The sequence below is a fragment of the Colletes gigas genome, unplaced genomic scaffold (assembly GCF_013123115.1).
Source record: "Colletes gigas isolate AHSC1104 unplaced genomic scaffold, ASM1312311v1 Colletes_gigas_Sc00013, whole genome shotgun sequence".
NCBI lineage: Eukaryota > Metazoa > Arthropoda > Insecta > Hymenoptera > Colletidae > Colletes > Colletes gigas.
In genome coordinates, this window is record NW_025106642.1 from 7,109,140 (window position 1) to 8,085,000 (window position 975,861).

General features: G+C 44.9%; 19 protein-coding genes across 30 annotated transcripts; 10 read left to right on the forward strand and 9 right to left on the reverse strand.

Annotated features, from left to right (window-relative positions):
* Positions 1–31,211: 31,211 nt before the first annotated feature.
* LOC122399509 (RNA cytidine acetyltransferase) lies at positions 31,212–35,776 on the reverse strand. Its single transcript, XM_043400227.1, has 17 exons — positions 35,557–35,776; positions 35,202–35,465; positions 34,962–35,120; positions 34,650–34,886; positions 34,350–34,554; positions 34,161–34,282; positions 33,956–34,092; positions 33,596–33,877; positions 33,427–33,508; positions 33,248–33,364; positions 32,977–33,153; positions 32,676–32,823; positions 32,422–32,566; positions 32,147–32,358; positions 31,893–32,065; positions 31,566–31,814; positions 31,212–31,481 (listed from the first exon to the last, which is right to left on the reverse strand). Exons 1-17 carry the CDS (start codon positions 35,662–35,664, stop codon positions 31,251–31,253), a joined length of 3,048 nt encoding a protein of 1,015 aa, XP_043256162.1. The 5' UTR covers positions 35,665–35,776; the 3' UTR covers positions 31,212–31,250.
* Positions 35,777–36,600: 824 nt separating this feature from the next.
* On the forward strand, positions 36,601–39,644 carry LOC122399510 (adenosine kinase-like). Of its 5 annotated transcripts, XM_043400229.1 has the most exons (7): positions 36,636–36,775; positions 37,196–37,596; positions 37,686–37,916; positions 37,994–38,167; positions 38,250–38,520; positions 38,599–38,868; positions 38,935–39,644. In XM_043400229.1, exons 3-7 carry the CDS (start codon positions 37,717–37,719, stop codon positions 39,154–39,156), a joined length of 1,137 nt encoding a protein of 378 aa, XP_043256164.1. In that variant the 5' UTR covers positions 36,636–36,775; positions 37,196–37,596; positions 37,686–37,716; the 3' UTR covers positions 39,157–39,644. The 5 variants fall into 5 exon arrangements, with proteins under 5 accessions (XP_043256167.1, XP_043256164.1, XP_043256163.1 ...); XM_043400232.1 differs by lacking the exons at positions 36,636–36,775; positions 37,196–37,596 and adding an exon at positions 36,601–36,625; XM_043400228.1 differs by lacking the exon at positions 36,636–36,775 and having other exon boundaries at positions 36,787–37,596.
* Positions 39,645–39,897: 253 nt separating this feature from the next.
* On the forward strand, positions 39,898–41,691 carry LOC122399391 (zinc finger matrin-type protein 2). Of its 2 annotated transcripts, none has more exons than XM_043400046.1 (5): positions 39,898–40,009; positions 40,366–40,586; positions 40,659–40,732; positions 40,826–40,971; positions 41,047–41,691. In XM_043400046.1, exons 1-5 carry the CDS (start codon positions 40,001–40,003, stop codon positions 41,188–41,190), a joined length of 594 nt encoding a protein of 197 aa, XP_043255981.1. In that variant the 5' UTR covers positions 39,898–40,000; the 3' UTR covers positions 41,191–41,691. The 2 variants fall into 2 exon arrangements, with proteins under 2 accessions (XP_043255981.1, XP_043255980.1); XM_043400045.1 differs by having other exon boundaries at positions 39,923–40,089; positions 41,047–41,690.
* Positions 41,692–46,331: 4,640 nt separating this feature from the next.
* LOC122399424 (proton channel OtopLc-like) lies at positions 46,332–62,143 on the forward strand. Its single transcript, XM_043400101.1, has 9 exons — positions 46,332–47,376; positions 55,843–56,071; positions 56,931–57,045; positions 59,606–59,831; positions 59,949–60,106; positions 60,185–60,401; positions 60,577–60,739; positions 60,809–61,675; positions 62,008–62,143. Exons 1-8 carry the CDS (start codon positions 46,332–46,334, stop codon positions 61,641–61,643), a joined length of 2,988 nt encoding a protein of 995 aa, XP_043256036.1. The 3' UTR covers positions 61,644–61,675; positions 62,008–62,143.
* Positions 62,144–63,136: 993 nt separating this feature from the next.
* LOC122399372 (hsc70-interacting protein 1-like) lies at positions 63,137–78,101 on the reverse strand. The gene is given in 5 exon segments (XM_043400016.1): positions 63,137–64,400; positions 64,664–64,877; positions 77,445–77,633; positions 77,635–77,768; positions 77,830–78,101. Coding segments are annotated over 5 exon segments (756 nt in total). The 5' UTR covers positions 77,957–78,101; the 3' UTR covers positions 63,137–64,308.
* Positions 67,810–77,026, forward strand: LOC122399371. Its single transcript, XM_043400015.1, has 10 exons — positions 67,810–68,076; positions 72,051–72,137; positions 72,196–72,281; positions 72,360–72,552; positions 72,636–73,733; positions 73,794–73,910; positions 74,146–74,318; positions 74,890–75,081; positions 75,144–75,407; positions 75,503–77,026. The coding sequence occupies exons 1-10, from the start codon at positions 68,004–68,006 to the stop codon at positions 75,881–75,883; spliced, it is 2,664 nt and encodes an 887-aa protein (XP_043255950.1). The 5' UTR covers positions 67,810–68,003; the 3' UTR covers positions 75,884–77,026.
* A 3,067-nt stretch (positions 78,102–81,168) lies between the features above and the next one.
* On the reverse strand, positions 81,169–165,362 carry LOC122399442 (ubiquitin-like protein 3). The gene is made up of 4 exons (XM_043400127.1): positions 164,954–165,362; positions 90,628–90,736; positions 88,824–88,988; positions 81,169–86,701 (listed from the first exon to the last, which is right to left on the reverse strand). Exons 1-4 carry the CDS (start codon positions 164,981–164,983, stop codon positions 86,637–86,639), a joined length of 369 nt encoding a protein of 122 aa, XP_043256062.1. The 5' UTR covers positions 164,984–165,362; the 3' UTR covers positions 81,169–86,636.
* A 669-nt stretch (positions 165,363–166,031) lies between these two features.
* On the forward strand, positions 166,032–169,225 carry LOC122399277 (tetratricopeptide repeat protein 5-like). Of its 2 annotated transcripts, XM_043399844.1 has the most exons (8): positions 166,032–166,268; positions 166,456–166,806; positions 166,890–167,132; positions 167,205–167,258; positions 167,338–167,523; positions 167,672–167,844; positions 167,934–168,078; positions 168,150–169,225. In XM_043399844.1, exons 1-8 carry the CDS (start codon positions 166,185–166,187, stop codon positions 168,267–168,269), a joined length of 1,356 nt encoding a protein of 451 aa, XP_043255779.1. In that variant the 5' UTR covers positions 166,032–166,184; the 3' UTR covers positions 168,270–169,225. The 2 variants fall into 2 exon arrangements, with proteins under 2 accessions (XP_043255779.1, XP_043255778.1); XM_043399843.1 differs by having other exon boundaries at positions 167,934–169,225.
* A 94-nt stretch (positions 169,226–169,319) lies between these two features.
* Positions 169,320–193,447, reverse strand: LOC122399278 (torso-like protein). 2 transcript variants are annotated; one of them, XM_043399845.1, is made up of 3 exons: positions 192,814–193,447; positions 171,811–172,474; positions 169,320–170,123 (listed from the first exon to the last, which is right to left on the reverse strand). In XM_043399845.1, the coding sequence occupies exons 2-3, from the start codon at positions 172,444–172,446 to the stop codon at positions 169,728–169,730; spliced, it is 1,032 nt and encodes a 343-aa protein (XP_043255780.1). In that variant the 5' UTR covers positions 172,447–172,474; positions 192,814–193,447; the 3' UTR covers positions 169,320–169,727. The 2 variants fall into 2 exon arrangements, with proteins under 2 accessions (XP_043255780.1, XP_043255781.1); XM_043399846.1 differs by lacking the exon at positions 192,814–193,447 and adding an exon at positions 173,745–173,801.
* Positions 193,448–247,363: 53,916 nt separating this feature from the next.
* Positions 247,364–268,417, forward strand: LOC122399521 (paired box protein Pax-6). Its single transcript, XM_043400259.1, has 8 exons — positions 247,364–247,606; positions 248,037–248,217; positions 253,248–253,524; positions 256,934–257,098; positions 257,638–257,708; positions 263,173–263,399; positions 264,336–264,592; positions 268,148–268,417. The coding sequence occupies exons 1-8, from the start codon at positions 247,368–247,370 to the stop codon at positions 268,234–268,236; spliced, it is 1,506 nt and encodes a 501-aa protein (XP_043256194.1). The 5' UTR covers positions 247,364–247,367; the 3' UTR covers positions 268,237–268,417.
* A 7,802-nt stretch (positions 268,418–276,219) lies between these two features.
* Positions 276,220–283,814, reverse strand: LOC122399497 (transmembrane 7 superfamily member 3-like). Its single transcript, XM_043400202.1, has 8 exons — positions 283,587–283,814; positions 282,093–282,416; positions 280,225–280,493; positions 278,846–279,017; positions 278,590–278,757; positions 278,033–278,179; positions 276,832–277,092; positions 276,220–276,632 (listed from the first exon to the last, which is right to left on the reverse strand). The coding sequence occupies exons 1-8, from the start codon at positions 283,681–283,683 to the stop codon at positions 276,520–276,522; spliced, it is 1,551 nt and encodes a 516-aa protein (XP_043256137.1). The 5' UTR covers positions 283,684–283,814; the 3' UTR covers positions 276,220–276,519.
* Positions 283,815–284,005: 191 nt separating this feature from the next.
* On the forward strand, positions 284,006–341,472 carry LOC122399496 (ankyrin repeat and SAM domain-containing protein 1A-like). Of its 3 annotated transcripts, XM_043400199.1 has the most exons (18): positions 284,006–284,158; positions 295,429–295,509; positions 295,682–295,838; positions 296,440–296,585; positions 296,819–296,941; positions 301,047–301,273; positions 301,438–301,654; positions 304,726–304,944; positions 305,492–305,768; positions 306,719–307,402; positions 310,594–310,768; positions 333,032–333,349; positions 333,645–333,772; positions 333,846–334,223; positions 336,672–336,983; positions 338,456–338,614; positions 338,910–339,047; positions 339,427–341,472. In XM_043400199.1, exons 1-18 carry the CDS (start codon positions 284,055–284,057, stop codon positions 340,024–340,026), a joined length of 4,443 nt encoding a protein of 1,480 aa, XP_043256134.1. In that variant the 5' UTR covers positions 284,006–284,054; the 3' UTR covers positions 340,027–341,472. The 3 variants fall into 3 exon arrangements, with proteins under 3 accessions (XP_043256134.1, XP_043256135.1, XP_043256136.1); XM_043400200.1 differs by lacking the exon at positions 304,726–304,944; XM_043400201.1 differs by lacking the exons at positions 338,910–339,047; positions 339,427–341,472 and having other exon boundaries at positions 336,672–336,970; positions 338,456–338,609.
* Positions 341,473–423,832: 82,360 nt separating this feature from the next.
* On the reverse strand, positions 423,833–427,163 carry LOC122399307 (heat shock protein 75 kDa, mitochondrial). The gene is made up of 13 exons (XM_043399900.1): positions 427,049–427,163; positions 426,746–426,838; positions 426,586–426,668; positions 426,272–426,499; positions 425,967–426,133; positions 425,770–425,879; positions 425,617–425,690; positions 425,188–425,534; positions 424,964–425,111; positions 424,767–424,894; positions 424,487–424,674; positions 424,025–424,320; positions 423,833–423,944 (listed from the first exon to the last, which is right to left on the reverse strand). Exons 1-13 carry the CDS (start codon positions 427,161–427,163, stop codon positions 423,843–423,845), a joined length of 2,079 nt encoding a protein of 692 aa, XP_043255835.1. The 3' UTR covers positions 423,833–423,842.
* A 1,951-nt stretch (positions 427,164–429,114) lies between these two features.
* On the reverse strand, positions 429,115–432,623 carry LOC122399408 (tetraspanin-9-like). Its single transcript, XM_043400076.1, has 6 exons — positions 432,438–432,623; positions 432,070–432,288; positions 430,716–430,898; positions 430,310–430,522; positions 429,320–429,527; positions 429,115–429,238 (listed from the first exon to the last, which is right to left on the reverse strand). The coding sequence occupies exons 1-6, from the start codon at positions 432,498–432,500 to the stop codon at positions 429,180–429,182; spliced, it is 945 nt and encodes a 314-aa protein (XP_043256011.1). The 5' UTR covers positions 432,501–432,623; the 3' UTR covers positions 429,115–429,179.
* Positions 432,624–433,342: 719 nt separating this feature from the next.
* Positions 433,343–438,475, reverse strand: LOC122399445 (elongator complex protein 4). 2 transcript variants are annotated; one of them, XM_043400131.1, is made up of 6 exons: positions 438,340–438,475; positions 434,623–435,262; positions 434,506–434,541; positions 433,813–434,426; positions 433,541–433,753; positions 433,343–433,467 (listed from the first exon to the last, which is right to left on the reverse strand). In XM_043400131.1, the coding sequence occupies exons 2-6, from the start codon at positions 434,738–434,740 to the stop codon at positions 433,357–433,359; spliced, it is 1,092 nt and encodes a 363-aa protein (XP_043256066.1). In that variant the 5' UTR covers positions 434,741–435,262; positions 438,340–438,475; the 3' UTR covers positions 433,343–433,356. The 2 variants fall into 2 exon arrangements, with proteins under 2 accessions (XP_043256066.1, XP_043256065.1); XM_043400130.1 differs by lacking the exon at positions 438,340–438,475 and adding an exon at positions 437,104–437,223.
* Positions 437,283–646,228, forward strand: LOC122399444 (neurogenic protein mastermind-like). Of its 2 annotated transcripts, none has more exons than XM_043400128.1 (7): positions 437,283–438,571; positions 577,841–579,532; positions 631,995–632,336; positions 637,937–638,117; positions 640,070–640,372; positions 640,726–640,977; positions 642,383–646,228. In XM_043400128.1, exons 1-7 carry the CDS (start codon positions 438,104–438,106, stop codon positions 642,616–642,618), a joined length of 3,474 nt encoding a protein of 1,157 aa, XP_043256063.1. In that variant the 5' UTR covers positions 437,283–438,103; the 3' UTR covers positions 642,619–646,228. The 2 variants fall into 2 exon arrangements, with proteins under 2 accessions (XP_043256063.1, XP_043256064.1); XM_043400129.1 differs by lacking the exon at positions 437,283–438,571 and adding an exon at positions 545,120–549,197 and having other exon boundaries at positions 642,383–646,227.
* Positions 646,229–655,369: 9,141 nt separating this feature from the next.
* On the reverse strand, positions 655,370–970,012 carry LOC122399434 (fat-like cadherin-related tumor suppressor homolog). The gene is made up of 25 exons (XM_043400114.1): positions 969,928–970,012; positions 959,489–960,396; positions 956,119–958,832; positions 711,442–711,548; positions 710,887–711,091; positions 701,611–701,672; positions 683,062–683,217; positions 680,551–680,661; positions 677,590–677,742; positions 676,897–677,110; positions 674,677–676,237; positions 672,799–673,369; positions 672,290–672,461; positions 671,996–672,220; positions 670,831–670,854; positions 667,919–668,155; positions 666,210–667,262; positions 665,479–666,122; positions 664,000–665,397; positions 663,776–663,913; positions 660,995–663,697; positions 660,435–660,768; positions 659,299–659,439; positions 658,911–659,057; positions 655,370–658,500 (listed from the first exon to the last, which is right to left on the reverse strand). Exons 2-25 carry the CDS (start codon positions 960,283–960,285, stop codon positions 657,950–657,952), a joined length of 14,418 nt encoding a protein of 4,805 aa, XP_043256049.1. The 5' UTR covers positions 960,286–960,396; positions 969,928–970,012; the 3' UTR covers positions 655,370–657,949.
* On the forward strand, positions 967,714–968,716 carry LOC122399435. Its single transcript, XM_043400115.1, has 2 exons — positions 967,714–968,045; positions 968,554–968,716. The coding sequence occupies exons 1-2, from the start codon at positions 967,761–967,763 to the stop codon at positions 968,626–968,628; spliced, it is 360 nt and encodes a 119-aa protein (XP_043256050.1). The 5' UTR covers positions 967,714–967,760; the 3' UTR covers positions 968,629–968,716.
* A 567-nt stretch (positions 970,013–970,579) lies between the features above and the next one.
* On the forward strand, positions 970,580–973,385 carry LOC122399493 (trichohyalin-like). Its single transcript, XM_043400195.1, has 3 exons — positions 970,580–970,684; positions 970,962–972,056; positions 972,144–973,385. Exons 1-3 carry the CDS (start codon positions 970,580–970,582, stop codon positions 973,383–973,385), a joined length of 2,442 nt encoding a protein of 813 aa, XP_043256130.1.
* Positions 973,386–975,861: the final 2,476 nt, after the last annotated feature.

Genomic DNA, 975,861 nt, shown 5'->3' on the forward strand with positions numbered 1-975,861 from the left:
AATTTGTTATGTTGATTCAGGAAGAGATACTTGATTTTGTCAGGATCGATCCGGTCGGAAAGTAACGGTCGCCACTCCGCGTCGCAAATAAAACGTCGCTGTTCCCGGACGACCGTTCACGCGTCCTCCCTCCTGTATCGCGACGCGAGTCTCGCGAAAACGGATGGACGAACGGACGCGAAACGAGAGAACGTTTGGTGAACTTTTTGCAATTCAGGGGACAATCGACGGCGTACCAGAGCCGGTCGGTGAATTGAACGCGTGCACTGGCCCTCGCGTCCGGACGTCGACGAGCTCTCGCCTCGCGACGCGTTTCCCACCGACAACGACACTGGCTTCGAATCGAAAACGATAAACGCCAACGGTGCGCTCACAGACCGCCTGCGAGTGGCAGTAAAAAAGGCAAAGATGTCACGGCAGGAGACAATGGACGGCGACGAGGACCATTGTCGCGGTTGACTTCCAGAAGTCCGTCGCGAAGGAAAAGCGCGCCGAGAGGACGGCCGGCCAGCGTCAATGCAGCTTTTAATTACGTTCTGAATAGACCAGTCTCGCTTGCACAGCCTCTATACGAGTCGCGGTGAACGGGAGTCCGCGATACGGGACACATAATGCGGACAAATGCAAAAAAGTTGCGTCTCCGCGCGGGACGAGCTAACCGTTGCCCGTCTCTGCGTCTAACCCTGTCGTACAGAGGGTAGAGATCTCCCTGTGGCCGCAAACTTCTGTTCCAAACCACCTAACGTTGCTCCGTTAGAAGCGTTTTATTCGAACGGCGACGGTTGGTCCACGATTCGCGTTTCTTGGTCAATTTCCTGATGGGGGAAGACTGGCGCCGGGAGGAACGAAAGACGGGGCTCGATCATTGATGGCCGTAAGCGTAAATGCAGTTAAATACTCGCATTGACCTCTGGTCGTGGATGACGCGGTGATTCGATGATCAGGATGGAACGGGGGACGGAGGGACGGGAGGGGAGACCAGGGGGCGAGGCCGATGTTTCTTCGCGTCGCGATGTTGATCACGGATCGGATTGAGCCGGGAATCAGAGTGTCCTAGAACGACAATTGGACGCGTTTAGCAATAACGTATCTCGTTGTCTCTTTACATAATCGTGTCAGCTGCCTCGAAAACCTTCGGGGAAATATTTTTCCGTTCTCTAAAGGAGCGATCTTGTTGAGAATGAGCATGTATTTTTAATGAAAATTTGTATCCATTGGCGCAGGCCCTGCCCTTTCAAAGGTCAGTACTACCTGAGGAGGATACTCGTTTATTGCACTCAAGCTCGGTTAGCAGAAAACCGTCAAGCTAAGAACAGCATTTTCGTTTTGTAAAACTACATTAATTAAATACACACTTAGGACGAAACTCTGTTGTATTTATTTAGCAAGATCTATCGTCGTGAAAGAAACGAAGAATGTGGTAAACGGAGGAGGTGGAGAAAATTATGTGCAGCGAAAAAATGGAACGGGAAGCGTAAAGTACAAGTTTGGCGAGCGCGAGTAACCGCGCGTGGTGTAACCGACGCAAAAACATGGAAGGCGGTTGTTGCGTCGAGATCCAAGCCGATGCGAGCTAATGTTTCATTAAGACGAGCAGCTGCGTCGTCGTCGCCGCTTAACTTATTAAGCGACACGCTCGTCTCCGAGGAACGGCTCCGAAAAGCGTCGCGCGGTGGCCGTAACTCGTGCCGCCATTACAACCGCGCGCGAATACCCACCAACCCCATAATTATTTCATTCCGCTCTCCCGAGCGCCTTGCCGTCAACAGGGAAACATTCTACGGACGCGCGAACTGACGTTCCACAGAAGCAATTTCTGACCCACTCAATTTTCCAATCTCGTCCCGATCGAACCGGATCCTCTTAACAGGGTTTTAATTTTTTTGAACGCGGTACACAGACTCGTCTTTCGAGCGTGTACAGAATTTGTTTCATCGAAGAATATCGAAAATTGAGGCCGTGGTAGTAACTGAATTCGAACTGTACAAATAGAGAGAAATTTAAGTGGTTGCTCATCCGGATGATACTTGATCATCGCTTTTTCTCGTCGCGAGTAATGCGGTGGAATTAGCGCGAGAAACGCGAGGAATGACGCGGTGCTAGCCAAAGAAACGCAAGATTCCTAGAAGCCTCCCACTCGGAGCATCCTAGTTTTATGGTCAGAACGCCGCGCGATGAACGCTCGCGATAGAAAATCTGGGTACGCGTAGTGACGCACTTTACATACCTACACCCAATTTAGGCGTCTATGTCTGGGATAGACTTCTTCGCCTCCCTATTCGCTTCGTCCCGTTTCCTCGGTGCCTTCGATCGTTATCACTCTCGTATACTACCGGGTTGTTATTGTCTCGAAAACTAACGACTTCGACAACGCAAATAACAATGTACCATCAAACACTGTTACGTGTTTAAAACCTGTTAATTGGCAATAGTCGGTGGTTTTATTCTCGCATCGTCGACGGGAGCCACCGGAAAGCTCCGAATTTTTTATCTCGTGGTAAAAGTAAAACACTGTCAGTGTCCCACACCGTAACACGTATATGGATGTACTCCGGGCAGCACAGTAAAGCGGTAACTTGGTAACGCAGTAACGCAGGCCCACCTGACTTTCGTAAGCGGATCACGCTCCCCGCTGAGTGCTTTACGGCATCGCTTTTTTCCTGCGCCCACTCCGCCCCCCCCTCCACCGACCGACTGCTTCAACATTCCCTCGACCTCATCCTCCGGGACTCTCCTACGGCGCGACGCCGCGTCGTTACCTACCCTCCCCCTCCCCCTGCCGCCCCTGTCGCCCTTTTTCCTCTCTAGCCTAAACTACCTTCTTCGTACCAACGCGACGTCCGTCCATCCTCCAGAAAACGGAACGTTTACGACGTAACCCAACCCGAGTCGCGATCAAAACCGTGCAAGGATAGATCCTAACTGGGGAGATCTGACTTGGTCTGGGTCAGCGAACCAACGGTGCAACTAAAAATTAACAGACGCGTACGATAATATCGGGGCTCGCGCGTCCTTAAATGAAATCCCTCGCAGAAGTTGTGAGGATGTCAGGAATGGTGACGTGTGGTCAGATTCAATGATTGGAGACACTTTAAACTTAATGATATAAGTTATATTATTTAATACTACGATAAACTATTTGACGTAAAGTGAATTTTTGCAATGGAGAATTATTGGAGAAAAATCAATTGAATATATATATATCAAACATTAATGAGAACACTCTCATACACGATTCAAATTAAACTAGACATCCTTCATACCTTCAGTACATAAAACCGTAATCGCAGAAAACCATGAACGACTTCTCCTTACTAAAGTTCGATGGAGAGTGTCTGCTGTCGAAGTCGAACCCTCTCGATTCCTATCTAGGTATTCTAAACAAAAAAGTCACCGTCACGAAGGACCCCCAACTACGCACATTCGAGGATCAGACTAAGCCTAAATATTCGCTCATCGATCCGCGTTTGATCTTAGCCTAAACACTTCCTACGGTTTAAACATACGCGTCTCACAAAGTATAAATAATATTCTGGACATTTTCGGGTTCTGAGAAATCCGTGAAACTCGAGGAAGAAGGAAAGGAAGGATGGGTGACACGAGAGGAGAATAATGGGAGGTGGTATCGGGATCGTGCAATAGTTGTGAGCGCGTGGCCGCGTGCGTGGTGGCGGTTTGTTATGCGGCGTGTGTCTCGTCCCCTGCTAGCGAAACTACCGATATCCGTCTACCCTCTTCTATCTCGTCATCCACCGCGAAGCTACCGCGTAATAACTCGATTCCATATTCCCGCGGCGGTTGTCGCCCGTGAAGAATTGAATGGAATAAAATAAAGCTCCGGATTCTCTGTGTTTTATGGGGAGGCTCCTACCCGGTACGTTTCAAGGTTCGTTCCCGCGTATCGTCGCGCGATCGGTGCAATTTGCTTTTTCGCGAACGTACGCGATTCCACGGTAAACGATTTCCACGGAAGACCGCTTATTAACTCGGCGTTAAAGCTTGCGACGCAACCGACGCGTCCTTTACACCTTCGAGAGCGTGACACCTCGACCAAATGGCTTGTATTTCGTCGGTCCCTTTGCAACCTCGATGGAAAAGTCGAGAAAGCCGGAAGAAAACGGTTCTGCGATCGGCGCGTTTGTTCCGCTGAAAGGAACGATTAAACGGCTCGTTGCGACGGGGCGTGACTCGAGCAAAGTGAGACGTTTAGAATCGGCACGAGCGAGGTCCGTTCGCTCGTTGCGTTCTCCTCATTGTTGCCGATCGCTGGACATCCGTTGTTCGGCATTGTCCCGATATATTCGGGCATCGTTCGACCCTCGTTACGCGATACACGGCTACTTTGGCCTGCAAGGTACACGCCCACGAAGGAACCGATCACCAGCCAGCTGCTGATTATTCTTTTTCCGCCTTTTCACCGTTCGAACACGCTCCGACGACGTTTACCACGCTCTGTCGCGATCTCTTCGATCGCAGCTTGTTGTAAAATGTCACACACATTCAACACAACGAATATAGAGTTTTCTTTCGTTGCTGAATCTTTTTTTTTTTAATTCCACGCTCTAGATCTTCTACAAATTAAATCTGGAAAAGTAAGCTCTACCAAACGCTTGTTCATCGAGGGAAATATCACTCTCTATTTGTTGAATAAAATTTTTTGTTTTGTTCCGGTCAGGGTGGGTTTCAGGAATCCAACGGGGAGGACAAAAGGGCAGATAGAGATAAGGAGGCGAGCAACGGAAACGCGTTTTGCGGGGGTGCAACGAACGAACGCGGTACGCGCGCATATAGTATACGCGACAGGAAATGTCAAGATCACGAGGAACCAGGTTCGACTACGACGGCAATATAGCATCTGTCGGATCGCATCTAGAGGACGCGCGCGTTCACCCGCCTCGCTTACCCTATCCACTGGATAGATATACCTATCTATCTCCAGGCCGCAATTACTCTCTGCATTTTCCTCGAGCCTCTTATTTTTCGTCCTTCTTCGATACGCTTTATCGTCGCTCTTGTTTTCGCGCATCACGGAACACGGCTCGCGGCGGCGTCGATAATTTACAACGCGGTACGTTTATCGGGCCATTAAGGGAGAGCAAACGAGAAAATAATAGTAATACGTCTAAATGCGCACGGATAGAGAACGCGTAATAGTACGTCCTATTTGGATCGCGATTGCGTTCGAATATTAAACGCGTTCAGCGTGTGTCAACAGCGATAAGTAGATCGGAACGTTCTTTCGAAAAATCTATCCCAATCCGTAAACCGTGAAACCTTTCTCGATGACCGTACGCGTGCAACGAAACAGAGTAAACTCGACGAGTCCGATATTGAATTTCGATCGGCCGGGAAACAATATCGACAAGATAAACGAAAGTAGACGCGCAACAACCGTTTTCCAGGGATCGTCGTGGCGATGGAAAAAAGTGGAACGAGCTTTTGGGCCGATGCCACTGATTGGAAATGATCAAAAAACCGAGAAACGCAACCGGGGATCGCGAGAGGAGGTGAAAAAAAAAATGTCACCCGAAATAGACGGAAGAAACGAGAACTTGACAGGCTATCGATTAGCTGTCGGTTTATTTGGGAAAAGTAAAAGAAGAACGGACTCTGGGGAGCGTCGAAAGTTGACTTGGATTCGAGCTGGCAGGTTACACGGGAATACTCCTAAAACCGTCCTTCGTTTCCGAGCTTCGTACGCTCCGAAGATTTGCTCTTGTTTTTCGTTACGTTCGAATAGAATTAAGACTTGGTAATCGTAGGAAGTAAAACAATGCACAGTGGTCGCGTTGCTACATTCGAAGAGCTGTCGGCGTGCTTGTACGACGTCTAGAAGCATTCGATCAATTACGAAAGAAGGGATCGAGCCGCCCGCGTTACTTCGTCTTCGTCTTCGTCGCCACGAAAAGCCGATGATTTTTAGGTCAATCCCGCATGCGTTAATTAAACGAAATAGTCGCGACAAAGGTTTACCGACCCCGTGAGAAGAATTTTACTCGAACACCCCTATGACGCTGTGGCGCCGATTATTCGATCAGTCTCATTTTTCTTACCAGCATGTTTACGAGCCGCTCGGCGACTCCTATCGCGTCACACGGTGTGATTTTTCGACGTTCGCGCGTAATCGCGAGCAGGGGAATCCCCGATACGAGGGAGAAACGTCGAAAATGGATGGCGAATTTCGTCCGGTTGCGGCGTAGGCGCCTAACGACGAAAGAGCCGGTTAATAGATCCGGGATACGAATTGTCTTGAGATAAAATAAGCGGTTTGGGTGGTCCTCAATTGGATGGGACCGTTTGCATGTTAGCAAGCAGTCGACTTAAGCCCTTTGTCTGTCAATTTGCTCTTGAATTGAGTCAACCGTTTAATAACGCGAGGGTTTACGTTCGAGTCATGCGGACTGTTACTATCCGCTGAAAAACAACCGCGACCAGCCCCGATCGCCTCGCGTCTCCTCTCGTCGATTCTGCGTCGCCGGAACAGTTAAAGCGATAAAATTGTTAACGGCTCGTGTGTCTCTATAGCTTGTTTATTCTTCGAAATAATTACGCGTTCTCTATACCGCATCAATGGTTCGCTCCGAGCTTGAAATCCGATCGAAGTTAGTTAGACGATTTCGCGCTCGACGGGAGCTAATTATATCGTTGGTTGGGTTTCGATCCATTTTCGAACGCGTTCTTTTTGTTTCTGTTTCCCGGTTTTTCCTCGTTCCGTCTGGCCGTCTTTTCAGGCCGTTCTTTTCATCCCTTTGCCCGGTGTCGGTGTATTAATATAAAAGAGAAAATGAGTGAGCGTGGATAGAGACAGAATGGGTAAAAAAGTAAGAGGAGGAGAGTCTCTCGATGCTCCGTCCCGCTCTCTGATCTCTCCCGATCCTCTTTGCCGCCAGGTCCTTGGCGCTTTGTCTCGAAGCACGCGGAAAACTTTGGCTCGAGAAAGAGCTCGGTTTCTTGTCGTGCCTATGTTCCTGGACAATGCACGAACTTCTGTAATTAAAGTTATGTTCCCGCGTCGAGGCTAAGTTACACGAAAGTTTCTGCCTCGCCACGGTGCCTCTTTGGGAAACCGACGCGGTCCGCAGACCGCTTGCCACTTATAAACTGTCAGGTTCGTTTCAAATCTTATCTAGACCGGTGAAAAGAGTTTCACCGAGAAACTGTGCCTCCCTTCTCTCCGTCGAGGCGCCGATGGCCCGATACAAAGCCGAGTCAACGTCATAGTTTTGCCTCTTGGCTCTCTGCTCGATCGAGGAACACGACAACCGAAACCGGAGATTCGCCGAACGAGCGTTAACGATGCAACAGATCGATCAGCGTCGATAAATACTTTCTTACAGAGGCGCTCGATAATCATTTTTCGACAAGGTCGATCACACGTAGGAATTATTTAAATTTCAGACCAATTGTAATTTTTATCCTCGTTAACGACCCCTTTTCGAATTTAAACGAGGTCCAGACTTTCTGCGAGTACGATTTTAATATATCAGAAACTAGAAACTACCAAATATGTAACAGAGAGTCAACTACAATTATGTATACTTCGGTATTGGATAACATCTCACTACCATGGATAGTACCGATGGCTCAAGAGTGACTTACGATGGTCGTTTGTCTTATTCCCAGCGCATCATTAATATTACCAACGTAGCAAATAGATTGCTCGATTTTATCAATCGTGTCTGCCATAATTTAAAAAAATTGCGTGCCTTCAACATTCTATGCTGTCTAGGCATCGCATCGGGTTGCACACGTTCATCGACTCGAGTGAGCATGCCGCGAATACCATCGGTTTGCGGCTCGAGCACTAGGTTGCTCGATGGACAGGTTTAATCATGATTATGAGCCGATGCTACATAATTTAAATGTGCATGCCTTCCGAGTCTGGAAGGAAACTAACTCTCTTTTTATGCTTAGCGTCGTTAAGCATTCACGTCCGTTGCATCGTGCTCGAGTCGATTAACTTCGACTTGTCCTTGATCGTTCGCAGAAAGTAAAATTCCAGACGTTGGGAACGCGTTTTCGAAGGCGGAGAAAGCTCGAGTCGAAGCACACACACACACACAGCGGCCAAAGAGTAACAAGAAGCAAGGCAAGGGTAAGGGAGCAGAGCACGAAGGTGGACCGGGTGTTTGCGAGATAACGCCGGCGAACGAGATAAGGGTGCTTCTCGGAGACCCGAAGGAGAACGTCTTTTTCCCTTTCGCGAACGTTTGCGCGAAACGAGCGAAAGCGGCAGCTAGGGACTACGATTTCTCCACCGTATTCCACAGAATGGCAAACGCGTCGCTTACACACTCTCTCTCTATCTCTCCTTTCCTAGACTATTTTATACGGGTTGACGCGTAACCGCCATCGTCGTTACCTCGAATCCCTGCAGCCGCTATTTCGCCCCTTCCTCAACCCCCGGATGTCTCTTTAATCCAATTACGACGATATTCTGGCGAGAATCCTCGGAAAAAATCAACTCCTTTTTATTTAATTCTCTCGGCAAACACGATTCCCGGAAGTTACAGCTGTTTGAAGCGTCGTAGGAGGGCCGACGATATTTTCAAGGCATTGGTCAAAGGGCCAACGCGGTCTCTTCGGTTGGCGATCGACCGTTTACCGGTGACAAAAGAAGATGCATCCCGGTTAGAGTGAAAAACGAGAGTAGGAGAGAGGCAGGGGCAGAGATAGAGAGAACGTGGCGAGGGGGAGGAGAGCAGGGGGGCAAGAGGGAGAAGAAAAGGTGAAAGAAGGCGAAGGAAAGGTTGGTTGGCGCGGCAAGGCGGAGCGTGGAGGTGGCGAAGGCGGGGCAAGCAAAGTTTCAGAGGCGTGATGTATCGACGGAATTTCAAAGTAAGAAGTTACCGAGAGGTACTCCGGCCCCGGAGAAATTGCACCAGATACGCGCGCGTCTTTTCCTACGGCGCTTGCAACCGGTATCTCGCGGCGATTGCGACGGATTGGAGGCAGGAGCAGCCCACCGACCACGCGGCGAACGATTTCTGGTAATTTGTCCGGGAACGCGTGGAAGAGTTCGCGGGGGGGGCGTCGGATGGTATCAGCGTATCGTCGATCCGTCGTGAAGCGCGACCGCGATAAATCGGTATCAACGGAGAGGAAAAAAGGTTCCGCGCGGCCACGTAGGACGACTAAAGATAAGAACGCGATGCATAATCCATCGGACGGGATGAGAAATCGAAGGCGAACGGCGTAGGGTGCGGATGGTTGGAACGGGCTGCCAGCCCGGCGGGAGGAAAAGACGATGGAAGCAGGAGGGAAAGGAAGGATCGGGAGAAACGGGAGGACGAGAACCGCGATCCATCAAGGAGACGCGAGGGTCTGGGGTGATGTATCCGAGGATAGGTTGACCTCTGCGCCGGACACTATAAAATCACCCTTAAACATTCCTTCCTAAAGCGATCGAGCTTTTAACGGAACGCTTCCTTTCGAGACGTAAGCTCCGCGAGGACGACGAGGACGACGAGGACGTACGCGAAAACTGAATCCACGAGCGCGTACGAGCCGAACGCGTCGAAATATCGGATGGCGTTTCGCTGTATCGTTCGCGTTCCATTGAAAACCGCCCACCCTCCTAGAGAAATGTCACGGAACGTCGGAAATTGGAAAGCTTATTCATATTTTTTCGATAGACGATAATGCGCGCCGCGGCGGATCGGGCACTTTCATTCCGCATACGTAATGCGAGAACCGAGCGAACGAGGGATGAGAGAACCCGACGCTGGGCGATGGATGCGAATTCCTCAATCCACAACCCCAACTCCAACCCCCCAACCCCCAACCGCATACTACAACCCCACGGCGTCGCGAGCTTTCGCCGCTAGTCGCGTGCGACGCACGTACGTGATTCCACGCTTTTTTCATTTTATCCCAACATCGGCCCAACCGTCGACCAACTACCACAAAACATCCCCCTTGCGTCTCAATTTTTAACCGCAAACACCGTCGTCGAACATTCTTCGTATATCCTTAGAATAAAATTACACGCGTCTGACCATTAGTCGCCTTTTCTACTCGCTGTACTCCATAAATTTCCAACGTTGATTTCCTCGAGAACGAGGCCTCGAACGAAAAAATATTCCTGTCTCTTTTCTACTTGTTTTTACGTTTAGAATCATCCCCCCTCGACGCAACCGATGTAATATCGATGTTGTAACTGTTTCGACCCCTGGTTCCACGCGTCAAGTTACACCGTGTGTAAAAATCAACGAACGTCGTTTATTTGTGAACCATGATTCGCGATTTCGAAGGAGATTTCGTTTCGATAGCGGGCACTGTCGGCGGCCGTGTCTCGCGAGGGATGGTAGAACGCGGAAAGAGGATCCAGAGGAGGGAGACAGGTCGCGCGCGCGCGTGCATACACCGAGAACGGGCATTGGAAATTAGACACACGTTTCATTTCCTGGAGCGACTGCGACTTCCGTCGTGGCTTCAAATATTGGAAATATCTCGCGCCGTTCAATTTACCGTGAGATCCGTTTCGATCCGATTTTATAAACCTGGAAAAACCGGCGGGCCGCGTTTCGGCTGTCGCGAACGATTCGACTAGACTCCGCTCGCCTACGCGCGAATCGAATCCAACTCCCATCGAATGAACGTAATCGCGTTAAGGCACGTTTGCGTATTTGTCGAAAATAATGGCATCTACCAAATCCACGAGTAGAAGAAAAATTTCGAAAATGGAACGTCAGGTCGGAATGTGTCGATAGAAGGGTGTAGACTTAGATTTCTCTAAAACGTCCAACGTTGTTTCTTTAGAAAACTCGTGGCATTCTGAAATAATATAGGACGTCGCGAGCTAATGCAATTTCCATGAATGGCTACCCTTGACACAGAATCGCAAGATGACACCCTTTGTGCGTACGCTCAACGCTTGAAAAATTCGTTTCGGTTCTGTAACATGCCAATATCTTTATTAATAACGAATATAAAATAGAATAAAGTCACCTTCTTCATAAATTCCCTGGTAAGTTGACGTGTCTGTCCATTACTGGTTATTTCCACTTGAGAAACGTTCGTTAATTCCGAAGCAATACAAAGTGTTCTCATCGAATTAAATCGACGAGGAAGGGGTTAAGAAAATGGAGAATAAGCTCGAGGGGACAGAGAGGAACTCGTCTGTTTGCAGACACCGGATTTCCTGTCTCCGTGACTTTCGCACTGGCGTCTATCTCGGTGGACCGCAGCTCGACGACAGTCTATCGAATCGTCCGATTCGTCTTATGGTTCCGTCGACGGATAAAATTGTAGGTCGACGGGAAGTAGAAGGGGGTTAGGGGGCAAGACGTCAAACTCAGGCGTCCGGCTAAAAGACGCGCTCGATCGAAGAGGTGGCGAGGGGGCTAGGTCGAGGGTGAGAGAAGGGTCGAGGTGGGAGGGTAGAGGAATCGACGGTGCACTTTATCGGTGCCATAAAGACCAATATAATCTGGAGAAGGAAAAAGAGCGGACGAAACGCGATAGATCGAGTGGCGGGTGCCGACACGCACACCAAAGCGGGTAACGCGCACGGACGCTGCGTACCAGGCTGTTTTTTAGACGGAGTGGCTTTTTGCGGGCGACAGGGCATTTAAGGGAATTGCTCCCTAGCGCCTTAGCTCGCTCGCACCGACGCGACGCTCTCCCCGCCACGCTTCCAGAAAAAACGCTCCTCGTCCTCGTCCTTTCGCGCTTCGTACGTCCGATCAACCGCCCCCTCGATCCTGGTTACCCAGCTGTTATTTCATTCCCGATATAAACCGTCCGCGCTTTCGACGCGGAAGTTACAGCTGGACTATGAAATCGTACGACGTGTAATATTAATAACGTTGCATCGCGACGTATTCCCACGACCTTACCAAGCACCAACCAGAAAATTGTTTCAACATCGAAACCATAGAGAACCTAGAAAACCGCCCCTTTAGTTTACCGACTAACCGTAGAATTCACATAGTCTCAACGCAATTCGGTTACGGATACACTGACCAAACATTCGCTTACGATGTTCAACAATTAATGAAAATAAATTGTTGGAAACCGTGACCTGTAACGGTGGGAGTGTGTCAGACGTCTCGTGAATTTCTTTCGTCCCGGGGAATATTAGGAAAAATCCGCGAAGTGACATCGAGCGTAGGCGTTCGACGTGCTAGAACCCAGCGAAGCTTCTTCGGTTCCCAAAGGATGTCCGCGCGCTGTCTTTGTTCGGTGGTCCTCACGGGGGAGGGGAGGGGGTGGGGGCCATTATCGTCTGGATTAGGCACTCGCCTTGCGATCGGTCGTGCGGAGAGCAACGCCGTTACGGCGTCTCTAAATGACTTGGTGCTCGGCGGAACCAGTCATTTGCGATAAGGGCTCGTTCGCGCGACTCTCGCGCGCCGCGCGAGAAGCACTCTAGTTTCGTCCGGGTGGGCGACAGAACTCGAGAGGGAGAGCCAGCCCGCGAGGAGGGTGAAGATTGCGACAGATCGAAGAAAGAGGAAAGAGGAAATGGAAGTGGAAGAGGAAATGGAGGAGGAAGAGGAAAAGGAGTCGGCGACTGAGACGGTGGACCATCCGCGCGGCGCGTCGCGGCACGGCGGGGGGGTGCGGGGGGCCAAAGGGGGCGGCAAAGGACCGCGGTAACGGGAACGATAGCGGGGCGGAACTGAATAGCGACGTCACAATCAAAGTGTAATGCCTTTCACGACGAGCCAGACGATTCGGGATTCGCGCGCGAGTTCATCTCGGGGATCGTAATTTCGTGCCGAACGTCGCGCCTTTGCTTTTTTTCCCACCCCCGCGCGGAACTCCGGAACACCGATAATCGGAGAAAAGTTTCCTTTGTTGCCACTCCCTTCCCCGACCGCGTCTGTTTTCTATTAGATTATACTAGAACCAGTACCTATTTTCCCCGTACCTATTCTCCCTACGTACGAACGTTCTATCAGGTTGTCGCTGAACCTATCTACTTACTTTTACTCTAAATGTGCATACTTAATACTTTAACTTCGATAGGAATCGCTGAAACTTCTTTGAGTAGACAGCGTCAAAGTAAATTGCAAAATAAACATAGAAGATAGCGTAACAAATAATTATTATTATGTGCATCGGATAGTGGATGAAATGCCCTTTAAAATGAGCGTTTGTACAAGTCGATAGCTTGATTAGTTCCAGAGATATAGAGATTTTAGTTTCAAGTCGATGCGGTGGCTAGTTTTGGAGATATAAGGGTTCGAAGCGTTTGTTTACGTTTCATTCCGATCAATGAACTCGCGCGCGCGTCAGTAGTAAACAATGCGTAGTGAATTCTTGGAAATACTACGACTTCCTGGTCACGTGACTGTCTCGACTCACGCGCGAGCAAGAGGCCCAACGCGACGCGTCAGACGGAGACAGAGATAGTCGAATTAAGAAAAATACCACTTTACATAAATTACGATATCTCGAAAACGGAAAGTCGGATCGACAAAAACCAAAAACCATTTTAAAGGGGAGGTTTTGCCGCTGCTAACAATAGCTGAATTATGGATATATCACGAGTAGTTTCGGAACTGCTTGCCTCTAAAGTTTTAGTATTTTTAATACGCGTTAACAGCCTTTTCTAAGGCGGCGAACGGAATTTTAAAAATTACCTTTTACATAAATTACGATATCTCGAAAACGGAAAGTCGGATCGACAAAAACCAGAGACCATTTTAAAGGGGAAGGTTTACCGCCCCTAATAACGGCTCAATTATGGATAAATCACGAGTACTTTCGGAACTGCACACGCCTAAAGTTTTAGTACTTTTAATACGCATTGTTAGCAGTAATTCTTGTTCCGATCGTCACGGTATCGTCTCATCGAGATCAACTGCTATGCACGAGTGCTGTAATTAGTGTTTTTATGCAACGTACGTGTTCAACCCCCGGTTCACTTTCCAGAGTAGAAAGCGAAATCGTCCTTTGCTAACGGTTGACTGCTGGCAACTCGTGCGGTACATATTTTCCGTACTCGGAAGTCTTTTCAATATTTTTCAAAGGGCGGCGGATCGTAGAATGGGTTGAGTTCGGTTTCAACGATTATTCGCAAAACGCCTTCGCTCGGCTTTACGGATTTTCTGGCAGCAGGCTCATCTTTGAGGCTGTGTAGTTCCCCGACAGAAATTTTTTTCAAACATGCATGCACAATAGTCTTTTTCCTATACGGTTGTCCGTACGGTTACTTTCTCTTCAAAGTTAGGGTTACTATAAATAGCAACGTCCAAGGAAATTACCACATTTTCTGACCCAATTTCAATTTAGAATCTGTGTGGAAATCCATGTTGCGTGCATTCCCTACGGAATTTCTTTCTCTCTTCCTGGAACAGCCTCTCGTTTCGTAAACGCCAGAGGACAAAATGGACTCCGAATCCAGCGAGAACGCCTCCGACGCGTCTGACTGTCGACGAGAGTCTGTGTAACGCTCGGATCGTTGTTATCGGCGTGTTTCGACTTCCGTCGTATCCCTTTCCAGACTTCGAAGCCCGGGATACAACGCTATCGATTACGCGGCCTGCAAACGAGTTCGCGGGTATAACGAGTCTCTCTGACGTAGTGTCTCCGACAAAACACAACTGTCTATCCGTTACATCGATTCCGCTCTTTGGACGCGAGATGCTCCGCCTCTCGGTTACGGTCACGCGATGCCTGTAACTCGCGAGCCACGTAACGTAATCACTGTTACAACCACGATCGGCTTTTGACTACGAAACGCGTGTACGCTAGAAGCGGATGGTCGTTTTCTAAAGTTGGACCCGTGGAAAAGCTCGATCGACTTTCTTGGCCATCGAGACACGCAAGGTGAAAAGGGACGATCAATCGTCGGAGACACCGTGGTCGATCGTCCGATGGGCCACTCTAGTCGCAGCGAGCATGGTTTTAATTGAAACAGATAGAGCGATCAGCTAGTAGCGGTTAAACGCCGGGTGGCAGGCGTAGCGTGCGCGGACCCTTCCCGGAGAAGGGTGTTCACAGGCGTCGAGGTCGAGGGGGTGTCTCGAGCGCGGTATACCCTTTCGTGGGATTATTCGGTGGGTAATGTATGGCAAACATAAATCACAGAATACGGGACGGCCGGTCGAACCTACGCGAAACTCTCTGTCGGCGATGATCCGCTCGGTGCGCCGGTGCCACTGCTAGACTAATTGCCGGGCGACAGACCTACGCGGCACCATTTTCCTCTCCCCGATTCCTCCGTACGCCTCCAATCGCCTCCTACGCCCCTCCGTTTCCTGCTTTTCGTCCTCGAGCTACGACGAGCCCCATCCGTTGCGTTGTCAAATCAACGAACAGTCATCGAAGCGAGCAGGTCATATTTTATTACGATTTTCTATATTTATTAGCTCTCGAAAGTTCAAGTTTCTCGAGCCAGAATAAGCAAAAAAAAAAGTGTTGTGCAATATTTATCGTTACATATAATATCTGGTAAACAAAGACGTAATCAAAGAGCTCGACTCTAGATGGTATTGTCTGTTTCCTTCGCGATGTAAATCAAGGAATTTTTGCCGAAAAATCGAGCTGGCGGCGAGAAGAGACGAGGAGGAATCGGCTCGCGCGAAAAAACGGACGCGTGAAGAGTTATAGCCGGTGGCCTCTGTGGTCGGGGGCGTAATTCTAATTATGCGAAGTATCCCGTTGCAGATTTACGAGGTCGGCCGTAGTACATGTGTACGAATCGTTCGCGCGCCCTTCCCGCCTAGTCTCGTGACTTTTCTCCCGTGGTTCGCCACTCCATTTACATATGAATTAAACTATTACGCCCCATACGGCGGTCCGGCTTCCGCGCTGCCCCCGCCGCTTCTCTCTCGGCCTGTTACCCGCCAATATCCAACAGCCCCGAGGCCCGATTCGCGTCGCCCTCTTTTCGTTCCGTGTTCCACGACCGATCCGAGTCGATCGAAACGATCGGAGCAACGTAGAGCGAAACCGCTACGCGCAAAGATAGTTACCCTTTATTTTGTATCCGAACCGTGACTCGACGAGCCACCCCTTTGACTTTATCCTCGATAAGTAGAAACCGGTCCGTTAATGGAAAGCGCTTGAATATTTAATCTCCTCCTCCCGGTGGCGACTCGAGCCCGGCGCGCAGGCTGGCCAACCCGCTACAGCTTCATAAGCGACTGAAATATTCGCTGGATCCCGAGAGAGCCGCCCGGCAAAAAGAGATCACCCTGCTTGTTCGTTCTTTCCGAACTTTCACGGACATTTTCGATGAAATTGCCGGTTCCCCGATCGCGAAAACAAAGGAAATCGACGATAAGACGATACGACCTGGGTCCGTTCTACGGGTCGAAATCGATATCCAGCATGGCCGGGGCCAAGTTTCGCGCAAAACACTCGTGCTCCGCTTAATAGTGCACGAGGCGAGCTAATGCGCAGTAGTCTCGTTAATGTCAGCCCTCGTCCCTGTCGCAGACTCTCCCCCCCGGTCTCGACTCTTTACCTCGCGCGAATAAATCGTTTAACCCTTCCGTCGAAAAGAGGAAGCGTCTACCCGACGACGTGGCTCCGTATACTTTGGATCGTCCAAAGCGAACAGATTTAAATACAGTAAGGATGTCCGGGATTGTTATAGGGCACTTTAAACTATATTATGTCATATTACGATAAACTATTTGACACAAGTTCAAACAAAAGAGTCACCGACACGGAGGACACCTAAATATTCGCTCATCTAAAAAACACTTCCATCATCGACACCGACGATAACGTTTCCTTCTCGTGTCAATGTTCCTTGGCTAATTCCTTCACTTACTATTTAATTCCAAATAATTTTCGAAACGCATACTATTTAATTTTGTTTAAATTTATTCGTACTAGGAATGGCGTCGAAGAAGAATAGATTTGTTTTATGAATACCTCGTAAGTGTAAAAATGCGTTGATTTTAATATGTAAGACTCGATGACGAGTGAGTAGCCTCATGATCGTGAAACTTGACATCAAGAACGATGTCAAGAAATGAAATACCGTGTGACTCGTAAAGGTGGAAAGGTATCGACAGGGTTAGCCAGCGACGAAAAGGATGGTTCGAGCGTGGGTTAGGCGAACCCTCCGGGAGGACGGTAACCACTCCATGCGGTATCGTACTAATTGCAGCCGCGGATGCCAGTTACTGCTCCTCGGGGTTAATCCACAGCGGCGTGGAAGAAGGAGAAACGCGTCCCGGTGGTCGCGGCAGGTGCGACTTTCCGTGGCTGGCTACGCCTCTGCGGTCAAAGAGATGCGGCAAACTCGACCGTGGAGACGGTTACGGACCAGCGGTTGGCACTGTTACAAGATGCTCGGTAATTACGCGTGATTAATGCCGCCAATTAAAGAAACGCGGTGGAAACGTTTGTACCGTGTGTCGCGAGCGAGCACGCTCGATTCGCCCGTACGCTTTTAATTCCACTTTCCTTTCTCCTCCCATTATTCTCTCCCCTTCTCCGTCCCCCCTCGGCCAGTGATTAACACTTATCGCGGAACGATCGCGGAGCCGATCGCGGAACGAGCACGATTAGGAATCGCGGGCGTCGATCTTGTTCGCGTAGAGGATCTCCCTGCGTCGAAGGGAACGAAAACACTTGTTGGACGATTCGCAGCGACAACGCGAACATAATGGGATACTTTCCAAAGCAATCCCTGCCGTCTCCCTGGGAGAATCTTCCTTCGAATCGAAACCCCCGCGCGGTCCTCGACAATTTATGCGCGTTTTCAAGGGGAACGTAGACGTCCAAGAGGAAGGGGACCCCACGCGAGACGGCCTATCGTTTACCCGTTATTTATTTCGCGAAATTTGAAAATTATACCGCATTTAATACATCGCCCTCCTCCTTCGCGGTCCTCCTCGACCGCGTCCGTGTTTTATTCATGTCGCAATAAATAAGGAACAAAAGAGTAGTTTGTGAAAAATGCGAACGCGACCGCGCGGGCTCGTTACAACCGGAATATATCGGCAATCTTTTCGCGTTACGAGCACGAGTCGGGTCGTTCGCGTGTCGACGCTTCCGCTCTCGGTTCCGATCGGTCATCGTTGACCTTCGTCCGTGGTTTCCCGCGTTTCCGTCGCCTTCGGACTCGATCTACCCCCGTCTCTGTTACCGCTTTCGGACTAAATAATAGATTTTACGACGTCGTGATCGGAACGCGTTTCGCAACTTGCGGCCACGACGTTGTTAAATATGCACACGGCACGTGGGACACCGCGTAATCGCTACGACCGGGCTTCTGGCCACGATTTACGGCCGATCTTGGTCAAATTTTCCGCATCGATCGAAAGGGTTGCGAAAGTAACGGTTAAACGGATATATCGAGCGACGTTCGCGGGGGAGAGAGGACGGGGGGGTAGGCGCGAAAGAGGATCGGAGCGACGGACGACGAGGCGGGGTAAAGCCGGGCTTATTAATTTTTCGAGACCGCGAACGAGAGGACGAGAGGACGCGCCGGCAAAATAGAAGGTCGGAGAACGGTAGGAGATGGAAGGAGCGGGCCTTGGCAGATGGCACCCGAGGGGATATCCTTGTCCAGGATATCAAGGGTTACCCATCACCGCGGGGACGGCAAACGCGCGCAAGTAAAGGGTAACTGATTCTAATCGCGCGCCCTCCGCGCTGTAACCTACTACGTTACCATGATGAATGGGCAAAGTGCCTCGTGACTACCGAATGCCCGACCAATGTGCCCCGAGATATTAAAATCCGCATGATCGATCTACGTCGTAAGCTTTCACGCGGCAGAAGCGGTTTCCTCGCGAGACCATCGGCGATCGAGCTCTCCGAACGTAATTTGGACTCGTTCTCGAGGTTCGAAAATATTCAAGAATTCTTGGGTTCAAGTTCAAACGACATCCTAAAGTTTAAACAATTTTCTACCCCATCTAAAAGTATCGCGAATTTAATTCTTTTTCTGCGTTACCGTTTCTTGAGCACACTCGTTAAAAACGATTCGAGCGGATCGACTTAGGGACCTCCGACCTAATTAAACCGCGCACGAAACAGCACCGATTCGGCATTTATTTTATCGACGGTCCCGCTTGATCGTAATTACGATCGCGGGTATCGGGCCGATTCGGCCCCGCGACTTCTTTCGCCGGTGTCGGAGCGATTATTTCGCGAAACCGGGGGAAAAGCGATGGTTTTTGCGACGAAAAAATCAACTCGCGGGGAAAAACGAGCCGGTTATACAGCGTGCCGGACACGGGATCAGATACGGAATTGCGAACGATTTTAATACGCCGCCTCGTAATTCATGCGACGGCCGAACCGCGTATTTTTATTGGTACGCGCCGATCGAGATCGCAATCTAAATTGAATCGGATACGAGAGTCCCGGGCGGCAACGCTTTCATAAACACGCTGCGCACGCCAAAACACACGGACTGGTCAATGTTTTTAAGCCGCTTTCGGAATCGTCGAAAAGCCCCTTTAACCGCTCGCCTCGCGTTCCCATCGATCCGCGAGACGTTTAGAAAACTCGCATCGATCGTACGAGGTGCAAAAACCAGACGGATATTAAACGACGCGAAGACGTTGCCGATCTCAACGCGTATCTCGAAGAGATCGTCGAACCGTGGATCGTTAAAGCAAAGTCGAGAGATAGTGGGATCTGCTAACGGTGTACGGACCACCGATCGACCGGATCCCCGAAAGAGGAAACGACCAGCGAAAACTTTACGCCCTCCCTCCACCTCTGAACGCGACAGACAATTCTACTTGGGATAAAATCGGTCGAAATCCTCCAAGGGCCACCATCGACGCGGCCAAAGGGGAAGGGGAGATGATTCAGAGATATCGCCCGACATAAAACCCTTAAGGTTCAAATTTGCATGTTACAACCTGCGTACCCCACCTTTCGGATTTTCCCCCGCGGTAGACTTTCGACTTCGACTGCTCGTATGCCCTCCTTCCTCGCATCCCGGAGCTTAGTCTTATCCCTGCTGTTTTGAATGTAAGATACGCGCGCGCGCGCGACCGCTCGGTGCTTACACCCCCGCCCTTTATCTTTTCTTCCTTCCTTCCTTTTCGCTCTGGGACGTCGCGATCCGTGTTTCGTCCTTTAGAACCCGGGGGGCCCTTCGGTCATTCCAAGGATCGACCACGCTTAAGCTTTCTCGTTTATAGACAGGATTTTCCAGCCGCGTCTATGGCCTGCAACATCCCTCGGTCTGTTCTTTAAAAGACGCATACCGACGCACGGTGCTTCCAGATTCCTCCTTTTTTTCATCTCTACATTCCCCTCCTCGACTATATCGACCTCCCCCCGCGTCGTTTCCTTGATCGTAGGCGGTCCAAAAATGTTGGATAGAATTTTGTAAATTGTTTTCTCGAGAGAGAGTAAAAAAAATGACCCTAGATCGCGAATGTCCACGTCCAAAATCTGTACGGAACCAGAGATGCATAGAAGCGTGTACAGCAGTGTACATCAAACAGAGTGGCAAACAATAACTATTTGCCGAAGGGCACCCCTTCTGTTTGCACAGACTGGGCGAAAGCACGAGGTGGTCGAAGACGGTGCCGGATGATTGCGACGTATCCGTCCCGAGTAAAACCAGTTGCACCACGAGCCCCGATATCGAAGTAGGACCGTAAATTAAAGGACGTCGCGTAGTTGCCTCTACCCGAACAAACTTCGCGGATCTCCCTTATTTGCGTACACCTCGTCAAATTGAACCGCGTACCGTCGCGTTCTCTCTGTCATCCACGTTCGCCTCTCTGTCTGCCTGGCGACGCGGAGCGTCTTCCGTTTTGACGCATTTCCATCCCCCTCAACCACCCTCTAGGCTCCTTCGCGAACTCCTCCCTCTCCTCGACACGCCTATCTATGTAATTACGCGTTCGAAGCGCCAGCGATCCACCGACGCGACGATCGTCAAACTGCCGTGCATTCGCGAAAAAATTGCTAGATCGACTGGACGTAGTTTAAAGTCTAATCGTTTCACCTCCCATAACTTATATTGCCCGCTATGACTTAACCCTCGAGTGGACTCTCAATCTCGACTGAATTATTTTACTTAATGTTGATTTTGGTAAATGGAAATCGACTTTCCTTTGAAACGTTTAAAAGATGATGAACTAATGGAGGATTACACAAATTTTCATAAATTATATTGACATGTGTTAAATAATTATCGGTTTAAACTTGCGGAGGACAGCAGCGGTCCCAATAATCTACTCGAGGGTTGATAAAGGTTTCTGCGTTATTAAGAAGCACACGACTGTTTCTCACCGAGTTCATTGATGAACTTTTCCGCACCTGAGGTGGACCAATGACCGACGCCCGGGAAGTGTGTAAATGGTAGACAGAGGGGATGGAAAAAGACGCGAATATCCTTTCGCGGCCTATCGATTCCACCGTGGAACGACTCTCCGGAATGACGAACGACCGTGCGTGCCACTCGAGGACAAAAGTTTCGTATTCCCGCGATATCCGTCGGCAGTTATTTATTTTCCCGGCCGTATTATTGTTGTTTATTATCTGAGGTTCGGTACATTTAACCCGCACCGCTCCGTCCGCGAGGACAATACGGGAGAAACGATCCCCGAGCACGAGAATTTCCACCGACCGAAACTTCTGCGAAGGGATAAAATGGAGTTCGATCGTCCCCCACGGTCCGCCCCTCCGCTTTCCTCCAAAGTCGCGAACGATTCGTAGAAAATACGATTCCTAGATCCGATTCTCCACCACCGTGATCTATAATGAAACGACCGTGGAAAAGAGCGTACGCTGAAAATTATACCAATCATCCTTTATCTACGAGTTTGATTCCCCTTGTACGCAAATGATACGCCGTATAGAAACGAAAGTATTGTCCGAGTTGCACAAAAAAAAAGCTTCCGGGCGCGCACGCAAAGATATTTCGACAGGAAGCCCGATAAGCGTCGAACGATGTCCGTTCTGAAAGTCGAAACAAAAGCGTGATCCTCGATCGCGTCCGCGCAATGTCTGCTTTTCGACCGTGAGACCGCGACCGATCTCTGACCGGTCGTAAAGTCGCGATACCCATCGAAACAGATGTTCGTCGAAAAATGAAAACGCGATTCGCACCCCCGCCCAACTCGCCGGAGGTATTCACGCAGCGACTTTTCGATGTCGATGATCGGGCCACCTGTTTGCTGGGCAGTTATACTTTCAATACCATGCAAAGATACCACGGTGACTTAATTTTACTAACGATAACACAGTACTCCTATCGAATATCGCTATCCTCGATGCGTTTTTACCGGAAAACCGTAAACGTTAGATGCGAAAACGGTGGTACAGCAATGGTTAACGGTCAGTCGCGATTCTTGGAGTCGCGACAGCGTTTCGAAATAGTCAGTAGGGGTGCACGCGGTCGCGGTTTTCTTTCTCTGGGTGCGGTTAGGTCTGCGTGTGCGACCACCGTCAGCGTACGTGTACACCAGCCAGCGTAGGAGGGGGCCGAGCACCGAGATTTACCCCAGAGCCCCGGGCAACCGCAACCCCCGAAGCGATTTCGATTATCGATAGCACTCGTTTTAAAACACCCTGTGTCGATTCGTCGGTCTCTGCGCTGGCCCTCGCCCCCTCCCACCGTGGCAAACCCTCCCGGTTCTTTTTATTCCCTTCTCGTTGACGGACGCGACGCGATTGTCACGTTGGGGATTCGTAGCCCCCGCAGATGCCATTCTAGATTCGTTCGATCGGCTTCCCGGTTCATGGTTCACGCTTCCCGATCCCCGATTCCCGGTCTACTAGCTGACACCTGCGCCTGCAATCCGCTATCAAACAGCTAACGTTTCTTTGTAAGGTATCGCGATTAAAATATACTCGAATTAGCTTATTAGCGTGGAAGACCTCGCTTCTCGAGTCAGTCTTTACGAGGAGTTCCATCCCTTACACTTATTACTTCGATGAAAGGATACAAACGCGTCACCCGGGGATCGAAACGATCGTGAGACCGACCACGCGGAAGTATCTAGAGGAGAATCGGTGGATATCGTTCCATTAGTACGACCGGTGGACCCGTGGAGAGATAAAGCTCCCGAGGACTCCGGATGGGGTGCCAAAGCAGCGAATCGTCGCGTCTCGTCTCTTCTCGTCTGGTCTCCTGGGGCCGATCGCTCATCTTGGAATAGCGTTTGTTCGCGGTGCTCCCGATGCGACCAACTCACCGCACTCCCTCCTCTCGTAATCTTCGCTATTCCGTGTCAACTATCTTACATCGATCATCCGGTCGGTTCTATTAAATTTTCCGGTCGCCCTGCGTAGCGCCGTACCGCTCGTAGACTTTCTTCGCGCGTTCCTATCTTCGCCGTCGATCGACCGTCGAAAACCAACGACACGTTTAATCGCTACGCGGCGCGATATCGTTCGAGGGAGAACGGATGGGACGCGGAACAGACGGGGCGAGATTTTTAAGCAAACGGGAGAACGGAGTCCTTTATGAAAATGATCGTCGGGAGGAAAAAAGCGAAACGGAATAAAAAACTAATGTATGCGGCCGGTGGCGAATGTCGGCACGATTTACATAGTTCCGCGCGGGGCGACGCGAACCGCGAGACGAACAACAGGGAAGAGACCGCTTCTAAGAATATATCGGCTCGTCGTTATGTAGAGTACATAAAATTGCTTTTACCTCCTATTAACAATTCATATTTCTTGCCGCGAAAGTCGTCCGCGATAAAAAGTTATCGGCCTGGGGATTTTCCTTCAAGGCGAGAACCGTGAAGCGTGGGAGAGACGAGGAGAGAAACAGCTGGGTCGATGGTAAGGAAAAGAACCGTCGATCGGGGCAACCTGACACGTCGTGTCTCCAAGCTAGTCGAGATTTCGAACTCGAACGTCCGAAACGTGCAAGAGTTTTTCGGCAAGTACGACGTCGTTACTCCCTCGCCCTCTAACAGGTCGTCTACTTCTCCCCAAACGCGTCCTCCGATCGTGAGCTCGATGCTTCCGGGGGGAGTTTTGAATGCGGATCTAATTACTTCCGGTTGGTCGTTCGCGCCGCTCAATACACGCATATCCGGGATATTATACAAGCCGCAGGTCCAGCCATCGCGAGGACCCTCCATCGCGCTCGACAGCTGCTCGCTCCAAATTTCTCTCGCGCCATCCTTTCCACTCTTTCGATTCGACTTGCTTTCCTTATTTTTCAGTTTACATCAATCACAGACCCCGTGTCCCGTGTTCAACGACTCTTTGATGATGGCCTGGTACACGCTACTTTTATTTAGATTTTTATGTTAAACCGATTGTGTGCACTTCTAGGTCTCTCGGAGGTCTCGATGGAACGAAAGATATTCGATCGGTCGAAGAAGGCTCTGATCGAGGTTGGAATAATCGAGGTCCTTCGCCTGGCGTTGTCGAGTGACTCCGTTCGAAGCTTTTAGACGACGAATCTGTCTTTCAGCGAAGGCGAAATCGTTGTTTCGAGATCGAGCAATCGGTTCGAAGCTCGAGGAGACGGATTCGAGGCAGAGTGGGTCTACGGGTTCGAGGGTGCAACGGAAAAACTGTACGAGAGGAGAAGAAGAACCGAGGATACAGAGTTAGGAACGCTTTGAGCCTGCCGCTGGCTTTGTCGTTGTATCCCTTTCGCGTCCTGCGTCTACCGCGTTTAATATTTCGAAAGTGCTCCGACAAAAACCGACTGAATTATGAATTATCTTACGGAAGACGATATTTTCGTTGGATACCAAGCCCCGTACCTACTCTGTATCTTCCCGAAATGAAAAATAAATTCTTTTCTATGAAGTAACACGATCTATTCATTTTTACCAAAACTACGTCGATCGAGTTTACGACGTTCCCGGGCTCCGGAAAACACGCTGAATCGCGATTAAGAGGAAGGAGCGAGGGGGGAGAAACTTTGACGCTCGTCACTCTTCGGGATTACGGTTAAGATCAAGGTGGTCGTACGACTCCCTAGCTCCTGTCACTTCCGGTGCGCAGTCATCGAGAAAAAGCGCGAGGCTCGCTTTTTTTATTTGCTCAACTAGAACGTACGTGCTTTGATCTCTCGAAACATCGCTTTGGGTCCACCTGTTCCCTGAAAGATTATCACGCGGGCGCCATTTTCGAAATAAATCGCACGTCGAGCGTCTCTCTGAAGCAACTTTAATCTCCGATGAGATTCTGAGCGTTAAGAACCGCCCATTTTATATTTTATTTCCTTCCAACGCGCGTTCGGGTATTAATAAAATTAAAAAACCATTTGATTTCTGTCCTTGCCACTTTGTATAGATAATTAAAAATTAAACACCCCGTGTTTCCAAGTTACCGTCGCGATCACTTTTTTACGAAGGGAGAGAGGTTCGATCCAATTTTCGTATCGTCGACGAGCTTCTAGACGCAGAAGGGAGCAGCTCTTTTACGTCCGACGAGCGAGATAAGCGGCCATTTTTCACGGATATATAAATGCAGGTTATTAATACGTTCGTATCGCGAGGCCCACAGAGGAGGTAATTAGCCGGCGGTTCATCAGTCACTCCGGCACATAGCCAGCATACCATATTCCCGGCGCATCTTTGCCGTTCCAGAGGAAAAAAAAAGACACGAGATCCTTTTCGAGCGGAACAACGACCTACAGGATACCAGACGCATTAGAGGACTAATGAAACGTCGGATCGCGCGAGAACCTTTCGAGAAAGCATTCGAGAGGAGTCGGCAGGAAGCGTTATGCTCGCTGTCTACTCGAGAGTTTTACTCTTGATAGTCGGTATCGAGAATAAAAGCCCCGTCGCACGAACGAGCGGAAGATCCTTCATGCTGGAACTATGCTTCGTCACTCTTGAGACGAACGCGCGTCCGTGTGGAGTAACCCTTAATCTCTGCTAGAAAATCTTATTCCTGGTAGCGACTCTCGAGAGCAAAACTCTCCGATCTGTACTAAATAATAATTTTGTCCAACTAGAATCGTTTTAGTCCGACAACTATTTTAAAAGAGAAACAAAGTTCCTGGGGGATAAAGGATTACTCGTGTAATGGACGAATCGAAGGGAAAAAAACTGTTGAGAATCGGTGGTAGGATCGGCCGTAGGCATGTATTTGGCGCGCGTGCGGCCAGGGAAAGGTGAGGTTTCACCTTTTAGCGTCGTGGGGGTGGATTCTCGGTGATAAAGTGCAAGGAGAATCGCGCACGAGGTCACCCCGACGGCATCCCCATTGGCAGCCCAGTTTCAACCTAGAATCGTGATTGGTCGAAGGTCGTGGGTCGCCTCACCTACCCCCTATCCAACGTGACCTCCCACGCGAACTCGCGAGATAACTACCACCCACCCACCTTTTCCGCTTCTCGCTTGCCGCTTGCCGTTCGTCCTGTCGTTCTTCCGTCCCATCTTTCACTCCACCTCGAATCCCTTCGAATCTCGCTCCTATTTCGCCAACCCCCTCGACGATCCTATCGACGTCCAGCTCCTCGATTGCCAGCAACAAATATTCCGTTCGCGATCCATCGACGATTCTTCCGCGCCGCGTCTGAAAAGATACGGAACGATGTTCGAAAATTCACTTTAACGCGTTCACTGCCAGAAACCCGTGAAATTTTACTCGAGACAAAAGTTCCGTTTCTTGACGATTGGAGGTAGTTGTCTTTGACAGTTAATTGCAAACGTTTCCTGGGCGAATGTACTGTTTGATTTAAAACCTCGTATCGTCGTAGAAGGTGGGATTCGCGTGAACAGTCGCGACGCGTTTCGATTTTCGCATCGGCGGTACCGAGCCTCTGCCATGCCGCTCGCCGTTGTTATTTGGGAAAGTGCTATCCGTACGTGTGTAACGTAATTACACTAACGCAATTACGTGCACCTCGCTGTGGCCTGCTTCTTGTCTTAGGAAAATGGATTACCTTCCCACTGATTCTATTAACACGATTTCTATACACGGTGCGTCGATCGAACGAATCACCGGTCACGTTTTCGTTCAGTTTTTCGTCGTGAAACGATATACAAAGTCGCGAATATCAACCGCGAGACCGCAACGGAGAAACGTGAAGACGTTCGCGTCGCTTCCGTCCCGTCCACTCGCCCCCGATCGTTTCCTTCCGCTACCAAAGTATATCTTTCCACGAAATATCATAGCGAAACACGCGCGAGAGAACCGCAAAGTGAAAGCGAATCTACCTGCGGTCTGCTGACTTACACGCAATACCAGACACTGGGCCAGTTCCATTACATATCGCGTTACTCTATCGACCAAAAACCTAACGCTGCCCAGATCGTTGTCCACCGATGACTTAACCGCGGTCGAATATTATCTGTCGACGCGAAAGAAACAACGCTTTCAAGCTTTTTTTTTTAACATTGATCGATCTACGAGCGTAAATTCGATTCCCGAAATGTTGGTCCCCGTTCGCACGAACACCGATAATATAGACCGCAAGCGTCGCGTTACGACAAACAGATAATAGTTTGCGCAATATTCTCCATGGATTCGGACCCGATGTGTTCTGTGTACTCTGTATACGTGCACGAGTCTGTATATTCGAAAACGACCAGCAATACGTAAACACGCGACCGATCGGCCGATCGTTCTTCCAGAACAGTAACGAGCAACGACAATTTAGCGGGACGAATAATTACCGGGGCCGATGACGATTCTGGTTTATCGTCGACGGGGAAAAGCGTCCGTCGCGCGTCCATTTCGTCGTCACCCACGACAGCGACAACGACGACACCGACGTCGACTTTGACTCTCGAGGGAAACACACAGACGTCGATTATGTTTGCCCCAAAGACCAAACCGAATATACCGAAATCTTCCAGTCGGCCGAACCGAATCCGCCGCTCGTCGACCGAATCTCTGTTTACATTCTCGCTGCCACTCTAATTAATTATCCGCCACCCCGATAATGCACCCCGTTCGACGCTTTTTAGCCCCGCCGCCGCGCTATTTTACCCCCCACCCCGGATTCTTGTTCGGTTTCATTTACAAATTGTCCGATAACGATCACGCGGAACACAACGAAACGAAATTCACAATTATAACGTACAATTCGAAATAAAAGCACACTTGACTCTCCTTTTACGCGATGTTCGATTACACGATTCATTCGGAGTGGCACGATTTTTTTTTTTTTTGAACGATTTATTTATTTACGAACGATGCTATGCCTGACCAGGAAGAAACCTCGAATGATTAACAACGCAGTGTACTGGATGGTTGAAAGCGCAGAATTTACTATATTTTTCTAAAAAATTCTAGAATTTTTATAGTTGCTAAACGGTCCAACTGTCGAAAAGGCTTCGTGAACTAAAGATTCGTAAAAGCTATGTGTTGACGCTCCCCTACCGAGCGAGCAAACACCGTGTAGCGCCGCTCGGTCACGCAGAGAACCGACAAGAGGCGGTCCATCGACTTCCGTTTCGGTTAGGGACCAACAATACCCGAGACGACCTTACTATCGCACGTTAATACTGAATTCAAAGACTTTTGATGCATAGAATAAACTGTGCATCTTATGAAAATTGGTGTCAAACAAAAATATTGACCTTATAAAAAACCAGTGGTTTTCGAGGGAACTCTTGGAAACCATAGTCAATTAAACTACTGAAAGAGACAAATTTAGCTAACATGGAAAAGTCTTTCATCCCTTGCATACATAGGGATTGATATTATTAACAATTTTGTCTGATATTTAAAGAAGTTATATTTAATTCGCAGCCATTAGCAAGTTGATGCGACCGGAGACCCAAAGGGAGATAAATGAAATCCAAGTTCACATTCTTGTAATTTAAATTACGTAACTCTTAACCGATACATACTACTGGGGTAGAATATTTTCCAAAACAACATGGATTGATAGACGTACGCTTTGAACATGGAAAAAAAGAAATTCAAAGTGTTCGATATGCTACTGCACTTGTCAAGGACCTATGTGTACGTATCTCGCAAGGACTGGACTCGAGTACAATTTTGAAAACAGACTGCGTGCTTCGAGTACCACTTGGGTAACGTAGAAGGCTAATAGAAGAAGTCACGCAGCGCCATTGTTGGCAGACAATATGGCAGATGGTTAAGTCTATACCCGTGAATAGTTCTGATTCATAGAACCGTTCAAAGGCAGTACTCGATTCACCTTTCTTTTGCCCGGTAGCACGTTCGTGGTTTCGTCTATTCTCGTAATTTAAACAAATAATATAAACGTTTAAAAACATGTTACAAAATACAGCCACAGACGAAGTATATGGACTTTTGTGGACCAATCTGACTGCCATACCGACCTGAAAATTCGGAGGTGATTGTAGCGTCCTCTTTTCATGGATGGCGGTCAGTTGAGAAACTATTCACTGAATTAGTATCGATAGACAAACAATGTAGCGTTGCGTAAATACATGTGAGCTGACTATGGAAGGGATTAAAATTCATTTCTGAATCTGTTGGTAACGTTGCGAATGACACGAAAATGATAATGAGGTTTCGAGACCTCGTAAAAATGGGTGAAAAAAATCGTATACCTCGTCTGTGACAATACTCTTGAATCTTTGATGAATCGATAAGAAACAAAACTAACCTAGCGAAGAAGCTCTATATTTATGATGACCTATGCAAAGCGGATCGCAGCCAATTTGCTAATATTGTTTAGTTTTTAATTAATAATTGCATTACCCAGCTAAGAGTGATACGATTATTAATTAAACGCTAAATAACATTACCCAGGTCCCACCACGTGGAGGTTGCTGCGAATGGAGACCCGAAGGAAACAAAAACACATACCTATATTAGTATCGCAATTAGCGAATTGATGTATCTCTGTGAAATGTTACGAGAATTCGAGTAATAGCATAAAATTGAAAGTCATATTCCCATCGATGCCATCAAAATTCACGAAATATTGTAGGGACAAATATGAAAATGAACCAACACGGTAGTTCATTACCATTTTCACTTGATGTACAATCAAATAAAAGAAACAAACAAATTTTGTACTAATACATATAAATGAGTGGAATGGACTTACTACTTGTTGACACATAGTTACACGCGGTATTTCAGCACTGGTCAGTAGTGGTCAGTAGTGGTCAACAGCCCCCACGAGTTCTCAGGAGTTGTCAATCTTGGTCACTAGTGGTCACTACTGGTCAGTATTGGTCGCCAGGGCTCGTCAGTAGTCAGTAGTGGTCAGTAGAAGTGGAGCGCAGACCCACGAGGTTCCGTCACGTCCGCCAGTCCAAAGGAGAAAGAGATAGAGAGAGTTCGTCACCGGCAGTGAGCCTCAGGCAGAAGAGCAAAGGGGTGGGGAAGACCATCCTTGGCGAGTGCCACCAATCAATTAACAGTTAACCGTGCCTTTGACCGAAAAATGGTATTAAAAACAACTATTTATACAACCCAGGCTGTCGAGTATTATTTTAACTATTGCCTGATGTTAATTAATAATAATTGCAAACAATAGGTATGAAAATATGGACAAATTCGAGGAGACTGAAAGTTTCTTTGAATTTCTGTCGAGAACCGAGGTCGTACATCACGTATTCATTTCTTCGATCTTTTGTATAAGTTTCTATCTTTCATTTCTTATCAGTAAATTGTACATGTCACTAAAATCGCAAAACGATATGTTACAACGCGCAACAAAACACACATTAATGCACACGAAGAGAAGTTGTGTATTTTGAATCGTAAATTTGCATCGAGGGGTTTAATCTCCAAACATGCGAGAACGATTCTCGTGTCGGTCAATTGGAACGTTTTAAAAATATTAAAAAAATATTAATCGTTCTGGAAAAATTATTTTCGGTTGCGGGGGTCAATTAGAATCATTTTTGGTAATAGACACTTCCTTGAAATCCTACGCATTTTCGAGAAAAAAAATTCTCTGTCTCGCTTCCTCTTGGGTTCATTTGTGTAACCTGTTGGCAATGTTGCGAGTGACACGAAAATGGTAATGGGGTTTCGAGACCCCATAAAACTGGGCCGAAAAAATACATTGGACGTAAGGTCTACTCGTATACCTGGTCCGTGGTACGACTACCCGAAAATCGTTCACATTTTATCAATGTAAATGAAATTGTCGAGAAAGACAAACTGACACTAACCCTCTTTCTCGATTGTTCGAAGCTGCCCGAAGTGAGCGTCAGATCGTCGAAAAAAAATTCACTATCTAAAAAAGTATACCACAAATGCGTTAAAATAATCTTGTGCGAAAAGAAAATACTTTTAGTGCGTTATGAACAGTGTTTTTGATATTTTTAACATGTTCTAATTGCAAAAAGAAATTTGAAGATCATCTTCTACCAAGGAAAAGGAACCGGGAGAAAACGGAAAAGGAAATTATACGCGAAAAATTTCATTCGTTTGTTTTAATAGGAATCTCTAAAAATATTTGACACCCGTCAGGTTTTAGAAGAATGTCTTTTTCTCTTTTTCGAGTGCTTTGTTCGAGGTTCTAAAACAGAATCATCTTCCGATATTTTTTTCTCGCTACTTTTTACAGATATAAGAGTTTTGCTTTTTTTCCCGGATAGTGCATCGTTCCAGTCAGCTTCCGAGCCTTTAATAGCATATTGCTCCAAGTTTTCCTTCTTTAGTTTCTCTAATTCGGCTTTCTGTTTAACTTTTAAATCCTGAAAAAGTTATATTTGTAGTATAGTTTGTTAACATCATATAACAGGTATTGCACATCTTATATAAGGAAAGAATAACTGAACCTTAGCTGCAGTTTCTAATTCGTCGTGTAAACTTTGTCCATTTATAGGATTGAGTTGAATATTCTCATTATTTGATTCTTTTTTCATCATAGTAGTTTCGATAAAGTTCTCTGCAATTCTGTTGAGATATTGCATAAATTTTCGTACAATACGATTGAATAAACCAAGTAATTGCGATGACGGTAAATTTAATTCCTCTGCTAATTTATCAACAGTTTTGTGTTGCAGGCCTAATCCCAATAAAATGGCCTGAAATTAAAAGCATTATTTTTCGAATACATATATTTAAAAATTATTGATTTTTGTTGTAAATGTAAAAATTACTACCGATTGTACTGGTGATAAATGAGTATCGCCCATCATATTTAAGAAATACAAACGCGCCAACGGCGGCAACAGATCCATTATTAAATGATAATCTACCATATTGTTACTATACATAGCTAAACGTTTCAGATCATACGATGTAAAATATACATCCAATACATCCTTCGTCAATGCTAAAGAAGAAAAACAATTATAACAATGAGAACACTTTAATCCCACACATTGTAGAAAAAAATCATAAAAAATATATTAACTAGTAATCTCTGGTGTAATTGCTTTGTTGATTAATATGCTCAAAGCCAATGAGGATGAATATGCATTAAACGGGAAGGAAAGTAAAGCTATAAATCGTCGCCGAAAATCGATCCAATATGATTGAAGCCACCTAGCATCATGCTGTTGTTCAGAATTTATTTTACACAACATTATACACGAGTGTTCACCAGTTATATCGTTTGCAGTTTGTCTAAAATAAAATGAGAAAAATACTAATTTTCGTTCAATTTACAGAAATAATAATAATACCGACCTTAAGTATACAGGCAAGAAATTAGCTCGTTTCCAAAATTTTAAAAGCGATTCGGTAATGCCGTAAGATACGCCTAAATAATCCAAACTTTCTGGCCGTCTTTCAGTTAGTTTTAGAAGTAATGGTGGCAGGGTGGCTCGGGGTTCTGTAAAAACCATATTCTATGACAAAATTATATGACCACACCCGATTTCGTCCCGAATGATCTTTTTATGTGCATTTACATTCGGTACCTAACATAATAATTCTATTACCAATTCTTTCTTCCAACAGATTAACTTCTTCATCTTGAACTTGTGATATTTCCGTTATGGGCGCTTCTAGTGTTGCTTCGCTGATGTTAAGCATTTTCATTTCATAGTATTGCTTCAGTAATTCTAATGCTCGACTGCCATATCCCATCTACAATAAATGTTTATCAAGTACAGATAATACCTTTTAACTATACCAAAAATCGAGATAGGTGTCGAACAGGAAAGGGTGTTTACAGTATCCTAACATTTAGTTTTCATTGTTCACGAACATTTTTTAACGTTAAGAATAAAGTATATTTACTCCTTGGTAATCGGGATGTGTCGCGATGCGAACGATACGTGCTCCCGCTAATGTAGGAAAGTCTTGATCTTGATATTGTTGTGCGATAGTCCATGGTATGAGATCACCGGCTGCTCTACGTCCTCGCACAAGTCCATCGTTTATAGTGTTTTTACTGATTTCACCTTCTAAACAAATCTATATATTATATAAATATTAGAACTGCAAAGGTACTGAAATTATTTAAATTTACATATATATTTACACTTATCGCTACATCGTATATACTTACTTGAATGACTACTAATATTTCGGGCAATGTTTTTTTATTTGAATCTACTGGTCCCAGAAGACAAAACAGATGGTGCGCGGGTGCATCAGACATCATTTGTAAATCATTTGGACTATTCTAAAATATTTTTGAAATTTAATACTCTTTAAGTTATACAGAAACATACCACGGATATTTACCTTGTAATGCGAAGCGACATAAAGTGCCACTAGTCTTTGTAAAAACAATTCGGATGCTTTGTGGTAAGAGAACAACGTATCTCTAGAAAGAAAACAAATGTGAAATAACAATACACAATAAAATAATAAAAAAATATTTATTCGTATTTGATGTGAACGAATTTCGTACCTGTTTATATAATATAATTGACACATGTCAGGGGGTGGACATCCGGTTAACAAAAGCATATTTGTAGCATTTAAGCATAATAAATCACATAACCATTGTTCAACAGAATCTCCTGGCTTATACCGAATAGATTCGTCGAGAGTAAGCTCATGTAACTGCCTTCCAATGATAGTTTTTTCGGTTTGTTGTTTATCATGTTTTTCATGACTATTTGAACCAACAGTTTGACTTTTTAACTGTTGTAATAGCTTTAACGATAACGATCTACCTGTTCCTTCGTATCTGTTAAAAGTTAAATATAATGTAAATATAGAAATGTTAATTAAGGAAAATTATTGAAATACAAAATGTTACTTTTACCCATTGATAGTCGATGCAAGAAATGTTAAATAAGGACCAAGCATAGCTTTTACATAAGGAAGAGGTATTGCAGCAGCCTCATCAATTACAAGTAGTTCAGCTTGATTTAATTTATGTGCATCTGTAGGATGAATATACTGAAAACAATTATTTTCTTTGTATTAATACTTGTATGCAGATACTTCAATGAAGATTAAATGCATACCTGAATTGTCTGTCTGTGATCGCGAAAGACATTTACGCGTACAGTAGCTTTATTAAATTCAGGATTTATAGATTGTACTAGTCCATAATCAAGGTGTTCTTGATATCCTAGTGCATCAAAACCTAAAAATAATGTAACAAATTAATAACATCGCGATACATTTAATTAATTATGCGGTATATAATTTACCTTTGAAAACGAATTCAAACAGTGTATTCAAATTTTCTGGACTTGGGCTTGAAATATAAATATTCGAATAACCAAATGTTACAGCACCAGCGATAGCTAAACCCAAAGCTGCAGATTTTCCGCGTCCTCTGGCAGCAGTTAAAGAAACGGTAGATCTTAATGTTTTCTCAGATATACATTCAATAAATTTTAGAAGCGCTTTTGCCTAAAAATTGTATATTAATTATACCTTATACTAAACATAAAAATTTAGCAGCATAATAACTGCAGTGTTGGTCCTCTGTATATCATATAACAAACCTGATCAACCGTCTTGCAACAATTAATAAGAGAAGAAATAGGTTGCGTGTCTTGTAAACTTTCTTTCAAAGTATCTAATTCTGTTTGCTCTTCTGAAGATAACGATTTTTGCACAGTTTCAATTTTTAAATTGTGCGATGATAATGGCAATATATTTAATTGATCGTCGACAACTAAACATCTTTTACAAGAAGCAAGAGATAATAAAAATCTTTCATTGAAACGACCAACTACTGCCTACAAAAAAAAAATTAGGAAAATTAATATCATAAAACTACATTTAAATTAATCGAATAAAAATTTATGTTATACTTGATGGGCTTCTGTACGGAATCTTTGATGAACATCCATATTCATTGTGTATAATTGTTTTAGCGAGTTCACGGATTGTAAAAGAAATATAATAATTCCTCCTCCCTCTACAGTTTCAATAGTACGTGCCAATAAATTTGGTGTAATGGCTTCAAAATCCTACAGAAGTTGATTCTTTGTCACAATGATTGTTTTAGAATTAAATGTAAAAGAAAAAAATAGACACGTCGGAAACTTTACTTGTAAGACACACATGCCATATGTATTTCCCAATATTTTATGTGTTTCATGATAATAACAATAACGTATATTAGTAGATACAACAAATAATTCAAATGGGTCGTCCTCGTTAACGTCTAACTTTCCAGACTTCACTTTCTTTTGCAAGGACTTCATTCTTTTCTTTCTGTGACTGCTAAACCCCAATTCTTTCTTGTAACACCAAAGTACAGAAGGTCTAGCCTTTACCACGGATTTTGACAACATATGATGTAGCAGAACAACCTAAGAACATTGTTATTAAAGGACAATGTAATTAAATATCCGATCTAATTGTGACTAGTATGCAAACACATTTACAACGATTTTTGCTTACCTGGTCCCTTGCTTTATCACCGATAACGATAAACATTGTTCGATGTCCCGTAGTTACACCATTCTCGATTAAAACACGTACGCGATTATCTATTTTCTTACGGACCATTTTGAAATTAAAATTTCTTTCACTTTAACCTCAAATTTCACGAGCGTGTACACCGCGTGTAAACTTTACCACGGACCTGAGGAAGAAAAAGACAAACTGACACCCATCCTCTTCCACGATTCTCCAAAGCTGCTCAAACTGAACGTGGATACACTTCGGATCGTATTCAGAATACGTGTCGCCATCTAATATCAGGGATTCTAACTGCTAAAATCGTGCCTGGATCGCAGAAAAGTAAAGGAGGTATCCGGAGCACAGGTTCCCCCACTCCTGGTACTCCTGTTACGCAGTACCTTGATTATTCATTAATAACTCCATTTCTTTAATTAAAATATGAACTTTTAAAATCGAAGAATGTAGCATAGACCCTTGGTTAGATTCGAGGATACTTTTTGTAACCATACCGCCCGTAATTAACAAGTTATTAACGAATATAGGAACCCACCAAGCGGATATCCCGGGCAACATTCAAGGACCGATTTTGCAACGCTCCTCGCTCTAATTAATTAGTTATTAGCGATAGAGCATGGAAAATATGTATTATGATTGCGATTGATGTAAACACAAGGAATGTTTTACACGTCTCGAAATCTTGATAACACGTTTTATAAATAAATGGATAATTAATATTTTGCACAATATTATTCTAGAACATTTGTGGTATACGAAGTGCATCCGTACACTTCGGGCAGCTTTCGAGAATCGAGGAAGAGGATGATGAGTGTCAGTCAGTTTGTCTTCCTCGATTTTCCGAAACTCTACGAGCCGGTGTACGCGTAACCTGGCATAGTACGTGAAAGTGGAATGAGGAGTTCCCGGTGCACCCAGTGCCCGGTCTGGTAACACTGCCAGAGAGTAGTATTATTGATAAGGGAAACTCAAATTACAGGGAAAATGACCTCTAGAATAACTTTAGCCGTTTTACTTTGGTCAACTAAGGATGCCATTCGTTTAAAACGTGGTAAAATTAAAACCCATATATCTACTTTCGCATATTATTAGCTATCATCGTAACTTAAATCGAATTAAGATCGAATACAATAAGAGAGATCTATATTGTCTTTACCGAATACGTATCCAATTGGATTGTTGACCATGATGCATAACAAAGGTAAAATAACTGAAAGCCTTTTAAAGGTTGATCTATCTTCCGTCTTTTGTCAATATCCCGTGACAGTTTGCATCGTTTTGTAGATCCGTGGACAGTGTTCGTGGATTCTGTATAAATTATATGTTATAACTTGCTATGCGTGCATATTCTCTGTAACTTACGATTAGAGCCGATTTACTTCCATACTATTGATATACGCTTTTGTTCGGAATGATTAATTTTTAATAATAAGAATAATTGGACAAGTATCACGTTATAAAGACGATTGACAGATCATGTAATAATATACAACAAACGTAATGAAACAACGTGTAAAATGTCACGGAGATTAAACGAAAAGGAATAAAAATAAATATTTAAATTTCATTGAAATTAAAACTGAACATGTAGTACATGTTTGTAAATTTGTGTTTTATGTAGGGAGAAAGGTGTTGCTTCTTTAAGACTTTACAAATTGTTTCCCATGAAAATAATTCCATTTCACGTAAATATGGAAAAACTGTAGAGATTATAATTACAACTTTGTGAATGGTTTACGAAGCGTAACCTTCACGCCGATCTCGAATAGAATGGAAGTACGTGAAATACTCATATTGATTTTTTCTCACAATTACACGTTGTCGTGAAAAATAAGATGAACAGACAGTTTTACGAGAAAATGTTTTTAAAAATAGCCTATAATATGATATAAACATCGAAAAACAGTAACATTTAACCGAAGAAATTTTAACCAATAAATAATGTGATTATTGTAAATATACTTTGTTTGTTATAAATGTTATATTTACGCTTTAATTTTACTATTTTTCGTATTTATAAAGGTATGGTACTATATATATTAAACGTTTATGGTTATACAATATCATGACTGAAGTTTAAATAATTAATTGAATGTTTTCCACAAATATAGAATATTTGGACAATAAAAATTGTAAATAAACATGGCTGAAGGAATTCCATTGAAAATTGCTTTCCTGGAGCTGAATGTCCCTGCAATTGTAGCTTTCGGCAATCCTTTGTTGGATGTTTATGTGTTTCTGAAAAATAAGGATATCTTGAAAAAATATGATCTTACGGAGGATGGGGAAATGGAACTCCCCAATGAAAAAATGCAGGAGATATTGGCAGATTTACCACAAGAGTTAATAAATATATTTTAACATTATTTCTCGCATGCTTTAATTCCTCTGAATGTTGTTAACAATACATATTAAATAGTTTAGAACAAAAAATTAGTGCTGGAGGATCTGCACAAAACTCAATGAGGATTTTGCAATGGCTCTTTGATGACACCTTTAAGAATCAATGCAGTATCTATTGTGGAGGTCTTGGAAATGATCCTAGGGGAGCAATGTTGGAAAATTTAGTTCGCTCTGCAGGTGTGGATGCCAGGTCTGCAATTTAATGTTTTTTGTTCTATTTTTTTTTTTTGTGATATATTTGTACATGTACATCTTTGTTTTTTTTTTTTTAGATATGCAGTTCATTCGAATCTACCTACTGGACATTGTATAGCCCTGATAAACGAATCATCCCGTAGTCTTGTTGCTAATATAGGTGCAGCTGGTGTATATACTTTAGATGATTTTAAGAAAACCAATTTATCATTTGATACAGTAAAAATAATTTATATCGAAGGATTTTTCATAACGCACAGTTTTCCTGTAGCAAAGGAACTTGTCAGATTAGCAGAAGAAAAAAATATAATTATAGCCTTTAATCTTAATGGACTATATATATTCAATGTATACAAAAATTTTATATTTTAAATTCATTAATGTATTTGTATAACACCAATAACAATATCATGTTAATTTTTACAGGATCATCATGCAGCAATTTGTGAAATGGTTGGCCATGCAAATATTGTATTTGGCAATGCGAGAGAAATGAAAGCTCTGGCTCAATCGTTAAACATTAGATATGATGATGTAACTGATATACCATTCTTACTAAATAGCTTAAAAAGAATTACAGTTAATGCTTCTAGTACAACTAATAAAGATTGGTTACGTCACGGCGGAATATTTGTTATGAGTCAAGGTGAATCTGCTCCAGCTATTACAGTTTGGGGGAAGGGGGAATCGGTTCAGGTATGTTAAAAATAATAATTTAATACGTTTAAGAATTAAATAAAAGTTGTATTATATCCTATTTAGGTGCAACCAATTAAACCAAAGGCTCCTGTTATAGATACAACAGGCGCTGGAGATTCTTTGGTAGCTGGTTTTTTAGCAGGTGTTTTAGTTCAATGGAAACCGCAACGTTGCTTAGAGTATGGTTGTAAAGTAGCATCTTTCATGGTAACGAGACTTGGAGTTACGCTACCAGCCAAAGTGCCATTGGATTTAGTAGTATATAATACTATATTTGCTTGTTGAGTTTTATTAGAAGGAAGTCGTGATAATAGCGGTATAAAATTTTGTGTCTGTTTATGTGCGTCTATATTGTAAACATATAAGCTCAATATTTATGTAATTGTTACATGGAGACAAATTTTTAATTTATGTAATGTGTTATGTCGATGTTAGATTTATGAAATCTACGAATGACAATTATTGTATTTTTGTGACAAAAGTAATATATATTTATGGTATAGGATTTCTAATAAGCATGAGTAATCAAGAAAACAACAAAACGTTGCAAGGGAATTTAATTATGTTATTAAGTGTGCTTCAGAAATTGCAAAATTACCAAATGTTTTAGTAAGGTTCTAAGTTTAAGAAAAACGAAACCTAAAATTTTATTTTAATATGTACATAAATATGATTCTGTTGTAAGCAGATTGATTTTTATTGTAAGAGATACAGTATTGTAAATATTGTGTAATCGTGAATTACTAGATATCAATTTAAAAGTAACAGGGAAATGCCACATGTATGTACAAATTTTAATTTTATTGTACAAAAATTATTGTATAAGTATTTTCGCAAATAAAATTATTTTGGAAAATATTTTATACCAATTGTACTTTCCACAGTTCTACCAAAGTATTTTACATTTTGAAGGTTACATGCAAATTTTTATTTTACGCATGTTGTCCTTTATTGCAGAAATAATTTGTAAATAATAACAGAGAATAGAATTAAAAATTAATTATGTTAATAACTTCTTGCCGATACGTTACTGTTATAGGGAGTATGCTTTCTATATACGAAAGAAGTGGGGGAAAGTATTCTATTTTCTTATGCGTAGTAGACTTGATTGAAACTTGAAATTTCGACAATGTCTATGGTAAGGGTGTCAATGAGTTGCAGCTGAACGAATTTTCATAACAAATCTGTATATCTATTGCTATTATTACAATGAACAAGGCAATGACTTTCAAAATATTATTTGACACATTCTCTAACCTCACGTCTCACTAAACTAAAAACTTTAAATGCACTACATTTTAAATATAAATAATAATGATAGTAAATAATACATTATACGTTAATATAGAATCATAAATAAAATAAGTAGAACAGATGTTTTGTTTTATACAATTTTATGTTACTTTTCATTTTCAACACTTGTTAACAAATCATTAACGTAATGTTTTTTTCCTGATTAATTAATTTAAATGATCTAATATATGTAATATCTAGCGGCCTGACGATCATAGACGAAAATGGAACAGAGAAGAATACGAAAGAATAGCGCTTCAGCGTCTCCAGGATGAGATCGCTGAAGAGGAGCTGGGAATTCCAAAACAACCAGCTGTAAAAAGGGAATTGCTTAAACAACGAGATTATAAAGTTGATCTTGAGTCTAAATTAGGGAAAAGTGTTGTTATTAACAAAAATACACCATCTTCTCAGACCGGAGGGTAGGTATACAAAATTTTTCAAACAAGCAATACGAGCCTATGAATTGAAATAATATAGGATTATATTTTCAGATACTATTGCAATGTTTGCGATTGTGTTGTGAAGGATTCCATTAATTTCTTAGACCACATCAATGGAACAAAACGTAATATTTGATTCACATTTTGTTAAATGTTGTACAAGATGAAATACTTCAACAATATTCAAGTCATTGTAATTGCATTATGTTGTATTTTAGATCAGCGTAACTTGGGTATGTCAATGAAAATAGAACGTTCTACGTTGGATCAAGTTAAAGCCCGTTTTGCAATGAATAAGAAGAAATTAGAAGAGAAAAAGAAAGATTATGATTTGGAACAAAGAGTAAAAGAATTAAAGGAAGAGGTATGTTTCCTCTTGTGGATATATGTTATTATGTATTATTCGATTTTTTAATAAATTTATTTTTATTATTCACAGGAGGAAAAGATTAAGGAATACAGAAAAGAAAAAAGAAAAGATAAAAAGAGAAAAATCGAAGAAGCCAATGAAGATAATGGAGGACCTTCCGATGAAATGGCCGCGATAATGGGTTTCTCAGGTTTTGGCTCTAAGAAAAAGTGATAACGAAAATTTGGCCGGTTTATGACGAAATATGCCTTTTGAAAATGCATCTTTAGTAAAGACACTTTAATGATTTCTTGCAAAATATTTAATTTGAAAATTAACATTAAACACTACAAGATTAGGGATAAATAAGACTGATCTTAGAATACAAAAGCTTATCTTTGATATCAATAATTAAGTTTTCGCATATGTTCAACTATTTAATTTAATCCCGTCTTGTATGATCGATGTTTCGAATGTATAGATATCTTTATCTGCACTTCACAAATACCGGATAGCAATTCGCTGAACATAATGAAAGTATGTTGATTTATTAAATAAACATGATTGGCAGTAACAAAAATACGGCAGTAGATTGTACAATGTAGCCTTCGCCTTACGAATCACACTCACTGTTACTATACTTCAGATTTACAGCAATATTATAAGTAAGCTTTATAAAATGTATTTACAGTTTTTCTGGACCAGCTGCGTAACGAATATTATTTACATAATGTAACTTGTCAATAAAATTCTAAGATTTATAAGCAACTTCTAGTGCGAGTCGTTTTATTTTCGAAGGAAGAACGGAATTCCAAATTTTAATTGAAACGAAAGTGGTGCTCGCGTCTGAAATGCACGCGGTTGTATTTTAATCATTTCTACAACTTTCTCTCTTGCGCTGTCAGTCCCTTCTTCCTTATCTTACCCTTGAGTAAAAGGAGGACACATCCAGAGGAGAGTTCTATGAGATGGACACACACACAGACCGCGCGTACTCTCTCTTTCTTTCTGAAGTTGAGGAGAGAATGGATCGAGGAAGATTGAAACCAAGTGTACGTACGCTCCTCCTACCTAGAACTAAGCTCTGGGTTTACTTGGTTCATCTTAGCACCGTAGTCCAGTGTAGTCGACACTCGTGGTCACGGAGCGTCCACGAGTGCCGCCATATTTTCGAAGGTCAGCCATCCGTGATCCAGGAATTGGAAGTCGCGCTTTTGGAGGTCGTTCCACCGCGAACCAGTTTGCACGTGATTCCGGATCGACTGTATGGCCAGTTCACGTGCGTCGGTGGTGTGCACCGATTTGACGTTTCTCCGCGATTTACATTTAGCGACTAAAACTCTATGTCGCGTTTAGAATCAGAGAACATAGTGCACGATCGTAAAATTTAAAAGTTTACGCAAAAATTCGTGGAACTCTTCAAGCAGAATTTCGAGGAAGATGTGACCGCCGTTCGCCAGTATTCGTTTGGGCCAGGGATCGAGTGATCTACGCGATAAGTTGAACTTAAATAAATTTTAGCGTCTTTATGACACGCTCCGTAAGCAACAGTGCCGGTGGACTGTCATTCCGTCGTGTGAAAAAGCAACTAGTCTGATTTTACGATGCCCCGAACCCTTCAACCTATCCAGGAATGCAACTCCGGAAAGTCAAGTGAGATTCCAATCATTTTGTTAATTATTCTAGGTGTTAGATCCCCAGGAAACAATAAAACTCAAATGTTCCTAGCTATCTAATGAGAATTATTTGCTTTAAAGCGTGTTTGAACAAACGATCACGTGTTTTTTTTTTCTGACCGTTGTACACGTTTGGTAAAGCACGGTTTCTTGTTCTGAAACGACGCGTACTTTCCCTTTTCTTTTCCACGGAAGTGAAAATGACCGGGCTAGAGTGAATTCTGTTCATTATACGGCGTCTGCTCACGGTTGCTTCTTTTCAGCTCTTGTTTTCAGAATTTCTGTTCACTCGTGCGCGATCGATGGGCTTTGTCAAATCAATGTACCGAAACACTCGTTCGTTCCTCGTCGTTCGATACGTGGAAGTGAATTTCTCGTTGGCCAAGTTGAAAAAGGACACGTACAAATATAATCACCGTACTCCACGTGTACTATGCAATATAAATGAAATAATTGCGATCGCTAATATCGAAAGGGGATTGTGTATTATCGAAATGATCGTAAAATTGGCACGAAACTATAGAATTAATATGCAAATAAGTAGATTGAATTTGCTGTAAAGTTTCTGCATACATTAACTATGATTGCAACAATTGAATACTTGCCGAAGAACTTGTAAATTGACGTTCTTTTACTTCTCTGCAGATTGTGCCGCAAATGTCATTGATTAACAGGTAATTCTCACCTGTTATTTGTTGTATTACGAATTAGATAATGTTGGTAGTTTTTTAGATACTTTGGTATCCCAAATATACTACACTTTCTCTAATTATATTGCAGTGTTAGCACTACCGCTGTCCTTTCGTCGGTGATTTCAATGCCTGGGCGATGGTGTTACCGTCGAGTTCGAAGCGCTAAAAACGCGATTATATTACGAAAATGCTTTCGTTCTTCGAGTCACGATCACTGAAAAAATTGCTCTTTCAGTCGTTGACTTTTATAACCAGGCAAGAGTTTGCATTTAGCGGAACATTCTGAAAGTCTTTTGATGTTCAATTTCTAAGATATGTAGACAGAACGGCGTGTCTTCCTAAGTACTGCACTATCCTCGATCGCGTAGGTTTCACCTGTTGTGGGCAGAACTAAAATGAAAAACACGTAGAGTCGATCGTTTCTTATCCTCGATTTCGGTAAAAAAGGTCGTACAGCATTTTGTCAAAAAAAAAAAAAACGATAAAGGATCTAAAAATACGCGCTTGACGGTAGAATATCCCCTCAAGACAATGGCAGAAACAGAGAAATTGTACGTCGAGAGTCGGATCTAAAAAAGCTTTGTTATCAAATAGAAAACGAGAATAACAATTACCGGCTTTAACAGAGCAGATCTAGACGCGCCGTCACGCTGCGATTTCAACAGACATGCGACGCGATTAAATCACAATTTTAATTAAATTACACGCCCTTGAGTTTGAACAACTTTATTAAAAATCCGCGTGCAAAAAATTTCAGCGCGATACGATATGAGAAAACGTGCGATATACGGTGTATTTGATCATTGATTTTCGAGATATTAAAAGTTAATTTTCGAAGTGCACTATTTAAATCCTCGTATCGTCCATGGACTTCAATGTATGTTTACCTTGCATTTAATAATTCTTCGTACACTGAAATCACGTATCCGTTGTATTCGCGAAACGTACAACGAAAATTTAAACGACAGAATAAAATGTAGGATGGAACACGACACTATTGTTCCGATACTAGCTGGTTTTCCGTCAAACAATTTTAACGCAAATAAAGTATTCCAACCATCGTTCGCGCAGGCTTTCACTTCAGGCTCGATGTAACAGTAACAAGTTACAGGAAACGCTCTTCGAGACAGCTCTTCTCATTTTCATTGTCGAAAGAATACTGACTTCAACCGCTTCGAGTCGCATTCGAATAGCTGTCTACGAACGCTTCGAAGGAACATTGTTGACTGTAAATCGTAAAAACGTTAAAACACGGTCGGTCGTTCGATTTCGTTCCGCTGTTCTTACAAATTCGCTGTAGTTTTTAGGCATTATATTTTTTCGTTCGCTTCTCAGGCGATTTCCTCTTTCGCGAACCGCTATACCACGATTTACTGGACACCCTGACACGATTTGCCGGACACCTTCTACGAGCTCACGTCGCGATGACGACGCGAGTTTCTACAAAGGCCAACGTTTACCAATTTTTGTAGCGGTACACTACTGTCCTGCTATTTACGCGCCGAGCGTAGTATACTTACGCTCGCCTAATGCTAAGCGTGGAAGAATTTGCCGTTGGAACATCGGTATAGCCAGCGATTATCGAGCAGAAATGCTTCGACCTCTAGCACCTGTTGGAGATTCACGTTTCTTCTCCCAAGCAGTTTCGCTTCTATGAGGAGAATAAAGGGTCTCGAAACCACGGCTAGTCGAAGACGTACGGTGCTCGCGTGAAAAGGCCGTCTTTCTATTTTAAGATGGTTTCCGTAGAAAGCTAACGGGCCTTTGTAATATGCAATGCCAACAGTTGGTCCTTCCAATGCATATGTTATGCGATACCTTGACTGGAAATGAGACGATATTGTGTCTTGGGGTTGGGCGTCGAAGTTCAAAGTATGGGCAAAATATCATATTTTTAAAAGTTATTTGTCTTAACACCGATGACATTTTTCAAGAGATGACACGACACATGTGTACATTATAACATTAAAAGTATAAATTACAAAAATCTCAGAGCGTTGTTCAGAGAGAAACTTTCACGAAACCGTAAGAATGTTCTCATCTAATTATATAATTGAATAGAAATTCAATTATCGCAACTTGCATGACGTTAATTATAATTGGTGCAGCAGAATGACATAAGTATCTGCGAGAATTGCATACAATAACGTCGGACGTAACAGTCCATTGTATGTGTGATTTCCGAAACTATATTTCCGAAATTAACATTAAGCGTGTGAATTATTCAGCGGGCAGAGAAACGATGTTAACCGTACGTGTTAACGTAATAAAAGCAATTCGTACAGTGAGAAGATCAGATATCGTTGATATTTGCCTCCGCGTTATCGTTGCATGCTAAGTTTTCTCGAAGAACGAATCCGTTCTTGAACGTGAGAAGTTATTATGAACGCATAAACGTTGCGCGATGCATGCATTTTTTTCTCCACAAAGGCGTTGCACCGCAGGAGGTATCTTATGGAAAATCACGACGGGTCCGCACGAAAGAAAATGTAAAAGCCGTCGTTGCCACGGAGGATGTGAAATCTTTTTCGTCATCCTGGTCACGAACGAGAGCTAGATCCATACGATCGACCTCCAGCCACCTCCACGTCGACGGGAATTGTTTCTCGTAAAACTAAAGCCAGGAAACGAACGACATTTACCTTTTGTGGCCGATCGGGTGCACTCGTTGAGGCAAGTTACAAAATACCATTTAGTCGGAAAGTGGCGGAGCGTGGTACAAGTTTTCGTCTCACCTGATCCTTGGATCGATCGCGAGGCGATTAAAAATTATTCGTCCGTTTTGTTCATTTAGTGTACAAGTGATTGCCAAAAACTTTGTTTATAGTAGGCTTTCGGAGGAATTCCCCGATCGAGAATTACTAATTCTCGATGTTCCTCGAACGCTAACACGTCCGAGTCGCACCCAAAGGTATTTCGATCTTCGAGATCGGGTCTTCTAATATGTTCGTCACGATCTGAGCGTGACATCCGGTGAACAATTTGATCGCCCAGAACCCCGAACACGATGGTCGCGGAGCTGACGGGCATTCCCCTGGGGAACGCAGGACGTAAAACAGCCACGATCGATCCCGAGAAGCTCAGGTGCTCGACGAAGCCGAGGAACAGACCCAAATGGATCCAAGCCGCGACTCGCGAGCCGATCTACAGCGTTCTTGACAGCAACGAGACCGCGACGGGTCGTGTGCCGACGGTTGTCAGGAGCAAGGTGGTGGTGATCAGCGCGGTGAAAAGTGAAAAACCGTGGAGGAACGACGGGGACGTACCACGAGACGTGCAAAGGGAATTACCTTACGTCTGGCTACCGACCGAGAACAAAACTACGTCGCAGGACTCCGCGGACGAGGATCCGCTTTACAGCGTGGTGAGGAAACCGAAAAAGGTACAGTTGCCGGAAACGATCGTACCGGAGAGGAAACTGCAACCGATCGAGGAGCTGTCGATCAACGAAGCCAGGCAAATACAGCCGGAGGTGCGTTCGCGACAGGAGGAACTGAAACGTTGGTTGCAGATAGCGTCCAAGCAGCTACCGAAACCGCGACGTCTGTTCAATCTCGGTGAAATGCAGGCGAGCCACGCGGTAGGGTTCGATCAGCTGCAAGCTGATTGGAAGAGGCCCGTCTCGGTGCCGCGAGGAATCGTTGGTCTGGTAGGACCCTACAGAGTCTATCAGAATCCCAACGAAAGACGGGAGTACATGCTCCAGGAGGAGGAGCTGGTCGAGGAGGTGGTCGATTCCGTCAGTGAAATTGCCGAGCTCGATCAAAACGCCACCGAGCACCATCAGAGAGCAAAATGGAGGATAAGGGAGGAAGACGAGGAGACCCTGGTGCCCGACATTCGCGATATACCCGGCCTCGAGGATTTCGCGATGCAGACGGAGAACACCGAGACGACGATCGAGTACAATCGGTGCGACGAGGTGTCCAAGACGATCGTGGACGAGTTCGAGGGAAACATGAGCGGCGTCGTGTCCGGGAAGGAGGAAAGGGCGGTGGACGTTCCCGATCAAGTCTCCAACGCGTCCACGTCGTCGCTGAAGGACAAGAAGGGTGAGATTGATTCTGTTCCGCTAATAGAGTCGTTCGAACGTCGACGCTTTCGGTGAAGGGATACCACGAGATCCTTGTCACGATATCTAGCATGAAGGATGTACTTGCGTAGGTATTTGCGGTGTGACTGTCGTACGATAAGAACGCTGCTCCCGTAAAACGGTATAACACTTTGAACATGGCACGGTTTCATTTATTAAGACGTCGAGAATTTGTATGCATCAGGCTTCGTTCGCTGCCGTACGGTATCGCCCGACGAAAAGTACTCGGCTAGCGGTAGATACTACGTGGCACACGTGCACTGGTCAGTGTCTGAATACGTGCGAGGTGTCTTTATTAGTCTGACCAATATTCGTCGGGATCGCGTACTCGATGATGCTAATATCTAATTCACGCCATTGTCTAACGGTATTCCGTCTGTCTGGCGCTAGATAGTCTTCGTTCTTCGAGATTCAGATCAAAGGGTTAGAAAACGATAAAGTACCGTTCTACATTTGGCAAAATCTTAGTTATTACTCTAAAGTTCCGCTGCATACTTTTTGCAAACACGAACGTTCGCGTTTTTATCGCATATTGTTGATACGTCGAACAGCTCTCATGGATCTCACAGTACTATTACTTTTTATCGTAGCAGGCTGCGGTAATGAATAGATAGCTACCTCGACTTTCGCTGTTTTTGCGCCCCCCATCTCGTTTTTCCGCTTTATAGCGTAAACGTACAAATTCAGTGCCGCTAATCTTTGATAGAAGACTTAACGACTTCCTAGGTCCAACGAATTCCAACGACGAGTTTCCGAATTAGAGAAGGTGCAAGTACAAAATCGTTCGGGAACTGTTCGAATTTGAAGCATTTGTTCGGATAATATCGTCTTCGCTTTCTCATTGGCAAGCGTAAAAGGATCGTCGAGGAAATTCGACACAGGAATGTGAAAGTAGAAGGTTAAGCCTTTAAAATGACTCGAGAAAGATTATTGTTCGACTTCACGAGTGTCCTAATACTCACGACCGGCAGTATTATAAACGAAGAACGTTTTTCGCTTCAAAGAACATAAGATCAAAATACTTTTCCTTCGACTTTGTATTTGAACTTTCTTTATTGAGATACACCGAAGGAACGATGATTTCCCGAGATCAGATAAGAAGCGGTGTTTTGAACGAGAGAGCTGCATTTTTATAAGGCTTTTTAATGTCCTCATGGAATAACTGTTTCTCCAGAGATACTTTTCCAAGCGAGCGATTTTATGACTTTCATACTCGAAGGAAAATCATGTCTGAATTTGATATTTAATTAATCATAGAAAATCTCTTATTTATAAATGGATCTCACGGTCCATTCGATACCTTCGATATTCTGAAAAGTTCAAATATTTCCAGGTATTCAGGTCGCTGTCACGACGATGATGCATGACAAGCAAATGTTCTTTCCGCGTAATGACGTTGCTAATGGCGTAAAGCTAAAACTCGAACACCGTGCATTTCGTTTCATGGAAAAGAAAGTGGAGAAAAGGCTTCTCGTCCTTCGTATCGCCTGTGTACTTCAACGATATACAAACTATGCTAAGATAAAAGTTTGCAAAAACTGTATAATACTTTTCTCTATAAATTCCACTTGCTCGGACTAACGAAGAATTATTATATTAGTAAACGTTGTCCTTGAAATAACCTTGTAGAAGCGAGAAAGAATTATCGTTCGAACGATGCTCGTTGTCACCGTGAACCCTTTACTTTCTCGTTCCACTTCTGACTCCGTTTCTATGATATTATTAGAGCGATCGTTAATCACGAATGGTATACCGATCTGTCCAACACATGGTGCCCACCGTTAAGAATTCCTGACAGCTCTGCCGTTGCTACACATTACTGACTTAGAGTCGTTAGACGAATACACGAATCTCGTGGTCTCATACCAGCAGCTTCTGTAACTGGCTTCTTCGGTACAGTTATCCACTTTTGCTGGCACGCGATGACCGTCTATTGGTTTCGAGTACAACAGGCATAATTACGTATGTGCATGAGTGGCCATAAAGATGAAAAACGTTATTAGTCGCGCGTAAGAACGTCATTTTTACGAGTGTTTTCTCGTTGAAAATTTCACTTTGCGGAGCTTCTTCGCGAAAATCAGGCGAAATCCAAATATTATTTTCAGCCCCGCGAAATGAATTCGTATTTTACTTTTTCATCCGTTAAAAGTATATTGATCGGGGCTCGCAAATAAGAGTGAGGAGATTCAACGAACGAAGAAACGAGAATCATTTATTCTAAGAAATCTAGAACGAACAAATTTGTCACGCGTAAATTAGAAGATAATATTCGTGTTTCTTCTTTTGCAAAGATTTCAGCCGGATAACGATTGTCATCCGCGAGGCCGTTGAAGAAGTTAACGTTGGTTGCCGTTACTAACACACCTAATTCGCGTGAAGTAATATTACGTACCGTTTTCGAGGAGTGACAAAGAACACGCAATACCCTTGCTATGAAAATAGATACCCATCGAACAAGTTTATCGGCAGATTCCGGAGAGGACATACTTGGATACAGCGCGTTAAATGCTGCGAATGCCGCGCGTTTCCTAGTCGTTAATTGGCGATTTAAACGCAATTTAATGCTTGGCGTTTACGCCACGCAATACACTATAAACATACTGTAAAATCCCATTTGAACGACCGTTTAGCATCGTCATAAATGTTATGGATGATTTTCCTGGATTCAGCATCCCATATGGTGCACGATCACCGGTCGCACACGCTTTGAATAAACTCTAAGTCGGTTAGATAACATAACATTTAACGTGCCCTTTCATCCAGGATTAAATTATGGATTTTCTAACTGTGCTCACAGGTTTTTAAAATGGAAGTTCCAGAAAATATCACGTATTTTACACGTTGTTTCCTGGTTACTTCTGAACCGTCTACAGAAATTAAGTCTAGGGTTCTCCAATGAGAGCTATCTTTCCAATCCAACGCGCCAACGTAACGCAAGAAGCGAAGAGAATATTGCTACCGCGAGGGAAAGTGTTGCTAAGATGAATATGATGTTTTCTTTCGTTAATACAGCAATTGGGAGATTCCAATTTACGAAAATTTTAGTGTAATAATGATTTTATGTACCTTTGGACGAAACAACGCGTCGCGACGCGCTTGGACACAGTAAAAGTGTGAAAGCAAGGAACGGAAAATATTGTTTCCCGTGGAAAAGGGTAATGTTTCGTTTGGAAAATGTATTCTGACTGACCACTGTAAGTACGTGTACGTGTGCGGTGTACGCGGATCGCGTGAAAGCAGATTCGTGGCGTCGCGAAGAGCGGGAGTCGTTGTCGTTTTACTCATTCAAACTTTCATGAATTTTTCCCCGACCGAAAGAAAGGATGGGGGTACCGCTTTCGTATTCCAAGAAAACCGGTTGACCGCTGAAAACGAATTTCGGGGACGATTTCACGCGTCACAAGTACGCCGATAGCCGTGTCTCTGACGGCGCTACGTTTTCGTTTCGCGCTTCTCGTTCCCGAGCAAGGAAAACGTTTTAATTAGAGGCGTATCAAATTAGACGTTCATCATTCTTCTCGGTTGGTAACGGATCTGTTCAGTTTTATGCGCCGTAAAATGAGTCGATTAGTCTCGCACGGGTGAACTCCGAATAAAGAAAAAGAAAAAAAAAAAATAAGTATTCAACGATGCAGGGATGTTACCGCAATCAGCTTCTCGGGAAACACGTAATTCGGCCAGATAAGATTTTTATCAACGCATTGACTGCCACGGTGGTCACCGGTGACCGGCACACGGTGGTTCCAATCCAGAAACTATGCGACTTGTATAACTTTCGAACTTTCATTGGAAAAATCAATTGAAAATGTTTTCGTACGAGACTTCACTTTCGAGAGAATCGATTCTGAAAGGTCTTAACGGGTCTGTCGATTATTCATTAGCTATGCCTGTGTTGGTGTTTGCAATTATTGATGGTGGTAAGGTATTATCCATTTTCCGTCGATCCCGCGGCTTTCTAACTGGTCGGAACCGGTTAAAAGTTCGTTAGAATTATCGAGAAGAATATTATCTATTACATATCTTTATTACTAGTTTGCTAATAGCAATCTCTCAAAGTTCTGAGAGATTCAACATTGCTACCCATAGATTCTACCACAGATGTATATTAACTAGAGGAAGATTTTTAGTTTGAACGCTTGTAATGCCCAAGGCGTTAATCGTTTCAAATTAAGGTCGCTACTTCGTGATTAACATTACAACCTTTCGATTCGTAAAAGGTATGGTTCGTCGGAGTTTCCTCTAATCAAGTTCCTGGACCCTCTAACAGCCTGATGGTGGAATCACTAATGCGAAATCATAGCCAACGTTGGCTAGTCCTCTGAAAAATTCGAATAGACGGATATTGCACACTTCCAACCATAGACAGCGTCGATAATTCATTCAACAGGTGGTTGCAATGTACTTTTCTCTTCGTTCGTCTCACCGTTCTCATAGCGTGCTTCGAACTGCAAATTATGCGATAATAAGTCATCCTATTACCTTACCGCGGCCTAAGAGGCGAGCAATTAACACATTAACGTATAAAACTCGGGGTTGCAATTAACTTGGCCAGCCGCGCGCGGTGCATTTTGGCGTGCACTTTTGTAAAATCCTGCGGTGTTATTAGAGTCGCGTTTTCTCAAAATAATCTTACGATTGAACTCGATCCGGATAAAAGGATTGTTTCAGCAGAAGGCACGTGGGTACCATCTTCTTGATTACAATTTTATCAGGCCTAGGTAATTTTTCAATTTCACAGAACATCGAGTTCCCCGGTACTGTTTCAGTTATGTACGAAGAGGAGCACGATGGAACCATTCATCACGGTAAAACATTTCCGACTAAACAGAAAGGACTGGCGCTTTATTCGATCGAGACTATTCAATTCGAATTCTGTCAAGGCGCATCTAGGTCGTTTTCCAATTCCGTAAAATAATTCTGTCTCCGGCGTTGTTTCCAATCTGGCGAGCAATGTTGCGCGAAAATAAAAGCAACGCGAGCTAAGCGGCACGTGTTCAACGATCGTTTCTGTCGTTCGACGGTTGAAAACGAGGCTACGAGAAACGACATCATCATCGTCGTCGTCTTTTCCGATCATCATCATCATCATCATCATCATCATCATCATCATCGACATAATCGTTGTCCTCATCATAGTGGCTACCACCACCGTTTGTCTTTCCAGATCAGTCGATCTTCTTCGCTGCACGGTTCTGGGTTACCCAGCCATTCCGTTTCGTGTTAGTGTCTGGAGCAGTTCTCCCTTGCTCCCTGCTCTTCCGTGAAAACTGCAAACGGATGGTTGTCTTTCACTTCGCTGCAAAAAGACTCTCGAACGCTCGCCATGAACGGTGACTCGAGTGCACACGCGAATACGATAGTCTTCCTTTGACAGAAACGTCGAGGTAAATGTCTGAGTTTAGTGGTACAGTGGTGTGCAGAAGTTTCCGGATAATTACTTTTCTAGATACGGCGTTGACGAACACCTACCCCCTCGAAAATTAAACGAAAGTTTCTCGATAATAACTCCGACTTCTCTCTCGTTACACTTTCGTATTATCAAAAATTTATCTTCACTTTTGTCAGCAAAGCCAATTCAGAGGGGCGATGCGCGTCTTCGAGTTTAATATCGAAGTTTAGTGGTACGTACAGATCATACATTTATTTTACTATTTTATTCTTTTATTTCTGTGCTCCTCGTTTAACAGCGATATTATAGTGACAAGTGGCAAACCGATAATCCTTAATCTTTGATTCAATAGTCGGAAGATGCGTGTATGTTGTTGATACTCGGTGTATCAAAGAGAAGAAAGTGTCAGTGTTTTGTGTTTTGATTATCATGTTTCGTAGTTAATTTCAAAATTTCGGGGCGTTCGAAATTCTTTCAAATAGAAAGTTATATAAATTCAACTTTATATAATATATTAATGTATTCGATACGAAGATACTCATCGAGTATCTGAATTATAAGAAGCTGTTGTTCACGGTACAAGCTACAAATTCAGAGGTTTTATGTTCTTGCGTGAACGTATGGCGTGGAGGATGAATTCCTTGGATCTTCGTACCAGCGGACGAGTTTCACCGTTTTTTGCAACTCCGACTCTGTAGCGATGATCTATACTCCGTGATAAACCGCAAGCCTTTAAATTCACGGTAGATCAACCTAATTTTCGATCTAGCTGGGTCACGAATTTCACATTTGACCGCACGGAATACCTGTAATCGATCTAAGATGATATATAAGTATTGAAAGTTGGCAGAACGAACAAAAATCTAAAGGAGGTTGAAGCTATTAAAATATACACAAATTCGAATTGAATACTAAGCAAACTAAAACAGTACACTTATCTAAATGTCCCTTAAGAAACTCGTCATTCCATTACTGGTCAGGATTTCGTACATAAGCTAACGACTAATTAGTGCTATTAGTATCATGACAACGGAATTTACGAGCGAAAAGATGAATTTCTCTTAAACGGTGAATATCACTCAGAGTCATTTCGTATAGCTACCTGTACTACTGTTTCTTTTTCAAACAGTTATATTTTTTCGTAGCGCTGTTTTAACCGTTCTTTAGTTTATTAAGCCGTTCATTACAATAAATCAAGCGCGTTCGTTTTTCGCGCGTAATAATTCACGCGGCTGCACGTGCGCTGATGAAAACGATTCGCACCGTTGAGATGCTTTAACATATTTTAAAACAAGCGGTTAGAAGTTCCCTCGATTGTATCGTTTCCTCGTAACTCAAGTACAGAGAGTGTATCATTTTCTCATAATTCAGAGCCATCAGTTGCCCACGATCGCCGAGCACGAATTTTTCTATTCGACGCAACCTGCTTCGCCGACGAGCACAATAAAGCTTTATCCGTCATCTTTGACCCCCCTGAAGCCATCCTGGATGCATTTTTCTTTCGTTTCGTACCCCGTTGTGGGCCCTTCATCATCGCGTCGCATCTATCAAGCACATGCTTCGCGGTTCGCTCGTCCCGTACAATGCCTTTCGACTTCGTTAATGGTTACGATCGTCGTGTAATAAGCGTCGAATATCGACCCCCGACCTTCGACCTCAGTAATCATACGCGCCGGACGTTCAATGGTCACGAATCCATAAAGGCGGCTCGTCGATGTCCATCAATAACACTATTGATTTTGTTGGAAGTGCCGATGATCTATGGAACGCGCGCAAGAAGATGGTATCATGGGAAGTAACGGAATATACCACGACGTACGGAGGAGCGCGTTGAACAGTTTCAAACCGGTTGTCGCTCGACAATCCTAGCTCTCCATTTGTCATGGATCATTACTTATAGTCTAGTGCCACGATCGTCTTTTATACCGTCGATTTCGATTCGCCTAGATCTGGCGCACAGTAGGGCACAACGTGTTTATGGCGCGACGGAACTACGTGACCGCTATCACTGAAGACTACGCGTTGGAACACATTCAATAAGCGATTTCATTATTGTTTCTCTACGAAACGTGATTGTCTTCGACATCGATGCACTCGGAACAACTAAAAACGATACAGTTTTGCTTGTTGTTTCATTATTTTTTTCTATAGATCTATAGATCTAGGCCTAGGTCACATTCGTAATTACTGACACATATTAGCATACTCAAATGAGTCTGCATTACCGTTCTATTCTCGACTTGCTCGGATAAATGGAGTTTTCATGTACTCGGAACGGAGCTAACACTAATCTTTAATGGAATACAGTTTGTTCTGATCTTCTCTCGTCTGTGCTCGATCGTCGACCAATCGAGTAAAATGTTCGACGAAGAAATGACACGCAGGCCTGCTATAACTATCAGATCTGTGTTCATCAAGAACCACGTTGAAATTTCCCTGGAATTGATTACACGCCTCTGCGCGTCCGTTAATTACCGGCGATTTAACGCATCTGGAGAGTCTATGCACCCATCATCGCGGTAGTTCTAGATGAAATGAAAAGAAAAAAAAAAAAAAAATGAAGAACACGACATATCATTAGCATCGCGTATGTTCAATTATGAAATTATGTGAGACGAACTTTCGAAAACATTACACGTCTGCTGTATCGTTGTTTTATAGCTACTCGGACGCTTGATTCAAGCTCTATAGGGTCATTAGACGTCTGGACCGGCGTAATAACGTTTCTAAGATTATCGTACGCCCACGTTAAGAGTTATCTCAGTCATCTATATAGCTTAACGCTCGACGAATTCGAAAACTGACAATTACTGTTTTAATCCGTGGCATACGACGATGAATTACGGTTTGTAAATAACGAATTATCGAATCTAAATCGCGCCGCGGCGGGCAGACGTGCGAATTCTTCCAGCGAAAGTTACACGTATGTAAATCAGTCCACTGGCCTAAAACGCCCAAGAGAGTGGTGGATAATTAGGGGGCCCGGTATGAGAGACCCATTCGAACTCGTTCACCGTTTATCCGAAATTGTTACAGCCAGCAATGAGCAACACGACAAGGACAGCCTGAACGAAACGGGAAGCACAACGGGGGGCACCGTGGAGGGTGCACCTGGAGGTGCCCCTAACAGGGGTGAGAGGAACACGGACACCGAGACTGCACCACCTGACGCGACCAGGTCCGCGGCGCCCACCAAGTCCCTGGTCTCCAAGATTCTTTCCAGGGCACGCTCTTCGAACGACCTGTTGGATCACTCGGAACCCTTGTAAGACACGATCATTTCGAGCATATTCATATATCGTGAATATACGAGAGGCGTCTCATTTAATTTGGTGAATGGAAAGTTCGTGCATATCTATCCACTTGCCATGGATCATGGATCATTGGTCACCAACCGCTTGAACAGTTAATGCCCAATGTAACTGTAAACTTAAAAAAGTAATAGATGTATACAGGGTTTAAAAAAATTTTAAGGGGAGATTCTAGAGGCCAAGATAAGACGAAAGTCAAGTTATAGAAACATTTCTGGTCACACAGTGTATTTTCGGTAAAGAATTTTTCCCAGGGGTGTCCGAACACCCTGTATACAGTCAGACATGACTGTAGTGACTCGACACTGTCCACATACTATTACTATACATTCCCCTTAATCTAGGATTAATGTTTCTTTCACCCTACAATACAGTACCACTCAAAAGTCCATTTGAACTTATAACGAATGCGAATACAGCAAGATCACGCCGGTAACGACTAAAGATCTACAATAATTTTAATTTACATTCAGTCCATTTCGTTTATCGAAATTTATTTGTCGATCTCAATTAATAACAGAAAATACGCGTGTAAATAAACGTGGTCCATCATCGGGGTTAATAAGCAAAACGCGTTAATCAACGTGACCCCGTCTAATACGTGTTAAAATGCATGCATAATTTATGAACGATCTAGAGTGGAATAATTAAAGTCGGTTCCCGTTTCTCCATGTAATGGCACGCGTTTTTCTCTGTTATTTTCTTGTACGCGCGGGAAAAGTGCGAACAGGTGGACATTAGATAAGTTACCTTCGAGTTGAAAGAGGTGGTACAAATTTAATTGAGGATACGTTTTTATGGTGCTTGTTATAGTTCTCAATTATGGGTCGTCCTGTCGAACGTTTACGGCCAGCTGATCGTGGTGCTGATGATCGCTCTGTGCTTGGCCGAAGTCATGGACACGCCTGTCCCTCTTCTCAGTTTGCAAGTAAGCACCTTGTATAATACAATAGTACTGGAGGTCACACGAGGATATAACGAGGTTTTAGAATTATTACGTACGAGAGTCCATCGTTTAACTCCGCTTCCAGCGTGTACCAGATCCTTCTTGTATCTTTGTATTGCTGACTCCGATTGACCTTTCATATTACTGTGCAATATGTGCTGTATTTATCTTCATGTCTGCTTTCACGCGAGATAAAGGAAAGCTACGAACTGTAATTTTAAAATTTAAGATAATCTTGGCAACTCGGACCTTGTTGTAAATTTGGAAATCGATTGATGTTTGTGTAACCATAATTCTTGTGGCTTGTGGAAAGGTAATTCATTCATACATGACAGCCTGACCTTTAGATAACCACAGGAATGAAAATGCCACATTCGTTTGGAAAAGCGAAAGCAAATGTAACTTATGACCCATTGCGCATAATTCATTAGTTACTTTCGTTTTAACGTGTCATTGTTAAGTGGATTTTACACGAATTTCCTCGAAGGACGTACGCAATGTATGTTCAACGATCGAACAAAAATTATTGAAGGTATCTTTTGGGATTAGTAATCTACTCGTACACGGTACAGAAATACTTCTCAGCACAGATAGTGATGGTTAAATAAATGAATGTCTTCGAGCGACCCTAAAACTAAAAATCCAGGCAATATATCCTGCAAGACCCATCCATCTTTTAGAAAATCGTTTGTCCACTGGCTACTTCGCTGAAATAGGACGACGCCGTCATGCATAAATCACAACATCTAATGGAGCTTCATACAACAATTCATGCAATCGATTACCTAAGAAACGTGGAGAATACTGACCTGTTATCCATTTTCTAAATCCTTACGATCTTTTTATCGCAATCTTCGAAGGTTTAAATAAAGTTAAAGCCTTTGAAATAAGCTTTAGCATGTGCGTACGCGTTTGGCAGACAGATATAAAATTCCACGAGTTTTTATCCAGTTCGAAGACTTTACGATCGTTTTATCTAGCATTTTTTACAGTCGTCACGGTAGCGTAACGGTACGCCAAAGGCACATTTACAATAAAGTCCACGTTTAACTACAACCGTTAGCACATTTCTGTCCGACGTTGCTGTTACTTGACCATCGAATACGATATTATAAAAATCATTCTGACTACGAAAACATGCAATACATTTCTATATTAACTGGCACGTCCTTACGTTCTTTCTTAATAAGAAAATAGTACATTTATTTTATCGAATAAGGAAAAATGGCCGTGACAAACTGAGAACCATGAGTAAATGTTAGTCATTAATAAACAAGACAAACAGAAAGATAGCATAAGACAAGAAAATTTGTAAGAAAATGAAGATAAATGAGACTTATATTCTATTACGAGAATATATGATTCCAGTAATGTAAGCTACCGGATGTGAAACGCACGCGAATTATGATACCACGGTAATTTAGAAGTCTTGGGGCAATTTCTAAATTTTAAATAATCTTTTTCCCCGGCGATTTATTTGCCATCGTTTTTTGACAAGACTTTTCAAGACTTTCGAAGGCTGGTCTACGTATCCAGCACACGACGCGTTAAAAATTCATCCATCCAGCGTCCGTTTTATAGTCGCGAGCGTAATTACCTTCGTACCTCGAAGCACAGCGTGTTGTATCAACGACGTAGCGAGATATCATCGTCGCTCAATTGAGGACGACGGCAGAAGAGCAAACAGCTGGTGGTACTCTGGTCTTTTTGGATCGAACGGCATTCGTAATTACGCTTGATTCAGTCCAGCTAGGTACGCCGCGTCTATTTTTCGAGTAAATTATGGATCGGTTTGAATCGAGATGCCGACGGGTTACGGTAACAGTAACTACGAGAATTGAAGGTACAATTTCTGTACCCGGCTGGACCATCATCAAGCGTGCTTCAGAGCACGATGAACTCGTCGGGCTGTGCATCACTCGAACGTTATGACTTCTCGAGAATTACGATGAACCTGAAACCGTATTTTATCCGTTAATAGAGTCAATCTGCTGGTGCCTTTGTAATTTGCCAAGACATTTCCGCGCCGTTTCTTCGCATCTTTCAGGGGTATGATTCTATCTAAGCTTTATTAAGAAATTGAGACATACGATCCAAGAAAAGTCGATTTCAATATAAATGTACTTGAATACCGGATTGATCGGAGCGATGGTTGAAAATTTGGTAACTTACCGTGATAATGAGGCACTCGTGAACTCGTATCACTCCGCGTTATGAACACTTGAATTCACTGTATGGAAAAATAACACTGGATACGAAATAATTATTAAATTCAGAGCCGCTGTAGAGACTCTACGGTACAAGTTTCGAAATATTGCCAAAACGCGACTGACCTCGAAGGAACAGTTGTTTCCTTTTCGACGTTCGGAGCAAGACTGGTTCGTTTCTTATCAGTGGAAGGACAATGTTCCAAACACAGCGAGAGAACGCGTGCTCCGCAGGTATCAAGAGTCGTTAAACCTTGGAAAGTCTCTTCCAGCGTCAACACTCCGTGTATTCGTTGGTATTTGATGCACCCTGGATTCCCTGTATTACTTTGCAGGGCGTGTTCCTGATGTATCTGTACGTGGGAAGCATAGCTGTGATCATCAGTATTTACATATGGGTGTTGGTGGACAGCTGTGGAAGTCTCGGTGCCGGTGCTACCGGCGTTGACGACGCGGAACTCGGTGGCGCGTCTTTAACCAGGTTTGGATCGTTGAAGCGTGCACACATCTCGCGATCCAGGACAGCACCCACAAGTTTCTACATTCGGGTTGGAGCACTTCGTAAGTTCCTTACGTCTGGTGTCCATTAGACAGTCTTGCTCCCGAGAGTGAGACTCTCTGGTGGGCAATTGCAAATTGCAAAACAGAAAGACTCGCGTTAACATTCAATTTTTACAGTCTTTGGTTTGGCGACCCTGGTTTTCAACGGTCTGGAAATGGCGATGCACTCGATGATGCAGGGCGCTGAATGTTTGAGCGACGTCGTCTTTGTGCATCCAGTTCTCCACGGGCTCTTCACGTTTCTGCAGATGCACTTTCTCTTCGTCAACTCGCAGGCGAGTTCAATAAACTTTCGTCCCTTCTCGCTAAATATCGTTGCAATCGATCGAACATCGATTACGTTTCTATCGTAGGTTCTCGTAGAAAGATTCGGTTTAGCAGCGAGGTTCGGATTTATCCATCTGGCCGCCACGAACATCGCAGTTTGGATTCGAATGGTAATCTGGGATTCCGCCCAGGAATGGACGTACTTTGTTCACCTGGCTCAACGAGGTCTGCACAATTCTGCTTCCCCGTTGAACCTTCGTGGATTCCCAGAGTCTTTGATAAGGCACTCTAGGGACTTACGAGGTTTGTTCTCGAGTGATTTTTTTAATTTATATACACGTTCTATCTAAGAACAGCGCCGAAGTAAAAGTAAAAGTCACGCCTGACGTGATCCACGATGGGGGAAGTGATTCGAACCAAGTTTCACTCCGGCTATGATAATGCTATAACAGAATAATGCGTACATTTTTTCCTGCAGATCATTCCTCGCCAGATAAAAGCGTCTTTCAACCGTACCAGCCTATTTCGAACGAACAAATCTCTCAGGTGATTGCCCTCCAAGAATGTCTGAACACGAATACTCTTGGGCAGCTGTGGACATCGAGCATGCCATTCCTTTACCCGTTTATCGTGCAATTCAGGTAGGCATTTATTTAACCGTGTATCCCAACACTATGACGATTGAAGCTAACAATCTTGTTCAATTTTAGTTTGATAGCTGCTGCAGTGACTTTTGTGATGGGTCAGAACGTAGGACGCAATCGATTGTCGCACAAACAAAAGTTTCACGGTAGCAAGGATCTGACGAGTCACACCAAGGTTGGTTGCGATGGTTCCAGCAAGGGTTTGTTCCTGGGTATACTCTGCATGGTGGCAGGCATCGTAGTCATCCTGATATTCCTGGTCGTGAGAGAGGACGAGCACTTTCCGTCGACCACGTTGTCCTGGTTGACGTGCGGCACTCTGATCAGTATTCTGACGCTGAGCAGTTTGATGACGGCCAGCGGGCTCATGCAAGTCCGGCAAATGTCCGTGGTGACGAGAGCACCTGCAGCGTTGGACAGTTTATTGTCGAACGTGGCCCTTTTTGGCGTCCAACTCTACTCCGTGTTCACGGTGGTGGTTTCCGCCTGTTCGTTGGCCATACTGGAGGATGAACCCGACGAGACCCGCGCGAGACACATCATGTTGCTCACAGCGTCCATATTGCAGCTGATCCAGTGTTTCGCGCAAAGCACGTTGATAGCAGAGGCGTCGAAACGATCCTGCATAACTCGTTTCCAAATAATAGCGAAACCCGCCAGGCAGGTGATCACTTTCCTGTTGTTCAGTAATTCTGTCTTGTGGGCCTTCGACACGGTGATCACGCAGAACTGGATCTCGCAAGAGCTGCAGCTGAGATTCTTCGGGGTGCTCGCGTGGGGCGTCATATCCAGGATCGGTCTTCCTCTGTTGATCTTCTACCGGTTTCACAGTTGCGTGTTGCTCCTGGAAGCGTGGAACAAGTGCTATAGAATGCCAAGGGGAGAGCATCCGCTCAACTGACGACACAGAACGTCGTACCCATGTTTCTCTAGGTTCGTTGCACATTGTTATACGTCAAGTCAGTCCATCGGTCCCTGTTTTAGTCATCTTCGTTCGAAGAACCATCTCAGTGTATTGTTAAAATACTATGTGAAGTAATAAAATTTACGTTGTCATGATATCACGTAAAATATCTATTATATTATACTCATCACGACCTTTTGGATGTTTGGTAATACTCGTGTTAATCTCTGGCATTTTCTTCGTCCCGATTACGTTGAATCCATTCTTGAAGATATCTTCAAAACTATGCAATAACTCATGGACTGACTTGACAAGACTTCCTTGTTACTTCGACGAATGAAACGATTCATTTGGTTCGTAGACAGCAGCCGACGTCGTACCGCTCGTATCGCGGCAGAAAGGTGACGATCAACCTGCGGCAGGACGAACGGTCCTCCACGATCCAGGGAACCCCAAAGAGACTGTTCTGTCAGAGTTCGTTGATAATGGATACAGTGCGTTTCGTTCCTTTCGTGGACAATCGGTTATACTTCGACTCGAATCCTCTGTTCCGCGTGGCGGGGATGCATTGTTTGGAGCCTGCAGTGTCGTCGTCCAGGAGACAACTGCATCGTCATCGCCATCATCATCACCATCACCACCATCATCATCATCATCGTCATCACAGGAAGCACCGTCGCGTGGTCAGTGATCCGGGTACAAGAAATTGGAACGCTGGTAATCAAGAGGCGAAACGACATCGTAGAATGTTCAGCTTCGATACGGGTATTGCTGGGCTGAGATTGCCGGACGCTTTGGCGATCGAAGCCAACGGCAAAGAGGAGGTTCAATCTCCTGACGAGACGAATGCGTCGACTTTCAGGAAAGTGCCATGGCATCCGAACTTGCACATGCTCAAAATCAGAAGAACGTAGCCACGCCTGGGTCGCTATAATATACATAAATGGTCAGAAACGAACGAAACGTTTTGGATAATTCGTGCCACCGTGTGGTAGTTGATGCAAAACTAAACGGAGGCTCTCGTTCGTAGAGTCTTCCCCCATCGAATCGAGTCGATCGTTTCTTCGAGCCGACTGGTAATTTCATTGTATATCAAAGCGAGTAACGATTACTCCTACGAGTGCAGTACCTTTTGATTTCACGTGCAATATTATCGTTAGTAAGGATTTATGCGTAGGAATTTATTTATTTGTGCAAGTCGTCCAGTATGCAAATAGTACGTTGACTGTTTGAGCCATCGAGGTTGCGTTACGTTTTAAAATCGAATACCGATGCACGACGATGCGACTCACTTTGTTTTTCGAATTCGTACGTACGCGATCCCTGGTATCGTTTTGTATATATTTATTACGATTGTTCTGGTAAATAAGAAGTTTGAGTATTTATACAGAACTGTATTATGTATTTATTGAATTCACGCTATATAATATGACAGTTACGTTTGAACAGGCATGTTCGAAGGACTATATCGTACGTTGAGTACTCGACTCACAGAAAATCCGTTTAAAAAATATTTCAATAATGATAATGGATTTAACAGTAACGTATCGTAATGACCGAGTTCATCTGAGATTATATTTCATTGTCTTTCACGGGCACTTATAAAAATACGAAAACTGTCGGTCTAGCGAATATTTTCCATTGTGTTTGTTCATGATGTTTCACAAAAAGCATACTTTTTCTCTTCTATAGGTATGTACAATTTCGATCTGCTGTCTTCTTATCGATCAGCGAAGATCTATCAGTACATTTCACGTTGAAAACTAATCTCGTGTATATTTTTCTATGTATCGTGCTAGAACGCATTCATTTTTAATCAACGCATCGAGTATTATTTTTCTTCGAACAAAGTGAACAAAGTGTCGCGTGAAACGCTTAACGTAGGCGATAGCGTGTAGCAAGTGTAGAGCTAAATAATATAAAATAATAATAAAGATAACAATAATAAAAAAAACAATCAAATATTTCGTTGTCGGACGAATGTTTAATCACGCAGCAGTCGACTGTAATTAGTGAAAATATGTTTAACACTTACGGAACGAAATTAAAAACAGAATTCAATAGAAACGAACTCTAGGGTAAAAAAGTAATAAAAAAAAGAACAGATAAAAAAAACACCAGAATGATTCCTTCTCTTCGAAATCAATGAATATTATCTTTAAAAAGAATCGAGCTGGAACGTAGTAAAACTACTTTGTTAACTGACAAGTATAGCGAAGAACGTTATTGGTACACGGGAATATTGGACGTTTGTTTAGTAACAAATATTGATATACTTCATATTTAAAATACGATCATCGTTTCGATACTCTGTAATCGAACTACTATAGTTACATTGCTCTCGCATAATTCTGGAATTGATTCCCGTCAGAATATAGTTCATTTCGAATAAATAGTAGCCAACTAGATTTCAACTAGATTTATAATTCGAGCAGTTCTGAGCGTAGATCGCTTTAGTACAAAGGGACCTGGATCGCTGTATTATTATAGGAGGATAAATGGAGAAGGAATTTCGCGAACGAGCATAGTCATTTAACCGAGGCCATCGTCGTCCTGCGGTTGTGGCTTTGGAGCACTCGGTCGTGATGCACCTTCAGCACCCGAGAAACCAGGCATACCACCTGGCATGCCATCATGTTCCTCAGGGTTACAAGTTACCGTGTCAATAAGCCCCAGTAGTTTCGGATGATTTCCATACTTGTAACTCATTGGATTCACATCGATTTCGTTGAGCATAGCCATTACTTCCGGATCCTTGAAACGAAAATCGACTGTTGGATTGTTGAGCGGACAAGCAGGTCGAGATAGAAGCTATTTCTTTAACCCTTACGTATACTAACACTGTTTAGAATAGAACCTAACTACAACTCCCGTTACATGACGATCCTACATTACGATTTTCAATATCAAAACACTTCGATGCTTGAAAAGTTTATACTTTCGGGCAACTTTCTGACTACTACTGTATCGATTTTGTAACGCTATATTAGAATGATGATGTAACCGATTGTACGTACCTGTATATATTTCTGAAACGTCTGCGTCATCCAAGGATTTGAAACAATCCTTTGTGGTTTGAGAAGGAGGGACAACAATGCATTCTCTAAACTGATCAATAAAAATTCTTTCTATAGCTTTTGCGTTTCTCTGCGCTTTTTTCAGTTTATCGCGTTCGAGTTTTTCATTTGTCTTGCGGTCCTTTTTCCGTTTGTGTTCCTCGATCTTTCGGGCCTGAAAATGAAAGTCAACGGTCGAAAATATTTTCGTTTGCACCAGAGCCGGGCAAAACGTTAATTGGATCGCATTTGTTGCGCTGAGATTACACGTATCACGATTTACGATTACGGTTGCGACCACGATTAGACAGTAATTATTATTCTTGTGCTCGTAGAACAGCATTAAGAAAAGTTCTCTCGACAGAAAATTGTTCCGAAATTTACCAAGATTGGGAGGATTCTCCAAACAGTAAATCATAATGACACGAAGCAGGTCTGTCCAAGATACATTGTGACCTCATACGATTACGGTCTTATTATAGATCGCGAAGCGGCCAATTTGGCCAGCAAACTTCGTTTGTAGAATCTTCATTTTTCCTGCTCTTGTTATTTTCATTTACGAATTTAATGTTTTGTGATTGGTGTCAATTATCAATTGCGATATTAGTAATCAGCATCGTTCGTATAAATAACTGAAACGTGTAATCTCAGTTGCTCAAAAATGAGAATGTAACGTGATGTTTGTTATTTATGGTTAATGTGATCATTGTATTAATTGAAATATATCATTCTATTTATAAAAATATTGACGAGAACGATCCTTTTATCATCATAAAATGTCAAACGTGTATATTTTCTTTGGTCGTGTAAGCAATCTTTCCTATAAACAATTTAATTTACGTTCCGGCAAATGAAGATGGCCCTTCTAGAGAGCTTCTCGCGAGGCTTCCAAAAAGTACACTTGTCAGCGTAAAAATTGCCAGAGATTTCGAACAAGTAGATTGACATTGGTGATTCACTCGCGTTCTACCAATTGGGAGTCGGAATACCTTTCGCGCCATAGTGCAACCGTGTACCATCAAATTTTGTGCCGCTCGCGGCACATAAATAGACAAAGTCAACGAACTTAGAACGAATAAATCTTTCGCTATTGGTATCTCGTGTAAAAGAGGCTGTTCGAAAAAATTCGATCTATCGTGATCGATAGAAACAAGTGTACTTTGAATTAAAATAACATTATTAATATACTGACGTTTCAAGATGGCTAATTGTTGGTACAGGTACCATACAGCGACAGATAAGGGGCAATCGAGTATAGTGCGCGATAATAATGGACAGATAAGAAGAAAGGGCAAGAAGGAACGGGAGATAGCGAAGGAGAGAGCGAGCGATCGCGAGAACTTTTGCACGAGGGACCACCACCTTATACGGCGGCGACCCGGGCTTCTAAATATAAAGGCGCCCGTCGTCCCGACGCTCCTCTCTGTCCGAGCGCACGCATTTCGCCGCGAATCTCTTCTCTTTGCCACGCGGTTCGCAACCACGTTCGGTTGCAATAAGAGACCCGGCTGGAATTTTCCTGATATTACGTTACCGCGAAATCTCCAAAACGCCCCCGCAATTTCCAGCCCGCTCTTCGATTTCCGGCGCGCAACAATCTCGAATATCCCTTACGATACGACGACCGCGCATCTAGAAACGATTAACGGGATTTCTGCAAACGAGAACGGACCGAACATCGCCAGGAATGCGAGTAATACGCGTATTTCATAAATTGGTGCATTCGTTTAATCTTGAACTTAGATTTAAGTAGATTCAGCAATCGTAGATCAGACAAGGCGAGTCTGTTGCCAAAATTTATTACACTCGTACAGAAAGTGTAAATATATTTTTGTTTGTTTTAATAATATTGCTGTAAAAGCGTACGGGCAGGATGCACAGGGTGCGTTTCCGGTCGTGGAACGACCCAATTAACCCGGTGCCTCGGGGGACGCGCGAAATATAAATTCCTTTCAGTCGTTTCTCTTTTGATCCCCATGACGACCTTGTCCCCGTATCACAGATGTATTTTAGGAATCGACTGACAGCAATGCACAGAATTGGCCTGTATTGGCCAATGGCTGAGACTTTCGATCAATATTTACGACTGTTATTCTAAATGTAAGTCACGCGTACGCGGCCGCAAATTCTTGTAATAATTTTTAACGATCGTACGTTTGTCAGGTGGATACAGCGGAAGAGGAACGGTCGACTTTCGTCGTGAACGAAAAGAAGAGTCGAAAGGAGCACGGTCGACGGAAACGAGGTTGAAGATGACGCGTTGCGTTAGGTCGAAACGTGTGCAGGATCTATGTGCGATCGCTAGTCAATGTCTCAGCGGTCTCTCGGCCAAGTAGACCCTGCAAACCCAAGAAAACCGGGCCGCCAGGAGGTATTTTTAAAACTGCGACACTACGGCCAGTATCTTCGGATTGTAGAAGATAAAGATTCGGTGATTTAGTGACGGGCACGGACCACGATCTCGCGTGCCCGACGAACTTCGAATTCTGAATTTGCAGACACACCGCGTTTCGAATAAAAGAAATGCTCACGGGGACCCGAATTCGCACCGTTTCTCGCGCGTCTGACGATCTGCTTCGCGATCACAATGTTAAGTGCCAAGAGCGAAACGTTCCTCGAACATTCGTCGTAAACCTGATTCTCGAATCCTCGAGCGAAGGAACGTTTTTAGACGCGATCTTATGGCACCTATGCGTTCTCGAGTTTACTCGTTAGTTAGACGAACGAACCTCGTGCAACAAGCGAGGTTCTACTGTATGGGGTACCAGAAAACAAATGTATACACCTAGTTCGAACTTAAAATAATTATACCGCAGCCATCTTTTCTCAAATACAGGGCCGTTAGTTAAGTTTCTTGGATATTCCGATCATAAGAAGAAGAACGATCGTTTGGTATGGAAGATCCTCGAGAACGAGTTGGTCTTCGACCTTCTGAAAGTCACTTGGACTCGCCCCTCTCACGATCGTCGATCTCTCCGAACCTCCCGTAGTTTAATTTTAATACGAACTCATCTGGCTGGAACTCGAAGGTCCGTTCGGTGGCGTCCAGAGTCGGTCGATCGGGAAAATCGCGGAGTCCCGACGACGGCGCGAAAACCGATGGTGAAAAGAAAAGAAAAACCGGAGAAAATAGTATAGCGCGCGGTCGTCTGGCTGTGGGGTGAGAAGTAGAGGGGCGGTCTGTCGAGGTTTGGCGGTAGTGACAATGCCAGTTCCTCGCGGGCGAGTTGGAGTCGAAGGCGACTATCGAGTGAGACGAGCTGCCAGCCCTGGCTCATCGTGTAGTGCCTAGTGAAACGAGATGACGGGCTCGCGGCTGAGACCCGCGTTCTTCGTGGGCCTCTTCCTGGCCCTTCTAGCCGTCGCCTTACAGGGTGAGTAGGCCCCACCGGAACTCCTCTGCCTGCTTCCTCCACCGAGGCTCCCCTGTTGCTGACCTTGCGCCGTCGTCGTTACTTTTCGCTCGGTTACACGAGAACGAAATCACGTCGTTCTGTGCACGCTTTCTTCCTATTGCTTTATTGTTTTCATAGATGCAGACCAGTATCGTGTTTCCTTTTTCGCGATCCGAAAGGGCTCATCGATTCCAGGGTCGATCGTTATCCTTCCTTTTTTGGTGAATCTTGAAGTGCACGGACGTTCTAGGACTACTGTGATCGTAGAATTCCTCAATTTCTCTCTCGTACCTATTTTAAGTAAGGAGAGGTCGCAACGGAGTCGCTGATTTCGATCAAATCGGAGTATCGCGTAATGGAATTCATTGCAAATATCAGTCTAAAGTCGTAATAGCGGAGACACCGATTTCGATCAACATTCTTTCTTTTGGTGAACCTAAAAGTGCCAGAGATTCTTTCACATGCCTATATTAGTGGTTCTCGTCAACCTTTTTCTTTTTCTTGGTGAATCTGGAACAAAAAATGGGAGATCACGTGCCCGAGTATGCTAGGATTATTGTGACAGTGAAACTCCTACGCCAACTTCCTTCCTGCGTTTATTTAAACTGAGATCTTGACTGTGGAGTCGCATACAAGTGTTCGATCGTTTGTGCCAGTACATTTTCGTTTCCAGATTCACCAAAGGAAATTGATCGAAAACGCGAGATAAAACGTGCAACGTTTCCTCCGCTTCCTAAAATTGGTGCGCGTGTCTCGTTTCTGCTGTTGATCGCGGCGTGCTCCAAAACAAATTCGCGCAACGATATCGTCATTTGTTGTCGCGTTATTTTTAACAGGCGGTCGTGCGACAACTTTTTTAGAATGCACCTGACCCCCCGCCCCGGACTCGTTTATTTGCGTTAATTGTATAAATAAAGATCAACAGTTTCGCTGGTACGCGTCGCGACTTTTGACGAAGCATCGATGATGGTTTTCGGATTCCCGTTCGGTTCTCTGCGATCGATCTCGAGAAGACGCGAATTTTGCGGCACGGCCAGGTTTCTAGACGCTTTAGTGGTCGATGATGTGGTCGAAGTGCTGACGAACGTGTGACGATCGACGAAGGTCAATGTTACGTAAAGTTACTGGTCTGCGTCATCGGTTTCCTGGCTCGTTCGGCCTCCTCGGCATCGAGCAGACGCGCGATCGAACCGATGAACCTGCGATCTGTTGCGTCATGAACCTTCGTCACGACGATATGCCGTTAACAGAAGAATACTTCGCCTCGATGCGCGTGACGTATGCCCGAAAGTTCAACGTTTGACACGTTGCAACGTCAGCGGGACACAATGATTCCCGATCATCCAATAAGCCGATACGAGAACTCGACGCTGTTACTTTTGCTTGAAATTATCGAATCGAACGACTGTTTTAATTTAGAAGCAACGAGAGAGGGTCGGAAGTTCTTGGTCTAGTCTAGAAACTCCGCGCGCGATACTCGGCTATTTTTGACCAACTATTTCGAAAAAAAGATACTCACGTTTTCGCCGAGCGTAATCGAGAATTTACGGAAAAAAATTGAGAATGTTTTTAATCGAATTGGCAATGCGAGGCGAGGCAAGGTAAAAAGTCTTGATCGTGGATCCAAGGATTTGTTATTTTGGGAATCGATGGAAACCGACTGTCAACAACTCGCAAATAATTACATAAGGATGGGCATAAATCCGTGCCAGATTCGTTCTAAATTCTGTAAACCTAACCGCGAATTCCCGTTTAAAGTGATATTTAAAGGATACTGCTGGTAATAATATTGAAAATTCACGTTTGCGTAAAATACGCGCGTCGAAGTTTATTAGTTTAACGAACCAATTATAAATAAATCAAACAGTGTGAAGAATAAAATATTACGGAACTTCTGGAACTAAATATTTACTACTATTCTTTTCATATAGTGTAAATAACGTTTTACTAGTGTTACTTTCTATTGTAATTGTACGTTGCTTCATAAATTAATTTGGAAATTACCGTTTTGCGAAATTACACGTGCCGATGTACGGATAATGGATAATGCATTTTTAAGCCGATTCGATTTTTCTAATGAAAGGATTAAAGGCTGTACATGCCGCAGAGCACGGTACAAGACTTCGGATTCTATCTTTATCCTTGGTGGCTATGCTTGCCAAACGACAACTGCTTACCTCTGCTTCCATTACCTGTATCTTGACATTTTCGCGGATTATTTTGCAACTATACAATCTCAACGTGCTACCTTGCAGATCACTCGGGACTAAAATTAATAACGAGCGAACGTCATGCTACAAAGCTCGTTTCTCAAATCCGACGAGCAAAATTCCAAAAGGAATACATATTTAGAACGTTCCGAAAGCCTTTGTAAAATGAAAACCACTGCGTATCTCGTGCAGTTTGGTGTTTTCTTTGGGAGGAACAAAAGGCCGTAACACGTAAAATGATTAAACCGATCCCTCGTGCCAAAAGTACCAGCGCGCGTGATGTAATAATGAAAATTTACGGTCTGGGTGCAACGTAAGCAGCGTATTTTCCCGTTTGTTCTCACCGTGCATCTATCAATTACGCTTTTAAAATTACGTTACCCCTCGAGTAACCGTAATTTTTCCCGATCTACGAATCTCCCTCGAGGAGAGTAGAATTTTCGATTCACGTACAATAATTTTCCACGGTTTATTTTTAGTCCCATCTACTTCTCCATCCGGTCAAACATTAGCTCGATAAATCGATCGTCAATTACCTTAATGTGGAGGCTAATTCTTCTCAAATTTCTGGAAGAGATACGCGAGTTGTTTGCACTCTATCGCGGCGAATAACCGATAAAAATACGTTTCGCTCATCGAATATATAAATATTTTCAAGTGTTGCTCGGCTCAAAGCCGCCTACTCGCCGCTAAACTTAGAAACCGGCCTGGTGTCCCAGGTACTGCCTAGAAAGATGATATCGACGTTTTCATCGACCGCGATTTTACGTCATCTGCCACGTATTGTGACGCCAAATTTTACATTCCGGATAACCGTCACGCCCCGAACGATCGCGCGTCGTAAAAAAAAAACAAGGAAATTTCACGAGGAAATACGCGAACGAGGCGAATCCAAACGCGACCCCCATTGCTCTCAACCTTGAAATACCAAAGCTTCTCGCATCCAACATGCCTCCTCAACTTCACTTGATGAATACAGATGATGCGATGGGTTGAAATTTGATACACGAAGTGCTTTGGAATATTTTCGAGGAACTTGTGTTTGCTCGCATTCTCAAGGTGATGTACACTGACAGTAATTTTGGTTGTTCGTCCTCGATCTTAGCTCTCTACAGTTTTCGTTCTCGGTTCTTCGAAATTCTTCAACAGCGTCGTCCATTTTTCATTCGGTACGAAGTTACACTTCCATTTCTTAATAATTTAGAGGCGATCCTGGTACGTGGCTCTTAATCAAAATATCATTGTTTCTTGAGAGTTACGAAGTGATTTTGGTTCTCCACCGTGCTCCGGAATTCTTCGATTTTTTGCTGACCACTCGGACGTCGAATCACGGTTGTTGTTTCATGAACACCTGTCATTGTCCGAGCACGCGGTGTGTAACGACTTTGACAAGATCTTGCGTCACCTGGGTCAGGTATTTTTGGTGGTCGCGTGGCGTTAAACCCTCTGCTAAGCTTCGCGTTATCTAATACCCCGCGCCTTCTTTTGGCACCGCGTGTTCGACATAGCGAGAACTCCCGACGAAAATTCCTGGCAGCCGAAGAATCGGCATTAAAATCAAGCCAATCGTAAAATTCGCGCAAATACATCGTATTAACGTGATCCGCGTGATCGTGTGTTTCGCATATTTACACATCGACGCGTTACAACACTCGGTTATTTGTTTAGCGACCATTATTCTCGATCGAGAAACACGCTAAGTTATTTGGAATCAGATTTTCGAGGGTGAACTTCGTGTTCCAGGAGTGCAAAGCGAAGAAGAGCTAGAGGTGCCACCGGAGGATCTGTGTCGGCCATACATTGAGAAGGCGTTGAAGGATCTCGGTACAGGTAATGTTGTCGAATATTCAACCGAGGCACAGCAATTTCTAGAATGTTTCGTTTGAAGGATCTTTGGAGCAGACCAGTGCCGAGGTTGTGACAGACGCCGATAAAGAGAGTCATGAAGAAGAAGGAAAAGCTGCGAGCGAGGAAGTAAGACGTCGTCTCTAAACGCACGAATTTATAGAAGCGGAAAAAATGAATCTAGGGAATGACTCGTGTTCGTTTCAGGATGGCGAGCCAACAGACGATGTTTCGACGGAAGATTTGGCAACGGAGGAGGACAAACGGGAATCGGTAGAGGCAGAAACCGCGGGAAGCGACGAACAAGCCGAGGACGAAGCCGACAAGGCGTCAGCGGAGGCTGATCAAAGCGCAGAAGGCGCGGGAGAACGAAGCGTCGAGGCGGATGAAACCGAAGAAGGTATACGCCAAGACTAAAGTAGAATCGATGTTGAACGGAAAAGGATCCTGGATAAAAGAGTATATTCTGTATTATTTGTCTAGGTGAAGCTGCACAGGAGGAAGGCAAATCTGATGAGGCTGATGCAGGAACGGAGGAGGACAAGGACGAGTCTCCCGAGAAAGTAGAGGAAGATGCTGGGGATTCGGGTCAGGATCAAACCGAGGAGGACAAGGACGAGAAGTCTGGCGAGGAAACAGAGGCGGATGAGAAGAAATCCGAGGAGGAAGGGGAGGAACAGGTAGACGATGGAAAATCCGACGAAGAAGCGCAAGCGGACGATGGAAAATCCGACGAAGAAGCACAGGCCGAAGAACAATCGGCCGAAGAAGCGCAAGCGGACGATGGAAAATCCGACGAAGAAGCACAGACCGAGGAACAATCGGCTGAAGATGCGAAACTCGACGAGGAGAAATCCGACGAAGCTGATGTGAAGTCCGACGAGGAGAAGGAGCAAGCGGAGGACGAGGATTCGAAGGCGGAGGAAGAAGGAGCTTCTACGGAGGATGCAGAGGCTGCTTCTAAAGAGGAAGCTGGTGCTGACGAGGAGACCGAGGAAGCTCAGTCGAAGGAACAGCAGGCCAGCGAAGAAGAAGAAAAGGAAGAGAATGAAGAGGGTCAAGGCGAGAGCACCGAAGGTCAAACAGACGAGGAAGACAAGGAAGGTAAATCCGGCGAGGACGCGGCGGCCAAATCTGTAGAAGATGACGGTGAATCCGGGGAGGAGAAAGAAGCGAAATCCGCCGAGGGGGAGGAAAAATCAGCCGAGGAAGCGAAATCGGAGGAGGAAGGAACCGAAGGGGAAGCGAAATCTCGCGGCAGGCGAGAAGTTGGCGAAGAGGGAGACGAAGGAGACTCCGAGGACGAGACCGATGGATCCGGGGACGCGGCTGAAAGCGAGGAGGAGGAACCCACCCCCGAGGAAGACCTGATTCAAGAGATCGAGGTGCCGGAGAATCTGCGACCGCGCGATCACATCAACCAGTTACTGAAGTTGGACGAGGAGAACGAAGACAAGGAACGAGCTATTCAGAAAATCGGAGAAGTAATTCTCAAGGAATTGAAGAGGGTATACGACAACGCCATCCAACCGCTGGAGTCCCTGTACAAGTACAGGGACTTGAGCAACAGACACTTCGGCGGTGAGTACTTCGAAGACACCAAATAAGTACTTTTTCTACTGACGTACCGTGGTTTCGTAGACCCAGAGATATTCTCTAAGCCGCTGGTTCTCTTCATGGGTCCGTGGAGCGGCGGGAAATCTTCCATCATAAACTACTTGCTCGAGAATGAGTACAAACGGACATCGTTGAGGACAGGTGCGTAAGTAACGGTGAAACGTGAATTTTTTGTGCGAGGGATGCTGCTCACCCTACTTCATTTACGCTTAACCCAGTCGGCCGTGATCACGCCTACGATAGCCTTGTTAAAAAACAAATTGCGACAGAGTTAACAGTAGAAGCATGCTAGGAGCATGAATATACAGATAGTGTTTAGGTGATTTGAGAGAGTGCTTAGAGGAGCAATGCAAAACGCCAAATGGAAATGACACAGGAGCCGAACCGTCTCCGGCCTACTTCAATATTCTAATGCACGGAGAGGAAGAGGAGATCCTTGACGGTACGCAGCTGGCCGCCGATTGGACGTTCTCCGGTCTGCAAAAGTTCGGGCAGGGTATGCTCGATCGTCTCAAAGGTCTACGACTCGACAGCAAGCTGTTGGAAAAAGTGAGTCGATCGCGTATCAAATAAATTGTTGGTTCTACCAAAGCGAGGTCATGACCTGGATGAGCAAATCTTAGATTATCAGAACCACCATAAAGAAAGATCGAATTATCTGTAATGTCAGGATTTTGAGATGACCTTGAACTTGAATTTCAAATACGATTGCTCCACGTTGGAATACCAAATTAAAAATTATAAAATTACATGCAAAGCTCAAAACCTGACCCAAACCAAATTACCTTCGAGTCACAGTGGGTTAGATAGGGCTACGTTCTAAAATCAGATTACACTCAAGGGCATCTACTTTTATGCCACGTCGACTTGCTTCTCTTCAATTTGCTAGCCTGCCAAGCGACGTGGAGGGGGACAGCTCTCGAGTGGCCTTGAACAGCCAACTGATCTTGAACCAACTAGTAAAGTTACAGGGTCGTATACGTGCTAATATTCTAGAGACTCATCAGCCTCTAAGTTCCAACTCTATCTAAGAAACACTCATTCAAGTCGTGTCTTCCCTCGAGTAGAATCATTGTATTACTCTAACAGATACAATTGTATACTATTAATACGCCACCAGGTCAATATCGTCGAGATACCAGGAATCCTAGAAATCCGAAAACAGGTCCAACGTTTGTTCCCGTTTAACGATGCGTGTCAGTGGTTCATCGACCGTGCAGACATAATATTTTTAGTCTACGATCCATCCAAATTGGACGTTGGACCGGAGACCGAGGCGATCCTCGATCAACTGAAGGGGAAGGAGTACCAGGTAAGCATTCGCTGCACCTTTACAACGCGTGAACACAATGTAACCACAAACTTCCGACACAGACACGCATCATTCTTAACAAAGCTGATCAAGTGAAGCCAGAGGAGCTCATGAGAGTGCAAGGGGCTTTAATATGGAACATATCGCCGCTGATGTCCAGCGCCGAGCCACCTATAATGTACTCCACGTCGTTGTGGTCGTTACCTTACGAGGCCGGTGCACCGACCAGGTTGTTATATGCTCAAGAGCGTGCATTCCTCCGCGACCTACGTACTGCCATTGACAAACGAGTCGAGCACAAGATAGCGAGCGCTAGAAGATTCGCTGTGAGTTGTGCCACCGAATTTAACGCGGTTCTCGACAGTCAACGACGTCGACCATCCCCCCGAATCGTCGTGCTTTATATATTTTCTGATTACAGGTACGAGTGCGCAATCATGCCAAAATGGTAGACTGCTATCTAACCACGTATTACAATCACAAGACGTTTTTCGGAAACAAAAAGGAGATCAGCGACAAAATCATCGAGAATCCCCAAGACTATCACATCTACGAGGGCCTGAGCACGCTAAAAAATATATCCCGTTACGATTTGCCCGACCCAGACGTTTATCGAGACTTCTTCCGACTGAATCCTCTTTACGACTTTCCCCTGTTGAGCTCCACGTGCACCTATTTCCGTGGATGCCCGATTAATAGACTCGACGTAGCCATCGCCTACGACCTGCCCGAGCTCGTGGGCAAATACAAAAAGTCCGTGGAGCAAGTCATGCACGAGTACGAGACGAGTCCTCCTAGTTGAGTGTGATTCAACATTGCGAAACAGAGCTCTCGATGCCATAAAGTCGTATGGAGCGCGAGCAAATTGTACAGAAATAAAAAAAAAAAGCAAAGACGCGAGAGGAGAGGAACGTTAGCGTAAGCTCGATACTTGAGGCGGTACAGAGAACTTTATTTCCTGAAACAGCAAAAACGTAGGGTTGGATTGCCCTTAGATAAAAATTCAACCGGGGTCCTAGACGAAGCGAAGAATGCAAGACCTAAATAGAGCTCCTGAAACACAATCTTGCGCGATATACTAGACGATTCATTTATGGATGAGGAGGTGATGCAGTTTCGGAGTATGAAGGTATATTGTTGGTTTTGCAGGTAAGCCACTGCGTATTTGAAAACCGTACATTCACGATAGTATACTCAGCATACGATTAAGTGCATTGGTGGATTGGAAGTCGGAAGATTTCAAGATGCTACTTGTGTTTGGGAGACAATACGAGTGTTACCATTCCGATCTAAAATGGACAGTGAGTTTTCCTCGAATGTGTTTCGAAACAGCTTTGATCCATGCAGTTTTGGAAAACGTATCACGACAACAGTGGGTCCTATTAATACGTAAATAAAAAGTTGGGAATACAATGAACTCGCGCGATAGACTTCTTTGAAACTCAGTGTAATAGTTATGCCAACTATTATACAGCACTGTGACACTTGAGCCGTCTGAATACCACGCGACGGAAGCAAGAATTTACTTACATATTAGAAGTATGTAAGATAAAATATATAAAATATTTCCATTAAGAAAGAGACAAGAATGATCTCTTTTCGAGGCTTTTGTGAAATACCTTGTATAAAGAAATTGTGTTCTTATTAAAAGTTATAAAATATTTATTAAAAAAAAAAATATATATGATTAGTTACTCGATAACATGTTCCCATGTTAATACGCAGACTATATTTTCGATGTAAATGAATATATTGTTTTGATTTAGTAAAACGTTTGACTTTTAATGTACCTGGTGTAAATTAAACGCCTCGTATAAAATAATTGTTTAGTTTGCATTGTGTTGTTAATGCTCACGCGTGTGATTGGCTTTTTGCAGATATGCAGATTGCTGATATTGTTATTATTACAGTCACTGCTATTGTCATCCAAGTTATAAAAAAAATATCTTAATTACGTTTACTATATTAAAATATTTACTTCGCTAGTGAAAATAAGTTGTTATTTTATGTAAATGTTAATTTATATATTTAAGATAAGTAGGTTTAATTTATGTATTTTCGAATAGGAATGTGTGTTGTGATTTTCATTTGTGTAAATGCGACATCTCAGTCCTAAATACAAATTATTCACAAAAGTTAAAAGTATAATACAGTAGTGCCCACATAAGTGACCACGCTCGGGACCGGCCGTGGTCACTTCTGTGGGCATGATTATTTCTCAGTATTCAACGGAGATAAGTGCGAGTGAGATACAAGAGCTGGCATCCGGAACCATATGTACAATATATCGATAACGACCAGTGTCAAGGCAAAAATATGATCATTTATGTGGACACTACTGTAATTAATAGGACTGTACTTACATTTGGTGTAACTTCGTGCAGCCATTCATCAGTCTGTTCATCAAAGTCAAATTTACAAGCAAGTCTCAAATCGCTAGCTGCTTCTACTATGCAAGCATTAGGCCTGTTCAACAGCAAGAATACTTGTCCACGTTCGGCATAAAGTAACGATGCCTGTGGATTCAGCACAATTGCTTCTGTACAGAGTATCTATGGCTTTCTCATAATCTTTTTCTGCAAATGCTGACACAGCTTTAGAACGTTTGGTTTGAGACTCTGCAACTTTTTTAACTGGTAGTTGTAAGGTAAGATTTCCCATCTTTTGTGGAGCATCTGCATCAAGTTTTAAAACGATTAAGAGATTTTAATGTTAACTGTTTCAATCTCAGATATTTATTATACTCACTGATAACACCACTCATATCCAGTTCTAAGTCACTCTCGTCGCTTTCTAATTCTAGTTTAGATTCAGCTTCCGACGTTTTGAAGCCCTCTGTATTTTCTGACTTTTTTGCTCTGTGATTCATCTGCATTACCTTTGGGTACTCTTCCTCCAAAGAGTTCAATAAATGATTTTAAAAAATCATATTCTGGATTGTTTAATATCGAAGGATTTATCACACACTGCTCAATAAATGCTTTGAGCTGTGACATAATCTCTGGTGCAAGACGAGTAGCCATTTTGCGGCCTGTAAATAACGATGACATTTCATATATGCAAAACACCTTATAAATATTAAAGAATTAATAATTAGTTTAATCCGGTCTTTTAAAATACAGGACGGAGATACGAAATAAAATGCTGCGAATGCCGGTAACGAGTAATCATAATTTATTCAGGAATGTGTATACTTGCCAGCAATTATGTAGACGTTATGCGAATCTCAATCAAGAATACGGAGTGAATTTCTGTAATCGCTCGTATTTTCGTTATCGTTATTTTCGATATACCAAATTAGTTTTCTGAAAGCACCACAAATTGCGCAAGCCACTAAACAAATCAGATACGTTGGATTCGGTTCGTTGGAAACGTTACGAATCGATTGTTTGTAAAGCCACATTCACAGTACCAGCGACGTGAGCGCTACCCTTAAGCCTATACCTGCAAGTGACGTCTGATTGGTTAAGATTTCGTACTTTTTGCAATATACAAGAATAATTATAAATTAAAATATATTCATAAATGTTGGTTAGGAGGCAGTTGATTAAGAGATTTTTTATATGCAAAAATTACTTTTAAAAAATATTGTTTAAAAGATATCTATGCAATAAGCATGAACATGTGATCATTCTATTTTTTTCTAATATATATATATATATATATATATATATTTCGTTAAACATAACCTATAATTTTGATCTATAATCCTAACCTATAATTGCTATAAAAATTAATTAGAAGAATGACTCGGTTGAGTTGGTCGTAAAAAACATTCAGAAAATGCATTTTTAAGCACTCTGTACGACCAATACCTTCAAGGTCATTCTCATAATCTACAATTTCAGCTGTTATCAATCTTAATGACTGGTTATTTTGTAATGCTAAAAAAAAATAATAAAACTTGAAATGATTACGAAAGGAATCATGTATAATAAATGTTATTTCACACGTAGAATTACATCATTTACAAGCTGGAGAAATGATAACACTTCTTTTGTTCCATTATATTTTCCAGCTTTATTATTTTATACTATGAACTAAATAAATTGCAGTTAAAATCCTCATTATGCTACAGACAAAAATATGATCTAATATTTACAAATGAGGTGTGTAACGCAAGCTTAACAATAAGTTCTCAAAAATTTGATATTTATCGACAAGTTCGTTACAAGACGGCACAGTATGTGGATATACCTTACATCCACTCATTAAAAATTATTAACAATTACAAGACGGTTCTTTGCAGTACACACCGAGTCAATATTATAGAAATTACTTTACTGTATAGAAATATCCTGCCACGTTGCAACATTGTTATGCTGTGCCCTATTGTAAGAAATTGGTTGTTCTTCTCTGCGCAACAGATAACAAAATTATATGTATCTGTTTAAGAAATCCGTTGAAAAAAGTCTAAGACCATTGTTATTCAATTTAATTGTTCGTCACACTATTTACATGTGAGTGTTTTACGTAAAAGTAGCGATAAAATATAACGTCTATTCTATATAAAAGTAATTATGATGTATTATTTTAAAATTAACATTATAAATCAGAAGGCAGAAGAAAATTTTAAATGCTTGTAATTTAATAGTAATGTGTGTTGAATAAGAAATGAATGTCATGTACACAGTTATACGAGAGTATTCTCATGTGAATGAATATGGTAGTTATCGCTATATGATTTTTGTTTAGAAACGTTTACCACTGTCACTTTTTATGGCATGATATATTCCTTATTCTATGTTACATGTACGATAAGATACTTGACTGTATATAAAACGATACGTTACACAGAGACATTCTGGTAAAAAGTAAGATTTTATATAGCAAATGGAAATATAACAGGGATTCATGAGATATTGGGTGAGTGTTGTTCGCCACTGCTAATTTTCAATGTCTATTACATTTACGTAAATTAACACGCAGATACTGTAAAATAATTATCAATACAAATGTATATTTCCACGAGATTTACCACTTCGATTTACCGTTCACTTCAAAATTACTATTTTTTTTTTACATATTTGAATCAATATGGAAAAATTTATTAACATCGGTTTTATTAACATAAGGTCTACAAAAATTATTGCGTGTTACATTTTGTTACACTTTCAGCGTTAGTACGTTGGATCATTTTGTTACAATTTACACGCATCAATAAGTTATGGCAATAAGTAGGAGAGCTTTCAAATAATGTATTTAACATTCGCCATATTCTATGTAGGACGGCCAGTTGAAAACGTTTTATACATTTCCCTTATTGAAGGATTAAAAAGACATTTTTGGCTCGAAACCGTTTCCTCGAAGAGTAAATTATAATCGATGCAGGAAGTGGTTTTATACGTTAAGACGTCTCAAATTTTACGCATTCATCGAACGAAACAAAAAGGTTATTAAATAAAAAAGAAAAAAAAATATATAGACAATCTGCTAACAACAAAATATGTGGATGTGTTCTTTTCTTCTGAAATTAATTTTCGCGAATTTATACACAGGATATAAACAAAAATATTTGTCGCAGTTATTATAGACGAATTTGTGCATCTAGATTGCTAGAGGCACGTTTTAAAAAGCCTGTTGTTAAAATCATTTTGACCTTAAAATTAAAAATCTTAATTAATGCTGTGTTATACGTACGTAATTCATGAACATAATACACTGTATGTATTTTAACTATAGCAATTTTTTGCGACCTATTGTTCCTCCTAAAATTTTTATTCTCTCGTTAGGTAAAAAGCGTTGAACGTCGACAGATTTTTAAAATAAATTTCCATCGATTCAAATGCAGAGATTCGCCAATGAAAACTGACAAATATTTTTTTTCATACACCGTGCGTGTATCGCGCCGTTGCGAACAGTCATTGCCTAGAAAAATACTGTTATCGAACCGTTATGATGGCAAAATAACGAAAAGTCAGCAGAATTATTCAGTCATTCGAAGACAGCAGAGGTGATCAGAATTTTATACAACAATGTTGTTTGATTCTAAGTGGTAGCGTAACGTGTGAAATTTTAACGTTCGCGGATTTCAAGTAAATTATACATCCCGATTTCCGTATAAAATTATAGTTTGCTTTGTACATCTCTTCTTTTTTTTTTTTTATTTTTTTTTTTTTTTTGAAATCGTGAATCTCGACGTCAATACAGATTGCACGTGTAACACGAGTTTCGCGAGTTCTAAATTTGTCAGGCATGTTACAACCGATATTACACCATACACGTTCTACGATCGCGTTTGAACTTCAACATCGAACAACACGGAATTTTTTTAACGATATTTAATTCTTTTTTAATGCGACTCGCGCGGTTAATTAATTAAAAGGGGGGAGGGGTGGGTTGGAAGGGAGATCGGGACAGGGGCGTGGGGATCTGTATCAATTTGGAATGTGTTTACGAGCGAAGTATTAGTTTGTTTATTTTAGGCAATTCCGTACCGGGGATTAAAAAATTATCTGTGGCTTTTGTTGCGAATGATTGTTTGTCATTTTGATTTTTACATTTATTTGATGCATTTGGATGATTTGTCGTGTTTGTTAGCTGAGATAAGATTATCATTTTTCTCGTGACAAATCTCTTTGACTAGCGATCGAAGTAATCTATCAGGATAAAGAATGCCAATGGCAGAGTTGGACAACTGTAATTAAACTAATGATTGATAATTATGATTGTTGTGTTTGCTCGAGCACTCTGCGTGGATGTTAGTACAATGACACGAGACAGAAGAATGATGGAAGGTTGCCGTAAAATGACCCTGAGCGACTAATTCATTTTATCCCGACTATAGCAAAAATTGGAGTAACCTTTATTTACGTTTAAAACGATTATTTTATTTCCGTTAATAAATCGTTGAATTAATGATTAAATAGTAATCGATCACTGCCCAACTCCAGCCAATGGGTGCGTAAGATCGAACTTTTCAAGGTAATCTGAATTGACTACAGTTTTCGATTTGCAAAAATAAGGGAATTTTCAGACGGCACAGTTTATTCTTCGTCCTCGACGGGACTTCTTTCTTCTTTAACAGAAACAATATTATAATTGAACACAAACAACAGAACATTGTACACGAGTTTCAAAACGAACCACATTCACAATAGGAGAGATCTACGCGTCGAGGATCTCGACTCTCATACCATTTCAAATTTTTCATATACGCAATAAAAACCTGTAATCAGCTCATTTTACGTTAAAAGCGTAACAAGAATCGCATCCACGATCCTCGATACCTTTTGTATTATACACGCTAAATCTGTAATTCATTTATAGATACACGTGAACGTCGATGAAGAATCAAATTTTGTACGTTGTTGTACGATTTTCCCCTCGAGCCGCGTGTACAAATAAATCTATCATTTGATTCTTATCCGCTAAAATTTTGATATGATGTAGTGTGAGTATATTCCTCGTAGACTGTGTGTTCGTTCGTTTTTTTCTCTGTATTTAAGAATACCATTTTATTGTTATTCAAGTTTTTCGTCATTTTTTTTCTTTTTCGTTTACTCGTTTAAACAACAAAGAGAGTCAGATGCGTATAGTTTATATAATACACTATGTTAAAATTAATCCCTTTTCTCCATTATGATCTCTCGGAAGTTCCGTGGCGCTAATTCTCTGTTTTTCATTGCTACAGCTCGTGGGTGCAACATGTTCTCATAGCGTTCTCGTGAGATCATATTCGTATAAGGTACGACGAAAAGAATAAGAAAAAAAAAAAAAAAAGAAAGAAAGAACAACGGACATATTAATATAGACACAGAGAAAGAGAAATAGAGAGAAAGAGATGTGGACTACCGTTAGAAATATTTCTCGAACAAGGTGGCATCGAACGCTCTCTACACGGAACATTTTTATACAAAGTATTTCATTTTTTTTCTTTTCTTTATTTCGTTACAACGATTCAAAATAACTCGCGACAGACGAGGTAAAATTTCGGAACGATTCACCCAACGAAGGAAACATTCGTCGTTGCGCGTCGAACGGGAGTCTCCGACGACGGTTACGGTTTTTTTTTCATTTCGCGCGCTTTTTTCCCCCCCCCGTTCCTTCCAAGATTTTAAAGTAATATTGTAACGTCAAAGGAACTGTACAACAAGCTTATTACAGAGCGGCTTTTCTCTTCGCGTACACGCGAGACTTTTACCTCGTGGCCGGACGACAAACGGAAATCTTCGATTCCGGCGAACGATCGGTTCCGATCGATCGTCGATCGAACACCGATCCTCGTCGCATAGCGTCCAGCTAGACATTGCGTGGTTTTCCTCTGATAGTCCATGTATTCGTGTGATGTGTTTATTCGTAACTTTTTTTAAAACTTACTTACTAAACAATTTAGAGATAATCTATGTCTTAACGTTACTTGATTAGAAATAAAAAAAAAAAAACAAGACGAAACAAAAATTAATAGAACGAAAGTGAGTAGAAAAAGAAATACATGAACAAACGAAGGCGGCGGTGTTTTGCGAAACATCGATTAACAACCGATCGCAAATCTGACGGAGATATAATAAAATGCTAAATCATAAGTGTTAGCCATCCCCATAAACCCATTGTTCAGCATGCCACGCGATGCACCAATTGTTTAAACGATTGTACCTCGATGCTTTAAATAATATTAATGCGCAAACGAATGCACGTGTTTCGTAGAATTAACCCCTTACTGGTATTGGCGTGCCGTACAAGACACGCATCAGGTTTTTAGTTTAATTTTTTAACATCCATCGTTCGAAGAAAATATAGCGCCTATATATATATTATATGTATATGTCGTATACTTGAATGATTTCAGGACATTTTAGGTCTCGGAACGCATACGTGGTACAACCTGATCACAGACGGTTCCTCTGGAAAAACCAAATGAAAAATGTACAATAAAATTTCTATTTGTACGTGTCTTCGTTTTCGAGATAATCGAATTTGAAAATTTGCGCGGGCACGCGTGCCCCAGTTAACGACTTTGTGCGAGGAATGCATGCAGTCGTGCATGTGTCGTTGCTTAATTTAATTCGGATAAATTTAATTTAAAAATATTGGTAAATGGGAGACGTGCGAATTTGTTAACGTAATTTTAACAAGCGCTCGAACGGTTCTCTCTTTTCGATCGTACAATAGTGACGATGGTTTTGTTAAGAAAATAGTCCATTTCGCGATACAAATTACTACGTCTATGATAGGTATCGTACCTCTACTGTGCTTCAAAACGGATTCTCTCGAAAACGACGTCGCGTGGCAGGAAATTTTATCCCACATCGATTAATTTTTTCACGAGAAATTACCTCTTAACGTTCAAGCTGTTGAAACAGTTCTGCAGCGTAACGTTAACGTGCAGGAACGATAGCACTTTCTTTACGCTTGAAAAGAAAGAAAGAAAAGAAATTCACATAGTAAGGGATTAATTTCATTCGAAAGATTTGTACGCAAAACTGTAGCCAATAAATATCGTTTTTTAACACAATTCTTTATTTTGCACCTCCTCGAGTGATCGTCCAACATCACGCATCGTTTTAAATTTCATTAAAATTCGAGAACAACTCCGAACGGTTCTCATCGCCATGAAGAATCATGGTAAAGGCTTTTCACAGCGTAAGAATCGATTCCACGGGATACGAATTTACAAGAACTCTGTTCTCACTTGATTTTTCTTTCTGTTTCTGGAAAATATTAATCGATCGCTAAGAAACGCATGCTCGGTTCGCGGAATTTCGGCGAGACCACCGAGATCCGTGAATCTTCGCAAGAATAAAAGAAAGAAAAGAAAAAAAGAAAAAAAAAGAAGAAAAATTCGTATCGTGCGGCACAGGTTTATGAGTCGAGCAGACACCGCGATGGCACAACGAATGTGCGAAACGATGTCTGCTGAGGTTTGTACGGAATAAATTAAATAACACGATCATTGTTAATTCCGATGAGTTTCACTACGTAAGAACATTATATATATATACACGTGTTATGCGTCGGTAAGAGTCATAGTTACATTACAGTAGTAGCATAGATTGAGTATAGAATAGGCTACAACTTATCATAAACGGTTTGGTTGCACCTAACCTATATAATAATCAATACTCGAATGGGTATTCTCGCCTATAACGTGAATTGATCGTTGGGTCTATGAATGACGTTCTAGGCCCGATCGATTAAAAATGGACGGGTGGAAACAGAATAAAGGGAAATCGAAGGTGTCGAGTAAGGGGCGTACAAGGGTTAAGGGAGAGAAACGGGATAAGGTGGTGAGCGGGGGGAGAAGGATATCTAACAGGAAATATATTTGAGTTTTTATTTAATCATAACTACCATTAGAGATCCAATGTTCTTTTCCCTCTGTAATCTTATCCAGAATACTAAACTCTCAAAGTGGCGTCATAATATTACTTTAAATTCATGATAATAAAGTCTATTGTATGAGAGTTTAACTGTGTGTCAACATGTCTCATACCATTATATATATATATATATATTTATATTTATACCTATATATATATATATATGTATATATATATATAATATATAATTTTAATAATAGTATGTATATATATAATATATTCACTACCTGCATATCACAACATAAATTTACTCTCTCCTCGACCTTTCAAACGCGACGCACACACTCATACTTACGCAAAACATACACACACGATCCCGTTCTACGTAATTACTATTAAACGCTGCGGTAGTCGGATAGTGGTTGAGTTTCTAAGCATTGTAGCGCCGTTCAAGAGAGCGGTGTCCCCTCCCCCCCTTTTTCGAAGGCTCTACTTCCTAATCTCTTTCGAAAAAATTTATCTTACTAATTTTTAATGTCTGGAGATCGGCGCGTGTCCGCGCGCGCGTTCTTTGCCCGTCGAAACGCGCAACTTGTTCGCCCGTAGAATCAGAGGGATCGGCGGTCGCGTCCGGACGTCACGCGTCCCGACGCCCGCGCGGCGAACACCAGCAGGTCATCGGCAGACTACAATGATCATCTCCTGTCGCGATGACAGGTCATAAATAGATTTCCAGCGCGCACACACCGCGGAACAAGTGCACGCGTCACCACCGAAACAAAACGGACAGCTGCGCGCGCGCGCGCGCGTGTGTATGCGTCTCTATGTGTGATTTGGCTCTGGCGCGTCGGTTATCTCTCTCTCTCTTGCTTTCCCCGGAGGATTAAACGCGCAACGATTCCGAATCCTGCCTCGACGAATTTCGTCTAAAGAGAGGAAAAAAGAAAAAAAAATTGAGAAAAAAAAGAAACAGACACAAGGATGCGACGAATCGTTCGCCCTGGGACGGCGGGGCGAACGTTTCCTTTTTTTTCTCTCTCTCTCTCTCGTTTATTCGGATGCGCCGCGGGGCAAACCAACGAAATCTTTCGCGCGATCAGCGACAAACGGGTGCGATCTCATATTTTCTTTTTCCTTTTTTACTTTTTTTTTTTTTTCGTATGCTACACTGCTCACGAGCTCAGCCACTAACAATTATACACCAGCATAAAACCTTAGAAACCATGGCTCAGCCTGAACGCGTGCGCTGGTTCGCACTGAACGACCCCCGCGTGATCCAGGGCAGCCGGCGAGGTTTTAAAGTATGCGACAGGAAGCCGAGCAGCAACTACTTCCGCCACCTTTACTTTTTTGCCTCTGATCTGTAACAGATAGAATCGCCGTTTCGTTAAACTTGGCCGTCGATCGCGTGGCTCGTTCCATCGTCGTCGGATGCTTATTTCTGGGAAGGGGCCTCTTCGGGTTTCGATCTTGAAACACGTTGCCTTCGAACGTTTCGTATTTTACACGGTGCGCGTAGACATTCGCGGATGATCGTGCAGGAACGCGGAGGCAAATTCAACTGGCCGTTGAAGGCCACTCGACCGTGAATGGCGTTATAGAACTGCCCCTTGTCTTACAGGATCCCCCACGTGCTTACATATTGAACAAAAGATAGGGCAGAGAGGCATTCAAACGTGGTGGGGCGATCCCTCTTTGGGGGATTAAGTGATCTTGAGCGGCCAGTTAATTTTCATCCGGTCATACACACCATTTATGCACGATATATCACGCGCGTGCTCTGCAAAGATTTTCAACCGACTTCTTCAAAAATTCCAATTTTCATCCTACCGCTCTTTTCAGCACAGCGGTGCAGAACTTCTGGCTAAATGAAAGAAAATTTTCCGTGGGTCCGCCTTTCGGACGAGACGAGAATATTTATTCAACGATAATATTCGTACGCCAAGACAAATAAATTTTTTCGTGCATCGTAGTTCCGCAATTAAGGTTTAAAGAACCATGAATATTTTTTTGCCTCCAACCTGGTGTAACCCCTCAGGCGTGTGTCACGGTGCAACGTACGCGTTTATCATTCGTACTAAATGCAACGTTTCCGTCGCCGCAAGTCGCAATTCTTTTCCGTGCACGAAAGACCGTTGTCCCCGACTTCCGCAGGCGTACCGTAAACCGGGGTAATATTTTTTCCTCCTCTGTTTCGTTCCACGGGCGAGGGAAACGCGGGATGAGTATCGCTATGAATCGTCGTGCCTACCGAGCGTAAAGGATATTTGTCGGCGACAACGACAAAGGCTCGAAGAGAGTGAACAAGTGGATCGTGGATTACAGGGACTCACTTTGGATTTAGGATACTCTGTGACTTTCGTACCAGCTGTCGATGGTATCAGTGTCGTCGGGCTGAATATGCATGTATTCACCGTTAGGCAAAAGACCTGTAATTGGAATGCTTCGGTAATGCATAGATTTAAAGATCTACATGCTTATCACGTGATCGTAATTGCAATTCCTGTTCATTGTTTCCTCTTTAGTTAACAGAAGAGTTATAGTACTCCTTTCTAGCAAAAACGAACCTTAGTATTCATAATTCTTAAGTTATTCAAGTTATCTATGAATATAGAATTGAAACCATTGATATAATAATCGAACAAATGAACGGAGAGTAATTTACACGAATTTATCGAACACCCACTCTAACAACCATTTCATTTCACCGATCGAGTCTCAATTCGAAGCAATTAAATGATAAATCGCGAATAAATTCAAACAATGACAGAAATCGTATCGAAACCAATCGAGGAGCCCCGAGCTCTCTAAATTACGCGAACACAATGCTCGAATACGTAAATAAATAAGTTTTTACATATAGTCGAACCCAATTACGTCCCGACAATTGTTACCGAAAGCACACATACCGTGGAAAAGACGCACAGGGAATAATAGGATACTAGAAATACGAATTTCGTTGGTCGGTTACGAGGAATGGCGGAGTATCGCAGTTATCTCGAGTACACGTCCGACAAGAAGTAACAGGATTAACGACCGTGCCAGGGAAAGAAAAACAATGTGTTCGGCTGTGTGTAAAGACCGTTGCCATATTTATTCTGCGAATCACGTAACCCGCGCATAATGAAGCAACCGTGCTGCACGCTTTCGCGGGACTTCTTGAACCAGTGGTCTCCAAACTTTTCAGAGGGTTTAACCCTAAAAAGAACAGGCCATTCTCGACGATGGAGGAAACAAAAAAAAATGTTTGTTAAAAAATTGGAGATCGAAATGGCAAACCCCACAAAGTTCAACTCGAAGTCACGAATTCCAGCAGGATTAGGGCTAAGCACTAGCACATAAGGTGAATTGATCATTGATCGCGACCCCTAGTTTGGAGAACACTGGCTTGAAAGCTGGCCTGGCGCAGAGGGCAGAAGTTCCGTTCGCTTTTATTTCCACCGCGGTCGGAATATGAGAACGGTACGGTCGATGATGATTTACCTTGAGAATTAGGCTCGGGAAGATTCTCTCGTGGGACCAGATGCATCACCGTGGTTTTCCCGAAAGGAAGCCCAAGAGCACCGAGCGTGACATTGCTGTGCAGAAAACGGCCCTGGTAGATTAGCCGCAGGATCTCCGCTTTGGCGACTGCCTCTTCCGCCCAGTCTGAAAGACAAAGAGTCTCGTATCAGACCAGCGCGACCTTGCCTGGAATATTTTCAGTTTTTCCACGGGACACGGGAGGGGGTTGAAAAGAAATTCGTGCCCGCCGGGGCGGAAGATACGGATACTTCGTCGCTCTGATAATTTTATCGCTAGCCCTGTTCCGGTTCGGTACGACGGACGCGAAGTTCCTTTTATTATTAAAACAATCCTGGACGTCTGGATTTAGAAATAAAGCTTTTATCGATCAAAGAACCCGTAGTCATTAAACGAGACGTTAATATCTGCAGCTATTTTAAGGATTATGACTGTTTTATGCATCGTATAACTGGCACTGCCAAGGAACATCTGCGAAATATCCCTTCCTGATTTTTATGAAACTTTCTATGCTCGTGGAAGGACTAAAAATAAACCGTTTCGAAAAGAATACGACATATTCAAAGAAACGAAAGGCTCGACACAACACGCGATAATTCGAGACGCCGAATACTCGTCGCAGTTCGTTAATGAATTTCCTAAAGAGTACCACCTCGTTGATGGGAACATTCCGTCTTAGAGTCGAGATCCAGTAGCGCGCGGCTCGTTTCTGTCTCTAAAAGCCAAAGTAATTCGTGTACAATGACTCAAGACACCAGAAGATGCGGTCGTTGAATGCATTTCAATATTAAACGGGACCTCCTCGAGAATCGCAGCGATTTGCATGTTTAAAAGAATGAAACACCGTCTTCGTTCGCTTTTTTCTTTTTTCAACGTTTAAAGTATTAGGATAAAGGAGCAGCCCCGCCCGTTAATTCAATTCCTTTTTCGCCTGAAAACCTTATCCATCGAGGGGTCGCACGCTTTATGCATAAAGAAACGAGAGCAAAGCGAAACCCGTCACTTTTCGCGGGAAACTCTTCGTACCGCGAACGAAATGGTTCCCGGAGACGTTTTGAAATTTTTACTTCGACCGTTTCGCGTTGCAACGTCCCGTCTAATTGGATTCTGCCGCCGCTGATTCGTCCCACGATAGACACCGTTGTTTCGCGCCCTATATTTTCCACGAACATTTTCAATTCCGGTATTTTCATCTTGTATCTTGATGAGAGGAAACGAGCGGTACAACAATGGACGATCTGCAGCACCGATTTTCAAACATCATTAACAGACTTATGGGAAATTTTAATTCTCAGAAAACTACAGAATACGCTGCAAGTAAGATACTCGAGGGTTGGAGATTTGGTAATCAGAATGTTTGTGTCGATCCAGTCGTCGACCAACGACTAATTTGAACAGTGAGAGCGTAGGTGCGTTCTTTGTAGTTTAATTTGCAGGTGGTAAGGGATGGTGATTCCTAATTCGGTTCGAGCGCGTCGCGACGTTCCATTTCGTTCTTCTAATTTCGATAACACGTATCGGGAAAATCTCGAGCGACGGATTAACGCGTCTCGACGTTTAATCGGGCCCTGTCTTACGTCCATTGTTCCCGACGCGTTCGCTATCGAGCGTTTATCCGGCGAATGCGCGCCGCGTCGCCGACAGCTGACAAGGGACGCCTGATTTTCGTCGATCTTATATTGCGCGGCGATTCTCAACGATCCCTGGTCCGTTTTAAACGATGGACGAACGTTTCGGTTCGCGTCAAAGCCCGATGATAGCTTACCTTCCGGCCAGTTTTCAAACACATGGTGTGCTATGTCCCCCGCGGAGTCGCATGGACTGAATAGGAACTCTTTTGTCTTACCGCTGACAAGAATGAGGCGTAGATTTATCTGGAAAACAAAGAAACACGTCGATCGTTAGCATTTAACGAAAAGTAAATAGTTCGAGGGTCTATAGAGTGATGATAGTTGTGACTTAAAAAAAAAAAAAAAAAAACAAATCGGAATAAAAGCGAGGACCCATAAGTCATCTCCGGTATCGCCCGTGATCCTCGCCCGCGGAAGTACACGTGTTGTAATTCCTCGTTCTTTTGAACCCTCGCCGCCCTTAATCTTCATTTCCTCACTGTACACTTTGAATCACAAATGTCGACCGCGTCCCCTCCGAGGCGTATCTCGCCGCCACGTGTTACACCAAGGGTCCGACTAGGGTTAGTTTGCGCTCGAAGAGGATAAAGAAAAGAGTACACTCGGGGAACATTGAAAAAAAAAAGAAAAAAAGAAAGATTCGAGCACCGTGACAATGGGAACGCGACACGGAGGGCGCGAACGGGTATTTACGGTTCACGGTGTACGGTATACGGTTCGTTTCTTATCTATCTTTACTTGGAGACAGTATGAAAAGGAATTAGACCCGACTTTGTCCTAAACCTTTAAGCCCGACCTGTTCGGTTCCGGTCACGTACCCGGTGCCGCGAGCCAGTAAATACGTTGAAAAGCGAAATTTTTCTACGTTAGGTCTCGGTCGAGTTGGCACGTTACGAGGGTCGGGACATTCGCGTGAGCGCTGAAAGCTTATCTCGGTAGACCAAAGTGACAGTCGTTGCAGCGTGAAAACTTCATTTTTACCGACTCTTAAAATTCATTCGCAAGTTCATTGGCACACAGCGACGCTCGATGGAGCCATCGTGAACAGACACACGGTTAGCAATTATCAATATCGTTCGATTCGACCAAGAAAACCCGCGATTCGTCGTTCCATGGACAGAATTCGAAGCTACTGGCTCAGTGTTGTTGTCGATCAACGCATTCCAACGCGTCGGCGTAGTGCAGGAAACGAAGAGAATATTGATAGTGCGATAGAAAGTGTCGCTGAGAATCCAAATTTATCCTCAGACTTTTGCGCGCGAAGACCTAGGTCATCGTTAGACCGCGGATGCTTATGAGTACTGCTTACAGAATATACTCGAATTATTATATTAAGGGGTTGAGACAAACCTCTTATTTCATTAACTCTAAAAGTATCCAGATGACACGAGTAATCGTATGTGAGTTTCCCAATAAATTGGACTTGTCTTTATTTTCTTATACCTAGTGTAAACAGAATTTTGATTCCATGTTCACGTTTATGGTCGTAGCTTTAGAGAAACGAGTCGTTTAAGTGTGCAACGTATCGAACGTTGAGGGTAGAATTTGGTGGAACAAGGAGAGGGCCTGTAGGGTTGGAGAATAGAGGCGTGGCGGTGAACGTGTTAAGAATTTTCCCGTTTCCTCGCAATCGGTTACCGTAGGTCGGTCGATAAAATACAAAACCTCCCCCCGTGGTGGTCGCAAGGGCAGCTCGAAGGCTTACGTGCCGGCAGGCGATAATTCGCGGCACGGCGACAATGATTTATGCTTTAGCAACTCGCAGCGGATTCTCGCGACCGCAGGAACCGCAAAGGGTCACGAGCGTCGTGCAGCCACCCCCTTTTGCACGACCGCGGGTCTGGCTTCGTCGGTAATTATTTATGTTGGCCGGTCTTCGCGCGAGACGGTAATTGAATTTGCGCCCGTCGGAGAACGGCCACTGACCGTAATTCGTCGACGAGGAAAGCGCGAAAGAGAGAAAAGGAGAGAAAAACGGGAGAAACCGAGACGATTAATACGGTCTTAATTGTCTCCGTCGTCGGGACGAAACGTCGCGACGCGCAGTCGACGGAAGATCGGGACAGCAGAGCCCCTTATATTTTAAAAACTATTGGCTCCAGGCGTCGAAACTACCCCGAGCGTATTTGTTTAACGATATTCAGGGCGTGGTGAGAACAACCTCGTGAATGGAAAGTGATCTCGAGCTGTATTTGTTTTATTTATGAAAACGCTTGAATGCTAAAAATTTGTTATTAACTCTCGGGCAAGAGGCTATGCAAATGAGAGAAAGTTGCCCTATCTCTTTCGCTCGCGGTGTAAGAGGATCGATTTTTAAAAAAGGAACACTTTTCACCGGGTTAGATGAAAACGAGGGAGCTCGATTCGGTTACTTGTACGCGAGATGTGTCGTATTTAGGACACGGAATACTAATCGTCCGTGCATTATGCCAGACTTCTAGTTTTGTCCCATGCTGGACTCTCCGATTCGAGAGTGTGTTGCCTGTGGATTTACATTTTCTGTCCTTGAACTACAACCGTGACACACAGCGAAACGTCAAAAGGCAGGGGTAAGACTAAATTGGGCGTATTTTCTGTTCGATTTAATTTAACGAGCTTATAATGACATGGTCGTGCATAGTCACCTAGTGACCTTATGTGACCAATATTTTCTGCTTCGAGAATAGCTCGAACAAAATCGAGGTCGATCCTGGATCACGTATTATTAGAAGCATAATTGGGTCGCTTCTTTTTTCAACGACGAACATAAGTTTCGCGAATACAGCTTTAAAAAACAAGAATCGCAAGTTTCTTTGCTTCGATATAAATATTCCTGTTCGCTTCGATTTTTGTTTCGAGTAGCAGGAGAAAGTCATACAAGTAAGATGATTTTCTCTAGGAATATGTTTCCAAAGAAATTCCTGAATCGAAAACTATCGTTCAGATCTTCGTTTAGAATTGCTCGTCACGAACGGAAAAGATGCTTATCCGATCAGCGATCTCTCGAATGGTCAAACGGTGGTCGGGAAAGATTTTCTCACGTGCTCGAGTAACTGTGTCTTCGAAGGATCATCGAGCCCCTTCGAATCATTTAACCCGTTCGCCAAACAGTTTTAAGCATCCGCAAAGTGTCCAGCGCCGTCTTTTTCAATTTCGAACGCGATACTTTTCCGAACACTTTTCGTGCACCTACTCGATCCATTACAGATGGAACAGATACTGCAAACATGACCCGACTCGAACAGTGTTCGCTCGCCGTCGACAAATGTGCAGATGTCATCCCAAATATCGATGGGCCTATCAATCTACAGCCATTTAACACCGGTAACGACTACAGATCGCAGAGTCAGTCTTGATAAAGAGAACGAAATAATTCATACGTTTTTTTTATTAAATCTCAACGAGTACGGGCGAGGATGAAGAAGAACGTGTTTTATTCCAGTGGACTTGTCGCCAAGACTCTACCGGAACCTGCTTCAGAAACTAGGACGTATGGTATTAGGACATATGACCCACATGTAGTAACGGCTGGTTGAAAACTCGTATAGACGAAATTTAATGGAAAGTTTCTGTACGAGCACGCTTTTTAAGCGAAGGGTAGAACACGAACGAATTTCTGTCTCTGCAAATATAAAAGAAATAAAACTGAATTAGAAAAATTTCGTATAACGTAACAGAGAGAGACAATGAAAATGTAATTATTTGCAAGTTCGTAAGTGTGTTCGACGCTGTGTGTGAGATTACTTTAGCGATATTAGAGTAACAGCAAAGTTGGGAGTGGACTTCGATGGTGTCGATGCCCTCTTCAAGGAGAATTGATAAATCACCGTTTATCTACCGGATCGCTCGGTATAAACTGTCTCGTGCATGATGAATTGTTGCTAGGTGATTCGAGGTCGTTTGAACTCGGCATAAAGATGAGTCGATACAAAGCGTTTAGTATTGTTAGTGTGTCGTTTAGCTGTTGAACTTCGAGGTCGAACCATTGCGACGTTACAGATTAAGCGAAACGCGATACGAGTTCGAAGGATGTCAAAACGATCGAATTATAACGCGAAGGTTAGAGACGTTGATCGTCCTTTCCAAATAGTTTTACCGCTGCTTATCTTCTGGGGAAACCTTGATCCGAAACAGGTCTTTCATTGACAGACCTATCAGTCGTGGAAAAGCAGGGATCAGTTTGAAGCACTGATCCTTATACGAAGGATAGGCCGGAGTATTTCGTTGTTCTGATAGCGAATACGATTGTTCGCTAAGATTCTTTGAAATACAATCGTATTCCTTTGAAATAGCGCCGTGTAGCATTCTATTCTCACATTATTCTCGTCTTTACAATAGTCTCCTTTTGTGCCCGTTACTGTATCGCGGTTCTACTCTTTTTCTGTTACGCTTTCGATATTTCCTACGCGACACGGGTAATTTTAGAACCATAATCCTATACGACGAAAGTCTGGAATATGCCTCAAGACTTTCTTACGTAACAATTCTTGTCCATACGAAAGTATCGAATAAACAATATTAAACAGCAAAATTTTACCAAATGATCCAAGCACGTGGGCCTTGAAAGTTGTGCTCGTATTGTACGATATAATTGAATACAATATAATCCGATGGTAGGTTAATACCAGATTAATTAGCATCCGTACAAAATTTAACGACCTACGTATTGTTGATAATTGCAATACAATTTCATTCGATGAACAGAGGGTTAAACGTATTCCATTAAAATTTTGAAGCATCGCTCACGGACGTAATATAGAGCTATTGACGGAAACGTGAATTCTCGTTTACAAAAATTAATAATAAAACGAGCGCGATAGTGTAAATGGACCTTTAAACGCGCAAACGCGTAACGATCTGCATTCAAAAGCACGACGTTGCGGGGGAAGCGTAATTGCTTCCAGAACGACGACCGAAATTATGTTCCGTCGACGCTGTCGGTTAATAAATTAAAGGTTTTGAAACGCGAAATGTTTTCTGGGCAGCCTCGATATTACGAAAAATACAGGAATCGTTGAACAACGTCGAGGGACACCGCGGCGATTTTCTCCCCGACTTCCGTTAAGCACGATGAACGTCGCGAACCTCGATGAAATTGCGCGCGAGGGTAATAGGAAATTAATTAGCAGCCGCGAGTCGTAAAGCCGGTTTCGGCTATGAGACCATAAATAGAATTTAATGTTATGCAAAACTCCACGGCGCGCTAATGCCGTTAGTTTGTAGTTTATAATTAATCCCCACGAAACTGGGCCTGGTGGTAACGATATACCGGACAAATATTACCGAGCGTGTAGTGCACGACACAAAGATCCGATCGTCCCACGCGACGACGTGGGCGTCGAGCTGACAACTGACAGGAAGAGGTCCCGAGGTGTCACGTTGACTTTTTCATCAGCTTCTGCACAGTGGTACAGAATTATGAACAGTTTCGAACTTAACCGTTAACGTACATTAGATACGAAACACTGACGATATACACACAACGATTTCGTTAATGGGAAATTACGAGAGGCTGAAGACCATAAGAATGGGTTAAGGTAAAAGTAAGGTGGAGAGAGGCGACGTAATTAAAAGATGTTATATCGTGTTGTATAAATTGTAATCCGAATGGAAGCGATAAATCTACCAGCGGCCACAACGGTTTTCTCTCTTTATTCGTTTTAAACGGTCTCTTCGAAAGTCTATATACTCGTTCCGCTCGTTATTTTCCCTAGTCTTTAAAACAGAATCGACTTTTACCGAGCACTGACCATTCTTTAAGACTCGCGAAAACAAACACACCCGTCGCTCAACTTTTTCTTAAAAACTTGTTACGATTCTTCGGCTCGGCGAGCGATAGACAAAGCGTTAGGGCGTTGATTTAGGCCCTTGGCCAAGATAAAGATAGCAAAAAGCCAGCGAGGCTGTCGAGAGACTAACGAGGGGATCACGTCGAAGTGTTAACGCATCGATTTTAAAGCTAACGGCACATCTTAGAACAGCGACTATACACGAACGGCGCGCGTAACGATTTTGGCACGTGATAAAATTTTATATTACGTTTCTATCCCTTTACATATTCTTTTTCGTTCGTTCGAACAGTTTCGCGCCTCTGTTAGGTCGTCCCATAAGTTCGTGGCTGTTCGACTTTCGAGCGCGTGCAGTTCCGAAACTACTCGTGATATATCCATAATTCAGCTATTGTTAGACGCGACAAACCTTCCTCTTTAAAATGGTTTTTGGTTTTTGGCGATCCGACTTTCCGTTTTCGAGATATCGTGATTTATGTAAAAGGTAATTTTTTCAATTCGACTATCTCTGTCTCCGTCTGACGCGTCTGACAGACCTCTCTTTCTCGCACGTGAGTCGCGACCGCGTGACGTCACGTTTACTATTTACTACGAGCACGTGCCGGTCAACGACCTTGACAAGGTCGTAGTGGAAGTTCATTCACCTCGCGACGTAAACAAACACTTCGGACTCTTATCTCCGTAACTAGCCACCGAATCGACTGGAAACTAAAATCCTCATATCTTCGGAACTAATTAAGCTATCGACTTGTACAAACGCTCATTTTAAAGGGCTCTTCATCCTCTATCCAATGAACGTAACTATTATCAAATTAAGTTATTTATCAAATAGTTTCCAGTTAGAGTTTATTTAATTTAAAAGCTAACTTTATTTTATTATTGCTTACGTTTTACACATCACGTTAAATTTAGACTTCATAAAATATTATTAAACTGACCAACGAATCGTAATATAGAAAATTTAATGAAATAATGTTTATCCGATTTGGTACTTCGTAATAACATATTTGTACCGCGTTTGGTATGAAAATGCCCCATTGTGAGGCGCGGAGAATCGGTCAGAGACGCGCACAATCGACGATGCACCTGTGAACGATGCTTAAAGAGTCCGGGGTAGGGATCGGGATGAGGGAAAGGCGGTTAAAGGGGTTGAAGCTGAGAGATTTTTCGGAGCGAGTCGTGGGTGGTGGAAACTTCAAAGGGGCTTATTCATGCGGTAGCATTCGATACTCGGTTTTTTGCGGTGCACACGCTCGCCAAGGCGTGCACGGGAGCAGACCGTGTGCTACCTGATGCGTCATCCACGACTCGGTGCTTTTAAAAAGCCGTGTGGGGGGGAAGCTGTTTCAGCTTGACAACACTTTCCGGCCTCCCGACTCACTGGACAAGTTCAACCGCATGTTCAGTAACAATTAGTCCTCAAAGATAAAGCGGACATCGGTCAGGTGGGGGAGAAAAAGGGTGCGGAACGTCCGCTGTTCGCCACCAGCGACGTTTAAATATGGACGTCGCGGTCTGTTAAGAAAAGGCGAGTCGACGCGCGCGCATCGGATTAATAATAAAAACGGGAAATATCGACGGGTCCCGTGTACACCGCGCGTGTGTGTGTGTGTGTGTCGTCGTCGCGGGAAAACCTCGAACGATGACGGAAGAGGAAAACTTCACCAGGAGCGTTCTTGTAACGCAGTTGGGTGGCTCGCAAAGTGACGCTTTGAATTGGTGCTTCAAAGACGAATGTATGCGCGGCGTCGGCCTCCGTCGTGTCGTCCATGGTCCTGTCCTTTTTATTTGCTCGACGAGTGTTCGTGTTTTGTAAAGAAAGTCGAGCAAAGCACTCGTCGGTGCTTTATCTCTGCGCTGGTAATTATAATTATACGTATCGGGGAATCACGATGGATGCTTCTTTCAAACCGGTGCAAGAATTGATAGTCCAAGGAAATTCGCGAAATCCAGTAAAATGAATAGAGGAACTCGATACGTTCTACATACAGGTCAGCGAGTACAATTTGTAAATGTAAATTAACTCTGCGAAGAACATATTTGCACTCTTTCGCTAATCTAATTACGCGTATTCTTATTTTTTACCGAAACAGTGTCGTCTGTTTAATAGTAATTAATATTTGCCTAGTTAAAAAATGAAATTTTGTCGTTCGCGGATGCCCGCGGAGAATTAAATTTCAAATTGCAGATATATTCGTCCCTGTACAAACAGAATGAAATTACGACGTAATGGACTCGCGGGCAATTGATTCGATAGAGAACGATTTTCAGATTTCCCTCGTTTTGCGAGACCCATATTGAAATTGCGCCAAATATAATTTTGTGGGAGGAGGGCCGGTTCGGTCCGGCACGGAAGATGCGATGGAAAGCAATTCTGGAAAGAACTGGAGCAGAGAAGTCGGGCACAGAGCGAGGGATTGGAAAAAGAGAGGGAACGAATAATGGACTTGACGCTATTACAGAATGTTTTCGGCGAATCGCGAACGAATCCAGTTTAAACCAATTTCGGTACTAATTAATGGGTCCCGGCTTGTAGCCATCGCTTGTAATAACAACGGTGCCGTGTATGTACTCTCCGGGGGACGATCGAACGCGGACCATTGATCGTCATGAAAACTCGTCGGCCGGAAACCAGATGCGAGAACACCAATTTGTATTACGACCGTGCGCCGCTATCGCGATAGAAGGCCGTGTCTGTTTGCAAACGCAGCATTTGAAATGTGGAATTTTAACGAATGGAAATTCTCGTTCGCCGTGACCATCCATTGATAGCAGACCAGACTGGGAATCTTTTGACGCTCGAAGGCCACGTGTCGATTCGCGAGAAAATCCAGCGGACACCTGTCTACTCCGCGCAATTTAATCAATCTTTCAAACTCAACTTATTGCCTTTTTCATCGTAATCTATATCGTCATCGACAAATTTCGCTTGTTCTTTTACGGAATAATATGGTTTACTTTACGTGAGAATTATTGCAATGCTCCAACAGAATATTACGCTTCTTGTATTCCCAATAATATTCATCCAGCTTCGATAACCGCTCTGTGTTTACTTTTCGCTGTTATGGGTCAGGAATGACGAATCGACGTCTCGCGAAACATTCGTGGCTGCTTCTCCCACTATTTCGTTGAAGAAGGCCTGTCCCCACTATGTCTACTTTGCAGAGCAAGGACTCGGTGGCTACCCGGAAACGTTCGTGAACCCTGTTGTAAGTTGTCGCAGAGTGTTGCTGGTAGGTGGAGAAAGGTTAGTTAAACATATTGTACGTATTATAACTACTGTGGGCATTTGTGTAATCGATATACATTTAACAATTAAAGTTAATTTAGAAAGTTACATTCTTTGGTCAAAGTTTTTCATTTAAATGTAATGGTTTAATTTTTGGTGATAGATACTGTTCTTTGTTTCTAAATACGACGATGTTAAACACCGTGCTAATTCGCCCCTAACTCTTTTAATGAGTATAATTGTACGGATGAGAAGACGAGACCCGAGGGGACCTAGGTCACTGATAAATTGTATACGCGTCTGGTACCTCTCGAGTCTTATCTTCTCGTCTGTACGCAGTACTGTTTTCTCGAATGAATCATAGATCAGAGTATCAGAAAGTACAAACTTCCAAGTTGATATATTTCTGCCTGAAAATATCACTCTATCCTATCGACCAAATTCCAAGTCACGCGTAGTGGAAATTCAAGACCAATTTCAACATCGTACGCGTACATTGGATTTTCCTATGTTTTATATATTGTACACCTTTTACTACCCGTTTTATGGTCGAAACCGACGCCGTCGTTTCAATTTCGTGTCTAATCTTTTCAACGGGAGCTGTGGAGCTCGAAATTTTACGTAAAATTTATCTTCTTCGCTTCTTTGCCATAGCACTTTTCGTCCTTCGTTTATTACACATTTTTCGCTAATTCTAAAAAGCGTGAATACGTTTGGTTTATCAAACATAATCCAAACGCTTGTTTTACAGCCGAACAAGGGCTTAAGCTTGTGTAATTTATAATTACATAATTAACTCGATCTCTCCCGCTGACATAGGAGAAATACAGTTGATCCGTATAAATTGTTCCCGTGTCGAATGCTCGCAGTTTTGCAAAAGTTCGCAATACGTTCTTCTTTTTCAACAAAAATCGCGTCTCTGGCGCGACGTGCAAAAAGGATCGCACAATACGCCGCGGTCGCGATCCATTCGGTTCAGCTTTTGTCGATAATGTACACGGAGCGTCCCAGAAACACTGCAAATGTGTCAAAAAGTGTCATATCCGCGGCGCGAGATGTAAAATTCAGAATTCAAATGAAAAAAAAAAGAAATGGTCGCGACATCGATGTTTCAACGTTTTCGAATAGAGACCGTTGCAGAAATATTCACTTATTCGTTCGCGTACGCGCGTATTGACAGCGAGTTTTTTTTTTCCTTTTTTCGTTACCTTCAATCGTTTCGGTTAAACGACGGATTTAGAACGGTGACACGATTCGTAACGTTTCCAACGGAATCCTTCGAGCTTAGAACATCGCCGCCATCCACTTGATTAGGATCAAGGTTGCAAAAATCTAGCGGCACGCTTATCAATGCAGATGGGTTAAGTGTACTCGTTACGAGTTCGAGTGTTAAAGTACTCGTTAAACGAACGTAACGAACAACCGTGCTTCATTATACCTTTTCCACCTGCATTCGTGAAAAGTGACGGGAATACGATGGCCGCGATAATGAGAGGAGAATGCAAAATTGCAAGAATTCGCGCGTAACGACGCTTCGTTACCGGTTTGTCATCGGGAATGTCTGAAGCGACATTTTATTTTGACGTCTTTGCTAGTCACGACGCGTAACTACGCCCTTTAGTTCCTGAAACTGGGAATCCTTTGACTCCAGAAACACTAACGAAGGGAACCTCGATGTCAGAGCTCGAATGGAACTGGGGAAATTTTCAATTAGTTCCGATACAATAGTTATTTTCAACGTTTCTGTTTATATAAGAGAGAATAGCCTGCTGGATCAGAAATATTAAAAATGTCTCGGACCGCGAAGGATTAAGGTTCCTCAGACTGTACTGGTTCAGTATCCACCATGAACCATGACGTAGAAATATGAAAGCTCTTTGGCGGAATGAGTAACGTCAGATTATGGAAATTCTCCTGCAGTCGTGCACCGGGTATAAATCCCTATCTTAATAATTTTTTTCCCCCAATCTTCTAGTTTTTCTCTTTTATAACAATTTCAGAGTATGATATTTTCGTACGCCTTTCATTGTGTGTCCAGCTATAAAATATTTGAAAATGTTTCGATTAATAAGAACATATTTCAACGACGGAAAGATCGTAAAAGAGAATCATCAAAGAGAGTATCGAAAAAGAAACTGAGAGAGTTTCAACAGTCTCGCTGGTAACATTTTACTCACTCAGCCAAAGTGCCTTCGTACAGTCGAGTCATCGTTTATAGTAAACACTGCAACGGTACAGCTTGAAAAACTTCCGGACATTTTTTATTTCAAAATGAGAAGAAAGTGTACCAAAGATCACTCGTCGAGCTGGCTGAATTTATTCTACGTAATGATGCAAGTTAATAAACAACATGGTATACTACATCTTCCGATAAAGCCCTTCGCGTAGCACACGTTTTATTCCGTTCGATAATGCGTTTAGAGTTTGTTGAAGTTGAAAACCTTAATGTAGCAATACGTCTTTTCAACAGCTGAATCGTTTCGCGTACTTTTACGTATTCGTTAGGCGAATTGAAGGTGAAAGCACCACTTTGCAACGATTGAAAATCTTCGACGAAGTACTAGGTACTTTTAAAGTCGAGACCATTCACGTAGTACACGTTTTACTACACGCGTTCAATAACGTAGAGTGCGTTCTTGTCGTTGGTGTTTTTCCCATAGATTGAAATCGAATGAAATAGTATTACCTTTTCAGTTTGCAGAAGTACAGTGTTCTCGACGTACGCTTTTTACGAAAACCGGGGCTTCGTGTTTTATCGTGCGTTGATCGATAACGCGGTAACGGTATTGTTTAAGTAAAATTTCAGACTCGTTAACGTAATACCGTGATTTTTCATAACTGCATTTGGAAACCTTTCACGTGCCACTAAGTGCTCTATTGCGGGCTCGATGAAGTAATGCTCGTTTTTCAGCTTATAAAAGTTTAGAGTTCTCGACGATGCTTGTTCTATGTGTTCTGTTATACAAGGAGGTTGGTTTTGTAACGCTTGAAAACGCTGGCTTCGCGCTTTTCATTAGACGTTTTATCGTTAAAGTCGAATGTTATTAAATGATAAGCGTCATGGATGTTTATCTTTTCTTTGCTCGATAAGCTCAGCAATAATCTAAAATAGCGACAGTGTTTCGTGCTCTTTCGAGTTGAATACTAAATGCAATAAACGAAAGTGAAAATGACATTGTAAAACGTCCTGGACGATCGATAGCGTTACGTAGCAGCCGTTTAACCCATTTTGAAGTTATATTAAGAGCGTTCGTCGCGATATCGAACGAGTCGAAATAAAGATAAAAAAAAGCTCACTTCTGAATGGGGGAGAAAGATTCCTTTAATTATTGAAATATGTTCATGGGTACGGATAATCTGTTCATTACGGTCAGATAAGAAGCAATGTCGCGTGAAGGATCGCCCTATTTAGTCGAGCAGGCGTAGGCGTAACCTGCCTAGAACCAAAGATCGTGTTTCATAGTCTTTCTATTTCTCGGTAGATAGGCTGGAGGTCTACAGGCGGATCGACTGTAAGTCGATACCGAGAGTCTTTTTTTCGGAATTCATTCAACATCTGTTCAAAGTCACTTTCAAAAACACTCGTGGATCGTTAATGCCCCGGTAAGCTAATTATGGCATAGAGCATCGTGAATCCATTAAGACGTTCATCCATTAAGCAAATATGCGTGAAATAATCCCTTGCTGAGTAACGGGGAAAGAAATATCTTTCGACGCATGTGTCGCAATCTATCGAAAACACGGCTCGAATGCTTTTAACTTTCTTCCCTGACGTTGAAAAATTAACCGTGCATCCTTATTGCATTAGCCGAGCATTATGACGCTGACTGAAGAAACGTAGAAAATGGTCTCGACGATATAGTATTTTTTCTCCCGGGTTGCATGGTTCTATATGGAAATTCGAAAAAATATAATGAGGCGTGTGAAACGTACACAGTCACAGTTACTAATCTCCATCTTCCGTAAAAAAGAGGATAAATTGGAAATTCAATTAACCCGTCTTTATTGTGTACGTACCAACGCAATTATAAATTGTAAGTTAAACTTTTCACATTACACGCTATCTTCGTTATATGTACCGCGCCATATTGACCCTCGGACGAGTAAATTTTCCTCGAAAGTCCAGTATTAAGAATAAAAATTAATACGAAACTGTAAGCACGCGAGATGAGTATTTTCTGATTTACGCAGCGTAATCGTCGACCGTCGAGCAAAAAGTCGAGGAAGAAACGGCCGTTTTAGCGTTCTCGGATGGAAGACTTCCTTAACGCGAGTTTTCACTCGCACAGAAACTATTTTAAATTGGCAAATAACATTTCTTGGGAACTGTTTGCCAAGGGATTGCAGAACTGTAAGGTTACCGCGATAACTTTTCCCGCTGCAAAGCTGCGAATGCTCCCCGAGGCAACGAAACTGAATCATACCGCGCGAATTCACCGCATCGTTTTGGAATCCGCCGCGAAGGTTACGGTTTATTATGGTCATGTCGGTGCGGCGAATCTAAGAAGAAATACGTCTTTAAAATTCTAGGTCAGAGCCGGGTACTCGCGTTCCAGCAAAGTGTCCGGAGCGTTAAAACGTCGATGGAAGAAACGAGCCGTTCTTCTGTCGCCGTTATGTAGGCGACATTACTCGGTGCATTCAGATATCGTTTTTCATTGTATCTTAGACGAGGCCGTGTTGCCATCGTGCATCTGGCATTCAAAACTAAGAGATCTACGCTCTAGTTCCGTCCATTATGATGAAAATTAGTTGGAACGTCGGACTTTGTAATTTACATCGTAATGTAAATCTTCCATGTTTCGCTAATAAATTTTTCGCAATGTAAGATCAGATAAGAATAAATTTTTTAAGGATATTTCGGATCACTTGGTTTGCTATAATGTGACTCTGGCGCCCAGCTGTTTCGGAGCATCGTACTTTGCCAATCTAAATTCATCGCTCATTTTGCTCTTTTCTTCAAAACACCGTCTTACTTGGCTTTCACTGCTTTCTCCTCGCCGGAGAAAGGACTTATATTTCATCCAAAGCAGACACGTCAATTTGCATTTTCGTGTTTTGTCGCTGGTCGTAAATCTACGATTGCTTCAACCCTCTCATTGTGAAATTATTAGAAAATCAACAGAGGTCACTTTGGATTGGAAATTTATAAAAATAACTTTCCATACGCTTGAACCTTTGAGTGTTTTATAGTCTTTCGTGAACAGCATTCCAGTAACGAAACTATGCGCAATAATAAAAAAAAATAAATACGAATGGCAAGCATGGTGCAAAATCTGATTTATCGAATCGCCTGTTCGACATGCCTCGGCGAAAGGATTTGATGTAATAACGTGGACAAAATTCCTGCCGGTTTTACGCGATGAAGTTTATTGGCATTGATCGTACGTATAAATACCCTTGAACCTGCTGTAGGCGTTTTAGAAAGTGAAATTAGCGATGGAATCGAAAGCGTTTCGAGGTATCTTGAATCAACGACGAAAATTCGAGAAGTTTTTAAACGTTTTGCAAAGTCCACGAAGTCTTTAAATTCTCGCCGAAGCGAATAAAAATAGGCTACAGATACGCTGGAGAACTTATTGATTTAGCGATCAGAATTTTCGGAAAAGTTATCTCATTATATTGTAATAATTTTCACCTAGTCGAGCTACAACATTCAAGATTTCCCAGACTTTTCAAACCTATTTCAGATCCCACACGTTCCACGATTGAAACATTGCGAGCAAGTGTACCGATGTGTCGTGATTAAGAAATCAGTGCAGAAGCGTGTCTAACAACTTCCAGCGTTAAAAAAGAACAGAATAAAGGGACGATAGATTAATTAAGAATAATGAATTCTAGACGTTGCTGTCCGAAAACTTTTAACGACTAACGGATACCGTTCTGCCATCCGTGATAATACGAACGTGTGTGCTCTAATTAACAATTATCGAATAAACTTCGAATACGTTTCAATTCTATTTTTGTGCTCATCGTACGAGAACACAGTTAGCAGAACTATGGGTGCAGTTAGATCTTGAATAATTATTGTCGGTATTGCCCGATACCGAAACGCAAGAAGCAAATCGAGATGGGTGAACTTCCACTTATGAGAAATTAATAGCGTTATCGTTGTTCCCCAAAACACGGCTCGGTCGGCCTACGAGAAAAGATTAAACGTAACAATTTGAATAAGAAGCTTAACGCGCGGTACAATAGTAATTCCGCACGATTTACATACTTAAGCGCCAGCTGAAACAGGTCACCGCGTCATTACGTAAATACTCCAAAAAGGGAGAATTTCACACGGAAATAGACAATGTGCGCGCGGCGTTGCGTACACACGTCGATGAAACGCGACAGAGCGATCCACGAACATTGATCGATTCTTCCCAACCTGATCGAAAAAAAGAGGTTTGAATATTCCACCGCGTGATTCACGAAAAATTAATTAATTTAACGGCGTTTGGAGAATGCAAGGGGATATATCGCGAGAGGTAAACTTTTATGGCGATCGATCTAAATTTGTTACTTTTGAAACGAGCCACGTATGAGTTTCAATCACATTACCAGCGGGTCTGTGGAGACACAGGATGATGCTCGCCTCGCCGCATGATTCGAGGTCAGGTCTCATGCGACGTGGTCTCTGGTATCGTATTCCTTGCTCGCATTCGATACTGTCTCGGTAGTACGCATAGTTTTGCTCCAATGAAACAGCGTTTCTATATCTTTCTATGTTAGATCGATTACGTTTATTCCGACCGATTCCATAGATTTCTCCTTCGTGTCTATGAAATACGGTCCAAGATCGCGAAGAATGCCTTCCTGCCGATAGATTCGTCTACTCACGATTGCAAAGATCGCTCGATATAATTATTTTTAAAAGTGGTTCCAATTAAAATTGAATACCAAAGTGAATTAGACGTGAAATAGTACCTAGTTTGTTTATTTCATGGTATTTCGTTATAAGACGAGCCCTGGAAGGAAATAGGAATAGAAAATGGGAACAGGAAATTGGGATACATTGTGTTTGTCTGTTTTCATTTTCCATTTGCTATAAAATATACTTAGCGCAAGGAAAAATGGAGTAGACGAGAGTAACGAGAGAAAATGTACAATTTGGTGTCAAAGGGCTGTAAGTAAAGCACCTACGCGCCCTAACAAATAAAAACTCAAACTAAAACAAAAATTGAAGCATCATAAGGGGATGTTGCATCGAAGGAACGCAGTGTTTTACGGAATCTTCCCAATTCTGTTGTAAAAGGAATACCCTGTCTTTGGCTAGACGTCTGGTATCTAATTTTGCAAAGTGGACGAGGGTGAAAAATGGGGTTTGTCCCCCGTAGTTGAGGGGGGCTTGGAGCCGTTGTGCGTGGCCGGAGTCGCGGTTGCGGGCTAAGAAGACAAGTGGCCTAATAGCGTAGCTCGTGTATCGGGGGTTTACCTTGATTCGGGTAGCGCGCGCGTCACAGAGCCGAGGCTACACGTTGGGATCCCGCGAACCGGGTCATTGGGGCGTTCGGGTGCAGGACCGGGTGCAACTATGCGCATATGCACACAGTGTGACCCACATTTTCGCGCGTCCTTCGCCCCGAAGCGTCCCGAAGAAGCTCGTCGAAAAATGCGTCCCGGCGAATGTGTGTCGATACCTTCGGGACTTCCGAGCCAAGCAGGAGAGATAGCCGGAACGGCCGCCGCGGTTATACGCGGTGCACGGTATCCAGGGGAGTCGCGGAAGTTGTGTTTCTGTACCTACTCGATGCCGACCCCGGTGGCCGCGTGACGTCAATGCGCGACTTGGTTAACAAACGAGTAGCAGCAGGGAGCGCCTCCGACGTTGAATGCAATTATAATTTCATACGGCGTTTCGTTCGCGCCGTCACGGCCTTTTCATTTCCCTACCTATACGCAACGGGACCAGTGTAATCAGGAAAAATGTCGAAAATATTATTTTCACTGCGTCGAGAACCTTTTAAGAATCCCCGATTGCGTCCCGACCGGGAGATATTTGTTTTTTCGAACGCGCGCGTGTGTGTCGCGTGTGTTTGCACACCGAATGGATTTCAGCGAAACTTTCTATTCGAGACTCGTATTCTTTCAGGAGAAGCAGCACACGGATAACGATCGTTAGATTTTTATGTTTGCATATTTCAAGTAAATCTTGATAGAATTTAAAAAGATTTGCTCCCTATTTTCTCCAGAAAAATCATATTCGTTGTGTACTCGAGCGACATTTTTTTTTCCCCCCTCGAATCAAGCACCCGCGAGCAGCGTGAAAATGGTAACCACCTTCGTGAAAAGTTTTCGGTTCGACCACGGCGAGAGGTTTTTTTCCCCCCCAATTAACCGAAACGAAGGGCTCGGAATTTTCCAAAAATATTCATTTTCCAAGCGCGCGTATAGAAATTGAAAGGAACATTATTAAACACACGTATTTCTGATGTTCCTTAGTTTCAATTAAAAATTAATAGATACGAATGTATCGTATTTTCGTGGATTTTTATGTAGCTTTTATTTAATTTTGAAAAAAAGAACCGTGTACCATAGGTATTTTAATTAACGTGGAAAGCGTTGTTTCGTTTAATTAATAATTTTCTCCAATTAGAGTAACGTTAAAGCGACGGGCTGGGGAAGTCTATTAACTTTCTATTAATTCGTTCCTGTTTTTGTTTTCGTTGTACCCCGCATCGTAGCTGTCGCGTTTACGTTATTATAGTTTCTGTCGCGCAACGAGCTCTAGCGCGTTGGTAAATATTAATATTTAGAGCGCCATCGCAGCTAATTTGAACGCGAGCGCGAATTGCAGCGACGGAAGAACGGGCGTTTCGCGCGAACGACGGGAAAGGAAATTTCAGTTTTTGTTGAACTTTCGACCGCTTCGTCTGGTTCGGGCCGAGCGCCTGGGCTGGTTTATCGATTCCGGCAACGTTGGTTCAAGTTATTCCCAAGGACTCTGCCGCTATGATACAGACGAAACTCCTGTTGACGCTGCTTCAAAGCAAACACCGAAAGAGGATACTCCTGCTACGATGTAGATTTCGTTTTTTATTGGAACGCGGTGAGATGTATTCGAAACCGAAGGGGGATGAACCCAATTTTTGGTTCTCTTCTTCTTGAATAATACTACCACTTAATCAATTCGTTTTTATCCAATCAAGCCATACAGAAATCCCTACACCCATTGGAAAGTCTAGCAACGCGTTCAATCTTTATATCAGGTCATCCCACACATCGTAAAATAATATTTTTTGCAAAGTTTTCTTTCTTGAAAACGAGAGAAAGGTTCGTAAATACGAAGCAGCATAAATACTGGCGAACGATTAACTGGTTAAAAATACAGTGGATACGATTCATCATTCTTTTCCCCGCCATTCATATGCATGATGCATAATTACGGACCATCAGAGAAGTGAAATCGTAATGCAAGAACAATGAACGAATTTGGAATAATTCAATATTTCGATCTTGTTTTTGTGTTACAATCGATCCTCAGATCCATTGTGATTCAATGGTACGATAATAATATTTGTATTATCGCAATTTTCATGAAAATTTTGCACTTGACGAACAGTTATTTTAAACTTGTATTTATACCGGGGAAAAAGAACTTCTGCTCTGTTTCTACAATTAGTAAAACCCATTCGGATAAAAGTTCGTGTAAACTTGTTTCGCCTACTCGACCTCCTTAATACACTGTATAAATTTAACCGCATATTTTTTATCCTTTAAAAATAGTCGAATATTCCAGGTATCGAGAAAATGTTGCTCGATGGCCGAGCTCAGCGAAACATACATTTACACGAACTTCTTTCGCTGCTTTTTGTTTGCCTTGAGTCCACTCTCGAAACGCTGATCACGTATTACGATACACTTTGTACCTAGTAATTGTCTATAATTAAAAAGCTGCGACCCATAGAAGCATTCGAGCCAAGGATAAAAAAATACTTGAGTCGGGTCGATCGAGAAACGTAAAAAAGAAATTGGGCCGAACCGACGTGGGTTTCATTTTTATCTTAGCCATTTTTTGAAACATTCTGTGACGCGTGGTGAATATTTTATGGTAACGATACTCGAAAACGACAATAGTGCACACCATGGGTGGCACCAGAACCCACACCGAAAAATACTTTGCATTCCAAAAGCATTTTGATCTTTATCCGATAGGATATGATAGGAATAATTCATTACAATCTTCCACGACCCCAACCAAATCATCAATTCCGACGTTCACTGTTAGCTGTTAGACCGAAATAGTAGAAAATCGATCTCTATTAAATTTTTATCGTTTCAACCATACAGGTTTTCTTTCGTAACTTTCCATCTCTTGGCCATTCGTTCCAGGAGGAAACGCGACAGCAACGGTTTACAAATTGAGTAATCGTCCATAGCAATTAAACGTTACACGCAGTTTGGCCATATCGGGAACCAGGACAAGGAAGAAAAAGGAATGTCAGAACTTCCAAGAACCAACAGATTATCCGAAAGCGAATCAAGGAAAATCCGAGGGTCTCGATGCGACAGATTAGTCGCGAGACTGGAATAAGCGATCGATCGAATGGCGAAAGATGACCTCGAAGGACTTCGTCCTTAGAAACTCTAAAAAGTCCATCCTCCCGACGAGAACAACAAGACGACCAGGAAGATGCAAGAAACTGGTATAACGGGTCGCCGATGATCAATGGCAAACAATTCTGTTCACGGATGAAAAGTTACTCGCCAAGTTTACAATCTACGAAGTGACAGGAATCTCGGTAGCTCGTTGCCAGAGTCCAGAGATTTGCCCTAGTGGGAAAACTCCTTTGATTTTCATCGATCGAGACACCGGAGTTTATGTTTCGGGAGAAGATAAGTGCTTCATTTCGTCATCGTGTCATTCTTCCTGCGACAGATAACGTTTAACGCGAAACAAGCGGGAAACAGGCTGTTTTTGTTTCGCGAACGCTCTGGTGGGGGATTGGGTATTGCGTCAGGACTCTGCTCGCAAGACGAATGCAATCCAGTAATGGTGTCGCGTCAATTCCTCGCAGTTCATTAACAAAAAAGAATGTCAGCCCCATTCACCTGACCTTAATCCAATGGATTACAGCGTGTGGTCTATTTACGAGGCGAGGGTCTGCGGTAAGCTGAAGAAGTTCTTGCTTACGGGTAGAATAGGTGAAAATTACTGTCGAAAATCCGTGTCGCGTAACACGATACTTTTTCCAAAGCGTTCGGTTCAAGTATCTCGTTTGGAGCAATTCTCAGAAACCTATATGTAGGAAATTTATTTAATACGCTATCTACTATCTAACTCCGCTATTTGAAAACTGAGTAAATTTCCTAAGTTTGGAGAGACAGGAAGGGTTCCAGGGGTCTGATCGACGCGCAATAAATCACTATCGCGGCTCGTTATCCTTCAAACCGCGTAAATCCGAGGGCAAAACCTCGTCGAAAGAACGAACCGCTCCAAATTGAAACGTTCGCGAAGTTTCTTGCGGATCTCGCGGTGCCTTCTCCGTCGTTCTTTGGTAGCGTCGAACAACGGAGATCCGAATCGCGGTCGTTTTTTGTTCCCTGGATCCCCCACCCCTCCGCGATCGGGATCCGGGGGACGACCTTCTCACGAAAAAGGCGCGGTTGGCAGCGTCCGTCTCCGAGCACCGCGGCGTCGTTTCCCTCCGTGGGTTGCGGAGGCGCCCCAAGGTGGCGGCTCTCGGATAGTTGTCGCGAACGCGCGCCGCTTTGTCCGTGTTTCTCCTACGTGTCCAACCCAAGATGGGTCAACGAGATACCAGGAATTATTCAGACGGAACGTCGAGTCGAATCGCGCGCGCTCCGGAGGACGGAGATAACCGACACACTTCCGCCAGGAACCGGGTAACGTCGCTCGAACAGTCGGTTCCCCTGTCGGACATCACGCCCCCGACTTTATTGCAACGTCGGGATGCACCGACGTGCCAGTTTTTACGATTGTCTGCACGGTGACTAGCGCGACGCTGGACTTTTATGAAGAGCAGAACCATTCTCGATTTCACGGGGTCTCTTCGGCGCCGCGGCTTTTACGACGCCGCTTCTTGCGGCGCGACGCCTGGAATTCTGTTTCCGCTGCGACATCCGTTATCGTTGCATCTTCTCGAGACGGTTTTACCAAGGCTACGGAACAGTTTTCGACGCCGGCTCCCGCGAGAGCCCGATACATTTCCAGAAATTAAAACGCGAAATTTAATTTAACTTCCATCCACGACCCCATTTTTTTCCTCGCAGTAGCAAATTTTTCGTTCCGCGAAACTCTATATTTTTCTTACGCCCCTCGTTTTTGAGGTATTTAAAAACGGTCGGTGGTTTCGTTTCAACTTGAAACATTCAACAGTTTTGAATGTTTTAAATATTTGCGCGCAAAATGAGGGGATTTCTGTGAAGAAGCTTCGTTCCAAAAAAAGACAATGTAATTCCATAAGAATTAGTGGCAAAAAATAGTAGAACCTAACGAGGCAACATGGTATTTACAGGTTGATACGGCGCGGTAAATGGGGAAAGGACAATAGGATCAGCGTCGAGACGAGTAATGACGGCTGTTCCACGCGATACCGTGATCTTTTAAGGACGTTCGTCCTTTTTCGAGCACGGCTCTCGTTTCCTTCGTTCCGACGCGAATCTCTGAAAAAAACTAATAACCCGAGCGAGTTATTAAACGAGACGAAATGGAGCACGAAACGGTACGCGACGATGACAACGCGATTATGGAAAAAATGGAAAAGCAGCTATTGTTCGCGATAAGACCGATACACGATGGCATATTATTCGAAGATACGCTGAGATCCAACGACGGTACAAACAAAGACGTATTAATGACTCGCGAAACACGATACTTCCATCCGTGATTCCTACGTTATTTTTACACAACGTCCAGCGTCGTAACTACTGCTAGGCACGCTAATTATTGTCACGAACACTTCGTCATAATTAGCGAATGCCGAACGGGTGACTCGTCTCTGTATTCAATGTCGATCCCGTGCAAACGTACGTCGAATAAGAGAAACTCGCGATCTCCTTGAAAACAGAACCGGAAGCACCAGATCGTTGCGACAGAGACGTTTCGTTTTAGATAATTAAAACTGTAAAGATAAAAAATATCGCGCGAGGCTCGCAGTCCCGGTGGCCTATTTGCGTCGACTTAGCGCAACGATAAACACCTTGAATACCCCGATCTTCGTCCCGCGCTAAAACGAGAAACCAATCTCGGTATCTTCCGCTCATCCTCTTCCTCTTGCATTTATTTTTGCATTTCCGGCCGCCATGCTGCATGCACCGACCAGAAAGCGGTAACTACGAAGTGCTCCGGAGACATTAAAAGCAAGAAGGTACTTTTCCAGGATTTCGCGTAAATTTCCAAGGGGATCCCGAGTGCCGCCTCGTTCGAATTGTTCCTCAGGGCGATCGACTCGAGAAGCGAGAAGACACATCGTACGACATTTTCCTCGAATTAGAAATATACCCCATTCGACTAGTTTGCTCTTAAAATCATTAACGATAGAAGCTGTACACTGTTCGGTTATTTTCGTACCTGGAAGCGGACGTGATTCGTCTTTCCTTTTAATCTCGACGTGGTGGTACACGTCTACCGATCGTAGATCCTGATTTCATTCGGTGGGAATTATTGTGGGTGGTGCATAGCGAGGCACCGTAGTGGACACAGCGAGCATTAGAAAGTGCAAGGGTCTTGTCTCTCGCGTCGCACCGGTGCAATCGCAGAAACTCTCTCCTTCGTTCTCGCGTATCTCGAGCCAACGATCGTCGAAGACTTTGCCACGATTCTCGGCGAGGCTGGCCGGCATTCTTGCGGCGGCCGACACGATCGTGTTCACGGAAAGGATACAGCCCAGGCGCAAACACAATGCGTGCCTGCGGCGAGAAGGTAAAACGCCGAAAAAGGAACGACCGGGCGAAAAAAGATAGGGACTTGGCGGGGGCTTTTGCAGAAATTACGGCGAAACTACGGTCGAGATAACGACCGCTCATTGTTCGGCGCAAGTTCTTCCTTAAACGGCTCATACGCCAGTACAGATTTACGGGAAAGCCCGCGGATTTGATCGACTGTCCAAGGACGAGAGATACTTTAGGAATTTCTTTGTAGAGAAATATTTAATTCGTTATCCGGAGATCGTGTCCTGATGGCTTAACTGTTTTCGTAAGAGCAGATGTTCCTGTTGACTATCAACAGATGATCGAACGCGCGGTGCATTCGCAGCCTCCCGTGGATTCTGGAGATTTTCGGACGAGCATGATATCTGATCAATCGCGAGCTTTGGAGTATATCTGATGTCTCCTGGAATTCCTGGTAGGGAATGCGACTAACGGAAGGGTCACGGCGATCAACGTGGACCGTATACGAATGTTTTCGTAGAAATTATGACGAAACGGTGCCGAGTTAACGACCAGGTCGGATTTTCGGCGACTCGAGTTACATCCTCCTGCCGGTCTTCCACGAAACGAGCCGCGACACCCGGCCAGGTAGGGCTCCTTTCAGCCGAGATTCTAGGTTTCAAGGCCCGGAGAATAGAACGGAGGTCTTCTGGGGGCAAATGGCCCTTTTCAGCGCGAGAAACGACAGGAAGTCTAACTACGTTACAGTCGTTCTATCGAGCAAGCGAATTTTTACGGCTCGTACTGTGTATAACTCACGCTGCGCCTTTCAGTGCATTCGAAGATTACATTTGGCAGCTCCTCGAAGAAAGGAACGACCTTTAACAATAAACCCACCATGACTGGTCATCTGACTGGTCGAAAGATTTATATTTTTTTGTAAAAAAAAATGGACAAAATTTGATACCAAATTCTGGTTAGCTTCCGACGTAAATAGGAAATATATGGATAGCAAAGATGAAAGGAGAGAATCTTCAGTTCCCACTGTCTCAGAACAGTCTCACGTGTATTAAAAATAGTTAAACTTTAGACGTTCATTGATCTCAATGGGACGAATTTCTTTCTTCGACGATCTATAGCGGACGGAGTAATATTGGCTCGTGTCTCTAACGTGTTAATTAAATGACATACCTTTGACGCAAAGTTATCAAAGTTCGAAGTAATCTCGAAAGTACATCTTGCAACAGGTACTCAAACTTTCGACCTGCAACTTGGTGCTCAAAGCCTCGGTGTGTCCCATCGAGATCGCTTCACAGTGTGTTTATCATCTTGAATAGACCTTGTGCCGCAAGTTGGTCCTCGTTTGGTCCCGTCTTGTCTCGCTGATTAGCCCGTAGTTACCCAGCCGATGTCGCGTGCGCGTGATTTTCGGTAACGAGGGATTTTCTACGATTTCTCGTTGGATTCGTGTAAATTCGACGCGTCGTAAACATCGATCGTGGCTGGATAGGCGGCTAATCGGCGCGTAGAAGTTACGCGAGGCGATCCGTAACACCGTGTGCATCTACACGCGTTAGCGTCGAAACGACTTAGCGATCGTGAGTGCATACGCACGGGTAGCGTTTTATCAATAAATTTCATCTGGCCGCGAGCCGCAGATTATGGATGCGTCCGGCGCGTCGATGTCACGAGGCACCGATACGGACGCGAGTCAAAGCGAGACGGAATTCCCAGCCGGGTAGACGGGACCATTAAAATAATTGTAGTTCCCGTGTCGTTAACTAACGGCTATGAATGATGACCGTGTCTGATTTATTATCACACGGAACAATGTCGTTTACCGCTCGAGGAGCGCCGACGCACGAAAAGTGGCAGCCCCGTGTGTTGTCGCGTGCTATTAACGCGCGAGGAAATTCGCTAATTGAGATTCGAAACTAGATTCTACGCTGGTGATTTATGATTACGAAAATTGATCCGTCCCGAGGATTGCGTTCCGTTGCGAGTATATTAACTTTGATATCGATGGGAAGCATCGACCCCTTTCGCGCAAGAGCGTACGTGGTAGCCAACATTCCCCAACTTCAACCATGTACGATCACTGGGTGGAACTCCAGGTTTTCAACGTTTAATGGGAGATTCTAGAGACCAAAATCAAGAGTAACATTTTGTTGATTGAGAATTATTTTTCTCGATAGTGCGTAGGAATTCGGGGTACGTATATTGACCAAAAATGATTGTAATTGATCCTCCTAGCTAAAACTAATTTTTTTTAGAATAATTTGACTTTCTATTATAGTTATTCGGATCGTGAAATAAATTGTACATTAATTGATAATTGCGAATATAAGTATGGCGATAAACGTCATCGATTCCAGTGGATTATTGCGAAACGAAGAACTTTACGAGAGCACGAGTTAGAAATAAACCATATTGCACGCGATGAATCACCGGGTCGTACATCAACTACGCGCCATTAAATGCTGCGATCGGACCAATAACTTAAAAACCAGAATTTCATTTACAACGTTCATGTAGAAAATAGAATTTAACGCCCAAGAATACATTAAATACAGCGAAGAAACACGGAACCGATAAATGCATTGATCAAAAAAAAAGAAAAGCTAGGATCGAGGGCGGGTTCAATTTCGACCGATCAAATTTCAACGATGATTAAGAGCACGGAGGTAGGGTGTGTACGGCTGATACAAGCAATTTTCCCAATCTTCACGGAATATCTCGAGCTGGTAATTACGTCAATTACAGGACGACCTTAGGTTAATAAATACTAATGCTGTCCCATCCGGTATGAATGTTTCTGTAGCCGTCGAGGCCTGTTGCCAGCAGCGAGTCTAGTAGACCTCCGTAACGAGTGATAATTTCCCTCAAGGCGATGATGCGAAAAATTTACGCTTCCTATGACTATCCAAAGGTACGAGTCATTATAACGCACGGGAAGCGTGCGACTCTTCGATCGCGTTTTTAAATCGAGCATGATACGTATTAATTAAGAACGAATTTCGAAGTGGAAACGTAATTGTTCGAGTATCCGTACACAGAGGCTAAAATTATATTTCGAACAGGACGAAATGGAATTTTGTTGCCCGGTTGAGTGCTGAGAATCGACGGGGTTATGCGCATTGCCCATTTGGATAACACTTTCGAGGAGCTGAATAAACCGAATCCTCAGGCGCAAGGAAAGTATGCAAACATCATAAAATTTGTAGAATCGTTGAAAGCTTTCACGCTGGAGAATTTTTAAGAGAAAGACCACGGAACGTTGCGATGTTTGAGAAACTATCATCGATTCTGCTCGAGAGCGAGGCTTCGAGAAACATGGAATATGGAATATTCCAGCATCGGATAATGATTTTAGTCGTTTGGAAAAAAAAATATCTGTCGAGATGAATTGCCGGAAGACTGATCTCGGAGCGAGGGGCAGGTTGAACGAGAAATTAATCTTGGAATTTTGGTCCCTGATGCGCAATCTCTACCCAGAAGTAGCAGGAAAGAGCTGCCCCCGTGCATCGCTTCCATTCCGTGCCAACATATCTTTGTGACTCAGGCTTTCCAATTCCGTTGCAAATGAAACGGAGCAACGAAGTAGATTGGAAGTTGACAATGACCTGCGTTGTGCATTTCCAAGTACTCCCCCGCGTATTCAAGAATTGACGACGAAAGAGCACCGCCGTGTCTCTCGAAGGAACAAAATTTACAATGGCTGGTGCACGTTGATAAACTTTAAAGCTCGATCAATTACATACGACGCATTAAAGTTACCTTTTTATCGGTGAAACGCGTACCTGCTAATATCGATAAAAAAAATAAAAGACACATTCAATTTCGTATGCACGTCATGTAAAATGCACTTTTTCGAGCGGGACGATATCGAGGAGGTGGAGCAACGTGACGTCCTGATGTATGGCGAAACGAGCGAACGGGCCAGAAAGTTTGAAAACCACCGATCCAAACACTTATTCCACCTATAAATTAAGTTTTAGTTCCACCGGCAAAAAACTGGGAAGGTGTTTCTTTGATCCATTACCATGCAGCTGGGTTTCGTCTCGTCTAACGACGGGAAGTTTTTTTCCAGCGCGGATAACAAATGAACGTTGAGAACGGGGCAGCAAATCGTCGTTGTAATTTGTTAATAACGTCCAAAAAAAAATTTCGATAGCGAGATGGACGATCGTTTGAGCGACGAGAAGTGCACTTCCTACAATTTCTCAATGAATTTTTCGTGAAAGGGAACACTCTGTCCGGAATATTTTACATTTGCCGCGTTGTTGGGCACACATTGCGGCGAATATCGGAGCACTAAAATATTCCAACGACGGGAGAACAGCGCCATTATCCGAATTGAAAGCATCGCGTTTACAGATAGGGCAATAGGCAACCTGAAGAGCCCAGTAGTTTCACTTTCTGGCTTATTTCCAACCGTCCCAGAGACCTGAATCCACCGTTACGTGTCGATCGATATTTTTTTCTTTTCGTCGACGGGGTAACCTGTCGTCCATCATATCTTGATCGCGAATTTATTCGTTCCCATAGCGCGGGTGCTGCATTCTGCTCAACGTCCTACGCTGCTTATCGGCGGACACGTGATCGGAATGTCAAGCAGCGATATTTATCGGAAACCGTTCTGTCGTTTTCTTTTTTTAGCTATTGACGTTCATGACGCGCCGGTGTCTGTTTATTAACGGACGTAACTTCACGGATGAAACGCGGCAAAGTAATAAAATGAATATAAAAAAAAAAACAGTTCGCGTAAATGGGGGACCTTTCACCTTCTTTTCCAGTCACGAATATTTCTATGATTCACGATACAAATTAAGCATTAAATAAATAAAATGTCTTTCGTTTGGTTTGCACAGGTTCAACGTTTCGTCCCTAATTTTCGACAGAATTTATTTAAATCCGTTGTTTCGTTTGCAGTAGGAAGTTTATTAGAGCATAGTCTTCGCTAGGCAGACTATAGACGGGAGAAAATCAATTGGCCGCTCGAGGCTACTTCCGCAATTGTGAATCACGACTACTTTCGCGCCATCGACTTTCTGCTTAAGAGACAGAGGGCGTATAAAAGATGAGGAACAGAGAAAGAGCCGAACGATGGGGGATAGTCCCTCGGTGGCCTTGAGCGGCCAATTGATTCCTCATCGATCGAAACGGGGACGGAAATGTATCGAGACCCGGAAACTGTTGCTCTCAGGACCAACGTTAGCCAATTTTTCTTCGCTTTAACCGTTGTTCAGTCTTATTCCCAAGACAAACAACGAGTGTAATTATTTCTATTATTTCCCATCTCGTTGTCTAACGTAAGTACGTTTCACAGCGTTGATCGTCGAAAGCTTAGAAAAAAGGCGCGTTCCTTGTCCACGTGTTTCGGTGCAGGCGTACTCGACCTAGAAGCGTCGCTAATAAGCTGTGCGTGGCGTGAAAAACACAGGGATCAATTAGGGTTAACAGTTGTAATTTTGCTGCATTCCGGGTTCCAATCTTTCGCTGCAAGACGGGGAATAAAAAACGAAGATCGGAAACTAAGACTAGAAAGCCGTAGAAATTCCGACTCTAGAACGCGTACGCTAACGCTGTATATTTAATTATGTAACAGGATTGGCCGATATACGACGACGACCGCGCTGAATAAAGTTTTGCAACTTATCTAGAACGAGGCGCAAACTTTGTTCGAAATCAACAATGTTGCCGCGGTTGATTCGTAAATTGAGAAACCATAGCGAAGAAACTATTCCACGTAATAACGCTACGTCCGTCCAGTATCCACTGTTTCTACTTACAACAAACTCGTGCTCATCTTCGATTCTAAAAGAACAATGTTTCGTGACTGATACAACGAAGTTAATCGCGGACTTTCGACTCGTACATATTTCGGTGAATATTAATTACTTTCCGATTTGCATTGTTCTCCTTCGATCGCGGCCGGGATTACCGCGCGAAGGAGCGTCGTTTCCGCGGTTTCAAATTAACAAGACGGGATTATCACTGAAACCGTAATATCTGTAGCATTAAAAATGCACATACTTATCGTGCATTTAACATCGGGCGCGGAACGATCGTTCGATTGCTCGCAACCCGTAGGAGCGCTGACAGGGGCTTTCAGCTATCGCATGCAAATCCGATAAAACGTCGTCGTAACGGCAGCTTCGATATTAAATTTCATACGTCCTGATTGCGTCCCGAATTCTGCGGAAACTCTCGACTCTGGCAGAGGAGGCTCGAAGAATTTGATACGCGCCAACCAGCCAGGAACGACGGAATTTCGTTGCTTTCTCGGCGCGTCTAACGCGTGTGCTTGGACCGTTATTGAAACGTCGCGGGCAGATAAAGGATAATGCTTTGATTGCAATTATCAGCACGTAGTCGGCGACTTAATTCGCCATCGAACGTTGCGACGAGCGAAATGCCATCCCCATGAATATTCATCGGATGCTCAACGTCCGATGGATCAAAGAAATTTGAATATGTATGTTTCTTTGACAGGACCCGTAAATGGTGTGAGCTATGAGATCCCTGACCGTATTTAGCGACTGCTTTCTACTGTCTAATTTATTCGCGACCGTTCGATTTCCGGCCGTAGACCAACGCTTCGATTTTCCGTCAAATATTTTCTCGAACCAAGGTAATGGAAACTCGTAAACTCTTTAACGTTTTGTTCTTGAATAATTACCGCGCGAAGCCGAGGATAGTTTCGTAAGAGGTACTGTGACCCACAACAGTATTCGAGCGTTATTGAAAAATGAAATGCAAATATCTAGGTCGAACTTGCGTTTCGATAATAATTTTCTATCGTGAGATACGAATATCGAGATCGTGTATAGAAAATTACAAACGAATTGTGCCAAAATTCTTGCCAGGATTAAAATTACAAATTGTGTTTCTCGTCGAACAGAAGCTTACGAAACGATCGAGGGACTTGTTCGTGGCGTTTCATTAAGGGTGGACGTTACGAGGAGGTGTGCTCGATCGCGCGAATCTAAGCACACGACCTAGACCCGACCTTTCCCAAGTTTCCGCAGAGGTTGAAGTTAATACAGACGCTGCCATTTCTCTGGGAATCGAAGGAAACGTTGTATGCGTGTCTCGATTAGGAGCGTTCGAGTTGCGGGGGCGTGCGAGCATCGATCGTCGGTTTCGTTTGCCTCTGTCGCGTGAAGTGCCACGCTTATTGTTTGCGTCTCGTAAACAGTTTGTCCTGGATCGCCAGGGTACACTTTCTTGTGAAAGGCAAGGCTAACTTCTTCATGAATTCTTAATTGCACCGTGAACCAGCGTTTTTCAAACCGGAGGGCGCGAGTTCCAGGGAGCACGGAGGGGGTCACGCGATCCGAGAGGCGCACGAATGAAAATGTTAAGCGTATAAATTACCAAGGCAATATTCGTGTCGAACGTGTACCAGATATCGTACACTTTTTTTTTAATTATACCGATACAGTTATAACCGTTGGACACGCTGTTTCCGGGTTAAATTATTTAAAAATAAAATTTGAATTCAGCTACCTCTTGTTACCTTCAACGCGTTGATTGCCGTGACACGTACGGTTCAAGCAAAGTGCCTCCCGCGACGTTCATATTTACTTGGTTGCAAATGGTATTATGCATTTCTTTCAACGTACAATTTATCTAGAAGCTGCTCAAAACACATTATAATCGGTAATAGGCAATTCTATTTATTCGCCTTTCTTTTCTCGTCGAGACAATGATATTTTTTATTTTTAAAAAAATAGCAATATTGCAACCGTTTTCAGATGAAAGTACGCACGCCAGAAAATATATCGAGGATAATCGCGGGAAAGCAGATGTTGTAAACAACGTATTACACCCAAGTGGCTTAAACGCGAGCGCAGCATTTATTGTGCAAATTGGCGATGAGACTGGAAAGGGAATTTTCCAGAACGCCATGCAACCACTCTAATATCGTGCGAAGCAACCCAGCTGTCCGACGCGGTACAATTACGTCCACGCTAAATTGCATACTTCGTCTCCGTACGAGACGTTTAATTCCGATGGCTGAATAAAGTTCGATCACAGATGGGCGACGGGCCCGTGGCCCTCCCCAATCGATGTATCGTCGGTAATATTTTATTGCCGCGGTCTGTCGATGTTCCTCCTCGATGTTCCGGTCCCGATAACGGCCGTCATTCAAATTACACGGAAACAGGGTCAACGCGAGCCCGCGACGACCCGGCGGAAAAGAAAATTCAATTAAAACGACCGGGGAACTTGGAGCCTGGACGCGATAAAAGTTATTATTGTATTAATTAAGGGGAGACTCGGTCCGTACCGAGAACTTCTCGTACTTATCTGTTCGTCGGATTCGATCGAGTTTTTACGGTGCTCGCGTAAAACGCTTCCGCGGAATATTTTCCCGTTTTCGGGGAGACGCGTTCGATCAAACGAAGAGTACACGGACTACTTTCGCCAACTATTCCCTGGGTCCTTATTTCCCGACCTCGAAACGTTTGCGAATTCGTGCCCTTTGGAACGGTGCCGATCGATGGAACGATAATTCGATAACGCGCGAGATGAATTACCTTCGACGGGCGAAGAATCCACGAACAGCTGGTACGTCAAGAAGATTCGATCTTACCTGGAAACGAAATAAGATTGCATTAGTTGTTAAGCTTCTATTTCTAAAATTATATCAGCTAATGTTTCGTGCATGGTAGATTGTGAACGGAGGGCAACGCGTGCACCCTAATCGCAGATGGTTTGAAGCGTTGACGGATTTGGGGGTCCCTTGACCGAGCACTCGACGAGAGAAATATTTATAAAGCCCGGGCCATAATATCGTCGGACGTCGTAACGAAGTTCCGCTGCTCGGGGGTCCAATATTTCACGAGATAATACGGAACAAACAGCGTTCCCTTGTTCCGTGCGACGCGACCTTTATCATACGCGCCGAGGCGGCAGAAATTCGTTCTCGGCCAAAGGCCACGCCGTGCCCCAATAAAGTGTAAATGGATTACGCGTTAAGCCCCGTTGATACGGCTACGGGAAATCCAAAGTGCCCGGCAGTGGAGATCCCGTACAATCTCGGCCGAATCCAGTGTCAACGGACACTCTAAGAAGCCATTACATACATCTTCCTTAGCCGTCCGAGTGGGAACGCGAATTTCCACGCGTTTACGATTTTCGCGCGACTCGTACCGCCCCTGACCCGCCTTTATTCACGCGGCCTGACCTCTCGCAAACTTACTCCGTACGTAATTGCCGGACTCGAGCAATCGCCATCCCTTTGATGCTGAGTTAACGCGTCGGCGATACGTGCGAACAGCCTCGATGGCTGCAGTAGTCTGGCTATGAGTTTGAACATACTACTGCGTACGCGTATTGATATCGCGTTTGCACAGACTTATCTGTACAGTCGTTTCGTCCAATTTATTATACGATCTAAACAAGAGAAGATAGAGAGATACTCGACACTCTCGATTACGTGTAAACTTTCGATTCAATACGAAGGAGTGCAGAATAATTAACACGAGAGCATCGAACTCCGGATTGCAGAGACCATACCAGGCTATAACTCTGTTCTATGCGAAGACAGAAGATGGTAGATGAAAAGTTTTACATGATTTAATGACCCCCATTATCCTATGATACGTCGCTTTTCCCACGCGCTCGGTGCACTTGCTGAGAGTAATTGCACGTTTTTTAAAATTAAATTATCCAACTTTCAAACTCGATACCTTGGGAGGGATATTATTTTATTTCTGTAGACCTGGTGCAATTATTCAAATCACCACGTATGCTAAATATACAATATATCCTGCTCTAATTAATACGTATCGACGTTTTCACGCGAGTATAAAACGATACTTTATTATTTGCCATCGATTCTTAATTACGTAGCAATATTTCGAGGCATCGGGAATACGATCGATATTAAACGGCGACAGAAATAAAGAGAAAAATATTATGTGTATCGCGAAATGTTCGCGCGATATTCTTGGACATTATCGATTCGAAGGGAATGGTTGATGCGTCAAACGTTGATGTACGTCCGTTATCTCAACAGTAAGTGTACCTAGTTACTCCGGCACTTTATTGCCTGAAATAGAGGTAAGACTGACAGCAACCTATCACGGAATACGTTATATCTTGGCTTATTAATAGTTAATAAAAAAAAATTGTAATAATAGTGGCATCGCAGTTAAATCAACGTCGATATTCTCGATAACTTGTTAATAACTTGTTTTTCTTCGTGTCTCTGCGCGCTAATGAGAACGTGGAAGATAGAGTGTTTACAACCTACGCTGATACAACATTATCTTCTTGTTTTGCATTTTAGATTCACTGCTTGAAACGTTGAAGCGCAATTAAGGATCACCTTGTACACCGATATGTGTATCCGGTAGTGTACAACATCAGGGAATGTTACACTGCTCGTTATCGTTTCCAACAATTCGTCGACACCTATTCCGGTAGATATAACCACAGACGAGGTATACGAGTAGACCTTACGTCCAATGTATTTTTTCGGCCCATTTTTACGAAGCCTCGAAACCCCATTACGATTCTCGTGTCACTCGCAACATTACCAACAGGTTACACAAATTAACACAAGAGAAAGTGAGACAGAAAATGCTTAAAATAAAAAGCTAGTAAAATGCTAAAACCGTCGTTTAATTTAGAATGAAATATTGCTTGCTTGAATAAAAAAAAGGTTAATAAATCTTAAGAACCGCAGCGTAGAAACTGTGGCTACCTCTGGGTAACATTAACAAGTTCAGGATCGGTCCCGCGTGGGTTTGGTAGAGATTACTTGTCCAAAGATGAAACTTTTGTGTAACTTCATCTTCGATCAAGGTCGTAATCGCAACACGCTCGTTTTGGTTTGTTTATGAATTTATATACATATTTGATGCGTTACAAATATTTCGTCGTTAATCCACTAACGAAGTTCGAGCCCGTGGTAGTGTGAGTCTTCGAGGTATTAATACTTAGACGCATTATAAATTATGATAGTTCATTTTCAAGAAAAGTAATCAATTACGTACGGAGGATGATGCATTACTAACAAAACGATCTATAATTCATGCTGTCGTTTCTTGACAATGAGGCAAAAATAATTAAGAAATATTAATGACATTGCGTTCGTCTGAGAGACAACTGTTGATGAATGGACAGAACTGTCTCGACCACCGCTTGAATGGCTGTTATTGCCAGTGAGTTAAAAAGTAGAGTAAGAACGTACGAGGGTTGATCTATATATCGAATTATCTGTTAAACAAATTTCAATTTGAAATAGTTTTTAAGAGAGATATCAAGAACTGAGAGTTGCTTGGTCTAAAATCGTGATTTTATGTTTGAAAATGATGCCAGTCTCGTAAGAATGTGGATAACAGTCTCTGCGAAGTTTAAATGTCAAGATCGTTTATGAAAACCAGCATTACAAAAGCGTCATATCGATGTTTAAGACTAAAATTTTTTGAATTTTAAACTTCGTCGATGAAATTGCTAAACGAAGAAGTAGCGTTTACTCGTAATACATAAATTCAGACCAAAATCAATCGTTACACATGCACGAAACGTGTTAAGAGTCATGGATCGTTTTCCTCGCGATCACGTTCTACATCTGCGCGATTTAACGATATTTTTGAGCCGAACGTACGAGTCTGTAACTTACGGTATTTGTTATGTATTTATTTAACTAACGATCTCCTGAATCATACTCGAATTATATCACAATATCTATTACTGGTGTAATGTGCGTCATAGTCACATCTGCTGCGGCGCAAAACGCGTTAAATCTTGTTTTATTCGTTTTTAACTACGCGTACTTGAGCGTTTATGGGCCAGAAATTACCCCAGTCTACAGTTTAAACGGAAGAAAGTCGTTATCTTTTATGCTTCGAAGCACGAGCGATAGCGAATAAAATAAAAAGAAACGAACGATCAACTTAAACTCCAGAATAGAAACATCGGTTTCTTTTGAGGCATTAGAAATAGTAATAGAAACGCGTCGTTTGCCACTTTATGGTATTCCCAAATTAACCCTCAAACCGGCAGAGTGGGGTTAAATGACCCAGACTGTGCCTTCAAGGTGTCGTAATCTAATTGATTACAGCAGTCGTGTGCCTGAAACTTTGCGTACTCTATCTTCAGTCTTGAACTTTGGGTTGAAATGCAGAAACGATGAATTTATTGTTTACCGGGCGAATGTTCATATTCGTTTCGAGGTTCACAGTTTCGAAACTGGCTAACCTCGATTCAGACGCAATTACACGTTTAATTAGACAACAAAATAAATACTTTTCATCTTATCAAACGCTTTCGGCTATCATCGGAATCGATTGAACGCAACATACATTTTCCGGCGCGCTATTCGTTCGTTGTGCAACTAAATGCTTCGCAATTGTGGGTCATTACGCGTTCGAATGAATTTATTCATGGTAATAATATAAAATTTCTCTTTATCGAATTAAGAAACAAACGCGAAATATTCATATTTTGCGTGTCGGTTCTTTTCGAAAGCCGATTCAAATTTATTACAAGCAAACTGTGTATTCGTGACAGGAAAAAGTAATTTAATCGCTGGTAATCGGAGCAGAAAACGTAGAGTATCACGCAAATTTTTAACGTTTCTACTTTGATCGTTCCCTTCGAGGAATAATTATGCAATTTTAAAATACAAAACACAACATTCTTTGTCTGATATTATTCGTATTACGAATAAAAAGAAATCGTATCATTATATTCGCGCGTTACACCTAACAGTCACCGTAACTAATATCTCATCGATCGATGTTTCCCTCATCCCGTTCGTAGCACTCTAACGATATCGTCTCCGAAACAATCAATCGGCGCATCGTTTGCTGACTAATACAGATCACGAGCCTTCATCACAATAAAGCTCCTTTTTCTCCGTTAAGCGGATGTCCGTGAAGAAAACGACAAAAAACTTGAGAATCCGGGGATGATCGCCAAAGGGGGAATATATCCGCCAGATCACTCGGGCAACTAGCAATGGGATCGAGACGAGTTCAAGCATTATCGATATATCGACGAAGGGGCCTCCGAGTACGCGATGGGTCTCGAGGCAATTGAAAAATATTCTATACAGCGAAGGAAACTGTATTACAGAGTAAGCTAGAAAAATTCGACGACGCGGTGCTTTTTGAGAAATTGGTGCACGTAATACGGTTAACCGGAATCGCGCGTAGTGCAAGGGGGTTAGGAGGTGAATTTGATTTGGGTTAGTTTTACAATCTCCGGGCTCTCCGCATCGCCGCGGGCAACGTTTCACCCTACCCATCGGCGGCGTTTTTTCTCCCTTGGTCGTTCGGGTGACACGCAACAGCGTTAGGGTCTTTCATTACGACTTCGTTACGATTCCCTTGGACCGGTGGGTTTCCCCCAACGGGAGAAAATGGGCGGCAACGGGAACGAGACTCGAAGAGGCGACGTCTGTTGGGAACAGCTGCTCCCGCTTATGTTCGTCGTTCGTCACAGAGCTCCTCGGACCTCGAAGAGCAAAGAGCCGTACGTAACAGGGAGGGGAGGGAGGGGTGAAAAAAAGGAATACAAGAGCGAGGCAAAGAGTTACACAAGGGGAGAAAGAAACGGAACGGAGATAGCAGAAGGAGGATGAAAGAACGCGCGTGGGTGTGGTGGTGCAGGGTGCAGAAGAACTCGTCTATATACGGGGAACCCCTGCTGGTCGGTGAGTGCCGATCGATCGCAACGTTCGCTCGTCCTCGCTCCTCTCTGTCCCTCTCCCTTTCTCTGGTACATGATTCCACCCTCACCCGTTTGTATTATACGCCGCCAGGCCACCCGGCAAGCCAGAGCGCCTGCCTGCCCGCTGCAAACCCGTCTGGCTTCGCGCGACGCTCGCATTACCGCGGTCGTGTTTCTGCTAAGATTTCCGTGGAGAATAGCTCTCAACAGGAAAAACGACCAGAAAGCTTCCCGATACGCGCCTCCCGGAATTCCGCGGTACCAGGAATTTAGCTTGTTCCGCTGGAATTAGTAACGGAACTTCGCGTTCTCCGGTTCCCTCGCTGGATACCCCTTTGTTGCCCCCTCCTCGCACGCTTACCAACGTTCGCGAAAAACTACACCGAGTTCACGTCTAGCCTTCAACGAACTGCCCTAAATCCGCGAGAAGTCACAGCAGAGGTTGGTCGATTTAAATGAAACTTCGGCCCTCCAGGAAATCAATCGTTTTCTAGATATTTTCATAAATAATTTTTCACCTTTGTATCGAATTAACCACCCATTCGTTTAACCAGTCAAGGGTCCACCTAATATCGTGGATGATAAAGTCGAAATGTAAATTGATTTCAATTCGAAAAATAGAAAATAGTCCCCAAGTACCAAATCTGACGAACAAGAAAAACGATTACGTCGTATAATAAGAACCGATTAAAGGTCGAAAATCCTTAATTTCTTTTGATCCTTCATGGCTCTGACAAAGACCCATAGCATTAATTTTGATTAATACCTAGCTACCGGAAGGGACCATGGTTCTGTACGCTCATCTACAATCTGGCATTAGCATCGCCTCCCATAAGCACGACACGTTAAAATGCCCCAGAGATTTTCAACCGAATTCAAGTTCGGCGAGCGCGGCGGGCAATCGATTCAGTGGCTTCGTTGTGTTGGAACTTTTGTGACTCGCTGGCATTGTCTTCTCGATAAACAAGAGTGGCATTCTGCACTATTAAGATTGCCCATTCTCTGATTTAACGAAACGTTCCTTTTTATTTCTCGCGCAGTCCTCGAACGTTATAGAACAAACTCTCTACTCCGCCGTTTACCGTGTCTATTTTCGCGTGTGTTTTCTTACCATAAGCGTACTTACGCTTTAAAACTTGTGTGCTCACAAGTTGAAATCGCCCAGAGAATCTTTCCAACTGGCCTGTGAACGGCCATAAATGTTTTAACGCGTTGCTGGCCAAACCTCCGGTACGCCAGGTTAAAGTCACCAGGTACACAAAGTACTGACATCGATTAAACCGATGCATTATTTATATTTTGCCACAAAATGGCGAATCGACCTTGGCGGCTAGTATTTACAACAATCGACAGAGCACGCCGCGGTCGGTTGCGCGATTAAATTTACATGTGGCGTGAAACAACAGCGCTCGCTACGCCGTTTATTGCGATTTCTTTCAGCAAATACGATTTAAAGACACGTTGAAGTAGCTGTTTTACAGACGAGGACGTTCGCTGAAACGGTAACGGCTATTTCCAGGCAACGTTTATGAAGACAATTCGCGAGTCGGGGCCCCCTCGCGCGGAATGTTATCCCGTTCCAATGAAAATATTTGCCGCCGCTCGCGGGAACGAGATTGGAAAAAAAGCGCATCCACCCACCGAGGCCGTGACTTTGCGCCACTTTGAAGTCGGCTGCGCGCAGCCTGCTGATAATCGCCATTTACCGACTCGAATAAACCCGAACTCCGTAAATAGAAGATCGTGAATACCCGGGGCGCCGCGTTTCGAGTAGCTTTCGATTCGGTTTCGGGGTTCGGGTTTAACGGTTATTTGATCGCACGCGTAAACAGCGCACGGAATTCTCAAACCGTGGAGGCCGGAGATCGCAAATGAATGCAAAAGTCGTAAAAGGACGAGGGAATACGAGATAAACCACCCGAAAGGTGAAACCTTTAGAGTTCACGACCCCGGTTTTCGACAACGAAAGGGTTAATAAAGTATTCAGGAGTAACTTCGGCGCGCTCGAGTCTTATTCTTTTCCATTTGCGAAACGTGTTTGATATTCGAATCGTGAATTTTCAGGCGATCGAACGCCGCGAATCTCGCACGGCACCGGTATTCCCCCCGAAGACGTTAAACGCGAATGAAAACACCGAGGCGGCGCGAATTTCATTCGCACCTCTTGGCATACAAAATTAATGTGTGTGACAAGTGGAACGAGCGACGAGGAGAAACCCAGGCTAGAAATTCCGCGATTAGAAACGGCTGGCTCGATATTAACGAAACTGACCGCCGCGTGTCACGCGCGGAACCCCCTGGCCAGCCTCGTTTTCATTCTCGCTTTTGTTCGGCCCCCGTCCCGATGGTTCGTTCTGGACTTCGATTTCCAAGTGAAATTCCCTCCATCCTCTTCTCTGGCCGCGTAATGGAGTTGCCCGGCGTCTAGGATTTCTCCGCCGAGTCGCTGACCGTCTTTGTTCAGCGCAGGAAATGAAGCTCGGTGTTCTCCGGGGAGCATTATGGACCGGTACACGCCGAAATCGAGAATCAACCGTTCGTTTCGCGATCGAAACCGAACGGGAGGAAAGAAGGAGACGGAAAAAAAAAAACAAAGCCGAAAATCCACCGCCGCGCAACCTGTTCGTTGATTAAGGCGCGACGTGCTCGTTGATTAAGCAACGTGTATTATCCTTGGTCTTTCGGATCCATTAATATTTCGAGCGCGACCGAACCGCCATGAAACTTTCAATTTCCGGGTACGAACGACGCGCGGGAAAACGGAGATATGGAAACGGCATTGTCGAGCGTGCGTCAAAAGCGACGCGATATTAATTGACGAAAAACTCGCCGCGAACTCGTTCGAATGGTGAACGAGAGAGGCAGGTGGGAGAGGGATTGGGCGGAATTAATCAACGAGGCACAAACCTTTTCGTTGTAATCTGAACCGTTTGCGTAAACTCTCCCTTTTACGAAAGCGTGTTTTGCAATTCATCGGGAACACGCGAACGGATGCGTAACGTATCGATATTTCGATGGACAAGCGCAATAAATGGTTACATTTTGTTTGTTGCACCGAGAGAAAATTAAACGACCAGAGTAAAATTTAATAATATATCGAGCAACGAGGAAGACTTTGTGATCGATGTAACGTATACACCGTCTATATCCGTGCCATTAATATGGCAGTGATTCGTCTAGCTTTCTAAATCCTCAAGTGTCTTTCAAAGAACGGGCTCTATCGGATTACCAGACGTCTGAATTAATTATTTCCGAATTAAGGAGAATTTAGTTTATCAATATTTTCTCGATATTCGATCCTCAAGTCCTATGGCTGTGCGCGCCTTTACTTGTATAGTATATTAGATAAGTGTGGGTAGACTTGTGGCACCGACTGTACATATTGACTTTTTCAGATTCTATGTAGAGGTCTCGTGAATATTTTACCGCGGTCGTTTCTAATTCCAATGTAATGTAAGAATTGATAAACCTCGAGGCATTAGCTGACGTACATTGTAGTTAAAAAAAAAAAATCAATTTATCGCAACGAAAGTTTACTCGGTGACCGAGAGACTGCGCTCCTGTACGATCGTATCCATTTATTTGAACGAAAAATTCATAGATAAGAGGGCAAATTAGCGAATTTCTATATGTCCCCCTGCGATTTCGTATGTGTTCGGTGATTAATAGAAAACAAATATATTGACGATTCATTGTAGCCTCAAATAAATTTTTTAATTATAAACTGAATTTCCAACCACTTCTCTAACGAAGATTGATCTTTCTTTCTCTCTAAAATAAATCTAGATACGTTATACAGAGCTTTGATAAAGATAAAGTATTAAAAAAACAAAATTTGACGTATTTTTTCTAAAGCCGTGACGGGGAAAAAGTTTCCTTTTCTTCAGTCTCTCTTTTCATGAAAGAGCCCGTATGAATTTGCTTATCTTTAATTCGCTTTTTCAACGAAGATTAATCTTTCTTTCTCCCTGCAATAAATCATCTATGCACAACTCAAAAAGCTTCGAAACGACTTAATCGATTAAACGGTGAATTTACTGTACAATAATGTTAAGCTTATCTAAGAATGCAACGAGTCGTTATAATCTTTTAGGAGCAAGCTAGCTTTTCGAGCATTATTTTCATACAAATTGAATTCGCGAGAGTAAAAAGCAACGAACCCAACAAATATTTGCGGAGGAACTGTCGTTGGGCTTTCGTAGGTATCGAGTTAATCTCTAGCTTTATCCTGGACGTAACTAAGGTACCGAGATTAGATTCCGGTGTCTGGGTCTATTTGGCCTAAAAGCGGGATCGTCCCAAACGCAGGTCTGAAATTGGTTCCTGGTCAGAGACTCGAATCTTTTCGACGGCTTTAAGGCCGACTTTCCTTCTCTGTTCGCCTCTCGTTCCAACGTGGCTTCGGTGAAATAAGTTTTCTGTCCAAGGAGAGACAGTCTCCATCCGCTGTAACGGGTTTCTTCCGGAAGTGCATTAGACACGTCTTGATTAAAGAGAAACGGGAAGGAGGAGAGATTATTATTTTTCTCCTGGAAGGTTCCACTACCAGCAATTTCACTAATGAACGCGATATTAGTGTCTGGCACAGTGATTTATTTCTTCTGCAAATAACCATTCTAAACTGCTCTTTTTCCATTCAAATGGTATTTCAGTCGACCGACTCGAACACGGTCTGTTCCTTATTTTCGCTCGAATTAGGAAGTTCTCGGTCGTTAAAGATTTATAGGCGCAAGATATGCATTTTTTGGATTAAACTTGGCAGACTGCGGTAATACAGATTCCTGATTTAACGTGAAAAACAAAACACGGGAGAAACTTGTGCTGCGTGAAATAGTAATGAAAGAAAACGAGGAACTAGAACTGAGCGGAAATGATACGGATGAAGTACTTGCAGTGTTGCACATAATATCAGGAAGCAACAATAGCAATATGTCTAGCATAATGGAATGGTACCGATAATCGAGCAAAATATGTTAAACGAAACATCTTTGGTTCGTAATTAGTTCACACAACCAAGGTTCTGCTATCAATGAACAGTATCATTGTCTTGCTTCTATTCATGCTTTTCGTAAACATGTACGAACATTCACGAGATTTGTTATCTAATTCTACGTTACATAATCTTTGTATTACGTCTTAGAAACGGTGTTACGATATGATAATATTGCTGGCGACTTAGAAATAAATATACTTCTCTATTATGGATAGCTGAGACACTATAATACTGTATCATTAAGTATCGGATCGTGACACAGTTTTCACCTGAATATCTCTAACAATTCCAGCTAGAAAATCAGGGCCGTGAAAGCCCACGGATCTCGTTATAAAATTCACAGCTTATTAAACACGGCTGTTAGTTCGTCGCCAAGAGCCTTTAGAATTAATTCGTTCCAGAAGCGTCCAGCCTAGATTCAACCCATCGAAACTATTGCACTTCGTTACGAGACACTGGTGAATTCTATCTATAGTAGTTTGCTCTGTTAAACAGAGCTTGTTTTTTCGGGTGGTTTAAGACTTGTAAACAAATGGTACCACTGTAGAGATTATAGTCAATATAAACGATAAAGAAACTACAGTGTTCTCAGCTTTGAACGATTTCGCGATCCAGATAACGTATCTATGCAATTTACGGGAAGAAGACAGGGACTGGCAAGGGGTTGATAAACGGAGAAAACGTCACCCACGGGACAAGCTCGATGGATTCGGATCGTCGGGTTTCTCGGGATTAACGTTCGTCAAACGACGAAACGGAGGATATCGAATCCGATACGAGGAATTCTCAATAACGCAACGAGGCAGCCGTATGCACTATGATCTATCCGATCCTCTCGCGAGCTAAATATAGGGGACCCGACACGTACGCGCGGATTCGATCCACCGGTGAACAATATTTCGCGTTTTTCGCAGTCGGGATATATAGAAAGGGGGATAGAAAGCTTGTACGGCATCCAGGTAACGTACAGTTTACCCGCGATACCCGCGACCGCACGTAACGGCCCCGAAGGGATCCCTGGAAAAGCCAGATCTCGTGCCAGGAAAATTTACATTTATCGCCACGCGTCTTCGCCGGGACGCAGGACGACGCGTGTTATCGACAATTCCAGAAAAACACGAAACCACGTTCTACGCTGCATCTGCTCCGTGAGACGCGTTATATAATTTTATTGGCGACGCCCTTCCGTCGCGACGCGGCTCAAGAACGACGGGCGTTTGCATCACGACACGCTGGCCAACGTTCCGGTGATATAACCCGCGCGATGCACCGACGAGACAAAAAATAATTCTCTGTTTGCCGGTGATGTCAGCGAATCCGTGTCGTTCCTCGGTTAGGTGGACTTTCGAGGTATAGAAGATTACGTTTGTTAAATAATTCCACAGCCCAACTCTGAGAAATATTGGGATTCAAACGTTTAGCGTAACAATTTGGCAACGACGAGTTACAAAAAAACGCCGGTTCGTGGGATGGATTCAGGTTGTCGTCAGCGGGGGGATTTCACTTTCGGTCGGTTCGGGATCCGAGACACTAATTAAACGTCGCAGTCGAGTTTAAGCCGCGTGTCTCGAGAGTCCTCGTTACCCTGACCCGATTGGTTAACGGAGACAGAGTTTGAAGTTGGTCCCCGGAGGTTTCGAACCGATCGGTTTATTGAATTGATTGCCTGTTCTCGAACTAACGTACGCGTCCGTAATCTGTTTTATATGTAGCAGTCGTTAGACCCCCGAACTCTGTTAACGTTTAATCCGACCCTTAATTATTATTCATGGACCCGAATGGCCTTTCGCTGTAAACGCGATAAGCAGTGAATTTTTTAACGAGATCCTTCGGGCTTTCGGGGGCCCTGGGTGCTTTCAGTTACAATCGTTAGGACATCAAAGGACTAGGTCACGAAACACCGTGAAAAACTAAAGCAATATCTAACCCAAAGGGTCACAGTCGCGGGAATCGAACCTCCGTGAATGTTTAACGAGATTCAGAAGCACTTATAATTAATCAGCTTATTGATCAATTCTGGTAGAACGAGAGATTTTTATTCGTGTATCTTCGCTTCGAAATTCAACGTCGTAAAGTCTTTAGTAACCGTGCGATTTAGGACTCGTTGCGAAAATTGGATAGGTGTGAAAGTCTCGAGTGGATGTAGCGCAACTAAGTAAACTTTCGTATTTCTCGCTTAACGAAAGGTTGGGAGGAGATTCGAATGACCAACAGACGTCGGAGGATACAAGTTTCCAATGGAGTTTCGTGCGATGGGTCGTTGCGAATCGTTGGTACAAATACGGTTGTCCGATTGGGTAGTTGAGGGTTGAGGCGTACAGAGATTTAAGGAACCCTTTTGTCTCCTTATGGGGAAACGAAGTCGTGGATTTCAACAGGGACATATCGGGAATTTCCCAAGGCTGACGTTCCTGTCCAAGTGTCGACATAGGATACCAGTTTATGGCGTTTTCTGCGTCGATGCCTCGAGTGGAATTGGTTGGCTGAGAACCAACCTTACAATTAATTATTGTACTTGAACGGAGAAGCAATCTATATTGATTTCACGCGATATGTCTCGTTCTATATTAACGTACAGGCTCGCTACTTTGAAAGCATTAATACGAAGATCCGCTTTCTATCGGCAGCTATCAATAACAGATCGCGTCATTTTGCACTTCGTTTTCCGATCAAAGATCCATTTATACCTTCGTCGAGCCGTGCAGACGAAGATTAAAACGAAGATCGAACTGATAAGACAAAACAGTGTTCTTTCTTATTTATCACGTTCGCGAATGCTAAATACGAAACAATCGATAGATAAATGGGCCTTAAGACACGGTACCTTGTAGAAGTTATATTTAATAGCATCCACATCGATCGCTCTTAGATTAGATTCTAATTTTAAACAGATTGTTCCGATACCAGGGAAACTTCTACGTATCTGCAATTTTCAGAACCACTGTTTCAATTATGCTCGAGAATAACTCGGTGGAAATTGATCCTTTTCTCACCCAAATCACGAGATGGGCAAAATTTAGTAATAAAGTTCCACAGTTCCCAAAACGTGGTTCCTTACACGCCTACGCTCGTCCTCGAAGGTCCTAGATTTTTCGACTGGAAAGAATTAAAAAAGTTTCCGGCGCGGGAGTGTCTCCATCCTATCCGCGAGTTCTCGCAACTCTGATGAACCGATCTCGTCCGTTAAATGGATCGCAAACACGGCGAAGTTTCTAGGATTAATTAAGGGACAAGTTGACGCGATAAGCTAAGAGGCTTTTCCTCGAGAAAGCGGCACGGATTCGAGAAAGCGATCGGGCGCTATTTTTAAAGAATTGCCGTCAGGGACGAAAACTCGGGGCGTTGAAAAGGGACGGCCCGATGCAAGTATACCGAGAAGCAATTAGGCCGCTCCCTAAGAGCCGCAGAAGAGCCGGCTAATCTCGAATCTCGAGTTCTTCGAGAGACTTACGATCGGAGGAATCAACTTTTACAGTCCACCGCGCCACGTTCGAAATTCAATGAATTTTGAAAAAATCGAAACGACCGATCTGAAGTTGCTATCGAATCCATAGGTGATTTTTGTCTTGTGAAAGATAAAATGGGAGACAGGGGTGTTTTTCAACGTTCCATTCGCGCGCCAAGTTTCATCAGAAGCGGAGATTGTCAATCGGGTGACGTTGCAACTGCGAGGAAAGAATTCACCAATCCCATTAGCGAAATATCACGAACATCCTCGAGCCCTTCAATTAGATTTACGGGGGATTAACGACGCTTCCGATCGTTGACGTCAATACAGAAACCCCGCAAGTGGGCATAGTCAACAACCCTGACGAAAGAGCGATCTAGTAAAAAATAGGATCTTGTTTAAAATATTGTTGGGACATCGTACGTGTCTTATTGTCTTTCGATTTGGTTTTGTCGCGCGATTATGCAATCGTTACGTAATGGCCAGCAGCCACCTACGATCGAAGGTTGCGTCGACATTTGAACTCCAACCAGATACGTATTTTTCCATGCTGAAGTTTGTTTCGTACAAGTTGACGACTCGATCTGTCATTGAATGCACGTTTTTACAGATAATCAACAATCTCGAGCGTAAATACACATTATCGAGTGCGCCGTAAATAAACGGAGATCGTAAACAGAAACATTTTTAATCGTCGCTCGTGTCGTGTACGTTTTTTACAATCAATTTGCATCTTATGAATTCTGCGTTTCTGTCATCGTTGATTCTTTTCGCTTTATCCTCTTTCCATAATATGAAAATTCATGTGCAAATCGACTTGTGTTTTGCCTGGCATTGCTCATTCATTTTTATACGACCGTGTAATTTGTATTGTTAATTAGTCATTCTAGGGAAAAACTAGCTAAATAGTATTTATTTTTAAAAAATCATCGCGTATAAATTCTATACTCTTCGGTTGGTTCTTAGCCCGTCAGATATGGATTGCAACTGAGAATTGTTGGTAGAAAAGCTTATTACTCTTGCGGAGGTAGGATATTCGATCAGGGGAAATTGTACCAAGGAAGATTTCAAAGTCGACGGTGGTTGGCAAAGATTGCTCGTCAAAAAGAAGATCGGACGAAAAAAAAAAAAAAACATCAGAAGAGCGCTATATTAAGAATATCGGTAAACGCAATAACCGTTTATCCGCGCCGAGAACGACGTCTCTTCTTCGCGGATAGCAAACTGACATAAAAATTGGACGATAATTAAATCGGGAAAGGCTAGAACAAATATTTAAAAACGTTGTTTGAATTTTACAACAGGGACTGCTCCAATCTAACAACGTGTCGACCACGCGACCGCCGATCGACCATTTGTTTCCCACAAAGTGGTTGCTTGCCAGAAGCAACCCGATGTCCCGGACGTAAGTGCGTTCGATCCGAAATCCGTAAGTCTGTCGTGAGGGGGGTAATTTAATAAGACCACCCAACTAGGTTCGCTTCTCGTATAATCTGGCAGGGAGTAACCGTGAGGAACTGGTTAACCTCGACCCCCGGCCTTCTCTCGACGCGAAGGGGCTGCAACCGTGAGGGGGGGATGGAGGGTGGTGGCGGCGGTGGTGCAGACGCGAGACTGATCGATGAAGAAAAGTATGCTATTTCAGGAAGGCTCGAGCAGAGCCGTGACGTGGGCGAATCTGGTGCTCTCCGCACGCCGTGACATCTTCTCGAGGGCTATCGATTCTCGGGTTGCATCCAGGTCTTCCCTCCTCCCTCGACCCCCTCCTGCTGTATTTTTTTCTCTGACCCCTTACCCCCCTTCCTCCGACCCGCTGCTCCTCGCCACCCCCGTTTTCCGTTCCACGGCACGTAAGCGCGTGCACACGCCGTCTGAAATTCTTATGCAAATCGATTCGAGGCGGCGTCGTCGCGCGACAGAGAACCGCGTGCAGGAAATGCCACGGATGCTACTAGCGGATAGACGTACGATCCGCAATACGTGTCGGTTATGTCCCCGGGATAAATCGATAAACGCGGGACGATATTAGAAACTCCTTCCGGCGGAGAGGGTGGCACGAGGCGGGGGATAAACCTCGATGCGAACGGGGTGGATTTCAATGCGACGCGCGTGTTCTCCGCTGGATTTATCCCGGTATTACCCCTGTGTCCGAGTCGAGCGTGGAAATCAATTTGTTGACGTTGCGTTCTTGCGTTATCTGGTCCGTGCGGATACGCGGCCATCGCCGATTGACGCGGATCCATCGAATTTTTATCCCGATCGACCATTTCGCTGGAACTCTCCGTCGAACAGTCCCGTCAATTGAGTGAAAAGACCGATTGCATCTGTTTGAAATTTCTAGGATTATGTTTAAAATCATTACATTTCGTTTCGAAATACGGTCTTTGACGTCCTCGGGGTCCTTGAACGCCAGGTTGAAGAATCACAGATACAAACGATCGATCGATCGTTTTATTTGAATAACAGTTACGTTACAAGAAAATTTTATTCGTGCGTCGAGCACTAGTCGTCGTCCATTATTCGAGACGAGTTTAACCGAGGTATACGTAACAGTATCGGTTTATTCCGGTATCGTATTACCGCCATTATTCTGGATATTTACATATCGCTTCACTTTCGTCCGAAGATACGAGTCGAAAAGCTTTTTTCGATCGACTGTTTAATATTAAATCCCGACCATTTGTTTGAGATATTCGCAGCGGGCGTTCGCCGGAGTGATCCGACAATCGAATTCTTCCGCGTATTAAAAATAAAAATACAGTTAGGAATAAAATATGTAAGAGTAAAAGAGATTGCAAATATTCCCTATTCCTGGATTCTTCCTCTAAAAAATATGTATTTATCAGATGACCCAACGTCGGGAACTACAATATATTTAAAAAAAGAAAAAGGTAAAGTTTTACGACCCGTGACGCTTGGAATGCATTTCATGCAACGCAGCTGGTGAGTTTTATTTTTTCCCAGATGTTACCTAAAACTCTCCATATTTTTGAAGCATGCCGTTGTTTGGAGAAAATGTCGAGGAATGAAGTGGTATTTTTTTAACAGAAACAACGTTGGGAACAACATTTAAAAAACAGTCAAATTTTAACAATGAACACGCCAAGCCCTTGAATCGTGATTCATGGAGCGCAGTATGTAAATTCTATTCTCCTTCGCGTGTTTTCGAAACAAAAAATAAATATCAGGTATTTTTGAAGCTGTTATACGAGTGCCCCTCCTTGACGATAGATTTATATCTATTTCTATTTTAAAAAATATGTACATCGAAACGCGTTTCGTTCCACGGATCTAGCGTTAGTGGACGCGTCATCGGTCAAAAACCTCTGTAGTTAATTTTCGTTTCGCTGAAATAACATCACCGGGTGACTCATTTAAGTCGAACAAAACTAGATGTTACGAATCTTGTCTGTCGAAACGCGCGCGAACTCGTTGCGAACGACGGCTTGGATTATTTCCCGCGCCATGCATTGTTAACGCCTGGCTATGCATTGCTAAATCGAACCGTGCAGCCTGTAAACACCGGATGTTCTATGCAACGCCCAAGAAAGCTTGCTTACGAAATTAGCTCTCCCATATAACGCAAGCGTGGAGGATCGAAAAAATCGCCAATGCGAAACCGCCTCGTCGAGAATCGGTATCCGTTCTAAGAAGGCCCTCTCCACTCATTGTCTAAACGACAATGCTCGTCATCGCGCGCCGATGGAATCGCCTTTCTTCTTTGCAAAAGAATTACTCTAGCATACTTTGAACCGGGGCTGAAGCTTCTGGTCGAAACTTTTCTCTGTTCGAACGCTCCGATGGTTCAAATATTTGGCGAAACATATTTCACAACGATAAGTCCAGTCGAGCCGTATAAATTTCACGCGCGAAAAGAAATCGGAAAGTCCTTTACCATTTTGTAATCTGAGGTTTAGTTCGCGAGATACGAGCAATTAAAATTTTGACGTTTGAAATGTCACGAACACGTGGTCCCTTGTTTACGAGTGCGTGCATCGCCACGCGATCAGCTGATCGGTTTCCTCGAAACGATAAGTGTAAAAGTGGTGGTTCAATGTTCCACGATTACCTATAAAATATTGAAATAGTCTCAACCCTGTTACGAGTCGAGTATAAGATGATTACGGATAAGAAAAGTGAAAACACTTCCTCTTCGTTCTCGGTTGACAATTCAACTGATTCGACGTGGAAGCGCTTGTAACCGGATGGAATGTTATTGTTGACGATCGTAAAAGCTGTTCTTAGAGCAACGAAACCCTCACTTTCACTCATCGTCGTTTCTTGTCACGGTTCCCTGGGGATAATTAACGATCGGCCAGGAAAGTTCAGTTACAGGGGAGTTTCTATCCCCGGGCTCGGAACAGCCATGCCCCGTTCGACCGGCTAATTATTCGCAGACGATTGTTAATTAAATAAATTCCGAACTCTCCGCGAGGCGGCGGTCTGTCGCCATCGGTTCTTCTACCCTGGGAGGGATCGATTTAATCGTTAAGCAGTCGTTAGTACGACTGTAATGTCGCCAACCGTGATGAGAACTGATTTTTATCGAGTTCCAAGTGTAATTGGATAGCTTAATTTTCTTACGATCGGTGACTTTGAATCAGGACTGAAGAATTGAAAGAAGGAAGGAAAGTTGCAGGATAAATTGGCGGACTTCGTAATTTGCGGGTTGAATCGTGAGAAAGGAGGCTCTTAGGCGTGCATCTTCCTTGGGTTCGGGGACGTAACGAACTTGTCTTAATTACGTTTAATTACGCAATGGTTTCGAGATACGATCCAACCAGAGTCTATCGATTCAATATTCTTTTTTTGTATTTCTCCTGGCAACTGCCATTGAGATCTTTGTCTCGACGACGATTATAAAACAAAAATGAATAGAACATTGTTCGGGTGGAATTACATGTTTTTATCTCCCGTACGTTGCAGCGACGTAAATGAGGGATCTGCCGTGTAGTCTAACGTGCCTTTAAGCTTGGTAGATTTATAGTTACGGGAGAAAAGTTTAAAAATGTGAAGTTAGCTTCCCCGGTGCCTCCATATTTCACTCGCGACAAAACGTAATATGCGTCTGTTCGTTACGACGCTATCCGGGATAAACAAAAAGAAAACGAACGATGGTGTTTTGGAACGACAAAAGCAGAATCCGACCGGACAAAGCCTTACTGATGCGTCCAATTAGCAGATCCAACACAGAACGCAAAAAGTTTTTGGAACCATATTTCCAAGTCTAAGAAAAAGTTACAACGCATCATAATTCTTTTTGTTTATCTCGTCGACGCGGCATTTACTATACGTAACACCCAATTTCACCTTATAACAAGGGATGTACAACTCCGTAAGCTGCAAATTTACAACGCTATGAATATAACAAAAAAAATGTCAAGCAAACTAGAATCGTAACGAGCAACGTTCGAGTTCGTTTTCGAAACATATTAGTCGTAAGTGTTCCACACGAGGGTCGTCCAAGCGCGGTATTATTACCCTGAAGATTAGCGGTGTGCAAGATGCTAAGAATAGCGAAAGTAAATTGATCGCGAACGCTTTAACGCGATGCGTTTCTTAGACGGGCATAAGTGCTTTGCCGTGTTCTCACCGAAAAGGAGCTTTACTTTCCTTCTGCGAGCGATAATAATGGGCGTGAGTTTGCTCGGATCGGCGACATTCCTGAAAAGCACGGAACTTTCCGCGCCAGATTGAGATCGCGAGGATAATCCGATTGCACTCGACGATGGGGCGCGAGTGACAAGCAACTACGAGCAAACTGCAATACCTGGCGACAGTAAGTAGTTCACCTGGGCACATAATCGTTAGGAAAACCTCCCGAATAACGATGCACGCGAAAAATAACTTATTTACTCGAAGCAAAAACCATTGAAGACCAAGGGGATTAAGACGATATATCAACCCTTTCTGATCCAGGACAATTTTATAATTCAAATATAGAATAAAAAACACAAGACTTATCATTATACGTATACAATAATGACATTCCTATATTTTTACGATAGGTCGTGTATTTCTGTAATAAGTGGAGTTCTCATAAATAACGATATAGGACGTTTTTTTCTCTGGCGTATTTATGGAAATATGTTTGTTACGAAATTTATTTAACGAAATTCAATTAGTATGACACGAGCTTTTTCGCGGAAATATCGGTCCTACGTAAGGGTTGTTCAAAATGTTTTTCACAACAGTTTCGACCAGAACCCATACGTACCAGTCTGTATGTTTTCACCTTTGTTTTCGGAACCTTTTCAACCCCTGTTTCAACACGAAATTCCGTCCACCCGTAGGCCCGTAGTTTGAAAGTTAAATTCTCGACAAAGCACCAATATTTCGCCCGTGAAACTTTGAAAGCTCGTTCTAACGTTTCGGGTCGACAGATAATTCTGTTTTCGCGCGACCAAGCACGAGGTAAGAAAAGCACGGCGGACTTTCCGCGCCAGATTGAGATCGCGAGGATAATCCGATTGCACTCGACAACGGAACACGAGTGACGAGCAACTTCGGGCAAACTGCATTACCTTACGCCAGTAAGTAGTTCACCTGTGCATATAATTATTGAGAAAACCTCTTGATTAGTTTGCGAAAATTCTAGCGCGAGTTACGCGGGGGGTCTGATAAGCTCCAGCGGATGCGACGCCATGAGATTTCGCTCTCCTTCTGTTCGGGAAATAAGACGCGAATTGCTCGTAGCTCCTTATCGTCGAATCTTGTTCGCGAGTCGAGGATAGACACAGTGAATCAATATTCGTGAGTGTTGACGCGAACCGGTTACGAATTTATCGTCGACGAATTTCGATGATATCGACAATTAATTTCAGGATCGATACGATAGCAAAGGGTATACTGTTGCAGGCTTTCGCTGTACACCGCGTGTTGCAACTCGACTTGCGCCATTATCGTCGAGCCAGTGCAACCTAGAGTCGTTGTGAGCCAATCTGATCGCCATGTTTGAGTATTTCGAGTCCGCGCGCCGCCTTTAATCGCTGCCAGCCTCGGTTGCAGAAGCCTCTTGGTAGGCGTGAGTATGCACGATCTTAACACTGATCGCGCTTACAAAAGCGATCAGGACTGTTTAGTTTCGAAATTCTTTTCATATTTGAAATAATAGAATATGTGTTAAAGAGATCTAGTATCAGCACGCAACGAATATCTTATCATTTATCTTGTGTTTCGATATTAGTTTAATGAATACCCTGTTGCATGACTGTCGAGGAACAACGAAAGGATCGATAACACCTGTATTTAATATGACGGAACGCGATTGTGTTTGTTGATATTGCGATCGTACGGATGCAAAGTTGTACAGCAAACACCGGATTGTAATATCGGTTCGTGATATTGAACGCCGACGGTCGCCGGTAAATATAAACGTCGTTTCTATATTCGAGGACACGGATTCACGAAAAGCGTGTTCTCGCAAACATCGCGGAAATAGAGTCATTGTTTCGATCGTCGGCTCGCTAAAAATACCGACGAAATTTACGACCGCCGGTGAAAAGATACGGGCAGCGACCGAGAAAAAGACGACGGAACGTCTATTCGGGGATGTACAGGCACGGCCTTCGTAACGGAATCGGACTGTTCTTGTTTACGTTGCCGAGAACGCTCCCGGGAACGAATAAACATTTATCACGGGCCCGTTTAACCGACCGCGGAGGGAAACGGTTTTTCGTGGCAGACGCGAAACGGGAAGAGAATAATATAATTGCGCCGCGATAACGATCACTCGCTTATAGCAACTTCTTCCTACCGGTAGTTCCGTCCATGGTAACGCCCACGTGAATTCATAGCTACTTATAGTGCTCGTATCGCCGACGATTCGCTTTTTGCGTCGGCGGTCACTGACCGACGAACGATCGATAAGGAAATTTAGCGAACATCGCTGCCCGAGCATCGGTCTAGCCTTTTCCGGTACGTTTTCCAAAGTACCTGCATACACTAACGACCAATGGGTCGACTCTTTTCACGGTTGACCACTCGCGAGACCTTCGGGTTCACCGATTTCATCGAAACTTTGAGATCTCGACGTCCCCTTTACCGAAGGTACATCGCTACAGCATCGGAAACTCGCTACCGACACTTTTGGTACCTTTAAAAAACTACGTCGATCAAACGAATGCATAGAACTGACCAATAAAGCTTTCCATTCCCCAAAAAGGCCATCGGTATTATAAATCTATTTCTATCGTCGCGATAAGCGTTGTTTATGGTCTTAACGTCGAGTATAGCGATACAGGCTGTTGACGAAGATGCAGGTCTGCTTTTGTGTTTTGACTAGTCTGTTTGAACAGTCTATCGGTGAAAGATTCACAGCAACTTTGTGCCAGAAACGCAGTGTGCAGCTGGTGTTTGAAGATGTACGAGTAATAACATTAGAAATTACGTGTAAGATTTACGATTGCGTTTGCGAATAAAGGACCTTCCCGTTCGAACAACATCTAACTTATGTAAAAGCAAAATAATAGAACAACGTGTAGGCGGAAAATTGTCGGTTCATTCCAAGTACACGTAGTATCATAGTTTTTACATAACTCGATAACGGATGAAAATAGATCGCTAATGCACGACACATTTGATGCAGAGTGACCTTCAAAACGCGCTGGGAAAAATTTCTCAGCTATCATGCCCGTACACCGTGTATATTAGTATAACAGTAATCCGACATCATAAAACAGATAGTGAACGGTCAATTTCAACGTAGATATAGGTTGGTTGTTACGAGCTTAATCCTGTTACGTCTGCCTCGCATGAAATATAACAATACGTTAGGTAGACATTACACGACTGACCGAAGTCTCTAAATTTGCCGAATTAACTTTGGCAATATATTCCGCGAGTACAGATAAGAAAAAGATAATATACGAATACACGTTGCAAGTAGAATATCGATCTTGGTTAAATTCGAGTCAAAACGGAGCACGGAGTCCTTCGTCCAAGGGTTAATCTATTTATTCGAGTCGTGTTTACTGTTCGAAACAATTGAAAATGATCGAAGTAGTCAAGGCAACGTCTGTCTGTATCAATAATCTCCAATCGTCGTTCGAGACCGTATTATCAACTTCCTGTTTCAGATCGAGTCTCTATCAATAATCTCGTCGGTTTATTTTTATCAAACGAATAATCGTTACAAGTATAGACTTATATTCGTGTAACATTTTTGTCTCGTTTCTCAATATAGGGTATACGAAGTTTATATCTCGCTTGTCCTTGTTTTCGAGCGATAACCGCTTTTGTATTGCATAGAACAATTGTTTATTTTAAATATAAAAATATCGTAAAATTGCGATATAAAATAGTCTCTTCGTAAGCGTTCGCACTTGTTCGTTATCTACGTAATTTCTTTTACTTTCTCGATTATAGATTAATTGTTGCATATACCGGATCGTGTAAGTGTTTAGTTTAACGATTTAAACAGTCACGAATAATTTGTCATTCACGATCGATGGCTATTTTTCGTCGTTTCCGTGATTTGCATCGAGTCGTGAAACGTCGCGTCGGCTAGACAATTTGGAATCACCCTGTATACGAGCGCAAGTAATCAAATCTGTGCGACACGTCGATGTGACATGCCTGAAGGGAACCAACGGCGTCCCTAACGGAAAAACGATTATCTTCACGGTCGGATTAACGCCGACCCTATTCGCAAAAGCGGCGATCCTCGTCGGTGTCATCGAAGCTGCAAGCGAAGGAAATTTCACGGATTTGCGATTTCTCGGTCGCGTTTTTACCCGATCGAGCTTCGAACCGCCACAGCGGTTGCCTTCCACGACCGAACCCACCAGACGAACATTTAATACTCGCGGAATGATAACCCATCGCATCGGAAAGATCGAGTTAGAAATTTTTGCAGGCATTAATAACGTCACAAGAGTCATCCAGCTTCGATTTATAAAGTTTTGCAATTTTCTCCAACGCCAAAAAATCTCCCCCCGTTCCTTGGGTATTTAATTTATTTACTCGCGGACGCGTTAGTCTGGGCTCCAAGTATTCCATAACAAATTACGGGATAACGTTAAGAGAAGCTCCTGGCGCAAATACGTCTCCAGCAGGTCGAGGATGTATCGCGTAAATTACGCGCCCTGGTCCGAGGAAGCGTCGAAGCGCCTCGGAAAATTTCCACCGCACAGTCGACCGGAAGCGAACTTTGCTCGACAACACTTTACGTCATCTCGCGGAAACTCGAAAAGTTGATCATCCTCGAATTACTTACGGGGCTCGCCTAAGTTCGTTAACTTTTTATCAGCCGTTTGCTCGCCTCTTCTCCCGTTCAACTGGGTCGTTTCTTCGACGAGTTGCCTCGAATTAACGCGTTCACCGCGCTTTTCTTTCGTGCACCTTAACGTCTACCGACGCGAATCAAATTCTGCTCCGTGGATCTTTTAATTACGCCCCTCGCTGTATTTTCGGGCCACTTAATTTTTATAATTTTTTTCGTTCTTGCCTTTGGCAGAAATAGGGGTTAAAACATGCCCCGATTCGTTCCCGATGAAATTATCGTTTTATTGAGATCGAAGTTCAACGATAAGATTAGCCCGAAAAGTGCAGTTGTCAACTGGCGCCGCTCGATTTTTCCTCGCGGTGACCATGTCACGTCTCTTGTTTATTGCAACTCCGTTGACGATCTCGAATATCGTTCGTGTTATTGGCGAGATACAGCCTGATTTATGCGACGGAGTCGTCGAACATCGTGTTTATCGCAGTGGCCGTTGCAATAACATTGTATCTCACGAAAATAATAATTCATTTTATTTCTTAGCAATTAGCATCGATAAAATGATTGTTGAAATTCCCAAGCGCGTTTCAGGAAATCCGTGCCACCGTGTCGAACGTCAAGGCCGATACCAGGGTTCGAGAAGATCGCCAGCAATTATTATCCAGGGCTGTGATTTTTGCGTGTTCCGAGGAGGATCCCGGGGATCTTCGTGACTCTCGGGAACGCGTAGCCTGCGGGAGCCATTTCGGACCCGCGACTTCCGTTCCAGCGAGAAACAGTCCGAGGGGCTTTCGAATTGATTTCCCCTTTTCGCCGTGGGTGTTTTACGTCTGATTCGGCGCGGCCATAAATTCAGGGCTAACTTAACCGTTCGCTTGGAAAGCTTTCTTCGTTAATGCCTCGGAGGCTCCGACGTTGCGCCCTCCCCCTGGCCCTCCCGACGCTTTCGTCTTCTTTTCTTCCCGTTTCTCCCCCGGGCGACGGTAGCCACTTCTCACCCGGGTTCCTTTTTCTAGGACCTCCAAATCCCCCTTCGAGGGACCCGGGACGCTGTTCCAGCGGGGCTTATTACGCTGCTCAATATTCAGCGAAGAATATGGCGCGAGAAAAAGGAGGCTGGTAGTTATGCGCATAATTTAGATCCGCGCGCTGCCCAGGACGTTCGATCCGATCGGGCCGCCCTATTTTCGCCTCGATGTTCGTTTAATGGCGCGGGAATACCGCGATATCCGTTAACTCGTCGATGTATTAACGCTGTCAACGACGATCCATCTAGTATCTATCGAGTATCTGGTGTAAATCGTGTCCTTGTGTCCAGATTTCTAATACGATAAATTGTATTGCAGGAAAATCGAGAGAAGTTCCAGCTACGTTTAAGGATGGAAGATGGTGACAGAGGCAGCTCGAGTTCGGCTACAGGCCAGCCCAGTGACGCATCCGCGCGTATCTTGCGTAGTAGTTGTATTTAAAGAATGGGTCAAAGTAGATGCGTGACTGTGAGGCAACGCGATCATCGACCAATACCGTTTATGATTGTCCACTGAGGTAAATGTACCAATAACTGGGCCAGCTCGAGACACCCAGAGCAGTGCATTAGAAACGTAACTCATACTTTTCACCTTTTCATCTTTAACAGGAATATCAATCGGTGGTATAGAAATTCTTTTTTAGTGTCTCTTGGTCGAATTTACCCCCGAGAACAACATTAACCAATCTCGTATTTAAATTGCGACAAAAAATGGCTAGATAGCGTCTCGGGCTTGTTTTCCGTTTCACAGAGATTTCGCGTGACGGGGAAAAAATTCGTTTCGAAATACCCTTAACCTTGGAGTCGCTCCAATTGCAGGAATAAATAGAGAACAGCGGCGTGGACTGATAAAATGCCAAGTATCGGACGATTCGCTGGGCGTTGGAGCGAAACTAGGATATCTCTCGCGAGAGGGAAAAGTAAAATTCGTCTGTACGCGTCGACGGGTTAGAATTTTCTTCGCGAATTTTACGCGCTCGCGCTTTCGTAACTGCGCGGGATTTATACAAAAGCAAGGCCTGACAATTGAAATTATTTCAGGGAGAATAAACCGAAATGGTTGAAACGAAATTCGTTTAAACGGACGCCCGTCGCTTTTCGCGCGAGAAGAACTGCATTCAGAGTCGCCCGTTGATTTATTCGAAATACGGTAACGCGATTCGCTCGTTCGGGTTACACAGCCTTATTATTCGTATTAAAATCGGACGATCTAGATACGCCCGGCAATTGTTTCGTTTTGCCCGACGCAACGAAATGTTCAAGAATAGACGCTTTGTGGCCGACTACTTTCGCGGTGGACGTCAAGCACGACAATGACTCGCTGTTGCTGTCAAGTACAGGGGAATTGCATTTAATTTCCACCTGTTTAGTGTATTAGTATTTCTGAGCAGGGCTTTTTACGATGGAACGTTCGAGCACAAAGCCAACATTTTCTCCCTTTATTTTCGACGCGTCGTGGAACAATTTCGTTAATAATGGTTGGAAAATTGCTTCTAATAATAAAAATATAATGTCATGGCCAAACGTGGAATAAACTCCGTGATTTTTATTTTTAATCCCAGCAGATTGTCGTGTCCGGATCGACGCGAAAAAATTTCAAGAACGAAGCACTTCGTGCTCGAAACTTCAGGCTAAACGGACAAAAATCGCCGAACACTTTTAACGCGAGTTAGTATCTGGCAACTTTATCACGGTTTACGACGCAGTAAAGCGTCGAGTTTTCGAGTAAAAAAAAATTGGTTGGCCTTTAGAGAGAAAGTTTTTTCATTCTGGCCCCCGTAATCTTTACCCGAATCCTGCCCGCGGAATCTAAGGTCTAATTTATCTTGTAATTTATCTCGTCTTAATGAATAGCCATCTTCATACTCCCTCTTTTCAGTCTCGCGTTGAAAAAACGACCTTATCAAAAATGGGGCGTAAAAATCGGCCCGTGACTTTGAAGTCACCGATCCAACTCCGAAGTCTCTCGAAATAACTAAAGCGAATAGTTTAACTTTCAATTTCATAATTTTGATGTTAAAGCCACAGTTGTGATTGGGTAGGGAAAAGATAGTTCTTTTAAAATATTGAAACTTCAGGTTCCACTGTCTTAGAACTGTCTAACAACGCGTATTAAAAATACTAAAATTTTAGACGCGTGCAGTTTCGAAGCTACTAGTGTTTTATCTATTATTGAGCCATTGTTAGCAACGGTAAACCTTCCCCTTTATAATGGTTTTTGGTTTTTGGCGATCCGACTTTCCGTTTTCGAGATATCGTAATTTATGTAAAGGGGTAATTTTTTCGATTCGACTATCTCTGTCTCCGTCTCGCATGTGACTCGCGATCGAGTGACGTCACGTTTACTATTTACTACGAGCACGTGTCGGTCAACGACCTTGACAAGGCCGTAGTGGAAGTTCATTCCTCTCGCGATGTAAACAAACACTTCGGACCCTTATATCTCCGGAACTAGCCACCGCATCGATGCGAAACTAAAATCCTCATATCTTCGGAACTAATTAAGCTATTGACTTGTTCGAACGCTCGTTTTAAAGGACATTTCATCCTCTATCCAATGACTATACCAGCTACTATAATTCAGGCCATCTTCTTCATTTATTTTGATATTTATGTCGATGCTGTATACCTAAAGAAGTTTCAGCAATTCCTATTGATTATATGACTGGTGAGCGATAAAATTGGATCATAAATTGTTTATTTAATTGAAAATGGATTCAAATTTGTACATAGGACGTTTGCATGATCTTCTACGTCGCCTCGCGAAAGAGAAAAAGAAAGAGTAGTTATTCGACCGGTCATGGTAGAAATGGGTGTACATAAAGCGTCGGTGGGTTTAGCGTTAAGGTGTCGGCGCAACTTTCGTCACGGTCGCGCGACCATCGCCTGTAAATTAGCCTTATTCAGGGTGGTTCGCGGGTGCCGCGGTGGCCGGTTTTCCATGCAGGCCGCACGCGGCTAGCAACTTTTAGCCGTTATGCCACGAAATTGAGCGAGGTTCGCCGACACGTCGGCCCATTAGTCTAACGAATTTGAATCGCAAAGCGTGCCACGAATACCGAGGGCCGCAGGACGCGGCGCGTCCCGGTGCCGATGTAACCGTGGGGCTATTGCCGCAACGTCCTGCGAGGACGGACCATCGCGATAGGTGGCCGGTTTGGTAGGCAGCTCGTCAACCATTTAATACCTCGTTCGTGGCCGATTGCGAGTTAACGTGCCGTCTCTCCGGACGGGCATTAGAATTCGTTCGGTCCAATTCGTTCCGCGAATCGCGGTTTACGTAATCTTCCGAACGCGACTGCGGCCGTTTCGCCGCGAAACGATCGCGTTTATCGGCTCGATGAATTCCGAATTTTACGGTACAGCTACGCCGTATTATTGCGGTTCTTCGAAACGTGTATATTACGAAACCATTCCCCGGCCATTTCGAACGTTTCTTTTTATCCTTCAACTAGGATCTTCCAAAACTTACGAATCTTTCGTACTCGAAACAATATTTCCTTTAACTTTGATCGATCAAATTTCTATGGGATATCTTTCGGATAGCTGCGTCCTTCTTTCGAACGTTGACGCGAGAGCCCAGAAGGGATCACTGTAACCGAATTATCATTTTTTAATTTCCCGTTTCGTCTCGTTCCCCCGAGCTCGAAAATTGGATACTCGAGTCGATCGTCTATTTTTGCACGTTATCCCCGGAGTTTCCTTATTTTTCTCGTCGAACGGCTGAAGCGTTAAACTGCAAATGACGAGAGAGGTTTGCGCAGCCAAGTCCTGGATAAACTTTTCCGCGGGTCGAAAGCGGGACTTCGTGAACTACTTACTACACTATATAACAACAGTGTTACGGTATACGTGAACGGTACTTCGAGTACATGCGATCGAGTCTCTACAAATACCGTTCGAGATTAATCCGGTTCCATCTCGCGGCATTACGCCATCCCAATCGATGATTATCTTCCGCAGACCCGTAATTCTCTTTCATAATTTTTCCTCAGTGGCTGACTTCATATAAACTTGCACGATTAAATAACTTTCGATGAGCTCGAGACGAAATTGAAACACTGTCCCGATACGAGGACCACCTTGACCGATTTTGAATTTACCAACATTTTTGAAACTCTAACACCATTCGGAGAGCTCCTCATCTTTTTATCGATCATCCGAGCAGTTACCAACCGCCGGTGATCATTGATTCGTAACACGAACACGATAAACAGACCGTAATAGAAACTCTGCAAACATCGAAAGATCCTAATAACATCGATAGAAACTCTTTCGAGTACATTTCTCTCGTCTCATAATTGATCTTAGTAACGACTTGTCGGTAGCACGAGCATCGTAAACGAAACACGTTTGCGTTTTGTTATTTTTACGAAGTGCAAGCGTCTCGAGCACGGGTCTGCTAAATCTGCCTAAATATATCTTCGTCGGAAGAATGGTTTGCGGAAACGGGCGTTGAAGGAAACGATTACGGCTCGAAGGGTGGCAGGAAATTACAATCGGGAAAATTACATGGGATTTTCGGGACCGTTTGTATACTGAACTTTCTCCGGTTCGAGCCCATTTACACGGTGCGACTGTTTCGAGTATACGAATTACGGGCCTCATACATATTCATGACGACAATAAAGCGAACGTTCGTCGGGTTGCGAACGTTATTACACACGACTGGCGCGAAGGAGCGTTGCTCGAGGCAGCTTAAAAGGGAATTGTCGCGGACTGAAGTAAGAATGCACGTGTTATGAAACTCTTGATGCGTTTTAAACCTGCGATACTACACGCGTTAACGTTGCAATGCGCTAAACTAATAGCAGTGTTCGTATGATTGGAATAAATCATTCCGAATATATTTTTCTTTCGACGAATTCTACCGACCAGCAAATATCGTACGCTTCTGCACTAACAATGCGTAATAGTAACGCGTATTGCGTAAGATTTGTACACGATACGAAATGCACGGAGTAAATCAAGCACGAAACGAAAAAATACAAGTAAATATACATTTACGGCGAAAAGGCGAGGCGTGGTTATGAGTCTGACCTAGCCCCATTGAAACGGTGAGTTACGACGGTGATAAAAAACACTCGGTTCTTGGTGTAATGGTGTATTCAGAATCGGAGTACTGGACCATGAAGAAACAGGGCTGCGTGTAAGGTAACTGTGGAAACTTAAGTGATATCGACGGTGGGTGGAACGCGCGGTAACGATAACCGTTGTGATTCTTTCCTATTAAATTACAATTGAATTTTCATAGGGAAATAAAAATACGCGTTTCCCGGTGGAATATCCCCCGTCCACGTAATAAATAAACGACAAAACGGAAGAGGAGAAACTATGGAAACGCGAGATCAATGTATGATGACGTAAACGGCAACGCGATACGCCCCATATTTTACACAATTAATTATTACATAACACCGATGACCCGATCGAGATCCTTGATACAATGCACGTACGTATCATGTGTCACGTTAGAAGCGTTATAAGTACCGGTCTTCGCTGGCATTACCTTCACCCAGTCCCAGAGTACTTCTAATCCTTTTATTCTTGCCCCATTTTCTCTCTAATCCCAATTATAGGGACTCGTCAGCTTTATGGTTCGAGTAACGCGAGAAAACTAAGAGCTCATTTCCATTTAACCGATAGAAAGTTACCACTTTTCAGTCTCTCGCGAATCAAAATAACATCGTGCTCGCAAAATAATCAGATACAGATTCGAGGCAATCCAGAAACTGTAACGAAACGTTAATCAGGGAATATTGAGGGCGAAATTGATTCGTCCTACGTCGAGTATCTACCAATAATTAGTAGGAATTATTAATAACTTCGTATTCAAGCGAGTAACCTTGGAACTGATTTACCATCCAGATAATAATTTCGCGATATTATTCGGTATACGTTTCGTTAATTGCGTTTTACAGCTCGGCGGTAACTGCAACCGCGTTACTTTGTTCCCATAATAACAAACAGTTTATCCGGCGACGTAGCTGTCTCTCGTTTAGCGGTACATTTATGTTTCGTGTTGTGCAAACGTTTTCACAGTTACGCCGCTCCAGCACCCTGTTGCTGAAGCTCTGCAACAAATACCACTCAATTCCCGGCGAAGATAACGTTTGTTGATACAAGGAAAATCAGGGTATCTCAATAGAAAGCCCACCGCGACTTTCTACTATATTTAAATTTAACGAATCGGCCAGTAGACCAGCGATTCCAACGATCCGTTAGGAAATATCGTGAATTTTTTCTGGTTCTCCCACGTTTCGCGTACTCCGTGCTCGACCGGGAGTTACGATAGAGTAATCGGGCCACGCACCCAACGAATTTCGCAAGATAGCACAAGTAGTCCGTGCACTTTCTCTTTGCGCGCGGTCAGGTACACTTTTATGAAAGCGTGTAAAAACTTCCGCGGAATTGTGGCAATGAAAACGTTACACAGCGTCGATTCTGCCGCTCGCGTAGAACGGAATCGGCGTCGTCTGCTCACGAATCGACGCTGCCCGGTTGAGTAATAACGCGCGTGTGAAAGTTCGCACGATCGACGTCGCGTTCGGTTTACTAACGAGATGTTTTCGATGTCCCTGTTTCTGGTACTCTTCATGCGAACACTGTACGCGACGTACCACTTGCGCTCGAAAGCTTTCTTGTCCCTTTTAAACGATACTTTGTACAAATTCGTGGCCCTTAATTTCCGCTTTCAGCATTTAATTTTCGAGACTGATGCTACTTACGCTCTGTTGCATATTTTTAAAATATCGAAAGTTGCTATACCAGAAAGTTCGTTCTCTTTAAACCTATTTTTGCCCGAATTGCGGGTAGTAAATTGTGCCTGTTTCGCCCGCGGAATGCAAAGTAAAAATACGCCGGATAATTCGGTGCGTCCCCGTAAATATCGCGGAAACGGAAGATCGCGAAAGAGGAAATTTAGGTTATCTCGCGGGCGAAACACACCAGGCGAAATTCGAGCGGTTTTTGCGGGGCGAACGTGAAACGGTTACGCGCAAAAACCGTCGTAAATTTGCTTGGAGCCGCGTAACGAGTGATCCGCGCCCTTACTTGCACGCTCTAAACTTGTAACGTCGAAATACGAGCATGTTCGTACGTCGGTTCCCTATCAATCTCGGCTAACCTAATTGCGGGGGAAACGCAAAGACCGAGAAATGCAGAAAGAGGTTAATTCTGTATTTCACGGCGGCTCGGAATCCAGTCACGTACGGATAAAAGTGTATTTACAGGGGCGTTTCTGGAATGCTTGCAAAAAACGGAACGTTTCGTTCAATTATCGTAAATAGGAAGGGAAACTTTTTTTACAGGAATTAACCGCTTTTCAACGTTAACTCGTGAATAATACAGGAAGCGTGTTGTCAGCAATGTTCTATTCTCTGGTGATTAAATTTGCTAGCCTTCGCTGAGTCATATTTGACCTAAAACAATGGCTTATCAATTTATATTTAGAACATGATCGTTACCCGGATGCTACACAGTCACCGAAATCGTTGAATGAATTCTTAATGATGCTGTTGAACGTAGAAAATATCTCGATCGAATACGTCGAGAATTTATAAAATGATGGAGCACGAAGGCTTCATGATTTAACGATTTCTGATGAGCTTGGCTGGTGCAATCGTTACATAGAAACGTGTCGCCAAAAACGCAGGGACCTTTTCGTACGAGCCAATATAAAAGAATACATTTCCTTTGAACATCCTCTTTATCTTCCTCTCCGGGGAGCACTGACGTCAGATGTAAAGTCTTTGTCCGACCAGTTCATCCGGCTTTCTCTGTTGCCACTGTTCTTCCCCGCGCCTTTTCCGTCCTCGTCTCTTTCTCTTGCACGTTCTTTCCGCTTCTTTCTCGTCTACGCGGCCGTTACGGTTACCGTTTTCCGTGGAACCGCGATGAATCTTCCTCTGACCTCTCTTTTCTTCTTCCCCTCTTCATTATCGTTCGCTTTGAGGCTTTAAGTAATTAATAGCGTAACGGAGATAACCCTTACTCGTTCTTGCGAATGCCTCGCTGTATCATTACGCTTTGAGAAGATTCCGCCCGGTATTGCATGAAACGCGGGAACACCGAGACGGAATATAATTACGCGTTAGTTTCAACACAGTGTATTAACAACGGAAGTCGTTCCCACGAACCGAGCATTCTCCCTTTGTAATGGCTGCAGGTTCGATGATCAAAACGTGCCAACGCCGCGACGTTTGGATATACGCTGAAAACGCGCGAGACCGTTAGATTTTCAAACAATTTTCCAGCAAATGATTTTCGTAACTTGCTTTACTTTTCAAGTAATCCCAATTTTCTGATTGGAAACAGGATCGATGTCGTTATGTATTCTTATGGTTCTCCCTGGTTCGTCTCACCGTTCGAGAAACAGTAACACACTTAATTATATTTTATTACCGACAACCGGCACAAAAGGCAAACAGATGCACTCTTCGCCAGCCGGTTGCGGAATTCCATCTGTTACGATCTTCGCGGTTCATTGTGCGTTCTGTTATTGAAGAAACATCGATGCATTACCGCTGTCGGATAATATCGCGCTCGAAAACGATCGTGAAACGCCGGTTGCTTATGCACCTGTCCGTCGTGCTCGATCCCTGTGGTGGTAACGAATTGAACCGACAATTGCGATACGAGAGTACGGTCCAGATGCAATCAGTCCGTAATGTACGCGCGGCGATGTATGCTTAACGTATCATGAATTTCACGGGACCTAACTCGCTGAATTTACATATCCAGGCGATTGCTTTCGCGCGACGAAACGTTTGCGTGCCGCTAAAAAAAAAGAAAGAAAGAACGATGCTCCGTTCGAACGGTAAATTTCGTGCGATCGTTAGTCGGGACTCGTCCTACACGTGTTCCTGACGCAAAAAAAAACTGCGAAATTCTATGAAACCAGACGTTGAATGGATCCGTTGTTCCGAGCGTCTGGCAACGAAAAACGCTGAAATAGCGTTCGCGGAAAGTCACATTCCCGGCGAAAGATCTTTCTTTATCAGCCATTTTCTCATATTTAAGAAGAAATCTGTTGACCCGACCATTCGATTTACCGTAAGTTTATAATTAAACCGTGAAAGAAGAGTGCACGAGTGCCTCCTTTGCCCAGTGCGGATGATACAGTCGGAGTTGACGGAAAAAAGTGACGCGTTATAAAAGGCGAACCTTTGAAGGAAAGCGCTTAAACGACGCGTAAACAATTAAAACGGCGTAACCGGCGAGTAGAACGCCGGGCGTTGCGGTTCGCCTTTGTCTCTGTTTTAAGTAAAGGTAATTCGCCACGAGTCGCGAATCACGCAAGCCAGCCGTTTCGCGCGGGAACGGGGTTTCTGCAAAACTGTTTACACGGCAAACGAGAGCCCGACGGTGTGTTACGCGCGTTGTCGAACGTGCGTGGCAACGCGTGCCGCGACAAATTTTTATTTGCTCGACGCGTAAATAGGACCGGTTCTTTATGAGCCGTGTCGTCTCGATATAGAGCCGCGGTGCCTCCCATTAACGAGGTTTCCGTAGTACGCGTGTAAACACGGGCACGCGTTGCACGCGGCGAGCAAAAGAACAAGGGATTTAAAATAGAATGGGGAAATGGTACCAAGACGAGTTTGCGAGCCCGCTACCCGGGGGTCTCGAGTATTCTCGACCGAAGGGAGCAAGGGTCGTATTCGCGGATAACCGCGACGTAAACGTCGAGACGACATTGTTATGTAAAAAGCACCCCCCGCCGCCCCCTCTTCTACCGTAACGGTGCTTTATTGAATATTTACCCGGGCAAAGAATGCAAAGTGTGCTCTGAAATATGCTTATACCGTTCGGCGTATCAAATTGTATTTTACTGGATGATACGAGCGGAGTAATGGGGAAATACTGTAGTTCTGTATTTGAATTAAGCGTTGGATTTATACCGCGGTGGCGGCTTCCGCGTTCGCTATCAGAGGGCTATTATTAGATCTTATTCTCGCTGGCGAGTACTCGTCTAGATTTTGCGTTCTCGACTGTTGTTGAAAGTAACGAGGGGAAGTCGCTATCGGTCAAAAGTTCAATCTCTATATGGATGTTCTTAGGTGCTTCGAGTCGGTCACAAAATTTTGTATACACGTACGAGAGGGCTCTGAGGAATGCTTTATTAAAAAATCATGAAGTCTGGTCTAGGGTACCATTTTTAAGACAATTTTACTAGAGTCTTTATTAAAGTAATTTACTAGTCTTGTTCAAAGCTGCTCCGAGTATAGTTGCCTCCATTTGGCCCACCATTACCATAATAAACACATATAAACGCGTTCAATGGGAACATATTGCGACGGAGGGCGACAAAATGGCACGAGGGATTTTTTATTCCCTGAGTAGGATTGCTTTAGTATTCATAGTCGACGTAAAATGTGTGCTTCGTAGCAACGTTCGAACGACCTTATTGCTCGGCAGAATATTCAATATTTTTAGTATAATCGGGTCAAAATTAACTGGGTCAATTTACTCGGTTTATTGGCAAGGATGGAACGCTGAAAAAGTATATATTTATTTTATTATTCAGATACTCACACTCGAGGAGTCAAAACTTTACAGCTGGGGATGAAATAGTTACACTTCTTAGAAGGTAACGAGTTAGAATGAAACTGTTTGGTTTCCGGGCAAACGATGACAAGGTCTAATAAAAATTTCACCAAGTAGCGCCACTGTAGCCAATCAGATACGTATACAAAAATCGATCTGACTACAGTGGCGCCGCCTATGACCTGGTATAATTCTTATTCAGACCTTGCGATTCCTCGTCCAAAGACCAAAACTTTTTACAGTCAACCGTCTCGCTCAACTTCCTTAGTTTTTCAAATATTTAAATAAACACTCTAAGGGTAGCTTCCATCCCTTGAACTTGAACACTAATCGATCCAAAAACATACACAACAATATACTCTACCTATGTGCCAATTGAACACTATTTTACCTCTTTAATACCTAATGTGGTACCTAATACTAATATGGTACTTAATACCTAAGAATTTATTTTCACAATCCTTCGAATATAGTATCACGATAACTTTAACTAACTCCAACAAAGTATTTTATTTCCAGCACGCCCCCGTCGTTGACGTATCGTCCATTTTTCAAACCCATCCGGAATCGTTTCGTGGCGGTGAATTAAAACTAAAAAGCATATAACGGGGGAAAAAGTAATGTTTTACGACGCGTACGTGTTGCCCGTCAGATTTCTCTCGGTGGAAAACGCGTGACCGCGGTCGACTCGACGAGCGTACGGGCACAAGCGAAAAAATCCACGTGACCGTGTCTTTTAACGAGGCAACGTTCCCCGCATCGTGCAGTTCGCCTTGATCCTGAGTCACTTAGAAGTGGTACGCACGCATCGATCGCGTTACGCTTCGAGAGTGCCGGCGTAGCCCGTATTGCCTCTTCGCTTTTCAGTAGGTCACGATATATCGTAAAAGCCAAACAAGTATCTCTAGCCCGGTTAAAAAGACCGGGGCACCGATGGTAACGTTAACTTTTCGATGGAACGGGCGGGTATGTTGCAAACGTAACCGCGTTACCCGCACCGAGCAAACGGATACAGACGGTAACCGACGCTGTTTCTGCCTTGGAACAAAGAGACATCAAACGGGGTCGTGGCGCACGTGAAACAAAAATGAAGGAACGAGCGATCTACTTCTCCGAGCGTAAAACGGTTTTCTATGGATCGGGATGTAAAACACTTTTGAGAAAGCACCAGGATGATTCGCGTTCGCAAACGGTCGAGTGTATTTTCCAAGCAGGAAATTCGAATTACGGTAACTCCCGTACGAACTGCATTCTTTTTTTTCTAAACGCGGCAGCCGACGTCGGGAGTAAGAAACGAGTGGAATAGAGAAAATGGAACGTTACGTGATATTTACATAATAACTCGCGAGGGACAGACCACGAGGAGATATAATCAACGCTTTTAACGCAACTGGAGCAATCGGAGTGAAAACCTATTTCCTCGAATATCTAGGAAACGGAGATATATATTTACTCGATACTTGAAAATAGCTGTTTTATTACCGATTGATCCAGCCTGAGAATGGTAAGAGTCTGTGGGGATAGCTTCGAATGGACTAGATATTATTGGAAGCTTCCGTTGTTCAAACGGAACAGAGTATTATGCAACTACTTTGCGTTAAAAATTCTAATTTAACGAGTACCAGTGGAAACGCCCATGTCTCATTACGACTACGTATCGCTAACAACTTTCTAACTAAAGCATAGGTCAAGTTGCCGACCTTTGATATTAACGCCTATAAGCTGTTGTTTGTTGGAGTAATCGTAAATATAGCAGGCCAAGCATTTCAAATTACAAATTCATCGTGCTCCATTACTGTAATAATGATTCGTTTAGCTCGCCTATCCCGACTCGGAAACATTCGGTCTAGATACTGATCCGATTTACGCAATAACAATGTATTCTCGAACGTCTAATTGAATCCAACTACAATGCTGACGAAACGTCGTAATTGTTTTCTAAAAGATACGATTTGTAAATCTATTGCGGCACCGGATCATTATCAGCGTGTCTGCGGACTCCTAATGAGGTTAGCGGCTGTCTGACGAAACGTTGCGGATTATTTTCCAAAAGGATACTACTTGTACGCGTAAGCCGACTATGCCATTAGATCGGTATCAGCTTTGTACCCTTAATGAAGTTAACAGCAATCTGACGAAACGTCGGAATTATTTTCAGAAACGCTCCGATTTATACACGTAAGCTTACTGTGGCATTACCATCCACGGAGTATCAGTGTATTTTTAAATTTCTGACTTAAGCTGGCTCCCGTTTGGCGAAACGCATTAATTGCTTTCCTAAAAGGACAAGAGTCGCATAACGGAAACGTTAAACAGCTTTGGAGGATCCAGTTCGATTCTGCTAATCCTCCGAAACGAATTCGAAGATGTTCAAATCGCACGCGAGGAAATATAAGCGAGGTTCTCGTCGCTAATACCGAAATAGATTTCCGTTTCTCTCTTAGAAATTTCAATCGTGTCTCCCGTATGCATCACGCTTTTGTTCGAATCGAATGCCTGTCGATTTTACGTTACTCGTAACCTTGGTGCATGCTCGACGTTTCCAGATTCTTTCACGCGCCGCGGACACGTTGCTAGACGATCCTTTTATTCACAATTTTTAACGATATTTAAACGCCTTAACCGGTCACGTTTCACGCGTAACGAGCCGTACGCGAATTTTATCGTACTTCGGAATCTCCATATATGCATTTGGCGACACGATTCCTCGCTTTCACTCAAACGAGATTTCGGTACCACTTTTGCGGGAGAAGAGATAAAAGCCAACAAGTGCGTTAACACGTTCGCTACCAAGCGTCACATATGTGTGACGCGTCGATTCGAGACCAAAGCCACGTATGTACCCGTGACAGCGATGATTTTCTATTTCACGTCTGTCTAAACAAACAAAGTATGAACTACAAACCGGTGTCGAGCCGTGAGTGATATATTATTCGGTATATTTAGCTGTCTCATTTGGTATAATTTATTTGCAAACCTAGCGTTGGTAGCAAAAGGGCTCGAAACAAATCTCAATTTTCATACAACGCGAGTAATTTCGAGTTAAATATTTTCTATTTATCCATCGAATAAAAACGAAGAAGCAGAGCAGGGCAAGCACATAAGGAACTGTATCAAGCAAGATGAAACGTTTTACGACCTGACCCGCGTATAATCCGCAATTTATAATCCAACTTAAACGCAAGACGAACGAAAGGCTGCTGTGTATTAAGGGAAGATGAAAATGTATATCATGGGAAATGGGAGAGAATAAAACAACAAGCTCCAGGAATCTATGGAACGCGTATTACCCGGAAGAGAAGTTAAAATGGTAGACAAACAAGTAGGAAAGGGGAGCTTAAAACTTGACTGTAGAGTGAGAAGGTAGAGATTGACTTGGACAGAGCATTGGAACATTGTCGATATGCTAGAATAGAAAATTAGAGACTTTGAAATAAAGAATCCTCCAGGAAGTAGAAACAGTCGATAGTGGACAGACGTGTCGGAGCAACTCTCATCTGATAAGTTTTAAAAAACTTTTATACGCGATAGACGATTACAAATATGTCTCCCCAGCGTATAAATCGCTGCACGTTAATTCGATACCCGTTATCTACGTTCGAACAAAGTTTTACCGATCTTCGTCGTACTTTTTGCTCGTTAATAATTCCAAACTCCCAGCGGTGGCCGATTGCTGCGCAATAAACTGGATTTCTGCGTCGCAATTAAACATTTGCAAGTGAAACGCGATCGAGGATCGCCGCCTCTCGTCACCGCTCGCGTCATACCGCTTTATCGTGCGAAACCCCATCCGCGACGAGTCATGTGCGTGATTCAGGATAAAGAGCGCGGTGTATCGTCGGACGTATGTATTTCTAACGGAAGGAGAACGGTGGAAAAAAGAGAAAAGGGGAAATAAGCGCGTCGACGGCGGGGCTCTTGGACACGGAAAATCGATTTAGACGTTTCACAAAAGCGGATTCACCTTGATCCGTTCGGGCTGGCCGTTCCTCGACGACGATGGACGTCTCCACTTTCGGTTCCACGGACGCAAGCCAGACGAGGGGGGAAGAGGACCTTTTGCAACGGTTTATTGTGCGCGTTAGAAGAAACATCCATTGTACGGGGCCGCTTATACGGATCCTCTTTTTTCCCCCCAGAAGAAAAGAAATATATCCGTTCTGTTCTTTGATCGACCTTGACCGCGCCTTGTCTGATATCAACGACAATGGCGGGCGGTTACAACGAAACCATGCCTACCGCGAGACACGTTCGTTCCACCAGCCTTTATATAGCAACCTTCGTCGTCGAAGACTTTCGAATCGAACGAATGTTGATAAATCACGTATCCGTCGAGCGGAATGAACGCGGGGATTAAACAACGAGGAACCTCGAGCTGTACCTTGAAAACACATGTATCGTACTGGGGACTATAAAGACGACGATTTGACGGTTGATTCGTTCGAAAAGTGGGTTTCACACGACAATTCTATACGCAAACGATGTTTATCGCCTGGTTAATCAAATATACAGGATATTTGGCCAACCCTAGGACAAATTTTAATGAGAGATTCTAGAGGCCATAAGACGAAAATTAAAAATATCAATTTCTTGATTGAGGCTTCGTTAAAAAGTTATTAAATTACAAAATTTCAAATCGTTCTGGAAAAATTATTTTTGGTTTCAGGGGTCAATTATAATCATTTTTGGTGAATAGACATACCACCGAAATCCTATTCACTTTCGAGAAAAAGAATTCAGCAAGTACTTTTTTTCGAGGAAAAAAAAAATTTCAAATCGTTCTGGAAAAATTATTTTTGGTTGCAGTGGTCAATTACAAGCATTTTTTATGAATACACATACCCTCGAAATCCTACGTACTTTCGAGAAAAAAATTCATTACCGAAAATATACTCTGTGGCCAGAAATGTTTTTAACGAAGCCTAAATCAACAAATTGGTATTCTTGATCTTCATCTTATTTTGGCCTCTAGAATCTCCCATTAAAATTTTTTCCAAGGGCGACCGAATAACCTGTATATAAAAATTAGACTAACAACTCGATCATCCACGAACTTTAATAGAAAAACTCGTCCCTAAATAGCTATTTGCATACTCTGGTAATTATTAACCACCGCTCCCGCGCAATCCAAGATTCGTTCGAGCAAATGGAATACAAATTCTTAGATAGCTCGTTCGGTTCAATGAGAATTCTTTTCAAATAAGAAACAATCGTCGATGCAATTCGAGATTCGTTCGAGTAAAAGTTTGCCTCCGAACGGAACGAAACTTCTTAAAGGTGGAGTCGTTCGTTCAGTTCGATGGGAATCGTATTCAAATGAGAAAAATTAGGTACGATCAACGCTTCCCCAAGATCTTTCGAACGGAGTATAAACGAAACGAAAATTAACGAAAGTAACTCGCCTCTGAATATAAGAAAAATATAAAAAATAATTCCCGCGTTCAATACTCGATAAATTAGCTGGGACGCGTTGGACGTTTCCTTGAAAATATCCACGAGATGGAATAATTAAGTGACAGAGTATCGACGATTTAAAAGGCCGCCGCATCCGCGACTCGCCAGTGGAATAGTACTTTGCCATGAATTCCAATTTGCACGATTAATTGTAACGAAACTAACCTTCTCGGAGCCGCGGTTCGCCGCGGAAAACGGAAAACATTTCTTAATTGAAAACTCGCCGACGGCGTAACGAAACATCGCTAAGCGACAGTTTTTTCTTTCGCGTTAGAACCAAATATTAAAAGCTCGTGACGACGAGTGTTTCGACCTCGATACAAAATTCAGAGACAATTATCGAAAATTAACGGAACGATTCGACGTTCCGAGTAATTCTTATTTGTCTTTGTTCCCGTTCGCTTTATCCCAGTAACGATAAATCTTCATTCAGCTCAACGAAGAGTAATCAATACCGTCAATTAATCGCGAAAGGAAGACCGGGGCGAAAATAGATGAGAACGGCGTGCATAATCGGCGCAAAGCGGCTGCACAAATATTTGCATCTATTTTACGCTCTATCGATGTCACTGAATTTTGGACGCCCGCGATATTTTTAGCCACGATAGGCCGGGTCGATCTATTCTCTGCCCCGCGTATGCATATTCCGTGGGGTTACAACGTCGCTTCGTCCGCTGATTTAATAATAGAGGAGAAGGTAGGAATATGAGATAACCATTTTGTTTTTGCATCTAGGTCGACGATTTCAAAATCTTTTTTCCCCAAGGCATCCCTCTAAAAAGAAGAAAACGCATCGGAAATAACTGATGGGTATAAGATGGAAAGGAATGCACCATTCATGTGTTTCGTCGAAAATTCGTACCCCCTTGGGATACAGAATCGCCTCCATTAGGGGTTACACCCTCGGCATTGGAAAACACTGACCTAGAGCACCACAGAATAGTGGATAAGAAAATAAGGCGAATAGTGTGCAATATAAATATAAATGTAGAACTTTTTATTTTTGTTGAAAACACCTATCAATATAAAGTAATTACATTTTCTATTTTACTTTCCTTGAAGCCATCGTTACGTGAATTTTGCAAGCTGAGTTTTAACTCCAAATGTACTCCAAAGTAAGACAACAAATAACAGTATTATCGTTTCGGTACGATATCGAAATGTTACCGTTTTAAAGGCACTTTTTATCAAAATGGCTGGCCCCCAGGCTAACGTTGTACAGTTCGAGCCCAGTACCATTCAAAAATCGTCCCCAATCGTATATTCCTCTTGGTAGACGCGAAACAAAAGGTGAATCGATAGGAGACAACGGCGAACACAAAGCCCTTATATTCCGCGTAACACGATTGGTGCCAATTAAACAGTCTCGTTAGAGCGACGACGAGAGCGCACTTTGCAGAGGAGTCGCGACTTTGTAAAAATTGCACCGTCGATCCAGGTAACTCAAAGCGCGCGGAGAACGTTCGCGACACGACTTTCACGACACAATTAATTCACGGATAGCCGCGAACGAGCGGTACGAAACGGGCCGACGATGCCCCGAGTGCTCTCGACGCGAAAAAGTAAATGTTGGAGCGAAATTGCGGACGGAACGAAAGGAACCGAAGCGGGGAATCCCGGGGATCGAAGGCGCCCGTTAATTAATCGCGAACGTAAATTTACGAGCGGCACTGAAACAACAACCGAAAGCAAATGACTTCAGAAAGCAAATTTACCGGGCCGTAATGTGTTGTTAGTTGTACTCTCGAAACCGTAAAACCGCAGTGGCCGATTTACGATCGATCGTGTAAAGTATAAAATTATATCGCGCGGGCAATTTAATTCTATCGTTGAACTTTAAACGTCAAACTGTTGAGCCGAGTCGCTTTCGGTATCGGTAGACAGCCGAGAGCATTTCGGAGCGTACGAGTAACGAGGAACGTACGCGCGACAGATTCAAAGGAAGCGGAACGATAATGCAATGACAACGTGTAAAAAGAGGAGATACAAGTATCGCTAATGCGAGGGTGCGCATCCGTTGTTTAATCGGGGAAAAAGGGCACCCGACGTGTACCAGGCATCTCATTGATCCGAGGGAAATTTTTACGCATTGACGGTTTCATGGCCGTGACTTAGTAAATAAAAGTGCGGCTAAGCGAAGTGGTACTATACGATCGCTATCGAACGTTGGCTGGGGGATTGCGTGAATGTGAAGGATAAAGGAGAAAGAGGAGGCGGAAGGGTGCGGTAGACATGTTAGACGAAGTGACAAGACTCACCTTGTCTGAGGGTATGTTGCGCGAACTCATCGTAGATGTTGACAAGGGGGTGTCGTGAGGAATCCAGAGGCCGTCCGTAATTTGACCCAAAGCCGACTTTCCCGAATGGCACAGGTATTAAACAAACGGTGACAGCAGTGAAAAGCCAGTGCGACGCACTACTCGATGAAAACACACTCACGCACAGCTCACTATTCCGGGACCATTTCGGCCCGAGCCTTCGCTGCCCGATCACTCACTCCGACACCTGTCGTTACTTGTACATGTCGGGCGCAAAGTATTTGGGTAACATCTTGCAGATAATGCACGGAATACGCTCTCTAGTTTGCACCGCACGCACCCACCGTCCCAGTCTCAGAGCCAAACACATAAAATGGCGATCCTGAGACGATGCAGCCTTCTGGGGAAGTTTCGGTCACGGAGTATGCGATGAACTTAGTCGGCTCGTTTGATGCGCTTGACAGGTGGCAGTGGGAGTAGTACAGGCCACGCCATCCCCGGCAAATTTTTCAACTATACGCAAACCGGATCTGTGACTTTCATGAGGACGAGGCCTGCAATCACAAGGTGGCTCGCATAAAATATTTCAAATTGTTTTTTCAGGAATTAGTTTACACAGAGCATTTGATGTACGAATATTGCGTATCAAATGCTTGGTGTAAATGATATTTATCTATACCTGAAAAGAAATATAGATCAGGAGGGTTTGAAAAAATAATATGCTTTCCCTAGTTTTTCGACAAAAGAATATAAAATTTTATACTTTATATCGCTAAAACGATACCCCTTATGTCGTATCAAAAGAAAATTGTATCGTAATCCCTAATAATTTCTGAAAAATCAAATTTAATAGATTTGTAATGTTTCATATCAGACTTCATTTGATATTTTCATTGCATATTTTTTATGTTTAATGTTGACCCATTTTTTAAGCAAATGATGCATGTATTTATATCATTTTATCACTGTACTCTTAGGGGCAAACTAGTTTTTATTGATTAGATTTAATATTATTGTAAACACTACCTTGCTTTAGTACCATATTAATATTAACATATAACCTCTTCAGTCACTCTGAAGTTTTGATAGTTGCGAATGATAGATCACATTGCTTTGTTTAAGCATTTATTCGCATGTAGTCGTGAACTATGAATAAAACTACATACTTTATGTATATTTGACGCACAATGAAATATCTGTGATAAACCCTTTATCAAAATACTGTAGAAAAATGTCTGCAATTATAGATGATAAAGTGGTTGCAGGAGCACAATCTGCAAATATTATCAAAGAAGATCCTATTGTAGCTTTGACGGTACATATACCGTCGGAATTTACCTAATTAGTACCTTTCTTTATACTTGATTTTTATATTATACAATATAATCTTTCTTTATTTGTCTTAATTTGTATCATTGTATATTGCAACAGTTTTAACAGTGAAATTACATTATGATTTACCTTTTATTTTCTCTAATAGTTGTATTAACTATCTATTTTAGGAGAAAGTAAATGCATTATATTTGTTTCGAGATCATTACTTTGAAAATCGATCTATCGAGGAAGCAATTAAGAAGAATGGGGATGTGGAGAAACAAATGAAAGATACATTAAATAAATTTGATGAATGTAAAGGATATGAGATTGATGGATCACGAGCAAAGTACTATTATCTGAAAGGGAAAGTCTTAAATGTTACAGAACGTTTTATACCTCAAGCAGAGGAACTATTAACTAAAGCAGTCAAATTAGAACCTAACTTAGTAGAAGCATGGAATGAATTAGGAGATTGTTATTGGAAAAATGATGACATTCAACAAGCAAAAAACTGTTTTGTTGGTGCTTTACGCCATGTACAAATTTTTTCTCTTTAATGAAATATTGTCTATTTATTATCTCATATTGTGCTATTATAATGAAATTATAATTATTGTAGGGTAGAAATAAAGTATCTTTACGAAATCTATCAATGGTACTCAGGCAAGAACCTGTTTCCAATACAGAGCAACGAATACAAAATATACAGCAAGGATTGGAATATGCTAAAGAAGCAGTTAGTCTTGATACAACAGATGGTACTTCCTGGGCCATTTTGGGAAATGCCTATTTATCTTCCTTTTTTACAGTAGCACAGAATCCTGTAACTTTACGCTGCTGCGTGTCAGCTTATGTACAGGCAGTGAGTTATTTTTAATATAACTATATTTTAAAATCTACAATTCCATTAACTGGTCATATAAATTATTTTCAGGAAAAGGATATTGTAGCAGGGAGTAATTCCCATTTATTTCACAATAAAGCAGTAGTGAGTATTTCCGAATTTCGAAATTATTTGAAAACATCTAGTAATGTATACTCATCTGAATAAATAATAATTGTGTTAGGCTTTAAAGTATCAAGAAGAGTATTGTGCAGCATTGAAGTCATTTGAAAGAGCAATGTTACTAGATCCAATATGGGAAACGCCGCGCAATAAAAGGGACGAATTGTTACAATATTTGAAAGATGTACAAAATTTAGTAAACAATAATGGAAGAGTAAAACCGAAGAGATTGTACCAAATGATACGGGTATCTAATATTTTTTAAACACTAAATTTTTTTAATTATGACTTTGTAACGCTTATCATCTTTTAAGATTGTAAAAATATAAGATTTTATAAATGTAGTGTATGACACTGGTACATATACACATTTATAGGTTTCTGATTAAATGTAGGCTTTGGATGTTAAACATTTGGGACCATATAAAGGTGGCTCTTTCACGTCCGGCCAAAAATCTGTAAAATTAGATTTGGTATCGCTAAAAGATTTGGCTGTTGGAGTCAATCCAGAGAAAGTTGTATTTGGGAAAGTAGTATGTTGGATACAAGATACCGATAGTGTACCTTTGTAAGCATACATTTTAATGTTTAAAAACATAGTAATAAATAAGAAACAGTATTTATTATTTTTATTAATAAACATGTATTACTTTTTAGCGCTTTCTGTCTCGTCAATGAAGAAAAAACCTGTATTGCTGTAACAGTATACAATCTAGCTAAAGGTCGCGGCGTTACTGTCGGAGATTCTGTTGCGATCCCTGAACCTTTCGTTATTCATCAAAAGTTTTCTTATCTTGATAATGTTCGTATGCCATACATACATAATTTTAAAATTACTATTAAAGGTAACTACACGAATGTACCTTCTTTCAGGATTTTGACTTCAAAACTGTACGAGTTGAAACACCAGTCATATTGGTTGTTAATGGGAAAAAATTAGGTAGAGAACAACAAGCATCTGCGAAATTTCATACTTTCAAAAAAACCGATTGAGCACAAACTTTCATCCTAGGATTTATAGTGAAATATAGTTGACAACGAGACTTTTCTATAACTCAAATACGGACGTGTGTCAATAGCCGATGTGATATTTGAATTTTGAGTCTAAGTATTATTACATTCATAGAATTAAATAACAGTCAATATCGCCGAAGATAGGCGAATATAATTATATTGTTGCGCGTTTACTTATAAAAATATCGTTCGAGTTAGGGAGAATTCAATTTTAAAATCGTTTTACACAATTTGTTTCTTACATGAAAATTCACATCACGTAAGTATGTTACATTTTTTTTTATGATATGTTAACTTACAAAGAAACCTTAAGGACCCATAATTATTGTGCATATTTTATTAAGAGAACGTTTGGAAAGATTATGCAGCATCATTAGAGCAATGATTATGTTCAATGTTCTAATAGCACACTTTTATCAAATCTTATCAAAGTCAATAAATTTAGACACTCAAGGATTCTTTGTTAGTTTAAATGTTAATTACAGTATAATTTATACATAGTACAGTTAAATCACGTATAAAAATACTGATTCTTACAATACACATTTGTGTATTTTTCAAAGACACTAATATTGAATTGCTTGTCTAATTTACATTATTACTTTTATTATTGCAAGCTTACCTTTATGAGGTGGAGTCACACATTGAAGAAATATTGAAAGTAAAATAATATTCAACACGTCGTTTTTAAACAAACACATTAACTTTAGCATAAGTTTTATTCATCAGTCATTTTACTGTGCCAATAATATAAATTTTGACTTGTTCGTATGAAAGATACAAAATAACTTTCTTTTTATGCCTATTCAAACACGTATATCAATTCATTAAAAGTTTATTAAGAACGTCCATAACATTATACGTCTAGAATTTATTACAAAACGCATTATGCGTATATTTATTTTCTCTTCACTCAAATTTCACTTCATTCAAAAGAATCAAACTCAACACGATAGAGAAAAAATCGCGAGTCTTGTTTCTATATTTATCGCAAAAACCGTTACTGATCAAATCAAAATTTAATACGAACCAGCGAATCTATATCAAAAATGCAACCGTAAGTAGAGAAACAAGACGTCGTCCTTTTTTCAGTCAGATACTTTTGGGAAAAATGCTTGTGATATATTTAAAACGTTTGTATAAAAATGTTTTCTATTATCGATTATAATAATAAATACTTATTTATAACAATATGATAGTTGGCCGTTTCTTTATTAAAATCTAGCATCCGTTCGACGGAAAACAATAGTGAACTTCCGGTGGACTTCAAAGTATCAACGATGCATAAGTGGTCAATCCTCGCCAGAGGTCGACACTTCCTTCTCGATTTGTAAAAGTGCGGGCATTGTGGTACAATTCTACGGTCAGGTTGTACCACACGAGTGAAATCAGAGGTGTGCCAATTGTTCTCGTTCTTTCCAGTATTAGCACACGTCTTCACATATTCACTTCCCATAACTTAAAGTAATTATCGATCACCTCGAGGAACCACTCGCGTTGTTGAGTATCATTGAAAATAGGCGCCAAAGTTCGCAGCTGAAGCTGCAACAGCGCCTCGTTTCCCAGCAACCCGTCGAGTTGCTTCAAAAGTGTTGCATCTCCGTGCAATTTCAGCAGGCTTGCATGGGAGAAAATGTAATATTGGTTTCGAAGACGTTCCACTGCCCATGCTTCGACGGTACGGTTTCCGCTCGCGGCTTGTATGGAACCAATGTGCTCGGCGTACCACGGCGAAAAATAGTTACTTAATTCGACATTTGAGAGATTCCCCACGCCGCGCATCTTCAAACGTTCCTTTATACGCAGGTATGCTTGAGGCGTGTAAACGAATACCTGGAAAAAACACAGATTTGTAATTATTGCCAGTCATTTCCTCATACTTTCTTTCCTCTGATATACCGTTTGCCAAAATGGCGGGAAATATAGTAATGTATGCAATTTATGCAGTATCAAAAGATATACGTTGCAAAAGTAATTTTATTTGTTAAGTACCTATATCAAAGTAAGGTTAATAAGAATAAAAATTGGATTAGGTTGGAGGATACGTTTGATAATAGATGTCGCGCAATTCATATGGTGTTGATTTTACCATACGACAGTACAGTTCATGAATTCCTTTTTTATCGGCACAGGCGTGCACGGTCGATATTGTAATTATTCTCAAACTGAGGCAATACATTTTATGCATCTATAAATCGTTTGTCTTGCACAAGATATCTAATCGAGGTTGTACACGATATAAAACGTTTATTGTTGCACGTGCAAAATTGATTACGTAGATCTTTGGAGAGGAATAGAGACGATTGTGATCAAATCAAGACAAAATCTTAATATTTCCACGACACGTGATTACATCGACAAGGACATTTGTAATTAATAAATAATCGAGCTCTCAAGGTGTATCGTAATGAATGTCAAATAGAAGAGTTACGCAACCTATGTCTACTCGAATACAATGGTAGGAAGTATTACATAGACAAGGAAGTAAACAGTTCCCAAGTAAGCCTATTAGAAAATCATTACATCTATTTTGTATTCATAAGATAATGGTTAAACAAATGTTCCGTCAAGTTTCGATGTTACTTATGGTATGCTTAATTCCGTCACTATATAAATTATAGTAGGTACAAATTCAACTGGCCGTTCAAGGCCATGTCTCGACTGCAAATACCGTCACACATTACTATTTTTCTTACGGTATCGTTACGTGCCTCGTTATCCTACGTGCAACCTTTATCCGTCTTTTTACTGTCAGTCAAACCTATTTACCTCCATATTTGAAGCAGACAGCGTGTGCATGCCGGACTGCACAGTTTTTAAGCAAATAATGAGGCGGAGTGAAAGGACGAGGAGTACTAACCGAAATTATGGGTCTATCAGACCCATTCGCGACTAAAGAGAAGCAAATTAGAGAGAAACAAGTAAATTTTTTGAGTAATCAATCACATAGATTGTTTTAGAATGTATTCTGTAGACGTTATGTGTCCTATGTGATTTATGTATGACGGTACACCGTCAAGTTTCACCCGAGTAGCAAGACAGTTCTTGAACGAATGATTTTCTAACAAATGGATAGGTCATGCAAGACTTATTGCCCAGCCTGTTCGTTCCCCGGATTTAAATCTATTGGACTTTTATTTTTAAAGACGATTGAGGACATTTATTTATTCAATTCCCCTTTGTCTGTGTTGAAACACATCGGCAACGTACGCGAGAAGGTTGCTAAAGGATGTCTGCAGAAGATAAGTAGCTACTCATTACTACAATACGCAGACTACGCGTATTTTTATATTGATCAATGAAATAGGCATTGAACAGCGACTTGATCGTTATCTTTCTTCTCTTTACAGAAGGGTGTTTCTGGAAACAGACTGGTAAACGACTCTTCGGCGACACTCAAGAAACCAGTGCCAGTTACTCAACATTTTCTTTAGCCACTCGTAACTCGAAAAGGAAGGTATGTAGGACATTTCTTCGTAGGATATTTTGTTGGCTTTTTACACGCATTGTATAACCTCACCTGGTACAACGAATTCCCCGTAACGTAGGCGGCGATGTAGTGCGAGCCAAAGTTCTTGATGAATCGAACCACGCTCGCGGTGTCGCCCACCGTGACGTTGCTCGTTTCCCTGAAAACGGCCTCGTCGACGATCATCGACTCCGCCGTGCCCGCGAGCTTCTCGTTCTCACGGAATCTGGCGACGCGCACCAGCACGTAGCAGTGTTCACCGGTGATGAACGACGAGTTGATACCCAGGTGACGAGCCACGGCCGCCTTGGTCCAGCTACCGGTGAACGCTCGCCACGGTCTCTCCAGCCTCTCGAACGTGAAGTCCCGGAAATAGGCCTGCAGAAGCTGCCGGATGTTGTCGCAGAACTCCATGTGAAAGTCACCGTCGAAGATCACGGTCTGCTGATGCTGCTTGTTGACTGCGGCGACCGGATTCGTGAAAACGTCCAACGTCGGCTCCCGGAATATCCAGGTTTCGGTGTCGTTCCTGGGCAACACTCTCATGCTGATGCTCAGGTAGCCGTATCGGCTGAAGATGTTCACGGCGCCGCCTAGACGCGGCCTCTGCGACCCTCCGTTGACCCGTACTCCCACCAATAACGCAAGCATCCACGCCAGGACCAAAAATCGCGAACGCGACCACATCTCTCGCGGCTGCCTGCGGCGGAAGCACCTGGAACATCAACAGACGCGGTAAGTTTTGTTGCTTTTATCTTTGAAAATTTATTTCCGAGGTTTATTTTTACATTTATTTACGTTGTGAATTCAACGTTCGAGAAAGTAAAAAATCGTGCTTTTTAAGAAACTTATAAATAATTCAATATCTGGTCACAAGTATTTTAGAAATGGAAAAATTTTAAGCGCCTGTTACCTCATAAATATTTATCACTTAATGATCGAAAGTGATCGTCAACTGGTTTTTTTAGTTGGCATAGGTGTGCGTATTAATTTATATAAGCGTATTTTCTAAAATCGCGAACAAGTTTCTACGGGACACGGGAATCCCCGAAGCATCTCAAAAATTGTTTCGTCGGGAAACGGGAATGGAAATTAGTTGAAATTAGTCGAACAGATCGAACAGATTGTTTAACGCTAATTTTGGCGTAAAATAAGCAAACGCGATATGAGTTGCATATTTCAAGCTCTATGAATGCGTTTACACGGCTTTTGAATTGGACAGTATCCGCGCCATGAGCATATTTACCCATCCGATGCTTGACTTCTCAACGATCCTCGAGGAGTGCTTTTGAAGTGAAAAGGAAATAGTAAACGATGATACGAACCACTCGCAAAGAACGAAACAATCATCGAAGTAACTAAAGAAATACAATAACAGGGTTCATCAAATTCGATTTGATCTTTTATACGTGATATTAAATATCAGTCGTACAGATAGAAATTATCGCGTAAATACTCGGATAAGATGAACGTGATCTTTCTTATTGAACTTTCCTGCTCTCGAATGAAAAATCTGATATCGCTATAATTTCATATTCGTACACGCGAGCGTGTGTTCGTTAATGGCGCCCATATTTTAGGACCACGAATCGATTTGCACTTACACGGTAATTACGCGATCGAAAGGAAACGAGTTTTTCATATTGAGATGGTAGTTTAGAAATGCGGATTCTTATGAAGTGAAACGCGATAGACTGAAATTAACTGTTTAATATGCATCCGACGCGGGCGCTTTCCGTTTTACAACCGCTATGCGGATCCTTGGCGTTTGTTGATTTGTTTCTTCCCTGTCGCCTCGGTTCCCGTGATTTCACTTAAACAATTTAACTTGTTTCTTTGTCAGAACGAATTTAGTATCGGTTGTTCGTACACGGTAGAAATAATCGACGAGCTACGGAACGATTAGCGAGCCACTGACCTCCAGACACAGTCTGCACAGGTGTACTGGAAACTTACATTTTTATTGCGCCGTTAACGACACTTACGCTTCGACCACAGCGTCCAGGGATGTCTCGTCCCACCGATCGTTAACGATAGATCGTCTCGATCCACGCGAACGGCACTCACTAGACAACTCTGGCGAGATCGAGTGAAGATGCTCGCCAGAGAATGCAGCGAGAGACGAGTTTTGCACTCTCGATCGGTGGCGTATATCGGTGTGCCGGATCGACAAGTGCACGCGTGCACTTCTATCTCGTTTTGTAGGTCTAGGTCAGCGATTCTTGACCATCGTGCAACGACACGCCATCGTGTCGTACTTTACCCGTCGTCGTTCATCATATTTTCCGAGCTTACATTCGAGTAACGCGACGTCTTGCAACAAAATGTTAAGAAATCTCATAGATTGGATTTATTGTTCTTCGTTTCGCGGCTCCTGAGGCTCGAACCTCCTCCAAGCTGGTGGTTCGTTCGCCTCAGTCGATCGCGTGCAGGCGAACCTGTACATCTTGATAAACGTCCACGTGACGGGATTGATTGCTATGCACGTTGGCTGCGATTTATGCGCCACTCCGCGTTAACGGTATTGTTGGAAGGGGACTATGTTTGTCCGGTCAGAGTGCTCGATGGAACGCATAGCTGAAAACGTAGGCTACATCCCTACCGTTTGGTGCACGTTGCACCACGCAAACAGGATGCTAGAGTCTTTTTTTAATCGCTTAACGCGATTACCTTCCATCGAATTATTTCCCAAAATATCGCCTGTCGATAACAATTTAAGAAAAAGCGTTCCAAAGGCAACCATGCGTTGCGCTAGCCCTTGGACTTCTTCCAACCTGGCAATCATTCTAGCGATTGTTTTGCTTCGACGCGTTTCTGGAGAAATTGCTGACAATTACGCGAATGCTTCGGTCTCGTTGGCTCGTTACGCTCGGCGGAAGAAATACGGTGAGGTCATAAATACTGTAACAAGCGAGAACGTTGATGGTCTGGATTGATGCCTCGTGGACGCGAACGCTTTAACTCCTCTTTGACCCGCGAGGTTGGCTGAAAATTAACCTTCGTACGATGGAAACGTGGAATTAACAGGGGAAAGAATGTCGCGGATACGTAACCGTATCGTAACGTTAATTAATGCGGCGAAACGTCATTGTCCTTACGAGAGCGTGCACAGACAGAGGCAAACGCAATGGAAAGAACGAAAGGAACCTGGACTGTTAATGTGTGCGAAGTCGTGACTCCTCGAGTGCAACGTTTCTTAGAACAAACTGTAGCGTAATGTAGGCGTTGCTAATCATCCGGTGACAAGACACGAGGAACGAATTCGTTGGACACCGTACGAGTTACGGTAACGAACATCGGGGAATGTCATCTGTGAGGCCGGACCTTTCACCATTGCACATCCCGACGGTTTCGATGGGACATCGACGACGAAGATCAATTGGACCCGGCACTCTGACGAAATTAAATTTCTATGGAGACGTTCGCGAAAGTCGTTACTAGATCAAATCCATTTGCTTTGGTTATTCCGTACGCTCTATAATTGGCAATTTGATTTATAAATTGCAACACTTTCACAGAACAACGATTTACCGCACGAGATGAACGTATAACGCATCCTCTTATACGCGGTTTCTCTTTCTGCATTACAGTTTACACCGTCGCGACAGTTACGTAGCACCGTGTATCGCAATAAGGGAGAAAAAGTTATTTTTAGCTGGTGAAAGATGTGGTTCTTGATATCGAGACTTCGTATGAATCAACTGAAATTCGAGGGATAGGTAATGGCTACAGATTTGAGAAACACGTTAGACGGTCCTAGATCTTTAGACTACGAAAGATCAGATCCCCGTGGAAAATAGAGCTCAATATGTGGAGCTATAGAATTACCGTATAAATGGCCTAAGCTAGTAGAATGCTATAGAAAAGGTATCTGACTCATGGAACACGTTATAGCCAACCTCAAACACGTGGAACTCGATATCGACGACCGCAAACTTGCGCGGGTAGTATAGTTGACATCAGATTAGCGGAAGTTGATATCGGTGAAGTCACGTATTCTAGGAAAATCAGAGGAAACTCTGATCCAGAGATTTTAGAGTTTCTCAGATGTATTGGGGACCAATTCCCAAGAGTCTCAGATAAATCCACGTGTCTGACCACCATTCTTGGTACCAGCAGTATTCTGACATAGATACAGAACTTCTATTATGTTTGAAACGCTTTAGACCTATTGGAAGCCTCTGGTAACCTCTGGTATCTCAGGACCCCGGCACCCTCGATGCCTAACGGAACTCCTGGCATTCTTGGGACTCACACACTCCTTTCATTATTTATAAGGTCCGTGGGATCGTCTATATCGAGCCTTGCAAGTCTGAGGTCTCTATTTTTAAGCCTTACGTATTCGTTATTTCTTTTATCACCCCCAGCGAGTCTGAGATCGTCTGGATTCCCTCGAGTTCGACGCCAATTGTATCGTGTTTCATAAGTTGAACGCTGTCTCGCTCGTACGACGTTATTTACGCGAAGTCTCGTGAATCCGTGATTACCAATATCGATCCTATAAATCTGAAATCGCCTTTATCGTGCCTTGCGAGTTCGAAAACATCTGTATTGCGTTGCCATGCCCCAGATAGTCCGCGTGGGAAACTGTCCGTTTCAAGTTGTACGTTTCTAAGGTTGACTGTACCGATCCTCCCGTTTATGATAGATCCTGCGTCGGGTTTTACCAGTTCTAGATCATTTATTGCGGATTTGACAGATCATGGATAGTCTTTATATGAAATTTCATGCGTTTGTCGCGTTGAACAAAACGCGGAGGTCTCTATACTAGGTTCGCTGTCTCCGAAGTCGCCCGCGGCGGATTCCACGTGTTCCAGGAGTCGTATCTGTCGAGTCCTTCGAGTCATTTGTATTCGATTCTGGTCGTTTGCTTCAGACATCTCGAGTTCACGGTCGTACGTCATGAATTGCACGATTTCAAAGTTCCCGGTTTTGTGTCTGTCGAGAGTCCAAGGGCGACTGTTTCGAACCTCGTCCTCGGTTCACGTCTGTCCGATGACCCTTCAGTCTCGGTTCCTTACGTTGCATTCCACGAGTTTAGAGTCGTCTCACTCGAGCTCAACGACAGTATAATAGTTCTGCGTATGAATCTTGACGCGATATGCTAGGTCCCATTAAGATAGAACAAACAATGAGATACAGAATGTAGAGTAGAAATTGTTAAACGTATTATCGCAGGTACCTTGGAATATTTACGATTCGTGTAGGTTCAGCAACAAAACGTAGCTGTATAAGCGAGGCCTAACGAGAACCAAGCAAGTCACGAAGTGTGATCGGAGTGAAAGTGAAATTGAAGTCCCCCGCGCGACACTTTAGCCCCAGCTACCCGCAGGCTTTTAAAAGGAGCCGATCTTACGATCGCTAGAATTTTCAGTAGTCCTCGATCCAATCGATATTTACTTAATCGAACGTTAAACTAATATTTCGTGCTCATCGAGATCCTATCGAATCGTTTTAAACGAGGTTCCTCGAGTACGATTGTTTAAACTTACTGTCCCTGACCTACATTCGCCGACGTGCTTTCGCCAACGAAAATTCGCGATGCACCGACTGTTCCAAAATCCTGTATACTCTTGGACACTTTCGAGCACGGCTGTCTCTGTGGTCCCAATAACCTTTCTACTATCTTCGGTCATTAACACACCGGTTAAATGAAAGGAAAATGTTCGAAAGTGGTCATTTTTTCTGTTTACACCATATGGAATCGGGAAACGAACAATAATACCTATTTTCTCATTCTTTAATTCATTAACGAATCGCCCATTTTCGAACAGTGTTTTTTAAAATTTTCCTACGAGACCCTCCCAGCTGGAATTGTTCGTCGAAACGGTGCCTGGCGACAAGGACTATCGCGAGGACTATTTCCGTAACGATAAGCAAATAGCTGCGCCCTCTTCGAAATTAATCGCGCTCGAAACATCGTCCGTTGATAAAACACCCACATCTGCACGCCGGTGGGCTTACATAATGGGAAGCACCTTATCGATTTATCTCGAAAGGAAGATCGTTCTACATACCCAGATTCACAGTTACCGCTTTACGAACGAAAGTAACCGTACATATTCATGAGGTTACGACAAAAGGGGTCCGTCGTGTAGAACGTCTGCGTTCCACGGTGATTTCATCCGTTCGATTCTGTATATCAAGGCACGTGACGAGAAACACGTTTTCGCGCCGGCAGTTCGCGACATCGACACATAATATACCATGCATCAACGTAGATTAAGGATACTTAGACTGGAAATGGGGGAATGATTCAGAGTTGGCGAAGAAAAGTTGCCATGGTCCATTTTCCATTCCTTGTAAATCTTAAATCGTTCGGTATAATCTTAGACACTCGTTGTTTAAAATCATATATCGTGTTTATACAAACGTATCGATAATTTCTACCATGGATGTATACATATATTACGGTAAAAAACTTTCACTTCACGACTTAAACGACGTGGTCGAGGTTTCCTGGAGGTTTATTCGCTGGTTCGGTTCTTTTTATGAGAATGACGGTCGACCAAAACCGCGAGCAAAACTTCCGATGATTCTCTGCGCGTCACATACTCATCGTCTGTAACGCGCGTAGGTATAGTCGAGACGACCCAAGCTTCCGAATTAGTAAAACGGAAGTGGAACTGGTTCCACTTTCGCCATTCTCTGTTCAGCGCAGGAAAGTGTCTTGTCGCCTTGATTAGAAAGAAGTTCACGGGCGAACCGTCAGGTGAAGTTCACAGATTGCACACATTGTCGGTGCTTTAACACACGCACGATCGTAACTATTCTCCGTCAGATTTCAAGGATACCTTTGTCGAAAGTGAAATTTCATTCCTCGGACGATCTCACACCGACTCGCTCAAGCACCGTTGCTTTTTGCATTAATATCTAATTCTCTCCTGTTCTCGGAGACAAACACTTTCGTTCGCGATGCGAAATGGAAAGTTTCGTAAAATGTAACATTACGATCGTAAACAGACGCGTTGTTTCGGCAGGATAAACTGATGGTGCAGCGAGTACCGCATTGAACTGTTGTGTAACAAGCGTTATGCATTAAACGCGCGGCTGAACAAGGGGTCTGTTTATAGAATAAACAGGTTTCTCGAGCATTTGCAATCGAGAATGCTCGTTAGTTTGCTCGCGAGACTCCCTCGTGCCCAAAAGCGAGGACCTGTAACTTACGAAACGCCTCTGAATTTTAATTGTTTCGATCGCTACAACTTTATTGTATTTTTTCGAAAACTAAAAATATAATTTGCGTGAACGATTATGTACAAGGAGATCACGATTCACAGAAAATTCGGAGCGACTCTCCATCTTTAATTTCACCGAAAGATTAAGCGTTTCACGTTGGTTCGCGCCACGCTCGACTCGTGACAAAAGAAGTGACACGTGTCATTCGTTGTGAGGAGCACGTAACCATACGATAGCACAAATCGCGATTTTCGACCGGTCGTGGATTTCGATTCGTACCTTTTCGCTGGTCCTACGCTTCGGGGATACAGCAACGACGTATAATCTTGGAAAAGATACTCTGACGAATGAAACACCACGCGTACGATGCGTTATCTTGCACGCGCGATAATAACACGACGAATAGACGCGTCATGAAAAATCACCATTGAAATAACAATCGAGTACGCGATGGACGGTGCGATTCAGTTGTCGCCGCTACAAGGAGCGAGGTCTACGTGACGCAGAAGTCAATGGGGAAGAATTATTTAAGTATCGTCGTGCGACCGGGACTTGAAAGGGGTCTTGCTCGTCGGATTGGACACAGGAAGCGGTGCCACAGTGGAACGATTCCGGTCGAAATGTTTCTTTTCGTCTAACCGACCGATTTAAATATCCCAATCTCGGCGTGCAGTGATATTTATGTCACCGCGGCGACCGGAAATCCCGAACGCCTGGCCGAAATAATAATCTCGCTGTTTCTAATTATTATTTCCACACGCGATCGTCTCTTTTTATCACAAGTTATTATAAGATTGGCTATTTAATTAGTTAATTATTTTCAAACGAGATAGTAGCGAGGAGTTTGAAATATCTCTCATGAAGCAACAAACGAGTGAAATATTCGTGATCAGCATCATCGAGGCCATTTTTGCTATTTTACTGATGATAAAGCGCCGGGAGACGATGTTCTCTTTCTAACGACCTCGCAAATACGTTTGTTCTGCATAGTCATCGACTTTCTCGCAGATTCATCGAAGTAAACACTCGGTTAGCGTGGTTTAGCAGAATCAACGCCGATGAATTCGCAGTTCGCGTGTGAGTTTCAAGATGTAGAGACTGGAACTAAATTTTCCATCGATAGGATTGAAAGTTCACAGAGAAACCGATAGAGAGAGAGAAGAAGAGTATAATAAACGATTGGACGATTTATATTTTAACCAGACAAAATTTCGTATCAAATTTTGTTTAGCTTCCGTTGTAAATAGGAAATATATGTATAACAAAGATGAAAGGAGAGAGTCTCCAGTTCCCATTCTCTTGGAACACTCTAACAATGCGTATTAGAAATAGATAAAACTTTACACACGAACAGTTCCGAAACTACTCGTGATTGATCCATAATTCAGTCTTCGTTGGAAGCGGCAAAGCTTCCTTTTTAAAATGGTTTTTGGTTTTTGGCGATCCGACTTTCCGTTTTCGAGATATCGTAATTTATGTAACGGGGTGATTTTTTTAATTCGACCATCTCTTGTCTTCGTCTGACCCGTCTGACAGACCTCTCTTTCTCGCACGTGAGTCGCGACCGCGTGACGTCACGTTTACTATTTACTACGAGCACGTGCCGGTCAACGACCTTGACAAGGCCGCAGTGCGAGTTCATTCACCTCGCGACGTAAACAAACACTTCGGACCCTCATATCTCCGGAACTAGCCACCGCATCGACTTGAAACTAAAATCCTCATATCTTCGGAACTAATTAAGCTATCGACTTGTTCGAGCACTCGTTTTAAAGGGCATTTCATCCTCTATCCAATGACTATACCAGCTACTATAATTTATGCCATCTTCTATATTTATTTCGATATTTATTTCGACGCTGTATACCTAAAGAAGTTCCAGCAATTCTTATTGATTATATGACTGATGAGCGATGAAACTGGATTATAAATTGTTTATTTAATTGGAAATGAATATAAATTTGTTGACACGGTTCTCCGTGTACGCTCCTGGAATGGTACGTACAAGCAGAAGATATGTAAAAAAGCCAAGGACGCGTTGCAACTGTATCCGATTTCATAGCTTCAGCCTGAATTGTCGAACTTTTGCCCGACATGGGCAAATGGAGCAATTGATTCCGCCGCGGTGCTCCGAGTCGCTGATACTTTCTAAGATCGTGTTTCGGTTTTTCAATTCTCGAGGCGACTTAAACGGAGATCGAACATGAGTAATGCAGATATTATCTAATAATTCTAATAAAAATGAGTTATAGTTCACATTTTAGATGCTATGAGTCATTCCTGAGCAATGGACGATTGTGCAGTCCTCATTCGAGTTCAGAAATAAGTAAAATAAATTAACCAGTTCAGGAAACTATGTATAATTTTGGAGTATCGGGATCCACAGCTTGAGGATCGGTATCACGCGAACCCTAATGGCAAATATTCGATTCTTCTATGGTCGGTACTGCGCAAAGTCTGGTGTGTCTTTCAATTAGCATCAATCACATTGTTCCAAAGGGTGCAGATTAAAGTGACGCGTTGACGCCATTCCTCGCATTGCAAGCGTATGACTGATTTAGAAAGGGAGTCACGCAATTCGCAAATAGAATCCACAAACACGTCCGCGGTGGCCGTGGTGATTTTTGTTCGAAACGTCCACGTGTTATCGTAACGCAGACGGGATTACTAATGGTTGAAATTTATAAACGCTTACGTGCGCTGCTCGTGCAACGACACGAGCCTCGCCATTATTCATCGGTGCGTTGACTCTGTGCACGTGCACTTCGCTCCTTCGAACGAAACGATTCCACTTGGCCGAGGAGTTCCCCGATTATCGCTCGCGTTTGTCCACCAATCGCCGTTAAACGGTCGCGTTTTACACGAACAACGTGACGGACCTACGAAAACCTTCCTCGCGACGGTATTTATAAACGCCGAGTGCGTGCACAGCTTTTCGCGGAGGTCTTTGCGTACGTCCTTGAGATTTCACGAAGATTCCTTCTTCTGATTTTGATAGTATTAACACGTACGGGCTACGTGGATCATTTGAGGGGGTCTTTACACGAGCGTACAAAAATCCTCGTTTATTTCGCTGTCACTTTTACGAAGACTTGCATCGATGCACCCTATTTGTTGTTTGTCCTTCGAAAAAAGGCCTCTTTTATTCAGTTCTATTTAAATGCACGTTCCTTTGCACTAAACTAATGAATAGCTTTTACTCTTTGTCGCGTCGAAGACAGTCTTCTGTTGGAATTTGAACACGCGAATAAAAGTTTGCTTTTCTAACATCTGCTCTTAATAGCCCAGCACTCGATGGAGGATTCTTCCCCGCCCAACTCGGTTTCTTCAGATAAAATATTAATCGAGCGCGAGCTGTTCTCTCTCGGCGATTCTATCGCGGCAGCTTCGTCTTCCGCGAGCGGTCGACTGTAATCACGGCCGCATGCCGGGTGTCCATTACTCGTGCACGAATTGCACGCGATGGGCCCCGAGGGTCAAGAAATCGGGATGGACTTACCCCACCGGATCACACAAGTTTATTCCACTTCCGTTAATCAACATTCCCCTCCGCATCGTAAAGGCTCCATTCCCCTCCACGACACTAATTGTTATGGGTCACTGACTGAATGCTTGTTGCAAGACACCAGAAGATAACGCGTCGAGTTCCCAGCGTTGCCGTTCCCCAATCACCGTTGCACTTGTTGCGACTGCACACTTGTTGCACTAACTCGTATACAGGCCAAAACAATCCTCGGCCTGGTCCGTATCTTGTCAGTTTTTTATACCTCCCTCGAGGATTAATTTGCCCAAAAACGATACGCGCGTCGGACGATAACCGATTTATCGCAGGAAAAGTATCGCTATCGACGCGACGATAAGCGTTATCGTCTTCACTAGCGAACCAGAGGGGACGGTTTTACCAAAGGAAAAATTCCAAAACAGGAAAACCTAGAATACAGGCGAGATTCTGTAGGGACCAGTCGATACAGCATACTCTTTTTGCGATTCACCGATTTATTTTGTATGTATTTTTCTTAGTATATACTGAGAAACTGATTTTGGAGAGAATCTAGTTACATAAAAATGTTACTCACGCGTGAAGATTGCATTTGCAATACGATCGGCGTTATCGTTGAAGCGCTAACATTTCTGGCGAACGAATGCACAAAGTTGACAGAGGTAAACGATCAACTTACGCAGACGGTGCGTTATTGCTTTCGCATTGCAAAGTCTTCGCGACAGTCGAATTTATACCATTTTAATCGTAGGACGTAAAATATAAATATAAGGACAAAGTAGTGATTCAATGATCAACATTAAAGTTTACTTCTAACTCAAGGCTTTATCGCTAAATAGATTTTCTTCTTTGTCGAGTAATAGTGATTTCAAAAACGTCTAGGAGTCTAGTTAGTCACTGAATTGTCTTTTTAGCACGTGCATTCGAGATTTGTAGCCAGGCGATACGTAATGCAAAACTGGTTTACCGTATCCTGCTCAGTTTTGCGCGATGATATGCTTTTATGACGTAAAGAAAATAGAGAAAAATCATTGCTCGAAGCTATATTAAACGAGATTTTACAAACAGGAAATATATTTATATTCCTGTTATGCCAATGCACATTCGTGTCAGCGGTTCGTATTATTTTCTATATGTATCACTTTTTTTTATTTACAAGTATCGCGAATTTTTAACGGGCAAATGGTCATGTTACAAACAGACCTTTATAAATAGACTGCGTTTGATAACCTTGAGTAGTCGTAACTACTTTAGCATATTCTTCGATCTTAATACGTTTATTGAGAAAATAAAGCGTGTGAAGAGACGAGGCGTGGTTGAGTTGCTATTTCCAAATCTAATTAAATTTTTCTTGTTCGAATCGAGAGTACTATTGCTTTATTTCTGCGTGGAGCTTGCCTCGTACCAAATAAATTTCGTGTTTTAAGGCGGTTGGAGTCGTTCACTCGATATGACGCACGAATGTAAATTAATTGCCAGACGCGACACGGTCTTGAAAAGCAAACGCAACTTTTATGAAGCATGAGCAAATTACGGATATTTGACAGAAGGAAATTGGTTTGTAAACTGCGTGCCGTGTTATTCTAGGCTGAAAACTCGACGACGTTAATCACGCTCTATTACAATAACTAGAGCAGTCTGTTTATTAAATTACTCGTTCGAGTTGTCCAGCGTTTGTACCACGCGCTTCAATCCCTTTCGAGAGATCTAAAAATAAAGTCGACTAAAAATATGTACATAGAAATTAACAAACGCCGGAATGTAATTTCGAGATTAATTAAAACATTAATTCACTAAAATCATCTTCTATAATTGCATCCCAGGCATATCGTGAGAAAGAGAACGAACGTGTACATTGTTGCTTCCATTAATAAAAATATATGACATACCAGTTATAGCACGAGGGAAAATAACCGAGATTCGCGAATAAAAACGTGTTGCAATTATATGATAATTCTGCGTCCGTTGCTTCACGCATTAACGAATTAGAATAGGAGGGAAATATTAGGTCCCGAAAAATGTCCCAGTGCCGTTTTAATTAAAAAATTATGTATAATTCAGTTTCATAAACCCGTTTTGAAATAAAAATATTGTAATTAAGGGAAAGTCGTACGTACGACTGACAATCATAATGGTACGAGAAAAAAAAATAAAAAATCGAGCTACACTATGATTTCACATTCCGACAACACTCATTATTTAGTGTCATAATTTGTCACAAAATGTGGTGTGCCCGACACACGCCTATATAATTACCAGCACCTCGTGTGTCATTTTATATCCTAGAGTAAATAATTTGACACGGCGTAAAACAGTTAATGGGATGGTTCGATAATTTCGTAATGTATAAAACGACAAATGTAGAAGTACCGCGACGTTCAAATATCAACAAGCAGACGTATATAAATGTGTTACAATTTTTGTTTAACATTTTCGCGCCTCGACGCGACGATGCTATCGAAACAATCGGTACAGCATATCGAACATTACGCATAGACAACGAACCGTGACCCATTATTGACGTAACAGTTTGTGTTTACGATACGTCATGGTTGCACGAATTACACATGTGTCAATATTGAATGCGGTACAGTTTGTACAAGTGATTGATAACGTGTCCCTACTATTCGTGTTTTCCATCAGTGACTTTGCACGGTGGTTCTTACTACACAAAATCTATTGCCACATCGCTCTGGTAAATTAAAAGAACCGGTCAAATAGGATTTCTTTAAATCGTTTAAATTACAAATTTATTTTTATTCTCTTTCACGCGTGTCATAAGTAACAATACTCGTTTACGCTATCATTAGTTACATTATTTTTATTTCCTAAGCAGCGAGCATTCAAACGCGTTTGTAATCGAGTGTTTCTTTCATTCGTGATACATACTCGCGACCTACTCTCTTAAATTGCCCAGCAATACCATCTAATTGTTCCGAGCACTTCGTACCACAAGATGAAGAATGACAATCTGCATGCCCTCGATTCTCGAATCACCGTCCGTCTCCTTTGTCTCGAAACGAGTAAAACCAGATTTTTACAGCCTCGCGATGGTCCCGCTTATTATTTCTCGTCTTGACGTTATTGTTCGCCAAGAGGAATATTCGTATTCCTTTTATATCCTCGGGAATCAGTCTGGCATTTACGAAGGCATCTTAAGTGCATCCTTAGAACAGTCTGGCACAAGAACGGTCGGTTCCCGCGGATACTCGCGCACGATAGAATCCAGCATACTCGTTTCAAGTTCTCGAAAGAGCAAAAAGTGTCCTTTTCCTCGCGTGTTCTTCGATTTTTGCTTCGACGCTGCGAGACAACTTCGGTCGGTCATCCATGTTTTTTCACGCGCGAACAAACGATTAATCTATTCGGAGAATCGAATATTAAATCGAAGGTGTCTTTATGCCTGTTGCTGGTAACGATTTGTATTTTTATTTTTGGCGGGATTATTGGACAGCTTTTTAGATTTTGCAACCTCACCGTCCATTTTCGCTTTCCATCGACGATTGTTATTCAGAAAAAGAACGAACGATTCCCATCGCGCGTCCCGCGAGACTCGTGACATTTGCACAAACATGTTGGCTCGATGAGCCGAGGGAACGCGTTGTTCTTCATGAATCGAGGATCGTCTTGCGCCACGAGTCCAAGGGAAGAGCGTTTGAAGAAGATCTGGTGCCGCATGAGAAGCCAATCGCGAAGATCTCGACGGGAGTTACGGTTTCATCGGGAACGTACCGGTTGCTAGTTTTGCAACACCCGCATAGTCTTTCAGAGTTCATCGTTCGAGAGAGACAGAGCTTGTTCGCGCGTCTTTCGACAGACTATTCGCGCTATCTTCTCGAGAACGTTGTGTCAATTTGCCACGTTCGTATTCTACTATAGGTAAATCATATTTTCGTTCCACCAACGAACCTCCTCAAATTTATCGTCTGAACTTTAAAGGTTCCCGTAAACGTTATCGATGCTAACGATATTGTCTAACCTTTTACCACCGTGTCTGAAATGCGTCTTGAATTTTATTTTATTTTCTGGAGCAATCGTGCGCTTCCATTATTTAAATTTCAATCTCATTTAGGGCGTGAAATTTGCAGGCGTTCGTATTTTCAACGAGTTAAAGAGCTAATCGGGACACATGCATCGTTGCTTCGCAATGGAATACCATAAACACCGCGTAATCGCAGAGTGCTCGGCAGAAAACAATGATTATGATATTTTCTGGAGTCCTACGACCAACCTGAATGGCTTTGAGACGTTAACCTCGAGCAATTTTTGCGTTGGGCAACGATTCCGCGGTTTATACTTGATTTGCTTGGGCGTAATAGCTGACAAGGCACTGCGCGAATCGCGAACGCGAACGCGAAGGAAAATGTGCTCGAACGAAAACAATTCCACGATCGTTGCTCAACTTTTTAACAACGTACTTCTTCTGTGCCATTTATTTCCCCCAATCTTATCGATGGCTATGAAAAACTGGAATCGTTCTCCCGCGTTATAGTTGCCATTAACATGTGCTTAATTTTGTTAATATTCCTCGTGAACTTCTGGTTGCATATTCGAACAACCAAGAATCCGTGAATCAAGGTCGCTATACTTGAAAGCATGAATAATACTCGATCCGTTAATTAGCTAAATTGTTAGTTATGCATTGCTTTATTCGCCTGGCTTGTTACTGTTTCTCATCGGTATACCGGAACTAATACCTCCAAGCTCTGTTTACTATCGAGTCTTGCATCACCAGGAACGGTTTCATAGATTGAAAAATTGTGCCCGTGTCTTTGAAATATTTATTAGTACACTCTGACTGTCTCTCAGACTGGTCTCGACCCGAAATCATTTCAGTTCGCAGCAATAACCTACTATCCACGCGAAAGCAGGTTGAAATCTGAGACAGGTTAAGTATTTCCCCCGCGAGACACAAATGATTTCCACAGGTGTCTCAAGCACGCTCGGTGCAGGTATTTATACCGATAGCTGCGATCGCTGGACGAGTAAGATACGCGGACGCATCGAGCCGAAGCAGCATTATCGTATTTATATCATTGTTTTACGATCTCGTGTCTCTCGCGAACGGTATTCATAGCTGGCAATAACAATGTTTTACGTAGGCATTGCGCGAACCGATCGATCGTGTATCGAAGCCGATCGCGGCCAATGACGTGTGTAAGGTCGCGGCGCGCTGATTTCCACCGATGATAACTTGAAAGTGCCAGTTCCTGGTATATTTCCTGCAGAACCTTGCCGCGACGCTATTCTCGAAGGCTTGTTCCTGGTTGAAAATGTGGGTAACTGGCATAAGGACGGTCGCTCGCGTCCGTCTTTCCTTCTTTGTTGCTCGAACGGGTCGCGTGTTCGCGCGGCGATATCGCGCGTACAGAACGAGTACGAAAGTACGACACCGGCGATACAGTACAGTTACACAACGCCGTGACGGCTATCAGTGTTGGGAAAATTTTACTCGCGAATCGGCGAATAAACATTTCAGATTAATTCGCGAACTCCGGTTGCGTTTCGGTTCCGTAAATCATCGCCCATTAACGGATTCTATAATCTTTCAGCCGATATGATAACACGCGTGTCGTAATTTTTACCAGTATTTCCTGTTGCAGCAATGGTAAAACCAGAAATTAGCTGAATCAATCGCGCGTAAATGTATCCCAACAAGATCGTTCCTTTTGTTCGATGTCGAGGCTTCGGGATCGGTGAGTATTTATTTGCTGAATATAACGCAGGCCCATTTTCTAGTTACACGAGGAATAGAATAAGTAGCGCATACCTTGTTCGGCTGCGTTGATGCCATCTTCTTGTTACAGTCCATTAGAATTTCAGGCTTGTTAGTGTCGATTGTGAAAGCCAAATGCGGACGGCTCGATCGCTTGTTCTTTACGGATTAGGAATTCAGGTAGAATTTCTCTGTTCTCCTTTTCGAAGGTTCCAAAAACCAGTGTATTTTCCTCCGTGAATTTTCCACTTAGCTGACTAATCCAGATTATCTCGCAGAGAAAGGCTTGCTTCGAGAGCAAAAGGAAAGGATAAAAAGAAAATGGCAAAGAACCGACATAGCCATAGAAAATTCGTATTTGTCATATTCGTCTTTGACGTTTACTTATATACTCCAGAGTGACTTAAACTTTATATGGAACGTGGAGTTGCATTCCTGTAGAGTCAGGGTTAAGTCACATCCTGGTAAGGTTAAGGTTAACAAGGAGAGGTTCCAGTTTTGATCAACTTTCGCACAGCTGCAGGTGTCAGAGTATCGAGACTAGCGGTTTATTGTTTATAGTCGCATCGTATGCGGTTAAAATTCCTAAAATGTGAGTAAAAATTCTTTAAATAGATTTTCGGGTCGTGTATTTATTTTTCCAAGGAAGAGTTCTGAATGACAACGCTGTTACGCTCCCGAGTGACTATAAATGCGGTGGGAACGTGCAGTTATGCTGTTTATCTCTGGTGCATGACATTTGCGCGCGCGTTCGCGAGTTGCGACTCCTGCACCTGCGACTGTTCCGAGTCTCGAAACTAGTCGAGACCGATAGGGGCAATAAGTCGATCCTAATGAACTCACGAGTGGCCAGATCGACTTGTTCGGCTGACTCACGGTAAGTTATCGGCTACTTTGTTTGAGAAACAGTTGCGTACGATAAATGGACAATCGTACGTTTCAATCAGTCGCTGTGCAATTGCGTTTACAATCTCCTACTGTCTTTTTTTTGCAACGCACGCGTGGCTGCTGACGTAGTTCAGTGTTTTCATGATTTTTGACCCGATATCGAGAGTTAACACCCCCGCGGCCATTGACGTAATGAACGCTACGTCGTCGCGAGTTTGATCCAAAACCGTTAGACAACAGGTTTCGAGCCGCTGACGTAATATCGCGTCCTTCGATTGTTCGCGGAGTCGAAGACTGTTGGCAGGATTTTTCATCGAAAATCGCTGGTTGCTGCACGTCTGTTGCCGTTGACTCATTGTTTCAATCCCCGTTTTTTTTTTTCTGTATTATACACCCATTACTGGCAATAGTCGCACGTGCGAATATAACGGAATACGGTTTTATACGCGAACGAGCACCGTCGATGAAATCGTTCGCTCAGTGAAACGTATCCTGGTATTGGGCAATATTCGGAGGGTAATTTCTATTATGACGCGTGTACCGAGCCGAACTGAGTCGGAGAAAGTGTAATAATAAAGGCAACGAGACTTCATCGTGATAATTCATTACGAAACTGACTCGCTTTTGCTCCGAAATGGTTCGAATATTATTTTAGTGCCTGGCTTAATTGCCAGTACCGGGTTTGAAGTTCTCGGTTTCCCAAGAGATAGAGTTGTTCGAGCGACTCGAGGATATTCTAATGGCTCAAGTTAGTCGAAACTAACGTTCAAATACTCTGCCTGGTTAGGATATTTCCAAGTTACGAGTAGTCGAACGTTTGTAATTAGCAGATAATCCGGTTAGTGTACATTATTGGGATCATAATTCGTTTGTCAGAATTTTACTATTTTTTTGTAAGATCGGTATAAGACTATTCGACCTTGCGATCCTCGAGGTTACACCATTTTGTGGTCCGGTATTCCTCTCGACAAGGTGAACCGGTATATCTGATTTAACCGAACTGTTCGCAAGTAAAGCTTGTTATCACGTGCATAATCCTGGTTATTTTGTATGATCTATTTTATTCTCTTCTTTATCACACTCTTGATAAGCAGATACGACTGAATACATAACATAACTCGCAAATAAGACGAAGTAGGGCACGTGTGAGCCTTTCTCATTATATAATATCTGCTGAATCGCTCTCTACGGTGGATCTAGTGAGTTTTTTTTAATTAATTTATACACATTTCTATTTTACTTGTACGCAAAATCGACTACGAGTCTTCTACGTTCACCTTGACCCACCTGTCCATTTCGTGGTTAGAACGATTTCGAAAATCGTCTAGGTCGCATTTCGACTGTTACTTCGAAATTCGTGTGGATATTGGGCAACCTTCGATCGTCGCGAAAAATGCTCGGTATTTGATCGAACCGTTTGTTTGTGGAAGTTTCCGATCGAACGAATCTGCCAAAGTAATTTAAAACGCGTAAATTGACGGGAGAAGCTTTCAAATTTCTGTCGAGAAATTCCCAGCAACCGCAAACCGAAATCTGCTTCGTTCGCGCTGCCCGGCGGGCTATTAATCTACCTTGCAGCTTTCGCGAGAACACGAACATCTGTGTATCGAAACACAAATCAAAACCCTTGTTTTCGCACGTGTTTGCCACGCGCGTACGTATCGGGGTTCGAAGTATCCCTTTGTTGCCCGAGGCGCGGGGCAATCGAAATTATTAATGATCCTAATAACAAATCTGACAAGATTGCTCGTGGAATGTGGTGTTAATTTCGAGGGAATATTCAACGCGTGAAAGTAACTGATCCCGATCGAGGCTCTGGAAACTCTCAAATCGTTATTCCGTTTTCAAAAGAACTAAAATATTTCAACGCGGCTACACACGAAATTTTGAACGTTGAACGCTTTAAAAATTGTGCAAATGTTCACGGTTGTCTGTAATCAGCTTGGTGGTCCCCTAAGTATAACGAGTCCAAGGCTGCGTTGCGGCAATCCAACTTTCAGTAGGCTCTGTTGTCTTCAGCCTAGTAATTATTCCTAGATACTTTGTAGCTCTTTCGTACAATGTAACGACGTCTCTACAAACTGTTCTGCTTAGAACGCGATTCTTCAAAGCCGAATCTGATAAAAAAAGTTACCCAAGACCTACTGTTCGTCCGCGAAAAGAAGGCTAACGGGTATTTACATTTCCACTCGAGTTTGTTACTCGAGAATCACGCATTACGATAGGAATAACCTTCGTTGCATAACGAAGTGTCCTTATATTCCCTCTAGGCCACTCTAATTGCACGCTTCTTTCGCGAAGAGAGGTTATGCTGAGGCAAACATCGACTGTTCGCGCTTCACCGATCGATTCCTCGAAGTATCGCGATCATCGAGTCGTGGCGCGTTGACCGACAACGGTTATCGATACTTCGAATTCGACTGAGACCAGTTTTCCGGCGATGATCGCGATCGTCGAGACACGATCTGGATCGTAATCCGGCGTTTAACACACGGCACTGGTTGAATAACGCGTTGGGTAAGTCGATACGCAATATTCGAGGAGCGTATGCACGTGTGCATGCTCGTTTCGACGATCGGTTTTCTTCCTGAAAGTAGGCCTATTTTAAAACGAAGCGGTTCCACGAGGCCTGAGTCGAGGAAATTTTCAGCTTTCGTTTTAATTCGTATCTCGTTACTTTGTATTTGTCTTACGATCAAATTCGAAAGTCTGTTCTTTGTTTGAGCAAGATATTCTCGTTCCACTGAATTTTCATGAAAACGGATCAGCACCGGAAGCATCTCGAAATTTATTTGTTCGGCTTCGAACGTGATGGGGCATAGCGTCATCGAGACTTACAATGAGACGAGGATAACAAAGAGATCTGAATTCTAATATAGAGCGACGACGAAGTCGTTATCTAACCATCTGCTTATCTCAACGAAACGCGCTGTCTTTTCTGCAATTATTACGAAAGGAGACTTGTAATTACAATTACATTCGATCAAATGAATGGTCCCTACCGAAATGACACCTAATAAGGGAGAAAAGAAAGTACAAATTGAAAGGTATAAGTAGAAAGGTGAATTTTGCAAACGACCAAGATTCCTGAGGAAAGGTTACATTGTGAAGAAGAAACGTCAGCACTCAACGGCGAGGATTTAAAGGGATATAATCGTAAATCGCGTAAAGTTGCGCCAACGCGAAAGTATACAAAAAGGTCATCTTCCACCGTGGACTTAGGAAACTCAACGGGGATAAAAAAAAATCATATACACCTGGCAGTTATTTCAAAGACACCGTTGATAGTTAATTACAATTGAAAAAATCGAATCGAAGAAAAGTTGCAGGGTTACGTAACTCACGGAACAATCGTGTCGAAGGCTTTCGCGAAGCACGGAGTACCACGACAACCACGAAAACCAGATTGGTGAACCAGCAGTACGTCGGTGGAACTAATAAACCTTTGTGGATGCAAGGTACGAAGCTTCTCGAGCACTTTGTAGCGGAAAGGAGTTCCAGAGGCAGGGCAAGAGAATGCGATGAAGAAGGATAAACCGTAGAACGTTTCCAAAGTGCAAAATGCAGGAGAGCACGAAGAAGTCGAAGGAAAAGAAAACAGTATAAAACTACGAAGAGGGGCCCCAGAAGAATGGATCCTTGAACGGTTGAAAGAGAGAAAAGTGGCACGATCGTGCCGCGTCTGCTATCGAAACACCGACGTCAGGCCGTTAAAACGAAACAGAAGAAACACATCTGTCTAGACTATGTACGAAACAATTAACAACCTCACCTGAACGTCTCAAGGATTCTCCATCTCCCCCGGTCTACCGTTGATCTTCCAATGTCGGCTGCGGCTACGTGGATCTATCGCCGGAACTCGTAACCATCGCCCCCGGACCGAATTCTCGTAAAATAACTCCGGTTCCTTGTCGCACTTTCCTTGCACTTTTATTTCCCAATCACTCTGTTCCGGGACCCGAACCCGTCGCCGAACCCGCGAACCGTGAATCCAACGATCAAGATAGCGAAAGAGTTGCTGGCTGCACGGTGTCGCGCGTCCCCCAATTAAAATCTCTCGTTACTTTCTTCGAATCCTCTCGATTTCGACGACACGCACGCGTATCGTGCATCGATGTCACTGCGCAGGATCGCGCCGGTCGTTCTCGCGGTCTCTGTGATCTCCCACGCGTCTCGACGATCCTGGCGCGTTCAGGATGCACCGGATCGACCGGACGATCGATCGATAAGGAACTTGGAAATCGAGACAGAGCCCTTTCCCCGACCGCTTTAACCGCACACCGGCGGCGTTTCCTCTTGTATCGGGCTCGCTCTGTCGGTCGCGCGTCCTCCGCCGCGAGGATCGATCGATCGATCACGATCGGCACCGTTCACCACTCACGATCGCGACGGGCCACGATCTCACCGTCAGCAGCGAGTCCCCGCGACTGCGGCGGCTATTCCGTATCTACTCTCGGTGAGCGAACGATCGCCAGTGAACGCGCGACCGTGTCCGTGTGTGCCACACGGTGCACACACGAGCCGCTATTAAACGCGTGCGCGCGAACGCGGACGAGATCGTTGCGGGAAAAGGAGAGAAGGGAGGGCAAAACTGATGGGTGGTAAACTATAGATAAGGAAGATCCTTCCCCTTCGACGACCTCGGTTCTTCCTATCGAGGATCCAGCGTCGACCCTCCGTCAACGAGTTCACCGGTGTCAACTTTCAAAGAATTGATTTTACGGTCCTGAAAATTTTTGGTGGAACTACACGGGATTTTGTAATTTTCTAAGATCGATTTTATTTAAAATAGGAGAATTGTTTTATATTTGGTAAGCTCCTAAAATCAGGTGTTTTGTATTATGATTCTATTAGTAGTAGTTTTTGAAAGGTTCATGCTTTCTCAGGATCCCAATGTTTCGCTCGTAGGATAGTACGTTAGCGAAGACGCCAGGCCACGGGAAACTGGTTTCCTTGATCCTGGATAATCGACGATCAATGATTTCTATCGCGTCGGATGGGGTATTAGATAAGAAATAGGATGTGCTATTCATGACCTTCAATTTGCCTCAGGAGGGAAGCACGCGGTTATATAAATCCGAGAGGAAGAATGTAGTCGATATGAATATGTATGCTGGGATTGGAATTATTCGGTGTATTTTAGGAGGAGTGGAATATTTGTCGCCTTAGGACGTATTGGATGTTCCGTGTTATCGTTTTAACCGTCGTATTTTATTCATTGACCATCCTAAAGTTTTAAGAAAATGCTCGCTTCAAACATGAATGAAACTCCTTAGACGCTACGAGCCCCAGCTCGTTACTTTAGTCAATCAAGTTAAAATTAGACGATGCGTACGCGTCGAATTAAGGTTTGACGATGAATGGCACGGCAACGTCATGGCTGTCGGTGTGACACAAAAATGGCGTAAATATGCGCACGATAAAACGAGGAATATAAAGTGGGGCAATCGCTTTTGAAATTTTCAACGCGTCTGTTGCAAGAAACGGTAAACGATCCCGTCTTTCATAATCGTCGATCCGATTCGCCTCATTACGCGTAAGCTTCCTTTTTACGATAGCTCTTCTTCCCGTCGTTTCTTCGACAACAATGAAGTCTAATTCGCGGCACCTTAGGCCCCTCGTTTCCGTTCTCACGTTTGTTTCTCGCAAATTGAATCGACGATACGCGTTCGCTCTATCGTCTGCTTATCGATTGCATAGAAATTTTTGTTCTGTCGTTTATTCGAATTAAAAATGTGGTCTGCTACGATGCTCGCAATTAATTAAGACGCGCATAACGGTGAGATACGCCCACACGCGAACCGTATCTCCAGCTGTCGCGTACGTCGAATGCAAAACGATCGCGACCTTGAAGAATGTTAATGATCCATCTAATAAATCGTCGTAATGCTATTCTTCCGGCGTTGATACACGATCGGAGCAGCGTTTCTCAAACCAGAGTTCGTAGACCTCTTGGAGATCTGTAGAAGGATGAAATTGGGAAAACCATGAGCTAGAAAATCGTCGTTCGATCGGATGACCGCCAATCGATGGAACGGCGCCACGGTTGCGCAAATATCATCTGATTTCGTAATGATCAACCAACTTTTCGAACCGTGAAAGTTCTCGATACCGCGACGACTTGCAAAAGAAATGTCTCTGGATATCGTACGAAAGAAAATGAGCGTTGGATAACTCGTTACGTGATTTTACCATTTTCTAACATTTTGTCCTATGGTGACAGATTTTTTGGGACTGTTTCCAGAATTTCCTTATTTAAATAATATTATACTATTAAATACTATTAGCGCTTTCCATACGAGTCCAATTTTTCTGAGACGATTGTACATGTGTTGAACGATTACATAAAAACCTTACGTAGTAGCTTATCGAACTCTTCGCCTCGTGCTTCTTCTTTTGCTTTTTCAACGCTTTTAGAGAGTGGCAATAAGACTGGCTGCAGTCTCGAGATGTTATTTGCGTCTGCAATAAGAAAGATCGAACGCAGACAACACGATACATAATAATCCAGACAGTACGTACACATAAATATTTTGTGAAAATTTCAGATCGATCGAACAAGTAATTTTTTAGATTTCCTACCGGTTTACTTAAAAAATATTGTTCCTTATTTTGTTTTCTTGCTCTTTAACTACTTCTGATCCATAAAATGAGCCTTCCAGCCAACACCCCGGCTTCTTTTTCATCAGCTCGGTGAAATTGACAAGCCATTTTTATCGCTTCCGCAGCTCATCGCATCGCTGCGTTCGGTTGCTGTTTATGGTTCTTTTTTTTTACAAAAGTCGTGGCAACCGAGCTTCACTTCCAGGTTCGTAACTTTCATAGTTGATGCAACGATAATCATGGAAATTATTACTGAATATTTTGGTAATCTCAATATGTGTTATTGACTGGAGTTTGCGAGAAGCAAGCGCTCGACAGAGTGTTAACAGCGTAACGAAAGTGAATTTGCATAAAATCGGCGGTGTATTGATTTCAGTCTTCCTTGAACTAGCCGCGCGTGAAAGTTGCTCGTCTTTTGCGAGACTATCGGCAGAATTCATAGAAACCGGTTGCACGAGGATCGGTACGAGCGTATTCGCGTCCTTGAAATCGAACGTTATCATAAGTGCAGTCTCCCAACGTCGATGCACGCGAACGTATCGTTTGGTCTACGTCGAATGACGTACTACAAACTCGTAGACGCGAGTGGTCGAAAGGCTTTCGTAATAAATCGAAAGTCTACGATCGATTAGACACCCATTGCACGAGGTAACTCGATTAATGTCACCTTTTAATCGATTTCACCTTGCGAGCGTTACTTCGCTACTATAAGACAACCGTTTTAGACACTCGTGTCGACGATCGTTCCCGCAATCGTATTTCTAACGCGCCGATTGATCAATGAGTTAATTTCTGTGCAAAAACTAATGCAACGGCGCATAAATACACTATGTTGCATATCGTCCACGTTTTTCTGATACTTCTTGCGCGACATTAGAAGTTCCCTGGAATCGAAGCAATACGTTCGAGCATAAAAGAAGTAGCGATCGTCGCGAAAAAAGAAGAGTGATTGCAATATGCAATTGCATAATTGAAGCAACTGGTATAGTTTTTAGTAATTTCTTTCGATGGCATTAGAATTGAAATTATTGTCGAATTACATCAACGAGCGAGGAGCGGAATGTGCTTGCCTGTGAGAAATTTGCATTAGATTGCGTATCACGTATGTTGTCTTGTGGCAATCGTTGACAGTGTATTGTACAATAGCCGATCCGATTGGTAAAAACAGTGAAAACCAGATAATGGTTTACCTTTTACCAGTAACCTCGGTTTTCTTGTCTTCGTAGGAACGTCTAGAGTGCTTAATTACATATTACAGAAAAGTTATTTATCATATATCTTTCTGTATACATAATAACCAGCTTGAATTACATTAAGAACTTGTCTCACACTTCAACGGATCACATCCCATTTGCATTCGAATGGGTTCTTTTCCTTTCAACGCGATAGCTTCAACACGGACAAGGTATACGAGCAGACCTTACACCTTATGAAGATTCGTGGCCAAAATGTGGAAGCTGCCTAGTTGGAATATGCTATCGAAGCATAAATAACCAACGAACTGTAATTTTTGGAAATTTCGGGATATTTATAAAAATTACGGGATATTGTAACATTCGATAAAGTAATGCTTACAACTCTAACTATGAAACTTGGCGATATAATGTTTATAAATTAAATAATTATTTGTACGTAATATAAAATTACTTCCAGAGCATCGTGGCTCTTTTTGAAACATTAAAATCTTTCAATTCGTTCAGCAGTTATGATGTTTTAAACATACGAATGAAATTTCAGGGAAACATATCAATGTATGGTCAGACATTATATTTTCTGTAAGGAATTTTTTTCTCGAAAGTGCGTAGGATTTCGGGGATATATCTGTTCACCAAAAATGATTGTAATCGACCCCCGCAACTAAAAATAATTTTTTCAGAACGATTTGAAATATTTTTTTTTCGTCGAAAAATTTAAACCTACCCCTTGTCCATTTTTCTTAAAAATTCGTTTTTGATTTTTAATTAGTTTGTTTGGCGGTCTACGGAGATGTTGTTTAATACTTTTTTTGTAGATATCCATGAGATATTTCATAAATAAATTTCGATAAAATACATTCACTATGGTAGGAGTTATGGTTGTTTGAAAATTATGTTTTTTAATTTCTTCCATAGTCAATTCACATGTATTTACCTACAGCTACAGCTGCCTGACCATCAATACTAATTCGGTAAATAGTTTCTCAACTGACCGCCATTCATGAGGAGAGGGCGCTATAATCATCTCCGAGTTTTGAGGTCGGTATGGCAGTCAGATTGGGCTACGAAAATCGATAAGGTGAAAGGTCTACTCGTATATTTCGTCTGTGGTGTCAGCACAGACGAGGTATATGAATAGACCTTTCACCTAATGTAATTTTACGGCCCGAGTTTCTGGGGTCCCGGGACCCCATTACCATTTTTGTGTCACTCGCAACGTTACCAACAGATTCAGAAATGAATTTTAATCCCTTTCGTAGTCAACTCACATGGATTTACGCAAAACTACAGCTGTTTGCCTATTAATACTAATTCAGTGAATAATTTCTCAACTGACCGCCATCCATGAGAAGAGGACGCTGAAATCACCTCCGAATTTTTCGCTCAGTATGGCAATTGTTCGAACTGACGTACAAAAAGACAAAAATTATCGAGATACACTCTTCCAAAGTGGAACAAAATGTTAAAAAGATCATGCATCAAATTGTAAGGGAATCCTCGTAAGAAGGCTTTAATCTTCGTAGTGGTTTTAATGGGTCGATGATCAACAATGACTAGCTTATGGTCACTGGTGGTCAACAGTGAGGTGGACATCAAGGTCAGCGGTCCAGTAAAGATCCAGAAATGGTCAAGAGGTGGGACCAATCGAAATAGTTTCTTTGTAGACGAGACAGTCTTACCTGTTATCTTCAACTTTTGGCTCTGACTGGTCTCCCCACCCTTTCATCACCTTAGACATATAAGCAGGGTCACTGCGAAAATTTCTTCAGTCGCGTCGCGAATTCGGGAGTGTACAAAATGCCAGAGGAGAACCGGGGACCGCTGCTGACCTCTGCTGGCCGCTGCTGATCACTACTGGCCAGCGCTGACCACAGCTGACCATGGCTGACCAATACTGACCACTACTGACCAGTGCTGATTCGCGTTCCTGCCACTACTGACCACTACTGACCAGTGCCGGACGGTGATGACCAACGGTAAGAACTGTTTAAAAATTCTCTCCCCTCTTCTATTCTATCATTTGATGCCAATTTTGCTTCAATGAACTGATTTTGCCTTGTTTATCTAACCGATGTTGCTATAATATGAATATTTTCTTACTTTACAGCTGGCGCTTATGGTAACTACCCTATGTACTGACAACAAGTAGTAAGTCCACTTCACTTATTTATATTCTATTATTTTTATTTGTTCGTTTGATGTGAATTCAACTTTATTTATCTATCTGATTTTATTTGGTTATTATGAATGTTCCTTTTCTCTGTTTCCACTTTTACATTGTTTAGCGAATTTATGTGACTGCTTCGATATGTATAATATTGCAGGATATAATAGTATAATATTGTTTTCAGTCATACACTATATTTGTTTCTATACAAATTCATGAATTCATATTTTTACGTTCTTGCTCGAATTCTCGTAATATTCTACGGAGGTACTTTGTTCGATTCTTCCATTTCGTTTGATTGTTTGGTGTTGATTCAACTTGGTGTCTCGATCCAACTTTCTTTCATTATTAGGAGTGTTCGTTTTGATATGAATAACATTGTCTCGATGCATATACCGTATTTGTTTCGATGTCGCTGATTCGTTTTTTCGTTCGTGTTCGTTGTTCGACACTGATTAATATAAGATTTTTATTTTTACCTCTCAGCTTAAATTCTTGTAACATTTTGCTAATATACTCTGTTCAATTCCCTTTAGCTAGGTGATAGATCATTTTAAAGTGTTTATTAAATTTCCTACCATATCTCACTAATATACATATGAGTTTTGCTTTCAGTTTAAATTTGGGTTAATCGCAAGGACATCGAGGGAGAACGCCACAACCGCCGAGGGGCCTTTAATTGCAAGTTGATTAGTCTTAAGCTTCGTCGCGAGTATTAAAATTAACGTTGAAACCTTCTTTATTATACGTATCTCCGCGTCCTACCAAGCAATTATTCAATAAGTAGCTTGTCTCTCGCTCGTTCCCTCGTTCCTAGCTTCGGTCACCGCTGTTTCATCGATTGAAACATGTGATCGGCCGTGTAGCTGATCCGAAAGATCTAATCGCCTTCCCATTGGTAGCTCGATCCAGGGAAAATGGTACTTTGCTGGAAGGTGTGGAGTTTCCGTATCCTGCGGAAACGCATACCTTCCAGCGAAAGTCGACACTGAAACAGAGGTACTCTCTCTTTGTCAGACAACTTGAGTCGGGTCCTTCGGGCTCCCGGCGGGTTGCGTTGGAGCAATGGAGACCTTAGATTCGGAGTCGCAGCCGTCCATTATCCTATAGAGATCTAGTTAGCAAGGGCAGTAGGTTCGATCCTCGGATCCGCTGCACGGTTCAGCGTCGCGTCGCGTCGCTTCGCGTGCCCCTCAAATTAACTTCGTCCCTCTTTTTAACCAAATAATTGCTTGGTACAACTAAACCAGAACATCCAAGGAACTTTGTTTCCTTCTATCGTCCGAATTTTAGTTTTAACTTGACCAGACTTGAGCTTCGACGTTAATTTTAAGTCCCTATTGTATGCGTCTCCCAATATTGCCAAGTAATTATTTAACAAGTAGCTTCTCTCGACTCGTTCTCTGGTTCCTAGCTTCGATCACCGCTGTTTCATCGATCGAAACATGTGATCGGCCGTCCAGTTTGTCCGAAAGATCTAGTCGCCTACCCATGATGGATCGATTTCTAGAAATAGAAATCAATCTACCAAGGGCAGTGTTGATTCGATCCGAAGATCTGCCGCACGGTTCAGCATCGCGTCGCGTCGCGTATCCCACAATATAGCTTCACCCCTTTTCAAACGAAATAATTACTTGGTACAACTAAACTAGAAGATCGAAGGAACATTGCTTCCTTCTATCTCTCTAGTTTAGTAATCCAGCTAAGCTTAGCGAAAAGGGAGATCGATGGAACTTTGATTCCATCTATCTCCCTTCGGGTCTCCACTCGCAGCAACCTCCACGTGGTGAGACCTGGGGATTATTATTTAGTATGTAATTAATACAATTATTAATTACATAACAAATAATATGATCTAATGGCTGCGTTCTTCAGATACCATTCCATTTGTCGTAACAATCGCGAAAGCATTTCATTGTGTATTAATTTCTCACAAAAATCCAGATACACTCGTCAACTACAGATCGATTTAGGATTAGATCACAGACGAGGATATTCATATACCTCGTCTGTGGTGTCAGATCCATTCTTTCATCGGGCAGTATGTTTATTTTATACTTTGTTTATCAACAATAAGTCAAAAGCAATTCCTATATTATCGACTGTAGGTTACAACTCCCTCGATAGGTTATCCAGAGCATAAATTATTGGAAGTTAGTTCCACGTGCTTCCACGTCCGTGCGACACAATCCAGTCCCTCTTGAATTATAAAATACATATAGCAACGTTTGGATAACTGAAAGGAATACGTGACCGAAATCTTGCAGTTACGGATACACGGTTGATTTTCATTTCCTGGAAAGACACAAATCTCATCGAACATAGAGGAATAGAACACATTGACACGATTTAAAATCATAGTATAGTAACGATCTGTAAGATATTCGTAAAAGACTTCAGTTAAACTCACTTTACGATTACTCTTCATCTTGGCGTAGGCGGTAGCTTAATGGCGATCGCATTATCACATAGATCCAACCTAAACTTAACCCATTGACGATAATTATTTTTAATATAAATGAAAGGAAATCAATGGGTCATAGGTTAGGCTAAATTAATATCCAGTAACGATAGACCGACCTAAATTTAACTCATTGATGATATTCATTTTTAATAAAAATAAAAAAAAAATCAATGGGGTATAGGTAAAGGAATATCTAGCCCCTGGTAACACTAGCGTAAAATCATTTACCCAGATAGTGGTGCTATCTAGCAGAATGTGGGTCATAGTATCGTTATTAATAATCTTTTTTTTTTTCTAAACACATTTTCGATTCACTTAAGAATCTTCGAACGATTCAGCTCGAGGGTGCAAAAATAGGGTATCCAATCTTTAAACTAACCTCAGCGTCTTGCAACTTTCCAACAATTTATTGAAAACGTGAATCGACGAAAGGGTCGACTTCAAAAATGCATCTCGAATTCGCTAATGGCTGGTTACGATTTTTCTATCTCGCCGCTGTCCTAACTATATTTCAACCTCGAGCGGCGTTAGGGAACCGTGACGAATCGAAACGAGTATGAATGAAAATTTCGACGCGCGTATAATAAAGTGGTTTTCGCCGGTCGGGCTCTTGAACCTCTCGGAGGGGTTCGTTCCGTGCATAATTCGGTACAGGAATACCGCTCGTGTAAAACACGCGTGTACACAAAGGACATCGTATCCGTCGACGCGACGGAAAACCCGATTACGATGACGGGAGAGTTGATTCCCCCGGTCCCCGAAAATAAGGAGGAAGAAAACGAGCTGGAAGGCGAGAGGAGTCGCGACGCCACAGCTGCCCGTGGCGAATCCGTTTTCAGCGCCGCGTAGGGGTTGCAGAAACACCCCTCGATCAGACGCAGTCCATCATCCTCGTCGGCGACTTGTCAACCCCATTAAGTTATGAGTAGGCATGTGCGAATATTTCGAGAGTTTTCAGCGCCTCGATCGACCCTCCAATCCGTTTCGCTTTTTCCGCCCCCGTCTCCAGCACCTGACGCAATAGCAAAGCGAAAAATTTAAATGGTCCTCCAGATCTGGGTGAATTCCAATACATTCGAGAGTTTCGAATAGTGTCTTTCTTTACTGCGTCTTCTACAAATGGCGTACAAGCTTTTGGGTAACCATATTCGGGGTGCAAAATGGCTGGAACCGTATATACTGGAGGCATAGGAGAATGCACAGCTAGACAATTATTCTTTAATTCAAGCTTTATTTACATATCGTATACATATTGTAGACCACAAAAATGATTAGAATAGTGACCACGAAACACAGGCAACCCGATATTAAAATCGCACGATTATTCGAACCAGGATGGGACGCACGGTAGCCTGGCTACGTGGTAACAAAAGCCGCAACATTTTCGTTGCAACGTGCAGCGAAACAAAAACGGAAACAAAAAAAATTAACTGAAAGGATCTTCCTCGGTAGCGCGCGGTGGATCGCGGGCAAAGGAAGGGAGCAAATATCATTACTGGGCACCGCCGCGATTCGATTAAAACGCTATTCACGTGTGTCTAGCCGAGGTCCGCCATAAACCTCGAATATAAACTCGCCGATAGTAAACTGGCGTAACGTAATTCAGGCCGGGCTGAAAAGCGGCGGGGTGGTCGCACAAAAGGAGAAGGGCTGCTGGCGGTGGTGGGCCGAAACGTGACGCAGCGTGACTCGTTTACACGGTACGGTGGCACAATGCGTTCGTCAGTGGCGTAACACACGATGCGCGCTAGCATGCTGCTACACGCGTCGCACACAGAGACGTGTTGGTTGTATGGCCGTGGTACGTATTCATCTTGCGTTGCACTCGGCCGAATCCTCGTCGGCCGAGCGTGGCGGTAACCGCGCATTCATAGTTTTATACGGGGCTCGAACTGGCGAGCATTAACGCGCCAGGCCTCCGTGCTCCCATGAAACTGATTGATTACGCGAGGCTATCTCCTCTCCGTCGCTGCTCCGATACGCGCCGGTCGGCTCGTTTTGTCCGACGACGGTTGAAAGGGAAGCCGATGCCTTTTCAAACGGCGCGATGCGTTGCCCACTTTTACTTCGCTCCTCCTATTCGTTGACCCCGCGCCCGTTTGTCTTTGATGTTAAACAGAGCCGGCGCTCTTTTGCCACTGTTGCGCTCCGCGACTCTACAACGCCGTTGCAAATCATCTCCAACGTGCCTCATTCCGAATACGCGTACGATCTGAAATTCCAGCTCGATACGATCCTCGGTTTCGTAGAGGTTTCTTTAACACGTATTTTTACTATTGGTCGCGACGCTGGTCACCAGTGGTCCCCATGGCAGTCAACGTGTTAATCCACGCGTGAACGGGGTCAATGAGAGACCTTTGATCAGATTGGATACATCTAACATCATCCAGACATTATACCTTCTGCAATACTTTCTAAACCTAGAAGTAATTTAAGCATCATCGCGAAGTACATTGAATTTCCGGGATCGTGGGACGGTACACAAATAAGAATAGAGAACAGACGTCGTTCGCGGTACATATTTCATAAGGGCAGGGACGGACGATCCTGAATTTCTGATTATATTAACGTAACCAGAATCAATTCTTTGCTATGCTCGTCGCCCCTCGGCCTGCCGGCCCGTTATACGATTACAATTAGCAGCACCCCCTGCGTATTCCCTGATTACATCAGAAACGAACCTCCGGAGGCCGCACAATTGGGTAGTTATCGATATTGGGGTACGAGGCTGTTTTGTTCGCGGGGAGTTAAACGTTACGACATTTTCCGTCACGCAAAGTTACGCTATCCACCAGCGCCTCGACCAAAACAACAGAAAAAATGATCCACGGTTAAACGTCGATTATCGGAGAAACAAAACGAATTTTGTACAAAGGAAAGAAACATTACATCGAAAATAATTTGTCAGGTTTTTATAAAAATTTAATTCAGTGCTCGTACAAATGGCACACCTTGCAGCCATACGTAGCCTGGCTACTTCCCCCTTGATTCATGCCTGGTTGCACTCTGCTGGTTCCACTCTTCTTTTTTTACGCCAGTGTTTTTCAAAATGGAGGACTTCCAAGGGACGTCTTACACTCCCCTAAGTGGGAGGTACCAGAAGTTTGTGATTGTACGAAGCTGTTAGGATACCTGCTAACTAATTTGATAAAAAAAACCACCGTTTCACATTCTCCCCAAAATCAAACATGCTCCGTTCGCAAACATGACAATAATGTTTAGTCGGAACCTTCTCGAACGGACGACACAAATATTTTCCCGGTTTCAAAATTTCCAAAACGTTCCCCCATTTTCGAGTGATCCCCCAGCTGCACGGCGAGTAAACACCACGATGCCCCGTCGAATAGTTCCGGATAATTTATGGAGAACCGTACGATCGTCGGACAACATTATTTCGTAGCGAGGAGTCGGCGTCTTCATTCATGGTCCTCGAGAGCGAGGCACCGATTCATCGAGGCTACACAATTCGTCTCGTTCTATTCAGCCGGACGAAAAACGGAGTCAATGGGCCGTCGTCCTTGTTCGTTCCGGGTCGAAGCTTATTATTATAGCCCGGAATTACTTCGGGGGATGGCCGGAGCTACAGGTGTACACCCGTTCACGGGCTACGTGGATACATTCAGTCGACGTTCCTGGTCATTGAGAAAAAGTTCCCGTCGGTGACGAATCGTAGGTAGCGGATCCTCCGGGGAGCAACGCGGTCGCGGAGGGAACGCATTCATCGGCTACGTCGTCCGACGATCGTCGGTCCCAAGGGTGAAAAGTGTCCCGGGCTCGCCTCGTTTTCCTCCAACAAACGACCGCCGGATAATTGTAAAGGTGGTGTCCACGCTGTCCGCGCACAATGAACACATTTGTCAGAAAAGTATCGATGAGCACTTCATTTTACAGCGGTGAAAAGTCCTCGAGAGCACACGCCTAGCTTCTTCCGTCCCTTTCAACGCGACCTGTTTCTCCTTTTCACTATTTCTTCTATTTATTAGCAAACTCATTGTGATATCTGTGGACAGAATGGGACGAAATTTCACTTTAGGATTTATTCGCCACAATTTTATCCTCACTCTTCACATTGTGCTCTGCTCATCGTATTGATCATGATGGTTCTCGTGGCATAGTTACTGTCATTCCACTCATCCAATTTCTTAAATTTTTCGTCGTAGTTCGGTGTCCCTTCCACTGGATTTTCCACAGCCTTTTTGACCGTAGAATTTTACTTTTTCCTTCCACATAAAGTATAGTTTGATCTGCTACCAGTATCGACATTTATTTTTCGCAATATTCGAACGATTATTTATTGCCACTCGCTATAATTAATATCGTGGCAGCGTTTATTTCATAAATTCATAAATGTCCGTGGCGCGCTGCGACAGTGGTCTCCTACGCTTTGATTCGTGTGACCCGCCGATCCCGGCACCGTCATCCTCTAGACCTGCACGTTCACCGGCCAGTCATCCGTTATGGTCGCCGGTCGAGTCACTGAAATCTTTGTCCAAGACGATCCGAACGCCGATGCGACGAACGTTAATGAGTATTGATGTTCGCCTCGCGGTCGATCGACCGTCGCGATATCGGTTAGCGGAACTCGCGTCACACGGAAATCACGTTCGATGATCGGGCCACTGGTACAGTTATCGCGACGCAAGACGTCGGGATGCTTTGAGCCGGTGCGGTGGTTCCCGGAGGCGGCGCGGTTACAAGGTATCGTACGTAGGCATTTCTTTTTCGAAACGCACCGGAATAGACAACGATCTCGCGTACACCTAGTTTCATAACTTAAGGCTAATGAAAATATAGAGATGTCGATCATTTGCGATAAATTTTAGTACTTAGTACGTATTAGGTACATTTATTCCTCCCCTGTTTCGAGCAGCTTCTCGCCAGGATTCTCCCCACGCGTTTCACGTCCCGTTCTTTTCAGTCACCGTCGGTGGCTAAGCGATTCGCGTACCACGACGGCGGGGAACAATCGAGTGGCATTTTTGTGCTGTTTGCAAACTGTATCGGTGGCAGGAGGTCTGAGGCCGCGGCGTTTCCGATAGAAAGAGCCGCATGGGGCTGGAATCGAGGGGATGCACGTTGCACGAGCCTGTCAAAAGGGATTAGGTTTTCCCAGGACCCCTGGTTCTTCGTGATTCGTGGATTCCAAAACAGAATCTTGAAAAGAATATACTTATGCAGATAGTCAAATTTGTATTTTCTTTAAATTATTAACGTTTCCAAGACGTGTACATAACATCGACTAGCTTTTTGCGGACAGAGATCTTAAAAAAATTGTCGAAACGCGTTTGCGGAGGCAGCGTGTGCTATTTTCAATACGATACCTCGGGTCGCGGAGCCCTTCACGGAAAAGTTTGCCGACCCCTGGTCTATTTAGTCGGTGCAGTGTGTGCGCGGGCGCGCAATTCCACCCTCTTGGCCGCGATCTTTCGGGTAGCGGAGCCCACGGAGGAGCAAAAGCGCGCAACCACCAGCGAGGGGTGCGTTCTCTGTTCGTTCCGTTTCGACAGCGTCGAACGGGCTTTGGCAACGCGCGAGATGACGCGCGGCAAACATCAAAGCGTCCGACATCTTTTAAAGACCGCCATCGCCTTAGAACTCGCCTCGACGAGCCGGCTCCGCTCTTTCTCGGTCCTCTTTCGTCCACCTTTTGCCGCGTATCGTCGTTCTCGCTCCCGTTCCCGTTCCCGATGATCGAACTGACTCGGCCCAACGTGCCGACGATGGATCTCTGTGCCTCCTCTCGTGCGTATGCGTTTGTACGACTTTTTTCTTTCGTTCTCCTTTTTACCCCGGGCTATCCGCGTCTACCTGCCTCGCGCAAAGATGTATCCTGCATGCATACCTCCGCAGACGTACCACTGATTGCGAGTAACGAGTGGAAGATCAAGAATCGAGCGGCCGCGAGCTGGTGGCCACCAGTTTTTACGCGGATTTCCATGCGTTTCTCTATTTTCTCCGTGTCTAGTGGCGTGTTTGTTTCTTTTTTTAATCGTAGATCAACCACGGGAATAATGTTATTCGTACGACAGGTGATGAACCATCGTCCATTGCAGAGCTTCTCTAAAAAAATATTTAAATACATTGTGATTAACTTTGTCTTTGAGAGGAAAGAGTTCAATTTATTCCACCGGGCAGTTAGCGCGATAAGCTTTCGCTCGTCCAACTTTATTTCACGATTCGGATTACAATTTTTATCGAACGGATAACGGAACCGAGGCTCATCTTTTATTCATTGCTGGAAATTTTTATTTCCAAAAGAAATTTGTCACGCGAGTGCTTAATGTCTCTGTACTATCGTTAATCGATATCGATGGACGAGTGATACCAAGCTAAATTTAGATTTAATTTTGCTTACTCACGGACCAGCTGTAATTACACAACGGATATTTAGCTGTATAGAAATTGTCGTCTCAGTATAATTTGACGGAATCCACTAAGGAATCACCGCAGTCGTTTAACGCACGATAGGCAAACCTCTGCCCGGGGAGGCTTTGTGAGGGTCGAGGAATTCTTTGTGACGATCGGTACGAGAAAACTACCCTCCCGGCTTACCTTTTTCGGCGGCGATTTCCGTGGAAAACTCTGGCCAGCGGTCAGGGCGAGCTCTCTCGACGGCTTTTGTGAGCGGAAGATCATCTTTCGCGGCGCGTCCTTTAAAATCAGATAGCAGGTCGCCGGGAGCGGCGTCGACGACGGCGGACGTCGCGGTGGGCAACTTGATATTATTTGTCACCCCTCAGTCAGGCCAGATTAGACTCGGTGGAATCGTAGAAAGGGGATTAAGGGTATCCAAATATCCAAGTCCAGGCTAATAACGAGGCTAAGCACGAGCGCCGACCATTCGTCGAAGTCTCGGTTCGTTTTTCGGCCTTGTCCCACTGGCACCGTTTACCGTACGCTCCGCCATTACAATGGAGACCCCGGGATGCTCCGGGGTCTTATTCCCCACGGATTCATTACACTTAACGAGGGACTTATTATTTAAAAAGGATTTACGTTAATTCGCAGATACTCGCCGCTCGGCAGCGAAGAGGAAGATCCTTTCCTAAGGAGGTAGCAAACAAGCGATTATCCGTTCGGGTTGAGCGGAAACTCGAAAATGGGTGGACAGTTGCTCTACGTGGCCGTTTAATCGGTCGGACGTCGTCCAAGAACGACTCTCGCCTTCTCGTTTCTCTTTCGTTTCACCTTTTATCGTCGATACAATTGCAGCCTTGTTGTTTCTCTCGTCGAGTTCTTTATCTCGGGAACGAACCGTTCCGAAAAAAAGTCTCCCCGACCGAGGGAGATACGGGGAATGTTCGAAATTCCTCGTACGCAGTATAACGCTCCGTTGACACGATGATGGATCGTCCACCTTGACCGGACAGGTAGACGGTACGTTCACACTAGCGCGATGAAAGTGTGTAATCGTAGCGGCACGCAGGTACCCCTCACAAGGGTCAACAACTCCATCAAAACGTGAAAATCATCTGATACGCTTTCCGAGTCGCTCGTGGACTCGTGGCGTGCGATCAACCGGGGCCCTTGCGACCCTCTGCACGTGGGGAGGAAACACTCTGACAAATAATGCTTCTAATATACGTAAATATTTGACCGGTTCTATTTGCTGTCAAAAGGAAAGCGTGACTTCCTGAACATCACGTTATTTGATACTGCAACGCTGTAAATAACGGGGCAGAATTATCTGTTAACCGACGTCATTTGCAGAGTAAACAAACTTTTATTACACGGTACGCTTTCAAAGGAGGGTCGGGTGTATTTTAATCCTGATACTAATGCAAAATTAGAAGCACCTATTTCCTATATATCACTATGTAATCGAAACGCGTGAAATTTGAACATTGAAATAACAACGAGCCCGAACGTTAACGATTAACGTTCGATTAGCCTCGGTTGGGCGTAAAATTTGCGAGAGTCGAGGAAACGCGGGACGCGTCAGCAGTCCGTCATAATACGTATTAATTCGGTAGCCGCAGGCGCGTTATAGGATTCCCGCAAACTAGATTCGGCCAGAAGAAAGGATGAAGGGCGAGCGATTACAATAAAGGTCTTTGCACGAACAGCTAGGAGTTAAGTCGTGGGTAATAATTACCGATCCCTCGTTAGCACTGCCAATAGAGCGCCTCGCCCACCTGCCCACGTTATAATAATATAAGCCGCCTCTTTTGCGGTTGGCAGCCCTCGCACGTGCCGTAGTCAGAGCCTCCTTTATTCGTTCTCTGCCCTTCGTTTCTCACCCTTTGTGCCTTCGACCACTGCATCGGTACTCGAGCCTCCGATATCACTACGTTCCTACGATATGCAACCCCCAAGATTCCAAGACTCTTGCGTCGCCTTAAATACTCTTCTTCAACCCTCGAAAATGTCATATTTGGCGAGTGGAAATTCTTTCCGATGACGTTGCAAGACAATAGAGAAACGATCTCAGAAGGGAATAAGAATTTCTACCATTCCTCTATCGAACAATCCGCAATTTTTAGTACCCGTTCGCGGTCGGTGGTCTCGTACAATTAAGTTTCTCGTTCGATTAATTGCGTTATTCAGAAACGATCAATCAGCAATTAGCAATAGACTGCCCAGCGCAGGGGATGAAACCAGGCCGGTACGCGCTATATGGTACAATTATAAATCGTAACGGTGAATTATTCTTCTCGAGCGAAATGTGTCATTAAATCGTTAGTGCCTATACGTCGGCTCTTGGTTTATCATATAGAATTCTAAACATAGACCAACATTATTTTTTGTAAAAACGTGGAAGACTTCCCGGATAGCAACTGCAATTCAGCGTTTTACTTTTACTCGCGGAAACAAACCTCGAAGATGTTATCTGTACAGAGAGGACGAGGTTCTAAGGCACGAAGAAGAGCGGTATGAAAAATAATAGAAGATACTGACTCTAATTATGAATCTTGAGACCTCGACCACCCTTGATTGGTACGTTTACGTCGTTCGTGTCTCTCGTTTGTTTTTCACTGCCAATTTGCGGCGCACCGGGCCTCGGTCGGGGAAAGACGCAACAGAATAAGAAGGAGAGCACGAAGAACAAGAGGTGGAGGAAGAACAGGAAGAAAAAGGATATCGGTCTGGTCACACATGACAATGTACGACGAAGGCATGATGGATGAGGGGGCGGCTAGTTTACGTGATCGGGACATGATCGCTGGCAAACGGGGTGGTCCGTCTGTCCATCCTGCCGTTTCTCTTTCTTTCGCACTGCTCTGACTCGTCTTCGCGTCTCTTCCTGTGGCTCCCTCTTCTCCCCTTACCTCCCCTCGCACACGTTACACGCACACGTTACACGCACGCAGACGCAAACGAATGCACCCCTGTCACCGGTCTGAGCGATCTTGTTGTCATATCCTGCGGACGCGGCTGTACGGCCACGAGAGAAGCTGCTCCCTCGCGAGTCCTTCGTCTCAGTGTCTCTTATGCCGTGTTCACACTGTCGGGAAAACGACCATCCCGGTGCTGTCGGTGTTACCCGTCGCGAAAAGCGAAAATGGAAACGAAGCTACGCGCTTTAGGTGCTTGGAACAAATTTAAACAGGGTAATGTTCGTGTTGTAATCGTTTACGTAAAGATCGGTTCAGGATTCCACCCCAAATTCTCTGTAAAACTGTGATCAGGACACGCTACAATTTCACATATTTATTTCCCTTCAAAATAATAGCGTTCTTGCTAGAAATTTGGTCCATCGCGTGAACATTTATCGTGTTACGGCCACCGTTGTTTCGTCCGGTCCTCGGTTTCGCCATCTGCCAACAAGACGTCCATGAGAGATTTAATTAAGAATTCTTCAAACTAGACGTCCCGAGCGTCTTCTCGCGCCGCCGCCTCTCTCTCTCTCTCTCTCTCTCTCTCTCTCCCTTTCCCGAGAACGGTTGGATACATCTGAAATCAAAGTCGTTACCGAAAAAGGAAAGACTCAACGGGGAGAAAGATATAAAGAAGGACGAAAAGGAATCAGGACGAAGGTTCACATTTCGGTCCGGTAGCACGAACAAGCAGTCCGTGGCTCCACTCGGCATCAGGCAAAGCATTCCTTACGTCAGGACTTCACCGGAACGCTGATCGTCCCGTAAGGAGAGAATCAAGAAAGGTCAGCGGGATACTTCGACGAGGGGCTACTGGTTTCTCCATCGCGTGGACCTCCTATCCACGTCGTTCGTTCCTTCGTCAAACTACGGAGCGTGCCCCGTAGCCGTCAAGGAGCCGGACAACGACGTCGCAGCGTGGAGCCTCCGCGTTTCGTGCCTCTATCCGCTACGTCCGTACGAATTTCAGCGGCGTTTCGTCGGCCCACGACGAGAAACGTATGTAAATCGAACCAAGGGGAGACCCCGTATTATCGTAGAGGCCTAACACGACGGGCCCAAGAACGCCGCTCTGAAATTTAAATTATCTTGACTCATTAGGTCACGAGGTTTTTAATTTCAGAACCGATTGTTACTCGGAAGAGACCAACGAGCTTCTTCCAATCGGGACGCGATTGGGAATAATTTTAATCCATTTTTGTTATTTTCTATATTTCATAGTCGATGTTCCTTGGACGCGTTCTGTTTTCGGCAACGAAATACCGCCGGCTATCGAGTTTTCATTTGTAAAATATTCGCGGTGGGCATCGAGGCCGCGATAACGCGGGGGCAATCAAGAAAATTACAGGAACGATGTTAAGCCGGTCGGTTTAGGTCGAATCGAGTTTGGGTCGACGTTTTCCCCCCCCTCCCCCTATCGAGACAAATGCAGGAGCCCGATATCCGCGTAGGAGCCTATCGATCCTACCGTCGAAGGACATTCGTTTTCATCCTAAATCCGGCGAGATTGAGGGACGCGACTCGATAAATGCCGCCGCAGAAATTGATTTAGATGATTTTCACGGGCCGTTTGGCCGCGGAACCGTGGACAGAGGAACCGGTGAACGCGTATCGTTGTTCGGTTCACCGTCGTGTGTAACGTGGTCAATCACACACAGATGACCAATCAGAGGCCAACTGTTTCCCGGGGGCCAGAAAACGGAGAATGGTCCGCTGTGTTATCGTTCCTCCTACGTCTGTGCTCGAACGATCGTTCTCTCGGGTTCCTTCTGTTTTCGAGTTCCCTTTTATGGCGACTCGTACGTTCTCGCGTGCTCGACCACTTTAGATTTCTCTCCAGCAAAAAGTTTTTCGTAAATTTATAAATTTATACATAACAAAATTAAGATCTGTTTCACTTTCTTTGAACACATGCATATTACCCCTGAAAGTAAACGTGAGAAACGCCACCGGTATTTGTTTCCTTGCGCCAATAACGAAAGAACACGTGTACACAAGGGTTGACATATCGCGCAAGTTAAGATAATTGGTCGTACGACGATCAGGACAAATATTATTTCGTAGAAGGGCGTGGAGGGATTATATTTGTATGATAATACCTCGTGCATGAGTGGTTCTTTATAATGGCAGAGGGGGACGCGTTGGGGCTGGGGGAGCGTTCGCAGTGATTCCGCCTCGCCATTATTCGTTGTAATCGCTACTTCATAAATATCTGCGAATTGACTTTTCTCTTACCGAACGTTTACCTAACGCGAGTGCGGCGTTTCGATTAACGACCAATCGATCTGTCCGCGCTAAAGGGCGGCTTATTAATCGAGGGCACGGAGTCTTCGAATGGAGGCTTTTAAAAAGTCTGTTTTTTTATTTTCCATTCAACGACTTTATTCGCCAAACAGAAACAAAGGAGCAAAAGGTACGAGAATGTCCACGTGTAGAGCAGGGTAAAAGAGCTGCGAACAAACAAGGCTGTACAGTCTGATCCAAGATCTCTGGTCGAGTAATAATTATATTAGAAACGAAACGTACCGTGGACAGTTTGGTCGATAGATATTCCACGAGCACGCCCAGTGAATTTGATCCTAACGTTGGCGATAGGATCGAACCGAATCCTCAAACAATGGCGCGCGAGACACTTTCGTATCTGTCGAGTGGACGCACGCGTCCGGAAAAAATCCGGGACGACGCGTTCGAACGATTCGAAAATTCGGTAGCTTTCCGTTCCCCCGAAGATGATACCGTTGTTGCGTCCCTAGGGTGCCTTTGTGCCACCGGCCCGCCACCCCCGCGCGAAAGCCTGTGCTTAAGGGTCGGATAAGAAGAAGAAACAAATCCGCCACCTTTGGATACGAGAAGACGAGCGATGGTCGCTAAGATAACCGCCCGGTAAGCCGTCTAGGAATGCGGCCTCCTCGCTCGATCTTCCTTTCTATTCCATTCTGCCTCTCTTTCTGTCTGTTTCTGGCCTGACACGACATTCGAGAAGCCTTCATCAGGGTTCGATATCGAATGCGTCCGCTGTTCGGCGTTATCCACTCGTCGACGGATCGAATACGCCTTTGACTCGGTCGCGGTCACCACTGGGACCCTTTCACGACTTTTCGGGGTTCGAAGAGACCTGCTCTGCCTTTTTCCATCTTCCTGCGTAAACATTGAGCCGCGACACCAAAGATCGAATCGGTGGAAAGTCGTTTGATACAGCCTCTGGCCATCGAATTCTTGCTGGAACTGAACAGTGCGAAAAAACTCTGATAGCAAAGTTTATTTGTCACCAGAGAGTATTTCTAATCTAAAGACTTATTTGTAGAAATAACCAATGATATCCGAAATCTAGATTACGCAATGGTTGTCATCGCTTGTCTCGAACCGTTGTTTATCGAACTGTACGCGACATTATAAGTCTACGCTAGGGTATTAATACTTAATTACGCGCAGACATGACAGCGGAGCAATTTTTTGCGCCGAGTTTGCCGGTTCAGTGAAAGCGCGACAAGTTTATTTTGAAATCGATACTGGCCACGGTGATTAATATCTTCGGCGAAGACGTCCTTTGCTGTGAACGCCGTTAAAAAGAATTTATTACAACCAAGCTGCGGGATCCGTGTCGCCCCTAACGCGCAAGATGCGCTCGTCGAAAATACAAAACGCAGTCCGTTTGTCGAACCATTAACGAAATAAAAGTGCGGATGCCTGGTCAGTGTCGGAGCTAAATGCACTTACTATTATATTCGAGCGCTAAACACCGAGTGGCGACCGTGAAACTATTATCAAACGATCATATTAAACGCAAACAGAGGGTAATTGCCACGTAATGAATGCTTCTCTGTGTCGTCCGCAATACAAGCAACAAATCAGCTTCAAATTTTAGCCAATAGCGGTACAAAGCGATCCGTTGAAAAATCTTGTTGATCGCTAACAATAACAACAAATTATCGCGATAATCATCGAAGCCAGGCGGTGTACCAATTCTTTCAATCGATAAGACGAGTAGAAACACGAAATAACAAGACCAAGGTGACAAGCTTCGTCTATCCTTTGTGCGAGTTCCAAACTCCAACGAACGAGACGCTCCGGATGAAATGGCCCGACCCACCTCCATGATCCCGAGTTGCAAAATCGACCAAACGACGCTCGTCCCGTTTCTTCTTCCCTCGATTTCACGAAACCGTTCACAATGCGCGGACGCTCGAGCGGACACGGAAACCAGAATTCGCGATCGCGTCCACGCGGAAACGTTTCGACGAGGATCATCTTAACCCTCCCGCGGTCCTCCTTGCTCCCACGATTTTAATCCGTGGAAATTGTGTCGGCAAACACGGCGATTGTTCGCCGACGGGGAGGGGAAACGGTCGCGTTTACGTCACGCCGCCCATTCTGAAAAGTAATCTACACCGTATTGTCGGCACCGTGGAAAAAGAGAGGCTGCGCCTGGTCGTTGGTCCGCGAGGACTTAGCGCGCCGGCTCTCCTCGCTCTTTAGCGCTGGCTTAAGTTCGATTCAGAGCCGCGCAGCTTGATCTGTCACGGGCATTGAGGATCGCGGTCGGATGATCGCGCGTAAGCACGTTATTCGTAGCGGCTTTTCAGCCACAGTATCGTTGCCTCTTACAGGGGGTTGGCTGTTGCTTCGAACGTCCGAAGGGGTGGGGTGGTAAGTCCCACCACCGTCGCTCCACGGATTATCTCCGACGGAGCACCGACACCGGCTCCGCTACCTGGCCAACGAGAGACAGTACCTGGGTTCGATACCCTGACGGACGCGACAATGGCCGAAATTCGTCGAGAATGGACGGCCCTGCTTAGGCCTCTTCCACTGGAGGACCCTGCAACGAATACCGGGGATCCTCGGGAATCGACTCGCGAGTTGCACAAACTAGTCGAGACTGTGACCCACTGATGGACTGATTTCTTGGGTTAACCCTTTGGATGGGACAGGAAATTGCACAGTGCATGCTTCGTTCAGAATGGACGCCCTGCCTAGGTCTTTTCCACTGGAGGACCCTGCAACGAATACCGGGGATCCTCGGGAATCGATTCGCGAGTTGCACAAACAACCTTGACCCACTGGTGGACCGATTTCTTGGATTAACCCTTTGAATGAGACGGGAAATTGCACACTGCAGACGTATACTCGTTTTCAGTAAATCAACAACCTCAAACGCCAACAATAAAATCGTTGAAATCGTGAAGTAATACGAGAGTAGTAATATCAACTACACCGTTTCTCATCTCTAAATAAACGGTAACGTATAGTTTAACTCGGACATGCGCTCGTCCAAAAATAGCTTAACCACCCTTTAGCGGCTAGAGCCCAGTGGCTATAGAGAAGAACTCTGATTCCCACGTTAACTCTTTCGCTGCTAAGAGCAATTATAGATTTCCGTGAGCCAACAAAGAATGACTTTTGTCCTTTCCCTCGAACGAAACGCCGCTAGAGTTTTGATGTCGTTTTTCGTGCAAGCTGTATCGCGTATGCGCGTTCCATCCAGATTCTACCGTTGTAAAAGGGTTGATCGTAACTGCTCCAGTAACCCATATAACAGGAAGAGCTTAGCACCGAATAGTGGCACGCTGACGAGCGTCCTGGTAATTGTAATCCTGAAAGTTGCTGGCTGGCAAACCTCTGGTATCGGATGGAATCAGTCAAGGAAAGTTTCGATCCATTTTATTTCAATTTAAAGTTCTCTGATCCTCGTTCAAAATATATTAATATACTACCGTCGCGGTGGGTTGTTTATTTACAGTTTGTTGCAGCCCGGATAGTGGACGCGAAACAGGGCACGAGGAGTTGTAAAAAGCGTGCCAAGAGATCCACGGGTTTCGTCTGCGATGCTGTTGCGGATCGCAGCTGTGTGCATCGGATTCAGGCTACCTAATTTTCGAGAGGGCGGACGAGGGGGTCAGAAACCACCTGGAATCCCCGGGATCAGGGGAGTGAGATCATTCGGATGCGCCGAGCCGTACAACGAGCCGCCACGGAATAAGGGATGCTCTTGTGTCCTGTCCTCGTCCCTCCAGGCCTTTCGAGCGCCCGGCGCGCGCGGCGGTGCTTCCAGCCTCTGGACTACCACTTTTTATAGTGCGGTGTACACGAATATACATATAACTAATGCTTTACCCTCCGTGCAGGCACCCCTGGCACGAAAGGTACGGGCGAGACTTAAACACCAGGATACTTACCGCATGTTGCCATAATGAGTCGAGGGGGCCGGATCGGGCGGGTTCGGAGAGGGGAGGGGTCGATGCACCCCCACCACCGGGATCCCTCTTTTCATTGAACGCCGCAAAAGGCGGCCGATGCCTCGAAAGAAAGATTAAAGTGCCGCGATCCTCGGCAGTTTGTTTATCGGTCGTCTCCTCCCGGCCTGGCTCTTCGCGTCTTCCCTCCCCTTTGCTCTTCCTCGAACGACGCGCGCGCACGTCCACCCTCTCGCAAACAGAGCGCCGAACTCTTTGAGGAAACGCACTTTTTCGACGGGTAGGAAGGTTCCTTTTTTTTTCCCATGGAGCAATTTTAGATCGCACCATTGATTCCCCCTTGTTGTCGGTTACTTCTTCGACGAACGAGCCACGTTTTGGGGGGAAATTTGACCAACTTTTTTGATAATAATTCAAATCGTCGCTTGGTGGGTTGGATTACTTTTAAATTAAATAAAGCGACAGGGTCTGCGAGTCATGCGTGAGGGAACAGTTAATCTACTCCGAGAGAATAAAGTTCGACGATTAAAATAATCGAAAAATAAAGAGGATCGCACGTTCCGGGCGAGTTACAAAAGATCTAAATAAACTGGTGTTAGGTTAATAGATATTTTATTTACAAAAGGTGTTCGATTACACGTTACAGCCGGTACGTTTCGACAAACGATACACCGGTGTAATTATTATCGATATTGCGTTTTCTATACGGTGCACAGCCAGCCTCGGTCCGCAAAATGTATTCCTCTGATGCGCATACCGACGTGTACAAGGGTTCAATCGCGGTTTGGCGAGGGGTTGGAAAATCGGGCGTAGGGACGCGCGGGGGGGATGTTTCGAAGCAGGGCGGACCAGTGAAGGGAAAACATGGTGGCCACTGGTTGCGGCATTCATCAGAGGCGGTACTCTGCGTACCTTTTCAGATCTCTCCTCTCTTCTTCTTCTCTTTTTTTTTTTCCATCGTTCACGTGTGCGCCGGTACACGGGTACTACCGAGCCCGGGGGATTGTGAGAAAAAAACTTTCCATTGAAAATATTCGCAATAAAGGGACCGCCTCCGTCGGCTCCTTTCACCTAATGTTCCACGATGCCGGGGGAAAAAATCGTCGGCTTGTATTTACACCTACTTTCGGCTACTTGGAAACGCATTATCGCACTCTTCTTCGGGCCGTACGGTCTGCATGGTCTTCTGAAAAGTTTCACGATTTACCAGATACGCCGCATAGTACCCCATTGTGCCTTTCATACTTGTACGAGAAAATAATTTTCCTCGGGAGGGAAAATATGGCGGGGAATAAATTAGACGTAGGTATTTTTAAACTTGCTCGTATCGTATCGGGCTCGAACTGCAAGATAAATATTTTTAAAAACCTCGAGGAGCATGAACGAGAAGAAAAGGCGGTCTCGTTAAAAAAATGGCTGAATAGAAAAAGTATCTAGGTGAAGAAATAAAAGAAATAAATTTTTCTTCGTCTTCTTTGGGAGGAACGTGTAACATCTGTTCCCGGTAATACCGTTCGGAGAAAGGGCACGCGGTAACGAGTTTCCGGCTTCGTAAACGATAACGTAATCGTGAAAAGGATCAGGGAAATACATCCGCGGGAAGAAAGGCGGGCAGGTTTACCAGCGAACAGGTAAAACGCGCACGGGACGACCAGAAATCACGGGAGAAATGACTTTTAATTACGGAAGAGAGGGGGGGAGGGGGGAGGGCGGGGTGGTCGCGTTTGCCGCGGCGAAAGAAAGAGAAAAACCGAGAGGGAGGCGGCACGGATCAGAAGCATGACGGATGTTTTCAATTACATTTACATCACTCCCCCTGGCGGCGGTGTCTGATTACACCGAGATGTCGGGAGCTTGGTTTTGCTGCAAAATACACTTGCCGTTTTCGGTGCCGCTTTATTCCCATCGGTCGAACAGCATCCTCGACGCGTCTTCGAAATGTCGTCGTACGGTGCACGCGTCGATGTATCGATTCTCTTCTGGAAACACGCCTTTCGGTAATTCGATACGATTTTTTCGGTATCCGCGAAGTCGAGGGGATCCGTGGTCTCGATTCCCCGGTATCTGTTCGCTTTAGGAGCATCTCGACGCTGCCAAACGCCTAATTTTTTCTCCTCCAAGCGTGCTCGAAGGTTACCATACATCCAGACTCCGTCTACGTATGAAAAATTCCGATACGAACGTAACAAACGCCCGCTTTTCGAGCAGTTTTAACCGGCCTTTTCCGTAATCGCGTTTTTCAATAAATGCGTTTCGCGCCGGGCAGCATTATATCCGGGGATCGGTTGCCCCGAAACCCGGAAATGGGCAATCTATTGTTTACGCGGATAATCTTATTAATGGTACGTTAATCTCCGTGTCCCCCTCCGTCCCTGTCGTGTTCAAACAGCCAGAGTTGCAGTTCGTTAACTTAATGGTTATTATTAGGATGAAACACAACTCGTAAACGCTCTGGCGCAATCCGGATAAGCCGAAAGGCAATAAAGAGAGAATTGTAAATGCTTCGGTTGAAAATGTTGCGAACAATACAGCGGCCCCGGAACGGTACCATTCGCGTTAATCGTTCAAATAATACCGCTGAATATGAAATTCGTCTAGTTGGAAACACTGATACGCGTCGCGTTTTATTCGCGATTACAGGACCGTGCGATAGAACCGGCGGAAAAATATTTTTTTTCGGCGCTCGTTTCCCGTTGCACGATCGCAGTTTAATGGAGGCTTGCTCTTTGATTATCGGGAAGCGAGGCTTAAGTGCAAAAACGCGGCTCCAACGGCGTAGAAACTCTCGTGAGAAGTACGACTCCATTGTCAGCCGCAGACGAACGTTTCATTCTGTTTATCCCGGCTACCAGACGTTAAACTAATAGATAAAATTAATAAGATACAGCATTGTTTAATATACGTACTCGTTGTACGAGGATCAATCTGTAATTATAATTTATATAAAACTCAAGGTTTAATACCTGTTTGCTGTAATAATATAAGGTGTAATACCTATTTACTGTAGATTCTAATAATTAATAGAGGACAGGCCGGCCACATGAAGTGGAAATTACGCTCGATGAACATTTGTGGTAATCAAGACAAGTAACCTTGTTGTCAAAGACAAGTTAATAAGGACATAATCACTATTTTCTCTCTTCATTCTACGCCGTATAAAGGAAGCGAGCATAACCATGATATTAGATAAATAATGTTTTTATTCCTGACGTTCGGTTCAATTCTCGCAATCCGATATTCCCACTCGTTTCCCGGACACAGGATTCTCTAATGTCCCCGTGCAGCGTGTTTCAGTTTTTCATTATCTACAAAGGGAAGTCGTCACAAAGAGTCTCGGGACATTCGAGCGCCAGAAAATAGAAGGAAAATGTTCATCGAATACCAATTTGCAATACCCCGTCGGATTTTCGTTCGATCCTCGCGGTACGTGGAACTTTTGCAGTAAACCCGTTCGATATCCCCCTCATGTTCGACATTTACGTTTCGCAGAGATCAGTCGACGTCCCAACGGTAGGTACGTGTCACAGCCGTGCAACGAGCGCACGCCACTCGTCGGTTTCGACTTTAACTTGATAAATCCAATTGTACGCGGTGGATAAGCTGAAAGGTACACGAGAGGCGTGACGAAAACCACCGCCCCAAAATTCTGACAACGATATGACTGCTGCGCGTTTCACGGGAATTATCTAATCCTACGAATACAAATCGCCTAACCAGGTATCGCCAGTTGTTGCATTTCAAACCTTTAATATAATAGCAGTTACACGGATTAAAAACTAAAGTGGAGAACGAATCAATATTCAACAAGGAGATATATTTGGTTGCAAATTTTTAAGGACAGCCCCCGAGAGAGTTTTATTTATTGAATTTAATTTTTCTTCCTTAAAAAAATTTTGTAAATGTTTCAGCCAAGGATCCCTTTCCTCATCGATAAATTTTAGCTGTTTCTGGACATGCAGATTCGAGAAAGGCTGCTCCCCGGTTCATTTAGGGCACGTATATTTTCGGGAGTCCCCCGTGCCTTTTGAGTCGAGGAATTTTGACAAGCCGTACGCACGAGTTTCGTAAGTATCATCGATTTGGCGTTCGGTAAAGGATTTTGGTAGGAAGCCACGCGAACGGTGGGTGTCCGTTTGTGGGATCAACGGCCGAAATAAACGAGAAGTGTCACTCAAACGTCCAGTCATAATTACGCAGGTATATCTATCCGCTACTCGCCTACCCGTTCTACCCTAATCTGGTTATCCGGTAATCGCTGTTCCTTTCACTTTTCCCTCTTGCTTTCTCTGGTCTCCCGTACAGTTATACGGTCAACGCGATACAAAAAAATCCCGTGTGCTCCAAGGGTTTTCCGCTCGCGTGAATTTAGGTCCAAGACGACTCGTATTCCTACGCTATTTTGTTCCTCGCGTCCTTTGTTTTCACGATACAAGCTGATTATTATATTATATGGTCGTCCCACGTGTTCGTGATACGTTTTGTGCTGTTGCAGTATTTCTAAAGCATCGTAGAACTCTATCGTATACTTTTCCTTTCTTGTTTCCAAGTTATTAGTCCCTTGACGTACGTCTGTTTCACCGACAGTGTTAAGTTTGCTTTATCGACCCAGTAATTAGGCCTGTTTCACCGACAGAGTGGTTTCTCAGAAACAAATTCGAATTGACTCGAATTTCAAATTGAACGAATTATAAAAAATGTATCACACCGCTAAAGATCGATGCTGGTGTTTCTTCAGAGGTTAAAGGAACGCCCTTAAAAACGCGTCAAGGTAAAAGTGGCGGGAGTAAAAGGTGAAAGTACGCTTTGAAAGTTCGGAAACATAAATCGGTGGCAGGCGTAACGACGTGAAATTCGATCAGTTTACAGGCAGGTAAATTCTCAGTTTTGATTAAACGCAGAGGCAACCGGGGGTTTGATCTTCGATGCCCGATACGTTCGATCTCGAGTACTTGATTCCAGATCCACCGGTTGCATCGATTTATCTCGAACTTGCCGGCCTCTTCTTCCATTCCTTTTTATTTACCCTTTTTTTTCCTCTCGGTCAACCTTTGGCGAAAAACTTTCTACCGGATGTCTCGGAGGACAGGAGGGTGTGACGGAACTTTCGTTGAATGGCCCGTGCACACGTCGATGCTCCGGGGCTCATCGATTCCCCGGCACCAATTACCCACGGATCGGTGATTAATTGCACACTCGGTCGAGTACACGTATTTAGTGTCGGTAGTGAGATCGTCCGTCCTTGACGGCGAGTCTTCGGTGTTCTTCTCTCGTAAAGTTCGAGTGCCGTGTGACCGCTCACGTGTGGCGAAACCGAGGGAGCGCGAGTTGTTGGCTTTTAAGCTAAACTTTAGCCGTTTAACGAAAAAAAGAAAAAAAAACAGGATGTCGCGGACACCAACGCCCGCATTAACGTAGTCATAAATTGCGCGTTTCGAACGTTTCGAGCACCTTTGGCGCAAAGTGCGATACCGGAAGAGTAACGGACCGAATCCATCGGTAAAAAGCTCGAAGGGCAAACAGCTCGCGGAACAATTTGCTCGGCGCGTTCGACTCTTTACATTTATAAGTTTATTAGCGCGCTTTAATTTCCCCGCAGCCCGATAAACGCGAAGCATCGTCGCTGGAAACGTACGCGGCAAACAATTATGAATATTCGATATGATTAACGGGCAAAAAGGAAAAAAAAGGCCGCTCGTTGCGCACGGTAATTAATATTAAATCGGCTGTTCAGCGTGCCGGCTCGTTTTCGCCGAATAATGCGGAAACGAAGAGCGACGATTGGCGGGAAAAATCGGGGCCGACCGTGTACGACCGTCGCCGCCGCCTCGCGCGCAAAAATAATTAACGAACGGAGTTGCTTTATTTTTTTTTTTTTTACGAGACTCGCGGAACGGATATAACAATCGCGCGAGAGCTCGCTCCGAATCATTATAATCGTATCGGGCGTTCCATAGTTGACGTTAATAATGCTCCTCCTCTGTTTTCTATTTTCTGTTTCTTTTTCTTTTTTTTTTTTTCGTCGACGCGCGTTTCAAACGCGAATTAAACGCGCAGGTAATTGGAACATAATTGGTGCCACCTGTTCCAGGCAAAAGGACGTCGACTTCGCGGCGCGATCGCCCGCCAGCGAAGAAGTTCGAACAATTAGTTCGCGCGTGCTCGTTTCTCCTGATCCACTTAACGATCGCGAGTTACGTAACGATAGCCAAACTTTCGGAGGACGAGGCTACGATCATTTATAAACGCGTTCGAAGCTGCATCGGCAAAACATTTCGGTTTGGAAAGGTCTTGCACTATTGTTTCACTTTTGGCGACTACTGCCATAGATATCTTTTGTTTTCGTCAAACCATATTACTCGATTTCAAGATTGATTAATCCCCATCGGGAGTATGATGCTCACTGCACGCAACTTTGAATCAGTGATACGGTAGGATAATTATGTTAGGATTCTCGTAGACCTCTATCTCAAGTTGTTATGGCTGTAAAAGAATCGATTTGCACGTATCAATTCGTTGTAATTCTATACTGTCAAGGGGTATGTTTGAAGTAAAGAAACGTTTCTTTGCAAGTTAGAGAATATTTATTTGAAAAGTTCTACAATTTGGGTCTGATTATCAAGATTCTCTTGAAGGTATAACAGTTGCTCTCTCGGTTATCCGATGTCTTATTTGTGCGGTGAAAATATCTGAAACACATTACGTGCCGTTGTTTGATACAGACGATTAAATTGAAATAAGAGAAATTAATTACGACACCATAACGAAACGTAGAAACGACAATGAGAAAATTTTCATTAATTCTTAAAGGGTAGAAAAAATGTTTCCCTTAAGCGTGCGATGAATGGAACGGTTAACCTTAATAGCTTGAACCATGTATAGATATTTGCGGATTACAAAGTTTCTAAGTCTTCCTGGAAATTCCCGCGCTACTAGCAGTAGCCATATCCCAACGATCAGTCTTGTAGCAGCCATTTTGCCAATTATGCATGACACACTACGTATGCCCGGAACGGAGTAACAACGATGCCAAATATACGCGATAAAATCACCTCGAGTGTGATTCCGCCAGTCCCGGGAGCAAAATGGTTATTCGCGACTCGTCGAACTACCCTCGTGAAACAACGCGGAAGATTTCGTAGCGTTGCCGTGGAGAAGGCGGAACAGCACGTCGGGTCGAACCTCGTGCGTTGACCGAAACTACTGCGCAAACGGTGTTCGGTAAACAGGGTAATTCCGCAAACAACGAGGCACCTCTGGGTCGCGAGCGCGCGTGCATATGCATACCTACGCGATCCGGGACGACGAACTTTTCTCCACCCCTTAGATCCTTTCTAATCGCGAGGCGGTTTCGCGGGTCGTCGTTCGTCCCACCCCCTCCCTGCGTTAATATCAAGATCCACGCGTGCTCGCGAAGCGGGCCACCGGTAAAAATGTGTACAAAACAATGGGAACGGGGGTTGGGTGGGGGGTGGTCGAGGGCGAGAGACGCGGAAAAAAGAAGCGAAGCGCGACACACGTTCGCGCGAGATTCTTCCCGTGCACGCAGCCACGCACACGCGCGTGTCACACGTGCGGACGACGCACAATCGCACACTCACACACACACACACACGCATAAACACTTGCATACGTACATACGTACGGATCGTCGACTTACCTCTTGGCGCAGAAATTCGAGCGGGCAGCCGAACGGGAAGGCAAGAGAAAAGAGGCAGGCGGATGACGACGGCCACGACGGCGTTGCGTGCGAGAGTGGCGTCGCGACGCCGGGCGTCGGCGTGCGTCGCGCACCGCGAGCCCTGCCGCGCCGCGAAAACAATGGCGTCCCGCGGCGCGATCCAACGGGCGAGAGGCCCCGCCCACTTTCCGTCCCGCCCACTTTTCCAGCGTCATACGAGCCGGAACGCCGGACCGAAGCGCTAGAACGCTCGGCGTTCCACGCTGCCGCGATCGCTCGATCGCTATTTTCACCCCCACCATCGGCCCCGACGACCCGGCGTTCCCTCGTAGAGCGAAACGGAGTCGACCACGCCAGCGTGTTTGCTCCACCCAGCCGACACGCCGCGGGGAACGGGACGCTGGCGTCGCTCTCGAGCCACGGCGTCGTCCGACGACTTTGCCCGGAGGCGAGGGAACCTAGTCGGCGCTAGCACGACCGAGAAAGGGAAGGATCGAGCGAGAACGTCCGAAGGAGGAGAGAGAGAAGCTAGGCCCCGATAGAGGGAGACCGTTCGAGGGACGGCAGCAAGGGGTGGGGGTGACGAAATCGTGCGGCAGGGATCTTCGCATGAAGGAAGGCAGACTCTGGTGGTCAATCGGGCGCCGCGCACCGCAGCAGTGACGCGTCACTGCACCCCTGTTTTCGAGTTGCACGTGTTTCTTTCCTCTTCACCGACGCTCGCACCGGGTTAAATCGTCCTCCGGTCTCGTTTCCTTTTGGTCAGCCCGCCGCGCGACGACGACCGATAACCACCGAACGCCGCTGACGACCGAGACGAAAAACCATCGATGGTAAAGGACCGTCCGACCGGTCCCGCGACGACGTCGTTCCGTTTCACGTTCCGTCGAACGCAGAGCGTCAGCCCGGCCGCGGCTCGCCGTATAACCGCGAACCCCCAGCCGTCGTCGTTACTCGTGCCGATTCGTACGGGGGCCTGGGGCTCCCGTAGATCGATCCGCCAACGCCGCCAGTGTGGATTCCGTGACGAGCACGCGGGCCGCTTACCCGTAAACTGTGCATCTTCTCAGTGATCAGTGAGAGCGTTCGCCGAGGAATTCGATTCAGTTATCGCCCTCGTCTTAGCCGTCGAGGCTACGCGACGAGTCCAAGGGCCTCGACGAACCAACCAGTCGGTCGAGCTGCGTTCGAATAGTGCTGTGAACAACACAACCCGGGGACACGTAGCTGCGGATTGTGCTTTTAGCTGGTGACCGGATCCGGCCTGACCACGGCCATTCTCGACACGGTACGTTTATCATTATCAATCGCGAGGAATACGCCGCTCCTCCTAATCGTTGCTCGAGATGGATACTCTTAGCAAATTATTTTGTCCACGCAAACTTCTTGACCAACGAAATGTTGGAACTCCGTTTTTAATTTCTTGACGACGCGTCACTATAGTGGCACTAAACTCATAGTTTGCTCACTCTGCCAAATTCAGCTGTGCCTAAGAGATCAAGAATCGGTAACAGCTTGCTCGAGTAATCGTACGATCCGAACGAATCGCTAAATCGACAATTGCTGATCGAAAAATATCCATCATTAGTTTCGTGGACAAAATCGTTCCACCCGAGCGTATCCCTCGAAGACATGCTTTCCAGCTCCGCTAACGATACATAGCTCGAGAACGAATCAAGGAGCAGGAAAGTCTTCCTCGCGTTCCTCGCGAGAGGTTGTAAAACGGAGTCGCGTTCCTTTCGCGCGCTTTTTAATGGTATTTCTTTTTTCAATGGAAGATGTTAAGAGTACGTTTGCGTGTCGCTGGGTATTGGATTTTGTAATGGTAATGCGTAAACCGTGTATCTCGGTAATTATTTGCCTCGTTCAGCCGGCATAACGCGAGACAAGTGCGGCGCCGAGTATGAATTGCCGCGAAGCGTGGTACACGAAGTTTGCAGCGTATCCGGTTCCGGCGGTAATAGTACGCTTTCTGACGCTTTACATTTTTACATCGTCGCTTCAAACTGGATACGAATCAAATTACGCGATCTTCTGTCTTACTTACCTGGATTAATTGTCGGCAATTCATTATTTTATACGGTTAAACGTAATTCGTTTAAGTTTCACGCCGACGGATCGTGTAATTCCACAGTGTACTTCAATTATATAGATTAGAAAAAATGGAGTAAGTTTCCTGCATGTCGTCACACAGTGATTAATAGTGGCTTTTCTTTTAATGTTTTAAATATTTTACAAACCCCATGCTCAGAAATAATTGTCACTCTCGTCTGCTCCAAAATTATCCCTTCCTGTCTATCTTGCTCCAAAATGTCCGCCCGCGAAGGTCTAAGAGTGCATGCTAGATAAATCTTTATAATATTTTGGGTATTATTATCACTTAAATTCTTCTTGAGTGCGTGTAGTTACTACTGAATTAATATCGATCGCAAACGATGTTACTTAAGTAGTATAATACGTGTTTGGAATCGAAAAAGCCTATGGTCGTTTCTAAGCGACCCGACGGGGACGCGATCGTGTTGGTGACAGTTCCCTCGATTAAGAAGACGACCCAAGACAGTAAATATATTTGTTAAATATACCACTCTTCAACTGACTCGCCTACGAATACAAGAATTTGCAATATTTGACTCGAAATGTACCCATTAATTGTCGCAAACAATTCATAATTTAACAAAGAATAGCTACGGTGTGTTATCTTCGTTTCTAAATGTGTGATAATATTGGTACCGGTGTAACACTCTTATCCATGAAAGTATTTATTAATTCCACGATCCTTTCAGAAAGTATAACTAAAGTCTCCTATGTTTCAAAACAAACGTTGTATATGTAAAGTGTTATGAAGAAATATACTATAAAATATACGTAAAATTCATGCACTCAATTTTGGGATTTCCTTTGCGAATTCGAAACGAACGTAAAACTCGAAAACTCTAATATTCGGACCGATGTGCAGCCGATGTTTTAGAGTCACGAAATTGAAAAATTTTCATTTACACCTTCTGAAGAGGGCCAACGTATGGTCGGAGCGTGTAGTTGATAAACACTTTCCCCGGAAACGAGTACTCCGTTGCATTAATAAAACTTGTACTTGAGCAAATATAATTTACGTCAAGACGTGCATCAAAATTGTAGCGAGGTTCCCAATTAAAATAATTTGATAAAAGTTACTCGTTTTTGAATTATTTTAAAATCTCTTCGATTATTTCCACGATTTTCGGAGCAATGATATTTCGCGATTATAACTTTGACTAATAATAGTTCGACTAGTAAATGCTCGTTCGATCAGAGTCTGTTAAAACGCTTCATTGCTCCGGTTCGAATCGAATAAATTTTTTCCGCAAATTCGCCCGGCGTCGACCGCGGAAAACTGTAATAAACCGAGACAGACGTAATAACTTGAAAGCACGGGCACGGTGACGCTTAGCCACAAATTGCGCGTGTCACAATGACGCTGTTAACGCCGCAGTCGCTCATTGTGATCGCGAAAAAAACGCTGTCAATTGAAAGTGAATTGCATCGGATTTATTTCGCGGAGGGGGCGTGATTAAATAACACCGGCGGAGCGCTTTGTTATTTGCCAACGAAATCCACCGAGCATCCCAATTACTGCGCCCACCGTGGAAGAGACGAAGGTTATTTACAGTTATTTGTCGAAGTCAAGACAAACGAACGGGATCATAGAAACTCGAACGGGTGTCGACTGTTCGACGCTTCTTTGATACGGTCTCGATAGAAACGCGAGTGTTTTCGCGGACACAAAAGAATCCGCGTTCGACAGTTTAGATAATAAAAGTTTGGTAACAGCGAACGTCGACGTGATTCATCGCTACGGGTCCGTGTCTTTACGATAAATGGAAGCAGTGCAATTTTACCACGTGCTCGGGCAAGATTGTTCCGAGAGAATTTATAGCTCGCATACGAATGAATTTAATTATTACACGAGTAGATTCAGTCCTTGATACAAGCTTATCTTACGCCGACGTTTCCTTTATTTCAGAATTATTCTATAACATAAGCTTGTATTTTTTTTAAATTGGGATCAGCTTCACGAACGTTAGGAAGACGCACGGGAGTAGTATTTGAAAAATTACTCCGCCCAATTTATACATTTTATTTTAATTTCTTGCACTGCATTAAAAGTATTAGACATCCATAGGACTTGGTAGATTTATTATAAATTGAAATAGATTTATAAAAGTGTCCACCAAATTACGAGGTCTATAGCTTCGAAGAAACTAAGGGACGACTCAGTGAACGTAAAGCGCGTGTTTAGCGCAGGCTTTGCAATCAAGAGTTTCTTTTTATCTTCGGGAAAACGAGGTATTCGACCCGAAGAAAGACGGAAACGGGTTGAAAATTTCCCGTCAGTCCCAGTCTGCCCGTTCTGCCCTGATTGAGCCACCGTCGGCGATATTTTCATCTCATTATACTTTCAACATTTCGGATCCGTTCGCGCGGTCGCGTACATTTCGGAACGAACGAAACAAATTTCTCCTTTATGAATAATTTATACACATCGCCGGTCGAATTAGGGATCGCGACGCGCGGAACGTCGGACGGTGGTCCGCGAACACCTGTCCGCCTTTATTATTTTTACACGAGGGGAGGGAAAGGGAAACATCCGCGCTCATTGAAAGTGATACAATCTCGGAAAATAACAGATGTCCCCTCGTTGCTCGAGTGCTGGACAAAGAAAGCCTCTCCGCGTACCTCGGAGATTTCACGGAAAGCCCTTTGTTGTACTTGAAGCGCTCGAGGGCAAAGAGACAACCTGGCGGAGGCTCTCGCGGAAAATTCACCGATTCGAATTATTTACTAATTCCGTGCGCCTTTCCCGTCGCTCTTCCCGGCGAATTGCCACGACGAAAAAAGAAAATTAACCCTCTTGGACGCTCTGCTAGCTCGCGAACCACCATCAGTGAATTATACCCGGTGCACGAATATTTTGGTGTCTCCAATTTTATATTGAAAAAAAACAGAACAAATTTCTTTGATATGCTTCTCACAAGATGGACCTATAATCATAATTTATTAGTTAAGAGTCGAATTCAGGCAACTGTCCCTTACTTAACCCATGTGTATACTAAATTGATTGAACGACGTCTATTATCATTTAAAAAAGAATTTTATTCTTCTCAAGACAAGATCAAGTTACTAATATTTGTTTGAAAAAGGCGATAAAATTAAAAACTAAAATTTTTGTGGTTCGCCCTATTGATGTAAGAATTGTAACTCGCAATCAATGGTCCCTATCGAGTCGTGAACAATTTTTAAATCGGTATCGAAGAGCGTTCAGGTCTGTTATTGTCGCGAGAGTCTTTGAGACGCATTAAACCGTTGAAGGGTTAAGAAATGCGAGCACGGGCTTCCGCGCAGGGTGCGTGCTAAACGGTGCAATCTTATCACTGTCAACGGTGGAAGTTGACACGATACGCGTTGGATAAAAGAACGCCGCGAATTAACGAGTTAAGCTGTACATTTTGCCAGTGTATCGTCTCGAGGCTGTCGTCTGTCCATTTCAACGAGACGTAACTTCTCCGAATGATCTGACGTTTCGCGAAAGTAGCCCAAGGGTCGTTTTCATCGAAAGCATTAACGATGTTTAATTTATTAAGTGATTACCATAAAACGGAACTTCGGAGCAATAGATCTCCTCTACGATCCCGATGTCCGAACTCTATAATGTTATAAAATTCCACAAAAGTTTCTCTACCAAAAATAGTTTTTGCAAGCTGTTACCACTGATTCTTATTTGCAGAGGTAACGAAGTATTTTTTCAAATAAAAGTAAATACATTGTTTTCACGTGGCCAAAGCGGGGTTTACACGATCAAACAATTTGATCAAATTGGTTCGTTCAAATGAAATTCCTTACGGGCTGCGAAATTGTAAACACCGGCGAATATACAAACACTTAACTCGTATTTTTTCGTAAAACAAATTTTCTACCACGTTAAAGCGAAACGTATTAATATCGCGCCCTTACTTATCAGAAATTTTTTGATTTCTCGCAAAAAAAAAAATCTAGATTGTTTGAAATCCTCCAATTATTTCGTTTTATTTGGTTCAGCGGCGAAAAAGGTTGTTCGTCGCTCGTTTAACGTGTCCCGTCGACCGAAAATTGTTAACAAAAACCCCGATGCGTTTAACAGCCCCTCGTATTCGCGTTCTTTGCGCGGTCGGGAATTAACGAGACCCGCGGAATCGCAAGATTTTCCGCGGAAGCGTTTTTGCGGAAAGGAAAAGTGTTCCCGCGTCTCGCTAATTGCAAATCGAGCGTCGAGATGTCGTTACGCCGTCGGCCGTCGCTTTGACGGTTTTTTCTTCCCGTTTAGCCCGACGAAACATCGCGACGTAATTTTTCGTGCAAAACGACCAACGGGTGGGGGGTTGACTTCGACGATATCAAGTAATTTAATACTTTGTAGCTTCTTCTAAGCTCGGCAGGAAACGAAGGAACCGAGTAATTAGTAAACTTTGCGCAGGTTCCGTGCAATTTCTACGAAAGTTTGATTTTTCCGCGTTATTTCATTCGGCGCTAAATTAATTCCCTTCGAAAATTATACTACTTTTTATTCTATCGAGGAAAAGAAATTCAAAGTATTTCTATTCGTAAGTGAAAAGTAAGTCCAGTTCCATTCGTGATTGCTAAAATTTTATTCGAGTAATAGATAAATGGATAACAATTTACAGTTAAATTCTGATCCGTTCTTGAAACTAATGCAGCAAATGAAAGGTCCATTGTTACAGAGGGTGGTTGTTTTTTTTTTAACGCGGTAGAAAACGTGTGGTCGCCAAGGTACTAGCCAATAGGAACCTATAATCAGTGGACAGCACAGCTTACACATTTTGATCGAGTCGAATCGTTCGTGGCATCCCTTTATCCCCCACCTTCGGTCGTGGTGTTCGCGCGTCCGACGATGAAAGGAGCTAATGATCTACGAAGCGGACCGAATGATAATTAACACTCATCGTAACTGCTAGGTGATTAACTATGACGAACGAAAGCGACGGTGGAATGCACATAGACGAACGCCGCTGTTGTAAACTTGGCTTCGAAAGGTACCGTCCCGATCGCCAAAGAGACTATTCCTGCCCGATGTAAACACGAGTCTGACCGCAAAGCATCTCCGGCTACAAGAGTTTAAATTACACGGTCGTTAGCAAAAGCTTCTTACTTTCAGCGGAACGAACGATTTTGTTCGTTAACGCATTCATCGACGTTCGGTGCTGCGCGTCGCGAAGAGTCGTTGAAATTGATCTGTGAAATGGTCTGGAACGCGGCGAATCATGAACGTAGGGACGCGCAGGTTCTTTTATCGAATAAAGCGAGACTAAAAATCTTTTTTAAAACGTTAAAAATGTGTTTAACTCGTCGAAAAATGTGTTTAAACAAAATGAGATTTTCCGCTCGTTGTCTTTTATTTATACGCAATTTTCCGTATTTACGCGCCGCCTAAATGGAAAGTAAAACAAAATTAGCTCTGCGTTTAACGCGTTGATAAGTAGACTAATTGTATTTATTTACGGGGTATGAGAAAATGGAAAACATGTGTTAAACGTATTCAGAATATATGGAGCACATGATATTAATTTTATTACGAGGTATTAGCGAAGTATTGTTCGCTCAAGTAACGTTCATAGTCTATTAATAAGGAGCTCGTATTAATTGAGAATAATTATGGATTATCCTTTGGTAAAATTTATATAATAATTAATCGATGTAATACGTTGATCCTAGTTACGGAATTAGTAGACGTTTTCACGTGAAAAACTTGTACGTACTTCGTTCTCGACGTTGATTATTTTACAAGTGTTTCTAACTGTTTGCTGTGGCTTGTGGCTGAATTTAACCTGTGTCCACCCTTGTATGCCGTGTGTATATAGAGTTGCGACTGAGAGATTCAAGAGTAATGTGCCCTCCTACTGCACGGGTTTACAGAAGTGCAAGCACGTACGACAAGCCAGCAAATTAGCTTTTCGCTATATTTTCTTACTGGGTCGCGAACACGGATTATTGCACGTCGAACATTTATTAAGGCGACCCTTAGTCACTTTGCTCTCTGGTTACTTTTCAACCCTCCATCGAAATAAAGTAAACGCGTTAATATTAATTGCGAACTGTGCTTGTGATTTGAAATCTTCGCCCAATGTTTTTCCACTCGTTTCAAAGAACTTTACCCACATGGAATATTCAGTAAGTTTAATATAAATAAGAAGACCCTTGAAATTTAGATCCACGAGTAACGCTAGTGAAAATATTGTACTACAATGACGTATATCATTATCGAAGATCACACTAACCCTATTATTTTCTATTGTATAATTTTCTTTGAAGCGAATGCGTAAGGTATTAACGTTGGGCAATAAACATTCTGGTCCCTATTGTGCGTACCTACGTACATCGTCGCAACATTTGTTCCATTCCATCTCTTGATTCAAAGACGTAGCTGCATCGCGAAGAATCCTATCTTATTAGTAATTTGTTGCATTCAAAGAACAAGAAGAGGAACGCGATTGCTCGCAGAACAATAACGAATGCTATAGAGCGTGCTTGAAATTGCATTTATTATAGCAGCCAGGCAATAAATTAAGCTCGCGATCCAGAAGAAAACTCTTGACTCGGTCTTGCCGCGAACAAATCGAGACAATTGAATTTAAACATTTGACCCGACGGAATAAGGAAATGTCAACGTTGCTGAAAATCGTAAGTGTCGCGGCTCTGAAACCCCCAACGCGCGTTAATTGAACAGAAATTTTAATTCGCGGTTTTCGTTTCCTTTTTCGAAATTTATGATCGCGAACGTGCACGTGGAGCGGTTAGGTCGCGAACGAGGTATAAATTTATGCACGGGGCGTAATCAAGCTTGGGAAAAAAATGGAAAAAATTGTACCGGCGGCGACGCGGCACGATGTTTATTATTCACCGCGACGTTATTTATTTTCTGGTGCACTTTGAAATTTGCTTTCGGCGAACCAGTTTCGACGGTGCCAATATTTGCCGCGTTTCGCGCTCGATAATCCCCTGAATTATGTTCTTTGAAACGGCGTACGTTTGTACGCGTGGAAGAGCGTGCGAAAGAGCGTACAGAAGTACAGGGATCAATCGAGTCTTCGTGATTTACTGTTGGCTTATGAAATCGCTCGCAACAATATAGAAGTATATTTCGATAGGTCGGGCTCGACGTATCACGCGGAAACATTGATCAGCCTTTACGCGGATCCGAGAGCCGTCGGGTAGCGAAAATTTGACCTGCTCTTCCCTTCGAATGTTTCAAAAGCGCGCTTAATGCATCGCGATCATAAATTGGACAGATTTATCGAGCTACGCCGCGTGCAACGTTTTCCACAAGCCCGTGAACCTTTTTAATTTATACGTTTTCGCGATTTATGCGGGGCAACGATTCGACGTTAAATTGGGGACTCGTTTTACAGATTCTGTCTTAGACGCGACGCTATCGATCGTTCGAATAGTCCCCGATTAGTTCAAGGGGTTTTCTCCGGAAAAAAAACTGAGCTAGACAGTGGGCTTCTTTATCTTTCTGCTAACGAAAGGCTCGTACGAATTGTACCGTTTATTTTATTTCCAGAAAAATTACCCGTTTCGTACCTTCACCTTTCGAGACCTTCGAATCGCAGCATCCTCTCGCAGGTATCAACGCGTGCAACATCCTGCTTTTAATTAATTTATGCCGGTAAGAGTTTAGAAATCGTACGAGCAGACGTTTTGCAACGTCTCGCAATCCCTTTAATTATAGTATCGCGCGGGGGAAACCCGGTAAGATTAAGAAACGATTTTTAGCTTTTCGAAACGAACACCCGGATTTGAATACCGAAATCCTGATAATCGGATTATTTAACCGCGCAAACGTGTGAACAATTCGCGGAACGATCCTTCCGCCTTTCTCTCTGCGCGGTAAATTGCGAAAAACGTGCCCGACAACGGTGGGTTTAAGTGAAAGAAGTCGCTCGAACGTAATATTTTCCTTTCGCGTTTAATCCTTCGGGGCACTTGACACGTAATTCTTGCGCTCCTAACGTTTGTGTTCAACGGCAGGCAACGGGTCGAAATTAAGTTTTAACGAAAGACGCGGGCGAAACGCGAGACATTTGTCGACGCGGCGACGGCGCCGGAACGCGCTGGAAAAGCAGAATTCATTGAACCGCGTCTCGCAACATTTACTTTTCCTCGCAGAAAGAGCGGGTGGAAATTAAGGCAGGATATTATTCATGATACAACTGAAACGGAAAAAAGAATTGTTCCTCCGGGCGGGTTCGCGCCGCGCTGCTTCAGAATAAAAATAATAACCAGACCCTCCGCAACAGTATATTTTCCTGCTCGAAGAAGAGAAAAAATGAGAGAAATGTAGAATGTTACGCGATACGTAATTGCACGACAGGCTGCAGCAACAATAGTTTACTGCGCAACAAAGTGATGCATCCTTGTTGGTATTGAACAAAAGATACAGTCGAGGCGGTGTACTTTGTTTGAAATGGAGGCTCCAAGCAGAAGCGTGTGCTTCGTTTGGTATGAATACGCGTTCGTCTACCGTCGTCGCGAAACAGACGAGCCACCTTTTGCTTGCAAATCTTCTGCATTGGCCTTGTGTCTTTGCTACATCATGTGATTGTTGTCACGAGATTGCAGCACGGTCATAGTTTGCCTGCTTCCCGTGCAACTTTCCCCTTTTCCTCCATGTATAATTCTATTTTATTAAAGAGATAACTAGGGTCCTTTCAATCGGTAATTAATTCATGAAAGTGCGTCGCGTTTTCTTTTCAAATTCCGCGGGGACAAAGTATCCGTGCAACTTTGGCGGCCGCGTGGAACGAGCAGGGGCTGGCGGTTTCGAATTAAAAGTCTTTTGCGGGTAAAAATGAGAAAGATGTGGTATTATACTGTGCGCATGTGTGTGGCGTTAACAAATAAATATGCCGCGAGATGCGTAGTAATTTAGGATCAGTTATTCGGGTAGAATAGATATATTAACATTGGCTGTCGATCATGTATTAAAGGCGTATGACATAATCGAACGTAAATGGAACGATTGCACCCCTCTAAAAACCAATATCTACGTTACGAACAACGTAGTTGTAAAACCTCATTGTGAAGTTGTCGAGAACGATGCTTTTGCGTTGAGCTTGCAAACGTAACATCTGTCTCGAGATCAATTATTCAATTTGAGGGGGAATTTAAGCCGAAACGAGCCACGTTTCCTAGTCTTTTTCGATGGTTTCTGATCGAGGTATTCCCGGACAAAGGTGGTTTAAAATTCCTTTCCTCCTTCCTTCCGTCTGCTTTAAGTTACCACATCTTGTTACGTCACAAGACGCCCACGCATCTCCAACGATCCCGCCCCCGCGTCGGGAGACCACTGTCTCAGAGAACGCAACTATTTCCCATCGCCCTGTCTCGCGTTGGAAAATTTTAATTCACGGTCGAGGAAATTATTCTTTACAGATGGTTGATTCGTTGTAAATGGCTAATGGTGGCGACGATTGTTCTGTTTTCAGCACTGTGTTAGCGTGGCCGGAGGTGGCGGCGGCGGCGGAGGTGGCGGTGGAGGCGGTGTCACGGTCGCTGGCAGTCGGCTGAACCTGCACCTTCGTTCTTGCGGGGGCAGCGGTGGCGGCATCGCCGGAAGTGACAGCGCTTCGGATTACCCGCCAAGCGCTGCGGCAGCGCGTAGCCGGGAAGCGGCGGCGGCGGCGCTGCACGCGGCAAGAACCCTGTTGGGCGCGGGGGTGGCTAACCCTTGCTCACCCACCCCCGAACCGCCCTTCTGGAAGATGCCACATAAAGGTTGGTCGAACGAGCCAGTTTGTTTACAACACCAAAGTCCGAGAGTTGGCCTTCTCTCTCAAGTTTACACTATACAGGGTGAGTCTAGAAACTGGGACAAGCTGTACTTCGTTTACAAACCGTAGTTGCCGATCATTAAAGCAGCAAAGAAACGAGTTTCGCAGTGGGAACCGTCTTTTAACGATATAAATTTTCCTTTGCGTCCTACGGTGCAATCGCAGTACGACTATTTTTCTTTTGACGAAATCGTGCACCTTTCTTTTTTTGCGCAATTTTAGTTTTCACGTCGTTGTGCGTATCAAAGTATCGAGGGGGTAGTCAAGCCACGAAATCTTCAATTCTTGGATTCTGAAATTTTTACATATTCTAGCTTCCGTAACTGCGTATTCTAAGCTCTGATTTATTGAACAATTCCAAAACTGCATTTCCTCTGTTCGCGGTAAACACGAGTTACGATATTTTTTATGGAATTTATAGCAATTGTTGGGCTCTCTAAAATATCACCGACGATTTACTTCAAAATTTTTCTACGTATACTTAAGAAAATGATCAACAGCGTATCGGAAACAGAATTTAAAAGAATAAATGACCAATAAATAGTGAACCTGACACGATTTTAATTTATCTTTACCCAATACTATTTTTACATTCTGCTTCCGGCACACTATCTCTTCGCATTTCATGGACAAATTTTTTTTCAGACTTGCCTTGAGTCTGGAACCACGTTCACCATGTAAACCATACATTAATTTCCGCGATCATTGATATTTCTTAACGAAATATTGACAAAACGTTCACCGAACAATGAACAATAAACTAAGCAAACTTGACACTATTACATTTATTCTTTTTCTAGAAACATAATATTGGAAAAGGCTCGATATTTAAAATTCTGAGGCTTGACTAACCCCTTAAGGTACGACTATTAAAATCGTAATACTCTATAAGATATTACGCTGTTAATGGTTGTATCTTAATATTTTGTGGAAAGTGCAGTATGCACAATTTCCGTTGCACCGAAATAATTATATCATCGAAACATAGTTTCCATTGCGAGATTTAACTTCTCCCTATATTGCTTCCATTTTATTTGCAAAAGAGCTACAGCTCGTTCCCGATTCTAGAATCACTCTCTATAGTATTGGAACCAAGCTTATTGCGAGAAGTATCGAAACTTTATGAAGCATATTTCAACCATGTATGAATTTTTTAAGAAACAACAATTCATAGAAATAAAATCAAAATCGATTTACTTCGTCATCTAATCTTCCCGTCAAAAATATGTACATTTCCATAATACACAAAGATAGGACCAAAATAATTTTCTACTTAACTTCCAGTTAATATAATTTTGGATGTTCAACAAGGTTCGAATACTACTTCCAAGAGTTTCGATGCTAATTAAATTCGAAATGCGTGCATTTTCATACCCCGTATGTATTCATTGCACGTTTCGAACTCGAACGAACGATAACGAGAACTTTGCTAATGCACGAAACGAGACATTTGCTTTAATCAGCACCGCTATAAATTAAATAAAATGAACTTAGATATTGTTCGATAGTCGTGAGTACATATTGAGCTTAATCCCTCCGCTGTTTAATCTTCGAACTCGGCTGCGCGACGATCGAGCTGTACTCCTTTGAAACTACGGCGCGAAACTTAAACGCGTAACATGCTCTCGCGTCCTTTATAATCCCCCGAAAGTAGCTGCTCTATAATTCCAGTAGAAGCGTTATTATGTAAATCGTACGCGTTTCAGGGAGATTGAAAAGCGATGAGTTTGCGTGGTACGTGCTTTTATCGCGGTTGTGCTTTCCTTCTGTCAGTTTAAGATTTACGTGCACGTCCTATCGACCGTATACTCTTCGTACGCTGTCGCCGGGAATAGAGATCACTCTATTTAATAGGAGTTCGCTTATCGAACCGAGCGGTTTCAAAGGGGTGTAGCTGTTATATCGTGCATCGCGGCACGATCGCTCGAAATCGCGTTCCGTGGCTGGTATCGGGTGCATCGTGCACGATTTTCATGTAAACAAGTTTAACTCGAACGATTATTAATTTCGCGAAATCCGCCGCAGACAGGTCCGTAATCAATCTGTTCCCAAATACACCAACGAGGATAAAGTTTCGAGAGTGGATAGAATTTTGAAAATTAAATGCTTGCCCGGGATACGAGCTTTTAAAATCGTTCGTGATCAAGTGGAACGTTGTTTGTCAGGTTTAAGGAGAATAGAAACGTAGCGGTTGAAACGCGTCCCGGGGTGTTTGCTATGGGGTTATATCGAAGATGGAGGACAAAGAGGAGCGAAATCTTTAATCAGGGGGCTCGAGGGACCGAAAGGTGGCCGATTATCTGTCATTCGGATACGGTATCTGAACGATCCGGGCCTTATATCTCGTCGACTGTGCTAATAGAAGGCCGTTACAATGCGGTCGAGCGTCGGTCGCCTTTCGCATTGTCACCTATCGTTAGCGTCAACTTCGTACCGTGTACCGTGAAACCCGAGCCACAGGGATTTTTTTTATCGATATTAGTCAGGACGAACGATGTGTCGTACCTTCGAGGATGGATTTCGAGTTGTCCGACAGCGGGTCGAAGGGACCGGGTTCCTTGAATTGGGCCAAACCGTCGCCTAATACAAAGCACCGACAAACGAGGGACCTGTTCAGCTATTAGATCTACTTTCCGACCACCTTGAAACGCCACGACCAATAGCTAATTATTTAAATAAAATACGGGGCTGGGTTCAACATCGAAACTTAACACCGAATTGGAACATTGATATAAACAGAGCTTGGAAAAACACGTACTCGAAAGAGAGCCACTTCTTAGATTATGTACAGATTTCCTCATTTTGCGAAAACCGAGAACAAATATTTGCTGCTTTTGCGCCATTGTTGGGAACTGTTCACCCCCCGGTGGTTGAGTCTTGAAAACGAGCGAAACTGAACTGTAGATGTGCGTAGTGTTTTGCATGCAGAGAACCAGCATGCTATCGTAGAGTAATTCTAAAGAAATTTTTAAATCCCAGCGTCCAGAGGGTCGCACGAAAAATGCAATTTTCTGAAATCATTTCGAACGACAAATCGCTCGAATTTATCCGCGCGGTGTTGGCTAAAAATAGAGGTGCAACCTTTCTAAACGCGTCTCAATTTACATCTTGTTACTTTCGCGTTAGCGTGGCCGACTAGGATCATAGGTGGTTCGGATCGCACCGCAGCCTTTGGCTAAATTTGTGACCTTCGCAATGAGTTATACGAGGGTCAGGCAAATACGTGGTACGCTTATGGGCTTAGGTGGGGCTCGCGGTTACCCCCGGGGTTAGCCGGTAACCCGACACGCCTTTCCTTGGCTTCTGTCGGGCCAACAGCCCCTTCTTCACCGGAGACTCGACGTCGAAGGGTGGCGCCTTTTACCCAAAAACCCTCCGCCGATTCGACGCTGCGAACCCCGGGTTACAACACGCGGCACAATCGGTGTATTGGCCCGGGTCAGGTTAGGCCGGCCGTTAGCTTTAATAATCCACAGCCTATACAGCCAATTTGTCTTTCCTTTGTGCACGTTTTATCGCCGGTTCGCGAGGGTTCCGCCTTCTTCAGTCGCAAGTTTTACAACTGGGCCTATCAAAAGTTTAATCACTCTGTCTCAATCGATCTCCAGCGAAGGACAGAAAATGGTCCATGTTAATTTTATATGACTAACAAATTATTACAAATTACTTTATTCTTTGGACAACGGCTCACACTTTTCTTCTGGAACATTCCTCACAGCGTGGTCCATATTTATATACATAGTAGATAGATTTGTCTCGAGACAATAGATGTCACATGTCTGTTTACCTACGTACATATTAACGTAGATCGCGTACTTCAGTTATCGTTAATAGTCCATTTTGGCTCGAATTTAAATTTTCTACAAGGTATCAAATTTGTCGAAATATTCCCGTGGAAAGGGAAGATTGTCGATGAACGAAAAGTACAGTTAGCATTAGGCGAACCTCTGCGCGGCGTAAGCTCTGAAATCTAAGCCGTAAGACATCGCTTGTGTCTGATAATCCCATACAATTTCGGTCCGTTAAAATTGATTCTACCAGCAGCGCAGGCCGCAGACAAGGGGGCGTGTATGTTTATCCGAAGTTTGGCCGGATCGTATTACGTTCTACGCGTGATCATAATACAAGCTCGGGGCGCGGAAGAGTGTTCTCCCCTTGGAGAGTCGTTGGAGCATCGTCAGAGAGTTGCGAGACGATCGACAATACCCTCGCGGCACGAGTTCCACCTCTCTGTCTTGCACACGGGGTTTCTCTGGTCTCCTCTTCCTCCCGGTCCTCCGCGTTCTCCCGTTCTTTTCGCCAGACTTCTTCCTTCCCCCCTCGGTAGCTATTCGAATCAAACGGCCGATTCGCGGGAGCACTTTATTTCGTGGTAGGCTACAAGATTTGTTAATGGTTATGGCCGCTCGTGCCGTCGGTCGTCTCGCGTGCCAGAGGCTGCTCAGATTACCTGCGCCTGGCTTTCCAGGGGCAATAAATGTCGAGGGTGCGGGATTATCCGCGGCGAGCCAATGGGATATCGTAATACGTTTCCAGATTTTCCGTTCGTTCATAATTTATGTCCCGCCCTCGAACTCCTTTTTTCTCCCCGTTTTCTTGAAAGCCAACGAAAGTTTCGTCTTCACATTTTTTAAGAATCCCTTTGTAGCGTCGGTTGAGACGAGCAAGATTCGAAAATGGCGGGAGGAAGGAGACAGAGTCGTTCGCGTGCCCTGAAATTACCTTATGCGCATTTAAATAGCAATTACGTTACCGAGCGACTTCGCAATTATAATTAAGGAACGCGCGAGTGTAATCATCCGGCTGGTAACTTTCGACGCGGCACCGTGGTTTCACGGTGAAAAGCGACGAAGATACGCGATGCCTTGCGGGTTTAATAATAAGAGGCGCGGTAACGAGTATATGCCGTTAGGATGGCGTTGCTTTCGCTAATTCAACGCCCGCTTCCTAACACTGGCCGCCGTAATGAATTCGCCGGGAAAGGAAGAAGCGAGCAAGGAGACGGGCGAAGAGAGACGGCGCATCAGCGTCTAGCTCTTACCGCGATTCAACTCATTACAGAATGTATGCTCCGCACGCCATCTTTGATGTCGCGGTAGGACGCGTTCGGATGAAACTCTTGCCTCGTGGCGCGGTGAATTTAGCTCGAAACGCTTCAAGCGCGGCCTGTTGGCGAACCTCATCCTCTCCTACGCCTTTCAAACCCCCAACGACTTGGTGATAACAACGTTTAACGAGAGTTACTTCTCCCGCGAATAAATAAAAACGGGGGGATTTTCTCCGCTCTCCATTGACGACTGGAACGAACGGAAGGAAAATATTTTCCAGCGCGAGGACTCACGGATATTCCCGACGACGGGCCTCTTTGCTTAATGGGATTCCGCTTGTTACGTTTTTGAACGGCATCGTGGCGCGCAGCACCGATTTCCGAACCGAGGACAAGCGGAAAATTATTAATTTTAATTAATTATTAATTTATACTCGAAGATCGTTGGAGTCTTATATTTTTTACTTGTTGGCCCCTTTTAGGGGCCACGACTTGTCCACTTTGCTTCGAGACTTTTTCTCTTCCGGTAGATTGAACGGAGCGACACCGGACGATGTCACAGGGACCGGGACGCGACAGAGTTCCGTCGATGCAATGCATAATGAAGGGAAAGATGCATCTCGAAGTTCTCGAGAGCTTTTCGGGGTTCGTAGACTTCTCCGCGGTGCACAGAGGCTCGAAGAGTTTGTACGTTTTTAACGAGAACAGCACTTTGCGCCGGGCTGAAGTATCGCAATCGAACTCTGTACGGCACTCCGGAGGCCAGAACGAGTCGCGAAACTCGTTACATTCGAACGGATGCCGCTCGAAAACGCGCAGCTAATTACCCGCATAATACTATTGCGTCCCATTAAACAAACGTCCTGACGTAAATTCTCCGTCATCGTTGGGAATTGGAGCGGCGCGTTAGCCGCTTCAACGGTCTGTTTTGTTTCTATTATCGGATAACGATCAATCGTTCCTTTCCAGCAAGATCGTTGCTTTGTTTCCTTTGGAAATGCACGCTGGCCGTTTGCGCGTAACTGTTTTTCGGTAAACATTGTTCCACTGAATAACAATTTTAAACAAATTTTAAAGTAGAAGACTGCTCTATTCGGAGACGGAAATCGGCAAATTCAGGCGGCTTCCGCGATCTCGAGAGTTTCGGAGCCGTCGTTAGAAGAGAAAATATTTTCGACGGGGAGGAACGCTCCCGACTGTTTACGAGCCGCCATTAGTCTCGCGCGTTTCGCCAGTCGGCAGAAACTGCAGATGAAATAAAGAACGCTGTAAACGGAACGCGGATATCATAGTCGCGGACGCAAACACCGTGTGTAGCGGCGAAATAAAGCGTTGCACCGCAAACGGTTATTGCTGGGCATGACGTTACATATAAACGTATAATTCAGGCTCGCGGCTAGTTTTTGCGCTGTACGGGTTACCCTGCGAAGGATCTGAACGCTTTGCAACTCGCGAACTTTAATATCAACCTCTATTGTTCGAATTTCAGTTAACCATCCCCTTAATGGGCTGTCCATCTGTTCGTTTCCGAATTCAAAAGATCCACTAATATCTAAGTGTTCTTCTCTGATGGTATTTCAAATTGTAAGGCTCTAACAACACTAAAAAATGACCCCATCGTGAATACATAAATTACTTTAGAGGAGCTTAAGAACTGGTCGAGTACGCGTGCAGTAGAGCGCAAGGAGAAACATAGAGCAATGGTCAGACGCGTTAGTCGATTCGCATCGACGTTGGCAGAATGTTAAATCGGTGCTTTTGGGACGCTATAGAATTACGTGGGAATTGTCTGGCGGTATTTAGAAAAAGGGAAACTACTTTTTTGTCGTGACGAGCGTCATTTGAGTCTAGTACGGTGGCTTCCGCGGACACCTGGAGGATGAACGAAACGTCGTGGGAATCCCCGCGGCGAAAAAAGGGACGGTAAATCGGCGTGGAATGTATTTATGTGCCTTAAATGCCAGGCAAGTATTTCCGCGCTTAAAGAGAACGAAACGGCAGAATTTTCCCACTGCCACCCCCTCTTGTCTAGGGCGTAGCGTTAGGAACGGTAGGTTCAGGGGTTGTTTGGCGAGGGTGGTCGGTCGCGGGGGCGTCGGGGACCGTGGTACGAGGCAGAGCTTGGCTACACGAGGGGCTGGAAGGGCGGCTGGCGGGGGTTGGACGAGGAGGAAGGGTGCCGCGACGTCGTGCGCCGGCAGGATGGGATTTAATCTGTGTCCCGTTTCACGCTCAGCCAAGTGGAACCTTTTTGCCTCACTTTGCGGCATGACTCGCTTTTGCGCTGGTCGTCGCGTAGATTAACGCGAAATTATATATAAAGAATGTGTGCGGACGGCGTGTGCACGGGTCGTCGGTGACGCTACGGACGATTCGCTCTGCTCGCATGCGACCGGAGAAAGAAAAAGACGGACCAAAGCGCGTTTCTTCGTTCGTTTCTACCTGCATGTGTCCGAGTCACACCCTCTTTCTAACGAATTAAACCCTTGAAAAACCAGACTCTTTCTCTCGCGACGATACTTTGATCCTTGTTACCGTATTGCGAACGATATTGCAATTGGTTTTCGTTCTTTTATGTTAGCCTCAAAGGGACCATCGTCTTCAACGGTGTCAATAACTTGTTCGACCGTGTGCGCTATCTGCAAGGCGAGCAAGTTACAAATGGATTGATAGCCACAGGGAAATAAAATAAAACGCGAACAGAAGCGGCGAGAATAATTTGTAGATCCTTTTTCGATAGCTCGTTCGGGATTATAAAGCGTAGATTATCGCGAACGCGTGGAACAGTTTAATACGCACTGAATACGCGGTACGCTGCAAAACGCGTCCGGCGATGATCTGATCGAGATAATCTTCGTTCCCATGAAAGAGCGCACTATGCAGTTTTGGATCGTCAGTCGCCGACACGAATGTTCAATCCAACGTTATCTTCGAAAAATGGCGCACGATGCGCTAAAAGGCGTCTCGCGATTCCGTGGCTAGGCGTTGATAAATGCAAACGTGTCTCGTTCGTGTAATACATTAACATACACGTTTATTGAACTGACCGACGAATGAATTATTCATCGGGTATCCGGCCGCGGAAGGAAACTTTGGAAGGGCGGCCGCCATTTTAATCGGATCAAGGAAAATGTCTTAACCGTTCCGTCGTTATCGTCTCTTTTAAAACGGTACGCATGATCGAATGGACTTCGTTTTCGATCGACGATAGAGAAAGAAGCGTTCAATTATACGGTAATGTCCTTCGAGTCTCGGCCAGAATCGGGCTTTTTTGCAGTTCTCATTGTAAACGTTCGACTTTGTTGAGCGAATTGTGTTGAAGTCTTACTACGATGTTAAATTGACAAAGACTCTTGTATGCACTTGTCATTCAGCTGTGTACAAGTATATGGATAGATTTAGAAGAACATTGGAATGGGACCATAAAAAGCTGGTCGGTAATATTATACGATATCTTAATGTAAACACATTGAAATGCATCATCGCCAGCAAACACGATGACTATGAAGTATCACACGTTTGATCGTTGGACGGATGGCTCGATTACGTTTCTGTTGGGTATCGTTTTTTCGTTGCTTCGCGGACTCCAGAAAAGCAGTTTTTCAACGATAAATTTTTCTGCTTTGGCAACTCATCCGCGCGAGAGCAGTTCCACGAAATGGTGAGGACAACTTTGTCGCAGCTCGAAAGACGAAGTTTGTCTCGACCCGAAGGATATTACTGCGACGCGAAAGTGACGCGTGGAATACCTATTAACGTCAGACGTTTCTATTAACATTTTATGCGAAAAACCTGTTTACCTCGGGCCTGGGTGTCACCTAATTATAGAGCTCTCTGGAGACGCCTTGCAAACAGAATGTCGACGCGTTTATTCCTCCGACCGATGCAGTTAACGAATATGTAGGCGTCAGAAGCGACAATTTCTATAAAAATATTTTTAAATACAATGCTTTTACAGCTCCTCGAAATCCACTTACACTCGTACTATTCGCTGGAAGAGTACGTGATTTGTGACCCAATAATTTTGCTCTCGTGAATCGAAAGAGATGTATCTATTTTTTGATATTAGACTATTAGCGTCTAACTCGATTAGCGCATCAGTTATCCAGGGATCGGGAGATGGAAAGTAATTGGAGGCGAACGTCGAGGACGGTTCGCGGTTGTCGCGTGGGTGGCGTTCGAGGAACGGGAAGGAAAAGTGGCAGATAGTCGGAGGCGCGGAAACACGCCCCCTTTGAGCTTGAAATAAGCACGAAACGCGCGGAATCTCTGTCCTCCGGTGGCGACGGTAAAGTCTGATGAAAACGCGTGGTGCGACGTTACACAGAAAGTGGTTTCATACGGCGCCGTAGCGCGCGGCCAGACCATTCAAATTGCGTTTCAACTGTTTCTTGTCGTTTTCCGCGGCGCGAAAGCGGGAGATTAATTAAATTCGTTAATTGCAAGATGCATTTAGCTAGCGCAGTCGTCGTCTCGGGTCCCTGCTCCGCCCCCCTTCTCGAGCCGCGACGCGTTCTCGTTCCAACCCTTGCGCGTCAAGCACGGTCGACGTTACGACGTGAATTTAGAACGGGCAACGACAAAATGCGTAAAGGGCCCACTTTGCTCGACCATCCGTCGTCCCTCCGTGCCCACGAAAACAGTGTCGATCCTCTGGACCGGATAATATCCTTCCCATAATTGAATCGCGACGCGAGACTCCCGCCTCGCTCCTTGCACCATCGCTTACCGTAACTTTCGCAAGAAAATGTCGAAACGCTACGTCGAATTTGCGAACGATCGACGTCCGCGGTATTCAACGAACGTTTTTTTCCTCGTTTTTCTTTCCGTTTCATAAATCACATTCGATTAAACGACGGAACAGGATTTCGAATAGTTTTTATCGTTTACGGTAAAAGTTCAACAAAAGCTTATCGATTTTTACAAACGCGCCGCCGAAAAACAAGTTAACCGTGGCATTGCGTGTTTCCCCCGATTAACGTGAACAAATATTGTTGGAGCACTCTTTGGTGTATGCGATCGCAGGAATTAACGCGACACTCGAATTCCATCCGCCCCCTCCCCCGAGCGTGTGCGGAACAACAACGGCGGGTCGCGGTTAACTATGACGACTGTTGTACAATGAAAATATTAACCAGCGCGGTTTTTCATCGTTCGCGTATCTTCTCTAAATTCTCACAAACGTTAGATGTATTATAGAACAAAAATTGTATTGACTGCATCGTCACCATCGATCAGTTAAAGATTTCTGATATATTCGCAGTGTAATTGCTGCTGTACAATCGAACCACATTTAAAGCAGACAATTCTGGCCGCTCAAGGTCACATTCGAGCCTCCACTCTTGCGCTTCTTCCTTTACTTGGAGGATAGAACACTCTTACAAGGTGTATCTAGTACCTAATACATAGAAGGCGACTTTGCTTATCACCCTCAGTTTGGTATGCCATTTCAGTTATTTTAAATCCACGAGTACTCGTTTTGGTACATTTAACTGCAGCTAAATAATTAGGTTGCACGGTGGGAGTATCCGTTGAGAGACCTTGAGCGACCAATAATTTCTGCCCGTAGTCTGATCTTCGGTGCGTGAGATTCGCAGCCACGTTAAAGCGTAAACATCTCCGTGGCGTGCTTTCCGCGCAATCAGCGCGTCCGTGATGATGCACACGTTGCAATTAGGCTAATAAGAACGGCCGCGTGGACGCAGGTGGGCGCATATGGCCGCTGTTTGCCCAGCCAGATACCCTGGCTAAGTGATAGAATACACGTTGCATGCGTTTTGATTCACAGAGGAGGACTTGATGCACGGGGGTGCGGGTATTGGCGGGGGTTCTATGGTCGGACAGAACTCAATATTTGGGTGCTCGGCTGCAGGACACAGCGGGGTTAACCAGCTCGGTGGTGTTTACGTCAATGGTCGGCCGTTACCGGACTCCACGAGGCAGAAGATCGTCGAACTGGCCCACAGTGGCGCTAGACCCTGCGACATCTCGCGCATACTGCAAGTCAGCAACGGATGCGTTTCCAAGATACTAGGCAGGTTAGTCGTACATCATCTACACTGGAAAACTTTCCACTTTGTTCCAACAATTGCATTTTTATTTTTTATTACGTAAGAAGGACCGAATACGAACACTTCGAACAAAGTTTCAATCGTATAGTTTACAAATGTACCTTTCCCATGTTGTGATCAGTATTTACACTTTTTGTCCCATTTTTTTAACGCGAGTATCAGACGGGATACGACGCTATTCGATTATTTCCTCCATCCCAGTCGCATTAGTCGGCGTTAGGTTCGAGTGACTTGCAAATATTCCCCGTATAATTAAATCAACTTTCGTTACGCATACCTCCTTTCGCCACCTAACGAATCGTGAACGCGCAACTCGAAATGTGACAAAATTGTATAATGCGATTCAAACGTTTCTCGTCGTGTTTCAACCGAGAAATCTGGTTTGCCCGTGTTTCAGGTATTACGAGACCGGTTCGATAAAACCACGTGCAATCGGCGGCAGCAAACCACGTGTGGCGACCACGCCGGTGGTGAACAAAATTGCCGACTACAAACGGGAGTGCCCGTCGATTTTCGCTTGGGAGATCCGCGACAGACTCCTGCAAGAAGGCGTATGCAATAACGACAACATACCGAGCGTAAGTATTTACCGATGATCGAGATACTATGCCGCGCATAAATTTACCGGTTACATTTTTCTTCCCACTAGAAATCGCGAACGAGTTTCTCACGCGTTCAGAAACGAGACTTCCACGGATCGATATGCCTTTTGCGCTCGTTTAGTAATTATCTTTAATCCGGCAACCTTCGGTAATTGAGTGCCATACTTTTAAATCGCCCCTGCCTTTGATCGATTTATAATTAAATACCGCATACTTCGTTCTGCACATTTTTCTTGATCCTTCGAATGTTTTGTTGCTTCTTAACGTCGTCGATACTTGGGACCGTACGCTTGAAAGATGAAAGTAACTTCGTCCCATAGAGATCGTAGGAAGTTTGCAGCGTTCCAGCGATTCCTGCGTTCAATTAGGAAAATGACTCCTGGTTCGAAAAGCGCAATGACTCCGCGGGAGTCCGGCGCATCGGCCATCGTTGTCCAGGGATGCTCGTTCGTTGACGGGGTCGCTTTGTACGCGCGGCGGTTTATCAGGGCGCGCACCCGGCCGGTACTTACCCGTCGGATCTGGCCACTCGACCCTAATCAAAGTCTCGTCAATACGATCGCCTGGGTGGGGTAATCGGTCCATTACGCGGGCCTCGGTATTGTCCACCCTCGCCCGTGGATCAGCCCCCCTTCCGATTCCGAAGAATCTTCTCCCTGTACGTCTTCCAAACATCCTTTCCACCCTCCCGAGCATCGATATTCGCCTCGAACCCTACGAAACTTTCGCCTAACATCGACCACTCTCTCCTTCATGCTACGAACAGTAGCACCGCGTTAGATGACCGTGGCTCGGGTCCACTCACAAGAATCGAGTGTTTCGGATCGTTGGATCCGAAAAGGGTTAAAGTAAATTAATTTGTAAGAGGAAAGTTGTTAAATGCACACTTCACTGCACGCACTAAAAACGTAAAGGCTGCGTACAAATCGTAATTCGCGAGTATTTAGGAAGTAACAAAAGTTAGGGAGTACCGAGAAATTTGACGTTTCGACTGTGATCGAATTGTTGGGTACAGAGTGTGGCCCCCTCCGGTGCCAGGGTGTCTGTCACGAATACCGAAGGGGATGGCACGCGTGCGAGTCGTTATCCGTCGGCTCGTGGAGGCACTCGCTTTGCCAGCTCTCTCGATGTCGGGGAACAGAGGAACGAGGACTGGAGGGAGGGTGATCAATCAGCCCAACCGCATACACGAACGTACACCTCTATCGACGTACGCGTTCCCAGAAGAAACGTCGATCGAAACGTTTCAGCTTTTAACGCGGAATCGTTATAATGATCACCGGAGGCCCAGCGTACACCGACGCCGGTAACAGCAAAGAGGATCGTGATAGGATTGTCCGTTGTCTCGTCGAGAGAGATACAGTCCGAATTCGATTGTAGCGCCGACGGTCTTGATCGGTCGATCGGTTTTTGCGGTCTTTTGAGCCGTTCGATGAAAATGTTCCGCGTTTGTAACGGGTGTATCCGGGGAAATCCGCTGGCCTCCGGTAGAAAAAACCACGGGGGATGGTCGAATTTCACCCAATTTCGCGTGGCTTCTACCGTTGCCTCGCGCTCACGGCTATTCGTGACTTTTGCGCGATAAAATTTGCTCATTTTTGTGAATTTACCCGACAGCAATGTATTTGTAAGGTATATGGGAACTTAAAAATCTGTTTTCCCGATCAATTACTATTTAAAACATTTTACCAACAATTTTTTTCCACCCTTCGAACATGAAATTCGTATAATTTTCGTCGGATAAATAAATTTCTACCCGTTTCGATGGCAGGACGTCAAACGAAAGTATCTAATAAATCTCTGGCGAACGCATCAAATAAACGTATCGAGGAAAATGGATAAATGTGAAAATTAAAAAAAATTTTTGCCCGTTAATTTATTCATTACTTTGCATATTATCAAATGCATTAATAATTTTAATGAATATAAAATTTCGAGGTTACTCAACGTCACGGGACCGACGGACGGGTTTTAATTTACGTATTTGAATAGTCGCGTTTAATATCGGGAGTATATTAAATAGTGGAATAGTGTATTGAGATTGATGCTTGCAAACTTTTCCCGAGGAAATCAATAGTTATGAATTTTTCCATAATTCTCCAGAATCTATGATTCCTGGACATATCTAGACGTCCGATTTGTTGAACTTTCATCTTCCTTGGGCTTCTCCTATCAGATTTGTATTAGCTATGCCCTCCGGAAGGTTAATGTCCCCGAGAGTTTGAGATCGAAAGAAAGGGAATGGTATTGTTATAAGCGGATCGATGGTTGTTCCGGTGTCCGTGATCCGTTCGAGGACGATTGTCTCGAGGATGGCAACGACGTTAACGGTAATGACAGCGACGACGGCGATGGCAGCGGTGGCAGCGTCGGACCCGTTGCGGCTGGTACATATCGTGCAGCAATGGGGTGCGACGGGGTTAGTCGCCGACGAGCGGATGGAAGCGGGTAGAATCAGGGTGAATGGGATCAGTTAAGCGTGTTGCACAATTATTCGTGTCCGGTCGCGCGTGTAATGGTCTGCATCGGTGCTGCGGCTGTTGTGCGGCGAGAGCCGAGTGGAGCGGAGCGTAGAACAGCCAGGTTGCTTGGTTTGATGATGGAAAGCGGCTAGGCTCGGGCTGGCTGTACGCAGTTAGTCTGGAAACGTCCTTTCCGGTACCTCCCGTCGCCATTATTCCGCGGGATTGAGACGAATCTTGCGATACGAACTTTCCATGCTTGACTCCAATCCCACCGACCAGAGATTGATTCCAGTTAAGGAACCTAGTTCTCTGAATACCGTATCTAGTTTGTTTGGAACTGTTCGCCGCGTAGCTTCCGTACAAAGCTTTCTCTCGACCATCGTTACAAACTCACCACGCTCTGGCAAGTTTCTTAATTATTTCGAGCTTATTTAAGCATTTCTTTCAAGACAATACAAGGTTAATCTGTGCACTCAAAGAGTTCGTTTTGATAGAAATATCTGGCTATATAATCTTGTAACGTCATTTTAAGGTGTAAGGATGTCAAGGATGGTCATAGGCGTGTGAGGTCAGATTCAATAATTCGAGCACTTTAAACTTAGCGATAGAAACTGTTTTATTTAATATTGAGATAAACTATTTGACACAAAGTATATAACAGATATAAGCGTAATAATCATGAGCGACTTCTCTCGACCAAAGTTCGATGAACAGTGTCTTTCTGCTGTGTATAATCATAAACAAAAGAGTCATCGACACGGAGGAAACCTAAATATTCGCACATCCATACGCATTTGATCTTAGCCTAAACACTTCCATCATCGACACCAACGACATTTCTTATAAAAAAATATTAATCCTTTGCACTCGGAGACTTTTCTTCGATCACCTACTACTAACTCAAGCACATACATATCTTTCTTTACATTCTTTGCTTAGAAATTTGTTCTATATAATCACTTCAAAACAATAATTGCTGGATGTCCCTTCAGAGGGGGCAGCCGAGTGCAAAAAGTTAAAATCGCCCTTTTTCTCAATTTCTTCTTCGTTAATTTATGTTACCATACATAAACCTTGAATCTAGTTATGGGTTTTCGGTTAAGGGTTGCAAGTATTTTTCGCGTGGAATTCGAGGAAGATTCGCCTCTGCTCGGAGAGGTCGTTCCGCTTATTAGGAATCCGGCAAAGTAACTGGAGATGGAACGGGGCACTCGGTTGCTGGTGCAGGTCGGCGCAAACAAAAAGCGTGATCGAATTTATCGGCTTTTATTCGGCGTAATAACGCGGGCCCCTCTCGAGCGTTCTTGACCCGGCGGGGCGTACGCGCGCGGCACTCGAGAGCAACCGGCGTCGTTGGCACCCGACGGCGTGCGGCCATTATATTTCATCGGTCTTAAGTCGAGCCACGCGAGAAGGATCCCTGGCACTCCGGCACTCGTGCACCTCTCTCGTTCGAACCTTTCAACGGAGCCCGTAATTAAGAAGCTCCGCTCGATATCCTCCGTCCGCTCGCGCTCTGGGGATCCATGGGAGCACGGTGTGTTCGGGATTACGGTTCGACTTTGGTGCACAGGTCGACGTCGATGCCACGCAAAGGAGGCGCACTCGGGGAGGGGATGCAGGCGGCGGTAGAACACCGAGACTATTATGTGCGAGTCGAGAGCACGAGGCTCGCCCCCGTGGCTCGTTATAACTTTAGAGTTAGCCAGTGGTTCGGTCGCGGTACAAGGTGAAGAAGACCACGCTCTGGTTAGGGGAGCGAAGAGCCATGGAAACCGTTTTATGTAATAATAATTGGATGGCGGTGTCCTTTCATCTGGCACTCTCCCTCAGCGCGAAGGTCGGAACGGAAAGAGAGGGAGGAGACAAACCGATGTAACTATGGAAATGATCGTCGCGCGGCGAGCAAAGAAGCTCGCGAAACTTTTCAAAGAACCGACGTTCCCACACCCCCCTCCCGCGACTCTGATCGATTGTTTTTCTTCGCTGTTCCGGTCGTAATCAAGCGCGAACCACGTTCAGAATTTACGGCGAACGATTAAATTCCCCGCGCGACGACATAACAGGGGATTATAGTACCGACGAGCGAAACTCGGTATCGCAGTTTGTAATTTGTTCGACTCTGTCTCCGATGCTTCGCTAAACACTGAATTCTATTATTGCGGGGGGTGGTTTCGTTTCGGTTGATCCCCGTGCGCGGAGCGTGACTACGATAGGTGGCCAAACTTTACGGACCGCATTCGTCTTGAACGCATCGATCGCCACACTAAATTTATGTTATTTAATGGAACGATTGACTTCGTTTAACGCGTCTACCCTTGTTTCACTTACAATCTGTGCATTTTTCGAATCTTTCGTTTATGCCCCCCTGGGTTAATTTTGGAATTCAGTCTGAAATTTACACATTTAGGTTTCCGTACAAAATTCCATACATTTAGTCCTCCAGAAAAGCACGCTCGAGGATCCTCTCGTTGCACATCCTGCGAACGCTCGCGTTGTAATTTAGTGTATTAACCGCGAGGGGTGTCGCGTTGTCCGCAGGTATCGTCCATCAACAGGGTGCTGAGGAACCTGGCGTCGCAGAAGGAGCAACAGGCGGCAGCGGTGCAAGCGCATCAAGGCGCCGAGAGCGTCTACGACAAGCTTCGGATGTTCAACGGTCAGGCTGCAGGTTGGCCGCCTGCATGGTATTCCGCGACGCCCTCTCATCATCCCCTGGCCACTGGAATTCCAACGGCGGCAACCCCCGGGTCTGGGCAGTCGCTGCTACCCGGCAGCCAACTTCACGGTCGCGACGATTCCCTGCTGAAACGAAGCGGTAAGTTCTAATTACGCGTTAATTGCTAAGTCTGACGCGTGCCCACGGGTTTGTATTTTGTTTACGCGACGCGTGCTAAGAACACTGCGACTACGGTTTTGACGTCGCCGTTGAAGGCGAGTGTTCATTGTTATGTTCCCGCGTTAAGCAGACGAGATGCAAACAAGCGACTTAAACGTTACTGCGCTCGGCGCCATTGCTCCTGTTAATTACCGTTTAATTCTCGTCGAACAGCTGGCTGTGCAAATTCAAACGTCACTCTCCGACGAGAGTATCTCCTGTTGGAATTTTTTGACGAAAAACTAACGTTATTAGCACATTCGTTTGTGTCAGAACAGACTGACAGTGCACCTGAAGAAGTTTAATTGGTTTCTAGTTTGCCACGCAAAAAGAAACTTGCAGCATTCGAAATAATCGTCTCCATTATTTACACTTTCTTTCCGCGGACATAGTATAATCATATGGTTTGAAATTTCGCGCGTTTACAGCGTATACTAATTTGGGAAACGGATACGGAACGCGTATACATGAATATTTCATAAACGATTATAAGAATATTAATATTTTATTCCGCATAAACTTTGCATATGTTTATCATATTCGCGGACACCATAAATGGCAGATAAACTCCTCCCCCTCCCGTATTCGTGAACATAGAAACTTACGAATCATGTAACCCCGAGTAAATAGGTAATGGAGGCTTCAGGTTAATTCATTTTCTTAATTTCTCTTGATACTTGTGTACCGACTTCGAACGATAAAGAGTTATTATTTTCTTTGTTTCGTTATTCGTGAACTGTGTCGAGGGAATTATTGCCGTTCGGGGCACGGTGTTCGAGCGGTTCCTTTCTTGCTTTCACGCGGTCTGCCGGCTACACAATCGGCCAAACGCCACAGAGGAATCCGGTCTCAATAGTTGATCCACTTCTCCTCGAGCAGCGGGCGTGCCACAATGCTCGAAAGAAGGTAGAAGTCAAGGGAGCGCCCTCGAGGTATTATAATCTTCCCGTACGCGCGACACCCTCGCCTTTCGCGAGCCTCCGCCATTGTGACGCTTCGATTCCACCGGTGGCAGCGGACTGTTTGTGCCCGAAGAAAGGAACATGTACCTTGCGCCGTTGAATCGAAACCTCTCTTCTAATAGGATCACGGGTAATCGGGCCGCATCCCGCTCGAAATTGATCCGCGGACGACATAAGCAGATTGCGAAAATTACCACGAACGAAGTAACGCGATCGAGGTTCCCAAAATCGTGAAAAGATTATTTTTAAACATTTCGAAGCGACCAAACTCCAACTCCAAACGGTGGAACGTCCTGTCCATTCTCTCGTTCTCTCGAAAAAAAAGTGTAACCTCGAGGCTGGAAGGGACGTCGTCGACCCACTCGCATCCCGTTTCTTCCCCAGCGCGGTGGTGCGTCGTCACCTAGAAAATTAAAGGCAACGATCGGGTGCCTGCGACGGACTAGCCCGAAATCGTCGGTCGTTACGCGGCAGCAGGGGTGTTCGCGAGGACCGAGATGGGGGGAATATTCCGGACAACGGGTGGGCGGACGGAGGGGGGAGGGGTAGGTTTCGGTGCTCGAGGGACGAGAGAACCGGTGGCGGGTAGAGTGTGTGCTCGAGGGTGGCGGTATTTCGAATTGCCAGAGGGGGCGACGGGGATGAACGGGGCCGGAGGGGGTAGGGGGTTAGCGAGAGATTTCGTAGGGTCGCGGAGGCGGCCGGGAGGGTGCGCGATGCGCGAGAGATGAGCGAACGAGAAAGCGAGCAGCTGACGAACGGACGATATATAGGTACGCCTAGGAGCACATTATATACCGTAAGGGCGAATATATAGGTACGCGGAGCGTACGGAGGGACGGACACGGACACACAGAGGGAAAGGGAAATGGCAGGAAGGTATCGGGAGGGATGGAAAGAGGCGAGGGTTCGGTGCGCGGAGGCGGAAAGTAATCGCGGCTCACCGGGAGCTGACGACGGCTACGTGGACTCTCTCTCGTTCTCTCTCTCTTTCTCTCTCGTGCTCTCTGTATACGTACGCACAGACACGAGTCGCGATCAAGACTACGCGAATGCCTAGCCTAGTCTAGGGTTCGACGAGCCTCTGGACCGCCGTGTATCATTGTCCGGCCCGTGAGCTAAGAATGGCTTCCGCGACGGAATTCTAAAGCTGTTCCAGTGTCCATAGAGTCTACTATCGGGCCACCGTGTGTCTATAAGGGCTGTCTTAACGAGACTGGAGCCATTTAAATATCTTCTGTACGATACGACAGAATATTTTTATCCCAAGGTCATTTTGCGAAGGTTCAAGGTCACCGATGTTTTCCTTATTACATTTTCAATGTTTCTCGTCGAACCCACGATTAGGAACGATGCGGAAAACAATATTTTTATTCTTGGACGAAGTTTGCGGACCCTTCGTTTACGCCGAGTCGGTCCGACGTGGCTCGTTGCGAAATCACTGGAACGACGGAACGCACCGGGCTCTTAATTGGATCGTTCTACTCGAATCGACCGTCGGAAAGTTCGAATGGCACCGAAACGGTCGAGAGGTCGTCCTCGCCTCCCGAATTTTCTCCGCCTTCTCGCGGAACCTTCGCCTTCTCGGTTAAATTAGCCGCGCGGTTAACGAGAGAATAACCCCCCGAAGACACGGTCTACGGGCTTCTTCCTGGCTGCGGGGAATTTATGCGAGAGTTGTCTCAGTTTGGGGAGCGTCGTCTGAGAAGCATTTGTCCGGAGATCATTGTTTACCGTAGGAGCGACCCGTCGCGAACGAAATAGATGTTAAGGAGGCTTCAAAGAAATTGAGTGGTTCGCTTATAATTCGCAGCATTGGCGTACCGTACGTCGCGAAAGTTCGTTGCGTAGGTTTTACGAGGGGAATACTTTTCAACGAGACTTCCTAGGCAGAAGGAAAACTCGAGAAATTGTTCTACCGTGTTCGAGCGTTTGCGTCGGCCCTAGTTGACGAGATAATATTCGATGAATTAGGATTCGCGGAATAATCGAATGGGGGGTGATTCTGCGTGGGAAAACACACCGAAAGTAAAGAATAAAATTTTTTTGTTCGTGGGTTCGTTTCCCTGAAAATTGACTTCAAATGAATTTAAGTAGTAAGAGCGATATATGATCAGACGCGCCAACTAAATCGTATTCCATCGGGGTTACAACTACTTTATACGGTATTTATTGTACGTTAATCGTTTCTTTACCCATCACGAATATATATTTGACAAATCACGACTATAATTATCGTAAAAATTAAATTTAAAATCGTCAAGATCCGCATCCAAGTCGCAAACGATTGACCCACCTTGAAAAGGTTACCTGCCATCATTTGTTCGATAATATTCATACACTTTAAGCTGGTCGAATAACGCAGAGACACTCGAATGTGTTTTCAGACACCGGTTCTTTATTGTCGCACCAGCAGGAGACCACGTCGGACGGCAATTCGGAGCACAATTCGTCCGGTGACGAAGACTCACAGGTACGACTGAGGCTAAAGCGGAAGCTGCAGCGCAACCGAACATCCTTCTCCAATGAACAAATCGACAGCCTCGAAAAAGGTTAGTAAACGTAGAATTTGTTCGAGCAGCTAAGTATAATCTTGGTCCCAGCACCACGTCTCGTTATCCATTCGCACATGCATCTTAACGCGATAAACACGCTCGGATCGAAGTCGAACGAAAGATTCATTTCCGTTTTGGGGGCATTAACGAACGACATAAATATCGAGCGATCGAGCACGTACGCGTACGGATCCGCGGCGATATATAGGTTCAGACGGGTGGAGGTAAATTACTGCTTTCCACGGATATCGGGGCTTTCCCAAGCACGAGCGACCGGTATAACAGCTTTAATTGGATCCACGGCCATTCAAGTCGGCCGGGGTTTCGAGTGTCGTCGATAATTATCCTTTTAATCTTGTCTCGCCGTGATTCGAGATTATGCACGATTAATAATATATACGCGAACGCGCGCGCCTGTGTACGTGTACACGCGCACGACCAGACACGTATCCGTGGCGCGAAAACGCGTCGGCGGATCCGCGGAGGAGGATCCACGTTTAATAACGAGCACTTGTTGCAAACTGGTTTCGTTTTAGAATTCGAGCGGACACATTACCCGGACGTGTTTGCACGGGAGCGTCTCGCCGAGAAGATTGGATTGCCTGAGGCACGTATCCAGGTGAGTGTGAATGTGCGAATGCGGCGTGTGCTCTTCCTCTTTCTCGTTCGCTCCACCCACACCTTTTGCTTCCCCCTCGAACCCGGCGTCCTACGCCTCTCTCACTCCCTCTCCTTTCTTGCACTCTGTTTCCACTCGTTTTCTCTTCGCCCGTCGTCTCCGCGCCCGTCTGTTGGTCTTTCTCCACTTTCCACGACGTGTCTTCTCCTCTTTTCTCTTCTCCTCGCTTCTCCGTTCAACGCGCGGCGGTTAAAGAGGCCGGCCGGGTAAGTGCGACGACGCCCTTTCATTAAGCGCCTTAAACGCGTGACCACGCCGCGCGGGGACGTTGAAACACCTGCCACGACGAATCCGCGCTCCATGGCCCACCTAGGGGATTTTATCCTCGCGCTCTTTGCTCTCTCTTCCTTCCCTTGACCCCTTTTCAACCGTCACGTCTTCGCGCGATTTAGGTCCTTCGTTTGCGTGTCAGCGGGTCTTGCGCCTCGCCATTCTCCCAGTGTGAAATCCTCAGGCTGTTGATACCCGAGAGAAACTATCGCTTAGATTTACGAATGCGTGATTTCTCTACCTGTCCGACAGAAGGGTCCATATTTCTACAATGGGTACCTTTTTATTTGAATCGAGCTTCTAAATACCGCGTACAGTGTGCCTTTATCGTTCTCTTAAAGTTATTGAAGTTTAAAATTGTACACGGGTTTCGTACCCTTAATAGGTCGTAAAAATAGTATGGGGTGAAAACGGTAGTGCTCTCGAATGTCGAGAGTCAACAATCCAGGGACGATTCTGTATACTATTCGAGCACTGTACGGGGTTGGGACAGGTGGTACGATTGGCCAGATGGTGGTACCTCATTGTGGAAATAAATGAAAGTAATATTCCTCGTCGTGCACTTGATTAACTCTTGACTCGACTGATTGCATCATTACTACTTTGTTTTTGCGTTTGCACACAGTGACAATATTTTATTTACTGTCGATGTGAAGTAATAATATCATCGAAGCCATTGTAACGTCACGGTACATTAACCCCTTGATGTTCAATAACATGTCTGATTCGTTACAATACTCACAACACATTTTTACATTCACGAGGTATTCGTAAAACAAATCTATTCTTTTTCTTGGCCATTCCTTGTACGAATAAATTTAAACAGAATGAAATAGTGTACGTTTGAAAAATTACTTTAAATTGTACGTGAAGGGGTTAATCATGTTCGAGCTTGGGGTTGCAATACGACTTCAACGTTTATTTCTTCAAAATTCTTTTTACTCCTCGGAATAAAAGTCCAGTTTTGTTTAGAAATAACTTTAAAAGCGAATAAATAGAATCGAACAGCTGACCCACCTGTTCACCTGTCAACGATACATCCGATCAAACAGATTCTCGTGATTTCGAGTCTGGCTTGGTGAGAGAGAGTGACTGTGTCCAGGAAGGGGAGGAATCAATTGGAGCCGGTGCAGCAAAGACCCTGGATCCTGGACTCCTTGTCGCAAAAGAGTCTCGGGAAATCTATAGAGTCCTTTCGAAGCCTTATCGGGTGTCTAGTTTGTCGGATCGGTGTTTCCCGTGCAGTCCGAGCGCGGCGCTCGCAATGTATCGCAATTAATTAATATAACATCGGTGCTCGAGCCGCTGGGGGTGACGTACGGTTATACGAGCTAATATGTACGCAGCCTTATCGAACATTGTTTGGCCGCGGCGGTGCCGTTGGCTCACCCTGTTCGACCCTCTTGCCATCCCGACCGCCCTTCCTCACCTGGCCCGCGATAGGGGGTGGTGAAGTGGCCGGCGGGCTTTCGCGTCGGTGGTAGTAACCGGGCGCTGAGCGTTATGTGGACGTACAAACAGTGCAAGACCATGTTGACGCATGTTTTCAAGCCTCGTTGGCTGGTATTGATCTTGCTAAGTGCAGGAAACCGGGAGTGCCGGTGCGAGAGGCAAAGGCAGAGAGCAAGAGCGAGAGAGAGCGAGAAAGCGTGGATAGAGCGGGAGAAGGAGTGACGGAACGCGGGCAAGAGGAAGGGCGAAGGAGGGAAAGAGCGCGAGACGGGGTGTAGAGGGTTAAGGGGGGTAAAAGGAACGATTCCACCGCCGGACCCGACCGTCGTCCGACGAACGAACAACAGACGGAGGAAGAAGGAGAACGAACCGGGCCAGACAGACGCAGGAGCAACGGGCAAAGCGTACCCGTGGCGTGGCGTGGCAGGACATGGCGTGGCGCGGACTCGCCACCGCAGCACGCTGCGAAACGCCACGGCACACGGGCCATATCCCGAGCGAGCCGTCAGGGATCCAGCAGACGGCCTAAGAGGGTTCGAACGCAACCATGGCAACGTCGCGTCCCCAGGGAGGTTGCCCTCCGATTGGTTGTTCCTCGCTTTTCCACCTATACCTTGGATACTCGCACGAGTTTCGCCACGCCGCGCAACACCGCCGGCCCCGATTATCATCTATGGCGCTGCCGGACTCTATACCCATGTGCGCGATGGCCGATCTGCCCAATACCAGCACCGCCGCTTCGAACTCGTGGCCTTCGTCTCGACGAGACCAGGCTACTCGCGTTACGGTTGTTTCCCTTAAATCTTGCCCGGCGTCTTTGTTCAGTCTCCGAGACTCGAAAGTGGTCGTCGACTACCAGGGATAAAGGGAATATTCCGATTCTGCCCTCCCTTATAGTCGCAGCTTATTACCGGACCGAGTTCCGAGTTTTTTTCTCTTTGGTTTTAAGGATGTCTTTTTACCAACCAGTGATTTGAAAGTTTCTCTCGGGGACTAAAAGAACCTGGGTATATCTTTTATCTCGAAGTTTCGGTTGTTAATATTTTTACTTCTGTTCTAATACAATTCTGGTTTTCGTAAACTGGTAAATACAAACAGAGCTCGAAGAAGTTTTCCTGTTTTCAATTTCAATTTCTGTTTCTGCCCCGAGTAGAGTCTTGATATTTCAGTTGTTCTTTTTCCGCTGTAGAGGTAGCTTTCGTAAGTTCTAGAGCCTCGGAGGAATTATTTTTAAAACCGGGACTTTCACGAATTCAGTTTCGTAAATTGAATACTGCATTATTCTCGAGAACCGACGATGACCCTTTCGAAAAATAACTACAGCATTTCGAGTGGCTCTTCATTATTAAAAATAGGAAGTATCTCAGCGAAGAGAAAACTTCGCGTAGTTTGAAGATTCGAGAACGTCCCTGAAGATGGGAGGGGTGAAGATCTTCTTAAAATTCGCGTGCGACGCCATCTTCTAAACATTGCCAATCAAAGTAGACGGTACGTCCGCCGAGAGGGACGGGAGTGTAGCCGGTTCGTGGAATTCCGAATGGATCGATTCAAACGAGTTTTCGGGACGCGGTAGGACGAGTTTACGAGGAACGACGGTATTGGGCGAAAGGAGCTCGCTGCGGGCGAATGGTGGATATTCGCCCGGTGGGGCGCTAGAACGCGATTTGCCACGTCGCCCCGGCGAGATGAAATTTATTTTTTGATTCGATTTGGAGGCCGTCGGGTGTGCGGTGTTCAAGATCAAGTTCCGTCCGCGGACGAGAAATAATCTCTCGAATATTCCTCGATCGGCGATAATATTCTCGAACCGGCTGCCGTCCGTTCCCTTTTCTCCGCGTCTCTCCTTTGTGCGCCGATCTCGTGAACGAATCCGCGCGAATTAGCCGGCAAAATCGCCCGGGGAAACAATGCCACCGTGCTGCATCCGGGATACGGTAATTGAAAAAGTTGCACCCGTTGTCGGCCATCGAATTTTTCTATCGTTGTTCTCATTATCGCGCGAACGAAACGGCCGACGTAGCGATTGTCGGCTATTAACGAATCCACCCCGCCACCAGACAACGAGATCTCCGTCTCTCTACCTCAAATCATTAGGGTTGGAACCATTCGTCGAATATTCAAACTGGTCCAGCAATGGACGAAAGAAGAGTTTCAGAAATTCTTATTTAAAAAATTCTATATTAATCGTAGATCCTTGGGGTTATTTGTAATAACAAGATATCCTCGATGCATGATTCATCGTACGATAAATTGTACAATCGATAGTCGAGTTGTTGTACAACCTGTCTTAGATAACGACAAGCTACTGCCACTCAAGTACCTCGTAGAATAGGTTGCACAAACTTACACTCGACAATTATCGTTCAGTCGTTTCAACTTACGTAAGTTGGACGATAGACCTGCACGTTTGGAGCCTCGAGAACAATCGACTCGCGTTGAATTACGAGACAGATTCCGGGCAAATTTCAGTGGTAGCGTTCCTCGAATTCTGACATATCGAGGAGAAGCTTGAGAAACGCTGTCCTATGGTACGAAAAATTACAATGTAATCTGGAGTCTGTGCCGCGAGTGGTCGGGGAATGATGGGAAATCGACGTATCGAAGGGAGAGGGAATCCTCTTATCGCGACGAGGTATCTTCGAAATCAGGAAATCCGTGGAAGCGCGACAAAGAACTTAAGCTCCGATTTGCTGTTCGAGGTTACAGGGTTATTATGGTACGGGCAACATTTTGCGCGATAAATCTTTACGGACACTTATTCAGAGGCGTTCGTAGTTTGGCTTACGTGCGATTGCCACCCCTCGCGACGATCGTTTTGTAGTTTTCCAGCGAAAATGATTTTCCAAACGTAGTTGCTGGAAGTTTCGCTAAACCTCTTTAAAAAAACTTAATTTAATACGAGAAATTGAAGTTTCAAACGAAACGTTCTCTCCACGAAGAACGAGACATTTCTTGAAGAGAGTTGGCTCAAGGGGTGGAATTCTTACATCCTCGAATGTTCAAATTGTTCGTTATTGCGCTGACTTTTCTAAATTCGCTGTTAAATCGCATAACCGACGGGTCGCCGGAGGTGGGGGGGAAACGACCTAACGTGACTCCGGGCAGAGTAATCATTCGTCAAAAGGTACGCGTGGAAGCGCATCAGGCTCGCTTGCGCGATGGAACAAACGCGGGATGAAAAAGAGAATCTATGAAACGGTAGTAGAGGGAATACAGCTAGAGTAACTCAATTTCCCGTCCGACAACTGCTCAATCGCAATTAACAAACTGCAGGAGAGTCTCGTGCAAACTCGGCTGCGTGGATTTTCCTGGGGTAGAAAAAGTACATACTCTACATTTCACGCTGTTGCGTGGATGGACGAGAACAGAGTGAAAGGAGCGTATGTCTGTGTGAGCGTGCAACAGAGAGGAGGAGAGAAAACGAGCGTGGGCGAGAGGGATAGGGACGACAAACGGACGAACGAGAAAGGCGGAGAGGAGAAAAGGAGTCGAGGGGACGAGGAAGAGAGAATATGGGAGGGTAGAGGAGAAGAATGAAAGAGCGGGCACGAGTGGTAAAGGAGAATGAACGCGCGAGAGTGCGAGGATGGATAGGTGCGGATAATGCGAATACATCGCGCGGAGTGACGCCCTTATCGTGACAAAAGCACCGTCATTGCGTCGGTTGCAGGTGTGGTTCAGTAATCGGAGGGCGAAGTGGCGTCGAGAGGAGAAATTACGGAACCAAAGGAGAGCAGCCGTCGATCAGGTAGTCGGCGGCGGCAGCGGCGGAGGCAGCGGAAGCACCGCGCCCCCGGCAGCAACCCCTGCCACCCCACGGTTACCCTTAAATGCTGGATTCAACGCCATGTACTCCTCGATACCGCAGCCAATCGCCACGATGCCCGACACTTACAGGTAATCACTCTTATTACATCTTCTATACCAATGCTCGGATAACTGCGCAGATTTCATCCCGGATAAAGCACTAAAATCGATCCTGTCGCTATTTAGGTTCCATCCGTCGATAAAGATACCACTCATAGTATCAAAAGTCTTCAACACTGTGGGCCCGATTTCTGCGCAGATATCCGAGCATTACAATATTTTTTCAAATGTATGGCAATGTTGTTTACCGCGACTTATTTCCGCGGTATTTCACAATTCAGATTTCAGTTTGCAACATTGTTTAACTACGTTATCACTTAAATTTTGTCGAAATTTAATTATCGCCAGAAGCATTTATATATTGGCAACGCGATTGCGCCTTTTTGTTGTTCAGAATTTCAGGAGCACGTGCTTCCACCAAATTAATTCGTTCGTTCCGGTTTCGAAACATCAAATGAAATCGGCTGCAAAATTAAAATCGAGTCCATTAGCAAAACCTGGACGAAGCAGCAGAATTCCATTCGACGTTCCGAACCCGAACACGAATCCTAAACAGCAACGAAACCCGCAAAAATCACAAAATTCAACGTCACGCGTTTCTAAAAAGATTCCAAGCCAATAGAACGATGAGTTCTTTCTAATTTAACACGGTCTACATAATATTTCAATTTCAACGAAATCCCTGACATCCACCGTCGAAAGTGATCGATCGGGGGTGGAATGCCCCTTTCGGGAGATTTCTCACTGAACTTGGCTCGCTCGCGTAACAGCTTTTACGAAATACGTTGTAAAACGACAATTAGCGTCAAAGAAGGTTGGAATTCCGCACAAAAGAATTCCTAGATTTCTCTTTCGCGTGGACGAGTCGCGTCGGGCGGAAGTCCTTCCGGGATCGCGCGGAATCAGCAGAGATTGACCCTCTCCGGGCAGCATTCCGTCTGACGGGGATCCGTTTTCTGCTCGCAGCTCGATGTCAAGCAGCTTGGGCGGGTCAATGGGTGGAAGCTGTCTTCAACAACGCGCCGAGGGATATCCGGCGTACGTGTTCCACGAGCCACTTCACTCGCTGACGCAGTCTTACTCCCACGCGCACAGCACTGCCGCGCATTCGCAACCCCATCGTGGTATCCCGACCTCTCATGGTGGCACCCCCACCACACCAGGAGGACAGCCTGCAGGACCAGGTGGTGCGCCCTACCAGCCAACGACCTCGACCGCGACTGGTGAGTTTCCGTTTAAGGATTGTTTGTTTGTTCTTGTTGAATCTTCAAGGCCGTCTACCGGTATCCACACTGATCTACCACTGTGAAACACGACAACCAAGGTCGTCAGCCACCTCCACACAGGCTGACAAACACTCAACCTCTCCCCCTTCGATTTTAATCGATCTACTTTTACAGGATACGAGATCACAGATTCCTTTTCCTATCTATGGGAACGTTCAGTGCAATAACTTGATCATTGTTAGGTTACAGCAGACTTGGTCTACATTGTCTTTCAACTTGGACGCCATAAGTATCCCTTGTTAGGAGGCAAGCATTGCCATTAGCAAAACTCTTTTACGAATACATAAATAACACGTCGTGCAAATTTTATCACTTTATCGCTTCGACGCTCGGTTCAACCACAGTGGGAAAATACGCACGCGATATTTTGAAGCTTCGTTTAAGTATAAGTACCCTTAAGCCAACGTTTCTCAAACTTTATTTCCTCGACGTTTTTTCCGAAATGCGTCTCTCGAGACACAGTTGGCGAAACGCCGGTTTAAAATTAAAAATTAAATTTTCGAACCGACGTTTTTCCGGAGCTGTCTGGCAATTTCGCAGGCAAAAACACGAAGAAGCGACGGTGTGAAAAAGGCTTTACGCGCTCTTTTCGAGACCGTCTGAAGGTGTCGTGCCAATTAGTCCCGATTTACGCCGACAGCTGCTTCTTGGCTCGTTATCCGCGTTTTTACGGACGGTGGTTAGACTACACAGGGTGTAATGTAATTTCTTAGACCCACTTTTGTAATGGACTCGGTGGATTTTGTCTCGTTTCCGAAGTACAATGAGCTTACGTGCCAGAAATTGCGATTACATAATGGTGTCACGCCTTAACTATCTAAACATTGTCTGACACGCAGGACTCGTTTCAATTTTAGCCATTTCAGCAAACTAATTGCTCAAAGCGTAAAATCGTCATCGAGGCACTTCGAAAAGCGATGCTTCGCTCCGTTGAAAGTTTCACAAGCTTCTTCGTTTTTTTTCTCTCTCCAAGTTTTCGCGATACGGGGGCCACTCGCGTTAAATGGAAACCACCGATGTGTGTTCGCGCTCGTCGACGCGTGACGTCGGCGGAACGCAAGCTCAAACGTAAAGCACTCTTTCCGTATCATTGAAACTCCCGGTTGATTACGCACACTCGAGGATTCGGGGCGCGCGACGGCCGCGGCCAGACGATGAAAAAGGAAAACGCGCGCGTCGTCGCGAGAACTATGTAGTTACCGTGGCAAACGACAGAAGTGGAAATACGTTTAATGGGCGCAAGGAAGTTTGTTCCGGCGGCGACTCGTCTGAAATCCACGATTGACGCGGAAAAACAGAAATAAATTTCACGCGTTCCCGTAACGACGTGCTCGTCCCTCTTCTTTTTATCGCTCGAGTCGTCGTTATACCATCCGTTTTTAATCGTTGAACCAAATAACTTTTTTAAGAAGCGGAGAAACATTCGACTCGATAACGATACTTGACGGAAACGTATAAACGATTCGATAAACCCAAACTGCGTTGCACGGTATCGTAATCGTAACTAAAGAATCTGTATATTTGAAACTCTCACGACTCAAACCCTTTCAAAACCTCGCAAACGACTTTTATAGAAGCTTATATGCATCTTCAAATTTATTTTCTTTCACTTTCTTTTATTCACCTTCGACACAGTCATCAGCCATTTGAGAAACACATTTCCTATCACACGGCACATCCATTTCTACAAATATTTAATGGTTGCTTATAAAATTACGTTTATCTCCAAAGTCCACTCGTGTGGGTGTTATGCGAGGCTCGCGTCGATCGCTGGTCCTCCCGGAAGACGCCCCCGCGATGTCGATGGCCTCCGGTTGGCAGTTTTCTCGTCGTCCCGCGGTGCCGAGAGCGAAATAAACCGTCGAGGATTACCCCGGGAACCTCTTTACACGCAATCTACATAGCGGCTCTTCCAAGAGGGTTGTCGGGTGGAGGGGTGGGGGTGGGGGAGGTACGGGAGTGAGAAGTTAGGCGAAAGCAGGCGGTCGAGACGGCGCAGCACGTGGGACCGTTCGTCCACGGAATTGTAAAAGGATTTTAAAACAAATCTCGCATGGCGCCAGCGGGCTGAATCGAAGAATGGGATGTTCGGTGGTTTTCCAACCCCTTCCACGTCCGCGGTAGACGCGGGGAGTCGGTGAATTTTCCATTTTCTCGACTCTCACTTTCACCGTCCCGCGCGCCTCTCCGTTCGTTTCATTCTTCTTCAACTTTCCGTTCCCCTCGGTTGTTCTCTCTGTCCTTCGACCATCCCTCCCCCTCTCGTTTAGCGAAAACTGCGGAGGGTCGAGCCTCCTGGTACCCCATTCTATCTCCTCCCTTCGCAGCCGTCTTTCTCGGTACCGTTCGGTCTGGCTCGCCTCGTCCCTGTCGCGCCAGGCTCTTCCTCTCTTCAGGGTATACAGGGGCGAACAGAGGATGTGGATGGGTTGGGTCTCGCCTCGGCTGGGCGAGCGCTCAATAACGTGCGAACCCCAAGGGGAGGAAACACGGGGGAGTGCGCGGCGTACCTACAGGAATGAAGCGGAACGCCGTAGAATGGTGGAATACTGCGGAACACGCGCGGCGTTCCTCTTGTCTTTTCCACCCGGAGCCAGGGTGCCCTCTTCCTTTCGCTCTTCCCATCCGCCTCTCGTCCTTCCGCTCCCCCGTTCTGGTTGTCTCCCCCTCCGTTCCTCGGTTTCGCGCTTCTTACGCGCGCGGAACGAGCCGCAACTTATCCATCATAATCGTTTTACGTGCATGAGCGCCGGGGACTTTCACCGCGCTCGTTACTCCGAGGATGTCCCGTCGTCGTTTCCATTCCTAAGTGGCGCGGTTTCGCTGCCTCTCGCTGCGTATCGCTTTCAAGAGGGGGTCGAGTGTTGCACGACAACTCCCAACCTAGTTACAAGGATTCCAAAATCACTCGATCGCTCGTACAATATCGGGACACGCATCGCGAAATTAAAAAATTTCATATTGTCCTGGAAAAATTATTTTCGTTTGCAGGTGTCAATTACAATCATTTTTGGTCATTACGCGTAATCTCGAAATCCTACTCAGTTTCGAGAAAAAAATTCCTTACCGAAAATATTATGTCTGACCATACCGTTGATACGTTTCCCTGAAACTTCATGCGTATGTTTAAAATATCATAACTCCTGAACGAATTGGGGGATTTTAATGTTTCAAACGGCAAACAACGCGTATTTTGGTGAGGAATATGTAGAAATTCTAAGAATGTTCGACAAGTTGTTGCTCAACCCCGTAAAATGGGAAAAACTCCATGAATGTGGTCAATCTTCAAACGACTTCAGAATCTCCCAATAAAATTTTTCCCCGGGATGGCCGAATAGTGTGACGTGTCATGCCATCAAAGTAATTAGTTATAACGCGATTAGAACAATTTGTCTAACAACCAACTATTGGCACACTTGTTGCCAAGACAGTGGCACGACCAGGCTGGTTTTTGACGCTGGAATTACGTGGGGGACGCGTTTTCTGTTTCAGGCGTGATATCAGCGGGGGTCTCGGTGCCGGTGCAGATCCCGTCGCAAACTCCGGACTTAGCAGGCAACTACTGGCCGAGGCTCCAGTGATCCCAGCTCTTCGGGTTCCCGCCCGCGAGCCTGCTCGTAGGCCAGGAGAGCCCGCCGCCACCGACAGCCACCCCTGGTGCGGTGCCACGACCGCTTCTAGCGTCTCTCGGGATACCCACGCAACATCAGTCCCCGCACACGCCGGCTACCACTCCCGTGCACACCTCCGACACCAGTGAGTGAGAACGAACCGATCAATCCTCTCTGAACACTCTCTTCCAGAGATGGTTCGCGTAGCGCCGCGCGTGCGACGTTGTCCGACGAATCGCTGACCTCGCGATCGGGTCAACAGGAACCAGGAGTCTCGGGACGAAACCGTGGTTCAGTGCCGGTCGTTAGCTTCAGCAGTGCCTCTAGAGTGAATCGTTTCGTTTAGCCGATTCTTGGGCGTGCAGAGCTTTCGTTTACTTCTTCGTTTACTTTCCTTTAGCTTCTATTTACGATCCGCGTTCGTTCTAAAGATCTAACGTGCGCGTTGATTATTAAATTTTTATTGTGATACAAAATATTTTGTTTTAGGAGTTGCTCGAAATTTTGCTCCAGGTAAGAATCAATTGCAACTGATCAGTTTAGTATCTGAGAGGCCTTTTAAGTAAATGTAGAGTTTGATTACTAACCTGGTATCCTGCTAGACGAATCTCTTGGTCTCCATTTAACGTTGTGTTGTAGCGTACAATTGTAGTCACGATTCTGTTCCACTTGGTCAGTAACTATGCTTGGTGGAAGGAGTGGAACGAGGTATTCTAGGCACACTTTGGTAGGGTTGGGCCATTTAGCTTGGAATCACGTTTTCGAAACGTGCAACTGCTGCTCAAGAATGTCCTGCACGCGACAAAGGTGTGTTTCGCCTCTTTCGGTATCGTGACAACGCGTTTGTTGAAAAGTACATCGAATTATTTTTAAAACAAGTAAAATTTGTAGTCTGTGCTTCTGAGCAGTAGTCAAAACTAAAGTTTAAAACTTGAGAAACTAAACAATTCAATATAATCGCAGGAGTATATTTGATCATCTCATCGCAGTTGGAAATTAGGTTCCAAGTTAAGCGGTTGAGGATGCAAATCGCTCTACGCGTGCCCTTAATTGGCTGCATCGAGTTCAAAAACTATACGAGCTTCGTCCTTGGGAATCTAACTCTAGGACGCTTCCCCTATTTTCGCCACTTCGGTTAATTTCTTCCACCAGCTGTGTAAAACACAATTCTTACAAGTTTGGGTAATTTGGACGCCCATTCGACTGGACACTCAACTCCATTTGACAGGTCGACCCAACGAACCATTGATCCGTATGACGTAATTTGCAACCGATGAATGGCCTTGAGTATCCACGCGAATCCGCGGCCGACATAGGAACGAAAGGGTCGAAAGAATCGCGCCTGAAAACCTGTTAAACGAACGAATGCAACAGGAGTCGAAAAAAGGTTAACGAGCCTCTTTAACTCGATTAATTAACCTCGTTGGAGGCCCGCCAAATTTCGCCAACGAGCACGGCCACTGCTGACGCCAGCTTCGGTGACCGGAAAACAATAACACGGGCGTTCGGAATTCGCGATTCGAGCGACAAAAAAACACGCCACGAATCGCCCATTTTGTCGTTACCTTGTCCGAGCCTTCTCGCGAATTTGTTATGTGAACGATTTACGGACCGGTTCCACCCAAGGATCGACGAATTTTTAATCAACATTACCAGTTCTTTATGGACATATACGTTACAAAAGATTCATCGACGATCTACCATCGAAGTCTAATTCGCTGTGGTGAACTGGTCCCACGAGGCGCGAACCCTTCGCGGACGCGGCCATTTTGGAGAACGAACGTTGGGCGTTCTTGGAGCAATTGATAGAAAGTTATCGAGTATATGCAATTTTTTAAACTTCAATCGAACGAACTGTTACATACACTGCTGCTCAAAAGTCTTGGTATTTTACGTGAATTATAAGTTTTGGTTTCGGATTTAAATTTATTGGAAAAATTCTTAAAAATTCGAGTATATCTTGGCGCCTGTCTGCGAAGGGTTAATAATGCCTATCGCGTGCAAAGGTAAACGTTTCAACGAACGAAGCGTCTCAGGATATCGACGAAACTACCGGTCGTTGCGCGAATGCGACAAATCGGGGAGGGTCGAGCTCCAACCAATGGGCTCTTCTTCGGTTCGTGTTTTAATCTGGAGGTCGTAGAAGTATACGCATGACACCCGGGTCACGCAGGGTATATTATCCATCTACACACGACAGTATTGTACAAACGAACGCACGGAGCCTCGTCGCGTGGGAACTGTTCGTTGGACGATCCACCGGAAGTCAGAACGGAGACCCGAATTTTCAAGAGTACAAAATCGAATAGCGTTGAACCTAAGAAATACTGCGTTTATAACTCTCTGTGCCAAAATAATTTGAGAAACTCACAGGGATAAAATTGGAATTGAATTTTTAAAAATACGTTATGCGTACTCGAAAGTTAAATCATACGCGTATATTTATCAAAGTTATTATTTCCTACGTCTCTGCAGGGCACGCAGTGTCTCAGAACTAAAAGACACACCTTGCAGAGGAATTTTTCGATGAAGTTTCACGAGAAAAAATTGATAAAAACGTGACTGTCACCATCGATCGTGTTTTTCTGTCGATGTTTCGCGGCGTACGCGACACTGTCCAGAACGATTCAAGCGAAACGAAAAAAGCCAAATGAATTTTAAAGGTACAATAGCGTAGTTAGCCACGATCGGAAAAGTTTAAATTTGTCAGCTGAACTGGAATGCTAGTCTTTGAAGTTGGGAAGCATCGATTTTTATATACTTTCTGTCGGGTTTTCGATTTGGAAATGGCGTAGGGGCATTCATGAAAAAAGTCGATGGATAGTTGCACAGGGTATTCTATGGAAGTTTCAGGGAACGAATATTTCTGCAGATTTTTCGAATAAAGAAATGCAATTATAATTTAGGAGTTAAGATTACAAATCGAATTTACAAAAAATTAGAAGTAATTGTAGCGTTTCTACGGAGAATTCGGAACATCCAGTATGTCGGGGACCGTGTACGAATATTTCTCTCCGCAACAGCCGCGAATCGCGTGGAAATTTCGGAGGGATTCGAGGACACGGGGGCGGGCTCCCGCTGCAAATATTCTCGCGAGACTTTGGGGTGGCTCTAGCCAGGCTGCCTTCGTAAGGGAGGGAACGCTGGGATTGATAGCTGCCTCGGGAGGGTGGCTTTTTTCGGAGGCCGGCCATCACGCTTGCTCGCAGATATGGCGTCGGCTGACAACGCTCCACTTACAGACCAAACACTTCACCGTACTTTTCTCGGAGAAAAGTGGCCGCGATCGAACATTTGCCTCGGAGAGTTTCCGTCAGTACAAACATTTGTTTCGCCGTTACATTCTCGACAAGTTCGTCAATATATTGCTTGCAATATTTTCTTTTTTAATCCGTTACGTTCAATGCAATTTTATCTCGACAAGCACGAATCGAAATACCAATATCAAATTGTGCACAAACGATCCTACCAAATTAAAACATAATTTCTATATATTTTCTAAAATTCAACAACCCTGGACACCATCGACAACCCTGTCTTGCCGATTCCGTAGAAAAATGACTTTTCTGTTCGAACGGCAAGAAAAGTTTTGGCAAATTGTTAGCAATAATCTTAATCCGTTATCGTCTCCTCGGGTCGGCAATTTGTCGAAGCGTCCCGGTCGCGGTGGATCGTCGAACGAACAGAATCGATTCGCGTTCGCTGCGCTCTCGCAGGATGCGTTCGAACGGACTCCGCTCATAATCCCGTTAAAAGTCGACCCTCTTTCTCGCAGACTTTACGAAGGGTTCAGGGGAACCGTAGCTTTAGAATCAGCCGCGTTACCTCGACGAGAGAACCGTTTCTCCCGAAGCGTCGAGCCGATCATTCGTTCAGGACGCGACGAGCAACGATTCCGGGCTCGCGTCCGATCGCGCGTTGTACATTAATTCCCGAGATAAGCGCGGAAACGATCGTCCTAGATTAAGACAATCCAATCTGTAGCTGGTAACCGGGATCGTCGTTAAACGATCGCCGTACGAGCAGAGGGACGTCGCAAAACGATCGCGAAGAACGGAAACCAGAAAGACGTCGAAGATAAGGATATCGAGAAAACATAACCGAGAAGAATGTCACTTTGTGTTACGCTCGGTTACAACGATTCTATATATCACCGGATTGGCCAGTGACGATATTTGCAACGATCTCTCGCGATTGTCGGCTGATTCGCTGATCGTGTCTGACCACGCGTCGACCCTGACTACTGATTATTTTTACTAACGCGACGATCTACACTCACGAGTTCAGTTCGTCGTTGGAGGTCTCTCGGAGGCTGTCCGAACCCAAATACGTTAAATTTAAATTGAAAAGATATCGAAGTCAGCCTTCTTCGCGTCCGTGGTTGCAAAGGAATCGTTCGAGCCGAGCGTAACCCTTTGCAGGCGTTCGTTTCAGATCGAAACGATACGCGTTTCGCTGGTAACGCGGTGTCGTTGTCTCGAATTCGAGGACTGCCTCGTTTCTCGCGATCCGAGGCACGGTCCGGCGATCTTCTGTATAAAGTCGATTGTAAAATAGCATTTGTTACTACTCTTAGCCTGTAATGTACATTAGAGAGAATCGTCGACACGCTGTTGTATATACTGTGTAGGTAAGGGGGACGGTAATTCCGGTGCCGTTCGATCGTACCACTTCATAGAAGATCGTACACGCAAGAACTCTTTGCCCCTATATTCGGTGTTCTCCCTTGGACCGGAAGCGAACGATGGGGTTCCGCTGCCGGCGAAAAGACAGCGGGTGGGGCTGTTCTATCGCCGGTACGGTGTTATTGACGCGACCTGAGCCTACATTTATTCGCTCATCGTTTCCCCGGAGTCACTGCAGCACGAGCGTACGGTAATGTACGTTTCACGCTTCGCCAGCAAGGTCTTGGAACGGATTTCGGAACGAGAACGTCGCGTCGCGAGGACGACAGTATTGTACGATGTTGAAACGCGATGAAAGGACTCTGATAACTTCGTTGGATCTGGCCTCGATCTTAAGTTCCTTTCCAAAAGAATCAGAATTTTTTACGCGAATACGTGAACTAATTTATTTAAAAGCAAAAGATCGATGTACAGTGTGTTTGGTAACTGTCGGTACAACTGGAAAAGGGGTAATTTTTATAGGTCGTTAACCGGTTCCGAACGAACAACATGATTGGTTTCCCGTTAATGTAAATATTTATTATTATTGTAAGTGTTACCGCAACCTCAAAATTATTGTGCAAAATAAATATAAAACGATTGTTTAGCGATATAGCTGTTGTCTATCTTGTGTTATTCTTACCATTGCAATGAGTAAATTATACTAATGTTAGACTGATCGCTACGAGTATCCTTTATTTTACTTCTAATGAACTATCCTTCGGAGTCTCGTAGTCGATTCATCCCCGAAACATGGGATCTTTAAACAATTTTGCTGCGGGGTGAATCGAGGCCAATCGAACGAAGGCGGAAGACGAGTTTCCGTGAAAAAGTGAATTTCCGGTGGCGGTAGTATCGCACGGAGCATCGCGAAAATGGGAAAATTACGGTACAGGGTAATTTGATATATATGCACTACCTCAGACAAGGTTTTTTACGCGATATAAAATTTGTAATTAATCGCGTTTGCGGTAAAAGGAAGGGGAAAAGGGAGTTGACCGTCCGAGGAGACGGAAAGACGGGCAAACGTTGTCGCGAGAAATCATTCGAAATCTTCATACGCAGTATTTATAGTTATTCAAACTGTCTGCATCAAAAAGTATAACAATTACACTTTCTTTACATTGCACCACGCTACAAATAATAGCATATTTATCAGTCTTTGTAATACAACCTTCCATCTTTCATTTTTCGGTCTCCATTGCCAATCTTTCTTAGAACTACGCAGTCTCGTTTGATGCTCTTTAGAACAACGAGCCTATTCGCTCCCTGTCTTTCTCCCTTTTATTCGTTTACTCGCGACTCGCGCTCGCTAGTCGATAAAATTTCGTCGCTGGTTCGTACCTGATGCGGAGAAACGGTGTTAAATCAGTGACTCCGATAATACTCAGTCCCCTTTTCTCTCTCTATCTCTGTCTTTATCTTCTCGACACTTCGACCGTTCCAGGACTCTTCTTTGACCACATTCGTTTCCCTCCACGAATAAATCGTCACGAGCATCCATGCATACGTATAATGAGTGTTACAAGCAGAGCCACTTGTTTATTAGATTTCGCGATTTCAGCGGTTCGCGGATAGGGGACGAATCCTCCCGATCGATCCCTACCGCGAATACGTCGTGAACGTCGCGTGAAATCGATTGTAGACGAGACCGAACTATAACGAGTTATCAGCAGTCAATAGCATAATCACGTGTAATTGCATCGAGACAAGGCACGAACGAACGACGTTTCGCGAAGCGTTTGCAATATTGTTGCATGGAAAGAAACACAGCGTCTCGTGATACTAGGTGTACAAATTCGTTCGAACGTTTTTTACGCGATGAAACCACGCATCGATACCCATACATACATACACACGCAGACACGGTGAACGGGGATTGTACATTAGTAAATTTATATTTTTGGAAGAAAACGAAAACAAACCAACCGCAACAGAGGGAGCGAATCTCTCGCGGGGCACACTGGTTTCTCGAGCGTTTCGAGAACGTACACTTTGTTCGGATCCGCATGTACCACTTCCTCGTTGACACCCTTAATCGAGAAACAAAAGGCTCGAGACCCGCTTCGATATTAAGTTCCTACTGTTCCGCTTGTAAAAAATACGTATTCCGTACCTTCGAGTTACTTTAAAACGATTTTCTACAGCCTGCGCGAAATGTTCCGAGCATGTTTGGCGCACGAAACGAGAGAGTCGGTGCAAAGTGTTTGTAACATCGACTGAGTTGACTGCCATATTGGACTAGCTTAGCGTGCAAGATGGCTCCTCTCGCGTTGCTCGCCACCATTTTTTAAAAGAAATCGATCGGATCGTTCGTCGAATGTCTTTGCCCGTTTCGTCGAGAGAGAACGGAGACGCCCAACGATCGAGATCGTTTGTTATAAAAAGAAAAGCGAAGTTACCGATGATAAGGAGTTTAAAAAATCGCGTTGACGTTTACTGAACGGAATGGCTTCGAGATGTTGGACTTTTTTACGCCGGTACCATATTGTCCTTTTTCTTTCGTTTCAACAGGCTGTGTATTCAAACGAAAAGAAAAGAAAAGAACGTTAATAATCTCCATTTCGTTAGCAGTATTGAACCTCGACAGTATTTGGTTACACGACTATACCAACGATATAGTTGTAAACGGACTAGGTTGCATCGAAACGATCACTCGCGTCCGTGAATCTTCGTAGATCGACCTGTGACGCGGAAGTGGTCACGCAAGTTTTCTTATTATCTGTAATAATAATTGCTAATAACGAATACAGTGTATGAGTATTAACAAATTTATTAACGAGAATAATATATTATTGCGACAGTAATCTACGTAAGTGTTGTGAATAATGGAGATAATATTGTTGCTGTGATTACCTTTAAGATTGTAAGTAGTAGGATATAGAACCACTGTTAGGTGTCACTGTCTCGATTCAATAAATGTTATTTCATTTTAATGACAACGCAAGTCCCTTGTTACAGTTTTTGACAAATTACATCCCTCCATCCTTTACCCAATTATACATGCAAATTTGTTAAATTGCAACGTTGCTCATTGTTAACTCACTTAATGTATCTTTTTACAAGATACTTTTTTTATAGAAATGTTTAATCTACCGTGAATAGGAAAATCATAGACGGTACGCGAGTGAATTCTATGATTTTTTTTTTCATACGAGGAATAAGGGAAGAAAACAATTCATCAACAATATCTAGAACATAATTTTTATTACATAAATTCAGTGAACACCTTATATTATACTGGTATAACAATATATATATATATATATATATCAGTCTAGACCACTTCTGTTGTTCTTAAAATCTAGTTCACTGTTTAGTCTTTATTTGAACGAAGCACATTCAATAAAATGCACAGTACAATAAAGCTTGTTTTTAGTTCTTTCTTAGATATAATGAGATACATGTTCTTTTATGATACGATCGTTCAAAATCGATCGATTCTGTGAACATTACTCCTTCAATTATAAATGTTGTATACGTATGATGTAGTATCGTTTTTACCTGAGCAACTTATATTAAGTAAATTCAAAATAACTATTATTTAAAACTTTTATCAAAACATTTATGCTTCTTTTCGCAATAACTATCACTCTAAAGGAGTGAACTCGTTTGAATGGTCGAATGGCCCCATATAAAATCTAAAATTTCTCAGCGTACGATACAGTGCCAAACATACCCATAATACGATCAAAGTAATATCTGAAAATGTAACGTTGCTATAATAATACACAGGATGATTCTAAAAACTGGTACAAGCTGTGGCTTATTTTTAAACGTGGATACAACAAATTCAAATTGGTGCAACTATGCTTTTTATATGGAGTATAACGAGAAGAAATATCGAATTTGTTTAAATCGCGTGGAACACTCTGTACAGTAACGATGAAAGCGAACGTACCCTTTCCTTGAACCGGAGGTTGAACAGCAGCCATTTCATAGTCTGCAACGGTGACTCTTCTTATGACATTTATGACGCTGTATTTCAGGGATGAGCCAATTAAATAGTCTAGCGGCAAGATTATCATGTACGTCGAAAATATTGTCTGAGTAATTACAGGCGTAACACTACCCGATGCGAGCCCGACGAAAGTTAGGATAAGAAACAGTAATAAGCTCATAGCCGCGAAGAACCAATTATTCGCTCCTATTCCAGACTTATCTGGAAAAGAAAATGAAAACCAAGCTAAGCATTTTGTTGGCGTTCACGGGGATTCGCTAGAAATTTTCAGGGATCGCTCGTAAAAATAGATTTACAAAAAATGGTCGGAGGTATCGTTAAAATAAGAGCGTACGTAGCCGAAGTTTCGACTAATCATTCTGATGCACCCCCGAATGAACTAAGAAAACGCGATTAAACTGTACCGTGGAGGAAAGAGAGAGCCAGCAGGGGGCGAGCAGGCCGATCATCTGTCGACAGGGTAGATCGGTCCGATACAGCGTGCAGTTACGCATGCACGTACCGTGTAATCTAAATAGGACCCAGCGCAAAATAAATACGGGGTCACAATTAGGTAAATGTGAATCTTCCAAGCTGGTCAGATCGGTTCGTGGGAGTTGAGGGGTTGGTTGTCTGCACGCGACGATTTTTCGGTCGCGCGATCGCGCGCGTGCGCGTCCGTACAAGGGTGGTTGCCGCGTTATGGTGTGAAAGGTAGGAGGCAACTCGAATGCCCGCTGCTGTTGCATGGGGGATTCGGCAGCCGTAGTTTCCACATGAGCGGGCAACATTGATAAAAGCTACGGGGGGGACTCTGACTGTATTTCATCCCTTCGCCAAACTCGAACTAACTTCGGTTCGGGGCAGCGATCTCTCTCGCTCTATCGTTCTCTTTTCTTTACTTCTCTCTGCTTTTAAGCCGGCTTTCATTATTTTCCTATAATTTGCTACAACCCCTCGTGAGCTCTCTCTTTCTTTGGCCGCGCGTACGGAATACTTTATTTCCGGATACGTTTATTCTCGCTTCACGCGTTTGCCTTCGAGACCGCCGGTGTATGGATCGACGGACCAGGGAGATCGACACTGAACGAAATTCTGATACGCCGATCGGTGTATTTGGAAAAGGTCGTTTGATTAATGGTCGAGATCAGAGCGCATTTACCTGGCACGCACATGTAGATGACACACATAACGAAGAATCCAAGGTTGATGCTTCTCATCACCGCGTTCATGGATGATTGAGTTGTTATGAAAAACGACCAAAAAATTATGTCGCAGAGGCCCATTAGTAGAGCGAAAGAGATGATAGCTGAAATAAACAAAATGACACGTTCGTGCAATAAAATTATCTTGGGCATATAACGAACAGGGTGTGTTCCGATCGAATATTTACTTCGCTTTATTTACTCTGAATTTACTGGGCAAAGGCATTCTAGGGTTGTACAGAATATTTCTTCGGATAATTGTATAAAAAATTCCAAAACTGCCTTGCAAAACTCGAGTTAACGATTAAAAATATGAAATAAATCAGTTTTGCCTTTGTAGCGCGCGACGCTTTCGCATGGTCACAATTTTCAAGGTTATTTATTTCCTGTTGTTAATATACTGTCATAGACTAATAACCAAGTAGATCTGGTAATACACCGATTGCATTTACAATTTATGAAATTATAATTTGTTTGGTACGACCCGAATTAGTACAGATTGGGAAAGACTTACCCGATATGTTGGCCTCGTCTATGAAGCTCTCTGCTACCATGTAACCGAACACGGTTCCAGTGAAGAATGTAGGTATGAGTTTATTGTAAACGCTATCGTAGTGTGTGTTGAACGAGAACAGTCCCAGGAAAAAGCAACCAGCGCAGACAAATCGTGGGAAAATTTCATCTAAAAAGCAAAAAAATATAGGACACCTCAGCGATCTGATTTTCACGATGACGATAATAGCGATAAAATTTGATGAAGTTGTACGTACATAATATGTCACAGGAATCTGGATCGAGCAAGGGGCTGCAGGCGTATGACAAACCAGGTACGTAAGCTGCGGAATCCTTCCCGTATCTGGCCACTGCGACGTAAACCGATCCGGTTCCGATGTATGCACCGAATAATCGTCTCATTGGTGTTAATACTGCGGAATCTACTACCTACCAGAAAACATTTTTCGTTGCATTGCAATTGTGAACTTATTTCTTTTCGTTTCATAAGAAGAAAACGTAATACAACGGAAAATGTGTTGAAACGATACATAGAATTCAACTCGTGAGATATTTGACAATTGAAATTTTAGATTTCTGAGTTACTCGACGACTATGAACTTGCAAATTTGTTAGATTATACGATTCATTTCCATACCTTAAATTTGTATTATTGAAAGATAATTATGTCGTTCATAAATTAATATAGTGTAATAGCAGTATTGCTGACCGTAGGAGTAAAACGTCTCGACGTGCCTAAGCAGTACAGCTGGCCTTAGAATTGCAATTTGATTTTAAAGATATTTCTTTTCGCTAATTAATTGAACAACCTGTGTAAGATTTGGGTAAAAATGCATTATTGTAAAGAAGAGTCGTTCGAATCAGTGCAATACGAGTATGTCCTTTTCGACCTTAATTTCGAGGTACAGTTTTGAGAATCTCACGCAATGAAATTTTTATTGTAAATTTTATTCGATAAAAAATCTAATTCGACCGGACTACGTAGCGAGTTTTGTGTTCCAGAAACTAGAAGAATTATTAACTGCGTCAACGTGTAATCTTCTAAATGTCTTTTCATTGATTTTATCCTTTCGACACATTACTCGGACTTACTGCAAATTTTCTACGATCTCCTAACGAATTATTCTAATATTATCAATAAATGTTCCGTGGACAAAGGCTGTCGGATGTTCCAATTCGGTAAACCTATACATCAGATTTATCTCTGTCATTTCTCAATTAGAGTAACGTGCTGTTATCGTTTCAAGAGTACTGTAAAGCTGTGACAAGTAACTGAAATGACTCATAAAACGTTACGTGATAGTATCTGAACGATAAGATCGTACATAAGATACCAAATACCGTTTGCAAACAGTCGAATGAAATCGGTCGTCATCTTAGTTTATCGAAACAAGATCGAACAGGACCACGTATGTATTACCAAAACATTGTATGTACGATTCCAACGACTTCGATGATACAAAGATTCGTTAAATTATTTAAAAGTGTTGAAATTCTTAATTGCCCCGATCAATCATTTAATCATCTGTTCTCAAACGGTGTTTCGATTGCATTCCAATTTTAAATTAAGAATTTTGACACTTTCGAACGTTAAAAGTGTGTTTGCTACGTTACGTGAGAGAGGAGATTGATGTACCTTCCAACCATTTTGCTCGATATCAGCTACAGTCAACATATTTACGATAGCTATGAAATAAGAATCAATACTGAAGTCTCGCTCGGTTAAGAACATCCGATAGAATTCGACCTCCACCGGATTATGGTGACAATCTGGCCGTTGATTCTTGTTAACAGGCGTCGAGGGTGGTTGCACGTCGACTACCACTATCGTGTTCTGTAGGGTTACATTCGGGTACGGCGCTATTTCGGTATTGAATTCCATGTTGCATCCACCCGGTATGGGTGCTACGAAGAGAACAATGAGCTGTTGGACGAGATTGCTGACAGTTCTTTACGATACAGAATTTATTATTGAATCCAATCGATGTTTTCTACGTTAAACGAAAATGATCGACGATACAAACGGCGGTGCAATAATTATTGCCAGCTTATCGAGAAAATTACAACGTTCGATGAAACAAGTATTAGGAATGATTGCACGTTACAGACGGGATTACCATCGACCGATAAGGGTTAGCTTGTGGATGAGGCATTCTTGATTTTAATATAAATTTTTATTGGATCTCGAAAGAGGTATATTATACAATAGGGGAACAAAGAAAGTTGGTTAATCGACGTCAACTTGCCATAGTCGAATTAAATTCAATTGGTCCCTCAAAACCACTTCGCCAACTGTGAATCATGCTAGGAGCGTCTCCTTTATCTACGTTATGACAACTTGTCTCGTTGTGTGAGAAACAGAGAGCATGTTGAAGAATTTGCATGAAGACTGTTGGAGGGAACTTATCGGTAACCTTAAACAACTAAGTGGTGTTTGTGCAACTATATAGATGAGACGACGTGAAAAATCGGCTTGGTCAGTAGGTACAAGTTTTACGAATAAGAATTCTTAGCACCTCACTCCTATCGTTCAGGGCAATTATAACGAAGTGCTCAAACCATTTTACGATCTCAAGATTGTCAAACTACATGGTCATTAATTTTATCTGACTCTACGATAACAATACTTATTTGTACTTACTGTTAACCTATACTGTACCTTGTAACGTCCATCACGGTAATGTTGAGAACTTTTTCATAAATTAATAAATCAAATCAAGTTGTTATTGCACGTTTTCTAATTTCAAAATATTTATAAACGCATATGTAGTTACATTTATAGAAATAATTACTGGTTTATTTTTGAAATTATTGTAGGTATATTTATTAAAACTATCGTACATACTAGAAATAGTGATTGGGATATCGAAATTAATCTTTGCAAGTTTTGACGTCTGAAACAAATTTTCACCACCATACGACGATCCCGTCTGTATCGTGCAATATTTATTTTAAAAAAATCTATTGTTCAAGTTATTTTAAATACTGCAAATTATTTTAAAAATTGTAAATAAATATTCATAATTAAATTTCACAATTATATAATACTGTAACATCATCACAAGATTATTAAATGTCATGGGTCAATATCAGTTTGTATTTCGATTATTTCAAGCAAACTAATTTCTTCATAAAGAAATTAAATTGGCGATATTTATTGGATCACTCTGTATATCGGACACTGATCCCGACTGCGAAGCGGGTGAAAAATTTGTTTGAATATCTAAATCAGCAGTTTCTATCGCGAGGTGTAGTATATCTAGATATTTTGTAATCGAAATCGAATATTTAAATCGTTTCGGCTAAATATGCTTTCAAATTGATCGAATTTTGATTGTACAATACATTGTCTAAACAAATATAGTAAGAATTCTTATAACTTTTAGTGTTTTTATTAACGTAGAATTTAAAATCTCGTAAAAAGTTTAATATTGTTAGTATAATAATAGCAAGATATGGGACAAATCGATGTGTTTGTATAAGCTAAATATAAAAAGTACTCACCATTCATATTGTAAGGAATAGCAACAAATATAGCGTTGACATTGTGAACGTTATCATTTTTCAAATATAGTTGTGTCGTTATATTTGAACCTGGTCTAACGAAGAGGCCGATGTTCGATCCAAAGACGCTGTTATTCGAGACATCATTAAGATAGTCTTTAGTGTATGATAGCGTAACATTATATTGATACGTGTGAATTTGAGCAATATAAAATGAAACGTCGGAAGAAACATTTGTTATGTTTACAGTTACTTTACTATTGGGGGCAATAACTACTCGTTTGATAAATTTATCATGGACAACACTATATAATACACTGCCATCTGTAAAATGTATTATAGATTATTTTTACATTTTTTACGAAATTAATTTTTTGTAATGGGTCATTAAAGTGAATCTCAAAAATTATGTAACAAATTTAAGAAATATTGTGTTCTCTATCTGCACAATGTGGATTTAAAAAAAAAACAGAACATATTATAGATACATTTATAAAATATATATATAATAAATTTTGTCGAGTAAGACTGTATTTATTATAACTTTACTTCACATTTACATATTTGTTGCATACTATTTTTTTCTACTTATACATTAATTCGTATTATTATACGTATAATAAATGACACATAATAAACAAGAAATATATTCCTACGACTTACATCTGATAAGAAGAAACTCGATTCACTGGACAAAGACATTATATCGTATTAGTCATATTCATACAAATACATTATACAAACACAAGTTAACAAATGCTTTCTTTCTGAGTTATAGTTCTTAGTAAATACACATTTAATGAATTGCGAACAGGAATAGTGAACACGGATTCAATAAAGTATAATTGAATTAAACTAAACAGAGGAATCGGGAAGCAATGCACATAGAAGAAAACTGAAATAAAGAACACACATTTATGAATGAATAAGTATTTAACTTTGGTTAATCAAAAAAGTGCTTGACTCGATGCTTAAAAGATTAAAACAAGGTTTTAAGGGAAGGGTACTAGCGAACAAATATTCAAAATCCTTATTTAACTTTTGTTATTATTTCTATATCACTTTATTTGTTACTAGTTCTTCTTAAACAATAAATTAAAATATCCTGTGTTAATAGTTCCATCCAGTAATGTATATCAAGAACGTAAGAGGTTATGGTTATCTCGTATGTAATTACAAAAACAATTCCAACAGAATTTGTGTATCGCTGAATTTAAAAATTTTCCACTAAACATAATACATTATAAAATTTGTATTTTTCAAATCATGTTATGTTTTCGTCCAGCGCTGAATATCAAGGATACGAAAGGTTATGTCGTATAATACAAAGAAAACAATAATATTGGAATTGGCGCGAAATAGAATTTCGAATTTTCCAATTCGTACGTTACGCAAGGATCAATGTTAAAAGCGAGCGTTGAATCATGAAGGGTATCGGTTTAGGATACGAAAATTAAGATAAAAGGTAATCGGAGTTTGAGGTTAGGTACTCACCCGTAAGCTCTTCGATATTCGGTATTTTTAACATGGCCCAACTACTACCGGCAAGTAATAGAAAGACCAGTATCTCTCTGATAGTATTATGACTCATGTCGATCGACGCTACGAGCCGCGTGACACACTTATTCGATTAAATTGCTGCTGAACCGAGGTGGCGTGAAGTTACAGAAAATCAGTACGGCGCAACAGCTGGCACTTGATAGTCGACTACATGCCCGAGCGCGGTACACATCGAGCCTCGGGTGCGTCGTTCTGTCTCTCTTCTAAGCGGCCAATAATTACGGGCTACGATATTCTCTTCTCTATCGCGCGCTCCTGTGTTCGCGAAGTGACCGCGAGGTGGCGACGCAGTCGGCACAAGATGGCCACGCTGGATCAATGAAACGCGAGTAATCGTAGTAAAAACAGAAATTGACAAGTGTGCAGGTGAACACCAGGTTTTGATTACGGTGTAAATGGACCATGGGGAAGGACCAGGAGCTGCTAGAGGCAGCGAGAAGCGGAAATGTCACCGTGGTCGAGAAGATTTTGGGTCAACGAGCGAAGAGGAGTGGTCCACTGGCAAGGTGGGTGTCACCGTAGCAGACTTTGCTTTTTCTCGCTTCTTTCGTCGTTACTGGATTCTATTTCACGTTTGACGCGATAACACCGATTCGAGACGCGATTGTTTATACCGATCGACCGAGAAACGAACTCCCTCTCTGTCAATTCGTCGTGCGATAAGCGTTATATGTCACGTTCTTTTCGAATTGCTCGTGAAACGATTGTGTTCGAATGAAAAAGTGTTCGTGCCGTATTGACTGCCGTTTTCAATTGCTTTCTTTCATTCCGTTTCCACGGGCTTCCGCGTTAACCGTTATTAATCGAGCACAGGTAACTGTGTTTAGACATAAACTGTATCAGACGAGTCATTACACGTACCGGTACCGTGCCTGCGTTAAATTACCCACGCTCGATTGATCGTTACATTTTTGCAATTAATCCGACAATTTGTGAGAGGTTCTCGTGGATGCGTGTCTGCTGTTCGTACGGTTAATAGGACGAATCGTTTTGATATTAATTAAACGAAGGAATGCGTAAGTAACTTGTGCTCCATTTGAAAAAAAAATTTCTTCTCACCGAGAAAATTGTAATTAATATATTGTATCTTATTTTCAATTGCGTGATATATTTTACGCGGCGATCGCGTCTTTACCCGGTAATTGGATCTGCGGTGCGTGTTGTATGAAAACTGAAACCGTGTTTAGACGAGATCGCGCATCCTCTTGTTTGTGTACGGTGCTTAATAATCGGGAATTTTCGTGTAACGCATTTCATACGATTTCTAGGTGAAAATAAACGCGCGAAGTGTAATTTTCTCAGCATAATCAGGCTTGCTCTGAATGTCTACACAGAATAATGCACCCGTATGTGTCTGCACGTTATTGTTGTGTGATTATTCATGATTTCACCATGACCATGATTCACCTCGTGCGCATACGGTGTAACGATGCACCAGGATGCGTTGATACAGACACGCAACGATTTAGCACTGTCAATTACTAAAATTTTATATTTAAAGTTTCAATCGGTCGTGTTTGTTTCCATCTGGTGTAAATGTGGATTTAACTAAACCTACAAAATATTCGACGAAACATGTTGGTCGACGCGTGTCTGGAAGCGGCACGAAGCTTCTTTGCAGGACTTATCGGCTCGTGTTATTTTCTATTTGTGGGGGCAGATAAAAGAGTTTATTCGGCGGGTAGCTATTTATTTTCAAGGGTCATTGATAAACCTCGTTTGGAATTATGTAGAAATAACATTAGAGTACCTAATCTTTATGAGTACATTGATTGTAGGATGTATCGGTAATTAAGGAATATAATATAACAATGTTTTGCATGTTACGATATCAGTTTTATTTACAGATTCACACACTTTGCACGAAATTCAATTTAGATTGTTTACTGTGTTTGAAAAAGTTAAGAGTATTATTGCAATAAAAATGATTCATCTGAAAAATTAGCATATTCCATTGGTGATAAACGTAGATAAAGACAGTGAGTTCTATGTTCAATTCGTTTCAGTGTAAAAAGCATTTACTCTAACAACTTAGTCATCCTGCTAGAGTTAACATAGTTTAGCAACGTCGTCATCGTGGCGTCTAAAAAGCGTCGTTTGAGTGCATGCATTGGCGTTTCAGTTTCCAAACCGGAAACTCCGAATTTCACGGAACAACCTTTTCGATGCCATTTCAACGAGAGTTCACGCGTTGAATAAAAATTAGAATTCCACCATTCCAGCAAACATTCGTTACGTATTTCTCTCATTCCGACCCTCGATATTCGATATTCGATCGTCGATCGTTTCGAGCGATCGATGCAGGAGACGCAATTATTCGAAACAGTCCGCGGTCTCGCGTCTTTATTGACCCAGTCCCGCGAACTTCTCGACAAAGACGACTCTGTCGACACTTCTCGCGCTTCCATTAATTAAGTCACGCCGTGCCGGGACGAGAACCCGCCGTTTGTTTTCGAGAGGGTCGTGGTGCGTGCCTTCTGTACTCGCAAGCGGGCGCGCGTGCTTCGAGTGCCTTCACGCACTTTAACGCCGATTGTCGGTCGCGAGCAAAACCTACGAAGAGAAGGAGAAACACAGGAACGAGACAAGAGGGGCGGCGGGGAAGGCGATGGGGTTAGAAAGTACCGACGAAGGCAAGAAGCGTTTTTCCCCCCGTCGCTTTGCAAAGGCAGATGAGGCGAAACGAACGGGAAAAGGACAGATACGGGCAGAGAAAAAGGAAAAGGATCGCGTGTATAGGGCGAATCCTAAACGTATCGCGCGCGACAAACGCGTTCCTCTTCTAACAAATTGCCTCTTTTGCTCGTCACCAGCCGTGCAACTTGTCCATAACTACAAAGCGCGCCCGCGGCAACTTTCCACCAAAAGCTTTTTACTCATCCTCCTATGGGCTCTCTGCTCTCTTGCTCGTCTCGGTGCCGCGTGTCGCGCTCGGCCTTTTGCTCCCTCCTCCGTCCTGCTCCTCTGCCTCCGCCTCGTCCTCATCCTCGACAAGAGATCACAGGAAAGCAATATAAAACGCGGCCCGAACATCGCGCTACAAACGACGCGGGCGATGCTCGCCAGGGAGGGACGAGAAATATTTTGCGATGCTAATCGCGAACTGGATGCGCCACTTCTCGTGTACCACTGCCCGCGAATGTGTTTATCCTTTGTTTGCCAGACGTGTTGACTTTGGGTCGGGCAATAATTTTAATCACGGCCCCCGGGGGCCACGGAAGGGTTACTGTTCCTCTGGAAACCTCGCCCCGGGCCCTTCTGGGCTCCCGCGAATCGAAACTTTTAACGTCGTTCGTTCACCTCGATAACGTCTCTCTTTGATGTCTCTTGGGTACCGCGATCCAACTCGAAATCTCCGAGATACAGAAATTCATTTTGATCGTTTACGTAATTTCTCGTATGGAAACAAGTACTCTTTAACCCTCTATTAACCCATTTGCATCATCGCTCTACTTAAGCTTCCGCATCGAAACATCAGCGACGTTCAACTGACGATAGTAAACAGCGGAATATTCCGCGCTTGGTGATAGTAGACAGTCGCGGCTCGCGGAATATTCCGCGCTTGGATGCAAATGGGTTAAGCTCGAGAGTGAAAGTAACGCGGGGAACAATTAAATTTCGAATATCTTTAGTAACCGAAGAATCGATCTCGGGTAGAGTGCGCGGAATTCTCGTAATTTGGGATTTATAAATTTCCCAGAATTCCTGGGGCTCGGTATGCGCTCGCAACGCGGAATGGAGCGAATATTTTCTTCTCGAAATACTAGGTCAGTAATTTCACAGCGTCTGAAACGTAACGAGGTTAACCGCCGGATGAAAAGGCGGACGATTCAAATTTTCGAGAGATCAGTGTCGTCCTGTTCCTTCGTTAAACCGCCCCCGATGCCACGACGGGATGTCACATTGTCCCTGAAACGGCATTGAATTTGAGAATTACGAGTTCCCCGCAACGATTCTGTTACACTCGACCGATATCGCTGTAACGTTTTGTTCGTTCTCCGCTCTTCCGGAAGAAGGAATCGATGCGTTAAACGATCGACGAGGGGATAATTAGCCGACAGCAAGGCATTCTGCCGTGACGAGAACGTCGGCCAGCGTTCACTGAATTCGCTCCTAGACGGATCGATGGCCGATCCTCCCTTCGAGTGGCGCCCTTTCCTCGAGGGGTTCGAAACTGCATAAAGTGCAACTATAAGAGAGCCGGCGCTTTTTTTCTGTCACCTTGCTGGAGTGACACTCGGAGTGTTTGCGAGGAAGGACCTTTTCGCGAACATCAGCACGTATCCGTGGCCCCTCTTCTTCGCCGGAGGAATTTATCGATTTGATGCCTTAACGCCCCTCGCGAGCGTGTACACCTCCACCGTCGTTTCATCCTTGTCCGTCTCTGTCTTGTTTCCACTTCTCCGCGACACACGTACTCACCTTCCCTCTCTTGTTTTCCGTTATTCTTTCTTGATCACTCCGTCTCGCGTACACGCATCCTCCCTTAGCTTATTGTTTTCTCCTCCCTCTGCCACCCTCGCTCGGTCCCTGCTTCTGTTTCGGTTACTCTCACTCCCCCGTCTTTCGTCTGTTTCTTCCTTCAACGTTCTCGCGCTCCGCGGTTCTCTCGCCTTCTTCCTCCCTCTTCCGGTCACCCTCGACCGATCTGCCTAGTTTTCCTCTTTTAACCGCCTCCGGCGCGAGGGTGTGTTCCTACCGAGCACTCGCGACCGTAGAACCGGAAGGGGCTGGATGGAAGTTCTCTCTCGTCCCTCGACATTTTATTGCGCCTCTGATCGTCGAGTGCCGGGGAAAACCGCGCGATTCAATGACTCGGAGCACTCTTACAAATTTCACTTTAAACGCTACTGTTATTGTTTAGCGCCCGGCTTGGTTCTCACGCGGTTTTCAACTATCCATAGAATGTTTGATATGTTTTTATGCTTGAAAAATTGAGCCAAAGTAGGGCTGGGAGTGAGTGCAATCGATCTAATTTCAATTTCGTGGAAACACCGGTCACGACACACCATCGGTAGAACGATGACCCTATCTAGGCGGACAGATTTCCGGCCGTCCGAAAGGGTCAAAGTATCAAGTAGGGAGAAATCTCCGGTCGTAACGCGCTGATGAAATGCTCTTTAAAACCCATTTCTGTCGATCCTTTGCGAACGGTGTCCATATTCAGTTTAACATTTAGCGTGACACACGCCATCTAATTCCAGCGTACGATCCACTTAAGCTTTATTACGTATTATTAATACGACACTGTTCCGCGTCCCTCCGCGGCAGGAACGCGGTTCTCACGTGCTCCGATCGTCGGTTGCCGCGACGGGCGACAAAAACAACGGTCACAATTATCCAGCCGGTCATTTTTGCCGCTGATCGTTCGGCGTCTTGATTAAAGCCCCGCAAGAAATTGCCATTATAGATGCTCGACAGACGGCGGTCGTGCGTTTCATTCGGCGTTCCCCTGTCGTATCCGTGTCTTTCATGTCCCCCTCGTCGTCCAATTCGTAATGTTCGTAGACGTCGAGGGCACTGGGCGATGTCCTTTTTGCAGACAATCTTCAGGGTTTAATTAAGGAACTTGGGCAAGCGGATAAACTCGATGAATGGGGCAAACGAGGAACGAGCCGGCGGCGAGGGTGCGACAGACGGAGAAAGACGGAGCAGAAGCTGCGGGAGGGGGAGGCGGCTGAGCGGGTGGAGGACGAAAGAAAGGAAGAGTCAAACGTCCCCGACGCGGCGAGACACACGGGGACGAGCGTGGCCATTCCAACGTACATACACTCTGGTGTAGGTGGATTTGTGTTCCGACGTACACGAGTCCCGGGGGTTACGTCGTTCCTGTATACCCGGGTTTAAGAGAGCTGGCTACCACCACCGGCGTACCCGTGGTCCGTTGTTAGGGCGCGGAAAACAAATACGCGCCGTAAAAAGCGAGAGAGCGGCGCGCCAGGACAGCCGTAGTCGACGTGAGTAAGAATGGAGAGAGAGGAAGAGAAAGAGGGAAATTCAACACGTGCCGTCCTCCTCTCTGCGCGTTAGCTCTTTTCTATTCTTCTCCTGGCCGAAGGCTCCTCGAACTTCCAAGCGTAGCGCGGCACTCCGCGGGTACCCTCGAGTGTTCGTTTCTTTTTCTTGCCGCCCCTCCGTACCGCGGGTGAACCACCCCTGCACTTGAACGCGAACCAGGGGGGAGGGTGAACCCTAGGAGTTTGCGTTTGTAAAATCGACAGTTTCTCTCGTTTTTGATCTTAGTTACAATGGATTAGAGGTTCCTCGAGAGGCCGCAACGACGGCCCGTGCCTCGAACGATCCTCCATCGCGGACTTGCACGCGTGCCGTCGCCCGCGAGCCGATCATTTAAAGTGCCGGTATCCGAAAGCTTAATGACGTCGTTGCTTAATGACGACGACGCCCGCGCCCTTTGATGTGCCTCGTTCCGCAGAGAAAGGCCTTCGGTTCGCGTAATTGTTTTGGGTAAACTGAATGCGATGCTTTGATGCCGCCACCGACGTATAAGCGTCGATTCAAAACGCCTCCACGTTAACGAGGGAAATCCACGAGTTTTTTTTACGCGTTCCCGGCTGGTTCGCTCATTTGCGGGGGAAGGGGGGGGGGGCGAGAACGAAATTGTTCGGAAGCGAGGCGAACGATGACAATAATCACCGGATTCTTCGATTCGTTGTCTTGGTCCCGGCCTGGAAATTGTTCGTCGACGAGTTCTTAGATTTTTTTACAATCTTATTTTATCGTATTTCGGTTATTAAAGTCGTTGCTCTGAGAAAAATTCCATATTGTATCGAAAGACTTTTTTTAAACAGAGAATCACGGTAATAACGCGTACCATAAACGTATTAATTAATACGTTTACGAAGATATCGTATCGCGTAAATAATTATTATTCTCGATTAAAATAGTATCGACGCGTCTCTGTCAATTTGGCGCGGAATATTATTCGAAGCAGAATATCGCAATTGCTTTGTGTCTATAAAATAAACAATAATATCAGAATCGGTGTCTCTTTTAAAAGTATTTTCGTTCGCTGTAACGTTTTACGTTCCTTTTATATTTTGTCGTTCGGCGCAACAGCCTTTACTCCGGGCCGAATTAAATCGCCATCGCAAATGGATATTTTTACATATTTACACGTGCAGTTTTTACCACACTATCGACGCGCGTATTGACGCTGCGACGCTTTGACAAACATTGGTATTCCCAACCGTTTGTTTCCGACAATTTTCAGTTGACGCTCGATATAGGTAAATATCATTCGCTAAAAAGTGATATTGATCATTGTTTACGAATGTAACACCTTCGCGAACAACAGAGGTAAACAGCGACGCGTGCGGTTGTGAATTAGACAGGTAGTGGTTAATTGCACATTTAATTGGTTTACACACGACATGTGTTTACCAAGGTCGAATATGAAAACGGAGGGAATACTGACAGATAATTGTCAATATACGCGACACTTCCGCATGTATATATATTTCGCATTACACGCAGGAAATGCGATATTTAATATCGGTAGAATATCGCGACGTTTCTAATAACGATACAAGAGCTGCGTGACAGTTCGAAGGACGAGGGTAAACATACATAGTTTTACGTCTCCATCTTCATATAGGAATCAACGAGAACCGAGCAAATATCGTGCCTGCGAGTGCTCGGTTATGACGTGTATTAATCGAGCAAAATAAATATTGTGCCCCCTTACGTTGTTTTTCCGCGACGTTGATTCTGCGTTGTCAAATACCGAAACTAGTATATTTTTTTAACGTTCGCCGAGTCTGCAAATTTTTAGCCGGTTGCTACGCCATGTTTTGTTAGTCGTCGTTTACTTGAGTTCGTTTTACGCCAAAAGGACGATGAACTTGTTTGCGATAATTTATTTCGAAAATTTCAGTACGCGCGAGCAATGCAGTTTAATCGCTCGAATGTCTTAGTATTCGTGAGAAGATAGTGGGCGTTCCGCGTGTACTAATACACGTTGTTTTGATGAGTTAATTGCATGGTGTCCAGAAACACGATGTTACTCGCGCGCGAGGGACAATAACGGTATAATTACCAGGCTGGAATTTGCATTCCACCTACGATTTCCTCATTTTCGTCGTTTAAATTTAAAAACACCTCTTTTTCTGAGCGCTATGAATTGTCATTGCGTATCCACGATCTGTTCTAAATGTTTTCGAACTGAAATTAAAACAATATTGTAAAATAATGAATATCGTCGAGCATTGAAAATATATCCGTTCTGTACAGAGGCTCTTGAAACATCTTCGATACGTTTGAACGCTGATCGTGTTGAATTTTTCAGTAATTAATTTTAATGCAAATGGTAAATGAACTTAATTGGCTCGTTTTAAACGATCGATATTACAAGTAAAAACAAATTTATATTAAATGAAATTTATTAAACTGAAATTGAATTCATGTTAATTAAATTCAGATTTAAATTGATTAAATATATTTTTGTGTAACATCGACGGTGTAAAATCAACCAATTAAGTTTACTTAATACTTGTGTTGAAACTCGTTACTGAACTTTACATTTATTTAGAAATATAGCGACGAGTAGTCCTCTAATTTTCAGTCGATGTGCATTCGTGGGGCACAGACTGTTGACTGTACATTTTAGTCAAAGATTAGATCGTTCGACGGATTCGCCTCGATCTCATTTTCAATTCCAATGACCGCTTTGTCGCGCGTCTACACGCGTCCATGGACCGATCGTAAAATCCGGGCAATTCGATCGCCTTTGATCGCGAGCACTCGACGCTTCGAGGGTGGTGGCGCGAGTGGCCAGCTTGAGGTTGCGCTAATCGAATCCACTTAAGAAGAACACGGGGGATAACGAGAAACTCTTCCGTGCAGCATCGCCGACGTGTCTAGGTCAGGCAATTGCAAGCTATGGTCCACGGGACAAGGACGATTTTTAAATCGGTCTCACGATACGCTTCACTCGTCCCCCCTCTTGTCATCGCTGCAATTTACATAGCAGAGAACATTCCAATTTACATTTTCTTCGGTATTCAGGATCAACATCTTGCATTCTTACTTTTGCATCCTCGAAATATTTTTACAGATTGAATCGGAAATGTTGAAACGATCTCCCCTCGAGTGTCGTTAGTCACAGAAATATTTTACGACAAAAATTAGGAAAACAGGAAGATTCGAATCGTTTGTGATCCAAAGGAAGGTGTCGCGGTCGTCTCAAGGGGATAAACGCGGGGGTGCGTTTATCGCGGGCACGGTCGCGACAAAGGCGTCGTAATGAGAACATGTGCTGCATACAGGATGCATCGTAGGCTTCATTAGCGAGCCCGTTCCTGTCCGCGGGGCCCATTGTACGACCTAACCGGCTGCGCCGCGGCCGATACTGTGACGCGTTGCGTGATTCTTTGGCACCGCGGCGGCGGTGGTGCCGGCGGGTGTTTGTTACCGGCAGCGAACACGAATTCCTAATTGCGGAAATGGGGCCCCGGCCGCCGTTGGATGATCGTTACCGCGCGACGCCGGCGACCTGACAATCGGGGGTGGCCCCGAACGTCGCGGCAAATAACGCGCACGTCGGAGGGTTGCTTCGTGCTCCCGCGAGACTCGCCGTGCTGACCGAGTACCCGAAACGGTCGTGTAGCTTGAAATTTCGCCATAGAGAGAGCGCGCCGTTTATCGAACCGACGAGAATCGTAATCTGCATTAGCGAAGGCCATTTTGCCAATAATTAACACTCGACCGCCGTAACGACCGATCGAGAACTCAATAAAAAGGCCACCTCGAGCTCCCTGCGGGAAATTTTACGAGATTTGCGCATCATGTTTGTTCAAATGTTAATTAATTTATGGATACACGAAGAGCCGTCCGTTTATAACAGATGCGTGTAACTGCGTGGCAAGGGATTTCTTTAATTCGCGACTCTATTAATTATATCGGGACAGCGTAAACTTTTAATTGCGGAAACGAGTTGCACGCCCACGCGCGTGTCGCTGCGTGTTTCAGTGTATAGAGTCCACGGACGAAGCCGGTTGACCGGTTGCGTTGTTTGATAATCAGTCGTTACAAATCAAGCATGCGATTCCTGACATCCTGCGATTAGTGTTATGACAGCAAATTACATAAGTTCCTGATTGGATATCTGTCGTCGGCCGTGAATCAAATTCCGTATAAAATGTTGGGAATCAAAGTATTAAGTTATGTAAGGTGATTTTTGAAACTGGGGCAAACTTTGAAGTTGTGTAGCAAATATGCTCGAAGAATTAGTTTTAACTTTACCTTTGTAAAAAAACCTTTGTCTTTTTTAAAAAAAATTCATAAGCGGAGTAGCCAAATTGTGGGAAACGTGCGCCAAACCGTTTTACTCTGCACGTTTCCGAATATTGTGTCAGAATCTGGGCGTTACTTATGAGCCGATGCTCCATCCTGTTGGATGTATTTTAAATTGCATCGTAACTGAAGCGGGACATCATCCAATAGAGGAAGCAATGTGGGTTCCAAGAAATTCCGGTATCGTCGTTCATTTGTGACGTTATCGGTAGAAAAACGTAATCTAGTGCGATGCATACAATTGTACAAAGTATGAACATTTTAAAGCAGATAATTTAATCTACTCGTTTGCATATCAATTCTATGATTTCGTGTCAATTTCGCGGTCATTTCGTGAATACAAAATGCGACATGGAATTTTAAATTTCCACGGCGTATTGTTAATCTAGAATACCGAGAATAATGTAATTTATAATATTCCAAAGCGTAGCAATATTTTTCTGCAATGCAAATTACAGCGAAAACAAAAGAGGAGAAATGCAAAGTTTCGCGTGTAAATTGTTAGTACACATGCGCTGGTTACGGCGAAAAAAGAAATTTCAAATCGTTCTAAAAAAATTATTTTTAGCTAGGGGGGGGGCCAATTACAATCATTTTTGGTGAATAGACATACCCCCGAAATCCTACGCACTTTGGAGAAAAAGATTCCTTATCAAAAATCTAATGTCTGATCAGATGTCTTGTTCTACTGAAATTTCATAACTTCTGAACGGATTGAGGGATTTTAATGTTTCGAAATGCAAACGACGCGTATTTTGGTGAAGAATATGTAGAAATTCTAATGATCGATAGGTTGTTGCTTAACTCCAATCTTCAAACGGTTCTAGAATCTCCCAATAAAATTGTTCCCAGAGGTGGCCGAACATTCTGTATATTAATCTCAGTGTAAGGATAAGTAACCGACGCGTTCCGGGTTCGCCACACGCGAAAGGGTAATAAAAAAGTTTTGTTTGCGCCGCGGTATCTACCGAAAGCGGTATAAAAAGGGTTGCTTTTTACGGAAAAAAGATCAGCCGTTTCCGACTGTTCAAAGAAGCAAGGATTACATCCGTGCTCGCGAGGTACGAGCGTATTCTGAATTACAGTCGAGGTTAAGGAAGCAAGGATTGCACCCAGGTCCATTAGATCTAATGACTCTCCTTGGTAGGTTCAAGCTCATAAAGGCTACACGCATCCAGAACCGCAAGGTAACTCAAAACGAGGTCGCGGAAGATCTGGAGCATGGAAGCTTTCAGAAAGATCTCCGACCCAGCAGCGAGAGAAGTTACAAAGTAAAAAAAAAAGTGTCACGAATAAAAAGAATTATGTAACCGAGGATAACGTGGCGCAGAGAGTTGCGATAAATATAACTGTTAAGATTATTTTTCAAATAAGGATATGGTACGCGTCGAAATCGTTTAATTCGCGAATAGACTTAGGAAAGAGAACGTTTATATCATTGCAAGTATATTTTGTTTGTTTGCAGCTTACGGCGGGGTCCGGGGGCTAATGTGCAAGACGCCAGTGGATATTCCGCCCTTCATCATGCAGCTTTGAATGGTCACAAGTACGTATCGATCGATCGAACGCAAGCTCGTTTCGTCACCAGTATTTATCCGACCACTTTCGTTTCACGAGTCGATTCGTGATATTTTTCTTATTAATATTCCGTTCGATCGCCTATTAATCGATGTCGCTTATACTCCGACGATAATTCGAGGAAACGCTTTTATCCTCAGGGAGGTGGTAAAGTTATTGCTCCAATATGAGGCTTCCACTAACGTCGTCGACGCTAAAGGCTCTTCGCCGCTTCATTTGGCAGCTTGGGCGGGCGATGCTGATATCGTGCGGTTAATTCTTACCCAAGGACCTTCGGTACCCAAAGTGAATCTTACGGTCAGTAAATTTATACCTCTTCTTTTTTATTAATTAAAGAAAAACCACCGTGAATACTTTCGATCGTCGTTAATCTCTAACAAAATAAAGAAATGATCCGTGAAACGAGCTTTTCTGGGACCAGTTCTGAAAAGAATTAAACATTCTAGTAAACCATCGTAACATTTGCGACTAGCAAGGGGAAGAAAAGTGGAAAAGTAAAGAGCAAGATACGGTTAAAGAGGGAGAAACAGTGAGATTCTTTAAGATACGGTCGAGTGGTGGGGGGAGGAATTATTGTGCATTTAATAAAAGAGCTCGTTTCAAGAACTTCACTACTGTTTCGTTTATGAATGCATTTAAACTAAAATTACGGAGGCGTCGGTTTTCATTCAACTTCTGTATTAATTCTACTGTTCGGTACGTGCCAGGACGCGCGATCTCGTTTCGTGCGAGTTGTTCGTCTGTTTTCGTAAAAAGTAATTGTTGTTCCCTCTTGCTCGTGCAACAAAGAGATTTTCCCGGTCCCGCGTCGCTTCGAGGTTCACACGAAATTTCCTAATGCTCGGAATCGGGGCGAAGTTATTTGTTAACTGGAAATACCGGCTTTGTATGATCGCAGACGAAGGACAACGAGACAGCGTTGCACTGTGCAGCACAGTATGGGCACACGGAAGTGGTGGCACAGCTGTTGCAATACGGATGCGACCCCAGTATCCGCAACAGCCGGGGAGAATCTGCGCTCGATCTCGCTGCACAATATGGCAGGTAAATTGCACGTGCAGATTTTTATCATTTTCTTCTTTTTTTTTTTTTTGTTTTTTATCATTTAAATCCGAAGTTTATTCGTATTTCCATGCCTGTTTATTCGACACGCGTAGCTCGAAATTCGACTCGCTATTTTCCTAGCATCGGAATTATCGGATCGTTGGAATCGAATAATCGGCGACGATTGCTAATTGGCTTTGTATCCCCTCTGAAAAGTTCATTATCTTTTATAGACTGGAAACCGTGCAATTACTCGTTAGTATGTATCCAGAGCTGATCGCGCCTCTTCGGAACTCCTCCTCGTCGGTGATCTTCCCTCACACTCCGCTGCATCTGGCTTCGCGAAATGGTCACAGGTGAGTCCTTGTAAACAGGCTTTTCCTCTGAATTTTTTATTCCGCGGTTTAATGCACTTGTTTCAAAATGGTTGCTATTATAACATAGCAATATAGATAGTTATTTGAGACAAGAAGAAATAATATAAAACAAATTACGTTCACTTTATATTTAAAATTCTGTACGATTTTGAAATTTATCTGGTATCTGGTCTCTCTACCTTAGGCCGTGCTTTCGATTATAGCGCGTCCAATAACCATGTCGGTATAGTTCAACAGTTCCACGGTCTCTCTTTATTCAATCAAGCCGAGTCCGTTGATCGTGCATGGCGTTCGATCAACACGCGAGGGTGGCAGCTCGCGCGTTTGCCGTCAGTGTCCATGAAATCTATTTTATATTGCATTGCAGATCAGGATCGTTGTTAGATTATTCATGATACGCGGAACCCTGCCGAACTCGTGTACACTGGGCTTCCGTGCGCGTACACGCATCGCACGATTAATTTGTGTTTGACGTAACGAGACTGAAAGGGAATCTTGTCAGTTTTTTTTTAACGAACACGTTAATATTTCACTTACAATAAAATTTCTTTCGCGTCGGTCCTCGGTCAAAAAGGACCAAATTTTTCGTCGCGCGAACGACAGTGGCGACAGTACGCGGAAAACAAAATAAAACATGTGGAATAGAATTTTCCTCGATGGATCGCGAGCGTTCCATGAATGTCTCGTCTCAGAACGCCAGGACACTTTTTTCTCCCCTCGTTCCGTTCGCGCTAATTACCGAGTAATGCGTCGTCTCGCGCATTGTGCCCCAGGAACAACAATGGACTCGTTTCAGCTAACCATAACGATGTCGTGCCATTTGCAGCGTTGCCCATTAGAGCCAATCAGAGAGCACCGCGTTGCGTAATCCCGTCGAATACGATATGTATGTACGTCCTCCAACTGGCATGATCCGTCGCAACCCTCTCCTGGTTACACGTCCTATATTACCATCCTGCCGATTGCCCTCTCGTTCCTCTTCGAGCTGTGCGAATGCATTCGATCGCGCATCGCACCGTCAACAGCTCTGTCCATCCGTGCGGATTGCTGACCGCTTCTCGATTACGAGGATCGTATTAATCATTACCTTCGAAACGTATCGACCTAGATCAGACCGAGCGCTCACGGCCTGGCTGAATCGCGATTGCTCGCTCTCTGTCCCGGGATGTTTAATGCCCTTTCATGCCCGAAGGTGCACCGTCGCATTGATAGAGGCGCACAACGATGAAATATCTTCCCCTCAGAGGGATTTTGTTTGAACTGTCGCACACTGTCGTCCGTGAGCCACCAAACGGCTGCTTATACGCTTCGGAACATGCAAATTAAGATACAGTTATCGATCTTCAGAGAGTTTTCCGATCTACACAATTTTTAGACATTCGTTAATTTTTTCAAAAGAAATCCGTTGACTGTTTATATTGTGATCTACGGAGTATTTTTTTTTTTAAGTAAAACGTGTTATTTTTTTCCTCCTTTTATACTTCAGTTTTAGAAATATTCCCGCGAGACTACGAAGCACCCTGTATTTGACTCAGTGTTGATTTTAAAATTTATTTCGCGACGATACCAATAGAGATATTTTGTCATAAATAAAAGCTCGCTGCGTTCGATCGATTTACTAGTATTTACACGAATAATCGGCGATCGTTGCGTAGCGCGGTAAAAATGTTCAGTTAAATAAACGATATTGTAAGCGCGAACCATTGTTATTTGATTAATTGAACCGTTCAATCGGATGATGCAAGATTAACCGGATAATCGGTTGCGCGGGGCTGTACAATTAAATAACGAGAACGAATTTCGGCTCAAATTCAAAACAATTCTTTGCCACTCCCGTATTTTTTAATTTTATAAAATCGCGTATCGTACTACGTTTAAAATTACATGCTTTTTTCTGAGGACGATCAATCATACGGTCGAAAACGTTTAAAATCTTCGTACGTCTTTGATGATAGCAAAGGTTCGCGTGCTTGGCTAACCATTACTTTGATGTTTCAAATTGTCGTTCAAGCACATAATACAATATAAAATTTTGATACGAGAAAAGTGTACGCCTTCGGTTGTCAAACTCCGATGCCAACTCAAGACAAAAAAAAATCCATTCCATCAAGAAACTACCACCGATCGGGGGGGAAAAAACAATATCGTTTATCTCGAAGCGTCCAAAATGTTTCCCCCCCTCGGAGCAAAAACGATTCGCGTTCAGCAGGATCGCGGAGCCCCGGAAACGGAATTGTATTTAACGCTTTGCTCGGCCAATTCGTTCTCATTTAACATCGCGGCGTCACGTCCATAATCCGGCTGGTAAAGCCTTTAAAATAATCGACGTTGTCGGACGAGTCGCGATCGGGGGGTTGGGGGCGCGGGACACTCGGCGCGGCTCGGATCGAAAATCGGCCAGCGATCGTGAATCGCCACGAAACGGCAGTCACATTGTAATCGGGTATAACGTCGGTTTTTCTATGCAGCCTCGCAGCCGGTAATCGCTTTAACCGGCGCTCTCGGCGCTTATAATACGATCGCGTCGCGATACACAGTCTGATGAATGCATTTTCTGTCGCCAGCGACGCGTTCACCCCCTGCACTCGATCTCCATCCCCCCGTTCTTCAACCATCGTTTCCTCGTCGATGGATGCTGAAACTAGGACTGGGATTGTTCGAATATTTTATACGCGTTTCACTGTTGCCGATATACTTCGAATATTTTAGATTATCGGTTCCTCCGGATCTTCAAGATCTTCGCTAAACTCGGTGATTGTAAATAGAGAAATATGAATTTAGGATCTCGAAATGGTATAGCAATTTTTCTCTGGAAAACCTCTATGCCTCGAATAGATTGCACACCTTTGCTGTCACCGATGATTAGGCGCGCACCTAACTGTCACGCGAATGGCTACCTGTGTAATCACGCACAAACGTTGGTACGTGCGTTTCGCGAACGTGCACGCTCGCCACTTGTCGCTTCAAAGTGCGTTTATATTTGCCGAACAATTCTCGTTTGAACAGTGAATGAATTTGAGAAATGAAATATAGGATTACCAATGACTAACCCTGAGAAACGTTTTTGGCCCCGTTCGATCCTGCGCGACGGAAACAAAAATGGAGGTTTCGCGCGCTACCGTGTCGTTTAAAGCAATAAATTGCGCCCGATTCGATCAGTTCTCATCTCGCTGATTAGGTCCGAAAGGGTCCGACAATCTCCACGGTCAAACAACGGCGAACGGCGTCGCGCGTGTGTACGGGCATTTCGAATGTTTGAATAGGCGCGAAACTACGGTGCCGGGGCGCGGAACTCCATCGTGTACGCTCGTTTTCGGTGTTGCCTCGTCGTGTGTACGCGCGTGGAAGTGGAGGATCGCGGGGGGTTGGGTGTACGTTCGAGTGAGTGTACACACGCAGTTGCGCGACCACGTCGAAACGCACCCGGGATTCGACTGTGTACCGATGCACACTGCGATGATTGCGTTCACGCACGCGTTTCACGCGCTCGCCACGATATTTGGTGGATCAGCCAAATGCGGGGGCGGCAGCGAAACACGATGGAAAGAGACAGAACGGGCGGAGAAAGGGAGCGGGGACGAATGGGATTGGGAATGGGACCGGAGTAATGTCTATTATCGGATTCAATATCGGTGCTCTTGGTAAGCCAGTATACAAATACCCCTATGGCACGGTAATAACAACATAGGTGCACGTGAATCCGATTCCCAGCCACGAATCCTATATGCGACGGATGGCTGCGGTCACTGCAGTCGGTGCACGACGGACACAAAACGAAATCTGGGTTTCGCGCCCCCTATTGGTCGACATGGGAAATTCGCGGCGACCAGGCCACTTTAAGCCGACTGCCGATCACGCTGGCCCCGACCGCGGGCCGTAAAGTGTTCTTGGATGACAGATTTTACTCCGCTTTAACGCGGTGGACCGATTTTTGGTTGGTTCGCGTTCGGGTCTCGTGGACCGTTTAACCTACGATAGTCTACAAATCGTGATCGTCGAGAAGACGGTGGAATCGTACTTGTTTACATTTGGTACAGGGGAGGTGTAACGTGGATAATGCAACGCGAAAATTGATTTTTCGCAGGGCCGTTGTGGAGGTGCTACTAGCCGCGGGTGTCGACGTGAACACGAGGACATCCGCTGGCACGGCGATGCACGAGGCGGCCCTATGCGGGAAAATGGAGGTCGTGCGGGCCCTCTTGGATCGAGGGATCGACTTGGCTATCCGGGACTCACGGCAGAACACGGTGCTCGATCTCTTGGGCCAGTTCCCGCCGCACGTCACGCAGGACATCACCGCGGTGATAAAAAGTGCGTGGATATATCGTAGATTTTCCTTAAAGACTACATAGGAAATTAGCTAATATTTACAAACTTTATCCCGAGAAACGTGAGGGTTCACGAGCTCCAAAACGGGTTTGTCGAAAGAGAGGGTTGAGAGGGACTAACTTTGAACAATGCGTTGCATCGAACAGGGCATAGGTCGTCCTCCGGCGTGGAGAGCGACGCCGACAGCGAGAACTTGCCACCGATTCCGGTCCAGGGTGGCGATTCATTGGGCAGCCCTTACGAGAACGTTCGCCCTGGGGATGATCTTTCACCGGCGGAAGGGACATCGCCCACTCAATGGCAGTTCTATCACAAGCCTCGGGACGACGATCGTCGCGTTTCCGGCACTTCCGTCATGTCTCTGTGAGTATCTCTGCTTTATTTTCACCCTCTTCGTCACTTTGCCTGCGCGGGTGTCGTCGCTTGCAGCGCTCCTTTTCCCCGGCCCTCGTCGGACGCGGGACATAAACTTTTTTCTGCAATCCCGCGTGTCATCGTGCTCGGCACTTGCTGTTGCGTTACGTGTTTGCCAGCGAAACGACTCGGCGTTCATTATTTCAGTGGATGCACGCTAGCGATGCTAGTTACCCGGATGCTGTCCGAGAAACGGATTAACGTATTGACTGCCATGTCTTCGCAAATCTTAGATTATACAATTTTCATTTATCCGAATCGTTTGGCAGTCGACGCGTTAATTGCTAAATGTGTATGAGATAGACAGTGGGGGTGGTTTGGGATAAGAACGATAGAACTTTCGATTGTTTGACATTTGTATTCACTAGTACTTTACAAATCCTCATGGAGAGATACACAGTTGCTCAAAGTTCATTTACGTTTCGATTATACAAATTTATTATGTATCTCAAAACAAACATAGTCGTTTAAATGAAACAACGACCAGCGGATTGTCGTTTCTAGTTTTCGTGTTGCTTCGATTCAAAGTTCTATGGCTGCTATTGGAAGGCACCCGCTGCCATGGTCGTGTCGCGAGAACGGCAGTATGCTAATCGCGATACTGCTCGAGAAAAACGCGCGGTCATTCAGCGTGCCCCGTTACGTGCAACGATTTCGAAGGAACAAAAAAAGGAGGGAAATAAAGGAGTCGTGGGGTAAAAAAGAGGCGATCGTAGCCGGGCGTAGGGGTCGGTGTATTTGTGCTCATCCGACGTCATCTTCGCCGGGGAGAAAAGGATATCGCGTCGGTGCGTCGGATAAGAGCGAGGGCCCGGTAATATTTTCTAGAAAGGCCGGATATACGTATATACGGTATAGGCGAGCGCATAACCGTGGTAGCTTTAATATAGGAGAGATGTTGGGTAAACAAAAGCGTAGACGTGGACCGGGAAGGCACGCGGAGTGAATGAGCAGAGAGTGCCGTGAGTGCGAGCGCGGGTGCGAGTGCTCGTGATGATGGTTAGCGGCGTCGATGGTACCCGGCGTCGGTACCGGTGCCGGCGGTGCGTCGACGGTCGAGCAGAGGCGGAGGAGGCAAGGTTCTCGGACCGAAAAGGGAAGCTGAAAGCGGAGGCGGAGGCAGAGAGGTTGGAGGAGGTGGCGCGGCCGCGTGTAGCCCCAGCGCGTTAAGCACCGCTTGGCTTGGTTTAATTTTCCTGATGTAGGCAGGCGATGGTGGGTCCGACCGCCTCGTTCACCCCTGGGTCACCCCTCCCCCCTCCCGTATCACCCCATTGGTACTCTCTCCGACGGTGCTACCGCTAGCTGCTAAGCGCTACTGGTTGGTTCGACCAGACGGAGAAAGAGGACGCTGGGCGAGCAAAAGACTGACAGAGGGAAAAAGGGAGACGGTGAACCGTGGAAAGAAAGACGGACGAACAGGACGAAAGAGAGAGACAGACGGAGAAGGAAGTGGTACCGGTGCTCTCCGCACCTCCACCGTCAATGTTTGACGTCGGTAGCCGCGGCTCGACCGCCTCGAGATGAATCCATCACGTTAAACAATGTAAATGTTAGCCCGTCTCAGCATAAAACTAATAACCATTGCTCTCTCCCTCGTCCTATGGGCATGGCCTCCAGCCGCGGTTCGCCGGTTTCTCGTTCACCTCTACCTTCGCTTGTTTCTACTCCTCCCCCGGCTTCTGGTTCTCTCCTCTTTCTGTTTCACCACTTGGGCTCCGACCTCGTCTACGTGGCCTCATTAAAAAGTCGGCACTCCGGTACGCGGAACGTCTCTAGTTAAAGTTACGCATTGTTGGGAGGAACGATGGGTACACGGAGTGCTATTCTTTCCCTGTTGCCTGACCGATGAACAGTCGCGACCACGCCGCCGCGGTGTTCTTACGCTTGGCTCGCCTAGCTATTGTGTTTACCGCTCTGCGATATCGAATGGCTGCATACGGATGCAACATGAACGTTGCTGGAAATTGAGGGGACATTCATCATCTGGGTCATCCAGAGATCGTTCAACCTTTTACTGCTATCGACACCTATCGAGTCCATTCACTTGCCACAGCTTCAGTGGATTATTATTTTTTAACTCTTTGCGGATGGTGTCTGCATATGCCGGACAATCTATATATCTACATATAGTCCATTTTGGATACATGTTATTTTCTTGCATCTCTCTAATGTCCGTCCGTAAAGGGATAACTCCCTCCACCATGCATAATGGATATTAGCGGCATAAACAGTGCCCGATGCTCTAGTGCTAGATACTGGTTGCTCGGCTACTAATGGTAATCCCTTTAGAGCGCGATTCCCCAAACCGAAATAAGACGAAAATCATCAGTGATCAAATTGCGATAAAGGCTTCGTGATTATTAGTTGCAATAATCATTTGAAAAAACTAAGATTTCATCATAAATAGAAATTCCAATACGAATTTTAAAAATTGTTCGAACTAAAGATTCATTATTTATCGTTTAACGTTTCAATATTGTTGCTAGCTTCACGATTCGATGGTTAAGAATCACTGACCCAATCGATCGGTTAGCCACTATAGTGACGCATCGTAGCGTTAACGATTACCAATTACTGCAGTATTGTAATAATATGCAGGGCATAAATAAACCATAGGTACAAATGTTACGCATTGATACAACCCATCGAGAAAAGCACAATAGTCTCGTCAAACATATGCGCGCAAACTAATGACTCCCAAAGATACTCGACTCTCAATATCGTAAATTAAAATATTTTTACACGGTTAATAAAGCTGTGGACCAGGTACAAAATTTGCAACACACAATTTTGGGAATATCGTACCATTTTGAAGGCACGTAATCTATCCAGGAATAACGCAACAACGTTCAGACGATAGAAAACGCAAAAATTTTGTTCCGAGCACTGTGTTCCGAGCTGTTTGGGCTTCGGCGATGAATGCCAGTTGCGTCGCTTCGCTTTCAATATGCAACGGTAGATAAATCATTAGGAACCGCACTCGAATCTGACGACACTCGATGGATTGCGGATTTCAGTGAAGACGAGCAGATTGGGGGACCAGTGAACGGAGTACGGAGGACCCTCCAGCAGACAGAGGACTCCGACCCCAGTTCCGTCTTCGACAGTGTCTTTATGTCCATGTCCGACACTCTCAACTCGATAAATACTCTCGAAAGTTCCGATCAAACTCCCGACGACAAACCACAAAACACTACCACCAACAGAATACCGTTAGCACAATGCGACACCACACGGTAATGACATGCAAAACATTCCGCCATTGCTACGGTAGCGCTTTCGATTATTTTTCACTGGTACCGTTTTTCTAACTAAATTTTTTACAAACGAAATTTAACAACGTCCACCGAGTCGGCATTCAAAGTAATTCTACTTATCATTCCGATCGGCTCGACACTGGAATCAGTGCCAGTCGTTGCACGCAAGACATTTATTAATCTCTATCTAAACGTTTGATAGCCGAGATAACGTTTATCGAGTTGTCAATTTTCTTTAACATCGAGTGGGCTGATACGCCCTGCAGATATCGCAGTCTTCCTCGAGAAACGCGGTTGTTAGTGAGTACAGTGAATCGTGGACGAAACAGAACGGTAGAAGAATATTATTTCCAGTGCATGTGGTCCGAAGCGCTACCACCGAAGAACGCTAGCTAAATTAGCAACAGTCACACGTTATCGAAACTAAGAAAAAGAGAACCGATAAAGGGAACAGATTCGATCAAACAGGCTATTAGCGAGTTAATCGTGAATTGGTCCCGTTGAGACGTTCAGTTTGGTTGCGCAGGGGCTCCGACAGCGGATTGTACCAAACGCCACCGGTACCTCGAGGAACAATGGAGGGTAGCTTCGTGTCGGAGGATCTGTCCTTGACATTACCCACGGGATACGGGGGTGGCAGGGAGTCGGACCAATTGAGCGTTTCCTCGTCCTCGAGCGTCGGTGGACCGAGCCCACGGGACCGGCATTGTTTGCCCAACGATTCCAGCGCCGCCGGGATTTACTTGCCAATGGCACCCTTGTCCAGTTCTCTCCACAGCCCCGCCTCTAACAATAAAGTCTCGGTAAGAACGAGTTCCCTTTACGCTCAGATCCCTGACTCGATGAAGGGTTGCACGAGGTCGCGAGAATTACCCTCGATCGAAGCGAAATCTTGGCCCATTAATTAGTACTTTGCATCGTTTTCAACGCCATTTGTAAATATTTTTAATTATCGTTGTGGTCTCGTTATTAGTGGTGGTCGTTATGGTTTCATTAATAATTAAAATTCGATTTGGAGCACGATAAGTGAAATTCTAAAGGGCTGGTCGAAACGTTAATCTTTTAATTTCTGTGTATTTGTTTCGTACTACGGGACGTAAATATTCTATTTTTGCATTAAAGTGTTGCGCAGTTGATTGGGGGAAAATAGAATAAATAGAATTGTTATGCTATAAGTGACGTTAAAAGTTGCGTAGCCAGTTCCCCGTGTATAAAATCACAATTTGTACGACAAACTGTTCTTACGTGTCCTCTTTTTCTCCCTCTTGCCGGAGATTGACTCTTTTTAGAACGATGAACTCTAGCGTATAACACGGCAATGAATCATCTCCGCGCCTTACAGTTCGTTAACGTGGACAAATTGATCGCGGGTTAATTGGCCCGGCATTCTGACGTCGGCGTACGGTTTTTCCTTCGAACGAGGAGTCTCGTGAAAATCGCATGGGAATATTCGAGCATTACCTTTTAAAGACGTTTATCTGTTTCGACTTCGTTCCCATCGTAACATTTTTCCTCAGCGTGAAACATGTTTCTCACAAAATAAAGAAGGCATTCTAGGCAAAAAATAATTTAATTTAATCATCTGTCTGTGCTCTGTATCAATCTTGCTTGCCTCAAGTTCCAGTTAGAAATTCGTCTTTCCAATTTCTCAACGAAATCATAATTCCATCGTGCAACTCGTAAAAAAATACCGTGTGAAATGAGAGTGTCGCGTGTATCTCGTTAAGACAGCGTTCGTTTTGTCGCGTTACAGCCAACGCCGCCGAAAAAACCGCCGAGACGCAACCTGTCCGTGTCGCCGACCCACCTGCAGACCCAGATGTCCTTGTCGGCGGATTGCACGCTAGGTCCGAGCAACTACGAGTACTTGTTCATGGCGCGCAGCGGTGCCCGCAGCCACATCGATCTCGAGCAGCTACAAAAACGTCGCGAGCAATTGCGTCACGTGACGAGGAGCGTGGACCAATACGTGGAGATGAAGTCGCGCGTGCCGGACGGCGAGGAGAGACGCGACGCAAACGTGGAACCTGTTGCCATCACGTCCATCTACGAGAACCGGCCGATCAAGACGTTGAATCCGCGACGGAAATTGCGTCGGCACGCTTTCGATAATTACGAGCCCGGGAGCAGCCCGTGCGCCGACAGGTCGCCGTGCAGCGAGATCGACGCGATCGGCCAAGAGCAGACGTTCGTCTCGAACGCCTTTGTCACGCTCAAGTCCTCCCAAGAGAGCCTCCTGGACGAGAAACGCGACGCGAACGACGAGCACTCGGCCACCGAGGGTCGCGAGGCCACCGACAAGCGCCTGAAACGAGTACAAATGATGCTGCCGACGAGCCCCACGCACTACGTCCAGCCGCCGACGCCTGATCATCCCCCGCCCTCGGCCATGCAAGCGGAGAAGTCGATCCACGAGCGGATCCGTCCCTTGAGCCAGGTAAGTCTTTAGAGTAGTTTGCGGAAAATTATTTCACACCCTTGTTGGTACCTGGTAGGAGCGTATCGAGGTTAACGAAGAAGAGAAAAATAGCTCATGAGTACTCAGGTTTGCCTCGTAGTAGACACTTTCTATTTTCGGTCTTGATACCCGATGAAGCATCGAAATTGGGGCGTAGTAGCGTTCAAGTTCAAACCTTGATTTCCCAATCACGATCCTTAGCTGGTTTTAAGCCGACGCACGGAGGCGTCTTCGCGATCCATCGGAGCGTGCGAGGCGCTCGATTTTGTATCCTCGGCTGCTCCTGAGCGGCAGGATGCGCGAGTACGTGTGCTGAGATCCGTGTCGCGTAGCGAGACGTCAAACGACAGTGGCTTGCGGATCGGGGTCGCTAAAGTACTGGTCTGGTATGCTCGTTTCGTAGGCGGTGACGCGTCCAGAGGCGTTTATCGTCGGTCGGGATCGAGGAGGCGGGTCGCGATCGGTGGCTACACCGAGCATCTTAAGAATCGCACGTCCGAGGCGGCGGTTAAGCGTCGCGGAGGCAGCAGCTTGACCCTAAAGCTTGGACAGTAGATAAGCAGTCGGCGGGACGCCTTGGCAGGTTGCGTTTAATATACAAGCCGTGTTTGATCTGTGATGCGATTTGCAAGGAGCCTCGAAGGTCTCTCTCGCTCCCGGCTGAAGCCTGTATCGCTCGTTTCCCGCCGTTTGCCGCGTCATCCTGTGATCGTTCTGCTGTGAGACTGACTACGTTCGCCTCCCATCCGCTGCGAATGGATATCCATAACATACGCCGCGCGGGGGCTTCTATTTCTCCTATATCTCTCTATCTTCTGCCCTCTTTATCCGTCTACCGCTTTGCCTCAGCCGCGTCGCGTACTCCGGTTCATCCTATGGCCCTCCACCTCTTGCTACTTCCTTCCCGCTGGCTGCTATATGCGTTCGCAATCCGTGTCTTTCAGCGGTTATACACGCTTCACAAAATATCACACAGTGAATATATCCTTGAAGCGAGGAGTTGGATGACGGCAAGAGGCTTTCGGTACCGTGGGTGTTTATACGAGTGTGCGAATGCACCCGGGGAACGCGGCGTTCCTTCGATGGATCGAGTAGTTAGTGCCTCCAGATTTACGGATGCCGGATACGATATCGCGTACGCTGTTTTGGGGGACTTCGACCTTTGTACGGTTGGCCAGACGCTTTCGCGTTTTCTGGATCGTTGCTCTCGAAACGACGCACCGGTTCAAATGAATGTTTTCCAGCGAATATACATACGTTTTTTCCTTTATTTTTATCGCGCGACAAATATCCTTTTACGTTCCACGCGAATCGAGGAAACGACGTTGCGATAAGCAATTTCGTCGAACGGGAGGTACGCGCTCGTATAGATACGACAATCTAGCGGGACGGTAATTGGCAAGTCGCAGAGTCGCGATTGGTGATAACGAGTCAACCTATTTCGGGGATGACAGATACCCGGCGATGTTTCGGCACGATTTAGTCACCTCCTCGAACGTTTCCGACATAGACGTTGACCGAAACTGCATAATCCGCGTCAAACTTCTGTCGATCAATTAATTGGCCACTGAAGTTATATGAATATTTTGCTAAAAATTGAATGAGAATCGAGAGGCGCAGGGTGCGTCGATATCCGGGAGAAACGAATCGTCCTTTCAGCGACTATCCGTGTTCGGCTGGCATCGCCGCAAATCGCGAAAGGCGAAGGCATCAGATGCGATTCGATGACAGGATCAAGGGGGTATCGTGGAAAATCCAGGAGGATCGAGGAAAAGAGGAAGCGAGGCAGCGAGAAGCCGTGAGTGGAAGGACGAGAAGGCGGAAGAGGCGGAGGCGTGGGAGGGGGAACTGCTCACGGATGGTTGCTTCACACCCGTCAACTTCCGCGGATCCAACAGAGCGGCAGAATGCAAGACGCCGACACCCTTTGAATAATGAAGCCCTCGGCTTCTATGCCTGTCTGACTTCTCCTCGTGAACGCTCGGTCTCCTTGCCGCGGCACGGAGAAACCTACGAATTTGTAGTGACGGTTTCCGGCTATATCTAGACAAGATGCGATGGAGAGGAGAGAGAGTCCCTTGGCGTCAAATTTTAATTGCGTTACGACGATCCGCGACGCGACGAAATCGTATCTCCCCGGTGTTGAAGGAGTCTTCTACTCCGGGCGTTCAACAAAAATCGATTCGTTTGCTTTCCATCGCGATTTTACCAAGTAATCGCGCGCGAAACGAAGCACGGCAAATCCTTTCGTCGTGTCGCGACTTTCTCCCTGCTTTGCGTCACAGTGTTATCCCCACCGCGTGGTAGAAGGTGTCACAGGTTACTAATGAGTTACGGAAGCGGGGAATAGTTTTGCAGAATCTAATTTATGGTTACGTAAATACTTTATTGGATCGATGAAAGTGATGATTCGATATGTGGTGCGTATGTGCCTTGACGGAATAAAATGCATCGAGGTTACACACGTCGATGCCTGTGATAAATATTTTCGAGTTTAACGTCCATATTATTAAACTCGTACGCCAATATTCGTTAAGAAAAATTTGATTCGTGTCAGGAATAATAACGGTCGAAGCATTTTCGATGGACACGGTGAATTGAAATTTTAATATCGCCACGCGTGACGCATTTGAAATTGCGAATCGAAAGTCGGGACAAATGTTTCTCGGCCGGGATTTATTTGTCCGGCCTATGTTTTATACAGTTTATTTTATATAATCGCATCAAGCGATCGGTTTGAATAGATTTTTATCGAGTTGGGATCGCATTTATTTGCCCGCCGCGCGTACATTTTTGCTCTCCAAACGGAAGAATGAATTTCTGTACCGTTTGTAAATGCTATCTCGCGAAATATCATTTTTGATCAGTTTTTTTCGGTAATTTGCGAAAATATTACCGTTGAAAAATCAACGGGACTCCGAAATTCGCAATTTTCGAAGAACCGGAAAATTGAACAGGGCTAAAAATATTCCTGTTTTTGATGGGTACGTTCCAACAGATTTGGAAACCATTGTTGCTTTGGAAATTATTCTATTTGATCGTAATCATTTTGGGGTAAGATAGATTCTAAAGCGAAAATATAAGGACCACCGTGCACTGTAGAGTAAAATGCATTTCGTCGAAGCTTCAGAACCTTTCGAAAAACCGTACTTGCGTTTACGTGCCGACAGGTGTACAAACGGAGGTCCCGCGACATGGAAACGGAAACCGATGAGGATTTATTGCAGTTTCCGGCCGGCGGCTCTCTGGACGCGTCCAGCGGTTCGTTATCGAGTGTCTCTCTGTCGGACAAGAGCATGTCGACGGACAACGTCGAGGAATACTTCGGGGACGTGCCGTTTGCAGGTAAACAGCAACGCACGCTTGGCTGCACCGCATGACGCTTCTTTCTGCCCACGTGTAAATGCATAATCGTTGTGTTACGTCTTTGTTTTTTCTTGATTTTTACCGTCTGCCTGACGACGATCGCTGGTCAGCGATCGTTCTCCACCGGGTGAAGTATTAACTTCCAGAATAAAAAAAAAAGAAAAAGAAACACACACACTGCGAGAATGTAATCGTATGCGTTTATTGTTTCACGTCGGGTAAAACTGCTCACGAGGAATCTCGTTTCGAGGGACTTTTCGTTTCGATCGGTCGAACTGTTGGGCAAAATTTACCCGCGAGTAACGATTACAAATTTTAGAACCGTTCGCGAACTAACTTCGTCTTAACTCAATCGGAATCCGTCGACGGATTTTTTTTTAAATCGACATCCTGGCGATCGATGGCTAAAGCTGGTTCGCGAGTCTAAAATTTGCACTCGTTCGCGAAGAAAATTCGTCCAATTCCGCGTATCAGGGCAACTTTGTTCGCGGTTATCGTTTCGTGCTGGTTGTTTGATTGAATTTACGCTGCGTTGTGTTCTCCTTGGTTGTACGATTTGCTGTTCTCGTCGGATAAACGGTGTTTCGAAGTTTGGCGACGATTCGCGATCATCCGGAAGGTTCGATCTTTGACAACTGTTTAACGTATATGTAGGTGATTGTGAAAATTGTAATTTTCTCCTTCGATCGATACTCCTAAAAGAAATCGAATCTGCAGTCAAACCTTCCGGATGTCACTCTTAGTAAATAGATCTCAGATAGGAGAAACGCAGGTTGAGAGAAAGAGAATGGGATGACGAGACCACGGAACAAGGGATACGATAAACCGTGTATTGTCCGGATAACTGTAATCGTTCCCATGATTATTTATCCAAATAAAATATCGCGGCCATGGACGAGAAGGCTCGATCGTCCCGGATAACTGCAACAGCGCGACTCGAACTTCGGTCAGTTATCCGGAGAATGGTGTATCTATCGTTCCGTGAGTCGTTGATGTTCAAGTTGACCGCAGTCGGACGTATTTTAATGTCAGGATCTCGGAAAAAAGTGATCCAGTGGGACTGCTAGACGTGGGGCCTCTAGGTTCGCGTTTTCTAACCTGCGCCAGAAGCGAGTCTAGCGGTCGTTCGTTTTGGCGGGACACGGCGTTCCTTTAATTTACCCGACAGGACGAATCCGTCGAGCGAAGAATGGCCGCGGTTCCACGCTAATAAAATCTTCAATCTTTGCTAACGCGAGACGGTAGATGTGCAGCGCAAGCGGAATCCTATTTGCGGAAAGAATTAACTGTTGGGGCTCGGGGATGCTCTGTTCGCCGTGAACACCAGTTTTAGGGTAAAGTGTTTTCGCGATCGGCGGAGTAGAGTTGGACACCTTTTTGTGTATGCTACCTACGATTAGAGATCGATTAGTTCCTTAGGTTATCGACTATTTAGTTCGTTAACTGTGATGTATATATACGTGTATATGCTGGGTGTTTGAAAGAGGATTCAAGAGTTTTGGAGCGTGACTTGCTGAAACGTTATGAATCAACTTTGCCAGAGCAGAAGAAGATTCTCCCTAATTCGTTTGTTTCTTGGTGCTAATCGATATCGATCGACGTTGATCTGTAGCCGGATTACTGTCGTTCGAGTATTATTTTTATCATCCTTCCAGCGAAGTGTGTTCTGTGTGCCGTCCTATTAATAAGCTGCTTAGGCTACTGAAACAGGAAATCGCTTCTCGCTTTGAAAGAGTTGATTCGTAGATCTGGAGAACGACGAACTCTTGCAGCCGTTGTTATTTATCAGTGTAATGTTGGTTGTAGCTTGGAGGTTATTAAGAAGAAAGGATAACTTCTTGTGTAACCAAGGACATTCGTGCGTCACATCCTTTTAACGTTTGCCCCGTGAAAGGAGGCGTGTAAGAAACACGTTGCACAGTGTCAGAGACTCTCGAGGTGTAGCTTCGGATAAGACGTACGTAGAAGTATATCAACGGTATTCAATATTTATAAGCTAACAACGTAATACTATGTAATAGGTTCTAATTTATATAACATACATGCCATTACGTTAACGAATCTCAAGTTCAGTGTTACGTATAACGTAGTACTATGTTAACATACGACAGTACATCAAAGATTAAACCTTAGTTTGGTTTCATTCGGAAGGACATATTTATACGCCAGTGGTACAAGACGTAATAGTATGTCAATGAAACGTAGTGCTACGCTACAAGTGAATACGTCGATCGAATTTGCTCATTTCAGTCTTCGTTATTCGTCTTTGAATTCTTGAATTATTTCTTTCATTAACACCCTATATATACGAGTCGTCGTGCGTACAGTGTACATGACATTTGTATGGAAGTCTACGAAAATCATTGTATCGAATGTTTTGCCAATTGTCTCTCCAATAGAACTTACGATATGTTTCCTATACATTTATCATTTGCCAGGTACATCGGTTATACTGTTCTGTAAATACGCATTACCTTTTTTTAAGGAGGAGCCGATGTATTGGGAAGATACATTTTCTTTAACCGTAGCTAACGCACAGTTTCGTTCTACGTACAGTAGATATTCTTACTACGACCGTAGTATTTGCTTCTTTTTGTCCATTTACACGTTCGTTGTAACGCGTGTATTCGAAAGGTGTAGAGAGAGGACGATCGAATCTCCGGGGAAAAATGTGCAATCTCCTTTTCCCCGCAGTAGAGATAAGACATCACACAAAGTATTTGTAGAAGTTCCAGATTTTCCAACGTTCGTGGAACTTCGATCCTTTTAGGTCGTACGAGATATCGTCGTTGTAGATCGTAAAGAAAGCTATACCTAAGTGAAAGTATTCTTCGACAAATGGGTATTGTAACGGGCGCGGTGGATGATCGTAGAATATCACGTTCGTTTATCAGGACATCGTGGATAGGTTTCTTCGTCGATGTTGCTCGTTTCTCAACGTTCGCGTGTAATTTTTCCCCTCGCGCAATCGCGAAATCGCGTCTCGATCTCTCGATTTAGAACTTTCTACTTTATTCCACGTTATCCTGATATTACGTCGCCGCGGATCTTTTCGTTCGCTGTAAAATTGTACATCGTTAGAAAAATATTATCGAGAAAGGGACCTATCCGCGACAGCCAGAGTCGCTCGACGAACGGTGAGAATCGTAGATTAAGTATTTTTATTTGTTACATTGAATCTTCCTTCCCTGGTATACACACAGTTTATTTTGTGATTGATTTTATATTTTATTTTATGTTATACGCTTCGTCTAGTTATTGTAATCGCTCGACGATTATCACGTGTAAGAGTATATTAAATTAGGTACAGATTAGATGGTAAACATATGCGATTATAGTGCGTTATAATATCGTTGGTGTGCTAATAAACGTTATGCTGCTATGTATGCGATGTCTTGAATTATTTTGTCGCTTTCGTACGTCCTTGGAGCTTTCGTGATTATTTTATTGGTCCCTGTCCAGCGTTCTTTTTTCGTTCATCGTTGATGAGTTTGCTTTTCCGGTTCGTTATTGTTTTCCTTCGGGGATTCTCTCGATCTTCGTGTTAGTCGAGTCTCGCGTTGATTAAAATTTATAATCAAATTGTCCCGCGGACGATTATTTATTTATAACCGAAATGTTCCCGGTGAAAAGGAAAAGCGAGCAAACATCGCGTTACGTTCATGGTTTTAATCGAATTGCTTGATATTTGTAACGTTAACGATTGATTTCCTTTACCAAATTTAAAACGATATTTATCCTGTCGAAACGCAAGGCGTGCAAGAAGTGTACAGTAAAGTTTTGCGACTAGCTGCGTTTTTGCTGAGACAATTTAAATATATTTTAAGTGAAACTGCATGCGAGTGATACGAATATCAGCGTGATTGCGCACGGATCGTGTACCTTGATTTTTTCTTTTCACAAACGTAAGATTATTCTAACACGGTCGTGAAACTTGTCACCAATGTTTATGCACATTTAACGCTTCACGGTAAGTTACCAATTAAATTGTATATACAAATAGCTATATTTATAATTGCAAACGCTTGAAGTTATAAAACACATGTTCTGTACGCTCATTGTTATTGTACATACTCTGTAAATATTAAGATTTTTCAGTCTCCCACGGGCAATACTGTAAATATTATAATGCATTTGATTTCGTTCAGGATATTTACTACTAAGGAGATACAACGAAACATTTAATACGTTTGACCAGTAAGATGCATCGGTTATTCATTGCACTTGGTTGCATGTTCCTTCATTAAAATCATCCTTGTCCTCGTTTCGACAACGTAGGAAGATTATTACAATATTCAGGTCGCATTAGCTCTTGCATGCGGTAACCATGTTGAATCCTTGAGTTATAAAGAAAGTCACTTGGCTTTTGCACCGGCCAAACGTTTTGTTAACAAAACGAGGGCTGTTTATACTTGGCAACAAGTAAATTATCGTACTTTTCTCGATACGGAAGAGCAGATAATAAAAGCTCTTACTTTTAATAGTCACAGGTAATAGAGTGTTACGAAGTTGCTTAGGTGCCCAATTATCACCAAAGAGGTGAAAGACACGGTGAGCTAAAATTCTCACTGAACCATAAAAAGAAGCAGTTTACCCAACGTTCAAACACCTTTTAGCTTCTCATCTGCTTACTTAGGTAGCATGGCCTGTTTCCTGGACTTCCCCGCCGACTAAGGTCATTGTTCTCATGTGTCCCGGGCTCAAAAAAGAAAAGATACCTGGAAACGTGGTAGAAATGGCCCTAGGTAACGGCCTTCGAGAAAACGAAAAAGAGAGTCGTAGCGCCGTAGGTTCCCCCTGAGAATTCCTCGAACCTTTCTTTACCTGTCTTTTGGAGGAGAATTAAGAAAGTCAGATTCTTTCTTAACCCCTTCCTGTACTTTAACGAGTCTGACTCATGATGAAGATTTTGGCCCAAACGTAAACATCACGATCTAGGCTTGCGGACAACAAATGACGTTGGTCACGATTCTTACAATCTCTGTTACAAAGTAATTTAGCATCAGTCTGGTCTGTTTACCGCGCGTTGACGCCCAAATGACACGGGAAGGGGTTAATAATAAAAATTATAGTTTGACCGAAAACTTTGACAGCTACTGTAGAACGTAGGTACTGGACACTCCCGTACGCTACGAGAACGTTGCAATGTAATTGCATGCCTTACTTTCCGAACGATGCGCGAGCGGAAAGTGGAGCAAGGTGAGATTCAACCAACGGCGCGGCCTTTTATATTATTAGCCGCTTAATTATTTTCATCCGCGCGATATCACGCGTCCACCTTGTCGCGTTACATCGACACGGTGCGGATTCACAAAGAAAATTCTACGAGCAACCTCCCTTACATTTGACAACAGTTTGCACTTGGGTGACTTTCGGAATGTCGACATTAGGAATAATCTGTTGCAAAGAAACGTCGCCAAATCCATAGTGGACGTTTTAAACGAGTCGAGCGAGCCATTGCATGCCGTGCATGGAAATAGGGACAAGTGTTTAATAATGGGTGAATTTCACCCGTTCCTTGGCGCGAGCGCATCGCCTAGCAATAATTCATCTCCGCCACGAAACTACCGGTTTGTATATTAACGCGCGATATCTGCAGATAGGAGCGTGTCGCGTTAAATCAACAGACGGGCGGGCCAGCCTTATCGACGCCATGAGTTACGCGGCCCGTCGTTTTCACAGATAAAACTCGAGTCCAGGGTTCCTCTCCGCGCTATCGAAGCCCCCGCAGGGCCGTGCTTGTCGTAGGTTGTGAATTTTCGATAATGTGGGCCAGTCTTTATCTGCTCTGCTCTTTGCTTACCCGAATCGTTGCCCCCGAAGGAATTCGCTGATGTTACGGGTGAACGTTTGCGCGTTTTATCGGCGTGCCAGCAAAAAGTATACAGGGCGTGTCACGGTAATCGCTGTGGAGCGTATCTCGAATTTGTCAAGAGATAAAGAAAACTGCAAATTCGTTCGATGTGTTAATAAACGCGAATAAACGAACGAACGGATAACTAACAATAGAAGGAAGACAAGATGGCGAAAGATAAATATCTTCAGCGTGTACCCCATTAAATCTCGTTCCCGCGTTATAGCCATTTTTGTACTCTCGCAGCAGTTGCTTACCTTCGCTGAAGCTGCTCGAAATGGCCATTTTCGGGCCAAATACAAACCTGCGGATGTTTGTCTTAGAGGTTCTCAATCCTTTAAATATTCCGAGTGTTTTTCTGGAACTCGTTAGCAGACTTTTCGTATGCATCGAAGTGTGTCAACAGTAGCAAACGGGTGTTAAATAAACAAACATTTTGAAGCGGTCCCAAAAATAAAAAACCGTATTTACATCTGGGGACCGAGCAGACCAGGCAAAAAGGGGTCCTGCGGGACTTGTCCATCTGTTGGAAGTCTCAGAGGTTACAAATTGAATCAACAAACAGAGAAACCTTAATCTCGCTTTATTAACATTTCAAATTAAATTTATTGTTAGATGGGGCATGTAACCAGCAATAGTCTCGTAATGAAAAAGTTATCATAGCCATACTAGCTCGGTTAGTTTTATTTCTAGAACAAGGTCGAATGGAGCACATGTTTGTATGAACTTTTTTCGACTGTTTTCGTGGCCCCGATCGACCGCGGAAGTGGGTCCCACATGTCGGAATATACCCTGTATAGGCGCAGAAATCGAGGCGGACGAACGAGATGAATTCTCTAGCCTGTCGTTGTGCCGTCGCGTATGTATAATTCGGCTCGGTTAGCGTCGCTCGTCCGATTCGGCAGCAACGTCCGCATGAGCGTTAATATACCGGCTGCAATAAGGCAAACCGCATCATGACATCCGGTGAACTACGGTACACGTTACGGCACAGGCATGCGTTCCCAAAGGAATAGCGGAGCTCTGTAACGCGAACTCATATTGGTCTACGCCTGCCCGATATGACAAAAAAGTGGTCTTGCCGCAATCGAGTTTCTAATCACCGAGTTTTTTTCGCTGGTATTTCGAGAGCCCGTTTCGACATCCGTTATCGGAAACGTGGCACGCGTTCGGAGCGGCCCGTTTCTAACCAGTAGAAAATTTTGTTATTTTATGCCTTGCAATTTAGTTTCACAAATATGGTACTCAAGGGATTGAGAAGAGAATTGTGTTTGATAACATTGCATGGTATTTACGTTGTACATAAATTAAACAGTAATATGTACGATTTATTGTAGGGTTACCTTAGTCGTGTAGTGATTTATTTCTTATTCTTCGCTTTTCCTTCAACTATAATAATTATTATCTTTGAGAAAGTAACGATGAAATAAGATCTCAATAAGTCATGCTACTTCTAGTAGTAGGAACCGTTCGTAAAGATCTGGAAATAATCGACCAGCAAAAGCAGCATTAACGTCCATCGAGATGTAATATTCCACCCATTAGCCGCGGTCGCTGTATCATAATTTTCTTAACGCAATCTACTCTCTACTAATGACCGAGGCGTAGCGTAATAAAATCAAATTTCACGTAATACGTCTAAATAAGTGGAGCCAAGTGTCCAAGCTAGTCGAAACTCGTAAATTTTAATAACCTATAATCGTAAGGCTCATACGTTACACGTACCCTTTCACTCCATCTAAACTAGATTAATAATTTTGCTTTGATACGCGTGTAACTTTCTCCCGCGATCACCTGTCAGCCAAAGAGTTTATCGAATGAGACTCGGCATCAATAATAATTACATTCGGGACAGCAAATGGTCTGTCAGTGTCCGACGTATCTCGTGTCTTGAGAAACCAGCCAGCAATCCCCCATTAGTACTCGCTACACGTATTTTTGTACGAAAGCAAACACGCCAATGAGAACGCCACGGTACGTTGCATCTGTGTAGCAGCAAGAGTGTAAAAATTTGTAGCGAGACTGTCATAACAAAGGTAAGACTCCAACAGGGAACAGGACAATGTCTCGTTTGACAAACGATACCTAGTATCTTATCGTCGTTTATCTCTTCGAGCGGTCGACAATCTCTCGCCATCTTCAAACAAATCAGAAGTCAGTCTACCTTCTGGCGTCTCGCGGCAAGGACCTTTGCTTTTCGTAATTACCCTCCAACCCGGAGACCTTTCTTTATTTTATAATACGAAACGTAATTTGAAATTCCGCCACCGAGTTCTTTTTTCGTAAAAATTGACAATTCATTCTCTCATCATACGCGATGAACATTCGCTTCTCCGGCGATAAATCTGATCGAAGGTGTAAAAGGCTCGCACGATGACTTCGGGACATCGACTGCACGCTCTCTGCACGTCGATTTATCTTGTCGCGGGGAAAAACATAATCTCCGCCGAGCGACGCGTTGCAACGGGAAGAAAGCAGAATTTATTTTCTGTGGGCTAGTTAACTTCTCATTGTGCTTCGTTTATGACCGTAACGAAAAGTACGTGCCTCTTTGTTGCCGGCCGGAAGAACGCGGAAATACAGGCTCGAAATGAACGTTATATTGCGACTCCCTCCGAGCACGAGTTGCAATTTTCTATCATTCGGCGCGTTTCGAAATTTTTATCTCGAATTACCGAAGATTTAAACCACGTTTCCTCTTGTCCCTTTCACTCGTGAATTACGCAACGTTCGAACAAACGTTTGCTCCGCGCGACCGTAGTTTCAACCGAGAATCTTCTGGCAGTCTTTCCACGCAATGTTCTTCAAAACTCGGCCATTTAGATGGGATTCTCAAATTTTTTGTCACTCTGTGCAGACACTCTCGCGACCACAGACACAAAACGGGAGTAAGAAAAGTGCAGAAAACCGGATCGACCATTTTCCGACGAGTGGCAGAAGCTCGCACGCGAGCCAGATTATGACATCGCACAGGAATGTATAAACCATGGAACGTGACTCACGCGATATGTCGCTTTGTCCGTTTCGGAGGCATGACTGTTCCCACAACGACTTTTTCTCCCGTTCTACGTACGTATTATGAATTCATAGATAATACGAGCGATCTCGTAATCAGCGCGATAAGCGGGTGGGAACCGTTCGCTTATCACCGGTTCGAAATTGATTTCGCAACATGAATCGTTAATTAAAAATTCATAACACAGCTCGGTGGTCGTCTGGGATCCAGAGTCGAAGGTTACGTTGAAAGATAAGGAAGAGAAATATTTTTAATAGCTAAACGATTAGAATCGATATGGAATCGTCGAAGGAAAACTTTTTTCCATAGCTATAATAGCGAACCGTTTTCGAATGTAAAAATTAGGTTTCGATCCACCCTCGGTTACCGAATTAGCTCCTTAACATCGACAATGAATTTTAAATACTAAAATATCCGGTCGAACTCTGAGAATGTGTTACATACGCGTGTAAAGTAAGTAAACTCCCTTCTCGCTTTTGCGGTTGCGGCTTTAGCGGGTAATTACTCGTTGCTCGCGCTCGTCGGTTGATCTTAAACGGAAGCAACGGAGTCTGATGCGTTGTTCGCTCGCACGTACGGTGCATTTTAATGGAAGACGTACCGTTTCCTCCGCCGAAGAATGGATTAGTCATGACCTCCGGGAAGTTTCCCAGAAAGCCCGGACTAACGAACTTCTCGATGCCTCGACGACGACTGACGCACTCATGACGCGTCATGCCTTCTGCAAAGTCTGTCTGCTCGTGTCCAGCTCCGTGTTCCGCGTTACACGATATCGTTACGCAATTCGATGATCGAGACAGCGAAACAATCGGTCCCACGAGCGCAGCGTGCGTTTCGCGCGAAACTACTTGTTGCTCTGGATCATTCAAATTATCTCGTGCAATCGTTAAATTTCGCTTGAGACTTGAAAAATAATTACTATTACTCGAATCGTCTCACTTTTAAGTTTCGTGTATTCACATTTTTTATTCAACAATGGGCGTAAATAAATTTGATAATAATAATAGTGCTTGATGGGCCGTATTCTGCGCGTAATGTTGTTGTTCAGCTACCGGGTAATTACGCGTGCACGCAATTCCCGAACGAACGCAACTTTCCGGCTCGAAAATGTGTCTTCTATTCATTAACATGACAATGGTCGACCCTGGTCAGCTGGAGCGAACCTTCACCATATGCAAGCATGCTCCGCGCTAGTGTGGATTCATTGTCTGCTTCGTGCCATTCAATTCCTCCTCAGGGTCGTCTCCGTGTTTTCGGGAACCTGGAACTTGGCTGGAAACGCGCCAGTACGACCATTTTCGCAACGCATCGATGCAAATAGAAACTCCACCGTGCTCCCATTACCCGGTCTAACGGTAAATTTATTTATTTATTTCAGTTACGAACGATAATAATCGCGGAGGATAACGAAATTAAATCACCTGGTTACGATAATGTATTCGACTACGATGCAGTAACCGAAAGAATTTTCTGAATCGGAAGGTACGCTGCAAGTTAAGTTGTTTGCAACGTTGTAGATCGCATCGATATGATCGCGCTTAATTATGTACGTGGTCGGTTCGAAGGAAAGGATCTTGATAATCTAGACGGCGCCATCCAACTTAATGGACTCGATGGAGTTTTCTGTATTATCAAATTAAGTGGTCCTCGCTGTACATCGGTGGTCCAAATATAAAATTCCCCGCTATTATCAACGAAATTCTTCTTTCCTCGTGCAAATAGCGAACTCTAAACATACGGGACGAGGCCCCCCCCCCCCGACTGTCGATCTTAATTATCCCCCGGCTCGTGACTCCGGATCGACCTCGAAGCATCGAGTCGGCCAGCAACGTACAAAAGCAACAGGTTTGACGACCCGTAGCGGCATCGTCAACCCGATACCAAGCATCGAGAAACTCGATCGCGTGGACTTTCACGACTGTTGGTCGAATTCCTCTTAGGCGAAAGAAGCAGTGGAATCGAGAAGATTGATAAGCGCAGGAGGAAAGTTCGGTCCCGCCGTAGCCATCGGTAGTCGGTGTAATTCGGTCTGGGGTCCCAGCGAGCGCTAGTCCCATCTCTGGGGTCATCTTTCCGTGCAACCGGCATGTTGGCCAGCCAGTATACGAGTCGAGCGACTTTCTACGCGTCTCTCTTCCTCGTTCACGCTTCTCCGACTCTCCCTTTCCGTCTCGTTGGCCGATGGTAGTGCGGGTGGCGAGGACCGGGCTCCGTCCTCCTCCCCTCCTCCACCTTTGCCCTCCTACTCCTCTTACACTGCCACCACCACCGGCGACTCCTCCTCGTGGACCTAACACGTTCGAATTAGTCGTCTCGTTAAGCAGCCTCGTGGCACGTCGAGGAACGAGTCCATCGCGTTACTCGGATGACCGCGTCCCTCGGGTGTTTGGCGAACGATAAGAAGTCCACGGGTTAACGGTAAGCCGACGCGCTCGTCGTGAGAACACGCGGATCCTTTCGTCGCGTGCTTCTACCCCAAGCGGGTTCGACCTTCGATTTCACCGTGAAATCGAACCGCGATATACCCTGGATCCACTGGTTACCTCCGTACCTCGACGAACCCAGACCGGTTTACGTCGTTCCGCTGCACTCTGACCGACCCTGTCGAACGCTCGCGCCGCGATCACGGAAGCGACGAGTAATTGGTGACACGAGCATCGGTGAAAGTGATCGCGACTGGATTCCTTGGATTCCGTCGTATTCGAATACACACGCAGCTTCGATTCTGTCGTGGGAATTTACTCCGAATGATCTTTGTGAATTGCACACGACTCACGCAGGGTTGCTTAGTGGATTGAATTTCCTGATTAGGTCGACGACCGATCTATGCTAGTTTAGAGATTGGCAAGGAAATTTTTATCGAACGTTTTGGGCAAATCGTTGACCCTGCGGTGGGGATCGAAGGATGCTGAGTAGGGTCCCTTGGCTGACCCGTGCAGACTCGGTCGATCGAATTTCACGTGGTTAGAGCACCCTAATTTGACTATAAACAGCAACGTGATACTGTATAATACCAGCAGGTTGTAGGAAGAAAAATTACTCCATTTCTTTGTTACCCATCAATGTTCACAAGATCTGATTCATTTATTTTCAATTTTTGTTGTCTCTTTTAACGGAGAATGGTTACGATTATCTGCGAGGAAACTAATCACTTCTCCCATGCAACTATGTTATTCTTGGGTTCTGAAAACCTTGGAGATTAGAGAGGGATGACGTCATATGGTGAATCGTCTCCGCTATCAGTGATCTATTTCGAATTACTGTAGTATCGTTTGCAACAGAAAAATACTACCATTCAGTTTTTATAGTCCAGTTTAGTTGCTAAATCTCTTTTAAATTTCTCCTAATCGAAGATTGATACCATCCTTTCGTAGTTCACAGAGCTGTAACGAGACAATCATCCATCATTTAAATTATTCTCGAGTCTGTAGATCCTAAAAATCGAGTTGCTATGCGATTTTGATCGACGAGGGTTCGATCGTTAGGCGAGTCCGCGTTTGCCGGAAGCTAGCTGGCGGAAATTCGCCGAAAGTCTGGCTGTTGACTCACGCACAGGTAGCTGGTAGGAGGTAGTCGCGGGTCACGTGCTTCGAGTCGAAGGAAGACCGATCGAACGGTTGGGATCGGGGGGCGTCAGTGCGCGGTGGAACGAGGATCGATCGAGGCAGGTGGATCATCGCGCGCGGCTCGTGCGGCCAGGGCGTGTCGCTCGCGTTCAGAAAACCGCTGGTCCCGTGGTTTCGTGTGTGCGTGTGTAGCAGCAAAGGAGAAAGGAGGGAAGCGACGGAGGAATTTACAGAGCCGCGGCGAGCTCCGAGAATCCGTCGCGCTCGATTCTAGAATAGCGATCTCGAGCAAAGTGTCAACACACACGGTGTTCTCTGTTTCTAAAGTCCAACGACCCAGATACTCGACGATAGAGATGCTCAAGGAACAGACTTCCGGCAACCGGGTGATTTAAATATGAGTAAGAGTGCGTGCATCGCGACTGTCACCGCTCGGTTCGATAAGACTTAAAAATTCAACGGGGAAAGTTCTCCTAAAGGTCCGATACTGGAGTTGGCGCGTTATCTCGAGGCAAACATTTCGACGACGGAAATCGGGAGCGCCGCGCGGCCGACAGCGGTGCAACAGCTGCGTCGCGCGGAAATTTTTACGGAACGCGGGTCGCGCGTCCGTGGGTCCGTGTTTCCCGAAAGTCAACAAAGCGGCAGTCGTTCGTGTAATGACGCCGTGAGGCCATTGTTCGGAGCGCGCGAACATCGTGGGACGGGCAGAGGCGCGGCGTGTCCTGTCAGGAGGGAAAAGGACATCTGGAAGGCTGCTAGGGAGAGAGAGGATACCACGGAGGGACAACGAGCCCAGGCATCTGCAACGGGGGAACGTTGGACTTTCTGTGCTCCTCGTGGTACGTGCCCTCTTGTTTGGACGTGTGTTCGTTTCGTGTCGCGCGCGCGCCTGCGTGCACACGCGCCACGTGCACTCCACGGGAATCCTGCGTGAACCAAGTTCCTGGCATGCCGGGCAAAAACCGCGATACATACTTGTTGCTCGTCGCGTTTACTGATGTAATTATAGTCGGTACCGCGCGTTGCGTCACGTTCGAGGATGCGTGACGAGGTGAGAAATCGGTACATATTTCGTTTCCATCCGTTGGATACTTGGAATTTAGTGGATCGCCCAGGAAACAAGGTGAGTAGTAAATCGCGGTGGTGGACGTCGTTGGAAGTCTCTGTTTGGTCGAGAGGAACTCGAATTTGAAATACGTACCTTTTTGGATATAATCCGAGGTCTCTTCTCGAGTCATAAGTATCAAATTGGTGCATCTTAACCTTCTGTTACCGAATCGAGGAAGATGTGGGTTCGGATTAGGAATCGCGAAGAGATCGGTAGAAAGCTGACAGAGCTGGACTTTTCTCCGGTCAAGGTACAGGCAAAAATTTATTCGCGAATAATTGGCGCTTAGTATTCCTTTCTCTATCCACGAGACACTGATTTGTATAATTTATGTATGTTTCTTGCACGCGTGCTCGGCCATTTTTACATTCCACGCGGAGAAAGAGCACCTATGGGAAACGTGGCTAAAGAAGCACGAGCTTATGCGTTTTTTCACCCGTCAGGTAGCGTTCCTTCGTCGAAACGCATTCTTTCGGAGAAACCATCGACGAGGAAAGTTAGAGATATTTCCTTAGCGGTGAATTATATTGCACTTAAATGATATGCACCCGGTCTCGATAACAGTTGGACGGGACAAGCGCGTTCCAAAGTTGATTCACTGGGTCTCGATGCCAGGCATGGTTCAAGGGGAGGCTTAGGGGGCTTGGATTAAACAGGGTTACAGTCCCAGGCCTCGCTTTTTAACCCTTTGCACTCGAACACACTTTCCTACGAAATTGTGGGAGAACGAGTCGCTTCGTATTAAATGTTACAGTGTTAGAATTATTTTATTCGATATTTGCCCAATTTAGAAAGGCAAAATTTGAACAGTCATTAAAGAATTAAATTTTTTCTCGTTTGCAACTCGAAATATTCAAGGTGTTAGAAATCTGGCCATGCTCTATTTCCCTCGCTAGTCCCAGGCCCCAAAAACCTTAATTCGGCCCTGCTTGACGCCAGATCGCTACTTTATTAGCTCGTTCGCTCGTAAGTGATCGGAATCGGTGCCTATTACGAACGCAGCGGGGTCATCTTTCTCGTAGAATTCGTGTTGTCCGCCTCGGCTATTTCTGGCTCGCGATTCCGATATTTTTAGAGGCGATTCTAAGTTTGGTCCCGCCACAGGTCTTGCTCGTGTGTGTTACGTTATAATCACAGTCTCGGGATACAGCGTACACATGGGCAAATATACAATTCGATTCGACGACCGCGTAAACGAACAATAACGAACCGGTGGTTGGACTTTTGTCGATCGTCGATAAATCGTGACGCTTCCTTTTCTTTCTTCGATTCTGGAAAAACAAACGATACGCTGAAAAAGTGCTCGTTCCGAACAGCTGTTTCTTTATGCCCGGTAGTTCCATTCGCGTCGAGTGTGTGTTCGATCGAATTAACGAAAACTCCGAAGGGGTTTCAAATTTTGTTTGAACGGAGTCAAATGGATCCGTAGTGTTTATGGGACAGCTGGAAAGAAAGATCTACTTGTGCTCCGTGCGGAGAATTATACACGTTGGAGTATATTTCCTGCTGTAACCGAAATAGAAATGATTCTTTACGGGGGAAAAATAAGTCGTGAACGCGAGATAAAAATGCTCGGTACGCGGTCGTGAGTTTAAAAAATTTGTGACGCGCTTCGAGCTCGACCTTGACACGATAAAATATTATTAACGTTTTACGAGCATTCTGTGGATGAAAAAATATTTAACGACGACTCGAAATATCGTGGCTGCCCAAAAAGTCGTATGTACAAATATTTTCCGGATTTTCGAACTTGATTCATCCGAGACAAAGCCTCGATTTATTTTTTCACGGGGAATCATCTTTATTTTTGGCCTTCCAAGAACTTCGACCCACCTCGCTCGTATTTACCGATCGCAAATAAGAATTGACCAGATAAAGTAATTGTCGAATTCACAAATGGTTGCTCAATGCCCCTATAACTTACGATTTTCCTTTATCTACACCTAAATTCTATGCGTCTACATATAGATATGCAAATGCTATAGCCAGATTACATAATTTGGCAACAGTCTGAATTCCTTCGCATGATCTATTGCGTCACTTCGGTCACAAGTGCCCAGAAGAACAATTGCATATAGCTGCTGAGTGTATTATGAATGGTTTCTCAGATCAAACGTGTCATTACTCTCACGAATATAGATGGGTTTTTCCACGTTTATAAATATACAAATAAATGTGAATCTCGAGAATGACGTAGGTTCCTCGAAGTCATCCCAGAGGTGACGTAAGTCTCGACGAAAGTAGCATTTCGATCTAGTCTACGCGAACGCGAATACACGTTTGCTGATAAGAGGTTGCATTTGTTCAAGGTTTTGGCTAAATTGTCGCCAGTCAATTGCCTCGTTGCGATTCCGTTCGCGTATCCGTCACCATTGCCATTTCCTCGGACGACGGCCTTCTTCGAAGCGATTTCGCGCGATCACACTTTTGAATGCCAGTAATGTTTCATTGCAAGCGCGTACGCTGTCGTTCAAAAGTGTCGGGACGCCTGCTATTTTTAATCAAACTTTACTCTTTGACGTGGACCAGTGTTTCCCAATCTTCTTCGGTTCGTGCTTCGTTTCCTTAAGAAATTCTAGCATAAAATAGTGGGTTCCTGATTATATTTTAATCGTAAGTAACTCTTCAGTATTATTTTTCAAATTATTCAAATCTGCAATTAAGATTTCTTGTCTAATCTCTGTTTGTCGATCCTTATGTCCAACCTCGTTATCTCAAGTTCTATATAATATCAATTGTTTGATACTAGAATGAAGAATTCAATACTTGAATTGCTTTGAGTAATTAAAACTGTATTCCCAGTAGGTCTGTTAAGTGTCAAATGAAATAATAATACGACTGCATAACTTTTAGCAGGTTGTGCGACGTTCGATGACTGTCCAATGATTTTTGAGCCACAGTGTACACGCATGATTCGTAGAAAAGTCGGAGCAGACGCATTACCGCGTAAAATGACCGCGAATACGTAGGACATTAATACACGATAAACATTTCACGTTCTGTCGCGATATCAGTCGTATCGTACAGATAATTCAGGAATTCGCGTAGACAGCAGGAATTGAAACGCTAGATACCCGGGTATCTAAGGGCAATACGAACGATACATTGGCCAAAGTGATAATATTTTTATACAACTTTATTACGCGACGTCTGGCGGTGATTGTTAGTGCTTTTGAGACTTTATCAGGAATTCCTTTCAGCTGTTGGGTACCGCGGGGCTTAAACGAAGCCCCATTTCATAACTCATTGAGCTTCGCAGTTAAGTTTAATTAGCGGCATTATGAGTCAGCTGGGCCATTAGCATGTCCAAACACGTCGTAATGCGCAGTTATTAGAAATCGACGAACGCTTTGTTCCCACATAAGCAGCCTTATTTACTAGGAAACGATTACAATGTAATCAAAAATGCGCATTTAAACATTTTAAGACATTTCTAAAAATGTGTACCTACAGATTGTTTCGAAAGACGGTGATCAAAATCGCGCAATATTTCCTGGAATACTTTAATAATACGCTCACACGCTTATAGAACAGAGCACTGCATCAGTCATCTCGCTATTTATGGAACAGTGCATTATAAAATGCATAAGAAAACTCGTCTTTGTTCCTAGATAATCCAACGTTAATTGGTAACAAGAATGATCGAACAAATCGATTCCATCGTTCGTGGCCATTCGATGTCACGATGAATCGTCATCTCGATAAACACTGTTTCAATTATCAAACATTTGGATAGCGACTGATAACTTTCGTACATACTACATTGTACATACATCGATTACGATTTTAAGTACCTCTTACAAAGTTTATTATATTTTAATTCGTGTAGCATATAAATACGTTTCACTCGCGAGGAAAATATAGCAGTCTAATTGAAGCAGCTAAATCATGGTGTACGTAGCAGGTAACTGTTATCCATGCTCGATCTTTGCACACATAATCTCGAGGAAGAGACGCTCCTCGGAGGCGCGAGGCTCGCATGCTCGGATCATTCTTATCTTCGCCTACTTAGTTATTAGCAAATTATCCACTTCCGTAATGGAGTCATTACATCACCCATAAATTGGCGCATCTATTACGAGCTGCGATTGGACGACGACGGTTCTCGTGATTCGTCCAAGAATGCGTAGCACCTACGATCAATTGGATTTAATTGCCGTACCGCGACGAATTCAGAGACCGTAGCGCGATCGTCTTCGGTACACGATTCATTTACCTCGTTTCTTAGTATCGCGCCGTTGGAGGGACGAGGGCAATTTCCGTGGCACGAAAGAGCATTTGTTGCCTAACGAGATAAATGAGCTGCTGGTAGATACTTACGAGCCACGATTGAATGACAAATGCCGACGTAATTTATGTACCAGAGAGCGCTTACGTTAGAAAGGGATCGGATCTTGACTCGACGCGTGTAACACACGTACGTTAGGGCTGTCGAAGTTTTCGGAACGTCAAAGGAAAGCGTCGAACGACAATTTAGATGTCTGTATTTTATTGGAAGATTTATAATAGCGAAGGACAGGAAGAATCGTACTGCACCCGTATCATTCGCTCGCTTCATTTTCTGTACAAATTGCAGCAATTGTTAGCAACTCCAAGCATCCTACGAATATAACAAGTCGTGCACTGCATTCTTACTCGTCCGTACATAACGGTCTATCAATGTGTTCACAGAATTCGTACTCCTCAATTTGAGGCGGGCTCATAAAACGTAAAATTGACACAGTTTTAAGGCAGCGTTAAATTAGCGTGAGATTCGAAGTATCGTGCAAGACGAACGAAGCGTTAGTAAAGCATACTTCACATCGAAATTAGCTAGTTCCGGGCTTTTCGGCGGAGAATTAAATTTGGCATTAATGTAACTCGATAAAATAAATATTCTCGCTCGAGATTTAGATTCCATTAATTCTTCTTGATACAACCTTGCTTCGAGATAAATGCAGACAATTATAAATTTCTATTCGGGTGATTCCCAAGGCAACGCTATGATGCTCGTACGTGGGATTTCATTAACATTCTAAGCTGCATAAAGTAATGCTAATGAATTTCGGTGCTCGTCTCGTAAACCTTCCCATTTATTCAGAAACTATTTCACGTTAGCAAAGACGTAAAAATAGACGTTTCATAATCTCCAAGCACTGTTTATTAAAATCGTGATATAGGACAAATTCCAAAGATTATCAATTCGAATTCGGGTCGTTCTCGTCAATATTCCTTTCTATGCAAATAAAAAATATTTGAACGATCTTTTATGACGTTCGTAACGTCGCTCGTCGTTAGTCGAACGTAGCGATACAGACGACCAGATTCGACAATCGTAACGACCCGTCGTTTACGACTAGCTTAATGGCCGAGCATTTTTAATATCCAACGAAATCCGGCCTTCTCCCACCGGTGAACCGTGCCCCGTGAAATCCACGGTGCACGCACTTATTTACGCAAGGATTACTTTAATGTTTACGATCGCCGTGGACCGCGGCATCGCCGCAAATTTTCCAGCTTTAATGGACCGCGGAGTCGGGAATCGAGGAATATAGAGTTAAGACGAGCGGAAGTTACGCCTGTTGTCAACCAAGTCGATGCAACGATCGTATTTTATATTTCGGGCCCCAGTATTTGGCGCACGAACGTTTCAACGTGGTTAATAAGCCTTTGGGCGCTTCATTTCGATTTCGACGGATCATTTTTCTATTATCGTTGTATTCGACTCGTCTCTTTTCGTTTACAAAGAGTCGTTTTTTCCATATCAGATTGTTGGAATCCCACAAACAAAGGTTCGACCGTTCGCTAAATCCTCCGAGTTTCCGCGAACGAACAATTTATTTAATAATAAATTCAAACGAAGAAGCGACGAGACCGAGGACGGAATATTCGATAGAGTCGAAGCAGCTCGATCGTAAGCGGCAGTCCCAATTTCGCGTCCCGAAAAACCGATTTCCCTCGAACGGTTCGAGTGCATCGCGTCGCAGAAAAATAATAGAAAAGAAACGCGGCGCAACAAAAACGGAACGAACGACGGAGGGAGGAATAGAGAGAAAAGGAAAGGACACATTCGGCAGAGTCGCGCGCTAGTTTCTCACGGTGGGAGCGCGCAAACCGGCGATGAAATAAAGGAGAAAGAAAAAGCGCATAATGTCGCAGCTCTTCCCAATTACTGCGATTAAACGGATTCCCTCGTGAGGGAAACTATTACGCCGTGAAAGCCAGCGGTCGCTCGTGCGACGACGGGAAAGAATGGCGGGGACGAGGATGGAAACGCGTAGACGGAGGGATGGTAGGGAAAAAGAAGGAAAAAAAAAAAAAGCAAAGAGAGACCCTCTGGAGAAGCTGAGAGCGCTAGGTAGGCGGCAGCCGGAAGGAAAGGGAAAGATAGAAGGTGGAAGGCGGGAGAAAGGGACGACGATGAGGATTTATGTAATTTGTGTATATGACTTGAATAACTGCCTACATAATATAACGCTGCTGGCTGGAGTGCGCGCGAGCAGGCGACGCCCTTCATCATGGAGCTTTAATTAAAATTACGTACGTTTGCTGCTTGTAACGTGCGCGCGAGTCTCCCCCAACCCCCTTTTTCTTTCTCTCACTCTTATCCCGGGCTACCTTGCTCTCGTGCCTCCTCCAACCGGGTCCCTTCCCCTCCTTCTCTCTCTCTGTTTAATATTTTTATGAGCTTTTCACGACGCGCGGATGTACGTACACGGTCCGTACACGCTCGCGGCCACCCTCTCGAGTGCACCTGTGCAGAGAGGATACACACAGCGTCTTTGAAAGGCGTTCATAGCCGCTGCTTAAAGTGGTACTTTTTTCTTCTCGCTCCCTGCCTCCTCCGTTCTTCCCTTCGTTTTCTTTTCTTCCGTCTGTGGCGAGCCACCGCTCTTTTCCTCCCTCCCCCACCCCCTACCCCCCACCTCTTCTGTGTCTCCGTCCCGCGGGAAGGGCCGTTCGCGCACGTATTCGCGATTCTCATTTGTGAAATTCGTATGAAAGAATTTCCATGACGAATACGGACGCCGGTATTTCCAAGGCGTCGATTGTAAAGGCGGTGAAAACGACGGATTGTCTTTAGTGTCGGCGTTACTGGCGCCTGCCAAGGGCCCTCCCTTGCCAGGGGGCGGCGGGAATCGTCGAGCAAAGCTCCAGACGATGAAAAGAGCCAAGAATGAGAGAACGCCACGAATGGCCGGGGATTATTTGCACCTGTCGGAGCGCGACGAGCCGCGCGATTAAGTGCTCGATGTTATCGCGGATAAATTATTTCTCCGCGCGTGGGTTACCCGTGTTCTGAATCAGACGTGTCGCAGCTTCCGTGCCCTCCACCACGCTTAGAAAAATTATCACCCATCCATATGGTGCTTCCAGCAAAGTTTAATAAACCGTTGTATACCAAAAGCAAGCTACCATTAAGTAGTAAGGGTAAACATTTTATGTAATTTATATTTCACGCGTTGCAACTCAGTAACAATTCTGAGGGGCACCGTTATGCATCGATCAAAGTGCCCATCGACTTGATGGCGAGCATAATGCCTTCCCGAAATTCGCGATCCGGCGAGCACGTTCTCCAGCCCGACCGGCCGGCAATTCCGGACGGTTTTAAACGCAAACACGTCGGGCTGGTATCCGAAATCAGCCAGCGGATATCCATAATGGATATGCGCCACGTACGAACGAATCCACGGATACGTTGAATATTCATTACAGATTCGTCATTGTTCGATGCCTCCACGAGATTAGTTCCCGGAAGATAATCAAGACCGACTCTCGACACCGATGTCGTTAAGCAATTACGTCGCGGTCGGCTCTTAAGCGCGAAACCCGCCCACTCTGCACGATCGACGGAAATATTATACGACACTGTACGTTGACTCGGTGGTCGAGGTTTACAAATAAAAAAAAAATGAAAAAAAAAAAAACTGAAAGAAAAACAAAATAGTATATCGACGCGTTGGATATTCGAAACGCGACCGGTCGTGCGTTCCGCGTCGCGGTGGCGTACGATTGCTCGCAAATAAATACAGGATTCGGGTAAATAACGAACGCGGATAAAACGTTTGAGGGTCAAAGTACCATGAAAAAAAAATCATTTGCGCGTACACTTGTTGCGGACATTACACATGTGCCGTGATCGAGGAGAGGGAACAAATACAACGCGGTTTCGCGAACGATGGAGGGCGCGTGCACGGTCGTTTCACCGTGGTACAAACAAATTCGGATGAGCCAAGATTATTGCGAAATCGTTGTTTCCTGGCGATAACGATACGCTTTAACGGAGCCAAAGGGGATTTATCGGGGAGAAATTTATGGGAGAACGTTGGAATAATAAAATTCTAACGATAAACTTCTTGATCGTTTAACCCGCCAGCGTTAGGACGTTTGGAAACCATCCCTTGCTCTCGTTAACGTTTCAAGCCTCCGGTAACCCTGACACTGGTTGTTATCGCCACGATTCTGAAGATTTTGCTCGGTGCTTATCTTTCGCAAACAGATCGAAAGATAGTATTGTTTATACAGTCGTTTTTTCACAAATATCGTTCTTTACAAATATTTGTAGCTCCGTTTGTTTTGTTAATAAGACTCAACGAGCTTCAAGATGCAAAACATTTTGAAACCTCCTTGGCTCGACCCCTTTGCATTTCGATGAAAGAATAGTTTTACCCTGTCACTGACGTCGCGTGTAATCGACATGTTGTAATTTCGGCAGGTTTGTTGAAAGGATCCGTGACAGCTGAACGGCCGCGTACGCTGCGTCGGTTGCGGAACGTTTACGGGCCATCCGCATGCGGAATGGGAACCGGCGGCGAGAGTGGAGGCGGAGAACGTATCGAGGACGGAGAGGTCCCGTTCCGATTGTCCGATCGCGACCGCGAAAGGGACGAGAAGTCCCTTAGCATAATGAGCCCCTTCGACGAGCAGGAGGAATGGGCGAAGATCTCCGAGATCATGGCGTCCTTCGGGACCGGCCTCGTCAGGGAGTCCGTCTTCGTCAACGAGCTCGAGAAGGAGTTCCAGACAAGACTAGGTAGCTTGAAATTTTCGTTTCGCTGACCTCGAACGCCTTCCATTAATCGTTAATGAAAAGTAACAGGTCGGTCTTATCGCTAACAAAGACGCGACTCGATGCCAAGAGACGAAAAATTCTAATTAAGGTTGGCTCGTTCTGGGCAATTTGTGAGAATAAATTTTTGTTCACGAATCGAAGATATTTGAGTAAGTTTAAGATTCCAAGCTTCGGTTCGCAGAAATAGCGTCTAATTCGAGGCACAGAAGGTGTCCGTCGTGAATTAAACTCGCGATACTGTCTGATTTGTACGCAGGCCTGAGTTCGGACACCAGCAGCAGCCCCATTGTCTCCACTTCCGTCGGTCAGTGGCTGTCAACGTTGGGTCTGGCGGATTACGAGACCCTCTTCGTCAATTCTGGCTTCGACGATCTCGACTTCATTGTGAGTATTTCGTCCCTTCGTCCGCGGATTTCCGCGTCGTTTGATATCTCGGACGAGCGACCGTTGTCCGCAGAACGGAGTGCTGGACGAGGCGGATCTGAAGGACATGGGGATCAGCAGCGACCAGGAACGCGCGGTGATCATGGACGCCGTTGGTCTGCTGAACAAACGCGTGGAGAAACGATCCAACAGCAGCGGGCAATCGGTGGACGAATGGTTGAAGAGCATTCACCTGGAGAATTACACGGAGACGTTCAGAAAGCACTTGTACATTGACATGGATCGCGTGAGGAGCGTGTGGGAGGTCGAACTCGCCGCTGTGTTGGAAATCCAGAAGCCAGCGCACAGAAAGAGGATCCTCGCGTCGGTCAGTAGCTCGAACGTTCGTGCGCAGAATCGCAATTGCGCCGGGCCCAACCTGGAGGACCTCAACAAGGACCTGAACACCTTGGTGAGTGAAATATTTCCTATTCGGTGAATTTTTTTCTCGTAATTGGATAGGATTTCGGGGGTATGTCCATTCACCAAAAATGATTGGAATTGACCCCCGCAAACAAAAATAATTTTTTAATATTTTAATAACTTTTTAACAAAGCCTCGATCAAGAAATTGATATTCTCTAGCATCTCCCATTAAAATTTTTCCCAGGGGTGGCCGTACACCCTGTATATTAAAATCAACACATTTTTATATTTGCGAGGTATTTGTAAGACAAATATATTCTTTTTCGTGGCCACTCGTTGTACGAACAAATTTAAGTAAAATTGACTAATATACGTTTGAAAGATTACATTAAAATACTCGAAACCCATTGATCGACATCGGATTTCTCGCGAACGTAGAATAATTTAAAAAAAAAGGTATCTCGAGGGTTGGAAAGTATCAGACGCGCCAAGAGCAAAAGGAGGCGTGTTGCAACAGTGAAACCACATCGAGTGTAAAGGGTTAACGACGTACGTCACGATCTACGTGTAGCGCGACACTCCTCTGCCGTCGATTCTGTCACCTGCGAGCGCGGGGGAGGCGCGTCACATCGCGAAGATCGCGTTTGAAGTGGGCAACGAAAACATAGAGAGCGACGGAATGGGGGGTGGGGGGGTGTTACGGTAGCGGATGCAGCAATCCAGTTAAGAATTACCGTGAACGGTTCACCGGGGTGTCTGACAAGGGCCGAGCACTTGGGCAAAAGAGGGCAGAACGAGCTCGAGGGTGGCTGCGACACGGCAAGCTCGATCGCTTTCGACGGCTTTCAGCCGATCGCGTCATAATGTAAATATCGTGGCTAATTGGAGAGCCGTTATTGTAACGCGTGCGCTCCCGCGTGCATCAGCTTACCTGTTCGACGCGCGTACGGTGCAGCGGAGCCTGCACGTCGGTGCGACACTCGAGGAAGCTTTCAGCCCGATCGCTCGAGCGGACGCTAATGGTTTTTGTTCGGGCGCCTCGAGCGCGATACGTGCATCCGTTAACGAGCTACTCCGTTACCTCGTCCCGCTCGTCTTTTCGGCGCTGCTCCCTTAATTAGCTAATTAAATTCGATTAATGGCCGACCCCGGTCGACGCGCACACGTCCAAATCGCTCTTTTTGTTCCTCCGTTTCTCTGGTCCTTACGTCCATTCTTTCCCAGTAATCGAATTTCACGATTCGCGGTCCGACTGTCGCGCTACCTACATACCCCCCGATGGAGCCTTTCCGTCTGCTGATTAAGGCGGAAACACATTACTATCGCGTCGCCCTCGGACGTTTGTGGCCGAATCGTTCCCTTTTCGTTTCTTCACGGAAGCAAAAGTTTAGTATTTAGTTTCAGTGGTTATTTAAAATATCTCGGAATCTAAATACAAACGAAACGAGAAGTTACGAATAAGATTACGAAGTCGTATAATTGTCGAGGTCCGAGTGTTCGATAAGCAGAATAGGAAGACAAGCAATAATTTACAAATGAGACGTTATGTGATTACGTGGCGTGACGTAACACTAGTGCCATTGACGTTACACAATATGAAAAGTCGTAATTATAGAGATTCGAATGTTCGAAGCACGTAATGCAACAGCGATATTATTAACTGTTTTTAGCCCTCTGTTACGTTCGAGCGCGTAAAGTAATCTTCGAATTTCGGTAGGTTCGGTTGCTGCCTCTTTCTTTCTCCTCGTTCGAAACCGTTGTCTCTTTTTTTTTTTGTACCGCCATCCCTTTGTTTTTTACGCGACTCGTTCCCCGGGGGGCCCGTGGCACGACACAAATTATACAGGGAAGCCAGATGTAACAAACGATTCGCGGCGTGTAATCCGAATTCGAGCGATACGCTCGCGTGGTTTGAATCCGGTTTGATCGTAATTCCCGTACCGCCGCGAAACGGCCGCGCGTTTCAGCCGGAGAGATTGCAAAAAGTTTCCTTTTTTCGGGGGTCCGGTGCTGCGCCGGGACGGGGTGGCAATTCGAAACGCCGACGCTTTTACGTGTGTAATTGTACGTTGTGTAACGCGAGCCGGATTTTCGAGCGTGGCTTTGCAACGCTTCGCGAAAATTTTGCGCATCCGGGGGCTCTCTCCTTTTTTCGTTTCTGTTTTGTTCACCGACGCATCGAGGGGATTCGCCGGCGAGGCTGGTACAACGTAACGTCATCTGGTTCAGCGAAATGGTGAAATAAAAAAAAAGAAAAAAGTTTCTTTCCACCGGTCGGTCGTTCGCGAGTCGAAAGGTTTTTGTATTTGATAAAAATCGACGTGCACCCTTTTCTGTTCTTTTCTATTTATTCGACGACGATCCGTGTCGCTTGTTTATCGAAATTACCGATAATTTAACGGACAAATTTCGTTTCTCTATCGCTTGATGAAGCTTCGATTTGAAACTTCTGCTACGATCGTTTCTCAAGAATCTTTATCGTCCCGTTTCCACAGAAGACGAACATACAGCAGCTGAAGGAGGAGATACGAGAAAAACTGCCGGAAACAACGACGGAGGGTAATGCCCCGACGCCGATAACCGGAACGAATTCGACTACCACGGGTACATTAAGGCACCGCAAAAACAGACCAGCCCCGCAGCCACCCCAGCGACCCAGTTCGCATAATGGGGCGATCTCAGCTCCGGAACAGCTCGAGATCAGGGCACCGTCGGAGTTGCTGTTCGGCGTGCCGTCCACCCTAAAGACGCAATGGAGGCACCAGCCAAAAGCTCTAGTCACCGGCTGCGTCACGTACGTCGCCAACGTAAGATCTAATTGCTTCCCGTGTTCCTTCTTCTATTTCTTGGCTCCATCTCGAGCCAAATAATCTCGTTGCTTCAACCGCCGTCGACAGACATATTCTTGTCGGTGTCTATGATACCGGGAGATCTCTTATTCCGAGATAGGTTGCGCACGAGATACGCAATACCAAAGGGTAGGGACTTCGTAGAAAAATACCAAACGAAGATTGCGCGATCAAACGCGACTCATTTTGGTTTGGAAGCGTGTTAGGGATAGAGAAAAGTAACATGAGGCAAAATTAACTTCTTTATGTCGTTTTTGAATCTCTACAATTGTTGAGCCCCAACACAGGTAGCTCCAGAAAGGTCGTAGCAGCCGAGCATTTTTAGGCTCCGGCAATTACCACTCCTCGCGACCAGAACTGTGCCATAAACTTGACCTTTCCAACAGCTGCACATCACGTACCAATCACCGCAATAAAACCATTACCTGCTAACCCTAGCCGAACAACATTTCCCAAAAATGTTTAAACATTCAAGCTCCGCCTCAAGACCATTTTCAGAGCCACCCTCACAACGCAACCGACCAATCCTAATTCATACAATCCACCTTTCCCCAAAATATCAGCAGCCAATCCCAACCTTAACCTCCTCGACAACGGGGCAAACACAAATCCATCAAGCAGAGCTCAGACAGAACTCAGAGAGAAACCACCAACATCTCACTCACTACCACAGTACACTCTACATTTGTACAGACATTGTTTTATATTAAAGTTTAAATAGTGTTACAAAAGGTGTGTCAAACTCATTTCAACAAATCTCTTCTTACATCACGACTCATCGTACATTAATTTGAACGAAGAAGAGCGAACGCAAAACGATCCGTTGATTCTGGACAGATCGTCATCCTGCGTCGCAACAACAATGCTTTTCCACTTGCACGAAACCTATGATACGGTTTTCGTATTTACATTTTGTTTTTTTCCAAATTGGTGAACAACCAAATAAATAGTGCACGCGTAAAATGAAATGCTGGTAAAGTAGACCGTGTTCTTGAAAGTTTCGAACAGCAGACGGTTACACGAGATAAAAGTGAAAATGTAATCGCACCCATGGAAGCTGGAGTGTCTCATGCACATGTGGTAATTGTACTCCGTAATTCTGCTCCCGGGTCTAACGTATTACACGATTCTTGAATAACGAGCGCGTCGTGATGTCAGCCAGATAGTCGTGACAGTGCCTCAAGGTGAAGGCTATTATCATAATTGTCGCGTGGGTGTAACTAATAACACAATTCATTCAGGACATTACTTCTCGTAAAGCGAGCCTTAACACGCCGAGAAAACGACGCTTTCTTTCTTCGTGGAATTACGCCGTGGAGTTTAATAATTACGAAGCTATCATATACAAATTTACGATGTATACGACACCTTTTCGATCCTCGAACGGCGAACCGTGGCTCAAGGTTTTTTTCTGTTTTAAAATCACACAGTATCTGGGCTCCACCGTTGTGAAGGAATTGCGTGGCACCGAATCGACCAAGAAGTCCATACAGAAGCTAAAGAAAACCTGTCGCGAGCCTAGGGTCACTCCTGATATCACATTGGCGATTTCTTATCACGGCGTTCGTTTCCTGAACACAGTGACCAACGTAAGATGCTTCAACATTCAGCATTGTTGATCCTTTGTAACACCGTTGCACTCGTACGTTTGTCACTCGATGAAAAAAGTATGTTCGGTATAATGGGTACCAAAAGACTGAAGTTTCTGTGTTCGTATTCATTTTGGGAATCGCGCTGCAGTAAAGTATCAATAAGGTAATTTCGTTTCCTTGTAAAGCATCGAATTAACGCGTACGAGTGTCACGCTGCGAGGGATTAACATGGGAACTTAATATGCTTATCGTGTCTACATACATTTGCATTGGCAATCATGCAAATCGATAGGATCCGATTTGCGAACACGAAATTCGCAACATTCACTGCGCCTGTCAGGACGCTGACGATCTTACCCATTTTGCGTACATCACCAAGGACCACGCCAGTCGTACGCATTTCTGTCACGTCTTTTGCGTGCCAACGATGGTGAGTCAATTTTCCACTTGTCCAAAAATCTAGCAAAAAGATTAAATGCCCATAAATAATATCGCTCGTTCCCCCTAACATTGAATATTAGACTTTCCAATCATTTTCAAGATAGTATCGAGGGTTTGCAATTTCATCCTTTAGTTGTTGATTAATCTAAATGCCTTCAAAGTCTTTCGTCAATGGAATCGACAATATATCAACACAAAATTATTTGATCGATTCATCTTCTAAGGAACGTAAATTATACATGACTCGTCACAGCAAGCGTTACAATGATTTTTCAAACAAAAAATAAATTCCCTCTATTTTCAATCGAATCCGACGCGAGCTCCGCCTCCCCGGATAAGTGTACGAGGCGAGGGGTCGATTGTTCCAGGACCAAGCCACCGAGGTGATCCTGACTCTGGGCCAGGCGTTCGAAGTGGCCTACCAAATGGCGTTGAGGGACAAATTGGGAGGTCACACGGTTCGTTCTCAGTCCGCCAATCAATTGACCGCGTTCACCACGAAATCGTCGGCGACCATCAAGATGTCCGTGTCGCCCGATTCGACGCCCGACGGTAACCGCGACCACGATCATCCCCCGGTGCCGGTTCCAAATTTGAATTCGACGCCGTGCGCGAACGTGAAACCGAAGTCGCGCGGCAAATCGTCCGCCCCCACTCCGATCGTTCAGTCCACGGGCCTGAATCTTCCGTTGGATACGAATTCGAACTCGAGCACCAGCTCGAGCAACACGGCGAACTGCACCTCGAGCTCGAACCAGGTCACCAGCCCTAGCGTCAACTCCGTCAGCAGCACGAACACCACCGCGAAACCATTAGTGACGCACGGTAGGTCCCATTCGGTGAACGACATCAAGCTGAACGGAAACCAGCTGAAGCTGGCGCCGATACCCGTCGACGACATCGGCATAGGCGTCAAGGACCTGAAGCCTGGCTCCAGAGCACCGATCGCTCTCTCGGAGGAACTTTAGATCTTCTCGATTCCAATCTGGAATTCGTGGATGTCGTTTGGGAAATCTGGGGGATGTTTACCCCTTGCGTCTAACTCGCGAACGAAGCTTCTCTAACGGAAGGAAACCACGCTTCGTGATGGGACCTCGACGATGGACATTGTTCGACGCGTTAATAGTCTCGCGAAGGCAAGATGGCGAGAACGACACGAGTCTTTATTGCCGCGGAAGGAAGAAGAGACGCGATCGTTGCGAATCACGCAATCACCGATCGCGTGTCCGCGGTGTCTTTTTATCTCTCTAACTTTTGTAGTAGCGTTATACACGGCGGGCAGTTTGTACGATTAATTTTGTACCGGGCCGAGTCACGGATGGGCCTCGCGACTGCTCAGGTAAGTGGACAACCGTCGAATTACTTTGCCAAAATCTCCGTACACGGGGATCACCCGGCGTCGAGGGCATTGTCAGAGCCGACAAACGCTCGCCCGGGATGGCAAACGAACGCTCACCTTTTACACATTTTACGCGCGCGTCCGCGCAGCGGGAGGCTAAGATGCCTGGGAACAACGAACTTTGATATTTAAATACACTTGCGAGCGGTGCTTCGTTTATCCTGGTCGCTCGACTTGTTTTTCGTCTACTCTTTCTCTCTCGATCTTGAGTGAAACGAAACACGGTGGTTTGAGAAACATTTTTCCATTAAATTAAAAAAGATTGACGCGTAGCACTCTGCATTGCCAAATATCGAAATTAATTCACGATACGCAAACAAGTAATTATGGCGCTTTCACTGTCCGCGCTGAAAATAGATAAGATTATCGTAGCAATAAACATTCTATTCTTTTTCTCGACAGTACTCGTTATTATTCCTGTGATATACCTGTGCTTTTCAATTTTGGAAAAGCTTTGAATTTTTCATCGTACGAGCAATATTTGTCAAAATATTTTGACGTAATTATCTTGACCTATACGCGGGTCGGTGGACAGTGAACGCGATAATTATACTCTATGAATACCGAGGCAAACGATTCTCTCAGACTATCGTAATTTTATTTTATTCAAGGTCCCTCAAAGCTCATCCTATGCACACTGAGATATCAACGCGATCGAGACACACAAAGCACCCAGTATATCAAAACTCCGCTCCGCGCGACGCGCGATCATCACGAACAGTATTATTGACTAAAATAGAGCTCCTCGACACCGTAGATATTTTCTAGTTTTACGCACGATGTTTTGTCGGTACGTAAGAGTGACGAACGTTACATCGATGTTTCGCCTAAAATAATTACAAAAAAAAAAACGAAAGAAGAAAAAAGGCAAGAAAGCAACAAAAAAAAAAAAGAAACGCCCGTACGGCTCGCGACTAATCGATCACACAAAAGAAACACACATTCCCGCGAAACGGAACGACACGGGCGAGCTGACAAATTCCAAATACCAGAATGCTCAATTTTGCTCCCGAGTAAATAATTATTAACGACTGATGAGACTCTGAGGCTGAATTGTTTTCTCCGTGACGGTCCACGGTAGATTCGTTTCTTCCACGATCGATTCCACCCCCTCGTTCGAGTCGCCACCGTTTTTTCGACGTTATATCACCCAAGACTGACATCCCTTATCTCGATTTTCTATTCCAACGTTTAAGCATTACGTATAGAAACATGTATACACAGGTATATAGAAACGTACACCGACCCACGCAAACACACACACACGTACACGTTGTACTGTTACAAAAGAAACGGAACGGAGAAAGGAAGCTCCTTAGTTAGCGTATTTATTCGAGTGCTAATTCGACGAACCTCGCGATTAGGAAACGAAACTATACCACGAAGCGGTACCAAATATCTATCTAATATATAGTTAAATACTCTATGGAGTCTGTTCGAGGACTCATTCTAACGTAAGGATTCACGTGTTGATATCGCGCAAGAACGAAATAAGATAGTCCACCTCGATGCAGATTTGACTCCAGGTGTCATAGTAGTGTCGAATAACGCGTAGCATCGTACGTAGCTCCGTTCTTTGAGGGAGCAGGCCTAACGAACGCGTAGATATTGAATCGTAGTGATACTCGAGCGTGTAATCGGACGTTCGATAACGTCGGGAGGGGACGTAGACGAAGGAACGAACCGCGCTGACGGCAAAAAGGTATTGGTGCCATTCGAGACGGTACCCTTTTACGCGCGGCGTTGGTGCTCCGTAGCGAAAACCAAAGATTGCGTGTATGTATATAAAGCATGATATTAATCGAGCGAGAAGACGGACGGATAGCTCCGGGAATGAGAAACACGAAGGCGTAGGCGGTGATACAGAGATCAGAGGAAACGGGAGACGAGTGGAACACGAGTTACTGCCAAATAACACACCAACATTACCGCGTGGCTATACGTACACACTTTGTATTTATCACGTTTACAACAGTAGAGATAGTTATGTATACAGGATTAAGCGTTTAGGTGTACCAGAATGGCGGACCTGGTCCGCGGGCATCGTGATAACAGTCATTTCGCCGCGGAGTGTAATTAAACGTGTATTCTCTACGCACCGGTGTACTCGCGTAGCGCAGCTATCGTAGAACAGTAGTTTCAAGTAGGCAGCATGTTTTCCTCGATGTGTCAGTAAATACGAGCTAAGGAAATTACTCATTCGTCGACGAACGACGGCTATTGTGGCACTGGACCCACGGTCGGTCCGTTGTTCGAACGAAGCATCGATTAATCGATCGGAACGGTCGACTGTATGTTAGTAGAACCGAAATGGCGCGGATAGTAGTCGAGATGAGAACGATCGTAGATACCTTTATTTTTAGTACCTTTAGCGCATCTGTGCTTCAGTACGTCCGTATTATTTAGTGTTTCAGTACTTTTGGCGCTTACCCGTTTAGATCGATAGTACGCGATCCGAGTGCAATTTGAAACGCCAATATTGGATGGATCGATAACACATCTTGCCAATCCAACGTACAATCTTTTTTGTCGTAGAGTTTCTAACAAAAGAAATCCTAAATTTCCTAAGCAAATATCCTGCAGGATGGTTTCAAAAGATCAGACGAGTCCGCAGCTCTCGTCTCTCGTCCACGAAGGAAATTTTCGAGAGAAAATATTGCGTGGTTTACTTTATTTCGCAATTTTCTCCTTTTTATACCGATCCTCGTCGTTCTGCGTACGAAGGCCATTTTCTATTGAAACATAAATTCGGTTACCTGAATACCTCCATACGCAGAATGTCGTGGACACGTTATTTCATTGCTTAGAAAAACATAGTATATAATATTTTCCTCGATCGAGTTTCTGTGGCTTGTGCTTCCCGGAATCATCCTGCACGCGTAAAAGATTCGTCGACGAGTATTTTTTTTTATTTTTCATTGCTCGAGCCGACGACTCGCGACAACAACCATTTCGTCCATCAACGAACAATACAGTTGCAGGCGATGCAATCTCGAAAGTGCCAACAATGGAGCCCGTTTTATACACGATACGCTCGTTCGATCCGATTTCAGGATCCGCGACGATTAGGTTTGCCGGATGCATTATCCGGGAGAACACGAAAGAAACTATTTAACTGTAAATATATATCGAGCAGTTTGTAGCTTAATCCCGTTTCGCGTATTGTAAACTACCTTCCTCGCATCGACGCGTTTGATTTGCTCGCCGAGGAAAACGGGCAACGGACGAAGAAAAATAATTTATTTCCCTCCGATTCGCGTACGACGAATCGTCGCGATTTCACCGCAATACGAAAGAGGCATCTATGTAGCAGTAACGATAAGTATTTATATAAATAACTACCGAGTAAACGTTTAGCTGTACGCATATACTATGATACGTAGATCAAACTGAGTGGTATCGAAATGGGTTTTCGGGACTCAGACCTGCCAATCGCGCAAAGAGACTCACTCACGGACCAAGCGAAGATAAAGAAACATAAAGAAAGAAAAAAAGAAAAAATAAAAAAAAAAAAGAAATCCGAGACAATGGTAGTTCGTAAACTGGTAGTTAACAATGGAAGAAGAATGTTAGACGCAACCGTCGGTGTTCGAAGCCCTCGTCCCGACGTGCTTTCGTTTCTCGTGCGTAGCGGCCACGGGTTATTACGATAACGATATTCGTGTCGATATATGGAATACAGGTTCGAGGTATAAATGTAAATAGGTGTATGGTAAAACTAGAGTGTCCTGCTGCGATCACCGTGAATCAGTTCAATGGCAACGATACCAAAGAAACGGTCGATGCAACTTCCTAATTGTACATTAGACGACTATGTGTGATTAAACTGACATTACTGATTATTCCTGTGGCTTTTATGTGTTGTTGATTTTTGTGAATCACCTACGTCTCGAGATCCTTCAGGCTTTCTTTTCTTTGTCTGCACTTTACTGTTGCTAGAGGTTTCAGGCCCCCGAAGTGTCTGTTACTGGGGAAAAATAAAGCAGCTTGGAAATCATTTCTTTTCTTGGGATTCTTAGTCTGTCAGTGGATGAAACCTGGTCTAAGAATTCCAGAATTATTTTTAGAAAGAATGTGATATGTCCTCCGTAATAAATATTCAGTAAAGATTGGTATACGCATGCAAAGTATCGGTGCATTGATAGCTGTAACGTTAATGGCACGTACGAACACTTTTCCAGAACACAGGTTCGCTAGAAACAAGCCGTCTAAATATCTTCTGTGGTATCGATGTAGCCTTAAAACGTAGTATTTGTTACGCCATATTGGCCATAGTAAAGAAATAGCTTTTATTATATAATTGATTATATCGAGAAGTAACGTTTCTGTCATAGTAAAAATGTATAGATTCTTTGAGACCATGTATATTTTCTAACTTCGGCTTGACAGAAGATGTTAAGGTGTCCCACTTTGTAGCCCTGCTTTCTCCTGCTCCTTTCGATTTAATTTTCTAGAAATCTTAGAACATGTCCGTTCGATAACAGTGTCTCGTAGATCTCATATTGTTTCGTAGATATTTTTGCACTCGACAAGCGGATATTTTAATTTCTTTTCGCCGACATCACAGATCTCGTAAACTTTGAGCGTCGCGAAGCTCGTACAATTCTCAAGCGTGTTCAACAGAGTGAAATCGCGCTCGTCCTGATTACGCGTGCGTTTCGCCGGGAAATACGATGTCATTAACGCGACGCTTATCTCAAATCGCATCAATTTGCGAGGTGAATTCGCGTGATCGTCCTCTCGTTTCAGTTTAGGCTCTTCGGTCGCAAGAAAAACGCAGGTTTCGCGTGTCTCGTTAACATTTCCCGTCGCTAGATCCCGGAACTTAATTACGCAAATATCGTCGCGTTTCGGATTTATATTCGCGATATTATTTCATTAGTCGGCTACGCGGTTCGCTAACTATCAAGTGATCCACTCTAGCCAAAAACTAGATTGTGCTAGAAATATGATTTGACGTTAAATTTTATTTATATCGCGAGCACAATTGCAAACGTTGAGTTCCTCTCGGTCGACATTCACGCACAAAACTTTTACGAACCTGCACAAGCATTTGCATAAACATTTGTACGTGACGGCACACTTTTACGTTCGTCTTCCTCTACGCGTCAACCCCCAACGTAGGAATAAGTTTTCCATAAAACGAGAAGTCAATTTTAGCCCACGTCCTGTGTAATTGTCTTTCATGAAATCGTAGATTCTTAGGTTGATACGTAGACTAACTTGCGAACTGATTCCGGTGGAAGCGTTTCTATCTCTTCTAAGATTCTTGTACGATCGGTGAAACTGAGAATTCATGTTCAACGACTTGTAAATTTCTCTCTCTGCACACTATAATCTAGCCAACGTTTTCTTTACGCGATTAGGTAAGACGTTCGGTCGCTCGTAAGTTTCACACTCGCACGCTGAAGATTGCGAAGATATTGTGCAACCAATTACTTTTAAATGTCACCGCAATTATCTCCGATCGCTCGCGGAGCGAAAGCGTGAAGTTCGATTATCGCCGAATAATTTGTGTCTCGTAATCGATAATTCATCGCTTCCCCTTTCGCTCGTCGAGCCGTCGGGAACACTTTAGATTCACACTTTTAAACGCGAGACGACTCTTTCGCGTTCGCGTAATCGTCTCCGCGCTCCTAATGTAATGTTCGTTAGCGGATTAAGAATATTGCGACTTTAATTCTTCCCTCATCCACTGTCGTTGAATCGTCCGTCGATGGTCCGTTCCCAAAAGATGCGTTTATAAAAATGCAAATTGCAACGCTCGAAATAAAAAGGCATGTAAAATTTATTTTCAGCCAAAAAGCTCAGTGAACGTTTTAATTATTTTACAAGAGCCAAGAATTCTTTCGATAAATGTAAACGCATCTTCAGGAGTCTGTAGGTGTCGGGCCTCCACCATTTCTATAGCGAAATGATTCGACCATATTATGAAATTTACGTCCATTTGTAGGACTCGATACCAGAGACGGGCAAAAATTGAATTGCATTGAAATTTTAAATAAAATTTTGCCCATCTTTGCCCGACGCCTACGCAGTCGCAGTGAGAAGGTTCACGCGTGTACAGTAAGAGGAACGATATCAAAAAACGAAGCTGTTCCACTTGTTACTGAGGTCAATTCTGTCTGCTATTTTTTGAGATACACATCGCGTCGTTGTTCTCGGTAGAAGCTTTTAATGGAATTATACTCGTAGCCCCTCGTTCCAACCCTCTCCAATCTTCCAGAGGATCTTCATCTTCCAGTCGCGTTCGAACGTCTTGCGAGCCGAGGTTTCGCGTTTCGCCCGAGCGTAAAGGTGAAACGGAACAACGCGTTCGAGGACAGAATGAGAGATTGTCTTTTCTGCGGCCGGATTTAGACGTGTACATAGCGGGATCGAGACCATGTAAAATATAGCGGACGTGCATATACGCGACGATGTAATACGGCGGTCATCGGTGATGGAAAACGAAGGTTGTAGGACGATCGTACGGATCGTCCCTGACACTTGGCTTCTTTTGCGTCGATGTTTCCCCTAGTCGTTGCGATTCTTCTCTTAAATGTCTTTCTCGAGACTCGATTTTTCCTTTGCACGGCCACGTCGACGCGTCGAACGTCCACGAACGCCGAAAGTTGGACAATTTTGTAGAAACGGTTCCCTTGCGGGAAATTTTCACGTTCTATTTGCATTCGCGGAATATATAATACGTATTATATATCGAATGTAGAATTCATTAGGAATGTAGGACGTAATCTTATCGAGAGATAGGACAGTGTCCTGGAAAACGATATGGCGGTCAGCGCGTCGACGTCACAACATATGCACAAGATGTTCGTAAAATACGATTTTAGATATTATGGCAGCTGAGAGAGAAGTCGAATCGCCGCGCAGTGCAATAATTCTAGAACTTTCTTTAAAATTCTTTTCTTCCGACTTAGTATGTGATCACTATGCGTCGGTCTTGTTCATGGGTGCATCCTCTTGCGCGGTTTTCTTCTTTTCTGGACGCCATATTGGACCACGGTTGGCTCCAACTGTTTAAAAATTAAGAATGCTTCCGAGGGTGTTTAAAGTGTCGCGAACTTGACTGATCGATAGAATTCGTAGAAGCACAAGAGCATCAAATTTCATAGTTTTCCATCGGATAGTTCTTTGTACTATCGCGTACGACTATAGAAAGACTGATATTTCGTATACGTCCGTACATAAAATCCGTCATTTTTGCATCCGAACACGCGCCATTTTAAATTAGCACAGGAGCTAAGAAAAATCTGTGGATAATCACTACGCGTAAGACAACGACACGAATTCACGATCATTTAGAAATATCGCTGCTCAAAATGGATCTTGGCACTAATGAAAATTAACGCAAGCACAATAAACGATTCTAAACGTTTTATAATTCGCGTGATCGTACAGAGAACTATTTTCCCGAACTTACAAACTAACGAAATAATTTTTAACGAATTCTATGGACAAATTAATTTCGTGCAAGAACTTTCGCGACACCCTGCGCGACGCGTGATCAACTATGTACAAAGTCTTCGTGTGCTATGATAACGGAAAATGGGGGCAGCAACTTTGGACAGGACCGATATAGATATAAATGTTTCATAATAACGTAAGCTCCGCAATGTTTTAATCCCTAACTGGCAATGCGATATCCAAGCATCGTTCTACTTCCACTTTGCTTCCATTTCGAGTTACTTTTACGCGCAGCATCAAAATCGAGACGCGCATTACCAGTTAAGGCTCGCTGTTCTCTTTGTCACTTCGCAATAAATTTTAAGCAACTGTCCTCGCGACTTTGTAACCCGTGCTGTATTCTTTGGAAATTCAAACCGAGTCTGTCTGTCATTCGGTACTTCCAAATCCTCGATCGAACGATGGTTCCGTGCAGGAACGCATCGTCGTGCGATTAAACTTAAATTTCATTCGAGCAAAATCTACGTAGAGTCGTTTTCAAATACTCGTAAGGAGAGAGATCCTTCTACTCTCCGCTCGTGTCCGATCGTTGTCGATTTTGAAAGAATGCAGCCGCGATTCCGATACGAATCGCATTATTTCGGAGACGTTATACAGTCAATCCCCCCACTCCTGCGTTACTGCGCTCCAAAAATGACAAATCGGGGCAGCGCTTGATCGTCGTGCAATTCGAGAGGCGACTCGTAGTGATAATAAAAAGAGAGACAAATGTATTCGCTGACGAACCGTGCGCCACGAGGTCGTCCGTCGTCGGGAATTGTCTGTTTCGAAAGGGTGGATCCTAACGAAAAAAAAAAAGAAGATTTTTATTCGACAGATACGTTTACGTTTCCTTTGATCGTTCTCCAATCGCGAAGATGCTTGTATAGTGCGAATATCGAGGCGAATGAACGACGACGCCGTGGCACACGGCGACTGTGCAAAAGAACGTACAAATTGAAAACGTGAAGAAGGGTAGAGGCGAGTGATCAGTGTCTTTTGAAATCAAAAGGATATGTGTACGAAGCTATTGCCGAGAATGCCATATATAAACGCGCTATTTTGTACCGAGCAGCCTGATTAGACGCAAAACTTCCTACGTTCTTGGACACATTATATTGATCATTGTTCATGTTTATTAGAATGATATATATATGAGACAGAGATTATTCCCTGGATATCTATAACGCCTTGAAAGAATAAAACGGATACTTTACGGGAGGACAGGGCGTTGTTATTAATCCCCGAATGATTATTTTATTTTTCGTAGTTTACGAGGGACCTGGCTTGGGGGATGATTTCTACAATTAAATAATTTATTTTAGTTCCGTTTGAGTTTCTTGCGGTCCAGTAGCCGAGAAAATTTCAGCAACAGACGTCGGTTATTTCGCCCTGAAGTTATTGTAGACAGATTGCGGACAGATCCTAATGGAAAAACAAGTTTCTCGGAACTAGATTCGCGGTGAAGATCGGTCGAAACGTTCCCGGTATCAAATTAGCATTGTTAGTCGCCGAACCGATAGCAAACTACGTGCTTTGTACAATTTCTTCGGCGTTCTTCCAGTCGGCGGGACGGGCCCCGCAAGGTAAGCAGCCAGTTTGGCGAAGATGCTAATTAACCAAGTTTCAGTCTTAACAAAGTTTTTCGATTAGCCGGTAAATTGTTATACGATGCGGGCTCGTTGCCGCGGCTGGCTCGTTATTATCTTCCCAAACAAACCTGAAATCGTACGGTGAAACGCGGGAAAATAATGTGCCGAGCTACGGAGCAAGTTTCGTCGTTAAAATTGCCAGCGGACTGTTACGCCCGCTGTCTTTGGCGATTCCAAACGAACCACGTGTCCCGCCCACGCCGCGGAATTCTATTCCGTTCGATCGGGTTTTATTTCACGGGGAACTTTTTGTTTCCCTTCGAAAGCGTTCCTTTCGAAACGAACCTCCTCGAATTTCCGTTTCATTACCCTTTAAAGCGCACCGGTAATCTGTTTTCAAAGACGAGAACGGACAGCATTTAATTAAAAGTCGGGGCTCGAAGCAATTTCTCCGATTCCGATTCCGATGCTGCCTAATTCGTGGCGACCATACATTGCGCAATAAGCGTTCCTCCTTTGCAATTCGTAATTTAGGAATTTGAGACTTTGTAGCACGAGTGGTGACATTAACCCCTTCCCGTTCTTTAACCAGTCTGACTCGTGACGAAGATTTTGGCCCAAACATAAATATCAGAAATAACGATCGTGATTGAGTTTTAGTTCCTATCGATACGCCGCAATAGTTGGTCAAGATTCTTGTAATCTCTGTTACAAAACAGTTTAGCATCAGTCCGGTCGATTTTTGGATTTCGTCGAGCTAAATGCCACGGGAAGGGGTTAATAAACAATCGTACCGCGAGATAGTAGGAAATAAAGAACAGTGGTTCGAAGAGGGGGCGCTTGGTCGACAAAAGGAGCGATATCTGGCCTTTATGTTCCCTTCCTGGGTGACCTCTTTCGGAATAGGTCTGGCTGCGGTACGGTCCGATCTCCTGTTCGCTACATCTCATACGTTTATCGTTCCGATCTGGCACGTCTCTTCGATTGTCGGGACCACCCTCTCTCCCTGTGAGAGCGAACCCCTGGCTGCGACGCGGAACAAAAGAAATAAACGAGGGCGTGGTGTGTGCGTGACATTGTTATATATGTACGTACATACAGGTGCGTGTAAACAATGACGCGACGGCTTTCCCCGTACGAAAGGAGAAAAAGACGAGGGAATCCCGAAAATCCTGGTTCGCGAGGGTCAGGAGGGTGAGACCGCGTCGACGACGACGTGCCCGGTAACAGCAAAATCACCGACTTCCACGGAGAAAAGGACAGAACCTAACCCAGCGCCCGTCGACAGACGTATTCCTTCGACAAATCGTGCCACCTTTTCCCTCCGTGTCGCTAGCAGTCCACGCTCCCTTTCCCGCAAGACGGATCCAATTTGTTCTTGGAAACGTCATTGGGTCGACGGTCCATCAATCATGTCGGCGTTTTACATGCGCGGAAAGAATGGCTTTCCGCGTTCGTTCCCTTCTTCTTTGACGGCTTCGTCAGGTGCTGCGAATTCGATTTCTCTTAAGCCTCGATACGCTTTGTGGATTACGAGTGCACTGACCCGGTTTTATGACCCCGTCACAGGCGTTCCGTGACTTGTATTTTGTCAACTATGTCTCTTCAAATTACACGTTTCCAGATATTTGCGGTACTTATCTATTATGAATAGAATTGGGGAGGGGGGGAAATATTATCTTGTACTTTCGATAAAATTTAAATTGAAAATATTTGTTGCATCGTCAAGGAATAAATTCCACGAAGTGTAAGGGTTGCTGTAAGGTCTCGATTATCCGAAAAAATCGGGCGGGAGGCGTCGAACGGCGAATTAATTAACGCACTGGCCGCGTTTCCTTCGATCGAGCGTAAGGGTCATTACGAATGGGTTGTATATCAATCTCCACGGGAGCGTGGCAAGGCGTAATATACGCGACCGGAGGTTAAAACGAATGGGGTCCTCGACGATGGCGCGAGCCCCGATACGTTATCTGGCCTGAGAGGGGCTGGGCGTTTCCGTGGACCCAGGTCAACGCGAGGGGGATATCCAGGAGGTCAGATAAATTTGGCCTGGATTACGTGCCCGTCACTTTCATATTCATTGAAATACTTCACCCGAACGACCAGCCGTATTTTTCTATCGGGGCCGAGAGGACTTCGCTTACGCTGTCTTCCTCCTCCTCGTTCGGTCCTCCTTCCTTTCGACGAATCCGACCGCGCGGATAAGGGGAATGCAAGCTAGGTGCGCGATCCTATGGAAAGATATCGTTTCGGGTGTATCGAGAACAGAGTGAACAAAGACTCGAAAAAGAAAGGGGGAGAAATAGAAGGAGTACAAGGAAGAATCAAACGTTATAGACACAATTAGGAGATCGCGTTCCCTGAACGGTTGAATTAGCCACTTGACCCTTTGTTGTGGACTTTGTATTTATATAACAGTTTATTCCACTTGTACTCGGCTGTGTTTAGACGAGGAATAGTGGAATTTTTACTGAATATTAAAATAGTAAACCGAACGATAAATCAGAGATCAAAAGAAGACAGCGAACGAGGAACGACAGATACTAAAGAAGAGATAACAGAGACGAGAATTATAATTTGAATACACTCTGTTCCTCGATGTTTGATATCTTTATCCGTCGTACGGATCTTCTCGTGTCCATTGTGATTATTGTTACGTAACAACAAGGTAGTTCATCGGTGTTCGAATCCTGCCAGTCGACGACCACCATTCGAGCTAGTCCCATTAAGTTGTCTTTATATGCCTACGGCATCCTGCAATGATACGTGCCCTGTTTTCCTACGGTGGGGCCAAAGTATCCCTACAGAAACCTCTGTTTATCTCGCTATTAAACCGCCGCAGGAGCCGCCACAGGATGGCTGCGACAATGTTTGCGCAGACGATCCCCGATGCCGCTGGCAACGATCCTTAAACGCCCATTACATTTTTCGTTTGCAGGAAGTCAGGTTCGCCGAATCCAAGTCGCAGATAATTGAAAAAAATATCTTTCGTTCGTAAAAAGAAATCAAACGCGAGAAAAGTTTTTTCACGAGGGTACATACAGAGTAGGAATATTACTTATTTTATCAGTTCCATCAGTGTCTTCGCCGCTAGTTAGTATAATTGCAAATATACCCTATCTGCGAAGCACTGCGAAACGCCTTTGAAGCAGATAGCCGATCATTGAGTCGTCGGCCAGTCATTATCTATACGGATTCACTGTCTTCAATAGCAGCCACAGAAACGTTTCATTGATAGGACTGCAATTAGGATGCTAATAATTACCGGTTCGCTCTGTATAATCTGTTAAAACCATTCTCCTGCTACTCAGGCCTGACGCCAATCAACTTGAAGCAAAATGCCTTCCAGATCAAATCACGATGTTAATAGTTACCGGTCGAACTCAACATTGAGTGCTCTAAATATAAAAATACCTTCCGCGTCGAACGTCCATTGAGTACTCGACCTTCGAGACACGTTCCTTGATCGTGCAAGGATGGTCGGTCTGCTTTGTACCTTTTTGAACGCATGGTGGCCCCCCGGGGTTCGGTCCATCCACCGTGACAAACGCTTGTACAAACTGGGAACAAACGGTGCATGGATCTGTTACGTGTCGCCGCGATGAATCGGCCGTCTCCGCATTGTCGCGGGGCCACGTGACCGAAAAACGGTCGACTTGTGTTTTTCCTGCGCGCCACGGGCTGGCGAGGGGGGCGAGACCGTCCTCCGTAGGTGGGGTGGATTCGGGGCGTTCGACGAGAAAAGTAACCCTCCGGTGTCCGGATCCACGTGATCGTTTTTGGCGGAGACACTCGATGACGAGGACAGAGCCGCACAGAAACGTCACTCAGGCTTAGGACGAGCAGGATCTAGATGCTATCTTCGATATGGGATAGTGTACGATGCGCCTTCCGTTGTGTGTATACCGTTAACTAATTATTCCACGGACCCTCGATCCCCACGCATCGAAATGCTTCTGACTTTTAACCGCCCCAAATCGAGGCTTTTTCATCGAATAAATCTACACCCCCCTCGAGGGCGTTTATTTTATTTTTTATAAAAGACATGTTTTCTTATTTTCGTGTACGCTTTTATCTTTCCACGCAGTCTATTACTCGGTGACGTTCGAGTCAATAATTATTTAATATGCACGAGCACCGTAGAATCGGCATCAGAAAGTAACGTACTGTAACGTGATTATTATTCGATCAATGACCGCGAAATCATGCCGGGCTCCATATCAGCGGCCGTGTGGTAATTGAAATTCTCGTGTTTGGAATAAACAGTATGGCATGTGTAGTGTTCGACGATGAATTTAGCATCGACGATATTCGGTTTGCGCGAGGCAGCTTTCCGACACGCCGTAGAAGTCCCCGGAGAGTGATTAATGACCTTGCTCCTGTTAATGAAGCGACACAGGTAATTAACTTTGGCGTTTACCGGCCGTAAGACGATTTCTGGGTCAATAACCGTTTTTACTATTACCGATTCCGAGCGACGACGTTCTCGAATTTATAAATTAAATTCGATGGAAAAATAAATCCCGATACCGTTCGTTAACTTTGAACTCCACTCTTTTCTTGGCCGCGTTTAATTAAATTGCCCCTATCTTAACAGACGGCGCAACAAATAGTTCACCCGTTCGATTAAAGTCGGATCAAAGAGGAAACGCTGACTTTGATGCGAGTAAATCGCTCGAGTCTCGATCTCAATTAAAACCTTCCGCGTCCCGCCGGTCTCGCGTAACCGCTTATAAAAAAATCGAGATTACGTATCGATCGGTTCGCGAACGACTAAAAAATAATTTCCATCTTCCGAGGCCGATGTTGACATTGTGAACGACCGATGTTAATTAATAGCGAGCGAATAAAGATATTAGGAGTATCGACTGGATTAAACAGATGCAGCTAGATGGAATCGAGTCGTCGTTACATACCAGCCACGATATTGACATTCGCCGTTGGGATTGATACGAGGAACGTCGCCGCGAGACAGACGAAGACAGGGCGAGCGAGTGCCACGGCGACTGGCCGCGGGAGAAAGAGAGAGGCACGCGAACTGCTCGTTCCATGGAATCCGCCGATATTCGCCATATTGGCAGTATTCCTCTCCGCTTTGCTCCCGTTCCTCGCTTCGTCTCCCTTTGGCAACCCTCCTGCGTCTCCCGATCCGTACGGGCACACGAGAGTGCGGCTGCGGCTGACGCCGGGCATCGGGAGAGCTGCCGGGTATCTATCGGATAATTAGCCGGTGATTACGTGGCAGTCATTCGGGCGGATATCAGTGCCCTCGACCCTCGGCCTCGCCCTCGCCCTCGGGCAAGAGGGTACCCATCATAGAGCCCTACCTGCAACCTGCATTCCTCTCTGTTGCTCCTCCTCTCGGTTGTTCCTCTATTTCTCACTCCTCCTCCCTCCCCCCTTCGTCTATCTACCTATCCATCTATCCATCTGTCCGTCCATCCATCTTCCTCGGTTCCCTTCGCCGTCCCTCTACCCACTCACCTAATTCTCTCTATTTCTCGCTTCGATCCTCTGTTCTCCTACCGGGAAGCACCTCTGGGGGCTCTTCGCCGTCTCTGTCCCTCCGTCCCGCGGCATGGCGAATGTCCACGGACCAGTCGCTCCCTAGAGAACCTCGCCCGCACTTCCTGCATCTCGTTACTGACGCCCAATGCACTGCTGGCTCGCATTATAGACCGTTGGATACCATAGTTTCAGGTGTATACGTGCAACCGTGTACGTGCCGCACCAACGGAGATGCTCGCGGTGAATACCTGCACGTACATCTGCCCCCGGTCTGTGGAGAACGGCCCCGGGCGGCGACCACCCAGGCCACCGACCGACGCCGTCAAACAATCTCATTATCATTCGATTCACGGCAACAGAGACCCCGAGAACTAAAGGGAAACCCTTATATATATATATATACAGATATATATATATATTTATATATATATAAGAGTTTCCCGTATATATGTATATATCGGGGAACCATCGGGCGCCATCTTTATTGCCGCGGATCATCGGTCCCGGCCGTCCGTGAAATTGACTCTCGATGCGAATTGTTTTACCGTTGCCCGAGCAGGTGATTTAGTTCTGCGTGGAATCTTCGGGACGATTGTCCCGCACCCGCCCTCCAAAACGATTATTATTAACCCGTAATCGAATGTTGCTACTCGTTTCTTGAAAAAATTCTGTGCGACGGAAATTGATAGTTGAATTTTAGTTTATAAATAATGCATTTAAACATGCATTTGTACTAATTTCTCTATTTACAGTGTATTTTACAGCGTTTCTCGCACGACAGCTCATCCCTAACAATAAGTGTGACTCTATAATACAATTTAAGTACTGTGGTTCGTAACTACATCAAGCTATATTTTAACGTTTAATCGAGCCACGATTTATCGCCAGTTCCCAACGTACGATATTACATATTTAATCACGTCCGCGTAGGTAATCATGTCGCATTAATGTTGGGCACGCGAGTACATCGAACAATTTTCAATTTTCGGTGACATTAATCACCAATCCCAGTCACATGTTTCAACAGTTCCAAAAGCCGTTCCCCACCCAAGTTATGAAAATAGTAGCACAATCGTCCGAAATTAAAGCATTCCTCGCCTGGGAAATATAATTTCCTTCCGTTTCTTCGAAAGTTTACATCTTCCTAAGTGGTCTGCTTCTTTCGCGGTTCGTTGAACGTTCTTTAGACGTGTATTAACTCCAGATTCTTTTGCAATTTGCCCTGCTGCGAAGATTGCATTGCAACCCTCCCTTAAAATACCTCGTCTTTCTCGAGTTGCTGCTCTCGGGTCCAAGATCCTTCTTTCCTGCATTTTTCTTTATCTTGAAAACACGACGACTTCTGGTTTGGTAGTCACGATGTCTTTGCTTTAATAACGCTTACCTTGTCAGACAATGGGGTTACACGACAATTTCAAGACACGAACGATCAAAATAAAATTGAAAAGTGAATATTTCGGCTTTTTTTTAATTTTGCCCCCACTGCGAGTTGGGGGGGCTGGGCGAGAAAGAAAGAAAGGAAAAAGGGTAATGCGACGCAATTAAACAATTTGAGCGGCAGCGGCGACCGTAGGCGCACGCGACGCAAGAGACTTCAAAAGTGCCACCACATGTGGGCACGGGATGTAATCAGGGAAGTTAATTGAAGACCCCCTCCTCGTACCCTCGCGTTTCTTTCTCTGTTCCCGTGAGTCGCGCGCCGCGAGCCTCGAGTGTTCCCATTGGGGCCGCGGATGCAAAGCCGAAGCGATTGACTCATTCAACGGGAATAAAAACACAACAAACTTCTGAGCGGGTAAGAGAGAACCGGCGAGGGTGGAGAGAGAGAAATCGCAGAAAGGGGGTGGTTCGAGCAAGCCGACGAAGAAAGAGAGGAGCCGCGGGTTCGCGTGACGTCACGAGCAGAAGGCATTCAGATTGAAGAGCGCTCGATGACTCTCGAGATTTGTATTGCCATTAATAACGAGGCGGGGGGAAGGGGCCTTGCAACGCTCTCCCTCCTGCGATCCGCAACGCGTAGAACTTGTACGAGCAGTGTACGTACGCGTGCGTGGGCGTGTAACCAGCTCGTCGTAAGGTAATGCCCGATGGCTGAAGCTTTGACGGTGCCTTGACGAACCGTTCCCTGTCGAGTGCTCGCCTGAGGACGCACGAACTGACGCTACTCGGCCACGAGCGATGCGTTGTCGCTCTTTTGCGGGTTTTCGAGGCTTCTTAGCGGGGGTGGGCTCTTTGTTCGCCAAATGGGAAACGGTGCTTCGAGGCCAACGAGTTTCAACCGCGATCTCAGGCATTTCGATACTAGTATTCCGCAATGGGAAACCTCCCTTGCAAGTAATTTAAAAGCGTTTGAACTCCGCGCGAGGTACCTATGCTAAGATCCCAGAGGATTATCAACATTATCAGAGACGCCAAATGTCGAGGATCGTGGTGGGTGCGCGTGGAGGGCAATACGGGGCCCCCCAAACCATCTTTGAGCAATGACTCGGTGCCGCGCCATGCAGCCGACACTCAGCCGCAAATATAATTACTGCCGTTTAAGCTGCTTCTATTGTGTGTCGAACGCTTGACTTGGCGAACGCGGCGCACAAACGCCGTAGGACGTACGAAAACCCGAGGAGGAACGGACCAGGGGTTGCAGGAGGCTGCAGGACGCGGACGAAGGGGTTCCTGGCCACTTCTGGTCACGTGCATCGTTCCGTCGAGTTGAAATCGATGCCATCAGGAACCCACGGTCCGTTCTCACGTCGGTCGCTACTTCGTCCGCCGACGGATCAGACCATCGTGTAATACACGGACGTTTAATCTGCTTTTGACGCCTTAGTCTGCTCGACGAGAACATCCCCTCGCTCGATGACTCCCGGGGATGAACCGCTTTTTCCGCGAATAATCGCGTCGAGTATATTACGGATGCGGTTTCCAAACTGTTTCACAAGCGGAGAAAACCGTTTTGAGATTAGAGGGTGGTTTGAAATAATATTGATACATCATAGTCTTATCAAAACTTATTGGTCTGTAAGAGATGACACTGTCTATATACAATTATCTAATAGTTTCCATTATAAACAATGAATAGGGCCCTTTGAAGAGCACTTTGCCATATAGGGGTTGAACCTCCATCGTCCGTAGTTTTGCTATAAGTCCGATTCTAAACAATAGTGATATTTCTCCAGCGTTGCGGAAAGTCGGGAATACCTAGATAGGAATTTAATTGCGAGTCTGCGAGCACGCGACGATTTACCGTCGAACGAATATTCTTGGAGTCACTCGAGGCATGCATTTCGCTAGGCGCCCGGCATCCCGCGCCGCTTTGAAACGCCCACGCGTTTCCGTTAACCTGGGAGCGCGCGTGGCGTGTCTGAAACACCGTAACGCGGTGTCACAGTAATTAATTTCCCTCAAATTGCTCGAGAAATAGCGGAGGAACTTTGCCGGGTGCACCGCACGCGCCGCCACCGCGTCAAATTACAATGCGAGAATGCCAGTTAAATGATCAAGGGTTAATCAAATTGCGACGGCTGCGAACTAATTTGCATCTATTTTGTCCGGGTGGAATCTTTCACCGGGGAATCGAAGTTACGTATTAACGTAAGGATCGTTCTTCGCGCTTTTTCACCAAAATTGCTCGAAATTGCGTGTTTTCTAATTTGTTCTCGAACTTAGAAACGGGGTCACGTGTCAAGCTCGAGTAAACAAGGCGTCGAAATTGGGTGCATTTGCCTCAGTCTCGACGCTCGTCTTGTAAATATTTCGCGAAGAAACGAGAAACGCGGATGATGCAGTTTTAAGTAAGCCTCCGGAGGTTCGATTCAAGATACTCGGTATCGGGCCGTGAAAAGAAACTTTCAACTTCGTATCGAAAACAAAGGGACAAAGGGAAGAAAGGGGACAGGGCGAAGGGATCGGGCGAAGGAGGACGAGAACGGCAATAAGGCGGATGAGAAAACGGGAAACAGAAGCAGATGCCAGAATTCTTCTTGCCTGGCTTCACCCCCATCGACTCAACCTCGACAATAGCCCAGAACCAAGAGACTTCCTTTTTCTCCGTAGATTTTCCCTTTGCTGGCTAATCTTCTTCAGCCGACACTCGATTGGTCCCCGCGACAACGCACGGGTTATTCGGGAATGCTGAATCTCGTGGAAGTGCGAATGTTTAAATGTTATCTGAACGCTCTCGCGATGACTCTGCGGCTCGTTGGGGAAAAAGTTCGGTCGACGAGCGAGGGAATAGCGTAACAGTAGCTCGAGGCTTACCATCTGGCGGCGAAACTTTGGCAAGAAACGCAAAGGAGACATTCTTGCGAAGCCATTCAACGAATCATCCGCGATGTATCGACGATTTAGATGTTTTTACGCGCCGACGATGACATATTTGTTTCTCACGCGTGACGATGCAGGTCTTGCAGCCCTCGCCGGCGGGATTGATCCGCGTACGCCTGGCTTGCGAAATGACACGCGATATTCCGTAGCGGGGAACAGAAGGATACGCGGGTGAACGTGTGAAAACGACGGCTGCGAATTTCCACGAAAACAATTTGCCGCCTAAGACGAGGCCTCTCCCTTCTTTTTAACGCGAAAGCCGTTCGAACTTCATAATGGAATCCTGTAGCTGATACAGGGGCTCGTTCAGGGGGGCTTCCTCGGTGCGTTGACTTCTCAAACGACGGAAAATAACATCTTCCCAGAGGAGGCTGGGGAAACATCCGATAGCTTTGCATTTGATATTCTCTTGATTGCTTCGAGAAACGCGTCTGCTTCGAAATAAACAAGTACCGTACGCGTGCAAAAGTGTATATATCGCAGGCGTAATTTGAAGGGGTGAAATCGCTTTATAAAAATATTCTTCGACGAAGATGAGTACCGTATTGAAATTTCTTGTTCGAAAACTCGGGATCGATTCGCGCGACGTTTCACGTGCGAGCGATTGGCCGGCCCCGAGGGTATGTATTAAAAAAAAAAAAAGAAAAATCACCCGGGCAAGTTGTACGGGGTCGGAGGAGAACGACGGGGTCTGTCCACGGGGGCGCGCGGGGGTCGATTCGGCACGGACGTTCCGATCGAAAAGTCAGGGTGGTCGGTCAGGTGAACGATATCCGTGTATATAGTTATACAGGAACCCTAGGAAACGAGCTTACTGGTGCATTCCGGGTTCAGCTCTCCGGCGAAGGCTCCTCGCGCGCGTGCAGGAGCGCCCGCGCGTTCGTTCGTCTGACGCTTAATACCAGTTTCACGGCTTGATAAGCCGAAGCGTGTAATTTTGCAGCGGCTCCGGAGTCGGATAAGCACCAGGTTTTCTAGTTAAGTGGACCACAAAATTCGGGGAAGCCTATATAAGGCTTTTCGAGGTAGAAGGCGATCAGTCGAGCCACAGAGCTCTCCGGCACACCATCCGCGCCCGAATTGTTCCCCGTTTCTCGTTCCTTGGCCCCTGTTCGGCCCTGGCCTTATCCTCGCCAGCTCGCACGGAGGAAGTAAAACGCCCGTTCGACGCGGAACCTCTTCGTCGTGTTCGCGTGGCGAATTATACGCGACGTTGCGCGAGCGGGAAATTCGTTCGGGTCGTTGGTCGCGATCTTCGCTCGCGTGCACGGTCTTCAACCACGAACGAAATGAATTTCAATCGTGCTTCTCTTGTTTCTGTGCCTCTTTCTCTCGCGGTTACATATTATCGTTTACTCGAACGTTTCGATCTGCTCGTCTTGGAGATATAAGATCGATCAACAGGGGCACCTTTGCTTACTTTTATGTTCACGCGCGTGTGGATGCAAATTCGTAACTCAAAGATGAGATCTTAGAAATGTACACGCGAAGAAAATTTGGTTGGAACAACGAGGGATGATCGCAAGATTTTCGCACGATTAGCGATGCTCGCGCGAATTGAACCGCGTTTCGTGTTTCGCCGGCAGTCACGCGAAATTCGTCGAATAAACTTCCATACGCTTAATAAAGTTTATCGAAGTGCAACTCATTTGGTTAGTACGTCGCTGTGCAAACAAAGCATCCCGGGACCGCTCGATGGTAAAAGTATTTACCCGCTAAAAGACAAGCAAATTTAGTTGAGGTTTTTTCTGCGTTTCGCTATTCTCGGTGATTTGTCAGCGGACGATTTTCAGCGCGGAACGCGACTCCGGCCAAATATCCCTGTTTACGCACGCTCGACGCGATAATGCTTGTAAATAATGGTGGAAGTTTGTTGACTTGCCATTTGTTGATCGACGCTCGCCGCGCGAATAACTTTGCCTGTCGTTCGCCCTGTTCACCCCAGTTTCAAAACGTGGAACGGAGTCGCGGACATTTTTGCCGCGGGAACGCGAGGAAACAATGCTTCGAACGATCGTTGGAAGACCACGATCATGGATTCGTTTCAATTGTGGCAACGTAACCACGCTCGTTAGATGACACGATATCGAAACTTTGACCGTGATTTCGTTTGTGGTATACATTTTATGTAAATTCTCCGATGACACTGAATTCTCGATTAATTTGTTTGCACGCGCGTGTAATTGATTATTCCAAAATTTATGCCTGTTCCCCTCGTTCGTAAAATCGTTTGTTCGAATCCGTCTGACATTAGCTTGCTGTATATAAATTATAGTGTATATTAATGATAATTGTTGTGAATTTCCGTCTTCACAGTCTTTAAAATTTAAATATAAAAATCGTTCGATATACTTCCCTGTTTATTTTAGCGTATACTGTATGCGCCTAAAATCTGAAACCTCAGTTTTAGGACACTCTATATGTCATCACTTCTCAGTGCATATTGCATTACTAACATGCCTCCGTATATTACTTGGGCAAGATTGCTGAGATGATAATATTGCTCTCGGCAAAGGGACAAACGCGCGATCCAGTCTGCCAAGTAGTTCACGAATCTCTCATAAAATTAATATACCCGCATCGTACATTTTTTGTCACCCTTCGCTTCAAAGAAAATTACATCCCCGCGCAGAACGTGCTTTAAAAATTCTAAATTTTTCGAGCCTGGTCGTACGTGTTTGTTTCACAAATGTACAAACTACGAAAGGGACTTTTTCCCCGTTTGTTTAACGATGATAAATAACGCGAGGCGATCGACGAGGCTTTCGAATCCGGTTGCGTTCTCCCGGAAAGCCACGCAATATCCTGTCAACCAACGAAAGAAGTCCCCTACCCGGTGAAGAACGGTAAAAGACACGCGGAACGATAACGTGCACGAGCTGCAAAAGGAAAACGGTAGATGCGCCGTGAAGAGGGACGAGCACACAGCGTGGCAGCAACTCGTGGAGAGATAGAGAGAGAGAGAGAGACGAGAGACGAGTAAGAAGGTAGTACGGGAAGAAGCTTCGTAGCCGAATCGAGGATGTAGACAGGAAGGATGTTCGTCGAGTGCCATCAACTTAACTTGTACCATGGCGCAGCGAGCACGAGCCCATCCTCTTCGGGCTGAAGAGAGCCAAGCCGGCATAATAAGCTTTGTGCGCCGACTGTCGACGGGATCCCTCTCACGGAGAAGCTGAAGAGCTGGCAGAAGCAGCATCGGCAGCAGTAGCGACAACGCTGAGGAGCGCCAACAGAAGCCTTTGCCTCGCGAGCCTGCCTATACGCGAGCATCCGAAGAATCGAGGATCTCTACTCGTGAAACCAGTCCACCCTTGGAGGAATGAATGCTCCCTGTTCTACTGGCGTGCGCCGTCGAAAAAAAAATCTGGAAAAGCTAATTACGCTTCCCTCTTCTGCTCCGGCGATCTTACGTTACCCTCGTCGACGGGTCCCGGACGCTGAAGATGACGATGTCACTCTTGCCGGCCTTTGACGGGCCTGTTTTCGCTCGATGATCTCCGCTCTGACGTTCCCCGAGAATGTTTATGATTGGACCCTCGCGGCCCGGACGGGTTACGACTTTCTGGATTTGATCGTTCCGCGAGCCGATGCTCGGTTCCAGCGGTTTAACCCTACGACGACTTCTGGGGGGGGCGTTAAAATTTCGTTATCGCGGCTACGAAACTTGGTTTATGGTCCAATACGGTTATACGATTCAGGATGGAAAAGAAAATTGCTCTTCGTGCAAAAATGAATCGAAAATATGCGAGACTCTGTTCCCGAAAAAATCAATTTCAACATTTATGTTAAATTTGATGTAACGATGTCAATATATATTCTAATTAAAAGAAAACCTGCATTCTAATGTAACTTATTTGGCTCCATTATAAGGAAACAAAATGTTTCGTTCAATGTATTTGTTAATTTGTAAACAAACTTTTAATTTGCAATAATTGTACTACGCCCAATGTGTGTTACATGTTTTTGTTCTCATATAACGAGCGGTATTAATTAACGGTTAGTGTACATTTTTACGGGGGCGCAAATTTTGTCCGAAATTAATTAATCGTCCCGCGTATCGGTGTAAACGCACGTAACATGCGCGCGTAACTGTCGTCGCGGGGTAAACAACGTTAAAATTAATTTTCTTTATCAACGACAATATTTCGACCCCCAGAGCGTCGCCGGTACACAAATGTCATAGTTCAAAGGGGCACGGCGAATTATTTGCCGTGTTGCCAGCGAGGCCTGGGGTCTCGTGACACGAATAAAATGACGCCCGACGACTTTGGCCGTGAATATGTGTCTACGGCACGTTAGGGTTGTAAGTGGGTTAAAGGTACTGGTTGTTTAGAGGGTAAAGTGCATAGTTTGCCAGCGCTCGGAAACAACGGAGAGTGGATCGCCTAACGAAGTGTGTTTGCTGCCCCGGAGACCGCGGGAACGAAATATGGAAAGGGGGGCGGTGGGCGAAAGAAAACACAATCTGGTGAAATCGTTAACAGTCGAATACGTTCTCCCTCTGTTTCCCTTGATCTCCAGCCCCGGCCCCGACGATTGCTCGCATAAATCGCGGAGAGGGTTGCTTCCTCGGCGAGAGGGTTGTTGTCAATTTCACATTTTGACATATTCAGGTGTCCAATTTTCGGTTACACCAGAAACATTCAAGTAGACTCAAAGATACGAGCGGTGGGGTAGTCCCTCCCACCAATGATAAAAAACAATCTATTATGTAGCTGTGTTCACGATGACTTGTAGAGCACCACTGAATATCGACATCCCCATATATCGAAAATCAGGCTTCGAGGGACGATTTTTGACGAATTTTTAGTTACTCCAGAAACTTTTAAGTAGACTCAAAGATACAAGCGGTGAGAGGTAGTCCCTCCCACCAATGATAAAAAAAATCTATTATCTAACTGTGTTCAGGATGACTTGTAGAGCACCATTGAATACCGAAATCCCTATACAGAGTAGAATCTGACCGAGAATCAGGCTTCGAGGGACGATTGGGAGAGAATTCCGGGAGACAATGCGGAAAAGATCAGCGGAAGGACCGCGACGGAGAAGAATCGGCCGGGTTAACCAGGAAACCGGGCGCGTCTGTCCGCTAATCCGGCGCGCGGCGATTAAGCCACATCCGTTGTCGGGGTATCGTTGCAGAGGTTTTCGCGGAGCCCGATGGTCGGACACGATATAATTTTTTTTTTTTTCTCTCTCTCCGCCCGTTCCCTCGCGTTCCTTCCGCGTCTCTGTCTCTTTGACTCGGTTCGACAAAGCCGCCCGGAGAGCCCGTGGAAATCCCGCCTCGGGTCTGCGGCGTAGTTGGACGATGGAAGCTCTCGTTGGTAGGAAAGGGACGGTTGCTAGCCGCGACAGAGAGAGACGGATAGAAAGGAGGACGCGGGATGGGAAAGAGAGCGAGACAGAGAGGCGGGGAGGCACTCGTTGATTTCCCGTTTTCATATTCAATATGATCTGCCCCGGCATTGTATTCATTGAAAACGAGTCAACCGCACGCAAGATCAGGAGCCGGGCGCCAGAAACGAGAGTGGATCATGGAAGCCTGGCCCTCGTCGGTGATGACGGCGGACGTTGGTAGTGGTGGGTAGGTCGTTGCGGTGGTTGGATGGATGGTTAGTTGGTAGGTAGGTTGGTTGGTTGGCTGACTGGCTGGTTTCCTACTCCAACTAATGAAAGGAGACTCCACGGCAGGGTCTGGAGGTTGCCCGTCTGCCTGAGGTTTAAAGTCGATGTGTCCTCTTCACCGTGAATCACGGCGAGAGCACGCCGCGCGGAAAACGGGGTTGGGGGATGCTGCTTCCCCGGATCATTCATCGGGCAGAGGTATCTTTTAAGACTCGCGTTGCCCGCTGAATACGAACCTCTATTAGATGCCCGGGGAACTTTCGCGTCCCGTACAACTTATTTTTTGGAATCCTTGCCGCTACCGGCTTTGCCCGACTCCCTTTTCGACGTCCAGGCTTTCCTTAAACACCAAGTTTCACGAACCACCAAGTCGACTGCAATGGAATTTTAGATAATATTTCAACGACCTCAGATCGTTTATAGCTTTCAAAGCGGTTCAAATTTAACCCTTTGTGCTCCGAGACTTTTCTTCGACATATCTTTTCTTACATTCTTTGCTCATATATTTTGCCCTATATAACTTTAAAACAATAATATCGTTGTGTTTCCTTAAATGATATATCCAATTGCAACCGAATGAAAAGGGTTAAAAGAGGCTTTTTGTTTTCGTAACAGTTTGCACGAATAAAAGCGAATATGTATAAGCATCGCTCGAAATTATTATTCAAGAGTAATAGATTCGCGCGACGTTTGTAATCGAACGTTAATTTTCCATTCGAGAGTTAATTCGAGCTCAATTTTCTTGCTGGATATCCGAAGTATTCCAACGACGTATCCGACAACTGCAGGCACAGTGCATTAATCGAGGAACGCGATACGCGGGTGTTTATATTAGGAATTAATGGTTTCATTGCCCCAAGCAGCAAGACACGGATGTAACGCGGATACTCAAAGCAGGGGAATCTGCTTCAGCAATATTCAAATTAACGATTTGTCGGCATTTTCGTTCGGTTCAATATTTGTTCAACTTTCCATATATAATGTATTAAGTTTCATGGATTCCCTCACTGAAATCAATCGTACGTTTTATCTTAGTTACAGCTCATACTCACCATTGACTCCTACGTGACTGTATTAATAAAAATAGCTGAAAATTGAGCACCATGCGCGTAGTGCCATATCTTTGGAAAGGGTTAAAATCCGTGATCGTGTAAATATCACGGCCCCATTAAAATCGTGTAAATGCAATAACAAAAACCTCAGGGCCGGTCAAAGGGAGTGGTTCTCGCTGATTGAAGATCTCTCCGCGTAGGAGCCAGACTTTTAATCACGATAAGCGCGACCCTGTCGCGATGGAACGAGCAGAATACCGTAATGACGAGGGCCCATCTGGAAGAATCTTGTCCCGTCGTCTCGTCACCGCGACGTTTCCCACACCCCCGCAGACGTGCGCGAGTTCGCGCCGCAAAAGAGGACGCGAGGCTGCAAGGAAACGAGTAACGCCATTGTGGCAGAAAAATGGGAGTCCCTAATAGAGATACAAACGCGCGCACACACGCACCGGCGTTTCGAGGGAGAAGGATAACGAGCGCGAGCAAGAGAACGCGCGCCATCGTAGGTAAAAGAAAACGAAGGGCGAGACCCGTGCGTTATACATCGGGACGAAAGAAACCGAGCAAAGAGGGTGAGTCTGCCTCGAGGGGTGGTCTGAGGCGCGGCAGAGGGGTGGGTCGGTCGGTTGAAAGGAGAAATATCCGCGAGAAGTTAACAGCGGCGATATTCGAGCCGAGTCCGCAGCTGGCGAGTACCGCGGATGAGATGGATGGTGCGGAATGTAGATCGTTGGGAGGGATGCAGATGGACGGGATGGACGGATGGACCGGCGAAGGGTTGCGAGTGAAAAGGGACGCGCGGCGGCGTTGCAGCGTAGCTCGGTGCAACCCTATAGGCGACTATACGCGGCTCACCTCTATTGGGGTGCAGCCAGAGTGGTGGCACGGGGCGGAGCGATGCCGATAGGAGGGTTGCAACTGGCCTCTCTCGGGGTGCTTTTTCGGAGGGTTGGATCAGCGCGGCGCTCGATGCGCGACGCGACTCGCTACTCGAACGGGCGACACCGCGCTCCTAATACGCGGCCACGCGCTCGCGGACTTTTCGCGTCTCCTCGACCACCCACGACAGGTCGAGTCTCGAATTCTGACCCCCAGCGCGGCCTTTGAAAATCATTTTCGAACTCGACGATCCACGGAATCAACATCAAAATCGGCTCCTTCGTTGATAATCAGCTCGCAAGCAATGGGTTTCCAATATTTCCGCTTTGGCAAATAAGGTTACTGCTACGATTTTGCTTCTGCGATTTACCTACAATTATGTTTTAGCTTTTATGAAACCTACGAGAGACAGATATGTCCACGAGTCTAAGATTAACTCCCTGTCGTGCAATGACGAGTCTGACTCGTTACGAGTTCTTGATGTCAAGTTGTACAATCATGAGGCTACTCACTCGTCATCAAGTCTTACATATTAAAATCAACACATTTCTATATTCACAAGGTATTCATAAACCAAATCTATTCTTTCTTGTACGAACAAATTTAAACAAAATTAAATAGCACACGTTCGAAAAATTATTTGAAATGAAATCGTACGTCAAGGGGTTAAGAAGATTGCCACGTAATCGTCTCCATGACGAGTTCAGTGTGGCAATATATTAAAAGTTGCTTTAAATGTATAATTAGATCGACTAAAAATAAGTCTACGAGAAAAAATGATATCGATACCTTCGATCAAACGAATTGCTGCATTCCTTCGAGGACTGACATTTCAAATACAATAGAGTACAGCCCCTGGTTCGTTGTTCCAGCGATCGCACAAAGGCGTCTAACAATTAATTAGAATCGGCGAGGATGGCGAATCGCATCGACGATCGTCGCTTGCTTTTTGGCGGGTTTGTACGCAAACAGGGTTATAGGTGCACGCACACGTTAATGAGGAAAGGGGGTGCACGTAATTTACTGGTGGAGGTGAACGGCCAAAGAGGGAGGACAGAGGAAAGACGTGTAATAGGCATATTACTCTCAATATAGCCTAGGGTAACTTAGCGTGGGTTAATTCGGTGTTTAAGTGCGTGTATTTGCGTTATAGCCCATAGTAATTATTATTATTATTCCGCGCCGCGAATGCGGGATTTTCAAGTGTCGGGGGTTGCCGAGGGTTCGAAGCGATGCGTCTCGATCGTGTATTTGATTCTCATATTTCGTCGAACGGTGAGATATACAATATTTCAATGCGCATAAAGAGACTCGAGTTTCTTTCTTTTCGTCAACCTCGTTTTCCGTTGCCTTCGGGGGGCTGTTTATTTTGCGTTATCACGTTCAGTGTTTAATATAAAGGACGAAAATCAACTTGATTAACACAGTTCAACGATTTTAGCGTGAATATCTATTTTATAATATTTTATTTCAAAATATCGAAACGTTCCCCGACGCGAAAATATTGTTGCTCGGAATAATATGTTAGGTGTACCATTAATCTCCGTTAGGAGGAAAAGGCGCGTCGAGGAAAGCTTGTTTTCGACGCTGGTCGAATTTGTAGCTCGCCCCCCTATTCCTCGAACGTTTCCACGGTTCCTACGGTTAAATCGCGTTTCAATTTTAAATGGCATAGTTTGCAGTCCAGCCGTGCGGCCGACACGTGCGAATCCATCCAGCCAGAAAATATTCGATTCGACGCAAGAACGTTTTTTGGATTAGCCGATATACCGTTCGATCCGGCCAGAGAATCGTAATTTTAAACATCTGACATCGCCACGCGTGTCAAATCACACGCGTTTCCGGATGGTCGAGTAAAATCGCATACCGTGCATAGTCGTGCAAATGACAACGATCCGTTCCGAGCGTTTGACGTTTTGTACGACGAAAAAGAATTTCCTTCGTCCCCTGATGTTCCCATTATTTTAACTCTCTAATTTGATCCAGCTCGCACCAATTTTGTTACATATTTGTAAGAAACCATATCCCTTCGGATATTACAATTCCTACTTTGGAAGCGTCGCGTCTCAAGAACGACCCTTCCGTCCCTTCGTCGAGAAGTTTGTCGCGATCTCGCGGTTCTTGGAGGTTTCGCGGAATTGGATGGAAACTGGTCCGAGAACGTCTCGCGCGGATTCATCCCGCGATGCAACGCGTCTAGGTTGGTTACGTGCGTGTACGCATGTAAATGACAGGGTGTGCGAATCGCGGGGGGTGGCCGAGGATGGAAAAGGTGGGCGACGCAGGAGGCTGAGTGTGGCAAGACACGATCGCGTAGAATAACGCGCGATGACGAGGGAGACCGAACGAATGATAGATGAAGGGAGATGAGAAAAACAAAGAGAGAAACTGAGACGGAGTAAGAAAGAGGGAAAAGGGGAAACGTTCCGTTGGACGGACGAAGACGCATAGTAGGCAGTAGTCGCGTTACTTCCGGTCGAGCGGTCGCTGTGCCTGGCAGCTGCGGAGTTTGCAGGACGGGGGTTGTTGTTGCACATCCATGCGCCCCCTTTTGCGTATATCCATCCAGCCACACCCCCCCCCTGTCCAACCTTTCGCCTCATCCGCCCCCGCGGCTCCCTCCTCGTGCCACGGTTCCCTCCCCTTCAGACCCCCTTTTATCGTTCCGTATCGTCACATTGATTCATTCTCTAATTCGATTAGTTTAAATGGCATTAAAACAATCCTGTTCCGAGCGGGACCAATGCGGCCAGGCAACGCTCCGCTCGCGTTTCCGCAGCTGTCCGCTCTCCTGTTGGGGTTTCTCCCCGTGGTGATCCTGGTTTCTGGATTTTGCGCTTTTCCGCGGCGGTGCGCGTAGCTCTCCTCGAGATTCGGGGCCCAGGACTGACGACGAGTCGCCACAAGACGCTACGACAATACCAGAACATGACGCGTCGCTTTCTAATAAAAATTTTAGTGGTAATTCTAGTCACAGAAAAATGGCATACTATATTGTAAAGAAAAATAACAAAGTCTCAAGATTCGAACCCCCATCGTCACGAGTAATTATCCGAGCATAAAATGGCCCCGAGTTCTGAACGCAGGCGTGTCGCAGAAGGAAGAAAAAAAATAGAAAAAGGAAAAAAAGGAGGAAAATGTACGATCCACCCCCGCGAGCAAGGAAAGCGCACATATATCCTCGACCGTGTCAATGGCAATACGGAACGCAGCTCGGGATATCGCCATTCCGGTCGGGTCAAAGGCCATTAGGCCCGTGAGTTATGAGACAAGTTCTAATACTCTAATAATCTGGCTGTTGATCGCTTAGCCGGCCCTGTGCGTGGAGAAGCGCTCAGAGCCGTGCTTAGGACGCGAGACTTTATTCTGGCCGATCAGCCGCACGCCTCCCTTCCCATTTCGTTGTCCCCCGATTCTTCTTCCCTTCCTTTGCCTCGCTCTTGCAACATCCTCACCCCTTCCGCACCCCTGCCCCCTGCGTGCCAGCGATCCAGCCTCCCTTCCTGGCTCCGCGGCGAGCCAAGTCAGTGTGAAATTCGGCAGCCCTTATTAAACCTTACACCCTTGCGACGCCGCCGCGATCCTCCTGGCCCGCAGACACGCCAGCGTCTCTCAAATTCCCACTCGACACCCCATATACGTGCCCTCAAGACTCGAAAGACGTTCCCAAACATTGCATTTCGAGCTACAGAATTTATTAAAACAAACCAGCAAATTTTCCAAGACTTCCTTCATTCATCGCGATAAACACGATTGAAGTCTCAAGAAAGTGACAGGAGAATTTTATTTAATCATTGATAATATATTGTGAGCTATAAAAATTTGGTTGGAGTATTTATGACGCACGAGCTTCGTGTTCTTTTTAGCGGAATTCTTGCGACCCGGATGGAACGTGCGTGGTCTCGTACAGCTCCGAGGGAGAAGGCAGGATAATTTAAATTTAAGGATTTCTGCGGTTGCGCGTTTATGGGCGAGCATATTGCTGGCGGGCCGAGGCTGGACGATAAACGACCCTGGCTACTTGCGTTTAATTCCACTTGTGCTATGGTCGTTCGCTGCCTCTGACTCTGAAACGCTCGATCTAATTGGGTGAAATTACGGCCGAGGGAAACGCAAATTTCACGACGCGTACCGCGCGGGTCCTTTCGTCAGCTCGTTTCCCGTGCTTCGTGTAAATTTGGACATCGAACATCGTATTACGTCCCAGAAAACGGAAGTACTCGTCCTCTTTGAACTAATTGTCTTACGTTCATTGTGCCCGTGAACTTCCGAACCAGGGTATCTTAACTCTGGAGCTAATTATCACGATTATTACACACCGTGTTACCTTCATTGTCAACACCAGAGCTTCTCAATTTTTCTTAGTCACCTGTAATACTATTTTGAGGCTATTGTATAGACTTTAAAGGTATTCCCCCTGTCTACATTTTCGACGTTTCGTAAAAACTGGAATTCGCTTTTGAAATTGCATCCCCTGCACGAGTACTAGAGAGAGATTAATTCTTACAGAAAAATGAATCTGGACGCGACCCTTGAATCCGATCCAACAACCACCGGGCGTTCACGAACAAGAATTTAATTTCGTGGCGCGATATGAGGCGGTATATCGTCGAGCGGAAGTTGGCGAAGTTTGAGAAACGCTGGCCACGCAAACACCGGTCCCGCGATCCAACGGCGTTTCCCTTTCGGTCGTTGTAGCTCCTAGTTACCCACGCTGACTCATCCTGTCCCACATCCGCGGCGTTCGCAAACCGTCGGACGCACGCGAGCAGTAACTAAATTTTAAATTTTTACTTACTTCCAGGCTGCTGCTCACCCCTGGGCCCCCGTCATTACCCGCTGCAATCAGCGGCTCGCTATCCACACCGACGCCCCTATCCGGAGACCTCCCTTTCGCCGCCGTCCTCTTTACAATCTCCGACCGTCGTCCTCCCGGATTGCTCGTAACTGGATTAACTGCGGATATTTGATAAACGGCCGATGGTCTTCGATGCTGGCGGGGGGTCCGTTTTTGTGCGGCTTCTGTCGTTAGAAAGAAGAACGACCCCCCGCCGGATCTCGCTCGCCGAGTCTCGCGGACTTCTGGCTGGACGAATTTTTGCTGAGACGACGAAACATTCGAGAAAACACCCCTACGCGTTATTGGTAAAATATCGATAACGCAGACACCTCGATACCGAGTCGAAATTTGTCTCGATGGTTTCTTCCGTCTTGAAAGAATTACGTTGCTTGAATCACCCTGTACGAAGAGTGCTGGCTCCAAAGCCGCCGGGCTTTATTATACGACGCTCTACTCACTTTAAACGCCCTGAAACCTACGGAAGTCTACATGCCTCATTAGTTCTTCCGAACCCTTTGCCACTTTGTCATGTTAAGCTTCTTGAGTTTGACAAAAATTCCCGAGGTGAGTCCCTCGTAAGATTGGAAGGAGCGTAATCGAATAAAACTTTGAAGAAATGGTGACACAAACAACGTCCGTTCGTTAACGAATTCGTTAGATTTTATTATTGTGGCTACCGACTAAATGACAAACGGTAGTCTGTCCACGGTTTGCATCAGAGAAACAAAGAATTCCGTCCGGAAATAGTGCCGCGATACGTGGAAAATGAGAGGCAGCTATTGTTCTTCGCGCTTCACTTAACGCGACGCAATGGAATTTAATACCCTTTGTAGCGCATGAAGTAGCGAAACGAAATTAAATTCGAACAAAACGCATCCCAGAGAGAGAGAGAGGGGGACGAAGTCAACCGTTACGTTACTCGCGTTTGTGCGGAAATATACAACAAAATGTAATGTAATACCACAGACGAGATATGTACACGAGTGGACCTCGCACCTTATGGACTCTGTTGGCTTAGACAATTTTTCCATAAATATCACGCAAGTTTAAAGACTCCACTATTTTGTTCCGGGTGAACTTTCGTCAGTCTTTCGTGCCACGATACGGTATTCGATATTCATAGACTGCATTCCCGTCCGAATGTTGGCAAAGGAACAAGCCATAACATCACGGCCAATTACCTGTTTCTGAAAATCCTTGGAACGTACATCCGGTTAAAGAAACCGGAGGGAGAGAGGAGGTAAGCGATTATTACCAGATCGACGGGTGCTCGAACGAAGTTCGCCTTCGAGTTGCTCGGAAATGCGTTTTTGCGGGGAGCTGGAATACACTCCGGAGCCCTTGTCAACGAAAAGTTCGCCGGTCGGGAAAGCAGGACAGAGGCGCGGAACGAAATTGAAAAAGTCGGGACGGGAAAAGGACGGGAGAAGTCGCCGGCAACTCTTACGAAGCAGGAAAGTTCGTCCTTTTGTCTCGAGGACCAGACAAGTTTTTGCAATTGCAAGTTTCCTACGCTCGCCCCGCGAAACGAGATACCGAACGACGACGTTTCCTGGGAGAAGTGAAATACAGCGGTTCTGGAGTCGACGCATTACGATGTAATGTCGCTTCCGGCCCTCCCAGAACACCGAATATTAAACAACGAATGATTAACTGTCTTTTTGCGATTTATGCGACTCTCGCTCCAATTCCAGCGAATTTCGTTACCGATCTAATGGAATATCGTACTTGTACGATCGAGCTCGCTTTGTAGCGAATTATTCGCGAAAGTGGAGGAACGGCCGTGTTTACAAAGGGCCAATTCGATCGTTTGCGGCGGATAAATCGAGTAACCGTCGCCGACGAGGAAAGATTTCGTTAGTCGGCCAAGGGTTTCGTTACAATTGCAATTTCCGGCGGCGCCCACCGTGCCGTGGACTCTTTTTTTTTTTATTCGTCGTTCGTCCTGACGGCTCGTCGAGCGTAAACAGGATTGCGAGGTAACACGGTCAGAAAGTTCTCAAGATTCTTATTTATTATCCCCGCGGAGCCGGGCGAGCGGCGGAAGAACAATCGCGGACTAATTCAGCCGCCTTAATTACCAGCCCAGGAACAATAAGATTTTAGCGCTCTTTTGTCCTGGCAATAATGAGAGACTGCCGCGCGGGTCAGCGAGCCCGCGGAACAGTGCATTTGCAGGTAAACGGGCCGTGGTCGCATCCTCGCAGCCCCGGACGCCATTGTTTCGCGACGAGCAAAAAGTCGGGGGCGAGTGGATGCACTTTTCGATCCGACCGAGCGGAGTTTCTTCCGAGTTTATCTTATCTCGTTCAGAATCGCGGATAACGCTGTTCGAAAACTGAATTTTCGTAACGATTTATCGCCGAGGGAACGTAATGGTTGAGAATGGAAAATGTACACGTTTGTTTGTTAAATGGATCGTACGTTGAAAACGTTCGTTGGAATTTGCATACGGAGCGTCAATGAAACAAATGACCACGCTTTTGAAAATGTAGCAAACGCTTCGCATACCTTTGATCGCGCGTGGAAAATTAAGTAATAATAAAAGGATGCTGATTCTCTGCTATACGTAATTTATTATATTAGTCCGTTAAATCGTTCCTGTGTAATCGAATCATTACGATTCTCGCGTCAAGAAGCTGTCGGAGCGCACGGAGCACGAAATCGTGGGTAGAATAAAGAATCTGCGGCGGCATGTATGATCATTCTTTCGTAGGAAGTCGAGTGCACCGCTAAATCTTCGACGTTTCGACAAGTCCAAGATTCGTTTCGTCGAAACGCGAGCTGGCGATTTTCCAGACTGCTGCGATTGAACATGTCAGTAATGCGAAGAATGGAGAACAGCTCCTTGCAACCGCAGAAATAACCTCGGCAGGTGATTGCGAGTTTCGCGGTTTCGAGGAATATTCATAATTCTGACCGAATTAGTTTCCAGATCGTGAATTTTCGAGACCTCGTCAAAACAGTAATTTCGTGACTGCGCAAATATGAATTCGTTTCCCATTAAAAACATTCTACCAAAGCGAGAGTTTTCGAAGTCGTTGCGTATTAAAGAAACGTAAAATTTTAATTTTAATAATAAATCGCTGCCATAGAATCGGATACGGCGCAAAGAGCATCATTCGTGTTTCGCGGGACGCAATTTTCTCTTGAATTTCTTATCAAAGAAGAACGTCGCGCATCGAGTCCGCGCGACGAGCTTTGTCATGCTGTCAGAAGATCACAGAGTGAATAGATAGCGAGCGACAGAGGACTCGTAGGTCGTTTTTAACGAAGATAGGACCGAGAGGGTGGACGAGGGGCGTAGAAGTGATCGAAACTTCCGGCCCGACTCATCAGCACGCGTCACCCCATATTACGGATAACTATTCTTTCCGCTCGTTGCGAGCTCCCATTGTGAGGGGAGCCCCTCGTGTAAGCGATACAGTTTGGGGATCCCCAATTTTATCCAACCCCGCACCCCTCCACCATTTTACAGAAGCAACTCTCTCAGTAGCATTCCTTACCGTCTCTCTAATTTTCGTCCTTCGCGTCATCTTCCTTTCTTCCAATCGCGAAATACGGAACGTTTCAAGTATTCCCGACGACGTCGAAAGACTATAACCTACTTAAGGGGTGGTTTTAGAATTTGATACGAAATTCTCCCTTCAAAAAAGGAAACAAGTTATAGTTGTCAACACCGTCAGGATTGCATCATGTACTTCGGTTTCACAGTGGAGTAGAATGGAAATAGGGCAGACGAATAAAATAGCCAAGAAAGCAAAGATTGTTATGGGGAATGGAGGAAATAACGAGCAGAATGAGGCAGAAGAATATAAAAACAAGAGTGAAAAAGTGGAACGAAAAAAGAAGCGGTTCGGAAAAGGGGGTGAAACAAAAGGACAAGAGACAGAACGGAAGAAAAAGGAGGTAGTGGAAGAGGAGGGAAGGGGCGCGGTGTAGGAAAGGTGGACGAAGGGGCTGGTTCTCTCGATCTTGGTTCCGGATTAAACTTTAATTGATTCAACTCCGTGGTCTGTAGTCAGCGAGGCGCATAGGAGAAGAGGGCACTCGCTCCCTTACCAGCGAACCTGGCCAAGGTGGAAAGCACTCCTCCTTTTCCTTTCAATCTCCTGCAGCAGGATGCGCCTATTATTCCGTTCCGCGGTAGGCCGATAAGTCGAGACGGATCGACCTGGACCGGAAGAAGAATTTAATAATTGCCAAGAAGAGAAAAGAAACCGCCGGAGCCATCGTCGTTGCGATTGTCGTGTTCTCCATTCCCCCAACAAGGGGTAATTATTTTTAACGAGGTTAATTCGACCAAAAAGTTGCCACCCTCTTCAATATTTTGCAAAATCCTTGCTCGCCCCTTTTCTCACCATCCCGAGTTTGAAACACGAAACCTACATCGTCGTCCATCTAATCCAATTCAAGATTTGCTCGAGACTTTTTTCGAGGATTTAAAGATTAACCCTACCCCTCAGAATATATTCCAACGTTCGAAATCGCCCCGAAACCGAACCAAGGCGTTCTCGTGGATCCTCCGTTGTAAATTCGCGATTTAAGACGGTTTATAGTAAAACGATCTTCCCCCTGTGTGTTCCTCGGACACGGGCCCCCCCGAATAAACGTAACAAGTTACGGGCAAGCTCCGCCCCTGGTACTTCCCATCCAAGAACAGCGTTTTAATCTTCCAGAAGCCAAGAGGCGAAGGGGCGAAAGTAACGGAAGAAGGTAGGAGAGGCAGTATAGAGCGATAGAGGGGGTTCCAACCCCCTGGGCGCCCTTTTATTTGGGAATAATTGAAAGGGCTGCGTAGGAAACAATGGCCAGGCCAGTTCGTGGCTGGCCTCGTCTATTCTTCGAGGGGGTAGGAACAGCGACGACGTTAGAAACAGTCACGAGAATCGCATTACGGGCAGGCCGCAAGATAAGTGAGAAGTAACAGCGGATTTGGGTAACTCGATTCTTCCCTTCCAAAACCTTCTCCCTTTTCCGTTCGTACGGTCTCTGGCGTTTCTCCCTCGGTTCTTCCTGTTCCTCTGCATATTCCTGGAGCCTTCGTCCCGAGAGACGCGAACGGGAGACGACGGGAGGACGACGGGCAAGGGGAGAGAAGAAAAAGGAGCAGGGTTGGTCGACCCGACGCGCGGCTAGGCACCGTCGACGTTGATTGGATTTTACAGCTAACAAGAAAATTATATTCGAGATTGGGTAGGTAATCGTGCGAGCCATCTCACGGGTCGCACAACTTGCACGGTGCGCGGCTTCTCTTTTTTTGTACACCCTCCCTCTTGCGTTCTCTGCCTCTTATACGGGAGTTTTTACCCCTTGTGCGGGAAACGTTACAGAAATAACTCGTCAAGGCGATTACTGGTGAAGATTGCTCGATAGATTCTAGAGGGTCGTACATAAAAGTGCCGATTGCGAGGCTCGAAAATATCCGCTGGAAGACTCCCGCCACGATCACCCTTCTCGTAACGGATTTAACCCTTCGACCGGCGATACGATGTTCACGCGCGAACTTTTCGCGATGGTTACGGTTCGCTTGACACTCGGGGCGACCGGAGAACCACTTTTAAACGACTTCGTCGCAAATAAAGGAAACGACGGGAGCGCGGCTGGAGCGAGGAATCGACGTTTTTGCGAAACTTTGCGAACCTGGACAACATCCAGGAGGAGATCGACTTTCCGCCGGTGCCCAAGATGTTTGTATTTCCATCGTATCATCGTATATTTAAGAAATGAAACTTCCTCTCAAGACCTGTTAAATCGAAAAAAATCTCTGCAAATTGTCAGCTGATGTCACAGAACAAAATGGCTAGCGCATCAAAGTGAAAAATATCTGGTGCACAGGAGGAGAGCGAAGATTCGAAGGAAGCCATCGCAAAGGGGTGGTTCGTTTGAAATTTGGAAGGGAGGAGGGGATGAATTATACGGGATCGTAAAGCCACGCGACCGGAGACGTCTAGCAGGCGCGTCGAAGTACCGGGAACGTTAGCTCTTCCGCCTTTGGAGGAATAACTAAGTTTTCGGTTCTGTTCCTCCTGGACTGCGTCGATATAGACTGGCATTGCTGCAGCGTGCTCGGGTCACAGACCATTAAGTCCCAGGTTTACCACAATAAGCACGCTATTCCGCCCTGGACGGCGGGTTACCGCTATTACCGAACCAATGAGCCACGGTCACTGATTCACCGGATTTTTCCCGTCCCCGGATGCAGAAATTCGATGCACTCTTAGCCGCGTCTACTGCATTCACCGGGTTTCCCTTTTTCAAATGCAATTTGTCTTAAAATTGCTCGAGTTCCAGATTGTCTGAAAGTCCCTCCCCTCGTCGCGGATTAATATGGCGAAAAATATAAAATCGTGTAACGTTCGAAGTGTTACAACTTTATTCTACTTTTACCCGTGAAAAAAAAACCCTGTGGTTACGTTTCGTAGCTGTTCTATTACGCACAGAATATATCAGAATGATGAAATGCAAATTTAAGTGGGTAATAAGATTCCGCGACAAAAATAAAGAAGCACTTGACAAACATGGAATTTCAAATTAGTCTACTCTGGAACGCAAACAGACTGTTTTACAAGAGTGCAGTGTTCCGGCGTAGATTTATTTTGAAACGGTATTCAAATTCTCAACTTTTACTTTGTCCAGACTTCTTTGGAATAATAACGGTGTCTCGCGAAATAAAAATTTTTATTACGTAGAATCCGAAAGAAATCCAAATGGCGGGGCTCAAGATGAAATATCGTTACTATTCGTACTCGAGGACCGTACTACGGAAAATGTCCCACGGAAATGTAGCACTAGCGAAAATGCAAATGGAACGAATTCATATGAACGTACATCCACGTTTGTATTACTTACTGACAAACACGATAATATTTATAAGAGTTTCGTTTAAACGAATCTTGATCGTGCCTAGCGCGGTTTTCGGGTTTGATCGTCGTTTTATCTTCGCGAATCAGAGGAATCGGATTGATATCTCCTCGCATTCGACGTTTTATTGCATCGAAGATTGAGCCACGGCCGCCATTGCCGACAATGGAATAGTTCTTGTATATGTGGAGCAGGGAGGGGGTGGGTCGCGAGGGGGTGGCCGAAGTATATTACCAGCGTTACGGTGGTAGCGACCCCGCTGTCGCTATAATCTGTTTATAAAACAATTTGCGGGCCAAGTGATGCGTGAGATACAATATATCTACAAACATTGTTAGCATCGGCCCAATGAGGATTTCAGGGGGGGTTGCGGGGAGAGTGAGTTCATAGAGGAGGGAGGGCCACGTTGAACTCTAAGGGACAGTCCCTTCTGTTTCGCCGAGAACGAGGAGTACCGACATCCTTCTGGCGATTCGACGTGATTTAATAATAACGAGGACGAAATCTTGGAACGAAAACTCGACTGCTGAACTTCTCCCACTTCCTCGTGGAAGAACGGTGCTCACATTTTCGAAAACACATTCTGGAGAGTATGAAAGTAATATAGAATCAGTCGATTGTTAGCATTTATCTGTTAATATTAATTTGTTCTACGTCACGGAATAGGGGTATATTTAAATTTGCTCAAATAGTATTCTGATATACCGTCCCGTTAATCAAACTCGTTTCCACATTTTCAACATTTTTAAAATTGCATTGACATCATCAGCATATAGCAATTTAATCCTAGTGTAACCTGGATACCAGGCGAGCGAAACGTAAACCTTCCATTTAAAATGTTGAATGAAATATGGAAAAGAGTAACCTGGTGGCCGGTTATTGACACGAGGGTTAAACAAAACACGCGGAACGAGTGGGAGCGTGCGGTCGGTGACTCGAGGGGGGAACAACAGGGTCAAAAGAACGGGCACTTCGGCCGTTGTACGGCATTATTCGACGAAAAGAATCATCGTGCAAGCATGTCCACGGAAGAATGGAAGGGCAGCCAACCGGGGGTTGCGAAACTCCAGGTATCGAGGCATCGCGAGGCGAACGATGGGTTACGTGCACGCGAGCGACGATACGCCATCGACGCGCGCATTCGAAAGAACTGGAAGAGCTCGTTTTCTCGAGCCCTGCCGCGCCCGTTCACCGTTTTAATTAATCGGATCCGAGATTTCGTTATTACCACCGATTAGCTCACGTACCAATGCGCATATTTTTTCGAACGTAAAACGCGAGTAGAGACTAAAACATCAACGCCCCGACAGTGCTAGCTGATGACGGACAAAACGCGCGCGTCACGTACCCACTCCCGTCCCGCCTATCAACGATCCGCCGCCGCCAACCCACCGTTCCAACCACCCCCCTGGACACGCGAGAGAGCTGGTCACCATGTGACTGGCCCACCCCATCGTCCACCGGACGCTCGTCATCCTTTCGCGCGGTGCAGCGTTGCATCGGTGTCCTGCGTGACGCTACACTTCACGCAACAGTAATTTCATCGTTATTTTTATAAATTGGGTGGCCAGGGTTAACGCTCCAGCTGGCCCGCCCGTCGGATTACAGCTTTTTGTAATATTAAAGTTCAACGCAGCTCTACGTGTCCGGCTGCCGTTGTACATATTTTCGCCTGGATCCACCACCCCCTCGCCACCCCTCGCCCGGCTCGTTGTTTGCGCAAACTGCGAACGACGGAATTGCCTCGCGACTCCCCGTTCCTTTTTTTGCTCTTTTTCTCTCTCGCGAAATGAGACTAAAGACGAGATTATTACGTTTTAGGGAAATTTGAGGTCGACCGGGATGATTTTAACGCGGAGGATTTCGAGTGTTTTCGGTTTGACCGCCGCGCGGAGGAAATTTTGCGCCGGGAATGGGCGAGCACGCGTTTTACACGGGCTGAAATTATGCTCGAGGGAGATGGGTTGTGTGCAGATAAAATTAACTGAATGCGTAAATATCGCGAGAGATTGTACGGTGTACGCGTTTCCACGGTTGTTGCTAAACAATGAAACGTATCTTGGGATTACGAAAATTTTAAAAGGATTTGTCGTGTACATATTCTACCGAGTAACGAGAATTCATTCGTTTTCTCGTACTAATGCACATCGTCAGAACGTTCAGGTGCCATTGTACAACTATCATGCACTCGTTGGCTCATCCAGGTGTAGGCCAGAACCCTAACAGGCAATTTGGAATACCGATCTCTCAGATGGTTCCAATCAGTCGGTCCCGTTGGCTTCCGGGACGCAACCCCCATCGGAGGAAGCTCATCCCGGCCGAAGTGGCGTTCGAGTCGTCCCTTATCAGCCGGCAATAATTCCATCCTGGGGCGCTACGGGCGGCACGAGAGGCGTCGGCGTCCTTGTTGACGGCGTCCAAAAAGTAAGTAGCTTTTTATTAAAGCGGGTGCGGCGCGCGAGCGGATCGCGCGCGAGCTAGGGACGAAAAGTGGTGTCGGGAGAGAGAGCTCGAAAGCGGGGAGGAAATGAAAGCGGGCAAGCTCGTTGCGGAGGTGACGAGGGTAGGCCGTGCCGGGACCCGTTCTCTCTCAGGGGCGTCTAAAGTGGGCGGCTTGGTGACAGTGGGGCGGGTTGAGGGTCGAGGGAGGGTTGCTCGAGGGGGGCGCCTCGGGCACGTGACTGCTCGTGCCGCTGCAGGAGGGCAACCCATAAAAAGAACCAACTTATACGTCCGCGCAGAGACGAGCGGACGTGTGGACGATCGTCCGGAGGATCGACGTTCGTCGGCGCGAAATGCATTATCGTTTTCGGGGGCTGAGCGTCGCGTGCATCCCTTTAGGTTTGCTTGGCCGAGGGTGGGCCACGGGTGATTGATATGCGACTTAGACGAGTGTAAATTCTGATTGCGCCGTGTATTATGATCCGAGGTACTTTAACGGAGAACGAGCTGGACGCCTCTGGTCAATGGGGTACATTGAACGTGAAAGGGAAATAGAGATATCAAGGGGGAACAACTTATCCGATATTCTTCACCAAAATACGCGTCGTTTGCATTCCGAAACATTAAAATCCCCCAATCCGGTCAGAAGTTATGATGTTTTAAAGATACACATGAAATTTCAGTAGCACATTTCTGGCCTGGAAATTGTAAAATAAATTTTTGTTTGCTGTTTACGTATGGTACATCGAGTGTTTCGTCGTCGCGTATTTGAAACTAATAGATTCAGTCGGCAGCTGGGGTGAATGATTTTGAAGTCCTCTTTCAGGGGGCTCTGGACTTTATGTTTGTTTAAGTTGTGTACCTAAGGGGATACGCGTGTATCCAACGGTAGCAGTTTTCGAAAAGTTTCCTTTTGTTGTCGGCTGAAATCGTGCTTTGACATTTATAAATTTGTCGAGCATGCGCAACAAGTTAAACCAGCCATCGAATGCAGAAAATCGAGCATTACGGGTACTGCATATTTTCGTTCCCCAATGTGTTTGCAATACTTACGTATACGCGTATTAACTTATCGCATTTTTATGCTCAAAATATTGTTCTTTGCAACGAACAAGTGGCAGCCATCAAGCACATCCTGCACGCACGCTCTAATAACGGGTATCTTTGCCCAGACGCAGTCACCCTTCCAGATCGTGCGCTCGTTCATCGACCGTCTCCCATAACAATCGCCGTGTAATTCGATTCGATATCGAGAATTAGAGTTATGATTCCGTAGGAATAATATACGAGCAGGTCTTACTGTGATCGGACGGCGGCCCAGAGTCGGCACGTGCTGGACGTACGTATACGTCGACGGTCCAATTATAATGCGCGATTTGATACGCGTCTCTGCGACGCCCGATGACGACTCAATTCGCTCAGATTTTCTCAACGAGCACCCTGCTGCAACCATCCCCCTTGCAACGGATACGGTTAGCGAATTGTTCCTAGATTTATCAGCCACGATCTACTTTCAATCGTGACGTTCGGGACAAGCTTCGCAATTCCTTATCTGCAACTATTAATTTCCTTCGTTACATTTATAAATATATCTCGGTCGTTAAAATCTGGGACAGGATGAATAATTTGATAAAATATCAAACGAATACTTCGCTACGTGTAATTGCAAATTCATTCACCCCTTCTGACGAGTTCGTCGTCCGGTCGGGGCAAACTTGTTTCTCAGCGAACGCGATGGGGGCGGTCAGTGGGTCGCGTTCTCGATGAAATTGAGAAATCAACAGGGTCGTGTGACTTTTCCGATACGTAACGACGCTGATAAGCCCCGGTGACGCCCACGTGGAAAAGGGGGGGCCAGCAGGCGACGAGGTTATTAAAATGCGACGAGGAGGAAAAAAAAGCTGATCAGCGACCAACGAGGCGCGTGTCGAGCCGAGTGACGGCCGATTCTCACCCCGTTAACGTGGCTCGAACCCCTAAACGGTTAAATGGCGTTACGCACGCCGCTTGCTTGTTCGTTGCGCTCGCTCGTTCGCGTGGGACATCGTGCAAATCCATCGATCCCGGTTTCGCGACGATTTGCATTTAGTAATGACCCGGCATGTCCCTGACTGGTCGTCGCTGGTGACAATATTGAAAATTCACCCGATCGATGAGTCGAGTGGCTGCTCGGTTCGCCAGGTTAAATCTACGAAACTTTCCTTGCTCGCGGACGTCTAAAAAATATCGCAAAACGTTCCTACGAGCAAAAGATTTAGGTTCGTATCACGGCCCAGCGATCATCCCTGTTCCTTTTCTCCTATTCAAACGATATTTTCGCGTATCCGATAGGAAAATTCGATTCTTCGAACCCTTCGAGACTCAGAAACAGACGCGATGATAACGTTCCGAGCCTCCATCAATCTGTCGTTCGCACGGACACAAAATTCCTTAAAAAAAGTCCTCGCCCAAGGAGGGACCAATACCCATCGACCCGTCGTTTTTCAGCGGTTCTGGAGCTCTTCGACTCTGTTCGTGTCCCGGAGGCGCGCGACTCTTCCTTGTTTCGTAATTTCAAAAAGTCCGCAGCAAAGCGATCCGACGATAGAGAAACAAGAGCAAAAAGGCGAGGGGTGTTTCGGGGGTTGGGGGCGGGGGACGGACAGAGGGGAGAGCCGGGTCCGCGTAATATAATTCAGTAAGTTTATGACTGGCCCGGGGGAATGGTGGCGGTTTGCATATAACCAGGGGTAAGTTCGCCGCGAGCTTTCGGCCGGGCGGACGGAGAAAGATGAAAACAGATAGAGACACGATGCAGAGGACGAAACGGAGAGGGTGGTCGGTTGGCCGTATTTCTTGTCTGGTGAGCTTTACGGTGCCGCGCTGCGTTATGACCGTCGAATGGATTATCATTTCTCTCTCTTTCCGTCCCGTCCACCCCCCGCCCAACCGCCGTCTTCCTCGTCTTTCCGTCCGTCTCTGTCGCTCCCCGGTTCTCCCTTTGGTCCTTTCTTCGCCAGCGCCGACTTCTTTCCGCTGTATCCTGTAAGAAAGCTCATCCCACAGCCAGTCCTCGCCCCATCCCTCCCCTCTGGAAAGACATGCAAAGCAGGATGGCCGATGGGGGGTTGGAGAGGGCCCAGGCGAAAAGGGGGAGAGACGTTTAAAGAAGGACGGAGACCGCCGCGGAGGGAAAGAGACGCGCTCGACGGAATATCCGCGAAATGTTCCTTTTTCCGAAGCTCCTTTCCTCTTACCGAGCGTTGTTACCAACACGCTCGAGTTTTCTCTCCCCGGCGCACGGGATAGCGAGAGACGGCTCGACGGATACGCGGCAAAAGAAGAAAAACGGAGAAAAGGGAGGACCGATGCCACCGTGAAAAGGGGTTAGAGGGAGGGAGGGGGTGGTCTTCGGCATGTACCTTACGGATATGTAAACCGACAGGTAGCGATGGGACCGAGACGTGTTTACGTACTATCGATACATCGACGTCAAAAAGTGATTTGTGTCAATTACGAACGATTTCAGACTCATCGAGACAACCCCTCCTACCTTCATCGATATGCATCGTCCGCGTCAAACTTTACATCAGAAATAAAACAATTTATGGTAATGAAGAATTTGGTCCTGTCTACTTCGTGTACAAAATTTGTTGACTCCCACAAAAAGTCATCAAACACATTCTAATAGTATCCACGACCATTGCAATGCTGGAAAATGAATATCGATATTAATGAACGCGTCATTGGATTGGTCCCATCGCTACCGACGAGCACACGAACGCTCGTAGGTAACCGATATACATAAAAACCGTGCATACGCGTATGCGCGAGCGTGCACGTATTTATCGGTTGACAGAGCTGTGTGCACGCGTACCATGTATTTCTGGCGGAGCACGCGGGGCCGGAGGTCTCATCTTATGTTGCACAACATTGGCCGCCATCATTGGAGCAACCCGGCTGGAATTAATTTGAATGTTTTTTGAGCGGTACAGCTCGGAGGTCTCCGTCTCGCAAGAAACGCCAGAAACCTCCGCCCCCGACTACCCGCCGCCACCCTCGATCCTCGTCTCCGCTACCCCACGATCTCGTGCCCCCCTCGCCCCTTTCGCCCGCCCCTTACCATCGGCTCGTAAATATACACCGATATTGCGTCCGCGGTATCCAAGAATACCGCAATTTATCTTTTCCTGCGTCGATACGCAGGAGTCTCGTTTTATTGGCCGCCTGCGCGTTCCTGGCTCGAGGAGGAGCCTGAAACGACAGGTGTCTGGTATTAGGGAGCTAGTTTTCAGGACAGTTTGGTTCCTGTATCAAAAACGAAGGTGAAATCGAGAGAAGTTGACATTTATGGGCGACTAAAATACAGGGTGCGTTACTAGGTCAGAGATTAACTATTCCTTTTTTGTCCTCGTGTCTATCACCAAGACTTTCCAACAGCTACATCCAAACTTAACCCTTTGCACTCCGAATTATGTTTCAATTTGAAATTTACAGAAGGAACAAACAAATTCAATTGAATATCAATAATTTTCAAGTGCATTTTGTCTCTTTGGTTTGGACTTGGAAAAATATCAAGTGGGACAAAGGAGGTCCTGAGATAAAAACTGACTTCGAGTCACACTTGATTTACGAGTACAAAGGGTTAATATTAGCGACTGTGGATGGTTTCAGAACCCTTCTTGCATGGATCTGTGCCCCAAAGAGGAATCCTTGGACCGGTATCGCGACCAAGATCGATCGTAGCGATCGGGGGTGACAGTTTACGAACCCCCCCTGGTTGTAATCGGCAATGTGTGCCGGTGGCTTGGTGCACGACCACTATCAGCATCATCGGCGTCGCCGGGCGTGGGAGGGTCGGCTGCACACGGTTGCAAGGGTTTATGTACCAGAAGTGATGGGTACATTTGTTCGTTATTTCGTTGTGTTTTTGTTTTTAGAGAGACTTTATTTACGACCGGATAGCAGAGCCACAAATATGCGACGAGATCGACTGACGCGTTTTGTGCACGGCGCGTAACGTTTTGCACTTACGTGAACGCGGCCGTTCGCTCGGTCGGTTGTTCGTCCGTTCGTTCGGCAGCGTTATTCCGCGGCGCTTTTATATCCACAATAATTTGCGGGGCGAGAGTGTGTCGGCGACCGGCACACCGACGTCATCCGACGCCGGTACGTTTGCCGTGGCGTATCACGTGAACCGCGAGTAATGATAATGAACCGCGGCCCACTGGCGATAGGTGATTTATACCTACCTATCCCTATCCTTCTCTATTTCACCCCCCTGTATATTTTTCACTCTTCCTGGTTTTATATCGCGGTGCATTCCGAGCCGCGTCCCCGGGAGAATGTAAATAATATTGGCTCTATTCAAAAAGAATTATCTCGGTCCTACTACCCTCGATGAGGCGCAGCCACGAGGCAGATGAATGTTTGTTTATTAGTAGTTTTATGCCTAAGTTTGAAAACAATCCTTATCCCAGTTATTAAAAAAGCAATTTTTAAACCGAGCGTCCCGTTGTCAGACGACGGTCACGGGATCGATAGGATTGGTCGCTGGATTTTGGGTTGGATGTCAAAGGAAACGCGTTGTTAGGATGTTTTTTTGTGGCTCCCGGAAAGCGGTGTGCGTTAAGCATGCAGAGCGAGCCACGAAAAGCGGAGCTGTCAAAGGGAAATCCTCGTGGACCGTGAAAAGGTAGCCCTTATGCTACGCGCGGGATGCTAATTTCTAAAATTAATTAAACGATACTTAATGCTCAAGATATTATCAAAGATGGTTCCTTGATTCGCGGGAATATTTATTTACGCGACATCCTCTTTCGCCCTGAATAACGCGAAACTAATGCCCATTGCTCGTTAACGTTTAAGCAATTTCCATGTTGTCTTTGAGGGGATATTTAATTAGAGCCCCAGATATAATTAGCGAAGAGTGGTCAGGCTTAAAGGCAAGGTCGTAATGAATCGCGAACTGTAAAAATCCACGGTGGCCCGGTTGAAGTTTCTTTAGCCGCGTCTCCCCGTTTTCATTCTACTTAATACAGCATAAGACGTTGATCTTGAAATCAAACTTATTAAAAGGGCTCGTCCCGGTTTCAAGGAATCGGAGTGCTTTTCTTCGCCGTGTCTTCTCCGACCGGCACGCACGGCTGCGCATGAAAGAACACCAATTTTTTGCTCTCGAAAGTTTCAGGAACGTAGTCGCCGCGTGGCGAGGTCGGAGCGGTTTCGCATAATAAATCTGAGAGATATTTGCCAGGGTAGGGTAGGAAGCATTTGTCTATGTTAAGGGGGTAGAAAGGGCGCCGACAACACGGGCGCCTCCATCTATCAACGGCTCCAGCAAACACATCAATCCACGACTCACGCCACGATGGACAATTTTAAGGGTGGGGAAAAAAAAAAGAAAATATAAATGCCGATCGGGCGGCATGTCGTCACGATGGGCTGCGATCCTTCGACGAAAATATGCCGCGTGCTCGGTGGTCCGTCGCAAATGGATTTATCTTTCTCCTCATTCGAGACGTCTACGATATTTATAAGTTGACGAGAATGCCTCTAAATGGAAGTATTTTAGTGAACGTAAAATAGCGCGTGGTTTGAAAAATATGACCGCTTCAAGGAAATTATATAAGGTGTACAAGTTTTTGTAACAACGTTCTCTTAAACTGCCGGCATGCTCGCCTTCGGTATTTTCCAATGCTCGACCGCATCTTTGCACTTCCTATATTCCCGTGCACCGTTTTATTTATTTTTAATGTTCGTCCTTATTAAGCAAAATGAATATTATAAACGCACATAGGGTGTGGTAAAGGCAAGGTTCAGCCATGGTTTTTATTAAGCCTTGGCTGGAACGTAACAGGGTGAGCACAGTAAAAAACAGCTATCCGACACAAAGAAGGAGAGGCAAAAAATTACATAAGAAACATAATAAAGTAGTACATACAATAATAAATAATAATAAAAGTGGATGAAGATATTGCAGTATGATGGAAGACAAAGGTATCGACTGATACGCACGAATTATATTTACCTGTTCAGGGGTGGATTATTCTGTTTTAAATAAACAAAGCTTTACACTGATATCGATCCACAATAACTATCAGTCTTGTAACGATATTATATTATACATATACTACCTATAAACTTGTTATTTCTTTTAACAATTTTCTTGACCATGTCTTTCCTGTCAGAGTCTTTATACCCCATCGAAGAATCCTCGCTAGATTTTTCTAAGGTGTATTAAAATATGACGTTGAAAGGAACAACAATGCGCCCCCATTGAAAATGTATCAGAAACTAGATTTCGATTACAGGCTGCCGGTTGCGTCGACCGCGAAAACGTTGACAATAGGCAATTTCGCATTTCAAAGGACAATATAGGTACTCGTTGCGATCAGCATGTAATTAGGTGCGGTACGCGGGCAGGCACGTGCGGACAATTCATCAAGGGGCCTTGCCCCTGAACGTGCTTCGATCCGCACCACGTCATTTACGGGTGTTACGAGCACAAGGCATTTTGCGCAACTTGCCGGTATTACTACGGCGATTTCGCAATTGGCAGCGTATTAGTTTCGCCCTGGCGTTTCCTTAAATAGCCGAACGCCGAAGGATAGACCCCTCCAGCTATTTATACACCGATCGAATCAATTTTTCCTTTATTTTCTTTGGTAAACAATCGTTGCGCGGGCGAATCGAACCTGCAATCGCGGTATTAAATATTTCCTGGACAAAAATCGTAACGAAAATCAATTAAATCCCAGCAACCGTTCGATGCTATGAACTTTACGGTGTTTCCATTCCTCGTCCGCCATCGGAACGAAACTTTGCCCATCTCTGATTCAAAGTTAATCCGAAAAAAGTCGTCGCCGGTGCGTCGAAAGAATTCACCACGGTCGGAGAACAGAGGTAATTGCAGCCCTCCGACATCCGTTCCAGTTTTTTTCACGGCTAGCGCGAAATTCAATTACAAGTTACGGAGAGAAGCGGGGGGGGACGTCGAATATTTCTGAAACACAGTTTTCAAACCCGCCGCTTCCCATCCTCTCGCCCGGTGTCCTTCGCGGACCAGGCCGAACGAAGTTAAGAAAACAGAGGAGAGAAAAGAGGAACGGAATGTTTCGCGCGACACTTTCCGGGAGTAATCCACTTGCTTCCTCCCCGCTAAGTCAGCAACCTAATTAACCGGGACTTCTCGACGTTCCTCGCCCGAAAAATCCCGACCCCGCCTATTTCGTGAGAGGATTTTTTAAAATGGGTCACCCCGTACGCAGCGTCCAGCACGTGGGTGCACGCATGCTCCTGCCACCCTGTGGATGGGGTGGGTGTGTGCGTAGGTAGCCAGCGTTCTCTTGTCTGCCCTCGGTGGCGGGTTGCTATAGAGACGCGTAACCATCCAGCAAAGGGAACATAATGGCGGTGGGAGGGGAACGGAGCGAAAGAGGAACAGACAGGGGGTGGGGGGTGAGTTTCGGTGGTAAGAAAGAGGGATATTCTCTCTCTTGAACGCGACGGGAGGGTGGAAGGTACTGGCAAATGGGATTAGAGTCCAACGGCACTATCGGCATCCCCGACCAGACTTTTCGGATTTCGATCGTTTTTTGAAACTGGAGGATCGCTCTTTGAAGTATCATGGCTGAAACTGGCTTCTATCTTGGGTAGAAAGTTTCCAAGCAACGGAAAAATATTGGTAAAAGGTTTTGTTAATCCTTGGAGGGCAGATTGATTTAGGGGTAGATCTTGATAGCAAGACGGAAGTAGTTACGTATCGTGCGCTCGTGTTCTTCGTTTCCAAGTATAAACGCACGAAACCTGGGATTAATTATAACGCGATTTAATTCTATTTAAATTATTACGCGCAATTAGCGATCGAAGGGTTAAAGGTGGCCTATATAAATACGTTAATGCATGAGAAGCTATAAAAACGCGGGTGGGTAAACTTTCTTACTGGCAGGATCAAGTTGTATTTATGGAACTCCCCGGGAGGGTACGAATTGAACTTTATTGTCCATAAATTCTTTATTAAAAATGCAGGGAAGTCTTTCGATTATATGTAAACTCGGCAGTTCGAAACGTCTGACCCAACACGCTCTGTAACTCCTTACGATACATTCGGTGTACGATCTTCGTTGGAAAAATGAGTGCAAACCGCAGAAATTCGTTCTTTCGAATACAATGTTCGATGTTTCACGGACACCCTGTATAAATATCCAAGGAAATTAATCATCGTCGCGAATGCACCGAAACGTTTACTTATTTCTTTCCTGTTCCCTTCCACGTAATTTGCGGCCTCGTAGCGGCGAAAACTCCACTCCTCGTCCAATTACCGTATCCGTTTCTTAAAAGCGTATTTCAGCGTCGAATTGCTTGAGATTGAAACGTTAATTACTGCTTTGATCCTGCCCCTCGGCGTCGCAGGCATCGACCGAGCGCGACCGGCAAGTGCCAGTGACATGCAGAAGCGTAGGTAAGCAACCTCTGCATCCGTTCTCCCCGTACCGAGTCAGCCTCGGCCACCTCGGCGACCCTCTTCAAGCATGGTCACGTGGGGAACGGGATACCTGCTGTCACTTATCGGTGGCCTCGTTACGAGCTCTCCCGCTAACGAGTCATTAGACAGCCGACTGGCCCGACTTGGCTCTCCTCTTTTCACCCTCCTGGCGTCCTTCTTCTCGCTCTCTCGTCCACCTTTCAACCTGTCCCCCCACGGTTCCCTCACCCAGTTCACCCTCCTTACGCGCGACCACCCCCTCCCGACACGAGCTACGACTGATATTGAAATGATTGCTTGGTCACCAACTCACACGCGCTTGTTTCGCGTTAGGGACATCCGGAATTTTTAAATTGTCGGGTACCTTGAGAAACGCGAGTTACTATTTTTGTTATTACGAGAATACAATAAATATAAGTGAGAATTTTGCGTTAATAATATTTTCCAAGAAACTCCAGCAACATATTTTCCCCCTTAACCCCGGAGAGGAAGCTGAAAATTTCAGAATACTTTCATCGCGCAGGAAAAAGGAACAAAGCCTATTTAATCGTTCTTTACATTTTAATTATCGCATAATCTTCGAGCAAGACGAAGACGAGGTCGCGGGCTCGCCAGGTTCTCGTTAAACCAACAGTTTTATTTCACGCGTCTCGCGTAAATGCTATTAAGTTTTCGCTCCGAATGGCCACTTAACGCGCGATTTTCATTAGGAGAAAACGCCGGACGCGTTCAACGACGTAATCATACGGTTACCGAGGGAATTTTACTTGCCGGGATCACGATACGCCGGTGTCCCGGTGAAGATTTCGAGCCTGCACGCTTCCCACAAGGATTTTCCGGAGGCGTTGAATCCGTTTCCTCGGTTTGCCCGCCGGAAAACCAAAATAACTCAATTAAAGAAGTTCCATGAATCCGGCCGGTTACCACCGGGATACATATTTATGATCTGATCATTCTCGCGGTTGGAAATTTGAATCGAGCGGCCCCGGAAGCCGCTCCGAGAGACACCCGCTGCACCTTAACTCTCGAGTTTTATTGGTATGAGCCCGGAACGAAGAAACTTCCCGAATCGTCGACAGATTTTTCAGCTAACAGAATTAGAAAGCTCACTCAAATATAGCGGAAATATAGCGAGATATTCACTTCTTTGTGGGTTCGATAAATTGTTTTAAAATAGAGATTTAATATCTCTAAAGCCAGCTTTACAACATCGAAATACGAAAAAGTTTTCCTCTGGTCGCGAATATGAAATTATTCTGCATGTTTGACTTATCGTAGGCTGTACTACTTGCAGGAGCTTCTATGGAAGTTTCAGTCACTATTTCGAGTCAAATACTTTTTCTCGTATTTATTGTCAACTGATAGGATCCTCGAGCATCTTCTGAAGATTCATAATTTTTCAAAATTATTTGTCTTCGTATTTTTATTTAAAAGTGACGAGCAATCGAGTGTGAATTTTTCGTCCTCCAAGTAGAAAACGAGAAACATCTGACACACGCCAATGGTCAAAGGACAAAATTACGCGAAATGAAAAGGAGGACTCGAGCATCTTTTACTAGAATCATAAAAACCATTGACACGTTCAGCGTTCGCGACCCCTCGAATGCAAAACCGTGCGAAATTACGTACGGCCTCGGTCGCCGCCGGGTGGCCACAAGGCAATTACTCGACCCGGGCTGTACACGTTCTTAAAAATTGCGTTTAGCACCGGGAAGCGGAAGGAACAGTGCTCTTTGGACGTCGACCATCCTCGAGTCACGCAAAGGATTCGCGCATCCTCTCCATATTTACCTTTGACTTGCTCTTTCCACGACTACGAAAGGAAGCATACGAGATACAGAGACGAGTGGCGTAGAATAAGACTTGCGCGTCGATTCAAGTAGTAATAACGAGTTATAGTCAGACGCGTCAGACAAATTTTCATATTCATTTATCTCGAAAAGGAAGCCTCGTATGAAACAATTGTACTCTACATTTTCTACTTACTTTTTCATGTAGAATCTCTCCAGGTGGCAAGGGAAAGAAGAAATAAGCAAATGAACCTTCAGAATAATTAATTTCGGTTTACAGAAAGATTCAGCTAAGGCTGAACTGATTGTACATGACTCTAATATGACTAGAATATGAAGTTCAGGAAGTAATTTTTCAGTACACGACGTAATGTTGATACTTTTAGGAATTCGAAGATCTGACCTATCATATAGTAATTTGCCATTTCCCTACGGGCACGACGATGGAGACAGAGAAAGTAAAAGATAGCGGGGAGGACGAGGGCCAGAAAGAGAGATCCAGCGAGGGGTAGAAGCGGATGTGGAGTACCGAAGACTGTAGAAAGGGCAAAGAGGAGGGGAAAAAAAGTGGCGCAGACAGCCGTAGCAGGAAGTCGAGGCTAAGAAAGGAGAGTGGATAAAGGAACGGGGACGGGGACGCGAGAAGAGAAGAGAGAAGAGAGTCTCGAGGCGGGGTAGCGACGGGCAGCGGTTGGATTTCATTTCGTCTTGTCTCTTTGATGTCCGTGATGCGTGCTGCTGGCCCGCTTCTGCCTTTTTAACAAACTCATCTCCTCGGCGACCCTTAATCTCCGCCCTTTGGGCCGTTCTATCCACCTTTCTTTCCTTTCCGCGCGACTCTGGTAAGGGAGCGAGAGCTGCACGTGTGTGCACGACCGTCCTAGGAGGCAGAACGCGACTCTCCTCTCCTCCAGATACAGAGGGAACGTATATATCCGCGTACGTGTGCGACCGTACGAGCGTGTACGTGCGCCTACAGCCGTTCCCCCGGCTCTTTATATAACTGCAAATGTCTGAGCATGCTGCGCATTACGCCATTTATGTGGCGGCAGGTCCCAGTAAAGATCACTATCTTCCGCATGGATCGCCTAACTCCGCGCGCTATCCCGCGCCCCGGAGATTATTTCCGTGCTAGGCGATACGATATTTTATCGACGGGAGTCGAGGCGAAGTTTCTAGCCAATTTCTCTCGCCGATTCGCGAGATCGATTCGGGGGGACCGTTTGAATACCCTCGCGATTACCGTTCGGCATTCTGGGTCCCGTGACGTTCGCTGTTCGTAACTTCCGGTCGAATTTCTGCGTAATGGTAAACGTAAAGGAGACAGGAAATGTTTAAAATGCGGCGGTGGGTCGTTTGAATACAACCAGTGGTGAAGAAGACTCGTTAAATACGCAAACGAGTACTAGAATAGAAACTCCGTGCAATAGACAGGGTCTACTTAAGGGCGGTTTTTCGAAGAAATGGTTCAGACCGTGATTCGATCATAATAATTGTGGAAACGTTCTCAAAGTTATTCTTGAGATTTCAGGTTACGCCGTCTCGCGCGCATAAGTGGTCGAATCGAAGCTCCCCGTAGGGTCATCCTTTTTTTCGGTTATTTCCAAAACACGATCATTACCGAACTTTATTACTTCGTAACGATCAGGGTCCCTCGAGTAGAACGTCGTTTGCGGAAAAGGGTCACATCCGCATTGTGCTTGCGAAAATTAAGTGGCCCCTTTTGTGCGCCGTCCCCTCGTCGTCGATGATCGCCCGGTAGGTCGTCGCCTATTACACGAATAAGAGACGAACGTTTCAACATGGGCCGCGATTATGCCCGTGGAACGACGGTGTCTATGAACATAAGTCATGCCTCGGCGAGGAGGCGTCGTAAAAAAGGGTGAGAGGAGGAAGTTATGCAAAACGAAATGCCGTACGCGGAAGCCACGAACGATGGACACGGCCGTTTAGGCACACGTGCCCCATCGCTTGCAGCGTGATTTCATTGAAAGCGTACTGGCTCGTTAACATAAAACGAGATAAAAGTCGACTGTATCGTCTCGAAGACGTCCAGTCAACTTGATTGATTTTCTGTCGCGATTAAGAAAATTTCTCAGTAAATATTCGAGAATTCTGTCCCAGGATTGCTAGAAAAGCACGTTGATTTACAGCTTCGAAAGTTTTCCACGTAAACACATATTTCAGTAATTTTCATTCGGGTCGAAGGAACGATGTGTCCAGAGAATAAACCGAGTCAAGAATTTTTGCAAACGTTTCTTCATTATACGCGTAATCTTACCGAGAACACGTTGCTTTTTAAGTGAAATAGATTTGTTTAACTCTTAAGTGGATTATTATATGTCAATGTAATTATTTGAGAATTTATTTAATCCTCCATTAGTTCATTATTTGTTAAATGCTGTAACTTGATTTCCATTTACCAATTTGGTAAAAATTGAAATAAAGTAAAATGATTCAGTTGAAATTGAGAGTCCACTAAAACTTTCTTTCTCTCCTTCCCCCCATAGATGGAAAAGTAAAAAGGCGTAAGAAGTTTGTGAAATAAGCCCGAGCCTCGGAAGCCTGAGGTTCCCCACCCCCGATTCACCCTCTTAGAGTCGATGTTTCCGCGTGGGATCTGCCGCGTGCGGTTCGCGCTATCACCGTCAGCGTTATTAGTATGGAAACCTTTTCTAGGAGCGTCGATATGGCCAGAGGAGAAGGGGGTTCGCCGTTAAGGGGTTGCGGCTGCGGTGGAGGGTGTACGTGGGAGGTCCTGGATACGTGGGGGCTTTTTGGTTCAGCGTGGCTGAAGCGTGGACCGCTTCCACGCGCCGCGGGGGTCCTTGTTAGGGCGTGGAACGACGACACGCACCGCGTCCCTGGGGTCCCTTTTCTTCGACGACGGCTATAACCTCACGCTCGTTACCGCGTTTACCACCTTCCCGGGCTCCTCTATTTTGTCGCATTTGCATTTATTGTCCCTTCGCGGCGTTCTTTCGGGCTTTCCGCTAGGTTGGACATATTTTTAATATCAATGGGATCCTCTCGTCGGGGGTCCCGCGGAAGGAATTCGACGCTCGTAACGTTTTGCGGTGGGGGCCCCCCTTTTCGCGCGATCGTCGCATTGTAACGGCCAGGCGGAAATAATTTATGGCGCCATGCGTGCAAAATTCTTTCGGCTATCTATACACGTTTAATGATATTCTGACGAGTCGAATAGAGAGACTCGATGGCTATCGAAAGCGTGGATGGTGCGTGGAAAATTAGCAGGGGGGATGGGCACGCCGAAGAATTAATGACCAAAGCTGTTTCGCGCCTACGGGCACAGTTTGCACACCGTTGATATTAATTTCTAGAAGTTGAGCGCCTAAACTCGTACGAAACTCGGGGAACGAGATAAAATGGCAAAATGGAACTGACCTAAATCGCGAATAGAATGCAAATGGGAAAGCTCCGTCTTTGATAGCCATTTTACACTCTATAATTAACCTCGTTTCGATCGAGAATGGCTATTCAGGGGACGAAATTTGCTCGATATAACAATGTAATTCATTTTTCTCGAGCACTTTGGAAACAATTAAAAATCACAAAAAGTGTTAACGAAGAAATAAGAACGGCAAAGCATGCTCAAGCTTCTGAATTACTAATTTCGTGGTATACAAAACTTCGCCATTATTCCCAAATGAATTTTTCTCTGTTTAACCGTGGACATTGTGTTTGTAACCTCCGCATTTTTGTGAAAGCGTTCGCTCGACCCGTTCCCACGTTTCCTCGGTGAATTACGCGCTCCGCGAGGTCATTTTGCAAAAATTACCATACGATTCCGCGTCGTTTCACCGGGAACGGCTCGAAGTGGCGAAACTTATTCCAGATATTCCACGATATTCGCAACCGTACGGTTCTCGGTGCGCCAGCTGCTATCGAACGTCTTCGTCGGATTGTCCGTAGGAACGGTTCCGTTCGATTCGTCGTCCATCGCGCGCAAACTGCCGCAAGGAAAGCCGAATAATAAGCCTGAGCGCTCGCTATCGACTAAATTTTATACTCTTTAGTCCGGTTCACGCCATCCACGATTTTTCTCCAGCACGAACGCTTTGTATATCGTAATTTTCTAATTCTTTCACGGCGAACGGAAGTTAACGCGCGATATTACACACGTTTCGTATTCGCGGGCCATAAAGGCGGCTCTATTTACCAACGGCAAATCGTCGAAAAGGATCATGGCCCGTTTGTCGTCGTTCCCTGGGAACTCGTTATTTGGGTTATCGAATAGATATAGGTGTGCGAGCCATCCGTACGTAGGGCAGATACGTTACAAGCACGTATAACCCGGATTGATGCCGTTGCACGGGAGCTCCGCGAAATACCGGATACCCGGCTGCTAGCCAGTATTGTCAGACTCGTGTTTTCGAGGGGATTGGATTTTTTGATTTAAAGGGCTCGCCGATAGCTATCTCGCGATTCGCGATCGACCGCCGATCCCAGCGCGTCGCGTCGACTGCTATTCGCGCGCTGGCCCGAATTTACCGCTTAAAAACAGACGTTATCCCGCGATTACGTCTCCCCGCACAGAAGTATCCGTGATCGACGCGACACGCGTTTCCCTACCCCTTCGTTCCACCTGCAAAACGAATCGTTCCCTCGTTGTCTCTTCATTCGGTTTCTCGTCAAGATCGCTGTTTCCGGCCTGTCACGGCCCATTCTCCCTCGCGTGCAACAGTCCTTCGCTTCAAGACCGAATCCACTCCCCCCCCAACGAGGCGTCTACGCCGTTATTATTCATCATTATTCTCGTAATGGCGAATTTAGAGACAGTGGTAAATAATTTTCAGATCGTTCAACCCTCAAGTGGATTATTGGGGCTGCTGCAAGTTTAAACTAATAATTATTTTTCAAATGCTTTAAGTTGATTCAGTCAAGATTGAGAGTCCACTCCAAGGGTTAATCGATCTCGAAGCGCAGTATAGTAGGCTCGAAGAGGTCGGCTCATAAATTCCGCGAAATCGCGTTCGATTAACAAACATCCCCTCGGTAAATTTGCCGGAGGCAGCCCCTGGGGCCCCAGGATTCGATGCTAGAGACGCATTATCCGCAACCGGATCTTGGAGGCTCGAACACAGAGACGGGTTCGCGCGTCTGTGGGCGTTCGCGGGAGGAAGGATTGGCACCTGGTCCATCTATCCGTCTTGAATGTATCTGCGGATCTCGCGTGGCAACTGCACGGAAGGGGATCGTTGGAGGATTGCGGGAGAAACCGGCAGTAGATTCGGTCTGTACGTAGACGGACGGACGGGGAACCGAGCGAGGCAGAGCGTGGCGCATAGACGAGCAGGTAGGAACAGGCATAGACGGGGGGCAGCAGGCAGGCATTCAGGCAGGCGGACAGCCAGGCATGCTATGTTAGGCCGTTTGGCTGCCTGACTGGCTGACTGGCGGGCTGGTTGGCTATCGAGCGACGCCGATGCAATTCCAATTCCTGGCTGTCAGCGGCAGAGCTGCGGGAGACGCGTCCATTCGTGATCAGCCTCCCGTGAAATCCTGTGCCTCCACCTCCCCCTCCTCCTACGGCTCACCCCGAAACGAAACCCGGTCTCTCTCCGTCCCGTATCCGTCTATACCACCCCGATATCTCCGTCCGTCCTATCGTTCCTCGTCTACCGTTCTGTCTTATTCCCTCCTATCTGCCTCCTGTCAACCGCTCCCCCGAAATTCACCCGCGCCCATTCCCGCCTGTTAATGCATCGAATGCGTGGCGTCCGCGAATTTCCGCGTCCCGAAGATCCCTCGAGCCAATTTGTTGACCCACTAGCAACGGGAACGTCGCGTCACACGCGACGCCCCTGCGTATCGCTGGAATATTGTAAAAGGAGGGCTGATCTTCCATTTAAAGACACGTTCGAAACATCGTGTTATCGTATTTCGTTTCGAAAGTACTCGCTTTACGTTTTTTTACCACGATCCGCCGTTTCCGCGAGGTCTGCTAAATTATTTATCGGGACAGAAAAACGCTGTTTACTCTGAAAGGATTGGTCCGCGGGTCCGTGTTGACCAAGCATTCTTTATTCGGTTTAACGGATACTGCGAGCTTGCAAAGTCTCGAACCGCCTTCCGAAAACATTCGATATAAATACTGACCGTCGAAGCACTCCGGAAACACGATGTCTGACCATTAAATAGAACGCGTCACTCCTCCTAACGAATCGGTCGTCGATCTCTGTACACCGAAAGTCAACCCCTGTCAGTTACCTCGCGAAGATTCGAAGTCTCGACCGCGTCCATAATTCTAGTCTACGGTTTAAATATACACCTTTCATCGGGGGGTTCTCGCGAACACCCTCGATGGGAGTCCAACGAAGCGCGGGAGAAGCGACGATTAACGGGGGGGCTCCGCGGCGCAGCGTGGAGTCCGGGACATACCGGAAGCTATCGGCGAATCCGATAACGGGTGGCTCGCAGATGGATAGGGAAAAAAGGAACGAGGAGAGATAAACATCGTCCCGATACATACGTATTGTCAGGTGTATCTTTTTACCCGCGACAGGGTGCATCGTATCTCCGGTGTACGTCGACGTTTCTGGCTTCTTTCACAGGGGCGCGCGCTCGGCCACGACGAGAGTAGAAAAAGGAAAAATAGGGGGGTTAGGGGGTGGCAGAAGGTAGAGACGACGATGGAGGCTGCGAGGGAAGGATACAACCGCGGAGGCAACGGCGGTGAGATTGCCCTAACACACAACACAATCCGGCGGCTTCGTCTGCTTCGATGGATTTTAAAAGATCCCCGAGATTATTACTTTTTCCTTTTCTTTCATTTTCATTCTTCTATTATTATTTCAGAGGAGCGAGGAACGGATGGTTGCGCGGGCGCAACCGCCCCTTCTGCCCCCCCTGCCACCCCGGTATCGGTCTCTCTCCGTCCGTTGCCGCGTGTTTATACCTATACACGTAACAGTGTTGGATGTGCCCGGGTACTATCGATGTGTGCATCGAGTCGGCGTGTACGTGTCGGTCGCGTACCAGGTTGAGCTAGGCCGGGTTTGGGTTGGGTTGGATGCGTGGAAACCATGGACGACTTTGGGTAGGCTCGTTGGTTTCCCGCCGCGACTATCGGCGCGTATTGAAGCTCATCGTCACGGAAGTAACGTCGGGACAACGGCAGCGGCCTGAACGGGAGAGTGAGGACAGGGTGAGTAGCGGACAGAGAAGGAGGGACGCGTATCGAAGGACAGAGAGAGAGAGAGAGAGAGAGGACAGGAGAGACGGAACGATACGGAACAGGGATAAAAACGACGGGGCGGAAAGAGATGAGCAACGAGTAAGGAAAAGAGGAAGCCGGGGGGGAGGGGAAAGGGTGGCTGCACCAGATGCTGCCGCTCGAAGCCGCCGACGAACCCCGCGCTCGTGCCTTTACTTCCATTTCGTGTCGATGCTCCTCGGCTTTTTCTGCCATCCCGTCGGGAAAAGGGATGCACGGGATGCAGGTGAAGGACTGCCGCTGATAATAGTCCCTGGAGCCGCGACCACCGCAAGATTTGCGCGACCCTCCCCACCCAACGTTCCTATTATTCCAATAGGGTCGAACTGTCTTCCAAATTTTATTCACGATCTTATTTAGAAATTTTTTTAATCGATATCCCGGCCTTCGGAGAGACTAACATTTTGCCCAATTCTGATTCGAGGAATCAGTTCCTGAGTTTCGGTCGAAAGCTCGGAGAATCGATGCGGCGTACAACCCCTTTAAAAGGTCGAACGTCGCGTCCAGATACGAATTAATGCATTTCGAGGAGCCCCTGATCGAGCAAAGAATTTTTCACTCTATACGTTCCATTCTTTCAAACTCGACTATTATATAATGGTTGACTTGAAAGGTACGAATTTTTCGAATTTTTTTTTTACACAGCTCTGTAAACACGAAACAGAGACGCAATTTTTGTTGAAACTTTTTTTCGATGCCTCTCACGGTTCCCCGGCCGTTCCGCGTAAAAAGAAAAATCTCCATTTTTTTAAATGGCTCCCTCCAACCATATTATGCCACCAATGTAAACTGATTGAGCGTTACGAACGAATTCTTCGTTAAAATAATCGTTGCGCGCAATTCGCGTGTTTTATGTCCCAAACGGGAGAATCGATTTCGCCCGTAAAAAGCGTAAGGATTCTCAAGTTTCGTTGGGAATCTCTAATCCTGTCTCGTTGGGCGTGAAAGGCGAAGGCATCGTATCCTCTCTAAGGGTAGAAGAGGGCACAGGGTTCGCCGAAATCCCACACGAGCCGCGATAGTTGCGGCACAATATGCGCCGGCACAAAGGCGAGAGCCGAGCGCTATTATTAACTCCAACCGATTTCTTACAATACCGGATTTAGTAAGGGTTGTCCCATTACGTGCAGTTGATCACACTCGGGCTGCAGGTAAAGTACAGGTGTGGATATCGGAAAGTTAAATCCGCCGGCGAGCCGTGAACGGGACGTGTTCGTTCGGTAACAATCTGGCCGAGGGTATAATGAGCCGACAGAGTATCGTTGCGTCACAAACGCATCTACATTCGTTATGGTAACACGATTGTACTGTAATGGCTACGTTACCAACGCGTGTCGGAGGGTGAACGATACACTCTGCGATTTAAATACCCTCGTTAACCTCCTCAGGGCTCCTGCTTTGCTAAAAGAAAAGCACAAAACTTTATACGTCCTGCACTAGCTTAGCACATCTCGTCCCAAACAATTTCACGGATTGTACGACTTTTTTAATAATTCAAACTCGTACTATCTCGATCCTGAGGCTTTAGCACAATGTCCAAGGAAGGATACGAAATAAATTCGTAAAATAGATATTTAACTCCATCGCTGGAGACAAGTCCATAATTCTCTAATTTAAGCTACTATTAACCCAGTATAACGCTAGACTTCGCGTCTCCTTTTTCGAGGAACCTCTCGGAGCGGAAGCTGATTTAACAACGATGACGACATCAAACGTAAATGTGCGGAATTTCTTGCGTCCAACGAACCAACCATCGCGGAGGAATGCAATTGCTCCCAGAGCGATGACAAAAGATCATGCTTGAAATTGCCTTTTGTTGTAAACACTCGAGGCTTCGAAATGGTTAATATTTTCTAGAATAGAATGAGTTGACTGGGCAAAGGTGGCTGGACGATCCGTGCAGAAAATATTAGTAGACCGAGGTTGGGCCGGAAATAAGATAACAATGGTCCTCCTCGGTTAAGACAGTATTACATAGCCGTGTAACGAGGATAAGCTTCTAAAAGCGGCGGTCTATGTTCGCGCGGCCAATCGTTCTGTACATTGATCCCCATTTCGTTCCTCTGTGCTTCATGCTCCGCGAAGCGTCTCGTACAAGTTTCAAAGGATTTTTGTCGGCGACACATCGACTGAAACCGTATTCAGGATTCTAGGCCTCCGGATAATAATCACCACTCCATACGTTGTTTGTGTATTTCGGAACCCCTTTGTCAAAATCGAGACTCGGAAACTTTAATGTCTCGATGGGATTCTTAATCTAAAAATTATCTTTTATTTGTGCAATTTAACATGGTAGGCTGAACACATACCTCCTGTATAGTTAATAATATCCTCTTAGAGTTAAAACCCTCATATTTTCGTTAACATTGCCCCTTCTAAAAGAATTAGCATTGTAGAAGCGAAACGTAGGTTTTTTGCGCGAACTAGATAAATTTCAAGTCCAGCGTTTCTCAGCGCGAGCGATGGGGGCGGCGTTAATGCGACAATAAACTTTAGGGGGGAGTTGGAGCGACGATAAACTTTAGAGGGGCGTTTGGACACATTACAGGGACCTCGACATTCTAGATTGAACGTGGTCGTTGAAGGGTTTCGGTTTAATTTTATCAAACGTTTAAAACGAAAGTGCGAGAGGATATCAGAGTATTTGAGAATGTGCTTTCTACCATTTCTCCTTGAAAAAAGTTCTAGAAACGAGGATCTGGACTCGCCGTGGCGGTCTTTCTTAGGCTGGAGTCGTTGGTTTCCCGTCCCTTCGTCGATTCTTTCCTAGCATAGGTGGTATCTTGGTGGTTGGGGGGGGACGGAGGTCAAGCGGTAGGTTCGCCGATTCTCGTGTGTACGTCCCGCAGAACCTACGATACATCATTTTCGGCTGGGATGATCTTACGGTAGATTTACCATTTGTACAGTTTATGGGCGTCGGTCTGGGCCATAAACTTGGTTGGCAATGACGGCAGCGCGGGTCGCCGTCGAGTAAGTTGGGTAAGCTCGACCGAAGCCGGGATACTACGCGGAGGAAGAGGGAAGAAGGGGACGCTGGGAGGGAAATCTCGTGGCCGGAGGAACCTAGCGGGGGTGGAAGTAGTCGGGGAGATCCTGCGGAGGCAATAATCGTGTCCCCCAGGTCGGTACCGACGAAAGTGCCGTCGATGTATTGCTCCCCGCTAACCTACGTTACGTCGAGCACCATTACTCGATCCAGACGCTCGAGGGATTCTTGTTTTTCGCTCAGAAATTGGTTCGCGTTACTGGCCCAGCTGCACGACGATATACTCTGTCAGTGATCGCGCCACCATTCACCAAAATCATGATATTTCTACCTGAAGTATCTATCAATCGTCAGGTGGCCAGGAAAATTAGTCAACAATTTTTCTGGGTGGTTGTATCTCATAGCCCACTCTACATGAGAAAACAGTTATTTACGAAAAAATAGTGATTATGCAAATACCCTGTATACAAATTTAAATTAATTTTCAATTAACCAGTTAAGTGTGTTTGACGACTATATCCGTCATGGAGATGCGTAAAATTTTGTTACAATTTTATATTTAAATTGTAATTTTGGCGAAAACTAAACTATATTCGTAAATTTTAATATGTTTAAAATGTTTAGAGGTCAAGAAGAAATGAAACAAACAAATAACAATTATAAATACTTAATATAAAAAAACCGCATATACTACGAATTAGTTTTCGTAAATTGAATTACGGATTCATATATTCATTATGCATTGTACCATGCTTTGCTCAACATCGTTCTCTAACAGCAAGTTAAAGTAAGAAATTGATTTTTCATGTCTTTCTTTCGTTCATATGCAAAGTATTTATGTTAATTTAAGTAAATAAATAAATGTAAGTAATGAAATAAAAAAAATAAAAGTCATTTTATTACAACCTAATTTCATATTACACATACTCTGTGTTTGACGACAACTGGTGCGCGCTTTGCAAAGAGATCGCCACAGTTAACTGGTTAAACAATGTATTATCCAGTTTTATGGCAAACCAGTCGTATGATCGATAGAAATTGTTGAAACCTTTTTAGGTATATAGTATCAAAGTAAGATTAAAAATAAACATAGAAGATAGCAAAAATTATAGTAGCTGGTATAGTCATTGGATAGAGGATGAAATGCCCTTTAAAATGAGCGTTTGAACAAGTCGATAGAATTATTAGTTCCGAAGATACAGCGATTTTAGTTTCAAGTCGATGCGGTGGCTAGTTTCGACGATATAAGGGCTCGAAGCGTTTGTTTACGTTCATTGCGTCAATGAACTCGCGCGCGTAACAATAGTAAACAGTACGTAGTAAATTCTTGGAAATATTACGCTGAAACTGGGTCACGACAGTCACGTACGCGGAGTAGGTCAGCACCACGCACGTGCGACAAAGAGGTCCGACTCTGTTAAACGAAGACAGAGATAGTCGAATTCAAAAAATTACCTTTTACATAAATTACGATATCTCCAAAACGGAAACTCCGATCGACAAAATTCAAAAGCCATTTTAAAGGGGAGGCTTTGCCGCTGCCAACAGTGGCTCGATTATTAATAAAACACTAGGAGTCTTTGCTATACATATACTTTCTATTTACATCGGGTGTTAACCAGAATTTGGTACCAAATTTTGTCCAGTTCAAATATAAATCATTCAATCAGATGACCAGTCGTGGTAGACAAGACAGACTACATATTTTTCTCAGAAAACAAGCAATAAGAATAGAAGTGAATATTGTAAAATTCATTGCACGTATACTATAAGAAAACCCGTGAAGTTAAGTGGCGCTAAAATAATATTGTGTGTTAGAAATTCTAAACGAAATTTTAGGTTTAGTGTTAACACTTCAGCGTGAAATTTAATTGGTTTGATTCCTCTGTAAAAAGTCTTGTCACCCATCTATGGATGACGCGGCAGTCGAAGTGTTAAAAGTTGAATTATTTGTTTCGTAGAAGAGAATGGATCCTCCAGGTCACGATAATCATCCCGATAATTAATTAATATAATTTTAAAAAGTCCTGAGACTCCGTACTGGCAAGATGGCGTCCCTGAGGGCGAAACGATCGCTTGCATTTCCACGTAATCCGGTCGTCTCGCGCGTCCGTTATACAATCGTACGTCGACGATTACGAAAGCTTATTAGCGCGTGCACGTACGCGGCGCCGAAAGAATCGCGTACGATCGTTATCGTGCGGATAAACAATGCACCGTGAGCGCAATTATCGGAATGTGCTCATTTCCCAGCAGGAGCAACGCGATCGCGTAACGACGCGTACAAATTCGATACCGTCGCGGGCTTAACGCGAATCGGATCATCGTCGATTCATCGTGGGTACCAGGCAAATCCTTTTTTGCGTGGTGTCATCCGTCGGCCGTACCACGATCGCAGGATTTTCGCGGATAGAAACGAATGCTGGCGGGTCGGAGTCCACGCGAAATTCAGGGGGATGATTTTTACTCGCAACGCGTCGCCTGGTTGGGATATTTAAACCCTCGGAACGATTTCTTTGTTGCTTTTGTTTCTGTCAATCGTAACGTCGGGATCCTTGGATCCTCAAATTCACGTGAATCGAGTGATCGTTAAAGGATTCGAACGTACACCTGTAATTAGACAATTGATATCTATTTATGTAACATTAAGGAAACAAGATTGTCGTAGTTAATTTCTGGAGTACGTAGAGGCGCGAAGACACAAAGATTAATTTGCGATACCTTCCGATTCTTCTCGTTAATCGGTTTAGTATCATTTCGTTTGGCTGTGATGAATATGCATCCTCCGCGTACAATTCGAGCTCCTTCTTCTCGTCCTGTTTATCCCGTATCCTCTCCATCTTTCCTCCCAATTTCTCTTTTTCCACGTCCAATTTAATGGCATCGACATCCGCGCCGTATTTCATCCTTCTCCCGCGTCCAATCATCCATTCTCCGTGTCCTAAATCTCTTTTGCGTCAATGTTCGCAAATTACTCTCTCATCCTTTCCTTTTAACCCGCCTTCCTCTTTCCCCCCTCTCTAAACCCCCGAACGGTTTCGCCTCTTTCGACATTTTCTACCTCGAATCCTCTTTTCCTGTCGCCTCCGTTTCCCAACCCTCGCTCCCCTTTTCTCTCGTGTGGCCACCCAATTCCTCCTGGCCTCTCCTCTCGTCGTTCTATTTGTCCCATATCTCTCTCTCTCTCCCCCCCCCCCCTCCCACTCTCTGTCCCTCTCTGTGTGGATCAGAAGCCGAATGGAAATTAAATGCGCAGTCGGCCGTTACGCCGATTGATTTGTATTCTCCGATCTGCCGGGAACGGCGAGGAAGTGTGCTAAACTGCGGGATTTATGTTCTCTCCTAATTGCGTCGCTCCCCATCCCTTACCCCCCGGCCACCCCTTGCCAGGGCGTTGCTTCATCACCTTCCAGCCAGTGTGTGGCCTCTGTCTTTCCGGCTGCGGCCCTTACGAGATTGCTTTCGCGTTTCATCGAAACGTTCGATCGTTGGTCAGACCCCGTTTTACCGAAAAATTGCGTCATTCGATTACGATGATGGCCAGAGGCTCCCTGGAACCGACCGTAGCGGTTCTTAACCTTCCCCATCCACGATCCAACCTTCTTAAATATTATCGGAATCAATATTTTTTCGCAAAGCGTTTCCATCAAAACAAATTTGTTTACACCGATCATTCCCTGCAGGCTTCACATCCGGTTCCAAGGCAGACTCCCCTCGTCAGGAGACTGTCAATTTTATTCTTTTCTTTTTTTTTTTTTAATGACTTTCTAGAAGCGACAAAGTAGTATTTTTAATCGTCGAACGTATTTTTAGCGCGTACCGTGCGCGCAAAGCCCGCCATCCGTGACAGGTTAGGGTTCGTCGCGTCAAACTCCGCGAAACTAAGTTCGCCAAAGGGTGGTCGACATTTTGTCGGCGTCGCACGTCGACAAAGGAGGTGGCCAGGGAACAGACGTTACCGACGTTAACCCGGTGAATCACCGGGGATCGAATTTACGCCGGTCACGCGATAGCGATGAAATTATTTTGTATCGTTGCACATCGACGAGCGAGTGACAGTTCACGGTGAGATTCACGATGGAAACGTCGATGGGCTCCGGCGAGCGTTTAATTATCAGATTGATAGACTGACTCGATTATCGCATGCTCGATGATTTTCTCCCCTGCCGCGCGATAATCGTTCGTGTAATGTAATAACAGGGGAAAAAATCAGGCGGAAGCGCGTAAATCAACCCCCGAAGAAACATCATACACTCTCCTGTATTAATAATAGCTGTGCGTATGATAACGCGCCGATGGGACCGGTCGTTGAATGGGAGTCGTTATCATAGATAACGCGAACCCCTTGTATCGTACACCCCCTCAGCTATATATACGGAACGTACCTCGACCCTTCTTTCTCTCGGTCTACTTAACGATGCCCGACGAATTTGTGTAATAGGATTTTCTTATATCTGGATACATATATTTAATTATCGTTTGTTCACAAAACGCGGCAACGAGAGGGTATCGCATCGTATTAATCGGAGAAACTGAACGCGGAAACGTCGAGGATACAACGGGGTAGTTTCTATGATCCGGGTCATCGTAAGGGATGCGTAGTTCGAGAAATAATATTTATGTATTTACGAGAGCTGTCGATATTATAGGTTGAAACGTGTCAATTATGGGGTGATCAGGAGTAATGAATAAAATTTGTACCATGTTTAAAACATGACCAAAGAAATTTGAATCGTGCCTCCATCTAACGCTTCCCGCTTGAAACTGCGGTGAATAAACGTCGTATATTACATTTTCAGCTTACAATAAGTGGCGAGACACTCAAGTCTGTCGTGGAATAGTTTGTTATTTTCAACGATAGATGGCGCTCATTTTTCGACCTTATAGCGTCTACGGCTATACACACAATAATGTTCAGGACGAGGTGGATGAATATTTTGTATATATTCCTTTATTTCTCAAAAAGTGTTAACAAATGTAACTAAACGTAAATCAACAACGTGTCTCCTAGTACTCTTCCGAGCGCGTTGTCCCAGCTACCTTATTGTAGCTAGAGTGATCACTCGATTTTGGGAAAACCCTATTAATTCGCTGTCTGTCCACCAGGGGCATCACGGTGATGGCCGAGATGCGCCAACGTTCCGACTGACGGCCACAACCTCAAACCCCCTGGTGCTAAAACGCCCAAGTTTGTCGTGGAATAGTTCGTATCGTACACGCTAGATAGATATCTCGACAAACATGGGTGTTTTAGTACAGACGAGGTATATGGCGCCCCTCCAGTGATGCCAGAAAAGCACCGTCGGGTGCCCTACTCAACTATGCCAGATCATGCGTACGTGAGCTCATGGAGTTTCGGAGAGTCGACAAAGGCAAACTGACACATGCTCTCTTTCTCGATTCTCCGAAACTGCCCGAAGTAATTTCGGACCGTCTCGTGGGAGTCGAGAGAGGAAGACTCATTTGTGTTTTATGAACTGCGGTAACTAAATATCAATTTTTTAATTTCATCAAAAATTTTAATACCTACTCGACTTTTTTTCTCGAAACTGGGGAGGATTTCAGGGGTATTTTTTCACCTAATATGATTGTACCTGACCCCCGCAAGCAATAATACTTGTTTCAGAAGAAATTTAAATTTTTTTTTTTTCGTCGAAAATCTCTGGCACCCCCCTTCCCTTTTTTCGAAAAATTCGATTTTCACTTTCGACAAATTTACTCGACGATTTACAGATAAATAGTCTAATACGTGTCTGTAGGTACCCATGGGACGTATTTCAAGCTCTGTTTCAAAAAATAATTGGAATAAAATAACATTTAATTTCATCAAAAATTTCAATACCTACTCGAATTTTTTTCTAGAAAGTCGGTAAGATTTCGAGGGTATGACTATACTCCTTCAGTAATTGCAATTAATCCTCTTCGCTAAACAAAATTTTTTTAGAATTAATTGACGCTTTTTTTCGCGTTAAAAAAATTTAGACACTTGCGACGTCGATTTTTCTGAAAAATTCGTAATTTTTTTTTACGCCCTACAGAAAAGTTGTCTAATACTTTTTTGTAGGTACCCACGAGCTCTACTCCAGAAACAAATTTTATTATTTTTTAACGGAATGAAAGCTGTATGGTCCAGAATTGAGCATCGATCGATTAATTTCATTGGAATAACAAATCGATTGAGATTATTTAAAGATTTCAAAATTATTAAAATACGTAACGATCTCATTGATAAATTCACCGCAAATCCTCTATTTTTTATTTTAAATTGTAATATATTATTTATTTAAAAACTAACTCGGCAAAATCGTATTTGCGACTCGAAATCAGTGTTATTGGACCGCACACCAAGACGAAGAAGGTATGTGGAACTATAAGAAGAACGCAGCCATTAGCTCATATTATTTGCTATGTAATTAATAATTATATTAATTACATAGTAAATAATAATCCCCAGGTCTCACCTCGTGGAGGTTGCTGCGACTGGAGACCCACCCTAGCCTCGCCCCAACCACCCTTCCTTTGGCGAGGAATTCGAATACCTATCCAAGGGAGAAGCTATCGAAAAGTTAGAAACGAGCTACAAAAAGAGAGTTCTTAAAAGAACTGCCCAATCAAGAGATGAAGAACCTAACAAAATGTCAATACATGTGAGATGATACACATGTTTTCTAAAAACGAAATTGAAATGTGCAACTGCACGCACGAACTCTGACCGATGAACAGATCAAAAACCTAACGAAATGATACATGTGAGATAAACCAGCACATGTTTTCTAGAAACGAAATTGGAACGTGCAATTGCACGTATGAATTCTGATTACTAAAGTATCAATGTGTACTTTATTCCTAATTGTTCCTTCTTAAATAAATACTTGCATTATGACAGTGCCTAACAAGACACTCGTACAAAACGAAGAAAGGATCCTGAAGATCCAACCGGAAATGTGCAACTGCACGTATGGGCCTTGCATATTAGAATACTAATATGTATCTTAATATTAATCATTCCCACTTAAATTTACGCACACGTATCGGTAATATTTAATAAACGGCAGGAGAACGCTTTTTTATCTTATAATCTATATACATTTGTACTTATATTCTAACGCAATCTGTAGAAACATGAAGAAATATGAAGAAATATTTTCTTCTTGGTGTCTTCATCAATCCCACGATGTTTTTCTAAAACATACACTAATATACAATAAATTATAACCGACATGAAACAAAGAAATACGACAAGATATTTTCTTCTTGGTGTCTTGATTAATCCCACGATGTTTCCCTGAAACATAAATCAGACAATAAATAAAATTGTACGAAATATTTCTCTAAGAGCGATCAAGATGGAATCCGTGTACCATTTCCAATTCCATTCTTCGATGATTATACAGGGTGAGGCATTTTAAACAGGTCACCTGAATAACTCGCTTGTTTTTGAAGATAGGAGAAAATGCATTAGACCAAACTTATTTGGTATCGGGGGGCTCATAATCTGGTATTACCAATTTTTTTGTAGGTGGAGGCGTCAAGGAGATATGAAGGTCAACTTTGTTTTTTTAAATGGAACAGTATATTTTATTACTTACATTCTGATAGAGTGTTTCAAGGCGAATACAATGACCTATTATTAAGGTCATTCAAGGTCACCCAAAGTCAACTGCAATAGAAAATAAATTGTGTCAAAGCACTCTTCGAACACTTGGATACTTTGATACTGCTATTACAAGTGTTCAAAATGGCGACCTTGAACATGGATACATAGTCTAAATCGTTGCAATACTGATGACACTGCCTGGCAAATTTCATTTGTATCTATTACAGAGCAAGCTCTTCTTATACGTTCTTGCATGTCAAGTTTGGTAGTTGGTTTTTCGCGGTACACTTCTGCCTTTAATTTTCCCCACAAATAAAAATCGAGAGGTGTCAGGTCTGGGGATCGTGCCGGCCATTTGTTACTTCCTGATCGACCTACCCAAGAATCTCCAAATTTTCTATTTAGAAATTCTGTAACATTGCGTGCTGAATGAGCAGGGCATCCGTCTTGCTGGAACCACATGGATTGTCGTATGTCCAGTGAAGTGTCTTCTAACAATTCTGGCAAAACGTCTTCTAAGATTCTCAGGTACTTACTACTATTTAGCGTGCCATCAATAAAATATGGACCAATTATTTTATTATGAAGAAGACCGCACCAGACGTTTACAGACCAAGGTCTCTGTTTGTCGACTTCTCTCAACCATCGTGGATTATCTACCGACCAGTAGTGCATGTTGTGACGGTTAATTGCTCCATGGTTTGTAAATGTGGCCTCATCGGTAAATAACAATTTACTCAAGAACATTTCATCGTCTTGTAGTTTTTGTAAGCCCCATTCACAAAATTGTAAACGTTTTGTATAATCATTTTCAGTTAATTGTTGATGAAGTGATATGTGGAACGGATGAAATTTGTTAATGTGTAATATTCGTAAAATACTTCGTTGACTGATGCCACTTTCGCGTTCCAGTTGTCTTGTACTAACATGTGGATCTTGTATTACAGCTGCTACAATATTTATCGAGTTTCCATCATCAGTTGCTCGTTTGGCAAGATTACGTGTTTTGTTATCCACAGTTCCAGTTTCTTGGAACTTTTTTATAATGTTTGTAAAGACAGAAAGTGAAGGTCTATTATTACGATCGGGAAATCTTTCACTATACACACGTACCGCTTCCCTCATAATTCTATGACATTCACCATAAATAAGAACCATTTCTACTTTCTCTGCTATCGTGTAACGCATTTTAGAAAACTAAACACTTAGACTGAATAAATGTTACGAAGCTGTGCTCTAGTCGGTAGTAAAATTACCAATAATGTTTGAGGATACGGATAAGCGTACAATGTGATTGAATGTTTGTTTATCTTTTGTGACCCGTGTCACGCAATACACACACGTGATACACAAGTATTCGAAATGTACTCTGACACAATTTATTTTCTATTGCAGTTGACTTTGGGTGACCTTGAATGACCTTAATAATAGGTCATTGTATTCGCCTTGAAACACTCTATCAGAATGTAAGTAATAAAATATACTGTTCCATTTAAAAAAACAAAGTTGACCTTCATATCTCCTTGACGCCTCCACCTACAAAAAAATTGGTAATACCAGATTATGAGCCCCCCGATACCAAATAAGTTTGGTCTAATGCATTTTCTCCTATCTTCAAAAACAAGCGAGTTATTCAGGTGACCTGTTTAAAATGCCTCACCCTGTATATTCTGTAACAAGAACTTGTTCAAAGGATTAAAAGCTAAAAAAAAATTGTATTAATGGACACAGAATAAAATAATTATATGCCGTCAAGATAGACTAATGGTAATCGATCATAGAAAAAATGATATTATGAAATTAATATTTGAACTAAAGCTTCCACAAGTAAAAATTGATATTGAAAAGTTTAAAAACATAAATATTACGTGAAATTAAATGAAAAGTTAAATTCGTCTCAGTGTTAAGATAAATACGAAATATTCATTTATCAAATAAAAAATTTTTCAAAACGTATACATTGCAATAATTATATTTTACTGTATTCAAAACTAAATTACGTTCAGACAGAAAAAGCAATAGCGAACGAAAATGTCGATTCTACGCGGAAATTAACTTTCAATATGAAATATCGAATTGCAATTTGCATATCCTTTTGATACAAGCATTCTATTTTCCATCAATTAAAACAATGATCGCGAACAAACTTTGATTTATGCAAAGAATACAGAATATTTATAAAAAATTCGCTATTTATAAATAACAATTGGATTGCAAACGTTATTATATCCCGTAAAAATTACCAACTCTAAGAATGAATAATTAGTGATATAGATATCTATATAGCAATCATAAATTCAATCTACAATAAAATTAATCATAATATAGAATTTTTAAATGCATCACAAATCTGTGATGAAAATACATTCCCATATATTACAGATTTTAACACGTTATGAAGAATAAAACAATTGGTCTATTCACAACAGTACTTTCAAGCAGTATTTCTTTTGAGAATAAACTCGTAATTGGAATAAACGTCCACTCGTCTTAAATTCAAACAACCCGTGAGTGGACCATTCTTTCTTTCGCAACGCTGATTTATAAAATAAAAAACTATACGCGAATGGTGCTTGTTAGTCGTAAAATGAACCATACAGGGTTCCTTTATTAATTAAATCGCGTGCACCCATATTCAATCATGCGCAACACAAATTTTAATAATAATGTTGAGCCATTCGAGGCTTTGCAGAATCCCAACTTGCTTCTTCATGATCCTGGTGCAATGAGCAGCGTTTTGGCCAGCTTTTGGGCATTGGATCGCAACTCTAATTAATAAAAAACGCGACAAGATCGCAACGCTAGTTTATAATAGAAAAATTCCAAACGCGATTTATAACAATCAAAGCAACCGCGAATGGTGATTATTCGCAACGCTAACCTGAAAAGTAAACGCGAAAAATAGTAATTCGCAACGCTAAGAACAAACCGATCGGTACGTTCGCAACGCTATTCTTAAATAACGATAAAAGCAATCGCGTATGGAATTCGCAACGCTAAGCTGAAAAAGAAACGCGAAAAATAGGAATTCGCAACTCTACAAGCAAACGCGATTATTGTATATACGCAACTCTATCTTTAATGGAAATACATTTATATTTCGCAACGCTAATGCAAATCGCGTTGCCCAAAAACGCTGGATCAAGTGCTGGCGTCTTCGGTTGTAGCTAGAAACATACATGCACAAAATAAACTAACTACAACAAGCTACTTCAAACTACAATAGAGTGGCACATATGGGGATGAAGTTAGACGTTTTAAATATCGCAACACTACGGGGCAACAACGCGATAAATCAACAATCGCAACGCTAATTTATAATAGAAAAAATTCCAAACGCGACTTGTAAGAATAAAAGCAACCCGCGAATGGTAATTATTCGCAACACTACCCTGAAAAGCAAACGCGAAAAATAGTAATTCGCAACTCTAATTCGCAATCGCGTTTACTAAACATTCGCAACGCTATTTTTAAAGCAAACGCCCGGTTCCTAGGTTTGCATAAAGACAATCACGAATCGTATTTATTCGCAGCACTAATATATCAACGCGATAAATATTTGTTCGCAACTCTACGAGCCAACGCGAACATTGTATATTATTCGCAACTCTAACTTTAATCAGGGGCTATTGGTACATGTACATAGACATGTACTGGCCACAAAATAAACTAACTACTACTAGTACTACAATTGGGGTAGAATTTGGGCATTGAAAATATCGGAACGCTAAATAAAAAATCGCACGATTGATCAAGATCGCAACGCTAATTTATAACATGAAAATTACAAACGCGGTTGACATCCATTCTTATATATATAAAAGAGTAAAAATGCAACCCGAATCGTGATTGTTCGCAACACTACCCTGAAAAGCAAACGCGAAAAATAGTATTTCGCAACTCTACGAGCAATCACGGTTATCAATAATTCGCAACGCTATTTTTAAGCAAACATTCGGTACCTAAGTTTGCAAAAAACCAATCGCGTATCGTGTCAAGGCGCAACACTATCCTGAAAAGGAATCGCGAAAAACAGTGATTCGCAACTCTACAAGCAAACGCGATTATTGCATATTCGCTACTCTATGTATATCATAACCGCGAGTTATGGGGAGGGATGGTTGGCATGTATGGTGCAATCATGTACCATCAGGTACATGCATACGTGAGCCAGTCAGAAAAATAAACTAACTACACCTACGGACGAGTTAAGTGACAAAGTAGTAAGAGGAATGACTTTCCATTTTCATCCGAGGATGAAGATGAAAAGCCATTTGTTGCAGCCCACTCTTGAGACTGTTTGTCAGGGCCTCTTCGGCTCATTGAGAGCCTTTTCTTTCTTCGGCGGTCCTGCCATTGCCTAAAACTTACGAAAGACCGGGCTCGAGATTTTGTGCAATACGTAGTCTTCCAACAATATACGAATTGTTGCAAGAGCATACGTGGTGAATCTCGAGCGGGACGAACGTTTCGAAAGGGACCTAATTCCGACCGCGAGCGCGAGAGAGCGACTTTAAGGGTCGCGCGATTCGAGGAGTCGAAAATAAAGCCGAAACAAACAGCACAAGTGCACCGTTTGAATCAGCAAGATTTCTACCCTCGAAATCGTAACTACAGGAACAGAACTGCCACGCGAAAACGCGCCTGCCCGAATTACTAATGTGGACAGTCCTGCACTGACCCTACCTATTTAGGTTTAAACACACACACCAGAGAATAAGTTACCTACCTACCTAACCCTATATTTAAAAAAATGCAAAACTCAGTCTCTCAAACAAACACTCCACGGTTCTCATTCTGAATGTCCGGGCGCGACCTAAACTAGAGAGGACTCCCCGGGGTTCCTCCGACACCCGGATACAACCTCATTCATACTCTAATTGTGTACGTACCAGTTTTTGCAGTGGACTGACAAAGCTAGTGCCCATTGCGTACTTTTATTATTTATGTAAAACATTTTAATATATCTGATATAGTCTTTATTAAAATATACTCTATATATGATCATATAAGATTGAAAAGCTAATTCATTATGCATTTTACAATATTATTGACGCGTATGCAATACGAACAATTGCCAAGTAAATAATAACTATAAGTTTAATATCATTATTGTGATTGTTATGAATCTAATGTAAAAAAATTCTGTATCTGAATTGTAATAAACTTTTGAAACGATGCACTTCCACAACCTAACCACAAACACACATATGTGGACAGTACATCGTGCACGAAACACTAGCATTGTCAGTCGCACGGATAAATTATTATTATAAATGTTACAAACTAAGTCATCGTGCCCCGTTGCCTTCGCTCGTGCAAATAACACTTGGGCATGTGCATGAACTTAGGCAACGAACACGGAAAAGTATCCTGAAAATCCTGACTAGAAAAACTGGTTATTAGTAATTAACTAAACGGTATCTATTCTCAATTAAAATGACTCGACTTGTTATATGTAATATATCAACAACAGAGTACGTTAATATTGAAAAATATTATTATTCAAGACAAATTTGTAACTGAAATATAATTGTTCAAAATGGAAGACTTTAATAAAGATATCATAATAAAATAATTTACTTTGCAAATTGAAATAACTTTGTTAAATTATTATTCAAAATATTCAATTATCTCTGGTCGATTCTGTCGTCAAAGTAAATTTTTTAAAAGATGAAACTAACATGCATGTTCCTTTGAGTTGAGAAACGACCAGTCGCGAAACGCCTTCTTGCACGTGAAATACATCATATGATGTATTAATCGATGAAACGAATATTTAATAATTATGTTAATGTTGTAAGATATTCTACTGGATCATATGATTGATATAATGCTTTCGCATTATATTAATTCGTATTCTACTCAATTATATAATTCATATGAAGTTGTGTAACATTTATTGGTAACATTAAAAAACGCGAGTGCAAGAAGACCCTAGCCTGCACTAAAAAAATATAACTCATGGGTATTTTTCATACCCGCGGTCACTTAACTCGTCAAAAATACCAAGTATACAACTGGTCACCCGTGTTGATTCGGATCTTTCATCCTACAACATGGTTGGGGACCAGAGGAACACAAATAGCATGCGACTTACGAATGATGAACTTGTGCCTCTGGGATGACTGCATAATGATGCTGCTGCTGCCCGGTGGAAGTCATCAAAGCCTCCTGCATGGTCCTGCTATAAAGAATAAGAAAGCAATTATAATCTATTGTTAAAATTATAGAGATTTTTAATTAACAAATTTCAAAGTATAAATTTATACTTACGTTGTTCGCTCGTGGTCCACCGCCCAATACCCCCCGGGTACTGCTGCTGGTTCCCAGGATCATGTTCAGAAACTGTAAGAAAACTGTAAGAAAACAATTAGAATCTATTGTCAAAACTGTAGAGATTTTTAATTAAAAATTCCAAAGTATAAATTTATACTTACATTGTTTGCTCGTGGAGCATCGCCTAATAATCCTCCTCGGTGATGCACTGACTCTAATTCCGGTAACGAGGAATTTAAATTTCAAATTGAAAAAATAATTGATTTGATTGGAAAGTATTAAATTAAATTACCGCTACCGAAGATTCAAATCGGCGAACAAATGATTCTATTATCGCGATTCAGAAAACAGAAAGAGCCACGATGCTCTGTAAATAATTTAATACTGCGTAAGAAACACTGCTTCTATTCTCGCGTTTGCCTAACATCGTGAACGATAACGTACTCGGGGTCACTTTGCCCCGAGAAACAAACTTGTTGCTACGTACAATCACTGAATCTACCGGCCGCATTGCGCGCGGCCAACAAATTTCCTGGAAAGAAAAGAGCTGAAAAGAAAGGGACAGGAGACAAGAAATACAACAAGCACATCTGTGCTTTGCCTATCGATTTTTGTTTTTCTTCTAACTAGAGTCCTCAACGAAAATACTGCTTTACTTAGTACTGCTGTATACATAGTTTGTCCCGTACAAGATCAATGCCAAGAAGGCGAAATATTCTCAATCAATGAGAATTTCAACGACAAAATATTATCTACGGAAATAATTATTCAATTTATAAATATTATATCACCAAATTTCATAATTAGAGTTGTAAGCATGATTATATTTACTTTATCGCATGTTAGAATATCCCGTAAATTTTATAAATATTCCGAAATTTGCAAGAATTAAAGTTCGCTAGTTATTTATGCTTGAATAGCATATTCCAACTCCGCAGTTACTACGTTTTTGAAACTTGTATCGAAATATGTATGCAAATTGCAATTACAACAATTCATAAAGAAATATAAACGATCAATTAAATAAATAACAGTCGGAGATATTTAATCGCAGTCAGAATACAGTCTAATATAAACTATTCCAATTTATCGTTAATATCTACTGACGCCATTTCTATATACTTCGATATGTATCGAAGTAGATAAAAAGATTGTTAACGATTTTCATAGTTTGTCTTAACAATGACCGATTACAAAATTAAGATCATGCTTGCAACGAATGATTGAATAATGAAATAAAAATATATAAATATTAATATGGGTGTTAATTTTTGTTGTAATTGTTTAAACGTTACCAATAGTCCCTCCAAAATATGTCGACTCGTCTGCCATCTGTTATGGTGTACTTTACGCGCCAATAAAACATCCCATGGCGTCGAATTTCAATCAGAGACTGCAACAGAAATGAAATACAAATTAAATCATAATTAAACAATGATTGATTATAATGAGGAAATAGCAAAAGGTTAGAAATACGTACTTCGTTGATCGCGAAACGTCGACACGTCTTGAGAGGTTTCAATAAGTCTTATTATTTCTTAATTTCGAATTCCAATAAGAGACTGTAACAGAAACGAAATAACGATGCATTAAAGTACACAAACGATTATTATAATTAAGTAGTGGTTAAATCGAAACCGTATTGCAAGAGATCGTACTTAAAACACGAGTAGTAATAGTGGAAGGATAAACAGGTTAGAAATACGCACCTCGGCCGCGAAACGCCGATACGTCTTGACACGTCTTATTATGTTTATTTTCAAAGTATGAATGATGGCCGTCCGCTGTGCTCAGCAACGCTCGCGAATTAGGCGTGGGGGTGGGGGAAGCTCCGATGTCTCGCGAAGCTTGTATTACGAACCCGAGGGATGCCACAAATAGAAACCGCGGATAGACTGATTTTAGCAAATTATTTACAACTTTAACTAGTCAAGGAAACGCGAATAATTCGTACTTTTCAACTCGTATGCATTTACACGCAACTAGGCTGCTGCCTATCAACTAATTCAGTGAGTTTCCCAACTGACCGCCATCCATGAGAAGAGATTTGTTAATATAAAAAATACGTACCTAATTAGACGCGAAGCTGTCAACGCACTTATCACACCACTTTCCAGACGAAGAATGACGAACAGGATCGGACACGATCTCGCGCGAGGAGTGGGGAGTGGGGTGAGGGTGTCACGTAGTTCGTCTCGACTCTTGATGTGTATCTTCGAAATAAAGGTTAAACCTTATATCTCGAAGAACTGAAAATAAATAAAATTAAGACATGATGTAAATAAAATTAATATAAAAAGATATGAAACAAACAATTAATTAATGATTTATAATCTTTATACTCCTGTGACGTGACAATGAGCAGCATCCGACTTTCGATTATTCGATAGATTCAATAGTGTCTTTTAAAGATGAAATATCGATATACATAGGGAACTCATTTTATCGAAATATGTACTAATTAATAAGTACATATATTCATTTTTAATTGAAATTTTAATAAATGCTCTTCATATAAATTGAGTAAACGCAACAACAATAAACAAATAATATGTATAAAATATACAAATATATTAATTTTTCACGATGTTTTTCTTTTGCGTCATAGGACTCCCACTGAATACTGTTCCTGTCTGTTACTCGTCTGTACCTATTTCTAGTGTATTCTATAATATTCTTTAAAAATAATTTTATTCTTACCATTGTTAGCATTCCTAAGCCAAGGATAATGATGCGATACGTTTCTTATCTTTTAAAAGCTCGGTCGAGTTGTGTTTACATTCTCGGACGCCGGCCTCTCGACTTCACCTTGGAGATGGACTCATGAATTCCTGATCTGCGTGACACTAACACTGTTGTTTTATGCGTCTATACTATGCATTGTCTGTGCCCTTAATCCCTGTGTTACGAAAAAATATCGCATTCGGCGTCTACTTCACACTTCGTTTATGCCTGTAGAAGACTTCTTACCAAACTGCGTCAAGTTCAATGTTATCGACACCGCATCACAGAAGGTTGGATATCTAGTGAGAATTAAAATAAATATCTTTAGAAAATTTAGTAGAAACAAAAGAAACTTTTATATGAAAAACTGATTGAAATTTAGATTGAAAGTTAATACTTACGCATTATATAGTTATAATTAATATATTTTAATTGATCTAGTTTTATATGCAACCAATAACAGATCGATATTAGATGAGCCAATGACAGCTTCTCATTGTGACGTCACAGGAGTATAAAGATTATAAATCATTAATTAATTGTTTGTTTGATATCTTTTTATATTAATTTTATTTTCTTCGTGTCTTAATTTTATTTATTTTCAGTTCTTCGAGATATAAGGTTTAACCTTTATTTCGAAGATACACATCAAGAGTCGAGACGGACTACGTGACTCCCTCACCCCACTCCCCACTCCTCGCGCGAGATCGTGTCCGATCCTGTTCGTCATTCTTCGTCTGGAAAGTGGTGTGATAAGTGCGTTGACAGCTTCGCGTCTAATTAGGTAAGTATTTTTTATTTTTAACCATTTCTATTCTCCTCGTCATTCTCCATCGATGCAATTATACAATATTAATAAGTGCATATTAACAAATTTGTGTTTTATTTCTGTAAGAGCCCGTAATTACAATTCAAACACGGGACGCTCAACTACGGTCAAACGTATTTTTCATTTTTAACCGGTTCTCTTCTTTTCGTCATTATCCATCGATGCATTTATCCAATATTAATAAGTGTCTGTTAACAAATTTGTGTTTTATTTCTGTGACAGCTCGTAATTACAATTCAACCACATGAGACTCTCAACTGCGGCCAAACTACGGTCACGCTAGAGACGCGACGCCATAATGCTTTGAGAGTTTGTGAACACGTTTCGACAGGAAACCTGTATCTATACGAAAAAGAGTATTTGGCGATGCTCACGTGCGAAAAATGTAAGTATCCTTGTATTTTGTTCCGAGTACGCTTAAAAAAAATTGTTTGATTTAAATTTGCCATCAAGTTTTCAAATACGGTAGAAACCTTTCGTAAAAACATTTACTCTTTCCTTCTAAAGGATCCTGACATCTCAACATCGTACTTGTGGATCCAGAGAAACTCGACGATGATCTCGCTGCTGACATTGATGCTGACTTCGTTTCTAACGTCGCTGATGACTCCTACTAGGCGACATCGTCGCCCGGGTGCTTGAATTCTACAGTTGGTGAGTCGCATGCTATTTTGTTTCCTCTGGTCCCCAACCATGTTGTAGGATGAAATATCCGAATCAACACGGGTGACCAGTTGTATACTTAGTATTTTTGACGAGTTAAGTGACCGCGGGTATGAAAAATACCCATGAGTTATATTTTTTTAGTGCAGGCTAGGGTCTTCTTGCACTCGCGTTTTTTAATGTTATCAATAAATATTACACAATATGATTATTATACAAGTTTGATCAAATATATGAAATATGTTTATTATCTTTATATGAATTAAATAATTGAGTACAATATGAATTAATATAATGTGAAAACATTATATTAATCGTATGATTGAGTAAAATATCTTACATCATTAATATAATTATTGAATATTCGTTTTATTAATTAATACATCATATGATGTATTTTATGTGCAAGAAGGCGTTTCGCGACTGGTCGTTTCTCAACTTAAAGGAACATGCATGTTAATTTTATTTTTTTTTAAATTTACTTTGACGACAGAATCGACCAAGGTTAATTGAATATTTTGAATAATAATTTAACAAATTTATTTCAATTTGCAAAGTAAATTATTTTATCATGAAATCTTTATTAAAGTCTTACATTTTGAACAATTAAATTTCAATTACAAATTTTTCTTGAATAATAATACCTTTCAATATTAACGTACTCTGTTGTTGATATATTACATATAACAAGTCGAGTCATTTTAATTGAGAATAGATACCGTTTAGTTAATTACTAATAACCAGTTGTTCTAGTCAGGCTTTTCAGGATACTTTTCCGTGTTCGTTGCCTAAGTTCATGCACATGCCCAAGTGTTATTTGCACGAGCAAAGGCAACGGAGCACGATGACTTAGTCTGTAACATTTATAATAATAATTTATCCGTGCGACTGACAATGCTAGTGTATCGTGCACGATGTACTGTCCACATATGTGTGTTTGTGGTTATGATGTGGAAGTGCATCGTTTCAAAAGTTTATTACAATTCAGATACAGAATTTTTTGATATTAGATTCGTACCAGTAACAATAATAATATTAAACTTATAGTTATTATTTACTTGGCAATTGTTCGTATTGCATACACGTCGATAATATTGTAAAATGCATAATGAATTAGCTTGGCAATCTTACATAATCATATATGTCTAGAGTATATTTTAATAAAGACTATATCAGATATATTAAAATGTTTTACATAAATAATAAAAGTACGCATCGGGCACTAGCTTTGTCAGTCCACTGCAAACACTGGTACGTACACAATTAGAGAATGAATGAGGTTGTGTCCGGGTGTCGGAGGGACCCCGGGGAGTCCTCTCTAGTTTAGGTCGCGCCCGGACATTCAGAATGAGAACCGTGGAGTGTTTGTTTGAGAGACTGAGTTTTGCATTTTTTTAAATATAGGGTTAGGTAGGTAGGTAACTTATTCTCTGGTGTGTGTGTTTAAACCTAAGTAGGTAGAGTCAGGGCAGGACTGTCCACATTAGTAATTCGGGCAGGCGCGTTTTCGCGTGGCAGTTCTGTTCCTGTAGTTACGATTTCGAGAGTAGAAATCTTGCTGATTCAAACGGTGCACTTGTGCTGTTTGTTTCGGCTTTATTTTCGACTCAACGAATCGCGCGACTCTTAAAGTCGCTCTCTCGCGCTCGCGGTCGGGATTAGGTCCCTTTCGAAACGTTCGTCCCGCTCGAGATTCACCATGTATGCTCTTGCAACAATTCGTATATTGTTGGAAGACTACGTATTGCACAAAATCTCGAGCCCGGTCTTTCGTAAGTTTCAGGCATCGGCAGGACCGCCGAAGAAAGAAAAGGCTCTCAATGAGCCGAAGAGGCCCTGACAAACTGTCTCAAGAGTGGGCTGCAACAAATGGCTTTTCATCTTCATCCTCGGATGAAAATGGAAAGTCATTCCTCTTACTACTTTGTCACTTAACTCGTCCGTAGTTGTAGATAGTTTATTTTTTCGACTGGCTCACGTATGCATGTACCTGATGGTACATGATTGCAACATACATGCCAGCCATCCCTCCCCATAACTCGCGGTTATGATGTACATAGAGTAGCGAATATGCAATAATCGCGTTTGCTTGTAGAGTTGCGAATCACTGTTTTTCGCGATTCCTTTTCAGGATAGTGTTGCGCCTTGACACGATACGCGATTGGTTTTTTGCAAACTTAGGTACCGAATGTTTGCTTAAAAATAGCGTTACGAATTATTGATAACCGTGATTGCTCGTAGAGTTGCGAAATACTATTTTTCGCGTTTGCTTTTCAGGGTAGTGTTGCGAACAATCACGATTCGGGTTGCATTTTTACTCTGTTATATATATAAGAATGGATGTCAACCGCGTTTGTAATTTTCATGTTATAAATTAGCGTTGCGATCTTGATCAATCGTGCGATTTTTTATTTAGCGTTCCGATATTTTCAATGCCCAAATTCTACCCCAATTGTAGTACTAGTAGTAGTTAGTTTATTTTGTGGCCAGTACATGCCTATGTACATGTACCAATAGCCCCTGATTAAAGTTAAAGTTGCGAATAATATACAATGCTCGCGTTTGCTCGTAGAGTTGCGAACAAATATTTATCGCGTTGATATATTAGTGCTGCGAATAAATACGATTCGTGATTGTCTTTATGCAAACCTAGGAACCGGGCGTTTACTTTAAAAATAGCGTTGCGAATGTTTAGTAAACGCGATTGCGAATTAGAGTTGCGAATTACTATTTTTCGCGTTTGCTTTTCAGGGTAGTGTTGCGAATAATTACCATTCGCGGGTTGCTTTTATTCTTACAAGTCGCGTTTGGAATTTTTTCTATTATAAATTAGCGTTGCGATTGTTGATTTATCGCGTTGTTGCCCCGTAGTGTTGCGATATTTAAAACGTCTAACTTCATCCCCATAATTCAGCGGGACAACCACCGGCACAATTTTTCAGAAAAATTAAAAAAAAAATTTTAAACGAATTAAGAAAAAAATAAAAAACAATAAAAATTTAATATCATAGGAAAAGAATGATGACGGGTTTGGTCTGTGGTAGGAAAGGAAGAGTAAATGAATTCAATAAAAGAAAATATAATTATTTTCTTAGCAGTGATAACATATCAAATCAGATAATTTGTAATGGTAAAAAAGCGAATGTTACAATTAGAAAATGGAAATTTTCTTCAGAATATATACACAAAATACTCTTAATTTATTGAGTAATAATTCTATCAATATATTAGCTTAAACTAATGTTTCTCTAATGCGAGAGTTAATAATTCATTCATCGGGGCTAATAATATCTGGGGATCTTCTATTAGACCCGCTCCAACCATAGAGCTAGTGAACAGCTGAAACAAATTAAATACGAAATTAGTCAAACTAATGAGTAAATAGATCACAGTCGTTTCATAATTAAAAGAAAATGTACCTGGCGTATAAGAAGGTCTGCTAATTTCGGATCTGACTTTATCAGTTGACAGAGTTTCTTAATGATAGGATGATTGGGATTTATTTCAAAGCGAGGTTGAAGGATAGAATACCGCATTTCTTCGTTTAATTGATGACTCTGAGAGCGGACAAAATGCCTTGCAGCTGCCATATCTTTTACCGTAACTACACATGGATGCGATTCGAGACGATTCGTTATCTTAATATCAAAAGCTTTCTTTGTCAAAAGATTCCTCATATGGCCCATAAGATTGTTGATTTCTTCTTGATTGATTCCTACATATAAAAAAGAAACATGTTAAACATGTGCATTGTGGCGCTGCGTCGCTGCAGTTAGGAACTCGATGTTTCGCCCGGGCCTGCTAGTGGACTCATCAGTAAGGCTTTCTAGCAGGCCCTGCCTTAGACACAGCATATTAAAAGAAAGTTACAAAGTACTCACCAAGATTATCAGATTTACTTGACTCTGAATCTTCCCGCATTTGTTTTTCTACAGATGTTAAGGTATAAGATTTATACTCTCTCAAGTGCGTTAAAACCAATTCATCATAAGACTCATAACAGAATAACACTTCGACATTTCGTTTCTTGAGAGATTCATAATATGGCGACTGCTCGGCTAGAGTTCGGCTAAAAGGAATAAAATAAATGTAGAAGCTGTTTCAACAATTATTTGTATGAATTATCCGATATAATATAATATGGAATGTCATAATTTTTACCTTGGAGCTGACAGATAATATATATGTTTCTGATCTTCGGGCAAACGTTTACAATAGTCCGGTATACTAACTAATTCTTTCGGTGGCATAGAAGATGACTCAAATCGCAAAAGTTTCGATATTTCTTCCTAGAAAAAATGTAATTACGAAAGTTTATAAAATATGCGAGAATCTTAAACTTGTTAGGGAGACATTACCTTCTCATTGTGGTTGTTACTGGTGACGATACCTTCTTTTAAGAAAAGACCATAATCTTTATAAAATTTAATATAGTCCTCGGGTTGCTTCTGAGATCGTTCGTTTAAAAATTTCAAAATACGCGACGTTAAAACATCCCGCAATTTTCTACAATAGAACAAATTCGAAAAAATGAAAATGATTGCTCCGCGTGAAAGAATTGAATTAGTTTTATTGTTCTTACCCAATTAAGGTACTATTTTGTAACAACTCGCGACTTAAATTAAGAGGAATATCTTCAGAGTCAACTACGCCCTTCATGAAACGTAACCATTTCGGTAAAATATTTTCTGCCTTGCTTTTAATTAAGATTTTACGACTATACAGAGAAATGCCGCTTGATGTATCTCGAGCCAAGTCAAATAATCCTGGTGCTTCCTCCGGGAAATATAATAATGCTCTAATACTAAGCGGGACATCAGTCGTATAATGTAGAATGAATCGAGGCGAATCGAAACAGTTTCCAATAAATCTGTAGAATTCAGCATGTTGGAGCGGTGTAATGTCTTTTGAATCCAACATCCACAGTGGCTGACAATAGAAAATACATTGACAAACATGTATATAATATAATTTAAAAAATACAAATAAAGTCAGATCCTTCCAAATTTACCTGAATAGTATTAGCCCTTTTACCATCAACAAAAATAGGACTACCAACAAAGTTGCTGTACTTATTAATAATACCTAATATATATTAATAAACATTAATAGTATGTTATATATAGGGAAACAATTTTATTTTGTAGACATTTTAATTACTCACGATTTATTGTAGTTTCATCGCTAAATTCTCGGCAATCAGGTTTCAAGTGTATAACAATTTTCGTTCCTGGTTGAACACCTTCAGCTGTCGAGATTTCGAAACTACCGGAACTATATGCAAGAATATTTTAACACATTATGCATTTGTTTATCGCACAAAGTTAACAATATTCGTGAATCACGATGTATTGTTTTTACCCATCAGACATCCAGCAAAGACCTTCGGCATCTTTTGCATATGATTTAGTAAATACTTCTACTTTATCAGCAACCATAAAAGCACTATAAAAACCAACACCAAACTGCCCAATAATCTGTGATGTATCACCAGCATCTTGTTTTTCTTTCAACTTCTCTAGGAAAGCCTGCAATTAGAATATTACATTTGCAATGTAACTGTACCTGCTTCACAGTTACATCTTAATTTTTTTAATTGCCATTATTTAAATTTAAACGAATCAAATTTAAAAAAATACTTTAAATTATACTTTTGTTGTTCTTACTTTAGAACCAGATCGTGCTATAGTTCCTAAATTTGATATTAGTTCTTCACGAGTCATTCCAATTCCTGTGTCCTGAATCGTGAGGATTCTATTCTGTTTGTCAGTAGCAATATGAATTTCTAAACTTCTATCTCCAGCAGTTTCTGCAGCCTGGGTGTCACTTAATCTAACATAGCGTAATTTTTCAAGAGCATCGCTAGCATTGGAAACCAATTCACGAATAAATACCTTGTGACAAGAAACAAGGAAGTTACTAAGAAATAAAATATTAATTCCAGCAATAGATAAGACAGCATAATCAAAGACTAAATTACCTCTTTATCCGAATACAAAGATTTTGCAACAATTTGTAATAACATTTGAGTTTCAGACTGAAATTCATGTTTACTACTTTGACCTAACAAGAAAGAAATAGGAACACATTAGAGCATGTTTGCAAAATGTATAAGAGAAGACAAAAATGTTTGCAAGTACCTGTGGGCTTTTCTGTATCTTTTATGATACTGTGATACTCTGTAGTCTGAGTCGCGGTTTGAGAAGAAAAGCATCTTGCTGAACTGGTTACACCTATACATTTAAAAAGTTACTATTTGGAATTTTAGAATAGTTTGTAAAAATGTAAAAATTGGATACTTAAATAATATGTGATTTAAGAGATGATAGTTGTGACAGTGTCATACAAAAATTCAGTTTAAACACATGAGAAATTTGCTATATAACCTCATGAGCTGACTATAGAAAAACAATAAATACATGATAGTGTAAAAATATGCAAACCTGAAAGTCGTCGACATTGTCTTTCTAAAAAGTCCTTCTCGAAATTTCGACTCAACGGTCTTGAAAGAGTTTTTCCTAATTTAACTGCAAGTCTCAATCTGAATGCGGTAGCCATGCTTTCGAGTTTACCAGAAAATTTCCGGCTTAGTAATTGTTACTTGTTGCCAGATGGCAGACCAGTTGTTATGGCGCAAGATAATCGATTTTAATTATTTCAATAACTTTTGAAGCACAATCTTTTTAATATCAAACACAAATTTTATGATTATCAATGTAACATAACATTACAAGTTTGAAGTGTTTCATCTTACTTATTTGGGTCTTTTCAAGGAGGGTAGCAAGGGTCCTTTATTATAGTATTCAAGAATACAATATATACTCCTCTAAACATATTTACAAAACAAATCAGAAATACTTCTTTCATAACGAATTCAACGCCATACAGCAAGTATGCATACAAAATGCAGGTAAACGAATAATTTTAAACGAATCATTGTATTACATCCCTATATTTACGTGACTGATCAAGGCAAGAATGCGCAATCGATTAGTATCACCATATCATATCAGTTTCTGACTTCGTACGAGCCAAAGGATTCAAACACAAATTCTTCAGAACTTGTACGGCGTCCTCTCCATCGTCCCTCGCGTACAACGTTTGTCTTTTGTTGTTCTCAGCTTCAGACGATCTTTTACAAGTGCTACCAGCCATAGAATTTTCTTTACTTTTCTTTGCATGTGATTTATACGTGCGCTTTATAGAACTTTTCGAAGAAAACGTCCCCGTTTTCTTTGCTTTGAGCGATGGACGACGCTTTCTTCTTTTTCTAACTTCGCTACCGCCTACGTCGTAAGATACCAGCGACCTTATCGACGGATAATCGGCCTTCTTATCGGAGTGTTTTGAATCTGGCGACCGATTGCATTTCGAAATACTGTGATTCGGTTGCGGTGCTCTTCTCTTGGGATGCGTTCGATGGCGAACGCTAATGGACGCGCGATGACCTTTGAAAATCGGCCTCAGAGTACCTACGACTCTGCTTCTAATTCGCAGAGGTTCCAGCAATTCGTGATCATGCCAGGAAGCCACGACGGGCAAACCACACGCGTTATGCATTCCCACCAGTGGTACACCTATAGTCCGATGCTTTGGCGTCTCCGAAAATACTTGGTACCTGTCGTGGAAATCCCAGTTGCGCCCACTGCATCTTGCGTTCTCTTCATACGCGGATATCTTTTGACCAACGTGTCCACGTTCCAAATCGATCATTTCCCATTTACTGTCGACGCATGCCTCGTCGTTTTTCGAATATCCCGCGCCTCCATTTTTCACTGTTTCGTTGTTGGCTTGGTCCCTAGATTTCACGTCGTTCGATTTTCGGTGACTAGAATTCACCTTTCGCGAGCTAGACTTATGAAAATAATCGTCAAAGTCGCTAAAACCTCGATCATTGCCTCGCGTGGAAACGTTGTGCTCGCTTTTAATTATTCTTCTGTCCAGCGTCTTTAATTTAGAGGCGGTCTTGCTGTTTCTGCTTTGAACTTCGCGCTGATAGTCGCAGGAGTGACAGGATCGCCTAGTTGGGTTAATAACTTCTGAATACTTCGAGACGTGGATCGTTCGCGGAACTTGGGACGCGTGTTTGGTTTCATTTTGGAGGAGACTCGTACTGTTCGTGGAATTGATTTTATGCTTTGAAGAGCAGAGACCCTTCTCAGGCTCGGACATCGAAGATTCAAATTGCAATTGAGGCGCCATGGATCGTCTAAGCGTGCCAAAGTTGTGTGCTATCGATGCCTGATAATGTTTGATCGGAATGCTCCTAACGGTGCCGCTGTTTTGCTTCGATTTTCCAACGGTTTTCTTATCTTGGCGAACCTTGACGGAATCGTTGTTCTTCTTGAGATAGGTCTGGTGAGAAGGATAGTTTGGCACATCGATCGCGCGTTCCTCGTACAATTGATCGCTTCGCAGTACGTCGTCGCTGTTTTTCGACGGATTTTTCCAATCCTCGATTATACTTCGCCCGAATCGCGATACATCGTTAAGCCTAGGTAGATTAGACGCAGTTTTCGCGTCTGCATTCTTGACGTCGATTGGTGATTTACCCTCGCTGCCCTCTAGCCACCTTCATGATTTAGCACCGAACGTCGTTCCAGCCACGTGCATTCGATTCTCGATCCCCATGCCTATGAATAATGCAACATCGTTTAGGAAAGAAATCGATGGACGTGGTAAATGATTTGTGCACAAAAAATATAACTTCTCACCGAAATCGTGATCGTTCTCGTTGAAGGGGCTCAAGGTTTGCGTGGACGTAAACGTCGAGGCCTGAGATTTAGCCCTTTTATTACCTTTGGAGCAGGCGAAGAACGTGCTTAGAAGCGCGCCCACTTCCACGAATATCACAGCCAATCCAACTGTGAGCAGTATAAGTGCTTGATCTTGTGTCCACTTTTCGAGCATCTCCAGACAACCCTATGCAAGTAATACCTGCTGTAATATACACGCGAACGTACGTGTACCTCTTTGATATCCCAACACCTCATTTTCTTGGTCCACATACATTCAAGTTTATTCCACTCAACCTACTTTTCGAAACATATCCATTTATAGATTAAACTGAATCGTCCCGCACAATGCGCAACAGCGTCACAGTGTACGCTTCCATATGATAATGTCATCATATTCGCGGACAACGTCGACACGCGATGACATTTCAATCTGCATTCAATTTCTGCGCGGACGCGTGAAATTTAATGCCCGACGAGTACAAAAGATAAAGAAACTTTCTCCCAATAACGGGACATTAATTACAGGCGCGCGCGCGATTTTTCAATCAATTACACACTTGAACGTTGGAATCTCGTAGGAAATTGGTCGATGCTCGTGGACTCAACCCTCTATTTCCACATCTTTGTACGAATAAATAAATATATACAGGGACCTCTACGCGACGCCCTCGTTTCCAGATACGATACCGATTGGACGATACCATCGACGCGCTTTTACGCAACCCGCATCCGTTAGAATATCCCTTAGGCCTGTGATATTTTCATGCGGGTCTACGCACCTGTAGTTGTAGCAGTGGTAGTAGTTTGGGTTTCACGAATACGCACAGTTACTTTCACAGTTATCAACGATTACAGTTATTCGATGTTGATCGATGGTTTAGCACGTAACAAATCTTGATCGCTCGTTACAATGTTTATATCCAGTTGTTTTCGTTGATTTAATTGCTTCCTGATTAGCATACGTACCGTGGTGTGTCGGGCGTATTGATGTTCGGCTGGGTTCAAAGCCTGGCAGAGAGTAAGATTGGCAGGTTCGGGGTTGAGGAAGGAGTCCGTCTCATTGGCGTTGTTCAGGGCGCAGCAACTGAGAGGTACCACTAATTCTCTTCGTCCGATTTCCTGCAGCCGCCACCAGGAGGTGCCGTAATTGCTGCTTCCGTTTATGCCGCAGCAAACAAACTGAAAAGGTCGATGCAATTTGAGGTATTCGTTGCCAGAGGGGTGTGCGCGTAATTGCTTTCTACGATACGTCCATGGGGATTGCACGTTTCGGGAAAGCACGCCGGACACACCTTCCTCGATTGCTAATCGTAAATGACGTCACTCTTTCATTCGTTGCGAAACGAATTATCTCGAATTAACGCGAACGTACCGAGGTTTGGGCAAGATCAAGGGCCGCCGTGAATTGTTCTCGGCCGGGAACGGCGTAGCTGCGTTGCAAAGCACGTATCAATCGCGTTGGTCTGACGTCGATACCCAAAACGTGTGGCCAAAACACGACCAAAACACAAACGGTACATTCACCGATCACCAGCAGAATTATCGTGATGAAGTACTGAAAATACAAGACCAAAGCACCCAATGATAGATGGGAAAACATTATAGAAAGCAATCGTTAATACATATACGATCGAAAATAAACATAAGTATTAATTTCTTGCACTGAAAATCAGCGCCACGTTACTTATGGAACGACCTAATAGAAACATAAGAGAAAACACTTTTCGAAAGAACAGTAAACAAGCGCTTGCAGTGTTTAACTACATAGCGCGCACTTTCTGAAACGTTAGACCGATATTTCGTTCGTTGCTAGTCGAACGGTTAACAGCTTTTACTGTAATTTGTAAACAGACTGTTACTAATAAATACTCGCATTTACAGATTCACAGCTAATTGGCCATCTACAATTTTGCACCGTGCATCTGAATTTTATATCGCGTTTGCAAACGTTTGCACGTGCTGACTAAGATGCGTTCACGAGCGGTGCACGCGTTCGCCTAATAAGCGGCTCCTGAATAATTGTTGTTTTTAAATGATACACGGACTCGCCCTCCTTCCGTGGGCACGCGTGCCCGGACTTATGTAGATCCGTTTCCGGGCAGCGACGCGTAACCGTATTCCTACAAAGCGGGAAATCTGGTTTCAGTCGGGTCTGCTGAGCAAACTCATCGTCAGGGTCTGACGAAGAACAGCGCAGATCGCGCAGACCTTGACTTCTACCGATTAAAACTCGCGTTTACGACGCGAATTATGTGCAATGCACTGTGGTATACACGAAACGTCGATGCCTACACAATCCATTTGTCGTCCATTTTTGTAGAAATTTTAAGAATATCAATGATGTACATTATATCGTAACGAAAACACGAACATATAAAATACACTAACGTAGCGTTTACCAAAGTATGCTTCACAGAAAACTGGTTTTTCGTGCGATGTGAACAAGCATACCGCGAAAAATTGTGATTAATATTATAGCATATGTAATTTCAACAAGCACAGTTTATTTTATATCAACGCTTCAGGCCTTAATTTAAGTTACGATCCTGTTTTAAAAGCTAAAATATTCATTTTAAAATCCAAATAGCCACAAAAGAGCGTGAGTGTTCCATAAGTATATCTTAAAATGAAATGTGTTCTGTGATTATAAAAGTTTGGGAAACGCTGCGCTGATGTATGATAATAGCTGTGTAATTATAGTCGTTAGTAAAAAGAAAGTGTCTTACGGAGACAGTAGCGCATCGGTTATAGAGACAGGTTGCCCAGCATCCCAGTAGACCCGCGAGAGTGATTAAAAATCCCAAACCGACGACGGCAAAGGCCAAATAGTAGAAAAGTGGTTGCTCGGGGTGTATGTCACCCGGTCCCAACAAACGTGACAGCAGAATGCGTTTGTCGTCGGCCAATAACAATGCGCCCAACGACATCAACGCGAAACCCGATATCTGAAAACGGAGATAATAATCTGTGACGAATTGTACCATATTTAAAAAAGGGAATTGTAAGTTTATTTTGGAATTGACGTACAAGATTGATACGTGTCGTGGGCCCATATTGAGTATTCGTAAGATTAAAAAAGAGACTCTTAACTCACCAAAAAAATGATATTCGAGCAGCATACGAAGATTCGTGGTAGTCCAAAGTTTTTGGTTTCCATTTTAGAGTACGCGGTCTTTTAATTACATCGAGTTCTTATGTTTTCTTACTTTCTGTTGGCGCGCGCGCGATTACAAGGCACCGGTGACAATTCGTCACGTCAATCCTTCGCGATGACACTCCATTAATCGTCGCAATAAACGAAACTGTTGACGCTCGAAATGCAATTCATTCGAATTTGTTTTCCAGTTTTTGTACACTTACTGTTTTCTCCAATTCTCGAACCGTACTTACTCGCGTTAACTGGAGGACTAAAAACCACGCGCGTGATAGATGGTTACACAGCGCTATATGAATACTGGCATCTGTAGGTGCGCTTGCGTTGCGTGCCCTCATGCGCGACCGACCGGATGGAACCGGAAGGAAATAGAAAGGCATCGAACAAAAAAACATGGGGAAGGGGTGAAATGTCCATATGCACGTACTTATGCGATTGTTACAGATACGACTTGTGTTTTCCAAACTTCATGATGGGGAAGCTGAAAATATAAAATCGAACGTTATGGTAGACCGAAACAAAGAGTGTTACCGGGGTATTAAATCATGGTGTAGTTCGATCTTTTTTATTTCTTTGACTCGCATCACTATAATTCTCAGTCCCTCGTATCATACTACAGAACACGTAAACGTACTACGCGTATTATTGTGAATGTTCACCGAGCCTATCTCCTCCTGTCTACATTAATTCACCCACCGCAGTATGTATTTCTAGTTAAAATAGTGCAAACAGTACTAAAACATATCCGAGGTATACTTCCTACTATTTATTGAAATAAAAAATAAAAGGGAGTTAGAGTTAAAAGCTACGATTTTATTCTGTATGAATTTCTGTATTAAATATTTCTGTACATTAATTTTTAAAAGTCCAATAGGTTTTTACGCGATTGACTAGCGCATCCAACCAGCGATGCTGTTTCATCTTGTTCTCGTTGAGCGGAATCTCCAAGTTCAGCTGGCAAATGTAAAATCTGAAGCAAAGAGTACGAAGTGACGTATAATTGGTCAAACTAAAAATAGAAGCGCTTATTAAATTTTGTTCACCTCGATAACGAATCTTTTGCGACGAATTTTGAACACAAGATCCCGCGAATCTGGATTATGCGGAGCTATTGTGTTCAAGGCAGGTAACTTTCTCAGGTGCAATAAGCCATGGTAGTCTTTAAATAGTGGATTTACTTCTCTTTGAGTGCCCATAAACGATTCTAATCTAATAGCAATGTCCGATAAGTGCTCGATTCGTTGTACAACAGCATCCTAAAAATTAATTACGATACATAATTTCGTATTTGTATAAATTTCTATGTAAAACTTACCGAATTATCTAAACAGTCTACAGGTACGGTTATTACCGCAACCGCGTAAGAATATCTTAAAAGTGCTCTAAAGACATATAAAAATTTCAATAAATCTTGATGTGAAGTATCCTTTGAATCACTGAACCATAATCTAGATCCTAAAGAATGTATTACAATTCTTAAAACTTGTCTTTTTGTAAGCATTTCCGAAACCGAGTATTGTCCTTTTGTCAAGGTATCTTGAACACGCTCTAATAGTTTTGAATAAGCCGAATTCTCAAATACAGAATCTTTTTCTGGACAACTATCATCATACCACTGTGTGATATCCGCTTTCTCGATTACTTCTTTTTGCATTGTCTTTGTAAGATCATAGAAATGACCAAAAACTTGTCCTCCGGTTGGAGATGAATCGATTACTTTCATGTTTTGGTACCTCCAAGCAATTTTCATTTGTTCATCTAAATGTGGAGGTTGATTGGTGGAGTTAACATCTGTTATAACAGCTGGTAACTCTGATACTAACTGTGTTGTATCTTTGGATCCTACAAGCAATGGCTGAGATGTGACCACACCTTCTGCCATAAAATATTTTAACATAACTCTTGCATATATACCATATCGATCTTCCTCTGAAAATTGAAATTTATTTTTCATATAATATACTTGTTCATAAAAAAATTTTTGAAGTTTAAGTAGTTTTATACATACCGATTAAAAATAGGGAACCAATAGGTAATCCACCACCTGAAAAAGATAAATAAAAATAATATAACATAAAAAAACGATTTTATTTCATTTTAGTAAAATAGAAAAAATGACACAAACCTATTATATGATCCAAAGAAGGAATTCCAGTTGAAATGAGTAGTTGTGAATTTTTTATCGAAGGTTTTGTCCCGGGTATAAAAGGAAACCTAGTATCTTTCGCACTACTAAGATCCATTTTTTATATTTATATCTAAACTAATCATACAATATGTTTGAAAACTTTGTTTACGAAAACATGTATTCGAAACTTTGAAGAGAATATTTAACGTGTCTATAATTTGGAACCAAATTTTATGTACATAGGATTTCGATAAAGAGTCAATTTTATTTACAGTATGTAAATAAATAGTTGTATACATTAAATCTTATTATACGCGTTACTACAATCACCGATTGCATGTATAGGTTATGTTACTACACTGCAGGTTATGTTATCACTATACGATATAAATTGTTACTATTCATATAGAGTACATGTATTTAAGATATCAAAGTATTATAACGGTACTTGTGCGATTATGTTTTGAAAACTATTTCGGATTTTTTTACAGAATAATGTAGCGTTTTATCGATTGGGCTGTGTTTTTAGTTACATTTAATTCTGCAAAGGTGGTAACACATGCAACTGGTTCGCAGTCGGCAGGTGATGCATTTCATAGTTTGCAATTCTTCTGCTAGAATGCCCCTGTATCATTATCTGCAATTATAATTTACCAGTTGTATAATATACTCTCCTGTTTTAACGCATTCAAAGTTATTTTTTTATAATTCCAAAGGAAAAGTTTGTTCATCTTTAAATTAACATATGCACTAATTCGATTTACAAATGTTCTTTTAATAATATTTTGCATTTATTCATATAAAAATATACTGCAACCGTACAAAACACTCGGACTTACTATTAACTAACAATATACGCGCATTACAAGAGTGCTTTATGTTTACGAAAAATCATTATACAGATATTTTATTTCAAATGTAAATGATTTTTTGTACACACGTAAAAACTAACAGGTAAATATCTTACAAATTAAATGCGAAAATATGAAAACACCAATATTTTGTCTACGTTCAGCGTCGCTAGATTAATTCTCAAAGATTTAAATATGAATTTAAAAAAAGATTCAACGCCAGACTGCGGAAACGCTTCCCTGTGCTAGAGATTGCGACGAGCCAGAAGAGGGGAGTTCAGAAATACGTGAGCTAAAGAGAGAGAAAGAGAAAGAACGAGGGGACGCGTGAGTAACCCGTCTCTTGCATGTTAGATTCGAAGCTCCGTGGCACGGGCAGTTGTGCAAAAGCACGGTGCAGAGGTATCCGGCCAAACACTGAAACCCCTCCTTCTTACTATCCCATCTTTCTCCCCTTCTAGTATATTCCGCTCGTCTGTCTTTCTTCTGCTTCTCCCTCCGTTACCCCTTCTTCCGCCGACGCTTCCTCTCTCGCTTCAGCACACTCGTACCGTCTGTTGACCTCTTGCTTCCTCCCTCGGTCTTTTCCTTTCTTTTTACAGACGAGCCGCCGGGAGCACGCTGCCCTCGCTCAACTACCTGTTGTGACGTCCAACGCGCACTCGACGACGCACTGGGACAATCCGGGGATTCACTGCGCCGCGTGCGCTGCTGCTCTCCGTGTATGCCGCGTACCTTCCTTCACGGTCGACATGACGGTCGTACGCCGTCTCTACGCGCAAGAAAGCCTTCCGTTGGTAAAGCGTGTGCCTGATCCGTGAGCCAAAGCCGATATTAAACCGCGAAAGGCTTGTCGCGCACTCCCACTATCGTCCCGATTCCCATCCCTCCCACAACGACGCGATAATAACGAGCGAGGAGGAAAGAGAGACAAAGAAAGGCAAATAGACAGAGCGCGAGCGAGAATGTAGAGAGAGGCTCTTATCGAGAAGTTTTAGTTAGACTTTAGCACCTAAAGAGGGCATTGGAAACACATTTGGGATCCTTTATCGGGGCAATATTGACTCTGAAGTCTGTTGATTAGTATCGATCGCACTACTGACTGAGTCGAAAGGTATTTTTTACATGAGAACATCGGCGTCTGGAACGTTCGTAACGGTAACGATTCTTATTTAAAATTCCTTTTGTCGCATACTTTGCTTCAGTAAATTAATAAGTTAATTAACAAACGAAACGTTAATTCAATCAACCAAGTGTCTAACGAAGAGATGAAACGATGTTTAAGAGTGTTTGTAAAGCAGATAGTACACAACATTTTGTTGTCTACGCTCGGTCAACGTGCTTAATAGAAATATGTATTTAGCTTTGGAAACTAAAACAATGGGATTGAAACGTTTACATTGGGTTAGCGAACTAAACTGTTATATTGAACATTCGAACGTACGAAGCCGAATAATTTTTTAAAGCTGAGAAATTAATAATTTCTGACAGTATACCTTACCGTAAAGCGCGTGCCAATGAAAAACGAAAAATATTGAAACGGAAGAACAGTGTTTTTAGAGTTCACCGATTGTAACGTGTTGTGTAACTATGTCGAAGATAATATATGGTAAGACGGGTTTCATACATGGCGCCAATTGCGGTTAGTGGTCGAAATCGCCGTCAGATGGCGCCGCAATTTGGCCGCCTCTTGTATACGCGGAGTTTCCAGGCCCTGAACTTAGTCGCGCGCGGTGAACGTTCCGTCCTACCGTCGAATCTTCGCGCGCGTCTCGTCGAGAGTGACAGTTCGAAAATCTCTTTACCCGGAAGACAAATGGTATCGCGCGACCCGTGGGCATTGTTGCGCTGTCAACGGGACGATGGAACGCGGACGGCGCGGAGTTAGTTAGTGCATCGCGTACACGTTACCGACTCCGTAAATATCGTAGCGATCTCGTGCGAAGCGCGTTCGCGTGGAGGCTGAACTGGCGGTGACTGGTCGCGTTGGAGCGACACGGACTTCACGGTATACCGTTCAGTCACGTGGCGTCGGGAATAAAACGCGACGAACAGTATCTATCGGCGATACGTCGCGATGTCAACAACCGGACAGTGAAAACAGCGACCAAACGTAACATTGCCGCGAGCCTGAGCGCGTTAAAAGGGTGACGAACTTTGTTTACAATTTTACGCGCGTCTCTGCGTTTTCGCGATTGATATCTATACCGAACGAAAGTCACCGAGATGAGGAAAGGGAGATAGAACTCCCGCGAACTGATTCCTTTTATCCGCATCGGCTGGATATCGTTGGCGATTGTGTTGTGTTGTGCGGGAAAGTACCGTGTACATTGAACGGACTGAATGAAAGTGAGGGTCTTGAAGTGATCGACGCCGTAGCAGCGACAGCCGATCGAGGGAACGGGTGTGCGCAACAGGACTGTAACGCGCGAACGACAACGACATATTCCAAATGCGTCTTGACCGGAAGTTGAGGATCGTCGCATTGGCAGGGTGGCAGAGGATGCTCGGCTCGAGGGCAGCGGCGGGAGACGAGGTCGCAGCAGTAGCAGTAGCGCGCGTCAGGCGCTTCGGTAGCAGAGGTTCTCACTGAGCTGGCTTACCCTGCGGTGGATTTAGGGGGCTGTATGGAGGCCGGGGGGCTCCTGCCCCGCCAGCCCCCGCAAGGCCCCCCCGGCACCGCGCCTGGCTCGATCTCGGTCTGCGTGGGCCAGGCTCCTAACACCAATAACAATAGCAACGTTATCGGCCAATCGGCCGGGATTCACGATCTAAACGCGACCGGCCAGTTGAACGTAACCGGTCAACAGCTGCAGCTGCAGCAACAAATGGGTCAAGCACCTGGTATGGGTGAGGTACTCACCCCCAAGAGGCAGGCGGTCGTCGATCGTCTCAGACGGAGGATCGAGAATTATCGGCGAAGACAAACCGATTGTATACCGAGATTCGATCAGAGTTTCAACGGGCTCTGCGAGCAGAACATACAAGACACGCTCGTGCTGAAACAACGTTTCCTCGAAAGCAAGGCGAAACGGCAAGCCAAGAAGACGGACAAGAAGCAAAGCGACCCGATCGGTCTCTCCAGCGTTCACGTGGTGAGTCATTTACTCTACTTGTGGCTCTGGCTTTCGTTCGCGGCTCCTGGCGTAGGTGCTGCCGCACGCCGGTCGTCAACCTTGTCGCAAAATGCTTCTTATCGCCCTCTCTATTGCGCTCTGCGTATTATTACGTGTAAGCGATATTCTGTTTACGGTAAGATCGATGGTATCTCGCGTATTGGTTTATATCGTGCTGTTGTGCTTCGTCATCGTGCTCGAACCAAGTATATCGATGTCCGTTGTAAATAAGTGACGAATAACGATCGCGATACCGTTACGAAATTTTGATACTTTTAAAGTATGACGGATAAGCCAAGTTTCGCGAAGGTCGCTAGAATTGAAAGCGATCCACGAACGATAGTGTTCCGGGTGGGAGGGGGGTCACGCGATTGAGAACATCTAAACTGTAGTATATGTATACCAAGTAAGCGGCACTCGGCAACTTGCCGGGTCAAGACTCTACTACACAGGTTTGGAATCGAAGCGCGGGCGTAATGAAATACCACGCTCTTTACACCTATCCAAGTTTCATTTACAAAGCAGCGGGACAACATTTATACACTTTGTATACGCAGAAAAGTACTACTTTGCTAGCAAAGACTATTAATATTTCTCCGGTTTCTATAAGAAGGCATTTTTATCCAAGAAAAGTATCTTTACCAAACGAAAGAAAACTCTGTTTGCATTAAAAATGTCCATCGTCCCCTCAAAGAGATTTCGTTAAGTATTCATGGAAAATACTGTTCCTTTTCCAAATTTTGAATAAATCGCAATTCTTCTCCAATACCATAAAATTACAATGGATTTGCTTCGAAGCAGAGAATAAATTCACGGTCATTTTTACGTTTTTATTTGAATAGTGCAAAAAGAAGCAATTGTGTATAATGCAATGGTATAATGATAGTTGTCCTGAAAAAAAACGTATTTCAGGATAAAGTTTATTCAGAAAATATGAAAATGCAGTCAGGAAACCTTGAGGAGAGGACAATAATCGGTTTCAGAAGAAACTATAAAAAGACCGGTTTTAAGAACTACAATTCATTCTTCAGGATCTAGATCACCGCTCTGCGATTCTACGGTCATTATTGACGTCTCTGTGTTTTTATGATATCCTTACGCAATTAACGTAATGCCAGTAATTATACAAAATTTCAATGATTTTTAGAATTGCAATTGTTTTTTTAATTATTTTTAAAGACGAAAACAAAGTAGAAAGAAAAGTATTTTTAATTTTACGCTACAATCTCAAGAGCTAACCGGTGCGTTACGAGCCCTTCTTAACTCGTTAACATAGGCCTTTAACGTCGATTAAATCTACACGTTTCTTTAACACTATCGATTATATCAAATAATTAGGTCAAGGACCTTTACTACTGTTCTCCTTATCCGTATAAAATATATAAATTTGGTTTCCTTCAACCGATGCGATTGATTCTGTTTAGCATTTCTATTTAAAAGTCCGAGAACACTTTTAAATATGGGCGGCTTTATAGTTCTGCTTCACGTGGGTTTCTGTCGGCAGTACAAATTGAGAAAAGTCGCTACAGAATTACCGTGACGCTCGTCGAGCTTTTCTTGCAAGTTCGTTTTTGTTCCACTACTTGCGCAGCTTTAATCTCCGCGTAGGAGTATCTGTACGGCACGCGACTAAAAAAGAAAGGGAAATTCACACCCCGTTGCGGCAAAGGTTGTCAGCGGGGCTCATGAAGGTCGGAATAAACGCATCGCGTATAAGTTCGTGACAATGACGTTACACCGTACCGTGGAACGCCCCTGCATTGACGTAAATCCAAGGTTAATACGGGACGTCTCGAATCGAACGCCTACAGGTAACCGACGTAGGTAGGAATCTACGACCAAACGACGCCCTCCTCCGCGTCGACATCGCGCATCCACCTGTTTCGCGTCGCTTTCAAAACGATACGGGGATTGATACACGACAGGAATAAAGATAGAACATTGGCTACTCCTCGCCTCGAACGATGAGAACAGGCTCGGTTTGAAACAACGTCGTTTGGAATATTGGACATTTGTCCTTAGTCACTCCGATTGGAAATAATCGAATAATAAAATTGGATTAATTGTTAACGTACACGCTCAAAGTTGTTGAAACATGAGAGTCTCAATGAATTTTTCTAGCAAAAAGTCTCGTCGTTGGCTTGCCAGAGGCCAGTACGAGAATATTATGATAAATACGGTATGTACGACACGATGGAATGTTGTTTGTTTACGTATTCTGTGGTATCGAAGAACATGTTAGGCTACAGTATAACAGGTATATAACAAGATGCTAGTAACTAAGAAATATGTGAAAGGTCGTGCAAGAACAGCTTGTGTCGAGGCAGGCGAAAATAACATCCATATCAAACAGATTGAAAGCACGTATCGTTGTTCGAGACCACCATTGTAAAGCAGTTGAGTTTATTGCTTTATTTGAGTATTCGGAACACTCGAACCATTCGAACAGATCGAAATTGCTCGGACAGTGTAATCGTTCGAACCATCGCTCCAATAGCCGAGCACTCGGTTGGATAAAGAGCTTTACTCGGCTTCAGTTTCAAGTGTTCGGTTTGCTTCGATACAATCTGTTCTACTCAACTCGAATCTCGAGCGTTTTGTACTAAAAATATCTTGTACAGGGTGTTCGGCCACCCCTGGGACAAATTTCAATGGGAGATTCTAGAGGCCAAAATAAGACGAAAATCAAGAATATCAATTTCTTGACTGAGGCTTCGTTAAAAAGTTATTAAAAAATTAAATCAAACAATTTCAAATCATTCTGAAAAAATTATTTTTGATTGCAGGGATCGATTACAATCATTTTTGGTCATTACACATACTCCCGAAATCCTACGCACTTTCGAGAAAAAAATTCGAGTAGGTGCAGAAATTTTTCGGTGAAAAAAAAAAATTTCAAATCGTTCTGGAAAAATTATTTTTCGGAATTAAAAGATGGTCGATTCGCTATTTCCTCGACGAGTTCCATAACCCCCGATAACTCTGCATATTATACGCGATTTGAAAATTAAAAATTTCTCCAAGTAGGTGTCGTGAGCGTGAAGATTAACATTAATACGGATAGAATTTTTATAAATATCAGCAATATTCTGCATGCAAGCTGTGTCTCAATATAGCGAAGAGGTTGTAAAAATAATGCATCGATGCGCTATTTGCAGAACCGATAAGCGATAAGTGTATCTGCCGCTTGTAGGAATACGCGCGAACGTAACGCCGCTCGTCGCCAATTACTCCTTTATCCGCGTGGAAAATTAATTTCTTACGACGCTCGTAACTAAATGGTCGCGATTTCCCTTTTTCTTGCGCGTTTGCGGTCACCGTAATCGAATGGATATGAAATTTACCGGCTTTGTTTGTTTTATCGGTAATCACAGGAATAAAAAAAAAAGCAATGGTTCGAGCACTCGTGGGTTCGATACACTTGTTTAACTTTTCATCAATTCGTTCTCATAAAATTTGTCTGATACCCGCGTCAAAGTTAACGTTAAAAAAGAAACGTGACCTTCACCCCTCTCAACTTTGACGGAAAAGTGACTTTTGCCATCCGACCACTGAAGTAATTTCCGCGTAGTATAGTCTACGTATGGAGCTCGTCCCCGAGGGTAATCTTGAAATACCGGAATGCATAAAAAATCTGAGGTTGGCACACGGAAATCGCCTACGTTTGCATGGACAGAATAGTGACCGCGTTCCCCGCGCCCGAGGGGCTGAATGATCTTCGCGTTGTACGAGGGTCCGTGGATCTCGGTATATCCACGAAGAGCGCGTGTCAAGGTTGCACGAGACCAGTTTAAAAAATCTCGCGAGCGCTGGAAGGCACGCATGCAAATGTCGCCCATATCTGGAACGGATAACTTTGGTCGTTGCGTGTGGCTTATTACGGGGCATATGCGATCATCCGTCCCGACGAATATAACGTCGAGGAAAAGGTGACGGTTAAAATCGTCGTTGCGAGAAACTTTTCTATCGTAACTGGATGATTGGTAGGATGGGACGAAACGAGAAACGCGACGACACGCGTGAAAGCTGAAGCACGGCCGAACGCGTTCACCTTAATTAAATTCCTGTTGTCGCGATAAACGAACTATTATTTATAGCGGGATAAATAAGGGAGTTGCCGGCGCAACGGCCGTGAATTTTTGCGAGTGTCGTGCTAAATTATTATGCGTGTACAATTATTTCGTTTTAGTTTTCTTGTTCCTCCGGGTCGTCGTTTTGTTCTTTGGTCGCCTCGCGGCTGTGGGCGACATATCTCGCGACGCAAATCAACGTACAATCGTACGAGGATCCAATTTTGAGTTATACTGTTTTCTTTGGTAATAGACGACCTACCGTCTACAGACACAACCATATTCGTTGTTACGACGAACCTTATGAAACGCGAAGCGATAAGGAACTTTGCGGTTCTGGTATCACTGTTGATATACAATCATAGTACAGTGAAAACTCGATAAATGTCCTCAAGAGCTGTTCCATAAATGATACATTTTTATCCCCACCACTAGGGAGATCCCCCTTGAACCAGTGAGGCGAAGTGTAACCGGAGACGTAGCGGCTTTCTTTAAAAATCTTTATTGCCTTCGTCATCTTAGTTTAAATGTCCCTGTCAGTGAGACCACACTACTGTACAAGAAGAAAGTTTTTTATTTTTTACTTTTTTTTAATAAAAATTTTACTATCATGTGGGGAAGATTTTTCTAATTAAAATGAGACTAAACACGATATAAATCGGCCAATATTTGTTACCATAATATTGAATTAAATATTGTGTACTCGTATCTTCGCAAGGTCAGTGGATTCGCAAGGTCATTTATCGAACAGTGGTAGCTAACGAAACCCCCTATTTCATAAGTGTTGCAGTTTTTAATCACTTACGAAACGGTGGAACCGCTCCGTTTGAAAATAGCTACCTCCCGTTCGATAAATGTAGCCAGCACCTCGATGCGTCGTTCTTTGATATTTCCGAACATAGAAAAGGACAGCACAAGAAGGATAAATAAAGAGAGAAAGACTCGCAAGTACAATATTTAATTCAATATTATGCTACCAAATATTGATCGATTTATATCGTGTTTAGCCTCATTTTAATCAGAGAAATCTCCCCAACATGATAGTGAAATTTTTATTAACAAAAAGTAAAAAATAAAAAACTTTCTTCTGTGCAGTAGTGTGGTCACACTGACGCGGATATTTAAACTGGGGCGATAAATCCGAGTTTCAGTCCCTCTTTCTTCTTTAGCTACTGACTCTTTCTACGTTCGAAGCGTCGGCAAACTACAATCAAATTCGAAAGACGATTCTCCTATTCCGTAAGTGTTGCTGACCGGACCCGGAGTAGCGACATTTATCGAGTTTTCACTGTAGCACTATTGTCGATAGCGCAGGAACAGTCAGTACAAGTAGAACGTATCAAAATGTAGAAATAGAGCTATAGGAGCTAAAAATTTCGAGTAAGAAGCTAACTGATCCAATAAGAAATAGCCCCGTTTACATAATATCTCGCTCTTAATCTTTTATTTAGGCTACACTTCTAATTTCACTTGTTGCTAAGTAACCTTTCAATTTCAACATAGTACAATACAATGAACGAGGTTTGCGTGGAATAATCGAGGGTCAACTGAACACCTGGCGTAGAAATATCGTTTCATAATTACAGGTGCAAGAAACATGTAAGGAAGACGGTCCTTTTTAGACTCGCAGTGCGCAAGATGCGTGCGTGCACACACGTTTCATACATCCTTAATAGCGAAACGATTTTTTTGCATCGAGAATACGCGCGTCAGGAATGGGCAAACTATTTATCTAAATAAAAATCATGCATAAAGCCGCGTCCCCACTGGGTCGGCTTTTGCCGTTCGGCACGGCCGATCGGCAAAAGCCGAGAATTGCGTCTACACTGCGTCCGCATCTGTCATCTAGCACGGCCGATCGGCACCCTAAGTACTTCTCGGCAAAGCCAAACACTGCATCGTCTTGGATAGCATGGCTTGAAAAGCCGACCGGCATGCCGACGAGTCGATCGGCACGATGTCGGTAACCATCAAAAGAGATCGTGCCAAGACACGAGAGCACGAAAGTTTCATGTCAATTTCGTTCCAAAACCATCATCGAGATACAAAGATACAGGAACTTTAAACGTTAATAACTTTTTAACAAAGCCTCCATCAACAAATTGGTATTCTTTCGCGATCGAACGGAAAATTTCACAGCGCGACGATTGCTACCTCCAGTTCTGAAAGGCCCAGGCAGGGCCATAAAGCCCCGTCTTGTAACCAAATATGGTCATAGGCGAAAGATTTTTTCCTCGTGCCCATATTTTTGCATAGTCGATGTTTCCGGAGCCCGTTTCTTCCTCCGATACGCGATTTTGGGGGTGTCAACCGAATTTGGTATTAACTTTTAGCTCGACCGATTGGTCATCGACTAAGGGAAGGAGGACCCATTTTCACACCCCGTTTGGGAGGAAAACTCTTTCCTCATACCTGAACGTGGTGGAGGAAGACTTCCAGGTCACCCCCAGAACGAGGGTGCCCGAGGTTTTCTCCCCAAGTCGAAGGCTACGTTAATTTATCGAAGAAAAAACGGGACTCCGGATTAGGACGCGACGAGTGGCCGCGCGTGTTTGACAGCTGTTTTATGGCTATACACAACGATTTGCAATTTTTTTTCTCCGTTGAAAAATTTAGACACCTAATTGGATTTTCAGTAAGGAATTTTTTTCTCGAAAGTGCGTACGATTTTGGAGGTATGTGTAATGATAAAAAATGATTGTAATTGATCCCCGCAACCGAAAATAATTTTTTTAGAACGATTTGAAAAATTTTTTTTCGCCGAAAAATTTCAGCACCTACTCGATTTTTTTTCTCGAAAGTAGATAGGATTTCGGAGGTATGTGTACTCACCAAAAATGATTGTAGTTGACCCCCGCAACCGAAAATAATTTTTCCAGAACGATTTGAAATTTTTGAATTTAATTGTTAATAACTTTTTAACAAAGCTTCCATCAACAAATTAGTATTCTTGATTTTCGTCTTATTTTGGCCTCTACTATCGCTCATTAAAATTTTTGCTAGAGGTGGCCGAACACCCTGTATATTCTTCTGCTACGTAAACTCGGACGCATCCAAAATCTTCGTTTTTTAGGCATTTTTTTTGCATTTGCTATTACTATAACTGCAGCAGCACCAGTTATTACTTCGTCGTCACTGTACATTTTTTGTGTACTGAAATGGCTTTGCCGCGGTGCATAGCAGTGGCACGGCCGTGCCGCCTTTTGCCGAACGCTGTGCCGATCGGCAAATGCCGAGCCGTGCCGACCCAGTGGGGACGCAGCTATCGGCAAATGCCGAGCCGTGCCGATCCAGTGGGGACGCAGCTTAACGATTAAAAGATAAACGATCTGTAATAGGGGGAGTGATCTTGAGCGGCCAATCGATCGATAACGGGTGAAAATAGACGATAACGTATTTGACTTTTTCGGTTCGGAATAACTAGCCAAACGTGGTACAACGTTCGTTGGTCACACGATGGGACACCCTGTATACATTTGCCATCGAACGTTGATAATTTGCCTCGGCGTAGATTACGATGGTCTGGTGTTATCAGCTCCCACGTTCACGATTTTCAGCAAAAATTAATCATCGTTTTATCGCTTGCTTACCATTGCGCAGTCGTGTCTGGTTCTTGGCGACTTCTGTCTCATTAATATCCATCGCCAGCTTTCACTGAATGCGTACACCTTATCTCCTATCGAAATCGCTTGATCTATTAATAAAGTTCCAAAGGTCATCTTTTCTTTTTCAAAGCATCAATTCGAGGTATCGTTACGGGTGGCCTTAATACCCTGAACGTACGAAATTGTAAGGTGGTTCAGGTAATAGTTATCTACTTCAAAACTGAAACATATATATCTCGTACTAAGTGGTACAACTGAGAAAGAGAAGCCGTTGCATTGAAAGGTTTTAATTTATTTTCTCCATGTAGAGTAACCTATATCTATCACATTCAACAGTTGGTTGTTCATTCAATAAATTCTATGCTATTCACGCGCTCCGATTGATTTCTGCCATTTATATAAATTCAACTTACAATTTTTACCAACTCAACTTTTTCTGTTATGATCGAGGAGCTCATCGGAAAAGAGACATAACGCCGTGTCTACATTGATTTTTGGTTTGTTCACCATCGAGTCTATTTTAACACCTTGCAAAATCGTGGTGCGTAGTCTGTCCTGAACGGATGCATATTTAAAAACAAATGTAGCGTTCAAATTAAATCGTAATAGGCGTCGAATAACACGATTGTCAAATAATAAATACGCCAGGCTCTCGGGTAACAAATTAAATAAAGGAAAAAACATAAAGTCTGGAGGAAAACCGAGAAGGATGTAATAGATCTACCAATAACGATACGCATTCGCAATTCCGCTGGCATTCACGCACACACGTGGACTCGTACGTGTACACATTGCCAGATTATATACCGACGTGGTAGTTGTTTCGCTCATTCATAATCATGGCGACGGTGCAGCTCACTACGAACAATGAGGAGCATGAACGGCCCATACTCGTAGACCACAACGCGGGGAAAGCTGTGGGAATCGCGATTTCCGTTGGGAAGTCGACTGCGGTGAACCAGATTCTTCTCGGGCCTACTCGTCCCTTTCAGTCTTTCGTTTCTACCCCGTATCACGTGTTACTGATTTAGCTGACAAATTCGAGCGCTGCACGTGGCAAATTGCACTCCAACTCGTTTGGTATATTTGGTTTTTTAAATTAATCAACACGAATGGTTAGAACTTCGTACTGGGAGCTGTATGCAGAGTGTCCTTGAAGAAGATGGTCTCCGCGCGATATTATACAGGGTGTTCGGCCACTCCTGGGAAAAATTTGTTGATTGAAGCTTCGTTAAGAAATTATTAAAAAATTAAATTAAAAAATTATTTTCGGTTACGGGAGACAATTACAATCACTTTTGGCGAATAAACATACCCCCGAAATCCTACGCACTTTTGAGAAAAAAATTCCTTACCGAAAATCTAATGTGTGGCTGGAAGCGTTTCTATAACTTTTTAACGAAGCCTCAATCATCAAATTAGTATCCTTGATTTTCGTCTTATTTTGGCCTCTAGAATCCCCCATTAAAAATTTTTCCAAGGGTGGCCGAACACCCTGTATAAGAGTGATGGTCAAACCAGCCATGTACAATCCTCCTTTCATTCGACAACTCCCTCCTATTATTTCAACAAAGCCTTCGTACGCTTACGGTTTAAAGTCAATCCGTTAGTTGCCCCCGAAATATTCGAGAATGCCCCCTTGCTAGGCGTACACCCCACGTTGCAAAACACTGCTATGGATTGTAGCTTCTTCCTATGCAAAGATGTCTATCTTTTTCTCACCATATGTATTCCACAAACACGACGCAACAGCAGAAAATGGCAATTGGCTTCTTTTTTTTCTTAATTGGAACCATATAATTTGTTTTTTATTCTTCTCGTTACGCGTATAGAAACATCAATGTAAGGACATCGAAAAGGGAACGCGAAGCGAATCGAGATTACGAACGCTCGCCCGTCTTCGACACTTCCTTATACATACTTCGTTGTTGACTTTGATTCAATGAAAGACCATGTGACGATGATGGGATTTCTTCAGTTCAATACTCCCGAGTCGGTGGAAAGTGTAAAAATTGTAATTTAAAAGTATCGATATTTAATTTTCTAGCTGGGTTCTAGATCCGCCACTGACCTCGGTCGGAATAGGAAATTCGCCAATTATTTCCAGCAGTGCAACTAACGCATAATCTATATATAACGGATTCGCGAGACTTCGTTAAGAAAAAGGCACCAGGCGTCTAATTAATTCTCTTATCCCGTTAGCAGTATCGCTCCTCTTCGTGTTTACGCCGTTGGAATCACTTTGTCGTTATTTGTCTGCGTTCATCCTTATTCGAGCTCGTCTAGCGACAAGGATGACACGTGTCAGAGCGCGCGTCTCGTGGAATAAGTTTGGTTGGATTGGCGCGCGTCAGCGGCGCTCAACCGCCGACATTCGACTCCATTATGCTTTCAAAGAGAGATCTCGTCCTCAGAGCCGGTAACGCGAGAAGGATTCGAGGTTATTTGTTCGCGTTCATTCTTATCCGACGCAACCTCGGGAGTGACTCACTTGCTGAATGCTGAACGCCGAGACTGACGGGATCACTCGCAGTGGTACTCGATTCACGCACGATTTATACGACCCAGAATCAAGTTGGCGTAACTCTTTTTCTCACAATTAGTCTCTGGATCGAATCGAGACACGCTCGAAACGATTCGCGCGAGAAGCGTCTACAATATCAATTTTTTACTTCCCAAACATGTTTTCTTTTCTCGGTTTTCGATACAAGCGAGGAACAAATATATCCGAACCTTATCGTTAGCCCAACGGCTTTTAATAATAATGCAATCGCCGTGTAGCGAAAATAAAGCGTGATTCCTGACCGCGCAGGCTCCTCTTTGCCCATAAGCAATCAAGAAGCCAACATTCGTCACAGTGTTGTCATTGCAGTGGCTCGACAACTCTTATTACAATCTATTAGTCCAACGCCCACTGACAATTTAGAGCGTCGTATCGACCGTCTGCGTCCCCTCCTTTCGCGTCTGTAAAATCAAACCGCGAATATCGACCATCTTTAATGAACTTATTTGGTGTATCTTTTCGGCCCTCTAGACGACCAGTAGCCACAAAGCACGCCGGGGCTTGACCTTTCGCACTCGAGATAGTTTCAAGGATATCTTGTGTTCGACTCCTACCTCGTACACGTTACGCGGCTCGGCGTTGTTACGGAGATACCGAACCCGGTTGTTGCTCGAACAGAATCTGAATTCGTTTCGTTTCTTCTCGATCGTACGCACCTTATCGCCCCTCGTGAAAGAAAGCGCCTTTCTCGATCGATCGCGAGCCTCCTTCGATCATTTCCGATGAAAATTTATTTATTGCCAGCGAAAATTGCTGAAGATGGGAAAAGTTTGATCGAGTTTCAATTGCGTTTCACACTTTAAAAAAGGGGAGTGCACTTTGCCTACCTTTCGGAAGTTGGCCAGGCTTCCGGTGCCTTTCATTGGCCGGGGAACGTAATATTTCGTAGACATAGAAATTGGAATATTACGTTGCATCAAATTCTTTGCAAGTTGGTGATCGAACTGTGCCTGGAAAAAGATTGATTTTTTGTAGAAAATCGATTCAGGAACATCCTTATCGCGAATTGCGAACCATTCGACATCGATACACCGGTTTTCCATTCTTCCGAGCGAACGATCGATTCCGTTCCTCGGAGAATGACTTGGAAACGAGTCTCGTGCCCTCCGTACATCGGTGTGACGGGCAACAATGAAGAAGAAACAGTAGAAGCGAGAGACGCAGAGGGGAGAAGGAGGCCAGTCTGGGTTCTGTTCCACCTACGAGCTCGTCTGGTCGTGACTGAAGCACCTCCGCCAAATAGGTCTGCTCACCTTGGACGACAAGTTGACAGAACACCGAGAGAAAAGGCAGAAGGATACTGGACCACAGGAGGGACTAGAAGTTGACGCGTCTTTCTCGTCATGTCTACGGGCACCAACGCCCTGTTTGGCCCCGCGTAATATAACGTTCGACACAGTTCGTCTAGAATTCTGTCTCAGTACGAAACTTGCGATCATTGTTGGTTACATAAATTTTTCCCAAAAAATCTCCAACTTCAAAATTTTTAAGAAGAAGAAATCTACTTGTGACTGGACTCGCGTTGCTCTAAACGAGGATTTCGAAACGAATTAACGAAATTGAATTTAGAAGGGGCGACTCTGTCACTCGAAACGATCGAAATATCCCCGTATCACGGCGTCGCTGAATTGCAACAATAATCGCGGCAGCTCGAAGTGTTATCTTCGTGAAATGCAGATTGCCTTGTGTTCGATTCGCAGAATCTCAAGGCTGCATCAGCCGGCGTGATGCCCGCGCGAGCCGTCTCGACCTATACGCGCGTTGTAACGCTGTCATAACGGTACGAGGGGAAAATAATTTCACGACAAGATGCTCGTTATCGCGGCCACAAAAATAGCGTAAACAGACGCGCTGGAAATTAACTTGCCTTTTAAGACTCGAACGTGAGATCAACGGCTCCGAAGCACCGTCTCATCGCGCAGTGAAACAGATTTCCTGAAATTCTCTTTAACATTATTCCGAACACGAGCATAATCTACATCGACCAGGGTCTTTTCTGGAATTTGCTCGAAAACATCAACCAGAAGGGAATAGCTACTTTTTTCTAGCACCATATCTAATTATATGCAACGCATATATTATTACTAACCAAGTCCTGATGAAACATAGTTTCAAATAGTATTCAACAAAGATGTACACGAACGTATAGAAATAGCAGCACGTACAACATTAATTTATTAAGACGTTTTGAGCACATCTTTTTTGTATGTTGTAGACAAACAGGTTTCGAGCCACCTGAACAGTATAAATGCGCATTGGGACCCTAAGACCCCTGCGTAGCATTACTTATAGATTAAAATAATAAGAACGACTAAACACAGTACGCAATTATTTATCCGGTGTTTTGCTTCGAGTACAAAATTAACTAAACAGGAACACGATCCAATTTTCGCGAGTACAAACAGAATAATGGTGGTTTAATCAAAATCTGTTCGATAGATATTGAATTAACCTGAAACAAACAAACAGACAGAGATTCTAAAAATGTGTAATTCGGTCTAACAAGACGAAATCACCTAAAGAGTTTACAATGGCAGACAGTTTTATTTATATAAACGCGACAAGGTAGAAATAATATTGAATAGCCGGGGGAGGGGGAGTCAAAATTAAACCGTATCGTTTTGTTTTCGAGCAAAGTGGCGAGAATGCACCGAGGCAGCGTTCGCGCAGCGATATATGTAACGGTCCTTCTCGGAATTCCGAAGGGTTGGAATTTGCTATGTCCTGGCCACCCAAGGAGCTTCACCCGGGTACGCCACGTCCTGAACGAGGTTGCGCGTTTAAATCGTTGCGTGCCTCTCAGGCTCGATTATGTTTACGAGCCGTTCACCAGTGCATTTATAATAAACTTTATCGACGCGTCCGTCATAAACGAGAGGGAGACTCTCGACGAAGATGATATCAAAGATACAATGTTCCGATTCGATGCGGAATGCTTGTAATTGAACGCGTGGAACCGTGTACTTCCTATTAGCGGTCTTCTTCTCCATACCTACGTGTTTCGGCGCAAAGATTGACAAAATTCATATCCAAAGTAATACTTTCTGCTAACGAATACAAGATAAACAACTTGTATATATTATTTACTTAATGGAAATTAAGAATAAAAATTTAAATGTGTGAATCAGTGGTTCCCAAACCGTTTGAAAGATGCTTGGTATAAACGAAGCAACCATAACCGAAGTATCTCTGCTTGTTAATTTGCCGTTGTGACCGTTTAAGCAAAAGAAGGACGAAAACAATTGCGTACCTCGCATGAATGTTAAGGTAGCCACTTGTTTGAATATTTTTCTACGTCTGCCTCTCGCCGATATTAGTCAATTATTTTTGTCACGCTACGAATGATTTCTGATCCTTTGTGCCGGAGGTCCGGTTAGCTGTGATCCATACTAATATGGGGGGAAGTGTGCGCTCCGAACGAGCACCGTTCGAGCTTAAACTGTAGGTGCCAACGAGTATAACCAAACCGTGGTTCAACGTTTCCTAAAATTTCTTAGTCCCTGCACTTTTCGTTTCAAGCGATCTTGCATTTCCTCAACCGTAAATATCAACGACATATACCTTCCTAAATTCGGCGAATCATTCCACCGTGTTATTCATAATAGACGTAAATCTAGCTGCTAAAAGATTTAGGATCGTCTGGTCGGACTGGAACACGTCCACGAACCTGAGGCCCACGGTTGTCGGACGTTTATATGATCTTCAAAAGTCGCCAGGACTTTCTCTCTCTTCCTCTCTTCCTCTCCTCTCGCCGTAGTTTTCTGCCTATCGCTTCCCGCGACCAAGCCGCGCCAACAAAAGCCCCGAAATGCACCCACCGTTCCTGGAATCGTCCGTCTCCTTGGCAGTCGTAGTCGTTTCGAGGTCCCAATAAACGCTCTCTCGGCGTGTCCGGGACCTCGTGCCCGGCCCGTCGCACAGTGGGCCCAGAATTCATTCCTATCCATATTTCTAAATCCGCTCGTAGGAACTTCAGCTCCTTCGAAGCAATCGTTCTTGACATTTTCGAGAAAGTAAAGGTCCTCTTGTTCACGCAAAAATTGAGTAGAACGAAAGTTTACAAGTATTTTCTTAAATTAGGAAATTTAACGATCAAAAAATTCTATCGAAACCAATAAAAAAAATTGTAATTGTTCGGTGGGACCCCTGGATGCGAGTTAATTATTTTTGTCGCGCGCCACGGATGAATTCTGATCCATTGTGCGTGCGATGCTCGCGAAGAAGCGTACGTGGGTGAGAGACCTGGTCCCGACCGTGCACGAATTCGAGCGTTTTCGAGCCGACGAGTCGCCTGAGACCGACCTTCGACGGGCCTGGACCCGACCCGGCCTCTTAGCCAGCATATAATAAACACCGGGAGTACATCTTCCGACAAGAAGACCGAGCGTTCCGACCAAGGACGACTAATCGACAGAGGTCGAGTTTCGTATCTGGGAATAACCGTCGGATTGCAAAAGTTTGCGATAGCGGGAGCAGCTGAGACGCCTGAGATTCTGGTTAAAGCGAAGGACGGTTCGGTTGTCGAGATTATGTAAACGAGATTCGATGATCTCGATACGTCCACGCGGTTGACAGATGATCGTTTATTTATCACTAATTGATTAATTATGCGAATGTTTCGCGACGACGAACAGCGTGATATTTCAACAATTTCACGCGAAAGAAATATTAATTCCTCGATAGAACTCGATTTGGTTCGCCTGTTTATAAATATGTATCATCGCAAGGGATAATGGTACTTGGATATTTGTAATTAACGTCCACAATTTTCGGTACGACTGTTGGGATCGTTCTTGTTAGCGAACACATGGCTTCGTTGTACGATATCTTTCTCATCACCCTTCCAAACTTTGGTCCTCTTGCTCTTATATATCGTCTCGTTATTAAATCTTCCTCTTGAGATATATTTATTCCTCGTTCAAGGGCGCTGCTAAGTCCTTCGTCCTCCCATACTTTTCTCGGCTCTGCCTTTTCGTGGAATTTATTTTTCTTTATTCAGTTTTTAGTTAAACGTTAGGCCCAACACAGCAGCGTTACGGTCGTACCCCGCCTTTTATGCTTGGTATTGGTATCCATCGCGAGGGAAAACAAACATCGTCCACCGCGATAGGCTTCGCCTCGGTTCTTGATCGCGTAATAATCGCCGGGAAGAATATGGAAACCCGACGCTCGGATTCCGAAAGAGGAACAAACGATCTGTGACGCGTAACCCTCATGAACGCCACTCGTCTTCTACCCACGAGACGCGACGAGTGGTGCATTCCCGTTGCTTCTTTGGTTGTATCGCGTTCGTAGCCTCGCTTCAAAATGCTCCAGACGTTGTCCCCTTTGCGGTTGCACTCCGACGAGACACAGGGTGTTACATTCCGGACGTATGACGCATGCTGCGGACGCTCGCTACGATTCCTTTTCCCTAGTCCCCCTCGGGGCCTTCTCGTGCTATCGAGAGTTCAATAAGAGCCTACCTCACCGACAAACCTCTAGTATTCCTTAACCGGGCCATTCCGCGTCAGAACGCTCGAAATTACGCAATTCTCCACATTTTTTTCTTTCGAGCGCGCAGCGACGGCGCTCGAAGTGCAAAGCGTATCGCGCACGATCGTAAAAATTTCGGCAAAATTCTCGGTGATACGTTCTAATTACGAAACGGAGAAAAAGAACGCACGGTCGTCGGGGATCGCGTGGTCGACAAACATTTTTAATATAATTTTAGTCCGCGTCCCGGGTCTCGCGGACGTTGCGTTAACGAGCCATAGCGGTGTCGTTGACGCGGCACGAACGAGAGCAACCTCCGTTTTTAATGCGAGAATAACTCGGAAAGATTACGCCCGTGAAAGTACTCGACCGATTACGATCAGTTCCTTTCTTCTCGGGACGTTACGTTTCCTCGAACGAGCGAGCGAGCGAGCAGAGCGGCGTCCGTCTCGCCGATCCGCGCCGCGGCAGATCGCATCGTTGTTCAACTCCGTGGCCGCTCATGGACACGTATGACTCGCTTTCGTAGCCGTACGTAATGAGCGACATTTTAGTCACCGGTCACGTTTCGGTTAGATGGCCCGTACGCCGTTGAATACGCTATCTACCCCACCCCTTCGTCCCCGGAAAAGTTACTTCTCGCTCGCTTATTGTTTCAAATATACGAAGTCGCGTGGTGGATTCCGCTGCGTCGTCGTCGAGATCGTACAACCGATATCCTCGAGTACCACTCGGTTAATGCATCGGCGTTACCGGTGAAAACTTGCCCCGTTCTTCCAACACACGGAAGGATTCCCGCGTAACGAGCCTAAGAGCGAGGAATCTTTATGAATTTTTCTTGGGAAAACTACCGACGATGGTGGACCGAAGTTTGTTAGAATAGAAGACGTGGAAATCGCTTTTAGGTTGGGTATAATTTGGCTTTTGCTCTTGAGAAATTTCACTTTGGAGTTTTAGTATAAGTATAGGCACAACGTCGATCCATCTTTGGAAGTTGCTCCATTTTTCAGACGCCAAAGTGTCAAAAGGTGGTATAAAATCTTGTGTTATCTAATGTTATCGGGCCATTTCATAAGTTCTTACGTACTTTATTAAAAACAGTAAACGTCCACAGAATGGTCGTTTCAAAATTGGAGATCGTTAATAATTTCGTGCTATGCGAAGGGTTTCCGAGTAAAAAGAGAGCCAGGAGTCGAGAGAACGACCTTACCGGAAACCCTCTCGATCGGAGGCACGTCGGGCGACAGAAACCGACCGTTCGCTGGTATGGGACGAAATTAACGTTTGCAATAAAGTAGTTGTCGCTGAGGATTTACCGCGATGGCACGCGGAGGAGCTTCATTATCCGCGCGTGACGCTGGCTTTAATGGAAAAAAGTACGAAATACTGCGTCAGGAAGTAAAATGCAACCACGGTGTACTGTACAGGATGTGCAATAGCCTCTAGATTACGTCCATAGTACCGAATACAAGTATTGGCACGGGGCCATTCTCGGAACGAAAGTAGTCGTAGATTTTGGATACAATAAGAAGACATAAATAATCATACGCCTTTATTGCACACAGAAAAGACAAAGGATAATAGCACAGTAAAAAGAGAGAAAATGACATACATCGTATACAATTAATTCTCACGTCAAATGTGGTGGTTCTTCTTCCTTCTATTATTTTCCTCGGCGTTTCTGTACTATAATTTTACGCTATGTACAATGTCGTAGATCGTCGAGTGTACAGATGTTAGGCGCACGGAACAAGGAGCCAATCAGGACCGTTGACCCAGGTTAGGTTTTACGCTTGGATTTCCATTCTCCGTCGGAAAAGTCGAATTAATGAACACGGAAAAAGCGGTCGTTGAAGTCGAAATCGCTCCGCGTGAGCTCTTTGTCGCGCGTGGCAGCGGTTGAACCCGTGGCGGAATCAAAGAAAGGAAGGAAGAGCATCGCCATTGGGGGGGTTACTGTCGGAATAATAATGCAATTGTCGTACTGAATGCCGAATACATTCTTCCCTCGTTCATCATTTACAAACTGCAAGCCTTACCGCGTGTTGCGGTGTTCATTAAGATCCTAATGCACGACGCGAAATTTGGCTGTGCATAATGTAACCCGGCGGCTGTACAGGGTGTTTCGCGAAACGTGAGCATACAGGTGAATAAAAAAAAGATGCGACGAACGAGAGGAGGTTAGTTATTCAAGTGGAGTAACTTTAAAACTGGCTTTCCGAATACTAATTGAAACCAGCTTGATAATCTAGTTTGAAAATCCCTTGGTTTCGCGTTTAAAATTCCTGCACGCGTTTCAGGAAACAGCCTGTACTCCAAAATGTCGCCACGCGCCCGAACTAGTCGCAATATTTAACGATATCGTTAGTTCGGCTAATGCAACATCAGCCATCTTGGTTCTATATCTCGAGCGTAATGTATTCCGGCATATTGACGTAACACAGAATACGTTCATTATGACAATGGGCTATTTATTCCTATTTAGACGGTGCCCTCTGATCGCTCTGGTGCTACATGGAAATTATTGTCGCGCCTCCATACACCGACGACGCACGTTCACGTCGAACGTTTGTCAACGATGTTAATAATTTCGCATGCGCGTCGAGAGATAGACGAACACATACAATGGGCTAACCAACCGGTTGAATAATAAATAAGGTTCTCCGTGTTGTCCGTTGGCTTATGCGCTCGCACCTTCGAATAATTCGTATCGGCGATCCGCATTGCTTCTGTTCTAGGTTAATCGGCATACGCGGATAAATTATCGATCACTGTGCAGAACGGTGTACGAGTAACCCTGTACAGTGTTATGATTAATTGAATGAAAACGAGAGGGGAGCCGATGAAGTCATCGGATTGCATTACGTTTGGGTGTGACTTTTCGCCCCATTTCGATGAAAGCGACTCTGCTTCCTTCGTCGGTTTTTAGTAACACCGAGACTATATATTTTACAGACATTCGAATGCCATGAATAAACTTCGAGTATGCGAGTTCTCGTAAATCATTCTTTGAATATCATTCGAAAGTGTCGTTTGTAGGAAACGTTACGACTCCGAAAGACCTGTGCAGGTTATTGTAATGTACAAAACTCGAAACAGGGATCGCGCGCGTTATGGACAATAACTTTGGTAAAATCTGTAGTCACGATTACCTTTCCCTTCACAATGGACTTCGACAAAACGGATATTGCCCAACGTGTGCCGTTTATACACAGATACGCGCGTCGTCTTTAGACTCCCACTAGTTTCAGTATGACACGCTCGAGAAACTTTCTCCGTTCGACACAATTTGGTTGTACCGCGAATACGACGCCTTCGTATAAATGTCGCTCGGAGGACGACGAATTTTTGTCCCGAATATACCTTCGCTTACATAATTAATCAACATAAATTGGCTTATTACCGAAAGCATTCCATAAATTGGCTCATTACTGGAAGCAGTTACGTTATTACCGTCCAAAAGAGTTACGTGTAGGTTAAGAAATTCATGGTGCAAAATTTCCTCGCGTACTAAATTTTCGTTATTTTTTTTTTTTAAATATATGAATATTTCATTTTATTCATTATCTCCTCGATAAATTCCGTATTTCCAGTTCCTTCTGCCCCTATAGAGCCCTATAATGTGGCGGCTTCTCCTTCATGTTTCACTGTCGAGCAGATGTTACCTGTCTGCTTTTCGGTATTTTTCTGCTCCGATATCTGCTATAGTATCTTAACCGTATAAACACGTACGTGCAATAGAGGATACAGCATTCTTATCGTAAGGTTTGACCACCACTGTTCCGTACTCTCAGAACATATCAAAAGACAAATCGATCGTTTAATCCCGAAAAACGGAAATACCCTGCAACTATTATCCATTGTTCGGCGAGTGTTTCGGAGTCGGGCACCCCGCGATGCGTCGGTTCGTCGCCAGAAGATGCCCACCACTCAGAAGCGCGGGCGTGTGTGCGGTGCGTGGCTGCGGGGTGGACCGTAAAAGCGGCACGATCTCTCGGGCCAGATGCGACTCGTAGGTGTCGTGTCGGATGGTTTACCAATTGGTACAGAGCAGCGCAATGCGTGTGTGTAAAAACATTGGCGGAGGGGATGGAGTCCCCGCGATCTGTGCGCGCACGCTGTCGTATTTGCGCAGAGGCGCACGCGTGCGTGCCACACAAAGAGTGCGGTACGTTTCACGCGGTGCACACGGTCCGCGTGTACGCACGGTTCGTCGTACCGTCGGCTGTGCGTATTCCGTACCCTCTCTCTCTCCCTCCACAGGCCGTTATCCCCCCAACGGTGTCTCATTCTTCCTCTCTTTTCCCGTCGGAAGGCGCGCGCTTGCGCCTATGCGCGAACCAGTGCCACCCGTCCGTCGAGCGCCGCGCTGTTGCCACCTCTTCGCCTCTCTTCTCCTCGTCCGCCAGTACCTCGCGACGGAACTCCAGCTGAGCGTGCCGTAGCGGTTCTCAACCCTCGGCTACCACCTACGATCGGACGTCGCGGAGAGTCACGTTGCGGGTAGGTTTCATTTCGGCCCGCACACTTTTCAATTTTTACTCTCCGACAGGAGAACATCGATCATTGATTTTTGTTTGCAGTAGTTTGAACGATCTTCTAAAATAATCAGACGTTCGGTTTATCTTGACAACACATTTTGAAACATCGAAGATGGTTTTTAACCCGAAATCGGAAACAGTTACTCGTTAAGATGTCCGTGGGCCGAGTACTTTAATTCAAACGCAACCCCTGAATTGCAATCTTCGTAGCTTAGCGCGGTAAATCGTTTATTTTCACCGGGTGCTAGTTTCTTTGTCGCATTAGCGGCTCCAAGGCTTTTTCGAACGAGCAAAAAGTGGTAGCGCGTTGCGACAATGTTGGGAGAAGGATTTGCTCGGGCTGGCCGAGGTCCGTTGAAAAACGTAATGAACGATTTCGCAATGTTTCTTTATTGTATATGCGATTTACATGATCCAGTAACCGGTTGCATAACTCCTCTTTGTTCATTACATTGTGCTTGTGAGAAACGCGTAAAAAAAGGATTGCAGAACCTCCAGCAGCGTTCGCCGCTACTGACGTTTCCTCGCTAGAAAAAACCTGTGTTTAGACGCCGATTTTAATTACCGTTTCGTTCCACTCGCTGTTATATAAAGCTGAAGAAATATGTAAACAGTATAGTCGATGGTCATCTGAGAGCGATCGGTCCCATTTAAGAAAAGAACAAAGAAGTTACTCCGTTTTTAAAAAATCTGCTAAAGTTCGTTCTTCGGTGTCCAGGAAGGTTGGAAGCGTGGGTCAGGGACGACCACCCGCGGACCGTTAATCGACCAATCACTTTACTGTTTACCTTTACACGTCATTGTGTGCGTACAACTGCGAGAAGCAAACATTTGAAAGCGAGAAGACACTTTCATTGATTCGCGGCGTACCGATGACCCACGATGAAATTAAGCTCGATAGCAGAGTTACCGTCGAAACGAGGTTAAACCAACGTAGAAAGCTACATTCATAACCATATGGTGTCTGTGGTAATGTTTCATACCCGAGAAGGGTTGGATTGCGATGTGTGCGTGGTCCACATGGTAGCGAGCGCTGCTTCGACCCCATAGCATCCTGTCTATGGAAAAGGTAGTAAACGAGGGGATGGTTGCAAAGAGAGAGACAGAGAAAGAGAAAGAGAGAGTGGTGACGAGGCTCTGGCGCAGAAGAACTGGAAGCCCGGCAGCGACACTCAAATTTTCAATTTAACGTCCGTGTAATTGATTCGACGAGCTTTAGCAACTCGAGTTACCAGCATTCCACCTCAGAAATAAAGATTCACCAGTATGCACGCGCGAAACGCGTTTCGTTTCTCCTCCCATGAACGTTTCGACTCCGCTGTATCGTCCAGTATTAATTATTTCCTATATTTTTCGTTTATTTTTCAACCTTCATCCGGATATATGGATTCGAACGATATAAAGCGTACTAATTATGTATAACACGGTATTAGGAGAAGTTTAATTCTGCAATATCCAAGAATAAAGTTCAAAAATTCCTTACAGGCGTTTTTTTAGTCGTTTTCAAGTATTATTTTCGGCGGGTCTATTCTGATTATTTAACGAGGCGATCGCTATTCAAAAAGTGCGCACAGTCGGGCAGGTGTCTCGTTTAGTTGGTAGGACTTTCGAAAATCTCGTTGTGCGGTGCACCTTTGAGCACCGAAGGATCGAGTACAGCTGCCAAGTGTCCTCAGCGTGGCCAGGTAGGTATTTATTGATTCAATGGTAGCAGTATGCCTATAGTTAGGCACTGTGATGTAACTCTAGAACCGGCGAGAGAGGGCCTGGCTTGCTATAAGAGGCGATAGGGACGATAGGGTTGGAGGTGACCAGGATGATCACACCGATAACGAGGCAGAGAGAAAACAGTGTACGCACTCGGTTGTTTTAATCGTCTCGTATCTTCCACGAAATAGAAATTAACCGTTTTGTTTAGCGTTCCAATTACTATTTATGCCGTATCGTTTATGGGTTAGTTCGATCGATCATGTACGAAGTATACAATTTTACTGTCTTGTTTCAACGTTTGATTATGCTTTCATCGAATCTTCCCCACAGATGATTCTTCCGGAGCTTCGCGTGAAACTATGAATAAGAAAGGGATCTTTACCTAGGGTTATACATATTTAGTAAGTTATGATATTTGAAGCCTTGATACGATTACTTGTTTAAGTTCCATCTATCGACCTGTTTATCGCGACTATAAGATCATGAAAAAGGAAACAGTTCAAGAACTACGCGGAAGTGCTAGTCTTATCATACTTCGTGCCACTTTGAACGTAAGCGGTGCAATTGCCCGCAAATAAGAATATTATAGAACGCGAATACAGGTTTATCCACGGGGAACGGAATTATGGCAGAAACCTCGATCGGTCGCGCGCATCAATCACATTCGATCACTTGTTCATAAACAATAACCAACACTTCCGAACCGGGCGACCGTACAAACGTAATAAGCCATTGTTCGGTAATCGATAAACAGGCAATAAATAATCAATTAACGCTTATCTATAATTGGACCATCCATCGCGAGCTCCGTTACCGCGTAACCCAGACGTCCAACAACGGTAAAAACCGTGTGCTTCTTCGATTCTCAAACTCGACGCGGAATTAAATTGGATCCGAACGATCCGTTAATGCGTATAAGACGCGTAGATTATGCGCGTTTAATTACAAATTATCGCAAATTCTATCGCGGTAATCGGGAGGTATGGATTTCTGTCAAGCGTGTGTGCTCGGCGCTTCCTAGACGGTTGATTTACGCGCTAATTAGCTGCAGCGAGATTATTTATTAGCCGAAGGCGGTACAATGTCTTCGCTCGACTTGGCTAGAATAATTATTAACAGTCGTGAATAATTAGCTGAAACGTGTCCTGTCTTGTTTATGGGAATGGGACACCGGACGGAAACGCGGGTTTCGAGCGTGCGCCGTTCGCCAGCCGATTCGCGACCATAATATTTTGGAGAATGCTATTTTCAGTGCGCACGCGTCATTCGCAAACAATTAGCACTGCGCTATTTACCGGAGCCGACGTGGATCCAATCTTCAAGGTAGCTCGTTGCGATTTATCGCGCTGATTTTGCCGTAACGTTGTTATGTGGGGCAAAATGGCGGCGAAATGGAGGACAGGAAACTAGTATCTACCAGTGGTTTGTTTTAAAATTACGCGTCGCGGAAAACGGACCACGCAATATAAAGGAATTATGGGTGGTGATAGAGAAACCGTGACATTTACTTTCAGTTGACGAATGTAGAAAATATGCGTTCTCCTTACTCGATCGATTAGCAAAAATATCATTACGAAATTGCTGTCATTGCGTATATTAGTTTCTTTGTATAATTTCTGTGCACTTGTATTGGTAACATTCCTCTTTTTTCTGGAAATAGATTGTTAACTAACAGAAGACCTGTCAATATAGTTGTTTATCACCTGCATTCGATTGTTTTTCTCTGATTACAACATGCATAACTTTCTTTCGTTTTTTATTGAACGTTGTGATTATAGGTTATATGAAATGACAGTGTGGTCGAGCCTCATTTTTTACACCTGTGCGTTTACCTTTTTATGGTATAATAAAGACGTTATTATTATTGAATCTAGCCACGTGTTATTTATTTAACGTAGTTACAAGATTAAATTGATTCGGAATAATCGTCGTAAATTATTTCAAAGTAACTTTAATTCTATATTATTATTTCGGAAGGCCACTCAAATAATGAATTAACTTAAAACACGTTCGAGTACCGATTTAAGTTCTGCAGGCACAATATCTAACTTACGCCAACCGTTTCTGCATAATTCCCGAATAAATTCGTTTGTATACAATTACTCGTGCTGGTAATTACTTTTTGCCGGTTACTAATAGTAGCCATTGGCGTTTCAAAGTAATTATATTATAAGGTGGCTCGGTGGGATTATAACGTTGACGAAGAGGCAGAGGGTTCAGAAGCCAGGAAAAGAGTCAGGGTATGGTGCATCAGAGCAGGTCGCTCGATACTGACCACCTCACACCTACGAAGTAGCTTCTCTCTGTCTTCTTGTTTGTTGTAGTCTGTGTCTCTTGTTATATTTTACACTTTGTTTTATATTTCCTGTCTACATTTTTCTTTGCTCCCTACATCTTGCGGCGTCGGGGCGGGAAAATGGATTTACTTCTTGTCGGTTCTCCTCATATCGTCGCTGTATTCCGATTAAATTTTGACATTGAATTCTATTTTCGTCTCTCTCATTTTATTCCATTATTTAATCGTGTGTTGGCTTCATTGATCGCATAAGAAATTAACGGGCATGAGTGTTCAAGGACTTAACTAACTTCTATTTCGCTGTTTGCGACGCTCGTCTATCTGGACGGCCGAGATTGGGAAATTGTTTTCCGCAATATTCAATTGTATCGCGTCGTCGCAATAGCGCGATAGAAACTGAGAATTAAGTAAGATAGGAAGACTAATGGAAAGCGAATTGTCGTCGTGATCGTTTTGAAAAATAAACGCAAACGAAGAATAATGATTCGCAGCGAGAACCAAGTTGGAGCGTATCTTCGCTCTGGGAATCTTCAAACTCGTTTTTCTCAAAGATGCGATCTTCTTCTACGAGAAGATTCATTCTGTAATTTTATTTGAGCTTTTTTTCTTCCAAGAAATTATCTGGGGGTTGAGCCACCGCGTGGCAAGTAACGCGCGTGAAACGTCCCTCTTTCAATTTATTTTTGGAATTAAATTGAAAAAAGTTATTCTTTCTCCTGGCCACGTTTGCACGCGGCAGTGTACAGTCGAGCAGAGTAGGGTTAAGCACGTTCCGGAGCCAAGTTGCGTACACGCTAAGTCTATTTTCAGTTTCGTCGTTAACGTTTAACGTCGTTGCAAAGTTCGTGTTGACGCAAGGCTCGCCGACAAGGACTGGCTCGGACTTCTTTATCGATAAAAGCGATGTAGGTTGCATTGGAAAGGCCCGACGGTGGTTGGTTAAGGAGCAAATGGACAAATCTGCTCGAGAACCACTGGCGAGCAGCAGGCAGCTGAGCGGACAAAGAGCGAACGGTTATTGCAGGACGACAGTGTAGACTCGAGCAGCGGCACGCTGGTGGGCCTCTCTTCCTCTCTTTCCCGTTCTCTTCCCACCATCGACCATCTCTCTCCCCCCTCCTTTCTCACTCTCTGTGTCGTCGTGCTGCTTGCATCTAAACCTATAAACTACCTGCACCTACACTTCCTGCCACTCGCAATGAAACCTTTTTCCAATCGCGTCTGGAGCAGTCCCGTCGACCTCCATTTTCCAACTTCCGAAAACTTTTTTAATTTATCCACGCGACTTATCGGCTCCAGATGGCCAGGACTAGATAATTTTTTCTCGTTTAGCGATGGGACGACGATTAGTTCGGACGGGAGAGCCCAACGAAATTTGTTATTAAATTGATTATTACAGATAACGTTGGAAGAAACAAACTAACCACTGTACCGATTCCCTTGATCAGCTTTCATCCTAAAAGCACGCGAAGAAATCTATCGGTGCTCCCAAGCAACAAAAAGACGTTTCTTATCGACTTTTGATACCTCCTCGCGCGACATGCAAAAAGGGTTTCTCCTGGCATTATGTTCTTCGATTTCACGCGGCGGAAATAACCGTTTTTATCGGGAGATCGATCCGGGGGTACAGCATCACAGGCAAATGAATTTAGCTTCCTAGCCGGTCCGCGTAAGACCTTTATTCTCTTGGCGAAGGTGGGTGGGATTGGTCAGTAGTTACTTGTTATTGAATCACAGGTGCAGTAATTGCCGACGTCGCCGTCGCCGTCTCGGAACGACGCAATCGACGAGCAGACGGTAACCTTGTGTCCGCACTAACTGCAGACAGAGAATTGGAGAACGACGGGACAGAGAGTGGGAGACCTGCCGATCGGGTAGAAAGTAACCGAGTAACCTACGAATTGCGTAACGCGAGTCCTCATATTAATATGCAGAAGCGGTGGTTTGTAGTAGACGGGACGGCGTAGCCTGTTAGCCGGTGAATTTTGTCTCGCGAAATCGCTTCTGACTCCGCTTACTCGATTCTGCAACAGGCTATATTCGAATCATTTAATACTCGAATAGTTTCAGGTATTCGAATGTATCGAATATTTGAGACCATGAATATCACTCTTCGAACGTTTCGAGTACTCGAATATTTGAATACTTGAATCGCCAAAGAGTCCGAATATTGGAATATTTGTGCATTGTGTCCTATTTTGCAACCATCCATGGATCGTGAAAGACACTCCCAAGAAAGTTTGCTCTCGACCGTAGAAACCATATAATCTCGAACGTTTTTAAAGAGTAGAGATATGTACGTTGTTGTAATAGTCTACAGTAGTGTTTCTCAAACTATTTACAGCCGATTGGAATATTCACAGAACACTCGCATACAGACACATGTAATTTTTGAAAATTAAATTTTGTGGATCATTAATACATTGTTACTTACGATAAGCCGGTTGAAACACGGTCGTTGGAATATTTTTGGCTGTTGTAAAATAATCATACATCTGCGACCCGCGACATGGTAGCAAAGTGCTAATTGGCTGTCGGGCCAGAATGAGTTTTACATGCCTCGTCTGGAGTACACGAGAAAGTCCTGTAAATTATGAAACTGAAACATGTAAATTTTGCTTATTCAACGTTTTTTACATCGCTTTTTTGGTCGTCTTTAGAACGTGGGACCAAATTCGTCTAGAATATATATGCGTACGAATTAACACGCCAATGTTAGAAGGAACTTCTCGTTAGAACATATAAACATATGTTCTAAAGTATCGATGGTATCGATAAGATTTCATTTTCATCGCTGATGAGACATTGTGTATAAAGCAATGGATCAACAATAACTATCTACGGCTGCGTGTCGCACGATGTACGTCCTTTCCACGAGAATTGCTAAAAGCAATCCTTCCGCGTTCGCTGTAACCATTAGTGGACTATTTTCTCCGTCTGACGGTGAAAGTGTTGGTTGTCCACGAAGAGAGGACAGGAAGCGTCAATTTCTCCAAGAGATCGTGAACGACCCGGGTCACTTGCACCCAGGTGTTATCACGAGAATCGTCCTGTTCGCCCTGCTTTCTCGTACCACTATATCTTGTCCTTCTTCGTTCCTTTTCCCTCGTTTTTCTTCGTTTTTCCCCGACGTCGAACTCTCCGCGAGACTGCAGCCTCTCGGAGACTTTGGCAGCGTTTTATTCCGTTACGTAAAAATTGGAGAACATCTGGCGTTGATTTCAATTACGCGCAATTGACGAGAATCGTTTGACTTACTTCCACTAAATATTTGCAATTTTTGTTGCAACCGTTACATAAAGTTACGTCCAGGTCATTTTATCGGTTCAACCCTTTACGGGCAGCGTTAGTTTATCCTACTCCATCAAACGAAGATGTCGAAACGTGCAAATGATGTGTACTACCTCCGTTCTATGTTGTTGGAGCAGGAATTACAATCGGATTTCGATAACTCGAACCTCTTTAAGTCCAAACTTTATTCATTTCCTTTCGCGAAACTTCGATAGTTCGAACAACAAGCAGAAGTTCAGAAGCCGTGCAACAATATACCTACTTGACTCGTAACACGACCGTAATTTGTATCTGCTTCCTTTACATCGTATTACCTTAATCTACGTTTCGTTTGGTCGAGTCTTGCGGTAAGCACTCAGTTTCCAATTATGTCGCGGACAATTCTCTTCTTCTTTCCGGAGTTACCTCTACTGAACAGTTTGAAAACCACTGGACTTATCAACAATGTCGCGTCGCGAATTACCCGCCACGCGTGTTCGATATTCTCCTTTCGTTTTGCTCGATCAACTTCTCCCTCCATCTTCTTTCTTCTTGATCTTTCATTCCCGCAAATAAACCGGCAGGAGAGTCTCGGTTGTCGAGACGGCTAATTCAAGGTGACGGACAGTCAATGAAGACACGGGTATCCTTGAAGTGGCCTGAAATTAGGCATTCGCCCGTCGATCTGCCTCTCTTCCCGCGTTTCCTATCTAGCTATATTTTCGCACCCAGCAAGATTACTCGAAACTATGCTTCGTTTAATACTCGCTCGAAACATCTATGAAGATGTTTCATTATATCCAAAGAGTCTCTTATATATCAAATCAGTTACATGTATATATGTAATCTTGTATTTCACCAACTTTGTAACGTGGGAATTAAGTATTTCATATATCTCTTGTTACAAAAATTTCATAACGGTGTCGACCAGCAAGTTTCTACACTGGAACTAATATTTTCTTTCTTTGTACCGCCTGGTTACGTTATTGCCGCATTAATCCGTCTCTCGTAATCGAACTTAGGCATTTTGTCGGCGCGGTCACTCCGCAATAATGGTTCATTTGCATTGCAACTTCGCTTGCGTTTAAAATTGCCATCGGTACGCTTTCCTTAATTCTATTCCGTAACTCGATGCTGAGTTTACGTGTTGGAAAAACGTCGGTCGGGTTTGCGCCCACGGTGAAATTATCTTTAACGAGTTAAACGTTGCGTATTCGTTATTTGAAAACGCGAAACGCGTGCGTGCACCTGTCTGCTGCGATTGTTAAAAAAAAAAAATAGAAAGGAACAGAGTTACGAGGGCGTTTCATTTTATTGAGATTCACGGAGAGAATATCCTTTGTTTCGTTGTTGATGTTGACGATAATCTCGTTCCGAGGTATGAACACTTTATTTCAACGTGCTTTCCATAGTTCGCTAAGAGGAAAAGTTTGCCCAATGAATGCTCGTATTGCACGTTGTTTCGTATCATTTGAACGCAGAAGGGCACCTGAACAATACGCGTACTGTCATTGTTTCGCAAACATTAACGAATTACATTTTACTTGTTCTATGGTTTGGTTTGTATCGGCATTTTTATTTTAAAACATTGACCTATTGCTTCATTCTAATCTTATTCTTGAATTTTGTTGCAGGTATGTATACATCGATTCATAGAGTGTCAATAGTCCTTGCCGAATAACATGGGGTAAGTGTTCAAATATAAAATGTCGGAGAATTGAATGCACAATTAGTTCGAGCAATGGAATCTATACTACAATCGTACGCCAGATCATTTTTGAATCACTTCGTTAACTTCGTTAATTCTTGAAATCTTTACGTTTCGATATGTCTGTTCTCGTCGGGTTTGAGAAGGAACGAAAAAGTTCGCTCGAGTCGGTCCGTTCCAGTGACCATTTTCTTTTCTCTTCATTTTTCGTGACGCCTTCGCAGGTTTTTCGTTATAAAAATTGACCCACGGGGCCATTTACGTTGGAGGGGGCTGGTTTTTAAGAGCTCCGACACGCGATACGCGTTAGTCACGCAGCAGAAATATTAAAATAATAAGTACACGGTACTTTCCTTCCAAATTCTTTTTTCATTCAAATTGTCGAGAAACCTGATGCTTCGACTGTTTCGAATTTCGTATTAACCTTGGAAGGCAATTCATTTTTTTCCAAACGAATCGCGCTCGAACGAGCGGAAACCATACGAAGATCGTTTTTTTCGCTGGTATTGTTGGAAGAATGATTAGATACGTCGACAATTAACCCAAATTACTTTAGATTACATTGATTAAATTACGTGGACTCGATTAAGCGAATCCCGGGTCGTAATTGCATTTGTGTAAGCCGAGTCAACCACGGGTTCAAGAGAGAACTCGAAAACGTCGTTACGTTATTGCATTATGCGTGTACGTGCACGCGTATTACGGTCGGTGCATCTAGGACTGGAGCTGTTCGAATAATTTAATATTCGAATATTAGAAAAGTACGATGCAGACTGATTTCATGATTTGAATACTATTTGAGCTATGTTCGAACCGCTGAAGCGTCGGAGTTTTACTGGTGGAATGGTGGAACGGCCTCGGTGGTTCGAATACTCGAATACAGAGAAATTGGACAAGATGTCCGTGGCTCTAGGTGCATCGAGCGATAGGCAGATGAGTGTTTCGGCGACGGATTATCAGTACCGCTGCCGTGACATACCGCAACCGGCATTACGGCATTAATTAGTCGGTTCGAGCGAAGACAACTGGTTGGCAAGGTCGCCGGTTGCTTGCCGATGCTCTGGACCCTCTTCACAGACAGCTGACAGCAAACGTACGCAATCGAGGTAGTACACGCCTCTCCGTACTAATCACGCTACAAACGTTTCCTGTGCTCAGCGTCGCTCAACCCGCGGCCCCGTCGAAACTATAGCATTCAAAGAGACTTAACATTTTATTCGAGCAACGGACAGCCACTAAAATCAACCTACAACAAATTTATTCGTTACGTTTATTCCAAAGAACAGTTCAATTTACTCTTTTCATCGTGAAATATTTGATTCCGTAAGGCGAGACACGTAAAGCTGAATTACTTTCAAAACTACTGTATACAAAATGTTATTAGGGTAAGTTTAAGTGTTTTAGGAGGCACACATTTTGGTTTAATTTGCTTCTTCGTGCGTGATGACAAGAAGATTTCAAGGTTGCTAACACTTTAACGAAACGTACATGTTTTTTTAATACGTATCAGCGTAGACCATATTCTGATGGATTCACTGATTATGGTCACTCAAGGTTGTAGATAATATTAAATTTCTCTAAGGAAAACTAACTATAATATGAGAATGACATAGTGAAATGGTAAAATTAAAGGGTTGAAAACTCAAGTCGTATTATAAAATTAGAGTATCAAATTTTCCTATCCGACATTGTATATTCTGTCCAGAAAATGAAAATTAATTTAATTCGTCGATGCTCCTGGGGACTGAAAGGAACCTTTGAAAAATGGAAAAGATGAAAAGTTATTTCGCCCTTTTCGTAAATACGCGGGCTCGTCGGTGCTTTAAAGGAGGGATTTGGCGCGGTCGAGCCTTAATTTTTCGGGAAAGCAATTAGTCTAGTCGCGACACGGTCTCGTCGGCCGTTGGTCCGCGTTTTTGAAGTCGGTTTCCCGCGAGCTTCTGTTCGCTGCGTGCGCGCGGGAATTAGAAACTGACATTTTCTACTCTACGGAGTGTGTAACAGGTAATTAGTTGTTGCACGGAGCCCAGACGAAGACGGCAAAAAAGTGGGGAGGCAGGAGCGAGAGAATGAGAGAACGCTATTAAGTGAATTACACGTTCGCGGGTACTGTTCCAGGTACACCTACGGAGTTGCGCGCGTCCCGATGGCCGTGCATACGCGCGCGTAACGCAAAACTAGCATTACGCTCGGATCGTTCGGTCTCCCCTTTCTGAAAAGCCTGCGAAAGAACCGCGAACGACGGCCCTTCCAGGGGCAGATTTTGAAAATTACACGGCTTCGTGTCCGGGACAGTCGGACCGTGCCGCTCGGATGAGTTGTTTAATTTGCGAATGATAGTGATTCGACAGCAGTCGTATAATTTCCACAGAGAAAAGCTTTCCGGAAGTCTTGCCGTTCAGTCTAACGTAAATCCTACACGGGTCAGCTCGAATCGTTGTTTCCCTCTCTCTTCGTAGGTAATTTTTGTCAAGGCTGCGCAATTCTGATAAAAATCCACCTATTAACACGTTGGCTGTATCAATATTGGAGAAAACATTTACCAATATTCACTATCAAATACAGCAAAGCTTTTTAAGAAGCTAAACATTAACAAGATTCAACTCTCCATGTTTTATAATGGAGAATCCTTTGTTACTTAATTCATCTTGCGATCAATATTCACTTATAACTTTGTAGCAAAGCATTTATAGCCGACCTTCATATAACAATTTTTTCTTATTTCTACTTGTAGAGTCGGCTACCTGGGGAAAAATCCCAGAACACCCTGAACAGTATCCATTTTATAACTATTTTTAAAAAATAAACGATCCTTCGTGATTTACGTCTTCCTCGTTACGATGTATATAATTTTTTTTTAAATATTGAGATTAAGAATCTGATCCTTAACGTCATCGTTAAATAGAGGTTTGAGTTACCGAGGGTCGACTGTAATAAAATATTGTCCCGGGGGCAAAAGTATTATAATATCGTCGTTCGATGCCATGACTTCTCGTTTATCGTTCTTTCTACGCGAATAATTTGCGAACGCCAAAATTTGGAATAGTATCGTTATTGCAGGTATTGAGAGATCGTTTGGTAAATTCGAGACGTACTAATGAAAGGTTTTCGCCTGTTCGCACGACCATTATAATTTATTTTTCCGGTCGCATTACGAGTCGTTTTGGGTATCAGATTTTGTGATATAATCTTTTACGATAAATTCTGCAAAACGCGGTGCACTTGTTTTCGGTGTACACCTGATTGCTCGTAAAATGGCACGTTTTTAGCGTGACCCTAATTTTAGAGAACAAGCCTGTGCGTTTCCGGTTTTGAAGAAATCCGGTTTCATCGTATCTCTGCAGATTTTTTTTGTATTCATTATAATATTTGTGCTTTCACTTACATTTTCCTTAACGCGATACCGAAATGATGACGTGTTTTGATGACAACGCGATACGTTTGCAATTCTAGTAATCGATTTTAATACCAAGGAAGGAAGAAACTTTATTGTAGGGAGCCAAACAAAGACGAGAAAAAAATTTTCTTCTATAGCTTTAAACGAATCGATCGACGTACGTTGCGTGTCGAAGTTAAGCACGTATAAGTGTATTGAAATATTGATGACTCTCTAGCGAATCGACATAGAATCATGGATAAGTATGTATCAAAGAATAGTAGTTAAAAAAATATTCTCATCGATCGTTTCAATTTTTCCGAGTGGCGCACGACTATATGAAATTACAAGAGCACTCTGTTAACCTGTACATCCACTTTATACTTCATTTCTTATACTGTTGTAAATATTATAAGAATTAAGGTTTGTATTGGAGCGATGCAGAGAGTGATAAATCTAGCTTTTAGGATTGATTAAGCGCGCAAAATGTGTTGTACGAGTGGCCGTATGGATTTTAAATGATAATTCCATCACGCGTTTCGAGTATGGAGTGCTTCAACAACTGTAGTTAACCTTGAGCATGAATTTCGGAGTCGTGGGCTTCATGCTTTTCCTATTCGAGAGGGGGACGTAGAACTCGCGTTCGCGCAGGAAGGGTCGATGACGCACGAGATGAAATAGAAGGGGACAGATTGACGCAAGGGATGAAAGCGTGGAGGACAACCGAGAGAGAAGGATACGAAACAGCTGTGCTTGTTCCGTGGAGACAAGTCTTGGTATACGGACCCATTCGGATATACCGTGTAATACCGTGCCGAAGTTATGCACCCCTCGTCGACAGAGGTTCTCAATTTTCATCTAACTTTAAACACGAGGAGTCGAGATTTAAAACTGCTCGAATGGATCGAGAGAAAATATTCGGTTAGCTCCGATCGGGGACGATTCGTATCCAGACAACAGTTTCGTACAACGAATAAAAGATTTAGATTACTTTACTTTTGAGTCAATAATCAAGTACTCGGTCTGATTCAATGAGTCTGGGTTAGGATTTTTGAAGAGGGCTTGTGACATGGTTAAATCGTTTATTCCAAACATAAATAAGAAAGGAGTGCTTTTTATAATGTTAAATTGTACATTCTAAAATGACGTTTGCCATAATTAATTGCAGTTTAAAGCACAATGTTAAAAATGTAGTCACTCTTATCGATTTATTATCGTACGTTTAACGTGCAGTCTTTTACTTGTTCCATCCGCGGGTAAAACACGAAGATTAAAAAATCACTAGCTCAATTCCTGAATATTATATTTATCCAATATAACTCCGGTAAAATAAATGGTCTACAAAGTGCGAAGACTCGTGAAGGATAACCTAATCTAAGTGCAGTAAAAATTGTTGCATTTTATTACTAACTCGATTTTTCTTTTTTGTTTCAGGTAAGTCACATGGACGAATCCACACCTAATTATCAAAGATATTTCTCATCACAGGTATTTATTGTACAAATAACGCTACAGCTATAGACGCTGCTGTAGAAAAGAAACGAGTCTTAAACCCTTTTCAGTTAGGTTTCGCATATTACACAATTAGGTATTTTGTTCGATATTTCCACAATCAGGAAACGTAAAAACCGACAACGCCTTTCGCCGATAGAATAACAAGAAATTTTCGATCCATCTCTTCGAGCCATAATTACGAAATTGACTTTCGTCTCGCTCCAGCCGAGCAATCCGATCGTTCGTAGCAAAAGATTGTCGCTCCGTCGAAAATCTCTGGAACGGAGAACTCGGATCACTTACAAAGGATTGGCTAATTGCATCGTTGATTGGAACGCTACTGTAACCAACGTTATTCAACGTTTGTCTGGAATTACGCCTGCTCCATTTCTTCTTTCCACTAAAGGCTCGGTCGCCGTAGCATCGACTTTCACGGTGAACATTGCGATTCTAATATTAGTCGGTGAATAATACTTTAGTTTCGCAGCACGTACGAGTTACGTCGTTAAAGAAAACTTCGATCGATGAAAAACGACGATTTCGGTCGCGTCGTGAAAATCGTTGGGGGGACTTTACAAACGGCGAATCGGTATTATAGTTAGCTGCATGCAGAGCCATCGGTACCGAGTGTTTAATTGTATACACTCGGGTCGTGATAGCTTCAAGGATCTTATTCCCTTCTGGCGTGCTTACATTCCTTTCTATGTCGAGAACATTGCGTTATAACATCAACTGATCGGGTTACGGTTCGGCCGAACCCTGATTTGCTCCGTTAGCCAGCTCGGTTAATTACTGGTGTCGACTAGTTTTTCACGAGAAAATTGTAGTATCGTAAACCCAAATGAGCCAAAGAAATAATCGATACCTTATCTTTTATTCTACTTTGATATTCAAGAGGATATCCCGAAGATACTCGCGAACGGTTATAGCTCAAGTTTTAATTCGTACCGTCTACAGGTTCACAGAGTTCTCAGGTGTTATGGTTTCATAGGGTTATCGCAAGACTACCAGCATTGGGTATCCATAGGTTGCTAGGTTGTATCCGGCCAGAACCAGTTCTCGTTGAAATTAGGTACAGCGAATAACTGAGATTTGAGCTCCTTCGGTCAGTATTATAACGTCGGTTGATCATCATTGCGCGTACAACGATGGAACTATAGCTCCCATTTCATATTTAGAATCACGCTATTAAGAATCGAAAATTGTCAAACGCCGTCGCGTTCTTCGAATCTGCATCCTAACGACTATTTTGGGGGCGATTAAATTGCGCTCTGATTGCATTGTAATGCCAAATTTAGAGCTATTCGCGATAAATGAATTCTGTCTAGGAGTGTGTCTCAAGAGGGAACAATTGTCTTCTCTGCGCGTTGGTAGAAATTGGGCGTGGCCGATAACTAGGATTCGAGCTCCTTCGATCCTCTGGCAGTGGCATTGACCTTGGCGATCCACGGCGTCCGGTGAATATCTGCGTGGCTACGCGTTAACAGGTACCCAGCAATCACCGCAATAATGGTCGAAGTTTCTTGCGACCGTTAGGTATGGAAGGTTGGTAGATACGCGGGGCATGGGTATAGGCAGTGTGTAGCAGCGGCGACGAGGCGCGGATAGATCTGCCGTTGTCAGCATAGCTCATTGGTTTCACCGGAGGAGGATTCCACCTTCGATGCAGAGGAGTGCCCGCAGGTTGTTGATCCTTTCTTCTTCTTCTTCTTCTACTTTGCCATATTCTTCTTCGTTCTGGCTGGTTCTCCTCTTCTTCTGCAGCCTCTACCACGGAGTCCTCCTCCCTGCTCCCATAACCCATCCGCGGTACAGCGTACCTTTACAAGATTATTACTCGCGGATGACAGGTAAAAGGTACACGATCTCTCGCGCGCAAACTGTGGGCGCGGTAATCGTTCGATGGTACGCACACCGGGTCCCGGACACGAATTTATTTCCACGGACCCCATTAACGTTTGATCGCTGTCGATTGGCCACGGAAAACCCGTGAGCGTACGGTAGAAACACGCTCAACGCCATAGCTAATTCCACACACGCTACCCCTCCCCATGCTTACAACGCGAACCTCGCTGTATTGTATCGCGGAATAGAAGGGGTGGTCGGTTAGCAACAAGGGTCGTGACTTACTCCCGAGACAGAAGCAGGTCATCGACGAGATTAGGAACCACGGTACTGGCACCCGAACTAAACCTGAGACGGTGGTGGGCGACAAGTGAAATTTAGATTCAATTTTTATAGCACAAACGCTATAACCGATCGGATAGTTTAAACGAACGACACGAGTCGTTTCTACTTCACCTTATGAGGGGTTAATAGATACGGCGAGTGAGTCGTTATTTCGCTATATCTGAAATTACAATCACATCCTCCACGCTGTTACATCCATAAGAACATTTACTTGAGTTTCACGGTTAAATCCAGCCGATTCCAGCGATCATCGTTAACGAATTGTCTTCGACGAGCTGTAGTTTATAAACTTGCCGCAAGAACCTATAAAGGATACCACTGAGTGATGTTCGCGATACGAGAGAAGTATTTTCATCCATAAATCGCGTTTCCATGATAGTAATGATATTAGAGTGTAGTTTATGCGGTACTAAATACTGATCAATAAGAGTATAACCTCTCTGACAAATTTTGATCATTAGTCTTGAATTCCATCCAGGGGTATTCCGTGTATTAGTTTGTCATATGTGTGTCTTGTTGTTCCAAACCTTTTCCTATAACTCGGTATAAAAATTTGTAGATGGGAAATCGATTTTCGCGGGTAGCCGGTTCAGTGACTCATCGACGTCGGTGACAACAGTCGTTAAATCGTTGTTTTTGTCGCGTCTTATAGACTGTTCACAGTTAAGTGGCAATTATCCATGGGTTTCCTCCTGTGGACGATGGACCCCACGGTAACACCGAGTATACCTGTTGGTAACGCAGCGAGCGTTTGCCGCGTTCTAGGTAATCGTAGACAGTGGACGCTGGTGGCTCGGCGTAATGGTGCTTAATTTCGCTTGTCTACCGAAAGTACCGGCCGAGTGGAATTCTACAAGCGCGAAAGCTAGGTGGAGGGTAGGTACCTGCAAGCGACCACGCTCTTCGTATTATTGAATCGACGCGACAAATCTCGTGGATTTTCGTGTACCGCGTTTCATTGATACTTTCACCTCCCACTAGTCAATACTCATAGAACGATCCGGAAACAATCGAGCACTCCGAATCAGAACCGTGTTTGAAGAAAAATTATCAACGTCCAATCCAGACCTGATCTTTTATCGCGCATAAGATTATTTGTAAGATAGTATTGATTATATCTTGATGCACAGTTTACCAATGTATAATGCAGGAATAAATCACTTGTACGATTTATGATTTATGAGCCTTCAAGGCGCTCCATTTTATCGAGTGCCCCTAGGCAACTGTAAGTTCCCCTGTGCCTAGATCCTGCGCTGCTTCGAATGTATATATTTTTGAGAGAGTTCGATCATCAGTGATGTCAGAGATGGGCAAAATTTGTATCCAAGTAAAAATACAGAATTTAATCTGTTCTGATATCCGGATCAGTTTCTAAGAGTTATAGAATATTAATGCACGGCGGGAAAGTAGAAATACGTCAGGAAACTAATTTCGTACATCGTGTCTAATATTCTGACAATATCTCGCCAATCGCGAATCATTTTCAATTAACCGCGGATACATCAGCGTCATTAATCTTGATTGACCGCCCACTCTACTCTTCGTTAATCTTATTTTGCGATAAATAGAAGGCACGATATAATAAAAACAGGGAATTCTTTAAAACAGTATCAAACGAAGCTTACTTTTTAAGATGCGCGTCTCAATGATAGAAGACCGGACTGAACGTGGAATCAATTAATACGGATACGAATTCCTCAGATTTGATTAACCTCGGAGGTGATGAAATATGAGTTTTTACAGTGCGGAGAAAGCTACCTAGACGCTCGGTCTAACCTGTCCAGCAACTTCGACACATTCTTCGCAATGCTTCAGTGTCACGCGCCGAACGAACGTAATTAAAAAGCGACAGTATTCGATGAAATGCTCCTTAGAACCGGTTGTCCTCGTTGTTTCGCGCGGTTCGCGAGGTTTTCGCTCGGAGGGACACACATGGCGTTCGCGTTGCACGAATGGAAAATCGGGTCGGATTATTACATCGTGTATTATATATATATATATATATATATATAAGTATGTATATAGTATATATATATATATATGTATATATCGGGCATATGTGTGTCTATTAAGGCGAATACCGGATGCACTTCGACACGACAGGTCGCGCAGTTCGTATACAAGGGGCAATCTAAGCGTTACGAGAGCAGCACGAGTGCCATTTGTCGCTGGGACTTCTCTCCGATCTGCTCCAATTAACTTTATTAATCCTTCCGCTTTCGCGGCACAGCCTGCCTTACGTCAATCTCATTACCCTGTTTATCATCTATTACGCAAACTTCGGTCCAACTCCGAATGTTCATCGTTCATGCGATTACTCTTAATTATTTATTTACTCGAATCTGACGACGGTCAGAAGATACCGTTCGCCCAAAATTTAACGTCTTGGACCCGTGAAAATTGATAGATAAATTATGAGAAAAAAGCTGATGGTTTTCCCACGCAAAGGACCCTGGTTTCCCGAGACGAAAGAAACGGTTTCTCTCGGTTGAATAAAATCGAATCAATTCCAATAATTACACCTCCAGGAGAATAATGCGATCGACTCTGCGTTCTGTAAATTTTTCAATTTAAGCTGGTATTGCAATGTTGAAATGGGTGTTTATAATAGCAATTTTCTGTTCTTTTTATTTCATGACGTTAATTAGTTGGGCTTCCAGAGAAGCTCAATTAAAACTCATTTGAAGAATAGCTCGGAACCTCCATTTCGTTTGTCTGCCATTGACGTTCTAAAAAAGTATGTTAGGAAGCTTCGTTTCCGAGGGAATCGATATGGAATCGCGTGTAACAGTGTTCGAGTTGGAGATCAGTATAAGTAGAAACAGTGAGTAATGATGAACAGACGCGTCAGCCAAATCGTATCATAGCATAGTGGTTTCCACTCTGGCGCTTGAATAGTAACTTACAGTTGTTTACTTTCACAAGAAGTGTTCAAAATGGGTATCGTCACGGAGATTCTCAGCCTTTTAAATATTCAGTATATTTTATCGAATTCGTTGACAACCTCCTGGTTTGATTTAAATCTCAGGAACGAGCAAGCCAGGCAATTGGGCCCGCGCAACCTATCCATCTCTTAGAAAATCGTCCGTTCAAGAACTGTCTGGCTACTCGGCTGAAATGATACGGTACACCGTCGAGCATAAATCACAGGCGATATACAACATGTAATGAAACTTGTGCCAATAATTCATGCAATTGACTATTACAAGAAACTGACACAAGATTGATCTGTTAATCTCCCATTAAGAGGAACGAGGAGTTATCGAACATTGTGTACAAACATTTTATTAGAATCAGTAGGTACCGGCTCAGTTTGTGATTACGAATTGTGAGAGTACAGAACTAGATCGCGTTTCCTTATACAATAAGCACCAGATTGTCTTCCATTTTATTACCATTCAAAGTTCCGTCGTTCTCATCGGGAAACCCTATGAAAAAATTCCCGCCACTATTTATATTTCGCAAACTCCGAATGAGCAAAAACAAGGGCATCGTTACTTTGTTTGTTCGTTACGTGAGCTGGGGCTTTGCAAGCAGTCGGGCTCCGGGAACGGAAAACTCTCGCCGGTAAAAGGCTTCGGGAAAAGGCAATACTCGAATTCCCCTCGAAGTATCTGCTTTTCCCAGGCAACATCGACTACCTGAAAATTAGCCGACGCGGTAGAAATATTATGAACGCTCGTCGGGATGCACGGGTATCCACTCCATTATACGTAAGATCGTAAACACGTTTATTTACGCGGCGACGCGGCACGATAACAAACATCAACTCACCCCCCTCTTCCCCTCCCGACTCCCCCGCAGCGTATCGTTCGGCCTCCTCCTCCGCGAGTAAATAGGAAGAAAAGGAACCGGGGAAGGGGGGGAAACTAATCTCATGAATCAAGGGACTCGTTCGCGGGTAATTTAAGAAATACGCGCGCGTTTATAAAAAGCGTCCCCCATTAGGCGTGCAGCGCGCGGCCGCCATGCTAAGGGATTTTATTGCCCCACCGGCGGGCTGCGCGCGCGAACTTCTCGCGACTTTAAATAACGACCGTTAAGTCAACCTCGTCCTCCTCGTAAGTCAGAGCCGCGCGTCTTGGCGCGCCACGCCGAACAAAGTGGATTTACGCAGTTGGGGTGTATTTATCGACTGGTCCTCAATGGCCGGCTCCGTACCATTAGTATTAGCCGGTGGTCGATTATACTTCTCCCGGAGGGAATCTGACGGTCGCGCGGACCTAGGGCCAGGAGGGCAAGAGGGTAAGAGGGCTCCGTTGCGCGGGCGCGCGGCTCTCGAATCGCCGCCGATAGGAATGCCGGATGCCATATTCGTTAAATCATTCGTGGTCGGTCATATAGAACGAGCGAACGCAAGCTCGCAATTACCGTCCATTCTGAACCAGAGCCATCTCCGACTCTTTCTTTCTATCCTCTTGCTCGCGCTCTGTCTTTCTTTCGTTTCTCCTTCCCTCTGGTTCCACACCTTCGAGACGCTGCGCGACCTTCGAAGAATTCGACCTTGAGCCTCCGGACCGCCCGAGCGACGCACCTTTAAGCGACGACCTAGACGACGATACCCACCGACCGACTTAACGTAGTCCAACTTTCAATTAGGCCGAGCCTAATTGCCAATCGCCACCGGCGGCGGCCGCTTTCGTTCCAGGGACACCACTCTTAACCCTTATCCCAACGGGATGTTTCTTCGGCACACGTACCAACTTTACATAACTGTTTGTGCTCTGTACCGGATATGATCGCGGACTTTCTTGTAAGAACTCGTAAATTTCTCAAGTCGCGAACCCGGCTAGCTCGTTTGGCAAATATTGCGCTTTTAGGGGTTCTGATTTTCGTAGGACTTTTGTAATAATGGATCGGTTGGGGACTCGAGAATCGATCCGCGACCGTTGTCTTTGTTGCCAAACGAAGACACGCTAGCCATAGTCATAAAACGCGTCGACAAAGTCGTGGGCCCGGATGCACGCCTGAACAGGCTCTGTATTTCACGTATTTCGTAACTTAACTGTTACGTCTGCACCCTGGTACCATATTTCATTATTAAATTTTTAATACGCTTACGTAACTTTGCTAATATTCAGTGTTCAAACAATTATTATACAGTTATTAGTACGCGTCAATAACCGTCTATAGTTGCAGAGCTATGTTGTTAATACTAATACTGTTTCGCACAGTCATCTTATATCTTCTGTTCGTTTATTTATTTCGTTATCAAATAGTCTTTCTGCCATTCCTAACTATTTTCTAAATTAACTTTTTTGACAATTCAGCAGAACGCATTACTAATCTACAGAAATGGATCTAGCCGATAATGACACCAAATATCCAACGTAGTAGGACTCTTAAAAAGAAGTAGTTTCGTTATTCGGGCTTGTCGCTAGCAAATGGAGGAAAATAAATTTAAAATTTAAATTAATTTCGAAACGTTTCGACCAAAGTTCGAGTTATTTTTGGCCCAACGAAGTAAGAAAATACACACGGAATGTCCCTGAATTATATACAGGCGAATACGAGGTGATTCCGTATAAAAAATAGTCGAGTTTGAGAATTATCAACGATTGGTTTCGAATTTACGTCGAAACGTTCAAATTGAATTTAAAGGTTCATTTTAATTTCTTCGCTCCAAGCATTGCGTTTCTAGGGTAACGCGTTGCAATGATTTTTCCATCGCGTGACCTTCGTAGTCTTTAATCATCGAACAACCTTTTTCGCGTCGGTGAGAGCCGCCGTTGATGCAAGGATTCCGATTTATTGCGTGTCTGAAAGCAGCCTCTAAATTAGGAACGATCACAGTCCACGGTTTACTTAAACTTACCTTTCGATGTAACTTGTAGCAGCGGCCAATTGATAGCTACATCGACTTTGAAGATGCAATCCAATCAACTGTAGCTTCATCAGCGGTCGCTCTGTAACTATCTCCAGCCTTCTCTAATCCCCTGCCTTTCAATTTGGCACTTTTTCGCGCTATTTCTTTCCTGTTTCTCGCTGCCTCGCGAAGCGTAGACGTATCCAGACACACGTCCATATTTCCCACCGACGAAAGTTGTTACCGTTCTATTGAAACAGGAGTCTCTTTACAGACGGTGCACAAAGTACCTTTTCCCGAACGATAGTTTGCAAAGATATAACGAATTCGTTCTGGAATACTTTAGGCAGATGTAGATACCTCCGAACAGACTTTGAAGGAAAATATTACCGAGTATCGTAGACGTGTTTATGTTAACGTAGATGTGCGAATAGTCGATATTAGTCGAGGAACAAATATTTAATTTCGTACTGCTTATCGGGAACGCGTGAAACGTAATAATTGTTGCGAAAAATCAGTCACTGTTCTTTTTATACTTCAAACTCTAATAAGGTGTTCGTTCCTAATCCTATAAATATACTAATAAAGTGTGTGTTGTCGAATAGAACACGTAGGAAATAGGCATTAATTAAAATAAAATAATAATTGAATGTTTAATGAGTTAAAAAGCATCCTCCATTATATCGAAAGAGATATCAGTTTTATATTTGGCACAAAGGTCTCTCAGCCTCTACCGCTCGTCAAATGTTCACCGAGTCGTTATCAAACCATACCAGTAATAATAATTTATGTGTGCCTCAAAAGATATATGAGAGGCAACGGACACGCTCGTGCGCTCGCTTGTAATTGCAAGAAAAATGGCACGATAATGGTCAGGAGACGAATAACAAGACACAAAGGAAAGTTACAGCATATAATCCAGAAAGAGGAAGTGCATCCTCTGAACGTCTGTAGTCTGCCAGACTGTTTACCATGAGCAAATTGATTAAGGTTTAATTCTACGCTAGACAGCGAGAAGCCCACAAAAATACTTGTCAAAGGGAATGTAAAATACATTTGTCGTGTAAACTTCATAACTCTTGAAAAGTATAGCGGCGCTACAGTTACATTCTGCGGTGTGTGTACGCGCGATGGATGTTTGTTTACTTCGGGAAAAATTTAAAAGTCGCGGGAAGAAGGAGTCACGCGTATCGTGTTCGAAAGGACAGTTACGAAACATGGGATTGTTGCGTAAATAGACCGAAAACGACGTTGACAACGGACACGTATACATAATATCCCGATCATAACGGTTGCTCTGACACGGAGGTGTCAGTGGCGCCCGACAAGTAGGAATAATGATAATGGTAATCCGTGGTAAGACGGGTAAGCGCGGCAACCTCCTCGCGCCCCCCTTCATGGGACGGTTTCCCCCACCCCTGTCTTGCGTTGTGATTTTCCCCTACCACCGCGCGACGGTGTCTGTCCCCTCCCTCTACCTCTGGGCAGGTTCGGTCAGCATGATGCCTCGCCCGCGATTCAACCTGTTTTCCACCCCACCACGTGCCACGATGGGCTAGTTCCCCTCCGTTGTGTTTTCGTTCCCCACCATGATCACCGATGGCTTCCCCTCCCCGTGGCACGCTGCTCGCGCATGCGTGCGACGGATGCATGCGTGCGAGCGCGGGCCGTGTGCGCTGGTGCGCGCGCGTTCGTGTAATAATAATAAGAAGAGAGCAACTCTATGAGGAACCAACGGCCTCCGACCCGTTCACCCTATGCTAGGTGGAGCCGGTCTGATACTGTACCCTCAGTGACTCTCAACTCGCGGCGTGGCGTTCGAACTCGGTATACGGTTCAAGTCCGCAAGAAACTTTTCTATCGCGATATAAATGCATAATGCAAATTTTTGCTCGAGCAACTGTCCGACGTACCTTTGCCGTGTTCGCGATCAATTACCATCGCGATTCAAATTCGCATTGTTTACGTATATAAACGGATAATTTGAAAATTTAAATTTAAATTTGTATCGCGACCGTTGATCTAGTGGGTCACGGTAACGTAATATCTGCGCATGGGTCGGAAGATCGAAATTACGATTAGATGCGCCGAAAGCATAGAGAGGTTCGTTTAATTATTGCTCTCGGCGGAAAGATCTAACCGTCCGTTACAGAATCCATTTAATAACGAATTTGCTTTACCCACGTAACACGTAAACGCCGCAACTTTCCGTGCGTTTATTCATCGCGAGCTCGCTGAACGATGTTAATCGTACTGAGAAATTCATGCATCATTACGGCTTGGCTGCGTTCGAGTAGGTACTCCCGGCTCGCAGTTACGTTCATGTATTCTTAATCGCGTTCGTTCGGATCACCGGGAATCATGCGGTCGCGCCGATAGTTGAGAGCCGCTGCGGGTGTGACCGTGAACGAAGAGGCAGGAAAGCAAGACAGCGTTGTGGAGCAGTATCTCTGTCCTCGCCCTCTGCCTCCTCCCCATACCTCGGCGTGTTTCTGCCGTGCCTACCCCACCCATAGTTCCCACCGAGAGCGAAGTGGACACTAGGTGAAACGGTGGTGGGGGCGACGTGCCACAGAGGGGAAGTTCGCGGTACCGTAGACAGCGGGTACACCGAAGGGAAATGAAAGGGGAGGGGGCAAGAGCGGCGAGGTTAGGTTAGTTTAGGTTAGACGTGCCTCCGAAGAAGAACGGAACTGGTCTGAAGCGAGAGAGACGGAGGTCACTCGAGAGATCGCCGAGAGATGACACCACCGCGCCCACACGATCCAATATAGTGGCAAACTGCATTCGTGCAGGTGTAACGTACCGCACACCAGAACCCTCTGCCCTCTATTGCTTTTCTCTCAATCTTCGCGGGCCTCCCTCCTCCGACTCTAACCCTAAAAAGTCCGTCATCTCGATCCTTTCCCCCTCTCTTTCCGTTTCGGTTTCGCGTTGTCCCCCTGCGTCAGTTACGAGTCCGTTCGGGGATCCTTGCGACTGGTCGGTTTACTCGCGGCGCACGAACAAGAGTACGAATACAATTGCAATTACGATTACGATTACACGGGATTGACCTGTCGCCAGCAACGTGCGCATGCCGGCAACGTCGCAAATCCACGCTTCCCCTACCCCCCACCTCCCCCTCCGACCATTCCACTCCCGCGGTTCCGTCTAACTCTCTTCCTCGCGCTCGTTCGCTTACTTGATCTGTCTTGTCTGTCTTCGTTATACGATACGTGCACTAGCCGCCGTCGGTCTGCGCAATACTGTCGCGCCGTTGCAAACGCGCGGTGCACTGTCGTCGCCACCTTCGTATGCGACGCGAGGTCACGCACCAAATTGGGTGATAGATCGAAGGTATTTTCTTCGGACACACTATAGAAACAGTAACGATCCCGTAGGGTAAGGTTGCCTAAATTGGTCATTTTTTAAGTTGCAATTTTAGATTTTAAATTAAATGTTTTGCTCCAAAATTTTAGTATATTTTAGACACGATCGCAACGATCGAATGCTTTCTAAAAAAACCTACAAATTGACGTTTCTTTACTAGTTTTAACCATTTATCAACGTGCTCTAATTTAGGCAGCTTTACCCTATAGTTATCAACCGACGAAATTTCACGAACGTCAAGGTTCATAGTTTAAATCTCTATTGCAACGTACTGTTGAAATAGTTTCTTAGTGTTGAAGCGTACAATCCACCTTACGAAAAAGGTACATTGTAAATTTTGTATTAGGTCCGTTGCTCTTTGAACCGACGCTCCTCGGAGATACGAGTTCTCAAAGTTTACACGCGTAACGTTATCTGGTGTTCGCGAGCAACGTCGAGTGGTCCAGCCAAATCTTGTCAAAGGAGAGGCGGTGTATTTCATTCAAGACTCTTGCAACAGCGTAGAGTGTTTAAACACAAAACACTATCACTTTCGAAGAATAAGTGTTTGCTCGCGCAGAGTTGGCAAATACATATTCGGCGATTGATAGTGGACAAAGCGGCGCACAATTATCGAGTTAAGGACCATTCGGATAATTCCGAAGATTAGATCATTCAATTTGTCGGATATAATGCAAGTAAATCGAGTGGCTAATAACAGCCACCTGCGATTAGAATGAAACATACAAAATGTATGAATTTCCAAACTTTTATAACTGCCTAACTTTCGAAATTTATCGTGTGTCTGTCGGTCCACTTTTTAATCGTCTCGACCAGCTTTTACAGTATTTCTCTTCTAATCGTGGTAGGTCATTGAATATAGTTACAGCCGTGGAATACCGTTGTTGATACCTACATTTTGTATGGTTTATCTCTGGATCGAAGCTCGAACGGTTCGATCCTTCTGTATAAATAACTCGCAGGAAGAAGCGCATGTATAAAAAGACATTCGGCGTCTGCTCAAAGCGAGTCGGCGGTCAAGGTGCTTGGAATCTTTTAGCATTTAAATCGCGCAAAATCACGGAGACGTATGCATCAACTGTGCGTCGATTTCACCTATCCTCGCCATCGTCTCTTCGTTAAAATACGTATCACGTGTCCTTTTTCCTTTCGAATGCCCCGACGCGGTCACGTGTTTACTCGAACAATTAACTTCCTCGACTCTACAACTCCTCAGGGACTTCCATCGACTCTGTTCAATTCAGTTTGTTTTCTAGGACGATCGTTTAACGCGTTTAATGTTACACTGCTTTTTCTTGAGATATCCTCGACATTTTTTTAAATTATAGCGCAACAGACAGAAATGTTTTTCAATAGTTCGATGGAGCATTCGTTGTTTCGTAGTATTCTTAATTCTTGATGCGGTTGATAAAAATACGTTAAAAATATATAACTGCGATCGTTCGACGACGATATTCCTTCTTTTTAATACCGGCGCGGAAAAGAGTGCATTTAGTTCAACGACACGCACTCGTATTTATTTGACGTATCACCGAACGACCGGATATACATACATAAAAAAAAAAAAATTTATCACGTGCCTGGACGCTTTGTATTTAGTCCTCGCGTTGAGATGCCATGTCCAGAGAACGTCCTCACGGTGAATTTCCAATATCGAGCCTGGACCGATCGTGAGCCCTCCATACACTACAGTTTGATTCACGTGATCCACCTCGCGGCTTAATATCACTGCTTGTTGTACGTTAGCATAAGCAAACAAGGGTTGGAACAGTACCCTTGCGTATAAATAGTCGATAGAGCTCTTGATACGCCGAAGAATGGAAAAAAAAATTGTCAAAAGCAACCTTAGTGAATTGATTCCGCCGATTTAATACCGCTCCCGTCATAATCGAACATTATTGTGCGATTTAATTGGCTGAATGCCGTATCAGAGCGACGAAAACATAATATTTACGAGAATTGAATGATATTTTTAGGTTTTAGCTTTGCTAAATTTTTCAATACGGCCGAGTTTTATTTTATCGAGTTCCCCGAGTGTGTTAAGACGCAACGAAACGCGGCCCTTCGCGATAAAAGATAACGGGGGCAAGAAAGGGGATTTCGATTCGTCGCAGATAGGAGCTCTCGGTGGCGAAGTTGCGGGTGTATTGCGTTGGGTGAAATTAAACCGGATTTCACGGCGGATTAAATGGCATTTCACGACCCGCGGGGATACGCGGCCTCGGCCGCCCCCCTGTTTTGAATTTGGGCGTGAATGTGACAGTTGGTTTATACGATTTTCGGATTGATGGGCTCGTCGCGCGGAATGCCAGGAAATGACGAAAATAATTATTATCCGCGGAGTACTCGGACCCGTTCGTTGTTCGCGGCCGTTTATAGGCGCGCGGGCATCGATTCCCGTACCTTTCGATCGTGGATATTAACTGGACCCGGGAATCATTGCCCCGTACCGCGTGCCTGTCCGTGGTCAGCGAATTGGCAAAACCCGAATTCACTTGTTTCGCCGATAAAAATTCGCCCGGGTAGAGAACAACATCATCCAGTGATATCGAGCGTCGGTCGCGTGTCGCTTATTCGATCTACAATAGTTTCGCGTTGCTGGCAACGCGCGATATTGTTGTCCATTTTTCCTCCCCTCCGCCGGTCGTCCCTCTAAAATGTAACGTTTGCTCAATTTGTTTTCGCCAGTGATCCGTTGCGCCGCGATGAAAAGTTGGAGCCATCGAGGACCGCCTATTTGGTATGTTTCGCGTCTTTGAAAGCTCCGAAGCGCGGATTAATTCTATATTGCACGTCGGTGCTGCAGGGGCGGGGATTAATCCAAAGCACAAAATGGAAAAAATGTGCTGTACCTGTGTATGTTATGCGGGGTTTGTTTTTCGAATTATAGGGAATTAAAAAAGAACGTTGAAACGTTATGCGTTGGAGGGGGCTGTACCTGAAAGGCTGCAAAATACGATAGTCTTGGAGACCACGAATTGTGGTTTGCAAAATTATTTATTTATTTTACTTACAGACGATTCTTTTACTCGTACCCCAAACTTAACTTAAGATGACCCAATAGTATAACGCTCGAACTCTGATATATATATATATAATTATATGAATGGAACAGGGTTTCAGATTTTAGTAATTTCGAAACTTTTCCGGCGCAACGTGTACCTTTGGAGCGTCGCGACGCGCACGCTAGATCGTAGAACAATATCGCGGCTGCCGGTGAACGCGCATCGCCGTAAGCAATGCATCAGCTTCGGCTGACCAATCCCAATAATTTACGATTATCGATCCAGCCGTGGTGCTCAAATTTGCTAATTACGCAATAATTATACGACCTGCATTAGATCCCCGACTACGACGCCGTGCGGCCAACTACGCGGCAAAGTTATTGTCCGCGTGTACATCGGACGGGCGCGTTTCGAGCGGGCCAATAATAGTTCGGGTTTGTCGTGTCAATAGTTCATAGTCATGTGGCGTCGTTTATCTATTGGCCGTGTTGGTGCAGCACCTGCACGCCGATCGAACGCGTCCGGTGCGCCTATAGTTTCGCGACTGGCGTGCATTGCGAACGGGAAATGCGTTCGACGGTTGTGTGTTCACGTAGGCGCGTGTGCGCTCGTGTGGTTGCATTGGCCGCGCGAGCGCCACAGAGAGAGCGAGAACGATGCATCGGGTTCGCTCTTGGACCGTTCACGGTGCACGACGCAACGAGCGACGTTCGCCGACTATACGCACCGAATCTTCCCATAATATGCATTACGCGTATCCGTTTATGCGCTATTAATAACTTTGTAATAACGTTGACTCGCGTCAACTATTCGGGATGGTCCGCGAATGTTGAGCTTTACGGCTGGATCGGAATTGAGTATTCAAACATCGAATTACACGCCTCGTTTAATTACACGTAATTCAGACTATCCAGCGAGTGTCGTTTGTTTATTCTCTCGGTAGGCTCAGATTTTCGTGGCTGCGTCGATCACCCTGTATAGCCTTCCTTCGGTTGATGTATCCCCGCAACGTGTTTTTTTTAAAACGTATTTCAAGTGCGTCGAAACGTTCGAGCTCTCCAGATAAAACGATTTCGATTGCGGTTTCCAAAAATAACCAGTCATTATCTGTAAACACGTTAAATATAGAACAAACAGGGGACAGTTTGAAGCGATCGCTGGAATATATTCATAATTTAGTACCCGCCGATAAGTTTTTCTTTTTATATCGATAACTCATAGAAAGGCGAATTTGATGGTTTTTCCCTCATTGATCGTTGGTAATCTACGGCAGGTGCAGTGGTTCTTATCGGTTGCTTTGAATATAGACGCGATATTGTTGCGAAGTTTCTGCGCGTGTCTTCGTTTAGACCAGCGATAATCACGCGCCAGTTATCGCGAGTGCGTGTGCATGTAAATGCGTCACGCGTATCAGCCTCTTTGCGTCGTTTGCAGCGCGATACGGCTGCTTATAATGAGATTACTTAATTACATGTCCGAGCAGCAAACTTTTCGCCGACGAACGCGCCCCGGCTCTTCGCGCTGTGCAAATTAAACACGGCTCGATGCTGCGAAATTAAAAAGCGATTCCGGTGCTCGGCCGGTGATTGCTGTTTGCGAAATCTGACTCTAATAGAGAAGACACTTGGAATAACTCGAACGTCGAACGGAGCGAAATACCGAGCTCAAGGCCGGAGACAGGTGAAATTCTTGTCGGTGAAAAATAAGTTGAAAATGTACAATAAAATTTTGTCGTATAGCGTTTCGTTTTCGAGATAGTGGTGTTTAAAAATTTGTCGGGCACGCGTACGATTGAATACGGTTTGGCTGGCGCGTCTGTTCATTACTGTCTGTTTCTACTTCTGTCGATGTCCGACTCGAACCTATTACGCGCGACTCCGCATATTTTCAAACACGGTCTTCTCGCGAGTAATCACCAGTTTTATTTTAGTACAAACGAAGAACAATTGTTAAAATTCACGTCACTTTTGGTGTTATTAAAATCGTCGTCGCGCAACGGGAATTTACTGTGCTTTTGAATTCATCGTTGTCCCGTTACCGCCGTACACTGTCGCGTATTTTGCCTCCGTAAAGCGATCCGTTCTTTCTTCAACCGCGGAACGGAACGAGATTTTTCAGTATAGTTGCCGAGACTCGTCTCTAATGCACGCATTCCTTTTTGTTTCAAGTAAGTCTAAGCATAACGGTACACCACCGCTGCCGCCTAGCTCTGTAACCGATTATAGTGAGCGTACAGCCTCGTATAGTTTGTTATACAATATGTGTTGGGAAACAGTAGCTTCCTGAACTGTGGGACCATAGGTACATGCAAATGAACACTGGGATTTTTTTAATTTTGCGAATACTCGAGGGGGTTAATGCGCCATCCGGTACCCTTCATCGATTTATTTTCTGCGGAATTTGTTCGAAGCCTCTGTCCGTTGGAAAGGATTAAATCATAAGGGAACTATTAGGTTCAGGATAGAAGTAGTATAATACTTTTTCGCAGGGATTAAAAAACTGCATCGAATAATTTTTAATTTATTAATTTTGCTCGACGTCTTCTCGTATCTCTGATCGTTTTAGAGACGTAGCTTTCGCCAGTTGCACACTATCGCCACACGATCGGTGGTTTCTGGGAAATATTGACGGAAGAGAGCAGAAAAAGTGTTTGAGTTTCTAATTGTTCGCAGCACTGTATCCGTGCCCTCGGTCTCGTTGGACGGCCTGGTAGAGTAGTCTCGAGTCTTGGCGCACCCTGCAAAATAGGTTTCCTCCGTCTCGTTTCTTCTTGGCGCCTCAGGTCGTCCTTATTCGCCGCGTGTTCCTCCGCGTCGCGAAGGAGCAAGACGGAAGACGAAGGAAGACGACGATGAGACGGCCGCCGAAGAGGTGAACTAACAGGATCGCAACAAGTGACCGACCGCCGCGCCCTCCTTCTATTATTTCCTCTCCCTCTCGCCTGCCGACTTGTATTCCCAATAGCCTTTACCCCTACCCGCGGCATGTTTCTCTCTCTCTCTCTTTTTCTGTGCTTCGCTCTAGCGTTTACCATCTCGTAGTTCTGGCCACGGCGTCTAGCTCCTTCGTTTTCACGACCCCTTCCTCTGACACCGATTTTCTCCGCGTCTCGCCCTCTCCTTATTTTCTTGCTCGCGCTTCTTTTTTTCCCCGAGCGACGAAGAATCACCGACGGTGAACGCACTTAACCGCGGCTCGCTTGTTTGCCAAAGGAGCGTCGAAGAGTTTGCCGGAAAAAGGGGGAGGAGAGGATTGGGGGGGGATCGAGCGCTCGATCTGTTTGCACGAATGGAAGGGTGAGCAATTAGGAGAGGTCTTGGACGACGCACGCCACATTATACACGATCGGGACCGATCTATTTGCTCGTCGTAATTCGCGACTGTCGCGATTAACCTTCCGAGGACTAGGCGTTTATAACGGGAGCGGCTAATCCTTGGGGCTGAATTCTTTACCGCAGCTCTGTCTCTTCCTCTCTTGTACATGTCCGAACGACTTTTATCAGTTCGAAATTCTACGTAGTCGGAGCGTATACCGTGTTTTAGGAGGTATCTGTCGCGCTGCGGGAGTGTATTTGTATAAACCAGGGATGGGGGAGTTCCTTTTTCGCTTGGAGCCGCTGAAGTTTTACACCAGCCATCGGCTTCCGCTAACTAGCTATCTACCACCACTGTTCAATGTAGTCTTCAACGTAGTCTAAATACAAGTACAGGTTGATACGTGGAATCGGACCTGAGACTCTTAACTTCGTAGCAAGTAACTTGGAAATATATCGTTGCGTTCTGCAGCACGTACGGGATCGTAGGTAAAGAAAGAATCAAAGAAACTTTAGGAACGTCAAGCTTCGAGCATGCTTAGAACGAGTGCAACGATCATGACTGACCCGAGCAAGTGGAGCGAGTATCTATCCGTACGTAATCGGATAAATTATCGTTTGAAAGTCGGACACCGTTTGCCCGTCACTCCGGGGAACATCAAACCTAATGGAAATTCATTGTAATCTCCTTAGGTGTGCTGTTTATTAGAATTATCGTAATAATCTAAAAATATACCCGCACAACAAACTTTGAGAATCTATCAAATTGTATAATACATAGTTTCGGTTGTCATGGAAATGTGATATCCGTACAGGAAAATTGGAGCAATATAGCTGGTATAGTGGTATTGGAATACTTAAATATTCAAAATTTACTTGTTCAGACGTCTCTAAATTATTCGAACGGCTCCAGCCCCCCAGAGTGTAGACGAAACCGTGCATTTTCGATCGTCGTGCGGCCACATAGCTCCAGAAACGACGGTGGCGAGCCGTTGCGTAACGGTGTCACGTAATAACAACGAATCGACCTTCTCCTGCAGCCTGTAGCCACCCACCTTCTCTTACCTTCCAGTTCGTAGCGCTCCCGGTGAAGTAGCCACGTTCTAGAAAGCTGTAACGTTTCTCCTCGTGGCGTACGGATACGTCGTCTCTCGTCGCTTTGCTCCCGAGCGGCGCATCCCCCGTAAGTCGACCGGATCGGACTAATCGTACGAGTTTTATCGATCAAGGACACTGGCAACGACCGCGAGATGACAATCTGCTCGTAACAAATGCGTCTCGGAGACGCGAGTGCGAGTCGAGCGCGAACTCTTGAGCAATCGCGACGCCCGTCGTTTGCGTTTCGAAAAATTGCAGGATCTATTTTTAAACTTGCTTATCCGAGAATTTGTTTAGAGAGTCCACGATTTACTCTACAAAAATGCTCTATGCAAGATACGTACTTACGTTCCCATCGTCTGCACAGCCTCAAGGTTTTAACAACCATTGTATTCGATTACAATCTGACGCTCTTCCCGGGATTGAATTCTGTTGCTAATTGAAATGTACGTTCAATTGTCGTGAAATGCAAACAGTAAGCAAGAACACGATAGTAAATTGCGAAAGCAATGTAGCGTGCAGAAGATCAACAGTTTCTACCGAACGCGTGTGTACATTGTGCAGTAAAGGACTTGTACTCCATAAAATATCTTGGTTAGGATAAACCAACCGTTCAACCGTTTAATATCCTAACGCAATTAAGTTATTCGTACAGTTTATATTTCTGTTCTAACTTCCTCTTTTTCTGAATAGTAAAAAGTTATTAAAAAATTAAATTAAAAAATTTCAAATCGTTCTGGAAAAATTGTTTTCGATCGCGGGTGTCAATTACAATTATTTTTGGTGAATAGACATATTCCCGAAATCCTGCGCATTTTCGAGAAAAAAATTCTTAGTTTCGAAAGCTGAAATTAAATTTAACATCATTTTATTTATACGATATTCGCGTTACCTCGTGAGCATACATCGCGCCTAGCGCTGCTTCTGGTGTTCTAAATTCATAAGGAGAGATGGAAGAAAAAATGGTGACGGATAATGGTTGGCTACCGCGCCATTGCAATTTTTCACCGCGCTCCCTCTACTTTCTGATTTCTGTAATCCCGCCTAATCACCGCTCCCAACAATTGCGGCAACTTTTATGTAAATAGCGTAATAGCCGAGGAGTAGACGGTCGCGAAGCACGCCTGAAAGGACGAAGAACGAGAAATGCACGTCTCTCGACGTCGCCGCGAGGCCCCCGTTCCCGAAGTGCAAAATCTTCGCGAGACTCGACGAAGTCCAATATTGCGTGTCCACTCGACGCGAAAGCGAACCGCAATTCTTGCAATCTTTCTTTTCTATCTCCCCGAGCTAATTGGAAATTATTAGCACGTCGTAAAGAAAACGTCAACCGTAGTCGGATCGAACTAAAAATGTTCCTCGGTGATTACTGTTACCACCGCGAATACATATATTCATTGGAATTCGTAGATACGTTGGTTATCAGAATATTATAGATGAATGGTCGACTGTTTACGCAAAAGCTTCAACAATTTACAAGATATTTAGCATTGGACGTCACGTTTTGCGCGCCGAAGCGCTAAGTACCTTTGGCTACATATTTCTTACTATATTTGACAGACATCGCGTGCCTCGGGTTTGCCAAAAACGACGAGGAACAGAGGAGTGGGGATACCATAACGATATGGTAGGGCTAGTCGCTTGGTGGCCTTTGGCGATTAATTGATTTTATTTCGATTACAACCGACGAAGAATCAGTCTGCGTTCCAAAATTCAGTGAATATCGCGTCGACGCGGAAATGCGAGAGAACCGATTGCCGGTGCATTGCGAATTATTTTCGAAAATGTGTTTTGGCACGCGCGGAACTTCCGTTACATCGCGTCCAATTAAAACGTATGTTCGAATGTAGAGATACGCGTACATAAATATTCGCAGGCAGTTTACGACGCGAATTATAGATAAATTAGATTCCCAAGTTTTCGTGGAATGCTTTTGGTTCAACGTCGCGTTTAAGGAACACCTGTGATTTTCTGAAATAAATATCTCTTTTTACAAGTTTATAAGATACTTTGGATCGCATCGAACGCAGATATGCTCTTCTCCGTGACGCTCGTCGACGTGTTCCGAAAGACGATTTTTCCATCCCGAATGCGATTTTCCGTACACGCTGGCTGCGAAAGTGGGTTCCAGCGCGTCCAATTAAACCGAAAAGGAAACAAAACGAGAAGAAAAAAGATCAAATTCTCTCGTCCTCCGGTGTTCCAATTATCGTTCAATCATATCCCGGTTCGAATTGGTCTCGATCCGCGCGTCCCCACGGCTTCTCCCTTGCACAAAGAGCGCGGCCACCGGGGGAGGTCGGTCGCGAAGTCGCGAGACAACGATAAAAATCCATTATCGTCGATAGTTCGATAAAGTTTGTATTATAATACGGCCCGTAACGATCCTCCGTGAACTCGAGGGCCTGGAAGAAGAAGGACGAGGGGTTGGATGGATATTTCGTCGGTAATTTCCACGTCGGTGTTCCCCGCGGCGGGAGAGCGCTCCTTCGAAACGATCGAAGTCTTGGCTCGGTGTTGCTGCCGTGGCACGGTGTCGGAATGCCTTCGAGGCTTTTGCTTAGGACAGTACCCCGGCGTTCCGTGTTGCCGGCAGCGGCGTAACAACGCGATAAGTACAGCGGCCGAGAGTCGAGTAGTAGGGTACTCTACAAGATAGGCTGGGCAGGTTTCCTCCCTGGTAAATCGGCGCGGACTGTACGCCCGCTGCAAGGAGAAAAGATACTACGCGGAAAGGTAGCGGTAGGTTCTCTGACACGGACTCTGCATATCCTGCTCTCGCTTCGTCGTTCCACCGTATCCCTCTCTCTCTATCTACCTCCCTCCCTCTCTGTCGCTCCTTTCTCCCTCATCCTCGCCCTTCATGCCCCCTCCCCCTCCCCTCCTGCGTCCCCTTCTGGTCCTTCCCTGTCGACGAACTCACGAGTTCATAGACAAGGACTCCGGTGTTGTTCACCGCAGGTGGAACCGTCGAAAGAGGGAGCGCGCAGTGGTGGGGAGAGACGCGACCGTCGCGAGAGGGGTGGAAACGCCGATGGTGGTGGTGGCGGTCGAGTCGCTAGAGGGGGTTGGTTGCGCGCCGCCGGAGCCCCAGAGGGGGTTGCAGTCGCCGATGGTAGGGGGAATTGGGGAAGTTTCGAAGTTAGGGGAGAGGGGGAGAACGTGTAAACGCGTGTGCAATACCGTCGGACAGCTCGCTCGTGTGTGCGACCGCGCGTGAGTCAGCTTCCTGTATCACCGGTCGAGTTGTTCCGTGCATATTGATATTTTCGGTATGGCGGGCACGGCGACGTCGCTCGCGCGCGACGGATCGTTCTCGCGAATTCTTCCTTAGGGACTCGAAACGCTTTTTCGTTTCCGTTAATTTCTTGTCCCGACGCGTTAACCCCATCGGTGATCCTGCGCGACTTCGAGATTAGCGCCGGCCGATAGAATCTGGATCTTGCGACAGCTTTGAAACTTTCGAGACTGCGACGATTCGAATCGATTCGAACATTATACGAAGCCGGACGGTCTTGAAAGCATCGATCGTACTTGACTTCTTTACTTGCTCGGAAACTTTCACCGAGGCTGACAAATTTGGCATAAGTAAATTGATTTATAGATTGAACTTCATTGTTGCGATAGTAGCGTGCCCTGTGGAAATTTACAAAAATTTCAGAACGCGAATTTCAATCCTTGTTTGAAGGATTAAAGTCGTGAAAAGAGAGGATTGCTTAAAATGACGAATATTAATTAAAGTGAATGAGTTGTTAGCGAAATAATAAGCTCGGGTACCTCGACGAGCATCTCTGCGATCGTCTAAGGGTTAACCAATTTTGCAGTCACGTCAGGGTAATACTGTTCCACCCCTCTAGTGTAACTCGTTTTAATCCCCTTTTGTTGTTCGCATTGTTTTCGTAACGGTCACTTTATACCGCCCCACAGGTGTTCAATGAGATTCATATCCGGTGATTGTGGCGGTGTATGAAACTGTTTTGGCACGTTGCATTATAACCATTCCTTAACTTTTCGTGTAGTATACTTCGAATCATGACCTTACTGATGCAAGAGGTTGTAAAATATTTGTTGTAAATGGATGGTTTGTGTACCACACTATTGCTTCAAAAACATCATTGATACATAATGATTACAACATTAAATAGATTTCAATAATGTTGATAATGGGATTGTAATTTCCAAGTCATGAGGGACTATAGAGGGTTTATAGAGGATTAATCAATATGTGTCAGTGGTCTATATGCTTATTATTTTGTTTTAAAATAGCAGTAAAATCGATTGGAAAACGAGAAAGATATTTATATACATATAATATTTGGTAATTTCACTTTTAATTCTGCCACAATTTTGACGTCGCGCAATGAAATCACGCTCACAGTCAAACGATTAAAACACTAATAATACGACCATCAATCTGTTAACGACATCTATTAATTACAACCATATTATTATCTAGAATTAACGTTTCGTTCGCAAATGCTTTTGCTGTGAAAGCTAGTATACGATATGTACATTTTATGATTGCGATTTTACATAGTTAATATTTTAAGTTGGCATACTTTAGAGATACATTGTAAATCTCATCGCGATTCCTCCAGTCGTTTTCCCGTTACGCGGAAGCAAGCAAACAGACAGACGCAACTATGTTTTATTTATAATTGTTTATATAGCCTATTCTGTTCCCCGATATATATGGAATGGAGGTGGTTTAATCATAATCGATTCAGTAGATTTTGAATTAACCAGGAGCGGATAAACAAACAAACAAACAAACAGATAATAATTTTAAAAATGTGTAATTCGATATAGATTGAACGGATCGATGTAGTTACAGAATTTATTAGATAGAACGAACGAGTTTTTCGGAATTGTCTTCGATTTCGTACGATTGTAACGAAAACGCGCGAGATTATTAAAGATATCCGAGTCGCGCATGCGTGGTGAAAGTCTCTTTTCAAGCAAGTTTATTGCGGGAAGTTGGGAAACGATGTATGTATACACAAAGCGCTACGGAGAACCGACGTAACGCAAAACTTTTCTCATTGGAATTTTACCGGCTATAATATATATTTTTCAATTTTCTTCGACCCCGCTGTTCCACTCGAAATGCTTTTCGTTTGCTCGTAGACACCAGATCGATTATAATAAAAAAATGTTCGAACGGACGATACGAAATTCTTGACATTCAGTCGACGTTATCACGAATCACTATTTCACTAGATTTCTACTAGATTTGCGAACATTCGTTTAGCTTCGCAACGTGGCATGAGTTAATTCTCGCAAAGAATAGAGCTTAATTATAGTCCGATATCCAGCTATTGGGTGTGTGCCCAATAACGTTGTTTTATCCCCAATAGGGTCAATGGCGGATATTTATGCTTTACCTATTTTACAAACTGCCATTTTCATGCTGCGCACCTAATAGCGTATGCACTGTTCGGCAATTGGCTGGTCATATTTAAGGATCGATGATTTGGGCGCGATTCACGCGACACGGACGCGCGAATCGCCTCGTCCGAATAATTTTCAATTGTTCGGTACAAATTGCGCTAAATTTTTTACTAATTTATCCATGTATTGCCCGTATAGAAATTCACGAAGAAACGAGACTTCTTTTTATTTTACCTTTTTTTTTTTTTACGTGGACTCTCCCTGCGGAAGTTATCCCGAGTACAATTTACCCTTTTTCCTTGCCTACAGCGCCGCGAGAATTTAAATATCACAAAAGAATTCCACTCGTAATATTTGCAGAATATTCGCAGTTCCACTCGATCTTTCGTTCAAAAGGCTAAATACCGATTCATAGAGAACAATGTACGAAAGGGGTAAAAGCCCTGCAGCAGGACAAAAAACCCCGCGGTCGGTCGCCAGTTAACGATAAATATTAATCAACCGTAATCAACGTCGTACGACCCGAGCTTTCGTTCGATTTTTGCCACGAAATCGTATACCGCAATCTATCCGGTCGAGGATAAAGGTTGCGAAAAAAACGTGCTCGTCGCTCTTTCCATGTTCCTATGGGGGTGCTGCTGACGATAACGCGGCCGATAAATCAAATCTAACTCGAAACATTAATATGGAAGATCGAAAGTGTGACCACGGTGCATGAAAACACGAACTACGAACAGCGAGCGCGGAAGACGAACTTCTAAGAATTGGATCAGGAGTGATCATGTTATTTGTGCTCTTGAGTATATTACAATTAAAAGTCTAGTCGTATAAATTATAAATTAGCATTCTATGATTTTTTTTCTTTGATAATTTTTTCGAAAAATAATCTACGGTAAAATATTTCTATAAAAGAAAGAGATACACGTTCGAGCGTGCTCTTTTAAAGTCTATTTACCCCATCTTGCGTATATTATTTCCGTGTACTTGATTCCACCCCTAAAGTTCCGCTAATAACGAAACACTCTCCACGGAGACTTTTATCCATTTATCCAGCCATGATCCACGGTCCCTCGTCGTTCCACTCTCGAGCCGTACCGACAGTTGCGGGTATTCGTCGCAGTTTTCCGTTCTCTTCGACCGGCGAACGAGACGGAAAAGCCCCGGCGAGGCTGAAGGGATAGGGAAGAGCGATAGAGCCGGTCCGCGAACGAGCCATTCGTCGAAACCCACCAGGAGTGCCGCAATTATTTTATTTTCGTCGCTGGCTGTCTCACGAATTCAAAAGCCCGTCGAACGGCCGGGAGATCGACGGATCCGGCGATTCGTTGCAGATTTGTGGCCATCTCGATGCGCGCGCTCGTACGCGCGTTGTCACTGGCCGAGCAATCGTCGAGCTTTCTACTTGACGCGGAAGATAACCCGGATTTCGCCGGGCTTCCGTTCTGTCGACGTCGAAGATTGATTCGAATCGTTCGTTATCGTGCTCCAGGAATACTCTGTTCCAACTTTTTGACGATTATTCGATCGCCGTTGCACGCGATAGTTGTACATTAATAGCTTAATATTCGATTTGAGAATCGTGCGAGTCTCACCCACCTCGAAAATAGGTTTACGTCGTGCAATATTTTTTTCACCACTGTTTCACTGGACGCATTGCAAAATACATTCTTCTAATTTCCATTACAATACGTAACAATAATTTCTTTTAAAGGGATTGATCGTTTTACCCAAGAAAAATAAATACCTTTTCAACCGTTTGATAACAACGCACGAGAAGCTAATCTCATCGCGTACACGATATCCTTTGGTGTTTATTTGTTGTACAAACAGTCCGTGCGACGGTGCAACCGCGCCTCCCCTCTCAGATGTCCGTCGTCGTAAACATTGACCTCGTTTGCAATTGTCGACGCGGTGGAAAGGCACTTGAGAAAGAGACCTCGGCTAGGCCATTTTGTCGTAATATCCTGGCCATTGTGGAGCAACGTTGGAACGTAGCTCGCACGCAACCGTGCTCGCGATTGTGCCTTCTTTCGAGGATGATCGTTCCGAGCCGCGATGGAGGATACGACGCGAGCCAAGGTTAATTTCGCCCTTGCTACTTCTGTCGCGAGTCGAACAATGTAACCGTCAAGAATCTAATTTTTCAGATGAAAGAGTCGCTTATAAAGACCGTAACATCGAAGGTTGTAACGTAAAATAATGGATTATTTACAACGTAAAATGGACTAGTTACAGGTACTTCACCCTTCGGCGTGTCTCGATTTAATGGCAAACGCTTGGGTTACGCGAAATTTCGGGGATATTATGCAGTTTTAACGATTCCCCCGAGTTGTCAGTGTATTTTACTGCACCGTAACGTCGAGTTAGACGCAAATTAATTTACGAAACCATGCCCCGCGCGTACATTCTCATAATTCCGGGCCAATCTTTGCGAGGTCCGTGCAATATGCGCATTAATGTACACCATTGATGCATCGCGCTATTATTCGAGGCGACGTGTAAACACTGTTGCGCGCAGAAATTGCAAGGGTAGTTTATTTATTATATTACACGGCTATCCAGTTTTTTAACCAACGGAACAATCCCTGGTGAAGGGTTGTCTGCGAATGGCACGAGTTTTGGAAGACGCTGAGCGGAAGCGAACAGGCGAGTACGATTTTACGTTAACGCGACCGTGAGGAAGGCGTCCTCCATTTTTGCTTGCCAACTATCCGGGTCACGAAATTCGTGTTACGTCTACAGGCAGGCTCTATCATCCGCATCGCTCTTCTGTCGATACTCAGCGCGGTGACGACAAGGGGCAAGGGGTTCGGAAATACTCTTTTACGCTTCCCTCCGAGTGGGAAGTTATTTTCCTTCTCTCTCTCGTTCGACATTTATCCGAGAACGTGTCAATAAGGATTCTCCTCTGTTAAATCTTCACACGTGACGCTGATTAAGGGCAACTCGGTCGTTTTTCCTGCGATCCGTAGGAAAATGTCGGTTCCGGTTAGAAACGCCTTTCGGTGCATTACTGTCGTCGAAGGGGATCGAGCGTTTAAGGGCGATCATAGAGATACGTGACGCAAATTGCAATCTTTTTGAAGGCTGATGAAATAGTGGAACGATCGATGATACGGGGCACGCAGCGAATGGAAACGGAAATTGATTTTGGGAAACAAATTCGGTTACAAATTGGTTTTCTCGTGATCAGGTTAGTCCAACTTTGAGTAAAAGGATAGCCTTCGCGCAACGTTAATCCCGAACCGGTGGATCGGCGACAAAAATATTCACGCTGTCGATGCATTTATTTCCACATTTTTATTTAAACTTCTCAGCGACGAATTGTTTCGTTTAAGATACAGAAAAATTTAAATAGTAAATCACGGAAAATATTGTTCGATCTGTTCCATTGGTGGAAAAGATTGCGCGGTATTCCTTTCTCGCATAAGAACAATCATGCGATTAGGTAGACCGAGTACGATCCATAGACCAGCTACATTTCAAATCAAGGCCGAATTGATCTCGTTCTACCAAGTATGTAGAACGCGTTAGGTCATCCGGATAGTTCGTTGCGTTTTTCCAGAGACGACATTAACATAATTTGAAGTTTACGTACACGAACGAAGTTACACCTATCCTCCAGCTCTACTCGGCAACACATTTTTTGATTTGAGACACAAATGACTCGATATTTGGTCGTATCGATTCGCGAGTCCAACATTCGAATCGGTCGAGAAAATTTTGCCGCGCGTAGACGAAGATTTTTCCAAACATACTCCAGGCAGCCCGCGAGTGGTGGGTTTATGGTAGCTCGTAAGTTCCAGGGTCTCACGAGAGGCCGCCGTATCATTCATGAAATATCAGGCCTGACGGATGCATTTTCATAATGCGGTCTCCGGCAGTCTCGTCACCAAGTAGAGAGCAGCCACGATGCGCCATTCGTTGGATATTTTATGGTATCGCCCACGGTTTTTCAGTCGTTCGCTGTGCTCTGCAAGCGCGAATTTCTCGGCTGCAGCTTCCGTGACCCAGAAAAGCTCAGGCCTCAGCACCGTCGCATTTTCGAGTTCGATCCATCCTTGTTGGACGTCACGCTACGACGTTCAATAAACAAAATTCAACAACTCGATGCTTGAAATGCAACAATTCTTATATCGAGAAATATCGTTGAGGTCGGCTAAAAAGTAATATCGCAATTTTCCATTTTTTCTCAGATTTTACTGGTACAGTATCAAGCGAATATGGTGGATAGATAAGATCATCGTAATTATAAAATATTTTTCGGAATGTTTTGCGAATCAGGAGACGGCATTTAGTGGGTTAATGGTGGTTCGTTGAAGGTTTTAAGGAACAAGGGCGAGTGGTAGCATTAGCTCAGGATGCAAATCGCTCGCGTCCCGACGCCACGACACGAATCAAAGCTCTCCTGTCTTAGATATAATTCAGTGGAGGCGGCGCCGCGGTGCGTGGCGCGTAAACTGCTCGTAAAGTGCAGCGCGATCTCGGGGGCAGCTGCACGTGTAATCTGATAATGCAGGTGCAACGAGCCGACGACGTCGGTGACGATATTAATATAGAGAAATTATTATAAGCGACGGGCATTAATGTCAATTTATAACCTACCTGCCCCGCTTTCACGGACTTTACCATCCGGACACAATTATTTCGGGGAGCAAGCCGTGTCGAGCGTCTGAAAACGGGTCGCTGAAAACGTGCGTCTTCAACCACTTCACAGTCATCATCGATATCGAACAGATGTCTCTTCGAGATTACATTGATGTTCCTTCGTGTACGATTTCTCGAAAATCTCGTAAAGTCACTTTTTAATAACACATAAAGTGACGATAGAATTAGTATCGCGATTTAACAAGAATTGTTAATCGAGACCTACCTGTTCGCAAATTCGACTCACGAATATTTGAAACTGAAGCATATTTAAAAGTCTTTTTCTCAGACCTACGTTCCAGGTCTTGAAATTCCACGCGGCTGCACCATTAATATTCAGTGTAGGACGGAGATCCGTTAAACACCCACTGTCGTCGATATACTTTCTCCGCTACTAAACTATATCGACGTCGTTGGAAGGCAAAGTATCTTCTGAAATGTCAGGTTATTTTTAATGACCTCGAGTGGGAGTTCGCAAGACCTGTCGTAGGTAGAGCAAGCGCGTCTCCTTTCGACGTCACACTCGGAGGATTTGCGATCAAAGACGGAAGAGGGCAAACAATACTATATCGACGAGTGTGGGTGAAAAAGTAAAGAACCTTATTCGAGATCGAAGAAGCACGACGTAAAGAATTCTCACATTAATGGGGGAAGAGTTGCGTAGGAATCGAAAGCGTCATAATAAACGATAAATGATTAACAAACTACAGGCACATAAATATATGCGTTAAATGCACTTTGTACGGCTAATTTGTGTACGGATTTTAATTAGACGCGACGCCGTTTCGTCGTATCGGAAATGCAAGCTTCAGAATCCCGAGCTAGGAGGAAACAACTCTTAACGATCATGATTTACGGAGCATTTTCACGGTGAGAACGAGAGAAAACGCGTATTAATCGCTAGTGGTGCGTGTAACCGTCTCGTTACTGGAAATCTAACGCGATATAAAGAAGATTGCACAACAAGCGTCGGACGGTCGCCGAAACAGGGGTTAAAAGGAGCATGGGTCACGGGTCAAGGGAAGCGAACGATACGTTCCGTCGGTCCACCTGCCGATGCGCCTTAATTGCATCGTTAGAAGTTCTCGTTAGTATAGGCCGGTCGTCTGCGCGTGCGGATATTTTAACGAACAGCGGGAAGCGCGATAACGATTCCGGGATACGGGGAATTCGACTGACATCGACGACGCGAATCCGCAACCGGTAGGACTTCCTCGTCAGTGTGGTTAATAAATTGCCAGCAAAAATCCTGCCTGATTGCAATCGACGCAGATTTTTAACGTCGACCACGTCCGAACCATTTTGTAAACGGAATACAGCGAGACGTGCTCGAAATTTCTGTATTTTTTCTATATCGTCGATTCATTCCGTTACCAGCTCCCGCAAGAATTTTTAGATTATTCCGTTTCAGTCGAAAGTCGTACGATTTTGGTAGGAAAAATACGCGCGCCGTGAAAAGCTCGCTCGACGTCGGAAACTTTTTCACCGGAATATTCGACCTTTTGCCGATTTATTAGATCGGAAAATTACTCGGGAAGTATATTCGTTCATGCGCTGCTGCAAGAATTTCTTTAATCATCTCGGTTCTGCAATTTTTATATCGAGATGCACGAATATCTTATCGATAGCACGAATCAGAAAATTTCTCGTATTTTCGTATACATTTTCGTTCCGCGAGCTTCCGCAAAAATGTTTCGATCGTCTTATTTCCGTCGGAGATCCCGCAATTCCGATACGAAAGATGTAATTCACTTCCGGCGCGCGGCGTCGCGGCCCCGTAACGTCGTTTCCCGTAGGAACATTTTTCGGAACCGCGCGTGGTTCGTACGGCTTTGCCCGGAGAAAAAACAGTTTTTTCTGACGTTAACATTTCCAGTCGGTGTTTCCGAGCGACGAGCATCATCCGAGCGTGGGCAGACGCGGCACGCAAATCCGCGAGCTTGCGCGCCCTCCGTGTCTCTCCGTCTCCGTTGCACCCCCGGCTTTCGAGGAAAAAGAGCATCGACCACCACGCGCCTCCAGGAAAGGGGTGGGGGCGTAACGAAACGAGAGTGGAGAGGAGGGAAAAAAGGACAGTTTCGACCGCGAAGCTCAGAGCGTGCGGAAGAATGGAGGTGGTACGCGTCTGCGAAAATAAAAAAAAGAAAAAAAAAAGAAAGAACCCGTGCCCAATTTCGCCGCTGAATTGTTACGAAGCTCCGCTGTTTGTCCCGGTCGGTTCGGTGTAATCTGCCGTTCAATTTTCATTACCGCGATTTGTTTCTGGACCGCGTCAGCTGCATTCTTGCATCGCGATTGTGCACTATTTTTATTACGTTTCGAGATTAGAGTTGCCTGTCGACCCGCAGACTTTGAATTTTCCGAACAACGTCTTCCGCTTCGACCGACGCTGGAAAGCTATCGTACAAGGAAACGGACGAAACATACTATAAATAGTGATAGTACAAGACAGTGGTTCTCAAACTGTGCGCCGCGGAATATTTGAAATTTTCGATCGCAGCTTTTAATAATCGAGACGTTCGTTCGTCTAAAATCGATTACCTCCAGATGGTCTGTGAAAAAATTAATTTGAAAATGTATTTTGAGAGGATCGATTACCTCTAAAATACATATTCCAACCAGAAAATTTCATTCCTCCGAATTTTCGTTCATCCAGACTTAATTAGTTTGGATCGTCGTTCGTCTAGGTTCTGAAATTAATTAAATTCTAAATCGAGGCTGTTCTGCTTGAAATTTTCAGCTTGTTTTGAATTTTATAAACTCGCAAATAGTATTTCTAGCTGGGAACGTTCAATTTTGCATTCCGCGTATTGCGCAAAAGCTTCAACTGTTCGAAGCTGGGCGAATTTTTCGGTTAATGTTTAACTACCGATCTGCTATTGGATCGAATCAGCGGCGAGAGAGCAGCTTCGAAAGGTTCCCGATTATTCGTGAAACTTGGCACTTAGATCCTCTCAGGCGACGCCTTTTGCGCTCCCATTTCTTCGATGCACTTTCTTCGCTGATCTCCGTGAAAGTCGAGAGCAAATTACGTCGAAGCGAAACCTCGCGTCGAATTAGAACCATCGGGGTTCGTCGAATTTCTCGACGAACATCTATACGCGGCGATCGATTGCAAATAGGTAACATTTTAGAGGATGATTCTGCGTGTCAAAGGTTTAACGTTTCCCAAATTCCCAAACATTTTTACGGCGTATCCACTTAATGCAGATGTTGCTCGTTACTGTAATAATCTCGTTATTTTCAAGCTCGTTACAACCAAGCTTGAAAACACATCTTTCATAATTTTTGACTAAAAGTTACAACGCGTCCTACAAATATTTCTTTTTAGCAAACAAATTATAACATATGTCATTTACAATTAGTTTTATTAAATTAAATTATTTTGAAACTTAACTCCTCGAAAGTCGCATGTAAAATTCTACAGCCACTGTTTCCGGGCTAGCTTTCATAACCGGAGTTCCAGTTGAACCTTGTCCACGCCTACGTACGGACTGCTATACATACTTCGTGCAAGAAAGTCGGTATTAATTTTTTCCAAATACAAATTCCTGTACACATTATCTCGCACAGAATTTTATATAATTTCATCGAAAAAGATGCTGCAAAGCGATGGAAAATGAAGAGCTCTCCTATGGAAACGCTCTAAATATAATGAAGTTTCCAAATCCTCGATATTTTCAGCGCCACCCAAAAGAAGCGTCTCTTTCCACGGATCCGTGGAATTCCAGTCAATCTTCGGGGATAGGGGCGCCTATGGTTGCCGGAGATTTTCCATCTGTCGCGGCACTTAGGCGGTCGAAGTGTTCGTTCTTGCTTGCATGGCCGTTGAAACAAAATTGTAGTAATGCAACGGGTCGTAGCACCGCGTATCCAACGTGGAACGGTATCTCCGCCGTGGCGCGCAAACCGAAGCAACCTAGCGAGTCCGCGTGACGCGTTCCCTCAAACCGATTTACACGGAACCGAGAACGGCAGAAATAGCTTGGGCCGCGAAGAGTCAAAGAAGTCGTTGCAACAGTTGCTGCAGCGAAGGTCGATTAAATCTCGGCGCAGAACGACGTTACGTCGCGGCTGCTCGTAATCATTTTATGGCATGACATAACCGGCTCGTACGCAGAGGCGCGTAGGTCGATCGCGGAACGGCCAGCGAAACGATCGACTTTTCCAAGGGATCCTGAATTTTCAATGTGGCCCAGCTAAAGGGACCACGCGCACGCGTGTACGTGTGCCGCGCACACGATCGTACGAACGTCGGCGGGTATGTACCCAGCGTGGTTCGAGGAGCGCCGCCAACTTGAGAATAGTGGAAGCCCTCGTTCGCCAGTACCTATTGCGTCTGTACATGGCTGTATGTACGCGTATGTACGAGCCGCGATATGCATCCACCTTCCGACCAACCTGCCTTCGCGAGGCCGCCGCCGGTACAGAGTGGAAATTATTCCGGCGAGCGAGGGAAAGACGAAAGGAGCGCGGAACACGCGGCCCGATGCGAACGCCCCGACAGAGACACCGGCCGGAGAATAGTGCCGACGCGGATCGTTAATGCACGAGAATCCGTGCCAGAAGATTTATCAGACAATCCGCGAGATACGCTAATACAACACCCCTCGATTGATTTCCACGGGCTCCACGCCTGAGATACACGTACAGTAGTCCCTTGCTCCAAGACAGAATCTTAGCACCGCGTTCCAAAAATTCGCCCCTGATAATTCGCGAAGCTCGTTTACGATATAAATAACGACACGTGTCTCTTTTAAGATCGCTTCGTTAAAAGGTAAGAAAATCACGTTGAGAGTAACGCCCTGGACATCGGCGGTCCAAGACGTCGCCCGTACAAATTGACGTCTTCGTGTCCGCTAATAGATTTCAATTTCAACTCCGAAGGGTTCTCGAAGCCAGAATTCTCCTGTCTCTAATTGTACCCCGTCGCGAAAGTCTCGTTGCTTAGCTCGACGGGGGAAACCAGGCGGGGCTGTTGTGTTTCTTAAGCGTGGCCTCGGTAACGACGCGCACGGCGAAGCGTGTTTGCAACGTTCCGGTAATAGGTGGATCGTATTCCCAGCAACAACGTAGCAATTCTCGGCTCGAAGGCTCGATTCAGCGACGAGGAGCCCACGGCCCGATCCAAAGGGCGGACTTCCAGCGGCCGTCGGCTGCAATTAGGCGGACGGTCGCCGCGCAACAACGTGCCTCTACACACAACCTCGACCTGTGTTTCGACGCTGCGCTGCTTAGGGCTGCTCGCTCGCTAGCTCGGCCGAGTACAGCCAATTTCGGCTTTGTCATGGTAATTTCCCGCTCGCGCGAAATAATACGACGCCCCGACGACGACAGCCAGAGATCCGCTGGCCAGGATTCCCCTCATCACCCAGAATATCCAGTCTGGCTGCAATTTTTCTTCGTTCGACGAGTATCGTGCCATTCTTCCATCGAGCGACGAAATTGCGCGCGTCGACCTCCGATCTGCGAAATTACGCTTTTTGCGCGCCGGGGGGGTCTTTCGAGCGCCGGAACTTTGGGAACGGGTTGCTCTTGAACAGAACTTATAATAAGGCCGCCATTTTGATATTGGTAACGTCGTATTCTTCGGCGCGTTTATATCTCGCGACGTCCAGAACCGCCGTGAGAAGCAGCGCCGGTTCATTACGCACCCACGTTTCACAGTTGTTAAAGTCCATTGTGGTTTTTAATATACCCTATTCCGTTAGAAGCATCATGGTTGAACCGTGATTCGTCGGATAATATACAACGCTCTTCGTAAATACGCCGGTACTCGAAAACTTGAACCGCGTCTGATTTATTAATTCTATTTGCTGCTTCGGTAATCGTCTCGTTTTACCTCTGCGGAGAAGTTAGTAAATTCCTAACGTTGCCTGTGCTTCTTTTGCTGCGTACACCGATCTAATACCGATTTCTAAAGGTGGTAGAAGCGGGTGGTTCAAATTTGTTCATTGTATAATTGCGGCACGCTACGGCGACCCAAAGCGGATTCGCTTATCGAACACGGAAGATGGCACGGTTACGTTGCTTGTTTGTCGCTAGAAAGTTTTGTTCGCCGCTGTTATGGAAAGAGGACACAGCTCGTAGTCGGCGACGAGAGCGTACATCGGGCGCAGGCTTCGACAAGAGTCTCCAGCCGGCATCGATTAAGCAGAGAATTTCGATTGACGTACTTAGCCGTTAATTAATTGGTTGCCAGTGTGTAATTCAACGCTTCCGCATTCTGGATCACGATTGTATCCCATCGGGAGGGAGGGGGGTCTAGGATTCTTGATGCATACCATCGGATGCCTCGGATGTTTCTTACACGCGTAGCCCTGGCTCTGATTGGGAATCGAATTCTGTCTCGAAACGGACATCGCAGAAGCTGGCGGCGTTACCGCGAACAGGACGACTACGGGAATTTTCCGACGATGAACTATAATCTTGCGAGAACACTGATAATTAATAGACGCTGGCAGATTGTGTTACTAGTTTATGTAGGCCAAACTGAAAGGGAACTGTCGACCGGGATCAAAGAGCATCGAAGTAGTGTGCATAATTCAAGCTCGAGATCATTAAAATTACGCCGCTGCGCAAAATTGCCATGATATGTATCGGGACCATGTTGACCCTTCCGAACCTGGCGGTTACATAGTCGATAATAATTTTACGACGTATCGCGTAACGATACCATGATCATTTTTAATATATTTTTCGTTTATAAGGCTTTGAATTCGTCCGGAATTGCTTGAAAAATATCGGTGCTATATTCCGAGTTTGAAAGAGTTGATTCAAGTTCTTCTTACAACGATCTCCCCACATTGTTCAAAATGTCCAAATGAAAATGAGATTTTTAGCTCGAGAAACGTGACATTTTCTTATTTCGTACGTTCGCAGACACTAGACCGCCGGGCACCTTTAAATTCACACCCTGTATAGAGAGTTCCGATGGCATCGAGCGTGAAAATGTATTCGGCGTGGCCGTCGACGTCGCCGAAGCCTCGCCGATAGGATCGATAGACGCTAGAAACGCAGTCAGCCAGCGAGCCAGCCTCTGCATCTCCGGGTCGCCTGGAAACTGCCTGTGCAATTCCGTGCCAGAACTGCACATGCATATCGCGCGTACAGAAGCGCGAGAAAAGAGCCGCGCCGTGAAAACGAGGGGAACGAGTTCGCGCTACCGACCAGGGCACCAACTATTTAATATTCCAATATTTTACACTTGTTCGAACGCTGGGAATCGATTCTAAATATTTCCAAATTCGACCAATACCCTGTGTTTCCGTCAAACGCTTCGTCGAACGAGCCCAAACATCGATACACCATCGGTGGTGTCTCCGGTTACGATGTGGTCACCGAAGCGGCTGCAATTTTTCGTTGAAAAGCAATTATGTTCGAGGCGCGTTGGAAATAATCGAAGTATGTTTGAACTACGAATTAGTAGAAGTTTTGGGCAGCTAGGACGGACTGAAAGTAGGAAAGTCTTGTCTAACGTACACCGCGTAGACAAGCACTCTCGATTCTCGACTGTTTTGCAAAGCAACCGATGCACTGTCGCGTTTCATTCTTAAGTTACAGTCGTGCTACGTGTTGCCATACGCCCAAATGTGAAAGTGCATTCATAGAATTCACTTCTCTCGCGACCTATACTCAAACCTATACATGAATTCGATCCTCGTCATTTATTGCTGTCATAAACTGAGATTCTTACACTGTTGCGCGCTGCCAGACACCAGCACCGATCATTTTACACATTGGCCGTATATTCTGATGCTATTATATTTACTTGACCGAAATTATTATTCCACTTATCGAGTTTGCAACACGTGCATTATTGGCACCGGTGCTTGACGCAAACGTCGCCTTCGACAAGATTCGAAAGAATCGCGAGACAGGGAACGCTTGGATGAGCTGCAACAGGGAAACGAATAATTTCACGGTGCAAATCGAGCCCATTTCGAGGAGCAACCTTCTTCGAAAGAACTTTCTCCCTCGACAAACATAACATTACGTTCGCGCGTCGCTAGGCGGTGAAGCGTGAAAATCGTATCATCAGCGATCGATCGAGGGCAACCTTCCTAAACGGAAAGCAACATTTTCTTCGCCGCGAACAAAACCGCAGAACGAATCGCGTAGAACAGATATTTCCCCTTTATTGTGCATAGTTTCGACAACCCCGTACTATTTATATTTCAGAAGATTATACAAGCAGCTTTCTTCCTTAACTTCGAACTCTAAGATACCATCGGGTCAAAGAATTTTTAGTTTACGTGATATCAGATCCCTCTTTGAGAAATAATGCATGCAGGAGGAAAAGTAGGGATCGATCGAGGAATTCGACGTCGAAGCGTCGACGCAAAGTAACGGTACGAGAGACCGGAAGGGAACCGATCTTGATTTTGGGGTCGCGGCCAGTCGCGACCGAAACTCGGTAGACGGTATTATTGTGTCGGCCGTTACGTAGATAGGCCTCTCATTTCCATGGGTTTCGTCAGCTTCCTTGTTCGTCACTGCCTACTTACCCGGCATCGATTAAACGATTACATTACCAAACCGGCACGAATAGCGGGCCCCGATGGCTCCTTTCTTTTCGCGTTGCCAAACGATCGTCCGCGTTGCATCGCGCGATCCGCCTCCGTGGAACGCGGAGAGGATCAGGATCGCGCGGATCGATTACGCTAAGACGATAAGTCGATTAGAGAGCACACTTCGAACGGTAATACGACTGGGATTACATCACCCCGGAAACAACGGAAAGAACGCCCGCGACACCTTGTAAAACTCATTTTTGCTCGAGGACATTTTATAAATTTTCTGTTCCTTGTAGGGATCGCGAGATATACCCGCTACCATTCGAGACACTGTTCTAGAATCAGCATTGCGAATGCGTGACGAGGCTCGAAGAGCGGCTACGCAACGGTGACACGAGGCGCAAGACCTGCTGCTACACCGAGAGATCAAAAGGCGCGTGCAATGGCACACGCCTCTCACTATTGCGAAAGTTGTTCGGTGCACGAGCAATTGCCAGATTATATGAAACGCTCTGTCGAAGCAGATGATTTGCTACGTAGAAATGTGTCGACGGTGTTCCCGTTCACCTTTGGCAATCGGGGAACGTACGACCGAATTTTCGATCAGATTAGAAAACAGCCTTGTTTGAATATTTTTAATTTTGAATCGATTCGCGCAGCGTGTACAAAATAAAAAATGAAGTTGAAACTCCGCGATAACTATTCGGTCGATGTTAATTGCGACTAGTTCGGTTCCGATCCACTGGCCGTGGATGCTCGTCGGTACACCCGTGGTTTCTTCGCCATCGAGCGGCCAATTACGCCGCGTTTCGACTAATCGTTCGACCGAGTGCATTCTTTTCTAGCCGTTCCATTGTCCGTTTACGACACTTTCACCCTCTCGCTTTCCGACCGGACCAATCACAGTCTCTTCCGCCTTGGTCCGTAACACCGGAGTGCCACGGACGGCTGAAAGTTTCCAGAGTGCCGTAAAAACGCTCGGAAACGAAATGTTGCTAAGCGGACAGGTGTATCTTGCATAAAAGCGTGCATATAAGTAACCTAGCGAGGAGTCTACCTTGGAAACAGGTTCTATCGCGAGGTATCTCCCGATGCGACGAGCATAACAGAGGTTTGCTCGCGACCGGACGATGGAACCAATCCAATGACGCGTCCATTAATATCGATACTTATCGGGTTCCGAGCATTGTGTTATGCTATCAAACAGACACCCAAGTATGTTGCCGTTGATTTAGTAAGACGAATCTGTTGACGTTTCTTGCGGCGGTAGTGTGTCGCGTTGCTCGCGACAGTCGAAGCGTTACAAACAGAGTAGATCTCGACTCCGAAACATAGATCAAACACGGTAATTGTATTGGGGACGAAATTAATTGGCTGCTCAAGAACACTTCCGACACCGTGAGGCATCGTGGATCGCCGTGAATTATATAGCGGCTGTTTAATTTATTTATTCCCCGCTGTAGAATATAATTTATAAAAATAGCCTTCGGTCGTCGGTCGATCATTACCCACGATTTCGTCCTTTTCCGTCCGACAGGTTTTTTTAACGAACCAATCAAACCGACGATAATTGATATTTAAGAGTGTTTGCATTTCTTTTTCCGTTCCGGCAAATTTCGTCGGAGGAAAATACGCGCGCGTACACGGGTGGTAAACATTAATCGTCCGGCACTCGATTAATTGAAGCCTGACATTCGACTAATTTAAGACGACTTAAACGCATTAGCTAATTGACGCGCAAGAAGTAATTTACCATTAAACGTCCCAAGTGTCGTGTAACAGGTTTTATGCGTAAGAAAGAAGTCATCGTCTGTCTTTGTATGATTAATGGCACCGTATTTTCAACGTCGTTATGCTCGGCGAATCGTCGTGAAAGAAGAAAGATGAAAAGAAATATCGAAAAAGTTAACGGTACGGGGAATAGGGTTTGCCTGTTTATAGACTCCGGTAATAGGATCGGAGTCAATTAGGTTCGTTTCTCTTTTGCTTGTCGCAGCCTTTTCAGGGTGTTTCGTTATCGGTGAGGAGAGGACCATCGCGGAAATAAAGAAACGCTTTTGTGGGTCTGTTGTAGCGTGACTCGGTGAACCGGCGCTTCCGGTAGCGTGGCGAAAGAAAGCGACGGGCCCCGTCGACGAGTCCCGTTGCAAAATCAGCCGAGAACAAACGAATCGAATGGGGCCTCACGACGCCCGATGGCGGCTGAAAGTGAAACGGACCGCGCGCGGCGTTCTCGTCGAAAGGAAGAAATTTCGATTGTAAAACGGTGACCGGGGCTCTGCTCGTCTCGCCTCTCTCTTTCCCTAACAACGCCAACACTTTTATCTCGCTGCCACGGCAGCATCTTCCTCGTCCATCCGCGTTAAAACGCGTATCGAGTCTAGGGCAGAGTCGAACAAAATCTAGATAAGAATGTTCGATAACGAATCGTGTCTCCAGAATTCTTTAAATGACACATTGGTTCAAAAACGGTGGGAAATGCCGGTCTAGAAAATGCTACGCTCGATATGCGCGTAGCTCAAGCAGCGGGAGCTACATAGAGGCCTCTTCCGAACGAGTTGATAAATACTTTCCATTTGTTAGAGCCGCGGGAAAGTACGACACGCCGCGCGATTCGACGCAATCGTTTCTACGCACGTATAGAAACATTGCGCGCGATAAATCGGAGGATTCGGGAACAAATAGAACCCTGGAACAAAGTTTGCACACATCCAAACGGACCCAGAGTCCACTGGTTGAGAATTAAAACACTCGCAGATTCCCTAAATTGTCTAAAAAGTGGGACACTATGCCGGGGAAGATAACTTCGTCTTGGCTCGCGGAGGGAAATTTCTTTGAACCCGAGTGACATTACTGTTTATTCTTAGGCGAGCACGACGCCTGGACAATGGTGATTTGAGAAACTAAACGGAGTTATTGCGCTTGTCGATCGGTCGCGCGCAGATTCGAGTGGTATCGCAGGGGCGTTCACGGCCGATCGGCCCGCACCCTTTTGTCTGGAATTCCATCTGGAATTCTTGCCCCGGGAGAAAGTGAAATGCCGCGAGACGAAATAAACCCGACAGGAAGAGAGGAAAAAAAAAAAGGACGCCGACAATGGGACGCGGTACTACTTGGCGAGAGATATGCCCTCGAAAAGCAGAAGATAAGCATCGCGTCGTTTGAAATCGTACGGACGTGTCTACCTGACACAAATTCTTACGCCGCTCTCGCCGGTTCGTGTAGTCCACCGTTGCTGAACCGACTGGACAACGTGGTATTTATTCGTTCGTAAACGTGACCGATACGATTACGTATCGATGATAGTCGAGCAACTCGATATTGCACAATGCATATCCATACGATAAATAATTACACGTAACGCGTCGATATTTCACTGGGACCATTTTCACATTGTTTTTAATGATTCAAACCGGTAAAAGAATTTTTTAAATTCTGAAACTGTTATACAATTACAAATGATCGGCTTTGTGACCTCCTATCGCTTACAGTTAGTTCGAAGAATATTATAATACAGTCGGAATCTATATTTTTTAAGCCTGTTGGCGGGGTAGAACGCAAAATCCGCATCGTGCACGGCAGACATTTATCCGCGAATAACCAGGCAGAAATGCAACGAAACGGGAGCTGCGTTAACGGCCGGCGAATCGCGCGAGGGTTGTATAGACCGCCAATCGATGGGTCCGAGCATTCACCGAAATCCATTTCAGGAATGGCGGATGGTGTCTGCCGATATTTTCATATCCTCCGTGTGGACGTGTCAACCATTGGCGTGGGCATCGGGAGAATCGAGCATCAAACGCTCGCCTCTGGAAGAGTTATATTCGTTCCGTTCGCTTCGAAACCGTGGATTCGTTCTCTTTTTCGCGCTTGCGACGAATAAAAAAAAAAAATAGAAAACGAAATACCGCGCTCGCACACGGACACAGTGACGGAGGGAAAAATGTTTCCGGCGAAAGGTATCGGGGATCGACTTCTTTCGCTTCCCGGTGAATCCGGGATTCGAGAAACGTGCAGAAATTTCGTGGGAAACGTTTCGCAGCAGCCGGAGAAATCGCGACTTCTTCGTTGATTTTCACAGCGGCTGCAGCACCGTGACCGAAGTAATGCTAGGTTGAGAGATGAATCGATCCTCGCGCCCTGAAATATTCACGGCTGGTATCAAAGTACGTACACAGTGCGGTCTGCGGTAATTCTTGCCGATGTGTGACGCGTGTGGCGTGTGTGCGTGTACCCGGCGGTCGCAAAGCCTTCGTCGGGGCGAACCGTTGCGGCCCCCTGAGCTTTTACGGTGCCGCGGGGCCGAACTGGGACGGAAACTTAATTGAAACCGATTGAAAATTATCGAATGTATACGCGACGGTGCTCGATTTCCACTTTCTTTCGTAACGATGAACGCGCGACGTTCGACGACTATGCAGCAGCCACCTGAGAATTCATAATCTTTTTGCATCCCGAACCAGGTGTCTGATTACGCGTTGTTGACCTTTTGGGAATCTCCGTACAGTAGTCCGCTCGCCTGTCTATTCCGATTCTAAGTGCTGTTTCAACAGGTTGTCCGTCAGCTACTAGTTAACACGTTCTCCGTCGACCACGCTATATTTCTAGCACACTTTCAATTACGTATGCACAAAACTACGTGGCCGCCATTATGGTTCCTCGATTTTCCTCTATAAATTCGTTTGTGCAAAATGCGCGATAAGATTTTCCCCTGGAAAGCTCTGTGGACGAGTGTGGAAGTCGCGTCGGGACGCCACGTAACTTGGTCGCGACACGCGATCGCGTCTATAAGGTAACGAGAGTTGTGCGATACACGAGCCCCTCGTTTGTTCAATAAACAGGCGCAACGGCCGGCAACCGTTCTCGGCTGTTATACTTGCAGGTCGAGATGCTAGAATAACGTCGAAACGACGTCGACGAGTTCGGATATGCTTACGCAACGTCAACCTGAATACAAATTCCTCGAGAAGTCGATGACACGAGTCGTGCAAATTAGAAATATTAAAAATGGCAGCCTCGCGAGTCGCGGCGTGTTACTTTCAGCGAGAGGATCGAACGATCGGAGACATCGACGTAATTTTCGAGCAGACGATGGCGGCACGTTTCTTTTGTGCGGTCACTTCCGGTCCAGTGGTTGAACCGCGCGTACGCGAAACTGAAAATTACCGGTAACGATACGGAGGAGTCCGTTAATTTAGCGACAGTTAATAGCGACTCGTTGGCGTCCCGGTGGTCTGATGCAACGATCTATTCCCGGCCACGCTCTCGACAAAGACACACGCCGTTTACGCGTTTCATCGAAGCCGATGGCGATGCCCGTCGTCGGTGCATTGTTATTACCGTTATTAAGATTATTGGCGGCTTCCTTGGCCGCGCGACTCGGCCCGTTCGCTGAAAAATCGAATGATCGTGAGGCCGTGATTAGGGTTTTAGACGGACGAGGATGGGTAATTACCCGATTATTAAATCGCCACCCACACGCGGCCCGTTTTATTCGAGAGTAATGACTGGCGCGTCCTACACGCGCCTGCGCCCGCGTCGCCGCCACGGACGATGAGAACGAGTTTTCTGTTCGATACGTATCTACTCGTTGCTCGCGAGTATTATTCAGAGAGTCACGGGGAAGATACGACCCGGGGAGAATCTGTCGAGCCGAGTACCGAGGTTTTCGTGTTTCGAGGCGACGCGTAATCGGAGATCTAACGTAGGGTTGCCAGCGTTCGAATAATTTCATACGAAGAGGACAATGGGTATCTGTTTTTGGTCAGGATATCGAACGATAAAACTGATGGAATTATTTTTGGGTTTTAACGCAATTATATGCGCAACGATATTTAAACGTAAATTCTTATCCATCGTAGTTTGTATCGCGTGATATTTCTCGGTCTGAAAGGTAACTTCCGATCCTCGATTTGGGCTGCGTGCGAAAAATATTTTCCCGCGTGCAAAACACTCGGTTTTTGTATTCTTTTGCGGTATTATCGTCCCCGACGATACGGCCGCGTTAATTTTTTGGTTGCCCCGGCCCATGCCTTCCGCGGTTGATGGATACGCTCGACCAGATAGTCCGTACACGTTGAATTTTCATGAAAGTTCAAACGCTCGTTTTTCTCGTTGGATCTTTCGCTGTATCTCTGCTTGATTTTTTCCCCCCGCTAAATGAAATAGGCTGTACCGTAACGCGGAAAACGTTACGATTCCCATTTTCACATAATTTATATGGTAGTTCGAAACAAAAAAGGAACATTAATAACCGTAATTGCAAATATTATTTGCAAACGTCTCGAAAATGAAAATTATTTAATACCTCGCAAGAGACAGATCGGAACGCCCATCGCTATATTATGTAACCGTTATATGAAAAATAAGAAGACGTAAGCAGGGAAGATGTATGAGAGATATGTGAGAGTTATATGTATAATTATTTCGGTCCTTAATAACTGTTTCAGTACCGGAACCGATATTATAACTGTTTTCAATTCCTGGTTCAAACTCCGAATAAGGAGACCCCACTTCTTTCGCGTGATACATTGGTCCGGCCAGAGCAACAGGAAAAGGTTTCTCTCATTTATTCAGTACCTTATTAATATTTAAGTGCAGCGTTAATGCTACGCCATTCTCGATTTCGCGTAACTTTCGACCGACTTACGAAGCGAGAACAAAAGGCACGACGATTCTCGTTTCGCGATAGCCGTTCAAAATCTAATCCGACGTAATCCCGAAATACCCTCGCATTATTCATCGAAATGCGAGCGTATGAAAATAAAGAAAAAAGACAGGTGCATCGAATTTCCATAATTAAATTCCCGAAATCGCTCGAATCGTATTTTAAAATATCTCTGGATCGGAAATCATCGCGTGTGTCGTCGTGCAATAATATTTGCGCGAATCGATGAAAACTCTGCACCCCCGCGCAACGCTGGCAAAACGTTCGAGAACGCGGCACGAGTTCTGCGACTATAATGTCGTCGGTTTATCGCACGCGTCGAACATCAAAGCTTCGCGTGCTTGTATCCACGCCCACGCCTCCTAGGTGACGACAACGTTTCCGATATATCGGGGCGAAAGACGTGTCTTCATATTAGCCGCCCACGCGAGAAATCGTTTCCATTGTTCGGCAGAGTATCGCATTAATTCGCGAAGGTATACAATAATTGATCTACCCACGATGAGTCGCCGTTCCTCCTGACTTAATTACACGCGGCAACGTAATCCGCGGTTTCCGTACAGTCACGCTGTTCCGTAACTTGCCTCTTTCCGCGAGGGTGTTACAGCCAAAGTAAAACAAACCGAAAGCTCTTTCTCTTCGTTTTTCGCTAATAACGACGGTAAACAAACGATCGATTCAAAGTACAATTTAAAATGATATTTAATACACTGTTCTGTCTTATTGGAAACCCCTGTGCAAGAATTAGACGATAGGTGGGCGCGCGTTAACGGAAGACGGGCAAAGTTTCGCGAGACCGGCGACACTTATGCCGGAAAACGATTATTGGTCGGTGCAACGTCGTCGCTTTGTATGCATAGCCCGTTTCGAGAGGGAAAGTTACGTTATTTTCGTACGGGCCCGGTACTCGGCTGGTCCTCGTTTGTGAAACTCTCGTAGTCCCGGTTCGACACTTTGTCGAAACGCTTAGTCGCTTCCCGAGACGCGTGCTTTTAATCGCCCTGTTCCGAGAAAATCGTTCCTCGTTGAACGTTTCGCGGCGCTGGCCCTCGCCGCGCACAGTAGTTTACGACCAAAAGAAACTGCGTCCCGAATGTTTTATGTATTCGTTGCACGAGCGGCGTTTATTGTTACCACACCTAACGGCGAGGCCCGAAATTGATGACAATTGTGCGCCGCTGGAAAGGAACACGCCGTGGATGAATCATCTCCCGCCGCGTTCTTTCCATCGCCTGACCTCTTTGTCTTTTCTGGGCCCAATGACTCGCCCGTGTACACAGAATTAACCGCGATTTCTCCGGAAGACGAGACGAAAATACCTGCCTATTTAGTCGAGCTCGATGCCGCGACGATTAATCAGGATCGCAATTAACGGGAAGACGGTCCAGCCTTCTTCCGATTCAAACGTAGTTCCTTTCTAAACGTGGAAACATTAGGTCTCGGTGATAAATCTAGATAGGACAAGTTTATCTAAAAACAATGTTTCGTTTTCGTGGACAATTTAAGGGGGTTGGTGCACTCGCGTCTCGAGATCTCACGAAGTTGAAAACTCGCACGGATAATATTATAAAAAGCGTCGAGTGTATCGAGGAAGCCTCGTCCCTGCGGATAGAGATTTTTTTCCACTGTTCCCCGGCGATGCTTATCGCGAGGAAATCGAGCTTTCGCCTTTCACGGGAGGAGACGTGGGGGTCAGCGATGCACCGTCTTTGCTACAGGACGCAAAGACGACGAAGAAACGAGAGAGAAGCAGAACGAGGCAGCGATAGTTTGTCGCGACGATACGATCTCTCATCAGCAACATGAAGCTAACAAAGCTCGACTCAACCCTTGGTAACCGGTAACACGAAACGTCGCGCACCGACCCCTTGCTACTTTCCTCGTGTTATTCCGACGTTGTTTAACCGCCAAAGGGAACGGTTCCGCGTCGCCTTTCCCCCGTTTCTATTGGTTTTAGGACACAGCACCCAACCGGGTTGGTCCGCTGGTTACGATTATAAACATTTCGATTTCCTACCGTCAAAGAGAACGATTCTCTCCGTTTGTATCGGTTTCAGGACCAACCAGATTGTTCCTATCGCAAACATTTTGGTTTAAATCTATCCGAAGAGGCCTCGTTCGAATGTCGAGGGCGAGCTAAAATTATTTTCAGTCTTTTCGCGATCTTCGAACGTTCGTCTTCGTTCCGTGTAAAGTCTCCCGCAGTTTCCCCGGTTTCGAGCACGCCTTCATTATTCGAAACAAAAGCGGCCCCCGGCGCGGGTTTGCCGCGGGAATTCGACAGCGGAGGCCCAAATTAAATAATTACGTTCCCGGCAACGTCGATAAATATTCTAGCCGGGATTAAATGGAAAATCCTGTTGGTCACTCCCATTGTCCAATCTACGATTCTTGTTCACTTTCGCGTTGTTCGTCGCCGTATCTCTCGGCCATCGAGCTTGTCCCGACCGCCTCCCGCCTCTGTCCTCTTTGTCTGTCGCCGATTCCCAAGGTCCTTTAATAACGGGCGCCGTTGATTTATCGACAACGGGCATGAAGAGAGGTCCGCCGCAGCTCCAGATTCCCAGATAGATGGACACGCTCTCGGAACAGGTATAAGTACATCGACCTCCTATCGATTCGACCGGACGTTTCTCGTTTTTCTTCCGCGTTCACCCTTCTTACGTTTTCATCTCGCTGTCAGTTCGTTCGAGCACGTTGGACGCTCTTCCGAGCGTTCAACCTGACCAGGGATCGAATTAGCATCGGCTAATCGGGGATATCGATTCCATGTAAAACGGAACTCCTCGATGTTTGTTTTTCGAACCTTCGCGAAGAAGAAGTCCGGTTTAATCGCGGATTATACGAGCCCCGATAGTCGATAGCCAAGCTGTCGACGCGTTGACTTCCGGTCGAGGTTCGCGCGTATTCCCCTCCACAATTTCCACAAACACACGGGGCGTTACCCGACCGGTGCTACGAGCCGATAGGGGATGAATCTGTTACGTAACGGCCGACGAACTTCTTACTCGCACGAATTCCACCCTAGAGATACCATTTGCTAGATCAGGTCATTCTCACGAGTCGTGTCAGTTTCAACAAAATTAATATACGATGAATTAAACAGATAATACCGACCGGAGTGTAATAATAGCAAGTTCAAAGTTTAAAAACTTATTCCGCCGTTATTAATGAAATAAAGAATCAATTAATTGTATATCTTATCCGAGTTATTAATTAATATTTTTCTCTCCCCGCCTCGAGACGGGTAGAACGATCCCCTGAGAGCTATGTAATTGTATTAATAAAAAGTACACCGAGAAGCAGTAGCGAGGAACAGTATCTTTATATAGGTATAAAATTAGTAATACCGATATCCTCCCTTCTGTTTCTCTATTGTTTTTTGCTTGGCGAATATTTGTGGCTAATTGAAGTTATCGTCTAGCGTTTTTATCGAGCGCAGAATGATAAAATAAGTTTATGAGAATTAATTGAATGATTGCATTCGTAGAACCAGATGTGCACAGAGAGTTCTAGGTATTTTCATCAATCCGAATGTGGATTAATTCTTCTTTGCTAATCTTGAAATTCTTTTCACTGCAATCAGTGGTGTGGTCGTAACAGTGTTTGAGGTACGTCGGTTGCACACTCTGCTGATTCGCAGCTGCAATAATTTCCCGGTCGTTATGTCTCTTTGAGTGTCACCAGTGACCTTCGTGAAATAATAACGAGTCCAATATTACGGATTACGATTTAATTGTAGGTGTGCGAGCGACGTTCCAGCACCGTTGATGAACTATAATTAGACGTGGATACGTAACTCTATTGTTTAAAAGTTTATGTGTATTAAGATCTATCGCGGTAACGCCCACGTCTATATTCGCGTTATTCGTTGAACTAAGTAGCCAGAAACGATACTATTTTAAATGTTTCTAGACGCTGTAATCCGGCATTTTTGTCAGTCTGGATGCGAAATAATGAAAATACCGATACGATCGTCTCCGTTCTGAAACGCCCTGTGGTCATAGGACCGCAAAGGATTAAAGAGCCCGGGAGGTGGTGCAGCGACAGTAGTCACGGAGAAAGGGGTTTGTTTCCGCGTCCTTTACGAAACCGAGGACACGGTATCGTGGAATCCGCGTAAGACACATTGAAGAACGAGAAGAAATTCCTTTCCCCTTGTACCCGGAAACCGGTCGAGGGAGTCCCAACAGAGGTCGTATCAGTGATCTTCCCGTGGAATTCTCGTTTGTCAGACGTCAGCCAGCTACTCGACCGACCATGACGATCGCGCGAGGCAGCCACCGAGGGAACGACCCGATCGGAAATCCGAACGTTTTGTACGAGCCATCGGCCTATCTGCCCCTATTAATCCGCCTTGCCCTCTGCACGGCCGATGATATCGAGTAGTGTTACGATCGACTCATCGCCGATCGCGAGCCACTCTCGCGGATTCGAGTCCCGAGGAAAATCGATTCATCGCGCGCGACACGGTTCGTTCGGTTCTTTCCGAACGATTTCTCGGTTGTCGCTTCGGCTACTTTGCTGGACAATTTCCCTTTCATCGTTAGCTCGCGATCGTCAGAGAGAATCGGCGATCATGGCAAGTCCCACGAGTTTTTATCGAAGGAAATGAATTCAGTAAGATCGTATCGTGCGAGCAGTTTAACGCTATTCGCGATCGTTGGAACGTCGTTGAGCAGGAATCTATATTTTCCAGAACATTTGTAATCTCTAATCGTTGATCGGTAATTTGCAATCGTACAATGACTGATTATCAAGTATCCATATTCATTATAAACAACGCAAATGCATATTTACCAAAAAATTTTCACAGTATTATCATTACAAGTAAATTACCGATTCGATCGAAAGTATAATCGCCTCATGATTAATGATTATTGAATTAATCATGACTTTGGTCATAGTCTCTTTCGTTTCTTCGCTTGTTCATTAATCAAAGAATCGTTAAATAGTCGGTAATCATGATTAATAGCTGGATTTTTCATCGATCGGAGTACGTTTCGCCCAATTCCGTCCCACTGCGGGGAACGCGCAGGAATTAAAAAAGCCGACGATTTGCATCGACGAGCTTCGCGTACGACGGAATCGAGTGAATAGCGTTGCAAGACAAGGAAGTTTATTTCAGCGAGGCGTTACACGCCGCGAAACACGGGCAACGCTCGCGCAGCCATCGAAATCGTAGAACGAAAGCTCGCCTATGCAAGTGCGCGACCTGCACGAGAAATCGATGAAGAAGGTCGAAACCTGGTCGCTTTCACTGCGCGACGCAAAATTTCCAATGTTACGTCAGCGCTTGACGAACCGCGTGGGGTTAATTGTAATCGCTTCAAGAGACACTCACTTTGCACTTTTCATAAATTAAACAACGTCTACGGCATTCAGATTGTCTGACAGAACTTCTTCGTGGATGCGTCTACTATCGATTCCTCGTTATCTACACATCTTTGGAAATTAATAATTAGACTCTGGGGACTCATAATAAATAACACCCCTGGGAAACATTTTAATGGGATATTTAAAATAAGACGAAAATCAAGAATAACAATTTCTTGATTAAGGCTTCGTTAAAAAGTTATTAAAAAATTTGTAATCATGCTAGAAAAATTATTTTCGGTTGCAGGGGTTAATTATAATCATTTTTGACGAATAGACATGCCCCTGAATTCCTAACCACTTTCGAGAAAAAAATTCTTTACTGAAAATATAATCTCTGACGTTGACATTCCGATTCCTCTGAAATTGCATGCGTATGGTTAAAAAATGACTTTTGAATAACTTTTGAACGGATCGGAGGACTTTAATGTTTCAAAATGCAAACGACGCGTATTTTGGTGAAGAATATGTAGAAATTCCAAAAATGTTCGAAAAGTCGACCCTTAACCCCGTAAAGTGGTCCAATCTTCAAACGACCATAACATAGTGAATGTATCTTATTAAAATCGTGTAGTAGAGCTCACGGATACCTGCAAAAAGGTATTAGTTAAAAATTTTTCCCAGAGGTGGCCTCACACCGTGTATAAAGCTTCAAGTTGAAACGGATAGGAACGATGGGTTGTCAGGCGTTTCATATGCAACAACCTGATGGAAACGCATTTACTTTGAGTGAAAAAATGGACATATCATACGTTACAGCTTAATACAAGTTTATGTCTAAGCGAATCGATCCGCGTTAGAAACAGCAACGGCAACCGAGCCGTAAATCGCCGGTCGCATATGCACCTGCGCATAAAGAAACGGCGAGGCTTGCGTCGCGTAATTCCAAAGAGGAAAGTCACGGCGACTCCGATCCAGGCCGTGCATAACTGCTCGTGGGTGGTATGGACCGTTCCAACGCATACGTTCGAAACGTTGATACACGCCGCGTAAACCGCTCTAGGATTCCGCGACACCGAGGAAACAGGTTACAGCCCGGCACTCGTGACACGCACCGCGGAAGAAGATAAACGTTTTCACGCGAATTCCGCCCAGGTAGTCGTCGACGGTGGCAAAGTAATAAGAAGCGGCTTAGCCGACAGATTGCCTGCCCATCCCCGCCACGTGTAATAGTGGCTTCCTTTCCTAACGCAACGCGAGCTTCTTTCGAACCTTACCCTCCCCAAACAGTCTCTCTTCTTTCGATCTTGGTCCTCGTTCGGATAACTGAACGAATCTCGCTCGCGGTGAGCAAACAAGAATCGATTCTAAGACCTGCGATTTATCATAGCTTCCTCAGGATTTTCAAGTCGGTCCATAAACTTCTCAAAGCATAGGGAAATCGCCTCCGTGCAACACCTTCCGCGCGGAGAAGATCGTAGAGCTGCAGACAGTCTCTCGCAACGGTAGCAACATTTTCAAAACGCATTCGACTCGACCTCTCGCGACCCGTTCCGCCTTTTCCAACGCGTTCTACTGCTTCCTCTATCGTTGCCGCGCGTCTCTAACCTCTCGATACCTCTCTCTGTCCCTCCAGTTGCAACGATGCATCTTTCAGCGAGCGTGCACGCACGCACGTAAGTACGCGGTGGCCGCACACAGGGCTAAGCTTTCTCATTACGAAACGAGACTACGCGACTCCGAAGAAGCGGGGACGCTCGAGTGGTAACCGCGTCGTTTTAATGCGCACCAGCGTGATATACGCGAGTCTATATGAATAACAAACGAGGATGCGCGAGCACCGACCGGGGATTCACGTGACTGACGCGCAACCGCGCACACCGGTTGCCCAACGCGCGCATGCATCGCGAATCTACGGACAATCTTGCCAACTTTTTCGTTTGGACGCGTTTTGCTTGTACTTTTACAGTATTCGCCTAAGTCAGCCCTTTTCAAAGTTTCGTAACATGAAATTATTAGCGTTACATTCGATTTAGAACTTGCACGTTGCATAAAAATTGTCGTGGGTAGTTCCTGGCGTTAACGAATCTCAGTTTTGTAAAATCTGCAAGTCGGGCACGTCGGACTCATTTTAGCCCGAGGGCCAGTTTGCAATTTGTTACCATGTCGCAACCTGTTGATGTATAATTATTTTATGACAGTTAACGATATTGTGAAAGCAATTTTTTCAGTCGTCTCAAGGCTACTCGTTACATCGTCGTCTCGTAATCAAAAAGATATATTCTCACAGAGACATATTTATCGAATGTACGCGGCAGCGCGGCGCCATTATGTGGTCACGTGATTGCGCGCAGTTGCACGTGCGCGTTATCTAAAGTCTATTCATCCGATGAGTCTACGAATAACTCGATCACTTAGCCTTCTTTTCTTTTAATTTACACGGCACTTTCGAAACATCGATCGCGTTCATCATTATATATATACATCACAAATTCCCCTCGTGGCCATTGAGGTATCACGTGATCGTATGCAATCGCGCATGCGCGTAATTCAACTTGCGTCCCGACGTCGTTTTTTGAAACCCCACGAACGACCAGGTAAAATTCATTTTCTTTCGGTCGACGTTCGTTTTGAAATTGTCCGGCAAAGGAAACGCTGACATATCGAGCACACTCGAAACATGCGCGGCTCTCTAATTGCCTTCGTGCACCGCACCCTATCGCATTGGATTAAACAGCCGCGTCGTTTGATGGTCGAGTGACCCACTTTCGCAGTTCAGCCAGAAGCGTTTTGTACGAAAAGTTTTGTACTCCTTCCAGTTTTCTTCGGATCCCCTTCAACTGCTTTGATGCAGTTCGCGCACTTCATCCAATATTAGGATGGATGTATCGCGTAGAAGGAGGCCTTTTTTCGGTACAGTATTCTACCAGAATTTTTAGCTATTCTTTGTATTTCGTCAATTGTTCTTACCAAAAGCGACGAGTTTCTTTTCGGAATTGAAAATTTGACAAAAACTGAACGTTTAACACTTTGCAACGAATATGTCTACTTAAGGGTCGAAGTTATCGCTTGATAGATAAAGTTAGCGTAGCTCTATTTCCATTTCACTAACCATAACGCTTTGTTCAAAGATATTACGATATCTGGATGACTCTAACTATCTCGATAGCGACAATTATACGACCGGGGCTCGAAACTGGGTGCTCGCGAGGACCGGATACGGAGGGTTCTGACGCTCTTTAGCGAATCAGTGAACGCTGACCTTTGGAAAGTGGTTACTCATTTGTTTTCCCAGGGAAGTTTCCTCGGAGATAACGAGCCACGTGTCACCGTATTTATACACGTTGATTTCTGACGAGAGTCCACGACGAACGAAATAATTCTGCTTCGTTACAAAATGATTCCCAACCCCAGGGTGCTAGGACATGTGGTGAGAATCGAAGAGATTGGGCGCGGATTGGGGGGTGGAGGGGGGGGGGGTGGGTCAAAAGATTGCATCGCCGATACCGCGTGTTCGACACGCTGCAGGACACGTGTTCCGTTGCGAGCCGAAGCGCATACATCCGCATAGGGAATCCCGTCGGACATGCGCAGCGCACAACGCCACGGAACGATCTTGGTTTCGAACTTATGTTGGTCAAGGAACAACCCGTGTCTTCGTAAATGGAACAACTCGATCCGTTCGAGCTCGAATTCTGACGAGATCGGATGGCACCTCCAAGGACCAAGACTTCATTTTTGTTCCTATACACGCGAAAAGTCAAGAACTTGATAGCCAGGCAATCTTCCCTTCGAGCGCGATGCTTCTTTTCCGATTTTCGTACGTGGATCTTGCCTGTGCAGCGGTGTCCGCGTTTCATGAAGCACCCTGTGCAGACTGCGAGCCGAATCGATGCGATGGAACGTACGGATCGGTCCCCCGAATCCAGCAGAAAAAAACCATCGCTTTTGCAGCCAAGTTTCTGGCCACTTTCAGCCACGTCTGGCCGAGGAGACGAGAAGGCTGTCGCCTCCCGCGTTCGAGACGCCGAGTCGTTAATTAAACTATGTAATCAGCGCGACAGAGAGGGGGGGAACGTCCATTTATTGGAGCGATTGCAGAACGGAGTGGATGATATGTTCAAGAACGGAAGCAGGAGCGGCCATTGTTGTGCCAAGGGGCTCGAAGAATGAATCTTGCCGCGAACGGATTTCGGCTGGGATTAAGCCGTCCCACTTTCGATTCCATTCGATGCCGCGATTTATTGTGCCGGCACTTCAATAACCTTCGGTGCACCGGCCTCGCAATTTCCGGGGCGTGCGAATTTTGAAACGCCGACGTTCCGACTGTTAAACGAACTTTTTCAACGAGACGACACCCCTACCCTCCCATCCTGTAACAAAAGGCAGACCTACATTTCACGATTTTTTCTTGCTTCTTCTTTTTATCGACTAAACTGGTCTTTGCAATCTGCGAAGTATAATTGGAATAAACAAATTGGATGACGAGGCTGCGACTTGGAGGACCCGGAACTCATCCGTGGTAGAGTAACAATATGAGTTCTATTCGGAAAGAATCACCGGAGAGAAAACGTCCTGGCTGCCAAATATAGACACGGGTCGACAACTAACGAAGCGACTTCGTCAAAATCAATTTGTATAAATTGCAGCGGATATTAACGCGCACCTATGATTCCCGTTTCGAATCGACGTCGGACTTGTTGGCTATTTATAAACGCTTTCGCAATACTTCGCATGTATTTTCTTGATAAGAACAATACGCGTCGGAAGTCTCTAACTTTCTCTGCGAAGACACGCAAACGATTGATACAATATGTTGGAGGACTGTCGTGCGTCGCTCCACGCTTTCTCCGACTGGTTGCTCCCTTCTGAAAGAGTCTTTTGCCTCCGAGTCGGTGGATACGATTTTCGTGAACCCTGGTATGAGAGACGCTGGTCGATCCACGGAAGTCGATAGTATGCATCTAGTCTGAACTTCAACTTATCCATCCACTCGTCCGGTCAGCGATGCTCCGAATCTCCTTCGCCCGAACGTATCTAATTTCTTCGGCGTCCAGCGGTAGGCCATCTGGTGCGCGGAATCGTCTTCGAAAGCGAACGAAAAAACGGGGAAGAAAGCAAAAAAAAAAATTGTTCCGTTGAAGCGCGAATCGATTCGCGGGTCAAGTACCCTGCCTCCTCCCCCCTCGTTCCCGGGTGTCTTTCTCCGCGTCGCGCGATTCCCGGCCCGCCGCGGTAACTGTATCTCCAATTAAAGCCGGGGTGCCAGTCCGTTGAAGTCAATTTGTTTGAGTGGCGACGTTGGTCCAAGGGGGTTAGAAAAGCACCGTCGGATTCATGCCGTATCAACAAGCTCGGTTGCCAACCGCCCACGGCTAAAAGCTCCTGTATGTGCCGATCTCGGTGGCCCTAGGTTGCCGGTTCTTACGCCACTGGGATCGATATCCCGGGAGGCCAAACAGTAAACAGCCGGTTGGTCAGGATAGAGCCGGTGGTGGGGCTGCATAACATGGAGGCACCTACTGCCTTCACCCGCCTACTCTACCTACCACCATCACCTCTGCCCGCCGCCGACGCGGGGGACGAAAGAAGGATGCCGAGTGCCGCGCGGAAGAACAGGCTAACCCTCTGCGAAGTAGGCGCGACGCTTTCGGATTAACGAACGAAACCGATGCATCGACCGAGGCTCTCGCCGCGTCTGCACCGCGAACGGAAATAATGCCACCGAACGATGCTCACCGTGTCGGTGAAATCCCTCCTTTCGGTCGTAAACGGTGTTTTACGACGATATCGCTGACCAATGACGAGGTAACGTTGTTGAAACGCGACAGGATAGCTTCGAACACAAATACCACAAACGTACACCTTCGAACGCCTGCTGTACACGGAACAGAGTAGTGGTATTTTAATGACAGAGTTACGATTTTAGTCGTGTACTATGAAGAGCTGAAAAGTAGGCACTCGGACTGTCACAAGGGCAAGGGTACTTGGTTCGTTCCACCCAAGTCCCTTTAGTTCCTTGCCAACTCGCTCGATCTCAATGCTTCTTATTCTCTTTACTCGTCATGTTGTTCGACCAATAAAAACTAGCAGGGACTAGAACCTATCGAGTACTCTATTTTATCAGGTGCCAAATTTTCAGCTCTGCACAGTAGGTGACCATCCAATAGTCTAGAAAAACAGAATGTTGATCCAGTAGAAAACGTGTGGCAGCGAACGCGTTAACAAATGTTGTATCAGGGTAGAAGGATGCACGACTGGTCTCTTGCACCCCTCCCTCCCGCCCACCGTCCTGGGGGCAGCAGTGCGCCGACGTACGGATAATCCACGACGAGCGTAGAAGGCGAGAGAGCCGAAAGAAGCTTCATTGCGAGCGACAGGGCCCGATAAATCAGGCACGGCTATTAACCGAATTGGGAAAACGCGTCCCCCGAGAAATACGCAAACGTCGGGGGTATGGATTTCCTCCTAAACGAGGGGCGGGGTGGAGAATCCGGAAACGAGTTGGCGGTGTCGAAGAAGAAAAGCGGAAAGCTGCTCTTCGAGATGTATTCCCGTTCTCTGCCCCCTTGGATGGTCGTGCGGCCACGAGGGGGTGGTGGGCTTTTGTGAAAGAGTCTGGAGGTTGGTGTGGGATTTCGTCGTCGAGTGGTAACGGCTAAAGGTTGCCGAGGGTGGTTGATCTTCACGCGTGAACGTGATCGGCAGAAAGGGACACCTACTCTGCTATCGCTTTCTGAAGTTCCATCAAAGTGACGCAGTACGCGACGATACTTTTACTCGACTTCCCGCGGTTTCTCTTCCGACATTCTTTAAAGCTATCGGGGGTAAAAAAGTTGTTTCGCGAGAGGTGTTTAAACACGTTAAAAAGTTATAAAGGAACGCGGGGGGTAGGTGAGAAACAGGCTGGGTGCAAGGGTTCTTTCTGGCGTGATAAATATGTTTGAACGGGGGGGTGGTTTATTGGTTACAAAGAGCAAAACTGCGAAAACTTTCGGTCGACGATTCTCAGCCTTTACGGTATTCTCTCCTTGGAAACGTAAGGGTAACAATTAATAGCGTACTGGTGGAACTGTGGAAGGCAATCTCTTAGGACCAATGTTAGCCCCGAGCGGACTAAATAGGGTTGTTTGTCTCGAGTTTTTACGGGAACATGTTGCAAGAAATATTGCTCGACATGTCCCTGAATATTAGGAGTAAATTGTGGTTCGTCCACGGTGTTTTTAGTTATTTTAGAGAATAGTTTCAGCTCCTCGAGCGCGCAACGCGGACGTTCCCCTTGAAACGATCGCGCTGAAGTCGCGAAAACGCGTGGCATCGCGATGGCGGGAACGCGTTCTCGTCACGCGCACGAGTTTCCTTCGTCCTCGTCGATATCGATACCGTTCTCCTTCGTTTCTTATCTCTAATCGTCGTCTCTAGCGGTCGTTCATCCTTCGTCGAGGTTCCGTGTTAAAACGGCCGGGGGTAGCGGGCCATTCGACGCTCGAATAGAAAAACGAGCGAGCCCCCGACCCGACGACGTACGCAATCGACTTCGCGTTTTCCTACGCCCTCTTGAGCGTTCGAGGGTTCGAGTTGCTCGGCTTACCTTCGCCATCCTGTCTATCCACCCTTTTCCTCTGTGGCGGTTCGTAGCTTCGGGAATCTTCACCGCGTCCCTTCGCCCTTCGCGTCGCGATGCACGCCGTGGGTTCTATTTTTATTTTTCCTTCGAATCCCTCGGCCCCTTTCTTTCGCCGAACGATTTTCCAGCAGAGCTTTACGTCGCCATACGGATTTATCGACGTAACGTATTCGCAGTGAAATGTTTATTTTATTTCGTTTCGTTCATCGACGGTTTTTCAGCTTTTAGGGCGCGATAAAAGTGTGCAAAAAAGATGGCGGATACGGAATATTAAGGCGATTCTTTATGGGATCGATAGTATCGCTAATTTAATTTTAGAAAACCGTGATGTCGGTTAAATTACAGTATCAGAAACTCGAGCTTCGAGCTCCTATCGAACCTTTCGAAAAAAAGATCCACGTTCAATAAAGTATAATCGAAGGATGTGGGACTGAACCAGTCGGATATAACTCTTCAACTTGATCGAAACCCATCTTCTTCCGATACATGTGACGAAGAATCTGATCGAACGTATGGTAAAGCATCGCGATTCGGATTTGAACGGAACAGAAACGTATCCTTCGCCTTATCTCTTCATTTCTCTTATTCGTCCTGCATTCGTATATGTACATCGACACCCTTCGCGACAGCCAGAACCTGCAGCGAATATTTCTTGCAACCTTTTCGCCTTCTTTCTCGCTCGCTCTCGTCGCCGATCACCCACGATCGGTGTGCTTTTTTGCGAAACCTATTCGTTTTCCTCCGGTCGATCATCAGTTTCCCGATTTACATCTCGATCTACGATTTCCCTGGTGATCCGTCGGAACGAGCACGTTTTCGAGCGTGAAAAATGCAACGACAAGAGTTTTATTCGACAAGCGAGAATACACGAATTAATCCCGCTACGACCACCGATAACCGTGATACCGTTGTGCCTCTGGAAATTTTAAAGATATCAGCATTCCTGGATCAAAATTCTGAGCTCAAAATTTGATTTCCGTTCGGCACAAAGTGTCAGTTTTATTAAACGACACCTGATTTTCCCACCAAATGATTTAAGAAACACGGGACCAGGCGAAATGGCCGATTTAGTGGAGCGAGGAGACGAAAAGCGAGGATCGCGCGCCATATTGCATCTGTTGCAACACGGTCTAGTTAGCAGTGCAGTTTTCTGCATGGTTTACACGTGGAATGGACGATACAACGGGAAGAGGCGAATTAGAAATTTGTTCTACATACTTATGTTGGTGTAAAGCCAACCATTCCGCGAGAGTCTGACCTCTCGCTTCCGAGTCGCTTAATTTTCCGTCGATCCCGTCTCTTTGCTTTCGATATTAGCCCACCGCTGCACCGTATGAACCGTTCATTATGAAAGTGGCTTCGGTCCATTTATCTTTGTTTCGAGATATGAGGTTAGGTTCGAGTATAAAACATTTCGCGCCTCGATCGATTCAAACATACGATTGCAACGCTTTCGAATTTCAAAAGTGAATTTCCACGAATGCGTCGGTTGCATTCTTTCGAGGATCTAGAAAGAACTTTAAACGATCGCTCGTTTCGAACGTTGACTTATTCAAATTGATTAAATTTTTGGTTATAAATTTTTATCGCGCGGCGCGGCGATGAAAATTTCACGCTCTTTCACCGCGAAAGTCATCGCGTTAAAGCGTGACGTCGGGTTCAACCCGATGCAGTTCACCGCGAAACGGGTTAATCTCGAGCGATTTCGTTCAAAAGTCCTCGCAAACGGCGAAACCGCGCCGCTACGAATGTAATACCGACGCGGGAGCGTGGATCAAAGCGGCGTACGAACGTTGCCGTTCCGTCTGATATTCTCCCCTTTAAGCCTGATTCGCACCTCCGCGTTGCGTTTCGCGATTAAAGTCACGCGCACACAGATCGGGAACTAATACTCCAAAACGAATCCCGGTGCGAACCGTTACACGACCCAGATTTCGAACAAACAGTTCTTGCGCAGGCTTCAACGATGTAAATCTTGTAAATGCATAATCATTTTGTTGCAACACGTGTACAACACACTATTACACGCTATTATACGATGTCACATCCTCCTTCAACTACAGTTATTAGAACCATTAATGTGGGTGTTCTACGCTAGTACAGAGTTGCGTCCAGCTTAACTGTAATTTAGAATCGTTTCTATTATTTCTGTTTCGCTCTAGAGCACCATTGTTCCGCAAAAACGATATAATTTCTTACGAATCATCGAATCTGGTAAACAAAGTTATTAGCAATATTGCTGCGATACTAGGGGTGCAATACAAATATATTAACTCTCGCTCAGCAGATTATTTATTAATTTTATTCGATAAACTAGCGTGTCGACGAGTCAAATTTATCGTAAGATCAGCATCGTATCTACCCTATCGCAACAGGATGTCGCGCGAGCGAATCCTGCATCGAGGGGTGCGATGTATAATCCTCGGCCAATATTCGTCGTTATCGCCTCCGTTTTAAAATTTTTCAATCTACAAAGTCACCGTACTATTCCTCGGTCAACTATAATAGTACAATACCCTGCATAATTTTTATTTTTTAAATACACGTTCCTGGAAATATAACACGGATGAATCGACGCATTTCAGTGTCTTTTCTCTTTGTCTAAAATATCCAGGTGGGAGATTGAAAAACCGTTGTAAGATCCAGCGGGTAATATTGTCGCGGGGGATGATCTCTGCCGCAACAGGAGGCGGCGTCGCGCGCTAATCCTGCATCGAGGGGTTGCGATATTTGGCACTCGGTTAATATCCGTCGACTGGTAGTGGTTCCTCGAGACGCCTAGCGTTGGCCTTCTCTTCCTCTCGCGAGTTTTTATTACGCTTGTTCCATATTTTCTGCCCCCGTCCTCTTTCGTTCCTTGCCACGGTCTTTTCCGTCTCTTTTTCGCCGTTCTCCTTCGACGGTTGGTCTCGCTCGGTCGTTTCGCCACTCGTTTTCTCCCCCGTATCGCGCTTGGTCTCCGTTCCACCCCCGTCGCGGTGTTCACCCGTTGGTGTTCCTCTCTCGTCTATCGTCACTCCATCCGTCCCCCTTTATCTTCCCCCGCGTCTCTTCCGTCTCTCCTCTCGCTGGCTCCACACCTCCGCTTAATAATACACACCAGCCAGCCACCCGCTACTACAACGGCACACCGGCGGCACCGACAGTATGGCATACCACTTTATTGATCTTCTTTCCCCGCTTTCACAGGTTTCAACCCGAATTTTCCACCACTTTATGCAAGCGTCGCCCTCCTGCCCGTTTACGCGCCCCTACGCTCCGGGATTCATCCCTTCGTCGTCGATAAATCGAACCGACCTACGGCGAGCCGCCCGTGAAACAGTCGATGCTCCGAGAGTCCGAGTACACCCCTGCCTCGAGAATTCTACTACTAACAAGGAATCTTATCGATTTTAATAAAGCTTAACCCGACTAAATTTATACACGCGCTTCTGGCAAATAAATAAAAAAAAGGGACGACGTTCCCGCAGAATTTTCTCGGTTTTACAAGGCCTGTTCGATCGTCGATTTGTAACTTTGCATTACCAAACGAAATATAATTTCTAAAAATCTGTACACACGGAATCTTCATACAGGGTGTTCGACCACCTCTGGGAAAAATTTGTTGATTGAGGCTTCCTTAAAAAGTTATTGACGTTTAAAATTTCATTCCAACCAGGAAATTTTTCGGCGAAATTAAAAAATTTCGAATCATTCTAAAAAAATTATTTTTAGCTGCAGGGGTCAATTACAATCATTTTTGGCCAATAGGCGTACCCTCGAAATCCTGCGCACTTTCGAGAAAAAAATTCAGCAAGTGCAGAAGTTTTTCGGCGAAATTAAAAAATTTCGAATCATTCTAAAAAAATTATTTTTAGTTGCAGGGGTCAATTACAATCATTTTTGGTCAATAGGCGTACCCTCGAATTCCTACGCACTTTCGAGAAAAAAATTCGTGTAGGTGGACAAATTTTATCAATAATTTTTAACAATAAATTTGTTAATAACTTTTAATGAAACTTCAATCGACAAATTGGTATTCTTGATTTTAGTCTTATTTTGGCCTCTAGAATCTCTCATTAAAATTTTTCCCAGGGGTGGCCGAACACCCTGCATATAATACAAAAGTTTGCACCTTCGGACGTAAGGTACTTTGAAATATCGAGAAAAATCTGTGAGGTGAAACGGGGTAGGGGCAATTGTTTACCTATAGCAGAACATCCTCTCTGTTATTCAAAAACAGCCCGCAAAGTAAAACCAATTGAGGATGACTTTCGGTCATCGACCCAGGAAATAAATATTTACGAGGCAAGGGGAATAGGAACTTCAAATTTAGAAACGTTGAATAATGCATCGTTTTACACAAAACAAAAGGAAATCTTCCGTTTTTGGAACGTTTGAATCTTTTTATAATTGCTATTCCTAGAAAAACGACTCTTCGAGCTAATCAGAGTATCATTTTGATTCATTATACAGTATTCGTAACGAACATCATCTAGCTTTCAATGTTTGCGATAAAACGGTTACGTGAGGGCGTAGTAAAATTTGAACAAAAATTCGTGAGTGCCAGGAAAATATGTGAAAAAATCATGCTGCACCGACCGTCGACCTATACGAAAGTCCATTAATCGATATAGTGCACCGATGTCGTGCCAAAAGGGCTAGTCTGATGGGACAAATTGTCTCTCGCGGTGCTTCCGACAATGTACTCCAACCAGTCTAATACTGGTGGTAATAGCGTGAACTAGATTAGCGAATATCGAAGTTGATTAATTCGCATAGGGGAGAATATTGTAATTTTCTCCACGAAGAAATTACAGTTGAAAGGATTAATATCTTCCACTGCCAATTAGCCATTTCAATCTCGAACAAGATGTCTCGGATGGTTAGATATCCGAGTAATTACATTTTTAGACGTTAAATTAGTCGAGTTACTCGGGTACTCGGATATTTAGACGTTCGAATAGGTTGTTAAGTAGTTAAATACGTAGCTAGGCGAATACGTGCAGCAAAAATCGCCCGATTGGGAGCACTTGGAACGAATTATAAAATGAAACTTCGGAACAGGACATCATCGACAGAGGGGCTTCAACCGATCTTTCATCCTCCACCTTGGAGAGTGGAATTAAACAAATCGATAACGGAATAAAGGCGCCACAATTTACTCCATGCAACCGTAGTAGGCTTTCATCGTACAACAATTCATTTACATAACAATATCGCGTTACATAATGCGCCGCAATTTTTCAGGGAAGCGAAAACACTCGTTCCTACAATACGTGGGGCACAATTAAACAGATCGATCCTGCAAATTCCCGACTGCTATTTAAAGCATCGAGCCGCTGGAAAAACGGTCCTTTCAAGCACTCGAGGATTGTGCGGGTTACTTACTTGCACCGTTTGTTCACCGAAGGTAATTAGTATTCATGTTGCAACCTTAACGAACGCAGTATACTCGCGTCTCGAAGATCAAGTGCGCGATGGTAAAAGCACTACCAACGATAACGTTATCGACGAGCGAACTTCAATTTCGCGCAATAATACAAAGTTGAGTGGAAAATTGTGTATCAACGTTTATAACTTTAAGTAATAAATATTTTAATCGGTGTAGAGCGGAGTTGAATTAAAAAATAATACTAAAAGGAGGTTCTTTATCTTGTTGCACTCGTGACACAGTTTAAAGAAAAAAATGCTTGGTCCGGTTCGTAATCGCGAATAATTATTTGCAAGAACGTAGAAAACTGTAAACAGTAAACATAAAAATGTAGCTGGTTTCACGTTACGGTGGTTAAGAGGCACAGATTTAATGGAAGATATTCAGAGTTTTCGGGACGCTTATCTCATTCGTTCTACATAATAAAATACACGAAAGTCGTTGGTGATTGGATTAAATCCAAGTTAAATTAGAGCAATCCTGCTTTTAGAAGTTCGATCGAAACGTTGTACATTAATCGAATAAAAATGTGCCATTTCTGATTTGTACAAAGTGTATCGAACGCAGAACCAAATACACTAGCTACAGTGATTTTTGCCCTTTCAGGAGAAAGTCACCAGATACACGACAACCAACCTGATGCCTTTCTCTTAAATGGGCAAGAATTACTGTGACCAGTGTAAATAAGTAGTTGGCACGCGTTTTTATGCGCTCTGTGTAAACTAGTTCGCTGTGACTTGTCTCGAGCTTCCTTAAGAGGGGATTCTCGTGCAACAGCTCTAAAAGTAACTGGTATTTATGGCTTTCCCCGGTTTTGAACTATTGTGAGTTTGGATCGGAGTTGGTGAATAATTTTTACGGACATAACGTAAAGACGTAAAGCCAAAATGTTGGGAGGATACGAACATGGACTTGACCTTTTGGATACCCCGAGTTGGAAGATGAATCTGGACTCAAGAATTTCGCAATCTTCTTTTACAAATGGTCGGTTGCGAAATATTAAGAAAGAGTACAACATTTAGATTTACAACAACGATTTCTCCATCCATCAAAATGGCAGACACTGTTCGCTTTATTGCCAGAGGCGAGTCTCACGTGCAAGAGTGTTAGAATAGGGAGGGTTCAAATGTTGATTCGAACATCTCGCTTAGTCGCCTTATACCCTTTGACTGTTAAATACAATAAATTTAAGAAATAGGAGAAAAAACCAGACGTCTGGCTGACGTCTAGAAAAAAACCCTCGCGTTGTTCGGTCTGACGGCTCACGTCGCGCTGTTCTGTAACAGAAGATAGACGAGACTAGGCGTTAAATACCTGGCAACATTAGCCACATTGTGTGTCTCTCTTTATTCCTCACGCCGCTGTACGCAGCTAAGCCAGTGGACTGTATTCGTGCACGTTTCTTTTAAATTGAGAAACGTATGATTGCAGTTTGGGGAAGACGAGATTCTATCTCGAGTCTTCCATCACTGCAGGGCTTGACTGCCGCAGGAGAGGGCAACGGATGGAGGTTGTAAGGCTCCAAACGTCGCCTGATCCTCGGTTCCTCACGGTGTGGTGTAGTACTTTAACGGCAAACGTAGCGACTGACAATTAAAGTACGTACACCACGGCGATATGTGAGCCGCGTTCTACGCTCAGTGGTCGTACACACTGGCGCTGAGTGGACCATTGCTCTAGCAGATCAGGAGTGCACAGGTTGTCCCAAGCACCGACTCGAAGACGGCCAGTTCACCCAGGGTATACGTCAAGAAGGCCCCTATAGGTGGGTTTAAAGCCGTTCGACTGGTCAAGTGAGGACCGAGAGTCACTCTCGATACCTCCCATACGACCGCTGATTGCAACAATACGTGTGTGAATTCAGCTTAAAGTGAACCGTAGCCACTGCTGATATAGAAATCTCGGATGATAATCAACGAGATTTTACAGTCTTTTAATCGGGTCGTACTCACGACGTATTGGACCGTGATGGACAACACTTTCCATGTTTCTTACTTTTCGGGCCTGGCGTTCCAAGCTAGACCCTTGCTATCGGTTTCAACAGGCCAGTCAAACACCGCAACAATAGGATCGCTTTTATAACTTACCACTGAAGTCGAGACGTCTCCGCTGAAAATCATTAAGCGTTCTACATATCGTGGATGAGTCCGATGCCTTGGTGGGACTCCGGTGAACATGCGTCCGGACGGAGTGGAGGCAGCGTCTGACTCTCTATCGATGCGGCCGAACGAACTGTCATGGCGCTGCCCCGACTCCGACGGGATTCAGGTCCGCGACAATGCGCCGCCAACAATGTGACCGAGCAGGCTCGACGCTAGACTCGCTAGCGCCCCGACGCAACTTTTTATTGGGAGAAATAAAACCATTGGATCAAAGGAACTTTTTCTTTTCCCCGTTCAAAGTGTCGTCGATAGAAAATGCCATCTGCAAGATACATTTACGCTCTATGGACGATATCGAACGTATTATCAAAGCCATTTTGAATTTAAATAGTCCGAGTCGATTCCTCCGGTAAAAGGAATGCCGTGAAAAAAAACGGTTCGTTCTGTTGCGATTGTTGCAATGCCCACTCGCAAAAAACAATGCGATTCTGCAATGAAGTTCCTGGTGCCGAGTAGTATATGGAACGGATGGAATTTATGACGTCGAATTATTCGCCTTTCACCAGCTCTGATTACCATTTAACATTTTGAAAGATGAAACGATGCTGTAGAATTCAACGTAAACAAGCAGAAGTTTTCCAATACCTTTCATAACGCGTTGGCTGTAACCTTAACATCTATGAAATTGAAATAACGTTGATTAAATATAATTTGAACAATCGTCGAGGAAATCCCTTAACCAGGAAAACCGAGTAACAAACGGCGTTAATTTTTTAAATGTCTTCCCAACGATCGTTTGTGCATCGTTTGCATCCCCTTAAACCGATCCTATGATCGCGTGTGTATCGGACTGTGCATCCTCTTTCTTGCCTTCGCGTTTTTCCCGCCCTCGCCGCGGCAATTTCCACTCGTCGTTGCTTTTAATCTCGGAAAACGAAACGAGATACGATCGGAAGATTTTCGACTCGGGCCAAAGAAGAATAAAGTTCGCGATCGAACGTCGTCCGCGCGTATTCTTTTCTTCGAGTCGATCTATTTCCGTCGATGAGAACGGAACTCTCGTGACATTGCACTTGAACAAGATATCGTCTTTGTGTGCTGTAAGTTCGTGGCTGGGCGTTCGGCCTCGTGCATCTCTGCAGTTTTGTTATCAAGCTGGCACGAAATGCGTCGATAACGAGAACACTTAGCCTCGTGTTCTTCGTATTGGAATTACGTCCAGTTGCGAACCAATTTTAATACCTTACCTAACATTTTTAGGTAAAAAGTCACCTACGTCTGTGTAACGTAGCGAACCAGTTGGCACGAAATTTAATCATCGAAATAATCGTACTAATTTTATTTCGTTTACAATATAATCCGTATAAAATTCGAACGCAGGTATCATAGTGTTTACCAGTGTACGTTTGTACACGGCAGGATACGTGTAACACAAAATGACAGCTTTAATGAAATTCTGTAGCAGCGTTTAAAGCATGTTACGCGTTACAGTTTCATTACATTAATTAATTTACAATAAAACCTGTAGAAGAATCGATTCGAACCAATCTCCACCGTTATTTCTGTAATCGGGCGATGTACGCGTTACAAATAATTAATGGAAAACTTCTTTTTGTTCCAGGTAAGTGTCTCCATGGAGTTTTTCTGATCGAACGGGCGCGGATTCCCTGGTAAGCTCGAGTATCGTCGAATCGTCGGATTAATTTTACGCTTTTACATTTTTATATATATATTTTTTTTAATTCGATCCACGACGGCTGCACGATGGCTGTTTCTCATTCATGGTCAAGCCTCGTCGCCTATTTCCACGGAATCTCATTTACTGGGAACGGATCTGTTTAGCCGGGGCGACGAGCGTGATTCAGTTACGTAGATGCGCGATACTCCGAGCGGCTCCGGGAGCCATAGTTGTATAAACACACTGTCGGTCCGCGCACACTTCTGAGCCTCTAATGAAAACAAGTAGGTAGTAGATGTCATTCCTCGGCAGTGACTCTCATCAATGCTTGCGTGAAGAGTGTATTTAACCGGGACGGCACGCCTAATCGACGGTGAATCTGACGTTAAATTGCAATCGGCGCGCGAAGAAGGTGCCAATTAACGCAAAACTCTTGTTTCAAAGACTGGCGTCGTTGCAGGTGGAAACGTTACCATCCCGACGATCCGAGTTACGAAACGACGATGTCGCATCGCGGCCACTGGGCTGGTGGAACACTCGCCAAGCTAGCATTTAAAATTATCCAGCACGCGAGTACAGTTTAGAGGCGTTCTGCAAACGCGTGCATCGAGGGGGGTAGTCGAGGCTCCAAATTACATAAAAAGAATTCAATTCCTGGATCTTTACGCGTTTCAACACGGTACAAATGCAACGGGACGGTCCGTGTTGCTTGAAACCGGCGTGGAGACGAAGAAATTTTCGTACGTTCGTCGAGTATCCGAATAGTTGCGCGCCTAGAGACGTTGCTCGCGTTCGATTTTTACATTTTGGCCGGTCGACGAGCAAAATCGACGACGAGATCTCTTGCGCCAACGTCCAAAGCGACGAGTCGACTCTTTGTTCGCCGTAGGAATTCGCTGACGACAGGTTTCGCTGGAATCGCGCGATTACGCGCACGCCCCGAGATAAATCGGAGAACACCGCTAGCTAGCGTGGCCAGCGAGCGAGCGAATTACTGCGAGGAACAAGCGACGTGCACGCGCGCGCGCGCGAGTAATTGAAATTTGTCATCCTTAAGGGGCTTTTTGCGACGAACTCTATGGAACGGTTGGCTCGTTAGCGCGGATGCCTGTCTCAGAGGGGAATACACGGACCGCGTACGCGTCGGAGATATAAAAATGTTTCCTCGCGTTGTATTTATTTTAGGTCCCTACTCGGTCGCTTCCTTTTTGAACCTCGTTTATTTAGCCCTCCGCGCGGAACGCGTTTTCGCACACGCGTATCTTGATACGAGCCCACCAAGAGTCGCGTCTCGTCGGCTATTACCTTTTCCCCGTCGATGATAAACTGTTTTAGAACTTCGCGGAACACTCTGTGGATTCAGTGCGATAATAATCAGCGAAGCGTTAAAATATTAAACGACTTGGAAATGTATCTGTCCTGTATACGCTTAACGAAGATTATAAACCGTCGAGGCAACGTTGCGTCATGTTTTCGTGTGTTGTCAGCGGTTTGGTCAGCAGCAGAGACAGTCTTTATCGTCCTGTTACATTGTATGTTTTATCCGCGACGCCACTTATCACGGTTTCTCATCGACAATAAATCATGCCCGTTCGATTATAAATTTGCATAATTTCCCGATAAGCAAATAAGATCCGTCAAAGCGATCGCCGCAGTCGCGTATAAAGTTTCTTCGATCGAAATGTACGACGGACGCATGCGCGTCCTCGTATGTTTTCTACGCTAGAGAAAAAGATTAAACTCAACGGTACAAAGAGATAGAGAGATCCCCTGTTCCTGTTTTTCGTCTTTTACCGAATTACTCGGGGAATCGCCCTTTTTTCGCGAAACAACGGTGCAACGCTCTCAGCGTGACGTCTTCATGGCAGCCATCGTATTCTTTTTCCCTCGCAGCCCTTTCTCGCTACCAACGAAATTGTTCGGAACGGCGATATTTTTACAAAACAATTTCAACTTGAGACTGTACTTTGCTTTCCTTCTAGTTTTGGACAATTTAAAAATGTTCATCGTCGTAAATAGAATTCGAGACGGAGGCTGAGAGAAACCAGTGGCTTAGGAACGGAAGCTGGTGCTGTTCGCACCTGCGATCTTCGATTAAAGCGCCTCGCGAGTCGGCATCACGCTCGAGCGGCGAGACGACCTGATATGTAAACGCTTTTTCGCCCGCTATCGGGGCAAAGCACGCGGGACAATAATTGTAACGATAAATAGGGACGCGACGGAAGCAATGGGACGGAAAATCAGTCGGTTCTGCCGGCGTATCGTCAAGGAGGTCGGGAGAGTACTCTCGCATTCCGATGAACAGCAAACCCAGAAACAGGAGGGACTGGCAGGGTGACAAGTTGCGATGAGAGAAAAACCGGGAGAAGGTGGATTGCTGGGAAAGAGAGGGCAAGAAAGACAGAGGGAGAGAGTGATCTCGCAAATCAGTAGAAGGCGGCATCGACCTCGTCTCTCCGCGTCTCTCTCTCCCAGCTCCGTTCGGTTCGAACGACGCTTTTCCCTCTTACGCGGCTCTGCTCCTCTCGCGGAATCCTTTCTTCTGTGTGTGCATTGTGCGGATAATACCGGCACTGGCTTCTTTTTCCGTGGCTGTGGGCGAAAACGAGCCAGTCGGATACGTGGAGCGGTGGCGGAAAAAAGAGAAACGTACGATCGGTATTCTCCCCCGCTCTGTCTCCCAGGCTGCCCGTTCCTCCCTTCTTCCACGCATTTTCGAAAATAGTCTAACCTAAAAATATGCGGGAACGGCGAACCGTGACACGACGTGGAACACCGTCGATTCTCCACGAAAATTGCATTTCTTCATCGTTCGATCGCCAGGCCCTTGTTTACCGTACAGTCGTCCCTGCGAAAGAAAGACCTACGAGGGAACATCCTTACAGTCTCTGTACGCTAGGATGTTCCTTTCTGACTATGAGGGCTAATTGTTTCCAGATACAGAGGGTAGATCGCGTCTACGGTCCATTCAGACCAGGATGTTGTGGGATTTGTTTAGCCTGGGTACTCCAAAAGCCCTAGAGCGCGGAGGATACATTTACAAGCGAAGCAACTATTCATCGATTGGTTATCCCGTTTATTGCGAATTTCTACTGTCTGTATATTGCAGCAGGTAAGGTTATCCAAGAGAAAACTTCTTTACGGTGACTAGAGTCTGACGGGCCTCCCGGTCCCGTGCTTTTATGATGCGGATGACGATGAGAGGACTCGTTATTCCAAGTCCAATAACCCTTGGGTGGTCGTGGAGCCAGAGGGTAGAACACGTTCACTGTCTATTCAGTCTAGGAGATTATAGACTTCATTTAGACTGGGTATTTCTGAAGTGCCTCGGTGCTGAACGGCACTCACTATTTGCTGTTGCAGTAGAACCTCGATTATTACGAGAGTGTCTCGTTCGTTGCACAGTGTCGACGAGTAGAACAAATAGTCGCTAAGTAACAAGAAACCATCCATGGATACTTAGGAGCACAGTATGGAAATTGGTTACTTTGATTATTGCAAGAACCTTGATTATTATGGTATTTTCTACCGACTTCAAACTCCAGCAGGTCAAATTACTCCGAAGAAAACTTCCTTGCGTCGACCAAGTTTCAGTGGGTCTCTTGGACTTGTTCTTTCAACTTATGATCATAATCTTCGAAAAGTACAAAGTATTTCTACGCCAGGAACATTTCATTAGTCTAAGGTTTCGTGCACATTTTGTCATTTGCACGTTTTTAAGGATTTATGTCCCCAAAACGGAAGAGAGACGGTCCTTTCTACTTTTTGAGGCTGTTCTACCCTACAACTAAAGGATAAAAGGAACAAAAAAACCTGGACCATAGTTTGCGGCTTACCACTGTTAGAATACGTGTACAGGGTGACCCAAAACGAATGGTACAACCGACCAAAAGGTAATTCTACGCGAAGAATTAAGTCGAAAATGTAGAGTAAAATGTTTTCGTTTTGTTGTACCACCTGGGACACCCTGTATACGCAACCAGAAAACTGTATCTGAAGGGTGACTCGGTTGAAATTCATCGAACCCTTTTTCCTCCGACCATAGTATATGTCGGACGCAATAGTTTCATTACTTGGCCGCAGTTCAAAATACAAAACACAAAACAGCATCGTGGTTCTAGAGAAAGCATAGAAGAACTTTACGAGAATATAAACCTGACATGGGACATTGTTGCGGTGGTTTTTCTTCGCATAGCAGCTAGTTCTTTTTTTGCCGACGATTCTCGTATAAAATCCATTTCTCATCTCCAGTTATTAAATTCTTCAACGTCTTTGATTCCACACCCTGTACGTTCGACGGAAATATTTGGGCGCATTTCGTTTTCGTCTCGTCATCGTATCCAAAATGTCTCTCCCCTTATTCATCGGGCTTTCATTCCCATAATCTCGCCTTATCTTTATTATGCTCTAAAATCGACTCGTAAATTTCGAGCCGCTCCCCGATCGCTGACGGGTTACGTGTCCGTTAACGTACACTCCGATACCAGAATGTGTCACCGTCGAAACTGTTTACAGCCTCTTTGTAATCGTTCCGCGCGATACCTCCAAGTCCAATCGTGATTATCTAACGATTACGGGGAAAACTCGTCACGGTTACGAAGGGAGAAATTATCGCTCGGCGCGGTGGTAGAAAATTTATCGGAGACCGTCGTCCATAGAAACGAGCACAATCCTCATCCAGATAAATTATTAACCCCTTATTTAAATCATCAAAGTACCATAGTACCGAGTCTTCGCCGTGCCGTATCCGGGCATTTAATTAGAAACGTTGCTCCCTTGACCGACCGATGGTGGTATTCGCGTAATATCTGCACGCGACATCCGAGTTGTTAATATCGCTTGTCATTTCAAAGATGGATATCGCGGCTGGAAACGTCATCCCGAATCTGATCCTTAATTATGGTATTACGTTTAAGCACTTCATGCAATAACGATTATTAGTTCACGTTGACGGAGATAAATGTACAGCGACGATCAAAAGTATTGGCACGGCCAAAACATAGAGGGACGAGACTGAAAATGAAATAATAATTTCCAAGAAAATAGGGCTTGCTTATGAAATGGTATAGGTATGTTAAAAAATATTTGTTTATTAACTCTAATGTAGGTCTCGTTGGACGTAGTATAGATCCGTCACTGTGCACCGATCGGTCTCGCACACGCGTGTCCTTTAGGTCAGGTTGAGTATCACTGACAGATTTGTAATAAGTGTAAGCGGATCGGCACAGATGCGTCGCTCGCACTGGTCCCGTTTGCGCGCTCGCGCGTGCTCTCTTCTTGTCGAATCCCAGCACACCGTGAAACCATGATGACGCAACGACCAAGTGTTGGTGGAGGTTGGGAGCGCGGACGACGTGTCGCGAATGAGCCTGTGTAAAAGCTTCACAGCCAGCTGCACGGCAGGCCGCTTAAGTCGCGCTCACGACTACGCCGCCCAGGTTACGAACGATTTCGATGTTTTGGAGAAAGTTTCGCCGTCTCCGTCGCGTCGCCGGCGAATAATCGATGCCCCGGCACTTTACCGCTCGCCGTAAACTTTTATTCGAACGATAGACAACGAACAATATCACGGTCGGCCTACTGGATCCTACTGGATCTTCCTACGCCGACAGATTCGGATTCGACACATTTGGTATGGAGTAGTTTGAGTATCAGGCCAAAGGCAACGAACGATTTTCTGCGTGAGTCATAGCACGTCGATCGTCGTTCATACTAGCTCGCGGTGCATCATATCGACTCGGCTTCCTTCGCCTGACGCCGCGTTGCACTGACACGGCGTAGGACTATCGGGACTATACATGGTAGACGCGTTACGGTACAGTCACCGTTCGAGAAGAGGCTCTCGAGGCTTTGTAGACGGTGGCATCGTGCACGGGTGGTGCAAAGCAAGTAGGCAGGCAAAGCTCCGATCGAAACGGAGCGAAGCGCGAATCCGAGTCGGAGTCGGAGTCGAAGTAGGAGTTGGAATTGCGCGAGAATCGGAGTTTGAGTCAAAGTCGGAGTCGGAGTCGGAGTCGTAGTCAGAGTTGAAGTTAGAGTCGGTTCGGGTCGAGTCGGGTTCGGGTCGAGCATAGCCGAACGCGTGGCTACGTGCGCGCTTCGCTGCTGGCGCGGTGCGGCGTGTCGTAGCATAGCACGTCGGGACGGGTTGGGACGAGACGGTACGAGACGATACGGCACGAGACGATACGAGACGGAGAGGGACGGTGAGAGGCGAGGCTAGTCGAACCGAGCCGAATCGAGTCGAATCGAGAAGAGAGTCAGTGGCTGACGACTCCTCGGGGCGTCAGGTTCTCTGTATGGGGTTTGTTGTTGTTTCGCGCTTCCTGCAAACCACGTGCGCAGCGTGACAGCTCCGTCAACGGACGTTTAAAGGTACGCGGCGTTACCTTGTAATAACGACGTCTCTGTTTATCGCGATCCAAGTTTTCGACCGGTGACATTTTCGAACGATCGAGCGAAACGGAACAAGATTTTTACGACCGAACGCTCTCGAGGAAGAATCGCATCGTACGAGGGAGGAAGCTAGTATAATCGTTTGCCGTGCCGAACACGCTGTTTTAAAGTACCATCGTGTCATCGTCCATTGAAATTTCGAAAGTGGTATCGCGTTTGACAGAAGTGACAGAGTGCGATCGAATTACGCGGGTGGCACCATTCGAGGTATCGATTCGACTCGAAAATCCATGTTCGACGCTCGAACAAGTTTCAATTTTGTTGAGCGATCGTAACGTGGTGTACGGGTGCTACTTGTTGGATCGCGTAGCTGCCAATAATGTTCAAAAACGCGTTTCAAGGCTCGGCGAGATCCGTGAATAATACAATGTTAAATTTGTCACGATGACTTGGCTACGTGCCCTCGCCGGTTATCGCAGCCGAGACTTTCGTTAGCAACTCTTATCGGGCTACGCGAATAACCTGACCGTGCGCAGCGTAAATATTATGAGTGCAGGAATCTTCGAATCGTGCGACGAGTTGAAATTACGATGCCGTCTAATCGCGCCGAGCCAGTTACCAACCGCGAAAACCATAAGGCGGAAAATCGCGCCAAGGACGAATGATGTTCGAAGAATTTATCAGCCCCGTTGGCCAGAGTCTCGAAAGAGGTCGCGTCGTTGCTTACCGAAAAGCAAATAAAACGTCCCGAACGAGCGGTAAGCCTGCTTGTGCCATTGAGGCGGCAGCGGGCAAAGTAAGTGGACCGCGCCGGGCAAGAACGTAACGCGGGTAAATTAGTCGCGGAACGGGTACGTCTGCGACAAGAAACGGAGTAATAACGACCGCGGGCCGGAAGAACGTGGAAACGAGCGAAGAAACAGGAAGGAGGCGGCGGGTGTACACGTATTTGCGAACCGGACAAACTCCGAACATAGACAACCACTGCGGGGAGATAGAGAAAGAGAAACAGAGAAGGTGGGAACCGTACGGGAAGGGGGAAGGACCGAAGGAAGGAAAGAACGATTCAGAGGAGAGGGAAGAGAGCGGAGAGAAGATTTCTGGGCACGCGCACTCCACCTGCTAGCGTGTAGTGGCACGCGCCATACCCACCCCCCTCCGCTGTGGACGTTGCGGACCTCCTCTCCCCACGGTCCCCCTTTGGCGTTACCTCCTGGTTCTACCGCGGCCGTCGCCACCGCCACCGATTCTTCCCTCTCACCCCCGACCCCGACCCCGCTCACGATCTCCCCACGTTCCGCGGAGCCTCTCCTCCCGCGGGAATCCCCTCCCGTGCTCCCCTCACGCGTGCCACGGTTTCAAGCTGTGACGCGCGGGAGTCAATCGCTCGCGGACTTCGATAGGACGAGCACACAGGTCCTTGCTCTTCCTCTTCTTCTCCCGTACGCCTCTGTCCGACCGTTCGCGCCTCCTGTGCCTCGTGACGTTCTACCGATCTTTGCTCCGATATACTCGCCACCCTCTACGTTTCGATCTTTAAATCTCTTTTTGCACCCTCCTCTCTGAGAAATCCGAGATCGGTCTCGAAGACATAGACAAAGGATAGAGAGGGAAAGAGAGAAGGTTCGTAACGTCGCGTGGCCGACGATTTCAAAGTTCGCGGTGTATAATCGCGATCGATTACCATTGTAATCGAGAGACGGTTTTTGCCGGGGCGAGGAAAAGGCGAGCCGTACGAGAAGAGTTGTGCCGGCCGATGTTCGCGTATGAAAAAACCCGGTCGTCCTCCAGCACCTCTTCCTCCTCTTCTTTCCGGCGTCCGTTTGCTGCCAGGGGGGCAACGTGCCGGCCGATCTGTGCATTGTAAACAAAGGGAACAAAGGGCCAACGGCGACAACGAGGTGGACGACGACGAGGAGGACGAGGAACGAGTACGGCGAGCACGGCGTGGAGAAGAACGCGCCAAGGGAGTAAGAACGTAAGAAGGAGGAAGGAAAGCGAACGAGCGCGATAAAGAGTGGGGGGCTGACGCGTGCTACTACCGCCGTTACTTCCATCGCAACAAAAATAGTCGAGTCTCCGTGGAGGAGGAGAGACAGAGAAAGAAGGAAAAGGGAAGAGAGATAGTGGCGGCGAGGAAAGAGAAGGAATAAAGTTATCGTAATATATACACGCACACGTGTGACTGAGCGTACAGTGGGGTCACGCGCGATACAGTGGTTCGGAGCAACTCGTCTTCTTTCGTCCGGTGCGTGACGTATCGGCGAACAACCGAGACAAATACGATCCGCGGGCGAAAATAAATACGCGATAAATTTGGGGACGAATCGCGCGAGAGTCGCGAGACGGAGAAAAAGGAAGAAAACAAGCCGCTCCGCGACAGGAAAGTTTTTATTCTGGACGTTCGTATCTGACTTTCGGTGCCCTTTGCCGTCAGCGGTGACAGACCGCCGCGCGATCAGCTGTTCGTCGCGAGGCCTCGCGGACTTGGAGATACTCCACGATCGCTGTCATCCACCACGAGTCATTTTCCAACGAGATTCATAGTTCGTGCTACGACACGCCACGGGAAGAACGTTCTTCTCGTTCTCTGTACGCGTGTTTCGAGTCGACGTTCTCGAACCACCTGTTGACGATTTACGAGGGAAAATCGACGCTGTCGGCATCGAGGTTGCCCTCGAGTCGTTGTACGCGGCGTGCCATCGGAGGAAACGAGCGATTCTACCTCTTCGGTTACGAGAAAAGTGAATATTTCCCATCGATCGTGTGCCAGGTTAAAAAGAATAGAAATCAAAGATACGAGGAAAATCGTTGTTGCCATGGGTTCGACAACATTTCGTCGAAAGAGTGTCGCACGGACGTGTGTGGAATCGGTGGCGGCACATTGATATGCAAATTCGGGGCGAGTTTTCGCCGGAGGAAGTCGGTGTTAAGTATGCGAGCAGAGAGAGCGTCGGTGGCGGAACGGCGCGTCGACTGTTTTTCGGAGCGAGCGTTATCGAGACGTTGTTAATACGCGTTATCGGTCGGTCGCATCGCCAGTGACAGAGACTCGACGCGTAAAGGTTCGGAGGTCACGGAACTGTTGGACGATATGCGGCACGCAAACTCGTTTCAACGAGCAGAGAATTTTGGCCCGCGGAACAAAGGGGCTCGCTCGCTTCGAACGGGAGAGGAATCGCGACGGGTTCGAGCGTTGATATGCTCGGGGTACGCAGGGGCGTCGATGATTCTATTCCCGGCGTCTTTTTATTCGCCGTGCCGTTAAACGGGCAGTGTGTACGCGCGTTGGCGACGTGTCGCGCGCGGGAACTACGAGTTCACGGGTGATAGCTAGTCAAGTGATCGGAAGGGCATTACGTTTTACGGGCATCGAGACGGGTTCGTGTATAATAAAGAGAGGCTCTCGTGTTAGACCTAAGTTTTTGTACAGTAAAGAAAGAATATTCTACGGTATACTGTTGGATTCGAGCAGCGCGCGTCACGGACGGTATTCAAACACCGTTGCGGACTGTTCGGCGCCCTTTGTACATTTCGTTTTCTGTTATATGCGTCATCACGGGACGCGGATTGTTACGTTGTCGCGAAAGAAACTTTGGAGAGGCGCGCGCCGCGACCGTTTCCGGAAAAGTGTCGCGGGGGGCGACGAAAGCGAAAGTGTCGCGCGGCGTCGTGCGTACGTTCGACGCGGGAAAAGAAAATGACCTTCAAGTTCCGTTGAGAATCTTCCACTCGGATCAAACGGAGGAAAACATGGATCTGTAACGGGGGATACACGATCGAGGAAGAAATTGCGACAGTGTGTTAGTGCGGATATTACAGTGTCGCGAAGAAGTGATCGGAGGAGGGGCATGGTGGGCCCCCACCAACCAGGGCCACAGGCCCGGGTGGCCCCCCTGTAAAAAGGAAATCTCTCGCTATCGTGCCGCTCGTGCTCCATTACACTGCCTGGAATGATGGTATGTCCATGAAAATAATATTCTTATCTCTCCGTGTCATAGTTCTGTTTTCTTCGCGATCGTTCGCAGCCTCGCTCCTAACCGGGGATTTCACTCTCGTTGTTGTTTTGCATCTTCGCGAGGTTAGGCTACAATGCAATCAGATTTATGATTAACGAGTACGATTACCGTCTAGTCGAGACAGTGATTAACGATCGTCGCTACCATTATTTGTTTATTTGTTTGTTATGTACACGGATTAACCCACTTGTACGTTACAAGTGGCAAAACTCGAATTGATTTTTCTCGCTTGAAACACTAGGTATTCTTGTTAACCTTAATCCTACCGGAACGTAAAGTTTGGATCACGCGCCAAGGTTGAATAACTGTAGGATACGCAAGCAAATTTATACACTAAAGACATTTTATGTATTTTATGATACGCAAAGTAAACTGTAGACTGTACTTGTACTATGAACAATGCAAAGATTATATTTTGTTCGTCTTATGCAACGAAGGGGCTCAAAATTTAGCATGTTGTTATAATATTTGTTCTTCGCGTTTTCGATCGTACCGCGAATTTACGCTCTGTACGTTTTCGAAAATAAGGTCCAGCCAGCATTAAGGGATCAAAGTTCTGCGAACAATGAACTGCGACTCGCTATCAGGGTTTTTCATCCCCGCATTCACCGTTAATGCACATAAAGGATATCGATTTGTGAATTTTTTATCTCGTGCGTTGTCTGTCGGTGACTTTGAATGCGCGCGGAACGTCACCAGATAACGGAAGTTCCGGGCCCGATAAAAATTATTCGAGCCCGCGAAACCGATGAAAAAATCGTGATTTATTTTTCCCCGTATCATCGGGGCTTGGGTTCCCGCGATGATGTATTCACTCTCTCGAAACGACGCCGCGCGGAATCTATTTCTCGTCTTACCCACGCATTGCTCTCACTCGAAGATTCAAAGAAACCGGAAACGTCTGACCGCCGTAACTGTATTGCACCACACGCGTTGGTTGTTTGTATTGAAATTGCGCTGCGTGTCCCTTGGTGCGTATAACTCGGTCGTATTTATTATACCGTGACTTTGTGCACCGGTGCAGTGTTCGACTATGATCGAACGAAAATGTGGTCGCATATCTTTTCCACGGAAACGATTCGATTCATATTCTTAACAGAATTGTGGTCCGATTCTTAAAGCGAAATCTTTCAAGGTTCCCACTTGAATTTTGTATGGGTTTGTGCATCCTATTTAATTAGTCGAGTAACCAAAAAGAATGATCGATATTGTACGATATTCAAGGTATACTAAATGTCGCGTGTCACGGTAGGCGAACAGACACGTTTCGGATATCCCAGTGGCTTCTAAAAGTTGGTTCGAATCGTGGAGCAGCAGTGTACGATGCAATGGAACGTGGAAGTTTGATAAGACGATGGCGTGGGTTCGGCGAGACAAGCAAAAATTACGAGAGCGACGCTATTGATTCCGTCCCAGTTAGGTCGTCGTTGGCTTCGCTCTCCGGGCGTCCCAGGAGCGTCAAGATCGCATGCACACACGTAGAACAATAGATTGACCGTCGACTAACGGCATTCTGGCGGTCGGACGACCGATAATAGGGGCATCCAGCGCGAGCTCGCGGACATTCCGCGTTTCTCCGTTCCAGGCGCACCGGTTCCGTTGCACTAACGACCGGGGCGGTAGTCGGGAATCGGCCATTCGTGGACGGTTCGCCTCCTGTGTTCTTTAAAACCGTTCGCCAGTTTTCATCGAAGAACCGTGAGAGTAGCACGTTCGCCATTTCTAGCGATGCAACGTCAATGGAAAGTCAGTACACGGTAACGTCTCGGTTATTGATCAAATCTACGTTAAGGATATATATGATCAGGAGTCATCCCCACCACTGTTTATGTTAACCCCTCGTATACGAGATACATATAGATAATACCTGGCTGCGAAAGATAAGTTAATCTCCAGAGATCAAACAAATATGCCGTATAAAAAAGTTTGAAAGTTGATCGATACAGTTTGATATTTGAATAGCACAGGTCTAGAGGTATAAAGGTGAAAATTCTGTCAAGAACGTTTAAAAAATTGGTTACTTTTTTATTGGATTCTCTAAAAGTATGTATAGAGTATAAAAATAAAGAAAATTGCTTCATAATATGATACTTGTAACCACTTGTTGCGTGGACCGAATGAAGTGTACACGTTACATATCCAAATAGAAAAAATTTCGAACGTACAAACATACAAATCCGATTACATGGATAATATAACACTTATTTTGTCCGCTTAATACATTATTTCCTGTTTTACAAGCAGTTATAGTATAATTACAAACAAATTTCCTCAAATATGTCCAACGTTGCCCGTTACTTTATTTTATCGTTCTACACGGTTATAATTAATATCTATGCCAATGCTATTTTACGCGCAATAAAAGTATCCATTTTTATCCACAACGTGGCTTTGTATTTTCACGTTTCATGCTCCCGTTTGAAGCCTAGAGTTTCTAATTTTTCACGCACATTTCGCTTTACCCGCCACTTTTTTTTTGTATTATTTCCTGTAAATAATTGTATTTTAGCCATTTTCTATCGCTTTCCTTTCAACGAAAGGGCTATAGAAATTCAATCGCCCCTTGTATTTTCTCGATGTTCTCCATCGCGTTCGTACGCATCGAGAATAGTAAGAGCAACCGAGAAACAGTGAAAACAAGTCAGATACAGTTAATAATCGGTCGTCGGAAACTCATTAGTAACTCGAGATACTTTCGGTCGCGCGATGAAAGCAATGACGAACCTCGCGGTGACACAATGAAAGGATTTGCGGTATTTTTATTCGTTTCGCTATCCACCGACGATGCTATAGTCGAAATCAAGAATAACTGGTATCGTAGGGCATTTCGATTCTTCAGAGTATACTATCAAAATATGAGACACAGGATAAGGGTTAGGGTTAAGGGTTGAAGGTCAAAAGTTGGGTTCGAAGGGTTAAGCAACGAAAGGGTTGACCGATCGACGAGGAGAGTTGGAGTTGCGTCGCGAGGAAGAAGGGGGGTGGTTGGTTGGCGGTCTGTCGTCGCGACGCGCGCCTCGGCGTCCCGATTCCGGCGTGTCATAACAGGGGAATGAGCTCTGCTCGGGTGGCCGGCTCATGGCTGCGTCGGAATTATTTATACCACTTGATTACACGCGTTGTGCCGTGCCGAGGAGCGACGGAAACTGCCGAGGCACGCTGGTCGGTGTACATATATCGTGCACGCATCGTTTTATCGAGCATCGATGCGAGGAATCCGGCATACTTTTGCCCGCTTCCGCGATATCGAGCGAACGATAAAGAGTATGAAACGCTCCAAGAACGAACAAAGGGGTACGGAAAGGGAACGAATCGTGGAATCTCGCGCGTCGTTCGGTTTTGCTTTCACGTTGGGTTCTTTGACGGTCTAGGGGGAGGTAATTGGGTAATTGAAATTTCTACGGTCGTTTAACACTCGCCCAACGGAGGCCCTGGGTCTGTTTTTGACCCGGGACTGATTTTAATCGGTTGAGTCAGACACTTGGCGCGACGTTTGTTGTGTGAACGCGATAAGGAGAAACGTAGCATTGAACTACGAGAATATACAGGGTGTCCCGTAACTAGTGTAAGAACCGGAAATGGAGGGGGTAGCTGAGACGATTCTGAACAACAATTGCCTTTGCACAAATGTCGGATGGGGCTTCGTTTTTGAATTATTAACGAAAAACACTGACCAGTCACGGCGCGCGCCTACTGCGCGCTCAGGGCCGTCCGAACTCGAAGAGCCCACGTGTCGAGTAGGTAGCAAGATGTGCATTGAAGATACGTCGAGGAACCAATACAAATAATTAAAAATACTACCACTGCAACTGTTACCTAATTCGTTAATTACTACGTAATTAGTACGTAAATTACTAAATCGAATTTATTAATTATTTGTATTCGCTGTTTCCGAGGAAAAAGGAATAAAATCTCGGAATTTTTAGGAAATTAACCCTTTGCATTCGAGGCATGTTTCGGCATGCAGAAATCCAGTCTGCTTTTTTAGTACAGTTAATAATTCAAAAAGGAAGCCCTATCCGACATTTTTGCAAAGGAAATTGTTGTTCAGAATAGTCTCAGCTAAAAATACACTCAGATATTAAGTAGAAGTTGGTTTCTACAGCTCGAAGTTAAATATGTAAATTTGAAGAACCATCGGCTGATCTATAGTTCGTGATCGGCTCCTGGGCAAGAACGAGGTACAATTTTAGGTACCCCAAAATATAATATTTCTTGAAAGGAAAATAGTCGATGCTCGTGATCGAATATAATAGAAAGTAGGTAGAACTTGCTATGGAAATTCAGTACAAGGTTGGCAAAAGCGTTCTTACGCAAGTCCGTTAATTTTATTCGATGTAACTTCTGACGTAACGTATGTTTACAATTACTGATTTAACAAGACGGTCGGTACGCCAATGATTTATCGATACATTAATTCAAATTAGAGTCAAATGGATTAGATTTGAATTTCCGTACAGATTTTCTTTCCTCGGTGAGTTTAAAGTGCCGTCACTTAACATTTATCAGCGTATAATAAAACTTGTTGCCAATGCTGATACTTTGAATCGTAGTTTCGTATCTTTGAGGCGTATAATGCTTGTTAAAATGTATAGTAGTAAGGAAAAAGGTATAAGAACTCGACTCGAAACCCGGTAAACTGAAATTTCACTGTGATTCATCAGGAGTGAGTCATTGTCAGCCTCTGTTGTGCACGGTCCACCGTTCGTGGGTTAATCGTATCGATTGTCGAGCGTGCATCGAGAAGTTGCCTCGTTCGAGACAGCTTTGCGGAGTTTCTGATAATCGTTCGCGCCTCGGGAAAACTCCGTGGCCTCGTCTTGGAAGATACGAACTTTATTAGCTGTCGCGACTGACAACGATACCGTTCGTCATTACTACGAAAATGAAATCAGACGTTCTAGCAAGAAACCGTTGTCTCTCGCGAGCGTCTACTTTCATTCGAACGTGACAAATACATATTTTATTCATAGCATGTACGTTTCGATGGACGATCTAAAAATATCTGGCAAACAAAATTATTAAATTATACGATATTTCGTGGGACACCCTAATAGGATGTTTCAATATTTATGAACGCGGGAGGGCCGTTCCGGACGCTTTAATTCGTGAATTCCAGCGAGGAACCTGTTCGTTAGGTGTATCACGATCCGTTTTAGAAACACGCGGCCGTCTGGGGAATAAATTTATTTTGCTTGCCGAAGATGATGGCCTCCAGAAATTTTTGATCGTTTCCAACGGCTCGCGAGATGGCGATCGACGACGTTACTTTCAAAAATTTCGTCGTTCCCCGTGGAGGGTGAAGTCGACGATGTTCGATACCGATGCGTTTTCTAATGGACTCGGTTGGATGCAGAATTTCGCGTCTCGCCTGCGATACGTCGCGTCGTAATTAGCAGCTACTCGAAGACTATTAATTCCCTGGTAGAACGCAGAGTCCCGTAACTCTCGATTCGAGGCACCGAAATACGTCTCGACGACCTTGCCGCGTTATTAGGCTACGCTTTAAACGAGATTTTCAGCAGCGTCTCGCTGTTCTGTCGATAGACTCTGTGTCTGTGAAGATATATTTAGCTTCGTAGCGGGGTATCGTGGATCGTCGATGCAGAGGGGCGATCCGGCTCGAAAACAGATAGACAAGCAGATAGATAACGTTGGAACTAATATAGTATAGTCTCAGAATATAATTCCTACTCGTAAGGAGCGGCCTCTTTCCTCCAAACCATCGATAACGACGATAACGCTTGTAAATGTCGTCCATGGTCCCTTCTTTTACAGTTTTTCCAACTCTATGATTGTTTTATTCCTATCAATCATTTTTTATATCGTCTTGGTATTTAAATTTCACATTTTACACAGATTCTGCATTTTATTCATCCAGTATTTTGGCCATCGATATAAAAATTTGTTACGGCAGAAAGATTAAAGGTCTCAAGAATCAGTAGTTCGATCGTGCCTCTCGCACAGCGTTCAATCTAAGATCGTAGGCTTTTATTTTAGTCGCTCAAGGCTATTGCTGGGTGAATTCCGCCGTGCCGTCTCCGACCACTCTTGCTGCACTTTCTTATCTGTTCGATTCGCGTTTGTTGCTCCACTTTGTTTGTTTCGGAGCCGAGAAGAAAAGAAACAGAGATCCCAGACTAATGAGTTGAAAATCTACGGTAGGAAAAGAAAAGATTCTTTGGCGATCGAGATCTATGGCGCTAATCTAATTATGCTATTTCTTATAGAAAAGAAACTCTCATACATCGTGGAAAATTCATTTTCAAGTTGAATAATTTTGTCAGCAATTTTTGTCCTCCTGTTCGAAAAAGTTTCGAAAGCATCGGGTCAAAGGTTGAGACGACTCGTAATCCTAAATCTCGCGGATCATTCGTGCATTTCTCACGAACGAACGAACAACAGAACTAAGAGGAGAAGAAGGTCTTCGAAATAATCGCGATTCGTGATCCCCGACTGCCCTGTCGTCGCAAATATTCCACGACGCGGGTACGTCCGATACTTTAGCGCGCGCTGTAACTCGCGTTGGCGTCGTACGCGGCCCTCTTCGTCGCTCTTATTTTCCCCTGCTCTCTTTAGCGTCGTGGTTGGTGTTGTTACCGTCCTGGTCGGCTGTTTGCGCACGCCATTCCTCGCGACGCGACCGCGCTTTACGACGCGATAAACCACCGCGCTTCTCAGCTAATTTCCACTCCCGACGAAAAGTCGTTCCGGCCATGAATTCTTTCGACGCTGCGCCCAGAAATATCATGTCGAGATTTCAGGCCCAGCTCGATCCTAGACTATACTAAAAGATTACGTAAAAAAATGTAGAACGAACAGATCGAACGATCGAAAGATCAACCCTCGGTTAATTCTGCCACCTAAAGAATGTCTGTTCATAGTTTACTTATTGTTTAACTTGCTCACTGCCCGCTTCCTTGTTTGTGAAACGTCTTGGAACTGGCGCGAATGGTAATTGAAATTTTCAAAGATAGATTTTCTACCTTTCGCTTTTCGGTCGTCCAGCGAGACCGTACGTATTTTAAAACGGGATTTTTGTGTTTCTGCAACGTCAGCTGAAAACAAAAGAATCGACGATTGGATGGGAAACAATACATCCGAAAATATACTATCAAAATCGAATGTGTATTGTCAAAAAGTTTTTTACACTTCGGGAGATTTTGACAATCGGTTTGAAAAAACACTGTTTCAAGATAAACGCGTACAAAGTTGCCGGACCGTGTTCTCCGGCCATCTGTCACGCGCTCGAAAATATTTTGCAACTCCATCGCCTTCCACAATTTCGCTGCACTCCAATTCGTCCGATATCAAGAACGTCTCTAAGTACGAAAAATTGATTTCGTTTTTTTTTCAAATTCACCGCGTGCTTCAGGGTCGTTGTTTCGAAGTTCTCGAACCGAAGATACACGGATAACGATCGGAGTAGCGATCGATGTCGGTTAACCCAAAGAACTTGCTCTTTCGTCGCGCGAGGAAACCGAATGAATTCTTCTCGCACGCCATTGAAATTCCTCTGGCCATCTCCTCCGACACTGCCGTACAAACGGAATTAGCGGCGTCGTTCTCACGACCAGAAACGCTCAGTTTCAATCAGACGTTGACGCGTAACGGCGCGTAGGTGTCTCGAAAGCGCGGAGAGCCATAAAGACGCGTTATTGGCTCCCTCTTTCTCTTATCCTTCCGTGTGTTCCTTGGAAAGGGATGAGCGAGACAATGGCAATTCCAGCCGGAGCGACGAAGAGAATAGGCCCGATAGAGGGGTTTACTCGGTTGCTTTTCCTTCTCGCGGAGGACTTTACCGTGGAAAGAGGGTGGTGAGGGTCGACGAGCTTGCGGAGGGCGGAGGACGCGTAAAACCTCCGGCCGCAGATCGATAGGAAGGTCGGAGGTGTGTCGTGTCTGTTAGAGTTTGGCCCGAACTCGCGATTACGTAGCCAGCCTTTGCTGGTGCTACTTGTGTCGCGTACAGTGGCGATTTCGCCAACAAAATCGTTCGATTTCGATTTTAATCCACTTTTCCAAGATGCTGGATAACAAAAGATTGGGTGCTCTCAGCTGAAGGTACTGTGCAGAGATCGTAAGTTGTCGACGAATTAAATTGGTCGTACCATCATTGTGTCATTATTAGTTAATTGCGAGTCGATCGTAGGCAAAAGTCTGAGCGTTGAGAATCGAAAGGTGGGTGATTTCTGGAGGGGAGTAGCCCGGAGTGAGTGACCTAACCTAGATCTATTCCCTTGCCTCCATGCTGGAAAGTTTGTGGACGCTTGGCAACTTACGATCTCTGCATAGTACATACCTCGCACTATGAATATCAATCTTGTTCTCCTTCTTCCATCGAAGCGGTCCTAGATAGTGGAAGCTGGCATTCGTGAGTTCGAATTCCATGTGTCCCTGTATAAATTTTCTTCCTTTATAGATTAGAAATGGAAAAAAAGGAAGTTACGGATTGTCGTTTCGATATCTCTGCCGAACGAGTGAATCGATCGATTTAATATTTCGTGTCCACGTACAGAAAATGTCTGATCATAGCTCCTACTGTACTTAAGGCATTTATCCTATCTGTGGAACGGCTCTAAAAATATTCATTTGCTTCGTCGACAAGTGCATCGCAGCTTAGAATGCTGGAAGTATTTGTTGCTTAGCGTTGGAACAGTTTAAACTGTACGTTAAATATAGTGCAGAAGCCAACAAATAGGTCTACAAAAGTTTATATTACTATTTCTTAAGCTTTTAGTTAAAAAAACAATCAAATAGTTACTTGCATAATCGTTTCTTTATGCATAGAAATATAAAGATCATCGAAGGTCGTCATAGATTAACTACGATGGAACATAGTTTACTTCCAGGAATCGATCGAACACTTTCGTGTCTTCGCTGGTAGTTGGCGTATCGTTCTTGTAATCGCTATACGGATCGTAGAATGTAAACAAACATTCAATCACGCCGTTGTACGCTGCATATTTATCTGTATCCATTAATACTATTATTAGTCTGCGGTACGCTGCCGATCAAAGTACAGCTTTGTAATATTCAAACTTCCAAAATGCGGTTTACGAATTCGGAGAAATTTAGCTGTCTCTATTTACGGTAAATTTCGGTAAATTACGTGAAAAGCAGCGCAGTTGCGTGGAAAATTTCCTCGTCGTGGTAGACTCAGCAATAAGGATATTACGTAGCATTCTTCGTACGTCGCATTATGCATCGCATTGTCTCACGAGATCGAGCTAAACGCCCATTTAATTTAACCAGAAATGTAAGTTTCGCCGTTTCTATTTTATTTCCCGTAAACTTGTATTTTACTTAAAGATTTTTATGCGAATCTTAAGATCCTCGAAGACGTCATTTTCTTGAAGAATCACTGATTAATAAATTTGAATTTATATCGAATCAGCTTCGAAAGATTTAGAAAATAGAAATAGGAAGGACTGTGCTTTTGTGGGCAAGGGCCAGAAGAAACTTTGCGTTTGTCTTCGGGTCTTTGATCGTGCAAAATCAGTAAACGATACAAGAAATTTAAAGAAAGAGGACTTTTATCATTATTATTACTTGTAATAAAATTCTTCGGTACGCAAGTACAAAAGTACTGGATAATGAGAAAGACTGAGATTACTGTTACTCGCTCCCAAGACCAAGTTTTCTTTTCTACCTTCGACAACTACCGAGAACAAACCAAGAATCTTTTATTCACTTTTTAACCGTGCTCCTATAATTGGCACTTAAATGCGTCAATGTTTGATCACGGATATTTTCAGAACAAAAGTTTTAAATAAGTCGCGTTTCGATCATAATAGCCGTTCGATATTACTCTAGAGGCTCTCGTAAATCTCTTCGTAATCGAATGATCAGCGTATCGAACCGAAACTTCTCGGGAAGCGTGACGTTGCTCGATCGGTGACTTACCGAAAGACAATAAATTTACGTAATATGCTAGAGTAAGTACTGCCAAACTGACGTTCGCGGTGATTTTTACGCGAACGATTATCCGTTCGGGAGGGGGGGCTAAAGTGATTTTATTAGAACAAGTTTATATCTGAAGCAAGGGCGACGGAGAGCCAATCGGTTTATCTGCGGCAAAACGTGTGTTGTGGGAATTCTGGTGCTAATATCTCGCGAACGAGCTGTCAGCATCGTCAACGGGTATCTTTACGTTCTTTTTAATGTTTTTTATTGTCGACGAATAATCTTCGCGCGTTTATCTGTCCTCGTGGCGACAAGCCGTGTATTTTCATTCTCGTCGCTGTAAGATACGCGTCTCGTTCGCTTTTCTCGGTTCGTTCTCTATCGTTGTTAATCGATTCATTGTCACGCGAGCCGATTAGTCGCGGAAACTCGTCGATTTTTTTTTTATAAAATACCAATCGTGTAACAACAACGGTGCACTTCTGTGTTTGTATTTCGTTCGTACTTTTAATCGACCGAATGCACTTAGCGCGAACGTTGCCACTGTCCGCTGTAAACGGAGTCGAATTAAACGCTTAGTGCGCATTATATTACTCCACGTGCCCATAATGAATACCGTGCAAACCAGGAATGTCAATCACGCAACCCGTGAACCGCATGCGAACCGATCCATTACATTTCATTAGATTTTCATTAGATTATTTACTCGAAACACTAATCTTTTAATGCTTTGATACATTAATAGTGTAAGTACATTGCACATTTTGATTATACAGTAACGTGAACGTCAAATATCTCTCGAGCAGCGTGTTATTGGAACGGTAACGATCGAAAGGCTTATCACAGTTACCTATACCATAAAAAATATACTTTTGTTTCATCCTTTGATATTCTGTCAGTATTGCAGTAGAAAAAATATTGGTTGGGAGTAGAACACCCCCTGCTATTCCGAAGTAATTGTACGTTCGTGGCCCCGCGACACGGCAGTAAAGTGTAAATTGTCCCAGAATGAGTTTTACATGGTCGGTGTGAAGTAAGTGCCTGCAGGGCGTGAAATAAAAAGCACGTGGCGAGTACTATGGAGCGCGGCGCGAATGCAGGCGTTATCGATCAAGTATTACCGGAAGCCTTATCCGTGCGCAGAACGCGAGCGGAGCTGTCGGATATATCGCGACGAGTATCCTTAATTATCGGCGTCGCGCGACCAACTAAACGCTAGCCTCTAACGTAATAAAACGTCCGCCGGGACGTGGAAAATTCTAAAGGTCCGTTTTCACGTGACATTAATTCATGACTTTTAATTCCGTGACATAAGTCACCATATCGCGATAACGACGCACGACGCTAGCGAATAGCTTTGCTCGCGACCGAGAGATCGACGAATCTTTCCCTGCTGTTTCTAAAAATATTTTGTTTCGTCAGAAAATTGCGATCAATTGTACGAACATACTAACGAGCACGACACTTATCGATCTTGTCTCCTGTAAAATGGCAAACGAGGCGGGGAGGCAGCGTCCGTTGGTGATTCGTTGACGAAAAATTGGACAGAAACGGCGCGTAACGATCGCGAAACAGCAAAGTCCGCGAGAGACCGTTCTCCGGAAGCAATCGTCCGGTCCATCGCGAATTAATATGCATATCCGGCGATTCGTATGCAAAACGACGCAACGGGGTTTTTCGGGGGAGACGGGAGCGTAAATAATTTTTCGAAATCAATAAACGCGTGCGCGCCCCGTTCGTTGTAAATTTTAGATACGGCTGCACGGTCGACGAGCAACGGAATAACCGTGGATCGCGATAATTAATAACGTAACGGACCGAGTACGATCGATCCTCGATTCTCTGCAACCGTTCAATTATTTTTCCGGCGTTTTATTAGGTCGCTCGGTGAATTCTCGAAGAGAAGCGAACCGTGGCGACGGTTCTCGATTTCCTACCGAATTCTCTACGCGGTTTCGAAACGTCATACCCATAGAAAATAATAGTATTACCAAAGCTCGACGATTTGCTGTGCGATCGGTGCAGCCAAAAATACAGAAAAAAATGATCCGAATATTATATTCGACTGAATTATGGACGGGTAGCGCGGAGTAGCAAGGAGGACGAGATTTATCGAAGTAGTAATCGATTCCTCGAAACCGAGGTTCTCGACTCGTCCTTTTCCACGGGATTCGCGTTGCGTTTCGCGCACATCGCGAACGGTAACGGAAGATTTGTAACGAGCCGTATCGGGCACGACGCCATAACGGAACAGCCGTAAATCATTCGGGCGTACTCTTTCGCAATTAAATCGCTCGCGCTCATTTTGAAGGGAAACATATCAGCCGCGAGGGGCTCTGTAAATCACGAACGGTTAATAAAGCTCGGTGGGGCAGGCGTCGTGCCTTCCTCGTTCGTGAGCCCTCCCGACAGCTAAGAAATTCGAGAGGACTGGGAACTGCATTACGACCGATCGGAGGCGGATCCGACACCTCCAGTTTTATTAACCCGTAATCCGGCTAAAAATTATATCGCATAGTAGCTTCAACGTTTTGCAAAGGGAAATTAACCAAGCATCGATTTAAGAAAGTTCGTGTTTATGAAAACTTCTATCAAGAATATCGTTTTTTTCCGACTACGAATATGAAGATTTCGTTAAAATCTACACGACGCGAAACATCGCCTCTTCCTCGTTTCTCTCGTGTTTCCCGCAAAGTTTCCTGTCTCGTGATCCGTGTCAGACTTTGGTTTCAACGTTGCTGATGTCGGGTTCCCGCGATGGTAACATTATACACTATCGATAATCTTAGGATATATTGTCAGGTAACGTTTCCTCGCGAACGGTCTAGGCCAACAGTATCAGCAGTGTTGCTGGACGCTCGTGATGAATCGACGTAGGTGAAGGTGCGTCCTACGAGCAGAATATCCGCCTATCCGTACAATAGGGATCCTAAACAATATGGTATACAGCGTGTCACGGTACAGATCAAAGAACGTCTGTCCACTACCCTTTGTTTCTACTCACGCTAAAAATCAACCTATCCAAATCATTAAATTACGCATGTAAACAACTAGTATTTTTTCTTTGTTGCAGGTAAGTGCCCTATGGAGTTTTCGAGACCAAGCAGACTCGGATTCGTGGGTAAGCAGCTACCTCTGACCCGAACTAAATTTGACGAAAAACAGGAACAAAGTTTCGAAACGACGCCGGAGATGAAAACCTCGACGACCACGGAACGTTGTCCGCGGAAAATCGTAGCGCCACGTGTGAGATCCGCTCGTTGGCCAGCGTCGTAAACTCACAACCCCCCACGCGCGCGTTCGAAATCGTCACCCCGACGGCGCTAAGACGAGGAAGTCGAAACATTGTCGTGGGTTTTTGATCTTCGCCGTCGAGAAACTTTTCGCGACGCGGCGACGACTTAAAGGCAACTCGCCGCCCGGAAGTTGCCACTCGTGGGTAAAGTTCACGAGACCGTGCCGACACTTGCACCCTCTCTCGCAGCTTCTTCTTCTTCTTTCGCCCCTCGTCGCGTCCCTCTTCTTCCTACCTGTCCTCGCGGTCTCTTTCTGGAACGCTCGTTTGCTCTGCGTTTCGTTCAACCCCTTCTCTCCCCGTAACCACCCCCTTCCACGGTTCGATCCTCTTTCTCCGCTTGTATCTGTTCGAACGCGCGCCCGCGCCCGCGCTCTCGCCCTCGACGACGACTTTCATGCAAAGCAACCCTCCGTCGAGTCGATCTGCGAGCGTGAACGCGTTCAGAGGCGGACGGAGGGCGAAAGAGGTCGAAGGGAATCGATATTCGGCGGCGGCACGACGCGAAAATCGGAACGGTGGCCCACTCGTTTAACCCCTCGTCGCCGCGACGAGGTGGCGAAAGCCCTGCTGCTCCCGGTTGCTGCCCCGTTCTCTTAACGCGTTCGTCGCGACGCGAATTTTAAACGCCCCTCAAGCAACGATTTCGAGCAACGAAACGAGGGATGAAAAGCGTTTCTACGTTTTTCAACCCTCCAGCTATATTTTCAACTTCCTGTCTAAAATAAATTCCGGGTTAATTTTACTCGCTGGCATATAAGAGCAAAGCCGAGTCTACAGTAAGAGTAGAAGATTTTATTTGTCTTCTGCATACAAAAATTTAATTATATATAGGGGTTCGTAAAAATTTTCGCCGTTTGAACATGGGTGATTCCGTATCGCAAATGATATTTCTCTTTATCTTTATTTCTCGCTTTTTAATGGTTCTTCTTAAATATAAATATAATTGGACACGAAAGGTCTCGAAATTACTAATTTGTATAAATTGAATTCGTTGTTGCGAGATAAGATAGCCTTAGCGGGGTGGTTCGAATGCCGGACCGGCAGAGAATTAGCGTAGTTCGGTAGCTGGAATAATAATGTTCGTTTGGAGCGTCGGTGCAGGCGAGTTAGGCCGCGTTGGGCGTTAAATTGCACTCGTTTCCTTGCCCGTCCGTGAGCGCGAGCGAAGAAATTCGCACCAGAGGCAGTTCAGCCAGCGCGTGGACGGCGGTATCTTTTTTAATTAAGCGTCCACCCGGCCCAGCGTCTGATGACATAGTTGAATAAATGATAACTAGGAATAATCCCGACGACCGTGTAGGCTACGCGACGTAATGAATATTTATCCAACCTGGAGGCCGCTGTACCCGCGGGGCAAAAATATTTCTCTTCGAAATATCGCGGCGTCCTAATAAAAATTAGACGATAGCAACGATTATGTTTTTTAATTTCCGTACCAAATTAGTTTCGAATCCCTCGTTTCGTTTCGATGCTTTTCAGCCACGAAAAACGGGAGGACGGGGATTCGATGCAACCTGGGGACCCAGGATATCGCATAAATAAGAAAAGCTGTAAATTGTATGGTTCTTAGAGACCAGAGTCTGTTCCAGTTCTGGTCAGTTATAAATTTCCGCAAAGACGTTTGTTCTTTTCGTCCAGCCCCGGTCGGATAAGTTCGGTTCGCGATGGAAACAGTCACCGTCGACGGTAGACGTAAGTCAGCCATCACGATGTTTGTTCAATAATCAATTCAACGCCCCCGATGGGAGTCGTGCCAAGGTGCTGAAATATTTTGCTGGCTAGCGCGCGTCGCGGTGCCCCGTGCTCGTAAGTTTGTAGAATTTATAGTCGAAAACCAGCCCAGCTTGCAGCCCGATCGATCCGCAGTCTCTTCAGAAACCACCGCGGATCAGGGACCAACATTTTAAATAACCCTCGTACGATATCGAGTCATCGAACGTTTCTATTTGTCTCCTATTATTCGTCGAAGCAGTTACGAACCAGTCGTGTCTCGCGGTTTTTTTCCTCCCCGGAAGTCCTCGACCCGTTTGTTCCTGAGCGCTCTTTACCTTCCGGTGTTCGCGTTCCGCGGTCTCACATTGTGAAGCGTACAGAACTGCTGGATATCTAACGCAAAAATTTGCATGAATATTGTAACACGAGCGCCATGCATCGCAGTTTTTCATTTCTGTTCGCCGTTCCGCGAGCTCGAGGTCAAGGCAGTCGCTGATAATAGTCTATTACCGCAGAACCAGCGAACGCTTTCGCGGATTCGCGCGAACGCAAACAAAACTTCCTCAAAAGCGAATCGAGTCGTTTCTATTCATAATATGCTCAAAGATAAACTTGCACATGCTCGTGTAAACAAGCTTATTCAAAAATAACAATAAACGGAATATGTTGTCTTCGCTTCGCTTTTGTTATATAACAAGTTTTAAGGGGATCCTTGATTTCCAAGGCCAAGTAACTCACCCTCGGTTAGACGTTTTCAAATCCATTATTTGTCGTCTAGATCGAACACAGGGGCAGCTACGTTTCCCTTTTGACTTTTTAATAATTCTGGAATGAGAGGGTTAACAACAGTCGCGATATCGCGGGGGGAGCACACGTGTCGAAGTTTGCTAAGCGTTCGCGAACGAGTATACGCGCGATTCGAGCACGCAATCGTCAGCGGCGACGGCGTCGGCGGTGGCGCGACGTAAGGGATGCACCCGCGAACTTGTCGCGTGCGTGTACTTTCGTTTCGCAAATGGAATCTCCCACGCTTATGGTGAATAATTTCACGGCTGGCTCGTGAATTATGCGCCAGCATTAACTACGTCGCACATACGCGCGACATCGGGGGTTGCTTGGTCGATGCGAAATTAATACGCTCGGGGTATCATCGAGTCTCGCCGTCCTCCATCGTAGACAACGGCCGATTCGCTGCTTTTCCTTCGGGCCCCATTGTAGTTTTTACGCTGTACTAATTCCCGGTCTCGTTCCACGAACAGTAATTAATTTCCATGGTAAACGTTCTAAATATTTTAATCCTTCCTTTCTGTTCCCCCCTTCTGCGTACTTTTTCAATGCTTTACCAGACTTGTATTCCACTGCAATTTAATACAAGATGGTACAGGGGGCGATTCTTCGTGAAAAAATAATTCTATAATACGTTGGACGTTTAATAAATTTTACGAGGGATGATTTCTGTATTTTTTTAAGTCGCAGCGCGCACCTTCGTTTCTAAGATACCACAGAGCGTCCAACAATTGTTTCGTCGAAAATGCGTCGTGTCTTTCGGAAACAATGGAACCAGAAAAGGTAACCTGACTCGCGAACATCGCCGCGGAATTACACATCCGCGTTAGCCTCCTCTCCATTGTCGATGCACGCGTGTCGCCTTCGCAGAGAGAGAAGCTTACGTTTGCACGCGAGAATGAGCGAGATGGAGCCAGATGACGGTGAATCAGGGCGGGGGTAACGCGTTACGCAATCTCGTCGTCGCACTTGTCGGTAATTGCTTATTTATTACCCTATCATGTCGGTGGGTCCGAGTTTTTTCCCGGCGCTGTTGTCGAGGATGTTATCCTTTTCGATGGCGTTCCGCTACCTCGTTAAATCGATCAGCTTTCAGCCACGAACAGTGACAGATCCACACTGGAGGGTAAAATGGAGTCACCGGATGGAGAAAGGGCACATGCATTGAAATACCGCTTCGAGAAAATCTATTTCCAACTTGTCGTCGAGGAATTAAAAATAATACAAGAAGGTTGTGTCTTTGAAAATAAAAATAAGAATTCAGGCTCGAAACTTTCGAGGAGTTTAGGAGCGGATCGAGCTTTCGCGGAGCAGAAATTTACGAGGATTTCTGACGTTGCGAGCGCACTGTCGCTGGGACGCCTCGGCGTATCGCGTATTGTGCCGTTTACGCACGTTACGATCACGTGATTCCATTATGCCTGCCTCTGTGCGATTTGTTATTGTAATTACTGGAATCTGCATATCGAGCGACGAAAGTCTACGGCCGCGCTTGTGCTTTGTACCGTGACACGCGGAACTATCGTGCGACCGTAATAGTTGACGCGAGATATCATCTAACTGTGGAATACGAAAACTGATCCTGTTTTCGGAATCAAACGGAAGGAGATGCTTAAACCTCCGCTATACTGGGTAAAACCAAAATTATCCGCTACCATACCTAAACAAAATATATATATTGTAAAGAAACACCTGAAAATTTTATTCTGCGGCCCTCGAGTATTCTCTCGAGTATTAGCCCTCGCAAATAAAAACCCAAATATGTTATACCGGTACAAGTATCTTCGACATTCGTATGCATCAGTCTAATAGTAATCGCTGGTCGTTTGACAATTTAGGGCGATTTTCTGTCATTCGTCGACAAACGCCTCTCCGTTCAGGCTCGATAAGATCGTTATACAGGGGTGGAAAAAATTAGGTCAGAAAGTTGGAGGTCCACTTCCACGATTCCTTCCCATCGGAAGATGCGCCACTGTCTCCCCAATCTGGTCGAGTTTTGCGCCCTTCTTTGCCGCGACTTTCGTCGAACCGTTGCGGTTCGTTGGCGGTTTAGAATCCGAACGTAGGCGGGAAAGTTGATCGTAATGCCGTCCACGAAAGTTTCTGTCATGGGATCGTTTGTCATTACGCATAGCGAGACATACTACGCTGCTATCCCAAATCAAAATGGCATATCTCGAGATATTTTCGTGAAATTGATAGAAAATTCTGTAACAACGTAGCTTTTTGGATTATCGTCGTCCCACGCGTGAAAGGACATCGTAAAGACTGTTGAGTCCGTTTATCACTGCATCGAGCAACTCTGTATCCGATATGCAAAGTACTGGTAACACGTGAACGAAGAAGTGTACCACCTTGTAGCCGAAGAAGTGGGTGTTAGACGCGATCAAAAAGTTGCAAGACTGTAAAAGGGGCGATCGTCTCGAAAACAGCGACCCCGACACGATGTCGTATCAGGGCTCTCCAAGGACTTTCGTAATGGAGTTGTATCAATAATATAGGGGCGTAATAACTTCGGAACCAGGGGCTGCCACACCCTATTAACCGCATCGCTTCCACCGCAATTACAGTACGCCATCGTACACTCGTGGCTTGACACGATATTACTAGGCACTGATAATAAAGTTATATAGTAATAGTTCTGTCATGGTATGCATTTACTCTCTGTACACCTGCGACGAATAAATCGGTTGTTAATCACCCTCGACGGTCCAGCTCACGCAAAATCACAGTTTTCTCAAACTCCTCGCATTTTACTAAAGTAATCTTTATAGAGCTTTTTATCATTTCCCAACTATTGGCTCGTTTCTTGCCAGATTCGTACGGGAACTCTCCGATCGCCATTTTCGCAAGTTCATCGCTTCGGGAACAATTTATTTGGTAACAAATTATTCAGATGCGTAAAACATGAGAATCCGTTGGCGGAAGATCGAGGTATCCAGAGAAGGATATGGTAAAATTTTATATTACAATTCAGTGAGTTTTTTTTTTAATCGTCATCTTGACGTACAAGATTTTGCATAATCGATCAACAAGATCCCTTATTAATTCATCGATGCAGTTTTTACTTCTTTTAATTGTAAAAAGAATCGTTTATGCCTCTTCCTCTGTAATTTGGAGCAATTTATAACCGAACGTACATATTTAACTTCTGTTACCACCTGTAAATATTCAATCCGCTATAAGGCGACGTTTCAACCCAATTTAATAACTCTTTGCATTAACTATGCCTCGTAGAATGCGTAGCACTCAACACTGTTCTTTGTAAATATTTATTATTATTTGCTCGACTATTAAAGTTTCTGTAAAATTCTAGTGTTGAAAATCGATCTTGGTATGTGGAGCTTCCTCGCATGTTTTTCCTTGTTCGCATAACGTTCCTATTTTTATCCAGGATGTTCGGTTTAAAGTCATTCTTATTGTCCGATGACGCCAGTACCGCGACTAATTTGAATAATGTGTCCCAACGGTAACGAATAACACATACAGACGCGCGAATTGTTATATTCGTTCCTTGTGCAGCGATCAGTACTTCAGGAATATCACCCGAACGGAGGACTATTTTATTCGTACAATACTACGCAATTATATTTATATTATATCAAATTCTCGACACTTTTGGTACCGTGCAAACATAATGTTCGGCATATCTGTTTTAAAACGCCTACGGTTGTACTCGATCGATTGGTTTCGTTATCCCACAATTAGTATCGCTGATACTTGATGCTACAATCGCAAGATGTGCCGTTCAATAAAAGATTACATTTTGGGAACGACCGTCGTAAAAAGTTACCGTGCGTTAATTGGTACAACTTTGCTATACTGTTCACCGTAATTAGGGTACAATATTGATACAATATACGATCTCTGATAAGCATATTCGACGCGCGTGGGCGAGGGAACACAGCGTCGAGCAATCCATATTTCTTGTCGGCCGGTCGAATCGCCGCAGTCGCCGCGTTACATTTACATTTGCACAAACGAGTATCGTAATTGCATCTGTGACCGCGACACGCGAACGAACATGAGATGCGCCCGGCAAAAATTATTTCGCGTCCTAATTGAAACACATTCCTCGTCGAAATATAGTGCCGTATCACGGGATCGAAGAAATTGAATCATTCCCACGATTTGATTGGCAAGTTAGCCTGACAGTGGAATTAAAAATTTATACATTTTTTATCGTATCTTCGTGAAAGTACTACCAACGGATCGACGAAGTTTTCCCGATTGAAACGAGTCCAAACACGACCACATTTGGATTACTTTCGATTGTACATTTTTTTTAGCATTTTTGAAAAGTTGTAAACTGCTTGGAATTAAAAGCAGTCCGAATATGGTCGTGTTTGGAATCGTTTTCATCGAGAAAACCTCGCCAAGCCATTGGCAATACTGTCGCGAAGACAAATTGAAAATTGTTTGAGGTTCGAAAAGGAAATTTTGGGGCCAATACGATCGGGAGAACCGTTACTTTATTTCATTCGACATTTTTCGAGTTGCGTGGCATTTTTTTCGCTGGGTGTGCAAAAAGCACGTTTAGCGCAGAAAAGGGTGGCTGAAAATTTGATCGCGATGGAAGGCGTATTACGATGAAACGACAATTGCAACGGCATTGCGCGTCGGCCGCACTGAATTGATATTTATACGTCTGCTTCTAAATTAGAACGGTTTATAAATACGCTGGCCGCAAATAGCGTCCCATCCACGACACGTGCGACCACATGAGATGCGCTTCATTCGCTGTTTATTATTTACTGTTTACCCTTTGACACATCGTCCCTCCGATTACACGGCATCGATGCAAGGGAATTCGTCGTCAAATTTGAGAGATTTCGTGTACAGTTCGAATATACAGACCGAGCTCCTAACGTATCGACTTCAAACGAACGACTGCATGAAAAAATGTTTAAAATAGAATTGCATGGTGTCTAGGGAGACTTGCGGAAACATTTTTGTATCGTCCATCGAAGCAGGTACCACTTGTGGAATATCCTGTACGTCCCATAAAGCGATTAAGCCCTTCGTTGCGAAACGCGTCAAACGTAAAACGCTCGGTGCTCGTGTACGCACGGGAACTGTCCAGTCACGTTGGTTTTGATGCGTGACAATATTCGCTCGTGCTCTCTCGCGTTCGCAGATACGGCGCTCCACGGCACGAAAAGGTTAATAGTCTCGTGATACGTCGAAGACGCTCTTGAAAAATGAGGGGATAAATTCGCGTTGACTCTCTGCAAGCTGGAATAGAAAGGTTCTCTGGTTAGCGGGAAGCAGGCTGCTCCGTTGCGTGGAAAAATGTCTCTGACGCGAAACGACGACGGTACCGTTTCGGATTTCGTAATTTTCATCGAGAAACAATGAGCAAAACGACGCAGACATCGAAAGAGGGAACGGGTCTTCGCATTTCGAGGTGTTTGGGCTTCGGTGAGTCGACCAGGCTTATGGCAAAGTTAGAATTTCGTAGAACGAAGTATCATGAACTGGGGCGGCGAAGGCAGTCTCGAGTGGTTGCAACCCCAGTGGACTGTCGGATGGCCCATACGTGCTCGGATTCGTATACCTGGGCCTCCCTTGTTCGTAGTTAGTTTTGCACGCGGGCCCAGGGACCGACGCGGTGGAAAATTCCCGAAATAGACAAACGTAGGACCCTCCACCACCCCCGCCACGGAAACTCTTGGTGGAAGGGGGTGCAAAAGGCCAACGCCTTGGAAAAACGGCGGAACGCAGTCACTTCGTTTTTGACTTTCAAACACTTGCTTTCAATAGCTTGATTTTAGACTTTAGCACACTTCGCATTCGAAACAGAATACCTCGTCTTTGGCACAGACACTAAGCTTAGACTCGGTCACGTGTATTGTTTGTTGAGTTTTAATAAATATAGAAAATCAATTCGTCCAGTCAGTCCCCTGAAAAGGGGTGGTCCTTCGAGCTTAGTTTTAGTCGGCACACCACGTGCAATCTTTCAATATCCGAACGAGCCCGTCTCAACCACGGATTAAACGCGAGGATTAAAAGCGCGAGACGGTCGGATGATATTTAGGTCGTGTTAACAGTTGCGTCGCTAGCGGAGAGCATCGTTAACGAAACGTAACGCTCAATAGAGCGGTGTATCCTCCCACGCAGGAGGCAGCTAGCGCGCGCGTCAAGGTTACTGACACGTTTCTGCTTATCTTCTCGAGCCGCACCACGGCGCGGCTTCGAATCGAGAAAATCTGACGAGCAATCGTTAAATTACCTACGTTCAGATTCCATTCTAGCAAATTTTCAGTCAGAAATCGTAACGTCGAAACCAATTTTTCCAAATGAAATTTTGTTCGACGTGTTTCGACCCAATTTCGTGGGGCGCCCTGTACACGTTTCTTATCGTTCCCCCCCTTGGGATTATCGGCTCGACGAAGTAGCGCTTTCCCGTCAGCGTTTTCATTTCCGAAAATATTCATTTACTCGCGCAACCGCGCTGCATTACTTCCGGTCGAAGTGGCGGAACGTTGGACCCCCCAAGTTTGGCAAACTCGTCGGCGCAGTCGTAAACCGATTTCGGGGGTCGAATCGGGTTTACGGGACGGGGGCAACTCCCGCGTTGCTCTCGCCTATTAATTTGCAATCGCTAAGCGGCAGAATTAATCGGTCGTGCGAACTCTTGGAGCGTGATAAAGAGCTGGACGCGGTCAGGGGTTAGAGGAACGAGATAGGCACAGGGAGAGAGAAAGATGGCGCGGAAGGGAAATAGGGCGTGGTAGGAAGCGCGAGTTGATGAAACCGAATCGGACGGGAATGAAAGTCCGGAAAGATTTATGTCCGCGTTAATAACTGCGTCGTCTCGTTCATGGCGACGCCGTCGACAGTCTCGATTATGTTTCGCGGCGGCGAGGAAAATCGACGAACCCTTCGACGCCTCCCACTAGTGTCACGCACAGGGCTACCGATCTCTCGATTTCGAAGAGAACGGTTCTCGCTCTTTAACGATAGATTTACAACAAAATATAAAATGATTAATAGTGTACAGCGTCGCTCGTGGTAAGTCAACTGCTCGCATCACCAAGAATTCGTTAACAGCAACGAGCACGTATCATATCGTCGCTTCTTACGAGCATAAAGAAACAGATCTCCGCGCGTAATCGTAGTAAAAAATAAATGTTATTTCTTCCTATTCATTTCCCACCAAGGAAATCCAAAGGCAATCATCAATTACACGGTTGTTAACTGGCGAGCCACGTGCGTTACGTCGCACGACATGGACGCAACGGTTACGTCAAATGAGAAATAAATAATTCATTTACTGAAATTGCATCGAGACGCCAACGAGGAAGTACCTTTTTATTTTCTACCGGTACGAAATTACTATGATCGTAGTTTGCAGATCGGTGCTCATAATTTTTTTCTTCGAATTGGATCGTGAATCACTTCGAAGTTACTGTGCCGACTATTGATTTTGTATCTTCCTCGAGCATCTTGGGCCATACGTTTAAGAGTTATTTATAGTGGAGGTTCCATATCTGCGGTGTCTCCTTCATCTCGAATATTTATCAGTGTTTACGAGGATATTCTAACGACAGGATGAATATATTTTGCTTGGAAACAGTAAAGCAGCGGTTTACGTCCTTTCTAATCACAGGAAGGAGCTCGCGTAAATTCTGCACGCGTCTTCTTCCTCGGTCGCGTTTATCAGCACCGACGCCTTTAATAAACGTCGCTCGATGATGTTAATTTCTGCACGCGCGCGCATCAGTTTCGTTTTTAACGAATTTCCTCTGTTATTAACTGGCTGCCGTTTCAGTCTCGATGTTTCCCTGTTTTGTAATACAAGCGCGAGCTTCCGCCACTCGTTGTATTTAAATTAGGAGCGACACATATTTTTCCAGACAGTGCAACGTCGAAGATATACACGACGAAAGTAGAAAATTTCTTCTAAAAAGTACAAGAACGAAAATCGAATCGTCGAACCACGTAGTCGTGCAGCTATTTCTTATCGAATAATTATCGAATTCGTTCACCGGAGTTCTTCAGTTCGGGCGTAAAGAAATCACGTAGCACTGGAAACGAAAGGCGTGTACAGAAAGTTGAGAAATAATGTGACGTATCTCGTGGCGTTATGGGTAATTAAAAGTGCTCGGAGTAAATTCAGGAAAGCGGCGGACCGTGAAAGATCGATCGTTCGCGAGAACGGATTCAACGGATTCTTCGTACAAGAGTTAAAGAATCACTCTCCTCCCGGGAAGTTTGAAGCGATCGTTGAAACTTGGAGGTCCATTCCCCGTTCCAGCAATCCTTGAAAACTTCGACACACGCACGTCGTGTCTAATAAAGGAGGACCAACGATGGACTTCGGAATCTTTTCGATCCGCCCCTGTATCGTTAGGAAAACAGTCTTTCAGCGATATATGAGAAGACCTTTTGTTAATTCATTCGATAAAAATATTCTTCGAACAATATATTGACTAGGAAACGGATGATCTATCGTCGTAGGATTCGAACGTTCGAGCTCACGAAAAATGGTAAAAAGTGAGCAAGTCGAGGAAGCAGAGCTTCGCGCGTTGAAAGAATGCATCCGGATTCGCTCGAGCCTGCACGTTTATACATTCCGCTCTGTTTGAAAATAAAATCGAGCTTTTTGGTAGTCTTGAGCCCCCCTATGATGGTATCATTCACTATGCTTTGCGTCTACAACTGACACGCTTTTGGGGGCGCGAGGTTCCGTAGGCTATGGTCAAATATAATTATATTAACTTTAAATACAGACATAAATCCTGGCTCTCTGGATCGGTGGGTGGGGGCAGGGGGGGAGGGGTTAAATGACAAGGTATGGGAAGGGAGGAAACGGTTTCTCGTCGTCTAGGTTGTACGGGTCAAAAGCAGAAAATTAGACCGAGAAGGATGGCGCAGGATCCGCGAGGAGGATATTGACGCGAGCGAGAGCGAAGGTTTCCGTTGTCTGGCGAGAGCCGTGCACTTTCCGCGCTGCGAAATTGCTCCGCTGAAGGCGTCGGTTGCTAGATCCCGACCGAAACTGCTCCCTGGGATCCCGTCTCGCATCTATTACGACTTACGTACACACAATCCGGGGCCGGCTTTCTCGTTTTTCCCGGGCGAAAAATACGGGCGTTCTGGTTCCGCGCGAGGCGACGGAAATGTCTACATTACCGCGCGCTTTCTCCGCAATTTCCTCCGCGGCCGCTGATACGCCCGTCGGTGCTCCCCAATACACGTAACCTCGAAATTTATCGAGCTCAGCGAGCTCCCGATGAGAACTCCCGACGTTTGCTCACGAAACGCCGACAGGGAATTATCCAGCGCCATGTTTTCGGGATCGAAATTTCCTGGCGGACCTGTCGACGGACGCTTTCCTATTCGAATAAATATTTGGCCAATTTACGGTTACGTCCCGGTTAACTGAAAGAATCTTACAACAGACAAAATTTATTCTCGAGGTTCATAAATTTCAGTATTTCGTAGCGTACAGTTGCTTAAAATCAAAGTGTCTCGCGTAGAATTGGACGGTTTCGGTCTGACAGGGAACGCATTAAAAGAAACAGTACGGAGAGGATCGGCAATTTCTTTCGTCGCAAATTTTCTGCAGAATCCATCCCCAGCCCGGAGGGAGTCCTCGCGTCCTGCGTCAGGACGAACGCAGGAGGCTTGATGGAATATCGTATTACATCTGCGACAGACACGGTCTCGATTCGAGATACGACACAGGTGCAGGGGTTTGAGGCGGATGCCCGCGGAAACGTAGGACGCCCGATTCGCTATTAAAGGGTAATACGTATTATCGATTTTGGAACGAGGCAGAGGTTATCCCGGTTCAAATCATGACAAATGTGCAGTGGTGTGCGGCTCGGTTGTCCGCGTGGCTGTGTGCGCGTCGCGGCGGCAAGACCGCACCCTGGAAAAATTTTTCTCAATCTTTTTTTTCCCCTCTATCGACGCTCCGCGTATTTCGCTTCGAAAACTGGTCCCTCGATTGGCATCCCTCGTGCACCGGTCGTTTCGCCGTGTCTGTGCTCGAATTTTGGTTCCCCGTTTACAATTTCTGGCAACACAGTCGCGAGGAAATGGTTCCGGAATTGTTTCGATCGCTTTTCGATCACCAGCGAACGAAAAAACTGCAGACGATTTATTCATTATTTATTCGTACGATATTTGTGGAATAAATATCCTATTTATTCTAACATCTTTCGACTCGTAAAGTTCTAGGGTTAATACCACCCCTATATTTCTACTTCGCTCGAAACTAACAAATCTGAATCTTATTATATTCAAAATACACAGAAACTAGACAGGGTGTTAGTAAAAAATTTGACGTGGAATTTAAGGTAAAACGGGGTATCGTGATTGGTTATCGCGAGGAACCAACCGCGCGGAGGTATCGCGAAATGGCCATAGACTCACGTGCCGCGCGTCGCCCGATTCGTGCATCGAGATTTACGCGACGAGAGTAGGAGACACGAGCCTCGGTGAGATAAAACACAGTCGCCAGGAACCGATCGCCGGTTCGTCGCTGGTGGACGTCGGTGAGGAGGACAAAGACACGTGGGTAAAAAGCGCGGTCAGTATTGACAAGCACGGTGAGAAATTGTCGGGTTAATTGCGAAAGAAACTGGACGGAACGAGGCATCCGGGCCCGCGGAGTTAAATATCCCGCGCTACCGGTTGCCAGCTCGAGGATCGTAGAAAAAGCAGCGAGTTTAAAGGACTCGTCGCGTTTTGCTTTGACCCGCGAACAGAATGCTGCCGAGTGATTCCCTTTTTTCGATTTCGAGCCGATTACCGCGTTCCTCCTTTCTTTGGCTACCGATTCACGCGATTTCGTCGAGCGTCCTCCACGTGGGAGGTGCCCGTGGACGAGTCTCGACACCGAAATAGGCGATGATTCTCCACGCACCGACGCGACCACAAATGGGAGTTTAGCGGCGATTTCAATTAAGGTAAAGGCCCCGCTTAAGGGGGCCGGACAGCATCTAATTCCAGCGAAATAAAGTCTTCTTCGGAGAATCGTGCTGTATGTAAAACTGTCCCCGTTCAATTACGAACGTGCGTGTACTCGCTAATGCGTTTTGACTTGTTAGGTCGTCGAATGCGTAATTAATAACTCTCTATTAATCATTCGAGATTTTCAATATGCCTACCGTATCCACTGTATACAAACACGATAGGTGAACGCACGCGGTTGATTTTATGACCTGATTTTTATTATACATTTTATATTCACTTTAGTAACGGTTGATTTTAAGAAGACGGATAAATTATTATCTCTCGCGAAGGTAATATTCAGTGATGTGTGTCATGTCTGGTCTCCGCGCCGAAATATATCGTAGCGCAGAAAAGAGCGTAGCATAAGTTTCCGAGGGTAGCGGTTCGCAGAGTAGGTCAACCCATGTCTATCCTTGACCATAATTATGCACTAGTACCGACAAGGTTTAATTTAGCATCGTTGCAAGACCGTAAAATTACGGCAGGCCTTACGTTTTTATTTAAAATCGGCGATGGCTATGTTATCCGATCACCCTTATTAAAATTAATTAAATTTCATATTTCACGCGGTGCGCGGATGGGGGAAGCAGTTTTAAATTCGCGCTCTTAAAATTTCAAGGGGGAATACCGCGGCGCGGTAGTGAACAAATGGAAAAATGTTGTTCTCGCGTTTCGAGAGTTTAATTATTTAAAACTATATTTCGAAAGTTTTGCTTTAAAATTTAACGAAGTTACCGTATATTTTCGAGAGCGTGTCAGATTGCTCGAGCATACCGACCGGCAGGTTTCAACGAGTTTTTCTCAAAACTATATTTCTCGAGACTGTCGATGTGATATCTCGGGAATCGCTGAACCGATTCATTTTTAATTTCGCGTGCATTTAAAGTAGCCTGTAGCTTGTGTCAGGCTGAAGTTTGTAGCGTTAAATTTTCTACGTTTCTAGTTGAAGGTATTCCTTTTTAAAGTGCTGTCATTTTAATAAATGATATATTCCTTATCTCCTGGTTCGGTAGATATGGCAAGAAAATGTACTTAAATAAATATGTCGATAGTCTAGCTAATGGGAATCCTCTTTTAATCACCGATGCCTTCATAGATATCACTTGTAATGGAAGCAAATTCAGCTGACCGCTCAAGGCTGTTAAGGGGTTACCTCGCTATAACGTTTAGCTACTCTACCGCTCTGTGTCCCATCTGTTCACCCAATCCTACATACGCGTGTTATCCGTGTCCAAATATTGAGGTGGATACCGTGAAAGAGGAGCTAGTTTCTAGCGACATTCGTGGACGAGTATATGCTCCGGAGCAATCCGGTAAATTTACGTCCCCTTTACTCGTTATTTTACTGTCTCTCTTAATAAAGTATACTTCCACGAAGATGCAACGAATGTGGGCGTCGGTGTAGTGGCAAAGTAGCTAGATAGTACAGAGAAGGTTACCCCTCGATAGCCTTCAGCAGTCAGTTGAATTTATGTCCGCTGCAACGTCAAATGTGAGCGCGTATGAGAGACAAATCTGCCAGGTGGATTTAACCACGAGCCTTCCAACGCTGAACCAAGTTTTCTACAGCCGTCCAATATTTAATAATGTATTCGTCAATATTAATTATTCGTACTTTCGTACAGTTTACCGGGTCATAGATTTTGTAGGAAGGTTTTTTTTTATTTATAACTTGGATATCTATACAACACAATCACCTCACTATCTAAACGCTTATCGTAACGAAAGATCCCCTTACGTTTCTGTCACGAGTAAAAGAGATAATCGCTACGTACTTAAATGAGTCACCGTTTAAGAATTCTTAAGAAAGCTAGTCACGCTCTTGGCCCACGAGTCTCCCTTCGTCGTCGAAATACCATCGCCTCGGATCGGTGATTAACGACTGATCGTCGCGTCTCGTTTCTCGTTTCAGCAGCAAAAATTCGTGAAGAGGACGGCCGAGGAGTTGGAGCCAGCCGGCGGCGGTAGCGGTGACGGAGGGTTTGGCGAGCCCCCGGTGAAGCTGCAATGCACGCAGGCGCAGCATCAGCACCAGCAGGGTCCCGGTGGCGGCGGTGGAGGCGGGCCTCATCACGGTCACGGTCAGCACGCGCCAGGAAACGGCGCGAACTCGACGGGCCCGACCCACGGCGGGGGCGGTGGCGGTGGCGGCGGCGGCGGGAACGAGGGCCTGACCAAGTTCTCGGTGGAGATCGTGCAGCAGTTGGAGTTCACCACGTCGGCCGCGAACTCCCAGGCCCAGCAGATATCGACGAACGTCACGGTGAAAGCGTTGACGAACGCTTCGGTGAAGAGCGACCTGCTGAACGCGTCGTCGTCGCCCAAGTCGGGCCCGGACACGCCGGCGTCAGCGACCTCCAGGCCTCAGACCGGGGGCGGCGGTGGTCCTGGCAGCGGGGGCGGTGGCGCTGGCGGTCCGCCGACCGGCGGTGGCATCGGTTGCGTGGACATCGGTAACCTGGTCGAGTGCAAGCAGGAGCCCGACAACGAATTCGTCGACCTGGAGCAATGCGCCGCGGCCCTGGAGAAAGACGCGGCGGCGAACGGCGCCGGTTTCCCTGGTTTCTCCGACTTTATGGGCGACGACACCGGCGACGAGATCATCACCTCGGACGCGTTCAAGGACCTGATCTCGGAGATCTCCGACTTCCATCCGGAGTTCATGAAGGACTTCGACTTCGAGGAGAAGATACCCGTGGAGGCGTTGGCGAACAACGCGGTGGTCGCCGCGGCTGCCGCCGCTGCGGCGAACAACAACAATAACAATAGCATCGGGACGAACAACGGGCAGATCAAGATCGAGGACGACAAAGACGCGATACACCAGCAGCACGGGAACGCCAACAGCAACAGCTTGAACAACGGCACGGGGACGAACAACGGAAACGTGCCCGCCAACTCGAGTCCCGGAGGTCTCGGATCGGCCCAGTACTCCCCAGCCAGGCTGTCTTACTCCAGTCTCGACTTCAAGTCCGAGATGAGTCCCGCCGCCCAGACGCTCAAGCAGATGGCCGAGCAGCACCAGCACAAGAGCCAGCAGCTCGGTCTCGGTGGATTCAATCCTAGCGCCGCCGCAGCGGCCAGAGGACCCACCGCTCGGTCTCCTTACGCGGAGTTCCCTCAATTTGGCGGCACCTCGGACTACCTGGGTAGCCCCGGTAGCAACGGTCCGCCGGGCGGACAGCCCCAAGCGACGCCTGGCACCGGGTCTTATCACAAAAACAACGGAGCGTCCGGATTCCAGAGCCAGCAGACCAACGACATGTTCGTCAGCTCCCAGACGCAATTCGCCGCAGGGCTGGCTGACATGAAGAGACCGCAGCCAGCCGCTGGCGGTAAACCGAGCATGCTAGGCCCGAGCGGAGGATACAAGCAACAGTACTCGCCGTACGGAGGTAGTCCAGGATCGATGCCGAATCACGGCAGCCCCGGTTATCCGCTTCCACCTAGAGGCTCCCAGGGAGCTGGACCCAATCAAACCGGCTCCCAGGGACCTTTCACTAGCTCCACGCCGCCGAGGCCTCCCTCGGGACCCGGCACCTCATCCCTGCAAATCAACCAGGCGCAGCAGCTACACATCAACAATCCCGGACATCAGATTCAGGTTAGTGAAACTCTCGTTATTGCGTTCCGTGGTTTCGATTGTCCTCGCGTATTTATAGATCTTGCAAATCAGACCTCAAAATGTTGGTAGCTCCCTTTGGAAACTCTGTCGAGAAAAGTCGAGAATCCTCCCTTAAGAACCGTTGATGTAAAACATGTGTTTTTCTCACGACGCGACTAATGGAGGGCTAATTACTTTCCGCGTTAAAAGAATCGTTACCGTGGTCCTCTACTAATCGCTGTCCACGATTTCAACCCCGAGAAGCTACGGTAAAGACTCGGAGGATCGTCTCGTTCACGAGACGGTGAAAGATGAGGGAACGGGACGCAGGAGTCAGGACCAAGTTGGAATTCCTCGGCGCGCGAGTCAGGCGAGGCCGAATGATATCTGTTGCGTCGCGACGACACGTCTATTTTTGTCGGGCGGGATTACGAGTCGAAGTCGGTGGCGGCGACGACGCCGCCGCTGGCGTCGGTGGTGGTGGTGGTAGCGACGTCGGCTGGTGGCGTCGCCGGCGAAGGGGCGCGCTAGCCAGCGGCGCTAACGGCAGCAGCGGCGAGAACTCGATGGTAGAAAACATAGGGGGGAGATACCTGGCGTCACGAGGGCGCCCCGACGCGCAACAAGTAGTCTGCCCCCTCCAACCGCCTCTTTATAAATTTTCCCTCTCGTCGTGCGCCCTCCCACCCCCTCGATGAAACGGCACGGTGGGGAGGAGAACGATCGACGGAGGAGAAAAGAGGGCTGCATGGCCGCGCGCAGCCGGCGTCGCGACGCCGTCACCGTCTGCTCGATTTAACCTGCGCCTGCAATCCGCGTCAATACGCTACGAGTCGGTAGTCGCGAGGCTGCACTCGCGACAACCTGCACGGGGTCCGACTTTGTCCTCGCGATTTATTTCCGAGCGTCGTCGTTTTATTTATAACAAAACGGCCCGGAAATGGTAACGCGACGGTACGAATGGCGTAATAACTGACGCCGAATCGCGAGGGGAACGCTTTTTCGACCACTCTGGATCGCGCTACGTCAAACGGAAAGAATCGTAGGAATTTTTTGGACCGCGATCCCTTATCTATCGTTTTGTTGCACTGGCGAGAATATAAATGCAGAAATATTTATTGGGAAATTTTTCGACTTTTCAGAGCTAATTTATAAATTAATTCGGATTGTATTAGTCCGTTGATTCTTTAACCTTTGCAGAGGGAAAACTGGCTCTTTTTGGATCCGACTTTTAGTCAATGTTTATGTTTAAATTGGAGAGGCATTAGAATTTCTTGTGTGTAAAATAAGTCAAATTAAAACAGTATTTTGGTCCATAGATAATGATAGGTATTCTTTGCAAAAATCGTACAGAGACATCGCAGATTAAAACATTATTAAAGCGGCATGTATCGGAAAGTATCGTAACGTGGTTTTTCGTATTTGTTAATTTGTTATCGTTATGGATTTACAGCGGCGAGAATATAAATAGGAAAATATTTATTTTCAAATTTTACTGTAATTTGCTTTATCTTGTTTTTATTTGTTTGCGCAAATCCCACTTCGTCCCATTTCGAACGAGATACGGTGAAAATTCTTATCTAGGTAAAAATTTCGAATTTCGTATGAGAGATACACAATTATTTATCCGATACTCGTTAAAAAACAATTAAAGTTCAATTATAGAATGAAATATTTCACAATGGACAGATATAGATTTAACTGCTCGATTTATTTGATTGTCGACGCGAATAAATTGTTATACGTTGGTTTTATTGGTCATCTGTTATTGGGATAAAATTTTTTCCACGTCTGTATCAAACTCCGCTCTGTGGGCTCTAACTGACTCTAATTGAATGGGGAAAATGAGATTCTATCGTATTTAAAAAAAAACAATGAAAATACAAATAACAATAATTAACTATAATTGATTTACACGTTTGATGATATTTTTTCTGACTTTTTGTAATAAATATTCGATAGTAGTACAATTTTCTACGAAGCATAGAGAACCACAGAGAGAACCTAAATAGCAATTGACACGTAAAAAATTACGATTAATTGGATCAAGAGCCTGGTACTTAGCTACATTTGTAAGCGAGACAGTGAAAAATCGGATTTCTCCCGAGACGTTTAAACGGTAGTGAAAGTTACTAAGACTTAATAAACCTATCTATTAATGAACTTGATCAGAAAAATATAAATTAACTACTATTCGCATTTAACGTTCTGCTGCGCTCATAAACAGTTTAAGTAGCATATGCTATCTAACTTATACGAGGCAAGTCTCAGGTATTTATCCCGTACTCTTTGTATCGCCATGTTATACACTTTGTATGTTTAACTTCCAATCCCAATACGATGGGGGATAAGGAAAAGCTACGGACGTCAAAAGGAAACTACCGATTGAGGAAACCGAGACTAGTCCCTCCAAACGACTACTCGATTGTATAAAATCCCTCGTCTATTGTGACCGATTCGAAGAGATCTTATCTACTCGTCCCTCGAACGCCTTCGAGAACCTAAACGTACTCTCTGTCCTGATCGCGTATGGACACTTCTGTCCCTCGTAAATCACGTCTGCTACCGCGCATATTTGCATCTCAATGCGTCCAGGCGAATGACGCCCCCTCCCCCCTTTTTTGTTCTCCACCATCGTGTTTTCAGTCTTCCGTGTCCAATTTTGTCGACTTCGATTTTTCTTCCTATTACTCGTAAAATGTATTTCTCCGTTAAATTATTAAGGACTATCCCATGAAAATTAAGTAGCTCGTATTTTTCGTCGGGGGCATAAGGAGCAACTAAACAGAGGAAATCACAAACGCACAGATCTTTAACTTTTGCTATGAAGTTAATTGTTTCTCCAGCGATACTTCCGTGAAACGAAACGCGTTGAAAATGTAACGCAACGTCACGTAAAAGAATGTTATCTCGCGACAAATTTACATATCATTCAGGGCGAGACCGAAAACCGCCGACTTTCCCACGTTGTTTTCCTTTGGTTAATCGGCACGGTTATCGCGACGGAAGTCAAAAAGGTGTCGAAACGAGCTACGTTTCTACCCCCCCACCCTCCTTCCTTTTCTCCGTTATCGGGCGTTTGTATGCCCCTCGCGGAAAGCTGCTGGAATTATAACGATTATGCATTGTTATCGGATTCAGACGCTAACGCGCGGAATGTAAATGACTTGAACATTTGGGTCACCGGGGTTGCTCGGCGTTGGCGTTCACGCGTGTCTCTTCGTGGAAATGGATTAAGTCTAGAAGAATTAACAGGATCGTTTCGAGCGAAAATTACTCGTTTATGCTTTGTGTTTTATAGAAAAGTGATATTGCAACAGGAAATGTTAAACAAAATGTAACGATTATGGAGCGGACAGCAGAAAATTAATACCGCGTCTACAGAGGTTGCAACGTTGTTGCAGAGCTTTCACGGAATTAATTTAAAAGGTATTCAATTATCTCGCTCTCAACGATCCTTTAAATCTATCCACCGTATATTTTGTTATTATCGACGAATGTTTCGATAAAAAAAAGACTCTATCGCGATATTTGAACGTTCGAATGGTTGAGCGATAGAATGATCGAACATTGGGATAGCTGAGGTTAGTATAATAGAGGTTCTGCTGTAATCGAAATGGTTCCTCAGCCTTGAACACGACGAAGGTTACACAAAGTTCCGATCGACGTTTGGTGCCGGCTACGATATGCCGAGTCTTTTGGAGCGATTCCAACCACAATGGATCAGAATATCCGGATACGAGTGTTTTCCTCGTCGGGGTTGTTAATAAACGGACACTCACGTATTGCCGGAAATTGACCGTGCGCGCAAGTCCCTCCCGTTCGGGTTCAAAGGTTACGTAAACCTTCGATCGTACGCGTTTCGGGTACGCGCTAACGCGCCGCATATGTAATTCGTAGCGCGCCACAATGGGACAGATTTCCCGGAACATGGTAAATATTCGATCAATTAATTTATCGATACTTCGAACACGAACATAATTAATGACTAAGAAAAGCAACGCGTTACACGTCGATAAATAATATACAACGAGCGCCGATAACTCAGGTTGAACGACCCAATAATCGACACGTTTTGCGCGAATTCCTCTTCATTTATTAAATTTTAACAAACTTTGACCCTTGCCAAACCAAATCATACAGTTCATGTATGCCAAACTGATTTTGGCCAGTGGCTGTTCACAATTATTTTGGAACAGTAAAGAATACTTTGGAGGCCATTTTTGTTGTGCTTTTTGGAAGTATACGGAACAATGTGACATCAGTGTATTTTATCGAACAGTTGGAAAGAGGATCGCGAGTGACAAAAATTTAGGGAGTGTCGCTACGAATAACTCTACGAGGACGTGCAAAAAATGTCCGGATTCAGTGAAATTTAACACAAGCTGTGCGTCGACGCGGAAGAAAAGTAAATTACAGTTCTGCCATAAGTAGATCCGCGAAATTTTATTCGTGTCGCTAGGTACACGGAGGATTACTGGACCGTGGGAGGTTCTCATCCCTCTTTGTTACGCCCTCGAGGGAATTCCCGCGGTCGAAAGATCGACGTTAACGGAGAATCGAAAGGGAAGGGACAGATTGTATCTTGCAGGGCGGGAATCGGTATCGGTCGCATGTGCTACGGATGGAAATAAATCGCCGCCGGTTGGCGACCCTGTCTCACCTATGCAAATCGGCCATCGGCTTAATTGACGAAATATTCAAATCGTCAGAAGCTCCGTGGCGCATTCGAATGATAATGGCTCTGCATGCGCGCGCGCTGACTTCCTCCTTTTTTTTTTTCAAAGGTGGCCACCTCTTTCCTTTTATTTCACTCTTATTTTTCTCTCTGCGGACGTCGTTGTTGTTCGTCGCTGCTAGATCCGGCGCGATATGCGCGGTAGGCCTTAACGTTTGGTCGTTTGTAAGGTACGCGTTCATCGTTGAAGGGTTATCGATCGACCCGCGTCGATCTACATATCCGAGCAACAAGGACGCGTTTCCTTTTTAACCGACCTTCATCTTGACCCTCTTAGCACCGTCGTCGCCGTTAAATATAAATCAGCCTGGAATTATTGCTCGGAAAGAAAGAGGAACGGTCGATCTCGCGTACCACGTTCGTGGATGGCTTTCCACTCTGTTGGCTGAAAAAATAGGTCACTGTGTATAGACTCCCGGTCATCCCTCTTTAAAGGAGCGCAGCACGGCTCGAAGAGTGAATGCATTTTCAGGAATTTTTTTCGAACAAACGATAGAAGTAAATCAATAATCGGGTGAGATTTATTAACACTCTGTCGAAACTCGACATGACTGTATTTTTATAAGACGGTATGTAGGAAAAATTAAAATATTATAAAAGGGGGTCGCGACTGGGGAAGGGTTTGTGAAACATCGCCAGTGGAGGAGTCGAAACGCGTCGATAATCCTCGGTGACGGTAGTTTCTCGTTTTTCCGGTGGGATCCTCGGGCTGCAGTTCGTTCCGCGTGAACAGGAAAATTCGATATCCACTCCATAAATATTCATTTTTCTGGAGGCGTCGCGTAAACAAGGATTCGTACGCGAGCGGAAGTTCAACGCTCGGCCGCGCTGGTCCGGTTCTGCGTTCGTTTCTGCGCGGTGTGTACACCGCGCAGAAACGTGATTCGATAATGAAACAGCACTCGGCCTAGCTGACTTTCGCGCGCCGGACCGCAGAATTGTCTCGCGTTGTTCGAGCGTCGCGACGCGCGATCCAGATATTAACGCGATCGTTCGCGACAGCCTCTTGCGCAACGTGTCGGCACCGTGTTGTTTTCTATTAATTAACGACCGCGACGTACAGGACAATTCTAGAACCTGGGACGTACCGCAACTTATCTTCTCTCAGCAACGACTCGGTACTTGTACCCTCGTGCCAGATAAAATTACACTATCGTCGAAAGATAGTTCCTGTTGCGACGTTCGACCCTTTTGCTTCGTCGGTTTTCGATGTCTTTGCTTATAAAAGAGTTATAGCTTGGTCCAGTTTCGAGAATCACCCTGTATACGGTGCACTTGCTGGAAATCGGCCGGCCACGGTGATTGGTTGCCGTGTTGTCTCTGTATCGGTGCATCCTGCGGCGATTGAACGATATCGGAAAATTGTATCTTGTCGGTCGAGGTAGAGTTTATAGTGCGGACTCTGTTGTTTGAGATGGACTGGATAAATTCTCTTAAGAGGTTTCTCTACTTTGGGGCCCTAAAAATAAATTTTACAAATAAAAATAATAGATTTTTTGGGTAAAGATTAAATCAATTCGTTGCTTTGACAGGTATCCTCGTTTGGAAGATATCCAGCACATGTATTAGAATATTTTTTCTTATGGAATAAAATATATGTTTAAAGAGGTATTATCAACAGGGTTTGAAAAAATAATTAACGAAGAAACGCCCCTTTTTGGCATTAGAAAGTAGGAAACCCCAGAGACGAGGATCGTTCGAGAGATTTTAACGATTGGTTATTAGTGTCGCAAGGTTAAAAGTGCACCCACAAACCGAGTCTACGCACGCAGCAAGAATATTTCCAATAGTAGAGAGACGAATGCTAGGATAATAATCGTCGACGCTCAGCCATTTTTACAACAAATTATTTTGAATATTTATGGCTAATTAATCTTGGAGAGACCGAGCCATAAGTCATCGCTTTAATGACTAGGAGGGAGAGAAACGGGGTTCCTCGAGACCACCTACGTTATACGGAGTTATTTCTAGAAAACGACCATTAAAAACAAGCGTTTTACGTGCAATATACGTTGTTTATATATCTAACGAGCTGGGAGGGAAAAAATACGAGGGGAACATACTTTCAGTCAATTTTCTTTCATCGATGTCCTTGCATTTTACTCGGTAAAAGAGCTACGTTTATTGTACAATTTGGTTATTACTGTTTCTCCCGCGCGTTGCATTGAAGATTCAGATTTTCAATGGCGGGCGTCGCGAAGTTCGCGGAAGACGCGGCGCGACTTCCGGCCGCCAGAGTCTTGGGGTGCGTTTGAGGCGTCCGCGAGCATCCTGGAATATCCTCTTGACGCGCGGTGTGCCTCAACAGAACTTTAGAAGGTACATTCCGCAACGGTGCTGCGTACAGCGCTGAAATCGATATCCATGCCCCTCTGTTTGTAACCTACATCGTGTCTGCTCTGGCAACGCGCGTACAGTCGACGACAAAACGCATTGTTTCGTTGCCCGCGGCTGACTCGTCCATTCTTCGGACAATTTGGTTAAACATATCGGTATACAACGTCTGGAAATTGTCAACAGGGACCCAAAGAAACGGTTAACTTTTATTTATTTTCAACCCCAAACATGCTTCGTTCAAAATGATTCGCAGACTCGATGTACACGAAGAAAAGCTGTGTGGTTTTATTAAAAAACGAGTCGAAATTGCATCGATGCACTTGAGACAGAAATACACGAAACACAAACAGTTATTGCACCGTTCAACTTTGATCGGTGCCACTGTTCTCGCGCATCGAACGAATTCGATTTTCCGAATTCGAATCCGAACGGAAGCGTGTAAGAGATAGGATCGTTCCAAATAAAGCGACTCACCCTGTACGTGCTATTGGCGGTCACCAGCGCGGACGAATCGAGCGGATTCGATTTTTGGTTTCGCCGCTTTCATTTCGGGAACCGACGTCCGCGGGGGTGGCTGCAACACGATTCCGTGTTCTGTATCCACGGGTTGTGACTTACTTTTTGTTTTGCAACCGGACGCTGATTCCTTTTTTATTGGCGCGGTTGTTTGTTCATCGGGAGATATCGCAGCGGGGATTTTTATAACTTCTTTATGAGCCACCGGAATTCGTTCTCCCGGAGACAGAATCGATCGTAAATCAAATTTTCCGGCGAAGAAATTTTCGTTCGAAGGGTCGTAACGGCTAAAATTTCATTCCGAAAGGCAAAACACACCTTGCTCGCGGAGTCATCGGCGCTCTGCCACCGATGGCCGGGATTTTCGACGCGATTCGGCCGCAAATGTCATTCGTTCTGCGCGTGTAAACGCAACTTAAGCGCGCATACTTTGCCATCGGTTAATATTTACGCGTTACACTGTTCCGGGCGACGTCGTGTTTTACATGCAAATATACGGGCGATCTGAAAAAACTGCTGTCATTACGGCGCGTAAAAATTAAAACGGTCCATGCGTGATTTATATCGCGGTGCATAAAACAGGTAATGAATGGCGGCGCGCGCGTATATACGTGCGTGGCTGCTCGCGTGGCCGCGTGCGCCGCACGCGCGAAACCCCGCGTAATCGATACAGGCTTTAAGTTTGTTTGACGTCGACGACCCTGCGTGTGGTACTGGATCGACACGAAATGGATTTAACCGGTTGCTGCTAATGTTTTTTTTTTAGAAATATTTTTGTCACGGAAAATTATGAAGCGTGCATCAAAATTGAATTTTAGCTGTTTAGATTGTCGACAGCTTTAGAAACGAAAATATAAAATTACTTTCGAGTTGGTTAAGGTATTAGGTAAGGGTGCCTGTTTAACGCGTACCAGTGATCGTTGTTGCGTTCTTGTGAGCAAATTTAGAACTCCGTGTATCTTTCGGGCGATCTACTCCCGTATTATTTTCACGTGCAGTACGTTTGGTCCCACCTATTGTTTCGATCCGGCAGACATTGACCCCTACCAAGTACGTAATACGTTTCGGAGGGCGCTGCGAAAGGTCTGTCGCTAGTTAAAAATAAAGTCAGAGGTGCCGTGTGTGTCTTTACATGAATGTATGCAAATGCTACGCCGAATCGAGACCTCTTTAGACGCGTATACGATAAAAGGACGTAGCTTACGTATAATTATACCGAAATAGTCATCGAGCAGTTGTTCAGATTGACGTCAGAAACGTCGATCTACGATTCTGAAAGAGCCGTTATTTAAGTAAAAGCAAATGATACATTTTGATACTGTTTGATTTATAATTCAGTTTTCGTCGATGTTAACAACTTCTTTTCATCTTTTCTGCGCAAAGTAGCCGTCCGAGGAATCGGATACTTGGCATAATTGTTTTTTTATTATGGAGAAAACAGGTTTCGTTTAACGGTATCCGCGAGTCTCATAAGATCATATAATATTATTAATTCCATACTTGACTTCTGCTCCGAACATTTTTAACACCGATGACATAAATGCCTCGGTTTATAACGCGTTATCTTAAACGAAGAGCGATTTCCTTGGTACTAAAACGAACGGATAAGATTGCTCGACTTTTAATACCGAATAGTTTTATTTAATTTTACGGTTTTGATACGATCAACGATAAGTGGAACATTCTTTTAGAAAGATGATCTATTTATTTTAATTGATTCCTAAAGAACAGCGTCCTGCTCGTGTTCAGCTCGACGCAGGGTCACGGAAACGCAATTTTTTTTTATCGGGATCCGTTATAAACCTCGGCGAGTAACCGATACAAAAAAATGTTAAGCGATCGCGCAAGGTTTAAAAAATCGGCAAATAACGATGGCGGAACTCGATAGTTTCGCAACAGTGTTCGCCGTTCAGGCGGCTCAGCGTCGCGCAGGAGAATCCGGTTGACTTGCTAATTTTAACTCGACCATGACACCGCACAAGTGCACTATACCACCGCAGTTTCGTACGTACGGTACGATTGTCTCATATCCAGCCAGCCCAGGGTCCCAACCGATAAACAGGGAAAAGTTCGACGGCGTTCTTGTCAACAGTCGGTTAATTATGGCGATGCATCATCGGCCAACGCGCGCCTCGATCGCCAGCTTTGACTTTTACACTTTCCGCGGGAACGTTGGAATTTTAAAACCATCGAACAAACGTTCCTAGGTATTGGAAATTAATTTTCTTAATCAACGAAGACATCCAAGAAGAATCAACGAACGAACTTTACGATGTTTGAACATAAATTATCATTCGAGGCAAGTTCCATCTCTAAATATCGGGCCTGCAAAAGTCCAAACGTAATTAGTGATTAATTTTCTCAAGGAAGAGTCGGACTATCGAACGTCCAAGATTGATTTTCCGTGGGGATAGTCTCGTAGTCGGTCCAGGGTTCCCATTCGATACACAGGAAAAAGCCTGACGGCGTTCTCGCCGCGCGTCGAACGGGTTAATTAAACCGTCGGTTAATTATCGCGTTGTATCGTCGGTTAACGCGCGCCTCGATCGTCCAGGGCTGGACTTTCGAACCAGCGGTGTTTGTTCGTTCACTTCGGTTCAATGAATTCGCGAACGCGAAAGGTAATTCAAGGGTTGCGTGTACCCGGGGCCCCCGACAATTGTAATTAATCGAACCGGTATAAGCAAAACGCTGTCGACGCGATTATTGTTTGCCAGTTCGCGACGCTGGACGCAACGAATACCCGTGGCTCTTTAACCGATTCGTTTTTCCCGGGCACCGTTTCCATGGAGCCTGCACGCATTTTCGATGAGACGAAATTGCCGGTCGATTTCACGTCGTTCGTTGTTTTTTTCTGCGCCGCTCGGTACCCCGCGTGCATTTATATTTCGGCTTTAATTTACGAACGACGCTAGAAATCTTAAAATAGGCGAGCGACGTAATTTTTTCCGGCATTTTATGGATTCGAGGCATCCCTGACGACGAGGGCCGGGGCGATCCAGCGATCCGAGAACGAGATCTCGAAGCGTCGGGGGTTCCCTCGATTCTGGCGCTCCGCCGAAAATTCGCGGATTCCAAATTCGTCGGCAAGTAGCCCGCGCTACCACGCGTATTTTTGGTCGGTCCTCCGCGGAACCCCGGCTAATAATGACTCGTTCGAGGAACTATCGACCGCCTTCTGGAACTCATAACTATATATTTGATCCGGGCCAGATAAACATTGCTCTCGAAAATAGTAACCGCGGTCGGTTGCTCGTGGAGTTAAGCCGACGCGATACGTCTTCGTAAGGTCTCCGGCTTTTTCCTTCATTTTTTGACGGACCAAGAAAAAGAGAGAGAGGAAGGGACGAAAGGAGGAGAGCCAGCCATGCTACTCTGCGAGCAACAGACGCGCTCATGCGCTCGAGATCTCTCATCTGCTCGTTCGATCTCTCGTACGTTTCTTTCCACGGCCCGAGATAGCTCGCCTCTAAAGATAGGCCGCTTGTTCTACACGCGTTTCGTATTATGCCGCCATTATCGATAAACCGACCGGCGAGTGGATATTTTTGGCCTCTAAAAGGTTCTTCTTAGCGTGGCGTTTCGGGGCGACGCGCTCCGGGATATCCTTCGCGCGACGATGCCGCGGGACGTCGAAAACTCCGGGGGAAAAGAAAATACTTTCTTCAAGAATTTTACCAGCCGACGAAAAGTATAACTTACGCTACTTTTGTAAGTGAAATTGATGGGGAACGGATCCGTCGACGCGGCAATTCGAAAATTAATTCCCTCGATCAAAGGATGCAATAACGAAGGTGACAATCGCTTGGAGTAGCAAGAAGGGATCCGACGTCTGCGTGGATATTCGGAGCTTAACTTTCCTCTTTTAAAAAAGATTACCGAGACAAGTCTCTTGGAATATTAGGGCGTCTGAATCTCTGTTTAATGCTCTTGGTCAGGCAATAATGACGATATTAGGCTCGGAAAGAAAAGATCTGTCGACGGGAAGTAATAAAGCAGAAGACGGTGTGTAAGGTCTAAGAACAATGAATCTATCGACGTTGTGGAAAAGTTAGCAATGAAATGGCGTTGTTTAACACTCACGGGCGTTCTTAACACTTTCTTCGGGCGCTAGCGTTCGTTCCAGCCTCGGATACGGGATTATGAAACGCGGCGGTAAAGTATGCGATAATCTTGTCCTCGATGCGCCGTTTAACCATGGTTCTGGTCTCTTCTCTTTGGCGCAAAAACAAACCGTGATCCGCGTGCAATCGCGCGACTGCAAATAACTCGTCTTCTGGCCGACGTGGGATGCTCGGAGTTGTAAACACGCTGCTCGATCCGAACGGCAGACTCGAAATGTTTTATTCGTGCCTCCGCGAACAAACGGCCAGCGACTTTCACAGTCGATCGCTCTCTCCGACGCCCACGATCATTTATTCGGTTAATAGACCGATCGAAATTGACCGAAGAAGGGACAGATTCCTCCCTCGAACCGAAACCGGACGTTCGTAAGTCTCGATAAATTTTTTGCTTCGTTAATTTAATTTCAAAAGGTGACGACATAAACGACTACTTTGGAGGCCGCTGTTTCGAACTGTGACGCGAAAACCACCGATATAACTGTTTGAAAACACGGTTGAACGGACCACCGAAACCATGACAAGTTGCAGAACTGTGCACGAGAGAACGAACGCGAAAGAGACAAACAGTGAATCGCGGTTACGTCATCCTTTATACGGGAAGACGGTCTCCGATATCATTGAGGGCATCTCGTCGACGCCTCGCCACGCCTAATTATCATCCCTTCTACGTGGAACGGACAGTGGTGAAGCAACGCTCTATTCGAACATAACTTCTTTTCCGTCCGTTTATCTTGAAACATCCTGGATATCGGAACAATCTAGAGATTTAAAAAATTTACTTCCGCGATAAAAATGACTGTCGAAGTTTGGCCGAGAAACTTCGAGAGCCATTTTCGGCTCGTCGATAGAGGGAGGTATTCGCGGAAAAGTGTCGCGGAGGAATGACACTCTGGTAAATTCGTGATTTACAAGTGGAGCGGAAGTGGCTATCGCACAAAGCCGTGGCGCGAACCTAATGCAGTCGTAAAACGAATTTTATTGTCGCGTGGTTGCGCAAACAAGTAGCCAGAGACTGGCGTGGTGGAAAATAGAGCGGTGTGCGGTGTGGGCAACCGCGTAGACCTCGGTATCGCCGATAGCTGGAATCATATTGTGAACGTCGAGCTCAAGAGTAGTTCTTTCGTTGTCGGCGCCATTAAAGAGCGTCTTACAGTGCTCGCAAACTCGCGTAAACTTCCATCGTGCACGTCTGGATTTTCTGTACGAGCCTGTCGGCAATTACTATTTTAGATTGAAATCGTACTGGAATAAAAATGTAATCCATTAATTTCTTATTTATAGTTAACGCTGACAATCAGTTGCCAGTTTGTGATTCAAGGGAACGGTAGATCGAAAGAATTTGGGAATCGTTGACGCGGCAGCAATAGAATATCGTGTATTTAAATGAGAATTTAGCTTGAAATAAATATTGACAATATTTCGTTTCCTATAATTAGCTGTTTGTTATCGGTAAGATTAATTCTTGAATACGCTTATAATGAAACCTACAGTTTGCATAGTAACATCAGTACTGTATGAATTATTCAATCAAATTATGTGACGCGTTTCAAAGTTTTTGCTCGTCTATTATTGGATACAATTCTGCCCATCATCGGCGTCAGAAAGTTCCACGTAGTATCGAGTTAATCCGATTCGTCCGAATCTTCGATCAAGAACATTCTCAATAGCGATAGCGTGTCATAAACACTCGATTACGTCAACGAATTACATCCTGTTAACTGTTTGTAGCGCGGTGGCCAGCACGGGTGGCCACCTAGAAAATATTCATTCAAGCACAGTGGTTGGAATCAATGATCGCTCGCTGCAATAATTTACACGCGTTCGAACCGTATTTTCATTACGGTTATCATCGCTGCTAAGATTTATAGCTCCGCATCCTTAGCTACTTACGGTTTAGTTCGAGTATTAATTGATTCGCAGACGAGGAAATAATTTCTATTTGGAAAGACGAGCGACACAGAGGGTTGTACATTCTTTCCAAAAGCTAAAAATAGTTTACTAAAGAGTCGGTGTGTTTTGTGCAGTAGCACAAGATATCCGCCAGATGAAGTCTTCGATCTGCTGGTTCTTGTTGCTTGTTTGATTTTTTTACTCAATCTGCTCTCTGGGCCAAGGTCGCCCAAAGAGCTAACCTCGCCATGGGCGTACCCAAGACCATGGGAGGAAGTATCAGTCGCTGATTGGTTTTGCATTACAAATACGCCGGCCAATCATTTTGGTGGCGAAGTTGGTCGGTGGGGGGGCGGCATGTAACGGTGATTTTTGATCATTTTTGCGGGCCCGGTCATAAAATATCTGGCACCGGTCGTCGATGTTATTGCAGGTAGTAAAGTCATAGAGCGACTGGATTTGCAGGGCCATGCAGATTTTAAGTGAATTTACGAATTAAATAACCGTCTTAGGGGGACTAGGTTATAAGCAAAAGCCTTGATTGTTCATGAAACGTGTGACTCTATATCGACTGGCTTTACGAATTTACTGTTACGCTGGAACACGGTGATTAAACGCGATTCGTAATTGCGCTCTTCCTCGTTCGAGCGGCAAAAATTAATCCTCGTCCGCGCCATTGTTCGAATTAGTTCACATCTTGAATAATTAGGTTAACCGTCGAGCAAGCTAATGCGAAACCCGATGCCGTGTTTGTCGCTAGTTTCCGAAATACGCGGACAAGGTCGGCCGGCAGCGTTATCGCGGCATAGTGCGCCGCCGATATTGCATAATAGTTCTCGGATCGGGCCGCGTACGTATTGCGTATTGTCGCGTGTTTTACGTCCGTCGCGATTAATTGAAAATACCTAATAAAATCGAGGACGTTCGATCGTCTCGGGGCTGTCGTAACCGCGTCGATCGATCCGTTTCGCGTGCGTTTTTTCTCCCGTTCGTATACTAATATCTCGAATCCAACGCAATAATTCCACCACCGAGAATCTCCGCTACGCAATTTTAACCGGACAACATTTCTAACGTATACCGTTTGTCTAAATCCGTTGCTCGAAACAGGACAGATTCGTTTTATAAATAAATATTGAATCTCACGATCGTTCGACCCAAATCAAGTACTCGAATGTTCGAGCAAAGTTGATTAGTCTATCGAGCTTGACGTAAATTCGATTTTTGTATTTTTTTTGGATATAGTCAAGAATAATCTTAATGTCAAAGGGGAGAAAAAGTATGAATTTTAATACGTTTCGAGTTTTATGGTTAGTCAGGTACTCGACTGAAAATTAATTTCGTCTTTGTGAAACTTGGCATAAAGTATTTATAGGGAATCGCGTTATTAATTGCACGACAAGGAGGATTGAATTTAGAAAGCAGCGTGGATGAAACGCGGGGCTTGGTTCTTGGGGGCAACGAACGTTCGTGCACGGTTTCATCAAAATCGGCGTCTAGCGGTTTTAGAACGTAGGTGGTAGAAGCTACTTTCGGAAATGGACGGCTCCAGCCGCGAATGTAACCGCTGGGATCTCGTGGACCAGGCAGACGAGATGGAATGGCGTCGGCGAACTGACAAGCAGGGAGAACGAACCAGAGGGAGAGGGAGAATGAGAGAGAGAAGCCGGACGTAAAAGGAGACGCATTGTTTACAGTAATGAAGGCGTAAATAAGTGATGAGCCGCGCGACGCATCGATCTCGGCCAGGCCCCGGCTCTGTTTGATACGGCACTGTTCGCGGGGATGCTACCCCCGATGTGCCAGCCACCCTCCAACCGCGCACAGACGTCGACCAGGTCTTTTCCCGCCTCTGCTCTCTCGGTTTAATAATCTTTCCACCGCTACCGCGAAGCACGATAAGCGTAGCGCGACCGCCGCTACGCGGATCATCGAACGTGCCCCGTTAATTAATAATTTAAATTTCGCCTAATATATTTTCTATCTCCTCTCTCGTCGGCGTTTATGCAATCTCGCTTTCATTACTGGAATCGAACAGAGGATCGATCGAGTACAGGAACTTTTTTTAAACTATTTCTTTCATCGCTCGATTAATACCAAAATTAAACGGCGAGTGGTCGAATCTGTAGGGTTATTATGTGTTCTTCCCGAATACATTAGAGCGTGAATCTCCTCTTCTTTTTTTTTTCCACCCCAGTAAGCTCCGTCAATATTTTATTGTCTTGGAACACTCTGTACGTTTCTTTGTTAATCCGTGTTTCGATCGATGGGAAAATAGTATAAATTTTCACAATTTTCCCTCTGGTCGTTTTTCCGTTGCGCTCATCGTTTTGTACACACTTCCGCCATCTAAACACAGCCGAGCCTCGAGTCTCGAGGTGAGGTAAGGAGCGATTGAATTTCAGATACCTCCCTCTCTAAGAGGCATGGTCCGGACTCGAGCCAGCGCCTCTCGGAGAAGATTCACTGGTGCCTCTGTCTCCTGGTGTCCACTGGAGGATCTCGCTCTCGAGGGTTAAGGGTTTTTACGCGCGAACGCGTGGAGATGCCCACCTTGCGACAGTCATGAGGGGATTATTCTCAGATACTCGCAAGAATGAAACGGGCGCGTGCTTTCAATTTTTTCGAGCGACAGGAATGATCCTCGGTTATTTTATTAATCGGAGATCCACAGTTTGGGCGCGCCCGCGGGGAATCTCGACGAAAGGTATCGGAGTAAGATGAAACGTGGACGCGCAATACGGTACCGGCTGCGCACAGTGAATAATTTAGGGGCGCAATTAAAAGGAACGACGCGTCTCTCCTACGACATTAACGTTCATTAATAAACCACGAATGGATGAGCGAAGAAGCGAGAAGTGGTTAGCGGTGGAAGAGGCGGTATCGCGAGAGCGAGAGGCGGCGTTTTCAATTAAAATGCCGACATCGCCGCATTGCAGCAGTCGGCGTCGGTCGGCGTCGGCGTCGCGCGTTATGTGCACGACGTGGGCCACGCTAGTCCGCGAACCGACGACACACAACCACGTTTATCCGCTTTTCCGTCTTCGTCGCCGCGCGTCCTTTTGTCCGACGCCACCCCCACCCCACCCTTGGTCCGTATCCGTCTCCAGCCACTGTTTCTCCGCTTTTTATTACCGCCCTCGAACATTGTCCGCGCGTACTTCGCTGCCTCCCCCTTTCTACCCGAACCACCTGAAGCTGGAAGATTCAACCCCTTCCGCGAAGGGGCGAGATACGGTTTTCTAAACGAACTGCTTACGGAACCTTGATTTCGAAACGGTCGAAAAAGGTCCTCGCGGCTCGTTTCAACCCTTTGACGGTTTAAAACATTTGCGAGAGTGCCAGTTAATATTTTATTCCGCCGAATAATGTTATCCTTTCCGAGGAACTTGTATAAAACTAGCGGTATGCATAATTGGTTTAAAAATTTTATTTAATTATTCAAAGAGCACCCTTTGACACAATGAAAAATAATCAGAGAAAGTGCCAGAAGCATTCATACGAGATGGCGGGCGAAAATATTAATAAATACGAATTTCGGGCATGAATTACGTTTGTAGAAGGATAACAATCCTCTAAAAAAGTTTAACCTGTCACGGTAAGCATTAATATTCTCGCAAACGCGATTTATACAGCTGGATTTACGATAAGTCTCAGTGCGTAGGAGTGGATGTTCGCTTAACATAATGTTTGATTAATATCGTCGACTTTTTCTCCGATTCTCTGCCGTTATTTAAACGTTCGTTATTTACTACCGCACGTGACTTATCATAATTTTTCGTTCCTTTTTCCCTTTTGTGTATTCTCGTATATTTGCTGTATCCCCCCCCCCCCGTTCTCTCGATCGTATTGCTTTTTGTATCAAAGGGCTCGTCCGTTTAAATAAACGAAAAATAAATAAATCACTGTAGGTTTTGCGGACAAGACACAAGCGTTTAGTACGTTGGGAATAAATAATGAATCATAACCGTGTGCTTTTTAAAACAGATTCAACCGACTTTTTTCGAGCACGACTCGAGTATGAAATACGTGGCTTAGGTGTAACAAATCGCTTTGATAAAATCGTTGGAAGATGCAGATACTTAGAAACGGTTGCAAGCAGGTATTTCTTAATTCCTCGAACTTTGAATGTACTAAAAATATGTGTAAAATTGAATTCTAGAATCCTAGAATCCTTCTCGACCAATTCTGAGCGATCCCTTCGTTTCGTCGTGATTAAGTTGCTTACCGAGGTGGAATAGTTCGAGTGGACGGATTTACGGGACGAGGGGAATCGGTAAAATGCAAAGTGGAATTTGTAGCGATTCGATATGCAACGACGATGTCCAGAGTCGATTAAACTTTTATCACCGCGGACGGAAGTCGCGCGAGAATTTCGATCGCGGAAGCTTATTGCGGTGGCTGGTCTCTCTGGCTGGTGTCCTCATTTAGCTAATGCTCCAGAGATCGCGAGAATCACCTTCTGATAGATTCACGATCGTCTCGGGGGAGCGTACGACGGTCACGAGCTCGAGTCACGTTCGAGCGAATGCTGTTCTTGAATAACCCACATTCGCGCGTCCTTCGTCTAGTTTCCTTGAATCGTCGTCAAGGGTCCAGTCTAACGGTCCTAGACTCGCTAATTTAGTCGGTAAGTTTTACCACAGACGATTTGTACGAGTAGGCCTTTCACCCAATGTATTTTTTCCCCCATTACCATTTTCCAATCTGTTCAGAAGTTATGAGTCTTTAAACATACGCGTGAAATTTCGGGGAAACATTTCTGGTCGAACGTTATGTTTTCGGTAATGAATTTCTTTCGCGAAAGTGCGTAGGATTTCAGAGGTATGTTTATTCACCAAAAATAATTGTAATCGACCCCCGCGATCGAAAATAATTTTTCCCGAATGATTTGAAACTTTTTGAAATTTCAGGGGAATTGGAATGTCAGGGTCAGACATTGTCTTTTCGGTAAAGAATTTTTTTTCTCGAAAGTGCGTGGGAGTTTGAGGGTATCTCTATTCATCAAAACTGATTGTAATTGACCCCTACAACTAAAAATAATTTTTTTAGAACGATTTGATATTTTTTAATTGCGCCGAAAAATGTCAGCACCTAACCCTTATCGATTTCTCTTAAAAATTCGTTTTTGATTTTGAATAAAAATTTTTGACGCTCTTGGGAGGGGAATAATTTTAAAAGATTCTGAAACTTGAAACATCCATTAGCGAATTCGTAATTGATTTACGCTACATTTATCACTATTAATTTACGTTCCGTTTTAATCGTAACACACGTATGGCAACATTAATCAACAGAGTAGAACGCAAAATCTACGATGGCGTGAATTTTCCATCGCAATTAATTTGCAGTAAAAAGCGCAAACGGGGAAAAAGGGGCGTGGGGGCGAAAAGCGGGGGCGTCGTTGGTTTTGCCACGTGTTTTATATTCATGAAATCGCGCGGAAAAAATGATATCGATGTTTAAACGCTTGTTTGTCAATGACAGCGCCCGCGAATAACCAATCTATAACCTTGTCGCCAAGCTTCGCGTCAGCATCGACGATATGCGGTTTTATAGGAACGATTCATTTCGTTCGTGCAAAGGTGAAAATGCAGTTTCTTTCGAATCTGACTCCTCTCTGGCGCGAGAAATTAAATAACAGTATCGTTAAATGCGAAGAATTATCCTAACAAAATAATACTCTTGGTAAATTGTTCGAGTTTTCATTTGCTAATAATAAAGACAAATTTCGAGATATTAAATTTAATTCGAAATGTATCGACTAGTGGTTCATTTTGAACCCGTGTCGATGATAAATAAAAAATCTAAATTCTCCCTGTGCCTCAAGCTATTTATACGAAATTTTAATTTACCGCACGGCAAATTGTTCGATCAAAAATGAAATAATCTGCCTGGTACTCTAGAATTTGATGTTTGATTTATTCTCCATAGCACGATACTAACGAGCACTTTTAAAAAATAAAAATAGCATCGAAAATATCGCGAAGCCGTTTACTTATTAGAAAGGTAAAGTAAGCGATTTAAAAGTGATATTTTTAATATAAATTTCCGTGTATGTGGGCAGCAAAGAGTCACGAAATGGCAGAAGGAGTTAATTGGAAAATTTTTATATTGTGTTACTTGGTAACGAGGTTAAATTGGAGGTTGAATTAAATGGGACGCGTGTTTATCTCAACCATTTTTTGCTGTTATTTTTCTCTGTCCTGATTTCACCTCTGAAGTGGCGCCCACATGTTGCAATACATGGTGCACAGGTTTTATCGTGTCTCTTCGATGCGTTTCACAATCGAAATTTTCCAGTTATCTGAGCAAACATAGACAGAACAGCAATTTGGGTGGAAAGTTTTAACTCATTCCTCCTGTTTTCCTGCTCGAACCCCTTTAGATTATCGTTTATTTATATCGTTGAAAAATTATTTGCCCGACCGAACACGCAATTCCTCCGCACGGTTAAAATCGAACAAACGACGATACTCTCTAATACAGCCGGTAATATTTATTGGCGCTAAAAAGTACGCGTTCGATATCGTATTACGTCGGTCGCAATAGCTACCGAATGCATTATTGCATCGCGGTAACCCACATATCGAGTCGAAGCTTCGTCTCGCGCGATCGACGCGCAAAAATTATACACGCGTCGAAATTTCAGCCCGGGATTAACGCGAGGTAATTATTTTGCTCATTAACGAGAAATATAACTAGATACTCCTCTCTAAACGTAGATTTATTCGTCGACCAACTTTGAAAGAAACAAACTTAATAACAGAGCAGGAAAGAAAAATCGAAGAATGTATAATTTTCAAGGGTTGTTAGGAGTAACGTGTACGAAAAGGGTCGAGATACTCGAGATTCGGCCATCGTTCGACCAGCGGGGATCGAGCGCGGAATCGATTCTCGCGAAGAATCGAGAGCTCGATGGTTCACCCGTCGCGTTATCAAAGCTAATCCAATTTTCCATAGAGTCGGTTCCCATTATTAAACCGAACACCCAACGCTCGCACGCGCAGCGATCGATGGCGAGGCTCGCGGTCGATCGACAAACTCACGACCAGAAATTAGGGCTGGAACTTCGAACACTTAAGCGATTCAAATCAGAATACACTATCTTGTTTAATCAGATATTGTTTAAAATAATTACGTGCGTACATCTACATCGAAAAGTGCTAAAACTCTTCGTGGTGACATTTTATCACTGTACAATCTGGAATAGCAAAATTTGCGTATGGTATTTATGACTGTAGCGTTAATTCCACGCATTTGAAGAGGTTCTTTTACGCTTCGAGAGTTGTTGAACACGTATTTATTCGGAAGGGATGATAATACAGGTTATTATTATTGTGTGAAAAAGGGTATCGATTGAAATTGGGAAGTTTCTGGGGCAGAAACTATCCTTCGGACGGTCGCCTTGGCCGATAGAATCGAACACGCGCGAAAGAACGCGGCCGCGTCGCCGAGTAGGAGGGGGAGGGAATATTCCGCGGCAAGTAGGCCGTAAGAAATCTTAATTAAAGCTCTGGAAGGGTCCATCCAGGCCGTGTATTTTCGGGTGGACGCCGCGTGAATGGCCCAGGGCGCCGACGTCGGATTCCAAGAGCAGAAGGCACCGATGAAGAAAGCGAGTGCACCGAACGCCAGTGAATTGGCTCGAACAGAGAAATCTATTCTGACCGCGGGATGCCGTGTGCTCGCGATACGCTAATATAGTATGCTTCGCAGAAGCTAAGAATGGCATGAGGACCGCCATCGGTTTCTGTTGTTCGCTTTTGGCTACGCACGTTCGCGCGCGCGCGCGCTCCCGCTGATATAGTCCGCGATGCAATTTAATTCCGAGGTTATTTTTGTAGTCGGATGAAGAACAATATCCGGACCGCGAATAGAGTATTTGTCGCTAAAATGCGGTGGAACGTTTCTTACTTTAAGATTTTTCACAGATTTAGCCGACCGAGGACCAAATTAAAAATTTACTAACGTCTTTTAAACGGCGCGCGGTGCAGTATTTACACCCCCGAAAGCGGTATAGTCATTTTTATAAATATATCCTTGCGATAGAAACTCGTTTCAAAAATCAAAATGACCAAGTATCGCGAAATAATGGTCGAATAATATTATAATCCGCCTCGAAAGGGTTAAAGCGTCCCGGGTAGCGAAAATATGCACCGCGGGCGAAGAGCTGAATTCCGCGCGGTCCGAACGTCGACGCAGCGCGGAAAGAATACGCGGGAGACAATGAAAATGGATGGCAAAGTTTTTTACGACCACACACGGCGTATTTAAAAGCATACCTTTTATTAGACGCGGAGATTCGTGTTTGGCGCGCGGCGTTCGCAAGAGTAATGGAAAACTCCATAAAGCCGAATGCAGCCCGACGCACAAAACAGAACGAAACAAGGGAAAATCGGTAGCGGCAGAAAATTTGGCAAATGCACGCGGAACGTGTTTCGAGGTTAGCCATCGCGTGGGCAATTCGTTCCGTACTCGGCCATTACGCTATTATTTTTTCTGTTATGGGTTTCTGCTTCTGTTATTTCGCTGTGTTCTTTGTTTCGTCAATTGTTACGTAAAGCAACTGGTATTATTATTATAGCATTGCAAAGTTTCTTGACCTCCTGAACGACACCAAGTTCGCGATTGTATCACACGTTCCTGAAATAAATGACCAAACTTGGTATTCATGAAATAGAAAAAATAAGGGTTTCTAGATTTACTCATTCAAAATTATTTACATCGTATATTAACAAGACAGAATTTAATTTCTATTTTATTTAATTTCCATTATGTGTTTAACGAATTTCGTTTATTAATTCGTGGAATTATTTCGGGATAAAACAAGAACCGAAAGATCGGGGTCCGCAAACGTAGATAAACAACTCCGTTTCGCAATAGATGTGTAGAAACAAGTTTGTTGGCACGTGGCTCTGGGATCTTATAGCGCAGATAAATCACTACATGCGAACATATAAGTTGCCTACATAGTTTCACGCGAATTTACTTGTTGCGGATATATCCGTGATAAGCGCCGTGCAGCGTGCACGTGCACGCACGACTGTATCCTTCATAAGCGTTTAAGAAGTTGTTTTGTAGTCGATGAATTACTGTTTAAACGTGTTCAAAGTTCCCCTAAAAGGGAGTCTCGTTGACAGTGATCACTGTACGATTTATAAAGTTAAAGATTTTCTTCAACGACTTTAATTGAAACAGAAACGTGTAAAAATAGCATTATCGTTTTATGCCGCTTTAAACGGAGAGAAGAATGTTACTTCTTTTGGATTATTCGCGACAGTCGACTAAAATGAGAGCCCAGGTAAAAATAACTAAAGTATTTAAACTTCGTTGACATTTTTTGCTCGCTCGTTTCATCGCGAAGAAACGCGACGAAAGAAAAGCAGGATTTAGACTCGCAAACGAACGCGAAGCAAAAACAGAGGGATAAAAAGTACCCGTGCAGCGCGAACTGAAAACCAAATCTACAAAGCTATGCTCGTATAGTTCATCTTTCTTAAAGACAGCTCCGGGATCCGTGTCAAGTGCCGGGGAAAATATTTACGGGTCACACTTGTTCTAATCGTTGACCCTTTTGCATTCGAATCGCAAAAACCAAGCAAGAATTCTTGACGCCGAGCAAAACCATCGTCTTACGTTTTAGAAAATATTTCGAGTTTTTCGATGACATTATTTACGCGATAGAAAAACGGAACAATATATTTATCGGATCCTCCTGGAAGAATGTCAGCCATAACTGGGTTAAAACTACATATCGCTTTCGTCAACCGTTTGAAGTTTGAGCGTCAAAGACCCTTCAAGAATATTTTCAAAAACATCAAAGCCGCGCAGCTCGGAACGTCACGATGCTTCGAACGATAGCTGGAAGCGATCCGGCAGTGTATTCAAAAGACAGCGGCCATTAACGGATTCCACGAAAGCACCCCGAACGCCGCCAGTGTCGGGCATAACCCCTAACGCCTGGCTCTCGCCTCTACGGTTCTTCCATAAACCATCCCCGCGACTTGACACTCCGGGCACGTAGCATAATTCTTTACTCTTCCATCCCCCTGCCTCCCTACTCTCTCTCTCTCTCTCTCTCTCTCTCTCTTTCTCTCTCCTGGAGGATGCACGATTCTACGGTCTCCAATATAACCAGCGGCGCGGCTAGCAACACCACCGCCACCCCACGATCACCGCCACCCTCCACCCTCCATCCTCCACTCTACCGTTAAGGTCTCGGTTTATCCTCTTGCGTTTCTCTTCCGTCTTCCTGTCGTCCGTGACGGCGGGGGCGTATGTCGACTTCGGTTCCTGGACGACGATTCCTCTGCGTTTCAAATCAACGAATCCATTTTGGGAACACTCGGGAAATAGTGAAAATTGCGTGTTAGAATCGACAGTATAAATCAGCCTGGGTTCTTATAAATCACGAGCACCGGATTCGAAAGTTACCAAACTGGTATTTTGGCCAACCGTCGAGGACTTCCGGTTACGCTGCGCCGACGATGGAATCCCCGGGACTAAATGCAACGGAATCGATCGCCGGAAATACCAAACGTTTAAGGATAAAAAAAAAAAGAAGAACGGATGGCTCGTTCCGCGACGAGGCCTTCGAGCGAACCAGAGCGAAACGCGGTTACAGAAGTAGAACGAAGGACATGCATATCGAGTCAGGGACGAGGGAGCGGAGGCGGGTTGAAGAAAGACGACAACTCGAAGGCTGACGGGGTGCTGGAAACGGGTCGTCGGGGGATGCCAGGACGTAAAATGGAAGAAGCCCCGAGGACAGCGTGCCACCTCTGTCGGCCCTCTAATGCAACGTGACGCGATACGAGCGGACTTATGGTTCACCCAGGGGCTGAAAAACGAGAGAGAGAAAAAAATGTTGAGGCTGTCGGTCGGTGCCAGCCGCCCCTGTGCCTGTCTCCGGGAATGTTTCACCAATCAGGAAGCACCGCAAGGCGCGCCGTTAATAAACGAGGCTGCGCCAGCGCGCATAATTCAGAATATCGTCTCGGTTAAGACGGCCGGAGCCTGGTCTAGCCAGCCGACACAGTGTGTGCGCGCTTGTGGTGTGTCTTTCATCTAGGTCAGAGGTGATTTCCCGCAACCGTGCTCCAGCCATCCTGTTTTGTCACTCGAGAGGACGCTGTCAGGCGACGGAGTACGACGTCGAAGAAACCGTAGTGAAATCTTCGCGGATGAAGTTCGCCATCGCGAGGATGGGAATTGAATATTCATGAATCATGACTTTCCGTTTCGTTTGACACGGATGCCGAAGTTAAACTGTATTTTTTCATTCGTTCGCCGAGCTTTACGAAAATTGATGGAAAATTTGACATTGTTCGACGACGATGAATCTTTCCTTCTTGGCATGCGAGAACAAGACTAACTAAAACCTTAGCGTATGGAATATTTATTTGAGAAGAATGTACAATGTACCCTTTTTTTACAATTGGTCGAGTGTAACTGCTACGCAACTTAAAAACGTAATGAAAAATGTAAAGAAGCGAGTAGTAAATTGTTTAAACGTTCCGGATGGGCCGTTTGGATACCTGGTGGAATACAGTAATTTCCTAACGCGTGAAATATAAATGATCTCATGAAGTATTACTAAGGGGACTTATTAGTAAGAGGAAAAACGCCTAGTCTCGAGTAGTGTTTGAAATATTTCGAAACGTTTCGTGACCATTGTCGTACCAGTACAGTATCGATTCGGTCGAGGATCGAAGCTCCATTCGATCTCAGACACAGATACCGAAGATGTTGGGTCGATTCTGGGTCGTTGTGTCTCTGACACGATTCTAGCAAACTCGTCGAAGCGTAATACGTAATTTTGCCAATGCAAAATGTCGTTACTCTTGAGCTAGGTGTGCTAAGAGACTATTCAAACTCTTATTTTGATAATCAAATATAGGCGAATGTGGTCGCGCTGGTCGTTGACACCAGATGCGCGACGGATAATTAAAAATGAAGTAATTCAAAATTTAGAAACTTGAAACGTCGGAGTTAGTTTTTGTCTGCCCCGTAATTCCCCGATAGATCGTTTTAGAATAGGATTTAAATTATAGAATCCAAGCTGCTAATTAAAAATATACATGTTCTTTGAGAGTAACGCGACGCGATCGATGTCACGACGTTGCTACACGAAAAGAGTCTCTCGTCCACTAACGAATAATGACCCTAAACCCCTAACGATACACAGATTGTTACGTCTTCGCCCCTAATGTTAGTTTATTGCTACAGCTGAATCATCATCCACGGTTTACGGTACAACTACGATACAAGTCGACACGTATCGCCAGCAAACGTCTTTATCAACAACGCACGGGTGCTTTATCTCCATCTGTTTACCAGACCTTCAAACGCTTGCATCTTAACAGATTGATTATTTATGCATTTTCCTGTAAATTATCAATTAGTAGTTCTCCTAACCGTAGCAAGATATTCATCGGTAAGAAAATATCCAACGTACACATCGTTCGAGCACCCTTGTTTTTCCAAGAAAAATCAAGGAGATTACGTTGAACAATAATATTAACATTTTATTGGAATGGTAAAATTGATAGCAACATGATTGGTATGCGTTCCAATTTCGATCCTCTTATCTCGAACAGCCTCTACTCTAAATACTAACTACTAACAACCACCGAATTAGTCCTGGGAATACCCGACGACCGCATTCTCGCGCGCCTCTTGATTCCGTGGATAGCCAAAATCGAAGTTGCCCCCCGGAATCATCCCTTGGACCGAACCCTAATTTGACTAATCACCATCGACGGGGTAGCCTTTTCATTTACTTACCCCGAACCGAGCCGAAAGGTTAAACAATCCGAACGTCGTCCTCGGTCCGTGAATAAAACATTCGTCCCGGCCATTATATATCCGAGACCGACTTTCGCGAGGAGTGCTAATCTGAATTTTTATTCGTCTCTCGCGGAGACGCGAGCCGGAGAGCCCCGTCGGGCAAGAAGGTGGATGGAAAAACGAGCGACGTGTGGAAAAGGCCGAAAGCAACCCCGAAGGTGCGATCTCGGTCGAAGGTATTGACTTTCCCCAGGGTTGGCCCTCGTTCCTTGCTAGTAGTGCGATGATGAGACCTCTCGGGGAGAGGACTCTCCCTGTTACCGTCGAGTCTGCCCCTCCGCGTCCTCGGAGCGTAGGTGTGCACGGGTGGTTTACGAGTGTGCAGGATCCCGGAACGCAGATACGCCGAGGGAGTGTTCCGCGTGTAGGTGGATAAAGACGCAGGTACCGAGACAGGGTTGTTCCGAGCCCCAGATACCAGCTACCGGCCGACAGAAATCTTTCCTGGAAAAAAACGATCCTCCCCGTCTCGTCTTGAAATTTGAAGGGACTCGAAGGACTAATATCTCACTCTCGTTTACCCCTTGGAAGAACTTCTCGGGTTGGTCTTAGCCTCCCTGCGTCGTCGAGAGTTCGCCAACGACGCGGGGATTTTCTTCTTCTTGGTCGGTGATCGAGTTACGCGACGATTGATATCCGGCGTTACTCTGCACGGAACTGGGCGAATTTTATCCGCGATCAAATTTTAGATTCGTATTGGATTCTGTAAACGAACGTCCGTGATTGTTCGCGCGAGTCGTATCGTATCGGGTCAGCCGTCCTCATTCTACTTACCGAGACAGCCGGATCGGTACACCCGTGAAAGTCTCTGCTAGGCTAGAGTTTTGTTTTTAGCGTATTGTAACACTTACTTTTTGTAACTCTTGATTAGCTTCTTTGCATCCACGAGTGAAATGTCACCCTTAATATAATATATCACCTGCGGTAGATTAGGTGTTCATTATGAATAATGAATGATAAATGAAGATGAAATACCGATCAATTAAGAAACCCGTTTCGGGGGAAAAAATAAACAAAGAAAATTATATAACGGCGCTATAGATGGTGATTAATTTACACTATTTCTCGCGGTTACTATATGTACAAGTAAAGTAGCGTTTCTGAATAATTTGTTTAGGTAAGTTTCCTACGTTTAAGACCAATGATTTTATAATCGAGGAATAGATGTTGAATGTGTATTGTACGGAAGCAGATTTGTGTATAGGTTTCCCGATAGTCCAAGGAGTCCTAACAGTCTCTGGGTTCATCGTTTCGATTCTCGGCAACGGTTACAGAATCCATCAATACTGACCCGTAGTCATAGAATCCCCAAGTTCCTGCGTCCTCGTTCGTTATGCATCTCCGAGATTATCAGTACACTCTTGCCATTACCAGAAAGGATCGATCGTCTCCGTGGCACAGAGATGACCTGCGATCTGTAGTCGCGATAGCTTCGGTTATCGATTACCGTGCAAGACTGGTCGTTAAACAAGTTCCCTGTCTATTTCTGGTAGCCAGCGGTCTTGCATTTCTCCGCCGCGTTTCCGCTAATCTCGAGAAGTCGTTTTCCTTCGTTTGCGCGGAGTTGCTAGAGCAAACATAACGACTTCGTAAAAACCGCAGGTTACCAAGACGAATAGCCTTTGACTACAGGGTACCGACAATCCACGGTTAGACCGGAGGAACTTTTGTTGTACCCTAGAAACTTAAAAGCCTCAACGTTTTACGACAAGAAGGCGTTAAGGGCTACGAGTGATTTGTGTGACTTCAACGTGCCAGTGTTACACAGGGAAACACCTATTTAACGGTTTGTACGTAACGAGGGTATCCCTTAACAGGCTTAAGTAGATATTGGTTGCTTCCTACATTAAACATTCGGAAACTCGTATCGATTCAAAGGTTCAAGACACACAAACAGCAACCTTTCTATAACTCCATCCGTCCGGAGGTTTAACACCCCATCGATCACATTGCACGCTACTGATCTATACGCTGAACCAACGATACTCGTGATCGCGTAGCCAACAATGGAATACGCAAACTCCCCATCGAACGATCGTATCGTACCTTGGTATTAAACAACCGAGTCTGCCTGGTCACAATGCGAGCGAGGGAGGAATTTTTGCTCGGTCTCGGGGCGCAGTTCGCGCGTTGTTCACCGAAATCCGTCGAGTCTCGTCTACACTTACACGCCTTTTCTCAGTCGTTTTCCGCGCGCGTGTGCGTACATCGACAGTTTCGTCGATAGAAGCGGGCAACGGTGTGCGCGCAGCGAGTGTAAGCGATGGGATGCAGTCCTCCAAGACAAGTGGTGTTGCGACGAGGACCCGGGTAGTGCCGGGTACAACATACCCTGCCATTACCGCGCTGCCTCTCGGGTAATGAAGGCGGCAGCGGTGTCGACGAGGACGAGGACGACGCTGCCGGCGTCGGCGTGGGTCGCTCCGGTGCAAAGTAACAGCGTGATCAATGCCGCAACGCTAATTAATTAACATTCCCTCGCGGAAGAGGTCTCTGGTAGACACACCTATACGAGAGGAGTGCGCCCTTTCTCTTCGCCCTGCGTTTCCACCCCTTCCTCTGTTCCCTCGGACATTCCGTCTCTCTCTCCCTCGTTGCCAGTCTCTGCTTCCCGCTCGCTCCATGCCCAGCCGGTTCTCTCGTTCCTCTCCTTTTCACTCTAGTGACTTTAACGCCAACGATCGTTACCGTACCGCGATAACGACTCCGGCTACGACCAGCAGCCGGTAGGAATATTCCTGGGAGGATTATTCCTCGCCGATCGGCCGAGAAGAAGTTTGAAGACCGACGTAGAGGAGACCGCGCTGGCTGGAATATCGGGATTCTCGAAGCCCTCGGATACGGTAGATTGGCTTCTGCGTTGCGGGGAACGATTAGAAAGGGAGGATACAACGGAGCTTGAAATGTATACCACCGTGAATCGAAACGTGTCTTAGAATATTAGTGTATTTCGTAGAAACTAGCACAACTGCGACTTCCGAAACACGCATCAATCGTAGTTAGGCTGCAAGAGTTCGTTGAACAATTGGCACACCCTCCATCTTCCTGTTCATCTGTTTACCTCGCGAGTTCCTAGTTCCTACGCGTTGATCTCAGAGAACTTTCAAAAAATGTTCATCCATATTTTCTCCGCGAAGGTATATCGCGTCGAGGACGCTATCGTCGAAAGGCAAATCCAAGGAAACCGAAACCTCCGTCTGAAACCGACTAACCGTTCTACCGTAACAAGCTCGACGGCAAACCCATTAATTAATTAATCGCGTTACACCGCGTTCCAGCGTAGAACGCCGGCGTGTCCGGAGACGGAACGTCAAGAGTAACCAGACATCGACGCGATTCAATTTAACTGCTAAGTACACCGGAGTTTGGGGAGATGAGGGGCGGAGTTGGGGGTAGCGGTTACGCAAGATTTAACCGGGGGTTCGACGTTGGTTGAACGCTCGCGGCAGGAAGCGGCGCGATGGCGCGGAATAGGGGCAGATTTTTGCCTCGGTTGTAAGAAACGCGCAGCATCCTCTCTCGATCCGCTGGCGGCGAGTGTCGTTCTGGTGTCCTACTTAGAGAGCAGCCCCCTATATAGGGTGGAAGCGTGGGTGCGCGCGCACCACGGATACGCGTGGAAAGTGTATCCTTGCGAAGTTTCGTCTCCTGGTCAACGTTCTTCCATCGGTAGCCGAGTTGGATATCGACCGGGGCCGAAGGATGAGACGCGATTTAATCCTCCTGGGGGCCCGGGTGGCGGCGGGTGAGAGCCACGCCGCGGGAGGGAGGGGGCTGGTCACGGTAAAGAGGCAAGGCTGTCTGAACGAACGAGGAGCCGCTATCGGTTCGCGTGAAAGCGGATTGCCTCGTGAAATAGTCAGGCGACGGATAAAAAGGACGCCAGGCTCCCTTTTAAGCAAATAGACGGAATTCATTTTTGAAGAGCGACGCGATCAACGTCGCGCCTCCCGCGACGCGAGATTTAATCGAAATTTTCCTATCCAGTTATTAGAAAAAAATCAGAACGTCTGAGACGAAAGCGTCTTCGAGAGGCTAGCCATCAAGGGACATTTTCGTACACAAAAACGGATGAAAATCACTTAGTCAAGGTTACAGGGTGGGTGGACAGTTTGTTAACCTTGATAATGCTTGCGCTGTGGCCGCAGTATGTGGCCAGGCATTGTCGCGAAGCGGCACAACACCGCGTGCAAGCATGCCACGCCTATTGTTCCGGATAGCACGTTGCAGGTTTTTTTAATGTCCGACAATAGACGTCTGCGTCAATTGTCGAGCTCGTAGGCAAGAATGCAACGAACGAGATCCCGCGTCTGACCCCAAAAGACGAATGACGAGCTGCATTTCGCAGCTCTTTGAGTCTGAGTTTTAAACGATAAATATTTATATAGCGTTTCGCGTAAAAAAAAAAAATTGTGGGAATGCGCTCGTGGGAGTTCCAAGGACGATGCCACGTAAAAGATACCACGGAACCGTAAAACGCTAGAAAAAAGTTGTTACCCCTAATAGTTTCTGAGAAAGTAGCTTGAAACGCTTTACGCGACCTACTCTGTGTACAATGTTGGTATTTCTTTACGAGGCAATTAAACAATATTGTATAAGCATCTAAGTTGCCGAAGTTTATGGACCACTCGTCGCGTGCTACTTCGCCAGTGCCTTTTTAATAATAAATTCAAGATCTTGTACAGGGAAGCTACGAAACATAACAAATAGCCAAATATAGCGTTGGGCTAGGGATCAGAATGAATTTTATTCGTAAACTGACGTGAAATCCAATTTTCGTTGAACCGAATCCTTGGTTGGAACCAGTCCAGGGCTGTCAATAACTGCAAAAACCCATCGACGATTGTACGCTTCGGTTTGTCGTTCTATAGATTTCCTTTCGACCGTCGAATAAAACCTGAAGAAAGGGTGGTTGTGCGAGAGATTACAGGCTCACTTATGTTCTTTGTCCAAGAGAACCGCGGATAGGAAAGTTAGACATACACTGGTGTACATTGTTTGCTTCTTCCTTCTCCGCCCTAACCAACCAACTCGTCTTTACCCGTGTCGAGCCTTGTCCTACATCCCTCGACTATCGCTCTTCCTTGAACCCCTCTAATATACGTTGCATCTTTGTGAATCGTCGCTGAACGCCGAGCGTCGTTGTTAGTTTAACGTTAATTAACAGACGCAACACGAAAGTACCGAGGAACTTAACTCGGTCGCCTCTTAATCCCTGACTGCGGACGAGCGGTGCAGATCGCAGCCAGGATCAGCTCTCCGGCGAAGGAGTTTCAGAAAATCGATCGGACTCCGTTCTAGCGTGCGTTGCTCCGTGAACCGGTTTAAAGCAGTTCAACGCAGGGTGGTTTTACTAATTGGTGCTGAGCATCGATTACCGACCACCCCCGCTCCCTCCCTGCCCCCCGATGCACTACGTTTCCTCGTTTCCCCTTCAATTTCTCTGCCATATTCGATGCTCTGCCGCCTATAATGCGGTCCACGACTTTCTTGGCGCGTTGCGTGCCATTGCTTCAGCTCCCATCGCTCGATATCGCACACTGTCTTCGCGACGCGACCATTCCTACGTAGTAAATTGCACTTTGCTACGCGTTAAATTTGAAAAGGAAGTACTACCTTGTCCTTTTTTGTTTTTGGGCAACTCTACGTGCAAGGAAATCGAATCTCGCCGTAGCGCTATTAAATTCTGGATTTACCGGTTATCTTCCAGGCGCATGTTTCGTAATATTTGGCGTCCAGACGCCTGGTCCTTCAAAGCGAAATTCGATCGCCGTCAAGGGAACGAGAGACAATAGCCCTAGCGCAGGTTTCACTTAAGACATTGTACAGACTTGAACTTCAGGAACCCCCTACCGCCTTGACTGCTTTTCTCGTTGCATCGTCTGCAAAATCTCGAACTACGGCTTCATTTATCAGTGCATTATCCAAATTGGAACTTCCTCCAACAATCATCGTTAGCCAACAAAGAATCAGTTTCACATCAAAGTACATGGCTATTATTATTTCTAATAACAATGGTTCCCGCTTTCAAGTGACAAAATCGATACCGTCGGTTCGCTTGAAAACGGGGTCGGTATTGATTCGATGGTTCGTTCGCAATACATAGATATACACAGGGGAATGATTTTAGCGTATTTTTTTTAAAAAGGATGATCCTTGTCACAGTAAATTAACGTGACCACAGGATCAATATCGATCCGTACTTTGACTTCGTGCGCTACGTGTCGGAGGCTGTCGGTGGAAACGCAGAGGGACATTTCTCGTCCCATCGATTTTTCGTCGTTACGTAATATATATTTCGTGGGCAGATATTCTGTACTACGAATTGGGGAGGAAGAAGACCAGTCTGGGGTAGGTCAATTGGTTAGAGCAGTCGGCCGGCAAATGGAAACCTCCGGGCTGAATCTCCGGTTACGTAAATCGTGTCCTTCGTATCTTTTATTCTCCGACGTCCACAGTATCGAGAATATTTCGAAAATCACCGATCCACCATGGGCCCAATTCTACCATTTTTATAAAAAGACGTTCGATATTTATCAACAGTTTGTCATTAGCTACTTTGTAACTAACTCGATTATTTCTTTTTGTTTCAGGTGAGTTACGAAAATTTGCCATGGTCGAAACCACAGTTAATTTCCACGAGTGTTCTCGTCATAGGTATTTATTGATACGAAGAATAGATTTTGTAAACATCGATTTCACCTATATTAGAAGGTATCAGTGACACATAGGCCTCGAACCCTTCGGTGTCCCAATGTAATCGGGTTAAACCGCGATCCAGAAACGCAGGAAGCCAGTTGCTCGCACCTCGGGCGTAGCAGAAACTACGGTTTGCCTCGACTTCATTGTTGCGCTGGAGGTGATAGGCGTCAAAACTAGGACAAGTTTACCCGCCCATCGAGTCAGGAGTCGTTAGAGGGTGGCCGGGAGCAAGACGGGGATACGAAACAATGCGGAGAATCGATGACCGAAGAAACTAGTCGGTTCGACGATTTCGGTATTCGTTATAAAAATGGACGCTCGAAGGTCCGTACGCGCTTTCCTTTTCCACGACGCGAAGACGCAGTTTCGCCGGGGATGTAGGAGGCTAGACTAGGTGGTAAACAAAGGCCAACGCTGGCAATAATTAATACGCGGCTGGAGGCATTGCCGAGAAACGAGAGAAGGAGCGAGGTCGTCTTGTGGAAACCGAGGATTTGATTAATGACGAGTTTACCAGTTTCCTCGCCATTGTGCCGGCTAATTATGTCCTGGTCGCTCGGCGGACCTACCCGACGATGCGGGAGACCATTCCTCTTGTCGCGGAAAGTCGGGCTCTTGCGGCGTGCAACCTTTCAACCGTTGATTCTCGGATCTATTTCGTTTCTGATCTTAAAAGCTTGAAAACTACGAAGCTTGCAATTTTTAGCGACGCATAATTGCTTGGAGAAAGAACTGTCGGGGCTACTTTTTTCAGAAAAGTGTCGAACGGCGCCAGACGCCTTTCGTATTTCTTCAATTTTTCAGACACAATGACGTTCGATAAAGTCGCCATACATAGGCGAATCCCAGCAGTTTCTCCAAGTAAGATTTCTAGGATTGATATCAAACATCACGGTTTCCAGCTGAAAGAGACAGGCTCGAAGAACCCATTCTATCGGTTCCGTCTCTACCTCTTCCGCGGCAGTACGATACCCGGGCGCGCCTCTAATTTCAAATTCGCAGTCGATTGAAGTTCGCGAGCCAGTTACGTCTGCCGCAGGCCTTCCGTCGACGTTTGACCACGTCCCCTCTGACAGGGTCGCGGCGTCAGACGTCCGGCATTTGCCTTTCAACGTGTCGCTTTCGCCATGGCCGACGTTGCAAAGAGTACTCGGTTCGAAGGTACCCGAAATGCCAAACTTTGCCAAGGCAACGGAACACGTTTTCTCTTTGCGTCACCTTCCTGGAGGGTCGTTTGACTGCAGTGCCTAGAAGCAACACCCCCGCGGTCCCCGGCGGTGGTGCACTCTCTCGTATCATAGTGCCGCTCATCACGGATACCTATACCTACACGTCCCCATATCAGACACGTATGGGAGTAGACAGAATATACAGAGCACTAAATGCCGCTATCGGAAATCGATATTGGAGAGCCACAGCCAGCAGCCACTCTTCGTATCCGCCCCCACCCCCCCTTCGAACCGCTCTTTCACTTTCCTTCTTCCACCCGTTCCCCAAACCTCCGCGTCGTCTCTTTTCCCGACGTTTCCTCCGTGCCCCTCGTCTCCCTTTTCTCGCGATTTCATTAGCCCTCTCGCCCCCTCCAATTTACCGTCTCCGTTTTAGGTTTGTTTCTCGCGTTGCGGGAGACATTTTTCAAACGATCGCCCTACCCGTGGCCCAAATTCTTTTCGCGTCGTTTACCCTTCGTGTTCGCTCCCGCGCTCCGCAACGCTCGCGTCGGGCGAACCCGGAGCTCTCGGCCGAGATTCTCGATGAGCGTATCGATCGAGCCTTCGATAACGATGAACGTTATCGTCGGGACACACCGGTGAACGGTCGCCGGCCCGATCTCGCCTCTCTAAAGTATTATAATTGACGATACTGCCCGCGAGCAAAGCCCAATTTCCGGCGAGATAGCTTCTTAGGAATTATCCGCCGACAGCTGCGGTCAACTTGGAAGTATATTCGGCTCCGTTGAGCCTTCGTTTTTCGTTGTCGTCTAATTTAAAGCGTCTAGGTCGCATGCGAAGTTAAATTAGAAAAAAACGGTGAACGTTTGATCTGCTCGTTAACGATCTTAAGAAGACAGATTAGCGATCCACCAGCGTTGACGCGTTGAGCATGTGTAATATTGGAGCACACGCGAGATCTAAGTAGGACATACTGTTATGTCATTTATAGGATGCAAATCTTAGAAATTTGTCTTGGCCGTTCTCCAACGTTACTTCATACTTAGAATATACAGGAAACCAAATAATAGAAGCATGTTCTGGGCTAGTGTATTTCACTCGTCGAGCGTGACCTGATCGGTTCTTTTGCGCGTATATTCATATTAAAATCTTTATGTTATTTTCTTGGAAGCTACAGTCTTTCGGTAGGTGTCGTTGGTGTCTACGAGAAGCGTTTTATAAAGTCCATCGTCCACAAAGCGGTGTTTACAGTTTATCCGTTCCGTTCGTGTTAGGAACAAAGAACGGTAAGAAGGAAACGGCGATCGGATCGAAAACCGGAAGCACGCGCGCTTCTTAGCGACACGCTCCCGGCGAGCGTGCAAATTGGCACACACGTGCGCGCGTACGAGTTCGCGTTCGCGCAAAATCACGCTCGCGCATTGTTCGCTAACTACCTCCGCAAACACCGACTAGTTAACTGTATCGATCAACGCGGGTGCAACCAGCCGCCCCCTACCCTGAAAACGTGGTCTCGCGTGTGCGTGCGCGCGTACGAAAGGGACTCAAAGAGAGCCTCCGAAGGGCTAGAAAGAGAAAAGGAACGAACGTCGGCGCGGGAAGGGTGGGATGACTGTACGGAAACGAAAAAAAAAAAAGAAACAGGAGGGGGACGCTTAGGAAGATGGAAGTCGTTGTCGCGTGGGGGTGAGCGCCACCAAGTCACAGAGAAAATACCGACCGCGTTACATTAAACGACGCAAAGACCGAGCGGGAGCGTAACGCAATGCGCTTTGAACGCGGGTCGGTGAACGATGCCTTTAATACATCGATGATCTAGCGGTCGCTGAACCGACGGAAGTTGCCCGACTAAAAAAAGAACACCTAAAGTGACCGCAAAATCGCTCGTTCATAAGCGATATCTTATGTTTTCGCTTCCAACTTCGAGTTACGAGGGACCTCGCTTGAGCCTCTAACCGGGGAGACAACTTATGCGAACGTATTACGACGAGTTAACTCGTTCGACCCACGGTGCGCGTTTTAAAAATGTGTTGTTGATCGTGAGATTTACGAATAGTTGTTAAAAAAATCGCACGAAGATTATATCGAGTGGATAATAACTAGAAAAAAGCCAGTATTAAGTTCGATTTCGGTATTACTCTGGGATCCGGTATTTTTCGGTTTTGCATACGAAAAATGACCCGCGCCGATATAATCTCGGTTTTAAATCGTGGGATATACATATTTATATCGCGTATCACGGACAAGGCAATAAATTTCAAATCTACGTGGCATCTTAAATATAAAATCAATCTTTAGTTACCGTGTATTTTGATCGACGTATATTGATATAAAAATCTTCCGAGCATTAATTGGCACCTTTCGTCGCGGAGATCCGACTGGGGCAACTAATTTGCAGTGAACGTATTGTATAAATTTAATTAACCCTTTAGTAACGCGGGCTGGCGTAAATGTTTCTCCGTTCCGCGGAGATTTAAATACCCCTCGCGCCGGTACGCACGGTCCTAATTAAAACGTTGCAACTTTCGCGAATTTCCGGGGCGAAAATTTAAAAACTAAATTAGTATCGAACCGTGTAGGGGTTGGGAGCAGGTTCAGCTCGCGGAGATAAACCGCGAAATTTATGCCCGCTCGCGAAAAAAAGGTTGTCCCGGTAGTTCGCTCAGCTCGAAATTAACGATCGCGTAAAAATTCATTGAACGGCGCGAAAATGCATCGCTCGCGGCTGCCGCGGATACAAAACAGGGGTCTCGAACTTGCTCCACATTTTCCGTCTCCGCGAGTTCCGCGCTGGTATCCGTTTGTTCTCCGTCAGGAAGAGTGGCGTCGATTCTCGCCTCGCGTGTCCATTCCGTTGAGTACACCCGGAATTCGATTTACTCGTACTAATGCCGTTTCAAAGCTAGCCGATTACGCTCCCTGTGAAACGTATACTTTTATGTTTCCCGCGACAAAGAGAAAACCAGCTTTTCGGAATGGCTATTCGCGCTTTATTGTATCCATATCCTTAAGGGGTTGCGCCTGTCGGCGTTGAAACAAACAATTTTCACGAATTTTTTGCATCGATGCTAGTCCGATCGAAATGAATTTTATTTCCACGTATACGAAATTATTTTTTCGTGTTTATACTAGACGCGTTTTGTAGTTTAATATATGTAGTTTTCGATGATACGTAAACGTTTGATAAAATTGCATTCCTGCCTTCGGAATAAATTTCTGAAATTTGCCTTCTTTCTCAGCGTCGCCCTGTCGTAACCCCGTTTTAAAGAAAATTCCAGGAAGCAAGCAAACCGCTTTCATTGTGAATTTTGATACGCGAATGCTGTAAAGTTCCTCCAGGCGTAACTACGAAATGAAGTTATCGACAAACCAGTTTCTCAGCACGTTTGTCACCACGTGTCGCATATGCAACGCGCAGATTCTCGTTACAGATCAATCCGACATATGCTCGATAACGATGATCTTTTACGTCCGCATAAACAAATGTAATCTGCCGTACGAGCATCGCGTATCTGACAAACGAGAGACCGTAGAGTAGACTGCACAAAACAGTATAATTTTTCGAAACCTCTAATGAAGATTAGACGGACAATACAGGACTAATTGGGTGATGAAAGCTTGGGCCGTGATGGCGTTAATGTTATCTCCGGTTAAATTTCTTCGTTCCGAGTTCGTGGGAAATTGGCGCGTAGTGTGTCGGCTAAATTACCACCTTTCAAGGAGTAACAAATGACGGTTGATTCGAAGAACAGTTTAATTCATCCCAGTCAACGCCTAAACTAAATTATATTAAATGACCATGATCGAGTATCTTTTCTTTTCCTTTGGCGTAATTAAATATCGAAACATTTAGGAAACACCAAACTACTCCCAAGTAACGATCTCCGTCCTCGTGTGCGAGAACCGAAAGTCTGTCGAAAATCGGTCCACCCACTCGTCGCACGCACCCCGTAATTGCACCATGAATATTAACCGTTGCCGTGAATTTCGCGACTGTGTCTCCTTATCGGGCCAAGACTCGTGGATCGATCCGGCTAATTAGACACAGGAGGCGTTGGTTGGGTATTTAAAGGCGTCCCCATCGATCGAACGCGTGTGCGTGGACGGTTGGCTCGCGTCCTGCAGGCCAGAATCGCGTAGACGGGACGTTTGGCCGGGGTTACCGGTTTCCCGGAGTTGCTAATTATCGAGTTAGGCGATATATCTGCACGTGGAGCTACGGAGGAGCCAGCATGGGACGCACGTAAGCGGCTGCGACGCGTTGGATATCGACCAGGAAGCCCCGTGCACCGGCGCTCCCGCTACCAGCAGTGTCCCTTACCGAGAATATTACGGTTGTCACCCCCTTGACTGAACTTCTCCGCGCGTAGCTAGCGCGCACCCCCGCTTAAACCGTATTCAAGCGTTTCCCTTTCACGGTGTAACCCAACCTCTTCGGTTCGCTACATTCTTGCTCACCCTTTCCACGAGTCATTAACCACGCGTTAAATTGCACGGCGTCGCGGCTCGTGCAACCCCCCACCGTCCACCCCCTCCTGGTCGACTAGCGGACACTCGACGCCGTCCGAAAATTTTTCACCGCCGCGGGACCGGCGTGTCGATGACGGTCGATAACACGGGTTCACCGTTTGCGAATCGACGCGTTTGCACCGCGTATTTACGGAAGCAAACATACGGCTTAAAATAATTAAGTGACCGGGTACACCAACGTGCCTCGCGACAATATCACCGACCCGTGTTTCTCATTGTTCGCGCGTGATCATTATCGGTCTACCTATTTTTAAATTTAACGGAGAGTGCTTCGAAGACGAAATCAAAATATCGCGAAGCAGCGTCTTAAGTACCTTTCGAGGCTGAAAACGTTGAAACATTAAGCGCCGTACATCGTGGCCCTACACGTCCAGCGCTTCTCGTTCTATTATTATGATTCACACTGTGCACGATCGCCGTGTTAAATGGCCACACTCGTGAACCCTTACAGCGGTCAATTAGTCGCCGTGCATTAACCGGCTCACGTTGTCCGGGACTTTCGAGCGGAAGGTAATTAAGCTGATTACCGGGAGGAATCTTTCGCGTATATGTTGTCGGTCCCAGCGTTCCATCATACGAGTTGCGCTTCCTGTACGCGGTCTCGAAACGAGCGCGATATTTCTGAAGTTCGAAGGCGCTCGTGACCGAACGGAGCTGAAAATCAGAGGAACGAGAAACGATCACTAGCGTCTGTGTTTCGTATTACTCGAGATTTTAAACGATCAAAGTTATAGAGACGAATTATCAATTTTGTTCCTGAAAATATAGGCACGGCAGTATAACGATTCTACGTGAAAAAGAGCGTGGAAAACGTAGAATGAAGTTTTCTCGTAAGATGCTTTGTTTCCAAGGAAATTGAGTTTGAAAATTCGGCGGCGAACCCGTGCGATTCGGCACGGCCCGTCTGACCATTCTTCGATATTTCTACTTGCTTTCTTAAATATTGATCGTATGGTATTACCATATGGTCGTACATATTATATTGTCTCCTGTCTACTTAAAATCAGTCGATACATATTAACATGTACCAAAAATAATACCGCAAACACCTAGTTTAAGTAGAAATAACCAATAATGGTCAGACGTGTTTACCGCCAGGAAGGTTTCTATTTTTAACTTCTACCGCCCATCAAAATATTTTAAGCTTATAAAGAATACAAAATCTTGTTAGAGATGCACATTTTAAGTTTATAAAAATAGCGAAAGTACCGAATTGTTATTGTTATCGTTATAAACAATAACGTAAACTGATATAAAACTTCGTAAATAATTTTGATATTGATACAGCGGGTTCTGTGCTCGTTATGGTTGACGATCACTGGTCTATCGCGTACTATTATACCACATACACACACACATACTGTCGAGAAGCTGCGATAGGATCGTCGTCCGAGGAATTTCGTAAAAAAAGGAAATTAAGTCAATTGGTATTCATAATTCTTTAATATGTCGACGAGTAGCTATTTACATAGTAATTCGTCGGGCTTTTCGTATTGTTTCGCACCGCGCACACGTCCGCGCGATAATTAGCTATTTAAAACACCATCGCTCGTCGACTGTGCATTTCTCGCGCGCCGGTGGCGCCCGCGTGTGCTCGATGAATCGCATTCTTGCCGGCACGTAAATGCATAATGCGTTTCCCCTTCTCTCTCTCTACGCGTTTCCACCTCCGCCGTCGTTTCCACTGTGCCGCGATGCGCAGATGCAACGACGAACCGAGCGAAATTAAAATTATGCATCATCCAACGACACTGCAGCGCAGCGTTTCGCGCGAACGTTCCTACTGCGCTACGCATACGCTAGACAAATAATTTTTAATTTCTATTTAGATATGGAATAATATCCAGAGCTCTTCGTTATTCGAGATCGAACAGTTGAACGCCGTTTCTGTAAAATCGATGACCGGAAGGGGTTAATATTACGTACACCTACCTAAGAAATTTTACACTGCACAGTGAATTCTCGGATTTAGAACATCGAACTTACAAATAAATTTAGATTTTCTGTGTATTCCACCAAGAGGAATTGCTAATGTCGGTGGTATCTATTATTACCAGAGGATGGAATAATTATTTTTGTCGTTCTTGGATAGAATTATTAATGGCCAAGTAAATTCTCATTCGATTTAGAGACAGAAATAACGATTGATCAATTGGCATGTGTGGTTGGAAGTTTCCCTTCCTTCGGGTAGAAACTGCATTCCAATTATAGCAACATCGAATCTTCGTTTCCGTAAACTTATACTCTATTTAAGGCTCCTGAGATATTAGATATTTTAAGAAAAGTTAAACAATATTACTATTTTTCGTTGTGTGAAACGTTTCTCATAAATGGAATCTTCGTAACCCAGACCAAACCCCTGCAATTGTCGACGAGATTTTTTCGTAAAAATGATTCGTGGTAAAAGACGAGTGGAGGAACGGGGCGGCGTGATTAGCGCAAGATCGGGCCGCGGGATTACATTAACCTGGAGGGGTTAGAGTATAAGCTATCGCGGAGTATAAATTTATCAGCGTCCCGGTGATTTCCCCGACGTATTCAAGAGGTTATATCGGGAACGTCGATGCGTTCGCCTGTTGGTTCACGCCACTTACGCGAGTGTTTCGCGGCAGTTCGTAGAATCGACCGAGCAATCCGTACGTTCGAGTGCCGTGGAGAACGAAGGGAATGTAGTCGCGACCAGGGGGAACGATTGGAGCTGGGCGTGGAACGGCTCGCGAAGGAAAGAGAAAAGTAGAGAAGGGAGGCTAAAACAGGAGCTACCTTCGTGAATAGTCTAGAAGGGAAAACATACGGTTGCCGAAGAGCTTCGACGAAGCGTACGTATGTGTACGTGGGCGAGAGAGAGAGCGAGAGACACAGCCAAAGAAGGCCAAGTTACGACAGAGACACGCAGACGTAGGTGCGGGTCGCGTGTGGCCTTCGAATTCTTCACGGAACTTTCCTCGCAACCCTCTTCGTTCTATTCGTCCCTGTCGCCGTCACAGTCACGTGACCACACCCTCGCGTGTGCCGGAAAATACCCTCTGCATTTCACCTTTTAACGTCCAGCTCAGACGTGTCTGCAACTGTTGTTTCGAGCCCGCTTTTTCCATCTTTATGCGAACTTCATGTTAATGCAATTCTGCCTCCGTGCGACCGTGCAACGACCAATCGTTTGTTCTTTCCAGCCCTTCGGTGTCGAATTAATTCTCGCGGTGACAGAGGGTTGACAATCCGAAGGCTCCCAGAGTTTCGAGGAGAGATATTTTTTGGAAGAGACACACCTCGTATCTAAATATTATTTGTTAGCGATTAAGTATTTTCCATAGATACGTTGCTCACTGTTTGCGTGCATGCTCGTAAATTTCAACATTACGCGGATACACGAACGAATTCCTTTCTTTTTGGATTCGCGCGGAGTACCTTTTTCGAGGATTCTCCGGGACCTTAAATACCGTTTTAGTTTGTAAACCTGGAATAAAGTGGTACCCTTTCGAAAGTGAATTCGATCAGTTAGCGGTCGATCCGATCCGGCTTATCGAGTGGCTCGGTTAGGAGAAAGGCTATCGTGTCGGACAATAGCCACGGCTGTACTACTGAAAAGCGGCTGTTCTCGTGTCGGGTTACTCCACTGCAGCGATCCGTTCTTTGGCTCGCCTCGAAGGGCGGTTAAAGATCGGAGGACAGCGACGAGAGCCAAGGAAAGGGGATAAAATGGAACGATCTCTGCTGCCACCAGCGAGTCCCACCAACGAAGAAACACGATGATTTAAAGAAAAATAATATCGTACATCGTTAGTCCCGTTAAACGCAAAGAGTAAAGAGTAGAATCCAAGAAACCTGGTTGCTGGTACCGTTGTGCTCTCATTAGCGCAACGCTGTGCTTTTCTTTTTACACGCGTTACGGGACGTTCGTCCGTGTCATGAAAGCATCTCGATGCTATGGAAAAGACCTGGTGAAACCTCTTCTAAATTAACAAATATAGAAAGCGGGTAATGACCGTAGAATCACGTGCACGAGTACCATAATACCAAGTTGTTTCGTAAGTTCGCGCATATCGTTATTGCGATCGTTTTGGCCAAATGTAAACGCGCGTTCCATTGTTTCTTTCGCTGCAATGGAATAAACTGCCAGAGTTCGTACATCGTGTTTTTATCAGACACCTGTTAACGACGGAGCTAGCCATTCGATCGATCGGATAACCAATATCGACAAATTTTTACCAGCCCTAGGAGAGTACGTCAAAGTAAAACGTACACGAATCGCGATGTTTGAACGTCCGGAAGAGGCGCACTCGTGAAATCATTTATGCCGAGCCCCGAGCGCTCGAGGTGCTCGTGTAAGTGCTGTAAGCAGAATGTGGATGACCGGTTAGGTGCGAGAAATAACGATTCCATGGCTCTCCGACGAGCCACAGCTCACCGCGTTCACCTCCTTCCGTCTAGCTTCTTTTTCCCTCGTTTTATTCCTGCCATTATTCCGAAGAACACGCTCCACGCTCGCCTCTGATCCCTAACTAGTTTTCTCGATAGCACCGCGTCCATTCGATCTCGTACAAACGGTATTATGCTTCTATTAATCGTCACAAACTAACAAATACCTCTATTGAACTATCGAATATTTCTATTTTATATGGACTTTATGGAAATTATAAATAAATCGGTGACAAAAATGTTAAACGTTGGCTCGTTAACTGTGCGTACACGATCATCTATCAGAGTTAGACTTAATAACAACGTAATTTGTTTTCATCCCTCTGAAATACCTTGCCCTTTACGCCGCAGCTGCCGCAAACTTTCCTTATGATTCGCGAGCTTTCTTCCAACTTTCTTTTTGTTGTGCATCTATGCGCAATAAAGACGTATTATTATTATTTATGATCGAGCAGTTAGGCGAGTATAGGAGGGCCGATTTGCAAGCGGCGGGTTAAAGAGAGCCGGTTTCGAAGCTTCCTGAGCGAGCCAAAGCGCACGGTACCTACTTCAAATCTTCCTCGTGGCCAAGGGGCCGTAAATTCCCGCGGAAACTCGTATTTACTTCGAAGGCGGCGTACGAATACGTAATGCGGGAATGGAGGAAATAAAAGGCGCGTCGAGAACGGATATACAGGATGTTTCATAACGCGTGTTACCTGGACGAACTATTTTCGTGCTTTGGTAATTTTGTAATTGGTGCTCGAAATGATCTAATAAATCAGCCTTAACACCGACAATAAAATTCGAAGCTCGCGAGCCATTCGTTTGTTATGAAATCGTTCGTACAATGATCGATGAAGAACGTGGTGGTGCGCCGTCCATGCTTCTTCCCATAGTTCATTCGCTCGACTCAAGAAATTGACATAGGATTTGACCCGTTAATCTCTTATCGAAAAAAACGGGTCCGATCAGATTATCGCCAATTATTACTGCCCATACGTTCCCCGGTGAATTGTTGACGGCGATTTGACCGAAGAATGGCGTACGGATTTTCTACAGTCCGACGAGGAGCTGTTGTGAAAATTGCCCATTGAATTTCCGGTGAATCCAGCTTCGTCGGTTGATAATACCGGCGGATAAAAAGCGTTGATCGGTGATAGGCACTTGCAGCGACTGCTAAAGTTGATTCTCAAGTAAAAATCAACTTCGTTAAGTATCATCTTCTTCGACGTGGAGATTCTCAGGATAGCATGGGTGTAATAATATTCTAGGTTTAAAATGGTCTCTGGTGCGATAAAGCTATTTCTATACGTTTTAACTGTGCATAGAAGAGAAATCTCTTGAAGTGGTGATTTTTTCCTGAAAAGTTAATAACGCGTTGTTCATATTTGGGCAGTTAAAAAACCCGGCATAAATGGGAAACGCATTAGGAACGGCTGCGGAAGAGTTCATCTTGCGTAGTCCGGTTCGGGAGCTTCCACGGTTGCGCCGAAGTATCAGGGATTCTCGTTACTGGCATCTCTCGTTTCTTTTACCCAAACGGCTGTACGCTCGTTGCAAAGAGAGGGATTACGGAGAGTAGCACGAAGCACGCCATTGTTCTACGGTGTTAACTTTTCGACCGGATTATTCCTCTGCGAGCGCAGTGTTCCTAGTTTCCTGCCCGTTACCCAGCGGCCATTTCTAGACACACCAATACCTACGAGCATAGAAATACCCGATGCTCGTCGTTCGTCGTGAAAATTAACAGTGCACGATACCAAAATCGTACCAAGTTACGATTTAGTTTAGTTTAGATAATATTTCAGACATGGATTTATCGTTAAAATGTTGTCCGCGCGCAAAACGCTAAATACTATAAACTGGTTCTCGTATTAGGAAGCCGACAATCCCGTATCGAATGGCGATAACCGCAAGATTTTCACGAGCGTTTCCCCCGTTTCAATTTGCCCGCGTATTCAGTTTCACCTTAATCCGCGGGATCAATTATTCCACCTGCGATCACGAGATGTCCCGGACCGATAAAAACCGAACTGCGAAACCACTGCTCGGTTCTCATTAATTTCAAACAGCCCCGCGTATTGATCGGTACGCGGTGTGATTCGCAAACGCGCGGTACCGGTGATTGATTAAAAAAACGGGATTCCCCCTATCTGATGCAACACGTAAGATAGAGAGACCGATAGAGCGGACGAATGAAAGAGAAACCGGCGTGCGATAGATCAACGTTATGCTGTTGAGAACGATTGCGATCGGGCGCGAAAAAAGGTGTTACTTTTTGCGCAGATTAGCGTTGTATCCTGATCCAGATCCTGAATCTAGATTCCGTATCGGGAAACAATAGAAGTTCGTACAAACGTGTGCGCGGGTCGCGTTATTCCAAAACTACGATCTTCTTTTTCAGCCAAATACGTTTCAAACATTCGAGTGACTGAATCTACTCGCGCGCGGTTACCCCGGATTCTGGCGATTCGACTACAGGGAAGATCTACCATTATCAATTTGAAATCGCGTTTAACCCATTCCGGGGTGAATGTTGTTTCAGAATACAGTGGAACATCCAGGCTCTCGGTTCGCGTATGTAATTTAAATTTTCTGATATTCAAAACACGGAAACAAACGATTTCGCCCCGAGTTTAGAACAGACGTACTATAGTCTACTTATCAAACTACACTGTTGCTCTTACAGTTGTAGGAACCGAGTAGTTTCAGAAAATAGTGGGAAATTTGGTGTTACTCTACAAGCATTAAAATCTACCTATACGTAAGATATTTAAAACACTGTGGACTTGGTCTCTCGTTTGATCGATGGATTAGACTCTTATCGTGCCTCTGAAGGATTTTTAATTTCCAACCGCGCGTCGTCTCGAAAGTTCATAGACACTGGGAGATTCTTGATCCCATCCCTAGTCATTCGTCACCGGCTACCGGTGGTGGTGGCGTCGCGGCGGTGGTAGCATCGCCACACTGAATGTGTACAGAGTTGCATTCTAGGTGGGGGTGGGGGGGTGGAGGTCACCGTCCGCGGAGACTCGTGCGACTTGCCCGCTGAGTCCTCCACCTCTTTCGTTCGTTTACTCTCCCTCTTTGTTCCGCCCACGTTTCCGTCTCCCTCGCTCTCTCTGTCTTCTCTTTGGCTCGTTCTCCTTGGTCTTGGACGGTCGTGCGGCTCTTCCTGCCACGCAATTGCCCGCTCCGTTCCCCCGTACGCGTCGGTGCAAGGATTACCTCTCTCCGCGGGCACACGCACGCGATGCACTCCGGATTTCTCTTTGCAGCGAGGCGGGATTCTCCGTCACGAGGTGTCCATCTCAAGGTCACTCGACTCGGGATGCATGCCATTCCTCTCTCGTACCACGGAATATTCCCGAACCCGCGGTGCTTACAGCTAAACGCTTCCAGTGGTTCTCCGGTCTGCACAGAACGACGGAACTACGCTCGAACGAAGTCCAACCGATTTAAATCCGTCCCTCGGCCGATCCAAGAGCCCGCGGAGGCTTATTAAAAGTTTATTCTCACGATCGATGTTAAATACAAGTTGCTCCATTCCGCCTTCGAGACACGTAAGAGTTCGCAGTTGCTCGAGGGATGACCTAATGCATACGTCTTTGTTAATTCTCGTTCTCGTGTTCCAACGTTTGTTGCTGCATCGCGTAGCGTCAAGTTTCAAAGAGTCTTATTACGGGTTTGCTGATCGTTAGACAACGTTGGCTCGTCTTCCTAGGAACCGAGGCTCTGCACGGACGCGGATACGTTTTCTCGCGGCGGGAAGTTTGGTTTCCGTTGACGCTCGAGGAAACTCATTCATTGGGAACGTCGTTAAGTAACGACGTTGGTCAATGTCGCGAGAACCCCGTTGCGCGGGTTGCACTATTTTTAACGTCCCGGTGATTCATGTAAACGAATGCAGGCTTTCGAGGCACCGATTCCGCAATCTCGACGTTGACGTCCATTATATTTTCGCGTCGACCGTGCATACTCGTGACATTATACACACTCCAGCGAGTCTGCATCGAAAGAAACTCGACATACTTGTTTTTTTCCACGTAATTGTCATTTATTCGTGTTTCGGTGCAGTATGCCGCGTCAGTCGTGATTTACAATCCGAATCATTCCCGAGGCGGACGTTTGTGACGTTCATGACTTCATTCTCGTACCAAACCATTATTTGAAATAATTTCTTGCTACGGAATTAGCATTTTGCTACGAACGGTGACGATTCCGAACTGGTAAAGAGTACCGCTTGCTGGCGATACTCTCGATTTCGAGCCACGACGGTCTACCGTTTCCTCTCGAAACCCGTTCCAGCGCTTTGGTTCGACCGACGATCGAAAACTAGGAGCCCAGATCGGAGGCTTGCTTTCTAAATTCTCCCCGTAGTCTGTATATCTTTCGACGAGCGCATTCGCGGGCCTGCATTCGCTGGTGGAACGGAACGGGCAACGACGCGAGCGCTATGATTAGCGATTACCGCATCGTGATATTAGCCGCGACGCGATTCCTCGCGAACGCGTGAGTCACGGCCTCGTCGCGTAGCCTACGTGACGTTCAGCATCAAGCTTCTGTGCAACACGCTAATGACGATAGATTTATACCTACGTTAGACACGCTTCCATCCGTTCGCCATTGCTAGCCTCTCAGCCGACCAAATCGTAGGTGGGGTCGATTCTCTCTCGATTACGAAAGTGGCTTGAATCTTATATTTTAATTTGATATAATAAAATATTTATGAAGATGTAAGACACGACTGATAACACCGCAGTGTTAACTTTAAGGGCGAAATCGTACTCAGCAAACGGAAGGGAGCCTGATACTCAACCAGAGACATTCAGACATTTATCAAGAGACTAAGCAAATAGATTCAAGATAGTAGATACTCTACTTCAAACACCTGTACGTTCAACGGAGAGGTGCACTCGGCTAGGCTGTGTAAATTCAGCTGTGATAGAAAATCAAAAGTCTACGGAACGATACGAAAAAGGGAGACCCTTGATTCTTCGGGAAATATTTATTCGTAATATGTATTACTGGTGAATTTGTTTCACCGTTCAGTAGACTTGGTACCAAATTTCTTTAGGAAGAGGACGTGTTCTCTGTCGCTGGTTTATAAAGTATTTTAATTATAAATTCGAGAGACGAAACGAGCAGGAGCGTTTCCACGTTGTGGGAAAAGCGTGGACCACGCGTACGCGTTTCCCCAGATCGATACCGTGGTCGTGCAGCGACTCGCAATCGCAGGCTCAGATGGATATTATTAATTACGCGAGACGGCACTAACAGCTCGCGTAATTAATAATTAATACTGGACACGACCTCTAATTTCAGATACTTGGATCATACCTACCGCAACTCTCGGTGTAACAGGTTCGGTAACCTGTTTTCGCGCAGGTAGCCGTGCATAAGCACCTAATAGCAGAAGACGGCGATTATGCGAAACACACGTCGGTGCACCGTCGCCCCTCCCCGCGACTGCAACGTGTGCAACCGTGATACGCGTTTATGGCAACTGCCTCGGACGATCGATAAGTTGTTCGTAGAGGCAGGCCCTGGAATCGTTCGAGGAACCACACCGATCGCTAATGGCAGTGCCGTCATTAACGGCGCTTGATTGCGCTGTATCGTAATTGGAAATCCCTCGAATACTCGATTCATGAAAACCTCGCCTCCGCTATGCTTCGAGAAATGTCGTTCCTTTTGTTCTCCGTAGCGTTCTGTTCTTTGACGCGTGAATATTATCGCTTCCGCGTAATGTCCGCGTTTCTCCGCCCGGCAAAATAGTGAACGCTGATGTCCGACCGCGTGCTACGTATCCAGATTCCACTCGAGGAGACCCCGACGAAATAAAATTCGAAATAGTCGATTTTACTGTACCTTGGCGACCCTGATATATCCGATGCAAATTAAAAAACAGCGTTACAACCGTGAAACTCCGTTTTCTAGCGTGATTTCGAGGCGATCCAGCGATTAACCCCATGCAACGTATCGTACGAGCGGAGAAAGATGAAAATTTTATTGTAGTTTGTTAGGGATTACACCGCCTTGGCGACCTTAATACATCCGATGGGAATTAAAAGACCAGTCTTACGACCGTGAAACTGCGTTTTCTATCACGATTTCCAGTAGATCCGACGTTTAACCCCGTCCAACGGCGATTCCTCTCGGATCCCATGGTGAGCCGTGCACGGGGTCGCGAATGAGTGCATCGAACGCGGCGAATGCATTACCCGTCGCGATCTTCCCACGGCAACAATGAGAGGAACAGGGCGACCACGTGGAAGGGAATAAAATTAACGTCAGCGAGCGATGTCTCGGGGTAGCCCGAGCGCGTTAAAGCGTTCGGCGTTCCATAGAAGGCCGTTGGTCGCCTCGTTCCTCCCTCCATATTAGTATTCCCGTACGGATGACCCGTTCGGGGTGTCTTCTTTCCGCGGAAGAAGCGCGGATCTCCGCACAGTCTCGCCCGAAACTCCAAGTCCCGGCAGATAACAAGACACGCGCTATGCAGATGCCGCGGCCAGGAGCTCGCGGCGGGGCGCCCCGTCATGATTTAGGCTAATTATGCATGACCGGGTCCCGGCTAGGTTTCTCCTTCAGGCGTCATAACTAAAAGCCCCCGGTGTCGCGGTAGCCGGCCCTCCTCTGGCGAACACGTAACACGAACGCTCGTTTTACGCGCGCCAGGACACTCTATGCGCGTTACGTGCTCGGTTTTGGGTAGCCGCGACTTCTGCCCTGTCTCGTTTCACCTGTCGCGGCCAGACGACTTACTCGCTTTTAGGGAAAATGGGAACGCCGTCTGCCCCGCGTCCCGTTTCTCGCTATAGCCGTATTTAAAGTTTCTAAAGATCCACGATATTGTAAAGATGTCAGGGATGGTTACAAACTATATTATTCGATATTACATTAAACTATTTGACAAAAAATACATAAAAGATATAATTTTGCTGTCCAAATCGAGCCCTCTCGACTCCCATCTACTTGTCACGAAGAAAAGAGTCACCGACGCATTTGATCTTAGCCCGAACACTTCCATCATCGACACGCTAATATACATTTCTTACAATACCGCCTCAACGATCCCAAGAAGCTCTCAGTTATTTTCTAGTCGTGATTCGAGCAATTTCGAGAGTGGACGGGTGTCGTAAGATGCCCGAGCGATATATTTAGAACGAACTGAAAATTTGATATCTATAGAAGACGATTGAGGCTTGGCTCGATTATGCATAGCCGGTGCACACGGTTGAGACCTTGTGACACTTAGGCAGCCATGTCGGTCATAAGTCGCTCGCTATAATGCGGTACCGACGAGGCAGCAGATCGGCAATCTCCATACGGTGCGTACGAACAAAGGACTGGCGGAGACGGCCAATAAGTTGTTCGAGGCCAAAGAGGAACGTCGTAAGCTCTTATTATTCGACGCTTCGCGATGGAAATTCGTTCTCGGACGAGCGGCGGACGGTTCTCGTCGTCGATCGTACGGAATAACAAAGGTTATCGCGCGATGGTAAAGGAATATTGTTTTCCCCGTAAAATGCAATCGATTTTGGTGCAGTTTCCGAGACGGAGAGAGAGAGTCAATTATCGCAGATACGTGCGACGCACGTAGAGTGGATAGTCTGTAGCTGCGCATTGTCGATGTAACGAGAACAAGGACTTCGTTACAAGGACCCATTAAGGGGTTGGTATTCGTTCGGGCGTACAAAACAGACGAGGGGATGCAGGAACTCGGACTAGATTACCGCGACTCGATTGCCGGGGTCAAGAGTCATCGAAGCCATACAGGTCCCGATCGTGCCTTATTCTTCCACCCACCCCTCCCCCCACGGTCCCTTTTCCCTTTGCTGGCCGGTGGATGAGATATTGAAGAACGGTAGCCATTTTGTATCATTGCCTACGATACGAGCGACGACAGGACAATAGTCGCCACTTGTCCGCCGCTTTTTTGCCAGAAACCGAATTCCAGGCCGCCCGTGGCGAGCCGTTGTTCGGCTCCGTGGCCTCCATGAAAAGCACCGCTTGATCCGATCTACCTTCGACCGTGGATCATACGTAACAGACCGAATCGTATCGCGCTTACAACCCAAGGGGGATGCTGGACAATTGGAACAGCCAATAAAACTTGCTGTCACTAGCGTCAGCTCTACGCGTACTTCTCCTGGCGAAAGGGTTCAAGACGTGTTACTACCGTTGTGAGTCATCGTCGGAAAACACTGATTTATATTAATAGATTCGAAACAAAATATTGGACATATTGCAGTCTATATCTAAAATCGAAGTTGGTCCTAATTATAATTGCTCGACGAGAGACCCGTGCCACCCCGATACAATAGAAACTCGCTTATTGTAAGACATACAATGAACAAGAAGAGACCATCCTTTCCACTTGCCAACGCGCCGCAATGAACGAGGCTCTCGTGCAATAATCGAGGTTTCACCGTAATTGGAGTTTGGAACTCCAATAAGGAGACAAGACATTGAGTTTCTGAACTAAGATTTTAAAACTGTAGCTTCTTCCAGCCGATTGCTCCGACCAAGGTATCCACACCCTCCGGTTCCTCCTGTCTCTTAGTTCTAAGCACAACAGTCTTAGACATAATAGTCTTAAAAAGTATTAGACAACATTTTCGTACAGCGTCAAACTTAGTTATGAAAAATCGAAAACGAATTTTTAACAAAAATCGGCAGGGCGTAGGTGGCTAATTTTTTGGTGAAAAAAGAAATTTTCAAATCGTTCTAAAAAAATTATTTTTAGTTGCGGGGGCCAATTACAATAATTTTTGGTGAATATACATGCCCCCGAAATCTTGCACACATTCGAGAAAAAAATTCGAGCAGGTCAGAAATTTTTCGGCGAAATTAAAAAATTTCAAATCGTTCTGAAAAAATTATTCTTAGCTAGAGAGGTCAATTGCAATCATTTTTTATCATTATACGAACCCATGAATTCCTACGCACTTTCGAGAAAAAAATTCCTTACCGCAAATATAATGTCTGATCAGTGAGCAGGAATGTTCTACTGAAATGTCATGCGTATCTTTAAAACATCGTAACTTTTGAATGGATGGGGGGATTTTAATGTTTCAAAATGGAAACGACGCGTATTTTGGTGAAGAATATGTAGAAATTCTAAGAATGTTCGATAAGTTGTTGCTTCAAATTGCAATGGAAATTTGTAGTACTGTACGGTTCCTTATCTGTTGTAGGTGTCCGCGGGTCAGCATATGCAGCTTACTGGAGACCTGAAGCCAGGCGTGACCGTGGCCGCTCAACAGGGGATGTACTTTAACCAGCAACAAAGCCAAAATCAGTCTGGACCCGGTGGCCAGACGGATCAGACGTATTGCTCGGTCTCGCAGTCTCAGACCATAAACTTCACTCAACAAAGTCTGAGGCAGAGAGCGGCGGCCGCAGCAGCTAGTGGCGTTGCTCAACCCGCCGGTGCACCCGGTGCACGAAGTCATCCTCAACAAGTACCGCCGAATCAAGTGGATCAACATCACCACGCGAAGCTCCTGCAGCAACAGCAGCTGATGCGCACTCAGCAGGTACGTGGTTCCTGATCGATCGCTCGAATATTTTGTGCGTTTATTGCGTCCCGGGGGCGTGAACGCGGTGGTTTATGGTTTAATTACCTAATGGCAGTGAACGATGGTTATCTATGGTAATACGAATGGTATTTCGCTTCTACCGGGTGGTGGACGCCATACGGTTCCAATGTTATCCTAGGAATGCGCCGCGACGACACTTTTGCCGTCGGACAAATATTTTATCGCTGGACAAGATATAATCATCTGACTGTTTAAATAAGCTAACATCGTTGTAATCTTTATTGCAATAACGCCCAAGCTTGGTATTAAATTAACTTACTTTTTGTCGAGGAACTTTCAACGACCGGAAGTTTCACGCATAAAAATTTCCTAACTAACCTTATGAGCTTGATAACCGCAATTATCTTCGCTAAACTTTAAGAGACCGTGATTATCACCTCAATTGATGCTTAGATGACTAAGAAGTATGAGATCGGTGCTGTTACCCAATATTAATCTATGATAGTCGGCATAAAAGACATGATCCGTTATTTGAAAATTGAAAAAAACCCATTCGCGCAAAATCATCCAGTTTGACGGCTCCTATGTTAATATATATTTAGTTTCATTTACTTATTGTTAGAATCAATTCGTAAATAAAATCCTGCCGGCCTGTGTCATTCACCTTTGGAATGCACCGGTTATTACTGTAGTTCGCTTAGGATTGTCCTGAACTATGATCACGTTAGGTTTACGTTATGTAAATTAGGTAAAACGAACGGAGCAGCAGAGGTTCTAAAAAGGCATTAAAAAATGATTATCCCATGCAAAGGAACATGGAAACACGATTTATTTTCGAACACTGATCTCGTCAGGGCAGCGTTAAATGAGGAAACTTAATTGAACTGAAATCTTTGTGGAAATAACAAATCGGAGGAAACTTAATTGGACCCCAATCGTTGCTAGAAATAACGGATGAAACCCTGCGACTTGGAGAAGCACGATACCAAAATATCACGAAACATCCGGATCTAACAATAAGAGAAATAATTTATACGACCATAGTGTTCACGCAATGACTCTCTCTGGCTTCGGTGTATCGATTCTACCAGGGATTCTCAACGACGACCATGTGCCCTCCCCCCCAGAGAGCCACGACTGAAATATGTAGAAAATGGGACGCCACAGTTCTTAATTCGAGCTACGAAAAATATTACAAAAAAATGTTGTAACAATACTGTACGTAGAAACGTGTCGTTAAGATCGGGGTTAGCGGAGGAACTCAAAGTAAATTCTAATGTTTTTAAATAACAGAATGGGGTGTTAAATTTTGCAGAGAAGAGTGATAAGAGGTCCATGAATTGGGGTAAGGTTGAGAAACCCTGGATTATACGATTCGTTTGGTCGCACGACGCGAGCTGGGCGGCGCCGAGACGCGGGTCGAATTGATCCGAGCTCGTTCTCCTTTCGGTGAAATCGCGATTCGGATGTGTCGGTCCTCCGGCTGACGCTAACGGCGCTGTGCACCGGAAGCGTTCGTTCCCGGGACGGCGATCGAGCGATTATCATGCGGCGGAAAAGATTGCGACACGATATCGTCGGTGGCGCATTATCCGAAACATTAAGTTTCGTATCCGGCGGTTGAGTCGTTCCCGCGATGCTCGCGTGCAACAGGTATCGCAGCTCCTTTGCAACTTCTGTTCCATCGTGCTGAAAGAAGCGGCACAAATAGGAACGAGCTTCTTGGGGGCCGCGGAACAATGAATGGAAACTTTTTCCGTGACCGGGAAATCTGCGGTCGCGTGCACTTCCTGGGGAAAAGGCGTCGTCCAAACGATGTTGCATACACGGCTATCGTGACTTTCCTTTCTTACGGCGCGCAAGGTGTGTCGTTTATCTCGATCCACTTGGCGTCCAAAGAGAAACCTTAGTTTTCGAGTTTGGCGTAAATTAATTCGAGATTATCGAATGTAACGAAGGCTTGAAGGCGAATTACGTAATCGAGTCTGTTGTATTTTGTATTATGTAAATAGTCGTCGAAACGTTTAAAACGGAGATGCGTGCGTCCAGCTTATTTCGGTGTTGCAGACTCCGCGCGAACATATTATTTTCGCACCCTTGCCCGCATCGCATTATACTGTTTGGGGCTTTCAATTTTTACCGACGCGTAAACTGATTGCCCTTTGTGTCGTGGCAAAAAAAAAGGGGGACGATGTTTTTTTACCGCGACGTTGTTCCAGATTACCCAAGGTATAATGTAACGCCGGCAGCTTTGTAATCAGTCAACATTTGCATGCAGTCATTTACATCTTGTCCAGCACAGTGTTCTTCATCTTTTATGCATTTCCAATTTGCATCCGAAGAAACTGTGTCCGCGAACCCCAATTACTATCGCTGAATCGTCGTCTTCCACGAATTATCCCTTCATACGGTCTTTCGTCGGAGTATCGAGAAAGTGTGACAAAATTGATTTAAAATTGTCATCGGCTCGTCTTGTCCTTACTTATGAATCCTCATCCGGCAATCGATACACCAATTTCAAGTTTCGGATAACGTAACGTTAGTGGTTTTATTGACGGTAATAACTTTTGAAACGTGTTCGAATCGCTGCTCGAAATAATTAACAGATTTCTGCGTACAGTGCTATCCGCTCGGGGTTACCGCGGATACAGTTAATAAAGTTTCGAGAAACAAAACTGTGTATCGAGTTTCTCCCATAGAAATGCCTGCACGAAGAAATCTGCTCGTTTAACGGCACGATGTTATCGTCGATTCGCTGATCGGCAGTCGCTGCAGTCACGTTGCTGCTCGCGAACATGCGACACGATTTATTAACGAATGACTCAGTTGTAATACAACCATTGCTTTAACAACGTTAAGGTATCGAAGGCAGCTCTCCGATCGTGCTCCAGTTACTAATTGTACGTTTCGCGCAATTGGTTAGTCATCTCCCGTCACCGTCGACCTTCCGTTTCATTCATCGTTTCTCTCTTTACGTATCGGCCCTTTTCTCGCTCTAAATCGCGCGCGTTGCATTCGCGAATACGTCGCGATACGATTCTTATTATTATTTTCTAATCAAACTTAAATATAATCAATATTTTTTAATAGCCTGACACCGTTATCAGGGGATTTTTAAACGTATTTTTCTGTAGAAGAATATGTTCTCCCTTACTTTACCTTACCGGTAGGTCGAAAAGCAAAAACGAGTGCACTCGATCGATCGTTCGTTCGAAGAGTAGTGATAACGAAACTGACCGGCTGACCCGATGCATAGTCCCGTATCTATTTTAATCCATTAGGATAGTTAACGTGCAGCATGCTGCCGGATGCAGTAGCCGTGTTTGCCCGAGTTCGAGGAACTCGGGGATCTAGGAATCCGTGATCGACGTTATTATCGAGGTATGACGGCGTCGTTCGATCTCCGGAATTCGTTACAGCTAAGTTTTTGGTGAACATTTGGTATCACGGTTTCGTTAATTTTCATTTTTATTGCTTCTTTTTAAAATGTTCTATTTCCAAACGAATCTAGAGATATAAATGAATATCAAAGGCGAAGGGATATTACGATATAACTTCGTACATATATTTGTAGTTGTAATAATATATACAATTAATTTGTAGAACTATCAGTCTATGCATTTGCAAGTGCAAACGTCTGTTTTACGACTCTATTGAGTCCAATTGTCGACAAGGAGTGCCAGTCGTGTTGCTCCTGTATACAAATATACTCGGTGTTCTTTTATTTACATTTGAAAAACTTTGACAGTATCGTATACTAAACTCTTAACGTTCAATGATCGACCATAGTAGAATTTCCGAGTGAAAAGCAACGTTTAAAAAATCATTCGCGCAGACAATTATCTATTCGTTTCCGACAGTTTTCCAATTAAACGAGTCTGATCACAATGGTACCGCAGCTGCAAAGATTCGTAACCCTCTAACAATTCTCTCCGCTCATGATAAACTAATCACGAAGATCAGTCGTGTCTGTAATTACCGTGAGAACGTTTCCTCGGCTGCCTAACGAAACGGTAGCTCGCAAAACGAGCAAGGTTTTGCCGCTCGTCGACCAAATCGGTCGATCTTTCTGCGCTTCGACCACAATTCCGTCGACTATCCGATCGTTCTCGCCAAAAAGGAGCCCAGAATTCGATTACGTTTACGAGTATGCGACCCACGGAAGCGTTCCCTTTCTCTACCGCGCGAATCAATGGGAAAACGACGCGCGAAATTGCTACGTGCCGATTCCAAGGATGGCTTGCTTCCTCCGTCGAGGCCCCGCGAGAGCAACAGGGCGGCGTTCGCCTAATCCAGTGATTCTTTACCCTCCGTTTCAGCGTTTATCGTGCCAAAATTTAAGAAACAAGCCCCGATAAAAAAGAAATTGGACAACGATCTTTCCTTTCGTAGCAAATTATTTGCCTCGCGTTGCATTTTACAAGAATATTCTATAGAACGAAGGGAACGGTTTCGACTACGGTTGCTACGACACAACCTTAGGAGCAAATCAGCAATATTTGCAATGTAGTCCGTTCACGCTAACTGTGTTCACCAACTGTGGTCGTCAAAGACTTGGAAGGTAATTTTCGCCAATACTATTAGTAAGTTGTTAGACTTCGTACCGTGGTGCTTACGAATCACGAGGATGCAAATACGCAGCTCGTTTACAGTTTCTGCGGGGGAATATCAACAGTCCTGTCCATACTTTAGTAACCAGGACCACGGTTTACCATATTTAATAAAAATTCTGGATCGTTGATGACCCACATAGCCTACGGAACAAGTAAACTTGGCACGATACGAGTTGAATAAATGGCGCGTTCCGGGCGATGCAATCGTCGATCTAGGCTTCGAAGCGTTTTAACGGAGAGAAAGAGGTCGAGATAGGAGGGTTCGCGAGAGGGGGGGCTGGGAGAAAATGCGAGAGAAGGTATCCTTATAGTCGGTAACGAGGAAAACGGTGGCCAGAGTCTCTGGTTGCCTTCCGTCACTGTCGCCTTCATTGTCGTCGCGTTCGTAGCCTTTCGGTTGCGTCCGCGTAACACCAGGAAGTGGAAACGCAATCCACTCGAGAAGGGGGGGAGGAAAGGGACTTGTGCAACGACACCGATGGTCGAAACTTCCGTGGTCGCCGGCTCGACGACAATGCGGCTCGCAACGAGTCATCGATGCATGCCGCGCTCAGAGTCGCAATTATTCCTTCGGAATCTGTCGGTCGGCTTTCTAACTCGCTTCTATCATTGTCCGTGCCTTACGAGCCGAATCTACTCGTTCTCGTTCACTGCGCTCGCCGGTTCGCCGTGGCGCGCAGTATTCAACGGGTGCTCCTAAGGTTCTCGGGATCCAAGAAATCGAAGATGGTTTCGTTGCACCGGCGTTTCCCCGAACCCAACGACCCTCGACGAAATCCCTTTCGGGGCCAACGCCTCGAAGAATAGAATAGAAACGCGGATCTCGATCCAGCAACCCCGCGAAACCGGCTCTCTCGTTCTATTTAAAATCTATATACGAAACGTTTTCACACGTAATTCGCGAGTAGCGCAACAACCGCGTAGATTAACGTTCGAAACACGAGACGTCGAGTAATTGAAATCTATTGTTCGTTTATGTTCCAGGTGATGCAACAGCAACAGCACATGGCCGGAGGAATGGGAGGCGTGAGACCACCGCCTCCCGAATACAAAACGGCGGCTCAGGCCCAAATGATACACGCTGGTATCGGCATGGGTCAGCAGCCAAGGTTTCCCAATACCGGGCCTATGCGCAGGGTTACGCAACAACCTATGCCACCTTCAGGTTGGTACATCGATACCATCGAGAATGCCCAGTCTACGTCTCTTTAATCCTAATCCCTATATACATTATGTAGATACGCATTGGAAAAATTGAAATTGTAATCCCGGTCCTCATAGAATTTTCATGACCCGGCTCTCTTGCGACTTCTCTTTTTACTCGCCTGTAACGACTAATCGATTACTCCTGAACCAAGTAATTTATCACCGACGAATATCTACTTTACCCCACTAAATAATAGCGTTCTTGATATTCTTGCTTCGTTCTGGAACGTAAATATATCGGAAGGCACTTTAACGAATAATTATCTCATACATGTCAATGTAATTATGTAAAAATTTATGCAATCCTCAATTAGTTCATTATTTTTTAAATGCTTCAAGTTGATTTCCATTTACCAATTTGGCCAAAATCAACATTAAGCAAAATGATTCTGTTGAGATTGAGAGTCCACTTAAGTATTTGTATCGATATTTTGTAATGTCTGCCTTTCTTTTACACATAAATTTCGAATCCCCGGGCAAATCGCTTCGAGTAAGTCGAAAACGAGTGACGTGTGAATTTGCAAACGCGTCGATTTACACTTGAAAACGACTGACCAAGCAGGCACGTGTACTTTCGAAAAAAGAGTGGAAATCAAACGCGGCGGCGCTCGTAGGCGGTCTTCCGTTTTGCTTTTTACGTTGAAAGTGGCGACGGTACGTCACTTTCATATACGCTGGCCAGAGTCGGAAGGCACTTAGGCTAATGAGAATCCGGGTCTGCTATCGATTCTTTCATCTTCTCGTCGAAACTGGGAATGGCTCTTTCGGTGTGTGTCCGTCGTCGTTTGATTCTTTGATTCCTCGCGCTTTTTTTTTATTTATCGGCTGATAAACCGACGAAGATTAAGTGGACAAAATTCGCTTGGAAAATCGTATAAGTTTACGACAAGCTCGCGAAACGATTGTCAAATTTCTATAATATGTACAGATTCTTTTTCAACGTATCCGTGAACCGGGAATTCTTAATCTGATTTCATCGAGAGATCGTTGTACCACTTTCTAATTCTCTACCGTATTCTAAACGCAGCGGATGAAATCTTGGGAATCGTAGTTTACTGTTTCTTTAAATTCTCGCTCGAATTACGTTGGTCCGTCGGACGAATCAGAGATTCTGTAGAAGTTCGAGACGGATGAAGAAACGCGTCACCGGATGCTACGAGCGCCTCGTATTAGAAAACTGCCACGAAAACGAGGATGTCGAAGCTGTAGGTAAAATAATAAAAAAACAGAAAACACTGGTCGTTCGCTCGAGACGATTGTAATAGAAAATAATTCTGATTTTCGAACGAAGCAAGTATTACGACGAATAATCGTGAAAAAATATTAGACGAACATAGTTCGAACAATGTTTAGACGGTTCTTAACCGTTGGTTAGACGAGTATTCGGGGGAAATGAACTCGATCTCTCGCTGGATCCGCTCCAGACCAGAAAGAAAGAACGCGAACGGGATAGTGAAGCGTAGGGAGGGGGGTCGTAAATATCCTTATACACCGTACCCCATACGAGACTCCTATCGATCCGCCCGGAGCTACTTTCATAAGATTCTATCCAAACGAAAATCCACAGAGCAGTTTCGCGGCGAGTTTCATCCGCAATACGCGTATATCCTCGCGTGTCCGACTAGCTTGAATGAAACGACGTTTCCCCGCGGTCGCTGACTGTCCTCCTCGATTAAATCTTGCGTTGGGACCAAGACGTGCCCCTGGGTGCAATTTTGTAACATCAGAAACAGATATCCTTAACGTTTGCTAGTTGCAAAGGAATATCGTCGACCAGAGTACTGCAGGATCAAAGAGGATCTTCGGACTTCCATGGAACTGAATATCGATACATCGACCGTTCCTTGGAAGACCGTGTCTGCGAGCGATTTAAATTGCAGGGTCATTAATGCTGTCTTCTTGTTACTGTAGGTCCGATGATGAGGCCGCAAATGGCGCAACAGCAGCAACAAGCGTTGCACGCAGCCGGTGGCAATATGTACATGAGCGGCGGCGGTATGGCCGCCATCGGCGGCATGCATCAGATGCATCAGCGTCTCGGATATCCTAGGACTAATAATCAACGGCCGCCTAACGTCAGTGTCGGTCCGCCCGACGGCCTTGGGAATAGCATCGCGGGCCGCGGCGCTCAGCAGGAGTGGCGACACGTTCTGATGCAGCAGCAGGGCTTTCAAGTACAGATGCGATCGCAATTCAACCAACAAGGTCACCAAGGTGAGCGTCCAGTAGTTCTGCACAAAGCTTCTGACAAAGGAACCACTCAATTTCAACCTCCTGCGAGACGACAGATTACAAGTCCCAATTGCCGCCCGCAAATAATTTTAGAAATAATTTAATCCCTTTTTATTAATTGAAATATCGAAATATCTGTGATCCACCGATCTGCAAAAGTAGTTCGTAGCGTGGACTGGATTCGCGATAAAAAATCTAGCTTTCTCGTTGGTTTAGAGATTTAGAAATTTGCGTCTCGCGATGACGGTGTTTCGAGAAAACGGGGATATGATTTATCGTTGACGCGCGAGTAACTGAATCGCGTTAAACCGTTCGACTCGCTTTTGTTTTTGTAGGTGGGTTCGGAATGGGCGGTACGGGCGGAATGCAGATGAACGCCGCACAGATGCAGCATCAACAGCTGATTCGCTCGCAGAGTGGCGGTATTGCTGGATCCGGTATGGCGAACAGCACTCAGATGCAGCAACTACTGTCGCAGCAACACCAGCAGCAGACATTAGCCATGCAGCAGAGTAATAATCAGATGTCACTGCAGATGCAAATGTCGCAGTCCTCGTCAGTCAACTCTGTCAGCAGTACCGGCACGGGTAAGTCTTGGCCAATCATCATTCTGCCGTCTCTATCTTCGAGACAACGATCACCGAGAGAGTTTTCGAACGAACGGAGAAAGGAAAAAGAATTTTCTTTAAGGCGTCATTAATTATCAGTTGCACGGAGATTTCGTGATTCGTTGAAAAATAATAGTATACCACATAAATAAACAATTTATGATCCAGTTTTATCGCACACCAGTCGTATAATCAATAGGAATTGTTGAAACTTTTTTAGGTATGTAACGTCAAAGTAAATGTGAAAATAAACATAGAAGGCAGCATAAATTATAATGATTTATATGCTCATTGGATAGGGGATGAAATGCCCTTTAAAATGAGCGTTCGAACGAGTCGATAGCTTTATTAGTTTCGGAGATATAGCGGTTTTAGTTTCAATTCGATGCGGTGGCTAGTTCCGGAGATATAAGGGTCCGAAGTTTGTTTACTTTTTCGCTACGGCCTTGCCAAGGTCGTTGACCGCACGTGCTCGTAGTAACTAGGTCACTCGGCCACTCGGTCACGAGTCACGTACGAGAAAGAGAGGTCCGGCGCGACGCGTCAGACGGAGACAGAGATAGTCGAATTAGAAAAATTACCCCTTTACATAAATTACGATATCTCGGAAACGAAAAGTCGGATCGCCAAAAACCAAAAGCCATTTCGAAGAGGAAGGTTTACCGCTTCCAACGATGGCTCAATAATCATATGAACACTAATAGTTTCGGAACTGCACGCGTCTAAAGTTTTGGTATTTTTAATACGCGTTGTTAGACCGTTTTAAGACAGTGGAAACTGAAGATTCTCTCCTTTTGTACATATATTTCCTGTTTACATCGGAAGCTAACCAGAATTTGGTACCGAATTTTGTCCAGTTTTTTGCAAAAAAGCATAAATCATTCAACCAGTCAGATGACCGAAAAATGGTAAAACGAAAAGCGATATTTGACAATTATTTTTACAGGACAAGGGTTTCATCAAGCTTTTCGCCACTTTCCACATATATTCTTTAAAATTTCAACATACAACTATTTTTTGTTCGTTACGTTTTATCGATTTTGGATGAAATGATAAATGTTATTCCTTATGTCGATGGCGTTGATCAACGTGCAGCCTAGCATTTTTTTCCTTCGTCCTAGAATAAAAAATCCAACGACATGTTTATTGCATAATTAAATGAGAAAAAGATCATCGACATATGGAATACCATTTATTATCTCGTCCAAAGTCGACAAACCGTTATGCTGTAAAAAGATCGTCAAATATCGCTTCTCGTTGTACCATTTTACACGAGTCTCCCCCCTTAAAGCTCAGCAACCCTTATTTTACCAGCTTCTACGGTGTCTTGTGCGACAAAGGGTGTCCTCCAACGTGTTGTAATAATAATAAAACCAATTTTCAGGTTCGCCGCTGCACCCGCACCAACAATACGGCGCGGGTAGTCCGGGTGTGCGCAGCCTGCCGCAACAACAACACGCGCAACCGCCTAGCGCCGCGACGGATCCGTCTGTAGCCGCCGCGGACTTCAGCCTCGAGTTTCTGGAGAACCTGCCAGCCGGTGACACGTCGAACTTCAGCGCTCAGGAGCTCCTGAATTCCCTCGACTCCACGGCGAGCTTCAACCTCGATATTCTGTAAGGCCACGCCTCTCGCGGTCTATTCGGGAATCGCATATAACCAGGCCGGTTAAAAACGACGCGGACCAACGTCGGGGGGGATCGATCAACCCCCGCGGAGACGCGGGCGCGACGATATCGACGGAGCCTCTGGTCGCGTATCGTGCGTCGATTCGCGTTCCTCGAGATCGACGAGTCCACGCGGAACAAGATCGTCGCGTCTCGAATCTCGCTCAGGGAACAAGAGGAAACGAACCCCGTTGGGGGTGGGCCTCGTCGAGGGCGGGAAATCGCGAAAAAAAAAGAGAAACGAAGTTATAGATTCTCCGCGCGTCGCTCGAAACGATCCGTTCGATGTCTATATCGTTTTGGGGGTACGTTCGATCCCATCCGCGTCAAATAGTTACGAATAGCAGAAGCATCCTCTTCGGGAGCAAGAGAACGCGAACGAGTCCCGGCGTGGACGATCGTCGTCGTCCGTCAGCGGCGTCGGATGGACGTGTTTGGGCAACCGGTTCGACGTCGCGCGACCCACGGACACCAACCGGTCGTAGCTAGCATTTTCGGCAGCTAACTCTCCAGGCTGGCGACTATTCTTTCTAGGCAATCACGTTTTAGGTAAAATTGAATTTCTTCTAACGGTAACCGATCCGAAGCAGCGGGGGACATGAACCGAGAGAGAGCAGCGTGGGAAATCAAGAGTGACACGCGCGCTCGTGTTCGTGTTCGTGTTCGCCACGGTCATTTTTCTAACAGCCACGTCGAACCTCGGGTTCGATTCCGCCCCCGATCTTTTCCCTCGTCCCTTCCCCCCCGTGAATTATGGCCAGCTGGCCGTCCAGGAGGGGAGGATCGATCAATTCTTCGAGTGCACGCGTCGACGACACTGCGCCTGGTGACTTCGACGGGCACTCCGAACGGAAACGGACGAGACTTCTCTTGATTTTTCACGCGGCAGTACGGCGACGACGCTCTGGCGAACGTAATCGCGGTACGAAATAACCGTCGCGAACGATACTGTCGTTCGAGGACGCTTTCGAACGCCGCGCGTCGCCGAGGAGGTTCGATTCGCGGCTGAACAACGTTATCGATAACGGCTAGAACGTAGTGTATTTAATGATGCCGCGACGGCGTATTCTACAATTAAACAGAAAGTCAATTATGAGATATATATTCGATTCGATGAATCCCGCGGCCTGTAACGGGCGCCGGGGGTCGGTGCCGATTAGATCGGTCACGCGGTAGGGTTCGCGTCGTGTTCGACGATGAAGAAACTGAGAGAGAATGAGAGAGCGGGAGAGAAAGATAGATAGAGAGATAGATAGAGAGAGTGACAAACCCTTCCTAAGAACGCGGTGTTAGCGTTGCGGGGATAAATTAAAATCTTGACTGTACATAGGTATACAAGTTAGAAGGAGAAACGTTTTCGAGACGATGGGATCTCGCAAAGTTTAGCCGATTAAAGTTAAGGATAAAAAACCGTATGATATAGGTGAATATTATAATGATAATAGTAATTGATAACGGTTGTTGCGCGAGACGAGCAAATGGCCAGGTAGAAAGGGGAATGCCAGGGAACGAGTGACGATGCGTGTTCGGGCGACGGAGCACATTTCCACGATCGAGTGTGTATTTATTCAGTTTAGTTACGATAAATGTGCCGCGTCGCCGCGTCAATGTTGCACACAAATAATCACGGTGAGGTGAGGAGGCCGTTCTTGGGCGCGACGAACCCGATGTCTCGGGCGGACGTTACGGTCGGACCGGAACTCGATCGCTCGAGGCCACTTCCCCCCGCTACAAATCGCTACCAATTCGACTTTCGCGCCGTGCCGGCTTTCCTCGCTCGAATACAGAGGGCCTGCGTTGTGGTGGGGGTAACCAAGCGGTATGGTGGGGGTAGCTCCTCGGTGACCTCGAGAAACCAACCGATTTCGCACCGATCGTCGTTCCTTTCTTTTGGCGTTTCCGTCGCGTGGCGACGGGTTCGTCGACGACCCGGACGGCGGATCCGCGACTAATCTTCCAAATAGTGATACATTCCATAGATAAAGAAAAAGAAAAAAAAAGAAAACGAGTAGGAATCCACGGTTCGTCTAATCAAAACTATTGTTTCTAAAAGAAAGAGAGGAGAAGAGAAGTCAGGGCAGAGAAGGGTCTTTTTTTCGATCGACATATATGGGTGAAAGCGTCGCGAAAGTTGAAACGCGTGCTAGCCGTGCATTCGTGCAGGGACACGCGTTAGGACAGCGCTGAGATACACGCGAGAGATGAATACAGGAGAAAAAGTATCCTCCACCGTTCGCCGAAAGTGTGCACGAATAATTCCGATTCGGAGTTTCGCTTGTCACGATACATAAGTATAATTATACTCGCGCTCGAGAGACAGAGAGAGAAAGAGAGAGAGAGAGAGAGAGAGAGAGAGAAAGATAGTGTGCGTGTGTGTATGTCGCGCGAAATTAGAAGAGTATATAATCGTTTTTTTTTTTGTTTTTTTAAAGAAAAGAAATTCTCATCGGGCGGAGCGACGACGCGTTATTATTGTCTTGTAAAATATTGGGGCCACGAAACATAATCTAAACAACAAAAACGATAAAAACGAAAACAACAAAAAAAAAAAGAAATGATAAAAATAAAGATGGGAAGGAGAGATGGGTGCTCTAATTCTCATGTCGATGTGAACACCGTGTTATGTAAATCGAGAACTACTCTACGGGAAGAGAGGAAACGTAAAGTCGCCGTATGTTCCGTTCTCTTTATGTTTTGTTTTGAGGAATATCATTTTTCTATTATGCGTTTCGTGTACGAGGGAAGGAGAGACGGAGGCGTTGGGCGAAAGATAGGCGAGTAGAAACGAAAAGGGAGACGGAGCTGTCCTCGCTGGAAGAGAGCATTAGGGACCAACCAAACCGGAGAGCAACAAGCGTGTGCTTGGCGATGTCGATTGTCACGGTGGATCGTTCTTCGCTTTTTTTCTTCTTTTTACACGTCGAGTCGAGGGAACACGGAGAAAGTAATAGCAGTGCCTCGAGTTATTCGTGACCGATCACCGACGTTCTGTCGATCGAGAGATCCGCATAGTCGGAGAAAGAGAACCGGAAGCGAACGGTAACGCAAGGCGACGATAACGCTGGCGATCGCACTGTTTTCTCTAACAGATCGAACGACGTGCATACGGGCCAGAATTCGTTGCTAATACGACTGAAATTAATCGATCGACTTCGGCGTGATTGCACGTAGGAAAATATTCGGTAAGTAATTTCTTTGATGAAGCAAATTCTTCTATAACCAAAATTATATTTTACTTCTGGAAAGAATTCTACGATAGATCTATTGACAAACACTAACGATGGGACAGAAGTTGAAAGGTAAAGTTCAATAAAGTGTAACTTTTGACTGTACCCGCTCTGGTGTGAAAAATTGTAGAGTAGTTGGACTCTTATTGTTCGTGGACGTACTATTACTTTAAAATCACGATCGATACATATTGACAGGATTAAAAAAGACTTGAAGAATGTAGATAAATAGTATGTGATCGTCAGAGTTCACGCGGGGTTATAGAGAGTTAACGTTGAGAAGAATACGAGTGACTTGGCTCTTGTATAGCAGTATTCGAGAAATCTTATTGTAAGTTATTCTATGATACGTTTTAGAGGATTTTTTTTTTACATTAATTATAATTTAATTATTTAACGTTTGTGTAGAGGAATTGCCCGAATGCAATTGGTTTACGTACTTTCGTTAGAAATTAACGTTAGAAATTAAGTCTTATATTCGTTGTTGATCTGCTTTATTTTCTTGTTACAAGTTATAGATATACTTTTTAAAGTCATTGTTAAAATTAATTATTTGGCATGCGCGGAATTATTTTTCCATTTCTTGTTTGCTACGACTCTTACAACGACAAGTAAATGAATACAAATATTTCAGTTATGGTTATTGCATCATTTATAATGTTTCTATTTTAGGATGTACTGTTTAATAATGTCAAAGTTTAAGAAAAAGGTCTGTCTGTTCGTATAATGCAAGCGCATACATATGTACGTAAGTTCTTCAATTGTTTCTGCATGTTATAATTATTCCTCGTGTAATAAGTTATTTAAAACAATGTTTAAGACTTGTTGGATAAAATACTGCACTGCTGGGAATTAGAGATCAATTAACAATTAGTTCTGCCGCGTTACGAACGAATGCATAAATATAATTTCACCCGCTTGCATAATATGAACGGTTTACTTCGTAAACTTTGACATTTATAGGATAAACTATTGCGTTGTAAAATAGAATCAAACAGAAACAATAACTACAGTTGAAATATCAGTATCTGTTAATTTATCCCCGACAGTTTAAGCAAACAGAAGATGAAAACAATTACGTATCCGATCCAGAACTCCTATGTACGCGCTGGTAGAAATTACTAAAGACGATTTTAATTAAGGGCAAGGGCAAGACTCTTTGCGGTAGAAAAATTTGAATAATCTTGAGATCTTTTGCGAACGGGGATTGTCGAAGAGACCAGTGGTTAGCCAAGAAAACCACTATAAAAATGTAATATTAATCGCTACGCTTAAAAAAATTACTCTTATCGAATGGTTCGCTGCGTGTAATATTCTCTGAAATCGATAAATTAATTTTAACAAGCTGCGATTGAATTCTGGTCCCACTGTGCGACGATTAGATAGCAAACGTCGGTTTCAGCCGAGAAGCGAATGGGTTCCGGGGTGCGTTTGCACCTCGATTAATTTATAATATTTATAACTTTATACGATACACGGGCATTTCGCATAGAATAAGAAGTTCCAATGTTGAATCTCGAACTGTTATTAATAAAAAGCGTTGAGTTCCTACAATCGTTTCTTTACTACTGAATTATCATCCGGATGCTCGCGTTTCGTCGATCCATTTCTAACGAACAGACCAAAGAAAAATAGGAAAGGAATACCCATGGACGACGCGATAAGATTCTTTCGATAATTTGAAGCGTGTTGTGCGCGTTCCAACGACCGTAATATTTTCGAGAGAAGGATGTATCTTCGTGCGAAAATAGACGAAACGTTTATTTGATCGATCGATCAAATTTCAGCTACCTGCCTTGGCAACTGTCGCGGCAGAGAGTTAGTTTTCTCGATAACGTCGTAGAGAAATATTTTATTTCACGCGTTTGACTTATTTTTGCATAAAGAATCGTTCCGTTCTCGGTTGTGGTACGATTAATGGGACGCTCTGTATACACAGGAGGCGGCTATAAACGTCGAATTGTCCGCGCTATTTACCGGGCCCGTAACTTCGCTAATTGTCGGGTCGCGTTCAACCCGCGACAAATCAGAGCGCTCGTTGCAATGGATTTCGACGTCGGTTATTTACAGACCGAAAATAATCGAACCGTTCTCCCAGAAGGGATAGCAGAGACAACGGCCAGCGAATCGCATCGATCGGTTCGCGATCAAACGTTTCCTTCCATTACGTTTCACGAAATTTTCCATCGCCGTCCGGGCGGTCTTCGACCACGTACCCGGTGTTTCCACGTAAAGAGCTGTGCCAACGCGTCTTATACGTATCTCGTGTAAACTTTGGTCCAAATTTACGAGAAAGTTGTAAGAAAATTGTTAAAGAGCGTGCAAGAGGATTGCTCGTACATTGTAATGTAGGAATAGATCGATGTTTAATCTGTTTACCATTTATCTGCATTTACTGTTTTTTACCTGGAACGAAAGACCGACATTTTTAAATGGAAAATTGTTACGCAAGGCATTCCTAGAATGAACGATGATTTTTCAAAATCTTCAGCGTGCATAATTTTCAAGAACTCTGACAAGAACCATCGACAAACCTACATTTGATCGCTTAGTTTAGGAAGACCATATACAATTTTCATTCTCATAGTTGTGTGTTTGCAGGATACGAAAAGAAGTTGTAATCAACAGCAGCTTTATTAGAAAGTTTTCGATCTCAGATACTCGATCCTCTTCTTAGGTCTCCGCTATCATCTTCTTTTTGCTTCTTTTCTTTCAGTGCAATTGATCGGGAAACACTCGTAATATCGTCGACGTAGTTTCGCGATGGCGGTTTCGAGGCTCCGGGGAGACGCTTCCGTGTTTTTTGGTGCAAGTGTCGCTGAAAAATTCAGATGCGCGGCGATCGATCGAGAAAAACTGGAAAGGGAATCTCCGTTAAGAGTCGGTGGCGACGCACGCGAGCCACCCACGCGCCGCGAACGATAATCCTACCGAAACTTCACTCATTATCGATTCCTTCGAGCCTGTTGTTGCTAAGCGGATTCTCAACGCTCGAAACTAATCCCCACCTCCTCCTCCTCACCTCCCCGGTACGCCTCGAATCGTAGTTACGTTCCTATTAACCTGGTCGCTGGGGGTTCCTGGCGTCGCTTACCACCCGGTGGGTTCGAAGCAGCCCGTCGAAACGGGGATCCCATTGTTTTTCGAAGTCGTTCCGCGGCATCTCCGTCGGCGCGACGGTTCAACACTAGGTCGAACAGCGGCCTAACGCGTAGTCACGACGAGGCGGGGGCGAAGGATCAATATCACGGTTAGGGAGAGACCGGACTGAAAATAGGAGCGAGAGTAGGAGCATCGCGATGAGGGATAAGGATTACCAGGAGAGGAGCGAGAAGAGAAACAGAGAGGGGAAACGCCGAAAATGTCGAGTCGTCGTCCTGGCTCCTCGTGAAATTACCAACGAAACGAGGGGGTGGCCGTGGGTCGTGGCCAATTTACGCAAACTTTCACGTAACGTCGGTTTACGGTCGAGTTTTAGAGGATGATCAGCGCACGCGGGGTTCAAGGATTCTTGTTAACTCGGGGCTCTAATTACCCGATTCGAACGATGATTCGAGCTTCGAATACCTTCGCGGAACAAGTTGAATTCAGCCTTTTGAGTTTTGAACATTTCTCTGTCTGGTTTTAACCCACTGCTGATTGAATTGAGGATCGTGGGGTGTCTTCGATTGAATCAGGTTCATGTTCTGCGTTCCAAGTGGAATTAGTGCACATAAATTTTGTAGGATCAACGGAAACTCCGTTTGGTGTTAACGATGATTCGTTCGAGGCCAAGTTAACTCTGTTTTTTAGGCACAGTCGAATGTCAGACGGTTCAGAGGGTCGAGTAAAAGTCGAGCGAGGGTTTTGCAGGATCGGTAGGCGCGAAGCTGGGTTTCATTGATCCAATGCGCAAGCACAACGACGATCCACTGGCCGACATCGACGCGCCACGTGACGATGCTCCGATATACACACGACGACCGAGTGGCTCATGAAAATCCATTACGAAACACGATATCAATTAGCTGACCTTCGCGATTAATAGGGGAAAAGAGAGTGGCGCGCGACGGTCGTGCATCGACAATGAGCTTTTCCCGTTTCAGCGTTCGTATCTTCGGCTCCATGAGAAATACTAAACGGGGCGTGGAAATTTCCGATCGCCTAAGTATCACCAAAATAATTGTGAGTTTGTCGAAACGCGACTGGTACACGAAGATCGTATTTATAATTTGGTGTTGTCTACATTGGACGTTGTCAACCAACAATTATCGTTTGTCCAAAATTGGAACCTACGGTTCTTGTATCCAATTTATTTTGTACTCGCTTACTTTGCGTAGACCGTCGACTAGATCATTTTCTACCGACTCTTTCTTTACAAGAACACGAGAAACACCCTCGAACCACGTCACAAGAATTTCGCTTTCTAAGGTCGGTTTCTTCAGGCGTCTACCGATACATATTTCCTTAATTTTGTTAAAGTTTGCATTTCAATAAAGAACCAATAGAACTTTACATCCATTCTACGCAATCCTTATTACACCAACGATTACCGAAAAGTTATTCAATTTTTATACGAACGCGTGAGGGAACCTCTGTACCATTGTGACGAAGAGGCCGTCCTTCAGAAACAAGCGATAGAAAGGGGGCATACGTGTTACGATTTATCAAACAAATCTTATCAACAAAGTAGTACAACTGCTGTGGAACCGAGAATATCGAGAAAGGTAGCAATTCTCAAGAGAAAGACGAACAAGAGACAAAAATTGGCACGCATTGGTCCCACCTACGTTACCACGATAATTTAAACGATCGTAATTTATGGTAAATCGTCACACGCGAGTCCCCTTTTAATTAACTGCGTGAAACGACGCTGTTTCTATCGCACCGTGAGGTTTTCGATGGACGCGGTAAAATCTAAGATGGCGACGCCTCGGAATCACGGGGACGGAAGCACGGGGACGCATCAGTTTCTTAATTCCTTCGTCATTGTAAATATTGTAGTCAGGGGGGCGTGAATGAGGTAGATAGAGACACAAAGAGAAAGCGAGCGAAGCACGTGACTGTAATTTTTGCGGCTCGCGGATAATCGGCGAAGTCTTATGGCGTTTTCTTCTTCGACGGTAGACGAGAGGGGATCGAGAATGCAAAGGAAAGCCGTTTCTCTCCCTTCTCGACGTGAAATCGCCTCGAACGGGTCATGGGATACGGTCGGAGATGGGAAAAATTTTGTTCGATCAACAGATAACAAACACAATGTCCTGCGATTAAAATTTTGGTCTTTTTCGACGAGTAGCGAGTCAAATATTCTGTTATCGTCTCGATAGAGATTTTCCCCGTCTCTGGATACGGTCCGCGATGGACATGCACAGTGACAATCTGGAGAAGAGTCGAGGATCGATTCGGTCAATTCGAAAACGTTGGCATCGAAGTTTCCATTCTGTGGCTAGGCACGCACTGAACGCAACGTGACGCAGTCTAGATAGATTAACAGACATTAAATTCGATTAGTAAGTTATTTGTTCGCGTAGTTGCTTCTGTATATAATCTATCTACACTTTACGTAACTTCGTTACAGTATTGTCCCTTTTTATGCGATCAAACAGTGTCCATAATGTCTCAGCCAGACTCGTAGCTCGACCGTAATCCCTTTTGTTGATCGAAATAACGATCGTAATGCATTGTTCTGTAACGATAATTCGATGGAGCAGCATTAGCGACGAATCAAATCTATATGAGAAGACAAACGAGACAGAAATTCGTATTGTGTGCTGTGCAAAGTGCGTTTAACATGTGCCTAGCCTGATCGAATTGGTGCGAGCAATTATTGTCGTGGCGAAGGAAAAATCGACTTGGATGGCGAGGGAAGTTTAATCATTGGAACACCTGGGCTACGATATTAGAAATATTTGTAGTTTCGACTTAATTTCACTTGCTAAAATTTGTTTCGTAACCACGAAGAACGATCGAGCCATTGTTAGGGGGAGAACCACAGTCCCTATTGGGACGACTGGTCATCCAAGTCGATTCCTTCATCGATTACAGAAATAAAAGAAGACGACGTTGATTGAGGCCGATCTTTAATTAAATCTGAGAATCGAGGACCAAGGGTTCCTTCGGACCAGACATTCGTCGAGACATCCTCTTTTTATTAGTCATTTATCAGTCCACATAACGAACGATAACGACATCCTTCAAGCTCCCAAACTTTGTACAGATTTTGGACACTCGCCTGGAACCCGTAGCCAAGTTAACAAAGATTAAATGGCCACTCGAAGTCGCTCCTCGACCACGAATCACATAAACAGAGAGCATATCTGCAGGTTTGCGTTAAAAAATAGTAGAATAACCGTCGTGGTGGGGGACCGATAACGACTGTCGAGTGTCCTCGAGCGGCCAATTAATGTTTACCAGGACTAAAAATTGTTAGGAAAAAAGGTGTCTCGTCCGAGAGAACCCTGAGTGGTAAATTAAGGTAACCGGTGGAAAGAGAAGAATGGCGAATGTCCGGGATGGCGCGTGCTGGCGGTTTCGCCGCAGATTCATCGACGCAGAATCAATACTCTCTTAACGCTATTGTTCTCAACGATTGTGATATATATATTGTTAATGCTGTAATGATAATGGTAGACTCGCTCGTTAAGACGAGCCATAGCGCGTACATAGAGGTGCCGTTGTTTCGTAAGCCTCCTGGGGGGGGACGTTTAAAATGGCCGCGGCTCGCAGCATCCCGGGTACTCGAGCAGACGGATCGACTCGACGCGATTGGTTTTCGATGATCCGTGCCGCGAAACATTACGCATCGCCGTTTCTTTCCGGGAGGGCGGATCTCTGGCCATCGCGAGACGGAGGACGGGGCAGCAATAATTTAAAAATCGGAGTAAAATGGATTACGAAGCGAATGAGAGTGAGAGAGAGAGAGAGAGAGAGAGAGAGAAAGAGAAAGTGATGCACGTTGATTGGATCGAGACGCGAGGGGGGGGGGAATAATGCCTGTAAATAAGAAAACGAGAACAGTGTTTGCGTTCTAATTATTTATGTTGCTGATCGAAAGCGGATTCGATAGTGAATTATTGTAATGATTCGTAATTTAAAATGAAAACGAAGAACACGAGAACGGAGTAAGAGAAACGTGAAAAATCATATACACAGATTATGTAAATAAGCTAATGGGTAATATCTCCCTTGGTAAAGGATAGTTTACGGATAGTTATTTTTATTACTATTATTATTATTAAGTAACTATTATTATTATATTATTATATTATATTATTATTGTCATATTATTATTATTACTTATTGCTATTGTCATTATTAATATTATAATTATCATTGTTATCCTTCGGCCAATGATCTCAAAAGAAAGATGGTAATTGCGTTCGGTTGAGAGTGTTGCTAAAAAATCTGAGCCGATTTCAATTCTCGTCAAAGGCCACGCGTGGGGGGGGGGAAAAAAAATCATCGCCGTCTTTTCGTTGACAATTCAAAACGCATTCTACTTTTGTCGTCCATCCTTCCTCTTCGACTATTTTTACTATCTGTCGTTCACTTTCTTCTTATTTCTTATTATTTCTGGCCTACGTACTCTCTAAACATGTTTATGACGCGCTCGAAACGACTCCTCGTCCACGGTTGCGCTCCCTTTTCTGTTTTTCTTTCTCTCCATTTTTCTTGCCTTTTTCTTGTTTACGTTTCTGTAACGCTTCTCGCCGCGGCGCGCGCACATTCCAAAAAGAGAAAAACGAAGAAAAAAACAAACAAAAAACAAAGAAGAACCGAGAGGTTAAACGCGTTTCGTTTCTCTTTATTTTTTCATAGACCGCCTTATTTCCGTTTCGATTCGTCCCGAGAATCGTTCGTACTTTTGGTCACCGAGACGTTAAGCGTACGCCTTATCAGAGAATGAACGTTCCTTTTGTGTGTATCGGGTCATCGCATTCTTTCATTGCATAAGAAGGAACAGAAACCGAAGGTAGCCGTTCGTGTCGCAGCAAAGACCCCCGTTTGCACGTCGATTACGAGCCAGAGAATTATTTTACGAGAACGCCGATGGTTTATCGGTAGACCGTAAGTGCCCGTTGAAAAGGAATTTCATTCTTTTTTTTTCTTTTTTCTTTTTTTTTTTTTATTTCGTTCTCCCGACGAACACGTGCGAACGGGGACTCCGAACGAAACGCGATTAAATCGTTTTATTTCGCTCCGGGTTCATCGATTGATTACAATTTTCTGCGGAGACACTGGGAGGGGGGGAAATAAAAGAAGAGAGGAAAAGAAAAATCGAGGTTTAAAACGACGCAATTCGAAAGTGACCTATTTAAATTGATTGAATTCCGTTAGAACCGATAGCGGTGCAACGCTGATCAAATTATTCATGAACATGTTTTATCAAACGAGAGTCAAGACATTTTGTCATGTCTTTGTATATTTTTATGCAATGTTGTAGAATGATATTGTTTCAAATATATTATACAGATAATGATAATAAACAAATTTATATGCCATAAGCTGTATTTGACTTGTTTCGACCACCCGGCCCATAAACGCGTCGCTACCTTTCTTAATTTACTCGTTTATATATTAATTTTATGCATATCTATAGCATACTACGACGTTCTGGCGAGAGTCCTCGGACTCTCGGGCCATAAAAACGATCTCAGCGCCACCTACGCACAGAACGCCCAAGTTTGTCGAGAAATAAATCGCTGTGTTCCACGTTAGATGGCCTAAAAGATGTATTCTAGGAACTACTCTTTGTCGTCATCTAGCATCGAATTATTTATTATTATCGTCATTATTATTAATTTTCTACCTGTTCGACGCTAGGTAAATGCTTGAGCCGCCATCCAGCTTCGAGAAAGGGTACTATTGCTCGACAAACTTGGGCAAACTGACACTTGCCCGCCTTTTTTATATTATTACCTGACTGCTTGAACATTGAATATCGATATAATACACGACACCTAAGTAATACTATGTCTAAGTATGAATTTTCAACCTAAATTTCAATCATTTTCTTATATAAATGTTCCTTTTCTGTATAGTACATTTTCTAAAGTTATTCGTTTCAATTTCGATGAAATGTTTTCGTGTTTTCTTTCAGAGTAGTGTTGCGTATAAGAGCTGATCTCGGATTGCATTAGTGTTGCGAAATGTGAATATTATCGCGTTGCAAATATAATGAACCGAACTTGATTACTTTTAGAGTTGCGATCGGTTATATTCTTCGCGTTTTCTGTTGGAATAGTGTTGACAATAATCACTGATCGTGTTAATTTTAATGTAGAATTAGGACTAATAAAATGTCCGATATATGATACTTGTACCTGGTCCAGTAAGGTATAAGGTTATTTGTATACCACACAAGATGTAGGCAAGATTGTTTTCTTTATTACAATAGGTTGATCTTGTACAAATTAATTATAGCCTTATAATTATAACAAGTCAAGTTCCTCACTGTTTGAAAGATTTCATGATATCGATATGTATCCTATTAGCAGGGCTAAGTGTTACGGTAAATTTGGAAGTTGTACCCACATATTTTTTTTTTTCTCGTGTTAATTCATTTTCTACTTCTTCACAATTGTACAATTATGGCAAGTTCGTGATAACGTGAGAAGTAAACGGAACTATTTATTAGTTTGTAAATTATAATCAAGTACAAAATGTCAATAATAAGTAGTTCGGAAAATAAAAAAGTAAACGCACACAAAAGAAGTATTATGTTTCATCGATCAATTCCGATTGCTTGAATTGTTAATCATATTAAATCATTAAATATTACTCTTACGAGAACGTTTCATGAAAAAAAAAAAACTTAATATTGCTAATCGATCAGAAGCTCTAAAAAATATTGCGTGTTCTCTATCATATCTTTACAACCAAATACTTTACGATCGCCGCGTGATTACAAACTGATTGGTACAATATTTGGGAACGTACGATCGTTTCAATCATCCGCGTCACTTTACAGTCTTCTTTAACCAATACGTGTTCTTTATTGATTCGTAAAAAATAAAATTAATCTTAACAGTTAAGAACTTGCTGCGCTTCGTCATGTGCTGAAACTTTCATTGCGCGTTGATGTTGATTCCGATACAATTTGTTAAGTTAAAACTGTACAATATTCTTATTTCATTCTAATATAGAATAAATTATCTAAGTTCAATTGTATCCGTGTAAGTGTTGCGTTGAAAGTTCAGTGGCGGGAAGCACAGCTGTTTCGAACTTACGCAAGAACGAGACAATTTATTTTTCTCTTGGTCAACGCAAAAGAGAAGTCACCCTGTTTCGCATTATTATTAACGTGGTTTACTCATTTATCCCACTAAATATAGAGTAAGATGGCTAGCGTCCTTTACAGAACAGGAACATAAAAAGTGAATTTGACAGGAAACTTCTACGTACATGTATATATATAAAAAAAAACGTGTACACTTCACCCGATTAAGCTGCCGCCTAGATATTTGCTCAACTAAAATGTATCTCGCATGGAAGTACACAGTGTTTCAAAAGACATTAGGCACGGAAATAACAGTTTCTTGATCCATTGTGTGTCGCGCTCAACTACACAAAATCAATCAAGGGAAATGCATTGTTTGTATGGCATTAAGAGTTAGTTGGCAGTTTAAAAAATGTTTCGTTATAATTACGTGGACAGATTCTGACAATGAAATTAATAGCGTGAGAACTATGAGTAATTCATGGTAAAGAGCGTTAATGAGCTGCGTATATTTCGCATCGCTGAGCAGTCTTATTAAAGAGTAGATAAAATGTTAAAGCGTGATGTAAGTAGTAGCACCATGTATGCAGTTATGTTCGTCGAACATGATGGTGACTGATGGAAGAAGAAATTTAAAGTAAACGAAAGTGAATAAAAAAAAAAACGTATTAAAACAGAAAAAAAGAAGTTTAAACGAACGGAACGTTGACTTAGCTTACGTACATGGCGGAGGAGGGATGTACTCCGCTTTTTCTTCATTTCTTTTCTTTTATAAAACGTCGGATAGTTAATATTACAATCGTTATCATACAAGTCATAGTATTTGATCATCGTATAAACATTATTATCATCACAGTAAAAATATTTCATATCTTTTTAACTATTGTGCTTCGCTGCAGTAAACGCCAGCAGTCATGCACATATATTCGCCCTAGAAGCAGAGCACTGTTTTTTTTTCACTAGAGTCAATTCGTTTACTTGCTAGACTACGCTGTACTTATATTTATATTATTAAGTAGTCCGTCGGTTCATCTCGTACGTAACCAAAATAAAGTCGGTTAGCAAATAGTAAAAATACATAAATGTACCTATGTACCATTTTTTTTTTTTTTTGTTTGCACTGGAATTATAGTTGCGGATAACATTTAAGTTTAAACGATAGGTCATTAAATAATAGTCATTGGTCTGACGACGCGGTCGTGATTAAATTTACTTCTCCCAAGTAACGAATTTTATCCTTAACCAAGATAACTTCTTACCTGTAATAGTTGCGCATAGTTGCCATAATATATATATGTATATATCCATCTTTTTTTTCTTTTTACTAAACCTCATCCCCTTTGGTAGATAAAGAAAGATTAATGTTTCGCGATACGACAAATTATCAAGACGCTTGATGGTCCACGGCGTAAGAATCGTCGAATACAATAAAATTTTTCAATTAAACAATTCGCGTGGAACCCGTGAACTCGTGTCCAATCGTTAAAAGAACCTGGTAATTATTTATCGTTCCCCAAAAAATTACGTCCTCGTCGCTCCATATAATTTCTTCAAGGATCGCAGAATTAAGTACGTTAGTACCTAAGCTCTACCTACATAGGAGATTTGAGGCACGATGCACCTGCGCGGAGCAAGGTACATCGTTGGCTCAGTATGCGAATACCATACTGTCGGCTCGTCCGCCAAGTTTCTTCCGTAGCTGCCTCTGTACACTCTTTTCTTCTCTCTACCTATGCTGATAATATGTATGTACAAAATTGTCGTATATTCACAAACATTCGCACCCGATCTCTTACTCAAGAAGCACAGAAAAACACGATCACGTACAGTCTGTTTATAAACGGTGCCACCACTATTCGTCACACCGAGGTTTGCGTGATACCGTTCCCCGACAACCACAGGCGGCCGTTGCTCTTCTGATCGGCGATCTCGTACTCCGAATCGTCAATCTCGCATAGATTGGTGGATAAGTCGCTGTTGCTCGTGGCACCGCCCAATAACGAATTCCTTTCCTCCAGCGTGGTGATCACCGAACCGATCTCGTCGACGTCGTCACCCTTGTGGCATCGGTTGCGCCGGGTGCTTGGGAAACCATAAGGCACTACATCGTCTTCCTCCTCGTCGGATTCTAGCGTACTAAGACGTCCGTTTAACGGGTTCGTTTCGTTCTCCGTGTCCGTGTGAATATTGTAATGCGGCAGGTAAGAGTTCGGATGACGTAGATAACTCTCGGAACCCTTGTATTTGTATTCCCCTTCGCCGCCGCTATCGAGAGGGTTCAACCGTTGCGTTTCCGTGCAATGGTACTGTTCCGAGAACTCGGTCCCGCATTCAGAGTCACCGACGTATTCTGATTCTTGATCCTCGTTCAATGTTTCGATGTCTCTCGCCGGATCTACAGAGCCGTGCACTGGAAAGAAATTATTTCGTATTACACACGGTGCTCTCGATCATTCGTTACCTTCCATCGGTTTAACCCCCAACTTGAGAGACCTGCACCAATTGTTTCGAATCTGAACATCATCAGACATTACGTGTACAAGTTGTGGATTAAACGGGATTCATCGAGCTACGTAATAAGCAAAACGTTGGATCAATGGTAGCACCAATCCGGTGTGCACGTTTTAACCGTGAACGACGCGCGTTACAGAAATGGTTATTCGAAATGAAGATGATTATTTTAGAGGCTTCTAAAAGGTATTCTACGTGAGAAACGAAACCAGGAAACAGCATGAGCTGAGAGTGTTACAACTAAAGAGTTTAAGGTGCCAAGTGTGCCAGTGGAAGCAAATATGTCGCGCATGCACTCCGCGTACTCACCTGACGGTAACTGAGGAGTGTTTGATTCGTTACTCTCATTGCTGTGGAAGCTGGACGAGTCTGGAACTTCGCTTCCAGGTACCTCCGTGATGTTAGGTAGGGGGTTTTGACTTGGCCTGACCCAGTCTGAACAGTCCCAGTGATACCCTAAAAGCATTGCAGACAACAACTGTACTCCGACACGCTACATGCGACGGTCCCCGTCGCCGCGATACGGAGCGAGGAGAGAAGCAGTGTTCTGGTGAAGGTATAAAAATAATAAAATAAAATCTATGTAAAAAATAAAAAGAAACTGGCCGATAGATATAGGGGATAGCATCAAGCGAAGCGTTAAACCCAATAACGTATGTATCGTGATCGTTCAGGCATACTAATTACTTGGACTTACCGCCGACAATACGAGGATCATCCTCGATGGACATCATGGAGGCAACGGAGGTCCCACCTCCATGAGGCACGCGTCGAGAAGAATTTAGTAGAAGTCCTCCAGTGGTCAGCTCTGGTACCACTGGGCTCGCTCGTTTCAGGTCTGTTAGCGCACACAATACGATACAACCAGTGTTAATTCGATTCGCTACACGCCCAAGTCAGCATACTGTTATCGACATTCGTATTAAGAAAAGGAGACGGAGGTACAGTCTGTCACGCAAGAGTTTAGCGAAGTGGGGGAGGAACTCTTATATTCTCGGAGTACAGAATAGTTGAATACGATATTCGAGTCGAGTTTGTGTTATCTTGTTCGTATCATAAACTATTTTTGACGGTATAATGATCGTAAAACTGCGGTTAGGAAACAGTAATGTTTCTTGGCGGAATACTGTACTAAAATCTCTGCTGTTCGGAGAGTACGTACGACGGCAAGGGTGCGGGGTAATATTGGCCGTGATGTCGTTTTCACGGATGAGTATTCTTTTCGATCATTACTTCCTGTACGGAAATCTTGGTCTTCCTGCGCGAATGCAGTGACCCAACGAACCGTTAAACATCCAATAATGGTTCATGTTTGGGGTTGTTCCAATCCCCGGACGAAGAAGTTTCGACAGAAACGTGTCTTACGTAAAAGATCTTGTTGGAAGAATATCACGATAGTACCAGATTATAATTAGTAATGGCGGAGATTAGATAAGCTATTAGTTATACGCAACATGGTGTTTCGTATATACTTTCCAACCATTTTGGATTAATCTTTCGGGGTGTACCGACGTCTGCACTCTTGTATGACAGACTATAGTGGATCATTCCACGCGAAATTGGACACATTTTGGATTTAGCAAGAAGTTGAAGACGTTGCTCCAAAAGCGTCCGTATTCGCTGTGAAACGTCCCTAGAAGACGACGTCGACGCAGTTAAGAGTAATCGAAGAGACAGCGCGAAAGAGAGAAATATAGGAAGGCGTTACGAGGACACGAAGGACGTGAAAGAGTAGAGGAGAGAAGCTAGTTCCACCCACGATGCATGCCGCAAGCGAAAAACAAAAGTAAGAAGCTACGATGAGTCGGGGAATCAGCAACGCATACTACTCACCGTTCTTGATCTTGGTCGTGTCCGTGATGAAGGAAGCTAGTTGCATCTGCTCTTGCCAGGTCGGCTTATGGAGGCTATCCGTGTCGCTGCCTGTAGCGTTTCCGCCGACCGGGTTAGCGAGAGTTAAGGATGGAGGGGGCACGGGAGTGCTGCGGTTTAGGTTTCTCAAATAATCTGGCGGGAAATTTTCCAGCTCGTCGCCAGCGCTACCGTAGCTGCGCAGAGTGTCCAGATTATTCAGAGCCACTGCCGCCGAGTTACTGTACGCGGCTGGCTCGTTGTTCGAGCTGGGTGTGTAGGATGCGGGTCTGGGAGGGCATTGGGGAGGTTCTCTCTGCAAAAAAGAATCACACGAAAACCTTAAACTCAATGCACGCGTCACTCGCTGGGAAAAGGGAATACCGGCTGATGATCGCAAACCAAGAATAAAACGGCATGAAAATAAAATTTTACTAATCGTCTATCGCCTAGCGTGTACGGTATAAAATGATCAAAGGCATGCGCTTTCTTCTCAGTGCTGACGAAACCGAAACGGCCCCGTTGAGTATACCTATATGTACCTGTATTACTTCCAAGTTGCTCAGCTTCGAGCTGCGCTTGAATTCGTGCTCGTGCGGCCTGGCCGAGTTCAGGACGATCTGTTTCCTGGTCTCGTTGTTGATGTTGTTCGCTCGCGCCCTGGTGCGCTTCATTCTGATCCGTCGATACGCGAAGAACACGATTATCAGGAAAAGGTTCAACACCACCGCGACGCCTATCCACATTAGCTGTTCCCACGTGATGTTGAAGTGACTCGATATGATCGGTGTCGAGTACGCAGGGTTCCCGCAGTTCAAACCGGTCATGTTCGGCGGACAGATGCATCTGTACGTCCCGATTTCGTTTACGCAGGTGCCCCCGTTGGTGCACGGGTTTGCATCGCATTCGTTCACATCGGTCTCGCAACGCTCCCCCGTGAATCCCTGACATTTGCATATCGGACCGTTGTTACCTTCCTCGCAGACGCCACCGTGGATGCAAGGGTTCGGGCTGCAGTATCTTCCGAACTCGCAGCGTTTGCCACTGAGGCTGGGACCGACGCACTCGCAGGTGTAGTCGCTTCCTTCCGGCACGATCTTGCAACGACCACCATACAGACAAGGGGAAGAGGCACACGGATCGGAATCGATCTCGCAAGCCAGACCCGCGAATCTGCTGTGACATTGACATTCGTAAGTATCGCCGCCGGAATCCTTACACGTGCCACCATTCTGACAGGGCTGCGAGCCACAGATGCCTGGAGGTATCAACACGATGGTGGCGTCGCAGCTGAACTCGACATTCGCAAAACGCTTCAAGACAGCCACGCTACTGGCGCCGCTCATGTGCAAAGGCACAGACACTCTGGCGATCCTGACGTCGTCCATGCATCCGATGAAGCCCCGTTGAACGTCCTCGAAGCCCAGAATCGACGGATGTTGCCTCACCTCGGCGCCCAAGTAGAGATCGTCCGATTGAAGATTCAGAATGTCGTTGATGCCCGGCGCCGAGCCATGAGCTACGTGTTTTCCGTCTACGGTCAACCTGGCGCTGTTGCTTTCCCGTTCCAATTGGATCTCGTGCCATTGTCCGTCGCTCACGTACACGCTGCTCACGCGGACCAAGCCCTCTCCGCTACCCAGATCGAATTTGTACTGCACAACCCCGTTCACCACTTCCAGGATGTTGTAGTCGACTTTGCCGGCCGCGTACATCAAGTTTCCAGTCAGCTGCACCGTCCTGATCCTCAAAGATAAACTCAGACGGTCCTCGATTATTTGCCGGATGAGGGTTTTGTCGATCCTGTAGCGAGCGTAGCTCTTTCCGCTGAAGGATATCGGATTTCGCGGTATGTAACAGGATTCGTCGTGGCACTTGGAGATGTCAATGTCACAGGTCTGCCCGGCGAAGCCTTCGGGGCATTGGCAAGAGTAGCCCTGCACGGAGGAGTCTGGTACGCACACTTTGAACAATGGACAGGGATCCCTGGCGCACTCGTTGACAACCATCTCGCAATGATTGCCAGCGTAGCCCTCTTTGCAGTTACATTCCATTTTGTGCTTGTGTCGCGGCGATACGAAGCTCATCACGTCGGTGGCCACGGGCGTGATTTGCTCGAGATCGAGAACGATCTTGTCCTGACAGTCTCCGTACACGCAGTAGCCTTTGTTGCATTTAAATCTAACGATTTCTTCGACCACCAGTTTCGTGGACTCTTCTAGTTCCTCGATGTGCTGGTTCAGCGCCTCCCGGATACTCTCAGAAGCGTAGAATCCCGCGGATCCCGCGCCACCGCCGCTCTTTTTCACCGCGAACAATAGATCCAAGTCGTTGTGCACGGCCTGGCGAATAGCTCGAGACTTTATCAAATTCGCCTCGTCCGAAGACGGCTGAACGCTGATAACGATTATGTCCTTCAGTCTGCAGTTCATCGCGTTGCGCACTGTCCTGACGAATCCTTTGCGATGGCTCAGTATGAAGTCCTCGGGACTCACTTCTCTGAATCGAATGATCACGGAGTTCTCTAGCATCTTCTCGCTCACGAGATCAACGTTCACCTTCACAACGGAAGTGGAATGAAATTTCCCGTCCGTTACGCTGATGTTCACCCTGTACTCGCCGACGTCCAATCGCGGGAGAGCAACCAGGGTGCCGTCGATTTTGTCTATTTGGAACAGTTCGTTCGGTATCGGAGACGATGGTATCAGGTTGTACGTGAGAGTGTCGTATTGATCTTGATCGGTCGCGTGAACCTTTCCTATGATACCTCCTGGATACTCGTCCATGTAAGAATTTACGATCACTTCTAATGGCGTGACCACCGGCGGATACTGGGATTCTTCGATGACTTTGATCACGACCCACGAGTCGGAATATAGAGGCGGACTGCCGTTGTCGAAAACGCGTATGTGCAACACGTATTTGTCTTTAACTCTGTTGTTGAACTTGGTCGCCGTTCGTAGCGTGCCGTCTTGCTCCAACCTAAAGGCGTCGCCCTCGTTCCCAGAACGGAAGTCGAACGTGTACGGATCGGCGTTCGGTTCGATATCTGCATCTGTAACGACGAACTGCAGCACGGTATGGCCCAAGGGCTTGTCCTCTTGCACCACGGCGGTATAATTCGAAAGGGAGAACAGTGGTGGGTTGTCATTTGCATCTAAAATCTCGATGTTTACCATCACGAAGCTAGAGAGCATCGGTATACCACTGTCGCGGGCGTGAACTTCCAGCACGTAGTTGGAGATCTGAAATGCAAAATGAGGTTACGCGACAATCGTGTACAGACGGATTTATCGTCGCGTCGTTTTATGATTTCCACTCACTTCTTCCCGGTCCAATGGCGCCGCCACGGTTACTTGTCCCGTTTTTTGATCGATCGAGAATTGCTTTTGCCTGTCGCCACGCTCGATGAAGTAAGACACGTTTCCGTTTTCCTCGCTGTCCATGTCGTTCGCGAATATCTGGAACATCGATTGGAAGGTACAATATAGTTTCGACGAGAGTACTGTTTATTATAATCGAATAATATATAAAGTAGAATGTTTACCTGTGTAACTTTCTCGCCGATCTTTGCGTCCTCCCTCACGGAAGTCCTGTACGAAACTTCGCTGAAGACGGGGGCGTTATCGTTGCTATCGATCACAGTGATGTTGACTGTAGCATGATTACTCAACGGCGGAATGCCTCCGTCGACGGCTTGAATAGTCAGAAAGTAGTCGCGCGCACGCTCGTAGTCCAGCTGTTCCGCGATGGTGATGACGCCGGTGCGCGCGTCTATCTGAAACTTTTTGTGCTCGTTTCCACCCACGATCGAGTAGTAAACGTCCGCGTTGACGCCGGTGTCTTTGGATGTGGCGAGGACCCTCGCCACTTCCGTACCGACCGCATATATCTCGGGCACTTTGGAGAAGTGGACCTTGGAGGCAAACTCCGGGGGATTGTCGTTAATATCTTGCACGTTGACGACCAGCGATGTCACGCTGGTCAGCTGCGGCGTACCCTGGTCCAGGGCCTGTATGGTGACGTTGTACATAGCTTTCGTTTCTCTGTCCAGCGGTTTGCCGAGCGTGACGATACCGCTGTCCGCCGCAATGAGGAAGTGCCCATCCGCGGAATCGATGAACTCGTATCTGATCTTGCGATTAATCCCGATGTCGTTGTCGGTGGCGTGGACCTTGGTCACCAGGGTACCGACTTCCACGTCTTCGGGCAGCGTGGCGCTGTAGGTCTGCATCGTGAATTTCGGTGCGTTATCGTTCAGATCTGAAATCAGTATTTCTAGCTGAGAGGAACATTCCCAAGATGGCTTGTCTCTGTCCTGTACGTGGGCGGTGAGCGAGTATCTTGCTTGGGTCTCTCGATCTAGTTGGCCGATGGTCTTCAGGACGCCGGTCTCCTTGTCCAGAAAGAATTTGTCGTTGTTATCGCCCGTTAAATAGAAACGCAATTTGGCGTTCGGTTCATCGTCGTAATCCGTGGCGAGGACAGTCAGCACGTACGTGCCAGGATGCGATCCTTCGGAGAGGATCTCTCTGTAACGATACCTGAGACAATACGGCGGATTGTCGTTCACATCCAGAACTTGAACCGTCACTTTTGTCTTGAAGACGTATTTGCCATCGGTGCCGACAATTTCGAGTTCGTAACGATCGATGGTCTCCCGGTCTAGAGACTTCGCCACGTACACCTCGCCCGTCGATCTAATCTGAAATTGCGATCTCGAGTCGCCGGACGTTATATAGAACTCTATTGGAGTGTTAACGTCCGAATCTTTGTCGACTGTGATCAGCTTGACTACCACAGTTCCTGGCAGAGCGTCTTCGTTTACCGTGGCCTCGTAACGATCGTCCACGAACGCCGGGGCGTTATCGTTGTAATCCTTCAGCTTAACGTGGACGGAAGTCCTCGCAAAGTGTTTCGGGTTTCCGTTATCTGTTGCAACCACCTGAACCAAAGAGGAGCGAACGTTTCCGTCAGATAGTTTTAACCGACTAACAGACTAGACTAGCCAAAACTAGAGGCTTACCTGAAACTTGTATTCCGGTTGCTTTTCTTTGTCCAGCTGAACCAACGTCGATATCCACCCCGTGTAAGCGTCCACCGTGAAGACGTTAGCCAATTCGCCTATATCGGACCCAAACGAGTAACGAACCTCCCCGTTGCTTCCTAAATCTTCGTCGTGCGCTATTATCTTCAAGATGGACGTTCCTTCGTCTATGTTCTCAGCCAAACTGATGCTGTACGGGTTGCTTTCGAATTTTGGAGCGTGGTCGTTTTCGTCCAACACTTGTAGCGATATCTTGGCGAGCGCCGTCAGTGGAGGACTCGAATCCGTTTCGGCAAGAACTCCGATCAAATGGTTATCTTTCAATTCTCGATCCAGCTGTTTGGCCAGAGTGATCTGGCCGTGAGAATCGATCGTGAAAAGCGGCGAATCTTCATCCCCGGAAACTATTCTGTAAGTGACCGTACTATTGGTCACGGTTTTTAGTCTTGTTATCGGAGTGCCGACCGGGGATGCTTCGGATATAAAGAACTTATCTTCTTTTCGCTCGAAAAGCGGAGGAATGTCTTGTGGACCCATTATGTAGATATTGAGAGGCACGTCTGCGTGATGAGTCGTCGAGCCTTTGTCCTCCGCGCGGATGAACAACTCGAAAAGTTGATTTTCTAAAAAATTAGTTTTTTCTTGTTTTCGTGACACTCTATTTAGCATAGTTAGTTTCTTATTATCTACGTGAAAGTGAAAATTCTTACCCCAAGGTACCGCGTTCTTCTGCAGGAACATAGCCCCGGTGTTCGGATTTATACCAAAAAGCGATTTCGTTTCGGAAGTCTGGGGTTCGTAAATCGAGTAAACGATTCTGGCGGCGTCGTCCTCGTCAGCATCCTGAGCCTTGACCTTCAGGAACGGTGTGTTCAGCGTCAGGTTCCCATGTATGCTAGCCTTGTACTCCCTCAAGAGAAACATGGGCGAGTTATCGTTCTCATCTCCAACCTTGACCCTGACCATCACGAATCCCGATCTGCCGCCCCCATCGGTGGCCATCACCGGCAGCTCGAACAGTTTCTGTTCCTCGCGATCCAACTTTTTCCTCGTCACGATTTCGCCGGTCATCCTGTTTATGTCGAAGTACTCCTTCATCAGATCGGACGCTATGGTGTATACGATCGTGCCATAGTCGCCAAAGTCCTCGTCGGACGCTATCACGCTGGTGACCAATCGTCCGGGCAGCTGATTCTCCAAAACGGTGACCTCTACCAACGGGTTCGGGAACTTGGGATTGTGCCTGTTGGCGGGCAGTATTTCGATCTTCACGCGGGTGAAGCTCGTGTAGACGTTGTCGGTGACGGATACGTTAAGCATGCTGAGCTTCTTCTCGCCAAAGTTCTGCATATTGATCAGGGAAATGATGCCGGTCGATTGGTCGATATTGTACGTTTGCTGCTCGTTACCACCCACGATGGTGTACGTAAGCTTCTCGTCGACGTAATCTGGATCGCTGGCAGACACCACCGTCACGAATTGACCCCGTTCCGCGTGCTCGGACAGCGAACACATGTAGGACGGCTGCTCGAACTTGGGTGGGTTGTCGTTCATGTCGATGACAGTCACCCAAACGTGAGCGGTGCTCGAGATGCTCGGTACTCCGCGGTCGGTGGCGATCACCGTGAAGTGATGCGACTCGTGTGCCTCGTGATCCAACGATCTTTTCAAGAATATCACACCCTCCTCGGGATCGATGTGAAACAGATCCGCGCTGTTCTCGGTGTCGTTTTGTATCGCGTATCGAACTTGCTGATTTATACCTGCGTGGGACGAAACGCGTTTATTTCACTTGCTAATTCTACCAGAGGAACGAACAGATTGCTACGAGATGGATAGCCGATAGACCGCGAATTAATGTCATCGTTTTGTGCACGGTAATGTACTGGCTCGTACCGGGTGATATACATATAGCAGTAGATTTATATAGGAAATATCCGAGGTTATTTATACGCGTCAAGGCAGCTTATGAAATATTTCAAGAAGTTAGTTAAACTTTTCAAAATTAGCGAAAATCTCTAAACCCTTTAAAGAGTTAATGGAGCTAGGTTAGGCAGTTCAATATAAAATCGTAAATAATTCGTAATGGATCGTTAGGGATTCACAAACGAACGGCAGTGAACGTGTCGATAAAGAGTATCAGCGTTTCTTTGTCCTCCGTCGATTTTTTTTTCTTCGATTTATTCGCGTACGCTACGAGAATATTGCGCCGCCGCGTCACTCGTTAAGAGTGCCTTCACGATAATTACAATAACAGCGATCTTCCTCGAACACAAAGGTCTGCTTCGCGTTATTTACGAGACACGCTAAGATCCTCCTCTGGCTGACATTAATCAGAAATTTTAAGGAGACCTTCGACCTCCGGCGGAGCCGATGCAATACCGGTTGTATATTATAATGCGCTAAATGGCTGGCTTACCCGTGTCGTTATCCCTGGTGCTGACTTTTAATACAGAAGTGCCGAACGACGCTGCCTCGGAGACCGAAATGTTGTACGAGTCCTGGGTGAATTCCGGGGGGCAGTCGTTCACGTCCAGCACGAGGATGCTAACGAGCACCTCCGCATAAACCCCGGACACGCTGTCCGTCGCTCGCACGGTCAGCTCGTACTGCTTCTTCTGTTCATAATCCAGCTCATCCACCACATAGATTACACCTAATTTATTGAAGAGAAGATTGTAGACCCAAAGCACTCTATGCAGCGTAGCGTCCACAAAGCCGAGAAACTTCTTCTTTTCCTTTCGTGTTTTGCGACGGTAGACAATTCACGCCGGGATTCTCTACGGCGAACGACTCGGCAAAGCGTAATTTCGATGCTCGCGGACACCTTGCGGTGCATAACGCGCTCCGGGGCGATCGGATACACGAGGAGTTGCTCGGTTTCGCGGACACCAAGGGACACTGGTGAATGCAAGTCACGTAATAAACATGTTTGTACAAGACGTTCGGATGCCGTGAATGAATTTGCGAATGCTACCAGAATATGTCTGCACCTTTCAACATGACAGTGCGATATGCAACTTAACAGGTTGACTGTTCGAAGCCCTGATCTAGACTACTGGTCTAGACCACTCGACGATCGTCGACTAAAAATACTTTTCAATGATGCGTGATAAATATTCACTCCGGGGGGAAGGATAATAGATTACAGGGATGGGGGGCTGCTTCTTGAGATCACTAGTCTGTTTACATATCAGTTTATTAGCGGAACGGTTACTAAACAACTATGTGTACTTCATACTTCACGGACCGTACTTTTTCGCGCATATTTTTTTCGTTCTTTTTTCTGGCTGCAGTATGGTTTAATCGATTCACTATTTCCTTTCTCGATTAAGACGTACGTAGACCTTGAAACGTTATCGACGATTCTACCTACCGATTCAAGATTCGTATCTTTATTTCTTATTAACTCGATATACTTATAAATTAAAATGTGTCATTCCATATTTGGATTGGAATATTTATTTGAGCTTGTTTGCAATTTTTTTCGTCGACCAAGGCTTCGTAGTCCGAGGCCCCGTAGCCTAAGCCACATACCCACATATACAAACCAGAGCTTTTGAAACGTTTTAAGTGCATTTGGTGCACTTGTTTAAGTACGATGATCTCAAGAAGAGAAGAAACAAACGCTAATTTATCATAGTCAACCTGTTAAAAAGATATATTGCTATACATATTTCAATATGCCGCATTCCCACGTGTATAACGCGAGTCTTTTCGATACGCGGAACCTTTCCACCGGAAGTGCATAAATTAAGTAAGTCCCTTTGGTAGTTAAATCGACCTTTTGCAGGCGCTTCGAGTGTGGTCTGCCAAGGGCGTTGCACACGTGGGAACGCGGCATTACGTTGCATCTCATTCGAGGTGCAAGCGCGGTATCTGTTCCCATTCGCGCGGTGTAAGGTGCAGGCACGTCATGCGAGCAGAGTGAAGCTGCAAGAATCTCGGGAGGTGACGAAAATTGGTGCGCCGACGATAAGCCTCGGTCGAGACATGTTTCAAGATAAATTACTGCGGTAAGAGCGGTTTCGAAGTAACAACGTACTGCGTTTAAGCAACACTGTGCTCCAAGCCCGTTTTACACAGCTCCGTTGCTTCTATGAGATAATGAGACCGGTTCGAGTTACGGTAGGGGGAGGGAAACGGTGAATAAAAGTAAGAGTATGTTCGCGGAGCAAAGTGCACGACCAAAGCGCTTCTACCCGGGAAAGGAGAATCGGGGTTAACATGCCGTTAAAAGTTGCATTGTTATTAACGTTCAACATTTTCTTTCTTTCCCTCCTTCCTTTTGAAGAGAGAATCGTGCATCGTGCAGCGATAGGCGGTAAGTGGTTAGACTTTCAAAAGAACCGGATACGCGAGTGTGAGTAGGTGCAGTCGCAGAAGCTACGTGGGAACTGGAAGTCTCGGATATGCCTGTTCCAGTTTTGGATCGCTGGCTACGCGAATTCGACGCATTACCAGTTTCGGAACTTTTTGTATGTACAGAATTTGTGCAATTTCGTACGACGCGAAGCTTGTTAGTAGGCTGGAAGAAAGAAGAGTCTTAACTCTTTCAGACCTGAGTTATATCTATCAGTAAAAATAATAAACAGCATATTTCAAAGTGAAACAGTATCACGGAATTATAAATTTAGACGGTCTGAAGGGGTTAGTCGAAAGCGTTTGAGTTCGATTAATTTTGATGAGTCTGTCGATTAATTTGTTAGTAAGATTACCCATTGTACCCTATTTTATACACGTGCATATTTGATGGCAGGATAAAGGATCAGGACAGAAAATAGTTTCGAATATTTAGACAGGTTTAATGGGAAGGTTAATAACGAGTGTTAGAGATGTATCGATGAATATTTATTATTCAACCGTTGTCGGAACACGATAGAATTAAGAAGGCAGTTGAACGATTATATTTGCAGTCTACCGGAACTTCAATTTCGTTATTTAACCCAGAACGTTACAGAATGCATAGACGTATATCCGTTAAATCCAATTATATTTTCATGGCAACTCATGGACGCGTTTCCATCATTGCGTTATCCACAGGATAAAGCGATACAAATGTTAACAAGGGCTCGAATAACGATCGTTATTTCGTTCGGAATCCCACGTTCGGCCTGCTCTAACTTATTCCGTTATTCGTGCACTGGCCACGGGTCGATGTTAATTCAGGGATTAGCGGATGGAGAGACACGCGTTACGTCGCGAACGTTCGATGCGAGAAGAAGGAGATTCATTGTTATATCGTGTCGTGCAGTAAAATCAGAGTGCAGTGCAGTAGCATCGTACAGTGCAACACAGCAGACGGATAGAACTAGTATGTTTTATACTCACAAGGACCATTGTTACTGTCGGGGGCTGCGAAACAGGGAGATACAACAAAACTTTAATTTCTAGTTCAATCAGATAAGCATTCGTAAAGAATAAATTATTGGGAGAGCCGGGTATAGAGGGGAAATACGTGTCTACTGTCCGATATTAAACGTAAACGGGATACGTCGAACTGTATAAATTACGGAAACGTAAAGAAAAAAAAAAATCACAAAACTTTCGTTCGAACTGATTAATAAATCAATCAGATTCGAACCGATCACCGGTGTAAATATATCCGCAGCTTGTGTTACGTGCGATACATTCCAACATCCCCATTGTTGCTACCGTCTCACCACTACACCGTTTACTTGATTAGAGAATTTAGTCACCGGATACCATTGCATGTACAGCGGAACCGATATCATTCGTTAAAAAAGAATTGTGCTTGTGCACGAGGTTAACTCGGTTAAGCCTTCACGCTTTAAAACAAAAAGTCATTATGCGCCCCACAGCTGGGTCGAGACGAGCGTATTCGTTAGGGGACGTTTAATTCGGGACTGGATTCGGGGGATGTAGCACTCTTCGATCGCACGTTTACGTTTCGAATGTAACACACGTTCGCCGCTGTCGTAACACTATCGGGAGCAACAAACAAAATATCTCTCTTTGAAGAGAAGAATACACGGGGTGAGTCGTGCGATTCGCGCTAGCCGTATCTTTTACACGGTTGACGATGCAAATAACTTCAAAAGCGTTTCGTTCTTAATACTTTTATACGCGCCGCGAGAACAATGCGTGACAAATGTACAGAAGAGAAAACTGTCATAGGGAGATAAACATCGTTTATACCATTCAATATTTTTTTAATCATCGTTCGTGCAAGACACCGGGACTCGGGATTCACCCCGTTTACGCTTCTAATCGCTCGCGTTATCGTCTCGTATGGAAGGATGACGTGAAACACCAAAAACTAAGCCGAAAGGCAAACAACGCCGACCACGTAAAACGCAGTCCGGCCCCTTTGAATCGTTTATCTCGCGTGACGGTGAAAAAGCTACATTGTTTCCATTCAGGTCGGAACTTCATCGTTCCATAACGGGTTTACCGCGCGTTTAATTCGATCTTCGTAATCGTCGTTCCACGGACACGAATCAGTCCGTTGGCCGTGCAACGAGCGGTCGCTCACCTGTATTGAAGTCCAGGGCGAATTCCTCGAAATCGTTCCCTTTGGTTATGCTGTATATGAGCTTGCGACTCAACGGTGACTCAGCTTGTATGGACAGAGCCAGAGGCGAGTGCACCTCGATACTTTCCAGCACGCTGTCCGTGTAAAATTGCTTGTCGAACACCGGCATCGAACGATCTATCACCTTCACGTTCACCGGCACCTCGACGGAGCAAGGTGTAATACCTGAAATAATGTTTAAAGCTCGTCGAGTATCGCTCGTATCCGCGTAGCCTCGGCCATCGATGCACTTACCGCCATCGTAAGCGGCGATCGTGAGCTGATACTCGCGATTGTGACCCTCCAGGTTCTGTTTCAGAAATATTTCGCCGGTTTTTCGGTTCACTTTGAACAGCTCGCCGTGGCCCTTCTTCAGTTCGTATCTCACCTCTCCGTTATCGCCGCTGTCCATGTCCACCGCGTGCACCTGCACAATATTACTCGTAATTATATTAATCCGCAGAGGGTGACTGACCTGATTTCAATAGATTCTCAGAGAAACGATTTTACCGTTTATTAGCCTATCGATTAACTATATACTTCGTTACAAGATTAGGGTAGAAGGCGGAGAGTCGTTCCCCGGTGCTTCTCCAATCTGCCACGTCGATTCTTTCATCGACTTTCGCCATAGATTGGGACTCGAACCCAGACCTCCCGTTTATTGCGCCACTAATCAATCGCTCGATAGGTCCCAGCAATTGCACGGTGACCGTAAAATCCTTCTACCTGGACGAACTACACGGAACTATCCTTAACCTACTTGCCTTTGTAATGACGTCGCCCTTCTGAGCGTCGACGGAGACGACGGCGTAATAGGGAAGATTGACGAACATCGGGCAGTTATCGTTGATGTCCAGCACTGTGACGTTGACGATCACGTGCGCCACTCTGGGCTTCGCTCTGTCCGGCATCTGACTCTTCGCTTCCACAATCAGCTCGTAATGGTCGCAAACTTCACGGTCGAATCTAATCCCCGTTGTTCTGATCGCCCCCGACGTCGATCCAATTACAAACATGTCCGTGGGGTTCAGTATACCGAAGACTATGTGCTCGTTGAGGATGCTGCCGAGAACGTTCACGACCGCGACGGTCGTGGTCCGCGTCGAGTTTTCCGGGATCGTTCCCTCGTAGATGTCCTTTTGGAACACCAGTCCGGAGTTCTCCGACTTCTCGACCATCACATTTACCTGGGCGACGCTCGAGTACTTCCCGTCGGAGACACGGACCCGCAGGAGGTAACTTTTCTTCATGCGTTCCGGGTTATAAACCGTGATGACGCCGGTTTGAGCGTCTATATCGAACGTGTGCCCCTTGTTCCCGTCGATGATATCGTACCTGAACGAGAGAAACGACCGTTGCGTTTAGAGGAAGGAACGAGAAGGCAGCTACGTATGCAGACCCATCAGGGGGACCCTTCGTTGCACACGAGAAAGTATTAAGTTCTAGTCTCCCCTGTGGGATAATAATACGGGCAATTTACAAAACAGATTAAATGACTGCGAGTGACTGCGTTCGCTGCAATTTGGCACCGAGCAGGGACCAGCATGTGGCTAGCGGTGTACAGTTTCTCTCGGCGTTTGTTCGAAAATTGAGAATGAATTAAATGTCGCACACGGGTACCTTACAAATTTGCTACATATTTGTTATACGGTTGTTTTTTCTCGTTTTTAAGAGTCAAGTCTGCATTAACCAGTACTAACATACGATAATGGGCAAAAATTTCTTGGTAGATAGGTCGTATATTATATCTGGGGCAATGTCTCCTAAGAGCATTAAGCCATAGTACAGGGAACGGTATAAAGGTAGACAGAAAGGCAGACTTTGTTCGAGCGGTAGTAGAAAGTTACAATGCAAAAACCATGATTGGATGAAGAAGACTGTATAGTATGTCGGGAGCACGCGATAGATATACAGGGTGTTCGGCCACCCCTGGGAAAAATCTTAATTGGAGATTCTAGGGGCCAAAATAAGACGAAAATTTCGAGAAAAAAATTCGAGTAGGTGTTGAAATTTTTCGACGAAATTAAAAATTTCAACTCGTTCTAAAAAAATTATTTTCAGTCGCGAGGGGCAATTACAAGCATTTTTGGTGCATACACATACCCCCGAATTGGCCTCTAGAATCTCCCATTAAAATTTTTTCCAGGGTTGGTCGAACACCCTGTATGAGCGTACATAGTCTTGTCAAAAAGAGGGTAACGCTATTGATATTCGTGAAAAGTATGTCAACGGAATATTTAAAAAACTAAAATAGTCATGCAAACGAAGTTAGCCGCGTATCAAAGTCTAAAAGAACCAAGTCGCGTCGGATAAGGACAGCAGTATTATAGCATTCTTTTCGCCGACTGGGATCGTGAGTTTCCGCGAGCCGTCACCGTTCGCCTTGGCGTAAAAAACATCGTGCTAACACCTATGCAAATTCGAACCTCGCCGTCGCGTAATAAGCGGGCAGCAATTTTCTTCCGGCGCGCGGGAAAAACCCCCCGGAGCGTATCAAACGGGGATCGTAGAAATTTCATGCAACAATTATAATGGTAAATGAATGCTAACGAAGGCGCGCGAGAGGGCATAAATATGAATCAGCTTTGTAAAAACCCGGCATAAATGGAGGGACGCGCATATATTAATAACTTTGCACGTACCTGAGCGCGACCCCCTCGGAACTATCCGGATCCACGGCGTTCACTTGAACGACAGCGACGTTTTTGTAAGTGGGCAATAGCAGAGTAGTGTTATAGTCGTTCTCCAGGAACGTGGGTGGACAGTCGTTCACGTCCGTGACCACGATCATCACCTTGGCGGTGGTCTCCGACAGGAGCTTAGGCTTTCCCAAATCGGAGACCTTGACGTGGAATGTGAACTTCGGTATGCTCTCGTGATCCAGCACCATCACGGTCCTGATGGCGCCGGTGCTCGAGTCGATGTGGAAGTACTTTCGCGGTAGATCCTCGACGATATCGTAATTCAACAAAGCGTTCAGCTCGGAATCAGCGTCCTCGGCCTTGATCACCAGCGGCGTGCTCGCGTTGGTGAGTACCAGGGAGCCGATGCTCGCTCCTTCGCTGATCTCTCCGCTGTAGGTAGCCTGCAGGAACCGCGGCGCGTTGTCGTTTCGATCCAGCACGTGAATGATCACACTGCACCGCGCCCTAGCGCTAGCCATGTTGGTTGCGGCCACCGTCAGATTGTAGAACTTCGTCGTCTCGTAGTCCAGCTCGTTCTTGATCACTATGATGCCCGTGCTGGGGTTCACGAAGAACGTGTCGTCCTTGTTGCCGCCGACTATCTCGAACTGCAACGAGGACGTGCTTCTGGCCTCCACGTGTTTCACGTACGTACCGAGTTGCTGGTTCTCGTATATCTCCGCGGACAGCTCCTTCTGGATGAAACGGGGCGGAGCGTTGTCGGCCATGGTGACCATCACGTGCACCGGCACGGTGTTCGCTAGGGCCGGGGAACCGTGATCCGTGGCCTTCACCAGCAGAATGTATTCCGAGGAGACCGCTAGGTCCAGTTCGCGCGCGACACGGATCACGCCCAGATCGGGCTCGATGGAGAACATGTTGCCCACGTTGCCAGAAGTGATCGAATAGGTGATCTTCGCGTTGTCCCCTCGGTCTCTGTCTATGGCGCAGACCTGGACCACCGCGGCCCCGATCGGCGACGTCTCGTACACCTTTCCTTGGATGATCTCGCTGATGAATTCCGGCGCGTGATCGTTGTGATCGTGCACGGTCACCACCACCCTCGCGTAGTTTCGTTTCGCGGGGGTCCCTTGGTCCTTGACCATCACGGTCAGCACGTGCTCCTCGATCGTTTCCCTATCCAGGACCTCGTTCAAGGTCACGGAACCCGACACCGAGTCCACGCGAAAGATCTCCAGGGACGCCTGGCTCTGGGCGGCGTGCAGACTATAGAACACCCTCTTGTCCTCGTCCTCGTCGGTTCCGTGCAACTGCAGAATCTTCTCGCCCTTCTCAACGTTCTCCGAGATGTCCACGCGATACGTGCCCTCCGTGAACTCCGGTCTGTGATCGTTGATATCGATCACCGTGACCAGCAGCTGCGTCACAACCGTGTGCACGCTATCCGTCACGCCGATCGTGAGATTGTAGAAGTTCTGCGTCTCCCAGTCGAGCTTCTTCGCCAGCAGCACGTTCCCGTTGTCGCGCCCGATGAAGAACTCGTCTCGCTTGTCGCCGTCTGAAACGCGCCGTTGCAACTTTTTTACCTAGATCAGCTGCGAACGTTTCGCTACTTGGCCGCGAAACTTCTTTTAAAGTGTCACGTATTGTACGTACACGAGAAGTTGTCTAGTACTTGGCTTGCTTCACCTATCACATTCAGCTAATAGCGACCATAGGTGCGCTAGCCAACTTCTCGCGGACGCATAGTAGTTTTTCGGCAAACAACATAAAAAACCACGCAACTGCCAGATATGTCTGAAACTTTAGTGCGTCCTCCAAAGGGGAACCGAAATGTCGCAGCTTGTCTAATGATTCCCTCCGCACCAGGCTCTTGTACAAGTTCCAAGTCGTACCTAGGCGACCCCTTTCCCCTAAATCTTACAATTTTAACGACAAGAATGTACACGCTAGCGCAGCTCCAACTGGCGCAGCCATTTGGCGGACCAAAGTTTAACTGCTGTCTACCACCCTGCGAAACTTTCCAACCCTTTGACCCTGTTAACTTAGAAAATGTTACCCGAGCCTCTAACTATTCACGCGTTCCTCGTATGTATCTCAACCGGACGACCCAATATTTCGCCAATTAACGACGACGTGACACGAAATCTAACGTTCCTTTGAACTTGCTCGGTGACAGATGTATCGGGTCGCGGTGTAACTCGTGCGTTTACTCACCGAGTATATCGTACCACAAGGAGTCACCGTCCTTGTCCGTAGCCTGCACAAGAGCCACGAGGAAGCCGACCTCGTCGCTCTCCGTGACCTCGACGCTTTGATTGTTCATCTTGAAGACTGGCGGGTTCTTGGATTCCTTAGGAACCTCGACAACTTGCACGGATACCCGTGTTTGATGACTACGTTGCGGTTCCCCGCTGTCGGCGGCCCTTATCTGCGAAACAGAAGCACAACCCTCAAGTTACACTACAACTCAACTTGTGTCAAAGGTCCTACCCCCGATAAACAACGAGTTAATCTCTGGATCGAACGGATTTACGCTTCCATCTATTTATTTTGTACAGAAACGTAAGAAATAATTTTATCGTTTTATAGTTGAACTCAACGTTTCTTCGTTTCGTTCTAAAGCAATCGAGATCTTATTTCGCTATTCCTGCGCGGTAAGAATTTCCTCGCGTTTAATAGATAATACTACTTTGCATCGAGTGTTCTGCATTAATTTGAATAAATTCGCAACGACGCGCAACGTTTCTGTACCATTTGGGAAATATTGTATTCAGTTCGACAGAGGTGAAATACGACGTGAGCTGCAAATGCTCAATTGTACTACAACGGTCTGTTACTTCTTTTTAGAAGAAGAGCGTGTTCAGATTTACTTAAGCGAATCTGAAATTTGTTTGCTATTCTACTCACCATCATTTCGTATTCCTGTCCGGCATCGAACCCACGTTGGGAGTACACCATCCCCGTGGTGGGATGGATCTTAAACTTGCCCTTGCCTCGGCCACCCTTGATGCTATACTGGATTTTTCCATTATCGCCAATGTCTTTATCGTTCGCGAGAACCTGGTGTACAGGAACACAATACAAGTGTTAGACGAATTCGTTACGACGTATCGTCGTAGTCGTTGTCATTCTCTACTAACATAGCTTGACACGACACAAAAGAGACATTAGTATCGTGCGCGGCCATCGGCTGTATAAAAAATAATAGAAAAGAAATCCTGAAAGATTCGCAAGATTCAAGCTCGTTCTAAGACTCCCCTGATCGCGTCGCAGACACGTTTGTAAAAATCTTCGATCGTGCGCGATTACACGATGAAATCGATCGCTTTCGTGCGCAATGCGAGGGAATTTGTATAAATTGAAATACATATATCACAGTCTATGTAATAATGGGAGTTTAAGTCATCGTTTCAATTTGAACGAAATTCCCGATATCACGCAGAAAAGCGATCGATTTGGCGTGAAACGGCCAATAGCTTAATGTCTGCAAAAAAAAGGAAAACGAAAACATTGTCTACTGCAATCGTCGAACGAAATCTATTGCGCAGATCTAGTAACGAGAAACGTAAGACAAGTAAACAATTCATTCTTTCTAAGACACTTCGTTCACGTTCTAAGATTTTCCAATTGATCCTGATCCCGGCGTACGCATCATGAAACATCGCGCTTGCGACCTCGAAGCGTAGCATTCGCACAGTCGACATCATGCGGCACGCGAAAATGAAAAACCAAAAAAAGAAGGAAAAGGGGGAATTGAAAGGAGAAGGAGAGATGGCCCCTCCTCCTATGAGCTGCCAAATATCGATCTGCATTAAAGCGTATTAAACACAGGCCGCGCTTTCTGCGGACAGGCAGATCGATCGCGCGAACACGGAACGCTATTTCGGGCTGATGCACGCGGATTCGCGCGGCCCTTGCCAGTACACGGAAAAATGTATTGCAGCCAGGTCATCGAACAGCAACAGCGCATAGCTTTCCTTTTTTGCGCAGCAACGTGCATTCAGGCTGCCCCAATAACTCTGCCCGTCTCGAATATTTTCGTTGTTTTAACCCTTTGTGAACGGGCGCTGGCAAACAATTCGTCAAGCATTTTTCATCCAACTAAATTGGAAGCTTTTCCGAAGTGATTAAGATCTCTTCGTTCATCAAGCTCGATGAAAAACGAAACGGTCGATCCGTTTGAAACAACGAAGTCAACATTATTATTTGAAACAGCGAAAATATTTGAGGTGGACATAGTCAGTGGACCACCCTGTCATTCGCCATATGCTAACTCATATTCCGTACAAGTCTTCCGACTCGAAATTCTCGTGCTGTTACGTAACAATTCCAATACTCGGTCCGGTTATAGTATTATTAGGTCATCCCATACGCGATGCGATGTTTGGTTAATGAATGAAAGTAAAAGAAACGCGTTGCGTCGTTTTGTCTCACCATTTCGCTATCTCGATGTGGACGAGAAGATATCCAGTGATGTAGGATGTATAGTTACAAGTAGCAGAACCTATAAGTCATCTTAAACGATCTGGCCAAATTAGGATCCAATAGATCCGATACAGATAACCTAGCCATCATCCACCCGATATCGCGCAGTTAAGTCTGAATAGACTCGATATTATATTGGAATTCCAATATAATTCTTATGATAGTCTTCTGCGCCACATAAAGCGATTCTTCGACATTATTATTTACACGTTTCTTGGAATACAGTTAAATAATACTCGAATATTAATCATTACTAAACAGATCACGTCTGGCAGACGACATCGTACGAGTTTCATGTTTTTTTAATTTTACCGGGACTATCTATAAAAATCATAAATCTGAACCGTTCGAATGCTTTCGTTAGATCCAAGCTCGGTCAAGCAATGTTTAAGATGAAGATGATACGTACGTATAATAAATGGGATGACCTAAAACAAGCATATCACGTTAATTAGCGTTGAATTCGTGGGAAAGAAAGCGTCGTACTTGCCGCGAGCGTTCCCTTTCTTTCCTTTCTTCCTATTTCCGCGTCATGCTTCCCATCGGGCGAGACGCGTCCCGACGTCGCGATTCTTATTATTAGAAGAGAGAACGGAAAATGATCAGGCGACAGCCCCGTAACAGACAAAGGCAAACATTCAAGAAACATAATGAGTACACATAGAGACGAGCAAAACGGGCAAAACGCGACGGATAGATCGAGACGATCACATACACAGGGGGATACGAGGGGGATGGAGAGAAACAGCCAAGGATCGCGTACCACGCGAGCCCGAGCGAACGTCTCGTTACAGAACGTTCGCGCTACCATCTAGATGCGGAACACTCTCTCTCGAGAAGTACTTGAATTAAGTTTCTAAAGCCTAACGCAACAATGGAATAGACCGTCCTTTGTTTCGCGGTGTATATATACGCGTGGGTGTTTCGCATTGTTAGCAAAAAAGAGTTTCGATTTAAACTTTTGTAGGTAAGATGATGGAACAGAATATTGTCGGACTTGAAACTGAACAAAACAAGATTAGACGATAGTGGTACGTTTACAATTAATTAAGATGTATTGTTAATTGTACGTGGCACGAAGTTCGCTCGGAGTCGCATGGTACTTGGTCGACAGACCCTTAAAAGGGGGTTGCATCGGGCAGGAGAAAAAGACGATCGATCAATTACACGAATGCATGACGGTCTCCTATAAAAATGGGCAGCTGGGTTGCATGAAAGTTGCGGTATCATAATTATAACGTACAAGTCGATATAAAAGCGGTCACAAATCAATGCAAGGAGTTCGCGTAAACTACCCCGAGACCAATCCCGCATTTACTTATGCAAGTATTATGACCCCGCGCCATCAGACGGCGCTTAGTTTACGTGCCAACGTGTCCTTACCCTGAAGATACGATCTCCTGACAAGGTGTCGGGGCTAAATGTCTCCCAAGTTCCATTCTCTAGTAACGTATCGATCGAGAGGTCGAACTCCCGCGAGCGGTTCCTCGATTTCTGCCGAGAACGAGAGAAGTAAAGCTTTTAACTTTCGCATTGTTTCCATTAATTCTCTTCGTTCCTCTCCGCGTGCTTCTCTTCCCGGCTCGTCCAATGAATACTTCGCTTCGATCAGTTGATTTTGCAAACGACGAGCCGTTCGAATACATCCGACAACGCTCCTAAGGCGTCGCGGAAAACCATTTATTCCGACGATTTTACAATCCAACGGAATTACACTATCGCTCAAAAGTTCGGAGCACCCTTCGATTTTTACAAAAAAAAAAACGAACCTCGTTCATACACTCGTGTACTTGCTTCGTTTGAAAATTATGCTGTTTCAATAAGAAGAAAATCGGCTTCCGAAAGAATTTTAACTTTAAATATTCACAATGATTTAGTTTCAACTAATATTCGAGTAGGTAACGTATGAGGATAGTATTTGCAGTGAAACAGTTGGGTATGTACGAAAAGAGTTCATTTATTTTAAAGATCGAAGGGTGCTTTAAACTTTTGAGCGGCAATGTACGTGCGATTGTCGGCGCTCCAATCGCTTCGCGATCGTTCTACCGACGAAATGGATCGTACTTCGATTACAGTTGGTGATCTATGGTTCCCTCGATATCCTCTCCCCCAGCTTGGTCCCTTAACGTTTCCCATGTTCTTGATACTCCTTCTCTTCGAGAGACATTATCGACGATCCAAGGATATTTAATCGATCGAATATAATTATTTTTTTTTTTTCCAAAGACGCTCGTTGTCACGCGACGACCAAACTCGCGCGTATCGAAGCCCTCGAACAATGGCGGCGGACCGAAATTACGGAAACGGACAGCTGTAACTCGATATTCGGTGAAATCGAATCTGACCTCGACGAAATTCGACGCCGCGCCGCCGGGAAATTATATTATATATTCCAGGGATATTGTGAACGATATATCACTGTTCAAATCGGATTAACGGGACCTCTCCGTCCCTATGATATCATTTATTACCTTATTTCCGGGTCGCTTTTCGAATTTTACAAATGTTTAATAATATCGAGAACTTCTAGCTGCACTTAGCAGCGTTTTCAATTTGTTCGTTGCATTTCCTTTCGCATGTTTCGTCGAATATTAACGAATTGCTATTTGGAACGTTGATTAACGAAATACTCGCGACGATCGTACCGCTTAATTTACCTTGAAGACATAACAGGGAATAACATTGGGGAACAGGACTCGAAGTAGTCGAGGTGAGAATCGATTCTCGAATGGCGAAGCTCGTCCAAAGGCTCGTCTTTCCAAAGGGAACTCGTTACCGCGACTTCCGTCGTTCGGATCCCAAAGTCGTCGACGCGTGGAACGCGCCACGTAACCGGTGCAAGTTCTCGCTCGTAAATCCGTGGAACGACAGGACGGCTGCTGGCGGATCCCGTGCGAGGGTATTCGTGTGCTAAATCTCTACCCTTTTACGCCGCCATAGTCACCGACTGGCCGTGGGTTACTTTGATCGCGCGGAGGACAAGGAGGCGACGACTCGAACGGAGAACACGCTCGACAACGACAAAGCGAAGAGGGTATCAGCAAGCGATCTGCTCTTTGTGGCTCATACATACCAGGCTTTTTCTATACCTCGATACGTGGGATACATCGTGTCATACATCAACGTCTGCGGACACGCGTGTGTGCATGGCTCTGTCACGAGTAAGGCGTACAAAATTAAGACGTACTTCAAGCAATCGCCAACATACGTGATGGGGTCTGGATCGACTTTCGTACCGAAACGTCGGTTCGCTAATTGGAATTCGGGCTATCTTTACAAGGAAGACGTGGGGTGAGATTGTCATCTCGTGACGTTACTGCGTGACATTTGGGGTGACGATAGGTTGGGGGGTTCAAGTGGGCGGTTTACTGGTTCGAAACGGACGCCATTTCTAAAATAATTCGTTCCAAAAAATCTTTGAGTATTCCATAAAATCAAACGACTTGAGTCAATAGCGTTCGGTTCAAACGAGTTTGCGACCAACTTTCAAGAAGGAATGCGAGAGTCAAGAAGCAGGTAGCATTTTCGTTGAAAACAGTGGGGTCTTGAATTCTTCGGGACGTAAACAACTTGCACAGTTTCGATTGTTCTAGACTCACGCACTTGTCTAGCATACGTACAGCTGGACGAGCACTCTTCTCGCGGGACGGGGGGTTTCTTCACGGGTGAACAGATAATATATACAACAAGATACGGGGGGATGCTTCTACATGGTGTACAAAGAGAGAAAAGGGAGAACGAAACGGAAGAGAATCGGCTGGCTCTGTCCGTTTCTCGATTTACATCGAGGGTCGAAGAGAGTGCGATGCCATGTTCCAATTCAACTAGAAGGCCGGATAGAGTTACGAAGATCGGGAAATCGCCGAAAGAAGTTCAGACGAAAGGTCTACGTACCTGGAAGAGTGGTTTGTCGATCGAAGGAGAGGCCGGGATCTGAACGGTGTAGAATTTTTGCTCGAACTCCGGTCCGTGGTCGTTTATGTCCGCCACCGCGATCACCACACGGGTCGTCGACAACAGAGACGGTCGTCCGTTGTCTTTCACTGTCACCTGAAACATACAATGATCGATCGAACGTTTCAGAAACGGCGCAGATTTATCGTTCCGACTCCGAAGAAGGAAAAATTCCGCGGCGCAAAACATCCCCGAGCGTCGTGAAAAATGAGCCACTCGTAGGGCAAATCTGCTGCATTATTCTCGATACTCCGACGGTGTGTTTTTAACCCTTTTCGTTGCAGCAGGTTACGTCTCGTTCGAACAAAAACCGCATGATCGCGTCTATGTTTCATCCGTAAAACGAGCATTTCGCGTTTCGTTGCCATTTTGCTGGACGACCAATAGAAAACACTTCCGATCTCAGTTTCGCGCGTCCAACAAATTTCTACTTTCGTATAATGGGATTATTACTGGAAAAGCTCGCGACGCATACTCGAGAACGAACGCGGAATCGAATGGCTTCAATTCTGACTACTCGCGTAACGGAACCCACGGAACACTCGGCTAAAGTGCGCCATACTTTCGACAGCGGTAACGCAATATCTCGAAACGTTTCTCGCCGGTATGAGTTCTTCCTTTTATCCCACTTACCGCGCCCGTTACCCTAATCCTACACACTTTCTACCTTCTTCCTGTTGATACTACGGAATGGACTTTCATGCGCGAATATCGTGCATAAGATCTGCGTAATCGGCCAAGCTGACCGAGTACGACGTCCTTCCGGTCGTAAAGGCAAAGGGGACAACGGAATCTCGGCGAGGACGTCGCCGTAGAGAAACTTATTTCTTCGACTTGGAAGCCTTCCGGAGATAAGGCTCTGCACCTTCTGTCTATTCGAGCTTACGTACAGTTTGGGTCAGAAAGATAGGACGTTAATTTCTGAACTTTTGTCCAACGCTTATTGGGATTGATTTAATGCGTGCAATACGAGTTGGACTTCGGCACAAGTAGAAACAGCGATCATGGACGGACGCATCAGGCAAATCGTATTAAATTGAAAACAAAAATAGAACCGGGTACAGCTTCCACAGATTCCCAAAGTTTCGTAATCTTCCGAAGGAGAATTTGTTCTTTCGTTACACGACACGAAAGCGTTTCGCTCGCTGTTACTTCGGAATCGAATTCTTCCAAAAAAATGTTCCAAAGCTCCCGTGTCGTGCTTTCGCGTGTTCGGAGTGATTTTCAGGCGGAGATTATTTTGTTGTCCCGTTATTGGGAGTACGGGCGAGACCGGAAACGGTCCGACGCTCGTTTCTGCGCGGACGAGAAAAATCGGGTAAAAGGACTGGTTGCGAGTCGACGAGGGGGAACAAGTTTTATTGAATTTACTAAAATGGCCATTCGAGAACTGTCATAGCCAGAACGGTGACGGCGATCGGGGATAGTTTAATTACTTTGGTCCGTTGTTTCGTTAGCCTCGAACGTGACTATTTTCCCTTATGCCAGCCGCGGTTTTACATGTTGGCACATCCCACGAAAAATAACCGAAAGCAATATCGAAAGGTCCATCGTTCGCTGTATCGTTTCCAGCACGGTCACACTGGGCCCTAGTATCGATTAACCGATATCGGGTTATCAATTATTCTTAGCGCATATTGCTCGAACCCGAATACGCGATATCGAGATTTAAAGAGCGCGATAATTTATCGTTTCGTTCGTCTAGCCGCTGACACGAATTTCTCCGCGTTTGTTTTCCTTGTGGAAGCAACGCAGGAAGGCTCGCGTACACATCGTTTATTAAAAGATTTCGGAGCAAGAATCCCAAATGAAAATCATTGCGCCGAGAGATCAGGAGAACGGTTATGATCCTTGTTTCGAGTAACTTTCGTTTCTGTTCTTTCGGGCACTTAGTGTACACATAAAAAGGGGGTTAAAGAATTTAAAACTGAAAGGGGAGACGTTCGCGAACGTAAATTAGTCAAGGAATTTTCTCTTAAGTCCTTTTGATTGGTACCGAAGACTGGAAGAATCCCCCAAATAATGACCGTGGATTTACAACGCCTCCCTCGGGAGACATAACAATTTTCATTAATTCAGCTTGGAAAGACAGGGTCGTTTGGACTGTTTGTCAGCGATGAGATCACAAATAAAACAAAGATTATCAGTAGTAAAATAATTTATCAAGCTTTTTGGTAGAACCAAAAGTCTCTATGTGACGCGGCACTGTGTAGTGCGATCAATGGTGGACATTTTCATCCTGTTAAACTCTCTGCTATTTTAGTTGTTTTGAGGAATAGATAGTTCGTTCTCAGATTAACAAGTTGTCCTTTGTATGAAAAATAATTAGGATTTAAATAAAAATAAGCTTGTTTTCGGTATTTCGTCTCGGTTTACGGTAGGTGGAGGACGAAGGAGTCGTTTTCAAGGCGTAAATCGAGCGACCTGGCAGCCACATTGCAACGGCACACGTCACATCCTTCTGGTACCGCCTGCACTAAATTGGGACTACGAAACTCCTGTTTTATCCTCGGCGCTAGAGAATCGGCGGTAGTCGACGTCGTCTCGGCGACGATGGGGTTGATACGCCAGTTTCGTGCATCCCCGGAAACTACGACCGGCGAGAAATGTCCTTCCATTGGTCGAACGTGCAGTGAACGCGGCCACGTGTAACGAGGACGACTTAAGTGCAGAGCCTCGTTGATACGTCGAGTGGATTTAACCCTTTTAGTACCGAGCGAAAAACGGGTGCCTATGCGAAGAATACCGAGCCAATTTGACGAATTTGTTATGGTTAGAGAAAAAGCTCGTAAAAAACAAACTAAGAATGATATTTACAAAATTCAAAAAGCAGCATATTACGAAATAAAGAAAGAATAAAGTAATGGCAATTGCATTTCAATATTTATTGCAAATCGTATAAATAACATAATGATAAAATATGATAAAAAACATAGAAACAAGTTTCTCTTCTACAAGCAATATTTACGCATAAGAATAATCGTTGTTTGATCACAGTTTTATATAGGTCACGTAGCATAAAGTATAAGTATTTGATTTTCAATGATTTTTTAATAAATAATCAATTCAAAATATGATGAGGCTTTGTTAAAAAGTTATTAACGTTTAAAGTGGAGCCCGTACTGAATTTTTTTCTCGAAAACACGCAGAATTTCGAGGGTATGTCTATTCACCAAAAATGATTGTGATTGACTCCCACAACCGAAAATAATTTTTCCAGAACGATTTGAAATTTTTTTTTTTTCGTCGAAAAATCTAGGTACCTAATTACTAATTAGATTTTCGGTTAGAAATTTTTTTCTCGAAAATGCGTAGGATTTCGGGGGTATGTGTAATGATAAAAAATGATTGTAATTGACCCCTGTAACTAAATATAATTTTTTTTAGTGTGATTTTAAATATTTTAATTTCATCTAAAAAGTTCAGTACCCACTCGAATTTTTTTCTCGAAAGTGGGTAGGAATTCGGAGATATGTGTATTTACCAAAAATGATTGTAATTGACCCCTGCAATCGAAGATAATTTTTCCAGTACGGTTTGAAATTTTTTAATTTAATTGTTAATCATTTTTTAACGAGGCCTCAGTCAAGAAACTGATATTCTTCATTTTCGTCTTATTTTGACCTCTAGAATCTCCTATTAAAATTTTTCCCAGGGTTGGCCGAACACCCTGTATAATATGACGACTCCAGAATACATACGTTTCCGCCACAAAGTAGTGTTGAGTTGCTGGTTCGCCCGAGCGAAAAAGGCCTCTAAAAAATAATTTTTTAAATGCTTTTGCAATAAAATTAAACCCTTTATAATGTTTTACAAATTTTTTTTGAGACAGAGCTTTCTCCTAATGCGAAGAATAAGACACCATCGTATACGCAACGATATATCGTCGTTGGCACTTTTCGCAAGTATAGCGAACGACGATATATCGTCGTTCGGTACTAAAAGGGTTAAGCGTCCAGAAGGATCGCGTTCAATCTGGTCGTCTGGCGTCGGTTCGTTTCGTATCCCACGGTGGTTTTATTATTTAATGCCGCGGCGGCAGGTGGGACATTTTAATATCGGCCGCGATCTCTCGTCGTGCAACGACACGAAACCACGGGGCCAACTTCTGCGAAGGCAATTTACCTGGACGAACGCTTACGTAAGTCCGTAGGCGAAATTCCACGTAGTCGGGGTCATTAGCGTCATCGGAACGCGTGTCGTAAGTCTCGTTACATTTTTTCGCGAAGAATAAATAGCGATAGCTGCGTTAAAAAGCGTATCAGATTGTCAAGAAAGTACGCTGCAAGTACGGGAAAGAGTCGGAATACTTGGAATACGTTGCCGTTAAATTTAAACGAACGTTCCATACTTAAGAACCACCCTTCGAAATCGTTAGAGTTTCAAGCAATGGGTCGCAAGATTATTCGCTACTCGAGAAAAATTTCATTTCGCTGTTACGAGCGCGCCTGAAACGACGGAACCGCGTGCTTCGTAAGAGCTCCGGACCAGCCCTGAAACGTACGAGGTATCCTGTTTCGAGAATCTCCTCAAGGAACTGCGTTTTCCCTGTGATTAGGGCTAATAGCGGAGCACTGCTCGCAGAGTTCTTTAGAATCTTCTCCCCCCGGTTCGTGTCGGGGCCCTTCCTTCTCGTCTCCGCGTAATTACCTCGTCGGCCTCCGGTGATTTCTCCAGGCTTAACCTCGCGTTCGTGGCTAAGTCGGGAGGACCCGCTGCCTCGACACGAAATCCTGCGCCGCTCGTCTCGACGAAACGCTGCAATAACAAACTACGTTTCGCGGAATGTCGCCGCGCGGAAACACGCGACCGACATTACTCCTCGTTTCTTCGAGCCGACGAAATATCGGCGGAACGGTACTGAGCGAACGCCAGCCCCAAATTGCACGGAATCGCGATTTCGATTCAATATTTATTTGCAACTCGTTCATAAGAAGATAAATAATATCGTAAAATAATTGCCAATTTTCCCGGGACAGACGGAACGAACGCGTCTTCTCGTGTCATCGCACGAAAGAAGAGATACGACGTGCATTTACAGCACGAACACGCTCGAACGGGAGATGTTTATCCTTAGCTTCGTACTTATAGTTCCCTTAATTCCCCATGCACTTTGCGTCTCATCGTTACGCGCGCCCGACCAATCCCTATTTTGCAAAATTTCCAAGCGTCGCCGAGCGACACTGCAGATAAGGTTTCCTTTGAAGCCGCGTCTAAGAATGTACAACCTGTTTGGAAAAGAAGTCGAGGGTGCTCCAGACGAAAGGAAAGCGGCACCCTGGACGGCAAAACCTGCTCCGTGGACTGTGTAAATCGCCGATGGCGCCCGGTAGGCGCCATTACCTGCGCTTTTCGAAATTGTCTTTGCCGTCGAAGCGGTCCCTTCGCTTTTACGGTTCTTTTTACGGCGAGCGTGCACGGTAGGTGCGCGCCCGTTACGATCCTAAGACGCGGGGGCAGGAAATCCTGATTTTTTATTCGCGACAACAAGCGCCGGAGAGTGGCTTTCGCGGAGTTCTAATAGAAGAACATCGATAATACCGCGAAAAGAATCGAAGTTCGAAACATTTTATTTAAAGTGTTTCCTGAACGCAATTGCCATTACCATCGACTTTTCTACCGGATGCTATTCCAGAAAGAAAACGTGCTGTTTCTTCTTTTAATCGCGTGTATCGCCGTTCACCTTTCACACCGAACGTTCTTTATTTACGGATATCGGTGCTCGTCCTTTTTCACGTTCGTTTATTGTCCGCGTTCCTATTTACGAGGAACAGTTTCCTTTTCCCGGCGAATATAACTTTTTTCGAGGACTTGTTTCGCGCTATCGATACGGAGAACGTTCGAACTTCGCTTCGAGAATCTTATCGCGATGCATTATCAAGAATAGTTTGTTCGTCGGATAGTAAATCTTATCGAACTTTTCTCTCTGCGGGTATTTCAGCGGAAGAATAGTTCGAGAGGTTCTCCAGAAAATAGCGAATAACTCTCGGGGACGATTATTGCAGAATTTCATAATGCAAGGTTCCTTTAGATCAGTTCTTGCATATAAAATTCAGTGGATACGTGCGTTTCGTGTACCCTTTCGCGCAAGGAATGAAACGATATGTTGCTGAACAGTCTGGCTCGAAGAAAAGAATCTGATTAGGACGAGTGGGATTTCCAGGTTCGCAAACCTCCGGCGTCGAGAGGTCGTTGGCCCCTTCGGTCAACCGCCCCCGTTTTATCGAAGTCTCATTTGACCCTCGAGGTTTCCTTTGTTTTCTTTTCCAACGTAAACCAACAGATCATTAGGTGGGTATCACTCGCTCGCCAGAGCAGAAAAGCGTGCATAATTCGAGGGCTGTTTGCTAGGGCATCCATTCGTCCCACTTTCCGTTCAACCGAGCCATTTCCGGTGAACGACGGAGGAGCTTAAACGAAAATAATTCCACGGAAAAGGGGGCGGAGGCGACGAATGTGATTCCAAATCGAGCGCGTCGCGTCGAATCGAATTTTAAAGCGACCAGTGCTCGGTGATTGTCAATTCATTCAATGAATTACCGTCGACCTTCGAACCAGAGCGAGTCGATTTTAAGGCGAAATTGAATTCAATTAACTTTTTCACGCGTAACCGCTCGTCCCGACTTCTATTATTCGCTCGACCGCGAAGATAAATTTCGACAAAATTTCCTTTCGAGCAACGTCCGACAACGCGCCATATTTTTCTTTCATCTCACGCGTGCGGAGGTATGTAAAAGGTTCAGCGTGTACGTCTTTTATTCAACGACAGCTCAGCTTTTATTCACGACCGGTCGTCTGACCGGTTGAATGATTTATATTTTTTTGTAAAAAAACTGGACAAAATTCGGTATCAAATTCTGGTTAGCTTCCGATGTAAATAGGAAATATATGTATAGCAAGGACGAAAGGAGAGAAACTTGAATTTCCACTAACAACGCGTATTAAAAATACTAATATTAAAAGTGCCGATAGGTTTAGTGTTAATGATATTTAGTTTGTCATTTTTTTTGAAAGCGTAAAAGTTGATCGATCCAGAGTATGTCGAATGTGGATCCCAGTTGGGTTAAGGGATTGGAAGGATACGTCCCGTTTAGCTTGCAGCTATGCATTGGAAAACGCTTAAGGCTCCTGCCACAAGATGGTTAAGTGGCTAGATAAACGTTATCTTTTCGGGCAACGTGTCTTTGGTTTTTAAATAAAGCGGAGCTTTTGCGTGGGACGTTTGAAAATGCGTGGATGTAATATGGTATTTTATGAATACGTCAAATTGAATTTTTAATAGATATCGACATAAAGAAATCGAATTTTTCTGAATTGAAATGCGTCTCGTAGAACGTACCCAATTTGTGTGTAAAATCTTAGGACACTCCGTACGGTAAAATAACTGATATCCTTCGTCGCTAGCCTAACGATTACACCGACGTGGAATTGCGGAAATCCATTCAGCGTATGTACGTTTCGAGAAAAAAATAAACTACATCGTTGTAGCGTGGTTTCGCGTACTCGACACGGCGAAACGTTATTACACGTTGTCCTTTGTATCAACGTTACCTAATCGACCGTATCCGCGTATGAAGTTATGCGGAGATAGCGGTGAAAGATGTTATCACAGGAAACACCCTCGTAATTGCGGTCGTTAATAATTAGAACTAGCTCGAAATGGAGTGGTTGTGGTTGTAGGGAAGGACGAGAGGAGTTAGGGGAAGGTAGGGTAGACGGTATCGAAGATTCGCTGACTGCTCCCTCGCCCCGAGTATTTCTCTTAATTGTCTACTTGTTTTTGCTCGTAAAGGAAGTTTGTCTTCAATTAACGAGCGGCCAGATCGTGTAATTAATAACTATAGCCGGCGGGCGATGCTGGAACGGCAGGTTTCGCGAAAGTGACTGTAAAGTTTGTTCCGCGAAAGGAGTCGTCGAATACACGATATCTCGTGGCCACGGATGCTTTTAAATGGGACAATGTTGATGAAGTTTCCAGAGAACCGACCATCTACCCGGAGCAGATTCGCGTTTTATGTCCGCAATACCCGACGCCGTTGGAATTCCTATATCCCGCGGCTATTTTTGACGTTACCGGGATATCTTGGCTGCAATAAACTGCTTCTTACCAACGAGAAGATATCGAAGCTTCGATTCCTATCCGCGATCTTCAATATCCGCGTCGCGGTACAACGGCAAATAATCTGGAATTCCATAAATGCAGTAAATATTGGTTACTTTATCGTCGAGGCAAGTTTTACGCGTATGTAAATCGAAACCGAAGACGCGACGGCTCTTGAAACGATGACGGAAGACGCTCGAACACGAACTTGGACGACAAGAAAGCCAAGACTTTTAAAATAGTTGCTTGCAAGAGTCTTATTGCGTTTTGGAATAAAAATTAATGTATTATATACGCGGAACATGCAAAAGAAAGCTGGAGCTGTATATTGGCGATTTCATAAGACACCGTACGATGGCTAATTTCAAATTACGAATAATGGTAAAAGATATTTTGTAAGTTATTGCTTCATTTATTTTAAAGATATTGTATTTAACAGAACACAACGTTCTACCATGTCGAGTGCGCGAAACCATGCACGATGTTTAGTTTTTCTCAAAACGTTCGTTAGATGAATTTCCGCAATTTCAGTTCGGTGTAATCGTTAGGCTAGCGACGAAGATCATCAATCATCTTACCGTACAGGGTGTCCCAGGTTTTTCCGATCATAGTAAGCCAGTACTATATCAATTTTAGCGTTATAGTTGAAAGAATACAAATATATATGACAAAATATCCACTGTTCCATTTTGTTTCTATTATTCTGGATGATTTGGTCATTAGGTATTCTTTCCAAATTTGGTAGATTTACAACTTAAAGTACGTACTTTAGGATCGTTTCGTAAAATTGCATGCTTATCTTCGAGAAAACTCTGCGGGCAAATCATTGTCGAAGGGTTCCGCGAAAATCAAGGGAGCTATGAAATCACGGATACATTGCCGCTTTAGAATTCGAGACAATGGTACGTTGAACCAGACGAGTTCACGTGTTCGTATCTCTTTGTGTTGGACATTTCCCGCGGCTGCTTCGCATTTTCCCCGATGGTCGGTCGACCGTAGTACGCGCAACTCTCGTGGCTGACGATTTCGAAGATTTTTGAATACTCGTCGCGATTAGTTCTTTTTTTCCTCTCCTTCCGTGCTCTCCCTTTTGTTCGCCATGATTGTCCTGTTCCTCTACTTACGCCCAAATTTCTCTTTTCCACTCTTATATTGTCCTCTATTCTTCTACATTCCTGCACATTTAATTTCCTTTTACTCTGACCCAGTTTACTTTTAACTCTCTGTGCCTTTGTTTCTGCCTTTCTCTAATTACCTATTCCGCAATCTTTGTGTTCCTTTAATTTGTTGTTTCGCTGTCCTTTTAATTCCATATCATTTGTTTCATTTATTTCTTCACTTCGTATTCTTTCTCTTTTCTTTTAATTCCCAGTCCCTTGATACCAGCAGTCTGTCTCAATGTTCTTTCGTCTTTCTAACCCATTCGAAAGAATTTTTCTTTGACTCATCATCGTTGTCTTTTGTTTCCTGTTTATATTTAGCGACTCCGCTTGGTGAATGGACTTTGGGTATTTTCTGAGACGTAACAGGTCCTGTACACCCCTCAATCCGTAAGTCCATTTTCCACTTCGTCTTTACGACCTTGATGCTTTCGTTCCTTTGGCCTTTCAAGCTTTTGTCCCTTTATCCCTTCGTTCTTTCGTTTCTGGGTCCCTTTGATTCATTTCGAAGCTCCGTCTCTACGTCTCTTTGCACCCTTTGGCCCTCTGTCCTTCCGTTCCTCTGATCCTTCGTCTCTTTACCCGTTCATTCCACCATTCCTTTGACCCTTCAACCCCTCATCCTCCACTCGTCTCTCCGTTCCTTCGTCCGTCGTTCTTCTGTTTACATGCCACCACTGTCTTTTCCACCCCTTTTTTTATCCTTGCTGTTCACCCTACTCTAATCCTCTCTCTCTAATTTCACTCTTCCCGCTCGTGTTCCTTTTGAAAACGTCACCACAACCCAAAAGGCAAACTCGCGTCGCGACAGGGAACAGAAGGTGGAAGAACGCGAGCGAAAACACCTGCCGGGGCATCAATTATGCGCGGTTGCCGTGCAAACTTCCTGTGTACAGGAAGCGCGAAAAGGACGCGCGCTTTTCTTTGCTTCCCGTTCCATTATTCGAGCAAAAAGGAAACCTGTAACGAGACGAAAATCAAGGGAGCCGGATGCCCTCGGGCGACGCGATGTCCCCGACGACGAAGCCCCGGCTAGTAGCTTCCCGGAAGAGCTAGGTGGATAGAGAGATAGGCGGTTCATTGTCGCCGCAAAGAATATACTCTCCGAGTCGAGGGTGAACAAGAGGCCAGATACACCGGACAAACATCCGAGCATGTGTACGTGTAATTACTCTTCATCGCTGACGAGATAAATGCACTTGCCGCGAAAAAGGAAACGCAAGGCCATCGGTCTGCTAGCCAAAGTAATTGGCGTTTCGTAACGGGGATAAAGGCGAGGCAATATCATCCAGTCGAGAACAGTGGACCGTTACTCGGAGATTTATAAACAAACGACACGACGATACGGTTTTTGCCAAGGTTTGATCGTTGTTCCGACGCGATCGTTCCCGAGGAAAATATGTTGATACCAGTAGAATAAATATTGACATATTAAATTTAAAAAGCGCGTTTCCTGCGTTTCCGCGTGTCAGGCGCGCGTTCAAAGGAATCCGGGGGGAAGTTCCAAATAAAAACAAGTAGCTTCAGAGTCCTCGGTGTCGCGGGTATTAAGTTCACCCTCGGAAAAACGTCTGAGTGTTCCCCTCGTCCTTCCTGGCGTCGCGCGCACGAAAGTGGAACTTTTCATTACAATGAGAGAGAGATCAGAAGTAAAGCCGGGTGTCGTTGTAACTGGCGAGGACCGTGCAAAGGGAATACCCGAGAACGTCAATTAAGCGACTTTACCGACGAGTTCGAGTGTCCATAGGAAGTGCGTGCGAGGGTGCTCACGGCGCGAGTGCCCGACAAATGAAAAAGAAAACGGGAGAAGAGGCACGGAAGAGAGCGAGAAGTCGATGAAAAATGACGGGGCGAGAAAAGAAAAAGGAGTTCACCCTTGCTGAACGAGCCCTTTTCTTTCTTTACCGCCGCACGGCGATCGGTTCCCCACCCTTATTTCTCGTTCTTTTTGTACCCTCTTCCCAGCGCCTTCCTGCGGCCATAATACGTGGCGCGAAGGCACCCGTGGTTAACCACCCTAGAAAGATGCTGAATACGCGCGACATTTTTTTCTACGACGCAGAGCCAGCCGTCTGACCGGAAATTGGCAGGCTCTGCTAGCGCCCGAAACCGATCGTGCTAACAAGGGCCATCTGCAAACGAGGACCGCTCGAAATTCGCGCGAAACAAGAACATTGTCCGGAATAGCCGAGAACGTGACGTAAGGAGCGTCTGCGAATTTGTCGACGACTTCTCTATACACGCCAACTGCAACGAGAGCTGGAATATTAATAATATCTGCAAATAAATGATGGGAACCAAGCACTTTACGAGAGTTAGAAATGTGCTCCTTGGGTCGTGTTCAACGCGTAGCAACGTGACTTAGGGCGCGGTCTTAAAAATACCTACGAACATTAAATACAACGCCAACTTGCAACTGGTTACTCTTTTTGAATATTTTAAACACGCTCCGCGTGTGTAGAACGTCTGCAAATTTGTCGACGTCTACTCTATGCACGCCAACCATAACGACAACTGAAATACTAATAATATCTACAAATAAATAATGCGAACGAAGCACTTTACGAGAGTCGGTAACGTGTTCTGCAGATCGTGTTCAACATGTAGCAACGTAACTTAGGGGGTGGACTTAAAAATTCTCTACGCTGCAACGATAATTATAATACTAACGATACGCTCGTTTGATCGATGCGAACGCTGTTAACGTTTAAAGCGTGTTCCGCAACAAACGTTGAACGGAAACGCGAGCCAAGGTACGTTTGCAAATTTGACCGCGCCATCCCTATATACGGCAACTGCAACGCGGACTGCGATAGTAATTCTATTCACAGGTAGAATATGGTATGCCGCGCTGCGGAAAAAACAATCGTGAAGGATAGCGTAAGCAGCAGGGCGAGCATCCTTATTAATGTACTTCGTGCACGCCGGAGAGGTTCAGCTGCGGCGGTCCTGACATATTTTAGCGCGTGTCGCGGGTCGGCCGAGAAAGTGGCAAAGTGGTCGAGAGAAGAAACGAGACAGGGAAAAAGCGTGAAAAATCGCATCTATTAATAAGGCCGCGGCAAAAAGCTCACGGCGTGTTTGGCCGACCTGCACGTACCGGCTAAGCGGGTAGCTTTCACAGTTACGCGCCGCACGATGCAATATCATGGATGCTGGCTGTACCCCTGGAAGTAATTTTCCACGATACTATGCCGTGTCGAGAAATAAACGTCCTCTTTGTCGCGAACATTTATCCATCAAGCGAACTTTGTCCTACACCTATGGGGACAGTTCATTTTCTGAGTCGTTCGCCTGACGGATCCGCGCAACCTTAATTCCCTGGCGATCTACCAGCATTTTGTTAATCTTTGGACACCTAGACTTATGGTTACGCGCGCTCCTATCGTCTTTATAAATGTACCTTTCTCGGTCGGTGATTTCGTTCTATATTGAAAATGTACCGTTAGGGATCGATGCGCTTCGTTGCAAAAACTTGGAAATTCCGCGAGCTCTGTGATAGGTATGCATACCCGCGGTGGCAGCTGTTAGTTTCCCATTAAAGTATAACGACGGGAGACGAACAAATTTTATTAGGAGTTCGTTCCTAATCCGCGCTGATGCACTTTATTAATATAAATTTGTCATGAAATGCTTTGTCCAATTCTGCGTGCGCCGTACCTCAAAGAGGAACGACAGCATGGTAACGCTAAAACATTTTCGACGGAAGCAGAATTCGCGGGGATATTGCGTATAACGCGTTCGTTGCCGAAATGTTACAAAAGGGTCATGAAATTCTCTACGAAATTCAGGTCGGTAATATGACGCCGGATACTCGTTCAATTAACGAAGAATCCTGCGAGTTAAACTACGGCGCCGGGAGCCCGTCGATCATAAATTTCAGCCGACTATTCCCGAGTAGGTGCTCGAAACTGTATCTGCCAGACACTCCGTGTCCTATGCACGCGGGTAAGCAAGTTTCAAGCCTACTTCGGATACTGCATCGAGTGTCTGGAGCGTATCTCGGGAATAAGGGCACTGAAGCGCCCACCGAAAAGGCAGAGTTATTAGAACTCTTGGCTCGTTGCGCTTAAGTGATTTACGGCTGCGTTTCTCTTTATTTTCACTTTCCCTCGGACGAGGAATGTTCGAGTTTCGAGCGACCGTTGAGCGTAAACGGTAAACAAACGAAAAAGTTTCATTCCCCGCTATAATCGGAACGCAAGATGTCCTCGTCTCTCTGGTCATTAGCTGTAAACGGAGACACAGAGTCGTATTAACTCTGCAAAGCAAAAGAATTGTTCTAAACGGTGGAAAATAAGAAAAAGACAGGTGACGGATTCTTTTTTTTTTTTAAAGTTAAACAATGGATTAGTTTCAAAGGAAATCGGTGTCAAAAGGCCCGACACGTGGCTGAGCCTTTCTAGGGTTAATGTCAAACGAGAGTGGTGAAAGAGCACTCGGAGGGGAACTTCAACTTTCCAGAATTGAACAGCGCCCGACGCCTGATTTTCGCGGCGACGAGCGTTCCGCGATTCATCACGCGCAAAAAGCACCCGACGACAAAGTACGCGACAAGCTTCCGCGCGAAGGAAAAGCGGTTTCTAGTTTTCTGCGCGCCTACCGCGACGCGGAGCTCGTAAATTATGGCCAGAATTATGAAAAAAGGGTCGCCGCGCATCGCGGAATGAACTCGCTAGACGTTTCTGCGAAAATGAAAACGCAGAACCCCGAGAGTAGAAACTACGTGCTTTCAACCGACAAACGAAAGTTTTAGGCATCGATAAATAAGGAAGTCATCCTTTTGTACAGCGAACGCTAGGACAGTGTAATCCTAGCCACGGACAAAGCTTGATGGTTTCAATATTATTTCATTTACGTCAACAATGATTCGGTCAACTTGTAGCAACGTCAAACTGACTTGTAATTAATTATCACTCCAACGGGGATCGCTGCCTTTTCCATTCCGACCGTCACTAAGAGTTATCCATTGCACGGGTAATGACGCCAATGCAAATTTGTATTCTCGATATTAAATATCGTTCTGAATTATTATTTTACGAACGTGATTAATCCGTAACCACGCAAGAGATAGAATATTTGCAATGCAAAGTTTCGTCTGCAAGATTTGAAACGTAATTTAAATGAATCCTGTAACATCCTCTCGTGGATATTCTATTAATGTACTAAATTAATGTAATTTCATTCCCAACGGTACGAGCTCCTTTTAAACCGTAGTTATATTTTTTACCTGTTAATTTTAACGAAGTTGCTCTTCGAACGCTCTTCTTCCCGAGTCAAGAGCGATTGCTCGTAAATCATTAAGCTTCCACGAAATTCGCGGGACCAGCTGTACTTTCCAATATAATTTTAACGATGATAATGATTTCGAGAGTAATTATTCAAATTCAAGCGTTCGTGTCTTCATCTTTTATTTCTCCGCGATATCGATGGACACGACGAATCTTCTCAGACGTCTAGGAACAAACTTCATCGTACCCGATGGAAGAATTTTTCTGATTCAAGTAGATACGGTCCGATAACTTGAAAACTAGAGTTACCTTCTGTCCCGTGCGAATCGTTCGATAACATTCTTTCATATATACACATGTTTACGTGTATGCGGGTGTGCTTCGCGCCGTGAAAAATTCCGAAGGGACACTGGCTTCGATTCGAGGAAACTTCAGCCGCTACGTCGACACGCGGCTAAACAAACGCCGTTGAATAAGTTTGCCGAGAACTCTGCCGGTGCCAGACAACGGATAACACCGTATCGTAACTTTTACGATCAAGACGAGACCGCGAGAAATTCGCCGACGGGTTTATGTAAAACGCCAGCTTACGTAACGGCGTCGTACCTGCGCGTAAGTTTTAATGGGAAAGAAGACACGCGAATCCATCGAAGTTGAAATCGTGGATGGTTTGCTGCCTTTCGTGGCGGGAAAACGAATAGCGGTACAATTGGCGAACGATTTTCACTTGTTTACTTCTTTGGTCGTAATCAGTGTTTTTCAGGACATTTTTCCTTTTCCGTACACGAAGAATTATTCTCGTTTGTTCATAAATAAAGGTCGAAGGTGCAACCGACCACCATCGTCACCTCCAGTACAGCTAAATATTAATGGAACATGGACAGGGGTTCGCTCGGCCCGATTCACTTCGCATAAATCGATACCCTAACTCCTTGTTACGTTTCCGTTCCCTAAGTCGGACTTCCTTCGTTTCGGCCGGATGGACCTCGAGCGGCTTAATAAATTCCACTCGAACGCGAAATGTGCTGTATAGTAACGCCTTGCTTCAAATTAGAATTCTAGCACGAGATTTAAGATGCTGATTCGTTTCCATCGCTATTTACATTAGGTCCTCCCAGAAGTTTCTATCGGTGCTATGCCCACGTTATCATTCTAAACAATTGTTTCCTGTTAAAGGAAATTGACGATCCCGATTTTCGGCGTTTAAGCGAGGTAAAAGTGTATCGAGAACCGTATCGAGTTCGTCCGTAGCCTATCCTGATATGCCAACACGTAAAAACTCGTTACGGGGCTCGAAGAAGGCGCAACCCGATCGCTTCCATTCCGACCGAGCGTTATTTATTTCCCAGCTCCCCCCCTCGTAGCGCCCCGGCGAGCCTTTTCCCGAGATTGGTATACTCCTTTGCTCTTTCCATTGTAACGAAATTCCAGCGTTTCGCGACACAGAGATACAGAGGCGGAGGGCCGTCGGTGGCAAGAGCTGTCGGGGCTTTTCCTTTAATCCAGGCGCAGAGAGAAAAGAAATCCCCCAAGAGTCTCCAATGACGACGACCCGCGGAGAAATGCCTCACCTTGTCCCGTTCTTGATTCTCCATCTACTCGCCGACACTTCGCGTCCCTTTCTCGCCGCACTTTTCTCACCCCCCGGCCCCCCCCCCCACGTATTTCCTTCGTGCTTTCGTCTTTCTCGGTCCCTTCTAAGAAACGACACCCTTAAACCTGGCCCTCTCGCTTTCACCGCTCGGAACAGGAGGAGACTCTCCTCATTTTACTTTTCAATCTTCGGGAGGATGCGATTTTCTTCCTCATTTCCAGCCTGACAATATTAGGGGGAACAGGGACGGGGTCAGGGAACGAGCCCGAAACCAAGAGGGGCGACTTTAGAGATCCACCGAGCACCGAGACCGACACTAGGGGTTGAAACTAAGAGGCAGAAAGGGTGCATCGGTAATCGACCTATCACCTGTTAGCGTTAGCACGCCATTAGGAAATTCGATTTACCTTAACGACTACCCTCTATCGAGTATTGCGAGATTTCAACGACGAGTGGGGGTTAATCTTCGATATCGCGCCTCGCAGCGTAGTTTGTTTCCTTTTTCTCTGCGGCGTTATTTGGGCGATAGTTGCCGGGGAGACGCGCGTCGAAACGAGTGTCGTTTGCAGAGCCGTTTCAGGATCCATGGAACTTCGAGGGAAGCGATATTTCGGGCATTTATTCCGCTCGCTGCTTCGTTTGTAGAATAATTTGGCTGTTAAGTCGGCAGTTTGTCGAAGTGTCAATTACAGACGGAATCAAACTTGTACTGTAATGCGCAGACTGTACGAAGACGGTTAGCAAAATCAGACTGTGACAATATTTTCCAACGCGTCACTTCAATATTATCTTAATTAAAGCATCTATGCTTTCCATCTTCATAACTTCGAAAATATAAATAGATACGAAACGCGGCATACTCCAATTCCACGATTGATATCTCGTGTCTGACCATCGTTTGATATTTCTACTTGCGTTTGTACCTAACAACATCGATACAGATATGTCATTAACCATTTTCCGTCGATCTTACTGTCTTCTAACTAATTATTACGGATCCAGTTGAAATAAATAATGCAACGTCAGTGTAAACGATTGCATACATCAATGCAAGTAGTAATATCGAGGAATGGTCAGACGCGCCGGCGAAGTGGTACTCGGTTGTGCTCGTACGCACACCGGACGAATTTTGTTTCTTTTACTTCAACTTTTGCTTCTAGTTTCTGATTAATTCGTCCACGTAGAACCAACCCCTGTCCAAACAAGTTGCCCCCGCATAACAAGTCTCGCGTACGACGGGAGTTTCGTTCGTGGCAGTTAAGGAATCGCCTCTAAGCCTCTTGCAGTTTCAACGATGAGGATTCCAGCATTGGCCGTCTAGTTTTACCACGGTGGTGCCTCGATTTAGGAAATTCGAAATGGTCCCCAGCACTCGTAGTCCGTTTTATTAGCGAATACGACTTAGCTCCGAGCGAGGCACGGGTCGCGTACATCGTCGACGAGCAAAGCGCAAACTATGCGCACCGACGCACGATTATACTTAGCGTAAAGCGATTATTCCGCTGAAGCTACTCCGCGAGCCAAGGAACTACTAAGCCGGCAGCCCTGTCTCGTCTGAATCCTCCTGAGACCCGACGAGAAAATCCTGTCGGGAGATAAACGGTTAAGGAAGTAAGTGTTCCTGCAAACAGTACAAGGCGGACAGTATGAAAGTTGCAACACCATCGCCTGGACGCGTCTGCAGAACGGAGACTTGTTTGTGAAATAACTATTTTGAAGTATCGATAAACCTGGGCTTGTTCGTTGTCCGTGTCAAGTGCACGGGGAACGCGCAAACTGTACCGGAAGAGGATTAGGAGCGAGATTCAAAGCAAATTTGCATTTTATGATTTTACGTTACATTTTGCTTTCACCGTAGGTACAGCGTGCAATTATGCATTTACAATTTCGTATTGTAAATATAATTGCGTGCAACGTATAGCATAAATTATCAATGGAGCACGTACGAATGAATAAAATTATATCGTTGTTCCGTACATGCACAGAATCGCAGAGAAATTTAAAATGTCCGTATTATGGGATTAACCAAGCGAATCTGTATCTTTGTGGTCCAGTTAATACCACCACGAGGGATTAAGGTTCCCTCGGAACCTATCCTCGATAAGAATTCTTCTCCGTGCAAACTTTGTGGGAGCGTATTATAAATTTAATTTAAAAAATCTCTGGCTACGGAATACGCGAGATTGAGCATCAGTCGTAAATTCCTTCGGTCGTGGGAAAAAGAATTACGCCTGCAGATTGAATATGCCAAACAACATCGATCGCCATTTATTGTCCAGCGCGGAATTGATCGTAAGACAGCGGGGTCGATAAAAAATCAGAGATTCCAACAAATAACGTCGACGGACAGTCACGATTCGAATCGCAATAATTTCCCGGAAAATAATTTGCATGCAAACTCACCTCCAGAACGTGCTCCGCCTGATTCTCTCGATCGAGTTTCCTGCCGCTGGTCGTGATCAAGCCTGAAACATAATCGTGCAATGGATTAGACGCCATCGACAGAGGCTTAATAAATCTTGATTAAACGGTGTTTCAATCGAGGTTTCCCCCCGACGACGTTTCATTCCCGATTCGACCGGTAAACCGACATCGCGGAACGAGACGGGGTACAATTCGCCGCGGCAATTTGCAACGGAATGAAAAGGCCTCGATTAGCGGAGACAAAGATTAGCCCGATGGAACGGACTCGACAAAATTATAGCGTTCAGATTCCGTCGGACGGTTGTCGTGCGCGCTCGAGCTCTACTCTCTATTCTTTTCACCCGTCGTTCGTATTTTCCCTTTGCTCCGTTTCGCTCGAGAATCCGTCTCGTGTCGCGCGCTGGGAACCGATTTTCCGGAAAATCGGCCAACATTCTGGGAACAAGAACACAATGACCAAGAAAAATAATATAATACTGTAATCAGAAGAGGACCAACAGTCGAACGACTTTAAAGAATTCACAATGAAATAATTCTCATTCGTCGTAAATTGTTTTTACGTTGTTTTTACACCGGGGAAGAAATTTCAATGGAAGAGTCTCCGCAGACATCGGAGAACAACTTTTCCGCGATACGGCGGAAGACCTTGCCGGATGCGGACGGTTTCCGGAGCTTTCGAAGGCAACGTTTCTGAAAACGACGTCGCGGAACAAGAACGAAGCCCCTGAAATTGCGACCCGGTGCGCCGACCGCGACCACATTTTTTCACCCTGGTTTCTACGGCTTCCGGTAACAGCGACAAACGGCGCAGATTTTATATTCCAGTAGGAAGTACTAATCATGTTACCGGGGGAAGCCGTGTCTCTGGCCGCGGTGAGTCTCGTTTGTCTCTGACGTTGTGCAGGCACGCGGGAAATTCCGGGACTTCTGTTTCGCGGACTCATTAGAATTAGACGAAGGGCCTCGCATTTCGCGCTGACGAAGTACGAGGTAATATAACCCACGATCGCTTGGGAGTAATATTAATACACTCCAAGTAAAATAAAATACTCGAGGTAATTAAACTCGGCTCACCACCTTGGTAGTAGAATTAACGTTAAAAATATTGAGTCACTCCTGAAAATTCTATCCGTTCATAGTGGGAATTTCTAAGCTTTTGATCCACGAGGAGATCAGTGCCACGTACTTGAAGCGCAACCATGCGATTTTTTCGCCGACTCGATCGACGTCCTCGAGAGCTCGTCCCAACAGCCCTAAAGCTGATTAAATCGACGTCGAGCTGACCTCAAGATTTCCCCGAATCGTTCGTGACAAACTCTAATAACCGTAATAACAAGATTCCACGGGTCGGGTGAGGTGCCAGCCGCGGTCTCCGACGAGAGAAACGGCGCGGAAAATTTCCGGAGATCGAGTGCATCGACCATCGACAGCGACCGTCAAGTGCAGCGCCATTGTTCCAGCTTTCTCCAATGCGACTTCCTCGGGATTCGACGCGCGGCCAGTAATAAGGGGGGACATTCTACTGCCACGGTTTCCTCGTTGGAAACGCCCGTGATGGAAAGAATTCATAAGAAACTAGTTTCTTTTCGTTTATAGCGAATCGCCATTACATTATACGAATACGAGTGGAAGTAACTGTCTTCGTTAAACTTGGTACTACATTTACGATATAATTTAAGGTCTACAAAAGTTGGTCGATGGATAACTATAATATTCTTTTCCACGTTTTTCACATCCCAGCGAGGAACGAATGTTTGCCCCGCGGAAAAAGAGAAACGAAGAAAAGCGACGCACAGAGGGAACGCGAGAAATACGCGGGACGCATTTAAATAATTGCTTTTTCGTTTTCATTTCTTAGCCGCGCGCGGACGACCCGTCGAGAAAAAAATTCGTTATTGGGAACTATTCGCGGTATTACCAACTTGTCCCGATATCTCTGCCTCGTTCTCGATATCCGGATACGCGGCGTTGTGTACACGCGCCGCGAGGAACTCGACGGATCGCGTTGAATTTATTTTCGCTCGCGTCACCTCCCAGCGGACGCCGCCGGGACGTTCTCGACGACGACTCCTCGGCCGCGGATTTCCAGGCCCTTCGGGAGGATACTTTATGACGGACGGTGAAAAGTATAGCGGGGAGAAACCGTGGGACCGACGCCGCGCGATCATCCCCCGAGACGAGTTTTTATTTCTGTCAGAGGACGCGCCGGGAGCTTCCACTCTCGACGTTTCGGATCCTTCGCGGGATTGGATGCGGTTCTTTTACAGTTCGCGAGCGTTTGCGCGTGATAGTTTCTGCAAATGCTTGGCACTAAACCGGCAGGGAACAGGGAACAGCGAATAATAGAACCGCGACACTGGTTTTTTCTTTTGGGCATGCATGAAAATGCTAACGATTACGCGGAACGTTCGTAACAGTTTTTACAAGCCAGGAGAATATTATTGTGATGATCTACTAGTTGTATTTTACCATAATATCGTCTACAAATTTCTGGCCAATAACAGTAGTTTCGAATTACTTCGATGTTAACCTATTCCTCTAAGTCTCTAACCAATCTTGACCCTAACGGTCTACATCGTAGACTCTGCATTGCAATCGATAACCGAAAGGTCTTCGGTTAGACCGCATACCAGGAACGACCCTCGTTGAGAAATCACCACCAGAGCACAAACAACCCTTGTATTGTATCGCAGAACGTAGAACAGTCTCGAATAGTTGCAATTATATGTATACAATCTTGGAGATCGTCCCTTAAAGCGGCCATATTGTCAACAGTCCAGAAATTCGAAAACTAGAGCGTATCTACCCCTGTTATTTTCAGCTCCCAATTGCGCGATATTCTCGTTAATAATGGGAACATTCTCGTAAACAAATAAATCAAACGAGACTGCGGCTAATATCGCGGCGCAAGTTCCTGCTCGTAAAACATCGAGATGCGATCTACAGAATCCAGATCAATCATCAAGTTTCCGCGGAAATTTCGCGGAGTTCGAAATGTTTGATACCACAGAGATCTCGTTAACGTTGTTTGCGTTCGTTCCGAGGGTAATATTCGTTTTAGACGTTAAACTAATTCCGTGATAGCCAGCCGAGATCGTAAACGTCTCGAGGGACGATTACTCGACCGATTTAATGTAAAGAAGTTCGTCGTCCGTCGCTCGTTCCCGCCGTAGCGTCGCGGAGAGGCACAAAGGGCACGGTGTGCGACGATTCGGCCGATTTATCGCGTTCCCCGCGTTATTTAAGTATGCAAATCGAGCATCTTGGACCGGGCGAACGTCAAAGGCGTGGAATTCGCGCGAGTCCGCGTCGCAGTGAAATTTAACGAGCGTCGTGGCGCCGGTACGGGCCGCCATTAATGCCCGTATATGAGAATCGAAACAATTGCTATCCTTCGACGTGTACGTATTGTTTTGAATTGCAAATTGCGCCCCGCAATCTCTCAAATCCGCCCGTCCTATTTTCGGTCAGGCGTCCGTCGACCTTCTCCGTTCGATTGTCGCTGAAACAAATCCGCGAGCGTATTGCAGCCAGTGAGCTGTTCTTAATCGAGTCCCGTGTCACGGAACTTTCGCAACTGTTGTCTCAACACGGGGGATCGAGCGTGAAGTGAGAACAGGCGAACGGCGTGGCACAGATAAACGCGAAATAAACCCTTCGGTGACAAACTACGGCGAAACCCTCGATTTTAACGGATTTTGGTTTAGAAGACTTAATCCTGGTATCCTACGTTACCACATTCTTAAGTTACACGCGGTTTCGTTTATAAATAGTCTGATAAGTCGAGATTTTACGAGATAGAAATCGTTCCAAGCCTCCTAGGAAGCAAAGAAGTTTCTTCTCTATCCTTCGCTCGATGACTTGAAATGTTAATTAAAACGAAGGTAATTAGAAGGTTAATTTAGTCGTGTCTTGTTGCCGCAAAAAGTAAAAGTCCAATCTACCAATCGCACGCTCTCGACCGATAGTGCATGTAATTAAGGTTAGATTTTAATAACAGTACTTTAGCTGCACCTTGCTTCTCGTACATTTATATATTCGTTTAATTCTAACTGCTTGCTTTTGATCTAACAATCGCACGCATGCGACCGATAATCTATCCAATTAAGGTTACGTTTTAATAACATTTCCTTAATTGAACCTCATCCTCGATGCATTTATATGTATAAGCTGAGTTCTCCATGCGGTCAATTCATTCTGGGAACTTTCCACGGAGACTTCTCGTTCCTATACACGGTTTTCCTGTATTTATTACTTTGCACAATGTTATTAAAAATTTATTACCGTTGTACGATACAGTTCCTTTTTATAAAATTACTCTCACTCGTTAATTTTTCCTTTAATCGGTGTGTTTGATAAAATTTCGTTCGAATAAATGCACATCGAGAGCGTTTTGCATACCACGATATATGTATAATATAATAGATAGAACGCCGGCGCATGAGCGTATTCCTTTCCCCGAGCTACAACGTATTACAAGAGCGAGCATTATCTGATCTAATCTCGCAATACTGTTCCCAAAACGCCGTTGTTATCCGTTATTATTCCCGGGGTTTCTTTAAATAAGAACAATGCGCCGCTTGACCGTAAATGCAACGTTAATACGAACGAGAGATCGAGCCGGGCTGATTTGCCCGCAATAACTTATGCAATCTCGCCTATGCCTCTTTCCTGGGTCTTTATCGGTCGTCCGTTGCCCGCCATTTTCGTCGGACGTGAACCTCATCGCGGCACCTCGTTTACGTTTGCATTTCGCCGCATTAAATGGTATTAAAGTATTATTAGATAAGAATTATATTACGTTCCACGGCCGACTCGCGGCCAAATGCAATTTTCGTACCCGCGAACTCGTTTCGTTGCCGACCTAACGAGACGGGAACGGGGGAAAAAGGGAAACGTTACGTAACGGTAATTCCCTTAATCCTTTCGCTCATGATTTCTCATTTTTCGGGACGAATATTAGATCTTTGATACGCAATTGAATCACGAGCGAATCGTTTAGAAAGAATTTGTAAAGAAAATATTTCTTGCAATTTTCTCGTAGTCGGTGGTACGAAACACAGCTGCGGAGTACTATGTTAGAGAAGTCTAGGGCCTGGGTGTAACATAAGTAAAAAGGCGACATGCGCTAGGAACCGCTATGTACACGGAATGATAAAACCACAGGCACGATGTCCAGGAAGCGCCAAGGAGGCTGCTCTTGGCAATAATGGGCGGTTGACTTCCAGTTCTATGTCGAGTGCCAAGACTTTCTTTGTCTAACTTGAATCTAGGTTTAACTTGGAGAGTTTCGTGGAACAACTTCCAAGTTATAAGGCAGTGGGATTATATTTGCACAATCGTCCAACTCCGAGTGTTTCCGCGGACAACTTGCAGGCTTATGAGACGCTCGGAGTTTCTTTGCGCTATCTTGGTCCAACTAAAGTAGTTTCGTGCGAGCATTCGATTGGTTAAATCATAGTGCGTCCACGTATTTCCAGATCCACCAAATATGGAGGCGTTCGATCGATCGCGCGAATTCCCACTCGAGCTTTACCCCTGGCGCGAGGAATTTCGAACAGAATCTTGGCCCGTTAAAATTTTTTAATTACTCGCGAAACGTTCGTTGGCGCCGACGAACGTCTACCCGCGTATCGTGACTATTAGTTTCGCGTTTGCGGGACGAAGAAAAGTACGCTTCCGTTTGGTGCTCGCAAAATGCCCGAACCCTGGGCCAAACGACCTATTCATTCTCCGCGGGTGGATCGGCAGCATCTGGTAGCTCGTTTCGGTTCTCGCCATCTTGTTCCGTCGTAATGCTGTCATTAGGGGAAATCTGAATGCGCCCGGCGTTTCTTTCTTCACCCGAGCCCCTCTTTATTCGCGGATCGTAGAGCGTCTCCGAAAAAGCGCAATAATCTCCGATAAATATAGTCGACAGTGACCTCAACGGGAACGCGTTGCGTAAAATGTTACATGGTTACGCGCGTTTACCGGGCTCGGTAAGCCGATCTCAAATTCCAGCGAGAATTCGATGCGTGGAACGCTCGTGGAATCCGAACGACCCACTGTAGGTGGTAAATCACAATATCTATATCCGTAAAACCGCGCTTCGGAGACGAATGGTTTCGAATTTTTCATTCTAAGCGCGGGTAATCCCCCGAGGTTTAACCCAGTTCGCAACAGTCACCATCGACACAGTGATTTCCAAGATCTCATCGACCGTCTTCGCGATCCTTGAGTTCTTTGAAGGGGACGACCGGTTTCTTTGGCTGAATTTATTACAATTTTTATTTCATATTTTTGTCTCTTCAAGAAATTGATAGATCCTTACGAAAATAATTATACAGTTTCTTCAAATACTTGCAAATGTATGTGCAAAGTTTGAGGAGGCTATCGTTGACGGTGCTCGAGTAAAAAATTCACGAATGAACGCCTTATTTTAGTGTTACGGAGTAGAGGGGATTCTTAACCAAAAGCCGATGTTTGCTGCCTCCGTGCGTCCGGATGAAGAAACACCCTTTCAGAATCTTACCGTACGCATGTCCAAACACGCGATAAGGGGTAAATTCAGCGGAACGCGGTGCACGATTTATTTCCGAGGCAGTCGGTCAGCCGAAGAGCACGTTCGATAAAGCAAAAACGTGGTCAACGGACCGGCGTCGCTTTAATGCGGCAGCGGCCCTCCCGGCGAAATAAAAACGAGCAGAGCACGTATTTATCGCAGCGTGAATGCACTCCGGGAATCGACGATAAAAGCAAGCAGCCGAGAATACTTCTCGAGGGCCACGCGGACGCATTGTTCGCCCGATGATAACCCGACGACATTTAGCAGCGATAGGGTTCCCCTTTTATTGGTACCGTATTTCCGGCCGTGAGAGAAGCCACTACGGATGTTCCATTGTGAATCGATTTCCTACAAAATCGATCTCTTTCGAGCGATTCTTTTAACAAACCTACTACTTTCGACACAACAATCGCCGGTGTTTCTTTATGAAATTTTCAATGCAGCTTGTATTTTCACCATATGTTATACGGTTCGCGTTCCATGCAGAATTTTTCATATCGCGTACTGTTATCACTTTGGAACGTGTCGTTTTGCTCGTCGTTGTATCCGACGACTTTGCGCGGGTACTTTCGACGACCGTTTCCGGAGCGTGAAACGCGAAACGCTCCGTAAAGAGAGCAGAAGCCGGGGAAGTTTTCATAATTGCAGTGAATCCGAGCGAGGAAAGTTTCCCGCGGCATGGAAAGACCAATGAATACGAATCAGAGGACGCTCGACTTTTTAATTACAAGCCGTCTTCTACCGGCGTAAGCGATTTTCCGCGCTGCCTCGCATCGATCTTCGAGATGACTGGGGATAAATGGCTGCTTACGAAACTTGCGGAAGAAAGCAGATGCCGGGACGGGAAGACTCCGGTTAACTGGATGGGTGTGTAATTACGATTGTCTAATTACGTGGGTTCCCCGTTGTCTTCGTTTGTAATTAATGAGTACCAATTCCGCAAAGAAGCATCAGCTGACGGAACGCTGAACCAGAATGCGTGCTGATTTCGATGTTCCGAGTAAAACTTTGCGCTATCGCCAAGTTTTGTACGAAGTCGAGGACCCAAGTTTGCGCTTGGAACTACATAGTTTCGCCATAAATTTTGTCGGTGAAGTTCAAAGTAGCGTACAGACGATCAAGAATAGCTCCAAAACTTTCCCCTTTTTGGTACCACAAATTTGGAACTGATCTACAACCAATTTAAATTTTGTCAAACATTCGTTTGTTATATATTGCACCTGCATTCATAAAAAATACGTATTCAAGCGAGAACACGCACTATTCAAACTCTGAATTTGAGCTTTCAAACACTGAGGAACATTTTACGTTTAATTATTTCCCAAGAATTTTGCTACCCTTAACAATCAAGGTCCATTTGTCAACGTCTATTTTCAACGCTTTCTTTATTACTCGATGCTAAGTGGACAATTAAAAAAAGTATCTACTTTAGCGAATACAACGACAGGGCACAGTTTCTTTATATCGGCAGCGACGTCCAAATTAAAAGTTCAATTTCACCCTCTGCTCATTTAAAAGTCTGATTTAATCGTTCCCCGGGCCACTAAGATCACTCGCGAAGGATTGAATCGAATTTGTATCGCAAATTTTCTCACGCTAAAATTGATTCACGCCCATTTGTATTCGTGTCTATTCGCATGCAATATCCTCGTCCCTCATAATAGCGTTGTAATCGCTTTTTCTCAATAACGAGATTCTGACTTTTCATCGTTTCATAATTCCGCAGGCTGACGCGGCCGACCCGAGCGGAACGATGAATAATGAATCGAAGTTCGATCAGGCGAATTTGCATACGTTACCGCGTAAGGCGAAAACAATGGTCCTTTCCTTCCGCTTGCATGCGGTGAGTCACTTAACCGTTTTACGGAACGTGAAAGCCGAACGAGACACGCGAACAGTGGCGCATTATACTACACCAGAGACGAGGACAAGTTTTATTCCAATAATAAATAAATTAAATCAACGATACACCGATTCGATCCCGACGTTTGTTCGAACGAAACAATTAAATCCATAACTGTGGCATGGTGAAATACTCCATTATTTAAATTCCCGATAAAATGTATTTGACGTCGAGCTTGTAAGTGTAACTGAGCCCTCCCTAAGAATCTCTGGACTATCTCTTGGACTATTTGAGCATTTTCGCGAACGCAAGTTCGTTTTGTCATATCGTCGACTTTTTTTCGCGATTGTCATCCGTTATTTAACCGTTCATCAATAACTTCCATACGAGGCACGCTCCCTTTGTATTCCCTTCGCGTTTGCTCGCACGTTTCCTCCTCATTATTCTCCCGGTTCCGGCGACTCCACGTTCGTATGAAAAGTACATTCCGCGGGAATAAATGAAATTAAAATTTAAATTAAATTTGGTCTTCGAACCGCGATGCCGGAACGTTCCGTATATCACGGCGAAATCTAATATCGAGTTCATTATTCGTGTATCTCGCATCGAAATCTTCCCGTTTACCCCCATTTCCGCGTTAGCGAGTTTCGTTCGCGTAAATTATCCGGCGGTTCGATCGAAATTTGAAGAACCGCTCGCGCGCGCGCGCGCGCGGACCAGTTTATTTTCGAGTCGGCCCATTAAAATCCTCGTCCGGGTAAAATTGATCTCGTTGCAGAACGGAGACGATTGCAGGGCGGCCAATCCATTTCGATTCCCGACAAGATATTGCCCGGTCCGACGCGACTGACCATGCGGAACTTACCGGTGGTAGAGTTGATGAGAAAATAACCCTCCGGATTGCCACTGGTGATGGAAAAGGTGAATTGTTGGGGAGAGACGTCGCGATCGAACGCCCGTATCTGCAGAACGTTCACGCCCGCCGGTGAGTTTTCCGCCACGGACGGATAGTAGACCGGAACCTCGGTCAACGGGGTGTTGTCGTTCTCGTCCAACACCTCCACGTACACCTGAACAGAAACCGGCTGTGAATTATTTACGAGGCAACCGTCTCGGCGAGCGTGTAATTCGCGATGCGAAAAAAATTCGAAAAAAATTCGTCGCATGTCGCGAAATCGAAATCCATTGTCGCCGCGGCGTCCTTCGACCCTGACCGCCGCGGAATCTCGTTTACTCGAACCTGAACGAAGCGTTCAGCAAACACCGGACGCTAGACACAACACAGTCTTAATCTCTACACGATCGATTAAACGAAGTTCCGCAGCATCGAAAAGTTCTATTCAAATACAAAAAAGTGAAATAAATTCCAATCCTGCATCCGTGCATTATGAAAAATACGATTCATTTTTGGCGTACGAACCTGCAAACTCGAAGTCAGTGGCACCACACCGTGATCCTGGGCGAATACCGTCAGCCAGTATCCTCTCTTCGATTCCACGTCCAGCACGGCTCTGGTCCTGATATTACCTGGAGCACAAACACAGAGAAACGTTAAACCAAATCGAGCTTTCGAGTTGAAAAATTATATCTATTATTGATACGTGTTACGATTTGGAGGAAGACGACGATCGAGGAAGCCGACTTTTGGATTGTAAAGAAATAAAGTTTTGCGCACTTTTAGTTCAGTAGTTTTAATGTACACGAGCACACCCACGTATAAAAACTGTACACACGCGTCAATATAGCGGTCAATTGATGTCGGTTTGGTTTGGGAGGTTGTTGACAGACAGACGGTTCGAAGAGAACTCGTTGTACAACGGCCGTGCGAGCCGGAGCTGGTCGTAAAAATATTTTGGCACCAGAGACCGCGGATGTCGGTTTAATGAAACCGCGGGTCATTCGAAACAATATGCCAAAAGGCAAAGAATCACTGGCTTACGCGTTTCAGCAAACACTGTCGAAGTTTAGTTGCACCCTCTGGCAAATAAAAGGAAATCAGTATCGCGAAATGAGAGGGGTGAAAATCGCTGGGTACCTTTTCACCTTGTCGTTCGATGTCTCCGACGCAGGGGGTGTCGCCCAGCTGAATGGGAACAGATCGTTCACCGCGGGAGTAATAGAAAAAATGAGGGAAGGTAGAAGTTAAAAAAAAAAAAAAATATGAAGAAGGAGGGAAGTAGGTGGTATTACCACCTTGCAAGATAGCTGGCAACAAGGACCGATATGAAATGACGTGCACGTACGTGGCGAGTTGCCAGCCGTGAGCCCGGATAGAGCAAAAATTGGACTGCATTCCTGGTGTTAACACGTCGGGCACGCTGTTCCGCGTGTCTTCGATCGTTTTTGCGAGATTCCAGCAGCCTGCCGGCAGGCCTTTTTTTGCCCCGATATGTACCGTCAATGGGGGCCCACGGATTGGTTTATTGCGGTATTAATGTGAACGATGGGGGCCGATATCCGCGGCAACGGGCGGGGAGACGGCCATGGGACCCGATTAATTAGCAATCCGAGATGTTACGAACGGGAGCAGATGTAGATTGTAATCAAGATTACTACCGATTTGTTCTGTCAGTAATTACATCTTTAGATTTCGCCACTGCGTCTTCATTAATCCCAATCTTTCGCGTGCCCCCGGCCAAGCCGTTGGGCGTGCATACACCATCGTTCAAAAGTTTTGTTTCGTTTACTCGACGAGAGGGGAATCTGGATTCTTCGTATCTTTCGAGTTAATGTATATATATATAGAAAACTAACAATAAATAAATACTTTTATCTTTAGTCGATACGAGCAAGTCTTAAAACATCTTTCATTGTGTTTCATCTTTCCGTAAGCGGTGAATATCGCGAGCGATCCGATACTTTTGACGCGTAGTGTATATGTAGAGTATCGAGCTCGTAATTCCGCGATATCGATTAATTAACAAACCCGGGGGCGAAATTCAGCCCAGCGGGGGCCCGGTGGCGTCGGTGTTCGTGTTATTTATAGTCTCGTTTCGATGAAATTCACGGTCGTGGAATCGCGATCGAACGTACGGTTTTTCTCATTTCGTACGGACGCGTCGCGCACGCACGCGAACCGTGTGCGTGACGCGCAGATAGCGTCATTTAATTTTTCTATGATGCAAATTGGCGCAAGAAAAATAAAAAGGACTCGCGGTGATGCTCCTGCGGTCGTGAATTTAATCATCGAACACGCACGCGATAGTTCGTCCTTTTAGCGAAGACGAACGATTCCTGCCGCGATCCATTTTTACGACGACCTTTTTTACTATTGCTGATCAATGCACGAATACACAGGGTGGTTCCAGAAGCCCGGACAATCTCGTTTTCAAACGTAGGAGCAAAATATTGATACAGGGAAAAGGGTGGACACCTCTTTTCAACATCGATTCGGTTTGTAGAATTAATTAAGAGAAATCTTAGATCTGGGGATGCGAGACATTAAATAATATCGTGAGAAAGCGTCCAAATTTTGGAGCTATGAAAGTCTATAAAATCTAGATGAGACGTAGAGCTACATTCGAGACTGTCGTTGGTAGCATTTCCTGTGTAGATAAGCAGAGAGTCGTCCAGGCACAAAATTGACTGTAGCACAGAAGTAGAGCGAGATTGGACGAGGAGTGTGACAAGTGGAAAATTGCTGTAACTGGATGTCTGTTTCTTTGATACGAGGAGAATGACTCAAATCTAAATAGAAAACATCGCATGAATTTCGAACAGACCTGATAAATTTTCTAATAAACGTAAGCTTTTCGCGAACCAGCAGGCACGAAAAATTGAACTCGAAGGCAAGATTGACGTAATTTCCGTCAAAGTGTATATGTTACGAAAGAAATACTCGGAGGAGTACCTCACAGCCTTGCGAAACGTCTACGTTGTTGTTCCAATCCTGGAGGTAACCAGGCTGATAACATCCATCACTAAGAATTACGTGCTACACGTATTTCTTCGTGAAATGCTGCTGGTGTTTTTCCGTTCCACATATTTGCTCCAAAATGCCGGACATTTACCTTTAACAACTTCCTATTTGTCATTCACGTTCGTACGAACTTTATTGCCTTTAAGACCTGAATACATCCTCGAGGCTGATTTAACTTCTTATGGAGCATCTGGCGTGCACCATTTTGACGTCTATAGCCGACGAAATAAACAATGGGGTAGTTTGATTTTTAACTGGTTGTTAATATTTTTAGTTTTTAGTTTTCGTAATAATGTTCTAAAATAGCTGTCGTTGGAACGCTATACAAATATTCTCTGCTATTTCCTTAGAGTACTAAAACGCAACCGTATCTTAATTAATAACGAGGAAATTCTCGTCCGTAGCGCAGGATACCTCAACCCCAACGTCGGTGCGTTTCCCGCAGCGCACACGTTACACATGTTTTCGTTGCTCGTTCAGCAGTAGATGAGACCGATGTAGACACATGTTGAGTTTCATAGCGAGCAAGTGGGAGAATATATTAAATTTACTACCGCGAACGTGAGTTGTGCAGGGGTTTACAGCAACGCGTAACGGAAACTCGTCACCGGGAAGCCCCCCCAGACGCAGTTGTGTCCCAAAGGCGGGGACGGCCGTATTTCCTGCTCCAGTTTTTCACCGAAATAACGTTCCGGGTTCGATTTCTTTCAAACGTTCAACGCCCACGTGCATTTTTAGCGGGAAATCCATTTTCCGTGCCAAAAGACACGAGAGGAAAAGAGATCCGGATAGAGTCGAGTAATGGGATAAGTTTTCTGCTAAACATACTTTGCTGATCGAATTAAAATCAACGATTCTTGTTTACGGAGAACGAGTTTACCGTGTCTCGCGTATGAAACTGGCCGCAAAGTCATCGCGGTTGAAACCAACGTTCGAACGATGATTCACAGCCAGCAGGGAATTAGTTTTTCAACCCATCGACGTCGCTTAATTACAATATCGACTTCGTCCCGCTGTTTCCCTGGTGTTTCGGCGAGCCCCGTCGATCCGACGAGCAAAATCAACGCGTCTCAACCGCTACGTATCCGCAACTTCGAATAATCAACGTTGGTATCGAGTTTCTCTTCGCCTCGAGTTTGCGTCGGTCCCGGCAGCGCAATTCCAAAGTTGGCCACTCTGTCTTAACAGTAGAACGGCGAACGGTCAGAGGGCGAAACTCACGGTTTGCGCGCAAAACAATTGCCAGGTTGACAGCGCGAGGTTTGCAAATATACTGCCTTATTATCATTACCTAACCGCTTTTCTTCATCGAAGTTCGATGTTCCAACTAGGACGGTTGTTAACAATTATGACTAACAACGGAGTTTTCGAGAAATCGGTCCGAGCAAAAATCACAATCCTCTTGAAACCGTGTCTGTTCTTCCGAAATCTCTTCTACTTGTCTCTCAACTTATCCTTTCCCGAAGAGAGCTCTCCAACTTCCTGAGTGTTTGAATCCGATTCGTTGTTCGGAAACTTGCAGCAGCGACGGAAGGTATATAGTCAGGTTATTCTGCTAATTATCTGTCCCATTTACAAAACCGGGAACGACTTTAAAATCTCCGTGAATTCCACGACACGAACAGCTTTCGTTCCTGGAAGACTCGAGCGAGTAACATAGTCTCTATTCAGGACAACGTTCCAACAATCAAATATAGTTGGAGTTAAGATGAGTCCTCGAGCACATCATTTTGCCGTGAATCGATAAGTATCCCCATCGATCCTGTTACCACACATGGCGTTTTACAGCTAGCTGTAAAGTGACTCGTCCCGGGAAGCAATAGGAAACGTTACGTTGGAGAAATCAGCCGGCGGTTTGCATCGATTACCGTAGCCGAAGAGATGCTCGACGTATCACGTACCCCGAAGAATCTCCCATTCGTTTCGGCCAATTTAATCGTGGAAGTTGCAACGCGACGCGTTTCTAACGAGGCGGGGCATAATTTAGACAACCGCGTCGTAAAGCATTCGTAACAGAAAAGCAGCGGTTAAACGTTTCAACGGCGATCCGTGGCTGTAAACCGCGGTAAAAGTATCCGCGTCGTTCCAATCGCGAAAACGGAAACGAGAGATGCTAGCGATCAACCGTGAAGCGTATCAAATATTTAATTAAGCAAATTGAGAAAACGTACGTTTCTTTCGGAAAATCTTACATTTAGATGCAACCCATTAGATCGAAATTGGAATGTACCGTTCCTTTGGGCATAAATACCGCGAAGCTGTAATTTGTACATTCGCGTAGCTTCGAGAGATATGGAAATAAATAATTTATTGTACAACAAAAGCAGAACGGATCAAGAAACGATGGGAACGGGGAACTTCTTCGCCAAGCAGATATTTCGTAAAAGCGTAACGCCACCGACGAGAAACGTAAACTCTATTTCTGGGAGGGTATCTAGGAGCATCTGCGCCGGGCGTTTAAGATCCAGAATCGAACGCTTGACCGTTAACGTGTACTTTTCGAACAAACAGGGAACTTCGGTTTTTACAATTTCTTTTTCCGAGGGAACGCGCGGTGAAAGCGCTTTCTGGGTCAATGGCCGGCGAAGCAAGACCATCGCGGGTTCGAATAAATACCGCAAGCTAAAGACCAACACGACGAAAAACTGGTATCCCGTTAACAGCTAAGAGTTAAAGTGCACCTGCAACTCAAACGCGCTCGACTATTTCGTTTTCCCTGTCCGTCCATCGGCGGACTCGCCAAATACAATTAGCGGTACGATAACTCGTATCCGTTGGTGTGAAGTTCGCACGCCGAGGCGGCTCAGAAGGTGTCGTCGAACCTGGAGCAGACGCGGGAACCGTGAACGCTAAGAACCCCTCGAAGCTTTCGTGACGATCGTAAGACGAGTCGGGGATACGGCGAACGGTGTTTGGAGGAATCGCAAGAATCTCTCCGGTCGGTAATTTCGGCCCGACCTATCCCATTTCGTAAACGGCTGATGCCATTTGGCGTCCGAGGTCCGCAGAAACTTCACGGAAGAGTTACAGAATTCGTTTTCGCGGGGCTTTGAGCCTTTGTCCCAGTAACGATGGCTCTACTCGCCGGAAGCGCGGGAAGAACCGATCGATGAGCTTTCGAACGGAAAACTCGCAATCTTATAGTCGAACCTATCCCCCCGGCCTCCGCCCGACTCCACCCCCCAACTACCCCGCCTCTCTTGGCTACGGTGAATCGGCTTCTTTTCCTCCCCTTTCATTCTTTTATCGAATTCTATCTGTCTCCATCCACCTCATTTTCTCTCTGACATTTCTCGAGTTCCAGTCGGGAACTATGGCCGATCGTTAACCCAGATTCAACCCCGACACTTCAGACGCTTCCCCGTTACCAATGGTTCGCGAATGTATACGTCTTGATCGCGGAGAGGCACCCCGGACGCCGCGACTAAGAAGCTTCTGGTTGATCGATCTCGCGACGATGAATCGGGGGATCCCTCGGGAATCCGGCAACGAGGGCTTCGGTAAATATGCTCCTTTACGGGAGCTCGCGTCGGGAAACGCTACAAACGCTTCGTTTTCGACAATGGCTTAATTGTTTCGCGGGAAGCCGTACGGCGATTTGGAAAAAGGAATGTATTTGCTCGGAGACCAGGTTTACCCTGGCCTCCGAAAACGTAAAGTTTAATGTCTTCGTTTAAATGCTGGAACTTGTTACTCGAATAAGATAAAACGGGATACATTTTGCGTAATTTTGATGGACTTTCGTAATTGTTTGCTTCGTTATCGCTAAAATGCAAATATCGTAAGATCATTTCAAGCCAATTACCGGGGATATTACGTTTGGATATTCTGGATTCGAAACGACACTATAGAAAAGTGAAATCGTTGGTTTTTTGAATTGAAATGTCAAGTGCAGTCCTATCATAGTAAAACCATATTTAATTGGCCGTTCAAGGCCGAGAGATTGCCCCCATCGCGCGTTTAATTACTGTGCTACGATATTTCTCGGTTTTCGCTCCGCGTTCGTTGCACCCCTCGTTTGTTTTAATGACAGTAGAAAACAAATACAGGCAGCCAGCTAACGGAGCGAATATTCACGGAAGAAGAGTCAGGAAGTAAATATAGGAGTGCAAGAGAAAGGCAAGCAAGTTTGCTTGGAAGTAAGAAAACAAACGATGGTTGCACCTCAGTGACACTCTTTCTCTCAAGAAAGCCAAGGCCTATAGCGATCTATCGCAAGGAAGGAGGTAATTTGTGCCGTCACTCGCAATCAAAGAAACGGCCTTGAGCGACCAATTATGTCCGCCTCGTTTATATTTCCCTAATATTCCCGTAATATTCCGACATTAACGATCTATTATTGCGCCACTATTCTATTAATACTCCTATAGCGTTCCAGTAATATTCTATTACCGTCCGATTACAATCTGTTGGCTGCTCAACTCCACTGAAGGGTAAGCTTTTACTGCTATTCCCATAAACCCGCATATCGTACTCCTTGTCTCTCAAATACAAAGGCAAGTTTGACGTAAAACTGGAATACGTATTTAGCGTAGTTTATGATTCAAAAAGCGGCGTTGAGCAGCAAGTTAATTTAGTCATGACTTTAATTCCTTCTACAACTTATTGTTCGTTATCGTAATGTTTTAAAATACGCTTAAGGATTTTGGTAGTTAGAGAACGAAGGAGTTAAACGAAGCATTAAGCATAAAATTCGGAATAATTAAAATTATTTTGTTAAAATAAAATAGTATTATTTAAAGAGTTTCCTCTGTCGAATTGTCGTTCATCGAGAATGAGCAGCGTATTGTTCGACAGCTCTCGCCGTTGCGCTAGTACATTTCTGTACCGAGCGTTCTATTCGTCACAAAGGAAGTGCTTGCAACCAATCGCGCAAATTACTTCAGAGTCGCGACTGTTTATTCCGTCTACAATTACCGCGACAGGAAGCAAGTGGAATTCGTAACAGTTGCCGTTTCCTAGCCAGCAAATACATTTCCTTGGCATTAGTTTCTCGGGAAAGATGCATCGAGCACGCGCGATAGCATGGGTTACGCACGTACGTTATTACATCGCGCGCGTAACATATTCCGGAACATGCATAGAATGCTCGATAACGTTCTTATTATTCGATACAAAACTGCAAGTCGATGTACTTTCCCGACAATGGTGCTCGCAGAAGTTAATAGACTATTTTGTATTATCCTTCTCACCGACTAACATTGCTTTCCTTTTATCGATCCTCTGTTACTTCCTTCGAGCACTTTCAGGCTTGAAACGAACATGCATCGCTTATTTTTCTGTAACACGTTTCTACGAATCTTCGTCAATATACGCAGAGTGTAAAAATCAGTTGCTTTGGGTTCGATCCAGTTCAGGTTTCGAGTGTAACGTAATACCGACAAAATGACACTCGCATCGGTTAAAATGATAATGGTAGTTCACGGAGCCACTAGACTAGATCCGGCTCGATGTCGGTTTTGCCTGTCGTATCAATGTAATAGAACACCCGTATAACGTGAACAAGAGCAGCTGTTCAATTTTGACAGTTACCCACCGCCAGCTTCAATTTCTCTTGTTACGTTAACAGTAGATTACTGTCAAGTATAAGCTAACTGGTAGTTAATGTTCTAGCACTGGAAATCAATATGCATTCATCGAAATTAGGAATTATTTCGCTTGCAGTAGGGGAATTTTAAAAGTTATTTCTCAGCTTCTGTGCGTTCGTTATTCAATATCGCGTGCACTATGTTTACTCTTAAGAGCAAAACTCTCCATTAGTCGTTAGGCAAAAGACAGATGAGCTGGAATGTGGCTTTAGATGGCTCTGGTTAAGCCTGGACACACTCCTGCACGGTAAGAAACTTTCTCACGCTTAATGCTCCTCATTGTAGTTTAATCAATGCGGCAACCGCGGCGGTAGGGAAACCAATCGCCTTATCGTGCGTAAGAAGCTTTTACCACCCGAAGGTTCTATCGTGCAAACGAGCTTGCATTCGGGAAACAGCTTCTTAGAAACGGTGAGAGCTGTTTCCAGGCTATTAAGTAAAGCTTTAACACGTAGATTCAAGCGGGCATCGTGTTCTCGCCTCCGTTACGCAGCAAATATAAAGTCTATTATTTTTTCGAATCTAGAAACGCGAGAAAAACGATACGTTTTCTACGTAGAAACAGATCGAGAATGCCAATGTACAAATCAGTTTCCCACCGCCTGGGTTCTAGATGAAAGAAAATTAACAATTTCCTGGTGAAATTCTTGGAAACGGTGCCCTTTGTAAAAGCTGCGCTGCTCTTTGTCGCGTGGATTCTCGGAAACAAATAACGCGCTGTGCGATTTTTACGTCTCGTGGCGTTACTCGCTGGAGAAAGGGACGTGGAAGTTTGACAGCGAGGATAGAGAAGAGGGAAAAGAGCAAGCAGACGATAAATCGCTTAGAGATAAAAGCATCGCCGGCAGCTAGCAGCCGCGAAATAGACGTGCCAGTTCGATCGGATTCTTCCGCGCATTCCGGATTCAAATTACCGGGGGGCAAATTGTCATGGGTTCGATCGAAAACGCGTTTCCACGAAAAGCTTTTAACGATTAAAACCCAGGCGCTGGCTGGGCAAAGCCACCGCGCCGCGATCGTGCTATTGCGCGCGAAATCGGTGTAAACAAAGCTGGCAAAAGGCTTCTGTGTGCGCCGAGATTCTTTCTGGGACGCGCTACTTGGCTGCCCGTATTATACCAACTCAAACGTCCGTTCTGTTGAAACCATTTGCCGGCTGTTTGTTTGCATTCAAGGGATCGCAGGCGGCTCGCGCATTTGTTCGACAGATAGTTTTTATTAACCCCTTTACCATTCGCATATTTGCACGCTGAAAGGTAATTAAATACGCGAGGAATTGTTTGAATTCGATTTTTATCCAAACATTCCGCTCGATACGAGCTTTGTGCTCGTGATAATGCGGGACTGTTTGGTACCGTTCCCGTTTCCTATTTATTCGAAACTTTCAATTTGGAAACAATTGTTGACAGATCGTACCGTGGAAATAATACAGCTGTCGAAGTAATAATAATAATAATTCTCTCGAGCAGCTCGTTCATCCATTGTGTTCTTCCAAAACCAAAATTACGTTCTTGTCTGAATTTGGTAAAGCTCTGCGAAACGGTGCCTCGAGTTCCCGTTGAAATCCGGTTCCGCGTACAGAACATCCGTACCGGAAACGCATGCGTTCCTGCCGCATACCCTTTCTTTCGATCGAGTCATGTAAATCGAGTTTAACGACCCCGTCGAGTACGTGCATTCTTGAGAACATAATCAATGGCGGCTTCCCTGTCGGAATTTCTGGCACAGCGGGACTCCATCAACGATCAGTCGAGTGTCTTATGAATCGTAAAATTCCCGTGTCGGCAATTTCCACCCTTTATGACGGGATTTTATGGCCACGATACGTGGAATCATTTTCAACTCTTCTTTTGGAACTGGTATTTTCACGCACGGATCAAAATCTAACGTCTTTCGTTACAAACACATTTTAACGAATTATCGAATATAGAAATATACTACATTATTCGTATCTGTCATTGATAATAAATTATTACGCTTGTAACGTAGATTATGTAATTGCTAAACAGTCCACGAACTCTGCAGAGCCAAAATCAAATCAAATCAAATAAAGGGTATCGTAATCAACGATCTGTCGCGCTCCACTTTAATAAATTTCGCAATCTACCATCGACACATTTCTAATGCAATTGAACGCAGAAACCTATATCGATACTATCGACACCGATTTCCATATTGTCTTTCCATACTGTCAATCATGCAACTCTCATCAACAAGCTCCGAACTATGGGCGTTCGAGGCTACGCGGATTTCCAGCTATCTATCCGACACATCATCGCTGGGAAAGTTTAATAATAGCTTAGCCAGTCTTGTTAGTATTCTATCCGATGTGCTATTTCTGATCACACCTATTTAATCTATTTATAAACAACATTGCTGTAATTTTCACTGAAGTTTTATAGACTATTGTTCGTGACTCCTCGAACTCTACGAGCTAACTTTTGCTAATAACGATATAAAAAAAAAAAAACAGTTTATTTAGTAATCTGTAGTAATTATATCTCGAGCTATCGGTTAGATTAGGATTGTCCGTACGAGCCGTATATCGGTGAGGGGCCAGATAGATTCGAACGAATTAACCGAAGTAAAATTAACAGCCGGCGAAATAAGGTCTGCTATCTCATCGGAAGCACATTCGACCTCTCTTCGTTAAACCTAAATTACTCGACGCTATACTGGTGCCGGTGGGAGCTCCGTAGCTCCAGGAGCCACGATTCTCATAAAAATCCTTCGTCTCCTCGTTCGATCTTTAATTAGATCGAACTGGTCCCGTATCGCCGCGAATATAAATTATCGCTCGTTGTTCGTTCTTTGGTTCGTTTCGTACCGATTCACGAATTCGTGGTACGTTCGACGACCCGGGAAGGCAACCTGTACCGATCTAAGAAAGTCGTAGCGAAGGAAGGGGAAGCATTTCCCGTCGGGTTGCCAGAGTAACGAAGGAAAAAGAGCTTGCCAGCTATGAAAATACCTATCAGAATCACTCTCGGGAACGTCGTTATTCCCCTATAATACGAGAACGCTTTTCTGTCGACGACGTACAAAGTCGGTTACCGGGAATTATGTCGGGTATAGGATGCCACGAGGTCCGCCTTCGTCGTGTACCGCCCTCGTCTTCTTTGTTCTCTTTCGTCGTTCGGAAGCCAATACCTCCAGTCATCCGCGCGTTTCCCTTCGCCAGGATCCTTCGTCGAACCGATCTGGCAAAATGTTATCGTCCGCAGTTAGGCAGCAACTTCTCCCCCAGACACGAATATTCCTTCTTCTTATTCTTCTTTTTTGTCCGTCGACGTCTTTTCTTCGTCTTCTTACGCGGGAAATTTTCCCCGACGTTTGTCAACTCTACCCACCCCGATAATCAATTTTCAAAACGGTACAATTTTAATTCCAGACAATTCCGTAAAGTACGCGACATAAATTATACAAATATAGACGACGTTTGCCAGAAAGACCATCCGTAAACTCGGCATCAAACTGTGTTTGAACGAAGTTACCCACTCGACGCCCTTTGGCGCGCTTCTTCGGCAAATCTACTTGGAAAAACGTTACGGTCCACAGTTAGCAACTTTTCCACCAGACACAAATATTTCTTCTTCATCGTATCCTTCAATTTTATCGCGGGAAACTTCCGTCGAGAGTTGTCAAGTCTTCCCTTTTGTAAATCAGTTTTCGAACCGGCATACCCGTTACCGCTCACGAAGTAAACTCGGTACACTCGGTGCAAACGATTCGTATTTACGCGGAAGCGCGAAAAGCGCAAGCAAGGAAAGGCATCCCCCACCTAGGAGCGTTTCGACTTCTTTCGCACGTCCATCTTGCGCATCGTCGATCCCCCTCGATGTTGATAAACGCTTAGGAGGGGATCTGTTCCCCTCGCGCGATTTCCGGTGTCGTTCGTGGTACACGGTATGGACAGAATCGCTCGAACGGAGTGTACACAAATACAGTTTCGCTGCAAAGTAAAGCGCGGAGATGAAGTCTTCATGCTCGTTTACTCTCGACGCGCTCTACGATTATTTCGAAAAGCTGGAACGAATTCTTCGCAACAAGCACGACGAACGGAATGTTCTCGAGGTTTTATTTTTATTTTCCTTACGGTTTTCCCGCTTACACTGTTGATTCCTGCAGCGACGAATTTACACGTTCGCGAACGTAGCTATCGTGGTTCGAGGTTTGCCGAACTAAAAAAAAGAATTTCCGAGATACCCAACGTAACGTTTCGATTCTTCCACGGCAAAAATTGCTTCTCTTCGCGAACGGGGCTCGGAACACGCTTCAATCTTTCCTCTTTATCGCGTAGTTCGATTCGAAGGAGCGAGAGATAAGTGGAGGAGAGCCCGAAGGAAAGTGTTGCCCGGTTTTCGCGTGGGAATTAGGGTCGATCGAGTTTCCGTCCGCGCGCTGGGAAACGCGTTTAGAAAATAAAGCGTCCGGTTGATCAAGCGTCCGTGTAATGGGCGTTGAGATAATTGAGGTTCCAGCAGCATGTACTCGGGGAAGGTCCGTACGGGCGAGAGAATGAAAAAAGAGAAAAGTAAGGGTGTCAATAACACGAAGCAACGGGCACGGGATGGGACAGAGGGAAAATTGCCTGATTACGGAGCGGAGAGGAGTTCTGTGTCTGTTAAGAGTCGCTCGGTGAATCCCATGCTCGGGTAACGGCGTTCATCAAGGTGCAATTACGCTGTCCTCCGAGTGGTTTTTAGCCGGTACCGAAATTTTCTTCGTTTTATGACCGGACGATTTCTCTCTGTCTCCAGCCTCGCATTCACAGTCTGCTTTATTCCCTCGTTTCTCCTTTTCCTCGCCGGGAACGAACTCTCGCTCCTAGCGGCGGTCAACGCTCACGAAAATAACGCTTCGTTTTCACGTATGAAAATTAAACGTTGATCGGTAACACGGTTCAATGTTTGTGAAAAGACCGACCGTTATAACGTGAAAATCTAGTCTGTGCCACGGTTCGTTCGGAAAATCGACTATATTTAAAATTGATAGCAGAACTATGTTTCCAATCATCGGAATGTTACCTTCCATCGTGTCAAATGGAGAAAAATTACATGGTGCGGAGTGTACGAATTTAGTACCCTACAATTTTCACTTTCGTTTCGCAGAAATGGACCCTTTTCATCGCGCCGGGTTCACATTTATGCAGGAAGGGTTGGAATGCGAGATTTTCCAGGCCGCGGGCGGTGCATGCAAAGAAAACTCGTTATGCATGCGATCGCGCGATATCGAACATCAAACTGAAAAGGTCTTATGGGCCATGCGCGCGTTTTACGCTCACTCGGGGTACGTGAAACTGCCCCGGCCGGAAGCGGTCAACGAACGTGTCGTAAAGGTGGAAATTCTGGGTGGAACGAGGGTCGTGCGACTATTTGCGAGTCGCGAGGTAGTTAAAGGGTGTCGTTGCGAGAATAGGAGAACGGGAAATCGGTCGAACCAATTTTATTTCGTCACACGGGCTCGAGAGTTCGTCGTTTTACGCGCGTACGATCGACGTTGCGAGCTTGAAAATTTCGAGGCGGGAGTTGCCTCACAGCCTCCGGGAAGACTCGGGATCGTTAACATTTCATGGAATAACAGAAAAGTAGGAAACGTCTTACGCCGGATGCAACCCTGCCATTAACCAGTTTCCCGGTTCGTTCGATGTTTAATCGCGATCCCTGTTTTGCACAGGGATTATATACTTCGTCTCGTTCTTTTCTCTTTTACGTTTCTTGCCTTTTATACGAATTCCTCTTGAACGACTCGGGCGATTTCGATCCTCGAAGGGGATCGGGTAACTTCGAATTCGTGGAAAATTTACGCAGTGCCAGGCGCATAATAAAGTCGCGGGCCGCTCCTCTGCCGTTGGCGGTGTAAAAATATTAACTCGACTTCTAAAGAACTTTGATAAAGATGAGGAACGGCATCAATAAAGCATCGGAACCTCGGGAATCTTCGCCGGTTCGGAAGCTTAATTCTTCGACCGTTTAATGCCTGCAAATTGACTCGTGAAATATTATCAGCGAGCAAATTGCGCGGAAAATTCGATATAATTGCGATTCTTTTTTTTTTACGGTTTAAAAGATCTCGGCGTAATGATGATAACGATTCGTGCAGAAACTTTAAATTGAAATTCTTCGGTTAATTAACATCGCGAGAGAAAAATAAGGAGTTGCGAAATCAGCGCAAAAGAATAAAAATTTTTATCTAATTTACGTAGCTTCGAGTTAAATCACGAAACGTTCGATGTTTCTTCTTCGCTAATTGTTAACTTGTACGGGTGGATTTCGATAGTGTCCAAGAGGATACCACGAGCAAGAAACCTCGCTGTAAAAAAAAAAGATCCCACAGTTAATCCGGTACGGAATCCTCCGAAATTCAATGCAGCACCGCTTAAATCCCCAATGCGCCGTGCAACATCTCCAAGAAACAAATTGCAGAAGAATCCTGTAATTCCCTTTGCCCTGTAATTCGCCACGAATGCTTGTGAAATGTAAATAACACGATCAAGCTCCAGATCAATGAACCTTCTACTCCTCGCGCAGCGCTTCTGTAGAGTCTAATATTCGTAGATCACATTATGAGCGCGAGGCACGAGAACTCCAAATAGTATGGATCTAGGGTACGAGTTAAATATTCCGTTCGAAAACACCTGAGATGGATTTCGATCTCCGAAGCGACTTCATCTACATAGAAATCGTTGGATTATTATCATTGGACGGTTCCTTCTTCTACCGTTTCATAAATCTGACTCCATACTTTCGGAAATAATTACGGTGCTGGTAATTGCTTTCGTGCGTATTCTTGTTCAGATTTACTCCATCGAATCTTTTAAACGAAACCCTGGTTCTTCTAATATTCCTATTTCGTGCTTATTCGTTTCCCCGTTGTGGAGCAACGGTTTTCCCCTCGATATTCCACGACATTAAGACATCGTGGACGGAATGGCCGCGGCGTTCGACAGTTCACGGACTCGTGTAATCCTCCGATTCAACCCTTTCCACGGTGGCATCGCGTGCATGGACGCCACCGGGCATCGGGGCACCGCCACCGAGATTCCACGGTACGGACGAGGACACGAGAGCATGTCGGGCTTCCGAGAAACGTGTTCCTCGCGTGTGATTGATAGCGCGCGTCTGACGTGACACGTGCTACACGTACCACCTTTTGCCAGGAGAGGAGAGCCGGTCGAAACCGTGGCCATCGCGGCGCTCGTGTAATTTCGCCGGACACGGGCAATTGTCTCGGGAGCCTACCGGCTCCGAACGGAATCAAAAGGGCCGAGGAAGGGAGGAACGGCCGTGGGAGGCAACGAGAGAGAGAGACGACCGAGATTATATCGCGACAAGCTGGCCGGGACGTGTTCTACAAGGCTGGTTTCGGCATTGTCGCGGGAAACTTATGTAATTGTACGAGGAAACAGCGTGCACGCGTTTTTACGCGAATTCTGTGGCTTCGCCGCTTCGAGAAACCCACCCGGATACGATCTCCCCCGGAGAGGGCAGATCGCCTCACGATGTTGTAGGAAGCTGTGGGTAAGCGGTTCTTAAGCTAAAACGCATGTGGCTGTGCCTTAGCGCGCGTAAATCGAGGGGAGGTCAACGACGACGATAGGATAGTTGACCAACACTCCGAAAATTGAGAATTCTTTTTCCAAATGGGTTTGTAGCTGCATCGCGGATTAGACCACGGTAACTTTAACGAATTTCCATTTTTATCTCGCCTCTTTCAGCGTCAAGACGGATACGTTTAATGTTTCGAATACAAGTTCGCTGGAAGCGATCGAGGCGGTAGAAGTTAGGCAGAGAGTAGGGGGCCTTCGCTTCTGGAAGTTCTTCCTCCAGCCAAATCGATTTTATCGTTTAGCAAACTTTAAGTATGGCTATGTCAGTCCAATTCAGGCGCAGATCTAATACCCCCGACTAAATTAACTCTTTCTACTGGCTGTAATCAAATCAGACCAACTTGGACTCGGATCTGATTCTTCCAATTAAACTTATCCGAATATAACACTTAAAAATTTACTCCAGCCTCGCTCGGACTTAGACCGAACTAAACAACTTCTGTCTAATTGAGATCAATTTGATCTAATCGTACGGAACTCCAACGAGATTCGAGAATCGTGATCTTTTTCTTACGCATTATCCTTTAATAGTTTCTAATTTATGCCAATATTTTCATATCTCTGAGACGGTTAGTAACACTCGTGTAAATAACGTGTAATAACATTTCGTTACGCAAGTCGATTTTTTTTTATCAGAACTGGCCAACTAAGGTTTTGATTAACAAGCCATAAGCGATAACTGGATTTACTTGTACACGGAACATATCGTAATTCACTGAAAACTCTCGTAATACTTGTTCTCCGCTTGTGCAATCAAACGTGAGTGACACTATCTCGCATTGGTCATGATCAATATTTGTCAAGACATCGATAACCTGATCGAATACCCTTTCCTTCTGTCAACCAATGCGTATCGCTGCAATACGAGCTGTTTTATAGTCGACCATACTCTGTATTGGATAAATTTATGCAGCTGCTTAATCGTTAAATTGTTTGCTCGAATATAACAAGAGGGTGTTTCTTACGAATAAAAAAGATCCTTTCGTTCCGATGTTTGCCTTCGATCCATCTCTGAAGTTGCACCCGGATTAACGTCACTCTACTCGCGCGTATTCCCTTGGTCGACCCTCGTGTCCGAACGGACGAACATAACTACTTTTTAGCATAGTTAACAGAATCTTTCGGACGTGCGTGGCCGACGATATCAACTTACCATTTGACCCATCCGCGGTTCCCTGGATCGGGATCCTTGGACGCGTTTCTAACTCCAGAGGCAGGCGTCGTAGCCGATCAAGTCCGGCAAGTTTATTCTGTCGTAATATCGAACAGGACGAGCATGCTCGTTCAGTCATCCCGTGTTCGGCTCTCATACCAATTAAAGTCATCCAATCCCGCCGCTAGGGGCTCCGTTAATTAAAAGTATCCCGGGCGAATACGTTTTCACCGCGGTTAAATTGATTTTGCTACGAGTCGCGACGAAACGGTTCAACGTGCAACAAGGAAATAAAAAAATAGCCGAGTGGAAAACGCGGCGAAAAAACTTATGCGAAATGAGAAACGAAACGCGTCAAAGGAACCGCTGAGGACCCGACGATCGACAAATCGACCAATCGAAAACCTGTCTCTTTCCTTCTGACCTACATGCTGCTCTTCATTAGTGGCGACGCTTGCCTCCGACTTATAATTATATTTCGCCCATGTTTTTACATCACGAGACGCGATACGACACGGCGCCAAGCACCGTTGTGAAATTTCGAGTTGGTTTATTTGTTGCATCCAGCTAACATAAACGCGCGTCTCGCCTGTTTTAAATGTCGTCAATTTTAAGCACAGTTTCTTTGAAAAGTTCGATAATTGGGGGCCGTGAAAATAACCGTTTTCGAATTTCCACTAAATCTTTATCGAACTCCCAACAGTTCCAATAACGAAACGCTGGGCAATCGGAAGGTCTGCCTTCCAATTTTCCAGTCGTTCACGCACGTCCACCGACCGTGTCGTTTATTCCCTCTTTTCTAGCGCGAGGCGTCACCCGGTCGTTCGTTTGTCGTCAAAAAGGGGAGAATCGTCAAAAGGAAAAAGGATTTAGTGAGGGGATCGAGAGGAATGCCTCGACAAAGAAATCACACTGAGCGGAAAAGACACATTTCAGCGCGTGAAACGGATACGCAACAACGTGAACGAAATATCGAATCATCTCTTTACCACTTTCACGCTCGTTCGACGGGTTTACCAAATCTCACACAGCCCCCTTAAATGGAATAAAAATTAACTCCAAAGACATCCAATGGTATATACAAATTGTTTCGTTCACAGAAATTTATTAATAAACGTAATTATATAAAGTTTTATTTGATGTTAGTCATTGCGCGGACACTTTTTACTCTCGCTGTATATTTTCCACGGTTAGGTTCACGGATCCGCGCGTTCAAACGTTTCGCGTTATTGTGATCGTACTCGCGCGCTCTGGTTTTTCTCCGCGCTTGTTTAATTCGCTAATTAGGAGAAGCCGTTCCGTCGACTTCGATCCAATTAAGCGATAAAAACTGTAACGCGAATAACGTACGCGACAGAGGTGGATTTTTATATTTCTCTTTCTGCTTCTCCGAGTCAGACGGTTTCGTATTGTTTATTCATTAGCCAGCTGCCTGGGTTTATCGAGGTGTTAAATTGAAATGTTAATTATGAAATTAAGTTCGGTCCCCCCCCGCGACGCGTTTTTCAGCCGTTGCATCGATTCACGATATTTCCTAGGCTAGTGTACACGTTTGGGTCTATCGACTCGAACGTTTCGCTGTTTACAGACTTTAGTACGGGACGTATTTTTCGGGCGTTAGCCGTATCGGCGTCGGAATCAGAGTCGGTAATAACGCTAACAGTAACTGTAGACCTTCCGCTCACGCCCGAGGAACGGTAAGCGAGAAAGTGGAATTTCACGGGAGCCAAATTGTTCAATCCCGGGCGAAGAAAGGGCACGACATTCAGAAAAGTTCAGGGAACAATGTCCGTACGACGCGGAAGACGCCGCGCTTTCTTTTCGCCGTATAATTCGCAGATGTTACCGTGCGCCGTTTACGAGGGGATTCAGCGTAGGGTATCGCGTATAAGGAGATGAAACATGAAAGGCGGTTAAGCTGACAGATGAAGAGGATCGTGTCCGGTTAAGAAGCTACTGTTCCGACCACTCCTATTTCTTGGGTGGCCCTTTAAAGTGGCTCGTCCCAGCTTTCAGCGATGCATCGCTCCCGTGCCCTTTCTCCCTTCGAAGATTTGCACGGCCGAATCACGACCGATGCCACAGCCGCACGAACGTCGAACAGCAAACCGCACGAAATAAGAGAAAACACGCTGGATACGCGCCTCGCCACATAAATTATACCGTTGCGAACGCCGGGTTACAACGTTGTCTCCTCCGCCTTTTCTTTATTTCTTCCATTTCTGGTTACAGCGACGATATCAGTTATCTATTTCTTCGTCGCTTCGCTGTGCTTCAAACTTTCCTGGCAATTTTACAACTCCGGAATTCGTGAACCCCGACCCTCTTCCACTTCCAAACGCGTCACCAGTTCTTACAAGTCTTTTCCTTTTCTCTTTTTACTTTCCGATCTGCGAATTTCAAAGAAAATCGGTTTATTCGCGTAACAATGTTATCGGTAAAATTATTTTTGTACCAAACTTAATAATAATATTTCCGTGATTTCCGTCGAGGGGATCACGACGTCGGAGGATGATATAATGAAACGTTTCCGGAAAGATTATCGCGAGATTCGAAGAACACGGAGCCTCCGGAATCCCGTGAATTATTGTAATAAGCATTATCGGAAGAAACGAGGCAGTCGGGCCGTTCGAGAAACATTGCATTTTCATGCCCGATGATGAGACTTTCTATGGTGCTTGGTTCACCGAAATTCCGAGAATGCAGCCTCTGCCGTTTATACGCGGCGAATCTGAATCATGGCTGACCCAGGTCGCGACACGTTTGTCTTCGTTTGCACGTTGATGTTCTTTTTCAGAGTTTCTCCTCAGTGGCTCCCCACAGATTCTGTGATCCTGAACTTTACAGTTACGGAAGATGTCACTGTTGTATTTTTATTTCGGAACTGTTCATAAGTTAGGATGATTTACGTTCGCGCAAGGTGCGAAGAATCTGTCGGCACGGGGTGATATATTATTCCGGTAAAACTAATTTTTTGGAAATAAACTGTTTCCAATATTTATAAAAGTTAAATTCTTATTTTTCTATATTTGGTACGTGGTTCGGTTGAAAGGGCCCTTTTTGTTCCGTTATGTGCAAAAAATGAACGCTATAAAAATCATTTCTATTGGAACGGACGCATGGTGAACCCATATATCGTTCGAATATTCTATCGATATATGGGCTCGCTGCACGAGGGTTCGAATACAAAAAGTTTTTCGTATTTTTCATTACAATGGCTGTCGCCAACATACAACAATTTGTTTCCTACGCGTTGGTATGTTTAAGTTTAATGCAGAGGTTACCGAAAATGAACCTCCCTGTAGAGACATTCGAAGAAGACACGAAACAGCTAGTTACGCGTCAGAATAAGTTTACACTATTGTACAAGGATTACATGGAATTCTATTGATTAATGGATTAATGAAAGGAGTTATACACACATTTCTAGAACTTCATAAATGTGTCCTCGTACATCATTGTTCCGGGCATCAATAGAGCCTTTCAGTTGCCACGAAACTTCGCAACACAATCGCTTAAGTGCTTAGTAGTCATGCTCGCGGAGCCAGGTAGAACAGAATGATACGGGAGAGTAGTTTGACTATTAATTGGTACGAGTCCGGTTTAGAATTTGGAGGGATTCGTGTGCGTGGGCTGAAGCTCAGCGTCAAAAGCATTTCTCCTCCGAAGACCTCGTTAATTCTTGCGTTTCGCCTAACTTCCGTCGGAACGATGAACCGACTCGAGCTGCTCGCAACTTCGTTCCAACGAGAGGATCGATTACTGGCACGGTAAATAACTCGGCGAAGGTAGCAATCGTTCAGAAAATATTAGTCGTCGTTTTAAACGAATGACAACTAGAAAAGTTCCGCTCGCGAATCGAATGTGTCGAAGTCTGATCAGAAGCCAACGAACGCGATAAATTCGCGTGGACGGTTCCTCCATCGGAAACAATTCGAGCGGCTTCGCGGTTTCCTTTTCAATCGTAGATTAACGTCAAGAATGAAGTGGCTACCGGGAGCGCGATAAGATCGTCGGGGATCTCGAACATCACCGACGAATAAAAGGACGAGGGTCGGATCTTCTACCTACTCCTGCGGATTTCGAAAGTCCCCGGGGAAGATTTATCCCCGCGAATCAGTCGAGCGGCAGCGCGATGACACGTCACCCGGGTTTGCGCGAAGAAAAAGGGTGGACCGGGACCCTTTTGTTCGTGCCCATTCATGGCACTCCCTGAAACGATGTTTCCTTCGCCATCTTTCACCGTAAAGGAGACGAATAGTAGTTCTCACAATTGTAGTTGTCAGGACCTAAGAAAAAAAAAAAAACGAGTCGAAAAAATCACGCGCGACGAAAACGGCGATAAAATGTTTTCGAACGACAATTTAAATTCCCATTTGTTCGGATCCTTGTGGAAAAATATTCTACCATTCTTTAATTCCTCGACGCTTGTACGAACTGCAAGTAGAAGAAAAAAGATAACGTTTCTTTCCGGCGCATCTTTTCCTCGCCTCCGCGAGCGATATTATTGCCAACAAGAAACGCTTTTCCGAGACAGAATTTCAACCGGTGTACAACATTTCCTCCGATTTCGCCACGGTATTCTCGAAAACTCCTGCAAACCCATCGCCGAGGATACACGCCACCTACACGTGTATGCATTTCCGTGCGCCAATGCCGAAACACGCTCGGGAATTTTTCACGATCTCCACCGAATCGACGACCGCGCGGGGGTGAACTGGAAATGAAAACCCGTGGGCGACTTTTTAAGTCCAGGAAACAGGAACCAACTCAGAATACAACGTCGTGGCGCAGCATTTATCACGCGACCTCCAGTCGAGCTCGGATTTCCAATGAAAAATCGCGAAAATCGTCGACTCGTGAGCAGCTTCAAAGTCAAGGTAAAGAGCAAGACAACCGGTTCAGTTTCATCTTTCGATAACTGTACGTAATTACTAGAATCATTGCTAGAATTGTTTTCAAGATATTTTCATCGTAATATCGTTGCAACATTTGAAATACCATTGCAGCAAACCTTCTGTAATATTCCACACACGGTATGGGAAGAAGAATACGATCCTGAGGATAGTATTCTCAGTCATTCTGAAGTATTCGCTGCTTTGGAAGCAGGCTTCGGGTGGTATGAATCACAGAAAGAAAGCATGTTATTTTCTACTGAAATAAGCATGCTAAGAAGAATATGTGAAATAGCAATTCTGAAGGATTGTGAGAACGGAACGGAGGATGAAGGAGACTCCTGGAAAGTTACATTATTTTTAGAATTTCTCTCGTACTATTCGTAGACTTATGCTGCCACTAAAGTAACATTTTTTCTTTAATTTCAAATATGTAGCGCTCCGTCGTGCGACGAAGAATGAGAACGAAATAAAACCAGGATTCTTGGGGGTGGAATTATAATGGAACGAGCAATTCCTCTGGGCCATTTTAAAGTATGAACGGACAATTAAAAATACAAAATTAATTTAATTTTTTGATAGAGAGCCAGAAGGAGGCCACGAAAGAGAAACATTCGAGTTAATGGTAATATTATTTGGTCGTTAAAAAAGGAATAAGGGTCCTGGTAGGAACGGGAAGCCCGAAAATGGCAATCTGCTCCAGAGACACACCCGCCGCAGTGTGTCAGTGGCGCGGGGTGAAAATTTATTCATGCGAATCAGTTTCACGGGGACAGGCGCCGTCGGCGTCGGAGTGTTTCGCGGGTTCCCAGAGACGGGAAAAGAAACTAGAATTCCCCCGACTCCGTTGACACCAGGGTACGGAGCCAGATGTTTCACGTACACGGGTACCAACGTGTGCGGGCAACGAATAAATCTCCGTCTCTCTTTCTCTCGTCCGTTCCCAAGACTCCCCACTGGTTCTTTTCACGTCCTGCGAGCTAGGATGGAGATAAGATGGGATCACGCGGCGCCGTTGAAGTACTTACCTAAATATGATTTTCTTATTTGAAAGGAATTCAATATCGCTAGGCTCAGACGACGAGTCTGTTGTATGCCGGATCCGAACGGTCCTGGCAATATCGCGCCGCGCGAATCGCCAGCCATAAACGCGCATTGTAAATCCTTTACGAGGAGAAATAGTCCGAAAAATCGTCGATCTTCCGATTGTCTACGCGCGTTCCGATCCCGTGGAATTATGGTCGCGTGGGAGGGAAACGGATGGCCAATCGGATCGGCGTACGAATTTAGATCTTCCGTTACACGAGTCGGTTTGGCCGTTCTATCTGGCAGATAAACGTGTACGAAAATATTCCAAGCATTCGATACCTGAATCTACCAGGTATTCGAAAATGATTTATAACTGTGTTTTGGGTGTAGAGAATACGAAGGTGGAAATTTATTAAAAGAAATATTAAGCGAAATATTTAATTTCTCAAGCCAGATTTAAATAATTTCAGCTATTCGGAGGGAATATTATCAGGGAAAGGATTTTACCTTTCCGCGTGCTTCGCTAATCATTACTGCTCCCGTTCGACCTCGCTTTTCCTGCTAGCATTCTAACCAATTTCCGAGAATTAAAGGAGCACGATTTAACCAAATGTAAATAGCAGACGTATTAAATCCACGATTTAAACCCAGAAATATCGAACGTTAATCGAAGGAACGACCCATAACTTTTTTAAATCTTCAAACACCGTCAACGGATTTAAGAATTGTACGAATGTTAAGACCCCAACGGTTCTCGAGAACAAAATTAACGAAAAAGTTGACCTTTTTTTAAACAAAAAACAGCAGAACCTTGCCTTAAGCAGAAAGTTTGAAGCGGCGAAGTTCTCCTCGTCAGCGTTCCCTCGGTGTATTGAGATAAAAAAATCGTTGCTGGTAAAAAAATTAGGATTTAGATTCAGTTTCAGTTTCTTGAAGTGCAGCTTTACTCTCTGAATCAATAACGGCAAGATTACGGGACCGCAACGAGAAAACTTTCCTCGGCGAAACCTAAAATTGTAAATCTCCGAGCTTGAACGAGTTAGCTGTAGTTTTTCCCGGTCCCCGGTAAAGAGTATTAAAGTTAACAGATTGTTACGAATCTGTCGACAGAATTTCCTCGACCACCAGTGTCGAGCAAGCGGCATTGAAACTTTCGTTCTTTCTAATTCTAATTTGTGAAATTGTAACTTCGACGCGAATGCCTAGCGCGACTTTTCGCGTCTCTGCGTTAAACTGCGTTTAATCAACGTTTCACGCTATTTGATGTGTTGAAGGAGAGATGCAAATTTTAAAAAGTCACAAATCCTGTAAAAACTTTAATAGTGTACAGTACTAGGAACATTCAATGGGTAAAGAGACAAACTACGGCTAATATGATTTATGAAAATCCAATTTTCCAACCGTCTAACGAAGAAAAGTAAGCACAAGTTTCCCGGTCCAATTAGTCGTCTTGATTGTTTTGCCAATAATTACGCGAATAATTTGAATTTCTTCGGTTCTATCCAGCGGGTCAAGAGTATAATATATATTCGATTCGTTATGTCCTCTAAAATTTTGATGGCTCGTTATAAGTTGCGCACAAAATTGGAGGCCGGCTCGTTAATTATCCAAAGAACCAAACAAACTATTAAAAAACCGAGAACAGTCTCCAAAAAAATTAGTATAAAATCGGCTTGCCACTTAATACCGTAATTAAAACTACAATCCTCGACGTAAATTTAAATAAAAATCTCCCCGTACAGTAAATTATTAATTAACAAGTTGCAGCAACCTGCGTCCCCTCGTTAAATCGCCCAACCGAAACTCAATCTCCGCGAAGATAAACGAAGAATCTTTATGGGACTGGAAAGAAATTTTCATCCGTAGTCACGGTGCCACGCGAATCAATTTCTACCTCCTCGAATACGGACGGCCGACGACGGAACTTTTCGCGGGGGGCGCGAAACAGTTAACGGCAACAATATTTGAAGTTTCTCCGTTGCAATTAATTCGCGCGGGAGTGAACAAAAAATTTGAAAAAAAGAAGGAAAGGAAGACCGAGGAGAGACGGGAGATAAAGTTTTTCCTGTTCAAAGGATGATATCGAAGCGCCGGGCACGTGCAGCTGACGGCGGTTGCGTGCTAAAAATGGAATTACTTTGTTGGGCACCGGAGAACGAAGGCAAGAGGAGAAGAAAGCAGAAAAGTTTCCAGCCGGACAAGGTGCGTCCAGGTCAAGAACTCATTTCCGATTTAACGACCGAACGAGGAGCTCACGGGTGTTTCGAATTCCGCGGTCGGGGTTTTCGGCGAAACTTTATTACCGCATAGCGTCCACTAAAATCGTTGGTATTCGAGGACGGCTAAGAAACTCTGTGCTGACGCGCCACCTTGTCGACTAAAAAACTTTCAAGCGTATAGACTAGCTATTTACAAGAACGCTTTAGGGACTTTTAGAGGGCCAAACTATCACTGAACTCGACTATAAAATCATAATGGACTCCCATTTTATTCCCATAAAATAATTCCCCCGCCCGTTTGGTCTGCTCTTTTTTCGGAATCCTCTTTCTCTCTACGTTCGAGTCCTCGTGGCCATCTTCGGGCTTCGAATTACACATGACCAAAACCGAAACGTTCGTTATGCACGATAAATTTCGTTTTGGTACGACCCAAGAATTTTATGTCCGACCACGCTGTTGATCATGAACATTCTTTGGCAAATTCTCGGGCATATCTCTGCTTTTCCAACGATCGGTGACAAAAATCTTGACACGGGGTTACAAATTAGTACATCGAAGTGTGCGCGTGGCCCATGAATTTTCTAATCGGTATTCATTCCAGCATAACAAATATGACGATCTACTTAATTCAGTTTCGAGAAGTCTCGTAAGTTGTATCTTTGTTGGATACCAGACGCCAAAACGGGTTCTTTGCAGAAGAATAGCGGACTATTGGCAACAAGGACAGGCATATCGAACTTGACTTAGGGTCGTTTCTATGTTTTTGTACCCGACAAGACCTGTCCCTTAAAGTTGTACTGCCCGAAAAGGATCCCTCCTTGCCTTGAATTCTTAAAAACCTGTAGCCAAGGGCGCTGCAACCTTGCATCCTGCATCCAGCAGTTTTTGCAGCATTACTATACTTGTACCATCTACTACATATCTGTATGTATATCTCGCAATTGTTTCAATCGCTTCGAACGACCCAAGCACACTACCATTAATGGTTCTACCGATTACTTAGGTGTATCCAGTCCCTGTTTTAAGCACTTATATGTGTCCAATTACGTTACTACGTTAAACGTATCCAAGTATACACAGGGTTTCCGGCCACCCCTGGGACAAATTTTAATGGGAGATTCTAGAGGCCAAAATAAGACGAAAATCAAGAATATCAATTTGTTGATTGAGGTTTCGCTACAAAGTTATCAAAAAATTAAATTAAAAAATTTCAAATCATTCTGGAAAAATTATTTTCAGTTGCGGAGGGCAATTACAATCATATTTGGTCAATACACATACCCCCGAAATCCTACGTACTTTCGAGAAAAAAATTCTTGACCGAAAATATACCGTGTGGCCGGAAATGTTTCTATAACTTTTTAACAAAGCCTTGATTTTCGTCTTATTTTGGGCTCTAGAATCTGGCATTAAAATGTTTCCCCAGGGGTGGTCGAACACCTTGAATACACCCAATGACTGTACCGAACACTTGTACTTACCAAGGTATACCCAATAATTGTACTAATTGCTCGGATGTGCCTAGTTATACGTCTGCCCCGTGGCTGTTCTAATCACTCAGATGTAACCAAGTATATCTATACCTCTATCGCCGTTTTAATCACTTGGACGTATTCAATTATACTCCTACATAATTGATATTACGATAGCTTAGACGTGTCCAAGTATGCATATATCCAATGGCTATTCGAATCACTTGGATTTAACCAGGTATGCCGAATAACTGTACTAATTGCTTGGATGAACCCAGTTATACGTCTACCTGATAACCGATTTAGCGTTAATCCTACTGGAATGCAACTTTGGGTCACGTACCATGGTTGAATTACAGCGTCTATAAGCAAATTTATCGATATTAAGAAAGTAATGATTCGTGTGTCTGATAAAACTAGCGCGCCGTAGTGAAACAGAAAGCCTGTTTTGAACGAAGGACCATAGAACACGATAAGACTTATAGGACGACCTAACAATAACCGATCGCTTCGCGCGCAACAAGTTAATACCTTTTGCGTGCGGTTTCGTTCGCCAGGATGTTGTTTTAAAAATCCTACCATCCGTCCTGTGAGCATAAACACACTTTCTGTAACCCAAACAACGATACGTGACTGAGCCCGATACCAGCACGCGATGGAATTTAGCGAGGCAAGCGGACGTAAACAGAAACGGTATATAAGCGACCTGCCTCAAGGTGGAGCATTGAATCCAGGATTAATAGTCAGGTAGCCGTTCGTTCGCGATCAGTCTGGCTTACAGGAGCCCAGAGTCAAGATCAGAGCAGACAACTGATTATTTCAAGTGTTCGAGCGTATATTTAAAATCTTGGAACATAAGTTCGCCACGTTTCTTCCATCAACTCTATCCGGTAAGATTGAAAACGTCGTTAAATCCCGGTGTAGCGAAACCAACTGAATTTGCAAGAGCGCCGCGAAACGAACTCCAAAGATTGCTTTCCGATCGATTCAATTAACCATTTCCAGCGCGTTCAAGAACAAGCCGCGGCGCGTTTCCAGCCAAGCACGAAGCCAACGGATTACCATTCGATCGACGAAGGAGCCCCGTGGACGGAATTACGCGAGCGAAGGAGCAAACGAAACGGAACACCGCTGACAAAAGAAATTATTTCCGCAATTTCGTTTCCCAATAGGGATCGATCGTCGTGCCCAGCCGCCCTCCCGCCCCCGCCAGTGTAATTATTTCTTTTGCCACAGAACGAACAGCGCCCGCGGACCGACGATCTTTCCCCTCGAAAACGTTTAACGGTGGCCACGTTGACTGATTTATCGCGCGAAATTGCACGGCTCCGTCGAAATTACAAACCGAAGCCGCGATTATCGCGTGCGGAATTTCCGGTTACGTAAGGAGCCCGACGAGGCGGTTTCCACCCGTAGCCTCCTTCCCATGGGTTACGTAACTCCGTCTATGAATCGATAATGGTGTTACCTTAACTAGGCGCGCCATAAGCGGACCTTAACCGAGGTCCCGAGGCCATGCGTCGCGGAATTTCAGCCGACACGGCGCTTTTTACGTCGCGGAACGAGCCCACCGGGGGCCACCGGATGTCGTAGACGAGCAAAACCAATCCACGGAATCGAGGGTTAATTAGCGGCAAATGATGTTGGTGAATCGTAAACAAGATAAACACGAGTTTAACGTTTCGAGCAAAGATGAGGAGCCCTAGTCGGAGTTCATTTATGATCCTACGAACGGAGAAAAAAGATACAGGATACGCTATTAATGTTTATTAATCTTCGACCGATCCTGCGTAATTTATGATCCATACGTTTGTTAAAAAGAAACCGTATTAAAATAGTCGAAATCGCTTTACTCGAATTTTGAACACTGTGGTCCAGTGGCGTTGGAATTGTTAGGCTAACTCAGTTGCAGAGAATACTCGCTCTGGAATATGAAGCTTTGGGATTAGGATAACCAAATTGTTAGAGCGATTATCTAGCAAACAACAGACCCCAATTCAAATCAGTCCGAACTCGAAACAAAACTTAAGCTGTTTATCTTGTCTCTTCAGACATCTGAATTCAGGCTTCCTTTAACAAAAACGTTCCTTGATCCCTTGACGAGAAGGGACGATTCTTTAGGTAAAAGTAAGTCGGAAATGTGCAAAAGAATTTTTTCATAGGAGTTATCGTTTTCTAAGAAATCGATTTTGAATATTCTCAGGGCATGTCTGATCATTCCACGATGTTTCTATTTAAATTGGTGTTTATTAGCATTTCTAGTAATCAGGTATTATGTATTTCAACTGATTTTAACTAGACAAAAGATGGGCAAACAGCAGACCATACAGTGACACATTTAATATTTGCAAATACCAGTTTAAGTAGAAATAGTCGATAATGGTCAGACGCGAGACATTTTATTAGAAAATCTGGTTAGACTAAAACTTTTCTTGAGAAAACTTGTATCCTTTTTCAATCAAAAAATATTCAAAACTCAGAGTAGATATTGCGATAACTCTGTTACGTACACGTTCCTCCAACGACGTAATTACAATAACAAGTTAAAACCCTTAGCAACGCAATCACTTAAGTATATTCCACGTCACTAACTACTGTTGCAACTTCCGTGACCCACTTCCGAACATTACTGCCGCAATTTAGTCAAATAAGTCACAGACTGGCAGTCAAAATATTTGAACGAAGTACACATTTGACGTGAACGTTCAGCCTAGCGAGGTGCTTTCATTTTGATTCGGTTCTTTGAAATAGACTTCAATAAGGTTATAGACACGGACTCGTCTGAAACTTCATACATCCATTATGTTGACAGATGGCATGAATCTTTAAGAGCACAACCCCATTTCTAGGGCATGTACTATAGAGACGTTAACCTGTCACAGGCATTTGTTCCAAGACATATACGTCACCGTGAAAACCATTTCTTTCTTACTTCAAACTTCGTCCCTGACACCTCCGATCCAATTATCTCGAGAAAATTTATGACGGAAATCGTAAAGAACAATAATTCTACTCTCGATCTCTCTTCCGTCGTCGCGACGTTTTAGATATGCCTTTCTCATCTAAGTTTGTCCAGTGTCCGTGGATTATCGGGAAAGCTCGCATTAATCGTCGGGTCCCCAGTTTCTCCAGGGTCCGATACCAAAGCCGTATCATCTCAGGATATAACGACGTTGCCACGCGGGGTCGTTTTACGAGTATCGATAGCGTCACCGACGCAACACGCGTACGAATGGTACGAGTGGTACATCAACGCGAAATACAACCTATAAAATCGAAGGTAATCTCGAGAAGCCGCGCCCCGGCGATTCTGGGCGAACTCAATTTCCACCTCGGGGAAATCCATTTTGTCGCTGAAAGATGAACTTCCGAAGACATCCGTCGCTACGAAGTTAGTGTAATGTGGCCGGAAGAAAAGGCTGGAACCGTGGGGGGAGAGGGGAAGGGGTTACGGAAGGGCGATTTCCGGAACGAAAAAGAAAGTGCGGACGACGAGAGTCGCCGACGACGCGATGGTCGGTTCTGTCGCGACGCAGACGTCGTTACCCGTACTTCCGACTAATTGGAGTGCTGACAAAGGCCCCGGAAGTGGTCTTCGCCGCTGATGACCAGAAACGTGATGTCCCTTCGCTATCTTGCGTGGCGCTTTCGTTTATCCCGGATTACTTTTTCGACGATGCTCGAGCGAAACGTTCGAGGGCGCTCGACGAGTGAACCGAAAGTAACGAGATAAAGCGCGACAGATCCCCCACGGGGACTCGAAAAATAAGCTAGCCGCCGATCGTCCATCGCGGAATCGAGGAAACGAAGAAACGGGGAGATAAGGAACAAGAGAAACGCGCCGACGGGACGAAAGACGCGAAAGAAATAGACACCCCGGATGTACGAATTAATTACAAGTTCTTTGGGGTTCTGCCCTCGGATCCTTATTGCATTATAGTTATTTTCATCGTTAGAGAAACTTCCTCCTACGCTGTCCATCCAGTTTAAATCAATCTGCCCTAGAGCCGGACTGCAATTTCCTGTTGGACGTATCCAGACGGACTTTCGGGGGAAGGAAACTATGCAGAACAAGTAGGAACTGAAGCACCGATGTACTTGGCTTCCGGGTCTGGAATATCTGGGCTTCCTAAATGTTAGAGCTGGTGGAATAAGCAGCAGTTTACTCAAGAAAATTGAAAACAAGGCTAATTTCGAGAGAATCTCGTTAAACTGATCGTCTCGTGGAATAGAAATTCCACCACTGCTGGATCGTTAATTAAAGAAACTGTCTAACAAGGAAGATCAAAATCGGGAGTACTCGACCTCAGGCGAAAGAAGTATGGAAGGAAATGGAAGGCTGATTACCGTAATGGATTGGTAACTATTACTCAATGGTGGCAACCAACGCGACACGAAGAACTGCTTTGCAAACCAGAGGCGAAAGAAGAAGGGTAATTATTGTTCGCTGGTTTATTGGGAGGAAGAAAGTTTCGGAAGTGCTTGCGAGTTCGCGCCTTGGCCGCCAATTCTTTTTCAGCGTTGTTTAACCAGGTTTCGTTATTTCACGGTGCCGTGAAGTTGAGCGGAAGAGGGAAATGAAAAAGGACATTCCGTGGCGCGAGTCTTATGCTTTCCAAGAACTAAGAACTTGGTCTTGGCCCAAAGCGAACGAGGTCGTAATTTAAAACGGCTTTAAGGAGAAATACGTTCGAAGATAGTTAAAACCCATCGTAAGCCGCGGCATCGGGAACGACTTCCGTCGGGGAAACGAAGATCGATCTGTCAATCGACCTTCGAGGTTCTCGAACGTCGTGTACTGTTAAGCTCGGTGAAATCTATGAGCTCCTAAAAGGTATTTGTTGCGATCGTGGGATGTACGAAATCAATCGAAGGAATTTAACGCTCGGTACTTGTTCCACTTTCCGGATTCGACAGCGATGAAATTCTTTTATACGAAACGGGCAAACAATTTTTAAGTTCGAAATTATTGCTGCAGATTAATCAACGCGGACTGGTAAAATGTTATCGTATAAATAAACAAAACATTAATTTTAAATTTTATTTCCAGTTCCACGGAGTAGTGAAATTGTGAAATAAATAAAATAGAAAGATGGGAATAGGAATCCACCTGCCACGAGCATCGACAACTCCAATTACCATTGATCAAAGCGAGAGAATTAAAGGTAAAAGAATTTAAAAAATGATAACGCGTGCGTGCATGCCATTTTAAATATTGAGTTAAACAATTTATATTTGGATTTATTTTTTTATACAAAAATCAATATTTATCGCGGTGACATAAAAATTCCCAGCGAGGCCAAAGTGTCGAGAAAAAATTTCGTCGTTATCCGTAATGGTCTCCGAGAAAACAGATTGTAAACTTTATACGGCCCATCCTGTATACCATCCAACGAAAGATACCATTCTGTAGTACCTTAAAGTGTTACAAATCGTTTTCTTCGACCACCACGATAAATGAATCAGTGAATATGAATCATATACATTATGCAATACACAGTGACGGCGGAGAGATTTATGAACTCCAATATTTCCCGAATCTTCAAACGATTTGGTTTTATATCCGCGTCGAAAGGTGGCATTTCTCATGGCCATTGTGTAAGATTGTGTTTGCTTACCCACACCATTACGTCTTTCACGTTTTCTCGTAAACCCCCGGGGATTCTGTGTCTCAAAGTATTGTAAAAAATACATGGGAAATATTCAAGATAAAAGTAAAACGATGGGTATAAATCATCTCTTTTTAATACATTATATTGCGTCTGCTTGTGACACGTTATTTGTATTTTGAAGCACGAATGAAATTATATTTTATATGCAAATACATCAAATAAAAAGGAACAGACGGGTGTCGATATATCGGGATATAAATCATATGGGGTACAATATCTCGCTTAACGTTGTTTTGACAGGAAAAATATACAAATTTTTAATAGAATCAATAATAACGATAGTATAGAACGTAGTTACGGTTACATCATATGTTAACGAGTTTCATACCAGATTACTAATCACTTCAATACCAATTAGCCTCTGAAGACCACCGAGGATCTATTCCCCATCTCTCTCTATCGTTCAGAGAGACAAGCTAACATGGCGTAAAACAAGGAGTCTAACCCGATTCAAAGTCAGCCAAGTGGCCTCGAGCTGCCAGTTGATTTTGTTCCGACTATATTTCCCTTCATTCACATTCCAGCTATCTTTGGCTGTGCTTCGTCTTTACACGTCGTGGAATAACTCCATTATAGTATCTACACGCTCTCGTACCCTAATAACGAAGACATTATAATAATAGTGTTAAACTGAAATCCTTAACATCGCAATCACTTCGAAGTACGTTCTACGTTACTGTCTACCATTGCCGTTCCTGTGAATCACTTTACAGTAATAATATTGCGATTTAGACGAATAAGTCTCGGATTTAGAGTTTAAATGTTTGCACAAAATACATATTTCATATTTCAAGAATACTCTGTTTCTCGAAGTCTACGAATCAAAGCCACTGCCTGTGACATTATTTAATCCCGACTATAAAAATTTCTTGGCTAGCCGCGTATTCTGATTAATAATAATTAAAGCGACCCCGCAGCAGCCCAGCTGATTTTGTTCTTGTACATATTATAGTTGACCGGTGCTTGGAAATCGAGGGAAGCAATCGAGGGGTTATTTTGGAATCGTGGGTTTTGATTATCGCGGCAGTGGGTCTCGCGGTAACGTGGAATCGCGGGTATCGGAAGCGTGTAAATCATCGACGATGGTAAATGCGGTTGAAACCAGAAACCTGCGCGACGGTCATGATGCCAATTCTCTCGCGGATATACCGGGTACAAGTTTCTGGCCAGGATTCGGCACGGTCCTAGACCACGGCCGTAGACTCCCATGCTTTCGATTATGCGAGCTGGTCACCATCTGGCGCACCGTTACCCTCCTATATTACGCGCCAGAGATTATGTCGGATTATGTTCAGCAGTTGGCAAGCTTGTACCGTGAGATTGAACCCGAGCAACGTCCCTGATTTCCACGTCGGAGCGATCGTGGGTGGAAAAATGGCTTTGCCGTCGAGCGACCGGAACACGGATTTTCCTCGAAAATAAAACTAAATCGAGGTCCCCTTACAGCGAGCTTCTAGTCCCTCGGCTTGCTCTCCCCGATCCTTAAGAAGTTTGCGCCTTTTCCCCGCCCCGAGAACCGTCGATCGTAACTTATGTCGAAATTGAGTTTGGTCATTCTGACCGTGGTCGTCGAAGACACCTGTCCGCCGAAACGCTCCGGGGGATGCTTTTCAACCCAATAAGAAAACTAACGAAGGCAAAAAAATAAACGAACAAGGCTTGGATGTCGATTAACCCTCGAACACCAACGCGTTTGTAACTTTCTTAAAACACTGTTTACGCAAATTAATCGTTTTACTCCGTATAAAACGCCGCGCGAGCCTCGCCCAGTGTTTTTTCGGCCCCCGCGACGTACTTAATTGTCGTTTAGCGAGGTAACGATCATTTTAATAAGCTCGAATGAAAAATGTTCCATTGTCGTTCCACACGCGAGCACGGTTAGAACCCTTTCACGATATTGAACGCGAACACTAATCACGGGGAACGCATCTTTCTTTATTATCGCCGGCCGTCGTGGTCGAAAGGGAACTGCTGGCATTCTTGGGATCTTCGGGGGCAGAAATCGAACGAAATAAACTTTTATAGCGGCGTGTAACGCGACGCGGAGTAATTCAGTGCCGCGGTGCGGCCCGATAAGGCAATTAAGCGGGAAACAATTGCAGAACCTCGGGAGGAGGGATTATACGGCCGTATTTCCAGCCGGGCTCTAATGAACCGAGCGTGCATAAGTGTTTCCAGCGTGGCGGCCGAACACGCCCACGTAAACGCAGACCAGGTGTTTTAGGCTCGGGGAACGTTCGCCGCGCCTGCTTGATGATCCACATGCACGATCTTGATCTATAAACAACCTGAGGCCGGGAAGTTGTAAACCCCGTCCTTTGTGTCGGCGACGATATTGGTCAAACGATTCTCAAATAATACGAATAAATAAATTTCTGTAAAAATTTCGACCATGTTTGGGCAAATCGATCGAAACGATAAACAGGACAATTTACAAGTTACTAGGACAAGAAGCTTTTAACTCGGTTCGCTAAATCTACTAGGTAAAAATGCTGTAAACCGAGAATCCCAAAGTGGCTGGAGTGCCAAAAATATATTTGCGAGTCGAGAGGCACGATGTCTCTATGTATCAACCCTAATACGTCCTGAAACGATTCAAGTACCAGTACGTTCAAGCTGGTAAGAAACTCTGCCAAACTTTTCATTGCCGCTCAAAAACGTGCTTTTGGCGCATCGTTTTGCATACGAATTCCACGCTCCACCCTCTGTGTGCTGTCCTCCTTTGAAGCTGCATATTACCCAGACTTAGAAAATATGGGAGTAATATTCAGTCGCTGCCAAAAAAGGGACTACCACCGACGGTGGAATTCAATTACACCGGTAGTTGACTCTTTTCTACTTAATTTAAACTTAAACGAAGATTGAAAAAAGAATCCCCCTCGATCTTCTTGGGTATATATTTGTTTACGGCAAGCAAAGTCGGCGTTTACTATCGTTCGTCTGTTCGTTCAGCAATTTCAAATAACCGGTCTGACAAAAGTTCTCGAGGTAAACGCTTTAAGGTACTTAATCGGTTCACGTCGTAGCCGGGAAGTCGGCGATCGACTCGATTTTCATTCAACGCCACTCCCATCCGATTCAAACGCATTCCCACTGACGGAGTTCACCGGTGGGCAGCCCGTCGATCGATGCTGGACGCTTAAATCACCCGTCGCGGGCGTTCCACCCTTTCTCTACCTGCACTTCATCCATAATTAATAAACGATCGAGCGTCGGAGGCAATTGCTCGCGGTAGTTAAGGATAGAGATTCCGGGGGCCGGTGTCCGGCGAAGGTGGGCGCGCGACGCGAGAGGCGAAAACGCCTCGATGGACGACGAAACAAGGGAGGAGCGCAACTGCAATGCCGCGTGCATGTCGGTGACCGTTGCACGCGATGCATTCAGCGCGCGCAACCTGCGACTGGATTAGGCTCCTGTCACATGAACGTTCGCATTCGCGTTTTAAGCCCTTGAACAAACACGATCCTCGTCGAAGCTTCGAATCTTGCGATAGAAAGGTTCGTTTATACCTGCACGATAGTCAGAGTCTTTCTTGTATTAATTTTAATAGATCGAGACGCTCTTCATATTTGGATGGAGCGTTTTAAAATTTGAAAATAAAAACGCCCATGTGGTGGGGCCTTTATCGTGTATTCGCGCACAACTCTGACTCGAGACGAGGTCGAGAGTCCGAGGAGCGAGCGGAGGTTATACTCGCGACGTAATGGACGTAATGGCTTAACGCAATGGGGTCGGCGCGAAGAATTCCTGGGAATCTCTATGGTAGATTCATGATCGCCGCCCGCAAATGCCGGCTATTAGTTTCACCTTTGCCGTCTTCCGAGAATTACGAATCAATTTCATGCCCGTACAATTGTAAAAGGAATTGCCTTCGTTCGGGAGGCGTCGTTTCTTCGGGGATAGAACGCCCCTTGCCTCCCCTCAGGAGGGTCTGACCTTTTCAACCCGCGAACGCCGAGTACGCCCGGGTGACGCTGATGGGGTTTCCGTGTTTTTCCTTGCGAGAGACAGCGGGACGGAAAAGGTCGCGTCGAGCGGATTTGTTGCGGTCAATTTGTTTACGTATTTAGAGAAAGAGAAAGAGAGAGAGAGAGAGAAAGGGTTGAACCGATGGTAAAATGTAAACGAAACGTCTGAGAAAATTCGTCCTTAAATTTCGAGTCGAAACGTCTCTTCGTGATCACAGAAACAGCATAACAGCAAATTTACAGTAATTCATAAACATTATGGAAATTAAGAAATAGTTTGTGGGAGATTACATTTTGAATACGTACGTGTAATCGGGGTAACTTCTGTTTACCATGGAAATCGAATGTTAATCTCAAAGATTTCTAAACGATCGGAGCATGTAATGAACTGCCTACGTAACAGCCTGCAGAACATTGCGAGTCCAACTATATCCGAATCGTTCGGCTTCGGCGATTCAAGATAGAAATAACAGACAATAACGAAGACGTCTCGATATGAAATTCGCTAATAAGTTCCGGGCAAGGGGCCCGTTTACACGAGAATTTAATAGACAGTGATTATTCCATAAATTGCAACCGCCGGGGAAACTGTGGAAATTATGGAAGACATTCCAAAAAGTCCAGGTCTCCGGAGGCTTCGCGTACTGGAATTTCCTTGCGCCAACTTATTTACCACGTTCCATCGAGGTTCTTAATTGGTCGCTGCTAGATAGCTCGCGTTTCCTTTACGGGGCTCGCATTCTATCCCCGTAATCATGCCGAGGTATACGTGCTCGCATCAGTGCTGGCAACGAAAAAGAACGGTTGGAAAGCATCGAAAAAATTCGCGATTTCTCCGTGCCTTCTGGCCGATCTCGGTCGTCGGACGCTGGGCGTCGTTCCTACTCGAATCGATCGATCTTCGTGATCTACGAAACTCGATTGACGCGTCCACAGCGAGAAAGAAAGATCAGCTCCAACTTGAGGGGAATGCGGTGCCATAAGTCAGTGGAACGCGAACAGTGTTCATTTTTTCTACTCGTTGGTCTTAAGAAACCTGACAAACGACTGACCCAATACGATCTACAGTTCCTACCAACGCATTGTTAACCGATTGACGATAACGTAAGAGATAATTTTCGAAGGATACACGTGTCAAACCTTGATTGCTTGATGGGCTGTACGTACAGTTGAACTTAAGGAACACAGTTGTCTATAAATTATTGCGATTCCGCGATTGCAAGAACAGGTACTACTCGTTAATTACCCGGCTAATATCTCGATCGATAACCGTCTACCTGTTTGACACGGACACCCACATCGATGATCCCTCGATACGTCGATTCTTCGTCTCCTACGCTGCACACGTGGGACGCACAATAGACATTTCATTCCGAGGCAGCGACCTCGGGCAAGACAATGCGATAGATCTTCGTTGCTTGCTCGCGCAGCCAAGATTGTCGTAACGTCATGCGGATCGTCGGATCTGCGGTTCTCACGGCGGAGAGATTGATGACGCGTTATCAATTGGCATACATCTTCCCCGACAATTGCGACACATTCGAGTGACGAGGACCTTTCCGATGACCCCCCCAACAATGATTCGAATCAGCGTGAAACGGAACCGCATAAGCTGCTAAACGATGGAACAATATTTTACGCGAGGATCAACGCGTTCTTTGCAGGGGCGACCCTTCGTACGAAATTATGATTCGTTCACTCCTTGGTGTAACTGTTCATATTATATTAATTTCATTCTAATATTGCATACCAAAGAGTTTAGACCTGTCAATTAGCAATAATAAATAAATATTGGAAACTTTGCAAAATTTATTGCAGTAGGATAAACCGGTTTCGAGATATGACAAGTGGATCGATTAATTACGCGAGTGTTTATTTTTAAAATGAAATAAAATAATAGCGTATCGATTTGGATTTCACGAGTCAATTTACTACGACGTTAAATGGTCTCGGGCAGGGGTCGATAAACTCGATGAAAATCGTACATATTAAAAAACGTAACGTGCGATGCTTATAAACAATTCGTTGTTCTTATCGGGGGAACATCGATGCCTGACGTTGAAAATTCGTCCGTGAAAAGTCACGTTGCGGGCTCGCGAGCTTCTTGATCCCGTTAACGAGCTCGTGGCACGATAGCCCTCGTAATGGCTGTCGATGAAGAAAGCACATGGTCGATGAGTAAAAAGGGTTCCGGGCCCGGGGCTGGGTCAGGCACGCGAATTAACTCGATAACGCGAGTTTTCGTGACTGGTAACGTTATGAAAGCCATCGTTTCGAATTCCACGGGTCACGATACCCGTACGAATGTTGCGCGTGCAAGAAGAGTCCGGCCGAGTCGCGGACCAAACGAGACGCCGGCACGTGAGAGGAAACGTGAAACGGGGCAACTTAGTTGCGGTCTCCCGGGCGCAGTAAACATCGAACGGGATAATGAAATTAGGTAGGCCCTTTGGTGATGGTTGCACGTGTGCTCCTTGACCTGATTCGAACGGCGACAACGCTGCCCGAAATTCTACCTCGCCTCGTCACGGTGACTCTTTATACCGGGGGATTGTAAACGTTGCAACAGACTTTGTTTCTTGTTCTTGGCAAACTTTTGACAAACGGCGGTGGTTATATTTAATAGAAGTATACAGTTTCAAACGCACGAGAATAGAAAATATAGTAAAAGAGAATCCGACTCCAGAAACGCAAAAGTGAATTTGCGTTGAATCGCGCATAACGCGCCGGGCTCGCCACCGATTCGTTTTCACACGGTAATCGTAATGCAACGATCCTTCGAACAATACGGACGTTTTTCAACGATTCGTTCTCGTTCGCCGTACCGCGGGGAAAATAATAGATATGTAAAAAAGAAAAACGCACATTATTCCCAACATATAACCGCGGTATTCAGAATCACCATCGCGGGACAATTCTCCTTTTCAATTGTAGTAACTCGGCTTGTTCCAGAGAAGCCGTAACCGTGCCCATATTTACCACGATTCTCGTACAAATCGTACTTCGCAACGGAAAGGCCGATACAAAAGGTTCCGTTCGCTCGTTCAGCATTTTATCGTTAATATTAGAGAGCCACGGCTTTTGGCGTCGTGCAACACGCTTTGTTAAAAGAATCTACTGAATGTTCGTAGCGGCAAACTCCGAGTTAGTGAGGTCTCGATCAATCTTTGTTTCAGCGATTTTACGTCTAACCGTCGATTCGTTCAAACACATCCTATTGTTCCGACGTCAAATGTCAGAAAGCGCCGCGTACGGTTTGATACGGACACGTTTACTTTTAGACATTTATCATAGTCTTAAGAGGTCACGGGTACCTGTACGGTCGAAGCAACTGATTGAACCCCACTTTCGAATTCTACCAATCCTTTACACTCGCTGATTGTTTCAAATTTATGTTTCATTTTTATTGTAAAAAATTATGCGATTTTCTGTTGAAAGATCGTCCACGAGTTGTAGAAACGAATATTAATATCAGCACGATTGGAATTTCCATCAGAAAGGGTAAAAAAGCTATGAACTTTTATTGGTTCAACTAGCTTCCGCGCAAGAGTAAGTACGCGTATTTCAATCTAATAATGTGTTAAAAAAATTGTTTAAACGTTGGACGTGTATTCATTTCCGCATTGCAAGTTTTTTTTTTTTGTAATATATTGTAGGAAATCCCGTGCAAACGATCGAAATAAAACGAAAAAAGAATTTTAGAGTATAGCAGTACAGCTTGTTTGTTACGATCGTGAACGTAAATATTTTTTATTAAAATAATCAGTCCTTGACATCGGAAATATCTACTCGTACGTAGATCTTGTCAGTTTTCCGATAAAAAAAAAAATGAAAACGTTCCCAAAAAGACTGAATAGATAGGTTCGTGTAGTTTCCCAGAATATTGCTTGAAAATTTCAAATAAATCGGTCGTACATATTTCGAGATATTGTGCCCACTGGCTCGGAAAGCACGATATTGACGTAAGCACGATTGTGGTATCGGTTAAAGCACTTGGTCAGGGAAGCTCGTTCGCTTAAAATTCTATAACTTTATCAATTGCGTACGTTTCAAATTAATATTCTAAAAACATGTTTTCATAATGTCGGAGATAAATGTTTTCAAAGCGTTCACTTGTACGTTACGTATTTCTGACAGTATAGTATTGGATAAAATCTTTTTAATAATAAAGGTAGGAGAACGAAAGTGAAAATACGATTGACGAAAGTAGATTACCGTACAGAAATCTTTACCATGGCGTAATGAAGTTGGAGTGTGGCGTGTACTCCACAATATTGTTTTTTCTCGGTTAATAAATTCAATGTACCGTTTACGGTATAAGCCGCCATTACTTTATCGTCCTATGTCTCGAAACCACGGCGACTACAACCGCTCGACAACGACTTATGCTGTCGAGTTTCCGAGCACTTCGCTCTAATACAGCATCGTTCACGAAAATAATAATAATAACCCCATTTATAACGTTGCGAAATAATACTGTAACATTGATACATCGACTTTACCTTACCTGGCCTTAAAAAACATTTATATTTCTATACGAATTCACCATGCAACGTTTTATTAGTTCGCCATGCTTGAATTTAGAAACGGTAGATCTTGATTAGAAATGAAAGGTTAATTTTCTAAAGCTTTTTTGCGGTTAAGGCTTTGAGTGCCCTGTTATAAAAAAGAAATAAAATGTGTTTGAAGCTGTATTTTATAACGGGACTTTGACTGCGCTGTGATAAAGCGCTGTTATAAAACCTAACCCGAACAAAATTTCTCTCTAAAAATTAACCTCTCATTTCTCTTTAACCTTTTCCCTGCTCGGTCGCTCGAGGCGGGTTTCGCTTTCACGCTGTGCTCCAAAATTGAAAAAAAGTTTAATAATAATTTCTGTTCCGTTGAAAAATCGACGCACGTGCAAATTCAGATTGAACGAGCGAAAAATTAGTATGGGTAAATAGGTGTTTCCAATAACATTACAGGAAGTGGTGCAGCGATCGTTTTACTATCCAACGATGAAACGATTCGTGTTACGAGTATTACAAAATCCTTATTGCTTGGCTTTAGAAATGATTGTTAAGACGACAGCAATTGGATCCCATATACCCTGTATTGTGAATCGCAGAAACGTATCGAGTAAACCGCGTCGCGGCGTCTCGCGGCGAATAGAAGGCGGTCTAATAAATCGTTTCACACGTCGTCGAGTATTATCAGTTGGGTAACGGGACATGGAGGGAGAATTCTTCATCGACGTATCGACGTGGTTAACGGTAATCAATGGCTACGGCTGTCCGTCCTTAATTCCCGAGGTCAAGTGTCGTCGTACCGAGAACGCGAGAGCCACCTCGGTCTCGCTTATCCGAGGATTCAGTCGACGAATTACAGAGACGTTTCGAGAGTCCCAGGGGGGCTGATTACTCCGATTCCTGCGCTAACAACCGCGGGGATTAATCGAGCTGTTACCGTCGCGATATTCCCGGATCGGGCGCGGCCACTGCAACATGGGCCAGGAGGGGACAGACAACGAGGAAGTCGTCGGTACGCCTCGCGTTTCAATTACGCGGACCGTTTCGTCTTGATCGTGTTGCAGATTCGCGTGTAATAGTCGTACATCCTACTCCTACCCCACCCTCTCGTGTACACCATCCGTGTGCGATCGGACGCGATCGAATTCCAATGATTATTTATTGTCTCGCGACCGCCCGGCGTTGCAGCTTCCACGGGATCCGGGGGGCAATTTTTCTTCATTAGCGACGATAAGAACCGCTGACCGAACTTGACTCGTTTGCATTATCGACTTCCGTCCCGCGTGACTGGCCCGTATCGTCGAGGCTCTCCTCTCGATCAATTACGACACTCGCATCCTGTGGGAAGAAGAACTGGACCGGTCCATTTTTGTCCCGCTCTGGAAACGATACGATCGCCCGTCGGTTATCGGGCTGCGTTAATCCTCATCAACGGTAGCCGCATTATCTATAACCGGTGACTGTTATGACAACTTTTTGCGTTTATGATGAATCGGTCGTCGTTTCAGCGTTGCAGGTTGCGCGCTACCGTCGACAGATCTCGCGATCGCGTTGTCTCTGCGACGCAAACGGGAAATATTTCTATAGCCAGAGTGTTTAAATTAGTTAACCTAGGTTCAAACTTCGTTTATCATAACGCGAAACAAGTGAACGAAACGGAGATCGAAACTTTTCAAAATTGAGGAACGGGAACGCTCGCTATGGTTAATGCACGCGACAGTTTCCCTCGTCGAGAGTCGAACGACGAACCGGATATGTTTCTTTCGCTGGTCGATGTATCGATTGTTCCGGGAAACGTCGTGACACAATTATTCATACCTCGCGGCGATCAATGGAACTTCCGTTTCAGCGGATCGACATGAAACGTCCACTGGAATTCCATATGGCGCAAATATATTTTACATTTGACCGCAATTCGATTATTCGTACATACACTCGATAATTTGCAATATATTATACGATAAATATCGTAATTCGATGCTTTTTCATTAAATATTTACAATGTACATAGCCGAGAAAAATAATTCTGAATACTTTTCGGTTTTCCGTCCGGCTGAAAAGCATCGATAAAAATCAATTTGTAATCCGTGGTGCGGTCCCCCTGTCAGTCAATCTAAATTTGCATATACATTGATGTTTCGTTGAAAAAAGATTCGTTATTAAATAATTTTAAATTTCGTGAACGTCGAACCAGATTCGAGCGGACAGCGAAAGGGTTAATTGGCAGATGATAAAAGCCGCGTCGCGACCCCGATTTCCAGGATTTTGAGCCGACAAGCCGTTTTCTCGTCGTGTCGCCAGTTTTATTGTTCGCGATCAAGCGGCCCCCGACATTTTGGTTAATTACCACCTGCTCGAAACGCGTCGCAGGACCGGCGACAACGGGGGACACGGGACGAAAGAGAGACGAAAACCGAAGCTTTGTAATGCGATCGTTGATATCCGCCGGTGGTTTTCAAATGGTCGGCTACCCTCGAGAAATCGAGACGACGGCAGTTAATTACCAACGGATATCTACCCCTCGAGTGCGCGCTATCGGGAAACCGGGATTCGACGTCGAATTATCTAGACGCGGGCTTAAAATACTCGGGATATTTCTGGCGTCGCGTCCATCGACGAGACGAAATAAGACATAGCGGGACGGAAGTTTTCGACGTGAATCGTTTGGCGGAAACGTCAGATCCGCCGTATTAATTCTATTCGCGAGACAAGCATCGATATTAGAAATAGACAATAGCCTCGGGTGAGAAACAGCAAAGATTCTTCGTTTCCAATTTGTTTCGAGGCAACTAAACTTCTCAAATAAGGGAACGATGGGATCAAATTTACGGACCATTGTGCGCGAATCTGATACAAGAGTTCTGAACGGGTTGCTCGCAAGAGGCGCGACAAGAATCATGTACAATATTACAATAATTCAAGACAGAGATTACAAGAGATTGAGATAAGAGGAGTTTCCGAGGAATGGAATGAAGATGACGAGACGAATATAGTATGCGAAGACATATTTCGAGAATGCGTTAAGTCGTGCGGCGCGCGCACTGAAAGGCACACGAAAGAGATAGAGGGGTGGTGGGGGAGGATCTTGAGACAACGTTGGCCCGGGTTTAATTAAATCGTTTTAATTAATTCGCCATTTAATTAAAAACGCATCGTTGGGTTTGCGATGCTTTTGGACGAAATTGTACGGCGTGCCGGGACAAAAGCGCGTCGAACGAGAGCCTTTGTCTATTCTTGCCGCGTAGAAATATGTGTGAGTACTGGTTGACAGTGGGTGTTCCGGAACAAAGGATGCTTACCTACGGAAAATCAAATTTTGGAAAAAGCAAGGTTCGGTAAATACGCGATATTGTTCGACAAATTTTTACTATATTTGCCGCGTCGAGATATCTTTAATTAAACATGGTTTTATGAACAAAGAACGTACGAAGGATGAAACAATTAAAATGCTCGTAGAAGTTTCAACGCTGCATTAAATAATCATGCGAAGTTCCTGTATTGCAAGGAAATCGGATTAACAACTAATTGTGTCTACTAGCACGGGAGCCTTATTGACACGTTCAATTAGTAGTTTCGCGACAAAATACACCCAGGTTTAGGACCGTTTCGTGTTTAGAATTAGTTATTCGTTCTTAAATTGCTCCCATGGGTCGAGTAATACTTACGTTAATGAGTATATTATTCACAGATCTTGACTATATAATCACTATTTTAATTTATTCTCTACGCATTCGTAAAGCTCGGCTAATTTGTAATTTAATGTAAAAATGTCGAATTTAAAAGTTACGAGACGCGTTTCGAACCGCTTCCTTTTAATCCGGTAACGAGAAGAAAAGAAAGACTCTGGACACGAATTAATGCATCCCCGTGGAAGATAATTAGATTAGTTTCGTTTGCAGCGTGTTCCGATTCCACTAATTCGCCATTGTAACAAGAACACTGCGACCAAAACGCGCGATTATTTCAATTTCAGGATTAAGCGAACTTCTATTTCCGTGTACACAAAACGGTGAAACGACGTGGCTCGCATGCATGCAGGATATTTCCTCGGCTCGAAACGAAAAGAAAAGGAATAAAAATGCCGTACACAAACCTCGGATACGGCAGCGCATTAATATTTACCGCTTCGTTAAGTGAAAACACTCGGTAATTTATATTCTCGCGCAAACATCCAATTCTTCGCAAATATTGATATTCAGCCAACGCGAATTCTGGTAAATAAAAAAGCAGAATATTTTTCCACGAAGGAGAATTACAAACCGTGTTTATTTTATTATTTGCATTAGAATAATTTTTTGCGCGACAGAAAATCTAAAAATGGGAGCGAACGAAGGTAAACAATTTATTTGTACGATCACCGGCTACGCGAATAATATACGAGCCGTACGACAGTTAAGTAATTGCTCTGCGAATTTTTGGAAACGTACAATGGTTTCGATAACTGTTTTGGGCCTATCGGCGTTGGAACAAAATTAAATGGCTGCTCATGGTCATTGTCCTTTGGCTATCTATCTAATGCTACTCGTACAAGCTTGTTAAAGTTTTCGAAGTCGCTCGATAAAAATTAGTAGAATCCACCGGCTGGCGTCATAAAGCACGGTTGAACCGCGGGAAGCGTCGAGCCCCGATCGAAATCTGCCGCGAGAGGCCATTTTTGTCGGTCAGCGTGCGTCGTTTTATCGAAGGGGATCGTTCTCTCCATTCAGCGGAGACTATCACGGTAATGCTCCATCCTCGCTTCGCGGTCCTGGGTATCCCTTATTCCTCTCGGTTCTGGCTCGTTTCGATTATCCGCCGGCGTATCGGCCGCGGAGGATCTCCCCCAAGGCGTATAAGTAGTTTCGGAAGTACTTATCGGAGATACCGGAGGAAATTATAGATTTGGCGGCGGTTGCAGGGGTCCAACGTGCTCCATATACGCCTCCTCGTGTTTTACATACATGGTTCGATTATTTTTTTCGCCTCTCGTTTTAGTCGCGACGACGCTGCACCAATGTCATTGGTACCCAAGAAGAATAACCTCAAACGATTTCGTACCAGAGATGGGCAACGGGTCTTATCTCGATACGAACTCCCACACTCGCCGACAGAGCGAATTATTTACCGTCGTTCGTGCATTTAGAAATCGGTACTGGCTTAACAAAAATATTAATTGAGAAAAAACGAACGGTACGTAAAGGGACGTTGGTCGAGGAACGAATTTACCATTTCTATTCGTTATCCGCGGTATAAAATTTCCCCAATTCTGTCCCCGGTTGCATTCTTCTTAGCTCGCGGCGATAAGCGGGACTGGTTCGCGCGTTCGGTTCGCCCCGCAGGATTACCAACTTTACGCCGATGCCAGCTACCCGAATCTTCGTTCGTGGCGGCGAATTAACGGGGGAGCTTTTGAATGCAAACTACTTCCGAGTAAACGGTCCGAGAAAACGTTCCTTTGTTCCATCCTGGGGGACCAACGTCGCTGTCTTTGTGAATCGAATTCGCGACGATGTCGAGTTCGGGATATCTGTAAGGTTTGGGGGCTGGAAAGATTAGGCTTGGGTTAAGGGGAACGAGGACAGTGTTCGAGCAAACTCTGCTCGACAAATTTGATGTAACAGTTTTTCGCTCTAGTTAGCTATTTGAGGTTTCAAATTAATTTTTATACCGAACAGTTACGAAAGTGTTCGTCCCTGTTAATTTAAAATTGATCCAACGCTGTCGAAAGGAAGTTCCTCACGATTCGAGGAACTCGATTCTGTCTGCACGGGGACGTGGACGTCGAGATCGTCGAGGTTACGAGTCCTGGAGATCCCCGGGAAATTGGATAACGAAAAATCGAGTGCTCCTCGCGAGGCTCGGTGCGTCAGCGAAGGCTCAACGATATTATCGGCAGTTCCAAGCAAAAATTGCGGCCGAAATTACGAAGGAATCCGTCGGCGCCATGGGAAAGACAAGCTCGCGCGAAATTACCCTGTAATTTCTGCCCTTTCCAGCGTAGGTACCAGCGCGAGGAAACGCGAACGGGCATTCCGAGGTTTCGTAACCGCACGCGTTTTCTCTACGGTTCGCGTGCAACGGGTCTCGTCCACGCGATAGTTACGTATCGGGCCGCTTTTTCCCGGGCAAAAAGAGGATGAAAATTGCGCCTTAATCGCGGAACGCCGAGGGGCGTCGGGGGAGTGTTAATTAAACCGAACTCGTACGGGAGCGTTTTTCCGCGCGCGATCAGGTAGCTTCGTTTGCAATTTTTTTAGCGCGACGATTACAGAAACGAAAGAAAAACAAAAAAATGTATATCGCCCGCCGCGACCGGGGAAATCCTTATCGACCATCGCGTTCGGGACAATATTTCATGCGTTTAGTGATTCTTGTTGTCGACCGGTTGCTTCTAATTAGAGGTATCCGATGCTGGCGCCCGGTGCAAACAGGAAATGGAGATTAACGATCCCGGCGATCGAACGGACGCAAAAACGGTACCACCGTCGACGCGCAACTGTCCGAAGTGACAAGTTTACAGCTACGGCGCCTACTTTTCCCGGTAGGATTAACACGCGAATTATGCCGACGCGTTGAAATCTCGTGACCGGTGCGCCGAGTGTCTCGAAATTATAGGCACGAACCCAACTGTGGAAAGTAATCGTTTCGCGGGACGATTTTTCTTGCATGGGAATAGCGTTTTACCAACTCGGACTTTGAGTTTAGAAAGCGCCCGGATTGATAACCGCTCGGTTTCGTGCAGGATTTTCTCGCACGCGGGCAAAAAATTCTGAAATTAGAAGTTCTAAACTCGTTAGCATAAATTGGACTGTCAATTATCGATGTTGTTGGCCGCTTACACGAACGCATGCACTCGGACTTTAAACGGTAACAAGAATGTGCCCTGAAAGTACATTTATAAACGAACGACCGTTTATGTATTTCATCTTTATTTGAATGATATATTATCTCACGCGTAGAGATTGTCGTCGACGATCCAGCAACCTTTCCGCCCTCTCGCCCGTTTTGCTATCGTTAATGCGGAATTTTCACTAATTAGAATCCCTCCGAATAAAGATCTATTGAACCGGTTCGAATTTCTTTCACTGGCCGTTTGGATTTTATCCGGCAAAATGGGCGCCGAATAATAGCATTAATACGGACTTTTTGTTCGTGCTTGTCTGACCAAATTTCAAAAGCGCATCGCGCGACGCACCCGTCGCATAATTAAAAAAGCTTGGGTCGTACGTGTCGCGCGGTACGCGTAGTTGCGCCAGCCGCGTTTACAAGAGCCTTTGTGACGAATATCCCGGCGAATCGCCCCCACCTATTCGCAACGAAAATGCTGGTGTTGAACTTTTCGAGCGACGGCCTTCGCTTTGCACCGGTACCCGGTCGTTTATTTTCTACTCTCTGCGCCTCGAACCGCCGAAGTCTATCAGCTGATTACACGGTTTATTGATAGACGTAATGAGCGCTGATATTGACATTTGTCGGGATCGGAGAATAAACTCCTACTACCGCGCCGACGAGGATAATAATGAAACGCGGCTACTAAACAAACCTTTGCCTACCGTTGCCTTGTGCAACGTGTAATCATCGGGGATACCGTAAGGAGCTGGAGGATAAAATAGCCGAAGAGAAATTAGTGTCAGCCGTAATTAGGGAAAGCGAAATTTAAGAAGATAATACCGAATGGAATCTGACCTTTAGCCCTTCAACGGCCAGTTCTACGACACACCATCTGCATGATCATTTTATAGACGAGTATACTTCCTTCGAGATTCTAGACGGAATTTTCTCAAAATTTATTTAAAACCTCGCGTATAAGTTTCCAGTCGAATATAGGTCTACATTGTGCGAGCGTAAAAGGTCCACGGTTGTAAAAGATGGCGTCATCTGCATAGTCTCCGGAGAATGTAACTTCGTATGCAACAAAATGTAAAACCCTGACTTGGATACTTACCAAAGAAGCAGCATGAACCATGATACTGACGGTTTCGAGTGGAAAAACAATATTTTATTCTCGCCGGGATGAAAAATACGAAAATGTAAGACAGTGGGTCGTACTTTAAAAATGTCAACCTCGCGGAAATATGTATACCTTTGCGCCAGTATCCCAAGGGAGGTTAATCTTTGTTTCTGCATACGTCTCTCGTGAGATTCGGACACGATACACCATAGAAGCAAGGAAAATAACTTTATCGTAGAAGCAGTGTGTCGAGAGTACCCTTATTATTTCGAAACCTGCATACATTTCGGTCGAAAAGAACGACCAGCCTTTAAGGAACGGTGAAAAACTTTCATGGACTGTTCCGGTACACGCGACGACAAGGGTGCTTGGCCCCGATAGCAAGGGGTGGCCGCGGCGAACGAAAGGCAACTCCCAGCGCCCGGTGGAAATCTCGAGAAACCGTCGATTCGGATCGAGAGGTCTGTTAGAGGCTAGCGGAAAGCAACGCACGGGCTTTCTGCTCCATTTCATCGACGCCGGTATGTCGGCGGCGCGCAAAAGGACCGACACGCAATCAGACATTAAAAGCTGCTCGGGTTAGAGCTCATTGTCCGAGCCGTGTTCCTCGACAACGTCTTTTACCCTTTGTCGACCATTTGCGGAACCGAGGACCCCACCGCGTTCCAAATACAAAGGGTTAATAACGACGGAATACTCGGTGGACCAGCGACTCGAAGATCGTGGGTCTCGAATCGTTCGTGCTCTTCCTATTCCTCGACTTCTATAATCGGTATCGGATTCTACATCTCTCGCGCCTAAAATATAAGAGTAAATAATAAGAGGATGCTCGGTGGACCAGCGACGGTGACAGGAACGGGCAGTTTATCGACTCGAAGATCGTGGGTTTCGAATCCCATTGGTTCCGTACTCTTCTCTTCCACGACACCGACAGATCGTCGCGGAAGCTCGAAACACGCGACAATGGTCGATAAGCGCTTAGGGTTGGACGTCCGCGCGAACAAACTGTCAACGTCCGTCCCTGAGGACCCTCCGATGGAACTCGAAGGATGATCTCTCTCTTTTGTGCCCCGTTCGAAGGGGTCAACGATAGACGATCGATCGATAGGAGACGTCGATCGTCGACTAGTTATCTCGCGCGGGATCGATTCCCAGCGGATTAGAAAGCACCGGCCGAGCGGAACGACGAGACGGCGGATGGTAATAATAAATTGCCGGTAGGAAAGGTCTTGTTTAGAGGAGGCGTAATTTCTGTAATCTTCGCGCGCTACGCCAACGGTGGCTCGATCCTCCGGAACGGCTATTAAAGATGCAACACCTGTCGCGTGTGTCATTCATCGGTGATCGTTTCATGTGCCGCCTCGCGTTAATAGGCGCGGTGTTAAAAAGAAACAAAAAAAAAACCACACTCGTTACGTACGGAACGTAACGGTAAGGAGGAAGAAGGATCGACGGACGGTTGTTGGACTTCTGGAAACTGGATCTTTCGCTGGATTACGGTTTTAACTAGTCGAGCCGATCAGATCGCAGATATACGGGGGGGGGTAATTTGGAGCAGCACGGTCGGAATCTCGATTATTGCAGGAAAACGGAACAGAAAATTCCAGTAGTTATTGGACTTTGCGGAGTAATCAAGGCGAGCAATTCGGTGAGAAGGAACACCATATATAGAGTATGTTTCCACTATCCACGATCGCTATTACCGGTTAGAGGTGATTTGCTAAGTGGCCTTACATTTGTCAACGCGATGCATCGAGTTTCCGAAAATAGAATGTTTAATCGATTGATGTTTTTCTCGTATAAATCGTTGTACAGAGGTTCTGGCTCGCCGACTGAAATACCGATCGACTCCGCGCGAGACAGCATGACCGAATTTCTGCCACCTATAAATTCTAATCGCTGACAGTAGCAACGCCGCGATAATGAGAGACACGGATCACTGATCAATCACCGGCGCTCGCGGCGCGTTCTCTCGTCAAATCGAACCACTGCCCGGTTTAATTACTGGGTTTTATCGGCATTTTCGGGCGCGCCGTCCGTCAGAAAAGGACCCCGGCCGAAGAAAGCGACGAACAAACCGCGCTGGATCGAGTTAATTGCAGGGAAATCGTTTAACGAACTGGCTCGCGGTTTAATTGATTCGTCGGGAACCGGGCCGAATTTATAAGGTCGTGCAAGGAACGGACACACGCGACCGTTCCCGTGCCCCGTGTGTGACGACTACCTGTATTTCACTGTCGGTTACGGCACATGACAGGCCACCGGGACGAATTATTCCGCGGGATTAAGGCGGACGAACGGAGCGACATGCGAGCGACGCCGTAATTGGATATACCCGGATCGCTTGGGAGCTAATCAGAATTAGTCGCTTTGACTGTTGGAACCGGGACGTTTCCACCGTGACAAATCGGCGTCGCGGACGTGTTTTTGACGAGCTTTCGCTCTACGACGACCAGGAAGTCCTCGCCTCCGTGCTTCCTTCCGCGATTCCTCCGATTCATTCTCACGCTCTCTCTATTCTTAGCGATTCGTTTTAAGCAACATTTTAATCCGCATCCCCTTCGAAAGATTTCCACCAAACTAATGGAAAGAATTACGATTTAAAGATATATCGAGAGCGTTCCAATTCAAGCCACCTTTCTACGCGAGCAACGAGGCGCGGCGAAAGTGCTGTTATCGAGTCCTAACCTCGAATTCGCCCTGCATCGGCGCGAACGAACAGCAAAATAACCGTGAAATTCATAGCAATTTTCCAGCCAGCGTACGGACAACTCGAACGAACGCGCCGCGCGACACGCGGAACGAAATTATCGCGAATTCGCTTAGTTTCTCCGACACGCTTCCGCGCTTATCGCGCTCGGTTTTCAGCAACGGTTAGAGTAGCCCCCGAAACTCGCACGCTCGCGAGTCGTTGGGCAGAAATCAGCGCGTAGCTGCCGTCATGCAGGAATGCGCCCGGCCGATAATTACTCGGCGAACTTTCCGCATCGATTACCATCGACGGCTGTTTAATTTACTCGAAATCGACTTCGCGCCGTGCCGAAGAACGCGAGGGCAGCTCGCCTTTCTGCGATCCCCCTTAATCTTCGATCGATCGGGACAAGGAAAGGGGAGGGGAACGACGGGAGAGGAAAGAAACCGAATCCGACACGAAGATCTTTTTATCGCGAGCGATCATCGGGGGGGTCATTACCGATCGTGAAACGGAAACTATACCGTCCGTGGATGTTCTTCTCTCGCGCACGAATCGCGATAACAAAGACCACCGCGAGCCGTGATTCAATAAGGCTCAATCTGTCGTCCGCTAATCGAATTTGCTTTTGAAACGTTCGACGTACGCGACTCGCTTCGTTTCGCGTCGGAAGGAGTCGAGGATCGACGATCAAAAGATGCCCCGGCACGTCCAGGGACTTCGAAATTCAACTAAACGATATTGGAGACGGTTCTTTCGACGTCTGAATTTGATTTCCGTTATCGGTTGCTTTCCGCCTGCCTATAGAGGCACGGTCAATAGCTGTTCATTGAACCGTAACGTCAAACGAGACTCACCAGGAAGAACGATAGCAAGACGATCCACATATTTTTCTTGCAATAAAAGAATTTTGCGTCAGTCGAAACGTATAATGCCACGAGAAATTAAATCAAAGGAGAGGTCAACTCTCGCCGTTTGCGAACGCGGTGCCCGTAAAAAGTCGCCTCGAGTGCGGCGCAAAATTTGAGAAATGGAATCGCCTCGTCCCCGTCGTCCGGTCTCTTTGGAACGTTAATGCACCGTGATTTATCGGGCGATTGTGCGTGGCTCAACGGCGTCCCGTAAATATTTTCGAAGGAGGGATCCTCCGGGACGAAGTCGTCCGCGTTGGCGCGGGTCGGCTGACGTCGGCCATCGAATCGAGATCCCGACGAGATACGGGAGAAAGTTACGGGGTCAAAGGGCAACCTCGGGACGCAGGGACCCCGTAAGCTCTTGTTCGGTAGGTTTCCGCGTCGCCAGCGAGCGCATTTCCATGGGATTCGCCTGGAGAGAACCGTGGGGCGGGCCATCGATCATACTCCGTTTTGTGAGCGCGGCGATATCCAAACGCCTTTATGCGTCGCGCTCGCGGCTCATTTTTCACGGTTCCTTCCACTCCGATATGTCCGCACGAAACTCTTAAGCAACGCGCCGTGACAAGCTCGTTACGAGAGGAACGACTTCTGTCCCCTCCTCCGTCCTCTTCCTCGCGCGTCGCCGTGCGCCTGATACGCAACTTTGCCTTCTTTTCCCGCGTCTACACAGGCGTTGAAAAGCTTCAAATGATATACGACGTGTTTCTCACGACGATAGTAATGGAATCGAGACCAACGTCTACCCGCCAATCCGAATAGAGGTAATTCTGAATCGTATTCGTAAAAAGTTCCTAATTTTTTGATCGGAGGGGTACGAGTTGACTCCAAGTAGAATTATAATCAATATGAAATTGTACGCGTGAAATATTCGGTTTATAGTACCTACACGAATGTGTCTTTAGAAAGCGATTATAAACATTGGTGCAAGCTAACCGAAAGCCAGTTGGATTCGAACCTGGTCGTACTGTTTATAAGATGCTCGATCCCATCGCTATCCGGCGCAGTGAAAAGGATGCTAACTGAATGCGATTCTGGAACTTGGAAGAGAACACTCGAGCTAAACGAGATGCGAAAACAATGGGCCTGTTTAATTTCCAAATATTTCCCCACGCGGAATTGAATATTCAACGGTACATTTCAATCGCCGACGTCGTTTTCTTAGACAACAAACGCTTCGCTATTCTCGTTTCGTTATTTTCGGCGTTCCAGTTCGATGTCTTCTGTGTCGAGGACTTTCGTGGACCGTCTGCTTTGACGTTTTCGGCGTGCACGTTTCGGGGCAAAGGAAAACCAGAATTGTAATTAAAAGATGTAACCACTTCGTTGGTTCTCGTATGCCGCTCGAAGCAATTAGGAATCGATTCGATAAATACCATTCGAATTTACTAAATAGATTGACGTACCTGGTACATTTGTGCTTCAAAAATATTAGAAATAAATAATATTCCATTGCTTCTCCAAGCTGTTACGCGTTAAAGAATCTTCATCAACCTCGTACCTTACCTATGTATACTTCCAACCCTCTGAGAACTTGTAGGAACAAGGATACTAGATTATCGTTAAGATTAGAACTTCGGAGTAGGACAAATTGGGACTTAGTAAAGGGCTTAGTAGAACTGATAAACGAACAGCAAAGACATATATGAATGACCCCCGTTCGAGCTAAGCCTTGCAAACTTGTAGCATTTGAACCGCAATATCCAGCTCGCCAGAATTTAGAACGTCTTAGATTTTCTCGAACGTTGATGCTTTCTGTTCGAATTGTATACGAGATCGTAAAATAATTTCATCTTTCTCCCAAGAATTCGCGGACGTTTGTTACCCTCGGGGCTCCGGGGTAGCACAGTTTGAGAAACACTGGAACCGGAGAACGAAGCACAACTGTCCTAGAATGTCGGCAATTTTATTTCTCTCTGAACTCCCTGGAGCAATGCATGAACCGATCGACATCGACGTTCGGAACACCTTCGAGCGAATTCCACGGCGACTCGGCGCGGTTTCAGCCAGGTATCCTTTCCCGTTTTATTATCGAACAAATTAGCGACATCCTTTCGAATCGAGGCTGATTGCGTTCCCTCGCGATGCCCGTTGAATGCAAAAAGACGGGAAAAGTTTTCATTACGACAGACCGGCGATCTCTTTCTCGGTCCCGACTTCGCCGAAGAAGTCTCATCCGAGCTTTCCGGGATCCTCTTTTTCCGTTCTGCCCTCCTCACAATCACGCTACGGAGTTCCCTTCTTCCCCGTGATGAAATTCGTACCGAGTCCGAGGCCGAGCCCGCTCCAAATGGGCCAATTAATTATTCCGTTGGGCTGTTGTCGCTCGATGTTTTCGTTCGGAATGCCGACGGAATAAGGGAACACCAGCCTTTGAGAAGTTCCACGGTCCTCGTTACCAGCGCTGGTCGTCTTTCCAGCGAACCTGCCCGTTCCATTCAGCCGCGAAAACTTGCGTAGCCGGTTTTCGCGATTTGCTTTATTAATGCGCCACGCGGAGCCACTAACTGGCCGGGGAAAGATGATTTCAGAAGTTCGGGGTCGCGGATTAATTCCGACGGGGATCAGAAAACGCCCGTGGAAATTGCTAATCGGACCAACGTGTGCCCAAAACTCGATTAACCTACGTTGGATCGGGCGAAATTAAACCGACGGGGAATATTCTTACGAATTTGAATCGATCGTTGCTTCCAGCTTACCCGCAAATCCGCTTTGACGGTGAACATTCGTGGGCACACTCACCTGCAACAATAAGAAAATTTCGATCAGGTCGGTGTACCGGACGTAAGATAATATTTATAAGTCGGTGGCATCCGGATCTTAATTGCGACAGTACAACGCGCAAGTATCGTATGTCATTATAAACTTCGGCAGCGTATATTATTCTACGAGCGGAAGTAATAACAGTTGGTTTCATACTTTGCGAACTCTATCAAAATATACGCGAACCGTGGGGCGTGCGTAACTCCACAAGATAAAACTTATTACTTATAGAATGACGATGTTTAATATCCTGCGGGAATCCTGGTAATCCCTTAAGTTTGATATTAAAGAGATATGAGAAAACTCGGTGCGTCCCAGATTTCAATGCCCAACAACGTGTGTCGGGAATCAGTAGCCGTATAATATACGTAGATCATCCGAAAGAAACTCGTCGATGGGCAATATCGAGTAACTGTTAAGATGTTGGCGTCGAAGCTGTCGAATCCTAAGTAAGCGATGTCGTGTCGCGTGACTCGTCTGTCGATATAGTCTTCAGGGAATGTGGAAGAGGCTGAGTGCTCAGCCTCACGGCCCAGATAAATATCGTGAATTATTCCCGTGCATTAATAAGAAAACACACCGCGTCGGTTCCACTGCATTGGTTAACAACGCGGTTTGGAGAATTAAGAGGGATCCATTTCCAGCCGCTGCCGCAAGACACAAACAACAAAGGGAGATATCTCTTTGGCTGTTCGGCTCCGAGAATATATTCTGTGGGGAGTTAAATCGGTTCGAAAGACTCCGGGGCCCTGGCAGACGCGAGAGTAACTCGTCCGTGTCTACGTTAATTTGTCTTTGATGTATCAACGAGGAAATGCCTGGCTCGCGGTAAATAAGACTGCAAACTTATTTCTTGTTTGACGGGGTTGCCGGGCCTCTTTGGTTCCGCGGGGTAGTAAACCGATAGAGAGGCAGGGCAAGGGACGCTGGGGGGACGGAAGGGTTCAAAGGAAACTGGGACAGAGCGGCAGGGTTGCGGATCAACCGAAGATTTTCCGTGCAGCGTCAAAATTACTCGCCGAAACCGTGGATCGTAAAAGGGGGTTTAGAGCGTCTTACGGGGCTTGTTTTCTTCTTAGGCTCTTCGAGGGAAGAAGTTCGCCCGGCGGGGAACATCGCCTAAGTAGACCGGGGGCGGCGTATTCTGTTTCCGCGGAGGCAATCGAGTCAAAACTTAAAGCTCCATCTTTTTCACGGTAGTAAAACGGCTCGCGAGCCTCGGAAGTTCGTTTGACTAATGCTATGGGAATATTCTCGCGATACCCGGGGTTTGGGGGGAATCGCTCGCAGGGATCACAGAGTCCTCCCCTATTCACGCGAAATAAATGAACTTTCCGTCCAAAGGGATCGAGAGGGAGGGTTGGTTCGTTCCAGGCGACTTTGTCGATTCAGCCGCGTAAATACGATAGGAACGAAGAAGCCCGGGCGCGAGTCCATTCGTCTCTTTAAGGGAAAAGAATCCGGTAATCGAAGCGGCGTTATTCGACGTCTAATCGATAGAGAAGCTCCCTTCCCGTTCTACGGCTCCTTCACGAAACGGGTAAATTGTTTCCCCTTTCCGGGTTGCCGTTTCTTGTTTTTCGCGTCCATCCGGCCACCGTCCGTGCGAAATCGAACAGACGTACGCGAAAGAAAGGGAGAGAATCAGGCTCAAAGGGAAGTAGGACAGGCTGTCGCGGTTTATCGGCGGCTTCCCAAGTAGAATCGGAACTTGCAAACACCCGATAGGGAAGCTTCTATCGGGCGGCTTCGAGAAACTCGTTTACCTAAGCAACCGCCGGCGTCGCGTTTGTATTGGGACCGGTCCAATTTCTGCGGCAACCTGCCCGTTACTTACCTACCGCCGCGGATTTGATTAACGGAGGAAAGCCCGCAAGTCCGCGCTAAACGCCCCCGCTTCTAATTAAATCGCGACGCGCCATCCGCGTCTGGCAGCTTACTTTCCCCTCGGCTTTCTCACAATACGAGCCCAGCAGAGATAATAAGACGCAATCGGCTATTGGATTTCGATCGGGCCTCGACTGGCTGACGTTGTTGCGTCCGAGTGTTCGGAGGCTCGAGGGCGGAGGGTGCGCCAGAGTATCGGGAATATTACAGTACCAGCCAGATACGTAGGGGTTGGATCTCGGGAATGTGTTCTGTTTGGTTTCAATCACCGGATATCGATTCGAGGAAGGCGAGGAGGTCTTGAAACGATGGCTATTTCTCGGGGGAAGATTTAAGGGCTGGGTCAAGGATCGTGGGATTATGGGCTCTATTTTGCAGCCCTAACAATAAGATTGAATTCGAGATTTTTTGTTTTGAGAAAACTTACTATGAAGCATAACTTCGTTCGTCCGAAACTTTGCAAATGTAAGGTAATCGAACGTACAATTTGTAGAAGGGAAGATTCTTTGAACGAGAAGACGAATGCAAGGAAGCGGAATGCGCAGTTTGTACGAAATATGGCGTAGGAAAACACAATATACAATCCCCATAAATTGGGTTGTAGACTTACGTATTGAACCATGTTTCAAGTCATGTAAGGAGAGAGGTATCTCGTGTAGTTTCAGTCTTTTGTTATTTCGAGCGTATAGAATATAATATTTCGTTCGTAATGTTGCTGCGTAACTAATTTATTCTTGTTCTTTCTGCTCCTGGAGTCACGTTTTAGAGTTTCAAACGACCCATAAAAATTGAAAACACTCTATTCAGAACATATAAATTGTCCTGTTGATTAACCGTACAAATTTGTATTATATTAGTATAATTAGTTGATAAACTGAGCTCTTGTTAAGTTCTGCCTCGCACATGAAAGCGTTCTTGTTTCAATCTTCTCCCTCGGTCCCGAGGGTATTTCACAAGAACGATTTCAAACCCGTTATACAGCTTACAAAGTGGTTGATCTGAGCGATGAGTGCGATTCGTGTTTATAAAGGACTAATGCGGTTCAACGAGGGGACGAATTAGGGAGCGAACGAGGGAACGAATGATCGAATAAACCACCGCAGCTAGACAGGGACCCATTCGACCGACTCGACCGAAAGAGCGAGGAAGACGCGATGGAATGGGCGCGATTAAAGGAACTAGGGGGGAAATGCTCCAGCATGTGGAAAAGAAAAGCTGTTCTTATCGTCGTTGTGAGTTTATCTAGCGAGTCGAACTAAAAATATGAACGAAATTTAGGGGCTCAATTTTTTATCCGCGACTTATAAATTGCTGGAGATTAATTTATAACGTTTCGATCCCTTGCAAGCTCTTATCGTGTGATCTAATATAATATAATTATAATCTAATATAATCTATGGATTCTTAACACGGCCCGATCGACAACGCATTCAAACGACTTCGAACCCGCAACAACAACTCGCCCCGCCATTTACGAGCACGCCTTCTGTGTATAATCGGGCACGTGACCGGCGCGATAAATTGAAAAATGCATTCCGCGTGTCTAAAGAACGTGAAAAGAGAGACCATAAATTCTTCGTGCCGGGAAATATCAGATTTCAATTATCTTCGAAATAATCGTACCGCTCATTCCATCTCTTTGGAACTGGTAATGGCGGACGAAACGATCCTTTGCACCTATCGTTGGCAGCGATCGAAGGAACAGTTACCGTAACCGTTCCAGAAACAAAGATATGTAAATTTTATCCGAGGGCGGGGGGTAGAAGGGGGTTGAGACCGATTTTTCGAGTTCTTTCGGTCCGCGCGGCCGCGCGATATTATCTGGTCGAACGTATACAAATTGAATTTTAATTTCGCCGTCGGCCATTTCCGGCACACGCTCCGCTGAACCGACGCGCCCAATCGAAATATCCTGGAACGAGCACCGCGACCGATAAGTGGCCTTTCCCCTCCTTAACTGCTCGAATTATCGTGCAACGTTTTCCCTATGTTTATCGCCGCTCGAAGCGTGCCAATAAAAATCGTTTCTGCTTCGACTGTTGTTCCGCCAACCCCGCCTGCCGATTCCTCCAGCAATCGGGTCCCCGGACGCACGAACGGGCGAATCGAAGCAAAAGTCACGACGCGAATTTACGAATCGACGGGATTCTTTGCGCTGGACGCCAACCAGCGTCGTCGTTACTGTAACTCACGGTTATTAGATCGTTAGTTTTCTGCCGCCATTTCGAGGACGTCGGTTCCACCGCGAGTCGCGGCTGGTATTCGAGAAAATCGAGCTGACTCCGATCGTTACGCCATTTACATCGACGATGCGTCCTAAATTCTCTCGAAATTTTCGATACCGCAACTACCGTTTGCTTTCGCCAATCTTAGACTGTATTTTTTTAAATTTGTTGAAATTGAACGGGGATCGAAAGAAACTCTATATTTGCTCTTGATTAAGACAGAATATCGAGTGTAGATTACTGGCTACCGGAATAACGGTGAAAAAAGTATAAAACCTTGCTGGAATGCACACAAGAAACTTATACCGTTATACATAATACTGGTATACACGCACGGTTTGTAAAATTATATTTTTAGTAGAAAGAGTCACTGTTGGTCGAAACGTTGAAAGACTCTGACGCTTTCGCAAGCAAGATTTTAGTACGTCCAGCAGCCTGGAAATCATAATCCTATTTGCGAGTATGTATTAATCGTTTCTGATCGAGACGATTACATTTAAAGTTCAACAAATTCAGTCATATTTATCGCGATTAATTTATTGAAGAATTTATTTTTGCCTGCTTGCCAAACCTGTTCCTTGCCCGAAGCACTGCAGAAGTCTATATTATACATTGAGATTAAATTCCACTTCTCAATATTTAATGATCGCTTCTCAAAAGCAATGATCGAAACGTCAGAAAAGGAGAAACAGAATTTAATCTCGACGTCCAATAAATATTGCTCTACTTAACCAACTCTTACTCTCGCACCGAATAAAATTATTCGATATCCAGGGCAATAACTTCGCTGTAGATGTTTCTTTGATGATCACGGAACGAAAGAATCGACCGTGTCATCTGTTCGAAGTAACTAGGTTCCAAGCACAATGCTCCAACGTCAGTCGGACGAGGGTTAATCAACTGTAATCGACACGCTGGCTCTCCAACAGAGAGAATGGCGACTCGAACTTGCGCGACGAATCAAATTAATCAACTTCAGCATGTATTTTTTCCTACGCAAAGAGCCAACCGAGGACATATTTCACGGCTAACAATAATTCGTGGCAAGGAGAGCTGTTTATTCGTAGCGTCAAAGTAACCCGGAAACGAATTCTTGTTCCCGGGGGAGTACCCTGTTCCCAGTCATTTACAAAGGACTCGCATTTTTCTCGGAATTAACGGAGATTAACTCGAAACCCTATCTCCCGGCGAAGAGAAGGAACAAAGCGCCACCGAAGTAGAATAGTCACCGTGTCTGGTCAGCCATTTCTGTAAAGAAGTATACAACCGTAAAGTAGAAATTTCAAGAACTCGTATATCTTAAATCGTTTATTCGAAAACAAAAGGAAGACGTTTTCTTCGGGCCACGGAGTATCAAATATTATTTTTAATTAAAACAAAAATCCAAGCCCGAAATGGTGAATTATGTCGCGTCTGTCGCACACTGTCATGCATTATTACCTCGCCAAGAAGGGTTTAAGTTCGTCGTGCACGTGGCTTCATCCCCGACCAGCCCTCAGGACAGCTCCAGCCCCTCGATAAAACTTCCTCGAAATTACACGCTCGGTAACAGGCTCTTTCCATGCAAATAATTTTGTCGTGGCGACGCCTACCGTCCCGTGGACCCCGATACCGCGACGCTAACTTCCGACGAGTCTAATATTATCCTTTCCACGACCCCAGGACGTGTAGTTCGACGAACGAGATAAGTGACAAAATACAGGGTGACGATAAATAAGACGGAGTTTATCCGCGCCGTCGAGTTCTTTATCTTCCAAATGATATATATTTTTAAAATGCTCCCCACGAGCACAGATTCCCAAGTAGCATACAGGGGTTGATGTTGATCCACAGCTCAACAGAAAGTCAAGATTTTCTAAACACGCGTGACACTAGGTGACACGAATAGAGCGTTTAATCGCGAAACCACTAATAATGTAACGAAGACAAATAATCGTGGTAACATGTCTGGAGAACGTTCCCTCGAGCTCGTAATAATTTCGGCGCGGATGAAATAAATTTCGTGCGTTATAGGAGGGCAGTTTTCAGCGTCTACTTGAAAACGCCTGATTTGAAAGTATTATGAGCCACGAGTACGCTTGCCGCGGAGCCGCGCGGTCCCATCAATTACGCGGAAAATAAATGAGAATAAAATTACGGAAATTACTCTAAACGCGATTTAAAACGTCGTGTTTCTTCTTCGTCCGGCGCTTAATCCGCTCTCGAAGAAAAGATAAGTTGCTCAGATAACAGTCGATAGCCTGTATATATTATATACTAGTTTCATCCCGAGGCTCTGCTCCCGTGGTTGTCGGCTAAAAAACGTCCGTCTTTTTTGTTATAATGTCTCGCGAGATAAAGTAGCCTGTGCCTCGAGCGCACCGCTCTTTACACGGGTACAAATTTTTATTGAAACACGCTGAATTGTTTCTGCATTTTTTTCGAGGATAAACATCGTAGATGATTATTCATACGACTGTTATGGGCGTTACGTACAAAATTTGTTCGGTTCCCGACGAGTACCGAAAAAAGCGACCACTTTCGGCCAGTGGATCGCTCACGGAGCAGATGCTCGTCTAATAATAATCGACGGTTCTCCGTTATCTCCGACCCCCTTTTCAGGGACGCATAAAAGTCGATCCAGCCATTGAGCGCGTCGCGGCCGACCTTCGATGGACAATTGAATGCGCTGTAAATCTCGCCGCGCGATAAAACTGGAACGCGCGCCGCGAAAACGGATTAATGGACAGTAGTGACCCGCTTATCCGATGGGGTTAGGGGGGTGGGAGGAGAAAAAAAAGTTCATCGTTGCTCGGCCCATAAATTTCCAGCAGTGTCAATGACTCAGCGACGCAATCAAGAGTCTCGCCCTGCGCTCCAGCACGAGAGTATAAGCCGTGTGCTATTACGAAACTCGCTGAACGTAAAATTGACCACCGCGAAATTAGACGGTACGCACGGTCCCAGGTGCTACGCACTGTCCCGAGTGATTCCCGGTTTTCTCTTCCTCTTTTTTTTTTTTAATTTTTTTGTTGTTACACGCTTTCGAACTCGATTTTTGCGCGTCCGCTATTTTGCGTCTCGATTAAAGCGTTTTCTAGTTTCACGGCTGCCAGTTCGACGAACGGTTTCCATGCATTTTTCCCCGGCCCCGATATTACCACATTTGCAGTCGCTAACGTAATTTTGTATCATTTATGAATACATAACTAATCGACGATAACGTAATTTTTGCGTCGTTTTTAAACGTATAACACTGTTCTCGTTTTCCAAATTTAGTTATTATTATTGTAACTTAAACGTTCTCACATTTATGAATTAAAAATTGTTCTCTTTGCCATCGCGGGACGTAAATTTTTGTTCAATTTAAAACTCCAAGTAGGTGACATTATGAGGCGAATTTTGATCGATTCTATCCTCATGAAATACCAGAGCCATTTCATCGTTTTGATGTGTTAAACTACGAATATTGAAAACGTAATAGATACTATAAAGAGTTATGAAGATTACCTTCGATTGATATTCACTATGCGAGTAGAATTTCGCTCAATAAATGGGTTTCCATGATTATTATTCAATATATCGTTACTTCACGTAATACAAAATCTAGGCTATTGGTGTAATAACCTTTTCGAAATGTTCTCATCTATAAATCGGAACTCCATCGATAAATAATTATTTCCATCTCCCTAGTTTATGACTTCCCTTTTTCATTTTGTATTTTCGACGCATAAACAATATTATTAATATCCCACTTGGGTTTGGTATCGACCTGTATACATTACAAAAATTGAAACCAACTACAATCGTACGTGCTGTTTGCAATTGATACATATTGATGTTCGCGTGCAAGTATCGAAACGGTTTTGCTTTAAAGCGGTATTTTATTATTTGTCATCGATAGCGCCGATACGATCAGTATCGATATCAACCGCTGTATATACGTATAAAACGCAATAGTTTATTTAAGAGCAGTTTGTACGTTAAAAATTCGTTCGTTCCGATCATTTATGGAAAATAATTAAACGAATGTTTGCAAAATATTGTCACCGCGATATCTGCTTTCAAATATCTTTAAATATCTTGAACAAATGTTTCGAAACGTGCAATCGATAATGCAACGTACCGCAAATTATTGAATTTAATTGGACTGTCCGCGACAAGATTTCAAATATTTCTTATCGTTGTTGAATATTATCCATAGTTTCCATATTCGTTTAGTTTACAGTGCAGCACGTGTGTCCAACGCGCGCTGGTCCCAATCATTAATGTTTCGGGCAACTTCTTACCAGTGAAAGGGCTAAGACAGCATATAACAGAGGTCCACGAGTTTCTGGCAGTTGCAGAAATTAATTTGGTCCCAGTTAGCGGCACATGCCCGGAAATTTTGCGCCGTTAACACGTTCGCCCGGTGCTCTACATTCTGACTCGGCCGCAGAAACCGACTCCACGGAAGTATGTACCGTTGAAACATGCACGCTCAATATACCGCAAAGATACGTAACGCATCTGTCGAGAGCTGACAGATTTCCTCGATCTGATATTCCCCGGGAGCTGACGGCCCGAGCTAACTTTGAATCCAACTTCAAAAGAATACGCGAGAACTCCGAGCAGGTCGGAGTTTCCGTCGAGCCGATCGAACCAGCGAACCGTCATTTTCGAATGGCTTAGACGCTACGTAAACAACACTTTTCGCGAAAAAACATTGTTCCACGATCTCGCGTGTACCTGATAAAACCACAAGGCTACGCGAGGGTCGCTTGTTTTACGTTTACTTGGAAATTTATAGAATCCATCGAGCGGGCGCCAATAAACCGAGGAACCATCGACAATTTCACGCTAAATAAACGCGTCTGGAAGCGTCGGCCCGAGGAAATCGAAATTCTTCGATCCCCGCGAAAAGGCTTCGCGGCAGTCAGTGCCCGTGACAATGGAAATCTGCGTGGCTGTAGCACGCGCGACTTCGTCCGCTCGATCGGGATCCAATTAACCGGTAAGCCTGTTAGGCTAAGCGTTCAGCTCGCGCGGCGACCACCGCGAACAATTCCCCGGTGTCTGAGCGTTCGCGCTCCTCGCGTCTCACGGCCGGATTATGGTGGATCTGGATCTGCTACATCGCTCCGTGGACCCGGTGGATCGCTCCAACGGCGAACAATTCGATCTATCGATCTCCGGCGTGTCCGTGTCGCGCGCGATCCGATCGACTGGCTCGACTTCCGGCACTTTTCGCAAGCGGAGCCGTAAAATCCTGCGAGCGGCGAACGAATCGGACTCCGATGAATATTCAGGGAAACAAAGAGAGTCGAGTAATCCGGATTTCCCGGCGAGTATATCGCGGCTCTTTTCGCGATTGTTGTGAGAAGAAATTCATACTAATCGACGACGCGAAAATCCTTGGATTTGGTAGGCAAATCTTGCGGTATAACGCAACAATCGTGTCGGTTAATTCTTTTATTCATGCGAGGTGTATCTTTCGTATGGCAGGGTGCAAAATTTATAGGATACTTAAATCACAAGTAAAAGTCTGAGACTTGGGGAAATTTTTGTAAAATCAGCTTGGACATATCGGTTTTCTTCGGTGTATTAATTCGACCTCAGGTTACTTAAGCGAAGAATTTAAAGCTGTAATATATTTCAGTCGAATTCCGATAAATTTTACCGTCTTCCGACCTACTTATTACGGTATCTAAACTTTTAGATTTATTATGCGCCTATCGTCCGACATCTTGAGAACCCTGGGTACTCTGTTTTCTCTTTATTACTCTCTAGTGGCTTACGGATAATCTCTTTAAACTCTTTATAATTGCAATATTCCATACTATCTAGCCACTAGCTTCATATAGTTAATTGGCGGCTTATAATCCAATTCTACTTACTATGGTCAGACCAAACTCAATTCAACGCTCAAGATCACTTCTCCGTCTAGGAGTTTCGCAAGATACCATTTCGAGTCAGCTTGTTTGTTTCGGAGAGAGAGATCGCGAACAGAGTGATGGTGATAAACAAACAGATTGGTGGGGATAACGCATAAGTGGTCTTCAGCAGACAATTGCTCTCGACTCGACTGTAACCGTCTTTGTTCCCTGATAGGTCGAAAGCAAAAACGATTCCAACTTCGAATTACAATGGATCTTGTAAATTAATACTTTCTAGAACTATTATTTCGAACGAATGCTCGGTATCGAAGACAGATAATTCGAGAGCAAAACGAGCCATCTTTCTTCGGCAGCGCGAAGATGAATGGTTCCTCCCAGCCAATAAAGTGTACCCGGAATTTTGCCTCCTCCGCGGTGATTTTCAGACAGAACGAACCGCGGTTGGAGCGGATGATGGAACATGGAAATCATCGCCGTGGCATTCTGGTTTTGAAGGGGGCCAATTGTTGTGCGGACGGGCGCGCGACGCGAATTATGTCGTCGAATTTTGATGAAGAAATTACTGCCTCGCCGGCGAGGGCCATTTTCATCCAACGAGCTGAATCCGTCCGCGGTTTTTTACCGAAATTGTTGATCCCGAATATATTTGCACTGGCGATTGTGCAATTCCAAGCGCGCAACGGAACCCGGTTGATCATTCTCGCGTTGACGCGTGCGATCACAACGAACGCGTCCCACCCTTCGATCTCGATCGTTCGAAAATGCGAAACGCAAATACCAATCCCCCCGTCGAATTATCGACTCGTCTCGCGAACGAATCGGAATTAAACGGTCGATTTTAATTTTTCGAAAGCCCGGGTACCCGTGCTTTATTGCCGCTGACCGCGATATCTCGTCAGTTATAATTGAACTATAATCACTGCTCGTAATACGAAATTTGTAATTACGTACGCGTCTGTGCCGACCCGCGAATCAATGTCCGATCGTATTCGATTTTACGCGATTTTCCGCGTAATTCGCGATCCTCCTGGGTGTAATCCATCGACGGTTGTATCGGGTATCGCGCTGGCCGATGGAAAATTATCGATCCTCATCGAATTTTATCACCCGTAAAAGTGTCGTCGGGTCCGGCGATCGGCGATTTTATTACGCGCGATGGAAATCGTTCGTCGGTCACCGTTATTATAAAATTTATTTCGCGTGAAATTGCGATTGCAAAACGCTTTCATTGCGCGATCGTTCGAACAGGTTGTTTTATTAATCCAAATACAATTAAAAGTAATAGATCGTCCACCGACCAATTTTCTCCGCGTAAATCCCGCGATGTTTGAGATTATGTATAATTCCAGCATTATGTTTGCACCTTGCTTTCGTATGAACGGTGTATTATTTCGAACGTAATAGTCACCGTACCTTCTAACGAACATTCATAATGTTAACAAGCTGTGCTTCGCGCAGAGTGTTTGACCATAAATGTTTAACCACGAGCATGTTAAGGCTTCGATCGCCCGGAACACGAATTGCCTATTTTCAGCGAAAGGACGCGGGTTAACGACGAAGTTGCCAATCACGTGGTTGCTTGCACAACTTGTACCGGCAGTGGTACAATTACGAGAGGCGTAAAAGAGACTGTGCAGCGAATGAATGAACGTGTCTCTTTTATGACGAACCATAAAGGGGCACCGTCTGCATTGAAGGGCCGAATGAGGTAAAAAAAAAAAAAAGAAATACAGCCAGCATAACAAGTGAAACAAGCACCTGCGCGTCAAACATAATTATTTTTGCTCGATACACATCCTGGTACTAATTGGCTTGCATTGCGTGCGCAGAAAAAACGGAGGAATACGACGCAAACAATTTTCCGCATCGCTAGAGGTTCAACGACGATTCGACGCGTTTCGATCGTTCGGTTATTTCATTCGATCCGGTCCTCCCTCTCATTTTTTTTTTTTGTTCCTTTTTTTGTTACCGTGTCCCTCCTTTGTTTCTGGCCGGTGATCGTCGGATACGATGAGCGCATTGCCACTGTAACCGTGTGCTCGCGTTTAAACGCCTAGCCTCTGTCTGCGAACCAACTGTCCGTGAAACGTTGTCGTTTGCCCTTTAAAGAGCAATTAAAAGGAACGTTATTACGAATGAATAGGAAATTCAATATTTCATGACGAAATTAGGGGGCAGGAACATCAAGTTGCACGTTACATCTGCAACGGTTGGTTTCGCTCCTACATTAAGAAGTGGACAATTAAAAAATTCCTTTTACAATAGAAAAACGACAGTCTAGATCGAATTAAAGCCGTAATATTACGTCCACTACATTGTGTTTCAATTTCAAAAGAAAATCCCTGACATCGACCGCGAGGAGCGGTCAATTTGGCACGATACGTTCCTCGGGGCGAGGAACAACGGAACGGGTTTCCGTAACCCCGACCGCGGTAGAAAAATCACAGCGGCAACAGTGCGCGTAGTAATTTCCACCAGGGATAAAGTGTGAAAATGATACACTGGTGAAACGACCGTGAGCCGATCCTTTCGACCGGAGGCTGTCCGCGAATATCCCCGCTCCTCGCCAGCGCCGCGTCTTCGACCTCCGGTCGGACGCGTTTCGCTCGATCAGTCCTCCATTTTTTTTCTCTCTCTCTTTTTTTTTCAATTCCTCGTTCGAGGAGCATTTTACACGGGGTCCCGGGGGCCTCGTTTCTTCGTCTGGATTCCGCGAGCGGTGTTAAGTTTCGCGGTCGTCGGGGTCTGCGGCTTTGTTTCGAACGAGGAGCCCGCCGGCTACGGCGTTCCCACGAACGAAACCCTCGTGTCCCGGGCTCCTCTGTCCTCCCTTTCGTTACGCCGCGTTTTTTTACGCCGCGTTCTTGCGGACCCACGGATTGTAAAATTCTTCATGATCGACCGGAGGCTCCGACCACGGGCGCAGAGCGAATTAAAATAAATGGCCCCCGAGTATCTCGCGTACCCGCCAGCTCCCGGGGCGTTTTTCCTCGCCGGGGATCCTATGCTTGTTTACGATTATTGCCGTGGCCTCTCCGCGTGGATGCTCGCCCCGTTGCCTCGCGGTTTTTACGACCGCGCGATTCCGTCGATCGGGCCCCCGCTCGAGACGAATCCCCTCGGTGACGAGACTTCGTCGATTCGAAATCTACGTCTCTAAATTTCGTAGAGAACGGTCGAGCCAAAACAAGCGTGACAAATTGGAACGATGAGTAGTCGAGCAACGAAGGAAAATGATTTGCGCTTACGCGCGCGTTTCCCCCGGAACGAAAAGCGCGGTGAAAATTGAAAAAAAAGAGAAGAAATTGGCGTGGACCAGGTGACAGAGAACGGGTGCACCTATATTTTTGGGGCCTCCGTTTATTTTTCGACGATTTATTCGAGGCCCTATGTTTACACGTCCGTCAATCCGGACGTTTTGTTTGATTAAAAGCTGCGATCGTTAGTGACGGGCGCGTGTGTACCGCGGCACGGCAAAAAGATTTAGCGCGAAAAAAAAATATTCGATTACTCTGCACAATTAAACGTCGCCCTGGAAAATATCAACGCGTCATGAACGCCTCTGGGATCTTCTGAAATTTCGGTTTCGCCTACCCCGGAACGCTCTCGTCGAAAATACATTAGGTTGTGCCATAATTGCCGTTCTTTAATTGGATCGAAACACGTTTGGAAGCGAATGCAATTTGCGGAACTAAGTAATTCGTTAGACTCGCTAAACAAAATCTTTGAAACGTCGATTGTTAATTATCGTTGCAGAGACAGCGCTAGGTTGTATTTGGATAAAGCGAGTTTCGTTGCTTGGAGAATTGCTTCCACGATTGTAAAATAGTTTTCGCTGGATTACTGTACTTCTGCTGTCTTTCCATTCTACAGACGTATAAACACTAAACGAGAGAATATACGTGCGCATAAACGAGAGAACTTTCATTAAAACGCTGAAACGTCTGGACAGTGCCATTCAAATCCTAATTTTTACGTATAAAATATGATCTTGCGCTCGCTGCCGTAACTTCAAACGACCAAGAGGAGAGTTTAATTTGATCGTCCCGGGGAAGAAGGAGGAGAGAACCGCTCCAAAGGGAAAGAGGAAAAACGAAACTTCGGCGTCGTATAAGCGAAAAAGCAATTTTAGAAGATAACTCGAGGATCGAGGCAACGAATACCACAGCGTGTGTAAAAATAATTCAGACGACGCCATGGTCGCGAGCCTGGAAGTCGCGAAGTGAGCCTGGAAGAAAATTCACTCGCGAATATAGGAAGATGGTTACGTTAAATTCTTCGCAGAGACAATCGCAAAAATTTTCGTACGCCTTTAAACTTTGTTAATTTTCACATTTTTCGCTTGGAAATTCTTTATTAGAACACCATATTGTCGTATCGAATCAAACAACTATTATAAGCGAATATCAGTGCTTTAAAATCACATACCGAACGACATTTTGATATAATATTCAAATAACAGAAATTGTTGCACGTAATGTTAAATTTCAAATTGCTAGTGCGTCGAGGCAATTTTCTAAATGTCTTCAGCCTACGGTTCGGGTCGTCCTCGGGTATTTACGAGTCGAGAACGTTTAATGAGGTGGTTCGATAGAGTAATAATTTCAGATCTAATCTATAATAAAAAAACGGATACTTAGAGGATAGCTTGAGGGAGTGGATCGTTTGAGTAGAATAATGGTATAAAGCACAATTATACAGGTAGGATGTTCGTGACGCATTAAGTTGGCGATTTGAGCGCGCAAGAGGGGATTTGAAATTCAAATTGCCCGCGACGATCACCCATCATTACGCGTAAGATATCAAAGTCTGCGTAATGTTACTGATTAAGTTGATTTCCCAGCCGGACTGTGCCTCGCTATCCATAAGAATCATCTCTAAAACGCAATATAATTGAGCCCTGTAATCGGTAAAGCGTGAATCATTATGAGACGTTCTGTCTCCGTTTTCGTTCAACTTAACCACGTTGCAGTAACATTGAAAATCCTTGACAATATCCAAATGTCCAAAAGCGAAAAACAAAATGCACGGGACCACAAGTCCCGTGCACCCGATGATTAAATTAACGCGTCAAAAGCACTTTGCTGCTACTGAATTTTAAAGTGCATATTGAATATTAATTGAAAAGCGTTTCGAGGGCACTCGTGGCCATCCGCTGTCAATAGAATGGTTCTTACAACGTTCGTGCAAGGGACCAAGAGTTACTAATAAATTCTTTACGTTTTGTTACGTTTCGGTTCGCGACGGAAGGCAGGATTTCCCGTCGAGTGGGAACAAGAAATAAAAACCAAGAAGCAGCAGCGAAGCGGACGATGAAAAAAAGATAATCAAATTCACGATGTCGCCTGAACGATTGCATCGAACAATGCGAACGGTTTCGCAGATTATCGAACTTTCGAATAATTCTCTGGTTCGTTCGTGTAACCAGACTAATGCTGCTTAATCGATCGACAACGGTAAAACGCGATAAAAGAAGCATTCGGGAAATTTATTTGGTCGCCGGGTGAATCGTGTGTTTGTGCCCCGGAACAGAAAAACCGACTATCGAACGCTGCGAACGACATTTTGCGAGCAGCGCAACAATAAACTGGCAATCAATGCTCTGTATCGCATTAGGTCAGGAGGCAGGAACCGAAATTGCGTTTTTCAATTAAAAACAGAGAAAAAAGAACGAGGCCCATTTGCTGAAAGTGGAAATGCGTCAACTGTCGGAAAGTAATGGCGTATCGTTTGTTTCCTGTTACGAATTCGCGCAAAAAGGTCCGTGAAATGTTGAAACTGGTAAAGCACAACGCTTGAAATTGAACGAGTGGATACAATTTCGAAAATAAAATTTGCCTATGGCTTAGCGAAAGCCAGTCGGGTGAAAATCTGTTGGAAAAGCGCAGAATCCTCTCTACGGTATTTCGTATTAAATATCGCGCGCGTATAAATATCATTTCACCGAAAAATGAACTTAATACGTATCGGAAACAATACAAAATTGTAGAAATATTCGTACGAATGCCAAGAGTCGGTGTCAATTAAAAAAAGTTAACGTATTTCTATCGATATCCATTTGTTTCTCAAAATGTTTGACGTGTTCGAAACGTGATCCGCCAAGATAAATGTTTCTACGTTGAAGATTTGCTTTCACAGAACCCGAGGCATATGCTCGAGGAATATTCAAATATAGATTCTAGTTGCTGCTTGAACGCTCTACGGTCGATGGCATACCATTTTCCCATTTTATAACGGATCAGCCGACCAATTAAAAATTTGTGGTTGGTAATCAATAACCAGCGACGCGGGCATGTGCAACCCAAGCACACGAACACCGCAAGGCGCTCATTGGTATCGGTGCGTCACCAAACACCTGACGGAGCAGGCTGCAATGTTGGCGAAAGGTCGGAATACAGTTCCAAAGGGATACGGTTTACACCCGGAAGCCTCAAACAGTATCAACTGTCAGATCCCCAGCCGTGAAATCCACAAATACCTTGAACTATGATAAACATTAGTCTAAACTTCGATATCCCTCGTGAGCACTGTTGCGTGCGGAGCCAGAGATTGGATTCGTCTTGATTGCCTACCGACTACCTTCTACTTTACATTAGCGAACCAGAGATCGCGTTATATTTGCAATATATTGGAATAACTTCTCTCCATAACCGTTTAAACATTTAATTATGCACAGGTTAATGCTTTTAATTGAAATTGTACGAGACCGTACGAGTGGAGATGGAATTCATGGTTTAATGGTTTGTAAGATTGGAACCTGGATTAAGAATATTGTTTCGGCCTACTTAGAGGATCGGGCGTATAGGAAGCGGTACAAAGACATTTGTCAAAGGCTTACAGGTCCCGCGTTATCGGTGCTTGAAAGGCTCTCGAGCTAATAGTTTTTATCCAACTGTTTTCTCATATGTGAACGCAACATTATCCACGCTCTAATCCCGTGTCAACCTAATCTCAATATACGCCGTCGAAATCTCCAAAACGTTGGCCCAGCTTATCTCCGTTTTCTACTTCCGAAACCATTAAATCCCACTCCATTAGGTGGGTGTTCGAACTACAAAACCATACTCAACATTAGCGAGAATCAGTTCATACCTAAGCTGGTGTTCAATTGCTGTATCTCTGCCAGCTCGTTTCTAAGTTCCAATTCCAAACTCTAGTCCCATTGATCGCAGTACCGCGCGGCTCGAAAGCTTATAACCTCCTCATCCGAAGATCGCGAACATAGTTTCCAGCTTCCGACGACACCGTCTCTAGGGAGTCGTTGGACTCGAAACGACTCTTCTTTTTATCCTTTTCGAATCAGAGGAAAATCAATCGATCGTCGCGATCGCCAGTCGCACGGACTACGAGCACGTTTTAATTTTTATCGATGAAATCGCGTTCGAAACTGCTGAAATTCTGTCGCCGCGAAGAGTTAAGCGACACGTCGGGCTAAATATCGCCTCGGCGAGCCCGGTTTCGCCACCCATAGACAAACACGAAAGCGTCGCGTAACAAACCCGGCCTGGCACCGCAAACGTTAGTTTACTGCTTGGTTTCCGCTCGAGTGGCGGACACGCCGGCGGACAAACCGTAATCCGAACGTAACTCGGCAAACACCCGCGGTCCGAGACGCCCATACCTCCGGAATGATGTCCGAACGCGTTTCCACGATAAAGCAAAATCTCGAACACGGTATACGCGAGAGCGCGATAGACGAGGCGTCTATCGTTCCTTCTTTCTCCAGTCGGGATTCGAAATCGAGGCTGCGGGGACCACCTATAAAGTTTTACCGTGTCGCTGTGAGAGCAATAAACGCGGTAGCCAGGAATTTCGGACGGTCCGTGAACGAGCGGCGGCTCGCTTTGAAATTTCCATTCGTTTCTCCCGCGGAACCGTGTATTAAAGGACTACTTAATGAACTTTCGCCGTTCCCTCTTTTTTTTTCTTTTACCCTCGAAGTCAGCACGGGCGAAGAGCGCGCGCTACACAGCCGCGAAACAAAGGCGGGACCCGGAATCAAAGGAACTCGTTGACCGCCGGTGAACCGAATGCCACCGATGCCGGAAGGGCGGAAGCGAAAAACTGCGTGCACGTACGACCACCAGCGGTAAAAATGGTCCTTCCTCCTTAACCCCTTTTCTCTTCCGGCGCTCGAGGCTTTACTCCGCTCGTACGCCGCCCCCCGAAAGCAAGGTTAGAATCGATCGAGAACAGTGGTAACCATTTTCTGTAATACGGTTTCGCGAACATCTGAAACAGTTCCCATTGGTTTCCTTCTAGTTCGATTTTGAAGATGACCCGATCCAACACCGTAAAATCTAAAATCTATTTTCCGTCCATCGGACGAGATCGTTCGTGGTTGGCGGAGACAATTAGAAAGCGAGCGGAGTTGCGACAGATAAATCAAAACAAATTGCTTTGCGGAGAGTTCTGTTGGTTAGCCAATATTGTCTTCGGCAGCGGAGACGAGATATACGAGCATTTTTGCGGTAAGGAACGCAATTATTGTCGTTCGGTAACTGCGGCAGTAGGTCGTACGCGAAACGAGTGGATCGAAATTAATTTTTACCGTTCCCGTCAGGCCGCAAGCTAATATTTTCGCATAAGTTAGCCGCTGACACGGCGAAACAACTTCGCGGGGGACTGTAATCATAATAAACGCGGCATACGTGGTTACGGTTAACCGTATTGTTCCAGAGTGGTTCCTCCTCTGAAAACGCTTCCGAAAGAATGCGCATATATCGCGTACAGCATGAGCTCCGTAAATATTAGCTCGTCCTGGATATTACGATTCTAAAACTGGTCCGACGACGCAGACGTAGCTTCGCTTATCCATGAAAAACGAACGAACGATTTAACGAAAGCTTTCCGCTGCTATTACTTTCGTTTCTCTTTAAAATATTACTCGTCCATGCTCCTGAAAACATGTTTCGTAACGCCGTGTTCTTAATATATCCTCGAATGATTTTTCATCGTCTTGAAAATATTTCCAAGCGTTTCTATAAATGATAACCTTCTCTTCCAGGGACGCGGTTAGATCGAATGAAGTCGTAGCATCCAGATAATCTCTGGTTTGGTAAATTTGCGGTCATAAATTCACCGACGAAACCTATACCCTGGTATTTATAAAACGGACGCGTCGCGCAGGTTTAGAGTTTCAAAGCTCCTGCTGGTAAAGTGAAAGGAGTATCCTTGTACTTGGGGGAATACTTCTCGGCCTTATAGCGATGTTCGAGTTAAAACCTCTGTCGGTGGACGTTACGGGAAAACCGGGAAGAAAATCATTATCAGGAGCGTGAAAGGAATGGCAAGGGTGATTCAGGATAAATTTGATCCACGGTCTGTTAGTTGGATCGTATTTCCACAAAGTAACGGTAATAAATCACTAACGTAACTAAAAGATAGTAGCGAAGAAATCGAGGAACTCTGGATTCTTTGCACCTGATCGGTCACTATTATCTGCTGGTTAAATATCGTTCGGATTTTCTATGGCTCTATCTTCGACTGGGAATCGATGGAGACAAAATTGATTAGCTTCTATAGCTTATCGCGCACATTTATATCGTCGACATTCGGTCGAATTTTTAATCAAAGGTTCGCGGACGAACGTAAGTACATACGTGTTCCAATATATGTATTGTCCGCGACTGAAAGAGTTTGGGAAACGCTGAACCACGCTATTACCAATCTAGACTGATGATATTTTACGTCCTGCAGAGATTTCGTTCCGAACCAATAAATATCTACCTATCTGTACAAAAGCAAGAAAAGCATCAATATCGGGCAACGGGTACACAATAACACGTATATCGCAGGGATAAATTCGGTTCATAGTTATCTCGAGTGTTCGTCCATCGACAGGGTGACGCTTAACGAGAAATTGTGCGAGCGTGAAGGAATCACGGTGAGAAAATTGGAAGAAGAATTTACGATATCCGCGTTCGATTCCTAAACAGAGGAAACGATCCTGGAAACGATTTTTAATCGAATCGTTGATTTTTTAGTTACCGCCTGTATCTCGCGCGTGCTTTAACATCTTCCAATAGTTAGGAAAAACAGGTTTACGTTTATTGCAAAAACAGGGAACGAAACACCCGCGAGAAACGAAATTCACGTTCCACTGGAACGAATCGAGGATTGTCTCTTAACTAAAAAAAGTATCGATGCGTGTTCGAATCGGGGCAAACAAAAATTGACGCGACCTCTTCAACCTGCATATTGTATTGCGCATGGATTTCAAATATTTTTTAATACAAAAGGATAAACGTCACCTACACCTGATATTTCTGCTTAAGTGGTAACGAGAGACATCTGTCAAAAAGCATAAAGGCGATCAATACACCTCGAATATGAAAATTGTTCAATTCAATCGCGTTTCTTGCATCTTCGAAAAGATGGATTCTCAATAAAATCGTTTCAGATTCGAACCTACCCTAATTTACAGACCGTTTCAAGGACTCCGCCGAAGATCACCGAGCTAAGTCTGCCTTAGGCAGAGCACCGAAATAACTTGAGCAATAACGCGATAATCCAGCGGTCGGCGACCGAAGGAAGCGAATTAAACGATCCGTTCGCGGTTGGAACCATGAAACCGCGTCGAGCCGAGACGGAAATTGGGTCGGAGTCCCCCGGGAATTTCAGATCTACTCGGTTCTCTTCCCTCCCCCCACCTCCTTTGGTGATCTTATTACGGAATTGGAGCAGCCTCTAACCGGATACATCCGAGCCGGTTTTCGAGATTTCCTGCGGCAAATAAAACTACTCGTTGGCGTCTAGGCGCCGTGGCGCGACGCGTATCGCCGCTTTTATCTCGTTGATTCGACTCCTATCGCGTTCGAATATTTCGTGGTAATTAAACGTACGATCTGATCTATGATTTAAATGTACCCGGAGCGCGGCACGAACGCCCAGCTCGGATTGCATTCGCGATATGATCTTCTCGAGGCTGATACTTTTTTACGGTCCGTGCAGGATCGTGAACGTCAGACTCCGCTGTCCACGAATAACAGAAGCTGACTGGACCGATCCAATGACATGTTCGCTGATACAGATAAGCATCGTTCGAGCATTGTGTTCGGTTATCAAACAGGTACTGGAATAACTTTGTTACTTGGTATCAGTTTGGATGCACTTGTTTTGGTATTTCTTAGAATTATATTCTCATTGTCTCTGTTTTGTAATTTGGTTAGCATTAAATTTATGCACGATACCTTTTGTATCGATAGAATCATTGAGATTAATAGACTCGAGAGGTTTAGTATTAATCTTAACGTGGGCATATTATCACGAAATTATACGCATCCCTAAAGATAGAACCGAGACTTGTTAAGATACTATCGATACATTGACGTCACAAATTGATTGCCTTGACTACCTTCTGTCGTATCGATACGTATAAATTACATCAAGTTTAATACTCGTTTATAATTCTGATTGGAAATAAAACGAGTGGCGATATTGCAGCCAGTGCTAACTGGTCTATACTAAAAGATCCTTGTTGCTCATCGACTGGTCTCCTTTTCATAACGAGGATGTTCTCACAACATTTTTACAGCATAGAAATTCAGTTTAATTCAGTAAACGCGGTGTATTAAATTTTGCTACTTTCAAATTTGCGTCGATCCACCGTATTCGCGGTTACAAATACGCAAGTACGTTTCTTTATACGAATCGCTTAATACGTTCCACGAGTTTACGACACTTAACGGAATAAATTGCAGCTCGTGTATCCGGGCGTCTCGATCGAATCGTTCCATATATTCTCCTCAAGATCCTTACGAGAAAATTTCGTCGTCCCTGGGGGGAGTTGAGGGGGACGGGCGAGTGTAACCGGATTAAATAAGGTGGTTTCATTGAGTCGTCGCAAAAAATATATCCCACAGCACGGTGGCATAAAGGGAGTGATATACGGATACAGAGCGCACGTGTGCAATATTGACTTTCACAGTAGCACCTTTTTATATCTCGCGTTATCCTCGACTTATCCGAAGAAGCTCCGCTGGAAACATAAAAACCGATAGAACGCGTTATGTACATCTTCCCTCGCGGTCAAATTATTATTTCCACCGGCCATCGAAAACTCTTCGTTCTCCTCTCAACGTAAATAGAGTTCAAAACATATTTTTGCAACTTCCGATTTATTGTATTAGAATTTATTTCGTACAGTAAGCGAGTTTTCTGTAATAATCCGAGAGCAGTTTGTGAAACATTACTTTAACGATGTTCCATACGAGTTTCCTGAAATAAACTGAAAACGGCTTTTTAGATGAAACATGTGTATGCTTGGAAAATGCAGGAAATTTTTAAATTATTAAAAGCAAGTTGAAATATTTTCCAACGAATAATCCATCATAAATGTCTGAAAAGCCAGTAACCACAACGATCGTCGAAAACAAATTCAAACATTACGATCAAACATTTTTTTTTCAATTTTTTGTAACGGATTCGAGTAATTTGGAGGATTATGGAGGATTAAATACTTTATTCGAGGAGGGCATACTTTGGTACCGTCTCCTTTCCCCTTACGGGCATCATTTAAAATTCGAATTTAATTAAAATTAAGCCAGGAAGTCGATACTTACTGTAAAACTTTCTCGTGTTACGAAATTGGATGGAGATCCACAAGAAGGTGGAGAATAGGTTCTAACGAATAATTTCGTTCTATATTCTGCAAACATTCGATGAACGAAGTAAGTATTCTGTAAAATCTTTTCTCGCCTCGATTCTTTCATCCGCCTTGTCTTATCGTCTCTATTTATAAATTTTACGAAATTTTATCCCTGGGCAAACATGTATCGATCAACCACTTCGAAAGACTTTATACCACCGTATCTTTCGGAAGCTGTGTCTTTATATCACCAGGGTTGGGAAATATTAGCGCCACAGACCGGACAAACGTGGGCTCATGAAACGATCGCGACAGCGTGGCATCCAGTGGAAACAACTAGCTACTTTTATTAAATCTCAACGGGACGCCGAAATGGCAAAAGTTCTTGCAGGCCCGTATTTAGTCGACGGTGGCTTAGAAGGATAAAGCCACAGATGGCAGCGTACTTTCTTCCCACTCTGATCCCTGCTATCAATTCGAGCTATCTCCGGCGGAGTGAAAGATAACGGTATCGGGACGGCCGTAAATGCACGGGACGTAATAACTGCAACGTGTATCCATCGCCTGTTGTCAACTTTATCGAGAGTACACGCTACACCGTCTATATTCTCGATAGACATTAATGTACGAAGATCAATGGCCCGTGACGGCCAAGGAGAATCTCGATATAATATAGAGCAGGGATTCTCAGCAGATGCTATTACCCATCGATTGACCACTTTATGTTCATTAAAAACCACAAGTAAAATATGTACACTAACAGAGTAGAATATAAGTACCACAATACTGGCACAAATATATTACAATATTTCTGGTATACGTTATTAACACTAAACTTACTTGAAATTATTTCTTCTATAATCATTTATCGAAAATTTTATTGTGGCACGTTGTACTAGTTAACTTTTATTCTTCAGATTAGTGTAAATACCTCAAAAATCGACTGTTAAGATGAACAACCTATAAAGCGTCAAAGTAAATGTGAAAATAAACATAGAAGACAGCATAAATTATAATAGTCGTTATATTCATCGGATAGGGGATGAAATGCCCTTTAAAATGAGCGTTCGAACAAGTCGGTAGCTCTATTAGTTCCGGAGATATAGCGATTTTAGTTTCAAGTCGATGCGGTGGCTAGTTCCGGTGATATAAGGGTCCGAAGCGTTTGTTTACATTTTCACTACGGCCTTGCCAAGGTCGTTGACCGCACGTGCTCGTCGAAACTAGGTCACTCGGCCACTCGGTCGCGAGTCACGTGCGAGAAAGAGAGGTCCGGCGCGACGCGTCAGACGGAGACAGAGATAGTCGAATTAGAAAAATTACCCCTTTACATAAATTACGATATCTCGAAAACGAAAAGTCGGATCGTCAAAAACGAAAAATCATTTCAAAGAGGAAGGTTTGCCGCCTCTAACGGTGGCTTAATTATGTATAAAGTTTAACTATTTTTCTCCCAGAAATGCCAAACACTGAAAGCGGATTCCTAAAAATTCATTTTGACGTATGCTCGAACCTACGTTAAACCTTCCGATTTACCGTTCCTATTTTCACGACCCCGTTGTTCTTCGATTTAATCTTAATTCGAATTGACGCGTGAACCTTTACAAGTGGAAGTTTAAACGCCCATCAGCCCGGCGCGGTAGCTGCTTAAATGGCTTTTAAGCCCGAAAATTGCCTATCCGCTTGGAACGACCCTCTGAAAATTTGTTTAGGCCCCAATTCAAACATACCGTGTCGGGCACTTGATCTATATATCCATATAATACGGTAGATGCGTATTTATCACGAATAGCTGTCAGATACATTCGATGTTCGTGCTTTAAAAGTTAATAAAGGGATTCTATATTCGGAACAAAAGAATTCGTACTCCGGCGAAGGCAATATACTTTTTCAAAACCCAACCGGAACGTATTTCAATATCCCGAATAAAAGCGTTACCCTTCTTCGATGCTATTTCCTTTTTCTGAATGATTTATCGATATCGTCTGCCAGGATTTATCATTTTCCTTTTCTCGTAACGGAGGATCCCAATATTTCTTTTTCATTTCAAAGAATAATCACTTTCTCTCGACTATCGTGCTACATTATTATTAGTATTATTAATACTTTTTTATTAGTGCTCGCTTCTAATTTTCTCCTACTCCATTTTAGTTTACAATAGTATACAGGTATACACAGATTTGTAGTACAACCGTAATTATATTATAATACATTCTAGTCCTCTCTCTTGGCATGTTTCTTATGTGTTCCTATGGTAGTAAATATATACGCTTGTCCATTCCACTGAATGACACTCTATGTTACCTTCTTTGGGGTCTAAACCACTCCTAACAAAGGGCAACAGAGCGTAAACGAGAAAAGCCTGATCCGTTTTAGGACAACGGCGTCCATAAATCTAAGTGGTCAACCGTCATGTTTAGGAAAGTGATGTCTACCAAAGAAAATGTTAGAATCCGGGAAAAAGTTGCCTCGAGACGCTTTCTATGCATGAAGCATCACCGTACGTGTACTTTATAATTTTAAAGTCATTTCTGAAAAATTACTGTTGTCAGTCAATTCCCTCTTGCGAAGGAACGGAAAATAAAATGTGTGTTTCCAATGCATGTATTGCGATTATCGTCGAACGTCGCGCGTACCGTTAATGCGATTGTAAATGAAAGCAATAAAAAAAAGAATATTCGGTCAACTGATCCCGGACTCCTTGACCTCGAAGCACGTGAGCTATCCGCTCGTACCATCTGCGCCACGATCGCTTCGACGACAGTGATTGATGTTCGCAGCACATATTTCAAGCAGCACGTTACGTTAATTACTTGTATCTCGGAGATTATCGAATTATTACACCTAATACTTCGTACGAGGGAACAGCAATCTGAGATCTACGAACTAGGTGAACACGCTGGCTAGAATCGTATCTAGAGTCGCTGGAGTGTATGCATTATTAAAAATACAAAAAGCTACGTATGTAAATTCTAGGCCATCCTAGCATAAAATTCCAACAGTCGGGACGTCGGAGGATTAATAAAAATGGAGCCACGCGTACGGTTAAAGTGGCCGCGAGTTTTAAAAACAGAGCCCCCGCGAGGCGGAGGGTTAAAATCACAGGAGGTCGAGTAACTCATTCAGGCCATCGACGGATTCTCGGGGCGCATACCGTCTCGCGTCCAAAATGGCCGCCTACTATTATTACGACGCGTCGGTCTGCACGTCGAGTCGTCTCACGGCGCAGCATTTAATATACACTTAACGGGTCTCTTTGCATGCACCGTTGTTCCACGTCCCGTCATTAATTACCGGCGAAAAGTTCCGATCCGCGGAGGGTGGGGAGGGAGTTTTGTCGGGGTCCGGTGGCTCGTCTTCCGGCCGATGCAGGCACCTATGGGCGGTACGCCGGACGAGAACAGGACGCTCTGGGTAGCCTGACACTTTGCGCGCGAGGCGCCAGGCGAAAGATTAATGACACTTACTTGGGGTAACTCGGCTGCTTCTGCATCCCATTAATACATTACCTGTACACGGTGCCCATCTCTTTGCCTTCTCTCGCCTCGCGCTCTCGACCATTGACACCGTCCTCGTCCTCGTCGCCCGGGAGAGAGACGTACGCGAACGACGCCACTCCAGCGGACTCTTCGACGCTCGTCAGGGCTCCTCCGCGCGCATTACACCTCGTAAATTTCGTTCCTCGGGCAATCAAGGAGCCACGTCGGATCGAATGACGCCACTCTCTCGTCGACGAGCGTCTTCGCTCAACGCGGTGACTGCGCCGTTTCCTTCCTCTTAATCTCGTTAAGCCGACTGGCTGCGCGACTGCCTCTCTCTCCTAATTGCTCTTCCCGAATTGCTCGAGGGCCTATATTGGCCGACGCGTTTGCAAGTATCCGCTGACGGTGCAAGGACCACGGCTAATATGCGCGTCCACTTCGCCCTCTCGAAATTTCCCGCCCCCTTTGTCCTTCGCGGCCCACCGAACAGAAGAAGTTGAGAATCGCTGATCCACTATATTGTCTACCTCGTGGCCACTTCCACACTTTACTGGTCCCAGCAGGCCATGACCAATGCTTGCACTCCTCAATTTTCATCCGTTCGATCAATCACACGTGGATACAACGAGGGTCTATGTAAGTAGTTGTAAACGTATACACTTGTTTGTTTCCATTCCATTAGGTGACCCCTTCCCGTCGCCATTCTTCGAGCGTCAGCCACTCCTAACAAAGGGCAACAGAGCGTAAAGGACTAAAATCTGAACCCCTTCGGGACAACCGTGTCCATAAGTCTAAGTGGTTACGTTTAGGAAAGCTATGCCTGTTAAAGAAAGCGTTTGGGTCTCGGTAAATGCTGCTTCACGATGCAAACTTCCTCTGCACTGAGTGCCAACTGTGCTACGAATCGATGACAAGTCTCTCAATAGTTGAATAAAACCACAAATGAAAAATGGAAACAGAAGCTCGATTATAGCTGAGTGATCGTGACTAGGCAACAAGGTTGAAGACACTACGCGCGGGTCATAAGTAGATGTACTCTCATTGAATTGGATACCTTGCAGTAATCTAGGATTCACCGTATATTGGCTAACGAGTTTATAAGTGTTCAGGGTCTGCGACCATTTCGTCGAAGCATCCTGTTTGAGGAAACGGTATGCCTCGATGTGGCATATGACTATAAATCTTTAGGCTAGACGCACGGTATCGTCTGCATTTTGCTAATTACTCTGCCTCGCGGTTACGTTCATAAACAACTAATCATGCACTGTACGTCATGATCAATGTTTGTACCCTTCAATTTTCATCCGTTCGATCCATCGCTAGTGGAGTATCTCGAGGGTCTATATTAGGACCATTTCCATTTGATGTATTTATCGCACATCTACTTCGCGTTTGTCAATCTCTATACGCGTATCTCGAGGGTGTGCAATTGCTACAGTCCTTTGACACTTTGTGCATTTAATAACAGGAAACAGAGATATTTAGGACCTGGGATCTCCATCGCGTAGCTTGAAATTAAGTCCATACTCTCTACCTATTATTAGATACTCGTTCAAGCATCTTTGCTTTTCTTATGTAGTTTCACAGATGCTCGTTTCTCGTGATCGAAGCTTCGAGGATGGTTTCGCGACTGGTCGTTCCCTCGCAGAGCAAACGTATAACGTGATAATCGCATCATGCTGGCCGACACACAATGGAGAATAGTTGCCAGCCTCTCCCTGTAGCGTAGGGCCAGTTATTCGAAGCGACTGCACGGGCAAATTGATGCGTGATCGTCGCATTGTTCCCGTAGCTGGTCCTCGGAGACGGATGCGGCAGGATTTCACCGTACCGCTGTAACCGAATGCACGACGGACACCTTTTCGAGGGAATTAATCGCGCTCCCTTGCTCGTTTGGAAGCCGATGATCATCGATCGATCCCAAGTTGTCCGCCATACGTGGTACCTTGTCCGTCAACAGTTGTTTAACCACCTATCATTGTCAGTGCGTTACTTCGAATTAATGTTGCCAAGGGACGCCTCGAGTTTCGAGCTCTCGCGGTTGGAATTACAGTTTGAATCGTTCGTACGATTTCATAGAAATTTAAAAAAAATATGAGTAACGATTAGAAAAGAGGAAAATTATATTTCGAAATGTACGATTGCAAAATCGTTTTTGCATCCGCGCGGGCTACCTCCCACTCGAAGTGCATTTTTGGACGGCCCATCTATGGACGAAGATGAGTCATCTCTTGTATTTACAGAGCACTTCGATATCCCTGACACGATGAAATTTATTTCGAATGAGAAATTTCGTTTACTTCCTGTTACACGCAACGTCGCTCCGTTCCTCGCCAAACGATCTACCAAGCGCCCGTACGACCCCGGTGCTGCGATTGGCGTCGATTGTCGCCCTGTCAACGGCGGATGATGATCGATGATCCACGATCGATGGATTTCCCACGTGAATTTCTTCGTTCGATACCTCGATAACGTTGCCCCTCCAAACGTTCCTTCGTTCTTTTGCCACGGTCGCGATTCATCGCGCGTCGATGGTAATTTCATTCGACGGTTCCGTCGGGCAATGGCGGACGCGGGGTCAGTCGAGGATTCCCGTGAATTTCAATGAAACTCGTTAGAAGTGCTCTGCTCCCGCGATCTCGCTGTTTGGTCAATTTATAGGAACGTTAAAGGCGTGTAACGGTTCGCGGTGGTCCGCGACGAATGAAATACGCTCGCCGGATTCCGACTCGCGGAAACTTTTAATAATTCCGATAATAAGATTCGCCAAAGTTTCGACGTCGTTTCGCGCACGGGAACGGGAGGGGGAGAAAAAAGCACACACAAAGAAGGGAAAAATTCGTTTCCATAGCGACGAAAAAGGGCTCGTGGACGCCGCGCGCGTGGGAAGCTCGCACAACCATCAAAAAACTTGTTCCAACTTCAGCGTTATCCTTTTAGGAGATGATACTGGCTGCGAGATAAATTTTCGACCGTCGTTGACGCGCCTTGTTTCTATTTTACTGTGCAGATAAGCTAGCCTCGGTTCCCTCCCTGAACATTTGCAGCTACTTTATGAACATTGTTACTACGCGCCGGTAGTTTTCAGAACTTTTTTGGAAGTCGTTCCGCCGGGTAACAGAGAAAATTGAAATGGTCAGCAGAGGTGGGCGTGTAAGCCGGAACACCTAGATTAAAGTAAAAATTAATGATAATACCTATTAACGTGTTACTTCTCGGTATTTGTGCTTCGATATTATGTTTTAAACTTGTTTGAACGCCCGCTATGCTCATGGAAGTGCGTACGTTAAAAGGAACGTACCTTCTAGCAATAAATATCAAAGGTACCGCCTCGAAATTAAACTTTTGCGCACTTGTCCAACACACACGATAGCTCTTTGGTACTTGCATTTACATTGAAAATAATAATACCTATTCATTAAGCTTGAAATAGGTTTTACTACTAAAACCTACTGCAACTTCGATTTGTTAACGTGTTATCACTATTTGTGCTTCGATATTATGCTTTAAAATTGTTTGAACGCCCGCCATGCGCAGGGGGAGGGGATGCACACTCGTATAAAAGAAACTTATCTTGTGCTAATACACATCAAAGGCACCGCCTCGAAATGAAATTTCTGTATGTTCATTATTCTATGACCTCGCCACGATCTCTTCCTATAGTTTCATTAAACAATCCGTAATTAACCACATTCGATTATTCTAGTTGTTATGTCGACCTCTCTCTGCCCATCAAAAGCTTTGTTTTTAAGAATAGTAATGAACAACTTTTTGTTTAATGCCTACTAAGCTGGTGCGAATGTTGCTTTTAAAACGAGGTATAATGGAAGTGAAAATGATACCTTCCCACCTACATTCTGCGACGGGTGACTAGTGAATTAATGTAACATAATATTTCATTGTTCGCAATAACGTTAACTCGTTCTGTAATTTATTTCCCAATTTGCTGTATATTAAATACGCATTAACGTGTTTTGCAACTCATTGTAAGCTCTTTAATCTTTGAATATTTACGTCCGAATATTCGTAATTTATAATCCATGTTTCGTTTGCCCCGGTTATAGCCATCGAAGCGGTGTAATTTAAAAATTTATGAGAAAACTGGAAAACTTTCAACGTCTATAGTAACCCCGAGCCTGTAGATTTCACTCGCGATAGAGAATAATGTACTATGTTTATCAACATATTATCTAGGGTAATTAAGACTGTTTGCGTGTAGCGCGATGTTGAATTATGCATGGTCTATGTACCAGATTTACTTCTCATTAGCGGGGTAATCTATGGTGATCTTTCAGTTTATCGACAAATATCTCGCCGAGCCTGGTTCGAAGGATTTTTTTATGTAAAGATCATTTGAAGATCTCATCATGATACACGAATTTATTAAACTTGTCTTGATGCATACTATGAGCATATGCAAGGGGTAATACTATGCAGATTCCTCCAGGAGAGGCTTTGATAAAGCTGGAGTAGATAACATCAAGGGTAATATTCGTATCTACTATTCCTCGAGACTCACTTCATATTTCATACACGGTAAATGAACGAACTTTATCTGCTCGTTATAACTCGATGAATAATCAACGACAGATTTTACGATTATCTTTGGAATGTTTCTAGTTAATTAATTTTCAAGTCAAGGGCTCGCAATAATATTCTTCCTGTTTGCAATCTAGCAATCGTGATTTCCAAATAATACCGTCCATATGTAGTTCCAGCCCCATTAATTAATCAAACGGGATACGATCAACGTGGACAAATAAACAACAAATGTTTCGATCGTACGTAAAACGACACTCCCTTCTCCCCTAACGTGCGGTTCAATCCTCGATTCGTACGGAAACACGATCCCCTAATTCCTTCGAGCGCGAGTACAAGAGCAATAGAATCCATCCCCCGTGAGTTATGAATCCGGGAGCTACTGTGAGGCGGAAGTTACATACGTCGGAGTCGCGCAGGCGGAAACGGCGGGGGTCGCAGGTGCTCGCGAATGGAATATCCGAGGGTTGTCGAAAGGTGAACAATGTTTGGGGTTTGGAATGTTGCGAGAGGGAATGTGTACGTATAAAAAGAGGGCAGAGGGAAGAATAAAGTATACAGGAAATCTGAAGAGAGGTAGGGAAAGAGACGTCGAGAGAGCGGAACGAGAAAAGGAATAAAAGTACAAATGGACGATAGACCGAGGGAGAGGAAGAAAGGGAAACGGAGGCGGAAAGAATTCCAGGCAAAGCGAAAGATAGACGCGTGGAGGGAAGCAAAAGGACAGTGTAGAAGGGAAATAGAGAGAAGTTTGTCGACAACTATCGTCGACTCGAAGGCCTCCAGGCACCGGGGAAATATGCGCTGTGATCGGGTCGTGTATCAGCACAGGAATCGCGACAGAGACGGCGAATCGATTCCCGCGGAACAAATCACGGACGCCGCTTCTTTCTTCCCTCCGGTTATCCGCAGTCGCGGAATCGTCGTAAAGGGGAGAATTGATTTCGTCGAGGATCATTCGATATTACTCGCGATAAACGCGACCGAAAGTATATCTAACCGGACGAACGTTGTTCGAAAAGAATAAGATTAGGTTGGCAATATTGTGGGGTGAGTGGTCCGGAGAAGGCGTGAATGAAGAGTGTTTAGACCTGAGCGATAGGAATACAAAAAACGTGAAAGTTCGGCGAACAAGTCAGTTGGGGAGTTGCGTCCAGAGTGCGAAAGTGCAATATTAGGTTAAATATAATACATCTATTCAGAGCTATCAACGCGTTAATTGATCCTCCCCATTCCTCAGAATCCTACAATATTTTTATTCGATGATTTATTTATCCTGCTGATTCGTTTTAAACCCGTGTACAGAAAGTTTGGCAAGTTACGCCGACGTAAAGTTAAATGCAAGACCCATTCCCGATAATTTAAACAGATTTTTTTCGCGGCGTTACAAGGCGTAACGGGACGGGAGAAAAGGAAAGGCCGTCGTAACCAGGGTATCGTTACGCAACAACGTATTGCACGGCCAATATACGAACAATAATGGATATTACGTTCGTATTATCGCGGCGGCACGCCCGAATATCGCCGAGATTCAATATTCGATAAATTCCCACGGCTTATTGGCGTCTGGTTTATTAACATTGTAAACGACCGCGCGTGTAAATAGCGGAACGTTGGCGCTCGAATACGTTAAATCCGCTGTTAAAAACGTTCCGGGGGAAATTGATTCGGGTAAGATTAAAATAATATTTTTTGAGTATCTAAATTCCACCCTTAAATTCTGATCTTCTCTCGAGAGTCCAGTTTTAAGATAAGTCGATCGAACGTTTGTTTATCCTCGAATATTACCAATTTCTCGACCACCTCGACTGGGCGGATTAAAGAAACGTACGAGATACAGACGAATCGCATCGCGAGCGCACTGGCCACGGGACCGAGCTCGCGCGAGTAATTACGAATTAGTTTTCTCGAACGAAATCCTCGTTAGAGTCGGGTTCTTCAGTCGATAAGCCTCGTTTACACGCGCGATAACTATTATTAATTTCCTGCTGGTCGCTCGATACCGAGCGGTTCCCCGAGCACGGAACCTTGTACCATCGTTCTCGATGTCCGTCATATATACCGTATTTGATATCAAACGAAACGGCTATAAAGACACGAGCTTCCATTAAACCTCGCTGAGCATCCGACATTGATAGCGTTTTCGTGTTCAATTTCCTGCTCGAGCCACCTTTTTCCTATTCGTCGAAAAATACGCGATGTTCGAGGCCTCCTCGACGCTCGATCGTTCTCGGAGTTACGACGACGAACGCGAAAGAAGAGGACGAGATACGGTTTAAATTGCCAACCGAGTAATTTCTCGATCATAAACGACTATCTACGGGGACAGTTACAAGTGAATAACATGATTTAATACGTCATGCATCGTTGCAAATGCAGATACCGAGCATTTTACGCCGGCCGCGAGTAAATTAAAACCGACCAACCGCGTGGGGGAAAAAAACCGTTACTACTTTTATATTCGATATTAATGGTAATCGTAGCAAAGGATCGGTCGTAATATATTTTACGCGTATTTTATTGTTGGTTACCGCTACGTGCGTATTAACTAGTCCTCTCGTGATACAGAAATCATATCATTGACTCCCAACTAGGCGCACGGGGACGAACAATGAACCCTACCCTTTTTACGATACGATTATTCTATTTTTCATTTCAAAGAGCGTTCGTTGACAAAGTCCCGGTTAAATCGTAGGTTTTGCATCCCGTTCGCGAGACTTGGCTTTCTTCGGGGATCGATAGCAGCCAAAAGAGGCCACTGGGACCGTCGTTCGCGTGACCGCGCCGTTGAAAGGGCACGCCTCTCGGACAAAGTAGTTTCTCAAAACGGCCCAACTACCCCGACGCTCGTGTTCCACGTTTTACGCGGTGTTTGCCATCCCCGGCGGTTCCCGCGACGGAAAAGAAACCGCCGAAGGAGACCGACTTAGCGTTATTTACGTTGCTCTCGCGCACGAAGATCGTCCGCGGTAAACTGCCGCTCTTGATGTCGCTCTAACTACAGTAATCTCTGGCGTAGTTAGCCTCGACCAGCAGCTGGCGAACCGTTCCGTTTTTACCCTAATTACCGTTCCACGGCCCGTAGGAGACGGTTTCGTTCGTTATTCGCCTCCATCGACGTTCGCGCGCTCTTGGAAACCGACCTGTTGTGCGATACGCCAATGAACGCGCGAACGAATGTTCCTCGTCGTTTCGCGGGCTTATCGCCTATTCAATTTGCGAAACGACGCGACCCGTCCTAGATCCGCGGATAACGTAAGCCGCTCGAAAGGTCGTTTCGAGAGAAAAATGATACCGTGGCGTCTAGACGCGATCTCTTCGCCCATAGAGCCTCTCTTGATGCGGGCAAAAATAGAAAGACTCCCTACCACCACCCATTTTCGCATATGCGATTGTCTAATAGCCACCTTTACGCGACTCTGCTTAAACTCGAGTTACGAAATAAATAAATATTGTCGTGAAATATAGAGAGAACGGAACGCTGCTTTAAAAAGCGACGTTGAACGCTTCGCGTAGCCGAGGAGTCGATCGCTTTAAGGGATTGAGAACCGTATTGGGTCAGACGTTTCAGTCGGTCTTTGAAGCACCGTGACTGATTGTGAGGAAAAAATGACTCGATGCTTCGACCGTATGATGTTCTTTCACGAGGGAACAAACGCAACGTCTGTTACAGCGTGTATTCATTATACCTCGGATGATAAATTAATGGTGACGAAGAATACGAACGAACAGGTTCTAAATGTTACATTCACGGCTTATTTGCGCGCCGTAGTCGCGAATAGAACCGAGTTAATATTGCCGTAAGGAATAGAATGTTCGAAGTCGACTGATTGACCGAACGTTTGATCGATGATTGCATACGCTCGAAACAAATTTATCAAATATTTTTGGATGAGTCCTCTCAAAAATAAAGGATCACTTCTACGAAAACGGTGGTCTACGTCAAATTAATAACTCGCGCGCAACTCGTTTTCCTGATATTCGAAAAAATTCTGCCGAGTCTCCGTGCTCTGACAGCTACCTCGCTTAGATATGTTTACCGTATTGACATATGCCATGCGTAAACTTCGCAGTCCGTTTATCGGCGATCGACTATATTAAGATTTACTCGCGTCGTCGAACTCGTTCCCAGGCGCGCGTAGTTATCACGCACGCCCGGGACTTAAAGATCGATCGTGCAAATCAAAATTAACGCTCCAATTAGCCCGAAAGCGTGCAAGCCTAGCCAGTCACGATCGCATCGATTCGTTTGAACCGATCCCACAGATGGTCGACGTCCCATAAGGAATATATCATTTAAGCAGAAAGACATTAGCTTGTCCGGCGTCGATGATATAGCGCGCGGCTATGAATTCCCATCGAATATGGGAAATGAAATAGACGGCGGATGGCACGTACCATCTATCAAGGGAGGATTTCGGACTCGGAGCGTCTGACCCGACGCAGAAAGAATCCAACGGATCCACGGAAATCCCTGGGCTCCCTTCCGCGCGACTGACCAGGGCTCTTTTTGGCGCGAGACGCGAATATTAAACGGCTCGCGCCGACATTGGGATCGTGGAAAACTGCTGACAAGGTTGCTTCCCGCTCGAGTACCGTTCGTTAAGAATAGATCCCCCGTAATCGCTAACGAACTGTCGGTTATATATCATCGTCCGGATGATCGAACGGCGCCGTGCTCACCGCGTCCGCCGTTGCATCGAGAGTCATCATCGTTGTTGTTCAGCTGGTGGCTCTTACCTGCAACCAAAGAGAAAAAGGAACGATTATTAATGCGAATCGCCGTGGGAGCCGGAAAAATCCGAGCACCGGCGATAACAAATCTAGTCGGGTCCGGGGTTAGATTAATATTGTCCGATATATGGTAATTATTAAACTCCGCCGTGATTTTCTACCTGTTTTTAACTTCTCCGACGGATCTATACTTGGAACGAACTCATTAGTACACCTATAATCAGATTATTCGATACTGTCCCATACTCCGCGGGAGTCTATACACTCGAACAGAACTAGTTCCAGAACAGAACTCTATTACGTAACTAGCTAAGACCAGATATTAGATTTACTGCGGTTATAACCTTTTTTGGTACGCTTCCGAGAACTTGGTTCGCCTAGAATTTTTAACCGAATTACTCACTGTGTCTGTTCGGTTTCGGTAAACGAAACCATTGATATAACGACATATCGACGCGTAAACTAATGTTTAACCAAACGTTCAGCCAGCTGTACGAAAGAGAAAGGAGACTACCACGAACGAGTATTTTCTTGTGTTCGTCGAGCTTCGTTTAAATGTAATTTAACGGTCCGACGATAAGGTTTGTCGATTTACATACTCGACCGCGGCGTTTGTAAGATATTCTTGGAAAGAGTTTCTTCCTTCCCGAAACTCTTTATCTGGAATCGGCAAATGGGAAATTTTACGACGCCGCGACGCTGTTATTATTTCCTACAAGTTCTCGGAGGAGGGTATGGAAAAGAGGGAAAATTTTTCTCCGAGAGGAAGCGATTCCCTTCGACTAATGTTCAGAGAGCCGAGAAACCGATGGGATTCACCGGGCCATTATCCACTTTGCGAAGGCCTTCCAGGAAAACAGTAATTATTGCCTCATGCCTGGGCGTGCGTGCGTTGGCGCCAGATTAGACTATTTTAATGCATGCTTTCGAGTCTTTCTCCGTATTATTACGCCACGTGACCTCTGTGTATCAACGCGTTATTATGTGCGATCTGTCCATAAGTCACAGACAGGTTAATGGCGCACTTCCGCGCGTGACTCGCCGAGGAACAGCGAAGCGGAAAAAACTACTTGCATTAGATTGGATCGCCTTGCCACCGGCCCGTCGCGCGAAAATTAACGCTTGATTAACATGGAACTGTTTTTAAACAATGCCACGTACGTTCTTGAAAGCCCGATGAAACGTGCCATTAGCATTGTCAATTATTAAACGACGTGTACGCACCACCAGATAAAATCGGTTAATTACAAGACTATCCGGGCCGTCGTTTCGACTGAATTATTAAAACGGTTTATATCTGGATCGAATCTCGCGAGGATCGAGAACTGAATAGAGAGAACGATTCGATCAAGCACGAATGTTGCTTGAGCAAACACCTTTACAGATCGTAAGATATTAATTTAATGGTTTCGAGTCATCGTTTACGGGTTAAATACCTCCGTTACTTTGGATCTACTGATCCGAATACACCCCTATTCGATACAAATTGCTGAAAAATAATATTTTATATTTCTCCGAGGACGTCGTGCGTCAAATCGCCGAGGCGTCCAGTCGCGAGATACGGGAATCTTGGCTCGTAAAACGGTCGTCGGTGGGTCTAATGAAAATATAAAAGCCCGTCGTTCGACCGGGGACAGAATTTTTCGAGACACTTGGGAACCGAAACGAGCCCCTCGAGTCTCCGTTGGTCCAGACGTTCTCGCGAGCGCCGTTAATAATAATAATAACGCCGGGGGTGCGAGAACCTCGTTTTCCAAGGGTCCGTCGACCGTTATGCGGAGCGCGTATATAGGACATTCAACGGTGAGACGTTAGGGTGGACGGGGTGCAGGCCTTTATGCGGATATTGGTGTGCCGGGGCAATTTAGGAAGATAATGCCCGACGATCAAGCCCACCCTTTCTTCCCCCGAAAAAAAGTCCTCGCCTCGGCTACCCCTTCTTCTAGCCTCTCTGTCTTTGTCTCTTTCTCCGTACTACGGTTAACCGGAGCTGCTCTACCGTGTTTCTCTCCCTCGAGCGACCAGAGAATGGAGAGGACGTTATTGATGACGCGCCCGAAGCGACGCGAGGAACGTCTAAGAGGCGCGCCGAGCGACGACCACGGGGCTCGCACGACCAAAAGGGTACGAGAGGGCTCCACCTTTCTCCCTCGATAAAAATTCCGTCGCCCTTTTCAATCCACCGCGTCCCAGCTTAATCACGCGTCGAACAAAGACGCCACGGACGCGTGCGAACGCTTTGTTTATCCGATCGATCGAAAGTAGCCCCCCATTCCCCACCCGCCCCGGGCGACTCTGCTCAATGATTCATTCCTCCGCTAACGAACCGATACACGGTATCGTTTTTCTAACCCCCCGGGGTCTCGACGAATCTTCGCGAATTTTTAAGCAAATCGTACGGGAGACGCGGAGAAACTTTTGTTCACCATTTATTTCGGCGGCGAAAGAATTATTCCCAAATGTTATGAAATCGACAACCATCCGTCGCGAGAATATGAAGAGTCGAAACATCCTTCCAGTCGAAGACGGATGTTTCTGTTGGCGCCAGTGATCGCTAAGCTTGCGTCATCGCACGAGCAAACATTAATTTACCGTGAACGACCAGGCGCGAGAAAATAAAGCGTGCAAAGATGCAGCCTATGCTTTTATGCCCGAGCGGAGATACAAACGGTCGATCGTGAATAGCGTTTTCTCGATTGAATCGCGAGAGCATTAGCGTGCAAATTAACCGATTGAAACGTGACGGGGAGCGTCCCGGCGCCGGGACGATCGGAAGGGGATATTCGGATCGCGACGGGACGATAAGCGAGGAGGCAACGACGATGTCAGCGGGATGACGGATCGCGCGTGTTACGTTGATAAACGGGGATAAAAACGAGTACGATTGCCGGCCGCTTAAAGGTTCATTTTTCTTGCGAGTCTGGGCCGGCCGCGATAAATTCGATAGTTTTGTGTACGCGCGTTAGAATATCGAGTTGTCGACGTCCGTGCGGATGCGCGACGCCCCCGTTTGAATTATTCCCCGCAGATAAAACCGTCGGGGCACGGGAAAATTATTGATTATAATAGGAAAAAGGTATGGAGTCGTGGTGATCGACGACGCGTTAGATATTTCAGAATAGATCGTATTCGTAGTAATTTACACGCGTTCAGGCAATAGCAAAAGTATTTAAAAAGACGAACGAACGAACAGAACGAAATAATTCCGTCGATCGCACGAAGTTCGTTTTTGAAAGCCTAGCACGCGCGACGAAAGCCCCCGTTAAAAAACAATAAATATTTGTTCCGGCCTATGTCGGATCCTAAAAGCCGGACAATAGCGCGTATAAATTTATTTTCAACTACGACACGCATCGAACCGATGCTCTTGACAAATTCGTGTAATTAACGAGTGTTTGTGAATTTTCATCCGTCCATTTTCAACCGCGAATCTCTGCCGACCGATCGTCGATTTTTCATAATTAAGTCGCTCTCAGGGTATCGAGTGTTAAAGCGAATGGGAGAAAGTCCAGCGAGCGTTTCATCTCCGTTAGTCGCGGTATCGGTGCACCAGAAAACATGGAAGCTATTAATAATACGGGTGAATCATATTTTGACTTATTGCTTTGATAAATGAATTACAACCTCGGACCTTTCGGCCATGCATTATTCAACGGCGACCTATAGAGAGAACGCTGTTTAACGGGGGGGGAGGGGGCACGGGGGACGGAGAAAAAGGGAGCGAGGACCACCGCGATTACACGGTTTCGGACGAAATTGACATTTACACGGGCTCGGAATCCCATTAGAGGCGGTGGGGAATTTATTTAAAGAAAAAAGGAATCCTCACGGCCAAGGTGTCAGGGCGGAATCCCATTCCGGTCGGCGGGTGCTTTCCTAATAGAGGGCTTAATCGATTTCACCCCTGGAGCCATTCGATGCAAACATTTGCAGAGAGAATCCAGCGCGAAAAGACTTCCCTCGACGAGAATGGAATCGCGGACGCCATTCAAAAACGTCCGCGTTCTTACGGGGATGGGTAGGCAAAGCTCACGATTTTCGATATAACAGAGGGTGAAACGCGTGTTTAGGCATAAATAAATATTATTTGAACATTTTTTCGTACCATGGTTTTAGGAAAGGGTGTGTCGAAACTAATTTAGCTTAACGTTTGGGACGGTTCCTCGCGGCTTGCGCGATATTTCACGCGCTCAGACGCCAGATACGTCGAATGATGATGGAATTTTGTGGGCGGTATCGCGTCGACGACGTCGCGCATTATGAACCGCGTGTCTTTGCCTAAGTAGAGACGGTAACGAGAAAATGATGAGAACTTGATTTCTCTCGTCTCTGGTGACAGCGATAGTTCGCAGACGTTTGGAGCGCAAGAACGGACGAAAGAGAATCTGTCGGTCGCCGAAAGCCATTATCATCACCGCGACGGCCATTTTTACAATTCCGCGCGGCCACCTTGTTGCCCAAGTCTCTAATTTATAACGTTCGAATACGCTTGACTCGGCACTAGTTGCATCAACAACAATTAAAATTCAAAATATAAAAAATGTAACCTTTCAGCAACTAAGTAATAAAAATTGCCAGCAACTAAATCGACCGTTAAAACGTTCGCGTTCTTTATTTCTGTGTAAAATATCGACAAAGCTCGGATAATGTCCATCAGTGAAATATTAGTCATTTATTTGGATATACCCACTGTAGAAATAAAATCCATTCGTTTCAATGTATACGTCAGGTTTTTGCTTGACAACGTTTCGAACTCCAAAATGTGAAAATAAAAAATGCCCGGTTCGAAGAGGTTTAAATAAACGCTACGCAAAATTTGTTCCGAAATAAATAAATTCGCATTAATTTAACTCGTCGGTCGCGAGTGGTTGCGTGGAGCCGCGAGCCTCGAAGCTGCAAAGGAACAATCGCACAAACGATACGCGCAATGTTCCTGGAGGGGCAAATAAAGAAAGAAAAGGCAACGGACGTTCCTCTCCCTTATTTATCATAGGTGTACACGCGGCATATACGCCCGTTTCCGTGTAGCAATCGGTTTCCTGGGTACTTTGGTTCATCGTAGGCCGGCTGGAACCATTACCGGACACGCCCGGCTGTATTCTAATTTTTTTTCCACCGGGCGTCTGCGGCTTTGAAACACCGAGGTGCAACGCTTTCGTATCCAACTGACATCGACGATTCGAACCGCTGACGAAACACGAGAGAGATTCGTGTTTTGATGGAAGCGCGGTGTTGCAACTACGTTCCCACAACCATGATCGACACGAGTTTGGGAATCACGGTCCCAACCGTTGATGAAGCGACGCATCTGTGGCGCTTTCTCGATTCCCCGTCCGTTTTCACGATTTCTCATTTAGATATGATGGAAAAGGGCGAAACGATCCCGTTGATAAATAACGACACGCGTATGAAACGCGCAACCGTGTCGAATGCAACGATCGGAGAAATGAATCGTAGGCGTGCAGGAACGTTTCGATCTCCTCCGCGGAGATTGGCTAGCAATTATCTTGACGGATAGAGTTTGGATAAGGTCATTCCCGGCGCGAACGGATCGTTTCGTAAAAATTCAGATCTTTTACCGACGAGCGTTCAAAGCCAATAAACGATACGAACATTTTTATTTACTGTTGGTGAAGTTAAGCACAAACGTTTATTGTATTACTATATTTCCCCTTTCTTCGTTTTCAGCCATTCGTAACGTGCACGTCGATTTATTTCTCGTTGACAGCGTGTTGTAAGTGCGGATCACATCCCGTAAGGACAGAGTCTAGGCAATGATGAAAAAGTGCCGTAAAGCGGGTCGTCGTAAAGCAGGGTACATCCGTGTAATGTCTTGTTCGGCCGTATCGGTGTAATATAATTCCGTGGATAACAGGGTTTTTTATATTTGGCCTGTTCATACGATCGACAATAATTATTTCGTTGTTAAGAGCTTTTGTAAACGCCTGACAAACTCTTTCTTTCCGTCACTATGTTTTCGTTACGGAATTCTGACAGCCTATCAACGTTCAAGTTATATTTTAGATAATAAACTTTTGATGACAATTACCTCTTGGGATATGTTTTAAATGAATAGAAGAACAGTTGGTATTTTACAGGAGAATGTTATATCGTCGATCGAGACAAGCAATGCGCGTAGATGCTGCAGATTAGACGCGCAAGTGGAACCACTTACGTAAACTCGTTTTGTATCTGACAACTCAGCGAACGTAAGAGACAAAGGAGTCGTAGATTTCTACGAATAAAATCATATTGGCAGTGCGTTTATCACACACAGATTTTTCCACCATGGGGATAGAGACAGAACGGAGAAAGCGATTCTGCTCCCGAGCCGATATCGAATAAGCATGTTCTAAACTAATCTCAGAGTTACGCAAGAATACAGTAACCTAAGGAACTTCGCCTGAAAGACACAATCGAGCACCAACCAAACAATGTCAGTTTGCGCATTAAAAAACAAGGAAAGTCTGGTTTCAATGGGTTACATCACTGTGGAAGATTGAAACAATCTACTTGAACCTCTGATATCGCCAATTTATCATTATTGTCCGGGAATTGTAGCCTGGCACATAGATTGCGTGTGCTGTACGGAGTATGACAAACGTGGTTACTATGCATTGTAGTTGTTTATTCCATCGATCGGTTAAATTCTTATACGTTCGTCGTGGAACGTTTCCTGCTGCAATTAAGTCTGTTTTTGAAAGCCCTTTCGAAGGAAATAGCTGCACGTTGTTTGTGCAGAGGCTTATCGATACTGCGAGAATCATTGTACGAGAGCTTTACGCAATAGGGCACACAACATCGATAAATAAAATACGCAAATCTCGTTGTAACATTGCAAACGAGTCCATACACGGGACAGAAAAAGCTGACTAACGGTGAGTTGCAAAGTTACGTGAAAATAACACGAAAATCAAGAATACTACTTTGTTGATTAAGGCTTCCAATCATTTTTGGCCCCACATTAGATTTTCGGTAAGGAATTTTTTTCAGAAATTCAGAAATGATTGTAATTGACCCCGCAACCGAAAATAATTTTTCCAGAACGAATTTTCAAATCAACCGATCTCCAAAGCAAAGTCTAGCTCGAAAAAAGTTGTACCCCTCAGTTTTAAACGTGGAACCAGCCCCTGCCACTTGTTGCGTGCCAAATACCGATCTCCGGAAAACGAAACGATACCGTTGACTCTGAAGATCGCGACCCATTTGTCCGTCGACGGTTAACCAAATCGAGGAATTTTCCGATAACGTCTCCGTCGACGAATTCTGTTTCGTCGATCCGGGACTCCGTCGGGCAAACAAACCGGCCGGTTACCGGGTAATATTGAAACGCCACGGCGAAAAGTATATAAATCCCCGGCGGTGCCCGTGGCAACAAATCAAACCGGTGGTCGATTGTCGCGAAAAAGTGCACGATCACCGTGGCACGATCGCTCAAGAGCCCCGAACAGGTATCGGCGAAAGAAAGGGTTGACAGCGCGGAACGATCGATCGTGTCGGATCACGTTCGCGGGCTGAATCCAATTCAGAAATACTGAACGTGCCTCGGCGGTGAGCTCGATCGTGTGCGTACGCCGGGCGCAGCGTTCTTTTCTCCGCGAGCGAAGCTCTCTTGGCTGCACTTCCGCCACGGGTTAGGCTCGGCCGACGAATGGGAGCCCCGAGGCCGCCTCGACCAGATACCGCCATCTCCGGCACGTATATCCACGGCTGGCCACTATGGCCTCATTATTTCCATTACTCTGCCCGCCGACAGATTCCGCCGGCTAGGTACATATCTTTCCCACAAAGTTCGCTGCGTACGGAACCGCAGCCTGCCGAGCGAAATTTATTCGGAACTAGTTCTCAGGCCCCCAGAACTCTTCTTGCAGTCGGAACGCGCCCGTTTACGCGGCTAATTGGAATGTGATTGCATCGTGTTACTGGAAAAATCACCGGGACTCTGTTACCCGTAAAGATGCTGCACGGAATTCATGATTTTGGCGATTCGAGCACCTGGAGATTTCGATGCCCGTCCGTGGAACGTTTTGCAAGGGACCAGGCGAACCGATTAAACATTCTGTGGTTGGTAATCGCTAACCAACGACGCGAGCATGTGTATCTTAAATGCACGATAACCGCAAGGCGCCTACCGATATCAATGCGTCACCAAACACCACACGGAGCAGGCTGCAATGTTGACGAAAGGTCGGAATACGGTTCCAAAGGGATACGGCTTGAAACCAGAAGCCTAAAACAGTATCAACTGACACATTCAGGACCCTGGTAGCCACAAATACCTTGATCTACGGTAAATGTTAGTCTAAACTTCGATATCCCTTGCTACAGAGTCAGATACCACCTTCGTAGCTTGTCGACTCTGTTCTGCTTTAAAATAATAAACATCGACTCTACTATTTTTGTCGAAATCATTCGATTTACTGCCGCTTTTTGATCGTTGGAACATCCTATCTGCAGCTATCATCAAACTTCGGTTATTAAAATTTGTTTTACGATGCCAATTAAGCGGGAAAAATTTTTAATATGTGTAGTTATTTAGCGAGCGTAAATCCGCAAATTTTACCAACGGCCGAGGAACTAAAATTTAAATACCGCGGTAAAACCGTTCCTCAATAAAAAGTTTCTTTATCCGCGAGGTATTGATGCTTTTTTTTTATACACGATTAAATCTGCTACTGTTTTATCGAAACTAATGGTAGAATTTGTAATGTGTTGTGCTCGAAGACGCGTTTTGGACTCATCAGTGTAAAAATCACCATCTAAGGAAAGGACAAGACTCGTCGGACGATTCGACACACTCGGGAAAAGAATTTCCGGCACAGACTCCTCTTAAGGAAAGTAAAATCATTTTTATTTCGTTACGATCCGACCAGCGGACGTACCATCCTACAATCGTTCTGTCCTGAGCGGATCCACGCACAAAATAAATCGGAAACCAAGCAGTAAATTCAGCCTCGTGGTTATTTTCACCGATCCGAATAATATGACAAATTCTGAACAATTCTTTAAGCAATCGGTACGCGATAAAAGCGTTCGAAGATCCAAGAACAAGTCCACGCGTATGCAACGACGTTTTTCACCTTCAGCTTCGTTTACGGCTCAATTACAGAAGCTAAGGGGAAGAAACACTATCCACGTTCAAGTCCGATTAACCCAAAGGTTACTAAACGCGAGTAACAGTAGACCCCGAACGAGCATAATCCTTTTTTCCATCCGTTTCTTCGACACTGCAGCTAGAACGCTAAAGCTGATTTAAGACGGCCTCTGAATCCCCCGGTAGGCTAACGAAGCTGACCAGCGAATCGCGCGCGGCACACCTACTGTCGTCCCGGCGTGTTTACGCGCTAATGTCGGCAATAAAATCAGACTAATAACGATAATCTAAAATTCATAAACACAGCCGTGGACGTCGGTGGCTGGGTCGTAAGTTCAGAGAGATACTGCCGGTGCCTCGAGGCTGAGAACGCCGCTGCGAGGGATACGCGAAAGCCGACCGTGTAGGAAGCGGAGCCACGTAACGTTGCATTAAGCTTCATTAGGGGAATAAGAAGCCGGCGGGAGCGTCGCGATGCGACGATAGAAATTTACGGAGGACGTCCAACCGTGGAGAATATGGAAACGGAAGCACGCGCGATCCGTGGCAATAATCGTTGCCATCGGGCAGCGAAACGAGCGGCTTTCTTATTGCCGGCCAACCCCGCTGGATGTTCGTTTCGAGTTTCCTAGTCGCCTTTCGAACGTCGTTGCGCGATCTTTAACGCTCGCGTAACATGTGAACTTTGTGCACCATCGTCGAATCGTTCTTGCATAGCGCCCGCGCGAAAAGAAAGCTCGACGCAGCCTTGCCTTCTTTTCGCGTAAGCACAGTGCCTACGAAGAACGTAAACCGTATAGAACCGAAGTTAAAAGGCGATTCGTTAAACGCGAAACGTAGACAACGATAGAAGAAAGAGACGAAGCAACATTTACGGTGCTATAAAGTTTTCAATAGGCGGCGATGAATTCCTTTGATGGCGCCTCTAACAATCCTTCGCGACGAGCAGATGGAAGGGATTTTCGCGCACAGATTGCGTGCAGTTTACAAATCCTCGTCGTCGTTTCAGGAAAGCCAGCCATCTCCATTCCTCGATCACCGCGCGTCAGGTGTCATGCATATAGAGAGTAGCGTGCCAATAACAGCGAGCGAGGATCGAAGGGGACAATAAAAGGCTCGAGATACGTGACAAGATTGGATCATCATGGCGTAAGGGTAACGCGAAAACCAATTCGCACGTGCAGCTGTGCGAGGTAAAAAGTATCGGTAGTTGACACATCCAGAAAATGAGCGTTTAACGACCGGGACCAACGAGTTGTCTACAAACGTTGTTGCAAATGCTTGCGCTATCATCGATGGATTCGCGAGGTTTCCCCGAGAAAAATGAGTACAAACACGACTATGTTTAGACAACTTTCAATTATGTATAGTTCGGATCTGCTAAACAAGGTTTCACTTACGTGAAATTAAAAGTGATTCGAACGTGGTCGTGTTTGGGCTCATTTTTAAGGGGAGAATCTCATCAATCTGTTGCTGATACTGTTACGAAGAAACATTGAAAATTGGTACGACGTATCTAACCGTTCGGGACTATTACTTCAAATTCTGTAGTATTTGTCATGGAAAGCGTAACAACTACGTAAAAGGATTAGCTACGTACCGATGTACAAGCAATTAATTCCTTCGCGAATGACAGAGTTCAAGTTTGTTCGAAACAAGACTGCAATTCCGATAACCATAGGATTACCGAAACTCTCCCGTCCCTAATATCGCAATATACAATGTTGTACGTAATTTTGCGATTGATCGTACACAAACCGACATCGGGACTACAACATGCACTGTTTGATTTACAGTCGGCGACTAAAATCCCTCTTAGTACTCGGTGATTGTTCCGCGTCTGTACATATCCGGAAATTTTCTTGATTTATTATGTTGGTTTACGAATGTGATACCGTCGTCGAACAATATTAGCAATATTTATTAACAAATAATATCGCCGGAATTGCTACGACGATAGCTGAGCGAAAACGTACATATAGGGATGATAAACGGGATCGTATTTTAGACGACTTTATCTCTCGTCTGTCCTTTCTCCACAGGGCAGCATACAAATGGGGCGCTTTTTGGATGAGACCAGATTTAAACTGCAAAGCACGATGAATTGAAACGGATCCTAGAATATTAACCGCTTATGGTCAGATATCGTTGTAAAAAATAACATTGAATATAGATGTCCTAGTAGAAAAAACATAACTACTGTGCGGGGATTACTGTAAAGGACAGTTTCGAACCCTCGAATAAGTTCGAAAGCAAATGTTTTCTCGTCGAAGGGTCGTGTCGCGGGAAACCTTCGCTCAACGACCGTCTTAGGACTAGAAGAGGTCCCTTCGTCCCGCAGACGCATTGTCTGTGCAGCCTCGGTTCTACGCAACGTTACTCTTGGTTTTCCGCGGAGCGTGGCGCTCGATCTTCATGCATCACCGTGCACCGCGCCGACATTCTGCTCTCGAGTGGCTTCTTTCGCTGCACCCTTTAACCATCTTCACAGTTTTCAGACTCGTCATTAGCACTACTCGCTACTCCAGACGGTTGTTAAAGCACCACTCGCCCGGAGGGTCCGCGCCGATGGATAATTTTAACCCCGTCTGAAACGTCTGACCTTGCGCGATATACGACGCCGAGACGCGGAAAGGATCGACGACCAGCGTCGTGGAAACGTTTTTGTTTCCATCGAGCGAGATCTCTATTTTTCCTGGCCGCTGAACCGACGAACAGCTTTTTCCAAGACGCATTCGCGGTGTATTAACGAAGAGGATCCGCGTGTTTTTGCTAATTATGCATACGGATGAAAAATAGAACGCTCGTCACGGGTGGATCGGCGAAGGGGCGATTAACCGACGTTATCGCGAATCGACTTTCCGCCTGGAGGTTTCAGAAGCTATTACGGAGGAATTCGAACGCGGTTACAAAAAGAATAAACTTCGACTGGCGTCCCTCGCGAATAGAGATCGCTGCATGACAATACGCATTCCCCGCGAATCGATTAACTACCGATAACGGCTGAAACCAAGTTACTTGGACTGGCACCGGTCGCTGTCGTTTCTCTATGGGCTATTACGGTCGCGACAGCTCGAGACAAGCGGGACACGTCTTTCCACCTAAACGAGTTAATATTCATACACGGCTGATGTAATGAATACGACCGAGAAGCATTATCTAGACATCAACCGCGTACACGGGGACTTCCAAACGCAGTTTAAGCTGATGTAATCCCGCGCCACCCACGTATATACTCGTCGTCGTCGTCCCATCCAGTGATGTTTGTCTCCCGCAGAAAGGTCTTTCGAGTTCCACTCAGCGAGAACATTTTCTCCTATCCGAGACGCAACTGTTCAAACGTTCCGGGGCGTCGAGAGTCTCTCTCGATTATCCTCACCGCGTAATCGTATTCGTTAACGCGAGCAGCTAAGAAAGATGGATCCAATTTCGTCGTCGAGTTCCGTGATCTTCCCAATGGAAAATGTCGTCGCGATACAAGAATACGGGCTCTCGAGATAATTACGAAAGTTCGTTCACAGCTCGACGGTTCAGGGAACAGGTTCTCGGACATCGGTTCCCTTTTAGATACGATTCGTTGCAAAACCTGGACGCTGAATCGAACCGACGAGTGCATAGGGGCATGACTCGCTACTTTTTAAAATACCTGCAATCGCGTACCTTCGAAGCACCGTTATCTTATGGTTCTGCGAAGATTGAAATCTCACCTTCGAGATCGAAGAACGTCCAGATGGATCAGGGAATAAACTGCATTCTTTTCCCTATTGTTCTAACTTTACGCGTAAGGAACGGATAAACGTAATCGATTTAAGCGAGTATCGAAGGCCAGCCGATAGCAGCGATCGACGAAGCGCGACGGTTTACGGGCGAGAGACCCGCGGCGCTAATCGGTTGATAGCTTATCGCCGAGCTCGACGTTTTTCGCCAACGACATTAAGTACACTGAAGTGCACTCTCTTCGGTTTGAGAAGACACTCGATTTACGGGTTAACGAGGCACTCTCGGTGCACCAAGCCGTTTTACGGAGAAGCGGTTAACCGTCCCCCGAAGCAGCATGACTCCGCTGCACTTTGGGAAAGTCGTTCGGGATGATGCACGAGTGCGGCGTGTCGACAGTGCAGGGGGGAGGGGAGGAGAAAGAAACGAAAGGAGCACACGAACGGCTCGAGACGCACCGCTACCCACAAATTTTTCTTACGATTTTATTAACGAACCCATCCCCTTCCTTTCGAGAATCGTCCCGAAAGAAGACACTGCACTCGAATATGGATCAGTCCAGATACTCGGCAACTCGTCCAATCTATGGTAGACTCCTTCCACAAGCTAATATTCCAAGTTGCCCGCCGTCTACATCAATGTTTCCCAAACTTTTCTAACCGTGGTCCACTCGGGGGTTCGTAAAATAAAACTTGGCCCAGTTTGTAAGACTCTTGCGTCTTCGCGAACTCGTATTTTGTTTAAAAGCTTGGGAAAGTCATGTAACGTAATAGAGATAGAGGGATACAAAATATTGTGACAAATCCTATCTTTGGGGGCTAAATAGCGTATCAAGAGGTACAATGAGGCGATTCTCTATTCGGGCTGTAGACTATGTTTCGTTTCATGGCTGACTTAGTAATTTACGGGTTGGCTGCAGTTTGGGAAAGTCGTTCGGGATGATGCACGAGCGCGGCGTGAGGAGAAAGAAACGAAAGGAGCACACGGACAGGCCGGGACGCTCGGTTACCCACAAATTTTTCTTCCAATTTATGCGCATCCTGATTTTATTAATAAAGCCAGCCCCGCCCGAGCCGTCCCGACGGTTCTTGCGCCCTGGCCGAAAGTATCATTAAGCGCCTGAATCCCCGTCGCCGTTTAAGAGCATTTCCGTCCGCGGAAAAAAGACGGCGTGCCTCGCGGCAAGACTTTTAGAACGCGTTTCTCGCCACCTTCCGCCGAATGGCTTTCGTAAAAAGTGCACGTACTTTGTGCTACGTAACAGCGTCCCTGTAATTTCGTTCCACCAAAAATATCCTTAATTTCTCGGCCCGGTAACGAAGCGTAGCTCGGCGTGTCCCTACGGTGTTCCTTTTTCTTTTCTTTTTTTCCACCCCCCTCTCGGAACATTAGTCCACAATTTGTTAACACCAGTCCCAACTAATTACAACTTTGAAGAGGCCTTTGTGCTCCTCGATGGAAATCAGCCTCCTAAATTGCTATGAGAAATACATGTTACCTGCGCGGACTAATGATCGATCCTCGAGATAAGGAGTCTGTGAGTCTCTCGAGATTTACGACTTCCGTCACTGGTTCAAGAACTCGGCCCCGAGAACTGCAAGTAATCTGTGACGAATCAATAACCTTTGCGTATGCGAAAAATTTACCAGCGCCTCTCGAACCGTCTCGTCTTAATTTGGGGTTAAAGAACGTTTGTGTTTCGCCAGTTGGATCGATGGAAAATCTTAAAGAATCGTACATTACGCTAACTCGTAATGACGATAATAAACAATCTATGCATGGGAAAATGAGTTTCCTGGGCTCTGCGTGAAGTCAAATATTTATCGACAACTATTACCCTCGCATTAATGATAATATCAGCGATGCTCGATCTACTCCCATCGGGGCAGGATGGTGGCGCGCCCAATCGGCGTTCGAACTCTGATCTTCGTTCGAAGGAGGACTCGAGTCCTGACAGAAAGATAGTACACATCCATCAACGTCGGTTCGGCGATAACACTTATTGCCTACCTTACAGCTGCAAAAGTGTTGATGTCGCGCCGTGCAGACGATTTATCATAAAAGCCGACACTGCATTCGAACCTGGATCTGTTCATTACTGGGTAACTTATCTAACTGATGGAGCTATCCTGGTAGACTCCCGAGGCTAATATTCAAAGTTCCTGGCGTCTTCGTGAGTATGAGTACGATTCCTCAAATTTCAGTCATATGAATAGATAATCTGACATCTCGCAGCGAGGTCGTACATCCTAATTCTATATCACGTAACGTCTCGTCACAGCTATTCCCGGATAAATCACATTTCGTCGTCTCACTAGACGCTGTAATTCAATCACCGCCGAAGACGGTATTCTCAGCCGCCGAACGCTATCGTTATCTCAAAGTTGATACCTTCGTATGCATCTTAGATAAATATTTAAAATTTCTACGCGCAAACTCGTGGATCACGGCCTAAGAATCGTCGGTGTAGCTCATCGATTATCTCGTGCAGAGTTTTAATTCTTTGAAACGTCTGTCGTTGCTTCCTCGCGTCACCGCGAGGCCTGGTGGGGGTAACCGACCGCTGTGGTGGGGGGAAGACTCTGCGGTGACCTCATCGGCCAACTAATTTCGCGCAGACTCAAGCGTTGCGCGGCTCGATCCACGGTGGAGGCGGTCAGGCCTCGATGCAGTGGGCGCTGCGCTTCGGGAAGGTCGGTCGACTAGGCGCAGGAGGGCAGCGAACGCTGCGGGGAGGAAGACAAGGAGGAATGCCGAGGAAGAATGCACGATGGGGGGAGCGTGTGGGCGCGCGAGCGAGCTAGCGATCGAGCAGAGGCACGCTGCGGCCGACACGGCCGCAGACAGAGACATTGCATCGAGGTTAAACGGCTGAACCCGCCGAGGACCCTTAGGGTCAAATGCCTAAATTGCCGCGTCACAGTCCGCAAGACAGCGCGCCGTTTATGCGAGCGTGGCATTAAAGAGAGGCGAGCACGAGTAACGCTGGACCGACCAGAGACGTTACGCGACGCTCTATTCTGTTCGTTGCAGGTGAAAAGCGTGGGCGAGTATTCTCGATACGAGGGGCGCTGAATAGTCGTTGCTCGAAAGGCTGCAGAAGCCCGCGAATTGGATCAACGATGATTTATTTTTTTGGGGGGGAAACCTCAACTCTGCTTCTGACCTGCAACCGACGAGTGCAAGTCTGTCTTTCGATGGAGTCGAGGGTTACGGATGACTCGGAGCACCGCGTCATGGCCGATCACTATCTCGGTGACTGATTCCTTAAGGGCTCGAACCATGACTAGAAACCACCGTGAAAAATGGACTGACCAAGGGTGCGCGGTCGTTCAACCGAACGCAGTCACGGAAAAATGTCCGGAAAGGAGAAAAATTTGCATAGGAGCGGTACGAAATACGTTACCGAAGACCAACAACCGCTTCGCGTGGGCGGAGGCAACGAGAGAAGACGCGAACGAGTACAGCAACGCGCGACACCGAATCGACGAAGGTCAACCGTGGCAGGTCGTCAACTTTCGAGAGAGATAAATTCCTTCTCGAATTTCCATGGATAGAAGAAAATTAAGAAAGGCCTCGTATGTAAATGTTTGCGGTTCGCAGATAGGTCTTTAGGTGCTTCCGTAATTTGACACATGACCCGCGGCAATTTCGTAAGAATTGTGCGACATTAGCGCATCGCGAGTGTCGTTTACCGAGAACAGACGATGACGCGGTTGGCTCCGAATTGGACGATATTAAGAGTGGCGGTCGTTGACACGCGACGAGCCTGACGCGCAAGCTGCGCGTAATCGATGACCCGTGAGAAAATCTCGACGCATTTCCGAAAGCAACGTTTCCATCGAGGCTTCGATTTACCCTGCATCCTGTAAAAGGGTAAAGGATCGAGTTTTCGTACACGACGGTTCGGGCGATCCAAAACAAATTTCCAATATCCCCGGGTCGCCATTTAAGATTCGCCACGGGAGCAATGCGGCCATCAATAACGCGGCCGACCTTTACGGAACACCTAATTTGAAACGCCGTCGCCTCGCGACCAACGACAAGCGTGTTAAATGCGGCTTCGATATCCATTTCGCAAGCCGACTTACATTCTCACGCGAGCGGTAATTCGAACTCGAGCGAGCACGGACCTTTGGAGCGAACGAGATTCCGCTCGAAGCTCCCTCCTTGGCTCTCACTCCCTCTCTCTCTCTCTCTGAGAAAAATCTGATACGAGCGCAGGGCCGCCGCGACACCGCCATTACCTTTCTCAGAGCCCGCGCCGGTGGACGCGGCGACGCGGTCGCGTTTGCATGTACGTGGGTCGAAGAAGAAGTAAATGGAAACGGACAATTTTGCACCGATTCGCGATTACCGAAGTCGTGAGAATGGCAGGGGGGGCGTGTTCGTTCCGCGGAGAGCTTCCTCTAATGAGGAGCTCGTGCGTGCGAAGCCCGAGCCCGGTCTTTGTTCGTCGCCTGGCGCATCAGGGACAATCCCAGGACTCATTAGGCGTGCATCAAGATGAATCCACCGTGGGTCACCCATGAAATTGAAATAATGGTACCATGCGACCGGCCCCGGGTCCGTTCTCCCGGTGAACCGTTAGGCGTGCCTTCGGAGACATCACCGACGTCATCTCAAGGAGAGGCTTTTGTCCGACCAGAAAAGGTGGGAGTACAATGGAGGAGGAATATTGTGTTCGCCTTCTGTCCCGGGGTGCACCGTGTCTCTGGTCATCCCGAACGACATTAATCGTTCCTCGAGTTCCGCGGATTCCTACCACGTTAAATCGTGACCGTTCTCCTCCATCTTCCGCGACCACCGTCTTCGATCACCAGCTCTCGTTCCTCCCTAAACATATTGGATTTGTTCGACTAATAACTTCCATCGAACATCTTTTATCCAAAGCTTCCTCTCGAGCAGAGTTTCTACACTTTAAAATAACTAGGAAATATTTTATCTATATTCCGAATCGTGGATGATGCTTGGATATCGTTCGCGTTGCCTGTAGACTTCAAATCATTTCCTAATACACGGTGAATATATGAGGCGTGACTTCTCACCGCGACTCCGGTTTCTAATAATTTTATCTCGAAAATTAAGCGTGACCGGCAGTTATTACTTAATCCGTAACACTCCCTGACATTCCATCCAACGTGGCTCGAGGCTGTTGAAATCGCCGGAGCCGTTAACGCGATAAATAATTATCAAAAGTAGGTATCGACTAGCAGCCCGAACGGGAAAACGAAAATAATTGGATTTCGATTTCAAAAAGAGACAGGATTCGTCCATGGAGCGCGGATATTGCAAGGATAGCAACGAGGATACGTTCCAAGGGATAGTTTTCTTGCAACGGTAAAGAGTTTTCGCCTGCATTCGCGCAGCGTGGCGCCCGAGAAGCATTTTTCACACTCGCGGACCGAGAAATTGCAAAAGCAGTCCATCCAATTCGCGTTTCCTTATCTTTGCGAATTGGAAATGCGATGCGACGCGCTACCGGTAAATTCAACGGGACGAGTTCGAATTTTTTAAATTAGAAATATTTGTCCAGGCACGGCTTCGCGGTTTCAAATCGATCTTTCTACATTTTCTCGTAATTTTTAGTTTTAATAAAGATATTCGTGATCATTTCTCTGGTTCCTGTTTGTCGCGAATCTTCGACAATTCCACCGGCAATTGGGCGAATACAGAATCATCGTTTTAGGCGCAACGGAGCGCGCAAGATGTGATGGCCGGAAAATTACGAGGCTGGCGATTATTCGGTCGACCGCAGGCCAATTCGACTGACAAGAATCAACGTTCCGGCCGTCGTTGGAAGCATTTCGAGCGCGACTCGCGTTAACATTAATCGCGTCGAATTACTATCATTATTATCCCCTCAGTGACTTCGAACAAAAGCCCGTAACCGCGTTGCATTTCCAATACAATACTTTTAAAGCTAAACGAAGAATTTCCTCGACGAATCACGAGACAAATCGTAACGAAAAATAATAAAATTATTAAATTTCAGTCACGGTATGACATTTTTCGACGCCTTTGGAACAAACGTCGGGTATATCGGCGATAGGCAGGAATCGGCTGACGTTTCCCGCCTCTCGACGCCTCCATTTTGTTCCTTGAGCACCGACGACGCCGTGTTCCCCTTTTGTTTCGAAGTTTGCGAAATTGCACGCGATTACGGCCCGTGTCACGTAACTCCTCTTCGCTCGGCGCCGCGTCACTGAACTCCCGGGACCGAACTTAACGCGAGCTCCATTGTTCCGTCTTGCGTTTCCCGCTTCTTCCCCGCCGACTAACGAGCTCCGAAACGGTCGCGCGAAGGAATTCGCGACTCTTCGGACGCGTGCCAGGCGCAAGATCCATCGATCCTCGTCGTCCCGTCCTCCAGACGCTGACACAAAACGCTACGCGCTTCTCAACTTGGAGATAGTTTCGATTCGTAAAATACCGATCGCTGTGAAATTTATTCTCGATGGGGGAACGCGATCCAAAGCCCTCGAAATTTAACGCGCGCGAAACTAGGCAAGACTCGATCCGCGTGGCAAATTTGTTTTAAGCCTACGGTGTTATTACATTTTTCCGATCGTCTGGAAAAGGACTCGGCGAGAGCGAGGCCGCAATTTATAAAATTATCCGGCTCCGTAAGCCATCGTAATCCGTTCGATTTAAACCGAGAGTCATTAGCATTTAAATCAGCCTCCATTCTGTACGCGAATAATTTCCCCGGCCGGGGGACGAGGGCGGCCATCAACGCGTCCTCCGGGCACCGGGATCCGTTACGAGCTACGAAACGTTCGTTTGCGTGGCTCTGTCCGTGAAACGGCTCTTAATGAGATTTCCCGGGAAAGACAGTCATCGAGCTTCCGGGTATTTGTCGATGGCCTCACCCAGCTGGGTTCTGGCCGGAGGCGCGACAGAAATTTCACCGACGCGAAGAGTCCCTTGAAACGGTCGCGAAACACGCGGCGAGAAGAATTGTTTGCCGTAGCAACTCCTGTTTCGAGGATCGTCGGTATCTGACCGCGGCCAGGACGACCTTCTTCGAAACGTTTCGATATAATGGAACGACAGACACCGGGGAGGGGAGCCTTTGTGCATTTCCGCGACAATCAGGAAACGACGAACTCGGGACGTTGCCGGTGTTTCTCTCCTCTTTTCCAACGGTTTTCTTTTCGTTGGACCACCCACCCCCGCGGTGTCCTTTGGCGAGCGGATCGACCACTCCGGGGATCGGTAAATCACATCGAACACGGTGGCTGTTCGAACGAACGAGGCCATATTCGGCCGTTGAACAACGAAGCCAGGTGGTTCCAGCGACGGAAGAGATCGTGTTTCCGTAAGATATCGCTTTATTCGCGCGATCGATCGACAACGCTTACCTATGGTGATCAGGCGCAGTTAAAGGAACTCGGTTTGCTTCCCGGAGAAGCGATATCGGAAGATTCTGATTCAATTTCTCAGGTGCGTCTCCTTTCAAAGCCGCGCGGGGGAACTTATCCCCGTAACCGTCCGGTTTAGAAATACGAATGAAGCGTAATTGCGGGGATGATTATGCGGAATTGTTACTGCAAAATCGATACGTTCGACGGGGCGGGTTGAAACTGGCCGGATTGAACGTTTCCCCGTGGACCGGCTCTAATACGGATCGCTATTAACGATTACAATTATCATTGCGATCTCTAATATTGGTCGCGTTCCTATCGGCGCCGTTCGTATATTTCGTTTAAAAATAAACCGAGTATCGGGGATTGCGTCTGAACTATTCCAGAAATCATAAAGAATAATTGTCTTCCGAGATCGTTTGATTGCTTGCTTGAAATAAAATATTTAACAGACAACGGAAGTCCCCTAATTATTATCTCGAACAAACAAGCGTTCTACGAGTTATTTTGGACGTTTAATGAATAATGCAGGCGTCGCGTACAGGATACCGTCATATTTAACGTATACACGAATATAACCGCCGGTAATCAATTCCCCATTACCACCACCCCGTGAAATACAGCGACGTCAAAATCATCAAACTCATTTACTCCGTCCGTCTGCAACAGTGTATCCCCGTTCGGGCGTGCATCAAGTGCGCAACGGGGCTCGTTCCCGCTAACGAACAGCCCATCTCCATAAATTTAAGTCGTGTTGGTCGCGGTGTCGAGCGGTCGCCGCGCGTAATTAGTTCGAACGGTGTCGCGGGGCAACGAGAATCGAAAGCAACGCGAGTTATCCGCCCTCGCCATTATCGGACACGCCATTATGGAGCACCGTCCGCGCGGGAATTCTCTCGGTCTGGTAGCGCGTCAAGACGAAACCCCTTTCTCGCCGCGATTCCCGGGGAATTGGAATCCCGCGTTCGTCGTCGTTCCATGCAAACGAGTTTACATGCAAATACGTTTACCTGCCATAAACCAAACGCTCGCGGGGACACGGTTCTATCTTGCGCGGGCGCCGGGAAACGTTTCTCCGGTCACCGTATTCGAGACGTTTCCTTTAAAATAATCGTCAACCACGATAGACGAACCCAGATTCTGAACGTCAAAGTTCGAGGGACGATTAAACACGAATTTTTGACGACGTCGTTTCTCCTTACTTTTATTCTCCGGATTACTTGTCCAACCGTTGAAACCACGGGGTTTTAACACCTTCAACGAGCAAGTAACCTACCACAAAGAGCGTTCTAACCGCTCGGAGTACTCTTTCCTTATCGTTACGATACAGACCTTCGCGAGCAGAGCTCTGCCAAGGTCCCTAACACTCCCTTTGAAGCGTTCAAGTGACGCCACTCCGCAACGCCGAGGCGCCTCTAATCTTTGCACGAATTTTTTTGCTCTTTTACGTTTTAATGGGAATTGTCAAACGTAGGACGAAATATCTCGCTGAAAATTCAGTGAATTTTGTTAAGATTTATCGATCGAAAACATCCAAGAATTATTTCTTAATATCTACAAGTTCAACGAAATTACTTTCAAATGTACCATCCTTTTTTGCACTGAAATATTTCCATATGTTAGTATAGGATATCCCAGTAATTATAACAGAGACAGGAAGAAGTCGAATGTAAAGAATAAAATTTACGCGTCTGGCCATAGCTCGATCTTTCTACTTGCGCTAGCGTTAAACATCTACCGGATGAATTTTCGAATTTAATTTTCTCGAAACTACGGTCCTGTATAAAAAAACGTATTGTATATTTTCCAGAAACAGTGGTGTACAAATTATAAATACTTATAATAATCTTCTCCGCGTTTAGAGGGGATTAATTTTAATCTGAAAATTAAATTCTACGACCGAAAACGCATCCCGAACTACCGTGTTCGTAATGAAAAATGATGAAGCGTTAGCATGGGGACTTTTTATCGCATTTTTCAAGATCCGCGTCGCACTGTGACGCGGTTTCGTCGGGCTTCCGGCGGAAGTTGCGCGCTGCTGACTTCCGGAAACGGGATTTCTAGCCAACAGAGGGAATTCTATCTCCGGATCCTTTTACTGGTCGATTCCTTCGACGACCGAGCCATCGAAGTTGTTCATAACCCTGTCGATTATCTTTTCCCTCGAGAAAAAGTCACTAACGTCGATGGAAATTACAGTGCGAATTAAATTCCAAGGAAACGGTGCACAGATTTAGTTTTTTCCTTTCCGAAAAAACGTTTCGAACACCTCGAAGACGGATGGCGGTACTTACGTTAACTGCATGTAGAGGAACCAGTAATTAAAAGCTGCGAAAACACGCGTTTCTGACAACAAATCCCATTACCTGGTTCACAGCACGCAGTTTCTTTCTCGTTAACCGTCTTTTCACTGGTTAAACCGAAGATAAAAGATACAAAAACTCGTTAACGACACGCAATCGAAGGTTACGTAATTGTTGTTTCACGCCGTATTAAAAATTGAACGCGATTAATGCGTTCGTCTCGTTGTTCCAGACTTTCTACGAACGGGTAACTTTCTCTTCGAACCAAATTACTCATCCGTGAACTGCAACCAAAGTGATCGATTGTCATTATCACTTACACCACCGTCCGTAAGTAAAATCACGCTTCACGCAGATCCGTTCACGCATCGCTGCAAATAGTTCTTCTTAACACAATTTTTGCATCAATTTTCTTTAAGGGATGCCGTTTAGAAATCAATATACAACGAGCGACCGTTTTAGACCGCAAATTGTATGCAATATGTTATATAGGTTAATATGGAAAAAAATATGCAAATGTGTTTCAAATACACTTCATAAATTTCTATAACAATATCAATATTTCATTTTGCGTGAGCGCGTGCATTCCCAGACGCGTTTAGCATGTTTTCCATATTCATATACGCCATAGGTACATAAAATTCATAGTCTAATAATAAATAAATTATCAGCGATCGTACGTGAGATCGATCTCGAAATTACACGTCCGCGATTCCCGCGCGTTAATTCTCCTCCGAAGCGCGCCGTATAAATATTGTTTTAAATAATAAGGATTCGCCGTATTTTCTAGAGAAGCTGGCTGAATAGGAGCACTCGAGGGCCGGGCTTCTTCTTACGTCGCTGCTCAGATAAATTTCACGGCGCAATATTCGCGGCCGCGTTTTATCAAGCGCGATAAATCAGCATAAAAGCGGCGCGGCAAAACGCGCGAGATTCGAGCGGTTTGCCAGCGACAGACGCGGCCGTAGCTTCCCAGTTTTTCTCCCCGTGTAATCGTTATTTATGTAACGCTGATCTGACGTCTGCATTAGCGTTTCGTCACGTGGAATACTTCTTTTTCCGTTTCGGCCGCCCCTGCGTTATTCTCGGTCCCTTTTTCCCCCCCGCGATCGCGAAATCGTAATTACCCGAGAAGAATTAATCCCTTAAATCAGAGATTACCAACGAGATACGCGTGAATTTCCGTCGACTACTTTATTAGCTACCTAAAACTCCCGCGACGCGATCGTTGTCTCTGACAATACCCATACATATTCGAAAACTTGCATAAATATAAATCGAATACGTATAGTTTAAATTATTACTTGTCTAAAGGTACAAAGAACCTTGCAAATACGATCCGGATAATTGATGACAGCCCTCTTTGTAAGTTAGGTCGTCGAAGCAATAATTTGCAATTCGAATAAAATTACATTAAACTCTAATATTAATTTGTAATTTAAATTCAATTAAATTGCTATATCGGTTTAAACTGTAAATTAAATGTGACTCGAATATTAGTTTTGAAAGTAAATTAAATTAATCGCAAATCCGGGCAACGTAAACTAATTCACGAGTCGCTACGCGTTGTTTTTAAATATATTATACTTCTGCCGATATTTAATAATAATCCTGTATTGTCGTCATCGGTACGGTAACAAGATAATGACAAGCTACGGGACGTGTCGAATATTAGTAATAGTCATGATTATCGCAAGCTGAATTTGTTGTCGGTATTACCGTGTTACAGCTATGTAAATAATACGGACGTTAAAAGCATCAAATAATAAACAGCTAACCGGCGGGGCAACGCGTAACGTTTCTACGATCGATTCGACAGCGCGGAATCATTTTGTGCAGATAATTATTATAATCTCGTATCGATTCTTGATTGCGTTTCTCTCAACATATTTGCACCGTCCTTTGCGCGCAGCACGCTTCCTTGCAATGAACTGTACGCAGGGTAATAACCAATTGCATTTACCGGCTCTTTGATCGTATAATATTACATAACCGCTGGTTAGGTTTTGCAAACCGAACGGTAATCGGTAATATCATAATTAATATCGATTCGTCGGTTGCTGGCTCGTAATTTCACGTAATATACCAGGCAATCTAATGCCCCGCGATTTTATTCGCGGAAATATGATTGAAAAGCATTACTTTCACCAGATTTTCATGAGATTATAAAATTAAGAGAGGCAATAGTTACATTTCCAGTTCCCGCAGGTACCGGTATCAACGTTATTATTAATAAATATCGATGAAGCTTATAAAATTTAATAACGATACATGCTTCGCTCGTAGGCGATTTTTCCTATATTACAACAAGTGGAAATCGGTGACGAGTACACTACCAATCATGTATTTCTGGCAGTATGCATAGAATTGTTTGAATCGAGCACATACGGTTGTGTAATAAATTGGAATCGATACGTCACTTTCGGAGTAGACTCGGCCAAGTACCACTCAGGATTAATGCAGAATAGTTCGTGTCAATACGAGGGTGTTTCCTGTAGAAAGCTTTTTTGCATATCAAACAACAGAGACGAAGCGTTGTTTCACCATACTTTGCCATTCAGATTACTCGGGCGACAAAACAATATGATCGAATTTACATACGTCATCGATCAAACTTACGCGAACAATTTGCAACCGTTACGTATGTACTTGAGGCGGGCAAAGATTCTTGCGCGACAAATAAAATATGACAGCGAAGCTAATGTTCGAGAAATTAAGCCGTTCCAGAGAAACAAGAAACGAAAAGATTCCCCCGTCGCGATAGGAAAAGCGCCCTGTTGGTTTTCTATTCGTTCGTCCCCGATTCAGCAAGAAAACTCTTAATTAAACGCGATTCGTAGATTGTTCTCGCGAATAGATGTTACAGCGCAGCTTCCGTGCATCTCGCGGAGTCAAATAGTTGCCTCGAGTTTCCGGTATTTTCCTGGATTTTTCATTGCCCCACAACTTTTCCCTCCGACTACGTTCGTGATCCTGCTTTTTTCTCCGGTTCCTCCCTCGAGCCACTTAATTTCTACGAAGAAGTTGGGAGATTCATAGCAACACGTAATTTATGTTCATTGACGAGGCGATCTGGTAAAAAGCAACGTTAATTATGGGCCTCCATGCTCGTCGTTTCGGATTCATCGAAGACATTCAAGTTCCTTGACGTTACTTTGGCAAATCAAGAAAGTTGCCTCTATTTTTTTACCATGTTTTGTACGTTTCAATTCGGTTTATCGAGATGGAGATTGTTCTATAAACCAACCAGCATTATTCGCGAGCGTTTCAAGTCGGTAAAAACAGCGTGCGTCGGAAGTTTCCGCTGTGAAACGTCGCCGGAATGAAAACATCCACGGTTCGCGATGGTATTCACGTAGTTCCACAGTTTTATGGGGTTCGATATTAAGTACGGAATGGAATTCGTCGAATTCGAAGGATTCTACGGCGGACGTCAAAGGGATCGTAACGTTTCCGAGGATCGGACAGGAAAACTCGGGTGGAACTTGGAATCGTTACTTTTTACGTCGTTCGTCGGGCGAGGTTCGCTCGTCTTACGGCCCCCGTCAGAATATTTTTCTCTCCGGGCGGCGTTTTTCTTAACTCCTTCCTCCTGGATCCGCGATCCTCGGATATCATCCGAGCGAACACGATAATTAATCCTTTTAGCAGAAGTTCGAGTAAACACTCGCTGGTAAAAAGAGACCGTGTACACCGTCAAGTTCCTGGGAAACTGCCTCGAGTTTCGAAGATAAACAGTCTTGTCGATGGACGTTCCAGACAATAAAATGGCGTCGCCTGTGAAGGCGGCAGATTCGTCTTCGGGACGCCAAGCGTGCCGAATTTGTCGATGACGGAGAACTAGTCGAGGACTCGGAAAAATTCGCCAAGACAATTACACTCTTACAGTACACTACGTAGATTTTACTTACAACTACGACAGACATTATCTGCCTTTTATTTTATAAATTTTGGCTCTGTCATTCGAGAGACTCGCGCTAAGACACAAGGGATTAAGTCGTGTGGTAGGACACAGCAAGATTAATCGTTGTAGGGATCTTGGGACATCGGACACTTAACACTAAACCTACCGCGACCGGTCAAATGACCGGTTGAATGATTTATATTTGAACTGGATCAAATTTGGTATCAAATTCTAGTTGGATTAAGACGAAAGGAGAGAATCGTCAGTTTCTACTGTCTTAGAACAGTTTTACAACGTGTATCAAAATAGTTGAAATTTAGAAGCGTGCAGTTCCGAAACTCTTAGTTTTTTATCAAAAATTGGGTCGCTGTTGGAAGCGTCAAAGCCTCCTCTTTGAAATGGCTTTTGGTTTTTGGCGATCCGACTTTTCGTTTTCGAGATATCGTAATTTATGTAAAGGGGTAATTTTTCTAATTCGACTATCTCTGTCTCCGTCTAACGCGTCGCGCCAGGCCTCTCTTTCTCGTACGTGACTCGTGACCGAGTGGCCCAGTGACCTAGTTTCTCTGAGCACGTGCGGTCAACGACCTTGACAAGGCCGCAACGAAAAAGTAAACAAACTTCGAACCCTTATACCTCCGGAACTAGCCACTGCATCGATTTGAAACTAAAATCGTTATATCTCCGGAACTAATAAAGCTATCGACTTGTTCGAACGCTCGTTTTAAAGGGCATTTCATCCTCTATCTAATGATCATATCACCTACTATAATTCATGCTGTCTTCCATGTTTATTTTAAAGTTTACTTTGACGCTGCATACCCAAAGAAGTTTCAGCAGTTCCTACCGATCGTACGACTAGTATACGATAAAACTGGATCATAAATTGTTTATTTAATTGAACATTGCCGGTAGGCGTAGTGTTAATGTCAGGTTGTCGCCCGTAACAAGCGGACGGGAGGGATAGATGAAACTTGTCTTTACGCGACACATAATTAACACAACACGAGCAATTCCAAAAAGAGGCTCATTCTATCGTGCGATCCCACCCACGAAGCGCTACGTTTTCGAGTCTCCAGAAAAGCATTGGTCAGAGAAAATAACGGTCGTGTTCCATGCAGACAACACGTGTCACGAAGTTTTCGGCGCAGCTTGCCAAAACCAGAGTGGAAAAATCCGGGGAAGACGATCCTCCGCAACAGCCGGGAGACGAGGCTTAAGGTGGATACCGGAAAATTATGTGAAAGCTCGGAACAGAGGCTGATATTTCGACGAAGTTTCTGTATTCGCACTCGTAGCTAAAAGCCTCTCGAGCTGCGGGCTACTCGACGGGTGCCAGCTGCGTCTGAGGAGCAGCTCTCCCACCGTTCCCGCGACGATAATTTACAAACAATTATTCCAAACCGCTCGACGGCCCCGGGCTGCGTTTTTCGGCCTCCTTCGAACCCTTCCGCCAAGACGGGGCCACGAAAAATCACTCGCCGGCCGAATAATATTACAGTGAATCAAAAACACTCCCGTACGATACACGCTTCAATGGAATTCCTTATTCGAGCGAAACGTCTCTCGTAATTTGTGGAAACCGTACGACGAATATTTCGAACAAATTATTTTTACGATACGAGCACTCGATTCTTTTTACCGTCGTTTTTATTTGAGGCGAACGGTGTTTTTACGAGCAGTGATTGATCGTATTATGTAATAAGGCGATTTAAGAATTCTACCCAGCCGTATGGAAAGTTTTTCGAGCGAGCACGAAGATAAAGAGAGGTGTGCCGCGAAACGTAATAACCCGGGAGCGATTTGATCGCGCTGGCTGCTTGTCTCTGATAACGACGGTCGTCCCGGCAAGGAGATTATCTTAATGGAATTTAATCGCCGTATTCGTTATATCGAGCGTCCCCGCCCGAAGACGGCGAAATTTCGCGGCGGGCGAGAGCACACGCCCGGAGGGTCTCCTCCGTAATTCTCGTTGCTCGTATTTCAGCATTAACGGGGTATTCTCATTTGGAACACCATTTTTCGGTTGGTGTTTACTATTAACATATAAATTACCGACGGTGCATTATTTATCAGAAACCATCGCGCGAATGAAAAATTGAAAAGTTAGTGGTTTCAATTTTATTAGTTTCCGGGGGCTCGTTAATAAATTCGATCCAGCAGACCCTGCCTTAGACGCGATTACATTTTCATTTAAAGCATAGGAGACATCTGCGTCCTCGTGGAATTCTTAATTAGAATTTCGTACAAATTAGTATTCAAATTTCGAACGCTGATCGCGACACAATTTACGAACCAGTTCGAGTAATCTTCGATGACGACAACACATATATTAGTAGATCGAAATAAATAGTCGTTATCTTTATCGGGTTAATTATTGCGAACGCGTCTCGTGCGACGGCCATCCGGTTTCGTGGATTTTTAAGGCGAGATGTGAATGAACGTCTCGTGGTAATTGATATTGATATATGTGTGCCTACCACGGGACGATAGCTCGACACAAATTGATAACGTTGCTTTCCATGACTCTGTTGCTCCAGTACTCCCTGCCAACGATATTAATGGTTCATCGCGATAAATAAAGTAACTCGAATTTGGATGTTTCGATTTCTTTTGAATAGAATCGTGAACTCTGAACGGTCATGGAACACGGTCAGAGGAACGAGAAAATTCTCAAATAGAGGCGTTTGGAATGACGAACCTAACCCTGCTAATTGGACACGGAATTTTTTCTAAAGACAGACAGAGAATTTCCAACCAAGTTTCATTCGTTAGGGGGGGCCAAATGAATTTTTATCCAGTTTGAGAACTATTTCGCGAGTCTACGGCCGCAAAGGTATTTCCCGTTGCCCGGGCGAACTGCCACTATTTTGTCTACGGCTCGTACACGGATTTTAACAATTTATTTGCAGTCCCGGTCGTGTTTGAAGTTCTGCCCGGTATTATACAGAATTATACATATAGTCATGTTAAGCTCGACACTGAGAACATGAATATGTACCGGGCAGTATTTACATGGCTCGTCTACCGTTGCGAACGTCAATTTGCTTTTGAGGTAGAGCAGATTAAATTAAAATTACTAGCACCCGAATTGCAGAGAAATTAACATCGAAAAATATACAAGCGGCGTTTCAATCACTGCTGGGCACAAAATTGCCACTGGAGAACGCTTCGTATTTTACTCGACGTATCTCGAAGCAAACTACGGGGTTTCGTTCAAATTATTTACGATAAAAATAAACGCATCGTTGCCGAAACGTGGAAATTTGTGTTATGCGTGATTGATTCTTTTCGAAAGCGAGGTAGTTCGCAATTTCAGTGCACGAGTGACTCACCCGGTACATAGGACGCGAGATACAAACGTCTGGCGATAGTTAGACCAACCCGCGGAAGGCTGAGAACACCATTAACGATAAAATCCGCGGCGGTGCGTACAGGAAACGCCATCGACGCGCGATTTCGTCGAAAAATTGTTGTTATGCGGAGAGAACCGAGATTTCCTCGAGGCGTTCCGTTCCTAGGCGCGTATATATACGTCTATATCGTTTATTTCCGCGTTCATCGACCCGCAATAAAAGCTCCTTCGCGCCACTTGAGCGGAAGAACAGTTTCGCCGTCGCGATAGAAAGAAGGAAAATGGACCTGTAAATGTAATGTAAAATGGCAAAAACGAGGGCTGCAGTCGGAGGGGGGAGGCAGGAGGCTGAAGGAACGAGATCGAAGCTCGTTCCGGGCGTTTCCACGGCGCGTCGGAATCTTGCATTCGACTCTTTGTAAGCGCGAATCGACGTCAGGCGTATGCCTTTCACGCCAGGAAATTGAAAAAGACCAACTCTACGGGGGTGAAGTCAAGCAGCTGCGTAATAAGCAGCGACGTGACCATCCCGACGAGTCGAGGACTGAATGATAAATGTTGCCAGTCCCGGAGACCGTGTCTCTATCGGCGCGGCAGGTGTGCTGCCAGCCTCGAAAAAATTAGACACGCGGAGAAGACGAGGCAAACATAATCTGATACTTTGACGGATGAACGATAGACGGGCTGCTTATGTTGCTGAATCACTGGCTAACCGCCAGTATATTCCCTCCACGATCTGTTCTTTCGTTAACGCGTCGACTCGTTTATAAATATCCACGTTCAAGATTACGTAACGAGTTAAAACTTAAAGCAGCGCGCTTTGCTCGCGAAATTCGAGTTCCCGAACGGTCAACAAACCGCGAGCAAATAATTGCAAAAGAAACAACGGGACTGAGAGCTCTGAACATTTTATCGCGGCCACGGGAATGTAAACGTTACGTATAAGGAGGTCCACAACTTAACGAAGTTGCCAAGAACCCGAAGGGTTCTCACGGTAACGTTGTTACATTAACTCGAAAAGTCTCTCTTAACGGAGTTGTAAGGTCGAAGTCTTGGAAACTCTGCGGTGCATACTTTCGAGTCGTTGAATAATAAATCGATCTCTTTACGTTTTTCGGGGACCGCTCGCCGATCAATCTCGACCTCTCGCGTGCGCACCACGCATGACTTAACGCGTTATGCAATTTTTCTTTTCAATGAACGATCACGCTGCTCGCCAACGCACGAAACCGATGGAAATCAATTTCTGCGACTTTCACGCCGCTACGATCGACGGATAAAAAGGGAAACGGGCCTTCCGTTTCCGGATGAATTAATCAGCATGCAAACGTTATCGCCAACACGACCTGTGGTCCCGGTAGAAATAAAATAAAAAATATCGATCGCAAGGATGAAATTTACAAAAGTCGAGATTCGTTGGCTGGGAACTGGACGGAGTAGCGCGATTAAATACCCGTGTTCCCATCAATTTTATCTTGGAGCTGTCAGCCGCGATACCTGGAACACGTTGTACGTGCGTTGCTTGAAGCTGCCCGACTGATATTAACTATTATGTAACGCTGATACCCGTTACCCTTTGCTCGGCGAACGCAGGTGCATCCCCGTCGCATAAAGAGGAAACGGACGGATCCACTTTATCACCGCGCCACCCCGAAACGACTGAATATTACCGCGACTTTTACGCCGCGTTCGAGCGTCATCGTAATTCACCCCGAATCCGTTGAAACGCTCGCGACGATATTCCACGACGGGATCCACCCCGGTTAAAATACGTTCGAAGAGCTCCGCCGTTTGGCAGCGCGCCTTTTTTTCCAGCTTCTTTCGCGGTGTCGATGCTCGTAAACGTTCGCCCCCGCGTTTCTTGCCAGGACACTCTCCAAGGAATATCGATTTACGATAGCCTGGCGAAGCCAGGTTTACTCGCTTCGTATAATATTTCGAATGAATATTCAAAAGTCCCGCTTTCGACGAGCCCCGTTAACGCGACAATTTTACGTTGGGGGGAATTATCATCGCCATAAATTGAATCCAAAGTAAAATTTCCCGCGTTCGAAAATACGTCGGCAGAATCATCCGGCCGCAGTGGAACGGTTACTCCTAACCGAGCAACCGGGATTAATTCGGGCACCGACTCGAAGGACCATTACTTTTCGAGGTGATTCCACGCGGAAAAATAAATTCAAAGCGCAGAATAATTTTTTCGCGGGTTCCGTCTTTGGAGATTCGGGAGAAACTATCTCCGAGTGTCAGATGTTTGGAAGATATCAGAGGTTTAAAAATGTATGAAATTGCAATGGCTTCGAGACACCCTAGTAGTTTTCACTAGCAATGCAGGAAACTTTTAACCCTTTACGGTTAAGATCGGGGTAGGGGTACGGTCTGCAGACCCAACCCTTGGCACACGTAACCCCCTTTCAGTCCTAACCCCTTCCAGACCTAACCTTTACAGTTAGATAAATACAGTAGACCAGATCGTATCCCATTGACTCGTTTTATATATTCTTTCGTTAGTTTCCATGCATTTTATTTAAGATAAATATTGTTGGATATATACTTTTGTATTTTGAACTGGCATGCTAGAATTGCAGGCGCTAGGTATCGGGTCAGACCCAGGTTATCTGGATCGTATGTACCGAGTTCCAGGTGAGCGATATCGCGTCACGATACCCAGATTGTTGGTATCGGGTTTGTTGAATCCCTACTACGATTACACCCCTCGGGCGTGTTTCGCTTTACATCGTGTCATCAGTCTCGCGAATAAACCGAACATTTCTGCATCGTCGACGTAACGATCCATGGATTATTTCATGATAATTGTAAAGGGAAGTTTAAAGTCAGTGGGCTAACTTCCGTGGGTGGCTATCGTTACAAACGAGCGCGTGTCTCAGAAAGGCGACGTATTTTCGTTGAAGATGTCTTTTCGGGAGCGCATGGGCTTTCGTCGCGGTCCGTTCGTCCGCTCATTGTCGCGTGGCGACCCAATTCCCTTAATGAGGTCGTCTTTCGGAGGGACTCTCGACGCTCACATTGAAAAGTCCGGTGCCACGAGAGAGGAGGAATACCAGGGAAAACAGTGGGACCTGGATGCTTTTCGGAGAAAACGGGACGATTCGGTTTCGAGGTAAATCGCTCGCGAATCGACCGGCTCATCGAGCTTCGAGACGCTCGAATACGCGCTTAAGAAAATTTGAAAGGGTTCTGGGAAACGCCGGTTCTATTTACCGATCACTGCAAACCGGAACACCATTTAGTCATTTCCAATTACGTGGCGAGTCAAATGCATTATCAAACGACAATAGAAACGTAGCTCAAAATTTATCCTTAGAATAATATTGATAAATTTTTTTTATTTCCTTTGTACGTGCATCGTGTTGTGACTTTGTGAACTCGCGTGCATCCTTATTTAAATTTCCACCGAGTGGATGGACGATATTCTTCGAGGCTTGGTAGGAAGCTTCAAACGTCTCATTTTGCGTATCCATCGCGAGAAGTTTCGAACGTGCAACGTACGGGAATACGACGTTCTACAAATCGCTGACGGGAGAGACACTCGTTATCCCAAAACTTAACGCACAGCCTGAGCTACGTGCTCAACGGAGACTCGTATAAATTTCTCGCGATAACGATCTTCGTTAACCCTGTCGACCTCATCGTCACCAAAAATCGTTTGATTTTTGTTAAATTTTTCTAACCAACCCATTGAGCGTATCTCGTTAATTTTTCAACTTGTAATTTTATTCTATCGCGTTACTCGAGAACAGAATTTTCCTTTCCTGAACTGCTTGTAGCGACGCCTTTTGCGTCTCCACGTTTTTTCATTGATCATTCTACGCGTGTACGATGAAATGGATTCGCAGAAGCTTGACTTGGTATTCCCAACAGCCTATTTGTCTTTTCCGTCGTTCGTCGACTCCGACGCCTTGTCTACTTAAGCGACGAAATCGGGCAGGAATTAAAATATGTGCAATTATTAAAACTACGCCTCTCGACGCTCCGGGGAAACCTTTCGCGGAAACCGAATCGATCACGAAGATATAAAAGAGCAATATTCGACGTTATTTCTCCGTTTCGTGGGATTCCTTATTAAAACTCTCCCTGGCGATTTATCGAATTTTCATAAAACAATCTTCGGCGCGCCGCGGCCTCGATAACTCGGAGATTGCTCGTGCAATTGATTCCCCAAACGACCGCGATATTTCATCCAGAACATTAATCGACCGTACCGGAAGGTTCAACAACGCCTCTCGCGCTGAAAGGCTGCGGAATTTCGCATGCAGGATTACGCGTCCAATCGTCCTGATCGCGCTAAACGCCGAAAACTGCCATCGGTGTCTGGGTTAGGTCTGGACGCCGGCCAAGTTTCTTGCGAATCCACGGACAGGTTCAGGAATATCCGCGAAAACCGGGGATTACCGAACGCATCGTTCAGGGAGCAGCGAGACCGTTATCGTCGAACATGCGCCACGCCATTTGCAAATCGCCGTCAAACATAAATTTATATTCCTAGCGAAACAAAAATAATTCATCCAATAGACAATGATCATTAAAATATAAATATCAATTCTTTCGAGGATGAATTTATACGTTAGATAAATTCGAATTATTTGCAACCGTGATTCGACTTTATTGGCTCGATAAACATGCTGAAGAGAGAGACCAGTTTCTGGTTCTAACGACACGACCGCGTCCGTTTCTCTTTGCGGGACGCGTACGTTATTCCCCGGGAATCAGACGGCCATAAATTGCCGTCCACGAATTTCGCTAGAAGCAATCGGGGAGGATAATTAGAGGATCGTCCTGCGCGCGCGGTACTCGACCGGAAACTGGTGAGCGGTCGCGGGGAGTTCGTTACACTTACGAAGTTTAGTAGCGATACGAGACGTGTCGTGGGACACGATGGCCGCTTCGTTTATTGCCATTCCGGAAACGGAACTAACCATCACCCACCTTGAAGGGCCACTGTGTATCCGGAATCGCGCTTCTTTAACTTCTCCCTCGCGCAATCACCGTCTCAGAATCATTGGAGAATCATTGGAGGTCCTCGTTGATATTTCTATTCGACAAAATTATTTTTCACGATCGAACCAAAGCCTGTGAGATTCAGAATAATCGTTCTACGTTTTGAATGTATGATCAAACCCACCTATGGATTCTGGTTATTTGCAACAAAGTCACAGGGTTTGAAAATGATCCTATGATATGAATTGTACAACTAAGAATGCGTACGATACCATCTTACAGAAGCCCTAAATTAATTAAAACTCTTCGTTCGCGACCACCAGGGTATTGTTCGAGTCTCTAAGGGTCGAGGAAAAGAGGAAAATAGTGGAATTGTCCGATCAGCGAGGCTGCTACCGGCGGACGCGTATTTCCGGTGGACGGCGCACCAGCGTCTCCAGTACAGGGACGCAATGGAGTGTCTGGAGGATCTCGCAACGGGAGGGGAGGGAGAGCGAGGAGTCCGGTCTGAGAACAGAGGGCCAACGTTGGCCAGAAAAGGAACACTCCGAAGGAAAAAGAATCCAATTAGAGGGAAGCGGCATTGAGGGACGCCGGCCGCTACAGAACCAATCGGACACGGTCTTAACTAGATTTCGGCGGAGTCCGGTCGACGACGTGGCGAAACAAGGAATCCAGGGGACTCGAAAGCTCGACGAGACTCTGAAAAAGGTCAATTAGAAGTTAATCGATCACGACCAGGGACGGAGAAAGTGCCAGACGACGGGTACGAATGATTTTTTCCTCGCCCGGTGGGAAATTATTCCTATCGATTCGAGTCGATATCGAGACACTCCGGAATATTAAATTTTTCTGCGTTGTAAATGGTTGTACGACGCTCGCAAGCGCAAAGATTTATCGTTATTTTAATCTTCGCGAGCAACGTGGAGCGTGTATGGGGAAACTATAGAGTGGTTGCAACGACTAGACCGCATTACATGACACTTAGGAGTATTAACACGTTCGCTGCGGTACGGGACACGTATGTCCCGTATCGTTACATCGTTCCGTGCGTACCGTACTCCATTCAACCTTCGTTACGATGTTAAGAGGATATTTTTCAAGTAAATTTCATCGAAACGATAAAAAGAACAAGTAAAAGTGAAAAGTCCTCGCCTCCACGCGTCGATCATCTCGTGGTTTTTGCGCCGTTATAATTAATTTTGATCCACGAAGAGCGTCGACGCGTGATTAATTCCACGCCTAACGCCGCGAATTAATATTAGAAAATTCGAAAATAGAAAACCCGAGGCCCGACAGTGCGCGATCGTGAATAATCGCGACGGTCCGTCGTTCCCTATAAATAGCCGGATGCCTCGAGGAGCTAATAAACGAGGCAATTAGGCGGAATTATGACCGCCGCTGTGGGCGTCCGCCGCGACGACAGTTCAACCGGGACTTACGTCACCGAGTATTGTCTCGCGGTGAAAAAAAAAAATTAGAAGGGACCATCGGGCAATTAGAGTCGTCGATAGTCGGTACGGCGGACCCAACGTCCCTTTTAATCACCTTTCGCGAACATCTTGATGGATACGTGGAATCGTGGGTCGTTTCTACATCCGCTGACCAACATTAGAAAGCGAACTGCGGGCCCCTCCGGTCATTACGAGCATTTTTAATCAACGTTCTCGACCCTTTCAGAGTCCCACGAAAATGGGTCGAACGATAGAAAGAAAAATGAAATGTCGTATTACAGTTACAGCATCCCCAGCTCGTAAATCTGACAACCATTGAAAAATTAACGGAATGTTATCTGTCGTTTACCTGCAACAGTACTATTTTACATTTGACAAATCGTCAGCTTTCCCATATACAATGCACGCTCGTGAAAATATAATTCTTCTCGTCCGATAGTGGAATACCAAAAACTCCGCTTCGCGAAATTACAGAGCCTTCGTATCTCAAAGTAATAACCTACAAAGAGGAAACGATCGTAACTCGGTATCTGCACCGAAACGCGTGCACCGGTCGACCATAGAAACGGCATATTATGCCAGGCATAATAATAGTTCCAGTTTCTGATATCGATGCAACGAATACGCTACGAGCGTAAATGGAAGAGCGGTAAATATTACATAATACTCCCGGAATAGACTGGAACATCCGATAATCCAGCTGCATTTCGGTCGGGATATTATCAAACTATCGAAAATTTTGATATTGGATTATCCTATCGTGCATTGTTATTACGCTTCCGCGTCCGCGTCGAACGATTTTCCGCGCGATCGAGAAAAATGATCGTCTCCGCGGTAATCTTGGCGATATGGGAAGTTCATCGACAGTTGCGCGCAGGTTATTCAACGAAAGTGTTACGGGATACGTTGTTTTGTTTCGACTGTACGTCGTGCCGGAGGCACGCACGATGGCTCACTGCATGCGCGGGAAGATTTATGATATTCTTCTCGCGTCGAGGCAGGGTGAGAGGCTTAGCAATAAATAACGCTTCGCCTCGAAGACACGCACACGAGAGGGCCCTGCCGTTATCGATGCAAATGCACCTTGCCGCACCTACTCGCGACGGAAATAGACAGGAACGATCGTTTTTCGGTGTAACTCGCCGCGCACGCTTAATATTTCACTGGAAAACTCACCATCGAACTTTCCCGCTACGAAGACTCACGTGCCCGGCCGGGGAAACTGTTTTTAGACGCGTATGATTTAAGGGAGGATCCTCTGACGTTCTCAGAAGTAAATTTTTATTTACTTCTCGAGCCTAATATCTCAAGAGTTCTCAGTTTTCCGAAAATGGAAAGATCGCCGGACGAATCTGGCGTAGAATACTCCTGGAAAGCGAAAGTAATCGATACGATTCGTATCGAGTTCGGCTTCTTGGAATTACAAATTGCAATACGTACGCGAAAGGGGGGAAAGATCTCGTTTTAGAAATAGACAGGAACAGTCTCGTTTTTCAGCGCAACTCTCGCCGAGCACGCTTAATATTTCACCGTGGAAGTCTGGATCGAACTTACCAGTAGGAAAACTCGCCGAGGGAACTGTTTTTGGGCGTCCCTGCATGATTTAAGTGGCGGTTCTAGTCCAGAGTTCCCAAAAACTCCGTTTTTCTCCTTCGAGCCTTTAATATCAAAGGAATAGTTAAACAGTAGTTGGACTATCCGTCAAAGTTCCTCTTCGATAAATGCCAAGGACCTCCCACGCCTCCGAACAACTATTACACCCGTCAAGGATAAATTCCAAAAATCAGAAATTATCGATTTTCCTACAATTACCAAAACTATTTTCAATCTTCGAAGTTTCGGTTAATCGAGCAATTCCCACTCCCCGGTTCGTGTTTGCGCAAGCAAATTTCAGCCCTCCGGGGCTAGGTCCACACATATTTCTGCGCGGTGTCAACGGGGAAAAAAAGAAACGATGTTTCGAATAACAGCGCGTTGCGTCGAAACAATATCGAAACAACGAAAACTTCGAAACGCCCACGCACGGACGGGCGCGTTGATTAAAGGGTCAGCGGTCCGTCGACGACAGGAATATTCGATTTCGGTGTTCGCCGATCAACGGTGCTGTCCGCGTCGATAAATTTCCCTGGCACCGGCGACAGGCGTCGCGACGAAGAAAAATACATACCAGAATCTACCGTTTTAAGAGACTCAGGTGTAGCGGCAGGTGGCGAGCGTGCCCGCCGTTGATCGACGGGGAAAGGAAGACGTCGGCGGTTGGACACGGCGTCGATAGCAACCGTTAAGCACCGCGATCGGGCTACGGGACATTAGATTAATGGCTGCCGGCGTGTTCGATATTTGTATCGTCCGCCGCCATCGTCGACCGGCACCGTTGTTCCGTGACTCCAATATCTCCCGACTCTCGCCATCGATATCTTTGTCACCGAGTGACGATTAGCAATTTGCAACGGGTGTTGATCGCCCGTCGTGTTATCGGCACTCGGTCAGGAACATCAAGGAAACGTCGAATAGACGCGAACGATTCAATCCACCCTCCTCCAACGAATGCTCGGCCTTTCGTTTGTCTCCTCTCGACGTCGACGATCAAATGTTTTGGAACTACGCTTTCTACGGATGACATTTAAAATAAGAAGAGGCGTTTGTACTCTTAAAGCTACAAGAATAATACAAAACTAGAAAATATATGTCGAAAGCAGCTTGAGAGACAAAAAATTTTGAGAGACTTTTCATACCAGATCCGCGAGAAACCCTTTTAACGTTGCACGGCATGCATATGAGATAGAAAGAAAAACCGGATTACGAAGACTGCTGGATTATCGGAAATAATGCAAACTGAATTGTGTTGCATTATTAAAAAAGCGAGATTTCTTCGTTTATGTAACGTTACTGTTTATAAAAGGCACTTAAAAGCCGTTTTCATCTCTTAAGAACGAATGGAGTGTTTAAATGCAAATGCATAATTAAGCGTACAATGCAGGAGTAATGTCCTATGTAATGTACAGGGATGAGAAGTTGGCTAGCTAGTCTGATTATGTAAAGTATAATCTCCTTCGCGTAGCCCCGACTCCCTGAGATTATAGGAAGGAGATTATACTACGACTAATTGGACCCACCAGACAACTTCTTGTCTTGACAGTGTGTAATATTTTGACGGTATCGTATTCTACACGAGAAAGTGAAAAGATAATGTGGAACAAAATATTTTCATACGTGGCTTCGTTTCCGAGAAAATCAATTTTGAAATTCTTCGGGGCGCGTCTGACTATCGCTTGATATTTATACTTAAATTCGTATTCCTAGTTTATCGTGGTATATTATTTCCTCTTTTGGAGGTTTTAAATTTTTACTGCATTCTTGTAACGTTATGCTTGTGTTTACGTCAGTGTTTGCGTATACTGGGTGTTCTAGAAGAGTACAGGAATAGTGTAACATGGACAATTGCTACTCCGTTCGCTTGCCGGATCAGTTCAGTCGCAGATAATTGCATTCTAAACGTGGCGAGAGTCGAAAGTGTGCGATACCATTAATATGCAATATAATATTCGATGCACGTACATTGATTTTGCCGATGTTTAACAATGGTCAGGAGAACGCAACGGAAATCTGATTGTCGACCCTCCCGTAACAATGATAAATATGGTGCTGCGCTCTCGATAGAAATACGTATATAATGTATATATATGCGCGATACTATTTTATGTACGGTATACAACATCGCTTTATGATTCACAAATTACTAATAAACATGTTCCGAATGCTTGTAGTCCATTACAGTTGAAGAAACACGGGAATGTTTGTTGTTCAATTAGTAAAGAAGACAAAACACGAGCGTGTACTACAATAACAATGTGGAACGGAAACGCGAATGATATTTTACTATAATCTACGAAATTGCACAGAATACAATTTACAACAATATTAAATTAATTCGAAATATCAGGGAACGTATAAAAAATTCTGTTTCGCCGATTTTACACTTGCCTGCGAAGTATTTATAAAACTTGTAGAGTTAAAAAAAAATTTTTTCGACGTCAGTTACGTGGATCAGAGGGGTTCATCTTACGGCACTAGTGATTTTTTAAAAGGCTTAAGTGCTTTCACGGTTAGAAGGGTTTCTAATGGAATTACATATTTATGCGAGAGGAGCCTCTCGAACGACTAAAAGTAATTTCTCCAAAAAATTTCTCTGTTCTAGTAGTAGAACATCCGGATAACGATGATTCGATCGTGCAATTCTTTTTTCAATAAAAAATCGACAGCACTTAATTAGCGAGGCACAGAAAGGTTTAATTTTACCTTCGATCCGCAACGTCGAAGATATTGCGGCAATAAATCAGATTTACCTAGCCAGTTTAATCGAGAAAACGAGTGTAACGTCGATGAATCAATTTTTTGCTGGTCACCGATCCCGACGTTCTCTGGTCGTATCCACCGAGTTTGATGATGCAGACCGGTGAACGGTCCACGCGAGCTTCGATTCCATTTAGCGAAGTTTACATTTCGTTAATGATCCCATCGTAAAACGGATGCGTTCCAACAGTGGGGGGATCCTGTGGCCGTTGAAGAAACAGAGGCGTTGTAATCGTTAAACGGCCCGATAAATTTCAGCTGATTTAGGGAACGGTTTTACGATCTGATAATAACGAAGCACCGACTATATCGATTTCTCCCTTTATTATTCGCGGAACGATCCAACGGACACGATTGCTCCTTTTGTCGGAGATAAAAATCTTCGCTGTGCGCGATTAACCCTTTCCGTGACCGATCGTTCGAGGCTGGTACGACTTTCGCTCTTTGTTCCCAAACTTAAGAACATTAATTTTTAAGTAAATTAAATTCCCAGCGTTAAAACGATCTTCGAGTAGCACGTTTACATTCAGAATGCGCTAGATTTCCACGCCACTAACCGTAAATTATAATCATGCCTGCATTCTCAGCGTTCGTGAATCCCATTTTCCTTATTATGACAAACGATTGTAATCTCTGGTCGAGTAATACCAGCTGGATTTGGTTGATAAACACGTTCAGAGATTTCGACACAGTACACCATAACTTTCATATTAAAAATTGTATTTTCTTTCGAACGTAGAGATAAAATTTAGGTTGGAACGTCTCTATGGAGCCTTACTAAAAAAGTTACGGATCATGTTTGCTCCTTCTCGACGCACAATGGAACCATCAACGGATGAAAAATTTCAAAGGAACCGATCTCGCGATAAGCGCGAGAACTAACGCCGAAGTTACGTGCTCGTACGACAGCGCGGACGGAAATTGATGTGCCAAAGAACGAAATGGAAAGAAGAGTGAGAAACAGATTGACCTTTTGATCCCGTAACGTCTACGTGACATCCGTAAGATCAACGTGACTCCCTTGGGTGCCCGCGGACCATCGCATCGCGAACGAACGCGCCGCCAGATACGGTGTATGCAATACCGTTTGTCGGCTAACCCACTGCCTCTTCTAATTTACATCTCATCTCCGCGGAGCCATACTTCGAATCGAATCCACCGTCTGTCGAACCCAAAGGAAATCTTAAATCGTCGGAGGGTAACGTTAAACGAATCGACCTTGATCCACTTCTGATCCCCAATTTTTGTTCTCCCGAGATCGAATCCGGATTCCCCTGATCCCCCCTTCGGCAAGAGATCGCAAGAAACCGAGAATTTGGACAGTCTTCAATTACCAGACCGTGTAGAAGTTCAACGTATCTTACTGGAAACGCGAAGGGAAAAGAAAAAGGGGAAAAAATGGAAAAGAGCTGGGAAACAGGGACAATGGATCGTTCTCTTCGTCCGCGAGGAAAACGAACCGGATGCCGCGCGATAATGTTGTTACAACGAGACAATGGACGGACAAGTAACTGAAAGCAATCGCTAAAGTAAAACCTGCGTTGAAAGAAAATTCGATTGCACGGTACGCTTTCGAGATTCCCCGCGACGCTGCGCGCACAACCGATGCGAAACTTCTATTGTGAATTGCGGCTGAAAATAAGGGACCGGGAGAGAAACCGGCGGGTTTCGTAAATTGCCGGCTGATTGTACTTCCTTACGAAATTGAAGAGATTACTCTCCGGTAATTGTGCGAATGTCAGTTATCTTCCTTGTTGCGGTTTCAAATTATCCGTAGTTGGGCGATAATAAGGACCTTCTTCCCGTACGAACGACGCAACCGCGGCTCGATCGAAATATTTATTTACAGCTGTTCCCATCGGCGAATAAACTTATTCCAAAAAAATTCTAAAGCCTGCGGATCGATGGACGGAAACAAGAATTTTGCGTTTCACGACCTTCGAGACTTCGAGCCCCGGAAAAATACGTTTCCGTTCCGCGAAAGGGCATTCGGGTCTTTTCGTTCCGGAAGTTGGATTCTTTTTATTCCCCTTTGCTCGCGGCCCATCGTTTCGCGACAGCCCTTATTGTCACCGGTCGTGTTCGCCGCGAAACGCGTCGAGGTGGTCCCATTATAACCGCGGAGACGCGAACAGATGCAAAGAGCCGTGTTGCAGGTTACAAGCGTGGAAATGCAGCCGCGCGACGTATATGGCAAGGCTATCTGACGGCGTCTCGTGTGCGACCCGACCGACGTCCCGCTTGTGGGCGTCGCTGTGGGACGACACTCGTACCGATTCCCTTTTCTTATAAACGACTCCTCCGAAACTCGACCTCTCTGTTACATTTCGCCGCGAAGATATTCCTTTCTCCTCGCGAATGCCTTGGATCCCGTCATCGAGGGTCGCTAGAAACGATACACCCCCTTAATATTTCAGCGTAAAATAAAAAAGAATTTTAAATTTTTTCTTCGAGAACGGATCACGATTTTTCCGATTGAAAATTTTTCTCTGTTTCGATCCCTTATCCATGGTATCTGATCCTCGCTGTTTTTAATTTATTCATGGGTGGACAGGGAGCCTCTGAAATACAAACAGGACTCGGAGTTTCTTCTTGGTTTTCGATATAGAAGAATATCAGATTCCGAATAAACTCGACCGCGCGGAGGATTGCAGAAGCAGGGGTGTATGTTAAATTCAAAGGCTCTCAAAGAGAATTTAAAATAATCGATTGCAATTTAAACGTAGAAAAATTTATTTACGTTTCTTTGACTCGAATAATACGGATAAGAAATTTTCATCCAGATAAGAGTCGTGCCCGTCTCTGTACACCGCCCCTGCGATCGCACACGTATAACCGGGATAATACGATGTACAGTTATCCGCTGATGAATCACTGAAAGATAATAATAGTGGGTCGAGTTGAAGTTCGTAGCGCGGTTCTTCAAAAAATGTTGAAACTACGGAGTCAGTCTATCAGCCTCGCGTACCTGAATCTAACAAACACAGGGGTGGAGATGATCTATCAGCGATTCGTGCTCGCACTTGGCGTGGTTATCTAATTTTTTAATCCGCTTATCGCTAACGTGACTCGTGAATTCAGCCCACTCGGCTTATACACGTCCGATCCGACTGCCCATAAACCGGGTGATCTTAAAGACCGTCCTGTGTACTGGGTCTCTGGGTCGGCATTTGGAATTTATTGTTCACGAAGGTTCAAGGGCACCCGCTAGCATAAATAAACCGCGCTGCTAAAGCGTTTATTGTCGAATAAAGATGTTGACCGTGAGTGTACATTATCCCGTGGACGATAAAGAGGCGGCTCGCGACGTCGCCGAGGATGTCACACGGCTGAAAGCTTGTACGTTTCTCGAGCATTAATTTCGCGGATGGCAATCGAGAACACGGTCAAGCGTATATTTGAATGAGAACTCGACGTTGGGGATCCACGGGAAGCCGAGGGGTTGGGGGAGAGAAGGCTGTGGAAAGTAATCGCGATTCGAAACAAAATCCCGGTCGATCATAAATTCCTATCTTCTTTTACGACCCTCCAAACAATCATGACCGAAAGATATCAATTTTAACTCTCTCTCTCTCTCTCTCGTTCTCTGCTTTAAAACCATCGAGAGGAAGAAACTTAATGCGAGAGTCGCTCGATAAATAAGGACGTAATGGCTAATAATGTATCCCCGATTGGTCGTTCTTATTTTAGAAAGTCATAACTTTGATTGTTTCTGTACTCGGGATCCACTTGGACGATCGTGCGATTGTTCTACCGAATTTTTGTCGCGTACAAGGTCCTCCGAGGCCCGCTAGAAAATTCAGGTTCACTTTAAAATCGAAAGGAGTGAACGAGTTGTCGTTCCTCTCGCCTTTCGCCATGGAGACAGCTTGATATCGAAAACGAGGGGGCCGGAGCGCGAATCCCCCGATCCTCCCGTGGAGATTTAACAAGTCGTACGATCCGAACAAACTCGTCGCTAATTGGGATCAAATAATATACAGAGACGGTCTCTGGGCTAACGAGGCGTCTTAACGAGCGGCAATGAAACGTTCCGGCGGCGATCGCGTCCCAAATATCGCCGCGGTCTGTCATTAGCACGTCGTACACACCGGGTTCGCGTAAACGTATTTCATTATTCGTCGAGCGCCGGTTACGAGTGGCTCGCGACGTCGTGTCCCGCGGCAATTAAAATCGCCGTTGCTAGCCTAATTACGCCTATCGCCAGTGCTCGAGCGTCGCGACCGTGCCGCAATAAAACGATTCGGTTCGTTCGGTATGCGGCGTAATCGAATAATTATATCGATCATAAATCAGCGAGTACGATTAAGCCTGCTGGTAATTGCCACTCCTGCCGGGCCGGACACTCGTCCGTGAGCACGAGAATACCAGAGAGGAGGCTTTGTCAAGTAACTGACCGGGGATTCCACGGAACCGAGGCTCCCAGTTAATTATCCTACGACCGCCGGCCGTCTCAGATGCTGTCTAACGATTCGAGTAATGGTCCTGATCTCGACGATCTGTTATCAAAACAACCTCTCCCGTCCTCGATCCGGCTGGGAATCACCCCTTTTATTTGGGTTACAAGGCGAGGGACGAGAGAGAAAGAGAGTGTGTGGTTCGTGAAAGAGAAGGATCGGAGACGCGAAACCAGTCCTACGCGGTTATTCCAAATACAGGAGGGTAGAACCGGACGATAAAGAGAAAACGACAGTGCGCGTAGTACGGTGTCGGGCGAGCGCGATCTCGGCCCACGCGATTCGCTTTTATCGATTCATTCAGTATTCCTGCGGCGTGGCGCGAAACGGGCTTTTTTAAACGGCCGTCTGCTCTGTATTAGGTGGTCTGCGCTAGGTCTGGGTTAGCTATCTGTTATTTACCATTTATTATTCTGGCGCACACAACGTGTCCCGCGTTCTAACGGCCAACATTTCTACATTCTATAGGATCGAACGGTAAAAAAAAATAAATACCAGACCTTGAGAATTTTATTAACCCTGAGATCGGATAATTAACGTTTCGATCTTCGTCAGGGATTTACGGAACAATGACGCGAAAGAGAATGTGTTTTTGAAGTTCGTGCTTTCGCCCGTATAACCGATCCATTACTATATCCTATCAAGGATCTGTCAATCTGTCACAGATAGTGAAACCATACACGCATAACGTGTTTCCCAAGATCGTATACGTACTCCGCAACAACTAATGAGGAAGGATTCTCGAGAGAGATGTCTCTTTTCATGGGGTTTATTCTGCAGTCCATAATCCCCGGTGAAAAGCATGACAGAAAGGCTAGGAAATTATAGTCTCCCAGGGAGTGTGTTGGGAAACATTCGTTCGAATCAAATCGCCTTCTCGATATTAATACAACGATATTTCTGTGTGACTTTCGAGCGAGCTCATCTCCTCTTTGAAATTCAGCGCCCAGTTTTATACTTTCTACTAATATTAATCGTGTTACAGATCTCGCGTTTAAGTTGTTTACTTTAATAATCTGCATTCTATTTAAGTACAAATACCCAGACTTCAATCTCCCGTACTTCTTCTCGAGATTGCAACTTTCTCCCCGCTAAAATTCGTGATCTTCGATCCTTCTTTGCTTTCGAACACGCTACCAGTTCTTATATGCTACACCTTGTCTATACGTCCACGCTTCGCCTAACTTTCCCTTCTTAGACTTTCATCCTGCTTGATTTATTTCTCAACGCTGTCTCATTTTAATCCGTCCGCGTTGCAACTTTAACGTTAAACTTAAAAAAAAAACATCCTACGGTTGTAACTCACAATTATACAAACTATTGCAATTTCTCGAGGATGCCGTACGGTGCTCGAAACACCGCAACAAACGCGCGCTATGCAGATTTTGCTTCCGCGAGCGTTCATCTTCGGATAAATAATTACTATAATGGACTCTCAAAGATTTAATTACTCGTCTCGACGGTTCCACGGGAAAAGATACGGATTGTTAACGTTCTTACCACCGAGATATTTATGATTTAATTACAGTTAAGCGTAGAGGCGCGATCGGCTTTGCCCCCCAGGGATGCGCTCGCAATTATCCCGATGTAAATTATTTATTTGCGAACGGGACGCGCGATTTTGCACCGTTTCGCGCTTCCAGGGAAACCCCGTTAATTCGTTGAAACGGGAGAACGTCGACGTTGCCACCGGTTCGCGAATTATTTGCTCTTTTCGAGACCGATCGGAGGGAACCTTGCGTCACTCATGAAATTAATCGACGACTTTCACCGCGCGCAAATTGCCCCGGCGTATTGCGAACCCGTAAATTATTTTTTCACGCGGCTCACGGGGAATCGGACGCCCGTAAAATTCTACGGATACGTTACGACGGTAATTATTCCCAGAGACGGACTGAGAGGTGAAAGTGAACCAGAGACGAGTATCGAGAACGACGTCCACGGATGAATGGAAGTTTATGAAGTCATTCTACTTTGTAGGCAAGAAAAATACACGTTTCTTTGTGATTTTTTTATACGGGCTATTAAGCAGCAATTAATTTCGAGTTTTATATATCACGATTCCTATCTACATATTATAAACAAATGAGGTCATCGATACAAAGGATCCCTTTTACTACGCATGTTTCTAAACCTAAATAATTCACTCGTCGATGCCAATATACGGTTCTTACATTATTAAATAAAGTCCGTGAATCGTTGCTGCGTGCATGAATTACCCACGGATTACTATTACTATTGCGGTTCGTTGCGCTAATAGATCGACGCGGCGCGTGCAATTACCGATCTATTCAGAGTCCACGGTGCCCGATTATACGAGTGAAAAGCAACACGTCTAGGCGCGATATCGCGAAACGGAAAATCGATCGACTCCGCGAGGGAGTTTCGAGGTCCTGCGTGGCATTGTGCGAATAACGCGCGGGAGTTTGTACCGTCCGTGCAATAACGACGTCTGCGACGCCCGGCGATGCTATCGGCGCTGTAACGACCGGTCGAATGTCGTTCGATCCAGGATGAGGTGCCTTCGAGATAAACCAGTTCGAAGCTCGCGCATCCGCCCACGCGGCGACCGCGCGCGTGGGCAAGCCTGCATTTTCAATACGGAAGATACGGCGATATTGGCGAATTCAATTATCGGGGCTTAAACGCCACGACTGGCTGCGCCCAAACGATTTTTCTGGCCTCGCGCGAGATTACATTTTCATTCTATTGCCGGCTAAGCGGCGAGCTTTATCGCCCAGAAGACACTTCCTCGCTGGAACGGAAACGTATCGAATCGATAGAGGGGTCGCATCTTTGCAATTATATTCGACCCGACGAGAGATTATCGTGCGTCGCGACCGTGGAACCCCTTAATGCGTCTTTTAAATGCAGTAGAAAATAAAATAAATTACGATCTAGAACGTGTCTATGAGAGGGATTCAAAACTGGTGACAAAGTAAATTCGAGAAATATGGAATATTATTAGTTTCTGTGATGCAGCGGCATATATGTGCACCCCGTAATCTCCATCGCTCTGAACTGTATTTCGCCTGAACACGAAACCTCGCTCGGACCAGTGATTCCGATTGTCGGTTAATTAGCCTCATTAAAACGCGCGGCTGGACCGATTTCCCGGCACGCGAGACGCGCGAACGAGGGAATCGCATCCAGCGTGGCGAATGTCGGCTCTAATTCCGCGACAACGCACCGTCGTGCATAATAAACGCGACACGCATAACGTTTTATCGATGCCCGTGTATCGGCGACGTCTGTATCCGCGTCCTATCGCCAGCGATCCAATAACACGAGCGCGTAAGTAGCCCTCATCTATCCGCCAGAAGCCAGAAACGCGGCTACGCTTTCCCAGCACAGTGCTCGTGAAACCCGTGTTCCCACCCACGTCCCAAAGACCAACGACCCCGCGACGTTTCCGTAATATTTATTTCATTTGTGTCGTTCGCATTGTTCGTGTCTAGCTTCCATTCTTCCTCGAACCTATTACGTTACGATCATTCGATACCGTACGAGCCCACAGATTCAAACTTCTCGAAATTATACATCGTAAGATGTCAATTTTTCACACAGCACGAGCAACGAATAGAATAATAAACCTTAATTTAAAAAGAAAAAAATCGTTAAATAACGATCGAGCTCGAATCTTGAGCCGAACGAAGTTCGAACGCTTTGCAAAGCCTGAGTTAGGATTGGGAGCAACTTCCAGGGGCTGTATTTCGTCTTGAAACGAGGCACTACAGGCGGTACGCGTCTCGCGAGACGAATCTCGAATCGCGCGGGACAATCGAGCTGACTAGAGTGTCACGGTTATTCGTTCGCAGGAAATCAATATCGTCCAATAGGCGTTGCACTTAACGCGTCCGGTGCTTGTAAATCGAAATCGATGTCGCTTGGAAAAGCGGGGTCGACGGTAAATAGAAGTGGCTTTCGAGAACGACAATTGCGCCATTTGCGCTCTCGATTGGTCCTCTTTCCTCGTCTTCCTCTCTTTGCTTTTTTTTTTCGTTTCCGTTGACCCGTCGCGCCCCGGATTTTATAGACGCAAAGAAGCGATCGAAGGCAGCACGGATCGTTACACTGTTTTATGGTGTTACCGTTTCACCTTTCTTTTTACTTCAGAACGATGGGAATAATGGCCGGGTGAACGAAAGTGAGAACAGTATACGATCGTTACAATTAAAGTGCATTCGAGCAAAGGTTCCAAATTCGATGGGGAATAGACTTCATCCATAATTGATCATCGCGCTGGTCCCCGTAAATAAACAATAACCAACAGGAAGGCTGTTTTTCTCCCGCAGAGATAGCGGCTGTCGTCGATCTTGCATTTTATGCGGGGGCTCGATTTGAATTGTTGATCAAGGCATTAAGTTATGCAAGAATAACAATTACTCCCGGCACGCTGGACCGTTCGGGAACCATAACTCCGGATTGGATATATATAATCAAAACGAAACGAACGTCGATGGTGTTTCGGTCTGAAATACTCGTAAGTGCATATTTGTGTAACCGCGTGGACGAAATGAACCAGTGACTTTCAACGATGCCCACGGAATTTTCTTTCGCTTTGCAGATGTTCGTGAACAGACAACAGCCTATTTAAATACATAATTCCACGTAAAGTGGATTCTTGATATTTTTTAAACAAATTTCAGAACGCACACACGCGAGAAGAATATAGGATCTCGTTAAATTCTCACAAATTGTGACAGTTCCTTCTGTGTGAAAACCTAGGGGAACCTCATGGATGGCTAGTTGAGTGTCACTGGTTACAGATGCATGCTGCGGGGTTCTGCTCCAGCGCGCTTATTTGTATTCATCGTCAAATACTCACGGGTCACGTTACGTTTGATCCAGCGAATGGGAAAGGATTTGCCGTGGCTTACCTGGAACAGAAAAATTATGGTCATTGTATGTCGATGGAATAAGCAAACGCGGTCTGTAATCCCTTTTCAGGGACTCTTGGCACCCTTCAACCGCACCTTTGCCAGTCGATCGATAAACATCATTAAGATGTCGTTACTTAAAGATTATCGTTCATACATCATAGTGTCGATAGGTGGAACAAATTTTCCTTAATCGGTGATAAATAAAATCGCCGTTCAGACTCGACCATCTATTCCAACAGATCGCTTAAAATCCTTCCATTAAAATCAACGCCAGTTCCAATTAAGAAAACACCATTCCGCTTCTCTTCGCAAATACGCAAATCGTAACGAAAACTAATGATACGCAGCGTCCGTGTCAGAGAAAAATCGCGTTCGAGTGACGTCGTCAAACTGGAACACACCGTAACAAGAGATCAACCTAAATTCGTTTCCACAATTTTTTCCCCAAAAATCGCGAGAAAAATTAGTCTTTGGCGGTCCTTCGAAATTTGTCTTTTCGTTCGTACGACAGAACGACGAAATATACAGTCCTGGTCCGAGGTAACGACGCAGTGAATCACCGAACAGATCAATTCTGTCCCATTCGGTGTCCGGACGCCGGACAGACGTCCTGCGTCCGCCAAGACGAGCTTCAGGCATCGAATTGTCTTCGACAGAGTCGCCAAGGAAGTTTGTCCTTTCGCTTTGATTCAAGGCGACAAGGAACGCCGGGGCATCTCGCAGTCCTTCGGTGTTCCTTCCTGTCGAGACAGATCGATGCCACGGAACGAAGAAAGTCGTCACTTCGAACGATATACTGCGTTCGAATGCATGTCTCCAATTTCTCCCACTCTCCAGCATCTGATGTTTCACAGAACCGCATGTTCGGGCTGCTGCTTCCCTTATCTCGCCGACTTCCGGCCACACTATCGCAGAGGCTAATTACAATTTTATGTCGATGACCCCTTCACCTTTTCGAAGTAACAAACTCCTAGAGTGAAACTCAAGAATCTCTCCTTTCACATATGATATACAGAGCGTTCGGTCATCTCTGGGAAAAATTTCAATGGGAGATTCTAGAAACCGAAATAAGACGAAGATCAAGAAAACTGGTACAGAAAGTGGACAAATTTTTCAGCGAAATTAAAAAATTTCAAACTTTTCTGGAAAAATTATTTTTAGTTGCAGGGGTCAATTACAATCATTTTTGGGCATTAAACATACCCCCGAAATCCTACGCACTTTCGAGAAAAAAATTCCTCACCGAAAATATCATGTCTGACCATACATTGACATGTTTCCCTGAAATTTCGTGCGTATCGATTTTAATGTTTCAGAAAGCAAACGACGCGTATTTTGATGGAGAATATGTAGAAATAATATTCGAAGAGCTGTTCCTTGACCCCGTAAAGTGAGAAAACCCCCATAAAAGTGGTCCGGGGGTGGTCAGGGGGTAGGTGCCTAAATTTTTCGGCGAAAAAAAAAATTTCAAATCATTCTAAAAAAATTATGTTTAGTTAGAGGGGTCAATTACAATCATTTTTGGTGAATAGGCATACCCTCGAATTTCTACGCACTTTCGAGAAAAAAATTCCTTATCGCAAATATAATGTTTGACCAGTGATCTGTGATTATATTTCTCGTTTTAATGGGAGATTTTAGAGGCCAAACGTGGGTGGAAAAAATCGATTCTATCCTCGAATAATATCTAATTACATTATATTCGTCTGTTTTTATACGCGATGTTCCAGAGTAAACGTTGAAAGACACTTCTCTCTCTATTTCTCTGCGTTACTGGTTTTCGTCCGTGAGTGTCCGGGCGTTTCTCTCTCTATCTTCGAGTCCGATCGTCTCTTGCATCGCGAGAACAGCGAACGTGCCAAATAAACGCGGCGAGAGATCGTGGACCGGTTTGGCCGGACGCGACAGTACATTGAATGGGCCATTCACTAACTTTGACGTTTCCTCCCACGCAAGTTTCTAGACGTTTTACGAGCTCGCTGCCAGCGATCGTCCCGCGCCCGTAGCGCCGTTTTGTTCGCCCGTTTTCGGATACCACTCTGAACAGTCCCGAACAAACGTTCACCGCCAACCCAGATAAGATTTTAATTATTCGTCGAATTTTCTCTCGTTTCCCACGAGTGAAAATTGTGAAATTCCACCAAAAAAAATATAAAAGTAACACACCTGCTTTCCAGCGACACTTTCTCCAAGGAACTACGTCGCAATTTTTCGCGACCGACGACCCACGTAATTAACCTACACCTATCGTCTGTTTCCATTCTTCCAACGTGCCGAGCAATTAAGCATCGCCGCGAAACGTTCAAGGATCGCTCGACTACGCGCGAACGCGAACGGGTTTTGATAGACAATTATGGATATCGGGCTCATTATTCAGAATCGCCTCGGTGCGATATCGTATCGGTCCTTTTTCGTGCTTTCGCCTCGTAAATCTCTCGTATCAGTTAACGCCCGTACGAAAGTGGATATTGACGGGTCGGCTCTGCCAATTAATCCGGACGAAACCCGCCACACGCCGCTCCGGCAATCGTCGAATCGGCCAGAAAATCCGCAACGCGTAACGTTTCGACGCGAGAAACTTGGAAAACAACTTGTCCGAGCACAATTTTCGTTCGATCTCCTTCCGAGGGGGTGGAGGCTGAAAAGAAAGGCGAAAGAACATGGCTTTGGAGATCCGTGTGCACGTGTCTCGGAGGGATGCGCCGATAGGAAACAGAGAAACAGGAACACGTCGTTGAACAACGACTTTCAAAGTTCAAATAAATTCCAGCAAATGGTGTTCTCGACACGAATCGTCGCATCCTGGTGACCCTTCGGGGGTTGAAACTCGCGTGTCCGGCGTGAAAAACGAAGGATTCCTTTTTCTGTGAACTGTGTCTTACCCTGGAACGATCTGCATAAACTTCGTTACGAAATCTTTTCTATAGATTTCAAATTTTATCCCAGCAGGAGAATAGGTTTAATGGGTCCCGCGATTCGACACGTATCATTCGGAATGTCTTCTATATCTTGTTCATCAGTATTTGTAGCCGGCGAAAACGGTCTGAATACATTCATGAGGTACTAGGCAAATAGGTCTGCTTTTTCTTCGTCCGATCTATCAGTGGGTCATAGTAGCATGCGATTGGATATACCGCTGAGAGGGCCGACAGTGAAGTATTAATGTTGCTGTTGTCGTATTGGTATGTTTCTGCGCGATGGAAGTGGATAATGCCTTTAGATGATTGGTAGATGTGTTTCTTCGTGGGTGTGTCGATTTATGCGCGGATGTGGAAGGAGAGGAAGAATGTATACTTTCCCTTTCGCGTATCGGGATTCCTAGACATCGGCTCGCGAAAGGAAACCCTCGAGGCATTACGCTGATTTTTTCTCTCCCGAATAATCGGAACTGAGATCGTTAATTTTAATTCTTTAGAAGCTTTGCCTTCTCGTAGGCGTCCGATAGCTCTGAATCATCCTCCTCGGGCTTGCTTTAAATTGGGGGCGCCAATTTGTTTAAAATACTACCGGGGAAAATGAATTGCGTGCACGTGCGTGTAAAAGGGGGTGGATAGCGAAGGCAGGAATAAGAACGACGTTGAACAACGGCTCGAAAAGTTCAGATAAATTCTAGCGAGCGGTGCGCTCGACGCGAATTGTCGTATCGTGCACACCCTTCGGGGGATGGAGGCTCGCGTATCTGGCCTGCAGTTAGACAGCAGCGTGGAAAGCGAACCGAAGAAAAGGATTCACCGGTACGGTTTGCCGAGGGATGAAGAAAAAGATAGGCTTTCCGCGGGGTCGGTCCGCTCGAAAATGCACGGCTGAGTCGAGGTTGCATGCGTCAAGTGCATACTTCAAGTCGCCCCAGCTTGGCTTGGCAACGTCTATCCAGTCGGGGCGCTCTCCTCCCTCGTTCGAGGGTGGCGTAGGGCGGTTTAATGCTCGGATATACGGCGAAGCACGGACGTGCCTGGTTTCATCGAGGTCGAGGCAATTTCGTCGGGGGAAATTAAGGAAATTTTCAGCCGTGGCGAGGGGGTATATATTTTCGGTCAGCCGCGAACGATTAAATCTCTACCCCGAGGAATTACGACGGCGGCGGTGCGTTTATTTTCGCGGCAGATGAAAGATATCGGCTCCCAGACGTTTTTACCCCTCCCGATAGTACCACTCGTCTTTTATCCTCGGTTCATCCTTTTGATAGTCGCTTCGATACGCAACCGGCTTTCCTTCGTAAACACTTTATCTACGAACGCTTATCATTTTTTAACGGGTATCTATGGGTTCGGTAAATTTTTACGACTATTGTTCGTAGTTAACCAGCCGCTCAAGGCTTGTTACAACAGCAAAATGCAACGCAATTAACCTCGGAATTACGACTCGAATTTTTTGCAACTAACGGCTACGACTGAACTGTCTCTCGATTAACGGTACTTCCAACCATCAATTTCGAACTACAAACGGCCTCTCTAACATTTATGTTCCTACGTCGTTACAATGCTCTCTTCGATTATACTTTTCAAATAAATTGAACGGCACTCGCGTGAAAGTTGGATATCGTCCTAATGTCCCACAGAAATTACTATTTTCTATAAACTGTAAAACGAAGCGCTAAACCAGTAAGTTTTAATAGACTCGTCGCGTTCCTGAAAGCAGGGGAATGTATTACGAAGATGAAAATAGCGAGGTCGAGGTCCACAACAAGCTATTACGGAACAGGTGGCAAATCACCGAGTTAGGCACTTAGCCATTGGCTAATGTTGTCTGTGTCTCTATGCAGATGGCCTCATCGCGAAGATTAACATTCAAGAATCAGGTGAATCACCCACAAATTACACGGACTGACGGTTCCAGTTGTTACCAGATTCCATGCAGATGGGATAATTAGCTTTCGCAATTAAATACTCGCGATACGATGCACATCGAATAAAACTATATAAATTGACTTGCAATGATTTCACACGTTCTCCAAGAATAAAGAAAAACAGTATCGTACAGATTTTACTGCAAATGGAAACGATTACTTGCTATTGCTTACTACTACGTCTACTAATCGTCAGTCAGCGGCCAGACTGATTACTCGGATCAGTTTCGCGCCCTCGCGTAAGCTTCTTTCAATCACTGTGGGCAGTATTAAGCAACCTGTCGATTGCAGAGTGGAATCGATAGACCAGTCGAGCAGGACGCGTGTTCGAATCCCCAGTCTCACGATCCAATCTGGCCGAGCGTTATGTTCCCTTTGCGTCATCCTTTCGCGACACCTGTCTGCGCTTAAGATTCAGGGCGCAGGTCCGCCGAGAAAAACTCGCCGGACAAGCAAATAATGTACGATCAAATTGAATTTGAATCGCAAAGGAGGCTCGACGAGAGCGGATGTTCCGCTTGAAATTTTCAGCCCGTCCGTAGGATTGATTCGACTTCGTGGCTCGATTCTTCGCGGTCGCGTACTCGAGGGCCAAGATAGAGGACTGAAGAAGTTTTATTGGTCCCGCATAGCGGTTACAAGTGTATTATGTTTTCACCGAACAACGACTTGAATTTCAAATGCCATTTACCGAACTGTACATCTTTATTGCATGACAGTTTCCGTACCTCGTAAACTTGCCCCGTGAGCCCGAGTTATTGCATCGGATATCTGATATATCACGACGAGCGTTACCGTCCCAGCATCCTGATCCCTCGCCCCACAACCGGATCAAATTTTCACGATTAATCAGGATCTCGAGAACCGAAAGAAACGTAACCGTCGCTTCCGTCTTCCAATCTTTTATCGAATTCGAGATTACAACGCGCCCGAGTAGGGCGGACTCGGCCCGCTTTAATTATCAGTTTAATGTACCATAAACAGCATTGCATCACCAAAGTCCAAAGTTCATCGTAGCGTGCCGTGATTTGTGGCTTTCAAACAAATTAGCGTAATTACGCGCGGCGATTATCCCGGGCGTCCGTTCCAAACGCGGCCCACGGCGTTGTAAATCCTTCGCGAGAAAAATGAAACGGACTAACCCTTCCCAAAGCACGCAGCGGGCGAAACAAACACCCGAAACGCGACCGCGGACGAGGAAAAGCGCAGAGTCTCGCGCCGCGAATTGGGGCAAATACGGGCCCGTGGATCGATGAAAATAAATTGTACATCGCGGTTGAACGATAACGCGTGCTGGCGATTCGAGGTTTTCGCCGCTCCGTGACGTGTCCGGTTTTCACGGTGGCGACGCGCGTCGTTCGCGACGAAACGCCGGGGCGCACCTGTGGTGTCCTGCACGCGTGCACCGAGAGTCGAGATAGTTTCCAACGGCCGACGCGGAGTAATTAATGCGGGAATTAACCCCCGGGGTTAATGATAAGCATTAACGACTAATCACCCGGCCGCGGCCGAGTCCCTCGTCCGATACCATTCCAAGGGACTCGTCGGGTTCATTAGTGTTTGGTCGGCATTACCAGGAGGTCCGACAGAGCCGTCCTCTATTTGTCTTACCCACCGATGTGTCCCGGTGACTTTATCTCCGCAGCGAAAAACCGTAATTTCCTGCGACCTGGTACCTGTCCCCGACACCCACCGCCTTGATGTCCTTGTTAGATTTCGGAAACATCGATTCGAAACGCCTGGCAGATTTTGTTTCTCTCGAAATATGGGTCGCGTTAAATGTTGATATTGGAATCTAGTTTCACGATCAAGGAATTTTTAGATATTTTTGATACTCGAGCTTCGGGGAAAATCGGAGATACAACCACAGAGAGAAACATGGACGGTGTACGGTCGTTGGATCAACACGATCCGTTCTTTAATTCATTTCTAGCGTCCCTGTTTTCCTAGCTTCGCGATCTATGGAATAACCCTGGACGCAGCGCGGCGTTTCGGTGGGTCGAATAACCGTAAATTATCGATTTTAAGTTCAAATAGTAGAAAACTAGGTTAATTATGTCGCAACTGGGTCATTAGAAATTGATGCTAAAATCCGTGTCGTCCCCAAGAGCTAATAGATCCTCATAACGTAAAGACAGTTCTGAATTGTGTCGCACACTCTTGGGAACCACCACATCAAAGCTCAATAAACCGGGGCTACAGTTCGGGCTCTTGACACCTTGGCTCGAGATGCAAAATTAATTTTCTAGGTTGGTGGTTCGCAAACATTGTAATTAACGGCCTTGATAGACATTACACGCGGCGCGGAAGAATCTCACACCGAGAATTTCAAAGGTTAATTATCCGCTTTTGCGTTCCAATGGAGTCGGTGTTTCGGTGCTTTGAGATATACTTTGTCTGGATAGTTGTCTAGATTTCTCAGAACCGTCCACATAGGAATTTGGAAATAATTTCCATGAAACTGAGCACCTGTAATAAATATGGGAACACTAATGCTGCGTTTTCGCACGTTTCAGTGGCAATGGGTCCCGGTCGAAGAATCGAGAGATCAGTCTCGGGTCTCCGCGACGAAACGATCATTAGGTATTTCTGATACGTTGGCTCGTATTTTCCGCGACGCGTACGCGCGACGCTCGACCGTATCATAATGTATTCGCGTTGTATCAGAATGGGCAATATTTCAACGAGGGAGGCGGGGAGGCAGAGATAGCGTCAACGTGAGGGCTACCGGGACCGGTACCCATTGACCCCGCCGTCCTACTCGGTTCGATCTTAAACGGTTCATTCATAAACGCAGGGTGGGCGTAAATGAATCGTATTCTGGCGTTGTTAATATCGTAACTCGGTGGCGTGGGCGTGGTCGCGGGGTTTGTTAATCGAGCGTCGTATCTACGGACGCGGAGAAAATGTATTACTTAGACGGTCGGAAGGGCGTACCATAAATTTCTCAGCGCGCGGCGCAAGATTTATATGAGACACGGCCGAACGCAGCGTCGCTTTACCGTCTAATCGTTCGCCACGGTTTCGTTCTCGTTACCTTTTTTGTACGGAATTTTTTCGTACAACGTCGCCCGCGAGACAAACCGCCCCGGTCCGCGCGAGAAACGAAACCGTCGCGAACGGAGTGATCGATGAAAACGATGATCGAGAACGACAGATTCGAGGGATAATTATTTCCTTGTTCCTTCCTGGACTCTACTCAACTGTTTCACTTTGTCGACCATGTCAGATAAGAATTCTATTCTTCTTCAGCTCGTCTTTCGTTCGATCTTATTTTACTTTATTTAAAATAGGCAATCGTGGCTGTCTCCCAGGAGAATCGTCGCGAACGCGTTAAGTACATAGTTTCAAACAGGAACTTTTTACCCACTCGCAAGTTACTTTCGTTCAACCGAAAAGTTATACTTCCGACAACGAGCGTTGCGTTCCGAGTGCTCTCTGGAGCAACGTGCTGGAAACACATCCCCCCAGAAGCAGTTAAAAGAATCACAGAGACTCCGAATGTGGTTTCTCGGAGGTGGCGCGGAGGTTGCACACGATCGATTATGTTCGATTCGAGAAAGGAACGGTATCTCGTCTAAAGTCCGAAATCCGGACGGAGGGCGCGCGCGAAACATGGACTCCGCAGCGACGCGAGGAAGCGAAAGACTATTCTGCGCGGGACACTCCGCTCCGGTATAAATTAAAACTTCTCCCGCGTTGTCTCGATGGTCGTTAATCCGTCGTGTCGCCATTCGCTGCATAAATCCGACGATTTATTACTATTGGCTGCCTGGACCCTAAGTCACAGAAACTTGCCCTCCATATTTCCAACGACTGTTCGCTTCGAGCTTTACCTGCGTTCCCTTAGATCGATGAAATTTCTATTCAATTAATAATTTCAACCAATGCGATTAAGAACTCCGCTATCACTATTTACGGTCATTACTACGAGTTACTTTCCTCTTGAAATTTCATTCCTATCGAATAACCACCCGCTTCTCATCGCAATGCAATTTACGAAGCTTTCAAGCAATAACCGAAGTTGCAGCGATTCGAGGTTCTATTGTGTTACGCAGCCCCAGAGAAATTCTAACGACTGTGAAACTTCTTAACTTCGATTTACGGAAAAGAATATTTCCTCTTGGAGACTCGTCTAATTGAAACTTGTGAGAGATCTACGGAAGATTGCCACAGAGTGAATTAGAATTTGCATCATCCATTCCTTGTTTGGTCAAAAATACACGTTTGCTGGAAACAACGCTACTCGATATCTCCGTGGTAGTCTTTTAGCTACGTCATCGCTATTTAACGCTGGCTTCTTTCGTCCCTCCCTGGTTGCAATCTCCTAATGCAACCGATTTACTAGCTTCGTCTTCGTGGTCCGCGAACCGGAAGTCTAGTAAAACACAAAGGTCCGGCAGCGTTCCCAGCCACGGAAATCCACGATCCCGGTTAATCGGCGGAAGATGGAAGACAGATCGCGCCCATCCACGAACTAACCACCTACCGGAGAAATCGTCGATATTATCGTAGTGAAAGCGCAAGGAATGAGATTCTTCACGGATGCTTGAGCGCTATTTAATCAAGCCCCCGCAAATGCGTATTGCACGCAATCGGTCGTGGTCGAAGCGTTTAGTCAGGCCTCGTTCTCGTCACGAACGCGCCAGCCTACCGATCGCTGACCGCCTTTCAGCGAAAAGGATTCCTCGTAATTGATGTTTTCTTTGTTCCAACGATCCGTGGGAAGCAGGATATTAACACTTTCGAACGCGATCCGCGACAGACTATCTCCTCGATGCATCATTCGATGCTCGCGTAATAAACTTTGCATCTTTTTGCCCTACGATACCAAACTTTCGAACGATACGTCGCCTCGTGGGTCGCAGAAGCTGTCGCAAACATTGCGTAAAATTCTTTTCTTTGGTAAAAGGTCTTCGCGAGACCATTTTATCGTCAAAGCGAGGAGGAGAGGCCGGGACGACGGGAATAACACACAGGCGAACGAAAAAGGGCATCCCTCGGCTAATTAGCAATTCTTTAGGCAAGCAAAGCGAGAACGAAAGAAAGAGAGCTGGCTGGGCTTTTCAGCCGGGCGAAACGCGCCACGTTTGCTTACGATACACAACCAGATGTAATTAATCTCTCTTTCATCGTCTGCGCTACCGGGCAAAGAAAAGGGTGGTTTCCTCGTCGCAAGACGTGGCGAAACTGCACGAAATACGATTGCGATACCCTCGCACTTTCCACCGTGTCTATGCAACCGTGGCTGTCTCTTATGGCTTCGTTAATGAAGGTCCTTGCGAAAACGCAGTTCCGATCTTGCGTCGCTGTTGCGTCATTAGCGTTTCCCAACTTTACAATTAAAAACGATGCAGCTGATAGTCGCTGCAACGAGCTTAATTTGCCGCGGAATAACCGATTTGGAAACTGTTTGCTCTTTGATGCAAAGCCATCGCGAGACAACACGCGTGCTGCAAAAATTTTTAGGCAAGAAACAAGGAACTGACAATGTTTGAGGAGCGATTCCAAGCATCGATCATGGTTGGGCCAACGCGTACGACTTGATTTGCACGCGCGATAGGAGTTTCGACGATGGGTGTTCGAGAAGGATCGCAGTAAAATTCTAAGTCTTGCATTATCGAGTACGACGTATCGGGAAAAGGTTTATTCAAGCGTGGCTTTTTTAGATAAAGCCACTCTCGCGCGCGCATAATAAGGAGTCGAGGGTGTCGAGACGGAGAACACAATGACGACAACAATGTAAAAAAGAGGACCGGAGGTTTCGGAAACCGATGCGTTGCTACGTAATCGCGTATTTTTCCGCACAAAAGACGATGGGGAACAGTAGATCGAAAGCGATATTCCGCGACAAAGTTTCTCGCTAGCCTCGATACGAACGCGGTATCGAGCGTGTTAGAACAATGGCGGAAAAGTACCGCAGATTTGTTTAAATTTAACGTTCGCGGGATTATCGTTCGACGCTCGTTGTCGCGGGCTTTTCAATAGACGAACGCCGCGTAAAACTGTACGGGTTCGTTAGTTCGTCGATGAAGCTTTAATAGCTTGGACGCAATTCTATGGGAGCTTTACCAGTTTCGAATTATCGACACTTCGGGTAACGGTATTCTGCATAATGGAAAATTCGGACAAACGGTGTGGGGACAATAATTGTGATGTCGCTGCAGATGAACAGGTTTTCATTACGAAAAATGAAGAGATTATTCCCCCTGTATTTTAATTTTCGCCCGATAACGTGCTCCTGCGGGCGAATTATCGACGCCAGGCAGCCGTAACAGGTTTATCATGGTCCTTTGTTTCCTATAAAACTCCCGGAAACTGAAAATTTTAATCAACACGTTACTTGTTCCTCTTTCGCGTTTTATGCGTAGCAAAAAAGGTATTTTTTAAATCCCAAATTCTAAAAACTAATAGGAAATTATGAAATATCGTTGATTGTAAATTTGCTAACTGAATATTTGTCGACGTGTAATCTTCGGTGACATCGACTCACCCATTTTTATCGCGCTACGAGAGCATTCCATTCCGCTGTACCACGCATCGATTTTCCGGCTATAAAAATGGTAAAACTGTCCTCGAGAATCAACGAAAACACGTGCCAAATTTGAGGATGATCCAGCTTACGGTCTTCCAAAAAAAAAATTCTCAAAGATGATCCAATTTTCGACGCGCTTAATCCGACAGTGCACGCGCGAGCTTCGAAAACGTTCAGTAACAAGTACATTCATCGATCACGACCCATAAAATGTGTGCATCTCCCTTGCATTCAAATCAAAAAACAATATTAAAAACACTCGATACAAATACTAACGAAAAAATCGATGTATCGATTAATGTCTGACCAAGCGTCTGCCTCTACTACTGAATTTTCGTAGAAAAGCGTCTCAGAAATATTTCTCAAACATTTTAAACAACTTTGCCTTTCTATATTTCTCTGACACACGCTATTCTTTACTTTCTCATACTTAACACTTCCATTTCTGCGTTCTTTGTTCTCGATCCCAAGATTAGCCGTAGAAACTCTTAGCCTCGCTTTTTTTGCTTTCATAATCTATCCTACTTTTTTCCCCCCTCCGGGTATATTTTCTCGTGCAATCAAGACGACGAACAAACAAACAAATAAACAAATTACACGACGTTGTTCGCGGACGGGCGCATTAATTCGCTTGTATCGGGGGGGGGCTCTGGGGGGGAGGGAGAAGGCGGTGGCGATCGAAGCGATGGTCAGTCCCGTTCGCGCTCATTTGCCTTCTTTGAGCATCACGCGAGTCAAACGGAATCTCGCAGTAAATTTTATTTGTCAGCCGATCGTTAATCCGCGAGACAGGAATATACCCGACACCGTCGACCAGGCGCCCGGATCGGTGTGTGCCCCGCGCATGTGTGCCCACATCCCGTATCCTGCACGTGAGGTATCACGGTCTCCGATCGTAGCTCGCTACTCTTAATCGGATGATCTTTCAGGGCTGTGCTCGCATTACAAGCTGCACGCAACGTACACCCGGGATCTTCGTCTTTGAAACGTGGTAAGCTGAACCTGTCCGTTGGTTAACGCGCCCGTTCGCCAGCCAACTGCAAAAATCGAGCGTTTCTCCGCCCCGAGAGACTGGGTCGCGTTACGACGAACCACCAGACGTAACGATGGTTTTCAACGGACGGTGGGAACCACGATCGTTTCTGCCATTGCATCGGAAACACGAGATTCCAATAACTTCCAAGACGAATCATTTTTTTTTTTGTGCAAGATATGTCGTAACTAGTAGGAGCTAGGTGATGAAGTAGGGACGCGAGAACAATATAAAATTTCTTATTTCTAAGTTACAACGAGGAACGAATAATATAGTTTGCAAGCTAGGGTCTTTTTGTAGTTGCAATGGACCACCATACCAAATGGACAGTCCCGACAATTTAGGTGTCTTTATTTCCTGGAAAATGGCGTAGGAATGTTACGAGGCACAAGGGAGGAATTTTGTCTGGGATCGTTCTCGTCGACAAATAAATTTCGAGGCCGAAATGATAGCAATAAAGTGCCGCGCGTTGCGAAGAATTATCAGTACTGGCCACGGAGGTAAATTAAGGGAAAGAGAAACTGCAAAAATTGCAACAAGTCGTAAAGTGATAACTTATTGAAAAATCTAAAGCATATTGATCATTCGTGATTGTACATCAGTTTCTGTAAATAAATAAATACGATCCATGATAATTTGATTTGTTGTTTTTTGTTTCGCAGTTTCTATAGCAATTATTCGACCGCACCTGGCTATTCCCAAATGTCTGTGACATCTATCATTCCTGCGAAAATATCGCGTCGGATACATGAATTTCGCATCGGAAAATTTAATTATGAATATTTATACACGATTTTAGCGACTACTTTCGTGTTAATATGTTTGAAATTACTGGGGAACTACTTCAAAGGATATTTCAAAAGTGTTTATCAGCGATTTAGATTGTATCTAAAAAGAAGCGAAAAAGCCAATAATATTAATATCATTCGTCGCCTTGCACCGTCATTGAAAAATGAACCTGCATGGCAGACTGAATATTCAATGTTGCACAAACAACTCGTAAGGCAAAATATGCAAGCTGACCAGAATAAAATGTAGAAATTCTCAGCACCTTCGCGTCTGCTAATTAATTAGAGACGATTTTTATGAAAGTAATTATCTGAATCGAAACAGGATCGAGTTGCAATTTCAAAAATTACGACCGGCCATACAAGACTGCTTATTCAATAGGTACATACGTAACGTGACACGTACAACGCTAAAGTAAACATGGACCAGCCTATCCATCGTTGCAACTAATTTTCTATTAATAGATTACGCTTTGGTGGCAATTCCTGCTATACAAATTTCTATTACGCTATTCTTAAGCTCGTTTACGAGAAACGAACTCGCTTAAATCGGCCAAGAAATATCAACGAACACTTTGCTGGGTAATTTATCCCCCCCCAACGGGAAAAATGAAACAATACCCGGGATCCGTAAAACATCGAATTTCTGCTGCACCGCAAATTTCGTGGCACGTTCAATTTCGCGGCGAAGCACTGGGAGGCGCGGACGTGGTCCATGGACGGTTCAATAAGAAATTTCTCAATTACAGGAAGTTAGGAGACGTATCTGGGACGATCGGTACCGCAAGAAACCGGCCGCAGACGCGAACGGTTTAAACGGTTAATGAAACGAAACGAAAGCGTCGCAATTTAATGGAAATCGACGAAACGATGGCGCTATTGTATTAAAACCTATGAATAATTCAAACCCGTCCCGGTACACCGGTGTCCTTTGCATCCGAACGCGGAGCGTCTTAGGACGAAACTGGTAACAGCCAACGACGGTAGATTGCATTTTTAATAAAGAGTAATTTCTTCGACGCGACGTACGAGCTCGAATCGTTAATGATTGATAACGTTGACCGGGGTCGACGTCTAACCGAGCGGGTGCCACTTAATTTATAGCGGGATTCGACGGGCCGTGTCCAGCGGCGAAAAATCACAGCATGTAGCAACACCGTGGCCAGACATTACGCAACCGGGGAACACGCGACAATTACCCGGTCCCGGTGTATATAAAAGTCACAACACATCGATAACGGGCGTCTCTGCTACCGAACGCGCGATACCTCATGCATGCAATTACACGTGCAACCGTGTTGCACCGACGCGCGGAACCAGTTCTTTCAATGGCCGTTTTGCATTCGAAATTGCACGACCGATATCCATATATCGTTTTTCGGGGATATTAGTATCAACGAACATTCGTGTCGCGCTGATACACTTGTCATCGAATTACGTCTAATGCAAACGCGATATTTCTCCGCGATAAGTTGCTTACAAGCGAGTAATAAATCAATATTCCAAACCGCGGTTATGAAACGCGTATCAAAACAAACTTTTGCCAGGCTCTGCAAATTATTTCTTTCGCGGGGCTTCGTAAAACGTACCGCGATAAATCATCTTGGGGTGGCGACCAGAGCGAATCTTATACATTTCTACGTTCATCGGTCGATCGATGGGGGGGAAAAGAATACTTCGTACGCGACAAATTGTAGCTCGCGCGGAGACGGAAGAGCGTGTGCGGCGACGGGGCCGTTTTAAGAGGTTACGCGTACGTGCCCGCGTTTTCCACGGTTAGGGAAAATACGTGGCCAACCGTATTATATCGTGGAAACCGACGGCAGAAAAAAGGGGAAACAAAAATGGGAGGGAAAAAAGAGAGACGCTGGATGGCCGGAATGGGACGAGGGTCAGGGGTTTCCGGACTGAATTACGCGCCACTTAAACCCGACCGGGAACACGAGATCTGCATACCACGATGACGCCGCGACGTGCACGAGCCCGCGAACCAGAACTGCGAGAGGAGCTTCGATACGACTATCAGAAACTTATGCTCACGGATGCGCGACCAGAAACACGCGCTTTTAGTCGCCGCATTTACCTTATCGCCCCGACAACGAAGGTAACTCATCATTTTTCGAATTCCAGCAACGGGTACTCTATTATGGCTCGAACGTTGCTACAGAAACGAACCGGTACTCCATCGAAGCCTGAATCTCGACGCGAAAGCCAATTCGTGGTCTATCAGAGGCTTCAGAAATCACTGATCTTAAATATAGAATGATTTCGCTAATTAAAATGGGTCGATTCCAAGACCTGACAGCACCATCGTATTGTACTTGTACTGTACAGTGCATCGACCATAGCTCGCTATTGTAACCTCGAACGCCGTGACTATGGAACAATACAATGGTTATTCCAAGCAGTAACAAGCCAGTCTACTTATTTTTATTCGCAATTTTGTGATAGACGTCCTTCAAAAGTTTAAATATCTACAAAATAAATTTATACTCTATTCAATTTACCGACGTAGCGAAACCTCGAAATCGATATCGAAACGAACCGAAACTCTATCACAGTTTCAATGGGTACACAGAAACGAACTTGTTATAGAATCAAACTACTTTATGACAGCTCGAACGCCAATACAGTATTCTTAAATTTCAGCGTCGACATAGAAACGAATCGTTACCGGAGTTCCGAGCCTCCGTGCACTGAAAAACTGCTCCATTGTCGAAGTCGGGACGTCGACGGTGAATTAATATCGCAATTTGAATGTCGGCGCAGAAATGAACTTGTACTTTACGAAGGTTCGAATGCCAATGTACAAATGAAGCGGTGATCTATCACGGTTTGAATGTCGATATAGAAATGCCCAAGTGACGAAGCGAAAGCGGACGAACCTCCGTTCGCATCATTTGTTACCTGCTGTTCTTCGCTTCGTCTCTAGGTTCATTGTTGTTTCGAACTGCCGCGGAGAGTTTACATCGCATTATATCGGATTGATGGCTTCATCGGTGTACACCGGGAAGTTTTAAACGATGTTCCGTGAACCTGTCACGAACCGTTCCGTTAAAAGTTCGCGCGGTTTTCTTCCGCGTGAAATCAGTTTTATCTAGATGGTCGTTTAACGTTCGCCCGTGGACGTCCGTAAGCGCGAATAACCACTCCAACGAACGGCGGTAAAGTATCGCGATAAAAATTTTAATCGATTCGGTGATCCGTTGCCCGATAAGATTAATGTAACGTCAGAGACCCCGTTGCTCTTTCGACGGATAAATCAAAAATGAAAAGGAATCAAGGAGCAGCAAATATCACTAGAATGGCTTTCACTATTCTCCCTTCTATTCCAAACATCGTGCATCGTTACATTTAGTTTTGCAATTGTACAGTTGGAAAAGTCTTACGCTCGCAGTTTCAATGGGAGCGTTTTAACATCGATCCAGGGAATAGACGCGGAGACGCCAGTCTATTTGTTTCTGTTATCAGACGGAAGCAGTGTCCTTAAAGTAATGAGCCCTGCGCGTGACAGTGCAGGATAATCTAAAGAAATGGCCGAGAATTTATAGATACACAGTGGGCACAAAAAACAGATAAAAAGGAGCTTAATTAGCATAGGTCGGTGAATTAATTCTGTCAGAGTAATATACGATTCCCTGTGCCGGCAACGCGAGTGGTATACTTATCTTTAATAAATGGAACAACTTTATCGAAGGAAGAAAGAAGCTCAAGCGATGCGGCAATTATAGCGTACAAGAACGTTCTTGGAATTAATTTTCTTTTACAAGATATTAATAATCCACAATAAATTCACGCTTCGTTACTTTTATCGGGCAGGGTTGCAAATATTACCATTAATAATTTTATTATATTCGGTGTACTCGGGTATCAAAAAGCAACGAATACCGGCACGGATACCGTGTTGGCCGTTGCTTGTAATAAACTTGTTTTTCGTAACTTTGAAATTACCCTGGACGTCAGTTCTCTGTCTCGAATAGAATTTAAGTGAAAAGACGCGGCGGGTTATGAAACGATCTTGCACAATTACTGTCAGTGGAACGGCGGAACAACATTCCCGTATCGTACACGCGTTTCCGCGAAACACGACGTAACTGCGCCGCTGATTCACGAGGGTGAAAGAGATTTTTCGCGAACCGTAAGAGAAACCCGCGTCCAGGAAGGATCCACCGTTCGTGGCGGCGTCGCAACATTAAAATAACGATACTCCGTAAATAGAAGTTAACGCGACAGCGTCCGACGAAACGAAGTGAGCTGTAAAATGTAACAGCGTTTAAAAGTGCGACCGACCGAGTCACGGAAATCTAGATAACAGGCGGGGTAACTTCATCGTACATCATGGCCGGCCATTTATCAGCGTGATTTACATAAACTGATGGCGGTTCGCAGCCAGAGGATTTTAATTAAAACGATGATGCCCTTAATTTCGCCGCGGTAAGTGCATATCTACCCTCTGCCCGTGTGCTTGCATAACTACGGGTTCTCCATTATACGTTCGTTAAACGCCGGAAAATCAACAACTATCGGCAACAAGATTACGGAAGAGAGTCGGAGTGGTTCAATTTCTTGCACGGCGAAAGAACCGAGGAAACGTTTAACTCGAATCGTTTGGATAGAAAAAACAAACAGTTAAGGAACACGTTACTCCGTGGTCCATAAATCAAACTTTCGACTTCTTCCGGCGAATATTCTAACGATCGTTGAGAAATTAATTAACCCGGACCCGTCGTTCTTGCACGTTATCGCAAAAAAGGAATTGTCGGATCAAAAGCACAGATTGAATTCATTTATCTCGACGTTTCGAAAACGATATCCTGAAAAACCAAACGGTACTGCTTACCCTTTTTGCTGGCCACTTTCGAACAGTAAATAACTTTTCATTTTAATTGGTGATCTATCGTTTTATTAGAATTTAACTTTTGATCTAGATATTATGCATGGGATAAATAGAAGTTTTATATAATTTAAAAGCTGAATTTTAATATTAATTCGATAGTTTGAAGAATGCTGAAACGAAAGGAATAGTTGCAAACGCCGTCTAACGAACCCGTCGCAATTTAATAGGCGTTAATTCCCAGAAACGGTCGAGTTTTAGGGAGACTGCTGAATTTTCCGACGCCTTTCACCGTTTCACAGGGTCCGCGATGAATTAGCAGCGAAACTGAGGACGAGAAAGCCGGAAGCTTCCGGCAGGAGCGTCGTCTCATCACAGCGTCTGATGGCTAATCCGACGAGCGGGGAACTACGTTGATTTAGGGGCATTGACAATCAAGTTGGGAACACGGTTGGCACCAGGTGAGCCTCGAACGCGCTGAATGGCAAGGCGAAAATGCAGTTCCCTCGTCTACTCCGTATCGCGCCGCGTTAACGTCGCGTTTACAGCTTCCTGTGTTAGACGGGAATTTCAATCAACGCGATTCCAAGGTACGAAAAATTTATCGCGCCCTAAATAAGCACCCAGGATCCACCGACAATTGTATTTTACCCCTTGCCATACAATAACGTGCCTGACTCGTTACAATTCTTGATGTCAAGCTTCACAATCATGAGGCTACTCACTAGCCATCGAGTCTTATATATTAAAATCAACACATATTTACATTCACGAGGTATTCGTAAAATAAATCTATTCTCTCTTGCGATCATTCTTTGTACGAACAAATTTAAACAAAATTAAATAGTATACGTTTGAAAAATTATATTAAATCGTACGTTAAGGGGTTAATAAAAATTGCGCTAGTCTGTGGATGGTAGACATTGTTTCAGGGACGTGTTGGAATATCCCTGAAATTCTATAAAAGCTGCGTATACCAGAAATGAATTAAATTGTTGTTTCTGGTTAAGAGCTTCGACTAATATTGGTTTTGTATTAATCCACGATGAAAGTGTCTTTGAAACGGAGCAAATAATCTCGATGGAACGCGCCTCGCCGTGTGCCAAACTGTCTCGTGCCATTGTCGAAACGTTTGCTCGATCGGGACCAATTCACCGGAAGCGATACGTTTCCGAACGCGGCTCACGAGAGTATCTCGATTCCGTTCGCCGTCGAGGGAGAATCCGTAGCCAGAGAATCGGAAAGCCAGCGACACGTGACGGTTCGGATTCCGCGCCGATACGAGCTTCCGTAAGAGGTTACACGCGTTAAACGTCCGCGCGAATCAAGCGGCGAAACAGAGGTAGAACGCGGTAAGCGGTTTAGTGTCAAAACGTCTCCCACGATCGAAAAGGCGGGAAACCAACGGCGGATAATTTGAAAGTAATCGGTTCCCTGAGCGAGACGTTGATTGTCGCCAGTAATGCTCGCCGATGGTCCGGTGAAATTACATCGAATATAACCTTTTACGAAGAATTTTTCCAAGCGAGCTACATGACAAACGGTTCTATAGAACGAAAGAACGAAACCTATCGTACCGAATTGAATTTGATTCGACGCGGAACGAAACGGTTTTCTGAAAGGGGAAAAGAAATTGCGTGGCGGGGGGGGGGGGGAAACTGAAAGCGTGGGAATATTATTTCTCGTATATCTGGCGCGGAAAAGGACCAAGGCTCGTCGGTCCCTGGGCGGAAAATGCGCCAGCGTAAAATAAGAGGTCGGACGCGCGCGTTGGCAGCGTTCTCGCCAGGATTGTGTATTCCGCGGTGGATAGAAACTCGCCGCGAGCCTGTCCTCGGAGCGCACAAAAAACGGGAAGGAAAAACATGAGAAACGAGTCGAGTAACCGCTGCAAACAGTCGGCGAAATAGTTCCTCGCCACTCGGTTGACCGCAGACTACACGGCGAACAGTCGTTTTCCGCGCCCGCGTTCTCGCTTCGCGGCGAACGATAAGAACACCTACCTCGTCGAGATCCGCGAGCCGCAACTTTTTTCAGGCCGTGTATAAGGTCGCGGAGAGTCGCGAGGATCGTCAGCCTGAAATCGTCGGGCTCGAAACTATCATTACCATGAACTCAATCCAACATTTTAAGCGACTATTACGCCTATTTCGATCGGTCCAAGTAATTTCGAAGTCTGGAAAAATGTCTTGCAATTCGAAGACCTATGGTATAGTAATTAATCCGAGTTGGCAATTCGAAGACCCAGAGGAACGAAGTAGCCCGTACTTTTCGTAAACGCGTCTTCGTTCCTCCTTGTCGTCGCGAAACGATTTATTTCGCCCCCGCCCTTTCGTCGAACGAAACTCCCCTGTTTATGCGTCGCAGCGTCGACAATTATTTTAGCGACGATTAAACGACGCGGAGGAGTCTTCAGCGAATTCTGAAGTCCTATCAAAAGATGTGTGTGGACTGTAACTTTTGCTTTGTATAAGCTCTGGTGAGCACGACTATTTATTGAGACTATGGGTGATGTGTCTTCTTTGCGAGTGTGGTTTAGTCTGATTCGAGAGTGTTCGGGGTCCGCGCACGAAACCTCGAAGATTTTCCACGCGAGTGGATTGGTCGTCTTTTTCCCTAATCAGGATCTTAGACTACGATTCTCACTAAGGTTTACGCCCCTTTGCCAACCCCGATAGAGCGGGGGGTGAGGGCAATGGGACGCATGGGGGTGCTCTCGAAGGCCCAGCGATGCAGCCAAGGATGCCTCCAGGTTGACCGTGCCCGGCAACAACCGTTACGCACATGGTTCGGCCGACCCTTCGGCCGCTCCAGGTTTATGATTCGGTCGGTTATTAAACGAAACGAAATTCTAAAGGCTAAAATAAATGGAAAAACTCGAAGTGACTGAAATAAACTTTACTATCGCGAAAATGGGATTGCCGGTAATAGAAAAATAAACTCTAAAATATTCTTGGTCATTAAACGCGAAATAAACTAACACTCCCGTCCGTGTCATAAACGGACCTTCGAGAATCATCGCGAAAGGTGTTCCGCATCGGTCGGAACATACTCCCCCCCGTTGATCGATGCAATCGATCAACTTCTAACGTAGTGTTGTATTACTATTACGCGGGGGCGGGATACTATGCCTATTCTCTAACTTGTGATTTGTTATGTTATGCAAAACGACTGAAGTATGTCTGGATATACAATAAACCTAACTGTGGCGCACGATACAAGATATACCTAACATTACAATATAACTACAAGATAGTCAGAAACATACAAATGAAAATGTGTTATATACCTGGGTAAATGTGTGAGAGGGTGTGAAGTGTGAGGCTCTTAATCCTAATTATCCTACAACTGTACATAAATAATACATATAATACATATAACGACGAACTAGGTATTAGTTTCGATTGGTAACGGTGCCACCTTCTTCAAGGCACGTTTATACGTGCCGTGCGGGGTCTGGATGGTGACCACGCGAACCACGCCATCTTCGCCTGGGTGTAACGCAATTATCCGTCCCATTTGCCATTGCAAGGGTTGGCAGTTGTCATCTCGGATGGTCACCAGAGTTCCTTCTTTAAGGTTTACTCCGTCTCCAAGGTGCCATCTGCTCCTGGTGTGCAGCTCCTGCAAGTATTCGGTTTGCCACCTTCTCCAAAAATGGAGTTTGATTTTCTGGATATGCTGCCAGAGTGACAGCTTGTTGATTGGCGTATCAGCAAAATTGTATTCCGGTAGGCTCACTAATGACTCACCTATAAGGAAATGGCTGGGCGATAGGGCTAGGAGATCGTTGGGATCAGAGGATATAGGTGTCAAAGGACGAGAATTTAAAATTGCTTCGATCTCAACGATTAGCGTATAGAATACCTCGTACGTGAACATAGCGTCATCAATTGTTTTGTACAAATGCCTTTTGAACGACCGTACTGCAGCCTCCCAAAGTCCGCCGAAATGCGGAGAGCGCGGAGGAGACAGATGCCATTCAATGTTTTCTTGTGTTAGGAACTGCTGCATCTTGTCTTTATATTCATTAGCCCGTAAGAAGTCAAGCGTCTGTCTAATTTCATTTTTCGCGCCTACAAAATTAGTGCCGTTGTCGGAATAAATATGACGCGGTTTTCCTCTTCTCGCAAGGAATCGTTTAAGTGCTCCAAGACACGATTCTGTCGTTAAATCGGTGGCTAGTTCTAAGTGTATTGCTTTTGTTACGAAACAAACAAAAACGACCACGTAACATTTCAATTTTGTTTGATTCCTAAATTTCTTCTCTTTAATAAGAAAGGGTCCGCAGTAATCGATTCCTACGGCTTCAAATGGGCGTGTATACGTAACTCTATTTTTGGGTAAATTCCCCATTAGGTATTGTGGTGTCTTGGGGTTGTATTTGCAACAGCGAATGCATTTATGTAATACTTGTTTGACAATGCTCTTGCCAGATATAGGCCAATACTTCAATCGTATTGTTTGTAGGGTGGCTTGCATCCCGGAATGGAATTGTCTCATGTGTACCTGTCTAATTATGAGTTCGGTAATATGGTGTCTGTGCGGTAATATTATGGGGGTACTTCTGTTCGTACCTGAGCAGGGCGTGTTCTAACCTGCTACCGACTCTTATAATCCCATTCTCGTCGATGAATGGGTTTAAGCTAACTAGTTTACTTTTTTTCGAAATACTCTTGCCTTTCTTTAAATTTTCTATCTCGGATGGGAATGCTTCTAATTGAACTAATCTAATCACTCGAAAATGTGCGTTTCGAATTTCTGCTACTAACAACGGGCCTGTACTCTTTTTATTATTGCGTTTTGCATTGTTACAAAACCGGAGGATATATGCTAGAATTCTATTCAATCGATCAATGCATGAGTATTTATTTAGCAACTCTACGGATGGTTGCGTAATTAGAGTTATGGGGCGTCTTTTCTCTAGAATTTCTATTGCATCTAAGTGAGTGACCGGCCAGCGAGATTCATCTAACCCTAACCAATGTGGGCCGAATTTCCACATTGTGTTCTCCAACAGCTGAGAGGGAAGTTGTCCTCTCGAAACAAAGTCTGCAGGATTATCTGCTGTTGCGATATGGAACCACTTGTCCGGACGAGCTTCCGTTTGTATTTCATTCACCCGATTGGCAACGAACGTTTTTAATAGATGTGGTGGTGTTTTTATCCAATGTAACGTGATGGTGGAATCGGACCAAAATCTAACTTGTTTAAATTCTATCTTATGCAATGCCTTCCTAACTTCCTTGTACAATTTTACAAGGAGCCTGGCCGCGCAAAGTTCGAGACGCGGTAGCGATATTGTTTTCAAGGGCGCAACCCTTGATTTTGCACATAATAAATTTACCGCGTGTTGTCCACGTTCGTTAGTGGACCTGATATATATACATGCACCATATGCGCTTTCGCTAGCATCACTGAACCCATGCAGTTCGAGCGATGCTGCATTTTGTATGGCGGTTCGACGCGGAAGTGTAAAGCTATTGAGTAAATGTAACTCGTTTCTTATCTCTATCCACGCTTGTTCTATTCTTTGGGGAACAGGTTCGTCCCAGTCGACAGCCGATTTCCATAATTGCTGCATTACGATTTTTGCCTTGATAATTACTGGCCCAAGCAAACCGAGTGGATCGAACAATTGTGCAATCTGTGATAGAAGCACTCTTTTGGTAATGCGAGATTGCTCTAGCGATATTTGTTTGAACGAATAACTAATTTGATCATTCGCTGGATTCCAATATACGCCTAGTGTCTTTTTTGTTTGTGACGGATCTAGACATAATGATTGTTGCTGATTTTTAAGTTGCAAATCAGCAATCAACCTTGTGTCATTGGAGGTCCATTGTCGCAAATGGAAACCTCCGGCTCTAGCTAACGCGACGCATTGCTGCTTGATGTCTAATGCTGTTTCATAACTGTCTGCTCCCGTAAGCAAATCATCCATGTAAAAATCGCGTGTAAATATTTCTGCCGCTACAGGGAAATTTTTTGCTTCGTCTTTAGCTAATTGATTCAATGAACGCGTGGCTAAGAAGGGTGCAGGAGCGGTGCCGTAAGTGATCGTATTCAATTCAAATGTTTTGATTGCTTCCGCCGTCGATTCGCGCCATAGAATTCTTTGGTATTTTCTGTCGTCTGGATGAACTATAATTTGCCTATACATTTTTTCCATATCGGCTATGAGAACAAACGCGTGCTGACGAAATCGAATAAGTATCGAAAACAATGTATCTTGTATTGTCGGGCCAATTAACAAAGTATCATTCAATGACAGACCGGAACTACCTTTCGCGGAGGCGTCAAATACTACCCTAACCTTTGTGGTCGAGCTTGCTTCCTTTATGACTGCATGATGAGGTAGATAATACCCTACACTATCCTGCTCGTTCTCTATCTCCGTCATATGCCCTAATTCTAAATATTCGCGTAAAAATTCTGTATACTGTGTTTTTAACTCTAAGTTTGACTGGAGCTTGCGCTCTAAGCTATAAAATCGTTTTAAAGCCATTATCTTCGAGTTGCCGAGAAGATCCCGGGTTTGATTGAACGGTAACCTAACTATATATCGTCCGCGTTCGTTACGTGTTGTGTTTTCTCTAAAGTGATTCTCGCACTCCTTTTCTTCCGCGGACAAGAAAGTTTTCTCCGGAAGTTCTTCGATTGTCCAAAATCTACTAATTTCGGCATCAAGAGACGTAGCCACATGACACACTTGACTTGCTCTACCTTGTTTGCTGATTATCTGATTATTTACCTCGCCGGTAACTATCCAACCTACTTGCGTATTTTGCAATATGACGGAGGGTCTATGTAGTTTAATCTGACCCGTTTCTAATAATTTGTAAAACAACGCACTACCAATAAGTGCATCTATCTCCCCTGGTTTGTGAAACTCTGGGTCTGCCAATTGTACGTGCCTCGGTACATGGAAATCGCTCAGGTTGACCTGGCGCAACGGCAACCTCCCCGTAATCGAAGGTAAGGCAATAAATGTTACCTCTGCATTAAATGGGCTAGTTTGCGATTTTATCGTGGATTGAACTAAATACTTCGCATTTGTATTGAGTTGCCCTAAACCGGAAAACGACAGATCTATGTTTTTCTGCTTCAATTGCAGCCTTTCCGCGAGTTTATGCGTAATAAAGTGGGTTTGCGAGCCACTATCTAATAATACGCGACACGCGTGCTCCTTATGGTGCTTGTCTAAAATCGTGATTCTAGCGGTGCTGAGCAATACTTCCGAATCGAACGACGCGGTCAAGGTGGTCTTAATGCCTTCCGCGGATGTTGATGGGGTGGATAAGATTTGGCTCGTCCCGACTGGTGTTTCGGTCGGAAAGTGAAGCAACGTATGATGCTTCTTGTCGCATTTACGACAATTTCCTAATCGGCAATTAATCACGACATGGTTCGGACGTAAACAATTTATGCAAAGTCTCGCCTTCTTAACTATGTTTAAACGATCGCGAGCGGACAATTGCAGAAACCGGGTACATGAATAAATTGGGTGTTCCCCCTTGCACATTACACAATTTTGCTGTCGCTCGTTCGTTGATATGTACGAATGATTGCGAACCTGAGTCTTGGGGCGCAACCTATCATGAGTGTTGTTTGTCTTAGAAGAATTTAAGATATCCGCTCCAAGATCATCCCCGCGCGCATATTTATTGATAAAATCTAAGAACTGTTTAAACTTGGGAATTTCCTCATCTTCTAATGTACGCTCCCACGCGCGGCGAGTATTCTTATCTAGTTTACTAGACACGATATGTATTAAAAATGCATCCCAATGCTCGGTGGGTTGATTTATGGCCTTTAATGCGTTTACGTGTACTTGAGCCTTCTCTGCTAACTGTCCGAGGTTCCCGGGTGTGTCTCGAGTGATCTCCGGAAGATCGATCAACAATCGCAAGTGTGCGTTTATAATTTTTCTGGGTTTGTTGCATCGCTTGCATAACAAATCCCAAGCCACCAAATAGTTTCCTTCTGTCGCGTTCAATGCTTCAATTACTGCGATAGCCTCCCCACGAAGAGCATTTTTTAATAAGTGAAACTTCTGCACACCGATCAACTCGTCATTATCGTGCACTAGGGATTTAAAGGTGTCATGAAAACTATGCCACTCTACGGGATTGCCGTCGAATGGCTTAATTTCTATCTTGCGTAAAAGTGAACTAGTTTGTCTAACTGTATTTGGCGATTCTACTACTCGATTTGCGGACACGGTTCCGCTAATTCCGCGTTGTTCTTTCAACCGCTCGCTGATTGTTTCCGCGGCACTATAATAATATTCTTCGAACGACTCCCATTCCGGCGTATGGTCAGATTCTTCGTCTGCTATTTCAATAGCTACTTGCACTTCCGAAAAGGCATTGAATATTTGCTCTAATTTGGACTGGCGAATTTCCAATACAGCGATCGAGATTTCGCGCTGCTCTGCGAGGAATGACTTTAAACGCGTTAGTTGGGCCTTAACCGCGGCGCGACGCCTTCTCAATGCTTTAAGGTCAGCAGATTCTAACGAGGGTGTCATATTGTCGAGATCGAAACAAGTGGATGGGATAGATTAATTGGAAAGTGAATCGTTAGCACTCACCGATACAGATTATTGCGATACTGCCGTCTCTGGACGCTAGATGCGATACTGCTCAGCTGCTGATAGGATGCTGATGCACTCCTTCTGCTTCTTGTATGACGATTGATCACCGTCGTCGAATGATTCTCCAACTACCGCTCACTGCTTCGCTTGGCTGCTGTCGTTCGTGCAGGAACGTCGTTGGCTCGTTGGTTTCTCGTGAATTCGCCTTCTGAATCTGCTTCCTGGCTTAGCTTCCACTGGTCTTTGCCCAATGTCTCCCCAAATGGAGTACAATATTGTATAATAGCTGGAACCACTGTCCAACTCAAGCGCGATATTGTATATTGTAGCCGGAACCACTATCCGGCTCGAAGGACCAAAAATGTTTATGCGTCGCAGCGTCGACAATTATTTTAGCGACGATTAAACGACGCGGAGGAATCTTCAGCGAATTCTGAAGTCCTATCAAAAGATGTGTGTGGACTGTAACTTTTGCTTTGTATAAGCTCTGGTGAGCACGACTATTTATTGAGACTATGGGTGATGTGTCTTCTTTGCGAGTGTGGTTTAGTCTGATTCGAGAGTGTTCGGGGTCCGCGCACGAAACCTCGAAGATTTTCCACGCGAGTGGATTGGTCGTCTTTTTCCCTAATCAGGATCTTAGACTACGATTCTCACTAAGGTTTACGCCCCTTTGCCAACCCCGATAGAGCGGGGGGTGAGGGCAATGGGACGCATGGGGGTGCTCTCGAAGGCCCAGCGATGCAGCCAAGGATGCCTCCAGGTTGACCGTGCCCGGCAACAACCGTTACGCACATGGTTCGGCCGACCCTTCGGCCGCTCCAGGTTTATGATTCGGTCGGTTATTAAACGAAACGAAATTCTAAAGGCTAAAATAAATGGAAAAACTCGAAGTGACTGAAATAAACTTTACTATCGCGAAAATGGGATTGCCGGTAATAGAAAAATAAACTCTAAAATATTCTTGGTCATTAAACGCGAAATAAACTAACACTCCCGTCCGTGTCATAAACGGACCTTCGAGAATCATCGCGAAAGGTGTTCCGCATCGGTCGGAACATCCCCCTTAATTAACAAAGTCCCCGAGTATGCCGAACTAAACTGCAAATTGCAATTACGCTTTGACACGCGTGCCGTGACAACGCTCTGGGCCGTTGCTTTGCCGTCTCTAATCCCACGTTACGTTACGTACGTCGGCCCGAGCATCCCGCGAGGATTCATTACATGGCTGGTTTGCCAGGACAAACAGGTCATTGTGCGACGATGACGACGAGACCGGCCTCTTTAACCGGAAAACAGCGATCCGGCAGTCACCCTTTCGCCAGCCATCTACGACAGCATCCCTCGAGACGAGTGCGGGAAACATTAACCCCGTCTCTTGGAATCGTAGTCTCGAGAGGAGGGAAGGTATGTTGATCTTCCAGCTAAGTATCCCTCGACGGAGCAGTTCGTCATTACTCGAGCGACGACGTTGCGCAAAGTCGATAATCCCGGAGTCCTGACTTCGGAGCAGCGTTCGAGGAGGGAGCATCGACACCCCACGGGATCGTATCATCCGGATCTTTGGCGAGCAACGTGAACGAAAACGACGGGGGCGGGTGGGAGAACCAAACGCGTAGGAAAACGTGAACGCAAGAGGGTGGAAGCAAAGGAGTTTCCGCAAAAGTACCCTTCTCGTTGTCGAGTTTTGACACGTAACTCAGACTCGAGACGCCCCGGCAGCTTGGATTTTGATTGAAATTAGAAGACGAAACCGAATCTCGGGATTCGTCTCGATGTCAAGTCCCAGCAGTGTCATGGCCGTTTGAGATACACGAGACGCGCAGGAGGTTGGCTTTGGGGACGAGATAATGGGTGGAGATGATTTAGGATAGACGTTAAACTCCTTGGCAAGGTTCGTTTCTTCCAAAAGACAACTTTTAAAATTGTAACTTGAAATTATTTCTTGTATAAACCATTTTTCGAAATCTTTATTTTCGCGTTTCGTTCTTCTCAAAGTGCTCGTTCACTTTCATTGGAAACATTTTTTCGTCAGATTAGTGTGAATGCCTCAAAAATCGACTGTTAAGATGAACAACCTGCAAAGTGTCAAAGTAAATGTCAAGTGAACATAGAAGACAGCGTAAAAAATAATCATTGTTACGTGCATAGGATAGGGGATGAAACACCCTTTAAAATGAGCGTTCGAACAAGTCGATAGCTTTATTAGTTCCGGAGATATAGCGATTTTAGTTTCAAGTCGATGCGGTGGCTAGTTCCGGAGATATAAGGGTCCAAAGCGTTTGTTTACTTTTTCGCTATAGCCTTGTCAAGGTCGTTGACCGCACGTGCTTAGAGAAACTAGGTCACTGGGCCACGATAGTCACGAGTCACGTGCGAGAAAGAGAGGTCCGGCGCGACGCGTCAGACGGAGACAAAGATAGTCGAATTAGAAAAATTACCCCTTTACATAAATTACGATATCTCGAAAACGAAAAGTCGAATCACCAAAATCCAAAAGCCATTTTAAAGGGGAGGCTTCCCCGCTTCTAATGATTGCTCATTTATGGATAAATCACGAGTAGGTTCGGAACTACGTGCGTCTAAAGTTTTAGTACTTTCAATACGCGTTATTTGACACTATTGAAATATTACAACCCGTAAGCAAATTATTCGAATATAATTTCGAAGCGAGTAAACGGGATTATATTTATCCATTCCTCCACAAACGTAACTCCATTATAGGTTGGAAAGTTAATCATAGTCGAACAAATGATCAACGACGCAGCGCGACGGAAGAGCGGCGACCCGATGCATAAATGGATGTCCCGTGGCCGAAATTGGATAGAAGTTTCGCGGTATTTCCATTGAAAGTTCGGCGACGTATACATCGAGGGATGATTGTTTACGAACGCATCTCGAGCTTCCTCGTGGAGGATCTCCGAAGCGAGCGAACCGCCTCTTCCACATCGCGTTTCGCATAAAACGCCATCGGTTTCCGGAGAAAAGAGAGCATACGCGACCCTGGAGGAAGCAATCCAATTCCTGCCATTTGAACGGATCACCGATGGTCGATCGAACACGCAGAAACAGTGACGAATGTTCGTATCAACCATTTTTACGTTGTTCCTGGATTATAGAGGATTTGGACCTCGATAATTTTCAATCAGAAACTGGGCAGGTTTTATTCTACTAACCAGCTCGCATACGATGCTTATTCGTCTTAATTATAATATTCTGCAATCAAGGGATAATTGGTCGTAACGATATTCGACCTCTTTTCCTTAATTAAAATCCCACTGGAACATAACTTTGGGTCGTATAATTTGGTATCTGTACGGTATGCGAATAAATTCATACGGTAATAGCATCTTATGTATTCCATAACTTACTGATAAATATATTTTACAATAATACATAAAACGTAACTAGCGTACAAATGTACTTACAGACTTTACAGGATTAGGGTTAATGGGAGATTACCGAGGCAATCGTATAATGTCATGTGTAATCAATTACATAAGCTACTGGACGAAGTTCCATTAGGAACGTTGGATTTGCGTTGTAATGCGAATTTACATGCATGTGTCGAAGGTGATCATTTCCAGTACTCAAAAAGGATCGTTGTAATCGTACGCTACCCAAGTGCAAAATTACTCCGAAACAGGATCGAACGAGGCACAAATTATACGATTATACGAACTTTCTTCGTTGTTTTTAACCTTTACCGCGTGAAAAAATTGCGTCCACCATCTGAACAGGTACGATCGACCGTTAAATTTTTAGGTCGCAAAAACGAGCGTGTTAAACCGCTGAATACGAAACCTAAACACTCATTAGGCAAGGAAGCACGAAGTCTGCCCATTAGCTAAGATCCGCAGTGCTCCGTGGCAGAGTCGTCGTCCACTGGGAAATGTTAATAACAAATGAACTGGTCCGTGCCGGGGACGGTAGCCCGTCCAAATTAGCGTCCGTCGTACAGATGTGGAAACAGTCTGTGAACGTTGCTGGAATACAATCTAGGTTAACTGCCAGAAACGACCGGTACGCAGCGGCTATGAGGGACACGTAACTGAAGAGGCCCTTAATCCCTCCGGTCAGGCGGTTTCTGACGTCGCGTACACAATAAACGTCCTAACAATAAGATTCCGGGACGGGACAAAACGTCAAACGCTATTCAGGGTCAGGAATGAACTTCAAGATCTCCTCGTCCCGATTGTAATTGGGAGTTTCCGTATGTATGAATCACCGCGACAAAGTCTCAGGCTTAGTGCAGTTGGTAAACAGTATAGAACTATTCTACTAATAACAGCGATGTTAACAAAGCTCGCGTCTACGTCCGAACGAAACTGCGTTATTCCAATTCGAGATCAAACTTTGGCGTTAGATTCTTTGACGTGAATATTGAGATTCCAGTAGCGTCTCGCGATTGTGTCCATCGGTGTGGATCGAACCGCGGCGGACCATTTTCATTGTGACCTACTGTGAAACGTGAAGGGTGGGGGAAGAAGCGACGTACACGGCGTAAATTCATTCATGGAAAAGAAGCTGGCTCGAGAGCCCGCGTGCTCAGACCACGGACGTCCGCCCACGTTTTCTCGTGCCATTCACGAGGACCTTCGCGCGTGAATGAAAACGCGCTTGCGTAGGCTCGGCTCGCACAGTGTGTGTGCAGGTTTCTCGAACAACCGAGAATACGCTCGAGAGCCCCGTTTTGCTTTCAGTTTCGAATACGCGAATGGAATAGCGGAATGTGACACGCAAAATCGCCATTTATATGAAAGATTTCGAGCGAAGAGTGGAGAAACAACTTTTAAATAGCTGATCGTTCGGGTTAATTACAGTTCGGATGGGTTACCTTTACCTTTGATCCACGTACACGTATGGCGAATAGTCAAATAAAAATAGCAATCATACGCAGTAGATCGTAACTTCGTCATGGTTAATTCAGCTCGAATTTATAGGCAGAATTGAATTAGTTGTTGCCGTAGGAGAACAAAGAATCGCGATAACGAGGAGAAATAGATAATGACGGTCGTTGTGGGGATTGCAAACAGGGCAAGGACGACAATAGAAAATACAGGAAGAGTCGCGAATTACAAAAATGACAATCTACCTAAGAAAAGGTGACGTACTTCCTACTTCGGTGTAACACAGTACATTATAAATTTGACCTACATTCGATCGGCAGTATTTTTAATTTTTCTAGCTACGCTGCACGCCTGATAACTGCAATTAAAATGAAGAAGCTCTTTCAAAGCAAGAATTCACGGTTTTAATGAAACTAACTTATAACCAACTCTCTAAAGAGGAAGCAAATTATGTTTAAACATTCTTGACTAGTAATTATTTCTTATATACTTTATAAACTTACAAGTTTAATGTATCTTGGTAACGAACCTTAACTATAAAACTTTTCCTAATACTGTCAATATTCGGTACAATTTAAAATAAAAATTACATCTCTCTTCCGGGGAGTAATTATCCAGCTGTTTGAAACTTGTATTTCTCGAACCAGTAATAGTAACTTTTACATTTCCATTAAACGTTCGAAGGAATAATATAGGTAGTTAACTCCGAGCAATCAAGTATTAACACTCGTAGCGTTGTGTTTGCACGAGGAAAGTTTATCGCGAGTGTAAGAAACTTAAAATATCACGCAAAACAGCGCGTGTAACTGTGCATCGATGGAAACTAATAGTTTCAGCGATAGAACAAGGCCAGATAAACTAAAAGTGACTGGCAGTTAAGAACTCCAATATACAAAAATGCTGAGCAAACGTAAGAAGCATTTAATTGCACCGCACGTTTGATCACGCGTTAATGAGAGTCGCTAAAATCCAATCAGTATTGCAACAATAAAAAGGTGCTTGCCGTAAGGTGATCTTCGCGGTTGAATCGTCAAGAAAAAGCCAATTCTTCGGAAAGGAAGTAGATTGAAACGTCTCGAGCGGATTAAACACGCGAACGGTGGTCGTTGAATTAATCGCTCGGTGGAATCCAAGTTTCGAGTTTTCGGAGTCAAGTTAATGGGGGGGGGAAATTCGAAATAAAATTTACCTGGAGTCCTGTGTAAGATTGAGATTAATAAAAATGGTCGTATCGGCTCGATCGGGATTTCGAGGGGTTAATTATAAACAAAATCGTGCACTAAACCGATACGGTTGCTATCGATGCCAAGAAACGTACACGACTTCATAATTTGCATATCGTTAGGAGCAAACTAGATGCATCGAAACACTAAACAACTTCGTTCCAGATTTCCAAAGCATTCTCCTACGACTCGATTTCCTCTTTCGCGAAATCGTCCCCGTATCTTTAGTACGTCTCGATCTAAAGGGAGATCGTTCGTGCAGATAAACGGAGAGCAGTAAGATACGATTCGGTTTCTCGGCGGTGCATTGTGCTGGAATCCCGTTTTCGCGGAACGACTGGTCCGAAGAAACGGGTTTCGGAGCGGCGAACAGTGCCAGGCCGAACAAGAAAGAGAGGGAAACGGAGCAGGACGGAAGGACAGGCTCTGACAGCCTATGAGCGGGATTTGCATATCCGCTGTCAACTCGTCGGACTGGCGAGCAATAAACGGCAAGGTCATTCACACCGGGCGCGCCGTTTGTTCAATGAATTTCTGACCCTTCTTCCCCCGTTCGCGGCGTTACTGCTCTTTAATCCGTCAGCTGTCAAAGACGCGTGCACCAGTCCCAAGACTCATGCCCCACTCCCCCTTCCTCTATCGACCCTCTTTTTTAAACGCGCATTCCGACTCATAATTACATACGTGCTTTCCACACGATCCGCCAGCTAATATCGCCTTTGCGCGTCTTATTGGAATTAATTATACAAAGTGTTTAACCGGACAGGGAACGTATAATTATCTTACTTCCTGCTGCGCGTGCAAGGCGCTCGAACGACGAAGTATTTTTCGACCGTCTCGCACAGAGCAAACGGAACATTTATTTTTCTCATTAAAGATCGCGGCGACAGTGTACGGAATAATTGCGATTATGATTAATAGGTGTCGCGATTAAAACAGTTTCTCTTTAAACGGTATCTAGGGTCACGGTGGCAGACTCTAATTATGTGTTCATTCATATCTCGAATGTTTGCTCCAGGACAAGCCGATAAACGACGTTCTTGATCTTTCGCCGCAAAAAATCGGGGTGAACGACCTGAATCGTTCGCTTTGACAAAAACGTAACCGATATTGTCAGTCTAGCAATAAATATCCATTGATCTTATCTCGCGTGTTCCGTGCATTTAATCACTTTAATTTTCGGGCTCGTGCGCCCGAGAATCGTCGCTCAAGGGCGGGAATTACTTCGTCCTTTGGATGATCGACCGAACAGGTAAGTATTCGCGGACGGGACAACAAGGAGGATCGTCCTGGAGGATTTACCGCCCACGAGGACGGTTCTCGCGTGGTTTGCGCCCCGAGTGGAAAAGGAATCGGCCGGAAATTAGACGGCGCTCCCCCGGAAGGCGGAACCAACGAAATAGGTGCGAGGACACGGACAGATAGGGGGTTCCCGGCGCAATAAGAAGCGAAAGAAGGAGAGAACGGAACGAGGCACGAAAGACGGCCAACGGATGAAGTTCCCGGGCGCCGTTAAACGAACTTGGGACCCGTCGTATTTTTTCTCATCCCCATTTCTCTTTTCATCCCCCTGTGAGCGCGCTCCGCGCCCCGGGGGGGCGGGATTCATTGTCGGTCGGGGAGAAGGAACGGAAGGAGGAGAGCGGACGGACGAAAAGCGACGAGCAAAGCCGACACTTTGCGAGCTTTATTTACTGCCAGCGTCGGATCTTGGACGCTCGCAAATCGGCGTGTTCGCGCCGAGCTTTATTCAGAGCTCGTAAAAAAATTCCGTGCCCCGTCTTTCGTTCGTACGGACGACGCAATTAATGTCGCCTCGCCGGCAGGATCTCAATGGCCGCGCCAGTGATTCCAGGATTGATTTGTCGAGCGACCGCGTACGAAGGAAGCTGTCACGTACGGAGCTTTAACGCGTCTCCCAGTGTCTGATATTTCCTTTCTTTTTAAAAGCATTTAAAACCACTTTTTAATTGTGTAATTTACATCCTTCGAGGAAGGCTTTATATTGGGTTTCATAGGACGATTTCGCTTTTCAACGATTACGAAAGTTTACATTAACAATTTTACTCGCAAACTTTGCTGGCATGTCCAATGGCTAAAAATAAAACGCATTTGGGGTATATTCTCGATTGACGAAATAACATTTACATTTCACGTGAACGATACCACTCTTCGCTGTTTGAACTATCCGCCGTTTTATTTTACCAACCGATGGGAAAATATTCCGCGTGACTGAGGTTCTGCTATCGTAAAACGAGGCTCGTATTAAGTGCAGCACGACGCCGCGTAACAACAATTATCATAGCAGAGATTCTTGTAGCCACCATGTACCGAGTCTCGTTCGAACAATCAAATTATACAAACCATAAACGTCGACGCATAAATCAGACCCTAGAGAGGTATTCCGGTTGCTTGCAAGTGTATCTCTTGCCACTGCGATACATCCTGCTAACAACCACGCGAAAATCAACACCGGAAACCACGCTGATTACAAATTTGATTTATTCTTTGAAAAGGATCAAGTATTCCAAACTCTTTAACGTCTTCACATTAACGCTAGATTTATGTACTATTTCCTAACGTTACGAAATTGGTTTGAACGCGTATTAAAAATTGCAAATGCAAACATTCGAACACTTGGTGCATTTACGCGGGGAGACTGTGTTGTCGGGTTTTAAAGTTCAACGCGAGGATATACGGTCTCGATGTCTGACAAGCCCCGAAGAGGTTTTCGATATCGTTTTCTCGCGCTTTGGGTTACGCTTAAAGGTGAACTCACGCAATCTGGCCCGAGTTGCGAGGGATTTTTCAAAGAGTAGCGTCCATTCGTATTAATGCACGATCGCTGAACGGGCAAAAATTGACCGAGCAATCGCCGTAGGTTCCACCGGCGAAGTTTATGGGACACGGTGCACGATGATCGACTTTAAAAAGGGAGATCCGGGAATCGAGATATTCGCGAATGAATGATTTTCTCAGGCAAGTGATTTACCGATATCCCGTAAAACTGGAAACGAGGTCCACCGAGTCGAGTTTATGGCAGAGTTCCAAGATTGAGATACTCGTCAGGGAGCCGCTTCTTCTGTGCGAGTCACCAGAAGCTGGGCAAAACCGAAGGGACCAGCGAATCCTTCTTTCTTTTCTCTATTATTATTATGAACGAAAAATTACAAGGAAATAAGCGTTTAGAGAAGAGTCGACGGTAGCGCGTTTCACGTACGCCTATCCATTACGCGTGTACAGTTCGTTCGCAGAAAAGCACGTAAGTTTGATGTTCCTTCTTTCCCTCGGCGAACAAAGTGCCCTAGATCCAGAGATCACCGACGATAATATACGATTCCCGCGAACCACCTAACGAGGTCCAATTACACGGCAGGGTCTCGCTGACACATCGCAACCGCTAACTTTAGATTTTCCACCTGGATGATTAAAGACCGTAAAACAGAGCGACGCTTCGGGCTGTGAATGCAACGAAGCGTCCGACCATTAACAGGTTCACTGCCACGGTGAATTCAAGCACTAGTCCCGCCGGCGTACGGGTTTTCTAAACGCCAACCGCGTATAATTTAATAAAACAATCGTCTGTATTAGGCTCCGTGTGTACTCAATGTCTGGAAACGCAATCTTAATCTGCTCTAATTAGTATGTAAGCAACGAAGACGATTTCTCATGCCCAAAGGCGCACCGGTACGAGCACAAACCTACCGTGTAATGATTATTAATGACGGTGAGCGAGTAACCCTGCGCGGACCCGGACCTTTGGCGTTTCATTTCGAGTAGAAATCATCCGAAATTTATCAGAATTTCGATACACTTTATGCTACGTTTCCGTAGGCACGGACTTTGCCACGGTACTTTGATTAAAATCTGGGCGGGACAATCCCCGACCGTCCCCTTATAAGGCTTCGCGCAACTAATTGAGCTGGGGATTAAGTCTCGGTGGCGTATTCCCATTCACTATCGTTTTCGTACGGCTGGTTTCCGTTCGACCAGTTCCGAGAAAAACTCCATTGCCCGTGCTTCGCATACTAATGCACCGTTCCGGACGCAGGTTGCAACAGATTTTTCCTCGCTGCTTACAACAAAGTTATCCACGCTGTTTCCTGGAGCTATCCGCGTCTTTATCTGTTAAATTTAACTACCGTTCGGAAGCGCGGGAGAAAACATCTTGCTGCTTTTGAAAAGTGGTTCCCGTAAAAACAACCTCTTTTCTTTCGGAGAATTAACGTTGGTATAATCGAGCTGTTACACCGTAATCTAAAGATCTCTGCTCTCTGGAACCATGAACCCAGAATTATCAGTCCACGGTTTCCGTATCACCGAGGACGGGTACTCGAGCGACCCAATCTCAACTCCGAGTACTATTTCGAGTAAGGACGTTCTTTCTCGCGTCTATAATTTATCAGCGACACAACCAGAGACAGGACCCTGGGTTGCTAGCGACAACATCTTGCGAGCCAGGCGCCAGACTGGCGGGACAATGGCGGACGAGAGAGATACGCAGGACTTCGGCAACACGCCATCCTCTCGACTGGCCTGCAGATGTTCGTGCAAGAGAAACAAACGAAGATATCAACCCAAAGGGCATCTCCTCGTGGGAACCACGGACGATCCTCCCAAAATCGGTTTTGGTCCAGCGCTCTGCTTTCACGGACGAAGGTAGCGGAAGACGAAAACGTTTCCCAGCCATGGACGGTTATTATTTGAGTCGACACCGGGAGAAACGTGCCGCGGGTGTATTCATTACCCCGTTGAGGAAGTTTATTTGCGTCAACGCGGAGCATTTTTCACGGCAGAGGCGGACGATGCTCGCCTCTATTCGTCGGACAATAGTGTCACGTTGCACAGTTTCGTGCCCGTCGACCTGGTTTATTTTTCGTCGGTGGCATTCAATCACGGACGCGCGCGACCGTGTCCCCCGCCCCCCTCCCTATTATGTTGCGGAAAATCGACGCGGCAAAAGTGATCCATAACGGCTGAAAGACGACACCGAATGGCTTTTTCTACCCCCGCGACTCGCGTATTCTCATTACGCTCGCATTCAGCTCCGGTCACGCGTCAAACTTCCCTTACAGCGAATCGATAACCGTGTTCTCCCCCATAGTTTATGGTCGTCGAATTACTAAACACCCCTGAATCTTTTTCTAAAAGTCCATTGCCGGAAAGTACTCACAGAATGTTAACTTTCGTAGACCATCGATCCATTACGATGCAAACAAAGACGAAGTAGAGAAGATGGATCCACCTGATCTAGGGACGTTGCTTTTAGAGGAACGCCCCGATCTTGTACCACGTCTTTTTCCCTCGCATACACCGTAAAAACGAGAAAGTATCCATGGCGGATGCGGGTCGCCTCATTATTTACGCTAAAAAGAAACGACGCTCCCATTTCGAAGCCATTCGATCTTCCCTTCTCGCGGGCGCAGAGTAAACTTAACTTCGCGTCGGGAACGAAAACTCGTAAAGATCTCGAATCGATCGAAAGATTCGCGGATGACTAACGATACACGGATACGTTGATCGTCTTGTCGCTTCGGTACGACGCTTTTCGCGACAACGGGGTGGTAAAATACGTTTCCCCGGCAGTGTTTACGTGCACTCTCGAGAAAAGCGTGGGAAGACAAATCCGACGAAGGTTTTTCCGCTCCGGGAAAGAGTAAACTTCGCGTTCGATCGGGTAGGAAAAACGCACCGGCGCGGTTGAGCGTAACGGGACGCGAGGGTGAAATGAAACCGAGTCGCGCGAATCGAATCGTATCGTCGGTTACGGTTTCTTACTGTCAACGAGGGATGCACCTTCCAGATAGAGCGCTCGGGTGTTCCAAAGGAAATCCGTGAACCGTTTGTCAGAAATGCCATTCAAAGTATAATTTTGAAAATACACACGTTTTATCTTCGGTTTCTCAGGACATTTGAGGGATAAATCGCAGAAGCTCGACGACGAAACCAGAGTACAACGCTTGTACGAATTTAATTATCGAGGCTTTCGGATGACGTCGCGTCGCCGAATTATCTCGCCTAACCCAATGGAGCGTCGGCCCGATTAGCGAGTAATTAGCGGGCGCGATTGGACACGGATTCGCGTTACGAGCAGAGACGATGGAACCTGACCCAGAAAACTAATTAAAAAAGTTGACCCGTGTGCACGGTCAATCGATATATCCGTCGCGGGGCGGAGGGCTGTTCAACGTAAACCGGGTAGTTTCAATTAAATCTTCTTTCGCTCGTATTGCATTCTGGCGTACGTCGAGCACGAGTGTATTTTTGTGGTCGAGTGTCTGACCGGTCGCGAAACGTGCCCGCTTTCACGGGCCAACGAGCGCCCAGGCGGATCCGCGCTTTTTATCGGTGTTCCCTCTGTGTAGACTGGTAATCGAGTTGCGAGCACGCGATCGACCACTCCGGGACTTTTCGAGAAACGTATGAAACTTTCCACGCAAATGTATACCCCGGGTTTGCTCGTAGAAATTGCCCCTCTATGGAATGCAGACTCGGCGATTGGAATTTTTTGGGTTATTTTCCTGTTGGCCTATATCTCGTATAAAGCAATTATTAAGGGGCCACTCTCTTTTTGGATACGATCAAAAAATCTGTTTTCCAATTTAATGTAGTTTTTTTTTTTTTGCATTTTCTGTCGGTCCAAAATCGCGAGAACAGCTTTCGAGAGTTTCAATGTTCGACGCGTCATCTAGAGGCGATGGTTTTTTCATTCGATCGGCAGAGCTTTCGAAACGCGACGTCAACGATTCTTTCGATCCATTGGAACGCATACTTCTTGGGTGTTAACGTCGAGAACTGCTGTTTAATAGCGGAGGATTTATAGTTTCAGGGGAATCTCCTAACCGCCGATAGCCAACAGCGCACAGGAGTTCTTAGATGGTCACCTAACCCAGATAGCTATGGGTTCTAACTTAATCCAAACTAAAGTGGGTACTCTAGCCTAACGAGGACTAGAGTGGTTACTCTAACCTAACTAATTGTAAGACTTTGCATGGCGCGGCTTATACACAGTGGTTGAATAAGAATCATTCCTCTATGTATAGCACACTTGGCTTCCAATTATGGTTTATTAGATCATCAATCGTACTTTCGCTTAATTACGATCAAACACTCGCTAAAAACCGATCGATCCTTCCTCCCTCTATTGAAATTTTCGTAAAAATGCAAACGTCGATGGGATTTATAGGATTTCGAATCCTACGCGCCGACAGCGTACGTCGAATTTTGTAGTCGTTTTTCACGAAATGACGCGTTTCAACCTGGCCGACGTAATATTTCGGAAACCAATTGACACGCCATGTCGGATATCGATTGACTTGAAATTTGACACACGCGCGAAGCGAACGTCCCTCTATTTTTCGAGCAAAAATCAACACCGTGCCTGGAATCAGATTGCCTTTACGCGATTGCCCGTAACTTTTACACGAGTCAAATTCGTACAATAGATAAACGCTTCGAAATACTATATTATTACATTTTATGGGAAGAACACGTTTTCTGGGGGACCGATGGCGAACCAATTCACGCTCGTCAAAAGCACGAGTACCGCGATTTATGCAACGAAAGGCGTTGTCGCGTTCTTTTTGCGCCCGTCCTCGGATTTCTGCTGCCACGGGAGTCCTGACATTAACGAATTCGTACGCTCCGGGGAGTCCTGACGATGCAACGTTCACGACGCGACTCCCCTCGCGTTTCCGTCGGGCGAAATTGGGCGATTCATGGGCGAGGAACACCGTTAATTACCGGCCCTCCAGAAAATGCAATCAGCGTTTAATGTTACGCGGCCGTGTCAGCGCGACGTCGCGCGCGCCGGCCAGATGACAAAACAAACGAACGTAGCGTGCGTACGATACGCGACCACCTGGGGTTAAATTGGCAGCATAATCGATCCAAATCGGATAAGCCAACGTTCCTCAAATTGGAGTCCCTGAACGTGCTCGCGGGGGTCCGTCTGCTCCCTCAAAAAAAAATATATTGCATCCGTGGTTCGAGAAAAATGCTTCCCGTAGCATCGTATGCTCATTAAGAAGAGTTCGATTATCAACGTAGACTCTTATCGATGTCCGTGGAAAGCTCGAGAAAAGCTTGTACAAGCAATTAGTTATTTGAGAAAATAAAAGCATCGCCGCGAAGCGCCCCATAATTCGAACGAGACCGAGAAACGACTAACCCTTTTTTCCTCCCCGTCGCCTTTTTTACCGGTCTGCTTTCTTCTTTTGGTCTTCCTAATCTGAGGGAGATTTATTTACTCGAGCAAATCCAGAGCCGGACGGGAGGAAATATTTACCGACGCGCGCGTGGTCTAAGAGGAAAAATAACAGGACAGAACGTTTGCGGAGCGTTCACGGAATTAAAATAGCGGAAATTGGTATCGCGGATCGCCGAACCATACACGATTTTCGTTGAGCAAAAATATCTGGAAACTTTTCCAGCTACTTGCGTTGAATACACTGCCATCAAGATTGATGCGTTAGCAAACGACTCTTATTAAATGTAGGGTGCGTTTTAATAATAAAATGCATCGAGGGTGCTCGTTTGGAGTATTTATTCCTCGCGGAGCGAGTCGAAACGAGCAATATAATCCTGGCAGAGGTTGATTTCTCGTCTAAATTCAAGTCGAAAATGTACGACACACTTTTTTCTACGGGACACCGTTCTCGAGAAAATTCAATTTAAAAATTTAAATTACCCCGGCGTTGGTTCACGCATACCTCAACCGCGGGTCAATAATTCGTATGCAGCGACGGGGACGACAATTTCAACAATTCCTTAATTAAAGGATCCACCTATAGATAATTAGAAACGTTAATAAATTAAAATTAATCAAGTGCACGTTTATTCAACGAGGCTCTTAACATACCTGTTAAACAAATACACGTTAACGTGGGCTGGGGTCAATTTGGCCACACTGTAGGACTATTAAGAGAAACCACTTTTAATATTTTTCCACGATAATCCTTCCGTCGTAAACGAAACGCTCTATTATTATCGCCTCCCTTAAATACGCAACGCTCTCGATAAAGAACTCGAGCGTCCATTAAATCGGTCGCAATGTTCGCATTAGCGGAGGAGGAACAGCAGACGACAGGTGAAATCGACTTCGCGACCTTACAAGTATCGGGTCGATAGACCAAGACGATAATAAGGGCGGGTGCTATACGACGATACCATCTTGGCCGAAGAACACAGAGCCGAACGAGCTTTTCACGCCATCGCTGGAAGAATGGCGTAGTTTCAAAAAGTAATGCAGCCGGGAATGGCCCTCTTAGCGGCGCAGTTACCGAGTGATACATAAACCCGCCAACAAGATGCGTTCCGCGCGATGGTAGCTACACGCGTTGAGCGTTATCGTGTTTTCGAGGCTTCGAGGAACCTGGCGGAGCAGGACTTCGCGAAAGTGATCGTTTCTGGACCGTCCAGTAAAAATTTTGGATTTTTCGCGGAGCGAACGATTGTTGGGAACACCGCCGATCAATCGTGCATAAGCAAATAGATGCAATTACGCGCCGGGATGGAGAATTGAAATTACCCGCGCACGCGTTTCGATGCACACGTCAATACGCTGCAACAGCGGATAATTAGATCAAGTTTGGCTATTTATTAGTGCTATGCGCGCTACGGTCACATCAATTGCTCCGGCTATACGTATGCTGATCGCCTTTATGTAAATACGACGAATGCGTAATGACATTTTCGGAAACGCTACTCGTTGCCCAGTGATCACCGAGAGTGTGAATCTTTAATTGCGTCGCGCCAGAGCACGGACACTGTTATGATCCCTCCCGAACTAAAGAGATCATTGTTTCACGCGTCGTACTTTAATGTTCCAAGATTCGATGCGATAATATTTATGCGCGGAACGTCTTCATCTATAACCAAGTTAATTGAGTTATATTCGCGTGGAAGGCGTTAAGTTGATGTTTCTACGCATAAAACGGTATTAAATCTCCATCTATGCCCGAGTCTAGTCTGCATAACGCCCTTCGATAATTCCTGTCTGATATGCAAAGGAGATTAATACTCTGGCTCGAACCTGTTTTATCGCGCCCGATACGACATATTACAACCTCGGAGGACGATTAAATCGCAGAAAATCGTCCGAAGTTGTCAAGTTATTTCGATACGAATAATAAGTACAATTTTAAAACTGTATTTTAACACAAAAAAAGAAACCATTGGACACCGAGAATCGTTACTTAAATGCAAATCGATTTTAGAGGATCTTGGAATACCTTGCGATGATTCTGTAAACTTTCAGACCTACTTCGACGCGTGGGTTCTCTCGGATCATGCACACAACGCATTCGTTGTCGTTTACAGACACGTGACGGCGTCGCGACGCGGGATACCCGGGTGCATTCGTTCCCGAATTCACCGTCTCGTCTCGCGACGTCGCCCTTCGAGTGGCGAGCCAGGTTATTTCGCGTCTGTAAAGTGGTTCTGGCAACGGGGAGATAACCTCGTCCTCGGGAAAGGACGTTTTCTCATCAGCGCGAAGACGAATCGTCCGGACAACCGCGTGTCGTTTCCGCTGGCAGCGGAATATCGCGTTCAGACGGGCCGAATGCGGTCGCGGCGGCCGCACACGTACGAGAAGGCAATTTCGCGGCGAAACAAGGGAATCGGGGCCCCGCGATAGTCACGGTAATAAAGGCGAGTTATCCCAATTCCCGTGTGCACCGATGACCTCGGCATCGCGCAAAAAATTCGCCCTACGATCGGCACGAAACCGTGTGATTCGTTCCGCGTGATTTCACCCTTTGTTTCTGCGCAGAACAACACTCGAAACTCCAGGCAGCTCGAATATCGAAGATTTCGTGAATATTCTAAACGCACGTACCGTTATTAATTGTAACTTCTTCATTCGGAGTAAAAAATGAAATTCCTATATTTCTCATTGTATCCAGGATCGGTGAGTTCCTCCCGGTGAAAACGAGTCCAAACACGACCTCGTTCGGACTACTTTTAGCATACAAAATTTGAGTCCTTTTTTTAAAACTTGCAACTATACATAATCGAAAGCAGTCCGAGCGTGGTTGTGTTTGTACTCGTTTTAACCGGGGAAACCCCAACAATCTATTAGTCATATTTTCACGATTATATAACGACAAATATAGAAATTTCAATTATCGTTATTAAAGTTGATTCTGAAACTCAACCAGGTGTACGCCCAGGCAACCGATTTTCTCAGGACAGAGAACCCTCGCGGAAAAAAGCACTATAATCCCCATTCTCGACTTATTTTTCGTCGTAGATTCGCTGTTCTTTCGGCTGCGCGTATTACAGGATGTCCTGTATAATCTCGGCGTAAAACGCAACATCGTTGCAAGTGGCGTGCAATTTCGTTAAACGGGATTTCTCATTTTCTCCAGCTGTACCTTTTGTCCCCCGTTATTATTTCCCGCTAGAGTTTCGCGGCACGGAGTGGCGGGGGACAAAAAAGTGGGACGCGTTCGAGCAAAAGTGAAAGCGATTAAAATTCGGCCCGAGATGAAACGGGTCCCGTTGCGTTAACGTCGTACCGAGCGGATACAAAATTGGCTCATTATTTTTTCCAACGACGAAAAAAGATCGGTGACTGGCGAGAAACGCCGGGTACAATCGGTTTCGCGTGTAAGGGCCTCGATCGATCGGTTTCCACGTACCCAGAGCTACAGATGAAAAGGTGGACGAGAAAGTAGACTGGTTTTTGCCGCACGCCCGGTAATGTGCTTCTTTTTCGAGGGGGTTAATAATCCTGGGCGCCGATTACTGTGATTAAGCGGAGTGGCGTGCGATTTCGGTCGAAAGGAGCGTACAAAGGGACCAGTCGACGATGAGAAAACCGACACGTAGTTGCGAATATATTACCGGATTCCTCTGTATTAATTCGTTAATGGATCGCTCGGAATGACGAAACGATTCCTCAAAGAACATCTTTGATCGCCATTGATTAAGAGATTGCGGAAATAGTTCGAGCGTCGTCAATATCCCTTTTACCTGGGACGAACAAAATTCTTATTCGATTTATTTAAAACTCAAGACCCAATCGTTTTATGTCTTAACGCGATGATTCTTCTATTCGATCGGACAAAGTGCGCGTTCCATTTATCTTTTTTTTGTCGAAACGATACTGACCTCTAACTTCTACGCCACTTAACGACGATTTTTGATCGTCGATAACGAACGGTCGGCCTTTGGCGTCTGCTCCGACGAAAAGACGAAGGGCTGAAAGCAAGCACGATGTTCGCGGTCTGGGAAGGAAAATCACATCCGGTTGATCGGTTTTGGCGCAGACCACCGTTGCCGGCGTTCATAAAGCGATGAGGATATCCATTACTCGTCCATGGAGCCGCCGACCGGGTCAGAGGTGTCAATTAAACCGAAATGGTACGCTAATGAACAAAAGCTCCGCGTAATCCAGTGCACGAGGACCTATTATTAGCGTGTCACGTAAGTGGTTTTCTTTCGGCTGGCATCCGGCCCAGGGGAGATAATAATTGGCCACAGGACCCGGAGACCACCGATGGGAATACCTCGACACCTAGGCTGCCAGCCAACTTAAGAGATGATTATTCTCAGAATTTTGATCACGGTCCGCACGACTCTATGGCCATTTTTTCAGGATAACGCTCGATCGAGCTGGATCTGCGATCATTTTACTTTCCTGCGACGCGAAGTCTCCTAATTGAGGCATCCGGGGAAGAGACACGTCCAAAACGGACACTTTTCCGTCGCTTCGTCCCTCGTTACATTGATCTACCATTATGAGTGACGAGAATGCAGAAGAGCACGAACGTGTCGCATTTTTCGTAAACAAAAATGTGCAGCAGAATTTTCCAATACCGTTAGTCGAGTGCACGAAAAATACGTCGGGTAAATATATAAAAGCTTCCTACGCACAAATAATATTTATAAATGAAAACAATTATTCGAGGCTACGAGAACAAAAGCAGCGGGAGAAAATAATTGAAAAATGAATCCAACAAAGCCAAGTCTTTAACGAGCTGCGCTAAAAAACTTTCACAATGATTTCTCTGCATTCGTATTATTTTGGATTGAAACTTCAATCTGTTTCCCAAAAATTATTCAAAAAGAACACGAGTAATACGCATCGGGCAAAGATTTTCTTCGAATAGTAACCAACGTGTGTCAATTTATTCAGCCGCGTAACGGATACACAGTCGTTTATCTTTTATCTGACGTTTGTATTTGCATAAGAATTTTACCCATATCTGACACCTGGTGACAGTGATTCTTGTCATTTGCGAGAAATACGGTACGACAAACGCATTCCTCCTTTTCAGCCCGCTTCTTCGTCCAAGGCGCCTGGTGGCTACGCGACGTGAATGCACAGAATCATCGTGGCGCCAATCGCATGACGGAGTGACTTTAACCTTTTCAAACGTCTAACCTAGACGCCGTCTAAGACTTAACTTATGTCTCATGAGTCGTATGAATCGCTACAAAGTAACAATACGGTAATTCGTAAACCTTAGATTAGTTTGCTAGTCAATATCACACGCGGTAAGTTTCGTCGAAAGTGGCGACAGAATGAAAAGGCTAGGATTCTCGTTCCTGGAACCTCTTTCCTCGATGCTTAAAAATGTCGATCGCGTGACAAGCCGCGCTATGCCCGAGGTTCTTGTACGATCCGCTCGACATTTATTACCGACTCTACGTATCCAAGATCCCGATAATTACATATTCGGCCCGTTTTTCTACACTGGCGCAATGCCACTTTCCGACGACCCCTGAACCCGTACGGGCGAGTACCGTTCTTTGATTACCAAACAGCGCCGACGATATCGAGCCTCTTTCCAGCGGCGGTCTTGTCTCTCCCGTTTCTTGCAGCCTGCAATTCGCGACGTGAAAAATGGAAATTGAACAGAAACGGGAAACGTACGCGTTACGATCGCGGTTAACGGGATTCGATCGATACGGTAGTCGCGGGATTAAGCGTAAGCGGTTCGCGACGCCCCTAACATCCTGCGTTTTAGAGGTGTTTCGTCGTTAGTCCGATTCGCATGACCGTGTGGAAAATTTCGTGGCATGCGTCTTGTTCCGCTATCGTCGACCAATACGGGATCGTTAACTGGGAAGATTACGGTTCCAGACGACACAGAAAGGCACGGATTCGTCGAAGAAAGATCAGTTCCGGGTTGACAGCTTAAGTGGTCAGCGTACGGCGGTTATGATGCATACATATTGTCCCGTGACTGTCGCGAGCTGACGTGATTCGCGTATGACTCGGTAGATTCGAAGAAACGGACGTTTCTTTCGCCACTGAAACGAGTACACGAGATATCGTCTTAGAAAAACTGATGGAACTTTTTCAGGAACGACAACCGTCACTGATTATGTCTAGTGGCTTATTCGACGACGTTTCGACCATTAGGTAGCGTGACATCTTTAGGAAATATTCAACCACGCAATATTCCACACTCCGTAATTTACTCCAGCTAACTTTAAGAATAATCTGTCAAATTAATAAATTGAACAGCAACGACTCGAAAGACAGGTAGGCGAAATTTGATCGGTGTCTCTCCGGGCAACGTTTCATTCTCGATTCGATTTTTCTCCGTCCAGACTAACGTTCGAGTATTCTTCGTGGATGGAACCGTAATCGAAAACACTCGTTTCTTTATAGTTAATGTAATCGTTTCGATTAACCGACGGGGCAAGCGTCCGACTGGTCGCTGCTCGAACCGACGCTCTTCGAAGATACAGCACCGACACTTAATTACGCTCCTCGCGTTTCATCGAGCCGTGCCTACGCCAAAATGGTTAATTACTCACGGTGATTGAGCGACTCTGGCTATCCCCGGCCCCCGCTGGGAAGCCAGATTTATTCATTACGGGGCATTTATATTAACTATCGATCGTAGAGAGGGGGGGAAGCACGGTCCGGACGAAAATTTCGTGCGTTCGGCGATCATTCGGTGCCGCGCGATGGTCATTTATGACTCCTCCGTCGGAAAGCGCGGGCATAAACGTGCATATAAATAACGATGATTGCCCATTACGAAAAATTAAGTGCGTTCCTTTAAATGTCGGCGGAGAATTAAGAATGAGCAATTTTTCAGCGTAAACCTGAGTTACGTTGCTCGCGGTTAACGCGGCCACGCGCGCGTTTATATCGAAAAGTATAATTTATCGGTTATGAAACACCGAAATGACGTATCATTTTTAGTATTTTCACGTTCCTCGGCGCGAACCATCTCGTTAAGTTAGGGCCCGCCGATGGCTTATTCTTTCGGTGTAAATCTAAGTTACGGTCCTTCGCGATTAACGCGAGTAAACTTCACCGTCTGAAACCAGGTTTTACTCGATCGTTCGAGTACACGATGTAAAACAGGATTTGTCGAATAAGATTTTAATAGCAATTTATTTATTTCATAATTAATTCGAGCGCGTGTTTGTATTTATTATTGGAGAACTACTGGAACCGCCCCTTTCGTTATTCATATTCTTTTCTATACCGTGTATTAACAACTCGACGTTACATTTCGCGCGACAAAAGCCTGAATTATGTCCGCGACAATTGGTAAAAAAAACTGTAAAAATGACCCACATTTTTCTTGGCTTGCTCGTCGACTGCAGCCCCCAATGAACGTTCATTTCGTTTTGCACGTTTTAGCGAACGTCGACGTCATGTCTAGTTGTTACGTTCCGATAAAGCGAATTCCGATATTCCTCTAAAATTTACAGCGCAATATTGTTACGTTTGAACTGACGTTCGTATTACGTGTTTGTTTTACTTGAAATAAACAGCGCGATACGCGGTGAAAGCAAAACGCTTGGACCGTACGCGAGGCGAAAAGAATTACGATAATACTCGAATGGACGAACAAGTTCGACAGTTTTAATTAATGCCCCGACAAAAGGAAATCCACCGTAAGATTTGCGAATATATAGTCGCGGTGTTCCAGGATTGATACCAATTTCCACACAACAGGCGCCTTTGCGAGAACGGAAGCGACGCGTGGAATAAATCACTCCCCCGCCAGGCATATCTCGGCTCACCGGTTCCAATACAGAATTCCTGTCCGTAAAAGTACCACGCGTTCCGTGACAGCACAAACCCGTGGACGAATCAACGAACAATCGCGCTGATGGTCACGAACGAGGCGAACGTGTACGCGACAGAGCGTTCCCGTCAGCCAAGATGAAGTCGTTAATCTACTCGTGAGGTCAAATTAAAGGTCCCGTTGTAATAGTTGTAATGACTGGGCGAATCGACGTCCGCAGAATCCTCGCTGTCTTGTACACCGGGGTACGGGGTCTTGTTAGCTTGCCACCGGGGTCAAAGATAAAGCAAACAGAAAAGAATCCTCGTGACAGGAGCGGCGTGTAACGACGTGAGTAAGCACAGAGAATAGCGCGCACGTCCGACGATTCGCGAAAGACAAACTCAACGTTTGCTTTTATGGCACGGCGGAGCCCCGATGCATACAACACCGATGACCGCATCGGTTCCTCGTTCGTTGGACCGCGTTGACAACCGGAAGGTACGAGTAACTGGGTAGCAGAGTCGAAAACGAGCAACCGTCCGTTCCTTGGAGACTTTTGTTACATCGTGCGGTCACCTTGTTGCTCGAACAGAGAGTGAAAATTGCAGCGACCATCGAGGTTTCGTGGCAAAGAATGATCGAATCGAGGTTTTGGCGGAAAGTTTTGGATCAAGCGTAACCACGGGGCGCCGTTGTTTACCAATTCGACGGGGAATGCGAGTCTGTGCATCAAATACAGCTTCTGGCCACCGCGGGAACTGGTTTATGAATTTTTGAAAGCGAACCGCTGCTCTTCCCCCACTCGAGACTTTACGCTCGGGACACTGAAAAACGATGAATTATTCATGGGAGCTTTATTATCGTTACAGAGCCACTGTTTTCAGAGTAACTCTATCCCGCGCGTCCCGGACACGGATGCGACGCCCGGCTTCCTTCAAATTCAATATGGATTCCGTTCTCCGGTGACGTAGCGGTCTAAGGTTTCGCTCTTTATCGGCTTTCCTTATTCCACGGGGGTGTTTGCGTACGTGTAAAGCCGCGTACAGACCTAAGAGCCAAAAAGCAACCGAAGGCACGTGTACTCCGATCCCGGTGTGGGTTGGTATACGCGAAATCCGAGCTCGTGTGGCCTTGGTTACCTTGGCATTTTGGTCTGTACGTGGCTTAATGGCCACGGTCGAACACTAGCCGCTGTCTCATTGAATTGGAGTGGTAGAATCGATCGGGAAACCCTTGATATTGCGGAACGATACCGTTCGGATACGGAAAACTTGGCTCCGAAAGAATACGAGGATCTTACTTGGTTGTACTATAGTTATTATTCGATAAAGATTCCAATTTTACGTTTACTTTACGTGTGTTTTACAACCTCCTTCAAAGTGGAATAAAATGTACAAAGGAATCGTGCATTAGATTTCGAAGAAATCCCTGAAAAAGAGTTCTAATCTTCGGTTTCGCGATAGATTTAACGGGTTATTGATCAATGGTCAACGATGGTCAACAGTGGGGTTGACAGCGTGGTGACAGCAGCCCAAAGAGGACCAAGGAGTGGTCAAGAAGAAGAACAAACTGTAGATCGCAGTGTCCAACTAACTTTCATGTTGTCTTGACGTTGACGTTGAATCTCCCCACTCTTTCCACTCTGGCAGAGGTATACATTGCCTTGAGACTGGCAAACTCGTTCAGTACCCCTGGGACTCCCAGGGGAATCGGGTCGCGCGAATTCGCGGGCCTACCACTGGTCATTAGTGAACCGAGATGACCAGGACTGACCAGAACTGACCAGAACTGACCACTGCTGACCACTACTGACCAGTGGTAAGAAATGTTTAAAATCATCTCCCCTCTTCTATATTCTTGTCTCACTTCAATTTAACTCTGTTTAGCCGTTCAATCGATTTTGCTATATTACGAATGTTTCCTTTCTTTACAGCTGAACTCTTGGTCATCCATTAGTAACTACGGTACAAACTGACAGCAAGTAGTAAGTCCATTCCATTTATTTACTTTATTTGATTCTTTGCTCTTATTTTTTGAATCAATATTGACTGTTTTGACATATAATTGCGTGGACTCTGTGCCATTTCTGTCTCCATACTATGTTATGAATTTTGATGTTACTGGTTAGAAAAAGATTTTTATTTAAGTCTTGTTTCGCCAATTCTCATAACATATTGGGCTTGCATTCCATAATTATTCTCTCGACTCGTACATCGTGTTCAATCGTTTATTTGTTTATTTGTAATACTTTTATCTCAGTCAACTCTGTTGACTCTCTGTTAACATAAAAGGAAATACCTTAGAATAAGATTTTTACTTTGGCGTTGTTTCGCAAATTCTTATAACATACTGCATATGAAATATTATGTTTTTGCTTGCTACTTGTATCTCGCAATTATTCTCTCGACTGGTGTATTATATATAATCGTTTATTTGGGTATTTGCAATACTTTTATCTGAGTCAACTCTGTTGACTCTCTATTAACATAAAAGGAAATACCTTAGAATAAGATTTTTACTTTGGCGTTGTTTCGCAAATTCTTATAACATACTGCATATGAAATATTATGTTTTTGCTTGCTACTTGTATCTCGCAATTATTCTCTCGACTGGTGTATTATATATAATCGTTTATTTGGGTATTTGCAATACTTTTATAATTGCGATCTAAATTTCCTATATCGTGTTACTAAAATGTTGATTTCACTTTTGCCAACTAGTTCATCTTTGTTTTATGCTGTAAAGTATGTTTCAGATTAGGTCTACGAGGGAGCATCCACATTAGACTAAATTAGAATTAAGATTTTAGCGTATGAATGACCGCATCCTGCCAAGTAATTATTAAACCTCAGTTTCCCTCAAATTAACTTCATCCCTCTTTTACATCAAATAATTACTTGGTACAACTAAACTAGAAGATCGAAGGAACTTTGATCCCTTCTATCTCCTTAGTTTAGTAATCTAAAAATATAAAAGGGAGATCGATGGAACTTGGATTCCATCTATCCCTTCGGGTCTCCACTCGTAGCAACCTCCTCGTGGTGAGACCTGGTAATCGGTGTTACCCACGATAGAAAAGGTCTTCTTCGTGGGTAACACCGAGCTAATGGCTGCGAATTTAAAATAGTTTCTTTAAATATTGGATGAAATTGTTAATAATGGCGATCTTGTACGCTACGTGTGTAAGTGTGAAATTCAATTCACGGGTCAATATTTCAGTTCGTGCGACCATCTTCTATAAGGTTCAGAGTCTATCCTGCGCCTCGTCTGTGTTTATAGTAGCCACATATGTCATAGTTCTTGGTATAATAATTTACACATCCATCGTTGATGCAAGTGTTTGAACGATTATTTAAAATGTGTGGGATTGTTGTACCATCTGTCGTATGACACGGTTGCCTTGAATGGCAGTATGGAACTGCCATACGGTTATGACTGCAACTCGACACAGACTCATCGTGGAATAAATGAATGTCTATGGCTCCTATTAGAGTCGTCAATAAAGCATCGTCTGGCAGATCGTGCTTTAGAGGCCATTAACAGTTTGACTGGCTCTTATTTACGGGGAACATTTTCTTGATGACTCGTTGATAGTGAATATTTCCAACTAAAATATTAGATTACGTGGTCGTTACGAGCAATAAACGACAAATCGAAATGAATTCCTGAACTATTAAAAACCCATTCCTCCTCGGAGCAGTTAGAAATTTATTTCTAACGGATAACCATCGTTGATTTTCTCGACTAAAGAAACATAATGGTTTACATATGTTAAATGTTATTGCGTTTCTGAAATACTGACCGATCGTCGGGTAACCTTTGACGCCGCGAACCGCTGACGAAAATTCGATTTTCCGCGTAACAATAAAATGGATAGTATTCGTAATTTACTCGAGCCAGATACGTGCATTGCCAACAGCGAGTATCGCCAGGAAACGCACGACGTGGCGTTCCACTAAAGCAATCTTATATTTTCGTGGGACAGTAATAAATTTCAATCGCAGCGCAAAGGTGTGTTTATAAATCACCGTGCTGCGAGATAGCCTATCAAAATCGCCGGTCTTATTTCACTTTACATCGAGTGCATTTACTCCAGGACTTATCGTGTCCACGGACCGCGAACGTTAACGGGTGTAATTGTTCACGGATTATCGCTCGGCGAGGAGATACCTCGAAATATTCCCGTGCTGCGAACAGTATGTAAATAGAGGGACCAGGATGCGCGTGGACATCGTTTCCCTGCCACCGAAACAGTGAAACTTCGCGTGACGCGGAGAACTGTTTTAATTGGTTCCGGTTTTGGATTTCAGTCAACTACCAACGCGGATAGAAACGAGGAGAAACACGTGTGCACCTGTTTCGTTGAAAAATAGACGTTTCCTGACCAAACGCAATATGCACCACGAACGTGGAATGGGTACCATTCTGCTGTATACCGCCTCTGTTAGTTTTCACGATATTGGGGACAAATTACGATTGATAAATAGATTGGGCGCGGATACGACGATTTTTACATCTTTCATTGATTGTAAAAGATACTTAACAAGCTACGCTAAAATGTATGTCCCAGCTAATAGATTCGGGTCAAGTGTACTCTGTTCAGTGAACAACGTAGCAAGTACATCAATTTACAGAATCAATTGGCGTCTCAAAGTCATCGAGGGGCGATCTCCACCAGAGAGTAACAGACTCTTGTACATAGAGATAGCACCAGTATGCCTTTTAGGTGTAAATCTTTCCACATTTTCCAGAGATTTCGAATGCTAGATTTGAATCGTGCAATACTATCGAAATACTTGTTAAACTCGCGGCAGACTCTGCTCCAATTTTCACCGAAATTTCGAGCATTATTACATCCGAAATTAGCGCGCTTTCCACAGAGGATCATACGCCTCGGCGTGTCAACGCGCGACCTGCAAACTGGACACGCGTCAATCTCGCCCGATCCTCCGTTAAACAGTGAATAGTTAATCCAGCGAAATCCTGCGAGTAAATGAACGCCAGATCTAAATATACCGAACTAAAGCCGAAAACCTGATAAACCTGAAACGGCACCGACGCGTAACCAACGCGTGGTAGCCAACGTGGACGAGTCGCGATAGTTTGTAACGCGCGTCCAGCAGAACAGCGTTTAACAAAATTACCGCCGTCCCATCGATCATTCTCTTGGGGCCACAATAGGTGTCGGGTGAGTGCGATACGCTTCCAACGATGCCATTCACCGCTCAAGGGCGTCAATTTTCTCCGCCATTAGGTCAGCCGATAGAAAAAAGGATCGCGACCGGAGGGCAGTTATTGTTCTATCGAGAAAAGCGGCTGGCAGATGTCGATCGGGGATCTTCGGCAGCTGTTTTCGTCGAATGGTAACGGGGCGCCTCGGCCATTACCGATTCAAGCGATGGCGAACGAGCAAACGGGCCGTGCTCCGGCCACGCTAAGAGGCTCCCCCATAAATTTGTAATCTTGATTCGCCTGACCTTCTCGTTCGCGATCTCTCGCATCCTCCATCTCCGCCTCTTCCTCCTTCCTCCGTGAAAGCCGCGATCCTCCGTAGTCCGAACGTTTCCAGGACTCGAGGCGTGTATCGTCGAGTGGTTGCTGCCCTCAGGAATTTCGACCCGGCGATTTATGCCCGAGGAGCGGAGCCTTTTGTGCGGTGCCGCCCCGGGCATTGCGCGCATAATTTCAATATCGCCTCGCGGTCAGCTCTCCGGGCCATCCCGGCTAAAGTATCGAGTCACGAGGAACGAGACCCCGAACCCGACCGATTTGCTTCTCCTCCAGCTGGACCTCGTGTTAATTTCCCCCCGACAGACCTTCCACGACCATTATTCACGCCGAGTTTTGCGAACGAGCCAAATGTCCCAATTATCGGCACACATTTTTACTCTTTTCTGTCCATATTTGCGGTTTTTCATCGAACCTCGTGTCAAACACTTCCTGCATTCTAGCTTACAGCCAACAAGATCCACATAATAAATTAATTTTTAATCGTCGTGTGCTAATCCACTCATGCCCAAGGCGAGGTTTACTGGATCAGATTTATTCAAGAATCCTCTCCCATTTTTTAGTGATCTTGAGTTTGTTAATAAGTTCCATTAGCATATCCTGTCTCAGATACGCCTCCTTAGAAAATAATAATTTTATATTTAATCGATTAACCGGAGCAGACGAGTTAACTCGCCATTTATATCGATCTATCTCTTCCAGTTCTGCGATTCATCATTCATTCATTCAAAGTCCCTCCACTTATATTGTATCATGATACTTGTATCAGTATAAATTATGGTACATTTGCATTCGCTGCAGAGCAGGATTCATTGAATCATATTTATTCGAGTTTAATCACGCATTTATGACTCCTTCGTACTCGACGATAACATTTTCAATATTTTTCCACTCGATTTCTGATTGAGATTATTATTGCAACACGCGTGACGATAGTATTTTATTGTGGCATCGAACATAATATCTCTTCGATGCAGAGATTGCACTCTGTGCATGGCGTTCGTGGATCACTGGAATTTAGTGGTACCGAAGGGCCCCGGTTGAGCGAAGTCGCGTAAATAAGTTTTGAAAGAAGCTCAACGAGCGCGTTGCATGATGAGAGTGGCAGCGTTGGCGTGTCGAGTATCACCGTGGCGCGAAAAAGATTTCGACGCAATTCGAAAATAAAGTGGCACATACGTACTACGGAAACCCGGAATCCTCGCTAAAGCACGCGATGCGCAAAATAAATAAAAATATTCTGCGTTCCAATCCATTGGACGATTCGGGGAACATCGTTTCCAGGTATTTTTTTATCGAAACGAGAAAATTATTGTGTTTGCAACACCTGCGACTGATTCTACCAAAGAGATTTGCTTCGACAAGCGCTTCGAAGAACAGGGAACTTCCGTTCCGGTTCTAATTGCATTTTCTTACGTTCGGGCAAAGTAAATTTCGATCTTGGATCCTAAACGATACTTTTGTTTTAACGAAACGGTTGCATAAATTTCCAAGTCATCTGTTAGTAGATAAAAGTGAAGGGAAATATAAATCTCGTCCACTAGATTCGTTAAACCAAGAATAATTCATACTGAAACCACTTTACGTGAAACTGAATAATAATCTGCGAGGCGAGTTGCGAATTTCAAAGAACAGCCTGGACAATAAGGTGGGTTTATCACATTTTGTCCGGTTTATAGCCGACCCAAGGCGTACTTCCTCTCACTGTAACATAAACCATAGTTTTGTCTTACTGTTTGTCGGTCACGTTTCCTGCATACTATATCGCAAGCAGCTCGCTAAATTAATCATTTTTAAGACTTTCCATTAATATCAATTTTCGTTTATAAAAGATTTTATTACATTTCCGACGAACAATCGTAAATTTTTAAATAAATTTACATTACGGGGCTAGCCTGCGAATGATTACTTCACCTGTTCAAACTACTTTCTATCAACAGCAATCAAACTAGAAGTCCGGGGTGTCTAAACACTGTTAATTAGAACCAGATTCTACGAGTTCCATTTATGAAATATTCAAGCACCTTTCTTTTAACATTGGAAGGTTGCACTCTACAACCCCAATTGGCGCCATCAAACTTCTAGTTGTTCTCAAACTCGAAGGAGGTATCGAAAGATCAACATTTTCCATCGAATAAAGTTCGGGTTCCTGCGCGCAATTGGCTCGAAAGTAAACCAGAAATTTCACGGATGGAACGAAGAAGCGAGCGTTTTAAATATGTAGGCACGTTCGACGTACAAGATTACATCTCGTTTCCTCGTATCTAAAAATGTCCAACGCGCGTAATTCTGTCCAATAAAACCAAGTAAAATCGTTACCGAAGTCGGTAAAATATAATCAGCGATCCGTTATCTTCTACAGAATATAACGAATGGCCGACGAGTTCATTAATCAATTTGAAATCGATAAACCAGACCTAAAGTTTGCCCCCGAGCGGCGCGAATAATCGCGAAATCCCACGATTCGCGATCGGAGATATTTTCCGTGGCAACAATGCGCGGAAAATGCAAATATCTGTTCGTACGCGGCTCGAATTCGAACCGTATAACGAGTTGGAAAGCAAACCAACGATCCGCGCGTCGGTGCACGACGCAAACACAGACGTCGCGGCTCGGATCGTCGACGAAACAATAGTCTGTTTTTCTTACGGGGCACTCGTAAAATCAGAAACGTCGCGAGCGTTTATGGAAACATAAAATGCATCGACCCGCCTCGAACCGATCGCCGAACTGCCGAGCTGGCTCGCCCGAGGCTCCAGCGAATTCGATCGAGCATCGACAATTTTACATGCTACATTCTAGAACGGAGAAATAAATCAGGAGCCTCGAGTACACTGTCTTATTAACTTGATCAATCCGTAAGATGTTCCACCGTGCAGACTGTAATCATCGTCTGGTAATAGTCTCTCCGATTTCTATTCGCAGTGCTCTCTAATTAATTTTCACGCTAGACCGATCGCAGAATTACACCGCTGTCCAGGGAACAGCAAATGGCTCTAAATCAAACGCCAACGAATCGTTTGAGCACGCTGGCCATTGAATTCCGCGATGGCCGACAGTTTTAAAACAAGATAAACTCCGAAACTTGAAGCGTTAATATTCCGCGTCGATCGAATTCCGCGAACGGCCCGTAAACCGACGATAAACCCTCGACGGTGGACTAAAGTGGACGATGAAGGTGTACCGTGTGTCGTGGAAGCAACCTGCCGCAGCTTTCCGTACGCGCAAAGCCGGTCGAACGGACGAGAAAAACTGCCCGGTCTCTCTCTTTCTCTTAGAGGGTTGCTTTTTGCCCTGACCGACCGGCAAAACCGCGTTACAAATTATCTAGCCGCGCGTACGGACGCGTACGAAAGGTCAAGCATGCGCCTCGGCCAGGTACTCGGCTCCTTTTTGAACCAGCCGCGGCCACCGACAGGAAAAGGAGAAAGCCACAGAAACGCGGCGCAATTATGGAGCGGTATTGCCGCGAGGACGGGATTCGCCTTTTTATTTCACCCAATTTTTTTCCACCTTTAACCCTTTTTCCGACGACCAAACTCGCGCGCTACCGACGACGCTTCATAATCTTCTCTTTTACGTATGAAAAATCTAATGGAACGTCAAAATGTGTCGTTTTCGAAGCTTCGTATTCGAGAAAATCGGGGTCGAGCTGTGCAATAAAGTTCAATTTGGACATCGATACGAGCGGGAATAGCGACCGATGGCTCGCGTCATCCGCGAAAGTTTCTGAAAGGGAAAAATTCCGCGATTCGATTTGTCTGGTAATCACGAGCATTTGTTTTATCGAGACAAACCAGTGGACGCATCGATGACGTTCGTTTCGAACGCGATGACCCGCGTACCGTTAATTTCATTCAACGCGTCGGTTAATTTCTTTGTCTTCGCGTTCGCGAACACGTATTCCTTTCTTTGGCCATTAACCACTTGCAATTTAACAGCTGTACGACTGCCCGATGCCCGTTCTCACGGCGAGAATTTGTAATTACCGTTCGAGCGTCTGGGCGAAACGATTAAAATCAAGTCCCGTTCGGAAAGGACCTTTGTTCTCTGCTTGCGCGTCGAGAACGTTTTTCCAGGACAACGGCGGCCCGCGAATTATAAAATGTCGCGATAGAGACCTGGACGGTTGGAATCGGCGCCCGTTTCGTTATTAAATTGTAATTTTTACTACATCAGCCGAGTGAATGGAAGCGCCCGTGGAAGCTTGGAAAAAATATAATTTTCTGCTCGGGGGATGTAAACGCGCTCGCGGGAAACACGATTTTATTTCTCTCCCTCTGCGACCACCCCCGGTCCTGCCGTAATTGCCGTTGGACGAAATGACGAGGTATCAACATTTTTCCGTTCCGGCGACGTTTTAATTGAAACCCGCGACACCGGAAACATTCGCACAGTCGAAATACCATTTCCTATATCGAACCATTTTTATACGCGCACCCCTTGTCTGACAAGGTGTATTTACATTCAGGCTCCCGATAAACACGTTTCCTGCCTCCAGGAATATTCCAACATTAAGAACCAATTGGTCGGAAAATGGTTCTGTAGCGACCGGTCGTGCGCACATGGGAAAGTTTTTCTCTCGTGCAAACGGCCCACGTAATTTACGACTCTCGTTCGTCGAAGCTGTTTTTGAGGAAGATATTTTCCAGACTCGCGTATCGAATGCGTTTAGTAAATTCTTTTCCTAAGTCCCTCAACAGCAAATAGAGACCGTCGTAAATTAGGGATTTTCGGAGGACACTCGACGCGTACCCATCGGAGTTTCGCCAAGTGGGCCCAGCGCGGGTGATCCGAAGGAAATCTTGCAGTGAGGGCGCAACGTCGTCCCCCTCAATCACCACGCCATTTCAAAAACAAGCACGCCGTGGGCGTAAGAAATAGGCGGTGATTTGGGAAAAATAAACGGCCCTGATTGGAAAGGCCCAACGCGTGGGGTTAACCAATCAGGGTTGTTTGACAATTTTGCCAGTGCGACCGAGGGGTCGACATGGAGACGAGCGAGAAATAACTACACTTGGTTTTGCACGCTCTAACCGAAAACAACGAATAATAAAGAAAGTCTTGTCACCCCACAAAAAGTGTTTTCCTACAACAACCTATCCCAACAGTTCTGCATTTAATTAACCGTAATAATGAACTTCGTTCGCCTCTGTCGTTACCCGAATCGAGAATATTGCAACCTTTAAATTCTTATTCTTATTCCCTGAAACTCCCAATCAACGCACAGTCATTTATTCGTTCGATACTTCATTTTATAATTAAGATTTTTACTTTTATGTAACTAACAACAACAGCGACTTCCCGGAAAATTCACCCTCTGATCTCGTTTATTCGGCCATCGTTCGCCAAATGTAAACTTTTGCAAGAACCAGTCCGGAAAGGAAACTGTAGTTGGACAGACTTCTCGAACTCGTCAAAGATAAGTTGACGCGAGCATCCGGTTATCGGATGACGCGGTTTCCCGGTCGCCCTTAATTAGCCCCCTTCCTATCCGCCGCTCCGATTCGATCGCGAAAACTCGGACTAATTGTAAAAGCAGCATCGAGAGAGACAGGGCGCTTTCCCTTTTCCCGAATTTTATTCTCCGAACGTTTAACCCAATTCGCGGTATTTGCTGCGCGGCATTAACGCGGCCGCGGAATTCCGTGGCCATTAATTAACGAATTTTCCACGCGGGCTGAGCGTTTCCGTCGGACGCAGCGACGAACCTTCCGTTTCGTTCCGATTAAACGCGTCCCAAAGCTCTTCGAAATTTCCCGCTCGATACCCTGGGATAAATTCTTCTCCTCGTTAACTTCATATCTGTTTAATTGAATCAAAAACACATTACGTACGGGGGACAAAAATACGAGCCTGCGGTTCACATGCAAAATAATAATTTGCTGAAATTTTGCCTTTTGCCGCGTCGATGTAAAAAATTGATGATCATTGATTTCGCGGTTTGCTAGTGCTCGTTCTCTCTTTCGTCGCTGATGAATCGTCGCTCCGACAAAAGCGAAAGACACGGATTGAATCGCGACAACTCGGAAACTCGGTCACCCGTTGCGAAAGGGAGGTCTCGCGGAACGCGAGTCGACGATGTTTTATTGAATTTTACTACCGTGCAACCTTGTCCGCGATTTTTCAGGTAAAATACATTGGACACTTAACCTTTTCGCGCTGCGACGGAACAGACTTTTCCCGCGTGCCCGCGAGAACTCTTCAGTTTTTAACCTTCTTCCGAGCCGTCATTAAAACAGGACTCCAGCTCGGTACGAACAACGGTTCCCGGGGCCGACCCTCGACGAAGTATGACCGCGTAAAGCGATTTTTGATTCAACTTCTTTCGCCTACGTCGCTCGATCGGGATTCTGGTTTTTTTTTTTTTGCCCGCGCTCCTTGATTTCGCATGCGCGTTGTAAAAAGGCCGGACTGCATCGATCCGCGTTCAATGTGCCAGGAGGCTCGAGCGTACGACGTTATGATTTTCCATCGATTGTTCTCCGAAATGGAACCTCCGGACACTTTGAAACTAATTAACAATTTAATAGATAAAACTTCCGGGAGCATAAACAATGCGTTTCTGGTTTCGAAATACGATTGGCGTTTTGTTCAGGTTTACGGAGGATCTTCCATACAGCGCGTTGCACGAAAGAGAGGGAAAATACGAAAATCGTTGCAAATCTGGCTTTCAATACGTAGTGACGTTTGTCGTCGCGCTATCGTACGTGGCAGATCCGCGTTTACGAATCCCTGAGTAGACACGTATACCTCGTAGCTCTCTTCCACGGGAACCTTATTATTCTGAAGGTGTCGGGCGGATACCTTAAATCTGGCATGTCAAACACGCGGTTTTCCCGGAGAAGGTTGCTGTGTCTTCTCCAGAGAGAAATATTGTCGCGATTTCACGGAAACAGAGTCCCTGGTCGGCGTCGTCGGAACAAGCAAGATATACTGTACTATAAATTCAAGATATTCTTTTCCAATTCATCGATGATATAATGGAATTTATAATTCACGCGAGCGTATAGGAGTATATTTTCAAATTGCTCGCGTGGCGTTATAAAATCGTGGATGGTATCTTTCGGAATTTCTGGCGCGATTTATGAAATCGATTTGCTTCCGGCGGGGTCAAGCTGTCTAGAAAAAAATAGAACAGCCACTTGTTAACTGACGCCCGTCGATAATGGCACTCGATACGGTGTTGTCCGCTGCGAAATGGCACCGCGCTTGTTTGGCGTACAAACACTGTCATGGATCGAACGGTTCAAACTGCGAAATCGCTTTGTTTTCCAATTTATAGATCACGTGCGAGTGGAACGCGACAGTCGAGTACGTCTACGGTTATTGGCACCCCCGATGTATCGCTGTATCTCCTTGTTTTCACCGATAGCCACCGTCCCTCCTGGGTTAAACCATATTTCGAGACTAAACTGCATCGTCACTTTCAAGAGCACGGATACCATTCCAATCGATTTTATCTGTCTAGACGTTGAAATCGCTCTGTTTAATCACGGAATAACATTTTTCCCCAATAAAGACCGAGTCGAACTTAACACAGAGTACATTTTTCTCACGCGCAAGGTATATATTTGTTCATGAATATTTAACTGCCTTTGATACGAGCATCGCGGATTCTGAAACAGTCTTCTTAGGGTTCTTTGCTCTATCATTTAGCCCGCGTCGAGCAGATTTTTCATATCTTATGTACATACGAAGTTCGCAGAAATTTCAAACTACGACGCTCCTCGGAGGAACGGAAACTCCGAGAAGTTCTCGGTAAAGGTCGAAATCTTAAAAATTTGAGCGTCTTAATTATTGACCTCCTTCCGTATTCCGCGCTTCCGGCGTGCATTTGCTAATTATGAATTCCCAATTCGCTGCCGAGGCGGACAAAGTCTGTTTATTTCGAACGGTATAACTGTTAAGTTGTTGCATAATGAATATCGTTTCCGCACCGTAAACTTTCCCCAAGAATTTCTGCGGAAGTTCCGAGTACAGGTAGCCCTCCTACAACACGGCATTTTCCAGGAACCTATCTACCGTGTTATGAGAGGGTTGCCTGAATTTCGTTAATTATTCTAAAATTCGTATAACAGATTTACGCAAAATAATTTCCTCTCTCGTCCAGGAATATCCGATAAATATTCTCCCGTTCGCGTTATTACGCTAATAATAACGCTCTTGTCCGCTAGCCAACGAAAAACGATTCGCGATTCCGCGTATCGGTGCCAACGTGGGGTTATTATTCGTAAAACTACCGAAACCGCGATAAAAAAAAAACGAACGAGTCGTGTCTGTTCGACGGCTTCGAATGGCCGTTTCGAGCACCGACAAAAAAAAAAAACAACGCGACATCGATGCCCCTTATTTCATCGAATCGTGTCAATCGGGTGTCCGGCCGCTGGCAAAATTGCGCTCGAATGCGCAAAGTGGCTCGTCGGAAAAGTAGCGTCATCCGGCTCGCCGTGACATTTAACTATTCTATTATTCGGAGAGCGCGGAATCGCCGTTGGTTCGCGCCGTGTAAATCGCTGGAACGGTTAATCGTGAAACAAACGTCTCGTTCGGGCGAGAACGTCGCGCGTAAAATAAAATTCGAATCGAAACGTTCGAGCGGAGAAGAGCCGTGAAAGTCCCTGTCCAGATCGCGATCCGATGTTTCGATTATCGACGTCGAAAATGAAGTAATTAACGCGTTCGACGCCGACTGGCCGCGATTTGAAAATAACGAACAACGGGACAGAGAAACGTAGGCTTCGCATATCGACGAACGTCAAATTAACGAGCCGATTCAGGCGTTAACCGCTTAATCAGCCGTGCATTTATGCCGCGACTCTGTTTAATTACTATCGACACTGGACGGCTATTACATCCGTTCGACAAGCATAAACGCGTTGTAATTTTCGTTCGAGTCCTTCTCAAAATTCCTCGTAGCACGTTGATCGAATCGAAACACCGACGCTAACACGAACGTTGATATCGCCGCTGTGACTATTGTGCACACTGTCGTTCCGTAAGCAAACTACAATGGCTCGTTAATGACGGTGGATGAGCGACGCTATCTTTCCCGCACGAGCACCGACTATGACCCACTGTCCACTGTTTCGTTCGTTTATTTATTTCAGTTATGACCGGGAATTAACCCTGCGGTACAATAACATAACACGCGCAATTAGTTACAACTCACGCGTTCAACAGTATCCCGATCAATAGTCGGTTGATGCAGTCTAAACGAGCCCCATTCAATCACGGGCAGAATCATACACGTGACTTAGACCGTCGGGTTTTGCAGATTTCACTAATTTTTACCGAACGTCGGAGACTCGAAGAGAAATCTCAGACGAGGTATACAATTAAGCCTTACATCCAATGTATTTCTCCGGCCCAATTTCGTGTTACATTTTTAGAATGTCCACATATTCTTCGCCAAAATACGCGTACTTTGCATTTCGAAACATTAAAATCCTCCGATCCGCTCAGAAGTTATGATTCAGGGAAACATTCATTCATGATCAGACAAGAAATTTTCGGTAAGGAATTTTTTTCTCGAAAGTGAATAGGATTTCGGGGGTATATCTATTCACCAAAAATGATTGTAATTAACCCCCCTACCTAAAAATAATTTTTTCAGAGCGATTTAAAATCTTTCTTTTTACCTCCTGCCAATTTTGATTAAAAATTTGTTTTTGATTGTTCTAATTCAGCGAATAAGTGAGAAGAGGATGCTAAAATCAGCAGCAAATTTTCAGGTCGGTTTGGCAGTCAGATTGGGCCACGAAAGTCCACAAGGTGTAAGGTCTAGTTTCATACCTGGTCTGAGTATTAATCGTCCGCTGATATTCTACTTCGATTCAGGACGCGTCGAAAATAATTCCGATATTCCCGCGAGCGGATCGATCGCGGAACTCCGGGATCGTAATTTGAATACAAAGGCGAACTTCGGATACGATCGAAAGAGAGAAGTTCCCGGTTTCTAACGTTCCAATCAGGTTCGAGGCGAATAGGTTAACGTAGACGGCGACATTGTCGATGACGGGCCGTACAAAATGTCCCGGATAAGCCTGCAGGCCTTCGTCGATGCGGGCCGCGGAGTTATGGGCGCCGTAGATCAACCGGTTTTCGAACGCGTTATGAAATATGTAATCAACGACCGTGATTTATCGTCTCGTCCTGATTACTATCCTTGGCTGTTCGCTGGCCCGTCTGATCCGCGGCCCCGCGCGATATCGCTAGTTACCGGAAACGCGGCCGCGATCGTATTCCCTTTCGACTCTGTTCACCACCGTCGACGTTACGGGTCATTGGTCAGAGATCATCGGCGTTCCGCCGCAGCACGGATTCGGATACACGTTTCGAGAGCCTTCGACGCTCGTTTCTCTCGAATACCTACCGAAACGAGGTCGTCGTTACTAAAACCCGAGCTTCCAAGAATTAATACCATTAATCTTTTTCTTGTTTAGTCGGTAGAAACGCTACCGCGATCCCTGCGATCGAATTTATGCCAGTCGAAAGAAACAGGCCGGACAGATCTCATTTACTGTCACCCTTCACTGCTCCACTTTAAAAAAATAGCACTCATTTTTGTTATAAAACGATAACGAATCGTAATATGTCAGTAACATGTGGAAACGTGTAACACGAATTTGAGTATTGGTCAGGGAGGCAGTGATCTAAGAAAGGAAGACAAACGAATAGGATTCTCTACGATACAGTGTCTATCTCCCACGGTGCACTTATCCAAAGGCACTCTGTATTTACGTTACCACATCGTCTTTGAACGAATAACAAGCTGGACGTCAGAATTCCATCGGGTAACACAGACCGTTTGCCAAACGAGCGAGCAATGGGAACAGAAATCACTGGAAGCGCGATAGATTCCAACTGCCAGTTCCCGTAGTAAATAATACGTTCGAAAAGTATCAATCTTCTATTCGGAGGAATCGTGGCCCGATTCTCAAGCTCGACGAGCGACAATATTGTAGAACAATCCCATACTCGTACAAACTTAGCTGTACTTCTATCAAATGGAAATCCTAAACTTCAGGTCAGAAATATTTAAATATCCACTGTATGGAGGGTGCTCCATTAATCATTGTACGAACGAAAGGGATGATTTTATACGAAAAAATAACTCGAAAATGTAGAATGAAAAGATTTTCTATAGTACTTCGTTCCCGAGTTAATTAAATTTGAAAATTTGTCGGATACGCGTACTTACAAGGGAATACGATTTGTCTGACCGATGCTCGCTATTTCCACTCGTGTCCCGATTGTATTGCACGCGTACTCGATACATTTTCAATGTAGATTTGCTTTGGAAATATAGCCCCGGATGAAAAATTTCGTTCAGCGTATTCAACGTTTTTCTTTTTTTACGTGGAATTACCATGGCTAGATTTTTTGAAGATATCGAGAGGAAAATCGGGTTTATTTCAAGAATACGTTTCCCTTTTATTTTTCTAATTACGCCGTTACACCAGATGGGGTTTGGTAATCAACTGTCGCGTTTCGTATCGTCTCGCAATGGCGTCTTCGCGAAACAATTTCAGAGAGAGCGCACAACGGATAGAAGGAAGACGAACGCGATTGGCAGTCGGCCGAAATTGTTTTTGCGCGGTTTTTGCACGATCGCCGATACGCTTTGCGGTAAGTGTCGACGGAACGAGATACGGAACTCCTATTGGCCGGGTGCTTCGGAGAACGATTCGTTTCCCGTTTCTCCCTTCGAAGATAAATCGCAATGGCGGCCAATAGCGCGAATGGTTCGTTCTTACGTTCTCCCGTTGGTCAGAAGCACGGGCAAAATTCTTATCTGGATAAAAATATCGAACAACAAAGATAAAATGATTTATTCGCGACTCGTATATCGAGAAATATGGCAAGCTTGTGTTTTTTAGTAGACAATTAAAACCGTCGAAGCACAAAACGTAATTTCATTCGAGTCCACTTAGATTTACTCTCGTTACTGTACTCCTGGATCATTTGTCTGAGCGTTGAAACGGTAAGATTGTCTCGACGCCTCGAACGGGGCAAGAACCCGCAAGAAAGGGTATTCTAACCACTCAGAGTACTCTTTCCCTATTATTACGGTACGGACCTTCCTCGTCGGAACAAGTGGTTCCAAGGTCCTACGTAACAGCAGACAACAAATTGGCATCTAAGTAGCGAGGCTCTTCGTGGCCTTCGCGCACTTAATTTACGAGCAAACAACAGATCGAACCTGAAGAATAGAGCTCCACATGGTTCGAACGACTCTGGACGATTTCTATAATCGCTAACCTCTATTTAATAGCGATCGAAACTTAAATCCAGAGAGTCTAAAATTTTACTGGAACAGGTAGAACAGGCGTGTCCACGGACGGAGTTTCTCGCGCGACTCGTTCCCCTTTCACACGCTCATTTTGCCCATAAAACAGAAGACGACATGCTAATTTCCGTGGGAGACGGTTGAACATGCGCGGGGCAAGGCCAGCGATGCACTTAAAGAACCTGGTCCGAGGTGTCGCCGAACCCGTTAATCGCGGGTCGAGAAACAACTAAAAAATTTCCACGTTCCGATTGGAACTTTTACTTAATCTCGAATTATAGACCCTCTCGTCGCTAGCGATCCTCGACACCGGCAATATCGGAGAAACGATCGCTCAGGAACCATTTTCTATCTACCTATCTATCTATCTGTCTGTCTGGCTATCCGTCTACTTATCCATCCATCTATTGATTTATCTCCTCTGGAAGGAATTTAAATGGGAACATCAATATATCTCCCTTACTTTCAGTCCTACAGAAAAAATATTGAAAGTCGAGCTATTTTAAGATGCACACGTAACGATACGTTTCCAAAGCATGGATCAACGTCGAACGCGTCGAAGTTTAAGTCGGAGAAATTTGTTTTCGTTGTGAAAAGGAGTAGAACAAAGGATGGATGTCTGGAAAATGTTCATGGAGGCTGTGTTGGTAGTGCGAATTCGATGGAACGCGATCGTCGACGATTCAAAGGAATCCGGGATAAGCTGACGGTAACTGGTGGTAATTCGGTGGGAAACGGCTATTAGTCAATCAAAGCGTGGCACGACACGTAGCGGTAATGCACGTTGATAGGAACGAGAGAAGCCAGAGAGCAAAGGAGACGCTCGAGAGAGCGAGAGAGAGTCAGGAAGCGCGTTAATGGTTCTCATTCTCTCTTGCGAAATGCAACGAGCATTCAGCCCGGGCTGCCTCGACGCCCGTCGATGGCGCCTCACCTGCATATCAATGCACCTTCCCTTTGCTTCCTCATTTGCATACTCGACCTCTCGGTCGGACGGAGGCGCAGCCCGACACCTTCCGCGATAGTCGTCGTCGCGTTTCTCGCCGGATACATCCAACGACGAGAGTCTCCTCTTTCCACATACCGTGTGTGTGTGTGTGTGTGTGTGAGAGAGAGAGAGAAAAAGAGGATTTCCCAACGACCAACGTTACCGATCCACACCGCTCTTCGTTCACCGGCTCGATAGCCAGCGAACGGAGAAAAGACTTACGCCGGCTAAGATTGAATTTAAATGCTCGTCGAAAGAGAGGCGTCCCCCGAAGCGGCATGGCGCGCGTATGTACACAGGTTAGCCCGGAATACACAAACACCAGAACCGTTTTCTTCGAGATCCCCCCTCCGTTTTCGCTCTTACGATCCCTTTTCCCGTCCTCCCTGCTCGCCTTCGCTTCTCACGTTCGCCCGGCGACGACGGAAATCCGGAAAACAGTCTCGATGGAACGATGGCCACGCCCATTCGTCGTCGACTCGAATTGGGCCGGGGGAAAATTAATTAGATGGAATTTCACCGGAGGAAGGATGTTTCCTCTCGCCTGGTCCAGGCAATCGGGAGCAACGACGAGGCTGCCAAGGGACCGAGGACCGCAGGCCTCCTTGCCGTTTGACGGATCGTCGTCGCCTACCTTGGTCGCGATAATAGGGTGTCAATTTGTTTGAGATATACACAGAGTCGTGACGAGAAAATTCACTCGAATAAAATCAAAGAATAGATACACTCGCTTGGCCATTAAGGTGTTGGGTTTCGTATTCTGATATAAGCCTTTGCATTCGACTTGCACTAGTTGCGCGAGAAGTCGAGCGCCGGTGTACGATTTATTGGCAAGCAGACTTTCGCGTTTCGCTGCAAACTACGAGCACTTGCCTGCTATTGACATAAATGTCGCTTAAAAGAACGAGGCGAACTTTGAAATTTCCACGCTAAGTATATTGGACAGTTTATCGAATTTACTTACTCGTTGAATAAATCTTTGCCTTCTGCAGTTCCGAGTGTCGGATATTTTTTGAGAAAGGAGGTCGCTGATTAGTAGTGCGCCTTACCTGGAACAGAATTAGATACTGAAACGTAGAGTGCTGCATTTTAAAAGCCTTCGTGAGAAACGGGTTCTCGAAATGTTATCTTTATCGATTATAGAGTCAAGGAACATTCCTAATTCACCATTAGAAACGGACGCTTCGTCTGAGCGAATCGAACAATAAACCAAAGCCAAACTCGATAGTCTACGAAGACAATGAGTACGCGTTTTGTGGCAGGATCGAGCCTGTAACCTCGTCGATCCGAAGATCACGATCAAGAGCTGCCTCCTCCCAGCGCAGGGCTATCAGAGGGGGGTATTGGACACGGAATAACTAGCCTATTCATCGTTACCCGAGTCGTAAAGGAACGTGATCTAGGAGATCCGTCAGCCTAGCAATCGGCGCGAACAGATTTTCTGTCGGGTCATTTCTGTTCTTCGAGACGGAGACAGACACCGAAGCACTATCAAAAAGAGAAAAACAAAGCTCGCCAAATATTCGAGACACCGAATACGATACCGTTTCCGCTGATGCTTTGTTAAGAACCATCCTGGGCCCGTCGTTGGTTCGCGACCTCGCAACAGGCGAAACGTCGCTTTAATTCTGACGAATCTTTCAACGAAAAAAGGTTCGCAAGAGGCTTTCTCCCGTTACGCTTCGGTTGCCATCTCGGCGACTTTCGTTCGAGCTTTTCGTTCCACGTCGTCCTCGGCTTTCTTCCCCGGCTCCTTGTCAGCTTTATTTCCGCGCGGAAAAACGTCGAGGATAATGCAGAACAGCATCGCCTGACCGGGTATGATTTAATCTTCCGGGCTACTCGTTTCCAAGCTGGCTCCCTTAATTTTCCTTGAAAGGTGTATCCCCTCCCCCCACCTCGTTACAGGTGGAAGAAAAAATAAAAACCGTTCGCCTCTCCGCTTTCAGCTAGGATTTTGCCACTCCGTCAAGTGGAACGAACGAAATAAGTTATTATCCTTTTGCGCGATGCCCCACGCCTCCGTGCTCTTCAATACCGGGGCATGGAGTTCCCTGCGGTTATCTCGCGATAAGCGCAACGCGGAAATTCCTTCCTCCTCGTACTTTTTCCCCCGGAAATTTTTCGAAATTTATTCGCGAGAGTTCGGATCTCCGCTATCTTCCCACCGAAAGTTCACCTCTTCAATTCAGATCTAGCGATTTTCAGATGGGTAGACATTATTCTAGTTTGCGACAAACGAGAGTCAGTCTCGAATATCGCTTAATTTTATCTGGATTACAGGACGAAATCTAAAGCACAAAGGCCATCTTCTTGCCTCCGTCAGACTTTTTCAGCGGCACTTCACTCGCAGTCGAGCCCGCTCTTCAACAAATTCGAGCTTTTACTAATTCACAATATCCTCAAGTTTCTTCGGGGCTTCGATCGTTAATCAATTTCAAAACTTTGCAACGTGTCCTTCTGAATATCAGAATACTTGTTACTTTTAAGCAATTGCTCCTAATAAAAATAAATTATACAAACGAAGCGTAGACCGATAATAACGAACGCGTTAAATGGTTAGTGGAGGCGTAATAACTAGCCACGAGAGTAGCAATTCGCGCTCTAGAACAATATGATCGACGTTGTCGAAATGGTACATTCTGCATGTCGGAGACAGCGATACGCAATAAGCGTCGATGGACGCTTTCCAAGCACGTTTCGAGAACGCTGGTCGCGGTATCTCGTTAAGAAGTTCGCGTCTCGCGTTGCCTGCACGCGAGAAGTCGATTTCCAAAAGTTGGAGCATCCATAAATCCAAATAAGAATTGTTTATAGAACTCGGTAGATCTGGTTACCGCGATACTCCCGAGAGCCGAACTTTCTTCGACAATCCCACGCAAACTCGATGTCCGCTGGTAATGTCCTTCCGCGGCTCGCACGGGATATTATTTTTCGAATTGCAAACAGCGCGCTCCGCGGCTAAAGTTAAAATCGAATTCGAAACTTAATAAACGTTGAAGATATCAAGAACGACCCGTGAGAACACGGTTAGGATCGCGAGTACCGAGACGAATCCTCGTTCTTTCTCCGCTCCTGGGAGTTCTATGATCCTTCTCGCGATAAAATGTCGACCTCTTCGCAAAAAGTTGCGTTCGACTCGCTGGCGTTGCGTACGCGTGAAAATTATACCCTCGAGTGGTTCGACTTGCAACATACGTGTTAAATAGTTGCAAGGTATCGTTTTATCTGTTCTTCGAGTTGGCTGACCTTTGGTGAAACGTTCTCGAAGTCCATCTTCGTGAAACATTTTTTAGCGGGAGGTTAAAGAAGATAATATTTTTTTATTACGAGATGAGACGACGCGCTTTCACGCCACCAAGAATATCCACACAGACTATGGAGCTCATATTTCCACGCGGTGAAACGTAAAAGATGGCGAGAGAGAAAAATTGATAGTAAATGGGAATATAAAGCTTCCCTTTATCTTCTACTATTATATTTGCAGGTAATGTACTGTAGTCGCGCATACAAATTGTCTTGTTTGATCCGCAAAGAGACTGTAAACGCTCGGAACATTCAAAGACGTTTAATCGTAGAGAATATCGAGAGAGCTGCTTTCTAGCTTTACTTTTCTTGTGTACTCTTTAAGCGAAGCAGTTCCAAGTCATTTTTGACCAAAATTGCTAACTTCTTTTAGGGCTCAGCTTCTTACAAAGTAAATATTCCTCCCAAATTTTCGGGAAATATCCCGTCTAAGGACATCAAGGACCACCCCAATGTCCAACAATTTTGTCTCGAGCATATCGAGATTATGACCCGGATTTTCCACCGTTAAGCACCGAATAAAGCTTCCCCGTCGCCGCTAATCCGAAAACTTCAAAGCTCCAGCCATTGTGGACAAGTTGCGGGCAGGAAAGGAGCCACCTTTGATACTTTATAAAGTGAACGTCGAGGACACTGTTTACAAACTCTTTGATCTTATTTTGATCTATTAACCTCTTCGGGCGCCAATTATTTTGCTTAAAATACGGAAAACTTCGCGCCGATATTTATTCACAGTTGAGAAATAATTAATTTTCAACGTTTATTTATAACTTTCAGAAATTACGTAAACGTGGTAGACGAGGCATTGAACCCAATAACTATACATCATAATATTTTACTCGATAACGATATTCGTTTACCAGATTACGTCTTTTTCCCAGCATCGACACGTGCGCCAGTATTCCCGAAGAGGTTAACAGACGCAAGAAAATGCCTCCTCCCCGAGATGGTCTATTGACTGAATTAATAAAAGTCTCGAGACTCCGTCAAGAGTAAGAACGAGAGGAGAGGAATTAATAAATGGCATCGTAAAGAGGAGGAGTAGTCGGGCGTTTCTTTTCACAGAAGGCATGATTTCTGGAGGGAGTTTGGGGATGAGCCTGAGAGGATCAAAGTTGGTTGGGATCCAATTCACGGTCCAGAAGCCTCCTCCCGGGACGACTTTTCAATCCGAGGGAAACAGCAAAAACAAATTTATTTTCATGAAAATGTTTCCTCGGCGTCGATTCGGCGTCCATTCCTTTCCGCGTCTCGGGTCTAGACGCGCCGAGGTGGAATAAAAAGACACGCGGAAGATCGATCTTCTGTAAAACAGCCTTCTAAAAAACGATTTTTAAACTATCAATGAACGCGACAACAACATATTCGCGTTTAACGAACGTTTTAAATCCTTCGTAATGGAGTGGCACGCGAAGTTTACGGCACCTGGGAGAGCAAACGAGGTCGGTTCACTGTCTAAGAATGCAGAAGCCAAATAGCCAAAATAACTTTCGATCCTGGCGAGCTTCTGTTCGCCTTCATCAACTCGAAGCACGTGTCGGAGAATATTCGAGAGCGTCGTTCTTGCGTTCAACGACGAGTCTCGATGCGAACAAAAGCGAACATTAAAGAAGATGAAAGCTTAAACGGTTCGAATCTTTTTCCCTGGTTCGAACCCGCGTAACCGATAAGCGTTTAATCGGTTGAGTGCCGGCGCAGGGGATCGAATTTGTACTGCTTACGTTAGTCTCGTTTGTCAACGGGGCTCGCAAAAATGTAATCCGATTACGTTTACCGCGATACGAATTCGAATTTGCTTTTGCTCTTAAAATTAATAAAATATAACAGTCCGGCCGTGTCGCCGAGTAACGATTGTATTTACGTCCGGAATAAATATCGTTGAAATTAATATTTTCCCATAGCTCGCTTTCCAATGATTAATAGAAAATATTTCCATTTATTACCGAGCAGATCGAATGAATTGCTTTTTCTAAAAATTACAAAATCACATTACCCTCGATATATTTCATCGCGTATTTACGGGGGAAACGCCGATCGTTACGCAAAGAAAATATACTCGGCTCTCGATTCAATACGGTCGACAAGATTTTATTCTCAAAGATTCCGTAATGGACTGATCTAATCCAAGCTAATCTGCTATGTAAATCGGAGACTAGCTGTGTAATCGAATAAATCAGAAGCTTCTCGTGGATAAGTGAGCGGCTGCATCGTTTCGAAACGCGTAACGCGCTTTAATCTTGAACGGCCGGCCGTGTCTGACGTGTATCAAGAAGGCGAACCAACGACTTCCCGACGAGTAAAAATTCAAATGACTTTATAGAGTGATCACTCCCATTACCCGGACGCTGAAGGGCGTCTTTCATCCTCCGGAGTGAGTCCAGTAAGGGTGTACTTATGTAACGACGTCATTTGTGAACGAACGGCCAGTCATGAATCTCCTAACACCTGACGCACCGGGTCAGCGCGGTTCGTCGATTTGCCTCGATCTCTCTTGGCGAGGAGGGGGGGTTTCTTTTTTTTTATTTATACGACGATCTATATTCGTCGTTCTCCGCTTGATTCTTCCGCGACTGGTTATTCTAGCTTCGATCGAAAATATTAAATGTGCATGGTTCGTAAAGGACAATGGAAGAGAGCGATAAACAAGGAATTCCACTCACTGCTGTACACATGATCTACGAGCAGACTAGACAGGTGGTTTGAAGACGAAATGGGCAAGGTTCGTCTCAGAGGGAAGATGAAAAAAGACTTTGAGGCTTCCTGGTTGTAAACCGTGGCCTTTTGGTGCATTCTTCCGCCATTTCGCCAGTGCATTACAGTTAGTTTCATCTGGGACCCCAGTTGGTGTGCAGCAATGCATTACGGTTGTCATCTGTTAAAGTCTTCTATTTAATAGATAACCATAGGACACACGTCGGTATCGGTGCAGCTAACTGCAATTCATGGCTGAATGTCTGAGCACCGTTCAAAAGGGACTCGGGTTACACCCGGAAGTCTTGAGCGGTGTCGAGTGTAAAATCCTTTGAACGCGCGGGAGACGCGATGGTAGCCGATGCAAAGCGTTTAATAATTAAACTAATATTAGTATTTTGCGATCGTTCGAGCCGTTTCAACCCTTTTTTTAAAGAAATGAAATAGTATAGGGAAGAATCTCGAGTCCACGGTATCTGAAGTTGAATGCTATTGTTCCGTACGGTCTAATCCACGATCTGTTCCGCCTATCGTTCCAGCAACGAATTATCTGGCACCGGATGCAACGTCACACTCGCGGGTTACCGCATCAGACTGGCACGATTTAATGCAGCTTACCTATCCCGCGTTCGTAAACATTTACGCGAACTGAAATTATTGGTTTGCCGATTCGGTCGAAACGCTCCGCATACATAGCGCCCCCGCGTCACGTAACAGTCGTATGCATCGGATTCTGTCTCGGTCCCATGAAAAATTGAACCAACGATGCAACCGAAAAACATCGAGACCCCGCGAACACGAATTTTATTGAGAGACGATGAATCCTTGATTCTGTTGTCAAACGTGATTCACCGAGCCACTATGTTTTTCATTAACCTCTTCCGGTTCTCTGCCAGTGCACAGCCCGCCCGTATAATGCTCTAACTTTGAACTACTGCTATCTATAATAGAATGAAACCCTCTCTGAGAATGAGTGACGTTTCTGACTCGAGAAATTAATTTAATATAGTACTCGGTGCTAGGAACATGGAGTTAGTCCTAAAGTATTCTAAGAGACGAACTGTAAACGAGAAAAGTAGGAATCCCTTTTTATCGAGTTATATTTTCAAATGTTCGAGATTGGTATTGGACTACACGCTACATACCACGCTTCACAGCATACGTTATGCATGCATTCTCAAGATAAGTCCTACAAGTGCGGAATAGCCATCAAAGATTCATGCCTTCGCGAGGGTGACCGATCTGTCACGACTGTACATTATACATGAAGACTTAAAAATATTCTTCTATAAAAAGATACTGAATATATTTAGCAATCAGACGAGTACCAGAGATTGTTCGTTTAATTGATCCTAAAATATTCTTCACTTAAGCTTTATGTATACTTTAACATCTGATGTTATCCGATCGATTGCATGATTTATATTTTTTTGTAAAAAACTGGACAAAATTTGGTATAAAATTCTAGTTAGCTTCCGATGTAAATAGAAAATATATGTATAGCAAAAACGAAAGGAGAGAATCTTCAGTTTCCACTGTCTAACAACGCGTATCAAAATAGTTAAACTTTAGAAGCGTGCAGTTTCAAAACTACTCGTGATATATCCATAATTAAGCCATTGTTAGAAGCGGCAAACCTTCCTCTTTAAAATAGCTTTTGGTTTTTGGCGATCCGACTTCCCGTTTCCGAGATATCGTAATTTATGTAAAGGGATAATTTTTTAAATTCGTCTATCGCTGTCTCCGTTTGACGCATCGCGTCGGATCTCTCTTTCTCGTACGTGACTCGTGACCGAGTGGCCGAGTGACCTAATTTCTCTGAGCACGTGCGGTCAACGACCTCGACGAGGCCGTAGCGAAAAAGTAAACAAACGCTACGGACCCTTATATCTCCGAAACTAGCCACCGCATCGACTTGAAACTAAAATCGCTATATCTCCGGAACTAATAAAGCTATCGACTTGCTCGAACGCTCATTTTAAAGGGCGTTTCATCCCCTATCCTATGCACGTAACAATGACTATTTTTTACGATGTCTTCTATGTTTATTTTGTCATTTACTTTGACACTTTACAGGGTGTTCATCTTAACGGTCGATTTTTGAGATATTTATGCTAATCTGACGAAAAAATGTTTCCAATGAAAGTTAACGAGCACTTTGAGAAGAACGAAGTGCAATAATAAAAATTTCGAAAAATAATTTACGATGTCCTCTACAAGTATTCGATACGTTCGTACTTCTTCAAACTATATAAAAGCAGAAGTAATAGTCACAAGCGTGGATCATTAGGAGCGCGTAACAATCCTTGCGTGCAGACTCCCCCCGTTTCGGATCAGTTGCAGTCTGTTCCGCGTCGCTGAATATGCGAACGAGGGCGAATTACACTCTTTGTAATCTTTTATTCAACGGTATTATTACGATTTTGCAATTCAACCGCCTAGCTCGAAGTTACGTAGATTTAATTACGAGAGCCACGATTAATTTAAAAGCCGCGGTTAAAATTAGAAGCGAATCCCGCGACTTTCCAAAGAATTTCTCTATTCTTTCAAGTTTTATATGGGAATGAATAAAAGAAAGAGCAGTTACAGGAATTTACCAAGCGTCTATAAACGCGGATAACAGTCAAAGTGTTAAGGGTTAAGTGGTGTAACTACAAATCGCTGACAGTGCTCGCAACGCTGAGGGTATCGAAGATTAGGGGCGCAGAATTTAAAGGGGTTAGGTTCCCGAGTTTCGTAAAGTGAGCACGAGTTGCATCGTTGCTAAGTTGGAATACCAAAGTTCCCTATCCTTCTACTCCCCCCGGGGGGTGGAATTTTCCACGGAATATCGACAGCGGCATAATCCCCGGGCCGATAAATCTTCCCCCAGAAAACCGATATTCATTCCTGTAACACGGCGAACAATTACCGTGGGCTTCAAGAAGGTAAATCAATCTCCGGAGCGATGCGCGGACGAGAAGTTTATATCGGTTCGAACCGTTTGATTTTCCAGGAGAGCGTGACGCGGAGTATCGAGGGTCGACTGCGATCGCAGCGTTAATTATTACGTGCGCGATCGGTTACGCGCCGAAGCCCACTCGTTACGGAAGAAAAACGCTTCCGCGAAAAAACGTTGAAAGCGCGCTGCTGGCGGCAACGTTGTCGATCGCGGGCTACGAGGGGGGGAAAAGAAAAATAAAAACCGGGAACAATAGCGTCGTAAAACGCTCCGGTAACTCGATACCATCGGCAGACAATGAAATTTTAATTGTCGCATAAAAACAGGATGACTTTTGCGGGAAGAAAGTCGTCGAAACAATTAACGCCGCGCTGAAATCCCGCGCGCGACCTGAAACAAGAACGGGGGTTGGAGGGGATGGGGGGGGGGAAAAAAAACAACGAACACCGAACGGGGGAACAATAATTGTCGCGCCGTGTCTTTTACTCCCGTTCGATTGTTACACTCGTGACACGCTTTCATTGCGCAAGCACCGCGTGCTTCCTCGACCCTTCGTCAAAGCACCAGCCATCGTTCGATAATGCTTTCAGAGGCCATCGCTAATTAGTAAATGGATCTCGATGCTGCGACGCGGTCGAATTCCTGCGGACAACGATCCACCGATGGTTTCTCTTTATTATACGAATTAAAATTATGTCTCAGAGGCGTGTTTTCAGGAATCGTTTCGCCCCTTCTATCGGAGATTAGGCGATGATATGTTTCTCTTAAATGTTGGCGCTTAACGATGCAGCCCAAGGGGAAGAAAATCGATTTCAAGCACTTGGGTAATCCCCCTCGCGAGTTTATGACACGTAAAAGATAACCGTTAAACAGCTATCGTGGCGATTCAATTACAGATCGCCCGAACACGGGTGGGTCGACTATTTCCGAGCCACTTTTCGCTTTCCAGATACACGTTACAACTGTATTATCACGCCATAAAGCTGTATCAAATTTCATTCGTTCCCCCGTAGCCTAAGGAGGGAATAAAATCGTAGTCGCTCTGTCGATTTGCTGTTACTGTTTCAGCGTGTTCCTCAAAATTCCTTCTCGTACGAACCAATAAATATCAAATTTTCGAAGTTTACGAATCGTCCGAGCGACAAAATATACGTACATGCATGATCGTATAAAAGATAAATAGGACGAGGCGAGGGAATATATCAAAGTGAGACGTAAATCTGAAAAGGGAAGAGCGAAAGAAAAAGTGGCGGCACGCTCGAAAGCAAATTAAATCGAGAATCACGATTATCGGAACGCGAGGGAGCCCTAATAACCAAAAGAAAGGTAATATATAAATTATTCCAGCGGCTCGTTAAATTGCGAGCGACAGTTAATTTCGCGACGGAACGGAGGATCGACCGCAATATATTACTGATTTAAAGAAACGCTTTCCTGCGGGAAGAATAGCCGGCGTTCCCAATTAAATTTTCGACGTCTAATCCAACTCGATCGATCATTGGATAAGACGAACCGCGGTCCCTGCGATCGGCCATTACGGTCGGGCGTTCGATCTTTTTACGCGCTTTCCATTTAACGGGATCGAAGAAAACGAACGCGATTAAACTTGTCATTTTCTCGAAAACAAATCCACAAAATTTAACGGACCGTATTCAAATCACATCGGATCGTTTCAATCTTTACGACGACCGTTCTACATTTCTTTTCAAAGCAATTTTCATTTCTCCGCGATGTTCTGATCAATTCTTTTTTAACAGCACTTCCAATCGATTTTTAAAACAGCATGTCTCACGATTACGCGAAAGCGATTACGAGTTCGTAGAAAGCAACAAACGATACACGTTCGACGACAGATTTCTAGGAAAACGAACATTTGCAAGTCTGGCCAGCCTAATGGGCACCGATCCTATCCGAAAGCATCGAAAGTCCCTGGATTGAAATTGAAAAGCGTGTTTCGTAGTAAACAAAGAACCGGTCGCTATCGGCGGCGAACATCAAAGATCCAAATGCACTGATCGTCGATACCGGATGACAAACTCGCGGCTTTGTCAGCGAGTTGGGCAGCAGCCTCGCGGGGTTCGTCGTTTACGCGCGTTCTACTCGCAGAAACAACAATTTTATTCCCATTAGCCTGGGATAATGCCACGTTTATTCGTACGCGTCTGCACCTAATGCTTTCGGATGATTACGCCGCGATAACGATAACGCGATTGCCGGTCCAATAATCGAGGCCCGGGCGTCTCCTAATTAATTATTACCGAGGCCCCCGCCATTCACTGTTTTGCAAACTCGCAACGGGCGTTCGTTCCCGGTTATCGCTATCGATAAACGGATTAAACGGCCAACGCGCACCCACCGTTTCCCGAGCATTTTTGGCCTAACGCCCCGTTACGAAATAATTCCTTATTTTTGAAAACTCTCGACCGTCCAAACGGCGCGACACGATATTCTTGGGATAAAACTGTCAAATTGCTTCGACCGTGCGATCCAGTTTCGCGAGATACCCGGCAGACTGAAATCGAACACGTCGAAATTCTGCGAACTTTCGATTTAACTGACACAGTTCGCAGTTTTCGTGTCAACAGAGCCGCGCCGGGGGGAGCAAACTTTTTATCAAATTCCGAATATCGTGGGAGTTGGACGATAAAATCCCCCGCTCGGTTTAATCCGAAAAGTTGACGACGGGAAACCGAATTGCGATTGCGGATCTGTGGTTAGGGTGGTATCGCCGATGCTCGAACGTCAACCATTTGTTGATCATTCTTTCAAAATCACTGATACAGCTTCATAACGCGAGGATCGATATCATGAAATGTATATTCGTCCATGAACCTCATTCGAGACGCTTTAATAACAGCGTGGACATATCGTCATTAGCCGCTTCGCTGTTACCGAGATATCCATATATGGCGATGCATGATCGCCACAGCCACACCCAACGTGGTCGATACAATCGAGTCTAATAACAACAAAGGTGGAAGTGCATATATGAATTTTCCCCGATATTCGGAGGCCTAGTAATCCACTTAGATCCCAAGACATTTTTTCGACCGAGTAGATGTGTTGTTTAACGAGCAAGAAATTGATGGGAAAATAGGGAGAGTGGATTATTGGATCTACTATCGGCGGGGTGGTGTTATTTCGGAGCATATCAGTCGGAAGTACGTTAATTAATGACCAAAGTCCTGTTACGCCAAGGGTACAGAAGGGTGTCCGCCGAAGGCGCTGAGGGAACAATCACAGTCGCTGAAGTTTCGGCTAATCACGTTGCATAGTTTACAGGCCGGTGGCAAAGCGACAGTGCTCCGTCCACGCTCCTGAGCGCTCGACGAACTTCGGGCCCGACTAATTCGCACCGCAGATTGAAAATTCTCCATCCCCCGGTGCACGGCGGGAGATGGTCCTTCTATTGATTTCCGAAAGCCCTTTTCTCCGAACGGCGAACTCTCGTTTGAAAATCGTACGTACGCGCGCTAGAAACTTCACCGGCGGGGGCCAAAGTTTAACCTAAACTCTCCGACAGAGATCCTTAGTTCCCGAACTCTTCGCGTTAAATTCACCCTATCGGAATTTACAAATAACCGAAGTTACATATTCGAACGTTCGCGCAAGGGTCTATAAAATTCTATTTAAAAGCAGTTCTCGCGCGACAAATTCACGCGGGACGCGTAATTCTCACCTCGGACCAAAACCGTTTGCGCGCAATTTACTACAAACGACTTCTGGAATAACGAGTCCTGGCACCGAAATAAAGAACCGCCGACCCAACTAACCCCCCCCCGCCCCCCGGAAACAGTTCGTAATTGAGATTGAATCGTCGACAATTTTCCACCGCCGCGGGGCAAAAATATAACGAGTACACACAGCAATTTAAAGCAATTGTGCTTCTTTCGCGGGAGCGTTCCATCGAGCGCTTAAGAAGCCAACCGCCGTCAAGATTCCGTCGCTGGAATTCTGTTTACAAAGTTGCTCGCTGCCTCAAAGCGAAAAATGTTCCCGAGCAAACAGCCCGGTCGTTACCAGGCAACTGCAGTTAATTAAGAAAACTTTGGCGAACGCGTTACGTTATCTGCGGGACGTATTGCCGGGGGTATCCGACGACGCGGAACCGCGTTTTACAACTTTTACTTGGGCTCATCGATTTAAAAGTTCCGTCATTTACCGGCACGCGGCTCTTTGATATTAATCACGGTATCGGCGGGTTAAAGAGCGCGATAAGCGAGCTCGATAGCCTACTGAAAGCCGAAGAAGAGCTCGCGAAATAAATTTAAAATAATAAAAGTATAAAGAGCGCGGCGGCTCGTTAATGGGCATCGTTTCCGACAGAAGCTCCGAGGGTCCGACAATTTTCTGGCAAACATATTTCAAAGGTTCGCGTCCCCGCGAAAGTTAATTCGAGGCTTAATCGATGGCATCGAACAGCTGCGGCGAACAGCGATCTACAAAAACGGCAGCAACGGTTCCATTTGCAACGAGTATCCCGCGCTAGCCACCGCTACACTTCGATCAATGGGTTCGCAATTTGCACGGACAATTCGACGATCTTATCCGACCGGTCAGCGTCGAATACGCGAGCCGAAATTAAATACGATCGGCGTGTCGCGTTGAAAATATCGAACGCTCGCAATCGAGGCGGGAACAAGCTCGAAAACAAATAATCCAGGGATTCAGCTGGCTCTGGAGCGTCGAACGGTAGGGTGAAATTTATCGAGCCACTTGACCAAAATCGAACGAATCGCGTTGATTCGAGTTCATCGGCGTTAAAGCGGCACTGTCTGATCGTTGAAGCATCCGTGAGAACCTGAAGAATTCCTGCTCCCCTACCCCGTTGCACCGAGCAAATAACCGAATGAAAAATTTAATACTTAATCGGGTTTTATTGGATCCGTTTTAATTTCCGTCTTAATGAAAGTTCTTTTCAGCGAATTAAATTTTGCCCGGGAAACGTCTGATGGGATCGCGCGATTTCTCCGAGACTCGACCGGGAGAATTAAACGCGTCGAAAGCGAGCAACACGCGCTCTCGAAACGGCTCGTAAGACATTATACGATTCCTCCTGGGTGCTTCGACGTTCCGCGATTATTTAAATGTCTTGGAAATCTTAAGGTAACGATCTCCGACTCTGGAATTAATATTTGCAATTACGAACAGACGTTACGTGATCGATGTTCTCTATGGTTTCTATCGGTAATTTCCGCGCCATAAACGGGAAGAGTGAAATCTGAACGGCGTCCATTGTTGACCGCCATCTAGCTCGATCACCGCGATCGAAATAGCTCTGTGTTAATCCGACTGGATAACGTGTCGCGACTTTCGATCCGATATATTCGATTATAAACCATCTTGGCACGGTGTAGCGTATCATGAGACGATGATCAACTTCCATTAAAGTTATTCACGCTTGGCGAAGGGAGGATGAAAGAACGGAAAGTGAAAAATCACGAGAGACACGCACCGCTCGGGGTCAACCAAGCCTGATCGCACAATGTGCATCTTAAAATGGAAATAGTAAACGGCCAGGATATTGGACGAAGGCATCGAGCGAAAAATCGCTTTAAAAGCGGTCAGCGGCGCTAACGATAAACCACTTTTTTCGTAGAACATTATGCGGACCGAATAAGAGCGAGTAAATTGCCCGCGGCGCTGTAAAGAAAAATCGTATTCACCTCGAACAATGTTATTTTATGAACGTAACACAATGATACTAAAATCACACAAGTCAGAGTGTAAATTGCATTCATCAGGCGGTTTTGAAAATTAAAATCACTGCAACCTTGTATTACATTTACTTACTCGTACGACGAACGCTGGCGTTTACGGTTTCATGAATTAAGAGAGAAGAGAAAAATTTTCATCATGAGAGCTCCTTACCTGCAACACACAAAATTAAGAACTATTATTAATACCGCGCTTTGAATTTTCACTAGTATGTTTTCGTCTTTCGTTCGTTACGCGAAACTTTTCTCGAGCTAAGAGTTCTCTTCAAGTCTGCTTGACGCCGTCCACATTCTACTTACTTACGCTAGCGCGTTTCCGTTAACCTGGGACCGATCCTTCTTTCTCCCGGCGATACTCGCGAATCGTAGAAAAAGAAGCCGGAATATGCGAAGCTTTTAGCCGTTGCTATGAATGTACGCATTGAAACGAATAGCTTTCACGGCACGACGCTATCATCCGCAGATGATATATAACTCCAAGAGAGTTCTGAATACTGCGGACTTTTCTCACGCGTTCATGCGGCAAAGCGGGAGGAACGAGCTGGGTGCCGTAGTTTACCGAACCGTGCCCCATATTCGATATTTCTCTGGGGCCGATCGACGATTCCTTCCTGGACAATGCCGTTTTCCCTCTGGCTCCGGTCGAAACTAAGACACGCACGTTCGATAGAGAAACTGCTCCACCCTTGGAACAACCAACGATAGTTCGCTTTACGAAGATCAAAATTAAGCATTACAAAACTCGATACTTTCATTTATTTTTTGCTTTTCGGTCTAACTGCTACGAGTTACTCGCCCGATAATAAAAGATTAATGGACATTTATACAGAGTGCTGGGTCCATAAATGCTGTATTAAAAAGCAACAATAAAACACGAGGCAAGATAAAGATTTTACTGGCAATGTTTCGCTAGGGAAATCGCCCATATTTTTCGTTAATCGTTCTGTATCGAATCGTTTCATGATCCAGGGCGGTTTCGTTTAATCCCAAGCCACAAAACGCGCCAGCCAAGTTAGTATAGAAACCCTGCGGTACGAGCTGTGTAACAGATTGCAGTCAATCCGGTGCGCGCGAGCATATACTTGAAACTCGATTTGTACACGAGGCGCTAAGCCACAGAGCGCGCGTGTTGGCAAGTTAGCGCGCACACGGAGTGGGGGTAACGTGTCAGAGTGGTGGGGATAACCTCCGGGAGGCCTTGAGCAGCCACTTAATCTCGATCCGTCTACAGTACTCTTGCAGTCCATTAATCTGTCTGCGAAGGCGTAACGTGTACGCGCCGGAGTTCCAATCATTCGCGTACTGCTTAGCAACAATCAAGGCATCAAGGCCCGAAGAAAAACGAGAAGAAAAGGAAACGGAGCCTCCGTCGGACGTCCTTGAGATCGATGGCGTGCAGTCTCCCAAGCCAGATGCTTTCGTGCGACGTATCGGTACCAAACGATTGAGGGCGTTATCCGTAATTACAGGCGCGTGATCCCGCTCGCGACGCCTCGTCGTATCATTACGCACTTATCAGCGTTTCCTCTGCCCCCGATCGAACACTCGCTCGAAACTGCAGTCGGTTATTAAACGTAATCGCGCCGCGTTCGGAATCAACCAACTTGATCGCGTGAAAATCCTTTGACAACTCGTCCCTCTTCTTAATTACTATCCTTTGATCCGTGCATTGAAAATTTATACCTTCGATTTTTCTACCGTGCAACAAGTCTATCGTTTGTACGAACTTTTTGAAGCTGATAGGGCCCTGGAGAAAATATTTCACGAAGATGCTGAGCGACAAAAATAAGTAAATAAATTTTGTAGTACAGGCCGACAAACGGCGAAATTTATCGCGTATCGTGATGTTAATTTACATGCGGTGGCCGCGGAAGAACCTGCACACGTGCCGCGATGCCTCAGCGCGACACGTGCGTTGAATTAGAGTTCCACGTGTCCGGGGCCGTTTCATATGCGAGCCGCGCGACCACGTTTCCTCCGTGTATACGTGTTAGCAGTTTTCGGGAAAAGATGGTCCGCGAGACCCGTAAACGGAAAACGTGTCCCGCGGGAGCGATTCGCGGGGAAGAAACGACCAAGAAAATAAAAACAGACGCGATCCCGCGTTTGTTCCCTCTTAGAAACTTGTTCGTCGGTAGTTTAAAAGCCAACTTCCTAGTTTAATAGTTACGGTGCACGCCTTCTAACTTGGCCGCATAACACCTTTGCTTTATATTTTAATCGATAACGCGGCCGGTCTTCTTTTAGCTCGAGCGGTTATAATTTATTCCCTTCATTGCGAGCTAGCTCGGCTGGCGATCTTCGAATTTCGATCGTTCATCGACGTCCAAAAATTTCACGTTCGATTATACCACGTGATGATTAAATTCCCGACGAGTCTCTATCCCTGCGCGATAGTTAATTAAAAATAATAATTACCGAGAGAATATATTTATTATGCGCCTTAGAGCCGGTTTTACAACTAGAAAAGTTTACAGATAAACTCGAGTTTATAGCTAATTTCCCGACCCACCGTACTTCAAAGTGGAAGTTAACTACCTCGAACTCGTGGTAAATTACACGCCGGACATTAAGTGCCAAAGAACGTTTGCCACAGTTTTATCGCCGTTCTATATTTTCCCCAGCTTATCTCGCTGGATATTAATTTTTACCAGATGCGGGCACAGTTTGACGTCTGGCTGCAACCAGACGGCGAACAAATTAGGCAAAAAAAAAAAATAAATCGGTAGTACCGAAAGTGTTATAGTTTTCATTCGTGGGAGGAACAAAATCGAAAGTGTCACTCTTTACGTAATTGCGTGCAAAGTGCTTCGTACGCGACGTTCGCTTCGGCGTTGTTTTCTTAACAGAACGACGCTTTCGCATTATTGAACGCGACCGGAGTTACTTTAGCATACTCGGCGATGATACGCCGCATCGTATCAGTCATTGTAGCCAGACCCTCTGCACACACATTACTTCTTCAAACGTCAACCCCTATGCCTCTGCTTAGGAGGATTTCGTTCGATCCATCATGCGTCCCCTTAAAGCCACGCATCCTTTATCCAACACGTCTCTCTCCGGAGACGACGATGATATTGATACGAATAAGGAAATTTAAATATTTTATACAGGGTTAATCAACAAATTAGTATCGTTTATTTTCGTCAGATTTTAGTCTCCAGAATTTCCCATTAAAATTTTTCCCAACGGTGGTCGAACACCCTGTATAATCACAATACCATGAGTGGTTAGAGGAGTATTTTTAGAAGTTGCTCCAATAGGTAACAAAGGAAATGCACAGTCTCGATGCCCAATTGCTCGGTGAATTGACCTTTGGACGCACGCGATATTTTCTCAGGGGGACACCCTAATAAGAATCCAGGGGGTGTCCTGTTATTTCTCCGGTATGATCGTATAATACCGCGTCCGCGATCGCCCCGGCTATATTACGAACCGTCTGGTCGAGCGTTTTTCATCGTCGAACGAAACCAGATGGGAACGTTGAACCGCTCGGCGGTTGGTCAGCCGCGCGTAACAGACGCGTCCAGAGATCAGGGACGCAACGCGTCGATCCTACGCAGATAGACGCGAAATGGGGCTGCTGGATGAGTCATCGGCGCTGAGACGTCGGACGGAGGACAGGAAAACGGGACGAGACAGGAGTCGAAGCTCACGGGAGATCGAATTCTCGCCGCGTCTGCGGATTATTACGAGTCCCTACGCTCCGTCGGGGGGTGGGAGGAGGGAAGGGGGTAAAAAAAGAGACGAGAGGCACCGTCGGCGGACAGCTCTTCCGTCCATTATCGACGATCCTGGCTGCATATACGGCGCGAAACACGTCCTAAAACCGGTTCCCGATCGGTTCCACGAACCGCATGCGCCATCGGATCCGGGTACCCACACGACTCCATCTCCGCCTTCCTCTTCTTCTTCCTCGCTCGTATATGTGTGCCTCCTCCCTCCCCTGCAACGGCCTGGGCTTCTTTCCTGCCGCCGGTTGCAGTTGGAAGCACCGACTTCCGCGAGTCGCGCGCGGATGTGGGCTGGACCGGACTCTCGCGCTTACCTACGCCATATATTTTAGGCGTTAGGCGAGTCGTAGGCAGCCCCGCGGAACGTGCATGCATCATCGCATTATCATCTCCGCGAAACGATCCGGAATTATGACGTATACCGCCTTTATTCTCGCTCGGTCCTTCGAGCCGATTAAATATTTGTAATTCTCTGTAGACAATAGCTGTTCACTAAACCTAGTAACGAGGGAAATTAGGATTTAACACGGGCCAGTAACCCATCATCCCACGTCAGTTATAAACCATTATCGCAAGGGAGATTTATTTAGAATTATCCCTTCTAAATAGAATTTCTAGTTCGAATTCGCGCGGAGGCAAATTAGATATTTTCCATTGTTCCGACTTCGGGTTTTCGAAGACCTTGAACACGATAATGCCATTAGCGGAACACGTAATTCCCCGGCTGTCCTGTCTGAGCGATTTACCGACGCTGGAATATTAAAAAATGGAAAAAAAGGAAACGATGGTTGAGCGATACGCGTCGCGAGCGCGCGGGGCCAAGCGAAGCGAAACTAATGCTCGCGATAAAACCACGTGTCGAGTGGTGCATCGCTGACGCTACCGACTTACGGAGCTTCGAAAAATACGTGATGCATGCCGGCGATCAGGCCAGGTGATGGATGGCGCTTCGCGGTAACTGCGCGGCAGCCTATTCTCCGGAGAAACTTCCGCTTCTCTTGCCACCGTTCGCCCCAAGTTTCCGTGAAACCGTTCTCGCCGTGGATAAAATTTCCTCGATCTTCTTGCGAGTCGCGCGAAGTCTGCACGAACGACTGTCCGCGAAAAAATTGTTTTCCTGATGCGCGTTGACTTCGTCGGATCTCGCGAGAAAATCGCCGGATTCTTGGATTTTCCAAGACTCACCGATTATGAATGGAAAACGTACGGGGAACGGCAGTTACGAACTGTTAGAAACAGATTCGTTCGCGCGTTCCATAAATCGCTACGTTCGAAAACGCATCGGGAAACGTTTTCTGAGATATTCCAACCGCGCGTTCCTCGAAGATGCGGTAGAATCCGTGGGTGTAAACCCCTGTTTCGCGCAGCTCCGCGTTGCTGAACATACCCGTGGAGTGGAACGCGTGTGCGCGAGCCGTAAGTTATTGCAGTTCGTACTGCTAACTAAAAGCTATTTATACGGATAGTAACTTAACCATACCCGAGTAAGTAATGCAGTAAGTTGCTTTGCCGCTATTAACACGTTCGCTGCGACGCGGGTGAACCGAAAGAGACTTCCTATAAATTTCTAATATTTAATTCGCGTTTCTTGGCGCGTTACCTTTGTCGTTTGTTTCCTGGAGAAAGTAGCACGAATCGCGATCGAGGAAAAAATTCAGCTACGAACTGATGCACGGCCGTCGCGCGTAAAAGCACGAAATTACGACAGTTAAAACGAAGTACGCCGTCGCGATGCGAGCCAACGGGACTGCCGCGCCAGAAATAAACTTCGCCCGGACGTTTTTCGAGCTTTTTAAAGAGCAGTCGAAAAGAAGACTGTAACTCGGAAACTTCCGCGAGATCGTGCCCGGTACATTGTTGTCCCGACTGGTCGCGTACGATGTAACGCTCGTAACCGTGTCTCGCCGTTAGTACGAAAGTGACTTCTCGCAAAAGTTCCAAGCTTTCGCGGCGTTAAATTGTTTGGCATTCTTTCTATTCCACCCTGACCGAACTACGCGCGGTAATTCGCGAGCTTTTCGAAATATTATGACTGTAATATTCGCGCCGGTATTTTGGAAAGTATGCTAGCCCGTAATATTTCAACCGAAGCTCGCGGATACGGGGAAAAATTCGCGGAGCGAAGAATATTTTATTCGCGGATAAACGGTTTGTTTTACGTTTTAATCGGGAACCCGGAGATGTCCATTGTCGAGGAGTCGAGTTCGATAATGAATGTCTGGAGCGGTCCTGGGAAGTCGGTACCCTCGAAAATTATAATCTTTCATTGTCTGGAGGTGCTCCTGTCCCCCGTTGCCTCGCTCGAGAAATTTATAAAACCGAGAATACCGGGTGCAGATCAATTTATGGCGGAGCTAATGTCGCGGCAAGCATTATACGGTGTCCCAGATTCTCGATGAAGCTGGAAATATTGAAATCGGCGCACGTTAATCCTGACTTTGAAACCTTGTTGATCGAAACGTGATTTTACGGAATTTCCTCGCGTCGTTAGGATACTCGTTTTAGAGCGAGGAACCAGGGATGCGATCGAGGGTCTCGAAATTTCGGAACAGCCCAGAACCAACGTAATATTCAGCGAGATTAATTTGGAAATTGATAATAAGACGGAATAATGTCGGCTTAGCCCGACCGAGAATACAGTCGCGCGGTACAGGTACTCGCCAAATTTTCCGTTCTTCCTGGCCAAAGCCGGTAAACGCTAACAAGCGAACGCGCCGCGGCGTATCTCGAAGACAACGTGTATCATTAACCACAAAAGACCGGCTTAACCGTGCACCGCGTGCAGGTGCGCCCGCAGCGAATTTAGGTTAATCGTTCTGCCGGCTAATCGTTAGATGTATACCATTTGTGTAGCAGGGAAGGGCTCGTAAAGCATGCTCAACGCGGTCTGCGGGTCGACAAAATGATGAGACATCATCGATCGCTCCAACCGTATCGAAAGATCGTTTATTCCCGAGCATCGGAGACTATTAGCATACCGGGTCATTGCGAATCGATCACTTTCCGTTTTCGATGTCAGGCATTTCAGAAATTATAGCACGCTCGATCTTTACGTTCCTTGTTGTACACTACAAAGGGATCAATTTATTCGTCGCTTCGATGATAATTTTGTACTTCGTCTTGATTTACGGAGTGGCACCCTCGAAAATTTCCGATTCGGACCCTCGATCCACCAATTTCACCGTCAGGCTAACTCGTAAACGACCGCGTAAAAGTTTATGGACACGATCGTGCATACTAACGGCGGATAACAACGTAACGTAATAACGAATGTCTTCATATTCGCAACCTGTGAGCCGATTTTCGAGCTAGTAGCAATTTAAAACCACTAAAATTCAACTACTTTCCGTTACTTCCGCGATTTCGGTTGTAAAATAATCGGGCTCGTGTACATATTTTATAGCTAATCGTTTCCCAACACTTTCACCGTCCGTCGGTTAAGACGAATCGTCCGCTTTTCATCGGGAGGTGAATTAAACGAGCGTCATGAAATCTTTATCGTTAGGGCTGAAAACACCGCGAAGACTCAACGGAATCTTATTCCTCGAAACCCGACAGTCTTCGATTGACACGCTAATGCACGGTTCGTCGTGAAAGGCGGCGTAGTATCGCGTTATCTGGCAACGGAAGTAGAAAGTCAACCGTCTACAAATTGGTTTTGCCCGCACGCTGCGCCGAAGGAAGATTAAAGAGAGTGGTCGAGCCACACAAATAGGATTTCTACCGGCATGGCGACGATAAGAATTGTCTTCGGTAGGAATTTTCCAGAGATTTAATAAGTCGTTGCCCGATCGGTGTCTAACTGCCCCAAGAACCTCTCGTCCGTGCAACGAAACCACGAACGGTACCTGTCTCGCGTTATCGACAAATACGACGAGGTTGGGATCCACAAATGCATTAACTCCGATCTGGAATCGTATCCCGATTTAAATCCATTAAGTTTCCATTCCGTGACGTTAAAGAATAACGAAAGTATTGTTCAAACGTCTAACAATGCCCGACAGATATTAATTTCCGTCCCGGTAACTCCGATTGGAACGGTGAAACCGATTGGAACGGTTTCGCTAGCGAATCGCTGATCTCGTAGCTCATCAATAAATCATTTTCGGATATGGGTTCGTATAAACTTCTTTCACCTACTCGACCCATTTAATGGGCTGTATAAACTCGACGTTTCAGGTCGCCGTGTATCCAATCTAAAGAGAAAGGCAATTTAACCTTCGAACGCTAAACCTTCGTCAATTTTACGACCGGAGTTGGACACTCCGTACACATTCTGCGGGGGACTGTTTCAGAGCAATCTGCAGCGCGGAATTACCTAAATATACAGTAATGTTAACCAGAAACGATGCACAGCTTACATTCTATATTTCCTATAAAATCTGTCTGTCTCTATTTTTGGCTATTCCGCTTATCGAAACCGAGAGTGCGCGCTTGGCGGACGTTCCCTCCCGGCGAAAGGTCAGGATCGTTGGAAGGAACTGACCAAACGTCAGCCACGTCGAACCATAAACCTTCCCGCGGACAAAGTAATCATCGGTCGACGCTTTCTCGCCGCGAGAGGAATATATTTTCGGCCGCGCGTTTCCCATCGGTCCCTCCCGGAACTTTTTGCGCGAGCTGCCAATATCGGGGCCGCGGAGTGAAAATTGATGGCTTCGAATCGGACAGAAAGATTTTTCCACGGTTCGCCGGTTATCGAGCCGAAGTGATAAGCAACGAAGGGCATGGGATACCGCCGCCGGCCCGTAGCCACCGGACCGAGTAATTTTCATCGAACCATGCATTTCCACGTACCCGATCCACGATCTACGAACATCCACGCATCCACTCGTTCCTTACAATACCCGTACCTTTTCTTCCTAACGGGACTGTTACATTACCTGACCAAAAAATCGACTTCTTTGTTTCACTACAACGTAAACGAGCTTTCATTTTACAACAAACGTTTGGAATTCTTATACTCGGTAGACCGTTTTCGACAATTTTCAAGCATCGACTTCGTTCCGTTCCGGCTCTATTACGTCCACCATTGTTTTCAACATCAGTCTCGCAGACAAAAATTTATCGTATTCGTGTGTCGTTTATCAGGGCGTAGGTACGCTCGTAACGCGCGCGTAATGCATCGACCGGTCGATACCATTAATTGTCCGAAAGAGTCGCTCAGCCGTAATTTACCGGCTGGATTAACCTGCGCCGACGATCCGCCGTATCCTGGTTCCTCGCACCGTAGACAAAATAAAATATCAATTTCTTCGCCAAAAAAAAATTCGAAACCTCTTCTTTTCACGATGCAAAACGTCCACGCGGAGAGTGAACGTTTACGCTCGCGAGAATTAGCTGCCCGCCAACGTACGCGCGTGCGCTCTAGCGGAGAAAAACGGTGCCCTCACCTGTTGTGAGGTGAGAGATAAGTGAAATAAAAGAGAAGTCAGTTATATAAACGTGTATCGAGAGAACAGCGAAACGAGCGATAAAATGGGAGTGCTCGGGGACCGCGAAAGTAACTTGTTTCGTTTCTTTTTTTTTTTTACGGGTAAACAGCTTTCACCGATAATATCGTAACTTCTATACCGGCTACCAAACAAACGCGAGACGAGTTATTTACAATTTTTCTTTCCTCGTGGGAGGACGTTTGAAAAAGTTTAGAAGCCATCGACTCAGAGGGGTTCTGTGATCGTCCTTCCAGCGCGTTAGGTTGACGGTACACGTTCCAGGAAACGAGGGCTCGGCACTTACGTGCTCGTAATGCGGCGGATAAGGGTGAGGAGAGCATGACCGGTATGCGCTTCTTCGTGAATCTAATCCCCGAAGCGCTGAAACACCGCCCACGCGATTCGCCGCTGCATCGAGATTTTCTCGCGAACTACACGCTCTGTTCCTTCGACGAGGGAAGGGTAAGATTGGAGGGGATAGAAGAGAAAAGACGCGGACGACCGGTATACCGGTTTTCGAGGAGGCAGAGGCCGGGGGCGGCGGAAGTGACGTCACATAGGGGGCCACACGCGCACATCGCGCCGTGCAGCCTCTCCGGAGACAATGACCCATCCTAACCTCTCCTCTCCCCGCAGACCCGTCTCATCTTACGCGAAAAGCTGCTCTCGAGCTTTTAACGGGAAGACTTCCGGGGCTGCTGGGAATCGCGAAATCGTTTAAAGGCAGACACGCGCCTGGACGCATAAAACAAAAATTGATATTTGTTTCCCATACTTTCAATTCATGAATTCATCAAAATTGCTATATAATCGTTCCAGTTCGTTCTAATCTAAAAGCGAAGGATCGGAAAATTGAACAATTAAATAGCCAGTCACGTCCAAGGATCTGCTAGAGATATCTTTAAAGACGATACTCCGTAAGCCATAATTTTCTTCGATTGAATACCACCAGTGTTTCGAGTAAAATATACACGCGTTGCTCGAGTGTACGGTTTGATAGCTCGGTATCCTGGTCAGATTCAATGCTCCGCGAAGTGTGAATTCGCTCTCGACGTTTACATTAGTTCCTTCTCGTTGGTTATTTTTGTATCTAATGGCTGGATGTCTTGCAGTGTGATTGGCGGAAATTGTGTTTTCTTGAGTGTTACTCGCGAGGAGGTGTAATTTAGAAGAGAGGAAGTTGTCAATTATCCCGTGGAATATTACTTTGATATTCTTAGAATCAGATTGCTGTTGGTTAACGGTTAAGAATGACCCTTGATCGAGAATAACTCGAATCCCAGTTTAGTTTTTCCTTGCGTGCATCGCCAAGATGTAACTGTTTATCTACATATTATTATACGTGCGCTGTTGATCCTCGAACAATCCCTTTTCCTATTTTAATTTCCATTTTAGAAGACAGTCAACTATGAGCGCCCATTATTCATCCCTTTTGTCTTCCACAAAGTCTTCGCCCTTTGAAATCGCGTACACGAAATAATTCTGATCAGTCGTTTAATCGGTTATGAAATCTGCAGCTTCAACGCGCGTCGCTATATTGCCGTGAAACTTCATCTTTCGCGGACTTATTAAAAAAGTTTCTCGAGCTAAATAGTTAGGAACTTTGTTAGAGGCGATGAAAAGATATTCAGTTTCGCAGGTAGGATTTGGTTCAATTATCGTTAATACCTCATCAAACCTACCATCGCTATGATGACTGACATTGATATTCCTATTACGTTACATCTAATTCTGTCATCCTGCAAAAGTGGGTTGAAATGGGGGGATCGACCGTTTAAGAAACAATGCATACGTTAGTCGTCTCAACGACAGCGGACGAACTATCCCGTTTTCGTAGAGAAACCGAATGAAAACTGAGCGCAGCTTTCAGAACGGAAGTAAAAGCAATCCTTTATATGGTCCGAGCAAATTGCGCCTCATCGTTCGGTACGCTCGCCGCGGAAAACAGCATACAAAGGATGCTGCAGTTAACAGACAATTGGCTTGTCTGGCAGGTACGCTGAAATTAAATATTCAACCTCTCGGAGCCAGCCAAGCGGGCAATAATAATAACCTCCAAATTGATCTGTCACAGAGTTAACGTTTCTCTCGTCGCAAAAGGCTATTAGACGCCCAGGAACTCGACGTTCCGCGTCTAAGCGAGCAGCCGACGTCGCTGTCCGTCTCCAAACGGAACCGATTCGACGACAAACGCGACAAGCTCGTAATTGCCGGAACAATGCGTCGTGCTTAACATATTTTGTTCGTTCCGTTCGGGGACAGAACTGGTATCTGCCCTCAGTCGACTCGTTAGGCGACGAAACATGCAACTACGGCTTTGTCATCAATTGTGCGTACGTGGCGCGAAAGCAGACAGTCTCTGTCATTATTTAAAATATTTCGACGGTGCTCGATTATCGTCGAACGTGCGTCAAAATGTACCTCCGAACGACACTTACGAGGGTCGTTGAGAAACGAAAGCTTTCGAGTAACCGCTGTGGAATTGCGCTACAGAGATTAACATCTTTGAAAAATCGATTCTATAGATTCGGGGGCTTCAAGTTTACGGTGTCCACAAAGTCGTCGGACTCCGGTTTGGCTGGCCTTCCAACCCCTTATTAAATACGGATTGTTCGGCTCGCCTGATTTCGGCGCGCGTCAGCATCGACGCTCTGTAATTACACGCGACGGTGAAGCTGATTTAGGGTGTCCCTTGCAGGAGGGAGGCGCAGGTGATCCACCCTTTATCCGAATCGCCATTAGAGGGTGGTTACGACGCGTGCAATTTTCGAAGGATGCGTCGCTTAATGGGAAACTACCGATCGAAATTGAAATTATTTCTTTCCGGAGAGTTCGATGCTTGGAGTTCAACGCGAAGGCTCGTGGCTCTTTGGGGCGGGGTTAAGAATTCGTGTTGTAAATTTGTACACGGGGCACGCGTGAACGCCTCCCGTCGAAAACGTGTTTTACAGCGCCAGAATTCTCGCACGACATCTTGTTGGCTGCGTTACGTGACCTGTAATTATATGCCGAATGTGACAGATGTCATTGCTACGCTGTCATTTATGGTCCGTCAGAAATTCCATCGTCCCAGTAGAATTCGAATGTAAATTACCACGTTGTCGCTAATGTCTCGATCGCTATGTATCCCGTTTAACGTGATGTTATGTCCCGAAATAATGAATATCTTAACGTAGCGTGTCTCAACCTCGTTTAAAATTTATTTCTATTTTTTTTACGAATATTGAAAATCCTTTCAGAGAATGAATCGTATCTAGACATTGTTCAAGTCATGTATCGACTAGGTCCAGTTCTGTTTCATAGTTATAAAACGAAGCCTGAGTTCACAGTTAAATTTCGAGAACATCACGTCCACAGAATTTTATAGAAGATGTAAATAGATACCGTGGGGAACTTGTTACACCGAACACGATCTAGGTGTCACTTCTACGACACCCTACTGACCGACGCAACACTAATTCATCCTAACGAAGAACGAATACATCGCGAAACATGCTGTAACCGAGTATTATATCCCTGATAGAGCAGACGCGTGACGAGAACTAAACACTGCTACTGACAGTTGCACTTTGCATGCAACCGAGGTCACCTAGAAACGAGCACAATGATCGCGTAAAATAAGTATTCAGATCTCATCGTGTGGGAATACGAAAGTGAAACTGTTCTTTTGTTAACCGTACGAATACACAAATAGAATAAACGGTCGCAACGGTTCCCTGGCGCCAAAGTTACGCGAAGAACGGAAATCATCGTGAAAGAATCGACGAGAAAGATAACGGAAGAACCTTGGAATCGACGTTAAATTAATTTTAATGTAAATAGACTACAGACGCGTGTAATGCAAATGTAATTAAAGCCGACGAAACGCGGAACGATAACGACCGTTGTGATAATTAAAAAGGGAGGGAATAATTTGTTCTGCCCTTTGATGTTACACGAAAACACTGGGGGGAACGTGGCCAAACCATCGCGCGCGTATTTCCTCTAAAATTTCTCCGCGTAGCCTGCTAGCGTGCTCCTTGTAAATAATTAAGTTTATGGACTGAAAAAGAAGTCTTCTTTGTAACTTTCGATTCTACCGGCTCTCAGTTCCGAGGCGATAACGTCTTGCATTTACTAGCCGATACTATCAAGAGCCGAGCAATTTCACGTTCGCTTTTGTAGCGTGCCAGGGAACTGTAAAGAACAGCCGGACGTTGTTGAGAATATGCTGCGAGTAACGCGCGTTTAAGTGCACTGTTTCGATCGCTCTCAGACCCCCGCGACTTTTCTATTGGATCGGAACAAAATATTTATTCGCATTTTGCGTTCCTAAAGTGAGATTTCCTATGGGCATTTCTCTTTTGCATTCCACGTTTGTTGAATACTCGAAAACTGAAATTTTAATTTCCATGGACGATAGTTTGCGAAAGTAAAGTTCAAATAGCGATGAGATCCGGCTGGAAAGATAATTCGTAGGCGGTAAGGTTTGAGAAACACTGTACGGAAGATGTTAAGTACCCTATTTTTATCTTCAGGCAGCGTGGTTAGTTCGCAGTAGGCGCGGAGAACACGTTTCGCAAGTAACGCGTGCAAATTGCTAAACAGACCGTCCGAAATATCGTACACGGACGGTAGCTTCGGTCGCGTGACAATACCAACCACAATTCGAGAAAACTTTTGAATTTTCCTACAGGCCTCTGCTGATCACTGATGACCACTCCTGGTACTTCCGACAGCGTATAACTATTGCTACTGACTACTGCTAGCCTCTGCTTGACTCTACTGGTCTTTGCGTGCATCTGCTGACCACTGCTGATACTTCTGACACGATACATATGTAATAACGTCCGTGTAATATAAATCTACGACAATAAATGATACAATTTCCGAAACTCGTCCGAGCTCACGTACGCGTGATCTGTCATAGTGTGAAAAAGTGGAATGAGGTGTCCCCGGTGCACCCGGGGTTCCGTCTGGCATCTCTGATGACGACATGTAGCCTTTCAAGCGGCGAGTGCATTGTTCGGTGTAAGTGCCACACGGAGCCCGGTTGCGCTCGCTTGCTTTCCCCGGTTCGTTAGACCACGACACGCCCTTGTTAATTCTAGCACAATATTTGAGCAAGAGGTTCATAACCATTGAGCACACATATCAACCGAGCGAGGATCTTCTATATCCCGCGACCACGGTCACCCGAATCTCTCTCGTTGAACGTTTTACGCCGGAGCTCTTTGGCCACTCTGTCGAGGAATATTTTTCAGGGGGCTCGCATCCGTCAAACGGACGGCTATTAAATCGCTATCAATTTTTAAAGGCGAAACTAGAAACTGAATTTCAACGACACAGTTAGAGCGCGCGTGGGAGGGAAACGAACGTACCAGTGGAATTTTCTTTCGTTGCGAACCGACAAATTATTTAATCGTCATGGTACCAGCGAATGGGTTCGGCCTTTCAGCTTACAAACACGCGTGAATAGTGTAACAGTCCATTTACATCGATACGATAAAGTTTCTAAAAACGAACCTAAAAGTTCCAAGAAGGTCGAAATGTTGATTCAAAATGAAGGGAACATGTTCTGTATTCTATATATCGTAACCCGTTGTGCCAGAAGCATGAATACGCAATTCGATAAATTCTGGAACTCAAAGTTCTGGCATTGCTAAACTAGGCAGTAACTCACATTCATGAATCGAGTTTAGAGTATAATCACCGTTGTTATCTAATATACAGGTTTATGGTTTTGGTGTATTGTTAAGAACACAAGACACATTCAACGCTACACGATTTTAATTTCCTTCCTTCGGTTCTACATCTGCAACTCCATTAATTCATTTATTTTAGATAGAAAGTTTGTTTCAACTTCTTCGACCAGTCGTAACTAGTAACTTATTGATAACAAAATTCTGTGAAAATTAATTTCTGTCACTGACATTTCAATGAATTGGTAGGTCAAACGTTGTTTAATCTCCCAGAATCGCCTATTTTCGCTACCGGCGGTTAAATTTTGTTTCTGACAGCTGAATCAAGAGAAGGGTTACACTTTCTAACAATGTACAGCCTGTGGTCTTCTGGAAATCGTTGGAACGCGTTCGTGCTCGTATATAAAACACCGTTCGCGCGTTTTACTGTTTCGATGCTCACGCAGTAGCTAGTCGTAAAAGACAGGCTCGTGCGTCGTTTAGCTCGAGAATCAAAGAGGCGAACGGAGGGACAGGAAACTGTACCGAGCAAAAAGTCGCCACGATTGTTCTTCCCACTTGACTGAAAAAAAAAAGCGGTTGAAACTTCGCTGACAATACCAGAAATTCCGACGACACAATGGCGCGTCGCGGCGGATGGCGTTGGTCGTTCGTCGTTCGAGAAACGACAAGAACAATCCGAGGTTGGATTGTCTTCGACACGACTCTATCGACGAGGACGTTTATTCGTGCAATGTGACAAGATAGGGATCAGTCTGAATTAAAATAGTCAACGCGAATGCAGCTGTCGCGGGAATCTTCGCGATTCAAAGTCTATCGAAACTGTCGGAGAAATTCAAGTTAAAAATAAAATATACTTTAAACCTCTCTCGAAGTCTACCGGGAATCTTTAAAGAGTTAAATTTCTGAACCTTGTAAAAAAATTTTAATCTCAAACATTCTATTGTATAATTAAAGGCAGGATGCTCTGGAGGGTTAAATTAAAAGTTCTACCCTGAACACCAACGATGTATACAGGGGCAGCGTGTTATAAGCATCGAAGCGGCTGTGCCCAATCTCCCTGATCAAAGCTTTAACAACTTTTTAGGGAAAAAACGATCCGTTTACGTCATACGATTCCTTTTAGTCTCATCGTCCCGCCCAGAATAATACCGTACGAATAAAAACAAAATACTTGACACCGCATTACAGCCCCGCGAAGCGAAGACTCGAACTGCCCCCGATGATGTTCGTTCTACATTCGCGAAAGAAATAAAAAAGGAAAACTCGATTGAAATTCGAGATCCGTCGGCAGCAAGCGTTTCCTCGTTGTGGAATCTGTCGAACGCAACGAAGTCAAAAGGGAGGAAAGGGGCGCGGAAAAACAACGGTTGAAAATAAAATATCGTTGCGTAAGCCGTTCGTCTTCGACGCGGGATCGATATTATCGTCCGATATTGCAGAACGCCAACGCGGGGTAGGGCACCGGACGAAACGACTTTCGAGGGGAATAAAAACATCGCGTTTGTCGATAGAGGTAATTTAGAGCTAACGCGCGCGATCGTTATGCGCGGGTATAATTCACGAGCTGCTACGAATACACGGGCCACATCGGCACTCGTCGGCTAAATTGGATTTTTGCCGCGTCGATGGGGAGAAACCGTCTATGTCCGATCCCGCGTGTTCCACTGGGACTGCAACGGGGGAACCGTTTCCCATCGAAAGGCACACCCACGCATTCCTCGTAAGGTCAAACACGTAACATATTTCGTAAAAATTATAAAAAGACACGTTGGGGAAAACAGTTTGTAAGATACAGTGAATCCCCTATTATTTTCAATGACAGTTAGGAGATAATTCTCAACAAGATCACGAATCTTGGAATTTGGCCAACGATTTAAAAAAATTTTGGAAAGTTCTATGTCTACTGTGTCGTTTTATGTAGCGAGCCAACCGACGTTTTGAAGACAATTTCGTCGATCCTGATGTTAGTCCTAGTTTGTCATGTAGAATTACTCAAAGTTTCGAACACCTGTTGCTGAGTACCCTCTGAATCCTGGCTTTGAAGGATTTTGCAAGTAGCAGAGATGACGGGTTAGGGCAATGTTTGGGAAGTTTCACGGAGGACACGGAAGCTAAGATGATCAGGGCTCGTAGGGCACGGATGATGTACTCTTCGTCGATATCGCCGCGCCAAGTTCGCACAGACGTATCAACGAGTTCGATAATTGCACCGTGAGATTTAATTAATTCGTTAAAGATCGTCTAGCCGACCGTATCGAAACGTTCCTTTCTTCGCTCCTTTCGCCGTGCAGCTTACGTTCCAACAGCTTTGTCCCCCGGAAATTCCTCGAATGCTCGCCGTAATGGATCACCGTGGTCTTATCGCGGTAGGTCTTGGGAATCGTGGCGAACCTTTCGGCTCGCCACTGTCCAAGAAAAGGAGAACGGGCCCCCGTAGCTCCCCTGGACGGCAGGGTGAAAGGCGAAGAGGTCAACCATTTCCGGATACCGATGCATCCGCATTAACCGATCTTGTTCGAACTCGACGAACCCCTCTTCCATCGATTTCCTTCAAATTTTCGTCGTTCGGTGCTTCCCCTTTACTTTGTTTTAATTTTTGACAAACTTTGGTCGAAAATATCTGGTAAAATTGAGTAATTCGAGGCTTCGTTTTTGACAAAATCGACTTTGAAAACACGAACACGGAACACCGCGTTGCCTCGTTTAGCGCGCGTGGCCCGTGCCATGGCAAATTGGGCGCGGCAGTTTTCTATGGTGATCAGAGTTTAACTGCATTTTCCACGCGGCGGCGGCGACCGAGTGAACCTCGTCATAGCAAATCTGGTCGATCATCCGGCGACGTCGTTTGCCCTAAACGAACCAAGGAATGCGATCGGCTAACGAGCGCCCGCAGGATAAATCTCTTCGAACGAATTGAACAGAATAATTCCCTTACGGAATATACCTTTTCCATTTTTACTCAACGAGCTAAACAACAGCTGAATTTTAAGAGATTAAGCAGACAAGACGTCTGGAAATTGTCTTCCAGGGGCCCCCGAAGGCTAAAGGATCTCGTATTGTGTGCCCAGGACGGCCACCATGTGGTCCGACAGGAATGATCGATCGTTAGCGTTAAAATCGCGAACTTATCGAACGATCGCAATGGGACAGCGAGTCTGTGTAATCGTCGAGTCCGTCAGAGCACCAACACACCGTGAACGACGTTACCGTCGCTAGTGCTCCAAACACGGAGGCAATACACCAGCAACTTATGAATATTTACATCGGTTGAATATGCATACCACTGACAATGTATTATTTTTGCTCGACGGGAGATCGATATAACCCCCGCGCGGCACACATTCGGTCGCGCACGAACTGCAACGCGCGGCCAATGCAGCTCCCGCGCACAGAACTACTATACGAGAGGAGTTCAATAAATTGTCTCCACCACCGGGAGGGAAAAATCACACACGCTTAACCCAAGAACACAAACACGGACGCATTTACGCTCGTATTCGCGCCTTTACAGTTTACCGCGCGGTCCCATACATTTCAATTCTTTTTTCTTTTAAACATTTTATCCGAGCATACATTTGCGACCTCGAAAATTCAAGGAAAAATCCAACCGAGTTAAAATTTATTACGATCTCAAGACGCAAAGAATTTACTCCGCTGTTTCCTTGTTTTTGCTGATTGTCTTGAAAATATATTTTCACGTCGAATAGCGGTCTCTTGCAACGATTACTGTCAGAGTGCACGCCGATCAGGATGCAACGAGCTCGCGAGTCGTACGACCGCATTCTGTTTCGTTGAACGATGGAAACTCGTCGAACGTGACTAAAGCGCGGACGATGGCCACTATTTTTACGCCTTTTTTTCGCTCTGCAACCTTCAACCGGTGTCTATTTTATCGCGCAAAATGTTCGACTGGAATCGAAACGTCACGGCCCGCGATTTATGGCCGCGCGCCGCGAGCCGCTCCCCGTTCCGTCGAGGTGACTGCCGGTCATTAGTAAATAGATCGCGGGGAGAGAGAGAGAAAAAAAAACATACCTGGCCGCGATATTCATCGCTGAACCGCGTCATTAGCGTCACGTTTATATTAATTAAGCTCCCGTCGGTCCCCGGAGGACGGCAAGGTCGAGTTGACGCGACGAGATTTTAGGAGATATTCTCGAACGGAAGCGTTCGAGTAATCCCGACCAGTCCTGGAAAGCTTTTTTTGCGACAAGCCCGTGGAAAATAGCTCGCTTAAGCACCGGAAATTAAAAGTAGGAAAATCCGTGAAGGAATCTCGGATTAGCTTTCTCCGCCACCGTCGTCCGGGGAGAAACAATAAGACGAGGACCGTCGAACGGGCTACTTTGCGCTTCAACGGGATCGTTTACAGTAGATTAGCACTAACGAGTTATTCGCTTGATCACCGCGATCTTTTCTCGCTACAGAATACACCGTAACCGGGCAATTGGATCTTACGTAAACTTAAAAATATAGATAAACGTCTGAAGTGACTTCGGCGTTCAGTAGACTTTTGTGGAATGAAACTGGTGGTATGGAATGGTAATGTGGTCTCTGCGTGAAAAACTGAATCGAAAATGTAAGACAACATTTTTTATACGGAGCTTCGTTTTCGAGAAAATTGACTTTTTAAGATACGTTAGGTACGCGTCCGACTATTATTCGTTATTTCTACTTGAAATTCTTAAATATTGATCGCGACATGGTATTATCTCTTTTCTGTTGGTATTACTGTACTCTACCTAGTCCAAACAAGTAATACGATTGCAATATTAATGCTGAAAATGAGCAAGTATGGCTTGGCTTACGTAAACACCTAAAAACAAGTAGTAATATCGACGATTGGGCAGACGCGTTAGACAAGTCTTCCGTAATTTTTTTAAAATAAATTTCCCTCGTCGAATAACCGAATTGCCGCTTGTATCGTCAATTATCACACATCCTAAGGGTACAAGAATTATTCAAAGTGGCCACAATGCAAATAGTACGAGTAATTTCTCGACCAACAAATTTATCAACCTTACGGTGAAATCTAGCGGTTGTGAAACAAATTCGACATCTACGAACGAAGACGATACCAAAGCTGGATGCTTAGGGTTGTTAATTTGTCTGGTATGTGTCCAGTTCAACGTAAAATCCTGTTAAGGATGCTGTGACATGACTTGGCCGAACGGTTCCCAGTGGGGTAGTTTTACGATACTGCAACCTACCTTAGCCGTATGCGACTTGCAAGTTTGCTACGGGGAAACGTTAAGGGAGAACTAAATCTGAAGGTTGCACATCGAGGTCAGGCGACTACGCGCGGCGAATCGTGGTGTCATGACACGGCAATCGCAGTCGAAGAGAAACGAGCGAGACATTCAGAGTGCACGGGGTCCCTAGAAACGCGAACGTTCTCGCTAATAAATTCTAAGACATCGGTGGAAGAAACGTACCCCAGCTTTACTCGAAGACGATGGGTTTCGGAAGACTGTCTCGACGTGGCGTTTAATTAACTTTTTAATTTTGGACACGCGCTGGTAACGCGCGAATTTCGCAGACAGCATGGAAATCGTACCGAAAAGGATCGATCCGTTTCTCCCGGGGTGGCCATAGTAAAAGCCGACTAATTCGCCAGAAGTCGGAGGGGTTGGGTAACGAAAAATCACTTCGAGCGAATTGCGCTTCCTCCGCGAGGGGAAACGGCGCGTCGAGCAAATCGTTCGTGATTTCGCGGAACCACCTCTTTCGATCTCGACCGGAAGGAGAATCGGGCGTAACAATACTTTAAAATCGCTCCGGTTCGCGGCAACAGCCCCAATTTGTTCTTCGGAACAGCGGGGCCGCGAAACGCGTCTATTTTTTACTCCGGTTGTTCCTATTCTTGGCTTCTTTCCGGTCGCTGTTATCGATCGATCCCGATGGTAGCAAAAAGGTGGACGCTGAATAAAAAAGGGAGACACTCCTGGCCTTTTTTACGTCGGAGAGAACGTTCCGTGGCACAGATCCAAAACGAAGTTACGGTCGCGCCTCATTAAATAGCGACGCAGCGCGCTCGATTGAATTACGCGACTCGCGAGGTGTCCAGTTTTCGAGTTCACGGCCAACGGTCCCCTTTCGCGAGAAATCGCGCGTCATTTTATTTAATAGCGGACCCTCGAGCGCTCAACCCATTGTTAGCGACGATTAAGCGAGGCACGCGCCACCATTTGCAGAGAGTTTACGATTTGGACAGCTTCGACGAAAAAAAGATTGTCCTCGATTTAAATTATTTTTTTAATCCCCGTAATGATTAATTCTATCTCGTGGTCAGCAGACTCAAAGTAATGGGGATTAAAAACTTGACTTTACAACCTGAGAGATCTACAGTCTTGATCCTCCACCGAAAGTGCGTTTCCAAAAACAGATTCTCGAAGAACATCGCGTACAACCGACTGAATATTTATAAAATACGATCAGATCGAGGACACCCGAGCGTCTATAACGGCGTAGTTTCGTCAGTTTCGTTATACGAGATTTTTCGTTCCCCTTTTATTGCGTCGTGCTTCGCAGAAATGTTAAAATCAGAAAGAAATGAATTTAAATTGCACGCGGACCGAGCACCGTCGGGATCGGGAAAACTTCCAGGGAGTGAAAAAGTTAAAATGCAAATCACGGATTCAGCAGCCGGACGTTCAATACTCTCGATGCTGGTCAAAAGGCGAAGCGAGGTTTGAATAAATGTTTATATCGACGGTAGATCTTTACCTTGTTTAAAATTCAAATTTCTCATTAACGGACATTTTACGGAAGAATAATCGTCGCGGTCCCGCTTGTCGTCGTTATTGAAACGAACGTGTACATAGAAATTGCACTCGCGAGAGTCGACGAACGTACAGTCGAGCATATGGGGATTGGAAGCCTTTCGAAAAAAGGATTGACATTAATACCGGCGGTCTACATTTGCAAAAGGACATTGATCGCGACGAAGGCGAGCTTTAAGCGAGCGAAAAGAGAACGTGTCGGACCGATCGGTCTCCGCGATCCGGTGGAACGATAACAGAACGTTTCATCACTGTTCTTTCCGCGTGGCGGTCAAACGGTTATGAGCGTCGAGTTTAATTGACAGCAGTCAATTTATTGCTCCGCGGAGGACCCCGTAAAATGTCGAATTCCGATACACAACTTTACTACATCGACGAACCTTCGTTGCGGTACGGGATTAAACGTAATCGTACGAAACAGTCAAATATTACTCTTTTACGGCGTGGCAATCGAACGACGCCAGTAATACTTTTGAAATACAAGGACTATATACAATATTGTGAAACTTCTATAATAAGATAAGTGCATCAACTTTGTGTTAGCTCAATTACTGCTTCAAATATAAACATAGTATTTCATATTACGAGCACTATGAGCCTAATATGGAAACTGAGGACCTCGGTAAATTCATAATATTTAAGTTTCTATAAAAGTTCTGCAAGTGAAACATGCGTATAAAAAACAACTATTTCATATTAGGGCAACTGACCCTACATATTCGCGTTACAGACTTGGCATTGCCACGAGGTCGTGTGCATCCACACTGGTGAACTCTTAGCCTTTCTAGAGGAGTCGAGCCATGCAACGAAAACAATCGTAAAGCTTACCTTCGTTATCAATGGAGAAGATCCCGATCCCGTCGCCGCCACGAATGGTGTATCCGATCCTGGAGTCACCGCCGAGGGGGTCAGCATCCTTGGCGTGCACGGTGGTGACCAGCGTCCCGACGGGTTGATTCTCGAACACACTCGCGGACACAACGAAATCGTCGAACACCGGCGCGTGTAGATTCTCGTTCACGTCTACCACTTCGATTATAACCATCGTCTCGGAGGTCAGGGACGGCTCGCCTCTGTCCTTAGCCACTATCGTCAGAGTGTGCACTTGACGCTCCTCGAAGTCCAGGCTCTGGGTAGTCCTGATGGTACCGGACACTTTGTCGACTTTGAAGTAGCCCTCGCTCTCGATGGCGTCCGACAGGAAGTACTCGATATCACCGCCGGCGCCTTCGTCCGGATCGGTCGCGTCCACGATCGCCACCACCGTCCATACGGGCACGTCCTCCCGTATCTTCACCGTGTAACTGGACAACGCGAACGTCGGCGCATTGTCGTTCACGTCGTCCACAGTGACTCTGACCAACGCCTCCGAGTGCAACGGCGGCATGTCCGGCCCTTTACCGCCGTTATCTTGCGCCCGTATCCTCAATTCGTAGATCTCCTGCCTCTCCCTGTCCAATCTCCCGAAAACGCTCAGCACCCCGGTCATGGGATCCACGCGGAAGTCGTTGGTCTCGGTCACCAGGGAGTACGTGACGCGCGCGTTCTCCCCGAGATCGGCGTCGGTGGCGTTCGCCCGCCACACGTTGGTCCCGTTCAGAGCTGTCTCCGAGATCCGAAAGCTGGCCAGGGACTTCTCGAATTTCGGCGCGTTGTCGTTCACGTCGAGTATCGTGATCGGTAGCATCCTCGACGACGACTTCTGCGGCTTGCCCAGATCGTACACGCTGATGTTCAGAAAGTACTCGCTCTCCCTTTCCCTGTCCAGGTAACCGATCACGTTCAGGTCGCCGGTGTCGGGATCGACGCCGAACACCGAGTCACGATCGCCGCCGGATATGCAATACACCAGCTTCCCGTTGTAGTCCAGGTCCCTGTCCCTGGCGCGTATCTCGACCAGGGTCGTTCCAATCCTCGCCGATTCGTTCACTTTGATCTCGTTGGGGAAATCGATGAACTCGGGCGCGTGCACGTTCTCGCCGTACCGGCTGGGCGTCAGCGTGTAATCGTCGTCCTTCGAGGGCATGTTGTTCTTCTCCGCGGCGGCGATCGCCTCCGTCAGCCGTCTCGCGACACCGGTGTCGTGGCACTCGAACGCCCCGCTCTGGTCCGACAGTATCCTCCCCTGGGAGCCCAGGTTCCTCTTCGCGTTCACCAGATGCATGTGCACCATGTTCACGTCCGCGAAATGCGTGCCGTCCGTCGCGGTGACGTTCACCATCCTCTCGGTGGACTTGATGTCGGAGAGGTCGCAGGCCACCGCCAGCACGCCGCTGGCCGAGTCCAGGGCGAAGCAACCGTCCTCGTTACCCGACACGATGCGATAGCTGATGATGTTCCCGGCGTCGAAGTCGATGGCGGACACGGTGATGATCTCCGATCCGATTGGCACGTAACGCGGCACGTGGCCGGTGCAATCGATCCGCTCGAACTGCGGCCTGTTATCGTTCACGTCCCGAACTTTCACGTGCAGCTGCATCTCCGCCTGTCGACGGTACGGCAGCCCCCAGTCGCTGACCCGTACGTGCAGCAGATAGTCCCTCTTCATGGTCTCGTAATCGAGCACCTGCTTGGTCCTCACGATCCCGGAGAAATGGTCGATCTCGAACGGCACCTTTTGGATATTGTCGATACTGTACGAGATGTAAGCGTTCTCGCCCGAGTCACGATCCTTCGCGGTGATTTTCACCACCAGGGTGCCCGCCGGCTCGTTCTCGTCGATCCATACCTCCATGTCCGTCTGCTCGAACGTGGGATCGTTGTCGTTCGTGTCCACCACGTTGATCTTCACTTTGGCCGACGATTGCTTCCTCATGCCCGCGTTCCCCTGATCGATCGCCGACACCGTCAGCGTGTAGAACGCCTTCTTCTCCGCGTCAAGGTTCGCCGCGGTGTACAGCATCCCCGTCTCCGCGTTCACGTAGAACTCGCCGCCCTCGTTCCCGCCTACGATCTCCAGGAACACCAACGCGTTCTTACCCTCGTCAGCGTCCGTCACCTTCAGCCTGATCACCGGCGTGTTGATGGGAGCCGTCTCCGGGACCTTCACCTCGTAGATCTCGCGACTGAACACCGGCGCGTTGTCGTTCAGGTCCGCCAGGTGCACCGGGACGAACTTGTAGCTGAGTCTCTGCGGCACGCCGCGATCCATCGCTCGCAACGTCAAATTGTAACCCTGGACCGCCGTCTCCCGGTCCAGCAGATGCAATACCTCGATGTTGTATTCACCGGAATACGGGCTACCGGCTGGACGCACTCTGAAGTGACCCGCTGGGTCGCCACCCACGATGTCCAAGCTCGCGATCTGACCGTGGACGCCTTCGTCGTTGTCCGCCACATGCACGATCGCGTAGATGTCCGCGTTCGAGTGTTCCACGATGTCGGGCAGATGGTGCACGGAAATTTCTGGAGAATGAAGGTTCACTTGACGCACTTTGATTGTTACTTTCGCGGTGCTGGCCCGGTTGGTGCTGCCTCCGCGGAACAGAGCCCCCCGGTCCTTCGCCAGAACCATCAGCTCGTGGATCGGGCGTTCCGAGTACCTGGGTGAAAAGAAAAGACTGTGCTTGGCGTTCCAGGTAGGGAAATTCTCTTCGAAATTCGATCGCTTTATGCCTTGGAAATAGCCTGAGAACTTTCGCGATCGTTTCTATCTCATATTACCCCTTAAGTGGACTCTCAATCTCAACTAAATTATTTTACTTAGATACATCTCTGAGGAGCGGTAGGAGCAATTCTTAATTATTAGTTGAAACTTGTGTAGGGCCGTAGCAGCCCTAATAATCCACTTAAGGGTTAAAATTAATTTGGATGTAACAATTTTTGGTTTAAAAGAAATGCAAAAGATCGTGGATCTTAGAAGCTCGACCATGAATTTCACCCCCTACTTGGGATCCCATTTTAGAAACTGTAATCTCGAAGCGTGCAAGAAGCCGCGTGATCCCCGGCAATGTCGGTCAGACGTGTCGAAAAATTAGAAGCATCGTTAAGCCGACTATTCGAGCGTTAACAGCCAGAACGCGTCTCCTTTATGCACCGAGATAAAATCCCAAAAAAGGAGGAGATGAAGTCCCCGGGACAAATTGCCTGGAGATCTACGGGCGAGATCTCCGGCGACGTCGTAAACGGTTCGAGCAACGACGGGACTCATCCGCGGGCTCATCAAACGAAACACGAGAATTCTATTACATCCACCTACCTGAGCGGCCTGGTGAGCGTTATTACCCCACTGACCGGGTGAACGGCGAACTGATCGGTCTCCTCTGCGAAGCTGTAATAAATCTCGCCGTTCCTCCCGAGATCGGCGTCCTCGGCTATTACCCTGAGTATGTTGCGGTGCAGAGGCGTGTCCTCCGTTATGGTTGCCTCGTACTCGGTCGGATAGAAGAGCGGGTTCAGGTCGTTCGTGTCCAGGATCGTCACGACCACCGTCGTGTCCGCCTCCAGGATGGTCACTCTGTTCTTACCGTCCCCCCTGGTCGCCGTGGCGCGCACTTCGAGCACGTAACGATCCTTTCGCTCGCGATTCAACACGTCCACGTTACCGGTTCGAGTCCGAATCAGAAGGAAACAGAAATCCCCGACGGTCCGCTCCTCCGCTTTGAAGAATTTGTCGCGGTCGCCGCTCGCTATACGGAACCTGACGTCCAGGCTACTGTCCAACGATGCTAGCTTTATACCCATTCTCTCGTCCGGAACCACGTACGTCTTCCCGATCGAGTTCTCCGGGATCGAGACATTGTACGAGGTCTGGGTGAATCGAAACTCGCGATCGCGTGGGCTCGTCAAGTCCTCGGTGAGCGACGCGGACGTGGACGTCGGGATTGTCTGGGAAAACGGTTTGGTCACCGATCCGACGCCCCCGCCGCCGCTTGCCGACGAGGAAAACGTGGTCGATGCGAACGCGTCGGAAGACGGGGAACCCGCTGTGGCCGCGAACAGCCACAGCCACAACCATGGCCAGGCGAGCAGCACGCGCTGCTTCATCCTCCTCATCGTGTCGCTAGCTCATCGTCAGTGGGGTTTGCGAGATAAATCCGTCGTTTTCCCGGTTGAACGACGGCTCCCCGTTGTTGCCTGCGCTTCCCGTCCTCCAGGAATTACCCACTGAAAACAGAACGCAGATATACGTTAGCGTCGACGTACGACGAGGATGGTTTCGAGGGATATTGCCTGACAGAATTCGTGACTTTCGGTTATGCGGTTCACTCGGGAATCTTGAAAGTTGGGAAAGATGAGGAGAGGTCTGAGACCGTACGCTACCAGTTCCAAATAATACAAACTCCAGACGAGCTTTCCTTCGACCGGTCGGACGGATTTGGAGGAGCTGGACGAAGTAAGAGCCGCGGCGCTAAATCCGGGTTATCCTCGACGACAGCCACCGGCTTCCGCTCGATCGAGCATGATGAGTAGACGGTTTACCCGAAGGAGTTAAGGAAGAGCTATTGACAGCAAGGGCCCAGCCTCCGTCGACTATACACGCTCGATCGATGAACGCGTTGTGCAACAGAAGTCGACTCGTTCGCGTCAAGTTGCCAACGATTCCCTGGAAGTCGACGATCTAAATTCGATTCCACGCTCCGATTTCGTGCTCGACCAAGCTTCCGTGATCGTATTTTAATGACGCGACAGTGACACTCGATACCAGACTACAAAAGGCCGCGCGATGATTCCGCACGATTTATTTTATAGGGAATATGTGGTCAGTGGTCGATATTGTAGGCGTAAAATTCATTGGCTGTATTTTCAAGGACGGATACTTTGAAATAATTCAATCAAAGAGAATTGTTTTCCCATCTTTCTGCCGGAAATCCTCCACTCGGACGATTTGCCTTGGCGATTTTCGCCGAAAAATTTTTCACGCACCGCGGAGCCGATGAATTTCACGAATTTGATACTCGCGGGATAATTGATACCAATCGGAAACGCATCCAGGACGAAAATTGTTTAACGCGCGGAAAATAACATTCCAATTTCCCGGGGATATCCGTGTCTATCGAGCCCGGTGAAAAGTAAATCTGTTGCGCCGCCGATACACGATCAGCGTTAAATTGCGCGGGAACGATCTACCGTTGCTCGACTTATCGCCTCTGTTATTATCATCGTTTTACGTTCCGATGGAGAACGCGATACTCGATTTTATCCGATCACCATAAAATTCTATTAAAACACCTTAGATAGGGATACGTGAACAAGAACAATAATTTCTATTCTGTAAAGCGTTTTAATGACGATTAAAAGATTTCCGTTCCGAAAGCGGGATCTAACGTCGAAGGGAACAAAGTTGGCGAATTACTGTAGTTCAGGTCAGAACGTAAAGAGTTCGCGGTAACGATTTACAATTCGAAGTTAGTATCTACAGCAATTTCAGCAACATTTACTTCCTAACATTCCTACGCTCAGGTTGTGCAAACAATAATTTTAACTGCCACATCTCCAACTCGGTGTATGTAATTTACTCTCGGAGGGATTCGTTCAACAGTACGCGGGGTTAAGTGGCGCAGGACACGCGAGTCTACTTTGCCTGTTTGGATTCGAAGCCGAGCGCGTTGCCACGGCCGTTCCCCGCCCGGATCAATCGGTCGATACCGAACCCCCGAACCTCCATCGTCCTCGAGCTCATCGATCGACACGGACGACCGCCGGAAACACCGGCGAGGAACTCCAGTTTCGAGAGCACGAGTGCCGATCGAGAGGGTAGTCGTGGACGTTCGAAGATAGGCAAAATCGCGGTACGCGTTATCGGGCACAGTGTTCCGTGCTGTTATCAGACTCCGCCGCTGAAACTGTCACGGTCGAAATGATCGCTGGTCCGACTGGGTCCACCGGTGAATCGCGCCCCGGCACCTGCACGACCGTACCCGTAATGGCGTTGCGTTTCGATCGGGTCTGCCGCCCCCGAAATTTAGAGGCTGCGCCACCACTGTATGATCGATTAATCTTCTCGGAGACGGCAAGTCGCGGATCGAGTGTCCCCGATCCGCTAGCGACGTCCCTGCACCGTGACTTGGACATCTGTTTTCTTGGACGATCGAATCCCCGGTTCATTGTTTTTCACTGTACCGACTCGAAACCTTTTTACGAGATCTTATTTCTAGGTTCCAGGAAAGTAGAAAAATTTATGCTCGATAATAGCCCGTAAAGTAAGGAGGAGTAGAAAATATTAATCGTACGAAAAATGAAAGTTTCGATTTATTAAAAGCTACGAGCATTGTTGTTTAATCAACGAATCGGTCATTTTAGTTCGAGTTTGGCGCGTTACAGGACGCAGGGAACAATGGAGCTCGCAGTTAGAATCTAAATGTCAATTAGCCTACGTTGGGGGCGATCAGGTTCCTGGTTGAAGTACAGAGACAAACAGGACGTTTAGAAGCAATTGGACTTCTTACGGTTAACAATTAGTATCGACAGCGATTGAGTTTTAATTGGTAGAGCACGGTCAACTATAATCACCGCCTGTTTGCTACTTCCATTGGTAAATAAATACACAGCTCGATTCAATTCTCCATTATTCTAAGACGACCGTTTGATCGTATCGAACGGTACCTCTTGTGCAACAACCAAGGTTACGACAATCAGATCTCGACATGACCCTAATACGTGTCATCTATATATTGCAGGCGTGGTAGTCAGGTTAATAGAGCCGAGCAGAAGCAGTTCTCTATCGGCAATAATAAATATGTTCTATAATTAAACTGTGCCGCACGGTCTAATTCAACATTCATCGTAACTGGACATCTGGACTGAACATCGTTCTGGCTTTCGCGAAAATTTTGGAAATGTTTAATTCGACTACGGTTACGTCATCGGTAACCCACATAAAATCCTCGTACGAATTTTCACGGAGAAACGTTAAAACAATTATTTTACTCCAACTTCGAGAGCATCGCCCTCATAATGGCTTCGAATCTGCGTAAAAAGTTATAAGTACGCAAGCTTTTCGTATAAAATCTGCAATATTTCATCGAAACAAGGCCGCCACTCTACACGTTGCAGTAGATTTCTACAGGTACTTCTGCCTTCTACCGCGAATACTCGACCGTCTCGTGTTCCAACATACGAAATCTCTCTAATTAAATACAATTTTATACCCCCGTGGCATTCCTGCCGCGACTTTCAGCCGTTATCAATGTGTACAGGACTGTGTAACTTTTCAGTAAGAAAGTTGTTTATGCCCGTCGCCTCCGGAATCCCATATCAATTACGCGAGAATTCTTTTACTCCGATTAACCAAATAATCGGTTATTCCATCTTAACCAGCAGCGATTCCAGATTACAGGCGAGCAGATAGCCTCCGCGTCTCGTTCTTTTCTTTGGCAGGTGCTCGTACCACTAACCAGCCTCGCGTTTCGAACGTTCTCTCTGCATCGAACCCGAGAAACGGCGCCGCTAACGGTTGCGCGCGGCTCGCGTCGCGGAAAAAGCGTTCGAGACAAATCGGCTAATTATCGCCAAGCGTTCCTCCTTTACTCCCGTGTCGGCCGGACGTTTCTTGCGCCGCGTAAAATTGCCATGATTATAGGTACAGTTATTACGACAAACAGCGTCGCGTTTCACGACTCGCCGGCGCGGCGATTTTTTAAGCTAGACCAGACGCATCGAACGCAGCGTGAACTCCGAGGCTCGGCGCGTACTGTGCGCTGCTGGAAAGTTGCCAAATGGAAAAAAAAATCGCGAGTCTGATCGGTTTAGCCACGGAGTCGTTCGATTAAAACTAAGTTTAACATGGAAAGAGAGTGTTATTTCGAGACGTGTCGCGTTTTATGCAAGAAGTCGTGTTTATTATTTAGAGAGAATTTATGATCGAGGATGTGGAAGGCGCGCTAGATCCACTTTGCGTCGCGAGGAGGAAACGAGCCCGGCGATTCGAGTGTCGCAATAAAAGGACCGCGTAAATGTCGCCAGGTATTTTCAGGTTTGCAATTTCCTCGGCGCGCCTCGGCGCGTGTAAAACGGGACGACGCTGGTTCGGTGCGCCAGGTTGGCGCCGTCGAACATTTGCGTTTCTTTGCCAGCGCACCCAGTCCTTCGTGGTTAACCTTGAGGCTAACCTTCCGCGACTACCTTGCTCGAGACACTCTCGGTCACGGAACCCGGACCGCGTTTCGAAACGGAGTCTCGGTGTCTCGCGAAAATTAAATTCGTTTGCTGCAACTTCGACTAGAGGGCGAACGAAAAAATTGTCGAAAGATGTTTAAAATCGAACGATAAAACATTGCCGCGTCCCGTGCCGCGGAGACTTCTACGTAACGACGGGTTACGATACGTGAAATATCGTCTGCAGCGAGTCCAGCGAAGCGCGACGAACGTTTACAGCTACGAGTTTTGCAACGATACAATGCTTTTATCCGACGACGACGAAAAATTAATTTTCGCGTTACGTCGTGGGAAAGGAACCAGCGACCGGTTTCGATACGTCAACAGCGCGGCCTGTTCCGACGAGAAAGCACGGAACGGTTGCTCGCGGCTAAAATCGTACAAACCGACAAACGTCGACCTTTGACCGGGGGCGCAAAAAATATCGCGATAAGATCGAACCTTGGTCGACTCGATCGTCGAATCTGACCGGGGGCTTTGATGTTTCGCGAGAAAATGCGGCAATGGAATCGCGACAATTCTCGCGCGACCGCGTGATCCACCAAAGGAGATCGATGTCGCTATTTTTGGACGCCCAGCGACTTTCCTTTTATTATTCACCGATCATACCAGCAACTTTCTTTATGTAAAAAAGTGGGTTTCTCATCCTACGATGCCCATTTTATTGTCTTTGATTTTTTCAAGCAATATCAAAATAAATTTACATGTTGTTCACGTGAAAGCTAGATTCCGCTGAATCGTGGTTTACCGATGCTTTATAAAATAAGAAGTCCTCGGGGGTTTTGAAGCCGAAGCACTGTCGACAGTCCTCGTTTTGTAATTTTAATTTTCCAATTCATTACCGATACTGTCGGAAGAAGACGAACGAAAGAGGAAGTCGCGAAAATTCGAGCGATTTCCGTCGCCAGCTACGGGGAAAGAAGGATCGTCCGGAGCGCGGTCGCTGAAAACGAATGAAAACAATACGAGTCCGGACCGCCGTCGGTATTTTAGCTGGACAATACGAACGATCGCATTCGTTTGCGGAACGACCGGTCCAGGGTCGCCACGGGGACCGAGGGGTGGCGAGAATGGATGGTGGAATTAATTTTTCCAGTTTCGACGACGAATGTCGTCCATCGTTGTAGCTACCTTTTTCCGGGGTCGCGAACTCGCAGACGTGAAAAAGAAAACGCGCAACGTTCTGTTCTCGATCCCGTCTCGCTTATGACTCCAGGTGTAAATCTGATTAACAGGCGAACTGGCGTGTATCGAATTTCGAAAAGTTCAAGCGAGTACAAAACCGTTGTCTGAAGAGGATCCCTCGCGAGAGCGCATCGACCTATATTTTTCGCGAAAAAAGCGCCGCTAAAAAAAGCATCCGCGGGGTCTCGAGGATGGCGAGCAGGAAGAAAAGCTACAAGAAAAGCTGTCGTTCCTCGCGATCGCGCGTTCCATTCTTCTTCCCGTCGCGAAGGAAATCGTTTTTTTTTCCTCCCCCGCGTATTTAATAATCACGCGTGCGTTTTCATCAAAGCGAGACACCGAGGCCCCTTTTATCTCGCGGCGAGTCAGCCGCTGTCGGCTGGAAAAGCCATTATTTCGCGGTTCCCAGCAACGTTTGACTAACTTCGCTCGGATTTCCGCGAAGCGTAAATGCTCTTTACGATTTCGCGTCGCGACCGGCTCCTTTTGTGTCCCGCTGCGACGCCGAGGCGAGGCAGCTTTTTATCAAACCGTATCTCCCGACGTGATCGCGGGCCGCATGTCGCCGCCTCCTGTTCGCGATTATCGTTCCAAGGGCGCACCGAAATAAACGCAAGTACGCCCGCTTCTCAGGAACGCGAGGAGAGCGCTACCAGGCGCTCAAGGATGACAACGGTAACGTTCCCACGACAGGGACTTTCCGCGTTTCGACCTCTCGGATCACCGGTTTCGTGGCTGGTCAAGCAGGTGTGCTCAAAGGTTCCGTAATCGCCGCGCGATATTTCGATGCTACGAGATAATCTCTTTCCCGTTGACCAGTCGACCGCACATTGGAAATCAGCCGCAAGGGATAAGGGTATGCGGGTAGTCGAACCTAGGAAAATCTTTTATTTGGGATCCGTAACCCGATATTAAGTTTCCAAGCCTTGAAAGCCCTTTTTTACTGGTAAAAATTCTCTCCTACTCCTCTTCTAGATGGCAACATCCCTGATCTTGTGAATAAAAAAATATAAAAATTCTTTCGAGTCGTCACAAAAACCTCACTGAGTTCATGTCGGAAGGCAGACAGAATGATCGATTGATTTATGCGCGTACAACGAACCTTACGGAATATTGACAATGACAGACGACTGTAGGAATAGAAGTGACCAGCAAGTGAAGCGGCGACAGGTGATGAGTCGTAAATTTGTCTAGCGCTTAACGTATTGTTAACCGACGCGAATATACCGGTCTCTACGGTAAATTAATGTAGCAAGGTCGCGTCGAAAGTGAGTTACGCCGATCGAACGATTGTTTAAGTTTTTGATTAAGATGTTGACTGAGCGGTGTCTCGAACGCGACTGTCAAAGTTTTCATGTTTTCCTCTAACGGTAGTTCCGTTTGATGGAATTTACGGTCCGATTGGCTCGGGGAGCCTCTCGATAATTCGAAACGAGACACGCCATTGGGTGCCGTGAACCGGTTCTCGATGAACGATTGGTAATTGGTGAGAGCGTTTTCAACTTCTAGTTTGATTGGTCGATGCTTGGCGGTCGAAGGAACGCACGTGATAAACGCTGAAAGTCGTTTCGCGCATTGGCTATCCTTGGGTTTATTGCACGAGTGACGGCAGTTTTCTGAGAACTATAACAACAGCAATAGACATTATAATCGGAAGACAATAGAGCTATCTAACGGGCGACGACGGTTACCAAATATCATTTATCATCGATCAACGATACATTATTGACGTATTGACCGACCATACAGGAAAGTACCACGTGTAGTTAATTTCTTAGGCTGAAAACATTGTATTTGTTTATGGAGAAATATAGCTATTTCACATACTGTGCAAACGCACAACTTTCTATAACAATGACCCTACTCCATATTTCAATGCTTTACGTAACGCGTACAGCGATAAGTGAAATTAATAGGTCTTTATTCGCGAGAATAACTTCCAAGAAGCGTTAAAAAAATTTATTATACGCATTTACGTTTCACCCTAATTTATAACCAAAGTGTTTAAACAATTAGACGAGTCGACCATTAGTAATTGCGTCATTTACTTTTCCACGTCGGAAGACATATTTATGAATTACGATGTTTTGGCGGTTCGGTAAGTGGGAGTTTCGGACTATATAAACCCCTTTTAACCTGGGACCAATTGAATCTTTTGATTTGAGATTGCACAATTGCCTGGCATCACCATGAAACTCGCATACTTCTTGCTGGCTCTTCTCCTCGCATCGGCCGTTCTTTGCGAGAAGAAAGACGACGGAAAGAAAGACGAGGGAAAGAAGGACGAAGGAAAGAAGGACGAAGGAAAGAAGGACGAGGGAAAGAAGGACGATGATAAGAAGGGCGACGAGGAAGGTGAGGAGGAACCATCGAAACTCGAAGAAGGCTTGAAACAGTACCAGGAAATGATCATATCTTTGCCCGGTGGTGAGCTTCTGAGACCCCACTTCGAACGCAGCAACGATATGATGAAGGTGAGTCTTCACTTTTTTACATATTTTAGAATATATCTATTCTAATTCTCGCCCTTATTTGCCTGGCCGCGTGTCTGTCTACTACCCGCCGTTTCTACTTACACCGATGTTCAAGTCGTATTCTGCCGTTCGCGTACCTAATTAATCTTCAAAATCGGTTCTTTCGAAAACGAACAAATTTTATTCTGCATTTTTTATTCATTTTTGCGCGTACAATTACCTATTGCACAGTTGCATCTTCAGTCCTGAGACATTCTGTGCATATCGCTCGAAATACTATCCTGGAATTCGCAAGAATACATTTCACGATTAAAGTAACTATTATTTATCGTCTGAAAGCTGAAAGACACTGTTGATGCAACGAACGAGCATGCATACTTCATCCACGATAGGTCAACTTCGAATACAGTCGCGATTTCGGGCCTGAATTCTGTCATTAAAACGCGTTGCGATATGAAATAGAATTTTTTCTAATTCTGGTATTACTTTATGTCTATGTCCTTTGCAGATGTTCTTCAGCAAAGCTAAACGACACAGGCGATCCCTTCTTGAAGCCGCCATGCCTCAAGAAGTCCAGGGCTAGGAAGGACACCTAACCCAGACCTAAATAATATGGACATTTGAACGATAACCGGCGTAAATCCAAGGAACATGTTTGAGCTTTTTGTCAACGAAAAGAGTATAGTGTATTATTTCGGACATATCTGCAAGAATTTCATAAGCACTAAATTTCAATAGCTAATATCAAATACTATATGCAACGCTTTGTATCGAATTAAAACGGACGCATTTACCACAAATAATGTATCCCTTTTATTTAAAATGTCCATAGATGTCAGACACTAGTTAAGACTAAATAATAAACACGTTCAGATCTAAAAATCTAACAGTTTGCTTGGTAGCCAAGCAGCTGCCCCTATTCATGCCCTTAAAACCGTTAAACTCAGCCCGAAACCTAATCAATTCGTCGCTCAAAGTTACTTCGCGAAATGATAATCGAACGAGTCGTCGCTGCAGTAATTTCCGCTTTGAAATAACAGAATAGGTACCATCGGTTCGCTACAAAATAGAGTAGGTTGCGATTTCTATCTCGAACCGTGCGTCGCGTGAACCGTCCAAAGTGGAAAGTGGTTATACCGAGTGTGAACGAGATGAAGCATCGATGATTGCAAAAGTACAATGCCAGAAAACTGCCATTTTTGGCAATCGTCTGAAAGGAAACGTCTCTACATAATACTTTCACCGAGTATAGCAACTCACGAGTCCCCCAATCAACGTAAAATAAATCTGATAATTTTATTTAATTTTAAATTACAAACCAAACCTCGCTTAAAACTGCTTTCAAGACAAGGTATAGTATCATATAACTCGTTATTTTGTATTTTTTGAACGAATAAATATACATTTCTCTGGTACATGCTGATTTTTATTCTTCCTCCACATTGCCCACTTCTATTAAGCTCAATGCACTTCGGGGACACTGTCCCAGATTACCTAATAAAATTATCCACCTGTCCATCAAGCTATCTATCCATTATTTTTATTGATTTATTATGAATATACATATATGCGCTAAAGGTAAATTATCTGTACGAGATAATTCATGATGGCCCGTAACAGTGAATGTTTAATATCTTTGGAACGTTGTTTTAGTTTACGAGGCTGTTATACGCGATGAAGTTAAATTCTTTACACTTCTATGCCTGCTACCACGTACACGTGACTTCACTAAAGAACTATTCTCGACCGCTGTCACGTATACGCGATCTTGGCACTCACGGTCGCTATCTACCGAATATATTAAATCTCTTTAGATTTACATGTTCTCACACGCCCAGAGCAATATTACAACTAATGTAATAAATAGGATAAAAATTATTACCTCAAGCTGCTCGGAAGTTGTTTTATCGCTGATATCTGTGGATCCTTTCTCGTAAGAAAAGTGTGCCCCAACGCTCCTGAAACTGAAAATATGTATCCAAATATTAGTACGATACCACATAAAACAATTCTTTTTCTATTAAAATTACAGGCATCATTATATTAAGCGCGTAATCTTTAAATATAGCATTACTATCATTAGGAATTAGTGAACACCTGTTCGACAGGACGTTTTACACATACAAGTATAGACCCAACATTTCTCTGTAAAGGGTAGGAAAATTTCAGAGTTGGAGATCTTTGTTACGAATGTAGATACATAAATAGAAATATAATTTCTGTGAATAAAATTGAGAGATCGAAAGAAATAAGTGTAAGCCATCGATCAACGCGAATCCACGTACACATGGCTCTCTTCGCGTTAAAAACCATAGTCTGTAATTTATATCCAAGCTGTTTAAACTGTTAGCGAGTCGATTGATAAGTATGTATTTCTATACGGTACACAATAGGCACTGTTTAGAAAATATTTCATGGGAATGACACTTGTGTTATTGCAACGATCTAGCACGTGACTCGTACCAGGTATATAAACCGCTGTTTTCACCTACATTGAACATATGCGATCACTGGCGAACGCACTCTGTTCAAAGATGAAGTTCGTACTTATCTTACTCGTCGCTGCTTTTGCAGCGAATGTTCAATGTGATGAACAAGTTGTGAATTCCCTCAGCAATAAATACATCTCAGCAGTAGAGGCAAGTTCGTATTTATGACATATTTTAGATTACACTTCAGGTTTTACGTATTCCAACAAAGCTTCAAACGCAACGCATTAACGTCGTTAATATTTTATAGAGTAATAGTGTCATACCGTTAAACTAGTACGTTCTGAATATTCAAAAAGCATACAAATTACTGCAAATAATGTAGTAACAGTTTATTCAGTACCTTTGAAATTTTGGTAGTAACGAATGTTACACGAACACGTTTCCTTAGAAGTGTATTACATTGTGTTATTGGATGCGTTTACAGGCGCCTGTTCCCGACAAGGAAGCAGAAGCATCTCACTCCGCTGAAGCGAAACATGTCAAAGAAGTTCAGGTAGAAAAAGATAAACTAAACGAACATCAACAAGAGGCACAGGCGCGGGGGAACCTCAAAGTCGAAAAGGAGAAGGGGAAGAAACACGAGCACGAGAAAGAAAAGCACGCGGAGCATGAAGCTGAAAAGGAGAAGACAGAATTGAAAGAACAGGAAGAACAGCTAGAAGAGCAACAAGGCGGTAAGAGGAAACAGAAGAAGGCGAAGGAACCCAAACAGAAGGCGAAAGAAAAGGAACAGGAAAAAGAGAAAGAATTGAAGGAAGGAGAGAATAAAGAAAAAGAGGAGCAGAAAGAGAAGCAAGAAGGTAAGAGAAAGAACAAGAAAGGAAAGGACGCAAAAAAACAAGAGCCCGAGAAGGAAAAGCAAGCAGAACATGAAGTAGAGAAGGAAAAGCAAGGAGAACATCAAGTTGAGAAGGAGAAGGAAAAGCAAGCACAACATCAAGTTGAAAAGGAGAAAGAGAAGGAGTTGAAAGAAAAAGAGCATTTGGAGAAGGAGAAAGAGTTGAAAAAGAAGGAGCATCTGGAAAAGGAAAAGGAAAAGGAGAAGGAAAAGGAAATTGAACATCAGAAGGAGAAGGAGTTGAAAGAGAAAGAGCATTTGGAGAAGGAGAAAGAGTTGAAAAAGAAGGAGCATCTGGAAAAGGAAAAGGAAAAGGAGAAGGAAAAGGAAGTTGAAAAGGAGAAAGAGAAGGAGTTGAAAGAGAAAGAGCATTTGGAGAAGGAGAAAGAGTTGAAAAAGAAGGAGCATCTGGAAAAGGAGAAGGAAAAGGAGAAGGAAAAGGAAATTGAACATCAGAGGGAGAAGAAGCTGAAAGAAAAAGAGCATTTGGAGAAGGAGAAGGAAAAGCAAATGGAGGTCGAGAAAGAGAAAGAGTTGAAAAAGAAGGAGCATATGGAAAAGGAGAAGGAAAAGGAGAAGGAGTTGAAAGAAAAAGAGCATTTGGAGAAGGAGAAGGAAAAGCAAATTGAACACGAGAAAGAGAAGGATTGGCAAAAGAAGGAGCATCCGGAAAATGCGAATGCAAAGGAACATGAATTAGAAAAAGAGAAAGATTTGGCCAAGAAAGAGCATTTGGAAAAGGAGAAAGAAAAGCAAATGGAAATCGAGAAAGAGAAAGATTTGAAAAAGAAGGAGCATGCGGAAAAAGGAAAAGATTGGGACAAGAAAGAGCATTTGGAAAAGGAAAAGGAAAAGGAAAAGAAGGAAAAGCTGGAGGAGCTAGAGAAGGAGAAAGGATGGAAAGGAAAGGAGCACAAAGACAAGCAAGAAGGACACCAACTTGAAAAGGAGAAAGAGAAAGAGAAACAGGCTGGTTGGGAAAAAGAACTGGAAAAAGGAAAAGGAAAGGAGCATGGGAAACAGCACGAGGGAAAGAAACATAAGCAGGAAGAACACGAAGTGGGAAAGGAAACGCAGAAAGCATGGAAGGAGGAGGAAATGAAGGCAAAGCAGGCCGAAAAGGAAAAGCAGAAAGAGTGGCAGGAGCAACAACAAGGCGCAAAGAAAGAATGGAAGGAAGGAGAGAAACAGTCCCAACAGGAGATGCAGAAATCTGCGCAAGAAGCTGAAAAGGAGAAGCAAGGGCTAAAGAAAGAATGGAAGGAAGGAGAGAAACAGTCTCAACAGGAGATGCAGAAATCTGCGCAAGAACAGCAACAATCCCAAGAACAATCCCAACAGCAAATGCAAAAATCTGCGCAAGAAGCTGAAAAGGAGAAGCAAGGGCTAAAGAAAGAATGGAAGGAAGGAGAGAAACAGTCTCAACAGGAGATGCAGAAATCTGCGCAAGAACAGCAACAATCCCAAGAACAATCCCAACAGCAAATGCAAAAATCTGCGCAAGAAGCTGAAAAGGAGAAGCAAGGGCTAAAGAAAGAATGGAAGGAAGGAGAGAAACAGTCTCAACAGGAGATGCAGAAATCTGCGCAAGAACAGCAACAATCCCAGCAGTCTATGCAAGAACAACAACAAGCTGGAGTCGAGAAACAGAAGGAATGGAAGGAGGAAGGACAGAAATCGAAGGAGGAGTCACAGAAATATATGCAAGAACAACGTCAAGCCGGAAAGGAGAAACAGAAGGAAGTGAAGGAAGAATCACAGAAATCTAAAGATGAGTCGCAGAAATACATGCAAGAACAACGTCAGGCCGGCAAAGAGAAGCAGAAGGAGTGGAAGGAAGAATCACAGAAATCCAAACAAGAGTCGTCACAGAAACAGAAAGACGTACAGGCAGAATTCCAAGCCGAGGTGAAGAAATCTGTGAAGGCGGAACAAAATAAATCGAAGAGCGAAGAGGGCAGCGTTATAATCGATAAAGTACGAAAAATCGCGAAGGGTTTCTACCCGTAAGCTTATCGTAAACGTAGCGTTTATCGCGTCAAATGCAATATTTCGAAAATATTTACGAGCACTTTCTGCACTCTACACAACAAGCATAGTTTAATAGATTGTAATAGGTACGCGTAGACAGTGTTCTGTACTAAATTTATTAAAATAACGAAAGATTGTAGTGTTTATATTGTGAAATATTCCTCGATGTAAATAAAAATCGTTAATTGCGTTATAGAAAGTATTTAAGTAATTTATAAATGTACTGTACATCTGCAATGATATAAATTCCGGTTTCAGGATCTAATGGCTTGCTTATTACCCGTGGAGCTAGTCTTACACGTCCCCATCCATTTATCACAGAACTGTTCGTCTTGCTCGGAACACAATCAATTCACTGCTCCGAGTCATTGAGCAGATCATAAGTCCGAGATTATGCGCCGTTTCTACTTTTATCGTGTTCTAGGCAGTTTCTTAGCTTCAAAGATAAAAAATTACAAAAGTTTACGACGGGGATAGCTCCTTGAGACGAGCTCAACCAACCAGTGGATTCTGTTCCGACGTTTATGATGTGTTTCCATCTGAAGTTTAGTACCTAAACCACTACTTCTCCGTTGGGCGATTAAAGTTGTCGTAAGAATAAACTAGAAACAAAGGCCTACAATGGTTTTCGAGGCATGCGTTTCAAAATGAAACGTCCTATTCAATTATCGGCACGAAATCCTACACGTACATTACATTAGTCTGAGAAGTGGATAACTTATACGATATATATAATAATATTACTTATATGATATAGGAACCAATAAAAAATATTCCATGGTTCAAGATAGATTTTTACTGTAAAAAATGAAAGAAGACGTTGCTACACCGTTTACCACGCAGCATGTAGTTTTGTTATGCTATTAACCACACGTATGCAACACTACTATGCCACATAGCATTGCACTCGTATAGATTCCAATTGCATCTCAGAGCTGTACACGCCCACAAGAGACCCGTAACATCTTTGGTTGATGAGATTTCTTAATTTACCGGGCAAGGTAACATTTACAACTAAATACCAGGTAAGTGGTAACCGTTCCCATCCACATACATCGTAGTTAATCGTCTATCATTGCCAGCCGCAATCAAAACTACAATTAAAGACAAATTATTGGTGTAGATATTACTTAATCGTCTAGTTACAATCAACGATCAATACGAATGAAGAATCGAGATCTTTGATCTTGCAAAGAGAGTTATAGTTTCTTTGAATGACGACAGTTGGTAATAATCTGCCATTATTGTCTTGGAGTTTCATTATCACTTGATTCGAAGATCACGAATGCGTTTTGCCACCTAGCAATTATCGCACCGGTATAATCAACGAAAGATATTTAAATGACAACATCTTAACTCGAAGTACATTTGTACATTTCATTGCAATAGGAACGTTTTCCTTGGGGGTTTCTTTTTGAATCGGACAAGACCTGTAGTCAATACCAGCAGCGGAATTACCAAGACGTCAATTACAAAAATCAATATCCTGCCCATGGATCAGGTCGTTTCTCAATTAGATCCTCAGCTCAATTATGGCCTCATCGTGAAGAGAGTATTGACTAAATGTTCAAACAAAAACTCATATATACAGAATGTACGATACCTTTCTTATAATTTTACATTTATGCTAAGTTACCTATTTAATTATTTGAATATTCCTTATCTTAATATGTTTCTTTTAACTTTATATATTATTGAAACTTAGGTGATGCGTGGAACGAGTGAAATTAAATAAATTATAACTGACAAAAATACTGAACTTCAAATTATTCACAAAAGACAACCATGATTATACCTTCTATAGGGGTTACAAAAACTAGACTTTTTTAAACATTTTTGGTTCAGTTATAGTATGTAGAATACGCTTGTAAAATATTTTAATTGAATTCAAAAGACTTATACTCTTACGATTTTACCTATTTTGTACATTTCCTGAAAAGCTCAAGTGTATAAAATTTTGTGTCAAAACAACATGTCAAAACTTAAACACACAATAAAATTGTGGTGATGGTTACTATCAAAAAATGAAAAGTAAAAACAATTGGGAGATAGAAAATCGTACATATTTTTAGCCATTATAATATATGTACGTTAACTATCTACTTCATTTATTAAAAATAATTAAAATTTTTTATTCAAAAGAATATCGACGTCAATTTAGGTCAAAGATCGTAACACAAATACATATAGGAAAAGATGGCTTCAATTTTTAAGAAAATTCCAAGTCAACGTTAGAAGTAATAGACACATAAAACTTGAGCGGCTACACAATATTCGACGTATAACGTTATTGTTATCGAAGAAAATTTAGTGGACGCCTGCATATTAATTTCCTACAATAATTAAACAGTTTGACAGACTGTTCTACAAAAAAACGAGCCACAGTAATTCCTTGCAAAGGTGGAGAAACAGTTACGTTTTATGGTAATTTATAATCCAGTTGTTTAAACTGTTA

Coding starts and splice junctions, on each gene's coding strand:
- LOC122399509 (XM_043400227.1), bottom strand. CDS start 35,664: ATGGTCCGTAAGAAAATAGATAATCGCGTACGTGTTTTAATCGAGAAT. Junction 34,283..34,349: donor GTTTGAATTCGTTTTCAAAG/GTAAATTATATA, acceptor CATTATTTTTAG/GTTTTGATGCACTAGGATAT. Junction 31,482..31,565: donor AATTAGAAACTGCAGCTAAG/GTTCAGTTATTC, acceptor TAACTTTTTCAG/GATTTAAAAGTTAAACAGAA.
- LOC122399391 (XM_043400046.1), top strand. Junction 40,587..40,658: donor CCATCTTCTCAGACCGGAGG/GTAGGTATACAA, acceptor TTATATTTTCAG/ATACTATTGCAATGTTTGCG. Junction 40,733..40,825: donor CCACATCAATGGAACAAAAC/GTAATATTTGAT, acceptor GTTGTATTTTAG/ATCAGCGTAACTTGGGTATG.
- LOC122399434 (XM_043400114.1), bottom strand. CDS start 960,285: ATGAGGAGGATGAAGCAGCGCGTGCTGCTCGCCTGGCCATGGTTGTGG. Junction 680,662..683,061: donor TCGACAAACCACTCTTCCAG/GTACGTAGACCT, acceptor CGTTCTCGGCAG/AAATCGAGGAACCGCTCGCG. Junction 658,501..658,910: donor CACTCCTCAGTTACCGTCAG/GTGAGTACGCGG, acceptor ATTTCTTTCCAG/TGCACGGCTCTGTAGATCCG.
- LOC122399510 (XM_043400232.1), top strand. CDS start 37,717: ATGGCTGAAGGAATTCCATTGAAAATTGCTTTCCTGGAGCTGAATGTC. Junction 38,168..38,249: donor TCTGCAGGTGTGGATGCCAG/GTCTGCAATTTA, acceptor TTTTTTTTTTAG/ATATGCAGTTCATTCGAATC. Junction 38,521..38,598: donor ATGGACTATATATATTCAAT/GTATACAAAAAT, acceptor TAATTTTTACAG/GATCATCATGCAGCAATTTG.
- LOC122399445 (XM_043400131.1), bottom strand. CDS start 434,740: ATGGATCTTAGTAGTGCGAAAGATACTAGGTTTCCTTTTATACCCGGG. Junction 434,542..434,622: donor TTCTTTGGATCATATAATAG/GTTTGTGTCATT, acceptor TATCTTTTTCAG/GTGGTGGATTACCTATTGGT. Junction 433,754..433,812: donor TAGACTGTTTAGATAATTCG/GTAAGTTTTACA, acceptor ATTAATTTTTAG/GATGCTGTTGTACAACGAAT.
- LOC122399424 (XM_043400101.1), top strand. CDS start 46,332: ATGGTCGCGGAGCTGACGGGCATTCCCCTGGGGAACGCAGGACGTAAA. Junction 60,107..60,184: donor TTCTCTTCGTCAACTCGCAG/GCGAGTTCAATA, acceptor TTTCTATCGTAG/GTTCTCGTAGAAAGATTCGG. Junction 60,402..60,576: donor GCACTCTAGGGACTTACGAG/GTTTGTTCTCGA, acceptor TTTTTCCTGCAG/ATCATTCCTCGCCAGATAAA.
- LOC122399277 (XM_043399843.1), top strand. CDS start 166,185: ATGTCTGCAATTATAGATGATAAAGTGGTTGCAGGAGCACAATCTGCA. Junction 167,259..167,337: donor TATTTCACAATAAAGCAGTA/GTGAGTATTTCC, acceptor TAATTGTGTTAG/GCTTTAAAGTATCAAGAAGA. Junction 167,524..167,671: donor GATTGTACCAAATGATACGG/GTATCTAATATT, acceptor GATTAAATGTAG/GCTTTGGATGTTAAACATTT.
- LOC122399442 (XM_043400127.1), bottom strand. CDS start 164,983: ATGAGTTCGCGCAACATACCCTCAGACAAG. Junction 90,737..164,953: donor GCAACATACCCTCAGACAAG/GTGAGTCTTGTC, acceptor TTTGTTTTCCAG/ATAAATCTACGCCTCATTCT. Junction 86,702..88,823: donor TCCCGAGCCTAATTCTCAAG/GTAAATCATCAT, acceptor TATCTGTTACAG/ATCAGAGGCAAAAAAGTAAA.
- LOC122399444 (XM_043400128.1), top strand. CDS start 438,104: ATGGAGGCCGGGGGGCTCCTGCCCCGCCAGCCCCCGCAAGGCCCCCCC. Junction 438,572..577,840: donor GTCTCTCCAGCGTTCACGTG/GTGAGTCATTTA, acceptor TTCTCGTTTCAG/CAGCAAAAATTCGTGAAGAG. Junction 638,118..640,069: donor ACAACCTATGCCACCTTCAG/GTTGGTACATCG, acceptor TTGTTACTGTAG/GTCCGATGATGAGGCCGCAA.
- LOC122399408 (XM_043400076.1), bottom strand. CDS start 432,500: ATGGAAACCAAAAACTTTGGACTACCACGAATCTTCGTATGCTGCTCG. Junction 430,899..432,069: donor ACCGATGCGCTACTGTCTCC/GTAAGACACTTT, acceptor TTGTATTTTCAG/TACTTCATCACGATAATTCT. Junction 429,239..429,319: donor CGAGAACGATCACGATTTCG/GTGAGAAGTTAT, acceptor CATTATTCATAG/GCATGGGGATCGAGAATCGA.
- LOC122399307 (XM_043399900.1), bottom strand. CDS start 427,163: ATGGCTACCGCATTCAGATTGAGACTTGCAGTTAAATTAGGAAAAACT. Junction 425,112..425,187: donor CAAAATAGTACCTTAATTGG/GTAAGAACAATA, acceptor GTTCTATTGTAG/AAAATTGCGGGATGTTTTAA. Junction 423,945..424,024: donor CAGACCTTCTTATACGCCAG/GTACATTTTCTT, acceptor AATTTGTTTCAG/CTGTTCACTAGCTCTATGGT.
- LOC122399496 (XM_043400199.1), top strand. CDS start 284,055: ATGGGGAAGGACCAGGAGCTGCTAGAGGCAGCGAGAAGCGGAAATGTC. Junction 284,159..295,428: donor AGGAGTGGTCCACTGGCAAG/GTGGGTGTCACC, acceptor GTTTGTTTGCAG/CTTACGGCGGGGTCCGGGGG. Junction 296,942..301,046: donor GCTTCGCGAAATGGTCACAG/GTGAGTCCTTGT, acceptor GATTTTTCGCAG/GGCCGTTGTGGAGGTGCTAC.
- LOC122399435 (XM_043400115.1), top strand. CDS start 967,761: ATGAAACTCGCATACTTCTTGCTGGCTCTTCTCCTCGCATCGGCCGTT. Junction 968,046..968,553: donor GCAGCAACGATATGATGAAG/GTGAGTCTTCAC, acceptor TGTCCTTTGCAG/ATGTTCTTCAGCAAAGCTAA.
- LOC122399278 (XM_043399845.1), bottom strand. CDS start 172,446: ATGTGGTCGCGTTCGCGATTTTTGGTCCTGGCGTGGATGCTTGCGTTA. Junction 170,124..171,810: donor CGGGGAATTCGTTGTACCAG/GTGAGGTTATAC, acceptor TGTTTTTTCCAG/GTATTCGTTTACACGCCTCA.
- LOC122399371 (XM_043400015.1), top strand. CDS start 68,004: ATGACGGGCTCGCGGCTGAGACCCGCGTTCTTCGTGGGCCTCTTCCTG. Junction 73,734..73,793: donor GAGCAACAGACACTTCGGCG/GTGAGTACTTCG, acceptor GTGGTTTCGTAG/ACCCAGAGATATTCTCTAAG. Junction 73,911..74,145: donor ACGGACATCGTTGAGGACAG/GTGCGTAAGTAA, acceptor GAAATGACACAG/GAGCCGAACCGTCTCCGGCC.
- LOC122399493 (XM_043400195.1), top strand. CDS start 970,580: ATGAAGTTCGTACTTATCTTACTCGTCGCTGCTTTTGCAGCGAATGTT. Junction 970,685..970,961: donor AATACATCTCAGCAGTAGAG/GCAAGTTCGTAT, acceptor ATGCGTTTACAG/GCGCCTGTTCCCGACAAGGA. Junction 972,057..972,143: donor AGCATCCGGAAAATGCGAAT/GCAAAGGAACAT, acceptor ATGGAAATCGAG/AAAGAGAAAGATTTGAAAAA.
- LOC122399497 (XM_043400202.1), bottom strand. CDS start 283,683: ATGAGTCATAATACTATCAGAGAGATACTGGTCTTTCTATTACTTGCC. Junction 280,494..282,092: donor TATTCCTTACAATATGAATG/GTGAGTACTTTT, acceptor TTCTCTTCGTAG/CACCCATACCGGGTGGATGC. Junction 278,758..278,845: donor AGATTCCTGTGACATATTAT/GTACGTACAACT, acceptor TTTGCTTTTTAG/ATGAAATTTTCCCACGATTT.
- LOC122399521 (XM_043400259.1), top strand. CDS start 247,368: ATGCACGGGGGTGCGGGTATTGGCGGGGGTTCTATGGTCGGACAGAAC. Junction 247,607..248,036: donor GTTTCCAAGATACTAGGCAG/GTTAGTCGTACA, acceptor CCCGTGTTTCAG/GTATTACGAGACCGGTTCGA. Junction 253,525..256,933: donor TTCCCTGCTGAAACGAAGCG/GTAAGTTCTAAT, acceptor ATGTGTTTTCAG/ACACCGGTTCTTTATTGTCG.